The sequence below is a fragment of the Giraffa tippelskirchi genome, chromosome 8, assembly GCF_054371585.1.
Source record: "Giraffa tippelskirchi isolate mGirTip1 chromosome 8, T2T-mGirTip1v1.2.pri, whole genome shotgun sequence".
Taxonomy (NCBI): Eukaryota; Metazoa; Chordata; class Mammalia; order Artiodactyla; family Giraffidae; genus Giraffa; species Giraffa tippelskirchi.
In genome coordinates this window covers 151,120,078-152,072,873 of record NC_137282.1, presented here as the reverse complement: position 1 = coordinate 152,072,873, position 952,796 = coordinate 151,120,078, and the positions used below count along the sequence as shown (strand labels likewise).

The following is a 952,796-nucleotide window of genomic DNA, read 5'->3' as shown; positions in this document are numbered from 1 at the left end:
ATCAAAGCGGGGTCTCCTGCATTGGAGGCAGATTCTTTACCAACTGAGCTATGAGGGAAGCCTCTGCCATACATCAACATAAATCAGCCACAGGTATACATATGTCCCCTCCCTCCCTCCTGAACCCCTCTCCCATCTCCTACCCCATTCCACTCTTCTAGGTTGTCACAGAGCACTGGGTCGAGCTCCCTGTGTCACACAACAAATTCCCACTAGCTATCTGTTTTAAATATGATAATGTATATGTTTCCATACTTTCTCTCAATTCATCCCACTCCTTCCCTCACTGTGTTCACGAGTCTGTTTTCTATGTCTGTGATTCCTATTGCAGACTTTCTTGTGTGTGTGATATCCCACACTACCAATGCACTGGCACTGATCACTATCCAGAAAAAAAACCAAAATAATTTAGGTCTTTGATCATCCTGATAAAAAATGCTGCCAGGCATCAGAGCTATTAGTTCTGTTAAATTTGTGCTGGGCTCTGTGCTCTTTTTCTAACCTTTTAAAAGTCTGTTAGAAGAATGTATTTCCTTGTTATAATTTTTTAAAGAAAGGATTTACATGTGGAGGGTTAACTTCAGGTCATTTCCATTTGATTAGTATTCAAGGCAGGACCAGCCTGAAGTTGAGTGCCAGAAGTTGGTTAACAACTAGAACTTGTGTCCCTGCAAAACTGGAAGCTCACATTCCTATACTGGTGTTGATGCCTTTTTATTGAATGTTATTTGCTTTTCATACAATATGTGAGTTGGTAAAGGATCCATCTGCCAATGCAGGAGATGCAAGAGACATGGGTTCAATCCCTGTGTTGGGAAGATCCCCTGGAGTAGGAAAGAGGAGACTGGTGGGCTATAGTCCACAGGATCACAAAGAATCGGACATAACTGAGTGACTGAGCACATACACACACACACACACACACACACACACACACGATACCTGAGTACAGAGGTTTACAATTGATTTTTATTCAAATTTCATTTTCTAAACATTCAGCTTGGAGGAAATCAATAAGATCACTTGAAAACACTTTAGGGTTATGATTTCTTAATTTGCTTAATTGTTTCCTAAAATGTGAACATTATTTCGTTTTTAAAATGTGCTTATTATTTGTTGAAGTTGAATTTGCATTCCCAAAGAATTATTGAATGAACCCTTTTTTTTACAGCAGTGATTTTAATTAATCCCCTAACCAGCAAATTCACTGCAATGTAAATTATGAATCGAGTGAGTTAGGAGGAGAATTATAATTAGGTTTTCCTGTAATTCAATTATTTTCATTTGTTAGATAATCTAGTTTTTTAGACCCTAAAGATAGCATCCAGTTCTACATTATGAGAAAAAAATTAATTTCTTTGAATAATTTAATAGCAATTACGGTATGTTTTATTTTTATTATTTTTGCAATAAAGAAAAATTTAAAGAACTTTCTAAAGAACTTTTGAGAACAGTATTCTGAAATAAATGGAGCAGATATTGGATCTACTTCATAGAGAAAGCAACGGTTTTGTGTACACGTCCTGCCAGGGGTCATACTATTGATAAGTGGCAGTTAGAAAGAGAATGCCAGAGGAGCTCCCTGGTGGCCTAGTGGTTAGGATCCTGGGCTTTCACTGCTGTAGTCTGGGTTCAATCCCTGGTTGGGGAACTGAGATCCTGTAAGTAGTGTGACCAAAAAAAAAAAAAAAAAGAATGGCAGACGCCTTGGAAGTACTTTAATGTTCCTTCATCAGTTGGTAATTCTGAGCTTGCACTTAACTCTGAAGTCTGTGAGTCCCAAGAGCATGTCCTCTTCTTCCAATTATCTGATTCAGTGGAATTTACTATTAAAGAGGATTTATTACAGTCTGTGTTTTGGTGTGTCTGACAGCATACCTAGGGCAAAGGGCCACCCCCTGAGATCAACCCATCACTCTTTGGGGTTCAATGAGAGGAGAAGAGCAGGAGACAGGAAGCAGATGGTGATTCCTTAGAGAAACAATGCAATGGCGTGTATCTGACTTGCTAATATTGGAACTAGAATTACAGCTGGGTCCATGTGCTTATTCCAAAAGCCAAAGTGTTTACCTCTTACCCACAAATACAAGGTACATTGTCATCAGTTCCTTTTAATGTTTACAGTCAAGACTCAAAAGTGATTAAGTCAGATCCAGATCTTTCCCTATCAACATTATTAACTTGTACTCTAAAGTGGATTTGTAGCCTAGCATTAAATAAATCAATCGATGGGCAGTTTCAAAGCAAGAAAAGGAGCTCTAAAGAAATTAATGAATTTCAGAGCTATATAAAGAAGTGCTTTGAATTTCATTTTCTGCATAAAGTTTGTCTTTCAGTTTTGTCAATTTTCCTTTTGTATGTGTATTAAAACTAGGATTCAGGCTTCTGATGAGAAGCAGATTAAGTCTAATGTTAGCCATTTTATCTTGTGGTTCCCTGGTGACCTGGCATGATGTGAGGGGGTATATTTTCTTTTGAGGGGAGTGGATGGGTGGTTGACATTTATGCTATCGAACATATTTAAATAAAATGAACATGAAGATTTTCTCGAGGTGAGTTTTGAGACTTTTGATTATGCATCAGCCCTGGCTCAATTTTTTTGAAGTCAAGCCAGTTTGTTTAACTAAAAGCAAACAAGTCCAGAAATCCACACACTGCCCCATGTGGTGTGTTCCAAATTCCAGCCTGGTCCTAGGACTTATGCACCACAAGGACACATGAACAAAGTTGGGAGAGGGTTGATCAATCTGTGTCACCCCGGGCATAGAACCCGCAGGCAACAGCATCTGATCTCCCTGCTCTCCGCCAGTCCTGGCAGTGTGGGGCTGGGGCAGACACCTGCCTTGTCCTAAGTGGCTTCAGTTCCAGTCTGGCTTCGCTCTTGACCGGTGGTGTGATGCGGGGCCAAGCGCTGATCACATGGTGTCATTTCATCCCTCTTAGCTCATTCTTCGGAGGATAGGTTGAGATCACGGATGTCAAAGTTCTTCTAAGTGTTCTTTGTTAGGAGGGGGAGGGGAGGGAGCCAGTGTACAGTGTGTTCTGTGGCTCTGAGTTTGAGTGACAAGTTTGCAGCCAGACACTTTCCCAAGGTGAAAAGAATTGGGATGCTGCTGCTGTCGCTTCAGTCACACTGACTCTGAGACCCCACGGACTGTAAACTGCCGGCTCCTCTGTCCATGGGATTCTCCAGGCAAGACTACTGGAGTGGGTTGCCATGCCCTCCTCCAGGGCATCGTCCCAACCCAGAGATTGAACCTGCAACTCTTATGTCTCCTGCATTGGCAGGCAAGGTTCTTTACCACTAGCACCACCATGTTCCAAAGGAGAAAAGAACTGGGAGGGGGTTCCCCAAAATACATTTCAAGCTCGTGAATATGTGTTAGGGAGGAATGACTTCCTCAGGAAATGTTATCTTTTTAGATCTAAAAAAATTCCTTCTTGTTGAATTTTCACAAATAGTTCCCAAGCATTTAGCTGATTTTGTTCTCAATTAGAATGGGAGATGCAGAGAGAAAAATGCAGAGTCCATATCTGCACAATGAATCTTTTTCTGGGGAGTGGTTTATGGTAAAAACTTGCATTTACAACATGCCTCATGGTGGGCAAAGTACTTTCAAACACATTTCCCTTGACTGTTCATGCTACTCTAGGAAGTAAATATTAATATGCCCCTCCTCCGATTTATAGATGGGAGCAGACTCAGGGGCTAGGTGACATGGCATAAGCTTATAAAGTGGGTTGGCAGCAAAACTAGAATTTGAATCCATACCTTGCATGAGCCAGCCCAGGGCCTCTTAGCATTATTTTAATTTTCAAAATCGTGGCTTAAAGCAACACATTCATTAATCTCAGTTTCTGTACATCAGAAATCTGGCATGATATAGTTGGTTCCCTGCTCCAGCTCTCACTGGGCTTCAAGAACAAGGTGTTGGCCCAGGAGTGTTTTCATCTGGGGCTCAGGGTTCTCCTCCAAGCTCACTGGCTGTTGGCAGAATCCAGTTCCTTCTCACACCTTCCGTGTGGTGTCCTCTGTCTTCAAGCCACATCGAGTCCTTCCCATAATTCAGATCTCTTTGACATCTTCTTCAGCTGCACCTTTCTGACTTCCATACTTTTAATTTTTCAAGCAGTCAATAGGAACGCATTGTCATTTTCAATAGGAAATTTAACTTTTTGCTGTTGTTTCCCTGTCCTGTGAAGCCAAGCAGTTTGCAGATATGATAGCATCAGCTAGAAGAAACCACAAACTCAGGGAAAAGTTAAGAGCAATATCTAGCTTCCTGAAGGGGAACTGTTGCTCTGAAGTTTCAGTTAAGCCTGGTATGGTCAAGGTGTTAACTGTAACCTCGCTTCTGGCTGGCGTCCTGGGAAGGTCTGCTTGGTCTTTACATGAAGCAGATTTTTCCACATGGGCTTGAAAGAAAACCTGATCTCATCTTTCTGAACAAACCTTCAAAAAGTTTAGGATTGGCCTGGATCTTGTGTTGGATTCAGGAAGGACAACTCCTTTCAAGAGCTGGCTTGAAGTACAGGAGGGTGATTCCACCCAAGTCAAACGAATAAAGACTGGATTTCAGTTAACCAGCTGTTGAAGTCAAGGTCACCACCTCTTCCCTTTTCCCACACCAATACAGGAATACAGACACTGACCAGATGCTTTAGATGTTTTAAAGTAGAAAAAAAATTCAGATATGATTTTCTTATATGCTATTCAAATGCCATCTGCAAATAAATAGAAGAGATTAAAGACTTTTAAGTTATAAATGAGGGGTCACGAGAGTATGGTGCAGGATCAATTTTTAGGTCAGTACAATAGAGTCACTAAATAAAATGCCTCCTCTGTAAAGAAAAAAAAATTCTCTGGGAATAAAAAAAGAATGGTCATTTTTCCAACTAGAAATGGAAGACTAGAAGGAGGTATGAGAACTCTACCGGTGCCTTCCAACTTCAGACAATTTACAATTTTTCTTGGCCTCAGTTTCCTCATCTAGAAAACTGGAAGCCATTGCTTTCTAGGTCCAATTCAAATCTAATCTTCTGTGTTACGATGGAAAAGATCACCAGAACTCACTGTGAGTCTCACACACATGAATTGTTGCTGTTCAGTAGCTAAGTCGTGTGCAACTCTCTGTGACCCCATAGACTTTAGCACTCCAGGCTTCTTTGTCCTTCACTGTCTTCCGGAGTTTGCTCAAACTCATGCCCATTGAATCGGTGATGCCCTCCAACCATCTCATCCTCTGTCACCCTCTTCTCCTTCAGTCTTTCCCAGCATCAGGGTCTTTTCCAATGAGTCAACTTGTCACATCAGGTGGCCAAAGTATTGGAGCTTCAGCTTTAGCATAAGTTCTCCCGATGAATATTCAGGACTGATTTCCCTTAGGCTTGACTGGTTTGATCATGGTGTCCCAGGGACTCTCAAGAGTCTTCTCCAGCACCACAATTTGAAAGCATCAATTCTTCAGTGCTCAGGCTTCTTTAGGTCCAAAAAGGAAATTCCTTATGGTCCAAACAGGAAATTCTCCTTATTAGACAAGGAACTGGTAATCTCTGGAAGAAGTTTCCAGGCACAAAATTATAGATGATTCCAGAAGCATATGAAATACATTACAAGTTTATTTAAAATAAGCAGATTCAAAGAACAATGGTTGAGCTTCATAGGTTTGTTTACAGTTCTTGATGGCAACAAAAGTTGTTTGCAGAATTTTCAGGGATGTGTTTCCTCTAGTACTTATATTAAAAACATCAGAACCTTAGTATTCTCATTTTAAGCACACAATAGGCTATTTATTCTGAGTGTGTCAGTCAGTTTGAGAATTCTTCTCAACATTCAGTTGCTTGGTGTTGATTAATTTTTTTGTATGTTTCCTGTACACATGGCACATTCTATGAACTGAATTAAATTTAAGGTACATACGTATACATGTTAAGAGATGGTATATAGGATAGCATGTAGACTGTATATCTACCTATCTATGTATCTGTTGTCTGTGTGTGTGTGTGTGAGTGAATGAGCAGTAGAGAGACAAGTGGATGAATGAGCACGCCTACTTAGGAACAAAGAGACTTTTGTTCAGACTTAAATAATAAATTTTGTTTTCAAAAGTAGAGCACAAAACTACTTCTGGGTTTCAAAAATAGTACATTACAAAGCAAAAGTTAGGGAGTTTCCTGGCAGTCCAGTGGTTGGCATTTAGTGCTTTCACTGCTGTGGTTCCGGGTTCAGTCCCTGGTTGGGGAATTAAGATCCTGCAAGCTGCATGGTGAGGTCAAAAAAAAATAATAATATATTAAAAAAAATAAACAGCAAAAGTTAAATCAGTGTTCAAAAAGCACCTTAAAATTTTGGTTTTTAAATAAAATGTGTTTATTTTTCCAAGTATTACTTGAAACCACACTAATGTGTTCTTACAGATGATTACTCCCATTTGTCACAAAATGTTTCCATTTAGGGCTTTTAATATTTGAGATTTAATTTTGAGAATGGTCACACTACAACTCATTTCTAATCTGATGTCAAAATACATTATAACCAAGCAAGTAAAATAAAGATTCGAAAAAAACCTTCAGGCTTAATTTCTATTATCCATTTTAATGAAAACAAAAATGTGTGTTGATTGTATCTTAAAAATGATAGGGAAAAAAAGGGAAATGATTGTATTCTTTCCTTATTACTCATTCATAATCTACAGGGTATTTCTCAAATATTTCCATGTAAACAGCCTCAACTGATATAAGAACATAAACTCACCCCTGGTAGGAAAAGAATGACCAGAAATCATTGTTCAAAGTGAACTACTGAGGACTAGAAACTTTTTGACATCTCCTGTGTCACTTTTTAATTTTATCTTTACCATTCATATCAAAATCTGCTCCATATTATTTTGATTTCATTTTGAAGATGACATCATAAATTATCTAAGTGAAAGTCTCTTAAAAAATGTAAGTGAAAGTCTCTTCTTGAAAAAAAAAATCCTTTGTTTCCTCCAGAACCTCTCAGGGTACCCCTGGGGTACACCTAAGCCTGTTTGAGAAGAAAGCAAGTCTATTAGGTTACCATTCTCATTACAAAACACGTATCCTTTGTACAAACCAATGTGACCATCAGTTGCTTAAAGTGACTTAGATTAGGAGAAAGACCATGTCAGGCTATCAAAAGATGAATTACCATAACAGCTCATGCCTGATAAATGCCAGGTGAGAGGCTGAGATATGTTTGAGGAGCGTATAGGGGAGGACAGACATTGTTGAAACTCTTTGGTTAGGGCTTTATAGAGACAGTCCTGGATCCGGGCTGTGAAAGTTGTCAGGATTGTGATTTCAAAGGAGGAGACAAGGGCAGTTACAGAGAGGGGCATGATGAGAGCAAGGCGGCTTGGGGAGTGATAACAAACCTGATTAAGTGGAAATAATGCACTCATAGAACAGAGAGCCAGAAAATGACGAGGAGAAAAGGACTTTGGATGCCAGGCTCAGGAGTTGTTGGGTTCTTATTACAGCAGGGAGCTGAGTAACAGTTCTGAGCCTGAGGGTTTGATATGTGCAAAGGTACACTTTAGCAGGTTCGTCTGACAGCACTGTGTTGGTTGTATTATAAGGGAGGAAGCTAGAAATAGCATCACCAGTTAGGAGGATGGGCTTCCATGGTGGCTCAGCTGGTAAAGAATCTTCCCGCAATGCAGGAGACCTGAGCTCAATCCCTGAGTCGGGAAGATCCCCTGGAGGAGGGAATGGCTACCCACTCCAGTATTCTTGCCTGGAGAATCCCATGGACGGAGGAGCCTGGTGGGCTACAGTCCAATAATCTGCTGCATATTATTTTGATTTCATTTTGAAGGTGACATTGTAAATTATCTAAGTGAAAGTCTCTTCTTAAAAAATTTCAGTGAAAGTCTCTTCTTAAAAAAAAAAACCTTTATCTTGTTTCCTCCAGGACCTCTCAGGGTACCCCTGGGGTACACCTAAGCCTGTTTGAGAAGGATGGCGCCCTGAAGAAAGCAACCCACCAGAGAAGCCTGGAGGGTTAGTCCGAAAAGAGTCAGGCATGACTGATTTAATGAAGACCTGGTCCAGAGTAGTGTCTGCAGAGAAAGGAATAAAAAAACAGAAAAAACAAATGAGAAAGATGTTAAATATATTATTCAATAGCATTTTGTTATATATATATATAATTCAGTAGCATTCTGATGGTTATATCACCTACAGAATAAATGCTTTTAAAAAGTATTATACTATCATTTTCTTACTTGAACGTGATTACTGTATTGAATCTTAAAGCCTCTGTAGAAAATGGTAACCGTTTTTACCTAGAGTCAGTTTAGAAAAGGTTATATTAATGTGAGGCTTACTCATAGGACTTACCCTTAAGTCCTTTTTGGAACAAAGCAGAGAATAAATAAGATTACTCACAGTGCATGATGAAAAAGCCAGGCTGAATGCAGAACAATTGTGTGGGAGATACATTTCTACTTCGTTTTGCAACTTTAGGTAATTCATGAGAAAGTAGAAGGCACAGGCGAGTTTCTTACATTAATGAATTCGTTAGTGTTTAAAAAACGCTTTCAACCCAATTGCCTTTTCCATTTTTTAGGGAAAGCTCTGAGCACTGAAGTACACAACCAGCTTGACAAAGACCGGAAATGGGACTGAGTTCTGAAAGTCCTTTGAGGAAGTTAATTGACCATGTTGTTTTCATTTACTTGGAAAGGAATTCCCTTTGAAAATGCGGTGAGGTGTGTCTTTCCCCTTTCTTAGCTGCCACTGGGTCTGCTAATAAGATAAACTGATGTAATCTTATGTTGTATACTTTAGTATTTATTGTATGTGAAGAACTAAAGCTTGTAGCAATACCACTTACCTCAGTGATTCTATCTTACAAAGGATGACTAACCCACTCTTCTTAGAATAGTTTTTTGCCCCTTGCCCATGGAAATAATTTGCTGTCTGTACATTGGACACGGTAGCTGTTGGAGCCCTGCTAATTACAGCTGAACACAGACACTAGGAAGGAGGGAGGAGGAACACAGAATTCTGGCCAGCATGGCTTTTGTTAATCAATACCCAGTATTATAGAGGGGAAAAAAAAAAGGGATAGCTGCATATAATGATCAGAGACTAACTAGGTCTTCTCTATAACAAATAGCTTGGTAAAGAATCTGCCTGCAATGCAGGAGACCTGGCTTCAATCCCTGGGTTGGGAAGATCCCCTGGAGGAGGAAATGGCAACCCATGCCAGTATTCTTGCCTGGGAAATTCCATGGACAGAGGAGCCTGGCCAGTTATAGCCCGTGGGTCACAAAGAGTCAGACATGACTGAACATGCGATCTTAGATTGGGGAGCTGGAGGTCCTCGTAGGAATAGGCAATTTGCTATGATTGTCATAAATTAGAAGTAATGACAGACCTATAGTAGTAAACTATCATTTAGTAATGGTTTTATTTTTCTGTTTAATAGATTTAATAGGTTAATCTTTAATCTAGAAACTATATAGCTCAAGAGGGTCCTGCGAAGTCCTCACGAAGTCTGTCAGTACTGAAATTGTATGTAAAATTGTGTCATGTATATATTTTTTCTGGAAAGAGGTTTACATAATTTTTAGGAGGTTGTGACACTAAAAAGATTAACAGTGTGAAATGGGAACATTTAATAATATCGTTTACATTCTGGTGGATAGGTATTTCTGTATAATGCTGAAATTCTTTAGTTGCTAAGTTGTGACTGACTCTTTGCGACCCCTTGGACTATAGCCTGCCAGGTTTTCTCTGTCCATGGAATTTTCCAGGCAAGAATACTGAAGTGGGTTGCCATTTCCTTCTCGAGGGGATCTTTCTGACTCAGGAATCAAACCTGCATCTCCTGCATTGGCAGGCAGATTCTTTACCACTGAGTCACCAGGGAAGCCTGATGCTGGAATTCTTTTCGCTGATTTTTAGTAAAAGGAGAAATTTTGTTTTCTCCTACAAATGACAGATTTAAGAGTATTTTTAGGTGTAGTTGGCATTTCTGAGCTTGACACTGAGGCATACTTCTTACTGAAAATCCTAAGTCACTCATTATATGGAAGCCCAGAAGAGAATATTAATTAATTTCCAGCATACATGGTGGCAGACTGAACATAAGCTGGCCTCTCCTTCTGACCACCCAAGTGGCCAGCTCTTCTGAATGCTTTTTCTTGTACCTCCGTGCTTTGGGTCCAAATGAGCTAAATCAGGGTCTTCTAGAGGTTTTTCTCTAAATAAGTTAATGAGCATTTACCTGTCCCAAAACAAAACCCACAGACCTGCCTATCTAATTTTGGCAATCAAAGCCCCATGGCCAGTAACAAGTTTGTCTCTACTTTGATCTGTGATGTTGACACTATGTTTTTTGGCTGCTCTAAAGCAGACTGCCAATTAGGTCCCAATGTGTCAGACAGCCTTGGAGTGGGTGCTAGTGGCCAAGTTTCCATTAGTGGTTACTACTAATTGATGCCTCAGCATTCCATTCATTTAGAAATAGAAACCTATTCTCATTTTTAATTTTGGGGTTGGGAGAGGAGGTAATAGTGGGGTTGTTGGGGTGAGGGGAATTCCCAGAATACAATTAAATCTCCTTCTATCTCTTTGCTTTTAACTTTGGTTTTGCCTTTAGCACAGGAAAGACTCAATATGGTAGGAGGTTGTGATTCTGTTGTTTAGATTAGGGTATGCTTTTTATTTTCTCAGGTATAGAAGATTGAAAGGAAGAGGAAAGAAAGTCACCTTCACTGGAAAACAGCTCTGTGCCTACAACCACTTTAGATGTTTTCATGTGTGACCACACAAGTTTCTCTAACTCTAGAAAATAGGAGTTAGTCTCTGCATACTCCTGAGGCCATCACGGTTCAGAGAAGAGGAATTCATTCTTCTATACTGCATACATTGTAAATGCCAAAACAAATTCACACAGGTATCTCTTGGAGTCAACAGTCTGTGCCATTTCTATTTCAGTGTATGATAATGGGAGCTGATTAAGGGGTTAATCCCTCTAGCATCTGAAAAGAACTTAGGAAAAGCCTCCAATGCATAATGAAAATGGGGATATTTAGGCTAGAAGCTTACCTATGGGTCATCATAGACCAATATAGAAAGAATTAAACCAGGGACCTAGTTTCTCGATTTCAGCTTTGGTATTCATACTTAAGGAGTTTCCCAGGTGGCGGTAGTGGTAAAGAACCTGCCTATCAATGCAGGAGACATAAGAGATGTGGGTTCAACCCCTGGGTCAGGAAGATCCCCTGGAGGAGGGCATGGCAACCCACTCCAGTATTCTTGCCTGGAGAATCCCATGGACTGAGGAGCCCGGTGGGCTATGGTCCATGGGGTCGCAAGAGAGTTGGACATGACTGAGCCACTTAGCATGCAGGCATTCATACTTAGAAATGGACTGGGGGTTACTTTTCTTTTCTAGTCCTGGGCTATAGTTGTTTGAAATCACATTATTCTTCTGAGAAGGAAACTACACCCAGGGGACGGAGGAGGAAAAAAACCAACCTCTCTTCTTTGTTAATGAGTCATATTGTCTGCACTTGGTTTTTCATTGACACCAGCTGGCATGATTTTTGCCCATCTCTCAAGGAGGATCCTAATGATGATTCACAGGGTCTCTATCTCATTTGCGGTACCAGTTAATTCTGGAAACTCCAAATGCATTCAACTGAGTGTATGTTTAAAACATTTTTTTTTTCTTTTTCTCCCTTTTTTGGGGGGAGAAGGGTAATTTCATATTCAGGACTGTGTTACACAGAAGTTGATGGAGAATACTTCACTATGGCTCTTCAGAAAAGAGACGTTTATTGTAACCAGAACTTTTAGCTGTGGTGAATAGCCTCAGGCAAAGATTGGCACACTTTTTCTGTCAAGTGCCAGATAGTAAATATTTTAGGCTTTGCAGGTCATATGGTCTCCATGGCAACTTTTCAATTCTGCTGTTGTATTGTGAAAGTAGCCATAGACATTATGTAAATACATGGGTGCAGCTGTGTCCCAATAAAACTTTATTTACAGAAACAGCAAGAGGGGCCAGATTTAACCTGTGAGTTGTAGTTTGCCAAACCCTAGCCTAGAGGACCGGAGAAAGCAATGGCACCCCACTCCAGTACTCTTGCCTGGAAAATCCCATGGACAGAAGAGCCTGGTGGGCTGCCGTCTATGGGGTCGCACAGAGTCGGACACGACTGAAGCGACTTAGCAGCAGCAGCAGCAGCCTAGAGGACATCCCAGGTTTTTCTATGTGTATAATACCTACTTCCAAGCAAACAGTAAGTACTCAATAAAATTTTTTTGATGACTAAATGCATATATGAAGGAACAGAAGAACTCTTGCACTGTGGTCTGAATTCATGTGTTGAAATTCATATATCGGAAGCAGTGCCCACTGTGATGGTACGTGGAAGGTGATTAGGTCATAAGGGTGGCGTCCTCATCAATGGGATTGTTGTTGTTCAGTTGCTCAGTTGTTTCTGACTCTTTGCGGCCCCATAGATTGCAGCACACCAGGCCTCCCTGTCCTTCATTATCTCCTGGAGTTGCTCAAACTCATGTCCATTGAGTCGATGATACCATCCAACCATCTCATCCTCTGTCGCCCCCCTTCTCCTTTTGCCTTCAATCTTTCTCAGCAACAGGGTCTTTTCTAATGAGTCAGCTCTTTGCATCAGGTGGCCAAAGTACTGGAGCTTCAGCTTCAACATCAGTCTTTCCAATGAATATTCAGGGTTGATTTCCTTTAGGATTGACTGGTTTGATCTCCTTGCTATCCAAGGGACTCACAAGAGTCTTCTCCAACACCACAGTTCAAAAGCATCAATTCTTCAACACTCAGCCTTCTTTATGGTCCAACTCTCACATCCATACATGACTACTGGAAAAAGCATAACTTTGACTATGCAGACCTGTGTCAGAAAAGTGATGTCTCTGCTTTTTAATATGCTGTCTAGGTTTATCATAGCTTTTCTTACAAGGAGCAAGTGTCTTTTAATTTCATGGCTGCAGTCACCATCTGCAGTGATTTTGGAGCTCAAGAAAATATTAATGCCCTTATAAAAGGGACCTCAGAGAGTTAGCTTGACCTTCCACCATGTGAGGACACAGCTAGAAGCCTGCAGTCTGCACCTGAAAGAGAGCTTTCACCAGAATTGTATTATGTTGGCACCCTGATATAGGACCTCCAGCCTCAGGAAAGATGAGAAATAAATTTCTGTTGTTTATAAGTCATTCAATATATGTGTTTTATTATAGCAGCCAGAACAGACTAAAACATCTTCTGAGGCTTTATTATTATCAATTGTGCTTTTAATTAAGGAAGGAGTTGGTAGGAATGGACTCAATTTATAGATAGAAGAATAAGGCATGGAAAATTAGAGGGGTCCTAGCCCGCCCCCGCCCCACACACACACACATTTTAAGCTATTGGGATTAAAGTTTATTTTGGCAGAGAGTGTTAAACCAGGGACAGAACCCAGGCCCATGACAGTGAAAGCACTGAATCTTAACCACTGGACCGTCAGGGAATTCCTTGCAATTTTTAAATTTAGAATTCAAGCTTCTTGACTCTATTCAATGCTGCATTTACTGAACTCCCTTGGTTTCATATTATTTTATCATTTATTCCAAGGAAAGTTGCTTCTTTCAAAGAGAATACTATTCATTTCTGCTGTATCAGATAAAATTCTCTGCATTGTAAGAGATGGAAGACCCAATTCAAACAGCCTTAAACAATACTGATTTGTTTTATTTGTGGGGAATTTATAGGCTGATGAACTTCAAAAGTCCTGATATGAAGCAGGCTCCAAACAGGCTTGACTCAGTCACTCAGGTTACCAAGGACCCAGTTCCTCTTTGCCTCTGTTCTGCCCACCACCTGATTATGTTCACTCTTAAATTCTACCCCGTGAGGTATCCCTTAAGGTTTTTATGTTTGGGGACAATGGAGTGGGCAAAATGGACTTTTCACACTTCTGCTAATCTTGACCAATTAAGGAAACAACACAGATAATGAATTGACATGTGTCCTAGTTTGGTCATGGGGAGCAGAATAGAATTAGGTGAGTTAATGGCATATTAGGTGACCTTGAGAACTGGGAACAAGCAAGAGAGCAGATGCATTCCAGAGAAAAGAGCATCTCTGGAGATCTGCAAGAGCCTGTCAGGGATGCTGAGCCCAAAGCCATCTAGAATCACTGCAGTCGAGGGAGGGGTTGGGAGATAAGGTTGGATGAACAGGTAGGGAAGAATGAAATCCTGAAGCCATCTGAGTCAGCTTTTATCTCCATGATGGATGGGTATTGCTGAAGAATTTTGAGCCAGGGAGTGATGGAATTGGACTTAAACGTTAGAAAAATTATTCTGACACCTTAGTAGAAAGAGGTTCACGGAGAGGCAGGAAGGAAAGCAACGAACCTACTACTATCAGCTGCATATTTTGTGCGGAAGCTCAGTTGCTCAGTCGTGTCCAGCTCTTTGCGACCCTCTGGACTGTAGTTTGCCAGGCTCCTCTCTCCATGGGATTTTCCAGGCAAGAACGATGGAGTGGATTGCCATATAGCTTACCAACAACAGGATGGAGAAGAGGGGAAGAGGAAGAGAGCCATTTAGATAGAGAGAACACTAGATATAAGGAAAAGTGAAGCAACCAGAATGACTTCTGGGCTTCTATTTCAATAGTTGGGCCCATGGTGGGGCCAAAAACTGTGACAGACGTGAATAAACATGTTGCTGTGCCTTTGTTTTTGAGGACAAGTATGTAGGGGTCTGGGCTGTCGCGTGTATTTTTTCAGATATATTGGTTGAGACGAGCCCTAACAGAGGTGACAACCCCCAGACAGTTGTACAAGTCAGGGTGGGCTCTCTGAGAAGAACTGTAACTAGTTTAAAGCCTGGTTTCTACCTCCTTCGAGAAGTGCAGAGTGCTGGCTAAAGTGAATTCAGCTGAGCCACTTTTGCTGGGCCACTCAGCCTCTACAAATATGCATGGTGGAATCTTTGTGGAGGGAAACTGGCCTGTCCGTCTAATCTCCTCAGGCTGCTCTTGCTAATGGAACAAATTCTAACCGTCAAAGCCACCTGCCTCTGAAAAGAAAAAAAAAAAAAAAAGCCTTTCTTTGGCTTTTGTAAAGAGCAGGGCAAAAGGATTCACTATATGCAAATGCCTTAGGCATCCTGGTGGGGAGGGCTGGGAGGGGGGCGGTCCTAAGCTCTGTGTCCATCTGTGACTCAGCCTGGCCCCACAAAGCACTCTCCAAACCTTCAAGGGAAAAAAGCGAGCTGAAAGGAACCTGTCATTGTTCTGGCCGTGGGAACATATGTCAGAAACAACGTTCCAGCCCCTGCAAAAAGGTTCCCAGCGTCGCTTCCCCGGCAACATCATGCGTTACATTGATGACAGTAGCAGCTGCAGGGCCAGCCTGTGAGTGACCAGAGGCAGGGTGGAAGCACGGAGAAATCTGTGCAGGCAGTCACGATTCCGTAGGATACCCTCCCCTTCCTCAAGGTCTCTTAGCTCAGCCTGCCTGCAAAGACCTGAATGTTAGGAATGTGGGTGGGAGGCAAATTGAATACGTAATTTAATTAAGACTGGGGCCTAGGTTAGACAATGCTTAGAGATTATGGTAAAAAAGGATTCTAAATTGAAACGCAGTGTCATTCTCATTAGTGATCCAGGAGGCCTTTGAAAACCCCAGTATGAGTGAGCTGCTTTTCAGGTAAAACCAGTCTCTCAGTCACAGTTGAAGAGGTAGTGTGAGACGAGCTGGGGCAGACAGAGAGCCAGGAATACAGCTATGAAGGCTACAGAAGGAAGCTTCTTGGTTTGCTCTCTAGCTTCCTTTCCTCTCTGGCTCTTCTGGTACCAGGGAGTTGGTTTTAGGCCACAATGAACAACTGAAGTAGTAACAGAGAACTATTGTCAAGCCAGTTCAACAGCCTGCATTTGTTAGGGGAAACACACTGACTGAAACCACCCACCCTGGCCAGGCACCATAGTAACTATTTGCATGAGTTGTTTTATGACAGGAGGTCCTGGTAAGGAACACGGAACTAATAAGCCACCACCAACCGGAAGAGTTTGGGAAAGGTCAAAAAGAGACACCACAAGTCTGACCACCTCCCAGAATCCTCCTCACTGGCATCTATCTTGGCTGAACCACCAGGAAGGACTCTGAGTCAGAATGATTGGCTAAAGATTACCCAGAAACTAATCCCATCACCATAAAACCAAAGACTTCAAGCCAAGAGCAGTTCTCCTGGGTTCCCTTACGCTCCTGCTCTTCGGCCTGGAGACCTTTCCTGAGCCCTCTCCCAATAAAATCTCTTGCTTTGTCAGCACGTGTCTCCTCGGACAATTCATTTCCGAGTGTCAGACAAGAGCCCAGTTTTGGGCCCTGGAAGGGGTCCCCCTTCTTGCAACACACTGAATGTACGTGAAGAGTCCGGGCTTGAGTTACGTGAGTGGAGCTCATGGGAGGGGAGATAACAGTTGAAGCACAGTCCATGAGGGAGGGCAGGCATCTTCTCAGGTAATTGTAACACACATCTCGATGTAGTAAGGGATTTGGGGAAAGTATAAACCGGATAGCAGGCAGTGCACAGACAAGTCTACAAGTATTCTGACAAGAGACCTTGGGAGCTTTCAGGAAAGAGCTGACATGGGGAGAGAAGAGCAAGGGAAAGATAGTGACTGTGTGCTTGCTTGCTTAGTCGCTGTCATGTCTGACTCTTTGTGACCCTGTGCACTGGAGACAACAAGGCTCCTCTTTCCATGGAGTTTTTTTAGGCAAGAATACTACTGGAGTTGGGTTGCCATTTCTTCCTCCAGGGGATCTTCCTGACCCAGGGATTGAACCCGTGTCTCCTGTATTACAAGGCAGGTTCTTTACCCATTAAGCCATCAGGGAAGCCTATGACTGTGAGAAGAGACGGTGTTGTTTACTGAGGAGGAACTGGAAGTTTCTGAAAGGACATATAGCTGGAAAATAGGAAAACTCTCTTGGGATGGGTGACACCATAGGAGGCCGCTGAAGATGAACTTGCTTCCCTCAGGGTGTTGGACTTTGGGACAGTTAATCTCTCACAGTTAGAGAAAGTGAACACCTGACTGAGAGTCTGAAACAGGTTAATCATCTGTGGATTCTCACTGGGAGAGTTTCCAAATGAATGGATGAAATACAAAGGCCTCTCACCTTTCAGAGTTAAATGCCTAAGCCAGAAAAGGAGATGAGTAGTTTTTCCTGAGCTAATATTTATTGAGCGTCTTTCCTAGGCGTTGTGGAAACCACCTGATTAGGAGGAATGTGAAGTCAGATGGAGGAGATATGGAAGTTGTTTTTATTGCTTAGAATATGAAACAGATATTTTTCAGAGCCCGTGAAGGCACTGAAGCTATTCATCTAACAAAGTATTTCTCTTACGCCTCTACTCTATGCAAGCCAAGACAAATAGCAGTCCTTCTGGAGGTCTTGTTTCATATATTCTTTGAGACGCATGTTTCCAAACATTTGAGTGAACTGGATGTTCTTATACATTCGCTTCCCTTTGAGTCAGTGACTGCTTCTGAAGATGACTTGGTTTGAGTGTTAGGTGGCATTTTTCAGGGTCAAGAGACCCTCCTAGGAAAAGTGGGAAAATGCAGAGGTGATCCCTAATGCCCTACAGGAGAGGTGGTGTGGGGTGGGAGATGTGGACAGGGCAGGTAGGAAGTCACATGTATTGAATATCTTTGTAGGTACTTCGGGAGGTACCTTGAAGGCAATATATTCATAACTTTTCGAGTCTCTTGAATGAAATAGCAGGTGTCCCTATAGAATGATGAGTAACTTCCCTGGTGGCTCAGATGGTAAAGAATCTGCCTACAATGCAGGAGACCCGGGTTCGATCCCTGGGTTAGAAAGTTCCCCTGGAGAAGGGAATGGCAACCCACTCCAGTGTTCTTGCCTGGAGAATTCCATGGACACAGGAGCCGGGCAGGCTACAGTCCATGGGATCACAAGAGTCAGACATGACTGAGTGACTAACAATCACTATCAATCACTATAGAGTGATGAAGAAAGACTCTGAGAAGTTAAGTAACTTGCCTAAGGCCTATCTATTGGGCAGTGAAGCAGCCATGATTCACGGGCCAGAATCCAGGGCTTACACCACCCTGCCCAGGCTGCTCGCAGGGCAAGGTACTGCTCAACCAGAAAGCAAACAGTACTATTCTTTTATTGGACTAATACCAGGAAAAAAGAGCATGCAAACAGTTCTACTCCACTAGCAACCTTCCTACAGCTAGGACCAAACTTACAAACTTTTTTTTTTGTCTAACACTACAGTAAGAAATATACTTGACAAGAAGACCCCGTACAGTTTTACACATAAAATTTCAGAAGTTTTATGAAGCAGTTCTTGCTTTCTGACTGTGAGATGCTCTGTTTTCTATTGAAGTAATCTTTTCTATTCGTTTAATTTTTTTAAATGCTAAGCTTTGGACTTAGGAATTTTGATAACATCTTTCCTGTTTTGCATATCCCCCTCTAGCTAAAAATACATGTTATCCTTTTATGATTTACTCTTGCCCTGAAGGTTGTCTCGTTCTATTTTTCCTTACAGAAATAGGTAAAACTATTTACCTGTCTCCAACAGCCTTCTACTCCTTATAGGGTTACACCCCAGGTTTTTGTTTCTCCAGGCTTCCTAGGAATGGAGGGCTCTCAATCTCAGCCCTCAATCAAGAGAGAGTTTTGAATGTGAGGAAGCGGATCATGTTTGCTTTTTAAAATAATTTTCCACGTCCAGATCATGCATAGAGATTCTCTTTTATGCCTCCTACCTCTGAGTATATAGAACTTTTAAAGCATCACACTTTTACTTTCTTTATTTATTTTCTAAATATTTATTTGTTTGGCTGTGCTGGGTCTTAGTTGTAGTATGTGGGTGGTATCTATTCCCTGGCCAGAGAGTGAACCTGGACCCCTTGCATTGGGAGCACAGAGTCTTAGCCACTGGATCACCAGGGAAATCCCAGGACACTTTTACTTTAATCTTGGAAATTTTGCCTGAGAGGATTGGAGAGAGAGAGGTGATACTTAATGAGGTGGATTTTATGATTCCATTCACCCTGACAGGAGAGGCTCTGATCTGAGGATCATGTTTTCCAGTTTTGGGGGAAGAAATCTGTACAAATAAATCTTTCTGAAGGCACTTTGCATGCTATGAAGTGCCAGACAAATATGAGCAATTGTTGCTATTAGGTGTGATGCTGAGTAAGGGCACAGCGTTTTATCCTGTCTGTAAAGGATGACAGGCCTTTTCATGACACAGGCCAAGCCTGTAACAAATTATTGCTCTTCATCTGGCCACAAAAATTGTTGCTCTTACACAGATGTAAAGACAGACTTTTGGACTATGTCAGAGAATAGCATTGAAACATGTATATTACCATATAAAAAACAGATAACCAGTACATGAAACAGGGTACCCAAAGCCAGTGCTCTGGGACAACCCAGAGGGATAGGATGGGGAGGGAGGTGGGAGAGGTGTTCAGGATGGAGGGACACATATGTACCCGTGGCTGATTCATGTTGATGTATGGCAAAAACCATCACACTATTGTAAAGTAATTATCCTCCAATTAAAATTAATTACTTAAAAAATGTTGCTCTTTATTTGACCAATAAATCCAATACGTATTGATTCCTTATTATATATTAAGTATTGTGCAGGGCTTTGTGGAGGCTGAAACCAAATGAGATGTAGTCTCTGTACTTTAGGTGCTTATAACTGATCTTTAGGGAGAAGAGAAATCTAAGACACAAAACAAAATATGTTTAAAATCCACCAGCGTGTATAACACAGTGCTGAATAGCATGCTACAGAAAAGCCAAATGGTCAGATTCAGTGAGAGAACACAGACCTGCCTCCTGGTCTGTGAAGGAACCTCTGTGTTGGAAATTAGACATAGGAATGTGGAGACCACAGAGGTCTGTTTATCTGGAAAGCTCTGCTCAGTAACCTGCAACCCTTGGGATTCATTTGACCTGGTTTGTGGTGTTGATTCAACATGGGCTTCAAGACATCCCATGAGCTATGTCATACACTAAAGCCTAGGCATTGCTATTTTAAAAATATCCTCAGTTGATTTCTAATATTCAGGTAGGATTGAGAGTAATAGATTAGACGGTTCTTTTTAGATAGGTAGTATTGAAATATTTGCTCATTTCTACTCTGATTTTAATTATTCAGATAAAAAGTGATCTGCAGCGGGTATTATCAGCAACAATAATTCTTAAAATGGGTTATAAAAGCATTGAACACTAAAAAAATGGAACATTTGTATCCCAAATTGCACCATATTTAATTGCACAGTTACTAAGCGATAGCTGTTTGGTGTAGGGTGACATGGATGTCATTCAACCTAGATACTAGTTATGACTCAAACTAACACACTGTATTTGAAATTTAATCTCCTTTTCTGTGAAATAGGGCTCCTAATAACATCTGCCCAATCTATCTCAGTAGAGAGGACAATGGCAACCCATTCCAGTATTCCTGCCTGGAAAACCCCATGGACAGAGGAGCCTGGCAGACTACAATCCATGGGGTCACAAAGAGTTGGATACGACTGAGCGACTAAACCACCACCAATACACCTTAGGGGCTTCCCTGGTGGCTCAGCGGGTAGAGATGCAGTGCATGAGGTGCAGGAGACACTGGTTCTGAGCCCTGGGTTGGGAAGATCCCCTGGAGGAGGGCATGGCAACCCACTCCAGTATTCTTGCCTGGAGAATCCCATGGACAGAGGAGCCTGGTGGGCTACAGTCCATAGGGTCCCAAAGAGATCAACATGACTGAACACGCGGGCAGGCAACCTACCTCACAAATTAGGAATGGAGCAAGACAGTAAAAGATGCAAAAGTTTTTGATAAAGGTAGAAGGTTTTACGGAAGTATAGGGCCTTGTTATTTGCTTTTCCTTTGTAGTCCCATTTAGTCACACACTTGAAGGACTGCGTGTCAATTTCCAATCAGTGGCAGGCAGAACCCGCAGAGAGGGAAACCGAGGAGGTGGAAACTGGTGAGGCAGGAACCTGTTTGTAAGGGACTGGTGCATTCACGAAGTTTGGTATCTGAGTGTCCTGGCACCAAGCTCCAGGAGGTTTGCAAGGGCGGTCTCTATGTGAGTATCTGCACATGTACACATAGAAATATATGTAAATATATGTACACCTGTATACACAGGTATGTATATGTCACTCCACATCTATCTGGGCCTTTGGAAGCAAAGCTATGCCAGGGCAGTGCTAGGACTTATGGAAAAAGATCACTAAAGCACAGCTGTCCCTGAGTAGCAGTGACCACAGCCTCAGCTTTGTGCTGAGAGGGCTCTGGTCTGTTCTTTAAAAAAAAAAAAAAAAAATTATTTGGCTGTGCTGGGTCTTAGCTGCTGCATAAGGAAACTTTAGTGGCAGCGTGTGGTCATCAAGCTTAGATCTCCTGCATCGGGAGTGTGGCCTCTTAGCCACTGGACCACCAGGGAAGTCCCTGGGTATGTTCTTAATTGAATAAGCTTCAGGTCTTGTTTTTTTTTTTTTTCTTTTTCTGCCTTTGGATGACTTGTTTGGAAGTTATCTTTAGGTGTGTGATATAGTAGGGGAGGGGAATTTGGGGAGTGAGTTGCCCTAGAGAGGAGAGGAAGAGAGAGGGCATTTTCCAGCTCTCAGATTAATGCATTTCCCGTGGATGTGGAAGAGAGTTTTAAGAGGGGCCACTGACAGGACTGCACCCTCAGAAATGGCTGGCCCTTCTTAGTAACTCTCTCCAATTCTTACTCCCGTTTAAAACCTCCTCCTCCGCGTGGAAACACTCAGGACTGGAAGGTGTTCAGGTGCTTCATTCCTGTTTTAGGGCAGAGGATCTCTTTCCAGGCCTTGGACTCTCCCCAGCGGGGACGGAGTGCCAGCTCTTACAAAGGCTTCGCTGTGTCCCGACGGGCTGGCCCAGGACCCGGCAGGGCAGCTCTGTTGTGGGCCAAAGAGGAAGCTCGAGGAGGAATGGCCTAATGGGAGGAAAGGGTGTTGGCGGGCGTATGGTTAAATCATAGTAGGGGGTGTCAGTGAAAACCCGAGGAGTATGTGGCGGTAAAAGGAGTATGTCTTTCACGACATTGTGGGATGCCCTTTTACGTGAACCGCCCTCAGTGAGGACTAAGAACTCTGGAACCTAGAACTTAGTTTTACTGCCCCAATCTGTTGCTTTCTAGAAGTCTTCTTTCTTCCCCCATCTCATGGTCTTTCAAGGTATCTAAGGTCCAAGGTTGAGTCTGGATATGGAAATGGTACTCTGGGTCCTGTTGGGCTCAGGGTGGGATTTGTCCTGAAGAGTATAAGGGGATTGGGAGCAGAGATAGTACTTCTGTCTTTGGTCTCCTTCCCCCACCCCCGCAGTGATAGTGAGGCCACCAGTACTGGCTGTAGATATGATTTGCCTTTGGTTCCCACGGGAAGAATGAGGGCCTGGAGGTGTAGGTGTGGGGCCTTAGGGCATTTCCATGGCAGTGTCATTCTGGCCTTCAGGTTCTTCTTCCATAGTTTTCAGAACAATTCTTGGGTTGCTAGGAGCCAGGGGTCTGCATCTGGTTCTGAATCCTGCTGCCAGTTAGTCCGGTTGTTAGGGGAAGCACAGTGACTGGAACCGCCCACCCTGGCCAGGCACCATAGTAACTATTTGCATGAGTTGTTTTACAACAGGAGATTCTGGTAAGGAACACGGAACTAATCAGCCTCCTCCAATCAGAAGAGTTTGGGAAAGGTCAAAAGGAGACACCGCACGTCCGACCACCTCCCAGAATCCCTCTCTCTGGCATCCATCTTGGCTGAACAAGGTGTGCACCACCAGGAAGGACTCTGAGTCTGAATGGTTGGCTAAAGACAAACCCAGAAACTAATCCCGTTACCATAAAACTCGAGACTGCAAGCCATGTGACAGAGCTGTTCTCCTGGGTTCCCTTCCCCTACTACTCTCCACCCGGGTGCCCTTTCCCAATAAAATCTCTTGCTTTGTCAGCAGATGTGCCTCCTCGGACAATTCATTTCCGAGTGTTAGACAAGAGCCCAGTTTTGGGCCCCGGAAGGGGTCCCCTTTCCTGCAACACTGTGACCTCAGGTAATTTACTGTATCTCACTTTTATCCCTTTATCTGTCAGATGGGAACGCTTTTTAATTATAAATTAGTATAAAGAGTTGTTCTAGTACTTACATGGTAATTAGCTTGATTTCTGTTGAGCATGTATGTTGAAGGAGGGAGGAGAATGTCAACATTGAGTTTAGTGTCAGAAAGAAAGCTCCTCTAAAGTTAAAAGTGTGATTGCTAAGGGGTATAGAGGAAAGAAAGCAGAGTGTAATCAGTTGCATAGACCAGAGAGAAAAAGTTGGAGGGTGGAGGGCAGAAGGAGAAAAAGCTGGCTGCGTCTTCTGTTAAAAGCTGTAAGAGATGACTTTTCTGGTATGAAGAGATGGTAACAAAATCTCTCCACAATGCCTCACACTTAACCATTAGAGATTTATTCCTTTGGATGAAACGCTATGTTTTTGGTTATCATTCTCATATAAAATATAGATGTGTCTGGAATGGGTAACATGTTAAGCTATTTGTTCCTTTTTTTCTGTTCATTTTCCAACGTGACAGGGACAACCTGGGTAAAGTGATGGTATAGGATTCTGTGAAGGAGACGTTAAATCAGGGTATGGAGGAGGAGGAAGACTTTAGAGACTTCACTTACTTCACCATTTTGTTTTAGGACTCGGGTTCACTTGGAGTTTGCCGAGACGATAGGGAATGAGTGTGCAGAAGCTTCTGCCTGAGACTGCAATTGAGTTCAGGGGTGATGCTTTAACCAGAGAGTGAGGAGAACAAATCTCTGGTGTCTAGAAACTGAATAACGCTTCTGTTCCCTCGCTGTGTGCTGTTGAGTGTGTTGGCCAAGCTCAATGGAAACACCGCATTCCCGGGCAGAGCTCCTCGTGCCCTTTGCCGAGAAACTGCCTCTCCCTCCACAGCCTACGTTGCCTCAGGACCAGCTCTGATCTCAGGGGGAAATGCGTGCAAGTGGCAATTAACAGATAACCTGTCATAGTCTACAAAAGCCTTTCAGATCCATTATGGTGGCTGGTTCTCACACATTCCTCTCCGGGAGCTAGATGAGATTCCGGACCTAATTAGTATTTGAAGAAGTGAGATCTCTTGGCAGTTGCTGGGAAAATCGTGAAGTTGCCTTGAAGCCACATGGCTGACCCCTCGCAGCTAAATCAGAGTGTTGAGGTGCTTCTTGGGTTAGAATATCAGTGAATTTTTGTTTCTTTAGCTCCTCTCTGAGGAAAATGATACCTAGGAGGGCAGATTTGAGGCACTGTGTGTGAAACGCCCAGACGCTTTGATGAGAGAGGAGACGTCACAAGCCCAGGATGCTTGTACAGTTTTCTGGTGCCATCTAGTGTCCCCCTGGAGGAATGGCAGAGGAGTGACTCGGTCACGAAAGGACTCTGGTGGCAGCAAAGTGAGTCTGAGGTGCCAGAGTTGAGTGTCTCTTAAACTGGGCTCTGTGGGTCATTGTGTTTATTTCCAGAGGTTTGAGAGAATTGTTTCATTTAAAAGCTGCCTTCTTCCAGAGGTACTTCTTTGGGATTGGGACGAAAGATCTGATGAACAAATTCATAGCATTTTACCCAGGGATCGTTGCATATCAAAAGGGCTACAGAGAAAGAACAATAATTTACCCCAAGAAAGGGATCCTTTTAATAGATGCTGTATCCCTTGAGGGTAAGGACCAAGTTGGTTATGTCTATACCACCAGCCTAGCCAACACTGGCCACGGAGTAGGTACCAGTGAATATATGATTTCACCACAGTAGCGTCTGGATAGGAAGATGTGCACCCTGCTTGCTAGAGGTATTCTCAGATAATTAGTGAATTATGGAATCCTTCACTTATTGGTACAGAGGCAAGTAGCCTGAGTGGGCTTGCTTGGTGGATCAGACCACAAAAAATCTGCCTACAATGCAGGAGCCTTGGGTTCGAAAAAATCTGCCTACAATACAGGAGCCTTGGGTGCGATCCCTCAGTTGGGAAGATTCCCCTGTAGAAGGAAATGGATACCCTCTACAGTATTCTTGCCTGGAGAATTCCATGCACAGAGGAGCCTGGCGGGCTACAGTCCATGGGGTCGCAAAGAGTCAGACACGACTGAACAACTAACTCACACTCACTGGTAGCCTGAGTGGGAAGCCTATAACTTGGAGGCAAATATCAACTTGGTTCTTTTCTAGAAACAGTGTTGAATTTTTATTTTAAAGGATAGTTACGGCATACGAAAAGAAAAGAGCATTTCAGGCATAAAACAGAGAGAATGTAAGAAATGCATTTTTAAGTCCCATCCCTAAAACTGGAATTAGCATTAGTCAGGGGCCCTAGTTGAGGGATAGAGCAGGTTTGGGCCTTAATTTTAGAATGGTTTCCACTGAGGCAGAGCTTTCTGAGATACAACTCTTGCCTCTTAAGGGTGAGCTTCAGAAAAGATACTTGGAAAAAATATGTCTCACCCTTGAACACTGGTTTGAACCATGCAGGTCCACTTTCTTTGATTGTAAATGCTACAGTACTACAGGACCCCAGGTTGGTTGCATCTGCAGATGCAGAACCTTGGCTCCAGAGGAACTGAATATGCAGAGGGCCAACTCTGTGATACTCATGTTTTCTGCTGTGCAGAGGGTTGGTGCCTCTAACTTTCTTGCATGTTCTGAGTCAACTGTACTTTGCTCTTTAGACTCTTTTTTTGCTCTTTAGACATTTTGATTCTTGCTCTTGGTGACCTTATGTATAAGGCATCACTAAACATCCGCAGCCCTAGATTTCACCTGGCTACTTACTGTTGAGCTGTGGTGGGGTGTGCAGCTGTGTCTGCTGATGTTCAATCTACCATCCACATGGGAAGGTACCGGCTTTGAGCCTTTTGGTCAGGAAGTGGGAGTCAATTGAAGGAGGCAGAGTGGTCTAAAGTAAGAGTGATGATACTTACTTTTCATTTCTACTTCCTTTTTACATTTGCTTTTAGCAATTGCTATATGCATGAAAATGTATGTGAGTCAAAATGTGCTTTTACATGTGACTGTTAAAGGAAATTGGTTAGTTCTTTTGCAAAACAAAGAATCTTTTTACAAAGTAAATAATCACATAGTTCAACTTGATAATTTATGAGTTGGCCAAGATATGTTTGTTAAGGGTCTCTCTTGTTAGATACATGTTCCATGTTTAAGGTATTGCAGAAATTCATTTAGTCCTTGAACAAAAAATAGATTACCTGGTAGATATTTGAGGCAAAAATGCATGTCCCTTTATTAAAAAAGTATAAATCATGACTAAACTTTCAGATCAACCCTCCAAAAGCTATTAAAGCCATGAGGTAGGTTAAATAATAAAATTTGTAACTGAAGCAAGTAAACTGAATATAGCTAGAATAGTCAACATTATAAAGGAGATGATATTCATTAGAAATATATTTTTAGTTATTGTTAAAATGTTTGAGTAAATGTAGTGTTAGAGAAACATGAAGAAGAAAAATACTTTTGTTTTGGGATGTTGGTGGCACTGATTCTTGTACCTAAGTCAGTCTATACATGGGTAGCTTTCTTGTGTTTGTATAGATCTGTACTAGATTTTGCTTCTCAAAGTTGACCATTTTTTTCTGCTCAGAATTAAAAACAGAGTAAAAAGAACAAAGATTTTTCTGGACTTGGTGGGAAAGATCTAGAAAATAAAGATGCTTGAAGAATAGAGTTGAAAAAAATGTATGGGTGTGAAAAAGAGATGTCTCGAAGTTAACAAGTGACCTGTAAGTAGAGGAATTAAGAAATCAGCTCACTGGAGTTTGTACAACTTCCCTGATTCTCAAAGGAACTAAATCTATGTTTGTTAGTTTTCATGTTGACTGACAGTTATGTATGCTAACAGGAAAATAATGTTTTTCATGTTTAAAGAGTTTTGAAGATCATTTGCAAGGTTGTTCTTTTCACATAGCAACATGATACAGTGGTGTGGGGAAGGAATATCAATTCAGGAATTTTCTTTAAAATCGAAATCTAACCCCGCTTCTTAGTCCCTTTTAGCATTTTTGTTTTGATGCCTAGACGAGTAAAGAGCCTAGCCTGGGTTTTTCAGGATGACACCCCATCCCAAATCCCATAGCAGCCAAGCCTTTCACAAGTATCCAGCTGTCTTTCTGTCTGTGTGTGTCAGACAGGCAGGCAGCTGTGAGCCATCAAATTTACACTGGGTCATTTAGGAGATTTATGAAAGTAACAAATGAGTTTGAGTGTTTTTTGATTTTATTTTTTCACTTCAGTGTGGTATGAGAAAGCTCCATCAAGTAAAGCAGTGGGTCCTTAAAGTGTGGTCTAGGACTAGCGCCGTCTACGTGATGCACTTGGGAACTTGTCGGAAATGCAGTTCTCAGGCTTCACCTCAGACCTATTGAATCAGAACTTCTGTGTGTAGGACTCTGTTTTAATAAGTTCCTCAGGTGACTGTGACCCACACTCAAGTTTATGAACTTCCAAGTAAGTTCCCTGTGGATGAGGTGGGGAAAACTAAGGATGTAGGTAGGGGAGAGAAACCAGTTCAGGCCAACTCCTTCCAAAATACTGTCATTATTATATGGCTGGAAGAAGTTTGAAAGGAACATGAAAGGTGATCTCCCTCAGGGTTAGGAAGTAAACCAAACACAGATTGAGGGAGAGTGGAAAGGAATGGGAGAGTACCACTGATTTTCTCTTGGGGTTGAAGCTGAAAGGTTGATCAGGGCCACAGTCCCTAATCCAAAATTCTAATTCTCAAAACTCTGAAAAGTAAGTACTTTACTGTAAGTTTGGTGCCAAAATTCACTGGCAGCAAAACCCATCTGGAAGTTATTTGTGAAGCTATTTATGATCGTTACATTTATCCCACTTAGCTTGAATATTTGTGTTTTGTTTTGATAATATTTGATAAAATATTAATACATTTGGTTATGGGCTAAGTCCCCAGATCCTATTGGAGGTGTTAGTAATTCACCATATTTGCTTTCTAAGCTCCAAAAAACTCTCAATTCTAAACCATATCTGCCTCAAAGATTTAAGAAAAGGGATTGTGGCTCTGTATAGGTTCAAGAACCTCTGGTCATTTCTCATAGCCAGTCAACTGAGCCAACTTCTTTTTGTCTCTTCCTCCTGTTTGCTCCAATGACTCAGCTGTCTGAAGGAAAGGGACCCTCCAAGCCAAGGACTTGAGAGCCTTTCACACTTAAATTTGTTTATCTGAAAATGGCGATTCTGTGCTTCTAGTCTGATGGGGACTCAATGTGATACCTTACATGAAGCTTTCAGGAGAGTCTTGTGCCGAGTATGTAATAATACTGCCTTTTATTCGTTGTGATATTTGCAACAGTGCTAGAAGAAATACGATCTGTCAGGAGGTTTCTAGAAAGGATTTATGCTTTGGACTGGGGATTGGACAAGGAGATGGCTCAGCCTCTTATAAATTCTAAGTCTGTGGCTTTGGGTAACTATCTGAGTGGAGGCTAATCTTTTTTTTAGCCAGAGCAAAGGTCACTCTTTGTTTTGGTCCGAGGAGGGTATATTTCCTTAGGAACATACATAGGTAGTTTTGCAACATGGCACTGTATGATCGGGCATGAATTCTGGAGCTAGATGACTTGGGTTCAGATTTTGGCCCTACAACACACTAGCTGTGATATTGGATAGTTATGTAACCACCCTCTGCCTTAAATTCTTCACCTGTAAAATGCTGTATAACACAGGGAGCTCAACCCAGTGCTCTGTGACAACCTTGAGGGGTGGGATGGGGTCGGGAGTGGGGGGTGGGAGGGAGGTCCAAGGGGCAGGAGACATATGTGTACTCATGGCTGATTCACATTGTGGTACAGCAGAAACCAACACAACGTTGTAAAGCAGTTATTCTCCATTTAAAAATAAATGAAAAGGGGGATAATATAAAAGAGGATAGGTTTGCTGTGCTCAGTTTTTCTTAGATACCTGGTTGGGCAAGCATGTGGCCTGGTCATGTCACAACTGTCACATGACTGCCCATTTATTTATTTACTATCTTGGATGATAAAGCAGGATGGTGCCAGTGGGGTTGTAAGTGAATGCACTGAGAGCTGGCTGGTAGAGCCAAATCACGGGGTAATTCATGTCAGCTTTTGCAGAATTGATGCTTTTGAACTGTGGTGTTGGAAAAGACTCTGGAGAGTCCCTTGGACCACAAGGAGATCCAACCAGTCCATCCTAAAGGAGATCAGTCCTGAATATTCATTGGAAGGACTGACGTTGAAGCTGAAACTCCAATACTTTGGCACCTGATGGGAAGAGCTGATTCATTTGAGAAGACCCTGATGCTGGGAAAGATTGAAGGCAGGAGGAGAAGGGGATGACAGAGGATGAGATGGTTGGATGGCATCACTGACTCAATGGACATGAGTTTGGGTGGACTCCGGGAGTTGGTGATGGACAAGGAGGCCTGGCGTGCTGCAGTCCATGGGGTCGCAAAGAGTTGGACACGACTGAGTGACTGAACTGAACTGAACTGGATTGAAGGCAATTATTCAGAAGGTCACAGTGCTAGGTTTCCATGCCGCCTGGCAGGATCTCTCCCTGCACAGAACACCGTTGTCACCAGCCTGAGCGGCTCTCCTATCAGAAACTGGGGAGACCTGAGAATCCTCCCTTCGCTAGCATCACCTCACCTTGATGTTCACTGTTAACATTGGCTGAAAATGTATTCTTTGAGCTTTGCAGTAAACTGAGATCTTGAAGTCTCAAGATGCTCAATTCTGCCAGGCCTCTGATCCATTCATTTATAAGACCACCTTAGTTTTAAGGCGTCCTGGAGTAAACATTTCTTGTTTCTCTGACCACCTTTTGCTCAGTCTTCTGAAAGGAAGGTTTTGATTTGGGAGTGTAAGTCTAGCGTCATGTATAACCCAATGAGTAGAGTTATTATGCCTCCAAAACGAGAATCTGACTTCACTCTTTTGCTGCCTGTCTTATAATTCTGCAAGAGGGGCAAAAGGGATTGGCACTGACTGACTTTCCCCATGAAGTAAGCACACTGAACAGGACCTGCTGCAGTAAATCCACCATCGGGCCCAGCTTCTTTGCCAGTACCTGACAGGGTATAAGAGGGCGAACTTGCATTTCAAAGAGAAGATGCAAGAAGGAAGTCCAGATTTGGCCTTAGAGATGTGCTCCTATTTTGTGTTTTAAAAGATTAATTATCAGCCATTAATGAAGCTGATATGCTGTCATTTGGTCTGGTAAACTTTGTGAACATTCTGGTGGATAAGCTTTGTGAGGAGTGGGAGTGAGGTAGGGCGATCCCAGCCATCTTGAGTGGTTCAGAATCTGAAACTCGGTATATCGGGCTCGGGGGGATGCAGAGGTGGGAAGCACACGTTTCCCTTCCTGTAAGATGTCTCTTTTTTCTTTGATATATCTGTGGTCTGTGGAAACTCCTGGAGCCAGAACTCTCTTCAGAAGCGAATTGATGTAGAGTCTTTGAGTTTGTGCTGTGTCTGCAGGCAACTCTGGGCTAGTGAAAGCATTAAAAAAATAAAAAGGCAGCGATGTCTCCAAAGGGTGATATTATTCCAAGCGCTTAACAAAGATTTCCAGTACAGCCCAGAGCTGTGGAGCAGCAGTTCACGGTTGCCTGCTTCTAGAACCTGCCTGTTGCTGCTGTCAAGGTCACACTGTCCTTGCCATCCCTCAGTGCCCATCAAAACGGTGCACGGATAATAAAGACCGCAGCCGCTTGACTAATGTCTCCTGTACCCTGGATTTTTTTTTTTTTTTGGCTAAACTGCAAGGGGCTGCTTTGATTTTTCTCTGGTGCATGGAATAACACCCACCCCGTGCTTATTAGAAGCAGGCAAAGATTTGTGGTAGATGATATCAAAGCTGAATGGAGAGCATTTCGCAAAAAATTAATTATTCTCTAAGCTCTCCTTCATTCCCTTTTCTCTGGACTAGCATGGTTTCTTCTGAAATCTTTCTGTAGAGCCATGCCATTGTTCATGCACAACTTTCCTCTTTGTATTCAGCTCTCATAAGACATTTGATACTTAACAGGGTTTAGAGTACTTATAAGATCTTTTTAATTAGTCTTTTCCTTAAATATTAAAATATTTATTATGAAAGGATTATATGATCACTGTAGAAACCTTGAAATATAACTAAAATATGAGAAGGAAAAGCATCCAGAACCCCAACATCCATAGATCCCTGTGAAAGGGAGCAAGAATTAAGATCTAAGTAACCGGAGAGATAAACCATTGTTCATGAAAAAATTGGTCTCTCTCTCTTGGGTTTATTTTCTTCCTTTAGTATTTTGCCTAGAAAGCTGTTCTAAATCTTAGGTCATAAATTCACATGTGTTTCTGTTAGGTCTCCTGAATATAGTTTTTACACTTAGCATTTTAATCCATCCAAAATATATATTTTGTACATTGGGAGGTAGTGATTTGTTTTCCTCCTAAAATAGTTAACTTGCTATTTTTAGCACCACTTATAAAATAATACTTTCTTTGACCCCATGATTAGTGAGGCCATCTTTATCATATACCAAGTCCTTTTTTAGATAGGTATGTATTAGATTCCATTTCTAGAGTATTTGGTTCCACTATCAATTCTTCCATGTGTACCACATTATGTTATTATAGTGTTAACACATGTCTTATTATCTGGTAGTGCAAGTTCACTTCATTACTTGTGTAATAACTTGTGTTAGTAGCTGCTGAAGTTCTGGCTGACTCAGGGGATTGTATGATTTTGTGAAGTCATCTGAAGATATTAATGTTAAATAGTTTACTTTTTTCAAAATGAGCTTTTTTAAAAAACTATAATGTATCACAAATGTGTTATAAAAATTTGGATGATTCAGGCAAACACAAAGGAAAAAAAAAATCACCCCAATCCTATTACCAGACAGAGTCATTTAAATATTTGAACCACAGCTCTTTGGCTGGTAAAACAGTCACATTTAGGTGACTCACTCCTGTTCACTTTTAAACTTCACATTCTGTTCAAGCCCTCCTCCTTTATCATTCCAGCCCTGATCCTCCACCGCCATCCTTCTCCCAGAAGTCTAGACTCTTCCTTGTCATTCACCTTCTTCCTGGCATTCATGCTCTCCGAGAATCCTCTACTTAAGGGTGTTTTCTTGGTAGCACAAGCTCTTCCCTTGGCTTGGGCCTGGGTGAACCGTGCCGTTTCTTGTTTCCTTTTTTTAAGCGGAGGAAGTAGCTTTTTTTTTTTTTTAAAAAAACCCAAGTATTGAATTGTCTCAAAAGGTGATCTCCAGCTTCCTTGCAGTCTTCCTGTTTTATGGTCCAGGAGGAGGAGCCGCGTTGAATGCTGAGGTGGGGATGTCAGTGCTGGTTGTGCTAAACTGGTCCCTTTCAGGAGGCACCTCTTGGAAGTGGCTGGCTACAAGGCCAAGAGAGCACTTAGGATGTTCTCGACGTAGAGACTTGTTCTCAGCTACGACTCAGCTAGTCACCAGTTCTGTCACTTCTAGCGCCTAGCACCCTTGAAAATTCGAGCTAATGAAGGAGATTAGTAAAAATGCAGGAAAAACTAGGGACAGGTGAGTACACAAAATGTGTGCTATTAGTTCTTTGAAATTCCTGGAGATAACTCACATAACTGGCCGTGTGTTTTCTGGACATAGTAGGAAAAAACCATCACTCATAATAATTTTACTAGTGTATCTTTAAGGAAAAAAAAGTCATTGCTTAGAAGTAAAACTTTTCCTGGTACTGAGATAAACTGCTCCCTTGGCCCTGATAGAGAGAACCCTATTTTCTGCAGTGAACAATGTCCTCAAAGTTAATGTGTAACTTTTTCTTTCCATAATGTAAGTCAGTGGGGTAAATGTAAAATGCGGTTTGGTGAAAGCAGTTCTTTGGTGGGAAGGAAGCAAACAACTGTGTCCAGATTAGGTAAATTGCATTTTGACAAAATAATTGATGTGAGCATAGATTTTTTAAAAAGTTTTATTAAAGTATAATTGAGAAATAGGAATTATATATATTTAAGGTGAACAACTTGATGTTTTGATATATGTATACTTTGTGAATTGATACCCACAATCAAGCTAATTAATACATCCATAACATCACATAGTTATCATTTTCTTTATCTTTTTCTCTTTTTTGGGGGGGGGCAGGTATTTGTGGTAAGAGTACATAAAATCTACTGTCTTAGCAAATTTCAACTATATAATACACTATTGTTAACTTTAGAAAATTTCTACTATACATGATATTGTTAACTTTAGTCACTATGCTGTATGTTGGATCTCAGATGTTACTCATCTTACATAACTGAAACTTTGTGCACTTTGACCAACATCTCCCCATTTCCACCTCACCCCTACACTGCTCCCAAATCCTAGCAATTACCATTCTACTCCATGCATCTACGAGTTTGATTGTTTCAGGTTTTACATATGAGTGAGATCAACGATCTGAGCATAAATCTTATATTTATAGGAAAATAGAGACTGCCTGACAGTCCTTTATAAATTAAATCTCTTAAGTAGGTTTTGATAAAATTCAGTGTCAGTGAATTCAACATCATCCTTTCTGTAATTGCTGAAGCACAGGTAAACGATGTTGCTGGGCAAGTGCAGACCAATGTGCTTAACAGCTAAGCAGGGAGTACGTTTGGCAGTTTGTGTAAGTTGAGGAGCCTAGTAGGATACATGCCACATGGAAAGCTCCCCAGTTTCCATTTGTAATTGGGTGGAGACCAGGCACGATCAAGACTCTTCTTGAGTAATAGCTTCAGTTTTGCCCTAACGCACAGACAAATGGACAAAGGTGGCCTTTAATTTCCATTCCGAGGAAAATAGCCTCATCTAGAGATCAGGAGCCAATCCCCACAAGCACTGTCTGCAGATGAAAAATTGTGTATGTGTGCTATTAGTTTTCATTCATTCAGTAATATTTATGGAGTACCATCTATGCATTTGGCAACATTCTCTTAAAATGTGTCAAATATTTTTAAATAAATGGACATCCAGAGCAGAGCTCTTTCTCATGGGAGATGTGCAAAACTGTATTTTGTTGTTTAGGAAATTCTCACACTTTAAAAATTTGGGAAACATTGCCAAAGGCAATTTCAGCCCGCTGGTCCTTAGATGTTACAAAGCATTTGCTTTGACCATTAAAAAATCTTAGTAAAATTCCCATGATAATATAGCATGTACTAAAACTTCTCTATCAAGTCAGTTGCCTTCGTGAGACCCGAAAGCTTAGTGATGGGCCCCATTTCTGTCCCAGCTTCCTTAGGGCTCTACTGAATGTTTTCCTTGGTGGATGTTTCTGTTCATGTTTTATTCTGTTAACCAAGGGTGCTTAAATTTGAAAATGGGTAGGAAAACCTTCTGGGATGTGTCCTACAAACTGCCAACTAGCTTTTTTCTTCTGCTCTCTGCCCTTGACTTCTTGGTTTCTCTTTATCTCTTTTCCTGGAAGGAAAAGAAAGAATTCCTTGGTTGTAGGTGTGCCAATAGATGTCCTTAACTTGGCTTGCCCTCAGCAATGGACCCAAGGAATTTTACTGTAATATTCTGGGTTACCCAAGTATTCCAGCTTCTCAGCACTGGAGAAGAGTTATATTGAGTTAGTGGGTGCCATCAATTTTTCTTTTTTTTTTAAATGATATTTTGTAATCTTAAAGCATTTGTTTGGTCTCTGTATGCAGGCAGAAAGCATCTCTAGCAGTGCTGTTTTTGCCTGAAGATGCCCCCCCTCCTTCCCTCCCTCTCCCTTCTCTCCTCCTCTGCTCTCTTCCCCCTTTTACTCCTCTCCTCACCCCTGCATGCTCCTTCTTTCCTTCCTCACCCCCCCTTCTCTTTTTCTCCTCTTCATCTTCCCTATTACTTTCACAAAAGCTACAGCCATGGTCCAGTTGTTACTATTTCGGTAGATTCTCTGTGCTTCCCAAGGGCAGCAGGATTACTTCTGAAGATAAGTCCTGCTGTTTTTAACATCCTAAATGGTTGTACAATCCATCCACTTTTCTCAAGTCCATGGTCATCTATTTAGCCCAAGCCGCCCTTGTCTCTAGCCTACAGGAGTTCACCTTTCATGAAAGAATGTTTGAGAACAAGTTAGTGTGTTTGCCCTACTGACAAAAATGACTCCTAAGCTGAAGAGTGGCAAACATCCCAGGACAATAAATTAATGGCCTTACACAGCATTGCTCTGCATCCTACCATTTCTTGGGTAAGATACAGGTGTGCAAAGCCTTCTTAACCCTTGGGTGATGTTTCTATTGTAAAGAAAAGCTGAAAACAATTATTTTGGATTTCTAGTAAGATTCAAAATTGTCATACAAAAGAGGCAGTCTTCCACTCAAAGAAATATGAGAACTAATGAAACTTCTGTTTTTTCATTTTGTTTTTCAGTTCACTTCAGTTAATTCAGTTCCTCGGTCTTGTCCGACTCTTTGCGACACCATGGACTGCAGCATGCCAGGCTTCCCTGCCCATCACCAACTCCCGGGGTTTACTCAAACTCATGTCCATCGAGTTGGTGATGCCATCCAACCATCTCATCCTCTGTCGTCCCCTTCTCCTCCCACCTCAATCTTTCCCAGCATCAGGGTCTTTTCAAATGAGTCAATTCTTCGCATCAGATGGCCAAAGAATTGGAGTTTCAGCTTCAGCATCTGTCCTTCCAATGAATATTCAGGACTGATTTCCTTTAGGATGGACTGGTTGGATCTCCTTGCAGTGCAAGGGACTCTGAAGAGTCTTCTCCAACACCACAGTTCAAAAGCACTGGTCCCATCACTTCATGGCAAGTAGATGGGGGAACAGTGGAAACAGTGGCAGACTTTATTTTTGGGGGCTCCAAAATCACTGCAGATGGTGATTGCAGCCATGAAATTAAAAGACGCTTACTCCTTGGAAGGAAAGTTATGACCAACTTAGACAGCATATTAAAAAGCAGAGACATTACTTTGCCAACAAAGGTCTGTCTAGTCAAGGCTATGGTTTTTCCAGTGGTCATGTATGGATGTGAGAGTTGGACTATAAAGAAAGCTGAGTGCTGAAGAATTGATGCTTTTGAACTGTGGTGTTGGAGAAGACACTTGAGAGTCCCTTGGACTGCAAGGAGATCCAACCAGTCCATCCTAAAGGAAATCAGTCCTGAATATTCATTGGAAGGACAGATGCTGAAGCTGAAACTCCAATTCTTTGGCCACCTGATGTGAAGAACTGACTCATTGGAAAAGACCCTGATGCTGGGAAAGATTGAAGGTGGGAGGAGAAGGTGAGGACAGAGGATGAGATGGTTGGATGGCATCACTGACTCGATGGACATGAGTTTGAGTAAACTCTGGGAGTTGGTGATGGACAGGGAAGCCTGGCGTGCTGCAGTCCATGGGGTTGCAGAGTCAGACACGACTGAGCGACTGAACTGAACTGAGCATGCATAATGCTATATTATATATTTTTATTTTTGTTTTATTTAATAAACTGTATACAATACTATGTTTAATTTGTTTTAATAATTTGCGAACATTAACTTATTTCATAAATAACATAGAAAGTGAAAGTCTTTCTTATTATACTACCATTCTGCAGAGATGATCATGATCAACCATTTGAGAGATTTTTTTTGATACCTTTTCTTTTTCTTGAATGTATAATCACGTTTTATGTTATTGTTGCCATAATTGCTGTCCTCTTTTGTATTACAGTGGAATAGCATTCTTTTGCAATTTGCTTTTTTACTTAGCTGTATCTCTTGGGCATCTTTTTATGTGAGCACATTATTAATATATCATTGTGTTCAATGGTTGTATAGTTTTGCATTGTGTAAATAAACCATGATTTATTTAGCCATATCAATATGGCTGCATATATAAGGTTTCTATTGACACCTTTTTACTTATAAACTTTGCAGTGTATGGGAGTGCCTTTGAAGGCTAAACTCCTAAGAGTAGAAATGCTGGCTCAACATATTTTCAAATTTTTCTCCACTAGGGAGACCTGGGTTCAATCCCTGGGTTGGGAAGATCCCCTGCAGAAGGGAAAGGCTACCCACTCCAGTATTCTGGTGTAGAGAATTCCACAGACTGTATAGTCCATGGGGTTGCAAAGAGTCAGACACAACTGAGCAACTTTCACTTTCATTTTTTCACACATCTCCTCCAGCAATGTGTTGGTGTACCTGTATCCTCACACCCTTGTTTATACTGGATATTATAAATTAAAAAAACCCAAACATATAGGCAAAGAATAATAAAAAAAAACTGCATATGACTAAGGTATTAAAGATGAAGAAAGAAAAGGAAGAATTAAGGGACGATAATGACAACTGATAGAGAAAAAAAATCCACATAGAAGCCTGAGTGATTGAAGGAATAGAGAATTTTAAATCTCAGTGTTTAGAGTACTTGAAGTTAAGCTGCTCTTTGCAACTATACACAAGAAGTTCTGCATTTTTTGTATGTTACCTTTTACAGTATGAGGTCTACCCCAGAGAAAGTAAGCTGCTGTGCCCAGCACAATGCTGGAATATAGTGGGTATTGATGAATATATATTTCTCTTTTTATTTGCTGGGAGTGCCCTTGGTAAAGGGAGAGAATGGATGACAGACCTGCTACAAACCATCTGCTTTTCAGCACCATAGAGTTTCAAAAATGGAAGATTAATCATGGTAATTTATGTAGTGATTCATATAGGAAAGTGCCTTGTGTGCAATTTATCAATTTATTGACTCTCAGTAGCAAAGCCTTGCTTGTGTGCCTGAGTAATATATATATAGTCAGATAATTATGACATGCCACAATAAATGCTGTAATAGGACATGAACATTTTAGTTGATCTGTAACTGATAAACTATCCAAATTTCAGTCCATGGTTTTTACCCACTCTTCCATGCTCCTAATAAAAATAACATTTAAAAATATCAATAGGGATGTTGAAATGGGTAAGTATTCATGTTCTATAGTATACTGGGTATCCTATATATACACAGTCAGTTTTTTTTACCTCTCACATTTATCTGTCAGGGTTCTAGTTTCCTCCCTTTTTAACTGATTCCAAGCCAGAGATCCTTGATAAGTCGTTTGAAAATGCTCCATTTGGTAGATGTACTGGTTAGCGATGAACAGCTGTCTCCTAAGGTGTTTAGAAAGATGAGGATCCTCATCATGCCTGTCTTTCATTTTAGACTGTTGATGTCACTACTTTGATCAATCAATCAGTGGTCCATGTGGAAGGTAGCTGTTGTCTGTCCTACCTTGTGAGGGAGCTTAGCTAATCAGCCCTTATTAATTAGTCACTAATCTGTGTTGTGTAGCAACAACTGTTTTCACTAAGTGGTGGCAGCATTAATTGATGGAGGACAATGAGCCCCTCCCTAATTACAAAGAAACCCCGCTTCTTACCTGTGTAGATGATCCCTAATAGATGAAGGGCCACCAAGGGACACCTGGGACAGGCACAGGATGGCAGGGTCTAATTTGTTTTCTAACCTGCTTCTAAGGAGTTGTTTAATTAATATGAGATCAGCACGTTTAAAGGCTTGAACAGGTGCAAACACACGCTTGTAACCAGCTGTGTAATTGACCACAGAGGAACAAGCCAGAGCTAAGGATACAAACCTCACTAATCACCTGCTCACCTCCTACCTGTGGCTGTTAAAAGGTCTCTTCTTTTTAGTGCAGGACTCTCTGAATCTGCCTGGAAGGCCATATTGTGTTGGGAGGAGTTTACATTATAATTATTTGATCAAAAACTTGAAAACTGGTTCATCTCTGTTCATTACTCACCATCAACATTGCTGTTCTTTTCTCGTTTGTTTTTGGAGTCTTCCTAAAAATCTGAGGTTCCTATGGATCTTGTGTATGATTGTGGGTAAATAGGTCTCCGGGTTCAAACTTCAGAGTCAAAGAATTCTAGAGTTCTAGCAGTCTGGAGGAGCAGCTAGCTAGTCCAGGGATTAGCAAAGTGCAGAACAGAGCCAGTCCAGCCTGTGACTTGGTTTTGTAAATAAAGCTTTATTGGAACATAGGCACACTCACCTGTGCATGTATTATCCATGCTGCTTTAGTGCTACAACAGTGGACTTCAGGAGCTGTATCAGAGGCCATAGGCTTCCCAGGTGGCTCCGTGGTAAGTAATCTGCCTGCCAAGCAGGAGACGCGGGTATGATCCCTGGGTTGGGGAAGATCCCCTGGAGAAAGAAATGGCATCCCACTCCAGTATTCTTGCCTGGAAAATCCCATGGACAGAGGAGCCTGGTGGGTTGCAGTCCGTGGAGTTGCAAGGAGTTGGATACGGCTTAGCAACTAAACAGCAGCAGTGGCAGAGGCCATATAATTCACAAAGCTGAAATTGTTTACAACTTGGCCCTTTATAGAAAAGGTTTGCTGACTTTTGAGATCAAGGTTTCAAGCCATGCTCTGTTTTCCAGCTTTTGTTGTAAACTTCAAGTTGTTTTCGAAAAAGGTGTCAGATGTCAGATGGGGTTGGGCAACACTCAGTTTCTTTTTTTTTTAAATTAATTTTTATTGGAGTAGAGTTGATTTTAAATTTCACTTCAAATCAGAACCAAAATAACAAACACTTATTGGGTAATTGCCATGTGTAGTATTCTGATTGTATACATCCTTCGAGTCATGGCTGACCATTCAGTTCAGTTCAGTTCAGTCGCTCAGTTGTGTCTGACTCTTTGCGACCCCACGAATCGCAGCACGCCAGGCCTCCCTGTCCACCACCAACTCCTGGAGTTTACCCAAACTCATGTCCATCGAGTCGGTGATGCCATCCAGCCATCTCATCCTCTGTCGTCCCCTTCTCCTCCTGCCCCCAATCCTTCCCAGCATTAGGGTCTTTTCCAATGAGTCAGCTCTTCGCATGAGGTGGCCAAAGTATTGGAGTTTCAACTTCAAAATCAGTCCTTCCAACGAACACCCAGGACTGGTCTCCTTTAGGATGGCTGACCATACCACCTCGGAACTCCTCTTCCTGCACCGGGCAAGAAATAGAAACTGACGAGTCTCACAACACAGTTTAGGACTTAAATATGTACAGCCTTTTATTGATCACCACTGTTTCTAGTGAAGTGGAAGTGTTGTCTCAACTAAATTATAAGCCCCTTGAGCATAGGAACCAGTTTTTAAAAAATTATGTATTCTTCACAGTGCTTGTACTGTTATCCAGAAAGGAGAATGTGGCAATTTAAAAACTTGCAGGATTGAATACTAAGTATGAGGAAGCCTAAGAATGCTTTTAGGCCGATGGATAAGACACTAGTAGAGATGAACAGATTGAAGGACTATGTGAGAAGGTATAATGCAATGAAAAGAATATTTATGACACATTGTTTCAGAGGCTGGTGAAATTGACTCAGAAGCCCAGGAACGGGGCAGGCTTATTAAGACGCAAAGAGAGGTTGCAGATGAAGAGTGAACGGGCAGGGATAAGAAAGTCCCTCATCATTTATTTCCCTAGGAAAATCCAAAAGAGGCAACAGGAAGGAAGGGGACTGAATGGGAAGAAATGGCGAGAACGAGTCTTTTGTAATATCATTCACTCCACTCTCTCTTGCTTTTTCTTCACCTTCTCAACACTCCAGAGAGTTAAAACTCAAGTGCAAGCTCTTCCCTCTTCTTTGCAGTCAACACCTACCTCCCTTTCTCCACCTCTTCTTACTACTTTCCTTGGCAATCCAGGGCTTTAAGTAGGTAGGTGTTTTTTAGTGAGGCATCTTTCTTTTTAGATTTAGACATATTCTTGGAATTATGGGGAAAAAGAAATGGTAACACAGGGGAATATGGGGAAGAGGAAGAAACCCACCGTTAATAATCACTTTTTTGGGCATCTGCTAGGATCTTTACTTAAGATGTTTCATTTAATCACAATCATCCTCCTTAAAGATTTTAAATGTCTGTGTAAAGTCTCAAAGGCATTAACTAGCAGAGCTGTTGTGCAAACTCTGGTCTCCAGAACCCAGAACTCAGGGTGGGGTTCTACATCACATTGCCATTCAACAGAGTGTCTCATCTCCTAATTATGAAAGATTTGTTTTCTTATGTATTCTTGTATTTAATACAGAGGTATTTTCATCACTTGATGATATCTTGTTTTAAATATGGTTAGTTACACAAATTATACAGTTTATGGTGAAAACAACTGAACAGTACTGATAGGCAAAATGAAGAAAATAAAAGATCATCCACTATCCGATGTGCCATGATTTTTAAAATCACAAAGATGTAAAACAGGCTTCCCAGGTGGCTCAGTGGTAAAGAATCTGCCTGCCGAGCAGGAGATATGGGTTTGATCCCTGGGTCGGGAAGATCCCCTGGGAGAAGGAATGGCAACCCACTCTAGTGTTCTTGCCTGGAGAATTCCATGGACAGAGGAGCCTGGTGGGATACAGTCCATGGGGTCACAAAGAGTTGGACACGACTGAGTGACAGAACAACAACAAAAGATGTAAAACAATCCCTCTTCCATCCCGAAATATTTTGAATAATATATAAGGTTAAGTGCTCACTCTGAGACATACGTGGACATGGACTTATAAATCAATGGCCTAGAATTTCATCCCTTGACCAAAGTATTAGTTTTAGGCCTTCTTGTTGTGAGGTCTGTGTTTTGTTTTCTTTTCTTCCCTAATAAGCGATTGGACCAAAGGATCAGGTTTAATTATAACTCGAGTCCCTTTCTGTGTGTACATCACTGCAGACCTAATTGTAGGCTGGCATCCCTGTGGCGGCCTGAGTGGTCATTAGCTTGCTGATAACGGACTGCTCTTGTCAACAGGGCCTCATTAACCATTGTTTTTTCAGCAAAATACTTGTAACGGTTTGAACTTGTGATTGAGGACGCACTGGGCTCATGATGCTAAGGGAAACTTGTTACATAGCTAGAACCAAGGACTCTCGGCTCTAATAAGCGATGCTCTCTAGGGAAGACCTGGCTCTGGTCTGCAGTTCCAGGCATGTGATGTAACGGGAGGAACCCTGACCAGAGAGTGATCGGGCCAGTATTTTAGTCTAAGCTCTGCAGCAGATTTTGGGCTAATCATTTTGCTTTCTATTCTTCAGCTTCTGCATCTGAAAATGAGAAGATTCTACTCGATTAGTGAGATAACTTTTGCAAGTAAAAATAATTTTGCATGATACTTATGCAGTTTTTTTCTTTTTTTAATGTGTCCATGATTTTATCTTCTTAGGTTACACACTAGAGGGCAGTGGTACATTAATATTATAAACTATGAAGGTGGTTAGTACTGCACTCGGCTGAAATTCATAGATGTTTGGGTCAGTAAGGGAATTTATATACTTATATACTCATATAAAATACAGGAAGTTGTCTTGTAGTTTCCCCAACTGATGCTCATCTTGTCCTTTTTGACTGTTTGCAGTGTTGGGAATCTTGCTACTTCACAAGTCAGCTTTTTCTCTTGTTAGTTCTATTAGAGAGTTATTTCTTTAATCAGAGAAAAATCCACCTACCTACAGCTTCAACGAAATGGTCCCATGGCAAGACAGAAAACCCTGTTGCTTATTTCTTGGCACTCCAGATATTTCCTAGACTCATACTACTGAATAGTGCAATTGCCACTTGTTGATAATTGAATATTCCAAATTTATGATCTGGTGTGTGTCAGATGGGCTTCCCAGGTGGCTGAGTGATAAAGATTCTGCCTGCCAAACAGGAGATGTGGGTTCGATCCCTGGGTGGGGAAGATCCCCTGGAGAAGGAAATGGCAACTCACTCCAGTATTCTTGTCTGGGAAATCCCATGGACAGGGGAGCCTGGCAGGCTACAATCTATGGGGCCACAAAAGAGTTGGACACAACTTAGTGACTAAACAGCAGCCGTGTGTCAGGCACTGTGCCAGGAATCTTATTTGCATTATTTTATCGTGAAAATAAACTGTGAGGGAGATTTTATCTTTATTTATTTTTATTTTATAGAGGCTCAGACCGAAATCATACAACCAATAAGAAGTGAAAATGGGACTTGAACCTGGGTCTATCTGATTAAAATTCTTGCCCCTGGCTACAGCATATCATCTCCTTTTATAGATGTGGCAATCAAGACCCAGAGAGACTAAGCAACTTGTCCCAGGTCACACAGCAGGATAGAAAAAGAGTAAGAACTAGATTCTAGATCTTTGAGGTACACATTTAGTCTTTCTTTACCTTACAGTATAGTACATTCAAGACTATTGTCATTACTTCCCAGGTCCTCTCCTCTATATGTGAATTGTTCCCTTTTCTCATCATTGTTATTCTGATGGTTTCCTTGCTATACTGTCATGTCCTCTGAGCATACTCTTAATTAGCTGCATTCTTTCTAAATTATAAAACTCAGAATTGAAAACAATACTCTGTCTAAATAGGACAGAAAGCACTGGGACTGTACTTGCTGTCATTTGGACTTAATTTTCCAATTCACATCTCCTAGGGTTACATTAGTATTTTAGTATACTGTTGGCTTATTTCAAGCATAAGGTCAACAATACCCTTTGTTCCTTTTCATTTTATTTTAATTTTTATGAAATGTAAGAACAAGACAAAATGATCCTGTCACATTCTTACTGATAGAAAAAAATCCTCCAAATCTTATGAGGAGTCCTTCCGAGTCAATAATAAGCTATGGAAAAATCTTGTTTTAAGATAATCAAAAGGTGTGAATGTGAAGATATTCCAGGTTTTGGGATGGTGACTGGATTCATGTTGTATGTCAATGTCCATGGTTTTTTTGCTTTCCTTTTGCTTTTCTCTCGCTTCTCTGTTTTGGTAGAAATGCATACCAACTCCATGTGGTGCACTTTTTTTCCCTCTTTCTGTTGTCTCTTTTGCCCTAGTACCACCTTGACATCTTTGTAAGAAATGCTGCCTGAGATGTGCTGTTGATCAGGGAGCCCTGACTTTTTCTGGCTAAGAGATGGGTGTGTGAAGCAATGCTGTCTGTCCTAGGACTGGGGATCTTGATTTGAGTGGTAGAGGATAGAAAACATAGAGACTTTATTTCTCCTGATGACAGTAGTGCCCCGTGTGCAGTCTGCCTATTAGATTCTGCTGTCCTTACCCTTCAAAATGTCCTTTGAAATTTTCTGTGAGCCATGTCATGTATACAGTAGTACCTAGGTATATATGCATATATATACATATATATTGGGCTTCCCTAGTGCCTCAGACAGTAAAGAATCTGCCTGCAATGCAGGAAACCTGGGTTTGATCCCTGGGTTGGGAAGATCCCCTGGAGAAGGGCATGGCAACCCACTCCAGTATTCTTGCCTGGAAAATCCCATGAACAGAGGAGCCTGGTGGGCTATAGTTCATGGGGTCACAAAGAGTCAGACACGACTGAGTGACCGAGGATGCCCACACGTAGCATTCAGTCTTACCCTTCTCCAAGGGATCTTCCCAACCCAGGTCTCCCACATTGCAGGCAGATTCTTTACTAACTGAGCCACCAGGGCAGCCCCCTAGTATTCAAGACCCCCTAAAAATCTGAATGCAACTTTCTCTTTCATTTTCTGCTATTTCTCTTTGTCAGGCTATAACATTCTTCTTGTCCTCCCCTCATCTCTATTTATTAATGATCAACACATTCTCATGGGCTCTACTGAAATAATATCCTTCATGAAGCTTTGCCTGATATTCCCAGTTGTAGTTGGGAGCTTGCCCTCTTTTATTCTCTTACAGCATTTGCAGCATTTATGTCTTTAAGCATTAGCACAGTTATCACGTCTCATCTATTGAATTTAACAAGCTCCAAAGCAAGGAATGAGGATCCTCAGTCTCTAGCACATGCTTTTCACGTGGAAGTTCTTTGAAACTCATCAGTTTATACTTACATAGAGATTTTGGGAGGTGAGAATGTAGAGGATGAATGTTATTATGAAACACCTGTAGAATTTCCCTGAGATCACTTTTCTGTGTGGCAAAAATCATAACATTTCCTACTTTAGTACAAATGAAATATTTCACAAAATATATACTAAGCAATTAAGAAAGACCTCAAGTTAACTTATGCCACAGGATTTTGACTGAACAGTGATTTTTGTCTCATCTTGATTATTGCCAAGGTTTATTAATTAAGTATTACAGCTACTTTATGTACCGAATTATATAGATAACAATCTGTTATAGAAGTACTCCCTGCATTTGCCAATTTGTAAATAATAAAATGTCTGGTTTGATGTAGACAGATGGATATAGTAAGACAGAATGAACATGAAACACTTTTTCTCATGGATTTGTAGGCATTATCTATGTAAAGTAATTTTCTCATCAAATACAGTTAGAAAATTCTAGATTAAATTTTATTAAACTTCAGGACTCCTCAGAGTCCATTGTGTGGTAGTGTATTTTAGGAATCTTTAAAAGGGAGAATAAAATATTCAGCATTTTTTCCAAATTCTTTTTATGTTTCAATTATTTTATTTTAATTTGCAGAGCAGCTCACATTGATAACTTCCCTTGTATTATTGTTTGGGAACCCACTCACAAAACTCCTGTTTAAATATTTGGAAAAGAGGCAGGTGCCATTCCAATGGCCTGAATTAAATGTGAAACTGATCAACACTAAGCACTAGATATCTTATACTTTCACCCAATAAAGAAAGCAATACTCATGGTGACAACTTCAAGTTTGCATATAGTAGATTTGTGATTTCTGATTCCTCCAAGTTATTGAGTAAGAGTTTTCTTTAGGATGGAGCAGGGAGGTTGATGGACAAAAGACCCAACTGATTACTTCACTTGGCTGTGGTTAGCACTTGCTGTCCATGCAGGATTCAGGTCAACTCTCATTGCCTGAGCAGGACCTAGACCCTTGACAGAGCTCCAAAGGGACATTTTCTTTTACAGATCTTTCTGGAATATAATGTGTTCAGATGTGTGGTAGCAATTTAAATCTCACTATTTAGATTACTGGTAATTGCAGAAGATCATATCAAGGAGATGGAAAACCAAATATTTTTCTGCCTTGCAGGTTAGTTTGTGAGGCCAAGAGTATGCTGTGCCCGACACTGAATTCCTTTGGGGAATGGGGATGGTGGGAAGGTGGCTGTGTGAACTGGCATTATAAGACATACATGGCCCTAACTAGCCTTTTTTTTTTTTTTTTGGTTTTCTGGATGATTATCAGTTCTACACCTCATCTCATTCTATCTCTTTTCTGACTGTCAATGAGAAGAGAGATGCTTTTACATACTTGCTGAAACTTTGATTAAAAGGGCAGCAGCGGAGTCAAATCTCTTTGATGTCTTTACCTTCAGTCAATCTCCTTGGCAGCATATTCTGTATTTCATCAAAGTCTTTCCTCTTTTCATTCCATCAGGACCTGTGTAGATGTTGACTTGCTTCCAGTTTGGATCTGGGGAATTTGTTTTTTTACTGTTGTTTTAAAATAAAATGCAGTGTGGTCAAATAGTTTTGAAGCATTGGTGGTCTGAATATCCAAGGAATGATAAAATATCTTTCTAAGAATGTTGATTCATACTTTTGCTTTTTATTAGCTATTTACCCTTATTATCAGTCTTGTACTTGGCTTGACTCAGAGTTTTCTTTCACTTTTTTATTATTTATTTATTTTTTTGACCGTGCTGCCTGGGATGTGGGATCTTAATTACCCGACCAGGGATCGAACCACACCCCCTTGCAGTGGAAGCATGAAGTCTTAGCCACTGGGCCGCTAGGGGAGTCTCAGAGGTTTCTTTCTGAATCTTACAATTAAAGTCCAGTGATTACAGTGATGCATCCGTTTCCCTTAATCACTGGAGTAACAGGCATTTACTAAATTCTTCAGATTATTTCTTCTGATTTAGATATGAGGTCCTCTTTCATTTATGTTCTGTTTTTACCTATTGTTGAGGCATACTGTCTTTGTCATTGTTTAGTTGTTAAGTTGTGTCTGACTTTTTTGTGGTCCCAGGGACTGTAACTTGCCAGGTTCATCTGTCTATGGGATTTTCCAGGCCAGAATACTGGAGTGGGTTGCCGTTCCCTTCTCCAGGGGATCTTCCCGACCCAGGGATCAAACTCGTGTCTCCTGCTTGGCAGGTGGACTCTTGGACACTGAGCCACCAGGGAAGCTCACATACTATATTACTGGTGAATTTTTGAAGCTACAGGGATTAAATGTCTAGAGTGGGCACTTTGTTCTAGTTGGATGGAAGAAGACCAAACATTTCTGAACTCTACTTGTAAATCAATGTCCCAGCCTCAGTCAGGGTTTTAAAATTGCCCAGGCAGAAATGGTAAGAATACGTCAGATGCTCATTTTCGTATCAGATTTTTATAAGGTTCAAATGACCTATTTAATGTCAATATATCTAAGCATCTCATGGACTTTCCTCTTAATGTTCTTGGTGTCATTCGGCCAGCCTGAATTTCTTGGTCCCTTCCTTGGGGTGCCCAACTTTGCAACCTAACAGCCAACTCCGGAGCAGACCTGCCTTCCTCTCTATCCCTGGAAGTGATAAAATCATCATTCTTAACTGCTGGAGTCAAGGAGGGTCGAGGAAGCCATGGAGAAAAACTCCTACCTGGGGACACCAGAGGCTCCTTTCTTTCTTCAGTGTTACTCTCCAACATTCCTGTGTAAGAGTAAGAAATGGGTTAACTTTACCTCTGTCTGCACCTCCTTTTAAAACCAAAAAACAAGATGAAAGTACTCCAGGGAAGCTACATTCCCTTGTACCTGCAGGAGTTGGTTTTTTGGTCCTGATGATTTTTGCATCTTTCCCCTGAAAGCCTTCCTCTTGCTTGGTTTTCCTCCAGATTATCACCAGGGTTCTCCTGAAAGAGAAGATGATGTGGCCCAGAGCCCTTCCTGAGAAAGGCGTATTCCTCAGAGAGGAAAGCACAGGAGAGCTGTCGTGGAGAATATCTGGGGGCAGTTCACGGTCCAGGTAAGATGCTTTAAGCCTCAAATCAGCTGAGGGGTGAGGTGCTCTCTAGAAACTTGGGTCTGAACCACCCATCTTGGATGTTCCCCTCTGCTGATGTCTCGGGCTCCAAGAAGGAAACCCTCTTCTTGTGGCCGAAAACCATGGTAAAGAAAACCAGCCTCGTGGGGTGGGTGGGGGGAGAAATGGGAGGAATGTCCCTGGCCAGGAGGCCGGAGGTGCCCCAGGAAGCCGTTTCCTCTGAATAGTTAAATGGCTGCCTCTCAACTTGCACAATGTCACATTGAATTTGAAACAGGGAACTTTTTATATATTTTCCCCTGATTGTGCTGGCACCTGGCAGATGCCTATTTACCACAGGCATCAATACACATAGTAATCAAAGGAAATCAGAGGCACAGATTAGCAACAGCTGCAAGTCATTAGTGACAGACACGGGAAAGCACAATTCTGCACCCAACTTTGAAATAACCAATATGAGTATTTCAGAGCATGAGGGTTACCGCAGGGCACTCGCTAACACAGAGCAGCCAAACAATAGCTGGGCTTGTCTCTCTTGAGAGCCCTCTTCCCCACGGCAGCACCACACTCTCTATTAGAAACCAATCAATCACACAATATCGGTCCTGTGAGCATCAGCCCTTTCAGAGCCCGCGTGTCCATCTTCTGATCAAAGGTTGCTTCAGCCGAGAAATACCCTCTGGCTTGTGGGAAAACTTGTTATCTTCTATCATAATTTTAGTGGTGGGGGCTTGCGTGTCTTCCTGAGGAATTAATTATATCATTGACCTAGTTGGAAAGGGCCATACAGAGGAAAAACAGACATTCCCCTTCCCCATTTAATTTCATTTTTTCCACATTTCTATTTGAAAATCAGCTCTGATTGATAGCCATTCTCTTGGTAGTTACACACTTTCACTGGCAGTGCTAACCTTAGCCTACTCCAGAAAATACTATTCAGTTTTTAGCTTTTCCCTAATAAATTCATTCAGTGCCTCAGTGGAATGCAAGTTGGTCATTTAAAAATTTCTAACTGTTGCCTGATATGTCCCCAAACAAATTTAGACAGCATGGGTTTCTATTTTAGGCTATCTCTGGAAATGCAGATTTACTGTACAAATGGGTAATGGCCTAGAGATAAACAGACACAGTGAGCTGCTGTCTGATTAGCAGGACTGGGCAAAATTTAGCATCATATATATATTGCAATAATTGGACCATAGGACCCTAGGATGTAGATTCAATTGGTCTTATCACTACCTGTGATCTCTTTTCTCTTTACTTGATATTAAGGTTGGATTACTATTATTTTTTTTTTCTGTTTTAGAAAATTCTCTTTCTCCCACTCTCCCTTCCCAAAAATATCTTCTGAAGGTTTTCCTAAAAATTCTTTTAATAGTAAGTAACTTGTTTTGGAGATTAGGATAAGAAAGGGAGAACAATTCTGCCTTTCATTTCCTTCAGAGCCAACCATTAAGCATCAGCTCTTTAACAGCAAGCAATATGCTGATATTTCAGGAGAAAACTTGCAGGGAACAGAGATTCCATAAGGCCCATGGCACATCACAGGCGTTCAGATGAATGTTACCGTCTTAAGTGTTGTTTTTGAAACTTCTGGAGGAGAGAAATTATTTTACACCTGATTAAATGTCATAGGAGGTGTGAATTCTTGGGGTCATTTTGTAGAGAAGCAAAGACATCCCTGGTGGCTCAGTTGTTAAGGAGTCCACCCGCAATGCGGGAGACCTGGGTTCAATCCCTGGGTCAGGAAGATCCCCTGGAGAAGGAAATGGCAACCCACTCCAGTATTCTTGCCTGGAGAATTCCATGAACAGAGGAGTCTGATGGGCTACAGTCCATGGGGTCACAAAGAGTCGGACATGACTAAGTGACTAAATTTCCCTTTCCTTTTCAAAGACATGGTATTAATCCATAATTTTATTATTTACTAATTAATTTGGCACTGATTAATTCAGTGTTTATTGAATGTCTACTACATCTCAGGAAATCTCAGACATTGCAGATACAGCAGCAAAGTTAGCAAATGACCTGGTCACAGTGTACTTGATTGATGATAAGGATATATGCAGCTTACGTTTGAGGTGGCAGCTTGACTATAATTCTTCATTGTATACAGCTTCTATTTCCTTCCTCTCTTCCTCCCCTTTTTCCTCTCTTTCCTTCCCTCTCCTTCCCCTGCCCACATTCCCTTTCCTTCCCTCTCCTATACCCATGCTTTAAGATTTAGACATTAGAGGGACTAAGCATTGCTTGTTACACAGAATTATTTAATAAAATAAAATACACATTTTGAAAACTAATCTGTACACGTCAGGCTGAAGCTGCTATAACAAAGGAAGCCCAAATTTCAGTGCCTTAACACAATAGAAGTTAATTTCCTGCCCATATAACAATCTAAAGAGGGTGTTCCTAGTTGGTGAGAGGCTTTCCTTCATGTAGCGACTCAGAAACTTAGGTTCCTTCCATCTGGTGACCCTGCCAAACCTTTGAGTCTTTTGCATGTAGCTGATATAAAGGGAAACAGAGAGTTGAGAAGGCACAGCCATTTCTTAACCAGCTTGGCCTGAAAGTAGCAAATGTCGCTTCTGATCACTTACCATGGGGACAGCAGACTAGATGGGCCCACCTAGATGCAAGGGGGCTTGTGAGATTCTTAGTCCTGGGCTGCACGGACACTTTGAAGTGACAAGTTTTATTCCAAGAAAGTGGGAGGATAGGTATGCGTAGACACAGTTACATGTCAGGCACCATGCTAATTTCTGAAGATGAACAATGGATAAGTCATTGTCTTTTAGGGTGGTGAGGGCCACACAGATCCTCAACTAACCAAACATGATATCCAAGTACTGCAGCTGCTGCTGCTAAGTCGCTTCAGCCATGTCCGACTCTGTGCGACCCCATAGACGGCAGCTCACCAGGCTCCGCCGTCCCTAGGATTCTCCAGGCAAGAATACTGGAGTGGGTTGCCATTTCCTTCTCCATTGCATGAAAGGGAAAAGTGAAAATGAAGTTGCTCAGTTGTGTCCGACTCTTAGCGACCCCATGGACTGTAGCCTACCAGGCTCCTCTGTCCATGGGATTTTCCAGGCAAGAGTACTGGAGTGGGGTGCCATTGCCTTCTCTGATCCAAGTACTAAATAAAGTCATATGTGAGCACAGATGCAGGGGAAAATACCACATTCTAGAATGGATTCAGAAAGCAGAGCCTTAAAGGGCTTCAGCTAGCAGACAAGAGGAAGGAGCAGAGAAGATGCCCCATGTGTCCAGTCGTGAGCTGCTCAATGTGTCAGGTGTTCAAGAATGTGGGGGTAACCAGGCCAGATCAGAGAGGGCCTTCTACACAAGTAACTAGAATGTGAGTGTGAATATATGCTGTGCATCCGAGGCTTCAGACACAGGTCTTTTGATCCTGCTCCTTTCTGAAGCCCATGTTTCTTGGATATGTCATTACATATGTGAAAGGAAACTGATTTTTAAATCTTGAGGTATCATATGGGACTTTTAAAGATGTCAGGTGTTTAGTTTCTTATAAAGGAAACCATATCCTTGGCAGCCTTTTTCCTTTTACTGGGTAGGAATGTGTCATCTTACAAAGGAGACATGTTAAAAATGTATGAATTCCCCCATCTGATTTCAAGGTTGATATTTCATTGCACATTTAAGGCTTCTTCCCTTTCTCTAGGAGTAGCTTTCTTTTAACTTGCTTTCTTTTAACGCTGGAGAGAGCTTGGAGTTCCAGGTACCAAAAGAGGCCGAGATTGTCTCAGCTACACTAGGGGGAGAGCACTTTGTTCTGTGCTGATTAAAGTTGGCCGAGGGGACATGCCGAAGAGTAGGGTCACCATGGGATCAATATGGGAGGCCAGCTGCAGGACACGCACATTGCTCTTCCCAAAAGTTGTCACAACTAGAATCAAAATTTTGATGTCCCTGTATTCCTTATCAAATAACACTTATATAAGTTTATCTTTATCATATAGCACTGTTAGTTTCATAATGAATACGGCTTTCCTTTTCTGGTAAATAGCCTCAGGCTAGTTAGCAACTACGACCACCTCTGTCTTTGCCCACTTATATTTGAAGAGAGATTGGCATAGTGAAACATTGGGTTGGCCAATAAGTTTGTTCAGGTTTTTCCCTAACATATTATGGAAAAACCCAAATGACTTTTTTGGCCAACCCAATATAAGTTTCATTTTTAATCTAATGAGTACTTATTGATATCTATTAAAGATCAAGTCTCTGTCTGGGCCTTGGAGTAGAGAGAAGAGGGAGCTAGAAATATGGGTGAACTTGGTTTCTGTCTACATCTGGTAGAGAAGATGCAGCTGAGTATAAATAACTCTGATACTGCACAAATATGAATAACTCCATAAGGAAGGAGTGGACCGTAGGGAGAAAGACTTTGCTACTGGAGAAAGTCAGCGAAGGCTGAAGCTCAGAGAAGTTACCAGAGATTGATCCAGGGTTACACAGCCAATTGATGCCTGAAATAGAAGGCGCTCAGATCTCTCGAGGCAGGGCTCCTGGCTTTCTGCAGGATGCCAGGTCTCAGAGATAATCTGAGGACAAAGGCATAGGACATGAGCTCTCGGTTTTGCATGTAGGACAGCGCCTTTCTCCAGTGGAGAGTTGACCAGTTGTGAACACATTTAGGGTTCTATCAGGAAAAAAGGTGGCCCTACAACCCAACTACCACCAACAACCTGAAGCTTTGACTCCTGGTTTTATTTTTCTCTCCTGTAACAGTAAGTCCGATTACTCTCATTGCTTTGAGTGTCAGGAAAAAAAAAAAAAGAGTTCCATGGGTTAGAAGGACTACTTATAAAACATAAAGATAAATGATGACTATCAGAAGAAAGTTTTTGAGAGGATGAAGAGACAGAATTTACTATAGCTTGAAATGTCTAAGTGTTGTCCAATTGCCATTTTTTTTTCTTTTACCGTAAAATACATAATAGAGAACGCTAGAAGATTTCCTTTTTAGAACTTGGTAAAAATTATAGCAGATGAACATTAGGCAAAATCAAAAGGGAATTTTGCTCACATATGAAAGTTTATAAGAAATCTAGTTGAGTCTGGTTCCAGTATTTGCTGAAGTTTGTGGTTGTATCAACAAAGATGGGTTAAAGTAAGCATATTTTAGATCCTAAAGAGAGCAGTCTCATAGTCTGGAATAGAGAGTAGCTTTAAAATGTTTTAAAATGGGTTTCCTTTTCTTTCCTCCCAGCTGTGCCTAGTGCTGGGGAAGATAAACTGGCATGTTCTTTGTTACATAGCAACATACCCACTCAGGGGAGTGAGGCACATTAGATTTTCAAAATCTTAGTCCTTTCAATCAGTTGATAGTGGAGTTGGGGAAAATAAATTGGGAGAAACCTTGTAACCATTCAGTATGGCCCTCTAACACCTGAATCATTTTAGCAACATTCTTCAAAATAGAGCTGATGGTTGCATTGATAACACTGACCCAATGACATGGATGAGCAGTTCAAATACCCTTCCTGGCATTTGCCTCTACATCATTTGACCTGTCTTGACCGTTGCTATTTCTCTCATTTTCCAGTGGCTATAATTTGAATCATATGGAAAAGGACTTTATTACCCAGGTGAATGTCTTAGCTTTACTTCTGTACCTCCTTGATTTTACTTACTCTCTATTCTGATCAGAATTGTCTTTAAGTATTTAATTAGTCTCCTGAGCACTTGGGACCAAAGACCCTTTGGTAACCCAGTATTCCTTTGCTGTCCTTCTATTTTCTCTTTGAAGTAAATTCAAGGAGAAATACATTCCTTGATGATGTAAAGACTGCTGGGAATTTTGATCTTCTCTTTATAAAATGCTCTGTAAATTTTGTGCTTAATAACTACTGTAAAGTTTTTATAATCCCAAATCTAATACTGATCTTTTTTATCAAAATGTTTTATATCTTTCTTCACTTCTGTGGCTTAAATTAGGGGCATTTTGTAAAAACATTAATTTTCCAAATCCACTTCATCCACTCCTGATCCTAAAAGAACAAAACTTACATTTTGAAGACAAAGGATTTGTAAATAGCCTTAATATTAGGAAGACATTGACATTAACAAAGATGTTAACATAATAACATTGCATTTAAGGCTTCTTCCCAGTGCTCCGCTATCTCCCCTCTGTGGGACAAGGACCTTGATTGGTGGTGTACCTCAGTCCACAGTGTTTACACAGAGCCTGGTATGGGACAGGTATTTAGAAACAGTTGTTACATATTGCTAAGATATGTTCTCTTGAGGTGCCACTTCACACCGGTCAGAAGGGCCATCATTAAAAAGTCTACAAATAACAAATGCTGGAGAGGGTGTGGAGTAAAGGGACCCCCCCACCCCCGCCCTGTTGAGGGGAATTAAATTGGTGTCCACTTCAACATACCAGGCTCAGGAAGTGTTGGGGGGTACCTACAATCAGGCTCATTAGCCCATTGTTTTTGAACAATGTGTGGTGTCTGTGCTTAAAGTTATCGAGTTTTGTAATTTGAAATGACTCACTGAAAACTTCCTTGCAAATTATCTATTTTGTAACTCATACTGTTTCTTGTTTATATATGTATATAAGTAATCACTGAAATATTATCGTACTATGCTTGTAAAAGGAAGACTATTTAGGGCTTATTCTTCTCGCATATAGATTACATTAGTACAAGAGGGAGCATCGTAACTCATTACTTTGTTCTTGGGGAGCAGTTAGTGCTTGTTACCTACAATGTACCACTGTTAGGAAGACGCTGGAGAGAGAAGATGAGGAGGTGGGTCACTGCCTTCAAAAATATCTTGAGGGTTATTCTGTGCTGGTTTGGTTCCTTCATTCTCTACAGATGCCAGATAATTCAGAGTACACAGCTTTATGTAGAAAAACCAAAATTAGTCAGATGAAGACTTTGATTTTAGACCTGTAATGCCAAGATGACATAAAAACACAGCTTTGTATTCTAATGTTGGCAATAACTGTTGCTTATGTAATACTGATTTTACTTCCCTCCTCATTTTTCAAATTAAAAAAAAATTTCTCACATGTATTATGCAGGACATTAGCGTCTTACGAGATTTTAAAAAATACTCTGTGAAAAAAAAGCTCTTTGAAGTCAAGAGAGTTTGGGTTAAATGTGGTTAACCAGGTTTCTTTAGTAAGATACTAAAGCCTACTTTACTGGAGGCTTCTCAGAGCTGCTGTTATAATAAGCTTGTGTGCGTGCTCACTCTCTCAGAGCATCTAGTTGTGGGACACCCAGCAGCATCTCCTGTTCTGCAGATCATGGTTTGAAAAATGTCCTGCAGTATTATGTGCAAATTCCAGGGACAGTGAAAGAAGTGAAAGTTACAATTCCCATTCTGCTAAGAGAGATGGAAAGTCAAGGGAGACTGGTTACGTTCCCCTCCCTACACTACTGTAGGCTCCTCCCGTGTGAAACTAGGTCTCTGACGGCAGGTGTCTGTGTGTAGAGAGACAGTAACTGCCAGCCCTCAGGTAAAGGAAACAGAATTCCCTTGAGCCCATGTGGTGCACAGTGGACAAACCCAGTGAATCTCCTTCCTGCACCTCGGGCCTTTGGGGTGAGGGTTCTGCAGGAAGGATGTTCTTCATAGGCAAGCGTCAGGCCGAGGGTCTTAGACGTGTGGAGCTTGTGTTGGGCTAGATGGTGGACTTCCTCCCCAACAAGAGCTGTGTCTATCCTGAACCTTTCAGTGTGACCTTATTCTGCCAGATTATGCTTCCTCTTGTTAGATATATAAAGGTTTTATATATTCAGTGATGGGTAGGAGTAGAATATCATTCAAGACTAAGATTTCTTTTCACCCAAGGCTGTCAGGTTTGTGTTAGGATAAGTTCATAGGATGTAAAATATTACTGCTTTAGAGATTATAATGCCCTGCTGACTAAGGACCAATTTGGGGGGGAAAAAAATCCCCTATTGGTATTGGGGACCCTTCACGTCCCTATGATGTCACCTCATGTGATTAGATATATGTCTTGTTTCTGACTCCTTCCGAGACTTGAAAGAGGATTAGATCACCCACCCCCAACTGGTCATTTCTCTCTGTAGATGGGAGAATCAGAGCTAATTGATACTTTTTTATGTTTAATTACACTTAATATCTTCTGACTGGCTGCCCTGAAACTAAGAAGAGGAAAACAGTGTTCTACACGCAAATCTTCTACCGTAAACATTTCTTAATCTCATTTACTTCAGAATTGGTTCAAATATAGACTCCCTAAGATACAAGCTATTCAGAATGATCTCTTAGCTGTATCTGATCCTGTCTTTCAAGTCCTTCTTTCTGGGAACTCTCTGTGATTTCTGTCATGGGAATTTGCTCAGTCCTTTCTTCTCTAACATTTATCTCTTCTGTATTCACTAGTATTATAATCATTTTCCAGTCCTTTTGTTAGTTTGCTGAAATTAATTCCAAAACCTTAGATCCCCTCCTCCTTTGAACCACCAGGCAGAGGGCCCTGGTCACAGTGCTCTTCTCAATGGCTTTGATGGCATCACCCCTGCTTCAAAACTCTAGTAACTTTCCGCTTACTTCTGGATAAAGTTCCTGGCTTGGTCCCAACTCACCGTTCCCTATTTTCTGCTATTCCTTGTACCTGTCCAGCAGTTTTATTTGCTCTCTCCTCAGTGTCCTGTGTTTTCCTGATCTGGAACATCCAACTGCACCTCCTTGTCCTTCTGAATTCTGACCATCTTTCAAGAAGCAGAGCCCATCTCTCCTGCTCTGGAAGTCCTTCCTGATGGCTTCAGCCTGATGAGATCTTTCCCTCCTTTAATAGTCCATGAATTTACTGTCAATTGCATTGATTTGGCAATTTAGGGAGTCAGCCAATGGCACTGGAAGGATAGAAATCTCTTGTGTATCTAATCCTATCTTGGTATATGTTCTAAAGACAATCCAAAATAACACAGAAGGGGTTCCAGCCTCCCCCCTACTCACCAGAACTCTTAGACCCTTGTTTTGACCTTATGCCCCTTCTTTCCTGGTGAGCTCCTCCTTGGGACTTTCCTCTCTTGCCAGTGGACCTTGGATAAGAGCCTTTCTGATCCTTCCTGACAGATGTCCTAATTCTGAATTTCAGGCGCTTTGAGTTTTCCCTCCTCAGAAGACTTGTAATGTCTGCAAATTGTCTCACCCCTCATCAGCTCTCATCCACAGAGCTCAGCAGTCAAAGGGAGACATCTTCTATGTCTGCGCGCGGTACCTATGTCCTTTACATCCTTTTCTCCGAGCACAGGGGTATCTATCACCCTTACAGTTTGAAGTTCAAGGCAGAAGCAATTTCAGTTTTTTTAGGTTATTTTTTTCTAATAATAATAATAATTATTATTTTTTGCTCCAGGTGACTTGCTGTTTCCACCCCTGGACTTAATAATAGAGGCTCACGTGGTTTCAGGTATCTCTTCAGTGCGTACCCTTTTCATACATTGTGTCTGACCCCATTATATTGTAAGCTTCATGAAAGCTGCTTCTTGTGTTTCAATTCATTGTTGTTTAATCACTAATTCTTGTCTGACTCTTTGCGACCCCATGGACTGTGCCCCAGAGGAGCGCAGTAGGCTCCTCTGTCTATGAGATTTCCCAGGCAAGAATATGGAGTGAGTTGCCATCTCCTTGTCCAGGGTATCTTCCTGACCCAGAGGTCGAACCCACATCTCCTGCATTGGCAGGCAGATTCTTTACCACTGAGCACCAGAGAAGCCCATGTTTCAGACTGAGTGAGTTGGTTGCTCAGTCGTGTCTGACTCTTTAAGACCCCATGGACTGTATGCAGCCCACCAGGCTCCACTGTCCATGGAATTCTCCAGGCAAGAATACTGAAGTGGGTAGCCATTCCCTTCTCCAAGGGATCTTCCTGACCCAGGGGGTGAACTGGGTCTCCTGCATTACAGGCAGATTCTTTACCATCAAAGCCACCAGGGAAGCCCCTTTGCTCATCTATAAAATTGAGGGCTAGATTAATTATTTTAAAGATTTCCTTTTAGTTGTGTGATTTCTGTGGAAGATAAAATAAATATTAGAAATAGGCTAGCAAATGGTTTTCTTCCCTTAAATGTATGTCCATTCTGTTTGGCATCTACCTTTTATTTATACATAGCACTTTCCACTTTGCTCACATACATTACATTATTTGATCCTCATATCTACGTTGTAAAGTGTCAGAGTAAAGATTAGCTGCCTCTTACATGTGAGAACTTGAGGCCTGTTGAAGTTAAATGGTAAATCTCTAAGTTCCTGGAGGAGGCCCTGGGTCTGGTCCCCTTGGCCCACTAACCCCTTAATCAAGATGCTACATGATTTTCTTTTCACTCCCTGCCCTGCAACTACTAACTCTTCTTTCATGAAACATCTTTATTTTCTCTTATTTTCAACCATCTGCACTTAAGGGTAGAGGGCTAGAGAAGCCATCAAAGATTCAAATGCCTAAAAATACCAGGCAGGATAAGTTGGTGACACAGGGTCAGAATCCTATAATTGGGAAGGGCTGGGGGTGGTGGGCAAGGTGGGGCAGGGACTGTGGCAAATTGAGGAACACACATCATTTCTGATCCCTATTCAGCCTTAGCACTTTGTTGCTTTTCAGGAACGCTGGCCCAGGGCTGCGAAATTTTCAGTTTTTCAAGGAATGCTGGAAACATACATTTTAAAAGGAAATATGCGTTTTAAGATGCTCAAAATAAATGAAAAAAATACTACTCTATGAAGCTAAAACACACAGCTATAGGTGGTCTTGTTTCCATATATCCTCAGGTTAGGGACCTCTGATTTGGAAGTATGAGCACGTTTGCCTAACTCTGTTAACTCTCTCCCCTTGTCCACCTGCCCCCCTCCCCCCAATCCTATGAAGTGATTTGGTGAGTTTTGCTACTTTTATTGAAAGTTTGGTATAAGTAACATCAATAAGAATAATAACCAATTGTTGGATGTCTGCTATGTTCCAGGGAGTATGTGTAGGTGCTTAACACCCAGCATCACTAGTTCTCTTAGCCATTTCATGAGATATCTATCATTAAGCTTATTTTATAGGCTAGGGAGCTGGGGCCCCGAGGTGACCTAATTTGCTAAGACCAAACAGTCAGTAAGTAGTGGAACCAGGATTAAACCCAAGTTTCTGGCCTCAAAGTATGTTCTTGCTCTTTATTTCTTATAACATATTACCAGCATCCTCAGATAAAAAAAAGAAAGGGTAAAATGAAAAATGTGGTACTTCCCCTCTTATGAAAGAAGTCAAAAGTGGTCTCTTTGTATGGAGTACTTAGACACACATAATCCTCTTTTTTTTTTTTTTTGAGTGGAAGAGTTATGCTTTCTTTGTGAGCATGGGGAGGAAGGGGAGAGAAAAGGAGATTGCTCACAGTAGGATGAGATCCTTCTTTCTTTTAAAAACTCGAAACCAGAAACAGGCTCCTGACCTACTAGCGTTTGGCTTTTGTTTTCAGATTGTTTTCTGCTTTGATCATAATGTCCCATGAGATGGCCACGAGCTTGCTACTGCTATCTTCTACTCCGACTTCAAAACAGCAAAGTTCTGGGGGGAAAAAAGCTCTTTTGTTTGGGTCTGAAGTCAAGTCCAAATATAAAAAGATCCCAATAACTTCCCCTACCCCCTAGGGTTTAAAACCAAATTCCCTCTGCCCAGATGGCTTCTACAGAAAGAGCATTCCCCCACTGCTTCCTCTTTTTGTGTGCTGCCCACTGATTACAGCTAATGACTCCCAGCTGTACTGCTTCCGAAGACCAGGGGAAGATGAATCTTTGAGAAATAATTTAATAACAAGACTCCACCAGGGATAGGTGGGGCTGATGTCAATCCCGTTGGAGCGCAGCCTCATTCAGAATCTAGCTGGATGGTGTGATTCCAAGAGAGGAGAGTTGCATTTTGAAGCCCCCTCGGTGTTCCCTATAGGAATCTGATTGACTCTTTCCTAACATTGGTTGAAAAAAAAATTCATCTCCAAATACTGAAAAAAAAAAAATAGGAGAAATGTATAATATTTCTTTCTTGAACTCCAATTCAGAGAATTTGAGGAAATGTCATTTAAGGCTATGACTATCCAAATAAGATAAACTTTAGGATCAGTCTCCTTGGAGGATTTTCTAATATGTTTGTTGTTGTTCAGTCACTAAGTCGTGTCCTACTGTTTGTGACCCCAGGGACTGCAGCACACCAGGCTTCCCTGTCCTTCACTGTCTCCTGGGGTTTTGCTCAAACTCATGTCTATTGAGTCAGTGATGCCAACGTGTTTATATCATAGAAATAATTTGATGTCTATAAAATTTTAAAACTTGGCACCTTGGAGTTTCCCTTTTGTCTCTGAAATAGTAGATTCTTTGAAAGATTGACTTTAAATGGTATGACCCCTCAGGGAGAAAAACAATAATCAAAGGTTGAAAGAAAGTGAAAGTAGCTAAGTCGTGTCCAACTCTTTGAGACCCCATGGACTATATAGTCCATGAAATTCTCCAGGCCAGAATACTGGCATGGGTAGCTTTTCCCTTCTCCAGGGATTGAACTCAGGTCACCCACATTGCAGGTGGATTCTTTACCAGCTGAGCCACAAGGGAAGCCCAGGAATGCTGGAGTGGATAGCCTATCCCTTTTCCAGCAGATCATTCTGACCAGGAATCAAACCAGGGTCTCCTGCATTGCAGGCGGATTCTTTACCAACTGAGCTATCAGGAAAGCCCAACCAAAAGTTACCAGTTCTGCAAACTACTGATAACAGTCTTGTACAGATTGGTTAGCCTTGTCTTCTTCTCCCCACCCTCTTCCTCTTCTTCCCTTTCCTCTTTCACATTGTCTTTCTTATTTTTCTTCCTTTTCTTTATAACAAAAATAAAAGTCTGAATTGCTGGGTCGGTGAATAGGGGTGGAGGGAGGAGGAATTTAAAAATTTCACCTACCTAAAATTTGATGGTTTTCTCAAGCCCTTTTCAAGAAGTGTTTGATAGTCTTTGGAATCCCTTGTCCCTCTGGAGTCTTTCCCCAGCACTGCAGACAGATTTTTTGCCATATGCCCACATTCAACATCTTCTGCAAACTAAGTCAAGGCTGACATTGGATACACTAAACCACTCATTGGTTTACTTCCTGCTCTTTCAGAACTGGCTGGAGAAATCACATTCTTGAGAAGTTGACTACTGTGATGTCTAGTTCTGTAAAGATTTGGTTATGGATCATTGTATGATCCTAGAAGATAATGTGGCTGGAGAAGGCAATGGCACCCCACTCCAGTACTCTTGCCTGGAAAATCCCGTGGACGGAGGAGCCTGGTAGGCTACAGCCCATGGGGTCGCTAAGAGTTGGACACGACTGAGTGACTTCACTTTCACTTTTCCCTTTCATGCACTGGAGAAGGAAATGGCAACCCACTCCAGTGTTGTTGCCTGGAGAATCCCAGGGATGGCAGAGCCTGGTGGGCTGCCGTCTATGGGGTCGCACAGAGTCGGACACGACTGAAGCGACTTAGCAGCAGCAGCAGTGGAAAAGCTTTTGAGTGAGACGTAAATGGGAACTTTCACATGGCCCTTGCTTAACCTTTCTGAGCTTTGCTTTCCTCATCTGTAAGATGGAACTCGCAGGGTTGCTGTGAAGAGTAGTATCATGTTTGGATACTGCTAAGATGTTCTGTAGACCTCTTGTTAAACACTTTATGGTCTTTATTAACATATTCACTATTCATGATATATTGGGTTGGCCCAAAAGTTTGTTCAGATTTTTATGTACCATCTTACGGAAACACCCAAATGAACTTTATGGTTAACCCAGTATTATATGCTTATATATTTATACATAAATATATATATATGTGTATAAAATCAAGCAAAGAAAGTTTTCATAGTGCTTTCAACTGGCTCAAAGGAAAAAGAGATGCCATGATGTGGATTTCTATTATAAGGTGCTTACAATTTTAATCTTATTTTCATCTTGTTTTAATTTTCAGAGTAATCCTGAGAGGTAGATACCATTAAACTCATTTAAATACAGGAAATTAAGTCCAGAAAGCATTAAGTCCCTTCCAAGAATAGTATTTTTGGAGAATTTTCCATCATGGTTATTTTATACAAATTTGAAAGCTTGATAGTCAGGCATTTCTGTTTTGGCTTTGAAGCAGTGGATCTTCTGAAAGGTTGTCTTCAAGTCCTTGTTCCATTCAAAATTCCGTTCTATTTGAGAATACGCTGAAACACGCATAGTATATCCTAGGGCAGCAGAGTCAATGGAATAGACTTTCTGTGCTTTATGATTACTACCGAGCATTAAGCCATTACAGTGCTGAGAAGGTTTTCAGCTTGAGTCAACGGCTGGCTCTCTTGGGAATAAGTTCAATAAGAGTAAAAGATAACTTACCATGAGAAACTTACTGAAAATTCTGACTTCAATGGAATCTCTTTTTTTCTAATATATGTAAAATCCAGAGAAAAATATTGCACAGTATTATGAATGAGTACTATTTTTACCAGTTTACTCAAGGGGCAGATAAGGAGCTTAGTACTGGAGTAACTTCCTCTCTCTCTCCCCCCTCCTCCCTTATTTCTGTCTTTCTTGACCTTTCCTCTCCCCTTCGCTGCCCCCTTATTCTCCTCTCTTCCTGTTCACCTTCCCTCAATCCCCTCTTTTTTGTTATTTGGCTGCTGCTGCATGCTTCAGACACTTAGCACCTCTTTTTTCTATAATCAAGCCCCACTTCCTGATTATAGAGAGAGGCATGTAATGTAGATTAGGACAGTCACATTCTCTCAACCAGGAATTTGAATATAGAGTGTGGACACCAGGAACAAAGAACAGCTAGAGCTGGGTCATGGGATGGCTGGACCTCGTGGGCGGTCCAGGTACCGTCTCCTGCTGCTCACCCACGGGGTGCTGGTGGTTGTTGCCCTTCCTAAGGCCTGATTGTTTGCCACTCTTTCATAATCTGCTGGGTTATCTCACTATCTTTCCAGTACATTGTTTTGCTTAAATTAGTCAAGTTAATGTTGCTTAAAACAAGTCCTACATAGTAGGTATTATATTTCCCATTTTACAGATGAGAAGCTGAAGCTTTTTGAGGATAAATAATTTGCTCAAGATTATAGTGTTATGAAGAGACAAAGCTGGTGTTCAAATTCAGTTCTTCCTGTCTGAAAGGCTGATATTACATATACTATGCTTTAATGGCTTAAAATGGAAAAAAACAACAGTTGGAAAAGATATTTACAGTGTTTGAGACACTTCACAAACCTTAATAGCTTTAAGATAAAAGAGTTTTTAAGAATCAGTGAAGAAAATTTTCACATACTAATAGAAAAACTTGGGAAGAACATGAATACCTGCTTCTCAAAGAATTAATAATGTGTCATTCATGTAGAAAATGTTTAACTTTATCAATAATGCAGAGGATGCCAATTAAAACAATGGCATACCTGTTTAAATCTTACTGATTAAAAGTTATAAAAGTAAGTTTTGACAAAATTTTGGTGAAAACCTTTCTCTTGTTATTGGTCAAAGTGAAAATCTATGCAAACTTGAGAGAGAAAAATTTGTTCAAATACGTTTAGAATCCCAACTTTATTCAGAACCTTTTCATTTAGACATTTATTCTATGGAAATAGTCAAGGATATACTGAAAGATTTAGGAACTAGGACATTTATCATAATGCAAAAACAAGAAGCAAACTAAATGTCTAGGATATAGTACTAAGTTAAAAAAAACAGGAGGTCCAAATATTCATTTGCTCAAGAATTTAGTGAGTATGTACAATTCCCCCAGGAATGCCTGCAATAGCAATCCAGCAAAGCTTGACCCCGGGAGATTACGGAAAATGACATCTCATCCATAATGTTACGAATTATTCAAAACTCAGGGAAATATTACCACTCCTCTTCGCAGGAATAAAGATTGGGAAACTAAGGTCCAGAGAGGTCAGAGGAGACAGATTTCTGGCCTTTGGACTCTCATCTCCCAGGACTGTGTGGCTCAGTGATGTTCTTTATAGATCCTTGTGCCAGCTGTTCACTTCCAAAGCCTTCAGTTCCTCCTCTGAGAACTGAAGTGACCTTGGGTAAAACCCTTCCACTCTCTGGATACTGGTTTTCTTCATCTGTGAACCACGGTGCCAGGCACACTCTACTTATTAAATATTCATTGAATGGAAGAAAAGGCGACTTCTTTCTCTCTCCTTTGTGACTCCCATTATGTACATTGCGATGCTTGATGGTGTCCTACAGGTCTTTGAGGAGCTTCAGTTCCCTTTGCCTCCTCCAGTGGCTGCTAGGCTACTGGTTTCCACTGTGTCTGCAGGTTGCTGGCTTTCAAAGTTACCATGGAGGTGGGGAGGGGGTGATGGGAATAAAAATGCTGCAAAGTTCACTATTCTTATGAAGCGACATCGTTTATTTATTTTTTATTTTGAATAAGCACTCCCTGGATTGCTGAACGCCTTTGGTTAATTTCCAGGGTTCTGAAAAATTTGATTCTGACAGTTTTGCCAGTAGTCTTGTTGCGTTCACAGAGAATTTTCAATGGTCAACTATTTTCACTGACATCACCCCTTGGTCCGTAACCCTTTTACCTGAAAATCTAAATCAAATAATAACAGATAAGATGAAGTCCTGGAAATTTTAAAATACTTTTTTCATACTATGCCAAAAAATTAATGTTAGCTTTGCTATTCAGGGGAAAAAACATTTTCCAACATAAAAAATAAATAATAATAACACACTTACATATTTGGAATCTCAGCCTATCATGAAAAATAAAGCCGATAGTAGCTGGCCGCTTGTTGATACACTGAGAAAGATCCCAGGGAAATTTGATTAATGAACTCGATCATTTAAAAAGGTCTTCCCTGGTGTCTCAGTGGTTAAGAATCTGCCTGCAGTGCAGGAGATGGGGGTTTGATTCCTGGGTCACGAAGATCCCCTGGAGAAGGAAATGGCAGCCCACTCCAGGATTCTTGCCTGGAGAATCCCCATGGACAGAGGAGCCTGGTGGGCTACCGTGGGGGTCACACGAGAGTCAGACATGATTTAGTGATTAAACAGCAGCAACAATCATTTAAAGAGATGGTAGAGGATGAGCATTCAAGAAAAGAGACTGAAATGTATTGGGTAGAAAATCAAGTTAGAAGAGTGTTAAGTCAGATAGCAAAGAAGCTGTTTTGGTCAGAGGGAGTGAAGAACAATGTTACATGTTTTGAGATGTCAAACAAAAATTGACTCCGTTGAATTTGATACCATGGAAGTCATTGATCACCTTATACAATTCTTTGGATGGAATTAAATGGCTCAAATGAAACAGAAACCTGGCTGGAGTATATAAGGAATTTTAGGAATGAAGAGAGAGGGACTTGGACACTTGACAATCCTTGTTTTCCATGAAGGGAGGAGAGAGTAATAGTGAGAATGAGGAAAAAGTATATGGGAAAGTTTGAAAACCTGGGGCTACTTGAACTTGCTTGAATCTAACAGAAAGGGATCAATAGAAAAGAAAAGATTCACCCTACAAGAGATACTCACTTAATAACGCAAGGTTCTTGACCGGATCAGAAAGAATAGAATCTGGAATGCAGAGAGAATAACTGGCTTTGATTAGAGGAATGAAAGATGGGTATGCATGTGGTTGGTGTCTTTGGGCAGCAGAGAGAGTTCCTCTCTGATGGTTTCTGTTTTCTCCAAGATTTCTCTCTAGATTATCACAATGTTTAGATCTAATGCTTAAAGAACTTATCCTCTAGTTTGCATCCAGGTTTACCTACGTAAACAATTTGAAAACTAATTAAGAGGCCTCCCTGCTGGCTCAGATGGTAAAGTGTCTACCTGTAGTGCGGGAGACCCGGGTTCGATCCCTGGTTCAGGAACTTCCCCTGGAGAAGGAAATGGCTACCCACTCCACTATTCTTGCCTGGAAGATTCCATGGACAGAGGAGCCTGGCAGGCTACAGTCCATGGGGTTGCAAAGAGTCGGACATGACTGAGTGACTTCACTTTCATATTATATGAGCCATTGGAATAATTTTCAGAGAAAGAAGAGGTCAGTATGCAGTAGGTAGTTACTCAAAGGAGTAGCTAGAGAAAGACTAGTGGAATCCAAATGCACTGATATCTGGAGATAAAGGGTTAATATTTTATTTTCTTATGGAGTAACTCACTGGACTAGCTGGAAATTAAAGAAATTAAGATATATGGCATTGTAGAGAGGTTTCTGGTCAAGGCTGTATATGTCTCTCCTTCATTTAGTTTCCTGCATGATGCAGTTTTCTCCTATCAGCTAAAGGCTTGCAACCCAAAATTTCTTTCAATTCGTAAGGGCTCTATGCAGCAGCCAAGGTCAGACATGCGAGGCCTTTGCTTCTAACAGGGTCTCTACAAGGGCTGATTGAAGAGGAACATGATTCCGATGATGTCATCCTGACCACCTGCGTCTTCGGATGTATTATGTTTGTAATTTGGGAAGGGGCTAGAAGCTAACACTTTAAATGCTTGGAGCTTATCTAATTTTAATAGCTTTCCTGTGACATGAAGAATCAGACTTTCTCTTTTGCAAACCATTTTCTAAGAATTAGACCTGATACTTCTGCTCCCTCTGGTAGACAAGTTAGCCTGCCACTCTCTCTCTCTTTTTAACCTAAATTTGATTTTTGAGAGATTTAATCTCATTCTCTATCACAACATTATTTTTCATAACAGCAGGAAGAAATCTGATAAACTATTCTAGTTTCTTACATTTGTGAATTTAATTCCCACCTCGTCAAAATGGGCTTCTGTCAGGGGATAAAACCAGATGCACCGAGTTGTTCAAGTCTTAAATGTCTCTCTAGCTTGTTGAAGCAATCGCATTAAAAATCTTGATAAATATGGTTGCTGACTTTCTTGCTCCCTCTGTATTCCTGGTGCAGTTATACTATTTACACTTGAGCTTTTGCCACATCTGGTTAGAACTCAGTGACTGCCCTCCACAGACCCCTCTTGTAAGTTACTATCTCCCTCAAGGTGTCTCTTCCATGCACTGAACTTGCATTAATTCCTCCCTTTTGCAGAAAAGAGGCAGAGTGGTGTAGCAAGAAGAGTATGGACATTGGTCCCAGAGATGCCTAGGTTTGAATCCTAGCTCTGGCATTTGCTAGTTGAATGATACTGGATGTTGTAACTTTTCTGACACTCAGTCTCTTTACGCTTACCTTGAAAAGTTGTTCAGTTCAGTTCAGCTCAGTTGCTCAGTCTGGCACAGTCCTTTGCTTATAGGAGTGCTTATTCTGCCTATTCTTATACCTGTATTTATGAATTGGCTATAATAAAAAACCAGCAACTTATTTTTTAGATTACAAACCTGACTATATTTTTTAATTTAGTTATATTTAATTGGAGAATAATTGCTTTACAGTATTATGTTGGTTTCTGCCAAACATCAATATGAATCAGCCATAGGTATACCTATGTCCCCTCCCTCCTGAACCTCCCTCTTACCTCCCTCCCCATCCTACCCCTCTAGGTTGTTACAGAGCCCCCCAAAAAACCAGCAAATTTTTATTCAAAGAGGGCTTATTCAAAACCTGGTTCTTTGTTCCACTACCCTCTATTCAGGCTGTTATTTAACTCCCATTATTATTTCTTAGTTATCAATGTTTCTCGGGCTATTTTTATTATTATTTTATCCACATAGCACTTTTATGTGCCTCGGTGTGCTTTGTAACGTGTAGCATACACAGCCTGGGATTGATCTTGCTGGCTCATCATTCTGTGTAGGGTATCGCTAACATGGTCTGCTTAGTCTAAGCATCAAAGTCTTAAATACAGAGTTCTCTTGGTTAAGAAATTCAATCCTATCAGAAGTGAGGCTCTTCAACTTGGAACTCTAGGAAGACAATAGAAAATATCTTTTGACGTCCAAGGAAACACGTGAGAGGCTTAGTCTGAATTTTCCCACTTCTTCTCTCAGAAATTATATAGAGCAGGTGGAATGAAAAAAATTCACAAACTCCATTTTGTGACGTTTGTAGAGTAAACTTCAGTAAAACCTGGAGACCCAGAGATCTCTTAAACTATGAATAATGTATACATACTGCCAGAAACAACTGAGGCCAACAGAAGCAGGCAAGAAGCTGCATGGTAAATGGTGATGGACGAGAAGGATGGTGAACAGGGCATGAGCTGTGCTGAATTTCAGAAAAGACCGTAAGTGTTTACTTTCAGACAAGGTGGGCCCATCCTGAATGCCAACTGCAGTGAGCGAGGATGAATTCAGGGTGACAAGCTGGTCCAAGTTTGCCTGGACCTTTCCTAGCTTTAGCCTTGAATGTCCCATCTCTTAGGAACCTCTTCAGTCCTGGGGCAAACCAATATGTGTTCACCCTAATTCACCCTAGATGAGATGTGACAGGGTGTAGAGTTGTGGGGAGATGGGAAGGGTCTGAGGCCACACAGGTGGCAGACTGCAGGAGGTGAAAGTCAGAATGCACCAACAAATGTGGAGTCCTACCTTAGAAAGTAAGAGGTATGTCTTGTGTGGCAGTGGCAGTGAAAAAACTGGATGATCACATCAATAGAAACCATTCTAAGCCTTAAAGGCAAAGGGAGGGTGGTTAAAGAATAACTGGCATTATTTTTAAAAGAAATAATCTGTTGCAACAGACAGAAACAGAGAGAGCCCATGAGCTGTGGAGCTTGGCAGACTGGAACTCCTTAGCCCTTCCTTTCTATCCCTGGTAACCTTTGCAAAAAGCCAGTCCAGGAAAATTAAACTCATTCAAATATGAGTAACAGCAAAAGGAGTTGGAAAAGCAGCTATTCAGAGATACTATCAAACTGTGGCAAAGAATAGGAAAATTTTCTTATAGACAATGAGATGCACAAGAGAAGTATTGCTAAGAAGCAGATAAAAATTCTAACTTAACATTACTTGATTATTTAACAAGTAATAATGATGATTAATGAAGGTATACAAGACAGAAATACAAGAACTCAGGATTGGACAACAGGAAATGATGAAATAATTAAAGGAAGAGGTGAAATGGCATTTGGCAGAAATCATGGAAGAAATGAAAGAAACAGGAAAAAGTTTTCTCAAAAGACTAACTTAGAACACAAGAAGAGCAGGCACCACTGAAAGCACAGAAGGAGACAAAGTATGTAACTATGGGAAGAGTGAATGAAACAAACAAGAAACACAGAGTTAAAAAGAATTAGAGACAAAACTACAGGATAAAACACAAGCAAACTTATGCATATGGAGTCTCCCAAGAGGAAAACCAAAATAAAAGAACAGAACAAATATTTAAAAAATACAGTTCAAGGAAACTTTTCTAAAAACAAAATAAGGCATGAATCGGTATATTTAAAGGGCTTCTGCATACCAGGGAAAATTGATCTAGTGATTAGAAGAAAGAAAGAATATTTTGGGCAAGCAGATAAAAGTATCAAGTCACTTATGGCAGAATGAAATTGGGTGGGCATCAGACTTTTTCTAAAGATACAAATTAATCCCAAAAGAGAGTGGAACAATTCTGTAGACTCAAGAAAAGAAAGAATGGGCCAGAGATCTGTAGGACTGTAGCCATTTTAAGATGGTTAAATAATCAGGCACTGTAGAACTGTAGGACTGTACTAGCCAAGCTCTCTCTGAGAGCTTTAAATGAAATTTGAATTGTTTGCTTATTGATAGGGCCAAAACAGTATTTCCAAGTCTTCCTTACCAGTTCCCCACTGACTCAAAAAGAATTTTCCAGAGATATTCTCTCAATCCAACTATAATTCAACCAATATGCACTTGATACTGTTTTCCCTACAAAATTTGAGAAGTTTACATTTGCTTTATTGTTAATTTACTGTGAACATGTCATTACTGCAAATATCACACTGTTCACAATTTTGTGTGAAAGAGAAAACCTCTGAGGATTAACCAATGTCACAAATAATTCAGAGTTACCAAGTCATTACTTATGTAAGTAAAAGGGAGGCTGAGTTGACAAAAAAGTAAGGAAACCAAGAAAGAACTGAAGAACATTTGGACACCCTATACATTGTATAATTTATCTCTCTCAGTGGGGAAAGTTTTAGAATAATTTGGAGTGTTCATAACAATTCGTGTGCCTCGCTATGGACTGATTCTGAGGCTCAAGATAAAAGAAGAGTCTAATTCAACATGAGAGATCTATTCCACCTTGATGTGTGATTTTATTAAGAAATGCCCCAGATCTAATATGCACAGCTTTAATCACGTAACATGGGGGAGTAAGATTATGATGTAGTTGAAAGAGTATAAACTTCGGAACCAAGGATCTGGGTCCCCACCTCACTGCAGTATAGACTAACCATGGGACCAGAATATAACAATACCTTCTTTCTAGGATTGTTATTAAATGTGAGGAATAGTGTGATAAAATATTTAGCAGAGTGCTGGGCCCTTAGCAAGCCCATGATGAATGGTAGCTATTCTTATTGATTCACGGCAAGACATTTTATTAAGGCTAAACATCTCAGAGAAACAAAACATCCAGAAATCTCAAACAGCCATCTGTTTTGAGCAACATTCCTGCTATGAAACTCTAGCTCACTGAAATGATTTGAATTCCCTCTAAAACTCACCATAATGAGATTTGGCCTGCACCAGAGAAAAGCCATTAATGACTTAATTGTCAGATCTAATGGCCTGTTTTCAGTCATGTTCTTATTTATTTCCTCTGTGGCATGAGATGCTATTGACTATTCTTATCTTCATTCATTCATTTGGATTCCTCAACAACGCTTTCTGTTGGTTCTTCTCTTGTTTGAAGCTCCTTTCTTGGGTTAGGGTTTTGAAGGGGACTTTTCTCTGCTTCCTGATGTCATCTTCTGTGAAGACGTCCCTTAAGTTCACCAGGCAGACTCAACACAGTTCAGCCAGTCTTTATGCAATAACTTGTGGGGATGCACCTATCTTCCAGGTGTTGGGGTCACAGGGACAAAGAGATCGGAGTGATAGAAACTCTCAGTGCTCCTTGTATTGAATTCTTCTCCTTTCTGAACACGTAGGAGGTGATGTTTTTCAGCTCTGTGCAGGAGATGGAACCAGGTGAATAGTTCTAATCCTGAGATGTGAATGCAGTTCACGGGGTGAGGCATTTAAGAGCCAGTACAGGTGGCGCTAGTGGTAAAGAATCTGCCTGCCAATGCAGAAGACCAAAGAGATGCAGGTTTGATCCCTGGGTTGGAAAGATCCTCTGGAGGAGGGCATGGTAACCCACTCCAGTATTCTTGCCTGGAGAATCCCATGGACAGGGGAACTGGCAGGCTATAGTCCATAGGGTTGTTAAAAGTCGGACGTGACGGAAGTGACTTAGCACAGCACACACTACACCCAAGCACTGCTCAGACCAAGGGCAGCCAGAGAACTATCTATATCTTAAAATTCTCTTGAATATACACTCTTGAATTAACTCCTTTATTTGTCCTATTAATTTCATTTATTTCCATATTTTTTGTCTATGTCCCTAACACTTCACAAATTTCTCTTTGGATAGAGATGTAAGATTTCTCCCCTGCAAGACAGAACTAATTGGAAAACACGGCATCGCTAATTCATTTACACTTGATTTTTCTCATTACAATGCTATTATTACAAGGTTTATTTCTGTTGCCAGAGAAAATATTAGTTTAGCTCATTCTTTACCTCTCCTTGGCCAGAATCCTTCTGGCATTTTGTTAATTTGTTATTTTAAAGTTAAAAACATGTGAGTCATTCTGTAGTTATAACTTTTTCTGTTTATTCTCATTCTCTTTCTCTCTCCACAAGGTAGGGCTGTCCTGTAGTTTCTCCTGAATTTATTAATTTAACTTCTTGATGTTCCCCTCTTCTTGCATCCAGGTTTTCTTTCATATTTCTCTTCTGATCAACACTTGTCACTAGTCTGTAAGTTATATGGATGATGGGACACTTGAGATGAGTGTGGACTATCTAGTATTATTATTCAAGTGAACAAGAAATTAAAATATTACTCCAAACCAAGCATGGGCATAAAATACCATGGAAGTGGTAAGGGAACTATAGGTGATTTGGTACTGAGCAAGCAAACATAAAGACAGAGATTTCTTGATGTCTCATTCCTGGGTGTTGGGGCTAGTCTTGTTAAGCGTTGGTTGAGTTATAAGTTAGATTTGGATCCAAAGAGTTTTTAAGAGTTGGTACATGATGTTCATGTGCAAAGCAAACAAAGATTCCAAAACTATCTAAGTCCAAGATGGTTAGAAGAAAGTCAAGATTCACCAGAAAGATTAATTATAAATACCAAACTCAAAAGGCCATAGTGGGACCCAGGTCTACATCCCAGAGCCAAAGATGCAGAGTCAGGAGAAAATGGCATTGGAACAAAGTCAAGTGCAGATCAATTAAGGGGCTGAGGTCCAGAGACAGACCTCTAAAACCTAGTGGGTTAATATTGTTTGTCTTCATAAAGTGATGGGCTCAGAAAACAGGCTCACCATTTATACCACCGCCATAAAAGGTGGCAGTAGGTTGTGTTACAGGCCGAGGACAGGGCACACACATGGGAAGCAAGGTTAGAAAGAGAGCTCCAGATCCCGTCATGGAGGACTGGCTAGGGGATTTATAACTTACAGGCCATACAGAGTCAATAGAAGATTTTAAACAGGAGTGATGAATGGTGAGATTTTCATGGCTGGGGGCCTTCAAGTAACAGCATGGAGATTGGACTGGTGGGGAATGAGATAATAGGCTGCCAGATCAATGGTTAAGGGGCTGTTGTTCAGGTGAGAGGAGAGCAGGCAGACTAGGAAAGCGTGGAACAGTGAGCATCGGACGTTTCCTTAAGGGTGGGCGAAGTTAGAGAGACGATGGAGTGAAAAGGGGGCTGAAGACCAAACCTCCGGTTTCAGGTTAAAGATGTGAAAGTGAACACCTGGAGGGAAGATGGGCGATGGCATCGTAGGCCAGCGTGAAGAGACTGGTCTTGATAGCCGGGGATGCTCTGGGTCCAGACAGGCCCAGATGGGAACAGAAATAGCTATAGATTATTTATTAGGTGTTGGGTCCAAAGGTTGAGAGTATTCACCTTCACGTTTTCCTGAGGGAGTAAGAAACATGGTTCAAAGCAGAGGTCAGCAACTTTCTCCGAAAGGCCAGATGACCAGTGGTTCAGACTCTGCAGGCCACGTCGCTCTGCCACAGCTGCTCAGCCCTGCCGTTCTAGTGGGAAAGCAGCCACAGACATTGCCCTAGAATTCTGTGTTCCAGCAAAACTTTATTTACGAAAGAGGAGGTGGGCTGAATTTGGTCTGTGAGCCAAAGTTTGCCGACCGTTGTATTGGAAGGTTGAGGCTTGAAGTGCATGTTGCGGGGGTTGGGATGGTCTTTGTGAGAAATGAGAGAGTGAGTGTTGGTCAGTGATGAGGGACAGCGTCCAGCTAGAGCTGAGGGTCCCGCTGACATGAACAAGGATGCGTTCGTTGGTTGTGGTCCTGTCTGTGTGGTTCTGCAAGCCTCCAGCAGTTCTTTGTTAACTTCCTCCTTTGTGAGCCCAGAGCCTTGCTTATGTTTTTGGCAGATCACAGGCGTCCCTCCCCTGACACTGTGGATGCTTTGAGGGCCAGGTTCTTACCTCACGTATTTTTGTAATAACTTGATTTCCCTCAGTTTCTAGCTAATCACCTTTTAGTGGAAAGCATCTGGTCCTCACCTCACTGTGACAGAGGGCAAACCTTCTTCCAGACCTGAGCCACAGCTGCCAGGCCCATCTCACTTCATGTTGGGTCCACCCAGCCCCATCTCATCCTTTGAGGACTGGTGACTAATGCGGTGACTCTTAGCTGGTCAGAGAGGCTGAAATCATGCAGCTATTATGGCTCCACACACACGCATCCACTGTTGTATCTGTTTTTCTCTCCCTGCCCCCATCTTCCTGTCTTTGGAACAAAAAATTTCTCTGACTTCACATGGCCAGCACAGCTGTCCAACTGGCTGCAAACACAGAAGTGAATGAAGTCAGTGAAAGGATGAGTCACTGCACAACAGTGTCATTTACACTCGCCCCCAAGCTCCCCTCCCTTCACCCTCCCACCCCGGACTGGGATTTACTGCTCAGGAAGGTGCCCTCTGCCACATCTCCAAGGGCAGTGTGCAAGGAAGAGCCTTTCAGGGGAGGAAGTCATTCCCTTGGCTGAGTGGCTTAGTGATGCTTAAATGTTTTCTAGAAAAAGGACATATAACATGCAATTCACAGCTCAAATCCATACAATTTAGTTACAGCTTCACAGTGTTTCCTGAGTCATGGCACAGAGTGAACCTATAACCAGGAAAGCTTGCTGGAACCAATGGTAATCTTACTCTCTGCTGCTGTTGTCTGTATTAATTCATGAAACCTCAAGAAAATAAGCATCCTTGCAGGGCAGAAGGCGCTGCCTGATAATCTGGATTAAGGTCGTTAGTTTTTATCATCATCAGTTGTTTTATTGGGAGCCCATGTTGCCATGGATTATCTAAAAATAGATAGCTAATGAGCATCTACAGTGTAGCACAGGGAACTCCATTTGATGCTCTGTGGTGACTTAAATGGGAAGGAATCCAAGGAATAGGGGATATATTAATATGCATACATATGGCTGATTCACTTTACTGTACAGCAGAAACTAACACATGTTGGAAAGCAACAACAAAAAGCTGAGTAATAATATCAACGATATTATTAATCAGCAGCTAATTTTCTCACTGTGATTTCTGCCTTTTGATTATGAAGTTTCCTATCTTAACAGTGATGCTGTTCAGAAAGTGAGAAACAAGACTGGTTGAAGTTTGTCTTAGTTCTCACCTTGACTGTTGCCTGCTTTTCATTGCCTTCAGTCAACCAGCTGTAATCATTGTCCCTGTACCTCTCTCTTTCAAAGGTCTCTTTCCTCCTCCTTGTAATGGTCTCCCCAGGGATTGCACTTGGATTCTCAGATTGAGGAGGGGAGAGAGAGAGAGCAGGACTGAAGCTAGAGGAGCAGCTGCGGATCCACCCGCCTGCCAAGGCTTGGCAGCAGGTTCCTGGGGAAGCACTGGGCACCTGGTTCACACAGGACCAGCACAGCTGGTCCAGCTTTTGACTGGCAGAGCGTGGCTTCCTTCGTCACCGAAGTGACCGGCCCTGTGATCTTGCTACAGCCTGCTGAAACCGAGAGGGACACCGTGAAAGGAGTACACCTCAGTGGGGCAGGTGCAAGCCACATTTCACTAATGAACAATGGGCACTTTGCACACAGGGCAGCTTTGATCTGAGAACTAAAAAGCCCTTCTGTTGGACAGGATGTTGGCCGAGGCAGGCAGCAGTAAGAAGCATCAGGAAGTATCCTTTATCTAAGAAAGTCAGTTTAAGAACAACCATCAAATCATACTTGCAGAGTCAAACACTCCCATTCTTAGAGATCTCCTTGGGATAAAGCAGCGCATTTGTGGAATTCTTTTAGTTCATTCTCTGTCTGGACCATCCCCAAATGAATAAAACATTTCTTCTATATTAAACTTAAATCTGTCTTCTACCCATCAGTTTCAGTTCTGCCTTATGGGCTTGTATATAAAACAATTCCACTTGAGGAAGAGAGTATCCATGTGAGAGCCTTTCATATATTTGAAGAGCACTCTTTGGTCTTTTGTGCTTGCATGCTCAGTTGCTCAGTCGTGTCCAACTCTTTCTGACCCCATGGGCTGTAGCCTGCCAGGCTCCTCTCTCCATGGGATTCTCCGGGCAAAAATACTGGAGTGAGTTGCCATGCCCTCCTCCAGGGGATCTTCCTGACCCAGAGACTGAACCCATGTCTTCTGCATTACAGGCAGATTCTTTACCCACTGAGTCACCTGCGAAGCTTCTTAGGTCTTCTAGAAAGTGTTAACAGGTCATTTTAACTAAATAAAAATAAATTTATAAATAATAAATAAGATAAATTGCTATCTTCATGTACTAAACGGTGCATTCCTCCTGCACAGTGACTTCAAAGGCTCTATGCAGATTTCTTATGTCTTTCTCTAAACAGTCGGCAGAATTGTGCTGTTTAGAGGAAGAGATAAGAATGGAAAAGACCTTAGGGCTCATCTTTTCTAAGTTCTCATTTGGCAGATTGGGAAATGGAGGCCCATGGAGGTGAAGTCGCATCGTAGTTCAGAGCTGAGATGAGAACCCAAGCCAGAACAGGGTCCGTGCCTGTGTTACGGCTAGCTGAAATGCAGCGTCATTATCAGGAAACATATGGTATAGAAGTGGTGACGGGCAAGACAAGTGAATTTGTTGAAGGCAAAAAGAGGGGAAGTTGAGTATCAAGGTCTGTGTGTTTGTGTGTGGGGGGTGGGGAGGGAAAAAGGAAGAAGGAGAGGGAGAGAATATGAATCAACTTGAAGAAACTATCCCCCCCTGCCCCCACCCCCCCCATAAGAACTGGATTTCTAGGCTAAGAAAGTATTACAGTTGCCTCCCCTCTCTGTCTGCTCCCTGAAGTACCTGCAGTTCTCTTTCTACCACTATCAGGAAATCATTGCCCTCCAATGGCCTGTCGTCTGTAGAGTTTTCATTTTTGCTAAGGGGTTTCCGGAGTACTCTGCTCCCCAACAACCTTCTTTTTCCTAAGAAATTATGTTTGAATCAGCAGATTGTGTTTTCCTTTTCTTGTTGTTGGAATTTGTTATTTTGAATGCAGTTGGCATTTGTTTCCATTAAAAAAAAGTTTTGGAGACTATATCCTTCCCCTTGCTATTTTTAACACTTGAAAATACATAGTTGAGTCGATAGCGATGGCCCAGTTTTGCTGCTTAATTCTATTTTTGATTTGAATTCTCCTCTTCATTCAAAATCTTCATGGTGGATTCTGGCCCTTTAAACCTGAAATGTTCTTGCCTTTGGCCTATTGGTGGGTCACAAGCATTGCTTTCCTAGACTCTGAGTTGATGAATGCTGATTCTTTTTCTTAAGATTTTCTCAGAAAGGTTGGGAGGAATATGAATTGGTGTTTAGATGTGTCTGCAGATTTCACTGTGCTTCCTCTTAAAATTTCCATTTTATATTTCCTCTACTATTAAACATTTCCTTTTGCCTATGTCTTAAAATGTTTTATCTCTTTCATAATTCTTTTATTTAATTTCTCTTTGCTATGGTTGGAAAATTTGCACTGGGTCTTCAGTCTTTAGCCTGATGTTTTGCAATTTGTGTTTTTTAATTGTTTTGCAATTTGTGTTTTGACTTTTGATGTAATCCCAGATTGCATAGATGCCTGTTCTTATCCTCAGGATGTAGCTTTACAAACTTTAGATTTGCTTATTTACTCAATTCTTCTTCATTTTCACCTGAGAATTTTCGGGTTTGGGTGTATGAGCAGATGGTAATCCTCCAAAGCCTTTCTCTTCCATTTTTGACTCACTGGTCAGTTTCTTGCTCGTTCTTCCTTCAACATAGCTCAGGTCTCTCTGCCAGAAAGTGTGTGACAATTGAAGAAGAATCTTGAAATCCAGCACATGGTGAAAACAAAATTCAAGGAAGAATATATTTAATTTTTGTGGTGAAGTAGAGAGCAGGTGGAGAGAGGAAGGTCTTTTTTGCTCACCCATTGAAGTCTAGTCTCATTTTGCACACAAGATATTTCACATTGTAGGCTTTGGAATACTTCCTTAGAATTCCTGAAGCATTTATTGCCTGTGTCTCTCCTCTGTTAATTGGAATGGGATCTTTATTCTATCTCCAATCAGTTTGAAATCCCTTCAAAAATAAAGACTATCTCCCATCTCCCTGGCCTCTAGTACAGCAGAGTCCAGAACATAATTGGCTATCAATATATATTTGCTGAACAACTAGGTAAGTATGGTTTTTTTTTTCCTCAATTCCATATATGGTAGGTGACTTTTGTTAACAGTTACTAATAACATTTAAAAATTACTACCCAAGCAACCCAATCAAAAAATGAGCAGAAGACCTAAACAGACATTTCTCTGAAGAAGACATACAGATGGCCAACAAATACATGAAACGATGCTCAACATCGCTCATTATTAGATAAATGCAAATCAAAACTACAATGAGGTTAATTAACTTCTCACCTCACACTGGTCAGAAGGGTCATCATCAAAAAATCTGCAAAGAATAAATGCTGGAGAGGATGTGGAGAAAAGAGAACCCTCTTGCTCTGTTGGTGGGAATGCAAATTGATACAGCCACTATGGAGAAGTATAGTGGTGGTTTAGTCACTAAGTTGTGCCTGGCTCTTGCGACCCCATGGACTGGAGTCCAACCAGCTTCTCTGTCCATGGGTTCTTCCAGGCAAGAATACTGGAGTGAGTTGCCATTTCCTTCTCCAGTGGATCTTCTGGACCCAGGAATCGAACCTGGGTCTCCTGCATTGCAGGTGGATTCCTGCATTGCAGGTGGATTCTTTACTGACTGAGCTATGAGTGAAGCCCCTTCTCTCATGGAGAAGTATAGTGATTCCTTTAAAAACTAGGAATAAAACTAACATATGACTTAGCAATCCCACTACTGGGCAAATACCCTGAGAAAATCATAATTCAAAAAGACACTTGTACTCCAGTGTTCATTGCAGCAGTCTTTACAGTAGCCAGGACATGGAAGCAACCTAGATGTCTGTAGACAGATGAATGGTAAAGAAGTCGTGGTACATATACACACTGGAATATTGCTCAGCCATTTAAAGGAATGAATTTAGTCAGTTGAACTGAGGTGGATGAACCTAGACACTGTTATAAAGAGTGAAGTTAGTCAGAAAGAGGAAAACGAATATGATATATTAATGAATATATATGGAATCTAGAAAAATGCTACTGATGAACCTATTTACAGGGCATTAATAGAGACACAGACATAGAGAATGGACTTGTGGACACAGTGGGAAAAGGAGAGGGTGGGATGAATTGAGAGAGTAGCGTTGAAATATGTACATCACCATGTGTGAAATAGGTAGCTAGTGGGAAGTTGCTGCATAACACCCTCTGGAGAAGGGAATGGCAACCCACTCCAGTATTCTTTCCTGGAGGCTCCCATGGACAAAGGAGCCTGGCGAGCTACAGTCCATGGAGTTGCAAAGAGTTGGACACCACTGAGCAACTCACACACACACACAGCCTGGTGCTCTGTGACGACTTAGAGGAATGGGGTGGGGGGTGGGAGGTGGGAGGGAGGTTCCAGAGGGAGGGGAATATGTATACTTATGGCTGATTCACGTTGTTGTACAGCAGGAACCAACACAACGTTGTAAAGCAATTATCCTCCAATTAAAAATAAGTTAAAAAAGAAACATGGGACACTTATAGCTCTACCCATTTTTGGTCCATGTGAAACCTATCTATTTCTCCTTGATTGTATCTAATTTTTGATTTAATCCTTTGGAAATAAATACTAAAAATCTGGGATTGTTCAGGTTTTGTATCAATATTCTCTTTTTCTGAGAATGGGGCTATAATGATAGTTAACACATTCAATATGTATGTGCGTTTTCAGTAGTGTCTGACTCTTTGCAACCCCATGGACTGTAGCATGACAGGCTCCTCTGTCCATGGGGTTTTCCAGGCAAGAATACTGGAGTGGGTGGCCATTTCCTCCTCCAGGAGATCTTCCCAACCCAGGGATCGAACCTATGCTTCCTGCGTCTCCAGCCTTGGGAGGCAGTTCTTTACCACTGAGCCACCTGGGAAACCCCGTTAACACATGAGTTATGTATTTGCTAACTAACACAGCTGGCTAGGATGAGTATTAGCTCTGAGACTGTGAAGGAGAAAGGTGGGAAGTCATCTGTTAATTTAATCTGAGCAGAATTATTTCACCTCTCACCTCAGTCCTCTACGTGGGTCAGTAAACAAAGCAGCTCACAGCTGGAGTCTCTATTTTACTTCATTCTGTGTTGATGCAAGAAAGGTAGTGCTTTATTTCCTATCGCGATGGCAGATAGTTCAGGCTAACCCAGTATTATCCTTGGCATTATAATGATTACTTGAATATGAAATCATAATTAGTTGAATACCTTAACGAATGCGCCTGAGAAATAATTATGTGTTTCAAGGTAAAATCCAGGGGACAAAATTCAGTTCTTCTGAGCAATTCTGTTGAAAAGGTAATAATATCCTTGTGTGTAAGATGGTGGCGTAGCCATTCTTTTTATCTCTCAGCATACCTGTCCTTCCTCAATCAAGTATTTCTTTGATCAATATCTGTCATCTTGGATCACCTGAAAATTAAATTGCACATTATGTCAATAAAAATATCTTCAGAATTTGAGATTGTTAAAACAGTACAGAAATAATGAACGAATAGATTGAGTCCCTGGCACATCGTGGATAATCCAAGCTATGAGCTTTATTAAATGAACGTGGATGCTAACCACACCGAGAACAAAAACAAAGGCAACGGTATGGGAATGTACTCGCAGACCAAATTTGTACCTGCATGGTAGAAAGGAATAAAAGTGACAAAATGCAGGAAATAACCTCCAGTTGATACAGTCTGTCCTTCTGAAACTCAGAGAGGACCTTCCAGAACACCACAGAGCCAGCTGGACTTGATAAGAACTTTAAGTAAGGAGCGGTCATGGCTGGAGCTGAATAAATGACACATTGGCATCAAAATCTTGCTCATGCTTTTTGATCAAGACTTTTTTTTAAAAAAAAACATTTGGCTGTGTCAGGTGTTAGTTGTAGTATGTGGGCTTAGTTCTCCCACGAGGGATCAGACCTGCATCTCCTTAATTGGAAGGTGAATTCTTAACCACTGGACCACCAGGGAAGTCCCTTGATGAAGTTTTCACTCTTCTCTATACTAAGTGTTTTATACCGTTAAGGTGTAGGAAAGTAATTTTTTCAGGAAAAAGAGTGTTGAAATGAAAACATTAAGGATCCTCTCGATTTTCTCATTGTTTAATTGTGCTCACACATTGCATCTAGGTTTTTTTTTTTTTGGTGGTGAAGGAGCTTATTTCTCTAATTAAGTCATTTAAATAATCAAGTGAAAATCAAACATTTTTTCTTTTCTAGGAAAGGAATGAGCCCCTCATGCCATTTTTTTGTTCGTTTGATTAGGGGAGGATGCTCTCATTATCTGTCAACTACTGGGTGTGTTCACTCAAAGTCAATCTACAGCACTAAATAACAAGCATCTTCATTGTAATTGCAGAGGACTAGATAGAAAAATTGAGTCTTGACCTTATGCCCTAAGGAACAATAATGTTGCAGCCAATTTAGAGATAGTTCCGGAGTCAAAGATTCCCCATTTAAAATGCCCACATCCTGTATTTGCTGTTTGACTCAAGGAACTCACACTGATACTCTGTGACAACCTAGAGAGGTGGGATGGGGTGGGGGGTGGGAGGGAGGTTCAAGAGAGAGGGGACGTAGGTATACCTATGGCTGATTCATGTTGATATACGGCAGAAATCAGCACGATATTGTAAAGCAATTATCCTTCAATTAAAACTAAATTTAAAAAAATCCAGTGATAAACCATAGTGGAAAGAATATAAAAAAGAATATGTGTGTGTGCATCTGTGTGTGTGTAACTGAATCACTTTACTGTACAGCAGAAAGTACCACAACATTGTAAATCAATTATACTTCAAAAAAAAAAAAATACCCACATCCTATTCTTTGGAGTTCAGCTCGGTATGATTAGCTGAGTATTCCTGCTATGTCTCCAGAGACAGACACAAGGCTCTCAAGCAGCATTTGTCCTAATTGCCTTGTTTGTATGAATGTCCCCAGAACTTGACTTTTACTTGTTTGGAAAAGTTCCTTTTTCTTTGTTCTGCCTCTTGCTCACCGAATGATTTGAACTTCCGTTGCACATGGGCTCCTTTCTGGGTCTGGCCTTGCACTTCAACTTTGCTGTTAGGTATTTTCAGTCGTGGTTACAGAGCACCATAAAAATTGATTGACAGTTTAGCCTGGCTATAAAATTACTTTTAATTCTCACATTCCAGCATTCTGTCTCAAGCGTGATGGTGTTCCCTGTGTCTGCCTCGAGCCGTCTCCTCTCCAAGTCTTTTCTCTCTGGTTAGCTCTACTTGAAAGTCTTCTTCCAGCTCAGCTTCTTTCAATTTTTAATGATTCTTCAATGTTCAGCTAGTAGCTCCCCCTCTCTATGAAATGCTTCTGGAATCTTGCAGCCTTTTCGCTACTCCTCATGGCCATCACCATACTATTTACTCTTATTGGGCCTTGGTGTTTATCTCCCCGTATTCCTAGGCTGTAAGCCTCTTAAGTGGAGAAGGCAATGGCACCCCACGCCAGTACTCTTGCCTGGAAAATCCCATGGACAGAGGAGCCTGGTGGGCTACAGTCCATGGGGTCGATAAGAGTCGGACGACTGAGCGACTTCACTTTGACTTTTCCCTTTAATGCACTGGAGAAGGAAACAGCAACCCACTCCAGTATTCTTGCCTGGAGAATCCCAGGGACGGCGGAGCCTGGTGGGCTGCCGTCTATGGGGTCGCACAGAGTCGGACACGACTGAAGCGACTTAGCAGCAGCAGCAAGCATCTTAAGATGCAGGGCTTTCCTCCCTTGATCATTTTCAACCAAAAGCTGTCCAAAAGTTGTTAACTCAAAAAGTTTCATTGATGGAAAACACAAATATACCTTGGAATAAAATGATCGGTTTACTAGACTAAATGTTTCCCCCTATTTTTCAACTGGATTTTGAAATCATATAGAAACAACCAGTGGTATAATGCAAAATATCTCCCTTTTCCCAGGACATGTTGTGTAAACCTGCCAAAACTGTGAATATAAAGAAGCAGAAGTGTGTTTGTAGGTGTATGCTTGTCCTTGGTGGGAAACCTAAGTCCAAGTTTTGGCAAACTGATTAAAAAAATAACAATAACCTAGGAGAGTGTGTGTGGCCTGTTATTTTATGCAAAGTATTTTTGTGTCTTGGGAGAGGTTGTCATGGTGTTCCCTGAAACCTGACACATACATCATACCTCTCAGCTTGGCTTTGATTCAGATTCCCTAGAGTCACAGCCCTGGGCTTCCCTCGTAGCTCAGTCAGTAAAGAATCCACCTGCAATGCAGCAGACAAGGGTTCAATTCCTGGGTCAGGTAGATCCCCTGGAGAAGGAAATGGCAACCCACTCCAGTATTCTTGCCTGGAGAATCCCATGGACAGAGGAGCCTGGCGGGCCACAGTCCAGGGGGTTGCAAGAGTTGGGCACGACTTAGTGACTAAAACCACCACCATAAAACCTCCCTACAGCCCTGCCCCTCAAGTAATGACTGACCACCATTGTTCACTCTTGTTAGATCTTCTGGCGTCAGCACGTGTATTGTGACTTTTTTTTCATCTCTAAAGAATACATGTTCGCATCAGAGAATAACTTTCTCCAACTGCTTTCCCCTCAATGCTAGTTCCAAAGTACTTTTATAGCTGAAGAAAATGGTTCTACACTCTCAGAGTTAAATTTAATTGGTGTCTCATGAAACTTTCAATGAAATTCTGCTTTTACTCTTTGGGAAATAAGAATCTTTCTGGTGCAAACTCTTCCATTTGATTTGTAAAACTTCAATAGGCAATTTAGATATAAAGAAACAAATTCTATTCAGAACATCTACCCACTGCACATAATAGTTACAACAACAAGATTCAAACAAACAAAGCACAAACCTTGCCTTCAAGGAATTCAAGGCATCAATGGGTATTAAAAAATTAAAGCACGTATTGAATCAAAAGGAGTATAATATAGGTATTTGATATGATAAAGAAAATGCAAAATTAAGCAGTTAGGCATCCCAGAAGAATGTTATCATGATTAGTGAGATCACGTGATAAACAAATTTGGAGATACCTTGATGAAAGTGAATATTTCTTTTGTACGGGGATATCAATAGTAGTTGGGCTTCCCTGGTGGCTCAGACAGTGGCGAATCTGCCTGCAATGTGGGAGACCTGGGTTCGATCCCTGGGTCGGGAAGATCCCCTGGAGGAGGGCATGGCAACCCACTCCAGTATTCTTGCCTGGAGAATCCCCATGGACAGATGAGCCTGGTGGGCTACAGTTCACGGGGTTGCAAAAAGTTGAACACGATTGAGTGACTAAGCACAGCACACAACACACATCAATAGTAGTTACATTATAGATTTATTGTCTCAAATAAATGAGTTAATACAGATATGGCATTTGGAATACCGGCTGGCACAGGTTAAGCAGTCAGTATATGTTATTTTCAATGATCATTTCTCATCTCTGTGAGCTATTGCAAACTTCTTTACAGATAGTTGCTATATTGCCACATTTCCCAAGCAGGGAGAAATACCTGGTTAATAGTCATTCCAAGGGCATAAAATATGCTACAAAGAAGGATTATTGCCACCGACAGCTGTAGAGTTTTCACAAGTAAGAACGAAAATTCTTAAGGCTTCATTATATGTTCACCATTTAAAGGAAGAAAAGTTTATCAAACATGTATTCTTCACACAACAAATGTCTGATGGGTTTTTCAGAGACTCACATAAATTAAGCAGATCTTGGATAATACACTGAACCCGAGCTGTTAATTCCCAGATCCCTGTATAGATCGTCATCTAACTTTGTGCCAATATGAATAATAGAAGCCGAGTTTTCTGGATGACCAAAATCAGACCTAGGGAGCAAAGGAATGAACTGAGCATGTTAATTTATTGCTATGTCAACAAAATAAATCGATCACTTGTTTGTTGTTTTGTTGGCAATAGATAATACAGGTTCAGCCACTCCACTCAGTTTTTTTTAGTTACGCAGCATGGTCAAGTTGTTACAGTGGGGAGAGCCTAAGTGTGTGACCTTGAACCGGTTATTACCAGCACTGGGCATCAGTTCTACCCTCTCAAATTGGAGTGTATCTCTACTGTTTCTTCCTGAAGCAAAAGATCCTGGCTCTAGAAGATAGAATTATCTATGGATACTGTAGAAAATGGTTTGCCACTCATTTGAAATTTTCTATTTAAAGGAATAGTTTAAAGTATGTGTAACAAAGTGCAGAGCATTGCTCAATGTTGATTTGTCAAAAGATTACAATTTAGCTCTTGAAATAAACCTTTCCCAAAATAACAGCATTTGGGAAACTTAGAGCTCTGTGTTAGTCCTTTCACAGGAACTAAGAGGTCTCTCACATGATGAAGGCAGAATACTGAGTAACAGAGGAAACAAGAAGTCCTCAGTCTCCATTGCTCTGCCTGGGGACCCACTGGACTATTATTAGCATGGGATACAAAATAGATTTGGTAAACATTGGAGGAGTCTTGCCAAGCAGCAGTCTCAAAGACATATGGTCTTTTGTAACTGCCATGATCGGTATAAACAAGCAAGACGTTCTAATTAAGAAGTCTTTGTAAGGCAACTTGTACTATAACTTAGCACTGGGGTTCTGAAACACAGTCAAAACTTTGGGGGTTGGGTAACCCTAGTCCTGCCTCCATACAGACTGAAACAGAGAGCTGCAATCTCTGCTTTGACCACTAGAGGGAGGGCGACTACGCGGAATTACTCAGCTCAGCGGGCGGCTTCTCCCGCCCACTCGGTCGCTCTTGCCTTCTCAAGCTGGGCTTGACAAATCGATCGATCATAGAAACTGATTGTCTTTGGCTTTTTGAGAGAGTGGAAACGTAGGGGGATGTGTTTTATCGGTGCGTGTCAGCTCCATCTTTCTTATTCAGTGGGGTTATGGTATGGATATTATTTTCTTATTTTTGCAAACCTCACTGATAAGCTTAGTCCAGATCTGGTTGGATGACAGGGGGAGGGAGTAAGTGCCCCTCCTTCTAATCTGCCCTGCTTTGTGCAGTGTGCGTGGATTTTCCTTTTTAAGATGATCTCTTTTGAATGACAGGATCGATTATAATGATTTCATGGGATAGATGTTGGGCTAGAAGAGCTCTGATAATGCTCCCAACCCTAAAGTTCTATGATTCTGTATCTCCTCAACTGGAGCGTTAACTTCTTAAGGGTGAGGAACTATGACTGAGACATAGCATCTACTACCAAGGATGACCCCTTAACAGATACTACTATAACAGTTCCTGGTTAAAGTAGTTGATAAAACTGGCTTGTTTATATGATTATTTGCCATCTAGGAGCACCATAAAGAATGGGACATAGTTTTGACTCTCAAGGAATGTAACTGTGTCTCCTTGATACAGATTTTTAAAAATCTGTTGAAGCTAGGACGATAATAGTTAAACAAAAGGGTCAGAAATACTACTCCTTTTGTCCCCATTATAACCAGCTTCCCCAACATACATACAAATCTAAACATGTCATAGGTATACATATTCCACATAACACACAGAGACACATTCAGATTCTAAGGCAAAAATCTTTACCAAATGGCATTGTGCTAGACAACTAGCAATTGTGTAAAGTTATTCTCATAAATTTTCTTGAAGAGATCTCTAGTCTTTCCCAATCTGTTGTTTTCCTCTATTTGTTTGCACTGATCGCTGAGGAAGGCTTTCTTATCTCTCCTTGCTATTCTTTGGAACTCTGCATTCAGATGAGAATATCTTTCCTGTTCTCCTTTGCTTTTCGCTTCTCTTCTCTTCCCAGCTATCTGTAAGGCCTCCTCAGACAGCCATTTTGCTTTTTTGCATTTCTTTTCCATGGGGATTTTCTTGATCCCTGTCTCCTGTACAATGTCACGAACCTCTGTCCATAGTTCATCAGGCATTCTGTCTATCAGGTCTAGTCCCTTAAATCTATTTGTCACTTCCACTGTATACTCATAAGGGATTTGATCTAGGTCATACCTGAATGGTCTAGTGGTTTTCCCTACTTTCTTCAATTTAAGTCTGAATTTGGCAATAAGCAGTCCATGATTTGAGCCACAGTCTGCTCCCGGTCTTGTTTTTGCTGACTGTATAGAGCTTCTCCATCTTTGGCTGCAAAGAATATAATCAATCTGATATTCTCATCTGAATGCAGAGTTCCAAAGAATAGCAAGGAGAGATAAGAAAGCCTTCCTCAGCGATCAGTGCAAACAAATAGAGGAAAACAACAGATTGGGAAAGACTAGAGACATCTTCAAGAAAATTAGAGATACCAAGAGAACATTTCACGCAAAGATAGGCTCGATAAAGGACAGAAATGGTATGGACCTAACAGAAGCAGAAGATATTAAGAAGAGGTGGCAAGAATACACAGAAGAACTGTACAAAAAAGATCTTCACGAAACAGATAATCACGATGGTGTGATCACTCACCTAGAGCCAGACATCCTGGAATGTAAAGTCAAGTGGGCCTTAGAAAGCATCACTACGAACAAAGCTAGTGGAGGTGATGGAATTCCAGTTGAGCTATTTCAAATCCTCAAAGGTGATGCTGTGAAAGTGCTGCACTCGATATGCCAGCAAATTTGGAAAACTCAGCAGTGGCCACAGGACTGGAAGAGGTCAGTCTTCGTTCCAATCCCAAAGAAAGGCAATGCCAAAGAATGCTCAAACTATCGCACAATTGCACTCATCTCACATGCTAGTGAAGTAATGCTCAAAATTCTCCAAGCCAGGCTTCAGCAATATGTGAACCGTGAACTTCCAGATGTTCAAGCTGGTTTTAGAAAAGGCAGAGGAACCAGAGATCAAATTGCCAATATCCGCTGGATCATTGAAAAAGCAAGAGAGTTCCAGAAAAACATATATTTCTGCTTTATTGACTATGCCAAAGCCTTTGACTGTGTGGATCACAATAAACTGTGGAAAATTCTGAAAGAGATGGGAATACCAGATCATCTGACCTGTCTCTTGAGAAACCTGTATGCAGGTCAGGAAGCAACAGTTAGAACTGGACATGGAACAACAGACTGGTTCCAAATAGGAAAAGGAGTACGTCAAGGCTGTATATTGTCACCCTGCTTATTTAACTTATATGCAGAGTACATCATGAGAAACGCTGGGCTGGAAGAAACACAAGCTGGAATCAAGATTGCCGGGAGAAATATCAATAACCTCAGATATGCGGATGACACCACCCTTATGGCAGAAAGTGAAGAAGAACTAAAGAGCCTCTTGATGAAGGTGAAGGAGGAGAGTGAAAAAGTTGGCTTAAAGCTCAACGTTCAGAAAACTAAGATCATGGCATCTGGTCCCATCACTCCATGGGAAATAGATGGGGAAACAGTGGAAACAGTGTCAGACTTTACTTTTTTGGGCTCCAGTATCACTGCTGATGGTGACTGCAGCCATGAAATTAAAAGACGCTTACTACTTGGAAGGAAGGTTATGGCCAACCTAGATAGCATGTTTAAAAGCAGAGACATTACTTTGCCAACAAAAGTCCGTCTAGTCAAGACTATGGTTTTTCCAGTGGTCATGTATGGATGTGAGAGTTGGACGGTGAAGAAAGCTGAGCGCCGCAGAATTGATGCTTTTGAACTGTGGTGTTGGAGAAGACTCTTGAGAGTTTCTTGGACTGCAAGGAGATCCAATCAATCCATCCTAAAGGAGATCAACCCTGGGTGTTCATTGGAAGGTCTGATGTTGAGGCTGAAGCTCCAATACTTTGTCCACCTCATGCGAAGGGTTGACTCATTGGAAAAGACCCTAATGCTGGGTAGGATTGGGGGTGGGAGGAGAAGGGGACGACAGAGGATGAGATGGTTGGATGGCATCACCGACTCGATGAATATGGGTTTGGGTAAACTCCGGGAGTTGGTGATGGACAGAGAGGCCTGGCGTGCTGCAATTCATGGGGTCGCAGAGAGTCGGACACGACTGAGCGACTGAACTGAACTGATTCTCATAAAGCTATAGTAAGCAGTGCAATAAAATTTAAAAAGGAATGATTTATGATTCACTAGTGAGAGCAATATTTACAGGTCTTTTTAACATCATGCAATTATAACATAAAACGTAGAAACTCAGAAAAAAAGCTTAAAGATGATAATGATATTAGAAATCATTCTTCCTCTTTTTGTGTTGTTTTTAAACAAAGGAAAAACTGACACCGAGGAATCACACAAGTGGTTATTGGTGACTGGTACCAGAACTTGGGTCTCTTGGCTCCAAGCCCATTCTGTTATATCCAGCAGTAGAAATATCAGTGCAAGCTGTCCCTAGCATTTAGAAGTAGGTATTTCTACCAGATTGTGAAGCCAAACTGTGTAAAGACTTAGAATCTGGAAAGAAAGCTCAGTTGGAAAATATTCCTAAATGAAAAATGAACCAAGTCACAAAAAGTAAGGCTTCCATAAAGAGAGTAATTTTAATAGGAAACAAAAATGCCTAAAAATAAACTGTGGAATGAGAAGACTTAGTTGTTACTCATTTAGAACTATTAGTAACAAAGATACAGACATTAAATAAATACATGTTTTATATCCTGCTTTGGATTGAGTCACAGAAGAAACTACGAATGAGGACATAAAGAGAGAATGGAGACTGCTTTGTGCTTAATTTGACACTGCCCCTTTAATATAAAGAATGCAAAAATATAAAAACCTACCATAATTATCTTAGTACTAATAATAGAGTTGCCGGCTCTGTTTGGTGAGGCTACAAATTCAATTAATTCCAATGCTGGTTCGAATAAGCTCTTTATGAGTCTACAGAGATTATTAACATGGCAAAACTTGAAAGATTGAATCACAATAACAATTTCTTGCAAGATTTTTGAAGCTTTTAGCAGGTTTGCTCTCGCGAAAATAACAATCTATTAACCTGATGCAGTAGAAAGAGCAAGCTGGGAAGAAAGGGCGTGAGGGATGAGGGATAAAAGGTAGGGAGGGAATAGCAAGCCTCATTCTTGCTTATGCACCAAGTGAAAAGTCAGTGCCCATGTCAATGTCAGGTTCGTTCCCCCGACCCCAAGGCTGAACAAGATTGAGAAAGGCTGTGGCCTCTTTTGGGTCCATGTATGCAACTGTAGATAAACTGGCTCAATCCGTCTGTACATATGGGCACCAAAGTTGGGCACAAGTGTTGAACTGGCACACAAAGTACTGAGGGCAGCAGTGAGGAGTGGTTCTCTAATCTGGCTCTAAAGAAAAGAGTGAGAATTATTATTCAACAAGGCCCTCCAAAAAAAATAGCAGCAAAGTCTCTACTGGTTTATTAATTGATTAACTTAGGTCTAAATATTATAGGTATCATGGCATAATACTCCCACTTAGTTAGGAATCAGTACAGCCTTCAAGCCGGGGATAGCTAGAGGCAGGTCTCATCCTTAGCCTGAGTCTTTATACCTTTAAAAAAGCCTTTATGATTTGCTGCTTCTATTTCACAAGAAGCTATAGGGGCCATCACTTTTCCAGTGTTATGTTACATGGTGTAAGAGTTGTACCATCCTTATTGTAAAAATGCACGCTGCAAGTCATATAGTCTTGTTTGCCTCTCTCAGCTGTTGAGGATGTTTGTGTATCACAGCACGCTAGGCTGGGACAGGTTCCTTCTTGTATGATTCTGAGCTGTTTCTTCAACCACCTGGTCCCAAGGACAGGGCTTATGCCTGCCTTCAACCTGGCTGATTGATCACTTAATGACAGGGTAACTGGCCAAGTCTCTCTGCCAGACGTGATACCTGCCGAGGCTTCCCCACCAGGACTGCCCGTTTGTCACACGTCCATTAGCTTAGCGGAGACTGAGAGCCCAGTGCTGCCTGTGACATTTTGCTGTAGGGTGACTGTGGGTCCTGCTCTGCTGGCAACCCAGGAGGACTTTGTTCTGATGTGTAGATGCCTGGGGCTGCTAGCTCAACACCCTGGAAAGGGCTGGTCATTTCCTCCCCTAGTTGGGACAGGGTGGCAGAGCCTGCAGGCGGAGAGTTTATTAGCATGACCGTTTGTTAAATACAATCAAGCCCTTTCTTTGTGGTCTCTTCCTGTTTCTCTTCCCCAGGACTCATTTCAGTATCTATCAGGGATTAAAGTGGTGCCTTAGGCACTTCAAAGTCTAAAAGAAAGCTGGGGGTGGGGAGGGTTGCCCCACCCTCCACTCTGCCTGGGACTTGTGGGTTCACAGACGACACTCCCTTCTAGTCTGGCTTTCTTCCTGGAGTGAAGTATTCACAGGACTGGGTGGATTGGCTCAAGGGAATGGGGAAGCTTTTTTTTTTTTTTTTTTAACACTGTCTTTATTTTGAGTCATTGGCCAGAGCATGGGACTTAAAAATACCCTGTATCCCTAGTAACATAAAATTGTTCATTATGGTAAGTTTGGCTAGCTGCGAGGAGAGAAAAATGGAAGTGGGGGTAGTAAGGAGACTGAGTCTTAGGCCTTGGGCAGCACAGTTAGATCAGCATGGTCTTCCAGGCAGTGGGGCTTCTCCTGCCTTGCCTCAGCACGGTCAGATGTTATCGCTGCAATTCTTTTCTCGCTCTTGGAATTGGAGAAGCGAGAGGGCTCATTCCTCTCATTGCCAGGTGAGTCCCCTGTTTTTGTCAGGAGACATATGTGGGAGCATTTTTGGAATCTCCTGCTTATTTTTGTTGTTTCAAGACCCTAAAAGGAGAAGAGGGGAGAAATAAGAAATCCAAACGAGAAGTAACTCTGGGCATCTCTAGAGGGAGCCTTCCTCCATACAGATGTCCCATAAACAGTGCCATCTAGAAGGTGATCTTCTCCAGATCCTGACTTTGACAGGTTCCAGGGTTGAGGAGACACCAGGACCATGACTGTCAGGAATTAGAAGTGTCCACTGGGCCAGAAGAGACTATGATACTATGCGAGTAGTCAAGAGGGAGTCAATTGAAGCAAAAAGTGCTCGGGTAATCTCTGAAAGGAAATCAACCCTGAATATTCATTGGAAGGACTGATGCTCAAGCTGAAACTGTACTTTGGCCACCTGATGCCAAGAGCTGACTCATTGGAAGAGACCTTGATGCTGGGAAAGATTGAGGGCAGGAGGGGAAGGGGACGACAGAGGATGTGATGGTTGGATGGCATCATTGACTCAATGGACATGAGTTTGAGCAAACTCCTGGAGACAGTGAAGGACAGGGAAACCTGGTATGCTGCATTCCTTGGAGTCAAAAAGAGTTGGACACAACTTATTACTCAACAACAACAACAACAACAATAATCTCTGAAACCCACCCTCAACCAAAGAGTCACTGAGAATGACTGACACCCCAGCTCCTTTCCACCGGGTCTTGAGCTGGAGCTGCTCCCAGTGAACCAGGAAAATAAATAACCTTGGCTTTGGGGTAGAACAGAATTTTGTCCACTTGGTCTCAGCCTAACTTATTGACTCCAGTGGCTGGAAGGACAGGGTAGGAGCTGGGAGAGAGCAAGAATGCCAAGGAGGAAGGGATGCCAAGGAGATGTTTCTGGCGATGGAGCAGCTGGCATCCTGCTGTCACTGAGACTGGCCGGCTCAGGAGGGTCCTAATTATGGCACAACCGTTGCCTCCATAATCACTGTGACAGGAGCTGTGTGGGCCAGAAGGAGATGTGAGATGGAGCTGGTTAATGCTGAAGAGGATGTTGGAATCACTGCTTCTTGCCCCAGCTTCAAACAAGAGGCTATTGTTGCCAGCTGCCTGCTAAGGTTGAACCAGCTGCTGCCAAGAAAAGGGCCAGCCGCCTCTTCTGCCTCATCTCCAGGATGCACCAGCCGCAGTCTGCAGGTCTCTCTTGGCGTCATCTGGCCAGAGGGAGTGGACAGGCTGCCAGGTGGGCCTTTAGGATAGTTGTCGTTATGGGAGGCCAGCGGGAGAGTTTAAAAGTATGGTGAGGGATTCAGAGAGAACTGGGCTACAAAATACACCTAGATTAAAAAACAACAAAACAAGAGCCTTCAGTGGAGGGACCTCCTTAGTGGTCCAGTGGTTAAGACTTCTTCCGACGTAGGGGGTGTAGGTTTGATCCTTGGTCAGGGAGCTAAGATTCTGCAGGCCTTGTGGCCAAAAACCCAAAACACATGAAACAGGAACAGTGTTGTAACAAATTCAATAAAGACTTTAAAAAATGGTCCATATTTTTAAAAAATCTTTTAAAAAAGAGTCTTCTGTCAAATTATCCCCAAATCAAAGACAAGAGCTGTGAAATTTATCATTTAGGGATATTGGTTAGGTGATCTTTTCCATTCAAGTAATTAAGGGAAAATAAAGCCATTTCCCCCTTCCACAGCCCTTGTACTTTATGTAAGAGATTCTGTCCCACCTCCTTCTATGGATAAATACCCAGGTTTAGGGGTGAAAAGTCTCTTAGGCTTTCCAGGTGGCTCAGACAGTAAAGAATTTGCTTGCAATATAGGAGATGCAGGTTTGATCCCTGGATCGGGAAGTCCCCTGGAAAAGGGGATGGCAACCCACTCCAGTATTCTTGCCTGGAGAATTCCATGGATAAAGGGGTCTGGAGGGCTGCAATCCGTGGGGTTGCAAAGAGTCAGACACGACTGAGCCACTAACACTTTCACTTTCAGTCTCCTGGATGGAAGTATAAATAGTACCCGTTGAAGCCAACTTTCCAATGAAGTGTGAGAATTTATCTGGGAGTTGCAGTGTGTTTGCAGGGAAATCTAGAAATAAACCAGAGCTGCTAGAACCAAGGTGAGATGGGCATGAGAGTGGGCGAGGAATATATGCCCTGTCTTGATTTGTCCACGTGTTGCCCGATTCAGGAAAACAACCAAGACTAGCCATTTACAGGGACCTCTCTTGATGCCCAGTATCCTCTGTGAGTCTTTTGTAGAGTTTTCTGCCTTCTGATACCGAGGAATCTCCTGGGAGAAGACGAGGCGTAATGGATTTGCTGTCAGATTTTGTTTCCCTTGGGAGACAGGTGACTGGTTACAACATAGTGCTAACTTCTGGAGAGTTGACTTTCCATGTTGACACTTGCAGTGGCTCGCTGAGAGAGGAAACTTGCAGCATCTCATAATTTAATGGCTTTTTATTCTGCTTTATTTTGTTATTCCCTTTTATTCAGCACAGCGTTGGCTTTATTGGCCCTTGGCTCCAATAAAACTGTGCATTACACAATCATAGCACTTCCTGTTAGGTCGTACCTTTGGATTCCCATGTGTAAAGATGGTCAATGGTGTATGGTTTTTTCAGGATTCATCTCTAGATTATGGGTCCTTTTCAGTTGCTTCACAAGAGAGCAGAACAGCATTGAGAGTGGTAAATTTGGGAGGCTGAGATGCTCACATTCTAGTGTGTTCTATAAAGAGCCACCACAGAATAAACCTGGCTTTGGGGACACAGACTTGCATCCCCTAGACTCTTCTGTTTATTCCTTCCAAATCCTTTTAGCTTGGTTTATGAGTCTGAATGTGATGCTAATAACCATTCCCCCGAAAAGCTTCTCTCACACGTGCCGGAAGAGATTGGTGTTCCCCCCTGAACTCTTAGCTGATCCTTTTACAGAGAGCATTTGGGAAAAAATATGACTTGAGTCTCTTTTCCACAGTTCTGGGGGTGAAATAGTAGTAAAAGCCCTGGTCTTTGAAGTTACCAGTAGCCCTAAGAGAGAATTTAGGATTTTGACAGGATGGTGGAATTGGGATTTGAAAAAGGGTGGAAATACCATTTTGAGATGCTATCAACACCATAACATTTCCTGTATGTTCCAGCTTTAAAAGTCACAGAGTCATTAGAATGGTACTATACTAGAGGCACTGGGCTGATTTAACTGCAGTATGTTAAACTGTGAGGCAGTTGATTTTTCCCTTCGATGATAAGCCAAACATAAAATCTCAGGAAGATGAGAATACCGTGGATGCTGGCATTTTAATGAGTATAGTTTTGGAAACATAATTAGAATCATGCATTTGAGAGGCAAAGATTAATTAGTGGAGTAAATGACATCATATATACATGTATAGCTTATGGCTGGCTCCAGTGCATCATGAATCGGTTAGTATCTGTTCACACCTGGAACCACTTAAGGCACTTTGAGTAGGCAGAATGGAAACCATGTATCCTGGACAGTCCACTGTTGACATACACCACTGGAAAATATGATGTCTTTCTTCTTCAAGATCTTAGTTTTCTCCATTCCCACCCTTGCAATATATGGTTTCAGTATTGGATAGTAGGGATGGGGTTGAGTTGTAGAGGTGGATGCCTCCCTGTTTCCTATCTTCACATGTAGGCTGCTTTGATGCTGGCTCAGTTCTTTGTAACTTCAATACTCGGTTTCTCATCTAGGCTACATAAATTTCTTAAGAAGTTATGTGGTTCATGCAAAAGAACGAAATCAGTCCCTTACCCTACACCATGTACAAAAATTAACTCAAAATGAATCACAGACCTAAATGTAAGATCCACAGCTGTAAAACTCTTGGAAGAAAACATAGAGCCACAGTTTTAACTACATTGGGTTTGGTGATGATTTCTTGGATATGATGCCAAAGGCATAGGAAACAAAAGAAAATATAGACAAATTGGCCTTTATGGAAATTAAAAATTTTGTGCATCAAAAGATGATGCCAGCAGTGTAAAAAGGCCACCCAAAGAATGGGAGAAAATAATTGCAAATAGTACATCTGATAAGGAATTATTATCCAGAATATATAAAGAGCTTATGAAACTCGACAACAACAAAACAAACAACCCAAGTATGTACAATGGAATATTATTCAGCCTGAAAAAAGGAAACTCTGACATAGAGTACAACATGGATGAATCTTGAGGATATTATGCTACGTGAAATAAGTTGGTCACTAAAAGTGAACTGAACTGAAAAGACAAATATTGTATGATTAGACATATATGAGGTATTTAGAATAGTCAAACGGAGAAGGCAATGGCACCCCACTCCAGTACTCTTGCCTGGAAAATCCCGTGGACAGAGGAGCCTGGTAGGCTGCAGTCCATGGGGTCGCACAGAGTCGGACATGACTGAAGCGACCTAGCAGCAGCAGCAGCAGAATAGTCAAAATCATAGTGGTGGAAAATAGAATAATGTTTGTGAAAGGCTGGGGGGAGGGAGAAATGGGGAAATTATTGTTTAATGAGTATAGACTTTCAGTTTTACAACATGAAAAGAGTTATGGAGATGGAGGGTGGCAATGGTTGCACAACATTATCAATGTATTTAATACCACTGGAATGTACACTTAAAAATAGGTAAGATAATAAATTTTATGTTATGGCTACTTTACCACATTTAAAAAATGGAAAAAATTATTGATTATTTGCTATGTTGTCCTTGGTACTCTAACTTGCCTTGTATACACATTTTAAATATATACTCAGATTTTTATCATAGTTGATCAAACAGCTGATTTTATAAGGTATTAACTTGGATTTTATAAAATCTAAGTGCTGAATAATATGTCAAGTTATGTAAATTAGTATATACAAATGATTTAATATATAGGCATTACAATTATGTTAACAAATAGAAAATGCTCTATATGTAATGTAAGGTACCAAGATCAGAACACAAAACTGTATATTGTGGTGATCTCCTATCTGTAAAAATATGCAGAGAAAATAAACTTACAGGAAATATTGCAAAATGTTAACAGTGGTTATCTGTTGGCAGTGAGCTTGAAGGTAATTTTTCTTTCCTGTAAAACATTTTCTTCATAAAGCCGTTTCTATAATCAGAAACAAATTTATAATGAAGAATAGTCACAAAATCAGTATTTTTTTATTTAGATAATGCTAGGTATGTGTCTTCTTTACACCCAATCAAAGGTGACTATACCTGAATAACATTTGAGAGTCAGACTCCTGGTCAAGAATATACAACTATTATGAAACACATGGTTTCTAAAGATAAATGAGATCTGTCTTACAATATTTTGACTTCCAGGGCTCTGTGCAGGCACAAAATCCTCTGTGAATTGGAGGCCTGCCAGCTTGGGCAATACTGCTTAACAAATGAGGTTTATAAGCCTTTCTTCAGTTCGTATTGGTAGCATTTTCTCACTCAGATGTAAATACCCCAGCTGGTAAAGTGGCAGTATTAATTAGCCTTGGGAAGTAGGTTGAAGGATATGAAAGAAGAATCACTAGAACTGTCATAGGCTTTGACTGCCTGTACAAAGCAGATGGAAAGGTAGATATGGCTTTTCCTCCACCCTTTGAGAAGACAGATAATATTAACTGTGGGATACGTATAGAGGAGGAAAAAATCTTACTTTAAGAGATGACCACAGAGTTTCCTTTATGGGCAAGTTCCATTGTTTGGCTTGTTATCTGTGTTGACCGTTTTGACTTGGGAAAGAAGGCCCTCATGGCTCAGATGTTATGGATTAGAGTGGTCTTATGTAAGCAACTCTGAATGAGGAATGAACAGGGCATTTGGAGTTTAGGGGCAAGTGAAGTAAGGAGAGAAGAGAAGGAAGGAGGAGGAAGCTAAGTGTGTGAATGTGTGGTTAGAAATGGAGAGAGTCCTAACACAAGGCAGGGAGAATCCTGCAGTGATGTTGGAGCCATGGGGGTGGATGAGAGCTACGGAACTTGTCAGAAGAGGAGAAGAAGCCTCTCTTCTGTTGATCTGTGTTGTTCAGTCGCTAAGTCGTGTCCCGTGGACTGCAGCTCCCCTCCCCTTCACTATCTCCTGGAGTTTGCTCAGATTCATGGCCATTGGGTTGGTGATATTATCTAACCATCTCATTTTCTGCTATTGCCTTCCTTCTTTCCCAGCATCAGGGTCTTTTCCAATGAGCTGGCTCTTCACATCAGATGGCCAAAGTATTAGAGCTTCAGCTTCAGCATCGGTCCTTCCAGTGAATATTCAAGACTGATTTCCTTTAGGATTGACTGGTTTGATTTTGCAGTTCAAGGGATTCTCAAATCTTCTCCAACACCACAGTTCAAAAGCTTCAATTCTTTGGCACTCAGCCATCTTTGTTGTCCGAATCTTTCATCCATACTTGACTACTGGAAAAACATAACTTTGACTATATGGACTTTTGTCGGCAAAGTGATGTCTCTGCTTTTTAATACACTGTAACCATCCCACATCCTTTGCCAGCAGTGTCCTGCATTTTCAGTGAGGAATCTGCTACAGGGACTTCCCTTGTGGTCTGGTGGCTAAGACTAGTGCTCCCAATGCAGGGGGACCACGTTCAATTTCTGGTCAGGAAACTAGATCCCACAGGCCACAACTAACAGTTTATGTGCTGCCACTAAAGATCCCGTGTGCCACAATTAATGCCTGGTACAGCCAAATAAACATTTTTTTAAAAGCTCTACTACCTCCTATGGGCAGGTATGAATATTCTTTTTGGAAAATCAGGAAAAGGGGCTATGTTCCATAAATGGGCTGACATAAAGAGGAAAGGAGAAGAAGAGAGGAGAGAGACATTACGGCTTTAACAGAGAATTGGAATTGAAAATGTTAAGGAGAAACATGTCTCCCTAGAACCCCTGGAAATGCTGAGTGGCCTGCTGTACTACCTAAGATGGTTAGAATGAGATTTGAGATCACACTCTCAAAGGCAGGGTCACCCTAGTGACCTAGTCATCTATGTTGCATTTGTACTTTTAGAGAGGCAAATGTTTGATAATTAATACTTTCAGACTGATGGAGTAATTGATTTTAGCTAACCAAATGCCTGGCCCAGGAAAAACTCAGTCCAAAGTTTGGGTTATTCTCAGTTCACAGGTGTAGTCTTTCCCCGCTTGTTTCAAGTCATACGATTTATAGTTGAGATTTGCAGTTGTCAATGATCTGTTCTCTTGCCAATGTTAAAAAAAAAAATCATCAAGGGAAGAAAATAACCATAAAGACATTTAATCAGTTACAAGAATGGGGTTTATTTCTCCCTCCTGGGTCATGTTTTCCAAATAGTCTTCAGAGAGTTTAAGCTGATTAACATTTGTCATGTCAAAACCACATAATTGCAATTTAGCCCATTAGTATGCCCATCGTCTTACAGCATGGGACAGAGCAATCAATTTATCACAAAAATTTCATTTGTTTACTACCCAGACAAAGAAAAGAGCAGGATTGGAAATTATGTCAATGCTGTTAGTAGTGATTTGGGGGGCTCTTATTTTCCCTTAGTAATTGAAGTGTTGGATCCAGGATATTTCTACTTGTGAGAGCCAAATCCATGAGTATTACACTGCAGCACATCCCATCAGCTATTAATCAAGGTATTTAAAATTGAGGGTGAGAGGCCTCATTCTGGACAGTTCGATTTCTTATTCATGAGTTCAGAGCATTTTCTTTTTTTAGATGCTTTTTTTCCCCTTTCCACTCTGTTTTTTATTAGATGATCTCATTTTATTGGGACCAACAAGGAAAAATGAGTACACAGGGATTATCTGTGCTTAAAAACACACACTTATGGAAGCGCAATTTCAGGTTGAAGTATTATTAGGCAAACTAAATACGGCAGGCTAAAAAAGCCATAGAAAGTAGGAGATTTGGCTTTTAGTTTATACTTTCTTTCTTGCAAGCTCTGGACAAGTAACTTATTTTTTCACTTCCTCATCAGCTAATTATTGGATGAGGATAATGATACATGTCCTACCTGAAGATCAGGACTGAACTGAATGGTCATGTGTCTGCCTGAGCTATACAGCACTTTCCCTCCACGGTCCCTTACTGAACTTTATTTTCCTTCATGGCATGGATCACTACATGACCTTTTACTATGGATATATTTTTCTTTTTATTTTCTGTTTATCCAAATAGAAAGTAAGCTCCATGAAAGCAGCCTTCTGTCTGTGTTATTACCAGTGCTAGGGCAGTGACTGGCACATGGTGTATGATCAATAAGATTTGTTGAAAAGATGAATCTCAGTTGTAAAACCTAGGATTATAAAATGGAATCTGATGCAGTATGGTGGCAAAGCTTTGTTGTCAAGATGTCATGTTTCCAATTTCAGCCCCACCATTTTCTGGTCATATGATTTTGGGTTAGTTAATTAGCTTCTTAAGGCTTCAGTTGTATCTTTTGTCATGGGTAGAATGGGCCTAACTATAGTACCTAACTCTGAGTTGCTATGAGGATAAATAAAATAATTCATGTAAAGTAATCAGCACCGGGTCTGAATTCATTGGCAGTTGTCACTATGAATTTCTGGATTCATAAAGCATGGATTCAGCTTATCCAAGTGGGAATGAAAAAATTAGATGCTGCCACAGTAAAGGCTTAGAATGACAAAGGTTTATTGTTGTCTCATAATAAATGCTATCTCCTGGAAATCTTAGTTTTGAGGTAAAGTTACATTACTATATTTGTAGGTTGAATGAAGACTCTTTTACAGGATGACCTCTTGTCACTATCTTATTGTGTGGTTAGAGTGACAATTGGGACAAGCAGTGTGCCAAGTTGAAGTGGTTGATGAATTATTGGGTTGGCCAAAAAGTTTGTTCAGATTTTTCTGTGCGATGTTATGGAAAAACCTGAACAAACCTTTTGGCCAACCCAAATGCTTTGGAGCCCTTGGGTCATAAGGAGCCTGAAAACATTCACTCTCTGGGCAGCAATGATGGTGGTGATGTTGTTAAAAGAGGAAGAGTCAGATGGTTGGCCACACCCACCATGCACTTCCTTCAGGAGTCCCACAACACCCTTACACATTCAGTATGACTATCATTCCCATCTTACAGATGGCGCATCTGAAGCTTGAGCTGGTCAGATAACTCAGGTTACAGATGGGCTCATGCAGCTGGTATGTCTGGAGGTGGAATTTTGACTCTACACGCCATTAACCAATTTATTATCAACACTGTCCCAGCATTTTCCCAAGGACAACATTTGATCAGGGTCATTTGATGACAAAGTCAGTGAAATACCAGAATCGATCAGAGGAATGGAGGGAGTTCAATATTTCCTTTGTTTGCCCTATAAATGACATAACCTGTGACCTTCGCCCTCTGCTTCTTGTTTTTACTTGATTATGTTTATATCTTGAAACCAATGAATTTTCCTCGAATTGTGGTAAGAAATCTGAGAAAGTGGCAACGCTGCAGGAGAAAGGAAACCATGACAAGCTGACGGTGAGCGTGGACGTGAAAACACGGAGGTGTCCCTAAAGTCTAATTGCCAGTGTCCTACTCCAGAGGGGAACTTTGATAGTGAGCATCGAGAACTCAGCTCTCCTCATCATTTCACATATTGGGCATACAGTTTGTGTGAGGATTACAACATGAATCTTCTTAGATACCTCTGGTTTCTGACACGGCAGCAGCCTTTGAATCACTGAGTGTTTTTTCCCCTGCGGCTTAATCTCCAGTACAGCCAATTTAAGGACGGGAGGAGTTTTTACTTTATCTGTTCCGGCCACATTCCCACTTTCTGCCTTCGTACCGGGAAGACGCTTCGACTCTGTTGCGCGGTGCGGGCTTGCCGACGTGCGGGCACTGCTGTGTATGTGCGTCTGGATATTTCTGAAGATGCCGGAAACAATGGTGAAAAGTGTTGGGGGGTGAGGACCTGTATTGCGTAACAAACTGAAGGCACCAAGGAGGCTGCATTTGTTGTGAGTTAAAAGGTTTATACAAAGATTTTCTTAGTAATGTCTGAGATTTTAATAGGGTAATTAATCTTTCTAAGTGTTAGTGCCAGATTATGGGATCAGCTATTATCCCTGGCTGCAGAGTAATCCTTTGTGTGTTGCTATGAGCAGAACTAAGTGAAGAGACTACTCAGGTTGCCAAACAAAGATATGGCCGCAGTTAGTTTGTTTGGGTTTTTAAATGCGTTTTCTGGTGCAGTTAAAAGAACCCTATTTCCATGGGGCTATCATTGCCCTTTAATAGCCGTTGAGTTGAGGGGAAAGGCAGATAAATAAATATACATGCTTTATGCTTCTTATTCCTTAACAACCAATTATTATTATTTTTAAAATAATGACAGGCATATTCATTGGAGACTGTAGGCCAGAAAATACAAACTAACAGAAAGAAAGACTTACAGGAATAGGGCAAGAGGTCTCCATCTAAGTTCCAAAAGTTCTGCCTCTTTCTCTTTCCTTAATTGAAGTTAGTGAAAATGGCCAAACAATCCAGCAAGCCAACAAAAATCCGAGGGGAAACAATAGTAGCTAATGAGACTTGGCTATAGCCTTTAATCAAGTTTGATTATGTAATGTAGCTTATCAAAATATTGATTACCAGTAGATGACTTTTTTCTTTGTTGTGCATCTATCTGTCTGTCTATCGACCTATCTATCTATATATGTTGTGTGTATATGTGTGTGTGTATATATAAAATTCAGGACATTCTATACCATATGTATTGAATCCTGAATGTATAGTGATGGTGCTGCAATTCAGCCAGTGGCCTTTGCTCTGGTTTTGCTTAAGCTTCCCCTTGGCTTTGACCAGGATTCTGCTCTGGCTGTGTAAATGAGGGAGTCATTCAGGACTGTATGTCTATTGGTATGGCAGTTGGCTGCAGTTACTGCTTATTTTCCCCAAACTGCTCCAACTGTTTTGTTTACATGAACTCTTGTAATTCTCAGCTGCTAGTATCACTGCTCAGGTAAAAAATACTCTCTTTTGTACTGTAACTCCTTCACTGTGCATGAGGCCACACTCTCTGTGTTGACTCCACTGTTATGATTGGCTGCTCAGCATAGGAAGGTTTGTTTGTTCTTTCTTGAACAATGTCTGAATTTTGGCCTTAAATTCTACTTACCAGTGAGATCCACCAGAGGATGCTGTTGGTGGGTGGTGGGGAGACAGTCAGTAATTTATTTGCCTTTTATATAGAAATGATATGAGAATGATGACTTAGATAAAAGGTCCCTGGTATTTCCTGTGTAGGGTGGAACAATGTGTTTTATGGAGAATTTTAAGGAGGAGGAAGAGCTTGGACTGGGTAATCTGGTGATCTTAAAGTCATCTCAGTGCTTTAGTTATAGCCAAATACTGGTTGGCCAAAAAGTTCACTCCAATTTTTCCATAATATCTCATGAAAAACCCAAACGAACTTTTTGGTCAACCCAATATACAGTTATGTGTCTCTCTATCAAGATGTGGGCTTCCCAAGTGGCTCAGTGGTCAAGAACCTGCCTGCCAATGAAGCAGACACAGGTTCAGTCCCTGGGTTGAGAAGATCCCCTGGAGAAGGAAATGGCAACCCAGGCTAATATTCTTGCCCAGAGAATCCCATGAACAGAGGAGCCTGGCCAGCAACAGTCCATGGGGTCACAAAGAGTCAGACATGACTGAGCAACTGAGCACACATGCTCTATCAAGATGCCACCCTTCCAGGACCTGAGCTGATGGGAAGAAGGCCTCTGGAGAAGGGAGCTGTGCTCATGAGAGTAAGATGATGGTCAGGATGCATGGCAGTCATCCTGGGCTGGGGTGCATGCCAGGGTAGTGTAGCTCTCATATATTAGGTGATGCTTGCCAGTTCCCTTTGCAGATTGCTGCTACCACTGGGGTTATTACCTGAGGACAGTCATGATATTATTCAATGAAGGTCAAATAAACTGTGCTCCCTAACCAAAGGGGGTTAAAATGCTCTTTTTGTTGTCACACCACACAGAATACTGGTCATGGGGGAGAAGGGATGAGTCAGGGTGGTATTTGTAAAAAAAGTAAGAGCGAGCGCTACACCATCATGCAGTCATTCCTGTTAATAAATAATGGCAGCAGTCAACATTTTGCACACTTTGTTTGTTTTGCATAGCATATTGAAGGGAGAAACATCTCCTGGAGCAGTTAATTATAAAGACTCATGATTTAAAATGAGTGGTCAGCCTTTATGGACGAAAAGCGTTGGGGACCACTCTTGGGGACAATCATATTGAAGAGATTCCAAAGCAAGATAGGGACAAGCAGAAGAGCCATCACACTCTGGGAAGACTCAGGTTGGAGAAGAGAAGAGACTATTTGCTGGATGAGGAGGAACTGGTATTGAAGCAGGAAACATTGCGTAATCCCAGTTATGGGTTTATACAGATGTGTGCTTGGGGGTCTTACTTCCGTGTGTGGGTTTTAACATATCCCCTTGCGGTCTTACGAAAACTCTTAGTGTTGTTGAATACCTGGTCTGGGTGGACTCTTGTTGATTCTTCCAGGCAAGATTCTGGGTCCCTCACTGGCCCAAACAAAGAAGCAGATGCTGCAGTAGAAAGCTGCCATGACAGGCCTGACTTCTGAGAGGCTGTGCTCCGAACCCTTCACGAGTGGACAGTCACTGTGATAAAGTAAATCCTCATCTATACTGTGATTGAAATGTTGCCAAGGACACACTCACCGTGTGGGTGGCTAAGAATCCTTTTATGGATTTTTTTTTTTTTTTTTTGACTATTGCATAGATGAAGAGAAGATAGGGGCAGAATAAAGAGGGTGAGATTGGGAGAGAGGGTGGGCTCCATTCCCCTTGATGGAGAGCTGGCTAGAGTACAACTTCATTCTGCCACAATCATTTCTCTTCTTTCGAATGAGAAGGTCAAGTATCCATACGTTGGAATTCAAGGAATTAAAAAAAAAATTTCTTCAGTGGGTTAATGGCAACTCCAACGCAGGTCACCAAGAATAATGAAAGTAAACAGAAAGTCTACCCAATGATGGGAAGAATGACTACACTCTCACGTTAGTTAACATAATTTCTCGTGTTTCAGAAAATTTCCAGAATCACTTTATGGATGTCACTATATTTATTTATCAACTCAGATTATGATAGTGCTAGAAATTTCTTCATCTCCAACAGAGGTAAATAATAATGCTATTTTACATGGAGGCTTTTTCTTTGTTTCCTTTAAAGTTTTAAATTTATTTTAAAAGACAATGTATAGCCCTAGTAAAAAAATCAGAATATGCAGTAATAAAAAGCATATATAAAAAAGTATGTAGTAAAAAATTGTTAGAGTGGTTTTTATAAATATTTACTTTTTTGAGCATGGCTTTTGAGCTGCTGTCCTGTTTTAAAAAGATAAACGGAAGCTTCTCTTGTTTTGTTCTTCAGCTGGGGTATTAGACAAATTGATATACTTAATAGGTTTAGAAATTTTTCTAATTTTGGAAAATGGTCCATCAGGTGAAGTTTTGGGGAAGTTATATGTACAGTTTTTAAAAATTGGTCTACTCTCTTTCTTGGGATCATTCATTTTTGCTTTTATTGCTTTGGCTCCTAGTGGACACCGTTGAGCTTTACATATATGTATTGAATGTGTATATTTATGGGTAATAGAGTGGCTACTGGTCCCATTTCCAACTCTCAATTGGAGAGGATCACCTGGGGAATTCACGATGCTAAATAGGAACCTTCGTTCCCACCCAGCTCTGGTGTTAAAAGTATGCCTCTTTGGAACCGCCCTCAGCTTGCAGGTCTCCCTTCTTTTCCTGATTCCCCCTCTTCCCTCCTTCCCTTTCCTTGCCCTCTTCCCCTCTCTCCTTTTCCCTCCTTCTCTTCCTTCTTTCTCTCTTGTGTCCTTTTTTCCTTTTTTTGCTATTTTATGTAGAATTCTTTTTTTTCTTTAAAGATAGATAAGAACTCTGATTCTTGGAACAAGAAACACAATTTTAGTGCCAAGTGAGCTAATATCATTAAACACACACAATTAGCTAAGGTGCTGAGGAGGAATAATTTATAAATTATGAAATTACCAGGGAGTAATTTTATGAGGAGAAATAGCAATTTTATTATGCTGTCTGCATATGTCAACACAACATGCGTAGACATGTGACTATTTTTATTCCCAAATGCCTGCTGATATTGCAGGAAGAAACCTTGGATATCATTCAGTTTATCCACCTTATGCTAGAGAAGGGGAAACTAAAGCCCCAAGAAGTTAGACTTTTTGTCCAGGGTCACCAAGATACATTCGTGTGAGCTGTATTCACAACTCAGTCTTTGGACTTCTAAGCTTCCCCCATTATATCATAGGGTTATGTATTTGCTTTGCATGTGTTTTTCCCAACCTTATTTTGAAAAAATACTATATAAAATTGAAAGAATGGTAAATACTATATCACCGTTACATTCTTTATCAGTTGTTAACATTTTGCCACAATTGTTTTTCTCCCTGTTTGTCTCTGTTTATTTCTCAGTTCAGTTCAGTCGCTCAGTTGTGTCCAGCTCTTTGTGACCCCATGGACTGCAGCATGCCAGGCTTCCCTGTCCATCACCAACTCCCGGAGTTTGCTCAAACTCATGTCCATCGAGTCGGTGATGACATCCAACCATCTCATCCTCTGTCGTCCCCTTCTCCTCCTGCCTTCAATATTTCCCAGCATCAGGGTCTTTTCCAATGACTTGGTTCTTCACATCAGGTGGCCAAAGTATTGGAGTTTCAGCTTCACCATCAGTCCTTCCAATGAATATTCAGGACTGATTTCCTTTAGGATTGACTGATTTATCTCCTTGCTGTCCAAGGGACTGTCAGGAGTTCTCTCCAACACCACAGTTCAAAAGCATCAATTCTTCAGTGCTCAGCTTTCTTTAAGGTCCAACTCTCACATCTATACATGACTACTGGAAAAACCACAGCTTTGACTATATAGACCTTTGTCGGTAAAGCAATGTCTCTGCTTTTTAATATGCTGTGTAAGTTTGTCATAACTTTTCTTCCAAGGAGCAAGCGTCTTTTAATTTCATGGCTGCAGTCATGATCTGCAGTGATTTTGGAGCCAAAGGAAATGAAGTTGCTGTTTCCACTGTTTCCCCATCTATTTGCCATGAAGTGATGGCACATATCTCTCTTTATGCATATGTAAGATGTGCATATATGTATCTTTCTTTTTTACACCTTCTTTTTCCTTTTTTCTAAACAGTTTGAAAGGAAGTTGCAAACATCACTCTTAAATAGCTCAGGATGTGTTTTGTAAGAACAAAGGCATTCTTCTCCATAAGTGCAATGTGAAAGTGAAAGTGAAAGTCGCTCAGTCATGTCTGACTCTTTGCGGCCCCCTGGACTATACAGTCCATGGAATTCTCCAGGCCAGAATACTGGAGTGGGTAGCCTTTCCCTTCTCCAGTGGATCTTCTCAACCCAGGGATCTAACCCAGGTCTCCCTCATTGCAGGCAGACTCTTTACCAGCTGAGCCACAAGGGAAGCCCAAGAACACTGGAGTGGGTAGCCTATCCCTTCTTCAGCGGATCTTCCCGACCCAGGAATCGAACCGGGGTCTCCTGCATTGCAGGTGGATAAGAACAATAAATTATCCCAATTTATCATTGATACATAGGCTTCCCAAGTGGTGCTAGTGGTAAAGAAACTGCTTGCCAGTGCAGAAGACTTAAGAGAAGCGGGTTCAATCCCTGGGTTGGGAAGATTCTCTGGAGGAGGAAATGGCAACCCACTCTAGTATTTTTGCCTAAAGAATCCCATGGACAGAGGAGTCTGTCGGGTTACACTTCCATAAGGTCGCCAAGAGCTGGACACGACTGAAGTGACTTAGCATGCACATATTCTATTGTAAGAAGCAGAGCAGAGCTGGAGGTGGGGGGATTGGGGGGAATAGTTCTACAGGAGGAGGATCATGAAGGATTGGACAGCGTCAGCGAAGGCACTGGAAATACTGACTTTGGCTCAGGCAGTTCACTGGTTTAAACTTCATCTTTTATTCTTCTTATTAAAAAACAAGACAGCAGTCACTTATCACTTGATTATTGGGAGATGAAATGAATAGGTTTTCTTTAACATGTGATGATGAATTTTAGTTCTTTCTCCTAAGTTCAGTTTGGAAGCTTTAAGGACTAAGCTTCCTCTATATGCTCGGACTAATGGACTTTCCTGAACACTTTCATCTGAACTTCTCTGCTGTGCTCTTTGCTTTGTTTTCCTTACCCCACTGTCCATCAGTCATTTTGTCTCCAGCCCACTGATCAGTTCAATGCAAATCTAGTATCTTTCGTCCTCGAATCTCATCTTACTTCGCTGGTTTGTCGCCTCTCAGACAATTCTCAGGGAAGCACCCTCTCCATTAACTCGTCCTTCTCTTCTCGTGTATGCATGCCTTTTATACCCTTTATCCTGTCTCTGCATATAGAATCTGGAAAATTGCCGTTTCTAAAATTCTGATATCTGAGATTTAGTTTTCTCAGTCAGTGTAGTTTTGTTAATAAATATCATATGTTGGGTCACAGTACAATCTTAGTTTCTTCCTTTCTTCTATATGGAAATCATTTTTTTCTCATCTTGTACTATGTGTTTCTATAATCAGAGATACTGAACACCTCATGGCACTTTTTACTGGAGGAATGCTCCAGCAAGTCACTAACATAAGGCTCAAGTCAGAAGGACTTTGCTCACTCCCACTAAGCCTAGAATGGTATTAGTTCTGAGGGTATGATTTCATAAAAGGAATTCAGTGTGTTAAGTGTATATTGACGTTTCCTACATTCCCATGAATTCTGTGTTCAGGACTCACAGGAGTGCGTTTCAGAAGTGAAGGGGAGCTGCTTTACAAAAGGCAAATTATCTTCTCCTTCTATCTCTCATCTTTAACAAAACTGATCAGTCTTGGATGCTTAAGACTGTGCTGTGAGCTGCCTGCTTTAACCAGTAGCCCATGACTGAAATCCTGTTAAGGAGCAGTTACAATGCCTTTAGGTATGGCTGAAAAGAACTTATGGCAGAACACAATTAGGAAGATGCATTTTTGGGAGGTGTGGGTGGTGGAAAAAAGGGGAGCTTTTCTTAAAACTTTATAGATTATGACCTAATTTTACTGACCCACTATCTTTCTCTCTCTCATGTTATTCTGAAACTGTGATCACTTTCATCGTTTTTCTTAACTATTTAACTGGCTCTTATAAAAAAAATATGCCCAGATCCTGAGAATTTTGGGAAAAAACAAACAGACCTCCCACACCTAGTTTTTAAAATAATACCTTTTGCTATTCTTTCACTTGTAAAAATCATTCACACTCTTTATAAGAAATTTAGCATCTAGTATGTCACAACCATATTATATTTGGTGTATTTTCTTCAGCTTTTCTTTCAATGAAGAGTTTTGCTGATTTGTATAGCATGGCTGTTATTATACAGACTATGTACATTTTTTTTTATTAAACCCCAAATTGTAACATAAGATTTTCTATTGTATCAAATTCATAGTCATCATCATTTTAGAGACTACATAGTAACCTAGTCTATGTTCTTGATTATATATTAATAGATAATATCTATTCTTAATCATGAATAAATATGCGATAAAAATCTTTGTGACTAAAGATTTTCCTGCATTCCAAAATATTTTCTTGGGATATTGTGAATATTGATACATAGCTTTGCAAAAGAGTAGTAGCAGGTTATATTTTTGTTATCAATATGTGTGATTACACAATGTATGTATATGGAAATATAAGCGATAACTTTACTATCAGTATTGTGTGTTATATTGAAAAGAATACTTGGCTAATTTAATAGGCTAAGCTTAAAATCTTTATCTTAATGTATTATTAGAATATTAAGAAAGTAAAACCTTTCCCATGTTTTGTGATCCAGATATAGTTCCTCTTTCATGAATTATCTATTCATGTCCTTTACCCATTTACCTTTTAGAGCTTTGATGGCTTTATTATCAGGTCTTATTTACTTTTTAACAGCACAAAGATAAAGTCATTTGCCTCTTTTTTTCTGTTATAGTACTTTTTCCTGGTTACTTGCCTCTTACTTAACCTAGTTTTATCTCTATCTTCTCTGTCAAGAAGAAAAACATTTAAACTGTAATGAGTAAAACTAATATGAGTAGAAGGGAACGGAAACTCAAAAAGATGAGTATTATACCTTCCTTCTTCAGATGAGTGAAGCATAATTCTTTGGTAAAGTACTTTTCAAGGAAAAATTTGGAGATGCAATCATGGAAATAATATTGTTAATCTTTGAGGGCCATGATATTTCTAAAAATGACCAAAACTATAGGATCTAAGCTTACTATGGTAGTACTGTGATGGCACTCTGGCAAAATTCTAGATGAATTCTTTATGAGGATTCTTCACAAAAGAAGACATTGGCTGATTAAAACCAGAATGAGTCCGCAAACAGTAATTTATGTCAAAGTAACTATCTTTATGTAGGTTATTAGATTCAAAGATGGAAAGATTTATGTGAACATAGGCCATTTTATTTCCATAGGACATGGAAGTTTTATATTCTTGTAGGCAATACAGAGAAGTTTGGGCTGGGTGATAATCCTGTTAGGTGGATTAACAATTGGTTAAAGAGTTCACACAATAGGATATTGATTGATGGGAGCCTTGAGTTGTGTTCAGCAGGGTTCCAATATAAGCTATAGTTTAATGAACATTTTTCTAATTACTAGAATGAAGAGATCAAAGCCTTCTTATCAAATGTGTGTAGGTCCCAAACTGGGAACCATAATGAATAGGCTAGATGAAGGGAATCTTTAAAAACCTCAGTTGATGGAAATCATCTTAGTAGGCCTACATGTAAAATATAAAGAGCTTAGTTGAAAACAATGAATTGAGCACTTATAAGATGGGGAGTCTTTGTGCAAGTAAAAGGATTGAGTGTCTCTATTGTCTGAGAGCTCTACCTAAGGAAAGACAATGCTTATTTGAATCAGTCAGAGTTTTGTAGGAAAAAATACACAGACACACACATTGTTTGGAGGATGGCTGACCAGTCTAAAATCAGTCAGGCTAAACATTCTGGCAAGAGTCAGTGTTGAAGTTTTGAGTGTAAAGGCAGTCTGGAGTAAGAATTTCTCTCTTTTATGGAGAATTCTGTCTTTTCTTTAAGGCCTCTGACTGATTCGATGAGGCTCACCCACATTATGGAGGGTAATCTGCTTTATTCAAAGTCTACCCTTCACAGCAACATCTAGATTGGTGTTTAAACAGACAATTGGGTTTCATATTCTAGCCAAATTGACATAGAAAATTAACTGTCACAATATTATTCATGAGTTATCAGATTCAGATGAGTTAACAATGAACGTCTCATAATTTGGGTTTAGTTCTAGGTAAGAGTTTATGAAGCTCATTCCCACTGGAACAGGTCAAGCAGTGAGTTTGAGTTGATGAAAAGATAGGAAAACAAGTTATTTAAAGAATAGTTGGAGGAACTGTGATATGCTTAGAAAGAATAAAATCCAGAAAAGCTCTCTATTATTCAGAACTTGTGGCTGGAAGTAACTGACATTTACTAATGCAAAACGTAGGATGGATTGATTTACGTAACTGAAAAGGCCAGGACTAGGTCTGGCATGAAGTTCAACTAATATCCAGATTTCAAATCATGTTATGTGGTCTCTTTCCTCTGTCTTTGACTCGAATTTATTTTGCCTCCTCCTCAGGCAAAAAAATCTCTCCATGAGTTTCAGGTGCCTGAAACTTTGAGTTTTCATTGTTTTAAAGCTAATAACCTGGGGCTTCCCTGATGACCAGTGGTTAAGACTTCACCTTCCAACATAGAGAGTGCAAGTTTGATTCCTGATTGAGGAGTTAAGATTCCACATGCCTCAGGGCCAAAAAAACTGAAACGTAAAACAGAAACAATATAGTAACAAAATCAAAAGGACTTGAAAAATGATCTACATCAAAAGAAGTCTTTAAAAAAAGAAGTAAACTAGTTGTCCATCAGCAGACGAATGGATAAGGAAGCTGTGGTACATATACACAATGGAATATTACTCAGCCATTAAAAAAAATACATCTGAATTGGTTCTATTGAGATGGATGAAACTGGAGCCCATTATACAGAGTGAAGTAAGCCAGAAAGAAAAACACCAATACAGTATACTAATGCATATATATGGAATTTGAAAGATGGTAACTATAACCCTATATGCGAGACAGGATAAGAGACACAGATGCATAGAACAGTCTTATGGACTCTGAGGGAGAAGGTGAGGGTGGGACGTTCTGGGAGAATAGCATTGAAACATGTATATTATCATATGTGAAACAGAACACCATTCCATGTTTGATGCATGAGACAAATGCTCAGGACTGGGGCAATGGGATGGCCCAGAGGGATGGGATGGGGAGGGAGGTGAGAGGGGGGTCCAGGAAGGGGAACACATGTAAACCCATGGCTGATTCATGTCAATGTATGGCAAAAACTACTACAATATTGTAAAGTAATTAGCCCCCAACTAAAATAAATAAATTTATTAAAAAAAAAAAAAGAAGTAAAACTAATAACCCAGAGCAAAAAGAGCTTTTCTTTCTCAAAGGTTCTATGAAAAAATACATGGAATTGGGTTTCATTGATTTAGTTTTTGCCAAATGCCCAGTTATAAACTGACCACTGGGACAGGAATTCTGTATATGTTTATTGACAATTCCAGTAGTGTGTACCTCCAATCTCAAAAAGCTACATGGAATAAGAATGAGGAAGTTGTGGCAGTGAAGGAAAAAATTGGATGCTGTTACCAGAAGAAGGGTAAGAAGAAGGATGGGTACCAGCTAGCAAAAAATGATATTCTTCACTATAAAGGATTGATAAAGGATTTTCCAAATATTTGTAGGGCTGTCATGTATTAGAAGGATTAGGATTTTTCTATGTATCGCCAAAGGGGAGAACTGGTATCAGTGTGCAGAAGTGAATAGGAAATAAGATTTTTGTTTCTGCATAAGGAATAATATTCTCATAGAGAGCCAGTATGGTGTGTGTATGGTAACTTGTGCCCTGTTGCTAGAAGAATTTATATAAAAATTTGATGGATATTATAGAGGCAATTCCTGTTTTGTATTAAAGAGCTACCCAGGTATATGAGACAATCCCTTCTATTTCCATGACTTCATTATCCTATTTTCTACATGTGTGTGTGTGTTCCAGTGCATACACACTGTGGTTATTAGATCTCCCAAGAGGCAGGTTTAATCCAATTGCTTGATGAGGGCATTATTTAACACCAGTTGTTTTTGAGTTGTTACGTCTGTGCCTGCTGAATTGATTCCATGTTTCTAGTTCTTCTTAATGTAGCATTAACCATGGTATAAGTAGGTATACATGTGGCAAAGAAGATATAATGCTGACTAGGGCAAGAGATTGGAAAGACGTATGGGTGGGGTCCACTTTATCCTCATGTACAGGTCACTTCCCCAAGCAGAGGGAATATTCAATTTCCACTTTCAATTTCAGTTCCAGTACCAAACACTGAGAGAATGTAGACTATAAGGAAGAAATAACACTAAAGGGAAGCCCTCAAAGATAATTCCATCATCCATAACACCAGGCACTTCCTGGCATTATGACTAATAAAACTCAGCGAAAAACATGTTCTAAATATTTTTATGTGCAAAAAATAGAAAACTGTAATAAAATAATGGCTGTTATTTCAAACCATGACTATAAAATGCCCCTGGGACAGAAATGCCTAATTATGAAATAAAACAACTTTTGTATCCCTCAGGCAATGTTTTCAAACTATCGCTCTCTCCGAAGTAGTCACTATAATTAGTCCAATTCCCTAGAAGAAATGAAAAGTGTAGCGGAATTCATTTAGGGCCGTAGCTCAGGGCTGTGTCTTGGCTCAGGACCAAACGGACTATTAAAATGTGTGTGTGGAATAAGTGTTAACAGCACTGTGGGTCGGAGGACATCTTTTATCATTGAGTCACGATAATCACATAATTTTCAGCAGGTAGACTGAGAGGTATGAATTCTAGGAAGAGCTGGATAACCTTTGATGGAAGTTTATTCCCAACACTGGTGAGCTGTGCCATCTCTGCATACCTCAGCTTCCCCAGTTCTCAACTGAAGTTAAAAATGACTGTCTATTTAGAATTAGAAAAGCTTAAAAAACAAAAACAAAACAAAGGGGCAAGGAGGGAGGAAAAAAAACTTCAAAATTTCTCTTCTATTTCCCTTTGAAATATTTGGAAGTATTGTAGTACTCGATGGGAAAAATATTTGAGAATCATAAAAATCATTAGGACAAGTATTTTGTATTTTGCTACCTAGAATTTAAATTCTACTCAATTATTTCTAAAGACGTTTATTTAGAATTATTTTGTGTCTTATTTGTTAGGAAACGTTATATTGTTCATTCTATTTTAAAAGCAGACTGTTGAGAGCAACATTGAGACTTCCCTGGTGGCTCAGACAGTAAAAGCGTCTGCCTACAATGTGGGAGACCCGGGTTCGATCCCTGGGTTGGGAAGATCCCCTGGCGAAGGAAATGGCAACCCACTCCAGTATTCTTGCCTGGAAAATCACATGGACGGAGGAGTCTGGTAGGCTACAGTCCATGGGGTCCCAAAGAATTGGACACAACTGTGCGACTTCACTTTCACTTTCACTTCAGAACAACATTTAAAGATGAATTGGGCACTTCCTAGCTTTCAGAGCTCAGCGCTATTTTCTCAGACATGGATGCCGTGCCTTCTGTGTGGATTTCTTTTTCTTGACTTTGAATCTGTAGTTATGGCTTTATCCTCTTGATTCATTCTCAGAGAGGGAGTTGAATACAATCTGTGTCAGTCAAGGTCCTGGTGGGAAATTGGGCAATTTGAATAGTGTTTAATAAGGGAGCTATTTACAACATTGTGTTCAGATTGTAGACAAACCACAAGGTACAGTTCAGAATGACTGAGGAGAAGAGGACTTCTCAGAGCCCTGAGAGAGAGAGAAATACATGGAGAGGGCTACTTGACAGGGGCTGCGACCTTCAGTCTAAGGACTGAATCCATCCTGAGGTGCCTGCTTCATCTTTTCCTCTTTCTGATTTCCTGTCTGCTCTAATGGGTTCTCCCACTGGGGAGTGTAAGAAGCTTGCTGATGGAGTAGTCTGCATTGATTTCTGTCTACTCTCCGATTTCCTGTCTACTCTAATGGATTCTCCCCAGAGAACCCAACCAGAAGCCAGAGTGTGAGAAGCTTGCTGATGGAGTGGTCTGTACACGTCAGCCTCCTGTACTGATCTGTACACAGTGGAGAAAAGTACAGGATGGATTTAGGGCTAACAGAAGAGATCTGGAACAATCTATAGTAGTATCCTTTTCAAAAGCAGAGTTGGGGGTAATAAGCTGCTACCATATTTGACTAGATTTGAAACAAAAGATTTCATTGTCTTACTGCAGAATAAAGCACATATCCAGGCCTTTTGTCAAGTGACATCATCCATGGCTTTCTGCAACAAGCCCTCCGCATGACCCAGTCTTGAGTTCTCTGCTTGCTTGCATCTGGTTTTTATTTCATCTTTTGCAACATGAACTATACAAATGATCCCTGAAAGTATAGTCTTGGCCAGTACTTTGGCCACCTGATGCAAAGAACTGAATCATTGGAAAAGACCCTGATGCTGGGAAAGATTGAAGACAGGAGGAGAAGGAGATGACAGAGGATTAGATGGTTGGATCACATCACTGACTCAATGGACATGAGTTTGAGCAAGCTCCGGGAGCTGGTGATGGACAGGGAAGCCTGGCGTGTTGCAGTCCATGGGGTCTCAGAGTTGGACATGACTGAGAGACTGAACTGACTTTGCAGCATGAAAGTAATTTGTCTGCATTTCTAAATATCCTATATTGGGACACTTTGAAGCACAGTAGTCTTAAAATCATCGGATACTTTTCAAAAGACTGTGGAGATGTAAAGAAGAGAACACTAGAAGACTCAGGCCATTGAGGGTAACAATTCAGAGTAAGAGATGATTTTAAAGAACATCCATGGCAAAAAGGAGTATTCTAGAAGATTCTCCTTGTCTTTTTTTTTTTCTCAGCAAACTCAATGAAAATGAAACATTTTAAAGTAGTTAACACTAAGTCCAGAAAACCAAATATCTTATTTGTTTCATTTTTTCTTCTCTCTCCTTCTTTACTATTAGGCAATTAGTTTTCTATGTTAGGAGGAATTTCTCTACTTCTTAAATATTGGCTTAGAAAGGCTAAATAATTTCAATAATAACTTTGTATGTGATTATACTTTCTTTAAATTTAATATATCATTATATCAAATGCAATAATTTTATAGGAAACATATATCTTCAAGTAAACTATCTTTATGTATTTTAAAGGAGCTCCTTAAATACAAAGATATTTCCATTTTTATTTCCTCTCAAATTTCTTTTCTGACTGCACCACACAGCAAGTGGGATCTTAGTTCCTTGACCAGAGATCAAACCCATGCCCCCTGCAGTGGAAGCATGGAGTCTTAACCACTGGACCACCAGAGAAGTTCCTCTTTCCTCTCAAATTTCTATCCCTTCTCTCTCATTTGCCCTAAAGCTCAAATCTGGGGAAAATAGTTCTGATTAACTCCATGGTTTCACAATTTTCACAATTTACTCTTGGTTCATAGATATATTTTGAGAATAAATAAAATTGTATCTGTAGAAAAGTATTCCGAGTCTAGAGTGGAGAGAAGTTATGTGGATTCAAGGTGTCATTATTAAACAAGGGCATTATAATTCTCTAAATGCAGCCATGGGGGCAAGGTGGCACAGGAACACCCCTCAGTGAGGTTGTTGTTTAGTCACTAAGTCGTGTCTGATTCTTTGAGACCCCATGGAATGTAGCCCACCAGGCTCCTCTGTCCATGGGATTTCCCAGCAAGAATACTGGAGTGGTTGCCATTTCCTTCTCCAGGGGATCTTCCTGACCAGGGATTGAACCTGTGTCTCCTGCATTGGCGGGTGGATCCTTCACCACTGAGCCACCTGGGAAGCCTCCTCAGTGAGATGCTTATCTTTAAAAATGTGCGCTTTATTTTGCAGTTAACAAGGTCAACAGGTACTGTTTGAATTGTAGACTGAGTGTCTACAGACATTGGGTACATTTTTTTTTTTTTTTGCACGTGATGCACTTTTTGATACAGGGGAAGGTATACAAATACATCTCTAGCTCTGAGGTGATTTCCAAGAAGATAAAATAGGATTTGGTCTATTAGATTGGACATAGTCAGGCTATGGTAATAATTTAAACTGTGGCTTCCCTGGAGTTGTGAGCTCATAGAGATTAGTCCTTGGATTGCTCTCCAGAATGCTCTCCAGCTTATGAGCATTGGAACTGTTTTCCTTTCTTATTTTATCATGACCCAGAGGTCACAAGAATCAGACAAATCTAACTGGAGGTGAGTCTTAGCCAGTTAAAGACTGACAAACCCTATAAGAGACCAGAGATAGATCTTTCTTTTCATTTGTTTATTTATAAGAGCTGCAGAGAAAAAAGGTTTATTGATATCTCAGAACATAATAGGCCTTAAAAAAGCCATCAGTACAGTGGAAACCAAATGGTGAAAGAGAAGTTAATTTGTTTCACTAAGTAGGCACCTCTTCTTGCTAAAGTATCCTGAAAAAACCAAGCACAAATAAGTCACTAGGAAAGTATGAAGTCAAATTGATGTGGAGTTTACGTTCCCCATCAGACAGATTGGGTTATTTCAGAAACTCCTTCTGTGTGATGTGGTTGATGTAGGAATCATTAGAATGGAGTTTGTTTTTTTTTTCCTGGTTTATTTTACCTTTTTGTTTAGGTTTTCAGAAGAGATACAGAAATTGGGAGAAGTTTGTGGTTGACTTTTATTGGTTTAATTGAAAAACTTTATACGTGAAGGTAGACCTCCCTCTCTACAAAACTGATGTGCTTTTAAAGCTAAGAACAAAAGTTATTAAATGTGCAGCCATCTGGTTTTCAGATGATGAGGACCTGAGTGAAGAGGGCAGAAGCAGGAATGGAAAGGTGAGTGGGATACAAGAGATATTAAAGAAGAGAATTGGTTGCCTCTTGGGCAGAGAGACACTGAAGATAATTTCAAAGCTTTGTGCTTGTGGGTAACTGAGAGAATTGTCTTAATTTTAATCATGTTAACTTTAATAGAATGAGGATGTTTGAGGTGCAATTATCTTTAGAGGGTAGAGAGGTGAGGTAGGGAAAGAATATATAGTAGAATCTTGACATTTACAGTTAACAACTCTTGCAACATCTAGAAGTTCACAATGATATTACAATCACATAATGACATTACAAGTTTTCATGTATTAATTTGTAATGGAGATGATATTGCCTTTATTAAGTTGTTGTGAAGATTAAATGGGATAATACATATAAAATGCTTAGGGATACTGATTATGGTGGTCATTATCATCACAAAAATGTTAAGCAAGCATTGAACAATTCCTACTGTTATAAGATTTTTACGTATGTAATTTCCATATAATTTAACTCCAATGGCACTATGAAATAGGTAATAATATTATCTCACTTTGCTGCTGCTGCTGCTAAGTCGCTTCAGTCGTGTCCGACTCTGTGCGACCCCATAGACGGCAGCCCACCAGGCTCGGCCATCCCTGGGATTCTCTAGGCAAGAATACTGGAGTGGGTTGCCATTTCCTTCTCCAGTGCATGAAAGGGAAAAGTGAAAGTGAAGTCGCTCAGTCGTGTCCGACTCTTAGCGACCCCATGGACTGCAGCCTACCAGGCTCCTCCATCCATGGGATTTTCCAGGCAAGAGTACTGGAGTGGGGTGCCATTGCCTTCTCCGATTATCTCACTTTACAGATGAGGAAATTGAAGCATAGTGAGAGGTGAAACAACTTGCTTGAGGTTATATTAAGTGGCAGAGCACAGCCTTACCAGGTAGTTGGGCTCCAGGATTTAGCTCCTAAGCACTCTCTTCAGTAGACTTCCGGGGAACACTGGAATTGAGTATTATGTAAGACTGGAGTGCGATAGTAAATTTTCAGTGGTGATCCTAGCCAACAGCCCTGCATTCATACCTCAGTTAGCCAATCTCATAAATTTGAAGATGCTCGAAGTATCCTGGGAAAGTTAATGGGTCTATGAGTATAAAAGAAAAGACTTTTAAAGAAAAAGACCCTTTGTTATGTGAATGTAAGGACACATGTTCAGTTCTTTAAAATATCCATGAGTGCAGGAATTCACGGTAATGTAGTAATAATTTCAGTTGTTTTGATATTAATTTATTTGACAGACATTTTTCGAGCATCTATCACAGTGCTATGGGGCATTTGATGGAGAAGAAGAAAATTCCTTTTCTTAGCAAGCTTCCTGGGTAGTGGGAGAGATAGATGAATGAAACACAAGTACAATATAGTAAAGTAATTACCAGGTGGATGTAAGCACCAGCATCAACTAACTTGGCTGTGCGTGAGGGTGTGCTAAGTTGCTTCAGTCGTGTCCGACTCGTCACAACCCCATGAACTGTAGCCCGCCAGGCTCCTCTGCCCATGGGATTCTCCAGACAAGAATACTGGGGTGGGTTGCCATGCCCTCCTCTGGGGAACAAACTGCCTCTCTTATGTCTCCTGCATTGGCAGGTGGGTTCTTTACTGCTAGAACCACCTAAGAAGTGCAACTTGGCTGTAGAAAGGTCAAATATAAGGCTTTTTGGAAGAAGTGATGCGAAATACAGAACTTGAGGGATGAATAGGAAATGAGTGCCGGTGAAAAATGAGAGGGGAAGTGGAGAAACAAGAGAGAGAGGCCTGTCCTTGGGAAACTGCAACTAGATCAGTATGATTGAGAGATACAAGTGGCTGGGGGTGAGCAACAGGTGGAGATACAGCTGCAGAAGTGAGGCAGTGGTCAGGTCACGAAGGCCTTCAGGTCACAGTGAGGAGTTTGATAATAATCCTGAAGGCAGTGGAACCTATCTATGTGATTGAAGCAGAGAAAGGCTGGGGTCCAGCACCATGCTTGCAGCATATCTGGAGCATACAGATAGAGTATCCATCTTGAAGGGCCTTTGGAGAGTACATTTTTATTTATACCAAATTTATGTTGAGCACCCGATGCATATATAAAGAGACTATAAACTCTGAAGGAAAGATAAACTTGTGCCTAAATTTTAGCTAGCAGCGTGCTCTGCTTTTCTAACGGTGTAATTGTATTTCAGTGCAAGTTTAACCACAAGTGTGTACAGTTAGAGTTTTTTTTTCACCACCAGATCACCAGGTATTTGTGCAGCGAGGCAGTTGAAGTTGATTTCTAGTCTTGACTGCTCTCTGTGATCCTGGGAGAGTTATCATTGTAGCCCTTGGTTTTCGTATTTGTGATGAGAGAAGGTTGAAGTAGATCATCATAAAAATTTCCCCTAAGCCTTAAAATTCACCTGTTTTGGTTTGAAACTTTTCACACATTCCATTTAGGTAAAAAGCGACAAAGTTTTACAATGCACTCTTCTTTTCTTTATTTTATTTTATTTTTTTTTCTCTGCCTCTTTGCATTGCTTCAGTGGTAGTTCTTGATGAAGAGAGGGGTTGAAATGATAGCAGGATATTCAGGTCAAAGGAGGATTTGGTGCCCATCTTATTTGCTCCCACACGTTACAGATGAGGACTCCGAGACACCCTAGTTATGCAGTTCCTCCAAATTCTAGAGGTGGGTCAGTGGCAGAGTGACGTCCAGAGCCTTGGGAACGTCTGGCCCCAACTCAGTTCCTTTTCTTCTATTAGGGGTCACTTCACCTCTTTGAGGACATGTGGGGTGCCATCTTAAGTAATAAATGGGGAAAAAAATTCGATGTCTTGGAAGATTTCAGATGTTCTTAAGTAGGAATGACTGTATCACTGCCAGGTAGGGCTGTTGTTTATTTTTCAGGCTTTGAGTCACTTAAAAAATAAACATATATATAATAATATATGTTATACATATATTATTATGTATATATTATATATATATATAATGTAATAACATGTACATATTGCTCCCTTATTCTTTATGAGTGATTCCTCCTTTTGTACTAATGTTTCTCTCTCTGGTTTCTCTAAAATAAAGATCCTTTTTCCTCCTTTCCCCACCTCCATTTCTCTTACATAAGCAACTAAATGATCTTCCTCTTCGTTCAGGAAGCTGGCAGCCTCCAATCTGCAGCCTTTAGATAGCCAGCTAATTAAGGGGAAAGCAGGTGTGGATGGGTCTATTCAGCCTGTAAATAAGTGCCAAAAATTAAAGTTATTGGTCTGTGAGTGTTAGCAGGTGGAAGCACTGTTTTATACCTTTTGTAGAGGAGGGGAAAGGAAGGGGGGTTAGAAGGCATTAAGGGGTCGGGAAGAAAAAAAATGACTTTTTATGACTAAAAGCTCTTCAAAAAGAGAGTGTGTCTATTTCTGAAACATTGTCTTGTTTGGGATTAATCCTAAAAACATAGAATTGCCTGCCCTAAGGGTGTAGTGTTCCCTGAGCAGGGATCCGTGAACTGTATGGCCTGAGCAGAAATAATTCATGGTCTCAAGCTGATACTTACTGGCATAACTCTTGACTGACTGCAGAAACATAAATGCCTATGTTCTTTTGTGATTTCTCTTCTCCATTTCTTACATATGCTCAAATGCCCAGAGTTCCCTCTCTGCAAAACCCCTCACTTAAATGCTGAGAAAAAAATATATGATCTATTGTTGCACAACTTAATGCATGACTTAATGAAGCGATCTGGAAATAAAATTTATATGAGGAAATGAATTCCTGGGAGTGCACTTCTCCCTTTGTCATTTCTTTGTTCTTTCAAATTTTTTCCCCTTTCTTCTCCCTTCTTTTGTGTTTAATAATTTATTTTAGGATTTCTTAACTGGAGGACATTTTTCAGTAGAGTGTTATGGCAGAAGACCACAAAAGCATCATATATTACGCATTCAAAATACATTAATACACGGCTGAAATGCTAACCCGTACAATAGAATAATTATAGTGTATCTTCATTGAAATTGTACACATGGCTTTGTGATCACGCTCATTAATTTAGATCTAAATGAAGCAAAATTATTCTGCATGGCTGCTGAGTTAATTTATGTGATATAAGTAAAGAAAAGTTAAATAAAGTGTGATGGAAAATGAGATTGCAGCCAGGCAATCAGGTCCAGAGGAACAGGTTCACTCATCTCCCCAGGCTTGCTGGTCCCTCTTGTGTGCAAAGATTATTCACATTGTTGCAAAAATTTGTCCATTTTAAGATTGTATTGGGACTTCCCTGGCAGTCCAGTGGTTAGGACTCCATGTTTCCACTGCAGCAGGCACTGGTTTGCTCCCTGATCAGGGAATTAAGATCCCACATGCCTCATAGTGTGGCCAAAAAGAGGAAAAAAAAATATTGTATCATGGAAGGTCCTGAAGGAAGGTCTGAGGCATCTTATTGACAGTTAAATTTTAGGAGGGGGAAGAATATGGTACCAGTATAATGGATGATTTTGCTTGGAACTATTCACATATCCAGATTAAACAACACAAATATATTTATTGATGTGAGCCTGAACTCCTAACATAATAGAAAAAATGCTGTCCTCTAATGAGTAGTATTTTTAGGGATTTGAAAATCTTACAAGTAGAGTGCATATTGTATATTCTTTTCTAGTAGCCCAAGTAATATTTTTTTTTAGTTGATTAGGAAAATGTGTCACCCTGATTATGTAGTAATATAGCAATTTATGTATTATGATATGTCTTTGAAAAAGCTACCCCATTGCTTTCTACCTTATTTCATCCCATTTTAAGGTTTTTCAAAGTGGTAACTAGTTTCAGTTTTGTGATCAGTGGGATAACAGTTTGTCTTACAAGACAGAGGAATGATTATATTTCTGCATGTAGAAAAGAAAACGATTATGAATCCAAATGCCATTTGAAAGCATCCACAAAAGCCTCTAGCCTTTGTTTACTTTAACTTTCATTTCTGTGAGAGAAAAGCAGGTTTGATTTTCTTACATTTTAACTGGCCTCGATTCTGGAGATGCAAAGATGAATAAGACAGGAACTTTATCTTCCTGATGGCTTGAATCTCATCAACTGAAGGAAAAAAAATGGAACATGTACTATTAAAAAAGGAATAGCTAATACACTCTACCATAAGAAAGGAAATGGTTCAGACTATAATGGTGATTCGAAGAGAAATGTTCATATCTAAGTGTGAGTGGGGTGAAGATGACCTTCATGAGGAAAACTACCTTTGATATTGACCTTGGAAGAAGGCATAAGCTCTGATAGAGAAGACATAGAAATTTGGGCAAAGGAAGAAGGGCTAAGAGATGAAGTTGTAGGAGCTGGGGGAGGGTCTGGAGTATAGGATCTTGGGTGGCAATTGTGAAAAAGAAACTTAGGCAGGTAGCTTGGGATAACATCATGTGGCTTGTTCTTAGGTGAGGCATCTTTCTTTCTCTTGGAGGTGAGGAAGGGCATTGAAAATTTGTGAGCAGCTAGGGGCTGTCATATACGGATGTGAGAGTTGACCATACAGAAGGCTGAACACCAAGGAATTGATGCTTTCAAATTGTGGTGCTGGAAAAGACTGTTGAGAGTCCCTTGGACAGCAAGGAGATCAAACCAGTTAATCGTAAAGGGAATCAACCCTGAATATTCATTGGAAAGACTGTTGCTGAAGCTGAAGCTCCAATACTTCAGCTACCTGATGCGAAGAGCTGACTAACTGTAAAAGACCCTAATGCTGGGTAAGTTTGGAGGCAAAAGGAGAACAGGGTGGGGGAGAATGAGATGGTTAGATAGCATCACCTACTCAATGGACATGAATTTGAGCAAACTTCAGGAGATAGTGAAGGATAGGGAAGCCTGGTGTGCTGCAGTCCATGGGGTTGTAAAGAGTCGGACACAACTTAGCAACTGAACTACGAATCCAAGGGGCTGTAAACGATGTAAGAGACAGATAAGAGCAGGGACGTTTTGGAGGCTGGGAAGTCACTAGGGGATCGAGCAACTCCCTATGTAAGTGACAATTAGTGATTAAACTAGTAAAATGTCGGTGGGAATGATAACAAGGGACTCTACTGGAGCAATCTCCAGGCCCAGTTGGTTGGATGTTGGGGAGAGGAAAAGAGGGAAATCCAAAGGAGTTGCAGAATATGCGGTGTTAAGGTAAACTCAGTTTTATACTAGTGTTTTGAGGTGCTTCTGGGACATTAAAGATGTAGAGCGGTCAGTTGGAAATTCAGGTTAGAGCTACTTGGAGAACTTGAGCTTAGGGAGACAGTGTAGAAGACCAAACACACAATAATAATAATTGAAGTCGTGAGAACATGTGACATTGTTCAGGAAGAATAAATAGAGTGAGAAAAAAGCAAAATGAAGACTTTAAGGGTAAATATTTTCACTTGGGAAAGGACAAGAAATTGAAGAATAGAGAGAAGTGATCAGAGACACATGGACCATGAAGGTGATGCAATTCAGTGAAGGGTAAGTAGGAGAGAGTTTTAAGAAGGACAAGACCAACAGAAGCAAATATAGCAGAGTGGCTGAGTAGGAGCAGGACTAAGACAGGACGATTGAATCTGTTGTTCCGAAGGTCAATGGCTACTTCAGCTCAGGGACAGAGACAAAAAAGAGACTGTAAGTGCTTAGGCTTGGACAAGCAGTGGGTTGAGGGTGCTACTCTTTCAAGGTGAACAAAGAATGTTGAGATCAGTCTGGAAGAAGGAATCTTTTGAAAACATTGGATGTAAATCTTTAAGCCTTCCTGATAGAGTTTTCCAGCCTATTTTCACTGAAGCTCCCTGTTTCTTGAAGCACAAATCTCATCTCAACAATTATTTCCCATGATTGCTAGGATTCTCTAAAGTAGGGAGGTCATTTCATAATGGGAGCCTCCTCTCATATACTGACCATGAACATCTCCTTTCTATGAAAGGACTTTATTTTCTCAGAACACATTGCCTTCCTGTCATGTTTCTGTAGAATAAAAAGTGGTAAAAAACTTTACCAACCTCTGCTGGTGAACTTGGGCTTCCCTGGTGGCTCAGTGGTAAAGAATCCACTTGCCAAAGCAGGAGACTTGAGTTTGATCCCTGGGTCAGGGAAGATTCCCTGAAGAAGGAAATGGCAACCCACTCCAGTATTCTTTCCTTGGAAATTCCATGGACAAAGGAGCCTGGTGGACTTCAGTCCATGGGGTCTCAAAAGTACTGGATACAATTTAGCGACTAAACAACAACTGGTAAACTTGGGGGTCATGATTCTGGAACATAGCAACTCATGTTATCTACTGACTATAGAGAGGTAGGAACACATCATTTTCATGTGCCTTTCCATCCAGTGGGGCTCTATGCCTCAGTCTTCTTTGTACCCCTCAGATCCATCGTCTCACAGAACCAGTAGTAAAGACTGTGTAACCCTAATACTTTGGTCAGAAGGAAAGAGGAAGAAAGATAATAAAGAATGTAATGGAATAGAACCACACATTACAAATTCATTTAACAAACCTCTACTTATTTTTGTCATGAAGGGAGCAAGTGTCCATTTCTCTCTTTACCTTTCACTGTATCCTACTATTGATGATGGTTTTCTTTCATACTGCTTTACTTAGTGTAGAAAATACAGCATCAAGGATTAAGATAAATATATAGTTAAATCTTTGTTCCAAAGATTCCAAAGATCAGTGGCAACATTTTCTGGCACTGATTTTCAAACTTTAACCCTACAGAGTAGTTATCTCCCATTTCTATTCTGTGTCACATGATTTATGCAATCATTGTCTTGGCTTGAGGCACTTGAAAATAAGGTCCTTTTTTTGCATATCAAGAAGTGTTCCAAGTATTCTCTCAGACAATATGAGATCACTTGGGGGAAAAGTGCTTTCCTAGCAGAAATTCTGTAGCTGTCACTGATTTGTGGGGACATCAAAGGGAAATGAAGGGAGACCAAAGACCGAATAAAGCCATCATTTCAAGTATAAGTAATCCGAAGAACAAAAGTTTTACTCATTTGTAGTTTCCACAATTTTAGATCGCCAGTGCCTGGGGTTTTTCCTTGGCCCCTTCTGTTTGTGTACAATTATCTTGTGACTGATTTGCTAGCAAATAGTATGCTAAAAATGAGAGTAATTCATGAGATCGTGTTTATTCAGTGACTCATTAAAACTACATTCACATTTTTACAAAGTGATACAGTTTTGATCTTCTATGTGAACAGTTTGGCATAGCATTATAGACATAATTGCTTTGGAATTTTTATATTTAATGCTCATGAAGCTTTGGCCTCTATTTTCTTTAAATTAGTCTAAACTTTAACTTTTGTTACCTTAATATAACTGCCTTCCTTTGCCTCTCTCTCCTTTTTCTGTTAACCTCTAGTTCCCTATCCTCTTCTGAAGAGGTTGAGAACCAACCCAGTTTTATCTAAAATTAAAACCTCTTGTCTCAGCAACACTCATGATTCCCTGTGCTGACTCCTCATTCTCTCCCAGGATCTCTGCATCACCCTACATCCCTAATGTGGTCCTACTTTAACCTTTTACCCCAACTCCGACTCACTTTACTCTGACTTTAGGGCCCAGGAGTATACAGTAAGTAGTTTTTCCCTGTTATGGGTTGAATTGTGTTGCCCCCCAAAGATATGTTGAAGTCCTAATCCCCAGGACTTGTGAATGTGACCTTATTTAGAAATAAGGTCTGCGTGGATGTTAGCAAGTTTAGATGAGATCCTACTGGATTAGAATAGGCCCTGGTCCAGTGACTGGTGTCCTTACAAGTAGAGGGAAATTGGGACACAGACACACAGGAAGAACAACATAAACATAGAAGCAGAGATTACAGTGATGCATCTATAAGCCAAAGGCAATGTTCTAGTGAAGAGATGAGAAGATATGTAAAATGTGAAGATAAAACCCTGGATTAATCCAAAGCCCTTGGCCCTGTTGTAAAGAAATGAATTCTGCCAGCCACCTGAGTAAGCTTGGAAATGGGTTCTTCCCCAGTCTAGCTTCCAGATGAGACCATGGCTCTGACACCTTGATTCCCCATGCTGACTCATCATTCTCTCCCAGGATCTCTGCATCATTCTGTATCCCTAATGTGGTCCTACTTTAGGGGCCCAGAGCAGAGGACACAGTTAAGTTGTGCCTGGACTCATAATCCACAGAAAAAGAGACATAATAAATATATATTAAGCCTCTAAGTTTGCAGAAATTTGTTACCCAGGAATAGGTAATTTATATAAATGTAAATAATTTAAATAAAGTAGGTATTCTATCTCATGCAATTTTCTACGTATCTATTTATAATTGGAAAAAATCAATCTGTATTCTATATTTTAAAAATATTTTCAAGTTACTCTCTTTTTAGTATAAGAAGCAAGAAGGCAGTAATAGTATTTTAGCAAATATTATAAACCACACCTTAAATACTATGCTCTTAAACCTGCTCTAAGCCTTTAAATGTTAAACAGGCATGAACTTTAAAAGCAGTTTTCTTCCCTGTGTATGTAGCCTGCTACACTAACATTTGGGAGTTGGGAGGGAAAGCAGACATTATGAAATGTTCATTTATGAGTGTTATACTGATTGCAGATGACAGCTTCCTTTCAGCAAGATGTAGTGCGTTCAACCATTTTGAGTTTTATTTAACATTTTTTTCCTCTCAGAAATCACTATTGATGCTTTTAGTTTGGCAACAGACAGATTGGCAAAAAAAAAATTAGATAATTTGGCAAAAGTCTTGGCTGTGGAGGCCTCATGAAGTAGATATTGTCCCTGTACAGCCTCAGAGAGTTTCCACAGGTGGGAACCTGCCTTTCTTTTTGGTAAGTCCCAATATTCTCCTGGGCTGAGCCCAGGGATAAGAAGCTAGGGCCCAAGCACTAAAGTTTAATGAGCCAGTCATGCAACAACAGAGAGAAGTAGCTCCTCAGAGGCTGAGATGATTTCTGCTTCACAGCACAAAGCCGCTTAATAAGGACACATAAAATTTTGCTTTCTTTTCCTTCAGGGGAATATACAGAACTTATCAGAAAAAGGAGTGGCTCAAAATCACATAGTGTTTTTTCTTTTCAAATAGTATGTCTTTGAATACAGGCATACCTCAGAAAAATTGCAGGTTTGGTTCCAGGTCACCACAATAAAGTGGTATCATGATGAAGTGAGTCATGAACTTTTTGGTCTTCCAGTGCATATAAAAGTTATGTTTTTGCTATGGAAGTGAAGTCGCTCAGTCGTGTCCGACTCTTTGAAACCCCATGGACTGTAAGCCTACCAGGCTCCTCTGTCCATGGGATTTTCCAGGCAAGAGTACTGGAGTGGGTTGCCATTTCCTTCTCCAGAGGATCTTCCTGACCCAGGGGTTGAACCCAGGTCTCCCACATTGTAGGCAGATGCTTTACCATCTGAGCCACCAGGGGAGTTTTTGCTATACTATAGTCTATTAAATGTGCAATACCATTATGTCTAAAAAACAATGGGTATGCATTAATTAAATAATTTGTTGTTTAGTAAATAAGTTGTGTCTAACTCTTTTGCAGCCCCTCTTTTGTAGCCCGCCAGGCTCCTTTGTCAATGGGATTTCCCAGACAAGAATACTGGAGTGAGTTAGGGTGTATGAGAGCTTACAGAACGAGCTGATACTTGACATTTGGTTTGCATCTCAGATGAAAGGAGATTGACTCTGATGGAAAAGCAGGGGAAGAGCATTATAGTTTGATAGAACAGCATGTGTGAAGGCATAGGGACAAGGCAAAACATGGTCCTTGTCATAGGCAGAATAATGTCCTTCCCTCATTCCCAAACATGTCCACATCTTATTCCCTGGATCCTGTGGACATGTTGTGTGTGTGGCAGGGGAAAATTAAAATTGCAGGAGAAGTTTACTAGTCAGCTGACTTTAAGATAAGGAGATTTTTCTTGGATTGTACAGATATATGCAGTGTGATCACAAGGATTCTTTAAAGTGGAAGAGGGAGACAGAAAGGAAGTCAAGAGTCAGAGAGAGAGATAAAAATGCTGTCCTGCAGACTTTAAAGCTGGAGGAAGGGGCCAGGAGCCAAGGAATGCAGGTGGACTTGAGAAGCTCCAAAAGGCAAGATAACAGAATTTACCAAGTCACCAGAAGAAATGCATGCCTTGACTTTAGGCTTCTGACTCCATAACTATGCGATAATAAATTTGTGGGTTTTGGTAATTGGTAATTTTTAATGATGACAGTAGGAAGTTATTAATAATACAGTCCCTCTCAGGGAATTGCAGGTGGAGATACATTTGGGATAGTGTTAGTGAGCCATTGAATGACTTTCAGCAGGAGAGAAAATGAAGCCGAATTATGCTATAGAAAAGCCACACCTGTAGCAAGCAGTGTTGATAATGGTTTGAAATTGGGTTACATGCAGAAAGGAGCAGGATATGAATAGAAAAATTAGAGGGGAGACTAATGCGGTATTTTGAGCAAGGCTAGTAAAAAGATTGGTAATAGTTGTTTTTTTGGGAGGATGTGCTTATGCTAATCCTGCATTTTACACCTTAAATTCTAATTTTTAAACCTTAAAAAAACTGTCAATGTTTTTAATGAAGTTTTAATATTCACATTTTGTGGGTAGGGAAACTGAGGCTCAGAGAATTTGATAAAGTTGCTCAGTATTATACTGCTAATTAGTGACAAGAGCCTATGGATTTTCCAGTATATCACCATATCTGAAAAGAAAGACAGATAACTGCTAACTTGAAAATGAATGAGGACATTTTTAAAAGTGCAAAAACTGGGGCCATTGGAACTAGTCTTTAGTACTGGAGATGGACTTGAGGGCTTTAGAACAGTAACTGAAGTTCAAGAAAATGAACCTCAGTCATGAAGGGAAAAAATGGTTAAACACTGACTTTGCTTCTTTTCTGTAAAATACTTAAGCCATTTATAACTGTACCATCCACAATTAACTGGGCTATAAAATATTTGCTGCCTTTGAGAATCAATACATGGCAAATAGGTGGGGAAAAAGTGGAAACAGTGACAAATTTTATATTCTTGGGCTCCAAAATCACTGTGGGTGGTGACCGCAGCCATGGAATTAAAAGATGCTTGCTCCTTAGAAGAAAAGCTATGACAAACCTAGACAGCATATTAAAATGAAGAGATATCACTTTGCTGACAAAAGTCTGTATAGTCAAAGCTGTAGTTTTTCCAGTAGTTATGTACAGATGTGAGATAAAGAAGGCTGAGTGCTGAAGAATTGATGCTTTTGAATTGTGGTGCTGGAGAAGACTCTTGAGAGTCCCTTGGACTGCAAGGAGATCAAACCAGTTCATTCTAAAGGAAATCAACCCTGAATATTCATTGGAAGGACTGATGCTGAAGCTGAAGCTCCAATACTTTGGCCACCTGATGCGAAGAGCCGACTCATTGGAAAAGACCCTGATGCTGGGAAAGATTGAGAGCAGGAGGAGAAGGGGGCAACAGAGGATGAGATGGTTGGATGGCATCATTGACTCAATGGACATGAGTTTGAGCAAACCCCAGGACATAGTGAAGGACAGGGAAGCCTGATGTGCTGCAGTTCATGGGGTCATAAAGAGTCGGACATGACTTAGTGACTGAACAAGAACAACTGTGTACTGCAGTCTGATGGGTGAGGATTGAGCTGATGTAAATCAGTGCCGAGTGGGTGCAGCTGGCTGCATTAGGTAACAGTACAGCACCATTCGGAAATCAAGAGAGATGGCTTGGCTTCTGGAACATGTAAGAGCTTTCCTGTAGGATAATAAAAAAAAGTCACGGTCAGGGAAGTTCATCGATCTACTCTAGCATGTACATCATTATGAAGGATGACCACATGTACGGTGGATGAGCTCCAGCTCTGTTAGTATGTTGTCAAAAATCCTGACATTCTGATTGTTCTCAATAAGGCTGAGGATCACTGAACTATGTTCCTTTCTGTTTTTTTAGTGCCTAATAGGGGCCATATTGGATATTGGTTAACTTGACTAAATGCATATTAAAGTACATTTTTCATGTAATTGCTGACTGGTTTTGGTTATATGCTGCTGCCAAGATTTAGCCCTAGTCAATTATAGCTCCAGTCCATTTATTTAATGATACTTAAAAAAAATCTAATATCTTAGTTTATACTATTAATTCATAATGAATATTGCCCGAAATAAGAGTGATTCTGATTGTGTTGGGCTTCCCTGACAGCTCAGTTGGTAAAGAATCTGCCTGTAATGCAGGACACCCTGATTTGATTCCTGGGTCAGGAAGATCCACTGGAGAAAGGATAGTCTACCCACTCCAGTATTCTTGGGCTTCCCTGGTGGTTCAGCTGGTAAAGAATCCACCTGCAATGAGGCAGACCTGGGTTCAATCCCTGGGTTGGGAAGATTCCCTGGATAAAGGAACAACTACCCACTCCAGTATTCTGGTCTGGAGAATTCCACGGACTGTATAGTCCATGGGATTGCAAAGAGTTGGACACGACTGAGTGACTTTCACTTTCACTTTGATTGTGCTATGTTTACTTCTATAATCGTAAGAGATTATTCTAAAATTGTATTTGCTTCAATGGGATATGGTATGTGCTATTACTGTGACATCTGGGTTGACTTGTGATTTGGCTCACAAGTCCACAGTGGTGTGATATTTTCTATAAACTTATGTAAGAATTGAAAAAGAACATCAGAAAGAAGAAAGAATAGGTAGGGCTTTACTTCTGTGATCTCAAAAATGAACACACACCAATGTTAAGAGGAACTGAGAGACCTGAGATTCCCTAGAAAGGAGCGTGAAATCAATGAGCAGACTCAGAAAAACACACAGCAAAACAAAACAGCATGGATTGAAAAGTAGAGAAGCCGTCGATAGGTCAGAGGTTCAGAGATGCTGAGTTAAAAGAGATATGACAGACTACTGAGATGAAGAAATTCTGCTCACTGATTACATGGATCAATAAGAGGGAGGCCGTTAAAATACCTCCTCTTGTATGTGTTACATCAGTCCCAAATCAGGCTCACTTCAATTCTCAGAATGTTCATCTTTCAGACACAAGTTTTAAATCAAGCTTAGCTTGAGCTGAATCCTCAATATACATGCTTTCAAGGATTAGTTGTACATTAGCGAGTTTATTAGATGCTGAGATTCACCGAATTCTATATTTGCTAAAACTTAGGGCAATTGGATACTTTTTTTTTTTTTTTACCAGTTTCAGGGGCCCCCAAATGCCAACTCAGAGACTAGCTGTGTTAGAAGCATTTTCAAAGAATATATGAAATATAGCCTTGTATTGATAGTTCCTTCCCTTGGAGATTCTGATTCAAAGTGTGTGAGAATGCCCAGACATCTGGTAGTTTTTATAAGTGCCTGGAGATATAATGCAGGTATTGGCAAACATTTTCTGTAAAGGGCAAGAAACCGTTCAGGTTTTGTGGGCCATGCGCTCTCTGTTATAACCACTCTACTCTGCCATTGTAGCCGGAAAGTAACCATAGGCAACACATAGACAGATGAGCATGGCTGTGTTCCAATAAAACTTTATTTACAACAGTCAGCAGGTTTCTCAAACAATTAAACATAGAATTACTATATGAGCTAGAGAATTCATCCTAGATGCATACTCAAACTAATCAAAGCAGGGACTCGAACACATACTTGTACACCCATATTCAAGGCAGCATTACTCACAATTAGAAGCAGCAGAAGTAGAAGTAGCAAATAGAAGTAGAAGCAGCAAATCTTTCATGAGTGAATGAACACATAAGCGAAATATGGCATATACATAAAATGTAACATATTCAGTCTTAAAAAGATATAAAATTCTGACGCACATCACAACATGAATGATTGTTGAGAACATTACAAAAGTGAGCCGGACACAAAAGGACAAACATTGTGTGATTCCACTTATATGATAAGTACCTAGAATAGTCGAATTAATAGAGATAGAATCATGGTTATCTGAGACTGGGGAAGGGGGGAATGGGGACTCATCATTTAACAGGTTCAGAATTTCAGTTTGGGATGATGAGAAAATTTTGGAGACGGCTGATGGTGCTGACTGCACAACAATGTGAATGTGCTTAATGCCACTGAACTGTCCTGGGGCTTAAATGGTCAACGTTTGTTGTGTGTATTTTGCTATAGTGAAGTAGATTAAAAGCATACTTAAGAAGCAGAAAAGCAAAAACAAAGAATAAAATAAAGAACAAATGGCAGGAGCCGTGAGTTTGATGAATGGGTATAGTTTACCAGCCATAGGTCTAAAGGATAGCCAGAGTAGGGGATCACCAGTGATACTTCATTTCCTTTTGGAATTAGTGTGGCAACCAAGCCACCTTCAGTTTTCTTTGACTTGAATTTTGTTTTTTTTCCCCAAAGTGAGAATCTCTGATGTTTAACATTGTTACACAATCTTTGCTAACTTCTATGGAAAACAAGTTTCTCTTAATATCATATTTAGATCAAATTACATGCTATATTATTGGGATCTACTTTCGTCTTTCTTCCAAAATCCATCTGCCACTAAATACTAGATAGAGTTTTCCTTGAGGAACTATGCTTTGCATACCTTCACTGTTTATTTCTCTCTTTGTCTACTTCTCCATCCCCCTTAATTCTTGTCCCAGTTAAATTGCTTCTCTTCTCACAGAGACAGAGAGACTGGAGGTATCCCTTTAAAACTATTCCTTTTTGGACTGTGGAGTGGAAGTCTGCCTGCCATCTATGGAGACATGAGGAGTTTGGTGGCAAGTATTCTCCTTCCAAATGCTATTGATTTACTCATCTTTTCCCAGTGATAGTTTAGATATTAAACTTTAGCAAAGTACCTATTCAATTAACAAATTTGGAATTAGCGATTTTGTGCAAATTAATGTGGCTTTATTATTTATAAAGGAACCACCCATTATTTTTATATATAAAACTGGAATTATATTTAACCTGAGGTGATCTGAGGTGTTTTTATCTATAGAAATGTCTTGAACAAATCAATACTTTGTACTTTAAAGACTTGAGTGAAGAAATATAAAACTAGTTCTCTTATTTAGAACAGTATCCTTTGTTCACTCAGTTTTCTGATACAGCCTCTGAGAGAAGTAAAAAAATAGCATGTTTTAATTAGCTTGGTAAAATAATATACATTTATTATTTAGGGCACAGATTAATATGAAAGTAATATGCTGATTCAATTCGTAAATTTTTAGAATATAGTCCCTTTTCCTATATGTGTCATTATTGCTTACACACCTCAAATTCCCACAATTAATGGTGAGAGTAAGGAATTAATGTAAAAAGGGGTGTGTATGAGTATACTGTGTTTATACTGAACAGGCAGTTGCAAAACAGCTTAACTTGAGACCGGTTGAGGTTTATATACATCTCCATGTGTTGTACAAGGTAAGTTTGTGTACCTAGACTTAGCATGTTCCTAAGGTTCACTTCAGTTTCACTGAGACCCTCTGGAATGAGACACTGTGATACAATCTCAGAGAGTCTTCCCAGAGTTGGCTGTTTTAGAATTTGTTTTGCTGAGGGACAGTCTATGGTCGTACTGAAGCCATCTGGGTGAGTCTTGGTCTACACGTGTGCTTATGTACAGGTACTGCTGTGCTTCTTTCATCCCCACATTTACGCAGCAGCAGGAATCAGCCTTCTCCTGGTCTGTGTAGGCAACGTGCTAGAGGTGCCAGGCATGGGGAGATGAAGAAGGCATGATTAGAGGAATAAGGGCCTTGACTGGATTAGCGATGGTGGAAATAATTAGGAGTGATTGGAATAAAGAGTTGAAGGATGAGATAGCAGAGATTAGACAGATCACAACAGTAACATTTCACTGGTAAAGGAGTTCCTTTTATATACCACGTCTGTGCAAAGCACCTAAACTCTCTTAGCCCATAACAACACTCTGCAGGTTCCATTATTATGTACATTTTACAGGGAGATTGAGTAACCACAATTACAGAGCTACCAACTGCAGGGACTGGAGTTCAAGCCCTGTGTTTAATTTCAAGGTCTAAATTCTTAACCATATGCTCTTTAAGCCAAATGCTGCCACTGTCCCTGTCTTTGGAGAAGGCGATGGCACCCCACTCCAGTACTCTTGCCTGGAAAATCCCATGGATGGAGGAGCCTGGTGGGCTGCAGTCCATGGGGTCGCGAAGAGTCGGACATGACTGAGCGACTTCACTTTCACTTTTCACTTTCATGCATTGGAGAAGGAAATGGCAACCCGCTCCAGTGTTCTTGCCTGGAGAATCCCAGGGATGGGGGAGCCTGGTGGGCTGCCATCTATGGGGTCGCACAGAGTCGGACACGACTGAAGTGACTTAGCAGCAGCAGCAGCAGCCCTCCCTGTCTTACTTTAAATCAACAGAAGAATACTACCACTTGTGTTTGTAAAAGAGATTGCACCTCTTAAAATGCTCCTCTTCATATTCGCTTCATGTATTATTTCTTAAGCAATAGGCTTATGTTTAGTCATTCAGTTGTGTCCAATTGTTGTGACCCACAGACTGTAGCCCTCCAGGCTCCTCTGTCCATGGGACTTCCCAGGCAAAAATACTGGAGTGGGTTGCCATTTCCTACTCCAGGGGAGTTTCCCAATCCATGGATCAAACCCATGTCTCCTGCATTGGCAGGTGAATTCTTTACCACTGAGCCACCAGGGAAGCCCAAACAATAGGTATCTTACTATAAAAGTGCAGAAAATTGAGATCCAAAGTACAAAGTCATATTTAGTAAAAAGTGTCAGTATAATTAGTAAATTAGTAGAAGGTGTATAAGGGGTGTAGCATGAAAGGAGAGAAAGGATAGATGGACTATAAATTCTAACTCAAGAAAACTTGTACTGACAGACGTAGCCGTGGGAATATTGCTTGATCTCACTGAGCCTTATTTCCTTAGGTATAAATGGGCATTAATGATATTGTATAGTTTATAATATTATTATCATGGGAATTAAATGAGATAATGCATGAAAAGTGCCTTGTGGAGAATAGTATCTCAATAAAAAGTGCTCTATTTTGAACATGATTAAGATGAAATGTGCCTGGCTAACTCCAGAGTTTCTCTGCTGTTTGATTCTGGTTAAGTAAATGATTGGTGATTATTGTTCATCATATTTTTCTATGGAATGCTTATATGAAAGTTGTGAGCTAACATCACAATGAGAAAGCATGAAAGAAAATAAAACAAATATTTATTGAGTAATCAAACTATCACTAATTTTTCTGTGGCAGTGATAGAATATAAATAGCATATTTTAAATTGCATTTCAAATCACAACAATAATTTGCAGTGTTTTGGAGAACATACTTCCTTCCCAAAGATGTCTGAGTGTTTTGCTAAAATGTTTTAAAAACTCACAGGGCTGAGTTCAAATTATGGCCCTCCCATCTCCCCTCATCTCCCCTCTATTGGCTATGGGGTCCTGGCAAGTCTTTTGCCTCCCTCTGCCTCTTTTGCTTCATCAGACAAAATGATAATAGCTTCAAATTGATGAAGATCGTAGTGTCAGGCATTTAGTTCACATTAATAACAACTAGCTTCCCCCTTTCCATTGACTGACAAATAATACAAAACCCACTAACAAGAAGTTTTCTTTATTCTTTCTATAAAGTAAAGGATAGTCACAAAGGCCTCAATGTCTGGGGCTCTTGTCTGTCTTATTAGTCTTGAAAAAAACCCTTACTTTCTTCAAGAGTGATGGTTCCAGCACCTTAAACATTCTGCTTAGAGGTTTTGTGATTTTTAAAACAGGAACACATTTCACAGGTGAGAAATATGTCTTATAGCTGGTAGCTCTGTGGTGCTAGGTGACATGGAAGGGCATTGCTCTCTTTCGTGCCCAAAGCAAACTTCTAGGGCCATCTTTGTGACTCAGAACAGAGGTCTGAGAGCCAGTGGCTGACTGCCAAGAAAACTGAGGCCAGAGGAGCTACATTCAGCTTCTTCCCATCCTGGCAACTGGTCGACCCGGCCCAAGCATATTGTTGGTGTTTTATTAAAAGGGTTGATTTGGGGAATGTTGTGTTTGCCATGCAGTGTCATGCCTCAAAGCCTTGGTTTCCAGACTTTATTTATAAGCCTAATTGTTGCTATGGAAATTCAATATTTAAAGAGGTAATTATTGCTGGTCTTGTTGCATGTGTCCATTTCTGATGTCCAGCTGTTAGCTCTTTAGCTCCAGTCTAGCAGATTAATTACTGCTATTGATTACTTTGAGCTTCTCTCTTCACACCTGCAGTCTGTGTAATTAGCTGGTGGCCTCCTCTGAAAATTAGGAGCAGTTTCATTCTGGCACTTTGCCATTTCCCAGCCATGTGCACTGCACTGATGAACAAAAGCAAATCTATTTTAAATAGAGATATCTGGGTAATGAACTCTTTGTGTTTTTGAACTATCCGTGGATAATTCAAATTACCCTCTGTTAGCAAATATTGTACCTCATTTGATGACTATCTGCAAAGAAAAAATTCCAAAACACTGGTTTTTATTCCCATTTCCACCTTGCAGAAATTTGCTCCTGTGTGTGGTTTTTTTTAAAAAAAAAATCAAAACAACTTTCCAGTTCTGCTGCCAAGGGTATTGGGGTGCTGGAATGGGTTTTCTAATGGAGCCCAGTGGAAGCAGCTGAAAATTCCAGGCTTCCAGGCACTAATGTTCATCCTTTCGTTAGATTCACACTCTTAGTCTGAGAGACAAATCACCATTCTTGGGAGTCCTTGTCATACACTGGGGATAAAAAATTTCCTATTAAAAATGCTTTAGACAGAGATACAAGAGGGATATTACAGGAGTCTTCAAAATTTTCTTGCCAACTTTATTTCAGTTAGTAAGATATTTTTCCTTTCTGCTTATTGGAAACCAAATCTGGCATTGCCAAATATCAATATCTAGAGTTTTGCCTCCAATGTTCTCTTATGATACTTTCTCATCTGTCATGTGATATACTGCCTAAACACTCAGGAAATACAAGTCAGTAGTAGAATTGGGAGTGGACTTCCCAAGTAATGACATGCAGTGATTACTAACATGGCCAGCTGTTCTTTTCTATGCCAACAGGGTCCCACTAATGTTCCCTTTAGCTATTTAACTTGTGTTGAGTTATTATACTAAAGGTTATTGCTTATTGTAGGAAAAAATAAAGTGCTTTCCTCCTGCCCATGGCATGCATCTGCCAGCTTTCACTGGAAGATTAAAGGGGATACGTATGTCCCAAAGCCCACCCAGCACATGGAAGGAAAAAAGTTTAGAAAGTTATCACTTGTCAGAAAGATGAAATTATCATGCCACTTATGTCAGGCACAAATGTGTTAGTTGGATCACAGCAATGTGGGAATGCTTCATCAGCTCCAATAAAGCCTCTGTGGAAGCAAAGAAGTGCAACTTGCTTCTGTCTGGGGTGTCGGGTGGAAGACGTCACCGAGCATGGGAAAGAGTAAAAAGAGTGAGGGCATTCACTCATTGACTCAACGAACCTCTGGGGCATCTAATGGGGAGGCTGAACACTGGCCCTCAGACCAGAAGGTCCCCAGCTGGAATCTCATCATTTCCACTGTTTCCAGATTAAAATTTAAATTGTGTGCTGCCATTTGGAGGCCTTCTGGGCAGGGTCTCGCAGAGTCACCAGTTATTAGGAATGCCTCCTATTATCTCAACCCTAAAAGCTATTTGAACAGCAGCCTAATGCGACTGTGATTTCCAAGGACCATTTGCTGTTATTGCAGCCCTGCTCAGATGTGAGTGGGAGCAACTAACCAAAGTTGCCTACTCATAGTACCAGAGAGGAGACTCTGAAGCACTGGAGAAATATTTTTGCTGGTCATAAGAATAAATTCACCATGAACAAACAATCTTTTGTTTCCCCAGAGCAAGGGCAAGGTCATCTCTGATTCTTACAAACAGCAACACTCTTTCCCTACCAGAGTATGAACTTTAGAAATTTGCACTAATTACAATTTCAACTCAACTAGAAATATGAAAAACACAGTTTTAAAAGGGCATAAAATGCAAAATAATAGTTATAGAAAGCATTCCATACTTAGGGATTGTATAAATGCCTTTCAAATGACAGGAATGTATGCAGACATACACATATATGTTTTAGTTCAGGTCAGTCCTCAATCATGTCCAACTCTTTGCGACCCCATGGACTGCAGCACACCAGGCCTCCCTGTCCATCACCAACTCCCGGAATTTACTCAAACTCATGTCCATCGAGTTGATGATGCCATCCAACCATCTCATCCTCTGTCGTCCCCTTCTCCTCCAGCCTTCGATCTTTCCCAGCATCAGGGTCTTTTCCAATGAGTCTTCTTCGCATCAGGTGGCCAAAGTATTGGAGTTTCAGCTTCAGCATCAGTCCTTCCAATGAATATTCAGGACTGAATTCCTTTAGGATGGATTGGTTGGAACTCCCTGCAGTCCAAGGGACTCTCAAGAGTCTTCTCTAACACCATAGTTCAAAAGCATCAATTCTTCAGTGCTCAGCTTCATTTATAGTCCAACTCTCACATCCATACATGACTGCTGGAAAAACCATAGCTTTGACTAGATGGACCTTTATTGGCAAAGTAATGTCTCTGCTTTTTAATATGTTGTCTAGGTTGGTCATAACTTTTCTTCCAAGGAGCAAGCGTCTTTTAATTTCATGGCTGCAGTCACCATTTGCGGTGATTCCGGAGCCCCCCAAAATAAAGTCTGTCACTGTTTCCACTGTTTTCCCATCTATTTGCCATGAAGTGATGGGACCGGATGCCATGATCTTAGTTTTCTGAATGTTAAGCTTTAAACCAATTTTTTCACTCTCCTCTTTCACTTTCATCAAGAGGCTCTTTAGTTCTTTTTCACTTTCTGCCATAAGGGTGGTGTCATCTGCATATCTGAGGTTATTGATATTTTTCCTGGCAATCTTGATTCTAGCTTGTGCTTCATCCAGCCCAGCATTTCTCATGATGTACTCTGCATATAAGTTAAATAAGCGGGGCGACAATATACAGCCTTGACATACTCCTTTTCCTATTTGGAACCAGTCTGTTGTTCCATGTCCACTTCTAACTGTTGCTTCCTGGCTTGCACACAGATTTCTCAAGAGGTAGGTTAGATGGTCTGGTATTCCCATCTCTTTCAGAATTTTCCACAGTTTATTGTGATCCACACAGTCAAAGGCTTTGGCATAGTCAATGAAGCAGAAGTAGATGTTTTTCTGGAACTCTCTTGCCTTTTTGATGATCCAGCAGATGTTGGCAATTTGATCTCTGGTTCCTCTGCCTTTTCTAAATCCAACTTGAACATCTGGAAGTTCACTGTTCACGTACTGTTGAAGCCTGGCTTGGAGAATTGTGAGCATTACTTTACTAGCGTGTGAGATAAGTGCAATTGTGCAGTAGTTTGAGCATTCTTTGGCATTGCCTTTCTTTGGGATTGGAATGAAAACTGACTTTTTCCAGTCCTGTGGGCACTGCTGAGTTTTCAAGATTTGCTGGCATATTGAGTGCAGCAGTTTCATAGCATCATCTTTTAGGATTTGAATTAGCTCAACTGGAATTCCATCACCTCCACTAGCTTTGTTCGTAGTGATAATTTCTAAGGCCCACTTGACTTCACATTCCAGAAATGAATGGCTCTAGGTAAATGATCATACCATCATGATTATCTGGGTCGTGAAGATCTTTTTTTATAGTTCTTTTGTGTATTCTTGCCGCCTCTTCTTAATATCTTCTGCTTCAGTTAGGTCCATACCATTTCCGTCCTTCATTGTGCCCATCTTTGCATGAAATGTTCCCTTGATGTCTCTATTTCTCTTGAAGAGATCTCTAGTCTTTCCCATTCTGTTGTTTTCCTCTATTTCTTGGCATTGATCACTAAGGAAGGCTTTTTTGTCTCTCCTAACTATTCTCTCAAATTCTGCATTCAAATGGATATATCTTTCCTTTTCTCCTTTGCCTTTCGCTTCTCTTATTTTCTCAGCTATTTGTAAGCCCTCCTCAGACAGCCATTTTACCTTTTTGCATTTCTTTTTCTTGGGGACGGTCTTGATCCCTGCCTCCTGTACAATGTCATGAACCTCTATCCATAGTTCTTCAAGCACTCTATCAGATCTAATCCCTTGAATCTATTTTTCACTTCCACTGTATAACTGTAAGGGATTTGATTTAGGTAATACCCGAATGGTCTCATGGTTTTCCCTACTGTCTTCAATTTAATTCTGAATTTGGCCATAAGGAGTTCATGATCTGAGCCACATTCTGCTCCCAGTCTTGTTTTTCTGACTGTATAGAGCTTCTCCATCATTGGCTGCAAAGAATATAATCAATCTGATTCTCATATTGACCATCTGGTGATGTCCATGTGTAGAGTCTTTTCTTGTGTTGTTGGAACAGGCTGTTTGCTATGACCAGTGTGTTCTCCTGGCAAAACTCTGTTAGCCTTTGCCCTGCTTCATTCTGTACTCCAAGGCCAAATCTGCCTGTTACTCCAGGTATTTCTTGACTTCCTACTTTTGCATTCCATATATGTTTAACCCTCTATAAATACATAGGGCTTCCCTAGTGGCTCAGTGGTAAAGAAACTGCCTGCCAATGCAGAAGATGTGAGTTCAATCGCTGGGTTGGGAAGATCCTCCAGAGAAGGAAATGGCAACCCACTCTAGTATTCTTGTCTGGGAAATCCCACAGACAGAAGGAGCCTGGCCGGCTCCGGTCCATGGGATTGCAAAAGAGTCAGACATGACTTAGCAACTAAACAACAATAATATTAATGTATATTTTTATTTTTGGATATTTTATTTATATTATTGCAAAATTCAGCATGCTTAACCTAAGAAAATCTGAGGCTGTGCCTTGTATATGTATTGTGAAGTTGAACATGTCACATACCTCTGGTAAACGGAGTTGCTTCAGCCATTAGTTTTTCAGCACCAGCAGAAGAGAAATATAAATTCTATCAAGTTAGGTTGTTTTAAACCTGATTTTTAAAACCAGTTGAATTTTATATTTGTTGTTGTGTTTAAGGTTACAAGGAGTATTTAACAATGGCTTGGTTGTACCATCATAGGGTATTTGAAAAGGCTAAGTGAAATGAGAATGAGAATTATTTAGTAAATAATAATAAAAATAGTGTAGCTGACATGTGTCAAGTGCTTATTATGTGCCTCATGTTAAGTGCTTTGAATTGTGAGTGTTAAGTTGCTTCAGTTGTGTTGACTCTGCAACCCTACAGACTGGACTGTAGCCTGCCAGGCTCCTCTGTCCCTGGGATTCTCTAGGCAAGAATAGTGGAATGGGTTGCCATGCCCTCCTCCAGGGTATCTTCTGGATGCAGGAATCAAAGCCTTGTCTCTGGCAGGTGGGTTCTTTACCACTAACATCACCTGGGAAGCCCAAGAACTTTGAATACCTCCTCTATTTTAATTCTCACAACAAACCTATATGTATTATGGATGCCACCATTCTCTGGATGATGGGGACTGAGCTGGTTGATAGCATAAATTGATGATGGTTAAGTCTAATAAGTAACTTCATTTGTCCACCAAGCCAGAATTTTAACTACTTCTGGACATTTTATTCCAGCTTTGCAACCCTGATGATGTTTTGCTCCATTTATATGGATTCTTTAGTATTTGGATTAACCAAATGAAAAGAATCTAATCAAAAACCTGGTGTCTTTGGGCCCAAGTAATATTACTTAAGCCTTAGTCTAACAGTTTGATTTTCCTTAATTTATTGTGACTTATTGCAAGTCGTTCTGCAAGATCATGTTATCTGGCCTGTGAGGAGAGAGCTCACATTAATGAAATGTGGGGTTGGAGCAGAACCAGGCATTTGTGCAATTGTTGCCTGACCTGGGTCAGGCAGGCTGCTCAGCGACTGTTTTAAGTTCTCCTGTGGGGAAGCCTTTTGGCTGGAAGAATCACAGAGTGTTATTGATTCTGTTACTAGAAATGCGGGGAAAATCTCCCTCCCCCACAACTTTGCTGTCTTGTCTTTCTTACTGTGTACAATTACTCTTGTTTCACTTGGACACCTGAAAAATTTATTTTCTAAGGAAACAATCAGAATAAGGCCTCCCTCTCTATTTATGTATAATACACACATGTAGAGTATATTTTGCTTTTCCATAAATATGTTTTATTATATATGTGTGTTTTGCTGTTGTGTGTGCGTGCATACGCACGTGTGCACACACACACACACACACAGGCACACAATTGTTCCATGCAGTATTTCTAAGACATTTTCTGGCAAGGGCTTTTGAGAGAATGAAGGGCAGAGCTTTCTCAGTGTCAGTATATGTGTAAATATCTTCAGAGTCTATGAAAGCATCTTCAGTTTTTTCTTTCAATCATGGATTATTGTTTGAAGGGGAGCTGTTTTATGATTTGTAGCAAATGTCAGATAACCTTCAAGAAATTCTCTTGTGAAAACAGAGCCAGTCAGATTTCCATGATCTTATAGTTTCCCTTTCTGTGTCTAATAATATCTCATCCTTAGCATCAACTCTTGCCCTAATGAGCTGAAACTACATTAGCAAAATCTAAGGCAGATAAATTGACTCAGACCTTGGTTTGATGATCCTATTTAAGACATTCAATTAATTCTGTTTTGCTACAAGCTAATTTATGACTTTGTATTTATTCAAAAAAATGTTGAAGATACAAAGCTGTGGGAGATAAACTAATGAATTCTTCTACCTTCCTTCATGTACTCATCATGTACTCGCTACAGTATGGGAGGAAGAGAAGGGAGAAAGACATGCTTTTGATGTTAGATATGCGGCTATTTTCTTGTCATATCAGACAGTCTTTAACTGATATAAACACATTTATATCCCTCTAGGAGATACTAATTAGTGCAGTAAATGTTGGCTTAATAATTATTGTTAAAATTTTATTTACCCAGTAAATAGTTTTTATCTCTTTTTGTTTCCTTTTCTGTCTCCCTTCTTTCCCCCACTTCTTCCTTCCAAGATGATAATTGGTTTAGCGTGGTCGTAAACTTGTGTTCTTTGTTGTGGATAATGACTGGCGGCTTGATAAAACTGTGATATGGTAACAGATACTATGATCCACTTTTCTGTGGCAAAGCTTAATAATTGATCTGTAACCTTTGAGAGAGAAGAGAAAATTCTGAGAGTTTTAAAGTAATTTACATCTCTGTGCCACACTCAGTGTGTTTTTAATGAGCTTCTCTGGATCTACAGGCAGTGAAAGTTTTTTTCTGCTGATGTGCAGGGCAACTTGTCAAGACATCCTGCAGAGAAGTGTGTTCAGAGAAGGTCAGCCAGGGAATAGAATTGTATTAGGTGATGCTGTGGTCCATAATTGACTTACTCTGTCTCTGGAAAGTGATAGAAGGTGAGGTTGAGAGGAACCTGCCCTGTCTTCATTCTCTCTCCTTCCTTTTTGCTTTATTAAAGCTGCTTTTCTTACACCTCCTTCCACTATTTCTTTTTGCATTCTTGCAGCCTAAAATTCCAATCGCCACCTGTGTTGCTTTTGATACTGAATTAAAAATATGAACTATTTCTTACAATAATCAGCTCCAAATTTCCAAGTGGCTGTTTTATAAGCCTATATTTTTTCATGTATTTCTGTCAGGGCAGGCAACAATCTTGTTCATCTCTCTAGCATGACAGCCAAGTGCTAATTGTGAGACAGGTAAACCTTGCTATGCTGCAGAAGAAAGTCAGATTCCTGGAGATTCTTTGCTGTGATTCCCTGCTGTCTCCACTCCTATACTTTGGAAGACTAAATATATCCACCGATCTCAACAGATCAATGCCCCCTTGCCCTGGTAACCTATAACTTGGAACAAAGTATGCCTCAGCCAAAGTCATAGCTTTTCTAGTATTTCTTCTTATGCCAATTGGGAAAAACAGATACCTCAAAATGGGCACATATCAGTCAATTTAAAATAAACTCTGTCTTCTTGGTATGAAGGAAAGTAATTGTATAGTATATTTATTTTGCTGCACTCGAAAAGTGTTTTTCTCTGTGTCTACTATATTATATACAATTTCATGAAACACCTGCTTTATCCTATCCAGAGAAGTCCAGAAAGTGAAATTATATAGAATAAGTTATAGAATCAATTGCCAGTAAGGTTATGTAGCTAGTGTAACAATATTGGTGGAAACTAGAGACAAATTAAGATAGTAAATATACAAAGATACTCAAGGAATTGATTTTTTCTTTTTGTAGGTAAGAAGGCTTCTAAGGCTGTTGTGTGGGGCTGTGTTTATAGACAGACTATCCAGTGTTCTTGCTGCTCTGGATTTACCTTGTATTTCTTGCATTTACCTTGCATTTCTACTAGAACTTCTAGAAAGAGAACTTCCCTCAATTGTTCAGAGGAGGACAGGACCTGAAAATATTTTCAAAGCTGTAGCTTCTCTTTTTGATTTACACAATGGGGCACAAACATGCGGATAATTTAAATCGGGATTAGGCCTTTTCCTTAGCATAATGACTGGGCTAGGCGTGCTGTGATTCATGGGGTCGCTAAGAATTGGACACGACTGAGCGACTGAACTGAACTGAACTGAGGTAACATGAATGCTAATCATATACAGTCCCTTCTTCTCAGGAGTTTGCTTTGCAAAATTTACAGAACATTTATACTTTCAATGTGGATTGTACTATGATATTCAGAAATTTTCCATGACACAAGCTTAATTCCAAGATGCCCAAGTTGAAGTCTTTAAAAAAAAAGATGAAGAATAAAATTGTAAGGAAAAGTTTTTTCCTTTTTCTTCCTTCTCACTGTGTCCTTTTCTCTCAATCCTCTTCTCACCCTTTCTTCTTTAGGAGAGAATGTTGGGTAAGGGATGAAAGTGAATAAAACTGTTAGTCACTCAGTCATGTCTGACTCTGCAACCCGATGGCCTGTTTCCCTCCAGTCTCCTCTGTCCATGGAATTCTCCAGGCAAGAATACTGGAGTGGGTAGCCATTCCCTTCTCCAGGAGATCTTCCCAACCCAGGACTGAACCCAGGTCTCCTGCATTTCAGGTAGGTTTTTTATTGTCTGAGCTACCAAGGAGGTGATTCCCTTTAATTCCTTTTATTGCATGTTTCTGTAGGTGTGAATATTTAGGAGGTACTGAAGATGGTTTCTAGGTATTGACAGAGAAGGAAATTATTTACTCCAGGAAGCCTGCATGTATTCTTAATTCATTTGCATACTGTTAAATAAATGATATATTGGTGGGACTAGGAGATTTGGAAACTCTCCATCACCTACACTAGGCTTCCCTGGTGGTGTAGTGGTAAAGAATCTGTGTGCATTGCAGGAGACACGGGTTTGATTCCTGGGTCAGGAAGATCCCCTGGAGAAGGAAATGGCAACCCATTCCAGTATTCTTGCCTGGGAAATCCCATGGACAGAAGAGCCTGGTGGGTTACAGTCCATGGAGTTGCAAAGGGTCAGACATGACTTAGCAACTAAAGAACAATAAACTACCTACGTTCCATTTTTATACTCGATTTTTTAGGTGCTTGTTTACCTAAGTTAAAGGCTTCCTTTATGTTAAACATATAGGAAAATTAGTTGGACAGAATCATGTATGAATTAAGTTATTGTCTTGTTTTAGATCCTTTTAGGAATCTAAAGAGGAATAAGTGGGACTACATGCATAACAGTTTTCAGTGGCTGAATAGTTTAATAAAAAATTAAAAATATTACATAATTATGGCTGTGATTGCGTATGCCCAGAATAAAACCCAGTCAATACTTAGGATAAGCCAAATTGATATAAGTTAGAGAAGAGATTGCTGAAACCCTGAGAAAATACTGGAATAATTGAAGGTAGATTGAAATTTATGTAAACCTTCACGTAGACTTTGGCAAACTGGCTGCTATATTTGTAATTATGACAATGTGAGACAAACATGAAAACATGACACATTGATGCCAAGTCTAACCTAAGAACCCATATAAATATTATGGAGTATAAAGAAATTATCATACACATAGTCAAATGGAATATTTCAATTTGGTTTTGAAAGTGAATTGGCTGGGATGGGGTGAGAGTGCAGTTCACTAGGTTTAAAATGTCTTAGAAACTTGAAAAATGTAAAACTGCATGTCCTGTGAGATCTAATCCTTTTACATGGGATCCATCTGAATAAATGAGCATCTTTTTTTAAGTGGGCAATACTGTGTATTCCAGCTGCAGACTAAATGATAGCTTCATTTCAAGCCTCCTGACTGCCATGGAACCATCTGGTATGTGCTCACGTGTAGGAGTAGGTGAGACTCCAGCTAACACTAAAGGCTTAAGCTCTTCTAAGTTGTGTCTTATTTACCACTTCATATCACACTTTGGTGCAGGTAGAATTACAGCTGAAGTCCAAATCTCTTACACCTATCTTTAAGCTTATTCTTTTCTGCTTTTTCACTTACATAAAGGCATTCATTTTTAGTGAAACAGTTGGAATGGAAAAAAAAAGCAGTTATATCTGAGGATATCTAAACTCTACAAAGTGGGAAAGACTTTATTTCATTCACACTTGGAGGTTTTTCTCCAATTATTGCTTTGGATCAAGGGGAGAACGGTTTGTATATGCTTCTCCCGTGTGTGCAGCTTTGAGCAATGTTCATATGTTATGTGAAATGATTATGCTAAATGTCTGTGAGAACTTGAGTCTTGCTGTGGATATATAGCAAGTCTATGGGACCCAAAAGAGAACAACAGTAGGAAGATAGGAAAGGCAAGGGATTATTTTTCAGAAATAAAGAGCTAGTATGAGATGGGCAAGTAGGGGATTAAATGAGAAATTGGGTGGTTTGAACAGATTGTGTATATATTTTCCTCTTTGAGACCTCTAAGATCTCGTCTTATACATTGCATGGGGAAAAATAATCTTTGCTTTCTTTTTAGCTTTTTAACTATGCACTTTCATCATTGCTGTACATTCTTTAAAGCATGGCTCAGAAAAGAACTTTCAGTGAATCTCACATTTTTACTTAAAAAAATTCTAATTATTATTTTGATCCCTTCTTTACAAAGAGGTAGAAATCACTTTAAAATAGTAGTATAGTAAGAATTTATTGTCTGAAGAACAGTGATTTTCTATGTAATCATTAAATTGTAGCTTAAAGAGAATTGTCTCTTCGATCTAGTCTAAGATGTAAATACTAAGACTTTCAGGTTTTTCAGTGGCATTATGTTGGTTGAACAATAGACCAGTTGACTTGTTCCTCAGGACCAATATCACAGGTGGTTCAGTGGTAAAGAATCCGCCTGCCCAACAGGAGATGTGGGTTCTATCCTTGGGTAGGGGAGATTCCCTGGAGAAGGAGATGGCAACCCACTCCAGTATTCTTGCTTTGGAAATCCCACGGACTAAGGAGCCTGGCGGGCTGCTACTGTCCATGGGTTGCAAAGAGTTGGACATGACTTAGCGACTAAACAGCAGAAAAGAAAAGGTAATAACATACAGGAGCTCAACGTCGTGACTGAACCCTGATTTTGGATCTGCCACTGGCCAGTAAAGACACAGAGTTGATCATTATTAATGATCATACTATTAATATTAGTACTAAACTAATTGAAAATATTAGTGTAATACCTAGCACATCATCTTTTCCCTTTTTATAAATCATGCTACAAATAGAAATAGCATCTTGTAGAACTGAAGGTTGTCCAGACACATGGCTGTGGTATAAAATGCAGACAAGCTTGGTATAGAGACTTCCTCTGTCTGCTTGATCTTCATTGGAGTGCTGGTAGTGCTTGACGGAATTAGTAATCAGAAATGTAGCTGTTTTGTGACTTTGAGACCCTTGATTGTGGATTATGTTTACAGATTGTAGTTTCTTTCTAAATAGCATCCTTTGTATTCGAGGACCTGAGGAGGCTTGCAGTCTGTGATAAAATTGTTTTCTTCATGTAATTACATACCAGACATCATTGTGTCTGTCAAGATTTTGGTCAGTAGAGCCAAGCAAAATCCATGTGTTTGTGTAATGAATTTAGACACATTTCATTTGTGAGATCGAATTTGTCAGGTACCCTTCCTCTATTCTACTTCAACTGAGAAACCTACTGGCTAGCATATATAATTTCAAAGTAGAAACACCTTAGCTTTTAAAGTCTGAAGCTGCTTGTCCATAAACATTGAGCATTTCTTACGGATGACACTCTGTTATGCCTGATGGGGCATCCAAAAAGATAAGGGGTGGTCTTAGTTGAAGGAACCTGCAGGCTTTGGGAAGTCAAGCTCAAAAATATATTTTATTTTTTTTAAATCTGTATTTGAACTGGACTTCCCCAAAACCTGCAGATTCCTTCAGCTAGTCCCTGGTGGCTCAGTTGTAAAGAATCCACCTGCAGTGCAGGAGCTACAGGAGACACGGGTTTGATTCCTGGTCGGGAAGATCCCCTGCAGGAGGGCATGGCAACCAACTCCGGCATTCTTACCTGGAGAATCCCCATGGACAGAAGAGCCTGGAGGGCTATAGTCCATAGAGTCACAAAGAGTCAAACATGATAAGCGACTTAGCACACATGTATGCATGCACCAAGTGTATGCTATTTATTAAGTAGCTTTGCTACAAAAGGCATATGCCTTGACTGCAGAGTTTAGAGTGAACTTAAAGTGGAATAAGTGTTTCTACCAGGAGGTTTGAGAGCCCTTCTATCTATGAACTGGTATATGGTTCATTCTGTTTATGAACCAGAAAACTGTGAAAGATCTTTGAAAACAAATGGATGGAAACTGTACTGAAAGTTAGAGTTAAGGTATTATGAGAACGGTGGATATCTGAGGATTCCTCTCAAGGATCAAGTTAATAAATATTTAGATATTTCCACATTGTGGCATCATTGTTATGTGGTCTCTTTACGTGATTCATAAACAGTCACAGAAGTTGGAGAAAAGCTGATAGTTTTAACCCTTTGTTACATCCACCGATTTTGCTCTACTCTGTAAGGGAACTCTGCCCATCAGGAAACCAGTTAAGACAGGTTTTGCCTATTGCTCTGCCCCTGGGAAATACAGCATATAATTTCCATGCAAAAAATGCATCAAAGACAGAAACACCAGCTTGCTGACACTCTCATAATGGAGTATGGCCAAGGCAATTGTTGATCTCTTACAGCTTTTTGAAGAGTTAGCTCAGCAGTTAAGCTCTGAATAGGTCCACCCTTCTGTTAGTCAGCCAGCAATCTGCTCCCTTCCAGTGAATGGAATAAAAGCAGAGAGGCAGAATTTCATCCTTGTTCAAATGAGAAACCTGTCTCCTATAAGCCGGGTCCCTTCTTTCTCCATTAAATCTTCTGCTACCAAAGAGAGAAAAAGAGAAAAGGATCTTGAATGTGTAGCATAATGATCATCTCATCAGGTATAAACCTCACTTGGCAATTTTTTTCTGTCTTTAGTTGAGTACTAGGAGAGCCTCAGTGTGAATGCTAGGTACAAATCCGTGATCTTGGTACTGCTACCTATAATTAACATGGCCCAATGGAATTTTAAAAATATATATAAAAAAGGCAACAGAGTAACAATTACCATTGTCCCCAACTAAACTCCTCCTCCTCCATGTTTTCATCAAGAGAGCCCTGTTGTTACTTCAACAGGCGCACTGTTGTGGTGACTTTGGTGATACAAATAAAGCAAGACTAAAATTCTAATTGTGAAATGTAAAAAGAAAGTAATTGCCTACTGTTGGTTAATTCCATCTTTGTGTGATGACAGCAGCTGCGTTTCCCTGCCTTGTGTATTTTAACAGATGGCATTATTTCTTACGGAGTGTTACAGTAGCGACCGAGGTAACACTGAAGGAAAATTCTGTGACAGCGTGTTAAGTAAGATATTATTGACAAGCCTGTGGCGCGGCAGTGCAGAACTGTATCGTCGTGAATCTCTCGTCACCTCTGTAGCCCCCACCAAATGGTTTCCATTTGCAGCATGTGGGGGCCAGAACGGAAAGATGAATGGAAAATTGTGTTCTTTTTCAAATTCCCCTGTTTGCATATCATTGATAGACTTGGGATAAAGGCCCAAGTTTGGCAAAAAGGTACATTTATCAATCCAGTATCGTATTTTGGTACCTTTCTGTCAAAGCTAAGAAAACGGAGAGGCCCTGATGGGCTTGAGTTCTAACCCAAGGTCTGCTCCCAGTCACTTTTCTCTGGATTGGTTTCATTTGGGTAAAAGGCTGTGGTTGGACAACGAGAGAAGTCTCTAGGGCCCTTTCTACTCCAACTCTCTGTGCTTCTGAAAGTCCGGAGCATTGTGCTTTCATGGCACAAAGACAAAGTGAGTAGAATATTGTCGATTACTCTATGTGTGACTGATATTGATGAAGTCTAGTGTGGAGAAAAGACCAATGGGTCTTTAGAGGAGATCCGGCCATGGTTCAGCCATGACACAGGTCACTGAGTTAATCACAAGGATCTAGTTAAGGTCTAATAGGATGGTGCTATCAAAAGATGGTTAATTAATTCAACAAACATTACATAACTGCCCTGTACTAGATTCTGTGCCAGGTGCTGGGGATTCAATGGTGGGTAAAGCCTGGTATTGGTTTTAGAGGAGGTCATTCAGTTGGAGAGACAGATAAGTAAATGGATAATTACAGCAGAGTATAGCAGGAGTTTTGACCGACACTAGTTCAGGGTAATGTAAAAGTCTATAGGAGGGGGAGCTAACCCAGCTAGGGGCCCAGAAACCTTCCAGGAAGAAGTGGATTCTAAGTCAAGGCAAATATAGGCAGAAGAGGGAGGGACAAATAATAACACTATGACCAGAAACTTCTTGAACTAAGATTCAGAAATCACTATGGTTTGGTTTTCCTTCACTACTAATCTTAAGAGTAGGAGCCCACCAGAATCTTCCATCTTGATGAACGAGGAATGGTCTTATTTAAGTGTTCTTGGGATGATTTCTAGCCTGCTGCATTTCTAAAACAAATGGTTTTAAAGCTTGAAAAACGGTATTTAAGAGAATACCCACCATTCACTGTTAGACACTAAACATGAGCTTGGAAAAGTCCTCTCAGGGTTTACTCTTGACAAATGCCCCAATAGTTTTATGGTGCACTTTGAAGGGAGGTATAAATGGATCTACGTTGATTGGTCAAGGGAGAAATGAGAGTGGCTTTATATACCATATGAACTTTTGGCTTTCTTTTATAATCTCCTCTAAGAGAAGGGCTGTCAGCTTGTTGCTCAGTGAATAATAAATCTGACTCATCCCCTCTCCCTGCAGGCTGACCCTCCTCCACACTAATGTCTGACATTTTATGGTTTAATTAAAATCACCTTCTAAGCAGCACACCACCAAGAGAATGGTGAAATTTCTTCCTGCAACATGATGCCGAGTAAAACGGCAGTCGACCAAGTCTGCCACTGTCTGTGCCACTTCCCATGGAGTTACTCTTGCTAAGAGTGTTAGTGAGACCTTTGGCGAGAATGTGCGTAAAGGAGAAGAGAGCCCCTGATTTGGGGAACAGAAACTGACTTGTCCTGCTACCCCATTTCTCCTTTAAGTCTTTGTTCTTTCATGAAACTGCAAACAGTCAATACCATGGTAACCTTTGTGAACCTATCTACTTCTGCACTGGAGCTGACTGTATTGTATTTTGGACCCACAGTGCCCTCCAAGTTAAAAGAAAGACCAGAGTATAGGATGGTGGTCTTTGCTTGCAATTTGATGTTATAAACCCTTAATATTTCTAGTGTTCAAACGTAGAACTCCAGATCCCTGTATTTGCCTGTCCTCTTGTATATCTTAAAGCCTAGTTCTAAATAATGACTCATAGAATTGTGAGCAAATAAAATGGTTGTTGAGTTCCTTGTTTGGAGCCATTTTATGCAATAATAGCTGAAATGATTATACATGGAGGCAAGAGAACTGGACCTCATGGTTCTAGAAGAGATGTTTTTAATAGTTCTGCTGAGGTTTCACTATCAGTGCCATGCCTACCCAAAGATATGTGTGCGTGCATGCTAAGTCGCTTCAGTGGTGTCTGACTCTGTGCGACCTTATGGACTGCAGCACACCAGGTTCCTCTGTCCATGGAATTCTTCAGGCAAGAATACTGGAGTGGGTTTTCATGCCCTCCTCCAGGGGATCTTCAAGACCCAGGGATTGAACCCATGCCTCTTATGTCTAACCTGCATTGGCAGACAGGTTCTTTACCACTGCTGCCACATGGGAAGCCCAAGATATGTGATAAAGTGAAAATAATAATGAATACTAATGTAGTTGTTACGATTTATTCAGCACATTCTCACTTAATCCTTATGACCGTTCTCTGAGATAAGCCTTATGTCATTGTCAGATGGGGAAACTGAGTCTCAAGGGCCACAGAGAAGTAAGTTGTATTCAAATCTGGTATACTGTTTCCATATTGTTCTTTCCCAAAGAAGTCTAGAACCAGTCAAAGTGAAGTGAAGTCACTCAGTCGTGTCTGACTCTTTGCGACCCCACTACCAGCCTCCTCCGTCCATGGGATTTTCCAGGCAAGAGTACTGGAGTGGGTTGCCATTTCCTTCTCCAGGGGACCTTCCTGACCCAGGGATCGAACCCCGGTCAAGGCAAGGCTTAAAATAGCTTCCTGTTAGAAATCTAACAGTTGTTGAACTTGGAGTGACAGAGGAACTAGGTAAGTCTCTTTTAATACTTCACTAAAGTATGTCACCTAGTCTGTGCTATGGTTGTAATCATATCTGTTGCTTGAATGAGAAGAAGTGGCAAAGGTAAAATGGAATCCTTGAACTGAACTAAGTAAACAGAACTACCTCCAGAATCTAGATTGTCTGGAAATTTGCATTCCAAATAATTGAATCAAAAATTTGCATCAGAAGTTATGATGGAATTATTTCTTTAAGAAGAAGCCAGTCATAATCAACATGCTCATCCTCTGACCTTACAAAGTATTAAATTTTAGGTAAGGCTTCTTAGTTACTTATGCTTTCCATGACAGAGAAAATGATCTCTTTTGGATCATGATCAATAATGTGGCATGTGCAATTCTACTTTACTTTTTTTAGACTTATGATTAATTTCAGATTAAAATATCTTCTTTATCCAAAACTTAGGAGTGAACAATTTCTAAGTACATTGCTTGTAGTGTGACCTAGATAATGTGATGACAGCCTTTGGAACAATGTTAAGACTACTCCATATATATGCCCTTTATAAGCAGGCATCACAGTAGGACAGCTTGACTCACACACAGTTTTTTTGGGTTTTTTTTGTATTAACATGTACGTAAACACCCCCCAAACTCACTCTAAAACATGGACCAATCTGAGATCTTTTATGTTTGGTTATACAATGTGATCAACTAGGAAAGATAGGCCAGGAAGGTATTCTTAGATCAACACCCAAAATGAAGGAGGCACAGAACAATAGAAGTAACATGGTAAAGATTGCTCATGCCATCCTGTGTAGTAGATCTGAGGATGGCATTCAGTCATAGTCATAAATACCAGCCACACTCGTCATCTCTCTCCATGTGTAACATAGAACGGATATGAGCTTGTGATTATCAGACATTTCAAAGGCATAGCCATACAGGGAGCCATGGAACTGCTTTATCCTAGTGATGCCAGCTATTACTACACAAGTTGTTTCTGAAAATCAAAATTTTAAAGAAGAATAACTTCAGTGGAGTTTAATGATGGCAAAGAATGTTTGAATCCAAATTTCTTTATCTGTACTCTTCTTGTTTGGGCATTTAACATGCTTTCATATTTTATTTTCTCCCTGTCGAAAGCAATCTTGTACTGGAATTTGTAAATAAGTCTTTATGCACCTACATCACAAGAATTAGAGTGGCTGGGTGAAAGTATTAGGTGTTTTAAATGAATGGTCATATAGAATGTCTATTCTTTGAAGTGTCTGATGCTTGGAAGAATCATTATCTGCCATACTGGTTAAATTTACCTCAAAGTAAAAATAATCCAGGTTCACCTAAATATTTAAAGAGTATGACATTGCCAGACACTAACATAAAAGACAGCCAGCCTCTGAGACTTGACACTAGAAATGAAAACAGGATCTCTATGATGACATTTCTTGTATTTCAGGGAGATCAGGATTTAGCATCATACAGCACTTAGATAGAAACTAACCTAGGTTGTAATTGGAATAAGGCTCTGATAAAATTAAGGCACCAATAAATATTTAATTTTAATTTTCATCTCAGTGCCAAATATTGCACCTGGAGATAATATCTGATTGGATCTGGACCAAAGGATGAATGAATGAGTACTGGCTGTAAACACTGATTTATAAATGTTTTACTTTATTTAAACTATTCTTTCAGACTACTCCTCCAAATCCATCCTATACTATAGTTCGTGACTTTGGTTTTTTCAACTGTTTTCTGATTTTATCTCTGCTTTAGAATCTCTCATGTTTTCCAATCCACCTACTCAGGATAAATGTTTATTGTCTTGCTTTCTTATACCTCTTTCCTTTCCTTTGCGTGCCATGACAAATGCTTTGTTTTGCTTGGACACCAGTGATACGGGAAACATGTTGATGACCTATTAAATTTTCCTTCTAGTTTGTCTCTTCTTAAATATCAAAAGGAGTATTGACCCAAAATGTAACTCAGTTACTAAAATCACTAAAAAGAATATGAAATATTCTTTCATATTTGGAATATTATCAAATGCTTCCTACTTTTTGCTTTTCCTCTGTCTTTTCTCAAGAGGGAGAGGATTGCAGAAAATGAACTTAATAGAATAATTGTTCAGAGAATACATGTTTTTAGGTAATTTTATATATGTGATAAATTGAATCGATTGCCACATTATTCTTAAACATTTCCTCCCATCTTATTGGGTGAGTCAAATCTAAAAAATAGTTTTATTTAAATCTGAAACACACTGGTTATTCTAAAAACTCAGTTTTTAAAGTAAAGCTGAAAACTGAACAAAAGCAATTAGAAAAGTATAAAGATTAATATGAAAATAACCATATAGAATTACCAAGGGAGAACCACTGTTAATCTATTGATGAAAACGGTTTGATATCTCTTATGAATGCCTACATACACACATACGTTCCTACACGTTGTTTTATGAAATTGGGATCACACTAAATATACTGTACATTTAATATATATAATATATTTATACTGATTTTGAGCATTTTTTCATGACAAGAAAGATTCTATATTACTTTTAATGCTTGCAGGATATTGCCTTATTTATCCTATGTAACATTTAAGAGAGAACACATTTTCTTTCCTTTCTCTCTTTTTTCCCTCCCTTCTTCCTTTCCTTCCGGCTTGGGTGCCAGTCAAAATGGTCTTCAGGAAGGGAATATTAATCGAAATTTTCATCAACAGATCACAAGTGCCTGATTTTCTGTTCCCTTTTCAATCCAGATCTTTGATATTTTCCACCTTTGCCGATCTACTAGTATGGTATATAGTTGCTTTAATTTTCATCTCTTTTGATTATGAGAAAGAACATCTTTTCTTGATTGCTGACCATTTTTAAGTTTCTCCTTTGAGTAATTGCCTATTCCTGTCATATTATATTTTTTTAAATTTAAAGAATTTCCTTAAGATCTTTGCAAATTAAAAATAACTTTTTGTCATATTCTTTATGAATGTTACTTCCCAGTTTGTATTTTTATTTAAAAAATTTGTTCAACATGCTTTATTATCCTTTTATAATGAAGTTCTTAGTTTTATGTGATAAATTTATCAGTATTTTTGTCTTATGCTTCTGAGTTTTTATGATATGCTAAAAGATTTTCCCCACTGTGTGATTATTTAAAACAAACAAACAAACAAAACCTCCTAAATTTCAGTTTGTAATTTTATGGCTTAATTTTACTCTTTAAATAAATGAGATACTGTTCCAGCATTATTGCTCTCTCCTCCAAATGAATAGTTTATTGTTCTAAACAATTGGCAATATTTTTCTACTAAATGACCATTTTATTGCCCTGATGATTTTATTGAATAATAATTACAACTATTTTTGAACTCTATTTTGCCCATTTTTCAAGTTATTTAATTGGAATTTTAAATGGGTGTTTCTGTCATGTTTTGAGTTCAATATATGACAATTTGGAGAAGTTTATGTTTTTATAATACAATTCTATACAAGAGAACATTTATTCATTTATTTATTTACATCTTTCTTCTATTACGTCCTTTAGTAGTGTGTTGTAGGTTTGGTAATCAGTTTGCCAGCTTACTAATATGTTATCTAGTTACTTTTTTATTTCTTTGATAATAACTAGAAAGAGCATCTTTTTATATTACTGTTGATCACTTTCTTTTTTCTTTGGAGACTTGTCAGTTTATGTCCTCTTGAGTTTAAAAATATAATTTTAAAGAATTCTTTGCATACTGAGGCTAGTAACCCATTGTCGTATGTTTTCTAAATACTATTTCCCAGATTGACTTTGTTTTCCAAAGATGTTTGTAGTGCTTTTATTTTTCCATTATAAGGAAGTGTTTTATTTTATGTAGTCAAGAGTTTATCACTCTTTTTGTTTAATGTTTCTTGGTTTTTAAGACAAAAAGTGTATTAACTTTATTCTGGTGTAGAGAGAAACCTTTAAATTTCAAGCATTTTAATAGGTGTGTAGGAATATTTCATCGTGTCTTTAATTTGTCTCTAATGAATAATGCTGTTAAGCATCTCTTTATGTATTTATTTGCCATCTGTATATCTTTTTTGGTGAAGGGTTTGTTCAAATATTTTGCCCAGTTTTTGTTGAATTGTTTTGTCTTATGATTGAGTTGTATGACATCAGAATATATTCTAGGTACAAGTTCTTTTTTGGGCATATATTTTGCAAATATTTTCTCCTGGTCTGTGCCTTGCATTTTCATTTTCATCACATTGTCCCTTGAAGAGTGAAAGACTTTCTTTTTAAATTCAATTCATCAGTTTTTCCCTTTTATGGATTATCAGGTTTGGTGTCCTATTTTAAAAATCTTTGCCAAACACGAGGTCCCTAGCATTGTCTATGTTTTATTCTATAAGTTTTATAGTCCTAGCTCTTATGTTTAGTTCTGTGTTCTTAACTGAGTTATTTTATATATGTCGTGAGTTGAGTCAAATTTCGTTTCTTTTTTGTACATTGCTATCTAATTAACTGTTTCAGTATTGTTTGTTGAAAAGATATCTTTTTTTTTGATTAAATGGCTTGAAACTTTGTTAAAGATCAACTGACCATATATATGTCATTATTTGGTTGTTGGTTTTGGACTATTTTCTTCTATTAAAGCATATGTCTATCTTTATGGCAACCACGGTGTGTTGATTACTGGCTTTATAGTAAGTCTTGAAATCAGGTAATGTAAGACCTCTTTATTTTTCTTTTTTAAAATTATTCCCAGATCTTTGTATTTCCTTATAAATTTTAGAATCAGCATGTCAGTTTCCACACAAAAGCCTGCTAGAATTATATCAGTTCACATGTTGTATAAGACTCTTCTAACCATATATTGTTACTCACTTCCCCTGGCACTGTATGCTATTTTTTGTTATACATTTTACTCCTACCTACAGAATAAACTCAGTACATTTTATTATTTTTGCTTTAAACAATTATTCTTTAAGCGGGTTAAAAAAAATAATAAAAATAACTTTTATATCCACCTATGTATTTACTATTTCTAGCTTTTTCCATTCCTTTGCCTAAGTTCAAATTTCCTTTGGATCATTTTCCTCTTGCTTGAAGGATTTCCTTTATCATTTCATACCGTGCTGATCTGCTAGCCATGCATTCTTTCAGATTTTGTATGTATGCAAATGTTTTTATTTTGACTTTGATTCTGAAGGATGTTTTCTCTGGGTTGATGGTTCTGTTGACAGTTGTGTAATTTCACTACCTTACAGTTGTTGCCCCACTATGTTCTGCTTTCATTGTTTCTGATAAGTCAGGGGTCATTCTTACTTTTTACCTCCATAATTAATGCACCACTTTTTTTCTCTGGATGCTTTTAAGATTTTTCTCTTTTACACTGTTTTGAAATAATTTGATTATGATGTATCTTTTACTTTTTCTATTAGTTGTCATTTGCTTTATCTCCTTTGTGTTTTGAGTCTGTTGAAACTGTAAATTTGTAGTTTTAATCAAATTTGGAGATTATTTGGCCATTATTTTTTTAATTAATTTATTATTTTTTATTGAAGGATAATTGTTTTACAGAATTTTTCTATTTTCCATCATACCTCAACATGAATCAGCCTTAGGTATACATATATCCCCTCCCTTTTGATCCTCCTTCCCCACCCCACCCCTCTAGGTTGATACAGAGTCCCTGTTTGAGTTTCCTGAACCATATAGCAAATTCCCATTGGCTATCTATTTTACATATGGTAATGTAAGTTTCCATGTTACCCTTTCCATACATCTCACCCTCTCCTCCCCTCTCCCCATGTCCATAAGTTTATTCTCTATGTCTGTTTCTCCACTGTGGCCCTGTAAATAAATTCTTCAGTACCATTTTTCTAGATTCTGTATATGTGCATTAGAATCCAAAATTTATATTTCTCTTTCTGACTTACTTCACTCTGTATAATAGGTTCTAGGTTCATCCAGCTCATTAGAACTGACTCAAATGCATTTCTTTTTATGGTTGAGTAATATTCCATTGTGTATATGTACCACAACTTCTTCATCCATTCATCTGTCGATGGATATCTAAGTTGCTTCCATGTTCTAGCTATTGTAAGTAGTGCTGCAATGAACAATGGGATACATGTGTCTCTTTCAATTTTGGTTTCCTCAGGGTATATGCCTAGGAATGGGATTACTGGGTCATATGGTGGTTTTATTCCTAGTTTTTTAAGGAATCTCCATACTGTCTTCCATAGTGGCTGCATCAATTTACATTCCCACCAACAGTGCAAGAGCGTTCCCTTTTCTCCACACCCTCTCCAGCATTTATTGTTTGTAGACTTTTTGATGATGGTCATTCTGACTGACATCTCATTGTAGTTTAGATTTTCATTTCTCTAATAATGAATGATGTTGAGCATCTTTTCATGTGTTTGTTAGCCATCTGTATGTCTTCTATGGAGAAATGTCTGTTCAGGTCTTTTTCTCGCTGTTTGATTGGGTTGTTTGTTTTTCTGGTACTGAGTTGTATGAGCTGCTTGTATATTTTTGAAATTAATCCTTTGTCAGTTGTTTCGTTTGCCATTATTTTCTCCCATTCTGAGGGTTGTCTTTTCACCTTGCTTATACTTTCCTTTGCTGTGCAAAATCTTTTAAGTTTAATCAGGTCCCACTTGTTTACTTTTGTTTTTACTTCCATTACTCCAGGAGGTGGGTCATAGAGGATCTTGCTTTGATTTATGTCATCAAGTGTTCTGCCTATGTTTACCTCTAAGAGTTTTATAGTTTCTGGTCTTACATTTAGGTCTTTAATCCATTTTGAGTTTATCTTTGTGTATGGTGTTAGGAAGTGTTCTAATTTCATTCTTTCATGTGTAGCTGTCTGGTTTTACCAGCACCATTTATTGAAGAGGCTGTCTTTGCCCCATTGTATATTCTTGCCTCCTTTGTCAAAAATAAGTTACCCATAGGTGCATGGATTTATTTCTGGACTTTCTATCTTGTTCCATTGGTCTATATTTTTGTTTTTGTGCCAGTACCATACTGTCTTGATGACTGCAGCTTTGTAATATAAACTAAAGTTAGGAAGGTTGATTCCTCCAGCTCCATTCTTCTTTCTCAAGACTGCTTTGGCTATTTGGGGTCTTATGTGTTTCCATATGAATTGTGAAATTTTTTCTTCTAGTTCTGTGAAAAATGTCATTAGTAATTTGATAGGGATCACATTGAATCTGTAGATTGCATTTGGTAATATAGTCATTTTCACAATATTGATTCTTCCTACCCAGGAACATGGACCATCTCTCCATCTGTATGTGTTGTCTTTGATTTCTTTCATCAGTGTCTTATAATTTTCTGAGTACAGTTCTTTTGTCTCCTTAGGTAAGTTTATTCCTAGATATTTAATTCTTTTTGTTGCAGTGGTGAATGGGATTGATTCCTTAATTTCTCGTTCTGATTTTTCATTGTTAGTATATAGAAATGTAAGTGATTTCTGTGTGTTGATTTTGTATACTGCAACTTTGCTAAATTCACTGATTAGCTCTAGTAATTTTCTGATTTTATCTTTAGGGTTTTCTCTGTCCAGTGTTATGTCATCTGCAAACAGTGAAAGCTTTACTTCTTTTCTGATCTGGATTCCTTTTATTTCTTTTTTTTTTCTCTGATTGCTGTAGATAGGACTTCCAGAACTATGTTGAATAATAGTGGCAAAAGTGGACACGCTTATCTTGTTCCTGATTTTATGGGGAATGCTTTCAGTTTCTCACCATTGAGAATAATGTTTGCTGTAGGCTTATCATATATGGCCTTTACCATGTTGAGGTAGGTTCCTTCTATGCCCATTTTTTGAAGAATTTTAATCATAAATTTGTGCTGAATTTTGTCAAAGGCTTTTTCTGCATCTATTGAGATGATAATATGGTTTTTATCTTTCAATTTGTTAATATGGTGTATCACATTGATTGATTTGCATATATTGAAGAATCTTTGCATCCCTGGAATAAACCCAACTTGATCATGGTGCATGAGTTTTTGATGTGTTGCTGAATTCTGTTTGCTAAAATTTTGTTGAGGATTTTTGCATCTATATTCATCAGTGATATTGGCCTGTAGTTTTCTTTTTTGTATGTTGTGTTTGTTTGGTTTTGATATCAGGGTGATGGTGGCCTCATAGAATGAGTTTGGAAGTGTTCTTTCCTCTGCAATTTTTTGAAACAGTTTTAGGAGGATAGGCATTAGCTCTTCTCTGAATGTTTGATAGAATTCTCCTGTGAAGCCATCTGGTCCTGGGCTTTTGGTTTTTTTGGAGATTTTTGATCACAGCTTCAATTTCAGTGCTTGCAATTGAGTTGTTCATAATTTCTATTTCTTCCTAGTTCAGTCTTGAAAGATTGAACTTTTCTAAGAATCTGTCCATTTCTTCCAGGTTATCCATTTTATTGCCATAGAGTTGTTCATAATAGTCTTATAATCCTTTGTATTTCTGCATTGTCTGTTGTAACCTCTCCTTTTTCATTTCTAATTTTGTTAGTTTGATTCTTCTCTCTTTTTTTCTTGATGAGTCTGGATAAAGGTTTGTCAATTTTGCTTATAGTCTCAAAGAACCAGCTTTTGGTTTTATTAATCTTTACTATTTTTTTTTCATTTATTTCTGCTTGGATCTTTATGACTTCTTTCCTTCTACTAATTTTGGAGTGTTTTTGTTCTTCTTTTTCCAGTTGTTTTAGGTGTAAAATTAGGTTGTCTATTTGATGTTTTTCTTGTTTCTTGGGATAGGATTGTATTGCTATAAACTTCTCTCTTAGAACTGCTTTTGCTGCATCCCATACGTTTTGAGTTGCCGTGTTTTCATTGTCATTTTTTTCTAGAAATTTTTTGATTTCCCTTTTCTTCAGTAACCTGTTGGTTATTTAGAAATGTGTTGTGTAATTTTCATGTGTTTGTGTTTCTTACAGTTTTTTTCTTGTAATTGATATCTAGTTTCATAGCATTGTGGTTAGAAAAGATACTTGATAGAATTTCAATTTTCTTAAATTTCCTGAGGTTTGATTTGTGACCCAAAATGTGGTCTATCCTAGAGAATGTTCCATGTGTGCTTGAGAAAGAGGTGTATTCTTCTGCATTTGGATGGAAGGTCCTGAAGATATCAATGAGATCCATCTCATCTAATGTATCATTTAAGGCTTGTGTTTCCTTATTAATCTTCTGTTTTGATGATCTGTCCATTGGTGTGAGTGGGGTGTTAAAGTCTCCTACTATTATTGTGTTATTGTCAGTTGCCAATTTCTCCTTTTATGTCTCTTAGTGTTTTTCTTATGTATTGAGGTGCTCCTATGTTGGCTGCATAGATATTTAAAATTGTTATATCTCCCTCATGGATTGATCCCTTGATCATTATGTAGTGTCCTTCCTTATCTCTTGTAATCTTCTTTATTTTAAGGTCTATTTTGTCTGATATGGGGATTGCTACTCCAGCTTTCTTTTTCTTCCCGTTTGCAGGGAATATATTTTTCCATCCTCTCACTTTCAGTCTATATGTGTCTTGAGGTCTGAAGCAGGTTTCTTGTAGACAGCATATATATGGGTCTTGTTTTTGTATCCATTCAGCCAGTCTGTGTATTTTGGTTGGGGCGTTTAATCCATTTACATTTTAAAGTAATTATTGATATACATATTCCTATTGCCATTTTATTAATTATTTGGGATTGATTTTGTAAATCTTATTTCTTCTCTTGTATTTCTTGACTATATAAGTCCCTTTAACATTTGTTGTAAATCTGGTTTGGTGGTACTGAATTCTCTTAACTTTTGCTTGTTTGAAAAGTTTTTTATTTCTCCATCAATTTTGAATGAGATCCTTGCTGGGTACAGTAATCTTGGTTGTAGGTTTTTCCCTTTCAGTACTTTAAATATATCCTGCCATTCCCTTCTGGCCTGCAGAGTTTCTGCTGAAAGATCAGCTGTTAAACATATGGGGTTTCCTTTGTATTTCACTTGTTGCTTCTCCCTTGCTGTTTTTAATATTCTTTCTTTGTGTTTAGTCTTTGTTAGTTTGATCAGTATGTGTCTTGGCATGTTTCTCCTTGAGTTTATCCTCTATGGGACTCTTTGTGCCTCTTGGACATGATTGACTATTTCCTTTCCCATGTTGGGGAAATTTTCAACTATAATCTCTTCAAAAATTTTCTCATACCCTTTTTTTTCTCTTCGTCTTCTGAGACCCCTATAATTCAGATGTTGGTGCGTTTGATATTGTCCCATAGGTCTCTGAGATTCTCCTCAGTTCTTTTCATTCTTTTACTTTATTCTGCTCTTCATAAGTTTTTTCCACCATTTTATCTTCCAGCTCACTGATTCGTTCTTCTGCTTTAGATATTCTGGTATTGATTCCTTCTAGAGTATTTTTGGTTTCAGTAATTGTGTTGTTTGTTTCTGTATGTTTATTCTTTAATTCTTCTAGGTCTTTGTTGATTGATTCTTGCATTTTCTCCATTTTGTTTTGAAAGTTTTTGATCATCTTTACTATCATTATTCTGAGTTCTTTTTCTGGTAGTTTTCCTATTTCCTCTTCATTTATTTGGACTTCTGTGTTTCTAGTTTGTTCCTTCATTTGTGTAGTATTTCTCTGCCTTTTCATTATTTTTTTTTTTAAACTTATTGTGTTTGAGGTCTCCTTTTCCAAGGCTTCAAGGAAAGTTGAATTCTTTCCTTGAAGAAGGTTGAATTCTTTCTTCCTTTTGGTTTCTGCTCTCCTAAGGTTGGTAGAGTAGTTTGTGTAAGCTTTGTATAGGGTGAAATTTGTGCTGAGTTTTTGTTTGTTTGTTTCTCCTTTGATGGGCAAAGCTGAGTGAGGTGGTAGTCCTGTCTGCTGATGATTTAGTTTATATTTTTGTTTTGTTTGCTGTTTAGATGAGGCATCCTGGACAGGGTGCTATTGGTGGTTAGGTGATGCCAGATCTGGTATTATAGTGGTTTCCTTTGTGTGAGTTCTCACTATTTGATATCCCCTAGGGTTAGTTCTCTGGTAGTCTAGGGTCTTGGAGTCAGTGCTCCCACTTCAAAGGCTCAGGGCTTAATCTCTGATCAGGAGCGAAGATTCCACAAGTGGTTTGTTATGGCATTGCTGCTACTGCTGCTGCTAAGTTGCTTCAGTCGTGTCCGACTCTGTGCGACCCCATGGACGGCAGCTCACCAGGCTCCGCCGTCCCTAGGATTCTCCAGGCAAGAATACTGGAGTGGGTTGCCATTTCCTTCTCCAGTGCATGAAAGGGAAAAGTGAAAGTGAAGTTGCTCAGTCGTGTCCGACTCGTAGCAACCCCATGGACTGTAGCCTACCAGGCTCCTCCATCCGTGGGATTTTCTAGGCAAGAGTACTGGAGTGGGGTGCCATTGCCTTCTTGTTATGGCATTATGTGAGATTAAAACAAATATCCCAAAACGAGAAACCAAAGATTAACCCCAGGAAAACAGCAGTTACAAAATCAGGCAAATAGTAATTAAAATAATGGAATATACACATGTACATATATACCCATGAGCAAGGTCAAAACAGTCCAACAAAAATAAAGTACAGTAGATTGACCCGGCAAACAAAGGAAATAAAAAATTATATTTACCAGTTAAGGACAAAACTAACTAAAGCATAAACTGGAAAACAAAACTAAAGCAAAATGCCAAGTGGGGGATAAAGCAATGAAAAGAAAACTAACACATATGTTGAGAGGAAAGGAAAGAAAGAAAAGAAAGAAAGAATAGATATTCAAATTTAAATAGAAGTAGATGAAGAAGATTTATATCCATTAAAGATTAACTGCAAGGGGAAAAGAACAGTAGGAAAGGCAAACAAAGGAATAAATGTAGAAAAAATCTGATAGGTTTAAACAATTAAAATTAAAGTTATAAAAAAGAGAAAAGAAATAAAATGAAAGAAGAAAGAAAAAAGAAAAAAAAAAAAGGAAAACTCTACAGAACTGCAAAAGCCCAACGTGGAGTCAGATTCATAACAACAATAAAAAGTGTGACTGAATATACACATATACATGTACACCCATAAACAAAATCAAAACAGTCCAGCAAAAGTAAAGTACAATAGACTGACCCAGCAAACAAAGGAAATCAACAATTATATCTACCAGAACAAAACTAACTGAAGAACTGGAAAACAAAACTAAAGCAAGGTGCCAATTGGGAAATAAAGCAATGAAAGTAAAACTAACAAATATGTTGAGAGGAAAGGAGAGAAAGAGAAGAAAAGAAAGAATAGATATGCAAAGTTAAATAGAGGTAGATAGAGAACATTTACATATGTTAAAGATTAATTGCAAGGGGAAAAGAACAGTAGGAAAAGAAAACAAGGAATAAATGTAGAAAAAATAATAATAGGTTTAAAAAATTAAAAATTGAAATTAAAAAAAGAGAGAGAAAAAAAGGGAAAACTCCACAGAATTGCAAAAGCCCAACAGAGAGGTGGAGGTTTATAACAATAAAAAATGTGACTGAGGGAGAAAAAAAGCTCAAAAGCTTAATTGTATTTCTTGGTGCCAATAAAATTGACAACTACAACAGAGGGGGGAAAAAAGGGAAAAAAAAGAAAAAAAATCCAAAAGTGTCTACAGAACAAGTCAGAACATAAGAATAATAAATGTTTTTCTTGAGTCACTGGTGTTAGAGTCCTTTCCCTCGCTGGGAGTCACAGTCCACTTCACCTCCCTAGGATGCCCTCCAACACTGTGCTGATCTCTGGACCTTCTGTGAGGGCAGCTCAGATTCTCATCTGCTCCTACTCCTGCGTGTTCTTGCCTCCAATGTCCAGAGCTATCAGAACTAGTGCGTTTTCTCTTGTAGGAACTCTCAGTGACCTTTTATATATTTCATAGACACAGAGTCTGCCTTGATCGTGTGGATTTAATCTGCAGCTTGTACAGGTGATGGGAAGGTTTGGGGTCTTCTTCCTTAGCCACATTCTCCCTGGGTTTCAGTTGTGGTTTTATTTCCACCTCTGGATATGTGCTGTCCCCTGCGGTTTGCTCCTGAGGCTGTCCTGAAGGACTTGGGTTCGCCCCTGTGAGGGCCAGGTGTGGAGGTGGTGCAGCTGCTTGAGACTCAGGGGTTCTGGCTGCACCCGGTGGTTTGGCGGCTAGGGCAGCAGGAAATATAGTGCTCTAGGAGGGTATGGCAACCAGTATTTGCCAATATGCTCCAGAATTCTTGCCTGGAGACCCCCCTCCCTGACAGAGAAGCCTGGCAGGCCACAGTACAGGATGGCAAAGAGTTGGACATGATCGAAGCAACCCTGCACGCATAGACACGAGACTTTTTTTTGCCTGTGGCAGCTCTGCCCCAGTGAGGGTTGAGCATGAAGGTGGCACAGCTGCTTGGCTTGCAGAGACCCTGGCGGTGCCAAGTGTGCAGGGACACGAACTGTCTCCACCCCAGGAGTTATGGCCCTATCAGAGTCTTTTTTCGAGCCTCTTGTAGCTGGCGATCAGAAGGCCTCTTTGGCCAGTCTTTCTCTTGGCCATTATTTTTTTTTTTAATGTATTTGTTTTCTCTCTCCTCTATTTTTGGAACTCCATTTAAAAGTATATTCTAATGATTGAGGTTGTCTCATAGTTCCTTGATATTCTCAGCACTGTTTCCGCCCATCTTTTTCAGTTGAGTCTTTTGCTTCTTTCAAGCATACAAATATATCATTTTTTAAACAATGGTAATTTTACCTTCTTCCGTTCCCATAATTATGTTCTTAAAAAGTGTTTGTGTATGTATATACATTAAAATGCTAAATAATTGAGTTAATAGCAGAAATTACTATTTATTATTGCCCTTGACTCTCATAGGAATGATTCTAGAGATTCAGTATTAACTTTGAAGCTCTGGCATGTACTTTGAGTTTAAATTTGTATCATGTTATGGGAGTATCTTTCAATCAAATGCATTCTTAACATCTGATGAGATAATATTACATTTCTCCATTGGCCTTTAATATGAATTTTCAGGATACATTTTCTAATTATGAACCATTGTTGTATTCCTGACATGATCTCCATTTAGCAATGATTCATTGGTTATTTCTTTCAGTGTACTGCTAGAGTCAACTTGATAATATTTTATTTAGATTTTTTTTTTTTTTGCTTTATGAATGAGATTGGTCTTTGTCCAATGCTTGATACATACCCACATATAATTTGGGTACACAATACTTTGATGTTAGATAATCTTAGCACTCTTCCTTCCAATTTTTTTTCTAAAACCACTTTGTGTCAGGCCTTGTGATGAGCAAAAGCAATTTAAAGACAAATATTCTTTGGTTTCTGTCTTGGGAGAACACACCATCTAGGAGGGGAGAGAAACAAGGAAGTATGACATTCACAAAATGAAGTGAAAGTGCAAGAGTGGAGGCATATTCCAGGTAATCTGGGAGTATACGGCCAAAACATACTGTTGATCAGTGTACACTGGTTGAATTGAACTCATCTTGTTTATTCCAGGTAATCTGGGAATATATGGCCAAAACATACTGTTGATCAGTGTACACTGGTTGAATTGAACTCATCTTGTTTGGAAGAGAATTTTTGGGAGAGGCTTTGCAGCAAAGTTGACTTTTGATATTATCGATAAATAAAGGAATAGAAACCACGTTCCTTCTTCTGAGAAGAACTATGTATTGCTCTAGAAGGCAGAGAGACCTCATTTTACCGTATCATTCTTTTTCATAATCAACACCTGCAATTTCAAATGGAATATTTTTTGCCTTCATGAATTTGTTATGAGTCATAGTTCGTTTCTGAATTGTTTCCAAATCCTTTACCAAAATCGGCTATGCCCTGAATTCAGCAGAATATTTCAGAAAATAATTTAATCTGTAAGTGGTTTGAGTCCCAGAGAAATTTAGTTGAGTTTCTTGCCCTTTAGTTATTGGAAGTTATTTAGATTTAAAGGAAACAATCATATTCTATGTTTATTTTCCGTATATGTTAGCATTTTTATTTTACCTATTTCCTTTATTCTTTTTCTACTGGTCCCTTTTATAGGATAGGAAGTTGGAGAAAGGAACAAACATGCATAGGTCATCTATATTGTGACCTATGCTGCTTGTCAGTTTACAGCAACCCTTGCGGGAATATTCTTGTTATTTTCTTTTTCTCAGTTGCAGTTTACGCATGGGCACATGACTTAATTGTGGTAAAGCTAGAATTCTAGTGCATATGTGGTAGAGTCCAAAGGCTTTCTACTGTACCTTGGAAAGGGTTTGATTTCAGAAAGAAGTAGATGTTTCTGTATATTTATGATGTACTTACGCCTTTCTTTTTAAAAATTGAATATATTTAAGGTGTACAATATGCTGATTTGATACACAGATATGGTGAAATGATTTTAACAGTCAAGGTAACATTTTTTCACACGGTTACCATCTTGTTTTTAAGAGAACACTTGAAATCTATTGTCTTAGTAAGTTTTTTGTGTTCTATACACTATGATTATGTTTGTAATCATGGTGTACATTAGATTCAGCTCATTAATTCCATACAACTGAAACTCTCTACCCTCTGACCGGTATCTCCCGTTGCCCCCACCTCCTCACCCATAGTGTACTACTCTCCACTTCTGTGTATTGGACTTTTTGTTAGTTGCACATTTAAATGAGATCCTGCAGTTTTTTTTTTTCTTTCTGTGTCTTGCTTATTTCAGTTAGCATAACGTCCTCCAGGTTCATCCATATTTTTTTAAATGGCTTAGTCTCCTTCCTTTTTAAGGCTAAATTATACACACACACACACATTTTTCGTCATCCATTCATCCATAAATGGACATTAGGTTGTTTTCATATCTCGGATGTTGTAAAGGTATTGTAAATAATGCTGCAATCAACATGGAAGCACAGATACCTGAATATTTTCTTTTATTTTCTTGCATTATTGACATTTTAAATACTAAAGAAAATCAAGGATAAAAAAGTAACCAATAAAGTAACATGTCTGACATGAGCTTGTATTTTTCCCATCAACTTTACTCATCTTGAACAACCACAAAAAGACCCCATACTTTTACTCATTCTAAGATGTTGTCTTGGGCTTTTAGGTAATTTGGAGGTAATTATGGATGAATCTATAAGAAAAATCAAGTTTACAACTGCTATTTTAGGCTTAAATTGATCAATTCAATTTTCTTCCACTTGTATATTCTACAAACTGGTCATATCAGCTGTGGGTCATAGTCACTCAGTCATGTCCAACTCTTTGCAACCCCATGAACTATAGCCTGCCAGGCTCCTATGTCCCTGGAATTCTCCAGGCAAGAATACTGGAGTGGGTTGCTATTCCCTTCTCCAGGGGATCTTCCCAACTGAAGGATCAAACCTGGGTCTCCTGCACTGCAGGCGGATTCTTTACCATCTGAGCCACCAGGGAAGCCCATGGAGTATGTGTGTATGTAGGATACGATGGAAAACAACACTGTTCTTGGCCTTGTTGCTTTCTAGTGGGAGGGAGAGACAAATGAGATAAATGTTTCAAGATAATTAGAGGATCCTATGAGAGCACCATGGGGTCGCAAAGAGTTGGACAGGACTGAGCGACTTCACTTTCACTTTTCACTTTCACGCATTTGAGAAGGAAATGGCAACCCACTCCAGTGTTCTTGCCTGGAGAATCCCAGGGACGGCGAAGCCTGGTGGACTGCCGTCTATGGGGTCGCACAGAGTCGGACACGACTGAAGCGACTTAGCAGCAGCAGCAGCAGCATGAGAGCACTTGGGAGGAGAACCTAACATAAAAACATTTCAGAAATTCTCCGAAGTCTGTTGTCTTGCATCACCTCTACAAAGGCAAAGAAAGAAGATATGGGGTACAATGAGTATTTCTTTGCGATGAAGGATTAACACACACACACACACAAATACAGTTCTCATTGTGTGTATGTGTGTAAATTTTGGGGTGATGTCCTAGAAATCTTTGTAATGTTTTCTATGTTCTACTTTTCATTTGCCAATAATATGGTTTCACATTCTACTATTATTATGCTCTGTATAGAGACGAGGCAAATAAGATGGTAAAATTTGCACTGCCATCCCCACGTCATGCTCTTCCATAATCATTCTGAGAGGCTGGCCGTTTGGGATTATAATTCTTATTCCTCAAGTTTCAGATTTGGGGCAAAGCTTGCTGTACTGCATTGACTCTTAGAATGAAGTGTTTGGGTTTCCTTCTTTGAATGATCTTTATTGCTGATTTTTATGATATGCTTTATTTTATACCTATTGCTATCTACACATCAAAGGAAAGTTGAATGGCTTATATTTACCATGCTATTTGAGGACTTCCCTGGTGGCTCAGATGCTAAAGTGTCTGCCTACAATGCCGGAGATCCGGGTTTGATCCCTGGGTTGGGAAGATCTCCTGGAGAAGAAAATGGCAACCCACTCCAGTGTTCTTGCCTGGAGAATCCCATGGACAGAGGAGCCTGGTGGGTTACAGTCCACAGGATCACAAAGAGTTGGACACAACTAAGTGACTTCACTATCTATCTATCTATGCTAAATGTGGTATTTTTCCAAGCATTGCAGACTTTTTCTCTTCATTTCCAAGTATTGTAAATGCCCTTTTGTAATGCAAAGCTCTCATTAATAACCATTGAAATGTTATTTTTTCTCAATCTTTTTTCTTGAAAGTGTGAGTTCTGTACTTTTTTTTAATGCCCTGAGGATTTCCTTTCATAATAATAATAAAAATAAAGAAAATGAAAGAACACTTAACAAGAATGGTATTGTCTCCATGAATAGATATGGCAAAAGAATGAAGTCTATGTTAGGATTACCATCCTTGCCAATATCCTTTCAGGTATATTTTGTAGAATAAATTGAGGGTGAAGGACTAGGAAAGGCTGGAAGGCATAAGCACAGACTTTCTTTTTTGGCTCAAGGTACTTCAGACCTAGCTAGGGCAGGATTTTCACCTAAAAGGAAGTTTTTCTGGTAATGATCTTTTTAGGCAAAGGTAACCCACCCAGTGATACCAAACCCTTTTTATATTAGATGAGGGTGGCATTATAACTGAAAAAGGATGAAAGCAGTTCTTTCTTCTGAAATAGTCTTGATATTTTTAAAATTTGGAAGCCTACTTAAGTGCCCAGATAAATCTGTGTTAGCCTTCTGTGTCTTTATATTGATAGCAGTATCATTAAAAATTCAAATAGAAAAACAGTAAAATAGGGAATGCTTTTGTTGAGTTATGAAAGGTAGAAACTTTCCTGTCCTTCTGACAGAGTCTAGGCAGATGCTTCTAAAATAAAACATTTTGGAGTGCTGACATTTAGGATAAAAGGATGTTATTCCTCAATTCTGTTCAAAGGGGAAACAATTTGAAGATTTTGCCCTTCTATTCATTGAAAGTGAATTTCAAAAATTATACACCCTCCAATCATGCTTGTTTGTTAAAAGTTTATCAAATCAACTGTCTGCTGGTTTAAATTTCTATGTATCTTTTATTTCTACAATATGATTTTTAAAACTACCGGGAAGTTTTCTGTGATGCTGTACCTATGAAATATTCTCCAGTCAGGAATTAAGGATTGTGGAGAGTCATCCATGTATGCCTCTTTTCCAGTCTTCCCTAAGACTTCCTTTTATCCATTTTCATGTAACGGCACGATACCTTCACAGCATGAACACCGCAGACAGAGATGGCTACGTTTTCCACCTCTCCTCCCAGTTCATGTCTTGGGGGATGTGAAGGGGAAAAGAAATACTCTACAAATAGGCTGGACCTCACAGTTTGCTCTAAGGGAGCAAAAGTTTACCTTTGTCAGAGCAAAATGAAGAAGCGTGGTAGAGGGCGAGCACTGGGTGCTCAGCGTTAAGCGTCACCGCCCCCAGTCTAATGGGTAATAGAGTCATTAATTCTGCTGATTAACTTGGCCTTGGGGTTCATGGAAATGACATCCACCTCTTTTTTTTTTTTTTAAGCTCAAACTGTGGAACAAGGGAACATAAAAAAACAAGCTAATTAGAGAGAAATCAGGAGAAAAGAAGCAGAGAGAAAAGAAAGACAGTCTCAGCATTAATGAGACTTGTTTGGGGAGAGAATGTGACAGGCTCTTCAAAAGCATTATTGTCACATGTGTCACCATTTCATAGATGGCGAGAGCTACCTTTGAGCTTCATGCTGATCGTTAATGATTTGAAACTATAAAAAGATTGAAAAGGTAAAAGGGAAAATGTCAGACTCAACTGGATTTTAATGAGCTTATGTTTTTTTCCTAAGGACAACAGCCTAAAAAGTAGAGAAAGTTCACATCCTTTCTCTCCTTCACTCTCTGGATTTTCATTTCTTTCTTAGAGATACAGTTGGCAAAGGGACAATGGGAGAAGGATATCAAAGATCTGGGATGCGTTCCTTTTCTGAGAAGATGGGTGGTAGCAAGGGCAGCACAGGGGTTTGAATGACACAATAAGGAGAGATTGATGGAGTAGACAGCAAGAGCGCTTGTTTGTTTTTTGGTGACGTGCTGAGCTGAAACCATCTTCACACTGTGAGATGTAACAAAGAAATCCAAAATGATTACGCAGGTTCATTTATCAGTATCACTGCTTCAGCTATTGCTGTGTGCAACAATGAGATGACAAGGCATTTATTGCTGATGGTTGGTTATTAGTCGCATTATAGGCAACATTAGAGCGGAGCAGGATGCACAGACCAGGGAGACAATAGCTTTCTGGGCTCAGAACTCAGCAGGGTAGCCGTGTCATTAAATTTGGTAGTGCCAAGTTAATTTTTTTAAAAAAATAAACTGGAAAGAAACTTTGAAAATGAATTCTGTAACCCCATTTTTACCTTAATAGTAACTGTCAGGATTTCACTCCCTGGGCTCTCAGTTATGTGTTAGTAGGCTGAACACACAGAGAAAGCTCACATATTTTCAAAAGAATTGAGTACTAGTGGGAAAATCAGAACCGAATTTCAGTTCTTTTTTAGATGATTTTCTTGTGGTCCTTGAAACATTAAATCCTGATTACGGTACAGTACCAAGGAACAAATTACTAATTAGGCACCAAGGTCAAATCAACTGCCTTACTGATGAGTTTCTGATGAATTCCTTTCTGAAATAAGAGACCTACATTCCTGAGTTGAAAGTAGTAGCCTAGCTCATTGCAAAGCAACAGGGCTGCTAATAGAATGGGGGCTTGAATCCTTTTTTGTTTCTTCACAGTTCCTCTTCCAGCATTTACTGATGCAAATAAATCTGAACTCATCATGTATGTGTATCTGAGTTTGCTATGTCCAAATGTGTGTTTTTGGTCTACTTACCTGTAGAGTTATTGTAAATAGAACAAAGTTGAAAATAACCACTTGAAGAAGATCTTGAGGGCCAGAGGAATTATTAAAAAAGAATTCTACTTAAAAAGCTTTCCATTCTAAAGTTTCAGAACACATTAAACACCAATTCATTCTCTCATCAGTCGCAGATTACTAAAATAATTCTGCTCTGGAATAAATGGAGTCATGGAGGTTTAAATAAACTTGACCAAGGTTTTAGTCTTTTTCCAATTTAAGATTAGAAGCTTGGATATATATTTTAGAACTTATCTGATTTCTGCTCAAGGCCCTAGGTATACTTTCTTATTCATTTGAAATGCCTTTTCTCCCAGATACTGTGGATTATTAAAATAAATTTTTTGCAGTTGCAAGCAAGATGGAGGCCCCTTAAACCTCCTCTTTGGTGTTGGGCATGGATGAAGTCCAACATGAGGGGTGGAAGATATTTTTATAAAGCTTATTGGAGAAAATAAGGCTCAGTTCCAACTGGAAAGAGTAGTGTTTCTTGGGGATTAATTCCCTGAGGGCTCAATTTAGGAATTTCCTCTTGAAGAAGTCTTTCTTGATCCCTAAGACCTGTGTTAAATATCTCTCCTTTGTGCTTTTCTGTTGTTGGACTTAGCACATTTTATTGAAATTGTTCATTTACATGGTTGCTTTTTTCTGTTTGAAGATGTAATACTAAGAAAAAAAATAAGCACAAATATTTGAAATAGTTGATCTTATTTGTCAGCAGAACTTTAAAGGAAGAAACAACAGATAAGTCTAAATCAATGTCAATCTTTCTATCATATTTCCCCTGTTTTTTGGCTTTTTAAATTCCTTGAGTTTCCCTAGTTACCCTCTGGTCTTATTCACAGAAAGTCTTAGAGACCCTATTCATGCTCCCTGCCAGTTCTCTCTCTCCTGCCAGTCATTTCCTTTAAAGTGACATCTAACTTACCAAACAGAAAGTATATATATATATTTTTAATTAAAAAAAATTTGACTATGCTGGGTCTTTGTTGCTGTGTGTGGACTTTCTCGAGTTACATGAGGGCTTCTCTAGTTGTGGTGTGTGCGCTTAGTTGCCCTGTGGCATGTGGAATCTTAGTTCCCCAACCAGGGATCGAACCTGTGTTCCCTGCACTGGAAGGTGGATTCTTAACCACTGGACCACCAGGGAAGTCCCCAGAATGTATATTTGTAAGGATAAAATTTAATTTTTCATCAGATTAAATCTTGTCTTTCATAGCCATGCTATAGAATATTTGAGAATGTTTGTTGGGATGAGAAAATACTTGGTTTCAGAAGAGACCAAGACAGTTTCCAAAAAGGAAAAAAAATGGAGCCCACACATTGACTCTTTTCTGAGTTGCTTTCATGGGATTTTAAATAATTTCTTGAGTTAGGTAAGTGACTTGGCAGGCATCCATGAGGTGCCGAGTAGTTTACAACTCCTTTCATGTATATTTTCATTACAATTTCCACAGCAAACCTATGGGCCAGCCAAACGAGGTCTCTAATTTCTATCATGCAGATGAGCAAAGTGAGGAACAGAGAGTATCTGGTCGAAGGGCAGATAGACAGGCAGCTGCTGAGTGGTGGGGGTGATACTCAATACCTAGTCTTCCTGCTTCAGTATTTCTTTTTATGATTCACATCTAGATAACAGAATGAGCTCTTCAACTTGCTGCACTTTTACAGTAATGGTATTATTACTGTTGGTACATTTTGCACCGGGAGCTCCTCTGAAAAGGGCATTACATAAAAGAATCTCAAACATTCACTTTTTAATGGCTATTCCTAAAGGTAGACACACTCTTTCTTCTAGAGGTGTACAGATGTTAAATGGCAAAAAATAAAGGCACATGCATAATTTAAATGGCACTTGATTTAGGAGGCGCTCAATATGGCGGGATATAAACCTGTGTATGATTTCAATTCAGACAGTAAAAGAAAAAAATATTTTCTAAGAGAAAAATACTCTGAAGGGTTTGCAGGCCACAGTAAGGGGTTCAGACTCTAGTCTAGGTTAGATGGGCAGTCAGGAGAAGATTCTAAGCCGGGGAACCCACAAACCCCTTCCCTTGGGATTTCATGAAAAACTGTATAGAGATGCCTTGAACCTGAAAATAGAGAAGAGGGACATGTCTAAAAATGGAGTGGGGAGAGAAGGTCATCTCCACCCTGAGCAGAGAGGCATGGAAAGGTTCTTGGGAAAGGCCAGTGTGTGTGTGAGTGTGTGAGCACGCGTGTGTGTGTTTGTGGATACATCAGATTTGCCCGGTTTTTGCCAGTGGTGCTAACTAGGAGAGCTATTGAGCAAGCACCGTGAGGGCTCCAGGGATCCTCAGCTGGAATCTGTGCAGGTGCGGCTTCCTGGTCGCTGGCCAGCATTATTTTGCAATGTGCTGGCAGTAACCACTTTTAAATAGAAACATGATTGCACTTTATTTTAATATTTCTCCCTCCTATTTTTTCACCCTACTGTAAATCAGCTCTGCTCTGAGCATAAAGTCCTTGCCAAGGTTTCCGGTAACAGATTAAGCCCCACTGGGTTGAATCTGTTTTCCATGCTTAGATACATACTAAGTTTACTGGAGTTGGCTTAGTTTAAAGGCCCAAGTGAGAAAAATATTAACCACCCAGAGCAAACTTTTCTTATGCTTATGTGACATTGGAGATGAACTGTTTCACTGCTCCCAAGACCATGGCAGATACAGGTCACTATGTGACCGAATGAAGACCTGCCCCTTCTGGTTTGCTCTCTTGCTGTGTCGGTTCTGGGAGGATTCTATGGTAAATGAAGCCATTGGAAATTGAATAGATCCCTCTTTAGAACAGTAATTAGAGTAGCTTATAGTTAGGTAACAGTCTGTGTTAGACATTATTCTAAAGACTTTCTATGTGTTGCTTCATTTAATCTTCATCCAACTTACGCTGCTGCTGCTGCTAAGTCACTTCCGTCATGTCTGACTCTGTGCGGCCCCATAGACGGCAGCCCACCAGGCTCCCCCATCCCTGAGATTCTCTAGGCAAGAGTACAGGAGTGGGTTGCCATTGCCTTCTCCGCCAACTCTATGAGAAAGTTACTATTTTTATGTGATTGTGCAAATGGGGAAACTGAGAGACACATAGGTTATTTGCCCAAGGTCACACAAATTTAGTAAATAGAGAAGCTAGGATTTGAACATAGAGAATCTAAGATTAGAGTCTATCTTCTTAACCACTTGGCTATATAGCATCCATCTTAGAAGCTTGAGACTATCTCTATTTTTTTTTTTTTAAATTATAAAACTTATTTTATTTTTATTTTTAATTGGAGCATACTTTCTTCACAGTGTTTTGTTGGTTTCTGCCATACAGTGTGAATCACTCATAAGTATAAGTGTGTCCCCTCCCTCTTGAACCTCCCTTCTACTCCACCTCCGTGCCATCCCTGTAGATTGTCACAGAGCAGCGGGTTGAGCTCCCTGAGTTATGCACAACTTCGCACCGGCTATCTGTTTTACACATGGTGATGTATAGGTTTCAATGCTCCTCTCTCAATCCATTCCACCCTCTCCTTCCCCCAATGTATGCACAAGTCTTTTCTCTATGCCTGTGAGACTCTTTTTATGCCAAGTCAAGGTCAGCTTCCCCAGTCTCTTCATTTCTTATTTGTGTACACATTTATCTCCTCAATGGAACTTCAAGCTAAGTTTCTTACCTGGTCTTAAACTTAATCAAATCTATTCTTTGTATCACAAATACAAGAAAATTATTTCTACACAGTAGAAGCATCCTTAGCAGTTTTCCTTGGTACTAGACAACACAATTCTTATTTTTGAAATAACCCCTGTCTTTAGTGAGTTCCCTTGGTGCTTGGCTTTGCCCAATAAATTCATCTTCATTCAGTTCTTTGGAACACTTATTATAAGCCCAAATGACCCATAACTGATAATATATTTTAAAAAGCACCTGGTTCTTGCTCCTGGTTCTGTTACCTTAGGAATAAATTGTCATGAGTTTCTTACTGATTTTAGCTGGATGGTCACCTTAATAGGTCATCAGGTCTTGCCGTTTGCTTGTAAACCATTTGAGATGCAAAACCTCTATAAGAACCAGTTTTTCTTATTTTTTGTGTGTGAAGGTTTTTATCATTGTAAAATACCCAGCAAAAAGTAAAGTTTAAACATGGAAAGTCTTAACACTGTAGAAGTCAAAGTAATGCATTTAGAGTTAGGAGTTAGTTTCATCTCACATTTTTCAGTGATTAGCTATGTGACTTTTGCAGGGTGACCCTGAGGAAATCATAATGGGATCATTTTCTTTACTAATGAAACCAGACAGTGAAATTAGATAATGTCTTTTCAATTCTTTTTAGTCTCTAGATTACAATAGCTCCCCTTCCCCTGAACTCTTATCACCACCACTTTCCACCAGAGATTTGAAAGGGATAAAACTGTAGTGGAAAATGCAAACTTTGATCTGTTCCTTTATTAAGAATGAAAAGCTTGTATAGTTGAAGAGTTTATTGAAACTTTCTGGAGGGAGTTGATTGGTTTCACATGTGCAAATTTACATTTTGGATTTTACATTTTAGATCACCATAAGTTGACCTGAGAATTAAAAGTTTAATAACTTTTAGGTTTTTTGGGGGAAGATTCCTTTCTCTTCTGGTGACTTTTTGAAATATCTCAAGAATGCTTGCATGCTTAGGGTCACTAAGGATCCTTCTAACTCTATGTTTCTTTGTAACTGTATTAGTATCACTCCTACTCAACCTGTGACACTATTGGCTGTCACATGTTCTCCAAATCCTTGCTACTCAAAGTACGACTGTAGATCAGCAGCATCACTTAGGACCATGGTGGGACTGTTCGTGCCTGTGTCCTAACTCACTTCAGTCCTGTCTGACTCTGTGCAGCCTCATGGACTGCAGCCTGCCAGGCTCCTCTGTCTATGGGATTCTTCAGGCAAGAGTACTGGAGTGGGTTATGGTGCCCTCCTCCAGGGGATCTTCCCAACCCAGGGATCAAACTTGTGTCTCTTAAGTCTATTTGCACTGGCAGGCGGGTTCTTTATCACTAGCGCCACCTCGGAAGCTCTGTGAGGGCTGTGGACCTACTGAATCAGAAATTGCAGTTTAACAAGGTCCCCAGGTGATTTGTATGCACATTAATGTTTGCGATATACAGCTCTAAATCACGGAGATTGTTGGAAGTTCCTCTCAAAATCTCAGCTTTCTGTTTAATGTGGTGCTACCTGAATCAAAATTTATGGGTATTCTAGAAACTCAGATCCTTGAGCTTAATTCCTCTACTAAGACAGAGCAGGTGTGGTAAGGGAGAGGGGGCGGGCGAAGCATTATTTTCAACACATCCTAGGATGCTAGTTTCTCAAGACAGCACTGGTCTACAGCAAAATGTGGGCTTTGATGCATTAGGAATCAATTGACTCAAGTTGCATATAGAGGCGTATCCAAGAAAGTGAAATCGTGGAGGCAAGCTGTGTGCAAGAGGGGCCATAACATGATCCAGTGCTTTGCAGCTAGGATTAGAGCTGAAGAACCATTCAAAATTTATATGGCAATTAAAAACCATTATCACTCCTCCCCCCATGTCATAAAACAGTGGATTGTTTATCAACCAACCTTGTAGGACTTTATCATGTTCCCTGTCTTGTGATCCATAGGGTACATTCAGACTCCTCTGCTTAATGAGGAAGAACATGGGAAAGCTGCTCGTTAGCAAAGGGGCCCTTTCTCTGGTGACCTCCTGCCTCTCGTTCCAGACTAGTCTTTCTTTTCCTTTTTATCATCACTTTGTCAGATATGTCTGATACTCAGTCTCACCTTGGTGCCCCTGAGTCCTGAATCAAGCTGTTGAGTGTCCTGTGCTTGTTTTTTTCCTCTCCTACTTTTCATTGTCCTTCACTCCTAAAATCTGTTCTCTGTTATCTGTTAATTGCGTCGTGTTAAATAGCTTGACAGTCTCTTTCCTCTGGAATATCTGAATGTTAGCAACAAAATCCTGTCTTTCTCCAAGTAACTGTCTCTGCTGGAATCCTTCACATGTCAGTACAGGTGAGTGGAGGAGAAATATTGAAAGAGGAGGGCAGTGGCAGTCTGTTCCAAATGCACCTCAAACCCTTCCTAGGTTACAATGAAAGAAACTGAGCTTTAAAACCTTGCCTGGTTTTGTGTTACTCAGCCACGTTGTTTCACTCCAAAGTTTGTACCCTAAACCGCTACGCCACTGGGATAAGAACATGTTTAATACATGGTTTCTCTGTTGGTGTAGAACATTGTCTTCTGATTATACAAGTTACATTAACATATGACAATAATAATCCTTAGTCCACATTATTTCAGCTCTTTCCAGGGTCTGTCTTCATTCAATTCTTTACCTGCTCTTCTCTGGATATTTCGATAGGTATGAAAAGTTATCAAGAAGGTGGTGTATGCTATCAGGAACCCTCTCCTTACTCTTATTTTTATTTCTGTAAGCAGTTATACCCTTCATCCAAGACTAATAAAATTAATGCAGTTTAAGTGATTCATTTGGCTTGGGGACTACTTGAACATTTCCATTGGATATATTTCTTAATAAACAAATTTGATGAAAAAAGGATCTACATTCTCCATTCAATAAATACTTGAATTTCTACTTTTATTGGCAAAGACCGGTATTGGGAGGTATAGGGCATGTGACATTCAGTCCAAAGTTCTGTGGCCAGATGTGATGATTGTGTCAGCTTGACTGGGCCACAAGGTGTGTGGCCCCTTGTGTCTGAGAGGGTGTTTTTGCATGACGTTAACATTTGAATCAATGGAAACAATGGAAACAGTGACAGACTTTTATTTTCTTGGGCTCCAAAATCAGATGGTGATGGTAGCTATGAAAATAAAAGATGCTTGCTCCTTGGAAGAAAAGCTATGATAAACCTAGACAGCGTATTAAAAAGCAGAGACATTACTTTGCCAACAAAGGTCTGAATAGTCAAAGCTTTGGTTTTTCCGGAAGTCATGTATAGATGTGAGTTGGACCCTAAAGAAGGATGAGTGCCAAAGAATTGATACTTTTGAACTGTGGTGTTGAAGAATCTTGAGAGTCCCTTGGACTGCAAGGAGATCCAACCAGTCAATCCTAAAGGAAATCAGTCCTGAATATTCATTGGAAGGATTGATGCTAAAGCTGATGCTCCAATACTTTGGCCACCTGATGCAAAGAGCCGACTCATTAGAAAAGACCCTGATGCTGGGAAAGATTGAAGGCAGGAGGAAAAGGGGATGACAGGATGAGATGGTTGGATGGCATCACTGATTCAATGGATGTGAGTTTGAGCAAGCTCTGGGATATGGTAAAGGACAGGGAAGCCTGGCATGCTGCAGTCCATGGGGTCACAAAGAATCAGACACGACTGAGCAACTGAACAACAACAACAATAACATTTGAATGAGAATCAGTAGACTGAGTAATGCAATAACATTCTTAATGTGTGTGGATCTCTCCCAGTGAGCTGAACCCCTGCTGCTTGATTGCTTTGAGCTGGGACCTCAGTCTTTCCCTGCCTTTGGGTTCAAACTGAAAACTGAAACACGGGCTCTTCTTGGGTCTCCAGCTTGCCAAATGCAGATCCTGTGACTTCTCAGCCTCCATAATCACATGAGCCAGTTTCTTACAATGAATTTCTTTGTGTGTGTGTGTGTGTGTGTGTGTGTGCGTGCGTGTGCATTTAGGTATACCTCAGAGATATTGCAGGTTCAGTAACGGACTACCAAAATAAAGCAAATATTGCAATAGAGTGAGTCACATGAAATTACTGGTTTCCCAATGCATATAAAAGTTATATTTACACTATAGTATAGTCTATTAAATATGCAATAGCATTCTGTCTAAAAAAATAATGTACATAGCTTAATTAAAAAATTACTTTTTTTTTGCTAAAAATGCTGTCACCTGAGCCTTCAGTCAGTCATAATCTTTTTGCTGGTGGAGGGTTTGAAATATTGCAGGAATTACTGAAATGTAACAGAGACACAAAGTGAGCAAATGCTGCTGGAAAAATGATACTGGTAGACCTGTGGAATGCAGGGTGGCCATGGACCTTCAATTTGCTAAAAACACAGTATTTGCAAAGCATAATAAGGCAAAGTGCAATAAAATGAGGTATGCCTATATATATATATACATACATACATATATATGTATATATATGTATTCTGTTGATTCAGTTTCTCTGGAGAACGCTGGTTAACACACCAAGTGATATCAAACACACCTTTCAAAACATCTCTTTCTTTTGTTTCCCCCAGTTTTATTGAGAAATAATTGATGTACATCATTGGGTAAGTTTAAGGCATACAGCGTGATGGTTTGATTTACATATATTGTGAAATGATTACCACAATAGGCTCAACTATCATTTCATATACATACAGTAGAAAGAAAAGAAAAAAGGTTATCTTTGTGACGAGAGCTCTTAGGATGCAGTCTCTTAACTTTCCCGTATACCACGCAGCAGTGTTAACTCTAGTCATCACGTTGTATGTCACACCTCTAGTGCTTGTTTGTCTTACAACTGGAAGGTTGTACTTTCTGACTGCTTTCCTCCAATCTGCAGCTCCCTGCCATTAACCGCAGATCTGATTTTTTTTTTTTATGAATTTAGTGTTTTTGTTCTGTTCTGTTTTGTTTTTCTTTTTATGAGAAGTATTTGCCTTGGAAGATAGATTAGATGAATTCTAATAGGCTTTGTTTAATAAATCCTATAGATGTAAGTCATTGAATAAATCAGTCTGAGGAAAAGTACAATATCAATAACAACTGGCCAGACTTCAGTCAGTACATTGGACAAAAACCTCTTCATGGGGAATTTTTGTGAGAGTTGTGACAAGTCTGAAAACGGAGGACAGTATTTCCATTGTCTTCTGAGCTTCAAAAGGAAGGAAGACGTTAAATGCCAACTGCCAGGCCCCAGAGGAGCAGTCACTGTTGACTAACTGACTGCACGGCCAAGTCCTCTCTGTTGGGAAGATTGGGAAAGATTATTTCATGTGCCTCTGAGTGTGACTGTGACAGGCTTTCTCTGTAAGAAGTACAGAAAAGAAAATGCTATGTGTCTTATGGGTCAGGAGATAGATTTTTCTGGTGAATTAGGCCCTTCCCTCTCAGAATCTTCAATCCGATTCTAATATGGTATTTTTTTTTTTTAATTGAATGGAATTCATATAACTTAGGGTTAACCATTTTAAAGTAGAAAATTCAGGGGCATTTAGTGCTCTCACAACACAGTGCCATCATCACCGCTGTCTGTGCTGTGCGTTAGTCACTCAGTTGTGTCCGACTCTTCGCGACTCCATGGACTGTAGCCCACCAGGCTCCTCTGTCCATGGAATTCTCTAGGCAAGAAACTGGAGTGAGTTGCCATGCCCTCCTCCAGGGGATCTTCCCCACCCTAGGGATCAAATCCAAGTCTCCTGCATTGAAGGCTGATTCTTTACCTCTGAGCCACCAGGGAAGCCCCCCCAAATATTCTTTGTTATATATATACTTTACAAAGTAGGTACAGTTTGATTAATCAACTTAAATGCTTCACCTATTCCCTAGAGATAACAGAGCAAGTGTGAAAACAGGACTTTCACTTCATGCCCTTTTTCATAGTTACGGTGACTGCACCCTCACACCGTAATGAATTTAATTCTCTTGAAGTATTTATGTCATGCATCTCCACTCAGAGCTTACAACAAACTTGACATCTCTATTAAGAAAGGAAGTCAAAATGCAGCGAATTGAAGACAAGTGATAATAACAGATAATGGTCATAGTGAAGCAAAATAGGCTATGCTTTGAGTTCTTATTAAAACATTTTCTTGGGCTGCTCCACGTGGCAGGTGGGATGTGGGATGTGAGTTCCCAGACCAGGGATTGAACCCACACCCCCTGCCTTGGAAACACGGAGTCCTAACCCCTAGACTTCCAGGAAACTCCCTAAAGAAATTCTTATCAAGCACATTTGGAGAATGCTTGTGGTACAGTTCTTGGAGGTTTGACGGCTGTGTCTCTGCCATCCTCACCCCAGGAGAAGAACACAGCCTCTTACCAAGACAAGCAGGAAAGGAGGATGGCATGCAGGCAGTGAATATAACCAGTGGACACCTCGATGACAGTGTGTGCAACATTCACTCTGGATTTTGGTTGATGAACCCATATGTATTTTCTTCCTCTCAGAATTTTGTATTTTTTAGGAAAAAAGTCAAAATGTCATGGTGGTGTAAAAAGAGAAGCAAAATACAATCTATGTAAAACCCCCATTCTGGGGATGATTGTCCATTCATCTCCACTGAGATCTCTTGACCAGCTCACAAGTCTCTTCTTCTTCATAATTCTGTTCATGATTCAAGTTTCCTCCAGCCCTTCCCTCTCCCTAGCCCCCTGCTTCAGATGGCTGTTGATTCCTTTCTCCCTGATGTGTCCAAGAGCTATCCAAATAGGATTCTAATTTGACGTGGAATCTGAGCATGCAGTCTTCAGGAAGTTCCCTATCTGCGTCCCTTGTTCTCTCTGGCTGTCTTCTCTCTCACCTTTGCCCCAGGTTCATATTTCTAGGAGCTCACAGGCTGTTCTGCAAGCCATTTCTGCTCCTTTGCCTGTTTATCGCTGCAGCTACTGCCACACTCTTGATTTCAAATGACGCTTGGAAGCCAGTTCGCTGGAGTGTGCAGTGAGCTGAATTGCCACTGCTTCCTGCTGTTCGCGTGATAGATAGTACCATAAAATGGATGTGATGTGGTTATTAGGCTGTGATTCGGTTCATCCCGAGCCGTATTGATTGGTGTTGGTTCAGCACTTGCTACACATTTTATCAATTGACCTTAGAGACTGTATCCTGCCTTGGCTTCTTTTACCTCTAATTCTACTTTATCTCCAGTTTTGTGGTTCCTAATTTTCCTTTGGTTGATTTCTCCTAGTATTTCTTTAGTTTTCTATTACCTTGAAAGACTTTTCCAATGAAACCATATTTTTCCCCTCACCATGCTTATTTACTTATTTGTTTATTTAGCCAGGTTGACCTTTGTTACTCCGGCACATCACTCCTGTCTTTTGAGTCTCCAAGTCTAAACTCTTTCTGACTGCACAAGGAACTTTTCCAGTCCCTCAAACTGGCTGTCAGAGCTCAGCAAAGGGTGATATTTGCTTCCATCAATCTGTAGCTGATAACAACAGGGCTCTCAGTTAAGGAAGGAGACTTGCCATTATTCTCTGTAGTAGGCGATTGGTGCTCTCTAAGCAATGCCAGCTTTTTACATTTTTAAAGTTCTTTCTTTCCTTCCTTCCTTTTGAATGTTCTGGAAAGTTCCTCTTCTTCAAATGTTCATATAAAACTATTAGACAGTTAAACAAAGGTAGCCATGGAAGTAGGAACTTTGCCTGCAAAGGGGGAAAGGGAAGACATGAAGAAAGAGGGTAGGGGGTAGAAATTGGAAAAGGCAAAAATGTAGGGAATATGATAAGAGGTGGGGGCAAAGTTATTTGAGAAGGTAGAGAACAGAGACAGATGTGCTTCCTGTGTAGGAGTCTTGGTGGGTTTGTTTTATAAATGGATATATATATATACATATATATATGTATATATATATGTAAGAAGGTAATGGGGTGAGAGTGAAGGTGAAGAGGGGAGGGGCTGGCAAAGTAAATGTTGGAAAAGTTAGATTAACATATTTTCATAGATTGTAAACCCATCAGGGAAAGTAAACGTTTAACACTATGCGGAGTACCTTGTCAAGTACCCTATAATTAATAATAATTACAGACATTATTGTAAAAAATCACAGGAAAATCTGTGTACCTTGAGCAGTAGTGTTGTGACACTAAATTATCTTTGATCAGGAATTTTCCAAGAGCTTGATTCTTAGATTTATTGCTTTTTATTTCCCATAGAAGCAGGAGTTAAATAAATATATGACCATTTGTTTCCTTGGAAATGAAGCAGACATTGTTTGATCATTTTGTTTGAAAGAACCTAAGATTTGTAATGGTAGTTTTTGTTTACCAAGAACCATGTTGGTTGTACAAAGTAATTGCCCCAAATGGAACTAATACCCATTTTGAAATTCCACATCTGCTTATCAGAAATTAGTTTATGAGTCAAAATTGCTGAGTACCAACTTCAATGGAATGAGCAAGGAGTTCATGTCATGAAGCTGAAGAGTGTTCTATTTGTAAGAAAACTCTTCTAATTAAGACTGAAAGTAGTCCAAGAAAAAGGCAGTGTGTCTTGTGTCTCTATCACAACACCATATATACACAAAGCTTTGATTTTTCAATGACAAGCCCTACTTCATGTGTAAAAACATATAACTGTATTGTTGTTGTTCAGTTGCTAAGTCGTGTCTGACTCTTTGTGACCCCACGGACTGCAGCACAGCAGGCTCCTCTGTCCTCCACTGTCTCCTGTGAGTGACTTCGAGGTGGTTTAGAAGTGAAGTGAAGTGAAAGTCACTCAGTTGTGCCTGACTTTTTGCAACCGCATGGACTATACAGTCCATGGAATTCTCCATGCCAGAATACTGGAGTGGGTAGCCTTTCCCTTCTCCACTGTCTTTTGGAGTTGCTCAGATTCATGTCTGTTGAGTCAGTGATGCTATCTAACCCTCTCATCCTCTCCCTCCCGCTTCTCCTTTTGCCTTCAATCTTTCCCGGCATCAGGGTCTTTTCCAATGAATTGACTATTGGCCAAAGTATTGGAGCTTCAGCTTCAGCATCAGTCCTTCCAATGAATATTCAGGTTGATTTCCCTTAGGATATACCTTTATATTCCTTGCACTTCCCTTGTGGCTCAGCTGGTAAGGTGTCTGCCTGTAATGCAGGAGACCTGGGTTTGATCCCTGGTTTGGGAAGATCCCCTGGAGAAGGGAAAGGTTACCCACTCCAGTATTCTGGCTTAGAGAATTGCGTGGACTATATAGTCCATGGAGTTGCAAAGAATCAGACATGACTGAGCGACTTTCACTTTTATATTCCTTCATAATGTCCCTGTGAAGTAGTTAATAGAGTCTCTATTTTATTAATTAAGAGAACAACCTCCTGTCTCACTGAGTGTTCATATCAAGAGACCCAAATGGGCAGCTGGGACTTCATTGAATGTCACAGGTATTTTCTAGTGTGTCTTGGGGGTTGGGGGAATCTGTGGACTCAGCAAGCCCAGAACACCTTCTCAGAACACTCATGCTTGGAACAGCTATGGTTAGGGCTACTGCAAGGAAATTTCTTGACCTGGGCCCTTGACCAGCTACTCATTTGACACTCTTTCCTTATAGCACAGGCATGAAGGTGAGGATTCAGTCTATCTCCTTCTTCCAATTAACACCTCATGAAAGGAATAGGGTGGCACCAACTTTCTTCCTGTTCACCCATGTTTGCTTACAGCCACACTCACTTCTTGTATATGTTTGTCCATTTGAAGAACTTTTTCATGTCTTTTAAACCATTCTCTTTCTGTATTGGCCACAGTGACCATAATGACTTCTTTTGCCCTTGAAACTACAGGCAAACAATGGTTCTTAATGTGTGGGAACATGGATGTCACACTGTTTCCCCCCGCCCCCAGTCTGACTGAGATATAATTGACATATAGCATTATATTAGTCCAAAATGTACAGCTTGATGATTTGATATATGTTGCAAATGGCCACATTGTTGAACTTGACATCAGTTTGTCATTGTATCTGGTCTGTGGAGAGGTGAGGCTTAGCAAAAAAAAAAAAATAGTTTAGAGCATCTAGGCTGTGCCTTCTCATGCAAAAGCCCCCTGGAAAAACCTGATCATTGAGCCGCTACATTTTGCGAAGGTACCCACGAATTTCCATAGCACTCAATGAGGAATTTCAGACTTACAAGAGTGACTTGTTTTCACTCAGTCTGGGGAGTAATAGGCATATAGGCATATTGGCTACTGGGGAGGGGTTAGCAGATATTTATGAATAAGGCGCACCAGATTTTTCGTTCCTTAAACTTCCACTATATGTCCAACAATTAGAGTCAGCCCTTCTAAGTAACACATGGCAGGAAGCTTAACACTTACCTCCAGTGTCTTCATTCAAACTCATCTGAGGACTTACCTGCAAACTGAAAGGCCACTTCTGAAGGTCATTCTTCATTCATTTTAATAACAAGAAAGTTAATCTTGATGCAAGTAGACCACCACATGGATTCTTTCGTGTCTTTATAACGAAAGTCCTCAGGTTCATATGTGAATAAAGGATTAAGAAACATCATACAGACCAGAGAGTGCTACGTTCTCAACTTACAGCTTGTTATTTCACTTACATTTTCCCATTGGTCTCTACAGTGGTTAAAGTGGAATTTGGACAGACTTATTTTGAAATAATGAGGAAATACTAGTGAAGGCCTGATTGTTGCTTGTTTGTAGTTGGTTCCACATCCCAAGGTCTTAGAATCCATGGAAGAAAAATAGTCAAAGGACAAATAAAAAAGACTTGTATTTTTCTTTAGTAGTATTAATATAACATTGCGATTGCTCTTTTATTTCAAAACTATATGTTTATTTTTAAATAAGTGACAATGTGATTCCTAGTTAATGCATTTTTATTTCTGAGATAAATAATTTTAATGAGATGGGAGTACTCCAAGTATGTCATCACAACACTGAAATGCTGGGTTGGAATCTTACTAAGGAAGCCTCTAGATATAATTCCGTAAAGAAAAGGTACAGGTGACAGGCCTCTGAATCCTTTCCAGATCTACATTTGGGGACTCAGGCTGGAACCATCTTTAGTAAATATGAGGTAGAGTCAACAGTATGATTCAGCATCTTTTGTGTAAGTCACTGTATTTTGAAATTGTATAACATATCCTGTTGGTAGCTGAAAATGCTGTTTGAGAGTTAATTCCACTCCATGCCATTGCTCAACTGTGAAAGTGTTAGTTGCTCAGTCATGTCCAATTCTTTGTGACCCCATGGACTGCAGCCCGCCAGGCTCCTCTTACCTATGGAATTCTTTAGGCAAGAATACTGGAGTGGGTAACCATGCCAGAATACTGGAGTGGGTAACCATGCCAGAATACTGGAGTGGGTAACCATGCCCTTCTCCAGGGGATCGTCCCGACCCAAGGATGGAACCTGGGTCTTCTGCATTGTAGGAGGATTCTTTACCATCTGAGTCACCGGGGGAGCCCTCTGATAAAGAACATTTCAGTTGTTTAAAAACTATGATGCTTTCTGCGTTGTGGTGGAGTTCCTCAGGCCTTCATATAAGAAAAATATAACAGTCCTTCTCACATTGTTTTTAATTAAAAAATTTTAAAGTAATTGTCTCCATAACAAAATATCATGATGACTAATTTTATATGTCACTTCACTGGGTCATCATGCCCAAATATTTGGTTGCATATTGTTTCAACTGTTTCTGGGATGGTGTTTTTAGATGAGATTAACATTTAAATCTTTTCAAGTAAAGTAGATTACCCTCCATCTCATGAGTGGGCCTCATGCAGTCAGGGAATCCTTGGTGCCTCAGACAGTAAAGAGTCTGCCTGCAATGCGGGAGACCTGAGTTCGATCCCTGGGTCAGGAAGATCCCCTGGAGAAGAAAATGGCAACCCACTCCGGTACTCTTGCCTGGAAATTCCCATGGATGGGGGAGTCTGGTAGGCTACAGTCCATAGGGTTGCAAAGAGTAGGACACGACTGAGTGACTTCACTCACTCATGCAGTCAGTTGATGGCCTTTATAGATCTAAGACTGACTTCTTCCATTGGAGAAGGGATCTGCCAGCAGATTGCCTTTGGACTCAGACTACAGTGCTTTCCTGTCTCTGTCCTGCCAACCTACTCTGTAGATTTTTGACTGTCCCCTCCATGATCATCTTCATTTCTTAAAAGCGACTTCTTTCCTTCTCTCCCCAACCCATCCTGATGTTTCTGTTTCCCTGGAGAACTCCAATACAAGTATTCTTAGAGCTTGTGTTCCTAGAGTTCGCAAAGAGCTGGACACGACTTAGTCACTGAACAACAACAACAACATTCTTAGAGCTGGAAAGGAACTTGAAGTTATTAATTTAATGCTCTTCTTTTTAATCATGAGGAAAAGTGACATCCAGAGAAACAAATTGACTTTCCTAAATTACCCAGCTAAGTAATTGCACTTCCCACACATCATATTTATTGCATATGTGAATAAAGCAGCTCCCAGAGAAGCAGATTGTAACAGAGAGAGCATATGCCTAAAGGTGACTGTCTAGATTTTTTTTAATATAAGGTCTTCAATTTTTGGTGGGTAGCTCTGAGGAGCAATTGAAGAGAGCTTACCACTCAGTAAAATGTGCTTGTCCATCATTACATTTAGCCTAGTAATCAGTGGCTGTCATTAAAGAAGAGTAAAATATTAGAAAATGTTAACCAACACAAAAATCTTACCTAGTTCAGAATGCCTTCCATAAAGTTTAAGAAACAAATTTCTCCAAGTATGTGTCTGGGGGAACTCTCTCCATTTCAATTTATTCAGGGTTCTTGAAGCACATAAAAAAAGTACGCTTTAAAATCCCATTTCAATTATCTTTAATAAGATCAACTTGTCTGATATAGATGCAATATGAGAGACAGAGCAAAAAATACTTCTCTTCTCAAATAACTCTTTCTAAAACAATTACAGTGCATTTTCTTTAAACCACTCCAGGGTGGTGAGTCTTATTTGTCATTTTAAGTTCCTTCTGTCTTAGGAAGAATACAGCTATAGTATCTCTTGGCTCCTAACTGATTTCTATAATGAATATCTGATGGTGGAACCTTGCTAATAACACTATGACAAAAAATATATTTTTGTCCTAATCTCAAGGATATGTTTTCGGGAGTAACCTAAGAGTCTTTTTTGTACATAGTTAGACTTTTGAAAAAACTTTTTATTTTTAAATAACTTTAGATGTGCAAAAACATTGCAAAAATGGTACAACAAATTCCCTTAAACTCTTCATCTAGATTCTCCTAAATGTTATCACATCTACTTTATTTCTTTCTTTTTTCTGTATCGATTTCTTTTTTTATTTTATATGTATATTATTTGAATTCATTGAGAATAAATTGCTGATGTAAAACTCCTTTTATCCCTAAGTATTTCCTAAAGCAAGGATATTCTCTTACACAATAATGACATAATTATCAAAATCAGGAAATTAACCCTGATGTAGTATTTAATCTACAGAATTTGTTCAAATATCACCAATTTTCCCACTAAATATCCTTTATTGTAATATAAAAATTATCTGGTTCAGAACCCAAATGATTGACTTTTCAACTTTAATGTTTATAACAAGTCAAAGATTAAAGGTTTGCATGGAAATTAATAATCTTTCTCCTCCAGTTCAGTTCTGCTCCTCTCAAATGCATCAGAATGAACGTGAGTGTGTTTTTCAATATTGCCTGTATCCTTTCACTTATACACATATAAGCTATATTTATTTGTTTTTGATTTTGTGAAAATCTAAAAATTTACCACACACATTAAGGTGCATCATGGCTTTTTCACTTAACTGAGGACTTGGAACATCCTTTGAGAAAAACAGATTTATGTATTTCTCTTCTGTTTGTTTTTAAAGCTCTTTTTAATTAAGGTAATATATACGTATTGTCAAAGACAAATGAAAAGGCTTATAACAAAGAACACTAGTACTTTCCTCCATTTATCTCACTTCTCATAGAAAAGTATTTTCTGTTATTTTATCTGTCTTATGGAATATTTCATTCTACATTATAAATAATATTCCTGTGCTGCCAAATTCTGATGTTTTGGGCTTCCCAGATGGCACTAGTGATAAAGAACTTGCTTGCCAGTGCCGGTTAGATGTAAGAAACATGTGTTCGATCCCTGGAGGAGGGTACGGCAACCCCCTCTAATATTCTTGCCTGGAGAATCCCATGGACAGAGGAGCCTGGTGGGCTGCAGTCCATGTGGTTACACAGAGTTGGACATGACTGAAGTGACTTAGCATGCGCGATGCTGCCATTTCTTTATCATTTTTAGTAGTATTTTCATCAAATTCCTTTTATGGTATGTGAGGATTTCTCTCTCTTACACCTATGTTTCTCACTGTATTTCCTATACCTTCTTTTTAATACAATTAAATTACAAATTTTTGATTAAAAATATTTTGCGTATACATTTTACAATTATAAAATAGCATAATATTTTATGAAATATTGTTCACTGCCAAGTCCAGTAGTATTTTATGGTCAAAGTTTTTTCTTTTAAAACTTCTTTCCTTGTAGTTAAGAATAGTCTCAACTTCTTTATCAGCTTAATCTGCATGAAACTAATTCTAATTCTTCTCATACATCCAACAACTTTTTCTCATATCTCCAGCAGCTGCGCAATACAATTACCAGGTTAACTGTTAGATTCTATTTTTTCTGTTTTGGAGCCCATAATCCACCTGCCCAGAAGAGGCAGTAACCTTTCTAGACTTACTATACAGTGGTGGTCTTGGCACTTCTTTCTGCTTTATTCTAGAGTCTATTTTATCCCTTTTCCCATACTGAATTTCCTTTCACCTGGGTCTTCTCCTTTCTGTTGATTTATTCCCTCATTTAGCTGTCACACGAATTTCAATAGCTTTACATACAAAGGCATTTTGTTTACAACTTTTTTAGACCTTACATATCAGTTTATTCTGCTCTCACAGTCAGTTGATTGGCTAGGTATTGAATTCTGGTTGAAAATTAGTTCCCAAAGAAATTTGAAGTCATTATTCCCTTGTATTTTGGCTCCTAATGTTACTTTTGAACATTCCACTGCTGTCTTTATTCAATATTGTTTGCAGGTGATTTATATCTATTCTCTCAGGAAGCCATGAAGTTTTTCTTTTTATCTCTGATGTCCTGAAATTTCCTGATTATATACTTTGCTGTAGATTTTTTTTTTTTTTTAAATCACTTTTCTGAGCTCTCAGGGGACTTTTTCTAAATGGAGAAGCATGCTTTTCAGTCTGAGAAAGTTTAATTATTATGATTTTTAATTAATCCTTCCTTTTAAATCTTTTTTTTTTCTTTGGAGTGCCTATTAGTCAGATGGGCTTCCCTGGTGACTCAGACAGTGGAGAATCTGCCTGTAATGCTGGAGACCTGGGTTCAATCCTTGGGTTGGGAAGATCTCTTGGAAAGGGGCATGACAACCCACTCCAGTATTCCTGCCTGGAGAATTCCATGGATGGAGGATCCTGGCAGACTATAGTCCACGGAGTCTCAAAGAATCAGACACAACTGAACGACTAAGCACCCAGCACACGTCAGATACTAGACTTTGTGGGTTGTCTTTTTTTTTTTTAACCTTCTGTCTCATATTACACATTGCTCTCCCTTTTGTTTTATAGTTTGAAAGTCCTATGAAATTATGTTTCAGTAGTCATTTTTGTTGTTTGTCTTCTTCCCTTTCTGCCTCCCTATCTTCTCCTTCCCCCTTTTCTTCTTCTTCCCTTTCCTCTTCTTCCTCCTTCTCCCTGTTCTCTTCTTCCTCTTGATCCTTCTTTTCTTCTTCTAGAATTCTCTTCTTGTTTCATAGATGTAGTATCTTTTTACTCTTCCAGAGAATAGTAATTTTAGTTTGTTTGTAGCTTAACTTCTTGCCAGTCTTCTGAATTGTCTCTATTTCCTTTTGTATGTTTGCTTTAGCCTGCCTTCCATGTCAGCGATTTCTCTCAACTTCTGGTGATTCTTGCTACCTGTTCTTATGACAGAGCACTGTGGTAGATCTTTATCAGGGTGCAGACTTCATTAGCTCATGGACTTCACTGTAAGTTGGTCAGGTTTTTTTTTTTCATTCTTGAGAGTCCATCATATGTCCATTTCCATAGCTCTTTCCTCTTGATCACTCGATTTTTTGATGGAGAGTTGTTCTAAAAAATACCTGGATCACTTATCTGTTGCTCCACAGAAGAGGATCCACAAACATAGTGGCTTGAAGCAACATCTATTATACCACAGTCTCTGTATGTCAAGAATCTGGGCACGGCTTCCTGTCTCCTCTGTTTCAGGATCTCTCACAGACTGCAGACAAGGTATTAGCTAGAACTCTAGACGCAACTGGGGAAGGATCTGCTTCCAGGCTTAATGACAAGGTTGTTGTTAAGATTCTTGTAGGGGCCCATGTGGGGATTGAACCTGCGTCCCTGGTGCTGTTGGCACCACACTCAAACCAACTGAGCCAAGTAACCGTTTGTTAAGATTCAGTCCCTCATAGGTTGTTGGACTGAACACCTCAGTTCTCTGCTGTGTGTTGGCTGCCCTGTTTCCTGGCACTTGCGTCTCTCCACAGGATGAGTTACTTCATTAAAGTGAACAGGCCAATAAGACAAGAAGAACGGGCCAGCAAGAAGAGAATCAGCGTCTTTTATAAATTAAACTTCCCACTACCTTTGCCATATTTTATTTATTGGAAGTGAGTCACTAGGTCCAACCCACATACAAGGGAAGGCTGTTACAAGGAGTGTCAGTGCCAGGAGACAGGGATTATTTGGAATATTTTGGAAGGTTGTCAGCTACAATGCCCAAGGGGTTATTATTCAGTCTACAGACATTTTGGCAACTGGGTAGAGGAAGGGATTGTAAGGCTCGTGTCACCTTCTCAGTAAACAGACTTGCTCTCTATTTTTTTCCCCTCTAGCACCTTATCCTTGCTTTTAGTTGTGTCTGACATTTTCAAGCTGTGGCATTTCTGGTTCAATTTCTTTGGGAAAGAGACGCTTGTTACCCTATAAGAATGGGAAACAGATAGCTTCCTTAAAGTGTGAGGCAGAAGAGGGAACCTGAAGGTTTAACTTCTTATGCACGTTGATAAAGTCAGTTTCCCTGTGCTTACCTCCAAACTTAAACCCCCTGTTGTGTAATACCTGATTTTCTAATTTCCGAACATTTTAAAATTTCTTTGACAATGAGGCAATTTGCTTCTCATTGATACTACCCTCTTGGGGTCCATAGGTTTAAGTCAACATCATTCTTGTATCCTTTTTCTATCTTGTGAAAAACAGTTGATGTTTCTAATTTGCTGATGTCTCCTACCCATTTTCTTGTCCACGAGGATTTTTAATTTAAAAAATCTTACTTCTGTCATTTTAGCTGAGTTTGGGAGAGGTGGTAATAAATGCATATGTCTATATACTCAACTAACCACAATACTTTCCACAATTCAGTGTTAAGGAAGGGTTTCACTTTAATATCATAAAATGGCACAAATATCTCAAGGGATGTCTTAGGCAGTAATCAGCAATCAAAGGTGCTGTTACTGAGCCAATATTGGTTTCTGTCTAAATATTGAGAACACTGACCCAAGGCATAATTATTATTTTTTGTGACTCTCAATATCCCCAGTTCAGTTCAATCACTCAGTCGTGTCCGACTCTTTGCGACTCCACGGACTGCAGCACGCCAGGCTTCCCTGCCACCACCAAATCCAGAGCTTGCTCAAACTCATGTCCATTGAGTCAGTGATGCCATCCAACCATCTCATCCTCTGTCGTTCCCTTCTCCTCCTGCCTTCAATCTTTCCCAGCATCAGGGTCTTTTCTAAGGAGTCAATTCTTCACATCAGGTGGCCAAAATATTGGAGCTTCAGCTTCAGCATTAGTCCTTCCAATGAATATTCAGGACTGATTTCCTTTAGGATTGACTGGTTTGGTCTCCTTGCAGTCCAAAGGACTCTCAAGAGTCTTCTCCAACACCACACTTCAAAAACATCCCATATCCTACTACCACCATTATGATTTTCTTCCTCCCTTCCTCTCTCCTTCCCTCACTTTTCTTTCCTTCCTTCTCTCTCCAGAAGGAAGTAGTGTGAATAGTCCATATCTTTGTTAATGAGCACCCATTGGAATCTACCAAATCAAAAAAGAAATACCATATAAGGAATGCATTTTTTTATAGTCTTATAGATTAGATAGATAAGTGGAGATGGAGAGTAATCAAGCGAGGTCATCTCAGAAATATCCCAGCAACTGAATATATTGTTTGTTATAGAGATTGATGTCTACCTGGAGGGAAGCCTCTAGCTGCATGCCACTGGGCTCCTATCTATGTATGTCCTATTTATCATATTTTCAAAGTCAGGCAGTTAAATTAATACTTAAAAAACATGTTTTTCTAACCTGTGGGAAGCCTACTTGCATTGTAGGTGAAATCCATAATGCTACTTTAAAGAAATATTTTTGTGTTTTTGTAACTGATCGGGGTAGTCTTAGGCCTGATACTCAAAAAAATGGAAGTACTATTTGCCGAAGTACCCTCATCTCCACTCCCATTTTGTGCCCTTGGATTTTGGGTTTAAGACTCAAAATTATCTCAATGGTTAGGAAAAGAGGTTGAAATTGATAAGGTAAAATATAAATGGATACATATAAAATTTGATATTTAAGAAATGAGTTGTATCAGCATTTTTAGGTATGTATATATCTATATAAAAATATTGTAGATGTATTTACACACTTACACACAGAATAATGCCCGTCAAAAATACCCAGGAGTTCCAAATGCAATCAGAACCAAAGATGAGATTCAAGAGTTAAAAATAATCGTAATTAAATGTTAGACTGCACTTATAAAAGCCTAAATAAGGTTCAGATTATGTAAGACTATCTGGTAATATCTGGAGTGTCATAATTATTCTAAGAATTTTATTTTATTGCAAATAGAGACTAAGTAAAAAAGTAAGACTGGAATAGTCAAGTCAGTGGAAACTATGTCGTACAGAGAACAGCTAGGGAAAATAAGAATGCTGATTGTGAGCAGGAAATTTTTAGAAGACATTAAAACACTGGAAGCCATATGTACAATCCTTATATACCAGACAAATGATTTTTTTTCTGTTACCCTAGATGAGAATTGCTTCTCAGATTTCCCACTGAAGTATGCTTAATGATACTTGTCAAAATTCTTTGAGAACTCACATTTCACTTAAAAACATTATCCAGATATTACAATCTACTTTTTAATGTATATTTCTGTTGTAATATAAAATGGTGCTTTTCCCCCCTCCCTTCTTATCTTCAGGAAAGAGCATTTGTGTTTACTCTGTACTATCTTTTGTTCTCTGGCATACGCAAGTATGCCTGGGTATCCACAATATAAGTTGAAATGAGACCAATGGGCTTCTGCTCATTGGTTCCCAGGAGTATATTTTTTCACTTATTCCAAGTCAAAACACCACATATATATAAGTTTCTAAATATTGGCTGTGTTGTCTTGAAAATAAGAAAGCAGCATCTGAATAGTAATTTTCAGGTTTGTTTGTTTGTATGGTTTTTGGATCAGTTATAGATGAAATTTCTGCTGTAAGTTTAGGCTGAACTGGGTAGTTTATGAGTTCTTTGAGTCTAGGATAGCTTTAATGTTGGAAATTACATTTGGTATCCAAGGAAAGGAAAAGTGATGGGAGAAACAAGAAACTTGTAAGACAGTCACATCAGTCAGTTGGGTTCAGTCGCTCACTTGCGTCCCACTCTTTGGGACCCCATGGACTGCAGCATGCCAGGCTTTCCTGTCCATCACCAACTCCTGGAACTTACTCAAACTCATGTCCATCGACTCGGTGATGCCATCCAACCATCTCATCCTCTGTTGTCCCTTCTCCGCCCGCCTTCAGTCTTCCCCAGAATCAGGGTCTCTTCCAATGCTGGGGAAATATCAGTTAAATGTTAAATACTAAAATTTTGGATCAAAGGGACAAAACTTTTCAGTTAAAAACAAAGGCAGAGATTTCCAGGTAGCTTGGGAAAATGGTTATTACTGACTTTGAATTTCTCCACGCATTCTCCAAAAGCTATATGGATCAACAAGAACAAATACAATCCACAAAACCTAGTCAGAAGGAAAATAACACCATCAACTTTAAATCACTTATAAATAGTAAAATATACACCAAAATTTAGCACAACAATCAACTTCTGCTCCTGCCCCAAGCCCTTCTGGAGAGTATGCAGTATGTATACATTTATATGTCTCTTTCTTTTTTTTTTCCTTTTTCTTCTCTATCCATTCATTGTGAAATTATTTAAAATGCCAAACAACTATTAAAAAAATCTAATAGTAGCAGAATTACTGTGTAACTTGTGGGATGTTTCTGTGTTGAATTACTAGGCAGTCATGAAGAGATCACACCTTTTGTCCTGTGTTTTCTCAAATTCTGTGTTAGTCCATTTCATATCCATCTATCACAGGCCAATTATATTAGCTACATTTTCTTTTCTCATATTCTTGATGCTCTAGAATTTGTCGCCTTGCTGACAGGGGCAAGACTGCCCATTGTCAGGTAATCTAAGAGCCAGTTTTTAGAGATAACAAAGGGCTTGGCCAGGAGCATGTCTTCCATACACAAACCAACACATTTCAGGCTCATGACCCCCACGTACTTCCTTATCAGTGTCTCACCAAGCCAATATTCCTCCCGCCCTAAATCAGCCCAGCGCCAGGAACCAGGGAACTAAAAACCCCCTCTTGTCCCAAAGCTCATCAGAAGCATTCCCACTAGTCAGTCCTAAGCTGTCTGACCTGCCCTGCCTCGCCTTTCCTGTAGAAATCCCAATAAAGTCTCTGGCCGAGGCCTTCCGCTCACTCCTGTCCACTGCCTGCTGACCACTCTGGTGCTTCCTCGGTGGTTCTGCATGGTACATAGTGACCGCCTCTCTGAGACCTGCGAGTATAAGGCACACCTCAGAGATACTGTGGGCTCGGTTCAGACCACCACAATAAGGCAAATATCACAGTGAAGGGAGTCACACGAATTTTCTGGTTTTCCAGTGCAAATATAAGTTATGTTTACACTATATTGTCGTCTATTAAGTATGCAATAGCACTATGTCTAAAAGAACAATATACATACCTGAATTAAAAAATACTTTGTTACTAAAAAATGCCAACCATCATCTGAGCCTTTAGCAAGCTGTAGTCTTTTATGCTAGTGGAAAGTCTTGCCTTGATATTCAGTTCAGTTCAGTTCAGTCGCTCAGTCGTGTCTGACTCTTTGTGACCCCATGAATTGCAGCACGCCAGGCCTCTCTGTCCATCACCAACTCCCGGAGTCTACCCAAACCCATGTCCATCGAGTCGGTGATGCCATCCAACCATCTCATCCTCTGTCGTCCCCTTCTCCTCCCGCCCCCAATCCTACCCAGCATCAGGGTCTTTTCCAATGAGTCAACCCTTCGCATGAGGTGGACAAAGTATTGGGGTTTCAGCTTCAACATCAGACCTTCCAATGAACACCCAGGATTGATCTCTTTTAGGATGGATTGATTGGATCTACTTGCAGTCCAAGGGACTCTCAAGAGTCTTCTCCAACACCACAGTTCAAAAGCATCAATTCTGCGGCGCTCAGCTTTCTTCACCGTCCAACTCTCACATCCATACATGACCACTGGAAAAACCATAGCCTTGACTAGACGTACTTTTGTTGGCAGAGTAATGTCTCTGCTTTTAAATATGCTATCTAGGTTGGCCATAACCTTCCTTCCAAGGAGTAAGCGTCTTTTAATTTCATGGCTGCAATCACCATCTGCAGTGATTTTGGAACCCAAAAAAATAAAGTCTGACACTGTTTCCACTGTTTCCCCATCTATTTCCCATGAAGTGATGGGACCAGATGCCATGATCTTAGTTTTCTGAACGTTGAGCTTTAAGCCAACTTTTTCACTCTCCTCTTTCACCTTCATCAAGAGGCTCTTTAGTTCTTCTTCATTTTCTGCCATAAGGGTTGTATCATCCGCATATCTGAGGTTATTGATATTTCTCTCAGCAATCTTGATTCCAGCTTGTGTTTCTTCCAGCCTAGCGTTTCTCATGATGTACTCTGCATATAAGTTAAATAAGCAGGGTGACAATATACATACAGCCTTGACGTACTCCTTTTCCTATTTGGAACCAGTCTGTTGTTCCATGTCCAGTTCTAACTGTTGCTTCCTGACCTGCATACAGGTTTCTCAAGAGACAGGTCAGATGGTCTGGTATTCCCATCTCTTTCAGAATTTTCCACAGTTTATTGTGATCCACACTGTCAAAGGCTTTTGGCATAATCAATAAAGCAGAAATAGATGTTTTTCTGGAACTCTCTTGCTTTTTCGATGATCCAGCGGATATTGGCAATTTGATCTCTGGTTCCTCTGCCTTTTCTAAAACCAGCTTGAACATCTGGAAGTTCACGGTTCACGTATTGCTGAAGCCTGGCTTGGAGAATTTTGAGCATTACTTTACTAGCATGTGAGATGAGTGCATTTGTGCGGTAGTTTGAGCATTCTTTGGCATTGCCTTTCTTTGGGATTGGAACAAAGACTGACCTCTTCCAGTCCTGTGGCCACTGCTGAGTTTTCCAAATTTGCTGGCATATCAAGTGCAGCACTTTCACAGCATCACCTTTGAGGATTTGAAATAGCTCAACTGAAATTCCATCACCTCCACTAGCTTTGTTCGTAGTGATGCTTTCTAAGGCCCACTTGACTTCACATTCCAGGATGTCTGGCTCTAGGTGAGTGATCACTCCATCGTGAGTATCTGGGTCGTGAAGATCTTTTTTGTACAGTTCTTCTGTGTATTCTTGCCACCTCTTCTTAATATCTTCTGCTTCTGTTAGATCCATACCATTTCTGTCCTTTATCGAGCCTATCTTTGCATGAAATGTTCCTTGGTATCTCTAATTTTCCTGAGGAGATCTCTAGTCTTTCCCATTCTGTTGTTTTCCTCTATTTGTTTGCACTGATCGCTGAGGAAGGCTTTCTTATCTCTCCTTGCTATTCTTTGGAACTCTGCATTCAGATGGGAATATCTTTCCTTTTCTCCTTTGCTTTTCGCTTCTCTTCTCTTCCCAGCTATCTGTAAGGCCTCCTCAGACAGCCATTTTGCTTTTTTGCATTTCTTTTCCATGGGGATTTTCTTGATCCCTGTCTCCTGTACAATGTCATGAACCTCTGTCCATAGTTCATCAGGCACTCTGTCTATCAGGTCTAGTTCCTTAAATCTATTTCTCACTTCCACTGTATACTCATAAGGGATTTGATCTAGGTCATACCTGAATGGTCTAGTGGTTTTCCCTACTTTCTTCAATTTAAGTCTGAATTTGGCAATAAGCAGTTCATGATCTGAGCCACAGTCTGCTCCTGGTCTTGTTTTTGCTGACTGTATAGAGCTTCTCCATCTTTGGCTGCAAAGAATATAATCAGTCTGATTTCGGTGTTGACCATCTGGTGATGTCCACGTGTAGAGTCTTCTCTTGTGTTGTTGGAATAGGGTGTTTGCTATTACCAGTGCGTTCTCGTGGCAAAACTCTATTAGCCTTTGCCCTGCTTCATTCTGTACTCCAAGGCCAAACTTGCCTGTTATGCCAGGTGTTTCTTGACTTCCTACTTTTGCATTCCAGTTCCCTATAATGAAAAGGACATCTTTTTTGGGTGTTAGTTCTAGAAGATCTTGTAGGTCTTCATAGAACCATTCAAGTTCAGTTTCTTCGGCGTTACTGGTTGGGGCATAGACTTGGATTACCGTGATATTGAATGGTTTGCCTTGGAAACGAACAGAGATCATTCTGTCGTTTTTGAGATTGCATCCAAGTACTGCATTTCGGACTCTTTTGTTGACCATGATGGCTACTCCATTTCTTCTAAGGGATTCTTGCCCACAGTAGTAGATATAATGGTCATCTGAGTTAAATTCACCCATTGCAGTCCATCTTAGTTCGCTGATTCTTAGAATGTCAACGTTCACTCTTGCCATCTCCTGTTTGACCACTTCCAATTTGCCTTGATTCATGGACCTAACATTCCAGGTTCCTATGCATTATTGCTCTTTACAGCATCGGACTTTGCGTCTATCACCAGTCACATCCACAGCTGGGTATCGTTTTTGCTTTGGCTCCATCCCATCATTCTTTCTGGAGTTATTTCTCCACTGATCTCCATTAGTATATTTGGCACCTACTGACCTGGGGAGTTCATCTTTCAGTGTCCTATCTTTTTGCCTTTTCACACTGTTCATGGGGTTCTCAAGGCAAGAACACTGAAGTGGTTTGCCATGCTCTTCTCCAGTGGACCACAATCTGTCAGACCTCTCCACCATGACCCATCCGTCTTGGGTGGCCCCACATGGCATGGCTTAGTTTCATTGAGATAGACAAGGCTGTGGTCCGTGTGATCAGATTAGCTAGTTTTCTGTAGTTCTAGTTTCACTGTGTCTGCCCTCTGATGCCCTCTCGCAACACTTACCGCCTTGATATTAATCGCTGCTTACCGATCAGGATGATGGTTACTGGAGACTGGGGGTGGCTGTGAACTTTTATTTTAAATTTTATTTCTTAAAATAAGACAAAAGGTTGCTGGATTAATTGACATGTCCTTTCACAAACAATTTCTTGTGAAAGAAATTGTGATGTGAGAAGTTGTTTAATAGCCTTTTACCTACAGTAGAACTTTCAAAATGGCAATCGGTCATCTTGAACTCTGCCACTGCTCTATCAACTAAGTTTTCTTAATATTCTAAATCCTTTGTTATCATCTCAACAGTCTTCATGGCCTCTTTACCAGGAATAGATTCATTTTAAACTATTTACTTTGCTCATTCATAAGAAGCAACTCTTCACCTGCTAAAGTTTTATATTTATAACAAATATATAGTAATAGTCAAAAAGTTTGAAATACTACAAGTATTATCAGAATGTGTCAAAGAAACAGGAAGTGAGCAAATGCTATTGGGAAAATGAAGCTGATAGATTTGCTGGATACAGGGTTGCTCCAGATTTTCAATTTATAAAAAAAAACAGTATCTGTGAAGTGCAATAAAATGAGGTTTGCCTGTAATAAACTTCATTCTAAGCCTCATTTTTGTTCCTTCTGGAGGCCACCCTGACTTTACTGTATTTTACATATCCAACACCTACATTCTTGGAACATATTTATGTCCCAGAAAAATGGTACAAACCTGTATTAAAAGTTAACATTCTAGTTTCTAATACATATATATGTGTTTGTATACTAAAAATATTAGAAGAAATTGCACCAAAATATTAATAGAGACTATCATTGGCAGCATAATATTGGATGATTTCAAATTTTTTTTCTTACATTTTTCTATATTTTCAAAAGTTTCAACAAGTTGAACATGATGCATTCAACATGGATGTAAATATGGCTGTTTATATCTTTATCTAGCCATACCAACCTATTATTTTACATTCACAAAACTGAATTAATACTAGTGTTCCAAGTTTCAGAACGTAATTCATATAATAAATTTTCAAAGCTGAGACTTTAAGAATTACATATGTTAATACCATGCCATTCTCTTTAACCTCCTTAAATCTGATTTCTGATTTTTTTATATTATGTCTCTGTCTTCTCAAATAAATAGAAGGGCAAAGAATGACACATATATCTTGGCCTCCATGATATAGAAAAGATACCATTGTGAGTATGACTGATGTCTGATGGAGTCAGTTTCCAAAAGAAAAACTGAGTAACAGAATAAAATAGAAAGCTCTAATCTAAGAAATTATGACTCAATCCTTACTCTCTCTTCAAAATGAACACTGTAAACTATGACCCATGAATGTTCTTATATGCAGGAAATATTTTCATTTGACTTCTGATTTAATTTTGAATCAAGCTTAATGATTTTTAGTTTGTGACGCAGCCAAGTCCAGTGGTAAGTGAATGCCCTCTGTGGAAAAGGGTTTTATCATTTTAACTTGGACCAACTGAAATAGAAACTTTAATTGATTCTCAAACTGGTAGATATCCCAAACCCAAGCAGAACATAATCAGAGATTTGATGCCACACCAATAACTGAAATTTTAACTTTAAAAAGTGATGCGCTAACTAATTGTGCTGGACGGAAGATTCTGAGGTGGAGTACGTCCTCTAGCCTTCCTGATTCTAGATACTGAAGCCTTTAAAACCACAGGCCGGGACATTTCTTGTACCATTGAAAATACTAATTTGATGCTAGACAATGAGAAATAAATATGCAAGATATATTAAGTACACGTCAACATAAGTCTAGATGTGAGATTTCAGTGAACACTCAAAAGACATCCATGCTTCTTAATAAATTTCCTTTTCCATACAAGAATTCTAGGTGGCTATAAGTGTGTGTGTGTGTGTGTGTATTTAAATATTCAGTAGTGGAACTAATGGATAGAGGCAGGGAAAAAGTTTTGTGAGAAATTAAACTCATAAGATTGGAAGGACTGATGCTGAAGCTAAAGCTCTAGTACTTTGGCCCCCTGATGCAAAGAGCCGACTCATTAGAAAAGACCCTGATGCTGGGAAAAATTGAAGGCAGGATGAGAAGGGGATGACAGAGGACGAGATGGTTGGATGGCATCACTGGCTTAATGGACATGAGTTTGAACAAACTCCGGGAGATGGGGAAGGGCAGGGAAGCCTGATGTGCTGTAGTCCACGGGATTGCAAAGAGTTGGACACGACTGAGTGACTGAACAACAACAACAACACAACTCATAAGAATTTTTCATTTATTTTTAAAAACTCCCATGGAAAAACAGGGCATTCCTGGTGGCTCAATGGTAAAGAATCTGCCTGCTAATGCAGGAGACGTGGGTTTGATCCCTGGGTTGGGAAGATCCCCTGGAGGAGAAAATGGTAACCTACTCCAATATTATTGCATGGGAAAACCCATCGACAGAGGAGTCTGGTGGGCTACAGTCCATGGGGTCACAAAAGAGTCAGACACGACTTAGCAACTAAAAACAACAATGGAAAAACTAATATTTATCTATCTCATGTAATCTGTTAACTCTGGTCAGAGTGGAATGATTTCTTCTATGATTGAAGTGGAACATTTTCTTAAAAGTAAGATCTGTAGTCTACAAACGTAATTCCAAATTAGAAGTTATTTGGAATTACATTTGTAGATTACAAATCAATTGTGTGTAAACATTAAACAAAAATCTATTTAAAAGTGATTTTATACAAATAAAGATAATATTATCTGTATTAATAGTATTAAAGAAAAGAAAAATAAACATACATGGAATATATTCATGTAAAATTCTTGTGATTTCCCTCCTTAATAAATAAAACCAGGTGATCTAAATCTAAATTATTCAAGTTATCTTTCAATCTAGATAATTTTAAAAGTATTTAAAACAATTTAACTAGTTGATTTACAATATGGACTTATTTTCAGGTATACAGTTTCAGATTCTTTTCCATCATAGGTTATTACAGAATACTGAGTATAGTTCCATGTGCTATACAGTAAATCCTTGTTGTTTATTGATATTATACATAGTGGTGTATTTCTGTTAACCCCATACTTCTAATTTATCCTCCCTCCCCTTCTCCCTTTGGTAACTATAAGTTTGGTTTTTTTATGTCTGTGAGTCCGTTTCTGTTTTGTAAATAAATTGATTTTTATTATTTTTTAGATTCCACATATAAGTGGTACCTCTCTGCCTGACTTACTTCACTTAGTATGACAATCTCTAGGTCCATCCATGATTCTACAAATGACATTATTTCATTCTTTTTTTATGCGTAGTATTCCACTGTGTGTGTGTATCACATTCTCTGTATCCATTCATTTGTTATTGGACATTTAAGTTGTGGCCGTGTGTCAGCTACTGTGAATAGCGCTGCTGTGAAACTTGATGTGCACGTATCTCTTCCAATTAGAGTTTTCAACCTTTCTGGATATATGCTTAGCAATGGAATTTCTGGGTCATATGGAAACTCTTTTTTTAGTTTTAAAATCAATCTGTGTAATTTTAAGTGCATTCTGCCAGAATGCTTATCACCTAAGGGGGAAAATATGAGTGTATCATTCTCTACAAATAAATGCTGTAATTTTTTATTTCGAAAAGCAATTTTTTTCCCCACTGTCCATTCATTATATCTGTTGGAGGACTCAGTCGGTCCATCACTTGGGGTGTTCGGTTTTTGTTTGCACTATGGTATCTTGTTGACTGGAATGCACTGTAACTTTTTTGGAACGTCTTGTTTCTTCAAAACAAAGCACACTTTGGTTTAACCTCATCCTTTCCCTACTGTTGCCTAACTAACATATCCTCTCTTCCAAAACATTGAATATTGTCAAGAACTATGAAAGGTCTAAGATTTTACTCCACTTGCACAATAATATGTTGCTGCTGCTGCTGCCAAATCGTTTCAGTCGTGTCCGACTCTGTGCGTCCCCATAGACGGCAGCCCACCAGGCTCCTCCGTCCCTGGGATTCTCCAGGCAAGAACACTGGGGTGGGTTGCCATTTCCTTCTCCAATGCATGAAAGTGAAAAGTGAAAGTGAAGTAGCTTGCCACAATTTCATGGGTGCTGGCAGAAGGCATGAGAATCTTAGGTCAGAGATGAAGTCACAGTAGCTGGACTCGTCAGTTTCCCTTGGTCTCCATATTCAATGGGGATGAAAGCAGATGACTCCAGATGGATGGATTGAACACAGTATGCTGTGTTCCAGGAGAGAACTCTTGACTTGTGGAATTCGAATCTTTTATAGTGGGCAGTGTGCATGCATGCCTTTTTCTTTGGAAGGAGATACCTTTTCCATACAGGTTAGTGAACAAATATGTTCTTTGCTCTTGAGAGAGACACTATATCCATCTTTGAAGGTTGCCTTGATTTACAAATCTTTTAAAAGATACTCTAGAACAAAGGGTGGTGTGTACCTCTGCTTGCAAGATATGCAGAAATTCAAGGCACATGGACCTTTGCTTTACAACAAATATGTGAAGATTATACTTGGGAATGGGTTTCCAAATAAATAAGTTGTTTGTCTCAGCAATTCTAGGCTAGTTGACACTAAGTACTGTACATACCATATTTGTCATCAAAGGTTAGGTGGGACTCAGGATTGTGTGTTCTATGCCATAGATGCTTCTATGCTTTACCTCCATGAACCACTATTTGTACTTAAAGACATTGCTGTGCTCAACCTATAAGAACCATGAGAAATGTGGTAGGCAGGATTCTAGGGTGATTACCAAAGACCTTCTTTATCTTTGTATAATCCTCTTCCATTGAGTATAGGTGGGACCTCTGGATATGATGAGTATCACTCCAGTGATTATGTTACATTACATTATAAAAGGGAAAATTATCTGGAGTGGGCACGGACTAATCAAGTGATCCTTTCAGAAACATAGAGTTGTCTCTGGTTGATAACAGAGGAAGAAGTCAGAGAGAAGAGTATCCACTGATCTGGAAGAAAGTGCATGTTTGTATCCTGAACTACCTTGGTGGACCATGTGGCGAGGAACTCTGGAAAGCCTCTAGAAGCTGAGAACAGCCCCTGACTGACAGACAGCAAGGATCAGGGACCTCCATCTCATAGCTAGAAGGAACTGAACTCTTCAGTAACTGTGGAAGACTGGGGAAGGCCACAAGTCCCACTATAGAGTACAGGTTGGACGATACCTTGATTTCAGTCTGGCAAGGAACCAGAGAGCCCAGGAGCGCCCTGTTTGGACTTCTGTAAGCTGATGCATGGTAACTGTTCCAAGCCACCAAGTTCGTGGTGATTTGGGTACAGCAATAAGAAGAACCAATGGGAATTTGCTCTATGACTCAGGGAATCTAAACCAGGTCTCTGTAACAAATTTGAGGGGTTGGAAGTGGTGGGAGGTGGGAGGGAGGTTCAAGAGGGAGGGGACATATATATACCTATGGCTGATTCATGTTGATGTATGGCACAAACCAACACAATATTGTAAAACAATTATCCTTCAATTAAAGATAAAAACATTTTAAAAATTATGAGGGAGGACCAAAGTAGAGTATCTCTTGTTTGTAGCATATACATTTGAATTTCCTGCAGCTTCACTGTATATTTGATTGTATAACCTAAGGTAACCAGTCTAATCAATTATTTTCCTATAATCCTTTTCATGAAGTTTGCTCTTAAGTTTTCCTGAGTGACAAATTCTTGACCAATTCAAAATGAAACCACCATTTATTATTATTTTTTTTACTATGTCTTAAGCACATATATTAAACTACCATACAATTGCACTCATCTCACACGCTAGTAAAGTAATGCTTAAAATTCTCCAAGCCGGGCTTCAACAATACATGAACCGTGAACTTCCAGATGTTCAAGCTGGTTTTAGAAAAGGCAGAAGAACCAGAGATCGAATTGCCAACATCCATTGGATCATTAAAAAAGCAAGAGAGTTTCAGAAAAACATCTATTTCTGCTTTATTGACTATGCCAAAGCCTTTGACTGTGTGGATCACAATAAACTGTGGAAAATTCTGAAAGAGATGGGAATACCAGACCATCTAACCTGCCTCTTGAGAAACCTGTATGCAGGTCAGGAAGCAACAGTTAGAACTGGACATGGAACAACAGACTGGTTCCAAATAGGAAAAGGAATACGTCAAGGCTGTATATTGTCACCCTGCTTATTTAACTTATATGTAGAGTATATCATGAGAAACGCTGGGCTGGATGAAGCACAAGCTGGAATTGATTGCCAGGAGAAATATCAATAACCTCAGATATGCAGACGACACTACCCTTATGGCAGAAAGCAAAGAAGAACTGAAAAGTCTCTTGATGAAACTGAAAGAATAGAGTGAAAACGTTGGCTTAAAGCTCAACATTCAGAAAACTAAGATCATGGTATCTGGCCCCATCACCTCATGGCAAATAGATGGGGAAACAGTGGAAACAGTGGCAGAGTTTATTTTTTTGGACTCCAAAATCACTGCTGATGGTGACTGCAGCCATGAAATTAAAAGATGCTTACTCCTTGGAAGTAAAGTTATGACCAACCTAGACAGCATATTAAAAAGCAGAGAGATTACTTTGCCAACAAAGGTCTGTCTAGTCAAAGCTATGGTTTCTCCAGTAGTCATGTATGGATGTGAGAGTTGGACTATAAAGAAAGCTGAGGGCCAAAGAATTGATGCTTTTGAACTGTGGTGTTGGAGAAGACTCTTGAGAGTCCCTTGGACTGCAAGGAGATCTACCCAGTCCATCCTAAAGGAGATCAGTCCTGGGTGTTCATTGGAAGGACTGATGCTGAAGCTGAAACTCCAATACTTTGGCCACCTCATGCGAAGAGTTGACTCATTGGAAAAGACCCTGATGCTGGGAAGGATTGGGGGCAGGAGGAGAAGGGGATGACAGAGGATGAGATGGTTGGATGGCATCATCGACTCAATGGACATGGGTTTGAGTAAACTCTGGGAGCTGGAGATGAACGGGGAGGCCTGGCATGCTGCAGTCCATGGGGTCGCAAAGAGTCGGACATGACTGAGTGACTGAAGTGACCGAAGTGCATACATTATGCTTTCTATACATGATCTCATTTAAACTTCACAACAATCTTGGAAGGATAATGTTCATATATTTAATAAAAAGCAGCTGCATTACCAAATGTAAAATAGATAGCCAGTGGGAATTTGAGGTATGTTGCAGGGAGCTCTACCCAGTGCTCTGTGACAACCTAGAGGATGTGGGATGGGGTGGGAGGTGGGCAGGGTGTCAAGAGGGAGGGGGACATATGTATACCTATGGCTGTTTCATGTTGATGTATGGCAGAAACCAACACAACATTGTAAAGCAATTACCCTCCAATTAAAAATAAATAAATAAATAAAGGACTGCAATTTTGAGGGTTAAGTATCTAATTAGAATAAACTAACAAGTTGTGGAGTTAGGATTCTAACCTCACTATGTCTAACTTAAAAGCAGATTTTTATATGCTGCATGCTATTCTCTCTCAGTACTGAAAGGAAAAGTCATGATGGTGTGCATTGCTCATAATTACCAATATCTGGTTCTGCTCAACCTCTGAGTACAACGGGGAGTGTCCTACTTACTCTGTTGAAGTTAGACGTGATCATGCAATTAGTGTTGGACAGTACAATGTAAATAAAAGTGATATACATCCCATCTGGGTCAAGGCATTTATTAGTAATAGCTGGGACTTGACTCTGCAATTTCCCCATTCCTTCCAGAACTATCCTGGAAGCCAAGAGTTCAGAGGGAGCCCAGATTCGCCTTGGTCCCTGAGTGGCTCTGATAAGCAGAGCTTCCCATACTGGACTTGTCACAGGAAAAAGAAAGAAACATTTGCTGTTTGAAGCCACTGAGATTTCAGAGCTGTATTGTTACTGTGGCTCAGACTAGTCTTTCCTGCCTAGTACAATTGCTTGAATTAGCATTATAACCAGCAAGGTCTGTAATTCTTATTGACATATTTAGATTGGTTTTGGGCACTAGCACCCATCTTATACTCTGTGCTTTCATTGTACTAATCTGCTTGCAGGTCTCTGAACGCTTAGTCTTTTTTTATACCTCAGGACCTTTGAACCCTTCTTCCCTCTGCTTGAAATAGGAAAGAGTTCATCATAGTGGGTGGTTAAGAATGGGCTACAGATTCAGGCTAGTCTATATTTTTATCCAGAAATATCTACTTCCTCTCTATACTGCCTTTAGTAAGTAGCTTAACCCTTCTTGCCCCCACTTTCTTATTTGAAAAATGAAATAATAATATTGCATCTATCATAGTTCATCTATCTCAATATTGCATCTACCCTGCTATGAATGTTAACTGAAAAACTGAAACATTTAGAATAAATGCTATTATTGCTATTATTATTAAAAACTTCACTCAGATGTCTTCTCTTCTGGGAAGTCTTCCTGATTCTTCTATGTTTGATTAGATAGCCCTTTATTGTGCTACTGCAATGGATTGTTAAGACCTTTATAAAATTGTATCAAATACTTGTCTGTCTCTTCTCTAATGTCAGCATTTGAAAAATGTCAGTTAGAAGTAAAATAATGTATTGCTACCACCCAGTAGTCAATAAATATTTTCTGAATGAATAAGAAACTTTGAGTCAATAGCTGTGGGCCTAAGCTAGTAATTAGTACTAAGGAAATAATTATGAGCCTCAAGTAAAATTAATCTTATAAATGATAATCGCATGAATTAATCTAGTTACAGAAGTGTTCTTCTAACTACCTTGATTGATTGAAGCTTCATTTTTTAGAATTATGTTAAATGGGGTGTAATTTTCAAAAATTGAGATCATTTTTGATTTTCTAAAATTGCTAAAAGCATAAAGTTTATAAACTAAATTGTTTGCAATTTATAATAGATCATTTTGGCATTAACAACCTGGATTATGTTTAGAGAGGTACTCTGTTACACACAGTAATAAATGTCAAAAATTAGTATTATTGTTTATGAACACCCAATATTGCTACAAGGTAAATATAAGGTTTAAATGTATTGTCTTTATATTCTAAAATAATATTTCTGCTAATGTCCAATTTACAACCACGAGTTGATTTAGATATTTGATAAAACTGACCTTTTCAGCTTAGTGAAAAAGAAAAACCCCACATTTTTGGTTTTGATAAGTTCACAGTTTCTCAAAAGCAAACATTAAAAAATTTTTTGTCTGGTTTTTAAGTTGGTGACTTACCTCCCAATGTAAACCTTCTGCAGTAAACAATGTCTCTCCACCAAGCAATAGTAATCATCCAAGTTAAATTTTTTTTAAATATGGGAAATGAATTTCACTTTGATATTAAACCTTTATCATACTAAATTTTGGAGATTTTTTTGTTAATGATATTTAGAATTTCTGCTCCACCATTGTGGAACCATCTTTCATACTGTCTGATTCCTGCCTGTAATGTATTCTTCTTGCCAAGAGGACGAGAGCCCTTGTCTAATCAGGGGCTGCTACTGGCAGAGTGGTAAGCTCATTTTCTCATTCTTGTGCAAGATGAAGGTTCTTGTTGTTCAGTCGCTAAGTTGTATCTGACTCTGCAACCCTATGGACTGCAGCACGCCAGGCTTCCCTGTCCTTCACAATCTCCCAGACTTTGCTCAGAATCATGTCCCTTGAGTCGGTGATGCCATCTAACCATCTCATTCTCTGACACCCTCTTCTTGTTCTTAGTGAAGATAATTAGGTTTCATTTTTCAATAAGGAAAGGCATGATAATAGTGAATAAATTGAGAGAGAGAGGAGGAGGAGAGGAAAAATAAAAAGAGATTCATATTATAAAATGTTAAGTAATTTGTGCAAACCAAGAGGTGACAAGGACCTGGTTCCCTAGAAATTTGAATATTTCGGAAACAAAATGTATTTTAATTACCAGCACCTTTAGGTTAGCACCTAATTAGAATATTTCAAACTAGGCAGGGTTTTCAGTGGTTCAAAGAAACACAATATCCAAGCATTAAAGCCAAAGGTCAGTCACTCGCTCCACATAACTATCTGTCCACTCGAACCTAATTGCCCTTGAATTTCCCTTCAGTCTTGTGAATAGGAGCTCAGCCAAGAATTGACCCCAGGTTCACCTGTGAGGGGGAGACAAGGAGGAGACACGTGTGGTCACATCCTCGTCTTACCTGTAGGCAGGGAGGGATGGTCATGTGACTCTCTGGCTGCCCTTTCTGGGATAGAAGGAAGAGATCCGTGCATGAAAAAAGAATTCCTGTCTTTGCATTTCCTTCTGTCCTACCTGTGTGTGTGATTTGTCACAGCTGGCTGTGTATGCGTTCCCTCTCTTCACTGCTTAGCTTCAGTTTGGTTGCAGGCCCTAGGATGTCTTAATGGCTTTCAATGAACCTAATTAATTTTGCCCATTTTTAAAATAACCCTTTGGCTAAATATTTAAGGAAGCTTACAGTCTTGCAAGCAGAAGGTGATTGCTTGCAAATTCCACAAGGTGAGCGACCACTGTGCTTGCTTCAGCGGTGAGGAGTGAGAGATTATCCAGTCCCAGGAAGCACTGACCCCTTCACTGGTGCAAACTGATGAGAGGAGCTTAGAGGCTGGGCTTCAGGGCTGGGCTTCTGGGCCCCTGAATCCCTCGCAATCTGGTGGGCGGTGAAAGTTCCAGGTCTACTCCCGGGCAGAGAGACAGTGGCTCTGGTTGTTCTTATTTTGTGTCATTGTAGGGTTGGAGGCATGAGTATGGTGTGACGCTGGGAGCTTCTTCTGAATTTCTCTTTTACCCTAGCTGACATGAATGACACACATTCCCAAATTTGGCAGTGGAATGAATGTGTGTGGGATATTGGCAATTGTCAGTAAGACTTCAGCTTATCGTGATAAGCTTCAGCTCTACATAATAAACCAGATTTTATAAAACCTGTTCATGCTAAATTTTATATTTTAAGCTGTTATTTTCTTCTTTTTTACTTTGTTTTTTCTATAGTCTTTCCCCTTTTTTCATTTTCTAATTTCCCTTTTCTTTCTTGCTGCCTTTCTCCTTTGTTGTATTTTAAAAGAATAAAGAAATAAATTATGTCCACCAGAGGGCAGTCTGATCCTACACACACACACACACACACACACACACACGTGCACACACAATGTGCGTGCACGCACACACGTGCACACACACACTCACACATACACACACACACGCGCACGCACACACACACCCAGCCCCCAACTCACCCCTCTCTTTCCTCTCTTTTCCCCTTCTTTACAACTCTCTTCCAGGAAGGATGCCAATGAAAGTAGACGGTAAACAAAACAAAACAAAAACCTTTTGGTTTATAAACTTCTTTCATTATTGCCTATGTGTGGGCATATAGTCTCAATGGTTTGATCTGTGAAGAGTTAGTCTTCTTAGGTTTATGTCAGGATTATATAGTCTTACTCTGACTGCTTGAAGAAAACAATCTCAAAAGCTACCAAAATATACGGTGAAAATGAAAACTTGGGCTGTCAGATTTTGAGTGTATATGACATGAAATGTATAAGACATCTCATTTCTGGAATCCCTGTGAAAGACGTATGACTACAGCAGTCAAGAATTTTACACTTTCATTTAAAAATGTTATAGGCCGTCTTTATTTTTCTCTATTACTGCAATCATTTCTGTTCCTGCACTCTGTTGCTTTACTCCTCTAAAAACACTGATATTATGACTATATCCTTGCAGACTTTATAAATGTTCTCTATGTCAGTGGAAGGTTAATGTCAAAAAGAAAGTCTTCCTGACTGCACATTTCTGTGGCACCTGAAAGTCCCTCTCTGCCCCGGTCAGAGGATTGGGTGGATGAAGGGAATTTTCTACGTACAAGCTTAGTGGTTTTTGAGGTATGCTGGGGTGGAGAGAAAGTCCATTTTAACTTTATTATCTAAAGCCATGAGAGGCAAAATGAGGGACTACATGAACACTCTGGAAAAAAAATACGAGTGGCGCCTGAGCAATCCTTTCAAAGGCAGAAATCCTGAGGACAGAAGGGAGAGGAAAGTGTCACAGTTAGACTTCCAGTTTCTGAAACCTTGAGCTGTGCCTGACGTGTTGGAGGACACAGACTATGGACTAGTCTATCTTATGTAATCAGCATGAACTTCAAAATTGACTGGAAGCTCTCAATAAATTTGATGTTGCAGAGGGAATTCAGAATTCACTAGTTTCAGAATACTAGGCTATTAAATCAGCAGCATTGGACATAATATTTCATTGAAATAAAGTAGATGGAGGAAATATGCATGAATTTCAAGTGATTTCTCAGTCGAATTAGAAAGTAGCGCTCTCCTAGTACTCTTCTCAAGGATGTCAATGGACAATTTCTGCCCTAGGAATAATTGCTCAAAAGATGAAATCTTCTCGTGGTACAGAATGTTACCTTTTTATGCAGTACTTATTCCAGGGGCATCTGGGTTGGTAGATATTTTGGAATGTGAAGTGTGGTTTTGAGGTTATGCCTGCAGGAACACTGAGGAGATGCAACTGAAGAGGTCTTTTCAATTTGGTGCTGATCCAAATTAAAGAAAACACTCGCTAAAGAGACTGAGCCCAGAATTTTAAAAGTTCATCTTTAATCTGAGCGTCCCACCAGGCACTAAACATGTTGACTCAAGTAGAGAAGGGGGAGCCCTCTCACGAACTCTGAATGCCGGAAAGAGCCAAGATTGCTAAGTGAGTTTCCATATCTTGTAGATATGGAACTGAAGTCTATATATATTAAAACATGTTGTTCCATAGTCATAATGATTATGTGTTTGGAATACTTTTTAGATTAAGTCCCGAAATAGAATACCCACCTAATCTTCGACAATAATGGAACAGATGTACTCAACTACTTCAAATACTTCCCAGGTCATTGTTCCTATAGCTTGGTCTGTGGTTAGTTATGATTTATCCTGTATGAATAAAGGCAGAGTAAGAGGGTGTCATGAAGGAGGCATTATTACCAAAGAGAGGCCCTTTTTATTTTGCAAGGAACTCCTTAGGAACATTCTTGCACTAAAGAACTTCACACAACACCCTCCCCCCCAAATACTTGTTAATATGATTAAATAAAATAATGATGTTAGTGCATATAAAGTTTGGACTCTGTGGGAGGAGGCGGGGGTGGGATGATTTGAGAGAATAGCATTGAAACATGTGTATTACCATATGTGAAATAGATGACCGGTCCAAGTTCAATGCATGATCCAGGGCACCCAAAGCCAGTGCACTGGGACAACCCAGAGGGATGGAAAGGGGAGGGAGGTGGGAGAGAGGTTCGGGACGGGAGACACATGTGTGGCAAAAACCAGTACAATATTGTAAAGTAATGTCTCCAGTTATAATAAATAAATTAATTTAAAAAATAAAGGTTCATGCTGATGTTTCAGTGACTTAGGTGATCACATGTAAGATTTTCTTTGTTTTCAAAGGCAGGGACCCATGTCTTTCAGGCATGCCACCCGTGCTTTGGTTAGCTGTCTCTAGGAGAGAGATTCTTCAAGTGTGGTCCTCTGCTTCCCATGAGCAGCATCTGTAGCACCTGGGAACTTGCTAGAAATGCAGATCCCCTAGTGGACCCCAGACCTACTGAATCAGAGACTTGAAGAAGATGGGGTGTGAACCCAGCAGTCTGTTTTTCACAGCCATCTGGGTGTTTGATGTTCGCTTGAGTTTAATAACCACTGTTCCCGAAGAACCATGTTGTTGTTTTATAAGAACAAATTCTGCTGACTTTCGTATTTTAAACTTCCCTGCTAAATGTATCTGGATAGAATGATTTTGTCAAGATTTAGGTCGTTTCTTATTGTAAGAGAGCAGTGTGAGAAATCTGAAGACTTCTCCCTTTCCAGGTGTTTTAATTCCTTTTTTTATTTCTTAATTTGAGGATTCAAAGACTGCTTGCTTATAGCCTTTTTCTTTGTAAGAGTACAGACAGACCCCTCCGTGGACACGCCTGTCTGTGGAGCCACATCAAGTTTATTTTGTCTCTTTCCTAGCTGCATCCCCGTGGCTTCCCTACTGGAAGCTGTCCATCTCTCCTTGTGGTTCCCTCCCTGGTCCCGTGACACACACTCCGAGCAAGTCAAGACTGGATTGTTCTAAGAAGCGCCTCATCAAGCCCCACTACTATGATGTTCAACATTTCTTCCAATTAGCGACATGAAATATAAAAAGCCTTACTTGAGTTCCTTGAAGATGGCAATAACGAAGCACTGAAGAAGTTGTCGAGGGACTAGGGCTAATTAAAATGCAGCAGGGTCCAGAAGTAGAGGTAACCGCGGCTCGCTCTGCCACATCTCCGGTAATCAGCAGTCCCTCGATTCCCCACACTAATTGACAGGAGACGCGGCGCTCCTGAATGTGCACACAGCGCGCGTTAATGGAGTCGGCACACGCTGCCTGACTTGGCTCGTTATCGACCTTGAACCAGGAAAGGTCAGAGGACGGTACTGCTTTCATCAACTTGACAGGTGTCTGAGGCGCTTCTCTCTGTAGTCTCATAATTTGGCAGTTGTCTTATCCTGTACATGAATTAGTGATCTGATGCCTGAAGTATGATGGATAAAAAGAATGTCAGGTCTGGGTAGGGGATGTAGCTCTGGGCATCTGTATTAGCCCCATCACTACCCACGGTCTGGGAGGTGTGTGTTGTAGGAGTGCCTTTTTTTTCCCCTAGAGAAAGAATGAGTCTGTATGCATTCATTACATCAAAAGATCATTTTCCTAGAAAATGGTTAGCTATGAAAAATATTTCACCAAGATATTAACATTCATGAGTCAATTTCTTTCTATCAAGTAGACATTGACATCTGACACTTTTCCAATGTGGGCATAATGATAATGAAAATGAATGTTCTCTGAGAAAACTTAAAATCAATTAATAATATCTCCTGAGCATCCCTCACGCACTGAAAATGATTTCAGACATGATGTGGAGATATAAAAGAGATATGAGATGTTATACGCCAGCATATATGATACACATCAAGATATGCCAAGTATAAACATACTACAAAAATAAAGAACATACTCAAAGGCACATATGTGTAAGCTTCTATTTATATAACAGGGATAGTGAAACTGGCAGCCTCACTTGGCAAAGATTTGGGAACATTTATAAGCAAAGGCCAGTGCAATGGGATAGATACCTTCTTATGGGCAAGTTGTAGACCAGAAGAGTAAATTGGAAGGATGGATGAATGAGAAAAGATATGTTAATTAGAGGAAGAATTGTGCACTGCAGAGTTTTAATCCAGTTTTTCAAAGAGAGGAAGGATACAGACAAGGAGTAGGAAAAGGAGGATAATTTCTACCAGAGGCAAGACTTTGATACTGAAAGGACAAAGAAAATATTTCAAATGTTTCCCATTGTTATTAAGTATTCTTTCCTCCCTTGTCACTTGTAAAATTCCTATCTAATTTCAAACTGCATTGCAGAATTAATCACTTTATTCAAGAAAGTGTCTCTGAGCTTGCCCTAAGGAGCAAAGTTGATCACAACTTGTGTGTCGCTTTTCTGCATTGCATGCACTTTAGTATCATCTGTACTAAGTGTACTATATGTACGGATGTATATCTGCAGTGGGTTATAATTATTTACTCCTATGCCTATCTCTATTTGCTGAAGAAGGGAATGGCAACCCACTCCAGTATTCTTGCCTGGAGAATTCCATGGACGGAGGAGCCTCGTGAGCTATAGTCCATGGGGTCACAAAGAGTCGGACACTACTGAGTGACTAACATACTATCTCTATTGCATGCTGCAGCTTGGTGTAACTTAATATATCACAGTAAGACTAGAGACAGAGCACACACTTCAGAATAAGATGGAGTGAAGTAGAAATTAGATATATATGTTTCACTAATAGTTACCTTTGGGTGATTTATTTAATTCTATAAGTCTCAGTTTCCTCATCTGAAGAAATGGGGATAACCTCCTTGTAGAGAGGTTGTGAGGATTACGTTAGATATTGTATTAAGGTTCCTAGGAAATGCTAGTTTTCCTCTTACTCCTCATCTTCTTCCAACTAGGATATTTAAAATCCTAGAGGGTAGGAATCATATTATATTCATCTCTATAGCCTCATTATTTAATACTGTATTCCGGCATAAACAGCTGTTCAATGGAAGTTTGCTGAATTAAACCAAGTTGCCTAAAACATTCATGTAGACTGATTGCACTATTCAAATCAGCACCAATATATTTTATAGACTTGGAAGAATTTATTATCGGCATTATCTGTTGTTTTTCTCACATATTTTTTACTATATGCATGGTTGAAGGAATTTTATGGACATTTTAAACATGTGTTTAGCCAAAATTATTCTGAAAATATGTTTCTTAAAAATATGAATAAATTGAATTTGTATTAATTTATCCAAGGCCAAAATAGAATATTACCCCCTCAAAGATTCTTATTCTTATACTTAAATAGAGCTGTTATAATTACCATAAATATATGGGTATTTCTATGAGATAGTTTAGAAATATGAGTATTGTTTTCTCAGTGTAGGCACCACATAATCACATGGGAATTATACACTTGCTCCATCAATGTTTGCCTGCTTAGCATATTTCTAAAACATCTCTTTTGAAATAATATTCAGAGCTTGTACAATATTCTTGAAAATGTTTTTATCATGGTAAAATATGTGTGCTATAGGCTGAATATTTGTGTTCTCCCATTCATATGTTAAAACCTAGCCCCCAGGCCCCAATATAATGGTATCAGGAGATGGGGTCTGAGGGATGATTAGGTCTTAAAGAGGGAGCCCTCGTGAATGGGATTACTGCCTTTGAAAAAGAGACCCCAGAGAGCTCCCTTGCCCTTTCCAGCACGAGAGGACACAGCAAGAAGAGGGCCATCAGTGAAACAGTAAGTGGATCCTCACCAGATACCTCATCTGTTACTGCCTTGATTTTGGACTTCCCAGCCTCCAGAACTATGAAGACAGATTTATGTTGTTTATAAGTCACCTAGCTCATGGGATTTTCTGATAGCTGCCAGAACTAAGAAAAAATATAGCATTAAGTTTATCATCTTAACTCATCTATACATTTTTAAGTGTATAGCTTGGTGGCATTAAAAGTATATTCTCATTGTTTTGCAGCCATCACGATCATCCATCTCCAGGACTCTTTGCACCTTCAAAACTGAAACACTGTGACCATTAAACAATAACCCCCCTTCCCTTTTCCTTCAGTGCCTAAGAATCTTTAATCAACTTTCAATCTCTATGAATTTGACTACTCTAGGTGTTTCATACAAGTAGAATCATAAAGAATTTGTGCTTTTGTGACTGGCTTGTTTCAATTAGCATAATATCCTCAAAGTCCATCTATGTTTTAACGTATGTCATAGTTTTCTCCTTTTTTACAGCTGAATAATATTCCGTTGTATGTGTATGCCACACTTTGTTTATCCATTGATCCATTGATGGACAATGAGGTGTGTCTACTTTTGGGCTACTTTGAATAATGCTGCTATGAACATGGGTTTATAAATATTTCTTTGAGTCTGTGTCACTTCCTTTGAGTATAAATCTAGAAGTGGAATTGCTGGATCATATGGTAATTCTATTTTTGATTTGTTGAGGAGGTTCCTTACTGTTTTCTGTTCAGTTCAGTTGCTCAGTTGTGTCCAACTCTTTGCGACTTCATGGACTGCAGCATGCCAGGCCTCCCTATACGTCACCAACTCCTGGAGTTTACTCAAAGTCATGTCCATTGAGTCAGCGATGCTACTGTTTTCTGTAGCAGTTAGCTATCTTACATTTCTACCAGTAGTGCACAGGGTTCCAATTTCTTCACATCCTTACCAATGTGTGTTATTTTGTTCTTTTTCTTGATAGTAGCCATTATAATGGGTATAACAGAGCTTGTATAATGTTCTTCTGATTCTCTTCAGTGATTTTTATCCTTTGGAGTAGATTTCATGATTGCAACAAGCGGTTATTATTAGTAGTCAATTTATTGAATAATATCATGGCAAAATGTGACTATAAAGTAATGAGACTTTGAAAAGAATTCAACTCATATATTATTTGGCAAGAATCAAAAGCTATTTCAAATCATGCTTCTTTTCTACCCCATTTCTCCCTGATTTATTCCTCATAAAAGCTACTGGGTAGGGCTGAGCAAGGTAGGTGTCCCCATTAGGGGGCATTTGGGAATGGCACCCTGGCATGGGTGTCAGACCTTGGATGCGATGAGGAGTGCACCATGCAAAGAATGTGACAGAGGTAGAGGCCTAGTGCAAGACAATGTTACCCAAGCAGGTGGAGAGGGCACCTGTATGGCAGTCAGTCTCTCCCATCAGGAGGCTTCCATAAGCCTCTTATCCTTCTCCATCAGAGGGCAGACAAACTGAAAACCACAAACACAGAAAACTAACTGATCTGATCACACGGACCACAGCCTTGTCTAACTCAATGAAAGTATGAGCCATGCCATGTAGGGCCACCCAAGATGGCATACATCTTGAGAAATGCCAGACTGGATGAAGCACAAGCTGGAATCAAGATTTCCAGGAGAAATATCAATAACCTCAGATATGCAGATGACACCACCCTTATGGCAGAAAGTGAAGAAGAACTAAAGAACCTCTTGATGAGAATAAAGAGGAGAGTGAAAAAGTTGGCTTAAAGCTCAACATTCAGAATACTAAGATCATGGCATCCAGTCCCATCACTTTATGGCAAATAGATGGGGAAACAGTGGAAACAGTGACAGACTTTATTTTTGGGGCTCCAAAATCACTGCAAATGGTGACTGCAGCCATGAATTTAAAAGACACATGCTCCTTGGAAGAAAAGTTATGACCAACCTAGTCAGGATATTAAAAAGCAGAGAGATTACTTTGCCAACAAAGTTCTATCTAGTCAAAGCTTTGGTTTTTCCAATAGTCATGTATGGATATGAGAGTTGGACTATAAAGAATGCTGAGCACTGAAGAATTCATGCTTTTGAACTATGGTGTTGGAGAAGACTCTTGAGAGTCCCTTGGACTGCAAGGAGATCCAACCAGTCCCACCTAAAGGAAATCAGTCCTGAATGTTCATTGGAAGAACTGATGTTGAAGCTGAAACTCCAGTCCTTTGGCTACCTGATGGGAAGAGCTGACTCATTGGAAAAGACCATGATGCTGGGAAAGATTGAAGGTGGGAGGAGAATGGGACGACAGAGGATGAGATGGTTGGATGGCATCACCGACTCAATGGACATGAGTATGAGTAAGCTCCAGGAGTTGGTGACGGACAGCGAGGCCTGGCATGAGGCAATCCATGGGGTCACAAAGAGTTGGACACAACTGAGCAACTGAACTGAACTGTGGGAACTCACTTTTCAATGCATGTGACTAGTGATAGAAATACATACAGATGTGAATGTGTATGTGAGGCTCTGTCCACTGAGAGGGCCTGAATAGAGTGATGCCCTAATAATAATGAGCACACCCAGTGCCGAGAGCATAGTTTGTAAATTCCTTTCTCCACTACAAGGAACCAGATCTCTCTAGAGAAGTGACTTATATCAGGGTGTGGGTAGGGAAAGTATAAGGTGATCTTGGAACAATTTGTTGTACCAGAAAGTAAATAAGTATTTAAAGAATGATAGCAACACTTCAAAAGATAATGAGAACCACCTTGAAGGGGCTCCATTGGCCAAGGCTGGGGCAAGTTGAGCAAAAATGAAGCAATGATAGTGGTGGATTATAACCACCAGGAGAAGGGGATGACAGAGGATGAGATGGTTGGATGGTATCACTGATTCAATGGACATGAGTTTGAGCAAGCTCCAGAAGTTGGTGATGGACAGGGAAGCCTGGCGTGCTGCAGTTCATGAGGTTGCAGAGTTGGACACAATTGAGCAACTGAACTGAACTGAACTGAGCCTACTGTATTAGAGTCTGTGGATTAGATGGTAGTAAGTATAACAATGTAATTTACATTTGATGGCTGTATTGTGGTTTTGAAGGAGAATATCCTGATTTGTGTACAGGGGTAGTGGTACATTAGGCCATCAAGTTATCCTTGAGTAGTTTAGGGAAAAAGCTATTTGTAGTATTCTTGCAAAGATTATTTTAAAAATAAAAAATAAACATAGAAAAGTGGAAAAATAAAATGGTGGTGGCTACATTGGAAAATGAAGTTTCTTATGGTGACTTGTTTGAAGACAATTCAATTCAGACTGCAACTTTTCAGATGTCTTTAAGATCATCATTTGCATTCAAATGTCACTCTTCACTCTTTTATCATTTTTGAGATATCAATAGCTGTGGGAGAAAACCATGGGTAAAATAATCCAAGGATACATAAAGTAAAATACAATAAGATTGTCAGTAATAAACCATGATGAAATCAGGTACCTCTGATATGATGCAATGAGACCAACACTTCTCATCTGTAGTAGTCTTCCCCCTGTCCAGTATGACTGGGGCCTTCCCAGGTAGCTCAGTGGTAAAGAATATGCCTGCCAACACAGGAGGCACAGGAGGTGTGGGTTTGATCCCTGGGCCAGGAAGATCCCCTGGAGGAGGAAATGGCATCTCACTCCAGTATTCTTGCTGGGATAACCCCATGCTCAGAGGAACCTGGTGGTTTACAGTCCATGGACTCATAAAGAATTGAATGTGACTGAAGCAACTGAGAATGCACACACATCCAGTTTGGTTGCTCCTCACCTTTGGGCTTCCCTTGTGGCTCACCTGGTGAAGAATCCATCTGCAATGTGGGACACCTGGTTCCATCCCTGGGTTGGGAAGATCCCCTGGAGAAGGGAAAGGCTACCCACTCCAGTATTCTGGCCTGGAGAATTCCATGGACTGTATAGTCCATGGGATCGCAAAGAGTCAGACAAGACTGAGTGACTTTCAACTCACTTCACTTCACTTCACCTTTGAGCACTGGACGTGGGGCTCACCCAAACTGAGATGTGATGCAAGAGTGAAACATATACCAAATTTTGAGGACTTAGTATGGTGAAAGAGTAATATACCTTAGTAACAATTTCAATAATTCTTAATAATTATAAACATAATGTATTAATAATTTACATCATTTATATGTTGAAATGATAATATTTGAGACACATTGGGTTAAACCATATCAATAAAATCCATTTTACCCATTTCTTGGAAAATTTGAACTTTTAGGTGTGGCTTACATTGTGTTGCTATTGAAAAATGCTGGTCTTAGAGCCCCTTGAAGACAGACAGGCTGCAATTTTTGGTCATATAAGCCGTGTGTCCAGGAGAGTACATGGCTCACAGTTTGTCTCCATTAAATTTTTGTTATCTACCTGAGAAATGAATGACTGTAATATTCATTTTCAAAAAGATATGCAATTGCATGCACATTAAGCTTCCTTCTATCAATTATTCATAGGAGAAAAGAAAGAAAAGTGATACACAAAACTGAAAAAGTTGTTTTTCTTGGGTGGTGTGATTATAGGCTACTTGTTCTGTTTTTGAAACTTTCTGTAGAACTATTTTCTTCCCATAATTTAAAGAATTTTCCTCCTTTTTAAGTTAAAGAATGAAGACAGAAATTGTGTTTGTTGTGTTCTTTTTTGGTTTTTTGTTTGTTGTGGGGAGAAAAAGAGGCACACATGAAGGAAACCTTCAAACACACCATTGTGGCTGATTCCAGTGGCCTTTTTAATGTGAGGAAGGGTGTATCTCTTGTTGGGCGTGGGATGGGGCATGATGATTCTTGAGAATCGCAGTGCGCCATGGTTAACAGCAGCCTGTTCTTGGTGCTGGGTAGTAATCTCTTTGGCCCAGAGCAGGTAGAGCAAGTAAGGAAGATTTGATTATCTCCAGCTTCTGCAAGAAGCTGCAGTTATTTCTCAAGGTCAGGTCAGGGAGCATCCTGAGGATGAGTAATAACAGTCCTCTGAGGGCTTTTGATCCTGGCAACCGTTTATAACCACGTAAAGCTGATAATAAAATAATTCCAAAATAAATAAACAGTGGGTACATACGTGCCCTCTGAGATCAGTAAATCTGAGTGCATGAGCTGCCAGTGCAAGGAGCAGATTAAACTTCTTTTCTTCGAATGTTGCAATGCAATAAGGAGGATGGCAGCACCATTTCATGGTTTCACGGGGGGAAAAAAACAGAAAAGGGGCTCTAACGCAAAGGCTAGAGTAGAGTGAAGTTCCCAACTATTAAAAAAAGTCTAAACTGTGACACATTTCACCAAGTCAACGGATATTTGTTGAGCCCCTACTATGTGCTATGAATGTTTTCCCAGGCTGATATAGCAGTAAACAAGGCATACAACATTCCATACCTTTATATTCTTGTGGGATAAATGAAAGCAATAAACATATATAACTTAACATGTACCTTGTTAGATGGCTGTAAGTTCTAAGAAGAAAAACAAAGGGAGAAATGAGGATAAGACATAGTTGGAAAGGAGGCTGCAATGTTGGATTAGTGGCCAGGGAAGGCCTCTGAGGAGATGGTATTTGAGTAAAGCAGGACCTGAAGGAGGTTTGGAAGTAAAGCATGTAGATTTTCTGGTAGAAAAATATCTCAAGAAAGAGAAGAGAAATTGCAAGAGCCCTGAAGCAACAAGAGGCTTACCTGGCATATTTGGGGAACAACAGTAATAACAAATGGCAGGGAGGCTAAAACCAAGGGAAGCCTCAGGAAAGTAGGAGAAGGTGAAGCCAGAGTTGCGCTGTGGGGTCAGATTGTGCCACCTTCCAGGTAACGGTAAGGACTTCGGCTTTTACTCTGAGTGAACTGGAAAGACATTGTAGGATTCTGAGCCTACAAATGAGCTCTTAGTTTATGCCTACCAGAAACTGGCTTCAGAATAGTTAAGCAGGGGCATCAGCTTAGAGGCTTTTGCAATAAGACACAAATTATGGTGGCTTGTATCAGGTGGTCATTCTGGCAAATATAAGTGGTCATCTTCTGCACATATCTTGAAGGTATATCTCATAAGTTTTGTTGACTTATTGGATATAAGGATGCAAAAGAAGTAGACAATTTGATGAGGAGGTGGAGGATGTGAGAGTTTTTTGGCCTAAGCAAACAGGAGTATGGATTTTGCCATTTATGGAGTTGCGGAGGACTGTAGGAGGAGCAGTGTTACCAGGATAGTCAGGTGCTCAGTCCTGCATATGTTCTACTGAAATGCCTAGGAGAAATCCAAAGCCACGGAGACATCAAGTAGGAAGTTGTACACGTAAATCTGGAGTTCAGAGGAGAATTACAGATATGTAACTCTGGACCAATCTAGACAGCATATTAAAAAGCAGAGACATTACTTTGCCAACAAAGGTCTGTCTAATCAAAGCTTTGGTTTTTCCAGTAGTCATGTATGGATGTGAGAGTTGGACTATAAAAAAAGCTGAGTGCTGAAGAATTGATGCTTTTGAACTGTGGTGTTGGAGAAGACTCTTGAGAGTCTCTTGGACTGCAAGGAGATCCAACCAGTCCATCCTAAAGGAAATCAGTCCTGAATATTCATTGGAAGGACTGATGCTGAAGCTGAAACTCCAATACTTTGGCCACCTGATGCGAAGAGCTGACTCATTTGAAAAGACCCTGTTGCTGGGAAAGATTGAAGGTGGGAGGAGGATGAGATGGTTGGATGGCATCACTGACTTAATGGACATGAGTTTGAGTAAACTCCAGGAGCTGGTGTTGGACAGTCCATGGGGTCTGCAATCCATGCTGCAGTCCATGGGGTCTCAAAGAGTTGGACACGACTGAGCAACTGAACTGAACTGAATTCTGGAGATAAAAATCTGGGGTCATCAGTTTATAAATGATATGTAAAACCTTGAGACTAGATGAGATAGAAGGCATGAAAGTAGACAGAGGAGAGAAGTCCCCAGAGGGATTCTGGGGATACTATATATCTTAAAGATTGAAAGGTAAGGAATCTTCTCAGGGAAGAAACTGAGAAGGGATAGCCATTGAGGGAGGAGATGAATCTAGAGAGTGTGACACCCTGGAAGGTAATAAGAAAATATCTCGGGATGGGAGAGGTCAGCTGTGTCAAGAACTACTGACATGCTGTGTAGGATGAGAACTAAGTATTGACTCTGGGATTTGTAACTTGTAGGTCACTTGTAATTTTATAGTTAATAAATTTTTGAGTGTGGTAGGGGAAAAATATAAAAATGGGATGAGATAGATGGAACCAAGTGAGTATAGACAATTTCTTTGTTAGGTTTTGCTGTTAAAAGGAGAGAAATTCAGTGATAACGAAAAGTGACGTGGAGATTTCCGTCTTCCACTTGGGGTGCAGAAAGCTGAAAAGAGACCCTTCTTACTCTTACACAACAAAAACAAAAAGGCAGATAATTGGAAAATTCACAGCTTTTCTTGAACTCTCTGAGAGCTTAGGTCTCAGGGCCAACAATCTATAAGGAAAGACTGGTGCTTCTGAAGAAAAATGGAGCACAACAAGCACTTGATTAATTAATTGTAGCACATATTGGATTTCATGCAATTGTGTAAGGAAGCTTCAGCTACAAAGTTTAATAAATTCTAAACGCTGGATGTTGGCCAGCATGAGAGTATGGATGCTGCGAGAACCGCGGACAGAAGGGTTGTTCAGAAACCCTTGCATTCTGTTCTCCATGGGGTGCTCATGAGAAAGACGGATAGGCAAGCCTTTTCTGCAGTGAAGGCCCTCAGGAGAGGAAGATGTAACACCCTTCTTTCCTATTTCGCCTACTGATCAAAAGGCTCCAGCTTCTGTGATAAGGGTACCAAACTCTATTGCCTTCAGGCCACAGTTAAAAAACCCACTGCAGCTTTGAAAAAGGAACAACAGCAAAATATTCTGTCCCTTGGTGGGAACAAAAAAGATGTCCTGGGCTAGACCATGAGAACTGTCCAGCTGCTGGTGGAGGAGAAGGAACAGTAAGGGTCCACCTCTGGGATCCAGTGACATAGCATCTGCCAAAGACTGAAGCTGAGCCAGGACAACAGAGAGTCTTCCCTGGTCTCCACCACCAGGCTAGCAGGCACTGTGTAACAAGTACTAGAGGTTTACTGCTGGGAGAGGGGTGTGAGATATAAAGAGACCCTTTCTGAGGTGCTAGTGCAAATAAAAGACCTGAAACTGCAGGCAGAACAAACACCGAGGAAAACCCTCTTATTAATCAGCCCCTGCCCTAAAGGTATTTGAAGCCTATCGTGTAGTGGGAATAAAAACAGCAACAAGCAGTCCCCAGAGCAGCTCAATTCTCGACTAGGTTGACTCACAGAGTGCTTTCTCTTTTCTTTGGAGAAATGTCTATTCAAGTCCTGTGCCCAGTTTTAATAGACTTCTTTGTTTTTTGTTGTTGAATTGTAAGAGTTCTTTATATATGCTGGATATTAACCCCTCATCAGATATATGATTTACAATTATATTCTTTCATTCCATGGATGGCCTTTCACTCTGTTGAGTGTATCCTTTGAGGCAACAGTTTCTTTTTGAATTCAAAATAGCTTACCTTTATCTCAACTAAATTTCATGGCTTTGCTTGGTTTCATCCCTGCCTAGAATGCCCCCTTACCTTCCTCTGTCTGAATAATTCCAATGCATCCTCAAAGACAGTAGATTTTAATAAGCATATAAGCTTTGTCCATTCTCTACTTTTAAACTCTGCCTTCCGTGTTCAAAGTTATCCTTTGTGACTGTTCAGTCACATCTCAGCTGTTCAATCCACCTAGACTACACTTCATTGTGTTGACCTTCTTTTCTTTCCTCTTAGTACCAAACTCCTGCCTAAATCAGAGCCTTCACACTTGTTCTATCAGGAATGCTCTCTCTGAACCTCTTTATCTGCCAAATTCTCATCACCCTTCAAGTTTAAATTTACATGTTAATTTCCTCAGGGAAGTTTTCCCTCACCCTAGAGACTTATATCAAGTTAAAGTGATAAAGAGTTTCTCAGGACTCTATAATTGTCCTTCAAAACGTTTATTAAAATTGTAATTATTTATTTATTATTTTAGTGTCTCTTGACAATGACATCTGCCTAGCTCTGACCATTCTAATTATTCCTTTTTGTTCTTAATCTTAATTTTTGATCTTAATAAAAGTAAGGACCTTATCTCTCTTGTTTATCATATATTTCCCAATGCCTTGCACAGTGCCTGACATGGAGTAGGAGATCAGTTTATAGGATAAGAGAATGAAGTACAAAGACATAAAGAAGCATTTTATTTAAGATATGGGGGAACTGGTAGTTAAAAAGTATTGGTATAATTATGAAATAAAAGCAGCACATAGTTTGCTCTTAAGTGTTCATTAGATAGAAATTAAAAAGCAGTCCATCATTTTCAGAGGAGGGAAACTGAGCCAAGATTGTGACTTAATTCTGTTGTCACATAGCTAGTAAGTAACAGAATGAGGCAGCCTGAGAGTCTATGATTATAATACAGTGCTCCTTGTAATACATGATTCAGTTTCTGTAACTCTTGAAAATGCTAAATGATAGTGAAGTAAATGGATTTTGTATTAAGTTTATCATTGGCACAAGAATATGGAGAAGATCATCCTGAAACAGACACCATGTCAGTTTAGCCAGGTGTTCTAGAAGTTCTGGTAGTTTCTGATGTCAGTTTTAAAAGTAAGTTCTATGTGAATCCTCTGGCCCTAATGGCTTTCTTACTCATAAATTTATCCATAAATTTTGCATCAGTTTATATTTGCTGCCAGGCTACACTCTGCATCAATGGATTTTTAAAATGTATTATCTACTTAGTAAATATGTGCTTCCTTTAATTGTTTCTCATTTGCACTGCTCAGGGAACAGAGGTTTAGAGAAGCAGTCTGTGAGTGTGGAAAGAGTGTGGGTCTTGGATCTTGGGTTTGAATCCCAACTCTGACCTCCAAACCTTTGTTCTCTTATCTCAGAAATGCAGAGCTATTAATACCTACATCCTAACATAGGTGAAATGAATTAATGTATGCAAAAGGCATGACAGAAAAGTAATCATTTAACATTAGTTTCATTTTCAGCCTCATCTTTATAAGTTTGGCAAACTAATCATTTCACTAATATCTGTTATGATTCTAGATTTTGATCATGAATCTTTCAACTCAACCTTTTCATATAGCAGAGTCTGAAACTCTTTAGTTCCTTTCTTCACAATAACACCTGCCTTTATATTTCTGACCAATGTAATTATTCTTTTTTGATCTTCTCTACTTCTGATGTATCCTTGTAACATCTTAATCAATATTCCAGGTGTGGGCCACCAAAATTTAATAGAAGATAGAGTTAAGTTTCTCAGTGTACCTGTTGATGATTGACTGTTACAGACATTAAGAAAGAACTTTTCATAAAATTGATAACTAGGGATTCAACCACTTACTTCTAAAGTATTTATTGTTCATCTCTTTTGTGCATAAATTATGGTTGCCCAATTTAGCAAATAAAAATACAGGATGCCCAGTTAACTGGGTATCTTGTATTTTATTTGGTCACCCTACCATAGATAAGAGATAATCTCTCTATAAGTAAAAAAGATCGAGATGCAGTTTCTACTCTAAGGAATTTTTAAACAAAACAAATTAAGGATATAGGCATGGACTTAGAGATAGATAACCTGGTGATGCAGGGAAAGAAAGGGCTTCAGGTGGATGGTGTATAAGTTCACAGGGCTGCCGTAACAAAGGACTGCAGAACTGGTGACTTTAATATTACAGAAATTGATTTTCTCGCAGTTCTGGAGGTCGAAGTCTGAATTCAGAGTATCAGCAGTGTTTATTCTTTCTGCAGGAGAGTCAATTCCAGGCCTCTCTCTTGTAGCTTCAGGTGATAGCCCCAGACCCTTGGTTTGCAGACGCATCGCTCCGTTTTCTGCCTCAGTCTTTACAGTTATTCTCCCTGTGTATGTCTTTTCCTGTCCTTCTAAGGACACCGAGCCTACTGGATGAGGGCCCACTTAATGACCTCATTTTTAACTTGATTACATCTGCAAAGACCCTATTTAAAAATAAAGTCACATTAAGAAGCACCAGAGGTTAGGATTTCAACATATGTTTTTGGAGGATACAACTCAACCCTTAGCAGGGTATCTGTTATTTTATTTGGCAATGCTACCATAGATAAGAGATAATCTTTCTATAAGAAAAAAAGATTTAAGATATGGTTATTGATATGCCTTAGAGTTTAGGAAAGAGGTGATCTGTTGTGGGGAGGAATGATGAAAAAGGCCCATAGTAGTGTCAAGAATTAATTGAGCTTGACTCTGAAAGGAGGGGAGAGCTTGCTAGAGAGGAGGAGAAGGGTTGGAAGTGGATGATGAGTAAGAGAAGAGGGGAAGGACTCATTTTCCAGGAAAGGAAGATATTTGCTTTAATTTAGTAAGGATAATCACAATCAGGCTGCTAACTCTGAGAAAAGCAACAATAATTAACTTCCTCAGCTCAGAAAAGCAACCGTGTTTTTATGAGACAGATTTTATTGGTGTCCAATCTTCCTTTCATCTCTAAAATTCAAATTGCTCAGTGTTAATTTGGTTTTGGCACCAACCCCAGAGATACTAGAGGGACAAGCCTGAAAAACTACTATAGGCAACCTCTGCATATTAATGCATACATATGGAATCTAGTAAAACGGAGCAGGTGATCCTATCTGTAGGGCAGGAATAGAGACACACACATAGAGAATGGACCTGTAGACACAGAGGAAGAAGGGGAGGGTGGGATGAATTGGGAGAGTAGCATCGACATATATACACTACCACGTGTGAAATAGATGGCTAGTGGGAAGCTGCTGTGTAGCACAGGGAGCTCAGCTCCGTGCTCTAGAGTGAAGGGGGTATATGTATACCTGTAGTTGGTTCACTTTGTTGTACAGCAGAAACTAACACAACATTGAAAAGCAATCATCCTCCAATAAGAAATAGTGATGAAAAGGAGGGAAGTCTAATAACTGGGATGAGCTCTTGCCTATTTGTTTTCAAGTTACCATTTCCCCTTGTTGCTCTCCCTCGGAGTCACCAAAGAAGGAGGTGTGAACACAGGGATGGATAGTGAAATGAGCCTCTTGAATCTTTGCGTTACTTACAGTTCTGTGATGTTTTCTGTCAACAGAGATATTAGTTTGTAAGGCTAATACCCACAGATCTGTGTGTGTTAGTCAGGCAGTCGTGTCCGACTCTTTGCGACCCCATGAACTGTAGCCCACCAGGCTTCTCTGTCCATGGAGTTCTCTAGGCAAGAATACTGGAGTGGATTGCCATTCGCTTCCCCAGAGGATCTTCCCAACCCAGGGACTGAACCCTGGTCTCCTGCATCGCAGGCAGATTATCACTTGAGCTACAGGGAAGTCCACAGCTCTATTTATGTTATATTGTCAGTTGTTCAGATAAACCACCACAACTGATTTCTTGGAGACTGAAAAGGCCAGATATACTCAGTGAGAAAATAAGGATACGCCAGCTTTCTATTCAATATATCATTGTTTACAAAATTAATTTTTAATGAAAGCATGAACATGAATATTTTAAGGAATTATTATATTGTTGAATCTATATGTAGTTTTGTGCAAGAGTTAACCAATCAATCAATCAATCATAATTAACAAAAAACCTAAGCCCGGTTGCATACCTCATCTATAACCTGCAACTAATATCAGGAAAGCTTCTGCTGTCTTGGTTCTTTCCAGGTAAATCTGACTCTGCAGAACTCCAGGAACTCTGTAATCCTAGCACTTTGGCCATTGATCAAGCCCCTGGAGCCTTCCTTCTTATCATGTGACAGGATAACCACTTGTCACTTATCAAGTGAAAGGTGGCATTTGTCTTTCTAAGTTTTAAAGATCTCCCCAGGTTCTTTTCTTAATTCCAACTTTCCTAGCTTGTGTTAAAATTCTACATCCCCAGGTTGTTTGTGATAAATATGCACAGAGCTGGGCTCCTTATCTGTACAGAAAGGAATAGCAACTCAGGATTAAAAAAAAAAACACAAATCTTCCTTTCCCCTATGGGCCTAAAAAACTTCTTTTTTATTCGAAAGCTTCTTAAAAACATACAAAGGAGAAGGGAAAACAACCCAGAATATCACCACTTAAAGGCAGCTGTTATCAGTATTTTAGTTAATATCCTCCCAATCTTGCTGTTTCCTGCGTATTTTATTTTGTAAACTAGTTGCATTTGTATTCTCTCTAAAACAGTGTGTGTGTATGTGTGTGAATTTTTTTTTTTTAAACCTAAAGTTGTTCATCAGAAATGATAGCAAGGTGGTCATGAATGCAGGATTGTGAAGACAGAGTGTGCAGGTTCAAATTCTTGCCTGAAGGTGCCTGTATGCTCAGTCATGTTAGACTCTGTGATGCTATGAACTATAGCCTACAAGTCTCCTCTGTCCATGGGATTCTCCAGGCAAGAACACTTGAGTGGGTTGCCATTTCCTCCTGCAGGGAATCTTCCTGACCCAGGCAGGGATTGAACCCACCAATCCTGCGTCTCCTGCATGGACAGATGGATCCTTTAGTACTGAGCTACCTGTGAAGCCTTTATTCCTCTGTTTTTGCAAACTTGAGGAAGTGATTCAGCTTCTTTAACTCTTAGTTCCTTCATCCACAAAATAATCTTGAGATAAACATCTTTGTGTGAAAAGACTTTTCTGTAGTTCAGTGTGTTTTCTGAATTATCTCAGTTGCAAAAACTAGTATGACTGGGTCAAGCAGGATGAACATACTGTAAATTTCTTTCCAAAGGGGTTGTAGCTATTTAAGTTTCCATCAGCAGGGTATGAATGTGACTGTTTCACTGCACACCTGCCAGCAGATAGCATATTTGTGTGTGTGCATGTGTGTGTATGTAACATAATTTGATAGAAACATTGGTTTCTCATTCTTTGATAACCTAAGGATTTAAATAGTTGTCATAGTATGATTATTTTTAAGGCAGTTTGAACTCTCAGATTTATTTGAGACTATGGAGTGAGTGAGAGCCTAAATTGATTTGCTCCAACAACAATAGGAGGACTTTCCTGGTGGCTCAGATGGTAAAGAATCTGCCTGCAATGTGGGAGACCTGAGTTCGATCGCTGGGTCGAGATCCCCTGGAGAAAAGAATGGCAACCCATTCAAGTATTCTTGCCTAAAGAATTCCATGGACAGAGGAGCTTTGTGGGCTACAGTCCATGGTGTTGCAAGGAGTTGGACATGATTGAGCAGCTAACACACACACAACAGCAACAACAGGGCTGGAGGAATCTGTAGGCTTATCCAAAGTAGGAGCTCGTCAGAGACAGTACAAATTTTTGTAACTATCGTGGTGACTTCAGGGATGTTTTTACTGCCTTATACTTTGCTTGATCTTATTCCCTAGATTGTTTGTCCTGCTTTGTCAAATATTTGCCAAGTGAGGTAACATATTGGATGAGTGTGAACCATCCATTTATCCAAACATGATCCCCCAAGGAACCACATCTCCCAATATTTATACCCTTTTGTAGTCTCTCCCTGAGTAACCCAAGGACTACAACAGAAGTGGTATTGCATTGCATACCTTCTGAGGCTGGGTCATAAGAAGGCTGGTGGCTTATACCTGGTGGTCTCTTGGAAGGAACATGCTCTCAGATGAAAAACCAGCTATCACTCTGAAACTGCCGTGCTCTGAGGAACAGCAGCCAGCAGTGGAGGGAGGTCATGTGGAAAGGCACATCCAGCTTCTAGTTTTTCAAATCTTACAGCTGAGAGCCCAGAAATGTGAGTGTAGAAGTCATGTTGAACGTTAAAGTCCAGTTAGATCTTCAGATGACTATGGTGCCAGCTACTGTCTAACCATGACCACATGAGTGATCAGAAGTGATTACAACCCAGATGAACCCAGTCAACTCACAGAACTGTGAGGGATAATAATAAATCATTGTTTTAAGCCTCTAACCTTTAGAGTGGTTTGTTGCGTAACAGTAGAAAACCAACACAATGAATTAATACAGAGGAAACACAAGCACTTTGGGTTGATATATCCCTTCTTTAAAAATTAGCAACAAGTGAACTTTGGAGTTGTCACTGATAGCTTTTGTCAAAGTGAAAATACAGTAATAGGAGACAACATTCCAAATTAACCGATGAGAATAAGAAATGGGTAGGACATAAAATTTCACATGGGGTTGGTGGTAGGGAGAATTAAAAGAGACCTGGTAAAATGGTCATTAAGAATCAGTTGGATACAGTGCGCAAGTCAACGGTTACAGTCAGTTGAGGATTTGTGGAGTCTAAAATACAGGATGTTTTGAAAGGATCAAGTGTTAAATGACTATTTGGCCTTGAATATCTGTTCCCCTATAGATCAGATGGATCTTTGTTTCTGGCTCTTATAGAATGAGGGGCGGGCAATACCGGAAGGCAGTGTTGATATATTGATTTCACATATATTAATTTCAAATATGGGTAATTTAGTAACATAATATCTATGTATTTCTGTGCCAATGGTGTTTTTAAAAAGTATTATATTTGTGAGTTTTGGGGCAAGCACTAGCTCCAAATTTTATTATATTATTTAATTTGCTTTATTTCTACTTTGCAAACACATATAAATAATTGGTATTTGAGATTATATACTAGAGCTACATAGGATATAGCAGAATTCAATTGACTTAAAATATACTAAGTGATGATATGAAGAACATTCATTTCATTTAGCATTTTAGTCACTGTTTATCTTTTTGGTAGCCCCCAATTTTACTGAGTTTATGAATGTTTCTGAGGAAGATGGATGGACAAGTTTATGCAGATGAAATTCTCTTGAAATGTCACTAATGAAACCATCAACCAATGTTCTGGACAATTGAGAGGCCAGACCCAACTCCCCTGAGATTTCCTTTGAGAGATGAGATCTCAACATAAAAATTAGTATTGAGAGACCTTTACATTGAATATATTACCACTTTCTTTCTACTTTCAGTTTGCAGTCAAAGTTATGTGTTGCTCCAGTGCACACTGCTTATTTTTTAAAAGAGTTTTGTTAAGATTTTTACTGCATGGACTTAATTATGTAATTGCGTAACAGATCTGGTAACTGCTTCAGAGGAACCATTTTGATCTATGAGGTGCCTAAGATAGTCTTTAAAGAACATCTAATTACATAATTACAATGCCTAATAGACTAGAAAAATAGGTAGCAGGAATATCTTTGGAGCCATAAGAGAAACCTTATGGCCTTTAGCTAGGGCATATAATATCAGTTATGAAAATAGCCCAACCATTATGACATTATGTAACAGCACATAATGGCAAAGGAGATATTAATGCTGGATAAAATAAGTTTTATATGCAATTTTTCTTTTGACATAAACAAACTTATTTAATTTAAAAATATATAAACTCAATTGAAAATATATTTTTGCTGTGAGAAAGAAAATACTATAATATTTTAGATACAGAATGACAGAGATATTTGAAAGAAAAGTTTTAAAAGATTGTAAATATATCAAATTAGCTATATAAATGTATATTAATTTCAAAACTATAAAAAAGCAGTTAATATTTCAAAGACAGATAATTTAAAATAGTATATTCATATATTAGAATCTGGTGTATTATTCTTCCTGGATAGTAATGAAAAAAAAAATTGAAGAATAAAACTAAAACGTGCCAGAACCTTCAAATACTATGATTGTTTTAGCCATATGCTGGGGGTGAAGGTTCTGTTGAAATCTGCGTAGTTCATCAGAAGAAAAAATGAATTTTAATTAAGGTCCGTGTTGTTCAAACATTTTGGTGTTGTGAGATCATTCTTTAATATCTATTGAGGAATATATAAGCAAATACTAACATTTTGACTCTATTTTATATAACTGATAAACCCATGGCTGATTCATGTCCAATGTATGGCAAAATCCACTACAATATTGTAAAGTAATTAGCCCCCAACTAAAATGAATAAATTAATAAAAAAAAATAAGTTTTGGTTGTTGTGAGCAAGGGACTTTTTTGGTTGTATGTTTTAAAGGATATATTTTACCAAGAAAAGCCCAGAGTCTATCAAAGTATAACCCATTCACTATAAAATGGGTTTTAAAGTGAAACCCATTAAAAAGTTTCACACCAAAGTTTTTATCTGGTGATAAAACAAAGACAGGACATGATTGGCAATGGATTCTGATACATACCAAGTCTACTTCCCCTTTGCTTTCTATTATTTTTGTTTGGTTTGCATGAAAACTGATACATATGTGGGGTGTCTGCCATAAGCATAGACTTATATTCTCTGAGACCCACTGGTATGTAGGGAAATAGCTGGCATCTGTAAATGAGCATTTCAAATGTTTCACAGAGCCAGAAATTTGGGGAAAGTTTTTTTCAAGGAAGTTTTATGATAAAATTATGCAAGTTCTGGTTGCGAAAAATATTTAAATGGTGCATTTTTAAATTCACCTAGGGACAGTTATGAAAATATGGCCAAAGTGTTTACATGCCTTTGTGTTATATCTTATTTTAAAAAACTCAAGTTTTGCTTGATATGTATAAACTCCCTATCCTTACATGTCTTTTCTTCCCCCCAAAAGTTGAATGGCGTTCAATGTTGGATTGAATTCTGCACATGGGAATATTCATATTAACATCTCAAGCAAATATGACATCATTTTTTGAGACTGAAAATATTGCCTTAACTAATATGTATCAATTCATTATTCAAGATAGACAGCATATATGAACTATGTTTCACATATGTGAGCCCCACACTGTGGGGCTAATACTTCAAGCACCTAACCTCATCAGCATTCTCAAATAGAACACAGCAACCACAAGCACAATGGCACATCCTGTGTAATATCATTCTTTTACTAAATGAAAAGTAAGAAAATTCTGGATATGACCATGAGGGAATAACAGAACCAGATTTACTTTCTTACGTTAACCAACTAAGAAACCAGACATACATAAAGCAGTTGATATCAGATATTACATGACAGACTGCACATGATTATTATCCCTGATTATAAGGTTAGCTGTGGGCTTCCAGGGGGCTCAGACAGTAAAGAATCCACCTGCAATACAGGAGACCTGGGTTTGATCCCTGGGTTGGAAAGATCCCTTGGAGAAGGGAATGGCTACCCATTCCAGTATTCTTGCCTGGAGAATTCCATGGACAGAGGAGCCTAGTGGGCCACAGTCCCTGGGGTGGCAAAAATCAGACACAACTGAGTGACTAACACTTCACTTTCTTTCACATGAGGCAAGCTGTATGATTGCCCCAGTTTGCCTCATAGAGCATGTATACCCTCTGCTATACAGGGACAGAGGAAGCAGGTTAATGCCATGGAATCTCACTGAAGTTTAGAGACATTGATTGGAATTTAGGGAGGCCAAAATATTGGTGCAAAGGGAGTTCACAAAGACAGAGTTTGGAAGATCTGCAGAGATATCCCCTTGAATCTTTGGCAGAGTACCAGTCTGCACATGCAGAATAATAAACTATCCAAACCTAGAGAAAGAACCACTGGAAATAAATTTAGGCTAACAATTCCTGAAGCTAACCATGGACTGAGAATAGTTTCTGTCTGTGTCAATCAGAATAAGTGAGATTTCATAATATATGATGCATTGGATAAAATACTTAGAAGAAAATTATCTTAGATGTAGGGTCAAATTATGTCTAGAATAATGACCTAACCTAACAAAGCTTCAAAACAGTCCTATACAGAAACAAAATAATACCAGGTAATATAACTGCATCCCAGAAAAGAGGTCAACACTATTTAAAGGAATACAACAAAATCCTCCACACAACAACATAAAATTCACAGTGTCCTGCATACAAAAGAAAATTGGAAGGCATACAGAGAATTAGGAAATTATGACTGATAACTAAAAAAAAAAAAAAAATCAGTCAGTAATTCAGACTCAGGAATAACAGGGATGATCAAATTAGCAGACAAGGATGTTAAAAATAACTATCATAAATATACTCCATACTCACAGGTTGAGGTTAAGAGATGTAGAAGATATCAGTTCAGTTCAATTCAGTTGCTCAGTCGTGTCCAACTCTCTGCAACCCCATGGACTGCAGCACACCAGACTTCCCTGTCTGTCACCGACTCCTAGAGCTTGCTCAAACTCATGTCCATCGAGTCGGTGATGCTATCCAACCATCTCATCCTCTGTTGTCCCCTTCTCCTCCTTCCTTCTATCTTTCCCAGCATCAGGGTCTTTTCCAATGACTCACTTCTTCGCACCAGGTAGCTAAACTATTGGGGTTCCAGCTTCAGCATAAATCCTTCCAATGAATATCTGGACTGGTTTCCTTTAGGATTGACTGGTTTGATCTCCTTGCAGTCCAAGAGACTCTCAAGAGACTTCTCCAACACCACAGTTCAAAAGCATCAATTCTTCGGTGCTCAGCATTCTTTATAGTCCAACTCTCACATCCATACATGACTACTGGAAAAACCATAGCTTTGACTAGACAGACCTTTGTTGGCAAAGTAATGTCTCTGCTTTTTAATATGCTGTCTAGGTTTGTCATAGCTTTTCTTCCAAGGAGCAAGCGTCTCTTAATTTCATGGCTTGAAGTCACCATCTGCAGTGATTTTGGAGACCAAGAAAATAAAGTCTGTCACTGTTTCCACTGTTTCCCCATCTATTTGCCATGAAGTGATGGGACTGGATGCCATGATCTTAGAAGATATAAATGGACTGAAATGAAACTTCTAGAAATTAAAAATAAAATACATAGAATGAAAAATACACCAATTTGGACTAATATCAGATTAGACTTTGCAGAAATAAATCAGTGATCTTAAAATCAGCAATAAAATTTTTCCAAAATGAAATAAAGACTGAGGTTGGGGAAAAAAGAATAGAGCACCAGTAGTCTTTGGGAAACTCCCAGGCAATCTATGTTGGAGGTTAAATAAAGGAAGAGGAGGGGCATATATATATTAAAAAAAAATAATGACCTAAATTTTTCCAAATGTGGTAGAAATTAGAAATGTATAGGTTGAAAAAATTCATTGTGCTCAAAGTATAAGAAACTATTGAAAACACACCAAAACATATCCGAATCAAATTGCTGAAAAGTAAAAATGAAAGAAAAAAAATAGTAAAATTGTAAAAATAGCCAGAGAAAAAGCCAAAAGGGGACAAAGAAAGACAGCTGACATCGCTGGATGCTACAAAAGTCAAGTGACAATAGAACAATATCATTAAAGTACTACAAGGAAAAAAAAATTAAAGGACCTGTCAGTCTAGTGGTGGTGCACTCAGTATTCGGTGATTGGGAGGATGGACTGTGGTAGATTTTTTAACTAGTGATCCTTCCTGCCAGGGCATTATGCAGCTGTGTTCTGTTCAAATTAGCAGTGACTGTGTATTTGAGTATCTTGGCTAAAGAAAAGTGGTCATAGTATGTCATGTGTCACTTTAGAACAGAAACTGTAAGAATAACATGTCTCTTTCCTCCTGAGACAGGCAATGTTATAAATAGAGGCAGGTCCATCAGCCTGGGATATGGAATAATGATGATATGAAGCTGAGCCGTAGCAGAACCACAAATGATATATAATAGGAGCGAGAGATTTAACTTGTCATAAACCATTGTGATTTTGAAATTGTCAACACAGCCTAAGCTTGACCATCCTAAATGATACATACAGGCAGAAAGATTAACTTGGGGAAACAAGGGCAGATTCACAGCAGGAGACTCTAAAAGAGAATCCTCACACATCTTGCAAAGTCTTCAAATAACATAACACCAGCTATGCAAATATTTCTAATATAGAAGAATAGTGATTGGCACCTAAAGAAACTGAAGTAAATAATAAAGAACTCTCTAGCCAGTTCAAATTTCAAAATGATAGAAATAAATAATAGAAAGAAATAGGCCCAGGACAAATAGAAGAGAATGGAACCGCACTGTGATGTTTCAGAGAAACTCAAATAACATATGAAACTTGAAAAATAGCTGAGGGCAAGAGAAATATTTGATTGGCAAGGAGAAAATCAAGGAAATGCTACTTGTTGTGCTTGGAGTTTATGGTGTATTATTAAGGGATGCATAGAAGAAGGCAATTCTTTAAAGAACTAACTGAAAAGACCATCAAAGACTTATGTGAAAGGGAAAGGAAGTATAAAATAGGTAAAGAGAATATAAAAGTATGTATCAGTGCAAGTACAAAATGAGTACAAGTCCATGGCTCAGAAACATTGTATCCTACGGCTCTCAAAGATTATCCCACTGGGATTACTGAATGGCTGCTGATGACCACTGATTACATGTTCTGTTCTTTGTTGGTGTATACAAATGTGATATATATATTTTTTGTACATTAATCCCATGACATTGCTGAGCTCTTTAATTTAAACATGTTAAAATGCTTTTGAGCTTTTAAACTAAGCCAAACTGATATTTTTGTTGCTTCTTTGCAATTCTTATAATTTTAGAAAACATTTTCAACTGAATATAGCATTCATTTCTCATTTTCATTTCTAAATTTTAACCTTTAAGCATTTTGTCCACTGTATTTTTTTGGACAGATATGAGATTATGAATGTTTCTTCTATTTTCAGTTTGCTGAGATTTTCTTTCTAACCATAAACAGGTCTTGGGATATTAGACTTGCTTTTCTAATATCTATTTAAATGTTATTTTTCTCATTTTAAATTAATAGATTTTAAAATTCTAATGAATTCTTGCATTCTTGGTATAAATCCAATTGGGTCATGATATTGTGGTGGCTGTTTTTAATACATTGAATTTGTCATCTGTATTCAAAAATGAAATTAGCCAGTGATTTTCTTTTTCATTTGATTCTGTTTTCAGTATCACGATATGATTATGATTAGCTTTGTAAGGAATTAAGATGGATTTATTTTTAAATTTTCTTATTCCTTGGAATAGTTTATATGAAATTGGAATTTTATCTTTCCTTTTGATTAAAGCAACATAACAATTATCCAGACTTTAATTTTTTGGTATTTGTTATTGTCATCACTAAGCTGTGTCCGACTCTTTGTGATCCCATGGACTACAGCCCACCTGGCTCCTCTGTCCATGGGATTCTCCAGACAGGAATACTGGGGCGGGTTGCCATTTCCTTCTCCAGAGGATCTTTCCGACCCAGGTATTGAACCTGCATCTCCTGCATTGCAGGTGGGTTCTTTACTGCTGAGCCACTGGGGAAGCCTAATTTTTGGTATGGTATTTATTTTTTTTACCTTTAAATCAATGTATTTAATGATTATGGCTTTATTCCTTATTTTGTAAACTAGATTTTGTTAGCTAGAGCAGTTTTAGGTTCACAGCAAAACTGAACAGAATGTGAAGAGATTTCGTATATACACTGCCCCCACATAGGCAGAGCCCCCTCACTATCAAAATCCCAACAAGAGCAGTACATTTATTACAATCAGTAAGCCTGTGTCTGTACATCATTATCACCCAAAGTCCATAGCTTACAATGGGGTTCACTCTTGATGTTGTTGTACGTTCTATGGGTTTTGACAAATTTATAATGGCCTTCATCTGCCATTAAAATATCATGTAAGGTAGTTTCACTGCCTTAAGTTTTTGAGGATCATAGTGTATATGTATTTTAGCCCCAAATCTGCATGGCTCAAATTACTGGGGGAGACTATTTTATCTTACTTGGATTCCATGATTAGATAGAACAGTGTCTTTATCTTTTTTTTGTTAACAGGAGTTTTCTCTAGCTAAACTTTTGAGTAAGGATATAGCCTTGTGAAGATTTAGCTTTTTTGGTTGGAAACAGGAAGTATTTTCAAGTCACCAATTTGTGTGAGCCCAAATCTACCACCACATACTATTAAAATTCGTCTCTTAAGCTCTGAAATTTCCTATAAATTCAGTTGTGCATTTTGAAAAATGCTTATTTATTTATTTGGCTGCACCAGATCTGAGTTGTGGCACACAGGGCCATTTGTTGCAGCATGCAGGATGTTTTTATTTGTGGCACATGAACTCTTAGTTTCAGCCTTTGGGATCTAGTTCCCCAACCAGGGATTGAACCTAGGCTGCCTGCATTGGGAGTGTTGAGTCTTAGCCACTGGACCACCCAGAAAGTCTCTCAGCTGTGCATTTATAAGTATGCTTGTTATGTTTATTCCCCCAGAAATTCTAGTTTCTTCATCTGTTTGGCATGGGGAATTACCATAATCCTGAAAACGGAAATGCTTTGGGGGCCTTAGAAACTTGAAAAATCAAAAGAAATATTTAATAATGGGGATGCATGACTTATAAAAAATGAGAAAGAAATGAAGAAAAACGTGTTCTATAGGTTTGTGATTGATTAGCCTGTGTTAGCTTTCCCGAGTATTATAAAGACACCATTAAAAGATTGGTAGGGATGGGATGGGGAGGGAGGTGGGAGGGGGGTTCTGGAAGGGGAAAACATGTACACCCATGGTGGAGTCATGTCAATGTGTGGCAAAACAAATACAATATTGTAAAGTTAAAAAATAGATAAATAAACTAATTTTAAAAAAAGATTGGTAGGAAATATTTAAGCAAAAATAACCAGGGTTCAAATTGACTTATAAGTTTTAAGATGAATATCATTTTTGGACAAGGTTACTCAAGTTAGAGAGCATCAGACAATAAACATTGTGTCTGCAATATTAGGCAACAAAGGATGTTCAAACCATGTAAAGGAATGAATGAGTGTGGGTGATGGGATTGGTACTATGTATCTCAATTTGAGAGAGACTTGAAAAGAAGTCTCATGCAGTCTTACTGGATGAGCTGCAGCGTAGCAGATGTTGGCACCCCGACCGTATCCCCTCAGCACTCAGCATCCTGATAGCTCATTACTGCAAGCACCTGCCACTTTCTGCCTGAGGACTTATCGGTCCCCAGCAGTGTGTTTGGCCCACGTGCAGGCCAGGGAGTTAACTCGTCTGTCAACAGCACTCAATCAGAGAGAGACAAAAGTTCGTGGCTCTGTACCCCAGTTTTCTCATCCCTCCATGGAGAGTCCTGTATCGACTTGCTTGCTTCCCTTCCCCTGTTCCCTTGCTTCACTTGCCACTCTCCTCCACCAGCACTTTCTGAGGAAATTTCCCAAATAAACTGCCTTTCCTTAATTCCAAGTCTTAGGTCTGGTTCTGGGGAAAGCAGAACCTAAGACATGGAAAATTATGATCTAGAGTCTAAGATAAGTGAATCATTTCACAAACCAGTTAACAGTAATTATTGTTAATTTGTTTATGTCAGAAGGGATGTTTTTAAGGGTACCCTGTAAAGGTATTTTGCCTTATCTTTCCTAATTCTGTAAATAATTGAGTAAAAATGTAGAAATTTTCTAAACAGATTTGGAGATGACATAGTATTGGTATAGGTGGAGATGTAGTGAGTATATTAGATAATAGAATTGGAATCAACATAATTTTTAATAGGCTGAAATACCGATAAAATCTAACAAAGTTTTACATTGATGGATTAAAATCCTGCAATTGTCTTGCAAATGTGTGATATTATCATCATGTGATACTATTTTAGAGCTATTGGTTAATAGTAAACTGAAAGATAGTTAACATTGTGTGTGGCTGCTGAAAATGCAGATGTGATTTCAGGTTAGGATAAGGAAGTAATATCTAGATCAAAGGAGGTGATAATTAGGTTTAAATCTGTACTAAACAGATAATACTGTTTTGAATATCATGCTTTTGAAAGGATAGAAACAATCTGACTACTAGAGCAGAAAGGTTGAAAGTAGTTGGAAATAGCATATGAAAAAAGATGAAGTAAATATGATTGTTAAACATCAAGAAAAGAAGAATCAGAGAACATGATCATTGTCTTGAGCTGTTTCAATATCTGACTGGTAAGAAAAGAAATAGACGTGCTTGAATGACCTTTAGAGTTATTCATATCTGTGTAACCAGTGTCTAATTCAATGTTTGCATATAGTAGGAGCTCAATAAATGTTGGATGGATGAAAAATTAATATATACTTTGATTCCATATTAATTAAATACACATAATATTTAATTATATATTAATATATAGTATATGCCTAGGTAGCATATTAAAAAGCAGAGACATTACTTTGCCAACAAAGGTCTGTCTAGTCAGAGCTATGGTTTTTCCAGTAGTCGTGGGTGGAAGTGAGGGTTGGACCATAAAGAAAGCTGAGCACCGAAGAACTGATACTTTTGAACTGTGGTGTTGGAGAAGACTCTTGAGAGTCCCTTGGACAGCAAGGAGATCCAACCAGTCCATCCTAAAGGAAATCAGTCCTGAATATTCATTGGAAGGACTGATGCTGAAGGTGAAACTCCAATACTTAGGCAACCTGACAAGAAGAGCCAATTCATTGGAAAAGACCCTGATGCTGGGAAAGGTTGAAGGCAGGAGGAGAAGGGGACGACAGAGGATGAGATGGTTGGATGGCATCACCAACTCAATGGACATGAGTTTGAGTAAGCTCCAGGAGCTGGTGATGGACAGGGAGGCCTGGTGTGCCGCAGTCCACGGGGTTGCAAAGAGTCGGACACGGCTTTATGACTGAACTGAAATGATATGCGTATATATCTCATTTAACTGGGAAGTTGAGAGAGGACACATACTCTTTTCATTTTGCTGTGTTTATCCATCCCTCTGTGTATATCAAATTTCAAGTTATTCTTTGGATAGTGAAGTCAAGATTGAGGACCAATTTTCTGCTCTTTGAAATATCTCCCATATCATAGTGAGTCTGTAAATGCACATTTTAATAATTATGTGTTTGATGTCTCCTAATAAATACAGCTTTCAATTTCCTACTCTCCTTCATGTTAACTGTCCCTGAGTTTATTATCTGCAGCAGTGTCAAATGTTGTGGTAATATTTGCTTCAGTCTTTTGTCCTGGCTGTTATATTTTCCTTTTGCATTTCCCTTGGGTTATATCATGCTTCAATACATTTAAATCTTAATCCAGTGAGTGAATTTATGACATAAGGGAATAAGTCCACTGACTTCTATAATTTTCCCCCTCAAGTTTCCCCCTATTTCCCAATCATTTTATGCTTTCTTCACAACATATTTCCAATTGTGAATCAGATGAAATTGTATGACAAAAACTATATGACACATTTCTTTGTTTATGCATTTGGAGTCCTTTTCCTGTCTAGTCCAGTGAAACAAATGGTTCTTGCAAATTTCTTTTTACAGAGGTGACTACCTTGAATACGTCTGTGCTTGCTTATTGTGGAGTTGTGAGGAGGCTGGTGTTCTGCTGTGCATCTTTGGGTCCAGGTGTGATGCCCCTTCCTCTCAAATGTTTCTCATGGCTCCCCACTTTAAGCTTTGCAGCATCTCTGATGTGCTACATCAGAGTCTGCATCCCACCATTTGTAAAGTCTGTCTGCACATCCTACCAGACAGTAAAATTTACCCTCAGCACCTAGTACTGTGCTCAGAACATAGTAAGCACTCACTGACTATGGGATGAGTATTGGCTCAGAGCAATACTTTTTCAAAAGGTGCTTTTGAGTATACGAAACTACCATCACTCTGTTGAACCTCCAGGTATAACCAGTTGCATCCCCTGATTACCATGCAAATTTTCCACATGATTTCACACTTCTCTGTGCTCCTAAGAGGTTAATCAACTCACAGTATTTCAAAAGCAGGTTCTGGGAAAACCCTAACTTGGAAGATGCCCCTTTCTGAGTTTTTCGTTGTTTTGTTTTGTTTTTTAGAGCCGTATTCAGAGGTGTAATCTTGCACAAGTTAGCTAGCCTCTATGAACCTCAGTGTCCTCATCCGTAAAAGAAAGGAGGACTGGCTAATCCCTAAGGTGAATTCGAGAGAAAACCTTCTTTAATTCTCTGACTGAGGAAAGTTTTCAGTTAAAGCTTTGTAATTCCTTGCCCTTCCCTCCTCACCTCCTGCAAAGGCACCCTGATCATTTTTCCTTTTCTTTGGGCCTGATTGTCTCTTCTTGTTTATGGCTGCCACTAATTTGCTCGTTTGCTTGCTGGAAAATAGCTAATTAAAACCCACTTCAGCTAACAAGCTGACTGGGACCATGCAAATGTCACTCTCTGCTGTCTGCTCTTTCCGTTTATACTTTACATTATTAGTGTTGTTTTTCCTCCCTCTGTTATAATGAATGCGGGGATAGATTTAGCGCCCTCTTCACAGGTGTGCGCTGGTACAGCCGCCACCATCCCAGGAAAGCGCTGCTGTTTTACTGCACTTCAGCACTTTGAGTGTTATTACCCCTGACAGTTAATGGTTTCAGACTACATTGCTTGTTAGCACTAGATTTTTGAACAGCTTCATCTATCTTTTTGTTTTTACAGTGACTGGCCGCATTAAGTATATGTGTCTGAGCTATTAGTCCCGTCTGTTCATCGCATGCATTTCATTTGGTGTAGGATTCTTTTTTTCTCTCTCTAAAATTAGTATGTATTGTCATCCATATACTTCAACACATCGACTTTTGTTATAATTATGCTGTCATCATTGTGCTTCCACACATTTGCTAATTTATTGTAGCTAAATTAGACCTAATATTAGCAATTTTGCAGCTGTTCCTTTAGAATATACACGGCCATATATTTGTACGTTATTTAGTAATTATAGTCCACAGCAAAAGAAAATGGATCTTGTTTTCAAGAGGAAGAGAGGGGAAAGAGGGGAAAAGGGGGGTTCAATGAAAACAAATTCACCTGAGGGTGAAAAAGAGCAAGGAAATGAGAAAAATGCATTACAGGAAAGTTAGAAGGAGTAGGTTCCAGAGAAAACAAAGAGCAGTGAATTTTGTAGGACTGTGCAGTTTGAAGGGCATGTGGTTTAGGCCTGAGACTTGCAAAGAAGCAAGGGTTCTCTGGGAAGGATTTTTCTCTGCTATCCTGCTCTGTTACTGTGAATACTTGCCACCTACTTGAATAGCAAAGAATACCGCGGGGAAGTGATGATGGAGATTTTGTGTGAATTGTGAAGAAAAGGAGACCAGCACAGGCTGGGTGGGTGCTTCCAGGAAAACGTGGCATCCAGTGTACTGAGTTACAAGGCTTAAATCACTAGGTTTCAAAAGCATGCCTGAGTAGGAGACTTTGAGGATAAGGAAATGAGACTGGTTTGGATCTTTACATTTTTCAGATTAATGAACAGCTTTAAATGCAGATTTTCAGTTTGTATCCGGAGATGATATTTGAAGGAATAAGGAAAAAAAGTTCCTGCCGTGTGTACTTTGTGTGTGTGCACAAGTGTGTGTTTGTGTTTTGCATTTTAGTTAGGTTATGAGAGTTTAACTTGATACAGGCATCTAAAATGATGCAATGTCAGTTTTGGTATGTGTGACACAAGAAAAATGATCAACAAGGCAGATTCTCCCAGGACACAGACTGCTTGTTATGAATTGTTGGGTATTTTGTAAAGCCACCTGGGTACTGTTTAATATACTGAGTTAGTAATCCATTTAATGGGACCCTCAAGGATTCATGAGATGTCCCAGGGTGTATGTGCCTATTCCTAGGAAGTAACTTACCAAGAGAAACTAGCTCAATAAGTACTAGTTGTTATAAGTTTATTCTATGTTTTAATGGACCCCAAACATTATGTACAATGATATAAAACAAACAGAAGAAAACTTATAATGGTATTGATGAGAATATATCCTGGGCAGGTCACGTCTGTTTTCCTAGGGGTAATATGTTACCTAGTATATTAGAGGTTTGGGCAGAGCATTCCTCTTTGATATTCATGTTTGCATTCTGACCAGGTCATAAGAGAGAGGTTTCCGTTGCTGACTGTGCCCCACTCTGACTGCCCTCTTCTCCTTCTTCCTCATGGGACTGAATATTTCATTTCTCTCTTCTTCAATTGATCAAAGCCCGCTCTTCAGCTCTTAGAAAGCAAAGCAAATTGAAGTGGCTAAAGCATTTTTCAGTGTTACTCCTCACTGAGGTTTTATACTTTTATAAGGAACTCCATTAAACTTAAAAACATGATGTTCCAGTAGTGGAATTTGAGGGAGAGTCAACAGGTGGGGAAGCAAGCAGTCTGGGGTTTTGGAGCTTATGAAATCAAAGCATGCGGAAAGTCATGGATTCATAAACCTGACTCTTTCCTTTGAAAGGATGATGGACTTACAAGACCATCAGTTAACCTAACCCCCAACTCACAGACCATGGAGACAAGGCCAAATTGGGATTTAAGGCAATGTTGATTTAATAAATAAGGATTGAAAATCAAAGAGACAGTGAATATCCAAAAGTGCTAATAGCAAAAAAAAAAAAAAAGCCAAAAAAACACATGAGATCCTCTTTATGCCTTGGTATTATTCCTTTCAGATCACATTGAACTGAAGCACAATGTGATATGTTCTTTGCATGAAGCATTTTTTTGGTGAAAAGCTCAAGTAGAATTGAAATGACAGCAGGAGATGGCCAGATATTCTCTTGAGAATCCTTTATAGTCTCCAGGCCCTTGACCCCCAGAAATCTACTGCTTTAGCCTGCCTTTGCCCACTGATACAGCTGCTGTTGAACACTGACTTTACCACCTGTATCAAGAATCTAAAATGGATTAAAGTCCCCCTCTCCCGAACCCCACACAAGCCATCTACCTCCTCAGATTCATAGAAACAGAAGAGCATTCCCACTTGACTTTCTTTGTCCCCATCTCTATGGCTCCAGAGCAAACTGCTCACCCAGGTATAGGGCAAGAGAGAATGGCTGATAAAAGGAACAGTAGACTTTGAGATTCACCAAATTTTCCGAACAATATGGAGGCTGCTTCTTGGGACAGAATCGACTTTCTCTCAGTCAGGTTCAGGGACGACCTCTAACTCCTCGACCATTCCAGGCTGTGGGGGCCAAAACTAGAAAGACAGTTTTCTGAAAACTTGTCAGGCTCAGAGGTTAGGCTTGATGTTTTCACTGTAAGTCACTTCCATTCTTAGGGTACTTTGTGAGGACCTAGCTCTTGAATTTCCACGTTTACTCTCTTGGGCCTATTGTCTCAAGAAATTTCTGTGTATGTGTGTGTGTGTGTGTGTGTGTGTGTGTGTGTGTGTGTGTAACATGTCCAAATTGTACCTATGCTCATGTTAAGTAGCTAAAAAATTAACTTAAAATATCCTCCTGGAATCAGTGTGCTGAAATTAAAAGAGGAAGCTCATGTGTTATCCCCCAAATTAGGACCAATCAAGGGCTGAGAGACAAAACACTTAGGAAACTCTTCAGTCTTCAGATTTCTAGGTGTCTTCCAAATGTCTCAAGTTACAAGGCAAAATTACAATCCTTCCTTCACCCTAAGGTATTACCAGAAACAGTGCTTCTCAGACTTTTCTACTGAAGTCATCTTAAAGTGTTCTCAATGGCAGAGAAAACAGAGCAAAGGATGGTGGGGGGGGAGGTGTTGTAGTCAGATACCAGCTGCTGCAGAAGATAAAAAAATATTTTTGGAGTCTAATATTTTATCTTAACAATTAATGTGAATTTTTCCATTCTGTTTAACAATGTACTCATGGTTGTTCTAATTTTAAATGTTTTCACCAAAAATATTTGATTACAGGAAGAAGTCCCATACTTTAATGCTTTAATGATTAAGGAATGACCTATCTGAAAAAAAAGCAAACAGCTGCATAGGCATACTTGTATCCAATTTGGGGGAAAACTGCCTTAATTTGTCATTAGGTTTTGAAAGGAAGTCATGGGAAAAAGTTAGAAAAAAGACAAGTGAATGGGGAATTTTCTTAAAGGTCATTGTTGTGATGTTTTTTGGGAACAGAGGATATGATAGCTATTAACTTAAGAGTATACGCCAGTAGAGGTAGTTTTATACTGGTCCACAATATTTAATTGTAAGGGCATTTTCTTTTTCTACTATTTCAAAACTTTCAAAATTTTCTAATTCCCAGTAAAATAAATTGTTTTTCCGACCTCTTGTTCTAATCAGTGGCTCTTAGAAGTTAAAAAGTAGAGAAATTTTGTCCATACTTTTGACATAGTAACCTTGGGAAGATGAACCAGTGGGGGTAGACCTTGCTTTTGATATCGAGGAGGAAGAGGAGGGAACCTATGAAATCTGAACCAGCTGCCTAGTGCACCAGCACCTCTTTCTTGCTTAGTAATTCTGAGTTCATTCTGCTTAAAATGAATTCAAACCCTTCAACACTTCCCCGACAGAAGCTGTGGAAAGGACTCATTTGCAGAGGGCTCCTGGACTGTGAAATCCTGCTGTCTTGGGACCTTGGATGGGAAAATTGGTGTGGGGTTGGGAGGGCAAGGGTGGGTGGTGTCACATTCTTCTTTGTCCAGGCACTCAACAATTTTGCCTGTTTTTCCTTTATAGAAACGTCTACTGCTAAGAAGGCTCAATTTCATTGTTTCATATGCAAGAGTTAGGATAGTTCCTTATTTTGAATTCCTCTAAATAGCCTGAGATCAACTGACACAAACCAGCAAACCAACCAACCAACCAACACACTCTAACAGTTATTGGATTTCCTGTATTTAAGGCTTTGTGCTGTCCACTTTCAGAGCCCTATACAAAATGGTACCAAGTAGGTATTTTTGAGGTATGATCTTCTCCAGAACATATTATAAGCTGAAGCCAGGTTACTAATGGTCAACTCAGTGAATGAGCTGACCATCCTCATTTACTCAGGGATATTAGGAACTTGGTAGATTTTGATGAAAGTGCTAAATTTAGTGTCACTATTGAGTCACAATTAGCTAGCTACTTTTAACATCATTTTGCAAGTGGAAAACCACTATGAATATATTTTCTGAAGATGAGTGGAGATAATGCAGATTTCTTTAGAGCACTAGTTATGAAGACTAATTCCATAGTAAAACGCTCTGAAAGCAAGGGGGCCTTATTGTCAAAAATGTCTCTCTAAAATGGAAAACAGGTATCTCCTTGCTTAGGCACAGTGTGTGTACTTCTGACACAGGTCATTTTGTCATCTTTGTTTTATATTTTGAAGTCTAATGCAGTAGGTGGACACAAGTAAAATTCAATGTTGATTGAATAAATGAACAGAATTATTGATTTAATTGTTACTGTAATGAATCACAGGAATTCTTCAAACTTTTTAGCTCTCCATCCTATTCAGATCCTATCGAAAATGATACATAGAAAAGGGCCCAGGAATTCCCTGGCTGTCCAGTGGTTAGGACTCCAAGCTCCCAAGGCAGAGTGCACAGGTTCGAGACTTGGTCTGGAAACTAAGATCCTACGTGATACACAAAAAATAAAGAAAGAAAAGAAAAGGGCCCAGCATCACTCCTGTAGTATTCTTCACAAAACCATAGAGTCTTCATCTAAGCATGGGAAAACATAGACAAACAGTATTTGAGAGAGCTACAAAAAATTCAGTGTTCTTCTGAAGTGTCAAGGTCATAAAAAACAAAAACAAACAAAGTCTTCAAAAGACTGAAGAACTGTCACAGATTAGAGAAAGACACATGACAATTAATGCAACATGGTACCCTGGATTGGATTTTGGACAGGAAAAATAGTGTTACTGGAAAAAGTGGAGAATTCCAATAAGGTCTATAGATGACTTAATATTATGTCAATATTAATTTCGTGGGTTTAATAATTGTACTATGGTTTTAATAACTGTACTATGGTTATAAAAGATGTTAACATTGGGGGAACTGAATGAAAGATATATCAAAATTCTCTGTAGTATTTTTGCTACTTTTAAAAGCTCTAATATTATTTCAATATTAAAAGTTAGAAGAATTAAAAAAAAAATCTCTCTTGCCATTGAAAGGTCTAGAACAACTCAACCACAGTGAGCCAATCTAATGTCAATACTGTGGCTTTTCAATACCATTTACTATGAAAAGTGATCAGTGCTCCTTGGTGAAATCACTGATTTCAGGCCTCTGTCAGAGAATATGTAAGATGGGTCTGGGATATCTTATCATAAAGACCAGATGGGTTGGGTCAGGTAGACTTTGGTAAGCTTGGTAAGTCTACCCTGGACAAAGATGGGATAATTTGAACTGTAGTAAGGAAGACAACTGTAAAGGGTCAAAACATAAATTATATTTAAATCCATGGGCTCCTAATGGTGTTTGAGGGAGAAATCTACCTGGTCACCATTGGAGGATGTTGGTATTAGGGAGGGGGAAAGCTTTCCTTTACCTTTATAAGTTCTTCTGGCTTGTCTCAGAATTAAATTGACAGATTAACAGGAGAAAATAAAATTTAATTTTGTACGTATGGGAACCCCACATACATGAGAAATTCAGAGACAGAAAAGTAAAATGAAGCATATAAGCCGTCCTGAGCTAAGGAATGGGATAAGGGCCTGGGGCTTCCAAGAATAGGAGGGTCATTGTCAGGACGATAACAGATTTTTGGTAATTTGATGTTTGCCGTATAGATAGGGCCACTTAGATAAAATTTGCCGCTCTTAATAAATTTTTTCCTGGGAAAAACCCCTAATTTAAATTTTTCTAGGTGGTTAAGGGAGGGGCAGTAGTTTCTTTTGAAACTATAGGGTCTTGATTGCCTTTAGCTCAAAATAATTCTCATGCAAATGTGGCATATTTTGGGGGGCTTGTTCTGAACCCCTACGCTAGGGAACTTATGATTTTGGAAACTAATAAATAAGGGGAGAAGATAAAGCATTTTCTTGCTTTTCCTATACAACTGAATCTCACAGTAATCAATAGCAAATTACTTGAACACTAGAGGTAAACCCCTGATTCATAGCCAGTTGGTTGGTAAGAGACACTGGTGACAACCTGGACTTGACATTGGCATCCTGAGTTGGAGGGTGTCGTTGGAACAACCAATTTGTAGCTGATTGGTCAGAAGCGCAGTTAGTAATCCAGGCTTCTGACTGGTGTCTGAAGTGTGTGTGGGAGGGGCAGTTTTGTAGGATTGACCCCTTAACCTATGAAATCTAATGCTATCTCCCAGAAGATAGTGGATAGTGTCAGTTGAGTTGAATTTTAGGGCAGTGAGCTGTATCCAGAGAATTGCTTGTTGGTGGTGGGGATTCCTCCTACACACACACACGCACGCACACACACACACACACACACACGCACGCACACACACACATTGTAGTTGGTGAGCAGAACACCTATTTCAATATCATAATAGATTTCAGTGGATCTAGGCAATGATTATCAAGGGCTCCTAACATCACAAAAGATAAAACAAGCAATCATTGTGTTTCTCTCAATGGAGGCACATGAGTACCACCTATGAACTAGTTTTGTTAAATTTTTGGATCATGAATCTGATTAATATTTAGATCTAACATTTTAAAGGAAAGAAGCATGTCTAAATTAAACCATTGGGAATAAAAAATTGAAACTGTGAGACATGCTACTACCACAAATAACTGAATTTCTTCAATAAAAAAATGCAAAAGAAAAAAGATTTAGGTGGAACCTTTACATGAAGAAGTTTAAGAAGTGTATCAACACATTGTAATTGTGTTGGACTTCATTTGGACTTCAACTTCACATTGGACTTCTTTTGGACCTCAGTTCAAACTCAAACGAGGGCTAGGAATATGTGAACACTAACTAGATTCTTGATGATATTAAAGAATTATTAATTTTTAGGTGTGATAATATGATATTGAATTTAAAGAAAAATGGTGTATAGCCTTTAGCAATATACACTGAAATATTTAAAGATGGGACAATATATTGTCTGAATTTTACTTTAACATAATAAGAAGGGGATTTGGGTGGAGGTATAAATGAAAAAAGACTGGCCATGAATTAATAACCACTGAAGCTTGGCGATGTGCACATGGAATTCATCATACTATTCTCTTTAGTTTTGAATATATTTGGAACTTGAAAGCTAAACAATTTTGAAGATACCGATCAGATTTTTCCTGACAGGAATCTGGTGAACTTATGGCATTACATAGTCTTATACTCCATGTGCTAATAATTCCCATGTTCTTCCCAGAGTTCTGGCATGTAGCAAACAAGCCAGAAGCTGGAGGTGGACAGTATATTTGTTGTGCACATTCAACAAAGTCAAAACTTTATTTTTAAATATTTTGCAATAAGGAAAAGCAAGATGTGTTTTTCTAACACTTTACCCCCAGAAACCACATTTTTTATACTACTTTTGGTTTGTTTCCAGGGAATCATCAAAATGTTTATGGGAGTCATCAAAATGTTTATGGGTAAAATCAGTTTGCTAAAAAAAATTCTTAGTTTTTTTTCCTTAAAATTTTATCAAAACTTCTACTGTCCCTTCTGAATTAGAAGTGAAATTAGAAACTTTGAATATGAAGACTCTTTGGATTTCTTAAAAAGACTAGAGAAATAGGGTTCTGAGTCCAGTCAGTTTTGTTTAGTTTCAAGATGAAATAGCAGTTTTTTCAACATCAGAATGTGTGTATATTTTTTTTTGTATACTCCAGTCCTGTGACTATGAGTGAGTTGCCTGTTCTCTTATCTAAACCCGGTCTCTGCATTTGTGCAATCCGCCTCTTACTACTTTAGGACATCACTCTGATGATGGTCTCCTCTGTCTCTTGCATTATACGTCTTTTCTTCTGACTCGTTTCACTAGTGTACATACTTTCTGCAATTTCTTACAGATGGATGCTTAGGTTGCTTTCATACCTCAGCTATTGTAAATAATGCTCCTGTGAACACTGGAATGCACACGTCTTTCTGAATTGGTGTTCTGTTTTCTTAGCGTACATACCTAGGAATGGAATTGCTAGGTCATATGGTAGTTCTGGGCTTCTCTGGTGGTGCTAGTGATAAAGAACCTGCTTTGCCAGTGCAGGAGACATAAAGAGACTCAGATTCAATACCTGGGTTGGGAAGATCCCTTGGAAGAGGGCATGGCAAACCACTTCAGTATTCTTACCTGGAGAATCCCATGGACAGAGAAACCTGGTGGGCTAGGGTCCATAGGGTCATGAAGAGTTGGGCATCACTAAAGCAACTTAGCACACATGCATGGTTGTTCTACTTTCAGTTTTTTGAAGAACCTCTATACTATTTTCCATAACGGCTATACCAAGTTACCTGCCAACCAATGGTATACTAGAGTTTCTTTGTCTCCACACCCTTGACCACACTTGTTATTTGTAAACATTTTGGTGATAGACATTTAGACAGATGTGAGGTGATATCTCATTCTGGATTTGATTTCCATTTATGTAATGATTAACAATGCTGAATATTGTTGTTTATTTTTATATGCATGTTTAGTATTACATCATCCAATTTCTATCTAATGGAAGTTTATTGAAATTACTCTTTCTAATAAAACTTTATTGAAGTCTCTTGTCCATTGTTGACTCTTTCTCATTTTCTTCATAGTTTTCTACTTATACTTTTGTTTTTAATTGTCGTTGATGGAATCAAAAGCAGGAGAAGAAAACATGCTTGTATTCATTCCTCTATCTTGACTTGAAAACTACTACTTGTGATTTTTTAACGTCATTTAAGAAATTTATTTATTTACTTGATGCAAATTTGTTAAGGGCTAAATATATGCTTTGCTGGTACATAGGAATTTAAAAATAAATTAAATATTCTTTTTCCTAAAAAAAATTGTGGATAAATGTGAGTGATAATATGTTGGTAAATTATCATTAAACTCTATGACTCAGGCTATTATCAAGGTAAATAAAAGTTACATGAAGTTTACTTTCTGATAAATTATGGATTATGTTTAATCTTCAAAAATTATCATTTTAAGATGGTAGTTCTCAAATCTATATATGAGTAACCTGGGAGCTTCTGAGTCAGAATTGCCTGGAGTGGATTTCAAGCATTTTCTGTTTAAAACGAAAACATAACTCCAGGAAGTTTAGATGCTGTTAGCCTGGACTACTTTTGCTTTGAGCATGCTGTCTTCTTGCTCACTATATGTTCTAAAATTCTTGGCTTGGCATTCCAGCTAACAATTACATTTTCAAGACTTCTCTTCCTCCTTACCCAAGCCCTTTCAGTCTGGTTGTGCATGTCACTATTCCCTGTCTAGTATATTTGCACAATTTGTTTCTGCCCGTGAAATTCTGTGTGCTGTGCGCTCAGTTGCTCAGTCGTGCTCAGTTCCTTTGCAACCCCATAGACTGGAGCCCACTGGGCTCCTCTGTCCATGGAATTTTCCAGGCAAGAAGACTGGAGTGGGTTGCCATTTCCCTCTCCGGGTATCTTTTTGACCCAGAGATTGAACCCATATCTCTTGTGTCTCTTGCATTGGCAGGCAGATTCTTCACCACTAGCGCCACCTGGGAAGCCCAACAAATTCTAGTTTCCCATTATTTCCTCTTATCTTCTGTCCAGATCTCATTTTGGAATGCTTATATGTGACAAACAAGGGAAATCACTGAATGCACATGGATAAATGGAACAATCTCTGAATATGGAGGGCTTTTCAGGCTATTGAGAAAAGAGACAATGATATAGCAGTAATGTGACAATGTGTTAATTGTCATCTGAGTTGATTCTTGAAAGGTAAGTCTAATTTATATAGACAGATAAGCTAGAAAAAAGGGAGAGGATTCAGCCAGAAAGGGAGATATGTATAAAACCATAGAATTGGGAAGGAATATATTATATTAGGGTAATCACAAGTAGAGCACTTAGGTATATTCCGAGGTCACCAAAAATGATGAAACCAGAGACTTTAACAGGAAAGGACCATTAGGAGGGCTTTGTAGGTCCTAGCAAGGAGTCTTATTAGAAACAGGAAAGCACTGTGGATTCTAAACTGAGCAAAGTGGTATGATCAGTTTGTGTTTATAAAATCTGTATCTCTGGAATAAGCATAGAGATTGGGTTTTATTTTGTAAGACTAGAGATAGAACAGATAAAAGTCTTTATAGTAATTGAGGTGACAAATGTTTGAGACTGATGGACATCTGAACCAAAGTGTTGGTAGTGGAGATTAAGAGGAGGAGACAGATCAGAGGTACACTACAGAAAATTAAAAAGAGTGAGTGGTGATTATTTCATGGGGAGGATGAGTTGGTTGGTAGTGGTATTATTTCTGGAGAAATAGAACCTTTAGGTCATAAATGAATTTGTGTCAAAAAAGAGAATGTGTTTACTTCTAGAATTGTTGATTTTAAAGCATGTAGATTCTTTAAACCTTGAATTTGTAGCTGGCAGTTGAATATACAAGTCTGGAATTTAAAGTCAGAATTGGGGTGAAGGTATTGATATGTGAAATAAGTCTATTAGACGGAATATGCTTTCAACTGAGTAGGATAAAAAGAACCGATGAGAGGAGGTGATGGCATTTGGATAAATGCTGCCTTTTAGGGCACAAATAGGAAAAGATGAGACCACACGGGAAGATGGGTAGGAATGGCCAGAAAGTTGGAAGGCAGTGTTTACTATGGAAGTCATGAAAGTAGAGACTCTCACTGAATCAGGAACAGCCAGCTCTGGAATTTACAAGTGAATTCTACAAGTGAGATATTTCAAGGCAACAACACATTTTCTTTTTGTTTTTTTAGATTTAGTAACCAAGGGTTTATTAGCCATTTTGATAAGAGCAATTTCCGTGGACTGGTAGGGTTGAAATTAGAGTGTAGATTGGATTGAAGAGAGAACACTCTGTGGGAAAATGAGGACAATGAATGTAGAGAACTCTTTGCAGAAGCTCTGCTGAGAAAGTAGGGAGAAATTAAGAAGATGGCAATTCATACTTTATGAGTGTGTACATGGGTCTCTACTTCAGACATCAGTGAATTGAGCGTGAGCATATGGCCCATGCTAGACAAGGCCTAAGGGCCTCTTCTGTTCCCCTAACTAAAGCTGAATGATACCACCAGTCACAATATTATTCAAAGAGAGGAGAGTAGTTCAGTTTGTGGTTCTAGCAACACAGATGGAAGATGAAGATGAATAGAGAACCACAGCATGGTGCATGGCTTTTAAACCACAGTGATCATAGGAAATGTGGGCAAATCAATACTTTGGAATCCTTAGAGGAGGGAAGGCCTCTGTCTTAGAAGGGAGAACCCGGAGAGGCTCCGCTCCTTAGATGCCTACACTTAAGATAAATAATTTTTGTATGTAATTTAAATATTCATACTATGTTAGCCTCTTAAATACCTGGATAAGGCTTACTCTGTTCAGACTGGGATTAATGGCTTTTAGTGAAAGTGAAAGTTGCTCAGTCAGGTCCAACTCTTTGCAACCCATAGACTATACACTCCATGGAATTCTCTAGGCTGGAATACTGGAGTGGGTAGCCTTTCCCTTCTCCAGGGGATCTTCCCAACCCAGGGATCAAACCAAGGTCTCCCACATTTTAAGTTTTATTTAATAAGGGTTTCTATAGCTAAAAAAAAAAAAAGAACAAATGAAAAATCACTTCTTTAGAAAGTATGTAGATAAAATAGCAATCTAAATGTGAGATAAAAGATGAAATCATAAGAACTGTAGTATCTGAAAATTTTTACATAGATCATTTCTTTCAAATAAACTAAAATATTCAGAATGTGTCCTCATAGTGTGAATGACAACATTCATCAGGGTTGAGTTTGGCCAGATTCCTGGTTCTTTCATACTCAGAGGATATTTCTAAGTATGATACCAAGAAGTGCTCACTGACAAAAAAACCATGATTTGCACAGTTCAGTAAAAATTTTATACCAATATGGATAGACTATATCCGTAGGGAAGAAAGGGGAGTAAACACTGAGACACAGAAGGGTAGCCAGGACTTTGGTGGAATCTTAGCAATGAAGTTCTGGGAATGCAATATGTCCATAATAAGAAAGGGAAATTGGCTGTTTTTTGACCCAACTTTGAGTGTATCCTATAACATGTCACATATCACATATGTACACTAATTTAATTTTATCTTAAAGTAATAATATACACATAAAACTTGTCATTAAGTGTAAAACAGTGAAGTAATTTGCAAATTTTCCTACCGGCATGATAAATTAAGCATGGAGAACACTAGGGATGCAATTTGCAGTCATTTATAATGCAGTGTTTTATGTTAATAATTCAAAATCACATGCTATTTGGAGACACTTCTAATTAATGTATTTATGAAATTGTCAACTGTGACTGTTTTGGTTCCATTTAGCTAAACATTTCAACAGAATTTGCTTGTTGTTATTTAGTGTTGGCTGGATGGCTCCAGCAGCCTCAAATGTAGGAATAATGGAAGATTGTTGTTCAGGATTTCTTTCTCATTGTTAAAAGTCCTTTCTGATCACACTTCCAAACAACTCAAGTCAGTGACTGCATCCTCCTCTCACAGCAAAGCCAAGTGCTTCAGACACTTTGTTTAAAAGTTTTAAATGGAAGGAAGATGAGTGCCTGGATCAATAATTAATTGAAGAGGAAAGTTCATACCTTGTTAAACAGTCTTTTAAATATTAAATACATTGCATGTCTCAAATCCATAGACACTGGCATTTCTTTAGAGTTGATAATCATGCCGGTTAGGGGCCATTTCTTTATATTATTGTCTTTATTTGGATGCTTTTGAACATGAGGAGAAGGCTAAATATTCATAAGTTGGCTTGTTGAAGTTTTATGATAATTGGAATTCATCCAAGCAAAGTTTAATCCTCCTGAGGGTATTTCAGCAAAACTAAAGAACAAAACAATCTCAAGACCAAGAGTAAAGTGGGAATTCAAAGTTGACTCTAGTGGTACCCTGTGCATTAATAATAAGGAAAACTCTACTGGCTTTCTTCCTTGTTCTATATCCAGAGGAGTCAAATATTAATTTTTTTAGCCTTAGAGATTCTGTGAGATTTTGTGTGATCTAAGTAGAAGTGGACATATATATTTTATCACCAAGAAATAAGCATTTTCCATCTTTACTTGGATCACTGATGTTCCCTGAATCCTGCAGAATAATTCATACCCTCTGTGAGTCACATTCACACTGTATGTTATTGTCACTCAGCTGACAGTAGAAGCTGTGGCTGGACAAGCCAAGCTTAGTCTCTATAGCCTAAAATTGTCACATATGGAAAGGAGATAGAAAACTGTAAAATGGATTAGGTTTGGGAAAACTCTCAGTTGGCCCTTGTGGTGTGTTCATTTTTGAAATTCTATCAAAGTTTTCATTTTCATATCTAAAACCTACTGACTGATTATGCAATGGATTGGAACACTGAATAATGTGACATTGGGGAAAAAAGTCTATAATATACTGATGACTGTTGGGATATTCAAAATATTTGATAAACTTTGAAAGTATGTTGTGGCTTTTGAAGGGAAAACCAATTATTTGTAAATGCACATGGGCAGGAATTTTAACCACAGAATGTTCTTTTAAAATTATGAACTTTAGAAGTTCATTCTGTGGTCAAAGAAAAAAAACCCATAAAATATAATAGAGACAATAAAATTTTATTTTGGCAAAACTTTATTGACAAAGCATTCATCTAAAAAATGTGAAAGAATAAGTAAATATTCATACTTTAAAATTAGGCATTACCAAAATACTGTGCAATATGTTGACTGATGAGACATATACAAATCTGAAAATCTCTGGTTTTTATCTTATTTCTTTTTCCTTTCTATGTGCGCAGGCATGCTAAGTCACTTCAGTTGTGCCCAACTCTTTGTGACCCTACAGACTATAGCCTGCCAGGACCCTCTTATCTATGGGATTCTCCAGGCAAGAATACTGGAGTGGGTTGCCATGCCCTCCTTCAGGGGATCTTCCTGGGCTGGGGATTGAACATGAGGCTTTTATATCTCCTGCATTGGCAAGCAGGTTCTTTAGCACTAGTGCCACCTGGGAAGCCTTTTACTTTCTATGAAGGAAAAGCATTTTTGCATTTATTTCAGAGTTTTAAAGGATTTTAGCTGCAACCTGAAACTAGAATGAAATATTAGTAATGTCAAATTAGTTTAGTGACAGAAACTTGTCTCCATCATTGGTAGCTGGATCAGCTGCTCCGGGACCTTCTGTATAACAGTGGGGAGAATGCATTCCAGATTCTGAGTTTCCCCTGTTTTTAGTTTTATGCAGCCAACTCTGTCTGCCTGGACATGTCAAACTACTATTTCTCAAAACTCTTAAGTTGAAAGAAAGAAGCCAGGTACCAAATAGAACATACTCTGTGGTTCTATTTATATGAAGTTCAATATCACGCAAAACTATATGGTGACCGAAGTTAGAATAGTGGTTTCTTTAAGATAAGAGTGAATAGTGAGAGGGAAGTTTGGCTTATGAAAGATCATAAATAATGTGCTGTATATTCCTTTGAAAACATGTAAATCCAAGTATTATCACAAGTAGTGGTTAGAATTGAAGGGATAGAATGAGGATGGGCTAATTTTTTAAAATTTTAAAGAAAGTTCTAGGAAAGCAAGGACTGCTGGCTTTATTAAGTTAAAAAATTAATTATGATATGTTGAGAATCAGGTATTCTGGGTGAAAAACAGAACCAAAATAAGAAAATCAATATATATTGGGAATTTTTTTTCTTATGTTTCTGTGAAAACGTTACTGAGCCTGAAAGGCTTAGATTCAGTGTTAGCAGACCCTTTGTATTCTTTTTTCTTTTAAAAAATAAATTGAGCCATACTGTATAGTCAGTTAAATATGCAAATCTGAAGTGCACCATTCTACAAAGTTTTACATAGGTATGTACTCATGTAACTATCACTCAGATCAAAGTCTTGGGCACTTTTATCCTCCAAGAGAGTTTCCTCATGCCCTTTACCTATCAATGATTCCATTCTTCCAAACTTTTTTGTCTATCCACCTAGATTAGTATTCCCTTGCCAATCTTTTGACTTTTTTGATAACAGCCATCCTAACAGGAGTGAGGTGATATCTCACTGTGGTTTTGATTTGCATTTCCTAGATGATTAATGATGTAAAGTATCTTTCATATAAATCTTTCCTATTTATATGTCTGGAGAAATGTCTATTCAATTCCTGTTATTAGTTTTAAATTGGGTTGTTTTGTTTTGCTGTTGAGTTACATGTTCTTTGGGGGCTTCCCAAGTGGCACAGAATTAAAGAATCCATCTGCCAATGCAGGAGATGTGGGTTGGATCCCTGGGTCGAGAAGATCCCCTAGAGTAGGAAATGGCAATGCATTCCAGTATTCTTGCCTGGAAAAGCCCATGGACAAAGGAGCCTGGTGGGCTACTGTCCATTTGGTCACAAAGACTTGGATATGACTGAAGGACTGAGCATGCATGCACATCTGTGTTCTTTATATATTTTTGGATGTTAGTTCTTTTTGAGATACTTAGCTTGCAAATATTTTCTTCCATTCCATGGGTTACCTTTTCATTTTGTTGATTGTTTTCCTTGCTGTATAGAAATGTTTTAGTTTGAAGTAGTCCCACTTGTATATTTTTGCATTTATCTCCTATAATTTTGGTGTCAGATCAAAAATATAATTGCAAAGACCAATGTAAAGGAGATTTTCCCCTATGTTTTCTTCTAGGATTTTTATGGCTTAAGGTCTTACACATAAGGCTTTCATGCATTTTGAGTTGATTTTCTGTGTATGGTATAATATGGTCTTCCAGTTTCATTCTTTTACATGTGGATATTGAGTTTTTCCAATACCATTTCTTGAAGAGACTATCCTTTATCAATTGTGTGTTCTTGGTGCTTTTGTTGAAAATGAGTTGACCATACATGTGTGAATTTATTTCTAGTCTATTCCATTGAAGAATTTATCATTTTTATGACAATACCATACTGTTTTGATTACTGTAGCTAAAGAGTACTTATTAACCAGAGATATTATTTTCTTTGTTCCATATTAATCATTTTTACTAAATGTATTTTACACTTCGTGTGTCTCAATCTGAGCTAGTCACATTTCAAGTTCTTAATAGCCATAAGTAGTTCAGTGTCTTGGCCAATGCAAGTCTAATCTCTGAATGAAATTAAGATGGTTGTTGAACATATTCAATCTGTTAAACACTGACAAAGTTAATGTGGTGTTCAATGAACTGTCCTTCCCTTCATACTTTTAACACCTCTTCTTAAGAGTACCTTCAGGTTTCTTGGGTTCTTAAGAGTTCTTTCCTCTTTTCTTCTTGTCCTTACTTACAGTCAAAATAGCAGGTATTGAAGCCTCATTTTGCGCACAATCCATATTCAGGGTATCCTATGCACGGCATTTCATTTTTTCCCTCTATTCTGAAGTCTGCCTTCCTATAACCTAGGTTGCATATCTGTCAATTTCATATTCATTATTTTATTCTTCCTTGTTCATTTCCATCTTAACCATGATGCCCTTTTGGGTCTGCCCATCTTCTGAAAGCGGAAATTATCAGTAAGACATTAATTTATCTGATGCTTTATTTTTTAAGAGGATGAAAATCCAAAAGACACCCTGATAATAGCAGTCCCCCAATGATTTTTTATCGTGCTTCTGTGCGAGCTTTGTAATTTCTATTACAAAAAAATTGTTATCTTGTAGCCTCTAATTGTCTGGGTTCTGTGTGGAATTCTCTTACAGCAGCATGGCATAAGTTTTTCTTTCTGTGTGCTCAAGGAATTGCTCAGCTGGTAAATTTAAATACAAGTATGTACATACCTTCCTGATACACAGTGTTTCCTTCTTCTTCTTCCTTTCAGATTTGTAACTCTTAAACTCTGTCATATCCCTTTCATTTCAGACATAAGTCCTAGGCCATCAAATATCAGTAGCAAATCCCCAATTTCAGTGTGGGAGAGCCCATAAGAATCCTATCAATTAAATCATTTTGTAAGATTAGGAAACTAAGGTTTACAAAGACAGTTTTTTCATATTTACATACCTGACATCATTGAGGCTCTTTTGATAGCCCTTTGCTGTAATTTAATTTCATTTTGTTATCTTTACAATTTTATCAGTTGGTAGACACCTAGGACTAAACTTCTGTCTTTCGTTTAAGTACCTAAAAGTACCTAAAAGACTTTTATCTGAGAATGCCTGTACTATTCTTTCATTTTGCTTAACTTTACACATAGTAAGCATTTGAATAATGGAAAAATAAATATCACATCTATTCACTCCCGTAATATTCAGTTTTGCATGGACTTCTAAATCTGTCTCACAGATTAAAGTCTCCTTGGTTATATCTGAATAAAAAGCAGCCTCACAGTGGCCCACAAATAATGTCATCACTCATTGTTTGATCTTATCAACTGCCACTCCCCTCCTGGCTCAACCAGCCCCAGCCACCTGGCCTCCTACTCTATTCCTCAAACTCACCAAACCCCTCGTTTTTTTTTTTTTTTTTTGCTTCAAACATTTGCACTTTGGAGTTGCCTTTGCCTTGAATATTCTTCCTGCAGATATCTAAATGGCCACTTGGCTTCTTCATCAATCACATCCTCACTTCAGCCCTCTAATCCACCCTATATACACTAGAAACCATCTATAAGTTACCTCTCTCCCCCACCTTGTGGATATTCCTTTCCCCCACCCCCAACACTGCTTAAGTAAAGAACCACATCAAATCCCTTAAGAATTGTTCTGTTAGCTTCTGGTCCATGCCCCTTTGGTCCATGCCCCTTTGATCGCTGGAAATCAGATCCTAACTGAGAAACTGCACTTCAATGCCTCACTGTCCTCATGTACCTGTCACTTAATCCATACTTCTGAAAAGCTACATATTCCTCCTACATGGAATTCTCTCTCCCCCACAGAATGTTTTTAATTTTCTTACCTCATTATCAAAGCAGAGTTTTGGCTGCTTGGTAGTAACAGATTTCTCCAAAGACATTCATTTCAGCCCAGGGTCTTCGCTTTATATTTAACCAGTAAAAGGTTCATTGGGGAGACTTTCTCAGAATGAATAGAGTTCTGCTTAAATTAGTTATTCAAATATAAAGGGGATAAAATATTAAAATAAATACAGGTGTAACCTTTTCTTTTACTTTATTTTTTAAAGGAGAATCTTTGTTTTTCAGTTTTGGGGGCCTCCTGGGCCTTTCATAAGCTAAGCAGAACTGGAAAAAAAACCAAAGGCTCTCCATTGGTCTATATGAGAAAAGGTGAGGGAGAGACAATGAAAGGTAGAAAGTCAGTGACAGTCAGATGGCTGAGCAATGAGGCTTTTGGGGGGGTTCGACAAATATAAGACAACCACAAGAAGGAGTGGGGCTTTAGGAAAAGAAAGATGTATCCAAACAAGGATGCTTGGGATGCCTTCACAGTGCATATGATATGTCTTACTTTGTTTCCTTTAAAGAAATCTTTGGTATACATCTATGATTACATTACAATGTCTCTTAGCCCAGACAAGCTGGTTAATTGGTAACTGATTAATTAGTTTAAAAATATATATAGTTACTGTGGGGATTGAAAACAACGTTTCATAAAAATTTTAATTTTAAATTGGAAGTACATACTTTGAGGTAGGGCCAAGAGCTATTAAGTGGGCTTAAGTCAGAAGATATCTGAATTATTTTACTTGCATAAATTCTACCCATAATTAGCCAATTACAATCTTTATTTTCTTTATTTGAAGCAAATAAAGTCCCTGTTAGATAATTTAAGTACATGATAATTGTATGTTTTTACGTAATTCCTAATTTTTAACAGTTTTCTTACCTACACCCAAATCAACGGCAATATTTTAGGCAGTACTCAAGTATTCCAAAGCATTCAATCTTGTTTTCTTTTTCACTACAATCACCAACTCTTTTACCGTATATATTTTTCATTTCATTGATTTATATAATAATTCATTAAATGATATTTTCACTGTAACAAGTACAATGGGTACAAGCCGGTTTGGGGACAAACACTACTGACTCGAGATGAGCAGAGAACTTAACTGGTGGTAGGAAGACTATGTCAATGTGCCAAGGATGGGACAGCATACTAGATGCCGTGTCCGGTGTGCTGTGGGTATAATAGAGTTGGATACAGTGAATGAAGAACATCAAGGCCAGTTCAATGTTTCTCAGAGTCTGACTTGTATTTCTTCTGGGAAAAATTGGCTTTGAATCCATCGAATGAAATTCTTATAACACAGAGGATTGAGTAAGGCTTTGGAAGTCTGTCATTTCTGGTTTTCACACCTGTCATTCAGGCTTCAAATATCATAGAAGCAAGATTTGCAAAACACAAGTCAACACTGCATTCTGTGTTGTCACCAGTAGCCTCCATAAACAGGGGTGTGATGATAATAAAAGAACTATTTTCTCTAATGCTTCTCACTTCAAGCATTATGTCTTTTCCATGTTTCGCTTTGAACTCTATAAGCTGCAATTCTTTCTCAGTATTTCTTGTTAACAATTTTTGAAGTCTTGTCTTCTTACCGTACTAATTCTGAGGGAAGGGTCGTATGGTATAATGGATTGAATAGACTCAGTCAGGGGCCTTCCCAGGTGGTGCTAGTGGGAAAGAAGCCGCCTGCCAATGCAGGAGATACAAGGGATGCGGGTTTGATCCCTGGGTTGGGACGATTCCCTGGAGGAGGGCAAGTCAACCCACTCCAGTTTTCCTGCCTGGAGAATCCCATGGACAGAGGAGCCTGGTGGGCTGCAGTCCATGGGGTCACACAGAGTCAGGCACAACTGAAATGACCTAGCGTGCACACAGACTTAATCAGGCAAATCTAAATTTGGGTATATAGAATTAGAGCCGTGTGATTTGGGGCAGTTTGAGTTTTGTTATACTCACCATCAAAATAAATATTAATATAACCTAGAGTATAGAGTTGTGAGAATTAAATGATATAATACATTCAAAAGGCCTAACACAGTGCCTGATGCATAGCAGGCATGTAATCAATGTGATCTATTATTAGTAGCCATCTTCCTCCATCTTCAGTCTCTCTCAGTGATATGTTATCAGTTCTTCACCTATGTTAGGTATTCATGCCTGCTTAGTAACTCATTACTTGAAAATCACGTTGGCAATGTACCCAGCAGTCATATGAGGCAAGGAGAATAAAAGGCAAGATTGAAGGCATGAAACCACCTCCTACTCTGACTTAGTGGTTTGCTAAAAACACTTTGATGTCCTGCTTTAAACATACTAGTAAAGAGATGCCTTACGTTCATATCCTTATATTATTTATATTTTTGTTTTGCTTTTCTTTTCTTTTTTCTTTACTTTTTATGGTTTAAGTGCCTTCTCCTTTCAATTGATTCCATTTGAAAAGATGGTTTATTTTAAAGGAAAGTGCTTTGGTTGTTTCAAGGGTCTGCAGTACATCAAACACATCTCCAAGGCCAGTGTAGAGTGTTCCTCATACACATTAAATAAAGCTTCTAACAGGCTGCATTACTGAGCTCACTCAGCTTGCTCTCCACAGCCAGTTTCAATTTCACTAAAAGGCAAGAATTGGTAATTAATTATCTAGGCCATGTAATGAGTTTCCATTACTTGGAATTCAATAAAGCTCTTTCATTGTGACCAGGCTGATCAATAGCACAGAAGGGCTAATAGAAACTACAGATACAGCGGGGATAATAGAATGGCTATAGGAAATGAGGCTGGGTCCCTGGAGCACGCTTTCTTCTCTCTAGGGAATGGAAGCTGCTCGTAGCTTCTTCTTCTTCTTCTTCTTTTCTTTTTAAGAAACACTCTGTGAGTCATTGTGAAATGAGTAGGCTATTGTATTACTGCACAAGCTAATGGAAATTACCTTCACAAAATCCATACGTGCTTGAAGCTGGAATGACTTTGGAGGTTATTTAGTTGTATTGCTCATGGATCACCATGCTGTCTAGGTGGCCACTTTTTTGTACCAAGTAATATCATCTTTAACACCAACCTCACCATTCCCTAACTGCCACTGCTGAGTAGATAAAAAGGTATAACTGATAAAAAAAAAAAAAAAGCAACCAATAATTGGAGTAGCAAGGCTTATGCAGTTGCCTACATAGAAAGATGTGAAAGACTAAAAAGTTGCGGGGGGGTGGGTAACTGATTTTCTGTGGGATTTTAATCTGGAACTAGGAGACAATGTAACTGTTTAACTGTAGTTTAAAACTGATAGACCCTACACAGTGTGGACTTGTGAGGAAGGGTTAACACAATGATCAAATCACATTTGTAAGAATGCCATTTTCCCAAGAAAGGAAAACTATACACTCCAACATTCTAATAGAGGCCAAAGGGTACATTTGACGCCTGAGAGTTTGCTCATTTCAGTGCAAATGTGTTGTGTTTTCCTATGAAAATTCTATTTTTTTAAGATATCTTTATAAGTCCTCTGTTCCTTTAAATCAAAGGATCCTAAGTAGAACTCTGGTCCAATTCCAGAGTTTTTCAAGCAATGAAGCCTATTGTAGGCAGTAGGAGTTTAGGTATATGTATATGAATGCATACATGTGTGTGTGCTAAGTCGCTTCAGTCATGTCTGACTCTTTGCGACCCTATGAACTGTAGCCCACCAGGCTCCTCTGTCCCTGGGATTCTCCAGGCAAGAATACTGGAGTGGGTTGCCATGCCCTCCTCCAGGGGATGTTCCTGACCCAGGGATCGAGCCTGCGTCTCCAGTGTCTCCTGCACTGCAAATGGATTCTCTACCACTGAGCCACTGGGGAAGCCCTATGTACGTGCATAAATACAGATATGTTGGGATGGTGTTGAGACGAGAACCTGGCTGTGGCAGATTGTATTTTCCAAAGATGATTGGAAACATTATTGCCTATCCTACATGCTCTTCAGCAATGTGACCTTGCAAGCCCTCCACTAGGAAGTAGAGTGTATCTTCTCTCTCCCTTGAATCTAGGAAGGCTCTCTGACTGCTCTGACCAATACAGTACAGTACCAGTGACACTGTGTGCTCCGTGCTTAGCTCTTGACTGACCGGGCAACTTCGGCTTCCTCCTTCTTGGAAACCAGCAGCATGCAAGAAGTGTGGCTTCTTGGGACTGCAGTGCTGGGAGATACCCAAACTACATGGAGAATCCTTGGATAAGGCGACGCTGCATGGACAGACAGACAGACAGACAGACCGGCCCACACAGAGTTCAAAGGCAAATGAGATGTCAGCCATGTAGTAATAAGTCATCTTGAAGTGAATCCTCTAACCTCAGTCACCCCAGCGGATGAAACAGATTAGAGACAAAACTCTCAGTCAACCCTTTTCCAAATCCCTGATCCAAAAAGTCGTAAACAAAATGGAAGTTATTTTAGACCACTAAACTTTGGGTTAGCTTGTTATACAGCAGTAGATAATTGAAACATTAGGTCACTCAACTTTCTAATCAATGTCATGAGGCCTCAGTTTTATTGGAATAAAACAATATTTTTAGCCCACATACAAATACCTTTTAAAAAATCCATTTTTTTTCTCTCTTTTGAATTTTATATTTTGTATTGGGTTATAGCCAATTAACAATGTCGTCATGGTTTCAGGTGAACAGAGAAGGGATTCAGTCATACATATACATTTATTCATTCTCCCTCAATGCCTTTTCAAGCTGACATTTCATTTGGTAAATAGAAAAGCAAGTGGATGTCATGTTAAAGTCACAAAAAACATTTCAGACAAAAGCTCAAATTATGTGACAGATGCAGTTTCATTAATCTTTATAACGCCATGAAGGAAGGCATCATTACTTCACTGTGGACTTTGAAAATATGAGAAATTCAGAGACACAGTCTCAATATTTCCCCAAGTGTCAGTGGTGCAAATTGAAGATTTTTTCTCACTGATGATTACTTATCAAGGTTCCAGTAGTTAGAGATGGTCAAGAGAGTGCTCTTAGATGCCTATTTTCTAAAATCAGTAATTTGTTATAGTCCACTTGTGGTCAATATCCTACTGGTTAGAAAGAGCCAGCTTCCAGTTTTTCCATATCCGTACCAACACTTGTTATTATCTCTCCTTTTGGTTTTAGCTATTTTAGTGGATGGGAAGTCATAGCTCACTGTTGTTTTGATTTGCCATTCCTTAATGACTAGTGATGTTAATCACTTGTATATGTGTCAATTGGTTGGGTTATTTATATATATACTTTGGAGAAATGTCTATTCAAATCTTTTGCCCATTTTAATCATATGATATCCCTTATATATGGAATCTAAAAGGAAATGATACAAAAGAATTTACAAAATATAAACAGATTCACAGATTTAGAGAACAAACTTACGATTGCCAGCGGGGAAGGATGGGAGGAAGGATAGTTAGGGAGTTTGGGATTGACATGTACACATCACTATATTTAAAACTGATAACCAACAAGGACTTACTATATGGCACAGGGAACTCTGCTCAATGTTATGTGGTAGCCTGGATGGGAGGGAAGTTTGGGGGAGAATGGATATATGTACATGTATGGCTGAGTTGCTTTGCTGTGTATCTGAAACTACCACAGCATTGTTAATCAGCTATACTCCAGTATAAAATAAAAAGTTAAAAAAAAATCTTTTGCCCATTTTAATTGGGTTATTTACCTTTTTTGTTGTTGGATCTCAAAGAATTCTATAAAGAACTCTAGTGTGCATGAGACCCTTATCAAGATATATTCTTTGCAAATATTTTCTCCTGTAAGACTTTGATTCTTAATTTTTTTTTTTTTTTGGTATCATATACAACATTTAAGAATCTGATGAATTCATGGAATCTCATACAGCATCCGGTCCATCACTTCATGGCAAATAGATGGGGAAACAGTGGAAACAGTGACAGACTTTATCTTCTTGGGCTCCAAAATCACTGCAGATGGTGACTGCAGCCATGAAATTGAAAGATGCTTGCTCCTTGGAAGAAAAGCTATGACCAACCTAGATAGCAGGGACATTACTTTGCCAACAAAGGTCTGTCTAGTTAGTTATGATTTTTCCAGTGGTCATGTATGGATGTGAGAGTTGCACTGTGAAGAAAGCTGAGTGCTGAAGAATTGATGCTTTTGAACTGTGGTGTTGGAGAAGACTCTTGAGAGTCCCTTGGACTGCAAGGAGATCCAACCAGGCTATCCTAAAGGAGATCAGTCCTGGGTGTTCATTGGAAGGACTGATGTTGAAGCTGAAACTCCAATACTTTGGCCACCTGATGTGAAGAACTGGCTCATTGGAAAAGACCCTGATGCTGGGAAAGATTGAGGGCAGGAGGAGAAGGGGACGACAGTGGATGAGATGGTTGGATGGCATCACTGACTCAGTGGACATGGGTTTGGGTGGACTTCGGGAATTGGTGATGGACCGGGAGGCCTAGTGTGCTGTGATTCATGGCATCGCAAAGAGTCGGACATGACTGAGCGACTGAACTGAACTGAACATACAGCAAAGTCTACCCTCACATTTTCAGGGATTTTGCACACATTTTCAGGGATTTCACAAACATTCTGAGGCCACTCCATGGAAACTTTATGAGTCTATGTCTCTCCACCTCCTCCCAGGTTTTATGCTTCTCTGGAATCATTGAGCTACTGCATAACCATGTGTTGCAATGAGATGAAGAAAATGGCTCTTTCAGTGGATGGTCTGAGGATTCCATTTGGAGACAGACATTTGGTCTTGTTGGAAAGTTGCCTTGAGAGACCTTCTTAGAGTCAGCAATTCTGTGTAGAACTGAATATGCTGAGTCTTACAGAGGAGAGGAAATTGTACATGAGACAAGGAGAGATTTTTTCCCCCTGTTTTTGGATGGAGTAGGGAGAAGGGAGAGAGAACTTTAGCCAACTGAGAAACTGAGAGAGGGTTGAAGAGGAGAATTCCCAGGACATGTCCTGATGAATTGGAAGTAAATGGATGTTTTCCTAGGGCTAATCAGCAGCACTCACTTAACTACCTTTGTCATGTCTGCTTCCCAACTAGAGAGAAAAAGATGAAGTGAAACAGTGAGAGCTATTTAAATAGACAACTGGAAGCCAGAGGCTGGGGGATGTTTAGATCTTTTTATTTTTCTGAAGTCTATTGCTGGGGAAAAATCATGAGTCTGAATACTAATTTTTTGGACATGCAAAGTTACCATTTAACCCAAACTCAATGTCTCATGACAAATTCCCTCTCTTCTGTCTAACTTCATTATCTTTTCTTTTCAAGAATAATCAGAAAAATTGTGCTCATCATTTCAGAAACTATCAAGAATTTCAAGGCATCATAGAAATGTAGCATTTAAAGGGGTCTAGAATTTAAGCCTTATACTTAATTCCCTATTCATCATGCCTGGTAAAAGGTCATTTAGGTTTTGCTTGAAGGCTTTTGATGAAGGAGAAGTCACCACCTCATAATAAAGCAGCCAGTTGATTTGATCTTTGGCTGTTCTAACTTACAGAAAATTCCTACTTTACTGAACTGAACTGAGCCTCCTTCTACTTCCAACTATCATCACTATTAACAGTTATGCTACTTGGGACCAAAATATGAAAACTATGTGTGTGTGTTAGTTGCTCAGTCCTGTCCAAATCTTTGCGAATCCATGGACTGTAGCCCGCCAGGCTCCTCCTTCTATGGGGTTCTCCAGGCAAGACTACTGGAGCAGATTGCCACTCCCTTCTCCAGAGGATCTTCCCAACCCAGGGATCAAACCCTGGTCTCCTGTATCATAGGAAGATTCTTTACCATTTGAGCTACAGGGAAGTCTATGAAAACTATAGATACTCTTTATTTACACCACTCATATCACTTCATGGCAAATAGATGGAGAAACAGTGGAAACAGTGGCAGACTTTATTTCCTTGGGCTCCAAAATCACTGCAGATGGTGACTGCAGCCATGAAATAAAAATACGCCTTGGAAGAAAAGTTATGACCAAACTAGACAGCATATTAAAAAGCAGAGACATTACTTTGCCAACAAAGGTCCATCTAGTCAAGGCTAAGATTTTTCCAGTAGTCATGTATGGATGTGAGAGTTGGACTATAAAGAAAGCTGAGCACCGAAGAATTGATGCTTTTGAACTGTGGTGTTGGAGAAGACTCTTGAGAGTCCCTTGGACTGCAAGGAGATCCAACCAGGCCATCCTAAAGGAAATCAGTCCTGAATGTTCATTGGAAGGACTGATGCTGAAACTCCAATCTTTTGGCCACCTGATGCAAAGAGTTGACTCATTGGAAAAGACTCTGATGCTGGGAAAGATTGAGGGCAGGGGGAGAAGGGGACAGCAGAGGATGAGATGGTTGGATGGCATCACTGACTCAATGGACAGAAGTTTGAGTAAACTCCGGGAATTGGTCATGGACAGGGTAGCCTGGCGTGCTGCAGTCCATGGGGTTGCAGAGTTAGACACGACTGAGCAACTGAACTGACTGACTGATACCATTCATATGATAGGTGCTTTATATTATATTTGTATTATTTACTTGTAATTACTCATTACAACTCAGGAAGGTAGATGTATCTTTTCCATTTAATAAGTAAGAAATTGAGGGCAGAGCCGCGGAATCGCCGCGAGATCCGGTCTCGGTCCACGCTGCCCGTCGCGCAGCCCGTCCGCCAACCCAGCGTCCGCCGCTACCGCAGCCATGGGAGTGCAGGTGGAGACCATCTCTCCCGGAGACGGGCGCACCTTCCCGAAGCGTGGCCAGACCTGCGTGGTGCACTACACAGGGATGCTTGAAGATGGAAAGAAATTCGATTCCTCCCGGGACAGAAACAAGCCCTTTAAGTTTGTGCTGGGCAAGCAGGAGGTGATCCGAGGCTGGGAAGAAGGGGTTGCCCAGATGAGCGTGGGTCAGAGAGCCAAACTGACTATCTCCCCAGACTATGCCTATGGTGCCACTGGGCACCCAGGCATCATCCCACCAAATGCCACTCTCATCTTTGACGTGGAACTTCTAAAACTGGAATGACAGGAGTGGCCTCCTCCCTGAGCTCCCCATTCTTGGATGTGCCACAGAAGGATCTGGCGCCTCCAGATGCACACAGCGAGTCCGTATGGAGCTTTTCCTGATGTTCCACTACACTCTTTGTATAAACATCTTCCCAGACTGAATGTGTTCTGTCACCAGCTTTGCTCTTCCCCTTTCTCCTCGTATGTGTGTTGACCTGAACTATATGCCATAAACCTCAAATTACTCAGTTTGTTTTTGTTTTGGGGTGAAGATTGAGTTTCAGTCCTTTGGATCTAGGTTTCCAATTAAGTATTAGTTAAGTATTAACAGCACAAGTAATGGATTAACTTTAGACTAGGAATTGGTGTTGGGGGGGGTGCAAGAATCTTTATTTTATTTTATTTTTTTGGATGAAAGTTTTATCTATTATATATTAAACATTCTTGCTGCTGCGCTGCAAAGCCATAGCAGATTCGAGGCGCTTTTGAGGGCCGAATTATTCTCCAAGTTGAGAGATGTCCTCGGGTTGAATTGAAAGCCCTACCCAAAACTGCAGTGGGAAGAGGGAGAGCCTTTGCCTCCACTGCCCCACCCTCACCCTCCTCGTAGACCCTCTGCCTTTTGAAAGCAGATCGTTTTCACTGAGATGTTGGACATTGCAGAAGTCTGTTCCCCAGGCCGTCAGGGACCTCTGAAACCTTCATGGCCTGGCCTTTTTTTTTCCATCCTGTGGTTTTTCTAATGGATATCCAGGATTTTTGTAATCGCATAGCTATCCAAGCTCTACTTCCTAAATTTTAAGAACTTTAATTGAAAGTTAAATTGAAGGTGCTGTTTGTAGACACTTAACACCTATGAAAGCCCAGCCATCATGACAAATCCTTGAGTGTTGTCTTAGGAAAATGATGCTGGTCATCACAGCTTCAGCATCTCCTGTTTTTTGATGCTCAGCTCCTCCTGCTGATCTCAGAGTTTCCTGGCTTCTCCTTGCCCCCTCTCACCCCTTTGCTGTCCTGTGTAGTGACTTGGTGAGAGAAATTGCTGCCTACTCCCCCAGCCTACCCCCACGCCCTGCACTACACATGAGTTTCAAGTTTTATTATTGCAATAAAAGTGCTTTATGCTGGCTTTTCTCAAAAAAAAAAAAGAAATTGAGGATTGAATTCATGGCTCAGAGAAAATAACTGAAACTGGGATTTCAACCTTGCTCTATGTGATCGCAAAGTCCAAGTGATTTCTAACACTGTCTCTCTAAGAATGACCAATTCTTTTTTTACCTGAAAGGTTTAAATAATAGAAGATAATGCTACTTCTCACTGTGACTGTTCCCTCTTCAGTGAGCAAATGGCCTCAGATTCTTCTAACCAAAAACATACATTCAACATTTCTTTCCTGTTGCAAAGCTCTATGCCAGGTACTCTAAGCAACATTATTTTGAATGGGAACTTGGTTTCTAAATGAATTAATTCACAACCCAATACCCACAATAGAAAATAACACTGTAAGAACTGTACTAGTAGAGTGAAGTACAGTGGAGCATTGAGGATAAATAACCACATCCATTTGGTGTTTGGCCTTTGCAACTATTTTGTTAGTTCATAGTTTTAGTTCTCTTCTATACTGATAAATGAAGCCCAGTCTTCACTTTCTAGACGTTACTTTACTGCTGGAAAAAATAGATATGGTTACATTTTTATTTGTCTTTGTTCTGGCAGTCAACTAGATTTAAATGCAGACAAGCAAACTGGGAAATTTCCATTTGTCAATTGAGTTAGACTTGTATCAAAGAAAGTGAAAGTGAAAGTTGTTCAGTCCTGTCCAATTCTTTGGGACCCCATGGACTATACAGTTCTTGGAATTCTCCAGGCCAAAATACTGGAGTGGGTGGCCTTTCCCTTCTCCAGGGGATTGTCTCAACCCAGGGATCGAACCCAGGTCTCCCACATTGCAGGCGGATTCTTTACTAGCTGAGACACAGGGAAGCTCTACATCAAAGAAGATGCTCCTAAAGATGTAGTAATGGAATCGAAGAAGTTGCCATTCCTGATGAATAGAGTCTGTGGAGGCAAAATGGGAAATGAATTTTCACTTTTTAAGCAGATTTTTAATTCTTAAAATTAGTTTATCATATTGATAAGTTATAGAGCAGGCTCTTGAATAATATGTGCTTCATAACTGTGATGGAATACCTTGAAGATTCCTACAATGACCAGGCATAGGCTTTAAATAAAAATGTCTCCAAATTCCACATCTTGTGATGCATAACAGGATATTTGTTTTAGACCAGGGACATAGCAGATGAGTCTACACTAGGACTCAAGACAGTACATTGCATATGTATGCATGTTTCATGCCTTTGAAAGCTTCAAAGGTATGTTTTGAAATTGTGACTAGAAATTAATTTTTCACTGTTTAAACAATATTTTCCCAAATTATTTATGGACGTAGTATTGTTCTGTTCATTTTTATACCTCATTATTTCATGGATGCCAGACGGATTTAAAACCAGTGCTCTTAATATAAAGTTCTTATATTGGTGAACAGGGAATTGAGGGCTGGGAGCCCTCTAAGTATATGGTGCTGATGATGGATGCAGGCTGCCTCTGAGTTTGTCCTGGATCCCTCAGGTGCTGCAGAAAGGCCCTGCAGGCTGTTCTCAGGAGGCATAGGAAAGCAGAATCCTATACTGGGCAGGTAAGAGTGAGAGGGAAAGGAAGGCATATGATAAAAACTCTGTTTAAATATATATATTTAAGGTTGTTTAAAAATATTTATTTTGGCCTTTCGGAAGAAAACATTGCAGTGATTCCTGGGGATGCTTTCAGTTCAGTTCAGTTCAGTTGCTCAGTCGTGTCCAACTCTTTGCGACCCCATGAGCCGCAGCAAGCCAGGCCTCCCTGTCCATCACCAACTCCTTGAGTCCACCCAAACTCATGTCCATTGAGTCGGTGATGCCATCCAACCATCTCATCCTCTGTCGTCCCCTTCTCCTCCTGCCCTCAATCTCTCCCAGCATCAGGGTCTTTTCAAATGAGTCAGCTCTTCGCATCAGGTGGCCAAAGTATTGGAGTTTCAGCTTCTACATCAGTCCTTCTGATGAACACCCAGGACTGATCTCCTTTAGGATGGCCTGGTTGGATCTCCTTGCAGTCCAAGAGACTCTCAAGAGTCTTCTCCAACACCACAGTTCAAAACCATCAGTTCTTCGGTGCTCAGCTTTCTTTGTAGTCCAACTCTCACATCCATACACGACTACTGGAAAAACCATAGCTTTGACTAGACTGATCTTTGTTGGCAAAGTAATGTCTCTGCTTTTTAATATGCTGTCTAGGTTGGTCATAACTTTCCTTCCAAGGAGTAAGCGTCTTTTAGTTTCATGGTTGCAATCACCATCTGCAGTGATTTTGGAGCCCCCCCAAATAAAGTCAGCCACTGTTTCCCCATCTATTTGCCATGATGTGATGGAACTGGATGCCATGAACTTAATTTTCTGAATGTTAAGCTTTAAGCCAACTTTTTCACTCTCCTCTTTCACTTTCATCAAGAGGCTCTTTAGTTCTTCTTCACTTTCTGTCATAAGGGTGGTGTCATCTGCGTATATGAGGTTATTGATATTTCTCCCGGCAATCTTGTTTCCAGTTTGTGCTTCATCCAGCCCAGCATTTCTCATGATGTACTCTGCATGTAAGTTAAATAAGCAGGGTGACAATATACAGCCTTGACGTACTCCTTTTCCTATTTGGAACCAGTGTGTTGTTCCATGTCCAGTTCTAGGGATGTTGTTTGTACATGATGGTTTTTCCATTCGTTATTATAGTTATTATTAATTCATTCATTTTGCCAACATTTATTGAGTACCAGATGCTGTCCTAAGTTTGGGGTTTCAGTGATGAACAAGACTGACACAGTTTCTACCCTTATGGAAATTCCATGAATAAGAGAATAGTGTGATTTGTATTTCACAAAGAAAAAAGCAACCAATTTTATATGAAAAAGACTTATTTTGTTTAAAGAAATCTTTCCTTTTAAAAAACTACATAATATAGAATTTTAGGATTGTGCAATAAATATTTGTGGACTGCTGTCATTATTAAACAATGCTGTTAATAGTGTCATAGCTAATATTGTTATAGTGGTCAAGACATCCTGGTCTGATGCCGGGCCTCTCTTCTCAAGGAGACCATGTGTACCTGTGCTTTGCTTCAGTGTGTGCTGACTTTGTACTGTAACCTCTGAAGGCTACATCCCTGCTTGTCATTTCTGAATTCCGGAGGAAGACTTCGTGTAAGCTCCAGGTATTCACGACAGTCTGTTGTCTCTGGCATGTGGGGGTTGAAGCAGTAGTTTATAGGAGGGGAAGAATAGAAGTTGCAAAGCTTATTTATCCCTCTCTCTTTTTGTAAACAAGTTACCTGAGCTCCAGAGGGCACAGTCCCACAGACAGTGACAGAACCAAGCTGTCCAGTTACTTTTCTTTTTCACACTCTTTGCATTTGGGCTGTGATAATGTTCCTTTGGGAAAGAATGCATCCACCATGATAAAAGGAAGGCCTTTGTCTCTTTGACTCACCACTGCACCTCCAGTGCCAGAAGAATGCCTGATGTGTAGTAGATGCTCAGTAAATGTTGGTGAAAGACTTAATAAATGAATGAACTAAAAGCTATCGATCACAGTTAAGTACAGTTTACAGGATGTCATGAAAAGCCAATGGCTTTAGCCCTACAAATAACATACAAAATCAAAAGGCATGTAGTTTGAATTTTTTCCTTGGCTTTATTCATCTTCGTGTCTTATTAGTCACCTGAACTTTCTGCTGCCTGTATCTCTAGGTAAGAACATCAAGTGAAGCTCCATTCAGTCAGAAATCAACCACAGGCAGCTGGTCATTGCAAAAGAGTTCCTGGGGAATTCCCCACAAATAGATTTTTTTTTTTTTTAATTAAAAAACAACCACTTGAATTAGAGAGGAGAGGCCAAGAGATGGTTTAATTTATGCCTTGTACCCTGGCCCACAGCCTATTTTCATAGCTGGACCAACATATCAGTAAATAAGTGAATTCTCAGAGTGGAGAAGGCTGCCTATGAAGACTATTGTCCAGATGGAGGATACAGTTGGTAAATAGGAAAAAGAATTGAGAAAGGAGAGATGGCTCTGTTTCCTTGGGATACCTAGCTGGTGCTTGAAGAATCCATGTTTTGTTCCTTTTATCCCATGACCCTAAATGAAGTATTTTTTGGCATATGCACTTAAGAGGAAGGTTCTAGCGTGTCCCATTTGCCACAGAATATTTCAACTTTATTTCAGCACCATTTTCAGCAGCCAAAAAATATTTGGGGTTATGAATGGAGATAGATAAAGAATAGCCTATTATTTCACCAGGTTGGCTGAGAGTAGACACTGTAAAATGTATTTCAGAAAGTGAATATATTTTCCCCTATCAAATGTATACAAAGAGGTACAATTACACTCAAAGGCAATTGGATTTGATTTTTATAGGTAATAACCTGGCATGTTCTTCATCATCCTTCAAGAGGTTCAAGTGGTTTGGTCTGGAGGCAAGACAGGTGTCTATTAATAGATGAATGAGTGATGGAAGCTTTGATTCTAAGCAAATAATTGATTTGGAAACTTTGATACTTCTTTGATAGGATAAACCTGGTTTAAGTGTTAGAAGACAGGATGTCCTATATCTATTTTGCCAGTAACATTTCTGTATGACCTTAGAGAAGGCACTTCGGTGCTCCGTGTCTTAGTTTCCTTATGTACAAAATGAAAATAACAACCACCCCAAGACTTTAATTTATGGAATTGTGAATATGACTTTATTTGCAAACAGGGTCTTTGAAAATGTAATCAAGTTCAGATGAGGTCCTTACTGCGGGCCCTGGGTTTGGGTAGACTCCGGGAGTTGGTGATGGACAGGGAGGCCTGGCGTGCTGCGATTCATGGGGTCGCAAAGAGTCGGACACGACTGAGCGACTGAACTGAACTGAACTAATTGAATCTGATTGCTTTTCTTACAAGAAGATGGAAATTTGGACATAGAGACACAAAGAGAGAAGGCCACATAAGCTACACAGGCACCAGAAGCTAGGGAGACACGAGGAAGGTTTTTTATCCAGTCTCAAAAGGAGCTTGGCCCAGCCAACAACTTGGCTTAGGATTTCTAGCCTCCAGAACTATGAGTATATAAATTTCTATTGTTTTAAGCCACCTAGTCTGTGATAATTTGTTATAGCAGTCCTAAAAAACGAATTCACTACCTAACTTATATGATATTGTGAAGCTAAAAGTAATAATGAATGTTAAAAAATGTTCTGAAATCTATTACATTAGGATAAATTGCTATAGAAAGATTAAGATTACTTCAACTTTCTATGTCTTAAAATATAACTAAATGAACTTCTTTAAAGCAGACAGTGTTATGGAAAGGATAAATTTAAAACTCTGTTACAATACTTTTTATCACTAAAAAATATTTCATAAAAAGATTTTAGCCTTCAAAAATATCTCTAGTAAAACCCTGAAAAATCAGCAGTTAATAAATATTCTCATTTTCTGTCTTCTTTCATTTTTATGTATTTAAACAATTTTTCCCCCTAAGTACATGAGTTTTTTCTCCCAAGGAAGCTTGAATGTCTTATTCATTATACTTGGAGTGTTGGCTTTTGTACAGCCTACACAATAACCAGAAAATAAAAACATGGCAAAATAAAGAAACTTATGAGATGTAGCAACAAAAATCCCTTAATAGGTCTGATTCGTCACTCACCACCCCAAAAACCACAGAGGTGAAATACTATCAAATTGTAGTCACTTTGCAATATTCTTTGTTAACCCAAAAGAGTGGTTAGTCCAAAGCAACACGTTCATCATGTCAAAAATTATATTATGCTTCAGAGAGTATTGTGGTGTATCTCCCCTTCTATACATGTCTATGAGAGGAATTAATATAATTATTGTTGTAGATACCTGTTAGTAGTTCCTCTTCATTTCTCAGGATTTTCTTGAACTTGAATTTTTCTGAGCTTGAATTTTTCTCATCAGGAGATGAGAGTTAAATGTATCAGACTGAAAACTCAGAAACTTTAGAGGTCATGCAGTTTAAATGCTCTCATCTTACAGATAAGGGAAGCAGAGCATAGCTGTTCAGTGACCTGTTGAAGGCTGCACAGGGATTTGGTGACAGACTAGAATTCCAGTTGCTTGACTTCATCCAGTCCAGTGCTCTTTCTTTAAATCCACAGTGGTCATACAGACTTGGTATTAGTTCTTGGATCTCTAACATACTAGCTATGTGACCTTGGATAAGTCTCTCAAATTTTCTGAACATGTCTTTTCTAGCTTATAAAATGAAAACAGAGAAACCAATAAAAGCTATAGTGCAGCTAAAAGGGAAATATCCAGGCCACAGAGTGTATCCAATCTGAGAAAACATCAGCTTCCCTTCTCCCTTCCCCATGCCACGTTAATGACTACTTGTTCTTTCTCAGACGTGGCTTTCAGGTGTTGCTTCCTTGACCCTAAGAGACTTGCAGAGGACCCTTCCTCCTGCGCTTGTAGCTCCTAGGGCTGTTCCTAGTATATAAGCACTTCCCTCAGTCTACTGCATTTGTCTGATGACTGGACTATAGACCTTTGATTGCAGGAACTGTTTCACATTCACTGCTCTATTTTGACACTTAAGACAGTACTCAAAAAAATGTGCTTGGTGAATGATCAATGGATGAATTGTTTAGTGCACACATTCTAGGGGAAGGGGTTTTGAGAGCATATATTTTTATGGAAGGAATTCCATCTTTTTCCCAGGTGCTACCAATGTAAAGTTTGGATGTACACATTTTGCGGATAATTTTTTTCCTAGTGATTTTTAACCTTCATGATTATGTTTTGTTTAGGATACTGGTGCAATTACTTTGTATTGCCTTAGCTCATATTGACTAAGGGTGGAGGGAGGTTAGGCAGCCTTGGGCAACCATAGTTTCACCAGGAAAAATTCAATTTAGAATCATGACTCTACTGACCATAAGCCACAGTGTGCTACATTACTTGTAAATAAATAAAGATTTCTGAAGTGAAAGAGGCAGTTGTAAAAGAGTTGAAAGTACTCCAACGTTATTGTCAGATTTCCTGGATCTGATTACATGATTCTGTGTTCTTATTCATAATGTGGAGATAACAATGTCCACCTCATAGAATGTTTGTGAAGGATCAATGAGAGAATGTTCATGAACATACTTTGTAAATGGTGAAGTACTATGTGAATGTGAGGATGTATACTCATGACTTTGATTACCGAACTAGAGAAGGACAGCTAATTCCTTTCTTACTTTAGTATCCAGGACTAGAAAATGGAGGAACTTTGGAAACTTTATCCTGTTGGAAAGTAGGATGCCATCGACAGTGTTCTAGGGTTTGCCCAGCTACTGATGCTCAGTGACTGCTTAAATGCTCCAGTTTGAGCTCGGGAAGCAGAATGATCTAAAAGAAACTAGGAAAAACAGGAACAAGAGCATGTACAAGCCTTACCTCCCGGAAAATCTAGTGCTGATAGGGGAGATTTGAATGAATAGCAGCACTTTTCCTCTTATCCTAGAGCTCTGTTCTAGCATGGTTTTCTGAGGACAAAAGCCTGAAATTCTCAAATTACTTCTTTTCAATGGATCTCTCATCTGCATGGTTCTTAAACTGTGAGTTTAAGTCCACCCCAGGATACATATAGTTGAAGGTAATAACACCAATCACACTTATCTGAGAAATTCAACCTGATGTAGTGTTGTGCACAGGATATCCTAAATGAAGCCAAGGTCCCTGTACTGCTCTTTGAAAGGACTCGTACCAATAGACCTAGGCAATGCTTCTTGGAGGCCATAACTATTTTCAGCTGTTGCTAAAACATACTGAGAGTGATACCATTTACCGACCACGTAACAATCACCAATATGGAATCTCTTCTGTCTTTCACACTCTTCTTCAAGAACACTTGAGGCTTTTTTTTTTAGCCTATTTTCCCTTCAAGGGTTCTTAAAGGGTTCTCATCTCTCCATATATTTAACCTACTGCTGCAAGGTAGATTGTCTGTGGCTTAAAGAGACAGCCATTATTATCAGCATGCACACTTGGCATAAAATGCTAAGGTTACCTGACATATTTATCAAGGATACAGAACTTCCCATTAGTGAGGAGGCTACACAGTGTAGATCCAGATGCACCTTATCTTTAACAAAAGAGTTTTCCTTTGTCTCCATACTACTTAGTTGCTGTCACAGTCTATGCAGGTAAAAGCCCATCAGAAGTGAAAAAAGAGAGAAATTCTTGCTAGGCTATTGCCCTCTATATTTAGGCTTATATCTTCATATCTCTATTGTTGAAGGATTTACATTAATCTTCTCTTTTATTTAAGCAGATATTTATAAACATCATTCTCTTCTGATCCTTGAACCAAATGCTCATTAGCAAACCAACATCCTCATCCAAGTAGCCAGAGCAGAGTTGTTAAAGTGTCCCTTCAACAAACATACACACCTTTGGTTGCCCAGTATCCTAGAAATCTTGTGTCCTTTGTATCTGTTGAGAAATATTCATTGAGTGGATGTTGTCAGGATGAGGTGGGGAGCATAGAGAGTAATTTGCCCATGAGTAGAGTTATAGGGATAACTATGGTTGTTCTGCTCTCTGTAGAAGGACGCCTTGGAGAAGGTTCAAAAATCCCATCTCTTGGCAGTGACTGTAGCTCCCAGCCATGGGCATAGAAAATGGAAGATGCATGAGACATGAGGAAATCATTCCACTGAGACAACTGCTGCTGACACTTGCTCTTGACTTACAACATTTGTTATTTCTCTTAAGTTCTCTTTCACTCTTTAGAGAACTTGAAAGTTCAAGGAAGGTTTCTAATATATTAAACTAATGATTTTTATATTTCACTTTTAATAGAAGGCTTGTAGAATATTTTAGAACCAAAAGAGAACCTGTAGATTGTTATTTCTCTTTGTTTTTCATTTGTGTGTATAATCAGGTAGGTTTCATGATAGACTATTTAAAAGCTTATCTCTCCATATATTTGACCAGCCATTACATAGAGTTTTCTTTTAAAGTTACAGATGAGCCATTGTAGATTTCAGCAAATTTTTTTGATTCACAGATTTAATGATTTCAGTTATGGCTTAATATTTGAGTAATGTCACTACTCTCCAAGTCTTCCATAATTATAATTCAATTTGTCAAAATTTACTTAATAGCCATGTGCCTAAGCATAAGGGAAACACTTGGTCTGTTTAGCAAACCTTCTGTCAGAGCAGGAATACAAGAAGACTGTAGCTGTTGATTACTGTTTTAGTGTGGGTAGGATATGCCATATGATGCAAGATGGCTCCTGCCAACTAAGTCAGCAAAGGATTTTGTTTAGCAGAATTCTGTTTAATAAGAAAGAGTTTTGATAAATAGTCTCGTCTCAGATGGTTTAAACTATTGATTTACCAATACTGCTTCTATCTTGACCCAAGGGGACACTGTTGATACCACTTAGAATATTACAAACTCTCTGCCATATGCATGTTGTCTCGCCCATGCTTCAACCCTATCACCTTTCAGCAGATTGCTTTAGACAAGAGATCTCATGGGCAAGGAATCTGCAATGCATATAAGCTTTCTTGCTGATTTAATACAAGAGAGTCCTAGATGTTGACCTTGTCTTGAGTTATTCTAACTTGGCAGGGCGGTAACACTGCAAAGACCTGCAAATCCCTTTTTAACAAGGCTACCTGAACCAAATGGCCCCAGTCCAAATACATGAAAATTTAAAGATGTCCAAGAGATCAGTGGCTTACAGTATTAAAGAGCAGGAAGACTGACAGTGCATTTAACTCAGTCTACTTGTTTATCCAGCCAAGGATTCTGTCTCCAAGCGTAATAGCCGCTCTGTTATCACTTTATAAATTGCTGTGCATATTATTTCAATAATGAACTGGGAGAAGACATTCTGTTTGCAGATATTAAAGGCACAAAATGCCCTACTACAATCCCCAGATGTTCAATTATTTGAAAGAAATTATTTCTCCTCTAAGCAGTTGTATATTTAATTTTTCCAAAAACAGCAGGTAGAACAGATATTATAATGTCCATAGAGCCCATGGTCCTTGAAGTACCCACAGGTATTGCAGGCCAACCAGAGTGGTTCTCAAGGCAAGAGGTAGGCCGAGAATGGGATGCAGGTGCTCACAATTCTGCTTATGAGTGCTTTCTTTCATGGGAAAAAAAAAATCCAATCATTTTCCAGGATGAGAGAGAAATTGGCAATACCTATCAACTTGGCACTAAGTAAGCCTAATTTGGCAAGATTTATAGTATACCTATTGCAGAAATGATCATATGCACACATCATGTACTGTGTCTAAAAGGGCAGCCTAATGCATTCTTTGCTACTCTAATGTAGCAAAGCACGTTAGAGTGTGTATTGAACACAAGTGTTCTGTGAGTTTTGCATGGAGAGTTTTCCCTTGGCAAACACTTCTACATTATGTGTTGAAAAATATCAGTTTTCAAAAGGAAAGCAAGCACACAAATATTATATCTGTATCTATCTATCTATCTATCTGTCTATCTGTCTCTCTTCCTGTACCAGGGCATGTGAATTTGAACACTCTACAGTTCTATTGTATGTAGTGTTTTTCAGCATGGTCTAGACTGAACACTCCCAGTAAGAAGCAAAGTAAAAACAAATGGATGCACATAAAGAACTAAAGAAAGGCAGAAGCAAGGTTTTTAGAAAAAGAGATCTGAGGCTTGGATCATAAGCAGTGGTAAGCACCTACTGCGGATGCTCTGGTAAGTATCTTTCTTTAATTGAGCTCCAGTTTCCTCATTGTAACATTAAGTTCAAGTAGGTGATTTCTTAGCCTAGTAGGTATATGGTTAGCCTGATATTGTTGTTTAGCCATTGAGTAATGTCTGACTCTTTTGCGGACCCCATGGACTATAGCCCAACAGGCTCCTCTGTCCATGGGATTCTCCAGGCAACAATACTGGATTGGGGTGCCATTTCCTTCTCTAGGGGATTTTCCTGACTCAGGGATCAAAACCACATCTCCTGTGTTTCCTGCATTGGCAGGAGGACAATTTACCACTGAGCCACCTGGGAAGCCCACAGTTTCTATAATAAGTATGGTTAAACCAGAACAAACATACAGACAAACCTTTAAGTTTACAATTCTGTACTCACATGTTGCCCATCCATCTTAGTCCACTGGAATTCTCAGATTTAAAGATGCCCATATTATGAAAAAGGAATAAAGACAGGCAATTCTGGGTTTCTAAAGGAGTTTTCTTGTTTTAAACGGTGTTCAGGGCAGTATTGATGGTTGTGTGCAAATGAGGAAGGGAACATGCTTTCATTCTGGGTTGGCAGGCACCCCGCCAAAAATGAAATAAAGGAGTAACTGATTCACTGAATAATCTGGACGCTATAGAATGCAAGCAGGAAACAATGTAAGTTTCCTTTCAAAATTCATCTTCAGGTCCTTCAGTCATCCTCTATGGATTAGTTCTTTTTCTGCCCCTGGATGAACCCATAGGCAGGTCTTGCCTCTAGATAAACAAGCAGTCCCTTGTTTGGGGATTAAAACCTCAGTCTGATCTAATAATCACACAACTCCAGTCCAGAATATTAATCAAGACTTCACATGCCTACCCAGCTAAGTCTTCTTCCTCCCCCCACCCCCAACTTGGGCCTGACCAAGAATCCAGGGAAAAGTCAGGGTCATTTCTTCACCACTTCCTGTGGCTTTTGACCCCTCTGGCTTTGGAGGGGATAATGAGGGTAGTAATAGGGAATGGCAGAGTCTTAGCTGCTTGGTACCACTGTGGTGATACCAACTGGATACAGCAAGGTCCAAAATATGAGTCTGTCTTTTGGGCAATTTTTGTGGATATCTAGGGAATCCACTGCCTCTTTTCCACCTGGGCACAATTCTCCTCTCAGCTCATGTGTTTCTTACAACTCAGTCACCTCGAGAGATAGAAACAAGACCGATAGACAGAGATGGAGTTAGGTTTAGAACTAGGGTTAGGGTTAGGTGAGAGAGAAGAAGCTGGACCTGCCCCTGACTGTGTCCTCAATATCTCAGCCTGAAGGAGGCCTGATTGAAGGGATGGAGCATTGTTTTTCATTGTGGTGAGAACGTTTAACATGAAATTGACCTTTAAAATTTTTAAATGCCCAATGCAGTAAAGAATCCACCTGCAATGTGAGAGACCTGGGTTTGATCCCTGGGTTGGGAAGATCCCCTGGAGAAGGGAAAGGCTACCCACTCCGTTATTCTGGCCTGGTGAATTCCATGGACTGTATAGTCCATGGGGGTCACAAAGAGTCAGACACAATGAGTGACTTTCACTTCACTTCACCTTAAGAAGGGGAAGAACACGACTCTGTGAATCCCCGGTGGTTACCGAAGAAGCACATAAGGAATTCTGGGAGATATGAATTTGTAAGAAAGATTTTGAAAAGAGATCAGGTGGTCCTTTATCCCCATGTCATCTGCTGTGCTGACTTGGAAATGAGTAGTTACAATGAGACAGCACATTGTTTGAATGCCTTGGAAAGGGAACATTTCTAATAATAACACTAGGACTAATGAGTTTCACATTAATTAATGAAAGTGACAGTAGTTGAATCTTATTCAAATAACATGAATACAAACAAAAACATGCCCAGGCTTGCTTGTCACACTGCTGCACTGAATGCTACAGTCTGTTAAATAGCTGGGCCCGGGCCAACAAAATACCTGGAGTGTTTCATGGAATAATACTCAGCAGTTCACCAGTCAGCATCTGAATAAAAGTGAGCTATTCTTTTATGGCTTTAGGTACAAGTAGTGAAGTACAGGCTAGATGTCTGTATTTGTGAAAGAAATGCTTCTCCTGTATTTTCCATGTAACTATGAAGCTCCCATTACTGATCCCCCCCCCACCCACCCAACAACATATTACTAATGTTGGGATCCTGAGATTTTCCTCAGAAAATCAGTGAGTTCCTTCCAGACCAATCTCAAGGAGCAGGGTAGGTCCCCAGATACCTGTTATAGAACTCTGATATATTCTGGAATCCTCTATGGATAGCTGAGCTTTGCTTAGACATGGTATGCTGTTAGATCAGCATGTGCATATGACCTGTGGTAGCAACTTTACATGCGCCAACTTTTGCAAGGTTTTTTCAATAATTGGGTGGGACTCAGTGGGTAGAATTATAGCATCTAAATCATACTTTCTTTTCAGTATATATTCCCTCAACCTGCAGAATTTTGCCTCCGTATTACCAGAGAATTCTATGGATCCTTCCAACCTAAGATGCCTAAAAACAGAGTTTCTCGATTACAGAAGTGCTGATGTTTTCAACAGGATGATTCTTGCTGTTGGGAGAGGCTCTTAGCATCCCCGGCCTCTATTCTCAAGATGCCAGCACAACTCCTCCAAGTCATGATGACCAAACATATTTTCAGAAATGACCAGATGCTTCCTGGGGAGCTGAATCATCCCCTCCCCCCATTTGGGGACCACTGCCACAGAAAGAGTCCTCTCTCCCTTTCTAGGCCCAAGCCTTGAAAATGCCTTGAATATGACTCACATATGGTAGCAAACCTGGAAATAACCCCAGGGGCCTTTCTAGAGTCCAATTTTAAGCTGACATGTGAGTGTTGCCAGTTTTCAGAAAGAATGGACTGTAACAGTTACATTGAGATAGAAAATACGGTTTTAAGTAGACAATGGTGGTTTTAAAAGAGCACGTGCATTTTAATAACAGGCTTCCATTTTATAATAATATGTGTGAATTGAAAGGGAAAATGTTAGTCACACAGTTGTGTCCAACTCTTTGTGGCCCCATGGACGGTAGCCCACCAGGCTCCTCCGTCCATGGAATTCTCCAGACAAGAACACTGTAGTGGGTTGTCATTCCCTTCTCCGGGGGATCTTCCCAACCCAGGGATTGAACTCATATCTCCTTCATTGCAGGCAAATTCTTTACCATCTGAGCCACCATGGAAGCCCTTTTCCAGTGATAACAACTCTAATAATTCTATTAATGCTAATAGTTTAATGATTCATATATCACTATTAGTAAAACTGCCCAGTAAGATGCATAAGTCAATCTTTTTATAATAACAAATGTGGAAAAAATGCGTAGAATAAAATGGTTGTACTTGGGATTTTGTTCAAGGGTGAAAACCCAATTTAACAGTTATAGGAATAGAGATAAGTGATATGCAGAGAGAGAAAAAAGCAATAGGAAAAATTTTACAGTTACAGGAATAGAGTTAGATAATAGGCAGAGAAAGAGAATAGAAGAACAAAGTGATCTAAAATAAATAATTTCAACAGAAAATGGTCTCAGCACTCCAAGTGAGAACCATTGAGCACAGATGAGAATGTAGTTTTAAACTGCCTTATTTTTGAGGGAGAACATTTAATGAGTGTCTATAAATGCATTGCCTATGATGTTAACTTGTGAATCCCTTTCCAAAGCCTGGAGCATTCAGAGCTGCCTTTTTAAAATTTTTTTCTCAAAATAATGGTAAGTGAAGAAACTGGCATGCTGATTATCAGAAATCCTATGAACACCAAAAGAATAAAATGGAAAATACGCCAAAATGGTGAGAGTGTTCTGATCGCTTTCCTGTCTCACCCTCAAAAGCAGTGTGAATCTACCCAGGCTCCGCAATGATCATCTAACCACTGTGAAATTTTTAGTCATGATGGTTTATAGGAAATACCATTAATATTTTTAGAGACAAGGAATATGTTTAATTAAAAAAAAAAAACAAGCTTACCTTCTTTGCCAAAAGAATCTGCTTGTCTTTAATACAGGAAATTAATTTTTTTTGCCAAAGGCATGCTTACAGGTTGAATCGTTTATTTTCCTCTGAAGCATTTCTGAAAATATTTGCCTTTCTAATAATAGTTAATTAACTTGAATGCATTCTTATTAGGGCTGTGTCTTGGCCTCTGCATAATTTTTTAGAGGGCTATCTGCTAAGTGTCCCCAGAATTTATCTGACAGCCATAAAGTTATTAGGAGTAGGAGAATTGCTTACATAATGTGAATAAAAATACTTCATGGGCTGATATTATAAATCATTGTTCCCCAATTCTCCCTTTTAAAAATGATTCAAGAAGCTGGCATTTTATTTTCATATGAAGATTTTATTCATATATATTCTAATGCTATAGGACTAGGAAGCTGAAAATCTTGAAGCTCAGAAGCAAGGAGTGTGGTTTGATGGGAAAAGACATTAAATTTATCATGGATCATGGGACATGAATATAAGTGCCATCTCCTCCATGTATTTGCTGAGGATGGTAGAAAGGACACTGCCATGTTGTACAACTCTAGGAATATGTCCCCAGTTTTAGTCTTTACAAAAACACTGTCCCATGAGGTATTTGGGAGGAATATCAATAACCTCAGATACGCAGATGACACCACCCTTATGGCAGAAAAGGAAGAGCTAAAGAGCCTCTTGATGAAAGTGAAAGAGGAGAGTAAAAAAAGCTGGCTTAAAACTCAACATTGAAAAACTAAGATCATGGTATCCAGTCCCATCACTTCATGGCAAATAGATGGGGAAACAGTAGAAACAGTGACAGACTTTATCTTCTTGGGCTCCAAATTCATTGCAGATGGTGACTGCAGCCATGAAATTAAAAGATGCTTGCTTCTTGGAAGAAAAGCTATGACCAAACTAGACAGCAGGGACATTATTTTACTGACAAAGGTCTGTCTAGTCAAAGTTATGGTTTTTCCAGTAGTCATGTATGGATGTGAGAGTTGGACTATAAAGAAAGCTGAGCTTTTGAACTGTTGTGTTGGAGAAGACTCTTGAGAGTCCCTTGGACTGCAAGGAGATCCAACCAGGCCATCCTAAAGGAAATCAGTCCTTAATATTCATTGGAAGTACTGATGCTGATGCTGAAACTCTAATACTTTGGCCACTTGATGTGAAGAATTGACTCATTTGAAAAGACCCCAATGCTGGGCAAGATTGAAGGCAGGAGGTGAAGGGGACGACAGAAGGTGAGATGGTTGGATGGCATCACCACCTTGATGGACATGAGTTTGAGCAAGCTGCCAGAGTTGGTGATGGACAGGGAAGCCTGGCATGCTGCAAGTCCATGGGGTCTCAAAGAGTCAGACACCGACTGAGTGACTAAACTGATGAGGTATTTGAATCAACAGTGCTCATTCTCTGAGACTTTGTATCAGGCTAGTTTTTCCAGGTCTCCTTGGGGATTCTTGACATAGAATATAGTCTGCACATCAATTATATAATTTTGTTTTCATAACCTTTTATTTTGGTATCATTTTAAACTTATAGGAAAGTTACAAATATAGTGGAAAACACTCATAAATGTTCCTCACTCAGACACCCTAGTTATTGAAATTTTATCACATTTGCTTTGTCATCTTCTATATCTTCTTTTCTTTCCCTACATCTCCACAAATATGTATACCATTTTTTGTCTGAACCATTTGAGAGTAAATTGAGACATGATGCCCTTTACCACCAAATATCTTAGTGTGTATTAGTTAAAAGAAGCAATTCTCTTACATAATTTCAGTACAATTGTGGAAATCATAACAGTAAAATTTATAAAATATTAATATCTAATTTGTAGATTATTAAAATTTCAGCCATTGTCTCATTAAATAATTTTACAGAGAAAAAAATTGTGGACAGAATTCCATCATGAATTGCATCTAGTTACTATGTCTTGTCCACTTACTCTGGAATAGTTTCTTGGTTTTCGTGACCTTGGCATATTTTTTGATGATGGATGGCCATTCTGACCAGTGTGAGGTGATACCTCCTTGTAGTTTTCATTTTCATTTTTCTAATAGTTAGTGATATTGAGCATCTTTTCATTGTCTAAATATTTTAAAAGTTATATATCTAGTTATCAAATTCGCTAAATAAAATATATTTTCTCTTTCTGAAAAATGCAGCATCAGAATTACAAATGAAAGTATCAAGATAAAGCTTTAGTATGACTAAAAATTAGCAAACAGGCGCCCTCGAAGCTGGCTGGATTTATTACTGCACAGACTTGAGTTTTCTCTTGATTGTATAGTGATGTTTCTCCCATGGAAACAGGCCCCGAGGAAAGACCTTTGGTGCAGGTAACCAATTTAGGAGGTTATCCTAAAAAGTACAATGGAGAGAGCAGGAAAATTGAGACAAGAAGGGGAGAAAAGCCAAAAAAGGTGTGTTTTTGATTAGCCTACCACGGCAGACAAGTGGGCCTCAGTCCACCTTGGAGGAATATCTTTAAGAAGCCAACTTTTGCCTTTGTACATGATCATGATGATGTTGTTTCTCTTTAATATGTAGTTCAATTACAGGAAATTTATCTTCTGCTGGAAGCATGTTTGAAGGTTGGTTAGTGCGTTTTCCTCTGAAGCACTTCAGAAACGATTTCTCCTTTCTTACAATAGCTGATCAACCTGAAGGCATTCTCATTAGTGTCCTTCATCGGTCTGGTCCACATCTAAGAGCTGTTTCACAGTGAGATGGGGAAGCTGGGGGAATTTAGGCATCAATTTTGACTCTCTCTTTGGTTGGTGATTGTTTGGGAGAGTATTAAATTCCCCATTGTTTGGGACTGTTCTGTGCACTGTCTGAGCAAGATCCCATAACAGTAGAGGAAGATCTCACTAGAGAAGCAGGAAGTTACAAGCCTTTGAGTTGACATTTCGCCCACCCCCCCAAAAAGAACATACAGATGGCCAATAAACATATGAAAAAATACTCAATATCACTAATTATTAGAGAAATGCAAATCAAACTTACCATGAGCTATCACCTCACACTGGTCAGAATGGCCATCATCAAAAAATCTACAAACAATAAATGCTGGAGAGAATGTGGAGAAAAGCAAACCCTCTTACACGGTTGGTGGAAATGTAAATTGGTACAGCCACTATAGGGAATAGTATGGAGGGTCCCCCCAAAATAAAAATAGAACTACCATGCTCCACTGCTGCCAAATTGCTTCAGTCGTGTCCAACTCTTTGTAACCATATGGACTGCAGCCCATGTGGGATTCTCCAGGGAAGAATACTGGACTGGGTTGCCATTTCCTCCTGCAGAAGAACTACAGTATGACCCAGTAATCCCACTCCTGGGCAGATACCCGGAGAAAACCATAATTTAGAAGATATATGAACCTCAATGTTCACAGCAGTACTATTTAGAATAGCCAGGACATGGAAACAGCCTAAATGTCCATCAGCAGAGGAATGGATAAAGAAGACATGATATATACATACAATGGGATATTATACTCAGCTGTAGAGAAGAACAAAATAATATGCAATATTGTAAAGCAACTACTATAAAAGTTAATCTAAAAAAGAAAACTTAGTAAGGTAAAATCAATGTATTTCTATATTCTAAAAACAAAAATTAAGAAATACAATTATATAATATTTTTACAGTAATGTAAAGCTATGTCAAATACAAGGAGTAAATCTGTCAAAAGATCATCAAAATTCTACACAGAGAGCTATAAAAGATTATTGATATGTTTTAAAATAATACCTGTGGTCTGTTGTGAATGATGCTGCTATGAACTAGGTGTACAAATATCTGTTCAAGTCCCTGCTTTCAGTTCTTTGGGGCATAAACCCAGAGGTGGAATCAGGGGATCATATAGTAATTCTGTTTTTATTTTTTTGAGGAACATTCATTCTGTTTTCCATAGTGAATGCACCATTTTGCTTTCCACAGAGATTGCAGAGGGGTTCCAATTTCTCCACATCCTCATCAATGCTTGTTATTTTCTGTTGGAAACTAGCAATTTTAAATAGGATGAGGAAAGAAAGCTTTACTGAATAGATGAAATTTGAGTAAGAACTTCAAGAAAGTGAAGGTATGTGCCATATAGTCCTCTGGGAAGAATAGGTAAATGATAAGAAGAGAGAAAGAGGAACAGAAATGAAGAATTGTGTAAACTAAGAATAGAGGAGAAAAAGATGGTGCTTGACAGATATGAAGTCAGTAGTAACAATTGTCTATTGATTTATCATCATGGAGATCACTGGTGGCCTTGACAACATCTATTTCAGAGCAGCATGAGCACAAAGTCCATTAGAGTGGATGTGCCCACACGGAAAGCACGGAGAATATATTTTTAACAAGTTTGGTTGTAAAAAGGGAGATGGTGATAGTGAGGTGGCTGGGGGAAAATGGCAGCTGAAGAGCTGTGTTTTCTCTTTCAAGACAGCAATGTCTTGAGCATGTATAATTGTTGATGACAAGAAGGGAATAGAGAGAGAGAGAGGTTGTGGCCAAACATATTGAAAAATGAGAAGATAGTCAATGAGGTAAATAGGTTTCTGGGGTGATGGGAGACGTTGGGATCCAGGTAAGCCTTTATTGGAAATTAGGTAGAAGAGAAATTGGATATGTTTGAAGGGAATCTACGTAGCAGACTTTTGATGGTGTTTTTGATGATGACATCTGTTTCATTGTGAGGTAGGGTGAGCTCATCATCTCAGACTGATAGTAGAGATGGTGGGATTGAATATTTAAGATGAGGAGACAAAAAGTTTGTGAATTTCTTTTGAGGACTAGACTAGAAAACATTGAAAGCATTTGTTGTGAGCAACATTGAGAATACATTTGAGATCAGACATAAATATATGTTTATGAAAGAAAGTGTTAGTTGCTCGGTCATGTCCGACTCTTTGCAGCCCCATAGACTGTAACCCGCCAGGATCCTCCGTCCATGGGATTTCCCAGGCAAGAATATGGAGTGGGTTGCCATTTCCTTCTCCAAGGGATCTTCCTGACCCAAGGATCGAACCTGAGACTTCCACATTGCGGGCAGATTCTTTACTGTCTGAGCCACCAGGGATGGTAGTTATTTAATACAGGATTATTTTTATAGGAAAATCATACTTCAATTAATCACTTCTATGTACTCAATCACGTTCAAAGACAGTGTTGCTTCATGCATCCCTAACTTGAATTAGGAACTTCTGTTTCTAATGACAGCTACTTGAATTGGAGGGAAAATGTCCCAGAAAGAAAGAATCTGATTCAGTAGGCTTGATTTTTTTAAACCCTGATCAGGAAAAAGTATGATAGGAATGTGAACTTACGTGAAGCACAAATGTGAACTTAAGAGAAGGGAGAGTACTTAAATTTATAATGAACAATTCAAAATGTAAATGAGTATTTACCAGTTTAGAAATGACACTTTGGAAATACCTCAGTTCTCTGTGCTGCTGTGGGAATTTCTCGGTGAAAGACAGAACCCACCATTACAAACCTTACAGATGAGGGATGCACATGTCCCCTGCCTGGTATCTGTTGCAATTGCCCTTTATTCAATCACCCACAGCTGGAGTAATTGGATCTTTAGGTACAGGTTAATGGGATAATTAGGCAAACACGATCAAACGTGTATACGATGAGGAAATGGATGGCTGCTGTCTCCCAGCCTCCTGTCGTACACTGTGATTGTGCAACCTGTTCTTCATTTCTATGGGCAATAAAGTAGGAGATGGATTAGCTGCAAGCGATTTCGTCTGTCTGTAAGGGGAAGTGTGGTTTGATTTAAATGATTTTTTTTTTTTCAAGAGGCAGCTACTGGAATAACTAGCTGGAGATGAAATGGATGAGGTAGGCTTGCTTCATAAGCCAATGTAATTTGGCCCCAGTATCTCACAGAATCCTTTGAATGCCCTTTTCTTCCTCTTATATTAATAAGATGCTCATCTGTAGAGTGTTTTTTTGTCATAGGCCTTATAGAGAAAATAGAAAATTGTATGACTTCATGGAGGAACGTAATAGGAAGCATATACCCAGCAGTGATCTCCCAAATAGACTAAAGCCAGCACAATAGGAAAGGTCTATGACATTGTATTCTGAAAACTAAAGTGATTTGATTTATTTTTTCATGGTTATTTCCACAAGTTCTCACTGGTTAGTTCTCTTGTATTATGGGACAGCTTGGGAAATTTGATGACTGACTTCCAGAAATAGACCTACTTTAGAAGCACAAATATACTTCAAGGAATAAAGACCTTGCATCGACGAGCTTACTATGACCCTCTCCTTCCTTGTTTCACAAGCCCACTATGAGAATTATTAAGTGACTTGTATCCAAATTACCACAATGGATTGTACTGCTATGTAAACTGGCTGATGCTCTTCTCCCTTTTTCTGATAACATAGATTTGCTTGTCAGATTAACTTGCTGAGTGCTCATGTATGGGACTGTAATATGGAATAGTGAGGAAAGTCTGATAATTCTAACAAACTCTGTTAAGGAAGGTGCTGAGATAGAGATATCAAGCTTAGACTCATGTTCTGGAGCAAGCATTTGGGTGATAAATTTGGCACTACATACAACTTTCATGTTTGCCTCTGCATAGGGTCCACCTCACTTTTGCAAACAAATAGTGAATTCAGATGAGAACATTTTATTATTTTTTAAAATAATCTTTTTATTTTAGGACAGTTTTAGGTTTACAGAGTTATTATGAAGATAGTACAGTGAGTTCTTGTATACTCATACTGTTTTCCCTATTAACATCTTACATAACGGTATTATATACATAACAGCATAACTGTTACAATTGACGAGTCAATATTTATATGCTAAATATTAACTAGTGCCTGGAATTTATTCAGATTTCTGCAGGGTTTTTTCCTATGTTTTTTTTTCTTCTGTTTTTGTTGTTTTGTTTTTTCTGTTCTAGGATCCCATCTAGGGTACCACACTGCATTTAGTTGACAAGGTTTTTCTTTTTTTTAATTAATTTTATTTTTTAATTGAAGGATGATTGCTTTACAGAATTTTGTTGTTTTCTGTCAGACTTCAACATGAATCAGCCATAAGTATAAATCCATATCGTCCCTTTTGAACCTCCCTTCCCATCTCACCCCTCTAGGCGGATACAGAGACCCTGTTTGTGTTTCCTGAGACACACAGCAAATTCCCATTGGCTATCTATTTTACATATGGTAATGTAAGTTTCCATGTTACTCTCTCCATACATCTCACCCTCTCCTCCCCTCTCCCCATGTCCATAAGTCTATTCTCTATGTCTGTTTCTCCATTGCTGCCTTGCAGATAAACTCTTCAGTACCACTTTTCGGGATTCTGTATATACGCGTTAGTATGCGACATTTATCTTTCTCATTCTGACTTACTTCACTGTATAATTTTTTTTAGGCTCCTCTTGGTTGTGACAGTTTCTCAGACTTTTCTTGTTTTTAATTGACCTTGACAGTTTTGTGGAGAGCTGGTCAAGCACTTTGCAGGGTGTCCCTCGATCGGATGCTGTCTGCTGTTTTTCTTATGATTAAACTGTACTTAACGGGTTTGGGGGAAGAAATCCACAAGATGAAGTGCTGCTCTTACCGTATCATATCAAGCGTGCACACTCTCACTGTTATTTGTCACCACTGATGTTGACCTTGATCACCTGACTTGAAGTAGTGTTTTTCAGATTCTCCACTATAAAGTTACTCTTCCCCCGTCTCCCTTTCCCTACTCTGCTCTTTGGAAAAAAGTCACCATGCACAGTTCACATTTAAAGAGTGGGGAGTTATGTTCGATCTTTTTAGTACAGAAGAGCTACATAAATTGTTTCTGTGCAGGAGTATTTTTCTGTTCTTTGTCATTTATTTATTCAATCATTAATTAAATCAACGTTTATTTTACACTTTGGGTTAAAAGTCCAATTTTTTATTGGACTACCTTATTTTTACTGGACTACCTTATTTTTATTGTACTACCTTATTTTTACTGGACTACTACCTTATTCTTTAGCACTTTCTAACATTCTGACACTCCCTGTGATGCTCCCTGTGTCTTTCCTTCCCCGGTCTTAGAAACAGCTACTTCTCCAGGAACCTTTAATTAGAGAACGGTACTGGAAACATAGATTTGGGCACTAGATGTGCTTGTTGCCACCGGGCTGTCCTTGCTTCTGGGCCTTCTTGGCTGTCAGAAGGGAATATATGTGTGTATAGTTATTATAGGTGTGTGTGTATGGGCGCAATACATATGTACATATGTGCGTATATGCATTTATGCATGGGTGCATGCTAAGTTGCTTCAGTCTTGTCCAACTCGGCTCAGCTCTATGGACTGCAGCCTGCAGGCTCCTCTGTCCATGGGATTCTCCAGGCAAGAATACTGCAGTGGCTTTCTATTTCCTCCTCCAGGGGATCGTCTCAACCCAGAGATCGGGATCGAGTCTACCTGAATTGGCAGGTGGATTCTTTACCACTGGCGCCACCTGGGAAGCCCATATACATTTGTACAGGTGTACATATACATTTCTCTAAATATTTCTATATGTAACCATCTGTGTCTGAGATCATACTGATGTCTTAAACTCTAATCTATTACACCACATGGATCACTATAATTCTTCCTCTTTCTTATTTGTAGCCTTCTACTCTAACAGTGAGAAACCCGGCTCCCACCATCTGCCATCTATTTACTTGAGCTGCTCAATTTCAGTGTATATGTGTAACAATATCAGAATTGTTAACCTGCCTTCCAGTTAGAAAAACTTCATCACCTAGAATACAACGCTTATGTACAGTTCCTTTGCCTTAATTCTTATAGACTCAATTCATTTCTAAACTTACTTAGGGTAGCACCTTATTCTCGCCCTTTTCTATTTCAGTTTAACATTGAGTATCAGAGTAATCAATACTGTATTAAGAAGATTGTTTTAAGGTTAACACCAAAAGCTTTCAGAAGTTCCTCTCCTTGAATTAGAAGCTTATACTCCATTGTGATCACTCTATGCCCATCTCAAATCTTCTTCATCGTTGCTTTCTGGCTATTCAGTAGCCAGTAATATTTGGGTATAGACAGAAAGGGTCCGATCTCACTTTAGGTTATTCCCATGATCACATTGACTTTGGACAGTCCTAAAATGGCAAATCTCAAGTCAGAGGGAAAGAATACATTTCAGAAGGAGCAAAAGCTACTGTTACCTTGTCTAGAGTCTTTGCTGGGTTTTTAGCTTTGTTTCCTTTTTTTCCTAGACTTAGTCTTCACAAACTCTTTAATGTCTAGTTTTTGACAACCTGTGAATACTACTAACATAAACATTTGAAAAAACTATAAATTGAATAAAATGTGCAGGTCGAAAATTATTGCTTCCTTCTCAGAGGTCATATCTACAATGATAGATATGACCAAACCATGGAAATAGCTGGGATAAAGCTTCTAGGTCAGTCAGTGTGTGAGAAGTATAAGAAGAAATTAACATGATTTGGTGAAGCTTAAGCGCTGAAGAATTGATGCTTTTGAATGTGGTGCTGGAGAAGACTCTTGAGAGTACCTTGGACTGCAAGGAGATCCAATCAATCCATCCTAAAAGAGATCAATCCTGGGTGTTCATTGGAAGGTCTGATGTTGAAGCTGAAACTCCAATACTTTGGCCACCTCATGCGAAGGGTTGACTCATTGGAAAAGACCCTAATGCTGGGTAGGATTGGGGGCGGGAGGAGAAGGGGACGACAGAGGATGAGATGGTTGGATGGCATCACCAACTCGATGGACATGGGTTTGGGTAGACTCTGGGAGTTGGTGATGGACAGAGAGGCCTGGCGTGCTGCGATTCATGGGGTCGCAAAGAGTCGGACACGACTGAGCGACTGAACTGAACTGAACTGAAACTGAATCAACACAAGCAGGGATGCTTCAGATAAATCCTTGGACTTCCACTCAAGTTTAATGTCTGTATTTTAGTCAAACCAGAGTAATAATAGTTGTACCCATGATTCATCAATTAAAATATAGAACTGGAGGACTGCAAGATGGCAGAGGAGTAGGTAGATGTGGAATACATCTCTCTCCATGGATACATCAGGAATACACCTTCAGACACAGAAGTGCATGCAGAACACCAGCTGAGAGTGGACAGGAGTACCTGACCAGCAGGAAAGAATACATAGACCCACACAAAACTTGGTAGGACAAAGGAACTAGGGGGAAAAACGGGAGTATTAGAAGGACTGCACCTGCCCTCAGTAGGTAGGGGAACTGAAGCAGGGGTCTGATCCCCACATCCGGGCAACTGTCTGAGTCAGAGGAGAAACACTTAAGGCTGAGAGGGAAACAGTTGATCTGTGGCAGCCTAAATGGAATGACAATCAGACAGTCCTTGCTGCAGCAATATATAACCTAGATGGCACAGTGGCTGGGAACTGGAATTTAGGGATTGTGCAGCAGTCCCAGTGCGCGGGCTGCTGTTGACTCTGGAGATTCAGATGGAGGGGATGCGAGGGAGGAGATCGTGGTGGGAAATACTTGTGGAGGAAAGCCGGGCAGCCATGGAAGCAAGGCGATACTGCTGAGTCACGCGTGGAGTGTGGCTGCTGCTGCTAAGTCGCTTCAGTCGTGTCCGACTCTGCGACCCCATAGACGGCAGCCCACCAGGCTCCGCCGCCCCGGGTATTCTCCAGGCAAGAACACTGGAGTGGGTTGCCATTTCCTTCTCCAATGCATGAAAGTGAAAGTGAAGTCGCTCAGTCGTGTCCGACTCTTCGCGACCCCATGGACTGCAGCCTACCAGGCTCCTCCGTCCATGGGATTTTCCAGGCAAGAGTACTGGAGTGGGGTGCCATTGCCATCACTGTAGCCTCTCTCTCTCCACATGCCAGCATCAGCAGCTGAACAATAGAGAGGCTGGCCCATCAAATGCCTCACACATTGAACTACAGAGTAGGACCCCACCCAGGGTGCCCCTTCAAGTGCCTGACGCCCCAATCTACAGAGTAGGACCCCAGGCAGCGGGGGATGGGGGAGTCTGGGGGGGCCTCTATGCGCCCCACACGCTGAACAACAGAGAAGGGCCCCAGGCAAGGATGCCCTCTAAGTGCCTGAACCGGCAGAGCTGCAGAGACAGACTGGCCAAAGAGGCCTTCTGATCGCCAGCTACAAGAGGCTCGAAAAAAGACTCTGATAGGGCCATAACTCTTGCAGCGGAGACAGTCCATGTCCCTGCACACTTGGCACCTCCAGGGTCCCCGCAAGCCAAGCAGCTGTGCCACCTTCACACTCAACTCTCACTGGGGCAGAGCTGCCACAGGCAAAAAAAAGTCTTGTGCCTATGCACACAGGGTCGCTTCGGTAGTGTCTGACTCCTTGCGACCTTGGAGACTGTGGCCTGCCAGGCTTCTCTGTCAGGGAGGGGGGTTCTCCAGGCAAGAATACTGGAGCGCATTGGCAAATGCCGGTTGCCATACCCTTCTAGAGCACTGTATTTCCTGCTGCCCTAGCCGCCAAACCCCCTGAATACCTGGTGCTGCCAGAACCCCTGCGACCCAAGCAGCTGCAGCACCTCCACCCCGGCCCTCACAGGGGCAAACATAAGTCCTCCAGGGCAGCCTCAGGAGCAAACCCCAGTGGGCGGCCCATATCCAGAGGTGGAAATAAAACCACAATTGAAACCCAAAGGCAGTGTGCCTAAGGAAGAAGACCCAAAACCTTCCCACCACCTGTACAAGCTGCAGATTAAATCCACATGATCAAGGCAGGCTCTGTGTCTGTGAATTATATAACAGATCATTGAGAGCTCCCACAAAAGAAAACGCACTAGCTCTGATAGCTGTGGACATTGGAGGCAAGAACACGCAGGAGTAGGAGCAGATTAGAATCTGAGCTGCCCTCACAGCAGGTCCAGAGATCAGCAGTGTTGGAGGGCATCCTAGGGAGGTGAAGTGGACTGTGACTACCAGCGAGGGAAAGGACTGTGACAGCAGTGACTCAAGGAAAACATTTATTATTCTTATGTTTGACTTGTTCTGTAGATTCTTTTAGATTTTTTTCTTTTTTTCTTTTCTCCCCGCCTCTGTTGTAGTTGTTGATTTTATTGGCACGATGAAATCTAACTAAGCTTTTGAGCCTTTTTTTCCTTTTCTTTCTCAGTTACATGTTTTTGTTGTTGTTATAAACCTCTGCCTCTACACTGGGCTTTTGCAGTTCTGAGGAGGGTTTTTTTTTTTTCTCTTTTTTTAATTTTAATTTTTTAAACCTATTATTTTTCTGCATTTATTACTTTGTTTGCTTTTCCTACTGTTCTTTTCCCTTTGCAGTTAATCTTTATTACATATAAATCTTCTTCATCTACCTTTATTTAACTTTGCATATCTATTCTTTCTTTCCTCTCAACATATTTGTTAGTTTTGTTTTAATTGCTTTATTCCCCACTTGGCATCTTGCTTTAGTTCTGTCTTCCAGTTTGGGCAAAGACAGCCTCTTCAGTAAATGGTGCTGGTAAAACTGGACAGCTACATGTGAAAGAATGAAATTAGAACACTTCCTAACACCATACACAAAGATAAACTCAAAATGGATTAAAGACCTAAATGTAAGATCAGAAACTATAAAACTCTTAGAGGAAAACATAGGCAGAACACTCGATGACATAAATCAAAGCAAGATCCTCTGTGACCCACCTCCTGGAGTAACGAAAATAAAAACAAAAATAAACAAGTGGGACCTGATTAAACTTAAAAGCTTTTGCACAGCAAAGGAAACTATAAGCAAGGTGAAAAGACAACCCTTGGAATGGGAGAAAATAATAGCAAATGAAACAACTGACAAAGGATTAATTTCCAAAATATACAAGCAGCTCATACAACTGAATACCAGAAAAACAAACAACCCAGTCAAAAAATGGGAAAAAGACCTAAACAGACATTTCTCCAAAGATGACATATAGATGGCTAATAAACACATGAAAAGATGTTCAGCATTGCTCATTATTAGAGAAATTCAAATCAAAACCACAATGAGATATCACCTCACACCCGTCAGAATGGCCATCATCAAAAAGTCTACAAAGAATAAATGGTGGAGAAGGTGTGGAGAAAAAGGAATGCTCTTGCACTGTTGATGGGAATGTAAATTGATACAGCCACTATGGAAGATGGTATGGAGATTCCTTAAAAAACTAGAAATAAAACTACCATATGACCCAGCAATCCCACTCCAAGGCATTTACCCTGAGGAAACCAGGGTTGAAAAAGACACATGTATCCCATTATTCATTGCAGCACTATTTACAATAGCTAGAACATGGAAGCAACCTAGATGCCCATTGACAGACGAACGGATAAAGAAGTTGTGATACGTATACACAATGGAATTATTACTCAGCCATAAAAAGAAATGCATTTGAATCAGTTCTGATGAGGTGGATGAACGTAGAACCTATTATACACAGTGAAGTGAGTCAGAAATAGAAAGATAAATATTGTATTCTAACGCACATATACGGAATCTAGAAAAATGGTACTGAGGAATTTATCTACAGGGCAGCAATGGAGAAACAGACATAGAAAATAGACCTATGTACATGGGGAGAGGGGAGGAGAGGGTGAAATGTATGGAGAAAGTAACATGGAAACTTATATTACCGTATGTAAAATAGATAGCCAACAGGAATTTGCTGTATGGCTCAGGAAACTCAACCAGTGGCTCTGTATCAACCTAGAGGGGTGGGATGGGGAGGGAGATGGGAAGGAGGTTCAAAAAGGAGGGGACATATGTATACCTGTGGCTGATTCATGTTGAGGTTTGATAGAAAACAACAAAATTCTGTAAAGCAATTATCCTTCAATAAAAAATAAATTAAAAAATATAGAACTAATATTAACTTTTTCTGAAAGTCATACTGTATTGAGATGCTTCAACTGGACTCAAAATTAATGGTGATCTAAAATTCATTTAAATAGACTATTCATTTAAATAAACCATCTTCTTCCAAGTTCTTTGCTGGAGAAAGTTACTTTTGTGCAAGTGAGATTCTTGCTATAAATGTCTTTCTAACTGCAGGTGGAGGCAATGTTCTATTACAGAAAGTTGCTGTTTTATTTTGCAATTTTGAAGATGTGGGTAAAACCAAGAGCAGCTTGGAATGCTGGCTTTATTGTAATTCATTCAAGAAAATCAGCTTCCAGTCCTGAGGCCTTTTAAATAGGAAGCTTGAAGTGAGCATCACCTTCACATAGAATTGTTATCGTTATTATTCAATCGCTAAGTCTTGTCCGACTTGCATATTCTGTTCTAACTCCAAGTTCACTATTGCAGCTGTCACCTGACAAAAAGTAAAATCAATGCTAGATTAGCCCGAAAAGGGGTGCTAAAAAGCTCTTTTGATTGGACAGAAGAGAAGATGAAATGGAAGTATAATTCAGAATGAGCTGTCTAGATTTCAATTTGTAACCAACTCCCTGTTTTCTATCCTTGTACTTTGTAAGGCTATACATTTAATCGGTTTACTTAATATTACTGCACAAAGAGAAGGTATGAAAGAGAATACTTTTGGAAAGCTAATGGTTAAATCACAAAGAGGATCAGGGCATGAGAAGTAAGAAGAAACATGGTAAAGTGTTAAGAGCCAGACAGTTCCTGTTGCTGCATACCAAAGTCCTGATATTCATAAAGGGAAGGGAGGTGTGTAGAGGTGGATATTTTGCCATTACAGAGAAAGTGCAAAATAGATTGTACCATCATTGAGAGAAAGTATTAAAAGCAGGAAAATTATGGTAGCAATTGCAAGAGGGCACCTTCCAGGAATAGGCAAGGTGCAGGTAGACCCATCTTCATTTCACTTCTCCTTTATTAGGTTGGTGCCTGATATTGATTGGTGTCTGAATATTTACATGTTGAGATATATATATATATATATATATATATAATGTATCACAGGTTTATTTCATCCTATTCATCTATATTATTTGTATATTGTTTTACTGTTTTTTAAAAGTAATTGTGTTGATGGGTTACATATATATATATGTATTTTTTTAGGACAGTGATTTTATTTCAGGACAGTAAAACTGCTTTATAAAATCAACTTTATAAAAAGGAGGTGTTTCCCAGAATATTGGAAATAAAAGCAAAAATAAACAAATGGGACCTAATTAAAATTAAAAGCTTTTGCACAACAAAGGAAACTATAAGCAAGGTGAAAAGACAGCCTTCAGAATGGGAGAAAATAATAGCAAACGAAGCAACAGACAAACAATTAATCTCAAAAATATACAAGCAACTCCTGCAGCTGAATTCCAGAAAAATAAATGACCCAATCAAAAAATGGGCCAAAGAACTAAACAGACATTTCTCCAAAGAAGACATACAGATGGCTAACAAACACATGAAAAGATGCGCAACACCACTCATTATTAGAGAAATGCAAATCAAAACCACAATGAGGTATCATTTCACACCAGTCAGAATGGCTGCTATCCAAAAGTCTACCAGCAATAAATGCTGGAGAGGGTGTGGAGAAAAGGGAACCCTCTTACACTGTTGGTAGGAATGCAAACTAGTACAGCCACTATGGAGAACAGTGTGGAGATTCCTTAAAAAACTGGGAATAGAACTGCCATATGACCCAGCAATCCCACTGCTGGGCATATACACCGAGGAAACCAGAATTGAAAGAGACGCATGTACCCCAATGTTCATCGCAGCACTGTTTACAATAGCCAGGACATGGAAGCAACCTAGATGTCCATCAGCAGACGAATGGATAAGGAAGCTGTGGTACATATACACAATGGAATATTACTCAGCCATTAAAAAAATACATTTGAATCGGTTCTACTGAGATGGATGAAACTGGAGCCCATTATACAGAGTGAAGTAAGCCAGAAAGAAAAACAACAATACAGTATACTAATGCATATATATGGAATTTGAAAGATGGTAATGATAACCCTATATGTGAGACAGAATAAGAGACACAGATGCATAGAACAATTTTATGGACTCTGAGGGAGAAGGTGAGGGTGGGACGTTCTGGGAGAATAGCATTGAAACATGTATATTATCATATGTGAAACAGAACACCATTCCATGTTCGATGCATGAGACAAGGGCTCAGGGCCGGGGCAATGGGATGACCCAGAGGGATGGGATGGGGAGGGAGGTGGGTGGGGGGTCCAGGAAGGGGAACACATGTAAACCCATGGCTGATTCATGTCAACGTATGGCAAAAACTATTACAATATTGTAAAGTAATTAGTCCCCAACTAAAATAAATAAATTTATAAAAAATAAAAAAATAAAAAGGAGGTATTATGTTCCATAGTGCTACTGGCTGGAAGCATTATTTTAACATATATATCCATTCCATAGCAGTCATTCTGATAGCTATGCAGGAAATATATCTCTCAGGGACCAAACTGAAGGCAGGATGACCTGCTGAGTGACTATTATACTAAATCACGCAAGACAAAGTTGTAAGTCAGTGAGTGTGGAAATGAAGAGAAAGAGATGTATTAGAGATATTTTTAGAAAGTTCAAATGCAAAATGAATAGAAGTTGGGAACAAATCCAAATTGGGAAAATGTTTTATCCTAATGTGGACCTCAAGTGTATGTATATATTTTTTTAACCCAAAAGTTTAGGTTTGCTTTGTTCTGGAAATGTGACTGTACAACACAACAACTTTGCTGATTTTTTTCTAGCCCAGTAGAAACTCTTGCTTCAGCACCAAGATGTCATCCACAAACTCCAAAAACACTTATGCCAACGGAACTCAGTATCTTCTCACTAAAACGTTTATCTGTATGCTTTTCTGGCACCACTGATGGTTGATGACATCAACTATCTACCTGTTCAACCTGAAAATCTCAGAGGTATTTTTCTTCCCCATAGCCATCATTCTCCTTTCATCAAGCTCTGTTGAATATTCTTCAAAGTGACCATCGTGTATCTCATTTTTCTGCTTGCCTTCCTCCCTACATAGGGTTAGGTCCTCTCCTCTTTTGTGTAGTCTCCTGCGCTTTCATAGTTTACCTGCCTCCAGACTTTACAACAAAATTAATTCTGTACATGGCTGCAGAGTTTTTAAAATCCCAATCCTAACTAGCCTTCTCCAATATAAATTAATCATAGCATTCTTCCTGAAATCCTTTTATTTTAGATTAAACACGTATGGCTTTATATACTTCAAAATGACTTCTAAAACAAAGGTCTGTATAGTCAACGATATGGTTTCCCAGTAGTCACGTGTGGATGTGAGAGTTGGACCATAAATAAGGTTGAGCCCTGAAAAATTGATGCTCGAACTACGGTATTGGAAAAGACTCTTGAGGGTCCCTTGGACTACAAGGAGATCAAACCAATCAATCCTGAAGGAAATAAACCCTGTATATTCATTGGAAGGACTGGTGCTGAAGCTGAAACTCTTTGGCCACCTGATGCGAAGAACTGACTCACTAGAAAAGACCCGGATTCTGGGAAAGATTGAAGGCAGGAGGAGAAAGGGGCGACAGGATAAGATGGTTGGATGGCATCACTGACTCAATGGATCTGAGTTTGAGCAAGCTCCGGGAGATGGTGAAGGACAGGAAAGCCTGGTGTGCTGCAGTCCATGGGGTTGCAAAGAGTTGGACACAACTGAGTGACTGAACAACAACTATTCTTTCTCCTTGTCTAGCCCTAGACTGTCACAGTAGGGGATCAGTTTCAGTTCCTCAAACAGCTCATGAACAGTTATGTTTCTATACTTTCCTTTTCTTCGTGTATTTCAGAAGATTAATGCTGGATTTGTTTTTCTCTTGTCAGTTGTAGATTAAATAGGGAGTTTTTTATTATTTCAATTAATGATGTTGGGCAGCATGCAATTGGTAAGGAACATAATTGCCTAGAATACTGCCTTATTGCCACGTGAAAATAAAATTTAACTGATACTTTTTGATCCCCTGCTCTTTGCCAGAGATAAATTTTCTTAAGATTGACAACTGTCTATTTCACAGAAATCGGTCGAAATTAGTAAATTATGCTTGCTTAACAGACTGTGGTCCTCAACAAAGCACATGGAATGTGTTTAGTTTAATCAACTATTATTGGGAATGATGATCATTTTCAAATTGCTCCAAAGGAAAACAAACCAACAAACTTGTAAATATGTGCTTGGCACAGAAATTCGGCTTAATTGAACTAAATTTTTAAACAGAGAGAGAGTGAAAGAGAACCGGAGTGAGAAGCATGTTTGATGAAGGCTGGAAAATCTACATGTCAGCAATGATAAATTTGTTATTTAATAAGGTTAATAATAGATAAAGTCCCCTAAAGATGAATTGTTATCACAGTTGATGACTATTTTATTAAAATGTTAATGGCCTGAGGCAAAAGCAAACTGTTCTCTTAGTCTGCCAGAAGAACTGCTTTTTCAGGAATTATCATACCCCACAGCACAGAGGATCTGAAGAAGCCATAATAAGCATATTTAAAATTTGGACTAGACACAGCTCCTGAGATCTTAACTCAACTTGACTAAACTATGGATGCATTTCACATCCTCATTCACGGTCAAACTTCTTCTTCTTGGGAGCTAAATCTATGACATTGACTTTTGCACTTGGAACTTTACTGAAAGAAGTTTCTATAGATTAATTTTGTTTTTCTTTTCAAAGTTGAAGAAAATAACTAGTGAGATTTTTTTTCCTCCCCTCACCTCCATGCACATAATAAAGCAAGCCAAGGGCATTTTCTAGTAAACATGATTGCCTGTACCATACAATGCACCTTTTCCATAATGGCTGGAATAAAAATTAAAGTATTCAGCAGCACCTTCAAAGACAATCAAGTGAGTTAACTCAAAGCTGAGTTATACACTGTCTGTGTATAACTGTGATGGATTACACTGTGATTTGTTTGGGTCCATAATCATAAACCCCAAAGACCTCTGTCAGTAATGCTGTATTTCTACCAATGTAATATTAGCTCAGATCACAAAAGAAACAGCATTCAAATTCAGTTCTTTCTTATCAGCATTTTCCATAGGTTTTTTATAACTACACATGTATGTGATGTATATCAGTGAAAAAAATTGCAAATCATAAATACACCATAACATTGACCTTTGTATTGTGTGTCTCAAAGAGGAGCAAAAAGAAATACTCAGTATATTTTCAATTATAAGTAAATTTAAGGGGCCTGGTGGTAGTATGGATGTGGAACTGACAGCTAGGAAAAAATGTCATCTAGGGTAAGTGTGGCATAGATTCAGGACAGGAAAGAATCTGGAAAGGACTGTTTAGTGAATGCCAAAGCTCAGTATATGCTAGAGTTTAAACACAGACATCCAATTAAAAAGAGAAACAAAAACTGTTGTTAAGTCCAAATACAAAGAAAAAATGGAAAACCAAAAGTTGTGAGACCCAGGGAGGAACAAGTAGTCTCTAACCTGTACTAGCAAGATGGACTGTGGCATCCGATCCTGTTTAATGGTTTGTATGGAATGCGTGAAAGGTGGGGTAGAAAACCTTGAACCCATAGGTATTAATCTCTGGGGTTTTTAATTTTTTTTTAATTTATTTTTTTATTGAAGAATAATTGCTTTACAGAATTCTGTTGTTTTCTGTCAAACCTCAACATGAATCAGTCATAGGTATACATATGTTCCCTCCCTTTTGCACCTCCTATCTCCCGCCCCATCCCACCCCTCTAGGTTGATACAGAGCCCCTGTTTGAGTTTCCTGAACCATATAGCAAATTCCTGTTGGCTATCTATTTAACATATGGTAATGTAAGTTTCCATGTTACTCTTTGCGTACATCTCATCCTCTCCTCCCCTTCCCCCATGTACATAAGTCTATTCTCTATGTCTGTTTCTCCATTGCTGCCCTGAAAATAAATTCCTCAGTACCATTTTTCTAGATTCCGTATATATGCATTAGAATACTGTATTTCTCTTTCTGACTCTCTTCACTCCATATAATAGGTTCTAGGTTCAGCTACCTCATTAACTCTATTTTTAATGACAGTATCTTTATTGTTGATTTTCTGGCTATAAAACTAATACATTGTTCAAAAAATTTTAGAAGTTTAGTTACTTGGTTTTTTATATTTTAAGAAACAAAAATTTACATTTCAGTCAGTAATTTTCTAAATTTGTGTATAAATACCAATTGTTTCTTTATGAGTTTTGCATATTTTCTAGAAGTTTTATTTCCTTTCTTCCTTTCTTTTTCCTCTTTTACCTTTTCTACTACCTATGGCCTCTAATAAAATGCCAAATGGGTGTTAGTGATCTAGATATGAGGAGAAATTTTCTATATTTCACTATTAAATGTGGTGTTCCAGGTAGTGCTAGTGGTAAATAACCTGCCTGCCAATGCAGGAGACATGAGATGAGGGTTTGATCCCTGGTTCCGGAAGACCCACTGGAGGATGATATGGCAACCCACTCCAGTATTCTTGCCTGGAGAATCCCCATGGACAGAGGAGCCTGGCGGGCTACAGCCATGGGGTTGCAAAGAGTCAGACACGACTGAAGAGAATTAGCATGCATGCAGATATCCTTAATCAGGTTAAGAGAGTTTCCCCATTTGTTTACTAAGAGTTTTACCATAAGTGAGCAGAGCTTTTTAATTAACTTTTTTTGAAATATAACATATTTACATGTAACTGCACAAATTATAAGGATATAACTTGAGAAAGAAAGATAGCGCTAAGTTGTGTCCAACTCTTGTGATCCCGTGAACTGTAGCCTGCCAGGCTCCTCTGTCCATGGGATTCTGCAGGCAAGAATATGAGTTCCGGTTAAACCTGAGACTTGGTATTATCTACTGTTTTCACTTTGGTATTATAGAAGATATGGAGTAGTAGTCACACATCTTAATTTAATTTGCATTTTCCTATAGAATAACAACGGAGAAGGCAATGGCACCCCACTCCAGTACTCTTGCCTGGAAAATCCCATGGACGGAGGAGCCTGATAGGCTACAGTCCATGGAGTCGCTAAGAGTCGGACACGACTGAGCGACTTCACTTTCACTTTTCCCTTTCATGCACTGGAGAAGGAAATGGCAACCCACTCCAGTGTTCTTGCCTGGAGAATCCTAGGGACGGCGGAGCCTGATGGGCTGCCGTCTATGGGGTCGCACAGAGTCGGACACGACTGAAGCGACTTAGCAGCAGCAGCAGCAGCAGCATAGAATAACGAAGCTGAGCACAATTTCTCTATGCTCATAGACCATTTGGATATCTTTTACAGTAAAGTGATAAAAACATGATAAAAGTTTTTACCAATATTTCTCTTTGGTTTCCTGCAGCTTTTGATTGATTTGTAGGGTTTTTTTATATGTTCTCTTATTAGTCCTTTTCAGATATCTGTATCAAAAATTTCTTCCTCCACTCTATGGCTTGCCTTTGCACTTTTACTAGTGTATCTTTTGACAAACAGCCATACTTTATTTTACAATAATATAACTTAAATTTCTTTTATTTATGGCTATTGATTTGGGGTTTGTTTTTGTCTGTACCAGTATCATGAAGTTTTCTCCAAAGTTACCTTTTAAATGCTGTCATTTAAAATTATTTTCACATTTAAACCTATAAACTGTCTGGAGTTTATTTTCCCATGTGCAGTGAGGTAATGGTCAACATTTTTCCCCATAGTGTTATCTAGTTGTTCTAGCACCATTTATTGAAAAAAAAAAACACTAGCTACTTCTCTGAACTGTCACCTTTGTCATAAAATCACATGTTTATTGGTCTATATGTATTTATAGGTCTGTGTATAGATCTGTGTGTAGGTCTTCTCTGCACTGAAACCTTTGTCATAAAATCACATGTTTATTGGTCTATATGTATTTATAGGTCTGTGTATAGGTCTTCTTTGCACTGACATCTTTGTCATAAAATCACATGTGTAAAGGTCTGTGGTTGGATTCTTTGTTCTGTTTTATTGGGCCATTTTCCTAGCCCTATGTGAACATCAAATTGTCTTAATTACATCTGTAGAATAAATTTCCTTATCTTATAGATTAAGTTCTCCTGCCTTATTATTCCTTTTCAATGTTGCCTAAGTACTTTGTTTTCTTTTATTAATTTCAGAATATGATTCTCAATTTAACCAAAAATTCTGTTGAAATTTTGAATAGATTGTATTTAACCTACGATCAATGTGGATAGAACTGATGACTTTACCATACCAGGAAAAAAGCCAGAAGTTTACAAAAGCAGGAGAAAATTTAGATACAAGTCTCCCTGCTATCCAAAAATAGAGCATTCCTTTAGAACGTTTCATAAACCAACATGGTGTAAAACTAAGAAGCAATTACCTTAGGACACAAAATAAGACACGATCTTTTGCTAATTACTGTATTAACTATCTTTAACCTCTCAGCAATTTTTTAATATATATTATTGTGCTTTTTCTAAAAAAGAAGAATACGATGTCTAAAGAAATTCAGGAACATATAAAGTCAAAAGTCATCAAGCTTGAATCTGAGGTCTTGTCTGTGAGACTGAAAGTTTAGGCTCATTTCTTTTTTCCTTACAGTTGTATTAATACAATACAATGGTTTACAATTTTTAAAGGTTATACTTCATTTTTGGAGAAGGAAATGGCAACTCACTCCAGTGTTCTTGCCTCTAGAATCCTAGGGACGGGGGAGCCTGGTGGGCTGCCGTCTATGGGTTTGCACAGAGTCGGACACGACTGAAGCGACTTAGCAGCAGCAGCAGCATACTTCATTTATGTGTGTGTGTGTGTTTAGTCTCTGAGTTGTATCTGATTCTTTGCAACCCTTTGGACTGTAGCCTGCCAGGCTTCTCTGTCCATGGGATTTTTCAGGCAGGAATACTGGAGTGGGTTGCCATTTCCTCCTCCAGGGGATCTTTCCCATTATAGTTAATATAAAATATCAGCTATATTCCCTATGTTGTACAATATATCCTTGTAGCATATTTCATACATAATTCATTACCCCATATTTCCCCTTCCTCTCCCCTTTCCCCACTGGTAACCATCAGTTTCTTCTCTATATCTGTGAGGATGCTTCTTTTTTGTAATATTCATTATTTTGTTATATTTTTTGATTTTACATCTAATTAATATCATACCATATTTGTCTTTCTTTGTCTGACATTTCATTTAGCATAATGTCCTCTAAAAGTCCAATTCCATTCATGTTGTTGCAAACGGGCACAATTTTATTCTTTTTTTATATCTAAGTAGTATTGCATTCTATGTACATGTTTATGTATGTATACATATGAGAAAGTGAAAGTGTTAGTTGCTCAGTTGTGTCTGACTTTTTGTGACCCCATGGACTGTAGCCTGCCAGGCTCCTCTGTCCATGTGATTCTCCAGGTAAGAATACTGGAGTGGGTTGCATGCCGTCCTCCAGGGGATCTTCCCTTCCCAGGGATTGAACCTGGGTCTGTTGCCTTGCACGCAGATTCTTTACCGTCTAAGGCACCAGGAAGCATATTCCTATGTAAATATCATGGTGATCATGAAAGAGAAACATTTCTATTTCTTCACAAAGTTCCTTCTTGATGATGTCTGGTAAATTCTACTAACCCTCACTTCCAGGCAAAGACTGAAATACTTCCTTCCATTACAGTTTAGTTTGACCTGTTCTAGGATTTCATATACAGAATAATACAATGTGTACTGTTTTGTGTCCTTTTTTTGCTGTCATGTTCCTTTTCGTAGCATTTTTCATCTGTGTTTATGTATATGTGTAAGTATATGGGTTGCTTCCATACAGAAACAATAATTCGAAAAGATACATGCAGCCCAATGTTTTTAGCAGCATTATTTACAATTGCTAGACTTTATTCCCAAACTTCTTACATTTTCAGGTACATCTAAACCACCTAGGGATCTTGTTAAAAATGCAGATTCTGAGTCAGTAAGAGTGGACTGCAAATAACTTGCAATACCAAAAAATTCTCAGGTGAAAACAACTCTGCTGGTTCAAGAACCACACTAAAAGTAGCAAAGCAGTTTACAATGTGTTGTAGGAAATTTGAATTAATAAAATAAGTAGAATGTTAAATAGCATTTTTAAAATTGAAATGTAGTTGATTTACAATGTGTGTTTAGTTTCAGATATACAGCAAAGTGATTCAGTTATAGTCTTTCAGATTCTTTTCCATTATAGGTTATTATAAGATATTCAATATAATTCCCTGTGCTGTACAGTAGGATGTCTTGTTGATCTATTTTATATATAGTATTATGTATCTGTTAACCCCTCAGTTCAGTTCAGTTCAGTCTCTCAGTCGTGTCCGACTCTTTGCGACCCCATGAACTGCAGCATGCCAGGCCTCCCTGTCCATCACCAGCTCCCTGAGTCCACCCAAATCCATGTCCATTGAGTCGATGATGCCATTCAGCCATCTCATCCTCTGTTGTCCCCTTCTCCTCCTGCCCTCAATCTTTCCCAGCATCAAGGTCTTTTCCAATGAGTCAGCTCTTCACATGAGGTGGCCAAAGTATTGGAGTTTCGGCTTCAACATCAGTCCTTCCAATGAACACCCAGAACTGATCTCCTTTAGGATGGACTGGTTGGATCTCCTTGCAGTCCAAGGGACTCTCAAGAGTCTTCTCCAACACCACAGTTCAAAAGCATCAATTCTTTGGTGCTCAGCTTTCTTCACAGTCCAGCTCTAACATCCATACATGACCACTGGAAAAACCATAGCCTTGACTAGATGGATCTTTGTTGGCAAAGTAATGTCTCTGCTTTTTAATATGCTTTCTAGGTTGGTCATAACTTTCCTTCCAAGAAGTACAGTTCAGTTCAGTCGCTCAGTCATGTCTGACTCTTTGCGACCCTATGAATTGCAGCACGCCAGGTCTCCCTGTCCATCACCAACTCCTGGAGTTTACCCAAACCCATGTCCATCGAGTCAGTGATGCCATCCAGCCATCTCATCCTCTATTGTCCCCTTCTCCTCCTGCCCCCAAGGAGTAAGCGTCTTTTAATTTCATGGCTGCAATCACCATCTGCAGTGATTTTGGAGCCCAGAAAAATAAAGTCAGCCACTGTTTCCACTGCCTAGCTCCTAATTTATCCCTTCCTCCCCAACCTTTAGTATTTTTGATAGAACCATGAAGTATAATTATATAAAATATATATAGTAAATATGTTAAGGGCTTCCCAGATGGCACAGTGGTAAAGAATCTGCCTGTCAATGCAGGAGATGCAGAAAACACAGGTTCAATCCCTAGGCTGGAAAGATCCCCTGGAGAAGGAAATGGCAACCCACTTCAATATTCTTGCTTGGGAAATCCCATGGATAGAGGAGCCTGGTAGGCTACAGTCCATGGAATCACAAAGAGTTAGACACAGCACAAAATATGTTAAACATGTACAATTTTTATATTAAAAACTCAGGTGTTTCCGCAGAATTTTTGAATTGTCATTATGAATCTAGATCCTAACTGCTCTAAAAAAAAAAATCAGTGCTTGTTTAGTCACTGCAAGTCATGGATACTTTCTTGTACTGGTGCGTCCATAGAGATTAATTTTTAATGTCCATCTTTTAAATTTTCCATCATTGACTTAATTAGGAATGATCGTTTTGCTAAAATAAAAGGAAAAATACAATATTGTAAAGTTAAAAAATAGAAAATAAACTAATTTAAAAAAAAAAGTAAAAAGAACACCAAAAACTGTCAAGATTGGTAATTCAGAAATTATTCTAATATGAACTACAGTGGAAATGAACGTGTTCCCTTAACAAATTTTTTTACCTTGAACCTCTTAAAAATGGCTGTTCCATATTGCCTAGAGATCACTTTTGAGTTGAGAAAGTAGTATTTTTGTATATAGTAACTCACGAATCACCCTGACCCCTCTTCCTTACAGCTAAAGAAGCTGCAGAGCATGCAGGCTTTGGTGTTCTGCCGGCAGGAGCAGGGAGATCAGAATTCCCACTCCGAACGCTGTGTTATCCTTTGCCGCTATCTACTGATTAAACCTCAAAGGCCCTTTCACACTGTCAGGAAAAGCACACACAAGGTGCTCTACATGGATGCATATGGCAGGAAAGGACAGGCAGTTCTTGAATTCTGCATTTTGTGAATACCTGACTCTCATCCTTAAAGCACGTTGTGCTTCTGCTTTTGGATGTAGCGTAGGATTGTGCTTCTAGGAACGCTGCTGGTAATAAAGAAAGCACCAGGTGCAAGCTGTAACTGGAACTCAGGGGAAATTATCAGACTCTAGCATATGAGGCAGTGCAGGGTCAAGTGCAGGGCTAAGTGGAAGGGAGCTTTGTGTCGATTAGCAAACAAACAGCTACAACCTATTGGGTCACAGGTGGCAGGAAGCTTATATTATCAGCAAAGGGAAAATACGTATCACATGGGAAGCTCTCAGAAGTGAAACGTGCAACACTGCTTCATCAGTTTGCTAAGAGTGGGATAGAGAGAAGGTTGCAGAGACTTGAAAAACATAAATATTGTTTAGATGCACAGATGATGAACATGTTAACTCCAAATCTTGATCAGACTCACAGAAATGCCTATAGATTTGAACCCAAGTTATATTATTTAGAAACCAAGATCATTTAATGTCACCTACTAGACTTAATGTGATGGTGGATTCCAGGCTGGGGGGATTCTTGATTCCTGAGGGAATAATAGTTTCCTGGGGAATCTGCCTGGTGGACAGAAATTTTCCTGAGAGCATATCTATCTAAAGATGGTTCTTGATTTGTGAAATATCTCTACTAGAAGATCCTGACTAACCAGGCACGATTTCTAGATGGGGGCTACAGGAAGAGAAGGAGAAGGACCATGTCATAGCTGGGGGGAGCAGTCCACATGCTCTCACTAACAAGGCCCTGGTGGCTTCTGCATTGGTTACTCCACCTGCCCTAAAGTACAGACACAGCTGTTGGGTCCTTCTCACCCAGGGGCTTTGAAATTGGTATGAGATCATATTTATTGCAGGGCTCTTCTTCTAGATTTTGTAACAGGTGCTCTGCTGGTATTGCATATAATGCTTCAGATGGAGAGAATTCAGGGCAGAAGATATTCTTTTCCTTACTTACAGATCACGCTGCATATTTTCAGATATGGAGAGAAATCACTGGCTATGGAAATTTTTATATAAAGTGACCATACCTGAAACAAGTCATTATGATAATGTGGTCTTCCTTAAACTCTTTTAGGTTCATGTTAAGTTCTGGCTTAGGGTTTTTTTCTTTTGTTTTTTTAATTAACTTGCTACTGTCTCTTTGGTCTCTACAGAAAGCAGTCTTAGACTTAAAAGTGGAAAGATTTTAGATATGATTTATATTAGCAATGGTAAATAGGGGTTATTGCATGCCATTTCTGATCAGTTGGTGTACCTTTCTAGAGCCCTGGACTGAGAAGACTACAGCTATGCCTGCAAGTCAATTAAGAAAAGAAAATGTCATGATCATTTTGTAATGTTTTCCATGGGGTAAAAGGGAGAAATGGCAATACGCATTCTTGACCCTGACCATTTCTATTATTTTATAGTTGAGGAAACCTCAGATTAAATAGTGCAGATGACTTGCCAGAAAGTAAAAGAGAGAAAATTAGAACCTAGGAAGCAGAACTCCAATTTCTATGTTCTTTCCATTACACTCTCAAATTAATACCTTTCACTTTTGATGACTATGTAGAAAGTGAGGTAATGAAAAGGAAGCCATGATTTGTTTATTAATTATTATACACCATTGGGAAGAGAATATGGAATCACCTGAATTTCTCTCAACAGAACTTATATCCCTTTAATTCATCCATGCACTGTCTCAGTGAAGCTGTCCTCTGTTATTTGGAGAGTATTATAAATACCAAATATGATCTGGAGACAAAAATTTGATATTGGAATAAACAGATTTGGGGGGTAACATTTTATAAGGTGGGAAGGAACTCTTAACTCTTTGGATCCACTGATTAATGGTGTATAAATGAGAGTTGTAGTGTAGTAGAAAGGACACTGAAAAAACATGTGAGTTCAAACTTCAGAGCTGTTATTTAGTTGCCTGTAATGCTTTAGGAATGTCATATAATTTCTCTGGTCCTTGGATTCCTCATCTGGAAAAATTTGGAGTAAAAATGAATGCCTTTATGATTATTACAAAGGTTGGAATCGTGTATCTAAACCTTGTGACTGTGTGACTATTAAAAATAGGTGCTCAATAAGTATTGATTTTTGCTATACAGTTTCACATAAAATTAAGTAAAAAATAAAATTCCATTTATGTGAATTTGGAGAGTTCCATTTTAAAATCTTCCTGGTGCTGGGGCATCACAGCCTCTCCTGAGTGCATTTAAAACAACATGTATATTATCATATGCGAAACAGAACACCATTCCATGTTCGATGCATGAGACAAATGCTCAGGGCTGGGGCAATGGGATGACCCAGAGGGATGGGATGGGAAGGGAGGTGGGAGGGGGGTCCAGGAAGGGGAACACATGTAAACCCATGGCTGATTCATGTCAATGTATGACAAAAACCACTACAATATTGTAAAGTAATTAGCCCCCAACTAAAATAAATAAATTTATTAAAAAAAAAAAACAAAAAACCAACATTTCCAGAGTCAGCATGGCAGCCTACTACATTCCTACTTCGGAATCTTGTTAAAAATGATTTCTATGAGTTGTCCCACCTTAGACTTACTAAATCAAAATGTCTGGGGGAGAAGTCTAACTACCTCTATTGTTTAACAAACTCTATTCTTGTTGGGAGTCTCAACAAACCTCTTCGTCTCCTGACTTGTAAATCAACTGAGAAGCAAGAAGAAGGGCTCAACATATTACATTGGTTACTCTTAAGATTTACATTGAAAGAGGTAGGTTATGTCTTTAAGTCTACTCTCGAATGTTGAGCCCCAGAAATAGAAAAGCATGCTCTCAGTCACAGGTGATGCTGAACCAGGAAGCCCCTCACCCCTGGACTGCAGACTTCTGGAAAGGAGGAGGAGAGAATGCAGGCCATTTTGTCCCCTTGAGGAAGTGGCAGGATCACTTGGGCAAACATGCCATATTTGTGCTTTCAAAATCACAATGTAGGCCACTTCACTTCTTGCTGACAAGCAAAGGGTAGAGTTGCAGGCTAGGAATACCACTCAGATTTATATCCCTACACATGAAAGAAAACTTCATCAGTGAATAAAAAACATCCACCATCACCTCCTTACACACAATCCTGAGCTATTTTTATACACTTCGTTCAAAAACACCCATTGGTCTTGAGTCTACACTTCTGTTCAGTAACCCTCTGTAAAGTATCCCTGGACTAACTCTAACATAGGCTAAATGCCATTGTATGTCTGGAATGTCTGCAGGGGCTGAGTGTACAATGAAGGTGGAGCCAGTGCGATACTGCTGCTGTGGTCTGGGGCTAGGATGATGTGTAGTTATCTTCCCTGTCCCTGGGACACCTGTGATTGCTCTAAACACTCAGAATTGTGAAAGGCCATTACAAAGGAATATAAACAGTCCTGAATATTCATTGGAAAGACTGATGTTGAAGCTGAAACTCCAATACTTTGGCCACTTGATGCGAAGAACTAACTCATTGGAAAAGACCCTGATGCTTGGAAAGATTGAAGGCAGGAGAAGAAGGGGACAACAGAGGGTGAGATGGTTGGATGGCATCACCGACACAATGGACATGAGTTTGAGTAGGCTCCGGGAGCTGGTGATGGACAGGGAGGCCTGGCGTGCTGCAGTCCATGGGGTCGCAAAGAGTCAGACACAACTGAGCGACTGAACAGAACTGAACTGATTACAAATGAAGGCTTGACATACCCTTGTCAGCTGAGCATTTTACCAAACAGCAAACTCTTAATGAGGAAAGTAGGAATAGATAAAAAAACTCAACATGTATGTAAAATAATAGGTATGAGAAGAAACAATAACTATTTAAGAACACAAAGGACATGGAAAAATCCAGACAATCTTTGGTTCTCTCTCACCTGAAAGTGATAATATGCCAAGGATTTATTTATGATAGTTTCCCACTTACGGAATATTTCTTATGCACAATGTTTCCAACAAAGGCCATGTAATGATTGCTATTGCATTACTACTAATGCTATGAATTATAGCATAAAACAGTAAAGAAAAGGTTGTTTTCTGTTTGAAAAATAAAATCTAGAAATGCAAGAATAGAGTGTTTTTGTTGGGCTACAATTGACTTACAATACTGTATTAGTTTCAGGTGTGCAACATGGTGATTTGATATTTTTATACATTACACAATGATCACCACGATAAGTCTAGTTACCATCTGTCACTGTACAAAGTTATTACAATATTATTGACTGTATTTCCTATGCTGCACATTACTTTCCCGTGACATTTATTTTATAACTGGGAGTTTGTACCTTTTAATCCCCTTCACCTATTTTGCCTGTCCTCCCATCTCCATCCCCTCTGGCAACCACCAGTTTGTTCTCTGTATCCGTAAGTCTGTTTCCGCTTTGTTTTGTTTGTTTGTTTTGTTTCTTAGATTGCACATATAAGTGAAATCATACAATATTTGTATGACTTATCTCACTTCTTTTACCTTTAGGGCCATCCATGTTGTTTCAAATGCCAACAACAAGATTTCAAGAGAATAGAGTGTTTTAGTGGTCTGGAAAAAGCAGAGAAACAAGCGAGCCGCATGTCTGTTACTTCCAACATCATCTCCTTCACTGATGAGAATTTTTTCAGTAGTAAGAAAGTACAAATTATTTAAAACAGAGTTTGGCTAATCGACAGATGAATAGATAAAGGAAATGTGGCATATATATGCCACACACACACACACACACACACACACACACATATGTAATATATATAATGAAATATTACTCGGTCATAAAAAAGAATGAAATAATTGCATTTTCAGCAACATGGACTGACCTAGATAGAGACTATCATACCAAATGAAGTAAGCCAGACAAAGACAAATATCATATGATATTGCTTATACGTGAAATCTAAAAAAAAAGTGATACAAATGAACTTATTTACAAAACATAAATAGACCCACAGCCATAGAAAACAAATTTATGGTTACCAAGGGGGAAGCTGGAGGGGATAAATTAGGAACTTGGAATTAACATATGTACACTACTGTATATAAAATAGAAAAGACACAAGGACCTATTGTATAGCACATATCAGTATTTTATATCATATATCAATGGTATCAATACCATTGATATCAATATTTTATATTGATATCATATCAATATTTTATAATACAGGAAAAGAATCTGAAAATTATATATATATATATATATATATATAAATAAATAAATAAATAAATATACATATACATATGCATGTATAGGGCTTCCCAGGTGGCACAGTGGTAAAGAATCCACCTGCAGTGCAGGAGATGCAGGTTCAATCCCTGGCTTAGGAAGATCTCCTAAAGTAAGAAATGGCAACCCACTCTAGTATTGTTGCCTGGAAAATTCTATGGACAGAGGAGCCTTGCTGGCTACAGTCCATGGGTACACAAACAGTTGGACACAACTGAGCACTCATGCATGCACGCAGCCACATGCATGTATAACTGAATCACTTTGCTGTACACCCGAAACTAATACAACATTGTAAATCAACTATATTTCAGTTTTTTAAAATGCCATCTATATACTAAAACAATAGAGTTTGCCTGGGCGCTAGGTTGCAAGAAGATATTTATATTTCTGATAAAGTATGAATCTAAAGCATGTAAGAAATACTTATAAAATATACAATAGAAATATAGTCCCACAGAAAAGTGAGCAAATAAAATAATCAGTTTATAAAAGAGAAACCTAAATTGTTGACAAATATAGGAAGGGACGTTCAGCCTCACCAGTAAAGAAACAAATAAAAATTAAGATAAAATAGCAACTTATATCCATGTGATTGGCAAAAAATAAATTTTGACAATATCAAGTGTGGAGAAATTTGAATCCTTAGTCACTGCTAATTGTCATGAGGGATGGTATAGACCTTTTGAAGAACAAGATAATAGTAAAAATAACTTAAAATGCCTTGTGCTTCAGCTATTCTCTTTTGGATTTTTTCCATGGGGAAAAACTATACAAATATTTTTTTTCTGAAAGAAGCTTTTACAAAGATGAAGTATCTTCTTGAAGTACTATTGATGGAAGCAAAGAGTTGAAGACAACCTAGAGTTCTCCTTGTGAAGAATAGAGAAGTAAAATACAGAATACGCACCAGAAGGAATAATGCACAGGAGTGAATTAAATCTATAAATGGAATCATGAGCAGATTTCAAAAACATAATGCTGCAATGATAAAAGATAAGAAATGTGAAATTAGTAGCAAACGAAAATTTATATACATTTTAAAATTACACGGAAAGTTATATTTTTATAGACACATATGTAAGAAAAAAGGGCCTAAAATTTAGACTGAATATACATACCTTAAATATTTGAGAATGGGTGTTTTAGGAGAGAGGAATGGAATTGGCTAAGAGATGCAGAAAAAAAAGAAAGAAAAGATGACAGTTGCATCAAGCAGAGATTGTATCATGCCAGGCATGACAGGGATGATTGATGTAACTTTGTGTGTCTGTGAATCTCAAACACATAACTGTACATTATTAATTATATAGATAATTATTAATAAAACAGAGATCAATGGGCATTTCTTGACACAGTATCTTCAGATTTTTCACTAAAATATCAATGTGAGCAAATTAAAGGACAAAAATAATACAGAAAAATCTGTTGCTTGGATGAATTTCTATTAACTCTTAGGCCAAAGCAGGTGGAATAATGCCTATATTATGGCCTGTCCAGGTTTGGCTTCATGAGATCAAGCATCCCTGTTCACCTGGCAGAAGCTAGGAAGGTGTTTTGACTACCTCTCCAACCCTGCTCCCCACCCTGGCTTGTAACTAAATGATCAGAATATGTATTAAGCAGACAACTGGCCCACTATTCCTTGATTACCAAGGGCCTGATGATAGAGATGACCAAAAATAATCTCAGATCCCACTTTCTATATCAGAAGTAATCAAGAAGCAGATAAAAAGCATCAGTTAGGTTTCTTGGCTGTAGCATTGTTTGTAATAGTGGAAAACAAAGTTATCTGAAGGCTCAGTAGTCAGGGAATGGTTAAATAAATCATATCATAGCCAGATGGTAGCATATCATATACCCATAATAATCATGTCTTTGAAGAATACTAATAATGGAAAATATGCATAATATTAAAGGAAAAGAGTAGACAACAAAAATATATAATATGCCACCATTTTTTAATTTAAAAGCAGACATAAGTGTGTATATGTCAAATATTGGTAAAGTGCTAAGTATGCCAACATATTGACAATGGGTAGCTTTGGATCTTAGGAATAAATATGGTTTTCATTGTCTTCTTTTCTCCATTTAAAAAATTTTTATAATGAATACATAATAAAAATAACAGTAGCTAATGCTCGCTAACTACTTACTCTGTGCCAGGCGCAGTTCTGAATACTTCTTATGTATAAACTCCTTCCATTCTTACTGCAGATCTTTGAAGTAGGTACCATAATTGCATCTACTTATCTTACACTTGGAGGTCCCTGAGACAGAAGTTGAGCAAATTACTCATTGGCATTTTAGCTCTGGCGTCTGAGTATAGCCACTGTACACATTGTCTCCCCATTCTCCTTATTCCACACCTGGAAACAAGGCTTAATGTGAATTCGCATTGAAAGATGGCGGTTTCTTAATAACAGCTTTGGGACCAGGGAGGGGCCAATAGTACCAGGTGAGGAAAAAAAAAAAAAATGAGGAGGAAAGGGGAAGCAAGAGCCTGAAAGAGAGAAAAAAAAACCTTTTTTCAAAACAATGCCCTCAGTTCTAGAGCCAAGTCTTTTTAAGGAGAGAAAATAATTAGCTTAATTTAGCTTTGTTTTGTGGGCTTCCTCTGAGAAGAGAGAATGAGGAGCAAAAGGGACTCATGTTAGTTTCATGGTTAGCCACACAAACACCTGTGGGGCTGTATGCTTTAGTGCACACCGATGATGGTTCCTGAAGAGAGCGCTCAGGGGTGGTGGTGTTGGGGGGGCCCTTTTTGAATGAGATCCACAAACGAAAGCGCTTCACCCTTCAGGTCACCCACAGATAGCAGATCTTCATCCCCAGTGAGATCCTGGCATTGAAATGGATCAGTGAGACCATGCCTCTTGACCTTCCAGCCCCCTTCCCATTTGTAAGAATCTCTGGTTAAGCTGTTGCCCTCATGGTTTAACTTTTCTTATTTCTGATTTTGTAATGTGAACCCCCAAATTATTAGTCAGGGCTCTCTGGGAAAACAGAACCAATAGGAGATCTATCTATCTATATGAAAGTTTATCAGAAGTCTTACCAGCTGGTGTCTGCAAAGCTACAGAAGTCAGTGGTGTAATTCAGTCCCAATCTGAAGGCTGGAGAATTGGTGAGCTGATGTCGTAAGCCTAGATCTGAGTCAGAGAGCAGGAGAACTAGGAGCACCAGTGTCTGGGGCAGGAAAAGATGTATGTCTCAGCTCACATGGAGAAAATTCACTCTTCCTCTGCCTTTTTGTCTATTCAGGCCCTCAACCGATTGGGTGATGCTCACCTACATTGGTGGCAAAAAGGCAAAGCTTGTCTTTAGCACCTGAGTCGTGCTGCATCGTCAGGGTTCAGATCCATTCGCTGCTCCTTCAGGAGTTAGCAGTGACTGAAAAGATTTCTGTGATCATTAGAGATTCGAAGGTCTTACTCTATCTTGTTAAAGAACTGCCCCATCATCTTTCTCCCTTACCACCCAGGCCAAATTTAATTGCTTCAGGCTCTTTTAGTGCCTCCAGAACCTGATTAAACTTTTAAACGTTTCACTGGGGCTGTAGGCTCTTGTCAACACTAACCTGTTATGGTGCCCTTCGAAGTACTTTTTTCTCCAGTGTTGCAGTGAACTGGGAAATCTTATTTAGCATTTATTAAATAGTAAATAGCTAATTACTCAAAGTAGCTATTTACATATCGAATTTATTTTTCTTGGCATCTTTAATGTCTGATTAACATTTTCTTCCTACAGCTGGAAGATACTTACACAGAATAAAACATTCCCTTATTTAATCTCAAGTGGAATATACGATAAGTGTGATCATTTTAATTTGTGTCATTTATTAGCAGGAGAGACATATCGTACAGGTGGGATGCTCTATCACCCGCCAATTAGCAGGTGGCTTAGAGGGCAAGAGGGAAAACCCTTCCACCAAGGGGATTATAGAAGTCACAGAAATAGAAGTTCAGCTAAGGGGAAAGGAGAGGAAATGACATTGGGATGTGTGATTTTGGAGACTGGGGACAGAGCTTAAAGCAGTAATAATAACGCTGTGCAGGCATCCTAAGAGAATACTCAAGATAGGAAGTCTGGCACTCTCTTTGTAAAACTCCCAACTTCTTTTTCTAATCATAAAAAAAACCAGAAAGTGAGAGCTGAAGGAGACCTTATGGATCTAATGAAAGTTCATTATGTAGATATGGGAACTGAGGCCCAGAGGAGTCTTGCTCAACGTACTTTAAGTTAGTATTGTGGACACGTGTGAGATCCAAGTCTGCTATCTCTTGCTTTGTTGAATTTTAAAAACTACATGTGGTAGCGTTTTTGTTTTTGTTTTTTTTGCCTCCAACACACTCTTCTGAGTTGGTCCTGATGGCCCACATCAGGGTGTTTCGTTTGTTGAAACAGGAAGTATGTCATTCCCTTTAGTTTCCAGCACTGAGTGCAGAATCAATTTTATTAACTGAGAAAGTACTGAGTTGGCTGAAAAGTTCGTTTGGGTTTTTCTGCAGCCTCTTATGGAAAAACTCAAATGATTTTGGCCAACCCAATATTTTGGACTGATTAAACCCAACATGTTCCTGGAGGCTTTTGGTAACTCCAGCCTTCTTCCCTGAGTGGATGTATGTGGGGGTGATTTTCCTTGGTAGCCTGCCCATTTTCAGATTGGGGAGCTGATACTCACAGGTGGACAGCTGTTGCTGGCTTCTCTGCCTTCACACTTGACCCTTCTCCTCCACTGCTCTGTGCAGTGGAGGCTGATTCACGTGAACTGCGCCAATAAGCTCTTCTGGATGGGTTCAGTCAATGGCATGCTCTGATAGGAGATTGGAGGAAGAAGTTATTTATTCCTGGGTTCAGATATTTATTCCTCTAGCTTCCTCCCTGAGAAAATGCTTCAAAGTTGTCTGTTTCTCTCAACCTAAGGTTTTAGAGTCTGATGGTAGCCTTCTAATCATTAACTTTCCCTTCTAAGTACCCGAGACCACGCTCTTGTCTCACTTCACTGGCTTCAGGAGTGAGTGGTTCTGCTGTTATTTCTGCAGGTTATGGTGCTATCCCTTATAGTCTTCCTACATCCCCCTCCCACATATCTGTAAATAGTTTATTACATCTTCCTCAAATGACTCTATTTGGAGTATAGTGCATGTCTAATCTTGGACTCAATGCTTGACTACTTAGTACCATGTTAAAACATAAGTCAAAGGTGCAAAGAGCTGCAATCTCTGCCCTGCAATTTTCCCTACTTTCCTGCCCTCCTTAACAACCCTCTAACTCCATCTTCTGTCTCCTCTCATGTTAATCCCATCTTCAGCCTTTGCATCTTGGTTTACCTGGGTTTTTTTGCGTCACCTCAAATCTCAAGTCTGGTGCAAAGTTACATTTTTCACTTGGATTCAATCATGTTTGGGATGATTTCACCTCCCTTCCATGTGTTGCTGGAGAACACTGCCCAGGGCTCCCCAGGTCTGCTTCCTTCATGGACCATCCCCTGAAGATAGCTTTCTGACAAGTTACAATTGCATTGAGAGTAAGCCACTTGTGTGTCCCTTTCAATTCAGTTCAGTTCAGTTCAGTCACTCAGTCATGTCTGACTATTTGTGACCCCATGAATTGCAGCACGCCAGGCCTCTCTGTCCATCACCAACTCCCGGAGTCTACCCAAACCCATGTCCATCAAATCAGTGATGCCATCCAACCATCTAATCCTCTGCCGTCCCCTTCTCCTCCTGCCTCCAATCCTACCCAGCATTAGGGTCTTTTCCAATGAGTCAACTCTTCACATGAGGTGGCCAAAGTATTGGAGTTTCAGCTTCAACATCAGTCCTTCCAATGAACACCCAGGATTGATCTCCTTTAGGATGGATTGATTGGATCTCCTTGCAGGCCAAGGGACTCTCAAGAGTCTTCTCCAACACCACAGTTCAAAAGCATCAATTCTGTGGCGCTCAGCTTTCTTCACTGTCCAGCTCTCACATCCATACATGACCACTGGAAAAGCCATAGCCTTGACGGACTTTTGTTGGCAAAGTAATATCTCTGCTTTTAAATATGCTATCTAGGTTGGCCATAACCTTCCTTCCAAGGAGTAAGCATCTTTTAATTTCATGGCTGCAGTCACTGTATGCAGTGATTTTGGAGCCCAAAAAAATAAAGCCTGACACTGTTTGCACTGTTTCCCCATCTATTTCCCATGAAGTGATGGGACCAGATGCCATGATCTTAGTTTTCTGAACGTTGAGCTTTAAGCCAACTTTTTCACTTCCTCTTTCACTTTCATCAAGAGGCTCTTTAGTTCTTCTTCACTTTCTGCCATAATGGTGGTGTCATGTGCATATCTGAGGTTATTGAGGTTATTGATATTTCTCTCAGCAATCTTGATTCCAGCTTGTGTTTCTTCCAGCCCAGCGTTTCTCATGATGTACTCTGCATATAAGTTAAATAAGCAGGGTGACAATATACAGCCTTGACATACTCCTTTTCCTATTTGGAACAAGTCTGTTGTTCCATGTCCAGTTCTAACTATTGCTTCCTGATCTGCATACAGGTTTCTCAAGAGACAGGTCAGATGGTCTGGTATTCCCATCTCTTTCAGAATTTTCCACAGTTTATTGTGATCCACACAGTCCAAGGCTTTGGCATAGTCAATAAAGCAGAAATAGATGTTTTTCTGGAACTCTCTTGCTTTTTCGATGATCCAGCAGATATTGGCAATTTGATCTCTGGTTCCTCTGCCTTTTCTAAAACCAGCTTGAACATCTGGAAGTTCACGGTTCACGTATTGCTGAAGCCTGGCTTGGAGAATTTTGAGCATTACTTTACTAGCGTGTGCGATGAGTGCAATTGTGCGGTAGTTTGAGCATTCTTTGGCATTGCCTTTCTTTGGGACTGGAATGAAAACTGACCTTTTCCAGTCCTGTGGCCACTGCTGAGTTTTCCAAATTTGCTGGCATATTGAGTGCAGCACTTTCACAGCATCACCTTTGAGGATATGAAATGGCTCAACTGGAATTCCATCACCTCCACTAGCTTTGTTCGTAGTGATGCTTTCTAAGGCCCACTTGACTTCACATTCCAGGATGTCTGGCTCTAGGTGAGTGATCACTCCATCGTGATTATCTGGGTCGTGAAGATCTTTTTTTTACAGTTCTTCTGTGTATTCTTGCCACCTCTTCTTAATATCTTCTGCTTCTGTTAGGTCCCTACCATTTCTGTCCTTTATCGAGCCTATCTTTGCATGAAATGTTCCTTTGGTATCTCTAACTTTCTTGAAGAGATCTCTAGTCTTTCCCAATCTGTTGTTTTCCTCTATTTCTTTGCATTGATCACTGAGGAAGGCTTTCTTATCTCTCCTTGCTATTCTTTGGAACTCCGCATTCAGATGGGAATATCTTTCCTTTTCTCCTTTGCTTTTCACTTCTCTTCTCTTCCCAGCTATCTGTAAGGCCTCTTCAGATAGCCATTTTGCTTTTTTGCATTTCTTTTCCATGGGGATTGTCTTGATCCCTGTCTCCTGTACAATGTCATGAACCTCTGTCCATAGTTCATCAGGCACTCTGTCTATCAGGTCTAGTCCCTTAAATCTATTTGTCACTTCTACTGTATACTCATAAAGGATTTGATCTAGGTCATAACTGAATGGACTAGTGGTTTTCCCTACTTTCTTCAATTTAAGTCTGAATTTGTCAATAAGCAGTTCCTTTACTTATTTACAATAGGAAAATCGCTACAAGTGAGCCCACCCTCTTTCTTTCATTTTTGAGAAAACCATTCCCTCCTATACTGCATCAGCTGAAACTTCAGTCAGCTCCCTGACATTCGGGTTGGTGTCTTGGCATACATATTTTACGAGGTTACTGGCCCTTAGTCTAACAGAGCAATAACTTTAACAGATGAATTCTTTAAGGTTAGGACCTTGGGTTATATAAAATTAAATGAGTTCCCTGATGTTATCAGTTCTATAAATCCAAAGTTTTGTTGTATTTACATAAAATGAAGGCTCATTAAATTTTATCCTCCTTGTAGTCTATCCCCAAAATGGTATTATAAATTTTCTTCTCCTGGAGTTCTTAATATCCAAAATAGACTCTTTAAGGAGATCTACTGACAGTGTTCTGAAATATAGAAATGCTGCCCTAACTATAGATTTTTTTTTTTCCACAAAAGATCTGGCTGCTGCTGTTTGTAGATTTGTCTTGAAATCTGTGCCTGTGAAATATTAAACACTAAATGCTGAGAAATAGTGGATAAAAATACTTACATCTCTTTGCCTGCATATCAGGAGACAGGACTTGCTCAGGAAATATTCATGAGAAAGTAAAAGACTGTTGATGAAGCAGAGCTCAGATGCTCCTTAAATGTCAAGTCAGAATCAATAATAGCATTGAGACTTTACCCTAGTGGGAATGGAGTATGAGATTTGAGCACACTCCATTGTGGCTTTCAGGGGGTGATGGATGGGGAAGGGATTGATAAGGACCTGTCAATAAAGTATACGAGTGATTTTTGAGTTTAGTACTAGTGATTGCTAAACACCTGAGTACCGATCTCTGACAGATGTTAAGATAGAGTTTTCTAGATATCTCACTAAAAAGTAGTTGTGAGTCACAACTACCCTCTAAGATGTTTATGATTCAGAAAGTATCCTTAGGTTCACTGAGCTGTGACAGAAGTGTCCTCACAAGAGTAGGCTGAGTAGATTTCAGGGCGCCCTAAGCTACTCCATCACCAAAAAGTCACCAAGGCTTTAAGAATGCCCCTACAACAGCTCCCTGTAAGTCACTGTAACTTGAAACTGTAGGAAACTATTTTTACCTCAGAGGCTTCTGAGCATTGCTTGGAGGAAGAAGGGAAACACATTCTTGACCTAAGAAAATGTGTTAAAATAGGTGAGGAGTCACTACAATGAATCTAAGAAATACTGGCTAGCTGAGTCTGATCATGACAGTTATTGGAGGGTTGGAAAGTTTGGGAGCCATAGGAACAGGCTGATAGCAGTGTTGCTATGGGTATCTTGAATCAGGACCTAAACATATGGCTGACTTTGAAATGTTTCCATATCTACAGTTCTGTAAGACTGTCACCACTAAGCCCTGGAACTTCTCATCTCTGTATTCCTAGGTCCAGCCCCTCATTCTCCATAAAGCCTCTTCTGACAAAACTCACCCATTGTAAACTCACTGGACCCATTGAGTGGACATGGACACTTATTTTCCTGTCCTATATGTTTAGATAACCTGCAATTAGATTATAATCTCATGAAATGAGGGGCGACGTTTCTCAGCCTTCTTTAATTCTCCAACATGAGCTCTGAGTCTGCCTTCTGATAGCACGTTCTTAAAAAATACCCTGGTGGAAGAGTAATAAAATACTTAATAAATACTCTAAGTACACTGGTTGTTCAGCTGATCCTGACATTACCATCATATTCTAGAATATTCTCAGCCAGCTGATGAAGTCAGGCCATTTTGGCCATTAACATTGCTTGGTTTGGGCTCCCCAGGTGGCTCAGTGGTAAGGAAACCGCCTGCCAGTGCAGAAGATGTGAATTCGATCCTTGGATTGGGAAGATCCCCTGTAGGAGGAAATGGCAACCCACTCCAGTATTCTTGCCTGGGAAATCTCATGGACAGAGGAGCTTGGAGGGCTACAGTCCATGGGGTTGCAAAGAGTCAGGCATGACTGAGTGACAGCATATACACATTGCTTGGTTTCCTATTTGTCTACTGCTGATATTGTGTCAGACATTTGAGACACTAGAAACATGCTGTACATGTATTTAGTGTTTCAGATGTTCTATAATATGTTATTTAACCTACGTATATTGAAGATTGATGACCCTATATCCCTCAAATCTCTCTAGTCTTTAGAACTGAGTCTTCCATACTCTAGGCTGAGCCTCATGCCAGACCTTGTTATCTAGGACAGGGAATAAAAGGAATCATGTCAGGAGATCTGGCTTAGCTTCAAGCTAGTTCTTTACTGGTCATAATCGGAACTGTTGGCCCTGTTTTACAGTAGCTTCCATCTCTGAAAGTCTCTGTTCAATGCTGTGTCCCTAGTTAGATTTCCTACCTCTGAAATTCAGGATCCTCTTGCCTGGATCTTAGATTCCTGATGCTGTTTCCTATTGTCATATTAGCCCAGTTAAGAGTGTTAGGTTGGATCCTAAAGTCTCTGAAAAAATTTGTAATTTTTCACCTGCTGTCTGAATAAAATTTCAGATTCTCATTGTGGCCTATGAGGGCACCCAGCAGCCAGCCAATGCCAGTTTGTCTGCTTCTTTTCTTGATGCTCCTCCCAGCAGAGTCTCCATTACTTCTGTAATTTCCCATGTTCCTTCACCTTTGGTCCTTGTCGTTGGGATAGTTTTCCCTTATTTAAATTTTACTCAATCTTTAGGTTTCAACTCAGATATTACTTCCTCTGCTAAACTCTGGTCTATTCCCAAGGTACCTCATACTGGCCTTATGGGGTATAATATCACACTGGAGTTGAATATCTTATTTGATTTCCATATTCCTCATTAAATGCTAAGTTTCATGAGGGCTGAGACCACAGCAGCCTTTTGCACAAATTTATCCCCAATGATTAATACCCTTTTTAATGAGAATCAATATATTGCAAGGATGGATAGATATCAATCTCTCCTACTTAGATCTCCTCTAATTATATTTTGGATTTCTGAGATAATATAGACTCCAGCTATGATACAAAATGGAGAAATATGTCTTGTTTTCTTTGTAGACTTGTATCTCTCTCATACACACAAAGAGAGACATACACAGAGACTGAGAAATGGATAGGAGTGGATGTCAAGCACTCTGGGAAAAGCTTATGTTATTTAATGGAAAATATATTTCCTATAAATGTTCTTGGCAAAATGAATTGTTACTAAACTAAATAAAACTACTTAAAATCAAGGGTCATTTGACAGATCCATAGAACGTGGTGATTCCCACATCAGCCCAGGTGTCATCTTAGTTGCCTGTTTTCTCAATGTGTGAAAAGCACTCAGAAAATTCACAGCTTGTCAAATGATAGGGAATCACCTAGTCTGGGAAAATGTTCAGACACATAAATTGCAGAGCCTTATGTCTTTAATGAAACAAAAATCCACTTTCTTTGATTTGCAAACTCAGAACTTAGCAAAATGGATTTTCATAATGGACTTATTCATAACTTAGAAACAACTTGTTGAAGGAGTTGAGGGCGAGGGTAAGGATGAAGATGAGATAGAGGTAAGGACTATATATTATAAAGTATAATACTTTATGCTTGGGTTTAAAGTATTAATAGGTTCACACTAGCCTCTGGGTCTTCTGACATCATTACAGAGAGCAGACGCTCTGGTGGGCCAAACCAGTAATTCTCCCATGGCTTTTATTTGACTCTGGAATGTATAGATCTTGAAAATAGTTTGCTGTGACGTCTGAAGTATTCACAGTGTGTCAGGGCCTTGCATTTGTGGGAAAGGTAGTGGGTTCTACTGTGAAAGAGAACCATTTCGGAGGACTGCCCTGTAAACAAGGCAGAGTCGACATTGCTGGTGGCAGGCAGCTGAAGCCTGCGGCAGATGCCGCTCAGCATATGGCTGCCTTTCAAGAAAACAGGTTACTGAAACCCACCTACCTGTCCTTCATCAGCTGGTGTGTATAGTACACATAAGCTGTTGAGAGTAAAACAGAATATCCTGAAGGGGAAAGGGAAATAAATAGATGCTTTGTTCTTTCAGATGTTATATAACTTTCATGTCCAGAATGATAGAAGCATCATGTTTTCCAAACACATCTCACTTTGAAATACATACTTGACTGTGCTGAGGCCCTTAGGACTCTGGCTTCCCTTCCTGACTTGTCATTCTGTTTTGTCATTACAGAAAGTGTGAACTTGGGAGCTTGGGTCTCTGAGACATGGGGGGTAGAGGCGGCTGTCAAAGTCATCAAATGGGCTGAAGGCAGTTCCTCTCCCCCCCTCCACTTTGGCTCTGAACTTCACTGTACACTGCTGTCCCCCAGGGTTCAGAGAGAGAGTTGTCTCCAGCAAGGACCAGGACTCTGCAACCCATTTGCTTTCACAGTTGGCAACTTTCCCTAGTCTGATCACCCCTTAAATTTTTGCTCCTGAAAGTAATTCAGGTTCAAAAAATGTGAGCGAAATTCATGATTCCATCTATAAACAATTGAACACAGTATTTCATGTTACTCAATACTCCTAACTTGGGTTTAAAATTTTAAATTTGTTTGTTCTGTTTTCAGTTCTTTTAATCTTTAGATACTTCTCTCAGATTTCAGTTCCTGCAGGAAAAGATCTGATGAGTTTAGTATACTTTCTCTCTACTCCAAGTCTGAGCCACCTGTATTCCCACTTTCATCTCTGGAGGAATAAAATGATGTCTTATTTAGGTACTACACAATTTGGAAGTCCTCAAGACCTTCCTGTCTGACATTAGTTGCAAATTTAGGAATAATCAAGACCATGCTCAGGTTCAATACTTTACTAGTGTCAACTTAAAAAAAAAAAAGGACAGTGTGAGAGTTGTGAGTCAAGTTTTCTCTGGGGCAAAATGATGACTATAGCCCAGGAGACAGCATCTCAGATAGCTCTGAGAAACTGCTCCAAAGAGGTGGGAGAGAAAGTCAGCATATATGTGATTTTGGGGAAAGGGGAGTACATGCAATCCAGCATGTATTTTTTTTTTGCAGAAGATTTCTGCTAGTCACAAGGAGCACTCATCACCACTGAAGGATTTTAGTACTTTTCTGGATATGAAGAGATATAAGAATTGGGTTCATAAAATTGGCTCCTGAAGACGTCTAACTATTTGAAGACCTGTTCTACCAGCTTTTCTCAGAGCACAGAGTGCCACATTTCTGCTCTCCACCCTGAGAGTGTTTCAAGGGGGTGTTGAAAGTCAGCAGCTGCCACAGCACATGATTTAATTCTTGTAGAGGTAGATGGCAAGTGCCAATTTGTAGTTGACACTGGAAGGACTCACAGAACTCATTCAGGATTGTGGTTTATTACAGCAAAAGAATTCAGAATACAGTCAGCCAAGGGCAGCGGGGCATAGGACAGGGCCTGGACAAGCAAGGAGCTTTCTGTTTCCCTCTGTTTCCCTCTGTCAGTGACATTGTGTAGACAGTGTTTACTTGTCTCAGTAACGATGTGTGACAATACACACAGAGTATTGACAACCAGGGGAGCTCGCCTGACCCACGGGGTTCAGAGTGTTACTGGGGCTCAGTCATGTAGACATGCTTGACCACCAGTGTATCTGACCTTAGATTCCAGCTCCTTCAAAGGCTGAACTGATACCATAAATCACATTTTCAGCATAGACTATCTGGCATGTCCCATGTTTGTAAACAGACACTCTTATCAGGCAGGACATTCAAAAGACTTAGAGATTACCTCTTAGAAGCCAACACAAAAGCCAAACCTATCTTTGAGCAAGATTCATTCTGTGCTGCATAGGTACTTTAATGCCTCTAGTTAAAAATGTTTTGGGTCTTTTCCAACTTTTAGAAATTTTGTTGTTATTATGTTTATTTTATATTTTTAACCAGTAGAAATGTTTTAGTCTGAGATGTTTTAGTCATGTCCAACTCTTTGTGACCCCCATGGACTGTAGTCCTCCAGGCTCCTCTGTCCATGGGGATTCTCCAGGCAAGAATACTGGAGTGGGCTGCCATGCCCTCTTCCAGGGGTTCTTCCCAACCCAGGGATAGAACCCAGGTCTTCCGCATTGCTAGTGGATTTTTTTGCCCTCTGAGCCACCAGGGAAGCCCTTTATCCAATGGAAATGTTTTAGTTTGAGATAAATGAAGATTTGGGGTCTCCTTCTTGACAACCTCCCTACTGGCTGGTATGTTTCAGAAGGCAAGTCTTGGGCTGAATTCTGTCACACATACAAGCTTTTATTGTCAGACCAGTGAGAAATAAATTTTTAAGACTGCAAAAACATTTTTAAAACTCAATGAAGTCTTGGCTCTCTTTCTTTTTAAGGCATTCTCCCAACCTTAAGCAAAAAGTTCATTTGAGGCAGATATGAAAGTGTTCTAGCTTCACAATTCAGGTAAGTCGTTAGGTGATAGAATCATTTTGAGTCTGAACACAGAACCCACGTGTCCCAGGCCCAGGGAACCCATTCGGAAAGTTGTAGTTTGCTGCTGTGCTCAGATTTTTACACTCTGTGGGTGCTGTCCTGTGCTGTGCTTAGTCACTCAGTCGTGTCCGACTCTGGAACCCCACGGACTGTAGCCCGCCAGGCTCCTCTGTCCATGGGGATAATCCAGGCAAGAATACTGGAGTGGGTTGCCATGCCCTCCAACAGGGGGATCTTCCCAACCCATGTCTCCTGCATTGCAAGTGGATTCTACCATCTGAGCCACCAGGGAAACCCAAGAATATACTGGAGTGGGTAGCCTATCCCTTCTCCGAGGGATCTTCCTAGCCCAGGAATCGAACCAAGGTCTCCTGCATCGCGGGCAGATTCTTTGCCAACTTCACTACCAGGGAAGCCTACGCTCTATCTAGAAAATGCAGAAGGTATATAATAATGTATATAGATATATGATATTTTGCCAATCTTGAATTCATTTCAGCGGTGGAAAACCATTTCTTATGCTAATTATAAAACCCTTTAGCAATGGTGAAACCTTCAAGAGAGTTGATATTGGTGGCTCTCTGGAGTGTAGATTCTTGATTATTCTTTCAGATGCGAACTAAACACTCCATAGTATGTATCCTAATTAGAATACACTGAATGTTAACTAAATAACGCCCCTAGGATATACACAAACTCTAAACTGTGACTATAACACACTGTCTTTAGACAATATAAAAGGCCCTTCTAGAGAAGGCTGTTTCTTCAGCTCTTCTGATTTCAAATTCACGTGGATTCTTTTGCTTTCTTTCTTTTTTCCCTTCAACGTTCCAGTTTTGTCATAAGACCCCTTGGGTCCTCACATCTTTCTTTCATTCTCATCTCACTGGCCTAATCTGAGTTTCTCTTGAACACGTCCTAGGACATACTCACAGGCGAGAAACTATCACTTATTCTGGCAAATTTTGGGGTCATTTTTAAAGCATTTAAGGCATCCCACATTTATAGCTTCTCTATTCATTCAGAAAATTTTTATAAAATCCTATTCTTTGTCAGTAAACTTCTCTTTTCAACGAGAGTGTTCCTGAAAGAATGGTCCACATAACCCTGGTCTGCAAGACTGAAACTCTTTTCACAGTAACTAGGATATTATTTGCCTTTTACATGATATTGACATTTGCAGTGATGGTGCAAAAGGAATGGTGTGTAAAACTTCTAGTATATTAATGATCAAGGCAGAAGCATCAAACTGAAGAATGGCTACCCTAGTCTTTCCAGTTTAAATTTTTTAAAAATCCATTTCTCTTTTAATAAGCAATACAATTTATAAATTTTATTAAACCTGACCTTTAAGTAAACATCTTTTTACTATTTTGTGTGACAAAATAGTAAATATACATAAAACATTTTTGTTTTACGATAAAGTATGAGGGCTATCGTGAGGTTGAGTTGTGAGCTGAACTATTGGCTTTTCACATAGAATACCATTTTTCCTTGACAGAGCCTCTGATACCGAAACTATGGTTGTTCAGATTTATGTACTTTACAAACATTTCCTTAAAAATCTCATTTCAAGAAAACAAACTACCATATTTATTGCCAAGGATACAATTGGAAATTTTAAAGTAAAACACGATTTTGAAAATTTGTGCTTAACTTGGGCTTGAAACCTGGAGAAAGGAGTGACAGCCCACTCCAGGATTCTTGCCTAGAGAATCCCATGGACAGAGAAGCCCCAATATTCTTGCCTAGAGAATCCCATGGACAGAGAAGCCCCAATATTCTTGCCTGGAGAATCCCATGGACAGAGAAGCCTGGCGGGCTACAGTCCATGGGGTCACCAAGGGAGGGGCATGACTGAGTGACTAGCATTTTGGGCTTGAAAACGTCCCCATTCTTAGAGATTTTTCTGATAAGCTCAATGATGGTACAAAGGTGATGTTTTGGTATTGTGTAGTGAAATATGTTAATGTTTGGAAGATCAGTGTAACTCAGTAAACCAATATTTTCTAAAAAGTATCAATGTATAATGTCACAGAATTATGTGTAGTAAGAGAACCACTTGATGTACAAGATAGACCAACTGATTTTAATGTAATAGAGTAACAATGTTTACTTAGAAAATTTAAGTTTCACATTGTAACTAAACTTTAAAAAACCTCTCCTTATTGAGTTTTGATATAGCTTAAAAAAATAATATCCACCATCATGTGAAAAGAGCTATGAAAATGTCTCCTTTTTTTCAGTATCAATGTATGTCCTTTGAAGTCACATATTATTCAAATACTTCAGCAAGAATATTAAGCCAGACATCAAAGATATTTGCAAAAATGTGAAGCATTGCCACTCTTCTCACAATTCTTTTCTTTGGAAAATATAATTATTTTTGATAAAAACTATGTCATTTTCTTTAAAAATAATAAAAATAGGTTTATCATCATTAATTTTAATGATGATAAATTTTAATATTTTTGAACTTTTTAGTTTTAAATGTTGAATGTCATAAAGTGACAAATGTAACATTCACCATCATTCGTAGTTACAAATTTTTTTTCTCGTGATGAGAACTGTTAAGATCCACTCTCTTAGCAACTTTTAAATATGGGACACAGTATTATTAACTGTAGTCACCATGCCCTGCATCACATCCCCATGATTGATTTATTTTATAACTGGAAGTTTGTACCTTTTGACCCTTTTTGTTCATTACATTTCTTCTTGATGAGGTAGTATATCCTTTAATAATTCTTTCAGACAGGTTTGACTGTGGATGATAAATCCTCTAAGTCTTTGGTGCTTCACGAGTGAATGATACTTCAGGTTTTTATTTTCACAGCTTCACTTATTGTGTTGCTTTCTATCTCTATTTTTGCTGATGAAAAATCGAACTGATGTTTCTTTGTAGACAATCAGTGTTCTCTTGGATCTAAGTACCTGGATTAGGCACAGTAGCAGAATTTTTTTTTTTTTTTTAAAGATGTTTTGGGGGCAGGTGCTGCTTCTATATCCTACTGTGTAGACAAAAGTCGTTTGCTTCTGAATTAGGCTTATGACACTGGGCCTATCACTGTTCCCAACCCATAAGAGCTATTCAAGACAATTGTTTGTTCTTGTTGTTTGTTTTATTTTTTAATCAAGAACCAATGAATGAATGACTAAACCTTGTCAATTATATGGGCAATTATTATAAAACTCAGACTTCTTGATAGTGGAGGTGTTGCTGAAGGATGTTAATTTGAGAGTCTAAACTCTGAAGTTTTGTGGAGCACAAAGACAAACTGAGAAGTTGATTTTGTGGTTAGGGTTGGTAAAAATCTGTGTGATGCCATTCCATGTTGCAAAGGATCACTAAATGTTGCTTGCTAAATTTTGCTGACTTGGCTGCAGTGGGATTCTGACCCAGTGTGGTCAGAAATGGTGCCTCTACACTCCCCACCTAGGAGTGAGGTCCTCCGAAATATTTCAGGACTCTGAGTCCAGACTTGAGTGAAAAGCAAGAAGTCAGGAACGGAAGAGATCAGAACCCACTAGTCAATGAAACACAAGTTGATGTGAGAGAAAAAAGGTCTTAACCAAAACAAGGGTGCATGATGTGGGGACAGGTTACCTGGTTCAACTACAATGTCAGATCAGATATTACCTTGACTTTACTATGATACCATGATGATTTATTCTGAAAGCCAAATTCATATTTTGAAAAAAATTCTTAATGCCATTTCTTTAAAAATCAATTTGTGTAGGTGGTCAATACCAGATGTTAGAAAAATCTTGTTACCTATTTCTGCTTACTAATCTCATTCTGGTAACCTGCTCTAGGGCTTTGTAGAGAATATTGTTTGGATTAACAATAATTTCCAAAATATCTTTTAGCCACTGGGGATACATAGACTGTTATATCTCTGCTTAAATCACAGATACACTCATACACACCCCCACACCCCTAAGCAGACCCACACACACATATACACAGACATACACTCCTGTAAGTACTTAAGGAAAAGTCTAGGGGCATGTATTAGCAGATGTAGAAACTCAAAGCAAAATTTTTGACGTTAGTGAACTAAAGTTTTGTCTTCTCTCAAGCCCCCTAAAAAGGCTAATAATGTTTAGAAACATGTAGAAGAGTACCCTGCCTCTCTCCTCCCAATCCAGATTAAGTGCTGTGTGGTCACATTCTTGGTTCTATGTATGATTGAATTCTACTACACTCCTTGTTGTTATTTGTTGGCTAAGTTATGTCTGACTCTTTGCAACCCCATGGACTGTAGCCACCAGGTTCCTCTGTCCATGGGATTTACTGGAGTGAGTTGCCATTTCCTACTCCAGGGGATCTTCCTGACCCAGGGATTGAACTCATGTCTCTTGTTTGGCAGGCAGGTTCTTTAACACTGAGCCACCTGGGAAGCCTGTATTACACTCCTTGTCCTGTACTTAGTTGCTCAGTTGTGTCTGACTCTTTGCGATCCCATGGACTGTAGCCCGCCAGGCTCCTCTGTCCATGGGGTTTCTCCAGGCAAGACTACTGGAGTGGGTTGCCATGCCCTCCTCCAGGAGATGTTCCCAACTCAGAGATTGAACCCAGGTCTCCTACATTGCAGGTGGATTCTTTACCATCTGAGCCACCAGGGAACCCCAAGAATACTAGAGTGGGTAGCCTATCCCTTCTCCAGAAAATCTTCCCGATCCAGGAATCAAACCAGGGTCTTGTGCATTGCAGGCAGATTCTTCACCAGCTAAGCTACCAGGGAAGCCCTATGACACCCCTTACCTGTATTATTTATCTCTGAGCTTTTCCCTACTATCAAGCTCCTTTTCCTCACCCCATTGTTGCAAACATTGGGGGGGGGCGGTGTCATTCTTTAACAGCATTTGTGTTTGTGATTGTCTTTGACCTTACTCTCTTTCTCTGAGTACTAGGGTCAAAATTTTGTTCTAGTCTGGAGGTGGTGATGTACATTTGCCTTTAAAGCCCTCACTGGGAAAAGCTTGATTTCTCTTAGAAGCTGGCGTCCCCAGCTCCCATCTCACACCTGCTTCCAGCTGCCACATTTCATGAGCTTGCTGTGCTAAAACACATTAAAATGGCAGGCACTGACAATTTCACATAATCCCCAAAGCCAGGGAAGCTGGATCAAGGGAAAGTTTACCCAGTGAAAATCAAGCTGAAGAAGGTGAAAGAATTCAACTCTTTATTAGCAGTTTTGAGTTCTCCATCGAGGAGCTGAGCGAGCCTGCCTCTGTGAGTCTGAGCCAGAGCACTAGTTGCTGTGCTCTACGTGGCTGCTAGTGGAACTGACACAGGCAACACTCACGTGTACAGAAAACTAGTTGTATTTCTACAAAACCCAACTCCAATTGCTAAGTCAGTTTAAAATCCCAATCAGGGCATTTTCCATTCTCAAATACTCTTTTCTTCTAGAACAGTGTGTGGACAGGGATTGAGAAGTTCCAAGGTAACAAGGAGGATGTATGTGCTTTGTAGACGTTCCCGGCCCCCTTTGCCCTTACTGGCCTCTGCTACGAAGCCAGTAGCTTCTGTCTGTGGCTGCAGTTATCAACTGTCCCCAATGCCTTCCAGTTGATGGAGGACACTGTTGCTCCCACCCAGGGTACCTCCGCTGCCCCTGGGTGCTGGATCACCTGCTGACCAGGTAGGCACCCTGTCTCAGTTCTCATGTACTGTCTGAAGCTCAGTGACATTATCTAGAGGCAGACACAAGTTAGCGACTAAACAACAACAACCTTTCACTGTATTTGCTTTATACATTTCTGCTGAAATATCTAAAATAAATGATAGACTGTAATATATCATCACTAAATACTTTAGAAGGAACTGCCCCCCTGCTACCTGCCGCCAAAATAAAGACATTTTCCCATTTAACCACCTACTTAAACTGATATTATCATCCATGGCATCACCGACTCAATGGACATGAGTTTGAGTAAGCTCCGGGAGTTGGTGATGGACAGGGAAGCCTGGCGTGCTGCAGTCCACGGGGTCGCAAAGAGTCGGACAGGACCGAGTGACTGAACAGAACAGATAAGCCCTTACTATTAACTGATATCCCATCCATATTTAAATTTCCCCCATTAGCCATTAGATGCCTTTTGGTGTTGGTGTGTTCAAAGTGGGACCCAGTTAAAGTCCACACACTAGCCTTGGTTGCTACCTCTTAATAGTTTCTCACCAGGAACTGATGTACCCACCATCGTCCCCTTTTCCCCCTGTGCCATGTTCCTGTTAAGCAGACCCAGCAGGTTATCTTATAGAAAATCCCACCATCTAGATTTCTCAAACTTCTCCCTGGTTTAACTTGCTCCTCTAGTAGCTGCTATTCCTGTTAGCTGGAAATTAGACCTACTATTTGGATTAGATCTACAGTTTCTACAGGGCTTCCCTGGTAGCTCAGATGGTAAAGAATCTGCTTACAATGTAGGAAACCTAGGTTTGATTCCTGAGTCAGGAAGGAAATGGCAACCCACTCTAGTATTCTTGCCTGGAGGATCCCATGGACAGAGGAGGCTGGTGGGCTACAGTCCACTGGGTTGCACAGAGTCGGACAAGACTGAGTGACTAACACTTTCACTTTCACTACAATTTCTGAAATTAGAAAGACTATTTCAGGGGTGAAGGACAGGGGCCATGAATCTGGCTGATTCACCCTTGGTGACGCTGCTATTGATTACTATGGGAAAGTGATCCTTGTTCACTTCTAAAGTACTGTATATGTATATATTGCAGTATTTTTCACACTTTATAATTTCAATTAATTCTGGAATCTAACTTGGACATGTGTACTCACTGAAGTTTAGAAGTCAGCTTTTACTTTAGGACATTGCTCAGGTTCCATAGAATACTGAATGCAGGCATTTAACCAGTACAAAAAGACAAATGATGCTTTGGACAGTGCATTCAGTATATTTTTGAAATTAAACTAAAGTTGCTATTTTTTGCTAAGGAGACATCTAGACTACTCCTTTGATTCATATCCCCCACCTCTGTAAACTTCAATTTTTTGTCTAATCATATTCCCAGAGCAGCTGGGTATGTACATCTTACCTTACCAACACGTCAGAGATCATAAGAGCAAGGTCACAGATTGAAGATTTTTCTCCTCTTCATGTCTCTGTAACACACACAAACATATACACATATGCACAGAGAGAAAGAGAGTTGCACAGTAAACATAACCCATTTACTCAGTCTTATGATGCAGTTTTCACATAACATTGATTATCAGGACAGGTATTGTTATCAGTATGTACACAGTGTACATCTCTCTATGTGTGTATGTATCATATATTTAAAAAGCTAATTCAAATCTAAAATGTGCCATACAAGTGACTGCATCTTAGAATCAAGAGAATGTGTGAGTATACCTGCTTGAGATTAGCTGTGTGAAAAAAAAAAAAAGTCTTTCCTTTATATTCTGTACATTTATGTACTTTTCTATATAGCAGTCTTGATGCATTAATAATTTTTAAAGTAATTTTGTTTTCACTGAGAGTAGCACTTTGTTGTAGGGACATGTGGCCTGGCTTCACTGATCTGCAAACGACACCCCCTCTGAGTACTATTATCATCCAGACGGTTTTCTTTCTGAGCAGTTATGAAGGTTTATGACCAAGTTATAAACAGGAGAAGGGAGCTTATGTTAATGAGGTCAACACTATTTCTGTTATGTCTTTGACTTATTAAACAGTCCCCCAAAGGGAATACCTTTTCCAAATGGGCTAAACAGAGAGATAAACTTTTACTAGCTGAAGACTTAAACTACAAGTGTACTTAATGATGTGGAGCTGATCTAACTTTACATGGAACCGTGCAATGACACCAATGTCATAGAAACTTTTAGAGTAATATTTATTTATGTATTTGTATAGATAATTATTTCTGTGACTGTCTCAGTCAGCTTGGGCTGCCATAGCAAAACTCCATGGACTGAGTGACTTAGAAAACAGAAATTTGTTTTCTCATAGTTCTGGAAGCCAGAGAGTCTAAGATCAAGGTGCCAGCCAATTCAATTTCTCCCTTCCTGGCTTGCCGGATGTCATCTCCTCATGATGTCCTTACATGTCAGGGAGAGAGCGAACAGGCTTTCCAGGTATCATGAGGGCCCCACACCTGTGACCTCCTCTAGTCCTGATCTCTGTCTGAGGACCCCACCTCCAGATACCGTCACTTTGCAGGTTATATCTTCATCATACAAATTTGGGGAGGATACAATCATTCCTTAACAATCTTAATATGGGAAGTGGGTGAATGAGAGGGAAAAATAGATCAATTTTATTAGACTGACTGGTTTACCTACAAGCCTCTGGAGATTTAAGGACTTCCCTGTAGCTCAAACTGTAAAGAATCTGCCTGCAATGCAGGAGACCAGGGTTCGACCCCTGGATAGGGAAGATCCTCTGGAGAAGGGAATGGCAATCCACTCCAGTATTCTTGCCTGGAGAATCCTATGGACAGAGGAGCCTGGCTGGCCACAGTCCATGGGGTCACAAAGAGTCGGACATGACTAAGCAACTAACACACACACACACACACTCTGGAGATTTAGGTTGTATGTGCCTTATTCTGACGCTGCTGAGTTCTATATCATAGGAGATGCCCTGGCCACGGTCCAGTCATACTTGATTAAATGAGAATGTGCCTATCACTGATGAGTTTGTGTAAAAGCAGACATTACAGAAAAGTTCAAATATTGAGCATATGGTTGATAGTCTATATAGACTAGCTCATTTTAGCACAGTGAACAAGAGCATGCTGGTTGCAGGGTTTTTTGTTTTTTTTTTTTCTGTTTTCTTTTTTTTTAATAAATTTATTTATTTTAGTTGGGCGCTAATTACTTTACAATATTGTAATAGTTTTTGCCATACATTGACATGAATCAGCCATGGGTTTACATGTGTTCCCCTTCCTGGACCCCCCACCCACCTCCCTCCCCATCCCATCCCTCTGGGTCATCCCATTGCCCCGGCCCTGAGCCCTTGTCTCATGCATCGAACAAGGAATGGTGTTCTGTTTCACATATGATAATATACATGTTTCAATGCTATTCTCCCAGAACGTCCCACCCTCACCTTCTCTTGCAGTTTTGTCGTCAATATTTCCGTGGTTTATCAATTTACAGTTACAGTCTTAGCTCAGGATTTGTACAGCTTTTGATAAGGAAGCCACCAGCTTGCAGTTGGGTGGGGTGGGTAACCAGACAGCTGCTCATGCATACCAATGAGGGTTTTGTCAATGCAAATCTGGAGAGCCCTTTAAAAAATTTAGCCCTTAGTGTCTACTTTGAGCTTGGATGTGATATGTGATATGAGACCACTTAACCAGCAAGTTTACCTCTAATTTTAGCTTCACCTGAATTAAAACTGGCGTGATATTGCATACTGCTACAGACATTAGCAACTTTAAAGTGCAGAAAGAAAGAACTGGAAATTAAATGCAGTCCAAGGGAAGAATCACAAGAATGCCACTGGTGGTTTTGTGTTGTTGTCAAAATTTCAGGAAATCTCTGATGAATATTAGAATAAAAGAGATAATTTGCTTCTTCACAGGAACACATTTTTAATGCCATTTATTTCCTACTTTGGCAGTTTAAGACAATCTGCCCACATACAAAGGAAGCAAAACAAAACAAAACACGCTATTTGGGGAACTGATTCTCCAACAAATCCCTGTTGAATAAGCCAGGGTCCTCAGTAAAAAAGTATGCTTTATACCTCCTGCCTACTCCCCAAACATCTGACCATTGGGCTGATGTTCCATCAAATAAGACAGCTGGACTGGCCATTGTGCCATTTTGTTTTGACTAGCCCAGGGGTATAAGCTTTGTCTTTTTGTGTGTGTGAGGGAAGAGAAAATACAAGGTTTCTATATCGTCTCCTCGATTATTGAAGAGACCACTCCCTAACACTCAAGTGCCAATAAAGTGAATGGAGACTAGCTGTTCTCAGTGACTATACAGAATGATGGCGGATAGGAAAAAGAACAGTTACAACTGGGATAATAGTCACAAAACAGCAAAATGAAGAATATCCTATAGTTGCGTGTGTGCATGCTCAGTCAGGTCCAACTCTTTGTGACTCCATGGACTGTAGTCCGTCAGGATCCTCTGTCCATGGAATTTTCCAAGCACGAAATACTGGAGTGGGTTGCCATTTCCTACTCCAGGGGTTCTTCCTGACCCAGGGATCGAACCTGCATCTCCTGCACTGGCAGGTGGATTCTTTAACACTGAACCACCTGGGAAGCCTGTCCTATTGTTAGTGAAGGCTAATCATGCAGGAATTTATCGTATTAATTAACAAATCAAACCATTTTGTACTAGGAAGTGTTATAAGATTTAAAGACCCCAAAGTGTTAAAGTGTTGTCTTTACCTTCAAGGGACTAGCTGAGAAGCATGTCAATATGCAGACAAAAGTATCATATTCACTGTGATATAAATTTGTACCATATACAAGAGAGACTCTTAGGAGCGAGCCAGCCTCCTTACTGGGGAAATCAGGAAAGGCTTCAGAGGAGAAATAGAGAGTGAAATACTGGGGGGAAAAATCACAAAAACATCACAAAGCAGTATATGTTAAATAAAAATGAAGAAACAAAATATCTACTGAATAGGAGCTTAGAGAGGTGAAAATCAACTTCTATTTAGAAAGGGAAAGTAACATAAAAGAGGGGGAAATGGAAGTGGCCTCCAGTAATATTTGTTGTGTCATTGGAAAATGAAAGAGTTGTTCAACCTGAGCTATTCTAACACATCATTAGTTCCTTTTTGTGCACACAATCTTTGGGGGACCAGGCCTAGTGATGCGAGGCTAACTGGGGCAACAGAAAGCTGTAAAGTTGTAACCTTCTTGATATATATGGAGATGAGAAGATCTTTAAGCTAAGTCAGCCCAAACTGGGCTTGTGATTGACATTTGGTTTCCTAGTATTTTGTTATTTTTCTGCTTTTTTAAAAAAAATTAATACACTTTTCTAGTAATACTTATAGAATTAGCTTATTATCCACTGCAGTGTAGTTTCCTATAGCATGAAGTAGAACTTACATGCTGCTGCTGCTGCTGCTAAGTCGCTCCAGTCATGTCCGACTCTGTGCGACCCCACAGATGGCAGCCCACAAGGCTCCCCCATCCCTGGGATTCTCCAGGCAAGAACACTGGAGTGGGTTGCCATTTCCTTATCCAGTGCATGAAAGGGAAAAGTGAAAGTGAAGTCGCTCAGTCGTGTCCAACTCTTAGCGACCCCATGGACTGTAGCCTACCAGGCTCCTCCGTCCATGGGATTTTCCAGGCAAGAGTACTGGAGTGGGGTGCCATTGCCTTCTCCAGAACTTACATAGTAGCAGCTATATTATGGTACTAGACAAGAGGGAGAAATGTGAAATCTGTCTCATTTGAATATAAATTCATGGGAGAAAATCTTAGTTTACTTTTTGAATTTGATTCTATATCTCTTAAACCATTCCCCAAAAATCTTTGAGTAAATGTCCTTGGATTGCTGAGTGATTGCTTCCTCTCTGAGCCATAACTGAAGTATTCTTACCACTGTTAAAAATGGATTTTTGGTTGGGCAGACTATGGGATCTAAATGATCACTTAATGTAACATGAAGTAGGGGACAGATTTGTCAGCTTTCTTCAAAGATACCTATTTCCAACTGAGGAAATTCTTCACAGTTAGTCAACTAGCCACTCACTCATGCAGGCCCCAAATGCTAATGTCTGAATGTGAGTGTTGTGTCTTCTGGATGTGTGCAAGCTTTTTGTGGGAATAAAACCCAAACCCCAAAACCTGTAAATGGTTTGATGCATTAAATAGAGGCCTAAATTGGTATATCACATTGGTTACATTTTTATCAATACTTTCTTCTCAATATTAGACTAACTCTCTCACGCACAACAATGCAGGCTTTATAGGTAAGTTTTGTCATGTGATGGAAAGACCCCAGAGTTATAAAAGTGTTTGGATGGATTTCTAGTTCCTTGAGTTCAGTTCAGTTACTCACTTGTGTCTGACTCTTTGTGACCCCATGGATTGCAGCACACCAGGTCTCCCTGTCCATCGCCATCTCCCGGAGCTTACTCAAACTCATGTCCATCAAGTTGGCGGTGCCATCCAACCATCTCATCCTCTGTCATCCCCTTCTCCTCCTGCCTTCCATCTTTCTCAACATCAGGGACTTTTCCAATGAATCAGTTCTTCCCATCAGGTGGCCAAAGTATTAGAGCTTCAGTTTCAGCATCAGTCTTTCCAATGAATATTCAGGACTGATTTCCTTTAGGATTGACTGATTTGATCTCCATGCAGTCCAAGGGACTCTCAAGGGTCTTCTCCAACACCACAGTTCAAAAGCATCAATTCTTTGGTGCTCAGCTTTCTTTATGGTCCAACTCTCACATCCTTATATGACTACTAGGAAAACCATAGCTTTGTCTAGATGGACCTTTGTTGGCAAAGTAATGTCTCTGCTTTTTGATATGCTGTCTAGGTTGATCATAGCTTTTCTTCAGAGGAGCAAGTGTCTAGTTCCTTAGCTGTGCCTTGAATTACCTCTAAGACTTCAGGTAAGTTGCTTCATTTGGGGGGACTTTGTTTTCTTCTTGTTTCGATGGAATGAGTAAAACTAATTGTCAGTACAAATCCTTTATTTTCAGTAGTCTTTGATTCTAGGAGTTCTGTGCAAAAACCAGAATAGTCTTAGTTTCAGAAATGAGACTTTTAGAAATTTATTGTTAGGGACATTTACATCATTTGATTCCTACAGTGTCTAATTCAAGTTGATTATCAGGAAACAGCTCTCCATCTTGCTGTTGAGAGACTGATATGGGGTTTGGCAGTATTGCCTAAATTTGGAAGTTGAGTTACATAGAACCCAAACAGAGAAGACAATTTGTGTAAGGTCATATGAGTCATGTGGGTGACAAAACATGTTCCAAGATAAAGTCATTTTCCCCCTACAGCTCTTGGCTATATCAGAGGAATTTTGTTTCTGCTAGTATTTCTATTACAGATAATAATTTCTATTATAGATAATTTACCTTATGATGGCAGAAAACTAACAGGAAATTATGACCCTTTGGTAATTTGGGGTAGCTCTGGTATATAGAGGGCTTCCCTGGTGACTCAGATGGTAAAGAATCCACCTGCAATTCAGAAGGCCTGGGTTCGATCCCCAGGTTTGGAAGATCACCTGGAGGAAGGCATGGAAACCCACTCCAGTATTCTTGGCTGGAGAATTCCATGCATAGAGGAACCTGGAGGGCTGCAGTCCATAGGGGTCACAAAGAGTCGGACATGACTGAGCGAGTAGGCACAACTGGTGTATAATGGTAGGGAGGTATGGTTGCCAGGAGGAATTGCGACCTCTCTTTTGGAGTCATGTGGGGAACCAGTTTGTAGGATTTGTCCCATCCATACTTTGCTTATTTTATATGTATCTGACCAAATATATCCAAAACTATTTTACTCTAAAGCATTGATTATTTGCTATAATATGGTGGCACAGTGGTTAAGAACCCGCCTGCCGCTGCAAGAGATGCAGGAGACATGGATTTGTTCCCAGGTCAGGAAGATCCCCTGGAGAAGGAAATGTCAACTCACCCCAGTATTCCTGCCTGGAAAATCCCATGGACAGAGAAGCCTGGTGGGCTACAGTCCATGGGGTCACAAAGAGTAGGACACAACTGAGAATGCAAGGCATTGTTTTAGCCTCTATAGAAAACACAAAGATGGTCCTTTACTTCAAAAAAAGAAAGAAAGAAAAAGAAAAAAATTAGTGATGGAGACTCAGTTCACAGTAAGAATACAACCGTTATTCTGTTTTTAGAAAGTACATTCTAATTATACTATTTATATGGTAAAAAAAAAAAATGCCTAAGAGACCTAGAACAAAACCATGACACTTTTTTTTATCCAAAAGTGACATTAAATTTTGTTACAAGCAATGACTCGTTATACTCAGAAACTTAATCCAGTTCATGCTTAATGGATAGAATCCCAAGTGACCCATGAAAAATACTTGCATGTAAGAACTACTTTTCACTTGATAGGAAATGTCTAATTTAATTTTTCCAAGTTGAAATATGTAGGACAAATTATAATAGACCATTTTCCTTCTTAAGAAATTTTAATTATTTGGCTTGCATGATACCCTATCATGAAAAAATGTTTTCACCCTACAGCTTTTTAGTTGTTCTAGTCCAATTTCTAGTTGAAGGATGAGGATGCTGGTACTTTTGATATTGATATTTTAATTAAGGCTTAGGATGTGGACAATGATGAGAAACCAGAGGTGTAACTTCTTTACTTGTAAATGTAGATTTGTATTTGAACCTGGTTCTACAGTTCAAAGACTCTTGTGGGAGAGTAAAACTCCTTGATCTATAAGCATGAAGAACGGTATATTTCCCAGGTGGCTTGAATGAGATAGTAACTGTGGTTATAAGGCTTTCGGATCCTTTGATTCTCTTATTTTCTGAATTTAATTAAATGCTATGGAAATGATTTCTTCTGTCCTGTCGTTACTATAAGAGAGATAAGAAATGCATCTCAAAAAATATAAATGGGATGGACACAATCACCTAAAACGTTCAAGGCGATAAAAAAAAATCTCTATTTAGATTGATTTATACCTTGAGGTTACAGGATTTTAGAATCTGGTAACCTTCACCAGGTTAAGAAAAGTACCCGTTTATAGGCAGTGATTTTCAGGAGCCACGCTATCTTCTGTGGCCTTCCTGCTGGTTTCCTGCAGATACGTTTTCCAACAGGATGAGAGAAGCAGGACATTTACACACAATCCCTTCATTGCTATTTTTTCCCACAGAATAGTGTTCTATTAAACACATAGAAATGCTTTTCAGTCTTTCATTTCTTTTTGATTCTGTAAGAGTAGAACAGGTGTAGAATAATACTCAGGTGAAAAAAGTACCCTTCTTAAATAATGATTCAGAAAACTTTAAGATACACTCTCTCATTTATTAAGGTTTGCTGAGCCTCCTGGCTCCCAAGGGAAGTTGCTTTCCTCAGGCTGAAAGCGTTAATGCTATGGGAAAACTCCATGTGGAGGCCTGGCTTCCAAAGGGGCAGCTCTTCCACTTGGCCCCAGGAGCCGTGCAGCAGTGGATGGAAGGAATATTCCACCATCAGTCCAATAAGCAACATTTCCATTGAACAGACTTTGTTCTAGGGAAGAGTAAATTTTGGAAAATCTATAGATAAAAGAATATTCACATGATACTGGATTCAATAAAGCTGATAGGTGTACCTACCTTGAAAGTGAAAGTGTTAGTTACTCAGTCAAGTCTGATTCTTTGCGACTCCATGGACTATAGTCCACCCGTTTCCTTTTCTATGGATTCTCCAGGCAAGAATACTGAAGTGGGTTGCCATTCCCTTCTCCAGGTATCTACCTTAGGTCTTCTCATAATGATTAATATGTTAATGCTCATGAGGACTATCCTGGTAGAGTGATGCTGTGAGGATGGTCTTCTAACTATATTGTGCCAGGCACCCTGTGGCACACAGCAAGTGGGGTTTTGGCCTCTCACCATGGTTTTGTCTCTATGACCTTGCCACTGACTGGTCCAGATGAAGCCTTAGGTGCTTAGCTGGAAGGATTCCGTAGGTTTCCAAATGAAGAGATCAGTGCACCTGGATCCTAGGAATGGAACCAGTTTCTAGCTGCACGTTCCAAGGTTTCTTTGTGAGCAAGAGCTTCTGTTGATGTGTGGCATGGCTAAACCAGACCAAAGCATGGCTCTCAGTGACAGAAGTGCGGCCCGAATTCATCAAGATGCCTGTGTGGGAGAAATGCTGCACTTAGGCTGCCCTCAGAGGGGGCGCCTTGTGTACTGACTGCAGACAAACGATTCTAACATCTGACCGTCCGTTCCATTGCCTGCCATGAGGCCTTTGCATACTAAATCTCTCTTTCACTGCAAAAATGGAAAGCAGCTACTTGGACATAAAAGTACAGATCTGACAAATCTAAGCCCATCTAGAGGACCCAGACTTCTTCCTTAGGACATGCATAAAGGCATATTATGTGTCCCTTCTTAAGACAGCTCAACATTTCTGAGGTTTAATGGAAGGTGATCCCCAGTATCCTCCAAACTAACAGGCAAAAGATATACACACATATATATGTATGTGTGTATTATACACATACTATAATGGAGAAGGCAATGGCACCCCACTCCAGTACTCTTGCCTGGAAAATCCCATGGACGGAGGAGCCTGGTAGGCTGCAGTCCATGGGGTCGTGAAGAGTCGGACACGACTGAGCGACTTTACTTTCACTTTCACTTTCGTGCATTGGAGAAGGAAATGGCAACCCACTCCAGTATTCTTGCCTGGAGAATCCCAGGGGTGGAGGAGCCTGGTGGGCTGCCATCTATGGGATTGCACAGAGTCGGACATGACTGAAGCGACGCAGCAGCAGCAGCAGCATATATATAAAGTCTTTCCTCTAGCAAGAAAGAGGATACTGCTTTAGTTGCTCCATCTTTCTTTCTCTTTCTGTTCTTTGGTGTCTGTCTGTCTGCCTGTCCTCTATGCTTCCTTGTTTCTACCTTTAGCTCTATTCTTTCTCTTATTCTTTTCCCATCCTCCCTGTCTCTTAGCAAAGTTGCTATTTAAAAATCTCTCCAACTGCACTTGAAAATAACTATGCTTTCACCTGTAGTTGTTACTTACTAAGCATTGCAAGGTAGACAATATTTTTCCTGCACCCTAGAGAAAAGAGCTCATGTTTTTGCATCAGCCAACTTTTTGAAAATAATAGTTTTCATTTCTGTGATGCTCCCGTAGAATTTACAAAGAACTCTCACATGCTTAATCTCATTTAATCCTCACAGATACTGTTATCATCTTCACTTATAGGTGAGGAAAACCTAGGGGAGGGAGAAATGAATTAATTATGTGATGTGCCTTAGCAAGTGCCTGGGAGGTGGTAGGTGGTCCTGAACTTCCTTTGTCTGTGCTTAAGTAACACACTCAGTCTCAGTTCCAGTCTTCTTACTCCAAAGAACAAACTCCACGTTAAACCATAGCCCCTAGGACACAGCCATTGGTTGAGCTGTGCGTTTCTGGAACAGAAGGGAGAGGAGGTCAGCAGTGTGGCTAATTCTCTGTCTCCCTGTGCCTGCTGTCAGACATCATTTCTTCCTAGATAGAGAGGGTGGGAAGCCCTCTGAAATGGCAGTTTAGATGGACAGAGAAAATGCATTCTGGTGCTTTTGATTTGTTTGTGAAATTGAAATTGCGGCATACGCATCTCTAGAAGGGGATAGGTTTTTTTCTGGTGGCTTTTTCCCCCTCTATTCATTTATCTTAAGTGAACCACTTTGCAGAAAACATAGTGAACTTCCCTGCCCTGCAGGGCCCTGGATTTGAGGCACACTTGGGGAAATGAGAGGCACGCACAAATACAATGTGAGCGGTGGCACAGAGGAGTGAGCGCCAAGTGGTCATTTTTGCTGGAATGCTTCACAGAACAGATGGACTTTTATGAGTTTTCTGAAGTTTGTTATTATAAATCTAAACTGTTGTTCTGAGGATTCTTTCCTTCTCCATACATGTTAATATCTCTATTTGTATTTGGTGCTTATGAGATGGCAGGGCAGTTCCCCTTAGAACTGGGCATCTCAGGGCATTGTAAACTTCCCTCACTGGGCACTCCACCTCTTCAAGCTGTTGGGCTGGGGGGACAGATTTGGCAGTAGAGTCTGTGACCACACCTGAGGTACTGTTCAGGGAAGGTCATGCTACAAAAACAAACTCATTGCCAGATCTCATGAGAGACCCTAGGTTTATTTCTTGCCCTTGAATTCTAACGCAGGCTGTAGGGGTGCAGGATACGGGAGGGCAGCGGCACCGTCTTCCACATGGTCAGTCAGGATCCAGACTGACTGATGCCCCAAAAATGTCACATGAGGTTTGCCATAACAGGGAAAGAATGAACCTGGAGAGTCACAGAGAGAACTTCTATCCCCATAGTTCAGAAATGGCAGACAGCCTTCCTTCCCAAACCTTACTAGCCAGAACTGATCACATGGCCTTGCCTACCTGCAAAAGGATTAGAAAATATGGTTTTCCATAAGCCAAGAAGGAAGAGTAGAAAATGGAATTTTCTCTGAGAGCTCTTTCTCAGCCTTGTAAGATATTAATATTTGCAGAGATATCGAGTTCACCATTATTGAAAATTTGGTAATGGATGTATGCTACACAGTCTTCTTTATTCAAAGAAAAGAACAGAAATACATGTAATGAGAACAATCAGATAATAAAATATTTCTTTGCCTTTAATTAAAATATGAATTGCTTTATATACATAAGCAAAATTTCTACATGACAGTCACCTTTTAATTGCCACTTTCTCAAGTATAACAACTTAAGCACACATTAACCATTGAGCCAGGAAAGATCCTAAAATTTCCTGAGTGGTCAGGACAGGTCAAAGTAGCATGAAATAGATGTGTCTTTGGTATTAGAGCTCCATCCATTTAAAAATTGAATATGATGAAATTTGAAATTCAAATTTTGGGGCTTTCCTTTGGTGCTTCAGGCTGAAAAACGCATCTCTTAATAGTTTCTAAATGCCTGTTTCCATCTACTTTTAAAGACAGAAAAAAAATAAAGACAAGGTCTAAACTTTTGAAGGTGAAAGGAAATCACCTCATGTATTTCTGATAGCATTATAAATTAATGCAATCCTTTGGGAAAATAATCCAGCAAAATGTATCAAAAGCTTTGCAAGTGTAGTGTTGCTACCAATATGTCAAGAGTCATAAAAATGCTTATAACCTCACTAATCCCACCTTTGGGAACCTAACTCAGAGAAACACAGTAATCCCTTATCAACCATCTCGGGGAACATTCAGGAAAGGCAGTGTGGTTGGCTGCCACCCTGAAAAACTACTTTGATAAGGTCATGATTTGATTAAAATTAATGGATCAGTGATAGAGAAAATATGACCTTATATAGATTGTTTTCAAAATTAAGTAAATGAAAATTCTACAAAGCATCTATTAACCTCAATATGCTAGGTTGTTTGGCTTAAAATCCTGGTTCTTCCATTTTTCTGCAAGATCACTGTCGACACTGAGAACTCCTCTGGCAGAATCACCCAGATGTTTTCTGTTCTACAAACTATTTCTCTCCAGTTTCCCAACAAATACTTAGTGGCCTGGAAGTCTAACATCTTTTTCACTTTCATTCTTGTGTGTTTTATATCACAGATGTTGACAAAATGCTTAAGTAACCAAGTGGCCTTAAAAATATTCATGTTTCATAGTGGCATATTTTTTGTAGGTCTGATCTCCAAATCCATATATTGAAAGTATAGAGGATACACGTGCATTTTGCCTTCATGTTATGTTCATAATATATTACATAGAGAGCAGAAATTATCCTGTTATTTTTTTCCACTTTTCATTTTTTTTTGTTTTAGGGAATTTGTTTGAATGGGCTATTTGTACAAAGAATGCTATCTTTATATTTTTACTTATCTCTGAACTGTAGTTTGTAAGAAATTCCAATTTCATAATTTGGGTAGAAAAATCTCTTTGCTTAAGGAGTATCACTTAAAGAGTGTCACAGATTTATATCAGCATTTTTAATTTCAAGGAAAATTAAAGTACCACCTAAATATTAAAAAATTAAAAACAATATAATATATCATTCACTATATGGAATATTATGCAACTTAAATTAATTCTTATGAAGACTATGAATCACTTCCGGTGTAATGTAATTTTTAAAGAATTAATATAAATAACTACTTTCTATTACTGCCTACTCTGTACCAACCATTCCCTCTCCTCCCGACTCTAACCTTAGTGTCAAACATTTGTCCTAGGAGAAATTAACCATTGGGCTGGCAGAGGGGTTGGAAGTGGATGTTACTAGGCTTTGGGCAGCATCTCTGCCTCCCTTCAATTCCTCCTAAGCCACTTCTCATTCAAGCCTTCCTGGATTCTGAAAAGCTCCTGTCTGTGGTGAACGTGGTGTGGGCGAGTACACATTCATCTTTCACTCTTTTCATAGCCCCCAACCCCAGCTCCAACCCTCAGGCCATACCCCTGAGCTACCTTGCCAAGCAGCTGTGCTGCAGTTGGCTCTACTTTTCATATAGGAAGTTCAGGACTCAATGTGTGTGTTTGCATCTGAGGGAAGAATGCAGATTAGACAGGAACTGCGTTTGTGCAAGATGGTTGCCATAGGAGAGTTAGGGGGCCAACCCAAGCTTTTTTGTTTTGGTTTGTATTAAGGTACTGTTTTTTTTCCCAGCTTGACTGAGGTATGAATGACAAATAAAAATTGTATACATTTAGGTTGTACAACATGACTTTTTAAAGGTGTATAATATGATAATTTACTATATGAATACATTGTGAATTTAGCCCAGTCAAGTTAATTAACACATCTGTCATCTCAATAGTTAGCATTGTTTGTAAGCTAGTTATAACCACACACAAGCAAAAAGTCAGAACAGGCTACCTTCTTCAGTATCCATGGGTTTGTTTTTTTTTTTAAGTTTCTCTGGATGTGGTTTCCTAAGGGATTCAAAGAAACTCCTGTGCAAAATTTTATATGTATGTGCTTCTTTCAGCAGACTCTCAAAAGCACCATAGCTCAGTTGGTAAATAATCTGCTTGCAATGCAGGAGACCCCAATTTGATTCCTGGGTCGGGAAGATCTGCTGGAAAAGGGATAGGCTACCCACTCCAGTATTCTGGCCTAGAGAATGCCATGGACTGTATAGTCCATGGGGTTGCAAAGAGTTGGACACCAATGAGCGAATTTCACTTTCGCTTTCAAAAGCGCCTATGTTTAAGAGCCTCATTTTATAATGCCCTAACTCTTAAGTTAGGTTCATTTCTCCTAATGGAAAGAAGTGCAAATACCAATTTCCAATTGTGATTTCATTTTAGTGAAGATTTACTCACCCGAGTCACATAAGACAGCTAAGGCTTTCTAACTTGGGAGCTAAAATAGAGTTTCAGATTTGATGTTTCTCTAACTCCAATCATTCTGATGGTTTTATTTAATATAAAACCAGTGCCCATCCAGGAGGATATTGAGCCTTAACACATGTCACAATCTATATAGTTCTTTCTAAATTCATATGACTAAATAGTTTAAATATATTTATCGTGATGTATAAAAACATTGACATTTAATTTGAGTTTCCCTAGGAAGAAAATATCTTTGTTTCCTTCACATTCTTCTCTCACACCAGAACTACCATAGACTGCATCAAGACTGTTTCTTTTAAATTATTTACTTGGAGTTTTGTACTTTTCTATGAAGCAACACCCTTGTTCCATCTCCCCCAAATTTACTTTTCCGTGAACCTTCTGGTCTGCAAAGATGCATGATGTTCTTGGGGTCTTAGTGCTCCTAGTAAGATGAAGGGAGGAAATCTGTCCAATTACATTTCCATGAGATAAGAGAGAGGGACAAACACTGTTTGCAACTAAAAAGTCATAAAACCATTAGTATAATTCGAAAGGAGTAATTTGTGCGTGTGAATCAGAAGATATAGATTCTTAGGGAAGGTATCATGTCTCATTTATTTTTGAAATCCAGTGCCTGAGTAAGTGCCAGATACCTAGAAAGCATCCAATACCTGTTGGTTGAATAAATGAATGAATGTTTGCCCCAAAGATTCATTTGAAAGGCATTAATGACTGGGAAAGTCGAGGATGCCAGACATAGCAAGGTAGTTATAATACATGTATATATGTTGATTATTTTATTTTAGATTCTTTTTATTGTTCTTTCTAAGTAATAAAATATTGCTATCTATTTTGCTCATGTAATTTGAAATGCCATAGAAATTGATGATTTGCAGATACATCTAAGTCTATGCCCCGACCAGTAACACTGAAGAAGCTGAAGTTGAACAGTTCTCTGAAGACCTATAAGACCTTCTAGAACTAACACCCCCAAAAGATGTCCTTTTCATTATAGGGGACTGGAATGCAAAAGTAGGAAGTCAAGAAACACCTGGAGTAACAGGCAAATTTGGCCTCGGAGTACAGAATGAAGCAGGGCAAAAGCTAATAGAGCTCTGCCAAGAGCTCTGGCACTGGTCATAGCAAACACCCTCTTCCAACAACATAGATAATCATGATGGTGTGATCACTCACCTAGAGCCAGACATCCTGGAATGTGAAGTCAAGTGGGCCTTAGGAAGCATCACTACAAACAAAGCTAGTGGAGGTGATGGAATTCCAGTTGAGCTATTTCAAATCCTGAAAGACGATGCTGTGGAAGTGCTGCACTCAATATGCCAGCAAATCTGGAAAACTCAGCAGTGGCCACAGGACTGGAAAAGGTCAGTTTTCATTCCAGTCCCAAAGAAAGGCAATGCCGAAGAATGCTCAAACTATCGCACAATTTCACTCATCTCACATGCTAGTAAAGTAATGCTTAAAATTCTTCAAGCCAGGCTTCAGCAATACGTGAACCATGAACTTCCAGATGTTCAAGCTGGTTTTAGAAAAGGCAGAAGAACCAAAGATCAAATTGCCATCATCTGCTGGATCATCAAAAAAGCAACAGAGTTCCAGAAAAAAATCTATTTCTGCTTTATTGACTATGCCAAAGCCTTTGACTGTGTGGTTCACAATAAACTGTGGAAAATTCTGAAAGAGATGGGAATACTAGACCACCTGACCTGTCTCTTGAGAAACCTGTATGCAGGTCAGGAAGCAACAGTTAGAACTGGACATGGAACAACAGACTGGTTCCAAATAGGAAAAGGAGTACATCAAGCCTGTATATTGTCACCCTGTTTATTTAACTTATATGCAGAGTACATCATGAGAAACGCTGGGCTGGAGGAAGCACAAGCTAGAATCAAGATTGCTGGGAGAGAGTAACCTCATATATGCAGATGGCACCACCCTTATGGCAGAAAGTGAGGAAGAACTAAAGAGCCTCTTGATGAAAGTGAAAGAGGAGAGTGAAAAAGTTGGCTTAAAGCTCAACATTCAGAAAACTAAGATCATGGCATCTGGTCCCATCACTTCATGGCAAATAGATGGGAAAACAGTGCAAACAGTGTCAGACTTTATTTTTGGGGGCTCCAAAATCACTGCTGATGGTGACTGCAGCCATGAAATTAAAAGACGCTTACTCCTTGGAAGGAAAGTTATGACCAACCTAGACAGCATATTAAAAAGCTGCTGCTGCTGATGCTGCTAAGTCGCTTCAGTTGTGCCCGACTCTGTGCTACCCCACAGACGGCAGCCCACCAGGCTCCTCCATCCCTGGGATTCTCTAGGCAAGAACACTGGAGTGGGTTGCCATTTCCTTCTCCAATGCACAAAAGTGAAAAGTGAAAGTGAAGTCGCTCAGTCATGTCTGACTCTTCGCGACCCCATGGACTACAGCCTACCAGGTTCCTCCATCCATGGGATTCTCCAAGCGAGAGTACTGGAGTGGGTTGCCATTGCCTTCTCCGTATTAAAAAGCAGAGATATTATTTTGCCAACAAAGGTCTGCCTAGTCGAGGCTATGGTTTTTCCAGTAGTCATGTATGGATGTGAGAGCTGGACTATAAAGAAAGCTGAGCACCAAAGAATTGATGTTTTTGAACTGTGGTGTTGGAGAAGACTCTTGAGAGTCCCTTGGACTTCAAGGAGATCCAACCAGTCCATCGTAAAGGAGATCAGTCCTGGGTGTTCGTTGGAAGGACTGATGTTTAAGCTGAAACTCCAATACTTTGGCTACCTAATGCGAAGAGCTGACTCATTTGAAAAGACCCTGATGCTAGGAAAGATTGAGGGCAGGAAGAGAAGGGGACGACAGAGGATGAGATGGTTAGATGGCATCACCGACTCGATGGACATGGGTTTGGGTGGACTCCAGGAGTTGGTGATGGACGGGGAGGCCTGGCATGCTGTGGTTCATGGGGTCACAAAGAGTCGGACACGACTGAGCGACTGAACTGAACTGAACTGAACTAAGCAAATAGTGAAGAATAATTTCTAATGGATCAAAAAGCAGCAGTGAAAAGTCCTCATCTTTTCAAGGAGCCAAGTGAAAAAGAAGAAGCAAAAACTAATTGATTGTGTATTTTTGGTGTGTTTGTGCATGGGTGCTGTCTTTCAAACATTCTATTGAGTGTTTTATACACATTCAGTTAATCCTCTACACAACACTATGAGGAAGTTACTGTCCCTATTTCCACTTTACAGCTTTTAACAATAAGCTAAGACTTAGATCATTTAAGTAACTTATACAAAATCATATATCTGGTTAGTGGTAGAGCCATGTTTTTAAACCAAACAGTCTGATTCTGGGACCCATGCTTTTAGCTACTATACTATACTACAGTCTCTTTGTATTAGGAAAATAACACTTTCATGGGCAAAAAAATTTACTATTTTCATACTATATGGGAGGTCAGAATAAAAAAATAAAAGAGATAACAAAAACTGTAAAAGTGAATTTCACTGTGGTTTATTGAACCCAGAAATAATCTCCTACAAACACAAGTGTTGGAATTACTTTCTAGAAATAAATAATAAACTTTCTTTTTTAAAAATTTTGAATCTTTAAAGGCTCTATTTCAATGTGTTCTCTGAATCTTCTAGTATCTCTCTGCTTTAATTAGTAGCTGTTTCCAAGTGTGATAGGTGATTCATGCTACTCTTAATAGTGTATATAATTGGATCTCTAAGGCAAATTTATCTGTCAAAGTAAAATTGATCTACAAGTAGTTCCCTCCAGCTAAAACCTAAATTAGTTTCACCTGGACTCTGCCCTCTGATTCCTTCTGAATTATACCCAAGGAAAGAAATCTAACAGCTGGCATAGGAAAGAGCAATTTTATTTGAAAGATTGTAGGGTGAGTCCAAGCTGATTATGAAAGGGACAAGAAAACTAAACATGTTTATAGGCCAGCTTTGGGAAAATCAAGCTTACAATGCATCGTATTTAAGTATAGTTAGAACCCACAATTCAAAATGGATACTTTGAAGAAGTGTTGGTTAAGACTCTTAAATCAGTAAGCATTAGAACACTGTGATGAGCCAAGAATTTTGAATTCTACTGTAAATGTTTTACAGTGTAAACATAGACGCTGTATAAGTCTGTTTTCCTCATTATTTCCTCTTATTTTTAAAGAACCTCAAAGGAGTGTCCATATCTGCTTACTTTCCAGGGGCCAACCATGCAGTGATTTCTCACTCAACGAATAATGAGTTAGCCTTAGTCAGAGGTAGAGTAAATAATGATTTATTTTGTGTGTTTTAAGAACACATTGCTATTGGAAAGGTGCGTTTTCAGGAGCACCCCACTTCTGGAGGGCGGTGCTCCACAATGCTATGCAAAGCGTGTAACCTCCTCTCTGTGTCTCATCACCTCCTATCACTTTCAGGACCTCATCCTGATAATCATCTTTTTTTCTGTATTATGACACTTACCAATCGTACTCATTATGTCTTATCCTGTTAAGTCATGAATTCTCTTAAATTCTCCTTTTCTTATATCAAATCTCAAGTGGCCTCCCACAGAGTTGAGAATTCTTCCATCATCCATTATTGGAAAAAATGCTGGTCCAGAAACTGGAAGCCCCAGTTCTAATGTCAGTAAGACATTGGGTGCTACAATGGGTCTCTGATCATCATTTTCTTCTTTGGTTAAATGCAAGTAATCAGCATCACTAGTTTTGTTCAAAGTGAAGAACACCAATTCTGCAGGATGCTCTACAAAGAAACTGATTTTCTCTCAAAAAATTTTGGGAAATATTCGTATAGCCCTTTTAGACATCAATGACATATGAGAAAGGCCCTTAGAAATCCTGAAATCAGAAATAATGCAAACATAGATTAGATTTTCTGTACATTATTTCCTCACATTTTTAGACCATGGAAGCCTCTTATATGAAAATGTGTTAATATTTTGTAACACAAGATTCCAAGAGAGAAAGTTAGGAATCATCAACCTGCAAAATCCCTTCCAACCCCAAACCTTCCAGAATTATTATTATTACTGGGTAGCACCCATGAATATATCACTGTCAAAACCAGAATATACCAGCAGAGGTAGCATATTAATCTGGATGCCAGCTATCAGCCTTGCATTTATTTTCTCCTTACAAAAAGCTGTCATTCAGTATATATTACACTAGAACTTATAGAAGTGAAATTGGTAATGCAGTTCATTCTACAGCAACAAGGGTTTGAACTGCAGAGGTTCATTTTTATGCAGATTAAAAAAAATAGTAAATAGTACAACACTACAGATTGAGTTTGTTTGAATCCATGAATGTGGAACTGTAGATGGGGAGGAACCAAAGATATGGAGGGGTGACTATAAGTTATCTGCAAATTTTCAACTGAGCAGAGGGTTGGCTCCCCTAACCCCCACGTTATTTGAGAGTCAACTCTCTTAAAAAGTTTTTGGTATACAGGAGGAGGCCAAAATATAAAATACAAGAACAATATATTTTCTGATGGGATTATGTATGAAGTACACTGGAGAGACAAGGGATATTTGACCACGTCTGGGAAAGGATGCTGTGGGGGCATCATTATAAGAAGGAAGGTGCCCCTCCCGATGAGTTTTGAGAGACAGCAAGGATGTATCATGGAGGAGCATTTTAGGGAGAGAGAGCAGAATGAGCAAAGCCTGGCTTGTTCAGAGGTCACTGGAAACATTTGCCAGAGTGGTTTCAATGGAGTTGAGGGAATGGAGGCCGGATTAAATGGAATGACACCTGAGCTGGGAGATGAAGCAGTAGAGACACACTTCAAAAAGATTGTCTGTGAAAGGAGTATAAAGAATGGATTGGCAACTGGAAGGGGAAGTCCTCCTCTTGCAAGTGGGTTTATCAGAATGTGATCTTCCCCAACAGTGAAATGGAGCAAGAAGCAGTCGTAATGCATCAGAAAACTGCTGATGGGAGAAGAGAGAACTTCAGAGCATTGCTAAAAAGGAATATGTGGGCTTGAGGTGCTCATATACCTTTAAGTTAAGCAGCTTAAAAGAGAGTTTAAAAAGTGCTGAAGACACAGACCCATTTTCCCCCTAAAACTTGGCTGTGATAAAAAACAAAACCTACATAACAAATTCTTATTTCTCACTTTAAATATCCAGAAGGCTGTCTTTATATGATTTAGTATAAAAGGATGACATTTCATTGAGCTAGTTCATAAAAATAGAAAATTACCTTTCCTTTTTGTCTATGCTTATATATACCTTGAGAGTATCCAAAGTGTTTCATCACAGGCTGGATAATATGTTGCTCTGAGCTGTATAAATCCAAGGTGAAGCAAAATATAACCAGCACAGTGGTCTGACTTGGTCTTAAGAACTGTTTTCTAGGGAAAGAAAATGTAATTCATAACATGCCTTTCCGGAGAGGTAGCGTTCCCAGCAAAGAGACCTATATTATTGTAAATATCAAGCAATCCCAGTCCTGTGCATTCTCTTTACAATTTATCTGCCTCAAGTTGATAATAATAATAATGTGTTCACTTCTGCAGCATCTCAAATCCAGGGATTTCCAAGTGCTTTGTAAATGTGAATCAAATCTTAAGACCCCCCTGTGAGGCAGGTGAAAATGGTTACTAATATTTTATAAAGACAGTAATGGATGAGGAATTTACCAAGTTCACAGAGTCATTCATTTGTTGATGCCTGAGATTCTGGGATGAAATCGTGCATGTGTGCAAACACACACACACACACACACACACACACACACACACACACACACACCCATTGGGCCCTGACTTCTATGCATCCAACACATCAAAAGAGGCAAGTGTGTAAAGAAGTCATTGTGCTAAGTAGAAGATATGTACAGGATGCAGACCTGGTTCAAGGGAGGTAATAAACACCTCTGCTTGGGGAAACCAGGGAAAGTTTTAAAGGACATAAGACATTTGGTCATAACTCTGAAGGATGTTAAGTATTTACAAGGCATAGAAGTGAACAAGGCAGAAGATGCATAGGGTATAAAGCCCTGAAGATAGGAAACTGCATGACGGACATATATATATATATGACTAGAAGGAGCCCTGTATGACTGGGACAGGGACCACCAACTGAAATGCCTATGAGGCAGCGCATGGTTGTAAATGAAGTAAATGGTCTACGTGGAGATGCTGGCAACTTGTAAGTTATGCACTTGGCATAGAGGGCAGGGGCTTGTTGCTCACTTCCAGCTGGGTTGTTGCCCTGCAATGTGGTCTGTCATATAGCCTGCTTTTTCAAGATAAGCTAGAGATCAAGATTTCAAAATGGTCTCTATCTATTTTTGAATGTTTGTGACTAATTTTATTTTTTAAAATTGTGTACACCAGAAATATCTCCACCACATCTATAGATAAACTCAGCCTATCAGCAGCTATGTTGCCACTTCTACAAATGTCCAAAGAAAGGGATCTCAGTTTTCACCCTCCTGTTTTGGTTACAAGGGGCAGAAACAAAATCTAAGTTAGTCTTGGAGCTGTATCTGGAAATTTAGAGGGTCTGTGGGAAGCCTGGAGAATAAGGCATGAAAAAGCATCACAAACCAAGGGAGATTAGACAGAATGGAGCACAGCTGAGGTCACACTACAGAAAGAGTCCTTCCGCTGGACTCTTCATGGTGCTACATCTGTCTCTTAACCACTCCTAATTCCTAATGCCGGAATCTTGACCTCCCTCTGTGATGTATCCTGCCCTCCATAGTTTCAGTATCAGAATGGAGGACCCAGTTGGCACAGCCGTGGTAAAATGCTCACAACCAAGTTGCTAGGAGGATGGTGTGGTCCATCCAGTTTGAGAATGGGAGATAGAGTCTTAACTCTAACTGAGACTCACGCATTGAAGATTGGTGTTCAGTGCTTCATAGCTCAAAAATGCCAAGTGTTTACCCAACATATATTGAGATGGTAGAATAATCAGCCCTCTCATCTTGGCTCAGAAAGATTACTTGCTGTGTGCTCATGGGTTAGTTACTTAACCTCTCTGGTGTTACTTTCCATATCTATAAAACTAAGGGACTAGGACCAGAAAGGCTCTAATGTGAGTAATAAGTGATGTTTCTAATTATAACTGACGTTATCATGATAAGTGATGTTTCCTTACAACTCTGTAATTGAATGATTTTCATTGTCATTACCATCAACACACAAAATGTCTAGAAAATGAACATGATTTCTATAAGATTGCTACAGTTCATAGTCATTTAGAATGTTGAACAATTAGAATGACTCAGCATATTGGTAGTTTGGACACTGACGTTTTGCACTGGCTACTAATGCCTTTATATTACAGAGCATTTCAAGACACAGACTATTCCAGCTTTCTTTTTCTTAATTCCACTGTAATCAGCAAATACACCTTAAAGTGTGAAGTAACAGGTGAGAATGTATCCTTTAAAGGCAGAAGTTGTTGTAGTGAATAAAAAGTAAGAAAAATGCACATTAAATATAAATATACAGGGAAGCTCAAGATAGAATGATAGGAAAATATATGATGCAATCTCTAAACATTAGAATGCCGAAGGCTGGTGTGGCTATTAATATGGCATAAAAATAGACTTCTGGAAAGGAGTATTACCAGGAATAAAGAGAGAAACTTTATAATGCTGAAGGGGCCAACTCATCAAAAAAATTATTTCTAAATGCATTGTGTGCTCAGTTGCTTGGTCATGTCCAACTCTTTGTGGCCTCATGGACTATAGCCCGCCAGGCTCCTCTGTCCATGGGATTTTCCAGGCAAGAAAACTGGACTGGGTCACCATTTCCTACTCCAGCGGCTCTTCCTGACCCAGGGGTTAAACCCGCATCTCCTGTGTCTCCTGCATTGGCAGGCATATTCTTTACCACTGCACCACCTGGGAAGCCCAAATATGTATACCTTATGAATGAACCTAAAAGAACAGGAAGCAAGTTGATAGACCTTAAAGATGAAGTAGAAAAATTCATAGTTACTGTTAGAGATAGCAATACTCCTTTCTTAGTACTAACTATATATAACAGGTAAACAGATAATCGAAAAGTATAAAGAAGATTCGAACAAATAATCTGATCTAACTGACATACACAGAGCATTCCAACCAGAGCCAGAAGAATACATGTTCTTGTCAAGTGTATATGAAACATTCACCAAGATAGACCATGTGGTGGTTCATGAAACAATAAATACAAAATGATTAAATAATAAAAATGTGTTCTCTTATCACAACAAATTAAATATTAAATAATAAGTAGTTTTCTGGAAAAAATTCCAGATTATTTTACATTAGATAACACCCTTTAAATAATCCATTGATCAAAGAAGAAATCCCAAGAGAAATGTAATCCAAAGTTGATTGCTTGGAAAGATCATTAAAACTTATAAAACTCTAGCTGGACTGATCAAGAAAAAAAGAAAAGGCAGAAGACACACTCTACCCTTATTGGGAGTTTAAAAAGGAGGAACTATATTTCCTAGAGATGTTAACATAATGATGAGAATATTTAAACTATACCAATTTTCTGATGGTTTTCAAGAAATACACAAATTTCTTAAAACTCAAAAATTATCAAACTGACACATGAAGAAAGAGAAATCTAAATATCTACCTGTTTATTACAGTAAATTAAAGCATAGTTTAAGATCTTCCCTCAAAGAAAGTTCCAGAAGTGTCTGGCTTCATTGGTGAATTCTGTTAAGCATCTAAGAGAGGAGAGATAGCAATCCTAAACAAATTCTTTTAGTTGGTAAATGAAGAGGGGATGATTCCAAACTCATTATAAACCAAGCATTACCCTGAGACCAAAGTTAGAAAAAAGTCATTTCAAGGAAATACTATTAATGATTTTTTTTCAATATAGAGGTAAAAATCTTAACAGAATATTAGCCAAGTGAATCCAGCACTACATTAAACTGATAATACATCCTGAACAGGTGGAGTTTATCTCAAGAATGCAAAATTGATTAACATTTTTAAATTGTTCACGTCACTAAACATATTAATATAACAAAGCACATAAATATTGCAATATGTGCAGAAATACTTGACATTATTTGACAGAAATGAACACCCATTCACAAAAAACTCAGCAAACTAGAAATAGCATTTCTCTATTACGGGCATCCCAGGTAGCTCAGATGTTAAAAAAATCTGCCTGCAATGCAGGAGACCCGGGTTCAATCCTTGGGTCAGGAAGATCCCCTGGAGAAGGGAATGGCAACCCACTCCAGTATTCTTGCCTGGAGGATTCCAGGGACAGACCATGGGGTTGCAAAGAGTTGGACACAACTGAGCAACTAACACTTTGATTTCACTTTTACTGTTATAGTAGCATTAAAATAAAATATTTAGAAATAAATATGAAATATTTGTATGCAAGATCACATACTGAAAAGTGCAAAATGTTGCTGAATGACAGTTAAAGCTAAACACATGGAGAAATATACTGTGAGTCATCAGGGAAATACAGGTTAAAACTACAATGCGCTTCCATTACACCTCCTCTAGAAAGGTTAAAATTAGAAAGACAGGCATTTAATAACAATTCTAAATTAACTGAACAAGGATGAAGTTCTACAATTCTATTATTATAGAAGATCCTTCCTCATCGAAGGAACTAAAACTGATTTTAAGACACCCTTTCTCACATCACTGATGGATGTGGGATTTAGGACAGAATGCTCATTCATCATGGGAGGACCAGTTAACTGCCCAAATCAGAGCTACATACTGAGCACCTTTTCCCTTCATTAGAAGCACGTGCAACTGCTCTGAGTTGAGACCAAGTGAGGTCCAAGTGGAGAATGTCTGAGCGCCGCTGGTCAGGGAGAGGGTGAGGTAGCAGTCGACCTGGAGAAGTGCCCGGACCCTGACAGCAGGCATCACTTGCCTCTCAGCAAATGGGCTGTTCTGTGAAAGGAAACAATTGCTAACTCTCAGACTTATTTATGGGCTTCCCAGGTGGCATTAGTGGCACAGAACCCATCTGCCAATGCAAGAGAAATGGGTTCAGTCCCTGGGTTGGGAAGATCCCTCGGAGGAGGCATAGCAACCCATTCCAGTATTCTGGCCTGGAGAATCCCATGCACAGAAGAGCCTGGTGGGCTATAGTCCATGGGATCGCTAAGAGTCAAACACGACTGGAGTGACTTAGCACAGCACACAGACTTATTTTGAAAGAATTTTCACTTTATTGGAACCATTGTTAATGAGTTCCCACAGGAAGAGGTCTCTAGACTTATGAGTTCTGTCCCCCTAAATCAGTATAACTCCCATTTCCAGCTCCAATACAAATACCTTCCCATTTTCTGAGTCAGAATAGGATGTAGAAAGCTCTTTGCCCAGACAATTCTGACCCCCATTAATCTCAGTCATGGACTGAGATGGAAAAATAGCTTTACTGTAACTTGATGTCTTGGACTTTTCCCACCACTTTTCTGGCCCTGCATTTACCATGTTACTAATAAAACATCCAAAACAAAAATAAGTAGGTCTAGCTGACCTCAAGTGTAAAATTGGGGCTGGAGGAAATGGATCTGCTTCTAATGGATTTTCATACAAATCTCAGTCACCTCTGTGGCGTTGTGACTCCTATTTGAGAAATACTTTAATAGATTAGTGGTTTTATTTTTTATTCTTTGTGTGTGTGTGTGTGTGTGTGTGTGTGTGTGTGTGTGTATGTGTGTATGTGTCTCTGCGGCTTGTGGGATCTAAATTCCTTGACCAAGGATTGAACTTATGCCCCCTACAGTGGAAGCACAGAGTTTTAAACACTGAAATACCAGGTCAATTAACTGTTCTTAATTAGTTAAAATATAGACGCATGATGTTCTCTGCAGTATGGAGAAAACTGGTTTTCAAATGAAACCAAGAATTTAATGTGGTTTCTCCCGTATGCATACGTGCATGCTAAGTTGCTTCAGTCTTATCTGACTCTTTGTGACCCTATGGACTGTAGCCCTCCAGGCTCCTCTGTTCATGGGATTCTCCAGGCAAGAATACTGGAGTGGGTTGCCATGACCTCCTCCAGGTGATCTTCCCAACCCAGGGATTGAACCTATGTCTCTTAAATCCTGCATTGGAAGGCAGGTTCTTTACCACTAGTGCCACTTGGGGAAGCTCTTTCTTCTGTATACTGAAACACATAATGAGAAAGTTCCTCTAGTTTATTGAGATATTTACTCTATTTTAGTGCACTGTTTAGAATGAGGACCAAGTGTTATCAAGAAAAGATCAGGTGTTTAGGAAAGTGTTTAGAAAGTGTGTGATGATGTGTTTCATAAATTTTCATCTACAACTAATAAAATATATATTTAACTTTTTAATTATAAGGATTTTTGAACATATACAAAAATAGAAAAAAAACCTTTTTTATACTCAATACTCAGCTTCAACAATTATCAATGTGTCCAGTCATGTTTCAAATATAGCCCTTCTGTCTATATCCCTACCCTTCCCGGTACTAGTTTGGTGCAAATCCCAGAAATGTTATCATTTCACTGGTATTAAAAGAGACTGTAGCCCACCAAGTTCCTCTGCTCATGGAATTTTCCAGGCAAGAATACTAGACAATTTTCCTTAATATCACTTAATATCATCAAATATTCTGTTAATATTTAAATTTCTACAATGATCTCATAATTGTTGGTTAGAATCAATGTGCATCTTTGTCTCTTTTAATTTGTAGTTTATTGCTAATCCTATTTTACCCATTATAATTTATTTGTTAAAGAAACCGAGTTTTCATCTGATAGAATTGTTTCAACATTCTGAGTCTTAGTGATTGTACCCTTGTGCCATCCTTCAATAGCTATTCTGTACTTTCTGTAGTTAAAATTAGAAGGTCATAAGGTCAAGGAAAAATTGTCTTTATTCTTTAGGGATGCATACGGGTGAAATGATAAAATTTCTGGGATTTGCACCAAACTAATACAGGGAAGGGTAGGGATACAGATGGAAGGGCTCTATTTGAAATGTATGGTTGTGTGTTAAGTCGCTTCAATCATGTCTGACTCTTTGCAATCCCATGGACTGTAGCTTGCTAGCCTTCTCGGTCCATGGGATTCTCCAGGCAGGAATACTGGAGTGGGTTGCCATGCCCTCCTCCAGGGGATCTTCCCGACCCAGGAATTTAACCCTCATCTCTTATGGCTCCTGCATTGGCAGGCGGGTTCTTTACCACTAGCACCACCCGGGAAGCCCGGTGTTATGGTTGTGGGAAGGAAAAAACAAATTTAATACTCTGCCATAAAACAAGAGTCAATTCTTATCTATTTGGAAAACTTGATAACCCTGAATGACTCATACCTTAAGAGTTCTGAGTAACTCCTTTCTTTCTGTGGTAATTATTTTTATTTTGAGTAACAAAAAGAGAAAACTGTTCATGAATGAAATAAAAGAACCAAATTCTGAATTCTAAGGTAAACCTACCAACTCCCGATTCCTTCTGTTTTGAGAGGCCAAGAGCCGTTGTCTATTTAAGAGCAATAAATAGAAGAGCAAGAAAACCATTGTTGTCTAAGTGCTGCTTTTTTTTTTAAATAAAGATATCTAGAAAACAACCCTGAGTTTGGCAGTACCTTTCAGCTTTTGTGATTTTCGCCTTGTTAAAAGCAAAGACAGTCATTATTTTATGAATCCAGTTCAAACACTCTCCTCTATCCTGCAGGGGTGATGTAGGCCATTGGAAAAGGTACAGAGAAGATTCCTTGAACCTTTTTTCCCCAGACTTTTCACACCATGCCATATATTTAAATAACGGGCAGAAATGGGAAATGATGAGTCTCTCAAGGAAATAAATACAGCACTCTCATTAGAAGGCTCATTAAGAATAAAGTGCAGGAAGGGGCCTCTGAGAACAGACTCTTATTCTGGTATTTATTAGGACAAAGCATTCTTTTTAATGGGGCACCTGAAAAGCTCTCTGCTGCAGTCATTATTAGGCATTAGTGCTTTTACTCACTTCTTGGGTTCAGCTTTGCCCTTCTCTCTACCTTGGTAAACAGTTGACAGCAACATTCTTGTGTTCAGGCTCCTGTGGAGAGTTTGTTCACACTCTTTCTGTCTTTGTTCAGGACTCCGTTCTTCCAGGCTGATCTTAGAGGGCATTTGACAACTGGACCTCCCTTTGGAGCAGTGCAAATTGGAGGACATAACCACACTTTGATTGCAAGTCTTCTCTACTAAATCTCTCTTCTCTTCCTCCATTTCATGTACATCTCTCTTGCTCTCTTTCTATCTCCCCTAGGGTGTGGGTGTGTGTTAGTCACTCAGTCATGTCCAACTCTTTGCCACCCCATGGATTGTGGCCTGCCAGGCTCCTCTGTCCATGGAATTCTCCAGGCAAGAATACTGGAGTGGGTTGCCATTCTCTTCTGCAGGGGATCTTCCCAACCCAGGGATTGAACCCAGGTCTCCTGCATTGCAGGCAGATTCTTTACCATCTGAGCCACCAGGGAAGCCCCTCTCTTATGGTAGAAGAGGTAGACAAACTTTTTCTTTAAAGGGTCAGTTCGTACAGTTAGTCAACATTTTAGGCTTTACAGTCCATAAGGTCTCCTTTGCAACTCTGCTGTTTTAGTGCAAAAGCAGTCATACACTATACAGGAATGAGTGGGTGTGGCTGTGTTCCAATAAAACTTGATTTATAAAAGCAGGTGGTGGGCCAGATTTGGTCCACAGGCTGTAGTTTACTGATCTCTTTCCAGCAATGTAAAAGGGAAGTTCCCATCACACTTATCAGATGAAAATGGCCATATAGTATTCCCAAACAGTTTTAACTTCATTCATTCATTGACCCATCAAATTTCCCCAAGTTTTTAAAAAAATTTATTTTACTTACAAAAAATGTATTTTATTTTTTTTGGCTGAACCACTCAGTATGTGGGTTGTGCCCCCTGAATTGGAAGCACAGAGTCTTAACCACTGGCCCACCAGGGACGTCCCCCCTGCTAAGTTTTTAACACCAACTCTTTGCCAGATCCTGTGCTAGGCACTGGGAACGTGGAAGAATTAAAACCCAAGGAGTTCACAGTCTTGTGAGTAGTGGGGCAGACAACAGCTCCAATATGATAGATGTGCTTCAAAGGACATATGGGCATATGAGACCATAGGTTAAGGGGATGCAAGATTGCCTGAAACAAAGCATTAAGACAATTTCACCAGGAACAGGGCATTTTCAGAGGACGCAGCACAGGAAAGTGTATGGAGGTCGAAGAAAACACACCTGCTCCTGGGCCTCTGGGTGTTTGAGTGTTCCTGCAGCATCAGACCCCACTCCAGTACTCTTGCCTGGAAAATCCCATGGACAGAGGAGCCTGGTAGGCTACAGTCCATGGGGTCGCTAAGAGTCAGACACGACTGAGCGACTTCACTTTCACTTTTCCCTTTCATGCACTGGAGAAGGAAATGGCAACCCACTCCAGTATTCTTGCCTGGAGAATCCCAGGGACGGTGGAGCCTGGTGAGCTGCCATCTATGGGGTTGCACAGAGTCAGACACGACTGAAGCAACTTAGCAGCAGCAACGGCAGAGTAGAAGCAGGTGCTCCAGAAAGGAGGCGCCAGGGATAGGTGGGAAGACTGGTTAGAAGAAACGGAGGCTGGGCAGGTAGGAGACTCTTGTGTTCTGTGCTATTGTTAATATTATATTTTGTAGAACATGGGAGCCACGGAACAATGTATAGCACAGGAATGCCAGGTCAGATTTCCCTGCTAGTTTGTGGGGAACCGTGTGGGAGGTGCAATGCCATCAATCCTGGAAGGCTTTGACTTTTCTCTTGAGAAGCTGTCAATAATAAGCAAAATTGATGGAAGGTGGATCTAGAAAACCAGGAGGGCAATTAAAAAGAGCCTGAGTATTCTTCCCGTTCACTGTACACTTCAGCTCCCTAGGTTGACTGTTGGTGGTGGATATTAGTGATTTTTGTTTGTTTGTTGTTTGAGGGCTTTTTATTTATTTGTTACAGAAAGAAGTTCTCCTAGTTCAGTGACAAGAGGTGGGGAATCATTGGGGTTATTAAGTCCAAGATCTATAGTGAACAGCTTCTTCTGAGTATGATTTAGAGGAATTCCAGGAATCCCTTTGCCCTGAAATTCCATACTATCCACCTTCTACAGGAGCTAAAATTACACAACTGCAGATTTTATTCCTTTAGGCTGAGCAATGCCCTCTCTAGGCAAGCTGTTTTAAATGCAAATACTCCCAGGAAGAGTGAATGAGGGCATGACTTTGATAGGGACTCAGGAGAACAACAGAGAAGGCGATGGCACCCCACTCCAGGACTCCTGCCTGGAGAATCCCATGGACGGAGGAGCCTGGTGGGCTGCAGTCCATGGGGTCGCTGAGAGTCGGACACGACTGAGTGACTTCACTTTCACTTTTCACTTTCATGCATTGGAGAAGGAAATGGCAACCCACTCCATTGTTCTTGCCTGGAGAATCCCAGGGATGGCAGAGCCTGGTGGGCTGCCGTCTATGGGTTCGCACAGAGTCGGACACAACTGAAGTGACTTAGCAGCAGCAGCAGCAGCAGGAGAACAGAGACCCCTGCGAAGGAAAGCAGGATAAGGCTTTCAAAACAAGGGAAGGACTACAGAACCAGGGACATGAAAGGCAAAGAACAAAGACCAACTTTGCCTATTTCTCAGTAACACTCAGGGCAGCATGGAGCATAAAAAGATAGATGAGGAAAAGGCATAACATTAACCAACTGATTAATAAATATGGGGAGGAGAAATATGTCTTTTTCAGACTTGATGGAATTTTTACTGACCACAATTCCAGAGTCAATTTGTAAAGCTGTCTGGGAGTGTTCAGGGTGTGAGAAGCAGACACAGGAAAGGGAGGGAGACAATTAGGCTAAAGAGGCTTCAGACAAGGGATGGGCTGCAGGTGACAATGGAATGAACCCCCCACCCCCTGCGTCTGACTTCTGGCAGCTCTTATTCTGCTCCCAGCAAGTTCTTGCTGGCTGTTTTGTCTTCTGAATGCAAAACTCAAGTGCTTGGGTGAATAAACAAGAGCTCTCTTTATCAAGGAGAGACAGCGCCCAGTCTCTTTGGGCTTGGTCTGTGTCCCCGTGTGAGGTTTGTTGATCTGAAGCCAGTGAAAGATGTGAGGGCACCGTGCCTAGTGGATGACAAGGCAGCGACTTGGGGACCACAGACTGAGGTCCTCAGGGCCGGTCCTTCTACTTGTGGCATCATTGTGTGAACCGAAGAAAGGCACATCTAAGCTGATAAGGCCCCCCAAACCACCCTCCGCCTTTCTTAACTGATTCATACGTGTATTAAATATTTACCCACATTTGTTGAAGACCTACTCTGTGTGAGGGTCCTGATTTGGTGCCGGGGGGACTCTAAGGGAGGTGCGTGAATGAGCGCAACACAGGATAGCTGCATGGAAGGGTCAGGGAGGTCATTATCTGAATATAAATGGTCTCCACTCCTCAACTATGGAGACGTGGCCATTGTGCAGAGACTCGGAGGAGGGGAAACCTGGATGGCCAGTGGTCAATGGGCAGAGACAGGAAGTTGGAAGCCAGGTGGGACCCTAGGCACCAGGAGGCACTGGAAGGGCGGCAGGGAATCTGTTCCTTGGAGGCAGCAGGAGGACAGGCTGCCTGTGAGCCCAGGCTCCAACCCCTGGGTCATGCTCTATTGTCTCATTGGGCTGTGCTTACAAAACATAAAAATTCAGAGATAACATTGTTAAAAATTCGGAGATGATGACGGCAGAGCATTAAATACCAAGGGTGGACGCTTTTGAGTGTGGGATCTTTGTGACTTCCCTGGTAACGCCCCATAAAGCTCAGCCTGGTCAGTTGTACTGAATCTACTTTCAGAAAGAGATTAATTGAGGAGGGTAGAATTTATAAGGAACCCAGAAAGAAGAGAGATTCTTCCCACAAAGACCTGGGTGAAGCGGTCCTCACCACTTTGTGGTGCTTTGCTATAATCACACACACATTTAGAAAAAACTAATTGTCCCTAAACATTTGTTCTCTTTTCCTCCCCAGTAATAGTGTTTTTTGCTTTGCACATGGTCATCTAGAACAAAGGTGACATTTCTCAGCATCTCCTGCAACCCCATAGGGCTGTGTGACTAAGTTGTGGTCATCAGGATACAAGTGGAAATTCATATGGCAGCTTGTAGGCTCAACTCTTAAAATAAACTGGATGTGTTGTTTGTCCTTTTCTTTCCTCCCCTTCCTCCTTGTTGCCTGGGATGTGGATGGAACAGCATCCTTATGGACCAGGAGGATGCAGGCAAACCTTGGATTACTAATGTGTTAAAGAGCTGGGGTCCTTGAGGACTTTGAGGTACAGAACTTCAGGTCCAACTCTGAAATATATATCTAGGGATGGCATATCTTTTGTGTGGGAGAAAAAAGAAATGACCTTGTGCAACCTTTTTATTAGGTTACTCAAGTGTACGTGCTAAGTTGCTTTAGTCATATCTGACTCTTTGCAACCCCAAGGACTATAGTCCACCAGGCTCCTCTGTCTATGGTATTCACCAGGCAAGAATACTGGAGTAGGTTGCTATGCCCTTCTCCAGGGGATCTTCCTGGCCCAGGGATCGAACCTGTGTCTCTTACATCTCCTACATTGGTAGGCATGTTCTTTACTACTAGCATCAACTGGGAGCCCTAATTCATGAGAAAGTACACCCACTGTAAGCTAACAAGTTAGCAGTGGGGTTCCAATAGTATACATTTTACAAGGTTTTTTTGGTCTGAAGTAGCATCCCTGAGTCAATACCCTGACAAGGTTTTATTTTTAGGCCTGAAGTGCATAGGCCCAAGTCTTAGATCTTGGTGAACTCACTAGATACCTTCATCCTGTGAGGTGGAGCTATGTGGTCATCTGCACCTTGGTGTCTTGACAGATTTGATGTAGCCCAAATACACTGTAAATGCAGGGAAAGGTGACACCACTGTAGCTGGCTCTTTTTAAAAAAATTATTTTATTATTCTTATTGTTACTTTATTTTTATTTTTTGGCCACACAACACAGCATGTGGGATCTTAGTTTCCTAATCAGGGATCAAACTCGTGCCCCTTACATTGGAAGCATGGAGTCTTAACCACTGACCACCCAGGAAGTTCCCCTGCAGCTGGTTCTTTTAAGTAGAATTAAGAGAAAGAGAATATGATAAAACATGTAATATTGCTAGATCCCAACAAGCAAAGGTAAATCTAATTAGATAAAATTTATTCAATACCTACTATGTTCTCTGCTCTGTTTGAGTAACTTGGAATATGTTAGAGAGCAAAACACAAATCTTTGACCTGTAGAGTTATGTACTAGTGGTTAGACCAGCAGTAGAGACTGGAACGTGATGTGTAATTAACAACCATAGTGTGTAAGTGTGATAACGATTGTGTAGAAAGGAAATGGAGAGCAGGATAAAGTGCTGGGCAGTGCATCTCTCCCCTCTGCTGCTTTAAGCACAGGCCGTACTCTTCTCAAAACTACTGTTTGCAGCCAATGAAGCTGCTTTGCTGAGATAGGCCTAGAAGGTTCTATATCCTCTTATCTCAGGTCTAGGAGCTGGCTTGCATGCACTCATCAGCTGTATGGGTCTATCAGTGTGCCCAAGATGAACTCAGTGATGCCATTCATAGTTGAAACTAGACATCCTAGGGAATCAGGCTAGGGTCCTCCCACTAAACCACGTCTTTACCTAGCTTCTTTCCTGCCCTGTCCTGCTTCTCTCTCCCCAACAAGCTACACCTGAAAACACTCCCTCATTAACTCACTTGCCCAGGAGCATCTACTTCAGTTCCTAAGGAACCTCCAAACTGAGGTCGGCCACAGTGAAAGGGGAATAGGTGTGCTGATAGTGGGGCACGGGTCTTATCAAAGGATTAAGGAGCATAGTCAAAATGGAAGAAATGGGACTTGATCAAAGACCTGAAGAAGATGAGAGACTCAGCCAAGAGGAGAAACATGGCCGGCAGAGGGCAGAGCTAGAGCAAGGCCCTGCAGTAGAGAGAAGGCCACCCTCCCAGAAGACCACATCCTCATCTGTAGAACTTGTGAGCATGTTAGGCTGCAGGGCAAAGGGCAGTTAAGTTTGGAGTAAGGCTGCTAATCACGTGACCTTAAAGTAGCGTAGACCTGGATTACTCAGACGGCCTCAATGCAGTCCTAAGAGTCTTTAAAAGTGGAAGAGGGAGGCGGAAGAGGAAGTCGGGGAAGGCAGGAGGCGGAGTCATAGTCGGAAGAAGCTGTGCCTGTGGGGGAGAGACGTAGAAGGGAGTCATATTTCTGGCTTTGAAGTCAGAGGAGGGGGTTGTGAGCCAAGAAATGTGGGCAGACTCAAGAAACTGGAAAAGGTAAGAAAATGAATTTTCCCCTCGAGTCTCTAGTAGGGAACAGTCATACAATCACCTTGATTTGAGCCCAGTGAGACCTGTTTCAGTATTCTAACCTCTAGAGCTGTCATATAACAAATTCATCTTGTTTTTGGATACTGTTTATGGTAATTTGTTACGGTGACAGTAGAAAACAAATATAGGCCCAAAGGGGTTACTGTTCAGTCTCTCAGTCATGTCCAACTCTTTGCGACCCCATGGACTGCAGCACGCCAGGCTTCCCGGCCCTTCACCATCTCCCGGAGTTTGCTCAAACTCATGTCCATTGAGTCGGTGACGCCATCCAACCATCTCCTCTGTCGTCCCCTTCTCCTGTCCTTGCTCTTTCCCAAAGGGGGAGCATATCTAATAATATGAGGTTAATGCTGGGAGGCCACGGTGGCTAGAATGGAGGGAGCAGGAGAGGAGTGGGAGAAGGTGTTGGAGAGGGTTGGTAGGCCAGGCGTGCAGGCCCTTGCCGCTGTTGTACGCAGGCAGGCGTTTACCTTTAGTCAAGTGAGGAGCCATCACAGGTTTTTGAGGATGTGATCTTATACACCTGTTCAGAGGCCCCAGGGCTGTTGAGATTAGTCAGCACAGGGCTGGAGAGACCCGTCAGGAGGCAGTAATACAGGTGAGAAGTGATGGGGGCAGGAGGATAGCAGAGGTGGCTTGAAGTGAGTATGTTTTGGAGATAAAGCCAGCAGGACTCCTGCTAGATTAAATGTGGGAGCCTGAGGGAAAGAACTATCAAGGATAGCTCCTCAGATTTCTCCTGAGCAACTGGAAGAAGAAAGCTGCCATCCATGGATATGGGAGAGGTTGCCAGGGGGAGCAGATTTTCAGTGTGGGACCTGAGACTGGCTGACCTTTGAGACATATTTTGATTTGATTTATTATATCCATGCAAAAATTTTGAGTAGGTAGTTGGGCAGACAGTTCTGGAGTTTGGAGAAATCTGATCTGGATATATCCATTTGTGAGTCACTAACATACAGATGTATTTTTTGTTGTTTAGTCACTAAGTTGTGTCTGACTCTTTTGTGACCCCATGGACTATAGCCTGCAAGCCGCCTCTGTCCATGAGATTTTCCAGGCAAGAATACTGGAGTGGGTTGCCATTCCCTTCTCCAGGGGGTTTTCCTGACCCAGTAATTGAACCCGCATCTCCTGCATTCACAGGCAGATTCTTTAGCACTGAGCCACCTGGGAAGCCCCGTATAGATGTATAGGATTGCATTTAATGCCCTGGGACTGAGTGATATCACTGTGGGAACAGGTAGGGAAGAGGAACAAGAACTGACCCAGGGAAGAGATTAAGGAGAAAAAGACATTGAAGGAAACCAAAATGGGTGGTCATAAGGTAAGAGTAAGTTCAGGAGAGTATGGGATCCTGGAAGCCAAAGGAAAAAGAAAAGAAAGAGGGTTAGGTTGACTGTATAGAATAGCTCAAAGGGGATGAGAACTGATCAACTACTTTAGCAATGAAGAGCTTATGGGGAAACTTTTTTTTTTCTCATTTAAACTTTTTTTTTTTTAAGAAATTCACTTATTTTTAATTGGAGGATAATTACTTTATAATGTGTTGGTTTCTGCCATACCTCAGAGTGCATCAGTCATAGGTATACATATGTCCCCTTCCTCTTGAACCTCCCTCCCACCTCCCGCTCTATCCCATTCCTCTGGGTTTCAGGGAGCACCAGGTTGAGCTCCCTCTGTCATACAGCAAATCACTGGCTATTTACTTTACATATGGTAATGTTTATGTTTCAGTGCTACTCTTTCAATTCATCCCACCCTCTCCTTCCCCCACTGTGTCCACAAGTCTGTTGTCTACCTCTGTGTCTCTATTCCTGCCCTACAAATAGATTTGTCAGTACCATTTTTCTAGATTCCATATATATGCGCTAATATACGATGTTTGTTTTTCTCTGACTTCTTGATAAGAAAAATTTAGTGGCATGGTGGGAATGCAAATTTGATTGGGTTAGGTTGAAGAGAGAAAAAAACTTGGAGCCACCAGGAACATACACTCATTTTTTGAAGTTTTGCTGCAAATGGGAAGCAAAGAAGTTTGAGTAGTAGAGTGGTCAGCGGGGACTAGGTAGAAAATGTAGTTTTACCAAGTGAGTGTGATAAAGTGAGTGAGGGCAGGGGAGTCAAGGGTACATGCAAGGAAGTGATGATAATATCTGGCTAGGGAATTTGAGTAGAATAAGGAAGAAGAGGAAGGTACCAAGGGGAGGTGGACAAAGGGGATGGGAAAATCAAGTGATAAAAATGTAGGACTGGCATTAGTTTAATCTATAAAAATATTGACCCCCTGTGTTGTACACCTAAAACTAGTATAACATTGTAAATCAACTTTATTTTAATTTAAAAGATGAAAAAATAATAAAAATGACTTAAAAGAGGGAAAGAAAGTAGGATTAGCTAAGCTATAGGGATAGTGAATAAAGATCAGTGGTTGCCAGGGGTTTGGGGTGAGGGAGGAAGGGATGAATAGAAGCACAGGGGATTTTTAGAGAAGCTGTTCCCTGTTATATAGTAACAGGTGGATACATGATATTATGTGACTGTCAGATGCATAGAATGTATAACACAAAAAGTGACCCCTAATGTAAACTATGGATTTAAGTTAATAATGATGCATTAATATTGGTTCATTAATTATAACAAATATATCACAATAATGCATGGTGTTGGTAACAAGGAAAACTAGTGGGGTGTGGGCTGGGCTGTGTGTATATAGGAACTTTACTACTGCTCAATTTTTTTCTGTTAACTTAATCTGCTAAAACTCTTTTAAAATGTAGGACTTCATATAATTCGCCATGGGACTAGTTTGTTTTTAACCATTTTCTTCATCTGCCAAAGAAACAGGACAGTGCCAGGCTTGTATTAGATGATCTACAGTTAAATGCAGTTTTGTCCAATCCAATGTTGCTTCCTCTAGATGAGAACATGAATAGTCATAGTGTAGAACATGGGTAAGTAAATAAAATATTTTTTAAAATTTATTTTTGGGTTAGGGAGGGCACACATTTTCTTGGTACCCAAATTGGAAAAACATACTTTTAATATTCCAAGGCAGGAATAGCAAAGGAAGCAGTGAGCCTGGACAAAGAATGAATATCCAAAACTGTTCTCCCTAGCCAAGAGGAAATGTGCTTTAACCCCATCCCCATGGTTTCTCTCTTGGGATCTAAAAGGTATGTGGATCATTACAACTTTGGTATAAGAAAAAAAAGGACAAACAGGGTCACATGATTATCAAACTCAGTAGTCCCTTAGTGAAACCTTGTCAAATACTGTATGTGCACGTCTTTTTTTTGAGAATTTAAAGGTGAGATAGTTTTACTTGCCTGGTGAGGCTGGTTTAAATTTTCTGTAACAATAGCTTTAAACATTAAATTCTCATAAGTTCTTCCCTGGCTTAAAAAAAAAGGCATGGTTGTAATGGCAAATAGACTAAAACTTTATCTAAACAGACCTTTGAAAATGCAGTCTTGAAGTTAACCAAAGTATATTTAAAGGCTTATAGTATCCTGAGTAAAGTTTAACTGGTTAAATAGCTTTCAGTACAATTAACTCGTTCTTGCATAAAATTGTTAGAAAATATTTTTCTTAAGTGTTTGGTCATTGATTCAGAAATCATTGTATTTTGAAATTAAATGGAGGACATGATAAATGAATGAACAGTGACGTCAGATGCATGTGAAGTTATCTCTGCTGTCCACACAGGCACACACATTAGCACAAACGCATCTTTCCATTAATTGCCTTTTGCGGCAGTGAACCTCTGATTTCAGAAATACAATGATCATACGCACAGAAAGCCAGATAAGCTACTTGGGCCATCTTTTAGAAATAAGAAATCAGGTTTTCATGACTGATGCAAATGGGATCGCTCTTTGAGTGACCAGCTGATGGTTTTTGTATTAAATTCTTTCAATGATTGCCATACATTCTAAAGGAATACAGCTGTGAGGCGAAAAAAGGAAATTCTTCAACTGGAGAGAATTGTATTCCTTATTTGTTTCTATTAGATTAAAAACCCATTGGGATGAAGGAGGAGACGAGATCACCAATTCAATCTTGCTAAAACTGGTTTAGTTTCTAAAGCCCTTTGAAAGGCAACTTGCCCAATTTCCTTTGTAATAAGATATTTCAGGAGATTCCTAATAGTCTGATAACCCTTGTTTATGTCTCATCTAATTTCTTCATGCCACCGTATAGTCCACCTATTCTTTTCTGACTTTTGGAGGGGAGAGTAGGTTTGTGTTCATCTCTAAGTAAGAATGTTGATATACTTGAAGATTTGTTATTAATCCCTTATTCACTTTTCTTTTTCTGATCCAGTAACCTTTATTCTTCATTGTTTGGGTTGGAAAATTGAACCATTTTTATGGCTTGTTTCAAGTTGGCTCTCAAAGTTTTCTGGGCCTTTCTATATTTTGGCATTCAAAATCTGACTTAAGTCTAGTGGCATGGTTAGTTCCAGTGTACTGTATATGTTTTTAAACAATAGAATGAAATTGTTTAGAATAGTTGTAATTCTGATGGCTTCCAAAGCCCTTCTCTGTAGTAGTGATATTTTTCAATCATGGATTGTTCCTCATCTTTCATTTTTTGTCATCTGTTATGCATATTTATTCCATAAATTACTGAAAGATGCTCAGCACCATTGCTTTGGACAATCATATATAATGCAAACAACTCCCATTTGTAACTGTGATATTTAGTGGATTAGCTCCTTATTTCAATATCAGATCTTGGCAGAAAATATGAAAAGGAATCCTAGAATGTTATCTATCATGCATCTTTCCATGCAAGTTGAAAGCAATCGTAGAAATGCAGATGCACCTCCTGCCCTTTGTGTCATCCACCTCCTGTCTTTGTCAGTCAACAGATAATTATTGAAAGCATACTATGTATCAGACAGAGATCTATATAGGCATTGTCTTTGCCTTTATCAGTTGGCTTCCTGAAAAGTGTGCTGGGATGTGTTTTTATAATTTGGGTCATACTCCAGATATAAAAGATCACAATTTAAAGAGAAGCAGGGTGACTCTTTCTGATAAAGGGAAAATTCTCTTTTAAAAGTGGTATTTATAAGCTAGTTTTTGTGAGTTAGCCTTATGCTGCCATGTAAGTAAGCAAAAGGTGTCAGGACACAGTACCTTAGGATTTCTTTCAAGGTTCTAGCTGTCTTTCAGGCACAGAGTTTATCTTGGTCACATACAGTGTAACTTATAGGGCTGCAGATTTTAATATTGTGTGTGTGAAAATCTAGTGGAAGCTATGGGTTCTCATTGCAGAAAAGAGAGAATGGACTTAAAATTTCAGAGGCTCTTGTATTCCCCGAAACCCTCTTATGGACACTAGAGTAAGACACTGTCCATTCAAAGGCCTTACGCTCACTCCATGCTCTCACCATGTCAGTGGAAAGTAGAGGAAATCTGGTAGTGACCACATCCCCCAACGAGGCTTCAAAACAAGCGTGGGATATCTGTGATAAAGGGAGAGGTATAGTCTTGCAGAAATAAAGAACAGCCCATTTCATCTTCCTTTACTCAGCAAGTGGTAAGATGGCCAAACAAACGAGGACCAGAATGGTGCCCAGGGAAATGTGTTACACGGTTGGATGTTCAGATTTATTTCTGATCTATTATATTAATCTAATCTATTAATAAGTTTTGAGCTAGAGGGAGAAGAGTGGCCTTTGAGATTCATACATTGTTTCAACTGGCCCCCTGCTAAGATAGTATAGAGGAGAACTTGGAACTAAACCTCAAGTCTTTTGTTCATTGATCGAATATTCACCAAGTGGCTGCAATGTGCCAGCAACTCAGAAAGACCCAGGACCTGGTTGCAGAGAACTGAGCTGTCACCTTGTAACTACTGGGGCAGTGGTGGAGATACCAGAGGGTCTGATTTTCTGCAGCTCATGCTAGAGCTGTCCAAGCACTCAATAAATATTGCTTGGATGATTAGTTTAGTGCTTTCCCCGATGAGCTGGTTTTGCTGCAGAATCTGTAACAGCTGGGGTTAATAAAAGAAAAGTTTAGTTTTGAGAGGGGCACAAAGCTACATATACTAATTATAATAAAATATTAAAAATCTACTTAGGGTAACATAGTTACAGACATGAAGTGCATGCTAATGTGAGATTCGTTTGGAGGTAAAGCATTTTCAGGATCAGCTATCTATCCGCAGAGTGGCCAAAACAGCAGTCCAGAGACTGACAAGGAGCATTTCAAATTCAGCAGTCTGCTCTCTTATTGGCCCAGGGATGCCAATAACACAGGCAGCAGCTGGTACGAATCTGGGTCTGTTCTGACTACATCATGCTGCCTGAGAGTCTAATTTTGTTTCAAAAATGGTCTAATTTTGTTCACAGTGGAAAAAGTGGTATATTCCTTTAGTGTCAACAGACCAGATTGCATCTCCAGTTTGTTTGATGGGAGAACTTGGTTCTGTTCCCAGATATGGCTCTCCTTCATGGATCATTGAATTACGCTAAGTGTTTTGAACAAAGTCAATTTCAAAACATACCACTTTCCTCCCAAACCTTGGAATTTATCTTCATACCAAAGTTCCAAGAGCTTATGTTTGTAGGAAGAGAATACCCCGCAAATACATTCACTTAAGTCTTCAGATACTTTCTCTCTAAGTAGGTAAACCATAAGAACCCTACCAGATTTAACATTCTAGGGTTTTTATGGTGAGTGGTAGATGTGCTAGTATTTTGAAACTGATGCAAAGATATGTGTATATTCCACAAGGTAGTGAGTAAAGATATTAGGCTCTTTCTATAAAAAAAAAAAAAAATCCTAGATTTGGATATCCTATGCTTTGACTTCCAGTCAGGAAACTTCTGATATTTTCCTATGTTCCCTTTGCTTGAGGAAGTAACAATATGTAAAAGCACCTAGTACTTCAGTATTTTTTTTTTTTCCTTGAGAATATTTCCAGCTGAGGGCTCATTGCCTATTTCTAACTCACCTAGTTTCAAACTCTCTGGTCTTAAGTAATGAGCCGTGAAGGAGACCAGCTTAGAGAATGACCAGGGAAGGACTTGCAGCCGGAGCCCCCCTCTGAGGAGCCCTGTCTCCATAGCACGTGCTTGTCTGTGCGGCTGCCTGTGGCGACGAGAGACCCAGGATCCCTGCTCCAGGCAGACCGTGTTCCACTGAAAACCGGACTTTGCTAAAAATGAACCAGGAAAACTTAGCAGATGATGGACCTTGGTCTCTAATACACACCCCAGGAGTGTGGGGCTGGAGGAGGAGGATGGGGAGGGGGGGCGAGCGGCTCTGTTTATGCTTCGCTGATGGGCTAACCTCGCACACACCTGGAGGTGATCTGCATTCCTGCCCACACTGAGGGATCCTGGCGTTCGCTCCAGCGCTAACCAGTCGGCACTAAGGGTGCACTAGCCGGATTCTCAGGGAGAACCAGCTGGTGTCTCCCCTCACTGGCAGTTGATCTCATGGTGAAGGCTGGGAAGGACGGTAGGAAAGGGGTGATTATTCTGAAAAGAAACCTCGGGGGAAAATTGTAGGGAGAAGAGCATCCCTCTTTCCCTGTCCTACATTTTTCCTTACGTCCCATCTGGTCCCCAGGCTTCTGGCCCTTTGGCTTTTCTCTTTAAGAGTCCAAGAAAATGTAGCACTTAGCTATGTTGTGTAATAGGTTTTGTTTTTGTTTTTTTTTAATGAACCATTTGCTTCATTTGGTGTCATCCAAAATGGTTCCTTTTATGTAATACCTGAAGGCAGGATTTTACTTCTCCTCCTGAAATCCGTTGACTATTTTTAGCTCCTCCTTGGAATCTCTGACTGGACAGGGGACAGGAGTGGGGGGAAAAGCCTGCAAGTCAGCCTCGATGGTGGTAGAAAGGCTTCGGCGTGTCGTAGAAAGCCTGCCTTGCCGGGCACACGCTGCTGTGCTGGCTGTTTCTGATGACTTCTGTGAATTGACTAAAGGCAGCTACAGAAGTGGGTGAAGCTATCCCTCATGCTGACATTTAATTTACCTAGGAGCACAATAATCTCAGAAAGAATCAAATACTTGAAAATTTTGCTTCAGTGAGCAAAAGCTAAGTGTTTGTACCATATTGAAAAGTGATACTTTGGTTCGGAATTCGAAATAAAAAGGGTGATGGGGTCACTGACTGAAAGCAAAATGAAAGAACGAAATTCTTTTTTTCACACATTCACAATTACAGTATTGGAGAAAATCTGGGATTTTGCACATTGTAGTACTATTTTGTCAGCTTCAGTTTGATAGAGCAAGGTCAGTGGGGCCTAGAAAAAGGATGTAGTGGTGAAGCCTAAAAAAGGAAGGGTATTTTTAAGTGTATTACAGAGAAGCAGCTGGACTTAATAACTGACAATATGTGGGAGGTGGAAGTATGTTAAATCTTGTACAGAAGTTTGATGATCAGAGAAAGGGCGGGTAATATTTCTGGCCAAATCAAAATAACCCTCTATAACTAGCTCCACCTGTGCTAAAATATTATGCTCACATACTGTTCCCAATTTGTTGAAATTTATGATCATTAATATGTTATATGAGCAATAGTTACTACTGAATGAAAATCAATATGTAGTTCTCTGTTGACAAAGCTTGGGTTTATATTTTATTCACATTTTTGCTTTCAGGACCTAACATGATGCCTGGCAGCTAGACGATGTTCAAAATGCTGAATGTATGGATGAAACGGCACACCTGTGGCCTGCCTAGTGCTCTGATTTTTGTTTAAAATATCTGACTAGGTTTAATTGTTTGCTTTAATGAATTAAGTACTTTGCTTTGCTGAAATCTGGCCCTGGGTGTCATATTTCTTTTGCAACGCCTTAATAATCAGGAGATTAGAAATTAACACCTGCTTCAGATCAAGCTTACAAGGTAGTTGTCATGATGAGAAAGGAAAAGTTTGGGTGAAATGACCAGATACCCAGTATATCAAAGCAAGGATCATGGCCAATTCTGCCTGTCTTTACCCACCTTTATGTTTCATGACCACATGATAATTCAGGATCATGCTCCCAAATGATATAAGCAGGCTTTCCAGCCACCCTCCATCACATACTCTGTGCCCCCGCCCTGGAAAGTCTATGTTTAGATCCCTGGATCTTTGGAGGTGGTCTGTGGTGGCACATCAGATTGTCTCATGTTGCCACATAGTTTCTCTTTTCACTCTCCCAAAGGTAGAGAACTAGATTTCTTGCAACAGACTGGGATATTTCTGATATAGCCAAGGCAGTGTAAGATACAAACGGAAAATCTGACAACAAATCAAAACAAATAGCTCCTTGTGTGTGAGATGTGCAAAATTCAGTAGTCATGCCTTCTTGTCTCAGTTTATTCAATTTTTTGGCTTAAACTTCCACCTAAGGCATAGGCATCTAATAGAAAAAAAAATCTCAGACTGGGCTGGACATAAAGTTTCAAGGGTTTCTTAGCTCTAATGTACTACAGCAATGTTGTAAAGAGATTAAGAGCAAAGACTTTGGAGTCAGACAAACCAAAGTTGGTCCTCAACTCTGACACTGCATAGCTATGATGTTGGAAATTAACTTAATCTCTTTACATTTCAGTTTTCTCATGTGTCAAGTGAGAATAATACCAACTTAATAGCACTATTGTTAAGGATTAAATGAGGTGATGCTTAGCAGAGCATCTGGAAAATGATCATTAATAAAAACTGTACATCCTCATCACCTCTATTTTTGTTTCACCATGGCATAGACCCATGAAAATTCCCAATATTACCCTAGTAGGCTTAGTTTGTAGAGAGAAAGTTTCCTGGACATGGAGAAACATAAGGGCTGCCTCAGATGGAAAGGTCATCTTGATGATGCAGTTAGCATCACACCAGCAGAGGACACTTGCTGGGCAGAACATCCTATGAGTCTCTGGGTGTAAAGGCACTTAATGGCCACTCTGATATGGTTATTTTCCTGCAATTTTGGTGTCTGATTTATAGTATGATGCACATGAACTACTCCAAAAGCAAAACAAGCCCAGTTTGGGCACCATCCTTAAAGCAAAGGGGTAATCATGAAATCAGTTTGTAAAACGGCCAGCCCATTTCAAGAACTAAAAATTTATAAGCATGACTTAACTCCATCAACTGTTTGCTATGTCCAGACCAATTTTTAGTTGCAGAAATCTGTGGACAATGATAATAATTTCTTAAAGACTAGAGAGAGGGAAAAAAACTTTCAAGAAGGCCTTGAAAATAAGGAAAACTTAAAAACGAAAATGGTCTGAAAGTATTTTAATTCAGTGTCTTTTATGCAAACTCCACTAATTAATCTCATACAAACATGGATATTTTTGTAAAGCATAAGCCCAAGTGCCATTTTATGACCATGTAATTTACAAGTCCTCAAATTACATTAAAATCACCACACACAGTGTTTACAGTTTAATTACATGGTTATTTACCATTCCCAATCAAGTGTTATTCATTCAGTACCTCTTTGCCTGATCTTACCTAAAAAAGAAAACACTTTTTGCTGGATTTGAGTGGTAAACATTCAAACATGCCAATACTTCAAGGCAACAAAAATGTGATTTGGAGTCAACAAACTCCACTGACAGATTTCAGAGAACTTCGAGGGGAAGAAAGAATAGAGAGAGATCAACATTTTAGTAAAACAGTATGTCTTTGGATTTCTTTGATTATTTTAGTTCTGCTGAAAAGAAACCTATCACTGTTCATGTTACAGTATATGCAATCCATATTTATATTACAATGTGATATATTTCTTCAATCAAGAAATGTTTATCGAGCACCATCAATGTTCAAGATGCTGTGATAAGAATAAGTGTAAAAAAAATAAGACATGGCCCCTTGATGAACTCAGATTGGATGCCCACTAAGTGTGTTATAAGTATTTGGACACACAGCCTCTATTTACTTCTAGTCTTCTCTTTGTCATTTAACAATACCATCCTGAAATTAGAGAGTCTCAGTGCCACCATAGAATATCTGTTTTTTGTGAGCAATTGCATAACCTTTCTGACCCTTAAGTCATTTCATCTATAAAATATACAACTGGGGAATATAAAAGTAATAATGACAAATTTTGCGTGATTTTTGCTCTTCCATAAAAGCGTGATTATAAAGATGAAGTAAGACTGATAGCAGTTGAGGGTTACCTCTTCACCGTCTGCCTCTGCAGCTAATTCCCCAATCCCATTTGAACTGAATGCTTTTTTCCCTCCCTGTGTTGCCCAGCTCATGATGCCTCACACCTCTGGTATGGTATTAGCCGGTTACATCAGGGAACAGCTATAGCAGGTGAATAAACTATGGTGACTCTTAATTCCTAAGACATAATTCCGAGTTATGGGGGGAACTCAAATTTCAAAAAAAGTGGTCCTCATTGGAAGTCTTTGGGCCACCAGCCTCAGAGTTAGCAGACTTTCTAAAATATCTTCCTTTCTGGATCCCACTCCAGACTTAATGAATCAGAATCTTTAGCAGTGGAACCTAACTAAGCACGTCCCTCTTAGTAAGTTTCTCTGATAATTTTAAGCACACTAGAACCCAAGAAGCACTGTTGTATTTAATGGGATTGTTTGCAAATATTCCGGTTTTCTTTCTTTTCTTTTTTTTTTTTTTAAATAAATTTATATATTTTAGTTGGGGGCTAATTACTTTACAATATTGTAGTAGTTTTTGCCATACATTGACATGAATCAGCCATGGGTTTACATGTGTTCCCCTTCCTGGACCCCCCTCCCACCTCCCTTCCCATCCCATCCCTCTGGGTCATCCCATTGCCCCAGCCCTGAGCATTTGTCTCATGCATTGAACATGGAATGGTGTTCTGTTTCACATATGATAATATACATGTTTCAATGCTATTCTCCCAGAACATCCCACCCTCACCTTCTCCCTCAGAGTCCATAAGACTGTTCTATGCATCTGTGTCTCTTATTCTGCCTCGCATATAGGGTTATCGTTACCATCTTTCAAATTCCATATATATATGCATTAGTATACTGTATTGGTGTTTTTCTTTCTGGCTTACTTCACTCTGTATAATGGGCTCCAGTTTCATCCATCTCAATAAAACCAATTCAAATGTATTTTTTTAATGGCTGAGTAATATTCCATTGTGTATATGTACCACAGCTTCCTTATCCATTTGTCTGCTGATGGACATCTAGGTTGCTTCCATGTCCTGGCTATTGTAAACAGTGCTGCGATGAACACTGGGGTACACGCGTCTCTTTCAATTCTGGTTTCCTTGGTCTGTATGCCCAGCAGTGGGATTGCTGGGTCATATGGCAGTTCTATTCCCAGTTTTTTAAGGAATCTCCACTCTCTTCTCCATAGTGGCTGTACTAGTTTGCATTCCCACCAACAGTGTAAGAGGGTTCCCTTTTCTCCACACCTTCTCCAGCATTTATTGCTTGTAGACTTTTGGATAGCAGCCATTCTGACTGGTGTGAAATGGTACCTCATTGTGGTTTTGATTTGCATTTCTCTAATAATGAGTGATGTTGAGCATCTTTTCATGTGTTTGTTAGCCATCTGTATGTCTTCTTTGGAGAAATGTCTGTTTAGTTCTTTGGCCTATTTTTTGATTGGGTCATTTATTTTTCTGGAATTCAGCTGCAGGAGTTGCTTGTATATTTTTGAGATTAATTGTTTGTCTATTGCTTCATTTGCTATTATTTTCTCCCATTCTGAAGGCTATCTTTTCACCTTGCTTATAGTTTCCTTTGTTGTGCAAAAGCTTTTAATTTTAATTAGGTCCCATTTGTTTATTTTTGCTTTTATTTCCAGTATTCTGGGAGGTGGGTCATGGAGGATCCTGCTGTGATTTATGTCGGAGAGTGTTTTGCCTATGTTTTCCTCTAGGAGTTTTATAGTTTCTGGTCTTACGTTTAGATCTTTAATCCATTTTGAGTTTATTTTTGTGTATGGTGTTAGGAAGTGTTCTAGTTTCATTCTTTTACAAGTGGTTGACCAGTTTTCCCAGCACCACTTGTTAAAGAGATTGTCTTTTCTCCATTGTATATTTTTGCCTCCTTTGTCGAGGATAAGGTGTCCATAGGTGCGTGGGTTTATCTCTGGGCTTTCTATTTTGTTCCATTGATCTATATTTCTATCTTTGTGCCAGTACCATACTGTCTTGATGACTGTGGCTTTGTAGTAGAGCCCAAGTCAGGCAGGTTGATTCCTTCAGTTCCATTCTTCTTCCTCAAGATTGCTTTGGCTATTCGAGGTTTCTTATATTTCCATACAAACTGTGAAATATTAGGGCAGAAATAAATGCAAAAGAAACAAAAGAGACCATAGAAAAAATCAACAAAATTAAAAGCTGGTTTTTCGAGAAGATAAACAAAATTGACAAGCCATTAGCCAGACTCATCAAGAAACAAAGGGAGAAGAATCAGATCAACAAAATTAGAAATGAAAATGGAGAGATCACAACAGACTCCACAGAAATACAAAGGATCATAAGAGACTACTACCAACAGCTATATGCCAATAAAATGGACAACTTGGAAGAAATGGACAAATTCTTAGAAAAGTATAACTTTCCAAAACTGAACCAGGAAGAAATAGAAGATCTTAACAGACCCATCACAAGCACGGAAATCGAAACTGTAATCAGAAATCTTCCAGCAAACAAAAGCCCAGGACCAGACGGCTTCACAGCGGAATTCTACCAAAAATTTAGAGAAGAGCTAACACCTATCCTACTCAAACTCTTCCAGAAAATTGCAGAAGATGGTAAACTTCCAAACTCATTCTATGAGGCCACCATCACCCTAATTCCAAAACCAGACAAAGATGCCACAAAAAAAGAAAACTACAGGCCAACGTCACTGATGAACATAGATGCAAAAATCCTTAATAAAATTCTAGCAAACAGAATCCAACATCATATTAAAAAGATCATACATCATGACCAAGTGGGCTTTATCCCAGGAATGCAAGGTTTCTTTAACATCCGCAAATCAATCAATGTGATACACCACATTAACAAATTGAAAGATAAAAACCATATGATTATCTCAATAGATGCAGAAAAAGCCTTTGACAAAATTTAGCATCCATTTATGATAAAAACCCTCCAGAAAGCAAGAATAGAAGGAACATACCTCAACATAATAAAAGTTATATATGACAAACCCACAGCAAACATTATCCTCAATGGTGAAAAATTGAAAGCATTTCCCCTAAAGTCAGGAATAAGGCAAGGATGCCCACTTTCACCACTACTATTCAACATAGTTTTGGAAGTTTTGGCCACAGCAATCAGAGTGGAAAAAGAAATAAAAGGAATACAGATAGGAAAAGAAGAAGTAAAACTCTCACTGTTTGCAGATGACATGATCCTCTACATAGAAAACCCTAAATATTCTACCAGAAAATTACTAGAGCTAATCAATGAACATAGTAAAGTTGCAGGATATAAAATTAACACACAGAAATCCCTTGCATTCCTATACTCCAATAATGAGAAAACAGAAAGAGAAATTAAGGAAACAATACCATTCACCATTGCAACAAAAAGAATAAAATACTTAGGAATATATCTACCTAAAGAAACAAAAGACTTATATATAGAAAACTATAAAACTCTGATGAAAGAAATCAAAGAGGACACAAACAGATGGAGAAATATACCGTGTTCATGGATTGGAAGAATTAATATAGTGAAAATGAGTATACTACCCAAAGCAATCTATAGATTCAATGCAATCCCTATCAAGCTACCAATGGTATTTTTCACAGAACTAGAACAAATCATTTCACAATATTCCGGTTTTCTTCTTCCATGTACACAGTAGCATCACACTTCTCTACCCATCTGGAATTAGGTGTGCATATCTCACTTGTTTTGGCCATTGAACTATGAATTAACGTGACAAGAATGAATCAAAGTGACATATACATCATGTGATATTAAATTGAAATAATATATTTGGGATGACTTTATAGTTCTCATAATTTTAAAATTTTATTTCTGTTCTCACATGTTAGAAAACATGATTTCCAGAATATGATTTAATGGTAGTGGCAGAAAACACTAATAAATATCAGATTACAAATTAATTTCTACCAATTATTATGACATAATTTTTGATGAAAATAATTAGATGACAAGGTTATTAACAAGCCCTATTTTCTTTATATCTCAAATATAGAGGATATAAAATCATTAACATAGGCAGATTTTATATGATGTTTCTAATTGAACACACTAATTTAAACTGAGCCCGTACTTAGCAAATAGAAAGTGGAAATACTTGTATGAGAGGAAATGATTAATTTAATAAATAGAACATCTACCATATATTACTCTGTTAAATACATTTGCATTTTATCACATTTAACAATAGTCCTAGAGACATTGATTTTTATATCTTGAATGTGAACAAACTGGTTGAATAATTTTCCAAAATTTACCAAATTAGAAACTGAGATTCAAATTGACAGTTGCCGTTTGCCCAGCCTAACTTCCTATTGCATCATGTCAACTCTGGAGAAAGTCAGTCTTTCAACATGTTGATTTATCCATTTTCCTTATTAATTGCTGAATCTTTATGGACGTTAATAAAATTTAGCTTTTTTCAATATTGAATCACAAAATTCTATAGACCATGCAGAGCATGCATGTAATGTATATCTGTACATCAAAATGCATTTTCATGGCACAGGTAAATGGTAATTAAACTCTTCATTAACAGTTTTATAATCCATTGCCTCTCTTTGCAATAGACACAAGTGAAATGTCACCAACTAAACTAAGGTGATCACCTTTGGAAATTGTTGGTCTTAAGATGTAGACATTTAAATGACTTTCAGTCTGGGGAACACATTAAACATATGATACATCATTACCATCCAAAAATTATTCAAGTGAAATGTGAAATACGGAATTATTTTAAATATTAAGTCTTTGAAGATGCTTTGGGAAGTTACACATGGAAGAATATAAGCCCATTTTGTGAAAGGAATTTTGATACTTGCGACAAGGATGTAGTTACAAATTCTGCTTTATCTCTGCTACTTTATATTTGATTTTTAATTGGAGAAACAAAGCATAAAGTAAGAGGATCGAGTTCAGTGTCTGGAAAAAAAAAACTGAGGAAAGATTAAAATAGGCATAGTCTTTACAGTTTTTGTGGAATGTATAGCTGAGGATTTTCTTTGGGCTCTGGATGTGGAATAGTACACGTTAATTGCAGTTTTAGTTGATAGTCCTCTAAATGATACATATACTATCGAGTATGTATGCACAAAAACACACACATGACAGCTTAAGTACAAAATAGTAATAAGTATTAATATTTTGTGTATGTGTATGTGCTCAGTCATGTCTGACTCTCTTTGACCCCAGAGGCTGTAGCCTGCCAGGCTCCTCTGTTCATGGGATTCTCCAGGCAAGAATACTGGAGTGGGTAGCCTTTCCCTTCTCCAGGGGAGCTTCCAAACCCAGGGATCAACCCAGGTCTCCTGCATTGCAGGTGGATTCTTTACTGTCTGAGCCACCAGGGAAGCCCAAATACTAATATTAACCAACCAAGAATCAGTAGTAACAAAACATTTTTAATAGTGTAATCTGAGAAATTTTTCTTTTACTAAGTACATGATATCAAATTGAATTTGTGGATAAGCTATTGTTCAGCTTGATTTTAACACCTTTTGTTAGGAGTAGTTAGGATTTGATTCTAATAAAGTGAAATTAGACTTTTCTGAGCTGGAACACCATAGAGATGATCTTTTCCAACTCTCTGATTTCACAAGTGAGGAAACGTATTCAGGAAATTAAATGATTTGTCTAATGTTACTTAACGAATAAGTGGAAGAGACAGGGTTTGAATGATCTTTCCTGAAGAGCACCCTTTCAAATCCACATTTGTAATTAAAAGAGTAAATAAAAGTAACAAAACAACTTGTGTCAAAAACAAATTAAAAAGTCAAATTAATTACATAAAGATATTTTTCAAAGTTGATTAAATCTGTAATGTAGGTGGTATAAATATATCCCCAAAGAACTTACTTACTGGATGTTCAATGGTCATCTTCACACCTACTTTATTAATTATTGAGTATCACTCTAGGGGTATTGCACCATTACAGCTGAAAAAACAAAATTTAATACAAGTGATACCTTTACCAAGATTCTAATGTAAGTGAAATACTTTAAGTTTGAACTGAGGTTCTTCTGATTCCAGAACAAACATTCTTTCTACCTTGCTACAGTCTCTCACACCAAGATTGTTTAAAAGGACAAGAATCTTATAACACAAATCTGATTAACAAAGAGATAGTACAACAAATACATTTAAACAAACCTACAGAAAAAACTAGAGAGAAAAAAATGAGGAAAGAGTTGGAGTCAACGTTGAAATTGGGAAGAGGTTGGGTGGCGCACAGGAAGAGCAATCTAAATAAAAGACAATAGGCTTTGTCTTTATGATCAAGTGTTATATCAGCATGTAAGTATCATTCTCTTCAAGAATCTCAGTACTATGCAAAATGGAGAATATTACAATTAACTTATGAGTTATCGTTAAAACCCCAAGGAAGAATTACAATTAACTTGAGTCAATTAGATTTCTCAAGGATTCCTGACTTTAGCTCTGGCTAACGGCAATCTTAATGAGACAATTAATATTAGCTAATATCAGCTTGATTAATGTAAAGGGTTTGTATAATTATATAGAAGAGTGTGTATATAAAAGTGTGTGTGTGTGTGTATGTTCTACACGTATTCATGGCATTTGAAATTGAGCCTCAAAATATTTTGGAAGCAAAAAAATAGTGTATGAGAATTCTCACTTCACAGATAAAAAAGATATATCTCAGTTTTGAATATTATTCTTGGGAACAGAGACAAGGTAAACAACATCAGGTGTAGGCATGAACTAGACTACTGAAATTTTTATACAGTTAAATGAAGGAAAAGGTTTGAAAATTTTTTGAATGCCAACCATATATTGGGCTTCCCTGGTGGCTCAATTGCTAAAGAATCTGCCTGCTAATGAAGGAGACATGGGTTCAATCCCTGGGTTGGGAAGATCCCATGAAGAAGGAAATGGCAACCCACTCCAGTATTCTTGCCTGGGAAATCCCATGGACGGAGGAGCCTGGCAGGCTACAGTCCATAGGGTTGCAAGAGTGGGACACAAGTTAGCGAGTGACTAAACCACCACCAACAACTATATTTCACTCATTTTCAGTAAATTATCCCCTTACTCTTCACAATCTTGAAGAAAGCCATTAGGAAACTGAAGCTCAACAAGTAATGACCAGAGAGTGGTCTGGGCTGCCATGCAAGGCTGTGCCTTTGCTATACTGCACAACCACATCTGGTAGCTGCTGCTACTGCTGCTAAGTCGCTTCAGTCGTGTCCGACTCTGTGTGACCCCATAGACGACAGCCCACCAGGCTCCCCCGTCCCTGGGATTCTCCAGGCAAGAACACTGGAGTGGGTTGCCATTTCCTTCTCCAATGCATGAAAGTGAAAAGGGAAAGTGAAGTCGCTCAGTCATGTCTGACTCTTAGTGACCCCATGGACTGCAGCCTACCATGCTCCTCCATCCATGGGATTTTCCAGGCAAGAGTACTGGAGTGGGGTGCCATTGCCTTCTCCACATCTGGTAGCATGCAGGGGCAAATTGGGACTGACACACATTTTGTGTTCTGTTTGCCCTGAAGGGCTACGGTCCGTGGGGTCACAAAGACACAAGTGAGCGACTAACACTTGCCCAGTGGTGCACCCTAACGACAGAGGGTGTGCCTTCCTCTAATTTTTCCAGAGACCACAAGCCTCACTTAATTGCAGAATTAAAATTTGAGTCTGTGTATGTCTGGGAAGGGACCAACTTCTTACCGCTGTGTCCTGAAGCCTCTCCCACACTAGAAAGATACAATCAGAATAAGTTACAAGTAGCTGGTGCCCATCTAGTGATAAGAGGGCTAGATGGTCTGAGTCTGAAAAGTTAGGATAGTGAGGAGAAGAGACAATGGAAGTCTCCTCTTGACTTTTCTCTTTCAGAGAAAACATTATCTGACCTTGAGATTTGTGTATGCATAGAGGGGGAAGAAAATAAATCTATTTTTGATTGGGTGGTTTCATTTATATGTTTTTCTAAAATATTAGAGTCACTATATACTAGATCACTCTTTGTGCACATAAACCTATGACAAGAGGGTTAGCACCATGCCTGGCACATAGTAGGCACTCAATTCACATTATTCCCCAGTTGTACTAAATGGGTTCTGAGGTTTTCATCAGCATGAGAAGTATTTGAGGGTGGTCATGTAAACGGACTCATTACCATTGATGTTAGAAATTTCAGTGACTGAAATTGAATGCACTGTGAGAGCCATTATGGCCACACAAGGAAACAAAGCCTAGGAAAAGGACCGATAGCCCCATTTTTCTCGGCCCTGGCTCCCTGGGTTTTCCTGTCTCCCGCCACGGTCACCCAGTTCCTTATGGGGTGAGACACATGGGTAATCTACTCTCTCTTTAACGCTTGGCCAATAACGGGTGCTCTGTTCATAGTAGGTGCTTATTTTGAATGCTGTTGAAGAAATTATTACTTCTTTTTCCTCCCTCTCCCAATACTCATGGTCATAAATTTCTCTTGTAAGCATTCAGGTCTTTTACTCTGTTAGAAAAAAAAAGTGGAAAGGAGCTATAAAGAAAGCCTACTTGGATATGAAGTGTTAAAGAGCAGTAGGAAGCAAACTATGGTTCTATTTTCCATAACCCAGAAATGTCAAGAACTCAGAGAAGAGAGGTATTACCAACAGCTGAGGGTGCTAGAAGTCGAAGCAAACCATTAAAGTAGAGATTATGGGGACAAATTGTGCAAGAAGAAAGAGCATCGTGAGGGGGTGGTAGGGCTCAGAAGAACGAGTGTTCAAGGAAGGACAGTAAGAAGCTATTGACCTGGAGTAGAAAATCCTCGTTACAGGTGCTGAGGAAAGGTTAGAACTTGAAAGCCAAGGCAGCCTTAAACTTGACCTTCAGCTATAGTGAGTGGAGTGGAGTAGGACTAGGTTGGGCTACAAGGAGGAGTTGAAAGCATATAGTTTTATTTTTTAACCTTTAAAACAGTTGTATACAGACAGCAACATGATTTACTTAATGTTATTTATTCCACCCAGATTAAGTATTTATATTTTGACAATGGATTTTTAGGAGATGGTGCCTTATTCTAAAGCCAGGATGGGTGATGAACTGGAGGAGGAAGAGAGCTTTTTGCTGCCCTTAAAATCACACCTCAGAAAGGAAAATCTGCCTGCAAATAACCTGCTGTAAATTTTAACTAGAATTACGGTGTTGGCCCAACTTAACAGAGGTAGGTGTTGTACACATGTGGAGCAGCATATTGGTAGTTCCATCATGAATAATGGCAGCCGTGAAAAAGCCACAGAAGAGGCTTCAGTTCAAAACTCTCACTCCAGGCATCCTAGTCTTTAACTGCCTGCTCTTCAGTTCACTCAAAGCTGAAATGGATTTCACTTTTGTAAACTGACTTAAAGATAAGATGAATATAAACAAATCTGGGTCCTGAGCAGCAGTCAGTGTCAGATAATGCTGCTCTGTTGGCCCACTAGAAGAGTATATTGATTTAGGTCAGATATAATAAAATGAGTACTAGCTTGAAAGGGTGGTGACCTAGGTTCTTATCCTGCCTGTATCATAGATCCATCATGTGGTCTCTCTGTAGCGCTGGCAATGGGGGTTAGAGCTGTCTGAGTCAAGTTGACCTAACATAATAGACCTTTCAGTTCTGTCATCTCAGGGAAGCTAATTCAACTCTCTTCTCAGACTTGTTCTGTGGTGCAATGCGTTTCCCTTATAACATCAATGACAGAGTTGAAATCCCAGTACGATGTCAGAAGAACTATAGACACAAAGCTTTGCCATTAAGCATCAGTTCTTTATAATTTTTCTCTAGGGTCCCCAAAAGTGTGTTGCAGCACATATGTGTTCTACAAATATAGTGATGGCTGACTTGGGATACAGTGCCTCTTCGTCTTGTATTTCTCTTTCAGAAAGGGAAGACAGCACAAGCTTTAAGTTTTGTTAGACAAAATGATACCTTACACCCTTGAGCTGTGTATCTCTCAGTGGATGTATAGAAAATATTAACCTTTGGAATTAAGACAATTTTAGGAACTGAAAATTGTATAGACTAGACCTGATTGTTGTGCGGTCACAGTGTTTTGTGGGTGGAGAAGACCGGATTCTTTTAGGACCTTAGTCAGAAGGAACCTCTGAATAAGCCTGGGGCTTAATAACAGAAAACTGAATTTTTGTCCAGGTTTTGCCATTGTCTCTAGCACCCTGAACCCGTCTTCTTTGTCTTAGTTATTTCACTTTAAAATCAAAGGTGGATTTGAAACACTGAGCTACATGATCCAGTTTTAATACTTTCTGTTTTAGTATAGATTCCGTTTTGGGGTGGGCAAAGAAATAGATCCCCAAAAAGAAATTTTAACAGAATTGTGGTTGCTTTTAAAACGGGGTTCATTATCATCTTACATGCCACCTGTTGTCTCTGGACAACCCCCCCCCCAATTTCTCAATATAAAAATCGCTATTCTTATATAATGTGAAGTAGGTCTCTATAGGATAAGTATCAGTAGATTTCCTTGAATGTCATGGCTTAAGTTCTCTGAACAGGTCAGAGGAGATCTGTGTTGTTATAAATTGTTATCCTATTTGGCCTGTGCTATCCAACCCTTCTTCAAAGGTTTTTAAAGTGGACTGTAGCATATATGTACCTTCCTTTCCTCAATGCAGCTGTTATATGAAACCTCTTGAGTACTTTTCAGCTACTCACCTGTGCTATTCTTTCTGTGGCCATTTAACACATTAAAAGGAACCTCTGTTACAGAGTGGTTTGTCCAAATCACACTGTTTCTTTCTTAAGGCTTGATTGTCTTTTTACAGCACTTTCCAGTGCGTCTGGCTGTACTGGCAACAGAGTAAATAGCGGGTGTGGGGTTTGTATTCTTCCCGGAGGAAAGACAGATGGCTGTGTTCTTTGTCTAGATGGTTTGGTTATTATTGTTCTTTTCCAACCTATTATTTTATCAACTGATTTACTGCAATTAGCTTGTCTACAGGTTTTACTTTCCAGCAGAACTAACTTAATGCCCTTCCCGTCTTTTGTGAGTACATTGCTTAACTCTCGAGAAATACCTAACCTTATTAATGATGACTTAGATTCCACAATAGTTTAAGATACAAGGAAAGTGGAGACAGTATTCTCTGGAAACACAACCCTAGACCATGTGGCTTTTAAGGTTGGTTTTCCAGTCTTCTGCATTTGTGGAGCATGTGTGGAAGTTAACCAGACAAGAATGATTGCCAAAGGGTGCCTGCACAGAGTCCAGTGTGAAGCAGGGCCTGCAAATGATTGAACAGATGTAGCAGGTGTAAACATGTTTCCTTATCTTGGATCCTGGCTTTTACATCCTCCTAGAAGACTCTCTGTACTGCAGGAAAGGGTTATCGGTACAGATGGTAAACTGCTGAAATGCCCAGAAGGTTCGAGCTCATCTGCGCTTTTAAAGACGGGTAGGAGTGTGCATTATCTGACTCACAGGTGTTTGGAAGGCTCCAAATTACCTTCAGGTTTTTCAGTTTTACTTTGCTTGAACAGATGTCTTGGGTTATATGTTGGAAGTCTCCACTCCTGATGGTGTCCAAGTTTTTAAAACTGGCAAGTGCGTCCCAGGAGCAAGGGGGTGGAGTCGAACTGTTGGCACACGAGCCCCTTTAGTCCTTGCTGATTGACGCTCTGAGCCTCTCTTGTCTCTGGGCTGCTGCTACTGATTCTTTTCTCTGGTCACTGGCTCCTTACTTTCCTGCTTCGCAGAGCTCTTCTTGGACAGTGTTTCTGGCTCAAACACGTCATTATTGCTGAACCATAAAGTCCCTTGTTCCTGATTCTGTCTCTCTCAGCCTGTGGCAGCAACAGGTGCATACAGGTGATGATCACACGCTCCAGGCGTCCTGCTAGAGCAGTTTCTGTGAAGTGAACACTGTGCAGCCAGAGACTGGCACAGAAATCCATCAGCTTCCTCTCTCACAGCAGTCAACTATAATCCTCTATGAAAAAGGCAAAGCAAAACTAAATTAGACTAATGTTAATGCCTGCGACATTATTTACCCTGTTAGGTTTGCCCTTCTGCAGTGTCTCTCTTCCTACTTAGAATAAAAACAATAACATTTTCCCAGAAGAGTATTTCCTGCAAGGTATTCCATGGGAATTTCAGTAGGTAATATTTGAGAAAATCCCATGCTGACAAGAAGTTCTAGAAGCTCTGTGTTTATATGAATGTAAACATTTTGTTAAACTTTGGCATTTTATTTGGGCATTTAAATATGCCAACTTATGAGTCAAGATCTTTATAAAGATATTATGCAGGATTTCTCATTATTTATTTAACCAAGAAATAGTTTTTGTATGTGGAGTATGTCACAAGACAAGGGCTCCTTGGAATATATTTTTGGAAATGTTTGCTTAGACACAACAGCAAAGCCCAAGAGACCCACATCTAGCAGAAGTCTGCCCTAGGGAAATTCAACACACAATTAATGGGGTGGTGGTTTGTTTTTTGTGTGTGTTTTTTCTCCTGTATTTAAATCTGGACAAAGGAAAATGACCTTAGGGAGTTTTGCAGATTGTAATGGACATGTTGGCTATCTCCCCAACATCTTTCTCTCCTATACTAATGTAATCATACCGATTGAGAGGGACTGTCCTCACTCTTAGCACCATTTATGGACTGAATTCTACCATGGTCAAACCAGTGTATTGAAGCCCTAACCCCCAATTAGAACGGTTTTTGGAGATAGGGTCTTTAATGGAGTTAAATGAGATCGTATGGACGGGCCCTAATACAACTGACCAATGCCGTACGAGGACACAGCAAAAAGGCAGCCACTGGAAAGCCAGGGGGAGAGGCCTCAGGAGAAACCAGACTGGCCGACACCTTGGTCTTGGACTTCCAGCCTCTATAACTGTGAGAGTATAAGTCTTAGTCATTTAAGCCACCCTATCTCTGGTGTTTTGTTGTAGCAGCCCTAGAAAACTAGTACTACATCCACTGGGCCCTGCACAAGGGTCTCAGGGCAGTCTATCCTATTCCCTGCCACAACAGTTTTTCAGACAGCTCTGACCTTAGCCAGTCAATCCTATATTTCCCTGCACACAGCGGTTAGCTCAGGAGTACTCCCATGAGTATTCTGCTCAGAACTTTGTTTCAGGGCGTGGAAAATGCCCCCTTTGTCCCTGATGCATGTGACCACTAAGGAAACAAGCAACATCTCTTGCTGGGGGGCAGTCATTTCATGAAGGCAGTCAGAGGATGACGGACAGAAAAGGCAGACAAGAAAACAGAAGAGAAATGCATTTGCAGCTCTGGTCAATCCAGAGCTTGAGACTGAGCTTTTCAATTATGTAAGCTAATGACTCCAGGTTGTTTAAGCCACATTGTACTGTTTGCTTTTATTTGCAATGAGAACCATCCCAACTGATTCACGGGTTACACAGGGGCCATAGTGGATCAAGCTTCAGCCCCAACCCAAAGTCTCCAGGGTAGGTTTTAGTGTCTAGATTATTGTGTGTCTGACTTGTCATCTCTGAGTTCCTGAGTCCTAATTCCAGTTTACATTTCACCGTTCTGCTCTATTGCCTTCAATATCAGGGTATGTGCCCAATTTGTGATGCTCTGAGGTCTTTTAATTAGCTATATTTCTTAATCCTCTATAAGTGATTAAATGACAGGCTTCAATGCATAATCCTTTCCATGGGTAAGAGACTCTTTAAAATAGACATGCTTTTAGAATCCAGAGGAATTTCTTCTTTGAAAACATAAGACCATCAGACAATCCAATAATGGATGTATTTTGGAGATAGGACTTAGGTCTTCTAAGCATCAGCCAGCTACGGATATTATAAAATCTGGCTATGGGAACATAAGATGAGGAAGTATGTCCTCTTAGGCTGTAGGAATTGAGGGCATTTTCAAGACATTCAACAAAATGAATTCTCCAGATTTTGAGACCTGATGCTAAAAACACACCTCTTTGGCTAAATTCCTGATTTCCTGTGGGTAAAGCTGACAAACTAGGTCCATCCACATTGACCCTTCCTTCTTTCATACCCTGAACTACCTGTAAGCTTCCCTGAGCTTACAGGCAGACGTAAGGCCACTGCTGGTAGTCAATTGAGTCAACTTCCTACAGGCGTGGTATGCTAACTGGACAACGCCTTGTGCACTGGCAGACTCTGAAGATTGCAACAGTGACTCAGTGACTTGCTTAGTTTTTTGGAATTGAGCACTTATTCATTTCCTGAACCTAGATTTTGCCAGCCATAAATTAATGATCCTGACTCAGACTTTGCCCCCAGGTATAATTCAAGGGCCAGCAATCAAAAATTCAAAAATTCAGTTATTCATTGAATATTTGCAATCTTCTGGATACTCAGGTGTATCAAACAGATAAAAGTCCCTGCATTCATAGGGTTTGGGACTCTGTGTGTCTCTATATGTACTTGCACAAGTGCACACACCCACAGGCACATACAGGTAAGAGAAACGTGTAATTAAAGTATGTAGTATGTGAGATGATTAAAGACTGTGCTAGTTTTGTACTATGTCCAGTTGGTTAAGCTGGAACCATGTTTCTCCTCATTCCATCCCTGGTATAGCTTCCAGTTAAAGTTAGCCAAAAATGGAATTTGCTCGAGATGGGGAAGCTGGAAGTGAAGAAGTAGCCATACTGTCTGAAGAACATCATGGTTAGATGCCAGGGGAGACAGACCCAGAGGAGGATTCTGCCTCTCTCTGCTCTCCCCCTGATCTTTCTCCAGCTCTTCTTGCTGACCGTCTCTTCTACTGACCTCCTGCAACCCCGGGCGGGCCTGCAGAGCAGAGCCTTCCAGTGGCTTCTCCACAGGTCCTCCCGTGCTGTTCTGCTTCATCTGGATATACTTCAGAGGACGTTGATTTCCCTGTTCCCTTTGCAGACCTTTATTTCCCCAGCTTCTCTCCTAATTGGGTCTGGCCTGATTTCTATAACACACCCATGTTCCTTACCCCTGGGTGGTTCTGCTTGCTTAACTGAATCTCAGTGGGAAAAAAATAAAGCAGGTAAGGGGCAGATAGAGTGCTTGTGGGGAGTGAGCTGCAATTTTAAGTAATATAATCAGGGAAGTCCTCACCAAGAAAGAGATACTGGAGCATAGACCTGAGGAGATAAAGAAAATAATTGTAAAATTTGGCTAAATCACATGAAGACTATTCAAAGGATAATCAGAATAATAAAAGATTTGGCCCAGAAACACCTACAACTAAATATCTTATAATACGGCATAAATATAGTAATCACAGAAATACTCTATGATTTTCTTTACAGGCTCCTTTTGAGGATGTATTTTCTTAAACCTTATGGCAACTTGCTGAGGTGGAATCAAGGCCAGAATTGTTCTTTGAGCTTTTAGAAGGAAAATAGCTCTGTAGGTATGAAACCATAAGAATAAAGTACCCTTGTTAAGTCACATTGCTCCACTGACTACTGGAGCTCAGCCATCTCTTTTTCCAAAGCACTCCTCCAGCAGTATCTTGTGTTTACAAGGGCAGCAATGACAAGGAAATGTAAAGAGTGTAGGAAAGTCAGAGGAGGTGGCCCTGGAGAAAGAGAAAGTGACATAGGAAAGTTTCTCCATTGGGATTCGCTGAGACGAACTTGGCTTCAGAGCACTGGAGCAGGGTCTGTCCCCAGCTGGTGTTCTAGACAGAGATGCAACTGCCTAACCAAATTCTGTGCAGAAAGAAGACCCTCTGCTTCTGCTTTTTCCTGTCTCCAGCATCAGGGGGTTGGTTTCCTGGCAACGGGCCACCTGCTTTCTCTCTGCGGAGCCTGGCTGCCCCTAGGGGGAGCCCTTCGTCTGTCAGCCTCCAAGGAGCACTGTGTTTGAACTCCCTCCTCTTGGGACAGCAGGCTGGCTCTCTTGCAAAGCACAATTAGAGCATCTGCCAGGAAAAGATTGTTTAGAGGCCCGTATGCATTTAATAAATTGGTGTTGTGGGCTTCCTGTGCCAAGGCCTCGCTAACTGCCCATGGACAATCGTGGACTTTCTTTTGACTCTAAAATTTAAATAGAAGGTGGATGTCTGTAAACAATTCTCTTTAGATCATGGTAAATCAAACACTTACCTATCTGATAATCATAAGAGAGCTGCCAAAATTCTGTTTTGCAGTGAAAATGTTTGTTTCATTCTTAGTTGAAACTTAAAAAAAGCCTTTCTTATAAGAAATGGATGTGTAAAAGTTGTATACATTCTAACACTCTAAGATAAATGATATTTTGTATACATATTTTCCTACCTTCCAAGTTCTTTTGTGGAAGCGACAAGCACAAGTCAGCATAGTTAGATGGGGACCAAGAGTTGCCATTTGAAAAAGTAAAAACTGACCATAACCTTTTGTGCATATGCAAGGCAAACTGATGAAGGAAAATGTGTCCCCATTTGAGGGATATGACCTAGCCCTACATTTCTCTGGTTATCCTATGATACTCTTTTGACAGTTAACATCAGTTTAGAAGCGAGCTCTCTCCACACACCTGTGGATGTAGCTTAAGTCAGAAGGGAAGGCCTGAGGGTTGGAATCGGAAAGCACCTAATCTTCCCACACGTGAACTCCTTCAGTAATTCACCAGCTATTGACAATGGTCCCCATTGACTACAGCGTTTGAAAAGGAAGGAAGGAATGAACCAGCATACCTGGTACGAAGCCAAGTTCATGGCAAAGTTCAGTGATAGGAAGACTCTTTTTACTCTGGCCTCTTCCTTCCTTTTTTTGTATAATTTTTCACTTTCATTTATTCTTCTTAATGTTCCAGAGGAGCTTCTAGTTGAGGCCAAGACAATGTCAACCATTTCATAGATGTCACTTATTAAATTAAGGTAAACAAATGTGGGAACAAAAGCTAAGGGTCTAGTATTTGTCTTTTCAAACATTCAGTTTCACAAAAGCCAGTGGGAAGAACCAGGTGTGAACATCCCATAAATGTTTCTTATCTGAGAAAACTGCTCAGATATGTTGATTTTCCCTAATATCGAGTGCCAGTCTGTTCTAGGAAAATATCCAATATTATCCACTGGTTTCAGAAGTCTCACTGTGCATACCAATGTTCCAATTGGCCTCTTCACAGAGTGAAAGTCTATAACCTTCCCACCTATGATTAATACACATAACCTGATCTGTAATTAGATACATTTCAAATAACTGAGTAGGCATTCGCTTTTTTTTTTTTTGGTATCTCTTAAGTGCTAGCATGTTCCATTCCTTCAGTAATTACTTGCATATGGGAAATGAAATAGTTCATTTGCCTCCATTGTGTTACCATCAGGATCCCATAGGAACACCTCTTTACCAACCAACCACAGGCTATGGAAGCAAAGTGAGGGCAAATTAGGAGAGAAGGACATAATGATGGTGTTTTCCTATCTTTTATTTTTTTAAAAAATTAAGATCTTATCTGAAGTGGAAAGCTGACGTAAATTTGGAGTTTTCAAGTCTTACCTTATGGCTGAATAGCTTGAACGCCATTTGACATATTATGAGGTCTTTCCTATTCATCTCATTGAGAATCAACTTTAAGGAAGCAAAAAATAATCACATCTTCCTGATAAGGTAACTGCTCTAGCTAGTCAGATTTTATTTTTGTGTTAGTTTTATATCAAAAATGTACTTACAGTAAAAATGCCTTGCCAGCATTTACTTGTAAAAATAAAATTGTTCTCATCATTTAGAAGTGTGATAGCATTATAAAATATAAATTCTGAAGGCAAAGCAAATTAGCTTTACACTTTCCCCACATTTCCGTAGCTCTTATTTTAATGCCTGCAATGTTTACAAGCCTTGAATATGAGAAGCTTTTTTTTTCATTCTCATAATTATTCATGAAATTCAATTAACTTGTCATCAGATGAACAATTATGTTATCCTGGTCTTTTTGGCCCCCAACAGCTAGACTTCCTTTGAATTATCTGAGTCAAAGTTTTACCTGATTTTCTTCTAAATTGTAATTTTTTCATGAAAAAAATTATGATATTGAAGCATATTAAACTATAAACTCAGCAAAACTGTTTATAGCAATATTCAATATAAACACGCAGGTATACTTAGCTCCCTAACCTAAACCTTGCTTCCCACAGAGATTTTGCAAAAAAAAAAAAAGCATGCTTAATCTTTCTATCTCTGATTAAAACAAAAACACAAGTCCCAGACAAACAAACAGCAAAAAGCTTCCTGGGCTTGTGTACAGCTCCAATAAAGCTTTCAGGCATTTTTAAGATAATGTGTCTCTTCAGTCTTTTAGCACTTTTGCAGGAAAGACATGCCTGTCTTCTGTTCATCTCTTGAAGGATTAAAAGGGTGATTGCTCTCTGTGTTACCCAGATCTTCCTCTTGGTCTCCTACACAAAAAACCATAGAAGGAATAAATAAAAGTATAGAAAACAATAAAGGATGAGGGTAGAAGAAAGTCAACAAACAAAAAGAAAAAAGAGGAATTATGCAGGAAGTATAAAGCTACTGGTGTGTATGAAAAAAAAAGAAAAAAAGAAAAACCTATGATGGCCTTTTCCCAATCACCAGGGAGTAATTTTCCCTTTTCAAGTGAGAGACCTTCTTTGCCCTTTGAAACCAGAGTTGATGTTCACTAATTAATATATATAAAATGGTCCCTTAGCAACCATTTCAAATGGGATCTGTTACCTCTGCTCTCTAGGTTTAAAGGTACATATCCTTTTTCAGGACAACAGTGTTTGTAGAGGCAAGCAGAGTGCAGCAGCATCTAAAGACGAGATCAAGTGATACTTCCATGGCACCCAGGGATTGAATGGATGTCTTAGAAATTGGAATGTTGCTATTTGATGTTGAAATAAGATTTTTTTTCTTATAACATCTAGTTTGTAGTTATTGTTATAGCAGATGAGAAGACCTTTAAATCACCAAAGTATTGCCATCTGCTACTCTGTATACATTTACTTATTTATTGTCATCTCTCACTCACCCTAATTATGGAGCATATAAGTGGTATAAGGAAATTATATTCTGCTTTTTGTTTATTACACCCTCAGAATCTGGTTTCTGGCATAGAGTAAGCACTCAAACATTTGTGGACTGAGAAATGAATGCATGAATCAGGATTTTTTTCAAATTTTGATAAGGGGGCAAAGGGGACAGATGAATAATATTGACAAATTTCTTGAGTTACTATTTAAGGGGACTTTTAACGGATGGCTATAAATGTTTTCCAGGGCTTTATAAATTATAATGGAAATTTGGATCTTATTGCAGTATTTTAAAATTGGATTTTCTTATAGTGGTCTTATCACTTTAACCATATCTCCTTGCCCTTACCTGTAAACAGTTTTTGTTTTTTTTAATGTTACCTTAACTTAGTTTTGAGGTCCTGGTTGGAAACTGGCCAATTCCCCTTCTTGACCAGCAGTCCCAACCATCTCTCTTACTGGGCGCACCTGCTCTGGTCCAGTACCCATCTGCCTTCATCATCTCAGAGTGTGGTACCAGATAACTGGATACAGCCCACATTGCCCCAGAGGCCCCTGATATGATTCAGATTAGCTAGTCCTAAACTCACCTTGCCTCCGTCATTCCTTCCCTGGGAAACCACAGTAATGGTGCTGGTCTGCAACAGTTTCACTTTCCCCGTCTGCCTCATGAAGGCTTGCTGTGTTCTCTCCAGGGAAGTGTGAGCATAACAGAATTGTCAAGACATTTTCTGGTTACCTTCTCTCAATCTGTGTCTCAGGTTACTGTACCTCACCCAGTAAATATAGTTAAGACATCTCCCGAGTGTCTAGACCCCAACAGATAGTACCTGTACTCTTCGTGTGGCCTCCCTCTCCCATAGCTGGAATCAATTTTGGCATTCAGGTGGGAGCTGAAAATGATGGGGAACCAGCATCCCTGAGAGTAGCCCTCAGCCCATGGCAGACTGGGGTGGGTGTATAAATACCCCAGCTCCCTTCTCCCCAGATCCATAAACTCTGAGGCATGTGCCTCATGCTAACTCCAGTTGCTCACACTGATAGTTAGATAATAATTTTTGGACTGATTTCTCCCTCTCACTTTTCCATTCTCCTATCCATATTTTCCTTTGCTTCCCTAATAAACTACTTGGATCTTGTTTTTGTTTTCTGCAGCTGCCATGACAAATGACCACAATAGAAATTTATTCCCCCACAGTTCTGGAGGCCAGCAATCTGAAATCAAGATGTTGATAAGGCCATACTGCCTCTGAAAGCTTTAGGGGAACCTTCAGTTCAAGGGAGCCTTGATCACATATACAGTTCTCCTGTCTTCAGGCATTGCTCAGCTTGTGGCAGGATAATTCCAATCTCTGACTCTGCCATCGCCTTTTCTCTTCTGCAGTTAAATGTCTGACCTCCCTCTCTTAAGGGCATGTGTCACTGGATTTTGGGCCCACCCTAGTCCAGGAGAATCTCATTTCAAGATCCTTAATTTAATTACACTTGTAAAGGCCCTTTATCCAAATAAGGGCCTTTCACGTTCGCAAATTCTAAGTGGATGTATCTTTTGAGGGGCCGCCATGCAACTCACTATAGACCTGGATACTTATCTTAGGTTCTGCTTCTGGGCAGCCCAGATTAGAACTTGGCTTTTCATATAAAATAGATTGAGATTGTTTCAGAGTAGCTAGGAGTTCAAAGGTTAGAGGCTGGGGTCCAGATACATCCTTCCCCTTCCCCAGCTGATGTTCTCAGAAGGCTGTGCTCCATACATGGAAATATTTTCTACTTTTCAGTCCATGCTTGGCTTCTATCCAACCAAAATGAGTAATGAAGCAGCATTTTATTCTTATCTGTAAGTTTTTATAGCCCTTGGAACATTCCTACAGTGATGGGAGAAGTGAACCTCAAAAGTCCCCAAAGAACTTCTTTCCTTCATTTCTTTTTCTTTTTCCTTCTTTTTTTCCACATGCTGCCTATTTCTTTTGCTGTCACTGACCACCATTTCTTTATCAAAACAATTCATACTTTCTCATTGAGCCCACTGTTCTGATTTTCACAAAACATGTATATTAAAGCTTATTTATATTTGTTGAGTATGGGGGGAAGCTGGTCCAGAGATTTCTAGGATTGTGAGATACACACTTAAATATCATCTCTTTCAATTCCCTCTTTTTATAGATTAAAAAAAAATAATAAGGCAACAACACAGAGGAGACCCATCAGTTGAAGCTTCTGTGTAGTGCTATGGATATCATAGGCAACTTTAAGCTTTGATTTGTCACATCCATTTAAGTGAATATAAATTTAGAAAATACACTTGATTTCCCCAATGAGGACTAATTATGGTACTGAAGATAAGGCCCCCTTTCTTCACCAAATACTGAAGTCTTTGATTTCAAGGAAACTTTTATCTAACCTACCTGGTAGAATTAGGAGTTTGGTCTATCTGTTATGCATGGGGTCTTCTGTGTTGCTCCCTAAATAATGAGTACTTTTCTCTCTGCTGATAACCAAAGTGGTCCTACATGATAATCTACCTGAGACAGTCAATGACTTTCTGTTCGCTTCTCTCCGGAAGCTCTGAAGATTAAAGTGCCAGCTAACTAGACATTCCTTAGATCTGAGAGAGGAAAGCTCTTACCAATCAAAACCTTTATAAACAGGATTTTCTTCATAAATGCCCTATTCACCCATAAGTTTATTTTTTTTTCCTAACCCTAACCCTGTTATTAATGTATCCACAAGCAATTTCCTATCAAACCTTCAGTCTGATAACTTTAACACTCTCCCTAAGAAGCCCTGCCTCCCTGTTTCAGAAGAAGCCTAGCTTATAGGTTTCCTTGGCAAGCCTGGCAACTCTCAAGTTTGGGCAGGATGTACATCAATACCTACTTGTACTTGGTCATTTCAGGTCTACTGTGAGTGCTGGTCAAGGTAAACCCATCAATTTCAGTCCAGTCTTTAGTCTCTTTCCAAGAGGGAGACTCTGATTTTATAACTTAGTCATTTATAAAATAAAAACAGCCCACAAAGATAATCATATTTTTTTCCAGGGATAGTATAATCTAATCACATGTTGATGGATGATTGATGGATGATGTTTTACAATTGGGAGCTTCTCTACCCTGCTTCCCTGAATTATGGTGCTGAAAATCATTTGCTTTTTCTTGTTCTTCTTGAGATATAGCTGCCATCTATGATATATCAATCTTTTTTTTTAATTGAGGTATAATTGATTTACAAGGTTGTATTAATTACTACTGTATAGCAAAGTGATTCAATATATAAATATATATATATATACACATTCATTTTAAAAATATTCTTTTCTATTATGGTTTAACATAGAATATTGTATATGGTTCTCTGTGCTACAGAGTAGGACCTTGTTTATCCATTCTGTATATAAAAGCTTATATCTGCTAACTCCAACCTCTCACTCCATCCCTTGCCCACCCTCTCCCACTTGGCAACAACTAGTCCATTTTCTGTGTCCATGATTATGTTTCTGTTTCATAGATAGGTTCATATGTGTCATTCTTTAGAGTCCACATATAAGTTATATCCTGTGGCATTTCTCTTTTCTCTTTCTGACTTACTTCACTTAGTATGACAATCTCTAGTCAAATCCACATTGCTGCAAATGCCGTTCTTTCTTTTATATGACTGAGTAGTATTCCATTTGTATATGTGCCGCATCTTCTTTTTCCATTCTTGTCTATGGACATTTAGGTTGTCTTCGTGTCTTGGATATTGTGGATAGTGCTGCTATGAACACTGGGATGCATATATCTTTTTGAATAATAGTTTTGTCTGAGTATATGTCCAGGAGTGGGATCACAGGATCATATGGTAATTCTATTTTTAGTTTTCTAAAGAACTTCCAAACTGTTTCCCACTGTGACTTCACCAACTTACATTCTCTGTGGTGTACCAGTTTTGATTAAGGTATTTTGATTTGAGGTTTTATTTTAGTGATTGAATTTAGATCCTTATATGAGGCAGATAGCATCTAGTATTATAGATATGCCTGCTTCACTATGCAAAGAAGTTAACCATGTGAATCTTTCTCACGATTTTATGATGAATTTTCATTACATCTTACACTGTGAAGTACATACACACCTTCTACCCCCAAATAGCCTTCCTAACCTGAGACCTCCAGGAGGTGTTCTGTAGGCTTGAACAACATTGTCTTGGAATTAGATCTTAGGGCAGATGGTGACTAACTCTCAGGTGCTAATCAGATGCCTATTTCACACCCGTCTCTCTTCTCCCAAAGGTCTTGGTAGGGATTCAGGATTATGTTTGCACTGTTGTTCTCTGCCTTGCCTTAGTGTCTCCTGCCTGGACTCAGATATGTGCCACAGTCTCCCTCACCAGCTCCACTGTGGATAGTTAATTATTTCTGTCCACCTTGTTGTGGGCTAGGGGCTGCTCTTGCGTGCACATTATGTACAGTTCAGCACTGGCTTGGGGCATCTTTCTACCTATGTGCTATTTTGGGCTTCGCAGGAATTTCTCAAGTTCCTCTGCCAAATGGCAACACCTGCAGGGAAAAGCAAATGAAAGCATCACACTCGAATACAACCAAGGAGGTTCCGTTCAGCTGACGTGCAGGTTGCCATGGAGAAGGTGTGGAGACAGGTGAGAGGTGGGGCTGGCGAAGGAACAGGTGCCAGGTCAAGTGTTTAGGGTGCCAAGAAAGGAATTTGGACTTAATCCTCAGGGTACTGTGGGGCCAATAAAGTGCTTTAAGTAGGATAGAGCATGACATTCTTGCCCAAGATACTGAAGCATGTCTAAATCCAGCATCCTTGATGTGGTCCTTTAAGGGAGGTCACTTCTCCTTATGAACAAAGTAAATGAAGGTCTTACACGAATATCGCTAATCAGTATTAGACAAGTACCAATCAGTTCCTTTGTGTTCTGGCTCCGTAAGATGCTATTAAGATGATTGAAAGCTGACCTGTGCACCATGCCAACACTAGTCCTGACCTGCCCTGTCGTGTCATGGCAGTCTTCTCTGCTTTTCTCACTTGTCAGTTCAGTATTGCTGATCATCTGATGAAAAAGCAATATTGGAACTGTGGCATAGATTTATTTTTGAAACCTTAGTTTGTTGTGTCTACAACAAAAACTGCAGATAGTAATTAATATTAATTGAGTTTTAAAGTTGTGTTTGAAGAAAAGACACGGCCAGAGATATTAACTGTAATGTGCATGAAGACGTATCTCATCATTTGAATGCTATTTTGGCATGCTACACTAGACAGAGTAGGATGATACACCGGAGAGATTCAGTTCAGTTCAGTCGCTCAGTCGTGTCTGACTCTTTGTGACCCCATGAACCACAGCACGCTAGGCCTCCCTGTCCATCACCAACTCCCAGAGTCCACCCAAACCCATGTCCATCGAGTCAGTGATGCCATCCAACCACCTCATCCTCTGTCATCCCCTTCTTCTTCTGCCCTCAATCTTTCCCAGCATCAGGATCTTTTCAAATGAGTCAGCTCTTCACATCAAATGGCCAAAGTATTGGAGTTTCAGCTTAAACGTCAGTCCTTCCAGTGAACCCCCAGGACTGGTCTCCTTTAGGATGGACTGGTTGGATCTCCTTGCAGGGACTCTCAAGAGTCTTCTCCAACACCACAGTTCAAAAGCATCAATTCTTCTGTGCTCAGCTTTCTTTATAGTCCAACTCTCACATCCATACATGACCACTGGAAAAACCATAGCCTTGACTAGATGGACCTTTGTTGGCAAAGTAACGTCTCTGCTTTTTAATATGCTGTCTAGGTTGGTCATAACTTTCCTTCCAAGGAGTAAGCATCTTTTAATTTCATGGCTGCAATCACCATCTGCAGTGATTTTGGAGCCCAGAAAAATAAAGTCAGCCACTGTTTCCCCATCTATTTGCCATGAAGTGATGGGACCGGATGCCATGATCTTAGTTTTCTTAGAGATTACTATAATAATAATTTCTATTCAAGAAACAGAAGGCAGTAAATAATCTGAAAAATGTCACCCAAGTGTGTGTGTGTGTGTATATATATATATATATATATATATATATATATTTATACTTATATCACAATAAGTATCTATATGGATATGTAATATGTATGTATACTATGTATGTAATAATATGTATATAATATATATGTATTACATACAACTACACATACATAATGCATGAAGTGAAAGTGTTAGTGGTTCAGTTGTGTCTGACTCTTTGTGACTGCAGTGGACTGTAGCCTCTGTTTGTAGAATTCTCCAGGCAAGAATACTGAGTGGGTAGCTATTCCCTTCTCCAAGGGATCTTCCTGACCCAGGGATTGAATCCAGGGGCCCCATATTGCAGGCAGATTCTTTACCATCTGAGCCACCAGCAAAACCCCTTGTAATACATACCTATTGCATATTAAACACATTTTTATATGTATGTAAGTATGTGTATATACACATGCATACACATGTATCTTTTTTGAACATCGGTCTACTCATCTGTAAAGTAAGGATTATAATTCTCATCTCAAAGGTTGGTTCTGAAGATTAAACTAGATGTATAAATAGTGTGCTTAACCCCAGGACTCATGTATAGGAGGGATACAAATGCAGTGAATTTCCTTTTCAGAACACTTAAGCATCAAAGCCAAATACATAGAGATTTACACATGTAAAAAATGTGAATATGAATTCCATCTAATTATTAGTAGAGAAAAATTTAGTTATACCTATTTTTTCCTCTACTTTTACCATGTCACTAATTTTATATCATCTATGTGTGTGCTTAACCAGTCAGTCATGTCTGACTCTTTGTGACCTCATGGACTGTAGCCCACAAAGCTCCTCTGTTTGTGGGGATTCTCCAGGCAAGAATACTGGAGCGGGTTGCCATGCCATCCCCCAGGGATATCATGTATAAGCATCTACAAATATATACATAATATATACATAGTTTATACATAATATATACACATATAACATATATACTGTCTATTTCATTTTTAGTCTCAAAGTTTAATTCCAAATATTTCCAGGTCCAGATCTAAATGCCTTTCAAAGAGATTATTATATTTCATGAAATTTGACTACAATTTTCATGTTTGCTTTCATTGTATTTTTGGAACCTAATTTGGTATACACAAACACACTTAATATTCAGGGTCGTACATAATTTGCTATTATTAAATTACGTGGATTAAAGAAAACCTCAGATTGTTTGGCACACCATCCCTTAAGAGTTAGAGTTCTACCTGTGTTCTCTCTCCTTGAACTTGAATAGTTTTCTTTACTGCCTGCCAAAATGACAATGGCCTAAGTAATGTGCCCATTTCCAGGCTCAGGCCTTAAAAAACCAGCAGTGTCTGTGTCCTCTAGAATAATGTCTCCAGGAACCATGAACCACCACAGTGGTCTAACCCTCTGACACCACCACGTTGAAAGGTCACTTGCCAGCGCTTCAGGTGACAGTCACAGTTGAACCCAGCCTTCCAGGTATCCCTGCCAACACACCAAACATCTGAGTGCAGTGAGCATCAATCCTCCATCTAGCCCATTCACCAGCTGAATACCACCAATGGACATTATTAATGCCACATGGAGCAGAAGAGCTGCCCAGATAAGCATCGCCAGCATTCCTGACCCCCCAAAACTGTTAGTCTAATATTATGGGGATGGCTTCAGGCCACTAAGTTTTGGGGTAATTTGTGACATAACAATGAATAACCAGAATGATGGATTTACAGACAGGGAAGTAGACTATTATCCTCCTTAGCAGGTATTGCTAGTTTGAATTCAGAGGCCATGCTATGAGCTTTAGTAAATTGTAATGGGTGAATCAGTTCAATTCAGTTCAGTCGCTCAGTCACGTCCGACTCTTTGCGACCACATGAATTGCAGCACGCCAGGCCTCCCTGTCCATCACCAACTCCCGGAGTTTACCCAAACCCATCTTGATAGGCTTCAAATAAAACTGTAATGTTTTGGGCAACAAGATTAAATATATAAGTATTTGTTGATCATCCAATACAAACCTGGGAATATTTCATGTTCCACGTTGATTTAAAACACGGTTCTTCTGAAAAATATTCATTTTCTAGGAGATTAGCATGAATATCTGATTTGTACCTCTGAAATTCACTCATGAAGTTACAGACATGATAAGTTAACATCAATTTTGTTTAAGTTGTAACATATTTTTGAAATAACTATGATTATAATAGGTTCAATCTAATACTATTTTCTGGTAATACTATGATTCAGATACAAGGGATTTATTTTATTGAGCTTTGTGGAACACCAAACACTATTTCTGATGCCTCCAAAATAATTCTTATACTTAAAAGATAGATATTAAAGGGCAAGAGAATATGAGAATTACGTGGGTCCTCTGTATGTTTAGATGTTCAGATATATGAGGGTCACTTAACAGCAGTTAAGATAAATAACAAATGAGCTCTCCTAATGCCCCCAGCTTCTGTCAGTTCCCGTCTTTCCCTTCACACAACACATCTCCTAAGGATGGAGAAGCTTTAGCCACAAAACATAAATTTGAAGAGACTCAAATGTAAATTTCTAGTTATGACCTTTTTACTAAGTTTTGACCTATATTTTCAATTGCATAAGTATGTGCCCATCTAGATAAATCTCTAGTATCACCAACCAAATGTGTCCTAGATTTTAAAAAAGATTCATTATGTTCAACTACATAATCATTCATATCTATCAAGCTAGAAACTTTAGAGTGACTTTTATCTTCCTTTTTCCTCATCCTCTAGATTACTGAACTTCAAGTCCTCTGATTTCTATCTCTGAAACACTGCTTCTGTTCTGACTCATGTCTCTATTCCCACACAATTTAGCTCTCATCTATTTCCTGCATTTGCATAACAATCTCTCTTTATCTTTTTTAAGGCAGAGCACTTTGATATTTGTTGTTGAAAACATTGTCCAAGAGGAAACAGACGTCAGCAAAAAAAATCTTTCAACATAATGCTAGAAAAAGTTATATTCCATCAGAGAAAATAGCATGTTTCCTCCATTCTGATTAAATGCCTATGAAAATATTTAAAGTAAAATTTGTATTAAGTTATAGTATAAACACAAAAGTATGCACAAATCATATGTTAAGTACATTTTCAAAAAGTAAACACACTTTTCTGGTACATATGAGAAAAATAGAACACTTCAGAACTCCCAAAGACTCTTTCATGCTCCCTCCCCAAAGGTAATCATTTACAGGACTTCTATACCATTTATTAGTTTTGCCTGTTTTGAATTTTATATAAAGGGAATAATGATATGGTTCTTTTCTGTCTTCTTTTGCTCAACTATAAAGTTGATGTTTATTCCCATTGTTATGTGTAACAGTAATTCGCTTATTCTCAGTGTTGTTTGATATTGCATTATATGAATATACCACTATTTATAGCTCCTGGTTGACTTTTGAATTTTTCAGTTTTGGACCACTTTAAAGAATGCTATGGTGAACATTATAAATACCTATTTTGGTACAAATATGGATGCAGTTGTGTTGAGTATATTCCTAAAGAGTGCAGTTGTTGGGTTGTAGGAACATTTGTCTTTATAAATATTACCGTTTTTCCCAACTGGTTATACCAATTTTTATTTCAAGCAGCCAACCATATATGAGGGTCCCTTGATCCAGATCTTGATGGCACTTGATATTGTTAGTATCTTCAATCTTAGCTAATTAATGAGCATATAATTATATTCATTATGGTTTTAGGTTCCAGTTCATGATGACTAATGAGATTGGCCACATTTTCACATGTTTTTTGGCAATTTGGATTTCTTTTCTGTAAAGTGCCTGTTCAAACATTCTGAGCATTTGAAAACTTGGTTGCTGGCTTGGTTTTTTTCTAGAAGTGTTTTATGTATTCTGTACTTCATTCCTTTGTCAGTTATATGTGCGGCAAGCATTTTTTACTCTGTGGTCTTTTTATAAAGGGATCTTTTGATAAACTTCCCCTGGAGAAGGAGTTGGAAACCCACTCCAGTATTCTTGCCTGGGAAATCCCACGGACAGAGAAGCCTGGAGAGCTACAGTCCATGGGGTCACAAAGAGTCAGACATGACTGAGTGAGTGATAGCAATAGCATTGATAAGCTTCACCTTTTAATTTAAATGTAGTCCAATTTATCAAGGTTTTTCATTTTGGTTTGTGTTTTAAAAAATGTCTGTGTAGAAGATTTTTTTTTGAGAATGTTTATTATTTTACCTTTACCTTTTTGATCTGTGGACCATCTGGAATTAACTTTTATGCAGGGAGTGGGGTACGGGTAAACATTTATGTTTTTTTCCATGTAGATATCTGGTGGGCCCAGTAACATTTATTGAAAGTACCATTTTTCCCTTTTACTGTGGTACAGTGAAGTGCTGTGCTGAGTCGCTCAGTTGTGTCCAACTCTTTGCTACCCCTTGGACTGTAGCCCTCCAGGCTCCTCTGCCCATGGGGATTCTCCAGGCAAGAATACTGGAGTAGCTTCCCATGCCCTCCTCCAGGGGATCTTCCTGACCCTGGAATTGAACCAGGGTCTCCTGCATTGCAGATGGATTCTTTACCAACTGAGCTACCAGGGAAGCCCAGTGGTACGGTGATATCTTTTTATAAATTAAGTGATATTGTGTGTGTGCATTTTTTTCTAGAATCTCTACACTTTGCTATTGGTCTGTTTAGCTATTCTTCTGACAATATCACACTGCCTGAATTTTAGAATAGGCCTACCAAATTTCACAAAACTTCATGGATTTGGATTTTGATGGCTTTGAATTATAGTTCAATTTAGGGAGGAATGGTTATTTTTGAAATACTGAGTCTTTGAGCCTTCCAATGTATGAATACAGCGCACTTCGTTTTGGTGTTCTTTAGTTTCTCTCAATAATGTTTTGTGACAAGAACTCAAAGTTCTTATCATATGATCTCCAAGAGCCCTTCTACCCACCTTATTTTCTGCCACTTCTCACTATCCCTGTATTTTCCCCACTTCTTTGAACTTCCTAAAATGCCTAGAATATAAAAGGCAAATTCTTAGTTCCTTGTTTTTGCATATGATTTTTATCCTACTTCTCAAAAATTTCCTTCTCTTCTACGCCTTGCAATTTTCTTGCAACAGTTGAAAACAAAGCAGCTTTTATTATCTCTGTTAAATCTCTCCTTCCTTAGTAAATTTCATTGCCCTAAATTTCATATCACTATGTGGCACCAGTACCTAGCACAATTCTCAGCTGAGCAAGAGTTCAACTATTATTTTCTGACTGAATGAGTGTGTTACCATTAGCTAACGCTGGTCAGTTCATGTACCTGGACACACAAACACAGAAAACTCCATATGCCTTCAGGTTTCATAGTCTCAAGGCTACCTGGTACCAAAAACAACCTAAGAGAATAGATAATGAGTATACCTTAAAATCTACCTTTCAAGAAAAAAAAATATATATAAAAAACAAACTCCTCTGGCTGTGTTTTCTAAGCCTCTTATAGTTTAGGTTAGCAACACCCAGTGTGTGCTCCACAGACGAACCACACATCAGCATCACGTGCAGTGATATATCAAGCCCCCTCACCCCAGTTCTGAATCCAGACCTTCTGAATTGGACAGAAGGGGTCTGAGAGTCTGAATGTCTGACAAATGCCTAAAATGATACTAATAAGCATTAACTTTTGAGGCTCATGGACCTAAAATGTGGCCTTTTGGTAATTCTTTCAAATGGCAGCCATAGATCTTCAAGCAGAGCTATCCTCTGGGAATTGTGGCCTTAGACCTTCTCCCTGACTTCCATTCCCTCTGAGAGGATGTACAGTAATTGGGATAAGCTTCTAGAATTAGAGCAGTCTAAGGGATTTAGCAGGAGACGGTTTCAGTTGAAACAGAGCCTACACAGGGACCTGTCTGAGGTCAAGATAAGGGGAGCATGAAGGAAAACATGTCTCTACTATTATTGTGGAAATCCACCCCACTGGATGCCATCCAGGGCCAAAGGGTATTTGGTTCTTCAGTTCTTACCCACCGTGCTTTAATCACTATGTTTCCACCTGTGGTGGCCATGGACTTGGTCCAGAAATTGTCACTGACTGTTGTATTCACAATGCAGAGGACCAAGAGCAATCTCTGAGGGTCACGCTGGCCATTTGTGGCGGCCCATGTAAAAGGCAGAGGAAGCAGTGTGTGAATTTCTCCCATCCAGGGCATAGTGGCCACCTGGATTGTGCAGCCATTCTATCCTGAAGCATGGACACTTTTGTCCTGTTTTTTTTTTTTTTTTAAGTCTGCAATAAGAAAATCCCTTTTTTTGTCCTCTTTCCATTTCCACAATGTAAGCCACTCTCTTCTGCCCCAGAGCTCTGTAACTAGAGAGACCCTTGTTGTTTGACATGTCCAATGAGTTAATGGTGGAGATCATTCTGTGACACTAAAAGGCTGATCTGCAGGAAAATGGTGAGAACTCAGCTGACTCATATGTAAACAAAGTCAGAACAAAGTAAAACCCCTCCATACCCTGAGTAGAATAAAAACCAGAGGAATATTTCAGCCTCACTTAATTTTGATGCAAGTGCTGTTTTATTTCTTCATTATAAATATCTCTCCACACTCTTTTTAGCTTTCTGAAGTTTGGATACTCATAGATGGTTGTATGACAGTGAGGAGGGAGAAAACTGCTGAGTTTGGAACCACAGTGTTGTTGAAATTATTGGGAGAATGTAGTCCCTGGGACATATGCTGAGACAGTAAGGGCTGATCCATTTCCAGATGGAGCTCTCACACTGAAACTGCAGAAGGACCGTGAATTTGATTTCACAACTAACAAAGCCTCATTTCCAATCCAGCTGCCTAAGGAACCTGTTCCAAAACAGATTTACAAGAGGGCCAACAAAGACCATGGAATTAAAATGTTTCTAGGCAAAGACCATGTAGGAAAACACGTAATAATTCCTCATACTAAAGACTATGCTAATTGTTAATAAGTCAAATTAGTCAATAACACTCAAGTGATACTTGCATTGCTTGCTGAAGAAATATACTGAGAAAAACAAAGATGGTTCTACTTTAGAGACTGGTAATCTTTACGTGCCTAGAAAAGATGTATCTTCTCTGAAATTCTGGGCATGACTGAGCTTTAGAAAAACAATAGCATAAGTAATATAGACCCCCATACTTCCCTATAATATTAAAAAGTTCCCCTGAGGTTGGAGGACACTAAAAATGTGGTGAGAATGAAGGTTATAAAGTTCACCTAAAGCCAACTGCACGTTTCAAAAACTCCCTAAAATGTAAGATATCAGTAAGGATGAGAGACCTGGGATGCTCATGAAATCATGAATTGCCCAAGGCCAATTCCAGGACCGCCTTTGCTCACAGGGGATGATATTAGTATCTGCTTACAGTAGACTCTTCTCAAAATATTGTGGAAGCAAATATATCAGACACACTAGAGCAATTCTCTGATCAGTGACAATATTCATCTTAGTAAAGGTGTGATAGAATTTGAAATTAATTTGTTAATTCCATATGTGAAGCAAAGATGAGGAGTCGAATATGAGTCCCAGCTGCAATCAGTTGGAATATAAAACTGTGTAATGAATCATTTGATGCTAATGTACATCATGGTCATTACTTACTGGCACAATGAAGGCAAGTAGTTCTCAACTCTGGAGGTACATGCTGGGGAACTTGAAAACTACTCGTCTCCCCTACCCCCACCCACATTCTTATTTAGTAGGTCTGGAGTGTGCTTTGGACAGGGCCCCCCAGGTGGCTAAGCAGTAAAGAATCTGCATGCCAATGCAGGAGATGTGTGTTTGATCCCTGGGTGAGGAAGATTCCCCTGGAGAAGGAAATGGCAACCCACTCCAGTATTCATGCCTGGAAAATCCCATGGACAGAGGAGCCTGGTGGCCTACAGTCTATGGGATCACAAAGAGCTGGATGTGACTGAACATGCACGCATATGCCTTGGACATCAGCATCGTTTTTGAAGCTTCCCAGGTGATTCCAATGAACTACTGAGGCTGAAGACCACTAACCCATAGACGTAGGTCATTATTTCTGACCATATCCCAGACCAATTAAGGTAGAAGAGGGGCACTACTGGCTATAGAGATTTCTTAAACATTGCCTAAGTCATTCTATTTTTGCAACCAGAATTGGCAATTATTGGTAGAGGGTTAAGGCAAGTTAAATCCATTTTAGTAGTCTTCTAATTTAAAAACCACATGGTTAATTGACCTAAAAGCAGCCTTTTTTGCTTTTCAAAAATCTATTGTCTAATATATATCATACATGAAAGTGAAAGTGAAAGTCACTCAATCGTATCCGACTCCTTGCGACCCCATGGACTATGCAGTTCATGGAATTCTCCAGGCCAGAATACTGGAGTGGGTAGCCTTTCCCTTCTCCAGGGGATCTTCTCAACCCAGGTGTCCCACATTGCAGGCAGATTCTTTAGCAGCTGAGCCACAAGGGAAGCCCATATCATACACATATATACATAAATATATATAAAGATATACATATCTTTACTATGGATTAGAACATAGAGGATATAAAAGAAAAATGCATGCTCTTGTCTTCAAGAAGTGATGAAGATGTTGCATTAAACTTGAAAGTTTCCTTCAGAATTGCAACACCAAAAAAATATTAGCAGAAAAGACGCCGAATTTTTTTCTTTTCTCTTTTTAACTTTTTATACTATATTGGAGTATAGCTGGGAAAGATTGAAGGCAAAAGGAAAAGGGAGTGGCAGAGGACAAGATGGTTAGATAGCATCACTGATTCAATGTAATGAATTTGAGCAAACGCTAGGAAATAGTGAAGGGCAGGGGAGGCTGGCATACTGTAGTCCCTGGGGTCACAGAGAGTCTAACATGACTTAGTGACTGAACAAACGAAAAAAGAGCCAATTAACAATGTTGTGATAGTTTCAGGTTAACAGCAAAGGGACTCAACCATATATATACATGTATCCATTCTCCCCCAAACTTCCCTCCCATCCAGGCTGCTACATAACATTGAGCAGAGTCCCCTGTGATGTACAGTAGGTCCTTGTTGGTCATCCATTTTAAATAAAGCAGTGCATACATGTCGATCTCAAATGGAGTTTTTGTTTTTTTCTAATTTGTGAAACTGGGAAAGACGAATCTCATCTCAGGTTCTGTGAGTAGAAAATCTCTTTCCTCCAGGCAAGGGAAAAGGGAAGTCGCTCAGTCGTGTCCGACTCTTTGCGACCCCGTGGACTGTAGCCTACCAGGCTCCTCCGTCCATGGGATTCTCCAGGCAAGAATACTGGAGTGGTTTGCCATTTCCTTCTCCAGGGGATCTTCCCGACCCAAGGATCGAACCCAGGTCTCCTGCATTGGAGGCAGACGCTTTAACCTCTGAGCCACCAGGGAAGTCCTTTCCTCCAGGAGATACTGTGATTCAGCCCTTCAGTTTCTGATGTACTTGAGAAATGCTGATACGCTAGAGATTTTTCCTTTCCAAAGGAGTTGGTTATGAAACGTCTAAAACTGAAGCATGAAACAAAAGAGAGAGTTAATTTATAATTGTTCTGTTAAAGCATCTTGTGCAAATCTTGGCAGATTGGTGACTCCATTTGCAAATCTCAAAATATGAAAGTCAGCAACTCTAGGTGCATGGAATCATCATGCCCAAGGATTGTGTCAGTGTATCTGCAATTTCCAGGTAGATTTTGAATAAATGAAAGAATGACTAAAAGACCTTTTATTTATAATGTGTGGATCAAATACATCATAGGCATTTTTATAATCTTTTCCCCATATAATACTGACAACATTTCTGTGATTCATAAATTTATTATACATGCTTTTAAAATGAAAAAACAGAAGCTCATCAAAGTTGAGAAACTTTCTCAAAATTACACAACTACAAGGTATCAGAAATTGGTTTGAGCTCGTCATTCAGTCCTTAAAGGGCCAGTTTTCATAAATATCTCTAAAGCTTTCCAGCAGACAGAAATAAAGGCCATATTGATTCTCTCCACATACACAAAAGATGGGAGTGGCCTTCTATATCTTTATTCAATTCGTTGTTAATGCACGATACGGTGTTCATTAGCATAAACTGAAGGGACCGTGACCTTCTGCTAGTGCCAATCCTTGTATTATTCCAGTTTATGTTGGATCTTCCTAAAATGAACCACCAAAAACCTTTGCCTTCATAGGTACAGGGTGGAAAATAAGACAGATTTCTACTTTAGTAATTTAGTGCCTACCAGGATCAATTTTCATTGGGAAGATCAGGTGCCATTGTTAAACACTATATCATAGAAAAAGTCAACTTTTTCAAAATTCTTTACTAGTTCCTCCCAAAAGCAGTGCTCAGAAATAAGTTAAGCATGGCATCAGATAAGTGAATGGTATTGCATCGACCCTCGATGCAAGTATTGAATTTGATATCCTCAGTATATAGCAATATGCCTTCCATGCATCAGGCAGCTGACAAATGTTTACGGCAATGATAGTGATGGAGATTTGAAGGCTTATAATATTACCTGCTTATATCACCTCTGTTTCCCTTATCCAGTTTTTTATTTTAATCTCAGATATATGTATGTGCACAGAGATGTGACATTATGGAGAAGAAAAAAAAATTCTTGTTGAGAACTGTTGCCTTGGAGAGAAAGCTTCATTGTTCATTGAAGGGGTTTATATTCAATGACTTTAAAAGGAATCTCTGAGTAAAGGAAAAATGTGATTAACAGAATAGCTGTGCATTTCTAGAAAGTGTCTCCTCTGATCTCTATCCAATTCCTATCATGTTAGTTTCCTATTGCTGCTCCAACAAATTACCACAAGCAGTGGTGTCAACAGCACACATTTATTATCCTGCAGTCTGTGGGTCAGAAGTCCAACATAGGTCTTACTGAATTTAATTCAAGGTGTTGACAGGGCTGTAGTCTTTTCTGGAGGCTCCAGGGCAAAAATCTGTTTTCCCTATGTTTTCCAGCTTCTATGAAATCTCTGCATTCTTTGGCTAGTGGCTCCTTCCTAAAACCTCACACACAGCAAAATCACATCTCCCTGACCCTTCTTCTATTCGCACATTTCTCTCTGCACAGCCAAGAGAGGTTGGACCTAGATAATTGGATATTAGGTTTAACCTACCTGGATAATTCAGGATAATCTCTCCCTCTCAGGATCCTTAACTTAATTACAACATCAAAGTCTCTTTTGCCATGTGAGCCACAGGTTTCAGAATGTGGTCATGTATGTGTGTTTGGGGAAGGCGGGGGGCATTATTCTGCCTACCACACCCAATCCCTATCTTGTCCTCTCTAGCCTTTTCCTTCTTTAAAAATCTTTTAAAATTTGCTGTGATGCTATGAGAAAGACTAGACATTTTCTGTAGCCAAAAGTGGCATTATGCGTAAAATGAATTCTGAAACTCCTAAGTGTCTTTTGGTCATTTAGAGTTGGCGGATTGGGAAGTTTGATGAGTGCAAGTCTCAAAGATAGAGTGGTTGTAATTACCAGAGAGGAGTAAAGATTTCAAGAGAAAGGAGATGACCAAAGTACTCCTGAGCAATGGGTCATAAGGCCCTGGTAAGGGGAATAAGCAAGATTAAAATCTTCCCTGATCCATTCTCTAAAGGACTCTGCCCCTAATTCTGAGTCTCTACAGAGAGAACAGTTCATTCCCCTTGTGATGGTAGAATGTTATCCCAGTGTGATCCTCAACTCTTCAGATACTTGACAAGACTTCTCTCCAAAAAACTAGAGGGAATTGGGAAAAGATTTGGAGTAAACAGAAACCAAATCTCTCCGTTCTCTTTCAAGTTAATCGTTCAAAACCATATCTGTAAAATTACAAGGGCCCAGTTGTGCTCTGAAGTGCTTGCCAGAAGTACAGACCTGACTTCTGAGAGAAAGAGGAGAAATAGAATTAAATCAACTTCCAGTAAGTCCCTACTACGTGTTAGATGCTCTGCTTTTAATTTTTCTCTATTTGTTAGGAGTTAAATATTAGTAAACCTCTCTGTTGTTAGGGACTGAATCTTAGATTGATAACATATTTGGGAAGCTGCAGTAAGAGATTTGAATTTACTTTCTTTGTCTCCAGAGACCTGCTCTTTCCCCTACCTGACTAGACAGGTATTAGCTAAAAATTTGTAATAGAGATTGAAGTTAAAAGGTAAAGCAACAATGAATAGTTACTGTTTTTGTTAAATTTTTAGAACAGTATTTAGACTAAAACCTAATAAATTGTAGCCATTAGTATTTATAATATTGATTAAAATTGCAATGAAGTCCATTCTTCCTACTCACTAGAAAAGCAGCTGCAGGCTATATGCATCAATCTGTTTTTCTCAGCTTATCCAACTCTTACATAAAGGGCTGTGAATTAGTCTTGAAGGAGGCACAAAGTAAAAAGAACATGATTTTGAACTCAAGGACTCTGTGGTATAGCAAGGGATCATACAATTAAATAAATAGCTAAAGTGAAAGGAAAAATATGATAAATGTTATAAGGGAAGTGGTACAAATTTCTGTGAAGATATTTCACCAAGGCCCTCAGGATAGGTTTCATTTAGTACTTGTTTTAGTATTCATCTAGTATTCATTTCAGTAGTATTTGCTTGATCATAGGTTATGGCATAGTTTCAAGATTTGGCAAAAACAACAATAAAGGAGATGGAAATAGTCTATAGCAGAGGCTAGCGGAGACAGATATAGATGGCTGATTAATGAGATCTCCTAGTGTTCTCATTGCCCATATGCTAGAGTGACTCATCATGGTTAGTGAAGCTCAGGAGAGAAAACTTCAGATCGCAGTAATCTTTCTGAGTCTAGTTAGTCAGTTTCCTAAAATAAGATCATTTTGCGTAGGTAAAGTTTATATAGTAGATGGATTTTTAAAATGACTCTAAATTTCCACTGCTTTTTGTATCCAAACTCTTCAAATTACAACTTGCATCTCCTCCCATCAAGAGGCGGAGTATGTTTCTTTAACCCTTCAATATGGGCTGACCCTATAACTTGTGCTGGCCCAAGGAGCGCAGCCGCTGGCTGTGCCAAACTGAAAAGCCTTAAATAATTCCATTTGCTTTCTTGGAAAACTGCCGCCACCATGAGACCAAATGTAGACCACGTGGAATAAAACTGAACCAATCTAGTTGTCCCAATTGAGGTCCAAGATATGCGAAAGAATTCAGCTAAGAGCAAAAATGAAGACTTTGAGACCTGAAGTTGAGCACAAGTCAATAAGTGAGCCACAGCAAGCCCACTCAGATCAGCAGAACTGACTGAACAGTTGGTAGATTCCTAAGGGAAAAAAAATAGAAATGGTTGTTATCTAAAGCTACAAAAATTGGGGGATGGTTTGTTGTATAAGAGTAAGTAACTGATGCAACATATATAATATACGATGTTTTAATCCTGAACAGATGGTATGAATGATAGAGGATAATCTCTGCTTTTCTAAGTGCAAATAGATGTCAGCCTGAATAAACATACAATCTATTGACTTATTTTTCCATTTGACAAACATGGAGTAAACTTTGGGGTAAGGAATGCTTTCTCCTATGTAAAGGTAAGCTTTTCTCTCTTATAAGCAAAGAAATTTTAGAGAGATCACTACCCACATAAGTCTCTTTGGAAAGATATGTCAAACTTCTGCCTCCAGCCATGATGGATTAACAGATTTATCCTCACGTCATAAAAATCTAGAAAATGAGAACAAAACTAGAAAGATAAACTATACGAAGCAACTCTTCCAGACATTAGACAAAATATAAAGCAGGGTGGTATCCCCGAGACAAGAAAACAAGCAAGATGAGCACTGTGATCATCCCAGAAATCGTAGCTTGAAGTGAAAACCCTGAAGTCACTTTCCAGACAATAATACAGGGAGGTCATCTTAACCTAGATCTAGAGTAAAGGAAATCAACTACCCTGAATATTCGTTGAAAGGACTGATTGTAAAGCTGAAGCTTCAATACTTTGGCCACTTTTCTGATGTGAAAAGCCAACTCATTGGAAAAGGCCTTGGTGCTGGGGAAGATTGAAGACTATAGAAGAAGGCAGCAGAGGATGCAATGGTTAGACAGCATCACCAACTCAACAGACACGAGCTTGAGCAAACTCCAAGAGATAATGCAGAACAAGGAAGCTGGTGTGCTGCAGTCCATGGGGTCACAAAGGGTCAGACATGACTTCACGACTGAACAACAACAGAGAGATTGGGAGAAGAGTGGAGGAGAGAAGAGACAAGGAAAGGCAAGGCTAATATCTATTGTGGACTTGTCTTTCAAGAGATTACATGGTTAGAAGGAAGAGAAAGGAAATTTGAGCAGAGCTAGCTAGGAATGAAATACAGCAGCATACATTTCCCTGTTTCTCTGCATCAACTGGGTGCCCAACAATCAAATCCTCTTCTGACACTACCTGGAGTTAGCATCAGCCACCACCCCCCCACCCCCCGCCGGTTTAAAGGATCAGTTCCACAAGACTGCCCTAGCTAAATGCAATTCTGTTCACCTTGGCTACAAATTCAGGGGTCCCCCTACCCTTTCAGATAACTCAGTAAAATGCCTCACAGAACGCAGGAAAATTACATTTACCAGATTATCACAAAGAATTCAACTCAGGAACAGCTAAATGGAAGAAATGCATATGGCAAGGTATAGTGGGTCTGGTGGGGAGCTTCCATACCCTCTCTGGGCACACCACCATCACACTTCTACATGTTAACCAGTACAGAAGCTCTTTGTATCTCATTATTCAAGAGCTTTTATAACCCAATCTCCAGCCCCGCTCCACTTTCCTCCCCTGTCCGGAGTCTAGGGTGGGTTGGGGCTGAGAGTTCCCACCTTCTAATGACATGTTCGGCTTTTCTGGTGACCAGACCCATCCTGAGATTCTCTAAGAAACCCGCACCGGGTCACCACGCTAGCAAAGACTCAAGTGTGTTCCAGAGGCCTCCTTATGAATAACGAAAGACACTCTGAGTACTCGGCATTTTGGGGCCTCTATGCCAGGAACATGGATCAGACACCAGATATATATATTTTATTGAACCACAGTGTCTATTAGCTGAGGAGTAGAAACCAACAAAGAGAAAGAGATGTATGATGGAATAGGAGAAATTAGGATTGTGTGGTCTCCATGGAGATAGAAATGTGATAAGGAGCATGACTCAAGTAGCAATGTTGATTTTGAAAAGAGGAAAGAGATACAGATTTGATGAACACAGAAGAGGAAGAGATCTTACTGGATTCAGATTATCCACCTATCTTATCTCTCTACCTATCTATCTATCTACACACTTATACAAACATGACTTATACTTGAAGTTTGATGACAAGGAAATTGAAGGAAAGGTTTGAGAGAACAGGAAGACAGGAAGTCAAATCAGCTTCTCGCTGTGCAGCTTTAGCTGTCTGACAACACTGAAAGCCATAAATTTGTAGGGTCCTCATGGCACCCCACTCCAGTACTCTTGCTTGGAAAATCCCATAGATGGAGGAGTCTAGTAGGCTACAGTCAATGGGGTCGCTAAGAGTCGGACACAACTGAGCGACTTCACTTTCACTTTTCCCTTTCATGCACGGGAAAAGGAAATGGCAACCCACTCCAGTATTCTTGCCTGGAGAATACCAGGGACAGCAGAGCCTGATGGGCTGCCGTCTATGGGGTCGCACAGAGTCAGACATGACTGAAGCAACTTAGCAGCAGCAGCAGCATTTTATAATATTATACAAATTCCCCCAGCAACTTGATGACACAGAAGCAAGAACAGAGAAGTGGAATGTTGACTCCTGGTTTATTGGGAATTTTATTTTGGACTCACTGTAGTGCCAATGGAAGAAGAAATTTTCATACAATTTTTATGTTTGAAACTTGTCAAGTATTAATTGATTGGGATTCTGAAAATTGCAAAGCAAGGTTATACATTCAGAAGACCAAGTAGGAGCTTCTAGATTAAAAGAAGGAGTATTAACTGATGGGGGCTTTCTGGGAGCTAGAGTAGGACAAAACGTTCTTGAGTTGGAAGAACACTTTCCAAAGTTGGGCTTCCCTGAAAGAATCCGCCTGCGATGCAGGAGACCCTGGGTCGAGAAGGTTCACTGGAGAAGGGATAGGCTACTCACTCCAGTATTCTTGGGCTTCCCTTGTGGCTCAGCTGGTAAACAATCCACTGTAAAGAATCTGCCTGCAATGCCGGAGACCTGGGTTCAATCCCTGAGTTGGGAAGATCCCCTGGAGAAGGGAACGGCTACCCACTCCAGTATTCTGGCCTGGAGAATTCCACGGACTGTATAGTCCGTGGGGTCACAAAGAGTCGGACACGACTGAGTGACTTTCACTTTCACTTTCCACGGTAGATGCTCTGGCCCCAGGGAAGTCGAGCTGGAGAAGGACTTTAAACATGTTTAAGGACTGAGGGCTTTGAAGAGCAGGTTCAGAACTAAGTTTACGTGAAAGAAAGGAATTATGGCAGATAATGGACTGTCAGAAACTTATAAAAATTTTCTTCCTTATCTTTGTAGCTGTCTATCCCCGTTTCATGTTGTCAGCGCTACCTCTTCCTTTCCTTCTGACTCAGCAACTGGGTCAGTGAAGGAGGCAGGGATGGGAGTGAGGGGAGGGATTGTCATATTTCCTTTTGACCTTAGAGCTCAAAGTAAACAACTGGAAGAGAATGGAGGAGAGGAAATGGGCTGGAATGAATGTGTAAAGAAGTGGGTAGGGTGAGAATCTGAGGATGAGGTCTCAGTCCTCAAAGAAATGAGTCTTGGGAAGATGCACTGGAGTAGCAAATGGCAATCCACTCCAGTATTCTTGCCTGGGACAAGGCAAGAATGGACAGCGCAGCCTGGCGGGATACAGTCCTTGGGGTCGCAAAGAGTCGGACGTAACTGAGCATGTACGTGCTTGCACTTGATGGTGATGGCAGCAATTTGCGATCCAGGCCTTCCCAAGACAGAAATTCCTTATGCTGGTTGTGTGTGTGTATATTCCAGGCTGATTATATATTCTTTTTATTTACTCCCACCATAAAAATTTATTTAGAACATTAAAATTTTAGTATTACTGCTTTCAAGACAGATTGGTTGAGTGGTGTTGGGGTTCTGGTTACCATTTAAGCTACAACATTTTTTCACTGATGTAATCTATGTTCACTTCCAACTTTCTCTATTTTGATCTGTCATTTAATACTCACTTGAAGAGGAAAAAAAAATGTATATGCATGTGTGTGTGTGAGTATGTGTAACTGCTGAGTGAAGCCAGTTTTGCAAGGCTATGATCTGAATTGTTTGGTTTTCATTTGAATAGTGTTTTGTGTGAGATGTATTACTGAAGAGAACAGGGCCCTCAGGGTCATATTTTCTTAAAACGTACACTCCTATCATGTGCTTTTGTGTCTGAAAAAAATCATCCAAGTTACGTGTATGAGAATGAAGAATAGTTAGAGTGAAGTGTATCTTATTCCTGAAGGACTTTTCACAGATATGAACTACTTATTTTCTACAATTCACATTGGCTGCTTTTAAACTCTATGAAATAATAATAGAGTTTTATGCCTTTCTACAACCAAATATAATGACGGTCTGAAATAGAACAAAAATTCCCATGAAGTGTTAAATGATTCAAAGTCACTTTATGAATTGAGGTTCTTACTGCAATTTTTAAAATGTAAATATGAAAGTGTAAATAAACAAGAAGCAGACTTTGGAGTATCCTCATTTATCCTACTGCTCTGATGATTATAAGCCCTAGAAGCTGATTATGGAGGAAGACCTGCAAATTGAAGAAGTTGTCTTTTACCATATTGTGCTAATGTCTCTCTATCTAGTCATTTGGTGAAATAATTTAGCAAAATGCATCCAAGGTAAATAGATTTATCTTCAAACCTCATGTTCTTTTCCATCTTAACTGAGCATAAAATTATATCTTTAAAGATCTGCAAGTAAGAAAGGATTGATGCCTCTGGAACAATGCAGTGTGACATATGGTTTCAAATGCAACAATTTTATCTGCAGCACACAGTATCTGCAAGTTTGAGCTAGTGCTCCTATGAAAACAAGAAGGGATTTATGCCCCAAAACTAAAGGCCAAGCAGGAAAAAAAAAAAATCTGTTTAGCTCCCATGTGTAGAACACTGAAAACTGTATATAAATGGAAACCAATATTGATATTTATGCATCTATAATTTTTTAAAAACATGCCTTTACATCTCACTATTTTATTTAAACATGAACAGTAACAGGGATCTTAAATGCAGATTCCTACAGGGGCCAGGCGGGTAATATATACTAGAAAAGCAGGCCCAGGGAAGATCAAGTGACTCTGAGAGGGTTGCCCTGTCTAAAGCAGGCAAGTGCTTCACAAAATCCAGTAGGCAGTTGCCTTGGTCTGCTGCTGGCCTAGGGTGGCCAGATGTCCCAAATTTTCAAGAAATGTCCCACAATTTGATTTTGTGTGAAAGCTCACAATCCTACTGGCAACAGGTTTTTTTTTTTTAAAAAAAAAACAACATGATTTGTTTTATAGTTCTAGGTCAGATTTAGTATATGTGGCTGCTACTGACTTGTTACTCTGATATCTCACGCATTGGAATAGATTGTCAGAGAGCATAAAGTAAAGGAGGAAGGAGAAAGAAACAGAGGGGAAAGTGGAGAGAGGAAAATAAAATTTCCAAAATGTACATAAAGATTCGATTTTAGGCCCCGTAAAGAAGAGTACCTAAATTACTAATTCGATATAAATGAAAATGAAGTGTAGTAAAAGACATATATGACTGATTAGACTTTGGAAACCGCTTTCTGATGAGATGTATGCCTGGTAAAGACTGAAAGCCTTGGGAAGACTGGGGAATTGATTTTGTGTATCGTGTGAGATAAGGATCAAGATTTATTTCTTTCAGTATGGGTGTAATATTGACCTGGAACCATGTGTTGAAAAGACCATCCTTTCCACGATGCTCAACTGTGTCAGCTGTATTGTAAATCAAGTAGATATAGATATAGATTTTTCTATCTGTCTATCTGTTTCTGGACTCCATATTATATTTCATTCTTTATTTGAGTATTGTGACAGTACCACACTATCATAGTATAATATACTGTTATACCAAGTATAATAAATCAAACTTGGTACTGTAAGCCTTTTTACTTTAGTAGGATTTGTTTTTCCTAAAATGTCTTGGCTATAGTTGGTTTTGTATATTAACATATAAATTTTAAATCATCTTGTGAATTTCAAAGGTTCGGCTTCCTTAAGCCTGTTTCACTGTGGCCCACTGCAGGTACCAGACTCTCCTGGAGTGCTCTGAAATGCAGACTTCTGGGCCATGACTGAATCAGTCATGATTATTATGGTACTGCTGAATCAGCCAGGGTCATAGAATCTCCATTTTACATAAATACCATTAAGTGACTATGCACAATGAAGTTAAACGACCAAGACTGCTCATTTGGATTTGCTTCTAGCTGTTACCTGTGAGCTTACAAATCCTGATTCAGGAATATCTCTTTATAAAAAGCTAATACCATTTCTTATCAGGCAGAGCAGTTACTAATATCAAGGACAGTGAAGCAGGAAGGCGGTTGAACAATTATTTTGTAAATAAAGATATAAGACACACATGTATTCTCCTTGCAAATGTTGTCTATCCACCCCTCCCTCCCCCTCACTTTTTCTGTACAACTTGAAGTTCAAGCCTTTGGGTTTTGTTGAAATACTTTTGACATTTATGCTTGGACACTTGAAAAGTTTCCTCTCTTTACACTCTTAAGCATTTTATTGATTGATTTTGGCCTTTGTACTTTCTCCAGATCTATTTTTTTCTGCAGCTTTCTCACTCTTCAGAATATTTCAGGTCTAAATGTTGACCAAATAATTCTCTCCACTATAATTCATAAAATATTTCCTCTTGGGTCAGGGAAGTAAGAGGTTTTATTGCAGCTCAGTTCCAAAAGTAGTAGACAGAGCCTGGATGTTTAAACAGGGCCTGAAGCAAGATTTTGCCAACCTTTCAGAGGCTGCATAACAAATATTCTTTATTTGCTTCTTCAGGTGTTGGAGTTAGCTATAGCTTCCTGAAGGTCATCTCTTAGCCTTCACTCCCTGCTACCGACACCAACCTTTATGAGTCCCCTATGAAAATAAAAATCATCCTAGGAGGGATCATACTAAGCTGTAATCAGTTAATACCTTACTTTTCAATTAACACTCTAGCAGGGATTATTTGAAAGTCAGCTGAGGACAGGAACAAGGGGGCAAGTTGGCACTTGGAACACCTGGTTAGAATAAAATGGGAAAAACAAAGAAAAAGATAGGTAATTTTTATAGTTTTGCTTAAAATTAATAAGTGGTTATGGCACTTTGGATCATTTGGGCTACCTTAATTTGCCAGCCTAGGGTTAAAGGTACATTGTTTTGAAGATTTGATTTTTAAAAGGAATCAGTGTTTCCCTAAGAGACTCTTGTCCTAAAGGCCAAGGAAAGCCATACAGATCATTTACTTTCTTACCTCTTGTATGTGGTGTTATTACACCCCTACCAATGTATGATCATAGTATACAGAAATAGAGAAAAAAAATCATACGTTATCTTTTATTTGCCCTGGGTTTATTGCCAATACATCTCAGAGTAAGGGGTGCTTAGGTCAACAATATTTGTTTGGGGACTGATATTATAGAGAATTGCCAGGAAGGAAAACACTGGGCAAATTATACTGCATTTTGAGCCTGACTTTAATACAAAAACATTGTAATTTTTGATTTTGCATCTCCTTTCCAAAAAAACAAAGTGAGTTTGTTTCCCTAATTTCAAAGTGATATGTGTGGTCATATTGTATAACCCATACTTACAACTTCTGCACTGAATAATTTTTTTCCATTTACTTATATTTTAATGTAATATTTGGTGCCAAAGTGTATATGACATATATGCATGTAGTATGTATCTATATCCATATACAAGTTATAAAGTATGATAATGTAATAAACAACTGTGAACCCATTTATACAATCCAAGTGTTTAAACATGGTCACAAAACTTGCTTCTGTTTATCTTCCCCTATGCTTCCATGGTTTTCCTTTTATCTTCCACAAGAGGTACCCAGTACCTTGAATCTTTTATATCATTGCCTAGCCTATTTTTGTAGTTTAAGCATATGTTTTTAGGTATACCTAAATATTGGATGCTTTTGTTTTTCTTGTTTTGGAACATTACATTAAATATATCACTTTGGATGTCTTCTTATGAGATTTACTCTTTTTCCCCTTGTATCACATCACTAAAGTTCACTCATGTCACTGTGTATAGCTGTAGTTCAGTCATGTATATTTCACTGAATAACTAATTCATAATTTATTTATTTATTCTCTTGTCAAAAGGGAAGTATTACTTCTAGTTTGTGGTTATTATTTTAAATATATCCTATATCTCCTGGTAGACATATGTGCAGGAGTTTCTCTTGGGTATATAAGTAGGACTGGGTTCTTTGATGGTGGTACTATTGACATTTGGGACCAGATAATTCTTTACTGTATGGAGCTGTTGTGTGCAGTATAGGATGTTAAGCAGCATCCCTGCCTTCTACCCACTAGATGCCAGTAGTACCTTTCAGTTGTGACAAATGAAAATGTCTCCAGACTTTACCAAATACTCTCTAGAGATCAAAATCACTGACCTAGAAATACAGCTGTTGGGTGGAGATCAGGTGTGTGAATGTTCATCTTTACATATTGCCACATTGTTGTCCAAAGTGATTGTAACAATCTAGAATTCCCAAACTTTTTTGTTGATTCACTTCCTCTCCAACACTTGGTATTACCTGATCTTCTAATGTGAAACAACTTAATAGGTGTGAAATTGTGTCTTCTTATGTTTGTAATTTTTTTTTCTTGATTGTTATCTAGATTAAGAACCTTATTATACGTTTGTTGTCCACATATTTCTTCTTCTAGGTGCCTGTGTTTGGGCCTTTGCCTAGCTTTCTGTTGGATTTTCTGTCTTTTTTATTTATGTGTTCTGGATACTAATCCTTTGTTTATTAAGTGAATTGTAATGATCTCTCGTAATTTGCCATTTTTTTATTCTCTTTATGGTGCCTTTTGATGAACAGAATTCTTAATTTTAATTTAATTGAACTTATCTTTTTTATTTGTAGTTAGCCTTTTTTTGCCCCAAGATTGCAAATAAATTTGCTCATGTTTTCATCAAAGACTCACACATAAAATAGGGTAGTTTTCTCCCTGACTGTCTTTCTATTGAATCATTTACTCTGGGGGAAACCAATTACTGTATCTTGAGGACACTTAGCTAGCCTGAGAGAAGGCTCACAGGGAGGGAACTGAGGTCTCCAGTGACCAGTACCAACATGCCGGCCAGTCACTGAGTCTGTTTGGAAGTGACTCCTCACCCCCAGTCAAGCTTTCAGATGACCATGACCTTATAAGAGCCCTGAACCAGGACCCAAGTTCCAGATCCTCAAATTCCTGACCCTCAGAAGCTGGGGAGATAGTAAATGTTTACTGTCATTTTAAGCTAAGTTTTAGGATAGTTTGTTACACAGCAATAGATAACTAATACAGCTGGCCTTCTTGTTTGCTAATAATCTTTGATTATGAACACATTACTTGATTTATTTGGTGAGGTTCTGTGGGTTCAAAATGGATAAGGCTTTCAGAGTAGTTGTGCTTTCTGCATGTGGCTTTGGTTTGCTCATAGATGGAAACTTCTGTTTACCTTGAAAGCCATCAGTCAGTTGCGGAATCTTAGGCTCAGCTTCTATACCATATGAAAGACTGTGTCATATGTAGTAAGCTCTAGTAGCAGGAAGCCTTCAGAACACCTGGTCAGCCACAGTGCTAAAGCAAATAGCCAAAAAGATTTTACAAAAGTTTTCTCACCAAGAGGATTGGAGCAGACTGCTTCTTTCCACTTTGGGGGTGCTCAGTATCATTTTATCAAGGGCTAGGTGGCTCCAGAGGATTAGCTTGAAAGACTTCTTTTAAGCCACCATTGACCTGTTGATAGAAATAATCTGGTTGAGTTTGAACATGCCATCAAACATGGGGGTCCATAAGTTGACATTGTTCTTCAGCCTTCCCAAATGACATAGGCTAAATTATTTAGCTTTCTGAATGCCAAAAATTCAGGGTGCTTAAGCAGTGTGGTTTTACCAAGGCAAGATTTCTGGAAACCACGACGATCCTGGGAATCTGATGGGCTGAGGGTTACCTCTGGCCATGCTCTCCTGCCTCTCTGGTTCTCAGTTTCCAAGCCTATAAAATGGAGGCGGTTTGAGATGACTGTTAAGATCTTTTCCAGCTCCCATGTATTTGAAAATATCTATGCATAATGTATTTGGCCGAAGAAAATGATATATAAAATAGACCGCTCTTGACACCAAGCTGCTGAGAAAGCTGAGAAATAGTAAGATTTATTCTCTAATTCCAATTTCATTCCAATTTACATTTCACATTTCATTACGCTCAACCTTTAAAGACCCTTTCACTAGCAGTAAAAAGGTCTCAGACATGGTAGTACTTTTGAAATAGCTATAGTAAGCATCTTAGCAGGAAGGAGTTTAAACCTGTCCGAGAATAGGAATGAGACAATGGGACTCTTCGGGATGAAACAGGGAGAAGAAAGGTGGCATTAAGAGAAGTGAGTGAACAGCAAGTCACACTGCTAAATCACAGTCTCTATCAGGGGCCAACTCTGGCTTCAGAGTTGGTTCCACTGGTTCCAAATAGGAAAAGGAGTACGTTAGGGCTGTATATTGTCACCCTGCTTATTTAACTTACATGCAGAGTACATCATGAGAAACGCTGGGCTGGAGGAATCACAAGCTGGAATAAGATTGCCAGAAGAAATATCAATAACCTCAGATATGCAGATGACACCACCCTTATGGCAGAAAGTGAAGAAGAACTAAAGAGCCTCTTGATGAAAGTAAAAGAGGAGAGTGAAAAAGATGGCTTAAAGCTCAACGTTCAGAAAACTAAGATCATGGCATCTGGTCCCATCACTTCATGGGAAATAGATGGGGAAACAGTGGAAACAGTGGCTGACTTTATTTTTCTGGGCTCCAAAATCACTGCAGATGGTGACTGTAGCCATGAAATTAAAAGACGCTTACTCCTTGGGAGGAAAGTTATGACCAACCTAGACAGCATGTTAAACAGCAGAGACATTACTTTGCCAACAAAGGTCTGTCTAGTCAAGGCTATAGTTTTTCCAGTGGTCATGTATGGATGTGAGAGTTGGACTGAAGAAAGCTGAGCAGCGAAGAATTGATGCTTTTGAACTGTGGTGTTGGAGAAGACTCTTGAGAGTCCCTTGGACTGCAAGGAGATCCAACTTGTCCATCCTAAAGGAGATCAGTCCTGGGTGTTCATTGGAAGGACTGATGTTGAAGCTGAAACTCCAATACTTTGGCCACCTGATGCGAAGAGCTGACTCATTTGAAAAGACCCTGATGCTGGGAAAGATTGAGGGCAGGAGGAGAAGGAGACGACAGAGGATGAGATGGCTGGATGGCATCGCCGACTCAATGGACATGGGTTTGGGTGGACTTCGGGAGTTGGTGATGGACAGGGAGGCCTGGAGTGCTGCGGTTCATGGGGTCACAAAGAGTTGGACATGACTGAGCATGTGAACTGAACTGAACTGGCTTCAGAAAGGGCTTTTTGCCAACTGAAAAATGGGTTCTGTATGTCTGTGTGTGTTCATGTATGTATGTATGTGCAGAAGGATTTACAAGTAATAAAGATGAATTAACAATTTTGAGGTGACACTATTGTAGGCCTTCTTCAGTAATGATTTTCTTTGATCCTTTCTAAGCAGGGTGCTTGCTGCAAGATGAAGATGATGAAGCAACTGGAATTGGGGTCTGCCAAGAGAGGCCTTGTCTTTACTTGCTTGGGTAAGTCGTTCTGTGGCTTCAGCCCCTGACCATCCTCCCAGCTGAACTGGGAGCCTTGCTTTGAGCGTGTTGCTCCAGGCACTCGCATACCTGCTTGTAGGAGTGGGTGGCAAACTGGAAGATAACCACCCAGAGCTCCTGCGCGTGGTTGCCTTTGGCATGTCAGTCATATAGTGGATGCATTCATGATGACTTGTTCAATTAAATGCGCCTTCATTTATCTAATACAACCCACAAATTCCCTTAATTTTGCCACTTCCCACATCAAAACCAGAAAGCTGAAGAAGGAAGAGTGTAAGGAAGGTTTCGTATTAAGGATTCTGGTGACAACAACCTGGTGATTTTTCAGTCAATCAGAACTTTTTTTTTCCCTTGGGAGGAAATAGAAAGTAGGTGGATAATTATTTAGTTGAGCTTAAAATGTTTCTTCTGCATGAGTTCCAGAGAAAATGAGGATGCTTTTGTTATCAGCAAGGTAATGAAAGGAGGGCCTAAGGTTTCAGGTAGGTTTGGGAATTTGAGAGGGGGTGGAGATGAGGGGGAGGTTTTCAACTGCGGTGTTAAGGGAAGAGGAAAATGAAGGAAAGAGAAGGTGAAGAAAGTGGCTTTTTAAAACAAAACTTTCAGAACTGTGTGGAAAGAAAGCTAAAACTTACTGAAGAAAATCAAGTTTAAAGTTGCCATTAAAGGTGTGAATTTAAAATGTACCATAATTATGACAGATTTGATTTGTTGTTCATGTGAAACATCGCATAGCCTAACACCATAAAAATAGTCTTTGATCGAATGAAAGATTTTCAAGAAGCAGAGGAAAATATTCCAAAATATAATTAGATTTACATACATCTCATTAGGTATTTCCCTGATGGCCAAAAACTGGATTCAGGTTTCTCTTGCTAGGAAAACCTTCAATTCACTGGGGAGGATGCTAGGGTACAGGTATTTGAGGAGAGAGAATTTTAAGTAATGTATTTGTTGAGATAAATTATCTATCTCTAACATGAGAAAGAGGCGTTTGTCATGTTATGATGACATACATTTCCCCTGAGTCTCTTTTTTAATATTAATGTTAGTGCACAGAATTATGAAACGTTAATACTGGAGCAAAGCAGCCCATCTGGTCTCACAGGTTGACTGACTTGATGAATTTCTGAGTACCTGTCTGTACTTAAACTTTTTGAGTTCTCAGTCCATTTGTAAATCGATGAAGATTAGATTGGATGAAGTCTTAGGTTTTTCCTCAACCTATAACTCTGAGTCTTATCTAACATATTTAATTGAGTTTAAGACATACATTTTTTCACACTTTAATAGCTCTAATATTGAAGTGTATCATACGATAGATAGTTCCTAAACATTGTGTCATAATCAGCAGGTTTTACTTTTCTTTTTTGAAGGTATGTAAAATAATGGTGCGTGTAGCAATTAATGTCATGTTAGATTTGATGAAATATGTATAATTGAGGTATAAGCCCTGAACCTTCCAAACTCAGCTAATGTCATCATCCAGCCATTCCAAAACTTACTTAGTTCATATTATTGGGCATTTTTGAGAGGCATATGGAATTTTGATCCCAGAAAAGAATTTAGCTGATAGGTGTTATACAAAGAAATTCTTCCTTTCTTCTCTTTATATACCTATTCTAGAATAACCTATTTCTCTTTATATGAAACTATCCTGTTCCTTAGTTTTGTTCCAAAGTCAAGCCCATTTAATTCCTGGATATGATGGTAAAGGAATATCAAATAGGTAATGAGACAGACAGTTCTTTGCTATGGCTACATTTATTTATTTAACAGTCCATTCAAAAAGGATTTTTTTGAATTTCCATGTATTATGCTATTTACTAATGATAAAAATAGTAAGCAGGAAGCAATGGAACAGGCTATGCAGTAAGTGGAGCACTGAAAATGGAAGGAATTACACAGAAAATCCTGAGTCCTTAGAAAGAGCTCTCTGTAAATGGTGATATTGAAACTGAGACCCAACAGACAGATAGGCATAGCCAAATGAATGATGAGGTGAGACAAGAAGGGCATTCCAAGCAAAGGAAGCAGAATGTTCAAAGACCCATGATTCAAAACAAAACAAAGCATGATATATTCGGGGAACTAACTTTTGTTTAGAATGGCTGGATACTCATGATAGTATCAACTTCTTCTAAATCAACCCTTGAACCTATAGGCATTTTCATCGAATCTGAGCTAACCTCTGTGCTAGGTACGATAAAACTGTAGATATATAGATTTCAAAGTGGAGTCATACACCACATAATTAGACAATATACTTCTAAAGTAGCCATTGAAGACTTCTTGGTTCACTCATAGCTCTTTAAACTCATGATATTCCAAAGGAAACTCATTCTCTTTAAATCCTGCATCTCTTGTTCCTTCCCCTTTCCCATTCTTGGTGAATAACTTACCTTGTCAACCAAGCTCCAGATCTTGAAATCATGCCAATATATGCAATAACATTTTCCAAATCTAATGCGTCATCAAGTTCTGTAGTTTGATTTTCTCACTCCATTCTTTAGGTATACTAATACCAGGCAAAATGTACTTAAAATGCATATTTTTACTAAGAGAAAAAATATTTTATAAGAGACTAAGAATGACTTTTTTTTTTTTAATAATAAAAGGGTCAGTATATGGACCTAACAAGAAAGGCCCAAATACCTACAAAAAACTGACAGAACTGAAGGGAAAAAAAAATGGATAGTGATACCTTAGAAGAGGCTATAAATGAGGGTGCTCTAATAAACACTTGTTATCTTTGTTGATTTTAATACTCTTCCTTTCTTAAAAATGTCCTTTTTTTGTGTGTGTGTGGCTCATGTGTAGCTTTCCAACCACAGGGATGGACATAGGACATATATTTCACCAATTAGGTTCCCAAAGGCTCTGAAATTAACTCATAATCCAAAATGGGCCAGTTAAAGAACTCAATGGAAATTTAGTGCTCTTCTACCCACATTTTAGGGAAGATTTATCAGGCTAGAATGATGCGATTCATTATGCCTATGACTGAGAAAGAACGTGCATACAGAAGTAAGCCAAGCCAAGAAACAAATGGATTTCCAATAGAGAAAGCTGGTGCTTTGATTATATAATTTTGAGGTCCTGGATGATTCCTGAATCCAAGATATCTCGAGAATTTTAACTTACCTGAGCCATTCTATTCTTCTTTTCCTTAAGCCTGTTTGAGTGGAGTCTGTCCTTTACAACTGTAAGGATCTGAAATAAAACAGCAGTTAATAACTACAGTTCTGGTCACCAATTCCAGGGTTGGGGGCAGGAGGGTTCCTACACCAAGTAATTTTAAGACACCAGCTGAGTGTCCTGTAAGTCAAGTCAGTTCCAGTGGTGTCTACCTGGAGAGAGCATCAGATCCCACCGGTAAGGGCTCAGTCTTCCAGACTGCCTCCTCCCCATCCCCACATCAGATGGCCATCAAAAGTCCAGATTGTCACTGGAGTTTCATGCTAACTCACTGTAGATCAGAATTTCCAGGGACTCCATCATCAGGTTTGATTAATTTGCTAGAGGGGCTGAAAAACCCTGAGAATACTTCACTTACTGGATTACTAGTTTGTCATAAAAGGATATAACTCAGGGACAGCCAAATGGCAAACGTGCGCAGGTGAGCTATGGGTGAAGGGGCTCTGAGCTCTGTGCTCTCCGAGTGTGCCGTTCCCCCCAAATCTCGGAGTGTGTTCAGCCACCTGGAAGCTCTCTGAAGCCACACTTTTGGGTTTTTACAGAAGTTTCATTACACAGGCATGATTGAATAAATCTTTGGCCATTGAAGATTGATCCAACCGGGGAAGGAGGGAGAGTCAGGGGGTGGGAGTGAATGGTGTGATTGGTTCTCCTGACAAGTCTCTATCCTTCGGTTGGGTCCACAGTCTCCTCATTAATATAACAAAGGATACCTTTCCAGCTCCCAATACTTATGAAATTCCAATGATTTAGGAGCTATGTACCAGGAATAACGGACAAAGACCCAGTATATATTTCTTATAATAAATCACAATGTCACAGTAATAAAAGTGCATCAGTAATCAGAATGGTTGGAAACATATAACTGGTTATTGAGCAGAGGTACACAGAGAAAACGATTTTCTTTTTCTCTAATTTCTGTTCTTTAATATGACGAGTCATATCTCTAATTCCTTCCTGTAATTGTTTGAGGCAATCCTTAGTTTCCTCATCATTATTAGACTGTTTAGGTTCTTATTGCTCACTTTCAGGAAGCAAAGAATTCTCAGAAGTTTAAATCAGAATTCTAGTTGCCTATCTAATTTGAGTTGAGTGTCTTGTCTTTTCACAGTGGAAGCCAGACACTTGACTCTGGCTTGCAGTGGGGAACAAGCCATGAACTCAACTTTCAGATTTCTTCCTTCCTCTTTCAAGCCTGTATTTAGCTTCTGTTTTTGTTGTTCTGTCTTGGCTAATAGTAGATCACCAGTGTGTTCTCCATTATAGCAAGCTTCTGGATACTGATTTCTTCATGTACCCTTTTCATCTTTTTTTTTTTTTTTGAGCTCTTCAACCAGTGTCTCCAAGCATTATTGTTCACTGAGATTGTTCCAGATCATTGCTTCATAACATGGGTGATATACTTTCTAGCTGACCAAGAATGACATCCTTTCAGCCTTTGTCCTCAGGGATCCATCCTGTTAGGATCCCTTCTTCCCTAGGAGCATTTTCAAAAGTTTGACTCCATCAAGACCACTCAAGATCACTTGGTCTAAAAAGAAATTCCTGCCTTGTGTTCAGGCCAGACTGTGGGTAGTCTACTCCCCAAGCCACTATCTATTCCATGTCTTGCCATGGATGGCAGCTGCAGCCAGTCATTTATCTTCTGGTTCTTCCAGTTTACATCAGGTTCCAGGATCTATTTTTATGGCTACTCTCAAACTTCAGGGGACATACATAAATTCCTCCTTAATGGCAGCCAGTCCTGCCAAAACCTCCCTCATCAAGATAGAATGTACTGAGTAAAGCTAAAAATCTGCATCTTGAAAGTATCTGATTTGAGAGCATGATGTGGTTTATTTTCTTTCGTAGACATTCAGAGTCTCAGGGAGCCCCACTTACTGGGTTTGTGGGGAGAACTCTCCTTCCCTTCTTCATATGCACTCCTCCGAGTAACAGCAGGTGGCTGAAATGGGGAACTTTCAGTCAAGGGAAACTCCTTGGGTTGATTGATGATGTTCATAAGAAAATTCTTAGGCAAGTAGTAAAGATGAAAACAAGCCAAAGGGGTTAAGAGAGCAGAGGAGAGGGGATGAGGGGATGAAAGTTGCAGATGCAGACAATTCAAGTGTGGAGTTGTGGGGATGGAAAGAAGTTGCAAATTAGTAAGAAGTACAGACAGAGCAGGAAAGCTTGTTCAGAAATTTGCTGTTATTATTTATTGTTATTGCTGTTGTTGTTAGTAACTTCAGCATGTTTGAAGGCAGAAGTAGGAACTGGTCATGATTGTGAAAAAATTGTGGAGCACAGCTCCTCTGCATCTGGATGGACTTTATCAAGAGCTCACACAGATAGGCAGATTAACTTTCTGAAAGAAAGTTTACCCACCATCTGAGACTGGATGATAGTATCAGAGTATTCACCAGAGTGTGGACTCCTATCTCCTGAGTCAAGTAGGGGGCAAGACAATCACTGAAAGTAGCAGAGTGAAAAGGAAGAGAGAGAAGGTCTAGAAAACCCAGCGAAACATAAAGGAGGATTTGTAGAACTGAACTGCTGCTTAGTCGCTAAGTCCCATCCGACTCTTTATGACCCCACGGATTGTAGCCTGCCAGGCTCCTCTGTCCATGGGGTTTCCCAGGCAACGATACTGGAGTGGTTTGCCCTTTCCTTCTCCAGGGGGATCTTCACAGCTCAGGTATTAAACCTGAGTCTCTTGCATTGGCAGGCAGATTCCTTACCACTGAGCCACTAGGGAAGCCCAGAACTGAACTATCAGGCTGTAAAAGTAGGTTCCAGCTTCAGGTGGACACTAGGTTGTTGGTTGCTGGTGGCTCTTGAAAACACTCATATATTCTGAGGCTCAGGATAAGGAGTGTAGAGAGAGATGATGCGTTTGATCCAGGGAAAGAACCACCATGACTGGGTGGTTAGGCATGGCTAGAATGGGCAAAGAGAACAGAACTGAGTGTCTATGGTGCAGGCATGGGTGTGAATCCACAGAGCAGATAGGAAGAAGCAAGAGGTTCTGAGTAAACCACGGGCTCTGTTTAAGTAGGAAGCAGATCATCTAACTATCAAATGAGAAGAGGGATTGACATACTGGTTATTCTTTTGAAAGGAAAGCAGGTTCCAGGGATGCTGAGCACCTGGAACTGGTATGGGAAGTTGGGAGGGAATAAAGTCTTCGTCGGGTTGTCTTTTGATCTGAAATCACTTCAGCAGTGAAATAAAGAGGAGCGGCCCTGGAATGGACAAGAGTGAAGCCTCATGGACAGATGCAAATATGTGTGTGTTCGCTTGCTTCTGAAAGCAAACATTTTGTTTTCAGCAAACAGCTTGCATCTTGTGCTTCCTTGATTTTTTTTTAAAGCAAAGGACACACACAAAACAGCCTGTCACTGCCGGCTTCCCAGAGCACGAAGGCAGGCCCTTGAGTGTTTTCCAGTAACCAGCTCCCTAAGCTGGTTCTCACACGAGAAAGAAACTCAGAGTAACAAAAGGTGCCTGTGAAAGGTTCTTTGAGACTAAAATTTGGTGGAGATTAAAAGAGGGCAAAAGTTCAAATGAGAAGGAGCCCTTGCCAAGTAAGCAGGAATCTTAGCCAAGGGGAAGGAAAGGGGGACCCTGGTTTAAAATGCAAGTAACCATGGCGAGCCAAGTGTTCAATGCTAGAATCTGGTTGAGAAGTAATATCACACAGAGCCGGAATTGTTTATTCAAAGCAGACCATGAGAGAACAGTTGTCTCCAATGGGTCCTCTCACAGCTTGGATTCAGAACTATAAGTGCATTTTTAAAAGCATTCGGTGCTTCTCCCTGACCCACTTGGTATTAAGCAGAATGAAAAGAGAGCAGAAAGTTTATCCTCAGTGTCTCTTGTGGGTTTAAGACAGCTTTACATATGGAAACGCGTTCTGCTGTCATCTGTGGAACTGGTTTCCTGCTATTCTCCTTTCAGTTGCCCTTGGAAACTCTGCCTGACCTTGTGGTAACACCACCCATTTCCCAAGGTTCAGACACCGATGCCCCTCGGAAAGGAAGCGGAACGTTTCTTTCTTTACACATACATGTTGTGCTTTGCTCCTGTTTCTGAGTGAGAAGGGCTTGCAGACAGCAAAAGGACTGTGAGAATAAAGACGAGGTATTGGAATACAAGATAAAGATAAGCCTGAGGGAATGAAACAAGAGGCTCGGCAATGACCAGAGACCTACCTGCACATTTATGCCTTTCCATCTAGACAGCCCATTTGCTGTCATTAACACCGTGGAGGGTGGAGCAGAGGCCTCCGTCCTCTGAGACGGCTGTTAATACGGCAGGGGTTTTTAGAAGGGAGAGGTTCCCGAACCTCTGAAATTTATGCAAAAGCATAAATGTCATTTTGCACGTGCATTATTCTAGGGGAATGTGTCAATCATGTTCGAGAGAGAAATCACCTCTCTCATCTTTTTTCTTTTTAAGGTACTGAACGTGAGTGAAAGTCACTCAGTTGTGTCCGACTCTTTGCAACCCCATGGGCTATACAGTCCATGGAATTCTCCAGGCCAGAACACTGGAGTGGGTAGCCATTCCCTTCTCCAGGGGATCTTCCCAACCCAGGGATCTATTAAGGTACTAATCCTTGACTAATAGTCAAGGGCAATATACACTTATACTTTATTATCTCCCAAATTTCGCACCTGGAATTCCATCACTTTGGAAATCCACCTATGAATTTGAGTGGATACAAAGATTTAGTCCATAGCAACTGTCTGACTCAGAGTAGATAATCCGTAAATGCCCTTTATTATTGTTTTCTCAGAACCAGAATAGCGAAATATTACTCCACAGTTGGAACAATAATTGTTAATAGTTGTTCAAAGTGTTATATAATCAGGATTGATAATAAGACAGAAAGAGAATTTATTAGCTGTTGGATTGTCTACCCCACGATTTCATCAGAAATATCCAAAGATGCTAAAATTTCAGCTGTAGATACAGCTTGGGTTATATGATTCATTCTTTCATTTACATCATCTGTCAGACATTTACTCTGCGTATTTTTGTGGTGATGTAAGTGCTGTAAGTATACCAAGATGAATAAAACTTATGTATAACTAAGTAAATAAATAAAGATGTGGTACGAGCAGTGGCTTAATAGGAATGCAAAGAAAATATTAAGGAAATAGAGAGATGGGGTTAATTCCCTGTTAGTTCTCTCAGCATTTTTCTGAGAACTTCCTGATCTTAACCTAACCCCCAGGATGACATTTGTGATGCATTAAAAGGAGAGAGTTTCCAGCTTCAATAAGGCCCATGAGACGGGTTTGGGGGGAGGAGGACCAAGTTGGCCATCATGGCTGGTTAGGACTCCATCTTCTGCGCTCATTCATAGCTTGGTGGATCAGAGCCCAGATTCGGGAGGAAGACTACCTGGGTTCAAGCCCTATTTTTCTCAATACCAGCTCTGTGACCTTGGGCAAGTTACTTAATCTCTGTGGGTTCCAGTTTCCTTAATATGTAAAATGAGGATAATAGTACATTCTAGCATTGCTATGAGGATTAAAAAAGTAAATATTTGAGAAGCACCAGAACAATGTCTAGCACATAATATACTTTATTTCTGTACTTAATAAATAACCAGATCATCACCTCTGAATTATGATACCTCTGTCCCATACCAGACATATCCTCGTGGATAAATAAGATGATTAACAATCAGTTGTTGAATGAATGAATGAAAAGTAAATGACCTTGGGAAAATGCCAGTAGGAAAGAAAATACAAGGAAATGACTTTAAAAAGAGCTAATTTGATAGTTAAGATACTTTCAATTGCTGCTTCCTTGTATGAAAGCCTCTAGTCTTCCAACTCCATTAAAGTCCAAAATCTTATGGCGTGGTTTATAAATTTAAAAGGGTAAGGTTTGCAGTAGTAATATGTAAACCCCTATAGCTCAGTGGTTTAGGAAAACAAAAGTGTATTTCTTTCAGTAGCAAAGTCTGTTGAGAGTTCTCATCCGTCTGATTGCTGAGAAATGCAGGCTGTGTTTATCTTGTGATGTTACATCTCCTGTCACCATGATGAGGAGACAGAAGAACGGAGAAGGAAGCTTAACTCTTCATTTACTCTTTTTTTATTGAAGTGTAATTGCTTTACAATGTTGTGTTAGCTTCTGCTGAACAACAAAGTGAATCAGCTGTATGTATATGTATCCCCTCCCTCTTGAGCCTCCCTCCACACCCGCCCCCGATCATCCCACCCATCTAGGTCATCACAGAGCCCCAAGCTGAGCTCCTATGCTATGCTGCAGGTTCCCACTAGCTATCTGTTTTAATAGATAGCTATAGCTAATAGATGGTAGTTATTTATGTCAATCCTAATCCCCCAACGCAACTCCCCCGCCTGGTTGTTGACATGTCCGTTCTCTACGTCTGCATCTCTATCCTGCCATGCAAATATGTTCATCTGTATCATTTTTTAAAGATTACACATGCATACATTAATATACAGTATTTTTCTCTTTCTGACTTACTTCACTCTGTATGACAGACTCTAGGTCCATCCACATCTCTGCAAATACAAACAGCTCATGCAGCTCAATCTCAATAAAACAACCCAATCAATAAATGGGTGGAAGACCTAAGTAGACTTTTCTCCAAAGAAGACATACGGAAGGCCAAGAGGCACATGAAAAGATGCTCATCATCACTAATTATTAGAGAAATGCCAGTTAAAAATACAATGAGATATCACCTCAGACCAGTCAGAATGACCGTCATCAAAAAATCTACAAACAATAAAAGCTGGAGAGGATGTGGAGAAAAGGGAACCCTCTTGTACTATTGGTAGGAATGTAAATTGATACAGCCACTGTGGAACTCTATGGAGGTTCCTTAAAGAATTAAAAATAGAACTGCCGTGTGACCCAGCAATCCCATTACTGGGTATATACTCTGAGAAAACAATAATTCAAAATGATCCATGTACCCCAGTGTTCATTGCAGCACTGTTTACAATAGCCAGAACAAGGAAACAACCTAAATAAATGTCCCATGACAGGTGAACAGATAAAGAAGATGTGGGAGATATATACATATGATGGAATATTACTCAACCATAAAAAGAATGAAATTGGGTCTTCATTTACCCTTAAGTGCCGTGTCCCAGATGCATGTTCTTTCTGCTCACACACAGCTCGTCCCTCAGAACTAGTTCTATGTCCCAAATGCTGCCAAGCAGGGAGGCTGGTAAATGTAGAGGCCCATGGGTATTCAGTGAACAGCATCTATGCCACAAATGGCGTAAAAGCCCTCAGTGATCTGATCCCAACTCTTCCTGCCATGTCTTGTGAGTTAAATGAGGTCTTGAGGTCTCATCAGAGTGTCCAATAATCATGAGATGTATACAACAGCCTTTCATCGCAAGGAGTCTGGTAGTGGTCTGAAGAAATCATTCTCTGGACTCCTATTTAGTTTTTTTGGAGAAAACAAATACAGAATGGGGCTCCTGCTCCCAAGTTGCTTATAATGTATTTAAGGAAATATGGTAAGAGAGTCAAGAGGATAAGGCAGTGTCAGATTAGTTGTAACTGAGTGCAAGAGATGAGGTAGCTTGGTTTTGTAGAAGGCCCTTGAGAGTTGGAATCAGACAGTACTAGGCTCCAAAGTTCACTAATTGTATTAAGGAAGTCACTTCTAACGGTATATATCCTCATACATACTGTAAGTGTACACACACAAGCATCCTTAGTAACTATTATTGTTATTTGTTTTTCTTTTTTATATAAAAAAAATCTTTGAGAAATAGATTTTTCCCCCAGGTATGCAATAACATAAGATATTAGCCCAGTTATTTTTTAATCTCTGTTGTTCGGCAGCCCCAAAACAAAACAAAGGTAATCGAATCTGAAAGAATTTCTTCCACACGTGGTCAGGTGTGAGCTGAGCTCCGAACACCTTTCCTGCTACATTTCTGGGGAACACCAGCCCACGAAAGCTACGCTCAGTGAGATGAGAACAGCAGCTGGTTGGGGTGCCCTGCAGTGGTGAGCAGCCCAGGAGGTTCTGCTTCATCCCTGCTGGCCCGCAGGACCCTCGTGGAGCCTTGGAGTGGACTGAGAGTGCGGGGAGGGCACGTAAAACAGGAAAGTACCAGTGCCCTTTCCACTGCAGCAAAAGCCTCTCTACTTGGCCAATCCTGGGTAATGGGGGACTGCTTTTTCCCAAATCAATTGACTGAAGCTTTGGATTCATTACCATTTGAGCCACCAGGGAAGCCCTTCTAAGTCATAGATTGATGAATTATTCTGAAATTTATGAGATGGGGAGACTATTATCTGCTTGGCTCTTTGGATCGCTCTGATATCCAGAATCAATTCTGAATAGCAGATATCCCGTCTCTTTTCCTGAGTCCTATTCACCCCAGGCCCTGGGAACTCATAGAGGGTGTTGACAGGTGTCCTGCATGTATCCTGACCCTTGATGGGGGGCTCTGGCTGAATGGAGCTCCTACTCTCTGGCATTACACTATTGAATGCCACAAACACCAGTGGATTCCTTTTTATTCTGCAAATACTCAGTAGTATTATGAATAAGAATATCATCTTACCATCTCTCTCAAAGCACAGAAGCAAATAGAAAGGAAAAAAAATCCCATAATTTTAACTGCATAAAGCCGTGTGGGGCTCTGTTCATCAGAGAATTCAATTCCGCTGAATAATTCTCCATAAGCACGAATGATAACAGAGGGGATTATTACCCATCTGTTTGCCCTCTTGGCTTCTGTCCAGCCCTGATTGTCTTCTCAGGCTGGACCCATCTGATTGCTTTAGTGATGCAGGAAGGCATCACCAAATATGAACACAGTCCCAGGCTCTGGGCGCCTCTCGCCACACTGAGGCAGAGCGACACGAAGTATTTTGTCTTTGAGCATTTCAGCCAACTGGGGCTAGAATAAGATATTTAAGGTCAAGGCCATGACATCTGTGGCTGGTAAAGGGCCAAGAGAGATCATTTTTATCTTCTCCAGCATGCATGCAATCTATTCATCACCAGGCATCAAGATCTTGACAGGGCAGCCAGGGAAAACAGAGAGAGAAGGGCTCTCAGCTCTGCTGTCAGGGTTGCTGTGTTTATTATTTTGCCTTGTTTTTCCTCCAACCTAATATAAAGTTTTCTTAGGCCTGGGTGAGACTTTGCAGGGCCTTTTTCTCAAGAAGATAAATTTGAATGGGAGTTGGACAAAGAAGGAGAAGGACTTCGAAGCATTGACTATTCTTCACCTCCAGGTTGTGTAATCCAAAGGCAGTACTTTTAGGGAAATGGGCATGGTGGCCAAATTTTATAAACCTCATCAGAAAATGAAACAATTTTTTTATATCAAACCAGTTCCACTTAAACCCCATGTGAAAAACCTATCCATCAATCTCTTCTACCCTTCAAGTCTTTTCAGTTTGTGCAGAATTACAGATGATGAAATAGAGATACTTTCAATTAGAATAAAAATATTTTCCTTGATGAAGATCACCTTTTCCTTATTTTGTGAATTTTTATGAATTATCTTAGACAGTGGAAATTGTAGCTATACTTAAATGCTTTCAACTCACACTGTTAGACCCAATCATACAGATGAGAGTAAGAGAACCACTGTGGTGTCAAAGACCTGAGTTCAAGGCTTTGAAACTGACCACCATGTCTTCTCTACATCTTAGGGCTTCATTTTCCTCACCTGTGAAATGATACAGTTGGGCAAGATTGTTTTCAAAGTCCCTTCTGATTCTGAGAGTCTCTTTTTCTTGAGAGTGTTTGCTTCAAGTGGCATTTGCACTAAGTATTAACAATTTCTCTGTATTGATTTTGTGGCTACTCTATTAAATAGAGACATGCTTATCTTCATCTTCCTGAGTGTAATAGAGGCTAAGACAGAGAAGGTGACATGACCTTCACCTTTTAAAGGCACATTATACTGACCAACTTCTGGGGTGTGTGCTCCTAATCTGCTTTTGATTATGTCTCTTCTCTCACTAAAGACATGGCAATAAGAAATTCAGGAAGAAGATGCCTATCATGATTTCACACACCCCCACTTTCATTTAAAAATGTATTGCGATTACATACTCATTTTGTAATTTATTTTGTGAATCTCTGTGATACTACTGTGATCAGAATTTCAGAACATTTTTGAAAGGTACATTGTCTCCTGGTGCTTCTGCACAGGGAATTGAGTTTTGCTGCTGGACAATTTCAAGGCTACAGAAGCACACTCCTAAGTAGTTATCATGAACCCAGGTAACAGCAATCGAGCAACACCAGCCTACACACCCAGTTCCTTACAGGGATCTTATTTTACTTTTCAGACTCAAAGAACTGGCTTCACCCTGCACTTTTTCAGGATCCAAGAGAAAATATAATGAACTAAAACATCTAGCATCAGAATTCACCTCCTCTGAAGTCTTGGGTAGTCATTACTACTTTGACTACATTTCTAAGGACAAAGGGGAAGGGGTTGGTAACTGACATTTATTAACTCCTTTCCATCATATATTCCAGATACCACGTTAGGTGTGTTGTAAACCTTTTCCCATCTAATCCCTCCCAGCTTTCTGTGAGGTAGGAAGTATTATGGCTGTACTACAGGTGAGACCCTGAGGCTTGGAGATATTTTGGATATTACTGAATATTGCACACTAAGGATATATAGAAATAAGATTGGAACCCAGCTCTGTTTATCAAATCTATATGGTGGGTTTATGATTTTTACCATCCTTTTGAAAATGTTCAAACTGATTGCCCTGTGAAGTGAAAGTGTTAGTCACTCAGTCATGTCTGACTCTCTGCAAGCCCAGGGACTGTAGCCCTCCAGGCTCCTCTTTCCTCAGGGATTTTCCAGGCAAGAATACTGGAGTGGGTTGCCATGCCCTCCTCCAGGGGATCTTGCTGACCCAGGGATCAAGGCCAGATCTCTCGCACTGCAGGCAGATTCTTTACTGTCTCAGCTACCCTTTGCCCTGTATGCATAATATTAATAGATTTAATATATCAATTCTTTCAATATCTAATAGCTTATTTTCATTTCCTACCACACAATCATCAGCAAATAGAAAAAGACATTTTTTGGAGTCTGATGTTTCCCTGTCTGGCATTTTACAAGGAAGACCAAGATTCTGCAAATGCTTTTAGATGCGACGTAGGATCTTTGCAAGCCAATCATTGTTGCTGTTGTTGTTCAGTGGCTAAGTTATGTCCAACTCTTTTGTAACCCCGTGGGCTATAACCCACCAGGCTTCTCTGTCCGTGGGATTTCCCAGGCAAGAATACTGGTGTGGGTTGCCATTTCCTTTTCCAGGGGATCTTCCCAACCCAGGGATCGAACCCATGGCTCCTGCATTGGCAGATGGGCTCTTTACCACCGAGTCTCCAGGGAAGCCCAAGCCAACCATAATGGAGTCTAAAATTCATGACCCTTAAAGCTCTTCCCTGCTACAAAAGCATCTATTTGCCCTGCCTTTTTATCAAGCAAGGGGATATCGTTCTTAGGGATAAAGAACACAGGCAAGTATATACGAGAGTTACTGGTGGCAAATAACCACTAGAGTCTTGTGAACATGTTTAGTCAGTTTAAGAGCTTAATTTTTTTAAATCTTCCCGAAGAAGGGGAGATTTCAGGATTTTATTCTGTCCTGGATACAGTTACCTGTATGTGTATAAAAATGGAAAATATAGATTGTGAAAAACACCAAGTTACTTAGAAACTGTGGAAATTTCTTGCAATCTCAAGAGAGATAGGAAAGTCAACAACACCAAAGGCAGTCTGCAAGCCTCAGACAGATTAAAAATACTGAAGGTCACATGTATGTCGTTTTACCAGATGTGCACATCAGCACAAACGTTCGTCCCCAGCAATCCCTGCGGCAGGGCAGGGTGCCTCGGGGGAGAGACGCTCAGTCTGTATCTAAGGAAATATCCTTAGCTTGTGCCATCAAATGCTGAGATTTAATGTTTCTTTTACTCTTATCCAATTGAAGGATGCTTTAGTCCTAAGAGAGAGAGTCCTGAAAAACAATCCCCTTTTAAAAATTAATAGTTTTTAAATTCTTATCAAGATCACATATTTCTAGGAAACAAGGAATTCTTTGCAGGTTTTTCATCACATTATGTTCTCGTGTTGCAGCACTTGTCAGGATCCTACAGCTTCTTGGTGTTGCTAGTCGCACTTCGGATATAAGTGACCTTCTGTTGCGTGCGTGCTGAGTCGTTTCAGTAGTTTCAGACTCTTTGTGACCCTATGGGCCATACCCCACCAGAATTCATGGGATTCTCCAGGCAAGAATTACCAGAGTGGGTTGCCGTTGCCATGCCCTCTTTCAGGGGCTCTTCCTGACCCAGGGATCAAACCTGAGTCTCTTATATCTCCTGCATTGGCAGGCAGATGTTTTACCACTAGCGTCACCTGGGAAGCCCATGACCCTCTATACCCTGAAGTTATTTTAGAGATTCAGTGTCTGGCAGCTGTTCTTGTGAATTTCATGTATTTAATTTTTCTTCTTAGCAGACTCTACTGTTGTGCCTGGGTTGTTTAGAATGGAATTATTGGCATTCACATTGAAGTGATTAACCAAAAGAGATGCTCACTTCTTGCTCTTTTTCTTGGGAGAAGATGATAACAAATTGACAAAAAAAAAAAAAAAGATATAAAGGAAAAATGCCAGATCTGTTTAAATCCAAATTCCTGTTGGTCCTTTGATATAGGCACAGGCTATTCTTTGTGTTGAAAGTAGGAAATCTCAATGTTTAAAATCTTGAAGATAGTTTTATTGACAAATTATCTCACAGCAGAGGTCCTAGCTCACATATAAGAATATAAAACTTGCTTGAGGATTCAATACATAACATCTCATCCTTTGTTTCTTTGACTACGCAGTTCAGAGAGCAAGATGCTCTCTCATTAGCTCTAAGCCCTTGCTGCACATTAGAATCCCCTTGGGAGGGTTTGAAACCTACCATTGCTCAGGCCCTCTCTGCCCCCAAAGTTCTGGTTCGGTTTTACTGGGCTGAAGCACAGACTTTTTAGTTCTAAAAACTGCTCAGGTGAGTCTAATATGCCGTAGGCTTGAGCATCACCGCAGCTTCACACAACTCTTATCAGTGGAGTAGAAGACACACATGTGAGCCAGAAATATATCTCATCATCTGGAGGAAGGGGAGAAAAAGGCAAGAAAATGTTAGTTGGGTTTGAGATCACCAACAATTCTTAGAAATTATTATTAATTCTTCTTCCTACTCCATGGCAGGGATGTGGCATATTGGGAAGATCCTGACCTTGACATTGGGCAAGTGACCAGGATTCCAATGTCAGGGTCACCCCAATATTTCAGATGCAGAGTCTCAAAGGCAAGCTTAGTAGATTTTACTTTAATGATGCTAGTCCCCATATTAGGACATGGAATGGTAACAGTGACGTCAATTTCAAGCTGGTTAGAGCTGGGATTCAGAAGTCATAATAAAAATAATATTTAAAATATTTTTAACACTCTTCTACTTATGATTTGCCCTCACCATCACTCCTCGCTTTCCACCACGGGCCCACAATTGCTGGGTGCCTCCATATGTGGTCCATCTTAATTTTTTTAACCTCTGTAGCTCCATCCTTTCTTTATCCTCCTCTAATCGTCTCATCCTGATTAGAAAACGGCTACCTTTCCCATCCCATCATGGATATGCAGTGCTCTTCCTGAGGATTCTTTTAACCCCAGTTTTAGCTGCCTTAGGCTTCTCCAACTCTTCTACTATCCTTTCCTACTTCTCATTCATTGGACTATGTCTTCCGTGTTTCCTCCTATTCAAGGCCTCTGGCCCCGTTGTTAAATTTTCTCATGTAATTCTGAGCAAATCACCTGGGAAAACTGATATTCTTACCTAGGAGTTTGGGTACCTGGAGAATTAGGGGCTCCAAAGCAAGACATGCTTGTAAGATTGAATCCTGACCCTGCCTCATGCAAACTATTACTAAGGTGGGACTGATTATATCTGTATAAAAGGTGTTATAGAGATTACAGTGAAATAATACATTCCAAGTAGCTGGCATATATTGACACATATCAACTGCTGACATCTGTCTCCTCTGTATTCTTTGAGGGCAGAGAACTGTGATATGGAACTCATTTAGACTTTTATTAGTATCTGGTGTCTCCGGTTTTAAACATATGGGATATAGTCCTATAATTCCTAAGAAAGAAGACTGTGAAGCTTTTTTTAAATTATTCAGGAGTTTTATTAATGAATATTTTATATTAGTATAATATATACTATATTATATTTTATAGTATATAAAATATATTTTTATATTATATATATTTTAATTATTAAAATAATTTAATAATTTAAAATAAAATAATTTAATTATTGAAATAATATATATAATATATTCTATATTTATATAATATTTTATATTACTTTTTAATTAGTGTGATTATACTATATTAGTATAATGATTATTAAAAAAACTTGGATTCATCATGAATTTGGAAACAGAAATTTTTACAGGTGGACTATTGGGCTGCACTTATTTGAAAGGGATACAGATTACATTGAAGATGTTAATATTTGTCTCATGAAAATTCCAGGTTCCCTCCTGCTTTAAACAAATTTTTTTTAGAGCAATTTTACGTTCACATCCAGATAGAGCAGGGAATACAGAGAGTTGGCATCTGTACCCTGACCCCACATTGCGTCACCCCTACTATCAATATCCCGCATCACAGCAGTACATTTGTCACAGTTGATGAACGTACACTGACACGATATCATCACCCAAAGTTTGTACTTTACTTTAGGGGTCACATTCTGTCACATTGTCACATTCTGTGGGTTTTGACAAATGTCTAATGACACGTATCCACCATTATAGTATCATTGAGGAAACTCACTGCCCTAAACATCCTCTGTACTCTACATGTTCATTCCTCACTTCCCATAACTCCTGGCAACCATTGAACTTGTTAATTTCTCTGTAGCTTTGCTTTTTCCAGAATGTCATATATTTGGAATCATACCATTTAGAACTTGTTCAGATTGACTTCTTTCATTAGTAAGTGCGTTTAAGTTTCCTCCATGTCTTTTCAGGGCTTAATAGCTCGTTTCTTTTTAATGCTGAATAATATTCTATTGTCTGGATGTACCACAATTTATTTATCAATTCACCTACTGAAGAACATCTGGGTTGCTTGCAAGTTTTGGCAATTGTGGATAAAACTGATATAAACACCCATGTGCAGAGTTTTGGACAGAAGTTTTCAATTCATTTGGGTAAACAGCAGTGAGCACAATTGCTGGGTCATAAAACCTCTATTTTTGTGTTTCAGCATTTACTGTCACTGTCATTTACAACATGGGAGATTAAATTCACTTTAGAGTCATAACAGAAGCTTCAGTCAGATACACTCAACCCTCAAGTGGGATGCTATACTCAACAGTTGGCTAATTCGAGCAGTACAAATGTCATAATTTCAGAGACGCTTGCTGTTTTGATGGTGTATTTCACGCTATGGAGGGATCCCAGTGAAAGAATTCATTGTTTAGTTCTCGTGTGTCATGGTTTTCAAAATGTTATGCCCTAACCCATATCCAATGCTATGCCCACTTAATCCACACTTTAAATATGAATGATCTGAGCACATCTGCTAAACTAATACGGCAGCTCCAAACAAAGGTATTTAGAGTGAGAGGTGAGGATAAGAGATCTTGTTTGGGGGAAAGAATATTCTATGTCAATGAGCTTGTAATAATAAATATCTCATTATAAAAGAGGAGAAATATTCTGAATACAGCTTGATTGCCACCTCCCAGATGTGTCTTGCAACCTAGCTCTCCCAGATGCATATCTAGGGCAATGGAGAGAAGAAACTGTATATTAAAGCTGAAATGATTGTCTTATTTTTCTAAGATAATTATAGAACAATGAAGCATAAACAGTCTTATTTCAGGAACTCTAGACCATAGTGTAATGAAAGAGGAAAAATATGCTTGCCCACTGAGCCACAGATAACCTTGTAGACTTATCAAAATAAACCACCAGTGGGTGATAGAAGCTGTGAGAGCCTGCGAGATACCTGAGTGCCAGTGTTACCTCCTATCAGATGGAAGGATGTAATGGTTACCAGGTAGAGCAGCCGTGGAGTGGAGCAGAGCAAAATCCTTTGAGAGCACGTGGATGCTAATTCTTGAGAATTCTCAGCAGGTGAGGCTTAGAGGGAAGACGACATTCTAGGCATGGGGAGCCAGAAGGGGGAAGGAGTCTGGATCCCTTATGAAGCCAGCCCACAATACTAGCCCCAGCTGTTTCTCTCTGTGCCATTCAGGGAGAAAGAAAGAAAGTTCTCTCTATTGTTCTCTGTGGCCAGTGTTATTTTGGGTCTCTGCTAACTGCAGAGGATCTTGTATCTTAGCAATACCCCTCTTTCTCAAACCACCCCCACAGGGTACTCTGATGCTACCTCCTGGCCTCCTCTGCGTGTCCTCCTCTGCAAAACCTACAGTCCAGTTATTTCCTAAACCACCCCTCCCCCTTTCCTGTGAAAACATCCACGTGATTTGACAAATTCACTCAGGTCTCTGTTTAAAACATTCTTTAGGAAATGTTTTCAGTGGTTTGCATTATTTACATTTTCACAAAGGTTTTTAGTGTATTAGGAAAAGGGTGATGAGTGGTAGAGATATCAGGCATTGTGACTGAACTATGGAGGTGATGTTTTTGTGCATTAAGACCTACATGCATCCTTTAAATAACATTTGGACTCCCTCCTCCCCACACCCCAACACACATACCATTGCTATCACACACACCATTGCTATCATGTGTGTGGTTGCCCTTGGGGAACAAATGCACAGCAGTCTCCCATAAATACCCTGTATAGTAATCTAAGTATATTTCCTCCAGTATTAGGAGCCTGAATTGTATCCATTCTGAAAACTACATATTTTCCAAGATGTAAGGCTAAAAAACTAAAAATAATTAAAGTAAAAGTCATTCACAAGGTCAAGACTCATGAGTGTTCAGGTAAATACAGTTACAAATAAGAAGCCATTTAATTTAAATTGAAGACAAGGGTCTGAAACTCCATGCGTGATGGCTACGTCTTCTTGCCGTTTCAGCACGTGAGTGTCTGAATGATATATGCTTCCTTGAACAGTGTCTATCACACAGTTTATGATTAAAAAATTTTATTGCATGAATGATGGATAACTATGCTATGTAAGCATGTAGTTAGTAGGTAAATCTCAACTTGCTCTACGTCTCATGCATTTCTCGTCCCTAAGAAACCCTGGGTATAAGACTGGAATGGAAAATATGCCACATAGATAGTCACAGAAGTCTCCCCAGAGCTCCATCAGACTGTGCTTTAGGCTTTCTACAAGCATCTCCACTACTGTAGAACCACCACTAGTATCAGCTTCTATCCAGGATTGCCTCTACAGCATTCTCACCATATAAATATTTTATCCGTCTTTAAGGTCTGGAAGAAATGCCAATGACTATGTAAAGTAATATTCCCATGTGTCTCCAAGTAGAAAGTAAAACATCTTCTCTCAGAATTCTCAAGCCTTTTATCCACAACTCTTAATAGATGTACATAATTAACCAAAATAAAAAAAAAAAAATAGCACATGCCATATTTCTGTCAGATTTGAGGGTGGAATTTAATTTTTCTTTCTGAAGTATCAGTTCAGGTTCTTTCAATAAGTAGCCCTCGAACATTTGTTGATCAATGAACAAATTATTCATGTTACTATCTTTCATTTGTCTACCTCTTATATTTTTCTGAAAGCATCTGAACAGCTAATAAGCATTTCTTTAAGGGTTGACTTTATGCTGCATTTTCTATTTATTTCCTCACTCTCTATCTTCCAAACTACGTACCACTTTTAAAGTTCAACAATCACTTTTATAAAGTTGATTCTTAAATTTCTTACATTTTTCTTTTGCAGTATTAGACTTGCATTTCTAACTGCTAATTTACCATCACTGTATTAATCATCCGGGCTTCTCCAGTGGCCCAGACAGTAAAGAATCTGTCTGGAATGCAGGAGATGCAAGAGATGCTGGTTGGATCCCTGGGTTGGGAAGATCTGTTGGAGTAGGAAATGGCAACCCGCTCCAGTATTGTTGCCTGGAGAATCCCATGGACATAGGAGCCTGGTGGGTTATAGTCCTTGGGATTGCAAAGAGTTGGAAACGACTGAGTGACTAACACACACACACACATACACACACACACATTACACATCACTACTTTAACACCCACTAGTAGTCCATGCTGATATAACAAACCTGTTGTTAAAAATAGCTCTTTAGCCCAATTTCTCCACTTCTGAAAGTCATCTGTATCCTTTTGTAAAACACAAAATCAGAAACTCAGAATCATCTTAAAATATAACTTCTCCTACTCGATTCTTCCTCTGAAATTTCCCTTAAATCACAAAAATATTTTCTATAAGTACTCCAATCACCATAATTCATCCCTCCCATTTATTTTTGCAAAAAATTATTACTACATAGTACAGAGTCTCCATATTTCTCATGTTTTCCTCATTACAATATCCAGACCTTTGCTATCTGAGAGCTGGAATAGATATCAAAAGCCAAGTTCTCAACCTTTATTTTACCAAGAGATCAATGGGGTCAAGAGGGTGTCAAATGACTCACAAAACCTCACACATCTGGGTAGTGTGGAAAAGCTGGAAGGGGGGACTGCCTCATGACACCTGCTGTGGCATTTTTTTCCACTATCTCAGGATTCAGCATCTGTCCTCCTGCCAGATTAATGTTCATCCCTGCTGACCTATTTGTATCATACGCTTGCTTATTAACTACTCATGGCTTTCTGTTGTCCGTTAGATAAGTCACCCTAGTTGTCTACACTGCAGCTCCATATTCCACTTTTAGTCTTTTTTTCCTTCTGCCCCCAAGCACCTGTGTGTATAAAATTATATGCTTCTGATATAGCTTGTTCTTTTCCAACTAAATTCTATGCTTTTCCAGCTCTGTGTCTGAAGCTTATGGTTTTGTCCTCTTCCCTGACCATCTCTGAAATACACTATCAGCGCCATGTTCTTTAGTATGCCTTCTGATATCCCCTTAACTGGGGAATCCTAGTTCACCTAAATGTTTGAAGCTATGATTTTTCATTGAAAGTACTTAATGCCCCTTTGTAGAATGATCATAAGCATATTTGCATCTCTTTCCATTTCACTGTCTCTACTTACTCATATTTATGTCTCTCACACCACTATGTCCAGTTCTTTATACAAAATGAACACTCTTGATAAACTGTAATATTTATGACAGTCCAAGCCATTGAATTTAAGTGCTTCACATACCTGCTTATTTATTTCAACACATTAGTATTGAATCTATGTTTTCAAGATGTGTATCTCACACATACAGTTGAATATAACTTTGAGTCTGAGGGGTGGTAGCATCATGAAGTTGTGGTGTAAAGTCTCCTACCTTCAATAAACAAAAGCAAAAAAAAAAAAAAAGAAACAGACAAAAATCCTACCCCAAATTTTCCATCAATAGAAAAAAATATGAAAAATCATAAACTTTAAAAAGTGATGACCAGTGAAAGGACAGAAGATTCTGATGTAGTGACCAAGTGGACAGAATTCCCAACCCTGCTGCTGCCTCAGAACTAAGGATATAGAGTGCTATAAAAATCCTGAGAAAACTTCTGAATATTCTAACTTGAAAAGGAGTGGGCAAAAGGGATGAGTAGATGTGCCTGAGAAAATCAAGATAAACATGGAGTAAATGCTCTGTAAACCACATCTGGACCTCGACAGAAACAGGAAGGGCCCCTGATTCTCTTGCTCCAGCGTACAGTGCTAAGCTGGGGGAGTGAGCCAAAGCCCCAGAGAGTTGACTTCATGCCAAGCTGGGTGGAATGGAGTCTAATAAAGGACATCTGGTGGGATCTCAGCAATAACAGTGAACTCGAGACCTCAGCAAAGACTGTAGTCAGCCTCAGCTGTGCTTTCGCCTTCCCTGCATCCTGCTCTGTACACCCTTCACTTCAGAAGGGAAGACAAATGACCCCACATAAGGTGGGAACGCTGTCAAGGTAAAATCACAAACACTATTTCAGTGAAAAAAAAATAAGATCGGAAAAAGATAGAAGAGGAAAGGAAGTGGTTTGAGAACTATGAAATTGTATTAAAGCTAAATATATATATATATATAAGTGTAGAAAGGCATTTATTTTAAAAGATAGCATGAATTCTTCAACATGAAAAAAAAAAGAAAAACAATATATAATCCAAGGAACCAAGGCAGATTCTCTGCTGCTGCTTTGCATTCACTGAGTAATCCAATAAGGATATGGATTCAGTAACACAAGAAAGGCACAATAATATAACAAAAGATCAGAATAAGAAGAAAGGGGATGTTGTAAAGAAAAAGAGTAAGATAAAAAGTACAAAAGTAAACTAGAAGCAACAAGAAACAGAAAATTATGGAGATGTCTTTTTTATTCCTAGTGAGTAACAGTAAAGAGAGAATAAGTTTAAAATAATTAGAAAGGCAGTAGATGTGGAAACTACAGTCCATCCAACATCAAGGTGATCGATATTTCTGACTCCAATCAATAGGACAGAAAATAATCAGAGAGATAATACAGGAAAATTTACCTAAAGTAAAATTATGACTGAATCTTCCAGTTGGTAGGATGCATCAATACCAAGAAGAATTGATACAAAGCTAGTGATATAAAAACACATTTAGTTAAGTTATTGAATAGCAGAGCATCTTTTAAGTTTCCAGAAAGAAAAAGCATATAAAATACAGGTAGGAAAATCTGCCTGGTCTTAGAATAAATGTCAGTTTCCAAAACAATGTAACAAAATCTCCATAGTATCAAGTCAGTGTGCTCTTCAGATGGAAAACAACATGTGTTTCCACACATGAAATAACATGTTCAGTGAAACTCAGCAGCAATGAAACTTTTTTGAGAAACCTAGTTGAAGATTAAAAGCAACCAATGGAGAAGTTAATCAAAATAAACAATATAGAAATTAAGAAAACCATGATAGTAGGACAGAAGGTCAAATTATTTAATGATTCTTTGATTAAACAACTGGCTTATTATTACCCCAGATACATTATAAACTACCAAAAATTAAATATTATAAAAGCAACAGACTCAAAGGAAAGGAGGCATAAACGTTACTAATTACCTCGTCTTTCATAGGAGTTAATGATGGTAGCTCAAAATATGTAAATTTAATAATCCATATTGACTGTAAAGTCTCAATTTCTACAATTATTTAATTTGCCCAGTTGCTTTTTCTGTCACTGAGGAGAATATATTCATTTGTTATATAAAACTAAACAAAATGAATGAAGTTAGAAGATATGAAATATAAACATTATAGTACTCCATCTTCAATACCCAGTGCAATTCCCCCATTAACAGAAATGTTCCTTGACCAATACATCTTTTACTGGTTTGTCATATCTACTGTCTTACAAACTACATAATTTAGTGTCCATTCATGTGTTTAAATGAACTAATTACATGCAAAAACACTCGCTAAATGTACAACCCAGACAAACATCATGACAACATGTTGAGTAGTCTTTTGGCAAGATTAAAAGTCTTTTGGTAAGAGTGAAATTTAGGACAATAATGCCAAAAATTGGAGGTAAGGGTCAGAAGCTAAAGAAAGAAGAGTTTGGATGCCAAACCTAAACCCTTAACAATAATGGTGATGTCAGAGATCAAGCTGAGATGATATATTCTGGGTTCACATAAAGACCTCATATCTAGTAATTTCTTGGGTAAAGCAGTTTCAAGCAAGCAGTGTTTGATAAGCAAGTGAGCAATTGTATTAATTAATAGTAGGTCCAGAATTCACATAGAAAAATTTCTTGCTACTCTCTGATGGAAAAAAAAAAAAAATCAACAAAGCAAAAACAAGACCTAAGACCAAAAACAAGACCAAAAACAAGACCAAAAGACCTAAGTGGATAGGTACAACTCATAACAGTTTTAAAAGCAAAGTTCATATATATAATATTGTTTCTATTTCTGCATTCAATTTGTTTTATATATGTTAACCTCAATTCCCAGTTGTTTTCAAGGCTGCAATCTGCCATGATTTAGGAAAAATGCTCGCTTGTGTTGTGCAGCCTCTAATACGTATCAGACAGGGCACCTGGTTAATTTTGTTGATTTAATTGATAGACTACCGGTTATAGTAGGCTTGAAAATGAAAATTAATTTTCCAAAAATACTGAGATTCTGTTTTGACTAAACCTCAAATAATATATTGAATGGTCATGATTACCTAATAAAACATGTGTCATCTATTTCACAGGGCTCATAATAAATCTGATATGGAAAATAAAATAGAAAAAGGAGTTTGCTTGATTATCCTAAACACCCAAAGTCTGACTGGACTTTTAAAAATATACACCTTCCTAATTTTTAATGATTATGATTAGTATTAATGCTTTCCTAATAGAAGATAACATGTATTAAGGGTGTATGCCCTAAACATTTGATTAACAATTTAATGTATATTTTCTCACTTTATTATCACAATAACCCCATGCAGTCATAATTACTGATAATTATGACATTATAATCACATTTATTGTACAAATAAGAAAGCTGAGGCTGAATGGATTTAAATAACTTGTCCCTGACCACACAAGCAGTTGGTGGTAATGTTGTGATGTGGTTTTATTTCAAGCTTTCCTTACTCCCAAATTCTTGTTCTTTACCAATATACTCTTCTAGTTACACAAATTCGCCTGCAATACAGGAGACCTAGGTTTGATCCCTGGGTTGTGACAATATTTAGTATTTGAATATTATTAAAGATCCTGGATTCTCATGTTGTCCTACTATGATAATCTGGTTCTTTAGAGCTGAAAGGAAATATATATCCAGAGGACAAAGCCAGTGAAGGCTTTAGTCTCCAACCTCAGTAAAATATCTAGTAACTCATCTTGATTTTGTGGGTGACTCTTCTTGTAGAGGCTAATGGTCAAAATAGCCTCCTTCTTCCTGAGGCCATCAGTTTACTGAAGATAAGTTGGAGACTTGTGAGTCCAGAGGAAATGACTGACCAAGAGCAAGCCCATCAGGTCCCATTTTTCCTCCTTGTTCTCCCTCATCCTCCCCCTTTTGCTCTATTTGTTTGGTGACTGTTTTTAATCTGTCTCATTATTAATGGGAAAAATGGCTCATTTTTATGTTACCTTCTGACACATTAAAAAAGAGAAAGACGTCTTGCCTTGAAGATGGGGGTTTTCAATTGTTGATTTTGGCAGGATAACCAGGAAACTTGTTAAGCACAAAAATGCTAACAACCTATAGGAAGGTATTCTGCAAACGGTATATTTCAGGCATCATGAGAATCCATTTGATTAGATGATAAGGCTGAAAAACTTCCAGGACTAAGAGAAACGGGAACAGTTTTATCCAACAGGTGAAGACTCTTAAATTACCTATCAACTCATGAACCTCAATGGTCTTGGAAGGCACGGATAGATTCTTTTAATTTGTCTGGAACTGATGACATTATGAGCACATTGGACATGTGATTAATAGTACTTTAAAGTAAGAAAGTAATAGATTTCTGTTCACATATAGCTTGAGTGGGCGATCCAGAGAAGCATGACATTCAGTTGTGTAAAAAATTCATGTGAGAGATAAAAACTGACTACTTTACTTTTATGATTAATAAGACACAGGTTTTCAAAACACTGCTTTTTCTTCCAAAAGTGACATAACAAAGAAATAAGAGAGAACAAGGCAAAAGAGAAATGTTAAGCTACTCCTGAGAAATCAGTTTATTGAACTGAAAATCAAAAATGCTGCTAAATAAAGAAAAAAGAAATGGAGACACATAAATCAGAAAGGAAATATCACTGTTAATGAGAAGCATATAAACAAAACCTCTAGTGCACAAAGCAATGAATCCTTCACTATCCTATATTTTAAGCAAAACACAAGAGAATGGTGGGGGTGGGGGTGGTGGATGATAGTAACACTTGCAGCTGAAATAAAAGGGATAAATTCTCTCTCCATATTACATTTTCTCATCATATTCCTTTTGGAATTCAGCAGCCCTTTTAAAAGAACATACTTGCAAATACTGACTTTTTTTGTTTAGTCACCAAATTGTGTCCTACTCTTTGCCTAGCCCTGCACTGAGATGCATTTGTCTTTCTCCACAGCTCTTCTTGGATCTTATTGAATGTACTCATAGATTTCCTTCTTCACTTTTTATCCATATCTGAAGTGCACCTATCTCTATCTGTCCAGAAGCCCATCCTTTCATCCATTAGCACAGACTTGCAAAAACGTTTCTCATTGAGTGGGTGGGTGACTGATTCACGGTGAGACAATGTAATGTATTTATCTCCTGTGCCACTCCTCTATTTTTAAAGATATACTGACATGCTATCAGTAGTCTGATTAGCATCTGAAGAGGCAACAGCAGCAAACATCCTGTGTACTCCCACACCCCCTCCTCATTCCTATGACATGTTTCTACCATTTAAGTTATGATTCCATTCCTACGTTAGCGTCAAATAGGATGTTATGGGTGTCTTTTTTCCTCCTTTTTTTTTCCGATGGAGCTAAAGCCAGCAGGGAATCTTCATTAAAATTCACCATAAGGCCCATTTGCTTGCCATTTCCCTTCCCCCCAACTCACACATCCCTCCTACCCTGCTGTGAACTCTTTGCAGTTGCAAAGGAATGACCCATGGAAATCTCACTGCCACGTTGAGGTGCTCAGTCCAGGGAAACATTCCAAGCCAGCTCCTGTCTGTCAAATAAAGATGACAAATATTTATCATCTCTGGACACCCCTCCAGGTGGTTTTCTATTCGTGATTTTGTTTTATTTTGTATTTTAGGAAACAGATTTTCTTTCCTCATGAACAGGTGCAAATACTGCTGGCATTTATAACACTTTTCAAAGACAAGGACTAAGAGAGGATCTAGGCTTACGCAATGTTAGGTCTTTACGAGACCAGTATCAGAGGATATTTTTTGAAGTGGCTCTTATTGTTGTTGGTTATCACATTCTTCCTCTCTGTCCCAATGAGACATAACTATGCCAGAGTCATACTTCATATTCATCTATAGGAACATCTGGCCCATGTCTAACATTTAATTTCCACACCATTAGAGTCAAACAATACATGTACATCAGTAGATAATGTAATGCATTATCACGCAAGGCAGAGAGTAGCAATTTATTAGCCTAATTTAAAATAGCCTTCAGCAAAAAAATTGTGCATCTTAATTCAGAGTTCTGAATGGAATGACATGTTTTCCAGTAAAATTCAAAAGTATATACCTAGACATGCTTTGGAAAAACTTTCCTGCATATATTATCGTCTGCATTATTCAAGGATGAAATATCAATTCTGTTCTTTATGTTCTAAACCAATTTCATCCATAATAACAAGAAAAGAGATAACAGCCTTAGGAGAAGAGGAAAAAAAGGAATTCTCTGGAACATAAGTAGACCCCAGGTCTTTACTTCTTAGAAATCACAAGTTGAATGTGTAGGTTACTCAGAACTTCTTTGCATATACTTAAAATCACAGAAAATTGCTTGCTTTTAATGTAGCGTGAAGTTTGCTTCTATTTCTTCTCTTTAAGACATTTTTATTACTATTTTAGCTTTATAGACAATGGATTTGTAGAGTCTTGCTTTGTCATTGTGGAAAAATATTATAAATTTTATAAGGATTTAAATGATATAATCTTAGAAAGTACCTTAAACTATGCAGCCTGAAGAAATCATTGTTATTATTAAAACACATATTCTAATATCTTCTCAGTTTGTATTAATGCAAATCATTGTCCAGGTTCTTAACACAAATATCTGATCTAGAAAGACTTATAGTACCTGTTAACACTGAGAGAAAGCATTTCCAGTCCCCTAAATGTTATAAGTGGAAATAATAGTGTATTCTGGTAGCTTGTATATGGCAGTGTAAATTCTGAATTTTGTGATGCAACCAAAGCTTGGTCACAAGGCACATTGCAGAGGACAATTCAGTTTCAAAAGAGATGGGCAATGTTTGTCATCTTGGGGTCCTCGGGTAGTGCTTAACCTGGGACTGGATCTTCTTTCACAAGCGATGTATAACACATATGGCTAGTCCCTCTGACAAATACATACACCAAAATTTCCATGAGTTCATCGATTAATGAGGGAAAGAAGAAGTGCACATATGTAATCAGAGTACATAATATAACATGCTAAATGCCACAATAATTGGGAAAAAAGTGCTTTGAGAGATGAAGAAAAGGGATTATTTCTGGCACTGGGCAATGGAAAGCCTACAAAAAGGAGTGATTTTTGTGCTGGAATAGAGAACAGGTTGGTTTTTTACTAAATTATGTTCAGTCTCAAGATCCTGGCCTTTTAAGAAAGTTACTTAGACAGTAAGTCAGTCATGCTTTAGTAGAATTAATATGGACCACCCTGCCCCCAGCTTCCCATATCTTACATCATGTTTTCTCCTGATAATCTGAACCCTTAGCTGAGATTCAGCAGTTAGGTTAAAAGTGCTTGCTCCTGTTGAACCGTTGAGATCTTCTACTTGAAACCTACAATTTGACTAGTATGTTATTTCCTTTATTCCACTCTGGCATTGTGATGTGTGTAACCAATTTGGTTTGGTATTGTTACCACCTGCAACCCACTCCAGTATTCTTGCCTGGGAAATCCCATGGACAGAGGAGCCTGGCGGGCTGCAGTCCACGGGGTCACAAAGATTTGGACATGACTGAGTGACTAAACAGCCACAATCACCATCCCTGTGATTTCTCTGGGAGAAATGCAGGTGCCATCCAAGACAGCGATGTTTTGCCCTAATTCATTATTGCCTGAACTAATTCCAGGGAACCTGGGCATTTTACTGTGCGAACTTCCAAAACCTGCTATTACTCTTGGTAGTCTTTGAATTAGTTTGCAGCTTCATTAGTTCACTTTACCACAGAAGGCTTGAATTTATCACAGATCTAGAACATTTTTGACAACCTCGAATACCTAATCATATGTGCCTTATCCTACACCCAACCCCAACACAGGGGCAGACATGCAAATTAGGTTCCCCAATCTTCTGGAAGGGAGTGGGAAATTTCCTGCCCCACTTCCCATCTTTGGTTCTTTGTGGCTGGTCAAAAAAAATGGCATGAGACATATTAACAGAAGAAAATCAAATTTAACTTTGTAGTCTAGGAATCCCATATACATGAGAGAATCAGAGGCAGAAAAGTAAAATGAGATGTATGTGCCATCCTGAGCTAAGGAATAGGACAAGGGACTGCGGCTTCCAAGGACAAGAGGTCATTCATTTACAAGATGATAAAACAATGAGTAGATATTTAATTACTAGACATTTGTCTTGCCAAGATAGATGGGCTACTTAGATAAAATTTATCTCTGGTCATAATTCTTTTCGGAAAAGTCTCCAATATAAATTTTTCTAGGTAGCAAAGGGAGTGGCAGTGGTTTCCTTTGAGTTCAAAGGGTTTCCACTGCCATTAGCTCCAAATAATCTACATGTCAAAGTAGCCGTCTTGGGGAGGCATGTTCTGAGCCCCTATACTCCCAAAGTTGGGACGTATAGGAACCTTAGGTTTCATCTTTCTGTTACATATTACAATAAAGGTAATAAAATAAGGGTAAAATTGTAAAAGTTAAAATCCATCTTCCCAATCTCAATTCCCAAGCCCCAGTCTTATTTCCTAGAGATAATTACATTTAAATGTTTCTAATTTTAGTTCTTATGTGATTATCACTACAAGTACTAGGCTGTCAATAGCTTATTAAGACTCCTTTCTAGAAATAACAGGAACTTAGTTTACTTATTAGAATCTTTTCCTTTCTGCATCCCAATTTATATTATATGATTATTTTCAATTCTTCAAGTGATTATCTTCATGATTTTAAATGATACTTGTTCATGAATTTCAAAATTATCTCCAGCATGTAAGATTGTTTCTTTTGCTTGACAAATATTTATTGAGTGCCCACACTGACCAAATACTGTGCTGGATTCTGGCAATAACATGTCTAAAACATAAACCCTGTCATTATGGAAATTACCACCTAATGAAAAGAGCAAAAAAATTAATCAGTGGTAATATAAATAAATCACACTGACAAGTACCATAAAGGAGTTCCTAATATTATGAGAATTTACATTAAGGAGATTAGGGATGATTTCTCAGAAGAGATTATCCTTGATAAGAGATCTGAAGGATGAGTAGGGTTTAAACTACTCAAAATGGTAGTAAGAGCATTCCAGGCAGAGGAGCAGCCCATGCAAATGCCCTGTGGTAGAAAGTCCTGTGAGTATGATATGAAAGAAGCTAGTGTGACTCAGTGGAGACAGTCAGAAACACAAAGAGGAAAGACAGAAAAGATAAGCACAGGCTGGCCATGCAGAGCTTGCAGGCTTTATTAAGGAGTTTTGTCCTTTTCCCAAGACCAAGGGGAAAGGACTTTATGGTTTTTAAGTAGAGGAAGATAGTGATCAGGAAAGAGTTTCAAAAAGTTTACCCTGGCTATAATTTGGTGGATATAAACAAATGAGATGGATTATATTTTTCCCACCTAGCTTTCACTTCTGTCACTCTTAACCTTGCTTTGAAGTTACCAAGACTTTTGTTGTTTGATTTACTTTATTGCTGTACCTAAGCCTTCAATGTTTTTCCTGTAGGTTCAACATATCAATAGATGTTAAAAAGCAATAAAAGTATCTAGTACCCTGTGACCCAGCAATGTCACTCCTAGGTATTTGTCTGAACACAAATGAGTGCACACAACCACCAAAAATTGTGAAAAGATTTTCACAGCAGCTTTATTCATGATAGCCGAAAACCAAATGGGTGCTTTCAAATTGTGGTGCTGGAGAAGATTCTTGAGAGTCTCTTGGATGGTAAAGAGATCAAACCAGTCAATCCTAAAGGAAATCAATCCTGAATATTCATTGGAAGGACTGACGGTGATGGTGAAGCTGAAACTCCAATACTTTGGTCGCCTGATGTGAAGAGCCAACTCATTGGAAAAGACCCTGATGCTGGGAAAGATTGAAGGCAGGAGGAGAAGAAGGTGACAGAAGTTGAGATGGTTGGAAAGCTTCACCAACTCAATGGACATGAATTTGAGCACACTCTGGGAGATAGTGAAGGACAGCAGAGCCTGGCATACTGCATTCCACGAGATTGTAAAGAGTCAGACACAACTTAGTGATGAAACAACAGCAAACTTGACCATCCGAAAGGAAGATGGCTAACTTGTAGTCTATAAGTGAAGTGATATTTTAAATATTACACAGCAGTGAAAACAGAATGAACTATTGGTAAATGTGATAATAAGAATGACTCTCCCAGCAAAAGAAGCCAAACACAAAATAATACACACCATAGGACTGTGTATAGATGAAGTTCAAGAACTGGCAAAACTAATCAATGGTGATAGAAGTGGACATCGTATTTATCATTTTGGGGATGGGGGTTGTAACTAAAAAAGGGCATAAAGTTACCTTGTAGGGGGCTGGAAATATTCTATATTTTAATCTTGGATTAAATGTACTTAGATTAAACTAAGTACTTGGTTAGTTAACCTAAGTTCGTTAATCTAAGTTAGTTAATTTAAATTAATCTAAGTTAGTTAGTTAATCTTAATCTAAGTACTTAGATTAAACTTACTTAGATATATGCACTTTTTAAAATTCATCAAATCTTATAAAGATTAGTGAACTTGATGCTCATTAGTCTATATCTACCTCAATAAAATCATAAATAGAAAAACACTGGAGGAACATTGTTAGCACCAGGTTAATCTTATTGGAATTATCTTTTCATCTCATCATGATTCCCTCTCTTCCACAACTAGAACAAGTTATAAGAGCCCTATTTTTCTGCAGAGCACTAGCAACTCTTGTATGTTCAATTTTGTTATTAAACAGATTTACTAACAACATAAACATAAATAGCCAGCAAAATAACTAGAAAGAATTATTATCTCTAAGAAGCAAAGGAAGGTGGGGAAGAAATTACAATAGATTTTATCTAACCCCATGCAACATTTCTGCACTAAGGCATAGATATTTTAAAGGGTGTGTGTTTGAGTCAAAGAGGAAAATAGGACTCTTGGATCCCCCAAAGAATTTCTGTTTAAAATATGTGAACCTGTTGCTCAAGGCTTAATTTTAACCTGTGACTCTTCCATTTCTAGAATGATTTTTTTTTTTTTTTTGCACTGTGCCAGGTATATGTAAGTTCTGGTGAAGTCAGATTAAATACTGAGGTCTTATTCAATTTGAATTTTGTAGACCTGGCCTCATGTAGAAGTGTGCCTCTGTTCTTGCAATGGAAATTTGACTTTTCTTGATTTTATAACTACATTGACCTCCTGTTTAGAAATTATCTGTGATCAACAACTCAAGGATTTAAGTTCCAAGACACATCAGGCTCATAAAACAGGTATAGCCAAACATCTGAATCCTATAGATTGAAAAAATAAAGACAAAGAGAAGGTGGTTAAGTTAAAACCGCCTTGAGGCACCAGAAAGTTAAGGGTTGGTGGGTTTTATGAGTACTCACTATGCTATTCAATTTAAAAAAGAGAGAGAGTGGTTGCCATAGCAACACCACATCTAATGGTGCTTTTGCTACCTCTGAGATACAAAACACCTTCTTCCAGGGACACATTGACCAATGCAGTCTGTTATAAGAAGTTTCATGCCTAACATTAGACTTGAAGGAGTAAAAATGTTTTTCAGTAACATGAGGAGCATACACACACATCTACAAACACATGTAATCTTAATTTTCAGTATTCATTTATTATAACACAAATTTAGCTCATTTTCTTTTTTCTCCAATATTTTTAAAGATCAAGTTGCTTTTCTGAACTTCAGGGAACATAAAATCCATTTAAGAATTGAAAATATATGTCTGCACAGTTAAAGAAAACCATTAAAAAATGAAAAAGGAATATACTGGATAGGAGAAAATAATTGCAAAGTGTATATATGATAAGGAGCTAACATCATATAAAAAACTCATTCAGTTTAATACCCATCCAAAAAACCACCAAATAATCTGGCTAAAAAAAAGGACAGATCTGAATGGAGATTTCTCTAAATGAGTAATATAACTGGCCAACAGATACATGTAAAGATGCTCAATGTCACTAATATTCAAGGAAATGCAAAACAAAACCACAATGAGACATAACCTCACACTACTAGAATAGCTCTTATCAAAAAGATAAGAGATAGTAAGTGTTGGCAAAGCTGTGGAGTAAAGCTTGGTGGGAATGTAAATTGGTACAGACACTATGAAACACAGTGTGGAGGTTCCTCAAAAAATTAAAAATAGACTAACATATGATCCAGCAATTTAACTTCTTGGTAATTATCCAAAGACAACAAAAACACTAACTCAAAGATATATGTATGTCCCCATGTTCATTGCAGCATTATTTATAATATTCAAGATATGGAAACAACCTAGGCATCCATTGATTGATGAATAGATAAAGTATAATACTCACATACAGTTGAATATTACTCTGCTATAAAAAGAAATGAAATCTTGCCATTGGAAACTACATAGATAGATCTTGAGGGCATTTTTCTATGTGAAATAAGTCAGACAGAGAAAGATAAATACCATATAATCTCCTTATATGTAGAATAAAAAAAATTGCTTGTGAATGTATAAGGTGGTTGCCAAAAGCAGGGGGTGAGGGGTGGGCAAAATGGGTAAAGGGGTTGAAAACATACAAACTTTCTGTTATAAAATACATAAGTCCTGGGGATATAATGTACAGCATGGTAACCATAGTTACACTGTATTGCATATGGGAAGTTGCTAAGAGAGTAAATCTTAAAAGTTCTCATCATAAGAGAAACAAATTCTGTAACTATGTACAATGGAAGTGAAAGTGTTAGTCACTCAGTCATGTATGACTCTCTGCAACCCATGAAAGGTAGACTGCCAGCCTCCTCTGGCCATGGAATTCTCCAGGCAAGAATACTGGAATGGGTAGCCATTCCCTTCTCCAGGGGATCTTCCTGATGAATTGCAGACATATTATTTACTGTCTGAGCCACCAGGGAATCCCCATGTATGGATGGTGATTGATATCAACTAGACTTATTGTGATTGTTTCAGAACAGACACAAATATCAAATTTTTGTATATGTTGTACACCTGAAACTTATATAACGTTGTATGCCAATTATACCTCAATCAAAAAAAAAGAATAGCAAGTATAAATTGAGTTCTGCTGATATATGGACATGGAGATATTTTCAGTTCTTCCCTGAGAGTTGTTAAATTTATATAATTTTTATTGAAACAATGCTTTGTGAGTATGAATACTGAAATTAGGATATTATCTGTGTTTGAGTAAATTGTATTTTGATTCCTGGGCAGAAAAAAAAATGTTAAATTCCTGTTCACTAAAAATAAATAAACACTTATATAAAATAATGACTTAAGGAAGTAGAAATAGTTGGACTAAATAGTACAGAATATAGTTCTCTGTTAATCTCATCAACTAGTTAAAAAAATATCAAAGAAAAATATGAATACAAAACAAAAACAACATTATTTTATTATAGAAGAGAATGCTCTTTCTACATTTTCCCTGAGATGAATTTTAAAAAACTGAACAGTATTTATCTATAATTTTGGAGCAACCATCAAATATGTACCAATGAATATCTTCTTTTTTAATGCTATTTTTGCAGTGTCTATAGGTTAAATAGAGAATCCACTTAAGGACTGTTTTTCTGATCAGAATTTTTCACTCAAATCCAATGTCAAAAGCAGAATGTACTTAACACAAGGCTGCAGTTATATTCCATGTACCATTCTTATTTCTTAAATGAATTATATTTACCCAGTCATTCTCTACATCATCCCTACTTCTGAAAACAGGGCTTAATGTGATTGTTGCATGGCTTTCAGATGTTCTTAGTGAAACTTGCTTTCTGACCCAAACATTTAATGAATACTCAGAACTCAATATGGACTGTCATCAATGTAAAAATTGCTTTTGAACTCAGTTTGTTGGAAAGTAAATTTTTGTTACTTGGACCACAGACCACATTTTCATACAAAAACAATGTAATAAATATAGTTTTAGGTGCTTATAAAGCCTATTTGATCTAGGATATAACAGAGCTGCTTTTGATTTGCAATAAAATATAATTGGCTATACTATATATTATATCAGAACATAAAGCTGAAAATAAATCATTTTTATTACAAATGCTAATACTTAAGAAATTAGATTTTATTCAGCAAAATATAGATGAATTAGAACTTTTTGGAACTTTGGAGGGAACTTCAGAGGCCTTTCAAAAGTTTATTTATTCTATAATTATTCAGGGACCCTCTATGCTGAACCAGGTATTATTCTAAGGACAGAATAGATGATAGATAAGGTTCTTGAAACTACATATTGCTAAATGGTAGCAATATATAGTAATTTTAGGGTAAAAGGATTCTACTAGTGTACTCAGGGACAGATGACAAAAACTAGGCCTGAGTGGTCAGCCATTGATGGAGAGAGAAAAATTGTTGAACATATTCGAAGTGAAATTCTTCTGGTGATGAATAGGAAACCTAAAAAGGGAAATGAAGTAAAGGATTGTGATAAAAATTTAAAAGTGGTAGAAACGCTAGATTTGATACCTGGTTCAGTCAGTCCAAAAAGTGTTGCTTGGGAGATGAGGGCATTTGGAAAAGAATAGATAAATTGTAGATTGGAATGATGGCTTTCTTTTTAAGTTTATTCAACATTTATGGCTGTTCCTTTTTTACATGTATATTAATATCATCATATCAATCCTATGCTTATTTTCATAATTAGATCATTTTTATTTACTGAAAGAATGAAGAACATAAGGAAAATGATGGAAGTGGTAGAAAAGATATAGATACAGAGAAGAGAAAATAAAAATAGATGAAATAGAGATATTTAGCATGTGAGTTTCTGCATTAAAAATAAAAGTTTGTGTCAGGGAAAAAAAAACTAGAGAATAACAGGTAAAAATGGGATTTAATAATATATATTTAACAAGACAGCTATTTGAAAACACTAGAGATCAACTAAGGATAACAGATTTTATGGGCTAACATCTTAGAGAAAAGAAAATGTCACTCAGTTGAGTCCTAAATTCAACAAATATTTTCCACTTGTTCATATATGTGGAAAAGCCTTGAGCTTAAGTAGAAATCCTAGTATCTATGGTAGGTTCATTAGCCCAGAGAGACAAAAATAGGCTCCAATGTTCAAGAAATCAAAGATCCTGGAGGGAGTAGAAGCACAGAGAAATTGGCTCTATATTCTGTATTCAATTTTCTCTCAAGAAATTTCCCAGTTCCTAACTCTCTAGACCTGGGGGCAAGAGGTCCAGAAATTGAGCAAAACCAGCTGATAAGAAGCTATGAAGCAGGTTGAAGATTTTCCTGACTTACAGTTCTGAAGAGACAAAACTTGGAATTTCTTCATGAAGGTTTTAGTGAAACCTCAGGCTTTCTGTTGAGACCTCTGGAGGGCTACACTATAAGAGGAAGAGTAAATTAGAAATAGCAAAACCCCACAAAGCTGAAACATAGCCTTGAATAATCTTAATGCCTGATTGTATTCAAACGGTTTTCTCATATCTGTTTGCTGTGCCAGAAGGTGACTAACTCCTCTCTGGAGGAAGATAACTTCAACCAGAGCACCTGTAATTTTTCATATACAACGTCTGGCAGACAATTTGAAATTACCAGACTTGCCAGTTGCTGCTAAGTCGCTTCAGTCGTGTCCGACTCTGTGCGACCCCATAGACGGCAGCCCACCAGGCTCCTTCGTCTCTGGGATTCTCCAGGCAAGCATATTGGAGTGGGTTGCCATTTCCTTCTCCAGTGCATGAAAGTGAAAAGTGAAAGTGAAGTCGCTCAGCCGTGTCTGACTCTTCGAGACCCCATGGGCTGCAGCCTACCAGGCTCCTCCGTCCATGGGGTTTCCCAGGCAAGAGTACTGGAGTGGGGTGCCATTGCCTTCTCCGTAAATCAGACCAAATGACAGAAAGCCAACAGAAAATTTACACAATAAAACAGATCTGTGATGATGCAGATACTGCAATTTTTATCTGAGCCAGACTTTCAAATAACTATGATTAATATATTCAATAATAGCAGTTTTGGAAATACAGTAACTATCACAAGAGGACTGGAGTATACAATAAAGAATTAAATGGAAAGTCCAGAACTAAAAACATACAATAACCTAAAATTGATCATTCAAAATATGGGTTTTGAAGAGAATAGGAGAGAGAGAGAGGATTAGTGAGTTGGAAGAAAGAACTATAGGAAATATCCAGATTGCAGTATTGAGAAAAAGAAATTAAAATACAGAAAATGACATGTGACATATGGAATAGGTAAGACTAACATAATGTTTATTTGAAATTCCATATGGAAATGAGAGATAAGTGTGGAAAATATTATTAGAAAAGATATTTTGAAGAATGTTTCTAAACCTATGAAATACATTAAGACACAGGTGAAAGAAAATGGGACCCAAAGAGATCCCACATGTAGAGAAAACCTCATGTAGGCACGTTGGAGTCAAACTGTTGAAAAGCAAAGACAAAAGGAAAATCATAAAACAGAAATGATACAGCACCCTCAAAATAGAAATTTCAACAGAAGTAAGAGAAGTCAGAAAATGAATTGTATTCATTTACTAGGGTTACAGTTACAAAGTACCACAAAACTGGCTGACTCGATGAAACAGAAATTTATTGTCTCACAGTTCTGAGGGCTAAAAATTTGGAATCAAGGTAGTAGCAGGGACATGTTCCCTCTGAAACTTGTAGACGAGCCTTTCTTGACTGTTCCTAGCTTCCAGTGGCTGGCTGGCCGTCTTTGGCATTCTAAGCATTATGTAGATGGATCACTAAAATCTTCCATCTTCATATGGCATTCTCCCTGTTTCTTCACATCATCTTCCCTACGTGTGTGTATGTCTCTATGTCCAAATTGCCCTTTTTTTAAAAACAGAACAACAAGACCAGTCATGTTTCAGTAGAGCTCATTCTAAAGATCTTGTATTAATTTGATTAGTTCTATAAAAACCCTAGGCTTCCCTGTAGCTCAGTGCTAAAGAATCTGCCTGCCAATGCAGGAGACTTTGGATTCAATCCCTGGGTCAGGAAGATCCCCTGGAGAAGGAAATGGCAACCCTCTCCCATATTCTTGCCTGGAGAATCCCATGGACTGAGGAGGCTGGCAGGCGACAGTCCATGGGGTCACAAAAGAGTTGGACATGACTTAGTGACTAAACAAGAACAACACATGAAAACCCTATTTCCAAAATAAGTTTGGGATGTGTTTGATTCACCTGAGGAAGAAGTAGTGCTATAGAGTAATTTTAGATCAGTTACTTTTCTAGGATCTGTTCCGGAATAAATTGTTTAAAACAAACTTGGCGGAACCGAAGGCTGGACCAAAAGCAAGAAATACATAAACAGCAGAAAAGAAAAAAGAACAACAACACATAAACAATCACAACAAACTAGAGTGTGAACACTCTCCACCTCTAGGGGATAATTATACATGTGATGATCATGACTGGGAAAGTATTGGGAGGTGAAACTTTCCAAATAATACTAACAAGCTAAGTCAAAAGTAGAAAGTGTATCTTATGCCAATGTTTAAAGATAGTCCCAAGTGACTTTGTAGATGTTGATTAGTGCTTTTAAAGAGTTGTTTTATCTGATCTTCTTCACTCTTTGTAATTAGATACTTTAAAGAGTCTTTCTATATATAAATCCTTTATTTCCAAAACCTGAAAATACATTATCCACAGGATCATGTGTGGGGACCTTGCAAATATCCCTGAAACATTCTTTATTTTACAGAATATCTGAAATATGCTATTTCAGATATGCTAGAAAATAAAGCATGACATCTCTTACTTTACCTATTTCAATAGCTTTTCATACTCAGAAGTGCACTATTCATTTTAAGTAAAATATGAGTGACTTTCTTAATTCTATTTTATTTTAAACAAGTCAGATTCTTTTCCATGAGGGAAGCTATGCATATATCTGAAGTGTCCAATTTTATCTGGGAAAATCAACAAAAATGAAAATGTCTTATGTTGCATATTTAAAAATTTAATGACAATCTAAAACCATCATTTGCATTAATGTATTCCAAAATATGAATTATTAAATGAATTACATTTATATAATCAAAGACAATCTGAAGTACATGCTTTAGCTTCCAGCATTTTGAGTCATTTTCTTCATTCTATTTTCAACCCTATTAAATATGTGAAAGATTATTTTTTCTAATCAGAACAATATATATTATACTTTTAAAACCATTTTACTCTTTCCTGTATGATCAACATTAGAAAAATATAATGCAGATAATCCAGGATTTTCAGTGTGTATGAAATCTTTTTGCCGTAGTATATTCTTATTTTTGAACCCTATGTTGATAGAAGCACTTTTTCTTAAGTCAGTGTTTAAAGCTATTTGTCCCATTCCTGGTGGTCACAGGAAAGGGTCTGGCCCGTGAACGAATCAAGCCTCACTGGTCAATGATGGCTTGTTTGCCAGGTATCTTCCAGGAAAGAAGTGTCTGGAATAACTCCAGAAACATCCAAGAGCCCTCCTTCCAACCCCCACCCCCAGCCATACAACTAGATAGAAAGACCACTTCTTCCTGTCTCGGGAGACAGATATGCCTCTGATAGCAAATTTCCATAAGGTAAATATTAAAGAGAAAACAGAATGCCATTTTGTCTACTATTCCCAAGGCGAGCACTGTGAGAAAGATCGAAGCTAGGAGAGAAAAAAGAAGCTAGAATTGAGTGCCTTTGCTCTACATTAGTAAGGAACTAGTCTAAAATTGAGCCTATATTAAAGGAGAAGAACAAAGGTGGAAGACCAACACCGCTCAACTTCAAGACTTACTATAAAGTTTTGGTATTGGTGAAAGAATAGACAAACCAATGGAACAAATAGAGAGCCCAAGTAACCCCAGATAAATATAATCAACCAATCTTTGACAAAGGTGCAAAGGCAACACAATGGAGAAAAGATATTCTTTTCAAAAATGGTGCTAGGACAACTGGACATATGAGTGTAAAAAAGAAATCTAGACATGGATCTTACACTGTTTGCAAAATTTAACATAAAGTGAAACATAGACCTAAATGTAAAATGCAAAATCAAAAAACTCCCAGAAGTAATATAGGAAAAAATCTAGATGACCTTAAGTTTGATGATGACATTTTAGATACAACCTCAAAGGCATGATCCATGAAAGATACAATTGATAACTTGTACTTAAAAACTGAAAAATTATGATCTGGGAAAGACTTTCAAGAGAATGAGAAGATACAATACTATGATACAGACTGGGAGAAAATATTTGCAAAAGATATACATGATAAAGGACTTTTATCCAAAATATAAACAGATCTCCTAAAACTCTACTGTGAAAAAACAACTCAATTAAAAAATGGGCAAAAGATCTGAACAGACAACACACCAAAAAAAAAAAAAAGTTGTACAGATGGCAAATATGCTTAGGAAAAGATGTTCCATATCATATGTCATTAGTGAATTTCAAATTAAAACAAATTATGACTACAGACCTACTACAGTGAAAATCCAGAACAGTGATAGCACCAAGTGCTGCCAAAGAAACTTTTATTCACTGTTGGTGGAAAAACAAAAAATGGTACAGCCACTTTTGAAGACAATTTGGCAGGTCTTTTGTCTTTTGTTTTTTTTTATAAAACTAAACATACTCTCACCATACGATCTAGCAATTGTGCTCCTTGGTATTTACCCAAATGAGCTGAAAATATATGTCCACACAAAACCCTGCACATAGATGTTTATGGCAGCTGTGTTCATCACAGCCAAAACCTAAACGCTTCCAAGATGCCCTTCAGCAGGTAAAAGGTTAAATAACTGTGGTGCATCCAGAAAATGAACATTATTCAATTCTAAGAAGACGTGAGCTATCAAGCCTTGAAAAAACACGCAGAAAATGTTAATGTATATTTTGAAGTGAAAAAAGCCAGCCTGAAAAGGCTACAGATGTGCGATTCCAGCTATATGACATTCTGGAAAAGGCAAAACTATGGACGCACAAAAACATCCGTGGTTGCCAAGTATTAAAGGGGACGTGGAGATGAATAGGCAGAACCCAGAGGGGTTTTGGGGCAGTGAAACTGCTCTGAATGGTATTATAAAGGTAGATACAAGCCATTATGTGTTTGTCAAAACCCACAGAATGTGCAACAGGATGAATGAACCATAATGTAAACTATGGACTCTGAGTGATAATGCTGTGTCAATGTAGGCTCAATGATTTGAACAAATAAATAACTGTGGTGCCCTGTGGTGGCAATGAGGGAGATTGTTGCGGAGGTGGGGCAGGAGGCATATGGAGACTCTGTGTACTTTGTGCACAATTTTGCTGTGAACCTAAAAGTGTTCTGAAAAATCAAGTCTATTAGGAAAAAGCACCTTTAGTTTTGTCATCTACATTTAACTTCATCTATCAATCAAAAGTGATGGGCTTCCTTGTTGGCTCAGTGGTAAAAAATCTGCCTGCCAATACAGGAATGCAAGATGTGGGTTTGATAACTGGATCAGGAAGGTCCCTCAGAGGAGGAAATGGTGACCTACTCCAGTATTCTTGCCTGGGGAAATCCCATTGACAGAGGAGCCTGGTGGGTACAGTTCATGGGGTCGCAAGAGAGTCGGACATGACTCCAACAGCAACAAGCAATCAAAAGGGTCAGGCTTCTTTCTGAAGCCCATATATCTGAAAAAGGAAGCAACAGGCAGTTGTTGCCGGTCACCAGCTTTCAGATAGTGTGTCATCAACGTCAGCTTTGTCCTCCGCTCATCAGCCAGCAATGCTCCTATCTGTACTGGGCTTGTCAAAGCCGTGTCTGAAATTGCACCGACTCTCCTCACAGCCCTGCCGTACCAATTCTCTATTTGTGTTTGTGAGTTTCATTTTCACTCGTTCTTAAGCCTTTTCTAGATAACTTATGGCTTATTCTGGTCTGAAGCTTTTATTCCTTTTAAAGGTGGATCAAAGGCAGAAATCAATAGGAAGAAATAAACAAGCAAAGCATGGAGACATATCTTTAGAATTATATTTTGCATACATCAATTTCAAATGCATGGCATTGTACCATACTCTAGATGATTAAGTAGTTTCCCAGGTGCTAATGGTTAACAGTTCTGATGTTGTTATACATGTGTACTGGAACTGAACAATGAAGTAAATGCTGGCAGATAGTAGTAGCCAGGTTTCCTCACTGTTGGAGTAGGAGGTAATAGGTAAACAAGGGGAAGAGGCTAGAATGATCCATGCAGTAATGGGTTAGAGTTGGAGACATCATTATGAAGTCATGTAAAGCTTATTGATATAGATGGCTACATGTAGAAATGTTTATATTGGGTTGGCCAAAAAGTTCACTCAGATTTTTCCACAACATCTTACAAAAACCCTGAACTAACTTTTTGGCAATAGATAAGTCTATCTACAAGTATTAGTTTATAAACTTACATTTTGTGGCATGAGGGGGCTCAAGCATCCAGTAGCAACAGGCATAGTTAGCACCCAGTTAGTAACCCACAGTTAATACTATTCAATAAAAAGAACCCAGGCTCCTTGAAGAAATGGTTATTTCTAGGACTGGGGACACAAGATGAGATGATGAGCCTGGAGCATCTTGTAGAGCCAGAAAGTAAAGCAGGGCTAAAAGAGAAACAAAGAAACAAAAAGTACCTCACAACAATGTGCGTGTGTTAGTCACTCAGTCGTGTCCGACTCTTTGTGACCCCATGGACTGTAGCCCACCAGGCTCCTTTGTCCCTGGGATTCTCCAGGCAAGAATACTGGAGTGGGTTGCCATTTCCTTCTCCAAACAATGAGAGTGTGTCAAAGAGACAGAGGCATCAACAGAAAGAGCTCTCAGAGACCAAGGCTGGAACACTTTGAACCACAAAATAAATAGCATTGGATCATAACCCAAAGTATAAGATAATACCGTCTGATACCAATAAATGATTCAGGAAATAAATAGATGGGGAAGGAGAGAGAACTTTCCCATGCAGAAGAATTTCAAAGAAGTTATTTAAATACTCTATAAATGAGGGAGTGTGTAACTCACCAGTTCTTCAGTTTAATGGGGAAAGTGTGGTGACTTTCTTCCAAAGAGCAGAGAATAGAAAGAAGAAAGAGTAACTTTACAGGAGAGAAACCTGAGGATCATGACCCAAGCGGATGATCAAGATCAGAATGAGCAACAGTAAGTAATGTAGGTGGTACGCGTACTTGGTATGATGTGTTGTAAATGGCTCTTTACCTCCCTCCATGGTCTACCATCCAAAACCCCTAACCCTAGTCTAAACATGATAAAAGCAACAAGCAAGTCCCAGTTGACAGACAGCTTACCTACCTGAGCAGTTTCCTCCAAAACTGTCAAGGGTAATCAAAAGCAAAGTAAGCATGAGAAACTGCCACAGTCAAGAGGAAACTAAGGAGATAACGAAATGTGATGTGGTGCCCTGAATGGAATCTTAGAACGAAAAAGGAGATTAGACAAAAAAACTAAGGAAATATGAATAATGTATGGACTTTAGTTAGTAATTGTGTACCTATCTATATTGGTCCGTTAATATAACAAACATACCATCCTAGTGTTAGATGTTAATAGAAGAAACGGAAGAGGTATACACAAACTCTCTGCACTATATTCACAATTTTTCTGCACACTTAAAACTAAAATTGAAAAGCTTATTTAAAGAAAGCATGGCATTTTGCTGTGCTAGGAAAAAGCGGTAAATGAAGGAAGTGTGTATTAATATATCTCTTTAACATACTTGCATAAAGGTCAGCATACTTTGGGACTTGAACGTGGCTCTTGCAATAGAGTAGTTTTAAATAAAACCACAAAGCATGTCCACAAGAAAATAGCCAGGAATGATTTCTTTGCAAATAAAAGCTTATATTTGAGATTGTCTATGCCATATCACAATAGAAGTTCTTAGAAATGGGGACAGATTCTCAGGAAACCTGAGCATGAACAAATGTAAAAACATTCAAGGGCAAACCTTGGGCTTCCCCGTGGTGAAGACATTTTTTTGGAAAAAGAACTGAAAAGTGCTTAAAATCCATTTACGTAGAATGAATGAAAATCTGTTTGCCCATATATTCAGCAGCTTTTCACCAAACACTGATGATGAGAGTGATATTTCAGAGGATGGGGTATTCTGGAGAACAGTTGAGACTCCCGGGAAATATTGAGCAGCGGATGGCAAAACTGACCCAGACTTAGGTGATTAGGGAGATGAGGAACAGAGTTTTGCAGCACAGAGCATGACTGCAATGTGTTAGCATAGAAGATCTGAGATGGGAACAGCCAATATCTGGGGCTCCACCTGGAGAGGGAGAGTTGAGTTCTAGAAGTACTTGGACTTAAGAACATAGGATCGTGACTTACAGACCAGAACCCATTTTCTGTTTCTATCCTTCACCAGCTATGTGACTTCAGGTGAGTTACAGCAACTTTCTAAGCCTTCATCTTGTTGCCTGACAAATGGGAATAATGAGTGCTTACCTCATAAGGTTGTTGTGAGTATTAAGTAATATATGGTTTTAAATGTTTTGAATAGTGCTTGGCTCATACTTCATAAAGGATAGCTGTAATTATTGTAAATACGTTTTTACTGATATCATTTTTAGGGGTGCCTGCAGGGGCCCACAGCATGTGAGCAAATTGTATAAGACAGTGTCTGGCACAAATTGGAGAGAAGGTGTGTGTTCTGGGGTGCCTATTCCTCAATGGTGATAGCTTAATATGTAAGTTTAGCACTATTCATCACAGTTAACCATAGACTTTTAAACCCACAACCTTAACAGTCCAAGTCTGCGCTTAATGCCACAATCTCTTCTTTTGCCATAGAATCAGCTCTGGTAAAAGACATTTAAAGAGCAGTATACACACGGATATCACATTTGCTTGTAAGTTTTCTGGACAATTGTTATTTATTTTAGGTAAAGAAGTCATGCACTTCCCTTGTGGCTCAGATGGTAAAGAACCTGCCTGCAATGTGGGAGACCTGGGTTCCATCCCTGGGTTGGGAAGATCCCCTGGAGAAGGACATGGCTACCCACTCCACTATTCTTGCCTGGGGAATTCTATGGACAGAGGAGCCTGGTGGGCTACAGTCTATGGGGTTGCAAAGAGTCAAACACGACTGAGCAACTAACACTTTCACTTTTTCAAAGAAGTCATAGTAGCCAGTAAAAATTCTTTGTCTGTTTACAATTCTTCTTCTAGGTGTGATGTATCTTAAAGAGATAATAAAATGCAGTACTCTAAATCTCTGAGGTGCAGGATCATGGAGATGCTTTTTTTTTTTTTCAATAAATTAAGCTGGCTTTTATTTTAAATTAGATCATAAAAAATTTTAATCCTACCATGCAGTCTTTTTAAAAAAAGAATAAAATCTATAGTATATTTATTACTGTATGTTAATTTTTTAATTGGAGTATAATTATTTTACAATGTTGTACAGCAGAAACTAACACAGAAATATGTCTTAAACTTATATAGCCACAGTCCAAAGCTGGGTCTGGTCCTAACTTAATAGCTATGTATCTTAGTCTTAGTTTTCCTGAAAGCAGAACTGATATCATGTCTTATGTTAGGTAGCTGAGGCAGTCTATTGAGGAATATGATGGTAAAGAACAAGTGTGCAGGGCAGAGGCAATGAAATAGGAAAGAAAAAAAAGTCAGTACCAGAAAGTGTTACTAAGTTGGCTACCAGAGAGGGTGACTAGAATTTCATCCCACTAGCATCACAGAAGCATGATGAAATGCATCTCAAACTGCCCATCAAAGTACAGAAGAGTGAAACCTTTAACCACTGGCACCTCATACTCATACCTGTTAACTCCTCTGCCCTCCTGGCTCCCACATGTTTGAGTGAGAAGTGAGTTCCCATGAGGTATTTCCTACCTTGGCATCAGAGAAGTCCCAGGACAGGAAGAGATACAGTCTAGTCCTGAGGTCGGGCTTTGCCTGTTATACCTCCATGAATCTGGACCAAGCCAGCATATCGAAGTGGTCACTGAAGCAATAGGTGCCCTGAAATGATGGATGTTGTTGTTGTTGTTTAGTTGCTCAGTCATGTCTGACTCTTTTGCAACCCTATGGACTATAGCCCGCCAGGCTCCTCTGTCCATGGGACTTCCCAGGCAAGAATAATGGTGTGGGTTGACATCCCTTCTCCAGGGGATCTTCCTGACTCAGGAATCGAACCCAAGTCTCCTGCATCTCCTGCACTGGCAGGTAATTCCAAATCCAGTCTATAAACTCACTACTACATCATTTAGCTTTTCCAGGCTTCAGTGTTCTCACCATTTAAACACAGCTTAACCTGGCAACTACACATGAAAATCCATTGTTCAATAAGCACTGTTTTAGATGGTTGAACAAGATCTAGGTTTGCAAGCACAGTTTCAATTTTTGCAATTTTATGCAACCCTCTTTTTGTAAAAGAAAGATGAAAGTGAAGCTGTATATATTGAAAAAAGGCATGAAGGCCCCAACTCAGTCTCCCTTATCAGCCCCAAACCTAATATATAAGAGATGCTGGGACTCAGAGGTACCCAATTCAGATATCCTGAACCAAGTGCCCTCTCAGTTTACTCCAAACTTTATGTGTTACATTCATCTGTGTGACCCAGAATAATTACCTTCCAAAGGGCATGGAGGGCAAGTAATTCTGGGATGGTTGCCAGTTACTATGGAGCCTGACCCATCTTTCTCATCATGTAACTCAGGAAGCACTGAGAAGCAGCTGTGACTCAAGGTATGATCTGCCAAATTCAGCTATGTTTCCTGAATGATATGGTCCTTGAACCAGAATATCAAAGAGGCAGAAAAAGAAGTCCACTTCCTTAAGAGTGTGCTAAGCCAGCCACAGAGTGGGAGAAAATATTTGCAATACATGTATTTGACTAAAGGGCTTAATCTCAAAATATGTAAAGAATTCCAGCAAAGCAACAAGAAAAAGATAAACAATCTCATGGGGAAAAGTCCTGAATGCCACAAAAGTATGCAAATGGCCATGTATGAAAGATGTTCAACTTCATTGTTCATCAGAGTAAAACAAATTCAAACCACAGTCTGATTCTCCTTCATGACACCAGAATGATACAAACAAAAAAGATTGGTAACACCAAATCTTCGCGGGGTCGCAAGGAGTTGAACATGACTGAGCGACTGAACAACACCACCACAGATTAATTTGTTTGCCCTGAAGCTTGAACAAAGAGGTTATATGATCCAAACTGTTCTTTATGATGTTTAATCTTACTGCTACACAGGATAAATATGAGTAAGTGAGAAAATGAGTTCGGGAGACCAGTTAGCACATTTTTGGTGAGAAGTAGTAAGACTTTGAACAAGCCTATCTAGAAAAATTTGGAGAAATGGATAGATCTGAAATGTATTGAAGTAATAGCCCTGGGAGAATTTGTCAACCGATTTTATTTAAGATGGGAAAAGGAATAGAATGCAAAGATTGAGAAACTAAGTAACTCATAATTCACAGAGGGAATTTAAAGGAGGAAGATGCTTGGGGTAGAGAAAAACTGAAAATTTGTGTCTGTGCCTTGGACAGAATGTTGGGGAGACCAGCTTGGACGAATTGCATTTGAGATACCAGAAGATGGCTATCTTGACAAGAAGTTTTAGACAGATAGGGTTTCAAAGTCTGGGGGAGAGAGAATGCTGGAGCTGGAAATAAAGATCTGGAAGGCTTGAACCACCTGGAAACATTGATCGCAGCCATGAAACCAGATGAGATTGTCAAATGACACAATGGATAGAGAAAAAACAGGAAAAAGCAAGCCAATAGTGAGACCCAGGGGGCACGGACAACAGGAGAGAAGGTAGAAAAGACAGAGAAAAGCAGGTAAAGAGAGGGAGAAAGAAAGTGCCAGAAAGTCATTAGAGCAAAATTTCAGGGAAGAACAAAAGGGTAGTGGGTCCACTGTGTCATATGTGATCAGAGGTTCCTATATCGGAGCTGTGCTTAAAAGTCGTGCAGCTATTATGTGTGCGCCGCACCTCGGGGCAGGCAATGTGTGAACAGAGAGCAGCTAGAATTGATACTGCTCTATTTGATATTTCCCCCAACATCAGCTTCCTGTGCACTGGGATAACTAACCATGTAAGCCAAGTGCTGTGAGCACATTCTCATTAGAGCTGAAACTTTGAACACCAAACCAATCCATTTGAAAATGGTCATTTGGGTGCAAAGATTCTGTAATTCTGTTTTAGTGTCTCTATATAAAGCAGCTTATTTTAATGACAGCCTGAGCTAGAAAGGGGCTTCCCTGATAGCTCAGTGGATAAAGAATCCACCTACAATGCAGGAGACCCCGGTTCGATTCCTGGCTCAGGAAGATCTGCTGGAGAAGGGATAGGCTACCCTCTCTAGTATTCTTTAGCTTCCCTTGTGGCTCAGCTGGTAAAGAATCCGCCTGCAATGCGGGAGACCTGGGTTCAACCCCTGGATTGAGAAGATCCCCTGGAGAAGGGAAAGGCTACCCACTCCGGTATTCTGGCCTGGTATCACAAAGAGTCGGACACGACTGAGCGACTTTCACTTCACTTGAACTAGAAAAGGCAATAAATACTTTGAAAGCAGAATGTTCTTGATTTTTAAAAAATACTTGTGACAGCAAAAATGAAGCTAAGAGAAAACTGTTAAAAACTCGGCTAACAGATGCTAACTTTCTAACAGGTATGCATCTCACCAGATGAGAGGAAGTGGCTTACACTGGAGTAGTGGCCTCTCTTTTGAAAATTTTTGTACTAACTCTGAGTTGAGTTGATACTCATATATTCATATCCAACTGGATCCAGATTTGCCATTTCATCTCTCAGGCCAGTGTCCATCTCATGTCAGCTGCCTTCCTCAGTACCGTGGTCATATGCCCTAGCTCACCCTGTTGTCCCAGTGGAATTACCAATAGCACTTCTTTCACTTTCAAATATGCCCCAGAGCAGATGTTTAACGATATGCCCATTCTAATCCTAGGTTCCTCATACATTCACTGGAAAATAAAAATGAATTTAAAGGGCTCTGACATTCAAATGGACCTGAATTTGAACCCAGATTCTATCATTTATGAGCTTGGTTTTGACAAGATTTACTCTTTTTCACCTCTTCAGTCACCTCAAATTATAAATGAGAATAATTATAGAACCTACTGGATAGGGTTACTATAATGAGCTAACGTCCATAAAAGGTTGAAACACTTTGCCTGGAACATACAGAAACACTTGTTAAATGTTACCAGTTATTGTCATCATCAGTAGTATCGTCATCCCCCACTCAGAGCCCTTCCACAGACTGAGGTTTATTTGAAGCTATGGGGTTTTTGGCAATAACGAGTTCATGATCTGAGCCATAGTCAGCTCCTGGTCTTGTTTTTGCTGACTGTATAGAGTTTCTACATCTTTGGCTGCAAAGAATATAATCAATCTGATTTTGATGTTGACCATTTGGTGATGTTCATAGGTAGAGTCTTGTCTTGTGTTGTTGGAAGAGGGTGTTTGCTATGACCAGTGCGTTCTCTTGGCAAAACTCTATTAGCCTTTGCCCTGCTTCATTCTGTACTCCAAGGCCAAATTTGCCTGAAAAAACCAAAAAACCAAAACATAAAACAGAAGCAGTATTGTAACAAATTCAATAAAGACTTTACAAATAGTCCACATCAAAAAAAATCGTAAAAAGAAACACCACTCCATTGCATCTGACATTCCTCCTGGTGTCAGGGGCAGTAAGGAGGCCCCCTAATCATTTTTCTCTTGTATGGGTTTTTCCCAACATCAAGCTTGCTATTGGCTCCATGGTAATCAGCAATAGCTCCTGGATCCACTCTGAAGTGAAGACAGAAATAGAAGTAACAATTGTAAACATGCTCAACAAGCTACATAACCTGCATTCTGAGTTCACATCATATAAATGTATAAGGCATTTTGTTATCTTCACATGTATTGTTACATGTATGACTTAATGAACCTGGGAAGAATAAAGGCTTTTCCTTATAGCGAAATTATCTTCTATGACCTGAAACCGAAGTCTTCTAATTCTCTGTCTGCTGCCACTCTATGGATCAAAGTAGCTGCAGACATCTGAAACGTGAACCAAATTACAGTGTGGATTTTTTTTTTTTTACTGTCTCAGAAGTCTGAAAATACGCACACTATTCTTTTGCCTTATATAGATCCCGCTATCAGTTTAGGACACAAGTCTGTGTCTCAAAAATTTATGACACACATAATGCAATAATACTATTAATAACATCTCTCTTGCCTTTTTAAGCTTCCCCTCCCCCCCTGTGGAAAGTCCTTTTTAAAAAATTTATTTATTTATTTTAAATGGAGGACAATCACTTCACAACACTGTGGTCGCCCCTGCCACCCATCAACACAAATCAGCCATGGGTGCACATGTGTCCCCCCCCTCCTGAGCCCCCTCTCCACCTCCCTCCCCACCCCATCCCTCTGGGTTGTCCCAGAGCACTGGCTTTGAGTGCCCTGCTTCATGCATCAAACTTGCACTGTCATCTGTTTTACATATGATAATATATACGTTTCAGTGATATTCTCTCATATCATCCCACCCTCACCTTCTCCCTCATAGTCCAAAAGTCTGTTCTTTACATTTGTGTCTCTTTTGCTGCCTTGCATATAGGATCATTGTTACCGTCTTTCTAAATTCCATACACATATGCGTTAATATAGTGTATTGATGTTTCTCTTTCTGACTTACTTCACTCTGTATAATAGGTTCCATTTTCATCCACCTCATTAGAACTGACTCAAATGCATTCTTTTTTTTATATAGCTGAATAATATTCCATTGTGTATATGTACCACAACTTCCTTACCCGTTTGTCTGCTGATGGATGTCTAGGTTGCTTCCATGTCCTAGCTGTTGTAAACAGTGCTGCAGTGAACATCGGGGTACATGTATCTCTTTCAATTCTGATATCCTCAGTGTGTATACCCAGCAGTGGGATTGCTGGGTCATATGGCAGTTCTATTTCCAGCTTTTTAAGGAATCTCCACACTGTTCTCCTTAGTGGCTGTACCAGTTTTCTGTGGAAATTCTTATCACCAGATCCTCTTTGGTGAATGAAATAATTAGATCATTAAAAAAAAAAAGAAAGAAAGAATTAGATCATTAGAGTCATACTTACCAAAAGTATATGTTGCTTCAGCATCACCAGTTGCCAATGTCTTTCTAATTTTAAGAACTATAGGATCGCTGACATTGTTATATATCAGAGTAAAAGGTATTTTTTTAAAAAAAAATTTAACTGGAGAATGATGGCTTTACATGTTGTTTTTATTTCTGCAGTATAACAGCATGAATCAGCTGTAAGTATACATATGTCTCCTCCTTCTTGAGCCTCCCTCCCACCTCCCCATCCCGCACCTCTAGGTCATCACAGAGCACCAGGCTGAGCTCCCCGTGTTACATAGCAACTTCCCGCTAACTATCTGTTTGACTTTCTCTTTTATCGTGTCTGCATGGATGACATTGATGTTTGTAGACATTCATGATCCCCTATGAGAAAGGGAATAAGTAAATCTAGGGATGTTTCCTTTTTGTCAGGATTACCCCTGTTCTTGTTTCATTTCAGTTAGGAGCAGTTGAAGGGGGCAATGTGTGAGCCCCTGGAGTGCTGGTCATACCCATCACAGGCCTGCAAGTCTTCCAGCAAGTGCTAATTTCCACTGTGCTTTTAAGAAGTCTTTGCTGCACTCTGTTCCCTCCATGCCCTTCCATACTTAAAGGATCATCTGGGCAAGGGGCAGATCACAGCAGAAAGAAAAAAAATCCCTCTTAGATTTCACGCTTTAGATGTATTTGCCAAACAATATGTCATTCTCCATTCAGGAGACTATAGCAATTCACTGTTTTGAGTGATATGTCTCATCTTCCCATTGCCTGAGACTTGCCCACCTCCAACAAAAAGTGCTTCATTTCCCTAAAATATTCATAATCAGGGAAGTGATTTAGAATCCATTCTTTTACCACAAGGGACCGAAGAAAGAATGCTATATTTGACACAAATGAGTTGGATAACTTCAGATATGTACCTGAATCTCCTCATTTTAAAACTTATGGTCATAATAGAAACCACTACAAAAAGCTGCACCAAAGATTACACGAGATAAAACGAGTACTTCATCCAGGCTCTGGCACACGCGTTCAATTACTGTTGGCCATCACAACATATTAACCTATCATGTCTGTTAGTCACCCAGTCATGTCCAGCTCTTTGCCACCCCATTGATTGTGGCCTGCCAGGATCCTCTGTCCATGGAATTCTCCAGGCAAGAATACTGGAGTGGGTTGTCATTCCCTTCTGCAGGGGATCTTTCCAACCCAGGGATCGAACCTGGGTCTTCTGCACTGCAGGTGGATTCTTTACCATCTGAGCCACCAGGAAAGCCCCAGCCTATCATTGAAGTGGAAAGTTTTCATTCTCATAATGCTAGGTTGTAGCCTAGCCTACGACCTGTCATTGGGATGTACTGTTCTTCCCCATTACAGCAGAACCAGATTCGGTGGAGAATATAATTCGAACCCTCTCCAGTTCTCTGTCTTTGCTCTGAAGATAGCCAGTAGAGAAGAGCTGATGACAAGTTACTGAGCTGGAAATAAAGGGGTAAAGAGAATGCGTTTGTGAACACATGAGTTTTCAAAAACCTCTCAGCACATCTACGAGACTTTATTTGGAACCAGAGCCATCTGTTTGCCGGATGTCTCTGACAGAAATGTGTCCATGAATTTGGACCCTTCTTTTTTTTTCCCCCTCAGCTGTGCAGTGTAGCCAGATGTTCTTATGTTTCAGAAGCAACCACATCCATCAAGCTCTTTGTGGGACGGATCATTCATGCTTGTGTAACTTCATTCCTCCAGCAGTGAGACCAGTGGGCTTGTTTATCCACTTTTCTCCCCCTGATTTTTTTCCTCACGTTGCTTCAAATTAAATTAAAAGCCAACCCTGTCACTAATTAACCAAGGGTGGCACATCTGTAAACCTGCCTTGCCGGGTTGCCAGTTGAGAAAAATCCCTCTGCACTCTTTGCCAAAACCGTGTTTACCGGGCACCACTGGTGTCTTGGCAAGGCTGCTTGGGTTTTGTCAGAACATAATGTAGCTGTGTAAAAGATGTCCTTCCGAGATGTCAGCTGACTTGTGTCATTCCCAGACTTATATATGCTGTGAACTAATTTACACCAGCGTGAGAGCAAATACTCAAATATCGTTACCTTGCAAATAACAGCACACAAATTTCTGTGCATGGGTTTCTGTCTCCTAAAAAGAGAATGATGATGGTTGTTATCACAGGAAGAGAAAATATTGGGAAAGTAAAGCGTTGGCGTCTGCTAACAGGCAATCTCTCATCCCAGTTTCTACCAAGCTTGCAAACTCCAGGCTAGAGCCTTATTATCAGAAATGCATTTGAAAATACTGCAGACTTGGGCCATAGAAGAGGTGACTCTGTATTAGGGGGGCAAATGTGCCATCAGGTTGGTTCAATTGAGGGGGTTACTTGAATTCATGCTGGAAAGAAATGTTTTCTGGCTTTTTCTGCACCCTCCCTCCCCATCTGCATCAGAGCTCTACTAGCAGAAGGGTCACTTGTTTCCAGGAACTCAGGATGACTTTATTGCATATGGACACTCTGAGGTTGATACCCTCTGGGATGTGGAGTAAAGAAAAGATGCCTGCTTTCTCTGATTCTTGGTCTGAGTGACCATGAAAGTGAGAATCTGAGAGTCCAAGAACTCAAAGGAAGTGAATTTGGAGAGGAGAACAGAGACCAGTTATATGGAAATAATGTTGCGTTTTATACCAACAGAAATGTATTTCCAACAGAAATACCTTTCAGACTTTTTCCCTTAAAAACTTGCTTTTAGTATAGAAACGCAGAGACACAAAAGTCATATTTACATATACAGCTGACTCTTGAAAATATGGGTTTGCACTGTGTGAATACACTTAAACACAGATTTTTTTTCCACCATGAATACTACAGTACCACAGAATCTGCAGTTGGTTGAATCCACAGATTAGGAGCTGCAAATACAGAACCATGGTATAAGAAGGGCCAACTATAAATTATACTCAGATTTCTACTGCAGTGGGGTTGACACCTCTAATCCATCTAGTTGTTCAAGGGTCAACGGCATGCTCTATAACAGTGCCGCCCACCAGAACTTTCTGTGATAATAGAATTGTTTTCTGTGCTAATATGGTGGCCTCTAGATGCATTGTGGGGACTTTTGTGATAGCTCAGGTGGTAAAGAATCTGCCTTAATGCAGGAGACCCCGGTTCAATTCCTGGGTTGGGAAGATCCACTGGTCAAGGGGAAGGCTACCTCTCCAGTGTCCTTGGGCTTCCCTGGTGACTCAGATGGTGAAGAATCTGCCTGCAATGTGAGAGACCTGGGTTCAATCCCTGGTTTGGAAAGATCCCCTGGAGAAGGGAAAAGCTACCCACTCCAGTATTCTGGCCTGAAGAATTCCATGGACTGTATAGTCCAGTTCAGTTTAGTCGCTCAGTCATGTCCGACTCTTTGCGACCCCATGAATCGCAGCACGCCAGGCCTCCCTGTCCATCACCCACTCCCAGAGTTTACCCAAACCCATGTCCATCGAGTCAGTGATGCCATCCAACCATCTCATCCTCTGTTGTATCCTTCTCCTCCTGCCCCCGATCCTCCCCAGCATTAGGGTCTTTTCCAATGAGTCAACTCTTCGCATGAGGTGGCCAAAGTATCGGAGTTTCAGCTTCAACATCCGTCTTTCCAATGAACACCGAGGACTGATCTCCTTTAGGATGGACTGGTTGGATCTCCTTGCAATCCAAGGGACTCTCAAGAGTCTTCTCCAACACCACAGTTCAAAAGCATCAATCTAGTCCATGGAGTCGCAAAGAGTCAGACACGACTGAGCGACTTTCACTTCACTAGCTGCATTGTGGCCATGGAGCACTTAAAGTAAGCCTAGAGAGACTGGGAAACAGATTAATTTATCATCAATGTAACAAATTTAAATATAATCAGTCACATATAACTGTGGCTTCTGTATTACAGCATAGCAGCTCTATAGCATATGCAATGAAGCATTATTTTACATTCTGGAAAACTTTTTAATGTCTTTATAATAGAAAGTGGCTGATTTTTATAGCGGTTTCTGCATTCTATCTATTGTAACAGGTTTTTATTTTTTTGGTGGAATTTTATAAAGAAAATCTGGCCATTCCCAGATATACACTTAGAAAGGGAAAAATATACTCAAGAATCAAGATTTAATAAAATTAGCAACTTTTTATTGCTTTATCAAAGACATCCTTAAGTGAAATTAGCTTAAAAATGTTTGTTGCCAATGGCTGGATCCATGCTAAAGCACCAGTAGTTTTACGCACCACTGCTTTTGTACCAATAAAAACAAACAGCATGTAAGTATTATTTTGTAAATGATCTAGACTTTTCAGACCCTGAAAGGTATCAGGGACCCCTAGAGTTCTCTTGACCACACTTTGAGAAGTGCTCTTGAATCTCTGAGTCTTCCCCACCCTGCACACCTCTCCCCTCGTCCAAATCACCCACCCTACCTTTTATCTAACAGAAAACATAACTGTTTTTTTGGAGACCTTGGAGCCAGACAATGAAAAGGTTACCACTTTCTCCTCCAAGCACTTAAGTTCTCTTTTCCACAGAGTTCCCATTTTAAAAGGGATTCTGGCACCATTTGTAAGAATTGTTACATTCCTTTTTTACCCTCTCCCATCCAGACAGATTTGTAAACTCTTATTTCATCTCCAAGCTCAGCATTTTCAACCTAACTCCTGAAAATTCCCACCAGGATACTTACCTACAAATAATTATGTGTTTCTTTGTGTCTTTGATTATCTATTTCTGCTGTTAGGCTGTGCATTTTTTATAAGAACATCGCATTTACTTAATAAATACTGGCTGGACTAAGCGACTGGTGAATAATGTATCAGCTTGGCCAGTGCACACTGACCTGCTTCTTTTCTTGTTTCATTTTTTTCTTAATGGTCTTTCCTTCCACACAGCCACTAAGAATAGTCATTGGAGCCAAGCAACATTTTTGAGCATTTCTTCTTTTGCCTAGTTTATGAGAAGATCATGAGATAAAACCCAGTCCTTAGTGAATAAATGCGTGGCTACATGCCATTGGGATGGATGACAACCTGGTAATTGCGAGTAAAATATGTCAAGTTGGTATTTTAATGGCCAAAAAAGAGTTGTAGCTTCTTTTAGCTTTCTAGTTCTCAATGTAGGACTTACCTGAAATGAGCTCTACCCATATCACATGGCAATGTGAAAAATATTTCTGAAGAAATTGTCAAAAACTTTAAAAAGATTCTCCACAATTCAGACCTATTTAAAATTCCAGAGGGTTTCAGATATGCTCCCTGCCCTGAGTTTCATCATGCTAAAACTTCAAGAGTTTAGCAAACATCACAGACCACACTCTTGGCAGAGGATCCATAGCCTTGCATTATGTAGGGTTCCATATACCATCTTTGAGTTACCAGTTTATTTCTGGACTCATTACTGACTGCTTGAATTCTTTAAGGCCCCACAGCAAAATGTCTCCAGGGGATTGTGACACATTCTGTATTTGAGTTGTAAAACTGGTCTGGAGACTATTACTTTCCACTGGATCCCAGAACATTTGCAGTTATTTTCTCACATAAATGTATTTTCCTAACAATAACTAAAAAAAAAAAAATTCTATGATATATGATCAAGCTGTGTTAAGCTATTGATATGAAAATCTAGTATTCTAGGAGCAACGTGGTTTAGTGATATACGAAATGGACTGGAAATTGAGAGACCTCTCTTTCAGTCTTGATTTTGCCCTGGCTGATTGTATGAACTTGGGCAAGTCACTGAACTTCTTCGGGTTTCAGATTTAATCTATAACATATGATTTACAATATAACTTTCTTATTCACCCTTGAATTCTTTAAATCCAGATAATTCTTTGCTTCTCTATTCTGACGAACCAGGTCACATACATGTAGCTTTGTCTTTTGCAAACATGGATTACTAAAAATTGAACTTAATTTCATTTTTGCTTGGAAACTACTTATTAACATACAGACTATGAGATGCAAATGCTTCCATGTGTACTAAGCAAAGTACAGTGTTAGAAACCTGGGCCAGAGGCTCTTCATTTTCCACTCAATGGAATAACTTGTTTTGTCTAATCACTCAGTAAAATCTAGAGTCAGCAACACATGAGTTACAGAAACATAAAGCTGAAAGTGACATCTAAGTTTTCTGGTTTGTCAGTAGCACTGAATATTTGCAAATGTAGATTCGTGAATATAAAGTCATATACTTGATTAAAGTTTTACAAGGCAGATGAAGGATGTAATAGGGCATTATTTTCTAAATTCTTTATTTCATTGAATGGAACAAAACAAGTACCCATTCATCTTGGTTAAAATACTCAGGCCGTGGTACTCAGGTACGCGTGCACATCACAAAGTACCATTCCTGGAAAGCACTGCTGTCTAACAACTTTCCAACATTGCCAAGTTGAGTACATGGGCGTGTGACTCATAGTAGAAGCATATCTCAATGGTTTATAGAGAAACTTGCAGAATATGGTTTATACCTTGGTATAACCATTCCTTTTGCAGCAAGAGTGTGCCTCATATTAATAGCTTAACACAATTGTGCCTTTTCCCACACCACAATTATCACTGTGTCATGTGATCAAACACTATCACAGGGAGGGTAAAGAGAGGGGCATTTATGAGTGTTAGAATATTCAATGATAGACATTAGAGCAAGTCAGCATGCTAAATTTGTTTGAAAAGACTGTCAATAGAAAAAAATTTATGATTATAAATAAGAAACTAATTCAGAGAAAGTGGACTTCTCTCTAGGAAGTACATATAGCAGAAGAATCAGCTGTTGTCTCTTAAGAGATGGCGGAAACTGCCTTGTCAGCAAGCAAGGCTAAGTTGGTGGTGTGGAAGTACATATAGCAGAAGAATCAGCTGTTGTCTCTTAAGAGATGGCGGAAACTGCCTTGTCAGCAAGCAAGGCTAAGTTGGTGGTGTGAATTTTCCATCGAAGCTATTCATTGCATTAAGAAATGCAATTTTAGCCACAAGAATTCTTAGAAATTAGAGTTATATTTTTTATGAACAGATCTTCTTCTGTGGAATGTCCATTTTACTAAACAGATATATTTTTGTCCTTTTTGGACAACTCCGGTTTATTACTCACTAAGTTAGAGAAGTAAAATTCTAGAGTCACCTACAGTGAGTCATTTGACTGATCACAATAAATTTAACATCAGCTCTTTAGTGTCTACCCCCATCTCTAGGAAACTGAAGTTTTCTAAAGGCACACGTTATACTATAGTGAAGCAAACATCCTTAAGTTAAATGACCAGTGAATCCGTGTATTTACTCCTTGCATGTATTCAAAGGATACTGAATACAGCAAGATGTCATCACTCTCTTCCCTTTGGATTAGCTTACATACGGTTTTTCGCCCTCTCATCTCTCACTCCCATCAGTTTTATATTTCCTTACCTAGAAATTTCAAGTTAACACTCAAAACGCCTTCAGATCATTTTGTTTCTGTTCCTTCTGTGGGGGAGTATTGCTTCATGGTGGCCCTGTCATTATATTTTAATGACCAGGTAGAAAGTGAAGGCAACAAGACAAGAGAAACCAGAAAAGAATACAGTTGCAATGAAATTACTGCTGTAGATGATACATGTGAATGAATCTAACTTCGCACAGCATTTAAACTGAGCAGAGTATCATTTGGAAATTAAGAGTAAGAACTTTTAATCTGCCATGACCATCCATTAAAACATTTACATAAGAACATTCATTTTGCTTGTCTGCAGTATGATACCTTCATGGTTTTTTTCTCCCTCATCATTCCTCCCATGAGACTATTTTGTTTAATTTATGTGGCTGGCTTGCAAGTCTGAGCTAACTGAGGAAGGGCTGTTTCTAAGGATAGTAAATCAAAATAACATCAGAGTCACTTCAAACAATGTTTTTGAAATTCAAGTTAAGAATGAATAGTTCAGACTACAAATACTTCTAGCTTCACACCTGTTTTCCTTCTGAACTGTGGATTCAGTGACATTGTGCAAAGCAATTTTCCACAGGTTACACTGACCTTGCAGAAGTGAAGAATCAGAAAAAGAATGAAAGAAAGAATAAAACAAGCCTTCTTGGTGTGGGCCTAGAAACTAAATAAGCACCAGATAAAAATCACAGTGGAAGTTGAGTGTCATTGAAATAAAGTGACTTGTTTTTATCACAAGGCTATTTTCAGTTAAGTCCACTCTAATTATTATCTTTATTCATCCTACAGGTTATAGATAATGTATGACCGTATTAAAATTCTCTTCTTGATCTGAATCTCCCTATCTCTGGTAGACAAGCTGGGTCCTTGACAGCCTGATTGTATGTGTGTTGATTTTTAAAAGACAACAACACAAAACCCTTGAAGTTGGTATTTCCTGATTATTTCAGGCAGCATTCTATATACTGCACAAATCTTGCACAGCAGTTTTAAAGAGCAACAGTAATTGAATTAAATGATTTAGAGTGAATAGTATAAGCAAGGGAATAGGAGACCTGTGTTGTTTTTAAGAAAACTATTACTGAAGCATAATAGACAAGGAGAAAAATTACAAAAATATTGACTACTCAGTGTGATGAATTTGCACAAAGTCAACACACTCTCCTAACCTAACCGTCAATCAAATCAAGAAATAGAACTTTTAATCAGCACCCAAGAAGCCTCCCTCCATGCCCTGCCCATACATTCCAATCAGCCCCCAAATAATCATTCTCAGGACTTCTATCACCTAGTTTTGTTTAGCCAGTGTTTGAAATTGATAGAGACAAAATCATATGATGAGTATTCTTCTGTGTCTGGCTTCTTTGACTCTATAGTACTGTCATAGAGATTCACTCAGGTTGTTGCGTGGGATAGGAGGTCACTATTCCTTTTGCTGTACAGTATCCTGTTGTATAGACCTACAACATGTCAAATGTCCATTAATATCTGGACCCTTACAGTAGTGCCATGATCATCCTCGTTTTGGCATAGAAACATGGGCATTGCTATTGAGCGTATACTTTGGAGTCATACAGTGTGCACATTGTATCCATTAGTAGATGCTGCCAAACTGTTTCTCAGAGCAGTTGTACCAGTTCAGCACCCATCACAAGTTGCGTGAGGCTTCCAATTGTACTTTGTCCTCACAGGTGAAAGAAAGAAAGAAGTGAAAGTTGCTCAGTCGTGTCCAACTCTTTGCGACCCCATGGACTATACAGTCCATGGAATTTTCCAAGCCAGAATACTGGAATGGGTTGCCATGCCCTCCTCCAGGGGATCTTCCCAACCCAGGGATCAAACCCAGGTCTCCCGCAATGCAGGCAAATTCTTTACCAGCTGAGAAACCAGGGAAGCCCAAGAATGCTGGAGTGAGTAGCTTATCCCTCCTCCAGAGGATCTTCCCGACCCAGGAATCCAACCAGGGTCTCCAGCATTGCAGGCAGATTCTTTACCAACTGAGCTACCAGGGAAGCCCGCTGTGTCCTCCCAATCTCTTAGTATTGCCAGTCTTTGTGATTTTAGCCAGTTGATGGGTGTGTAGGGGGCTTACATTTTAGTTTTAATTAGAATTTCCTTGACAGCTAATAAAGATGGACATTTTCACATGTCTACAGGCCATTTGGAAATGTTTGTTAAAATCTTAAGCTCATTTTTCCTGCTGCCATGTCTTTTCATTATTGATATGTAGGAGTTCTTTCTGTATTTCTTGTATGTCTTTTGTTATATATTTGCATTGCCAATGTCTTCCCCTCTCTGTAGCCTGCCTTGTTACTTAATGGTGTCTTTTAATGAACATACATTTTAATTTAAATTGTGTCCATTTTACCAAAAGTTTCCTTATGATTAGTACTTTTGGGGGTCCTGTTTAAGAAATCATTTTCTACCCAAATTTCATGAAAACATTCTATATTACTTTCTAGGGGCTATAAGGTTTTTTACTTTTTTCATTTAGATCTATAAGCCACCTTGAAATATGAATTATATTGATTTTTCCTCTACAAATATATGTCTCACTCAACATCACTCACTGAATACACAATCTGTTCCCTCACTGCATTGCCGTAACACCTTTGCTATACTTCAGGAGGTTACTTACTTTTGGTCTATTTCTGGATTCTGGATTCTATTCTTTTGGTTTATTTGTCTATCATTAGGCCAATACCACATTATCTTAATTTTAAAGCTTTACAGTAAGTTTTTGTATCTGGTATTGTAAGTTCTCCAACTTTGTTTTTCCTCAAGATAGCTTTTCATTTATACATCTATGTTTTTGAATAAGCTTGACAGTCTCCCTGCACCCCTCATGGCAACAATACAATAAAACTTTCTGGGGGTTTGATAGGAATCATGGTAACTATATGGATCAGTTTGGGGAATTTGAAACCTTGAAATTATTGAGTCTTCCATCTGTGAGCATGAAATAAATATGCTTGTATTTATTTAGATATTCTTTAATTTTTTTCATAAGTGTTTCTAATTTTCACTGTAGAAGCCTTGCACATCTTTCCTAGGTATTTGACAGTTTCTAATTTGTGAGCTACTGTAAATGGTATAGATTATTTTTAAATTTTGTAATTATTTCATTTGATCCATTTTTCCTGTATCTCATCACTGAAAAGTTTAGTCTACTATAAATATGTTAACTGAAAGTGAAATTTGAGACCTACTTAGATTAGAAGTCACTATATTAATAGCATTAGCTTTGTGCAAGAGAAAGTTGCTCTGCAGAAGCACATCATATTGCCCTAGAGTGATTCTAAAGGTAATTATGGGAGAAAAAGTCAGAGATATCTGCTCAGTTCTGAGAATCTCTCTTACTGTGAGAGACTATGTGGGCATTCACAGCAAAACTCAAAGTAAAGGGTTAAGTGGACTAAATCAGTGGCTACAATGAGGGTGCAATAAATGGGCACATAACCACCCCACCATGAAAAACTCCTTCAGTGGAAATGAGCCAAGCTGCTAGTTACTTGTCTGCTGCTCTGTCATTATCCTGTAAGTATCCACCTCTAACAGGGACTATCAGAATCATGTACGGTTTGAACTGCTGGATCCCTCCTAAGTAGTTCATGTCAGTTGTGAAACTGATTGGTTAGGGGAAAAGAACAAGGAAAAAAGACAATGCCTTGATTGACAGCGATTAGAATGGGGTGATGAAATGTGGGGGGTGAGAGAAATGGAGGGAAGACAACATAGAAGCAGAAAGAATTAAACATTGTGCACTCTGTGGTTGATTCCATCTGTCTTGTAGCTTGAATGGTAGCTTGTAGCTTCACACATTTAAATACTAGACATCTTATTATTATTTTCTTCCTGACTAATACACATGGAATCTTTACAACACAATCAGCAAAATAAACTCCAGCCCAGGGAACAATCCTCTTGAAGCCCACAAAAAATAAATTCAATATGTAAATAAATTTTCCACACACTTTATATGGACTTCCAATAATTAAAGCAAATGTATGAGTTGTGGAGAACAGGTGTAATTCTCATTCAGTGGGGGAACTGACCCTCGAGGAAATCAATGACCAATGCCTTGATGAAAACCTGGATCCCAGGATTTGGATCTTGCTTTAAAATTATTTTATTAAAACCAGACTGATATTTTAATTTTATTTCTTCTAGGAATGCCTTTTGGCATTTCAAAGCATAATAGTAGTGATCTTAGAATACTTCTTTTTTTTTTAAATTAGTTTATTTATCTATTTTTAACTTTACAATATTGTATTTGTTTTGCCATACACTGACATGAATCCACCATGGGTGTACATGTGTTCCCCTTCCAGAACCCCCCTCCCACCTCCCTCTCCATCCCATCCCTCCAGGTCATCCCGGTGCACCAGCCCGTAGCACCCTGCATCATAATACTTCTGAAGTACATCAAATGTCTATTCTTCTTACATTGTAAGCATTTGTCTACGTTTTAATATTTCATCAAAATTTTCACTGGAACTCCCTTCAGGTAGTATCTTTCCTAGGCCTAGTGTTTTGACCTTTGCTCTCTCTCAGATAGAGTGTAGCACAATGAACAGCAGCCCAACTACATGGAAGACAGAATGGAGCCCTTCAAATGGCTAAATAGATTCAAAGCAACTTCCAAAATGTCAGAAAGAAGCGACTGAAATGTAATCAAAGTGCAAACAGTCATAATTGACAAACACGAACTAGACTCTTGAAGCATTTCAAAATATAACTGAAAAGCTGAGGGCTATTTCAGACAAACCCTAAGTCAAAATAATAATATTTATTGTTCCAGCAGCCATGAGAAAGCTAAGAAGCAATATAAATAAATGGGGACAAAACTACTGAGTTGTGAGTCTATTGCTTTCTCAGTCTCCACTCTACTAAATGACCGTATGACCTCCATCAAGACTAGCCACATACTCATCGCTAAAATGAGAGCATTTGGCTTGAGGTCATTTAGTGTCCAGGCCAGCTCAAAGGTCTCTATGATCCCGTGACCCAGTGGGGAAAAGAGAGAGAGAGGCATAACAATATTTGATGATGACTCTGAAACAGCTTCTATTTGCCTCATTTGGATGTATTTCCCCATTTCCAAGAGCTAGCCATGAGGCTTAAAGGCCACATGCTCAAAGGATTTAGGGAAAAATATTTTGAATATTTATATAAACTCTTTTAGATATTATGTGCCATATAAAAATGTCTGTGACACAGTCCTTGTCACAGAGGAACGTTCACTCTCCTTCGGAAAGACATTCTTTATAAAAACACAGTAATGCTGTAAAAATACAAATAAGCCCAAATGAAGTGCTAACATCACCAAAGTATAAATGTTTGCTGCTCTGAAGATTCAGAGATACATGATCTCCAGCTGGAGGAGTGCTGAAGATGGTCTTGAAGGAGAAACTTGGACCACAGACATCTGGATGGACAGATGTCTAGAATATAGTAAACACTTTGGATGGGAATAAGCTCACCAAGGGAGTGAATACAGCAATGTGAATCAGCCATAAGTATACATATATCCCTCTCTCCCTGCCCACACCCCCTATACCCCCACCCCAGGTTGTAACAGAGCACCGAGCTGAGCTCCCTGTTACACACCAACTTCCCACTAGCTGTCTATTTTATATATGGTGATGTATATGTTTCCCAGGTGTAAGGGCTTCCTAGGTGGCGCTAGTGGTAAAGAACCCACCTGCCAATGGAGACATAAGAGACGTGGGTTTGATCCCTCGCTTGGGAAGAACCCCCTGGAGAAGGAAATGGCAACCTACTCCACTATGCTTGCCTGGAGAATCCCATGGACAGAGGAGTCTGGTGGGCTACAGTCCATGGGGTCACAAAAGAGTCAGATATGACTGAAACAACTTAGCACGTAAGGACAAGGATGTATATGTTTAAATGTTACTGTCTCAATTTGTCCCAGCCTCTTCTTCCCCCAACGTGTCCACAATTCCACTCTCTGTGTCTTCAGCTCTATTCCGGCCCTGCAAATAGGTTCATCAGTACCATTTTTCTAGATTAAGATGGACTTTTTCTGATGGCTTATGTGGTACTAGCAATGGGAAAGGATTATGGGAGACAACATCATCATTTAGAAAGATCAAGCAAGGGCCAATTGGAAGAATTGATCGAGGCAAAAGACAGGTAGCAAGAATCAAGGTAGACGTCTATTGGACTTGTCCTGTACAGGTGAAGACCTAAAGCATTAAAAATGGAAAAACTCCAATATTGAAGGAGCTCCCTCACTAACTCTCTTTTCTTCTTTCCTCTTTCCCTTCCTGATCTGAATAAACCTCTGGGTAATGAGGTAATATAGATAAAATTATGCTTTCACTCACCAAGCCAAAGAAATGCTCCCAGCCCCTAGTGGTGGTCTTTGGTGGGATGGGTTTGAACCATCGAACTGATTTTGTAGCTTGTCTCCTGGGGGCCTCTGGGAAAATCATTCATTGGGGCGACCTTTTGTTTTCACATAATTATCGAGATATGACCCAAATCCCCACCCTGAGTTCAAGAAGAAAACAGATCCTCTTCATTATTTTGTTGGCTCTCCTCACTTCTTGATCTCAGCCAACTTTCTCCAGGGTCTCCTTCTATCTGCTCTCCTCCCACGATAATAGTCTTGTACGTTTTGTTCCCTTGGAGCCCGAGACACACTCTTTCTGTGGTGAAAAAGAGTAGATTCACCAAAGTCACTCTGGACTAGCTGTCCATAGCCCCCGTGATAATCGTTTCACTATCTAAAAGAAAAATGTGATTCTACCACAAACACTCCCGTGATGATTCAGTCCTCACTCTTGCCAGAGGGAGGGCTGCGCCATTTTTTCCCCTTCTCCCCAGCACGCAGGCTGCTGTGAAGAAGCATCTGCTGTCTAATTCTTTTCTATATTAGGATAAAATGTGTTTTGGCTTGCTGATTTCAAGCCCTGAGGAAAAGGGCGGGGGGGAGGGGCGGTGGTTGGGGAGAAGAGTTTCTCATAAAGTGTTCATTGCATAAGCAATCAGTCTGCATCCTGGGAACCCCAGGCATGTGTTCAGGGACTGGGCCCCAAGAGCAGCAGCTCAGAGCTGACGGGGTCAGGAGCTGGACAAAACGTGCTCACTTGAGGGGTTCAGATGGTGTCTGTTTAGCTAGAACCCTTCCATTATGATTGCTTTCACACTCAGATCATTGTAACTGGCCTCTTATCGCAGTTGGGAGGGCCAGCATACTTCTCCTAAAGGCTGATCGGGTGCAGCTTTCGATTTTCACAGTTTAATTAAGAGATGGATGGGAAGGCCAGCTGCAAAGAATGGGGTCTAGGAATGAAAACACTCATTCAAAGATGGATATGTCCCTGAGAATATGTCTGAAAAGCAACCCAGAGGAGAGAGTATTGGGGCAGTATTTCCCTATCAGTTCCTTCATTGCCCCGCCCCTCCTCCACACCCAGAGAACAAGGCCACGGTGCCCACAGTAAGATTCCTGGCCCAGATCGGGGGCAGGAGACCGAGAGAGGTGAGAATGCCTAGGAAGTACCAACGTGCTGAAGGCTCTTGGCCTTTCTACCTCATGAGAAGACAACATAGGAAAACTTGGGATAAAACACATTGTACTTTGCTCTATCCCTCTCATCCTTCAGCTTTATGTGTGCCAGTGGCCTGTCCCGTTCAGCAAGTGCACCCCCAGACACCCAGCAGAAGTCAACTGGAGGCTAAAACACAGCCCAAGCTACCTCCTGGGAAAGAATCCCATCGGCAGGGCTGTGAGCTATGTTTTTGTTCAGTTTTGATTTTGTAATGTAGTTAATAGTAATAATAATTCTCATTGTTGTTGCTATGATTTTGCCAAACTGGCCTATTTGATATATTTCCTAAGACGTTGTGAAAGCCTTCATAGACATAGAAAATATAGCTGTTGAATGTGCTTTGAATTAGCAAATCTCATATATCTCATTGCTTGCAATTTTTACTTAAGGACCAGAGAGAATGCAGCCTCCTTTTTTGTTCAATAAGATAGATTTTTAAAAAAGAAATAAAAAATAAGAGAGATTTTAAAGCCAAAATGAGGCATATCACAATCAAAAGGACTTTTTTTTGTCTAAGTAAAGGTGATAGATAGAGGAAGAAGATACTTATTAAGGGGAGTGCTTCTTCATAAAGAATCCCAGACATTACGCTTTCCAGTCAGAACATATCAGTTCTCAGAGTTTTTACAATGCAGCTCTCAAAAGACTTCCCTTTTGGTTGTGGGCAATTCACAGATTTCAGTTTCTTGCTCCCTGGTTAGGGTTGATGGGCCAGGGAACCATTTTTATGAGGTTCTAACGCATCTGCGGTACTTAAATAGGAGACCGAAACAGGCACTTGTTCTCTGCTGTAGGGTGATAAGTTGCATTAATTTTTATTTTAGTCTGTCTCCAAACATGGCTTTTATAGACTAATAAAAAAGCAATTTTTATAAGTTCACAAAAAACAATGAACACAGTTGAGCATAAATATCTTACAACCATGGCCAGAGGAACATAATGAACTGAAAAATCTGCTGAAAATGGCACAAAAGCACAATACCTAGATGCTTCATTCTCAAGGTAAATTAAACTCTTACCTAAATGGAACATTCTGTGATGTAAATTTCCACTAGCAATTCCTCCCTGATCTCATTCTATTGCAGTGGGAACTCTGTCGCCCTACCCTTCACTAATGTTTGTCCATTGTGCTCTTTTAAGATCAGTCTCAAAAACTCAGCTCTTTAGGGATAATATCAGTATCACCCATTAACACAAGTCCTCATGTTTCCTTATAGCATAAGCATATTCAGAATATACTGGAAACCCCTAAAACTTTAAGAGGAAATCTTTCAGGAGAATTATTCCACTGTCATATCTCTGGAGAGATATTTTATAAATGTGTGGGCAGAATCTCTCAGACAATAAAATATGTAAAGTATATCTTAATAAGCTTCCCAAATGGCTCTAGTGGTAAAGAACCCATCTGCTAATGCAGGAGACGTAAGAGACATGGGTTTGATCCCCGGGTCAGGAAGATCCCATGGGGGTGGGCATGGCAACTCATTCCAGTATTCTTGCCTGGAGAATCCCATGAACAGAGGAGCCTGACAGGCTGCAATCTTTGGGGTTGCAAAGAGTTGGACACTACTGAAGTGACTTAGCACGCACACATGCACCTACTCTGAATATCCCTTTTATCAAAGCAATCCCAGATGGTTTTGATGTAGAGGCAGCTACTACACTGTTATATAATTATAATGCTATGTGAAATACGTGGTCTCAATTAACGTTATAACAGTGTGCGTGTATGTATGCATGCTTAGATGTTAAATCATGTTTGACTCTTTGCTACCCCATGGACCAAAAGAATTTCCCCCAAAGTTAAAAAAACATATCAATAACTCATCTAGATCTTTTGTTTGCTCATTGCTAGAAATCTGAATATTTGGAAACTTCCAGATGACTGACAATGATGTTGACTTTTGATTCTGCCAATCTGAGCTCATGAGATTACCCTTTAAATCTAAAGCATAAATCCTTGCTTTCACTACTTTTGTAAATTTTTTTTTCAACCACACAATTAGCCTGACTTGACGATTTTCCGTTGCTTCAATACTCTGTGCAAAAAGGAAAAGAAACATGTTGGCAAACAAAGTGTTCAAGAATTTTCTCTTTAATATACAACTGTCACCTTGGACAAAGCATGTTGACTTTCTTAGGCTTTAAGTTGGTTAAAGTTTCCTAACATAGTGACATCTCACTGTCGAGGTGTTTTGTTTTTTAGAAAAATAGAAGTAGTAGGTAGAATTTAGTTAGAGATCTTACTCACAAGATACCTTTGTATTTGACATTTTCTCCACTCTACCCCTCGGTGGAAGCACGTGGGAGGTGGCAGCATGGGAAGCTATTCCCATAATTTCTATACAAGAGAGATTTGAGTTCCAGAGTACTTGCCAGAAAGCTGGCTTTACTAGCAAGTACATCATTTTACATAAGTTGCATGTTTATTTTGAGAAGCTGTATAGGGCCTTCTGGAGATTATGAGGAAAATTATCCATATCACTTAAGGTGATACTAGCAGCTAAGACTAACAAATTCCAAAATCTCAATGGCTTAACACAATAAAAGTTTACTTTTTATTCAAATAACAGCCTAATGCATATTTATGATCAAGTGACTTTTCTTCAGGTACTAATTCCTGGCCCCGGACTCCTTCCAGTCTGGAGCTTAGTGGTCTTTACCAAAGGCCTCTAAGGGCACCAAATTTTTAGCATTAAGCTGTGCAAGGGAAAGAGGAAGGAGAGATTTCTTTTTGAATTTCCTAGATTAGTCCTACAAGTGGGTATCCCCTTGGCTGGGACTTATTCCCATGGCCACATTTAACCACAAGGGAGGCTGGGAAATGTAGTTTAGCTATGTGTCCAAGAAAAACATCTTTCTTTGTTTTTAATTTTTTAATTGAAGGATAATTGCTTTACAGAATTTTGTGGTTTTCTGTCATACTCAACAAGAATCAGCCATAGGTACACCCATGTCTCCTCCCTTCCAGATCTCCCTCCCATCTCTCTCCCCACCCCACCTGTCACAGAGGCCCAGTTTGAGTTCCGTAGGTCATGCAGCAAATTCCCGTTGGCTGTCTGTTTTACATATGGTATTGTAAATTTCTATGTTACTCTTTCCATACATCTCCCCTTCTCCCTCCTCTCCTCCCACCTTGTCCATAGGTCTCTTATCTATGTCTATTTGTCCATTCCTGCCCTGAAAATAAATTCATCAGTGCCATCTCTTCGGAGTCCATATATATGTGTCAATATGATATTTATATTTCTCTTTCTGACTTACTTCACTCTGTATAATAGGCTCTAGGTTTGCCCATCTCATTAGAACAGATTCAAATGTGTTCGTTTTTATGGCTGAATAGTATTCCATTGTATATGTGTAGCACAGCTTCTTTATCCATTTATCTGTCGATGGACATCTAGGTTGCTCCCATGTTCTAGCTACTGTAAATAGTGCTGCAGTGAACACTGGGGTATATGTGTCTTTTTCAGTTTTGATTTCCTTAGGTTATATGCCTAGGAGTGGGATTGCTTGGTCATATGGTAGTTTTATTCCTAGCTTTTTAAGGAGTCTCCATACCATCTTCCAAGAAAAATCTTAAATGAGTTTGGTGATCAGCTAGCAATCTCAGCTACAAACTTCAACTTCATCCTCTAAGTCTCCCCTTGATAATCCCACTGGAAGGAAGATGAAGCATAAACTTCAGTGTCAAGCTTCCATCTCCCAAGTACTCACCTTAGAGGTATCAGGGAAGGCCATGAGATTCCCCCCAAATCTAGCAGCCCTGAATAGGTCCCCCCACCCCGAGTGTCTCCCGTCCACCATCCTCTACTGCACTTCCTGATTCATAAGCCCATGTCACTGTAGGGATCACCAGGCACCAGAGATGACATTTAAAAGATGGGACTTATTGTGCACAAGAGTTAAATTTCAAACCACCAAAACTGAGTCTTCTCATTTCCTTTTCCTCCTGATTTGGCATTGATTTTTTTCATGTTTGAATGAGCTTTATAATTTTGCCAAGGTGGAAGTTCACATTTGCAACTTTTTTTTTTCATTTCAAAAGAAAATGAAAGTTTAAAAAGTCTGATTAATTTTCAAGAGCTAGAAAAGGTTAGTTTTTTCCCACCCCCATATAATACAAAAGTGGATGTGCTAATTTAGCTGAAATGTTATGAAATATGTACTACTGGGTTGAAACCAAGTATGGAAATTCCATGAACATTTCCCACTGTGACATCTCTTCAGAGACACCTGTTCACATCCTACCAAACAGATTTCTGTTCCAATAATTAAAATGTAAATACATCCAACATCAGTAAAAGAAATTCAGCTACCAATGTTGGGATGTCTCAGCTCTCTGAACAAGTTTGATTCTTTACAACAATATCATGCATGACTCAATCTATTATATATTTATACTTGAAAATTAGCAATAGCTGTCAGATTCAATTATTGTTGTCTTCAGCTAAAAATTTTAAGGGCTTCCCTGGTGGCTCAGTGGTAAAGAATCCACCTGCCAAAGCAGAAGACATGGGTTCAATCCCTGGTCCAGGAAGATCCAACATATCGCAGAGCAACTAAGCCCATGTACCACAACTATTGAATCTGTGCTTTAGAGCCCAGGAACTGCAACCACTGAGCCCTTGCACTGCACCTACTGAAGCCTGAACATTCTGGAGCCCATGCTCCACAACAAGAGAAGCCACCACAAGGAGAAGCCTGTGCACTGCAACTAGAGAGTAGCCCCTGCTTGCTGCAACTAGAGAAAAGCCCACACAGCAGAGACCCAGCACAGCCAAAAACTAAATAAAATTTAAAAGAGATGACCTTTTAAAACAGAAAAACAAATTTCAATCTACAGTTACAATTTCACTAGAGTTCAAATTTTCTCCCATGAATATTTTTCAGCAGACAACTAGCCTTATGAACACTTTGATTCTTAATGAAATGGTTAGCAGAAGGACAGTTGCATGTTCAGATGTTGTATAGCTCCTTGGAAGCCAGTTTCCCACAGCATTTCAAGTTCTTAGAATTCCATTGATGATGTTCTCACACTATGCCTGCTCAGAAATTCACTGGCAACACACATCTGTGTTTACCCTTTTAATCAGGACAATGTCCACAATAATTTTCATATTCCTAAAGGATTGAGTAATACCTTTAGAATCTTAGAAGGCAAACATGACTTATGTTGGATCTGAAATCATCCTACTATCCATAATAGGAAGAGTCCAAAATTGGAAGTCACTTACAAACCAGAAGCAGAAGATTGTCTGAAATGCCTATTTCTGGCAAATTAATATAATGCAAGAATCTGTAAAGTTGTGAAAGACTTTGGGTCTTGTTATAAGGGTCTTTGGCATTCTTTTTCTCTTCATCTGCATTCCAAATCACTTATATTTGAATTAGGGATTTTTTTCAATATATAGTATATATTGTTGTGCATCTTGCCAGTTTTATTATTTTTTTACAACAACGAATACAGATGGGAGCAATGAGGCAGGATCATCAGTCTTTCTATGTTTTATAGAGAGAAAAAAAATTTGACTCTTAAATATCCTTTCTTAAAAGGTCTTAGGAAAGAAATAGAGATCCCATGAAATACATTTCCTACAACTATGGGGTATAATCAGAATCAAAGAACCAGAAAGCAACTGAAACCACACGTGTTCAATAACAGTCGCTATCTCTGCTTCCCACTCTCTTGGCCAACATTGTTAATTGATCACATTAGCCCACTGGACCCAGATATGAGTGAAGAATTGTTCTCAACATAAAGCTTTAGATATCTATTCCCAACTGACAGTTGATTTAAGTTGTTGAAACCTGTTATAGCAACTTTGGTGGTGGTTTAGTCACTAAGCTGTGTCCAACTCATGTGACCCCATGGACTGTAGCCCGCCCAACTCCTCTATCCATGGAATTTTCCAGGCAAGAATATTGGAGTGGGTTGCCATTTCCTTCTCCAGGGGATCTTCCTGACCCAGGGATTGAACTTGGGTCTCCTGCATTGCAGGCATATTTTTTTTTTTACCATCTGAGCTACCTAACTAGATATAAAAATCTATTTTTCATTCCTAACAGAATATCTCTGGGTAAGAATCAGAGTGAAAGAAAAGTTACAGTTATCATCTTGGAAACGTCTCTATAGATTCAAGTGGCCACATCTTCAAAAGAAGCTGCCCTTTATATTCTGAGGTTCTTTTCTTCTGGTTTGATTTTGCCTCAAGAAGTTTTGATGGCTTCCTGGCAGGCACATCTGTAACAATCATGAAAAGTAAAGAGCATGATAGAGAAATAAGTTTAACATCCATTGTCTATAGCATACCCTTTTCCCTATGTTGAAGTCTCATCAGTTAACCAAGCTGTGGTATATACAAGCCGTCAAATGCAGTAACCTTATCAGAACATACTGGGCCACCAACCTTGACAGTGGGGCCCAAGAAAGGGTTTCCAGGGGCAAGAGTTCAGGGCTGCTTTCTCTCTTCTGGGTCTTTGAAAAGTAAAATCTCTGCTAGTCCATAGCTTTTTGGTCAACTGCTTGGTGGTGGGGTGTGTGTGTGCTCAGTCGTGTCTGATTCTTTGCGACCCCATGGACTGTAGCCTGACAAACTCCTCTGTCCACAGGATTCCCCAGGCAAGAATACCGGAGTGGGTTGCCATTTCCTCCTTCAGGGGATCTTCCCACCCAGAGATCAAACCCACGTCTCTTGTGTCTCCTCCATTGGCAGGTGGATTCTTTACCACTACACTGCCTGGGAAGCTCCCAACTGATTACTAAGTTAATTCTGAATCAGACAAAACCAGCACATATACAAAACCACACAAGCCCTTTTAACTCTAAGCCATTTTTAACTTTTAAAAATCATTTTAATGTTATTCTTAGACATCTTAAATCGTTTTTGGTACAAGGAAAGACAAAAATAATAAAAATGAATTAACATAAATAAATCAAAATTACCACCTCACCATTAGCCTTTTTACTGATGCATTTCACAGTCCACAAGTTTACCACAGAAGGTTACTATCTTCTGAAAATCATTTGTTTCAATAGTATGTCTATTAGCCAAAGGGGGTCTGTTTACCAATAGATCCAAGAGAAATAAGTTAAAGATATGCTAATATACCTAAGAATAACACCACAGATATCATCAGTCTTACAGTTACATTTACAAAGGTGCAATGTTCTTCTTTACACCTTTAAGATATTGTTGGGTATTTTTTTCCACATGGAGAAATTAAAGCTATTAAAGATATTCTATGATTTAACCAATGCTTCAGAAAACACTAGAGGTGCAAAAAGCTGTAAGAAATTGACTCATGTCTCCCGGGGTTAATATTCCCTTGAGAGAAGGCATTATTTCCTCTCTTTATTTATATCTGTGAAATCTTGCTTTTGACTTGACCAGGCCAAAGAAAATAATGTCTCTCGGGTAACTAACAGACTGTGAAATTAAGTTCAAGAAAACAGATGACTCGAAGGAGTGATCCTTATCCATGAAGCCATCCCACCATCACGGACTCAAAGAAATCTAACTTTGAACTTCTCTGTCGGTTTTGTTTCCTATCTGTTTTTGCAGTTGGTGGAAGGAGCTGGTGGTTTTGAGATCGGCAGGGAAGAGTTCAAGTGAAAACAAAGTTTCTTGTAGGCATTTTCGCTGGCAATAGGGTCCCTTTCTCCTTTGAGTTCTCAATGCATTTTCTCAGTTTTTCAGATATTTTCCTTTTGAAGTCCTCTCACCAAAGCTGTCAGTAGGATTTATGACAAGTGCAACGTATGCAGACAGGAGCACTCTCTGTATTCTACACCTGCCAAATATATTGCTTTTTAACCTGGCTATTTGTCACCATTGGTGGTTCCAACTTTAATGCTGAAATACACTAGGTTTCATGTTAAAGGAAGCTGCCTACCGTCTTGTTGACAGAGGTGGCTTCTTATCCTCTTACAGAATAAAGTTAAACCTGCTCTTCATTGTGCACACTCTGTAGGTGTCAGGGACCCGGTCACTATGTGTCAGGTTTTCTCTGAGTAAAACAAAAATAATATGTGGTTATTACCATCATCATTATTAAAGGGCTTCAAAACAATATCAGAGGAATTAAAAAGTAATTACATAGGTGACCGAAAACCATATAAAAATTACAATTTAAACCCAAGAAAAATCTGAATTCAAAATCAGTGTTCTATACTATTCGCCTCTTACTGGCAAGGTTCTCTGAATATGTTTCACTCAGGCTTGAACTTTTCAATATACAAAGGGTATATTAATCACATTTTACAGATTTATTAATCAGAGTCACCTTATAGTCTTTCCATTCTTCTCCTTTCAAGAAGATTGAAAATGTCAAAATGCATGGAACTTTACACAGCATTATACCTATCAGTTTTGCAGTGAGCTGCATTTGGGATCTTTAGACATTTGAAGCGCTATAATTCAGGAATCAGTGAAAATAAATCAGCAAGTCTTATCAGGACTTGCATGCATTATTTTTCAAAACACAAATGAAAAATCACGGCCTAATGTGGTTGGCATAATTAATGAGATAAGGCACTTCGTTTGGACTTAGACTTAAGTGGTTCTAAGTATTTTCTTTTAATATTTTGTGGAATTTTAAGAGATATTTCAGGGAGTTTGGCCTTCCATGCTTGATTTTAATTTAAATATTTTTGTCACATCTACCTCCATTTTCCTTCACATTCTGTTTTCTTGTTCCTTTTTTTTTTTTTTTTGGCATCTGTGAACTATAGTTTGATCCAATAAGAATGATAAGGAACTTTTATAAGAATGTATCTGTCAGCTGGAATCAACAGTTGCCCCCCCAAATTTTCTTTTTATGTTTCATTGAACATCCTGTACCTTGTGTACTCACATAGGAAAATAAGGACTTCTATTTTATTTCTGCTCATTTTTCTTACCTTTTTCCAGGCATATATAGGAAACAAGTCAAATTTTCTGAATTCTGAGCATTGTCACCTATCAATCCATCTTGCAATTGTTCATTCATTTAATTAAGAGCTATTTTTTAGTGCCTTGTGTGTTTGTGCCAAGTATTACACATACTGTAGTAGGCACCAGGACTATGGCCGTGAAATAGATAAAGTCGTTTGGGTCCTCTAGAAATCACAGAGCAGGTAGAAGACAGAGAGAAACTGAGATCACCAGTATGGCAAAGGGTACAAAAGAGGAGAGACATCATTTGTTGAACCAATGACAGAGGACTAAATTTAGTCTGGAGACTTGGAGGATCAGTAACATCTTCCCTAAGGAAGTGACATATATCCTGAGAAATAAAGGAATTGGCCAGATGGGGAGGGGGAGGGGTAGTCAGGCTTTCTAGGCTCCATGAGCCACTTTAGGGAGGGGCTGTAAGGTGATACAAAAGGCCTAGAGTTCATTGCCAGTATTCTAGATGTACTTTAAAAGTCCTTTTTGCCAACGTCTAAATTCAAGCTTTAAGGAAAAAGCTTTTGCTGCTGTATTTCCCACTTCCCATATATTGGTTTTTTAACTCTTGATACAGTCCATGTAATTCTCTAGGCCAGAATACTGGAGTGGGTACCTTTCCCTTCTCCAAGGGATCTTCCTAACCCAGGGATCGAACCCAGGTCTCCCTCATTGCGGGCGGATTCTTTACCAGCTGAGCCACCAGAGAAGCCCAAGAATACTGGAGTGGGTAGCCTGTCGTTTCTCCAGGGGATCTTCCCAACCCAGAAATTAAACCAGTGTCTCCTACATTGCAGGTGAATTCCTTACCAATTGTGCTATCAGGGAAGCCCCAAGATTAGAATAACTGAGGATGAAAAGCCAGAAGAAGTTTCTGCAGTATTAGCAAGAAGGTATTTCAAGGAAATTTTAAAGGGAGAGGAATCATTTATTTTTCTTTACTATAGGCATTGTGATAAGATCATCTTTTTAAATTTTTATTTATTAAAGTGAAGGATAATTGCTTTATAATGTTGTGTTGTTTTCTGCCATACAGTGTGAATCAGCCATAAGTATACACATACGCCCTCCCTCCTGAGCCTCTCTCTCATCCCATCCCTCTGGGTTGTCAGAGTACCAGGTTGAGCTCCTTGTTACAGAGCAACTTCCCACTAGCTAGCTATTTTATATATGGTAATGTATATGTTTAAGTGATACTCTATCAATTCGTCCCACCCTCTCTTTCCCCTGCTGGGTTCACAAGTCTGTTCTCTACCTCTGTGTCTCTGTTCCTGCCCTGCAAATAGGTTCGTCAGTACCATTTATTTCTAGATTCCATATATATATGTATTAATATATGATATTCATTTTTTTCTTTCTGACTTCACTCTGTATAACAGGCTCTAGATTCATCCACCTCCTTAAGTTCTACTTTTAATTTAGTGTTGAGTATAACTCTCTGAGATCAATATTGTTCCTGTCTTTAAAGTGGTAGAAACTGAGGCTTGGAGAGTGTAAGTTATTCATTCTGTATGAAGTAGAGCCAGAATTTGAAACCAGGTATATCACTGACTCAAAACCCGTGTTTAATGCCTCTACAAAGTAGCAGAGACACTGAAGTGGCTTAAGAAGAGACTGTTTGTTAACAGTGGTAGTCCAATTCCACGAAGATAAGGAAAGCACACAGAAGATAAAGCTGGAAGGTGAAACATGATAAAAGGAAGTGTACCAATGGATGTAATGTAAATTGTTGGCCGTCCACTCAAAGCCCAGTTCCTTCCCAAACAGATGTTTTCCTAACATCACCACTCCATGCAGGGGAATTTGACCATTCCAAGTAAAAGGGGCTTTGAATTTCTAAGGATAGTTGATCATTTCAATTCCTTTGTCAATAATTGGTTCAGGAACAGAGGCCAAAGCTGGTCAGAACTCATCATTCCCCAACCCACTGGGATGTTTATGCAATGGCATATGACCCGCCTCAATGGGCAATGAATCAGTGAGCCAGTGAGATGTCAGGAGGGAGTTTAAAAAGTTATCTGAGAAACACAGTATTGCTTTTTTTAAAACAAACAAATACATTGCTGGAATATGTGTGAGGGCCAGAACTGCTATAGTGATTTTACCACCAGCTTGGAGGAGAACACCACTGAGGTGAAGAGTTATAGCTTTTTGAGAAAAACAAAATCACAGGATGATTAAGATCTTCATTTATTGGATTATCTGGTACCTTCTGATGCTGGCTCCACTACACACTATCAGGTGACCATGAACAAGTCATTTAACTTCTCTAAGCTGCTGCAGTCTGGTCAGTTAAATGGGGATATTAATAATACCCCCTCTTAGGGTTTGGGGGAGGAATAAACAGATATACGTCTCCTAGCATCTGACACAAATTAAATGGTAGTTTAATTATTATAACTAGGCCATAGTGAAAGCTTTCTTTTTCTCATTAAGGAGGAAAAATTAGTGGCTGTATTTGAGTTTAAGGATTTTAACAAATGTTATCAAATATTTTCTTATTTGCTAAGAACCAGAGTCATTACATTTACCATTTCTCTGGATTTTGAGCATGGAAGGGAATCAGCTGTGAAACTGATCATGGTATATAAATAACTAACCTGCATCAACTGGAAATTGATACACAGCTCAAGTTTTATACTTCACAGCACTTCTGAACCAAAAGGGAAAGAGGGCTTTCTATGAAATCAGATTAAATAGAAACTTAGGCCTTAGCCCCTTTTTGATTCTGAAGGTCTGCTATCAGTTCCACAAGTCACCCAGGTCTGAAGCTTCAGAGTAACTAAGCGTGGAACTAATACATGAACAGTGCGTTTCTCTTGATTGTCAATGGGATCCAAGGACAAGGTACTCAATTCCACGTGCAGAAATTGACAGGAAGAACACATTTCACGGGCTTCTACCAGCAAGGGAAGTTTGCGTATTTATTCTCTGATTTAGCAATTAGGTTGTTTCTGTCACAGAAAGACAGTTTCTAGAGAAGAGGCAAGCTGCAAATGTGTACTTTGCTTTTGAATTTGGGATGAATTTACTGATGGTTCATCATCTCAGTCCTGAAGAATGGTTTTATAACACTGAGTCTATATGTTTTCAAGTTTTTAATGGGAATAATATGCGATAATATTTAAAAATTGGTTTTTCATTTTCTTAGCCTAACTTTTCATTTACTTTTTATATCTCTAGTCGTGGCAGGAGTAAGAATAAAGGAAGCAATGATGGCAATTATTAATTTTTATTACTGTTAATAACAGTTATTATACAACCAGGGGTTAAACCTGTTGTTCATTTAGGCTAGGATGCATATGAGAAGTCAGAGTATATTGTAGCCACAGCTTAACTCAGGTCATGGGTAGATGGCAGATGTGGGGAGTACGAAATGTACAAGAGAAAAGTCAGAAACAGAGAAACCAAGGAGAGAAAGATCAAAATCAAGTGGTAAGTGAGAAGTATAATTAACTATTTTCAGGCATGAGTCAAGGATAGAAGTCTATGAACCCTTCATCTCTGCCCCAAAGGAGGGCTGCCCATTCTGTGGTATTCTGGGCTACCTGTACTGATAAATTCAGTATGCTTTTCAGAGAATCATTTTTTTTATCTTGCCAAATGCAGTTCTAAATATATAATTATAGCTCCCCCTGCCTTCCCCCAGTCAGGGCCTAGCATTTAAGGGTTTCCTGAACTCACTGCTGTTAGCATCAAGCCATAGGAACCTTTAGGTGACCATAAGCCTGTTCTTGTTTTCCTAGCAATGAAATAAGGCAGAACCAAGAAGCTTAGCAAAACTTGGACCCAGTAGTTTTTAAAAAGGAGCTGTGGTCTGTGTGAGATTACCACTAACCTCCTCAGTTCCTCCTGTCTAACTCCTCACATTGTCTTAGAGCAATAATCTTCAAGGTGGGATCTTGCACCACGTAAATCAGATTCAGCTGGTTTGTTTATTAAAAAGGCATATTCCTGGGTTCTAATATGACTGGTATGGCACTTACTTCCCTGCAATTTTGACAAAAACTTCAAATAATATGTGAAATAAAGCTTTCTCTAAGTCCTACTTCTTCCACCCAGCTACCCTTCCCAAATTTGCTCTTAGGTGGCTGTTAATCAATCTTTGCAGAGGTGTGAAAATTAATCACAATGTTCACAGACACGGTCAATACTTAAAAGAGTATTTCTCCCACAAAGGTATTTGTATTTTTGAAGTGGTCTCCAAGAAGGTAAAATATATTTCTTGATGAGAAGGAAACTGTAGTATTAAAAGAAGTTAGTTTGTCAATGTGTGATATGCAAATATTCAAATAATAAGACTATAATAATAATTATAACCAAGAATTATGGAACATTGATTTACTATGTGTCAAGTCCGTTATAAGCATTATTGCTGATTCTTCTTATAAATCATAGGAGACGAAATATCCCATTTTCACTTAACAAAAACCTGAGGGTCAAAGTGGTAAAATACTTTGCTCCAAGACCATACATTTGGCAGATGCCTAATCAGAATTTAAATTTTATGTTGTTTTGGCCATATAGTTCAACCACTTCCCATTTAGACTGTACTACTTTCCTGAAAAATAAAATAGCCTTTCAGTGGCAAAATACACATTAGACATCATCCTTAGAGAATTACTGTGACATCCATTTGGCTAAAGTTGCTGAGAACCCTAATTATTTTTATGAACGATTAAAGCATTTTACATGTTTCTAGACATTTCTTTAATAATGTTTAGCACTGCTGGGTTGAAAATGTGTCATTTTCATTACTGCCCTGAGACTATTTCTGCATCCAACTCTTTATTTCTGCTACCTTGGTTTCATTTCTATCATCTTTCAAAGAGCTGCCTGTCTGAAAATATGTTTAGATTATTTGAATTACTATGAATTAACTCCAAAGAATGGGAAAGACTAGAGATCTCTTCAAGAAAATTAAAGATACCAAGGAACATTTTATGCAAAGATGGGCTCAATAAAGGACAGAAATGGTATGGACCTAATAGAAGCAGAAGATATTAAGAAGAGGTGGCAAGAAAACACAGAAGAACTATGCAAAAAAGATCTTCACAACCCAGATAATCATGATGGTGTGATCACTCATCTAGAGCCAGATATCCTGGAATGTGAAGTCAAGTGGGCCTTAGGAAGCATCGCTATGAACAAAGCTAGTGGGGGTGATGGAATTCCATTTGAGCTGTTTAAAATCCTAAAAGATGATGCTGGGAAGTGCTGCACTCAATATGCCAGCAAATTTGGAAAACTCAGCAGTGGCCACAGGACTGGAAAAGGTCAGTTTTCATTCCAATCTCAAAGAAAGGCAATGCCAAAGAATGCTCAAACTACCGCACAATTGCACTCATCTCACATGCTAGTAAAGTAATGCTCAAAATTCTGCAAGCCAGGCTTCAACAATATGTGAACCATGAACTTCCAGATGTTTAAGCTGCTTTTAGAAAAGGCAGAGGAACCAGAGATCAAATTGCCAACGTCCACTGGATCATACAAAAAGCCAGAGAGTTCCAGAAAAGCATCTATTTCTGCCTTATTGACTATGCCAAAGCCTTTGACTATGTAGATCACCACAAACTGTGGAAAATTCTGAAAGAGATGGGACTACCAGACCACCTGACCCGCCTCTTGAGAAATCTGTACGCAGGTTAGGAAGCACTCGTTAGAACTGGACATGGAACAACAGACTTGTTACAAATAGAAAAAGGAGTACGTCAGGGCTGTATATTGTCACCCTACTTATTTAACTTATATGCAGAGTACATCATGAGAAACCCTGGGCTGGAAGAAGTATAAGCTGGAATCAAGATTGCCGAGAGAAATATCACTAACTTCAGATATGCAGATGACACCACCCTTATGGCAGAAAGTGAAGAAGAACTAAAGAGCCTCTTGATGAATGTGAAAGAGGAGAGTGAAAAAGTTGGCTTAAAGCTCAATATTCAGAAAACTAAGATCATGGCATCTGGTCCCATCACTTCATGGCAATAGATGGGGAAACAGTGGAAACAGTGGCAAACTTTATTTCTTTGGGCTCCAAAATCACTGCAGATGGTGACTGTAGCCATGAAATGAAAAGACGCTTACTCCTTGGAAGGAAAGTTATGACCAAACTAGATAGCATATTAAGAAGCAGAGAGATTACTTTGCCAACAAAGGTCCATCTAGTCAAGACTATGGTTTTTCCAGTAGTCGTGTGTGGATGTGAGAGTTGGACTATAAAGAAAATTAAGCGCTGAAGAATTAATGCTTTTGAACTGTGGTATTGGAGAAGACTCTTGAGAGTCCCTTGGACTGCAAGGAGATCCAACCAGTCCATCCTAAAGGAGATCAGTCCTGAGTCTTCATTGGAAGGACTGATGTTGAAGCTGAAGCTCCAATACTTTGGCCACCTGATGCAAAGAACTGACTCATTAGAAAAGACCTTGATGTTGTGAAAGATTGAGGGCAGGGTGAGAAGGGGACGACAGAGGATGAGATGAATGGATGGCATCACTAACTCAATGGACATGAGTTTGAGTAAATTCCGGGAGTTGGTGATGGACACGGAGAAGGCAATGGCACCCCACTCTAGTACTCTTGCCTGGAAAATCCCATGGACGGAGGAGCCTGGTAGGCTGCAGTCCATGTGGTCGCAGAATCGGACACAACTGAGTGACTGAACTGAACTCCAAAGAAAGCTTATAGAGTTTCAGAGATCTGTAAGAAATGTGAGGATTTATTTAATTTTAACTTAAAATTTATTAGAGAATGATTTCCCAGGGTTTATCAACTTACTATGTTGGTTTGACATCTAGTTGAAAGTATTTGCCCCTCTGATTCTCAAAGAACACAATCTCTTTCCTATGTTCATCTCTAAGATATTTTTGGAGGACACTATCTATGTGCTAAATCTAAATGCATCTATCCACCTACTTTAGTTTTAGTTTGTTTTGTTTTTCTCCAGTAAGGGCAGAAATCTAAAAATCAAACTGATTAGAAGTGATTTGAAACCTGAGGTAGCAATTTGATTAAACTGAACATTACTTGTACTCAAACATGACTCAAAGAATTTAGAATCCTTTTGAACTGGCAAGTATTCTTTAAGCATCTATGTGGAGAGAGGCCATCACTTTGCACTGAGTAAGTAAATCAATGGAGAATATATGTAGAGCATAATGATGCTCTCTTCCTTGGTGCATTGATGGCATTTGCTGCTTGTCATAGGACACATTCCTCATCACTCCCCTGTCCTCTGTAGCATCGGGGAAGAGCAGGTGTTAAGCATTTTCCTGTCACACTGGCAGTCACCCAGGCTGTGCTTGGTTAATAGTAAGCGCAGAAAGAACCTTGTGGGAGGTGAAGAGAGAAAAGAGCCTAATTATTTTTATTCCTTCTTCTTTGCTTTGGGCAGGTTCTTGGGGGGGGTGACTTCATTTTGTGGAGTACCAAATCATTAGCTCCACCAGACATGTCTGCTATGATTCCACTTTTCATAAAGCGATGCTGACCTGTGGGTTCAGAGAACACTATCTCCTCTCTTGGTCTCTCCAGCCTAGGAATGGGAGTGGTTCCTGACATCAGAATCTCTTGGGTCACCTGACTGTCTCTTGTTTGATTTACTTGTAGAACCATCACTTGTAGAACCACGTTCCTGAGTGTATATATCTGAACTTGGTTTTGTTTTTCTGATTAAACCTTAACCTCTACCCCTCTATGTACATAAACATTCATCATTAGCACTTGTAACATGTTTAGGGTTGTGTTAGTGCCTTGTAATGACAACCTAGAGGAGTATTGGGAAAACTGCAACAAATCTAACTATTGTCATGATATTGAACTATAATTAACTATTGAGGATTTGCTATCAAGTATTTTTGAGTGAGTAGAAGAAAATATATCTTGCTGAAAGGATTTTTAAAACTTCCATTTTACCCAAATGGTAACCTTTGCTATTGCTACTTAAAGGAACTCTCTTGGAAGAAAATAACATACCAATTTGGTATGTTTTTCATAATGCTCAAGGTTATTAAATCATTTAGTAAAAAATTCCATCCCTGGGACATTCTACATTGTAATTTCCCATGAAAATCTCCTAAATTTTGAAGGCAGCACAAATATAGACACCTATCAAATGTTTTCATAGCATCAAATTTCTAAACAGATTTGAACCAGTACATAAAAGCCTCATCTATATTGAAAAAAAATAATGTGTAGTATATTTTGTGTATTTGTACCAAGGGCCAAAGATAGTCAAAATTACTTTTACCACGTGAGAGTCTGAATATAAGAAAACTGATCAGAGACTTCATAGTTTGGCTGGACACTCCCCTCGCACTCAGCTAGGGGTACTGCTTGAGGGGAACCATTTCTAACTCTGGTCCCTAACTGTTACACAGACAAAACTGGTTTTCCTTAGACCCTGTTCCTTTTATTCCTGTTTGCACAAGTGAGTCATATTTATAGCTTTCAATTTATATAGATAAGGTCATGTGTCTGAGTTCTGGCCAATGGAATGTGGGAAAAGGTGATGGATATACCTTTCAAGTACTGATTCCTAGAAACTTGCTAATATATTCTTCATTTGTGCTTGGTTCTCTTTCATTTTTCCCAAAGCAATTGATATAATTAAAGAATATGAGATTCTTAAAGATGGTAAGCTATAAGCTGAATGACTGTGTGGAGCAGAATGGCCCATGTTCCCCAAAAGCTGATGTATTGGACTATGATGTGAAATCACTGCAGATGGGGACTGCAGCCATGAAAGTAAAAGACACTTATTCCTTGGAAGAAAAGCTATGATCAACCTAGACAGCATATGAAAAAGCAGAGACATTACTTTGCCAACAAAGGTCCGTCTGTCTAGTCAAAGCTATAGTTTTCCCAGTAGTCATGTATGGATGTGAGAGTTGGACTATAAAGAAAGCTGAGTGCCAAAGTATTGATGCTTTAGAACCATGGTGTTGGAGAAGACCCTTGAGAGTCCCTTGGACTACAAGGAGATCCAACAAGTCCATCCTAAAGGAAATCAGTCCCGAATATTCATTGGAAGGACTGATGTTGAAGGTGAAACTCCAATACTTTGACCACCTGATGAGAACTGACTCATTTGAAAAGACCCTGATGCTGAGAAAGATTGAAGGCAGGAGGAAAAGGGGACAACAGGATGAAATGTTTGGATGGCATCACCAACTCAATGGACGTGAGTTTGAGCAAGCTCCAGGAGTTGGTGATGGTCAAGGAAGCCTGGTGTGCTGCAGTCCACAAGGTCACAAAGAGTCTAATACAACTGAGCAACTGGACTGTGATGTGTGGGAAGATTTGCTTTTCTGTGTAAAGTCACTGAAATTTCAAGGTTAGAGTAACAAGTGTTTACCTTGATTAGTATACAGATAAATTAAGCACTGACAGAACGAAATTTCAGAAATATACTATTAATCTGATACCTAAATCCTTCGATTTGGGCTCTTTTTATTACCTCGTTCATCGTTTCCTCTCCTTTTCCTTCTTCTAATGTCCATATGTTCATTTTAAAATGGAAAAACGGACTCTGTTGAAATATAAATTAACTAAGGCATGCTGCCAAAGTCTTGTCTTGTGGTGTGCCTTGAGGATTTAACTTGCATTTTATTTTTCATAGCTATAGCAAGAAATCTTTTTGTTAGTCTTTTGAGGGGTGAAGCATTGGGAGCAAATAACAGGGACTTGATCCATCTCCTTGCCAAGCTGGACATAAGACTTTCTTTGTGTTTATAGCAATTAGGCCTTTATAAATGTACCATCAATCTCTTCTTGAAGGGATAATCTGCTCTTTTGCAAGAGGAAAGGCATGAAGGAGCTCGTTTTGTGAGGATCTTAAAATAATCAAGGACTGGCAGGACATTGAGGACAGAATAGGAAAAAGAAATAGGTTTGGGATATTTAATGATATTCTGACACCAGGGCGAATGGACTAAATGAAGTATACAGGAAGGTCCCCTTATAGATGCTTGGGACCAGTAGCTGGACTAAAGGACCTATCTCATACTTATTCCTATGCTTCCCTAATAGTTAACAAACGACCATGTAAGGATTTACATGTCATGTCCTAAGTCTACTACATACCAAATGGAGCAGTGGAAGAGCAAAAGACCCAGGATTTTGAAAGTTGGAGTGATCTCTGCCAGTTATTGATGAAACTAGGTCAAAAGACAATGGATTCCTTATTGCTTGACAATTTTGTGAAACTGTCCTAGGCATGGATGTGTAATATCTTTACTGAGGTCCACTCTTCAGTATTTTCAGCTTATAAATCAAGCTTGTCCCAAATAAATTGGAGAGCTCAGATCTCAGTACAGTTCAAGTTTGTATTAAATACTCTGTACAATGAGTATAAGTTTGCCTTCTCTATGTGTGGTTCATTCTCCTCGCTCATGCTGATTTCAGAATGCTGTCCTGACATAGGAGAAAGTACACCATCGTTGAAGTAAAAAAAAAAAAAAAACCCTCTGTTTGGCTACTAGAAAATCTATTTATCCTCTTTTGATTTATTTCCTCTTTGGGTTACCTATATTATGGACGTGTGACCAGGATGACATGAGATAACATATATGAATGCACCTAGCATGTTGCCTGGCACATGGCAGGCGCTCAGTAAATACTGTAGATGCTATTCAGGGGTATCTTCTAAAAATAAATGGACCTTGGTGTTTCTGTATCCAGGAAGACCTGCGGAGAACATCTGTTGTTCCTGATACAGGTGTAGCCCTGCTATTTTCCTCAGATCTTTTCAAGCATTTAACGTTCTTCTCTTCACAGCTCCTGTAGGCCTGAAAGCTCCAGTGGCCAGGGAAGAGTGTAGACTGTAGGAAGAAAGCCTTTCGTGTTCTCTGGTATTACCTGTGCTGTACCACTTCGAATCTTATCTGGAAACCAGCCTCTAAATGGCAGTGATTTGATTTTCTCAACTCTGATCCAGGAACTGTCACTGTCTCCTAGAATCTTTACAGTAACTCCAAGAAAAAGGTGTATGATCTTGTTTTCTGTTGGTCTCAGCCTATCAGTGATGATGCTATGACTAGGAATGCCTGGGAATACTCACCTGGGCCCATACCACTTGTGGTATTCCCCACAGAGGTTTCCCTGCCTGGACGAGAGTCAGTGTTATGGCTGGACTGGGCCTTGTGGTTCTTATTATGATTTCCAGATGCACCTCAGAGAAAAGCTATCTGGGAACTTTGAAAAAATAAGATTTATTATTCACAGTTCTTGGATGGTATATAGCATGCTCAGAGCCACCCAAGGAGGTTCTGGGTAGAGACACAGTGTGGACCTGGGTTCTCCCTTTATTGGGATTGAGGGTGGGGTGCCTAGGGTTTCATAGGTTTATTCTTTATTTGGTGAATTTCAAACCTAAAGGTGGGCATTTGGGCCTGGAAAAGGAAAAGCAGGGTCACTCAAGAGGTCAGGAAAAAAAAAAAAGCCTGGGGCTTTCTAAAAGGGGGACTTCCTGGGTGGAGTGACCTGGCTATTTATCTAGATGTGTAGCTGGCAGTATGTTTATTCAAGATGGGTGTCTTTGAAATGGATGCATTGGCAATCAGAAACTAAATGTTAGGCACTTACATTACAATCAAAAAAGCTTACTGCCAAGCACTTCCACTATGATCTGCACTTGATGCATGAAGAATCTGAGTCAGAGTGTAACTTAATGAATACCTTGCAGCAAGTTAGGACTTCATCTTGAACTTAAAATCGAGGTTTCTTTTGTCATATGACATATATCTGATGAAAATATATGATATATGTCATTTTCCAAATTACTTTCCTCAGTTCCAGAAAAGGCAAGCAGAAGGAGGTAAACTTCCTTCCTTTCTATTTCCTTTCTCTTTCCTTCCTTCCTTCCTCCCTCCCTCCTTTCCTTTCCTTTTCGGTCTTTATGTCATTGGAAACAAACAAACAAAAAAAACCCAGAACATTATCTTTGTGTCTCTGGACTATTTGCAACTCTCTGATACACCCTAAAGATGGTGCTCATTTTCCTTGGTGTTGTTCAGTTGCTAAGTCATGTCCAACTCTTTGCAACCCCATGGACTGCGGTACACCAGGCTTCTCTGTCCTTCACTATCTCCTGGAGTCTGCTCAAGTTCATTTCCTTATCCTGGTCTAAAAACTCACCCTCAGCGCCTGGGGTGGGCACCACAATTCCCCTGATTCCACAGAGAATGACCGTTTGTCATAGTTAAACTTATGCAAAAACACTGCAGTAATTTCCCCTTCGTACAGTGAATTATGACCAAGGAATAAATAATAATGTTTCAATCATCTAATTAACAGTTTGGCTGAAGATAAGCAGGCTATCAATTTTTCAAAACTTTGGTCTTATGACTCACAGGCCAATGCAGTTTTTGAACACAAGGCTGTTGTGTGTAAGCTATTAGGTGAAAAGATGCAAAGGTATATAAATTGAAATTTTTGTTCATGAGGACAGCATGTATATAATAATACAAAGTTGTGTGTAAGGAGTTTTCAGAGGAGAGGAGTGAATAGTAAGAGAGAGATCGAGGTGTGAGGAGGTGATGGAGAAGTCTTCCTGGAGGAAGGGAACTTTGCCAGGCAATTAGGATTTGAAAGCGTAAGAAAGGTTAAAGAGGATTGATCTAGATCTAGGAGAAGAGCATATACAAAAGCCCAGAGGAAAAATACGTGCAAGGGATGCTATAGAAATTAAGAAAGTAAACCTCACCAGTGTGGTACAGTGGTAAAGAATCCACCTGCCAGTCCAGCAACTGCAAGAGACACTGGTTCAGTCCCTGGTTTGGAAAGATCCCCCGGAGGAGGAAATGGAAACCCACTCCAGTATTCTTGCCCAGAAAATTCCATGGACAGAGGAGCCTGGAGGGCTACAGTCCATGGGGTCGCAGAGAGTCAGACATGACTGAGAACAGAGCACAATACAAAGTGCGAATCAGTTTGTGCAGAAAGGAGAAATACATTCTTAAGTTTGGTCAGAAATGTGTACAATGCAGAATGTTAAAAAATACACCTGGACTTCACCCAGGTGTCAGTGAGAAAACTCTAGGGATTTGAAGTAAGGGACCGCAATGAAAGGGTTGTTTAAGAAAGACTACAAGGTCAAAAGAAATGGATATTTAAGGCAGAAGAATTTGTCAGGGATTCAGTTTTCTAGGAGGAGATGCTGATTATCTGACAAAGCAAAAGGAATGGAAGAGGTTAAGAGACAAACAACAGAACCCTCCAGCACGGTAGAACCGAAGACAGTAGGAGGAAACATCACTTGGAGTTAGTGGTTGAAGAATTATGGCTGTGGATCTCAAACCTGAGTGTGCATCAGAGTCTTCTGTAGGGCTTGTTAAAACACAGATTTCTGGGTCCCAATGCAGAGAATCGTGGGGGCCAAGAATTCTTCACGATTCCAGAGAAGGGAAAGTTATGTGTCCAACACTTAATGTCAAGCACCACATCGTGCAGATCGCATTTTCTGTAAGTAGAGGAGATGTGTAGTCAAGTCAAGGGATACTGTATTCATACTCATTAAATCTCACATGTCATTTGAACATATAATACCATAAGCATATTTCTTGTCCCAAGCACCGATTGCCACACCCACACTCACTTTCTGAGGTCAGAACAGCGATTTAACAATCTCATTGCCCAGCAGTGATATACTATGTATTTTCCAAAATTAACTAAAATGAGAACTCCTGGGGTACATAACTCAGCTCTCTCCTTCCAACACGTGCATCGTTTCCTTGGTCTCCTATTATGCTCTTTTGCACCCGTAGTCATGCAAATGGCCCAAGTGAACAGCTGCCTTCTGCGAACCAGATGGTCACATGTGGGAACAGAGATGCGATGGAGACAATAGAAGTAATAGCCTATAAAGTAGGTTAGCACTACTGAAATTCTACTTTCTTCTATTAATACCAAGTGAAAGGTTAATTATTTCCATCCATGTTCACTTAATGGAGAGAATTAATCTCAAAGGCACAGCAAGAAATTTTCAGCAAAATTTTGCAACTGCTTACTTATTCCAAAATAGGGCAGAAGCATGATTGAGTGTGTGCTGGAAAGCATGATGGAAAGAGTGAAGAGGCTTATGGAACACTCTGCTTGAGATGTAAGGCTACATTTGTAGGTGTTTGGGAGGAGAGTAAAGAAAGACTATGCTCCCATCTTCTTTCTCAGTATTGAATCCCAATGGAACAAAAGAGAGTCCTTTGGTGACTGGATGCTGTTCTTTTCTGAAATTGAAAATACTTGAAATTAAGATATAAACTTCTTTCCTCTGTGCATGACATGAATCATGTTAACATCGGTTATTTAAAGATGATGTGTACACTCATTTTGTAGACATAGTAATATTTATAATCTTTCTAAATTTTGCATACTCATGTTTTTACTTTCCTAAGAAGTTCTTCCTCATAGCACATTATACATATATAACGTCTTCATTTATAAGATCACATTTAATCACATTTCAATATCTGTGAAGAGTGAGACGTCTTTTCCTTGTGCTGGGCACTTCTGTTTTGCAACTTACAGATTTACTTGCTAAAGGACTACAAAGTTCATAATGTATGTGTTAGTTGCTCAGTCATGTCTGATTCTTTCTGACCCCATGAACTGTAGCCCACCAGGCTCTTCTGTCTGTGGAATTCTCCAGGCAAGAATACTGACTGGAGTGGGTTGCCATTCCCTGCTCCACGAAATCTTCCCAACCCAGGGATTGAACCCAGGTCTCCTGCATTGCAGGCAGATTCTTTGCCATCTGAGCCACCAGGGAAGCCCATAAATAGTAGTTAAAATTCAGAATGATGTTATTTCATCCACTCCTTCATTAATATAAAAATCAAGGTTGATCTGTTGCCTGGCTCAATATTTTTTACAGAAATATCTAGGGTCCAATTACTTTGGAAATAGTTACATAAAATAAAAAGAATAGCATATTCTGTTGTATATTAATTAGTGTTTAAAAAACAATGAGATGCAGGGAATAAAAGAAGCCTATGGCAAAATAAATATTTAGCTCCATTTTTAGAAAGCGTTTTGGTGAAATTTACTGAATAATAAAAGAAAACTATGAAAAAATTTTAAAACAACCAAGAAAATGGTAGGAAGAAAATGACTAGCCCTGATTCTATTACATAAAATATTTTAATTACATGTTTTTCTTAATATAAAAGTAAAACATGCTTATTTGTTGACAGTTTTGGAAAGAGCCAAGAACATAAAGAATAAAATAAAAATTACCCATTACACTAAAGATAATGAATGTTAACATATTGCAGCATTTTCTCCTAGTTACTTCTTTACGCACTAAACATATATACAGTTATGGATGTATACTCAAGATACCCTATATTTAAAATAGTCCATGTTCCTTTAATAAATTATAACATTATGCATTATTCTTTTCCTCATAATGTTCAAAGTTCTTTTTAAGCACTATTATTAGTCATGGGATGCCGTATGTTTAATTATTTCTCTTCTTGAAACTCATGTATATTAAAACTAAATTTTGGTGCCACTAATAATGGTGTGATAGAACTTTTTCCTATTTTTGGATTCTTACTAAGTTCTTGCACTCTGATGAGGAGGACAGAAATTCATCTGGCAGCTAATCAGAGTCAGCTTTTTAATTGATTTCATAGAGGGTAGAGGAGTCAAGAATTCATTCATTCAAGTATTTTTTAATAACTACTCTTTTTTTTAGCCATGGTTCTAATTGGGATACATCAATAGACAAAATGTATAAACATCCCTGTGTGTGTGTATGCGTTGTGTGTGTTAGTTGCTTAGTCGTGTCTGACTCTTTGCGACCCCACGGACTGCAGCCCACTGGGCTCCTCTGTCCATGGGATTCTCGAGGCAAGAATACTGGAGTGGGTTGCCATTTATTTCTCCAGGGGATCTTCCTGACCCAGGGATCAAAGCCGGGTCTCCAGCATTGCAGGCAGGTTCTTTACCATCTGAGCTATAGGGAAGTCCCCATAAACTTCATGTAACTTGGGTTCCAGCATTCTCAATTATTAAGACAGAGAAAACAATAGAAAAAACGCTTTGTAAGGTTTTTTTTTGGGGGGAGGGGATGAAGTTGCATAAAATTCTGCCATGTACATGTTGGTCTGAGGTGCCAGTGAGGTATCCATGTAAGGATTTACTGGAGGAGCTCAAGAAAAAGTCTGAGCTGGAGAAACTGATTTGGGCCTCGTCAGCATACAGGTGGGAGCTAACACCATGGAGGGGATCTAATCAACCAGGGGAAAATGCTGAGAATTACTGATAATGGAAGACTTACACCTAAGGAACACCAGCATTTCAAAAACAGGGTATGGAAAGAGCACAAAAGCAGGAAGGAAACCTCTGAAGACTATAGAGCCATGGAGCCAAGGGGAGTATATTGTTTGAAAAAAGAAATAAATAATGACAATCCTTCTCAGAAATCAAAGCAGAGACTTGAAAATGCACCTTGCATTTTGCAAACATGAAGTTCAATACTAACAGGTTCATTACAACCCCATTCTGAGGCTCCACACTTCTTTGATGTCTTATCTCCCTTGTCCCCTTCATCTTAGCTACTCCCTTCTGTGGCCACACCTTACGATTTGTCATGACTTGTTACTGTGTCACTCCTGAAACGATAAACTCAAACAATACTCTGTGACCGTACATCATTTCTCCCATCTCGCGTACTCAAATGCTTTCAGTGCAGTAAACTATTTGCTATTGAGCCCTTCTGTAAATTGATTCCTTTCCTTTCTATCCGCTATTCTTTTCCATTCCATAGTTCAACACTCTCCCAAGAAACTTGAACGACTTAGATCCAGGAAAAGAGGAACATTTTGAAGGCATTGGTCGTGTGACAATGTCCCTCCTCCTGTGAATCAATGGAAATGCTAGGCTCAAAATAAAAGCATGGCACCACCTCTTCTGCTAAGATTTTTTTTTAACAGGTGAGAGATGAGTTCTAGCAATCTCCTTAACTGCAAAACACATTAGGAGGCACATCTACGGTTCCACTGTAGAAGGTGTAACTACATTTCCAAATGAATTGAACTAAAATTTTAATTAATTAAAAGCTCTCAATTCTCTTGTAATATCCATTTTAAAAACTTCCACCCATCTGCCTAAAATTGTCCCTTATAAGTCCATTTAGAAATCTCCTAGAGAGAAGATCTGAAACCATGGAAGCCAGCGTGGTTGGGATAATTGGAATTCCACTCAAATCTTGAGAAAAGGATTTAACTGCAAGTGGTTTTTTGGGCTGTGATGCCAGGAAATAACAACTGAGGGAAAAGGGGGTGAGACAGAAAAAGGAAAGCAGCCAGTAAAGGATGTGTTATTGTATCAGTGAGCTCATTGGGTAATTGGGACTTGATTCTACTAAGAAACTCAGGGATTCAGTGTAAACCCTGTGACTCAGAGTGGTGCCCCTGTCCCCTTGCCCCCAGGAAGAAGCTGGAGTATTACATGTGATCATAAAAATCCTCAGATAGCATTGCCCACAGGTGGTAGTGTGCAGGGAAGGGAAGGAAGAGGGGAGACAAAGCCCCAAGAAGGATGTTAGACATCACGCATTACAGTGAGAAGTCAGCCTCTGCTCCAGCCCATCCAGAGATGCCCTAATAGGTCTAGCATTTGTATCTCCAAGGTATAGGATTCTGTACAATTGTCTAGGCTTCTATTTGGGGAAAGTACTTTGTTTTAAAACTAATTGGATTTGAAGAGTTCTAGACTAATGATGTTGTTCCCATTTATGTTAATCAGTAGATCCCCTTTCTGCTGAATTTCATTCAAATAAACTAGTACAGAGACTGCTAGTTTTATCTAACAGTATGACCCCGGAGAAAGAGATGGCTGCACACAAGCAGATGGTTGAATAAGATCTAACATGGGAGTTTAATCTCGTTCTCATAATTTTGTTGTCCTTGCCTGCTACCTTAATCAACATAAGCTAGCTTTATTCCAGCATAGCGATTAATCCCCAAATCCCAATGAATGAACACACCAAAGGGTTATTTTTCAATCACAACCTGTCCATTATGACATCACAAGTTTCTCTGCTCAACATATTCAAGCCCCAGGATGAAAAGAGGGTCTATAATCTTATGTAGCTGTACCTTGTGCAAGAGGCAGCTTCTTTTGTCACAGTAGCGAGGAAAGAGACGATGAGGAATCGCACATGAGTTTCCTTTGTCTCAGCTCAGAGGTGGTGAATCATCTCTGCTCACGTTAGCCAGACCATTGACACCACAGTGCTTAACTGCAAGGCATTGAGGATAGCAAGGAAGCAGAGAGAACATGTGATGATCACAATAGTTTTCACCACACCTACCTACCAAATAGAAGATACCTTTAAGATCATCCAGGCCGGGGGTTTTCCAGCTGTACATTTTAAGAACTCTACCACTCCCAGCATCCATTAGGAACTCCTGAAGGTGAAAGTTATTTCCTGCATCCTGCTGTGTGAGCCAGGAAAGCTTTTTTCAGTATTTTCTCCATCTTGATGTTTCTCGTATGATTTTCTTTGAAGGAAGGATTCTGTAGCTTTAAAAATAGTTGGAATATGACAAATGCAATCCAGCTTGTTTTATTTTAAAGATAAGAAAAGTCAAGCCCCAACAACACTGAGTTTCCAAAAAGATGCACCTGGTGAGTGGAAAATCTTGAACCAGAGCCTTTCTCAGACACCGTACACTTTGACATCTGACATCGTGCCCTGATGGACTCTTCATTGTTGGGAAAACCTTTTCTCTATGATGTTTGTCAGGAGTATCTGGAAAGACTTAAGCCAGAATTAATTTGAGAAAAGAACAATGAAAGGATAAATGAAAGAAGAAAAAAAATTACAAGGGACAGGGAAAAAAAACTTGGCAAAGTGAAAAAGTAAAGTGAGCTAGAGAGAGGTCTGGGAGGTGTGAAGAGGCCAGGAGCCCAGATGAGAGAGCCACTCAGTCTAGACTCCAGATGTGAGGACATGGCTCCAGTGAGTTCAGGACTGGCTGCTGCAAACACTGTTGCCAGCTGACAGGGCTGAGCTACACACCCTTGGATGGCTGACAGAATTGGCTGTGTTTCTGTTCAGTGTTTTGCTTCTTAGTGTGTGACTGTTCAGTCTGCAGGCTGCTCCAAGGTTGTAACACCAGATGATGGGAGACCTTCTTTTAATACTGAAGTCAGCCTTTGGCAAACTCCAAAGAAGGAAAGTCCTCTTAAGTGTCCAACGGCAGGTTGGTAGACCTTGGACTAGTAGGCATGCCACCTTCCCAAATGGAGGTTAATCTGACCCCAAGAATGGGAAAATGGTGGAGAGACACAGAGTAAATAAAACAGAAAGAGGCTACTGCTTGTTAGCAGCAGGAAAATGGGTAAATTTCCTTGTGCTTCTGGGACTGCATTTCGTCTGGGGGATTTCATTAAATAGTCTCTATGTTCCCTCTGAACATTGACACCCCATAAGCCTATGAAGTGGTGCCACAAAGGAAGGATAAACAAGAAAACCATGTCCCCTGCAAGCTTATATGATAAAATAGCAAAATGTAAGTGTTCGTTTGTTAAATAAACAAGGTAAATATTTGTATTTGCTCCCTGTGATCAAGCAAACTTCAGAAATCTGGCAATGAGTTTAACACATGAAAACTAAGATGGAAGAGCTCTGAAGACAAGGAATCATTCTAGAGAAAGGAAAATTTGAAAGGGCCAGTCCAAGACCATAATTCAGAAGTGAACAGCTGGAAATAGAACTGCCATATGACCCAGCAATCCCACTGCTGGGCATACACACCGAGGAAACCAGAATTGAAAGAGACACATGTACCCCAATGTTCATCCCAGCACTGTTTACAATAGCCAGGACATGGAAGCAACCTAGATGTCCATCAGCAGACGAATAGATAAGAAAGCTGTGGTACATATACACAATGGAATATTACTCAGCCATTAAAAAGAATACATTTGAATCAATTCTAATGAGGTGGATGAAACTGGAGCCTATTATACAGAGTGAAGTAAGCCAGAAAGAAAAACACCAATACAGTATACTAACGCATATATATGGAATTTAGAAAGATGATAACGATAACCCTGTATGTGAGACAGCAAAAGAGACACAGATGCATAGAACAGTCTTTTAGACTCTGTGGGAGAGGGCGAGGGTGGGGTGATTTGGGAGAATGGCATTGAAACATGTATATTATCATATAAGAAACTAATTGCCTGTCCAAGTTCTATGCATGAGACTGGGTGCTTGGGGCTGGTACACTGGGATGACCCAGAGGGATGGGATGGGGAGGGAGGTGGGAAGGGGGTTCAGGATGGGGAACATATGTACACCCATGGCAGATTCATGTCAATGTATGGCAAAACCAATACAATATTGTAAAGTAATTAGCATCCAATCAAAATAAATAAATTTATATATATAAAGAAGTGAACAGAATTTGTGTTTCTTGTTCTCCCAACACTCTTACATTCTTTAAATCAATACTTAATATCTGCTGCATGGTATGGCTAGGGATTTATGGCAAGGAAAATAGTCTTCATCTTCATATATAATGGTGGATGCAGGCAATTAGACAAAGTTTGATACAATGAAGATAAACATAGGGGAAGAGATATAGGTGATGGAGATGGGACAGACATTCAGACCAAGCTTGAAAGACCAGAGATCAGGGAGGAAGTACATTTTAAGTTATGTCCTGACAGAAATGTAAGAAATGGATAGTCAGACAAAGAGGTGGAGAAGTAAAGTTCTAGGAACCACCTGAGAAGTGTTTATGAAACTGCAAGTAATGCATTATGACTCTGTCACTTATTGCCTATGTGAGCATGAGTATGTTACATAACCTCTCTGAGCTTCAGTGTCCTCAACTGAAAAAAGGAACAGTGACAGGTTGCAAAGACAATTGCTCTTAACATTGTACACTATCACATGTACACTATCACACGTTTAACTATCACAGTCAATGTTAAGAACAATTGTGTGTGTGTGTGTGTGTGTGTGTGTGTGTGACACATACTACAGGGCTTACCATATAGGAGGTAATAAGGAGGTACTTGAAAAATGATAGCAAGTTATAATATTATAGTGCAGCACTGGGAAAGACAACACAGGAGTCATATTGTTGCCCAAGTTTCTGGCTTTGGAAATTCAATTCTGGACATATTGTTGGAGGCATGTGTACAATCAACAGATGTAGTGTCCAGTTGGTGGTTTAATATACATATATCTGGAGTAAAGGAGATCTGGGCTGAAGATGTATTATCAAATGAACACAAATATGATGCAAAAAATAATGCCCACTTCTTCTCCTTTTATTGTTCCATGTTGTTCTTCTGAAAAATTCCTTTTCTTCAGTCCATATTTCTATCACTCATAGCTGTCAATTCCTAAATTATTAGCTAATTATTCTATTTTAATAGAAAAGGATTGGAAATGTTAAGAAAACTGAAATTTTTTTGAGACTCTATAAGAAACAAACCACAGGTGGACAAGTTTGTGAAATCCGACAGTCAACTAAGTTTGAACTATTGGGCCAGGTTGAACAGGCTATTATTAGCCATACGTTACTTTTCTCTCATCATATAGTATTTTCCGAAAACATATCAGTTCAGTTCAGTTGCTCAGTCATGTTTGACTCTCTGTGACTCCATGGACTACAGAATGCCAGGCTTCCCTGTCCAACACCAACTCCTGGGGCTTGCTCAAACTCATGTCCATCGAGTCGGTGATGCCATCCAGCCATCTCATCCTCTGTCATCTCTTTATCCTCCTGCCTTCAATCTTTTCCAGCATCAGGGTCTTTTCAAATGAGTCAGTTCTTTGCATCAGGTGGCCAAAGTCTTGGAGTTTCAGCTTCAGCATCAGTCTTTCCAATCAATATTCAGGACCGATTTCCTTTAGGATGGACTGGTTTGATCTCCTTGCAGTCTAAGGGACTCTCAAGAGTCTTCTCTAACACCATAGTCCAAAAGCCTCAGTTCTGCAGTGCTCAGCTTTCTTTATACTCTGACTCTCACATCCATACATGACTACTGGAAAAACTATAGCTTTGACTAGATGGACCTTTATTGGAAGAGTAATGTCTTTGCTTTATAATATGCTGTCTAGGATGGTCATAGCTTTTCTTCCAAGGAACAAGCATCTTTTAATTTCATTGTTGCAGTCACAATCTACAGTGATTTTGGAACCCCAAAAAATAAAGTCTCTTACTGTTTCCATCGTTTCCCCATCTATTTCCCATGAAGTGGTGGGACCAGATGCCATGGTCTTCATTTTCTGAATGTTGAGCCAGCTTTTTGAGCCAGCTTTTTTAGCCAGCTTTTCCACTCTCCTCTTTCACTTTCATCAAGAGGCTCTTTAGCTCTTCTTTGCTTTCTGCCATAAGGGTTGTGTCATTTGCATATCTGAGGTTATTGATGTTTCTCCTGGCAATCTTGATTCCAGCTTGTGTTTCACCGAGCCCGGCATTTTACATGACGTACTCTGCACATAAGTTAAATAAGCAGGGTGACAGTATACAGCCTTGATGTACTCCTTTCCCAATTTAGAACCACTCTGTTGTTCTGTGTCCAATTCTAACTGTTGCTTCTTGACCCGCATACAGATTTCTCAGGAGGCAGGTAACGTGGCCTGGTATTTCCATCTCTTGAAGAATTTTCCACAGTTTATTGTGATCCACACAATCAAAGGATTTGGTGTAGTCAATAAAGCAGAATTAGATGTTTTTCTGGAACTCTCTAGCTTTTTGTATGATCCAATCTACACTGGCAATTTGATCTCTGGTTCCTCTGCCTTTTCTAAATCCATCTTGAACATCTGGAAGTTCATGGTTCACATACAGTTGAAGCCTGACTTGGAGAATTTGGAGCATTACTTTGCTAGCATGTGAGATGAGTGCAATTGTGCAGTAGTTTGAACATTCTTTGGCATTGCCCTTCTTTAGGATTAGAATGAAAACTGACCTTTTCCAGTCCTGTGGCCACTGCTGGGTTTTCCAAATTTGCTGGCATACTGAGTGCAGCACTTTCACAGCAGCATCTTTTAGGATTTGAAATAGCTCAACTGGAATTCCATCACCTCCACTAGCTTTGTTCAAAGTGACGCTTCCTAAGTCCCACTTGACTTTTCATTCCAGGGTGTCTGGCTGTAGCTGAGTGATTACACCATCAAGCTCATCTGGGTCATGAAGATCTTTTTTGTATAGTTCTTCTGCATTCTCCCACCTCTTCTTAATATCTTCTGCTTCTGTCAGGTCCATACCATTTCTGTCCTTTATTGAGCCCATCTTTGCATGAAATGTTCCCTTGGTATCTCTAATTTTCTTGAAGAGGTTTCTAGTCTTTCCCATTCTACTGTTTTCCTCTATTTCTTTGCATTGATCACTGAGGAAGGCTTTCTATCTCTCCTAGCTCTTCTTTGGAACTCTGCATTCAAATGGGTATATCTTTTCTTTTCTCCTTTGTCTTTAGCTTCTCTTCTTTTCTCAGCTATTTGTAAGGCCTCCTCAGACAACCGTTTTGCCTTTTTTGCATTTCTTTTTCTTGGAGATGGTCTTGATCACTGCCTCCTACACAATGTCATGAACCTCCATCCATAGTTATTCAAGCACTCTGTCTATCAGATTGAATCCCTTGAATCTATTTCTCACTTACACTGTATAATTGTAAGGGATTTGACTTAGGTCATACCTGAATGGTCTAGTGGTTTTCTCTACTTTCTTCAATTTAAGTCTGAATTTGGCAATAAAGAGTTCATGATCTGGGCCACAGTCAGCTCCTGGTCTTGTTTTTGCTGACTGTGTAGAGCTTCTCCATCTTTGGCTGCAAAGAATATAATCAATCTGATTTTGGTATTGACCATCTGGTGATGTCCAAGTGTAGAGTCTTCTCTTGTGTTGTTGGAAGAGGATGTTTGCTATTACCAGTGTGTTCTCTTGGCAAACTTCTGTTAGCCTTTGCCCTGCTTCATTCTGTATTCCAAGGCCAAATTTTCCTGTTACTCCAGGTATTTCTTGACTTCTTACTTTTGCATTCCAGTCCCCTATAATGAAAAGGACATCTTTTTTGGGTATTAGTTCTAGAAGGTCTTGTAGGTCTTCACAGAACCATTCAGCTTCTTCAGCATTACTGGTCAGGGCATAGACTTGGATTACCGTGATATTGAATGGTTTGCCTTGGAAACAAACAGAGATCATTCTGTCGTTTTTGAGATTGCATCCAAGTACTGCATTTCAGACTCTTTGTTGACTATGAGTGCTACTCCATTTCTTCTAAGGGATTCCTGCCCACTGTAGTAGATATAATGGTCATCTGAGTTAAATTCACCCATTCCAGTCCATTTGAGTTCACTGATTCCTAAAATGTCAATGTTCACTCTTGCCATCTGCTGTTTGATAACTTCCAATTTACCTTGATTCATGCACCTAACATTCCAGGTTCCTATGAATATTGTTCTTTACAGCATCGGACTTTACTTCCATCACCAGTCACATCCACAACTGGGTGTTATTTTTGCTTTGGCTCCATGTCTTCATTCTTTCTGGAGTTATTTCTCCACTCGTTTCCAGTAGGCTATTGGGCGCGTATGACCTGGGGAGTTCATCTTTCAGTGTCCTATCTTTTTGCCTTTTCGTACTGTTCACGGGGTTCCCAAGGCAAGAATACTGAAGTGGTTTGCCATGCCCTTCTCCAGTGGACCACGTTTTGTCAGAACTCTCCACCATGACCCATCCATCTTGGGTGGCCCTATACGGCATGGCTCATAGTTTTGTTGAGTTAGACAAGGCCTTGGTCCCTGTGATCAGTTTGATTAGTTTTCTGTGATTGTGGTTTTCATTCTGTCTGCCCTCTGATGGATAAGGATAAGAGGCCTGTGGAAGCTTCCTGATGTGAAAGACTGACTGTGAGGGACACTGGGTCTTGTTCTGATGGGCGGGGCCGTGCTCAGTAAATCTTTAATCTAGTTTTCTGTTGATGGGCGGGGCTGTGTTCCCTTCCTGTTGTTTGACCTGCGACCCAACTATGGAGAAGGTAATGAAGATAATGGCGACCTCCTTTAAAAGGTCCCCTCCATGCACTGCCGCACTCAGTGCCCTCAACCCTGCAGCAGGCCACTGCCGAACCATGTCTTTGCTGGTGACTCCTGGACATTCACAGGCAATCTGGGTCAGTCTCTTGTGGGGTCACTGCTCCTTTATCCTGGGTCCTGGTGCACACAAGGTTCTGTTTGTACCCTCTAAGAGTCTGTTTCCCCAATCCTGTGTAAGTTCTGGTGGCTCTATGGTGGGGTTAATGGCGACCTCCTCCAAGAGGGCTTATGCCACAGCCAGGTCTGCTGCACCAAGAGCCCCTGCCCCTGCGGCAGGCCACTGCTGACCCGTACCTCCACAGGAAACACTCAAACACTCAAAGGCAGGTCTGGCTCAGTCTCTGTGGGGTCTCTGCATCCTGGTGTGCACAAGGTTTTGTTTGAGCCCTCCGACCATCTTTGGCGGGTATGGGGTTTGATTATATGATTTCGCCCCTCATACCATCTTACTGGGGCATCTCCTTTGCCCTTGGACATGGGGTATCTCTTTTTGGTGGGATCCAACATTCTCCGGTCTATGGTTGCTCGGCAACAAGTTCTAATTTTGGAGTTCTCACAGGAGAAGATGAGTGCACCTCCTTCTACTCTGCCATCTTGATTACATCTGGCAGGCATGGGGTTATATCTGGTGAGTATGGGGTTTGATTATAAACATGATTTCGCCCCTCCTACCATCTTGCTGGGGCCTTTGCCCTTGGACGTGCAGTATCTTTTTTGGTGGAATTCAACATTATCCTGTCGATGGTTGTTCAGCAGCAGGTTGTAATTTTGGAGTTCTCACAGAAGATGACAGCACGTCTTTCTATTCCATGTGAAAAGAAAATGTTGGTGGGGTAATACGAGGCAGCAGACATATTTGCTGAAGTGAATACTTGAGATTTTCTTGACATTCCCTTCTACCCCGTAAATCAAATTAGCTATAAATCATCATCAATGTAGCAAATCTGCCTGCCCCCTTCTTTCTGTTTTTCATTTCAAATTAATATCAGATGAAACAATTAATGCCTTTCAGAGCATTTTTCAGATAAAAAACAGACACACAATCACATGAAAAATTTGGCATTTAAGAGGAAAAAAACAACTGTATTTAACATAAAACTTATTGAAAAATTCAAAGCCTGCCAACTGGGAAAGAAATTAAGGTTAGGTTTCTGAGAAATCTCTCTAATCATCAATAGGAGGGAATAGCAGGGGGCTTGGCTGTGGTTCTCTAGCTGTTGTCAATGTGAAATCCTTGTTTAGTGAGGATATGAACTGTCCCAGTTATTATCTCCTTCCTTCCCACTGAATATAAAACTCTATCAAGCCTCTACTCTAGGATTAAATTCTCATCCTAGTATAGCTTCTTTTCTGTTGTTTTCTATGACATCTGAACTTTCAGAGCACCAATGTCTGGTCTGCAATCCACCTTCCTCTAGCTCCTGAATTCTCTGTCCTTGACACTGGGTCAGCAGTGGCAAGTAAAAGCTCAGGCTTAGAGGAAAAAAAAAAATTTTTTTTTTTCCCTCAAATAGAGCAGAAGTGAGAGATACAAGGCCCTTGAAGACTATTTAATTAATAAATGTCTTTTCATCATAAATCTGATATGTAGCCAACACTCTAAGTGAACTTCTCCACTGCTCACAAAGTAACACTTATATTGAAGCTACAGCTGCTATTTCTGCTTTAAAAAGCATGCAATTTTGTGTCAGAAAAGTGAAACATATATCCTGGTTCTATATTTAATACCTGCTTGAAATTGGGCAAGTCTTTATCAACACTCTGAAATTCAGTTCTCCTCTCTAAAAGAATGAAGAGCCATATTTTCTTTCTGTATCATTTTATTCATGCCTTTATTTCAGAAATTCTCACCTTTAACGGTCATCATTATTTGCATAGAACTTAGATCATGGACTGCATCTTAGTCACTTCTGTATTCCCAGGATTTAGAATACTGTACGTTGTAGATCTTTTGTGAGATTTTCTAAAAGGAATTAAAAATATCCCTGCCTCACAAAGTTGTCAAATACATTGAAAGGAAGCTCAGTTGCTGGAATGTGCTCCTGCTTTCTCCTTCAAACACTTAGAAATATAGGCTATAACACAATGATGCTTTTAGTATAACAAAGCTCAAAATAGAGGAAAGGAAAAGTCTTAAGCTGTTAAATAAGGAAGTCAAAGCCAGAGTTTCAAACTTGGCTAATGCTAAGGACACCTAGGGGCTTCTCTGATAGCTCAGTTTGGTAAAGAAGCCGTCTGCAATGCAGGAGACCCTGGTTCGATTCCTGGGTAGGGAAGATCCTCTGGAGAAGGGATAGGCTACCCACTCCATTATTCTGGCCTGGAGAATTCTATGGACTATACAGTCCATGGGGTCGCAAAGAGTCGGACACAACTGAGGGACTAACCACAGCACACGGGCTTTCACTCACTCACTCAAGGACACCTAAATGACATTAGATGAAAATAAATACACCAAAGAGCTAACTAAAAAGCATTATAATGCCCAGGCTGGAGAAAGTAAATGGCAGCCTTGAACTCATGAAAGGTGAAGACTTATGATTGAAATCTCTACATAAAGATGGGCTTCTTGAAGCGTTGCTCCCTGTATATGGAAACTAGACTAGAAAAAATCTACTTTGAGATTGTAGTGAAAAAGGGGGTTTGAATTTCTACTACAAATTCAAGAGTCACAAATGATAAATTAATGCATAAAAACTGGTCTTAAATTGAAGATATCCCAGACACTGTAAGAGAAAAAAAACTCTTCTATGAGGACACAACCCAGGGTGAATGAGGCTACTGCAGAAAAACAAGCTCAATGGAAGGTAAGTATTAAAAAAAAAATCAGTCACTCAACAAAATAGTCAGCTATGAAAAAGAGTCAGCAAAAACAAAAAGGAAAATTAGAACTTCTTATAACGGAATATCTAAAATAGATAACACAATAAGTACACTGAAGATGATAAAAAGATCAGAGAGAACATAAAAACCATAATAAAAATATGATTCAATGGGGAAAGCAGATTTATAAAATATCCAAGTAGAAATATTAGTCACTGAAATAAAGAAGAGAAAATAAAGAATAAAGAAATTAATTTTTTAAAGTAAAGAAGTAAGAAAAAAGAGAAAAAAGGAAGAGGGTGGAGAGGAAGAAAGAGTAAAGAATTAAGTTTGGTCAATCAACTTAAGGCAAGAAAGGAGACAAGTAAAGAGAAGAAAAACACAGTAGCAGGAAAAAAGATCCAAATATATACGTAATCTCAATAAAAGTAAAGAGATTTAAATTTCTTCTTATTTTTTTCTCAGTGCTCAAACTATAGAATAAAATTTAGCTATATGTTATTTATGAGACACCTAAAATATAAGTACACAAAAGGCTGGAAAATTAAAGGAGGAAAAATATATCTGAGAAAATATTGTTAAAAAATAAAGCTTGTTTAGCTATGGTAATAGCAGATAAAATAGAATTACAGGAAAAAGTTATTAAAGACAAAAAGACTCACTAAGGACAAAGAGGATTATTATAATAATAGAAGGAAATTGTAAGATTTACACAGCCACACTAAATTATTTTGGCACTTAATTTTCATTACATAATTGAATATTATATAAACATGTAGATTGACAAAATTGCAATAAGAAACCGAAAAAACAAAGTTAAAAATGTTGACCAAACTCACAGAAACCAAATCACCAAGCAAATGAAACTTCTAAAGTCTTAGAAAAAACATATGAAAGAAAAAAGTCAGAATATATAAAATTTCAAGAACAAAATTAACAAACTATATCTAATAGACTTATATTGAACTCTGCAATCAAAAGTTAGGGACTATATGATCTTACCCACCACACATGGAACATTTTTAAATTGATCATCTATTGAGTCACAAAAGACTCAAGAAATAGCAATGAAAAATTATACATGAAAGACAGTGTTTTCCAATTTTAAAGCAAGAAAACTAGTATTCAATTAGGAAAGATAGTCATAAAGTTACAAATTTGAAAATATGTAAATTCATTTAAAAATGATCCTTGGGTCAAACAAGTGGTAATTGAACATATAAAGTATTTAGAACTAAACAAGGAAATATCACATAGCCAAAATTTGGAATAGGGCTTCTCAGATGGTGCAGTGGTAAAGAATCCATGTGCCAATGCGGGAGATTTGAGCCCTAGGTCGGGAAGATCCTCTGGAGTAAGCAATGGCAACCCACGGACTGAACACACACACACACACACTTTGTAATGCTACTAAAATACTATTGGCATGTAAATTTATGGCTGACCATATAGATTTATGTAAATGGGTTCCAATGCCCTCTGACTTCATGATGGAGCCACAGCAGGGCGCCAGACTGAGTTAGGAAATTGATGTTAGGAGATTATCCTCCTGACATTCCACTGGAGAGGTAGGCTGGCTCTGTCCCACAGCAGTTTACTGCTCCTCTCAAAGGGGGAGACTCTGCTTGACTCTCTTTCTGGGTCCGAGGAAGTGCTCACTCCCCTCATCTCTATGGGATGGAGGTTAAATACGCAGCTGCTATTAGTCCTGGGTTACTCTGCTATCACTTGTGGTTTCCCCTCTACCCAAATCCTTGTCAACAGTCCTGTTGTAAATAAACCCTCCTCAAATTATACTGTTTGGAGAGTGCCATCTGCTTCCTGTTGGGACCATGACTGAATCAATGTTATAGATTTAATCTAGAAGGCCCGTTGTACTCTTGGAGACAGAGAGAAAGAAGAGGAAGGACAGAAATGGTGCTGCTCTTTGGATGTAACTATAATCTGGACATTGGTACCAACGAACCTGGCAGATACACCATGACTGTCCTTTCTTTCCCAGGGCACATTTATGGATTCTTCAAAAACTCCTCTACCCCAGGTATCTCTCACTTATAGTTACCTTGGCATGACCATGGCATCTCTTCTGCTGGCCACCATTTGGTCAGCTCTGACTCCCCCATTCAATGGTGTGCTTCTGACAGGTGGACAGCACCTATGTTCTTCAGGTGAATAGTGAGAAACGGGAGAAAGCGTAGTTGGATGGGTGAAGCTGTTGTATTTCAACTGAGTGGGTAAGGTTTTATTTCCATCATTTTAAAAGTCTTTGTTAACGAAATTTATCATTAATACTTACCTGTGTTAATAATCAGTTCAGCTCGGTCGCTCTGTTGAGTCCGACTCTTTGCGACCCCATGGACGGCAGCACACCAGGCCTCCCTGTCCATCACCAACTCCTAGAGCTTGCTCAAACTCATGTCCATTGAGTCAGTGATGCCATCCAACCATCTCATCCTCTGTCATCCCCTTCTTCTGTTACCTTCAATCTTGCCCAGCATCAAGGTCTTTTCACATCAGGTGGCCAAAGTATTGGAGCTTCAGCTTCAGCATCAGTCCTTCCAATGAATATTCAGGACTGATTTCCTTTAGGATGGACTGGTTGGATCTTCTTGCAGTCCAAGGGACTCTCAAAAGTCTTCTGCAACACCACAGTTCAGAAAGATCAATTCTTCAGTGCTCAACTTTCTTTGTAGTCCAACTCTCACATCCATACATGACTTCTGGAAAAACCATAGCTTTGACTAGATAGACCTGAGTTAGCAAAGGAATGTCTCTGCTTTTAAATATGCTGTCTAGGTTGGTTATAGCTTTTCTTCCAAGGAGCAAGCATCTTTTAATTTCAATAATAATTGAATGATAATAGTGTTAATAATAGTGATGTAATATGATTATCTGTATGTTTGAAAATATTTAATACTTAGGAAACTGATTTTTAAGGAGTAAAGTGGTAAGGTATATAAGAATCTCTCACACAGGGTCTGACACACAGGCATTTAGCACATTTCTGTGACATAGTATTCCCAGCCCAGCCCACAGCTCCATTGCTATGGCCATGCTGATTTCAGACCACAGTACATTCTGCTCACTGCATCCCTAAAGTCTCAGGCCAATTTGCCAAATGAGATCTTTTCAAGTATTTTGAGATAGGATCAGGTTAGGAGGAAGGAGCAGAAGGTGAGAAAGGGTTATAGAATTTCTTAGAGTTTGAATCATAGATTTAAATACTCTCAATACCATAAGCAGGCTTGCACATGGCTCCTTCTTTCCTCTGATTTCTTTTTCCTTAATCAGACCATCTTCAGCAGAGCAGCCATCGCTTCTCCCGGGGGAGCTCAGCTCCTCTTTATTTGTTTGTCTCTACAAAACCACACCCCACTTCTCTGTAATTTAGGAGATCTAGGAGCAGTGGGAGGTAAAAGGGTTGCCTTGAGGACCCAACAGCAAAACATAGAAGGTTTACTGGGGACCTTTGAAGGCTGAATACAAGGTCCCTATCAGTATTTAAACAAGAAAACCTGGTAACCTTTAAAAAATATAATTAGCTCCAAATTTCTTCTGCACTAGAGATGGTCATGAACTTGAATCACAACTTTAAACATGGTACCCATGCCTAGCCTATGCCGTCGGCAGACTCCACGATTTTCCCTTTACTCTCAACCAGGATCTGTTTGGTTGCGTGTATTTATATACAGTTGTGTGGTATATAGAATAACAGAATGTTCTAGCTAAGTCTTTTAATTTAGAGATAAAGAAATTGAAGTCTCACCATTTGTTAGTTGGCAGACCAGAAACAGATTCCTCTCTGACTACAGGTGTAGTAGTTGGATCAGTGGATAAATGTAAAAGCACATAAGAATTTTATTAATTCATAAGTATAATACCCCTTTAAATTAAGTCTGGGAAATGAGAAACTACTGTCCCAAGCTATACAAATATTTTGATTTATTGGTTTATTGTTATCAAAAATTGTTGAGAACCTATTGTACACAATATACTGGTGTCTATATGTGTTATACAGCTCTTTAAAGGAGCCATGGTACATTTGTCCAAGATACATGAGGTTAAATACCAGAAGTGTTTATTTTAGGTACTGCCTATAAATTTAGTTTAACACGTTTACTTTTTGTGAGCACATCATAATGTCCTCCTATCCTCTTTGAGGGCAATGTTGGTTGAACATCTCGGTACTTTGATGCTATCCAGGACACATTTCTTTTGATATTCTCATAGAAGATTTTGAAGAGTTGGCCATGGAGTCTGAAGTCCTGCTGCTAAAGTTATCAAATACTTTGGCATTCTTTGAAAATAAGCTCTGTATGTCACCCTTTCTAGTCACCCCTTAGTTACCAAGACCATCAAAATCAAGATGATGCCTGATGTTTTCAGTCGGTCACCATTCCTTCCTACTGATGTACTGAAACAGGGATGAAGAAACAAACAAGAAACCTACTGTATTTCCCTAGCAGAGGCTCCTGGACAAATCTGAGGTGAATCATGGACAAATTTCTGTGTGAAAATGAGAGCAGAAAAGAGAATCAGTAACTACAGGAGGAAGACACTGAATAAAGAACACAAGCCTTTCTTTTACCTCTGGGAGAAACACTCATTTACAACTTGCCCTCAAAGCGCTCCCATATCAAGTGGCTTCTATTTGTACACTTTTACTTTTCAAGGCACTTGCCAGCATCTTGTTGTCATCTGGTCCTCTAGAAATCACATAGCGTTGGCCAAGAAATTGAGACTTGCCAAAGACATGTAAGTCTCAGTGATAAAGCCCGGAAGCTTTTAGAACAAGGCAGGCAGAAGATGAGAAAGTTTAGAAGGAAAGTGCTCTTTGTACAGAGCCATGATATTTCAGTTTTTGTCCAGGCGATGGCCTTAGATAATCTGATCAGGACACTGAGGTTTTACTTCTGTTACAACAAATTTCTCCCTGCCTTGATACATTTTTATATTTCCCCTAAATAAAATTTCACTAAGGATTTTGAGATAACAATGTAACTTGCACATTTTCTGATCTTCTCAAGGCTTTCAAATTTTTTAAAATGTAATGAATATTGACTTACACCTTATCCCATATAAAATGAAATCTCATCCACTATTACTAAGGTTTCTTTAGGGAACAATATTTCTCCTAATTAACTAGCTTTATATCCTCTTCTGTTCTCAGTCTCTACTGAGATGGAGCAAAAGCAAAAACAAAACATAGTTGTGGATGTGACTGGTGATGGAAGTAAAGTCCGATGCTGTAAAGAGCAATATTGCATAGGCACCTAGAATGTTAGGTGCATGAATCAAGGTAAATTGGAAGTGGTTAACAGGAGATGGCAAGAGTGAACATCGACATTTTAGGAATCAGTGAGCTAAAATGGACTGGAATGGGCGAATTTAACTCAGATGACCATTATATCTACTACTATGGGCAAGAATCCCTTAGAAGAAATGGAGTAGCCATCATAGTCAACAAAAAGAGTCTGAAATGCAGTACTTGGATGCAATCTCAAAAACTATAGAATGATCTCTGTTCCTTTCCAAGGCAAACCATTCAATATCACAGTAATCTAAGTTTATGTCCCAACCAGTAATGCTGAAGAAACTGATGCTGAATGGTTCTATGAAGACCAACACGACCTTCTAGAACGAACACCCAGAAAAGAAGTCTTTTTCATCACAGGGGACTGGAATACAAAAGTAGGAAGTCAAGAGATACCTGGAGTAACAAGAAAATTTGGCCTTGGAGTAAAGAATGAAGCAAGGAAAAAGCTAATAGTTTTGCCAAGAGAATTCACTGGTCACAGCAAACACCCTCTTCCAACAACACAAGAGAAAACTCTACAGATGGACATCACCAGATGGTCAATACCAAACAGACTGATTATATTCTTTGCAGCCAAAGATGGAGAAACTCTATACAGTCAGCAAAAACAAGACCAGGAGCAGGCTGTAACTCAGATCATGAACTCCTTATTGCCAAATTCAGACTTAAATTGAAGAAAGTAGGGAAAACCACTAGACCATTCAAGTATGACCTAAATCAAAACACTTACGATTATACAGTGGAAGTGACAAATAGATTCAAGGGACTAGTTCTGATAGAGTGCCTGAAGAACTATGGATGGAGGTTCATGACATTGTACAGGAGGTAGTGATCAAGACCATCCCCAAGAAAAAGAAATGCAAGAAGGCAAAATGGTTGTGTGAGGAGGCCTTACAAATAGCTGAGAAAAGAAGAGAAGCTAAAGGCAAAGGAAAGAAATACCCATTTGAATGCAGAGTTCCAAAGAAGAGCTGGGAGATATAAGAAAGCCTTCCTCCGTGATCAATGGAAAGAAAAAGAGGAAAGCAATAGAATGGGAAAGACTAGAAACCTGTTCAAGAAAATTAGAGATACCAAGGGAACATTTCATGCAAAGATGGGCTTGATAAAGGACAGAAATGGTATGGACCTAACAAAAGCAGAAGATATGAAGAAGAGGTGGCAACAATACAAGAAGAACTATACAAAAATGATCTTCATGACACAGAAAACCATGATGGTGTGATCACTCAACTAGAGCCAGACATCCTGGAATGTGAAGTCAAGTGGGCCTTAGGAAGCATCACTATGCAAAAAGCTAGTGGAGGTGGTGGAATTCCAGTTGAGCTATTTCAAATCCTGAAAGATGATGCTGTGAAAGTGCTACACTCAATATGCCAGCAAATTTGGAAAACTCAGCAGTGGCCACAGGACTGGAAAAGGTCAGTTTTCATTCCAATCCCAAAGAGAGCCAATTGCAAAGAATGTTCAAACTACTGCACAATTGCACTCATCTCACACGCTAGCAAAGTAATGCTCAAAATTCTCCAAGCCAGGCTTCAACAGTACATGAACCATGAACTTCCAGATGTTCAAGCTAGATTTAGAAAAGGCAGATGAACCAGAGATCAAATTGCCAACATCTGTTGGATCATACAAAAAGCAAGAGAGTTCTAGAAAAACATCTGCTTTATTGACTACGCCAAAGCCTTTGACTGTGTGGGTCACAACAAACTGGAAAATTCTTTAAGAGATGGGAATACCAGGCCACCTTACCTGCCTCCTGAGAAATCTGTATGCAGGTCAAGAAGCGATAGTTAGAACTGGACATGGAACAACAGCCTGGTTCCAAATCAGGAAAGGAGTATGTCAAGGCTGTATGTTATCACCCAGCTTATTTAACTTATATGCAGAGTACATCATGTGAAATGCTGGATGAAGCACAAGGTGAAATCAAGATTGCCAGGAGAAATATCAGTAAGCTCAGATATGCAAATGACACAAACCTTATGTCAGAAAACGAAGAAATAAAGAGCCTCTTGATGAAAGTGAAAGAGTAATAATGTTGGCTTAAAACTCAACATTCAGAAAACTAAGATCATGGCATTCAGTCCCATCACTTCATGGCAAATAGATGGAGAAACAATGGAAACAGTGAGAGACTTTATTTTGGGGGGCTCCAAAATTACTGCAGATGGTGACTACAGCCATGAAATTGAAAGACACTTGCACTTTGGAAGAAAAGCTATAACCAACCTAGACAGCATATTTAAAAGCAGAGACATTCCTTTGCCAACAAAGGTCCATCTAGTCAAAGCTATGGTTTTTCCAGTGGTCATGTATGGTTGTGAGAGTTGAACTATAAAGAAAGCTGAGCACTGAAGAATTGATGCTTTTGAACTGTGGTGTTGGAGAAGACTCTTGAGAGTCCCTTGGACTACAGGGAGATCCAACCAGTCAATTTCCTAAAGGAAATTAGTCCTAAATATTCACTGGAAGGACTGATGTTGAAGCTGAAACTCCAATACTTTGGCCAGCTGATATGAAGAACTGACTCATTGGAAAAGACCCTGATGCTGGGAAAGATTGAAGGCAGGAGGAGAAGGGGACGACAGAAGATGAGATGGTTGCATGGCATCACCGACTCTATGGACATAAGTTTGAGCAAGCTCTGGGAGTTGGTGATGGACAGGGAGGCCCGGCATGCTGCAGGCCATGGGGTCGCAAATTTCGGACGTGACTGAGTGACTGAACTGAACCATGGTATTTGGCTTCTCCACCCCCCACCCAATCAGTGTCTGCTTCCTCCTCTCTGTTTTTATGATAGTGATTTCCCATGACCAAAATGTGCCTATTTACATTAACATAGAGAGCCCTTGTGCTCTTTCCTTAAGGAGTACAGAAATATATGTCAAGTATCGTGATACTGTTTGTCAGATGACATAACTAACACTTCACCATTTAAATAAGTAGATATGACATTAGTGTAAAATAATCTGTTACCAAAAAGAGTTAAGAGATTACATATCATGAATAAACCAATATCTGATGAAAAGAATTCCCCAATTTAATATATGTGGATTGACTTCTTTTTAAAATATTAGAGTATGACTAAAATACAGGTTCCACTAAACTGAATAGAATCTGTTTATTCTCGGCAAACCTAGGGAATATTTTGGCATCATGTACTACTTTTCCTTTATATGTGTTGGGCTTTGTACCCAAGAGTACAAGCATGTATTAACTAATAACTATCTTTAGATGTTAAAACTCTGATAACAGAAACTACAGGCTCCCCAGGTGGCTCAGTGGTATAGAATCAGCCTGACAAGCAGGAGACATGGGTTCAATCCCTGAGTCAGGAGGATTCCCTGGAGAAGGAAATGGCAACCCACTCTAGTATTCTTGCCTGGGAAGTCCCATGGACAGAGGAGCTTGGTGGGCTACAGTCCATGGGGTCGCAAAAGTGTTGGACATAACTTAACAACTAAACAGCAACAGAAAGTATACAAAGAAACTGATAAATTTGTGGATATGCCAATGTCCACCAATGGCAATCAGCCTATAAATGAATATCTGCAGCTCTAGATAGCTGGACAGACAGCAAAAATCCACACAATATTGCCTTCACATTCATAGCTAAGTCCATGGAGCATTTCCTGTAGGCTTTAGTACAGGGACTGGCCTGCGAATTGCCAGGATATGTGGGCATTGGCTAGGGAGGAGCCATTGACTCTGCATAATGAATTCTCCAGGCCAAGAAGTATGTGGCAAAGACTATCCCCACACTGTACAACGCAATCACTCATGGGCTTTGGAAGATTTGTCTTTTGAAATTTCTTTTGAAAAACAAAGGCCTGATACCACATTTAAAATTGAACGGGGCCCAGCTTTGCATGGATGTTGCTTTCCCTTCCCAAATGAAGGCCCTGCCCAATTGTTGTGATTTCTTCTTCCACATTTATTTTTATTACATTGTATTGTTTCAAATCATTTCAAAATGTTTTTAATGCAATATATCTTATTAAAAATAGTTCTGAAATTCATAAGCAATCCCTATGGCATGTCCTTGGCATCGGCTGTAAAATTCCAAAGTACCTGATTTATTTGATTGATTGATTTTTCAATGTTTTAAAGGGTACCAAGCCCAACAGCATATAATTTTTCTCTTACCAAGTGGAATATGAATGAATAAAAGATAATTGCATTTTTTGTATTCAGTCTGCTGTCTTTGTGATTTTTTTTTCTTTCCTACAGTTCTGAAGTGCATAAGAAAGCATGTTTTTCTTTTTATAGCAATAGCAGCTCACCCTGTTTTTCCTCAACAAGGTTCATATGCGGGTCCAGCTCTGAACTTTGCTGATGTGTTACCTCAGCCAGGATGCTGCAAATCACCCATGATACAGTGAATGTAGCAGAGACTAGGGAGGGACTGGGGCTTAAAAGGAACTCTCCTGCTTGGTCTGGGAGAAGAGCCTTCCTCTAAATCCTTCCTCTGAATCCTTTTCTGGTTGGGAGATGCGTCTCCATTCTCTTAAGTTTGCAGAACTAAGCACAATGTAAGCAGATTAAATTTCATTTGCCCAAGCAAGCAGGTGGATACAGCCTGTAACTTAGATAACAGCTTGTATAGCATGGCCTTGAAGAAGCAACTCTTCTTATCTCCTCTTCTCTCACTTCCATCATTCTCCAACGTGGCTAACAGTATGGGGCTGGCCAAAAGAATTGCACTCCATTATCTTGGTGACCGCAGAAATTGCTCTTTGTAATCACAGCAGAAGAGTGTCAGGTGGTTATGAAGGGGCTAGAAGGCTGAAGGACAGAAGAGAGTGTTGCTAAAACTACGCTTTACCAACACTAATATCCCCCACTCTAGTGCTCACCGTGCACAAAGCTGGCCTTTCTACAGCCCTGGAAATCCGTTACCTAAGAAGAAAGTTGGAGAAAGTTAGATTAAATTTTAAGAGCACTTTCTAGAGATGATACTAAACTCTTCATCTATCTTTAAAACCTAGAAAGAACTTCAATTATTTGCAATTTTTTTAATTGCATTAGTCTGTTTTGGAGAAGAAGGTGATGGTAAGAACAAAATAACTCTGTAAATCTTTTCAGGTTTCATGTCTGACTCCAAATACCCACTTATATGTGGCTTGTCACCTATGCAAAATTAAACCAAAATGGGAAATTTTCATTCCAAGAATAATAAATCAATTTGTTTTCATGTCTCTAACCCTAATAACAAAGCACACTAGGGTGAAATGAAGGGAAATGATCCTGTTGTTTTTGCCATAGGTCTTGTAAGTTTCCAGAAGGAAAATCAATCAATTGTGAAGTATAGACTGAGTACCTACCACATGCACTGTTAGGCCAGCCGTCTCCAATGTAACCTTCAGGGCTCTGAAATTTTCTGCAGGATTAACCTTTAAAGCCCAGCATCTCCCACAGGATCTTCATGCAGATCAACCAGTGACCTCTAGCTTTGTGACAGGCCTCATTTATATGGCCTTCTCAAAGTTTATTGCATTACAACTATGGGAAAATACAGCTGCAAGAATGGGTTTGGCTGTGTTAGATTTGACCCAATGCTGGAAGCCAGGTACACTTTGTCAGTGGTCACGTCAAAACAACAGAAGTAGAACGTATCTGAGAAAGCATCTGGCTAATGTGTTTATGTAGTGAACTGGCATAAGGTGAGGACAGCTTCCTAGAGTAAAGAACTACTCAGAGTGTGCTCCTTATCCCGAAATGCTTCTAAGTATCAACACAACAAAGCATATGCCTCAGAGCACCATTCTAAATTTCACCAGGAATCATTTTTTACTGATCCCCTCCCCACAGCACAAACACTTCATATACTAGGGTAAATGAATAGATTTGTTAGGGAGAATTTCTACTGTTGAGTTCAAAGACTTGTTCAGGAAAGATACTTTATAGCTAGAGTTCATGGTTTGCACCGGAAATAACTGCATGGCTCATTCAATTTTGTCTTTGTATTTCAAAGAGTCAGGCACCCCCAGTTGGGCGAGCAGGGTTCAAGGCAATGATGGTGCCCTACATGTAGTAAGGCAGAAATCCTTTATATTGACCCATTACGAAAGGATGATCCAATGTCATAAATGTCAAGGAATAAAAACCAAAGTAAGAAATCCAGGAGATTGGCAAAGGCACAATGCAAATGGAGCATGGCTCCAATAATTACTACCTTCACTCACAAATGTTTCTCTGATGAGTCAGCCTAAACTTCAGCATTCTCTCCAACACTCCCAAGTGCAAGAGATCCAACTTGAGAAGATATCTTTATCTGTGACTTCCTTTCTCCACCTAGGAAGTAGTGGCAATGGCTGCTAGGGAGAAATGAATGAATTGACAAGGGTCCAAGGAAACTGACTCAGAGGGATGTCAACAGCTTATGTCAGTTGGGGGAAGTATCTGTGGTATAATGTCTGTTGTTAATTTTGGAAAATTTTTGGCCATTATTAATTCAGATATTAATATTTCCTCTGTTATACTCTCTCATCTACTTCCTCTGTTATCCCAATTACATATATGCTATACAGTTTGTAATCATTTTGTAGTCTTAGATATTCTTGTCCCTTTTTTTTTTTTTCATCTTTTTACTTTTGCATTTCAGTTTAGGAAGTTTCTACTGATATATCTTCAAGCTTATTGATTCTCTCATTGGCCATATCTACTCTCTTGATGAGCCCAGAATTAAATATATTTTAAGTTGTATTTGGGCTTAATCCACCTGCAATGCAGGAGACCCTGGTTCCATTCCTGGGTCAGGAAGATCCACCGGAGAAGGGATTGGCTACCCACTTCAGTATTCTTGGGCTTCCCTTGTGGCTCAGCTGGTAAAGAATCCGCCCACAGCGTGGGAGATCTGGGTTTGACCCCTGGGTTGGAAAGGTCCCCTGGAGAAGGGAAAGGCTACCCACTCCAGTTTTCTGGCCTAGAGAATTCCATGAACTGTATAGTCCATGGGGTGGCAAAGAGTCAGACACAACTGAGCGGCTTTCACTTCACTTCAGCTGTATTTGGAACAAAATTTAAACTTGTAAATTTAGTATATAAGAATTGATATATTTTTAACAGTCTGACAAGAATATGACTCATTATTAATTAAAGTTTTATCTCTTTCATAAATTTTCTAATTTTGTGTGTGTGTGGTTCTTATGGGCTATTGTGTTGAACTTATTAGACACCTAGGTTGAAAAAGTTTGAGTGTGTTAAGTTACCCCATTAAAGTTTTTAAATCTTCCAGTTTGGATTTTAAATATGTTATGCTATTTTAAACTACTTTGTAAGTTTTTACTAAAACCAACTAGCTCTTTTAAAGTTAATCCATGATTCACCTTAACATTTTTTATGACTATCTGTTCCTTTTCATAGATACTTTTCCCCTATTATATGAAAACATGAACAGATGAGAGAATATGTTACATAATAATTTTCCATAATAATTCATTTTAAGAATTACAGAAATTTTTTTTGCAAATTTCCAGAATAATACTTCCTTTCTTTAATGATGAATTTTCTTTTTTTCAAATTATTCATATATTCATTTATTGAACAAACATATAATGAGATTTTAATTATGTTTCAGGCTCTGAAATATGGTCTCTAAAGTCATGAAGCAGAGAATATTACAATGAAGACAGAGAACTAAATGAGTAAGTACAATATGATAAATACGGTGATTGAGGTACACCACAAATTTTCTGTTAAATTTTGATTCCATGATCTTTCTAAATGTCCACTTCCTTGTGTGTTAAAATGGGAATAAGAACAACACCTGCTTCTTAGGATTATTGTTAAAAGCAAATGAGGTCAAACATTTGAGATGTCTACCTGGTTGCGACGCCTCGGGCAGTTATTCAAACATTGTTACCTATTGTTCTTGTCATGAACAGCTCATCATAAGCTTCTTATCTAAAATTCTACCATCAGTCATTTTCTGCCACAATGCCCGTACTATTTCTTCAAAGCACTTATTATATGACATTCTGTATTTATTTGTTTACTGATTTATTGATATTTTTTCTCATAAGGATGAAAGTTCAAGCAGGTAGGGACTCTGTTTTTATCAAAAATGCTTGCTTTTGCCCAGGATCTGGAAAAGCAGTGCTTTAAAGTAATGAATAAATAATAAAAATATTTATTTCTCTAATAACATTATTTTCTCAATTCATATTAGTTAAGGACAATATGGAAACTATAAAACTGTAGTTTTAATATCTCATCTTTGAGTATTTGAGAAAAAATACTTTGAGCATTTTGGTAAATTTTCTTTCTGGGTTTTCCTATGCATACACCAATTAGGCCATACTGTACTTAACAATGCTGTATCTTGTTTTCTTCTCACTTTACAACCTATGCTTTTTCCTTATATTTCAAAACACTTTTCATGGATTCAAAATATTACTATATGCTCACCTATTGAAATCTCAATTATTGTATGCGAAATATACAATTTTTCCAACAACCTACAAGTATAAAAATAGTATCATTATAGTAATTTATCCAAAAATACTAATTAAATCTCTACTATATGCTGGGAATATGGAGAAGAACAAGAAAACCTTGTCTTTGCCCACATGGAGCTAACATTCTATGGAAAAGACAGTTTCTAACCAGTCTCTCAATTTCTTCTACCATAATAATGATAAATTTTATGAAGGAGGTACATAAGGTTTTAAGAGTCTATAAAGTCTGTGTGTGGGGGGAGGGATTATGAATGGTGATGCCAGAAAAGAAAATGTGAGGAAATGACATTTGAGGAATGACAAGCTGGATTTAGAAAAGGCAGAGGAACCAGAGATCAAATTGCCAACATCTGCTGGATCATCGAAAAAGCAAGAGAGTTCCAGAAAAACATCTACCTCTGCTTTATTGACTATGCCAAAGCCTTTGACTGTGTGGATCACAATAAACTGTGGAAAATTCTGAAAGAGATGGGAATACCAGACCAGCTGACCTGTCTCTTGAGAAACCTGTATGCAGGTCAGGAAGCAACAGTTAGAACTGGACATGGAACAACAGACTGGTTCCAAATAGGAAAAGGAGTACGTCAAGGATGTATATTGTCACCCTGCTTATTTAACTTATATGCAGGGTACATCATGAGAAATGCTGGGCTGGAGGAAGCACAAGCTGGAATCAAGATTGCCGGGAGAAAATCAGTAACTTCAGATATGCAGATGACACTACCCTTATGGCAGAAAGTGAAGAAGAACTAAAGAGCCTTTTTTTTTTTTTTTAATAAATTTATTTATTTTAGTTGGGGGCTAACTACTTTACAATATTGTAGTGGTTTTTGCCATACATTGACATGAATCAGCCATGGGTTTACATGTGTTCCCCATCCTGAACCCCCCTCCCACCTCCCTCCCCATCCCATCCCTCTGGGTCATCCCATTGCCCCAGCCCTGAGCATTTGAAAGAGGAGAGTGAAAAAGTTGGCTTAAAGCTCAACATTCAGAAAACTAAGATCATGGCATCCGGCCCCATCACTTCATGGCAGATAGATGAGGAAACAGTGGAAACAGCGGCTGACTTTATTTTTCTGGGCTCCAAAATCACTGCAGATGGTGATTGCAGCAATGAAATTAAAAGACGCTTGCTCCTTGGAAGAAAAGTTATGACCAACTTAGACAGCATATTAAAAAGCAGAGACATTACTTTTCCAACAAAGGTCCATCTAGTAAACGCTATGGTTTTTCTAGTGGTCGTGTATGGATGTAAGAGTTGGACTATAAAGAAAGCTGAGCACCGAAAAATTGATGCTTTTGAACTGTGGTGTTGGAGAAGACTCTTGAGAGTCCCTTGGACTGCAAGGAGATCCAACCAGTCCGTCCTAAAGGAAATCAGTCCTGGGTGTTCATTGGAAGGACTGATATTGAAGCTGAAACTCCAATACTTTGGCCACCTGATGCGAAGAGCTGACTCATTTGAAAAGACCCTGATGCTGGGAAAGATTGAGGGCAGGCGGAGAAGGGGACGACAGAGGATGAGATGGTTGGATGGCATCATCGACTCGATGGACATGGGTTTGGGTGGACTCCAGGAGTTGGTGATGGACAGGGAGGCCTGGCATGCTGCAGTTCATGGGGTCACAAAGAGTCGGACACGACTGAGCGACTGAAGTGAACTGAACTGACATTCAAAGTGAGAGCTGGGACTTCCCTGGCAGTCCAGTGGTTAAAACTTCACCTGCCAATGCAGAGGGTGAGAGTTGGTCCCTGATGAGGGAGCTGGGACCCCACATGTCTAGCAGCCAAAAAGTTAAAAGATGAAACAGAAGCAGTATTGTAACAACTTTGGTAAAGTCTTTGAAAATCAGTACTCAAGTGCTCAATTACTCAGTTGTATCTGACTCTTTGTGACCCCATGGTCTATAACCCACCAGGCTCCCCTGTCCATGGAATTCTCCAGGCAAGAATACTGGAGTGGGTTGTCATTCCCTTCTCAGGGCATCTTCCCAACCCAGGGATCAAACCTGCAGATCTTGTGTCTCCTGCATTGGCAGGAAGATTCTTTACCACTGTGCCACATGGGAAGCCCTCTTTAAAAATGGTCCACATCAAAAAAAAAAAAAAGCATGTGAGGACCAACTGTTGTTTAGAAATTGGTCCAGTGAAGAGAGGAAGAGGAATAGAGAGTGAAAGGAAGAGAATATTTAAACCTGAAGGAAAAACAGGAATGAAGGCCTTGATGTGGAAATGAGTCCTGGATGAGGAAAAACAGAACATCAAGAGCAAAGGAGAGTGAGGGTGTTACCTGAGTCAAATGATATATTCCTCGTACCTACATAATGCCCAGAATAATACCACAGAGAGGTACCAAGAAACAAGTGATGAAGTATAGACTGTAGATCCACCAAACGTGGAACTCACATTCTGAGTTGTTTTTTTCTAGTAGTGATGATGTGAATGGACTCATCACTCAGTCCTTTGGTGACCAGAACATGTATGTACAAGCCTGTCCCCATGATCAATAGAGCGGCTCATGGTTATAGAAACAACCCCTTGTGTATTAATTCATGGGCTTAGCCTTAGGGATCCCAAGCTCTCATCAACTAAACAAACCTATCTCAATGAGATAAATGATAGATAAATAGATGGTTGATAGATAGATAGATAGAATTGCTGTTTCTTGAGAACAATTCTTACTCAAAATGGCATCATCTCTTTGGCTATTTCTTTTTTTTGTAAATTTCAAAGAAAAGTGGTGAATAGCCTCAAAGTTTTCCTTAAAGCTCTGAGAAAGATAGAGTTTGAATTTTATTCTCTATGAAGCTCCAGTTGTGCTATTAAATAAAAATCGGATTTTACAATGCAACTCTAATGAATGTTATCACTTGGAAGTTAAGATCAGTAAGAAAAGTACCGGGAAGAAGGAGTCATGTAACATTTGTATTTGATACTTAAGCACTGACAAATTCCTTCATAAAAAATTTGACCTAGGAAGACACATTAATTAAATTCATCTTTCCATCTATTCCTTGTGGGAATTAGGCACATCAAAGTCACATGAAAGAATAGCAATTTCCAATATTTTATGAATCACATGCTTTATTAATACAAATCTGTATGTAAGGTTCAATACAAAGTCGTATATTGGTTCAATTATGCGAGTTAACAAGGACTTTCTAAAGAAACCATTAATATACCCATCAAGCATTTATTAGAAATCTTTACATAGGTGCTGAAAGAAATACAAAGATAAATGTCACAGTCTTTGCTTTCAAAGAATGTATAACATCTGCTATAAAATTGGTGGTTGTAGAAAAAATGATGGCTTTTTGTTTAAGAGAATCCAACTGGAACATAATACAAAATAAAATTAATCCACTTCGAATGTTTATGTGTGATACTTCAACCAGTTCTACTCAATGCTATCATCTCATATGATTTAAATATGGTTCAAACCTATACGCCCAAGAACATATGGTTTTTTGTGTCTCCACGATACCCTTTCTGTCTGACTTGAAATCCACCCACCAACAGAGCTCCTGAAAAAAGAAACAATAGGGGCAGCGGGTAGAGTTAAGAAACCCAAGTTATAATTTATTTTTATAAAAAGCATTCGGTTGAAAAGATGACATTTAAGCTACGTTTCACTCCAAGATTCCTGATGTCACTACAGTTAACAATGCTTAAATTATCCAATTAGTTAGTTCTGCAAGCTGATCTAAATCATTATTTTTGCTTCAAGACAAGAAGTAGAATTTTAAAGGTGCTGTGATGAATGCCTGCAAAAGAGTATACCCAGGCTCTGGAAACTTTAAAATTTTTTAATATTCTGATTGAGACACATGAAATTTTTAACTGACTTTCTTACTCAATTTTTATACCTATACTTATAAAGACAGAATGTAATTACACTAGGAGATGTTAGTATCCTTCTTACAGAACTGATGAAATCAAAACCCAGGTATATATGTATTTTTGGTGCTAGGTGTGCATATATACATTTCTAATGATGCATGTCTCTGTACTATGCATCTCTATCCTTGGGATATAAATCTTTTACCATGTTATGAAATTTCATGTAAGTTCCCAGCATATATTTTTTATCAAACCAGTTTATATCATGACAGATGGTCTGTCCACTGCGATACACTTAATAATCTGAGGCTTGCATTGGTGCCATAGTGATAACATTTCATCACTGTGGTCTCCCCACAGACTTGGAACAGATTGAAACTGAAAACTAAGTAGCGCCTCATGCCGCAGAAGTCCATATATTAGGTAGCCAGGACTCCAGAGATGTGGTTAGGGCAGCAGATCCTCCTTAATGGCCTCAGAGAAGTTGTCTTCATGTACTGTACACTTATTTTGATGTACTGAACTCAAACAGCAGGGAGGCCGCTTAAGAATATCTGCCTTATGGCAAATTGTATAAAAGCCTTTCTACCAGAAGATTTGAAGACAGCAAGAGCAGCAGCAAGCAAGATGGTTATACTTCTGAACTTCATTTGAATTATTATCATTACTATAGTATAATAAAATTTACCAAATGAACATTTAATGGTATTGGACAAGGGAAAGAAGCAAACATTTCTTCGCGAAAATCTGAGACAGCTGCGCCCTTCACAAGATTCTCGCCTGTCAATTGTAGGGCTTTCGTAACGTGTGACCTTGTACTATTTAGGAAAAAAAAAAAAGAGAAAGAATATTCCTCTAAGAGCCAAGACCTAAAACATAAAACACAATTGATGTTCCATAAAGTCTGGAGAGGGTGTGGTGAACCTCTGAAGTTAGAAAATGATACCAATTCTGAAGTCTATGCCCTGGAAAGGAATTGGGTGATGGATGAGATGGAAGTTTTCCATGAAAAAAAAAAAAATTAACCTCAGCCTTCCTTTCAATGAAAACATTATGCATTCATCCTGGGAATTTTTCTTTGGGTTGCAATTTTTTTCTCTCCTTATTTGCTATGTGCTAGATGTCTCTGAGGTGAGTCATGATGACGTATTAGCAAAAGAACATAATAGCCCTTTGATTGGCACCTGCTACGTATTTGCCTGGCATCATGCATGCAGCATCTCATTATTGTCACAATACCCCTATGAGCTTGGCTGACTCTAAGGGCTCATATGTAGTCATGGCACAGGACACATTCACAGGCAATCTGTCACCTTCAGACCAACATTTAGTTGTCCTTTGAAAAATAAGAAAAATGACAGAGAACTTAAGTCTGGGGTCTGCTCTCCAAGTTAACTTAAAAAGCAACAGGCCATACACAGTCCTTTAGGGCACAATGGAGGGTAAAAGTGAAATATACAGTAGGACTCATGGGATGAGACATTATTGACAATTTCAGGAGTTGCACACAAAAAAGAACAATAACTAAAACTTATGGAGCCTTTCCAAGTGACGCACACTCTCCTAGACGTGTTACATGTGTTTTACTCTTTCTAAGCGCTCAGGAGGTAGGTGTTACTATGATCTCTCTTTTCCTGCTGAAGAGATCTTAACCTTATAGCCAAATAATAAAGTTTCTAAAGGTGGAATCTAAACTCATGCCCAACAGACTCTCCCAGAGTCTAGGATCTCTACACTCTATTGGCTTGAGTAGCGATTTGACTCAACTTTTGTTTTAATTTTTATTTTATATTAGAGCAATAGTTGATAAACAATGTTGTGTTAGTTTCAGGTGTGCAGCAAAGTGATTCAGTTATATATATATATATATATATATATATATATGTATATATTTATACACACATATATCTGTTCTTTCTCAGATTCTTTTCCCACGTAGATTATTGCAGAATATTGAGCAGTATGCCCTGTCTCTACAGTCGGTCCTTGTTATCTCTTTTAAATATAGTAGTGTGTACATTCCACTTTCTATCCAAAGGGAGTGAGTCTAGCTCTCCTTAAAAGTAAAGAATACGACCAAAATGTAGCTTCTTTGAACCTGAAGGAGGGGAAAGCAAATAGCTCATAAAGGAGCCCACTCTTTCATGTCCTTAAAGCATCAGAGCAGAGTGAACCATTACCGGCAATGTGTGGGGGGGAAATTGTTCAGGAAGATATTTACCACTTCCTGTCCAGGATGTGCCCTGAGGAATTCAATATATATTCCTCTGTCTCTGAAATTTGACATAACAGCTTTCCTCATTAACTCTACCACATTTCCTAATTCCTACTTTTGGAGATAGATAAGGCTGCATTGTTTTCATTTTTAATAGCTTTGATATAGCAATACATTTATATTATTCAAAAAAAAATTACAAAAGATAGAAATACGTACAGTGAAATGTTTTCCTCCTGCCTTTGATCCTCCCCATTTCTCTCCCTTCATATTCCCTGACCTCACAAAAGCACTGTCTACTATGTATCCTTCCAGAGTTTTTTTAATATGTATGAAGCAAATATGAACATATATTATTTCTCTGTGTTTTTAGACAAAAGTTAGCCTTCTGTGTACATTGTTCTGCACACTCCTTTTTTTCTGCTTAGTTATTTACTCAGAGATATTTTCTATATCAGCATGTGATTTTTCTCTCACTCTCCCCTTTTGTTAGTATCACTGCCAGTATCCCATTGTTTGATTGATTATAATTTACCTAAACCCCCGTAAACTCTAGATGGACATTTGGATTGCTTCCAAAATTACAAATACTGATACACTGAATAACCTAGAATATATTTCACTGAGCACACCTGCAGGCACATCTACAGGATTAATTTCTGAATTGAAGATGCATCAAAAGTTATAAAAATTTATAACTTTGGATGGGTAGAACCAAATTGCTATCTCTAACAACTGTACTGTTTCAAGGTTTCCCAAGCTTTTCCCCATCATAACACTCAAAGCAAATAAAGTGGTTTATATTTGGGATAAATTGGAAAAGACTTGAAGCCTTAGATTGATTGTGGCCAAAGGGAGCAAGCCTACAAGTTCTAAATGACCAGGATCCACTGGGGCATCAGAGACCTGAGGGAAGTATGCCCAGCACCAGGTCTGGGAAATCCTGAGGCTCTGTATTTCAGTCAGCAGTGCATGAGGCCAACTTCCCCTCAGCTTCACCAGTGAAGAATTATCAACTTTGGAATTTGAGTTAACCTGATCGGTTAAAACAATGGTGTATCTAGGCAGTTTTATTTTAAGTGAGATTGATTACTTTTCATATGTTTCAGTGTTTTTATAAGCTTCTTGTCTATGAACTGTCCAATCTATTTTTTTTTCTATTCAGCTGTTTGTCTTTCATTATTGACTTTAAGAAGCTATTTTTATTGAGAAAAAAAACCTCATGCTGCCTATAATATGAATTGCAGTTCCTTCCCCCCATTTTATATTTGTCTCTTGACTTTACTCGTGGTTTTTTGTCGTATTGCTTTTGTGCGCAGAAGTTTCTTTTCTGTTTTCTCATGTTGTCTTTTGCAATTTGGATTCCGAGTTGTTGATTAAAAGAGACTTTCCCCACTTCACATTTATAAATGAATTTTCCTACTTCTTCCTCTGTTTTTAAGACTTTCATTCTTGAAAGTTAAAAAAAAAAACAAAAAAAACCCTCCATTTGGAATTGTTCCTGATGTTTGGTGTGAAATATGGATTCAGTTTTTCTTTTTTTCCCAGATGGGTTATTCTACAACATCATTTATTGAAAAATCCATCTTTGCCTTCACATTTGTTTTAATTTTTCTTTGTGTGCATTTCTACATTGTTTTAAAGTTTATTTCCAAAGATATTGTTTTGCTGGTTTTGGCTGTTTTAAACGTTTTTCCCATTAGGCATTTAACTGCTTGTTTTTGGTACATAATAAATTTATTGCTTTCTGTTTATTAGTATCTATGTCCCATTACTTCCCTGAATTCTCTCACTCTTTATAGTGTTTTGGTTGATTCCCTTGGATTTTCAAATGTTCCATCATGTTATTGCCATATAATTACAGTTTATAATGTTTTTGCTTCTTATTTTCCTTCGGCTCATCTGTTTTGACTAGTGATGCTAATACTTTGGGTTTCCCAGGTGGCACTAGTGGTAAAGAACCTACTTGCCAGTGCAGGAGACATAAGAGACACAGGTTCGATCCCTGGGTCAGGAAGATCCCCTGGAGAAGGGCATGGCAACCCACTCCAGTATATTTGCCTAGAGAATCCCATGGATAGAGGAGCCTGGCGGGCCAGAGTCTGTGGGGCCGCAAAGAGTAGACATGACTGAAGCAACTTAGTATGCACGCACGCTAATACTTTATGGTATACTTTATGGCATTCTTCTCTTGATCTTGATTTTATTTTATAATTAGAGTATAATTGCTTTGGGCTTCCCTGGTGGCTCAGACAGTAAAGAATCTTCCTGCAGTGCGGGAGACCTGGGTTCAATCCCTAGGTTGGGAGGATCCCCTGGAGGAGGGCATGGCAACCCCCTCCAGTATTCTTGCCTTAAGAATCCCCATGGTCAGAGGAGCCTGAAGGGCTACAGTCCATGGGGTTGCAAAGAGTCAGACACGACTGAGCGACTAAGCACATAGCATATAATTGCTTTACAATGTTAATTTCTGCTGTATAATGAAGTGAATTTGCCATATGTATACATATATCCCCTCTCTCTCGTATTCTCCCTCCCGTCTCATCCCCATCTCACCCCTCTAGGTCATCACAGAGCTGAGCTCCCTGTGTATACAGCATTTTCCCCCTAGTTACCTATTTTATACATGGTAGTGTATATATGTCAATGCTAATCTCCCAAGTTGTCCCATCCTCTCCTTCCCTCACTGTGTCCACATGTCCGTTCTCTACATCTGAGTCTCTGTTGCTGCCCTGGAAATAGCTTCCTTCACACCATTTTTCTAGATTCCACATATATGCGTTAATATACAATATTTGTTTTTCTTTCTCTGACTTCACTGTGTGACAGACCCTAGGTTTTGATGACTATGCTTCTAGTCAATCTCCAGTGAGCACAATGCTGACTTCTGGATTGAGATAGATACATGTTTACTGTGTGTAAAAGGTGTCCATCTATCCTTACTTAACTGAATGTGTTAATGAGGAATGGCTATTGTATTTTGCCAAATGACTTTTCATCATATATGAAAATGATCATAATTTTTCTCTAATATTATAAACTACATATGAACATTTTTCCTAATAATGAACCATCATTGTACTTCTGGAATAAATTCCTCTGTCAAAATGATTATTCTTTTTGTATGCTTTTGGGTACATTTTCTTTGAAATGATGCCCTCATTTTTTTTGTAATAGATGAATCTATTAGTTTCATTTGTGTATAACACATCTTTGTCAAGTTTTATTATCAATTTTGCACCATTTTTCCAGAAACAATCTGAAGAAATTCTTTCGTCTGTTATTCTCTAGAAACGTTGAAATAGTCCTGGTTTTATTTGCTTTTAAATTCCCCTGTGAAAGTGACTAAACCTGCAGCTTTGCTGAAAATAACCTTTTGATCATTTTATCTTCTATCACTTTTATTGAAGTAGTTCTAAATATTTAGATTCTTATTTCTTGATGTCATTTAGTGTAAATCATATTTTCCTTAAGATGTCTATTTCATCAAAGTTTTTCTATTTCATCTTCTTAAGAGAAGGGTCAGACATGACTGAGCAACTTCACTTTCACTTTTCACTTTCATGCACTGGAGAAGGAAATGACAACCCACTCCAGTACTCTTGCCTGGAGAATCCCAGGGACGGGGGAGCCTGGTGGGCTGCCGTCTATGGGGTCGAACAAAGTCGGACACGACTGACGCGACTTAGCAGCAGCAGCAGCAGCAGCAGCAGCAGCAAGATTCTTTAATCTCCGCAGTTCCTGTGTGGTTAATTCTTCCTTTACTGTTTGGTTTTGTTTCTTTGTTTTTAATTGCAGTTTTCTCTTTCCTGATTAACTAATGATTTTTCTCTTTTTTTTAAAACAACCAGATTTTGTCTTCATAGATTAGAGCTACCATTTTTCTAATTCATTAGAATTAAAAAACATAATAGTGTCTCTGTCATCAACTCTGTCATTTTAACACAATAGCAGCCCTAGGCAATATGTAGATGAATAAGCCTGTAGGTAGTCCTATAAAACTTTTTTTATGTATATTGAATTTTGAATTTCATACAATTTTCACATCATGAACTATTATCATTCATTTTTTCCCCAAGCATCACATAAGCTGTAAGCAGCATTCTTATTTTGCAGGCCATAAAAAACTAGGTGTTGGACCAGATTTGGCCCATAAACTGTGATTAGCTGGTAACTACTCTACCCAATATATTTTTAGTTATAATGGTATCTATTAGTTTCCTAATATGAACAATAGTAACAATTTTGCTATACCCTCTTTCCTTTATCTTAGTTTCTTTATCAATATTTTCTTCCTCATTATTTTACTTTGTATATTAAATAATCTTGAAGATAAATTTACCTGATCATAAGATACGGGTCTCTTCCTTTCTTTTATTGAATACCTTTAACATGTTGCTGTACTGACTTCTGACATTGTGACTATGAAGAAACATACAGACAGCTTCATTGTTTTACCTTATTGTTACATGTAGCGTAATCTTTTTTTCTCAATCACTCAAATGATCCTCTTGTTTAAATCTTGGAATTTTGATAACATTATTAGCATAGGTGTTGCTATATCAGTTTCAGTGTTCGCTAGAACATTATCCTCCCAATGTAAATATTCAAGGCATATTAATTATGAAGATTTTTCTTGAATTATTTCTTTAAAATAAGTTATTTTCCATTTTGTTGCTTCTGTTTGTTTTTTTATCTTCAGAGATTTCAATTATACATATGTTGGATTTTTAATTTTTGGTTCTTTTCTGTATCTCATTTTATCTATAACCTTTTCAGTTGTTTTATTTTGCTGTTTCTAGTTCATTTTGTTAATTCTTCTCATTTCTGTAATTTATTTTCTTTACTATATTTGCCATAGTGTATGTTCCTCAATAGTGTTCCTTGCATTTTCTTTATTTATGTGCTGATTTTGGTTTTTCTTCAATTTTTCCTGAGTTCTACCAGTTCAATTTTCATTCTTCCTGGTGTAATTCCCTCTTATCTCTGAATTCTAGTGTTATTTCCCTTGGGCTTCCCTTGTGGCTCAGCTGGTAAACAACCTGCTTGCAATGTGGGAGACCTGGGTTTGATCCCTGGGTTGGGAAGATCCCCTGGAGGAGGGAAAGGCTACCCACTCCAGTATTCTAGTCTGGAGAATTCCATGGACTGTTTAGTCCATGGCGTGGCAAAGAGTCAGACATGACTGACTTTCACTTTCACTTTCTGTCATACACTTAAAAAGGATACTGTTTGATATTCTTTTACTTGATGGTAGATACTGAGGTCAAGTATTTAGTCTTTATGTCACCATTTTTCTCGTGAGTATTCATTTTGGAATGAATTTTCATGCTGTTTTTCACATTTGTTTTCATGTAAGAATTTTGTATGGTTGTTCTTCTGGTTCTTTTCCTATTACTTGTCATTGAATAAGTTGGATTTTCTTGGATTAGTATCCTCTACAGAGTTGATGGGAAAGAGAGGCAGGTGTTGCCAGAGTAACCATTGAATTTTTACTACAAAAAAGATCTTTAAGGCTTCCCTGGTGGCTCAGACAGTAAAGCACCTGCCTGCAATGCGGCAGACCCGGGTTCGCTCCCTGGGTCAGAAAGATCCCCTGGAGAAGGAAATGGCACCCCACTCCAGTACTCTTGCCTGGAAAATCCCATGGATGAAGGAGCCTGGTAGGCTACAGTCCATGGGATTGCAAAGAGTCGGACACGACTGAGCGACTTCACTTTCACTTTCATTTGCTGTCACAAAGATAGATAGTTCTCTGTACAAGTATGGCTCAAGTATGTGAACGTGTTGCACCCCTAATCCCTCTGGTTCTGAGTCAAATGCAGTGAAGGGTGGGGTTTTGTCAATAGCTTGTTGACTGTAGTTCCAGCAGGATTTTTTTTCCAAACAAGATTATAAATTTTAAATTCAGGATGAACCCCCTCATCTTCAAGAGCTATTATAATTTTGCTATTATCCTCTGAGCTCTACTTCTGTTGGGCTCCTTATCACTCTTGACATTTCATAGCTTCACTGCCTCCCAAGAGAATTCTTCTTTTTTTTTTTTACAATTCCAAAATCCCTTGCTTTTTTTTGGATTATATTTATCTTCCAGGTTTGATAAAAATTAGAGTTTTAGAGGTTTTCGCTGTTGTTTTTCTGCTGTATGATGTCCAGGAGCCAAGAGGAACTATGATGATTTCCCCAGCCATATTTATACAGGGATTCTATTAACATTATGTTTTGAAAGAGTTAAGTGAAAAGGGTGCCTATGTCTAGCTTTCAACAAATGGAGTATAAACTTTAAAAAGCAAATACAAAATTGTGATGTGACCATGAAGATTTGAAATTTCCAGAAAGAATTCTAGAGTAAAAATCTAAGAACCAGCATAAATGATGAAAAGTAAAAACCATAGGAATTCAGATAAAGAGAAAATTGAGTGTTGATAGGTGCAGTGATTGAAGGGGTTATATGGGAACAGAGATTAGAAGGATTCAACGAAGGCTTGAGCAAATGTCACTGGTATTCCCGCCTATAATTTTGGTCTAAGAACCTTGGAAAATTCTTTTTTACTTACCATTCTGTGTTCCTGGTTGCTTTCCATCTACCTCAGGATATCTCAAACTGTGAAGAAAATGAAAAGAGATAGAGCTAGTTAAGGGAGAGGAAGAAGGTTTCAGAATAAAATATATATATATATACATATATATATATATTTTTCTCTCTCTGTGTCTCCAGAGTCTATGCCAGTTCCCCAGAACCAAGCCAGGCTCCCAGAGGCATTCTGGACCAAGAGTTCTTGGCACAGACAAGATTTCCAAAAGACAGAAGTGCCTTTGAGCCATATCCTGGCGCCTGAAACCAAGCCAGAACAGCTTGGACAGTGAGAAAAGTGAAGCAGCTTCAGAACATTCTGTGTCACATATTTGTTGCTGGCCTCTTTGCTTTATAATCTTTTTAAAAATTATGTTTTCCTCCTGGATATTTTAGTCTGTTTTTATTAGTCATTTCAAGGAGGATCATATAAAGGCTTAGAGAAGGCTGGTCGCTCATTCCTCTCCGTGGCCTCCAGTGCAGCACCCTGCCTGCGCTCTCTCCACCACTGTTTACTTATAAGCTTGATTTTGGCAGCCAGTAAGTTTATTTTACATTTTACTGAAGTGTGAGGGGAAATACTGATAGAAAAACTAAACAAAACCCCTCATGAAATGGTATCACCAAATGAGCAAAGTACCTGAAAAAGTCAAACATCCGGGTGCCCAGAACTCAAAGGCTGATTTTTCTTCCCTATAAGGCACCCTCAGAACCTCTTCCTAAAACTGGTTGTTGATAAGATCATCTGAAAATTAACCACTAGTGGAGAGAGGGCTGTATTCACTGTCAACCTACGCTGCAAGTCTGGGTCCCTGCCTCCTTGAGTTTCTCCTTTGTATCACCAGAAACTTTTCAGAACAGGGGGCACAAATTTCTTTGCTGTTACTTTAAAGAAATGGGAATGCTAGTTCTTCTGTCTAATGAAAGTATGATTTCTATTTGCCTACGACTGCTACTGGTGATTATTGAAAAATAATATAAAATAATTTCTTCCTCGTATGCGATGATGTATCTCATCATAAAATATTTTATAAAAGGAAAATTTCAGTGGACACATGTAAAGTGAAGGGTTTTAGAAATCTGGAAAACATAATTTTACACAATTTTTCACAGCAAGTCTCTAAGAGTAGACATTAAGTGTGTGTCTGTGGAGGGATGACATATGTATATATCTGTACTCCAAACTTATGTCTCTCATTAATATGTTGATGGTTGAATGATACACATCCCCATAATCATTTTGGAATAATATGGCAATTTAAAACGGGAGAAGGATATAACTTCTAAAAGCAAACACATTTGCCTAAAAGGGTTATTCTGTATTAGTCCAGGCCTAATACAGAAGCTTAGTCGGACAATAGAGAACACCCAAGTCTCCTACAGGTGAGGCTAATCAGCTCCAGGTAAGAAGTAACCTGCAAGAGACAGACCCTCTTTGAGGCACTGCACAATGGAAAGATTAAAAGCTGAGGGTTGAGAAGACATTGGAAAAACACAAAAGCTTTCTGACAAAACAGTTCCCACTCACTTTAAAAAAAAGTAGTGTACAGATCATAACCATAGCAACAACAAATCTCAAATCCAGCTCAATTTCTAATGAGATTAACATTAACTCCCATAGTAAAGTCCCAGCAGAAAAAAAACAGCTGTGCCCATTTCTAGGCTTAAACATTATATGTCTCAGTCTGTACTGTAGTACACAAGATGTCTTGTCTTTATAAAAATTACAAAGCATTAAGAAAGAAAGCAAAAGTTTCCCAAGAAACAGAGCAATTCTTAAAAGCTCAGATATGACACAAATGTTGGAACTATATGGCAAGGAATTTCAAATAACTATGAGTAATAGGCAAAAGCACTAATTGGAAAGATAAGTAACATGTAATATCAATTGTCACTTCCACTGTATACTCATAAGGGATTTGATCTAGGTCATACCTGAATGGTCTAGTGGTTTTTCCTACTTTCTTCAATTTAAGTCTGAATTTGGCAATAAGCAGTTCATGATCTGAGCCACAGTCTGCTCCCGGTCTTGTTTTTGCTGACTGTATAGAGCTTCTCCATCTTTGGCTGCAAAGAATATAATCAATCTGATTTCAGTGTTGACCATCTGGTGATGTCCACGTGTAGAGTCTTCTCTTGTGTTGTTGGAATAGGGTGTTTGCTATTACCAGTGCGTTCTCGTGGCAAAACTCTATTAGCCTTTGCCCTGCTTCATTCTGTACTCCAAGGCCAAACCTGCCTGTTACGCCAGGTGTTTCTTGACTTCCTACTTTTGCATTCCAGTCCCCTATAATGAAAAGGACATCTTTTTTGGGTGTTAGTTCTAGAAGGTCTTGTAGGTCTTCATAGAACCATTCAACTTCAGCTTCTTCGGCGTTACTGGTCAGGGCATAGACTTGGATTACCATGATATTGAATGGTTTGCCTTGGAAACGAACAGAGATCATTCTGTCGTTTTTGAGATTGCATCCAAGTACTGCATTTTGGACTCTTTTGTTGACCATGATGGCTACTCCATTTCTTCTAAGAGATTCTTGCCCACAGTAGTAGATATAATGGTCATCTGAGTTAAATTCACCCATTCCAGTCCATCTTAGTTCGCTGATTCCTAGAATGTCAACGTTCACTCTTGCCATCTCCTGTTTGACCACTTCCAGTTTGCCTTGATTCATGGACCTAACATTCCAGGTTCCTATGCAATATTGTTCTTTACAGCATTGGACTTTGCGTCTATCACCAGTCACATCCACAGTTGGGTATCGTTTTTGCTTTGGCTCCATCCCATCATTCTTTCTGGAGTTATTTCTCCACTGATCTCCATTAGCATGGGGTCGCAGAGAGTCGGACACGACTGAGCGACTGAACTGAACTGAATATCAATTGAGTGATTTCAGGAGAGAAAAGCAAACTGTAAAAAGTATCAGTAGACGTTTAGAAATGAAGAACAAAGAAATGGAGATAAAAAGTACTTCTTACAGACTTATTAGTAGACTTAGCAAGGTCAAGCGTCATAGTTTTCTAGGACAGCCATACCAGAATATCATGGATGGCTGACTTACACAACAAAATTTTTCCTCATAAATGGGCAACCTAGAAGGCTGAGATCAAGGAGTTGACAGGGTTGGTTCTTCTGTGGACGTGTCTTCATGTGAACTTCCCTCTGTGTGTATCTGTATGTCCTCATTTCCTCTTGTAAGAACACCAGCAATATTAGAGTAGGACCCAGTTAACGACTTCATTTTAGCTTTATTATTTTTTAAAGAGGTCACCAAAAGAAACCCTGTATCCAAAACAGTCCTATTCTAAAATGCTGGGATTAGGACTTCAAAATACAGCTTTTTTTTTTTTTTTTTTTTGAGAAAAAGAACAACACAACTCGGCATATAGCACAAGGAAAGTTTCGGTGAACTAAAAACAAGTCTTCAGATAGTATACAAATTGAAACTGAAATAAATGAGAAAAGGGAAAACCCAAAAGAAGAGATCACCAAGAGACGTGAAACAATATCAAACGGTCTAACATACTGTAACATACTGTAGCTCAGACGGTAAAGAATCTGCCTGCAATGCAGGAGACTCAGGTTCAATCCCTGGATCAGGAAGATCCTCTGGAGAAGGGAATGGCAACCCACTCTAGTGTTCTTGCCTGGAGAATCCCATGGACAGAGGAGCCTGGTGGACTATAGCCCATGGGATCACAGAGTCGGACATGACTGAGCAAAGTCTAGTTAACATACATGTAATTAGAATCCCAGTATTTGACTGTGTATGCTGAATCATTCATTACAACTTTCATTTCTAAAATTTTTCTTCTCATTTATTTTAGAACTTGCTTTGTAGTATAGGTTTAATTTCTATCATCAAATATTTTGTTTATATATTTTCACCCTTTCTAGTATAATGTTGGCACTGAAGGGTCTAAATTGGTGTTTGAATATATCTTTAGCCATATATCATAATAATATTTTCAAATCAGTTTATGATTATTTCCTAAATATTCTAAAATTGAGAATATTATCAATATTTCATTGCTGCTGCTGCTGCTGCTAAGTCGCGTCAGTCGTGTCCGACTCTGTGCGACCCCATAGACGGCAGCCCACCAGGCTCCCCCGTCCCTGGGATTCTCCAGGCAAGAGTACTGGAGTGGGTTGCCATTTCCTTCTCTAGGGCATGAAAGTGAAAAGTGAAAGTGGAGTCGCTCAGTCGTGTCCGACTCAGTGACCCCATGGACTGCAGCCCGCCAGGCTCCTCCGTTCATGGGATATTCCAGGCAAGAGTACTGGAGTGGGGTGCCATTGCCTTCTCACTGCTTTTTATTAATTATAAACTTTCCAGTAGTACAGATATAACTATAAATAAATAAGCTTTCTCTTCTAATTTACCTCAAACCACCTTTTCAAAGTACCAACTGCTAATATTCTCTTTATTCTTTCAAATATTATTTGATTCATATAAACATACATTACATTACAAAGGCTGTAAATGTCTACTCTTGTGGGCATATCATAGGGAAATATAAATATTTCCCTATAGTAAATTCCAGAAGGGGGTTTCCTAGGTCAAGGGGTATGTACATGTTTAATTTTGATAAGTACTCTCACACTGCACTCCACAAAAGGCTATACCAGTTCATACAACAATAGTATATACTCAAGCCCATTTTCCTACAATCTGGCCAATCTTAACATATCAGTTCAGTTCAGTTGCTGTGTCATGTCCGGCTCTTTGCGACCCCATAGACTGTAGCACACCAGGCCTCCCTGTCCATCACCAACTCTCGGAGTTTACTCAAACCCGTGTCCATCGAGTCGGTGATGCCATCCAACCATCTCATCCTCTGTCGTCCCCTTCTCCTCCTGCCTTCAATCTTTCCCAGCATCAGGGTCTTTCCCACTGAGTCAGCTCTTTGCCTCAGGTGGCCAAAGTATTGGAGTTTCAGCTTCAACATCAGTCTTTCCAATGAATATTCAGGACTGATTTCCTATAAGATGGGCTGGTTGGATCTCCTTGCAGTCCAAGGGACTCTCAAGAGTCTTCTCCAACACCACAGTTCAAAAGCATCAATTCTTCAGCACTCAGCTTTCTTTATAGTCCAACTCTCACATCCATACATGACTACTGGAAAAACCATAGCCTTGACTAGATGGACCTTTGTTGGTAAAGTAATGTCTCTGCTTTTTAATATGCTGTCTAGGTTGGTCATAGTTTTCTTCCAAGGAGCAAGCGTCTTTTAATTTCATGGCTGCAGTCGCCATCTGCAGTGATTTTGGAGCCCCCCAAAATTAAAGTCTCTCACTGTTTCCACTGTTTCCCCATCTATTTGCCATGAAGTGACGGGACCAGATGCCATGATCTTAGTTTTCTGAATGTTGAGTTTTAAGCGAGGTTTTTCCCTCTCCTCTTTCATATTCATCAAGAGGCTCTTTAGTTCTTCTTTACTTTCTGCCATAAGGATGGTGTCATCTGCATATCTGAGGTTATTGATATTTCCCCTATCAATCTTGAGTCCATTTATGCTTCCTCCAGCCCAGGGTTTCACATGATGTACTCTGCATATAAATTTAATAAGCAGGGTGACAATATACAGTCTTGACATACTCCTTTCCCAATTTGGAACCAGTCTGTTGTTCCACGTCCAGTTCTAACTGTTGCTTCCTGACCTGCATACAGGTTTCTCAAGCGGCAGGTCAGGTGATCTGGTATTCCCATCTCTTTCAGAATTTTCCACAGTTTATTGTGATCCACACAGTCAACATTTAATTTATAATTTGATCTCAGTGGTATTTAGCAGATATATTTTAATCTCTAAGAAGGTGTTTTTTTCCATTGTTAGTGGTGACTCCTTAACCTTTAAATACGGTTCCAAAAATTTTTGGCAACAATGAGAATGTGACTAGTCAAAGTTTTACCTTTTAAAATGTGTTGATGTTTTCCTCTAGAGCTTTTAATACCTTTAAAAATGAATTATCTTCTCTCTGTAGAATATAAATTAACATGTATTCTATATTAATATGTTATTATTTTATTTGGGGGGTTCTTGATACCTGTATTTTGCGTCTAGTCTTCCAAAACTAAGTTGTTTAAAATTTGTACTTCTATGTTCTTTTCTTATAATGTTCATAGTAGTTTTTATTTAGTTAAAATTTCTGTGTATTTCTGACATTAAATTATAGACTCCTACTCTGCTCAAGAAACAAGTCAACATACTTATAGGTTACATGTCAGTGATATAGTGTGTATATATATGTATATACATATATATATGCATTTTTTTCTTGTGAACAGTCATATTTGTTAGGAGAAGAGGTCATTTGTGCAATATTTCTTTTTGTCTCTTCATACACGTTTTTACATCTTCTTTTTCCAGTAAATTTCCATTGTTAATACAGTTTGACCATAAGAGTTAACTAGAGAGAAATAAAATTCACTCTACCTGTGAATTAGCACATGTATAATTCTTTAAAAGCCTACTAGAAGCATCTCTCTAAATAATTCATGGGTTCACAGGAGATATTGGCCACATCTTCTAACCTCTAAGCAGGTATTTCCAGCAGTGCTCCAATGTCTAGGGTATTTCCACTCCTTTATTCAACCAGAGAATTTCTGAATTTATTAGAGTTATATAGATGGGATACCAGGTAATGTTTTATTAAAATAAAAATTTTTTAAATCAAAAAATAATTTATTGATTCATATTACTCTTATTCAAAAAATTCATGCTGTTCCATAATGATTATACTCCTAGCCTAATTTCCACATTAATTATCCAAACTTATTTCCTCTGTGACATCTATTTTGTCCTATACTCATATTGAAATACTCATCATCCAAATATCGTCTGATATAGCAGATATTTTTATCAACTCAATGGGCATGAGTTTGAGCAAACTCCAGGAGATAGTGAAAGAAAGGGAAGCCTGATGTGTTGCAGTCCATGAGGTTACAAAGAGTCAGACACAACTGAGAGACTGAACAACAACAGTAAGTAATGAAATAGTCCAGGTTCTGGCTTCTTCCCTCAACTCGAATTTGGAGATGCCACTGCAAATAGCAAAAAGTTTGACTAAGTATCTTGAGGAGGAAAAAAGATTGAGTCCCAGTGTAGGAAATGGCTCCCAGTGGGAGAGCTCCAGGGTGCACATATACAGTCTGGCCTAGGGAGAGCTCTCTAGGAGTTCCCCTTACTCTCATTGCTTGTACCTTTGCTCCACTGGGCAGCCAATAGTAATACGTGTTGGCTTGGTCCAGACCATTTTCTTTTTACTCCCTGAAACAGGCAATATTCTCAGAGGGTGGTTACTCTTGGATTAAAACATAGCTTGGTCAGAAGCACTGGCTGATTATCTCTACAGTCAAAAGATGCCTGGGGAGGTACAGAGACATGTGCTGTGTGCTCAGTTGTGTCCGACTCTTTGCGATCCCATGGACCTTAGCCCACCAGGCTCCCCTGTCCATGGAATTCTCCAGGCAAGAATACTGGAGTGGGTTGCCATTTCCTTCTCCAAAGAGACATGGAGTAACAGTAAAAAACTCTCTGTCTCTTTATTTCTGAAGTCATATTTATTACAAGAAAAAACCCAAAGATGTGAACAAATAAAATCATCCATAAATCTGATCATCCTTGTATATTAACATCGTTTTAGATTTCATTCCATCTTTCTTTATTGATTTATATAAATGAAATTTTATTTACATCAATTTTGTGTCTTATTTCTATTATTTAATATTATAAAATTGGAATTTCTATGTTATATAAATCTTTATGTGTTGTTACTTAGTTGTTCGGTCATGTCCAACTCTTTTGTAACCTCACAGTCTGTAGCCCACCAAGGCCTCTGTCCAAGAGATTTGCCAGACAGGAATACTGGAGTGGGTTGCCATTTCCTTCTCCAGGGGATCTTTCTGACCCAGGGATCGAACCTGCATCTCCTGCATTTGCAGACGGATTCTTTACCACTGAGCTACCAGGGAAGCTCAAATCTTCATATATTCATTTAATTTTCTAGGAGAAGGGGACGACAGAGGATGAGATAGTAGAATGGCATCACTAACTCAGTAAACTCAAGTATGAGTCTGAGCAAAGTCCAGGAGATAATGAAGGACAGGGAAGCCTGGCACGCTGCAGTTCATAGGGTTGAAAAGAGCTGGACATGACCTAGCGACTGAACAACAACAATAGCTATACCATCATATGCTTGTTCTTTCTGTTATCACTTCTCTTGTATTTGGTCATTATAATTGCTTCCATATTTATTCTGGTATAAATGTTGCATACATATACGTTTTAAGAAGTTTTTCTTAACACAATTTCTAGGTCAAATAATATAAATAATATTTACATATTGGTAACATTTATCGAAGGATCACTGCACACTAGTGTTCTACATGTTTCATGTACATTAACTCATTTAACCTTCACATCTATTTCCTGAAACCAGTACTATTATCATCCCTAGACTATGGAGGCAGAATCTGAGAGACATAGTGACAAGGTTAAATAATTTCCTTATGACTAGATGGGAAGTGGCACAGTTGGAATTCACATACAGGCTCAAAGATGTATAAACACATGTGAGCAGGTATACTGGCACTGAGTATCAGTATAATCTTTTCAGCATGATGCGTGGGGCATACTGTCACATCAGTTCTCCATTAAAATGGTAGTGTGGCATCTTTATAGCAGAGAAAGATAGGTGTTTACTTTAGGCAAAAGAGTATACATGCAGTGTTTTTGTTAAGAAGCAATTGAATCAATCTATGAGATATTTAAACTACTCAGGCAGCCTGCAATTCATATACCTACATTCCCTGTGTGATGGGAGAATTTATAAGGATCATAAAGACACCCTAAGTCTCAATACAAACATTATTTCTGGGCAACTATTTTTTTTTAATGCATGACTGTGTTTTTAGTTTTCTTTGTGAACTTGCAATAACTTACAAGTCATTTAAGTAAGAAAACACTCTCAGAAGAAATTATATATTAACTGTCATAGAAAATAGTTTTTTCTTCCTCTTTAATTTCTTTCCATGTGAATGACATGTCAGAGGATAAGGCATGCCAAGCACTCAAATTCTTCATGGACCTAGTGGTACAAAATGCAGTAGCAGCTTTGCTTAAGCAAAACTCCATAGCATTGTACTTAGGTCTAGTATTTAATGAGTTAAGTTTTCATCCACATTGCCTATTTTTCTACTTAACCCTGCCAAAAATATTCTGGCAGATGGTAAAATAATAAAATTGCTGGCTCTAAAATCCAAAATCTTGGAGATAATTAGAAGACTTGATACAGGTAACATTTATTAGTCATGAAGAGCTTGACAGCAAGGAGGATTTTTCAACCCACACAATTTTGAAAGGGAAAAAAATTTCTCTTTGTGAACACTGATCAAACTGTGACTCTGTGATATGACGGGAGAAACACATTTTCATAGGATTTAGTTGGACAACTTGTTCACTGAAGCACAACCTAAACAGAGAGAAGGAAATAACGCCTTTTAAAGGTGACTCCATTTACCGAACAACGAGGGCAAACATGAACCATCTTCTGAAATTTTCTTCTGTTCTAGTTAAACAAATTGCAAGTTCATTAGGTAGAAATGAGTACCAAGAATAATCTCGCAAACGATTAGATAGGTTTAAATGAAATAAAACGTATTTTAATTACCAGTTTTCCTTCTTTCTTAGCATAAGCATCACTCTTAGGCTGAGAAGGAACCCAAGAGCATTTGCTGGTTGGAGAAGGTTAAGGTTTTAAGATTTTACCACTCAGCTATTCACACATAAACTACAGTGGTTACACTATCCATATTTTACCAAAGTCAAGTACAACTTACAGGTATAAGAAATTCAAGCAATCCTGCTGTTAACACTATAGAAGAGGGGGTAAATAGCATTGGAAATCTGCTTTGGGGTTCAAAATAGTACAGTTCAGGCTACTGTGGCTTAATCATAGACACATGCCATCTTCCTAGTAATAAAGTGTTTTTCCAAACTGAAAGGGGCTTTAAAGATCTCCAGTTGCATTTCTCAGTTTTTAGAAGGAAAAAAAAAAATTAACGCTTCATGAAATGAAGTGACTTGCACAGGCTATTCCCTGGAAAGCCTGAGACTTGATCACAGGTGCCCTGATTCCTCGTATCCTGCTATTTCTACCGTGGTATGGCTACTAGTTTGCATGATAAAGTATCTGCCAGATTCACCAAACCTAGTGACCCAAATTGTATCCTGTGAATACACATAAGAATGAATAACAGGCCCAAATAAAATTGCAATGTGTAAGTTTTTTAAGGTTAAATTCAAGAGTGGATATATATTGAAAGCCTTGAAAAGGAAGGAAACAAGAGAGGAAGGAAGAGAAGCATTTTTTTGTTTGTTTTTCTAGTTGAAATATAATGACCTTTAAAAGAAAATTTCAGAAAAGAATTGTTGATGCTATATATGTTATCAAAACTTGGGACTAATTCTACTGGCTTATGAAAATGGAATGATAAATTGGCAAAGGATTAAATACAGCTATGCAGATCAGAAAAGAGATTTTTTCACACACACACAAAAAATTATCAATCTGATATCTCTGGAGAGAAAGGCAGTTAAGATCTAAAACCAGGTGTCATGACTGATAACAGATATATTTAAAAATAATAATAATAGATAGATTTAAAGTATACGTAGTCTAGAAGGTGGGAAGAAACAATCCATTAGAAGTAGAAATCACGATAGAATATGATAATGATAGTAAATAACATTCATTTGGTACTTCATATGCATGAACACTATTCTAAAGGCTTTAAATACATGAACTCATTGGTCTCCCACAACATGTCTATAAAGTACTTATGTTTATTCCTCTCATTTTATAGATATGAAAGTACTGCTGGATTAAATTGCTTATCTAAGGTTGTAACACTACTGATAATATAACTGAAAAGTGAACCCAGGAAATCTGATTTCAGAATCCATGGTCTTAACTTCTATGCTATCATGTCCTTATCCTAGTACAAAGATAATAAAATAAATAGAAACTGTATCCTTAGAAAGTTGGTACAGTCTCTTGTTCAGCACTGAGGCGATTGCAGAGGTGCATCTGTACTATAAGAGTGCAAGGGTCTTGTTCAAAGAAAATTGATCTTAGAGCAAGTTGTAAGAGCCTTACATATAAAAAAGGTATGTCATGAGGTGACTTCTGAAAGAAGGAGGAAAAGAAGGAAGGGGGAAAAGGAGTGAGGAAATGAATATGAAATGTGTGCTGTGCTTAGGTGCTCAGTTATGTCCAACTCTTTGCAACCCCATGGACTATAGCCCACCAGGCTCCTGTCTCCTTGGGATTTTCCAGGCAGGAATACTGGAGTGGTTTACCATGCCCTCCTCCAAGGGATCTTCCCAACCCAGGGATTGAACCCAAGTCTCCCATATTGCAGGTAGAATTGCAGGCAGATCCTTTACTGTCTGAGCCACCAGGGAAGCCCAAGAATACTGGAATGGGTAGCCTATCCTTTCTCCAGAGGATCTTCCCGACCCAGGAATTGAACCGGCATCCATCCACCTGCACTGCAGTAGACCCTGGTTTGAGTCCTGGGTCGGGAAGATCCCCTGGAGAATGGATAGGCTACCCACTCCAGTATTGTTGGGCTTCCTTGGCGGCTCAGATGATATGCATATGTCAATGAAATAGCATAAGTAACAAAAATAAGCCACAGAACACTTTGATGGCAAAAAAAGATATAAAACTAAAGGTAAGGACCTATGGTGGACTTTGAGATTATAGCTCCAATGATGGCCATTGCTAACGTTTTAGCACTCTGTGTGTGTTTGTGAGTGTGTGTATGTGTATAAATATATATATAACTGAAATGCTGGTGTCCCTCCCGAAATTCCCATATTGAAGCTTTAGTCACCAATATGATGGTATCTAGACATGGAACCTTTAAGAGCTAATTAGGGTTAGAAGATGTCATGAGAGTGGGGCTTTCATGATGCAATTAGTGCCCTTAGGAAAAAGCACCAGGGATTCAGTATCTCTCTCTCTCTCCCCCTCAGTATTGGACTGTAAAAGGTTTATAATACTTTTTACACAAATAATACATAAAAAATAAACAAAAATAAAACATTTTTAATCTTATAGTACAGTACCTTGAAGACTACAGTGGTACAGCACAATAGATGTCATACAGGGGCCCACAGTGAGTAAACAGGCAAGAAGAGTTACTAACTGGAAAAGGGAGAGGAGGTGGGAGATGGTAGAGCTGAAGAATGATTACCAATAGGAGATGGAGGGTAAGCTTCAATTTCACTGATGCCTGACATTGATGGCACAGGTTCTGGCTCCTCAGTTCTGTTTAGTTCAGTTCAGTCGCTCAGTTGTGTCCGACTCTTTGTGACCCCATGTACTGCAGCACGCCAGGCCTCCCTGTCCATCACCAACTCCCAGATTTCACTCAACTTCATGTCCATTGAGTCGGTGATGCCATCCAACCATCTCATCTTCTGTCATCCCCTTCTCCTCCCAACTTCAATCTTTGCCAGCATTAGCGTCTTTTCAAATGAGTCAGCTCTTTGCATCAGGTGGCCAAAGTATTGGAGTTTCAGCATCAGCATCAGTCCTTCCAATGAATACTCAGGACTGATTTCCTTTAGGATGGACTGGTTGGATCTCCTTGCAGTCCAAAGGACTCTCAAGAGTCTTCTCCAACACCACAGTTCAAAAGTATCAATTCTTCAGCACTCAGCTTTCTTTATAGTCCAACTCTCACATCCATACTGGCTCCTTGCTGGATTCAATTCTATTTACCCTCTGAATAACAATCCAGTGGTGTCTATTCATTCAGGTATGACCTAAATCAAATCCCTTATGACTATACAGTGGAAGTGAGAAACAGATTTAAAGGCCTAGATCTGATAGACAGAGTGCCTGATGAACTATGGATGGAGGTTTGGGACATTGTACAGGAGACAGGAATCAAGACCATCCCCAAGAAAAATAAATGCAAAAAAGCAACATGGCTGTCTGAGGAGGCCTTACAAATAGCTGTGAAAAGACGGGAAGTGAAAAGCAAAGGAGAAAAGGAAAGATATTCCCATCTCAATGCAGAGTTCCAAAGAATAGCAAGGAGAGATAAGAAAGCCTTCCTCAGTGATCAGTGCAAAGAAATAGAGGAAAACAATAGAATGGGAAAGACTAGAGATCTTTTCAAGCAAATTAGAGATACCAAGGGAACATTTCATGCAAAGATGGGCTCAATAAAGGACAAAAATGGTAGGGACCTGACAGAAGCAGAAGATATTAAGAAGAGGTGGCAAGAATACACAGAAGAATTGTACAAAAAAGTTCTTCATGACTCAGATAATCACGATGGTGCGATCATTCACCTAGAGCCAGACATCCTGGAATATGAAGTCAAGTGTGCCTTAGGAAGCATCACTATGAACAAAGCTAGTGGAGGTAATGGAATTCCAGTTGAGCTATTTCAAATCCTGAAAGATGATGCTGTGAAAGTGCTGCACTCAATATGCCAGCAAATCTGGAAAACTCAGCAGTGGCCACAGGACTGGAAAAGGTCAGTTTTCATTCCAATCTCAAAGAAAGGCAATGCCAAAGAATGCTCAAACTACCACACAATTGCACTCATCTCACACGCTAGTAAAGTAATGCTCAAAATTCCCCAAGCCAGGCTTCAGCAATATATGAACCATGAACTTCCAGATGTTCAAGCTGGTTTTAGAAAAGGCAGAGGAACCAGAGATCAAATTGCCAACATCTGATAGATCATGGAAAAAGCAAGAGAGTACCAGAAAAACGTTTCTGCTTTATTGACTATGGCAAAGCCTTTGACTGTGTGGATCACAATAAACTGTGGAAAATTCTGAAAGAGATGGGAATACCAGACCAGCTGACCTGTCTCTTGAGAAACCTGTATGCAGGTCAGGAAGCAACAGTTAGAGCTGGACATGGAACAACAGACTGGTTCCAAATAGGAAAAGGAGTGCGTCAAGGCTGTATATTGTCACCCTGCTTATTTAACTTATATGCAGAGTAAATCATGAGGAACACTGGGCTGGAAGAAACACAAGCTGGAATCAAGATTGCTGGGAGAAATATCACTAACCTCAGATATGCAGATGGCACCACCCTTATGGCAGAAAGTGAAGAAGAACTAAAGAGCCTCTTGATGAAAGTGAAGGAGGAGAGTGAAAAAGTTGGCTTAAAGCTCAACATTCAGAAAACTAAGATCATGGCATCCGGTCCCATCACTTCATGGCAGATAGATGGGGAAACAATGGAAACAGTGGCTGATTTTATTTTTCTGGGCTCCAAAATCACTGCAGATAGTGACTGCAGCCATGAAATTAAAAGACGCTTACTCCTTGGAAGGACAGTTATGACCAACCTAGACAGCATAATAAAAAGCAGAGACATTACTTTGCCAACAAAGGTCGGTCTAGTCAAGGCTATGCTTTTTCCAGTGGTCATGTATGGATGTGAGAGCTGGACTATAAAGAAAGCTGAGCCCCGAAGAATTGATGCTTTTGAACTGTGGTGTTGGAGAAGACCCTTGACAGTCCTTTGGACTACAAGGAGATCCAACCAGTCCATCCTAAAAGAGATGAGTCCTGGGTGTTCTTGGAAGGACTGATGTTGAAGCTGAAACTGCAATACTTTGGCCACCTGATGAGAAGAGCTGACTCATTGGAAAAGACCCTGATGCTGGGAAAGATTGAGGGCAGGAGGAGAAGGTGATGACAGATGATGAGATGGTTGAATTGCATCATCGACTCAATGGACATGGGTTTGGGTGGACTCAGGGAGTTGGTGATGGACAGGGAGGCCTGGCATGCTGCGGTTCATGGGGTCGCAAAGAGTCGGACACGACTGAGCGACTGAACTGAACTGCAACTGATGTCTAGGTCGTAGCTCCTTTTTTCTCGTCATAGATGACATGATTCTATGTTCGGGTGGCCCTTGCCATTTCCTGCATGTGAATCTCTTTGCTTCTTCCATTACTGCTTCTTCCTCTTGTCTCTCTTCATTCTTTCTCTGTGTCTTCAATTCCTGGCACGTCTTAGCAGTACTAGCTACATCACCATTGCTTTTACACTTGCTTTCCAACACCCTGGACTTGAAATAAAGATACTGTACCACTGTACTCTGTACAGTACTTAGTACAGTAAGGGAAACAAAAGCACAACCACTTGTAGAGGATGCACACACATGATAATGTATGCCAAACAGAGGAGCTCACGTACAGTGTTTGGACATGTGAACGCATGTCTGCATCTTTGAAGGTTGGCAACTTGAAGGTTTGAATGTAGAGGACTATTATTAATTATAGTCACCATGCTGTGTATCACATCCTCAAAACTTATTTATTTTGTACCAGAAAGTGTGTATTTCCTTTTGACTCCCTTCACACATTTCATCCACCTCCACCCCCATCTCTAGCAACCAACAATCTGTTCTGTGTATCTGAGTATGAGCTTGTTTGTTTGTTTTTAGATTCCATGCATAAGTAAGATAATCTAGTTTTTATCTTTCTCTAACTAATTTCACTTAGCATAATGCGCTTAAGTTCCATCCTAAATGGCAATATTTCATTTTTTCATAGCTGACTAATATCTCATTGTATATATACCATATTTTCTTTATCCATTCATGTGTTGATGAATACTTAAGTTGTTCCCATATCTTGGCTATTGTAAATAATACTGTAATAAACATCAGGTGCATATATCTTTTTGAGTTAATGTTTTCATTTTCCTTGGATAAATGTTCAGAAGTGGAATTTCTGGATCATATGGTAGTTCTGTTTTTAATTTTTTGAGGAACCTCCATACTATTCTCCATAGTGCCTGCACCAATTTACATCACCATTAAGAGTGTACTAGGAGGGTTCCCTTTTCTCCACATCTTTACCAGTGCTTTTCATTTTTTATCTTTTTGAAAATAGTCATTCTGACAGGTGTGAGGTGATATTTCATTATGCTTTTGATTTGCATTTCCCTATGATTAGTAATATAGAGCATCTTTTCATGTACCTATTTTCCATCAATATGTCTTCTTTGGAAAATGTCTATGCAGATCCTCTACCCATCTTGTGGGTAGAAAATCAAGTTCTTTGTGTTTTACTATTGAGTTGTAGGAGTTCTTTATATATGTTGAATATTGACTGCCTTTAAGATATATGACTTGCAAGTATTTATACCCACTGAATGGGGTTGCCTTTTCATTTTGTTGGTGGTTTCCTTTGCCATGCAGAAGCTTTTCAGTTTGATGTAGCCCCACTTGTTTATTTTTGCTTTTGTTGCCTTAGGTTTTGTAGTCACATCTAAAAAATCACTGCCAAGACTAATGCCAAGACGCTTACTGCCTATGATTTTTTCCTCAGAGTTTTATGGTTTCAAGTCTTACATTCAAGTCTTTAATCCATTTTGAGTTCATTTTCTTGTGTATAGTGTAAGAGAAGTGATTCAGTTTCATTCTTTTCCATGTGGCTCTCCAGTTTTCCCAATACAATTTATTGAAGAAACTATCCTTTCCCTATTGTATATTCTTGGCTCCTTTGTCATAAATTAGTTACCATATATGTGTGGGTTTCTTCCTGGGCACTCTATTTTGTTCCATTGATCTATATATTTTTATATCAATGCCACACTGTTTTGTTTACCATAGCTTTGTAACATAGTTTGAAGTAAGGGCATGTGATGACTCTAGCTTTGTTCTTCTTTCTCAGGATTGCTTTGTCTATTCAGAGTTCCAGAAGTCTGTCCAGGAACCAAATTCTTATTCTTGGTTGTTATTAGTTTCAGCTACCTTCACCTTTTTTCATGCATTTTTAAGGATGAGAAGTTAAAAAGGATTATATCCCCAAGTCAGAAAACTAAAAGGCTACATATGAAACAATGAGTTTGCATGTCTGTGTTTGGGAGACAGTGTGGGGGGGGTGGAGGGTGGATAATTTGAGAGGACTTAAATACTAGTCACTGTTGCTTTTTCCTCATGAGATTTGACAATCAAGGGTGGAGGGTGAAAACCTAGTGCCCCTCCCCAAGGGACGAGACAATAAAATAAGGAAGGAGGAACCTAACAGCAGCTAAACATGCATAAAACAGAAATTTTTCTAGCTTGTTCCTTCCCCACTTCTAACTATCAAAAACAGCTGGCTGTTTCTTTAATCCTTTGTTATCTTGGATTTGACAAAGCAAATTCTATTTAAAGGAGTCTTTTACATTTTCAAAGGAGGAGAAAACTGAGTGAGAGTGGCATATTATATGAGGAAACTTAAAAAATCTTCACAAAATATGTATGTAGGAAGAAAAAAGTGTGAGAGGGAGAAGCAGATGAACCAAGGGGTCTTGATTTTCTGCACAGAAAACTTGACCTGAATTCTAACCTGGAAGCACAATCACATATGTTGGCAGGTCATTTCATTTGTTTGGGTTAAAAGTAATCATGATATTCTGGAATTCTCCTGGAGTATTTTAATGTTTACATCTTTCACTATGAATTCCCTCCTGTGATCTGGTCAAATTCCCAAATATCAAGGGAGAGTCATTCACACTGTATTTGGTTCTGCAAGACCACCAGCATGGGCATGGATTCAGATTTGTGGTCTTGCTATTTCATCTGATCCAGATGCTTCATTTTGTCTGCTTTCTCAGCATAACTGAGGTGGAAATTTGGACTGAGATAAACTGGCTTCATCCCAACCTGGACAAGATAAATATTTGCAAGAGCAAATATCTAGAACAGACATGGTCTGACTGCTCCTTCTATCAAAAGCACATGTCTTGAGTTATCTGGTAAACATTAAAGTTTTGAATTATATTAAAAGCATTGGAAGAGACATCAAGAACACATTTCTTGTGTTCCTTTGACTCTTACAGCAGAAGTCCACTATCCCAGATAAATAGATACACAGCCAACCTTTGGTTAGCCATATAAACGCAAGCATCCCTTGGCATATGTAAGTGTTAGCTGCTCAGTCGCGTCCAACTCTTTGCAATGCCATGGACTGTAGCCTGCCTGACGCTTCTGTCCATAGAATGCTCTAGGCAAGAATACTGGAGTGGGTAGCCATTCCCTTCTACAGGGGATCTTCCTGACCCAGGGATTGAACCTAGGTCTCCTGAATTGCAGGCAGATTCTTTACCATCTGAGCCACCAGGGAAGCCCTGTGTTATTTTGTCCCTATCAATTTATCTTTCTGCCTAGGTGAGGAGAAACATTGCATATTTCATTGATCCAAAGATACTTATTTTTTCACATTTTAATATCTCTTAAACTAGGATGCATTTTACAATTGATACAGTGTCATAATCTTTATTGAAAGTGCCCTTTGGGGAGATTTTATTAAAACATTCAAAATGATTACATCTTAAAATTGTTGGTGTCTTAGATTACATGAAATACTAAAGTTAGAATTCCTTGGAAAGTTTTGTTTTGGTAGTTCTAGGAACAGGGAGATAATGGGAAGTAAGCTTGGGCAAAGAACTCAGAAGTATTACAGATGAAAGTTTTATAAATGAACTTAAATGATACATGTTTGGTTCTCTTGACTCTTGTCAGTTTTTTTGAGTGGAGGGATTAACAGTACACTTTGTTTATTCAGTACAACACCTAATCTATTGTGAATATTTATTAACTACGTTGTCATAACACAAGTAGTCATTCATTATGAGGTAAGAGAGGAACCCAGCATTAAAATTCCAACTCACCACTTTTTACTGACCCATTCCATTAGCATTATTTTGCATTATCTTCTACAAGAATTCCCCTGTCATAAACCTAAATACTGAATTATGAAAATGCTGTTAAGTACTTCCAGCCTCAAGAATTTCTTATAGTAGTGATTCTAAAATGTAGTTACACATTAAAACCACCAAGGAAGCTTTTAGAAAATACTGATATACAAACTCCATCTCACACTAAGTTAAAGAAGGACATCTGGGAACAGGATATTAGCACTTTTTAAAAAGCCTCCCCAACAATAGAGAAAATCAACAAAACCCAGAAGTGGTTTTTCAGAAAAATTAACAAAATTGGCAAACCTTTAGCTATATTGACTAAGAGGAAAGAGACAAGACTCAAATAAAATCAGAAGTAAAAAATAGGGTACATTACTACCTATTTTACAGAAACATGAAGGCTTCTAAGAGAGTGCTATGAACAATTATATGTAAACAGATTGGGTAAGCTAGATGAAATAAACCAGTTCCTAGAAACATACAACTTTCCATGACTGAATCATGAAAAAAAAGTGGGAAATCTGAATAGAATTGAAACTGAAATTGAATAGAATTGAAATCTGAATAGAAACTCAGATTTTTGTATACTCATGTTCATAGCAGCGTTATTCACAAAAGCTGAAAGATGGAAGCAATACAAATGTCCATCAAATAATGAATGGATAAACAAAATATGATATATACATACCATGGAATGTTACTCAGCCTTAAAAAAAAAAAAGAAATTAAGGGAACTCTGACACAGGCTACAACATGGGTGAACCTTGAGGACATTATGCTAAGTAAGTAAGCCATGTAATTCCACTTAATTAAGGTGGATAAAACAGTCAAATTTATAGAGACAGAAAATAGAAAGGTGCTTGCCAGGAACTGGAATGAGGGAGAAAGGCCAGTTTGACTAGATTAAAAGGCTCTGAGGTCGGTGGTGATGGTAGCAAAACAGTGTGAATATAACGAATACTAGTGAATGGAACGGAGAAGGCAAAGGCACCCCACTCCAGTACTCTTGCCTGGAAAATCCCAGGAACGGCGGACCCTGATGGGCTGCCGTCTATGGGGTCGCACAGAGTTGGACACAACTGAAGGGACTTAGCAGCAGCAGCAGCAGCAGTGAATGGAACACACACCACTAGATTAAAATGGTAAATTTTATGTTATATTTGCCACAATGAAAAAAAACCTTAAGCCTTCCCAGCTGTTGCAGTAGAGCTAAGTTTGAGAATCATGGACTTGTACCAAAGGATGTTCATGCTCGTCCATGTCCGACTCTTTGCAACCCCATGGACTGTAGCCCACCAGGCTCCTCTGTCCATGGGATTCTCCAGACAAGAAGACTGGAGTGGGTTTCCCTTCTCTTCTCTAGGGAATCCTCTTGGCCCAGGGATCAAACCAGCATTTCTTGCATTGCAGGCAGATTTTTTATCACTGAGCCACCAGGGAAGCCCATACCAAAGGATAGTCTCAAATAATTCATATCATACTTGGCAGATTTTGACAACCCCTGTCAAATTTTTTCTAGGCATGCTCTTTGTTTGGTATAAGACATGTCCCCCCTCTCTCTTTCATGCCTTCTGTTTTCAATTTATTAATTTATCACCACTCCCTAAAAGACAATTTCCCTTGCCCTTGAAAAAAGTGAAAGCGTTAGTCACTCAGTCATGTCTGACTCTTTGAGACCCCGTGGACTGTACCCTGCCAGGTTCCTCTGTCCATGGAATTCTCCAGGCAAGAATACTGGAGTGGGTTGCCATTACCTTCTCCAGGGGATCTTCCCTACCCAGGGATCAAACCCAGGTCTCCCACATTGCAGGCAGATTCTTTACCATCTGAGCCACCCATAGACTGACTTTTATCTCAATTTTTTCTTTAATTCCTCATTGCTTCTTATAGGTAAATTTAAACAACTGCTTTTTTCCCAAAGAGTTCAAACTCGATGTTATAAAAATACTATTCCAGGAGGAACATTCCCCTTCATAATATTCACAGGAAAAGAAGGAAGAGAGAGAAAAGAAAGAGTATATGGAATAGAAAATAAGAAATAGCAAATAAATTGGAATTTCCAGTTCTAGTTAATGCTCCTTATTCAAATGTTTTTAAGTAATAATAGTGACAGTTGCCCTTGATCAGTTGCATATTAAGTGTCATTGACTAAGCAGCTGAGGAATATAATCTGTTTTAGTCCTAATTTTAAAAAATATTTGAGGTGACTATTTTTATCATCGTTTTCTTGATGTGAAAATAGACATAGATGAGTTTCCCTGGTGGCTCCGATGGTAAAGAATTTCCCTGCAATGCAGGAGATAAAGTTATATAACTTGCCAAATGTATATTGGGACTTGACTACACTTTCCGTGTTGGTGTGTCTGGCTCCAAAAGTTCATATTTTCACCCACTGTAATCTTCTTTGCCTCAAACTTGTGAGAGAGATACTAGTTTACTCAGGTGATCTTGCTACTCAGGAAAAACTTGGTGGAATCTTTCCTACTTTTTAAAGTTTATTTCAAAATAGATACCCTGGTATTGATGGGTTGACCATCTCTGGTCACTGAGGCCATCTTTGTTTATAACTAAAGTAAACATGGAGATTGTGTCATATGTGGCTTAAGAGAAAGGTCTTCAGAATTAGACTGCCTCAGTTTGAGTTCTAACATAATGTCTATATAGCATATAACAAGATGCTTAATCTCTCTCTTAGTCTCTGTATAACACAGAACAAGATGCTTAAGTTTCCTTTTGATGCGACCAAGTAATGATTGTACTTAACTCACAGAAGCATTGTGAGGATTAGGTGATGGAAACCCTGTAGAGCTCTCTGAATAGTCCTCAGAACATTAAACACTCTACAAGTAGCTATTATTAGTATCAATTTTTAAATATTGGCCCTGTTTTATGACTGTCATCTTTTTAGAGAAAGATTTGGAGTGCTTTTATCAATTTCTAGATTATGTTTTTCCATCGACCATCATGTCGTATCATCTGCCATCTACAATCTACCAACATCACTGATGTTATTTGTTAGGTGGAAAAACATAAGGTGAGCTCTTTTTTTCCATTTATTTTTCCATGAGGAGTTACATCCTAATTCTCCTGGAGGCTATTGTTGCGAAAAAACAACTCAGGTTATCCATGCCACCAAAATTGATCTCACAATTTCACGCAAAGTGATTTCACATAAGAAAAACTATTTTCCTAAAATATGTGCCTGAGCTATTGTAATCTTTGTGGTTGCAAAATGAAAGCTATTCTGTCCTTTTGCTCCACCCTTCAATATTTGCTCAGGTGCAATTTGATTTCCACGTGAACGGATTTGGAAACCTTACCAGGGACTTAAAGAGCAGTTGTCATTCCGGCTCTAGTAACTTCCTAACCAAAATCATATTCCCGAAAAATGGTCACATAAAGTACCTTTGGTAAATCTCTCCGTGTGTTTGTGCCTTATTATAAACCTTGTCGGCAATCTGCCTTGAAGCATGAGCACATTTTTAATCAAGCGGTAAAGCATTGAGAGTATAAAGGTCACCAGAGCTGAAGCTTCAGTGAACTGTTTTGTCCCTGTGGTCAAGGAGCTTGACTGGAGTTACTGCAGTCGCTCCAAAGTTCTGTTTCCTGTGCGCCTGACTGCACTTCCCAAGTGACAGCCAAGAACACACTTCAAGGAGATACTGTTGATTTACTTATACCAGGGCCCTTACTTCCAGATGGATAGGTTTTTCCTTAATGAAGGAAATGTTCGGAAAGTCTATGTGTACACCAAAGATATCTTTCTTTAAGGGCCATCTGAATAATAAAATGATAAGTAATATAATAGGGTAATGCACAGTTGACACCAGTAGAAGTAGATCTTATATTTACAAAATTCAGGAAGAAGGGCAATAGAAGTAGGTAAATTTCACGATGGAGCTTGGAACTCATGCCATTTAGCTTAGGGCCACTGTCATCAGATTCCTACTGGCCGCTTAAACATCAGTAACTCCTCCACAAAGACAATGGCAACTGAGCTTGAAGCAGTGCACAGGCAATTCTATGCCTATTTGTTTGTTGATTTATTCTTAAATCAACCATATGCATTCTCTCACACTGTAGTTGGCAATGTTTCACTGACTTTTTACAAGCCTGCATGTAATAGCACAAATAGGAATAAAGAATAAAGTCACCTAAATGTGCCCTTTCACTGGCTATAATCTGGGATGTGTCTAATAGGTGAAACAAAATCATTTTAAAAAAACACACATTCTAAAGTACATATCATTTTGTTTTTAAAATATAAGAAAATTATATTTTCATCTCTATCTGAGTGTATATATGTGCATATGTTTACATATATTTCTATGATATTTATCTCCACACCATGACCCCCAAATAAATATTTAGACAGAATTTACTGTTAGCAGATCAATAGGACATTTAAAGCAATCTGCAAGTTCAAAGGACAGTATAGGATTCTGCCAATTAAGATAATATTCAAAGTATAATCATGAGTCATCAGCGATCTACTGAGAGAATTGATGGTGATGTTTCTTGGAGGTAATGTGTACGTTTCTTGGAGGAATGTGATGTTTCTTGGTAATGATGAGCTCAGAGAGACAAATTAAGAAAGGAAAAAAAGAGCTAGGGGAGGCTGGATGCTACACATTATTTAATCATCACATTTCTATTATGATTGAGTATCTTGGGGTCCAAAGGCTTGGTAGTATGCTGACTTTTATAGGAAAAATAGAAGAAAGGAGTTTTGGATTCAGTATCTTGAACTCATATCTAATTCCGAAAAATTGTAGAGTAGATCCCACTAATAACTTCTATTCATGTCTTCTCTGGGCCTTTAGGACATTCTTCCCAGTAGAGCCTGGTTTCCCCACTCCCATCTTTTCTGAGTGCTATGTTCAAGGTTATTCAACTGTCTTGTCCTGTACGACTCCTAGGAACCAGTGTTCTTCATCGTTGCACACTCAGGTTTTTCTGCCTTTCACAGAACTGAGCACATCTCACTGTCTTCTACTTTCCTTTCCTATTATATTTCATTTCCTTATGCTTTTAAGATTGTCCAGACTCATGAGTATCTCTTCCATTTTCTTTGCCTCTCCGTGGACTCAAGCTTTTTTCACAGCACAGACAAGAAATCATTCCATGAGGACCCACCCCCACCTCTCTCCCAACCTTACAAGAAGCACACAGCTACATCTTGTTCAGTAATACTTTTTTAAATGTAGGGCCTGAGATCATTATTACTTTTTGCCAGTGACCTGGCCATATACCCTGATGGCTCATCAGGTAAAGAATCTGCCTGCAATGCAGGAGACACAGGAAACACAGGTTTGATTCCTGGGTCGGGAAGATCCCCTGGAGAAGGAAAATGGCAACCCACTCTAGTATCTTTGCCTGAAAATTCCCATGGACAGAGGAGCCTGGTGGGCTACAGTCCATGCGGTCGCAAAGAGTCAGACACGACTGAGTGATTGAGCACGCACAGCCATATGATGAAAGGTTTTATAACTGGTAATGATGAAGTTTTTTTCTCCGATGACAATTTTTAGGTTAACGCCACAAAATTGAAGTACTTTTGTTTTTACAGCTGGAAGGAATCTTAGTGACTCTTTAGTCCCACACCATCATTTAATAAAAGCAGTACCCTGAAGCCCAGAGAAGCAAAGCGTCTCATCTCTGTGGGGCAGTAACAAACGTCAGGCAGCCTCTTCCCACCACTCCATCAAGCCTCTCTGAACCTGGCAGCCAGCTGATGAGCCCTGTGCTGAATCACTGGGGAGGAATAGTAGAGTTCCCTGTTCTTATCCATGTTTGACCACTATATGGTGATAACTATGGGGAAGTCACTCCAACTCTCCATGTCTCATTCTTTGCATTTGAAAAAATGCATAAAACTTGCATTTCTTGCCAGTCCATTTAGAGAGAGAAATGCACGCACGCGCACACACACACACACACAAAGAAGTCCTTTCAAAACAAGTAGAACTTTTGAAGGCATCATTTAGAAATTGAGTTTTCCTCAACTAGCAATAGCATGATCAAGAGAGGAAATAAATTGCCTTCAGTCTTGAAAGCATCAAGAAGACTCTATCTCGTATCCGCCAAGAGCATCATTTAATTACCTACAGTGATACCAACTCCGTGGACCACCTATCCCAATTAAGCAGCAGCACATGCTAATTATCATTAGACTTAATTGGTTTCCCAATTCAGCAACTTCCCTGATCAAGTCTGTCCCAGTTAAGTGGTGTTTATTGAACCATCTGAATCTGGCTTAAAAGAAACAAAAGAAAATTTCTCATCTCCAGTTCAGCAAATATAACCTACTCTCAAGTAGGTTATACTCTCCAGTCACACTAGCCAGTTTCTAATTAAATTTGCAAAGCATACGCTGAGGTTGGGTCCAATGTGCATATCTTCTCCAATTAGTAAAATCTTCTCCAATTTCAGTAAAATCAAGTAAAATTAAGCAAAACATTCCAAACAACAATCAGTAAATGTGTGAAAATTAGCAAATATTTACTGACATTTCCCCTTCTTGTACACATTTTTGGACCAATATGCTATGATTATGTCATACTTTCAGATTTTCCAAACTTGAAATGTGCTTTTTCAGCAATAACACTTATTCTGAAGAGTAGGTAAGCATAAAGAAAGATGAAAGTTACGCTAGTGGGCTCAACCTTCCCAGAGAAAGTTATATGCATGAGAGTTCCTTTGCTTTAATTCCGTCAGTAAACTAGATGAATGTAAAATCTGGTACTTGAGAACTGCTCAGGACAAGGGGAGATGTTGGCTGAATGGGGCTCCTAAACTATACAGGTTTTGGAACATCAGAGCTGAGTGTACCTTGGAAGTAGAAGCCCCTCCTTCCAGAAAGCTGGGCATTTGGGGTGACAAATAGTATAAGCACACGTGCTCTGTGCTCAGTCACTCAGTCATGTCTGATTTTGTGTGACCTCATGGACTGTAGCCTGCCAGGCTCCTCTTTCCATGGGATTTTCCAGGCAAGAATACTGGAGTGGGCTGCCACTTCCTACTCCAGGGGATCTTCTGGAACCCCAGGGGTCAAAGCCACATCTCTTGTGTCCCCTGCATTGGCAGATGGATTCATTACCAGTAGCGCCACCTGGGAAGCCAAGCGCACATGCTGGTGTGCAAATAATTGTTACAAGTTTGCTGGTGTGCAAATAATTGTTACAAATCTGCTCAGTGACAGCTTGAATAGGCTCTGGGGACTCAAGAAAACAGATGAGCGTTTCTGAGCCCTTCCTTGAGGAGCTCTAGAATCCTCACCTTAGACTCTTCCTGCCAGTGTGAAAGCACAGCATCAAAAAGAGAAGATGACTCCAAGGCTCCCATTTTGCTCAGATTCCTCCAAGAAAAAGATGAAGAGGGTAGGTGGGAAGAGCTAGCAGAATCAGGCTATGTCCAGGAGCCACATTTCTTCCCAGGGCAGTAAAACTGTTCATTATTTCTCTGAGAAAGAGTCCAGAGGTCAGGGTGGTCTAGCTGGAGGTGCGGCTGGAGATGAGAGCAGAGGCTGCTCCTGGTGGCTGTGGCATAGGCAGTGGACTCACCCAGCAGAGAGAGGTGGACGCTGTGCCCTGGTCTTGCCAGTTTTTGGTCAGCCTACTGGGTAGGCAAGGATTTGAGATCCACAGTGATACTGTCAAAAGACCAGTGACGCATTGAGTGGGAGAGAAGGGAGACAGGATGCTGGCAGAGGGACATGGGCACATGGAGAGAGCTGCTTGGGATGGAGCAACTGAACAGTTTCTCTGACCTGTGTGGTCCCATCTCAGATGGCCTGGGGATGGTCCACCCAGGAATTCAAGGCTAATCAGCAAGAATGTCTAACCCTGTCAAGTTAGGGATTGTCTGGAAGATACATTCTCGGGATCAAAGAAAGGGTCCCAGAAATTGCCCATTTTTGGCATTCTAATGATGCTGCATCAAAGGAGTTTCTTATGCCACCAATAGAGGATAACAACAAAAACAACAATAATAATAATAGAGAATAATAGTCTTGCTTAATCTCAGTTTTCTTTGGACTAGCTTAAAAAACTTCAAACTTGGGCTCAGGGTTCCAAAAAGAGAACAACATATGTAACAAAATGCTTTAGCTTTTCTCAAGGAACTGGCCCACATTTAGATTATAGTAGAGCTCTTTATTGGCAACATCAAACTGCAGAGAGTAACCTAAATTTGGCCACCAGATGCAGAGTCAACTCATTGGAAAAGACCCTGATGCTGTGAAGACGGATGTGAGTTTGAGCAAACTCTGGGAGATAGTGAAGGACAGGGAAGCTGGGCATGCTGCAGTTTATGGTGTTGCAAAGAGTTGGACACGACTTAGCGACTATACAACAACAACAAACCTAAATTTCTAGGACTCTATTTAACTAATTAAAATCAGTAATATATGAAATCACCTCAGATACAATTCTGTGTGTCTGCTCATAATTGAATTAAACTATTCTGGCCTAAAGCAAAATGGTAAGGTGGAATTATTAAAGGTAGAGCTGGAAGGAAATTTAGAAATTCACAAGCACGTTCTTTACATTTAAGGAAACAAAACTTTAACCATTTAAAGGATTTGGCCAAAGAAGAGCCAGATTTCCCAATTATTATCTAGTGTGCTGTGTCTGTTAATCATGGTGGAAACCTCTTATAAACTTGCACTATGATTCCGGTCCTTCCTTCCTTACCAGAATTGGGAAAGATCTGGAACCAGTTACTCATTGCTGTGCTTTATGAAAAGCCTCGCCTCAGATTTGATCAGACAGCAATAGGTCCTGATACTTTGACCTGTTTAGCTGCCACTGGTTACTTCTCAGAGGAAATGGAGGTGGGGTGGCTCATTTCTGGATCCCATCAGGTAGATGGGGATGAGTAGAGGAATCATGGGCTATTTCACTTCTTGGGGAACCATTCCAGCACTTGTCAGTAAGTATATGATGAAGGTTCAACTGTTTGTTAAGAAGAGTGAAAATAAAAAGCCTCTGAACATCAATGCTTGTTTCTTATTCTTAAACTAGTTAATTAACAATGGAAGATTAAAAGCTATAAAGATCTGTCAAAAAGTAGTACTAATTACAATTATTTATGCAGACTACTAAACTATTGGCCTGAAATGTCATGGAACAACACATATGTGTTGTTAAATTAAATATGTGTCAGGTTAACTTTGTTGTAAATTATATTTCACGCATTTCCTGTCATCAGCAATTATAGAACACCTGCTATACACAAGATTTCAATTTTTTTTTCTTTTTCCATTGATCTCCAACTTTCCTGTTTTAGCTTTTCCCTGTTTTTCTTCTTGTCCCTGGCAATCACGAGATAGCTCTGTGGTAGTGGACTTTATTGGTTGACAACTGGAGCTATGCTCTACTTTTGCTAAAGAAACCAAATTTTGTTCTACCCACATTTTTTCCCATGCATCATGTCCTTGAAGGAAGGACAGCTCTAGCTCCAATAAATTTTGATTTGTGTAAATCATTTGTGATAATTTAATTTCCTTTATCAATGAGCTATTTAGAAAGGGCCTTATGACCCAGCTCTGGCTAATGAAGTATGAGGGAGAGCTTTAGAGAAATGTTTCTTAGCTCTTAAAAAAGTGTCCGGAAAAAAGTATGAGTTTTTCTTACCATATTTTGACTTCTGGCATTGACATATAAAAAGGGGATGCCTAAAAGCTATAGCAGCCTTCTCAAGATCAGGAGGCTCAACATGCCCTGAGAAAAAAAGTTGTGAGATGGAAAGAATCTGTGTCCTCTGAAATAATTTTGAGTTACTGAATTATCTGTTACTAGAGCCACCCTACCTGGGATCACGTGACAATTTTCTTCTTATTATTTAAGCCACTTTGGATTAGATTTCCTGTTACTTGTTGCTAAGTGCATTTTCAAACATAGTAGTGAACTGGTTAAGTGAAAAGATTTTGGAATCAGGCAAACACAGGTTTGAGGGTTTGCTCTACCACTTACTGTCTTTGCAACTCTCTGTTTTTTATCCATAAAGCAGAAAATTAATAATAGTGTGTTGTAAGCACAATATTCATCAGAGAAAGTCTGTTAATAGTTAAATAGTAGTTCTGGGTGGTATCCAAAATTAACAAAGTAAAAAAAAGATTTTAGAAGAAACACCAGAAACAGTATTAAGAGCTATAAGGTATGCAGCTCTGATCTAGATTATTTTTTAAAATTCCAAATTCACCTTCTCACAACATTGAATCAGAAGCATTGAGAAGCTTCCCAAAACTACACCAGAGTTCTGAATGTGTGTAGGTCTGACACACAGAAAAATAGTCATCGAAGGAAATTTTTATTGTGTATCTTTTAGCATGCAGAGGAGCCTGGCGGGCTACAGTCTGTGGGGTCACAAAAGCCAGACGTGACTGAGCGACTAACCCTTTCACACTCACATGTCCTCCAGGTTATACAAAAAATAAATAAGACACCTAAACAAAAGTGAACTTTGAGACAATAAAGCTTATAGAACTCTACTTTAAAACATAAATCAGTTATACTTATTAAGAGGCACAAATTTATTTCAAAATTCAAAAAGATCTTACTGTCAAATTGCTAATGTCCTTGTCATCTAAGGTATTTGTTAGTAGATACAAATGTGTGAGTGATGCAGCATACTTATCTCCTCACCTCCTATTAAAAATAAAATAAGTCAAATTACACATGGGACAAAATAAAAACTGGACAAAATAGAAGACACACACATTAAAATATTACTGTAGCTAATCAAAACCTTAGACTACCCTACTAGTCTTTAGATTATATTCTGAAAGTATCTTAGTTTCTCAGAGTATCATATTTATATTTTTATTTTTAAAATTTTTATTAGAATATAGTTGCTTTATAGTATTATGTTAGCTTCTACTGTACAGCAAAGTGAATCAGCTATATGTATACATATATCCCCTCTTTTTTGGAGTTCCTTCCCACTTAGGTAATCACAGAGCATTGAGTAGAGTTTCCTGGCCTATGTAGTAGTAGGTCTCATTAGTTATCTCTATTTTATACATAGTATCAACAGTATATATATGTCAATCCCAGTCTCTCAATTCATGCCACCCCCTGCCTTGGTATACATTTGTGTCTGTTCTTCTGCTTTTGTAAAAAGATCACTATACCAATTTTTTTCAGATTCTACATATATGCATTAACATAGGATATTTGTTTTTCTCTTTCTGATTTACTTCGCTCAAAGTATTAAATTTAAATGACAAATCTTTTTGAAATGGAATATTCAGACTCAAGAAATAGTATTTTGAGATGATTTTATTTGAATTCCATTCCACATGAACTCCTAACATACTGATTTGCAAAGAAATCTGATAAAGCTTTTCAGAATACTGCTCAAGAGAAGCAGAGGTAGAGAAATTGAGTTATGTTACACTCAGCAGGACCGCTTTTGCTGCTGGTCATTGTCTGTTTGAAAGTTTTCTACCAGTTAGGTATGACTTCACATATTAATGCCTAAGGGAAAAGATTTGTGTTTTTTACCAATTTTGTTATCGTCAGTCATTCAGTCACGTCTGACTCTGCAGCCTCATGAACTGCAGCGCGCCAGGCTTCCCTGTCCTTCACCATCTCCTGGAGTTGGCTCAAACTCATGTTCATTGAGTCCATGACGCCACCCAGCCATCTCATCCTCTGTCACCCCTTTCTCCTCCTGCCCTCAGTCTTTCCCAGCATCATACACAGAATTAACACTGACACTCTTCCTCCTTATTTTTGCTTCTTCAAATCTTTCCCTTAAAAGATACCTTCTGTAGTAGACATGTATGTTCAAAGATGCAACGTGATTGAAAGTGATTTGAAGTGAAGTAGCCAAGGAATGGTGAAGGAAGAAGGCCAGCTATAAGAGTAAATTAGGGTGGGTAAATATCCGAGAGGAATAATTGATAATTAGGTCAGAGTGCTTATCCAAAAATGGAGTGGAAAGAAATGCTGTAAGAAAGGGGGATCCATTCAGCAAATAATGAATGATTACTATGTGCCAGGCAGTATACTGCATGTTGGGGACACATATGTTCTTTCAAAACTCTCAGTAAAGTTTACCATTTGACGACACACCACACCTGTATGTGGCTGATGTTGATTTCCAAGGCAAAGAACAAAAAAATGAAAACAATGATTATTTTTCAAAGTTGTTTAAAATATTTACGTTGGTTATCCCCCAGAGAGAATCTTACATTTTGATGCATTTTGTTTTATTCTTAATGAAGAGTGTATGGTTGAAGGAGCATCTCTACTAGCAGTTGCTAAAAAAGAACCTCCTTCTGGGATCTTCCAGAGACCCCTGGCAGAGGACCATTCTGGGCTGATTTACAGAGTGGCAGTTGGGTTTTCTTTCCCACACCTGGAGGAGCTCAGCAAACAGCCGCTCACAGGTGTCACCCAAGTTTGGCGGAGGCTGGCTCCAGCGAGTCTAGCCAGGCTCTGGCTTAACTGTTCGCAGCTCTGGAGGGGCCTGCCTCCCGTGAACTGGGGCTTGAGTGCCTGGATGTGGGTGGCTGAGGGTATGTAACACTCCCTCTTATAACTCTCCAGTCCCTTTCGGCATCTAAATAGTAGTCAAGCACTTAAAATAACATTAAGACACGTTTCACCTTGTCCTGCCAGTCAAAGGGAGAAGGAAAAAAAAAAAATTGAAACCCGGCATTTCAGAACCCCAAGGGCTTGCCGATTTGTTAGGTTTAGTGGCTCAGAGGATTAAAAAGGCAGAAATATTAGGAAGGATGAAGAAAGAGCCAGCATGCCCATTGAAGCAAATCTAACGGGCTGCTGGGGCCCAGAAGAAAAGGGTCCACTACCTGAGCCAATCTTATTTATTATTCTTGCTTCACAATTAAAAAAAAAATTTTTTTTAACTAATAATAATTTCCTAGACATTTTTCTTTTTTTGCTATGCTAGTCACATTTCCCAAATCCTTTATCAACGCTGCTCTGCATATGAATGGGCTGTAATTGAACTGTCACATTCATGAAGGTCAGTAACCTTTCATTAGGAAGAATGTGTCTTTCTTGATAAATTATAAAGTCCCTGAGGATTTGAAAGCACATGAAAAAAAAAAATCTCTCTCTACTATACCTTGAAAAACAAAATACAGATTTTTCTTTGTTATTTTGTAGGGGTGTGGGAGAGAGCGACTGCTTGTTTCTGTTTAATTTGCTTTATGTGTTTTTTTTTTTTCCTTTGAGCAAGGGGTGGGGAATCTTCTTCACACTCTTATCAACCCTGGCTTGTTTTTCTGTCAGCAGCATGATGCAAAATTGTCTAATGTAATCTTCTCCCAAGTCCTTCTTAAAAGCAAAACGGAAAACTTGAGCTTCTTCTCTAAAGAAATTTTAGCCATTCTGTCTGCTATTTTAAAGAAATGTAATCATGGATATTTTCCTTTCTCATAATACACTTCAGCATTTGCTATGGAAAAGACCAAAGTCATCGTGTGCAAATGAAGCCCCACCAGAGTTATGCATATTCTGCTAATCCTATCTAATGATTTAAGTGGTAATTAACACAGACAAGCACTGAGCCATCCCACCTTTGTGTTCAAGATGGCAGACCCCAGAGTGCTTCAAGTCCTGCCAGGGATGTCTGCTTCTGCTTCCATGTAATTTGATTTGAGACTCCTCTGGGAATTTTTAACCAAAGCTTCAGACTTACTCAACCAGCACTAACTCCCTGCTCCCCTTTAGTTCAACTGATATTTGGTCAAAAACTACAAGTTAGGTATGCCTTTTAATGTGCACCCATGTTCTAAGTGGAAAGCATGGGAGGTAGGTGTCAATTTTCAACACAGCTTCTTTATTTGGCTCTATCAATTTTAAGTTAAACTCAAAAGATTCTTCTAGCATCCTTGATATTGAACAGCACTTGAAACATTTAACATGCAATTTGAAAAACAACGGTGCATAGACTAAGGCCCCCAAGGGACTCACTCAACCCACTCTATGGTTTCTGCCTTATTGATAGTCTTCATGCTTATCTGATACACTTAGGACTTCAAGTCCTCACTATTCAAACATGTGGACAAGCATTGATATAAAACATAGTCTGCAATAGAAATTTTAAACAAAGAAAGACGGAAGTCGATTTAGCATAAGATGATTCCACTCTCAAAGAATGTTATCATCATTTGTAATTCTGTATGGTTGGCATGGTGGCTATATCAAAATAACTTTCTGTCTAAAAAACCCAACTATTTCCCCACAGTATTAATTAAGTTCCAGCTAAGAAAATAACCTATGTCAGATAATTCAAGAAGAGGAATGTAATAGTGGAAAATGTTTTCAGTGTTCTTAGAAGAGCCGAAGGAGCAACTAGGGAAGGAAGGTGAGTAGCAAGTGTAGTGAGTAACTAACTACCACCCGTAGGGCTGGAGGAACCATGAAGAGGGGTGGTGTCACTGGGACCTGAGTGCTGGCTGCAGCTGCCCACACATGTGAATTGGGATATTGCAACTGAGATCCATGAGTGCTCTTATAAAATATCACTTCAAAGAAATCAAACTAATTATTCAACCAAGTATGTCAGATCTTGAATCCAAAGGGTTCAGTTGGTGGGAGCTGAAATTGTAGCACGTCTGTCTGGTGGGGGCTGGCAACATGCAGGGAGGAACTGACTAGTGGGAGCTGAAGCCACTGAGAAGATACAGAGAAGACCTGACATGGCAGAGAGAAATAAGGGAATAACCTAAGGCCTTCTTCCCTCTGATCTTCCAATCTCCTGCTAGGGCCTCCTCCTGTTAGGACTTACCTGGAAACAACTTGGCCAAGAGGTCTGGAAATGCTGATGCAGGGGTCAGCCCCAGAAATACAGAAAAAAGAGCATGGAAGGCATTTGAGACCAGAGAGACAAATGAGCTGCAGTGAGTTCTGATCAGAACATCCGACTGGGGCAGATGCTAGTGTTAGGTCCCTAAAATAGGTTACATAGGTGGGAGAATAACAGCATGTAATTATGATGTTAAAATAGACAATAAGTTAATTCATTTTAGTGGTCAACCAGCACGCTTCCTGAGAGATTTCTCAAGAAGTTTCTTTTTTAAAAAGAGAATTTTCATAAAGGATACCCACTTTGGCAGTTAATGGCCAAAACTAACCAGCCCTGGTATCAACATGGGCTCCAGGGTGGCCTTTCCCAGGGTAGCCTTGATAATTCCTGTGAGTTTAGCTGGTGCTCAGTGCAGTTGCCAGGCCATGTGCTTACAGATGCTGAGAATCATGCCTGTATTTCTAAAACGTGGTTTCCAAACAGAACTATTTTCTAACAAGTGTATCAAAATTTACATCCAAATAGTTTTTCTTCTTTAAATTCCTTTGGCAAATTGAAACATTAACAAACAAACAAAACTCTTCCCAATAATGTATATGGAAGGATAGAATATTCTTGGATGAGATAAGAGTCTATTTGAGATGGCTTTATTCTTTTTGTTTTTAAAGAAATTCTTAATTATGAGATTTTGTGTTGTTCAGCTTTGTTGTTTTTTGTTTTGTTTTGGCCAGGGACTTCCTACCCAGTATTCTGGGTTACTTCTCCTTGCACAGATGAGGAAGGATTTATATGACAGACTAAAGGCGCAAGAATGTGTGGCACAAGAGGCTTTGAATAAGCTCAGAATTTCTAAGCCCTTGGAGAAGGTCTTTACTTGCTTGACCTTATGGGTTGTTTTTACTTGCTTGATCTTGTAGGTTAATGTGGCCCTTACTCTGACAGTGGTTTCAAACTGGAATTCTAGAAGTTCCTGGAAAGTAAAAAGGGTAAAAAGGAATGAGAGGCAGAGGTGAGCAAGGGATGAGGGGTGACTGTGCCTTCCACTCCCATCTCAGTCACAGTGGCGTCGCTAATTAGAGTGTGGACACCATGCTTGACTTCCTTAACTGTTCTTCCCATTTTCTCTTGGTCTTTCATTCCACGCTGTGAGAAACTGATTCTAGTTCCTGATAAATCCTCCAGCCAATCACATAATTTCAAAGTCCTTTCATGAATTGGTTGGGGACCTCAGGTAGAAGCCAATCAGCGGATGCCCTTCTCTGCAGTATGTGAACCTGGGTGGCTCACTGAGACCAAAGGGAAAGAAATTAATCCCACATCAGGAGAGAAATTCTTTCTCTCACCAGCTGTGAACAAGGAGAAGTTGTAGCCTGGGTCTATAGTAGCCAACTCACGACTCTGGGATTAAATAACTCTGACATTGTTAGGGTGGAGAGAAGGGATGAACTGGATGCTTTACCAAATTAGTAAACAACTGACTCAACTAACCCTAAGGGTTTCCCTGGTGGCTCAGATGGTAAATCTGCCTGCAGTGCAGGAGACCCGGGTTCGATCCTCGGGTTGGGAAGATCTCTCGGAGAAGGGAATAGCAACTCACTCTAGTATTCTTGCCTGGAGAATCCCATGGACAGAGGAGCCTGGTGGGCTATAGTCCATGGGGTAGCAAAGAGTCAGACACGACTGAGTGACTAACACAAGCCTAAAGCTCACTGTGACATTTGGAAGCCTTCTTACATAGGTAATAATGTCCTTGTCATTTAAGCCTGTCTGTTGAGTTGGATCTTCAGTTACCTACAGCAGGGGCTTCCTGGTGGCTCAGACGGTAAAGACTCCACCTGCAATGCAGGAGACCCAGGTTTGATCCCCGCTGCTGCTGCTGCTGCTGCTGTTAAGTCGCTTCAGTCGTGTCCGACTCTGTGCGACCCCATAGACCTGAGCATGGCCTTATTCCGTGGCTGAGTGTTAGGGACCCACCAGCCAGGGGCCTCAGTAGGTTTAATCATTTTTGGAATGTTTCTCCGGGGCAAGGGATCATTTTTCTTTTTACCGGACTCTCATGACCTCATCATGGAAGCCCCTACAACTCCAGCCATCCAAGAATGAAACAGAGTTAGCCACAACAAAAGCATAGAAACAGGAAGGAGTGAAGGTTACGATCCAGGAGAGAAACCGCTTTGCAGTTTCTTCTTGAGTGGTGCCGTGACTTTGTCATCTGGCAGTAGTTTCAGAACGGCTCCCAACAGGCTACCCTCTCCAGTATTCCTGCCTGGAAAATTCTATGGACAGAGGAGCTTGGAATTGCAAAGAATCAGACACTCCTGAAGCAACTGAGCACACACACAGCAGGAACCACTATGACTGATACATTGCCTCTTCAAAGGGATTAAAAATAAAAAAACAACAACAACAAAAACACTGCCCTACAGAAACTTCTGAAAAACTTCACATTTCAGATAGACGTTAACTGTTTTTACTTTTCTAATTCTAAATAAGAAATTTAACTTTTTATGGATTTTAATATACTGAGTTTTCATGTTTAGAAAGTCCTTCTTCTTTGTTTCAAAGGGGCCGCCTTGCTCCACCAGTGCATGGCTTTATGAATGATCTCTAAAACAAAACTGTATGAAAATGTCTCCCATTTTTACATCTTGTGTTTTCTTTTCCTCCTTGTGACACTTCACTCCTTGCCTTCAGTCCATCGTTGCTCTCACTTCGTCCTCAGGCCTCCCAAGGATGGCCTTGGTCAGGTCCTACCTAGGTCTGTGCTCTTTGGGTATGAATCTTGCCATTCCTGTACCTCAACCTTCATATGCTGTTAGTCACCCGGTGTTGCACTTGTCATGATGGTTGACTGGAATCATTGATGAATTAGTTCTTTGTGGCCAGTAATGACAATAGAAATTTTAGGTGGGACCAAGGTATCTTGGGCTTCCTTGGTGGCTCAGCAGTAAAAGAATCCATGTGCAATGCAGGAAATGTGGGCAATGCAGGAGATAAAGATTCAATCCCTGGGTCAGGAAGATCCATCCCCTGGAGAAGGAAATGGCAACCCACTCCAGTATTCTTGCCTGGGACATTCCATGGACAGAAATGCCTGGTGGGCTATAGTCCATGGGGTTGTAAATCATCAGACATGACTGAAGCGACTTAGCATGCAAGCACGCACAAAGTGCCTTGCCTACAACAGAAGATCTGGCTTAATAAAAGGGTTAGTGAAATAAATATGTGATCCTATCCCTATTGTATTTATGGTGGAAGAGAGAGTTTTTAAGATGTGACATCACGGGACTTCCCTGGTGGTCCAGTGGTTGGGAATCTGCCTTTCACTGTAGGGGATGGAGGTTCAATCCCTGGTTGGGAAACTGAGTTCCTGTGTGCCATGAAACAGCTAAGCCCGTGTGCCAAAACTACTGAACCCACATGTCACAATGGAGATCTGGCATGCCACAACTAAGACCCAACAGAGCCAAATAAATAAATATTTAAAAAATAAAACTAAGAAGAAAGTACTTTATAAAAAAATAATAAAATAGGATGTTACATCATAACCCCCAATAGATGAATCTATAATAGGATCACAGACTCAACCAGACACTGGACATTTTTGAGAAAAGCCCCCTCTTTTAAGGCTATTTGAATCACAGCATTTATTTGACCATGTGCTTCACCTAGTACTAAACCAACCTAGGTGGCAAAAGTGTTCATAATTTTAATAAAAGGCCTGAGTGCTGGGGACAGGTGTTGGGAAACCCACCCTTCACGTTAGCACGAACACCATCCAGCATTCAAACTGCTGCTCACGCGTCTCTGCCGGGGCCTGGCATCCGGCCCTTCCCACTCTGTGCTGCCTCATGTTTACACAGTGAAAATGAAACTGTTGCCAGTGTTAATACAGCATAATTTATAAGCTGAGAAGAGAACTCAGCATGCATTCCCTTTTCAAGTGAAACAGACTATTTTCAGAACCAACTGAAGGGTGGAGACATTTCTTGGAAACCAAGGCAACTAACTGCTGATTCCCCAGACCCTTTCTGCCTTAGAGGATCCACCTCTCTTCAGGCAGACTGGACCAACTCAGAAAAGCTCCATCGGACACACCTCCTGCCTGAATTATAGAAGGCAGATTTTTCTGATAAGGTCAATCTTTCTAGGCTTCAGAAAGTCCTTTAGACCTATAGTCCAGAGAAAGTGCTCAGGGGACTGGAGATCAGAAACCTGGCTTGTAAGAGAAGGCCCGTAGCACATAATCTATGTCCCACCATTGGGTATGTTTTCAGGAATACTGGAAAGCCAGACTGTATCTCAGAAGCTGGACATAGGGTACAGAAAGTGAAAGTGAAGTGTTAGTTGTTCAGTCGTGTCTGACTCTTTGTGACCCCATGGACTGTAGCCCACCAGGTTCCTCTGTCCATGGGATTTTCCAGGCAGGAATACTGGAGTAGGTTGCTGTTCCCTTCTCCAGGGGATCTTCCTGACCCAGGGATTGAACCCAGGTCTCCTGCATTGCAGGCAGATTCTTTAACGTTTGAGCCACAAGGGCACGGAAGCCTAATCCCAAAATGGATGCCTTTGGGTTCAGTAAAAGTTGGCCCCATCCCTATCATATCCATTGTCCCTTGTTTTTTTTTTTTTTTTTGTATTCTGAGTTCCAGTTTATTGCAACACTTAATATAATATTTAAAAGGCCAAATTGGTTTTAATCATCACTGTATCTTTTGGGTTTCCCAGGTGGCTCATTGGTAAAGAATCTGTCTGCCAAGGCAGGAGACATGAGTTCGATCCCTGGGTCGGGAAATCCCCTGGAGAAGGAAATGGCAACCCACTCCAGTATTCTTTTTTTTTTTTTCTCTCTCTTCCCATCATCTTTTTTTTTTTTTTTTAATAAATTTATTTATTTTAGTTGGGGGCTAATTACTTTACAATATTGTAATAGTTTTTGCCATACATTGACATGAATCAGCCATGGGTTTACATGTGTTCCCCTTTCTGGACCCCCCACCCACCTCCCTCCCCATCCCATCCCTCTGGGTCATCCCATTGCCCCGGCCCTGAGCCCTTGTCTCATGCATCGAACGTGGAATGGTGTTCTGTTTCACATATGATAATATACATGTTTCAATGCTATTCTCCCAGAACGTCCCACCCTCACCTTCTCCCTCAGAGTCCATAAAATTGTTCTATGCATCTGTGTCTCTTATTCTGTCTCGCATATAGGGTTATCGTTACCATCTTTCAAATTCCATATATATGCATTAGTATACTGTATTGTTTTTCTTTCTGGCTTACTTCACTCTGTATAATGGGCTCCAGTTTCATCCATCTCAGTAGAACCGATTCAAATGTATTTTTTTAATGGCTGAGTAATATTCCATTGTGTATATGTACCACAGCTTCCTTATCCATTCGTCTTCTGATGGACATCTAGGTTGCTTCCATGTCCTGGCTATTGTAAACAGTGCTGCGATGAACATTGGGGTACACACGTCTCTTTCAATTCTGGTTTCCTCGGTGTATATGCCCAGCAGTGGGATTGCTGGGTCATATGGCAGTTCTATTCCCAGTTTTTTAAGGAATCTCCACACTGTTCTCCATAGTGGCTGTACTAGTTTGCATTCCCACCAACAGTGTAAGAGGGTTCCCTTTTCTCCACACCCTCTCCAGCATTTATTGCTTGTAGACTTTTGGATAGCAGCCATTCTGACTGGTGTGAAATGATACCTCATTGTGGTTTTGATTTGCATTTCTCTAATAATGAGTGGTGTTGAGCATCTTTTCATGTGTTTGTTAGCCATCTGTATGTCTTCTTTGGAGAAATGTCTGTTTAGTTCTTTGGCCCATTTTTTGATTGGGTCGTTTATTTTTCTGGAATTCAGCTGCAGAAGTTGCTTGTATATTTTTGAGATTAATTGTTTGTCTGTTGCTTCGTTTGCTATTATTTTCTCCCATTCTGAAGGCTGTCTTTTCACCTTGCTTATAGTTTCCTTTGTTGTGCAAAAGCTTTTAATTTTAATTAGGTCCCATTTGTTTATTTTTGCTTTTATTTCCAATATTCTGGGAGGTGAGTCATGGAGGATCCTGCTGTGATTTATGTCAGAGAGTGTTTTGCCTATGTTTTCCTCTAGGAGTTTTATTGTTTCTGGTCTTACGTTTAGATCTTTAATCCATTTTGAGTTTATTTTTGTGTACGGTGTTAGGAAGTGTTCTAGTTTCATTCTTTTACAAGTGGTTGACCAGTTTTCCCAGCACCACTTGTTAAAGAGATTGTCTTTTCTCCATTGTATATTCTTGCCTCCTTTGTCGAAGATAAGGTGTCCATATGTGCGTGGGTTTATCTCTGGGCTTTCTATTTTGTTCCATTGATCTATATTTCTATCTTTGTGCCAGTACCATACTGTCTTGATGACTGTGGCTTTGTAGTAGAGCCTGAAGTCAGGCAGGTTGATTCCTCCAGTTCCATTCTTCTTCCTCAAGATTGCTTTGGCTATTCGAGGTTTCTTATATTTCCATACAAATTGTGAGATGATTTGTTGTAGTTCTGTGAAAAATACCATTGGTAGCTTGATAGGGATTGCATTGAATCTATAGATTGCTTTGGGTAGTATACTCATTTTCACTATATTAATTCTTCCAATCCATGAACACGGTATATTTCTCCATCTGTTTGTGTCCTCTTTGATTTCTTTCATCAGTGTTTTATAGTTTTCTATATATAAGTCTTTTGTTTCTTTAGGTAGATATATTCCTAAGTATTTTATTCTTTTTGTTGCAATGGTGAATGGTATTGTTTCCTTAATTTCTCTTTCTGTTTTCTCATTATTGGAGTATAGGAATGCAAGGGATTTCTGTGTGTTAATTTTATATCCTGCAACTTTACTATATTCATTGATTAACTCTAGTAATTTTCTAGTAGAGTCTTTAAGGTTTTCTATGTAGAGGATCATGTCATCTGCAAACAGTGAGAGTTTTACTTCTTCTTTTCCTATCTGTTTCCTACCTTGTTTTTAACATAGAAACTGAGATTATTTAACTGACCCCACCCCGCCCACACATACACACACTTCCAAATTCTAGGACCACCAAGCTTAGGGAGATGAGGAGAAGGGGGCGACAGAGGACGAGATGGTTGGGTGGCATCATCGACTAGATGGACACAAGTTTGAGCAAACTCGGGGGCACACTGAAGGACAGGAAGCCTGGTGTGCTGCAGCCCGTGGGGCCGCAGAGAGTCAGACACAACTGAGCGACCAAACAACGAAACCCTTTAGGAGAGGTGGGCGGTTGTTAACCAGTGTCAAATCTATCTTGCTGATCCCATCCTAAATTTGATGGCTAGGTATCTCCAAATTTCTATCTTTCTCTGGGTCCCACAGTGATTTCCCCCTTTTATCCAGTCTCCTAATTACTGAGTTTATTATACTTCCTTTAGGCATCTGCCATCCCAGATCTTTCCTATGTTCCTTCCATGGCTCCTCTTTTGCCTGATTCCTGGCTTCTTCAGATCCTAGACTTGAACTGGACTTTGTACAAAGATATCTTCCTTTCCTCCATGCCTTGAAATTTTAAACTTACTTTTTAAAAAAAAATTATTTATTTACTTTAATTTCTTTATAATATTATAGTGGTTTTTGCCATACATTGACATGAATCAGCCACGGGTGTACATGTGTCCCCCATCCTGAAGCCCCCTCCCTCTTCCCTCCCCATCCCATCCCTCTGGGTCATCCCAGTGCACCAGCCCTGAGCACCCTGTCTCAAGCATCAAACCTGGACTGGCGATCTATTTCACATATGGTAATATACATGTTTCAATGCTATTCTCTCAAATCATCTCACCCTTGCCTTCTCCCACAGGGTCCAAAAGTAGGGTCTAAAACTATTCCTGCTTGCCTACTATTGGAATCATGTGCTGCCATGTTTGGACACTCAGTTTTTGGCCTAGCCCCGCACTATCAGTCTGAATGATAACTAAACACCAGTTTTAATAGAGTATTGTTTCCTAGAGCACCCTTAAGACATGATGCCCAGGATTGGAATGGGTCAATTATGCTGATTATCCTGCTAATTCTCCCTATTAGGATAGAGAGTCAGGGTATTCAGTGTAAGGACAGACACTCGGGAATAAAGCAGGAAGGTCCCTAATGCCTGGGAGGAGCATGATAATGACCAACATTATATTCCATTTCAATAACTTCAGCCTTCACAGCTTGAGCAGACCTATCACCCTGTATGACGAACTTGGCCTTGAATACAGATCCAAACTAGTGCTAGAAAAACAAAGTAATGGGGCCTCTATGGCCTCTGTTCTTGTTGTTCAGTTGCTAAGTCGTGTCCGACTCTTTGTGACCCCATGAACTGCAGCACGCCAGGCTTACCTGTCCTTCACCATGTCCTGGAGTTTGCTCAAACTCATGTCCATTGAGCCAATGATGCCATCCAACTATCGCATCCTCTGTTGCCAGCTTTTCTCCTACCCTCAGTCTTTCCCAGCATTAGGGTCTTTTCCAATGAGTCAACTCTTCACATCAGGTGGCCAAAGTACTGGAGCTTAAGCTTCACCATCAGTCCTTCCAATGAATATTCAGGTTGATTTCCTTTAGGATGGACTGGTTTGACCTACTTACTGACAAAGAGACTCTCGGGAGTCTTCTCCAGCACCACAGTTCGAAAGTATCAATTTTTTGGAGCTCAGCCTTCTTTATGGCCTCTGCTTAGTGCTATTTTCAGTTCCTCAGTGTCTAGGCACCTGCCTTAAGTAATTTTTTGGCTACATTTCTATTGCTAAACCACACTTAGGTCTTTAGAGTAAAACCTCTCATACAGTCATATTGAAATTTTAAAAGTCTGGAAATATAAGTTGCCAATCCATTGTTAGTCCATCAGTACCTTATTGGAAGTCCTTCATTCAATATTTATTTAATGCTATCATTTCCCTATATAATACCTGGATGAGAAAAAATAGGACCCAGGACTAATATCTATTTTATTATGGAAGAGAATAAGTAATAAAGAAATAGGTTTCTCTCTTTGAGTGTTTGCTGGTGAAGAGGGTAAGACAGAAACTTGTATGGAATGAAGAGCTAGGCATGTGCCTCTGAGATTCACTCAGCTGCAGCATTGCCAGGAGACAAAATAATCCCAGACAGATGAAAGTGAAGATAGAGAGTGAACTCCCAACTCCCTGGGGCAAGTGACTGTCTCCATATTCCTTCTATTTGCCAAACACCCAGCTCATCACAACCTCCTTTCTACAAGGAAATCCCAAATCAACATCAGCACAAAGACATTTGTGTCACGAATCCTGAAATTCATCCTAGAATCCTACAAAATGTTGTAGTTAGTTAAAGTGAACTGAGTGAAAACTATCTGATTTCCCAGGACACACCAAGTGAAATTACGGTGATCCCTGTTTTCCATGAGTTTTCCAAACAAAGAGGTATAGAAAGATTGTTAATATAAGTTCCAAGCACATGTAAAATAAAACCACTCCAGGTAACTCATGGCTTAGTTAAGCCAACCTTGTTAAATAAATTTTTAAAGCAAAAACACGGAAAGACAGGCAGGCACATGGTCCTTGTAAACAACTCCATTCATACTCTCTTGTGATCTTGCCCTCTTATTTCTCCAGCACTTCTCCTCTGAATCTACCCTTCATCAAGCAAGGACATCCTGAGAGCTCAGGAACACGAGTCCTCCTTGCCTGTCTCCCAGCCACAGGGGTCTCCCTGGCTCACCGTATTGGTGTCAGCTCATTACCTCCGTGTCCCAAAGACTCACAATTTTTTCTTTATAAGCCATGTGGTGGCCAGAGTTCACAAGCTCTTGTCTAAAATGCCGGACACCACAGGCAGGGGTCCTTTAAGGTAACACTTTGAGTACATGGTTGGTGAATTTACAAAGAAAAGGAGTTTTTGGTTCTCTGTTAAATGTTCCAGTTGATAGACTTCAGCAAGACCTCTCTCATCAGCTTAATGAAAAAAAAAATTTTTGAACAGAACACTTTTCTCTTTGTACCCAACATAAACGTGATAGATAAAAGTGTAAAATGTCAGACTTCATCTAACAAGTATTCTAGGCCAATACTCTTCTATCATTAATTAGACCATGGGGACAAAGATCGGAATAACCTTGCTCATTACCTTATAATATGCAAGTCTGTGTTCTGGCTGATATGTATATCTGTCCTTCAAAAAAAGTCAAACATAGAGTTTTTATACACTTTTTAAGTAGTTTTTAGAAATGTCAATTTGGCCTTTTTAAAGAGCTAAGTGAGCATTTGAGTAGATTGATATTTCTGACTCTTAAAAATGATAATATTATATACAATGCGATACATCTTTAAATGATAACAGAATTCTGCTGCATCCAGATACCTTACTAGCCTTAACCATCTGAAACAAATAACTAGGAACCATCTTGCATTCTCCTTGGTTTGGCACAGTAATAGAGTGACTTGCTAAGTATCATCATGTAGACTGTGGGGTCCTAGGAAATATTCAACAAATCAGAGACAGTCTTTTTTTTTTTAATATTTACTTATTTATTTGACTGTGCTGGGTCTTAGTTGTGGCATGCATGATCTAGTTCCCTGACTAGGGATGGAATCTGGACCCCCTGCATTGGGAGTGCAGAGTCTTAGCCACTGGACCACCAGGGAAGTCCCAGAGACAATCTTCTTTGTCTAGATGTCTTATACCCTAGATGCCCACATGTTCAGTTCCTTTACATATAAATGAGAGATGTCCTAGCTCTTCAGAATTTTACAAGACGTAACTAGTGAATGTTGAAAAAATATATTTAAATTCACATTAGAAAGAGCCATCTATAAGTCCCTGTACTTCCTTCTGGAACAGTTCCAAGGGCAGAAGTAAAAAGTTCCTCTAAAGTGTGACTCATTTATTAGAATTAGTTAAGGTCTCGTCATTCTTGCTTATTGCAAATATCTCAGGAGATATTTGGATGTCAAACAGTTAGAAGGTTCTAATACAATATCGACTTCCCAATTATTTCTAACAACAATGTAAATATTTATAAGTCCATGATGACACTAGATTCAAAAACAATCATTATCCTCTTTCTTACTATCTCAGAGATTAAAGTACGTGTTTGCAAGATCTTTGCCCTAAAAAAACTGAATGGTATCAAAGACAGAAAGGAGAGTATAAAGAAGAGTAAAGAGAAATGACAACAAAATTTCATGTTTAATCCCACATTATATCTTCTAAAAGTATTTGTTGTTGTTCCATGGCTCAGTTGTGTCTGACTCTGCGACCCCATGAACTGCTGCATGCCAGGCTTCCCTGTCCTCCACTGTCTCTGAGTTTGGTCAAACTCATGTCCATTGAGTCGGTTCCTTCCAATGAATATTCAGGGTTGGTTTCCTTTAGGATCGACTGGTTTGGTCTCTTGCAATCCGAGGGATTCTCAAGGATCTTCTCCAGTACTGCAGTTCAAAAGCGTCAGTTCTTTGGTGCTCAGCCTTCTTTATGGTCCAGCTCTCACATCCATACATGACTACTTGAAAAACCATAGCTTTGACTAGATGGACCTTTGTTGGCAAAGTGATGCCTCTACTTTTCAATATGCTGTCTAGGTTTATCATAGCTTTTCTTCCAAGAAGCAAGAGTCTTTCAATTTCATGGCTGCCCGTCACCATCTGCAGTGATTTTGTAGCCCAAGAAAATAAAGCATAAAAATATACGTGTGTGTGTGTGTGTGTGTGTGTGTATAAAACAGCATATTTTGAGATGATTGGGGAAAACTAAATATGGATTGTTTATTAGCTAATCATATATAAATGTTTAATCCCTGAGTATGATCATTGTATTTGGTTATGAAGGAAAATGTCCTTGGTTTTAGATAGATGTTGAAGTAGTAACATATAAAATGTCACCATGTGTGCAACTAATTTCAAATGCCTCAAGAAGAAAAGTAAGATGATAGATGGATGGATGTATAGATAGATAGATAGACAGATATAAAGAAAAGGTGGCAAAAGGTAAACAACTGTTGATTTCCAAGACAAGTATGAAGGTAATGACAAATGGTTGCTCTTAACACTTTTCTTGGAAATTTCTCTGTAGGTTTGAACTTTTCAAAATAAAAGGAGTTAGGAAATTGAAAAACAACGCAGGGTGGGGGAGGCAGTGTGTGAAGTAGAATTGAAAAAATACTGGTCATTTGTTGATGACTATGGTGATTTATGGGAAGTTCATCAAAAAAAATTTTTTAATAGAACAGGAATATTCCCTCTTCACCTAATCTCTTAGTTTTCCCCCATACTCTCTTTGAATCTGAGCCCCTCTCCACTTTAAATAATTAACCAGCCACATTACAGCCTTGTTTTTGTGACAGAACAATGGACTCTAAGTTGAGGTGGTACCTGTGTTGACAGAAACTAAATAATGTCTACCCAAAAATCTGCAATATTTATAGGGCACTGGCTTAAAATGATGCTATGCAATGGAAGGAGAGGATGAATGTACGAACAGCATAATTTACAAGAAAGCCTTGGTGGAAATAACCCAATGTCCGTGGATGGATGAATGGACAAAGAAAATGTGGTATATCCATACAATAGAGTTTTGTTCAGCCTTAAAAAGGAAGGAAGTCTTGACACATGCTACAACAAGGATAAACCTTGAAAACATGCTGAGTGAAATAAGCCAGTCAAAGAAGGACAAATACGTAGGGTTCTACTTATAAGAGGTACTTAGAATAATCAAATTAATGGAGACAGAAAGGAGACTGATGGTCGCCAGGGTCTGGGGAGTATGGGGAGTAGGAAATTATTGTTTAATGAAACAGAATTTCAGTTTTGGAAGACAGAGCCCTGGAGATGAATGATGGTAATGGTTGCACAACAATGTCAATGGACTTCACTTAGAAATGGTTAAAATGGTACATTTTATGTTATGCATAGTTTATCACAATAGGAAAGAAAGAAGGGAGGAAGGAACACAGGCACCAAGTCTCTGTCCTTCTGCTCTTTGAAATGTTGAAGCATCCTTCAGTGCTTGCAATGTCCATGGGTAAAAACGTTGTCTTTGCCATGACTGTGTACATTGTAGCTACTGGTAGGAATTATCACATTAACACAGACCCAAACCTGGGTGCCCTGAGGATATGAGTTTCCTGACAACAGGAGCCTTTCTGCTGCCCTGAGGGGAGACCCTGCAGGGTGGCCCCACAAAATCCTAGTTCACCAAGTAGTTGACTTGGGGCGAGGGGAGAGGGGAAGATTTCCTGGTAGTGCTTCTTGTAATACCTTGTTAGTGCTTGTAATGAACGTGGCTGGGACGAAAGAATTCTGGCTTCAGAACAGATACGTCATGCTTTAAATTAAATCAGATCCCTGCCGTGAGCCACTTACTCCCTTTCTTCCCCGCAGCCAGGGAAACAATTCAGAGGTTTCTCTGCAGGGTTAGCAGCATGAGTGACCTTCAGTCTTTCCACTTAAAATCGATTCAAGATGATCACAGTGGCTTAAATAAAAGTCTCCATCCCACTCTTCCTCCCAGCATCTCCGTCTCTCTTACCTCCTCTGTTTCTGTCTTTGTCTCTCTCCCTCTCCCTCCCTCCCTCTCTCTCTGTCTCACACACACACACACACACACACACACACACACACACACACACAGATACTTTCATGTTTATTTCTCTTCTGCATATGTGCCTAAGACTTGCTAAACCCACTTCCAAAGGCATCTCATCACCCTTCCACCTGGCTCAGAACTGACAACAAGATTTTTCACCTCCTCGCTCTCCTTTCTCTTCTCTGACGAACAGTGAACCAGATGGCCATTCCCCAGTCTCCCAGCATGGGTTTGACTGACAGGGGCCTTTGATAAACCTCTGAAGAATGAAGTCATCTCCAGGTCACTGCAGCAGCCTGGCCTTTAACACCCACCACACAGACCACCATTATCTGCTGAATAGGAGACAAAGGAAATTAATCCTGCTTCCCTCTCGTCCCCATTATTTCCAGCCTGATTTAAACAAGGAGGCAATGAGATGCCCTTCACTTTCCTCCAAAAGGTACAAATGTCAGCTGTTAAAAAATGCAAGCAAGAGGCTTTTCTGTGTTAATGGCTGGGTTTCTTTGTTAAAACTGAGGAGTAGAAAGTGTGGTTAAGCACTGCCTTTGAGAAAAGACTTAACAAGCTTCTCAACAACTTCCTTAGCTACCCATACCTCAGTCTAGTCCGTAGGTATTCTTAAGCCTTTAGGTTTCAACTAGAAAGGAAAGATGGATGTGAGGCTTCATTTCCAAACATGGGGCCTCCCAGGTGACTCAGTGGTAAAGAATCCCCCTGCCAATGAGGATGTAGGGGACATGGGTTTGATCCCTGGGACAGAAAGCTCCCCTGGAGCAGGAAATAGCAGCCCATCCCACTATTCTTCCCTGGAAAATTTCATGGACAGAGGAGCCTGGCGGGCTATAGTCCATGGGGCCGCAAAGAGTTGAACATGACTGAGTGAGCACACAAAGAACCTGGAAAGCTGAGTGAAAAGCGTTTTCCATCATTTTACTTCTGCAATTGAAAAAGTAGGAAAAGGATCCCTCCCCCTTTTCCCAAAATATTCTCCCCCCAGGAACTAAATGTTTAAGTGTCAGCAGAACTAAAAATGAATTATGAGTACCTACATCCCTCCAGATTTGACAAGGAGATTGTTTCTGCTTGTCTCCTGCCACGTTGTGAAGGGCAGGTGTGTGTGTGTGTGTGTGTGTGTGTGTGTGTGTGTGTGTGTATGTGTCTTCGGGTGTACACTAGTTTGTTGTTATAGGTGAGTACTTCAGCTTTAGCTGGAGAATGGAAAATTATGGCAGAAGTGTTCATTATTGCGAAGAAATTTGTTCCACAATTCCATCTCTTTCTCTCTCTTTAGTTGCCAAGTCGTGTCCGACTCTTTTGACCCCATGGACTGTAGCCCACCAGGCTCCTTTATCCTTGGGATTCTCCAGGCAAGAATACTGGAGTGGGTTGCCACAATTCCATAGTTGTTTCTAAATATTAAGGATTGTAGCACATTTTCTTTAGATGACAGCCTAAGAAGGCAATGTTTGCTGTTGTTATCATGAAGATTATAATACTTGAAAACTGTTGGTTCTGCAAAACAGCCAGAGGACTGTAATAAAAGAGCAGATATCAGATAAATCATGACAATCCAGATAAAATTAATGACTCAATCAACAGACATCAAAGCCAGACATTGCATTAGGTCCTTCCTGTGATATCAATTTGGAGGCATAGTCCCCACAAAGAGTTTATGATCTAGATAAGGAAACACAAGTAAGGCTAGACCTCATTCCTAAAGTCTAGGCATTGTTGTCTAGTTGCTAAGTCACCTCTGACTCTTCACAACCCCAAAGACTGTAGCCTGCCAGGCTCCATCCATGGAATTCTCCAGGCAAGAACACTGGAGTGAGTAGCCATTCCCTTCTCCAGGGGATCTCCCAATCCAGGGATCAAACCCAGGTCTCCCGCATTGCAGACAGATTCTTTACCATCTGAGCCACCAGGGAAGCCGAATTTATACTTCCTTCCTGTATTCGTTAGCTAGGGCGGCCATCACCAAACATGGCAGACTGGGTGAGTTAAACAACCGACATTTAATTCTCATAGTTCCGGAGACCAGAAGTCCACCATTAAGGAATTGGTAGGACTGTCTCCTTGGCCTGCAGGTGGCTGCCTTCTCACTGTGACCTCACGTGGCCTTTCCTCTATTTGTGTATCCCTGGTGTCTCTTTCTCTTCTCGTAAGAAGCCAGTCATATTAGATCAGGATCTCACTCTTACGACATCACGTAGCCTTGGTGACCATCTTAAAGGTCCCATATCTAAATATAGGCACATTAGGGGGTAGCGTTAGTTGCTCAGTCATGTCTGACTTTCTGTGACCCCATGGACTGTAGCCCACCAGGCTCCCCTGTCCATGGAGTTCTCCAGGCAAGAATAAGGGAGTGGGTAGCCATTCCCTTCTCCAGGGGATCTTCCCGACCCAGGGGTCGAACCCGGGTCTCCTGCATTGCAGGCAGATTCTTTACCATCTGAGCCACCAGGGAAGTAGGGCTTCAACATATGAGTTGGGGGGGAGAGGTTCACACAATTGGGTCCATAACACTTCCTTTAGCAATGAGAAGGCGAGGAAGTGATGAAATAGGAGATCCACAAGCTGAAGAGTCGCTTTAGAACTGCAATTGAATTAATGAAGAGAGGGGACAAGGAAGAGACAGTTTAGGAAGTTATTTCAATAGGCAACAGGTAAAGTGGGCAGGGCCTGGATTTGATTTTGGCAATGAAAAGAATCAGAAGCCAACTTAAAAATATTAGGGAAACATTAACAGGATTTGATGACTGATTTAATATGGCAAGCAAGAGAGAAAAGAGGCTTTGGGTTATTAATTCTGAGAGATTAGGGAGATGGTGACCTATGAAATGAGTATGGAGAAATTACTTGTACTGCCAAATAGAGTGGAAAGGTCTTGCGATGTGCAGTCACACATGCTGCTTTAAACATGTAAAGGTGGTCATATTTTAAATGTGTGATTTTAGCAATTCATTTACCATTTCATTACTCTTGTAGGCAATTGGGGTGATAGAACCAACTTCCCTGGGTGGTTTATATTTTATGAATGAAAGGATATCATATAATTCAACTATGACATAGAATTCACAATTACTCTGATAGGTTTCGGAAGAAGCTTGCATGCATGCCTGTGTGCTAAGTCACTTCAGTCGTACCCAACTCTGAGCAACCATATGGACTGCAGCCTGCCAGGCTCCTCTGTCCATGGGATTCTCCAGGCAAGAATACTGGAATGGGTTGCCATGCCCTCCTCCAGAGGATCTTCCCCAGCCAGGGATCAAACTTATATCTATTACAGCTACCTGCACTGGCAAGTGGGTTCTTTACCACTAGTGCCACCTGGGAAGCCCCAGAAGAATCTTAAATCTAGGTAATTATAAATATTATTGGTTTTCATTTTAGTTGGAAATCTTCTCCCTGATATAAAGAAGTAAATTAAATATAATGTAGCTGGATGCGTGGGTCAGCCTCTTGATAACAGTCAGGCTATGACCCAGTTCTTTGAAGAAGTATAAACAACTGTCCCTGTTCTATAAATTGAACCTTTTCAAAAGCAGAAATGTGGCTCTGAGAGCAATTCAAAGCCCACTTAGCTTTACTAATCCCCAAACCTCACCTATTTATCTCAAAATTCTAAAAGCCCAGGACATTGGAAATAGAACTGTCCTCCATTTAAGGGAAAAAAGGGAAAATATTAAATAATATTACACACTAGATTTCAGATATTAATTATCTGACACATGGGTAAAGTTTTAAAAGAAAAGCTACAAGTTCTCCCTGCAACTGTCTGTATGTTTATATATATATCATATTATACATATGTGTATGTATATATTATGTGACAGTTTCTACCTCTAAATGATATTAAAAAATTATTTATTGAATCACTTAAAGGAGTCCTATTCAAGTTGGCTTAGATACAAATGAACACTCACATAAATTAAGGATTTCTAAAACTCTCAGAAATATAGACTCTAACCCAAACATGTTTTGAAGTTTGCATGATCTGGGATACTCTTTAACAAATAAAACTATTTTTACAATTGTTGGTAAAATTAAAACAGGTGTTTCTTCAGTGTTGTCAGCATTAAATATAAAGCCGAGATACAATTTACTTTCTACCTAGGTTTGCCAGTCAAATAAGCTTATGTTATATCTACTAAACATTTAAAATTATAAAACTATAAATCCAACCTAAGAACCAAATATGCAGTAAAAGTGAACTGTTTGATGCATGTCAAGCATAGCGGTTAAAAAAAAAAAAAAATGGAAAGGAAGAACTATATTTTTAACTTTCTGGAGTCTTTGCCTTGGTGATATTTTTGATACTTGCCTGCTTTATCAACAAGAAAAATAACTTAAAATGATGGCTAGCTTTGTTATTTGTCTCATGAAATTTTCACAAGCAATTCAAGTATAGTTAAGAACATGTGAATTAAATAGATGTCTGTGGGATAAAAGTTTGTAAATGAACTTTTCAACATTAATGACTGACTCAATGGACATGGGTTTGGGTAAACTCCGGGAGTTTGTGATGGACAGGGAGGCCTGGCGTGCTGTGATTCATGGGGTCGCAAAGAGTCAGACATGACTGAACGACTGAACTGAACTGAAAAGAAAAATTACTCATGGTTAAAAATTCTAATGAATATATATAAATGAAACTATGAAAAATAATAAGAATAAATTGTGGTCTGTAAAGGAAAGGAAGATGTATTTTTGCTGAGGAATGTTCCAAGGACATATTTAAGGGGAAGAGAATAATTTTGAGCTAAAGCAGAAAGACTGATTGTTATAGAATGAAAAAACGTAGAAGACAAAAATTGGATAGGTTTTTAAAAATTGTAGACAGTTGTGGAAAAGAAATTTTATGTGTGATTGAGCTGCTAAAGTTAAAGTCACACTGTCTTTATCAGACCTTTGATTACTTAAGAAAACTGAATATTTTCAACATTAAAGAGTTAAAGATTTTTGTCTTTAACAGTCATATAATCTATATTTATCTTTAGTTTTATAATGTCACTTTGGTTAAATAGGTAGTTAATTTTTATTTTATAATATTATATGATTCTATTTAGTCAGATATCCATAATTTTTGACATTCTTGACAACGTCCCCAAATTAAATTCTAAATAGAGTATTTTTTTATTTTTGCCTTTAAAAGTCCAAACTGAGATTCCTCATGGAAAGTTTCAACAAAGGAGAGTTCACTATTTTTGCTGCACCTAAGTAAATAATCAGGCCAGGTTTCATAACATTCAACTTATACTGCAAAGAAATTTGTCTTACTTCGATTATCTTTGATAGAAATGGAGGTGAGTAGACAAAATACATATGTATATTTGATGGAAAACTGTAGCACACTCTTGTGGGTATTAAATTCTAATGCTATACATGGCCTTTCAGATCTTTTTACTTACTTGTAACTAGACTGGATCCTGAATTCTAGTTTCCTCCTATATCTAGCAGCCTCTCCCCAAAACCAGTATTCCAATTCTTCTCTCACCCTTCTGACTTAAAGTCACTAAAAATTAAAACTACCCTTTTTCCTGGGGCCCTGCAAGCTGAAGTTGGACAACTTGATATAAACCTCAGAGAAATCTTTACAACAGCTCATGTTTGGACAACTTTTATGCCTATTGTTGTGTGGGCCACTCAGAGAGTTTACTGGAACAAATGACAACATCCCCAGAGACATTCCAACTCTAAACCAGGAAAATATGCAAGATTGCCACTGCCTGCCCTCACTCCTGAAGATACACTTTGAGCCTAACATCTAGAAATTCCCTCAGGACTCAAAAGCTGAATTTATAGTTTGTTCTAGCCATTAACCGTTGTTTTTCTTTTGTTTCCACGGAAGTGCCCAGCGCTAAGAGATTAGTAAATAGATTATGAGACCATTTACTAACTCACTGTCTGGACTGTGAAACTTCTTAGGGAAGTTTCAGCTAGAGGAATGAATGTGCTCAGGACACACTACCCCAAAACATGGAACCTTGGCCTATTGAATATTTTAAGCTGAAGGACTTCTGAGAAAACAGGAAAAGCAGAAGAATCACTCTGCCCTTCTCTCCTGAAACAGATCAGAAAACCCTCTTGTGAGAGGTGCCTTCTCTATACCTGGAAGAAAGGAAAATCCTTCTTTCTGAAGACAAAGGGAAGCCAAACAAACAGATCTTGCTAAGTTTCCCCCGGTTTACTGCACTTATATACCCTTTGTCCTATCCCATTCCTCATGACTCTCCACTTTTCAAACTTAGTATACCCTAGAAGGTCTGTTTTCATTTCATATGAAGACTCTCATGTCACATAACATTCATATGAAATATGTCTGGGGGAAAAAATCTGTATGCTTTTCTCTTGTTAATCTGTCTTTGTCACTTTAATTTTCAGACACAGCCAGGGACACTAACAGGGTCAAGGAAAACTTTTTCTTCCTCTACACAACCATAAAAAACTAACAGAGAACACACTTCTGTCTCTCTTTAAATATCTATATGTTGTATATTTAAAGAGAGAAAGAATCCAGTATAGAGTGTGTGCGTGCTCAGTCTTGTCTGACTCTTTGTGACCCCATGGACTGCAGCCCGCCAGGCTTCTTTGTCCATCGGATTTCCCAGGCAAGAATACTGGCGTGGGTTGCCATTTCCTTCTCCAATATATATATGTGTGTATGTATATTTGGAGAGACAGAGAATGACGTACTCAACGTGAGTTGACTGGGGTAGCAGATTCCTTGGTTTGGAGAATATGTTCCCACTGAATATATATCAGCATACATTACTATATAATACAGCATATATTACTATAGCTTCTCCCTGCTTTGTAATCTTTGACAAGAGACCCAACAAAATTTGGAGAGAGATCTTGTCAAACCTTCACTTACTATTTTGATTTCATGGCTACAGCTCTCATTGTTGCCGGTTCAGAAAGCTTTCCTTTCCTCTTGTACCCAGTGTGACTTTTAAATAATTTTAGTTATATTTAACATCACAGAATCTGGTTTTATGGAATCACAAAACTGCAGAATACAAGGGAACTCTAGAGAATACTGTTTAAATTTCTTATGTAGCTTTATTGAGTCAATTCTCATAGTTTTGTAACTAATCCTCAGGTCCCTTGAGATTCAGTGCAGTTTTTAAGAATGTTGATTATTTCACTTCTTGTATTTGGAATTGAATTCTTTGAATTTAATTACGAAAAAGAAACCACGGAAAACCTACAGAAGTAAAGCATCTTGGTATCGTATGGAAATTTAAAGATGTTCTGAAGTGAAAGTGTTAATCACTCAATCGTGTCTGACTCTTTGGATTGTAGCCCATGGATTGTAGCCCACCGGGCTCCTCTGTCCATGGACTTCTCCAGGCAAGAATACTGGAGTGAGTAGCCATATCCTTTTCCAGGGGATCATCTCCAACCAGGGATTGAACCCCGGCCTCCTGCACTGCAGGAACTCCTTGTGGCTCAGACAGTAAAGTCCACTATATACTGCTATCAACCTGTGAAAGGTACAAAGAAACAGACTCCTGCCAGATAATCTGTAGCTTTCTCATCCACTTAGCCATAGCTCCTGGAAAAATACTACAAACCAACCAATGACCTGAGCTAATTTAAAAATCCTTCTTCTTTTGGGGAACACAATTGCACTCTGACAAGTTTGTATCTCAACACGGCCATCGTAAGAACACATCAAAATACAACGTAATGCAACTGATCAACGTGACGAACACACAGAAAATGTACAGTGGTTAAAATGTTCCTGGTTTCAAAGATAACAAGACATTGTTTGAATAACTCTAAATTTAAATATAAGGAGTGAGAAATAAGTGTAAAAATCTCTGAGAAATACCTGATGCTATGGTCATCCTAGATCCAAGTCTTTTTGGAGGCAGAGAATGGCAAAGTCTTACATGGAGGCACAGCCATGGAAATTAGCTTATACAGACGCAGGGCCTCAGATGGATTTGGACAATTCTGAAAGAATTAAAAAGGAACCAACAGATAAATAAAAACGAAAGACATCACTCTTGACCAGCCTGGCTATTGGAGTGCCCAACAGCCTGCCGTGGGCGAAGGACAGAGCCAGTGACAAACATCGCCAGCTGAGAGAGGAGTTTTTTCACCTCTCAGCAAGGCTGAATAGAAGGAATTTAATTTGCCTGCTTGGCTCTTATGCAACGCCAGGTAACCGTAGAATAAAGAGGGCTTTGAGGGAGAAAGCCAGACTTCCCAAACACATTGCTGCAATCATATCCTCCTCTCATCAGATGCCTGCAGACACAGCGACCAACATGTCCCAGACTGCTCATTGCTATCGCTCAGATTCATAAGGCTGTGTCTCCCACAGAGAAGGATGAGCGATATAAGGGCTCCAACTGCTCTCCCTGTGCAAACTCCACAGTGAAATTCCGGCAGACAGAAGCCAGCTCTCTGCTGAGTGAATTGAGCCTTTTATCAGTCAGATTTGTATACATTACAGAGAGAGCCAAAGAAGGGGGTTACTGTACACCTCGTATATTTTTAGTTCCTCAGGATTAGTTGCTATTGGACTTAATGTGAGGGGAAGAAAAGTAAAAAAAAAAAAAAACCAGCTTCAGTCTTCTGTGTGTATTGGTGGCTTTTCGAGGTCTCTAGGTTTTGCTGGACTTGCCTGCTTGCTTTTCAGGTATACTCTGGTAGCACAAAGAACATGCTAATCTGTTTCATGTTCCAAATTCGATACCAATTTCATTTATTTTTCAAATAATTTGCTGATGAGGGTGTGTGTGGTGTGATTACATGAATGCACACAAACTTACACTGAATTGATTTCAGTTTCGAGACACATTCTGTCCACAAGAACAGCATAATAAAACTATTTCAGTTGGCAGAATCAGCTAGGAAACTTTTGCAAGTCCTTTACTTTCTTCATTGACTTTAGTTACCGCTGAAGAAATTCCCTTGGGAAAATAAAAACAAAAACAAGCAAATCCATAAAACATGTGGATGCAGAGATAGACCTAGTATTCATGTCACTAGACATATTAAAAAAAAAAAAAAACTGGCTTTTTAAACTTGGTCTCTTGCAGAGTTTGGGGACTAGAAATAATTCTTCTATCATGGTGTTCACTCCCATAATTATTTTAAATGTCAGTCTTACTACTTCCCCTTCCAAACTGGTGCTATGTGTATAAAACAGAGCTCAGCCTGGTGCTCTGTGATGAGCTAGAGGGGTGGGACCAGGAGGTGTGTGAGAGGGAGGCTCAAGATAGGGGGAAAATATGTATAATTATGGTTGACTCATGTTGTATGGCAGAAACCAACACAACACTATAAAGCAGTTATCCTCCAATTAAAAAAAAAATTTTATGAGCCACATTAAAAAATAAAAGCAGATGAAAAAAACAAAACAAAAAAACACCAAAACAGATGAATCTGATTTCAAACTTGAGACTGGTTCACATTTACTCATAAGCCACTTTGTGTACTCTCTTCCAGTTTTTTCTCTGATGCTGTTAAATAAGTAAGCTTTATCACAGTCTATTCTGGGATACTTTTTCAAGGTACTAAAGTGAACATCCATCTCTTTAAACCTAAATGGCTTTATGGGCCTACAATCTGTTCACTCATGCAGGGCCCCAAGCTCAGAAAGGCCCTGGGCTTGGTTTAACTCTCTACTGTTGTTTCTTGAAATTCTTGATACTTTTTGGACAAGGGGCTCTATGTTGTCATTTCGCACTGACCTTGCAAATTATGTAGCCAGTTCTGTTTTTAGAATTAGTGAACAACTGGTGGAAAAATTTGGATATGGTGAGGGTTAGGGGTGAGAGACTCTTCTGGGGTGCTAATTCTAAGCTCTTACCCCCACCAAGTTAGGTTACTAGAGAGCCAAGTTTCAGAGGTGATGGCACTGGATAGTCAGCCATGGCTGCTCAAGAAATAATTAATTAAGCAATTACTTTTCTAATATTTATTCAACAAAAATTTACTGAGCAAAAGTCTTGAAGATGGACCAAATAAAGGTTTAACTCATTAATTATATTTGAGCTCTTTGGCAGTATTAATTTAAATGAGCAATGGAGAAAGCCTTTTGCATCATTATTAATTATCTATCAATTCTTCTGTAGAAGGCAATATATTAGATATTAAACTTAGAATCAGAAAGCTAGGCATTGCTTATGATCGTCTGTGGCCCCTAAGCATTTTGGGTTTACAGAAGATGAAACTGAGGTTTAGAGAATTTGAGAAACTTTCCCAGAATTACATTTGGACCTGAAGAACCAAGCCTAAAACCCAAGTACATAGGACAACAAAAGTGGTGCTCTTAACACAGGGTATCATTACCCTGCCTCGCACTTTGCCATTTATCATCCAGCTCTATACCCCTGGGCTTCCCAGGTGGCGCTAGTGGTAAAAAACCTGCCTGCCAGTGCAGGAGATACAAGAGACATGGGTTTGATCCCTGGTCAGGGATTCCCTGGAGGAAGATCCCCTGGAGGAGGGCATGGCAATCCACTCCAGTATTCTTGCCTGGAGAATCCCATGGACAGAGGAGCCTGACAGGGTTCGGTACATAGGGTTGCAAAGAGTTGGACACGACCAAAGCAACTTAGCATGCATGCATGCATCTGTTCCCCTGTCAACGTCTTTCCTTCTCTAGAACTGAGACTGTATGTGAGTTCACATGTAAGGCTTACCACAGGCAGAAGAGCACCTGGACCAAAACTAGTTACCTAAATATTATATTCTCAACCTTAAGGTTCGCATGAGATGTTTTCTAGACAACTCAACCCTAGACTTAGCCCCATGTAGTAGTATATCACTAAAAACACATTACTACACATTCATACACATGCAAGCACTATCTCCTAGTTTTCTTCTTAGAAATGAGATGGAACTTTAGTTTAGACAATATACCTTTCCAAGATACAGAAACTTTGAAACATGTAGCATCATCTTGCTATTTAAATGAATCAGGAATTTAGGAGTAAAAGTCGATAATCATCAAGGTACTATCTTTGAAAATAATTTTGTATTTTTCATATTCTTTACTTCTAAATAAACCATTTGTAGTCAGGTTTGGCAAACATACTCAATTTCATTCTAAGTAAGTGTTCCACACGTGAAGGATTCTTGGTTTGTATGTTGATGTTGGCCTAGTTAAAACCTCCATTGCCATCTGAATTATGTGAGAGCTTTCAAATCTGCTAATGTGGAGTTTGCACCTTGCAGAAGGGAAAGACATTTTAATAAGCCTTATTTGTATTTGCCGAAGGAAAATTAAATTAAATTTGCAGAGATATTTACTTTTTAACAAGGCTGGTGAGAAAGCTATATACAAAGACAGAAAACCAAAAAGAGAATTTCAGTTGGAGTTTGCCTTTTTCCCCCTCATATCTTTTTTTCTCTGACTCTTAGCTCCTTTTCTCTGTCAACTTCTACCCAGGCTGAAAGATATAAAATTCTTTTACATTTCTTCATGCCACTCCCTACAGCTTTTGCTTCTTGCTAGCGAGTAAAAGAAGATCAAGACAGAAGATGCAGAACACATACTGGTTACTCTACCACATGCACCAGAAAACTCCCAAGATAACATGCAAGGCTGTATCCAAATTCCCACTGACAGAGAGAAGAGGGTCAGTCTTGTGGTTGTTTACACTGGGCATCTTTGAACCAAAATAACTTCCCAACACTTTAACCAGCTGATACTGACCAACCTCCTTTCAAACAATCTATAAAATTAGTTTTCTGGATTCAACAGGTCACTTCATTTAAGCTTCCATTCAAATGTCACCACATTGAAGTAGCCTTTCCAAAGCATACTATCTAAAATGTCACCCCACACCCTCGATCCCATTGTCTTAATAACAGCAATCACTACCTGACTTTTACAATATATTTTCTGATCATTTATTCGTTGTTTTCTTCTCCTTCTGTAACGTAGGCACTGTGAGGGTAGATTTGTCTAATTGACCACTGTACCTCCAATGCCTAGAACAGTACTCACACATGAGAGGAACTCACTAAGTATTTGTTGAATTAATTAAATACCTGTGAAAGTAAGTCGGACCATATGGAGCTGGCAGAAGTATACTGACACGCTAGTTTCTGATGTCATTTGTTCTCACATAATTCCACCTGAAGGAAACCTTTCCAAGGAAGCAATCTCTAGTTCAAGTTTCTTGCATGTCTTTCTTCTGCTCTCTGTGTAGCCAGCCCAGAGGATATTTGAGTTCAATGTGCAGAGAAATGCTATAGATAGAAATGATAATGTCCCCTCAACTTAAAAGAGCTGATCATGTTTTGAAAGTGTTTTATGAACTGGAAACCTTTCTATGAGGTATTTCACTACAGCCCCATAAAACCTGACACCCTGCTGGAATTTCATCCTGTTAAATTTGGCAGTGTTTCTTTCCTCATGTAATGAGTTCAATTCATGTTTTCATTTAAGTTCATATCCAGATACAAATCAGTGTCACTGCCACAGGCAATGGCTCACAGAATTCTTAAGCACTTGGGGCTGAGGGATGCAGGGTTTAGAAGGACAAATGCCAAATTCTCCTCTTTACATGGGGGTTCTGTAGCATTTACTGTCTTCTACCCATCTCCGTGCCAGGTCCCGTGGAGGCCGTTGGCTAAGTGGGCTTCTGGCTTCTATCTCGACACAAGCTCGTCTTCTAAAGCCTCTCTGGATTTCCTGTGGTAATCCCTCTTTGTGTCCCTCTGAGAAAGAAACAATAATCACTATTTTTTTTTCCAGGAGGAAAGTTCAAGAGCACAAATGGGTTTAGTTAGGGATTCAATAAACACTTTGGCAGGAATGAGGAAAGCAGCGTTGAAAAGACCTAGTTTTTCTTTCACTTCAAGTTTAAGGTAGATATTTTCCTGTGAGGCAAAGTGGGCAGAGTCAATACTTTGAGGACAACCTTCTGTTCTTGGCTGATACAGCAGGTAACTAAAATCTAATACCTACTCAAGGGCTCTTTCTTCAAGTGCCATTATCAATCAATGATCGTTATGACAACAAAGACGGTAATAATGACGGCCAGAGCACCCTGTGTATGGAAGTTCTGTTCTGCCTGTGGGGAATGTGTCTCGATTTGCATTGACTTTATGACTTCCTGCAGGCGAACACCTGGAGACTCTTTCCTAAAGGTACTGCTGAGCTCAGGACAGTGCTGTCACGCTGTCTTCATTAAGAGCAAGGCAGCCAGCTCTTCCCTTCCCCAAGCCGAGGTCTCAGACTTCAAGGAGCTGATTTGGAGGAAACAAGGTTGAACAATAAAATAATAGAAGAAAGTTTAAAAAGGAGTCCATTTGCCTTCCTCATGCTCAAGAGAGCATGCTAACGTACACACCTATACACTCACATTCATATTTTACTAGCTTTTTTGGCCAGCAATAAATTTGTAACTCTGATCCTTCCTAATCACATGATTGAAGTCATCGTACCAGGAGCCCCATATTTTAATGCTGATAAATCCCATCCCTATTCTTAATTCCAGGAGAGGCAGACCCAGAGCCCACCCTGAGCCAGTGAGTGACATCTGGGTCTGGGAGATCTATCTGTGGGACCTCCTCCAGTAGATAAATGGCTGTATTATGATGTGGGCTATATTTTCTTTGTGTGCACCATTTAGATGCCTAAAACTATTGATAAAACTTGCTCTATTAAAAAAAAAAAACAGTTATTTTTCTACTCCCCCATTAAGGAATTCTAATAAATTCTTATTTGTCCCCACCACTTAGAGATCAATGTGCCACAATTCTTGTTTAAAACTGCACGTTTCCCAAATTGTCCTATAACAAGCTGAATATATCCACATATATTCCTTTCAATCTGATAGTTTTATATCAGTGTGATTCATTCATTAATCAAGTAATATGTTGATTCAACAATTATTTTCTTGAACACTTACTAATTTCAGGCACTGCACTAGAAGCTGGACACTGAGAAAGCATAGATAATGCAAGTTCTTTGGTGTATATTAAAAATCTGGGGCTAATATGGGAAATAATCAGTCATTAAAATAAACTGGACATAATGCAGGGGAAAATAGATGAAAAAGCTGCTTCAGACACTAAGGCATATAGTTTAAGGCATATTCTCTATGTTACAGATTCTGTTTTGCTTCTTCAAATTAATTCTTGAAATTTTGAAGAGTCATATCTCTGTTGTCATATAGCAACCCAAAATTCAAGAAGTGGTCTCATTTTGAAAAATTGTATTTTATCAGGAGTTGTGATCTGGTGTGACATCAGTGTGCCTTGGACTCTTAAGTCCAAGAATATAAGCTGTTGTCTCCATTGTCAAGGTCACACAGAGACACTGGATTTGGCTCGGGGGCGCTGGAAGGTGTAAGTTCACAACCTGGGGTTTCTGTTGAACACACTGAGTGGTGGATTCTGATAGCTGCAGAAATGGAAGAATTCATCACCCCGTGAAGAGCTACAACAGAAACCAGAGAATTTTCTTCTGCAACCAGCAGAAAGCAGGGGCTGTCAGACTCTTCAGATATGCACTCAGTGATTAGAAGATGAGACGGAAGAGGGCAATCTCGGATGGGCCTAAGCAAGAACTCTCAGGGAGGAGACTGCTGATGCCTGGTTGTCGGTCGCAAAGGAGGGTGACACTCTTACAGCGCTGGAAGAGGTCAATAAATCACCACCCTTATCTTGCAAACAGAGCCTGTGACTTCAAAAATTAGCTCATTTATTCTGCACAATTAAATTTATTGAAGTGTGACAGAAAAGTTTAGCAGCCAGCGGAGCATAAAGCTGGCAACAGCCGAGGCGAGCTTCTGAGTGAATGACACAATTAGTTGACTTTCATTTTATTTATCAATATAATTATTGAATTGTATTTATCCTTTTCCACAGATTTCTACAATTATTACCGCCCAGGCCTCTAGGGAAAGAATTAGTTTAAATTCTCGGTTGAAGTTAATGTGATTATGGAACCACTAATAAATGGAAAGTTCTTTAACGTGCTACACAATCTTGTATTGAATGTCACTCCCATCATCGGGCTTAGAAACTCAGTCCCCTTTCATATGAAAGCGGTAAATTGAATTTAAATTTGTGAATGTGACAGATTCCCTAGGTGGAGACTGAACTGGGGATGGCCAGGGCCCATTCTCAGAAAAGGGGCTTTAAAGCAACTAGATATTTGGCTTTATTTAAAATTTGAGATTAAAACAAAAAAATTTTTTAAAATTTTTTTTTTGGTTTTGAACGTGATAAAATAAAGTAACCCTGGAAATATTTTCAGGCTTAATGAAGTTTGGGACAGAAGAAAGACTATAGGAATGCTTGTTTTTTTATCTTCCCCTCTTCAGACCTGGCATTCCATTGTATCCCCGAGAAAGCCTGTCAAAAAGATAGAACAAATAAAAGTGGGTAAGACAGTATTCATATCCCAGAGGGAGATGGAGAGCGGCCTGCCCCATAGGTTCTGGGAGACCAGTTTATCCTCCTGAAGCAGCAGTATATAAATATACCAGCTGTCTGGGTCTGAGCAGTCTTCTCCCAGTGAATCAAAAGACTTACGGGTGCTGATGTACACACTTCCTGCAAGGTCTGAAAACTGACCCATTTCCCACAGGGAACCCAATCTCATCCATCACCCACAGGCCTCTCTGTTAAATGTTTGTTGTCTTTGACATCTGAGAGCTGCTTAGTTTCTCTGTTAAGGTGGAGTGGAGGCAACTCAAGTTCAACTTATAATAGACCCAACCAGATACACAATTCCAAGGAAACCTATTAAAGCTGTGATCTTTAGGCTTAGAACCTGTAAGGATGTGGGATCTTGTTTAAATGAAGATTCCCTCAATTTTAAATGAATAAGAGACTCCTTTGCCTATGGCGTTGGAATCAACTTCAAGAAGTCTTAAAAGTGCTGGAATCATGTGATTGAAGAGCGGCAGTTTTTCCAAGGAGAAGAAGTCTTGTTCATTGGAGAACTATTGACTCACAAGTAAAGATGAGAACACTAAATTCTGACCTAATAATGGGCACCTAACATGCAAGCATTCTACCTAACGATAGAATGATCTCTGTTCGTTTCCAAGGCAAACCATTCAATATCACGGTAATCCAAGTCTATGCCCCGACCAGTAACGCCGAAGAAGCTGAAGTTGAACGGTTCTGTGAAGACCTACAAGACCTTCTAGAACCAACACCCAAAAAAGATGTCCTTATCATTATAGGGGACTGGAATGCAAAAGTAGGAAGTCAAGAAACACCTGGCGTAACAGGCAAGTTTGGCCTTGGAGTATAGAATGAAGCAGGGCAAAGGCTAATAGAGTTTTGCCACGAGAACGCACTGGTAATAGCAAACACCCTATTCCAACAACACAAGAGAAGACTCTACACGTGGACATCACCAGATGGTCAACACCGAAATCAGATTGATTATATTCTTTGCAGCCAAAGATGGAGAAGCTCTATACAGTCAGCAAAAACAAGACCAGGAGCAGACTGTGGCTCAGATCATGAACTGCTTATTGCCAAATTCAGACTTAAATTGAAGAAAGTAGGGAAAACCACTAGTCCATTCAGGTATGACCTAGATCAAATCCCTTATGAGTATACAGTGGAAGTGACAAATAGATTTAAGGGACTAGACCTGATAGACAGAGTGCCTGATGAACTATGGACAGAGGTTCGTGACATTGTACAGGAGACAGGGATCAAGAAAATCCCCATGGAAAAGAAATGCAAAAAAGCAAAATGGCTGTCTGAGGAGGCCTTACAGATAGCTGGAAAGAGAAGAGAAGCAAAAAGCAAAGGAGAAAAGGAAAGATATTCCCATCTGAATGCAGAGTTCCAAAGAATAGCAAGGAGAGATAAGAAAGCCTTCCTCAGCGATCAGTGCAAAGGAAATAGATGGGGAAACAGTGGAAACAGTGTCAGACTTCATTTTTTGGGCTCCAGAATCACTGCTGATGGTGACTGCAGCCATGAAATTAAAAGATGCTTACTCCTTGGAAGGAAGGTTATGGCCAACCTAGATAGCATATTTAAAAGCAGAGACATTACTTTGCCAACAAAAGTACGTCTAGTCAAGGCTATGGTTTTTCCAGTGGTCATGTATGGATGTGAGAGTTGAACGGTGAAGAAAGCTGAGCGCCGATGAATTGATGCTTTTGAACTGTGGTGTTGGAGAAGACTCTTGAGAGTCCCTTGGACTGCAAGGAGATCCAATCAGTCCATCCTAAAGGAGATCAATCCTGGGTGTTCACTGGAAGGACTGATGTTGAAGCTGAAACTCAATACTTTGGCCACCTCATGTGAAGGGTTGACTCATTGGAAAAGACCCTAATGCTGGGTAGGATTGGGGGCGGGAGGAGAAGGGGACGACAGAGGATGAGATGGTTGGATGGCATCACCGACTCGATGGACATGGGTTTGGGTGGACTCCAGGAGTTGGTGATGGACAGAGAGGCCTGGCGTGCTGCGATTCATGGGGTTGCAAAGAGTCGGACACGACTGAGCGACTGAACTGAACTGAACATGCAAGCTAAAGCAAGATTATCACTGCCACATTTTCATGTGTTATCATTTGTCCTGTTATTGTTAATATTTGATAATATTCAGAGTTAAGAGCTAACGTTTATGGTATCCATTATGACCTAAAATAATTCTGTATTCCTCTTTTTCTTCACCTCTCATATTTAATCTACCAGCAAGACCTGTCTACACTACAATCTAAACTATATCCCAAAACTACTTCTTTCCATAGCCACTAATTCATGTCCTTTATTCCTCACCCTGGAGTCAGGGTGGCTGCAGCACAGTGGGTGGGAGGCAGCTGGAGGTTCAAATCTGTCAGATAGCTAAGGTGCAGGTCAAGTAGGACCTTGTAAGCCTTCAACTTTGGAATGTATTCTAAATGTGATGGGAAGTCACTCGAGTGTTGAGATGTCATGATCATCAAGATCTGCCTCATTCTTTTAAAAGATTTGTTCTGACAGCTCAATGGAATATAGGCTGTAAAAATGAATATAAAAATGAGTCCAGTGTGAGATTAAATTCTGAAGTCACAGGAAAAGATTTTAAAAAGACACCTTAGCCCATTATTAATTGCAAAATAAACGTATCTCCAAAGGCAGTGAGAAAGAGGGCTCTTCTTTTATGACTCATTCTTTTGCAATTCATGGGCTACTTCTGACATGATTCCACCTAACCTTTATGCCATTATAATGCAATATTTGATACTTACTTTGACTTTTATTTCCAATTAGCACAAAGATTTAGTTATCTTTTCTTTCCCTGTATTTTTTGAGAGAGTCCAGCAATGAGCTGCAGAGTTCAGTAAGATGGAGTACCCACCTAATTTGTGGAAGGATATTGAGTTAACTCCACCGAGTTGCAAACTTCTATCATCCTGGGCTACCAGGGCAGAAGATTTTATTAGTGTCAGGCCACTCACTTTCCAACCCATCCTTTTTTTTTTTTTTTTAAATGGGGGATCAGGGAGAGAAAAGAGGAGCACAGAATATTCACAGGTCATTGGAGAAAGGCCCGCTCACTTTTGTGATGGTTGGACCCTGTCATGGGCACACAGGGGTTAAAATTATACACAGATGGAATAAATGGGCCTCTCTTAAAAGTTAAACAGAGAAGGTCAAATATTTCACTTCAAGTTAAAGAGAAGAAGGTGATAAGGCATTTACAAGTCTATTTTGTAGTGACCCAGTTGTACCAATGACCTGGGGCTATATGTCAATTTACATGTGTGCACAAATTTCAAACACAGCTTTCAAGCTATATGTAGACAAGTTAAATAAACCCCAAAGCCCTATTTTGAATGTAGCATTTCCCTGAGATTTTTGCTTCTATGGCAGACACTTTAGACCTTGAGATTGTTCTTGGTTAAGTTCCAATTCAAACTTTCAATAATACCCAACACCAAATGTATATGTTGAAATATCCAAGAAATTGCCATTTTCTTTTGAGTTGGATTTCCTGGAAATCTCTCATGGATTTTAATGCATGTACTATCAATTAACCAGCTTTTGCATATTTTCAGGACAACTGCTTAAGCCCTGGGCTGATATATTTCCTGAAAGGATAGGCTATGACCATATATATTAGGACGCAACTCTATTAACCTTCTTAGATTCCATAGGTTCCATCACTACTGGATTTTAATAAAACACCACACTGTGGGGTGCAGGATCAGCTTCTGGAGAACTGGTGAAAGGTCCAGGTGACACAGCCCAGAGACAGTTAGCTCCTCATGCAGTAGAACTTGGCCAGTTGGAAATGGGATATAGGAGAGAGCTGAACAAAAAATTTCCCCTTCGCTTTCTATCCTGTGAGTTATTCTGGAGTGAAGTTTCTTCTCATAAACCCTCTAGAGTATCCTGTGTACAAAATTATGATTCTACTAAGTAATCTGCTCTGGCTTGTTATAAAGTGCTAATACCTAAAGGGCTAACAGATTCCATTTTACCTTGCTTCCTTATCTTTTGCTCCTGCCTTCACTTCCCTGGACATGTACCTCCAAGAAAAGTGTTAGCATCAGTTTCTCATCTCAGGATCTGCCTTCTAGAGGACTCAGGCTAAGACACACAGTTTTCTGTAGATGCAGAGGAGGAAGGGAGCTCAACCAGCTTGACTCAGCCATTAGGATTCTCAGCCCTGGGTGAACATCAGAATGACTCATTTGTTAATAACGAAGGGAATTCCCTGGTGGTCCAGTGGTTATGAACCCATGCTTTCACTGCCAAGGGCCCAGATTCGATCCCTGGTTGGGGAACTAAGATCCCACAGGCCACACAACATAGCCAAAAAATAAAGATAAACAAATAAAAAGTTATAGTAAAAAAAATAAGCAGGCCCTCTCACCACCCCCTCTGCTAAGCCAACCTGAGGTCTACTGTTTCTAATGATAGGGCAACACACAGATTTAAAAATCTCCAATAATTCTGATGGAATCATAGGTTGCCTTCAGTCTAGAGAACCAAAATGACTCAGACCTCTGAAGAATGAAGGAAAATAAGAACAGGGACTAAGGAGACCAGATTGTTACATTCTTTCCCTACTAGAACCAATCAGCTTTGACAAGCTTTAGAAATTTAAATATACCTAAGAAAACAAAATAAACACTTAACAGAGTAATGTACCATATGGAAAATGTAATAAAACAAAAATATAATTAATCTCATTTGCTTTTCTGACAAGAGAAACTCAAGTGGCTTGCGACATATGACTTACATGTTCAGTGACAGACTTGGAATCAGAGCCTGCCTCAGTGTTTCAGGCTGGGTTCTCACTCCGCTCCCCACTACCTGACAAGTCTGGGACGAGAGATGAGTTGCCACAAAAGCTTCAGTGTAAGAAGAGGACAAGGACAGCACGGAGAAAAAAGGAAAGAAAGTGAAGTCGCTCAGTTGTGTCCGACTCTTTGTGACCCCATGGACTGCCCACCAGGCTCCTCCATCCATGGGCTTTTCCAGGCAAGAATACTAGAGTAGGTTGCCATTTCTTGGTAGCAAAAGGCAGGGTCTGCCCTTTCAAAGCTGCACTTGCCTTATTTCATCTTCATCTTTGGGTCTGGAGTGGACTTGGATGTCACATCTCCTTAGTAGAGCCACTGAGGCCACAACCCTGGGCTTAATTTGACCTCTGACCCACAAGTTGTAGACTTCTCATAAGGAAAGAAAGACTGGATAACAGCAAACATTTTCCCACCCCGTTGGGGAATGTGATTCTTTCTTCTTCTTCTTTTTTTTTTTTAATTGGAGTATAGAAAAAGGGAATCCTCTTATGCTGTTGGTGGGAATGAAATTGATATAGCCACTGTGGACAAGAGTATGGAGGTTTCTTAAAAAATTAAACATAGAACTACCATAAAACCTAGCAACTTCACTACTGGGCATATACCCTGAGAAAACCATAACTCAAAAAGACTCATGTACCCCAGTGTTCATTGCAGCACCACTTACAAAAGCCTGGGCAGGGAAGCAACCTAGATGTCTGTCAACAGATGAATGGACAAACATTTATTTTTATCCCCCAATCTAGGGGATCAAGAAGAAGAAATTTGGGTAACTTTAATGTGTCTGGGTTTCTTCTTTTGTAAACTGTAGAGAAAAAACTGAACCTTAGCCTTCACTGAGACCAAAATCTGGAGTTTGATAGATACATTCACTTTGGAGATTAAGATGAAATAATTTCATAGAGTTCATCATATTAGTAAGACTTCATTAGAATATATAGCTATCTATTTTAGGGTATTAAAAACTTAAGGGTGCATGAGAATCCAAGAAATAGATTATTAGGAAACAAAATGGAATTACTATATATAATGCAATTGCACACTTACTGCACCATATCCACTCTTCTATACATTTCATATGCTTTTAATCATTTAATCACTGGTACAGCCCTATGATGAAGATGTGTGTGTGTGCTTAGTTGCTCAGTCAGACCCGACTCTTTGCGACCCCATGGACTGTAGCCTGCCACGCTCCTCTGTCCGTGGGATTCTCCAGGCAGAATACTGGAGTGAGTTGCCATTTCCTTCTCCAGGGGAGCTTCTCAATCCAGGAACTGGACCTGGGTCTCCCTCACGGCAAGCAGATTCTTTACCGTCTGAGCTATCACGGAAGCCCATGATGCAGATATTATTATCCTAATTTTATAGATGAAGAATAAAGGTAAGTTAGGTAGATAGGAAGTTAAAGAGTTGGATTTGGAATTCAGCTCCAACTCAAAATCCCATTTTCTTCCTTTTTATATTGTAAGTAGAATGGAGTTATTTTAAATATGAGATAGATTTTGAGAAGTTACATATAAAATGGTATAATTAAGTAAATTCCTTAATTTAGAGATCTGGAAAAAGAGGTTTGTTTTTTGGTTTTGCTTTGTTTGGTGTCATTTTCTTTGTTGTGGCATTGTTGCTCAGTCGCCAAGTCATGCCTGACTCTTTGCAACCCCATGCACTGCAGCACAGCAGGATTCCTTGTCCTTCCCTATCTCCTGGAGTTTGCTCAAATTCATGTTCACTGAGTCGGTGATTGCAGCAGGTGGGATTTTTAAGTTGCGGCAGGTGGGATCTAGTTCCCTGACCAGGAATCAAACCTGGGCCCCCTGTACTGGGATCTCAGAGTCTTAGCCGTTGGACCACCGTGGAAGTCCCTCCATTGCCTTCTTAAAGTCACTTACAGTCTCTTTTCCTGGTCGACTATTAATACAATACCCAATGATAGATGGCTGTTATCCTTGTCCAGCTAAAATTAGCTTTGTTTGAGTCTTGTCATGAAGAAGCTGTTTGACAAGAATTTAGGCTAAATAAGTAGGCTGTTGTTGTTATTGTTTAGTCACTCAGTCCTGTCTGACTCTTTGTGACCCTGTGGACTGTAGCCCACCAGGCTCCTCAGTCCATGGGATTTCCCAGGCAAGATTACTGGAGTGGGGTGCCACTTCTTTCTCCAGGGAATCTTCCCCACCCAGGGATCAAACCCATGTCTCCTGCTTGGCAGGCAAGTTCTTTACCACTGAGCCACCTGGGAATCCCAAGTTAGTAGGATATAGATCACTTAAAAATGAAGAGACTTCTTCCTACACCAACAGATATGACATTGTCACCAATGCCAAGACACATCTCGAAAAGTAGTCATTAGAGGGTGGTCTGAAGCACATGTTCGTTATTAATGGGCTTTCTCCAACCTCAGTCCTACTCTCTTCTCTACAGCATCAGTTATAATGAACTATCACCTCCTCTTAGAAGTTTTCCCCACTGATTTTACAATATCCTGGCTTTCTTATCAGTGGAAGGTCCTCCAGTATCTTTTACCCAAACAAAATATGCTAAAAGATACAAAAATAAACTGTTTTGTGTATTTTATTCAAACTTTACTGCTAATAATATAACAACTAAAACTTATTGAGCACATAAGTGTGAACCATCATATGGCATACGTTTTCTTCTTCAAAATGCTCAGTAATCTATGCATTGTCATGCATGACTTTTCTGTCTCTTTCTCCTGCCCTCCCTCCATTCATTTCTCCTTCCCTCTCTTCCTCTTTCTTCCCTTTCTTTTAAAAATGTTGAAACTGAGCCCCACCAGAGTAATTTACCTGTATATGATGACATGCACATGTAGGATCATGCCCACCTGATTTCCACTCTTGTTTCTTGTCAGTGTAAGGGAGCATCCAAAGGAGACTGGATTGCATACATACAGCTGTGGTCCAAAGAAGATGGATTCACTTGGAGGATGACAGTAGTGCTAATTTTGTATTCTCTATTCCAGAAATAATTGATCTGACTTCAATATTCTTAAGGATTTGAGTAAGACAGTCAGATTCTCTCATTTTCTCACAAAATAAAATAAAAACAGGGGACTTCCCTGGTAGTCCAGTGTTTAAAACTCCTTGTTTCCAGTGCAGGGGTGCAGGCTTAACCGCTGGTCATGGAGTTAGTTCCCACATACCCCACAACCCAGTTGAAAGACAAAATTTTTTAAAAATTGCAAATAAAAAATAAATATATTTTTAAAAACCATAAAGCAACAGAAAATTAAAACTTGTAAAATTTGAATTCAAATAGATTGTGACCTTAAAACAGCTTGGCTAGATCTATTTTCTCCAGATCACTTCAGATTTTTTTTTAAAGGAAAAAGCATCTTTTGATAAATATTAATTATTAGTAAACAATGTTAGATTTTATTTTGTTTTATTATAGGAAGTCTACTTGAAAGAAATTTCCATGATCCTGAGTAATTATATTTTCCCTCTGTACTCTGGATTCTTTGTTATATCATGTGTTTCATGCCATTTCTCAAGTAGTACCCATTAAGGAAAAGTTAAAAGACTTCAGAATTTTGGAAGCACTCTAGTGTCTGGGGCGTCATCACCCTCTCTCTGTTTGGCTCGCACCTCCTGTCTGGCACCTTGAGATAAATATATATGATACAAGTAAGTCCTTCTATTCCCATGGGGTAAAACACTCTGTCACTATAAGAAGAATCTATTACCAATTAGAACTCTGTGTTCTTCTTGAAGACACTTTAGGGATTTTTAATATTCACTCAGGGCCCCAGGAAGGAATAAATCTCAAAACAAGAGACCTTATGAAGACCTGAGAATGAGCACTAAAGATACTAAACTAGTAGTCTAATTTCAGCCCAGGTAGAAGAGATGGGAAAGGAAGGGAACAGAAAGGAAGGGAAGGGAACAGAAAGGAAGGGAAGGGAAGGAAAGGGAAGGGAGGCAGGAGAGTGGGAAGGAAGGAAGGATCAACAAGAAAAAAATGTTTTTGATAGGTTTCTATAGCCAGATTTACACAAACAAAAGCAAAGAGTTGAAATTAATTAGGTGAGCAAATAAGAAGATAAGAATGTAGCAGATCCAGAAAGCTCTGCCATATTTGCTGACCATCACATTAGTATGACTCAGAATATAACTGTTTTGGCCTAAAAGCAGTGGGAGGAAGAGTGATAAGAGTTGAGGAGTATGGCTGGGAGGAGGAAAGGGGCGCGATGGAGAAGGGAGATAGAGAAAGCATGGAGAGAAAGGAAAAACAAAACAAAACAAAACCACGGGCTGTGTAGGGAGAAAGCCTACAAGGAGAGTAAGAAGTACTCAAACTAAGGAAATCCTTTTCTATAAATTTAGCAATATTTTGAATCTCATAGGGGGCTGTAGCGACAACTTCTTCATTATTGTTGGTACAAGATTTCATGGATCATAAACTCTCCAAGACCATCATCTGGGTCTCATCTATCTCTTGAAGTTCATTTCCAAAAATTACAACTAAGTTAATTACTTGATGATGATCAATGTATTGTCATGATCTAAGGATGTGACTTTTTATCCCAAACTATTAAACATAATATAAATTTCTCTGTGGCATTAGTAAGGAACGTATCTCATCAAGTGTATATATATTTTATAATAATTCCAACATAAGTTTGTGGGCATTGGCACCAAAATTATCTTGAAAGAAGGACTTTCTCACTTGTAATAATAGTCACCCATAGGTTTCTGGCATTCCTATCATGCTGGTGTTCTGTCTTATTCACAGCTAAAAAAATCTGATTCTTGAAATAAAATCACATTAGCTATGAATATCAGGGGCCTTCCCTGGTAGTTTAGCTGGCAAAGAATCGACTGCAGTGTGGGAGACCTGGGTTTGATCCCTGGATTCGGAAGATCCCCTAGAGAAGGACATGGAAACCCACTCCAGTATTCGTGTCTGGAGAATCCCCATGGACAGAGGAGCCTGGCAGGTTGCAGTCCGTGGGGTCGCAAAGAGTCAGCGGCAGCTGAGCAGCTAAGCACAGCACAGCACAGCGTGATCATCAGGAAAGGCTACTCTCACGTCCACATGTAAAACTCCAGAGGCTGAAATGAAGAATCTTTTGGAAACTCTGACATCATCACTAGCTCAGAACTTTATACCCTTACGTTTTCTCAGTCTACTCTCAAGCACAATTTTCCCTGCACCTATTTAGAATTAAGTAGGATATTTTTTAAATTTACTATTTTATTTATTTGGTTTTGGCCACATTGTGCAGCATGTGGGATCTTAGTTCCCTGACCAGGGTTTGAACCCATGGCCCCTGCCCTGGAAGCACACAGTCTTAACCACTGGAGCACCAGGGAAGTCTCTTGGTAGGAAATTTTTGTTGTCCATCATCTCAGAATAAAAAACTGATACATTTAAATATGAAATACCAGATTATCCAAATGCATACATTTATTTCTGTAATAGTATATGCTTTGCTTCTAAAGAAAATTCCAAATTAAGCTATTTATCAGACTACTGAAAATCTGGTCATAATAACATTCAGTTCTTGCATATTCTGTGTGCCTATTACAAGAAACAGTAAAATAGGCACCAAATCTAAAAGAATACTTAATGAAAAGGAAATAAATGTAAAATTTGACAAGTACTTTATTATCAGTTATAATACATGACAAAATTAAAATTCTTCCCAAGGCCTACTCACTGTGAAAATCTAAATTTATTATAATTGTTTAAGCAACTGCTTTTAACCCAAATGAACAGGGCCTTAGTTTCATTTTCATGCAAACTATAAATGTACCCACCTCTTTGTAACCAGTGATAAATGCTACTGACTTGAATTGTGTGACATATAATTTAAAGTAAGAATAATGTCCTATACTTGTAATACACTTTTCTCTTTATAAAACGCTTTTAAACATTTTTCTAGTTCATACACCTGTGAGTTAAATTGCTTTACGCTAAATTGTTTTGCCCATATTTCAGAAAATAAAACTAATGGTTAGAGTTACAAAGTGACTTGCCAAAGGTCACCAAGTTAGTAAATAGCAGATCAAGACTACAACCCTATTTATCTGAATCTTGAGCCCAAGCAGCATTTTATCTGCTACAGAAGACCTAGCCCCTCCCAGATACTGAAAATGTACATAAATACTGATCCTTATCTTCCAGAATCTGTAAACCCAGCTGGCTCACAACTATTTAATCTAGACCAAGTAACCTGATCTCTTTTTATATTATCTCTTCTGTACCTGCCTTCATTTAAAGATAAGCAATAATATCCAATGGGCTTCCCAGGTGGCTCAGTGGTAAAGAATCAGCCTGCAAATACAGGAGACACAGATGTGATACCTGGATCAGGAAGATCCCCTGGAGGAGGAAATGGCAACCCACTCCAGTATTCTTGCTTGGAGAACCCTATAGACAGAGGAGCCTGGCGGGCTACAGTCCATAGGATCGCAAAGAGTCAGACATGACTTAGCAGCTGAACAACAAAAACAATAATATCCAAACTCAGGAAATGGTTCACGACCCTTCAAGCAAACTGGCCTGTTAAAAGAATTCGTTCATATGTACTACTTTAGAAGCATAGCAATTTGGATCTATGCCTTACACTTTTTAGCCAACAATGGATTAAAATGCTGTGCCTTTTCCAAAACTTCCAACCTTAAAACAAGGGATAGTCTTCTGCTTCAAAGTCACCTTCAGGTGATTTTTCCCTGAACAAATAAATATAAAGTTGAATTTGAATGTTTGCATCATTCTTTGAACTGTTTTCCTTGAAAAGGTCATTTTTTTTTTTTAATGTAACATATCAAAATGAAGAAAAATATCAAAATTTAAAATTGGCACAAGGTTACTAGACCTCCAGAAACATTTTTGTGTTTTTTGTTCTTTTTTAGGGGGCAGGGGCTTGTTGTTGCTAACAGAGGTACTGTTATTCCACCTATTTTATTGTATTTATTTATTTTGCTGTACCAAGGGGCATGTGGGATCTTAGATCCTCAAGGAGGGATCGAACCCATGCCCTCCTGCAATGGAAGCACAGAGTCTCAGCCGCTGGACTGCCAGGGAAGTCCCTCCAGAAACATGTGTACTTAAACTTACATAACAAATTTCTGAGTTAAAAACATTATTTCCCAAAGATTACAAAATGCTCCTTTGCCTTAAGAAAAACCTAGTATAAATCTGTAAATTTACCCCTTTCCAGGCAATGCAAAGTTCTAAAAACATATTAATTCCATTTATTCCCCCATCTTATATGCTCTTATTACTATGTATTTTAATTCTATATATTTTAAAATCCCATAAGACATTGTTATCAACTTATGAGCTTATGAATTTAACTATTTTAGAGATATGTAGATGGCTTCAGGAGAAAAAGAACTCTAAAATCCATGTGTTCATCTTTGACTTTCGTTCTCCTCCCTGGTTGTTACTCTGTAATCCCTCACTACTTTGTTAGCTTTCTAATACATCAGTAAAATATATTCTATACTTTGTCCAGGTTTTCTAGTTGGTCTGAAAAGAGAGTTAGTCATAATCTCCAAATCATCATAAATGGAAGAGGGATTCTGTATTGTTTTAAGAGGAAAATAAACCAACATAATGCTGTCTCTATGGCACATGGGAGCTTTACATTTTTACGTAAAAAGGAATTGAGAAATAATCACTTAATTTAACTGACTTGTTTTACAGGTGACCAAACTAAGATAGCTGGTGGGTCAATCAGAGATAGTTGAAGTATCTCATTCCCAGTCCAGAAGTTTTCCCCTTTTATATAAAAAATAATAGATAACTAGAAACAAAAATGATTGACACTCTGCTCACCCCTTTCCTCAGCAATGAAGGAAATAAATATACCATTGTATAATTAATTATATTGTATGTAATAAAATAAGATAGAAGAAATAATGACCTTGTCGTAGTATTAAGGCTTCAGCCATGTATTTAAATCAGATGAAGAGTGAGCCAACTGTCTGTATTTTTTCTTCAGGATGTCTAGGAAAGGAGACTCGACCAAGTATCTAGACTTATCATTTGAGAAGAATCAGGAAACATTGTCTTAAATTCAATATAACCACCACTGCTGTAGCCATTTCTAATTTTTCTACTCTCTTTGGAAAAGGAAAAAACGTTGGTTTTTTTCTTCCACTGAATAATGTTTCAAACACATGAAAACTATTTTTAGGCCAGCTGTCTGGAATCTTTGCTTTAGAACAATTGATCTTAAATCCTTTATACACTTTGTTCTTTGTACTGTATTTCTGTGTCAGGACTTGACAACTTATGCTCTTTTTCAATTGTCATCACTGTTTGCTGAAACGTCTTTATAGAGCCATCACATATGACCACCCACACTGCCAATTAAACAACCCTAGGGGTTCCCGTTTACTTAATGCATGTTCTTATATGGGTTTTATAGACAAATCTGTGGATTATGACCCTTAGAGTTGCATATAGTTGTGGTTCTGTGGCCCCTCGAGTGAGTTTCTCCTTCTGAGTTCTAAAATAAATCACTGAAGTAGTCTCATTAAGTCCAGACATCCTTATTCCAACCCACTCTCCATAAGACCGCCAGAATGAGCTTCCTGAAATGTGTATGTACAATCAAAAAGATTAGAGAAGGCTCAAGCCGTCTACATGTCCCTCCAGGAATGTGTAAATGCCCCTGTGAGGGACAGGAGGGAACTCAGTTGCAAGTAACAGCAGGAGAAGAACAGTAAAATTCCTTCCATTTAAGTGTAATCCAACTCCCACCCACCCCCTTTTACATTGGTAAAGGTGGAAACTTTACTGACTGAAGGGCTTCCCTGGTGACTCAGACAGTAAAGAATCTGCCTGCAATGTGGGAGATGTAGGTTCAATCCCTGGGTCAGGAAGATCCCTGGAGAAGGGAATGGCTACCCACTCCAGGCTTCTTGCCTAGAGAATCTCATGGACAGAGGAGCCTAGCAGGCTACAGTCCATGGGGTCGCAAAGAGTTGGACACAACTGAATGAATAACACTTTACTGACTAAAACCATTTAAGCACAACCTCTAACCAACAGTTAATGGACACTATTATGTAGACCCTAGAAAGCCAGACTCAATCATAAAAGCAATGATTTTAAAAAATAAGCAGAGACATCAGTGGCTGTATTCTGTGATGAGACAGATTCCACAAAATTATTCCAAGCAAGTCACAAAACAAGGAAACAAATAAGCAAGCCAAAAAAAAAAACCCCAAGGATGGACTGTGTCTGTCTCTGTTTCTATATAAAAGAACACTGAATTTCTACTTCCACTCCATTTAACAACTGTTATTCTCTATTTGGAATTAGTGATTAGAAGATACAAATTTGGGGGTTTGGGGCACAGAAGGGGCTTTTGGAGTACACTAAGGGCTTCCCAGGTGGTACTAGTGGTAAAGAACCCTCCTGCCAATGCAGGAGACATAAGAGATGCAGGTTCCATCCCTGGGTCTGGAAGATGCCCTGGAGGAAGGCATGGCAACCGACTCCAGTATTCTTGCCTGGAAAATCCCATGGACGGAGGAGCCCGGTACGCTACAGTCCATGGGGTTGCAAAGAGTCAGACATGACTGAAGTGACTTAGCAGGCACATGTGCAAGGCTAATAATAAAAAGCAAAACTACATTGGAAATTTACATATACACATATAATATACATTTTAAATATATGTATTTCCAGAAAAGATCTCTTTGTTACTGCAATTCCAAAACAGCAGTAAAGACTACAGAGCCCAGGATTTTAAGCACTTCCCTGCTGGGTTAGTGACTTAATTTATTTCTTTAATTTGTTATAACCCCACAAAAAAAAATGATACTCTTTGGAGGCCTCAATAGCCTGAGTTCCGCATGTATTATTTGCTGGAAGAGATTAATGAGATAGCAGAGGCAATTTCTAATGGAGTCCCTTGGTTTTCATCTCCCCCCTACCTACCCCGCCTTCAAACTCAGTTGCCAGTTCAGTATTATGAATCTACTAAGTGTTCTTGGCATGTCTGATGGGGAAAGGGAGAGATAGTATAAACTATAGGCTAACGACATAAAAAAAAAACAAACACCTTTCTTCTCTACCCTCACTCTGCATCTGTTAGCTGCAATGCAATAACTCTCTTATCTTATATATAACACATATATTCATATTTAGCTTGAAATCTTCAATCTTCCAAGACTTCATAATCAGGGGTTTTGGACATTTCCAGGGTCTGAGTTGAGTCCCATCTCTCTGTAGAATACCTAAACCGCCAGACTATGAAAAGTCACCACTACTGCCAATCTTGATAGTGTTACCTTTAGTATATTACAGTATTTTGGTTACTAAGACATGAGACTTGAAAGATCATGATACTTGAAAGAAAAATAAAAGGTAGTTCAAAGCACGGATATAAGAGTTTTGTGTGTTATTTACGAGTGTTTGAAGGGAAAGTTAAAGATAAGTCTGCTAATAATGAACTGCCTGCATGCCTGTCAAGTTGCTTTACTTGTGTCTGATTCTTTTCCACCCTATGGACTATAGCCCTCCAGTCTCCTCTGTCCATGGGATTTTCCAGGCAAGAATACTGGAGTGGGTTGCCATTTCCTTCTGCAGGGGATCTTCCTGATCCAGGGATTGAACCCACCTGGGAAGCCTGATAATGAACTATAGGACTCCCTATTTCCACTACAGAGAGCACCCCTGTGAATGCCCCACTGGCTAATAGCACTAGAGCTCTGTAGAATAAGTGACAGTCAGGTGATAAGAGCCAAGAGAATTTTTTGACAAAAGCAGCATTTCTCATAACAGCTGCAGAAAGGCTGCCACAAAAGAAAATTTAGGAATTCAAAACTTTCTCCGACTGTCATTGCAGATTTAAATGGTTACTGTGGCATAATGTAAATTGGGCCCTAGAAATGTTCCTTGGGTAGAAAAATGTTTACTACATGATATTCAGTGAATAAGAGAAAAATATGAAACTGAATGGTATGAACTCAAACTTAGAAAAGAGCAGAAACAAGGACAAAACAAAATAAAGTGTGTGTTTGAAAAGAAAATAAAAGTAATTCGACCAAAATATTAACAACGAGTGTTAAGATGATCTATGGCAATTTTTAATACTAATATTTTAAAAACATCTTTGTATTTACCCCAAAATACAAAATACACATTTTAAACATGTTTTAAGAAAAAAAAATTTTTTCTAAGGAATGGAAGCCTTAATTGGGTTAACATATTAATGTTGCACCTTCTACATTTGTAACATCTTTCCATGAATCATTTTCCTCATCCACAAAAATTTTCATCTAGCTTTTCAGAGGTTGGAAAGTGAAGGCACTAAGAATTCAAATGATCTGTCAATTATCACATAAGAGTATCAAAGTTAAGATTAATGAAAACTTTTGAATGGACAAAGTATTATTAAGGGCAAAGTATTATTAAGCTTATTAAGGACAAAGTATCAGTCCTGGAAACCAAATTTCCGGAATAGTAAAAGACTGACTCTGCCATTATGCAAATATAGGTTAGAAAAGGAGTGTTGGGTGGTAAAAGACATAATTTAAAAGAGACCATAATCCAGGAGAAAATAAATAGAGTAAGTTAAGTATCCACATCTCTCACATTACAGGTTGGGTCCCTGAGGATCGGGGCTTCCTCCATAGCTCAGCAGTAAAGAATACGCCTGCAATGCAGGAGATGTAAAAGATGTGGTTTCGATCCCAGGGTCAAGAAGATTCCTTGGAGGAAGGCATGGCAACCCACTCTAGTATTCTTGCCTGGATAATCCCATGGACAGAGGAGCCTGGCAGGCTACGGTCTATATGGTTGCAAAGAGTCAGAAGTGACTGAAGCAATTTAGCAGACATGTACTCCAAGGATTGACTGTCTATTCCTCTTGGAACATAATCCACAATATATATTTTTTAACCAAGAGAAAGCCTGAAACATTGCTCCATGAGTAATAACTATTACTAATATTATTGGTTGCATACCATGTACCAATATTCAGGAAATCTGTGCTATGGTATTTTACACATATTATCATATTTATTTCTCCCCAAAAAGCCCATTTTTGTCATAAGATGAAATTTTGGTTTGGAGATTAGCCATTGTCACCAAGCTAAAAAGTATGTAATTCATACTTGAACCCAAGTCTGCCTGACCTTAGGCCCTATGCTTTTTCCAGCATTTTTATACCATCCTATATAGTATAATGGGAACATAGTATACTATTGAAAAGGCTGGTTTGGCTAAGCTAAAGATAGAATTCGGTTTTAGGGAGAGAAATTGACCTTTGGTTAGAAAGCCACTTTAATGGATATGTTTGGTGAGGAAGGTTAAATTAGTTAGGATATGACAATAGTATTAATAATTCAGTGATTTAAGGAATATATAAATTTATTTCTCGCATGATGATCTAGAGTGTATCTGTTCAGAACATGGCTTTCCTCCACTTGATTAATCATGAACCCCAGCTAAAGTCATCTCTGCCATTTGCAAGATATGGCTTCCGATATAGTTCTCGTTGTAGCCATTTCTGCCCTAGGGAAGGAAAAGACACCAAGGAGCACATGTATGAGTATCTCTAGGACATGCTTAGAAGAGGCATCTGCCAACCCATCCATCTTCTGTTGGTGAGAGCCCAGTTACCTATCTGTACCTCCGGAAAGGGGACGTGAGTGGAAGCACATAGTGCATAGCAGAGATTCATGAGGCATAGAAACAAAAAAAAATGGAGCTAGAGCCAAATGCGAAGGCATTCCTCAGTCTTGGAGATACTCTAGTATGCTAAGGTACCCAGAGTTTGGGATTTGGGGCATCCAGCCGTTTTATTGAAAAATTCACTGATGGTAGTCTCAGAAAAAATTTGAGACTGTATCAGTTACAAATGGAATAGCTATTATGGTAGAGAAGAAAGATCACTGGTCTTAGAAACAGAAATCGAGGCATCTTAATCCAGACCTTGCTACTAACTAGTTCTTTGATTTAGGGTAAACCTTTCCATCATGCCAACCCTTGACTTTCTTTTTCTTTATTGAAGTACAGTTAACTAACAATATTATATTAGTTTCAGGTGCACAACATAATAATTCGGTATCTTTATAGATTTCACTGCATACAAAGTTATTATAACATATTGACTATATTCCTGGTGCTATACATTATATCCTTATAATTTCTTTCCTTTCAAAAAACTAAGATTATAGCATCCAGTCCCATCACTTCATGGTAAATAGATGGGGATAAAGTGGACACAGTAACAGATTTTTCCTGGGCTCCAAAATCACTGTGGATGGTGACTGCAGCCATGAAATTAAAAGGTGCTTGCTCCTTGGAAGAAGAGCCTTGACAAACCTAGACAGCAAATGAAAAAGCAGAGACATCACTTTGCCAGCAAAAGTCCATACAGTCAAAACTATGGTTTTTTCCAGTAGTCATGTACAGATGTGAGAGTTAGACCATAAAGAAGGCTGAACGCCAAAGAATTGATGCTTTTGAACTGTGGTGTTGAAGATTCTTGAGAATCCCTTGGACAGCAAGGAGATCAAACCAGTCAATCCTAAAGGAAATCAACCTGGAATATTCATTGGAAGGACTGATACTGAGGCTGAAGCTCCAATACTTTGGCCACCTGATGCAAAGAGCCAAGTCACTGGGAAAGACTCTGATGCTAGAAAAGATTGAAGGCAGAAGAAGAAGAGGGTGACCGAAGTTGTGATGGTTGGATGGCATCACCAACTCAATGGACATGAGTTTGAGCAAACTCCAGGAGACAGTGGAGGACAAGAAAATCTGGTGTGCTGCAGCGCACGCAGTTACAAAGAGGCAGACATGTCTTAGAGACTGAACAACATCAACTTCTTTCCAACCCTCAACTTTCTATACAGTTAAACAGGGAAGTAATACTTGTCCCACAGGCTTGTTAATACATGAAAAAAGATAATGTGTGTGAAAAACATCTCAATCTATGAAATCTAAGGTAAGACTATTATATCACTGGCCTGAAAAATGCAGAGACTATGACCATAGCACATTTTCTGGGCTTTGTGGTCACTTTGGCTAGTGACAGGATAGAAGAGCAAGGGCTGAAAAACAGCATGAGGCTCAACCCTGTGGCCAACTAATCAGAATTAAGAGAAGATTTTGATGCAAAAAAAATCAGATGTCAGAATTAGTCTTAATTTTCAAGGGAATTTTGCCAAATGTTGTATGAAGCTCTTCTATAATATTTGGTATTTGGGGCCAATGAAAAGACAAAGATAATTAGAAGTGCACTGCACATAAGAAATTGAGCATATTTCAAATTTAAAATCCAGTCAGCTACTAATTTTGCACATGTGTGTATGCATGTGTCCGTGAAAGTGGGCATGGGTGCATTTAAATGATGCTTTTTAATAGCTGTAATCCCTGTCGGCCGCCGCCCCCTGCCCCCGGCCCCCGTCCGGGCCTAGCCCCTCTCGGCCGCCGCCCCCGGCCCCCGGCCCGGCCTAGCCCCTCTCGGCCGCCGCCCCCGGCTCCCGGCCCCCGGCCCGGCCTAGCTCCTCTCGGCCACGCTTCTGCGCCGAGCCATCGCAGCCGCCTCGCTTCTGCGCCGAGCCGTCGCAGTCGCCTCGCTTCTGTCCACCCAAAAAAGCTGTCCTTTTCATTATAGGGGACTGGAATGCAAAAGTAGGAAGTCAAGAAACACCTGGCATAACAGGCAAGTTTGGCCTTGGAGTACAGAATGAAGCAGGGCAAAGGCTAATAGAGTTTTGCCAAGAGAACGCACTGGTAATAGCAAACACCCTATTCCAACAACACAAGAGAAGACTCTACACGTGGACATCACCAGATGGTCAACACCGAAATCAGATTGATTATATTCTTTGCAGCCAAAGATGGAGAAGCTCTATACAGTCAGCAAAAACAAGACCAGGAACAGACTGTGGCTCAGATCATGAACTGCTTATTGCCAAATTCAGACTTAAATTGAAGAAAGTAGGGAAAACCGCTAGACCATTCAGGTATGACCTAGATCAGATCCCTTATGAGTATACAGTGGAAGTGACAAATAGATTTAAGGGACTAGACCTGATAGACAGAGTGCCTGATGAACTATGGACAGAGGTTCGTGACATTGTTCAGGAGACAGGGATCAAGAAAATCCCCATGGAAAAGAAATGCAAGAAATCAAAATGGCTGTCTGAGGAGGCCTTACAGATAGCTCGGAAGAGAAGAGAACCAAAAAGCAAAGAAGAAAAGGAAAGATATTCCCATCTGAATGCAGAGTTCCAAAGAATAGCAAGGAGAGATAAGAAAGCCTTCCTCAGCGATCAGTGCAAACAAATAGAGGAAAACAACAGATTGGGAAAGACTAGAGATCTCTTCAAGAAAGTTAGAGATACCAAAGGAACATTTCATGCAAAGATAGGCTCGATAAAGGACAGAAATGGTATGGACCTAACAAGCAGAACATATTAAGAAGAGATGGCAAGAATACACAGAAGAACTGTACAAAAAAGATCTTCACGACCCAGATAATCACGATGGTGTGATCACTCACCTAGAGCCAGACATCCTGGAATGTGAAGTCCAGTGGGCCTTGAAAACCATCACTACGAACAAAGCTAGTGGAGGTGATGGAATTGCAGTTGAGCTATTTCAAATCCTCAAAGGTGATGCTGTGAAAGTGCTGCACTCGATATGCCAGCAAATTTGGAAAACTCAGCAGTGGCCACAGGACTGGAAAAGGTCAGTTTTCATTCCAATCCCAAAGAAAGGCAATGCCAAAGAATGCTCAAACTACCGCACAATTGCACTCATCTCACATGCTAGTAAAGTAATGCTCAAAATTCTCCAAGCCAGGCTTCAGCAATACGTGAACCGTGAACTTCCAGATGTTCAAGCTGGTTTTAGGAAAGGCAGAGGAACCAGAGATCAAATTGCCAATATCTGCTGGATCATCGAAAAAGCAAGAGAGTTCCAGAAAAACATCTATTTCTGCTTTATTGACTATGCCAAAGCCTTTGACTGTGTGGATCACAAGAAACTGTGGAAAATTCTGGAAGAGATGGGAATACCAGACCATCCTACCTGTCTCTTGAGAAACCTGTATGCAGGTCAGGAAGCAACAGTTAGAACTGGACATGGAACAACAGACTGGTTCCAAATAGGAAAAGGAGTACGTCAAGGCTGTATATTGTCACCCTGCTTATTTAACTTATATGCAGAGTACATCATGAGAAACACTGTGCTGGAAGAAACACAAGCTGGAATCAAGATTGCCGGGAGAAATATCAATAACCTCAGATATGCGGATGACACCACCCTTATGGCAGAGAGTGAAGAAGAACTGAAGAGCCTCTTGATGAAGGTGAAGGAGGAGAGTGAAAAAGTTGGCTTAAAGCTCAATGTTCAGAAAACTAAGATCATGGCATCTGGTCCCGTCACTTCATGGGAAATAGATGGGGACACAGTGGAAAGTGTCAGACTTTATTTTTTTGGGCTCCAGAATCACTGCTGATGGTGACTGCAGCCATGAAATTAAGAGACGCTTACTCCTTGGAAGGAAGGTTATGACCAACCTAGATGGCATATTTAAAAGCAGAGACATTACTTTGCCAACAAAAGTCCGTCTAGTCAAGACTATGGCTTTTCCAGTGGTCATGTATGGATGTGAGAGTTGGACGGTGAAGAAAGCTGAGCGCCGTAGAATTGATGCTTTTGAGCTGTGGTGTTGGAGAAGACTCTTGAGAGTCCCTTGGACTGCAAGGAGATCCAGTCAATCCATCCTAAAAGAGATCAATCCTGGGTGTTCATTGGAAGGTCTGATGTTGAAGCTGAAACTCCAATACTTTGGCCACCTCATGCGAAGTGTTGACTCATTAGAAAAGACCCTAATGCTGGGTAGGATTGGGGGCGGGAGGAGAAGGGGACGACAGAGGATGAGATGGTTGGATGGCATCACCGACTCGATGAACATGGGTTTGGGTAGACTCCGGGAGTTGGTGATGGACAGGGAGGCCTGGCGTGCTGCAATTCATGGGGTCGCAGAGAGTCGGACACGACTGAGCGACTGAACTGAACTGAATAGCTGTAATTGTTGTTATTCCTTTAGAAACGGATTTTATTTGCCTTACTTTCTGTAGAGTTAATTAAATACCAGAGAAATATGTTTACTGTCTCAGGTTCCACATACGTGTGAGGATTTTGTCGTTGACTGGTCCAAACAGAACACCTTTAGAAACACAGCAACACTTAGCTGCTCTTGGGAAAACCTAATGAGTCATTACCATATCAATATTGTTATTTTCTGCCTTAATACCCCAGATTCCTGCTTACCCAATCTCATTAAATATATTATATATGTATATATAAACACACACACATATATATGTATATATATATTTCTTAACACTAGGAAATTAATTCCAAGATACTTTAAAAATATATCTCCTCTTGTAGGGTGCACAGAAAATCCCTGTGCATTTCTTTGCACCTTCATATGAATTTGTAATTGCTTTAAAAAAAATTATTTTCCCTAAATATCTGTAATACATACAAGAGCACAGGGAGTTTGTCTGGAGCTCTGGTGAAAGCATTTCTATTGCCTTCCAAATGCAGTTCTAGAAATACCACCCACCAGATTGGGGTGCAAGAGGATTTTCCATTCACAGGCCACCCAAAGTTTAATGATGCAAAAGGATTTCTTAAAAGTGAGTTTTCTTAGTAGAAGTTATCCTTGATTTAGAAGAAAAATAACAGACATTACAGCTGAATCCTTCTTTTTGACAAAGCCCCTTAAGTAAAAAAAGGGACACTCTGTGGGATCATACAAGTCTTTGGATGGGACTTCTCAAAGTATCGTGAGCCAACCAAAGCACTGTTGTTTGGCATACATTTTAACACTTCAAAAATATTTACTGAACATTTTTTTCTGTGAGAGCTCCTGTACTAAGCTTGTATAAAGTCAAAGATGAAGAAGCCATCAATGTCCACCCAGTTACTGAACTCACCACCCCATCTATTCATCATTCTCCGCACCAGAATCCTCCTCAAGAGCTACAGATGCTTCCTCCTCAGGAAGTCCACACCATCCTTCCTCTCTTCTTTCCCCTCCAATCCCATCAATACTTCAGTCATAGGGCCAGCTCATTCCTGGATTGAAAAACCCATGCTTCAGACTTTTCTCTAATTCTTTTGTAACTTCACCATCAGCATGATTTTTTTCAAATTTTTAAACGAGTTATCACATTGCTTTTAAAATCCTTTATTGGCTTACCATTACCTATGCTTGCAATTTTTAATTCCTCTTTTGTACAGGTGGGATACTGTTTGAAAACAAAATCATACCTCAAAGCATTAAGTATTTGAAACTGATTGGTATTGTATTACCGTAATTTATTTTATGAATCCCAACTAGTTGATCAATGAGAACACTGAGATTATTAAGGTGATTACCAAAATTTCCAATCAACTATGTGAATAAAATTTTACTTTTACATCAACCTTGATGTCCAATTTTATTTCTGTGCTTGGTTTAGAATTTAGAGAAATTTAAAAAATCCTAATTCACACTGATAAATACTTGAAATTAGGAACAGGTTTTTAATAGCTATTTTTGCCACCTCATGATATTTTTGCAATTAAATGGAAATGACAGGAGAAGCTTTATTTTGAAAGCTGAGCAAATGGAGGTGAACTTGGCAGCCCAAGTTAATTGTGTTGGCCATCTCTAGTATGTTCAAACATAGGGTTTGTTTTTTTTTTTTTATATTTGAAAGGGTTTTCTTTGATTAGTTATTAAAATAGTTTAAAATATTTCAATATGAAATTCAAATCAACAACCACAAAGCAGAATCAAGTCACAACTTCTTAGCATCTTAGCATGGTCCATGAAACCCTTCATAATCGTGTCCTTTGTTTTTTTCCTCCAGTTGTGTATCTCATCTTTATCCCCAGGTTTAGCCCAACCATTTCTGATTGTCGAAAGCACTGTGATTGTTCAGTCCTTGGTTTCCTGTCTCTTGCTTTTTTTCCTCTGCCTGTGATGCGCCTGGAGTTTTCTCCTCTGGGAAATCTCCATTCTCTCCAGGGAACTCGGCCACTCCCTCCATGCCCCACCTACTCTAGAAAAGAAAATCTGTATTTCACCTTTTGAGATATTTATTTGTTTTTGTTTTTTCTCCCTTCACCCTTCCAGACTTGAGGAAAGGACCCCGCATTACTCGTATTTGTGGCAGATTTGCACTTTGTTACATTGGCTTAGCTGAAACTGTGGTTTCAGGATCCCCAGTATTGTTTTCGTTTCTCTGATGACTGGCCATAAGAGAAGACGGTGTGAAAGTTTGTGGCAGAGGTATATCGGCAGCTCTTTCAGAATACAGTTCTTCCCTTCCTTACCAAGCCCAGCACTTACCAGCATGTTACATAAAAACCTGGCTCCAATTTCTAGTCTAGTGGCTAGGAAAACAGAGAAGGGGTGGCTGCTACCATGGGTGGATGCTAACAGAACTGAATGCTGTCCTGGAAGGCAGAAGTGCCTTCATTGTCTTCAAGACAGGAGGGAGGGTTGATGCTTAATAGGGAGAAACAGGCCACTTCTGCAGCCCCATGATTTTGTAAATATCTGGGATTTTCGAAGGCATTGATTTAGACATGTCAGGGCTTACTCTTCCTCATCAAGGGCCCTGGCCTTGAGAAAGCAGCATCTCCAGAGTTGAATATGTAACCTTTGCTGGAGCTTTGTTATCCTTATAATTAAGTCTTGGGACTGATCTTTGGCCTGCTCTGCCCTCTGGCTAGAGGAGATAAGAGTCTCTTTCTTTGCTGCCAAAGAGACCCTCTGAGTTTCACATTTTGCCTTCAGTTGGTGATTAATTACTCTCAACCTTACATTGTCTCTCTCCAGTGCAAAAATTTCACTCAGCAACACCCTTCTGATATCTTTGTCTTTGTAATATGATGGCTCCATCCCCTTGTAGGCCTGAGACACTGCACCTGCCATTGCATACCTTCCATCTATACCCCATCCCAGTGTACCATCAGCAAAATGTTGACAATTGCAGAGCTGCCACATACCAGGAACTTTGAGCACTTCACCTACCACCCGTGACAGGGTCTTCATCACCAGCCAGCCCATACATCATCCAGCTTCAAAGTCCCATTTCAGAATTCCACAGAACACTCCTGACACCAGCTCTCTCAGATCAGGTTCCCTGCAAGGTGACCGTACGACCAAGATGTTCACCATCTGAGGTGAAGATAATCAAGGAGATTTGGTGACCATAGTAATGTCACTTGAATTGACCCATAAAACAACCAGCTACAAGGAAAGAGATTGGATGAGAACTTCTAGATGTCATGACTTCATGAGTGTGTGTGTGTGTGTGTGTGTGTGTGTGTGTATTTGTGTGTGTGCAGCAATCACACTATGACCATAGTTTCCCTGGGCTCCGGGCCATGACTTACCGCAGCATGGGAAATAGAGCTGGACTATTTCTGCCCAACTCTAAGGAGCAGACAACACTCTAGAAGCCTCATCAGCCCCACTAAGAATTTTTCAGGATTATACTACAGATTGAGGCTTTTCTTAACCTTACTTTTCCCTCTGTCCCTCCATCAGTGTCAGGCCTGCAGCCCGGTCCAAAGGCTCTCCTGCATCTTCTTGCATCCTCAGCTCTTTCTGTTTCACAAGCATTTCCCCCAATAGATGCTTGCATGTCTAATTCTCATTTGGCATCTGCTTCTTAGACCCTAACTGACACTTGAGTGCTTTTAGAACAACTCCTATCAGTGATTCAAGAAAGGAAGAAGGCAGAAGGGAAAGTTGCCTGTCCTGCAGTTCCAGGAGAGGGATCCTCTGATTTCATAGGAAGTTCTGGACCTGGGAGGACCCTTCAGGGCAGTCCCATATTGAGACAAGAGGGCTCACTCTCATACCCTCCATCCCTCAGTCATTGGAGAAAGGCAGCCACAAGAAAGGGACACAACCTTGGGTGAATCAGCTCCTGTTGGCTGAGAGAAAGTCCCAGGGAAAGGCTCAGCTGTGAGCCATTGGCAACAGACACTCCAGGAGGCTGAGGGAAGAAGTGTTTTGGTCCCCAAGGAGATGATGTGGGTAGCACAGAGCTTCTACTTCAAAGAGGAAACTGAAAACCATTGTTCTGATTACAGGACATTGTTCTGCTCTCTTTGTAAAAGAAGGATATCACATTTTATAAAACTCTATGGGTAAGAGTTTTATGTGAGTGTATATTTCAGGGTTTAGTTTTGGGGTCAGGAAGAGAATCCCATAAGCAGGGTAACTGTGAGAAAGAGATACATTACATGCTGATGGAGTGAACTTGTGTGGATTGTATTCCTTCCTGAGGCTCTGTGCTCCTGCACCACATGGAGAAGATGTTTCTTCCTTTTTTCCTTATAAAGAGGACAGGAAGTTCAGTTCAGCTCAGTATAGTTCAGTCACTCAGTCATGTCCGACTTTCTGCGACCCCATGGACTGCAGCATGCCAGGCTTCCCTGTCCATCACCAACTCTCGGAGCTTACTCAAACTCACGTCCATGGAATCATTGATGCCATCCAACCATCTCATCCTCTGTCATCCCCTTCTCCTCCTGCCTTCAATCTTTCCCAGCATCAGGGTCTTTTCCAATGAGTCAGTTCTTTGCATCAGGTGGCCAAAGTATTGGAGTTTCAGCTTCAACATCAGTCCTTCCAACGAATATTCAGGACTGATTTCCTTTAGGATGGACTGGTTGGATCTCCTTGCAGACCAAGGGACTCTCAAGAGTCTTCTCCAACACCACAGTTCAAAAGCATCAATTCTTTGGTGTTCAGCTTTCTTTATAGTCCAACTCTTACATCCATACATGACTATTGGAAAAACCATAGCTTTGACTAGACAGACCTTTGTCGGCAAAGTAATGTCTCTGCTTTTTAATATGCTGTCTAGGTTGGTCAGAGCTTTTCTTCCAAGGAGCAAGTGTCTTTAATTTCATGGCTGTAATCACCATCTGCAGTGATTTTGGAGTCCAAAAAAATAAAGTTTCTCACTGTTTCCATTGTTTCCCCATCTATTTGCCATGAAGTGACGGGACCGGATGCCACGATCTTCATTTTTTGAATGTTGAGTTTTAAGCCAACTTTTTCACTCTCTTCTTTCACTTGCATCAAGAGGCTCTTAAGTTCTTCTTTGCTTTCTGCCATAAGGGTGGTGTCATCTGTATATCTGAGGTTATTGATATTTCTCCCAGCAATCTTGATTCCAGCTTGTGCTTCATTCAGCCCACATTTCTCATAATGTACTCTGCATATAAGTTAAATAAACAGGGCAACAATATATAGCCTTGACATACTCCTTTCCCAATTTGGAACCAATCTGTTTTTCCATGTCCAGTTATAACTGTTGCTTCTTGAACTGCATACAGATTTTCAGGAGGCAGGTAAGATGGTCTGGTATTCCCATCTCTTTGAGAATTTTCCAGTTTGGATACCATCAATTATTTACCACAGATACTACAGTTTGGACATGAAGGATACCATCAATTATTCAGTCATGCTACAGTTATCCATAAGAAATCTCTACTCTTTTAGTGCCTATATTTTCTCCCAACAAATAGAAATAGCAATATTACAACTACAACTAACTGTCTGCTAAGAAACATAATCATACCTGGTGCTTGCCACATCAAGTTATTTAGTCCTCAGAGAACTCTACAAAGTAGACATTACAATTCCCATGTAATAGTCAAGCCAACTGCTGGTTGGAAGGTTGATAGTTTTTTTTTTTTCGTTTAGTTGTTTTTACTTTTATTTTCTGCTTGTTTATCCTTTTATGCTTATTGACCATTAAAAAAAATCTTTTTAATTGGAGTATAATTGCTTTACAATAACATGCAGCTGATTCACGTTGTATGGAAGGTTGAGAGTTCCCTCCAACATTACACAGCCAAGATTCAATTAACCTGGGATCAAATCCTGGTTCTAAGAGCAATTCCCTTTACATCTTCCTACGCTTTCAAATCCATTTGGAAATCAGAATTCCAACTGTAAATGCCCTTGTTCTCCATCACACTTCTCAATTTAAAGGAAAGGCAAAAAGCCAAAGCCTCAGCCCCTCTGGACTGTCATGATCAAACCCATTGATAACTAAGATCGGAAGATAATTGCACAGGTGTTTGGAAGCTGCACTAGCAGGTGTCATCTATGACTGGGAAGTTATTCTATGAATGCGTGCTCTTCACCAGTGTGCTTTTGTCTCACAGTATCTCTGTTCCCCCACAGATTATTATTGTTCCCTCATTTAGCGGTCCTCAGCAGAGGGACTACTGTATGGATGTGCGCGCGCACACACACACACACAAAGATTCTCCTGCTCTTCAATTACCAGGATTCAGCAGGCTGCTAGGCTCTTTCATTCCTTTTCCATATTCAACCTTTTGATGTGTTGCCTGTACCATTCTTCCCCATGAGCTAACAAGGCTGTCTGCGATGAGAGTTTCATGGGCAGCCAATTATAGCACAGATGTAAGTGTGATCAGAATAATGCAGCCTACTGGGAGGCTGTCATTTACAGAATTAAAGGCAATGCAGTCATTGCTAAAGGATTTAGTTTGGACAGAAGCTGTAACCTTCCAGCCATACTTCTAGCCATCTGAATTTGATGGGTTGTTTCTGTGTTTCAGGTTGTTTAAATTTTTTTTCTGTTGTGTAAGCAACTATTGCTCATGTTTTAAAATACCTAGGAGTAATGGTAATCTCTTTGCAATAAAATATGGATGAAGGTAGCCTGTCTCATAAAATGCAATGCTGTGAAACACAACCGTTTGAATATATATATGTAAACGAATGATAGTTGTGAATAGAATTTCAACATGCAAATGAAGAAAATGGAAGAAACTTGTGCCATTCTCTGTGTACAAAAGCCAGGGGTGATGCCATACTCTAGTTGTAAATTTAGATTCTTCCAAATCAGAATATTTAACATTTAGGTCTACAATAACCCAGAAAGTCACCATGATAGTATGTACTGTCCTCAAATGTATACAATATCAGAGCACCCATGTTATCCTATAGATGGATGGCAAAACAGCAGAACAGAGTGGAAAAGAGTCACTTAACTTCACTTTCGGTGGTGCTTTAGTCACTAAACTGCGTTCAATTCTTGTGACCCCCATGGACTGTAGCTCACCAGGCTCCTCTGTCCGTATGATTTCCCAGGCAAGAATGCTGGAATGGGTTACCATTTCCTTCTCCAGGTGATCTTCCTGATCCAGGGATTGAATTCTCATCCCCTGCATTGCAGGCAGACTCTTTACCTGCTGAGCCACCAGGGAAGCCCATGCCTCAGTTTATCCACAATAAGAACTTAATCCTGGTTTTTCTTAATTTACTTCAGTCTTGACAGGAAAACTGATCTGATTTCTCTTAAGGAACAAAAAAAGGAGCAAAAGAGAGATAGCAGGGGAGGAGCATGAGAAAGGATAACATCATCTATCTGCCACCCACCAATCCAACAAATGATAGGCTCATCCAACCTGCCACTCCCCATGCACTTCAGTGCTGTCCCTAAGTGACCAAGGTGATGCTAGATTGTGTTGGCAATGATTTACATCAGTTATTAAAGAGGACACATACAGGCTTGACACATTCGAGTGTGTTTTTTGACCATGTTGAAACACGAACAGAAGAGCTATGTGTTTAACCAACATAAGCAGATGTCAAGGAGTGCAAAAAATATGCCTCTTTCAAAGTCAGTATGTCTGTGTATTTGTGCCAACATATGCCCAGAACATGTGTATTTTGAGTGGTAAGCATGAGGACAAGTGAGAAAAGGAATAACAGCGCTCTTCCCCCACCCCACCCCCAAAACGCCTGTTATAATTTCAGTAAGTTGAAAGCATTTTATTATCACAAGATCTTACATCTATTCAGGAGGCTAGGAGATGGACATGTTGATGTGGGTACCGAAGGGAGAAGCCCAAGAGAACGTGGGGATGTGGGCAGACCAAAGTCATGGGGTCACTCTTTCGCTGGAAGGTAACATCAACTTTCCTTGATTTAAAAATTGAAGACCAGAAACAAACAAAAGAACTAAGTCCTGCTGCCTGATTGGCCTGAGATGGAACATTGGCCTTTTTCTGTCTTGATGTTTCTAAATGAAACAACAGTTCTTCTTGAGTCTTGAACCTGTGGGCTCTCCTGGTTCTCAGGCCTCTATACTCAAATTGGAACTACACTATCAGCACTCCTGGGTTTCCAGCTTGTTCATATTGACTGTAGACCTTGAGACTTCTCAGCCTCCATAGTAGCATGAGACCATTCTTTATAATAAATTGCTTCATATGTATTTGTTTTGCTTGTAGACTATCTCCCCCACTAGAGGATAATGCTATGAGTAGAGACCTTTTGTCTATTTAGTTTGCTTCTGTATTCCCAGTACTGGAACGGTGTCTAGCAGATTGTAGGCATTAAATAAGTATTTGTGAACTATAAAAAAATAAAAATAAAAATGAGCTGATCTCATGTGGGAGGGGCCAAGTCCCCAGATGGGAGAGGACCTCGGGGGAGGAAGAGGATCTTGTAGGGGTGGTGTGGAGCAGGTGGGTGAGGGAAGACTTTCTAGAGAGGATTCCCAAGCTGAGCCCTGAAGGAAGAGAAGAAATGCATCACACTAGAGAAGGTGTGTGCACAACGGCACCCAAACATGGTGATGAGAAACTCGAACACTTTGGCAGACTGAAAATCTTCTATTTCAAGTTCATGTCAGTACCTCACTAAAATAAAGGAATAGGAGGGAAACACGAACTAATCTCAAGAAATATCCCTTGAGGGTAGAACAGAAATGTATAAATGGGTTAAACTTGGAAAGTGACTTTAAAATAGGAGAAGATAGAATTCAGCCAGGAATCTTGAAGGGAGCTAATGTAAAGCAGATAGTTTGGGATATTACATTAGAAAGGTGGATGAGGTGAGATTCCTCATAAAATGGTAGAAACAGACTTAACGATGGGCCAGGGGAATAGACTTCAGGCACCCTGAGCAAGGGAGGGCGCCAGAAAATAGTATTTAAATAGTTGCTGTGTGCCAGATGCTGGACTAGGCATTTCATACATGTATTATTTAACCTACAGCTTCCCTGGTGGCTCAGTGGTAAAGAATCCACCTGCCAATGCAGGAGATGCAGGTTCGATCCCTGGATGAGGAAGATCTTCTGGAGAAGGAAATGACAACCCACTCCAGTATTCTTGCTTGGGAAATTCTATGGACAGAGAAGCCTGGTAGGCTAGAGTCCATGGGATCACAAAAGAGACATGACTTAGTGACTAAACAACAATAACAACAACTTTATAAGAGAGGGACAACTTTATAAGAAAGGGACAATTTTCCATTTTCCCAATAGAACATCTCTGGTGCCACAGGTTAAATGTTTTTCTGAGGGTTACACCACTCAAGTAATACTGAAGTCAAGCTCTGTCTGATTTCTAGAAGCTAGAACCTAAGAGTGAATGCAACTGCAAGAGTGATCACACCTGCATGAGGTTGGAGGTGGAGTCTCTGGGGGGTGATAATAGACTGTCCTAAAAGGAAATAGATTGGGATGCAGATTCTTGAAGTCACTGGGGGTTCTCTGGACTTTACAGGAGTGCCAACCTAAACCTGATGCAGACAGTCTGAGAAACGTGGATTTTATCAAAAGAGGTTTAGATGGGCTAGAACCCAAGAGACCCTGAGAGACTTCTGCAGGTCTTTGTTGAACTACTGGGAACTCCCTTAAAGAGAGGAACTGTTGTGAGTAGAGTTAGCTGATAACTTCCAGTGTCTTAGGACATTCTGCTAAGATGGTAATGTAATTCCAGAAATACTGATTACTAGAGTGAGAGGTAATTATGAGATTATCTGGTACATTTGGAGGGGAAAAAAGTGCCTGAACTAGACAACAAGAGTGGGAGGAGGTAAAACAAAGAATACTGGCAAAGACCATGAAAATGGTATAAGCATGGACCATCCAACCAAAAGAGAAAAATCAGTACTGATGATGATTCTGCCTTCCTCTGACCAAAAGGCAGGATGCTCTTTATCAAGTTAGGAGTTTGAAAACAATGTATACATTACCAGATGTTATTAATACTAAGCGTATAACTTCATGGTGTGGTCCATGCTCCAAACCACAATATATCCACTAATGAACAAAATACAGTGCAGACAATAGCATGTGCTATAAAAATAATCTATTTTTTATCATTGCAATATTTTTGATTGACTAAAATTTCTGTTTGGCTTTTCAAATACTGAGTATCCTAATGTGACAAATTATCTCCATCTGTTTTATCTTTATTATCTTCATTGCATCTGATTTCAATATCCAGGTGCTTTTTCCAGAACATTGAGATGGTCTTGCTTCATTATAACCAGGCTATTGTTGTTCAGTTGCTAAGTCATGTCCCACTCTTTGCAACCCCATGGACTGCAGCATGCCAGGCTCCCCTGTCCTTCACCATCTCCCAGAACTTGCTCAAACTCACATCCATTGAGTTGGTGATGCTATCTAACCATCTCATCCTCTGCTGCCCTCTCTCCTTTTCCCTTCAATATTAACCAGGTAAGTTATTTAAATTCCCTGAGTCTTCATTTGCTTATCCACGAATTGATACTTGGAAGGTGTCTCATGGGGTGTTTATGAATATAAAGAGCAAATGTATGTGAAAGACTTTTTGTACTTTCTTGCATTCAGTAGATGCTCAATGCATTATGATTACTATTACAGTATTTTGAGTAGCAGTAGACACGTGGGTATCAGGTAACCCATCCATAGGCTCATAAGAGATATTTAATGATTATTTTTAAGATATTAAATCTGGGGGAATGGATTCACAGAGTAACGTCATAAAAATTTTGATAGACTACATTTTATGTTGAAATTTTCTTATAGCTTTTTTGGCGAATATATTTTTATTTTGCAAAAATTTGAATCTCCTCTCCCTTTAGAGCCACAAATGGTCATCCTTATGTGTGTGTGCCAAGGGGGAGTGGGTTTTCTTCATTACCTGTTCTTCTATAACACAGATTTTCAATGTTAACTAATGAACGGTCCTCACACTAACATTATTTGATCCTATCCTACAAATGAGCACATTGTCAATTGCATAGAGCATAAGAGAAACCTAGAAAACCGTAAAAGGAAAAAAAAAACAAAGATAAGCTTGGAAAAACATGAATAGTTTTTGCTTCTTCTTTCAAATATGATTTCTTTTTTAAAAAAATTCTTTTGTTTATTTACTTTTGGCTGTGCTGGGACTTCGTTGTTGTGCAGGCTTTTCCCTAGTTGCGGCTCACAGATTGCTTATGGCAGTGGCTTCTATTTTTGCAGATCACAGGCTCTAGGGTGCTAGGGCTTCAGTAGTTGTGGCACATGGGCTCAGTAGTTGCAGCTTGCAGGCTGTAGGGCACAGGCTCAGCAGTTGTGGCCCACAGGCTTAGTTGCTGCGTGGCATGTGGGATTTTCCCGGACTAGGGATCAAAACTATGTCTCCTGAACTGGCAGGCACACTCCTCATCACTGAGCCACCAGGGAAGCCCGATTTCTTTTTTTTTTCTGGTAGACAGGGTAGAGACAAAGAAAAAGGTGGAATTTCAGAGCAGCATCTACAGTGGTATGCATGTGAGAACAGGCCATGGTCTTGTTCTAGCCTCCATGACATCGCTATGGCGAGAGAAAATGTGTGTAACTGAGGCCAGAATAAGCCTTCTTTCTTATAATCTGTCTTTGACCCTGAATTATTTACTATTCTCAGAAGAACAATGCAGATCAGTGTGACTGACATCACAAGAACCAAAGATTTTACTTTCATGGAAACGTTTCAAAAAGTCACAGTGGATGTGCTAACCCAGCTGGGGACACAGGTACAATTTTCTTCTCTCCGTATCATCTTTTCTGACTAGACAGGCAGCTGAATGACTGTAAGTGAGAGACCATTGTGATAGGAAACCAGGTGACGATTTGCCTCATACAGGATGGAATTGACACACAATCACCTTGGAGAGATGCAAATGCCAAAAACACAGTTGGAATTTTGATGAGTAATAATTATTAAATCTGAATAATTGAGTATATCTATTCTTAGGAATTATTTGACCCAATAATTATTACCCAGGAAAATTAAGTGTGTGTTTGAAATCCACATTTTATCGCCAATAACGAGCCTGTCAATTCCATCCCATTAGCCAGTTTTTCTTACAGGCTAACGTTAATATTAAAAAGACACTGGAAATCAGTTCATAACCATATATACTTATAGAATCTATGGATTATAAACTATCAAAATAAGTGATTACTTACGTATGGAACGTCTAACAACCTGATTCATTTAAAAAACAAATATAATCCAGCCAGATAGCATTTCACACCTTTCATTCCAACAGTTGCATGACAAGAAAAGAAAAAGCATTTAGCATTATGCATTTCTCTCAGCACTGAGAATAGGGGAGTGTGCTAGTTTGTGGCAACAGTAGCGCAGTAGAAAGTACAGAAGTCTTGCAGTTAGACAGCCTGGTTCAAATCTGTCATGATTCAAATCCATGACCTTAAGAAAGTTATTCGTTTACTATTTTAAAGCTTATTTTATTCAACTTTGAAAAGAGGGAGGAGAGACATCATAATCAACTAAGAGGGTTGTGAAAATAAAATAAGATATATAACCTGTAATATGTAAAATATGTAATGTGTTTGGCCCGTCATGGAAGTTCAGTCATTTCAGATCCCTTCCACTATTTGTGTGAGAGATCGCTGACTCCAGATTTGGGTGCATATGCCCAGACCACAAGTCTTGAGTGTTGTAAATGTCATTGTTCCCCTTAATTCTCGCAACCATTTTATTCTCATAACCATTTCATATCCTTGGTTATGAGGAGACTGAAGATCTGAGAAAGAAAGACCCTTGCCCAGTTCACAGAGGTGGTCAATAATGGAGGCAGGACTGAACTCAATCTGAGTTGGAGTCACTGATCCGGGCTGTTTTACATCACCCAACAGGAGGAATCTGCTTCACTGGGCAACTTCACTAGAGTCCCAGGGCACTACGTCAATAAAAGAAAAGTAAAAGAAAATCAAAATTAAGCCATTTAACTAATAATTCATGCCAAACTATATGTAGAGTAGAATTCAGCAGTCACATGGGTTTTTCAAAATAAACTGATATTTCAATAATATTTTTTGCTTGTAGCAGCTACTTTATGTTGTGTTTCCCTATTCACTGGCATTAAAAATTTTGTTATTGCCACAAGGCAACTTTAAAAGGAAAGTTGAGAAGAGCACCAAGCTGGGGCAGAAACAGACAAGTCACCAGGCAGAAGCAGGAATTACCCAAAGCTGGCCTGATGCCGGAAACAGCTACAGCAGCTTTCATTTTATTTAGTTCATCTTATTTCAGCCATCAAACCAGGTGGATAGAGGAACTGAAACAGAGTTCCCTAAAACTGAGTTCCCCTGCTAAGGTTATGATTCATCTCTCTGTCCAAGATTTATGCCCTTTCTTGTCCTGCCCCTGCTCTCCTAAGAACTGAAGGTTATTGAAGAAAAAGTGGAGGCAGGGGGTGGGGGGAATGAAACCAAGCAGGATCCCACAAGGCCTTCCCAGGTCCAAAAACCCCTCTGTGCTCTCTGTCTCCTGTTTGTAGGAAAAAGGCTTAGTTTCTGGGCCTTCCTGAGTTCCAAAGAGCAGACTCAAACAGCTGAGGATTAGTACAACAGAGTCACTGGACTCTAGGTCCTCTTAAAGGGATGTAGACAACAATCTGATGCCTATCTTAGAGTTATTCTGCAGAAACTAAGACCCTCATCCAGGTGGAGGATGGTGATTACATGCTGACAACAAGCTCTAGACCCCTGATGGGTTGCAATGCATCACCCTGATACCTCACAACCAACCAATCAGAAGAAGGTCCATGAGCTGATCACGCCTCCTATGGCTCTCTCCCCTAAAACTGTCTTTAAAAACACTTGCCTGAAAGCCAAAACAGGCTTCAGTTCTTTTGAGTATGCGTGCCCTGCAAATAAACCCTGACTTTGCTGCTGTCAGACTTGGCTTTCTGCACTGAAGGCACACAAGCCCTTGCTCAGTAACAGAACAATTAAAGCATAAAGTTATCTTTGCATGCTAAGTCGCTCCAGTGGTGTCTGACTCTTTGCAACCCTATGGACTGAAGCCCGCCAGGCTCCTCTGTCAATGGGATTCTCCAGATAAAAATACTGGAATGTGTTGCCAAGCCCTTCTCCAGGGGATCTTCCCAGCTCAGGGATCAAACTCACACCTCTTACATCTCCTGCACTGACAGGCAGGTTCTTTACCACTAGCACCACTTGGGAAGCCCAAAGTTATCTTTAGGATTTTGCCAAATATTTCTCTCAAGAAGAGATGATTCAAACCTGTTATATCATTGTGTTACTCACAAGGTCAAGAGCAGCCCTTGGTGACATGTTAAACCATGTACTAAGACTGGAGGTCCTAAACTGACAACTTCCAGGTAAACAGCATGAATTTTATTAGAAATCAGCCCATGAAAAAGAACACGTTGATTTAAACTCCAAGCCAATTTTTATGAATAAGCATTAAAAATAGATCACAGAGATTTTATTTAGGATGACCAGATAAAAATATAAGACAGAAAAGGAAAAGTTCTAGATTTCAATTAATTTGTTTTCCATATGGGTCAGTTAGCATAGATCATTGTTTTTCAAATCACCAGTCATATACTCTGTTTAGTGGCACTGTCAGTTATTTTAAAATAGAATAGAATAGAGTATATTGCCCATAGTAAGAGTAAGTATTGTGGTAAAGTTTTACTTGTTATATATGTAAATGTGCAAGTACATTGGTTAGTACTGGGTCACACTCTCTAAGATTTCTGAGTGTGTGTTACAACAAAATTTAAAGGTTATTGATCTAGACGGTGGCTCAGATGGTAAAGAATCTGTCTGCAGTATAGGAGATGCAAGAGACAGAGGTTTGATCCGTGGACTGGGAAGATCCCCTGGAGAAGGGAAAGGCTACCCACTCCAGCATTCTTGTTTGTTTGTTTAGAGTATGTAAATTTACTGGTTTATTAAAAGACATTATCCTGGGGGTGGGGAAGGAGAGGGTAGGACAAAAGGAGAGTGTAGCGTGGAAACACATACACTACTGTAGGTAAAACAGATAGCCAGCAGGATTTGCTGCATGACTCAGGGAACTCAAACCAGGGCTCTGTGACAACTCAGAGGGGTGGGATGGGCTGGGAGGTGGGAGGGAGGGGACGCATGTACACCCATGGCTGACCCACGCCGATACTCGGCAGAAACCAACACAACACAGCAAAGCAACCATCCTTCAATGAAAAATCAATTTAAATAAATAAATAAAATTTACACAGAAAATTTTAAAAAGACATTATCCTAGATTCCATATATATGTACTATATTATATTTGTTTTTCTCTTTCTGATTGACTTCACTCTGAATAACAGACTCTCAGTTCATTCACCTCACTAGAACTGTCTCAAATTCATTCTTTTCATAGCTGGGTAATATTCCATTGCATATATGTACCACATCTTCTTGATCCATTCATCTGTCAATGGAAATCACAGTGCGCTGAGCTCTCTTGTCAAGGAGTCCCAGGAACGCCTACCCCTGGCATCCCAGCCGTTTATCCCACTCACATGCATATGGCCTTGCCATTCCAGTATTCTTGCCTGGAGAATTCCATGAACAGAGGAGCCTGGCGTACTATAGGCCCTAAGGTTGCAAAGAGTTGGACACAGCTGAGTGACTAACACTGAACTGGACTGATTTAGATAAAATTTAAGGTGACTTTCAGCTCTGAAAACCACATGATTCTGCTTTGGTCCAAACTGGTAGCATCCAGATCAACTTTTTGCAGACCCAGAGCTTCCTGGAGGTTGCTCAGGATAGAGGTTTTCAGGGATGGGCCTCAGAAGGGGTGATGTAACAGAGCTGCAGGCCACCAAGTCCAGGGCAGCTCCACTATCTTCTCAGGCATATTTTGTATTGTTAAGGAAAGAAATAACTCAAGGCCTATGGTGTGGGCATATGCCCCCACATCTGGAGTCAGTGATCTCCCACACAAGCAGGGGAAGGGTTATTGAAGCGACTGCACTCTCACAATGAGCCAAACATTAGTATATATTTTATGTATTACAAGCTATACATGTTCTTTTCACAACCCTCTTATTTGATTATTGTTGAGCCTCCACTCCCTCTTTTCATAGTTGAATAAAATAAGCTTTAGAATAGTAAATGAGTAACTTTCTTAAGGTCAGATTTGAATCATGACGGATTTGAACCAGGCTGTCTAACTGTAAGCCTTCTGTACTTTCCACTGCACTGCTGTCTCCGCAGATTAGCGCATTCTTCTCATCCCCAATGCTGAGAGAAACGCACGATGCTCAATGCTTTTAAAAAACGCAATTTGAATCTTCTTAGAGATGACTAAGGGTTTGGGGATCTGGGTGGAACCAAATATTCCTGTTGGAAAACCTTTAAATGAGGAGTGGAAGAAGAAGAAAAGGCAAGAATGTAGAGAGAATCGTAGACAGATAAAGTCCCTGCTACCAGACACATCCTTTCAGAACTACAGGCTGAGAAACAAAGTTTAAAAGAAGGGGGTGGGGGTGGGGTGGGAATGCTGAATTCAGCTTTCACAAAGTAATGAACAGCTGGAGTGTTTCTGCATGATTTACCCTAATGTAACAAGTTTGGAATTTTTAAGTTTTGGGGAGGAGAGAGGAGATGAAGTTCATGTTAGTTCTTGGTTATCTTTGTAGTAGTTACCCTTTGACACCTAGGAATCTTCAGCTTGAGAATCTATATAATTGTGAGTCATCCTCAGAGCTTAGAGCATTAACATTCCCACCTAAGGACCCTTGGCCCATCGAAAGGGACCTCTGGGGTGTGGAGGTGGGTCTTGGCTTTCTGGGCACAGCCCACACCTCTTCACCAAGCACTGGAGTAGCATTTCAATGAGAACAAGTTCACAGGAGAAAACTTCCTCAAACACTGAGCTTCTGGTTCATTCAAATTTCTATCTGGGGGTTCCTGGAAAACACTGGGGAGATGGGACAGATGTGCCAGCAAACCACGAGCATCTGGAGGGTTTAGCTGAGTGGTTCAGCATCCATTCCAGAGGTTTGATGACCTCTTCTCATCTGCAGTGACAGAAACTTCTATTTCCAGACTGACAGGGCCCCAACCTGCCAGGCCACAGTTCTGGGTGGAAGATGAACGGTACTGTTACAGTCTTGCTGCGTTTTAAAGATTTTGCTCAGGCAGGAAATTGGCCTGAGTAAACGATGAAGCTCCTGAATTTGATTCCAATGCCCCTGTGAGATAGCTTCAGTGCCCATGAGGGGAGGGTAAAGAGGGTGTGATTCGTCCCAATCAAGAGACTAAATAGCAGCTGTTCCCATAGGCAAGCAGTACAAATGACTCTGCTTCTGAGATAGGCTTACAACAAATCCAAACTAATCTTTGTGAAACTGTGCTCTAAATGATTAGTGTTAACAAGCATTTACTAAGACAGTTGCATTATTTTCTCTCCTCAGGATTTCAGAGCCCAGCAAACCCCTCTCACCCGCCCTTCTCCTTATTTTGTCATTCCACTGCAGCATCTTTTTTGTACTTCTACAAAGAAAAAAAAATGCCAAGAATCTGCACAAAGATGAAGCTGTTAGAAAAAAGGAAAAAAATGTCATTCCTATTCAGGGCATGGACTGTAGATTCCACCCAATTATTTAGAAGAAATCAGTAGGTGACTTCGAGCCACAGGAGTTATGTAGGCAGACCAGATCCTTGAATCTATCATCTCTTAACATTCAGGAGGTAAGAGAATGAGCTAGAAGTCCAACTCAAGGTCTCAGGCTGTCTGTAAGATTTCTCTTCTTTCTGCCAATGGCTTCTTAATTTAAACAGAGCCGGCTTTCCTAAAGGTTTCCTTCCATTATCCTATTCTATACTCAGAATTGCATCCCACGGCTTCTAAATTCTATATGATCCAAATCTGGCCCAACTTGGTCACTTTTGTAATCTGATAAAGAATTATGTACAGGTCGTGATAAATGATTGATTAAAAAAACAAAGAGGTGTCCATCATCCGCCCAAATGATATTGGAGAACTCTTGAGACATGTGGCTATTTTTATCTTGCCTCCATAAAAAAAACATAAAATTTTTTTTATGGTGGCAACTTGATAGTTGAGAAAGAGGGAAAACAACAATTGGAGGAATAGAAGGAAGTTTTGACTATTTCAATGAGAGAGAAAGGGCAGTTAAGTATGGCTGAGGCCCTTTGCTGTTCACCTGAAACTATCATAACATTGCTAACTGGCTAAGCGTGTGTGTGTGTGTGCATGCTGAGTTGCTTCAGTCGTGTCTGACTCTGTGCTGAGTTGCTTCAGTCATGTCTGACTCTGTGCGACCCTGTGGATTGTAGCCTGCCAGGCTCCTCTGTCCGTGGGATTCTCCAGGCAAGAATACTGGAATAGGTAGCCATTCCCATCTCCAGGGGATCTTTTCTTCCCAGGGATCGAACCCAGGTCTCTTGCATAGCAGGCAGATTCTTCACTGTCTGAGCCACCAAGGAAGCCCAGTATTCTTGTCTAGAGAATTCCATGGACAGAGGAGATGCTAACTGGTACACCAGTACAAAATAAGAAGTTTTAAAAAATAAAATATTAATATTCAGTTTTAAATAAATAAAAGAAGACTGGAGAGGTTAGATGAATTACTACGTGGAAAATGTGCCTGCTCTCTTTTTCTTAGCTATTCCTTAGACGTCTGTCAATACCCCTTACCCTCAATCTGTTACTCTTCTGTACTTTTCCTCTTCTCCCCACGTGCACACAAATAAAGTTTAAAAAGACACCTCAATGTCAGGGTCCCAGCAAAAAATGTATCAGAAAACCGTACAATCTATAAACAGCAGGATGAAGTAAGATGCCTGAGCTTTCATTCTGCCTGGGCCATTGTGACAGAGCTGCTATGGGAGCTCCTAAGTAAGTAGAGACAAGGATCTTTCTCTCTTTTTAATATTTATTTGGCCATGCCGGATCTTAGTAGATGCACACAGGATCTTCCTTGTGCCATGTGGAATCTTTCCTTGTGGGGTGCCGTGGTATGTGGGATCTTAGTTCCCCAACCAGGGATGGAACCTGTGTCCTCTGCATAGCAAGGTGGAGTCTTAACCACTGCACCAACAGGAAAGTCCCAAGAATAATTTTTTGTTCAATACACCTTCCCTCCCAGCCAGTTTGGCAGTATACCTATATATATTATATGTATACAATTGCCTCTGTCAAGAGAAATAGGGACAATAAAATGGTTTGCAGTTTTGTTGTCAAACCACAAAAAAATGGTATGGTTTTTGTCTCTTGGTTTCAAGGCAAGTATCAGTACAATGTAAACCTGGGCTTCTTCACTCATTGATTTCTTCTACTGAATGGATCTTTCATTCATTTGTTGGGGTTTGCTTCATCTCTTTTGACTGAAGTTTGTGCCTATGTAGCGCTTCTCTGCTTTTCACAAATTCTTTAGGCACGTCTCCCTATCTGCAGTTTTTGAATCAAGAGCAACCTGATGGCTCTATTCACAAATGCTCTGACTTTTCTGAAAGGTTCAAGAACAAGGTTTCAACCAACTCCCTTTTACATTGAAATTTCTCTGCAGAGATCATGGTTCTGGGAGCTAAGACTCAGAGCAAGAGACAAACATAAAACTATGTTTGTGTGACACAGAGCCAGTCACTTTTTAATTAATTAATCAATTGTTCATCAAGAAAAATATTCTAGCCAATGAATATGTCTATCAGAAAAGCTGTTTGGCAAATTCTTCGAAAAGAAAACCATCATGTATGTGATTTTTGTTTATTATTTGTCCTAATAGATATGGACTTAGAAATACAGACATTAGTTAGAGATATGTGGAAGAAATAACAGATAAAAGAAATTCAACGAGTATTTCATGGGATCTGGAAAAAATGTGTTTTCAGTGAATATTCTACGGATGTAGTGAATAAAAAATTACGAATTTGTATATGTATGTCTTAAAAGACACTTGCTCCTTGGAAGAAAAGCTATGACAAACTTAGCGTATTGAAAAGCAGAGGTGTCACTTTGCCAAAAACGATCTGTATAGTCAAAGCTATGGTTTTCCCAGTAGTCATGTACAGATGTGAGAGTTGGACCATAAAGAAGCCTGAGTGCCAAAGAGTCTAGTCCCTTGGACTGCAAGGAGATCAAACCAGTCCATCCTAAAGGAAATTAACCCTGAATACTCATTGGAAAGACTGACGCTGAAGCTGAGGCTCCAATACTTTGGCCACCTGATGCAAAGAGCCAACTCATTGGAAAAGACCCTGATGCTCAGAAAGATTGAGGGCAGGAGGAGAAGGGGATGACAGAGGATGAGATGGTTGGATGGCATCACCAACTCAATGGACATGAGTTTGAGCAAACTCTGGGAACTGATAAAGGACAGGGAAGCCTGGTGTGCTGCAGTTCATGGGGTCACAAAGAGTTGGACATAACTGAACAACAGCAATGTCTTAACAAGATTTCAACAAAAGAAACATGACATAAGGTAACTAAGACAGATTTTTCTTTTAAAGTGAAAATTAGATTTGAATTTATTTTTATTCTTTGCTCTATGATTTCCCTGTGTCTTCCTTTGCCTTTCTCCTTTAAAGGGCAAAGTAACAAAATTCGAGTCCAGCTGGACTCTTTAAACTCAGTCTTCACTTAGCCCTTCCTGACATACACTCTGATGTAAGGGGAATCACCAGTTTTGTTTTTCCCAAGTTCTGCCCTTAGTCTACTCTCAATTATAACATACAGGGACTGGTTATCCATATAGTGAAGTGTGTGGGATTTGACAATGTCCTCTTTCTTCCCTTTATTCCTAACTTTTACACTTTTTTTTCTCATTAGCACTGCGCTCTGACCACAAACGAGGGAAGGGACAGTAACAGCAGTTCAGTATTTTGGTAGAAAGATCAGCTGTAATACAAATTAAAAGGAGTGTCTTGAATGAGGTACAAGATCATCTGGGGTTTTTGCATTTTTGTGATTAGGAGGTGATTAAGCTGTATTCTACCATAACCACCAGTAAAATGAAGATGGAAGAACTAACTCTCTTGAGCTGCAACATCTAATTGAATTCTGGGGATAGTCCAAAACAGGCCACTGTGTAAAGAGATAAACCAGGGTCTTCTGTCTTCTCCTTTCTCCCCACCCACCTCTAATGAAGGGGTAGCTGCTCCGTGTAAATTTTTAAAAGCAAATTTGAATGTTCTTCCTCTACTAATAAGCACCCAGACGACCAAATACAGACATTACTCACACAATATCAGCACTGCTGAAACTACAAACACATCATTTTCTATTGCAAGCTGAGCAAGAAACAGCTATTTTTATGAATCTGTGGAGTGGTTTGATCATGTACAAAAGGAGAGAGTGAAAATCACACCAGGGTGAAAATTATATTACACACATGAGGGAGATGACTTAAAAGTCTGTGCACAAGTATTAGCTATGGAATGAAGTTCATTTGAGCCCTTGGCTGCAGCAATGTACTCTAGGATTTTTCACTAGAAATATATTGTTAAGAAGTAAATATTTTGTGTTTGATGTCATGATGGTGATTTTTTTTTTGGTCTTGGTTTTCTGTATTATTTTAGATCGGTTGTTATTAGGACTTTGTCAAGAAATGTATTTGAATAACTAATAACTGGTGACTACTCTTCTAAGAGTTAACCCCCCTCTTATAAAAGCAAAAGCAGAATTTTATATATAACTATTTCCTTGGTGTGGTTGACATTCATTATGGCATTGGAAAAGGTTAGAGAAAGCCATGGGGTGTTGTTTTTAGGATTAAATGAAATAACATAAAAAACAAATTTGAAATGATGGCCACACACTAGATGCTCTATAAATGTTAGCTGTAAAGGGTAATATATTTCCAAAGCCTGATGTTTCTTTTTCCTCAATGGACTGTTCCACTTTTGCTTTTCCATTTTTCCTCATTCAGTGATGTTGGGATGAGTAATTAATTGGTCCAGCCCCTTTCAATCTTTGTCTGTTTGTCTATCTCTCTCTCACTTTCCATATATAAAATGCATTATGTGAAGTTCAAAATGAAAAAACCAAAGTTACCAGTTAGAGAAGAACAACTGCTTGAGATTATTATCAGAGAAAAATACACTAACCTTTTTTTGTTTGACCCATTAGATTTTCAATCATGTTCAGTGAAAAGGGAGGGAGGAGAAAAATAGAAAATTAAACCCTATACTATTTGCATTGGGAAACCTTTGAATTAACAAAATGAACAACTTCATCATTAAGATAAAATGAACTTAGTTTCAGACATTGTAATCTCTGTCTCAATGTCCTCCATCTGCTTATTGCACTAAACTGTGTAAGTATGTATTACTGGGAAAAACTAATATTTATCTTGTAAAGTATGATTTTCTACTTGGAGAGTGCCTAGATTAAATGCCTAGTGATTAAAGGAAAATATCTGGTATCTTTCTAATACACCCATGTGTCTTTACTAACAATTGATCTGATGGAGAGTCATCACTTTAATATTTCAGGAGATTAGGTTTAGATATGCATATGCATATACATGTATACATATACATACACATGTGTTTGTTCAGTTGTTCAGTCATGTCCAGCTGTTTGCAACTCCATGGCCTGTAGCTGCCAGACTCCTCTGTCCATGGAAATTCTCCAGCCAAGAATATTGGAGTAGCTTACCATGCCCTCCTCCAGGGGATCTTCCCAACCCAGGGATCGAACCCAGGTCTCCCACATTGCAGGCAGATTCTTTACCGTCTGAGCCACCAGGGAAGCCCATACATACACATACACACACATATATAGACTTATGTGCATATCCACATGTACCCACACAAACACATATGTACAAAGAAACACAATTATACCAAAAATACAGTGTACTTTTAAAAAAAATTATCAGATCTCACAGTTGATGTTTTCGGCAATCCTATCTGTGCATGCAAGGACCACCTGGACAAGACATACAACATTTCTGTTACTGGAAAAGTACCGTTGAGTGCCTTTCCAAATTCCCATTCTCCAGAGACCAGTTACTTTCTAAGTTCGATCACTGCAGACAAGTTTAGTCTGTCCTTGGAATTCAAATGGGTGGAAAAATGCAGTATGTTTTCTTATGTCTCTGGCTTCCTTTACTCAACATAATGATCATTTTATATTGTTGAGTTTATCCTAATTTGTTTCTTTTTATTGGCACAATATATGAATAATCCAAAAATTATTTACCCATGTTTCTCTTGATAAATATTTGGTTTGTTTTTCTTTTCTGGCTATTCACAATGAAGCTAATATCAACATCTTATAAAAGACATTGTTTGGACATATGTTTTTAGTTTTCTTGAATAAATACCTAGAAGTGAAATTACTGGATTAAGGGTAAGAACATGTCTAACTTTATAAGAAGCTGCCAAACTGTTTCCAGTATGGTTGGATCACTCCTATCAGTGAAGTATTAGTGATCCAATTGTTCCACATTCTTGCAAATATTTGGAATTGCTAGTCTTTTTTCTTTTTGGTCATCATAATTGGTGTAAAATAGTACCTCATTATGGATTTAATTTGTTTTTCCCTTGTAGCTAATGGTGTTGAATATATATTAATATGTTTATTGCCCTTTTTGAGAAATATATATTTAAATCATTTAATCATTTTATATTAGTTTTCGTTTTCCTTTTATTGTTGTTTTGTAGAAGTTCTTTATGTATTTTGGATAAAATGCTTTTGTGAAATCTATCCATTACAGGTACATTTTTCTAGGCGTAGACTTGCATTTCCACGTTTAATGGAGTGTACAGTAAGAAGACTATTTTAATTTAGACGAATTCCAATTTGTTCATTTGTATTTTATCTGAGAAATCTTTGCCTGTCTCAAAATAACAAAAATACCCCTCTATGTTTTCTGCTAAAAAGCTAAATGATCAAAAATTAGTTATCTGTGTGTGGGTGACCCTTTTCCTGGACTATTCTGTTACATTGATTCATTTTTTTATCTGAATACCAATACTACACTCCCTTGATTACTGCCACTTAATATGTTTTACAATTATATAATGTTAATCCAACTTTATGCTAATATTGTAAAGCAATTAGCCTCCAATTAAAATAAATTGATTAATTTTTAAAAAGTGGTTTGACTACTCAAGGTACTTTGTATTTCATATGAAATTTAGAATCAACTTATCAATGTCAATTTCTACCAAAGCTGCCCCATAACTCCGGGGATTGATAGGACTACACTTATATGATAGATGAATCTAGGGAAAATTGACAGTTTAAAAATACTGAGATTTCTGATCTGTGTACAGGGTATGTCTTTCCATATATTTAGACTCTGTTTCATTTTTCTCAGGAATATTTTGTAATTTTTAGTGTACAAATCTTGAAAACTTCAAGTTAAATCTATCCTTTCATATTTTTGATGCCATTATAAATGGTACTGTTTTTCTCATATCTATTTCCAGTTGCTCACTGATAGTGTATAAAAGTATAATGGATTAATTATACATAGATCTTATATTATGCAAGGATGCTAAACTCACTCATTGGTCTCATGGCTTTATATAGATTCCACTGGATTTTCTACATAGACAGTTATGTCATCTGTGAGTAAAGACAGTTTTACTTCTTTCTTTGCCTTTTGTTTCTTTTTCTTGCCTAAATGCACGGGCTAGACTCTTACATACAATGCTGAGAGAAAATGATGAGAGTGAGCATTCTTATTTGTTGTCTGTTCCTTGTTTTAGGAGGGAAGCATTTCGTGAAGTCTCATGTTAATTGTATGTTTTTCCTAGATTCTCTTTATTGGGTTGGGGACATTCCATTCTATTTGTAGTTTCCTGAGGTTTTACATGAGAAATGAGTGTTGGATTTTATCAAATACTTTTTCTGTGCTTACTGAAATGACGATGTTGTGTAGTACTGGTTACATATAAATTTGTAAAATGACCATATACATTTGTTAATATGTTCAAGTACATTCAGTAATTGATTTTCAGACATGAAAGCAACCTTGCCTTCGTGGGATAAACTCCACTCAGTCCTGATGTATTATTATCTTTTTAACATATTGCTGAATTCAATTTGGTAACATTTCGTTTAGAAATGTCACACCTATGTTCGCAAGAAATATTGGCCTGTAGTTTCCTTTTCTTGTCATGTGTCTGTCTGGCTTTGGTAACAGGGTACAGCTGGCTCATAGAATGAGTTAGGAATGCCCTCTCCTTTTCAGTTGCCTGGAAAATTTTCTGTAGAAGTGCTATTAAACACTTTCTTCTTTCTTTAGGTTTAATTTGTTGTTCTTTTCTTAGTTTATTAGGGTAAAGGCTAAAGTCATTGACTTGTGAGTTTTATTCATTTAATAACAAGCATTTAATGTTGCAGATTTTCCCCTTAATGAATGGTGCATTAACCAGATTTCACAAATTTTAACTACTTTAAATAATTTACTTTTAATCACTGTAATATTTTATCATCTGTATGCATTCTTGATTTAATGATTTCTGTTTTCTTAGTGGTTTTTGAATAAATTTCTACATGGATTATAATTGATTTGCTTTTTTGCAGAGATTTATTGATATCATTTTTAGTTTTTAGCAGTTTTAAGACCACTTAAAAATCATTCTATTTCCAAATGTTAAAAGCAAAAATGAAACCTATTATTTAATCATTTGAAATCATTCTATCTCTAAATATGAAAGACAAGAATGAAACCTACTATATAGAAGATAATTGAACACACTTTTAGTTCCCATGCTTCCATTTAGTAGTGCTTGAATGCATTATCTATAATTTTAAATATTATTTTTATGTATAGTATGAGTACCTATTCTTTCAACGGTTGTTTTATGACATTTAGGTTTGTAATGTTTACAAAAGATTTACAAAAATTATTTTCACTTCTCTTCACAATTCACTGGCTTAATTAATCAATTCTTTACTATGATGATTTGCTCATTTTATGTTTTCTCTTTTGAATCACTTTTCAGGAAACCACAGTAAGTCTTTAAATAATTTTATTTCTAAAAAGTTCACAAAGTAGCACATTTTAAGACCTTGTTTTTACAGCCAAAAATTTAAAAACACATATCTACTTCTATTACCATCACAAGAGAAAACAATTTGACTTTAAAATTTTTTAACCAAAACTTTTCCCCTCAAAACTTGGAAGATTGTCTAAAGAAAACTTTCATTGCCTTCCAATTACTCTCACAGTAGATGTTTTAGAAGAGATATCTAAAATCAACCATTTTAAAAGAATTTTTAGATATCCAATTTGTCTTTCTCTCAGAATACATGTAAAATTTTTCTTAATTGTCATATTTCAAAATTTTGCCAAGATGGGTTTGAGTTTGGTTCCTTTTAAATTAGTTTTGCTTGGAATGGAAAGAGCCATGTTGATTTGAAAACACTGGTCATTTTTCCCCAGAGTATCTTCTTTCATAAATTATAGACTATTGCTTCTACTCCTATTTTTCTTCTCTTTTTCAAGACTATTCTATGGGTATGACATAAGTTTTTGCCTCAAAGTCTACCATCTTTCTGTCCTATGGTCTATATTCTTAGAGGGTTTCTCTGGTTTGTCTTGAAGATTGAAAACTTCGATCTTCCAGGCTCTTCTTCTGGTTTCTTGCTCTCTTTGACAAAGATTCGTATTTCTGTCTTCGTGCTTATTGTACCCTTGCAATTCTTTTTTCTCCGACTCAGCTCCTTCTCCCTCACAATACATTTTACTCAGTTATTTGGCCTTCCTCTCACATGCCCTTCTGCACTCTACTAAGGCCTTCCAGAGTCTCCTAAAAAAAACCTTATTCTTGCTTCTCCAGAAAAATCACGTTAAAAGATACATCATCGTTTTGAATCTTTATAATGATGCTTGCTTTGTCTCTATTTGCCATGTTTTGTTTTGTCTTTTTAACATACCAGCTATCCTGTAATGAGATTTCTAGCCGGAAATAATATTTTTTTTCAATAGAAATGTGTCCAGTTTGTCTGTAAGTCCAACAGTTCGTCTAGATACCCAATTAACACAATCCACTATGCTGCTGCTGCTGCTGCTGCTAAGTCGCTTCAGTCGTGTCCGACTCTGTGCGACCCCATAGACGACAGCCACTGGGCTCCGATGTCCCTGGGATTCTCCAGACAAGAATACTGGAGTGGGTTGCCATTTCCTTCTCCAGTGCATGAAAGGGAAAAGTGAAAGTGAAGTCGCTCAGTGGTGTCCGACTCTTAGCGACCCCATGGACTGTGGCCTACCAGGCTCCTCCATCCATGGGATTTTCCAGGCAAGAGTACTGGAGTGGGGTGCCATTGCCTTCTCCAACAATCCACTATACAGTACTATAATAGGCTTATCATACTTTTCACACAAGTAATACATTAAAACAAACACAAAAAATAAAACATTTAAAATCTTACAATATAGTACCCTGCAAAGTACAGTAGTATATTACAACAGCTCACATACACAGTCTGGCCTCGAGTGAGCAGGTAAGGAGAGTCACTGGCTGAAAGAGGGAGAGGAGGTGGGAGATGGGAGACCTGAAGGATCACCAGTAACAGAAGAGAAGGGCAAGCTGCAATTTCGCTCATGCCTGATGTTGATGGCACAAGTTCCTTGCTGAAGTCAAAGGCTCAACATTGAATCCAACTAACCTCCCTTTTCATATGACCCTATAGTGCAATTTTGGTTACCAGATTCTTTTCTTGGCATTTTCAGCCAATCACTGCCAGAATCGTTTTTTCTATTCCCACACCCAGAGTCAGGTTCATAGACACGCATCTTTTCTTTAGAAACCAAGATTTCCATCCCCCCAAAAATAGGAATGCGTGTTCCCACCTTCAAAAGTTTACAAGTTGAAGGTTCGTACATAGGAGACTTACTATAGATAGGCTACAACATCTCATCAAGTTAGTACTGAAACAACTGTTCAAGCATATAATGTGTAACCATCTTAGGTATGGATGAGCAAATTGAGACCCAGAGAGGATATAGGACTTGTCTATTGTCACACAATTAGCAACAGAGCTGCAGCTAGGATCAAAGTCTTCTGACGCCTAATATTTCTTCTAATCAGGCAATTTTTCTGATTGGGATTATAATATAGAAAGGGTCCAATCTGAGGTACCTAGGGGAACTGGGGCAGAAAGATGTCACTGCCATTTCAGAGCCCTTGCTTTTCAGATGACCACAGCCATCATTAGCAGAATTGGTCCTGTGTTATTTCTTTTACCATCCCTTCAGCCCTGATGGTCAAATAATAAGACCAGAACCAGGTTCAACAGCCTCTGTATCACCAGGTGCTGTTAGAAATGAAGACCCTTAAGGCTTCACCTCCAACTGGCAGAATCAGGATCTGCATTTTAATAGGACCCTGAGGTGACCTGAAAAAACTTTAAAGTTTGAGAAGCATCCACCTCAATTTAAAACGCCTTTTAAAGGGAGGCACAAAGAGAGAAAGCAAAAGATAGAGAAAGAAAGAAGAGAGGGAAAGAAAAGTGCCACTAAAATGTTCTCATTCCACTCGTGTTTAATAGGAAACCAGGGAGTTAGTTCCATTTTCCTTTCCTCCTCTTCTTTTTCCTCCTTATTTTTTCCCCAGGCTTTTTTTGTGGCTGTTGCTGTTATTATACTGAAGAGCTACATGAAACAGCGAGCTTGGCAGCCTTCCCACAATCCTCAGCATGTGGGAATAGCAAGTAACAAAGTGTTAGCCCCTGCCAACTGGTGGTTCCGTGTAAATGTCTCTGTTAACAACCAACACTGCTGCTAGCAGCCATCGGAGCAAAGCGGCAAATCTGTTCCTCTCTCCGGTGTGGGAAACACCACCGGAAAAGCCACCTCATTACTTGATTAAGATGTATCAATCCTGGAAATTGTTGCTCTAGAACACAGAGTCTCTGACATTTAGTTCATTCTTGATTCAACAGAATAGTTTCATCCTGACTCTTACGTATTGCCTCCCAGTACTCCATGCCATGCAGAGAATGGTAGTAGTGAAACCTTTTTATGGGGGGAGAAGAAAAACTGTTTGGGGCCAAATTCTGTCTGCTGTCTCAAGACAGCCTTTCAGTAAGTCCTTGCGGCAAAAATGAGAAAAGATAAGATGGTTCTGAAAAGGTCAGGGTCCCAGAGATCACTGATAAGAGTTGGAAAACTCATTATTTTGTTGTAAGTGTCCTAATTCTATTTTGAAAACCAGAGAATTTTCCTCCATATCTGAAGTACAAAAGCCCCACCCCACTTCCAGCCTGTTTAAATGCATTGTTAAAGATCCCCTGGAGAAGGAAATGGCAACCCACTCCAGTATTCTTGCCTGGAGAATTTCATGTGAAGAGGAACTCGTAGGCTACAGTCCATGTGGTCGCAAATCAGACATGACTGAGCGACTATACAACAGCAACACAAAGGACAATTCTACCTGTACAGCCTCACACCCAAATTCCTCTCAATTTCTCCGCCCTCACCCACACAAGATGCAGTTTATCTTGTTCAGTCATTACCCACGTGGGGCGAGAGTGGATAGAATTTAGTGATAAGCTGCTTCTTTTGGTTATGATGTCACATCATCTCTTTAAGAGCAGCTGGTGGCCCACCTTCAGGGATCACTGGCACCAAGAGTTGAACCATAACAAAAAGATTCTTCCAAAAGTTTGAGTTTTCTTTGAAAGCTAAGGTGAGAGGGAAGAACAGGATGACACCCCCAAGAAGTCATCTCATGGCTAGTTATTTTCAAGAAATACTTTCTAAATACTTGTAGCTGAAATAAGTGGGTTCCACTTTCCTCCCAGAAACACCTTCCTCGATTTAAAAAGCATGGAAATTTGCTTTTAATTATCAGCTTCCTGTTGACGTTCAAGTAGAGCCATTTACCAAAATTTTGTGGTTTCTCTTTCATATTGCTACCTGGTCATGGTACGTATATAGAAACGCAGGGATGACTATTTAGAATGATATTTATCTTTCACAAACATGATGAAGGTAACTGAGTAGCAAGACAGTATCATCTGGCCATGTGTGAAAATGAAAGTATTAGTTGCATCCAACTCTTTGCGACCCCGTGGGCTGTAGCCTGCCAGGCTCCTCTGTCCGTGGAATTCTCCAGGCAAGAATACTGGAGTGGGTTGCCATTCCCTTCTCCCTTGGGATCTTCCCAACCCAGGGATCAAACCCAAGTCTCCTTCATTGCGGGCAGATTCTTTACCATCTGAGCCACCAGGGAAGTGTGTATTTCCAGAAAAGTAACCCTGCCACCCAAGGCTAAAGCACTGTGTCCAAAACCATTCATTTAAATCTGATGCAGGGTTTGATCCCTGATTGGGGAACTAAGATCCCTCATGCCACATTGTGTGGCAAAAATAACACAAAACAGGGAAAAAAAAAACCAACATTCATTTGACCTCAGGTGTTAAAGAGAGCTGAGTTTACTTATTTGGTGTTAACATAGTGGAAGAACTATGATCCAGTATGAGAAAGAGGCTTCAGTGGCTCACTTTTAGGATCCTAAGTACACAAATTTGTCTCTGTTGGCACAAATTTCTTCGTGATAAACCTTATGCTTTAGCCGATTGGACTTGCTTCCATGCTTAACCACAATGCTCATTTGCCCATTTCCCATAGATTTGCTCATGCCTTTCTCTTTGCTTGGAATGCCTTTCCAACTCCTCTTGCCTCGGGGCAGGACACCTCAATGCCATCTCTTCTGTGAAGTTTTCTCTGATCCCTGTGGATTCTTCTTGGCTATGTGTACACTGCAACTTGTCTAGCATTCTCTCAAAGAATTTTCATATTACTTTTATGCCCATTTTGCCTGCTGCATTGTGAATTCCTTAAAGGAATAATCATGCTAAATTCACTTTTATTGTCCCCCTGTCCAATAAGAATGTAGCATACAGTGGCCATTCAATATATGTTTCAAAGTGAGCCCTCATCTGAGAATACTGAGAATGGAAATTCTGAGTTTGAATTGAAATGGAAGGATTTTTTTTTTTCCCAAAATTCTGGAAGATTTGAATATACTATGTAAAATTAGTGATCAAAACATTGTTACTATTAAAACTTAGGTCCACAATGGAACAGGGCAAAAGGCTGAGAGAAGAGACAAAGGGAAAGAAGAGTTTGTTTTTATATCTGTGAGAATTATTTGGACAATTTTACTTTTCTGACCTTGAACTATAAGTTTCTAAGAAATCCACCTACACATGCTTCCCTGATGAAGTCAGCATGAGGCAGAGTGCTGGCCACAGTTTTTTATCTAAGCAGGAGCAAGTAACAACTGGTACAGTTTCAGCACTACAGTTAAATGAAAAATGGTTTGGCATAGACTTCAAACTATGTTAACATAATTGAGCACTGAGGTAGGGGTAGGGGGCAAATTTTATTCTACTTTTCTTTCTGGAAATAATTTGCTTTTTCTATATTTACAGTGTATCACAATCCTCTAAATACAGGTAGTAACAGATAGGTGTATACATTCAGAGGGCTTCCCTGATAGCGCAGTTGGTAAAGAATCTGCCTACAATGCAGGAGACCTGGGTTCAATCCCTGGGTTGGGAAGGTCCCCTGGAGAAGGGAAAGGCAACCCACTCCAGTATTCTGGCCTGGAGAATTCCACGGACAGAGGAGCCTGGCTCCTCTCTCTATATATATATATATATGTGTGTGTGTGTCTCTATATATGTATGTATGTCTCTATTTCCATCAGCAGTATGAAGTGATTAAAGAGGTTCATTTTCGATATAATGTTGAAAATCAAATAGTATTCAAAAATTGAAAATAGTATAGTCTGCTCAAAATACTACCGTCTTATGAAGATCTTTGGACTGAACCTGTGTATGTAGACAACAAAGGGTCATAGTTGTGTGTTTGCAATTTTAACTCACTTTTGTTATCATTTACATTTAGCCTCTCTGGTATCCTATATCGAACATAACAAATGCCTTGCATTTATATCAGATTGTATGCTGTCTTCAGAACTCCATTATTCCCAATCTGAAACTGACCTATGAAAAGAGCACTGCATTCAGTTGATACATATAAATATTTTTTTCTATTTGAATGAATAAATGACGTAGAGACCAAAGCATCTTGGGGATCTAGGGCCCAATAATCACATGGGACCCTTGAGGCACTGCCAAGCCACCTTCATATTAGGGCGAGAGAGAGGTCTCTCAGGTTCTATCAGGATCAGTCCTGTCAGCATTCATAGATGTGAATCTCTGCCAGAGATAACCTCTCCCCACTATGGGTCCTGACAGGACTTAAATGTGAATCCTTCAGTTTGAGACAGATATGGGATCCTCTTACAAGTGGTGGTTGTTGCTATTTAGTCGCTTGGTCATGTCCAGCTCTTTGCAACCCCATGGACTGTAGCCCACCAGGCTCCTCTGTCCACAAGATTTTCCAGGCAAGAGTACTGGAGTAGGTTGCCGTTTCCTCCTCCAGGGGGTCTTCCTGATCTAGACACCAAACCCGCCTCTCCTCTGTCTTCCTGCATTGGCAGGCGGATTCTTTACCACCGAGCCCCCAGGGAAGCCTGTGGAAAGATGTAAAATCCAACTGAGAAAAGAGCATAGATTTAACATTATGATAAGCAGGATTAGTAAACAGGATCAGAACTTTTCATAAAGTTTTTTTTTTTTGGCTAAGTAATATCATTACAGAAAGTGAAAGTAAAAAGGAATAAAGCTAGAAAGGATGGGGAAATTCCAGCTAGAAGAGGAACAGTGCAATGAAAGAAGACTTAAACAAATGAAAATAAACCTTCCTCTATTTAAATCATTTTTTTGGTGACTGATATAAATGATAAATGTAATGATTACTATTTGATAAAAATAATAAATAATATGTCAGACACTGTGCCAACCATTTTTCCTAGGGTTATCTGATTTAATCCTTTAAGAGAATCCTGGGAGGCATGTAGTATTATTCTCATTTCAAAAATAAATAAAGGTTATAGATGTTAATTAACTTGCCCAAGATGATGGAGTTCAAGAAGGATGCAACTGTGATTGAAATTCTGGTCCATCAGCCTCCAAGTCCCATGCTCTTCACACAATGCTGTTAATGTGGTGAACTTATGCTTTCAAATTGTGGTGCTGGAGAAGACTCTTGAGGGTCCCTTGGACTGCAAAGAGATCAAACCTGTCCATCCTAAAGGAAAGCAACCCTGAATATTCGTTGGAAGGACTGATGCTGAAGACAAAGCTCCAATACTTTCGCCACCTGATGCGAAGAGCTTAATCATTGGAAAAGACCCTGATGCTGGGAAAGATTGAAGGCAGGAGGAGAAGGGGACGACAGAGGATAAGACGGTTGGATTGCATCACTGACTCAATGGACATGAGTTTCAGCACACTCCAGGATAGTGAAGCACAGGGAAGCCCAACGTGCTGCAGTCCATCGGGTCACAAAGAGTTGGACACGACTTAATGACTGAACAACAACAGAAACTTCACATAAAATGTGGCCCTTAATGTGACCTTTCCTACTCCAATTTCCACTGTAAAATATAATAAAATTTAACAACAATTTTGGCAAGGCTGGCCATAAGACACACGAGCTTAGTCTTAAAAATTTTACAGAAAATAACACAGTATATTTGAATTCTGATACTTAACAATGCATTGAACTGGGCTTCCCTGGTGGCTCAGTGGTAAAGAATCCACCTGCAATGTAGGAAACTCTGGTTCGTTCCCTGGGTTGGGAAAATCCCCTGGAGGAGGGCATGGCAACCCACTCCAGTATTCTTGCCTAGGAAATCCCATGGACAGAGGAGTCTGGTGGGCTATGGTCCATGGGTTCGTAGAGTCGGACACGACTTAGTGACTAAATGACAATAGCAAACTGTGATGTGAATGTGGCTTAGAGGTGCTGACAAAGCACCTTCCCTCAGGTAGAGAATTTTTCTAGTTAGATTTTTATCTAATATTATCAACCACCATCAATTTGTCTATAATAAGGATATAACAGGTAGGAGACTTTTCTAAATATCCTATGGAATGCAGCTGCCCATCAAATAATCTAGAAATTCTAAAGTTGTTTCTTTTATTCTTCCAGGATCATTGATTATTAATGCACATTCATGAGTTTTGAAGAAAGAAACACTATTAATTTGGCTTTGTGGGGGACCTTATAAAATTGTGAAAGAGTCAAGAGAGATTGATGAAAGGAAAAAATTAATACCCGTGTAGTGCCAAGAGGGTGACTAATGCAATTACTTCCTTATGAAGCTGTAGCTCTCAAACTGTTGATTCTAATTTTAACAAAACAAACCAGATTTGAAGCCCATGCATTGACACTCTGCCCAAGAATATCTGAATATTCTTTTTACTGGAATTAGAAACTTTATTCCAGTAATGAGGAGAGCTTTCCCTACACAAATTAGGTAATTATCATACTTGTGAGCAAATTGGCTTTAGCCACAATGACTAATACATATGGGCACTGAGACTAAAATGTTACTACACAGTACTTTTTATTTAGTATAGAAATACTAATCAACCAGAAGTATAAAAACATAAGGAATTCATTTGTTATTGCCATTTCTCCATATTTATAACAATATAGTCATGAGTGGGTTTTGTGGTAATTACTTAACTTTCTTGATTTGAATTTGATGTGTTCACATTGCTTTTGTTTTCATTTTTTTCTCTTTTGTTTCTCTTCCTGACTTAAACACAAATATATATATAATATATAAATATATATATTTATTTTTATATAATATATATTATATACAATAATTAGGTAACTGGGAATAAATTAATTGAATAATGCATTCTCATTATTTTATATATTTTGTATATATTATTATTATATAATTATATATTATATATTATAAATATTTTATAAATTATAATTGTTATATTAATATATATTATATATTAATATATTTTAATACATATAATATGGGCTTCCCTGGTGGGTCAGATGGTAAAGCATCTGCCTACAATGCGGGACACCCAGGTTCGATCCCTGGGTTGGGAGGATACTCTGGAGAAGGAAATGGCAACCCACACCAGTATTCTTGCATGGACAATCCCATGGATGGAGGAGCATATATATATAAACAATATATATTATATATTTTATAATATAGTAATATAATATTATATAATTATTATTATAGAATAATATTTATATTATTTATTCATTATATATAAAATGTAATATATAATATATAATATCATTTATAATATATAATATAAAATAATATATACAAAATATACATGAAATATTTCATATATATTATTCATATACAGTTTAATATATTATTTATTATTATACAACTATAATTATAACATAACTATATAATTATATACACTTATATATATTATATTATATAACATATATAATATGTTATATTATATAACATATATAATATGTTATATTATATAACATATAATATGTTATATTATATAACATATAATATATGTTATATAATATAACATATATAACATGTAATATATATTAATATATTTATATATAATATAATATATATTATATAACATATATAACATGTAATATATATTAATATATTTATATATTATATAATATATATTATATTGTATATATAATTATATTTGTATTATACAAATATAATTATATTTTAATATATTATATATTGTATATATAATGTATATTTGTATATATAATTGTATATATAATTGTATATATTGTATATTGTGTATATTTGTATATATAATTATATATATGATATATATAATTATATATATCATATATATCATATATTATATAATTATATATTATATAATATATATTTTATTTATATTATATATTAATATAATGTGTATAGTATATGATATATAATTATGTAATATATAATATATGATATATAATTATGTAATATATAATATATTATATAATATATGACCTATAATTATCTAATATATAATATACATAATATATTATATATATTATATTAATAATATATTAGTAATACAATTATATATTATAGATATTGTATATATAATTATATTTGTGTATATTATATATAGTATGCATAATGTATATTTGTATATATATTTGTGTATATATTTGTACATATAATTGCATATATTGTATATATTTGTATATATAATTATATATATTGTATATATAATTATATATATTTTATATATATTATATATTATATATAAATATGTATATTATATAATATATTTTTATTTACATATATTATATATTATATTATATATTTTTATTTACATATATTATATATTATATTATATATAAATATGTTATATATATTATGTAATATATATTTTTATTTATATATAATATATATTTTATATATATTATAATTATATACTTTATAATTTATATATACAATATATATTATGTATATTACATGTGTATATATTATATATAATTATAATGTAAATATATTATAATTATATATAATCATATAATTATATATTATAATTATATAAATATAAATATATAATTATAATATATTATATTAGTATATAATATATAATTGTATATTACATACATATTACATATAATGCATATTATATATAAGTATATATTTCTAATATAATATAATATATATTATTATATACTAATATATAATATATAATTATGATATATACTAATATATATTATATATAATTATATTATATATTTATATAATATATATTATTATGTATTACATTATATTATCACATTATACTTTATTATATTATATATAATAATGTATTATACACAATATAATATGATTATATATCATATATAAGATATTATGTTATATATTATATTGTATTATATGTTACATATATATTATTTAAAATAATATATATAATATATTGTATATGTTACATATATATTATATAATAATATATATTATAGATAATATAGCTATAATTAATTGAATAATATATAATAACGAGAATGCATTATTTAATTAATTTAATCCCAGGAATCTTCACTGTTGTTGTTTAGTCCTTCAGTCATGTCCAACTCTTTGCGACCCTGGGGACTGTAAGCCCACCAGGCTCCTCTGTCCATGGCATTTCCCAGGCAAGAATACTGGAGTGGGTTGCTCTTTCCTTCTCCCGGGGATCTTCCCAAAACAGGAATCAAACCTCCGTCTCCTGCATTGGCAAGCATATTCTTTACCACTGAGACAGCCTTATTGTTTGCTTTCAAATATAGCAGAAATCACATCTCCACCTCAGTAAAATAAGTATTTCATTTTTTTTTTCTTTTTTGAATTGAAGGTATATCTATCAATGTCTTTTAGCTCCTCCTAAGACAAACTCACCTGTCCATCTTTAATACAGTCAGAAGGATTCCAAGAGAAAACTAGAGGAATATGAAAACAAAATTACCCTTATAAGACTGACAGAATAGCTAAAAGATTCATTTGAATGAATAATGAAATAGGTATTTTTTTTTTTAAGTATCTCATTGTACTTTTGTGTCTCATTTACCTAATGACTAATGGTATTCAGTGTCCTTTCATGTGTATCTTTATTGGGAAAGTGTCTATTCAAACTCTTTGCCCCTTTTTAAGATACATAATTCATATTTTTATTATTGAATAATAAAGGTTCTTTATATATCATGGACACAAGTCCTTTATGAGATATACAATTTGTGAATATATTTCCCCTTCTGTGAGTTGATTTTTCACTTTCTTGATTTTGTCCTTTGAATCACAAAGCTTTTATTTTGATGAAGTACAATTTGTCTGTTATGTCTTTTGCCACTTGTACTTTTGAAGTTGTATCTAAGAAATTAGTGCCTAATCCAAATTCATGAAGACTTACTCCTATGTTTTCTATGGGTTTTACACTTGGTCTGTTATCCATTTTGAGTTCATTTTTGTGTGTAGTATGAAGAGAGATCCACCTTCATTCTCTCAGATGGGTATTCAGTTGTCCCAGCACCATTTGTTGGAAGACACAGCGTCTTTTAATGAGCCCACCTGATTAAGGCTGACCTAACCAGGATAACTTCCCTTTAACTCAAAGCCAGCTTGTTAGGAATCTTAATTACACCTGCAAATCAATTCATCTTTTCCACATATGGTCAGATCCTTTATAGTCACAGGTCATACCCATAATCAAAAGGAGAGTGTACTATTGGTCATGGACTCTAAGGGTGAGAATTTTGGAGGACATCTCAGAATTCTGCCTGCCACAGGAAACTAGCATTGTCTTAAGGCTTGGATGCGGAAACTGATAGAATATCATTTTGATTATATTCTATTGCTCAAGCAGTCACAGAGTCCACTCAAATACAAAGGAGAAATCATATACTCCACCTCTTAATGAGAGGGGAATCTAAAAACTTGTGCCTGTTCTTTAATTTACCACAACCTGCTGTCATAAAAGGCAGCATTAGATAAGATTGTTTATTAAAATATTTTACTTCTGATTTTCTTTCTTTTAATCTCAAGAGTCTAAAGAACTCTGAAAAGCAAGAAGATAGCATCTGATAAAGAAAAATACGTAACAGAATACAGTAACTAGCCAAGTTCGCATCCCCTAGAGGAAATAAAAACCCAGTTCTAATGGGAATTGAGCGTGATTCTCTATGAGTTTGTACTTAGTGTGTGCCCAGATGAATCACTTTGGCTGTCCCATGAAGTACATACATGTCCCTCTTTGTGAGAAGCAGGTGGTCGATGACTGACCTTGGAAAGATGACTCAAATCAGTTATCTCAGAATTAAGAGCTCCAAAAAGACTCGATTAGACCTGAAACAGAAGGTCTCATTCTGATTCTTGAGGGAACAGATCTTGAGTTAGAGCTACCAACAACTCCATCCCCACTATTAGTTTCTTCCCTCTCCCAGCTTAGCTCTAACGATGTGATCTTTGAATTATCTTTGCCAACCCTGATACCTCAGTTGGTAAAGAATCTGCCTGTATTGCAGGAGACCCCGGTTTGATACCTGGGTCAGGAAGATCCGCTGGAGAAGGGATAGGCTACCTACTCCAGTATTCTTGGGCTTCCCTGGTGGCTCAGACAATAAAGAATCTGCCTGCAATGTGGGAGACCTGAGTTTGATCCCTGGGTTGGGAAGATCCCCTGAAGAAGGGAAAGGCTACTCACTCCAGTATTCTGGCCTAGAGAATTCCATGGACTGTATAGTCCCAGGGGTCGCAAAGAGTTGGACATGACTGAACAACTTTCACTTTCACTTTCATCCAGGAAAAAGGTGACCTCTATCAATACGCAAATTTCACAGGAATAAACAGCTGTAACAGCCAAAGTATTGCCCAAAGCTTGTCCTCATGCAAAAGGATAATCAGAGTTTTCCTTCACTTCAATTAAAATCTCTGTATTACTCCATTTCTGCAGAGGTGAATAGGCCTATCTTGAATATATAAGAATCATGGATATTCTTGAAATATATGAAAACCATCTTCCTCATTCTCTTTTTATGATTCAAAATAAAACTGAAGTAGAAATCTAGATATCTGAGCCAGGTTGGTAGAATATCATATAGAGGAATAATTAGGATGTTCAAGTAGTTGTATGACTTCCCTGGTGGTCCAGTGGTTAAGAACCCACCTTGAAGTACAGAGGACACAGGTTCAATCCCTGGTCTGGGAGGATTCCACGTGCTGTGGATCAACTAAGCCCATGCACCACAACTACTGAGCCGGTGCTCCAGAGCCCTTGCTCTCCAACAAGAGAAGCCATCACAATGAGAAGCCCTCACCCCACAGCTACAGAGTAGCCCCTACTCATGACAACTAGGAAGCCCATGCACACCAACAAAGACCCAGCACAGCCAACAGATACATAAAATTAAAAATAAAGTAGTTGTAGATTTTTCTCTTTTGCTTGGTAAGAACATACAACTGCATTTTTTTTTTTTTTTACCTAGACAGGAATGACTGACTGTAAACTAGTGGTCCCAAGGAAAAAAGAAGTAAACCTAAGACTCAGAAAAGACCTAGCTGAGTTCTAGAGCAACTTCTGAAATTTATCCTGAGTAGTAACCTGAGCAAGTTACTCCACATTTCTGAGCTCACATCCTCATTTTTTAAATGATGATGGTCATATCAATCCTACTTACCTCACTGAGCTATAAAAATCTAGCAAAATATGTCTGCATCGTATCATTAAGATACTTTCAAGTAGCTTTGAGAAAACTAAGAAACTGGCTTGAAGAGTCAGATAATTTCTTGCCACCTGACTTCCAGAGGTAAGGCTAACTTAAGGGTTGATTTGCTTTGGTAACTCCCTGGAACATCATCAGGAACACGTGTCCTTTTCAATGATCTTTAGTGCTGCCAACAGATTTGGCTTAATCCAGAGGCTTATTCTCCTACTCACTGTTGTAAGAAAATCGTTACCACTTTAGACTATGTCAAAGAAAATAAAAATCTTTCACTCTAAGCTGATACCCATTCGGGGACCAATAACAATCATCAGTAAACAGTGCTATGATTGACTTACACATGGGTTTCTGAAAGGCTCTGGCTTTGATCCATTAGGACCCAATCCTGGAGCTAAGAAACAAGGTTCTCATGAATTGCTGGGGGTTTTGTGGGACTTGAAGACATGTGAACAGAATCAGGGCTTTTTGAAGGGGAAACATGGGGAGAGAATGGAAGCTGAGTAGACAATCAACAGTGATCAACATAAACTGAGAAATCACTTTTTTAAAAGCATGCTTTTACGAATATACAAGAAATTTTTCAAAATTGTATTTTTTCAAAAGCCATCTTCATCTTCTTCTAGTACTACACTGAAGTTCTCCTAAATACCTTGATGGTTGTACAACGACCAAAATATAGACAATACAACTGAAGTGTACACTTAAAAATGTCCACAGTATTTTAAAAAACATGTGCAGAAATACTTGGCTTCCCCAAAGGCTCAGCAGGTAAAGAATCCACTTGTAATGCAGGAGACACAGGAGACGCAGGATTGATCCCTGTGTAGGAAAGCTCCCCAGGAGAAGGAAATAGCAACCACTTCAGTACTCTTGCCTAAAAAATCCCATAGACAGAGGAGCCTGGTCGGCTATAGTCCAGTGGGTTGCAAAGAGTCAGACACAACTGAGTGACTAAGCACAGCACAAAAATAATTATAACTTTGATATTTTACTCCTCAATTTCCTAAAATGCATTACATATGTAAAAGAAAAACTAATTTAATACAAATATCTATCTCAGGTGTTATCTGTTGCCTCTTAAGAGGCATGAAAAGAATTCTGGAATTGCTATTCCACATCTGGTGGAATTTGAGTTCTCACCAAGATTTCTACCAGTTCTTAGTAGTGGAGTTTGCTTCTAGTTTTCAGTTCCATATTCTGCCAAATTATTCCACGTGAAGAATATTTTTTTCACACACTCTCAAGAAAGCTATGTCCCTCAACATTTTATCTATCTAGACTCTGCTTAAATTTCATAAAAGCAAAATAAAGCACTAAAACACCTCATTTGTTATTGTTCAGTTGCTAAATCGTGTCTGACTCTCTTGTGACCTCATGAACTATAGCACTCCAGGCTCCTCTGGCCATGGGATTTTCCAGACAAGAATACTGGAGTAGACTGCTATTTCCTTCTCCAGGGGATCTTCCCAACCCAGGGTTTGAACCCATGTCTCCTGCATTGGCAGGTGGGTTCCTTACCACTGAGCCACCAGGAAAGCCCAAAATACCTCATAGACATGAGGATTTAGAGAGTTAACTGAAGATGTGGAGAGATGGAAATGGGGCTTGTTTATATTCACTACCCAAACAACTTCAAGTTGATTAGGGCACCCAGCTCTAATTAAAAGTCATTTCAGTCTCCCCATCCTAGTAACTTCTCACCTGTTAACACCCCAGCCTCACACAACATCCAGCTCACATTAGCTTTTCTCAGTTTTCTCACACTCTCCCACGCCATCTCTCCTCTCCCTCAAGGTTCCAAATTATACTTTATCCTACAAGAAACGAAGATCTCTCTATCCCCAATCCATAAATCTAGCTGGGAAAGATTGAAGGCAGGAGGAGAAGGGGATGACGGAGGATGAAATGGTTGGATGGCATCACCGACTCAAAGGACATGAGTTTGAGCAAGCTCCAGGAGATAGTGAAGGACGGGGAAGCCTGACTTGCTACAGTCCATCGGGTTGCAAAGAATCAGACATGACTGAGCAACTGAACAACAACACAACTAAATCTAGCTCTAAAACCCCCATGACATCAGCAGAACTAAAGGACCCTTCATACACATCATCCCCCTTTAGAAGTCAGCTGTGATCATCACTTTCCCCTACTTTACAAACGAAAGGATCTGTCCTTTCTTCACCATCCCATCTTTTTGCTCATCTAATCCACTATGACCAGATTCTCCTCCTTGAAAACAGGGGGCCATTCTTCTCTGTGGCTCCCTAGAGAGAAGAACATTCATCTGACACTAGTCAGCCCAAGGTCTGCTTGTAGAATTCTGGAAATCCCCAATTTTGAGGGCAAATCATGGAATCCATTTGCTAGATCCTGCTCATAGGTGCTGGGACTGAATGTTGACATAAACCCACTGCAACAGATCCTACTGGGAACTGCAAAATAGTCTCCTTTCTCTTGCATCCCGGAAAGAAATTCTATGTTGCTCATTCAAGGCCTGGAGTGCTGCGATTCATGGGGTCGCAGCGTCGGACATGACTGAGCGACTGGACTGAACTGAACTGAAGGGAGGAAATATCTCACATTTAGCTAAACAAATTCTGATATAAAGCAAGATTCATCTCAGGTGTATAGGTTCTGGGAGGGCTTAGTAGCTAAGGTCTACTGTGTATTTTAAAAGCAAAAATAATTCCACATGTAGGAAATAATGCTTTAAAAATGAAGACAAAACATTTTGAGTTTCTATACGTACTGGCCTGGCTTGGCTTCTACCAATAAAATAAATGGTTACCAATAAAATAAATGGTTACATTTATTCTGAAGTACCTTGAAAATGTTTTAAGTGATATTTTTAAATTTTTTAGATTGAAGCATAATTGCTTTTCAATGGGTTACTTTCTGTTGTACAACAATATGAATCTGCTGTAGATATACATATATCTCCTTCCTCTTGAGCCTCCTTCCCACCCACGCCCACCCCACCCATCTAGGTCATCAGAGCACAGAGCTGAGCACCGTGTGTTATACAGCAGTTTCCTACTAGCTGTCTATTCTACACATGGTAGTGTATATACGTCAATCCTGCTCTCCCAATTCATCCTCCCCTCTCATTCACCCAGTGTGGCATTTTTTGAATTGGTGTAAATGAATGATTATTGATCTGAGCGACTGAAGTGAACTGAATACGATATTTTAAGTTCCCTAGCCATCTAACAACAAACGAATACCCATCATGTTACTCTGATGATGTAAGGGAATTACTTGTTAAAGATTTTGAATTGATCATCTATTATTTTCTGAAATCTATTCCATTTATTCCTCTGTCAATAAACTGGGTTACTATTTCCTCTCACTCTCTGGCATAACTCTCCAAAGTTGTACACATGATGCTGTAGCGTACACAAGACAAGGCGAGAGGAATGTAAGGGTAAATTGTAGAAATCATAGAATGGAAGAGACGGTATGATTCATCAGGATAAGAAATCAGAGAAAGAGGGAATTTCCTGGTGATCCAATGGTTAAGACCTGGTGCTTTCACTGTCCTGGGCCCAGGTTCAGTCCCTGATGGGAGAACTAAGACCCCTCAAGCTGCGTGGCAGAGCCAGAAAAAAAAAAAAAAAAAATCAGAGAAAGAATCCACAGTCCGAAATAGCCAAATGGATCATTCTGAATGAGATGTTAATATGAAGCAGTTAAGCTTTGAAAACAGAAAAGAGACAAGAATTTAAGAACAAGGACAAATTATCCAAGTGTATATAACTTTTGTGTTTTGGCAACCAGAAGACTAGTAATAATATTTTTCCTAATGCTGTCAGAAGTTAACAGTCTAAAGTCTCTCTACCTGCATTCAGTGAAAAGGAACTCTAATTTATGGAAGTGATCAAAAGAATATGATCAGGTCTGAACACAGCTGAGCTAAATGCCAGGAAACCAGATTCTAAGGTGAGGCCTGTCATGAGCTTGCCAGAAGACTTGAGGTCAGAGTTACTTACTCATATCCACCCATTCTTTCTTGTGTCTATTCAACAAGTATTTCTTGAAATGCTTATTAGTATGTGCTAACAAAAATGATAAGTTCTAGATTGTAAGAATTAATTAAAAATGGTCAGTGACCTCAAACAGTTCCCAGTCTAGAAGGAAAGACAAACAGAAATGTTTGCTGCATGTCTTTTGTTTCAGGGTAGCACTACCTACTAATTATTGTGGAAGCAAGGAGGGAATCTTGCTTCCCGTTCCTCTAGGTCAAAGGAAATATAACTAGAACTGTTCAACTCAAGCATTTTCAATCACGGTGAAAACATACCATTGAAGATGAAGTTTGGGGTAAGCTGTAAAAGCCTACACAGCTTGCTTGAGAGGACGGAGTAGCATTTCCAGATTCATTCTCAAACTGCTGTGTTTGGTAAGTACATGAGAACCATGAACTTTTCAAGAGCCTCCAGAACAGTTTGCACCCTGAAAAAGACAAAAAGCCAAAGACTACATGGTATACAATTTTTTGTTATAAAATAAAAATCATAATTGCTTAAGTTCTAATGCCAGAAAGTTATTTCAATTTATCAATTGCAATTCAAGAGATCTGCTAATATAAAATTGTGCTTAAAATGAGCTGTATATTTTAACAAAGTTGAAATAATGTGGGCTGGGGTAAGTCCTAGAACAGGAGTAGCTTGGACTCCCAAAGGTCTTTGGATAGTCCCTCGAGAGATGGATATGGATTCAAATACTGCCTCAGTCATCTGCTGGATGGGGACTTGAAAAACTATCTTAAATGTCTCAAGCTTTAGTTTGTTGTTGTTATTCAGTTGCTAAGTCGTGTCCGGCACTTTTGCAACCCCATGGACTGTAACCCACCAGGTTCCTCTGTCCATGGGGTTTCCCAGACAATAATACTGAAGTGGGTTGCCATTTCCTTCTTCAGGGGATCAAACCCACATCTCCTGCACTGGCAGGTGCTGAGCCCCTCAGGAAGCTCCTAAGATTTAGTTTAGTGTTCTATCACCTAGGGATAATGATATCAAACTTAAAGTATTATAATGGGTAACAAATAATCTATTACATGGAAATTGCCTAGCATTATGCTGACATATACTCATTTTTCAATAGCCATTATTTTTGTTTCCTTCCACATGGGTGGGCACTGCTGTTGTTACAGTTCTGAACATATATTTGTGGGTAAGAACATTTGGAATCAGTCACCGAATAATACTCCAGCACTCAATCGATCTGTTCGTGCTACTGCCTGCTTCATTTTGCATATCTGATGGTTGCTATCCTCCCGAACATCAGGCCTTGGGGAGATTGTTAGGGAAACAATGGTATATCTAGAGATGTCTTGACTTCCCAAGGGGATGCTATTGTGGTACTATAAAAAGAGCTTGCAACTGGATGCTGTTTACTCAAGAGACACTCTATGGTCTCTTCAGAGAATTCCTCAACCAGTGTCTCCCATTGTTTCCTTTTCTTTCTTCTGCTGAAACTTGGTAAGAAAATAACAGAATTTGCTTTTGCAAAAGTCACCATCTTCACTAGTGATACACTTGATCATATGATTTCTCTTGAAAATAATGAAGAGCATTGAGCCATTTTCAGTGTTCACTTTTATTTTATATTTGGTAGCTACAGGCCTGAAAAGAATCTCATCTTCAGAGAGATATGAAAATTTACGTGATGGAGAGTTGAGTGAAATTTTCACAGTTCAGCCTCCATTTCTCTTTCTTCCTCAAAGTTCCATAAACAGAGAATAATACATTCAAGATTCTTGTAATTTAATAATCTGCTTATTACAACAAATGACTCCAAATTGAAGACTTTCATTTGAATGACACGTTGAGGCAAATCAGGTAAGCTTGTTGGGAGTTCTGTCCCTAAGTATCCATGAGTGGAAAAATTCATACCACCACTGTCCACACACACAACTATTAATACACTGGAATAGGGCATGAGGAAGAAGAATTCTTGGTTTGGTTAAGTCACCAAGCTTTCAGAGTTTGTTTTCCTGGTATAATTTAGCCCATCCTTACTGATACAGTAATCCTGAGTTGCTAGTGGCCTTTTGATTTTGTGCCTTTTCTGAAATAAGAAGAAAACCAGAATTGTCAACCTACCTGCTTCACAAGCTGTCAAGCAGAATTAAGCCTGGGATAATTATTTTGTAAATTCCTTATACGTTGATTGGAAAATGCATTATAGGACTATGTATGTGAATAGCAGAGTTTCTATAGACAGGATCATTCAGAAAAAAAATGTTAGATATTTTCAGTGTAAGAGGAGACATATTGTTATTGTCTCCATGGGCTAGCTCTTAATAATCACAATAATAAACTCCAACAAGCTCACCTTTATTTGTCATTTTTAGCATCATATGAATATCCTTTTACTTGCCTATGAAATAAATGTTTGCTCTCTTAAAACCCTTTCCCCCCACTATAAAAAAAAGCTTTTAGTTTCAGAATTCCTTCTGGAAACTTATAAATATATCCCAGATTTCTAGGGTAATAATTAAGAATCATCTCAAAATAGGCATAAATAAATAAATAAAATTTATTTCAAATCTGAGGAGAAGGGGACGACAGAGGATGAGATGGTTGGAGATGGTTGGATGGCATCACCGATTCAATGGACATGAGTTTAAACAAACTCCAGGAGACAGTGAAGGACAGGGAAGCCTGGCGTGCTGCAGTCCATGGGGCCACAAAGAATCTGACAGGACTGAGTGACTGAATAACAACAACACAGTGACTATCTTAGTATCCTAAATTCATATCTGACATTTTGTTTTATCTAAACAAAAACTCTTTATGGAGAAATATAGCCCACCAAATACACTTTAATTTTAATCAAAAGTAAAAAAACAATCATTGATTTAAAACCCCTGTTTGGACCTCAATGTTATTTCTCCAATTATTTACATGCATCTTTGCATATATATTTGCACTGATGCATTTATATGCATCTTTCATATTGTATATGTAGATCTTTTATGTGCAAGTGAAAGTTGCTCAGTCGTGTCCGACTCTTTACAACCCCATGGACTGTAGCCTGCCAGGCTCCTCTGTCCATGGAATTCTCCAGGCCAGAATACTGGAGAAGGGAGCCACTCCCTTTTCCAGGGGACCTTCCCGACCCAGGGATTGAACCCAGGTCTTCCATAATGCAGGAGGATTGTTTATCGTCTGAGCCACCAGGGAAGCCCAAGAATACAGGAGTGGGTAGCCTCTCCCTTCTCCAGGGTATCTTTCCGACCCAGGCATTGAACCAGGGTCTCCTGCATTGCAGACAGATTCTTTACCAACTGAGCTAACAGGGAAGCTTTCTTTAAATATAATGCTGCTGCTGCTGCTGCTAAGTCACTTCAGTCGTGTCTGACTCTCTGCGGCCCCATAGACGGCAGCCCTCCAGGCTCCTCTGCCCCTGGGATTCTCCAGGCAAGAATACTGGAGTGGGTTGCTATTTCCTTCTCCAGTGCACGAAAGTGAAAAGTGAAAGTGAAGTCGCTCAGCCGTGTCCGACTCCTAGCAACCCCATGGACTGCAGCCTACCAGGCTTCTTCGTCCATGGGATTTTCCAGGCAAGAGTACTGGAGTGGGTTGCCATTGCCTTCTCCAAATATAATGCATGTCTCCAAAATTATATCCTAAAAGTTTGTCTAGGTAAGCAGCTCAATATCCAGAATCTATTTTTGTCACAGGAACAAATGTTTTAAATTTTTGAGAGGTTCCTGAGTAAGATACAAATAAATGCCTATTTGCCTTGTGGATGGAGCCAACAGCACTTGCAAAATTAGAAGGCTGTTTGGGACCCTGAAACTTGGGTTGCAGGAGTGATGAAAACCTCCATAAAGGACTGTAAATTAAAGGGAAAGAAGGGAAATCTAACTGGTGTGAAGAAAATGGACATGAGATAGAGCTTTTTTTTCATAGCGGGGGGAGAGGGTTTTAAGAGATGGACATGAAGAAAACACATGCAATAGTGAGGAAGGGAAAGAGAACAAGAGAGAGAGAGAACTACCTCTCCATCTAGATGCGGCTCCCAATTTCACTTTCGCTTTAACCCTCTAGAGGTTGCTGCTGCTGCTGCTAAGTCACTTCAGTCGTGTCCGACTCTGTGCAGCCCCATAGACAGCAGCCCACCAGGCTCCCCCGTCCCTGGGATTCTCCAGGCAAGAACACTGGAGTGGGTTGCCATCTCCTTCTCCAATGCAGGAAAGTGAAAAGTGAAAGAGAAGTCGCTCAGTTGTGTCCGACTCTCAGCGACCCCACGGACTGCAGCCTACCAGGCTCCTCCGTCCATGGGATTCTCCAGGCAAGAGTACTGGAGTGGGGTGCCATTGCCTTCTCCGCTCTAGAGGTTAGTGAAGGAGCAAATAAAGGTCAGGAGAAGCTGGAAGTGAAGGAGCGCTTTGTCTTTTCCCCTCCCATTCTCCCCTCTCAGAATTGGCTCCTTCAACACCCCTCTGCCCCCTCTGCACCCCCAATTCTCTCAATCTGGCCACAATATGGTGAGATAAAAGACTGTACACAAATAAAGAAACTTCAGAAATAAAGGCTGCCCAGTGAATTTTTATGTAGGTAATTGTAACATGGGCCACTGTCTTTCAGAACAATTCCACGCTGCGGTCACACAGCTGGAATGAAGAGATCATAGTGTGAAGTGTAATGTCTCCTTATCCCCTGGGATTGGATTCAGACTTGCCTTCTTCCAGAAGTGTTTCTGAAAGTGAGGAGAAGAGAAACAGCATAAAGAAGCAACAGAAAGGAATTGTCTTGATCTCCGTTTTGTGAGACTGGAGAAAAGGTGTCTTTGAGGGAAACTCAGTTTGCAAACAAGGAACATCTTTTGTGTGCCTTGTTGGCAAAGCAATTGATTCTAGTTAGACATTGGCTGGGTGCCACCGTGCAAGTAGTCTGTCTTTCCTGTTCTAAAGAATACAGTAGGAAGAGCTGTAATACCGAGTGTATTCTAAGTATAGCCGATGTTATATTCTTTCTTCCTGCTATCCCCTCTACTGTAAACAACCATATGCAACTCATACATCATATTTTATAATATTTTTTAAATTATAGAGAACAAAAATAAATCTTTTGAGACATCAAAAAACTAAGCTGGAAGAAGACAATTTCTTATAACCAATATCCTCTTCCCCTCCCCCACTCTGAATGGGATGAATGTTTTATTCCATCCTAAGAAAGAAACCAAACAAACACATTGTTCTCTGAGAAGAAAGGTAATGGGAGCTTACTTTGTAATACTGATACAGATAATACAAAGACAGGACATATGTACACCTATGGTTAATTCATATTGCTGTATGACAGAAACCAAACCAATATTGTAAAGCAATCATCAATCAATTAAAAATAAATATTAAAAACTAAGATAATACAAAGAAGGATTTCACTGTGAGAACAGTACCGGGGGTGCACAGAGGGATACAACCATTACATTTCTATTAGATTTGCTTTAATAAAAGTAAAAATTACTTAATACTAAGTTTTAATTAAATTTTGTTTTATTAAGAAGGAGATGGACATCTACCATGGATATTTAGTTTCATTAGCTTCTTCTGTTTAAGGGAATTTGGACATTTTATTATGACCATGAAAGTATTATACAAATGATTTAATATTAAGCAGTATCTAATATCAATAATAAGACTTGACATTAATAAGGCTTCCCTGGTAGCTCAGATGGTAGAGTCTGCCTGCAATGTAGGAAACCCAGATTTGATCCCTGGGTCAGGAAGATCCCCTGGAGAAGGAAACGGCAACCCACTCAAATATTCTTGCCTGGAAAATCACATGGATGGAGGAGCCTGGAGGGAAACACCCCACAGGATCACAAAGAGTCAGACACGACTGAGTGACTAACACACACACAATATTAACAATAAGTTTTGGTGTAATTGACACTTTGAAAGCAACAGGGGTTGAGGACCTTGTAGATGACCATACAGGGGCTGAAGCCCAGCAATGTGGCTTCCCTCTTCTGGCCATGAAACTGGGGAGGTGCCGAGTACAATTCGCTCCCTAGACACTCAGGCTCTCTTTTCCTGAGCTGAGATCTGGGACCAGCTTTAAGCAATGTCCATTTTGAGGAACCACTTGGCTTGGACTTGGAAGATAGATCTCATGTCTAGAAAAGAAGGGAGCTGAAGTAAGCCATCTCCCCTAGATCCCAGAGGACAAAGTTTGTCTGATTTCACATAGTCAAAGAAACACAAATGCTTCTCCTTTGTGACAGTAAAGTGGGTTCTACAAAATAAACATCCCAGCTAATTTCTTCAAAATGCAATATCCAGCAACAGATGCTACAAATCCAAATCAGAGGCTAGGCAGAAGAGGCTTTGATCATCATTACATTGATTAATTGCTATCAAAGCCAAGGGTAAAAGAAAACCCCTTCATTTTAGCAAATATCCTGGTGGCAACAGGGAAATTTGTTAAAGGACTATTATTTAAGTGCATTTTATTAAAATTTCAAAGAATATATTGAAAATACAGTGTTATTTAAAGTAGTTTTTAAATACAGGGTTATCAGATCATTGTTACAGCTTAAAGAATTGAAAACAAAGCAATCCCACTACATTCCACTGAAAATTTTAATTTAACAATCCAGGATACACATTTGTAAAACATTCTTGACAGATATAAAAAAAATCAGTTTAGGACAAAGAGATGAAATCACTTCTCTGAGTCAAATTTTATTCCTCAATAGGAAAACAGGAAGCTAAAGAAATGAATGATTTTTTAAATTTAAATAACACAAGTCGTAGCAACTTAATTAGGACTACTCAGGAGTAACTGATAGCTATGCTTACTGACTTCTTATTCTTCCTTTTATATGGATGTATATATGGCCTTTGAAATAGAGGTTAAATGCATGATCATTAATGACACATGGACCACAACCATGTCTAACTCAATGAAACTATAAGCCATGCCATGTAGGGCCACCCAAGACGGACGGGTCACAGTGGAGAGTTCTGACAAAACATGGTCCAGTGAAGAAGGAAATGGCAAACCATTTCAGTATTCTTGCCTTGAGAACCCCATGAACAGTATGAAAAGGCAAAAAGAAAGGACATTGAAGGATGAACTCCCCAGGTCAGTAGGTGCCCAATATGCTACTGGAGAACAGTGGAGACATAACTCCAGAAAGAATGGAGACAGAGCCAAAGCAAAAACAGCACCCAGTTGTGGATGTGACTGGTGATGGAAGTGAAATCCGATGCTGTAAAGAACAATACTGCACAGGAACCTGGAATGTTAGGTCCATGAATCAAGGTAATTGGAAGTGGTCAAAGAGGAGATGGCAAGAATGAACATCGACATTTTAGGAATCAGTGAAATAAAATGGACTGGAATGGACAAATTTAACTCAGATGATTTATATCTAGTACTGTGGGGAAGAATCCCTTAGAAGAAATGGAGTAGCCATCATAGTCAACAAAAGAGTCTGAAATGCAGTACTTGGATGCAATCTCAAAAACAACAGAATGATCTCTGTTCATTTCCAAGGCACACCATTCAATATCACAGTAATCAAAGTTCATGAGCCAATCAGTAATGCTGAAGAAGTTGAAGTTGAACAGTTCTATGAAGTCATACAAGACCTTCTAGAACTCACACCCAAAAAAGATGTCCTTTTTATTATAGGGGACTGGAATGCAAAAGTAGGAAGTCAAGAGATTCCTGGAGTAACAGGCAAATTTGGCCTTGGAGTACAAAACAAAGCAAGATAAAGGCGAACAGAGTTTGCCAAGAGAATGCACTGGTCATAGAAAACCTCCTCTTCTAACAACACAAGAGAAAACTCTACATATGAACATCACCAGATGGTCAATATCGAAAACAGATTGATTATATTCTTTGCAGCGAAAGATGGAGAAGCTCTATACAGTCAGCAAAAATAAGACCAGAAGCTGACTGTGGCTCAGATCATGAACTCCTTATTGCCAAATTCAGGCTTAAACTGAAGAAAGTGGGGAAAACTACTAGACCATTCAGGTATGACCTAAATCAAATCCCTTACAATTATAGGATGGAAGTCACAAATAGATTCAAGGGATTAGATGTGATAGGCAGAGTGCCCGAAAAACTATGGACAGAGGTTTGTGACATTGTACAGGAGGCAGTGATCAAGACCATCCCCAAGAAAAAGAAATGCAAAAAGGCAAAATGGTTGTCTGAGGAGCCCTTACAAATAACTGAGAAAAGAGAGAAGCTAAAGACAAAGGAGAAAAGGAAAGATATACCCATTTGAATGCAGAGCTCCAAAGAATAACAAGGAGAGATAGAAAGCCTTCCTCAGTGATCAATGCAAAGAAATAGAGGAAAACAATAGAATTGGAAAGAATAGAGATCTCTTCAGAAAATTGCAGATACCAAGGGAACATTTAATGCACAGATGGGCACAATAAAGGACAGAAATGGTATGGAACTAAGAGAAGCAGAAGGTACTAAGAAGATGTGGCAAGAACACACAGAAGAATTATAGAAAAAAAGATCATGACCCAGATAACCACGATGGTATGATCACTCACCTAGAGCCAGACATCCTTGAATGTGAAGTCAAGTGGGCCTTAGAAAGCATCACTACGAACAAAGCTAGTGGAGGTGATGGAATTCCAGTTGACCTATTTCAAATCCTAAAGATGCTGCTGTGAAAGTGCTGCACTCAATATGCCAGCAAATTTGGAAAACTCAGCAGTGGCCACAGGATTGAGAAAGGTCAGTTTCCATTCCAATCCCTAAGAAAGGCAATACCAAAGAATGCTCAAACTACCACACAATTGCACTTATCTCATATGCTAGAAAAGTAACGCCTAAAATTCTCTAAGCCAGGCTTCAACAGTATGCGAATCATGAACTTCCAGATGTTCAAGCTGGATTTAGAAAAGGCAGAGGAACCAGAAATCAAATTTCCAACATCCATTGTATCATCAAAAAAGTAAGAGAGTTCCAAAAAAAAATCTATTTCTGCTTTATTGACTACGCCAAAGCCTTTGTGTAGATCACAACGAACTATGGAAAATTCTTAAAGAGATGGGAATTCCAGACCTCCTTACCTGCCTCCTGAGAAATCTGTATGCAAGTCAAGAAGCAATAGTTAGAACTGGACATGGAACAACAAACTGGTTCCAAATCAGGAAAGGAGTATGTCAAGGCTGTATATTTTCACCCTGCTTATTTAACATGATGCAGAGTACATCACGCAAAATGCCGAGCTGGATGAAGCACAAGCTGGAATCAAGATTGCTGGGAGAAATATCAATAACCTCAGATATACAGATGACACGACCCTTATGGCAGAAAGTGAAGAGGAACTAAAGAGCCTCTTGATGAAAGTGAAAGAGAAGAGTGAAAAAGTTGGCTTAAAACTCAACATTCAGAAAATGAAGATCATGGCATCTGGTCCTATCACTTCATGGCAAATAGATGGGGAAACAATGGAAATAGTGAGAGACTAATTTGGGGGGCTCCAAAATCACTGCAGATGGTGACTGCAGCCATGAAATTAAAAGACGCTTGCTCCTTGGAAGAAAACTATGACCAACCTAGACAGCATATTAAAAAGCAGAGACATTACTTTGCCAACAAAGGTCCGTATAGTCAAAGCTATGGTTTTTCCAGTATTCATGTATGGATGTGAGAGTTGGACTATAAAGAAAGCTGAGCACTGAAGAATTGATGCTTTTGAACTGTGGTGTTGGAGAAGACTCTTGAGAGTCCCTTGGACTGCAAGGAGATCAAACCAGTCAATCCTAAAAGAAATCAGTCCTGAATATTCATTGGAAGGACTGATGCTGAAGCTGAAACTCCAATACTTTGGCCACGTGATGCAAAGAACCGACTCATTGGAAAAGACCCTGATGTTGGGAATTATTGAAGGGGAAAGAGAAGGGGATCACAGAGGATGAGACGGTTGGATGGCATCACCGACTCGATGGACATGAGTTTGAGTAAGCTCTGGGAGTTGATGATAGACAGGGAAGCTTGACATGCTACAGTCCATGGGGTTGCAAAGAGTCAGACACGACTGAGTGACTGAACTGAATGGAACTGAATAGACAGAAATAAGCTAGAATATTAAAAAATGACCCACAGTTTTGGCACTTGAAGACACTAAACATTTTCGCCAGTTTTCTTTTTGTTTTATTTCTTCATGTGCATGTGTGCATGCACTCTAAGTTGCTTCTGTTGTGTCTGACTCTTTGCTGGCCTGTGGACTGTAGCCCGCCAGGTTCTTCTGTCCATGGGATTCTCCAGGCATGAATACTGGAGGTGGTTGCTATGCCCTCCTCCAGGGTATTTTCCTGACCCAGGGATCAAACCCACATCTTATGTCTCCTGCATTGGCAGACAGTTTTTTACAACAAGCACCACCTAGGCAGCCCTCTCTGTGCATATATTTGTGCATATTTAAAATATATCCATCCACACATAATGCTGCTTTTTGACTTACTCTTCTCCTCATATCATTGTTTAAACATTAAAATACATTTAATCACATTTTTTTCTGATGATGAGGGTAACATTCTTTATTTTCTATAAACTATGAAAAGCTATAATGAAAAGATTAAAATCACCATCAATCCTATGGCAGTGGACACAACCAAATTTTGCTGTATGTCCTTTTCACCCGTAGTCCATGTCCATCCATCCATCCATTCATTCATTCAGATACATTTTTGGTGGTGCTGTTATATTGCAGGCTCTGTTCTTTCACTGGGAACACAGCAATGAGTGAAGAAAAAAAATCTCCAGCCCCAGGGAGCTTATACTCTGAGTATAAGGAAACAGAAAATAGATAGATAGATGATAGATAGATTGATAGATAGAATGTGTGGTTTGTCAGATAGAGAGAAGAAAAAGTAGGAAAAAGAATTGGGAAGAATAGGATAATTTACAATTTTAAATTAGGGTGATCAGGAAAGGACTCACTGAGACTAGGACATCTGAGCCAAGACAGAAAAGCAGTGAAAAAGGAAGAAGATTGACTATCTGGCAGAAGAGCAAGTGCAAAGATCCTGGGATAGGAGATTGTCCAGTGACTAGCAAGAGGCTGGAGCTCAGAGAACTCAGGGTAATCAGATCCAAAGGTAAGGGGAGTGAGATTCTCTGTATCTGAGTGAGAAGGGAAGCCATTGGAGAATGTTGAGCAAAGACTTGACCTGATCTAGTCTGTGTTTTAAACAGTTCATTCTACACTGGGCACAGAGATCCATAAGAAGTTGTTGCAATAAACTGTGTGAGAGATGATGGTGGCATGAACTAGAGTTAGTGGAGAAGGTGATATAAACTGTTTACATGTCTTCTGAAGGTCCAGACAACAGGATCTGCTGAAGGGAGGGTCTAAGACATAGAAAGTTAAAGGTGAAACCTTTAGTCTTACTCCTTTAATCCTTTAGTCCTTAACTTTAGTCTCTTTTTTAGTCTCTTTTAACTTTAGTCTGCAACTGGTTGAGAGTTGCAGAATTTACTGAGACGAGGAGGACTATGGGAGAGGCAGGTTTGGAGACAGACAAGGAATCTGGTCTGAGACTTGTTAAAAGGGATATGTGAATCTATAGCTGGGGTAAGTGTTCCAGTTTGGAGCTAAACTTTTGGTAAGTGTCAGAATTTTTATAATATTTAAAGACATGTGATAGGATGACATCGCAGGAGGGTTGGTGGGAGAGTTTTTCTTAGGCAGAGAGAGAGAAATAAAAATGTACAAGAGTGATTAACAACATAAGATCAGGAGAAGTGGTCAGGCTTTTATTCCATCGTGGGTTGTAGCCTACAAGAATAAAAAAATCCTGTGACTTTGGATTGTTTTCAGAAAATAACCATAACTTGTTTAGCTAATGTAGCAGTGGTCTCCAATATAGAATGAAAACCTCTAGAAGTGCTTTCAATAATACACTGAGGAATGGGAAGAAAGCATTAGACATCGATCTTATAAGATGCTAAAATTTAAGATATTGTTATATTAAGGGCTTTATTGGAATATATCTGTGTGTGTGTGTGTGTGTGTGTGTGTGTGTATTTTAGAGATGACAGATCTAAAATTCTCAGAAGAGACTGTACTCTACTGATGGAATCAGCAGAAAGATGAAAAGGGCTTTTCGCTCTGTTATGGATCACATGGAAAACATTGCCGTCTCTGTGCTCCTCCATGTGATTAAAAGAGCCACTCACTGTTCAAGCGCGGGGCCCTGGCAAGGGTAGGCTCGGTGTTATCGGGGCATCAGTGTTATCGCGCTGGGTCCCCTCCCACCCACCTGCCTGCCCCCACCTCCAAGGCCCCCGAGGATCCGGGTGCGGACTCGGATTCCCCACCAGTTCACACACCATTGACAGAAACCCGCAGCGCCGTGTTGGACCGCCGCCGCCAAAGAGAGAGGAGTATCGGTTGCATAGCGGAATCAGAGGGCTTGAGAATTTCGGCCTGCTTCCCTTTTGTTGTGTTTTTCTGCAATTATTTCATCTGAGACAGACGCTCTAGGGTTCCTGCATTTGTCCTCGGAGGAGGGGGGCCCAGTCCCGCAAAGTCTGGAGGCTGCTTAAAGCCCTCGCATGCGGCACTGTGATCATTTCTTGCCATTTATTCTTGCTGAAGCTATGTACCTTTGATTAAACCTGGCACAGCACTTTAGAAGCTGCTGATAGACATCAAAGAAGTGAGCTCTCTGAGATCAAAATAGACTGAAGGTTTGGACCTAAACCAGCGCTGTTTGAACACTGAGAACAGTCCACAGCGGGAGGCAATTGCTTTTGGACAAGAATCAGAAAAGAACCAAATGGATTTCCTCTATTTCTTCCTTCATTAGCAGCATGGCAAATGCCTTCATCTCATCAGAAAGAAATCTTTATTGGATTTTTATCCAAAAGCTTGTGTGTATGGTGGGGGTAGGAGGGAGGAAAATTTGAGGTGAAAAATTTAAACAACCTCCTTAATTATTAAAGTTTGTTATAAAGGTAGATATCACTTCAGTTTGAGGAGTAGAATAAATACCTTGATTGTTCCCTCAATTTTACATGCAATTGTAGAAAGAGCCCAAATGTGTTTGAAGAATGTGGATCTACTTTGTCTTCACTTAGTGATCTGGGAACAATTAGAAGGATGCATAGATGCACCATAAGTAGATCAACTGTAAAAAATTATACATGTAGGTACACTTTTGAGAACTTTTCCCAGAAATATTTGGAGAAAATGAAGGAGTTGCATTTTTATATAACCTACCTTCAAGGATGGGTACCGGTTTATGGTAGACATCTAGTAAGTATTTGTATGTTGTTATTTTAGTCACTAAGTCATGTCTCTTTTGCGACCCCATGCACTGTAGCCCACCAGGCTTCTCTGTTCATGGGGTTCCCTAGGCAAGAACACTGGAGTGGGCAGCCAATCCCTTCTCCAAAGTATTTGTGTAAATGCTGTTAAATGCCTTTTTCTGAATCATACCTAACATACATCAATGTATTAAATAGATTACATATCATCTATTTAAAAATAAACTCAGTCAAATTGGTAGGAGGACATTACAACTATTGGAACAAAATAACTAATAATCAGTCATTCTTTTTAAACAGCCAACAACCAATAATTCTGGGTTTTTTAACAATGAGATTTCCAAATGCTGAGAGATTAACGACCTCATTTGTTCTCCACAATAGCTCTGTGATGTGGCCATGTTATTGATCCCTGTCTACAGATGAATCAACTGAGACTCTGAGAGTAGCTTAATGCTCTAGGCTCAATCAACTGTTAGAATCAGGGATCAGCAAATTTCTTCTGTAAAGGGCCAGACAGTAAATATTTTAGGCTCCGTGAACCATGCAGCTGCTGTTGCAACTACTCAACTCTACTGTTAAAATGAAGAAGCAGCCATAGAACATGAGCGAATGAACGAGTGTGACTGTTAGAGGGCATTTTACTTACCAACACTGCAATCTGAACTGTATATAATCATGAAATGTTTGTGGGGTTTTTTTTATTATTTTCTTCCCTGAACATTAAAAAGTGCCAAAAAAAAAAAAAAATTAAGCCACAATCTATTAGAACCAAAAGAGATGGTGGGCTGGATTTGGTCCACAAGGGGGCAGTTTGCTGATCCCCAGTTGAAAGTGATGTAGTCAGGACGGACGTCAACCTAGATCTTCTACCACAACCCACGTTCTTTCTATTACACCTTGTGAGTCTGCTTCATAATTGTGGAGAGACCCTACTCAGAGACTTGAAATCTGGAGAGTTTTACTGCTGTTCCTACTTTTGAAATTAAGTACAAGGCTCAAACATATTAAGCCCCTGCATCCAAAGAGAGAAAGAGAGTAATTACCAGCAGCAGAGCAATTAGCAAAGAGGGAGCCAATAGCAAGCCCAGCGAGCACTTCATTGTCAGCTAGAGGGTTTGGCTAAAAGTAAATTTAATACTCATTAAAAAATGAACAGTGCCTTAATGCCACTTTAGAGGCTGGTAAATTGTAGCTAACTCTAAGCAATTCAGGAAGCAGTCCCATCGCTACAAGGCTGACATCACCTTATAAACAAACCCTTCACAACATAGGGAAGATTGGGAGAAGCCCTGTCTTGGAAAGGTTAGGCATCTCCTGAAACAGTCCAGGCTTGAATTCTGCTCCCTACGAAGTGCAGTGAGCGTGGTCCTGTGCAGAAAAGAGAGTAGGCGTTGATCCTACAGATGATGCTGGCATGCAAACTTCATCAAGTATAGCCCCAGCGAGAAAAAGTTGTGAGAATTTCACCTGCCTAGCAAAATAGTGATTCAAAACACACTGCTATCAAGGCACATTTCATCATTTTTATATCTGTCTTCCTCCTCCCATACCATGATTTACAACAACTCCTCCGAAGCACGAAGCTGAAATCCATCTCCTTACACCTCTTCTTCCCCGAGTGCTTTTGCTGGGATAGAGCTGTTTCTGAGAGCTGAGCAATTGCTGCTGAGCCGTGGAATAAAACTGTCAGTGTGATTTAAAAATACATATTGCAGAAAATAAGAAAACTCATTTGAAAAACCTTGTCATTTTGTCTTCTAGGGAAAACAAAGGCAGTGACACAGAGAGTTCAAAATAATGAAAAGTCTTTGTTAATTGGGAGGCATTTACAACCTCAGAATCACATCAGAGTGCCAGGAGAGCTAGCAGGTATTCTGGTGTCTCAGATCTAAAATAATAGGAGCTAACTGCCCAAGTGATAGATGACTTCAGAGAAAACTACTCGAGTAAGTAAATTAGTGATGGAAGGGAAGAAATGAGTGACTCACCACACATATATACATACATAGACTTTTTTGGATATTTTGGACATTTCGGGAGTTGAGACGCAGGGGATTGATCATCTTTTATACTGCCCACTTTCCTTTAGTTCCAATTGAAACTTTATGGCATCACAGAATTAAGGAAAAACTTCAAAATTAACCTACAATGCTTGGCTTGGCTTTAAATTGCTTTTAGTTTTTTATTCACCTACAATCTATACTTAGAGAACTTCCTCAGCCCTGGGGGTTTGTATATGCACACATATGGGCTTATGGGCCATTCTTTCATCAGAATGGCATTAATATATCTTGTCTCATAATGAATATTCTGCTCTGTACTACGCTTTGAAGGGAAAATGCATATTCATGCACTTGTGAGTGGTTAAGAGAGGAAAAAGGACGCAGACGAGATGCTTTTACTGCTGCCATCTAGATAGACAGATAGATGATAGCTAGGTATTTAAATACATCCTTTAAGCATAGACACAGATAATTGGAATTGTATAAGTGAGTTTTTCCCAACCTTTTTTGTTTCCCTGTGAAGCACACAGAAAATGACAATATTTTTAAAATACACTGTGGTAAATGGAAAGGAATTCAAGAACATATATTTGGGGTTTGGTTAAAAATATTCTTTTATTTTACTTATAAAATTGAAGTAAGAAAAAACGGCAAGTATTAAGCAAGATTAATTTTTCATAAAACCTAATAATATATCAAAATATTTAAGGAGAAATTTGATCTTGCTTCTTGGAATATATCCTTTTTATATCACATTTTAAGCTTGAAGTGGCTACACATAATTTCTAGCTAAGGCTTTGCAATGACGATTTCTCCAAATTCTTGCTGTTTATGATCTATGAAGTATTTCCATATGAGTAAATACTGTATTTTTTAAATGTTTTTAAAACCTTTCAGCCATTTACAACAGTTGATTTTCTTAAAGGCTCTACTAGTTCTTCTTTTTCTTAAATTATCAATTATATTGAAACTTCTTGAAATCAGATTTCAAACCCAAGTGGGTTTTTTAAATATCAGTTTTGTCAGAAATAATGAAGCTCCAATTTGCAAAACATGCAAACATTTGTTAGGGCAATCACCCCACAGATAGCGTGCATGCCAATAGAAGGCATACTCAGCAAAGCGACATAAGTATACAATACATGTACATAAACATAAGGATTCAGGGTCTCTTCAGAAATGTACCCCCCTCCTCTCATCCCTGGATTCCCTATTTCCCACATACAGGACTCATTTGGGGATGAATGCCACATACTCTGGCACTCGATGCATTGATTCTAAGAGACCATGGTCCCTGGGTGAGTAATGGGCAAACACAGACTTTGCAGTTGGCACAAAGGCATGTGTCCTGTGACTCAGCATCTCCTTGGCTATGCTTAGCTGCTGAAGGGCAACAGTGTCATCTTGCTCATGGTCTTTTTTACTGGGGGCTCTTCAAGTGGACCTTTAAACAACTCCACTGGAGGGTCCATGGAGACAAGGAAGAGGCTGCTTGTGCTTATCCAGCCCCACCCAGGGCTCATTCTATGTCCCTCAACTTTCCAATCTCCCAACAGAAAGAGTCAATCACCAGTCTTGGAATATCCCTTTCCAACCTCATATAAACTGGAACTCTGAGAATCTAGAAGCCACCTAAAAGTTTTCGTAAAAGAGATATTATACCAAATTCTCCGAGTAACCAACGTTAATAATGAAGGTGTTTTCTATGCAGTTCTGGGACCAGCACTTCTTTTGGTAAAGGAGGAAGTCAATTCCTTACCAGCCATTGCCAGCCATTGAGCCAAAAATTCAAATTTACCCCAACCAATGACACTGTCACTCAAAGAAGCTGCAGTTGCTTCAGTTCAGTTCAGTTGCTCAGTCGTGTCCGATTCTTTGTGAACCCATGGTTCCTGGGCTACTTTCCCTGCTACCCCTGAGCATGAAACAATTGTGAAAACAGAAAAATGGGGCCTGATCAATATCAGATAGACAATTGAAAAGTTCCCAAATTACTTTTAGTTTTACATGTTGTTAATGGTTGAGAAATGTTTTTCTGTATAGGGAAGAATATTTTTTGATTTGCTGACAGTATAAAATTGAAATCTTGCTGAACTCATTGAATTATGAATAAGTCAAAAAATATATCTCTTACATAATTTTATCTCTTGCTGAAACTTTACCTTACCCAGAAGTTGTTCATAGAAATTTGGTCAATATGTTAAGGGCAGAATTAAACATTTAAAAAGTCATGCTTTCTGATGAGATAAAAATTAGATCACTAGTACTTTCAATTTCAGAAATTCATTTTTTTACTATTTACATAATAATCATGAATATATGTGAACTACTTGTTAACAAGAGTCTCCACTCTTTATGTGCTCCAAAAATCTAAATATTCTTTTTTCATTGAAGTCTAGTTGATTTACAATGTTTCAGATGTACAGCAAAGCAATATTGTTTTCTGATTCATTTCCTTTATAGGTTATTACAAGATAGAAGTTTCCTGTATACAGTAGGTCCTTATTGTTTATCTATTTTATATATTGTAATGTGTATCTGTGGGCTTCCCTGGTGGCTCAGTGCTAAAGAATCCACCAGAAATGCAGGAGATGCAGGTTCGATCCCTGGATCAGGAAGATCACATGGAGAAGGAAATAGCAACCCACTCCAGTGTTTTTGCCTCGGAAATCCCATGGACAAAGGAGCCTGGCAGGTTACAGTCTATGAGGTTGCAAAGAGTCTGACAACTTAGTGACTAAACAATAACAACAAAGTGTGTATCTGTCTCAAAAATCTAAATATTCTGATGGAAGGAAATTTAGGGAAATCTAGGGTCACTTTGCTCAAAATTCTCCAAGCCAGGCTTCAGCAATACGTGAACCGTGAACTTCCAGATGTTCAAGCTGGTTTTAGAAAAGGCAGAAGAACCAGAGATCAAATTGCCAATGTCTGCTGGATCATCGAAAAAGCAAGAGAGTTCCAGAAAAACATCTATTTCTGCTTTATTGACTATGCCAAAGCCTTTGACTGTGTGGATCACAAGAAACTGTGGAAAATTCTGAAAGAGATAGGAATACCAGACCATCTGACCTGTCTCTTGAGAAACCTGTATGCAGGTCAGGAAGCAACAGTTAGAACTGGACATGGAACAACAGACTGGTTCCAAATAGGAAAAGGAGTCCGTCAAGGCTGTATATTGTCACCCTGCTTATTTAACTTCTATGCAGAGTACATCATGAGAAACGCTGGGCTGGAAGAAACACAAGCTGGAATCAAGATTGCCGGGAGAAATATCAATAACCTCAGATATGCGGATGACACCACCTTTATGGCAGAAAGTGAAGAAGAACTAAAGAGCCTCTTGATGAAGGTGAAAGAGGAGAGTGAAAAAGTTGGCTTAAAGCTCAACGTTCAGAAAACTAAGATCATGGCATCTGGTCCCATCACTTCATGGGAAATAGATGGGAAAACAGTGGAAACAGTGTCAGACTTTATTTTTTTGGGCTCCAAAATCATTGCTGATGGTGATTGCAGCCATGAAATTAAAAGACGCTTACTCCTTGGAAGGAAGGTTATGGCCAACCTAGATAGCATATTTAAAAGCAGAGACATTACTTTGCCAACAAAAGTCCGTCTAGTCAAGGCTATGGTTTTTCCAGTGGTCATGTATGGATGTGAGAGTTGGACGGTGAAGAAAGCTGAGCGCCGCAGAATTGATGCTTTTGAACTGTGGTGTTGGAGAAGACTCTTGAGAGTCCCTTGGACTGCAAGGAGATCCAATCAATCCATCGTAAAAGAGATCAATCCTGGGTGTTCATTGGAAGGTCTGATGTTGAAGCTGAAACTCCAATACTTTGGCCACCTCATGCGAAGGGTTGACTCATTGGAAAAGACCCTAATGCTGGGTAGGATTGGGGGCGGGAGGAGAAGGGGACGACAGAGGATGAGATGGTTGGATGGCATAACTGACTCGATGGACATGGGTTTGGGTAGACTCCGGGAGTTGGTGATGGACAGAGAGGCCTGGCGTGCTGCAATTCATGGGGTCGCCAAGAGTCGGACATGACTGAGCAACTGAACTGAACTGAACTGAGGGTCACTTTGACAGTATGAGATTTTAAGTCTGATTCTACAAGACCAGGACAATTCGAAGACATCAAATCAAGCATTACAAAGCTGGTATCAGCGGACAGCTACTTGTCAAGTCTGGGTAGTCATGCCAGGTACCACCAAAAATAGCTGAAGGAGCCAATACTGCAAGGGTACATTCTAGTTATTTGGTTTCCTACACACAGGCATAGTCCAGTAATTTAAGCAGTAGTATTTAACAAAAGAGAAAGCAAATTAAAAATGAGTTGTACTGATAAATGTGATTAAGCCAAATTAAATTTCAAGGCTTTAATATTTTAGCAGATTTAGTCTTTTGTTCTTAGTCACATGCATAATTACTCTTCCTCATTCTCTTGATTTAATAACCGAAAAATCTGAATAATCTTTTTAGAAAAATGTACTGCGGGTAAAACTGATCTGAGTGAGTGTAAATGTTATCAAAGTCTTGTGGTGTCATTGTATATGATGGCATGGAAAAAAACTTTAAAATCACATTGATCAGAGTTAGAAATATACAAATATGCTGTTTTCTCCAAGTATGATTATAATAGAGCAAGATAGTGTTTATCTACTTAGTTTTTAGTGTGTGTGTGTGAGTGTGTGTGTGTGTGCTCAGTCATTCAGATGTGTGTTTGTGACCCCATGGACTGTAGCTCACCAGGCTCCTCTGTTCATGGGATTTTCCAGACAAGAATACTGCAGTGGTTTGCCATTTTGTCCTCAACAGTTTGTATTAAAATTGAAAAGAAAAATAAAGACCCTTTCAGTATATAAATCCTAGGAAGCAGGTCAACTCCTATACAAGACTATTTTCCCCCATTGTCTTCAGCACAAGATATGCTCAAATTCCAGAGAAAAGGCAAAATTCACTTACTTATTAAGTAGTTTCTGAAAGCTTATTTAGATCATTTTCTGTTGTCAAATTCAAAATTTCTTAATAAAAGCGCATCAGAATCACCAGAAGAGTAGCTTCAACATACATATTGTACTGCAGATAAATTAGGCAAATAAATATCACACTCATCCCACTCCATTCTACTCTAGTTTGATGGCCTCTTAACCTCGCCTCCTACAGGGGATCTTACTCACCCAGGGATCGAACCGACATCTCCTGTGTCTGCTTCATTACAGGTGAATTCTTTTAACCGCTGAGCTACAGGGGAAGCCCCAGATGTACATATATGTACATGTAAATAAATAAAATCAGCTTCTCATTTCAGAGCAAGAACTGCCTGATTTGACTCTGAAAGCACCCAATTTCTGCACATGTCCCCAGTACCCACTGTGGTTCTGGGAGGCAGGGTTAGCACAGGAATTTGCTAAGTATCCACACTTCGGTTTTTTGAGGGATCACCACTGTGACCACAATTTCCTCCCTTCCATGGAGCCTACCAGGACCCTGGTTGGCAAGGGCAGGGCCGGCATTTGCCCACAATAATTTGGAGGATTCTGTGGCCTCCTTCAAAAACCTTAAAACGTTCACAGCTTCTGGGGGGCCATGGAATGGATGGCTGGGAGGGGACAAGATTTCCCAGAGCTGCTTGTCCTAGAAGGATAGATGTCTGAACATTAGTAATGGCCACTCAGTCTTAATAATGCTTCTGATTGGTGGGCAAATTCTGCACATTTTTATTTGTCAAGAAGGATCCTGTCTGTGAATACTTATTATGCAATTATTCTTTCCTGTTCTTTTCCCTCATTTCTTTTTTTTTTTAATCTAACACCTTCCTCCAGTGAAATCAATCATACTAAACAAGCATTTACTAATGTGGTCTTCATCACTTGGAGATTACCTGGAGAGTTTTCCAAAATACAGGGGTCTGAGTCCCACCCTGGAAGTTTATTATTATTATTATTAATTTATTAATTTTTGGTTGCATTGGGTCTTCGTTGCAGCACACAGACTCTCTAGTTTTGGCCTGCTGGCTATAAAGCATGTAGGCTTAGTTGCTCTGTGGCATGTGGGATCTTAGTTCCCCGACTACGGATTGAACCCGCATCCCCTGCATTGCAAGGAAGATTCTTAACCACTGGACCACAGGGGAGTCCCCCCACCCCCCAAAAGTTTTACTGTGATTGTCTGGAGTACGCCTGGGTACCAGGATTTTTACAAACTCCCCTGAGTGATTCTTAATATGCAGTGGAGATTGAGAATCACTGCTCTTTGGAGGAAAAATACTCTAGGCTGGGGGTGAAAGGAATTTAAAATTTTTAGAAAGAAACAATAGTAAAGATTAATAAAACTAAAAGCTGGTTCTTTGAGAAGATAAACAAAATTGACAAACCTTTAGCCAGACTCAAGAAAAAAACAGAGAAGAATCAAATCCACAAAATTAGAAATGAAAAAGGAGAGGTTACAACAGACAATGCAGAAATACAAAGGATTATAAGAGATTATTATAAGCAACTATATGGCAATAAAATGGATAACCTGGAAGAAATGGACAGATTCTTAGAAAAGGTCAATCTTCCAAGATTGACCAGGAAGAAATATAAATTACAAAAACCCAATTACAAGCACTGAAATCAAAACTGTGATCAAGTATCTCCCAAAAACCAAAAGCCCAGGATCAGATGGCTTCACAGGTTAATTGTATCAAACATTTAGAGATGAGCTAATGCCTATCCTTCTAACACTCTTTCAAAAAATTGCAGAGGAAGGAACACTTCCAAACTCATTGTATGAGGTCACCATCACCCTGATACCAAAACCTGACAAAGACAACTCAAGAAAAGAAAACTACAGGCCAATATCTCTGATGAATATAGATGCAAAAATCCTCAACAAAATTCTGGCACACAGAATTCAACAACACATTAAAAAGCTCATACACCATGATCAAGTTGGGTTTATTCCAGGGAGGCAAGGATTCTTCAATATACGCAAATTAACCAATGTGATACACCATGTGCTACACCATTTGTTATACACCAATATGATAACAAATGGAAAGATAAAAACTATACGATAATCTCAATAGATGCAGAAAAAGCCTTTGACAAAATTCAGCACCCTTTTATGATTAAAACTCTTCAAAAAAAGGGGCATAGAAGGAACCTACCTCAACATAGTAAAGGCCATATATGATATGCCTACAGCAAACATTATTCTCAGTGGTGAAAAACTGAAAGCATCCCCTCTAAGATCAGGAACAAGACAAGAGTGTCCACTTTCACCACTATTTCTCAACATAGTTGTGGAAGTCCTAGCTATGGCAATCAGAAGAAAAAGAAATAAAAGGAATCCAGATGGGAAAAGAAGAAGTCAAGCTCTCACTGTTTGCAGATGACATGATACTATACATGAAAACCCTAAAGATATTATGAGGAAATCAATATGATCTGATGCTCCTAAAGAGAAAGCCACCATTGCTGTAGGGGTATATGATAGCCCAGCCACCTAATTCTGAATTTGTGGCTTTGTTCACTGTTTTCCAGCCTCTGTGTTATTAATTTTCTGTTTCATAAACCTGACAAACATAATTGTTAATTACATATCATACAATCCACCCTCCCAGTAATGGCTTCTCTCTGAACCCTCATCTGATATAAAGCTATTGTGCAATGCCCCACTATATTAAATTTCAATTTAATTATCTTTATTACAGCACCACCTCCTTGGAGGAAATGATTAACTCTGAGATGGACTTAGAAGAGAAAGCTATTGTGGTGAGCTTTGCCCTAAAGCCCTGTGTTACTGTACAGGCTGTTTTTGCAGGCATGAAAGCAACAATAAAATGGTTGAAAACTGAGCTTTTCTCCCATTTCCTTGGATCCCTGTGATGTGATCCCTCAGAGGTTCCTACTGGCACACCTAAAAGTGAATGGTGTAAGAAATGAAACTTTTAATGCACAACTTCATGTGTGTGTGTGTGCACGCACATGCGTGCATGTGCACATAAGTACACTTCAGTTAAAGGCACAGAATAATTATCAAATAATTAACACAGGAGAGAATTATTAGTAGCCCACGGACAGTACATGTTTACTACTTAATAATTGATCTGTTGGGACTCTGTAGGATTTCAATACCTTTAGATGATGAAATTTTTGTACCTTGTTTTATGTCCCTGGATATGTTCCAGTGTCTCATGGTTTATAGTCTATGGGAACTTGAATAGAATTTGTATCCTGCTGGTGTGTGAAAATTGTATAAATCTTAATTATGTTGAATTGGTTCATAGTGCTTCTTATGTCTACTATATCCTTCTACTTTAATGTCTATTCATTCTACTATTTCTGAGAGTTTGATGTTGAAAATCCAACTAAAAATCTTAACTTTTCTACTTAAATTAACTGTAATATACAGTAGAACTGAATGTAACTTTGTTATGTATTCTCTAAGTCTCCTGTAAATGTGTTATCACACTTTCACAGTTTAAAAACTAAAATATAAAGAAAAAAATAACTGATCTGTTGGAAGTTTATTTATTTGACGCCATGTAACTTTTTAAAAATCTCAGGTGTTTTACTTCTAAACATTGCTTGAGGTAACTTTTCATAAGAATCTCTTTAACCTTGGTTTGCAACTTAAAAGAGCTAGAAGCATGTGAATTTACCAGAAGTAATTGTTTCCCTAAATTAACACCAAGGAGCGTAAATCCCATGTAACTACAATATGAGGTGACTGAGGACAAACAAACTAGAAAATGGCACCCAGGGCTTTGAGAGTCCGTGGCATTACAGCCAAACAGTGAAAGGACTCTCCTCATCATTAAGTAAGCATTTTTACAGCAAGTACTTACAGAAAGTAATTTGGGATCATCTGCAGTCAGGAGTAGACAGGCACTGTTCCACATACATGCCTCCTCGCTCCCATTTTTTGTTCTCTCTATACATATTTTGGAGAAGGAAATGGCAACCCACTCCAGTAATTCTTGCCTGGAGAATCCCATGGACAGAGGAGGCTGGTGGGTTACAGTCCATGGGGTCGCAAAGAGTCGGACACGACTGAGTGACTAATGCGCACACACACACACACACACACACACATATATTTAGGAAATTCAGACACAGTAATTGGCTTGTCCACGTCTCAAACAATGTGGTCCAACCTATGTGCAGATAATACCACAGAAACTTGAACCCTGCAGTAAACTGGGGTATTGGCGTGGGGCTAGGGCTCCAACTTGAACTCCAGGATATTGACACATTTGGTGTGATGGGGATGCAGGAGGGAGGGGTGGCGAGTTAGGAGGCTTCTTTGGTAAGAACAGATGTTGAGGAAGAACATGCTGAGAGATGGAGGGGAATAGCATAGCCATTCTCAGTGGGGAGAGTACACTGTATGCTTGTTAGCTATATAACCAGCACCCGCCACCCCGGGGGAGGAGTTGCGATAACCTAGAGCCTATTATCTGGAGAAGGAAATGGCAACCCACTCCAGTACTCTTGCCTGGGAAACCTCATGGACGGAAGAGCCTGGTAGGCCTATTATACAGAGTGAAGGAAGTCAGAAAGAGAAAAACAAATATATATTTACGCACATACATGGGATCTAGAGGGCTTCCTTGGTGGCTCAGATGATGCTACCTGCAATGCAGGAAACCTGGGTTTTATCCCTGGGTTGGGCAGATCACCTGGAGGAAGGCATGGCAACCCACTCCAGCATTTTTGCATGGAGCATCCCCATGGATAGAGGAACCTGGTGGCTACAGTCCATGGAGTCGCAAAGAGTCAGACATGACTGAGCAACTAAGCAGATGGGATCCAGAAAAATGGTACTGTTGGACCTATTTGCAGGGCAGAGAGACACAGACATAGAGAACGAACTTGTGGACCCAGCAGGAAAAGGAGAGGGTGGGACAAACAGAACATAGGGTTAACATATATACACTACCATGCGTAAAATAGATAGCTAGGGGGAAGCTGCTATATAACATAGGGAGCCCAGCCTGGTGCTCTGTGATGACCTAGAGAGGTGAAATGGGGGAGGGGAAGCTCAAGAGGGAGGGGATGTGTATCTATATATACACACACACACACAGAGACATATATATATAGTTACGGCTCATTCACTTTGTTGTATGACAGAAACCAACACAACTTTGTAAAGCATTATCCTCCAATTAAAACAGAATAAAACTTGAAATATGTACATTACTAAAATTGCTGCAGTGGACTGGGGTCAGAGATTTATTGGGCATTCTAACAAAGTGAAGATGAATAGAAAAGATAGGTTTCCAGAATTTGCATATATTTGGCACTCTATAAAAGAGAGAGGAAGAGCCTTTATAACGTGGTGGTGGTCCCCGCTTTTCACGAGTGTTAATGCAGTTGATGGAATAAGATAGTGGGAAGTAGTAGCAGGCAGTCACTCCAGGTGCTGTATGGATGGGGAAGAAAGGTGAGGGTCCTAGAGGTGGCTTATTTTACCATTAAATTTTTGTGAACTGAGTAAAGATAAATAATAAATGTCCAAATAAAACTGTTTTGCATTATAAATTGGTAGCCTATGTAGTTGAAATACACTATCTTTATATTCTTTGTTCTTCAAGAACTTAGTGCAGTGTGTTGCCTATGGAAGTTTCATAATATTTGCTCATTTAACTGACAGCTGCGTGAACAATCAGGGTCCCAGGATTCCTCATTCGGGTATTTCCCCTCTGTGTTCGAAGAGTCTGTATGGTTTTACAAGATACATTGGTCAGGACTCAGACAGGGACATAGAAATAAATGGAAGAATTTTAAATGGAGGTAACAATACAGAAAATTGGTTACTAAACATTGGAAGAGCTAAAGGAATCTTTTTAAATTTATCGAAGGAATTTTTTTAAAGGAGGGTGTAATTGGTATTTGCAAGATGGTAATTCCATCCCATTAGCAGGAAAAGTAAGAGGAAAATAGTTTCTAAGAGCCCATGACCTCTGTTATTAACCCTGCTGTATAATCTCTTGCTGTTGGTGGAGCCTACACCACTGGTGGGCTTCCCAGGTAGTGCTATTGGTAAAGAACCTGCCTGCCAATGCAGGAGACTTAAGAGACGCAGGTTTGATCCCTGGGTCAGGAAAATCCCTGGAGAAGGGCACAGCAACCCACTCCGGTATTCTTGCTTGGAGAATCCCATGGACAGAGGAGCCTGGCAGGCTATAGTGCATGGGGTTGCAAACAGTCGGACACGACTGAAGCAACTTAGCATGAAGCACAGATGCGCCACTGGCACCACTTTCCAAGACCATAGGAGGAGCATGATTCTTTTGTTCCTGCTACCAGAAGTGCTACTTGAAACCAAAAAGGAAAAAAAAATGTTCTAGCTCTTATTCCCACCTTATTATCTCTTATTCTCCAGGAGGGTCTCCTGCTAGAAGAATATAAGGAAGCCAATTGGCAAGACTGTCTGTTAAATCAGGTTTGCAGACAACAACTGTTAATGAGACAAGAACATAGATGCATGGGAACAGACCTGAGAGCCAACAGAGAAGTAATTAGTACTGGCTAATCCAACTCAAATGCAAGAAGGAAACTGACAAGAATGCAGTAACCCCATAGATTAAATTCCATCACCAAAGGGAACTTTTTGATAGAAATTATACAGTGATCATCTGCCACAAAGTAAAACAGGAAAACCATCAATTTCTTCCTTTTGCATTGTGATGGATAGATTTAGGTTGAAGACACTTGCCTCTATTTACTAAAATGTGGTCTTGAAAGCACTTATAAAAATGATCAATAATATGCATCCTATATTACAATGTATAATATATGACCAATATAAATGATATACATTTATTAGACTCTTAATTGGCTAAGTGTTTGCCAGTAAACACTTAGGAGAAGAAAGAGACTGCAAAACGGAATTTAATGCCTGACACAGGGCCAAACACAGTATCTAAGGATGAGGTTTGATGAAAATAGCATATGAAAATTCACTCCCATTAAAGAATGGCTTTTTTCATGTCAGCTCAATAACTTCCAGGAAATAAATGAAGACATTTTAAAAATCAAAGTTGATATAATCATGTAAGTGGAGCCTTATAAAAATTGATAATGGCACAGCATACCAGCTCCAAAGTGTGACAACATTTACAAATCAGAAGAAAGTAATGAATTGTAATAAGTCTAGAAACAAGCTAAGAAGTAATTAATATTTCTGAATCAGTTTTGTGAAGCTATTATCTTAATTTTGAGCTTTTTTGAATAGAACAGGAAATATTGAGTAACAAAAGCAAGACATTCACTAAATGATGGTGGTTTCTAAGGTTCTTGTTGATGCACTTCTTATGTCTTTCCTTGTCATTGGAGACTGAACGGTTAGATTTCACCTTTGGAGACAATAAGCATCTATATAAGGAAAGTAAATTTGTAAAGCAAGTCAGCAGTCAAATAGAACCTGAATGACAAATACCAGATCTCCTCAAAGTTGTACCTACAGACAACATATGTCCTACCAAGGAAGTATCAAGTGCAAATTATTGGAATGTTTGTATTTCACAGTGACAGCCTTTGCCATTCATTAGTAGACACCTCGAAACAAATGCCATATCGTTGGTCTTGACGTTCTCATCCTCCTTTATTTCTAACAACTGTCTGTCATTTTTAGACCAAGGATGCCAGCTTTTCCCTGTGAAGACTCTAACGTCCATTCCCAAGCTCCAGAGATGGTTCTGCTGAGCAGACAGGAGAGGCTGTTCCCAGACTCACTCCTCTCCCGGGTATTTGAGGGCAGGAGGCTGGGGAACAGCCAGCAGTGCTGTCCCAAAGTCAATCTTTTGAAATTTAAGAACTTTGGACAATCACCATTATTTAGGCTGTTGTTATTTAGTCACTAAGTCATGTCTGACTCTCTGCGACCCCCTGGACTGTAGCCTGCCAGGCTTCTCTGTCCATAGGATTCTCCAGGCAAGAATATTGGAGTGGGTTGCCATTTCCTCCAGGGGATCTTCCCAAACCATGGATCGAACTCACATCTCCTGCATTGGCAGGCAGATTCTTTACCACTGAGCCACCTGGGAAGCCTGTTATTTAGGTAGTATCCTGAAAAAAAAACCACACACACACAAGCTCTACAGAAGGAGGAACCATAACAGGAATAGGATATTGAAGAACATGCCTCGTGTACGCACAAGTAATATGTTTGTAATCCTAGGACAACCTCTGGCCAAAGGATGTCTTAAAACTTGGTGCCCACCTATCTTCCATTTCCCCTTCTGGGGGCCACTTCCCTCCCCCATCTCAGCAGTGATCTGATTTCCTTCTAGAATATATGTGCCTATTCCTCATAGTATTTGTTTAGTTTATGAAAGACATGGGTGCAAGTTATATATATATATCATAAATGAGAGGTATGTTTGTATTAATGGGGTAGTCTGACACTAGTCATTTCTCTGAAACCAGGATGTGTCTTACTGCTAAAGGAAAGTCATAATTTAAAGTGGTCATGTTTCCTTTGGTCTTATTGGCACATGAAGTAATGGTATGGTTTATAATCTTTGATGTTAGAGATAACATAAAATATAGCACTTAGTAAATATATAATACTGAATGAATTTCAGATTCTTGTATGTAAACACTGATGCCACCGCTTAACTAAACTGATATCGTAATGTTTCTTTCACCTTCAAATGCTATTACCCCGTAGACTGGATACTCAGCAAGGGTGACTTGGTAAAGGAAATAAGTTGTTAATGAATGATCTTGCAAGGAAACTAAGCTTTGGCCAGCCAAAGTTAATAGGCAGAGAACAGTTTATTTGAATAGAAGTCCAGGCCGCCCAAAAGGGAGATGACCAAGAAGCCCAGAATCAAATAACATATGCAATATTTAACGTTTTTCTAGTTCTTAAACATCATCTTGCCTACTCTGCTGGAGCATACAGTAGCAAACACAACTCCTCTCCATAGCTATTACTTTAAAGGGTCAGGAAATTGTCTTCCCAATCTATAAGTCAAGTTAGAACATCTCTGATCAGAAGAAAAGAGAATGAATCATCCCCACCACACACAAAAAAAGGGCTGACAGTTTCTAATATGGTTGTAGCCCCAGAGAAAGCTCCTTAGCCATTTATCTGTTGCAGGCGTAATTACTTTTGATTCTATAAACTGTATTGAATTTTGAATGTATTATGGATTGTGATAACTGTGCCCTGTCCTGTTAGCCTTTTGAAGGTGAACGCACGTGGAAGCCCCCCTGGATGCATCACGGGGACCCACCAGGCGTCCTGCCAGCCAAAGATTTCCACTTTGATCTCCCAACAAGCGGCTTGTGACATGGTGTCCCCACAGAGCGGAAGGCACCGCACAGCAGTCTTTTAACTAACGTGCACAGAAGGAAAAATTTATGAGGTTCTTATGAAGTGGTTGTTTTAGCTCTGAATAGAGAAAAAGAGGGAGAGAGAAATAAGGCGCAGAGTTTTGTGACATAAGATCCAGTTGGGCCTGGTATGATTTTTATCATCTCAAAACATATTTGAGAAGACTAACCTCAAAACCCAAGACCTAGTCTCAATATGCCACATAAGAAATGGAAGGGAAAAAGTAGCTGGTCTGTAAACAACCCACAAAGCAAATTGCTGGTTGATATTTCCTGAACTAAAAATTCTTTGAGTTACAATGGGAACCGCTTCTCAGTATATAAGAGCATAAGTCCTCTCTTTGGTTCCAACAGGGCTTTGTCATAACTTGTAATAAGCTGAACATTGTAATGCGTGTTCTAAAAAAAAAAAATTGACTATTACTGTGTGTGCAGAAAATACAATGCCCATGCACTAGGACATTAACAAAACACCACCTGCACAAACTAAGATTGCAACTCTATTCTCAGCTTATCTTTGCTTTTCACTCACTGGGATCATTTCTGTTTCAATGGGAAGGAAAGCCGCACATGCAAGCATAATTCACACGTTAAACTGGAGCGACCACTTTTGTATGAATCAGCGCTCTGTAAACAAAACAAAAATCTGAAAAATTTTTAAATCCAAATATTCTCTGTCAGATAAATATAACAAGCTTCCATGATGACAATGGTAACCATGGTAGACTACAGTTAACACAGGCTTTTAAAATTGGGACTGGAATTTAGTGGGGCGGGGGGGGGGGTGCTTCGTAATTATGGGCTATTTAAAGAATTTTAAATTAACTCTACTTTTAAAAAGGAATATTTCAAAGTTTATGTAAAGCTGTCCTTTAACTTGATTCATAGAATTACAGAATTAAGGGACAGATAGGTGAAAGGCCATAAATAGAAATAATGATTATATTTATGCATCCTTTTGTAAAATGCCAAGAATTAACAAAGCTCTCAAAATCAATCCATCATCCATCTGTGGCAGGCAAGTGACAGATTTGCTGACTAATTGAAAACAGACAACCCAGGTGAATAATAAAAACCACCACAACCAATAAATATTGAATTATATTCCTTAAGTGTCATACCTTACACAAAACACTTGGCAGCTAATTTTTCTTTTTTTTATTATAATACTTAAAAAAATCTTTATTGAATTTGTCACACTATCGCTTCTGTTGTTTTTATGTTCTGTTTTTTTTTTTTTTGAGGCCTGTTGGAAGGACTGATGTTGAAGCTGAAACTCCAATACTTTGGCCACCTGATGCAAAGAGCTACTCATTTGAAAAGACCATGATGCTGGGAAAGATTGAAGGTGGGAGGAGAAGGGGATGACAAAGGATGAGATGGTTAGATGGCATCACTGACTCAATGGACATGGTTTCAGTAAGCTCTGGGAGTTGGTGATGGACAGGGAGGCCCAGCATGCTGCAGTCCATGGGGTTGCAAAGAATCGGACACGACTGAGTGACTGAACTGAACTGTGGGACCTTAGCTTCTCGACCAGGGATCGAACCCTCACCCCCTGCACTGGACTACCAGGGAAGTTCCTATAGTTATTTTCTTATTTAGTCCTTTCAGCAGCTCTATTAGGTAGGTACTCCTTAGGCTTTGAACTTGGCAAAACCCGAGGTTTTGGATTCATGAAACTTGCTTGTGTCAAACTGCCAGCCAGTGGCAGAGTTGGCAAGGCTCTGGATTTGAGCCGTAGCACCTCCCCATTCCCCCTGGGTCTGCTCATCACAGATTTCTGATACAATTGCTACAAAAGGAAAAGGGTAAGATAGCATCAAGAAGGCTGTGAGCAGGGCAAATGCACATCTGTAAATTTGGGGAACAGGGACTTCCTGGTGGTCCAGTAGCTTAAGACTCTGGCTCCCAATGCAGGGGGCCCGGATTCGATTCCTGGGCAGCAAGCTAGATCCTGCATGCCGCAACTAAGAGCCCTCATGCCACAACTAAGCCTGATGCAGCCAAAAAATGGAATGAATATTTTTAAAAATTAAAATAAAATTGGGGAAAGTAAGAGAACTGACTACAAGAAGAAAACCCAAAAGTGAAGCGTGAGCTTCCACAATCTGAATCATTACAATCTTATGAAATCTTACATTTCACAATCTTATGAAAACTTACAATCTTACAAAATCATTACAATCTTACGAAAGCGAGACTTAACACAACCACAGCACCTTAAACTGGGGAGTGATTTGAGAGTGTATTGTATTCCATCCGACACAAGGATTCCTTCCACTGCATTCTTGGCAGATGGCCATCTAGTCTCTGCTTGCACACTTCCAGTGATGGGGTGTTCACCACCTACCAGGCAGTCTATTCCAATTTTGAATGATTTTGAAAGAAGGCATGCCTATATGGAGCAAAAAATCAGAGGTGCTGGTACTTCATGGAATTCCTTTTACAAGTCACACGCAATCCAGTATCATGTGATCATTAAAAGGGAAACTATATTTGGTGTAAAATATGGGAGATAAAATATAACTCAGAGGGCAGCATAATTTCTTAAATGGTGTGTCAACATTTGAATCTGTTTCTTTTTGTTGTGTCAAGGCCAGGAAAAATCCAATAGCAAACCTGGATTACAGTACACAACCCTAAATAGAATTTACCAATAAACCAATGGCATTACCCATCACGAAACCATTGCACTTTGTTGTACCAGCTTTGTACCAGGATTGAGTTGGTAAATATATACATAATACCCAGTGGAACCAAGATTGAGAACTGAGCAGAGCAGCAGGTGTTTGCAGTGGATCTGTAAATAGGTAATTCCCACTAAAAGTCTGCTGCGAGAGGAGAGTAGGAGTACTTGAGTATTCCTTCTGATGTAGGAGAGGATGAGGGACAGAAGGACAAGCTGAAGGGTGGCGGTGGCCTCCCCATGGCCAGGCTTCCTACAGGGCAACATATCCCAGGTGGCTCAGTGGTAAAGAATCTGCCTGCCAATGCAGGAGATGCAGAAGACTTGGGTTCGATCCCTGGGTTGGGAAGATCCCCTGGAGAAGGGAATGGCAACCCACTCCAGTAGTCTTGCCTGGGAAATCTCATGAACGGAGGAGCCTGGTGAGCTACAGTCCAGAGTATCACAAAGAGTCTGACACGACTGAGTAAGACTGAGCACATACAGACAAAGGAATGTAAGTAATTAATATTTTGAAAGCTTATTATAAGGTAGTAGGTTTATACTTCTGAAGTAATGAAAGTTATAAGTAAACAAAGGTTTTTGAGACACTCAGATGCCTACTGAGTTACGTTATATCTTGTGGGAATACAACTACTAAAATGCCATCTCTATATATGCATCTTTATTCCTGCCTGACAATGAACAGATATAATATAGAAAGAGGATTCTTGCTTTAAAATGTCATTTTCACTTTGTGAATATATACATGCCTACCTCAGAAATACTGTAAATTTTAGATTTCCCAGTGTGTATAAAAGCTACATTTACATTAGACTGTAGGCTATTACATGTACAGTAGCATTAGGTTTGATAAAACAATGTACACACTTAAGTTAAAACATATTACTAAAAATTCTAACCATCATCTGAGCCTTCAACAAGTAGTCATCTTTTTTCTGGTAGAGGCTTTGAAATATTGCAAGAATTACCAAAATGTGATGCAGATACACAAAGTGAGCAAAAGCCGTTGGAAAAATGACACCTATAGACTGGCTCGATGCAACCTTCAATTTGTAAAAAATACAATATGGGCATAGCATCACAAAGCACAATAAAACGAGGTATGCCTGCAAATGTATGGTGGGGAGTTTGGAAAAGAGCATCTGCTCTGAGGATGAATCCTGGCCATGCCTGAAATTTGCAGAACAACATTTCACCCATCATAGAGCTATACAATCTAATCATAGACAAGATGAGGAGGTTAAGAAGAGATTTTCTTGATTGAACTTTGAAAATCGAAGCTGGCAACCAGCCTGCTTTGAGAAATTGTGCATACGTGCAGACTTGATTCATTCTTTCCACTCCCTAGACTGGAAAAAGACAGAAAAGTTGAGTGTTATGCTCCAGTTCTCATTCCTTGGACCATTCTGCCTGCCCCTCCCCTTCCCAGTTTCGCTACAGGACATTGAATGGCACCATCACAGAAAAGTCAAACTGGACTGTGAGGAGACCAAAATTAGGCTTGATCCCTCAACCAACATGGAATGATCAAGCCGAAATCATCTTCTATCCTAATCGTACTTACTTTGTGAACAAGGGAAACAGAGAGAACAGAGTTTTATCATACTGTGTTGTACTGATCTTGGATAAAACTCCTCCCAGTACACACTTTGTCTAAGACACTGCTTAGACAGCATATGTCTAATTTCATTTCTCCCCTATAGACTGAAAGCCACTTGAAGGTAGAAACCCATATCCATTCACTGTACTGTCAACAGCACAGAGGTGGCACATGGCATAACCAACAGATTCTCAACTAAATGGAACTATGGAGGTAGCACAAATTCTTACACAAAAGCCAAATATTAACGTATGCTCATTTGGGTCTCTGTTGACATTGGGTTTTTTCCAATGATCCAGAGGATGTTGGCAATTTGATCTCTGGTTCCTCAGCAAGAGAGTTCCAGAAAAACATCTATTTCTGCTTTATTGACTATGTCAAAGCCTTTGACTGTGTGGATCACAACAAACTGTGGAAAATTCTTCAAGAGATGGGAATACCAGACCACCCAACCTGCCTCTTAAGAAACCTGTATGCAGGTCAGGAAGCAACAGTTAGAACTGGACATGGAACAACAGACTGGTTGCAAATAGGAAAAAGAGTACATCAAGGCTGTATATTGTCACCCTGCTTATTTAACTTCTATGCAGAGGACATCATGAGAAACGCTGGGCTGGAAGAAACACAAGCTGGAATCAAGACTTCTGGGAGAAATATCAATAACCTCAGATATGCAGATGACACCACCCTTATGGCAGAAAGTGAAGAAGAACTAAAGAGCCTCTTGATGAAAGTGAAAGAGGAGAGTGAAAAAGTTGGCTTAAAGCTTAACATTCAGAAAACTAAGATCATGGCATCTGGTCCCATCACTTCATGGGAAATAGATGGGGACACAGTGGAAATAGTGGCAGACTTTATTTTCTTGGGCTCCAAAATCACTGCAGATGGTGATTGCAGCAATGAAATTAAAAGATGCTTACTCCTTGGAAGGAAGGTTATGGCCAACCTAGATAGCATGTTTAAAAGCAGAGACATTACTCTGCCAACAAAGGTCCGTCTAGTCAAAGCTATGGTTTTTCCAGTGGTCATGTATGGATGTTGAGAGTTGGACGGTGAAGAAAGCTGAGCACTGAAAAATTGATGCTTTTGAACTGTGGTGTTGGAGAAGACTGTTGAGAGTCCCTTGGACTGCAAGGAGATCCAACCAGTCCATCCTAAAGGAGATCAACCCTGGGTGTTCATCGGAAGGACTGATGTTGAAGCTGAAACTCCAATACTTCGGGCACCTCATGCGAAGAGTTGACTCATTGGAAAAGACCCTAATGCTGGGAAGGATTGGGGGCAGAAGGAGAAGGGGACGACAGAGGATGATATGGTTGGATGGCATCACTGACTCGGACATGGGTTTGGGTAAACTCCGGGAGTTGGAGATGGACAGGGAGGCCTGGCGTGCTGCAATTCATGGGGTCACAAAGAATTGGACACCACTGAGCGACTGAACTGAACTGATGCTGGGTTGGATAAACAAACAAGGAGTCTTTCATAATAAAAGGATGATACCATGTTCTAACACTTAAAAATCAGTACGAAGTCTAGGGAAGGAATGAGATCACTCTGATTTGAATTTTTAAAGGCAAAGATGGCAGAGAAGAGACAAAGTGGTTGGAACAAGAAAGAAGTCTAGAAAGTAGTCCAGAACAATGACTGACTCAGAAGAGAACATGAAAGGATGGCATTGGGACTGGGGACTTGGAGCCACTTCTTCTAAATGTTGCTTTAAGTGTATTAATGTTTGTACAAATAGCATATAAGACTCTCATCCACCATCTCTATAAAAGACTGTAGTGTCAGACAAATGGATAAAGAAGTTGTGGTACATATATACAATGGAATATCACTCAGTCATAAAAAGGAACAAATTTGAGTCAGTTGAACTGAAATGGATGAACCTAGAGCCTGTTATACAGAGTGAAGGAAATCAGAGAAAAACAAATATTGTGTAGTAACGCACGTACATGGTATCTAGAAAAACTGTACGGATGAACCTATTTGCAGGGCAGGACTATAGATGCAGACATAGAGGATGGACTTGTGGACACAGTGGGGGATGGAGAGGATGGGACGCATTGAGAGAATAGCATTTACATGTATACACTGCAAATGTGTACACACATGCTGTCATGTCCGATTCTTTGCGACCCCCACGGACTGTAGCCCTCCAGACTCCTCTGTGCATGGGATTTTTCAGGCAAGAACGCTGAAGTGGATAGCCATTTCCTACTCTGGGGATCTGCCCAACCCAGGGATCAAATCTGAGTCTCTTGGGTCTCCTATATTGGCAGAGGATTCTTCACGAGTGTGCCACCCCACATTCATACACTACCATGTGTGAAAGAGATAGCTAGTGGGAAACCACTGTATTACACACGGAGCTCAGCCTGGTGCTATGTGATGACCTAGAAGGGTGGGATGTAGATGGGAAAAGAGGCTCAAGAGGGAGGGACATATGTATAGTTATGGCTTATTTACGTTGCTGTACAGCAGTGGGCTTCCCAGGTGCCTCAGGGTCAAGAATCTGTCTGTCAATGCAGGTGAGGCGAGTTCGATCTCTGGGTTGGGAAGATCTCCTGGAGTAGGAAATGGCAACCCACTCCACTATTCTTGCCTGGAAAATTCCATGCACAGAGGAGTCTTGTGGGCTACAGTCCATGGGGTCACAAGAGTCGGATACAACTGAGCACGCATGTACGCATCCAACACAGCATTGTAAAGCAATTTTTCTCTAACAAAATAATAATAGTAAGATTGCAGTGTCAGACAGGGCTACCCGATGTAGATTCTGTTTCCAAGTCAGCTTTCTCACAAATGTCTCATAAATGTCTACATTTTCTGATAGAAGAACATAATGTGTTTATCTGAACCGGGCCAACCATTCCCCTCTCTCTTTTCCATGTATACCTCCTTGGTGGGGTTCATGAACAAGCAACATTTGGGCAGGAGAGAAAGGGCTTTGGAGTTGTCAAAAACCACCAGTTAAAAAGCTTCAAACTGTGTTCTGCGGGTATGTAACTACTGTGGAAGGAAATGCTTGAAAACAAGACATACATTTTTAACCAATGGAGACCGAAAAAGTTATTTTTATTTGATCTGAGCCTGACATCATTCAGTGTTTTTAAATTCCTTTGGAAATACTAAAACTTTCAATTCCCATGTTGTCTTCAAAGTGCTTCAAGGAATGTGAATGTGATATAATTACCTTTGGAAAGAATGAAAAGTAAAGGTTATTTTTTTAAAAGAATAAACTCGACGCAATCTTAAATTTGCAAGAAATGCCTCATTTGTCACTTCTTTATCTGACACATAGAAACAACACCAGGAGTTTTCTAGGTCTCTTGCAGAGATTCTCTGCCCCTCACATTTTATTCAGATGCTTCATAAGTGCTCCTTATTTGAAGCTTACATCGCTCAGAGTTAAATTAATATACTGGAGACTTCTTTACAATCCTCTTTCATCTTCTGCCTATAAATCATGGAACTGAATGCACTCAGAGACCCCCGACCCCATCATTTTATAGACGACAAATCTGAGATGTATAATGCCCAATATTTCAATGCCTAAGACTATCATCTGCTTTCAAAGACCCAAACCACAGAGTCTCCACTCTTTCTTCTGGGCTATAATAAAATATACAGCATAAAAAGGGGCTCCTGTTTTGGAGGCACTTTGCTTGATGCCTTAAGTGTATTAAGTTTGTTTTCCTCATAGGGAGATAATCCTACAAGAACATTACTGTTCTCTCCATTTAGATGAGAAAGCTGAGGCCCAGAAAGGTTCCACAACTCAACTGACATTTAAAAGCTGGCGAAACCTGGCCAAGAGCATAGTTCAGACTGATTCTAAGGTCATAAAGGCTCAGTTAACTTATTCCTCACCCTCAAGGTTAAGTGCAAACCTGAATATGGACATAATAGGGAGGAAGGGGTTGCCCTGAGGATTGTGACAAGAAAAAAAGGTGAAAATCAACCTGTTTATTGATCTAGTGGGAGGAAATCTAACCTAGACAGGGCTTCCCAGGTGGCGCTCATGGTAAAGAACCTGAAACACGGGTTCGATCCCTGGGTCCAGAAGATCCCTGGAGGAGGGAATGCCAACCCACTCCATTATTCTTGCCTGGAGAACTTCATGGACAGAGGAGCCTAGTGGGCTACAGTCCATGGGGCCACAAAGAGTCAGACATGACTTAGCAACTACACAACAACAAGGAAACTCATACAGAGGGCAATGTGCCTTCATCAATTATGCTCCACATCACCAGCAAGACCAACTCTCCTCCACCACCCCACCCCACCTCGGTGCTCCCCAACCTGGGTAAGTTTCAGCAGGTGGCACGGATCAGGCTACACCAGTTGTTTGTAGCCAATCTCCACTTCCATTGATCAGGGCTCAGCTGCTGAATAGGATACATACCCTCAGCATTATCCCTGCTCACAGGTATTACAGGGCAGTGACATTCAGTGGCAAATATATGATTCAGTCAAGCTGCTTATCTATTATTACATTTGATATAATTTTGTGTTTAGAGCTTTTCATGAATAGACTGATACTGGATGGAATCAGCATCCCATCCAGGTCAAGAATAAAACTGTGAGTGATAAGAATTACACATTAAGGATTTGGATACTGCTTACAGTCTCAGCAGAAAAGGTCCTGGTGGATCATAATTATTTTTTACTTCTCACCTTTGCTAAAAAAAAGAATGTGAAAGACAGGAAATAAGGAAGAGCTGTTTTGGCGTATAAAAAGATGTGAGTTTTTTTTAACTCTATATATTACAGGGATTGAGATCAGGGCCACGGTTCAAAGAGTACAGAGGACTCGATGCATAGGATGCCCTCAATTAATATTTGATGGAACAACAATGGGCTTCCCAGGTGGCACAAGTGGTAAAGAATCTGCCTGCCAGTACAGGAGATGCAAAAAACGTTGGTTCGATCCTTTGGTTGGGAACATCCCTTGGAGGAGGGCATGGCAACCCACTGCAGTATTCCTTCCCCAGAAAAGTCCATGGACAAAGGAGCCTGTCCATGGGGTCAAAAAGAGTCGGACATGACTGAGCATGCATATGCCATGCCAGAAGAACAATAATGAATCACTTTTATATACCTCTTTTCTTATTAAAATTTTTATATGTTATACTGGACTGTGTGGTACATTATAAAACATTTATTAGTATATAGGGGAGTTGGAGGTGGAAATTTCTTAGGCAGGGTCAGCTCCAGAAATCTTCTGCCCTTTCTTCCTAATTCCTCCCATATCACCAGTATTAACAACATATAACCAGAGATATAAGAAGGCTAAAGAACCAGGGGGAGCTGTTGAGAACAGTACAGCTTAAACTGCAATAAAATCCTAATGTTTAACCCTCTTCACCTCACTGATCTTGCAAATATAACCTAAGGCCCCACCCCACATATGTCATACCTAGCGATAATGCAGGCAGAAGAAATGAAAACAGGTGTTCTCCGTAAAGGCCTGGACCCTCCAGGCACCACCCGTGTCCACATAAATCCAAGGCAAACAGTATCCAGCTAAGTTGTAAGTGAGACTCATTACATTCCCCTCCCAAGGCAGGAGGACAAGGACAGGTAATCTAGCCCTTGTCAGTCTCAAAGACACACTGACAAACAGAACAGGGGATGGAATTCTCTTCCCTCCTCATTCTTTTTTTTTTTTTTTTTTTAATCTTTTGGCCATGCTGCACGGCATGTGGGATCTTAGTTCCCCGACTAGGGATTGAACCCGTGGCTCCTGTATTGGCAGCATGGAGTCTTAACCACAGGTCCACCAGGGAAGTATAGCCCTCCTGACATTCTTCAGGAAAGAAGTGGGACTCTGGGTCAACACAAAGTGAAACTGGAATATGCCAAATTATACACACCAGGGACTGGGGACACTACCAGCTCCCAAAACGAGCAAAGCCGGTTGCTGGTTGGGAGTCTCAGACTCCACAGGACCCTTTGATCATCCGAGTTCGTGGTCATATCTCAATCTCTTTGGCAAAAAGACCACAGGAGAGGCGACAGGTCAAGTGTAGCTTGTATTTCTAGCTTTGGGGACCCGGTAGAGAGAAGCGGCAGAGTCTGTTCTTTTCTGATCTGAACTTGCAGCCGGAAGCACCAAGAGACATGAATATCTAAGAACAGGGGAGACATTGAGGGAAGTCTTGCCAATGGGCCCACAGGGTAAAGTGTATCTGATCTGCTCCAACAACCTTCTCAGCACCAACTGGAATCATTTCCTCTCCCACAGCAGACACAGACTATTAAAGTGCAATATTCCTCCCAGGATTCCGGAAAATCACATTGACATGTCCAGCTGCCTCAGAGATTTTGCCTTCATGGGGCAAAAGAGAGACCTATTGGATCCCAGGCTGCTTGCTGAGGGGTTGCTGCAAATCTGAGAGCCCAGAAGAAAGATGATTACTATGGAGAGAGTGCAGGACAAATGTAGACAGGCCAGAAGAGGCATTTAGATACGGCACACAGAACCAGAGCCTCGCTAACACACGAGCTCGGCATTGCTAGATTCTGGCTACTACATGTTACAGTGCTGATTTCCCAGAGGCGGTGTTTCCTATGGATTCTGTTAGTTCCTGGATATTTTTCATAATGTGGCTTCCCAGGTGGTGCAATGGTAAAGAATCCGCCTGCTGGTGCAGGAGACACAGGTAATGTAGGTTCAATCCCTGGGACAGGAAGATCCCTTGGAGTAGGAAATGGCAACCTACTCCAGTATTCTTGCCTGGAAAATCCCATGGACAGAGGAGCCTGGTGGGCTATAGTCCATGGGGTCGCAAAGAGTTGGATATAACTGAATATGCACACACACATTTTTCATGATGGATTTTATTGACATAATCCTGGACCCAGTACCTACGCTTCATCAACCACATTGCTAGTGAATGCTTCGTGGTCTTTGGCACATAAAGGAATATTTCCGGGCAGGCTCTCCCTGTACCATCGCATCCTCAGGGCAAGATCATCAGTATGTAGAGAATTCCTGGAGGGATGCATGACTTAACAAGACTGTTCTTGTAAAATAAGAAAAGAATCCCCAAACTGGAGATGTCTTTTTAAAACTTTACTAAAGTTCAAATCTGTATTTATACATAAACTATTTAATGTACTTTGTTCATTACATTTGTTTAACTCGGGAATATTTCATCCATTTAGATACAGGCAAAGATCAATATATTTGGTTTACAAATCCCCTTAAAATATGAATAGTCACAGTTTGATCCCTACAAAATGAGCAGAACACTTAAAATGTCTACTGTCATTCTCCCCAGATTTTCACAGTTCTTTCCCATCACCAGGATATCATCCCATAAGATAAGAAGGTCAGTGGTTTTGAGGTTCTGGCTTCAAGACTATAAATGTGTTTTTTTTTAATTGAAGGATAATTGCTTCACAGAATTTTGTTGTTTACTGTCAGACCTCAACATGAATCAGCCATAGGCAAAAATACATATATCCCCTCCCTTTTGAACCTTCCTCCCATCCACCTCCCCATCCCACCCCTCTAGGTTGATACAGAATCCCTGTTTGAGTTTCCTGAGCTATATAAATGATTTTGGGCAGCACTTGCAAAGCAAAAAGGATACATGGATGACGATATCCACAGCACATAAAATTTACTTTGCAAAATGTGTGCAGTTTAAGAAATGAAAAGGAAAATGTGCTGGCCAAAAAAGCATCACTGACTACGGCAGAAATGAAATGTGCAAGAAATTCAGAGCACTTCATATAATCAAGGGGCAAGTGCACGGTCTGTCTGCCCCATGTCCCCCAGACTAAATAGCTAAAGTTCCTGTTTTGCAAATCTGATTTCTTGCCCAGAATGCTGTTAATAATTGGTTCCTGGGCTGGCATGCCCATTGAGATGTACGAAATGGCTCTTGTTGTTATTTTGATGACAAGAAAAGCTCTGTCAGAGTCTTCTTTCCTGTAACCACTCACTCTCTCTTCGCCTCATGTCACTCCCCCCGCCTCCGCCCCCGCCCCTGCTCATTTTACCCACATTAAAGCTGTAAGTAAATAAATGACAGGCTGTAGCCCATCATCAGGTGACAGATCATCCTGTACTGGCTCTGGAGGACAGAGACGTTGTCATCTGTCTGGTCCCCCTCACATCCCCTGTCAGCCTTGCCACATCCGGGTGGCACGTCACAGCCACTGGAGCAAGATGAATACAGCAGTGTAAACATCAGCTGGAAAGCAGAGCCAATCAAACATGTGACTCTGCACTGAAGCCCTTCTGCTGCCGGAAAAGAAAGGCTTGCAGAGGGAAAGAGATGCCTTTTAGTGGCCTGCTTCTGCTGCCGGTGGTTAGTATTTCATTGAATTAATAGGGTTTGGCTTTTTTTTTTTCCAAATTGAATGTGAAAGTCATAGTGCAAAATCTCTTCATTCTTAGAGTTAATCCATAGTTATTGGATTTACCTAATCATCCAGGTGGCTCAGTGGTAAATAATCTGCCTGACAATGCCGGAGACACAGGAGACTGAGTTCGATCCCTGCATTGGGAAGATCCCCTGGAGGAGGAAATGGCAACCCACTCCAGTATTCTTGCCTGGAGAATCCCTATGGACAGAGGAGCCTACCGTCTATGGGGTCGCAAAGAGTCGGACACGACTGAGCACGCATGCATAGTGTCAGAGTGTAGCAGACACAGAGTGTACAGTGTCACAGTGTCAGAGTCCAATGAGACCTCTTCAGAACCATGACGTTGCGGTCTCAGAGCATCACATCCTTACCCATGATGAAAGTTTAGCCAAGGTGCAAGAAGTGACAACAAAGATGATGAAACATCTCACTGGTGAAGCTGAAGTGGCATTGGGAAGGGTTTCCAAAACAAATAATGAACCGTGTGTTAAAATAAACCAAGTCATAAAAACATCAGGAGGAAAGCCAGAATAATGATGACTTCCCAGTGTGAGGGGAAATTCAAAGAAGCGTAATGAAACTCCTTCCCAAATGAAAACAGCTGGCTGTGTGCATCCTCATGGATTTTCCATCTCCCTCTTGTTACTGTTTAAGAAGCTTTGTGGTGCTGCCACTTTAGAAGACCTTGCTCATAGCACATGAGGAAAAGAAAAATTAAAGTTGCATTTAAAAAAATCACTGTCAGGGACTTCTGCAGCAGGCCAGTGGTTGGAACTTCGCTTTCCAATGCAGAGGGTATGGGTTCTTTTCCAATGCAGAGGGTGTGGGTTCTATCCCTGGTCAGAAAGCTAAGATGCCACATGCCTCATGGCCCAAAAAAAAAAAGGAAAAAAGAAAACAGAAGCAGTATTGTAACAAATTCAATTTTTTAAAAAGAAAGACAAAAAAAAAATCTCTTGTAGTAGCTGGGGGTGGATGTGGAATGATTAAATATGACAACCAGCTTCTACTATGATTTCTTGGACACCGAACACACCGACTCTCACATTGAGAGCAGCATTGACAAAACTTTCACCATTTGAGGCCATCAGTCAAGCACGGATGATTTCTGAAAACTAGGTATTTTGTTGTTTATCAAAAGCACTTATGTAGCTCTTCAGCAGTATAAAGCACTGAAGCAATAATACCAACAATACAGGAATTTTCCCAAACCCTTAGTGATTCTAAAGAAAGAAAACCTGCAGATTCTATCCATACCATTAGATTAAAAGCCATTGAACACTGACTACTGATAGCTCTACATTATTTGATCTATCTTTAAAGGCAAATTCTGGTCCTATCCTAACTATTCAACCATATTTCTTTAACTTTATTACTTTCCTGTTATGGTTTGAATGTCTGTGTACCCTAAAAGTTCACTTGTTGAAATCCTCATCCTTGATGTGACGGTATCTGAAGGTGGGTCCTTTAGAAGGTGACTACATCATGAGGGTGGAGACCTTGTGAATGAGATTAGTGCCCTTATTAAAGAGATCCCATAGAATTCCCTAGCTCCTTCCACCATGTGAGGAGTTAGCAAGAAGGTTCTAGGTTTGACCCAGGAAGAGAGTTTTCACCAGACACTGAATCTTCCAAGTTCTTGATCTTGGACTTCCCAGGCTCTAGTACCATGAGAAATAAATTTCTGTTGTTATGAATACCAGACCACCTGATTTGCCTCTTGAGAAGTCTGTATGCAGGTCAGGAAGCAACAGTTAGAACTGGATGTGGAACAACAGACTGGCTCCAAATAGGAAAAGGAGTACATCAAGGCTGTATGTTGTCACCCTACTTATTTAACTTATATGCAGAGTACATCATGAGAAATGCTGGGCTGGATGAAGCACAAGCTGGAATCAAGATTGCTGGGAGAAATATCAATAACCTCAGATATACAGATGACACCACCCTTACGGCAGAAAGTGAAGAACTAAAGAGCCTCTTGATGAAAGTGAAAGAGGAGAGTGAAAAAGTTGGCTTAAAGCTTAACATTCAGAAAACTAAGATCATGGCATCTGGTCCCATCCCTTCATGGGAAATAGATGGGGACACAGTGGAAATAGTGGCATACTTTATTTTCTTGGGCTCCAAAATCACTGCAGATGGTGACTGCAGCCATGAAATTAAAAAAAACACTTACTCCTTGGAAGGAAAGTTATGACCAACCTAGACAGCATATTAAAAAGAGAGACATTACTTTGCCAACAAAGGTCCATCTAGTTAAGACTATGGTTTTTCCAGTAGTCATGTATGGATGTGAGAGTTGGACTATAAAAAAAGCTGAGCGCTGAAGAATTGATGCTTTTGAACTGTGGTGTTGGAGAAGACTCTTGAGAGTCCCTTGGACTGCAAGGAGATCCAATCAGTCCATCCTAAAGGAAATCAGTCCTGAATATTCATTGGAAGGATTGATGTTGAAGCTGAAACTCCAATACTTTGGCCACCTGATGCGAAGAGCTGACTCATTTGAAAAGACTCTGATGCTAGAAAAGATTGAAGGTGGGAGGAGAAGGGGATGACAGAGGATGAGATGGTTAGATGGCATCACTGACTTAATGGACATGAGTTTGAGCAAACTCTGGGAGTTGGTGATGGACAGGGAGGCCTGGTGTGCTGCAGTCCATGAGGTCACAAAGAGTTGGACACGACTGAGTGACTGAACTGAACTGAACTGAATACATCTACATACAACATGGTATTCAGGCAATAAAACATGATTCTATACATTAATATCAATTCCCATGAATGATATCCCTGGTGTGTTGTTTGGTGAAATAAAAACCATCATACACAAAATGTTTCTATTTTTTAAAATTAACATATTTAATTATGTATATACTCATGTATAATTGTACCTATGTTTTACATATCCACATTCATATTTATATCAAGAGAGTCAGGGAATACACACCTATGTATACATGTGGATTCTTTATGGACCAGGGGATCATTTTATGTGTGTGTGTGTGTATGTGTGTGTGTTAAGTGTATCTACACTTTACAATCTTTCAAAAGTAAACATGGACTGCCTTGGTATTATTGACTGAATAAAAATGCACAACCTAAAAGCTGAGGGAAAGAAAGTGAAAGCGTTAGTCATTCAATCATGTCCAACTCTTTGCCATATCATGGACTGTAGCCCGCCAGGCTCCTCTGTCCATGGAGTTCTCCAGGCAAGAATACTAGAATGGGTTGCCATGTCCTACTCCAGGGGATCTTCCCCACCCAGGGATTGAACTCACGTTTTATATATTTTATTTGGTGGACTTTCTGAGGACTTCAAGTCCAGGAGGCAGCCTCTCAGATAGCTCTGAGGGATGGTTCTGAAGAGGTAGGGGAGGAACCAGGATATATAGGAGTTTTAGCAACAAAATACCAGGTAGTTGGAACATCAAAAGATTACTGTTCATTAAAGAAAACCAGATATCTTAAGTTGATGAATTTTGCAAGAGTCTGGGCTCACTGAAATCATTCCTTTGATATGCACCTTAGCTATCTAGGGCCAGTATCCTATTCTTTTCCATCTTAATGCCTTCAGGGTGCACTCTCAGGGGTGGCAGCATGGCTGAGGGCTTGGCAGTAGACAGCCCATTTGTCTCCGTACTGAGTTCCCTCAGGGTTCACCGCTGCGGGGCGGTGGGGGGTGGGGGGGTGCTTGGTAGTGGCTGAGCACCTATTGGCCACAGCATCCTTTGTTTGCTGATACAGCAGGCAAAATTTTCTATCCACAGTAGCAGAAATAATTTCATAACCATCTTCAAACTCCAGCTCAAGTGTTCTTTTTTCACACAAAGTTTTTCTTGAAATCTCATCAGCAAGTTCTTTTTCTCAGTTGTTTCTGTATCTATGTCATGCTATTTAAATTTTGTTGCCTTGGTCGCTAAGTCATGTCTGACTCTTTCATGACCCCATGAAAAAGTAGCCCACCAGGCTCCTCTGTCCACAGGATTCTCCAGGCAAGAACACTGGAGTGGGTTGCCATTTCCTTCTTCAGGGATCAAACCCATGTCTCCTGCATTGCAGGCAGATTCTTTATAGTCTGAGCCACCTGGAAAGTCCTCTGTTTAAATTTTAGCTTTGGGTTAAAAACATCTGTGTATTATTACAATATAAACTACATGAGAGTTGCAGTCCTTCTAATTTATCCTTGCGTGTTAGCTAGTAGCAAGTGTTTAACAAATACCTTTATATAAATCACTATTAATCATCAGTAATTAAAAATTTGATAGCATGTCATAATCACTTGAAATGTACATTTTAAAGGTCCAGAGAGCTGGGTCCATCCATTCTGTGGTCAATGCAGCCAGCCTCACATTTAGGTCAGAAGTGGAGGCCTGCAGTCTGAAATTTAATTGCTTGTTTAACCTAAGTATTTCTCCTTCAGCCAGGCATGCTTATTCTATCTGTTCACATAAATGCCCTGAATTAATTCCTGCCCTTGCAAAAAGTGTAGAAGCAATGGTAAACTGATTAGCTATCATAATCAAGGTGCCAGGATCATTGTAAACGTTTAATAAATGTTTCCAGGAAAATCATCATATTCTCTCATCACATTCCTAACTTTCAGCACCTACAGATAACTTCTACAGGAAGTTCTCTAATTGCCTTTACTCTCCCCTTTTCTAAAGGTTTCCCTGATACTCACCTAATTGTCTTCTCGAGAGCTGATTCACCTCTTAGCCTGATTATAATATTTTTGTAAGGACAGATAGTTCAGCCAGCCTGGCACAGGAAAGGTAGATATTTCAGCTGGCTTGGCAATAGGAAAGCTTCAGGATCAGGACGAGAGTTTCCTGGGTAGGGAATGGGATCCATGGTTATGCGTTTTGGTTATAGGCTTATCTTATCTCAGAAGTGAGTCGGCACAGACAGGAGCAGGTAACGAAAATCATTACTGGGCAATAGGGAGATAGGAGGGAAGAAAATCCAAACATGGATATTCTTAAGCATTAATTCAAGGAGAAATGTGCACAGTAGGCAGGTGGGATTTCCACTAAGAAGATTAAACCAGGGAGATATTAGTTAGATAATAGTTAAAACAGTTCTGCGAGATGCCTTCTGTACCCGATACAAGGCAACTAAGTGTCTGTCACTGTCACCTGTTGTCACTGCTGCTTATCAGCTTTGTTCTTTACTCATTGTTTCTCCTAACTTCTTAGTTTGCTGTTGTTCAGTGGCTAGGTCATGTCCGACTCTTTGTGACCCATGGACTGCAGCATGCCAGACTTCCCTGTCCTTTGCTATCTCCCAGAGTTTGCTCAAATTCATGTCCATTGAGTCAGTGATGCTATCTAACTATCTCATCCTCTGCAGCCCCCTTCTCCTTTTGCTTTCAGTCTTTCTCAGCATCGGTTTTTTTTCTGATAAGTCAGCTCTCTGCATTAAGTGGCCAAAGTGTGGTAGCTTTAGCTTCAGCATCAGTCCTTCCTATGAATATTCAGAGTTGATTTCCGTTATGATGGACTGATTTGATCTCCATGCAGTCCAAAGGACTCTCAAGAGTCTTCTCCAGTACCACAGTTTGAAAGCATCAGTTCTTTGGTGCTCAGCCTTCTTTATGGTTCAGCTCTCGAATCCATACACGACTACTGGAAAAACCATAGCTTTGACTATACGGACCTTTGTCAGAAAAGTGATGTCTCTGCTTTTTAATACACTAAGTTTGTCACAGCTTTCCTTCCAAGGAGCAAGTATCCTGGTCCTAAATCCCAGGCACATATCAGTCCCCACCAGTACAAATCAGGATCCATTTCTGGGAGGAACTGTGTGTCTGACCAAAGAGATGAATATTGAGGAAGAGGGTACGGATGGGAAGAGAAACAAATACAGAATGGAACATGGCCATTTAGACCAGTGCATTGCTGGACACAACTCTTTATCTGTGTAATCAATACATTTAAACAATATAGCACACGGAATATCATTTACTGCAATGTTGTGTGTGTGCTCAGTCGCTCAGTCCTGTCTGATTCTCTGCGACCCCATGGACTGTAGCCCACCAGGCTCCTCTGTCCATGGAATTCTCCAGGCAAGAACACTGAAGTGGGTAGCCATTCCCTCCTCCAGGGGGTCTTCTTGATCCAAGGATTGAATCTGGATCTCCTACACTGCAGGCAGATTCTTTACTATCTGAGTCATAGAAGGATGTGAGTTTTTTTCCTTAAAAAGGCATATATTTGAGACATCCCTGGAGGTCCAGTGGTTAAGACTCCACGCTTCCAATACAGGGGGCACCGGTTCAATTCCTGGTTGGTGAACTGGATCCCACATGCTATTTGGCCAAGAAAATATCCATACATTTATCTAAAATATCATTTGATACTTTCTCACTCTAGACATTTCTTTCTTTTTATCAGACATCTGACCTGCGGTGCTCTCTCCCCCAAGCCAAGTCTCAGTTTTATTTCCAACTACCCTATGGGGATTTACCTGTGATTTCAGTTTTCATAGGAAATATACTGATACCTTGTTTTCTTTGCCTGAATTGTAATGTATAAAAGCCTCCTTGAATTTTCTCAGATCTGCCCACCAGCTTCCCATTTTTCCTTCATACCAAGATAGAAAATACAATAAGTCCATGGAAACAACATCGATGTATAATCATAATCATTGATTATGATTATAAATTCATAATTCTTCTCCTTCATAGATGAAAGATGAGAAGCATACAGAAAACTGTCTCTCTAGCCTGTACTGCTTGTGTGGTTTGGCCCAAGCACAGAGAAACTAGGCGTGTGCAACTAAAGCCATATGGGAGACGAGTGTGTGCGTGTGTGTGCGTGTGTGTGCGTGTGTGTGTGTGTTTGATGGAAAAACAGAGACAGAGAAACACATGAGATAGGAAGAGAGAGAAAGAAAAGGAGAAAAAGAGAAACAATAACAAACTGAGAAAGAGGATGTAGCTACATATGAACATTAAATCCAGAGGCCACCCTGAGAAATATGCCGGTTAATAGCAGTCCACTCTGAAGCCTGCAGTCCGAAAAGGAAACCCAAGAGACTTATGGTCACTGAGATGATGTTTGTACAAATACAGAGAGACAGGCTCTAACCTTTCAACAAATGTTTTCCTACCCGTCCTCCATCCATCCATCCACACACACACCCCTAGCACCCTAGAATAAGAGAAGGCACCCCTGCCTTCATCTGTTTAGCAAAATCTGCTGCAGGATTAATCACTCCCTGGCGGCTCAGTCGGTAAAGAATCTGTCTGCAATGAGAGAGACCTGGGTTGGAAAGATCCCCTGGTGAAAGGAATAGCAACCTACTCCAGTATTCTTGCCTGGAGAATTTCATGGACAGAGGAGCCTGGTGGGCTACAGCCCATGGGATTACAGAGAGTCAGACACGACTGAGTGACTAACTTTCTTTCACTTTGCTGCAGGATTCCTCTAAGTAACAAATACCATTAAAACACTGAAAACATTTCATTTAAAAAACCAATTTTATCAAAATAATTACAACTTCATAAATCTAGCCACAGCTTTCCAGCTTTTTTGGAATACCTTCACTTTCAAACCATGCTTTTTTCTAATTTAATACAAAACTATGAAAAAATGAACTCCAATGGGAGTTAAACATATTCTTTTAAAGATCTGCAAATGTCTGTTTCAGTTAAGTGCTTTGGCTCTGATCTGTCATACTGCTCTTCCACTTCCACCCTATGGAAAGATATAAAAGGTTACTCTGAGAATTCAAGTACTTAAGAGGAAAGAGAAATGTTAAGGAAATTTCCTCAGGAGCAGCAGACGTGTCTCTTCCAATAAACTCCTTAACGAATTTTCCACGTTGTCAGAGTTCTTTAGGCTAAAATTAATTAACCTGAACTTTCAAAATGAATCATAAGGAGCGTGGATGCTATTTCTCTGTGTTGGCATGCAAAATGGAGACTGCATCTGTCTCCATTCACAAATGCCATCAGAGGGCACTTGAATTTGGTTTGTTGCACAAGTAGTTCGGAAGGTGGAACAGTTTAAAAAAAAGAGAGAGAGCGAGAGTTCATTAAATGTTCAGAGTTACTTGAATCAAAAATGTTTCATCACGGAAGATTTCATGGAGTAAATGAGACTTTAGGGACATTTGGATATATAGTTTTTGAGGGGGAAGAAAGGAGGTGCAGTTAAATTAAGGGGGATTCTCAAATAACAGTGTGGGCAGCCAAGATTCTTTTTTACATGAAACTTTCCAAAACCTCCTGGGTTTCATATGAAACTCTCCAAAATGATGAAGGTGGCTTTGGGGTGAATCATTTGATCCAAGATGACCAGAATGAGCTAGAATAAAAAAGGGGAAAAGCAGGCTTCCCCAGCCGCTGTTTGGATGGAGAACTTGTTTCAAATTATCACACATAGCCTGAAGGGAGAGTGCTTCTGAACTCGACAAAACCTATATTCACGCAATGTGTCTTCCTGCTCTGGCAACCTATCTGTACTTACAAACTCTTCTCATTACCAGTAGGAGAGAACCATCCTCCATCAAGTAGCAAAGGATAGAAACAGGACCCTGGGGGGTGGGCTGTCGTCAGTGACTCCTGCACAAAAGACAAAGAACTGGCTATGGAACCAAGTATCTCAATGTTTGAGGCTTCCCAGGTGGCACAGCAGTCAAGTATCTGCCTGCAATGCAGGAGACGCAAGAGACACAGGTTCGATCCCTGGGTCGGGAAGATTCCCTGGAGGAGGAACTGGCAACCCATTCCAGTACTCTTGCCTGAGAAATGCTATGGACCAGACAGAGGAGCCTGGTGGGCTACAGTCCATGAGGTCACAAAGAGTCCGACACGACTGAGTATGTGTACACATGTGCATGCGTGCACATACACACACACATCTCAATGTTTACCCTCCCATGAGTAAGTTTATACTCAGTGCCTCTGAGCTTTCCTTTCCTTAAGGAAGTTTATTACTTAAACAGATTTCCTAATGTGTTTCTAGGGATCCCCACAGGGCTCCACGAGTCAAGCATCACACCAGTCTTTTGTGCATAGCTCTGATTGGCCACATCAGGGCTCTACTGCCTCAGGCTGCCAGAATTTTCCAAGGAGGCTGGGCTGCACTGGGATTCCTTCTTCACTGTCTGAGATGTTGTCATCACCTCCGAGGAGATGTGGAGAAGCTAGACGCTTATCATCACTCCAGCTGAAAACCTGACTCCAAATGTTCCAAGACCACGGTGAGTCAGAACATCTACAACTTGGCTCTAGTAAGTCTAATGACAGAAATCTGTATCTTTTGCTTTTGTAAAATAAGGAGTGCATTTCCTCTGTCGCAATCAGAAAAAGCTGCTCAAGCCCTCAAACATTACAGAAATCTTAATTACACAATAATTTTGTCCCTGGGGTGCAAAATGCTCTTGGAAAGGCAGAACCAAAAAAAAAAATTGTATTTTTCAATCATTGTACGTAATACCAACACACCAATTCCCTCCAACAGAGGGCAGGGGGAAATCATATATATCTATATCATCTATATCTAGGCTTGAGCATTCAGTTGCTCAGTCATGTCTGACTCTGCTATGCCACGGACTGTAGCCCACCAGGTCCCAATGTCTGGGGGATTCTCCAGGCAAGAATACTGTAGTGGGTTGCCATTTCCTCCTCCAGGGGATCTTCCTGACACAGGGATCAAACCTGAGTCTCCTACATTGGTAGGTGGATTCTTTACCACTGTGCCATACCTATATCTATCCATATCTATTTGGGAATACACTCAGTAGACTGGAGTTCAGAAACAGTGCTTAAGAGTTGCACTGATAAATTTTTTAAAAATAGAATATCAGCCACTCAGATAAATTATCTGGAAAGAGTCCAGGAAAAGAAATGAGGCAAAAGAGAACTTTGTTCTCATTTTAGCCCTGCAGTTCCCAAACGATGTGCTGTGGTACCCTTGGTGCTTCAGTGCTTTCACAGAGATATGCATAGGGAAACAAACTGTCACTTACTAAATACCATGTGAGCTATGACTTTTAAGCTGCTTGGATCTGAATTAACTTCATTAAAAAATTAGTTTGTACATAAAGTAAATTAAATGGAACTATTAGATATTTCTTTTGACCTAAGAAGACTTTAAAAAGTTACCAAGACAAAAAGGGTGCTGTGAAGAGAGTAAGTTAGGGAACCTCTGGTCTAGTCAGTTGATGATGGCTGGCATTCCTGTGCAGGAAAGCCAAATACAGCAAAGCCCTAGTCTTTGGATGGTTTAGAAATAAGGTAATGCTTTTGCAAAACCTGATGTTGCTTAATGTGGGAAACTTTTATTTGCTTGCATATTTACACTGAAAAAAAATATTTTCTAGTTTAATATAGATGGGAAATACATTCAACCAATGCATCTTCCTTTTTTCTTACTTAATGTGTTAGAACACAGAAAAATTCAGAGTTCATAGATTGCCTATGTATCTTCCTTTACCCATCTTTCCATAACTGATGGTTTTATAAAATGGTGGTGTAAAAAGGACATGGACACTCATGAGAAAGCTAAGATAGGAAGAGATGGCCTGGCATATATAACACAGCTACTCAAGAATCACCTACATGAAAATTTGACCTTGAAATATTTACTGCACTACAGTTTTTGATACTTTGAAAGCCATCTACTAATGAGGAAGTGTATAAAAATTGAAAGCTATAGGGTTACACTCTTACCATTATTTCTAAGATATATATTTTTAAGGCATTCTCTTTTATTCTAGTATGTGTTAAGACAGAATAGAGAAGTTATTTTCCTATGCAATCTCTCTGTTCTGTTAAATACCATGAGAGTTTGTAATGGGTCAACTTGGGTAAGTTGGAACTTCATTTCCTAGATGGCTCTTCCATGTGTGGTTCTGAGTTAAAGTTGGCCCAAGGAGTAACTGGGCTTCCTGGTGGCTCAGCGGCAAAGAATTCTCCTGCCAATGCAGGAGACATAAGAGACATGGGTTTGATCCCTGGGTCAGGAAGATCCCCTGAAGAAGGAAATGGCAACCCACTCCAGTATTCTTGCCTGGACAATCACGTGGACAGAGGAGCCTGGTGAGCTACAGTCCATGGGGTTCCAAAGAGTTGGACACAACTTATTGACTAAACAACCATGACAAGGAGGAATTCACAAGAGATTTGGAAGCAGAAGTGAAACAGCAGCCATTGCTCCCCGGAGGTCACCATGATTAGACGTGGTGATAGAAGATGCAGAGATGCTGGCAGGTTGCAACACATCCTCACTCCTCCACTCTGCGTCTCATGAGTCTATGGAGCTGACCCTGTTGACCAGCGGAAGCCTGAGTCGACCACCAGACACTAGGCAGGAAACCCACAGAGGAGGCTACTACACAGAGGCACAGCCCCCCAATGCCCTCCACAACCTTCCCCTTCCCCATCCACCTGGGTGACCGGCTGCACTTGGCTTCTGACTCACAGCTGCTCCAGTTCCCACGTGGACCTCCACCTCTCCCCACATCGTGGGCACTCTAATTCCTATAATAAATCCCTTACCTCCTAACGCACAGTGGTTGAGCTTCCCTGACTGATGCAAGCATATACTATAGACATCCCAAGTGACAAAGAAAGCATGAAAATTGATTCTCCAGTATATATATATTTGATTTCCTTATGGGAACATTGGATTGTAATACAAAGTGTCTGTTGTTCATCAGTTCTGTTTTTAGAACATCCTAGACTGTTGTTCTTGAAATCCTTAATACTAAAGAAGGCTTGGGAATGAACCATACATGGACAGCTAGATTGTCTAAAACGCATTAAAGTTACTCAGGTTTCTCATGGACTATTCCCTCTGAGGAAGAAGAACCTGTTTCCACAGCCAGGGAAACAGGCCTAGCTGGTGTAGTTTTCTCTTTCAGCCAGCCAGTTTCTCTGCAGATTTAATAAACAGCATTCAAAAGGGGTATAAAAGTGTCTGCTCAACAGCCTGCAGTCTGTTATTTGTGGAAGTGCCTGTGGATTCACGGACCCATTTCCAAAGGAGTGGATTATCATCTCGTGATAACTCATAGCACAGCACAGGGTAATACAGTTCTGTGGGCAAACAAAAAGCCATTCTCTTTTGGTGACAAAAGATGAAGCTAGTTATTAGCAATTCGATACAAAAGAAGTAAAAAAGACTGGAAATGAGGAGTCAAGCCAAGTTTGGCATCTATTATTCACACAAAACCTTCTAGTAATGACAACTACCCAAATCACAGAAAAATCCTATTCAGAGGATCCATTTTCTTGCTTTGCTCTCAAAAGTGTAGATGATAGATAAACTTCCAGTGACTGTCAAAATTAAAATCAAATCAATTTTAATGAAAGAAAACAGACTATTTCTGTTTGTTGGTTCCCGAGAAAATGTGTGATGTTGAATTTCTGAAATCTTTAGTTTATCATTCCACCCTGAAAAGAATCTATTTTTACAAACAATACTTCTCTATATTATTGACATCCTTGTTTAAAATTCTAAAAAATCGTGCATCAGCTTAAATGTTCAGCACTATTTATGGACTCCATTCTACTGAGTTTTTCCCAGAGATATTTTTTTCTATATTATCTCATAGTTGCAGGCTTCATCAAAGGTCATCAGATCCACTGATTTTTGTCAAATATTCCCATGTTATTTCATCTGATAAATTATAATTTGTGATTGGCCTTTGGAAATTTCAAAGGATAGCAAACAATAGACATATTTTCCAAAATAAAGAACAATTGCAAATAAAAAGTAAACTCAAAACTCAAACAAACAAAAATCAAAAGGAAAATATTAGCAAGTTCACAATTCAGAAGGCTTAATCTCATTTAATAATTTTGCTGAGTTTCTTTTTATTTATCTTTCAAATGAACATGAAACCCAATTCTCATTTCCATAAAGGCTAACACAAGGGGAACATCAAGAGCACAATGTGACAATTTCCAACTGAAGTTAATATTTGAGACATGAATTTATCTCATAACACAGGGATCACACACTGTGCATAAACCTGAAAAACCAAAGCCAACCATGACTATTAGCTAGATGTTATTTTAGTATTCTATTAAAACAGTATTTGTGCTTAATTATATGACACTACTACTACTAACAGTTCTTAAGGGCATGAGAATATAATGCATTTCTCTGTTCTTTAAAATATGTTGAAAATGAAACAATAGGATCAATTGGAATTGGATGGCTGAAACTTCCCTTTATTAGATATTTCTTATACAGCTAATCTGAAGCCTCAGAAGCATTTTATTCGGTATCAGTTTATTATTTAGGCTAGTACAACTCCAAGGCCAATAGTCTAATACCTTCATACTTCCACAGTATATAAGTAACCAGCATGGTTTTTAATCACGTGAAAGGCAGTCAGTATACATATTGACTAAAAGAGAGAATGAGAGAGATGAAGCAACCAAAATAAACCAATTTGTCTAACACCTCACACTGTACTGAACCATCTCAACGCCTTAAGTTTTTTCAAGGGTTTGTGCCATGTTTATGGATAACAACATTCTATGCCTAAATTTCCTCTTTCCCTGAAGCTTCAGACAACAGATGCTGAGCACATGGCTTACATTAAAGATGTAGCAAAATGCTTGACTAAAAGTATGTCTGAATCAGCTGTTTTATAATAGAAATAATTTATGAGTAAATATCTACTCTAATGTATGTGTAATAAAAATATATTTTTATGTGTTAGGAGCCTTCCAAGAGCATCAGTGCTAGTGATTTAAAGACTTTGGGCTTTGGAAAGCTTCTATAAATCTTCAAGAATGACACCAGCTCTTCAGTAGGAAAATGGGCAGAGAGCATCCATTAATGGATCAGTTGCTAGGAGGTGAAAAACACAATATAGTTCTCCTATCATTTTCTGTGTAGAAGGTACATATAAAAGTAAACATTTTTCCCAGTAATCAAAATGACACCAAAAATCATGATACAATCATTGAATAAGAAAATAGAAAAGTTTTTCATTTTTCTTTCCTTTAATTTTCTTTCTTTTTTTTCTTGGTAGAGAGAAATTTATATGATTTAAATTTCCTGGACAATCACTTAGCAGCACAAACCCAAAGTTTTTAAATGTCCGTATTTGATGTGAAAACGGACATTCTAGTACACTGTTAGTAGGGAGTATAACTTGTAAAACTTTCCAAAGGACTCTTTGGAAGTAAATTTTAGCCCTTAAAATGTTTAGATCTCTTGCCTGAGCATTTCCACTTATAGAAGTTCATCTAAAAAAAAAAAAATCTCATAGATGTGTGTACATCATACACGTGGAGAAAACAGCATAACAATCTCAACTTCTGTCAGTAAAGAAGGTGCTGAACTATTGTTGCTTGTTGTTCAGTCACTCAGTCACGTCTGACTCTGTGACCCCATGGACTGGAGCATGCCAGGTTCCTCTCTTCATGGAATTCTCCAGGCAAGAATACTGGAGCAGGTAGCCATTTCCTTCTCCAAGGGATCTTCCTGACCCAGAGATCAAACCCACGTCTCCTGCATTTGCAGGTGAGTACTTTACCATTAAGCAGTTCATCCACACAATGGAATAGTAGGCAGGCATTACAAAAATGAGATATAACTACACTGGTGGGAAAGTTGTCCAATACATGATGGCAGATAGAAAAATAAAAAGTAAATTACATAACAGTAAGCTAAATATTGTCTATTTTTTAAATTTAATATTTTTAACAATATATAGTAGTATTTCTTTCCCATAGCATTTTAAACTTTAGAAAATTTATATCTTATTTATGATCCAGAGAAAAATATATGTGTGTGAATGTGGAGGTTTTTGGCTCAGAAATTTCATTTCTAGAAATTTTTCTTGATACTGGATAATGTGTTCCTAATACAAAGAATGATTTAAGTAGGGGATGGGTTGAATACTGTATGCATACATACTACTAAATTCATTCAGTAAATAAAAAAACTATTTAAAGGTAAATTTTTAATTAAAATGTCTATAATAGATTTTAAATTTTAGATGGATTATAAACTTCATTTATGGTATAATCTCACTTTGGCAAACAACTTTTAAAAATGTTTCTCATGTTTGTAAGCAAATTATATAAATGAACACAAAAGTATACACATACATACCCAAAGAAAAATGTCTGGCAGATGTTAACAGTGGTTAATTTTGTATTGTTTATGAGTGTTTTTTGTCTTTACATTTAATCATAATTCTGTTTTTTTCCCCAGAAGGCAGTATAGCTTGAAAAGATATCTTTTTAAAAAACATATGTATAAAACTGACACAGTAGTAAAATACATTGTCTTTGTCCGAGAAACAAAAGGTTCAGACTTATTATGATCATCAAAGAAATATTAATTTAAAACAATAATAAACTGGCAAACACTTTTAAGAGATCATTCACTGGAGGCAAGAAGTAAGAGATGGTTCCTTCATTGTTTGTGAGGGATATGTTGGTGTGGCATTTTTAGAAAACAATTCAGCATTAGTTAAGACCCTTTAAAATGCTCCTAATTTGGGCCAGTAACTCAGCTTTTAAGAAAATACATTAAGAAAATAATTAGAATTGTACGTAAAAATGTGTGTCATTTGGCTGCTTATCTGAAAAATCAGGGAAAAAAGCCAACTATTCAATCACAAGGAAAATAATTAAACCATATTAATAATCATGTCTGAAGTATTGTGAAGCCATTTAATATTACAATTTCAAATAAATTCGAGAGCAATCATGTGACAGCATGAAGTGGAAAGAAAAAAGAACCAGGATGCCAACTGATATAAATAGCATAATTTCAAAGAGGAAAATACTAAGAGAAAATATATAAATGTAATACTTTCTCACTCTTTTTGCAGGAGAATCACAAGTGATTTATTTGCATGTTCATCTTCATACTTCTGTTTTTAAAAATTGTATCTTTGAAAACTACTCAAACATCTGTTGAGTAAGCTGCTGCTGCTGCTGCTGCTGCTGCTGCTGCTGCTAAGTAAGAGGCATGGACAAATACAACTAGCATGTGATGCAAGTTTCAAAAATCAGACAGGTGGGGGGATGCGATGAGCACCTCACATATTTATAGAGGAGTTGCAGAGGGCAGGATCTCTGGATCAAGTAGGAAGAAGCTGAAATTTATCACCGAAGTTTACAGCCTGCTCAGTGGTTCTCAAAGCGTGGTCCATAGAGCACCAGGAGTATCAACACCATGGAAGGACTTAGAAATACAAATTTTCAGGCACCATTCCAGACTTATTAAATCAGATGTTCTGAGGATGGGGCCCAGCAACCTGTGTTTCAACAAGCTTCACTGAGAATTCTAAGGCACATTGAAGTTTGGGAACCACAGTTCTGGCAGATGCAAGAAAATCTCCAGTCCTCAGAGGCCATTCCCCGGGAACTATGCATATCCTAACTGGTTTGGGCTGCACACACTGAAGCCAGAGGACCTGAAAGGAAGTCTGGGATCATCGATGGTGGCCGATCCTGCCAAAAATGCCATAACCTCCAATGGTTTTGAAACCACAGGCAGAAGAAGGTGTGTTTACTTCTCATGTTTGCAAAGCCTTGGTTCTGAAAAGGACTTTAGAAGTGGTCTGATCTTCACATATTTAAAGATGAGAAAAAGACACTCAGCAAGATGAAGTGATTGGATGGGGTCCCACTGTCAGAATCTGACCAATGTCAGCTATCAGCCCACCAGTTCACAACACGCTGTATTGTCTACCAAGCCAAAGTCCTAAGGAGAGTTTTTCAAGTTTATTCTGGAAAAAAGTCAATATTCTTTTATATCCTAAACAAACAAAAGTAGGAGCTTTTATTCCACTTAATAATATCTCCAATGTACCTTCCAGGCCTGCCATCAAACATCTGTCTTTTTTGGATAGCCGTGGGAAATTATCTACTAGAAGCAGAGCTAAACAGATTCTGTGAGTTGGGAGGAAGATTGGAGGCCAAATAACTCATAGTTTAGGAGGCTAAAATACATAGAGATTAGTAAATGATATTATTACTTTAAAATTGTGAGTCCTGGAGGATCTTGTTATTCCTTACACGGTCATCTGCGGAGACAGCCTGTGTATCACCTGGGAGCTTGTTAGCAATGCAAACTCTCAAGCCCCACCCAGAGCAACTGTGTCAGAATCTATGTTTTAACAAGATCTCTGTGTGATTTTTATGCACATTGACCTCTGAGAAATAGTGCTCTAGGAGGTTCCCATTTACCTTTAATGATAGGAAATTTATAATTTCTTTGGGGAAAATATGGTGCATTTCAATAGAACTGGCAAAGTTCTTAACAAGGGCATTAATATCCAAAAGGAAAAAGTATCAGGGGGTCTGATGTGCATATAATCATATGCAGATTTGGAAGACATTACAGAAAGAGAGCAGAACTTAGTCACTGGGAAATGGAAGAGTTAGGGTTATCTGGTCAACAAGCAACAGAGTAACAAATCAATCTGTCCTGCACGATAATAACATTTGTTGAGTCATACAGGTAGAAGTCCAGGGTAGGATAGGATCCAGATATTATATAATCGACAACTCAACTGTGTTGAGTTGAGGTTCAGAGCTTCCCTGGTGGTCCAGTGGTTAAGAATCCACCCATCAATACAGGAGACATGGGTGAGATCCCTGGTCTGGGAAGATCCCACATGCCGCGGAGCAACTAAGCCCGTGGGCCACAACTATTGAGCCTGTGCGCTAGAGACTGGGAGCCGCAACGACTGACCCCACGTACCACAACTACGGAAGCCCGCATGCCCTAGAGCTTGTACTCTGCAACAAGAGAAGCCACCTCAATGAGAAGCCCAAACACCATAACTTGAGAGTACCCCCTGCCAGCTGCAAGTAGAGAAAAGCCTGTACAGCAATGAAGATCCAGCACAGTCAAAAATAAATACATTTTTTTTAAAAGAATTGAGATACTTTTAGTCTCTCCACTTCCTAGACTGCAGGATCAGGGTTACACTAAGATGGGTGTCCTCATATTTTCAAGATGACTGTAAACAGAGGCTATATGAATTTTTGTTTATATTCAGTGGGAGAGAGAAAGAAAATGTCTCCCCCAAGTACAGTTTATAGTAAGAGTGAACATATATGGGCAGACCTCAGAGATACTACAAGTTTGGTTTTAGACTACTGCAATAAAGCAAATATTGCAATAAAGCAAGTCACTTGAATTTCTTGGTTCCCAGTGCATGTACAAATTATATTTTTCACTATATTGTAGTCTTTAAATGTGCAATAGCATTATGTCTTAAAAAATAATGTACATAGTTTAATTAAAAAATGTGTGCTTGCATGCTAAGTCACTTCAGTCATGTCCAGCTCTTTGCAATCTGATGGACTATATAGCCCACCAGGCTCCTCTTTCCATGGGATTCTCCAGGCAAGAATATTGGAATGGGTTGCCGTGCCCTCCTCCAGAGGATCTTCCCAACCCAGGGATGGAACCCATGTCTCTGGCATCTCCTGCATTGGCAGGCAGGTTCTTTACCACTAGCGCCACCTGGGAAGCCAAATTAAAAAATACTTAATTGCTGAAAAATGCGAGCCATCATCTGAGCCTTCAGTAAGTTATAATAGTAACATCAAAGATGACTGATCACAGATACCATGACAAACAGCATAATAACGAAAAGTCTGAAATACTGTGAGATTACCAAAATGGGATGCAGAGATACCACAAATTAGGCCACATGCCTACCTTTTGGACTTGTAAATAGCAACCAGGGGAATATCATTATAAAATTGACCTAGACTAAAATTGAATCCCATTCTACAACTGGAAACAGGGTGGATAGATGACTTTTAAAAATGGGAGAGGATTGCTATTAGGAAAGAAGGGAAGAAAAAAAAAAGGAAGGGAGTTAGGTAGTGGGCATGCAACTGACAGTGTCAATTAAAAAATGCATTGACAGAAGCCACTGGGACTACAAGTTCAGATGGAGCATCGCTGTTCAGTCTTCACAGCACGATAAGTAAGACAGGTGACCCCAGGCAGTGATGATGCTCTGTGCTAATCACTAACACCTCGGTTACCTCTGTTGCTTCATTAGGTATAATTTTTGGTGTTGAAATGGTCTTTCGTTCTGGAAAAGACTGTAATAGTAGGTGGAGGATGCATTTCTTTTCTTACTGCAAATGTAAAAGCTAGCCACCCAATGTGAGCTGTTCACGTTTATGCTTGTAATTCCTTTGACTGCTGACATTTCAGTCTGGGCACAATCTTATAGGGCTTGATGATAATTTGATCTTGTCTCAAATAAAGTGTTTAACATTATTATTGTGAAACTTTTTCCAAATAATAAAAGCACTACTGACAGCAATATTAAAGAGGTTTCAAAAGTGAAAAATAAAGCATGTCAACTTCCTGCCACTAACATAGTAAGTAATTTCACCTTGGGGATATTCTCTACCAGGCTTTGCTCACAAGCATACATATTTTAACACATATGTAATCATGGCATAACTGTAATTTTGAGTTCTGTTTTATCATTTTAGCACCATATTGTAAACATTTCAATTCGCATGCCATTCCCACAAGCAGTGCTCAGGTGAAAGACGTCAAAGAAATGAAACCCCTTAAAGAACCAACAGCGACATGAAAATTTTCTGTTCAAATTGATACATTCCAAATCATTACAGAATTGGAGAAATAGTCCCTTTTGCTTTAACTCTAGCTTTTATTGACAATCCAAAATCAGTAATCATAGACTAAAGCCCCTAAAAAATATGGCACTGATTATCAAAGAGAAGATGCGAGAAGCAAGTGACAAATGAGCCTTTTGGCTAAAAACAAAATTTTCCTCATTTTTTGCTCTTATTAGGGATTCTGTGATTACAACTCACTCCGCTGTTTGGCAATGTCTCATGGATCTGTAGAAAGATTTGACATCTAATGATAAATTCATGTACGTGTCCATACATATCACTTTTAAATGGAAAAAAGAAATTGCTAAATGACTCTGTCCAGTCACTAGATGGCCTTGGGGAGAGATAAGCAATAATCAGGGACTTGAGGTTTCTTTCTGTGCTCACAGGAGGTCAGAGCGCATTTCCACCAGGACATACATGGAGGAAAGAGCCTAATGTACCAGGTGGGGACTCGGCTCCCAAGTTCCTGAGGCTCATCCGTCTACCCCACAGAAGAATCTTCCGCCAGTCGACTGTGAGCTCCCAAATCAGATGTGAGGGTTTTATTCTTTCCTGCACTCCAGACTCCTAGCATAGTTCCAGGCTCAATAAATATTGACTGAGTGTCTAAACTAATCATGAGATAAATTCCATGGTATTTTTAAAGACAACAGTGTTCATGGCATTGTTTCTTTTAAAACTGTGCTCTCTATTTACTCAACCTCTCCAAGATGCTTCCTTCATAAAAGGGCATATTTAATAAACTGCCTCTCTGATTCAGCGGGGCAATTTGTTAGAAGAACACGCTCGTGTGCGTGCGCAGTTGCTCAGTCGTGTCCAACTTTTTGTAACCCTTTGGACGTTGCCTGCCAGGCTCCTTTGTCCATGGATTTTTCAGGTAAGAATACTGAAGTGGGTTGCCATTTCCCTCGTTCAAGAGATCTTCCCAGCCCAGGGATCGAACCCACATTTCCTGCATTGGCAGGCAGACCCTTTACCACCTGAGCCACCAGAGAAGCCCTGAGAACACACTGGGACCCCATAAATTGCCCCTCTGCTTTTGCAACGCAAGTTTCAATGCACCTACTTACAGGCATCATAAACCCCCAAGTATGCTTGGTGCGTCATCAGGGAACTGGACCATTGTTTCAAGACTAACTAGTCTGGATTAAGTGTTGTGTGGTAGGAATGAGGGGAATATTTCCTGGGAATCAGTCACTTCCCTACATTTATGATGAGCAAATCTATAGGTACAACCTTTCTGAGGAAGCGGGCAATTTGCACAAAAATATTTGGGCACAAAAATTCCACTTCCAGGAATTCATTCTCAAGAAATATTTGAGGAGTGACATAAGATGTTTTAAATAACAATTTTGGTACCAGAATGTGCATGTCTTCACTTGTGAAAATATGAAGAGCATTTTTTAATACAAGCCAGATCCTGAGCTTTCTACAGTCACAGGACTTTGATGGGATGAAGCCTGTGCCTTTTCCATCCTAAAGGGGATGCAACTGTATATTGGCCCGTATCTGTTAAGTATGGTTTATGAAGCCTAAAATAATTACAATCTGGTCCTTTTCAGAAAAAAGTTTGTCAATCCCTGCCTAGAGGAGTACATTTTGTGTATAAAACAGTGGTTTATTTTTTGTAGAGAGTAAGCACCCTAAGGATTTTACTCCTTTTGTCCCCAGAGTGAAGCCCTATAGGAGGAAATGCATAAAAAAAGGAGGAAAATCCTACAGTCCTGTTCTGAACTCTGATCATCCCACAGGGTCCACACGGTCATTGACTCAGGAGGTAGAGTTCTCCTGGTCAACAAGCCTCTTTTACTCTGCATGTACCATCTTTGGCAATTATATCTGCATCAGGCAATTAAGTTAAGCCATGCCAGTTACATCAGATATGGGACCACAGTCAAGAAAATCCTCAAGGACTTCCCAGGTCCATGGGGAAGAAAAAGACTTTCAAAGAAATCCAGGTAGTTAAAACATTGCCATATGAAAAATTCTCAAGACCCACAGGGATTTCACCAGCTTCAAATGGTTTGGGGGTCACAATGTCTACTTTTCTCTATTGTATTCTTCTCTCTTTATTCTCACTTTTCCCATTTTCCACCCATTGTCTCTCTTTCTCAGGGTGCTGTTTTCCCCATAATTATCCTCACCAGTGCATCTCCCCAAAGTCCATTCCTACGTTTCACTTTCCCACATGTTGCATGATAGTAACTCCCCTACATACAAACCTTCAAGTTGCCAACTTTCAAAGTGCAAACACGCGTTCGTATGATCAACCACGGAAGTTAGTTCAAGTGTCTGGAGTACACAGTCACGTGCGTGCATCCTCTACAAGTGGTTGTGCGTTTATGTACTTAACTGTATGGAACTGCATAGAGTACAGTAGTACAGTACCTTTCTTCCAAGCCCAGGACGTCTGGAGGCAAGCATAAAAGCAGTGATGTAGCTCATACTGCTAAGATGCACCAGGCGGTAACAACGGACACAAAAGTCAAAATAATTAACAGAGTGGAGCAAGGCAATAAGATGGTAGGCATCGCTCATTCTTATAACAAAGAGCTTACTAATGAAGACCTGATGGAACTGGAGGCCCAGAGATAGGACAAAGAGAGACAAGAGGAAGAAGAAGTAACTGAAGAACCAATGGGATTCACAATGCAGGAAATGGCAAGAGGATTTTCTTTATTAGAGGAAGGACTGTTAGTTTTTGAGACACAGGATCCGAACATAGAACAGAGGTTGCAGCAGCCATTCAGAATGCAATCCAGTGCTACTCTGTCATCTATGATGAGAAAAAAGAAGAGATCTACTACCCAGACATCCCTGGATCATTTTTACAAGAGGGTAGATAGAACTGAATCCAGCAAGGAAGGAACCAGAACCTGGGCCATCAACATCAGGCGTGAGTGAAATTGCAGCATTCCCTCCATCTCCTATTGCTGACGACCCTTCAGCTCTACCATCTCCACTTCCTCCCCCTTATCCAGTTAGTAACTCTTCTTGCCTGTTCACTCAATGCCAGCCCCTGTTTGCCAGCCATTGTACTACTATACTTTTCAAGGTACTGTAAGATTAAAAATGTTACTTTTTTGTATTATTTGTATGAAAAGCATGATGAACTTATTACAGCACAGTACTATATAGCCAATTGTGTTAGTTGGGTACCTAGACTAACTTTGTTGGACTTACCAACAAATTGGACTTATGAACATGCTCTCAGAACGGAACTCATTCATAAGTAAAGGATACTGTATTTTACTTTCCCCACACAACTTTGATCTCCAGACACAATTATAAAAATTAGTGAATCAGAAAAATAGAACAACCAGGTTCTATTCCAGACTTTGCCACTCTCTAGCTTGGTATCTTAGGGATGTCTTTTTATTCTGTGGGTGTTCATATTAACCTGCAACTGAGTAGACTGACCCAAAATCTCTAAGACAAAAAGTTGTAGGTAAGATAAAATAAAAGCTTATTTGTTTCTCCATAAGAAAAGTAACAAGTAACAGGTGTTTTAGAAGCTATGCGTGCAACATTTCACAGCAATGCACCAGATGTCTATAGCCAGATTATCTGCAGAGCTGCCAAGAAGATGCACAAAGACATCTCCGTTAAGGACTACAAACCACACACTAATCTCTTCTAGCCATATTGCCAGACATGCTTCTAGAGCCAAGAAAACTGAGTCTGACTTAACCAACGAGTCCTATTTTCTAAGAAAATATATTCTGTAGACTATGAAAGTAGATAATTTTATATAATTATTTAATATTACATATAATTCTAAAATATGCCAAATCAATTATATACTATTTGTTTTCATTTTGTCCCATATCTGGCAACTGAGAGTCATCCCCATCCACTGTCAAGGTAGATACCCACTCCAGTACTCTTGCCTGAAAAATCCCATGGACGGGAGAGCCTGGCAGGCTGCAGTCCATGGGGTCGCGAAGAGTCGGACACGACTGAGCGACTTCACTTTCACTTTTCACTTTCATGCATTGGAGAAGGCAATGGCAACCCACTCCAGTATTCTTGCCTGGAGAATCCCAGGGACAGGGGAGCCTGGTGGGCTGCCATCTATGGGGTCGCACAGAGTTGGACACGACTGAAGCAACTTAGCAGCAGCAGCAGCAGCAGCAGCAGCAGCCAGCTTCCTGAAGTCCAGCCAGGGCTTAACTCAATGACTGCCAATTAGTTGGAGAGAAGTTCAGATAATGGCTTCTCTCTCCCATGAAAAACATCTGTCAAAGTGAATCGTATCAAAGGTAACAGAATGTTTGTGTAATACTGAAATTCCATAGTGAAACAACCTTATGCTCCCTGAGTTTCAAGGACCCCTCATTCCTTTTATTCACTACTGGGAGAATGGAAAAGAATTTATTTTGTACCTGGAGACGTTGAAGGTAATACAGGACTGGACTATGGTGCTGGCAGTGGAAATATAAAGGAAAAGACAGAAGTGAGAGAAGCTGGGAATGAAAATATGTTAAGGACCTACTTGTCATCTAAATCTCAAGAGCAAAGAAGATAAATATTCCAGTGATGATGCAATCTTTCCAGCTTGAATGACTGAATGCTTTATTCCACTGGCAGATAGGGAAGGGAACAGGAGATCAAGCATAGAAAGAATTTAGAAACTATTATTTTAAAAGTAAAATAAAGAACCAAGTAAACATTAAGTTGTGTTTTTTAATTAATGTGGGAGTGGTAGGAAATGAATGGACAGATTTTATAACTTTCCTACGTTATTAAAAATTTTCCTTTCTGACTCCTACTGTGAAACTACCCTGAAACTCCAATACTTTGGCCACCTGGTGCAAAGGGCTGACTCATTTGAAAAGACCCTGATGCTGGGAAAGATTGAGGGCAGGAGGAGAAGGGGAAGACAGAGGATGAGATGGTTGGGTGGCATCACCAGCTCAATGGACATGAGTTTTGGTAAATTCAGGAGTTGGTGATGGACAGGGAGGCCTGGTGTGCTGTGGTTCGTGGGGTTGCAAAGAGTTGGACACAACTGAGAGACTGAACTGAACTGAAGATCTTGTATTAAATTTAAGTTGATGTCTACAACTGTCTATGGGATTTCCCAGGCAAGAACATTGGAGTGGGTTGTCATTTCCTACTCCAAAGTGACATTTAAAAAGCAAAGTAACAGGGAACTCAACTCGGTGCTCTGTGATGACCTAGCAGGGTGGGATGGTGGTGGGGAGGGAGGGTCAATAGAGAGGGAATATATGTATACTTATAGCTGATTCACACTGTCGTACAGCAGAAACTAACACAACATTGTAAACAATTATCTTTCAAGAAATTAATAAATAAAAAGAAAATTACTTTGTGGGTCAATCGAGATTGAAACCCCCTGAAATTCACAGAAATAATAAGGATATTTTTATCCTGTTATGAGGAGGAGTATCAAGTTGCCATACTTAGGCATTTAAATGAAGCATGATTGTCAAAATCTAGAGAATCGGCTGACTCTTAGACAAAAACACTTTGACAATTTGTGTTTTCACTTTTGTGATCAATACTGGCAACAGATGCCTGTTCTGGGCTTATCTGATGTCATTTGAGGGTTATCATGGAATTCCTCTCTGCTTAAAATTATCTCCCTACACTTCCTGAATGCTATAAATCAGAGATTAATTTGGGGCTATCAATTATTCCCACATTGGTATAAAAATTAGTTCAAACAAGTTGCCCTTCCTTTTAGAAGCTATCTGAGACTACATGAGAATTTTGATGGGAGGAAAGAGGAGAAAGAAAAGAGAAGTTGGGGTTTCCGTGGTAGCTGAGTGGTGAAGAATTTACCTACCAATGCAGGGGACAGGGGTTTGGTCCCTGGTCTGGGAAGATCCCACATGCCTCGGGGTAACTGAGCCCATGGGCCAAAACTACTGAGCCCACAAGCTCTAGAGCCCATGCTCTGCAACAAGAGCTGCCACCACCGTGAGAAGCCTGAACATCAATAACTCCGCTTGCCACAGCTAGAGAAAGCCCATGCAAAGCAATGAAGAAGATCCAGCACAGCTAAAAATAAATAAATTCTTTTTTTAATTTTTAAAAAAGGAAAGAGTAGCCAGGAGATGCAGACCCCATCCAAGGCAAAGAGAAGGTTTTGAGTCTATCCAGTGGCACTGATGCCATGGTACTGGAGGTGACAGGGAGAGTAAGAAAAGGCAAAACTGATCAAGTGACAAAGATCATTCCACTTATTTAGAATTTTTGCCTAGATTCAGATTTGTCTCAAACTATCTATTACCTGTCTTAAAAAAAAAAAAAAAAGAATCTTTGCCACTCTCTAGTTTTCCAAGGTCATCCTTAACTGTTTGTTTTAGCTGTCTGATCTCTTTTTCTTCCCTTCTCTAGATGTGGAAACAAGCAGGAAAATGGTTAAATTTAAGCCATAGGAAAAGAAAGTGATACTTATAGTGTGAGTCATCAGCTACTTGGCATTATGATGCCTCAGTCTTAGAATCTGACCACATTTTTCCTGGAAGCTAGTTTCTGTTTAGTTTCATAGACAATCCATCCATAGACTGTGAACTCTTCAATAATTACATTCAGAGGATGGGCTCTGAGACTCATCCAAGAAGGAGAGGGTCACATTGTCTTCAGAGTTTAAATTCTCACCTCAGCTATTTATTTGCTCTGAATAAAGTCTGTAGGATTAGAAAAGAAACCACTCACTTTCTCCCAAAGAAGCTTTTCTGCTACAGCGATATGTCTGAGCCCTTGTCTTGAATTTTAATGGTTATTAATCTCTCGATGATTGTCTGTGTTGGTCCCAATCCTCTCCATGGGGAAAAGAAAGTTAAAAAATGTTAAGCAATGATAAAGCTACTGCTAGAACAGGTGTGTGAGAGCAAATTATAACCCTCAGTCCAAATCTGCCCTCTTGCCTCTTTTTACCAGGTTTTATTGGAACACAGATATGCTTGTCTGTTTACATGCTGATTGTGGCTGCTTGCACACTACAATGGCAGGACTGAGCAGTTATAAACAGAAATCATATGGCCTTTGAAAGCAAAAATAGTTACTCTCTAGCCCTTTATAGAAAAAAATGTGTTAATTCCTGACTGCAGCATTTCATCTTCCACTATTTCTTGTTGTTTTCAGTCGCTAAGTCATATTCAACTCTTTGTACCCCATGGACGCCAGGCTTCCCTGTCCTTCACTATCTCCTGAAGTTTGCTCAAATTCATGTCCTTTGAGGCGATGATGCCATCCAACCATCTCATCCTCTGCCACCCACTTCTCCTCCTGCCCTCCTCCTAGCTGAAGCATAGATGAAATATAAATATTTGATGGCTCCTCAGAGTTGTCCAGACCATGGTCAACTTGGTGATTCTCTTACTTCCTTTTGACTATTTTGAACAGAGCACAGGGCTTCCAGAAATCTACAGATCTTCAGTGGAGTAAGTTCCAAACATTACACAAGCTCTTCAAAGAGTTTCAACTATTCCTTAGCCAGCTTGAAGCAACACATTGTTATCCTGAGGGAGAATTCTGACTCATGAAACAGTGCAGTAGAGCAAAAGGCGTTAGTCACATCCGCACCGGAGGTATTTAGAACATTGCTACTGTTGCTGTTGGTGTTCAGTCACTAAGTCGCGTCCAACTCTTTGCGACCTCATGGACTGCAGCATACCAGGCTTCCCGGTCCTTCACTATCTCCTGTAATTTGCTCAAATTCATGACCATTGAGTCTCTGATGTCATTCAACCATCTCATTCTCTGCTGCTCTCTTCTCCTTTTGCCTTCAATCTTTCCCAGCATCAAATTTCAAAACCTTTTAAACTACTTTAGCTTAGAGTGCATTTCAAATGCACTTTTGACTGAAGACCAACATTCAAAAGAATTTTAAAAAACACATAAATTAGAGAACAATTCCAACTCTTAACGTCTCTAATTATACTTGGTGGTGTCAGACTTTCTCACTCATTGAACATCTTCCAGGAACAACTCCCTTGATGACCACAATCTGAAATCTTCCCACAAAGTAAAAAGAGTCATATTCTTAAAAATAACATTCTTCTTTTATATAAAACATTAATATTGTGAGCTCTCTAATTTATAGAACAGATATAAGGTTAGAGTATGAGATAAATAAAATTTGGAAAATATTTTTACATTCCAACTGACAAATTCTCTAGGGTTTTTAGTTCCGTTCATCTGAAATTTTAATATCAAGACTTCACTCAAGATAGACACTGCTGTGTCTGACTTTTTCTTATGTTCTCACGTCTGGTTTTTACTTGTTTCTAAAGGCTATTTCAGACCAACATGAACGTGTGAGACAGCCCATCGTTTGTAATTTCTGTACTCATTATATGTTATATCAAACATATTGTCAGGCTTAATTATTCAGAGTTGCTTAAAAGTCTAAAAAACTGATTTTAAAATAATTTATAAACACTAGGTTTACAGAACCTTTAATTCCATGTGTCTTGCATATCTAAATTTAGCAAACTATAAAAGAGCAGTTCCCACTGGTTTCCAAAGATGATCCAGTGCAGAGTTGGCTATCTTTCCAAGGTGATATGCCAAATCCTAATGTTTTCACTTCTTGCCTTAGGAGAGTTTGTTATTAGAGTTTGCAGAGGATTTTTTTGTGTTTAAGAACCTCTTAAGACTGGTGCAAAGCACTAATTTTGGATGTGGCAGAAATGGTTTAGTGTTGATCTGTAAAGTCCTTCTACATATATTATCTCATTCATTCTGAAGGAAAGAGTATTGTTATTACCCCTTTTCCACAGATGTGGGATGTGAGTTCCAAGAGTCTAAGTTACGGGTCACGCAGCTGGAAGGATATAGTTAGAGTTCAAACCCATGCCTTCAAGCTCCAAGATCAGATCTTGCAAACAGAAAGAAAAGGGTGATTAGAGTTTGGACAGATATCAGTAGTCAAAGCCAAATAGGCAAACTGTGCTCATCTGGACTAAATTTTGGCTTTAACTGCGGCAAATGCAGGTTGCTGTTTTTGTTGTTTTAGTCACTCAGTCATGTCGACTCTTCGACCCCATGGACTGTAGCCCATCAAGCTCCTCTGTCCATGGAATTCTCCAGGCAAGAATACTGGAGTGGATTGCCATTGCCTTCTCCAGGGGATCTTCCCAACCCAAGGATCAAACCAGAATCTTGTGCATTGACAAGTGGATTCTTTCCTACTGAGCCACCAGGGAAGCCCATAAAGGCAAGTTACACTGTAGATTTAAAGCTAGGAAAAAAAGACATACATCATAACAATGTAAATACAGGAAATACAGTAAAACACAATGCTCAATATACAGTTGGGAAATCAGGGAACTCTCAGGAACTGAAAGGAAAAACAAAGCTGATGACCAAAGTCCTAGAAGACACTCAGAAAGTTACAGTAATTGGGAGAGCAAGGGAAGGCAGCAGAAAATCTTAGATTCCTAAGCTTCCAGGGACTATTTTATTGCAAGAAAGTTGCTAGGTACTGAGCATACATTAACAGAATAATATCTTGGCCCTTCACAATTTCATAATATTGTAGAAGAGAGAGAAATGTAGGCAAATAATTACTATAAAATGCTATAAATCATCAAGGAAAAGCCACATACAAAATTCTGTGAAAGCCCTGGGAAGAAATTATATAATGACACAATGACAGGAGATAATATCACCTCATACCAGAAGCTTTCATCTCATCCTGACCTGTGCAGAATGAGGAGGCAGTGGCTGGACTGAAGTATGTGGAGCACAATGGTTGAGAACTCTCAGCTGGTGTGTGGATGAAGGAGGCCAACAGGCATCTAGTTGTACCAAGTTAATAACCAGCTGAGACAGAATAAGTCCGGAAAGCACAGAAATTAAAAGACCCAGGGCTCAGAAAATTATGTTCCCAGGAATATTCCTCCTGGAGATAATCTGATAGATGATGCCAGTGAGGCCAAAGACAAGCTCCTCCCACTTTACAATTTTGCTTCAGATCAATTCTGCTGTTAATGAACTGGGAGGACTATATAATATATTGACCAAGCCTGGAATGGAGAGTAAAACAAAGATCTACTGATAATTATCCAGGAAAACGAACGGTCATCTTAGATCTTACTCTGCCCATGGGAATGTGGCCAAGATATCTTTCTGAGCTTTCATTTAAGGGGAAGTGATAATATCCATCTTTAGAGCTGCAAGATTTTCAAAGAAAAGAAAAAAGAAAGAAAGAAGTGAGGGAGGGAGGGGTAAAAGGAGGAAGGATAAAAGGAAGGAAGCAAGCTATGTGAAATGCCTGGTTTATTGTGGGCAACCCAACAAATACTATTGATATATAACTAAACTAAGCTAGGATCTGTCCCACTTTTAACTTTGGCCTTATGTTAGTACACATTAACAGAAAGTAGAGATAAGAGTAATCATGACTTTTATTTATCGCTTTCTTCATATTTATTTATTTATTTGGCTGCATCAGGTCTTAGTTGTGGCATGAGGGACCTTTCAATGTGGCACATGGACTCTCTAGTTTTTGCCAGAGGGCTTATTTGCTCCACAGCAAGTGGGATCTTAGTTCCCTGACCAAGGATGGAACCCACACCCCCTGCTTTGCAAGGCATATTTTTAACCAATGGGTCACCAGAGAAGTCCCTAATCATGACTCAGAAGCTTGGGGAAAGAGTTGAGGAAGATGCTGAGTTGGGAAGATGTTGAGGAGATCACGCTTCACACATTTCTGACTTCCGGGGCTGCTTAAACATACCTAGGCTTCTGTGGTAGCCGACACAACACTGTAGTGCTCTGTGTTAAAAACAAAGGTCATCCTAATGGTGTTATCTCGGACACAAAGCCAGACCAAACAGACATGTCACGAAATAGCCTTATGTTCAAGTGAAACACAAGCAATTTGTAAGTTCTCAGGTCGGAGCATCACAAGCGATGCCTGTTTCCATGTAATCTTCTCTGTTGTCCGTGCTTAGTATTTATAATGGCTGCCTGGACACAGGAGAGCCCTGTTGCAAAGGAGCGCGTCTAATGTTTGCTTCTCTCTTGTTTTATCAGAGCTGCCAAGTAAAAGCTGCAAAATTACAGCAAGAAGCAGGCAGACAATTCAGCAAACAAGGGGAAGAATATTATCTTCACTATTGTGGGTGATGACCAGGTACTTGCCCATTTCTACAGACAAATGGAAAATGTAATGGAAAATGTGAGCCCACCTCCTTTTCCGTTTGTAGGGTTTGCATAGTTCAGTTTACAGTAATGACTCTAGGGTTGAAGGCACAGTTGGGGGAGAAGACAATAAAGAGTGACTGTCTCAGTCTGAGGCAGTCCTAAAAACCTACCCTTGCAGCCCAAATTGACAACGATTTGCATGCAGGCTTCTCTCATTGTATGTATATACTGTCATTCTGTCGGGCTACAGTCCATGGGTCAGCAAAGAGTCAAACACATCTGAGAGACTAAGCACAACACAACATAGGTTCTGTTACTAGGCGTCTCTTTGAACTTGACCTTGAATTTCTTGACCACAGTGTCTCTATTTGCTCCTGCCTGAGGCATGCAGTAGCCCGCCAGGCCCCTCTGTCCATGGAATTTTCCAGGCAAGAATACTGGAGTGACTTGCCATTTCCTACTCCAGGGGATCTTCTTGACCCAGGGATCAATCCTGAGTCTGCCTAAGGGCAAAAGTATTTTTCCTACTCTCTAGAACCAGTGGTATTAAAGATTTAGAACATGCTTTTTAAAAAATGGCAATAGGGGACTTCGCTGATTATCCAGTGGTTAAAACTTCACCTTCCAATTCAGGGGGTGAGAGTTCAATCCCTGGTTGGGGATCTGGGATCCCACATGCCTCACAGCCAAAAAAAACAAAACATAAAACAGAAGCAGTATTGTAACAAATTCAATAAAGAATTTGAAAAAAATGGTCCACATCAAAAAAATCTTTAAAAAATGGTAATAAAGGACATCAGAAACAGGCTTCAAGTCGTGTTTCCTCTGTTAAACAGCTACATGACCTTGGACAAATCACCTTGTATTTCTCATCTGTAAAATGAAGAGATTGGGCCAATGGGTCCTAAAAATGCCTTCTAGTTCTAATGCTCTAGGATCTCATCATTCTGAAGACAAGCCCCTCAGGCTATCAAGTGTGGGATAGAGGTACACATTGCTTGAACTCTGCAAAACTTTTTTAAAAGAATATATCTCTTTAGTCCTACGATGACTAGAAAGCCTTTAGGAAATCAGGACTGCAAAGATTTCCTCCTTTATGGAACAAAATTGTTCCCCTTATTTTTTTGAGGTTCAGAAAGATGTCATGTTTCTTTCTTGGGTGAGCACTTCATTTCCAGAATTAGAACTGATCTCAAGGAAATGAAACAGTCATCACAAGTGATAAAACTCCAGTGTATTTGTCACAGCCTCAATAGTATATGGAGAAGGCAATAGCACCCCACTCCGGTACTCTTGCCTGGGAAACCCCATGGACGGAGGAGCCTGGTAGGCTGCAGCCCATGGGGTCACGAAGAGTCAGACACGACTGAGCGACTTCACTTTCACTTTTCACTTTCATGCACTGGAGAAGGAAATGGCAACCCACTCCAGTATTCTTGCTTGGAGAATCCCAGAGACGAAGGAGCCTGGTGGGCTGCCGTCTATGGGGTCGCACAGAGTCAGACACGACTGAAGCGACTTAGCAGCAGCAGCAGCAGCAATAATATATGGCTATAGTTAAAGAAGCTCTATTAACCTGGCAGTGACGTGGTGCCAATCTGAACAACCACAGAAAGTTTCCAAAGCAGTAAGCCAACACTTTTGCTTCACACTCCAGAGGCAACTTTAATGCAAAAAAAAAAGCATAATAATAAAAAGGAGGGGAAGCAAAGGTAACTACACATCACTAGCTAAATTAAAAAACAAAAACTCAAAAGAAAGAAATGTAAAAACTTTTAAGCCATACACATTTTGAAGAAATACAAAAATAATTTCCATTTTGATATAATGAATATGATTTCAAGTTTTGTAATTGTGCTCCTTTTTTGGTCTCAATTATCCAGAGTTGGAAGAAGCCTCCAAAATCTTTAGCTTGACCTCTTACTTCTGAGAACCACCCCAGAGTCTGCTGAACAGAAAAAAACCTCAGTCTTGATGCTTAGAAATTGGGATTCTTGTCTGGGTACAAGCCAACTGACTTGAGGGAAAAATCAGACTTAGTTTCTGATCGGTAAAATAATATGTTGCATCCATGCATACTAAGTCACTTCAGTCATATCTGACTCTGTGCAACCCTATGGACTGCAGCCCATCAGGCTCCCCTGTCCATGGGGTTCTCCAGGCAAGAATACTGGAGTGGGTTGTCACGCCCTCTTCCAGGGGATCTTCCTGGACCCAGGAATGGAACCCAAGTCTCTTACATCTCCTGCATTGACAGGCAGGTTCTTTACCACTAGCGCCACCTGGGAAGCCCCAAAATAACATGTTTGAATCCTATATTCTATATTCTTGAAGTCATTCGAAACAGGTGGACATCTTTCCTTTGCTGAGACAGCTATAGCCCCAACAATGCTGGGGAGGAGAACAAGAGGCTTTTGCAGAAACGTGTTCTATAAAACCCGGCACCTGGAATGGACGGACTCAGAGACAAAGGACTTTCCTAAACCTGATTCTAATCCCTCCCTTTAGTTGAAGTCCATTTCTGTCCTCAAAGAAGACATAATTGCTGCCCCTCCTTATCTTACACCAGGGTTGTCCATACACACGAAGAGAGTCATTAGTTACGTCTTAGCTTCTTTTCATCTGCTTCCACTAGAAAGAACAGAATGAAAAAAGGCACACTTCCCTGCACTAGGGAGGACAGGGGCTTCACAGTTTCTAAAAATACCTTTTTCTCCGTTTTTTTGGCCGCAGAGCATGGCTTGTGAAATCTTAGTTCCCTGACCAGGGATTGAACCTGGGCCCTCAACAGTGAAAGTGCCAAGACCTAACCACTGGACTGCCAGGGAATTCCCTAGAAATACTTTCTGTATTTCCAACAGAACATTCTTAGAAATTCCAAACTGAGTCTAGATAAGAAAGCAAATGTCTAGATAATAGACAAAAATGTCTAGAGTCGAGATAATAAAACAGAAACATGTAACCAGACTGGTAAGATCATTTTAAGATGTAAAAATATGCTTTTGGTTCATCTGCTTCCCGGTTTTTCTGGACAGTTCATGCTGGATCCTACCCTGCAGTCTCTGTGACCATCTGTCTATAGACCTTTCCTTTCCTACTATTGCTATTTGTTCAACAGTTGAAAGACAATAAAGCACTTTTCCTCTGGAAAAAATAAATGCAATTTTTTAAAAAAGAAGAAGCTAATAGCTATCGTGATTCTGCTGTCTTGTATCTAAACTTTCCACTGAGGCTCTGCCCTAAGACAGAGTAGATGACATTGGTTTCACAAAAGGAGGAGTGAATTGATGATATAACCAGGCAGGGAAGAGCTCCAACACTCCTGCCTCACCCAAACCACACAAATCATTCTGATGCAGAGATGACATAGGACAAATACTTTTAAAAATTAAAGAAATTGTCCCAAACCTTGCTGCCAAGAAGGGATCCACCCCTTTTCATTAAAATCAAGTAATCAAGGGACTTTGCTGGCAATCCAGTGGTTAAGACTTCACCTTCCAATGCAAGGGGGAACTTCTGAGGTGGCTCATTCGTAAAGAATCCACCTGCCAATGCAGAAGACACAGGAGACTCGGGTTCTATCCCTGGATCGGGAAGATCTCCTGGAGGAGGAAATGGCAACTCACTCCAGTATTCTTGCCTGGAAAAATCCCATGGACAGAGGAGCCTGGCAGGCTATAGTCCATCGGGTCACAAAGCGTTGGACATGACTGAGCATGCAGACACACTTGCTTCCAATGTGGGGGTGCAGAGGGATGCAGGTTCCATCCCTGTTGGGGAAGCAAAGACTCCGCATGTCTCATGGCCAAAAAAAAATCATAACATAAATAACAGAAGCAATGTTGTAACAAATTCAATAAAGATTATACATATATATGTATATATACATAATTATATAATGAAATAATTCCCTTTTTAAAAAATCGAGCAAACAGAACTTGTCCTTACAGCAGCAAAGTTAAAAATTCTAATGGTTCTATCAGCGAGGAAGCTGATATTTTCCTAAACACAGAATTGTTGATATTCTTGGATGCTGAAAACATGTGGAAACATAATAGTGCCTTATGTGGTCCTAGGATCACTGAAGGAGAAGACTCTGTAAACTCTACAACTGTGAGACTTTAAGATACTTTAACAAAATCTACATAATTATGTCATCATAAGCCTGCATGAACACACATTACAGCCAAGATCTTTACATCATGCACACATGGTTAACATCTCACTAACACTTGTGAGCAGGAGAATAAAGCCTTTGTGTAACAACAAAAGGATCATACTGTTTCATTCATACAACACCCACACTGGAGTCGCCAGACCCTCCAACACCGAAGCTTTTAATAAGATACTTGCCCACAAATTAAAAGGGATTCTGCAATTCCATCACTAGACAAGAATGTGATTTCAGCATCACAAGAGTAAATAAAATAGTAATCCTACTGTTATAAATTATGCATCTTTCATCTCAAAGGACAATAAATAAAGCATCTTTCATCCCTATGAATCTCAAAGCAGTTAACAATTTATAAACTAGCACATGGGAATCACTTGATTCATTCTGAAAGAGATCCTGCCCTGGGATGCTGTGGTGTTTTTTAAATAGTACACACAGAACTATATTGAAAGACGAGAAGCAAGGAAATACTATATCAGTGGCCTAGATTTGAGCTGAGCAGGTAGGAACCTGACTGAAATTCATTCAGAACAGAAGTTCTTTTCTGCCCTTTAAGTCAAGGAGATGTGAATTTTGAGACTTTCTAGACATTAATTCTCCAAAGTTTTTTGCCAGTGTTTCCATTTCTTTTCACTTGGGTTATTACAATAAGTTTTTCTGAAGCAAATATTTGGTGTATCATTCACTTATTGACAAACCTGGTTAATTTCCTTTGCCCAGCATGATGCCCAGTCTTCTTAGAATAGCATGAAGGATCCTCCAACATGTAGCCATCCCACCTCACTTGGAGAAAAACATCAAAATAATCTGAAGGACTTTCCTGGTGGTTCAGTGGTCTGCCTGCTATTGCAGGGGACGTGGATTTGGTCCCTGGTCCAGGAAGATCCCGCGTGCCACAGGGCAGCTAAAGCAGTGCACCACAACTTCTGAGCCCATGCTCTACAACAAAAGGAAGCCACTGCAATGGGAAACCTGCGCATTGTAATGAAGAGTAGCCTCAACTAAAGAAAGCCTGCACACAGCAACGAGGACCCAGGGCAGCCAAAATAATAATAATTTTTTAAAATTGACTAACACTTGGTGTGTTAGTACAAGGGAGGAAGTAGATAATATCTGTCCATGTGCTGTACTGGGCTTAGTCGCTTATTGTGTCCAACTCTTTGCAACCCCATGGACTGTAGCACATCAAGTTCCTCTGTCCATGAGATTCCCCAGGCGAGAATACTGGAGTGGGTTGCCATTTACTTCTCCAAGGGATCCTCCCAATCCAGGGATTGAACCTGCGTCTCCTGCATAGGCAGACGGATTCTTTACCACTGAGTTACTTGACGTTTTCAGAAAGAGAAACTCTTCTCCCAAGACCTCATCTTTGGTATTGCATGAACCTCTGGATGGCTGCCAAAGCCTTTCCAAAGATTGTGTTTTCCTTATGCACACATCTGAGATGTAACATCATGGGTGATGATTATAACCAAGGGCCACGTTTTTGTCTGCCAAATATAGCATCTCCTGAACGAACTAGGCATCTCTACCCTGTATTTTAGACCCTAAATTTCGCCATGATCAAACAGAACAAATATCATCTACCCAGCTGTTAACATCACTATGCACATATTTACAGTTTTCTTAAAAAGACATCTTTTCAAATACATAAGGGAGTCCCTGGTGGCTCAGAGGGTAAAGCGTCTACCGGCAGTGTGGGAGACCCGGGTTCGATCCCTGGGCCGGGAAGATCCCCTGGAGAAGACAATGGCAACCCACTCCAGTACTTTTGCCTAGAAAATTCCATGGATGGAGGAGCCTGGTGGGCTACAGTCCATGGGGTCACCAAGAGTCAGACACGACTGAGCAACTTCACTGCAAATACATATTTGATGCTGAGATCCTATATAATATCAGAATCCACAGCAGAAGTCTGGATTGGCTTCTTAGAAGTGCTTTGTATCATTTTTTCCCCAGTCTTGAGTGCTGTCTATGTGCCAGTTTATGTGTTTTGGCTTTTTTTTTTTAACATAAACTCAACTTGAGCTGCACTATAAGGTCTGTGAAAGTACACATCTATAGAAAATAAGCTTCCTCCACGTTTCCAAGTCTTAGACTTTGCAAATATTGACAATGTCAGCCCTGTAAGAGTCTTTACACATGTAAGCATTCGATCAATACATGGATTGATACTTGGGATGTGATCTGGAGGCAGTTAAAAAGAGCAGTGCTTGCTAACAGTGAGGAGGAAAGATTTGTTTGCAGCCCAGATTTCTAAATACACTGCAGAGCTCAGAATAAGGTAGGTGTTCAATAAATATTTGTTGAGCAAGTGTTGAAAGAATGCCTATAAATCTTTCTCTTCTCACAATGACTCAACCATACAAAGCAGAATGATAGCCCTTGGGCTAGGAAGGTTGGCCTTTGCCATCTCCCCGTTTGCCTGCCTGATTCCAGGTGGTGGCAAAGCAGCTTGGACACCTCTGTTTCAACCGTGAGCTCTCAGTTTTCCTACAGTCTTATTAGATAATCCATCTTTTCTTCACCCTCAACAGACTCAGGCACAGATGGCTTGAGAAAGGCACAGCTATAAAGAGAAGCCCTGGGCCAGGAGAGACCAGATGATCCTCAATACTTACCCTTCTCTGAAACTAACTAACCCAGGAATGCAGATTTTAAAGGAAAAGAGATTCTGCTCAGGGTTTTTCTGGCAGTCCAGTGGTAAGGAATCTACCTGCTAACACAGGGGACACAGGTTAGATTCCTGATCTGGAAAGATTTCATAAGCTGAGAGGCAACTAAGCCCATGCACCACAACTACTGAGCCTGCAATCTTGAGTCTGCAAGTCCCAACTACTGAAGCTCATGCGCCCTAGAGTCCAGGCTCTGAATCAAGAGAAGCCACTGCAATGAGAAGCCTGTGCATCACAACTAGAGAGTAGCCCAAGCTCCCTGCAACTACAGAAAGCCCATGCACAACAATGAAGACCCAGAGCAGCCAAAAATTTTAAAAAATTCTTTTTAAAAAGAGATCCTTTGCTATTTTAAAAAAATAATAAAATAAAAGAGATTCTGCCCTTAAAGCTTGGGCCTTTCTCTGTAAATGAGTTACAGGCCAGGACTACCACCTATTCTGCAGTACCAAGTCATGCTGTCTCTGTCCACTTAAAGCTTTTCTTATCCAAGTGGAATGAAACCCAGAAGAGCACACAAATGACCAGGAGCTACTATTACCCTCTAAAAGACAAAACAGCATTAGCTGAGGACAGAGCAGGTCCTTACGCATCTGGCCTTACTTGGGGACAAGAAGTTCCACATTTGTGAATTTACCAGATGAATGGTTTAAGAAATGGCAGACTCTACAAGCAGAACATATGCAAGGGCCCACGTGACTCACAATCTGAATTAAATCCATGTAAGAAGAGAGTAGGAGTCATAGAAGGTAAAGAAAATTAAGTCCTCGAGAATTCCTAAAGAGATTGTGGGGAATTCTGGGTTTCCTAAAGCACACAGAGATTTGAGCAAATAGTGTGTGAATTTCAAATAAAGCTGTGACTTCCAGATAACACTGATCATGAAGAAAGCTGCAAAACTGGGACTAGAATCCAGGTATTTTCAATTAGTCAGTGGCTCTTTCCAAAAATCATTTTACTCTTCACCTGTATAAAAATGTGCTCCTTGAATCTGTCCAAGATTGAGGGGAATTTTAGAACGTAAGTGTATAAAGGACAGGGGTTGTGCTTTAAATATATATATATATACAGGTGGCATATGGGTTTCCCAGGTTTCCCACTAGTAGTAAAGAACCTGCCTGCCAGTGCAGGAGTTGTAAGAGATGCGGGTTCAATCCCTGGGTTGGGAAGATCCCTGGAGAAGGAAATGACGACTCACTGCAGTATTCTTGCCTGGGAAATCCCATGGACAGAGGAGCCTGGTGGGCTATATAGTCCATGGGGTCACTAAAGAGGACACGACTTAGCAACTAAACAACAACAAGAATGCTTTATATAATGCCCAGCAAGGCTGTCCTTCCTTCTGCATGATCATGACTAATCAGGGCCCTTCCACAGCACAGGCAACCAAGGAGGAAGAACCGTTCAGGGCCAAACCAGGCTTGTTCCCACTTGCCACATAGGTAAGGAGCAGTCCCACTGCCAGCTGCCCTGAGAGTGACTCCATTTGCCCTGCCCCCTGTCATGCCTCCAGGCCATGCCCACACCTCTCCAAGCCCAACTGCAGGCCTTCTTAAAGGCCCCAGAGGCCCCAGTGTTACCTGGCAACCGCGCACCTGCGAGTTAGGTCAGCCAGGCATGCTAACCTGTGTGTTGGGGCTTGCTGGCTCTGGATGTATTCTTATGCTCCCTTATTATAGCTCACTCCCCCAGCTCAGAGAGAAGAACAGAGCTGATTGTTTTCCTTCTCGGTTTCCTAGAGACAACAGATCCTCTGATTAGCTCTATGTTGAATGTGCAAAAAGGCTAAGGTATACACCATAGCATTAACCTTGAAAACGTAGCTTTCAAGCACGTGTCCAGTTTTATTTGGGGAACTGTATCTCTACTAGGAAAGCAGCTTCTTAACTTGGAAGATTTAAGAACTCTGAAAAAGAAATAAAAAATAATTTAAAGGAAAAATTATTTGATAATTAGGCTTTTGGGTTTTTTTGCCTAATCTCCGTGTCTCTCCAGCCCCTTCCCACCAGAAGAGGTTCCTGGCATCAAAATTTCAAAGGAGATTTAACGAAAGACTCTGGGACTAGCCTTTCTGACCATTCCAATGAGCTGCATTGGGGTTTGACCAGCTGTAACCCTCCTATGTACCCAGAGTGCCTGTTCCTGGCATGGAACCCTGACATTGACCTCACTTCCTGTCTGCTGACCTCTCTTCTCTAGGACACCGTTTTCTGGAAGCAGATGAACATCTGTAAGGACAGAGAACCAGGCTGTTACAGGGCCTCCTCCTTCCATTGCCCCAAAGGGAGTAAATCTGGGCAGGGCAGGACCTACCCAGATGTGGATGTCTGTGTGCTGCTGGGGCAACCTCAATAAATATTTTGTAAACGTTTCCTCAGTCCACCTTAGTGCATTAAGAAAACGCACTGTTCTTTTTTTTTTTTAGTACCATATCCCTAGCTTTTTAGTTCTAGGCATGGATTAAGGTTTAGTAAAATCGGACTGCCCTTGCTATCTAGTTTTCTTTTTCTTTTCTCTGACTGTTCCCCCCACTGGTTTCTCTCCTGTCTCATTCTCTTCACACATCACTTCTCATCTTATCCCATTTTTCTTTGTTCAGCTCTCTCCTCTGTCCTATTTATCCTTATCCCATTCTACAGCCATTGACTGCTTGGCCCGAAAATGGCCAACTTAAGGGGTTCAAGTTTCCATGAAACTGAACCGTTTTCCAAACCATCCTGTTTGATCAAAAAGCTGGAATGTAGGGATTTCCCTGGTGGCCCAGTGGCTAAGACTCTGCATTCCTAACATAGGGGTCCTGGGTTCAATCCCTGGTCAGGGAACTAGATCTCACATGCTGAAACTGAGAGTTAGCAAGCTGCAATTAAATATCCCATGCACTGCAATGAAGACTCGGCACAGCCAAATAAATAAATAAATATTCTTTTTTCTTTTTTTAATTTCAAAAGCTGGAACATAAAAGAAGCCAAAATGTGAAGTAAGCCAGGAATCCAGTGGATTCCAAGACTTCTTTTTAGGATCAGGCAATCCTCATTGTGCAGATGCAAATACTGGTTGTTACTGCCCTAATCAATTTCATTTCTCCTCTTTGGGGGGGGGTCACTGCTGAATCACCCTAATCCCTTAAGTCTTCTGTTGTTAAACTTTGCCCCTAAGAGTGTTTGTTTCCCAGCCACTTTGCAGATACTATCTCCAGGGTCAACCCTCAAAGGCTCTGAACTACTAGAACAGAAGGTGAGCTACTAGTCTGGGCTCCTTACAAATGCCTGAGCACACTGATGGAGAAGTCAAGGCCACTCTGAGTTTCCTTTCTTTTCTTCCTTCCTGCCTTCTCACAAAGACTCAGACATTTTCTTCTTGTCAAGAGAACTGTTAAATTGCGATTGTTGATTTTCAAATGTGTTACTTAAAAAAAAAAAAGTTAAGTGTAGGAATAGAATACTAAACAAGCTGTTTTTTAAGAAAATGAAATCTCTCCCTTTAGGGGTCTATTGTAATTTACTTTGTTTTCCAACACCAGTATTTTGCAAACCTGTTTCTCTCTTGCAATCTCATTTGGAAAAAAAAAAAATCTCCTGTTCTTTTTTTTTTCTCCTTGCTGATAGGGTTGATTATGCTTTGAGTTTTCTTGTTTGAATAAGAAACGTTTATATGTTTTATGTGTTGTGTGTGTGTGTGTATATATATATATATAAAAGAAATCATTAGCAGTGCCGAAAGTTAATAGCCTTAGAATGTATAGCATAATATACTGCGATGTCACTGATAGAGTGAAAAATATTTAACATAGGACTCAGGGGGAGAAAGTATAAACAGTGTGAAACTATTACTACTCCAACTAGTTCTGAAAGAGCTCAATGTGAAACCAAGCAGAAAACAATCATCCCACAACTATAAATATAAAGCACTAAAAAAGACAAAAGCTCTCCGGCATTGTGAAAAATCCATAAATAAAAAGCACCCCCAAAAGCATTTGCTGGCAAAAGTATTTAGTGTGGCAGTAAAAAAGAGTATTTGTTTTCTTTATATTAAGTGAATTTTTATGGAATCTGTACAATTAAACACTACATAAGAACATAAGAATTAGAGTTATGTTTGGCACCTAATTGAGACCAGAATCAGGAAGATGCAGAATTTGAAGAGGTTGTGTGCCTTTACTCAGTACAGTCAAGGTTACTTGTAATGTCTTGTTAAATGAAAAATGCTCCATACTGAAAAAAAATTCATTTTTTACATATACACATCAACACACAATATAAAACAGGGCTCTCTTTCATGGCTTTACATGTTGCACACAAATGTTTCAGTATAAACAGAGTAGCATCTTGAGGTAGGGATCTATATTCCATGAGATAATTCTACCAGGCCAATCTTCATATCAAATGTATTTAAGAAACATATTAGTATCTCATTTTATTTTGTTGCTATTCATTAGGCTAGACAAGAAAGAGTGACTTTATTTTTTTTTTTTTGAATGTTTAACAGACAAGAAAGAGTGACTTTAAAAAAAAAATTATTTTCCTATTTGGCTGTGCTGGGTCTTTGTTGCTGCACATGGGCCTTATCTAGACTCTGGGAGTGGGGGCTACTTTCAAGTTGCGATGTGCAGGCTTCTCACTGAGGTGGTTTCTCTTGTTGCAAGAGCATGGGCTCTAGGGTGCACGAGGGCTCAGTATTGCAACTCTGGGGCTTAGATGCCCATTGGCATGTGGGATCTTTCCAGATCAGGGATCGAACCCCTATCCCCTGCATTACCAGGCAGATTCTTAATCACTGGACTGTCATCAAGGAAGTCCCCCAAACAGTGGCTTTTTTAAAGACAGAGTTACCTGTTCTCAGCTAAAAGAAAATTACAATAGTCCTAAGCACTACATATGAGGCACTTTAGAAACAGAAAGTAGAGAATTGAAGAATAAACTTAACAAATTACACATAATATCATCTTGGTTCATTAAGTCAAAGATTTCCAAGTCTTAGCCAGACATTAGGGATCATGGTGTTAATAATGAACCTAATAATGAAATAATAACAAAAGTAATTTTGCCTTACATATGTTTGTACTTCCATGAGTCCAAGTGACTAAAGTGTGTGAACCAGCTGCTTCAGGCTGTGGGAGACAGAGGTAACTAGTGCATCCTGATGGGCAAGATGCTGGGAATGAAGACACAGCAACTGAAGTTGACATAACCTTTGCCCCCACCCAGTATCCTTAGCAAAAAGTTGTTAATGCAATGTCAGGTGGAATCACGTGCCCTTCCAATGTCTGGACTGTAGCTCAGATGGTAAAGGCTGTGCCTGCAATGCAGGAGACTTGGGTTTGTTCCCGGGGTTGGGAAGACCCCTTGGAGAAGGAAATGGCAACCCACTCCAGTATTCTTGCCCAGGAAATTCCATGGACAGAGGAACCTGGTGCATCCATGGGGTCGCAAAGAGTGGAACTCGACTGAGAGACTTCCTCCCCTCCAATGTATGGACTGCCCCAGGGCACTTTGAAAGGGAAGTTATTACCACTATTTACAGTGTAAACTGGACTATTTACAGTTTCCAATAATTGCCTGAAAAAAAAAACCCCACTAAGAATAGCAATTTCAGATGGATTTAAACTAATAGTTAAAGACTTAGTACAGAACTTGATCTGTTGAGGATAGTTTGCCTGCTGCAAAAGAGAGGTTCTTAACTCACCCAAATCCACTTGTTTTTACAAGTCTCTTCTCTATAAGAGTGATAACTTTTGAGGGACTATATGCTTGGTTATCTCAAAGATTAAATCAAGGGGTGTCACTTTACAATTTGTCAAGAACTTACAAATTACACATATTAGCCTCTGGAATGCCCACAACAACCTCTGAGAAAGGTAGTGCTATCCTCTCTTTATAGACCGGAAACTGAACAAAGAGACCTCAGCAACTTGCCAGAGGTCAGCCAGAGGTCAGAGAGGCACTGAGTGGTAAAGCCAGGACCTAAGTTCAAGTCTTCTATTTCCAAATCTAGTCCTTTTCTCTCTCTATGCCAGTGCCTATCTCAGGAACTTGAAAATGCCCTTTACACAACAATGGTGTGGAAAGTCTTATGATCTATAATGATTCTCCAAGGAAGGAGGAAGATTAGGGCAGATTTAAAGTTGATTCCAGGTTTCAAAGCTACAGAGCTAGGAGGATTTCTCTTGTATTCACAAAAATAGAGACCTCCTGGGGAGAAGCAGGGTTTGGAGGGAAAGAGGATAGGTGTATTTTTAAACTCAGTGTTCAAACATTTGTACGTTATGTACATGGTTGGAGGTGGTCTACAGAGAGCTCAGAAAAGAGGGTGAGAATTAGGCTGAGGTCCCTCAGAAGCTGGATGAGATCCACCACAGAAACAACTGGAGAGAGGCTGTGAGCAGAACCTCAGGGAAACATGGAGGAGGGCGGGGGACGAACACATCTCTTCCAGAAAGATGGGAAAAGTAAAGTCTCACTTCAAAGAATGGAAAAAATAGTGAAAGACCACTCTTTCCTCAAAGATAAAAATGAAACAGATCTTAGTAAAGGCATAAAGAAATCGTGATGTGCAAGGAAGGAGAGTCAAGAAAGTGCAATCCCTGGTTGGCACTAGCGGTAAAGAACCCATTTTTCCAATGCAGGAGATGTAAGAGACGTGGGTTCCATTTCTGGGTCGGGAAGACTCCCTGGAGGAGGGCATGGCAACCCACTCCAGTATTCTGGCTTGGAGAATCCCATGGACAGAGGAGCCTGGTGGTCTACAGTTCAAGGGGACCCAAAGAGTAGGACATGACTGAAGCGACTTAGCACACGCACACATGAATGTCTGAATAATCCCAATGTTCTCATTAAAGATAAATGAAAGAGCTGGGAAATGTTCTCAAAAGTGAAGAAAGGCAATGCCAAAGAATGCTCAAACTACCGCACAATTGCACTCATCTCACATGCTAGTAAAGTAATGCTCAAAATTCTCCAAGCCAGGCTTCAGCAATACGTGAACCGTGAACTTCCAGATGTTCAAGCTGGTTTTAGGAAAGGCAGAGGAACCAGAGATCAAATTGCCAACATCCATTGGATCATCAAAAAAGCAAGAGAGTTCCAGAAAAACATCTCTTTCTGTTTTATTGACTATGCCAAAGCCTTTGACTGTGTGGATCACAACAAACTGTGGAAAATTCTTCAAGAGATGGGAATACCAGACCACCCGACCTGCCTCTTAAGAACTCTGTATGCAGGTCAGGAAGCAACAGTTAGAACTGGACATGGAACAACAGACTGGTTCCACATAGGAAAAGGAGTACGTCAAGGCTGTATATTGTCACCCTGCTTATTTAACTTATATGCAGAGTACATCATGAGAAACACTGGGCTGGAAGAAGCACAAGCTGGAATCAAGATTGCCGGGAGAAATATCAATAACCTCAGATATGCAGATGACACTACCCTTATGGCAGAAAGTGAAGAAGAACTAAAGAGCCTTTTGATGAAAGAGGAGAGTGAAAAAGTTGGCTTAAAGCTCAACGTTCAGAAAACTAAGATCATGGCATCCAGTCGCATCACTTCATGGCAAATAGATGAGGAAACAGTGGAAACAGTGGCTGACTTTATTTTTCTGGGCTCCAAAATCATTGCAGATGGAGACTGCAGCCATGAAATTAAGACGCTTACTCCTTGGAAGGAAAGTTATGACCAACCTAGACAGCATATTAAAAAGCAGAAACATCACTTTGTCAACAAAGATCCGTCTAGTCAAGGCTATGGTTTTTCCAGTAGTCACGTATGGATGTGAGAGTTGGACTGTGAAGAAAGCTGAGTGCCGAAGAATTGATGCTTTTGAACTGTGGTGTTGGAGAAGACTCTTGAGGGTCCCTTGGACTGCAAGGAGATTCAACCAGGCCATCCTAAAGGAGATCAGTCCTGGGTGTTCATTAGAAGGACAGGTGTTGAAGCTGAAACTCCAATACTTTGGCCACCTGATGCGAAGAGCTGACTCATTTGAAAAGACCCTGATGCTGGGAAAGATTGAGGGCAGGAGGAGAAGGGGACGACAGAGGATGAGATGGTTGGATGGCATCACCGACTCAATGGACATGGGTTTGGGTGGATTCCGGGAGTTGGTGATGGACAGGGAGGCCTGGAGTGCTGCGGTTAATGGGGTCACAAAAAGGTGGACACAACTGAGCGACTGAACTGAACTGAACTGTGGGCAAGTTAGAAGAGAGGAACTGGAGCTGAATAAAAGTGAAACTGGTCTGCGGGGAAGACCTAAGTGCTGTCAGATGAACCAAACATGTAGCGGGAAAATAATCATTGCAACCAGAATTTCTCTCGAGAGCAGAGAAATAGAGGAACTTAACCAGGTTCAGGAATTAACAAGAAACATATGCTGTAAGCTCAGAAGAATGAGAGAGATTTTAACATGATGTGAGAACTTAGCTAAAATGGCCAAATGTAGAGTCTAAGTTTGTATGTATAAGAGGGAATGAAAGCAGGGAAGATCACTATAAAGATGGACAGGAAGTTGTCTGAGTGTGAAGGTGGGGAAGGATGCACGGACATACAACCCGTGTGCTGATTCAGGAGGCTAGACACAGCATCTCAAATTCACCAGTTTTTAACACTTCTATTTTCACTTTCAACCACTCACTTTACCTACCTGTCCCTCTAGAACATTTGAGTTTGTAATTATTTGTCAAAATTTTCTATCTTCAGTGGCTTAGTGGTGAAGAGTCCACTTGCCATTGTAGGAGGTACAGGAGATGCAGGTTTCTGGGGCGGAAGATCCCTGTGTCTGGAAGATCCCCTGGAAGAGGGCATGGAAACCCACTCCAGTATTCTTCCCTGGAAAACCCCATGGATAGAAGAGCCTGGCTGACTACAGGAGGCCCACAGGGTCGCAAAGAGTTGGACACAATACGCGACTTAGCAAAGTGACATTTATAAGAAGCGTCTCCATGTCTCAGCCCCGCTGCTGTCTCTTCCTGTTCTCTTCTCAGTCACCCATTGTCCTGGACTGTTTTCTAGACTTCTTGTTCCAACACACTTTGCCTTTTGTCTGACGTCTTTCCCTTTAAAATATCAAACTGGAGTGATCTCATTCCTTTCCTAGACTTTGTACTGGCTATCAAGCATTAGAATACTGTATCATCCTTTTATTATAAAAGAGCCCTTGTTTGTTTATCCAACACAGTAAGAACAGAGAGCCAAAGATGAGCATGCTTTAAACCTTGCTTTTGTGTAAGAATTTGTACTACCTCTGTAGTTCCTTTTAGTTAAGCATCTGTTGGTTACACCATGTGCCACCTCTGTGCTATTGACAGAACAGTGAATAGATATGGTCTCCACCTTCAAATAGCTTTCATTCTATGGGGGAGAAATGAAATTAAATATATGCTATCTAAGCAGTGTCTTAGACAAAGTGTGTACTGGAAGGAGTTTTATCCAAGATTGATACAATATGGATATGACTAAAGCGACTTAGCACGCACTCACACTGCCCTCTATAGTTGCCACCGGCCAAATGTGGCCATCAAGTCCTTGAAATGTGGTTGGCTACTAAGGAACTAGATTTTAAATTAGTTTCCTTGTAATAAAATTTAAGTAGCCACATGTGATATGATTAATAACTCCCTCATCGAATGGTGCAAATCTAAAGTCCCCTCTCCCCTAAGGGACAACCCTAGTGAACTCCCTGTTCATTCACACTAGATGTCTTTCTACTGGGTGACTGTCTTTCAGGACTCAGTCGTCACCTTCTCTGTGAAGTCTTCTTAATGACGCCAGGTTAAATTATTTGATTCCATTTTTGTCTTTCCATAAGTGATTTTCCATTTTATTGTTGTATGTAATATTATAGTCATATATTGTAATAAAGATATAACATACACTACACATTAAATGGAGCTTTCCTGGTAGCTCAGATGGTAAAGAATCTGCCTGCAATGCAGGAGATCCAGGTTCGATCCCTGGGTCGGGAACATCCTCTGGAGAAGGGAATGGCTACCCACTCCAGTATTCTTGCCTAGAGAATTCCATGGACAGAGGAGCCTGGCGGGCTACAGTCCATGGGGTTGCAAAGAGTCGGACATGATTATATTTTACATAGATATGTAATTTTATACATATATGCTTGTGTCACGAACTCCTTGAAAAGAAAGACTATCTCTTAAGTCATTCTATAGTTTTATTTGCCAACATAGGACCTGGTACCTGCCTACTGAATCAATAAAGAAAAAAAAAATGAGTAACTGCATGCTGCTTGGAAGTGACTTTGCATTTTGAGAGATAAAACTTAACAAGGTGCAGGCTCTAAAACGCAAGCTTCTGCTTCCTTTCACAATCCCCTCATGAGAATGGCCAAGTCCAATAATTCAGGAAGGTTTTGCATCCATAAGTTGGATGATGGAAAAATCTTGCTTTTTGTTTGTCTGGTTTGGTTTTGGTTTTTAATGAGTTGCAATTTTAGCCTTAAACACTGGAAGTTCACACGGTTAACTGGGTACATGGGCCATTTGGCCGTCACCCTTCATGCAGCTGAAGTACAAATCATGCTAAGAACCACTCTTCTCTGAAATCTGAAATATGGTGATTTGGAGAATTCCAAATAGTGATGCATAATTTTTCAAAACTGTAGCTAAAAGGGAAAAAAAAAAAAAAAAAAAAGAGAGGGTTGATACTTTGGCTAAGGGAGAGAAAAAGCAAAAAAGGTCTCTGATTTGGGCTATAGCATGTACACGGGTGCAGGCATCTGTTAATGGAGTAAACCGGCGGTCCCCAACCTCCAGGATCTAACACCTAATGATCTGAGGTTGGAGCTGATATAATAATGTTAGAAATAAAGTGCACAAGAAATGTAATGTGCTTGAATCCTCCCCAAACCATCCCCCTCCCCTGTCCATGGAAGAACTGTCTTCCACGAGACCAGTTCCTGGTGCCTAAAAGGCTGGGGCCTGCTGGAGTGGAGGACAGCGTCAGTAGTTAGGCAGGCTTACAGATTGCAGGAAAGGAGACTAATGGAGGCTTTTTCTGGTCCTGTGCGTTCAGCCCACCGTTCAACGCCTGTGGCTGCTCTTTTTATGAGAACTGGCGCACATTTAACCACTATAGCTGTTGGCTTCTAGGCTTCCTTCTACCCACAGAGGAGGCATTCATTCACATTTCAGCTATCATTTCCATTAAACCATGAAAGTACTAATGGTACCTAATCTAACTGGATAAGGCACAACCAAATAAATACATCCCCTAAATACCCTAATTATAAGGTATCTAGAAACATAGTGGTGGTACTTATTGAAAATAACTACATTAACTGGAAACTTAAAATTTTCCTTCCTCAGTATATGGAAAAACCAAATAATCTTTGTGCAGGCAGGGAGTAGCAATTCCATTAAGATATTTCATAGAGGGAAAAAAAAGCACTAGTCCCATTTTGTCTATTTCAAGCTCCATTTTGCTCATATGGTAACTTAGAGAATCATTCAGAGTAACAGAGTGGGAGGAAGAAAGAGCTACATTTCCTTGGAAACTTAGATACATTTTTCTTTTCTGTTTTATCTGCGCACACAGGCGACATCTTCTTAATGAGGGTCTTCAAATGTCTCTGCCTTTTAGAAGTGTCTCTGGTGTGCCCCAGGACAACAGTCTCTGATTTTAGCTTTCAAATATGCTCATGATACAGAGCAATTTTTTTCACGTAACACTATTCATTGTTTTACCTGCCTTAGTGGGAATTATGGATTTGATTAATGGGCTGAAAGATTTGGTCCTTTTTAGGTTCCTTATCTCCATTCCTTCCTGATGCATGACGTTTCCAACAGTCTCTGAATACTTGCAAATCATATCTGCAAGAGGACTTTAAAAGTAAAATGAAAGCAGGGTGGTTTATCCTGGCATGTGTGGTGACCATTTACATTAAATATATTCATACATATATGTATGTGTTTAGTCATTTATTTACTTCTTCATTCAGCAGACTATTCTGCATTAGGCATTAAGCGTGGTACTTGGAAGAATCTGTAGTGATTTTAGGTTCTACTGAATTAAATGAGATAGTGGGACTTCCCTGGTGGTCCAGTGGCTGAGACTCCATGCTCCCAATGCAGGGGGCAGGGTTTGATCCCTGGTCAGGAAACTCAATCCCACGTGCTGCAACTAAGGTCCCGTGAGCTGCAACTAAGATCCAGAGCAGCCAAAATAAATAAATATTAAAAAATAAATGTAAAAGTTACAAAAAATACTGAGATGGTAGCCAACCAAGGAGCTCCACTTTGAACAGTCTCCATGGTTATGACAATGCAAATAGGTATGCAAAGTGAAAGTAATTATAGCAGGGCTTGTTTATTCTGTTTTAATTTTGGTCACTCCGTTAATCAAATAGATAGTCAGGAAGCACCTATGTTCAGTGAGTTCATACAAATGTATGACACATGCTCCTGAAGAAGCAAACTGCCAACAGTGGAATCCACAGGTGCTACAAAAATAACCACAAATAACCAGGCAACTAATCCCTCATCACTGGGAGTGCAAGCTTTGAGTCAAACATGCATATTTATCACCCCAAGTAGCTCTTAAAGATGAACTAACACTTATAGGTTTACTCAAGGCCTTGCAGAAGAAGGATTATCTAAGAACACAAAGTATTTGGGTGTGGGGAATTAAAATACATGATTTCGGTGACAGCCTCTCCCCAATTTGTATTAATCAGTAGAAATGTGCTATTTTTGACACATGCACACCTTCATGGACAAGTAGAAAACCAGACAAGTGTTTAATCCGTGGGGTGATCAGATAAAATAAACAGTCTAGCACTCGGATGGCACTAACAGCCACTCCTTGGAAAAGAGTGTATTTTTTCCTCCATTTGGGCAGCATATGAGTAAGTTCACTAAAATAAGCTGGAAAATATTCCTGACTCGTTCAAATGCAATCTGTGAGCTCCAAAAATAAATAAAGATTGCTCCTAAGAAGTCTAGAACATGATACGATGCAAAGCAGTGGTAACAGATTAAGTGCTCTCATACTCCCAAACATCTGAACCAGCCTGTTCTGCCTGGTTAACAAGAAAATCAGATGTGCACAGAGGTCTTAAATTATGACTTTTCTCACAGGTCCTCAGATCTGGAATTTTAAAAATGCATTTGTTGAAATGTAAGTAGTGGTGATAAATGTGTGTATATATTCACTCTGAAATGTGACATCAATTCAGTTCAGTTGCTCAGTCATGTCCGACCCTTTGCGACCCCATCGAGTCGGACACGACTGAGTGACTTCACTTTCACTTTTCCCTTTCATGCACTGGAGAAGGAAATGGCAACCCACTCCAGTATTCTTGCCTGGAGAATCCCAGGGACAGCAGAGCCTGGTGGGCTGCCGTCTATGGGGTCACACAGAGTCGGACACGACTGAAGCGACTTAGCAGCAGCAGCAGCAGCAGACTGCTATAAGCACACACTATTTCATACTTTCTAATGGGCATAGGGAAACACAGACGTGAAAAAGTGAAAGTGTGAGTCACTCAGTCGTGTCCAACTCTTTGCGACCCCATGGACTGTAGCCTGCCAGGCTCCTCTCTCCGTGGGATTCTGCAGCCAACAATACTGGAGTGGATTGCCATTTCCTTCTCCAGAGGATCTTCCCTACCCAGGGAATGACCCTGGGTCTCCTGCATTGCAGGCCTAGTCTGAGCTACTAGGGAAGCCCAGGAAGAACAGAATGGTACTCCTACTACAGAAAAAGTTCCATATTCTGAGTAATTATAAAACAAGCACATTTTGCTTAATCATACACACAACACACACTGGTATACACACACAAGCTCAAACTCTTTCCACCATCCCCCACAATAGCACATATGATCCTCAATACAGAAGAATTCAAGCACAAATGATAGTGAGTATGAATTTGACTACAAGTTGATGATAATCAAGAAATTTCCAGAGAAACTTTAGATGTGCATGCATGCTCACTCATGTCCAACTCTTTGTGACCCCATGGATTGAAGCCCGCCCAGGGTCCTCTGTCCATGGGATTTCCTAGGCAAGAATACTGGAATGGGTTGCCATGTCCTCCTCCAGGGGATATTCCCCACCCAGGAATCGAACCTGGGTCTCTTGCATTGCAGGCAGATTCTTTACCATTGAGCCAGCTGGGAAGCCCCAAACTTTAGATGACTTTGCTTATATAAGCACATATCGAGTACAGTTGTTATGGTTCTTACTCTAGAGTCAGACAGATATTGTTACAGATTCCAGCTCTGATACTTAATAGCTATGTGACCTTTGATAGAATGTTAGTTTACCAGCCTGGTAAGAAAATTGTGCACATAGCAAGTGTTTAATTAATACGGCTGCTGCCACCACCATCATCAAAACCATCATTATTACCAAAATCATCATCATCGTTATCATAAAAAAGTTGGGGGAAGAAGGAATATGATCCAAGCTGTGCCTTCAGAGATGAATTGGGCAGGGATGCACAGAATGAACTGTAGCGCTCAAGCAAACCAGAAATACTCATGGTTTTATTTAAAATATCTCTATCTTGTCATCATCCTCTTTGCAATACCCCACCCACCTACAAGCACAAGAGTTGGAATAGAAAACCTAATACTATGACACAAATGAGGTAAGGCTAGCATTTCTGCCTGAAGTAATAGCCAAGGATCCAGACAGAAGTATTAATAATCCCTATCCCCACTTTGCTCAGGAGCTCAGGACTAAAGAGCAGACAGACATATCTCCAGGCTTACACCTAGAGAAGTCTCGCCCTCAGCATTCACTTGCGATGCTCCTCCATGGTCTCTGCTGCCTGCACTGCTGGCCATCTGTTACAGTGGCATCGTGCCAGCTTACAGGATAGCTTGCCGGCTTCACAGAAGCCCCGGGGCCAAGAAATGGTTTCAACAAGAAGCCCTTATGAAACTCACAAGAGTGCCTGGAGAGAACTCCTGATTGCCTCTTCTTTTCCCCACACAGCAATGCTGATGGTGATTTCTGCTTCATGACATTTTATTTCACCTGTTGATTAAACTAGTAGGGTCTCCAATCTAAATCTTGAAATCTGGAGAGGAAAAACACGAACCATGTGTAGATACCTGTGGCTGCCAAACAGACAGGTGGTGTTATTGCCTGCTTCTTGGCAGGGCTAATGGGAAGCAGCAGGGTTTCCATCAATACTCTGCGAGTGCCTCCTCTAATTCCCCAGGATTCTCCCTCCGCCATGAAACCCCCTTTTCCCCAGTCCTTATACTATCTGTGAGGGTTAGCAATGATGGCTTTGCTTAGCTCATCTTCCACCTGTGTCCACATTAATTTAAATACATACACATAAGTTGTTCTTGAAAGACACAAAGAAAGATATTTAAATACATCTGGTGTTTTAAACTAATGCATATGTGTGACTGTAATATGCTTTATCATTACATTAAAGAATACACATCCTTTGGGGCTGAGAGAACCAGAAGAATACATATCAACTTTAAGTAAATAAAATAAAAATCTTCAACCTAACGATCAAGTGCATTTCCAGTTTATATTCCATTAGGTATTAGCATTTTTTAAAACACAGACAATGCATTCAAATATCTAGAGTATGTGGTGATAAGTACAACAGAAACACTTTAGTCCTAATAGTAGGTATTTGCACCTGGTAGACTGGCACCCCACTCCAGTACTCTTGCCTGGAAAATCCCATGGACAGAGGAGCCTGGTGGGCTGCAGTCCATGGGGTCACAAAGAGTTGGACACGACTGAGTGACGTCACTTTCACTTTTCACTCTCATGCACTGGAGAAGGAAATGGCAACCCACTCCGGTGTACTTGCCTGGAGAATCCCAGGGACAGCGGAGCCTGGTGGGCTGCCGTCTCTGGGGTCGCACAGAGTCGGACACGACTGAAGCGACTTAGCAGCAATAGCAGCAGCAGCAGACAGAAAGTGCAGTGGTTAGAGTTTAAATGCCACCTGATAGGGCTCCCCAGGTGATGTAGTGGTAAAGAACCTGTCTGTCAAGGCAGGAGATGCAAATTTGATTCCTGATCAGGAAGATCCTCTGGAGAAGGAAATGGCAACCCACTACAGTATTCTTGCCTGGAAAATTCCATGGACAGAGGAGCCTGGCAGGCTACAGTCCATGGGGTCAAAAAGAGTCGGACATGACTGAGCAACTGAACACATGCATGATGATGAAAGGAAAGTTGATTTTCCAGGCTTGATTTTCACTGGTTCATTCATTCAACTGCTACGGATCGGGTATTGGGCTTAAGGTTAATATGCAGATAGCAAGTCAGCCAGAATACCTCTGGTCAAGAATCTTACCATCTAGTGTCATATGTGTGTGTGTATATGTGACCAGACAAACTCAAAACAAAACAGAAATTCAGTGATGGGGACACACACAGGTATTACGAAAGTACTGACTCCAGCCTGGAGAGAAAAGAAAACTTCCTGGAAAAGCCCCAAAGCAGGTTTCATTAAAAGTTTGAATTCACAAAGCATAAGAACTATACATCACTTGTCCTTATCTAACAGGTTGGATGATTCTACACATATATTCATTATTCAAATTTTGCAAAAATTTCTGAGATAGATTAAAAAGAACCTATGAAATGGGACTAATTATTCTTCTCTGTCACCACAGGGATAATATAAAAATCCAGAGATAAAGAAAGTATATGGCACTGTATAAATGCAAGTTATTATTGTTTATCTCTAGTCGTCTTTTGCATCTACCAAAGGATCAAAGGAAAATAAGAAAAAACTACAAGAACTATAATGAGTCGTCTCTGCTCCTTCATTTCAGAGATGAAGTTTTCTAGATGATCATGGAATCTTAGAACCAGCAAAGGCTCTGTGAGGGTCCATTTGTCCACCTCTCTGGCTTCTGAGAACAAGAGGAGCCCCAAATGGTGAGCAACTTGCCCATTCCTTCCAGCACTACTAAGACTCTTCCTTTCTGGAAGCATTCTCCTCATTAAGATCCCTCCTTGTTTATATTACGGATGGGATACAGGATATGGGAAAAGCTGCAAATGCTGACAACTGCACTGAATCCTCAAGAAACAAGCAAACAAAAAAGACTAAATTTCCAATTCTTCAATATAGATCGTTTCCATTGATATGTTTTCTTCTAAATAACTCAGGTTGCCCCCTGACACTCAGTTGAGAGTAAAAGAAGGAGCTGTTTTGAAAACGTGCCTAGTCCCGGTCTAAGCAAAAGCAACTTGAAGGTTTAGAGTGAGTGATGGAAAGGAATTAGACAAGACAGAATTGGGTGGGGGTGGGGAGTGGTAATATTGTATAATGTATCACCACTGACCTGAAAGGGCAGAACCTGAATTTCAGTCCCAACCTAAAGCCTGCTTCACTCTGAGACTCTCCACCAGGAATTCAATAGGATCTTCATATCTTCATCTAATACATACATCAATTCCCAGACTCCTCTCCAGCTCGCAGCCAATCAAAATCTTGAACCAAGAGGCTCTCTCCCCAGAAGCTCCATCCATAGCACTAATGGTATCCACAGCACCGTGGAGATTTATTAATGAACATGAGAAGCCCATAACAGATTATAAACTTCTATGGGTCAAATGCCAGCTCTGTAGTTTCCATTGTTTATAACCTTTTATGTAACTCCTCATAGATAAAGGATCTTATTTAAACATGCTAAAAAAAAAAAAAATGAGGTAGAATGATTAACTTTCCTAATAGTTCATGTGTTTGCCTCTTTCTGTTACTGCCTAGTATTTATTTGTACTGATACTTTAGAGGCAAAATAATGAAACGTGACTTTTTCTTTTTCTTAGAGTGTTCAAGAAGAGTTAAGTTCTTGGATTCCATTTGAGTCAACATGATAGGATTAGCTATTTCCCAGAAGGTGGGAGGGCAGTGAAGGAGGTGATATTTCAACATCTAAATATTTGAAATGAAAACCTTGTGTATGTATTCACATATAGGCATGCAGCATCCCCAAGCATGTACCTATATTCTCCCTTGATGTACGATCTCAGTAAAATATCAGAGAGAAAAAAATGTCAGACATACATAGCATAGCAATCACGGGCTAATGAAGATCCAGGTATTAAATCAATTAAGAAGTATCAAAAGCTACCTAATCATCAAGGAACAAAATTGGCACCACAATATGTAGTGAGTATGGGAAAGCCTAATTTACTAAACATACCCTGCAGTCACATAATTGCATGTAATTTTACCAGCATAATTAACTAATTTAATTACCACTTCTCAAGTGCATCAATTATTGACATTACAGAGTTTTCAGACAGCAGAATTACTGTGTGGTACATCCAGAGAATGCAAAATGCTTTGTACGCCGATTTTCCCAGTCACAGTCAACTACTGAAGAAGAATGTGGAGTTGTAGGGAGAAAATTCCTGTTGGGGAAGCCTCTGTTGGGCAGGTTGAAAGAGGGAGCATTCCCAAATGTGTCTGACGTGAGGCAGAGAAGAGGAGGGAGCCCCGAGACTATGCTCCTCAAGGCATTCTTTGCCAGGGTGCAGACAAAATGTGCAGAATCCAGGCAGGGAAAGACATAGAAGGCTCTAATTTTTTGGAAAAGATGATGCAACAGCAATTCAAAATGTGCCGAAGATGAATACTGCCAAGAAGGAAAGGAAATAAAAGAGACAGAAATTGAGCATTTCATCGAAGAATCAAAGCCAGCCTTGGAGAAAAAGGTTTTCCATATTTAGAGAGAGATAGGTTGGTAGGTAGATAGATAGATTTAATAATATTGATATAAATATTACATATACATATATTTAGTGACAGTGATAAAACCAAAGCTTGCCTTTGAGAATCTCTAATATATATATATTGGGTTTCCCAGGTGGCTCAGCGGTAAAAGAATCTGCCTGCCCACGTAGGAGATGCAAGAGAGGCGAGTTTGATCCCTGGATTGGGAAGATCCGCTGGAGGAGGAAATGGCAACCCACTCGAGTATTCTTGTCTGGAAAATCCCACGGACAGAGGAGCCTGGTGGGCTAAAGTCCACGGGGCTGCAAAGAGTCAGATATGCCTGAGCAAACACACACACAACAGAGGATAATATTTGTTATATTTCTATGATATCCGAGAATATCTGGGAAGTCCCCTACATCTGCTGTCTCATTTCTCCTAATGGTCCTGTGAGACAGATATTAGAGATAACATATATATATGTTATGTTACTTGTCAAGTCAGAAAGATGTTGTATTTCACTCTCAGATGGGTCATAGATTCACAGCTGTTTTAAAAAATAGGCATCATCATTTAAGCCTGTCCTCATGTCATGAACTTTGTGAACAGAGACTGCTGGAACTCCAGGAACTCTGTTGGATTTTGCATTTCTTGTCGCGTTGCCTCTTGCAGCTGACCTCTGCACAGCTGCTTCATCCTAAATGGAGGTGTGAAACAGAGCTCACATTAGCGGGCTATTTTAATGAGGCCATTTAGTTGGCGTAAGGGATGTGAGACTAGCACGTCTCCCTTACCTTTCAAAATCCTTGGATATCTATAATATGGTGCCTTTGGATTTAAATTGGGATTTTAAGTCTTTTATTGGCTATGGAAATAAGAAAGGAAGTCTTTATTACTCCTATCTTTAGGAGTTGATTTTCTGCCTTCCTTGTAAGTGACTTAGTCAAGCAATTCGAAAATTAACTCAAAGGAAAGGAAAATATGTTTTCACTCACGTGGTTGAAAATGAGATCTCAGTCTAAAGATCTGAGCCTTCTACTGGGGAAAACCTTTCAGAGCCTAGGAATAACTGGTTGCAAATTTACTGGGCCTGGTTTTACAAAGAGTCAGTATCTGAGAATCATGTTTATTTACTTTATGTAATAAATTGGAACTGAGAGCTGGAGACCTAGAACTATTACCTCATCCTTGGTGTGCATCTCTAAGCAGGGCAAAGTTGTTGTGAGCATGAAGTTTCCTTCAGAGCTTTCACTGGCCCCAGTATATAGTGTCTTTAATAACAGATAATGCTTTTTCCTCCCCCTACCACCTATCAAAGTCCCAGAGCTTCTTTTTATCTTCTTCTACCCTCTATCTTAAAGTGGCTTAAATTTAAGTCAATGTGTTACCTCTAATATATCATATTATCTCTAACAGGAGTATTGAATATAAGCTTTGTCTATGATTTTCTGTGCAAAGGTTTAGATCTTTTCAAACAATTACAACTTTGTAATATGATTTCTAATGTTAACAATCAAGTGAGAAATGGTGTCAATGGCTTGGGAGATGAGTGGCTAGAGGGTCTGCCCTGTGCTCCTGAAGCTAAATCAGATTAGAAGAAGCACTTCTTCCACAAAAGTTTGTTAAGACACATTTTTGTGACTTAAGCCCACTTAATTTTTCAGTCCTAACCCAGTTCTCTCTGAAATGTATCCATATAACCCACAGAAGAGTCAATAAAATATGTTCTGCATGAGAAAAGCCTTTCAGGAATGCCTGTTATGAGAAGTTTACTAATTTAAGTCTAAGCTTCTGTGTAGAGGACATCCTTATTAATTAGGCTTTAAAATTAACCTCTGTCCTCAGGGGCTTGGCAGGCCAGTGACTAAGACTCCCCACTCCCAATGCAGGGATCTTGGGTTCAATTCCTGGTCGGGAAACTAGTTATCACATGCCTCAACATTCAAGGGGCTTCCCAGGTGGTGCAGTAGTCAAGAATCTGCCTACCAATGCAGGAGACACAGGAGACGCGGGTTCAATCCCTGGTTGGAAAGATCCCCTGGAGGAGGAAATGGCAACCTTCTCCAGTATTCTTGCCTGGAAAATTCCACGGATAGAGGAATCCGGTGAGCTACAGTCCATGGGATCACAGAATTGGATACGACTGAACAACTAAGCACATGCATGCTGCAACTAAGACCTGGCGTAGCCAATTAATTAATTAACCTCCATCTTCAATACACTCAAAAACTAAAGATGCTTTTGAACTGTGGCGTTGGAGAAGACTCTTGAGAGTCCCTTGGACTGCAAGGAGATCCAACCAGTTCATCCTAAAGGAGATCAGTCCTGGGTGTTCATTAGAAGGACAGGTGTTGAAGCTGAAACTCCAATACTTTGGCCACCTGATGTGAAGAGCTGACTCATTTGAAAAGACCCTGATGCTGGGAAAGATTGAGGGCAGGAGGAGAAGGGGACGACAGAGGATGAGATGGTTGGATGGCATCACCGACTCAATGGACATGAGTTGGGTAGGCTCCGGGAGTTGGTGATGGACAGGGAGGCCTAGCGTGCTGCAGTTCATGGGGCCACAAAGAGTTGGACACGACTGAGCGACTGAACTGAACTGAACTGAAAGATATTTACTCTTCACTTCCTGTCATCGTTATATTGTCCTTTTGGTAATGTGGATCCATGGAAGCAATGTTTCAGGAAGACCAGTTAAAAAGGAAGAGGTCACTGGAGTTAGCTGGTACTAAAATAATTCAATTGGACCAAAAACACCCCTTACCATCATCAAGAAGAAGATACAGAAACAAAGGCCATATGGAAAGATGCAAGAGTTCCTGTAGAGAGAGCAAATATGTGTAAGGCATATAACTTCTAATGGCACTCATCATCTGGAGGCATTTGGAGCAGTGCATAAATAAGAATTAACACAAGAAGAAATCAATGTGCTAGAAGAGCTCAGAAGGGGAAACCTGTTAAGAATGGTGTTTGAAGGATTCTTCGCGGAAGATGTAACATTTTAAATAAATCTCAAAGGACAGGATTTCACAGAGACTTAAGAGTGTAGAACAAGCTTAGGAAACACCATGATCAAAAGCACAGAGGTGGGAAGTTTGTGAGAAGACAGGTGGTATCCACATGGCCAGAAGCATGTACAAAATCATGAAGGCAGTGGGGAGGGGAAAGAATATATATGAGTGAGGTCCCCAAGCTGTAGTTCCAGTCTTGCTACTAAGTAGTCACAAAATCCAGAAAAGCTCCTTCGCTTTTCCAGTTGTCAAATGAGCAGGTTTAGTTGAACCATCTCTGTGCTCCTTCCCAAGACTACACAAATCCTATGTATTGAAACTGAAGTTCACCTTTTACAGGCTAATGCATGCTAAGTCGCTTCAGTCGTGTCTGATTCTTTGTGACCCCATGGACCGTAGCCCACCAGGCTCCTCTGTCCACGGGGTTCTCCAGGCAAGAATACTGGAGTGGGTTGCCATGCCCTCCTCCAGGGTATCTTTCCAACCCAGGGATCGAACTCCCGTCTCTCATGTCTCCTGTATTGGCAGGCAGGTTCTTTACCACTGGGGCCACCTGGGAAGTCCCTTACATGCTAATAAACATTGCTTATTTTTCATCTTTGACACACCTTCCTGGTCTTCTCCATAGCTACTACAGTTTCTCATTGTACTGTCTTTCCCGTGTTGAATCAATTCATGCTATGGCAATCACACTTGTAATATCGCTGTCATTCACATATTTGAGATGGAATTATAGCACTCCCTACAGAGGCGCTCCAAAGAGCAGTCAGCTGAGTCAAGGATGCCTGCAGATTGTTCGGGCCATGCAGGTTCCATCTTTTCTGCCAATGCTTTTCAAGCACGTGATCTGCCTACCTGCTCTCCCTATCCTCAAAATCATAGTTTCACTCCTTATACTCAGAGTTGGCTTCTGTCACCACTCAATTTAATGTAGCACAGGGAGCTCAGCTCGGTACCCCATGGTGACCTAAATGGATGGGATGAGGGGCAATGGAAAGAGGGAGGTTCAAGATGGAGGAGATTTGGGGACTTCCCTGGTGGTTAAGTGACTAAAACTTTGCATTCCCAATGCAGTAGGCCCAGGTTCAATCCCTTGTCAGGAAACTAGATACCCCATAGGCTGCAACTAAAGATTGAATATCCTGTGTGCCGCAACTAAGACCCAGAGGAGCCAAATAAATAAATATTTTTAAATGGAGGGAAGGGATATATGTATACATATAGCTGATTCACTTCCATGTACATACAGCAGAAGCTAACACAATATTGTAAAGCAACTATACCCCAATAAAAATTTTTTAGAAGAAGATCATTGGCTACCTTCTCTATGAATTCTCTGCAGCACTGTTGATGTATGGCGACAGAAAGTGGCATTCATGGCTAAGAGTCAGAACACACCCGTATTGGTCAGGACAGAGTAAGAATGATGAATTCCCAGAATTTATGAGTATTATTGATCAACTCAGCACCCTCCAGGACTGCAGAGGGATTTTTTTTTTTTTCCTGATGACACCAAATATGTGGTGTCTTTACAAACACCGAGCAATTATCTGATCCTTGGACACCAACAGGGTGTCTAACAATTCAATTTGATTTGGGTACTAAATACCCAGAGTTATGATCAGACCCTAAAGTTTAAGGGTTCAGTTCTACAAGACTGCTCTCATTTCAGACACCAGCAGCAATGAGGTACCCAGACTGCTCACACTTCTTCCTGACTCCCTACAAATTCAGTGGTTCCAACCACCTCCCACTCAGGTTTGGTAATGCACTTGAATGACTTACAGAGTTCAAGAAAGTGTTTTATTTACTAATACTAGTTTATTAGGGCTTCCCTGGTGGCTCAGCAGTAAAGAATCCACCTACAATGATGGAGATGCGGGTTTGATTCCTGGGTAGGAAGATCCCCTGGAGGAGGTAATGGCTACCTTGCTTGGGAGATCCCATGGACAGAGGAGCCTGGCAGACTACAGTCTACAGGGTCGCAAAGAGTTGGATACAACTGAAGCGACTGAACACGCAGGCACGCACTGGTTTATTATAAAGGATGCAACTCAGGAACATGCAAAAGAAGAGATTCACCTGGCAGGTACAGTTGGCAAGGGGGCAGGGGGCAGGGTCTGTGTGTGGCTTTCACGGCTTCTCCGGATGCTCCATCCTTCCACCACTCCGATGTGTTCACCAGCCCAGAAGCCCTCCAAATTCTGTTGTTTGGAAGTTTCCATGGAGCTTTCATTATGCAGGCATGATTGATTAAATCATTGGGCTTTGGTGACTGAATTTAATCTTCAACCCTCTCTTCTCCCAGAGTTGGGGGCCAGGAGAAAGCACTGAAATATCCAAACTTCCAATCTTATCTTCGTTCTGCTGACGGGTCCCCATGCAGAAGCTAGGAGTCCCACCAGGAGTCATCTCATTAGCATGAAAAAATCCACTGTTATCACTCAGATTTGCCAGGTTTTAGAAGTCCTGTGCCAGGAACCAGGACAAAGATCAAATGCTTATTTTTTATTATACCACAACTACCTTATCTAATATTATTAGGGTATGTCATGATTCTACTCCTTGGCCCTTAAATAAGCCCTTCTTTCCTTTGGTCTAGGGAGAAAAAGTCTAGGATGACTTGGGAGAAACATTTCTAATGGTGATCTCTCTGTCCAGGGCTGTACTCATTAGCTACTCGAAGCGTGCAGACACATAAGGAGGCTAACGTTGGCACATCTGAATTATTGAGGATCAATCAGAAAGAGGATAATTATTCATCATGAATCCACGGTTGTTTGGACAACACTCAGTCCTCAGCCCTCTGCTCATTTCACTCTCCACATTTCCTCCAGATGTCACCTCATGGCAAGTTTCCACCGTGGGAATGGTGATGTAGGAACACTCTCAAGTCCACCCCTCTAACCCTCTCCCTTGAACCCAGACCTTCCACATCTACTGAAAGCTGTGTGCTGATATGTTAGTCATTCATTCTTGTCTGACTTTTTGGGACCCCATGAACTGTAACCCACCAGGCTCCTTTGTCCATGGAATTCTCCAGGTAAGAATACTAGAGTGGGTTGCCAGTTCCTCCTCCTCCTAGGTTCTTCCTGACCTAGGGCTCGAACTGGAGTCTCCTGCATTGCAGGCAGATTCTGAGCCACCAGGGAAGCCACGAGGGAAGCCCAATTGTGAGTTACCTACTGAATATTACAATATCAATTCCTTCTCAACACCCCAAAAGTAGGTCTATCATCTCTCCCTGAAATAAAATTCCTCCCAATTGCTTCTACTTCTTTGTTTGTGGTTAGGACAACTATGCACTGTCAAACTCTCAAGTTCAAAATTTGAACACAAACTTTAACCTTTCCTTAATTCCAAATCTCATATCCAAGCAGTTATCACTCGTCAACTATTTCTCAATAGGCATTCCTACAGAAAAAGACAAATACTACATATCTCTCTTACATGGGGAATCTAAAAACAAAACAAAACAACTAGCTCATAGATGCAGAGAACAGATTGGTGATTTCCAGAGGTGGAAGTTAAGGGAGGTGATGGGGAAAGATGTTCAAAAAGTACAAAATTCCAAGCTATAAAATAAATAAGTCATGGGAATGTAATCTACATCACGACAACTGTAGTTAATACTGTAATGCATATTTGAAAGCAACTAACAGAGTAGATCTTATAAGTTCTCATCACAAGAAAAAACAATGTGTAACAATGTACAGTGATGGATATTAACTAGACTTACTGTGGCGATCATTTTGTGATATAAACAGATATCAAATCATTAGGTTTTACATTTGAAACTTATATAATGTTACATCACTTACACTCTAAGTTAAAATTAAATAAAACTGAAAGGCAAGGAGCTTCCCTGGTGGTACAGTGGCTAAGAATGAGCTCCCAATGCAGCGAGTCCAGGTTCGATCCCTGGTCAAGGAACTAGAACATACCTGACACAATCATGGTCGTGCATATGCTGCAACTAAGACCCAGTGCAGCCAGATAATAATAACAAACAAATAGAAATAAACATTTAAAAAACTGAAAGGCCAGAAAACAAAAAACCAAGAAGTGCATATCATAATGAATATACTAATAAACTATAATTACTTTCTTAATAAACAGAATTACAGTACATTAAAAAAAACCCACCATCATTATATTTGTGCCTTTATTCCCATTTCTGTGGCAACCTCTAGCCATGAAGGTCAGCTTTACTCAATGTTGGAAAAAACTGAGTTGTCACCTTGTGATGGGATCATGGCTGATCTGTTGGCAACAATTTCTCCATCTTCAGCTAACTGTGCCCACCACCCCAGGATTAATTTCATTACTACAGTGTTCTCTTTACTAAGATTTCTCCCTTCAAAATGTAATAGGGCCCATTTTCAAATTTCTTAACCTTTTCTTTAAGTGTTTGCCTAATTCTACCCTTAATGAATTTTTTAGACACCTTTTCTACTTCTTTTATAGATGACACCTTCTCTCCAATTAGATTGCTCTCCTACCATATCCTTGAAACCAGAAGACCAGAGTTCAAGTCCAGCTTCAGCCACCTTACTGCTGTAACACTTTGAAAATTGACTTCTCTTTTTGCAGTTATGTTCATCAAAAAATGGAGGTAAACCATCATCTTAAGGTTGTATTGATTATATAATTATGCATCAAATATTTACAAGAAGAATTCCATAAACCCATCTATATTATTCAAATTACATGATTTATTAGTTATTATTGAATCAGGAAATGAACTGTGCTCCACTCATTGTTTTATATCTAGTATTTCACATAGTACCTAATGCACAGGCCCTCAATAAATATTAGCTGAGTAAATGGATACATGAGTAATATTATAATTGCCTTTGCTATATCCTGAGACTCATGAAGAACTTTTTCTAACACCATACTTCCTCAGAATCTTAGGTACTTATGGTCTGTAAAACATTAGTTACACTCTTATATGAGTTTCTTCCAGGTCCTGGTGGCTCAGATGGTAAAGAATCTGCTTGCAATGCAGGAGACCCGGGTTCGATTCCCGGGCTGGGAAGATACCCAGAAGAAGGGAATGGCAACCCACTCCAGTATCCTTGCCTGGAGAATTCCACGGACAGAGGAGCATGGTGGGCTCAGTCCATGGGGTTGCAAAGAGTCAGATACATACGACTGAGCAACTAACACTACATGAGCTTGCTTTGTCTTCCCAGCCAGAGCAGAGCTGAAGTGAGGGTGGGGATGTCGTTGTACCTCTTTGTATTCCTGCAGGGTGCCTATCAACTTAACAATAACTTTGAATCTCTTAGCAATACACAAACATTTCCACTTTCCCTAATGCAATTCTTTAAATTATCATGGAGGAGTGTGTGTGTGTGTGTGTGTGTGTGTGTGTGTACCAGATCTAACTATGCCAGAAAGCGCAAGTCACTTCTGAATTAATTGGACTCTGAAATCAAACAGCTCACCCTTATTAGCAAGTATTTCCAGATGCAGTGCCTTTCTCCATTACTAATTTGAGGAAAATACCTTACACTAACAAACCTTCATTCTCCCCATCAAAATGATGTCTAGGATGCCATCCTTGGACAAATATGCTCCTCATTAGAATTTTCTACTTGATATGTCTCCTTTATTTTTATTCCTAAACATCTGAAATATTTAGTTCTACAGAAACATGAGCCCCTCTTACGTATGGATCATAGATTGATTTATTTATTTTCTTTGTTAGTTTAAAACCATTTGGAAGGGATTAAGTGATAGAACATCCAAATAGCTGTTCTTTGGAGTTTTAGGGTAATGAGAAGAAGAAAAAACCTCTCTGGGCTTAAAGAGTAAGGTTAATAAAAATCAATCTCCCATCTCAAAATTGAAAATTTCATCCATACAACTGACTTCTTCACTTTAGCTTTTTACCATCACGATGACAGATCCTGTAGCAGAATCAGAACAATTTACAACATCTTGTGTCACTGTCACTGCTTTTCATTTTGTTGGGGTTGAGACTGGGAAAAGCCTGAGAGTTAATTTTAATAAGACTAATCAGCCCATCTTGACAATAGAGGGGAAGGAACAGGGACAGGTAGATGACTGTATGTTTTGACATCAGGCCATTAACATGCAAATCATATGCAAAAATCATATGCTAACAAGTTTGAGCCTTTGTTTGTGGTTGGACACTTTTATTCCCTCAAAGGACAACAGCCCAGATGAAGGCCTGACTCAATTCTATACAGGAAGGCACTGAGCAAGGCAGTTGATATGTACAAGAAAAATATAAAATGCTCTTTCAGCACTTGTTTTGACCTCTTTGGAAGAGTAGGATCCCTTTAAATTTGACTAGACTGCCTGCTCACTGGAAGGAAGCGCCGAAGCATGGCAGGGAACAGAAGCCCATATAATGCCCATGCTCACTGCACTCAGTAAATAACAGTAGTGAGAACACAGGGCAACCAACGCACACAGTGTCCTTCACATCACCCAGAGGCCACTGCGGAGCTCCCTGGGACAAGCAGCATTAATTATAGACTAATGATGCCATTTGCATGCACATTTTTAAAAAACAGTAGCGAACATAGCCCTAATAATTGAGGATGAGTGAGATGAGACTGCATTAAAATGCTCTATTGAGCCTCTTATCTCATTTTAAAAAAAGACCTCTATCACCTTGGTGCTCATCAGTACGCATTAACATGGGGTGACCATGCGACATGGAACGTCATGCTGGTTCTCTGCAGATCCAGTCACTTCATCAACCCGTTTTTCAAGTGTTTCCTCTCTCTATAACCTCTTCTGATCATCAGCTCAAAATTTTGGTGAGCAGCACCAATAAAGCGTAATAACTTAAAAAAAATTTTTTTTTGTGGACCATTTTTAAAGTCTTCATTGAATTTGTTACAATATTGTTTCTGTTTTATGTTTAAGTTTTTTGGCCATGAGGCATGTGAGATCTTAGCTCTCCAACCAAGGCTCGAACCCACACTCCCTGTATTGGAAGGCGAAATCTTAACCACTGGACCCCAGGGAAGTCCCAAAATATAATAACTTTTAATGTAAGTGAGAATACAAAAATATAAGAAATTTTGATGTAAGTGGAAAGAGTTACATAAATAATAAATCAAGCATCATTTTGTATGTATATCAGGAATATGTTCTGGAACAATCAAGTATCAGTTTGTGTAATCCAGGCAATTATCAAATTGGAGGACAAGAAGGGAAAAAATCAGTTCAAGAAAGTGGCTCAAAGCCACGGAGGGTCTTGGTATTGTTATGGGCTCAAGAATAAACTTCATGGCCTCAGAGCCAAACCAGGAGCTGAGGTTTTGCAGCTTATGAGGGCCAGGGAAGCCTGAACTGAACTTGGTTTCCATAGGATTTCTCCATCTACTGTTGAAAGAAATGATGGTCAGCCAGGAAGACTTTGATGCAGAGCTCTTTGTATTTTGAATCAAGAGGAGTCAGGCAGATGGACAGCTTGACATCTGTTTAAATGTTTCTCATTTTCATGGGACTTCCTTGGTGGTCCAGTGATTAAGAATCCGCCTTGCAATGGAGAGGACACTGAGTCGGGAAGGTCTCCTGGGAAAGAAATGGTAATCCATACCAATATTCTTGCCTGGGAAATCCCATGGACAGAGGAGCCTGGCAGGCTACAGTTCATGGGGGTTGCAAAGAGTCGGACGTGACTGAGCGACTAGGCATGCAGGCACGGGGAACTAGGATTCCACATGCCCCAGAGCAACTAACCCCACAAGCACCGACTACAGCAAACTACTGAGACCTGTGCCCCAACTACGACCCAATGCAGCCATAAATAAATAAATAAAATATTTTTTAAAACAGTTTTTCCTTATCAGAAATTTATTTTATAAGACACGTTATATGGACTCTTTTTATTTCATTTGACTCACGCTCATATATTGTACAGAGCATCTTTGAAACAGAAGAAAGTGCCGATTCTAAGCCCATTTGGGGCAGCATCTCCCACTCTGACTCTACTTCCCACAATCCTTTTATAATACCATTTTTTAAAAAATGTTTCTCTCATGAAATAAAATTAAACTTCATTTAGGAAAAGAAAACTTCACAGCCCTGATTCTCCTCATACCAAATATCAATATTTTAAAGTCCTCCCAATATTAAAAAAACTGGAGACTGAATGACGGCAGCTTAAATATTTACAACCTCCAACTTCAATAAGGTATCTTAATAAAAGCTATGGCACCAGGAATGAAGCTCTGTGAGGTCCTGGAGTTTTTATAGGAGGTGTTAAGCTGATGTTTCAGGATCACTTGGCTGGTCCATGACATGGTTTAAAGGGGTCTCAGGAAATCAAAATAAAAGTCCCTTATAAATAAGCTATAAGAAAGTACGTTAATGGAAATATTTACAACTGAAAAAACTCATCACAATCATCTACTTAGTCTATGTCCTTATTTTGAAGCTGAAAATGCTGGGATCTAGAAATTATGACTTTGTCAAGAATTACAAAGCGTATCAGTGACAGACCAAGAACCAGAATAGAGGTCATGTGACATGCGTGCCAGAGTCTGGGGTTGTTTCTCTTCCCTCATGTGCTGCTGCTGCTGCTGCTAAGTCACTCAGCTGTGTCCGACTCTGTGCGACCCCATAGACGGCAGCCCACCAGGCTCCCCCGTGCCTGGGATTCTCCAGGCAAGAACACTGGAGTGGGTTGCCATTTCCTTCTCCAATGCATGAAAGTGAAAAGTGAAAGTGAAGTTGCTCAGTCGCGTCCTACTCTTAGCGACCCCATGGACTGCAGCCTACCAGGCTCCTCCGTCCATGGGATTTTCCAGGCAAGAGTACTGGAGTGGGGTGCCATTGCCCTCTCCACCTTCACATGAGAAGGGTTATAATAAATGTTTTCACAGGACACTGGAGTTGGGAAAAGTCGTGTTCAGTGTTTCACAGCACACGATGTGGGCAGTTCTTATAAACTTTGCTGGGGCTGTTCCTCTGCCTGTGTGAAATAGACATTAGGACCTCATACAGGAGGTACGTTGGAGCTTTTTATTATTAATTATATGAATGATAACATTTTACATTGCCGTAGGTTTATGCCTTTATCAAACTACTTTCAGGAGCTTCATTCATTCACTCGCCTATTCCATAAGTAGTGTGCACTTTACTAAGCCTAAATTATTTTATTTAATTTTCATACCAAGCCCATAATGCAGGTATGATTAGTCCATTTTACGGACAAGAAATGGGCCAATAGGGATAATATAACCTGCCACAGGTTACTTTTACTTGCCAACAACAGAACCAGGTATCAAATCCCAATCTCTCTGACTCCAAAGCCCATGTTCTCAACCCTATTTCTAGGTAACTTCTGCAAAGACATGCACGTGCGTCCACCTAGCTTGGTTTATCTAATCATCACAAGCGCTTCCCCGGTGGCCCAGTGATAAAGAATCCTCCTGCCAATGAAGGAGATGCAGGTTTCATCCTTGGGTTGGGAAGATCCCCTGGAGGAGGAAATGGCTACCCACTTTAGTATTCTTGCCTGGGAAATCCCATGGACAGAGGAGCCTGGTGGGCTACAGTCCATGGGGTCTCAAAAGAGTCTGACATGACTTAGCAACTAAACAACAACAAATCATCACAAATGTATCAGATGGTCTAGGCCATGTACTCATTTACAGATCATTTACTCATTCAACCAATATGTATGAGTGCCTACTGTTGCCTAGCAATCTTCTACTCAAGGAGGGACAAGGATGAATAAGATGCAAAAGATTCCTGTCCCCTCATGGAGCTTACTTTCTAGCATGGAAAACAGGTTATAAGCAAGCAAGGGTATGAATATATAACACCATTTCAGGTAAATGCCAAGAAAAAAACTAAACAGAAGAAGGGGCTAGAATGGTACCGGGAGAAGAGAGGGACATATTTTAAATATAGAGGTCAGGGAATGCCATTCTCAGCGGGTGATGTTAAAGCAGAAAACTTGATCCTGAGAAGGAGCAAACTACATCAAAATCTGATGAAAGGAATCCTTAGAAGACAATGGTGAAACCCAATCACAGAAAAATAAAGTCACCTAGTCTCAGGTCGTATAGCTGAGAGTCAAGTCCAAGTCTCTCAGTAAAAAGTCTCATCTTTTTACTGCAACACAGATGAGGTTCTTCAGGTCAACCTTAAACCAACCAGTCATGACATGTCCACTTCCTCTCATTCTATACAGTTGCATTTAAAAACAATTTTCATACAAAGACAAATAAAGGGAATGAATATATGTTTTCCCTTTTGTCAGCTTTTGCCATCCCATGGACTGTAACTGGCCAGGCTTCACTGTCCATGGGATTCTCCAGGCAAGAATGCAGGAGTGGGTTGCCGTTTCCTTCTCCAGGGGAAGTTCCCAACCAGGGATCAAACCTGGGTCTCCTGCATTGACAGGAGGATTCTTTACCACTGAGCCACCTCTGCTGCATTTTTGCTGGCTAGGTTAACCAGAATTTGCTAAAAACCTCCTGTGGGACAATTCTCAGAAGATATCAAATATAAGAATTCTCTATTTTTATTCTGAACAGAGTGGGAAAAAGACCCTTCTCATATTGGACATGCCTTCTTTTTTTTAATTTTAAAAACATATTTTATTTAAATCAATAACTCAAAATATCCAAAATATTATTTCAACATGCAACCAACAAGAATATTAATACACTATTCTACATTTTCTTTTTTGTACTAACTCTTCCAAATGCAGTGTGTATTTCACACTAACAGCACATCTCAGTTCAAACAAGCCACATGTGACTAGCCTTCTTGAAGGCTACTATTATGCTTATGAGTGTTTTTTTATGAAATACACGAGTGTATATTGTATTTGTTTTTGAAACTGAAGTGTCTTGTTCCATTCAAGCCAAAATTGGAAGAAAATTCAATCTGAGGCATTTTTATGGGGACCTGCCCTCACTTTCCTGAGATTATCTGAGTACTCAGGGCTGAGGCTGTCCGAGAACTGTGGACAGGGTGAGCTGTGACTCTCCACAAGTTGCTTGCTGCCCACGATCACTTGGCAGACCAAGGGAGGGCTCTTGCGGCCGGGTCCATACTTTCCAAGCTAAAGTCAGCAGCCAGGATCTTCACTGCCACTCTCAAAGCCACATGTTTGGTGATCTGACTTTAGGTGTCCCCGGGGCCTCTCCTCAGAGGTTCTGCCACCTACTGGGGCATTCCTAGGACATGGGTACCAGCTGCCAAGTGTTTTCATCTCTCTGGGACAATCCAGCAAAATACACTTGTGATGGACTCTGAACACCAAGGAGGTCTCCTCCCTCCCCAACTCCTTCTCACACCCTAAAACTCTCTGGAGAATTTATTAAAACACAGATTGCAGGTCTCCACCTTAGAGATTCTGCTTCAGTCAACCTGAGGTGGGGCTAGAGAATATACATTTCCTTTTTTTATTATTTATTTATCTAGCTGTGCCCAGTCTTAACTGCAGCATGTAGAACCTTTATTTTCAAAATGTGGGATCTAGTTCCCCGACCAGGGATCGAACATGAGTCCCCTGCATTGGGAGTGCAGAGTCTTAGCCACCAGGGACGTTCCAGAAAACGTACATTTCTGTTTTTCATATATTTATTTATTTCACTGGGTGATGCCACTGGTCCCTGGACCCACTCTTGCAGTAGCACTGATTATGTTACTTTTGCTTAAAGGGGAGAAAACCTTACCTTCTCATTCTTTTTGTGGAAGACTGCAGGTCTGCAAAAAGGACAGGACCCCAATTAACTTTTCAATAACTCACACTGTTACACTAGTGAAAACAGAAGAGGGAGAAATAACAAAGGAAATTTTATTTCCTGAAACACAGGTGTGGAATGCTTTTCTGAAGGGGGCCTCCTCCGCTGGCGGACCTCCTAACCACTGTTGCCACCCCACACCAGATCTTGGCTTATAAACCCACTCTCAGGTAGAACAGCTGCAAAAGGAATAGTTGGGAAACTTTTTATAGGCAAGTCCAGGCATTTCCTTTTCAGCCCCAATTAACTAGCCAGAACGAGAACACTCAGCCGCCCTGGCCCACAATACGATCCACACAAATAATCATTGTGTGGCAAATAGTGTCTCTCATAGCATCAAGAATTTCATATGGAGTGTGTGTGGGGAAATGAGGGAAAGAAAAAAAGACACAGATATGTATAACACATTTCAAAAACCAAGAGCTATTTCTCTTGCCCTCACGCATTTTTCACACTTTTTTTTTTCTACATAACACTATAATCCTGTATACACTTGCCCTCTGCTTTCCACTACAATACCCTGCTAAGGCTATATTCTTTTTTTTCTTGGTTTTCTGCCGGCTTTGGGCAAAGAAGTAGCCTGGACTCGTAGGTAAAAACACATTTATCTCTAACACTTCTTCTCATAACCTGCACCTTCACCAAACCTCATTTCAAAACCTGGTCCATGGATTCTGCCAAAAATACCATAGAAGCACACTGCAGTGCAAGGAATCAATGCCCTTGGGCAGAGACCACATGGCATTATTTGGCAAGGCTTGTTTCCCCCCACCCCGCATACCCACACTTTCCTAACAAATCTAGGCAAACCAGAAGGAAGAGTGTGTTCTGGAGGTTACTTAAAGGGAGGAACTTATTAAGCAACTCAGTCCCAAGTAGCTGTTTTCTCTAATGTAAAATAATCTTGAGATGCTCTGGGGAGACAGCTCTGCACTTAGAAGCTGTGTAAACAAAGAACCCAGAAAATGTTACCATGACACCCAGGCTAGGTAGATACCCAAGTACTGAAGGGATGCCTCGAAATTGCCATAGAGCCTTGAAAGGGGTAAAGAAGATGGAGAAATATCCAGCAACAATAGCACTATTCACCTAGAGTGACCCTAGGTTACTATGACAGTGTGATCTCCAAGTCAGTCTCATTGAGGACACACCTGGAAAGAGAAATAAGGAAGTGCTTGCTTTATCCTATCCTGAGGCTACACTCAGTTTAGATATGTGCATGCTAAGTCACTTCAGTCAGGTCCAGGTCTGACTCTTTCCAACCCCATGGACTGTATGTAGCCTGCCAGGCTCCTCGGTCCATTGGATTCTCCAGGCAAGAATACTGGAGTGGGTTGCCATGACCTCCTCCAGGGGATATTCCTGGCCCAGGGATCAAACCCGCATCTCTTGTGTTTCCTGTATTGGCAGATGGGTTCTATACCACTGGTGCCCCCTGGGAAGCCTCAGTTTAGATATCCTGGCAGGCAAATTCTGCACTTTCCCTTTTTTGGCAGCCTCTATTATAAGAACGTATCTGGCCGGTTATCTCAGTTGGTTAGAGCGTGGTGCTAATAACGCCAAGGTCGCAGGTTCCACCCCTGTATGGGCCAGATTTTGTGGTGACTACCGTTTGGCTACTCCCTTGTGGCTCAGATGGTAAAGCATCTGGCTACAATGTGGGAGACTCGGGTTCAGTCCCTGGTTCAGGAAGATATGGAGGAGGAAATGGCAACCCACTCCAGCATTCTTGCCTGGAAAATCCCATGGGTGGAGGAGCCTGGTAGGCATGTCGTCGCAGAGTCGGACACAGCTGAGCGACTTCACTTCACTTCACTTCACTTCACTTCACTTCATCATAAGAACACCAAGAACATTATAAGAACACTTCATTATAAGAACAGGTATCACAATGCATCATTCATTCATCCATTCTTTGACCTTTCTCTCCCCTTTTGTCACAGTTACAGGAAAATTTTAGATGGATCGAGTAACTCAGTTTTGCTCAACAACCTGGATGAGACAGAGTCATTATCTATTTAAGAGAAAACAATATTTTCAATATTCATGGTCAATAAAACAACCTCCACAAATGTGAAAGCAAACATGGAAAAATATAGCTTTAAAAAAGGAACAAGTAGGATCATTTCCCCTGGCATATCAGTGTAATTTTTCTCTCCCAATGACAATCAAGGCTACAAATCCTCTCTCTATGTGAGAAAATGGAGCTGGGGATTCTAGTCACCGACTTGCTAATTAATACTTGAACCAAGAATGCTCTGCTAGAGATATTAGAAATCAAGTTCCCCGCAGGACTGTCACCTTGTTTTTAACCCAAGGCAATGATGCTTCGGCGTACAGCTCTGAAGGTTTCATTACTGTCTGCTGTGTCTTCATTCTCCTCTGGAACATCTCCAATTTCCCCAGAAACACAGGTGGTCTTTTGAATAAACAGAGCTAACATATTGAGCTCCATAAGCTCTATGATGATATGTATTTCTCTCGTTCACAGCTGTTGCTTGCACAGTTGGAATACTGTGCAACTATGAGGTGGCTACTTAGTGAACTAGAGGTTGCTATTCAGAGTATAAATTCATAGAAAGGCATCTTCAGGTAAAGAAGGAACAGAAAATAACAAGTGGTGCCCCACAGGTATCTGTACATTTTCATTATCTATGTGAAAGAAATGAAAACATGCATGGAGGGATTCATTGAAGAATTTGATGGCATTCATCCTACTTCAGAAGCATCCCATGCTGAGCAGATTTCATTCTATCATGAAATAATTGGTACAGAGGGCCTTGAATAGGCATGCCCTATACTCTGGCATTTAATAAAAGTCAAATGGTAGCTGTAATGAAATTATTTTTACCACTTATCATTCATCAAAGACTAAAGGTGTTTGAGGAATTCATGGGCTAACGTTGATAAAACATGCATTTCACAACGACACCAGTGTCAGTGTTCAAGGGTTTAAATAACACAAGCAGAGTCAGACACCCAAGCAAGGACAATGGTGTTTATACTGCAAAGTTGTGACACCTCACTTCGGGCAGAGCAATCTAGAAATGTTCTCAGCTGTAATTTCTCTCCAAATGTAAAATCAACCATGAAGACTTCCAATAGCTTTACTTACTGAAGGGCACCTTATTATTTATAACTCAAGGAAATGCTTTAGCAAATGAGACAATGTTACTTTATGCCAAAAGGTGGAGGAGACTTCTAATAACAAAACAAAACCAAAAACCAACTATTGATAACACAGAGGTAAACTTTTTATCAAGGGTTCTAAAATGACAAATGAAATCTAAATTGGACTTTTTATTTAAGAAGGTGGATTAAGCATTAAATAAAATCTTCTTTTCATAAGACTCATAGAAATAATGGAAAAAAGCTAAAGAAAAACAGACACATATTTATGCTTGGAAATGAAAGAAGAGTATCTCCATAGATTAGAAAGACATATCTCAAAATAAGAAACAAGTAGAGAGCTACAGTAGTTTTTAAAAAAAGACCAATGATTTCAAAAGACAATACTACTATAAATGAAAATATCTACATATATATGTGCATGTGTGTATGTTTCTGTGAGTGTACATTTGCAAGAGATTTTATCAAACATGCCATCTAGTTGTTTACAATCTAAGGGTCATTTATAATTTGAACTTAAGTTCTCAAGATTTGGATTAAAGCTCCTACAGGATGGTCTTGTAAGGAGGTCATATAGAATCCATGATGGGCAAAGAAGTCATTCTTAGAAAATGAAAACACAGCCCCAAAAGACCAAGCATTCGGAAATCTAACATGTGAAGGAGGGAAAACAGGATGTGCTTATGGAAGAGTTTAAACTTGAAAGAACAGAAATAAATGGGACAACTTGAAAATGTTTTTTAATACATATATTTAGTACCCAGGAAGACAGAAATGGTTATTTGTTTTTTATAGAATACGAAAAATATGCTATTGACTAATGCCTGACACGTATGAAGCACACTATGATGTTAGCCATTATTTTCTTCACTATAACTGGTTTCATGAAGGCAGAAATTTTTTTTGTTTATCACTATATTCTCCAGCACCTAGAAGAATGTCTTATATATATAGCAAAAACTGAACAATTAAATTTTAGGTAAAAATAAATTAGATAATTGCACATGTGAAACATGAGCAGTAGGTTACTAAACAAGAGTAGTGGTTATGAAACAAGAACAGGTTCTTATTTAGAAAAACTAATTAGACATCTTGGATGTGAGAGAAATAATAATCGAAATAAAAAATAAAACTTTCACAATCAGTGTGTCACAAATGGTCATTGCTCTAGGGAGATTCACCTCACAATAACGACAGCCTAGAAAAAGCTTACACTTGGAGGTATCATTGGTCTTATGCAAGGTAGGAGCATTTTCCAAGAGAGCCTGCTGAGAAATAAATGTGAGTGAGTGTAGCCCGGTATACAGGAGCTGGGGTTTCTGAGGCTAACATCTAAGGAGTCATTAGGAATTTAGGAGTCTTAGGAACAAATTAGGAACACGTGGGAATTTAGGCCAGGGTAGCCAAGAGCTGAGGCCACAGAGCTGAAGAAATGTGCTAGAGAAGAAGGGACATTGCTTTAGTGAACCAGAGAGAAAATAATATGATGGAATCCTGAGGTATGCAAGACTGAGAAAAGGCAATCAGAGATAACATGTCCTAAAGTCCTTGTATTATTTAGGATGTAAATGAAGGTATTGCTTAGCTTTTGATTTTATTTTGTTTAACATGCCTGGAAAGGTTCAGTGCTAACCAATAAGAGAGATTAAAGGTACAATGTATAATTTTGAATGAGAGAAAAAAAAATGAGGATAAGAAAAGATCAAATATATTCAACACAAAAATGGTAAGAGAAGGACTTTCCTGGTGGTCCAGTGGTTAAGATTCCATGCTCTCAATGAGGGAACTAGATCCCAAATGGTGCAACTGAAAGAGTTCACATGCCACATCTAAGACCTAATGCAGCCAGATAAATAAATTTAAAAAAAAAAATGGTAAGAAGAAAGAGAAATGGGGCAAGTAGAAATTAATAGAAAAAGTTCCTAAGAACAACAGTCAAGATAACCAAATGGACTAAACTCAAAGGTTTAAGGAAAAAAGAGTCACATTGGATTTAATAAGTATGTGAGTCCTAAAGGATTCAGCCCAATTAAGATCAAGTGATCAACTCACAAGGGCTTCCCAGGCAATGCAAAAAAAGAATCCGCCTGCCAAGCAGGAGATGCAGGCTTGATCCCAGGTCTGGAAGATCCCCTAGAGAAGAAAAATGACAACCCACTCCAGTATTCTTGCCTGGAAAATCCCATGGACAGAAGACCCTGGTGGGCTACAGGCCATGGGGGTCACAAAAGAGTTGGACACGACTTGGCAACTACACAACAACAATCAACTCACAAACAATATTACCCAAATCACTGCTGTTAGCATCAGAAAACATAAACAAGAAATAACAGATTTAGACTCATAAAAACTGGCAGATGTTTAACTGGTTGGAGGTATTTCACAGCTTCATGAAATGATTTAACAAGTAAAATATTTGATAATATTTGATATAAAATTGAGTATTCAGTAAGAAATTATTGGCAATAGAAAAAATACTAGGAAAAAAGTCTCCTAGAAAGTAAAAAATATATTTGTTGAAATAAAAAATTCTGTGGATGACTTAACCATCAGTTTTATGCATTAAGGAGAGAACTGGTTAACCGAGAGATATAGCCAAAAATTTTGTCTGGAATATAACAAAAAGGAAATAAGGAGAAGAGAAAATACAAAAAAAGATTTAAAAGACTTTGGAACATAAAATTATAAGCCCCACATAGACAGCATGAAGGGACTTTTTCTTGGCCACCACTCTCGTCATGTAAGATCTTAGTTTCCTAACCAGGGATCAATCCTTCACCCCCTGCATTAGAAGCTTAGAGTCTTACTGTTCTAAGGGACCTCCAGGGAAGTCCCCAGACAGCATGACAGGAATGGAGGAAAGGCAATATTTTACCTCTCAGAAGAGATTAAAAAACAGATCCATAGACCTAGTAAGGGCAACTTATCCCAAACAGGATATATCAAAAGAAATTCCCCAAGAAGACTTGAGGATAAAGAAAATATCCTGAACACCCAGAAAGAAAAAACGAGATCATATTTTGTTTAGGATAAAGATTAAGATTTTTTTGTGTGTTAAATATGCATGATAAAATTTCAATGGTAATCAAAAAGAGATTAAAAGTAGAGTGCATACATTTGAAGAGGAGAAGAAATTGAGACTGAAAAAGTGACCAAGTATATTAAAATCAAAAATGGTAAGATAAAAGAAAAATGATACAAGTAGAAAGTAACTGAAAAAGTCCAATATTTTAAGGGTCAGAATAACCAAATGGGGGGTTTCCCTGGTGGCTCAGTGGTAATTATGTATGTGTGCTCAATCGCGTCCAACTATTTGCGACTCCATGGACTATATATAGCCCACCAGGCTTCTCTGTCCATGGGATTTCCCAGGCAAGAATACTGGAGTGGGTTGCCCTTTCCTCCTCCAGGGGGTCTTCCAAACCAGAGATGGAACCCACGTCTCCTGCATTGCAGGCAGATGCTTTACTGGTGCCTGCCAATGCAGGAGACACAGTTCAATCCCTGGTCCAGGAAGATCCCACATGCCCACATGACTCAGAGTAACTAAGCTCATAGGCTACAACTATTGAGCCTGTGCTCTAGAGCCTGGGGAACACAACTATAGAGTCCACATGCCACAACTACTGACACCCGCTGTGCCTTTGGGCCTGTGCTTCACAACAAGCTCAGTTGGTAAAGAATCCGCCTGCAATGCAGGAGACCCCAGTTCGATTCCTGGGTCGGGAAGAAAATACGCTGGAGAAGAGATAGACTACTCACTCCAGTGTTCTTGGGCTTCCCTTGTGGCTCAGCTGGTAAAGAATCTGCCTGCAATGTGGGAGACCTGGGTTCAATCCCTGGCTTGGGAAGATCCCCCGGAGAAAGGAAAGGCTACCCACTCCAGTATTCTGGCCTGGAGAATTCCATAGACTGTATAGTCCATGGGGTTGCAAAGAGTCAGACACGACTGAGCAACTTTCACTTTCACAACAAGACAAGCCACCTCAGAGAGAAGCCCGTACACCACAACTGGAGAAACCCCCGGGTAGCAATGGAGAGCCAGCACAGCCAAAAATAAATAAATAAAAATCTAAAAAGAAAATAAATAGCCGAATGGGCTATATTCATAATTTTGTGTTTTTTGGCTGCACCACATGGCATGTGGGGTCTTTGTTCCCTGACCAGGGATCTAACCTAAGCCCCTTGCAGTGGAAGCAGTGAGACTTACCCACTGGATCATCAGGGAATTCCCCAGAATTTATTTTTTTAAATCAGTCATATTGGATTTAACAAATGTCAGTTTTTCCATAGCTAAAGACCATCAGTCTCCCAAAATTTCCCCCCAAAATATAATAAAACAACTACATAACTAGGAAAACTTGACACAAAACTATGCCCTTAGCTATTAACATTTATATCAGTCTGTTAAGGCTCCCATAATAAAATACCACTGACTGGATGGTTTACACAACAGAAATTATTTCTCAAAATTTTACAGGCTGGATGTCTCAGAACAATGTCTGGAGGGTGGGAGTAAGGGTGCATTTTTGGGTGGGAGCTCTCTTCCTAGTTTGCAGACAACAGCTTTGTCTTTGCATATCCTTTCCTCTGAGCCCACAAGGAGAGAAAACAGGCATTCCTGTCTCTTGTTCTAAGGATACTAATCCCATTGTATCAGGGACCCATCAATATGACCTAATTTATCCTTAACTACTTCCCAACTTCAAATACAGCCACCCTGTACTTTGTCAACAAAGGTCCATCTAGTCAAAGCTATGGTTTTTCCAGTAGTCATGTATGGATGTGAGAGTTGGACTATAAAGAAAGCTGAGCACCAAAGAATTAATGCTTTTGAACTGTGGTGTTGGAGAAGACTCTTGAGAGTTCCTTGGACTGCAAGGAAATCAAACCAGTGTCCATTCTAAAGGAAATCAGTCCTGAATATTCATTGGAAGGACTGATGCTGAAGCCGAAACTCCAATACTTTGGCCACCTGATGTCAAGAGCTGACTCATTGGAAAGACCCTGATCCTGGGAAAGATTGAAGGCAGGAGGAGAAGGGGACGACAGAGGATGAGATGGTTGGATGGCATTACCGACTCGATGGACATGAGTTTGAGCAAGCTCTGGGAGTTGGTGATGGACAGGGAGTACTGGCGTGCTGCAGTCCATGGGATCTCAAAGAGTTGGACACAACTGAACAACTGAACTGAACTGAACTGCCATTTCCTCCTCCAGGCGGTCTTCTTGATGCAGAGATGTCTCCTGCGTCTCCTGCACTGGCAAGCAGATTCTTTACTGCTGAGCCACGTGGGAAGCCCCAAGAACTCTGACAGCTCTCTTTTATATTATGTCCTATTTTTTCTGTCCCTTTTAGAAAAAAGTTTGCAGTGTTTCTGCCGATACAATCTCATCTCTATTCCTGGCTTCTTTGGAGATGGCTGATTAAATTCATGATTCACACTAGTCCTAATTCCCTTATCAAATGATGGTTTAGCCACACCCTTAGCTGTCTCATGAGAACAAGCTTTCTTGTATTTTGTAATACAGATAAGCTAGAGCTTTCCACTTCTTCAAGTTCTGGTTCCTTTTTGCTTATCAGCTCCTTTAATTTCCCACACTCCTCTCACTTTTTACTCTGAGCATTCAGGAGGATCCAGTCCCCTCCTTCAACATTTTGCTTTGTTGCTGTTCAGTTGCTAGTCATGCCTGACTCTTTGCAACCCCATGGACTGCAGTATGCCAGGCTTCCCTGTCCATCACCAACTCCCAAAGCTTACTCAAACTCATGTCCATCGAGTCGGTGATGCCATCCAACCATCTCATCCTCTGTTGTCCCCTTCTCCTCCCGCCTTCAATCTTTCCCAGCATCAGGGTCTTTTCCAATGAGTCAGCTCTTCCCATCAGGTGGCCAAAGTATTGGAGTTTCAGCTTCAGCATCAGTCCTTCCAATGAATATTTAGAACTGATTTCCTTTAGGATGGACTGAATGACTACGTATTTGCCCCCAAAATAATTATTTTTTTTAAATGTTTTTATGGCTGCCCTGAGTCTTCCTTGCTGTGCCCAAGGGCTTTCTCTAGTTGGGGGGGGGGGGACACTCTCTAGTTGCAGTGTGTGGGCTTCTCACTGTGGTCGTTTCCTTTGCTGCAGACCGTTGGCTCTAGGAACACGGGCTTCAGTAGTTGCAGCACATAGGCTTGGTTGTTGTGGTCCCCTGGCTTAGTTGCCACAAGGCATGTGGAATCTTCCTGGACCGGGGATTGAACCTGTGTCCTCCGCATGGGCAGGTGGATTCTCAGCCACTGGACTCAACCACAAGGAAGACTGTGTTCATGATTTTGTATTTGAACTGACAACATACCTGTGTTAGGATTTTTGTCCCATTGTGAATCTATACCCTAAATTACATCATCACCTCTACACAATACCCAAATCACCCTCATTTTCTGGGACACCCTTGCCAGGCAGTAAAATCAATTTAAAATACTGAGGCTCTCAGCCATCTGTCATTAGAAGTGCCCAATTATATTATGCAACTTTCTGGAAGATTTCCAGGGTGTAATATCTCCCTAACCCACCTCAACAAACTCATTTTTAAAAAGCACATATTTCACCAGTTGACATTTCATATTGGTTTGTATCTGATACCAGGTGGACAATTTGGCAGGTAAAGGAACTTCCTAAGAAAGTCAAGCTATTCACCTATAATCAACATGAATTATTTGCCTTATAACTTTTTTGAAAGACATATGTTATCATAGATTTCTGTCATTACACTGTCTTGGTGACATCACATGCAAATCATCTAGGAATAATTTTTAACTGGATGCCTGGGATTTTAGATCAAGCTATAAGGATGTTGAGAATAAACAAGTTCCTGATGTTTCTTATTAAAGGATGCCAAAAAGCAGTTTGTCGCTCAAAATTCAAGAACAGGAGTCAGTCATTCTGAACTGACTTGCAAGCCTTGACAGTCCCAGTCAATAGGGAGCTGAAGGTTTACGAGACTAGCCAGCACCTAGTCTGAGAACTTTTTATAATCCCTTTGCTGTTAAATAGAAAACTGAATTCCCGCCTTGGTACTGGAGGGTTCCAAGACTGTCCAGGACACAAGATGTGCAGTCTAAGACTCATGCTAACCATTTTTTAATTGACTCTCAAGAAAACGAACTGCAGAGCCATTCTTCTTGATGTACAGTACTCCATTTCCATTTCATCTTCTGGCAATAAGTTTTTTCCAGCAACAGGTTTTTTTCTTTTTTTTCTGTTGTAAACTAAGAACCCAGGGACCGTCCTGGTGGTCCAGTGACTGAGACTTCCCACTCCCAATGCAGGGGGTCCAGGTTCAATCCCTGGTCGGGGAACTAGATCCCACACGGCACAACTAAGAGTTCACATACTGCAATGAAGACTGAAGATTCCATGGGTTCCACATGCAGCAACTAGGACCCGGCTCAGCCAAATAAATAAATCTTTTTTTTTTTAAATAAAATAAAAACTAAGAACCCAATGTGAAGGCAATACATAGACTGAGTTCATTTTAAGTTAAAATGTAGAATCACTTGGGATACCTCTACTCACAAGCACTGCACAGAGAAATGTCATAACAAAGTACAGATTAACTGGTTACAACTTGATGTTACTTTTGAAGAAAAGATTGTATACATGTGAAACAAATACTGCTGGTCAAAGTTTTCCCTTTTATTTATTGAATTCCTGCAGAGAGCTGATTAGCCAAGGGCAATCTTGCATCAAGTAAATGATAAGTTATTAAATAACTCTTCTTTCTTTTCCTATTCAGCACTGCTCATTAGCAGATTTGGAAACATAGCTCCTGTGAGTGATAGAACCTGATAAACTTTATTCATTCTCAAAAAAAAAAAAAAATATCGAATGCTTACTGCATACCAGGTGATGTAAGAACAAGGCAACAGAAGAGAGTTTCTGTTTACAAATAGTAGGATCTCACAGCTCATCGAATCTGTGGATACTTTTATAATGAGAAGAATGCTTACAGAAAAAGCCTGTCGGTTTTTTTTTACCAAGTTCACATAAATAACTTCTTAGGGACCAGGCCACATTTTTATATTTCATAATTTTAAAAACTTATATCATCCAGTTCAGTTCAGTTCACTCACTCAGTCGTGTGCGGCTCTTTGCGACCCCATGAACCACAGCATGCCAGGCCTCCCTGTCCATCACCAACTCCCAGAGTCCACCCAAACCCATGTCCATTGAGTAGGTGATGCCATCCAGCCATCTCATCCTCTGTCGTCCCCTTCCCCTCCTGCCCTCAATCCTTCCCAGCATCAGGGTCTTTTCCAATGAGTCAGCTCTTCGCATCAGGTGGCCAAAGTATTGGAGTTTCAGCTTCAACATCAGTCCTTCCGATGAACACCCAGGACTGATCTCCTTTAGGATGGACTGGTTGGATATCCTTGCAGTCCAAGGGATTCTCAAGGGTCTTCTCCAACACCACAGTTCAAAAGCATCAATTCTTCTGCGCTCAGCTTTCTTTATAGTCCAGCTCTCATACCCATACATGACCACTGGAAAAACCATAGCCTTGACTAGACGGACCTTTGTTGACAAAGTAATGTATCTGCTTTTTAATATGCTATCTAGGTTGGTCATAACTTTCCTTCCAAGGAGTAAGCGTCTTTTAATTTCATGGCTGCAGTCACCATCTGCAGTGATTTTGGAGCCCAGAAAAATAAAGTCAGCCACTGTTTCCACTGTTTCCCCATCTATCTGCCATGAAGTGATGGGACTGGATGCCATGATCTCACAATTCCAAAGCATGCAACAATTTCAAGGTTTATAATTATTTTTATAGCATCCATTTTAAATAGGCTTATCACAGAGAAGCTAACATGCACTTTAATCAGAATGTTCTCTATCATCCTATAGAATAGATACAGTCCGTGAAAGTATTCTACAGAATTTCCCTCTTCAATACTGTAGCCTCTAGAGATACATCACTATTTAAATTTAAATTCTTTTTTAAATTGAAGTATAATAAATTTATAATGTCTCAGATGTACAGCAAAGAGATTCAGTTATGTATCTATCTAACTATTCTTTTTTAACATTCTTTTCCATTATAAGTTATTATGGGCTTCCCAGGAGGTCCAGGGCTAAAGAATCCACCTGCCAGTGTAGGAGACACAAGAGATGCAGGTTCAATCCCTGGGTTGGGAAGATCCCCTGGAGTAGGAAATGGCAACCCACTCCAGTATTCTTGCCTGGAGAATCCCCATGGACAGAGGAGCCTGGTAGGTGACAGGCCATGGATTCACAAAGAGTCAGACATGACTGAGCAACTGAGCTTACACACCACAGGTTATTATAAGATATTGAATATTATTTCCCTGTGCTCTTCAGTAGATCCTTACTGTTTACTTGATATACAGTGTGTATCAGTTAATCTCAAATTCCTAATTTATCCCCCACCTTTGGTAACCTTAAGTTTGTTCTCTATGTCTGTAAGTCTATTTCGGTTTTGTAGATAAGTTCATTTGTGTCATATTTTAGATTCTACATAGAAGTGATATCACATGGCACTGATCTTTCTCTTTCTGACTTACTTCACCTAGTATGATAATCTCTAGCTCCACCCACAAAGCTCAGCTCCTCAGTTATACAAGCCATATTTCAAGTACTCATTAACATAGTGGCTAGTGGCTACCATATTGCGCAGCGGAGAATACGTTTTTCATCACAGAGAGTTCTGTTGGACCACACATAGTTGTCACTGTAATCATCTTTATCCACAAAGGATGATACCATCTTGACTCAACGTCTTAGCCTTTTGTACAACTGTAGACTAAAAAGGATATCTGATAACATATATGAAAGTGAAAGTGAAGTCGCTCAGTCGTGTCCAATTTTTTGGGACCCCATGGACTGTAGCCCACCAGGCTCCTCAGTCCATGGGATTTTCCAAGCAAGAGTACTGGAGGGGGTTGCCATTTCTTTCTCCAGAGGATCTTCCTGACCCAGGGATTGAACCTGGGTCTCCCACATTGTAGGCAGATGCTGTACCGTCTGAGCAACCAGGGAAGTCTATCAATACATTATTACCTGAAGGAACTAATGCTAAGAAAGTTTTAGGTAATGGGAAGATAGCTTGAGGTTTTTCTCTACATTCTGAAGTCCATCATGCATTGAAATCTTTAGTTTTCCAGTCCCTGAAAGGACTATGGTGATTGATTGAAATCTAGGACTCAGGTCATCAGACTTTATCTACTGTGACAGTGCTGATTGAATTGTAACAGCTGCTTGATTCAGGCTCGTGAACTCAGAGAGAAAAAGTGGTTTGATATATTAATAATGACTTGTAGGCTAAGAGCTGATTTCGTGCACGCCAGGCATTTTCTGTTACTAAAAGTATTAGCTAGCAACTAATAAGCACACACATAGTTGTAAGGTACACAGGCAGAAGTAAAACAAGTTTTAAAAAATATTTATTTACGTATTTACCTGGCTATGCCAGATCTTAATTGCAGCATGTGGGATCTAGTTCCCTGACCACGAATTGAATGTGGTCCCCTGTGTTGGGAGCACAGAGTCTTAGCCACTGGATCATTAGGCAAGTCCCTGTAAAACAGTTTAGAACAGTCCATGGAATTCTCCAGGCCAGAATACTGGAATAGGTAGCCTTTCCCTTCTCCAGGGGATCTTCCCTACTCAGGGATCAAACGCAGGTCTCCTTCATTGCAGGCGGATTCTTTACCAGCTGAGCTGCAAAGGAAGCCCAAGAATACTGGAGTGGGTAGCCTATCATTTCTCCAGGGAATCTTCCCGACCCAGGAATAGAACCGGGGTCTCCTGCATTGCAGGAGGATTATTTACCAACTAAGCTATCAGGGAAGCCAAATGAGAAGCAAGCAATGGTATATTTCACATCCCGGGGACTACCTGAAAAATCATTCCTCAGTTTGGGCTCTGCAACTTTAGCAGGATATAGATAGAACTCTGCTGACAAATGAAAGAACTTTAAATTACGTTCTCCTTTTCCCAAGTTCTAGTCTATCTTCTCTCCACTTTTTATAAGAAATATGAGTCCTAGCTGGATTAAGAAAAACCTCTTTGGAATGAGTCTAAGAAAGAAACTATAAAATAACCTTTCAAGAGAGTCTTTTATGGAGAAAATAAAATGTCACCTCACTTGCTGTGGCTTAAAAATATGTTTTCCTGGAAATCAGAAGACACATGGAAAGACTTCTTTAAGCCACATGCATCTGTAGTCTCTAGAGAGATTTAAGAAATAGATTTTCTCATTCTTAGGATCTTGTCTGACCACTGCATAAATTCCTAGTGCACTCTGCCCCTGGAAAAATAATGTATTATTTTGCTCGCAGGAAATTCAGTTGGAGATCTGCCCTGCCTCCAATTTCTATTTGGAAGGTTGAATTTTATAAAGCAGATTTCTAAGCTTATCCATCTAAATCTCCTTGTTGAAAGCACTGGTTCAGCCACTGCGAAGTTACACAAGGGTTGAGTCCATTGTGAGAGTTGTCTGGGAGCCTTGTTTCTGCTTCGCTTTTCTTTAGAATTTTGCCATACTCCCATGGGAAGAAAAGAAAGGTAAATCTAATTCTTCCTCTTTGTAAACAATGCTCATAGAATATGTTGGTTAAAGTAGAAGTCCTTTTAATGAATTGTGAATTTTTCAATAATCTGTGTAAAGTGTCCCCCTCCTCCTTTTCACCTCCACCCCAGGATAACTGTGAGTATGTAGTATGAAAATGGAACTTAAAAAAAAATCTATTATTCATATTTTATTTATTTTTATTTATTGGCCATGCTGCGCGGCATATAGGATCTTGGTTCCCTGACTAGGGACTGAACCTGTGCCCACTGCATTGGAAGAAGAGTCTTAACCACTGGACCAGAGAAATGCTAGAACCTGTCTTAAAGCATAAATTTTGAAAATGAAATTCTTCAAAAGACTCTGTACATGTTGGATAATTTACTTCCTTTGTTAGGATCAGAAGGACCACATTTACAAAGCAGAAAGACTAAGAATTTAAATGGGAAAAAAACATCTATAAGGAAAAGGATTCAATTTCAATTTGGTTCTTGAAATATTTACATTACTAAGAATTTTTTTTTGCTCTAATTTGTGTTTGGTGTCACAATTCAGATTGGCATCACCCTAGAAATCTCATTTCAATTGATTTCTTAAGAAAATTTACCCGTTTAATGACAAGAAAACCTTTGATAACTTAAGTCGAAGTATCAGGTATTAATCCACAGCACTATGGCTCTTGGACAAGGGGCTTCCCTGTAGACTTTAAATATATGCAATAGTTATAAAACCAGTGCAAGAGCAACACAGGCCTTCTACCAGCCAGACGTTTCAGTATGCACACAAAATGAATATCTGATGATGAAAGGTGTACTTTTAAAAACTCAGAATATAAAAAAAGAAGTAGAAGAAAACATAAAACTGTTTTTATAATCTTGGAGAAGAAAAATAACAAAAATATCCACCAAAGGGCAGTGGTTAGATAAAAGCTGTGTATCTGTTCTATTCATTTTACGTGGCTTCTAAAAAGAACGGTCAGTCTTTTTTTTTTTTTTTAATTGGCCAAAGATTTGCAGTTTCTTCAGTAAAGAAGGTAAATAACGCAGATATGCACATGGAAAGATGCTCAACATCATATATCGACTACAATAACAAATGTAATATGGTCCCATATGGAAACATATAGGTGAGATACATGTGAGAAGTTTACATAGAAACTGTAGAATTCCTACATGAAGAATATTTTTAACAACATGACATATGAATGTTCTAATTACTAAGCATTTAGTCTAAAGCATTCTAAAAGGAAATGTGACTAAGTTATGTGACATAAGTAGACCTTTTTGAGAAAAAAGGAAGAATGGGATGGCAGTTCTTCTTTTAGTCATATATTTATTAAATTTTAGAATAGTTGGACAATAATTTAATTTCCTTCTATCTTGTTTACATATGTGATAACATTTTGAATGTTATAAATTATAGTTTATTAAAATTATTTTTATTAAGGATGCTAGGAATACTCAAGATTATAACCAGTTCATACAACCTTTTTCAAAATAAAAATCTGACTACTGGTGGAGCTATTTCAGCATTCCAAGGTTGATGTCTTCTAAAGGAATTTTTAATTAAACTTTAAAACTCTTATTTCTTTATTTTATTTTCTTGGCTGCACCACATGGCATGTGGGATCTTAGTTCCCCAACCAGGGATTGAGCCTGTGCCCCTTGCATTGGAAGCTCAGAGTCTTAATCACCAAGAAAGCCCCTAATTAAACTTTTATTATGTCGTTCCAAATAAAAGTGGTGGGAGCTCTCAAAAACTGGTTTCATCTTAAGGATTTTTTAACTAATTTTTTGTTATCTACTTATGGGATTCTTTATACGGCATTATGTAAAGTGAAAGTGAAACTTGCTCAGTCCTGTCAAACTCTTTGCGACCCCATGAATTATACACTGCATGAAATTCTCCATACACAGCATTATATAAACACACTGTCAAACTGGTGGTCGTGGTGGTGTAGTCGCTAAGTCATGTCCAACTCTTACAAGCCCATGGACTGTAGCCCACCAGGCTCCTCTGTCCACGGGATTTCCCAGGCAAGAACACTAGAATAGGTTGCCATTTCCTTCTCCAGGGGATCTTCCTGACTCAGAGATGGAATCCCAGTTTCCTGCATCTCCTACACTGCAGGTGGATTCTTTACCCCTGAGCCACTGGGGAAGCCATAATGCCATACTACCAAGCGACAAAAGGCAGGATAATAAGTGATTCCTAGTTTACACTACTCCCAAGGTCTTTTTTTGTTGGGCAGAGTACAGCGCTAACCCTTCCCTGTATCTCTGCCCCTTCCCATTCTGTCCCTATCGCTGTGTCCTCAGAAATGGGAGTCAAGCCAGCTCAGAGGAGAGGGAGGTGAACGGCATAGAAACGAATGTCTTACTGAAGAAAGCCTTTTGGAGATCAGATAAGCCTCCTGACCAACGCATCTTTGTAGATTTCTTTTAACTTCATAAAATAGAAAAATTCACAACCTTCCTTTTCCTGTAGTTTATGTTTTGAATTTGAGACAGAAAATATCAGGGAATTACTAGATTTTTCATGGAGTCATTTGATCTGTAAAATGTGAAAGTTACACTTGATCATTTTCTTAAAGATATATATTTATTTTTTATTTATTTTGTTGTATCAGGGAGCACACAGGATGGTCAATCTTCCTCAAAGTATGATAGATCTTTAGTTGGGGCATTCAAACTCTGAGTTGCGGTGAGCAAACTTTTAACTGTGGCATGTGGGACCTACGAACTAGGACCCCCTGCCCTGGGAATGTGGAGTCTTAGCCACCGGACAACCAGGGAAGTCCCTAAACTTGATCATCTTTGAGGTCCAGCTCTGAAATATGTGAGGCCTTAATGCTTCAAGAAATAGGTAGAATATTCGTCTACTCATACGTGTCTGCTTTCTTGTATATGAAGGATGTATATAATTCTAAGCATTTTAACTTTTCCCATCTTCCTAAGAGAATTAGTTAAATAAGCTTCTAACACAGTAGAAGATATAGAATATTATTTAGCAGATTCCTAAGCCTTTATGAGCCCTTAATAAGATAATGAATTAAACAAAATAATAGTAAGTGAAGTGAAAGTAGCTCAGTCATGTCTGACTCTTTGCGACCCCATGGACTATACAGTCTATGGAATTCTCCAGGCCAGAATACTGGAGTGGGTAGCCTTTCCTTTCTCCAGGGGATCTTCCCAACCCAGGGATTGAACCCAGGTCTCCCTCATTGCAGGTGAATTCTTTACCAGCTGAGCCACAAGGGAAGCAAAAAAATAATAGTAAAGGCATGATAAATAAGTCAGTGTTTGTTTGTGAATTGGTAAAACACAACAACCTAAGATTTGCAAAAAACAAGATAGGCCCTCCTCCCACACTTCCTTCTATAAATAGAAAGGTATAAATGCATAAATATAGTCATATCTCAAATAGTTACATTGCAAAAAAGATGGGGAATGAAACAAACCCTCAAGGGTAGCTATTTCTGAATGGTATAACTATAGAAAATAGATTTTTTATGCACTCAAATTTCCTATTATTTTTAATCAGAAAAAAAGTATTTTGATGTCACCATTTTTTCTCTATTAATAGTCCCCTGGATGTGGTAGGCTTAAAATTTTTAGCAAGAAAAATGTTAAATAATTTTTAGCATACAAAATCATCTGTGACCTAAGTACCTATGAGCAAGAAATATGAAAAGTTTGATCTAAACACAGAAAAGTTTCCCTTAGGTGGAGCATCTAGAACAAAAACAACAACAAAATGGATTCTGGTCAAAAGTGATGGTTGGTAAGCACAGTTCACATTTCATGGTTTATGCAGCAAGAGATTTTGCTTTGTTAACTTTGCAAGATCTATTTATTACATGATGCAATAAAAAAGACATAGGAACTATAATTGATGCACTGAGAATTTGTGGACTGTTTGGAAGGAATTGAAGCAAATTGTAGTTCTTTAATATAGTCAGACAACATGGCAAAAATTTGTTGAAGAGATTTACTAAATGTCTTCCTCAAATGACATTTTTTAGACTCAGGATTCTTAGGAGTCTAATTTCTTGGATTCCTATTGACCTTATGTATAACTGAATCATTTTGTTGTACACCTGAAACTAACACAACATTGTAAATCAACTATGCATGCTAAGTCACTTCAGTTATGTCCAACTCTTTGCAACTCTATGGACTGTAAGCCAGACAGGCTCCTCTGTCCATGGGATTCTCCAGGCAAGAATACTGGAGTAGGGTGCCATTTCCTTCTCCAAGGGATCTTCCTGACCCAGGAATCGAACCCCAGTCTCCTGCATTGCAGGCAAATTCTTTATTGCTGAGCCACCAAGGAAGCCCCAAGAGGGTGTGGTTATCTTTGAGTATCTTGCATGTAGTGGTCTTTGAATAAATTTTTAATTTTCCCATGAGGTTGAATGCATTGAAAATGTAAAGTAAATTACCATGGTATTGAATTACATACTCAGGATAGGAATATTTGGGGGCATATCTTATTTTTCTGAGATTGAAATCAAAGAATACAGTAATTGGCTTTTACAACCATTGTGGTGACAGTCAAAGACAGAGTCTACGCCTGGACCTTGCGGTGGTTCAATCACTGTTACACCCATGTCGGTATGTTTGCCACATGAGACTCCAGACTGCTACAGGGAACTATAATATTCCCACATTTCTCTTCATTTTATTTATCTAGTGATACTATCTTTCATTATAGGGATGAGAATGACCAAATGGAAACAGAGATTTTTACGGATGGGAAAAATAAAAACAAACACTTCAAATACAGCAATAAAGAGTACCCAACTCCCTATCTTTCTTTGTGTTAAGTATGTGTTACTAAGGCTTACCTCATTTGTATCTAATAGACTGCCTTCATACTCTCTCCATGAAGCCAGAGATATACATATTAAACACAGGAGTTTTTGACAGCTTCTCCTTCCCTAGGGCAAGATTGCTCAACTAGTAATAACTAAGATATCTTTTGACAAGTGCAGCTAAGAGCTGGTAAAGCTTAGTCAATCTACATCAGCCTTGTTGGCACTTCCCATTTCAGGCCTGCATCACCCTGAATGAAGGAAACTGGAGAATGACTGCAGAAGCTATAAAATCCAAGAAGGATTCTAGATGAAATCAGGTACGGTGGGTTAGAGGGGATGAACGCAAAACCAGACTCATATTGATCAGAGGCAGGAAAATACTTCTTCCAACTGCAATTGCAGCTGAAATCCATAAATTAGATGATTGAAGTAATAAGACACGTGAATGGCTTTTAAGTCCACTACCCACTCTGTGTAATAAATTTCAAATGACATCAAGCTTTTAGTGGAGAGAATGATTTATTGCCATCTGCAAGAAGGAAGCTTTCAGGGATTATCTCTAAAGTGGCAAAACACTATTCCAAATTTCACAAAATTAGCAAAGCTTCATGAAGCCTGGTGATGGAATTGACAAGCAAGCTCAAAAAAAAAAAAAAAATTAATGGAACAAAAATACTGCAAATGTGCACTCTCATATCCCAATACTTAGACATGCATTATCTCCTCAAAAATATTCAAATTAACATTAAATGAGAATCTCTTTCAATTTGTTAGAAAAAATTCCTGAGAATATTTGATTCTTTTTCCTTTTTGGCCCTGCCAAGAGCTTAGTTCCCCAACCAGGGATTGAGTTCATATCCCATGCAGTGGAAGCTGGAAGTCTTAACCACTGAAGTCCCAATATTCCATTTTTAAAATTATTATTAATACATAGCTATATCCTCAAATGATATATATAAAAGCATAAACTTATACCAAAATGATACTCGGCATGGTATGGACCAAATCCTAAACTGGTTCAATTTTTCTTGCCTCAGGCAACATCTTTACTTGGTGCTCACCTTGCATCTTGTTCCTTTAAGGAAAATTGTGATTAGGCAACTCAGGTAAAATCTGAGGGGTCCTATACATTATTAATACCTTCCACTAGTCCTCTCACTGCTGTAGGACATTTATTTGATTCTGACTGAGATATAATTGGCATCCATTAATTAACCATTTATTGTACCTCGTTGTTTTCCTTCTGTGTCACCTATTTTACCGCCACAAAGACTCAGATTTCATTATCTCATCTGTCAAGACTACAGTCTAAGAAAGAAAATGTTTTGGATATGAAAACAGTCTTTTTCCCCCCGCAAAATTTAATGGCACTGTATTCCAACTTTTAATGATCCTCAATTACAGTAAGATTTTTTGAAAAAGCCAAAAAAAGTGCCTCTTTCAGTTCACATAATTAAAATGAGTATCTTCCTTAGACGATTTGCAAGTTGCCAATCTGAGAACTGTACATGGTTTAATCGTTAATAAGTGGTAGAACTAATGACTAAAGTGGAAGAGAACTGTACAGTTTAATATTGCATTTTTCTTCAAGTCCCCTTCATATAAACAAATTCCTCCTACAAATGATGATTAGTGATTAAAAGCCACAAAGCACATTACATGTGAGGTAGCCAGTGTCTTTGAATATGGCAAGGTACATTCTCCACTAATCACTTACTAAAATGCTCTGTCTTACAGAATTAAGACATTAATCTCAAATAAATCAGCCTTTTTTTCAATATTTGCATCGGCCCTAAATCTAAAGATGAAGAGAAATTAGTTCTCATCAGAAGAAATGGAATATTCCTCAAGCAAGTAGACCCATAATTTTACAAATGTGGAGAAGTCACGGAAGGACTCCCCAAACTCTGTGATCTGCATTCAGAAATGAATTAATGATGAAATGATTTTTCAGTTTCTGAGTTAACTGAATGAATGGCCGGCATTCAGGAATCATGGTGAAAGTGTTAGTCGCTCAGTCGTGTCTGACTCTTTGCAACCCAAGGACTGTAGCCCGCCAGGCTCCTCTGTCCATGGAATTCTCCAGGCAAGAATACTAAAGTGTGGTTGCCATTTCCTTCTCCAGAGGATCTTCCCGACCCAAGGATGGAACCTGGGTCTCCTGCATGGCTGGAAGATTTTTTACAGTCTAAGACACTTGGGTATCTTACCGTAAACATTATTCTAAAATAATACGATTCATTGTAAAGTGGTTCTTTCTCAGAACCTATTTATCCTAATTACCTACTGCTATGTAACAAACCACACTCCAAACTTAGTGACATAAAAATAGCAACTATTTTATAATGGTCATGGATTCTGTGCATTAGGATTTTGACAGAGTAGAGTGAGGATGGCTTGTCTCTGCTCCTGGGCATTTGGGACCTCCACTTGGAAGACTCAAATGGGTTAAGGTTGATTTAGTCGGTCGGGGACTAAAATCATCTGGAGGGTCCTTTACTCACGTGACAGATGCTTGAGTTAGGATAACTCAGAGGCTGGGCTCACAAGATCTGTTGACCACAATGCCTGCATGGAGTGTTTCCATGTACCTTGGGCTTATCACAGCATGGCAGCTGGGTTCCAGGCAAAGCCCCCTGAAATGGAACAGCTGACAGTTGATTATTCCAGGAGATAAACACTAATACTGCTGACTTCTGGCCCAGACTCATGCAGCAACATGTCCAGCAAGTTCTTTTGTTTACAGGTGAGTCCTGGAGGTCAGCTCAATTTCAAAGAGTGCCCTGAGACTCTTCCCCTTGATGGGACAGACCCGAGGTCACATTGTTGAAGGATATGTGGACACACGATATTGTTGCAGCTCTTCTTGGAAAATAAAATATGTCACCCCAAGGAAGGCAGACAATGGAATATGAAATACACTTAGCAGCTTTTATATAGCATTCTCTCTTCTAGGCAATATACACATCATGACATTGAGTTACCAACTACTTTGTGAATCAGTCCTAGCACTTGTCACATTATATTGAAAATACTGGTTTTTAATCTACCTCGCCTACTCATTGGCAAATTTCTCCAGACCAAGAACTCCCTTTGAATTTGTTCCAAGTGCCTTGAGTATCTGGCATGTAATAGATGCTCAAGCATTTGTGAAGTAAAAATTATCTCTGTAATTCATTCATTGCATCTCATGTATTCATTATTAATTATGTAGCAATTATTCATTTATACACATTTTCTCTGCTAAACTGTCTGCCACTTGCTGACTCAGACTCTGTGTTATCTCCTAAACCTAACCATCTGCCTGGCACAGAGTAGGTTCTCAATAAGCTTTTATGAAATTGAATGGGCCTTTTTTGGAAGATGGTTCCACTGCTTGAAAACCAATAATGAACCAGGTAGGATGCTAGAGTGTCACTTTATTTGTGATCCCCTAAGAATAGAGACTAAAAGAATGTATTTCTTTTATCTTATTGCTTCAAAACAAACCACTTCAAAAGCTACTGACTTAAAACAATGACTGTTTTATTTTACAGAAAGTCTTCTAGTTATGAACTTTCAAAGACATGAATGTGCAGTCCATCAACGTTAGCCGTGAGTGAAATTGCATCTTGCCCTCTGACGTCTCCTGCTGCTGACAATCCTTCAGCTCTACCATCTCCCACCTCTGCTCCCTCCTCTGGAACAGGTAACTCTTCTTACCTGTTCACTAGATGCCAGCCCGTTTGCCAGCTGTTGCCCTGTACTACTGTACTTTTCAAAGTACTGTACTGTAAGATTAAAAATGATTTTTTTGTATTTGTCTTGTATGTATTATTTGTGTAAAAAGTACTATAAACCTATTACAGTATAGTACTATATAGCTGATTGTGCTAGTTAGGTACCTAGGCTAACTTTGTTGGACTTATGAACAAGTTAAATACTGGTGCTTTCGTATTTAGGGTTCTTGCTGATTTTATTATCATCTGAGATTCTACATGTTAACTAGGCATGTCGTTAACTAGGCAATGTAATTCTACATGTTAACATAATAACTTCTCAGATTGGCTGGGCCTACAGTTATCTGAAGGCTCAACTGATGTGGAACCACCAATATGGCCCCATGGCTCAGATGAGCAACCAACAAGAGTGCCTACACAGCACCTCCCCTAGTGGCTTGAGCATCTCACAGCTTGGAAGGGTGGTTCTGAGCAGGACTACTCAAGAGAAAGAATTCCAAGAGAAAGCTGCCAGTCCTTGAAAAGCTAGACTCATAATTACCCAAGTATGACTTAGGTAAAGTTATTGGTTAAACCATCTATTTATTCTATTGGTTAAGCATAATTACCCAAGTATGACTTAGGTAAAGTTACTGGTTAAATCATCTATTTATTCGATTGTCATGACACACATTCAAGGGAAGAGAAGATAAATTGCTGTCTTGCAAGGTAACGGTCAAAAAAAAAAGTGGTTAAAAGCCACAGTCCCTTTTAACCACCACAGAACAGGCAGAGTGAAAAAGGAAAAGCAAATGAAGACTATTTGGTACAACTTCTTCTATGTGTGAGTACTTAGGCTAATCAGACATGACACAATTAGTTAAACACAGCTCAAGGCAAATACCCTGAATGCTTTGTGCCGAGTTCAGAAACAGAAAGCTTAATCTTTCCCCAACTGTCCAGTAGGGCTGAGATGCTCTATAAAAAGGGTTCATATTACTTCTTTATGGAGCATTTGAGATCATCTAAAAAAGTGAAGAGCACAAGTTGGTTGGACATATACTAGTTAACACCCTGAACACATGGCCGTATATTTTAACCAAAGCAAATTGAAAAAAAATTGCATAGGAAAATAATTGTGACATTAGGGTTTTTTAAAAAAAAAAAAGCTTATAACATTTATAATAGTTTTTTTAGTTATAATATTACCCCAATTATGCTTTTGCTTATATGCAAACAAATTGAAGTGTTGGCATTTAATAGCACATGAAAATTCTGGCTTCCCAGGGGGCACAGTGGTAAAGAATCTGCCTGCCAATGTAGGAGAAGCTGGAGACGGGAGCTCCATCCCTGGGTTGGGAAGATCCCCTGGAGTAGGAAATGGCAAGCTACTCCAGTACTCTTGCTAGGGAAATCCCAGGGACAGAGGAGCCTGGGGGCTATAGTCCACAGGGTGGCAAAAAGTCAGACACAACTGAGCTACCGAGCACGCACACACATACGTGAAAACTCAAAAGTTACTATCTTTTGCTGCTTTTAGAAGAAGCTGTACATCCTGAGGGGTTGAGTTTCCATTGATTAGATGTCAAGAGTGGAAAGTTCTTAGCTCCTGGAATGTTAAATAGTCTATGCTGGGTCTCAAGCCTCAGAATCTGGCCACCTTCAAGATGGAGTTGTTTAGATGAACCTTAAATACTGTGATACAAATGACTGGGAAAGAAAGGCTGGAAATTTCTAAGATTTAGAGGGGATCATGACCTGATTTGGGGATGGACAAGTAGCAATTAAAAGCATGAAGGGGTCCTCAGAATGACGAGAAAAGGACAAGAAGGTTGCAAATATCTTCAATGAGTAACTCTAGATGGCAAATCTAAGTGTGTTTGAAGAGCAAGCAGGAATGGTGGGACCTCTGAATGGGGGTGTGGGACAGGGGCCCTGGAGGCAGGTCAGGAAGCTCTGTGGCTCTGGAGGCCCTAGCAAATCCCCACGTGGAACAGGGCAAGGGACTCTGGGAGGCAGTCTGTAAATAAACTAAAGAACGGAAGTTCTTCCTGATTTCCTGGATCACAGAAATGCTGCCATTCTGTTCAAACCTAAGAAAGTTGGGAGCAGATGCTGAAAATAACCAAGATTGGACTTTAGCCGTAATGGACAAGAACAGAGTCAAATGAAATTTGATTGTACCCAGTATTAAGAAATGTGAAGGACTTCCCTGGCAGTCCAGTGGTTAGGACTCAGTGCTTTCACTAAAGAGAACATGGGTTTGATCCCTGGTCAGGGAACTGAGATTCCCACATATGGTGTGGCCAAAAAAAAAAAAAGAAAGAAAGAAACATGAAATACTTTTATGTTAAAAGCAATTTAGACCTCTTTTTCTCTCATATACAACAGGCATGCACATACATACATATATACACACATGAAGAAAAGAAGAAAACATGCTATAACTATTAACAATTGTTATTTATATGCTATTAAATTATGGCTGACATTGTTTAATTTTTCAGAGTTGTTTTTTTTTTGCAGTGAATATATGTTAACTTCAAAAGTACAAAAATATGAGGAATAAAATAGAACCTAATTAGATGACATAAAGCAAAAACCCAAAGTATATATTACTCCCCAGCAGTACCTCTTGATCCGTAATCAGGCACATGGCTCCAACCAACGTTCAGTGAGTGTACATGGTCAAAAATAGAGCAAGAAGACCATAGCCAAAATAGTTCTCCTAAGTAGAGAAGAACTAGCTGCCCAGTGTTTACAAATTCTGGCATAAACAGTGTAACAGCTCTTATTTTAGCATGCTTACTATCTGTTTTCACTACTTTCAAAAGATGGAAGATTACTCTAAAGCAGACTCTAGAAATGTGTCTTTACTCGTATTTCAGTGAAATTAAGCTTTCTATGAAATAAAGAAAACAAATAAAACATTTGGAAAGAGTATCCATTTTACATTTTCATCTCTGGAAGAGGTAAGTTCTACAGTGAGGCAACAGGAAGGAGTGAGAATAGGTCAAGATACTGTTTTTTAAAAAATAACAAAAAGAAGAAAGAGGAAGAATAAGTCACTGAGTAGCAACTATAGTTTGGTGCTTAAATGCACTAAATTGGCTGGAATCTTTTTAGGTGTTGTTGAAGTGGGGTGAGCATCTTTTATGAAAGTGATATTTCTGACTCATATTATGAACTAAAAAATACAAATTTCTTTCTCTGAGACTCCAGCAGTGAAAAAGATGAAACAGTGCAGAGGAAATAAATATTCTCTTTCATCAAGCAGTGGAAAGTTGAGGGCAGGGGTGGTAAAGAGATTGGGACCAAGGCAGAAAGATATGACTGAGTGGCTTCTGAGTATATCAACTGAATTTTTAAAGTATTGTATTAGAGCAGCTTAACAATGGGGGAAAAAACACTGATTTAGTTGTTTCTCCAGAGAAACAAAATCAGTTTGTTGAGAGAGAGAGAGATTTGTTTTAAGGAATTGGTTCACATGATTTGGAGAGCTGACAAGTTCAAAGTCTGCAAAGCAGGTTGTCAGGTTAGAGACCCCTGGAACAGCTGATGCTGCAGAAGGAGTCCAAAATCAGCCTCAAGACTGAATTCCTCCCTCCTCAGGAGACTTCAGTCTTTATTTTAAAGCCTTCAACTGATTGCACAAGCCTCACCCACATTATGGAGAGTAATCTGCTTTAGTCAACTGTCTACTGATTTAAATGTTAATCACATCTAAAATCTACCTTCATAGCAACCTCCAGACTGATGTTTGGATATCACAGCCTAGTCAAGTTAACACATAAAATTAACCATCACAAAAACTAAACAAACAAATGCAGAGAGAGCCCAAGAGAAAATAAAAGATGACTGAATTAGAGAATGAAGCAGTATATAATGAATGTAATTTTTTCTAAGCATACTATTCATTAACAAAATTTGAGGCATCAGTTTGAATACAGCTATTCTATAGTGGATGGAAGTTGAGCTTCTTTTTAAAAAGAAAGGTGTCAGATTCCGTCTTCTGATGGGGTGAATGTTTTAAAGTATCTTTTCTCTGAGTCAGCTTTCACTATGATATTCTGTTTTTCAGAAAAGACTATTAATTCCTGTGGTTACCTTGTTGTTATTGTGATAAATTTAGATTATACCTGTGTCTCAACCAAGACCCTCACCCACACTTAACATTATTTTCTTCGTTTCTCTAGCTGCAAACTTTGTCAACAAGTTTGCCAACTTTGTCAACAAAATCAAGCCACTTTGTTTTTCTTTCTCTACTATTTCTCACTTTGTAGCCATATTTATTTTCCTCTCATCAACAGTGATTTTCCCTTTTTTTCTGCCTATTCACCAAACATACCAATCCTTGACATATCAAAATAAGCTCTACCTAGTCTATCATTCAAGTTTATCTATGAATTCTCTAAGTATTCTTGCCGACAGTAAGTCCTCAGTAAGTCTCTCTTTACTAAATACTTTATAATATAACAGTATAAATTATACTTCTGCAATAAATTCAATTTCATTCATTTTTTTCTATATTTTGGTGATACAAAAAGAGGAATCATAAATATGTCACCTAAAGAATTGCATTCCTGTCCAACGAGAACACAAATGATTTATAGTTACAGAATTGCAAAATTTTATTTTCAATAAACAAAATCTACTGAACACATATAATAAATATGTACCAAGAACTGGGCAAGGCTCTTGAGATAAAATGAGAAATGCAATCACAATCCAGTAGGGAAAAATAAAATGAAACAAAAATAAAATGTATTTTCAATATAACATATGTACAACATAACTCCGACGTAATAATGAGAAAAATGGTAAGAAATCATCTCACATCAGTTCCTTATTTTAAAGCTGAAGATACCAAGGCTCAGAAAGAAGAAAGGCCTTGCCCACAGTCATAGGTATATTTAGGTAGTATCAGCTGGGACTGAACTCCAAGCCATTCATTTGTTGCTTCAACTAATTTCAGTCCATGGAAAGAAAAATGTCTATAGAGAGAAGGGTCACCCAAATAGCACAGAAAATCAGTGCAGCTCCAGATTCCACCTGAAAAACATCTCATCAAAGTCTCAGACTAGGGACTCTTTTTTTTTTTTTTGGTAGAGAAATGACCCAGCCAAGAACGGTAGAGCATTAATCTCACTATTAAGGAAGGCCCTGACATCACTGAGATCTTTACTACCAGTGAGTAGCAATTATTTTTGTAGGAGAGGTCCATGTCCAGGGAATTGATTCTCCAGTGCATATGAATATCCCCTATTAGCCCCACTTGATAATGGGAGCTGTGCTCCTGCCTGCAGTGGAGGCTACAATGGCCCAATCGAACAGTCTCTCTTCATGCATAAACATGACTCCTGCTATCACTAATGGGAAAGGGTTCCACAGTGCTGCAGAAAACAGAGCCCACAGTCTTGCGATAAATCTGTCAAATGTGACATGCTCTGTGTGAACAGCAGCACCATGGCTGATGAAATGAGCGACCCAGTGTACAGTACAATAATGTGTCAAAGCACTGTGATGCAGACAGCTGGTTTGAAGCTCCAGAAGACAGATCGGGACGCAGCGTATGAGTCATTAGAAGGAACCCAGGTACACACGTTAACGGACGGCTCTCATTAACATGCCCTTCACCTCCCTTCCCTTCTTGCCTTCTCTTGGTCACCCTCCTAGAGCCAAACTTGTAAGTCTGGACGAGGTTTTCTCTCATGCTGAGTTGACGGTACAGCTTATCTGTGGTTTGGGTGGATGAGATACAGACCTGGGACCAATCTCTGCTGTCCTTGACACCAGACCACAGGACAGGCTGTGCCTGACTTTAAAACACTCACAGAACAAGGCTCTCTCTCCCCTGAGGCTCCCCTGACCCCCTTTTTACCTCTTTCCTACACCACGCTGTGATACAGTGACATAATAAGAAATAAACTTTTGGTCTTTGTTCCTGGTTCTTGGTGCAGAGCTCCTAAAACCCTTGAAATTTCGTTTTTCTTTCTTTCTTTGTTTTTTGGCCTCATAGCATGTGGGATCTTAGTACCCCAACCAGGGACAGAACCCATGCCCCCTGCATTGGAAGCATGGGGTCTTAACCACTGGACCACCAGGGAAGTCCCAACCCTTGGAATTTCTTGAGTGAATAATTTCTTACTATGAAAAAGCCCCTTTTAACTACATCTGTATATATGCTAGTGAGATGATTCCTGGAGGGTGGGGGCTGGTTACTAGGGGAACCAACCACATGATTAGATGTTTAGAATTATTCTCCCACCCTGCAACCTCCGGAGGTTTAATGACCAATGGCTAATGATTTAATCAATTATGACTACATAGCAGATCCTCCGTGAGAACCCCTAAATGACAAGGTTGTGAGAGCTTCTGGGTTGGTGAATGTATCAAGGTGCTGGGAGTGCGGTTTGCCTGGATGGGGCATGGAGGCTCTGTGCCCCTTCTCTGTACTTTGCTCTGTGCATCTCTTCCATTGGGTTGTTCCTGAGCTGTTTTCTTTACAATAAACCAGGTGTTGTTTAGTCCGTAAGTTGGGTCTGACTCTTTGCGACCCCATAGACAGCAGCCTACCAGGCTCCTCTGTCCATAGGATTTCCCAGGCAAAAATCCTGAAGCGGGTTGCCATTTCCTTCTCCAGGGGACCTTCCCATCCCAGGGATCAAATCCACATCTTCTGCATTGCAGATGGATTCTTTACCACTGAGCAACCTGGAAAGCCCATAATAAACCAGTAATAGTAAGTGTTTCTCTGAGTTCTATAAGCCATTCTAGCAAATTATGGAGCCAAGAAAGGGGCTTTGGGAACTTTGATTTATAGCTGGTCAGTCAAAAGTACAGGAAGCCTGAGACTTCCCTGGTGGTTAAGAGTCCACCTGCCAATGCAGGGGATGTGTATTCAAACCCTGGTCCAGGAAGATCCCACATGCCTCGGGGCAACTAAGCCCAGGCACCACAACCACTCAGCCTGAGCTCTAGAGCCCACAAGCCACAACTCAGCCCACGTCGTGCCATACTACTGAAGCCTAGAGCCCGTGCTCCTAACAAGAAAAGCCACCAAGATAAGAAGCCCGTGCATTGCACCTAGACAGTAGCTTCTGCTCGCTGCAGCTAAAGCCCAAGTGCAGTGATGAAGATCCAGTGTGGCCAAAAATTTTTTTTTAATTAAAAAAGTATAGGAAGCCTGGACTTGTAATTGACATCTCAAGTAAAGGGGGCTGGTCTTGTGGGGTTGAGCCCTTAACCTGTGGGGTCAGTGCCAGCTCCAGGTATATAATGTCAGGATTGAATTAAATCCCAAAACACTAAATTGGTATCTGTAGAGAACTGAAGAACTGCTTGGTGTGAAAAAATCCAAACATTTGGTGTCAGAAGCATGCCGAGGAGTAAGAAAATAGTTTTTCCTTTACACATGTACCCAGGGCCCTCTCACCTCTCTGCAAGCCACACCTAAGGGACAACAGGGTCCCGTCTGAGCCCCCACCTCTTTGCCATCTGCCCCATAGCCTTCAGCTTCAATCTCCTTTCTCTCCCACCCTGTGTTTGTCCTCCTGCAGAGCCTAACTAACAAGACTAAAAAAAAGAAAATAACACCATCCCAGAAAAGATAAATGTACTGCAGCCATGGCCACCTGTATGAAAGTCTCTTCAGGTACAAGAACAGAAAATACGTTCCAAAGATGTGAAAGATGAGTGAAAGAGCAAGCGGAGGGTGAAAGACTGATGTATGTGCAGGCGGCACTTCAGTTCCGCTTCAGCTAAACCACATTAACGCTACCAGCTTGAGGTTGGCGGCTCTCACATGCTTCTGGGAAAGCATTCTTGCAAGTGAGTCACAAAAATAAATCACAAAGGCAATCTGAAAAAGTCCTTGAAGACTTTTTTAGATTTTATTTATTTATTTTTGTTCATTCATTCATTAACATAAACTGTACTTAGAGTTCACTGTGTAGATATAGTGCCAGACTCCAGCAGCTTAACGTCTGTTGGAGACATCTTTTCCATCCTTAAAGGAATTTATAGTCTACAATAGGGCTCCATACACTTTTTCCTAAAAGACCACATAATGGAATTCCCTATTGGTCCAGTGGTTAGGACTCAATGCTTTCACTGCCGAGGGAGCAGGTTCAAGCTCAGATCGGGGAACTATAAGATCCTGCAAGTCATACAGTGTAGCCAAATTAAGAAAAAAAAGACCAGATAGTAAACATTTCAAGCTTTGCAGGTCATCCTGTTTCTGTCGTAACGCCTCAACTGCCATTGTAGTGCATAAGCAGCCATAAATACGTAAGTGTGGCTGTGTTCCAATAAAACATTTTCTATGGACTCCGAAATTTGAATTTTGTATAATTTTCACATATCACACAATCTGTCTTCTTTTGACTTTTTTCAGCTACTTAAAAATGTAGGAGGGGCTTCCCTGGTAGCCCAGTGGTTGAAAGCCTGCCTACCAATGCAGAGGACATGGGTTCCATCCCTGCTCCGGGAAGATACCACACGCCACGCACTGCAACTACTGAAGCCCACACTTGAGAGCCTGTGTTCTGCAACAAGAGGAGCCACTGCAATGAAAAGCCTGAGCACTGTGACGAGGAGTAGCCCTCAATCACTGTAACAGAGAAAGTCCTGCACAAAGCAAAGACCCAGCACAGCCACACAAAAAATATAGGTCACCTCATCCAGTTACCTGGGAGAATATTGTTTCACCTAATAATTATAAATAACAGCTATTGCGCTCCTAATTCACACTTGGCATTATGCTAAGTGCATTCCATATATAATTCTCACACAACACCCTGAACTAAGTAGTGCTGTTCTTTTTACTTTATGGATAAGGAAAGTTAGGACTGAGAGAATAGCTTGTCCACAAACCCACTGCTGATCAATGATGAATCTAGGGTTTGAATTTCAGTCTGTCTGATTTAACTACAGAGTTAATGACTAAACAACATTGTTTCCTATGAGCAGAATCGCAAGAGACCCAAAGGGCAGGCAGAGTTTTTCTAAAGCTTGGTGCTCTACAGGGCTGTTTGCTGGTTTAAGAATCCAGTAGGTGACAAGAGTGCTTGCACTTATTTTTCAGGTTAAAAACTTTCATACTATTATATACATCCAGGATGCTAGGATCTTCTCTGAGTCCTTGTTCCAGTAGAAGAGACTGAATTCTACTTTTTTTAAGTAATAATGACCTTACTTATTACCATTCTCAAAGTCTACCCTCATAGGTCAAAATTAGGGTCAAGTCCAAATATTTCATATCTGTGAGTGTGGTAGCTAAAGCATATGAACTTCTTTTTAATAAACAATACAAAGGCTCTACCCTTAGTCTGGTCAGGCAATTTAATCATGACTTAAATTTTGATGCTGAAGTTTATTAGAATTCTAATATTTAAACTAAAGGAGCAAAGGAAATTTTGTTGCTCAATTAAGTTTTGTCATCAGAAACAAAGTACTCAATCTGTTAACCAAGGTTTTTTTAAAATGCTTTTTCTGAGTTACAGTTGCATGCTATAACTTCAGCATTTGTGGTCTGTATATACACTCATACCTCATTTCATCACACTTCACTTTATTGTGCTTCGCACATGTCGCATATTTTTACAAATTGAAGGTTTGCAACAACTCCACATCGATCGAGTCTTTCGGTGCCATTTTTCTAATAATATTATCTTTTAATTAAGGTGTGTATGCTCTTGTTTAGACATAATGCTATTGCACATTTATGGACTATGGGATAGCGTAAACATAACTTTTATATGCGCTGGGGAACAAAAAGCTTTGTGTGACTAGATTATTGCAGTACTCACTTTACTGTGTCGATTTGGAACAGAACCTGCAATACCTCCCAGGTATGCCTTTACTAGCTTCCATTTTTGGAAGGATTCTGCATCTATTACAAAATAACTGAATACATTGTTTATCATGTTACCCAATATCACTTACATAAAGATCCAAATGATAGATTTCTTCCAAAACTGTAATCGTCTTTCCAAAATAACTTGTAGCCTCCCTAATTACCATTCAATAAATACCATGCAACCCCCTGGGTTTTCTAGATTAAGTTCCTGATAAATGTCTCCTGTTTCTCTAAATCATCTTGAGTATATCTGCTTTTTTTCTTCTTCTTCTTTTTAATGTTTATCTCTACTGTCCAATTGTATTTAGATTCTAGTATCATAAAATATTGCTTCTCCTACAGGGTAAGGCTTCCCTGGTGGCTCAACGGTAAAGAATCCACCTGCCAGTGCAGGAGATTCAGGTTCAGTCTCTGGGTTGAGAAGATCCCCTGAAGAAGGAAATGGCAACCCACTCCAGTACTCTTGCCTGGGAAATCCCATGGAGGGGAGCCTGGCAAGCTACAGTCTATGAGGTCACAAAAGTGTCAGACACAACTTAGAACAAAAAGTCAATAGACAACTAGACACTAAGACCCATGTAGTCTATTGTCCTGTTCAAAAATGTCATAAGACACTTGGTTCAACCCAAAATGTCCTTGATATTTGGTGCTGTCCAATACCATTTCAGTTCAGTTCAGTCGCTCAGTCGTGTCTGACTCTTTGCGACCCCATGAACTGCAGCACGCCAGGCCTCTCTGTCCATCACCAATTTCCTGAGTCCACCCAAACCCATGTCCAATGAGTCAGTGATGCCATCCAGCCATCTCATCCTCTGTCGTCCCTTTTTCCTCCTGCCCTCATTCTTTTCCAGCACCAGAGTCTTTTCCAATGAGTCAGCTCTTCGCATCAGGTGGCCAAAGTATTGGAGTTTCAGCTTCAACATCAGTCCTTCCAATAAACACCCAGGACTGATCTCCTTTATGATGGACTGGTTTTATCTTCTTGCAGTCCAAGGGACTCTCAAGAGTCTTCTCCAACACCACAGTTCAAAAGCATCAATTCTTCAGTGCTCAGCTTTCTTCACAGTCCAACTTTCACATCCATACATGACCACTAGAAAAATCATAGCCTTGACAAGACGGACCTTTGTTGGCAAAGTAATCTCTCTGCTTTTTAATATGCTATCTAGGTTGGTCGTAACTTTCCTTCCAAGGAGTAAGCGTCTTTTAATTTCATGGCTGCAATCACCATCTGCAGTCATTTTGGAGCCCAGAAAAATAAAGTCAGCTACTGTTCCACTGTTTCCCCATCTATCTGCCATGAAGTGATGGGACTGGATGCCATTTTGGCATGAATCAAATACGATTATGGATGTTTTGGATAAGACCATATTTCAAGGACCTTAGGTTGTGGACCAAGTGTCTTCTGGACATTTTGGTCAAGACGAAATTTCAAGGATCCTTTGTCATAGACAAAATATCTTACAAACCAAAGGGTTATGGATGTTATGAGCAGGACAAAATGTCTACTAGCCAGATTTACAGATGGATGGATAGTTATATACATTTTCATAATATACATAAATAATACATGTCAGGGATCCCCAACCCCTGGGTCCCAGATGGGTACTGGTCCCTGGCCTGTTAGGAACTGGGCCACACAGCAGGAAGTGAGCAGCAGGGCAAGCGAGCAAAGCCTCATCTGTATCTATAGCCACTCCTCATTGCTCGCGTTACCTCCTGAGCTCCACTTCCTATCAGGTCAGTGGCAGCATAAGAGATGCAATGTGCTTGAATCATTCCCAAACCATCCCACCTTGCCATCTAATGGAAAAATTATCTTCTATGAAACTGTTCCCTGGTGCCAAAAAGGTTGGGGACCATTGATATACAGCCATGGTAGAATGATAAAAATGAGACCAAAAAATGGAACTTCATTCATTAGTAAACAATTATATTTACAGAAGGAAAAAAAAAAACCTCTTCTTCATTGTTAGATTGTTGTTGTTGGTTTTGCTTAGTTGCTAAGTCATGTCTGACTCTTTGTGACCCCAAGGACTGCAGCCCACCAGACTCCTCTGTCCATAGGATTTTCCAGGTAAGAATCCTGGAGTGGGTTGCCATTTCCTTCTCCAGGGAATCTTCCCATCCCAGGGATTGAGCCCAGGTCTCCTGCATTGGCAGGTGGATTCTTTACCACTGAGCCACCAGGGAAGACCTCATTACAAGAGGCTACTTGTTTAAACACTGGCCAGTGTTTGCCAAAAACTATATGAAAGTATTTGGATAAATATGTCCAAACTATTGGGAAAGCAATTCAAAATATATATCATACTGATTAGTCCCCATGGGAAAACACAGTGTAAGGCAGTAAATGGAGAACCAGAAACATTTCTGTTCAGCTGAGAATGCTAAGGGTGTCCAATAAATAGGAGGTGACGATATTAATATCTGTGTTGCTCTTAGCAAATATGAGATTGTTACCACATATACAGAGGCTTGTATAAATTATTTACTCAATATTCAGACTATACTTTCTGGTCCTTTGTCTTTATATTATATTGAAATAAAGGCTATATCTTAAAATAAAGGGGCTTCCCTGGTGACTTAGATGGTAAAGAATCTGCCTGCAATGCAGGAGACCTGGGTTTGATCCCTGGGTTGGGAAGATTTCTTGAAGAAGGGAATGGCAACCCACTCTAGTATTCTTGCCTGAAAAATTCCTTGGACACAGAAGGCTGGCTGGCTCCAGTCCCCAAGGTCATAAAGAGTCGGACACAACTGAGCAACTAACACTTTCCACTTTAAAATAAAGAAATAAGCACCAGGTCAATATGATTCGTTTGTCACTGATACAGAATTGAGTTTTAAAATATGCCCTACCAGCAAGTCAAGGGAACATTTCATGCAAAGATGGGCTTAATAAAGGACAGAAATAGTATGGACCGAACAGAAGCAGAAGATATTAAGAAGACGTGGCAAGAATACACAGAAGAACTACACAAGAAAGATCTTCATGACCCAGATAATCACGATGGTGTGATCACTCACCTAGAGCCAGACATCCTGGAATGTGAAGTCAAGTGGGCCTTAGGAAGCATCACTACGAACAAAGCTAGTGGAGGTGATGGAATTCCAGTTGCGCTATTTCAAATCCTAAAAGATGATGCTGTGAAAGTGCTGCACTCAATATGTCAGCAAATTTGGGAAACTCAGCAGTGGCCACAGGAATGGAAAAGGTCAGTTTTCATTCCAATCCCAAAGAAAGACAATGCCAAAGAATGCTCGAACTACCACACAATTGCACTCATCTCACATGCTAGTAAAGTAATGCTGAAAATTCTCCAAGCCAGGCTTCAACAGTACGTGAACTGTGAACTACCAGATGTTCAGGCTGAATTTAGAAAAGGAAGAGGAACCAGAGATCAAATTGCCAACATCTGCTGGATCATCAAAAAAGCAAGAGAGTTCCAGAAAAACATCTATTTCTGCTTTATTGACTATGCCAAAGCCTTTGACTGTGTGGATCACAAGAAACTGTGGAAAATTCTGAAAGAGATGGGAATACCAGACCACCTGACTTGCCTCTTGAGAAATGTGTATGCAGGTCAGGAAGCAACAATTAGAACTGGACATGGAACGACAGACCGGTTCCAAAGAGGGAAAGGAGTAAGTCAAGGCTGTATATTGTCACCCTGCTTATTTAACTTGTATGCAGTGTACATCATGAGAAACGCTGGGCTGGATGAAGCACAAGCTGGAATCAAGATTGCCAGGAGAAATATCAATAACCTCAGATGTGCAGATGACACCACCCTTATGGCAGAAAGTGAAGAACTAAAGAGCCTCTTGATAAAAGTGAAAGAGGAGAGTGAAAAAATTGTCTTAAAGCTCAACATTCAAAAAACTAAGATTATGGCATCTGGTCCCATCACTTCATGGCAAGTAGATGGGGAAACAGTGGAAACAGTGACAGACTTTATTTTGGGGGGCTCCAAAATCACTGCAGATGGTGATTGCAGCCATGAAATTAAAAGACGCTTAGTCCTTGGAAGGAAAGTTATGACCAACTTAGCATATTAAAAAGCAGAGACATTACTTTGCCAGCAAAGGTCTGTCTAGTCAAGGCTATGGTTTTTCCAGTGGTCATGTATGGATGTGAGAGTTGGACTATAAAGAAAGCTGAACATCAAAGAATTGATGCTTTTGAACTGTGGTGCTGGAGAAGACTCTTGAGAGTCCCTTGGACTGCAAGGAGATACAACCAGTCCATCCTAAAGGAAATCAGTCCTGAATATTCATTGGAAATACTGATGTTGAAGTTGAAACTCTAATACTTTGGCCACCTGATGCGAAGAGCTGACTCATTTGAAAAGACCCTGATGCTGGGAAAGATTGAAGGCAGGAGGAGAATGGGACAACAGAGGATGAGATGGTTGGATGCATCACTGACTCAATGGACATGAGTTTGAGTAAACTCAGGGAGTTGGTGATGGACAGGGAGGCCTGGCGTGCTGCAGTCCATGGGGTCACAAAGAGTCGGACACAACTGAGGGACTGAACTGAACTGACCAACAAGTAAAGTCACTTCTACCAAATGGATGCTGGTGATTATTTAAAATAGTAATAATTTCAACGGGAAGATTTCTTTCAGTTGTAGATAATTACGAGAAGAGTTAAAGCAGATACTCTGCTCATTATATTTATCTAAAATGAAAATATATCATTTAGGGTAATATTAAAGTAGCATGGTCAACTCTAAATATAGGAACAAATAAAGAGATACACTGAGGAGCAAGGTATTCTAAAAGCCAGAACATATTTAAGTACAATGGAGCACTGCTTCCACTCAACTATTTCACTTGTTCAATTAAATAAATTTAACAAGTTTGGCATGTATGGCAATACATGAAGTAATATTCTGGACATGAAGAACACAAAAGCAAATTAAACAGTCTTTGCCTTCAAGGATTTTGTGAGTTACTATGCTTTTGTAACCATCTTGGGAACAAATATTCTTTAGTATTAGTGTTAGAAGCCTCTGAATCTGCACTTGGCTCCATTCATCCTCTCTCTGTTATATACACAGTATGAGTTTGTTTTGTCCATTCTGCTTTTTTAGTGTTTTACATGAGTTTATTACTGTTCAAGGTAAGAAGCTTTACGCTTATTTCTCCATTTCTGTATCTTGTCTCTTAAAGGCCAGTTGACAAAAGCCTCCCAGGAAACCTTCCTAAGCATGGTCTACATTTCTGAAATCAGATTGAAGCACCTCTAGTCACCCAGAAGTGACTCATCTACAAAGACTCTCTTCAAAGGTCAGCAAAATCACACTGCATAAACAATGCTAACATGTTCAACATATTAATAATTGCTTTTGATACTTTAAAGACTTTTTTTTTCTTTCTTAGTCATTTTAAGAATTGTTTTAAAACAAAATTATAGGGTAATCATCTCATATGGTACAATGGGAAACTTTTGACTTCTTTTGTCATTTCAGGCAACTAAATACACACTTGAGATGCCATTCCTGTATCAAAGGTGTGAAGTTACCATGACAAATAGAAAATTTGTGAATTTCAGAGTTTGAGTAAGGTAAGTTTCTATGTTTTTTTCCCCTGTTGACCAGATTAAGTCCTATTTAAATCATTGTCAGCCACATGTCAGATTATCTCAGAAAGCATACACATAGGATAAAAAATAAGGAAAAAGAAAGACAAGAATTTCCAAAACCCTGGGTCAGCTAAAACTGTAGTTTAAAATGTGATGGAGTCGTTCTATTTGTTATGACTCTGAATTGCTCAGCAGCACTCTTGGACATGTACGAAAAGGCACAAATACTGAATTTTTAAGTTTGGTCTAGTTAATGTCACAGGTTCTGTATAATGTGACAGCACTGCAGAAAGGTACATTGGAAACATACATATTCTGTCCAACTTTATCCTCATAAAACCCTATTTCAAACATTAAAGTGGAGGCAAATTTAGTGAGTGCCACTGTCCCTACATGCACCTCTGTAACCTTGGGTATATAACAGAAGATTAATTAGTCTGCAGATCATAAAGATGTTCTGAAATCTATTTCAAAAGGGATACCACAGGATTTTCAGTTCCAATATGGCCAACTAGGTCTGGAGGTTCTCCCAGCACAAACCCTTGGAAATAGTGTATACAAGAGAACCAGGGCTTCCCTGGTGGTCCGTGGTTAGGAATGAAGGGGACATCAGTTCAATCCCTGGTCCAAGAAGATCCCACAAGCTGTGGGGCAATTGGCCCCCCATGACACAATTACTGAGCCTGGACTCCAGAGCCTGTGCTCCACAATAAGAGAACCCACTGCAAAGAGAAGCCCACTCACTGCAGCTAGACAGTAGCCCCCATTCACAGCAACTAGAGAAAGCCCACACACAGCACCAAAGATCCAGGGTAGCCAACAATTAAATAAATAAATAAAATTAAGACATAAAAAACAATAACCAAAAGTCTTCTGAATGCTTAGCTGAGCTTTTAGGAACTAGAAGATCTCTAGAAGCCAGGGGTAAAAAGGAATTGAAAATCAAAGTGATAGGAAAGGGGAAAACCCTGTGGAGGGGGTTCTACCTTGGTTACCTAGGGGCTGGATTTTATGTGATGACTGAAGGTTAGGCCATCTGCTGTGTAAAAAGGGGAGTTAGGAAAGAAATCAACTCAGAAAATTGGGATTTCTGGAGCAGATATAAGAGAGAGTGGACAAGGAGAAAATATCTTCCCATGGGCACAGAGAGAAAACAAGAAAGAAGGAAAGTTATCTGTCTTTGTCTAGATTCTGCTGAAAAAGCCAAAAAAATGAAAATAAAAATTTGAAAAGCCCTCTTGAGAATGCAAATACAGATATACTTTCTTCATGGTAAGATATTACCACATGGTCTAAGGAAATCCAAACTGAGAATGAATGCAAAGCACGGTCATGAACAACCAGACATTCCCAAAACTCAGACCCAAAAGACTGTCATGGGAAAAATGAGCCCCACCTAAAAGATACGATCGTGATGAAAATTTACAAACATTAAAAAATAATCAATCCAACATATGTAAGACTAAAAAGGATTTTAAGTGCAAAAACTCCAGATGATAAACAACCCAAAGATGAATAAAAAATAAGCTAAAAAATAATTAAAGGCATAACATCAAATTGCCAAGTTACATAGGCTAGAAATAAGACACTGAAAATAAGCCAATTCGAAATCACACAAATAAAAAAAATATGATCATTGAAATTTAAAAACTCAATGGAGAAGTAAAAGGACAAATTAGAAATAGCTGAGAGAATGTGCAAACTGAAATATGGATCTAAGGAAACTACACAGAAGAAATGACTGAAATCACAAAGACAGAAAATATTAAAAAGTGATAAAGAGACATAATAGATAAAATGAGGAATTCCAGCTAATGTAGCCCCCCCCCGCCCCCATAAAAAAGGATAGAGAAGAGCAATATGCAAGGAGCTAGTGGCCAAAAATTTTTTTTTAGAAATAATGAAAAATATAACTCTTCAGATTGAATATATGTGTCCAGTAACTACAGAGCAGCATAAATAAAAATAAATCCACATTCAGATACATTATTGTGAAAGCAAAGAATACAAAAAAAAAAAATCAAAGCCAACAGAAAGAAGAGTAAATTATCTGCAATAGGATAAAAATTTGAAAGATAACAGACAACAGAGGTCACAGGACAATGAAATGATAAATCAAAAATATTTACAGGAAACCATTGTCAAACAAGAGTTTGCATCCAACTAGTCATTTTTTTAAGTGAGAGAAAAATAAACTATCTTGTTCAAAAAAAAAAGGCTAAGAAAATTTACCACTTATAAATATTCACAGAAAGAAGTGTTAAAGACATTTAATGAAACAAGAAATTGGACCCAAATGGAAGAAGTGGGATGTGAGAAGCAATGGAGATTAGTATTAATTAGTATGCAAATTAGCATGCAAGCACTGATTGCGTAAAAATATTAACTAACTGTTGTATAATAAAGCCAAAGTGTAAATTAAAATACTGCACAACAATTACCCATGTATGGTAGTGAGTAGAAGGAGGGAAACTACAAAGAAGTTTAGTTTCTTTTATTGTCTTGAAAAAGTTAAAGATAATATATAACTTTAGGTTAAATATTTTCTGTTCAACTTTTAATGGCAGCATTAAAAAATACAAACAAAATTCTTCTTTTCAAAACCAGTGTAAGGGGGATAATCAGGATAAACAAAATTCAATACACTTACTACATACTAGGAAAAGAGAGAAAAAGGAAGCCAAGAAAAATGTGATGGATAGATAGCATTAAAGTAAGTATGGGGCGGGGGGTGGAAATCCAAATAAATTTAAATAGACAAAACCAATAGCTGAAAAGTAGTGATTCTCAGATAGTATTTAAAAAATTAAACCTAGACAAAGTTAAATTAAACCCAGACACTGCTGATGCCTCAGTGCACCATTACTCCTCCCAACCTGAGTTCCCCTAAAGCTGCTGTTAATCACATGAACACAGAGAACACCCCACCTGTGGAATACCTGGTTCTCCTCTTCTCTGCCTGATGGTTCTGTAAGCTTTCTGACCACAAAAGGAGCAAACAGGATATATAAAGGAATTAACATCCAGGACAACCCTTAAAGGCATGAAGTCATTGTATAAATCTCTCAGCCTTCCCAGCCCCAAGGAAAAGATTTCTAAGAACATCTTGGGGCAACTGAGCCTCAGTTCTCTATCGTGGTTATTTGACTATCTGCACAAACGTCACTGGCTTTTCTCCGATCTCACTTCTCTGATTTTCTTCTCTAAGTTTGCTGGCCTCACTTCCCCAAATAAACTAGCTGCACCCAAATCTGAGTCACAGGGTCTGCTTTGTAAGAAGAAAGCCAGAAATGAAGAAGATAACACTGTGAACAACAAACACACGCAATAGGTTAAAAAACAAAAGAAATATAAAAGAGTCTATCAGACAAATACTAAACAAAAGACCATATGAATGGATAGACAGAAGAAAGGATAGATAGTTCACAGATGGACAGATGGATAGATAAGTGGATGAATAGAAAGAGAGATAAAAACCACTACAGAAGGATAGAAACAATTCTGAATTGTGTGCTCTCAAAAATATAGTCTCAAATATATTGTTAAAGAATTCCTAAAATAACCAAAAAATTGAAAAAAATAACAATAATAGATTTTAAAAAGATTCCTTGTAGAAATTAATAGACCTCATGGCTAAAAATTAACAAAGATGAAATAAATTTAGAGCTTACCTTATATAGATAGAACACATGCTCAGTTGCTAAGTCATGTCCAACTCTTAAGACCCCACGGACTGTACCCTGCCAGGCTCCTCTGTCCGTGGGATTTTCCAGGCAAGAATACTGGAGTGGAATGCCATTTCCTCCTCCAGTGTATCTTCCTGACCCAGGAATAGAACCCGAGTCTCCTGCATTGACAGGTGGGTTCTTTACCACTGAGCCACCTGAGGAGCCATAGATAGAACATACTAGGTCACAAGTCAAGTTTCAACAAATGCTAAAGAGTGTATATTACATCAGCTAAGTTCTCTGCAATGCAATAAAATTGAAATAATAATGAAATTATACTAAGTCCTCTCATACATTTGTTAATTTGAAAAAGTATGCCTAAATTATTCATGAGTCATAGAAGATTTGAAAATGGAATTAGAACAAATGTAAAACTGAATGACAATGAGATATATGTAAAGCAGTACTTTGAAAAAAATTATAATCTTCTTAAATTGATTATACTAACATGAAAGGAAACACTTAAATTAATGAAATAACTATCCAATTGGAAAAAAATGAACAATGGAATACATTTGAAGAAGACTGAAATAAGAAAAATATAAAATAGGACCAAAATGGTATAAAGAAAAATGAAACATATTAGAACTAATTAGAGCTACACGGTCTGATAGGGTAGCCACTAGCTTTGTGTAGCTTTGTGTGTCTCTTGAGCACTTGAAACATAACTAGTGTGACTGTGGAACTGAATTTTTAATTTAATTTTAATTAATTTAAATGTAAATTTAAAACTGAAGCAATATGAATCTTTTATTAAATATTACTGTTTTGATAGGACAGAATGCTAAAACATTTCATTGTTTTAGCAGAACTACATTTTATTTTAACCATTGAAAGTTAATTACCCAGTTTGAGATCTCGTTTCAGTATAAAATACATCTCACATTTTGGTGACTTAATATAAAATGAAGAAAATATCTCACTAATAAATTATATATTGATCACACATTAAAAATAACATTTTGATGTATTAAGTAGAGTGTATTATTAGAATATAATTTAATAATTATAATTGCAGTTGAAGTTCTTTTTTTCTGGGTTTGAATGTGGCTGCCAGAAAATTTTAAGTTACTTTTGTGGTTCACATTACATTTTTACTAAACAATGCTGACTTAACAGAGTTTAGCATTATTTCTGAGCACAAGATTAAAATACAAAATGTAATAGCATTTCTATGCAACAAGAAACAATTATAAATAAAATTGCATTATGATACAATTTACAACTGTCACAAACTGATAAAGCACAAGAAGAAAAAGTACTGAAAGACCGGGATGAAAGGGAAAAAAAAATATTCCATATAATTAAAAGCTGAGATATGTTAAAAATTCTCTCCAAATAAATATGTAAATTCAGTGTGATTCAATAACATTTCTACAGACTAGACATGAACATTTGGGAGTTGAAAATTTTAAAACATTATTATTTATACCTAGATATAAATCTAATAAAATATGTACAAAATCTGTAGGCTAAAACTGAAACACCAATGAAAGAAAGCAAGGCAACCCTGTATAAAATGGAAAGACATATCATGCGCCTGTACTGGAAGACTTGACGCTATTTATATGAAAATTTTCCTCTAATTGATCTATAAATTCAGTATGATCCTAATCAAAATCTATCCACAACAGAATCTAAAATATATATGGAAAAACATAAAGGAGTTAGAATAGTTGAAACATTTTAAAAAAGAAAAAGTTGGAGAGTTCACCTTATATGAGCTTATGAACTAATATAAAGCTTCAGTTGTCAGTCTAGTATCAAAATAGAGCCACACAAATATGGCCAGTTGATCTTGTTAGACAAAGAACTTTGGAAGTGTCGATGGAGACCCATTTCTGGTTTTTTAAAAAAGGTACCATTCTGGTGAGAGATGTTGATAATAGGGGGGATCTATGCATGGGTGGGAGCAAGGGGGTACATGCAAAATCTCCTTGTTGCAAACATAAAACTACTCTCCTGCTCATGCTCATCACTTTAGCTGTGTCTGACTGTGCAACCCTATGGACTATAGCCTGGCAGGCTCCTCTGTCCATGGGATTCTTCAGGCAAGAATACTGGAGTGGGTTGGCATACCCTCCTCCAGGGGATCTTCTCGAGCCAGGATTCGAACATGTGTCTTCTGCATTACATATTCTTTACCCACTGAACCACCTGGGAAGCACGAGAACTACTCTACAAAAATGAAACCTTTTAGAAGAGTACCTGGGAGAGGTTCACACCAGTATCTCAAGGGTGGCTTCCTCTATGGAGGAAGAGAGAAAAAATGAGGCTGGAGGACTTGGGTGTATCAGTAGTTCTTGTATCAGAAGAGGGAGAGAGGGAGAGAGGGAAAGAAGGGAGGGGAGAGAGAAGATGTAAACTAGATATGGCAAATGCTAAACTTCAAGGTGCATATATTTTCTGTTTGAATTTTTCCCTAATATTTCAACAATTTCTTTACAGAAACATAGCGCTTCATAAATGTGCTAACTATGTCAAAATTATCTTCCTAAATAGCTCCATTAAAGGGCACCACTTGTTTACTTAAGTGCTTCTGAAAAAATAGACTGTATTGCTATTTTTTGATATACCCCTTGTTTAAAGATTGGAATACAACACTGAGTTTCAAGCATAGAACGAATAATTTTCCATGAAGGGAAGGGTAACTGGATCAAGACTAGAGCTGTATCTATTAAGGATCTGTCTCTTCGATGTTTTTACATCTATTGAATTGTTAGGTACTGTCCTTCATTTTTTCCAGTAAATATCAGATTAATGTTATAATGAATGTTTCTTCATTTGGCCCTCAAGAGCAGAGCCTTAGGTAAAGAAATGAGATTAGAGGTGGAAACTTGAAAAGAAGTCAAGGTTCTAATTGCCTGCCTTAGCATAGTTGTTCCCTCGGATGCCCACAATTTATAACAAGTTGTCAGTGCTGCACCCAGGAAATGATATTCAGAAAGGCCCTCATGCTTTCTCCACTCCATTCAGCAAGATGCCATGAATTATTTAGCCCTGGAGTTCCTTAAGCTTATTTAAAAAAAAAAAAAAAAAAAGTTTTTCATATACTTTGACAGTTATATCACAATTTTTTCTGCCAGTGTCTTCACAAAGCGCTTGATATGAAAGTGTAGCCTTCCTAGACAACTGTTGTTTGAAATGAAAAGCTACATGGGTCTTGTCAGCCTCCATCTTACACTGTTTAACTTTCAGCCTAGAGTTCAAAATATGGGCCATTCCTATAACGCATTCCATGTTTCCAGACAGGGAAGATTGCTAGCACCGTAAATATCCATCTGAGCCTTCTTTCTCATCAACAAAACATGTCGTTTGTAGTACCCACACATCATCAGAACTTCCTCAAGCCTGCCACTATTGCTTTTTCATAATTATATTTTATAATCCTCCTTTACACACGAGAGCTCAATTCACTTCCTCCTACAATGCATTAGCATCCTCTTCAAATCCATTAGTGGTATCGCAAGCTCCACAGCATCGTTCCCTCTTCAAAATATTTTATTATTAAGTTACTGTACTGCGAGCAGAGAGCCTATGAATATTTAAGCAAGGAATTATATGTTTATGTACACTCTGCCAAGACAAACACACACACACACACACCTATTTGCCCTAATATTTTGGCAGTAGTTTAAAAGCTGCTATGTTTTTTAAGTGAGATGTTTGCTCAAGTTGAAAATGATTGCTGTAAATAAGTAAAGAATCTGCTTGAAATTCTTGATGATTTAAATCTTACCTGTTTCTCAAACTGCAAATAAAATGTCAACACTAGTTATCAGCAGGAGTAGAAATAGGCAAGCTGACTCCAGGGCTCTGAGAAACCCAGAGAGTTCCTTAGCAAAGCTAACTCATTCCAGTTTTGCTGGCTCTATATTCACGTTTTAGCATTTGAAACTGATTAGCCCCACATCCCGCTGATGGTTATGGAGACTTTTCTATTACTGTGTATAATTTTTAAAGTCCACTCTCTTGAGTTAGTTGGGTATATATATGTATGTATGTATATATATAGAGAGAGACATCAATAATCCATTATTTTCACCCAAAATAAATTACGTGATTTCATACATTGGATGATATATTACTTAGCTGAGATGCAATGACAGAAAAATGTCTGAAATGTCCATCTATAGAAAAAGATGGATAAACACATAGGACATATCCATGCTGAATATTTTTCAGCAATAAAAAGATATACTGTGTAACATGGATGGAACTTGAAAGCATTGTACTGAGTGAAAGAAGCCAATCACGAAAGGCAACATAACATGTGATTCTATTCATACGAAATGTCAAGAGTACACAAATCTATAGAAAGTAAATGAATGGTTGTTCAGGGCTGGAAGGGTGGGACAGGGGGAAAGGGGACAAGGGGTGATAACTAAAGAGAACAGGGTTTCTCTTCGTAGTAACGCGAATGTTCTGCAATTGACTGTGAGAATGACTGCACATACCTGTGACTATACTAAAAGCTACTGACCTGTACAGTTTAAACGAGCAAATTGTATCCTGTGTAAACTTATCTCAATAAAAGTGTCCTTAAAGATGAGTTATAGTGGGACTTCTCTGGTGGTCCACTGGTTAAGAATCCGCTTGTCAATGTAGGAGACACAGGTTCCATCTCTAGTCTGGGAAGATCCCACACCCTCCCAAGTTGTAGAGCCCCAGGCCTCAACTACTGAGGCCCACATGTCTACGTGGAACACAGTACCTGCTCTCTGCAACTGGAGAAAGCCCGTGCACAGCAACGAAGACCCAGTGAAGTCAAAAAAGACATTAATTTCTTACATCATCTTGAACACTCACTATCAGCCCCTCAACTTGTGTATGGGAATGGGGGTGGGATGGGAGGGGAATCAGTGTGGGGGATGGGCAAGGAAGGAATGACCCATAGCAGAACCACTTTGGAGTTTTTCAAACTACATATACCTCTTCTTGGGCTTCCCAGGTGGCACTAGTGGTAAAGAACCCACCTGCCAATGCAGGAGACATAGAGATGCGGATTCGATCCCTGGGTGGGAAAGATCCCCTGGAGGAATACATGGCAACTCACTCCAATATTCTTGCCTGGAGAATTCCCATGGACAGAGGAGCCTGGCGGACTACAGTCCCTAAAGTTGCAAATCGTCAGATACGACTGAAGCGACTTAGCATGCATGCACACACATACCTCTTCTTTCAACAAATGTGCCATCTCCACTCCCATGACAGAAGCCACTGCTCCATGAGGAAGTGGCAAATGATGTGCCTGAGTCACTGGCCTAAAAACTGGTTGAAAACAACTGCTCTAAGTAATGGTGTCAATAGGGTGCTAACAAGGACCTACAAGGATGATGGTCAACATTGTGGATTTATTTTAGGAAATACAGCTGGCATGTTCAGCATTTAACAAAGATAATCAGGCTTCTTTTACCTTAGCAATGTTTTACTTTATTCCATACAGGTAAATGTTTACAACGACGAGAGGAAAAGAATAGTTTCAAGCCAAATAATTGGATACGATTGGCAATATCTGTTTTGTGTCAAGCCAGATCGGTTGTAAAAGTTTCCAGAGGAAAACCAGTGTGGAGAGTTGAAATCACTGCATAAGACACATAAATGCAAATTTTCTGAAAAACAGTGTATTATGTTTCCTTCCCTGTTTGGATTACTTCTAAAAGTTTTACTTCCCTTTGACCATGGAAACTTGACCTGTGTATCCAGTTTACAGCACAGAACAGAAGCAATTTGGGACAAACTCATTACTCTTTTTTATCTGTTGCCCTCCCTAATTTTCCTTTGACATTTGCCATTGTCTTTCTTGAAATGGTCCTCCCTTTGATGCCATATCTGGGTAGTGTTGTTTCTTTTTTAAATGATACATAAGCTTTCTTAGTATGTGTCACTCACTGTTATAAGAGCCTTATATTTATCCCATGTAATCCTCTCAACAACTCTATGATGTGGTGCTACTAATTCCATCCTTAAAGACAAGGAAATTTAAAGACAGAAGTAAATCTTTCACTTATACTTTTCTGCCCCGTCTTGATATCTATAGTTTCTGACTCCTTCACAAAAAAGGGTAACTTTTGACTCCATTGACACCATTGGGAGTTGGCATCCCATTCTCAGATTCAGACAGGTAGTGAGAAGCCTCTCTTTTGTGGGTCCTTTCATGGGTCCTCTCTTTCTTTTTTAACTTTTGCTTTATATTAGCTTATAACCAGTTAACAATGCTGTGATAGTTTCAGATGCACAGCAGAGTGACTCAGCCATACATGTACATGTATCCATTCTCCCCAAAACTCTTCTCCCATCTAAGCTGCCATATAACATTGAGCAGAGTTGCCTGTGCTATACAGTAGGACCTTGTGGTGGTAGTTTAGTCATTAAGTCGTGTCCAACTCTTGCGACCGCATGGACTGTAGCCCGCCAGGCTCCTCTGTCCTTGGGATTCTCCAGGCAAGAATAATGAAGTGGGTTGCCATTTCTTTCTCCAGGGGATATTCCTGATCCAGTACACGAAGCCAGGTCTCCTGCACTGCAGGCAGATTCTTTACTGACTGAGCTACAAGGGAAGCCCACAGTAGAACCTTGCTGGCTATTAATTTAAAATATAGCAGTGATTTCATGGGTTCTTAGGAGACTCTCATCACTGGAGGGCTTTCACCTGGAGTTCCCTTGATGCTGGGGGTATACCAGCTCATTGATCACCATTATCTCTGCCTCTGAAATCAGGGAACTGAATAGATTCTTTGATTATGTCTGTCTCTTCAGAAATACTCTGTTCTTTGACAGAATCATAGAAGATCCCAAGCTGATATTCTATCTTGCATTTGGCCCAAATTCAGTCCACAGGAAGCACTCACATACATTTGTCTCTGCAACACCAGAGAATACAGGTTATGTACCACTGCAATCACTTCTTGCATATTCGTCCAACAGGAGTCGGTCAGTGTCTTTCATCCCTGTTATGCTCCTTAGGTAGGAGTTAGGCCATCCAATGGGTCTCCCCACTGGGAAAAACACAGATCAACTCAGAACTGTCTCATCAAAAGTCTTCCTATTCAACTGAAGAATCAGAGTCCATAGTCTTTCATTGAGTTGAGGTATGGAAGAACTCACGGACCACAATAAGGTCTCTCTAAAAACTCTCTCTCTCCTCATTCTCCTTTTTTCCGTACCTTTTAGATCCCTTATTTAGGAGAGGGAGTTAAAAGTTCTCTGAATGATTTCTGCCACCTACTTTTAAAATCTTGATTTAATAGCACCTATTCTGGAATTTGGTTTCTGAAACATTGTGACTGTGTGTGCATTTATATATAAAGATATATGCATTCATGCTGATTTCTGTATAGAACTATTACTTCACCAGTGGCATCAACGAGGTTTGTTGCAGTCACCACAGCATACACAGAATTTATTCATGCACATGGCACTTAATAGGCATCCATTACAGTATTTGTACAATGAATGAATGCATGAACACATCTTTTTTACTTATTCATAAAAATATATTAAGATAATTCAGAAAGATTCCCTGCCCAGTTCTAATCATGAAGCCATACAGTCCCCAAAGTGATTACCATTTATTCCACTAGAAACTTCTTTTCATTTTTGAACCTTTCCTGTAAATGTATCAGTTAAGTGATAAACATTATCTCCAGAGTTCTACACAGTTCTGCCAAAATGTCAATCATGCCATGACATAAGCAGCTATTTTTTTTAAGTAAAGCAATTTACAATACAATCATATACCAAGTGCCATGAATTCTCAGCTAGCTATACAAAAATATCAGACCTCACTGCTAATGAGATGAAGGAAAACATAATTGACAGTTATCTTATGAGATTTCATTGTAATGCACATGATGTTATAATAAATCTGGTTACTGGAAATTCTGTGGTGCACTGTTTTTAAGGTATATTAAAAAAAGCTGCCTTGGAGTCAGCTTATTTTGAAATTCCTAAACATGTACTATACATCTGAAGTGTATTATAATAGGTCTTTACCAAATCTACTGCATAAAACAAAAACCTCTGTTACCATCTATTGTCAATTTGTAACAGATGTTGTGGCAAAAAAAAATTCCAATTTGAAACAAAAAGATTCTCCATACTAGCCTTTCCATGATGGCTCTTCTGGATTAGTAATTCCAGATCAAGAAAAGAAAAATTAATTTAACAAAACAGAACCACCTTGAAATCAAAAAACAAAATGGTTATTGTATGTGACATTAAATTTGAAAATTATGTCATGAGAATTTATTTAATCTTTTTTAATGTGAGCGTTTTGTCTGTTTGATTTTAAGAAGAGGAAAGTAAGAGCACTATTTTTCCTGCTGTTGGTGTTTCACCACCAACACCCTACCAAGAGTCATTAACATGAAAGTCTAGTTGGGATCTATAGAATGCTTCAGATAGCATCTTCAAATATGTGACCATCCAGTGAGGAACCATGTTTCTGACCACTCATAATCAAAAGTGCTCAGAATTTCTGCGCTTAAAGTGAATATTTCATTCAAATTGTAAATTTATTTTGAGGATTTTGTAGGAAATATCCAGCTATTTCAATGAACCTTTTGTTTTTAGTTAAATTATTTGTCTTTTTCTTATTGAATTGTAAGAGCTGTTTATCCTGAATACTAGTCCCTTATCAGATGCATGTTTAGTAAATATTTCCTCCCATTTTGCAGGTTGTCATTTCAATTTCTGAAGAATGTCTTTTGCAAGACAAAATTTTTACATTTTGATGAAGTCCAGTTCATCCTTTTTTTTTTTTTTCTTTTATTGCTTGTGATTCTTATGGTGTCATATCTAAGAAATAAGCACCTCATCCAAGGTCAAGATTTATAGCAAACAGTTGTATTGTTTTAGTCCTTTGGATTGGTAATTTGAATTAAATGTTATATATAATGTGAGGTAGGGGTCTTTATTCTTCTGCATGTGGCTATCCAGTTGTCTCACCATGTACTCAGCCTCATTTCTTGAAAAGACTATTTTTTTTTTTTTTGCCCATTGAATGATCTTGGCATCTTTTAGAAAATCAACTGGGTTTATTTCTGGACTTTAAAACTACATTCTATTAATATATATGTCTGTCTGTATGCCAATACCATACTGTCTTGGTTGCTGTAACTTTCTATTAAGATTTGAAATTGGGAAGTGTGAATCCTCCAATTTTGTTCTTCTGATTTTTCAAGACTGTTGTGTTATTGTGGGCCTTTTAAATTTGCACTTGCATATACATTTTAAGATTGGGATTGCACTGCATTTGCAGCATTATTCAAGGTATAGAAACAACCTTAGTGTCCATCAACAGATGAATGTTTTTAAATATCTCTATGTAAAGTGTTTTATTCATGTTTTAGTTTTTAAAATGTTTCTTCATGTGAACTGACTGGAGAATTGGTAATTCAGACAAAAGCACAATCAGCAGAAAGAAAGGAGTTTTATGTCACATATGCCATGGACAGATAGATGCTGCATCTTAAAAGCTTCACTACTTTTAGCCTATATTATATAAGTTAAATTGTTTGCTAGTTTTTTTAAAAAAGTGTTTCATGGACAAATTAAAATCAGTGTTAAAACTACAACACAGATCTCCTGCTTCCCAATCTGGGACCCTACCCACATTACCACGTGGTTTTCAATTCAGTATAAAGCTAACAGTACACAAATTCAAGCATTTCATAAATTAGAAAGACTGTATCAGATGACTAGGGTTCAAAGACAGAGACTATCCTTTGGAGTTCATTTTCCTCATCTTAAAGTATTCCACACCTCATATTCTCATTATTTCTGTAGAATCAAATGAGCTAACATATATAGGGCTTAGCTCAGTTCCTGGGAATACTGTTACTAATTATGCAATACCCCCTTAACATGACTAATAGAGCAACAGGGACAGAAATAAATATAAGGATGTGGTCTAAAACAATAGAAATTGTTCTATTTTCTGAAATTTTCATTCCAAATAAATTTAAATATATCTGTTTTCCATATTGCACAGAATTCTATAATACAGTGTATTAACATTTTGCATTTTGAACTAATTAAAAGTAGAATACTAAAGAATGGAACTCAAATGAACATGAGCCTGGTGGGCTGCCGTCTATGGGGTCGCACAGAGTCGGACACGACTGACACGACTTAGCAGCAGCAGCAGCAGAACATGAGTGTTGCCACTTTCATTGGGACGGTGAAAAAGTTATGTTATGTTACTAAAGACTCGGTTGGTTTCCTATCAGTGCTAATAATGCTTGAATTTCAACAGTTATTAGTGCAATTTAGAAATCCTTTCAATGTTTCCTCAAAAAATACACCTCCTCCCAAATAATTCCTCTTAATCATTCCAAAGCATGTCTTTAGTCTGCTGACTTCACCAACTCAGGCTGAAAAGGACAATCAAGGAGATGAGTGTTGACTCCTCTCCCAGTCACATACCAACTATTCTATGAGAATGCAGAGCTTTTGTGTTCTCCAAAAAGAAGTAAGAAAGTTTACTTAGGAGAAATAATTCTCAGTCCCTTAGATATGAGGCATCCCAGTGGATTTTCAATGATTACAAAGAAAATTATTACTTTATTTCATTTACTTTTTTTCTAAACCCTCCATTAAACATTTTAAGATAAATAGAGTATATGCTATATAACAGGGTCGTATTGGGGAGCCAGTCAATAAGAAGTGTATTATACAAATATTGGTTAAGTCATCACTTCAAAAAAAATCAAGCCCCAAAACAACACAGTTCTGAATTTTAGTCATTAACTATGATGAAAATAAAAAACTCAGACATCTCTATGATAAATTTCATATCTTTTCTAAAAATTCTCCATTATAATAGCTCAGAAGATATTTTTAATAATGTAGATAGCACATAAAATAGAACAGTTGTCTGATGTCAAATAAATATATTTTTGATTCAAAATCATTCAACAATAACCCTTCAGATGTGATTGATCATTAAATCCATCAAAGTCACAGTTTAAGAGTGAAATTTTTATCACTCTGCAGTAAGACTTTCATAAAGAAATAAAGTTAAAAGGATGATTAAAGCAGTTAAGTTCTCTCTGGGGGATGTAGAAATGTAGGTCAGTACATTCCAGTGGTCAAAAAGAGGTTAATGCCAGCTCTAGACTTATTCAATAAGGTACATGCGAGGTTACAATGATTCAGATGGCATGGCAATTCTCGGACATTCCCCAAACTTACTGTTTTCCCAAACTTTGAGAAAGCTTTCTGATTCTTCCCATATACGCCACTTTTACAAAGAAGCAGAGCCTTTGAAAGAAAAACATTTTTGGCTCTGTTAATGCTAGTGTATTCTTCCAGCCCATTATTCGGTGTTCAGGACTGGACAGGCAATTACATGCAAATTTGTTGGGAACTAGGAGGTTCATTTACTACATTCAACCCCATAGAGGAAGATCAATAGAAGTGCAAAACCTAATCCCAGATGAAAGCACCATGATCAGGTAATGGTTATAGAGTTAAGGCCCTCAGAAGAATGTTGAGAATCAAAAGGGCATGCTAGAGAAAAGCATTATGCATAGTGCTTTTTTGAACCATATGGGAAAGACAACAAAGTGAGCCAAAGGGTTGGAACACAAGAAGGTAGACATGCAGTTCAACGCAAATTGTTAGGGTTTTTCAAAAGATATGAATGAGGATTGGACCAATTAAAAATGGCTGCCTCGAAAACCTTTTGTTGGTTTTTTAAAGAATAGTGGTATGCAAACCATTGCTCAAACTTAAACCATGCAAGTCATGCTTGTATTTAACTCAAGAGAAAGAGAAACTCCTTACTGCTAGTTTTCCTATCTTTTAATTTTTGTGGGCTTTTTTCTTTTTCTGATGTTTTACCCTACCCAAGGTCACAGACCCTACTGACATCTAAAAAAACGTATTGAATATTTCTTAATAAAAATGTAGAAGAATGTACTTGCTAACAGTTATTGTTCATTTCAAGGAAGAAAGATAATGAGAACAAACAGGGTGGGAACTAGTAGATGTCGTAGAGGCTGTAGAGGTAGTTGTTCTCATTGGTTGTTAAGTAATTTGAATATCACCACAGGCTTTGAATTGCCATGGAGCCTGCTTTATAAGGGGAAAAAAAAAGTTTTTAAAGCATAATTAGTCCTTATCAATGCATACTATCAATGTCTTCAGAGTGTATTGAGAGGATACTTGACCTGGTGCACAGCGGACTTTCAGAGGACTCTCGGCTAGTTTACGAAGTTCCTATGTGTCTGCTAAAATTGCATGCAAATGTTTATGGGCCTCTACCCTGTTGCTATTTACTGGAAAAAGAAGCCTTTAAGAAGATTATGAAAGAGTTTCTGAAACAGAAAAAAAAAAAACTTTTAATAAATAAGAAAATTGGTCAGCAATTTTTCTCTGTGTTAGTTTAGATCTTCTAAGAAGCTGATGCCAAAACAGGATTAAGCACTCAAGGATTTTATTAGGGGGAAAGCCTATGAGAGAAAACGGGGGAAGATTCTGGGAAGATGGGGACAGCCATTAGGCCAGGATACAAGTCTAACCCCAAGAGAAGGAGGGAAGGAAAAGCATCCTAGACTGCCCTGAGGCCAGGGAAGATGGGGCAAGCCTGGAGGGGGAGTTTCTGAGACAAAGTTGGATCCAACGTTTAAGGGTCATTCTTGTATGAGTTTCGTGTCACACAGGAATAAGCCTGCTTGGTTTCTGTGCCAACGTTCAGTCTGGCAGAAGCCAGTGTGGAAGGGTGGTCTCAGGACAAACAGGGCAATGGATTTCATAGCCCAGCAGCCAGGGCTTTAGTCAGTTCGCTCTAATTGAAGGTCTTCAAGGCACATGCTCATGGCTACCATTCCTTGAGTCACATTATTGATCAAATCTGCTTTCCAACCTGCTGATAATCTTGTTCATGAAATCAGACTGAATTCTACGCAGTTTGGAGCTAGTCACTTAATCATCATGTTTCATTGTCCAATTTGAAACTTATTTAGAGCTCTAAGTCTTTAAAGGAGTAAGTCAAGGCTGCATATTGTCACCCTGCTTACTTAACTTATATGCAGAGTATACCATGCAAAAAGCCAGACTGGATGACTCACAAGCTGGAATCAAGATTGCCAGAAGAGATATCAACAAAATCAGATATGCAGGTGATACTACTCTAATGGCAGAAAGCAAAGAGGATCTAAAGAGCCTTTTGATGAGAGTGAAAGAGGAGAGTGAAAAAGGAGGCTTAAAAGTCGACTCTCAAAAAATTAAGATCATGGTATCCAGTCCCATCACCTCATGGCAAATAGATGGGGAAAAAGCAGAAATAGTGACAGATTTTATTTTCTTGGGCACCAAAATCAAAGCATGCAGTGACTGCAGCCACAAAATTTAAAGGCACTTGCTCCTTGAAAGGAAAGCTCTGACAAGCCTAGACAACACATTAAAAAGGAGAGATAGCACTTTGACAACAAAGGTCCTGATAGTCAAAGCTGTGGTTTGTCCAATGGTCATGTATGGATGTGAGAGCTGGACCATAAGGAAGGCTGAACACTGAATAATTGATGCTTTTGAACTGTGGTGTTGGAGAAGACTCTTGAGAGTCCCTTGGACTGCAAAGAGATCAAACCAGTCAATCCTAAAGCAAATCAACCCTGAATATTCATTGAAAGGACTGATGTTGAAGCTGAAGATCCAATACTTTGGCCATCTGATGCAAAGAACTGACTCATTGGAAAAGACTCTCATGCTGGGAAAGATTGAGGGCAGGAGGAGAAGGGGACGACAGAGGATGATGAGATGGTTGGATGGCATCACAAACTCAGTGGACATGAATTTGAGCAAACTCAGGGAGATGGTGAAGGACAGGAAAACCAAGTGTGCTGCAGTCCATGGGGTCACAAAGAGTGAGACGACTTAGCGACTGAACAACAACAAAAAGCTTTTAATGCATCCCAAACATAATGCTACAGTTATGTTTGCATGGTTCAGATTGCTTTTATTCAAAACTAAAATTCTAACTCCATACTATGTTTCACCAATACAAATATGCACTGTTTTTCATTTTTAATGTCTCAGATATAGAGGTTCATCTCAGAGCTAGTAGCACTTTAAAATGACTCTCGATCAGAGTAGACTGTTGATTTCATTGTCTCTCCTTATTTGTGTACAAAGCTGACCTTTTCCTCGTAGCTTTTCTAGGGAGGTACAGCTTCTTAGTTTGTAGTCAAGAGAACACTTAAGGGCCATTAGAGAAAGGATATGAGCTACTTTCCCTGCCACTGGTCCTCTTAATGTACAGAGTAAAACGTTCTCTGGAAAAACATGGGACACAAATGACTCCAAAGGAAAAAATAATTCAGAGGACTCAAAATTTGAGTTTGAAGATATTTGGGGAATTCCATAATCAATATATGCCACTTCTATTTTCCTTGTTATGAATGTATAAGAGTAATAATGGGTGATTAACAAATCTATATCTGAAAAAATCTAAAGAATTCTTTCAACAGGAATTAAATAAAAATTATTAATAAGAACACATAATGTCAGGTTTAATTAACAGCATATATTTTTCTGTCTTGGTACATAATGTAATGGCTTCTCTGGTGGCTTAGTGGTAAAGAATCTGCCTGCCAATGCAGGCGACATGCATTTGATCCCTGGGTTGTGAAGATTCCCCAGAGTAGGAAATGGCAACCCACTCTAGTATCCTTGCCTGAGAAATTCCATGGACAAAGGAGCCTGGCAGGCTACAGTCCATGGGGTCGCAAAAGAATCAGACATGACTTCGCGACTAAAACAACAACAACATAATATAATGGTACATCTTACAATTAATGATATTTTGGAATTGATGAAATAAAGTACTCACTGAAGAATACCTTTAAATGCTTTCAAAACTCCTTAATCCATACCAAGGAGAAGGAAAACCTGTTAAGAACAGTGGTCCATCAGGTGGTAAACAGAATAATGCAGAAATACTATCATATAATTATCCATCATCACAGCAGCAGTGGACTGTTCCTTTAGCCCCAAGATGAGCAAAACTATGATGAATTTACGCCTAAATATCTAAGGTGAGTAAGCATTTCTCTTGTAGCAAATGACTTATTGCTATGAAGTAAATTAACTCCTCCTGGCACCATTTAATAAATCACTTCTTATGGATTGTATCTTGATGTTCTGGGAAGTTAATTTGCCACACAGGAGGATTTTTCTCCTATAGGGGATTTTATTCCTCTTACCTCACATTGATCATCTGGAGGCTGAAAAAGTCATCTAGATTATTGGGACACTTTAGAGTTTCTGTGTTTAAATGAAATACACAATGAGGTTCATAACAAAAATGAATTTAGTGCTGTGAGGAAGCTTGGTAGATTTTCTTTCAGTCAACAGTTTCAAGGTTTGGTTTTGCTTTTGAGGGGAAAAAAAAATGGTAGGCTTAGGATTTGAAGCTTTCTTTTTTTCACTCTAGTTTTCTATAGGTTGTCTTTTAATGTTACCTCTCCTCTTCCTGTTGCTAAGCAGATGGGACACGTTGCTATGTGACATTTTACACAACCTCTTTTATGCAGCTTCGATGGTAATGACCAGAGGTCATGAAAACATAATCACACACGTTGAAAACTTGAGCACTCGCCTTTTTGTTCCTGGAAAACTACAGAGAATGTACCCCCCAAAATGTTTTTTTTAGAATATAATAATGACATCTTTATTAAATAAATTTTTCTAATTTTCACTCCAGTGGAGATTCACAAAAACCCAGGATGATGTAAAGGGACAGTGTCACCATCATCACCACTATCATCATCATATTTCAGGTAAGAAAAATGAGATTATGAAAGGTCAGGTCAGATGATAAGTGTACATGGCAATGATGGGAAATGAGTTCCATTCATCTGACTTCCCATTCAGAATATACCACAGTGCCCTTTGAAGTACAGGAGAGCTGGAAGTTTTACACTTGTAATAAAAGCTAATTTAAGGGTATATTTTTACTTCCCATAGCTCCATATTTTAAATTTGCAGCTTTCTCACTCTTTAATAAGAAATAATAAGAGTAATAATAACACATCAATTATCCGAATTTTACTAGACACCTGAATAAATGCTGTCCTTGTACCAGCTTACAGAATCCTAAACATTATGAAGAATCAAAAGCTCGGAACGTAAATGACATGCTAAAGTCCATCATTTAGTATGTAGTTGTTCTTTAGTCGCTAAGCCATGTCTGATCCTTTTGCAATCCCATGGACTGTAGCCTGTCAGGATCCTCTGTACATTGGATTTCCCAAGCAAGAATATTGGAGTGGGGTGCTATTGCATCCTCCAGGGGATCTTCCCAATCCAGAGATTGAACCTACATCTCCTGCATTGGCAGGCAGATTCGTTACCACTGAGCCACCAGGGAAGCGCTCCTTGGTAGGCAGTGGAGCAGAATGAAAACTCATGTGTTCCACTTTCGAACCTGCACTCCTACCCATTATACCGTATTGTCCAGCTGCTAGCTCTTTCAGATTCTTCAGAAGATCCTTTTTCCAATTATATTGCAGGTTGCTTTTTCATCACTCCAGTTTTAATTAATGTCTTTCATTCTCAAGGAATACACTGAACACAGTGAAACTTACGGTTTGAAATGCAATAAGAGGTTTGCATTCAGAAGACATGGTAAATTAGCTGGGTGATGGAGAACTGAAAAGTAACTATCATACAATGACAATAATGTGGGCAATTTATTGCTCTGTAATTTCTGGGTTCGATCCCCAGGTTGGGAAGATCCCCTGGAGAAGGGCATGGCAACCCACTCCAGGATTCCTGCCTGGAGAATCCTCATGGACAGAGGGGCCTGGCAGGCTACAGTCCATGGCGTCGCAAAGCGCCAGACACAACTGAGCAACTAAGCACAGCACAGCACACAAAACAGAAAAGCCAATGACCACGCGCTTCGTGCACTAGAATGAGCACTGCCCCAGGGTTCAGAAACTTGGTTTTTAGTCCAATTTTTTTAAATCGCTTTGTAAAATATTGACTAGATGCATAGGAACATTTATAAATAATTCAAACCCATACATAACCATCCAGATAAAGAAACAGAGCATTATCGTTACCTATGGCGCCCCCGCTTCCCTCCACAAGTAACTACTCTCCTCACTTTCATGTTTATCATTTCCTCTGTTTCTTTGTTGTTTCACCAGACTATTCGCATGCTAGACAACAGATTGCTTAGTTGTTCATTTTTCGGAACATGAATGTTCTAGATCTTCCCCTGCCTTCTAATGTGACTTGCATTGTTCACTCAAGGTTTATGAGATGCATTTAACTTGCTGCTTATAACTGCAGTTCATTCTTTTCAATTGTTCTATGTATGTGGATATATTTGTCCTCTGTAATGATTATATCACAACGTATTTATCTATGCAAATTTTTAAAAATTAAAGTACAGTTAACTTACAAGTTAAGTTGTGTTAATTTCAGGTGTGCAGCAAAGTGATTCAGTTTTTATAGGTATATTCAGTATATGTATGTGTGTATATATATACTTCTTTTCAAATTCTTTTCCATTATAGTTTAGTATAGATATTGAATACAGTTCCCTGTGCTATACAATAGGATCTTATTGCTTATCTATTTTAGATATAGTAGTTTGTATCTTCTAATCCCAAGCTCCTAATTTATCCCTCCCCTACCTGGTTTCCCCTTTGGTAACTGTAGCTTTGTTTTCTGTATCTGTGAGTCTGTGTCTGTTTCGTAAATAAATTCATTTGTATCATATTTTAGATTCTACATATAAGTGCTTTTGTTACAAGTTTGTTATTGTTGTTCAGTTGCTCAGTTGTGTCTGACTCTTTACAACCCCATGGACTACAGGACACCAGGGTTCCTGTCTTTCACTATCTCCCGGAGTTTGCTCAAATTCATGTCCATTGAATCGGTGATGTTATCTAACCATCTCATCCTCTGCCACCCCCTTCTTCTTTTGCTTTCAATATTTCCCAGCATCAGGGTCTTTTCCAATGACTCAGCTCTTCGCCTCAGGTGGCCAAAGTATTGGATCAATTCCTTGGATGCTCATATACAGGAATTTTTTGAGACCTGGGTTGAATGTGGGATTTTTTCCAAAGGCTCTGCCTTTGCTTCTCCCAGATGCCTACTCACATTGTTAACTAAGGTTCACTTTAAGTTAAATTATTACCTTGAGTGTATTGAGACCACCAAGCTATATAATTCAGATATGAACTCTCAGGGTGGACTTCCTCCCTTTTCCCCAGCCAACACTATGGCTTGAGATGAAAAATGTTTATTGCTATCAGTGCTGCCGTCCTCCACACATACATTTCAGGTCAGGGATCATGTTTACTTCTAGTTACCTAAACAGTGAAGGTGTAGGCTTTTGGGGTCCTGGTTTTATTCAAAAGATCTCCTATTAAGTTTCCTTCCTCTCTCTCTTCTGTAGGAATGGAAAAGCTAAAGCTTAATGCCATCTGGATTCAGCAAATACCTTCACTGGGAAAGCAGCCTCAGTTCTAGTTTACTTCTCCAGATTCCTACTACCATCTAGTTTTAAGCCTCTGGATTCAGTTCAGTTCAGTTCAGTCACTCAGTCATGTCCGACTCTTTGCAACCCCATGAACAGCAGCATGCCAGGCCTCCTTGTCCATCACCAACTCCCGGAGTCCACCCAAACCCATGTCCAAAGAGTCGGTGATGCCATCCGGCCATCTCATCCTCTGTCGTCCCCTTCCCCTCCTGCCCTCAATCTTTCCCATCATCAGGGTCTTTTCCAATGAGTCAGCTCTTCGCATGGCCAAGATATTGGAGTTTCAGCTTCAATATCAGTCCTTCCAATGAACACCCAGGACTGATCTCCTTTAGGATGGACTGGTTGGATCTTCTTGCAGTCCAAGGGACTCTCAAGAGTCTTCTCCAACACCACAGTTCAAAAGCATCAATTCTTCGGTGCTCAGCTTTCTTTATAGCCCAACGCTCACATCCACACATGACTACTGGAAAAACCATAGCCTTGACTAGACGGACCTTTGTTGGCAAAGCAATGTCTCTGCTTTTTAATATGCTGTCTAGGTTGGTCATAACTTTCCTTCCAAGGAGTAAACGTCTTTTAATTTCATGGCTGCAGTCACCATCTGCGGTGATTTTGGAGCCCAAAAAAATAAAATCAGCCACTGTTTTCCCATCTATCTGCCATGAAGTGATGGGACCAGATGCCATGATCTTAGTTTTATGAAAGTTAAGCTTTAAGCCAACTTTTTCACTCTCCTCTTTCACTTTCATCAAGAGGCTCTTTAGTTCTTCTTCACTTTCTACCATAAGGGTGGTGTCATCTGCATATCTGAGGTTATTGATATTTCTCCCAGAAATCTTGATTCCAGCTTGTGTTTCTTCCAGCCCAGCGTTTCTCATGATGTATTCTGCATATAAGTTAAATAAGCAAGGTGACAATCTACAGCCTTGACGTACTCCTTTCCCGATGTGGAACCAGTCTGTTGTTCCATGTCCAGTTCTAACTGTTGCTTCCTGACCTGCATACAGGTTTCTCAAGAGGCAGGTCAGGTGGTCTGGTATTCCCATCTCTTTCAGAATTTTCCAGTTTATTGTGATCCACACAGTCAAAGGCTTTGGCATAGTCAATAAAACAGAAATAGATGTTTTTCTGGAACTCTCTTGCTTTTTCGATGATCCATAGGATGTTGGCAATTTGATCTCTGGTTCCTCTGCCTTTTCTAAAACCGGCTTGAACATCTGGAAGTTCATGGTTCACGTATTGCTGAAGCCTGGCTTGGAGAATTTTGAGCATTACTTTACTAGCATGTGAGATGAGTGCAATTGTGCAGTAGTTTGAGCATTCTTTGGCATTGCCTTTCTTTGGGATTGGAACGAAAACTGACCTTTTCCAGTCCTGTGGCCACTGCTGAGTTTTCCAGATTTGCTGGCATATTGAGTGCAGCACTTTCACAGCAGCATCTGTCAGGATTGGAAATAGCGCAACTGGAATTCCATCACCTCCGCTAGCTTTGTTCGTAGTGATGCTTCCTAAGGCCCACTTGACTTCACATTCCAGGATGTCTGGCTCTAGGTGAGTGATCACACCATCGTGATTATCTGGGTCATGAAGATCTTTTTTGTACAATTCTTCTGTGTATTCTTGCCACCTCTTCTTAATATCTTCTGCTTCTGTTAGGTCCCTACATTTCTGTCCTTTATTATGCCCATCTTTGCATGAAACGTTCCCTTGGTATCTCTACTTTTCTTGAAGAGATCTCTAGTCTTTCCCATTCTGTTGTTTTCCTCTGTTTCTTTGCATTGATCGCTGAGGAAGGCTTTCTTATCTCTCCTTGCTATTCTTCGGAACTCTGCATTTAAATGGGTATATCTTTCCTTTTCTCCTTTGCTTTTCACTTCCCGTCTTTTCACAGCTATTTGTAAGGCCTCCTCAGACAGCCATTTTGCTTTTTTGCATTTATTTTTCTTGGGGATGGTCTTGATTCCTCTCTCCTGTACAATGTCACGAACCTCCATCCATAGCTCATCAGGCACTCTGTCTATCAGATCTAGTCCTTTAAATCTATTTCTCACTGCCTCTGGGTAGACTATCAGAATTAGCTATGGAATCCCCAATTAAACCTGAATCTTTAGATAAACTACAACTAATTTTTAGAGTTAGTATATCAAAGGCAAAATTTGGGATAGATTTATACTGAAAAAGTATTTGTTTATCTGAAATTCAAATATAACTTTATTTCCTATATTTTTTTCTTGCAACATTCCACCAATGGAATTATCATTTTCTTGCCAATTCACTGTTGCATCTAAAGAGACTGTTAAAAAACTATCCTAAGCAGCATTTTCAGTTATTTGCAGGAAGGTCAGTCAGGGTATCAAGTTTGCCGTATTGCTGGAAGCAGAGTTAGTTCTTATCCTTCTCATATCACCCACTCACTTTTATGAAACTCCAAAAGTCATTGGCCTCAGTGAACCTTAAGCACCCACAATATTTTTTCTGCATATCCTGGAATTTATAAAGGACCTTAGAGATCATCTCCTATAATCCCTTATGTTAAGATAAAGAAAACGGAGACGCCAATAAAGAAAACAGTAAGACCAATATTAAGCCCAATCTAGTGGCAGGATGGAAGCTTGAAATCCTCACTCCTTCAGCTTTCCACTCTACCATGTTGACTATGAGGATCAAATAAGCTAAGTGATATCAAGGCACGAGACAGAACATAAGGTACTAAAAGCACATGATGTAGTAGAATAAAAGTAAAGAACTTTAAAATGATTTTGATTACAAAGTCCAACAAAAAAATTGAGCAAACTGAAATATGAGATTTACTATAGAATAACATTTATGGAAGGAACCTCTTAAGAGTACAATAACCTATTTATACATTCTTTCCTTCCAGGAATCTTAAAAATAACAATGAGAATTTTCCATGAATATTTAAAGAAAATAAATGAAGGATATTAAAATGAAATATCTGGCTGGAAATATACTGTATTAAACAAGCATTTTGAACCAGGAATATAATATATTCTCCATAGCGAATAAAACAAAACATAACCAAAAAAAACAGAACTTAATTAACAAAAGCCCTCTCTTCTTTTCTCCTTCTTCTTTTCTTACAAAGAAATGCTTTCAGAATGCTTAAGACTCTCACCAGGCCACTTTCTTTGCTACAATCAGTGCATGATTGCCACTCAAATTGCTATACTGGTCCTTTTTCCTCTAGCTCTGCATAAAAAGAAGATGCAGATGAATAGATTTTCTGTGGGTTAATTTATTAGGAGTGCAAAGCAATTATCAGCAAGGTAAATCACGGAACATGAAGTACACTGTTACACGCTGGTTGCTGTATAATGTAGGTCCCTTGGCCACAAATGCAATTAGAATGCTATATTTTATTCCTTTTAGTTTTATCTCCTGGTGTATCCTTGGCTTGATGCTGACAAGTTCGACTGTCCATCCATATGTGATCAATAAGCAGAAATGTATAATAACTACCACAATTTTGTGTTTCTGATGCTATGGAATTCATGTTCATGATATGACAGCATAAATCTTCAAAATGAGGGTTGAGGAGTTGAACTGAAGGACTCAGTTCCCAGGGCATCAGGTTGTCAGTTTCTTGTGTGGCTGTCAACGGGTGAAATTATATTACTATCATGCGACCAGAGACTGATGTGAGATGAATTAAACAGTGCTTGCAAATGCCTGTCACATTAATAGTGTCCAAATCTTCCATTTCTAATTTTAAAGGGCAGGTCCTAAGAAATTTATGTTTACTAGGCTTTCAAGACATATAAGAGAAATCCTTGACAACAAAAGCAAACCTTCTCCCTACACAGACCCATACAAATGTGAATGATATGTGTTTCAACAAGGAAGAGTGCAACTAATACCTCAGCTCTGCCATTTACCAAGTACAACTGATCCAGCTTCCTCAAGCCTCTCTGCCTCGGTTTTTCATTTACAAGTTAGCAATAGGGACAACTTCTTGGTGGGATTTAATAATGTATGAAAGATATCTAGCTTGTTGTAAGGACTCTATAAAGAGAAGCTGCTGAGATGATGTTGCTCATTCCTTATTTACTAAGAACTGAAAGCCAGTGATAATATTCAAAGTTGCACACCCAAAGCAACACATCAGGCAACACCTACTTTTAAGCCATAAAACTTGATGAAAGCCATAAAATGGTACAGCAAAGTAAGTGACCAGGATGGGCAGTGTTAGAAAAAAAAAAAAAAAAGATCATGGATAAAATGAGCCTGTCTTCTGAGACACAGATTCAAGGAAAGATGGTGGCAAATGAGAGACTCCAGGGGAAAGCAGAGATGTCATCCAAGTGTTAGCTTGGACAATGCAGAAAAATGAGATAGGATGAAAGGGGCTATCCACAGAAGTTGAAGAAGAATCTTCAACTATCACTCAGTTTGAAGCATTTCTATCTGTCCTAATAGACTATTAGAAGTTCCTGAGTGAGGTGGCAATTTGAAAATTATTCTAACCTACATGCTTTCAATTTTTTTTGTTGTTTTTTAGCTTACAAGGTCCTATTATGGAGAGAGGCTTAAAAAAGGAAAAGACCGACGAGAAGATTATTGTCCTAAGATAGATAAGAGGTGATGAACGTGGCAGGGACAGCAGGTGGCTTGGTCTACGATGTGAGCTCTGGAGTAAAGGAAAAATCAACACCTGCTATGACTTTCTCCTCTGAACTAGCTGAAGCCTAAAAATCCAAGATGATGCCCTTCTTTTAGTGAAAGGCTCTGCTCTCAGTGATAATGTAAATACTCTTCAGAGAGAGTAAAAATTAAACTTTTAACATTTTAGCACCTCAGTGTGAATCCTTTTTTTTTTTTCCGTTTTTCCTAGAGCAGATGGCCATAGGGGAGGTGGTAGACTAAACAGAGAAGGACTTCAGCAGGCCGCCAAGGGGTACTGAACCTTGGTCTTTATACAATTATACCTGGGGCTGCCCTTGAGGATAATGATCATGGTGCCAATACTGTTCTGAATAACCGAATGTGATCCTAGAAGATGATCTCAGTTACCTTGAGAATTAAAAACAAATGTTTTCATGTAACATTCTCTAAAGAAATAGTGATGTTAAAACAATATTTCTCCAAACTCACCCCCTTGCTTTTGGGGGAATTCAGTGCCTGTGTGTGTGTTCCTGCTCCTTCGTGTGAACAAATGGAGTGTCTGTCCAGTCTTGCCTTCTGTTTCTATTACCCAAATGTCTTTTTAGCTTCATCGCCTTTCCTTCTCTTGAGATAACCCATCATTATTGTCTCAGTTTACCTATGAAATATGTATTCTATGTCTAACTTATACGTACAAACTGAAATGAGTTGTCAACATGACCACGGATTGATACATCCTAAAATAAGGACATGTCGGTATTCATGCTCTGAGTCCCCAGCTCCAGTGAACTGTAGCGCCCACAACTCTTCGCTTTGAAAAAGGCCTGTGTTTTCCAGGCTTAATCACAAACTTGTCACAGGTGGACATGCTTGCTCTTTTTTGAAAGTGATCACTTGACACTGAATGACACCTCCAAGTAATCATATGTATAATCAATTAATAGGAGAGGAGGAACGAGGGAGACTCAAAACCACTTTCATGCACAGGGAAACACGATAAAATCAGATTCCACAACTTTGAGGTTGGTATAAACTTGGAAAAGATTTACACGTATGGCTCTTGAGTCAGCTACAGATCACAAGTTATTCACCAACTCGTGGTACAAAATAAGGTCCCATATTCCAAATGAATTGTTTTGAGCCCCCCCAGGTCCTCCCCATCCTTTCCACAGCTGCATTCCACTCTGCTCCCAAGATGCAGCTCTCTAAGTAATTTCTGGGGACCTCAAGCAACTCAGGAACCATGCCTGACTCTATCTTCTCCACTGCTTGCCTTTTGCCTGCAGTCATATGGCTTCCAGCACAGGCCACTTCTGTGGCCACATGAACCACAGGGTCACATCAGTGGGTCCTGTTAATATCACCTCTGTGGTCTGGGCTGCAACCACCCTCCTTATTTCTTCTCCCAACTCTTCTTACGTCACACCCTGTGCACTTTCACACATCTATCACAGAACTGCAAAATGTATCATGTCACACATTCTGTTCCCTTTGCCCGGAAAGTCCTTTCTCCTCTGTACCTCCCTTGTCCACATGGGCAGCCATTTAAATCTCAGCTAAACTGTAACCTTTGCCATCACATTAACCCTGAGGTGACTCAGACGGAAAAGAATCTGCCTGTGATGCAGGAGACCCGGGTTCAATCCCTGGGTTGGGAAGATCCCCTGGAGAAGAAAATGGCAACCCACTCCAGTATTCTTGTCTGGGAAATCCCATGGACAGAGGAGCCTGGTGGGTTACAGTCAGTGGGGTCACAAAGAGTTGGACACAACTGAGTGATTAACATTTTCTTTCTTCCCATCACATTAACTCTAATGCCCAGAATCAGCCATACACCCTCCTTTCTCTGATCCCTACCAGGTACTTCCCATATAACATGGGTCACACTGGATTATAACTGTTTCCTTTCACCTTTTTGTTTTCTTTAAATAGATCATGAGATCCTTGAGGGCACCAAATGTAGCACAGCTTCAGAGGAATCTGAGATCAGCTAGACAGACCCATTTATAGAGATTTTACCAGCTCACCAACAACCAAGCTGTTTGTTCATTAGTTTTGTTTTTTTTTTAAGGGTTTTCATGGTCCTTAATTAGAATGAGCTTTATACCATGATTTAGAATTCGACCTTGATTCAGTCCAAATCACATTCTAAAAAAATCTGCTTGAAGTATTAGTGTATTTGAGAAAAGCAGAGAGGGTAGGGCGGTGGATATTTAAGGTTAGTTGCATGGAGGATAAGAGAGGTAGGTAAAATTAACTTACCGACTTAAATGTTGCAGAAAATTTGAAAAACTAAGCTGTCACAAAAAAAAGAGAGAGAGAGAGCAAAAACCCTGCACATTGCTACTCAGCATAATTTTGCTTAGAAAATAGCATTATTTCTGCTTGATTTGATTTTGCATGGTTAGGTTTGGAGCAAACGTTATTTATTATATACACAGCTAAGCTTATGAAATTATCCACAAATGTTCTAGTGTAGTACATACAGCCAACAACACGGTTGCTTGTTGCATCAATTTGGAAAAGAGAGAAAAAAATTAGCCATGTAATAGTTAATTCAATTTATAAAATTAAATGCGTATTGAAAATATGCCTGGTAAATATTATGCCATCTGCACATGCTCAAACAGCGAGCCTGGTTAATATTTTATAATTTATCTGATAAAGTTAACAAAAGAATTTAGTCAGAGTGGAGACATACACTGAATATTTCATCACCTACTTAATTGCAGAATACAGACAAGACATTTTTTTCCCTTTGGGAAAAATAAATGTTAAAAGTTATTACAGATGGAATCAGTTTGGCAATTAGGTTGAAATCCAACTGAAACCAAGCAGAAATTGACGGCTGCAAACATCACAATACCAAAGTATTTTCAGCCAACTCCATCAATTTACATGATGAAACAGAAACGTGGATAGCAATGCTGCGTTACTCGGCTAGCAGAGGTTATATTAACACAGAAGAAAAACTGGCTTTGTGCCTTTTTCCCCCCAATAGTTAATTCACAGTCATCAAGAGCTGTCATTCTTATGCACAGCAGACAATATGATATACCTAAGGCTTTTCATTCTGACTTCTGATTTAAAGGTCTTCAGCTTGTGCTGTGGACCTTAACCTTGAAGCCAAGTGCAAATTAGCTTTAAATCAATGAAGCTGATTAAAGCTCCTTTGTGGTGGCGCTCTTAATAGAAGAAGGGAAGGGAAGGAACCACTTGAAAACAGCAAAAGATTGGCCTCTCTTAACTTGGAACATATGTAATGCTTTTCAGCTCTCCTCTACCCTGACAGAACCATGAATGGTTTTAAGGCTATTTACCTGCTAAGAGAATGGAACCAAGTTTTCCAATTCAGTGGAAGAGGCCAAGTGAGAATCAACGGTATTTTTTCACAAGCACTAGAATATAAAAGGTTATTTTAAAAAGAAGTAAAGAGGGGAACATCAAAACCTCTCCCAGCAGAGACCAAGAGAATCAAGTTTCCCTCATGTGAAAAACATTCTTATATTTTAAGTACTTTGGGTTTCTGCTTATATTTGTTTGGTTTTGCATTTTAAAATACACCATTTCTCAGAAACAAGAGGTAGTTGCCAACTTCAGACTATCTAAAGAAAAAAGTTTTTCCTCACTCACAAATGAATAGATCTCCCAAAAATATGCTTAAAAAGTTCTTTGCTTTGGTGTGTGTGCGTGCGTGCTCAGTCATGCCTGACTCTGCAACCCCATGGACTGTAGCCTACCAGGCTCCTCTGTCCATGGAATTTTCCACACAAGAATACTATAGTGGGTTGCCATTTCCTCCTCCAGGGAATCTTCCCAACCCAGGATCAAACCCACGTCTCTTTGGAAATGGCCAGAATAAACTCCCATCAACCGACAATACCATTTATTAGTCTACACTCGACCACCAGCACCACCCACCCATTACCACAGAATCTTAGCCCAAGGGATTTACCAATTCTTCCCAATTTAATGCTGCAATTCAACCTACCCTTCATGGGAATACCATCCTACCATAATAGTGACCTTCTTGACCATGTCCAATATGTCCATGAATTCTCATCCTTGTATTTCAGTTTTAATGAGTTTGAAGTTATGGAAAAGAAATTTTCACCAAGAATGTCAGGGGAAATAAAGCAAATACAAAAGGGCCTACTTCCTGCATTCATGGATATAAAGTGCTTTCAACAGTGTTTGTCCTATCTTTAAAGGATTTTAAATTCTAAAGGGGCAGAAAATAAAATAATAGTGTAATGCTATTTTTTAAAAAAGGCATTCAACTATCTTCATATCCTAAAAATAGCTGTTGTTTTGTTATCTGATGTTTTCCACCACTTTGAGGAGGGATTCCTTTCTCCATGGAATGATTAGTCATCTGAAAAACTGGGATGGCTTCAGAGGAAAAGTCACTTTGAAAATCAAAACACAAATAAAAGGGAGTAGGAAGCCCCCTAAAAACAAAAATCATTCATTTCAAGATTTTGCTTAAAACTGGCTAACCCAGGGTTGTTCTAAAGACCTAGCACTAGATTAGACAAAGCCACAGATTCAAAGAGGACTTAAAATAAAGCATCTTTTGTAGTTTCAATGAAAAAGTAGCACCCAAAGAGCTCCACTAAACAAGCTCAACTTTCTCCTGCTACTTTTCAAAACATGAGGATGAAAGATCTGTCTTCTCCCATTTACTTCTGGCGCTCAGTTTTGCAGCCACAGAACTGGAAGAAGAACGCAGTTCTGGAATTGCCAGCAGGGGACCAGGGCCTATGGCAGAGGGATGAAGACAAGCACCCTCCATCCAGTCACTGGCACCCTCATTGCTAGCATTCCTCCTTCAAGGTCATATTGCTCCCTAAAGTCAGAGCCCTTCTACCTGACCAAGGGCACACAGAGGATCAGCATCTTTCTAAGAACCAGCTGTGCTCCCTTCCAAATGAAGGTGCCAACAAGTTTTCAGAATTTTTAAAAGTTCTTTATGCATCCCAGAAAGCAAAGAGAAACCTGTTTGAGCCTTGAACTCCTGGAAAGCAACTAGGCTAGTCTTCCACAGACTGAGACAGAGTTCAACAATTGGTTAAGCAATTACTTATTAGTCAGCTGCACAGGCTGAATGGGGTCATCAGTCAACCTAAGCTTCTCATGTCAGCAAGACCTCCCTAACATCAGCCCCAGACACAGAGTATCCCTCATGCCTCCAGCCCTGACACTGACAAATAAGACAAATAGGAAGTATGTTCAACCCCCTTTCCCTTAGCGTCTTGAAAATTCCTGTGTGTCGCCACCAAGTGGTTTCTGAGAATGTGTGTGTGTGTAGATGCATGTTTGTATATGTGTATGTGTTGAGATCTAATTCTATGCAGATACATACAGGGATAAAACCAGGACATTCCCAACATTGCGGAGACTCACATACACCACACCAGCACTGTGTCCCTATGTGACACGCCCTGCTGCCCACACCAGAGGATACACACTGTCCAGAGAAGCCAGACTGAATCATGGTCCAGGAAGCACCATTTCAAGTTATCTTTAAGTTCACAATCAACAAAGCTTATGTTAGCAGGGTTGGAGGATGCTCCTCTGAATCTATTTCCCATCTCCTTACACAATCTACACCCCTGTAACTCACCACCCTCTACACCCCATATGTAATTCTGTATCTCCCAATGTCTGTTATTCACTCAATCCAGAACTTGTATTTCCGTACAGGTTTCAAAGGTGATTGAATTGATGTCAAAATGCCCATGAAACCCCCAGATCTTGCCTCCCTTGTCTGTGGCCCACATCTTCCCCTCCACATTTCTACTGTGAAAGTTCAAGTGTGTCCATCGGCAGTCAGCTTCTGACTTGGAAAAATCTTGAGGAAGCCAGGATAAACTCCAGCCTGATGCCAGTGGCAGGCCGCCTGTCTCCTCTCCACAGTAAGACGGGGTCACAGCTGACAAATGTCCCCATCCGAGGAGGCAGCCTTCTGAGAGGAGCAGCAGGACCACGGGCAGCTGCAGACTTTGTGGTCACATTCTACCATTTGGCAAAGGCGTGGCCTGCTCTTGGCAGCCACCGTCAGATTAAATCGCATTTTACTCCCTAGTGACACTGAAGAATTCTATCTATTCACTGAATAACAGCTCTACAAATCCCCTATGAGATGATTTTTCAAGGGCACAAATGTGCCATCAATCCAGTCGTAAGGCTATTTAGTTTGTGCTCTTGTCACTATAATTCTTCTGGAACAAGGGGGCTATTTTTAAAGTTTGTTTATTTATTTATATTTGGCTGCACTGGGTCTTCGTTGCTGCGTGCGGACATTCTCTGGTTATGGCAAGAAGGGGCTCCTCTCTGTTGGTGGTGTGCAGGCGTCTCACTGCGGCGGTATATCTGGTTTCTGTGTTGGCATTCATGACCATCGAAACCGTGACCATTCCAACACTTTCTAAATATCTTTCAAATATTTAAAATAAGTTCAAATCAGCTACATGTGTCAAGGTTGTTTATGAGATCAAACACAGTACACATGATGGAAAATAAAATGACTTACTTCCTAGCCTACATAAAACAGAGGAATCTCAAAATATAAAGAGGAGCATAATTGCTTGCTCCCGATTTGGGAGATGATTATTTGTTCTCTTCTCACTCCATCCCAGTCCCGATTCAAAATAGCATTTAAAATAAAGCAAACCACACTGAAAGTATAATAGAGTGTGGATAGTGTTTTTTTCACCCTTAGATTCTTCAAAGTGTAGGCCAGGCTGATCACCTGTTTCCCTTCCTTTTTAAAATTTTTAATTGGGAGGATAATGGCTTTACAATGCTATGTTGGTTTCTGCCATACAGAAACATGAATCGCCCATAAGTATACATATGTCCCCTCCCTTGAACCTCCCTCCCACCCCTCTAGGTTGTCACAGAGCACCAGATCGAGCTCCCTGTGTCATACAACAACTTCCAACAAGCTCTCTATTTTACATACGGTAATATGTATCTTTCAATGCTACTCTCTCAATTCATCCCACCCTCTTCTTCCCCCTCTGCTGCATCCACAAGTCTGCAATCTATGTCTGCATCTCTATTCCTGCCTTGCCAATAGGTCCATCGGTGCCATTTTTCTAGATTCCATATACATTGTCTCACTTTCTCAATCATTTAAAGAAATTTTAAGAATTTGACCAAAAACCTAAATCTACTCTGTGGCAATTAGTTAGTTATAACAAGAAAAAGCATCATAGTTGTGAACAGGGGAACACAAAGGAAAATGTTTATTATTAAAAAAAAAAAAGACTGGAGAAATATTTAGGGACTGTATAATCAATTTTAAAGCTGAGAAAAATTAAATATGGGGTTTATTCCTCCTTGGATTGTGAACAACCTCTATAAAAAGTATCCTAAAAGCTCCCTTTATTTTAAAATGGACATTCTTGGGACTCAAACACAAGTCAATTGATGAAGAAATTGGATGCTGACAATATGAAAAAGGTGAAAAAAAATTAACCTTTCTTTGGTAGAAAGTTCCATCCCACGGAGGAAAAATAAAAGTGTTTGGAGGAGGGGAAGAGGAAAAAAAGGTCCCAGTGAGTTTAATAATTGCTGAGAAATCTAAAAGGGTGATAATATAAATCATGAGAGAAGCGCAATAGGGCAGCTATTTGAAATTTGTTTTTCACACATCTAGTGCAAAAACAACGGCTCTCGCAGGAAAGGTCAATCCACCCACACGTTCATCTCCAATCAAGCAGCATTTTGAGAATCCAAATGTGATTGCTAATCTCTCACATGCCAAGATGAAGGGGTTTTCATTTCAATCTATCTATTACTACCAGCATTTTACATTCATTATGGTCAGGGGTTGAATCGCAGACTAGGTGTTTGGCTGGTACAGAATTCCAGCACTTCCCTTGTCGCACTAGAATAGAATTAACATATTAACACGCACATGCGTACACACACAAAACTATGCTAGAGCAGCATGAAGCATCTGACTTTCTCTTGCCCAAGTAATCAGATTCACACTTAAGGCTTCCTTTGCAACCTGACTTCACTCCCTTGAAACCCTTGCTGGGGTCCTCTCAGATGTCATAGCTTGCTGCATGTGCCATAACAAGGCACAGGATTAGCAAGAAGCAAGAGGCAATTAGCAAAGGCCATCCTTGCTTTGGCAACTTTAAGTCAGACCCTGAAACTTTCTTTACATGTGGCTGTGCCTTAATTTCCTCTCTACAAATAGTTCGAGCACTTTATTTCAAATGATCAAACATAGTGTTGTTGTTGTTTAGTCGCTAAGTCATGTCCAACTCTTCTGCAACCCCATGGACCATAGCCCATCAGGCTCCTCTGTCTATGGGATTTCCCAGGCATGAATACTGGAGTGGTTTGCCATTTCCTCCTCCAAGGCACCTTCCTGACCCAGAGATCAAACCTGTGTCTCCTGCATTCCAGGCAGATTCTTTACCACTTGAGCCACCGAAGCCCCATCAAATATAATATGAAGAGAAAAAATGCATAAAACCAATGTACACTTTAATGAACCCTTGAATAATGACATAACCCACACTCATGGCAAGAAATAACGGACCAGACATGGATGGACCTAGACTCTGTCACACAGAGTGAAGTAAGTCAGAAAGAGAAAAGCAATATCATATATTAACGCATATATATATGTGGAATCTAGAAAACAATGGTTCAGATGAACCTATTTGCAGGGCAGGAAGAGAGACACAGAAATAGGATAGAGAGAGAATGGATGTATGGACACAGAAGGTGAGGGGGATGAACTGGGAGACTGGGATTAATAAATGTGCACTGCCACGTGTAAAACAGATAGCTAGTGGGAACCTGCTGTATGACACAAGGAACCCTGCTTGGTGCTCTGTGATGACCTAGATGGTGGAATGGAGGGGGGCGGGGAGAGAGGTCCAAGAGGGAGAGGATTTATGTATAATACAGCTGATTCACTTCATTAAATAGCAGAAACTAAAACAACACGTAAAGCAACCATGCGTGTGTGCTAAGTCATTTCAGTCGTGTCCTACTCTTAAGCGTCTGCCTGCAATGTGGGAGACCTGGGTTCAATCCCTGGGTTGGGAAGATCCTCTGGAGAAGGAAATGGCAACCCACTCCAGTACTCTTGCCTCGAAAATTCCATGGACGGAGGAGCCCGGTAGGCTACACTCCACAGGATCACAAAGAGTCGGACATGAATGAGTAACTTCACTATTCTCTGTGACCCTATGGACTGTAGCCTGCCAGGCCCCTCTGTCCACAGGATTCTCCAGGCAAGAATACTGGAGTGGTTGCCATGCCCTCCTTCAGGGGATCTTCCTGACCCAGGGATTGAACCCGTGTCTCCTGCGTTGCAGGTGGATTCTTTACCCATTGAGTCACCTGGGAAGCCCTTATTATGCATACCTAAAATGTGGTTGAATATGCTTAATTTTTATTGATGAAATCCAAAGAACATATTCCATCAGGTCTGGCGTTGTTTTGCTTGATATTATGTACCTTTAAGATTGAGTCACATTCTTCCATGTATGTGTAGTTTGTGCTGTGCTAAGTTGCTTCAGTTGTGTCCAACTCTTTGCAACCCCAAGGACTGTAACATGCCAGGCTCCTTTGTTCATAGGACTTCCCAGGCAAGAATACTGGAGTGGGTTGCCATTTCCTCCTCCAGGGTATCTTCCTGATCCAGGAATTGAACCAGTGTCTCTTAGGTCTCCAGCATTGGCACTTATTTTTTTTATTGTTGCATGCATGCATGCTAAGTTGCTTCAGTCGTGTCCGACTCTTTGTGACCCCATGGACTGTGGCCCACCAGGCTCCTCTGTCCATGGGAATTCTCCAGGCAAGAATACTGGGGTGGGTTGCCACTTCCTTTCCCAGGGGATCTTCCCAATCCAGGGATCAAACCCTTGTCTCTTAAGTCTCCCTCATTGGTAGGCAGGTTCTTTACAACTAGTGCCACCTGGGAAGTGCTACTACTGTTGCATACTACATTCCAATGCACAAATATGTCACAGTTGACTTATTCACTTGAATTTTGATGGGCATTTAGGATATGTGCAAGTGAAAGTTGTTCAGTCGTGTCCAACTCTTTGCGACCCCAAGGACTATACAGTCCATGGAATTCTCCAGACCAGAATAATACTGGAGTGGGTAGCCTTTCCCTTCTCCAGGGGATCTTCCCAAGCCAAGGATTGAACCCAGGTCTCCCACATTGCAGGCGGATTCTTTACCAGCTGAGCCACAGGGGAAGCCCATTTGGGATATAAATATATGTATACAGCCCATTACAGTGCAGCTTTGAAAAGCGTTTGCCATATTCTGGTATACATAAACAGAAACATGTGGAGGATATACACATAAGCATGGAATTATTGGATCATACTGCATATGTATGTTTAGTTTCACTAGACACGGGCAAAAATTTTCCAAAGTTTCCATCCCACCAACAATGCCTAAGAGTCCTTGTTCTTTTACATTTCCAACAACACTTAGGTGTTTTGAGTTTGGGGGTTTTTTTGCAGGTCTGGTTGGCATTTGTTTTCTTTTTAAATAGAATAATTGGAAAGAGAAGCCCTCCTTGGGCTTTTTGAACCTCTTATAATTTCATACTCACTGACTCATTCTAAAGGTCATCAAAACTCTATCTTGTCAGTGTGCACTATTAGAGAGCCCCTTAATTTAGAATTTATTGAGGTGATAACCTATTAGTTATCATTCCTAAAGGAGCTATAACACTTTTTAAAATCTGGACAAAAGTCTTGAGAAAAGAGACTAAATCTATCACAGACACAGTAAGCAGCAGACCTATATCTAAGATGGAGAAGAAGAAGCAGTTCTGTGTTATCTGTAAATCAAATAAATAAACACCAGATTTGGTAGGGAAAAAAAAATCAGGTCTTATTAATGTGGCTGAGAAAGTTAATCACAAAGAAAAATCACTCTGAGAAAAGCGGTGTGGGAACACGGGAATTAAATAAAGAAAAAACCTCCTCTTCCTTCATTTCTGTCTCCTCCCACACACACACAGATACGCACACATACACACAATTATTTCACTCACCACCTCCAGCACTAATTAGGGAGTGACTTCCTTTCCCTGGAAATGCTGACAAGTTCCAGCTGAATACATTTTTAAAGAAAAGAAAACTGAAAATTACTTGAATTTGAGTTAATATTTTTATAAGAATCTATTTCTCTTGTGGCCAAGTTCTATATATACAGAGCTAAACCCCAAATGGGCATTATCTCCACAAGGGATGGACAGGGCTCTGTATGAAGATCCCATATATGTTTCCTAAACAACTCTTTTGTTTTCTATTTAGAAAAATGACAAGAACAATAAATTTTTATATAAAGGCATAGAAACTTAACATAGTCAACAGATATATCTTCATCCTTGATGGAGCATTTGCTTTTCAGGCTTTCAGAATCAAGACTATGGCTTTCCTTATCTAGATCTATTTAGACAATAAAAATAATCAAAAATTCAATTTATCCCTTATTTTGGAGATTATTTACGATGGTGTATTTCATCTCTCTGGCAAGATTCTACAACGTGTAGGTTAGATCAATAGTAAACTGGCAGATGGAATATGAATTGATGGCCTTTCTGACATGAACTCATTTGCAAACACAAGTAGGGGATTTTAGGTAATATTACTAGGAAATGGACCAGTGGTTCACAATTACCATGTCTATCTGGGGGAGCTCTTTAAAACACACATTTTAAAATGCACATATCCTAAAAATTCTGATTCAATGGCAGTGGAGTATCATATTTATTTTTTAAAATTACTCTAGTGACTGTGAAACCTAGACAATGTTAAAAACCAGTGAAATAAGGAGAAAGAAGAAAGATGGAAAAATCAAATGCCAAGGACCAATCTCTTAAGTTTGAGGCTCTCTAAAGATTATTAACACTGGAGTTAGTATTTCAAATTTATGGTATGAGATGCTCATAAACTCCTCCCACTTTCTCCTTTCCCCTCCCAGCCACTATAATAGAGAAATATGACCACAAGCTTGTCAGTCCGAACCCTATTTCTCTTGAGAAGAGCTATATTTCAGTTGAATTCACTTTCCCCCTTTCCACAATACACAGGACTTTATTTCTGGGGGTTTATTAAATGCATTCCACAATGTTCCGGTTTATGACAAATTTGTTCTACCTACTCCCATCATATCCAAACATTTTTGCTTTTTCAAATATGAAACAACTGAGGAACGAAACTGATCCAACATTACTTTTTCAAAAGCCATAATAATTTTGATATACCTCTTTCTTTGAAGAAAAATATTATTGTGTACTCTATTGAAAACAGGACATGTCACAAAAGAAACAAACAAGCCTTGAGTAAAAGCCTGTATAGTTTAGCAGTCTTGCAAACTATCAAAATTTTACTGAGATAATATATACTAAGTGAAGTAAAACCAGAATCCTAGTTATACCTAACCATATACTGACCAGGTTCCAACCCAGGCTGAAAACAAGGAGTCTGTTCAATCCTGCCTATACTAACCCCAGGCTACTCACTCTAAGAAAGACATTTCCAGCACTAAACACACAACAGCAAGGGGGGGTGGGGGGTGGAATGCCAGTAAATCAAGCTATAAAATAATTCACTAATTTTGTATTTTACCTTTTCAAATAATAAATATTTTGCCTTTTAGACCAAATGGCATGGTTTCTATTAAAGTAGCACAAGCTAAAATATGGTCATTCTAAAAGACTATAAAAAAACAAAGCATCAAATGATCGCATATAACCAAACTAGAATTTTATGATCAATTCTATAAAAATAATAATTAATCTCCTGAATTCTAAGTAGCAGACACTTTGCAGAATAGGAAACGACAAGAAACTCATTGATAACAGATCATTAAAGAGCAATATGCTTTTCTTGAGTAATAACAAAATGTTGTTTCCTTCTCGCTAAAAGCCACAAAACTATTAGCTAAAGCATTATTTGAATGGCCTATTAAAGCCAAGGAACTAATAAAAAAACATGAGGTTGTTATTTTCAATGATTAAAAATCGCCACGCATTATAAATATATCCAGTAATCTGAAATTTGCCTAGAAGGAAATCGGATGTAGATACCATTTTCCTGGATGAAAGCTGACTTCTTTTCCTTTACTAAGTACTTTCTCTTTTATAAGCAATCTCTCTGTCTTTTCTTCCTCCAACAGGGAAATAAACACAAACATTACAAACCAGTGCAGTGATAGCCAGTGTATGTTACTCAGTCGTGTCTGACTCTTTGAGACCCCATGGACTATAGCCTGCCAGATTCCTCTGTCCATGAAATTCTCCAGGCAAGAATACTGCAGTCAGTTGCCATTCCCTTCGCCAGTGGATCTTGCCAACCCAGAGATAGAAGCCGGGTCTCCCACATTGTGGACAGATTCTTTATCGTCTGAGCCATTAACTTCAGAGTAAATAATGTCAGTTTAAAAAAAATTAAACATTCAAGTTTTCCAGGTAAAGTCATTCTCATTCCTTCCCCACATTAAACATACAAAAGCTAAGCCATTATAAGTGAAATAAGAATTAAAAAAACATTCGTGATAAAATTTGATTCTCAGAATTAGAATATGGACTTCTTTTTCCCCAACCAGGTAAGAGTGCTAAGGGTACTGTTCTCCTTGTGGCCAGCAAACTAGGAAAAGTTTAATTTTTTTCACCTACATTTGAGATTCTCAAGGGCCTTCTCTATAACCCTTGAAAGCAAACTTGTCATAGCTACTTATACACTTGAATGGAAATAATAGTAATAAGTTTAGAAAATAGAGCCTCTTCAAATTATTATAAAATGTATTTGTCATCATTTGTCATCATGATTGTATAAACTAGTAGCTAAGAGCTAGTGAATTTCTCTGATCTTAAATTCAAGTCTTAATATTGACTTTTCACTTTGTGACTATTTCTTTAAAACAAAAAAACAGTGAGAGTATGGTGTGGCAGAACTAAATATCACAAGAACTATTCCAGGTACAAAAGTAAAATATGTATTTTACATATTTAAATATGTAATTGAGTTTCAAAAACAAACAAAAAGATGGGATAGCTATCCCTAAAGCCTGAAAATATCTAGAAATCTTGAAGCAAAAAATAATAAAACCTTATATGATATGATGGTATATAACACAACCCAAGTGAATCTACAGTAAATTATCAAATTTAGTAAGACATGTCAGCAAAGTTGCTAGATGTAGTTGTGACATAAAAGTCAAAACTCATTTATGTACAATAATGACAAATAAAACATTTAACTAATTTCAAATATACCATTTGTAATAGCACCAAATATTAACTATTTAGAACAAAAGTCATGAAAACCTGTGAGAGAAAATTATCAACTTTCATTTGAAGACATAAGGAAGATGTAAATAAATAGAGAACTTATCATTTTCATGTCTTGGAAAATTCGATATTGAAATACTGGGACAATGTCAATTCTTCCCAGACTGAGCAAGAGTTGGGGCAATTTCAACCAAAATTCAGAAGAGACTTTATGTGGAAATTAACATGCTAATTCTAAGGTGTGTATGAAAGAGCAAGAGATCAAGAAGAGTCAAAACACGCCTGAAGAAGTCAAGTGAAAGTTTGTCCTCACCAAATAGAAAGACTACAAAGCCATTTTTAATTAAGATGGCATAGAATTAGGGTGAAAAGTGAAAGTGAATGTCGCTCAGTCATGTCTGACTCTTTGCTACTCCATGGACTGTGGTCCATGGAATTCTCCAAGCCAGAATACTGGAGTGGGTAGCCTTTCCCTTCTCCAGGGGATCTCCCCAACCCAGGGATCGAACCCAGGTCTTCCACATTGCAGGCAGATTCTTTACCAGCTGAGCCACCAAGGAAGCCCAAGAATACTGGAGTGGGTAGCCTATCCCTTCTCCAGGGGATCTTCCCGACCCAGGAATCAAACCAGGGTCTCCTGCATTGGAGGTGGATTCTTTACCAACTGCGCTATCAAGGAATTAGGGTAGATAGAGTCAAATAAACTAATAGAACACAAATGAGAACCATAAAACAGACCCAGGTAAATATGGACACTGAAAGTACAACAGAGGTGGCATCGCACACCAATAGGAATGAAGGGACTATTTAAACATGCTGGGATAAACAGCTGCCCCTTCAGGAAAAAAATGGACTTGGAACTCTTCTTCACACCTCATGAAAAAACAATTACAGACTGACTGAGGACTTAGCACTTTTAGAAAAAGGATGTGATATAATGTTTCTTGTAAAAATTTTTATTTTTAATTGGAGGATAATTGCTTTACAATGTTGTGTTGGTTTCTGAAGATGCATTCTTAAACAGAACATAAAGAGTGAAAACATAAAAGAAAATGATTGATAAGTCCTCTAAAGCTCAGAACATTTCTGTGGATCAAAAAATATCTAATAGAGGATGAAAGTGCCAGCCACAAAGTGAGAATGATTTTGCAATAGTATATAATCATCACAAGATAAGTATGAGAATGTTTCTAATAATTTTAAATTTTAACTAATTATTCATTTCATTATTTTTTTAAAAAGGAAGAGTATTTTATATGTGACAAAAAAGACAAAATGGACAAAAGAAGAGAGGGACAGACAATATATTAAAAAATATCAGCTATATTAAAATAATCAAGGAGAAGAAATTAAAAACCAAAATGAGGTAAAACTCTGGCAATAGAGTAGTGGTAGGAAGGGTAAAGAGCAACGGGAACTCTTCTACAGTGTGGTCAGAGTATATAGTTTTCAGAAAGCAATTTTGGCATTAGCTGCGAAGCTGGAGAGCTACATAGCCTTTAATTAACAATTCTACTGTGCAAATACGTGAAATCAGTCTAGAGATTACTATTTTGTTCATAACATCATAGCCAGAATAGAAATTAATAATGCATCACAAAAGGAATATGCCTTTGAGATAACCTGGCACCTTTGTAGCAGGAAACAGGCACAATAATGAAATAGCATTATTTATAATAGCAAAAATAAACGGAAGCAACATGCATGTCCACCAGCAGGAGAACTGGTAAATAAGATGAATACACAACGAAATAAATGCATTCAAGTCTTACCGTTCTTATCTAACGGAGTATCCTTGTTCTAGAAGCTTCTGCTCTGGTTAACTCTCCCTTCCCCTCTGGAGAATAAAATCTGTTATTTCTGGCTATCTGCCCTCTACACTGTATTTATATATAATTGACCGATTGGACTCAAACCGTGGTTTTATTTCCAAAGTAGTAAATACCTGAGAGCCTTATTTATTCTGTCGTTTTCCACTTCCATTCTCACCTCACAAAACAGAGACACACACCCGTTTCTTGTCACATTCTTCACTCCATCTCCAAAATAGTCAAGTCTCTTAAAATACCTATGGAACTGCCCACTGCCTCTCTGTGACAACAGCTTAATGCCCTAAAAACCCTCACGATGTTTAGGACCAAGAAAAACGGTTTTTTAACACCCGAACAAGAACAGAGGGTGATTAAGATACAAATTTTACATGCTTGCTTATTTTATTTCTAATCATATCCTTAGTAAACAATGTTAATATTTAATAGGAATGACTTTGTCACTCAGTACATTTGCCCAGTAAAAACCAGAGCCCCTAGCATTTTATTGGCACTAAAGCAGTCAGCTGTGACACAGGATAACAGCGAGGGTAAAGAAATTCTGCTCTGTTTCTAAATTAAATGTCTCCTCAATGACTTGAATGTTCAGGTAGAAATAGCAGTTGCTCAAAGAAATTGGCTCCTTTACAATGAAAAACAATCAACAGAGCATTTCCCACAAATCCAAGGAGACTGGAACATATGTAGAGGAGACCACAATAATTTTATAAGGTGTTGACAATATTACCATAATAGAGTCACCTGTTTAAACCAATGCTGACCCTCATGCATGTATATTTATCATGTGGTTTCAATAACCCAAAGCAGATGCTATACACATAATCCAGCAAGAACTGTAAGGATCACTCATACCTCTTGCTTGTAGATGAGAGAATGTAAAATGACTTACTCAGCAAGGTCTGTTTCAACAGCATCACCTTTATCCTCCACACCCAGTCACAAAACTGGTTACTGGTGAAGCTCTTTTGTCAGTGTGGTCCAGTGTGTTATGGTGCCTATTAAACAAAATATCAGTTTTAAGTGTTTGTTTATCTCACAAAATGATTTACATATCATTTATTGAGCTATATTTTTTTTTTCCTTTTTTGTTTTTGGCTGTGCCATGTGACATGAATATTCATTGAAGGACTGACGCTGAAGATGAAACTCCAATACTTTGGCCTCCTGATGCAAAGAATTGACTCATTAGAAAAGACCCTGATTCTGGGAAAGATTGAAAGCAAGAGAAGGAGACAACAGAGGATGAGATGGTTGGATGGCAGCACCAACACAATGGACTTGAGTTTGAGTAAACTCTCGGAGTTGGTGATGGACAGGGAGGCCTGGCATGCTGCAGCCCATGGGGTCGCAAAGTCGGACACAACTGAACTGATGTGACATGTAGGATCTTAATTCCTCAACCAGGGTTGAACCCACAGTGGAACCACGCAGTCTTAACCTGTGGAAGTCCCCACTGAGCTATACACATTAATGCACATAAAAATATGACTTGAGAAAAATTTCTCCAGTAATTTAAATTTGCTACTTGTCTCTCAACTAGCATGACATGTGTCCATGGACAAGTGACTTTATTTAAAAGATATATTTAGGAAATGGCAACCCACTCCAGTATTCTTGCCTAGGAAATCCCATGGACAGAGGAGCCTGGCAGGCTACAGTTCATGGAGTTGCAAAGAGTCAGACATGACTGAGTGACTAAACAATAACTATATATTTTAGTAGCATATAAATAGACCCTAACTTCAGGTCAAGCCATATAATGACACATCATTGTTGTCATTAAAATCATTTGCTTTTATGTTTCTGTTTCTGTGTGGCCCCATACTAGGTACTATGAAAAATCAAAATTTTGCAAATCCTCATAGGATATGCAATTTAAAATAAAATGGAAATGCACATATTGAAGACACTAAGGGCAAATATAGACACTAAACATAAGCATGTAAGTATGTTTGATTACATCAAATGGAATGAGAGGAGGTTTTAAGTTTTCTTTTTAAGACAGTTAAGGTTTCATGAACATCTCAATCTTTCTGTCTTGAAGGCTTATTTCAGCACTTGGGTTTGAAAAGGGGTCTTAGTAAGGAGAAGGAGCCTGTAGTTCAGGGTTTCAGAGAAAGAAAACGCTCCAGAAGAGACTATACCATGGGGTAATTCATAAAAGGGGCATGATTACTAAGATAGCCAGTTCTATGCAGTAGATCTCCATGTATCTGAATATTTGAAAACAAATGTATTTCATTAATATACCACCATCTGCTGAGAACCCATTCATCTGGTTTGTTGTTGTTCAGTAGCTAAGTCGCATCCAACTCTTTGTGACTCCATGGACTGCAGCATGTCCTGTCCCTCACCTTCTCCCAGATTTTGCCCAAGTTCATTTCCATTGAATCGGTGACACCATCCAAGCATCTCATCCTCTGCCACCCTCTTCTCCTTCTGCCTTCAATTTTTCCCACCATCAGGGTCTTTTCCAATGAGTCAGCTGTTTGCATCAGGTGGCCAAAGGACTGGAGCTTCAGATTCAGCGTTAAGTCCTTCCCATGAGCATTCAGGGTTTACTTACCTTAGCTACCAAATAGTGTTTGTCTAACACACATCTCTTACTCAGGAAGACTTCACTTCACTTCGAGTTCCTAAATAGGCCAAATCAATAATCTGGTAATACTAAATTACCAGTTTAGCACTCCACAAAATGTTAATGGGCTTCCATGCTGGCTCTGATGGTAAAACAATCTGCCTGCAATGCCGGAGACCTGGGTTTGATCCCAAGGTTGGGAAAAATCCCCTGAAAAAGGAAATGGCAAACCACTCCAGTATTCTTCCCTGGAGAATTTCATGGACAGAGGAGCCTGGTGGGCTACAGTACATGGGGTCGCAAAGAGTTGGACAAGACTGAGCAACTAACACAATAATCTTTAGAAATCTATATTAGAGAAATGTTTACATTTAAGAATGGTTCCCCAGGCTTACTTAATTCTTAGTAGCAATCAGTAGCTATTCTTTTTCTCTAAGCTATTCTTGCAAAGAGGAAACTCATCATATTAGGTTCTCTCAAAATGATACAGTTCTGATTCTTTACAGCTAGTGGTTCTCCAAAGTGGGGTGTGGGGAAGAGGACCAGCATCACCTGGCAATTGTGCAAAATGGAAATTCTCAGGCTCCACCCCAGACCTGCTCCATCAGACAACCGAGGGGTGAGACCCAGCCATCCGGTTTAACAAGACCCTCAGGTGATTCTGGTACACACTCAAGTTGAAGACTACTGCTTTGTACCTTTCTGATAATAACACCATTCACGTTTGCCCTGGTCCCACTGTCAGGAAAGGTATTTCAGTTCATCTGTGCAAACAATATGAGAAAAACAAAATATCTTTGTTGCTTTATCTTCACATCGAAAATGACATATTTATGTTGGTCAATAAACACTCCCCAAATGGATTAATATTCTTAAATACTCCATACTCATAAAGTTTCAGTGTTACAGGAATTGTAGATTGCAGTGTTTACAAGCATGTTCCAATATATTGTCAATGAAGCCAATAGATTTAACAAGCTCCCGAGGGTCTTCATTCTCTCCTGGGCCTCACATTGAGGAGAACACTAATAGGCTGAGATCTCACAGCATGGCATTTAAGAGCTGTCCTTGGTGTACAGGAGGATGGGTGGTCCCAGGAGGAAGGTCTGGAGAAAGTCTCCTAGAGGGTCTGACAGTTTAAAAAAAAAAAAAAGCCTGAGATTTCCTTTTTGCTCATCACCAGGCCTTGACGGTCAACTTTCCTGCTCTCAGCAGAGCTAAGACACTTCCAATGGGCAAGGCCCAGTTCTCACTGTTAAGGTCTGGAAATTAATGGTTTTATAGTGAGGGACTCAGTGGGAAAGACCCTGAGACTGGGAAAGACTGAGGGCAAGAGGAGAAGGGGGCACCAGAGAATGAGATGGTTAGATAGCACCACTGACTCAATGGACATGAGATTGAGCAACCTCCGGGAGATAGTGAAGGACAGGGAAACCCGCCCTGCTGCAGTCCATGGGGTGACAAAGAGTCCGATGTGACTTAGCAACTGAACAACAGTGAGGGAATGTCACTCCTTGAAATCTTAGTCTGATACCCTTCAGTGGTAGTTAAAACCACACCACCTTTTTTGAAATACCAAGCCACCTAAGCCAAATGGAAAAGAAAATCGACTTCCTCAGCACGTGCACTAAAAGATTACTTTGATGTACCTTAGGCCAAAATCTCACCAAGTCTCTGGACAATTCTCCACCTGCGTTAGCCCCATGCCTAGGCTCCAGGTCCTCCAGGAATGAAGACCTTCCTGCTCGTGACCGACACCAATTACCTCCCACCAAACTTCACGATGAAAAGGAGGGGGAGCGGAATCACTCTTTCAGCAGAGGTCATTTTAAAAAAAAAAAAGATAATAACGTAGAACTCCCTCCAAAATTAGCCTCCACCGTCCTATAAATTGGTTTTCTTTGTGATCTAAAATTGACTCGCAGGGCACCAGTTAGAAAATAGTCGCTGAAAAGCCGGGGCCTCCGCGCTTTCGGATCCTGCCGGCCTTTCATCGTGTAAACAAACGCATCAGATTTAAAGCTTTTCCCATAATTGTTATGCTAACCTTGGAGCGAAACCTCTCCATTTGCATTTGAAGGAGCTAAATATTAGGCAGGAAAGAAAGTGCTCTTTTTGAAAGCCTGAGAAAATGTCCCCGCGCGGGGCTGCCGGGCCATCTGGGGCAGAGGGCTGGGGCGCACCCCCCGCCCCCTCCCCGGGCCCTGGCAGCGGCGCGGGGAGGAAGGGGCGCCCCAGGGCCGTCACAGGAATGCGGACGGGCCCCCGCCCGGAGCCTCGGGGCGCGGGCGGCCCGGGGACGTGGGAGCCCGGGACACACAACGCGGCCTGGGGTCCTCCCCCTCTTCCCCCAGAGCGCATCCCCCAGGCTCACTGTTTCCAGGATGCCCCGGCGGAGAGGGGCGTCCCCGGGGCAGGATGAGGGGCTCTCCGAGGCATGAGGGTGGATGGATGTGGAGGGTGTAGACCTGCGCTGGGAAGGAGAAACTCGCCTCTTGCAAAGCGCTCTGACTCACTTTGAACTTGGTCTCCTGGAGCCTCCAGTTTGGCCCGTGGAATCGAGGCTCATCGGGTAAGCACCCTCGTGCAGGCTAACCTTGGAGTAATTAAAAGTAAAAACACTGCACCTGTGGGGCCTTTTTAAAAGGAGGGAAGTTTCGAACTTCCCATCTGCCTATTCCTGGGGAATCCAGAAAAGCCTGCAGCCCTCTGCCTTCCAAGGGAACCAAAGCTTGTCCAGGATAAGCTAAGGGAAATCGCTCCCAGAGGAACAAGAGGGTATCATACACCAGGAGGACCGAGCTGGAGAGGATAAGATGCTGCTAGATTCCAAGAATATCATTATTTTCTCCTTTTAATCTCATTTTGAATACAATTCAAAGATGCCTTGATTTTTAAATGACTCTGCTGTTGTCAGAATTAGCATTTTTCACCAGTCCTAGGAGACATTCCAGAGGAGAACGGTATTTTTATTTTCCTTTTTTCCCCCAGCTACGGTTTAACAAAGGCTTCTCATGCATCGCTGGGCTGTGTTACAAAGTTCAGGGACTTTTCCCTCTCTCAAAGGAAGATCATTGAGGCTGCAAGTAACCCTGGTAGCTGCTAGGAGATGGAATTCTTTAGGCCAGAACTGCATGTTGCACAAAATAACTGGCGAAAAGAGGAATGCAGGCCAGCACTCGAGTCCTTTAAAGAGGCAAAAGGGATGTAACAGTAACCCACAGTCTGTATGGGAATAGGAGATGAAGGGTATTGTTTTTCCTGGCCATCAACTAAGTACCAATGTTCGACAAGTCTCTGAAATGCATCAGTTGCCATTTATTTATTAAATGGTCACAATTTTGGTTTTTGGTTTGTTTGTTGAGACTTAAGCCCTTGGTCTCAGATAGATCCCAGCTCCAGATGTAGCTTCTCATACTTAACTACCTTGGTGGCCCTTTTCCTGGTGAGCTTGAGGTTCTTGATGTTTCATACAGAAAGAATTCAGTGAGAGACAAAGTGATAGGTAAGGAGTGGATTTTATTTAGAGAGCAACACACCCCACAGGCAGACTTTGAGCCAACTGAGAAGGTGGGAGGCCCTGAAATATGGTGTGGTTAGTTTTTATGGGCTGGGTAATTAAATGGCAACCCACTCCAGTATTTTTTGCCTGGAGAATCCCATGGACAGAGGAGCCTGGTGGGCTACAGTCCATAGGATTGCAAAAAGTCGAACACAACTGAAACAACTTAGCACACACACACACACAATTTCATAAGCTAATGAATGGGAGGATTATTCCGATTATTTCAAGGGAAGGGGTGGAGATTTCAGTGAGCATATGATGATGCTCCAGGTCCACTGGAAGCTAGATCTTCCAGCATCTTGGTCCTCGTTGGTTCTAACCAGGTTTTGTCACGTCTCATGGCTATGTCATTCTTTTAAAGGTTGTGCCCTGCCCCCTTCACTCTTGTTTCAGTCCCAATCAAGTTACTCTGCCTTTCTAAAACCCAGTGTTCCTATCTGCAAAATGGGTGTATTGAAATAAACACAGTGCCTAGCACAGGGTAAGCACTCCGTAAATCATAGCTGTTCCTATGTACGTTTTGATCATCGTTGTAATCACTGCCTTTTCCCTGAAAATGAAGGAACTGAATGGAGGCATTCAAAAATACTTATTCATTGCCAAGTTCTGTTTTAGTGTTGGAGATAAAGAGATGAAAGTTCCTTGTTCTCATGGACTATATGTTCTAGTCTGGGAGATAAACAACAGATCAGAAAAGTATTAAATATGATCATTGTGTAACCAAGCAGAAACCTACGGAGCCTCCCTGGACAGACCTCTCTCCCATATCCTCTGCCGTAGTTCCTCTCTTAGGTACCCAGATAATGGTACCTCATGTGTATTTCCTGAATTTTTCATATGTTAAAAACTACCACCAAATGGAAGAAACTGACAACTCGATGATCATGAGCATGTAACCCCTGGACCTACAGGTAGATAATGTTAAACCATACTGGAGTGGGTAGCCATTCCCTTCTCCAGGGGATCTTCCCAACTCAGGGATCAAACCTGGGTCTCCTGCTTGCAGGCAGATTCCTTACCATCTGAACCACCAGGAAAGCCCAACTACTAACAACAGCCTCTAGACCTACAGGCAGATAATGTTAACCACCCTTTTACCTCACCATCAACCAAATCAGAGAATCGAACACTAACTGATCGCAAACCCTGCGACCTCCCTCCCTCACCTGATTTTTAAAACTGCTTTACTAAAACCCTTCCGGAGTTTGAGGTTTGGTGGGTACGGGGGGTACATGAGCCCACTTTCTTCTTGCATGGTCCTGCAATAAACCTTTCTCTGCTCCAAACTCCGATGTTTCGCCTCACAATGTGCTGGGCACACGAACTTGCATTTGGTAACAAGTTCAGAGAGCAGTAGATTCCAAAAAGAAAATAAACCAGAGAATTGGGAAGAAGAGTGATTGAGATAGGTGCTGGGGAAAAAGAGGAGGGCTGGTTCAGATGAGATGCCCAGAGCACCTCCCAAAGGAAGTGACGACCACTGGGGTCCGGCAAGCAAAGCAAGCTGGAGGAACATTCAGGGTGATTTCAGAGGGTCAGGAGCTCCGAATTCTTTTCAGAGCAATGAGAGATCCCAGAAAGTTCCAGGCAAGGGAGTAACATGATCTGGTTCATTGTTTAGAAAGGTCACTCTGCCTCTTATGTGGCCAATGGACAATGGGAAGTGGTGGAGAAAGACAAAGTAAAAGTGTTCTCCAGCCCTCCTTGCCTCGGGGAGGCTTGTATAAAGCCAAGCCCCACCCGTGGGCACTGAGTAGCAACCAGGCATTGTTTTTCGTTGCTTTGTCTTGGTTCTAAATGCCTGGGTGACTCTACTGTATTGTAAGAGTTGAAAAACACTAATTTAGAAGCCGTCTCAATTATTGAGTGAAAAATGGTGTGATAGAAGTGCAGATGCTAAGAGGCAGTCACACTCAGGCTGTGTCTTGGAGGTAGAAGCAAATCAACCTGCTAATGGATTAGAAGTGACAGAGGTGGGTGGGGAGAGAAAGATAGAAATGAGGAATGACCTTGCAGTTGGTACAGTAGTATAGATGGTGATCATATTTACCAGAACAGCAAAAGTGAAGTCGAAGTAGACAGAGAGATGAAGACTGGAATCAAGAATATTGACCATGTTGTGTATTCGATGATTATTGGACATCTGTTAGCATAACAATAATCTAATTATTCAGTGGAGACATCTAGCAGGCAGTTGACTGAGAGACAGGAAGACAAAACTCTAAATGTCATCTGTATCGATGTTGCCCAATAGAACTTTCATCGAGAATGGAAAACCTTCTATATCAGTACTGTCTACTGCAGTAACACTTACCACGAGTGGATTTTGAGCACTTGAAATACAGCTGGTATCACTGAGGAGCTGAATCTTTATTTTACTTTAATTAACTTTAATTTAAATAGCAACATGTGGCCAGTAGTTACCCCATTGGACAAAGTAGATATGTGTTGATTCCCATATTTACACGGTATATCTGGCCTGAACCTGACACCTGCTCACTACTTCCTCTGGTAACTGATCAAAGCCACTGTCCTCTCCAGCTTAGATTATTGCAACAGCTGCCTATCTGGTCACAGTGTTTCTCTCCTGACCTTCTATTGTGTATTCTCAAAACAGCAGCCAAAATCATCTTCACAGCTTGAGTTCTATCACGTGTTTCTTTGTTTAAAGCCTTCTAACGGTTCCTCATCTCAATATGATAAAAGCCAAAGTTTTTTCAACAGCACACAAAAAAGCCCTACATCATCTGACCCCTTCTTTTCCTCTCTAACTTCATTTTCCTCTTTTCGACCACCCCTCTGTCTCTGCCATAGTGCTTATCACCTTCTATTGTGCCATATAATAAACTCGGTTATATTGTTTAGTGTCTGCTCTTTCTTACTAGAAAGTAGGCTCTATTAGGGTGGGGATTTATGACTATTTTTTTCACTATTGTGTCCCCTACTACCTAGAACACAGTAGCCTGGCACGTTTTAAGCACCCGATAAATACTCACTGAAACACTGATACTATATGCTCACCTAGGTCAAGAAAGACTGCATGTGGCTTCAGGATTGAGCACCGAGCCATTCCTGCACTTAGAGCTGCACCATCCAGTATGGTGGTCACTAATAGCCACCAGTGGCTTTTGAACTTCAAAATATGCCTCTCAAAACTGAGACACACTCTAAGTGCAAAATACCCATCAGATTGTGAAGGTTAAGTGTATATCTAAAGAATATAAAGTATCTCATGAATTATTAAAATATCTCATTATTTATTACTTATTGAAATGATATTTGGGAATATTGTGAGTTAATTAAAATATGTTATTATAATTGATCTCACCTATTTCTTTTTACTTTTTTAATGTAGAAATTAAATACTGGGAAATTTAAAATCGCATAGGTGATTCATGTTTTATTTCTATTAGGCCTACTGGATTAGAGACTGAGAAGAAAAAAAGTCAGCAGGGGTTACTGTCCAGTGAGCAGGAGAAAATATCATCAAAGTGCAGTACATGGAAGATTAGAGAAACAATTTTTTTCAAGTGGGAGGGAACAGTTAACTGGATCACATGAGCAAAATAAAGATAGAGCACTGACCACAACACTTGGAAGATGGAGATCACTGTCAACTATGACAAGGGCGGTTTCAGTGAGATGTGTGGGCAGGACCCCAAGTGGAGAGGGTTTAAGTCAGAATGAAAAGTGAGGAAGGAGAGACAATCAAGACAGACAACCCTCTCAAGGAGTTTTGCTATGAGAAATGGGATGACTGCTGGACATAGAAGAAAACTACTTTACGATGGGAGACGTTTTGATGGCTGAAGGATATGATCCAAGAGAGATAGCCTCAAATTGGAAAATTTAGGCCAAATACAAAGAATATAGACACACAGCATCTTAAATCTGAAAGGCCCTTGAGGTTCACCTTAGATAAGCACTTTGCATTACAGACAAGAACTCGGAGGTCCAAACAGGTGAAGGACTTGTCAATCTCCTACAGCAGAGCCGAGACCAGAACTAGAAACATCATGGTCTTTGAGCTTGCATTTCTGCAGACATTTCCAAATCCTGATATATTTGACCCAAAATATTCTTCCCCTTGTAAAAGGTAACATTTACATGATTGCTGCTGGTCCATTAAGAGCTAACATAATAAAAATAACACCTAACATTTATTGAATACTAAGTGCTGTGTGACTGGTGTTCTATGTATTTTAATAGTAAGCTATATAATAACCCCGTGATATAGATAGGTATTATTATACCTGTTTTAAAAATTAGAAAAAACAAGATTTTGAGAGTTTTGGGTTTTCATACACATAACTGTTTGGATCCAAACTAAAGTCTTTTTGATATTCCATACAGTCTCAAAATCATAATTCCTTTACTTGGAGACTATCCTTCAACAGGGCAAAATACCTGAATTTTCCAATTGATATAAATGAGATTAATAAAACAATACTTACTTCTAGGTCAAGTTTTTTTCCAAAGTATTTGTCACTATGGATCCAAAGTCTAAACGTAAAAAAAAAATTTAACTACAGCACTATTATGGTTCTAAGCAAAAATGGTGGCATAATCGTGTTGGGGTTTGCCTTTCAGTTTCCTGGAATCAAGCATACTGATTTTCACCTCCCCCTCAAAAAAAATCTCTTTGAGTGAGATTATCTTATGTGCCAACGACAGACTGTCTCCTCTGAAACATCTTCAATAATTCTAAGTTAATTGGATAAAATTTATGAAAAGATTTATGATCAAGGATGAAAACCTTTCTCTGCTTTATACCTAGATAGTTCATACCTGTAACCAAGTATAATTTCTCCATGATAGAATAAAAACCAACTATGTACTGTTCCATATATAAAAGTTAAATTAACTGGAGTGCCCAGAGAGTGGTGGAAATGAGAGGTTCTGATAAATTTTATTTTTGGCTTAACCTGAGGTCAACCAAACAAATACTTTGTATTCTAACTCCACTGAAAATCTTTAAATGCTTAGCCCTTCTTCCCTTACTGTGTAGGAAATGGACCATAATTTGATCACTCTTTAATGATTCAGTATTTATCTGTGCCTTAGGGTATCATGTTCAGTAACATTTTATAATACCTACCTAGGACTTTCAGTGTAGAGAGTGACTAGGGAAGGAAATTTTGCAAAGTTTCTTTCTGTGAACTTTAGCCTCTTTTTTGCTGAAGGTTAGATCAAATGAAACTTCAAGTAATGAGGTTATCTGTTAATTCAGCTTTATCACTCTGTTTTCATTTCTTGTACACTAAGATAATGCAATAGTGCTAACACATAAAAAGTACAGTATGTGTTAAGAGGTTTTGGTTTGCAGGTTCTGTTATTGTCATTGTTGTAACATTCCTGATCAGTTTGTGAAGACCTTGACATACCCCTCACTTAGAGACTGTTCTGAACAATGATACTTATTCATAAGATGATTAATCTGGGGTGAGTCAGTCTGCAGCCTCAGAGAGGCAAACGATCACATACAATTGGATTGAGACAAATAACCTGGTCTCACAGGTGTGTGGTGAGGTTCACCTGTGTACCCCATGTGATATGTGAACCCCATCATACACCTCCTTTCCATTCTACCTACACATGAGTACCTATCCTTCTCCAAGTCCAAAGCTAATCCTTATATCTTCTCTGCACATTTATCTCTTCCTTGACACACAGCCTTGCTCAGCTCTCAGCCAGTTACAAAGATTTCTTACCCTCACTGTATCTCTTATCATTCTTTTGCCTTTGTGTGCTGCTGCTGCTGCTAAGTCGCTTCAGTCGTGTCCGACTCTGTGCGACCCCATAGACGGCAGCCCACCAGGCTCCGCCGTCCCTGGGATTCTCCAGGCAAGAACACTGGAGTGGGTTGCCATTTCCTTCTCCAATGCATGAAAGTGAAGCCGCTCAGTCGTGTCCGACTCTTCGCGACCCCATGGACTGCAGCCCACCAGGCTCCTCCGTCCATGGGATTTTCCAGGCAAGAGTACTGGAGTGGGCTGCCTTTGCGTAGATGTGTGCTAAATCACTTCAATCATGTCCAACTTTTTGCCATCCTATGGACCATAGCCCATCAGGCTCCTTTGTTCATGAGATTTCTCCAGGCAAGAGCACTGGAGTGGGTTGCCACGCCCTCCTCCAGGGGACCTTCCCTACCCAGGGACTGAATATGCATCTCTTATATCTCCTGCGTCTCCTGCATTGGCAGGTGGGTTCTTTACCATGGGTGCCACCTGGGAGCCAAGCTTCAGAGAAAGTAGTTTGCCTCCACAGTCTCTGATTCCTCCCAGCTATTCCTCTTGAGGACATTTTGTCTTTATTTTTCTTGATTTCCCAGGGGTCTCTGACACAACTGAATCCTTGCATCTAGGAACTCTCTTCACCAAGCTAAGCTACTATTTCACCTTTTCCTAAGTTCCGTCCTCCTCCTCCCCGACCACTTCTTCTTGGTCTTCCTCTCTAGTTCTTTTCCTTATGGCCTCTGAAGGTGAGTGTTCCCAGATTGTCATCATCCATATTTCCTTCCATTTCTTTCTTCCATATGTCATCCATTTCCCAAACTCTAACTGCTGCTAATATACTGATAACTCAGAAGTTTGGTATCTTTCTTGAGCTTGCTGGACAATTCCACTTGGATATTCTAAAAGTGATCTCAAAGTTAATGCATCCCCAAACAAACTCATTAGGAAAATTTTTCTTTATCCATTAATAGGGCTGACCAGTTATCTAGTCATACAACTCAATTCCCTTGAATCTTACATTTTCCCTCAATCATTCAATTGATTTTGGCTTAAACACACATAGAAAACCTGCATGTCCCTCAAATCTTGTGAGTTACTTCACTGTAGGTTCACAGTCTTCTTCTCTGATCATCCTCTTTCCAGTTATTTATCGCTCCTATCTGTCCTGAAGTCTATTTGCAGAGACATCTTTCCAAAACATAAATCTGAGCTATTATTGCTGCTCCTTTGGGGACCACCTCCTTCACCCTCGCCATGGAATAAAGTCCAGAGCATGTCATGTCCTTCACATCTGGTCTTAACCTGTGACCCCCCCCCAATACCTCTGCACCTGTTCCTACCCACACCCACCTCTTCCCTTCCACTCAACGCACTCCTGACTGTCTCATCCATCTGGTACTCCTACTCAACTTTCAACAGACCTTATCGATATCTTTTTTATATCACTTGTTACATTGAATAATTATTAATTTACACACCTCCCACTACATTGTGTTGTAATTACTAAACAATGTGCGCCGCTTAACGATAGGGATCGTGGTCTTTCCACCACTGTATCCGCACCATCTAGCATAGTTCTTTTGCTTTGTAGGGGCTCAACATATGGATCAGAATTGAATGACTTCGATGTAAACTCAGTCAAAACGAGATAACAAGTCTGCCCTAATGATCTCATCTCCCGTTGTTGATCTCCACCGTCGGGTATCCTCCTAAACATGAGACAGGTGATTTCTGATTTCATACACAGGGTGTGTCATCCCGATTTGTGAGGAAGGGGAACGGCCCCTCTTTTCTTCATTCTTCCTGGGAAAACAAATTGCATGATACAACTGTGGAGCCAACTCGCTTTTTAAGGGCATACATTGCTGTTCTGTTCAAATATCCTTCGTCTCTCCTGTTGTTCTTTCTCTAAGCCTGTCTGCCCTTTTCCAAAAGTGAAAACATCACAAAGCGTTTCTGTAATAATATGGTGTATACTATCACATTAGCTACAGTTATAATAAAAGTAGCTACATAATCAGATTATGCTTTGCCTCATAGCCATAGAAATAATGGTGCTTTATCAGGAAATTTTTTTATAACCAAATGGAAATTCACTAATGCAATAGGAAGCTATCAAACATAATATAATTCAGGAGACCCAAACTGCTAGTGTCTCAGTAGGTGAAGGGGAAAAACATCTATTTTATTGTAATGAAACTCTTAACAGAGACATTTTTGTAGACATGCTCCACATATGTTCTTTTCCTGTTTGTATGATCATTTTTTGTGTCATTTTTTTAAACTTGGATTCTTCTTGTGAAAAGTCTGTTTGAATAGCAGAAGAAAATAAAAGCAATCAGTGGTCAGGCAGTTATTATAGCAGAAAAAATCATGCAAGACTTTAAAATATGGATTTATACTTTCAAACTGCTAAGAGAGTTTCAGAAAGGCTCCCATAAATGTAATCCACACAACAAAATACCAGTGTGCCCATGGATTGTCGAGAGTGACAGGCTGTCTACTCAAGCACAAACTATAATGAGCAGGAAAATACATAGCATGTCAAATAGTCTGCTCAAATTCCATCCAAACTTTTACCTCGATTTCCATCTAAAAACAGTGAACAAACAGCCAAAATCGAGGTAGGTGCAATGTTTGCCTTTACTAAACAAGGGTTTCATGACAGTCAGAATATTGAATTCAGAGAAAAAAAAAATTAAGTGGCTTTTCTGCTTCAAAAAAAATTCTTCCTAGAATTCAAAGGAAAGATGAAGAGTTTCTTTTCTTCAAAAAGATTTCCTTTAGTCCAAGACTAGGGTAAAAGTGACTAAGTAAAAAGGCATGACAAATGCAATTCAAAGACATAGTTCCATGTTATCATTACGTTTGTGTGTGTGTGTACACAGGTGCATATATAGTTATATGTATTAGCGTATAGATGGAGAAATAGAGATACAGATAGATAATAGATAATTGGTGATCTCTCATTCTAGAAACTTTGAAAGGGATATGTTTGTTTAAATGACCTCTTCAATGGTGTATTCTAGTGAGGTATAGCTACCTCTCCTTTTGACCTGAAATTCCAACCATTTGGTAATACACAATGATTAGATAACAACTGTGAACCAATGGGTCTTCCCTTGTGGTCCAGTGGTTAACAATCTGCCTGCCAATGCAGGGAACACGGGTTCTATCCTTGGTCTGGGAGAATCCCACATACCATGGTGCAACTAAGCCCAGGCACCACAACTACTGAAGCCCGTGCACCTAGAACCCATGCTCCACAACAAGAGAAGCCACGGCAGTGAGAAGCTCGCACACCACAGCTAGAGAGTAGCTCCCACTTGCCGCAACTAGAGAGAGTCCGTGTAGCAGCCACAACCCAGTGCAGCCAAAAATAAAAATTAATTAATTTTTAAAATTGTAAGCTATACAAATGCACTTAAAATAGACTAGAAATACTCATTTTGACCACTTGGACATACTGGCTATTGTGCATTTTGATCAACACTTTCTATTCAGTTTTGTTTCCAACCAAGTTAGTCCTCTTTCCAGCTTCAGGATCCCATCAGATGTGTTTGGGGCTACAGCTGTGTGCACACCAGCACCTCAGCTCCCCTTCTGTGGATGACACCCCTCCGACATCTAAATGTGGCCCAGGAGGTGAGTGTGATCTGGGAAAAATACAACCAGATACAATTACTGATCTTTTTTTTTTTTAATCAGACTTTCCAAATATAGTGCAAGCCCAATTTTTGTATGTTTTTCTACATGGCAGGACAGAGACTGGTGGAGGTGTTCGGAGGATATGGGGGGAGGGGGAATGGGAGCCAATTTGGAATGGGGACAGGCAGCGTTAATTCAAAATTACATATTTAGGGGGAAAAAATCATCTTGGTCTGCAGTTTGAGGACAAAGCTAAAGAAGTAAACAAATCAGCAGGGAGTGTCTTTGTATATGAAGAATCAAGATAAAAAACCAGTTTTCTGTCTTCCTGTCATCCTAGCAGGTGGCAAGTAATCAAGGTTCCATAAAGTGTGCAGGGCCTCCAACAGTGTTCTGACTGCTCGGGTTCTTTTCCTTTGCCACTAGTTTCTGTTGATTCACTCACTAAAATGTATTTCTGTCCAGATGAATACTGCCTCCCCTCCTTTACCTACACATCTGATGGTCTGTTTCTCGGAATGTGGCCCAATGTGGAGAAGAGGGGTGACATGATGGTCTCATTCAAGTAACACCATGTTTTAAATATCCCAGTTTAATGAAATCAGTCCTGACCATTCATTGGAAGGACTGACGCTGAAGCTGAAACTCCAATACTTTGGCCACTTGATGCGAAGAGCTGACTCATTGGAAAAAACCCTGATGGTAGGAAAGATTGAGGGCAGGAGGAGAAGGGGATGACAGAGGATGAGATGGGTGGATGGCATCACCGACTTGATGGACATGAGTTTGGGTAAACTCCGGGAGTTGGTGATGGACAGGGAGGCCTGGCGTGCTGCAGCCTATGGGGTCGCAAAGAGTCGGACATGACTGAGCGACTAAACTGACTGAATGAAGAGTGGAGATTTGTAACGAATCATTCCCCCCTTAATAATACTGGCTTTTGGTGTCTCAGCCTTAGAGTTTTGAAATTCCTGTATGAGTAAAAGAAAATTGAAGGCCATAAAAAACTCCTAGAATAAAGCACACGGGGTGAGCTCCTTGATATTCATCTTCTTTTTTTTTTACATTTTTTTAAGCTTTTTATTTTGTGCTGGGGTAGAGCCAAGTAACAACCTTGTGATAGTTTCAGGTGAATAGCAAAGGGACTCAGCCATACATATACATGTATCTGTTCTCCCCCAAACTCCCCTCCCATCCAGCCTGCCACATTACATTGAGTAGAGTTCCATGTGCTATATAGTATCTATTTTATTGCTATATAGGTTATCTATTTTAAATATAGCAGTGTGTACATTCTTGACAGGACTTCCCAGGTGATGCTAGTGGTAAAGGATCCACCTGCCAATGCAAGAGACCAGGAGACATGGGTTCCATTTCTGGGTCAGGAAGATCCCCTGGAGAAAAGAATGGCAACCCACTCCAGTATTCTTGCTTGGAGAATCCCATGGGCAGAGGAGCCTGGTGGGCTACAGTTCATGCAGCCACAAAGAGTTGGACATACGTTCTTGACATCAGTCTTGACAATGATTTTTCTGAATTTGGCAACAAAAGCAAAGTGGGGGACTTCCCTGGTGGTTCAGCGGTTAAGAATCCACTTGCCAATGCAGGGGACTTGGGTTCAATCCCTAATCCGGGAACTAAGATCCCACATGCCATCGGGCAACTAAGCCTTCATGCCACACTAGAGAGAAGCCCGCACACCACACCAAATGATCCCACGCACCACAACTGAGACCCAATGCAGCCAAAAATAATACACATTAAAAAAAAGGCAAAGTGGGACTGTATCTAACTAAAAAGCTTTTGCACAGCAAACAGTCAACAAAATGAAAAGGCAAGCTATCAGGTGGAAGAAAATATTTGCAAATCCTATAAAGAAAGCCAAGTTAAAGAATTGATGCTTTTGAACTGTGGTGTTGGAGAAGACTCTTGAGAATCCCTTGGACTGCAAGGAGATCCAACAAGTCCATCCTAAAGGAAATCAGTCCTGAATATTCACTGGAAAGACTGATGCTGAAGCTGAAACTCCAATACTGTGGCCACCTGGTGCGAAGAACTGACTCATTGGAAAAGATCCTGATGCTGGGAAAGATTGAAGGTGGGAGAAGAAGGGGATGACAGAGGATGAGATAGTCGGAGGATATCACTGACACAATGGACATGAGTCTGAGTAAGCTCTGGGAGTTGGTGGTGGACAGGGAAGCCTGGCATGCTGTGGTCCATGGGGTTGCAAAGAGTCAGACACGACTGAGAAACTGAACTGAACTGATACCTGAATAGAGGATAATATCCAAAAGAACTCATACAAGTGGCCTACAGATATGTGAAAAATGTGCTCGACATTACTGATCATCAGGAAAATGAAAATCGACACACAATAAGATATCACCTTAGACCTGTAAGAATGGCTGTCATCAAAAAGACAAGTGATAACAAGTGTTGGCAAAGAAGTGGAGAAAAAGGAACTTTTGTGCACTGTTGATGGTAATGTAAATTCATACAGCCACTATGGAAAACAGGGTGGAGATGCCTCAAAACACTAAAAGCAGAAATACCAGTTGATTTAGCAGTCCCTCTTCCCTTTGGGAATATGCCCAACAGAAATGAAATCAGTATCTCAAAGAAATATCTGCATCCTCTTGTGCATTGCAACATTATTTACTATAGTCAAGACATGAAAAGAAACCTAAGTGTCCATTAGCAGATGAATGGATAAGGAACATATTCACACACATACATACACACAATTGAATATTATTCAGCCATAGAAAAGAAAGAAATCCCATCATTTTCAACAACATGGATGGACCTTGAGGGCATTAGGCTAAGTGAAATAAGGTAGAGAAAGACAAACACTGCAGTATCTCAGTTATATGTGAAATCTAGAAAACCCCGATCACAGAAACAAAGAGAAGATTAATAATTACTCAGGAGTAGGAGTGGGGGCGGGGGGGAGGAATAGGTGAAGGTGGTCAAAAGGTACAAACTTCCAGTTATAAGGTAAATAAGTTCTGGGTATGTAATGTACAGCATGGTAACTATGCTGTTTAGTATATTTAGTATATTTTGAAGTTGCTAAAAGAGCAGACTTTAAAAGTCTCTCTTGAAAGGTGTTAGAGTACTGTGTTTTTATAAGGATTTAAAGCATATTTAGTGGTGAATGGTGAGTCCAGACTTGGATTCATGTAAGCAAACTTGAGTCAAGCCCCTCTCAGGTCTTTCTTCCAGACAATGCTGGAATCTGTATCATTCAGTGAGTGTGCTCTGTTTTCCCCACTCCCAATAGTTACTTGGGAAAGATCCCCTAGAGAAGGAAATGGCCACCCACTCCAGTATTCTTGCCTGGAGAATCCCATGGACAGAGGAGCCTGGAGGGCTGCTGTTCACGGGGTCGCAAAAGAGTCGGACACAACTGAGCAAATGAACAACAATAATAGTTACTTGACATTTTCAGAGGGTTCCTACTGCTGTTTGGAGATGTCCAGTCCCAGAAGATTGAGCAGTTTTTCTCCAGGGCCTGCTTCACTGGTGCCAGTTGTGTCCAAGTCTTCAGTGAAAACTGGATGGTCAAATCTAGAGTGTCCACGGAGCCAGGAAGGGTAGAAGTCAGTGCAGTCAGGCAAATTCCTCTAGCAAGGAAGATGTTCATTGCACTGATGGGGATCACTATAAATCACTCCCATTGTTTGATTTAACAAAACTTTATTAAATAACTACTATGAACTAAGGTTATGGCATCCGGTCCCATCACTTCATGGCAAATAGATGGGGAAACAGCAGAAACAGTGGCTGACTGTATTTTTGGGGGCTCCAAAATCACTGCAGATGGTGACTGCAGCCATGAAATTAAAAGACACTTACTCCTTGGAAGGAAAGTTATGACCAATTTAGACAGCATATTAAAAAGCAGAGACATTACTTTGCCAACAAAGGTCCATCTAGTCAAGGCTATGGTTTTTTCAGTGGTCATGTATGGGTGTGAGAGTTGGACTATAAAGAAAGCTGAGTGCAGAAGAATTGATGCTTTTGAACTGTGGTGTTGGAGAAGACTCTTGAGAGTCCCTTGGACTGGAAGGAGATCCAACCAGTCCATCCTAAAGGAGATCAGTCCTGGGTGTTCATTGGAAGCACTGATGTTGAAGCTGGAACTCCAATCCTTTGGCCACCTGACTCATTTGAAAAGACCTTGATGCTGGGAAAGATTGAGGGCGGGAGGAGAAGGGGACGACAGAGGATGAGATGTCTGGATGGCATCACCGACTCGATGGACATGAGTTTGGGTGGACTCAGGGAGTTTGTGATGGACAGGGAGGCCTGGCGTGCTGCGGTTCATGGGGTCGCAAAGAGTCGGACACGACTGAGCAACTGAACTGAACTGAACTGAACTATGATTGAGGCACTGTGGAAGATATAAATATAACATGGTTTGTTTTTTGGAAAAAAGCTACTATTTATTAAATGACTACCATGTACGATATTTTACATATGTTATTTCAACTAACACAATGACATTTTAAGCTTGGAAATATTATGCCTGTTTGACAGCTAAAGAAACTGAAACTCGAAGAATTTAAGTAACTGTCAAGATCCTACAGTTGTTAAGGTGTAGAGAAACAACTGTCTGACTCCATGAGACAAAGTCAACTTAATGTGGATGAAAAGACAGTTACTTGGATAACTAGAATTCAAAGCAGTATGTTATAAACATACCAAGAAAATAAAAATTTTAATGTCATAATATTTTGGAGGAAAGAGATAAGAACTTGACTGCCCCCCCCAAAAATTAGCCCCTTCTTTCCCACTGGTTGGTATAGAGAAGAAACATCTTTCAAATAGATTGGAATAAAGTGTTACATTTACTTAGGTTAAAAGTTTATGGATAATATTGTTCACATTTCTCTGCACATATCAGTTTATGAGTCCTCAAAATGCCTGCTTAGGAGACCAGCTAGGGCTTAGTGATGCCAGGATAACAAGAGCCCTCCTAACCCCCAGATAATACTCTGTCATCAGGAGCCAATCCTGTTTTCTCTCCTGAAAAACAGGTATCTACAAATCTGAAGGATAAATTTTCATTTTTCCATTTCAGATGAAGCAATTATTGGTAAGTAGGTACTAAACAATCTGCTGGCTATGTGAAAAATATGCAAACTATAAAATATACTGAAATAAAATCATTTTTCCACATTGGGTAGCAAACTTTAATTACCAGACATCTTTTGGTACCTAGTTCTCAAGTCTGAATCCAAAATAATATAGTAATAAAAACACATTTCATACAGTACATCACAGTACAATACAATTCCCTCAGTCCCTCTCAGGTAAATAGGAATTATTTTCTCTGATTAGAGATGAAAAATATGGTTCAGAAGAAAAGTATATTTCCCAGGTTAATGAAAAGTAAGCATCTTTCCAGGATCACGGAGCTAGTGAGTACAAAGCTGGACCTGTACTCCATGTCATCCAGTTGCAAGCTGTGTGTTCTTTCTGTACACAATGTGGTTTCACAGTGTGTATGAGACTGACTCTTTACTCTTCATCATCAAAGGTGACACTTGGAAGATGATTTCCTTTGCCAACCTTGTCCTCAGCAAAATTCACATTAATTCACATAAATCTGAGCATTTCTTCCATCAAAATGTCTTGCATTTCACGTGTCTCTAAAACCATATTGCTGAATTTCCCTTATTATGACTTTTTATTATTTTCTAGAATCTGTTATTCTGAATTTGTTATTTTCAGACTAAGTCTTTTTCTTCAGTTCAGTTCAGTTCAGTTCAGTTGCTCAGTCGTGTCCGACTCTCTGCGACCCCATGAATTGCAGCACGCCAGGCCTCTCTGTCCATCACCAACTCCCAGAGTCTTCAGTCTGTACTAAATAGCCATACATAGGCAAAGAGACAAATGAATGAAAGAATGGGACCCACCTCCAGACATGGGAATGGGTTATTATTTCAGTAATAACCTTAGAAAACTGATCCAAAAAAATCACTCAAGCAAAGCTTAGTTTACTTGGGTAAAACACAAAGTTAGTGACAGTTTCTCGCCCACAAACATCTGAATTATTAGCATCCCTACAGTTCCAAGGAGAAGCACGTAGGCAGGTAAAAACAAAGTATGCATATTTGCATCTGCAAATAAGGACAACTGGATACAGAAGATTTCATTGTTTTAAAAGATTTCCTGTATCTGACCAGTTTTTAAACAAAAATTACATCTAAGGTGTATAATATGATTTGACATACATAGTGAAATTTTTACTCTTTTCAGGGCAATTAACATATTTTCTCCTCACATAAGTTACCATTTTTGTGTGTGATGAGAGTACATGAAATCTGTTCTCTCGGCCATTTCCAATATTCAGTACAGTAATATTAACTATAGTCATCATCCTGTACATCAGATCTCTAGACTCATTCACCCTATACAAGTTCCACCTTGTACTTTTGGCCAACATCCCCCCATTTCCCCCACCTTCTTGTCCTTGGCAATCACTTGTTCTGAGGCATTCAGCATCTTGCAAATACGAAGCACAATGGAAATGTATTGGGTTGCTCAAACCTCTCCACCATTTGAGAGCTTTGAATAATTAATGATGTGACCGACCACTTAAGAGAATGTGATTTATCACTCTCCTTACCATCTTGTCATGGTTTTTAAATGGAAAATTTAAAAACTTGTAAAAATAATTTGTTTCTTCCTATTAAAGAAATTTATTTCCTCCTATTAATTCATGAAAAAACATTTTTTTAAACTTTTGTCATTTTAAGAAAACAGCCAGGACTTCCATGGTGGTCCAGTGGTTAAGAATCCACCTGTCAATGCAGGGGATATAGGTTGGATCTCTGATCCAGGAAGATCCCACATGCCACAGAGCAACTAAGTCCACGCACCAGAGCTATTGAGCCCGCGCTCTAGAGCTTACCTATCTGTGAAATGGGGTAAGAACAATGCACGACACCTGCAGAGGAATATAAATTTAATAAGCCTTTCAAACGTCTGCTTTGTAATCCTCAGAGGAAAAGGCACTGTGTAAATATGAAGTAATTTTATCATCATGCTTCCTTATCTGAGCTAATATTAACTGTAGAAAAGTTAAGTCAAATATAAAATGGATCCTGGAATAAAACTGCAGTCTGATTTTGTTGTTTCACCATTTATTTTGGCAAGTGAGGATAAAATAAGCATAAAGAAAAAAATAGATGGCAAACACTCTGATCATATTATGTCACCAAAATTCCAACCTAGAAATAACATCTAATAATAACGTAGCACAATTCCTGGTTCTGCCAATGTCTAAAATAAAAACCAACTCAGATTGGACATACCAGCTGAAAATCAAGTAATATCTTTAAAAAAAAAAAAAGGCCTTCTTTGAAAAACCATAATGACATCCTGATAATTGGCCAGCAGCATCATTTTCCACTACTTAATACTTAGCATATCATTAGCAAGAGTAAAAATGTCAAGAATCTCATACTGATATTATTTCTGCTTTTGTGAAATGGTCCAGTGACTCTCATGCAAACACAGCTTACTCTGTAGGTCAGATGCATGGTCTTTACAATGAACTAGAAAGATGCTGTGACTAGTCCAAAATATTGGCCAGAACAGGAATGGTGCCCACATCTCATGACCGTCTCCTTAACGTTTTATTCTTTGCACATTTATTTTGAACAAATCCTCCTCAAGTCTCTGAGCTCAAGGATAGGTATCTGAGCTTTTGCAAGCTGATCTGAAAAAGCCAATCTGAGGCTCACCCTGAGAGAAAATGATAAGCTATTCCTTCATGCTGCGATTTTTAACACTTTAACAAATGTTCTGTCATTTACCTCCTTCAAGGCAGGGGGATACCTTCTTCTTTTTTAAGATTTATTTATTTATTTCTGATGGTGCTGGGTCTTCATTGCTGCATCCAGGCTTTCTCTAGTTGTGGCAAGCAGCTGCTACTCTCTAGTTGTGATGCTCCAGCTTCTCACTGAGGTGGCTTCTCTTATTGCGGCGTATGGGCTCTAGTGCACATCGGCTCAGTACTTGTGGCTCACGGGCTCAGCTGCCCTGTGGCTTGTGGGGTCCCTCCAGATCAGGGATTGAACCCATGTCCTCTGCATTAGCAGGCAAATTCTTAACCACTGGACCACCAGGGAAGCCCAGGGAGTATCTTCTTTATCTCTACTTTCCTTGTGTTAATGCAGTGCCTGGAGAAGGAAATGGCAACTCACTCCAGTATTCTTGCCTGGAAAATCCCATGGACAAAGGAGCCTGGTGGGCTACAGTCCATGGGGTCACAGAATGGGACATGACTGAAGCAACTTGGCATGCAGCAATGCTGTGCCAGGAATGTTGCAAACATTAAAAAAAAAAAGCAATTATTATTGCTATTTTGTTAGGACCCTAATTCACTAATTTTATAAACGAGATTTTATCTCAGGTTGAATAACAACTTTTCTAGCTCTGTTTAAGTCTTTTTTTTCCCTTTTTGGGGGGAGGCAGAGCTTTTTTTTTTCCCATCTGTAATTTATCCACGGGCTTCCCTGGTGGCTCAGTGGTGAAGAACCCGCCTGCCAATGCAGGTGACGCAGCTTCAATCCCTGGGTTGGAAAGGTCCCCTGGAGAAGGAAATGGCAATCCACTTCAGTATTCTTGCTTGGGAAATCCCATGGACAGAGGAGCCTAGTGGGCTGTAGTCCACGGGGTCGCAAAAGAGTTAGACATGATCTGGCGACTAAACAATAACCATAACAGCAATTTATTCAGAGCTCCACAATTCTCAGCAGCTTCAAAAGTTGCCCAAATTCCTGCAGCTTTTCTTCCATGGGGGGATTTAGCAACCCAAAGCCAGAGTGTTTAACCTTGTGTAGCTTTAAGTCAGCAAATATTTTAGATCAAATTTCCCGATGTTCCTGATTATTTACTGACCACCCAGGATGTTTCATTTCATAGCCAGAGGTGGGAAAAATCGAGTGGCAGTGGTCATCTACAGGGCGCATTTTCCAGTAGGATATCCTCAGGATTTTCTGTTACAGTCAAAATATTTCCCTCTACCTAGCCTCTCTCTCCCTTATTCCTTGTCCACTGAAGCCAGAGATCCTATTGTTCATATGTGGCATCAAATCTTTAAGCGTTTGATGAATTACTAACACGCAGATACTCTTAATCACAATTCTGGCCATCTTCTAGCTTAAAAGCCCTGCTTCTGAGTCGAAGGCATAGCAAGTAAAATAATTTTTAAGGGTTTCCACTTTCATAAAGAATTTATTAAAGATTCATGGGTGAAGCTGTGCTTAGACTTATTTTCAGATTATATCAAAACCATAGGTGGCCAATGTGACAAAGACCAGATTGTCCCCAGGAGTTCAAGTTGGATCTGGTCTTAAGTAACAAATTCTCTAAGCTTAGTTTCCTCATTTATCTACTCCAGGGACAGGTGTGAAGAGCTCGGTGAGATTAACTTATAAGTGGTAAATTTTACTCATGTAAGATTTTACACCTTCTCATCCATAACATGCTTACACTGAAAAAAAGAACTAGTAGAAGTAAAATAGACAAGGGAAGTCGAGAAAGTTTATAGGTTTAGCAGTAAGTCTCTGTAAGACTTAACATAGTTCTTTGGCAAAATATTCTTCTAACAAACATTTCTTTCAGGAAATTTCTAATCTAGAGCCCTCATCATGAAGTAATGTCCCAAACATCATACCCAATTTGTTTTGACCACTAAACAGGCCACTTCATGGTCCCTACATGAAGCCCCAAATTATAGTATAACCTTAATTAATACTTGCAGTGATGGGCAGACATGAGTTTGGTATGTGGTGACCAAGGACTCTAACCCTTAATTGGCCATTTTGCCACACTCAGCAGTATTTGTTACCCTCTGTCATCCAAATTTATTTTGCTCCAACCCTGTCATCCCATTGGGCTTTAATGCCTATAGAGTCATTAAAATCCAGCCTAATGCTTTCTTGGTGACTGGCTCTAGTTCAAGGGTCATAATGTCCCCCAGGACATGGAGGGTCTCAGATATAGCAGGAAGATATCGCCCCACGTTTTATAAGAGAAAATGTGTTTACTTAAATATGAAGCTCACCAGTGGGGTCAGTAGAGGGCACCTACGTTTCCTAAAGCAACTTCACAAGCTTGAATGCTTTGGCCTTATGAACACTTTTGATTTTTTTTTCTTTTTCTCAAAGGTGTTCTGGAAAGCAGAGCATGTGGGAACATAATAAAAAGGAGTCATATGGGGGTGGGGGATCTGCCATTTAGGGGACTGGCATTTAGAGATAAACAGACTGTGAGAAGGTTACTGAAATTGCATTTTCACTGGCCAGCTTCATCTTTTTCAGTGGAATAGCGACATAAAACCCAAGACAATGGCTACGGAGGAGCGTTAAGGCTAAATAGGACAGGAGGCTGACTCCCATGTACCATGTTTTTCCCACTGCAGATTAATAAAAGAGGCAATTATCTAATACAAAATTTACTGTTAATTGCTACCAGTTAAGTACTACTACTGTTAGTACTATTAAGTACTATTAGTACTGACGAGATTCATTTCACCTTCTGTTGCTTGGAACTTTGACATCATTCCTGGCTTCTACCTCTCCCCCAATTATAATCCACTGGAAGAGAGAAAGCTACAAGAGCCATTTAATGTGTCACAACACAGAGTGAGGGGAAGAGGTGCTGGAAGGGGGGGCTGTTCAAATAGTCCAGCAGAATGATTACAGAACATGTCTTTTTTTTTCCCCCTTCTTTCTCCCTCTTTTTTCTGGCGGGGTTTACTTTGGTTTTGGTTTTTCTCATTTCACGGCCAAAGTGTTATTCCTGAAGGGTGTGTTCTTGCAGGTTTCTGGCTCTGACTAATGGAATTGCTCTAAATAACATTTTGATCTTGGAAGGTCACCCAGAGTGCTATACCTTTCCTTTGATGATTCAGGTCTGGACCAGGCATTTCCCAGAATTGAGATGGTAATGAAGTCATTAGTTTCTTCCTACTTGAAGCCCTGGCTAGAAAGCAGAATTCTATGGGCAAAGTCTGAGTGGGCTTTTTTTTTTTTTTTTTTTCATAAATCTCACACCCAGCTGAGCTGTAACACCTGTTACATTTTCCCAGGAGCTGGAGCCATAAGACCATTTCCAATCTATTTGCTCTTCTTCTTGCACAGGACACTGACAAAGGCAGGGGTCCCTGTTTTCTAAGGCGCTGCTAATTGAAAATCTCTGGCTGGTGCAAATGTGAACTCAAACCCACAAGAGTTCCAAATAAGGCCCCCATGATTATTTCCTCCTCTTTTTAAAAATAGCCTTTATAAATGCAGGTTATACAAGATTAATTTGTTTGAGGGAAAAATAGTCGTTGAACCTCTTGCCCCCAATAAACTTTTACTTTCCATGCAGGTGTTGTTTTTTTTGTTTTTTTTTTAAAGAAAAGAAAGAAAGGGAAAAATAATAAAACCCAGAGATCAGCTAACCCTACAAGTCCTGTGTTTGTGAGAATGAGAGGGTGGGGATGGGACAGCATTGAAATGTATTTGCTTTTGTTTTGTGGCTTTTAAAAATCTTCTCTGTTTATTAGATTTGCACACAAGGATTGAGAAGAAAGTTGAGTCCGATGATTGAGCAAATGTAAAGTGATTACAATGGCACGTTTAAAAAAAAAAAACTAGTTTTAAAAGCTGGATAATTAAAATGGGAGGAACTTTTCCTGTAGGATCCTTGAAATGAAAAAAAAATTTTTAATGCACTCATCTACAGAAAAGATGGGCATTTCTGGCCCTAGTAAGAGTCTGTGGGAAAAATACTGAAAAACAATGTTAATCAGGTCACAGACAGCATTTGACGGTAAAAAGAATAACTAGAAGTAAAGTTAATATAAACACATTCACAGTTATATATTCCTCTGGGAGTCAGAGCACCCTAAGAAATGGAATCTTAAATCTTTGGGGACTATAGCCCACAGATTATCACAGAGCCAGGAATCAAGCTGTTTCCCTGTGGTTCTACCAACTGCATTCTCCTCACTCAAAACCACTAAAGAAATGGACTTCCTTTGAATTCAGTACCGTGCTTCACTGATGTTTTGTAGTTTGGTGGTTTGTTTGTTTGGGGTTTTGCTGTTGCTTTCAAGTGTATTGCTTGCGGTCATTGTCATGTTTGAGTTGGGTACCTTTGTATGCCTCACCCTTCTTTTCTCTCTTTTTTTAACTTTTTATTTTGTACTGGGGTATAGCCAATTAACAGTGTTGTGATAGTTTCAGGTGGACAGCAAAGAGACTCAGCCATACATACACCCATGTACATACAGACATACATGTACCCATTCTCTCCCAAATTCCCCTCACATCCAGGCTGCCACATAATGCTGAGCAGAGTGCCCTGTGCTCTACAGGAGGTCCCTGTGTGTGTCTCATTCTTAAGGCATGTCTGCATTAACTATATTCCTCCTCATCTGATAATTGAGAGTATGACCTCAGACTGGCTTTCAATGATGGCTTTCTACACATCGGTAGAAAGAGGGTTATCATTTCAATAGGAGAGGAAAAAAACAGCAAATACGTTTTTAAGTGAATGGTTGGTAACTGCAGCATGTTAGTTCTACTATGAAATTTGCATGTGGATCACAATTTGATTTTAAAAAGAGCTGAGACACTCAGAGCCTTCAGAGAACACTTATTCAAATAGTTCCTAAAGCATATATGAAACCATTAAAAGTAGAGCTGGTTGCCTATTTATCAAAAAGGAAAGAGATGCACAATATGTTGCTAAGTGAAAAGCTTTTAAGTTGACCCATTTGTAAACTGCCTTTTTTTGGGGAGGGGGGGTCAAATATGGTCAAATGTCTATAATTTCAACTTAAATACTATGTAAGATAATATGAATAATATGATCTCACTTTACTGTTGTTTAATATACAGTCTGAAAATTATCAGTAGTTTTCCCTGGTAAGGGGATTGTGGGTAACTTTTTAATTCATTTCTTCTATTGGTTTACCTTTTTTTTTTTTTTTTTTACTTTTTCTGGAGTAATCTCATGAGTTTTATTTCCCAAACCATATCTCACCAATTCTGACTTTAGCCACATAAATTATAGAGTAGACAGTTTAATAACTTAAGAATTAAATTGGATTAGTGAACAAACCTACAATTGACCTTGATGGCTTTTTCTCACTTCAACCTACTATAAAAACAATGTCAAAATACTAAAAAAAAACAATGTCAAAATTCTATTCAGTGTATTTTATGTTCCCATCCACTGCCCTAAAAATTAAAGATACGTTTCCACAAAGTAAAAGTCAAGCAAAACAAAGATTCTTAATAAACTGAAACTAAATTTCTAGAAAAAAAAAGTATGGTCACTGAAACTAAATTTCTAGAAAAAAAAATATGGTCAAGGTTGTTAGGAAAGCAACACAGATTCTGTCAGAAATATCTTTTCTCTAGCTTTGCACAGTGGCAATATCATAGCCAAAGAGGTCTATCCGAGATGCAATTGTTGCTGATATAAATATCTTCTCTCATTTTCAGAATTTGAATTTTTTCTAGGTTTTTCCATCTCCTTTCTGCCATTCATTTCTTTTGACTCCTGGCTTGTCAAGGAGGTGGTTTTTGACTCTGAATGGATGATTGCCTCCTTCTTCCTATATTTGGTTATTGATGTCCAACAGGACATTACTACCCTGATCCACCAGTAGGTTCTGCCATCTTTGCAATGTTTTCTGTATGATATTAAGGGCTTGCTTGATCAATATTCTATTCTTTTATGTATTAGTACTGGTATTCATCATCTTCCTATGACCTCATGAATTTATTTATTTATTTATTTTTAATAAATTTATTTATTTTAGTTGGGGGCTAATTACTTTACAATATTGTAATAGTTTTTGCCATACATTGACATGAATCAGCCATGGGTTTACATGTGTTCCCCTTCCTGGACCCCCCACCCTCCTCCCTCCCCATCCCATCCCTCTGGGTCTTCCCATTGCCCCGGCCCTGAGCCCTTGTCTCATGCATCGAACATGGAATGGTGTTCTGTTTCACATATGATAATATACATGTTTCAGTGCTATTCTCCCAGAACGTCCCACCCTCACCTTCTCCCTCAGAGTCCATAAAATTGTTCTATGCATCTGTGTCTCTTATTCTGTCTCGCATATAGGGTTATCATTTTAAAAGAAACTATTATATTATCTAGGTTGGTAATACTGGTCTATATTTTAACTAGGGAAAGTTGAGCAAAAATAATTTAAAACTTTCCCCATTGAGAGAGGTAGCATGAAGCAGTAGAAAGAAAATTGTGCAGGTAAGGTTATAGCCCAAATTTTATGACTTTGAACCTATCACTTAACCTCTGTGCTAAGTTGCTCAGTCACGTCTGGCTCTTTGCGACCCCGTGGACTGCAGCCCCCAGGCTCCTCTGTCCATGGACTTCTTCAGACAAGAATACTGGAATGGGTTGCCATGCCCTTCTTCAGGGGATCTTCCTGACCCAGGGATCAAACCTGCATCTCTCATGTCTCTGCATTGGCAGGCAAGTTCTTTACCACTAGTGCCACCTAACCTCTAGGGGCCTTGTCAGTATCTCTAAGAGAAAAGATTTTCAAGAGACAGAACTTAGGTCTTTCTGTTTATACATTTGTTTGGCTCTCAATTCATTAACCCATAAATCCTCTCTGAATTCTTAAGTGTCTCTGATACAATATCAGTTTTCTACGACGACCAATAGCCAAGAGCAGTCGATAAAACAGTCCTGTGGTTCCTGCAATTCTGGGACTTAGCTGAATGTTCAGTTGCCTACACATAGAGATTTAACATTTTTTTTCTTGACTATTTCCTCATGGCTCCTCTTTTGATTGAGGCTCAGTGAGAGCTCTGCTCCTGACAGATATCTTGGTGGGTGCAGGTAATCCTGCTGAATAAATCCCTCCCTGGAAACACCCGGTAGATTTGAGTTTCATTTGTGTGTCCATTGACGTCTTGTACCTATTCAGGAACTTCCCACTCTCATTCTTCCCTAAGCTCCCACCCAAACTGCACCCCAGTTGAATAAGAATAGAAATCAACTAAGAATGTGATCCAGAATAGAATAGAAATCGACTAAGAATGTGATCCAGAGTAAAAAAAAAATTTTTTTCTCAGCTTCAGGTAATAAAAGTAAAAAGGTCAGAGTGATTTTTTAATTTTCCTGGAGAAAAAATTAAATTATTAGTTGCTACAGTGCCCCAGGAAGGAATCCCCCCAATCTTCCCCCCCACCACTCCCTGCCCTTTTTAAAAAATAAGAGCTTCCCCTTTCCCTACATAGCCCTTTTGATACAAGTGCAAAAATTCCGAATTCCTCATTTGTTTAGCCTGAAAATCCCCTGCACATTCCCACAAACTACTTCCTTTTCTCTCTTTTTAGCAAGACTCCCCTCTCTCTCTCTTTTAATGAAGAGAAAGTTCAGAGGGTTTTTCCCATGAATAGATGGCAGGCACCTGGGAGTTATGAATTTTAAAGTGATCATTTTCTTTCAGTCCTGCCGGACAATGGGCATCTCCTTTTGACTCACTTTCACAGCTTTGAGAGGCTCTCAGATCAGCCACATTCCAATCGGACTGGAGTCAGATCAGAGCCGTGCTGGACCGCATCAAGGTCTCGCACAGAAAGACAGGGAGCAGATGGCCGGCACGGAGCTCTCCTCCCCTTTCAGCGCGCAGAGGCGGCCAAATGTGGGAAAAGCGTCCGCCCGGCATTGCCTATTGATCCCTGAATAGAACCACCGCATGCCACCAGCCTGTAGGTATGAACCTCTGTTAACAGATGGTGAGATCATTATGAGCAATTAATTCCTTTAATGTATCAGTGGGAACATGTTGGAAAGGATGATGCAAGCACTGAGTTGAATAGTGAACTTCTCGCTCCTGGGGGAGCGAGGAGGAGCTACCTTGGGGGGGCGGCTAGAAATATCTTCCCAGCCTTCAGCAGTGGAGCTGGGAACCGACTGCGCAGAAGTGAGGTGGGGTTTTCAGGAACAGAATTGTGAATCCTCCCTTCCGAGTCCTGAGGAATGCCAGATTGGTCTCTAGATCGTTTTTATACACAAGAACCATCCAAAAAAATACAACGACACACAAAAACATGTGTCCGTCCGAGATGCACGGGGAATTATTTCACAGAAATCCACAAAGTATCAGGTCACCGTGGGTCCCTTTCGCTAAGCACAACTACAGACGTGACAGTTCTAAGTTTAAAATAAAGGTTTCTTTCAACAAAGTTAAAGAAGTGGTAAAATTGTGCTCATCCCAATGTTTGAGTTGGAGAACTGACTGTTTGGATGCATTATAAATGGGTAGATTTAAAAGAGTATTTTTAAAAATATGAATGTGCACTGAGGGTAAATTTGAGCAAATGACACATGTAGCAAATTATCCCCCTGGTATAGAATGGAATTTTTATTTTTTCTTTTTAAATTTCAGTAACAATGTGAAGATTACTGTCAGTAGCCACCTGGAAAAAATTGTCACCTTCTTATTCAGATATCTCTCTGATTCATGATCAATGAGATCGTGGCATTTTTGCATGTTTTCCTACTTTGAAAAATAATATTTAATAGTAGGAGTGTTTTTCTTTTATAGGAAAAAGAATCTTAGGACAGAGTACCAATCACAGCATAGCCCTTAGCTTTTAAGAAGATACAAAATACAGGAACAGGAAATACTGGCAATGATTCACTTAATTCATATTTAAATGACACTTTTTGCTTGTAATTAAGACACTCAAGTAGTGTCTCTGTTCATGAAATTTACATAACTGTACAATAGCTTGCCTAAATGAACAGCAAATGGCAGTTAACCTTGAAGTGTATTATCTTAATTGAATAAATCTGGCTTTAATTCAATAAATTAAAAACAGAAATAATATCTCAAAAGCCGTTTAAAAACAGACTTGCGATCCCCCATAAATACAGCATGGTACTGTTTACAGTTGGGTTGTAATGCTCGGACATTTTCCAGTATGATTTTAGAATGCTAAAAGCATTCCAGCACACATTCACTAGTTTTCTATCATTGTTTCCAGAACAAATCAGTGTCACTCCCTGGAAATCATTGATAACAATATCTAAACACTGAATCAAGACACCTAAGCATGCTTATTTGTGATGGCTCTTCATCTGGGTTCCCGGTTCTTCTACCTCCATGGAAAATTTGGTCTTCCCTTTTTTTCCAATTCTATATCTCCAATTTTATATTACAGAGGGTCCTAGGACATGCAGAAAAGACTAGAAGAAAATAGATTTCTGACAGAGGAAAGAGACATTCCCTCTACTTTTCCATTTAAAGCAGGTTTACCAGGCCTGCAAATCCCTTCAGCATAAGAGAACCTACAAAAGATGCTGAATCTTCCCCTTCCAAAGTTTGTTGCGTTCATCAACACGATCATGTTTCAGTGATTATATAGTTAAGGAGACAAAATCATGCAACATGTTTTTATTTGCATGAAATAAGTTAATGAGGCACCACCTGTGCCTTGTCTGTTTATTGGGGGGAGCAGAACACAGGTGTTCTAAGAGCATCGTGGTAGATTTTATACATTAATTTAAAAACACTAAAACCTAAAATCATTAATCAGAATCCGGTAGCGTATATTGTGCAGGAATACCCCATCCACACAGAAACATACATAAAAATCATTGTGAAGAAATTCCTGGTTTTCTTGGCTAGCAAGGGGCAGGGGCCGGGGGAGCTGTAATTCATTCTTTCCTCGTTCTCACAGTGTTTGCTATTGTACCATCTGCAATATACAATGTACATGCTCAGCCATAACCCGTAAGGCTGGAAAAGAAGCATTCACACTGTGAATTACCATTTTTCCCAGCATCCAGCTCTAGTCAAAGACAGCACAATAATAAACTAGAAGCTCCTTTGTCTGTTGAACATTGTTCTTCATTACTACATGAAAAGCAAATTGTCTTTGCACAGAGGAAGAGTGGCACGTACAGCTATGGGAGTGGGGGGTGGTGGGATTTGCCTCTCACTGACCACCTCACAGACACAGAGGCCACTCATCCATCTTTTCCCCACTGGCCCACCCAACTGTGCCTTCCCAATCATTTCATCTGCACGCACACCGGGAAGAGATCCCTGGTTCTGTTGGGTGAAATGCTGTCTTAGAGACTCAGGGGTTGCTTTTATACTGAGTATCCTGAAGCTTATATCCACAGATTTCTTTCTTTAAAGTCACTTCTGTGTATCCCCTTATAATGTTTGGGAGAAGTGATGCTTAGCAGAGATGCTCTTTTTTTTCCCTGGGGCTAAGTAGATTCTGAAAGTTATTGTGGGTTATTGGGGCTCTTAAGAGCCCAATGAAAAGAAAACAAGCAAATAAACAGAACATTTGGAGCAGAAAATGTGTGTGTGTCTGTGTGTGTGTGTATATATATATATATATACATACATATATACACACACATATACATATATAACAAATGCACAGTAACAGTTACCATGAAAATTAAGAAAGCATATAGATTAGACCAGAACTACCCATTCAAAGAAACGGTCCTTGTAATGGAAATAAGTTACTTGTTAGAAATTAATGATATTCTGAGGGCTGTTTTTTTCTTCTTTAGGATGTAATAAACTCCAAAAATCTTGCAACACAATAAGCTTGCTTACAAAAACTGTACTCAATTAAAAAATCATTAAGTAGTCTCCTCATATGGAAGCCAATGACCAAACCCAAGTCCTTAATTTAAATCTCAGAGAAAATTACCTCTTCATAACATCTGATATGACCCTTGATGGATCATTTCCCGAGTGTGTTGCTACAGAGGTCGGCCAGGGGAGATTGAAGGGTGCTCTGCTAGACAGGACCCGGACAAAAATCATGTCTGCTGACTCAGCTCTACTGTGTAGAGTCTGGCTGGATGAAATCAATTGCCCAAATATCAGTCCCAAAGTGGTTTAGTTTGTGTATTTACCGTTAAAAAGAAGTTGAGATCTCATCAAACAGGTAAAAAAAAAAATCACTGGGGGAGGGATGTCCAAAGATCAATTCTGGACATAAAACAGCTGTTTCTACATTGTTAGGTATGATTTTCTGCACGATTGCTAGTTTTTCTTGCTTGCACATGAAATAATACCTGACTCACTAAATTGTCATGAGCCTTTAGGGAAATCACATCATAAAATAACTATAATAGTTCTCTCTGATATGGTATGTTTTCATTAAATGCCAGTGGTCTTTTCAGGTGTAGATGAATATTTGATTTTAATTTAGGGGTGAGAACACTTGATTGCTAAGTAGTATATTCACATTTGTTTTTTCCCTAAGAGAAGCACAATTTTGGGGTGTTTTTAATGTGTAATATTTAAAATATCACCTTGAGGAATTATAAAATGTTTGTGGAGATAACCGTAACAATCTTTCTCTACTCTGAAATTCTGTCATTGTAGAACATTCCCAAATATCTAAAATTCATGCACTCAACCCAGAAATCAAGTCTATTCCCCTAGAGCCTGCAACTGTGTTCTATCTAAAGAGAAACCCACCTCTGTATTTTTACCATGCATCACATGACTTGGGGCTAGTTTTGACTTAGGCAGGCTCATCCTGTATAAACAAGACACTGACATCACCAGGAGACAGAAAGGAATAAACTCAGTTCATGCCCATGAGAAAGTGGTAAAAATACATGAGTCACATCAGAAACATCTGTCTTCAATCCCAAGTTAAAGACTTCCCAGGCTAAGGGGCAATTTATGAATCACGTGATCTACTTTCCAACTCAAACTGTGTGCTCATTTGTCTTATCCTCCTAATAAGTAAAAAAGATAACTGATGGTTTCTCTTTTTTTTAAATAATCTTTCTCTTCCTTGAAAGTTTGCATGCTGGTTTCCAAATTGTTACAACAAATGTATTTTTTCTTTTTTGACTTTCAGTTTCAATGCTCCCTTAATTTGGAGTAACAACATTTGTTCCTAAACTCATACAATACAGCACTGACTAACAGCCCTTAGAGTTCTGCTTTTTCTCACTTGCTGATGTGTTGAACTTCCTGATTATGGTGCCTCACGTTAAGACCCTCCCGTCTCAATCTCTTTTCTCTCTCCCTTTCCATGGGCTCATTCTCCATCATTTCTAACTATACAAGTTAACTCAGTAGAGAGCATGTGTTCTCAACTGGGGGAGACTTAATTTCCAGGGGACGTTTAGCAACACTTCGAGACATTTTTGGTTGTCACAACTGGCTGGAAGGGGTGTTCCTGGCATCTAGTAGGTAGAGATTAGGTATGCTGTTGAACACCCAACAACACATAGGGCAATCCCCCTTATCACTTCCAAATCATCCAGCTCCAAATGTCCATAGTGCTGAGGCTAAGAAAACCTTGTCTAGAGGGGGGGAAAAAGCACAGAAAACTAGTTTTATATCATTTATATCTGCCCAGTGGTAAAGAACCCACCTGCCAAGCAGGAGACGTGGGTTTGATCTCTGGGTCTAGAAGATCCTTTGGAGAAGGAAATGGCAACCCACTCCAGTATTCTTGCCTGGGAAATCCAGGGACAGGGGAGCCTGTTGGGTGACCGTCTGTGGGGTCGCCAAAGAGTTGGACACAACTTAGTGACTAACCAACTTCCCTAACCACTCTCCTTCACGGCTAAACTTTTTCAAAATATCTCCCCTCTATCCATTTCCTCTTACCATCTTACTCCTTAATCATCTGCAGTTTATTTGTCTCCCAAACAAGTCACTGCAGCAGCTCTCTTTAGGATCACTAACCTCCTTAATGGTCAAACCTAACAATCCAATAAACACTTTCCTCTCCTTTACTTTGACATCTCAATGCATTTGAGTTGTTGACACTTTCTCCTTCTTAGAACTCTCTCATCCTTTGGTACCATTCACACCATCCTCTTCAGGTCTTTGGCAGCAGTATCTCGTCAATCATATAACTGCTAGCATCTCAGGCCTCACTTCATTCTTTTCTGCACTGAGATATACCACCTCCCCAAACCCTGACAGAGAGGTTTCCCTGCCTGCCCTGCCCAAAGCAGCACCCTTGGATCTTTCCATTTCCTTAATTTGCTTTGCATTTTCCGTAGCATTTACTGCCACCTGATATTATATTGTATACTTATTGTGAATTTGTTTTGTGTCTCTCCTTACCCCACTCCCTCTTTCCCCAGATTATAAGCTTTAGGATGAAGTAGAGATAGTATTTGTTTTCTTCACTTCTATGAGATGAGCAACTGGAACTTGGCTATACATGCATATTTGTAGAATGAATGGTTGAATGGATGAATGAATGAATGAATGGAGGGAAAAAATGAAGTGCTTTCTACTTGCCAGCCCTGTGCTTAGTACTGTGTCCAATACTGCTTGTATCTGTTTTCTTAAAACTTGTTTTTTCCTTTGGCTCCTAAGACATTGCCCTAAGCTGACAGAACCTATTTCCATGACCATTTCTCATTCTCCTTTGATGCCTCCTCTAGATGTGTGACTGTTACTGAGATTCACTCCTCAGCAGCTTGCCATCCCCTTGCCCTGCACTCTCCCTGACAGTGTGTTCTAGTGTCCCCCTGCAGTGACCCTGCTAGGATGCTGTGTGTCACACCCACATCTGTAGAACCAGCTGTATCGTGGGTTTTCCTGATGTCCTAGATCGATGCTGTTTCTGGGGACTGTTTCAGCAAAGCAGAACATTTGCAAAGGTCTTGAGACAGGAGGGAACCTCGAATGTTTGGTGAAGTAAAGAAAAGCCTGTGTGGCTAGGATGAGAAAATGGAGGGGTACAATAGTGATAAAATACGACTATGAAGGACTGATGCTGAAGCTAAAACTCCAATACTTTGGCCACCCGATGCAAAGAGCTGACTCATTTGAAAAGACCGTGATGCTGGGAAAGATTGAAGGCAGGAGGTGAAGGGGACGACAGAGGATGAGATGGTTGGACGGCATCACCAACTCAATGGACATGAGTTTGAGTAAACTCCAGGAGTTGGTGATGGATAGGGAGGCCTGGTGTGCCGCAGTCCATGGGGTTGCAAAGAGTCGGACACAACTGAGTGACTGAACTGAACTAATTATTATGAAGACATTTTCACTGGAGGCTCCTTTATGTGCATAAAACTACCCAAGAGGCATAAAGAAATTAAAGATGAGCTGAGGTTCCCATAATTGCTCAAATCCTGTGATTTAGTTGTCACAAGTACTCTGTCTAAATAGTGCTTACTAAAAAAATAAATAAATAAAATAAATAGTGCTTACTTTTTTGTTTCTATCAAACACTTCATCTTGCAAATTCCTCTCTCCCCTGCTTCTTTTTTGAAGTCCTCTATGGTCAGTTTCCGGAGAAGGCAATGGCACCCCACTCCAGTACTCTTGCCTGGAAAATCCCATGGACGGAGGAGCCTGGTAGGCTGCAGACCATGGGGTCACTAAGAGTCAGAAACGGCTGAGCGACTTCACTTTCACTTTTCCCTTTCATGCACTGGAGAAGGAAATGGTAACCCACTACAGTATTCTTGCCTGGAGAACCCCAGAGACAGGGGAGCCTGGTGGGCTGCCGTTTATGGGGTCGTACAGAGTCGGACACGACTGAAGCGGTTTAGCAGCAGTAGCAGCAGCATGGTCAGTTTCACTCTTGTTTACTTCAGAAAACAAGTTATCACTTATTATTTTTTCAAATAGTGATCTATATTTAAGATGAATAAGAACAAGAAAATTTACTCCAAAATTTATTCCAAAATACAGAGAATTCATGTGCAACTTAAATTATATATATAATATATAATATATAGTAGCACAAGTTTTAGAAGTACCTGTAAAACTAAAAGAGATGTCATTTGCTTTTTCCTGTTTTACCCAAGCATATTTTCTTCTTCAAAGTATTTTTTTTCCTTCCTCTGAGTCATCTTTTTTGCTATCCAGTCTCTTTGCCTTTAAAGAAAACTCCTTAATGGTGGGCAACCATTGAAAGCAATCACATAGAATCTGAGTTATCAAGGGGAATTTGAAAGGAAAGTAATCTCTGACCGGAATACCAAACAACACAAAGATAAAAGAAGCAGAATGTATGTACGTATGTATGTTTGTGTATGTGTGTGAGAGTGTGTGTGTGTGTGTGTGTGTGTGAGTGTGTGTGTGTGTGTCCATGTGCCTGCCTATGGAAGTGTTTATATAAAACCCTGGGATGTGAACTTTGGGGGTGCTCTTAAACATCTACTTTGTAAATTTTTTAGTACACATGAACCAAACAAGAATTACATGAATGAAAGATGAATCGCATTATAAAGGTGAAACAATTACATAGATTATTTTTTAAAGCTTGAGAAAAATAAGCAGACATTATTTAAAAGAATAAGTCTAAAATACTCTGGAAACTGTAAAAGTATAGACTCACACATTCTTGCTATTAATAAATAATTGCTTGTATATTTATTTGGCTTTGCACATTTAGATACACTGTGTGAGTTAAATAGGATTATTGGAGGCTGTATTAAATAGGGTGGAAAGTCAATTCTAGAGAGAAACTGGAGGGGAAAAAAAGGTCCTTTTCTCTTCCTGTACTTGTCTCGGGGAGTTTATGTTTGGAGTTTTAATTTTAAATCACTGTTTTATTTCTAATTACCTTCTATATTCATGTATTTGGACATAGAGCTTTAACATGCAGTTTAGAAAGATTCTTATATCTGTCAAGCTAAACAATGAATTTAACTGATTAATGAATTAATCAGCTGCCAACCATGGGTGTTTCTATTACCTGGGTGTATTTTAGCAGGTTTTCAACTAAGAGGAATAAAAGAAGTATTAGAGACCACCTAGGAGTCATTAATAACAGTAGCATATATAGAGAGGAAGGAAATTTGATATGAATTTTCAGAGAAAATAGTAAAATCTTATGCTCTTTTCTGGGGGAAGGTGTGGTAGGTGGAGACCAGAACCTCGGTGATTCGACTGGACTGTGTACTACACAGTCTAAGGCTAATCCTTAACAGAAATCGCTTGGTTTGCAAAATTGTCAAGGGACTAAATGACTTAATCAACCTTTCCCATTTTTATCTGCAGTCAATCTAAGCTTATTATTATCAAACCACTCAAGTGATGGCTCCTGATTGAACAGAACATTCTGCTGGGAACAACATTGAGTAGCCTTCCCTCCCAGGGGGTGGGTATTCACAGACATGGCAATGTTCTTTTTTCACCTTCCACCTCTATAGGTAGACACTTAAAAGCCATTTTGAACATTATCTCATTATGCCTTCACTTTTCAACTAGGAGTTGATTACCCTTAATTTACAAGGGGATACTGTATTGAGAAGGAACCTGATTTCTCTACTGTTACATACAAAGCACTCTGTGAGGGGCTAAGAATAGAATTCAAACCTTTGGGTCATAATTTAGCCTCTGCTTTAGCATTTACATAGCATACTATTATGACTAGGATCCTCTCCACCTTTGAAAAATAATGAGGTTTTATTGACAAACAAAAATTCTTTGGTGCACATTTAAAATCCTATTTCTTAAATCAACCGTGGCTGTTTTTGAAAAAGAAATAAACTCAGACCTTCAAATATAGTCGTGGATTTATTTATGTTTCTAGTTAGAAAGCTGCTGTTTAATAAGAGCCCAAAAGGGTGAGCACGTTCCTCAAAGAGACAAAGTAAGGTAACCCTGATTGTGTTGTTGACTTTGCTAAAGGCAATGGCCCAAAGCATTAGTAATTAAAATCCATTTAAACTTAATTTAACTTCAGGAGCTCCACAAACCCATAAAATCAGATACATGCAAAATTAACATCTACAGATGCATTTTTAAAATCAGTGATTTTCAAAGTGAAAAGTAGACCATGGGAGGAAGGCGAGTGCAGGACAAAGAAAAAGGAAAGAGAGACACAGAAAACAGAAAGTGCCCAGGATCAGCTTGAGAAGCTTGTCCTCTGAGCCCAAGCTCACTATCTCAAAGACAGGATGATGTCACTTAGTAAGGTTTCAAGTTACTGAAGCATCATTCACCAGGATGGAGAATGAAGTCTCAAACTAGACTGCGACATTTGAAAATGTTTCCCTGGGCAAATATTAAATTTGTATCCACTTCATCCCACACTCGCCCCCTTCCCCACTGCCTCAGGTCCACACATTGGTTCTCCGTGTCTGCATCTCTATTCCTGCCCTGCCGATAGGTTCATCTGTACCATTTTTCTAGATTCCACATACATGCATTAATATACAATATTCGTTTTTCTCTTTCTGATTTATTTCACTCTGTATGACAGACTCTAGGTCCGTCCACATCTCTACTATTTTTTTATGGCTGAGTAATATTCCATTGTATATATGTACTATATTTTCTTGACCCATTCAACTGTCAGTGGACATTTAGGTTGCTTCCATCTCCTGATTATTATAAATAGTGCTCCAGTGGACATTGGGGTGCGTGTGTCTGTTTGAATTATGGTTTCCCTAGGTATATGCCCAGCAGTAGGATTGCTGGGTCGTATGATAGTTCTGTTTTTAGATTTTTACGTAACTTCCATGCTGTTCTCCATACACTACCTTGTGTAAAGTAGATAGCTAGTGGGAGCCTGCTGTGTAGCACGAGGAACACAGCTTGGTGCTCTGTGATGACCTAGATGGGTAGGATTGTGAGGGTTGGTGAGTCCAGGAGGTGATTATAGGTATACATATAGCTGACTCACTTCCTTTTACAGCAGAAACTAACACAACACTGTAAAACAACTATACCCCAATTTGAAAAAAGAAACACTTGTGTCCATTTCTCAAAACCAATCAGAGCTTCCATCGACTACCATCTTAACCTCATTGAAATGAAGCAACCACTTGCTGCGGTGAAGTGTTATCTAAGATTTGCATTGATGGAAGCTTCAACTACTGCTTACAACTTTTAGACATGGGCTTTTAGATAACCAGACATTGGTGTTTGGGGAAGAGGTGGTAAATATATCCAAACGCTGGTCCAATTCTTATAAAGAGAGAAAGTGTGGGCACTGCTTTCGCAGATGTGGAAAAGAATGTCATCTACAATAAATTGCAAGCGAAGGGGTTTGAGTGTAAGAGCTAGAGGTGGGGTAGGCGTGTGGGAGAGCAAAGGACAAGAAGATGAAAGTCTCCTTTTTCTACCTATTTCTTTCCCTTGCAAAGAATAACTTCCAATTAAGTGAATGGCTCAGTACTGAAAACAAAATTGCCTTAAAAAAGATTCAGACTATAAAACTCTATTCTTGAAAAAGACTACAGAAATTACCCAATCCTACTTCTAATTACATGCAATAAATTCACCTATGCCTTCTTGACAGTGACCTTTGCCACCCCAGGTCATTTGTAGTTGAGGCAGACAAGTCTGTTGCTGGCACAGACCAATTCTTAGAAGTTCTTCTAAATGCTAATCCTGCTCTCTTGAGCGACATAGGATACAGTGTTGTACTCCACCATCCGTAAGCAATAATATGATAGTGGGGCATGGACCTCTGGGATCAGACAGGCATAAGTCATGCCCAGGGCTAACAGGAGTAGCTATGTGGATACAGATACTCAGCCTTTCTAAGCTTTAGTTTCCTTACCTGTAAAGTGGAATAGTAAACATTTCCCACCTCATAGGCTTTTTGCAAGGATTACAGGAATAATACACTTAGAATAATGCCTATCGTTGTTGTTGAATCACTAAGCTGTGTCTGACTCTTTGTGACCCCATGAACTATAGCCCGCCAGCTCCTCTGTCCATGGGATTTCCGAGACAAGAATATTGGAGTGGGTTGCCATTTCCTTCTCCAGGGGACCTCTTGACGCAGGGATTGAACCCACATCTCTTGCATTGGCAAGCGGATTCTTTATCACTGAGCCATCTGGGAAGCCCAGAACAATACCTAGCATATAATAATGCTTAGATAGATTAACTACTATATATGTTAAAGGCATGGATTCAGTCAAACGGTCCCCTTTTTAAATCCCAACTTCACAGATAAATAGCTGTCCTTGAACTAATTTCTCTGAGCTTCAGTTTTCTCACCTCTTTTATTAATGGAGCTTACTGTTGTATTTGCTGTTCTCTTTCAGACCCTCAGAAATAAGAGTACAAAAGAGAAAGTATCCTGGATTCCCAGGAATCCTTTGGTTCAATCACATTTATTCGGAGAAAGTCAATTAAAAACAACATACAGCAAATAAGAAAGCAAATGGCGAAGGTAGGTCACATGACCACGTTCTTTAGAGAAAGATATAATTACACTTAATTCATTTATCCACTCCATTAATTGTTCTACAAACACTTGCCAAGTGCTTACAGATTGTATCAGATAGATCCTGCTCTCTGGGGTCTCATGGTTTCATGACAGCTCGGGTCCTCTGACCAGCTTAATTAAATCCTATTTCTCTTAGATCGTCTTAAAATGGCCTCTATGTGATTCATTCCACATAATCATTCATTTTCCCCCAGAAAAGTAAAATGATGTACTTCTTTAAAGTCCAGATGTAAAACTGAAAGAATGAACTACCTCCATCAAGATGGTAGCACATAAAAGAAGACTATCACAGTCTCAACACAACTGACCAATGTACGGTACGAGTCATTTGGATTTTTTGTTCATTTATAAACTGTACGGGCATGACACTAAGTAATCTAAAATGCCCCTTCTAGCTGTCTCATTTTAAAACATAATTGCATTATTCTATTATTAAGAACTTTCTGTAGCACAAACTATCCAAGGCTATACATGTCACTAGAACAATATCTCTTAGCTCAGACATGAAGGGAACCCTCACAGATGGTTCTTTTTTAACTCTCAAACAAACACTCATGAGGAAATTCCTAAAGTCCCAAAATATACATGACCAGCCTTTAAAAAATTCTTGTCGCACACACTGTTGATTTTCCCACTAACCGTCTCTCCTATGCACTATTTCTTTCAAGTTACAGAAACCCATTTTGTTCATATATTTAATCGCCATGTGCATCGAAGAAGATCAGACTCCTACCTGATCCCAGAGGTTAAATTTTCATTGGCCTTAGCCAGTGATCATTATTCTAATCCTTTGCCAGTGATTGGTTTAGGAATGGGCAAGTAACTGCAATTCTGGACAGCCAGATATGAGACATATAACATGAAAGCAAATCTACTAAGTGGCTTCTGGAAAACGTTTCTTTGCTGTTAAAAAGGCATATGCGTGAGAGGAAGCTTCCTTTTTCCCACCCCTTCACTCAGCTGCGCAAGGTAATGCCTGGAGCTTCTGCAGCCACCTGTGACGACAGGAAGATAAATCCGAGTATAAAAGTAAACACACTTAGCAAAGCAAAGCAGAAAAATGAAGAACACCCAGGTCCTTTTTGACATCCTTGAGTTGCTGAGTTAACCCAACCCTGGAACTGCCTAACACTAGTCGACTTGGTCTCTGAGACTTAGAAAAAGAAAAACACAGAGTTCTTGTTGAAGGCTGTACTTCTCCGATTATAAAGTGCATACAAATAACCTGTGTGTCTTGTTAAAATGCAGACGTTGATTTAGGTCTGGACTGGAGCTGTGGATTCTGCAATTCTGACAAGCTCCCGGGTGATGGTGAAGGTGATGCTGGCGGTCCTGAGCCCAAAGTTTGAGTAATAAAGGGTTTCAGTCATTTGACATAAATTTGCTGTTATCAGTAGCTGAAATCATCCAAAATGATAGAATCCTCAATCTAGCACTTTCTCATCACCTCTTACCTGGGTTGATGAAATCCAATTGAGAACCTGAAAGCTTAAACATTAATTTCGGTTGATGTTAACAAGTAGTTCATGCTTTGACTCAGTTCCACACGTCTCAATACCCCCACCGTCACCAGCACCTTCTCATTCTTTGCTGCCTTAAATAAGGCATTCACGGGCCCTGGCGCCCAGGATGTCACAAAGGCGCCTGTAAATGCTTGGGTGCCTTCTCCCTGCTCTACCACGGAGTGCTTGCCAGTGCACCTGGCCCAAAGGTGAAGCAGCTGCATGCACGTCGGTTCCTTCCCTGCCATCTCCGGCTCTAAAGAGAAATGCTTGAGCGCTTTTGCAAATCAAAACCTTTTCATCCTGAATCTGGTGATTCACCCCGAATGGCGTCTTCTTGGAAAGTCTGTAATGCACGATTGTGTAAGATGGGTAAAATTGGCCTGTCTCATTGACATCGCTCTTCTTCTCCTGGCTCAGGCTGGGCTAGGGGAGGTGAAAGAGTCACAATAAAAAGAGATCTTTACAAAGGGCCTCCCTCCCCGGTCGGTGCAGCCGTGCCTGTGTACCTGCGTGGGCTGAGCTGTTTGCGAGCCCGTTGGTATTACTGCCCCCTTTGTTCATTACACAGCCTCTGGACCAGAAATACCTTTCAGCAGGTATGAAGATGGTGCTTGTTTTTGAACAAGGCGAATTTACAAAGCTTCTATACTCAATAAAAAAAAAAGCGTGGGGGAGGCAAGACATTCAGAGGCCATGCCAAATTTGCTTTTCCCCAAAGCAGGGAGAGACAAAGGAAACCTCAAGCATACCTCCCAGACACAAAGAACATGTGTTTGCCCTCCAAATTCAAGCGGGTGAACTCAGCTCATTATCCCAGGAGCTGGTCACTAATTCTATCCAGTTAAACAACGGTATCTACAGTTCCATTCACATAGTTAAGCAGTGTCTCCATAGTGAAGGTCAACTGACATTTCTCTTAGTGCCAGACAACACTACATTCTGAACTTGCTTGTGTATTATCTTATTTAATCTTTTTGACAGAGATTTGAATTAGTAGAAGTCCAAATCTGAAATGTGCATATTGAGCCCAAGAGAATTTTACAAGAGGAAAAGGTGAAATTGCTTTGGGAAACTATGTTGAATAATGATAAAGCAATTTAAGATCATCACTACCTTTTTTTCCCCCCACAGAGCTAAAACAGACCTCTCTGTGCCTCCTGCCTCAGTAGGACAGTCGTGGCCTTTGCAGACAGAAGGACTAGTGGCCAGAGCCTTCCCCTGGTACCTTGCAGCCCTGGATTGGCAGCCTGCACTATACTTCTTAGGACACGACTGTCTGCGTGAGAGCTTGTAGGTAGCCACCCAAAAGCCAAGTGCAGCTCATGGTCACCTTTTCCGTGTCTCTCTCAACTTTGTTCATTTGGATTCTTTGCTGGTATTTGTAAACATTTATTGTTGGTATTTGTAGACATTCACATAAAAATCCAGATTTCAGAATTCTCCAAAGAAGTCAGATCTGTCTATACGGGGTCGTAGGACAGTGACTCTTAATTGCTAAGCAGTGAGGACTCCTTTATTCAGGGAAGGCAGTCCATCTCCAGCTGGCACCCTGAAGCTCTCCTGCCGCCTCTCCCACTTGGGGGCCAGTGTCACTACCAAATCCGAATCCGTCTACACCAGGCATCCTCAGCCTTGGAACTCTCGTACACAGTTTTGCAGTCAGATAATTCTTGGTTGTGGGCGCCTGTCTAGAATCCTTGCTGCTGCTGCATCTAAGTCACTTCAGTCGTGTCCAACTCTGTGCAACCCCATAGACAGCAGCCCACCAGGCTTCCCGTCCCTGGGATTCTCCAGGCAAGAACACTGGAGTGGGTTTACCCTCTCCTTACTAGATGCCACTGGTAACCTTCACCCCAGTTAAGACAACCAAAAACACCCCCAGACATTGCCAAATGTCCCCCCAGGGGGGCAGGGAGGGGCAGATATTCCTTGCTTGAGAACCACTGCTTTGCATACACCCAGTCCTCGTGGCTCATTTAAGACTCGAACCACAACCCCATCCACACTAGAGCCTGCATCCAAACAGTCCCTTCTACTACTGATGATGAAAAGTATACAAATCCACATTGATTTCCTTCAGCTTAAGGTTTTGTGCGGAGAAGGCAATGGCACCCCACTCCAGTACTCTTGCCTGGATAATCCCATGGATGGAGGAGCCTGGTAGGCTACAGTCCATGGGGTCGCTAAGAGTCGGACACGACTGAGCGACTTCACTTTCACTTTTCCCTTTCATGCACTGGAGAAGGAAATGGCAACCCACTCCAGTATTCTTGCCTGGAGAATCCCAGGGACGGCGGAGCCTGGTGGGCTGCCGTCTATGGGGTCGCACAGAGTCGGACACGACTGAAGCGACTTAGCAGCAGCAGCAGCAGCAAGGTTTTGTGTCCCTTTAAAATGAATGTCTGGGAAAGTTTGAATATTGTTATCAATCATTTCTATCTTGTTATCTATCTTGGGTTTTCTGGATCTTTTCTTAGGGCGCATTTTTATAGGGAAAAGGAGAAAGGGAGCATGAAACCACTGTGTCCTGAAGGAAGGATGATAAGAAAAGGCTATTTTAAGAGTATCAAACTGGGGCTACATTATTTTCTCAGTCGCCAGCCCAGCAGGCATCCACGTGAAACAAAGCTTTATGAGGCTCACCTGCAGCTCACTGAACAGTTCCTGCTCTGAATGAGTAGGAGAGTCGATTTACACCAGTCCACCGCCTTCCCACTTTGCTTAATGATGCTTCTCATCCTATTGTGATGAAATCTAGACACAATCATATTCCTGTTTTAACTAGTTGTTCTGGCAAAGGGTCTCTCTCCAGAACTCATACTCTCATGTTGGCAACATAGTTAAGAAAAACATGCCCATTTGCCAGCTCCCCTCATTGTCTGCCCTAATTAGGGGTAGGGGGAGTGTTGCTGTTCCTCTCAAAGTGATGAGGAAGGCAAAGGGACCTGCAAGAGGAGGGACCCTCTGCAGGGGCGATCGCTCCCAGGGTCCTCTCAGCAGAGACGTCAGACTCTGCAGGGCTTCTGCATGACAGGATCTGAAGAGAGTCATCGGGAGAACTTTGGGGTTAGAAAAACCTAACTTTACAAACTGTTTATAACTGAGCAACCACAGAACAACCTCCTACACCAAAACCCACAGAGGGTGGTGAAAGCAGCACCCAAAGGAGATGTGTCGACTTAAAAGAATGTGCTAGAGCTCAAGAAGGGTGAAAACTAAGAAACCCAAAAAGATAGAGATGATAACTCAGTTTTTTAAAGTAGAAAAATTGATAAAAATTAAAGCATATGTGAATAAAAAATAAGAACCAATTAAACAGACAATTGTTGATGAGTATGATAAAGAAACGGCTTTCCTGGTGGCTCAGTGGTAAGAATCCACCTGCCAATATAGGAGACGTGGGTTGGATCCCTGGGTCGGGAAGATCCCCTGGTGAAGGAAATGGCAACCTACTCCAGTATTCTTGCCTGAAAAATCCCATGGAGAGAGGAGCCTGGCAGGCTACAGTACATGGGGTTGCAGAGAGTCAGACACGACTTAGCGACTAAGCAACAACAACAATACAGAAAAAGAGATCAAAAGAGAAGTCATAAAAAATAACATCAGGTATGAAAAGGGGCTTATTAAGTTGGGTTACAGATAAGATTTTTAAAATTCTAAGATATGAAAGACCTTCCCTGCTCTGTACCAGTCAAACCCTACGTGAAACACATTGCTTATTTCTACACAAAAAAGCAAATTATTCTCCCATAATATCTCCCATGCATATCTGTACTATAGCACTTATTACAGTATATAGTTTTTTTATTTGTCTCCCCCACTAGCCCCAGAACTCTTTCATGGGAGGGTCTATATCTTATTTATGTTGGTACTTTAGCTCTAGGCATGCCTGGCCTATAGTTGGTGCACAATATATTTTTGATAAGTGAGCAGTCAGAGAAGAGTAGCAGGATGATGAAAGGGCTGGAAATTTTGCGATGAGGAAAGGCTGAAGGAAAGCGGGCTCTCTGATTCTCAGAAGAGAGGATTACAAAACACACCAGAGCTGCCTTCAAACGTGGGAAGGGCCATCATGGGAAGCAGGGTTACATTTTTCTGTGTAGACCCACGGAATAGACCCAGACCAATGGGTACAGCGAGACAAATAAGGTTCAAAACAGAGAAGAGCCAACTGGGTTATTTGACTTAGAAGATGCCCTCCTTCCCAGAAAGCTTCTATTTAACTTATTTGAGAGTAAGAAATATGTCTCATTTCTCTTAAATTGATTGTAAATCCTCCTGATTTTCTTCTCATATACTAACCCCACACACACACACCCCCCCAAATCACCCACAGACAGCCCAGGACAGTGGGCAGTCAAGAACTCTTTTTGGCCAGCTACAGGGTATAGCCATGCACGTACTACTCCCCACACCGCTGGCGGATTTCCAAGCTTCAGAAATGAGGCTTGTCAGTTTAGTATGAAGCCTGATTCTAGTAAGACCTAATATTCCACTGAGCTGCCTGCCAGACATTGCTAGTATCAACATTCTGTTCTGCACTCCAAATTGCAATTTAAAATCAATCGGGCTTTCCCCCAAATATCACGGCCACCTGTTTAAATCCTCTTTTCCTCTATGCCCAGCTTGAACACATTTCTCCAAAAATTGGAATTAATGACTTCATCAACTGTGTTAAATGCAGAGTTTAGACTGACTTTTTCACCTGATCACAGCTTCTCTCTTGAGAAACTCACTAAAGTTGTATTTTCTATGAAGACCACTTTCAGACAAGAAATGCAATTACAAAAATTGCATCTGATGTTGATGATGACTTAGGTCTGTATCTGCAATGAATTGAGAAGCAGGGCATCCTCTAAGCCAGAGAAGAGTAGCAGGATGATGAAAAGGCTGGAAAATTTGCTGTGATGTTTGTAGGTCCTTGTCTATCTGTTCATAAAGTGAGAGCCTAAAACCAATAAGAAATCCAGTGCATGTGGGAGGGCCCATACCCTCGTAGGTTTCTCTCTAGAATGAATTCAGGGAAGGTCCACTGCAAACTGGTGAACTCCTAAGTTCATGGAGGGGGCTTCTCTGATAGCTCAGTTGGTAAAGAATCCACCTGCAATGCAGGATATCCTGACCCTGGTTCAATTCCTGGGTCAAGCAGATCCACTGGAGAAGGGATAGGCTACCCACTCCAATATTCTTGGGCTTCCCTTGTGGCTCAGCTGATAAAGAATCTGCCTGCAATGCGGGAGACTGGGGTTCGATCCCTGGGTTGGGAAGATCCCCTGGAGAAGGGAAAGGCTACCCACTCCAGTATTCTGGCCTAGAGAATTCCATGGACTGTATAGTCCATGGGGTCCCACAGAGTTGGACATGACTGAGCAACTTTCACTTAAATTCATGGAAGTTCTTTTCTCCAGGGTAGAATCATCAGGGTAAAATCCTGGCAGCTGACTCTCAGGGAGAGACGAACATGCCACCAGGGCTAGTTAGGTGACTTATACGACCCAGTGCAAAAGGAAAACATAGGCCCCTTGTTCCAAAAGCAGGAAAAATGTCATTAGCGTTAACAAAATTGAAAGCTTTTCCCTTTTTTCTGTAAGCTCTCTCTCAATTGGTCACGGTGTTTTTAAGATGCTATTTAAAGTTGTTTTAAGTAAAAAATAAATAAAAATTTACATTTACAGCATGAATTTTACTGTTCATCTTTATATTGTACCATGCCAATTCTAAATGCAATTATAAGAACTTTAACCCTTAGGCAGAATCACCAAAATTATATAATTTTTGTTTCGTAGAGTGTACTTGTATATACATATTTCATTCTTACCAAAACAATGTCTAACACACACACAAGATTGTTTTCATTTCACTTCTTGATATGCTGTAGCCATATTCTCTACCTTGAGCTTACTGATGAGTAAGTTAGAACTGAAAAGGAACTCTGCCTTGCCCGATCTTTCCCCTTTCTTCTTTCTTCAGCTTTATTGTAGGTGGTTTGGCTAATACAGGAAAGTAGCAGGAATAAGAAAGGGCAGGATAGTGTTCCTTGGTGGCTGTGTTTCTTAGAATGCAACTGCCTTTTTCTGCATTTGAAAGTTCTGATTTATCTGAACAGAAAGCATGGTCCCTTGGGATGTGCCTCAATGTCCTCTCTTATAGGCTAATGTGCTCTGCTTACCTTGTATTACAATTTTGAGTCTTGCTCAACTAGCACACATATGGGTTCATTGGAATTCTGTTCTCCTGGGGCATCACAAACACTATTCTCAAATGCACATTATGCCTCTCTGCTTATAATCACGCTCCATCATCCCACTGAGCTTCACTTACAAAACACAAGTTGAAAATGAAATTATTAAGGATTTCAAGATGGTGGCATTCAGTCAAGCCTGGGACCCTCCTGAGCACTGTGCCTGGAAAGCTAGCCCTGTGTCCTAGGCATCATAGGCAGAAAGTGAAAGTTGCTCAGTCATGTCCGACTCTCTGTAACCCCATGGACTGCAGCACGCTAGGCCTCCCTGCCCATCACCAACTCCTGGAGCTTGCTCAAATTCATGTCCATCGAGTCAGTGATGCCATCCAACCATCTCATCCTCTGTCGTCCCCTTCTCCTCCTGCCCTCATCTTTCCCAGCATCAGGGTCTTTTCTAATGAGTCAGTTCTTCACATCAGGTGGCCAGAGTGGAGTTTCAGCTTCAGCATCAGTCCTTCCAATGAATATTTAGGGCTGATTTCCTTTAGAATTGACTGGTTTGATCTCCTTGCTGTCCAAGGGAATCCTCCAGGCAAGAACACTGGAGTGGTAGCCCTTCCCTTCTCCAGGGGATCTTCCCTACCCAGGGATCGAACCCAGGTCTCCCGCATCGTAGGTGGATTCTTTACCATCTGAGCCACCAGGAAAGCCCGAGAATACTGGAGTGGGTAGCGTATCCCTTCTCCAGGGGTTCTTCCTAACCCAGGAATCGAACCGGAGTCTCTTGCATTGCAGGCGGATTCTTTACCAGCTAAGCTAACTTTCCCTCAAAACCCTTTTCCCAATCCACTACCTCACCCTCACCTATGATAATATCTGGTTTCTCTGAGTCTGCAACTTCTCCTGTTCAATTATTTCAGAGAAGAAATCTGCTCTGTGTTTAAGAACTATACCTTGAATGGAAACTAGATCCACGAGGTGTGTGGGAAACAAGCCCAGGATTGATAAGAGTTTCAGTGGGACAAATATGAATAGGAAGTTAGGGAACTTCCTACAGCCTGAGTGGGGCAAAGGTGGGTGTGAGGGAGGAAGTGGGGAGAAGAGGGTATAAATACTACATAAGAGCTTAGAAAAGTAATATTATTGACACATCAATTTTATTCTTTAACTGAAGATTACTGAGTCTATCAAAATATATTTTGCACCTTAAAAATGTCTTTGATAAGTCTGGTATTGTAAAAGTTTGTGACTTCACCAATGTTTTTGTTGGAGTAGTGGGAAAGCTATGATCAACCTAGACAGCATATTAAAAAGCAGAGACATTACTTTGCCAACAAAGGTCTGTCTAGTCAAGGCTATGGTTTTTTCAGTGGTCATGTATGGATGGGAGAGTTGGACTATAAAGAAAGCTGAGCACAGAAGAATTGATGCTTTTGAACTGTGGTGTTGGAGAAGACTCTTGAGAATCCGTTGGACTGCAAGGAGATCCAACCAGTCCATCCTAAAGGAAATCAGTCCTGAATATTCACTGGAAGGACTGATGCTGACGCTGAAACTCCAATACTTTGGCCATCTGATGGGAAGGACTGACTCATTGGAAAAGACCCTGATGCTGGGAAGGATTGAGGGCAGGAGAAGAAGGGGACGACAGAGGATGAGATGGCTGGATGGCATCACCGACTCAATGGACATGGGTTTGGGTGGACTCCGGAAGTTGGTGGACAGGGAGGCCTGGCGTGCTGCAGTTCATGGGTTCGCAAAGAGTTGGACACGACTGAGTGACTGAACTGAACTGAACTGAGCGGGAAATAACAGATTCTGAAGTTACAGTCATGACTTTGAACCCTGGTCCTGACACTCCCCAAAGGTAGCTATGGATTAAAAAAAATAAAGAAAGCTTTGCTTTTCTCTTCTGAAGATAACAGAGGTAACAATATCTAATCTCAGGTCATGCTTGCAAAAATGAAATCAAATTTGAAATCATATAACATAGTGCCTAACACTGTTTCTTATGCACAATGAATACCAGTTTCCTGACTTGCATTATATATTATAAATATCTCTTATGAACATATTTAAGTGAACCAAACAGTAAATTGAGAATGACAGAAGGCCAAGTAGGGAACTTCAGTAGTTCCAATGTCTCAGTCACTTAGTCATTTCCAACTCTTTGCGACCCCGTGGACTGTAGCCTGCCAGGGTCTTCTGTCCATAGAATTTTCCAGGCAAGAATACTGGAGTGGGTTGCCATTCCCTTCTCCAGGGGATCTTCCCAACCCAGGGATTAAACTCAGGTCTCCTACATTGCAGGCAGATTCTTTACCATCTGAGCCACCAGGGAAGCCAGGAAGCTTCATAGTTGTCAGACTTTCAGTTTGACCAGAAGAATAGAGCCCTGAAGAAATGTCATGCAGTTACAACGTGTATCCAATACAATGTAAACTGCTTAAAAAGGTAACAACACAAACATCCCACAAGCCAGTACGTGACTAGGTGCTAGGTATCTGATATCTGATAGGAGGAAGGGATTTAGAAGGTGATCACTCTGGGACGTGGAGCTTAGCAGGGAAGGTGGCAATTTGGTTAGACAGAGATGAGGAAAAGCTATTACTGGGTTAGCCAAAAAGTGTATTCAAGTTCTCTATACCAGCATGTGGAAAAACCCAAACAAACTTTTTGGCCAATCACATACATAGGCAACCATCTACACTATCTCACAGAAAAAAAAGCCTTAATGATTCTCACAGTTAGGAGTAACCTCGTAATATGTATTCTTTATGCCCAACCAATTTTGGGGTTTGTGCTTGCTTTTGATATTATAAAAATCTCTTATGAGAGATGATGGCTTAAAGTGTAAGAAGTGGTAAATAGGATGAGAGGACTTGACTGTCACTGATGAACACGGGGAAGTTCATTCTGCTCTTGTCTACCCCTACCCACTCTACAGGAAAACAAATGCCCTGGTAATGCTACTAAGCTCCTTCACAGGAGTTTGCAAAAGGGAGAGGAACTCTTTCCCGCTGCTCCAGGGCTTCAGAAAGCAGTAAGGAAATCTACATCATGCCTTGCCAGGGAAACAGGACAGGAAGTAAAAGTCTAAAGGATCTCCAGCGAAGGTTCCAAACGGGATGACCCACGAACCCATGAAGCCAAAATTAGAATCTGCTTTTAATTCCGACAACAAGAATATTCCAGAATTTGCTAATGCTTGCTGGTGAAATCATTCCCGTCTTTCAGTATGTTCTTGGATCCAAGACTGGCCTTCATAGTGGATGGCATCAGTGATCAATTATGAGTTTAACAGCACTGGAAATTCCCCCGCCCCTTGTAACTGCCATTCTACGGTTGGAAATTCCTATATTTACACTCACATCTGCAAGAGCCCACAATAAAAAGGCATTGCTGTTGAGAGGACTATCTAGTGTTGGTATTGGCTAATTCTCAGAGAAGATTGCCCTCCGCTGAGAGGAAAAAGGAAAACAAGTCTTGGAGTTTCTGAGAACCAGAAGAACAAAAGGGTCCAAAGGAAACAGAGAATGTTCATGAGAACCATGACCTCCTTCTCCACAATACACTGTCCTTGGGCCTCCTCTTAAAAAATAAAAATAAAAAAAACTTGCTTCACTTCTAGAATAGTCAAGGTTGCTAGCAGTTTTTCCTGCAGATACCTTGCTCAACAATGACTTCATCTTGCTAATAAACTCACCAGGAGTCCTGTTGTTACCACTCACTTCACAGGCGGAATAACTGGGCCACAAAGAAACACCTGCCTGAAATGGCATGGATCATCAGACACATGAACAGTTTTGCAATCGGGAATTGCAAAATCTCCAATCTACAGAGCCAGAATCTCACAAGCACAGAAAGAGCATCAGCATGAATTTCCAGTTCTATTACTGGCCCTTGCTTTTCAACTGGCTTCGCTGGTTGACAGAGAAATATGGTTCCCATCGTGTGCATGCATGGAACATAAATGAAGTAGTCTTTTTTTTCCCTCCTTGATAGACAAAAATAGCCATGCCTATATCAATGCAAAGTAACTGCACACATTTTTTTTCACTCTTCTGATTTGCCCTTAGAAACTGACATCTACTAATAATAGCAGTTGAATAATTTTTTTTAAATGGACTTGGACAGACAGACTTGTATTTGACCCCTGGAACTGACAGTATTTTCTTTGGTGGAGGACCAAATGGAAAACTATGCTTGATTTCTGAGACATGGGAGCTCTGTTTTGAGAAGAAATCAAACATCAAGTATCATAACAAGTGTTCTATGGCAACCTGTGTCTGATAAGCCTTTTCTGAATGTCCCAATTGCAGCTCCAAATAAACTTCTCTACAGGTGAAGTCTGCATCAAATGTGTGATGTACCTCTTCCGTCTAGCACCCCCTGCATTTGATGAGGCAAAAGAAGACCAAGAGTGTAGCTGCCTCTTAGAGGATATTCATGGACATCAGGAGAAAAGCAGAAGACGGTATGTATAGAGAAAGTTGAAGGAATTGGGATTCTTATATCAGAAGAAAAAATTGGTGTTAATGGGAATTTAATTGTTAGGTAACTAACCTATGAAAACGATTATAACAACAACAATAATAACAAAGCAACAACTGTTCCATGATTAGGAAAAAATACCAATGGACATACAGAGCATTCTGAAGACCCGGGAAGCAACCCAGAGCAACCTGAAAGTGAAAAGGTGTCCAATTCTTTGCAAGCCCAAGGACTGTAGTCCACCAGGGGCACACATGTAGACTCCCCTGTCCATGGGCTTCTCCAGGCAAGAATACTGGACTAGGGAGCCATTCCCTTCTCCAGGGGATCTTCTGGATCTGGGGATCAAACCTGAGTCTCCTGCATTGTAGACAAATTCTTTACCATCCGAGCCACCAGGGAAGCCCAGAGCAGTCTGGGAAGAGAATGATTCAGGCTCTGAGCATAAGACCATGATCTAAAATGGGAGGATTGCAAGCTCTGCTCAGACATTTATTTTTAAAAGTCATTGGGGTACTTTGAGTATGTAAGAGATAAATATTGATAGCTACAAGATGCCATCTGATGTTCTGTAATAAGTTCAGAACACAAATTAGTGCGTCTGAATTGCTGCCACAATAACAAAATGATGCAGGGAGGGGAGGGTAACTGGAAGTTAAACCAGGACCCATCATCTCTCCCTTCAAACGAGGTGATGATACCCTTTAGCTATCAGATGCCCTAAAGAATATGAAACAGCTCCCCACGTGCAGAGTTTACGAAAGAAATTTTGGAGAATTGGTTCTGTACCTCTTGAATCCCATCACTCATTTAAAAAAACAAAAGGATGGACTAAGGAGGGAGTGAGAAGTAGTGAAGAGACTGTGTGGAGAAGGTAGTTGCATTGAGTCTGCCCATTGATAAGGGGCGGAGAGCATCAGCCTCCTCTGTCATCTCAGCCTAGATGGGGTGGGAGGGCTGGTTCCAAGGGACCATCAGAAGATCTAGAAATGGGTTTTCCTCTGTCAGGTGACACAGAGGATTGGTTCCTGCCTCATCCCTGAGAAAGCTGAAACAGTCCAAGGAGGGAGGCTAGGCTGGAGGGTGATGTTGGGACTGGCCTGAATTCCCTAGTAAGGATGTACCCATAATCCCTGGGGAGCAGATGGGTGCTAAAGGGCTTTGCATCAGGTCCTGTACACAAAGGTGCGATTGGTGGGCAGGGGGCATAAGGACCAAGATGTTGGAGATGAAATCCATCAGAGTTACATTCTGACTTCAATTTGGTTATGAGGACATCTTGGCTCTAAAAGCTACAACAATGTTGAAGGATTTAAGTAAGACGTGAGAAACAAGGAAATAATTTGACGTTCAAAGCAAAGCAAACTAAGGAAAATTCAGTGATAAACTTTAATGTAAGGTGCCATACTACTGATAGAAAGAAATTAAGAGTTTTCAGGCAAAACCAGCTGTCAGACAGGTAGAAAATATGATAGAGCCGTTGAGAAAAGAGAATGCTCCTGGAACAGATGGGCGCACCTCTGAGCTTTATAAAGCATTAACTAGCTGTTTAAATAAGTCCTTAGCAGATGTTTTCAATGTAATTTTGGAGGTGAAATGGAAAGAAACAAAAGTCCAAGGCACAAGGGGAATTGATATCACAAATAAGAGACATTCTTGAATTCAGAGTGCAAGTTATTGTCAAAAGTTGCTCTTTTTTTAAAGACTAGCCACAGTATTTTTAAAATTGGAGTATATTACCAAATCCTGCAATTAAAATAGTGCATATTGTATTATTAGCCTTTAGAAAGAGACATATTTAAATATATATTTTATGTCGTGTTTGAAAGACATTCAAGGAAGCCACATGATATGTACAGCTATTCAACTGAGATCAAAAAGGTGAGTATAAGCTCCACATCTGCATTGCTACTTGTAAGAGGTCTGTTTTTGTAATGGCACCCTGTTATAAATGAATAAATTTATAGGAGATAGACCACAGAAGGAGAGAGGGAAAGTTGCTCGTAGATCTTGTTAAATGTGTTGATACTCCACACTGTGGTAAGGATATACAGAAAAAGAAGCGAGTTGATTATATTGTAGAAAATAAAAGGGGCAGTGAGTTTCCTTATGACTCACACACATACATGCATAAGTAGATCAGCAAATATTTATGAAGTGCCTCTATATGCCAGAGAGTGAACTAGGTGGTGTACAAGGAAGATAAATAACACGTAGACCCTACCCTCAGGGAGCTAACTTTCCTTGCTGGCTGTTCTTTTCATTACTAGTACATATTGATATCTGATTTTCCCTACAAATGCTATATATACTCACACCTATAGGGATGGTGGAGGGGGAAGTAAAGATGGGGAGCTGGAGAGATGAAGTAGAGGCATCTATGAAGACTCAGACCCCACACGAGAGGGGCTGGAGAGGAAAATGTGTAAGGTTATTACTCCACTGGGATGGATACCCATATATTTAACTACTCAGCCCATTTCCCTTGAAGCCTTCACTACATGTCATCATTTAAGGTGGAAGGAGAGAAGGCATGAGAGTGGAGAGGGAAGATAGCATCCATGCTTGTAAAATCCAGGCATATGTATTGAGAAAGGATGGGAACAATCCAGGAATGAAATACACAGAAATGGAAGGAGGAAACAAATGATTAACTAAATTGTCACGTTCAAAAATTCACATCATTCAACGGGTCATTGAATCCAGCACATCAGTTTAGAACATGGGTTGCTGCTGCTGTTAAGTCGCTTCAGTCGTGTCCAACTCTGTGCAACCCCATAGTTGACAGCCCACCAGGTTCCTCTGTCCCTGGGATTGTCCAGGCAAGAATACTAGAGTGGGTTGCCATTTCCTTCTTCAGTACATGCATGCATGCTAAGTCGCTTCAGTCGTGTCCAACTCTGTGTGACCCTATGGACAGCAGCCCACCAGGCTCCTTCGTCCACAGGATTCTCTAGGCAAGAATACTGGAGTGGGTTGCCATTTCCTTCTCCAGAACATGGGTTACTTGCCTTTAAATAACCCAGGATTAGAGACAAGATTTTGCCACTTAACCAGCTGTGTAACTTCTAAGTTTCCTTTTCCTCATCTGCAAAATGGGAATAAAAACAGCACCCACAAAGGGTTGCTTATAAGGAATGAAATCAGATAATGCACATGAAATACATGTATCCCAGTGCATGGTACTTACAAGAATTCAACAAATGTTTTCTACTATTATGGTTACCAGAGCATCGTGTTTGCACGGCACTGCGGAATTGATCACTGGTGCATTTAACAAGATGTTATAGAGCATCTAAGACATGGCAGACACGGTGCTCAGGAAACAACAAAGGACAAGACAACCTGGTTCCCACCTTCATAGAGCTCAAATTCTAGGAGATTTACTCTAGAAAGGTGATGTTCTTTGCAACATTTTTGGCATCAGAAAATTTCAAAAGAACCCCTCTAAGACTCATGGCAGATCAAATCTTACAATAAAATAAGACAAGTTTCCCTATAGGAGAACTAGAAGGGGAAAAATGAATTTGAAAAACATGAGTCTGAGACAGGATGGAACAGTTATCTGACACTGGATCTTGTGGATCGATGTAACGGTAATGACCATGAGCCTTGCTATTCCACACTCGGTTCCTCTGATGGTTCCCCTCCTCTTTGCCTTCACTATCACTCTCCTTGTTCCTTTCTCAGCATCTCAGAGCAGGCACTAGACTCCTTACTAAAAGGAAGCAGAAGAAGGGATTTTTTGAATGCTAGTTGAAAGTGAATCTAACTCATGACTCTGTTAGTCACCTCTCAAAAAATGCACTCTTAAAGAAGAATTTTCTACATTGTTCTTCCTCCCCAGACCAAACAATAATTCTTTTATCACTGATCATCTGCTCGCCCATCAAAACTTCTTATTCTTTTGCTATTCACAATCACCTTTAAATTTCCAAACTGTCATCAAGTAGTCCATTTAGTGATACAACAAATCCACGTACTAGATAGGACATTGCCTATAGGACTCGTGCTTGGTGATACCTGGGTGATCCAAACAGGGAAATAATATTGCTTTAGGCCACACCAGCTCTTGATGGTGTCACTGGTCACGGGGAGAGAGGCAGATTCACAGACAGCACTGTGGGAGTTAATGAATGGCTGACCAGATGGCGCCTGTCAGAAGGTGTTGACTCTCTAGACAACTGGGACTGTTTCCTGGGAGTAAGTGAGAGGTGCAGCAGAAACGGACTGCATCTCAATCACACAGAAGCACAGAGGCTCACTGTTAACAAAATCATCACATCGCCAGGCATATTTTTCTTCTTATGATTTTGTTTGTTTTACATGATAGACATGCAGGAGGGTCTAGCTGAAAATATACTGTTCATAATAAGTTATGCTATGGAGTAAATATAAAAAGCCATATATAAACTGCATACTGGTATTCTCAATACCAGTATATTCCAGTCTAATTCTCAATCAGACTGTGTGAGATAATGGTTAATGAGAGAGTCATTTCCTAGGCAGGTTGATAAGAAGGCTAGGGGTCCCCAAGGAGAGAGGGTTCTGGAATTCTGAAGGAGGAAGAAAGGACAAACTTTTTCTTTTCTCTCTACATTCCTTAGGATTATATAACAATAATGCATCTTGCCTGAGGACAGTCTCTGGATTAAACTTTCTGGCTAATTCTGTTATCTTAAAATGTAAATTATGGGAGTAGGTCTGTCTTTACAAGACTATAACAATAATGTATCCTGCCTGAAGACAGTCTCTGGATTAAACCTTCCGGCTAATCCTGTTATCTTAGAGTATATAACTCCACTGCTAACACTAGCAAGGGGGTACTCTTTCTGCCCCCTTCTGATGCCTATGTCAGAAGCTTTCTCTATCCCTTTTATACTTTAATAAAGTCTATTACACAAAAGCTCTGAGCGATCAAGCCTTGTCTCTGGCCCTGGATTGAATTCTCCTCCAGAGGCCAAGAATCCTGGCGTCTTTTCGTGATTCAGCAAACAACATTTCATTAACTTGCCTGGAATTAAGGGTATTTCAATTACTATACCAAGTACTGCTTAGAAAGAAATACTAGTTGAAACGCAACGACCTGTCAATGTTATTGAAAGACATTCAAACAGGTGGAGCCCACATTGAGAACATGCCGACACTGCTGACTTTCTAACACAACACAAATAAACCACTGTTCCCAGTTTGACCATTTTCACTTGTTGCTTTACACAACAGGGTGAAGTTTTCCTATTACATGCTCACCAATGTCTTTGATGGGTAAACTCTGACACTCAAATGATGACTTCTTAACAGACAGAATCAGAAGAAAACTTTTTTGGTTTTTTGTTGTGATCAGAGAACATTACATCTGGTGTGTTACTGTCAGGTATTACAAGAAATCAATTAAATAAATGCCATTGCCTAACTATGGGTAGGCAGTTGGATCTGAGTGAAGAAGTCAGCAGATTAGATGATCCACTTGTCAGCTATGAGACCTCAGACAAGGTGCTTAATCTCTTCTTGCCTCGGATTCCTGGTTGTAGTAGAGATTAGCTGAAATGAATGAAAGGAACTTGACATAGAAGCTGGCATGAAGTTAAATCTCCAATCAGTGCTTCTCTTTGTTGACTACAAAGAGCACTCAGTCAAGTTCATTCGTTCATTTCACTCTTATTTTTCCATTCTCCTTAATTGCTAACCCTGCATTTATCTTCAATCTTGCATCATCCTGAAAAGGGATCTAGAATTTCAGAGATGCATCCAGAAATTTGCTTTGTTACCTAACAAAGGAAGCAATGACTACATGAGGATGACCTGGAAATATTGACTACCATACTATCATTTTTTGCTGCTAGAGTCAACTCGCTCAACAAGGATCTACTAGTGGGTTTTTCCCTTACAATGTCCTCTATGCTGAGCACTGAGTAGGTCCTGGGAGCAAAGCATTCTTGCAGAGAGTTTAAACAATGCAGTTAGCAGAAATAGGTGAAGTTCCATATTCTTAGCACTGACCAAAATATGTCATTTCATTCTCTTTGAGATGTAATTTTTTTTTTATTTGTTGGTTGTGAGATGGACATCTGATTACACACACATTTCTCATTACATGGGGTTACCCACTCACTCAGCCTCCATCACCTCCTGCATAAAAGACTGAAGTAACTATCAAGATGTGGAACCAGTTGTTTTAGCCAAAATAACAATGGCATATATTTGTTTCCAATAGACTTGATAATGAAATAGAATGAATGACAAAATGAGAAAGATTTTGACAATCCATACACATGCATTCTGAAAGCAAAGAAAGGCAAAGAGAACACTGAATTCAAAAATGAACATTCAGCGCCACAACACAAGTAGCCGGCTCGGAATACAGAGGTGATGCTGACATCATTTACGACGCTAGTCCAGCCAACCTGGAATATGATGTGCAGTGACCACCATCAACCACAGACTTGAAAATGTCATGGTATCTACCTCAGAAAAGTCTCCAGCTTTTAGCTAAAGTCTTCCAGCTGAAGACTTCCAACCACGAGGAAAATACCCTTAATGCTAATTCTGAGAGACTAGAATTCTACTGATTCTATTGTCAAGTTGAGTCAAGTCAGTGCTTTTACAGACAATGAGCTGTGGACAGTACCATTAATATTTGTCTCAGGTTACTCTTCTCTCAATACCATCCTTGTATCTGTCCGTGAGACGAGATTAAGACTCAGGTACCCTCAGTACTGCTGATTATCTTCATGTTGACAATAACCCATGCATCATTGCAAATCAGTTGGCCTCCTAAGTCTAACCCATTTGCTTCGTCTCACGTCCACTGGTACCACTTATGGAGTTAGAAGGGCTCCCCTCTCAAACATTTGCAGGCCATCTAGATCTAGTTATTCAGAATGATTATGTGCACACTTAGAATGATTACATGCAAGATAAGCGTCACATACATGAAACTAAGACATACTATACATGTGTCAAAT

At 39.5% G+C, this 952,796-nt stretch overlaps 2 protein-coding genes, 2 long non-coding RNA genes and 1 other non-coding gene across 13 annotated transcripts; 3 read left to right on the top strand and 2 right to left on the bottom strand.

Moving 5' to 3' along the window:
* Positions 1-7,936: 7,936 nt before the first annotated feature.
* On the top strand, positions 7,937-752,425 carry LOC145516678 (uncharacterized). Of its 9 annotated transcripts, XR_014061653.1 has the most exons (9): positions 7,937-8,025; positions 8,594-8,735; positions 10,708-10,930; positions 47,877-48,007; positions 133,020-133,116; positions 145,176-145,377; positions 334,092-334,161; positions 436,474-436,555; positions 553,848-554,771. XR_014061653.1 is itself a non-coding variant. In XM_081518078.1 (8 exons), exons 4-7 carry the CDS (start codon positions 47,907-47,909, stop codon positions 553,874-553,876), a joined length of 306 nt encoding a protein of 101 aa, XP_081374204.1. In that variant the 5' UTR covers positions 7,937-8,025; positions 8,594-8,735; positions 10,708-10,930; positions 47,877-47,906; the 3' UTR covers positions 553,877-553,914; positions 619,635-619,785. The 9 variants fall into 9 exon arrangements, 1 of the variants encoding a protein (XP_081374204.1); XM_081518078.1 differs by lacking the exons at positions 145,176-145,377; positions 334,092-334,161 and adding an exon at positions 619,635-619,785 and having other exon boundaries at positions 436,477-436,555; positions 553,848-553,914; XR_014061654.1 differs by lacking the exons at positions 133,020-133,116; positions 145,176-145,377; positions 334,092-334,161 and adding an exon at positions 244,534-244,617 and having other exon boundaries at positions 436,477-436,555.
* Positions 211,639-221,559, bottom strand: LOC145516681 (uncharacterized). The gene is made up of 2 exons (XR_014061662.1): positions 220,747-221,559; positions 211,639-214,029 (listed from the first exon to the last, which is right to left on the bottom strand). It is a non-coding gene; the product is annotated as an uncharacterized LOC145516681 (long non-coding RNA).
* Positions 272,576-274,130, top strand: LOC145516677 (peptidyl-prolyl cis-trans isomerase FKBP1A). The gene has a single exon (XM_081518077.1). It carries the CDS (start codon positions 272,671-272,673, stop codon positions 272,995-272,997), a length of 327 nt encoding a protein of 108 aa, XP_081374203.1. The 5' UTR covers positions 272,576-272,670; the 3' UTR covers positions 272,998-274,130.
* LOC145516679 (uncharacterized) lies at positions 434,214-442,333 on the bottom strand. The gene is made up of 3 exons (XR_014061660.1): positions 441,656-442,333; positions 439,721-439,789; positions 434,214-434,651 (listed from the first exon to the last, which is right to left on the bottom strand). It is a non-coding gene; the product is annotated as an uncharacterized LOC145516679 (long non-coding RNA).
* Positions 752,426-810,742: 58,317 nt separating the features above from the next.
* TRNAI-AAU (transfer RNA isoleucine (anticodon AAU)) lies at positions 810,743-810,816 on the top strand. Its single transcript has one exon. It is a non-coding gene; the product is annotated as a tRNA-Ile (tRNA).
* The last annotated feature ends 141,980 nt before the right edge of the window (positions 810,817-952,796 follow it).

Bases quoted from the DNA above. Each gene is read 5' to 3' on its own strand.
- LOC145516677 (XM_081518077.1), top strand. From the start codon at position 272,671: ATGGGAGTGCAGGTGGAGACCATCTCTCCCGGAGACGGGCGCACCTTC.
- LOC145516678 (XM_081518078.1), top strand. From the start codon at position 47,907: ATGATGTGGCCCAGAGCCCTTCCTGAGAAAGGCGTATTCCTCAGAGAG. The intron at 48,008-133,019 runs GTAAGATGCTTT...CTCTTCTCACAG, and splicing joins GGGGGCAGTTCACGGTCCAG to AGACAGAGAGACTGGAGGTA. The intron at 133,117-436,476 runs GCAAGTATTCTC...CTTTCTAAGCAG, and splicing joins GAGACATGAGGAGTTTGGTG to GGTGCTTGCTGCAAGATGAA.